This window comes from Leuresthes tenuis, unplaced genomic scaffold, assembly GCF_036924035.1.
Source record: "Leuresthes tenuis unplaced genomic scaffold, fLeuTen1.0.hap1 SCAF_10, whole genome shotgun sequence".
Classification (NCBI taxonomy): Eukaryota; Metazoa; Chordata; class Actinopteri; order Atheriniformes; family Atherinopsidae; genus Leuresthes; species Leuresthes tenuis.
Window position 1 is genome coordinate 4,718,585 of NW_027325364.1, and position 1,015,991 is coordinate 5,734,575.

Genomic DNA, 1,015,991 nt, shown 5'->3' on the forward strand with positions numbered 1-1,015,991 from the left:
CTTGCCACCGCACCTAGTCCATCTCTGTCACAAACACTGGCTGCGCGTCTCACCTTTAGCAGTGGAAGCACCAGGAGAGGTTGTTTAAGATATAAATCAATGGCAAATGAAGCCTCAGCTCCGACTCAAGCTGGCCCTGATTGTTTTACCTGCCGAGCTGTTTTAAAGGCAGGACGGTGAAGGAAAACTGTTCTATATATTTAGGCTATGACATGGAATGGGGGTCTACTCATCATGTAGACAGCTTTTTGTATGGGCACTTAAAATGAATGCTGACTGCAAAACCCTGAAGTTGTGAGGCTTAACCAGACACTGTGGTTAAATCTCATACCTTGGTGGTAATTTTTCTTTTCCTCAGAGGATGCAAATGATGGAGAAAATTATCTGTTTGTTCTTTTATTTTGCCTTTGTTTAATATAAATAGCATCACCTAGCTTAATCCCTCACTGATGTTTCTGACAGTGTGATAATCAGCTATCGTCATTTCTTCCTGCTGTTGTTTTAGTAAACCTGCACCGACAGAACTGTGTATCATAAAAATAGATTTCCAACCAGTTGCACTTTTTATCAGAGGTGCAGCTGCTTGTGAAGCAGCATAATTGTTTGGGTTTAGCATCAGTACACACTCCCCACACACACACACACACATTTACTCAGATGATCAAACACACATTTAACTCTTCTTCGTTTCTTATCGGAACTTTGATCTGAGCCATTCGGGCATGAGAACGTCAGCTTTTGTGTGGCGTGGCAGCCTGTTATGGATGAAGTGATAAATCAGAGGATAGAAACGGGCCACATTCATGAGCCGTGTAATCCTCTTATATGTGTCATTTTGAAAAGCAAACACATCTTTGCCATCAATACTTGTGCTAACCCCCTCCACCCTACCCCTTCAAATAAGGAATTAATAAGTAAAATGGAAAATTAAATAAATATACAGATACATAAATATGCGCGTAACAAGAAATCAGGTGAGGAAAGATTTACTTTAACAGGCTAACTTGAAGCTGCTGATGTCACAGGAACACTGGTGGGGTGATGTGTTTGGGAGGAGCCATGTGCAGCTCTGCTTTATTATAATCAGCTATGCAAAGCAGCATTTTTTGTTACTTTACCTGTTATAACCTAAGGCTTTAATTAAAAAGCAACGTAAAAATGTCCACTAACACACTTTATTTAAGAAACTACACACATGAAATAAAACAGAAAGGTCAAACCTTCTGCTTTTTGTGTAAACTACTGAATTTTCCTTATGTGTATCCATATTTTTTAAATACTGTACCAGGTAGAGAGTCATGAAAATATTTCAATGTGTGCGTTTCCACAGGCCTGAAAGGTAAAAGCACATAAATGTTGTAGCAGATCACAGTGGATTTAATTTATGTTTTTCATAAGAGTGGCGCCTTTTTTCTCCTCAGAAATGAGACTTTTTCTTCCAAATTTTGGCTTTATCTCTTGTCAAATAAAGGTCTCTTGTCAAATAAAGAGGATATTTCGGAAGACTTACTTACTTTAGTTTCTGCTTTAATCTGAATATGAAATTAGAATTGTTATCAATAATCAATCAAATCATATAACAAATCATTTTGACTCAGATTTTTGAGATTTTTTTATACTATGAGTAAAATTTGCTTGACTTGTATGGAGACTGGCCACATCTGGCCATAAGCGGTGCCAGATATTTGTCATGGAAAGACATTACCTTGAGCTCTTAAAGTGTCATTTTCATAATTTCTAGATGTTTTAGATCTATATTCTGACTTAGAGTTGAGCAACAACAACAGGTCATGATGGGGTCAGTGGTTAGAGTGGGTCGTCCAATAACCGGAAGGTTGGCTCAAAGATTGGTGAACTGACAGCTGGAGGGGTGGCAGTCCAACTCCTTGCCATGGCTGAGGTGCCCTCGAGCAAGGCCCCCATGCTCTCCAGGCACTGTGAATGACTGCCCACCGCTCCAGTGTATGGCATCTGTCTCCATCACCTTGTGCATGTGTGTGTTCAACAGTTGCCAACCTGGATGGGTTAAATGCGGAGGAGTAATTTTGTGTATTTCCTGTATCTACATGACAAAAAATCTGATCTTAATCTTATTGGTGGAACACTTCATATTAGTGGTTTTGTAAAACATGTCATGTGGATGTGACACAGCTGAAATCAAAGCACAGCCTTTGTCTTTGACTTCTCTGGATGGTGACTTTTGTGAGGGAAAGCTGTAGTTATGAAATAATGATTTTATCAGAGCAGAGCAGCAGCCTGGAAACACGTTAGGAGGAACTGTGGTCTTAACATGTATTCCTCAAAGGGATCTCATGGCGATACATATTAATAGCTCACCACTCCCGTCACACTTTCGTGTGTCATCTACACACACTGCAAGCTGTTCTTTTTTGTCATTTTAAGACATTAAAATTATTACCCATGTTGTTGAGGCAGTCTACATTTTCCATTTTGATAGCAAACAAAAATAGGCAAATACAGACATCTGCTTTAGATAACTTAATTCTTAACTGAGTATTCTGATTTGTAACATTTTAGCCCACTGGATCAACAAAAAGAAGTTTTCATTTGCAGAAACCTCTAATCAAACCCAAAACAGTGTATTTCTCTAGCCGGACATTCACTTTATTCTTATAATTGCTTTAAAGATTTGTTAAAAAGCTCAAGTTTTATCCTAAAACTTTGTTATCTTTGTAAAGTAAGCCCAGCCAAGTTTCACCGGAACAGACTTTTCCACATGTCCTAAAGATTTGTGACATGTCAGAAATCACGATGCATGAAAATCAAAATGCGGAAGCCCTCAATATTTAGATTTATGTAACTGTCTAACCATGTTTCATTTTAGCATTTTATATCATAAGAAAGCATGTAATTGGCGTGTTTGTTCACCTTTCCAAAACCTTGTGGTGTTAAAATAAATTCACACAAACAGTGAGAGTTTTATATTTTTCCTTGGCCTTTGTTTTCTTTAAAGGTTAGATGTTGAGGCGACTTAATGTAAATCTATAACCATGTATTTATCAGTATCTAAACCTAACCATGTATTTTTTATGCCTAACCCTAACCAGCAGCAACTTACAGTGAAGTTTTATGGTTGGACAACGTTGGTTCAGATGAGACACCACCGCCCACCCCTTCATGTGTCCTTGTCAGTGTTTTTGAATGTGCATTAGTTGTGTTTTATCAAGTTTATGATGGATTAATGCTAAACGTGAGCATGTTACAACATGCAGTGGAAAATATGGGCTTTATAACCTTCAGTGTAGTTAAATGCACAACTGAAAGGAACAGTTACAGCTTGACTTGGCCAATTATCTGATGCACTGTCTTTGTCCTGGTATATATGCACAGGAGGGGAATTAAGTCATTAAACAAAGTGGCTTCAGCGTGGAGACGCTTTGAACTATGCAAGTAAACGCTCTTCGAACTTTCGCTGTCATCTTATATGTAAATCCCACATTGTGATGCCTTTATCCATCTAACAAAAAGAAAGAAAAATATCCGAACGAGAGCAGCTTTAGTGGGAATTCAGCTTTGTGAATACGTTTCTGTATTTTTCCACAGAAATTTAAAAAAGATGGAGCATGTGCAGAGAAACATTTAGAAACATTTGTGGCCAGTTCAGTGAATAAATGCAGGATCGATTCAAAGCCCAAACACATCATCTGGATGTTTTGATCTAGTTTTCAGAGCTTCGAATTTGGTTGGACTAACATGTGTAAATGCGTTTTAGCCCAGTTTTGGTTTAACTACTAGAATTAGTTTTTTCTAGTGTCATAAAAAAGTGTTTTAAGTCTCTGCTATAGACTGGGTTCTAAGTCAATCATCATAGTTCAGAGTTTTCATAAGCTTAAAATATTCCTGAATGATCGTAGATGTTTTTTTTTTACATTGGTCTTGTTTCTGTTCTTCCTATTTGACAGCAGGGTAGAACTTTATTGACATGTTGAGCTGAACATGTCATAATGTTTCACGACAAGTTACACTTTACAACCTGCCACATTTAACAGAAATGTCAATCAAGATTTTTTTATTGCCACTATAAAATGTATAGTAAAATTCTGAGCAGTCCATTGTGATGATTTATTGATATAAATGGTAAGGTGTAAGCTAACAGTGCAGTCAGTTCAAGCCACTGTTCCAGAGTAAGCTTGATGCTAGATTTGTCAGTATTTGCATAGCCTGATACCTGTCAGAGAAAAATCTGCATATGGGCACATCCTCAGACACATCTATTTATGTTCTCTGAGTAGTTTTAAGAAATTAGTCTTATGATTCGTGGATCAGAGCTTTTTATTTGGAGACACTACAGAGATCGGCTTTGAGGCTGCTTTTTTTGTCCCATTGTTGTGCTCGCACCTCTGTGATGATGTTGCACAGAAATGTATCTATAGTGACCCAATCTCTGGGTCAGTTTTGATTTAATTTTTTTCGATTTTAAAGGTTTTTTTTAACAGTCATTACAGGTTATCAGGATGCAATATTCAAAACAGTTGCACTTGCCAAACTTGTTTGGATTCTGTAACCTCAGCAAACTGAGAACAAAAGCTTATTTTACAATTGATGGGCTTGGGTGTGAAAATCCACACTGTGTATGAAGAAAGGGCTTTGGCAGCTGTGTAAAATGTGAGAACGACTCCTGTCTTCACATAATGTGATGAAGGGTGGAGACATTTGGTGTTGGAGGTAGACAGATGGCTGAAAGACATTTGAAAGCAGCATAATTTCTTTCTGATTCATGATGGGCTGAGTAGCATTAGATCATAGATTTGCTAACAGCAAAATGGGAGAATTAGACAGTCGCCACTTTCTGCCTTCATCCAGTCCCGTAAGAGGTGACTGCTACGATGCTAACATCCATTAGAGCAATTAGCTGCAGCACATAGGTGCCCTCAATTTTATTCTGTGAGATGTTCCGTCAAAACCCTGAAAACATTCTAAATTTCCTCATCCTTCCAAAGAAAAACCTGTACACCAAATGGAATATAAGCAGTGGGACAGAATTAAATAGAGCGTAAACTTAATTTCATGTTGCCACAATTCATTCAATTCATATGGGTTTAATAGTATTGTTCATTTTCCTGCATATTTAGGGGTGGAGTGTTTGCACCTGGTTATGTCTGGGGGGCATTAAGTCTGACTAATGAAATGACTCTATCCTCTGTGGCGTTTTAATCTATTCACTGTGAAAGTAATTGACAAGCCCACAGTATGTGCATTAGGATAGCTCCTGCACCAAAGGACAGCTGTCACTAAAGCAATTAAAATGACAAAGGTTAATTAATTCTCTCCAGTTTTTACCTGATATGAGACATTCACAATGAGTGAGTTTTCATTTTCAGAGGAGGAATAGTGTTTTGAGGAGAGTAATTTATTTGTGATTTAAAAAAAGCAGCTTCCATTGTCTGATAGAGCCTTTAATATGTCAATACCTCACACAAAACTGTGCCCCCAGGACAGCCTCAGCCCTAGATTTGAAATGAATTCTGCAGAAGGGCATGATCTGAAATGACAATTTGTTGTTTTTTAAAGCCGGTTACTTATTATTTCTTCTGTGGCAGTAGAAAGAAAATGCGATTTGTTTATAAGTGAGACGCCTGAGCGTGTTTTACACCTCAACATTTAATCTGAACAAACTTGTCTGTAAGTGGAAAAATTAAGCTCTACGTTTTCTCTACGGTTGGGAGGTCAAGCAGAAGCAAAGCAAGACGCAAATAATTACCACACCAACCACCTCTGACACCACAAGAGCAGAACCAAAGAACTTTCTAATCCACCTAAATGTCAAAGCATCGTTCGCAGCCTGCCCTCCATGTGAATCTCCAAAGGCTGCCAAAAGGCCAGTGGTTAGTCATCTGTTTACTCCTGCAGCTGCTGGGTGTCATTGGGAGTCTGAAGGAGAAATCCCATGATTCTCTCTGCCATTTCTGACAGCTCCCGCCCAGACCACATTAATCAGGGATTGTGGGAGAGCTAGGGGATAGACGGCAGGCATGGATGGCTCCGGTCCAGGACAACTGAACCGAGGGAGAAGATCTGGGCCCAAAGATTACAGGGATGTCCAAACACAGTCGTGGTGTGACACAGTCGGTTTCCTTCATTCGCACAGAACTTGTTAAACAGATGAAAGAAGCTCCTTGTTTCCCTTGTTGCTTGGTGAAATGAAGCTTTAACAATCCCGTCCCTTCAGACAACATGATCATGTTTTCACCTGTCCAAAATGTAGTAGTGTCACAATCCATGGTTGTAAACTGTGAGATGGACAGGTATCCTGAGGCTTTTTGGCCTCTGGGCAGCGCTCACGAGACATGATGGGAATTGTGACACATGAATATGTTTGTATCTGTTTAACCATGCATTTTGTAACATGTACACCTATCAATGCACATGAGTTCTAACTCCTAACCATGTAAACTGAACCCTAACCACAGGTAGAAACGTGTAAGAAAATGCGAGTGAGAGGGAAGTAAGTAGAATGACTGCAGGTGGAGTTTCACATCAGTAATATCTACAAAGGTCCATGGTTAGGGCCTTCCGCCATCGCCTTCAGCCTCTTTTTAGCTGTTTGTTGGAAACTAGACTTGTGCAAAACATTGAAAGTGAACATCATCACATAGGAACATGTTTGGAGATGTGGGATGTCGATATACAGCAGAATCAAAACTTGAGCTGTATTTGTGTGGAAAACAGGAATGTTTTGTGCTCTGGACCAATGTAGCATTTGCGCAATTTGTCATGAGATCGAGTGTAAAGAAAAACTAAAGTAGATCAGGGAATTTATTCAAATTTCCTGTGAAACGGTAAGTAGAGTGTTGGTGTCGGGATATTTACACATTTTCTGTTAAAAGCAAACGCTAAGGGGGCCGTCTCTCTCCGAAAAAGCCAAATTGGTAACCCCCCGAAATTGCTGGATGAGTTGTGAAGAAAACTTTTTCCAGAAAATTTTAAAATGTCAAATAAGAATGTGCAACAGAATGTGTAGCTGAGGTCACACCGTGCTGAATTTTAGGTAATTGGATTTATTTATTGTCAGGATCCTGCCAGCACTGAGGCTATTTTCTGTATTCTAACATCCAAAATCATGCATTTATGCCCACATACGTTCAGACCAGCCTCTATATTCATGTCTCAGGCCTTTTTTAATATTTCACATAACAAAATATTGAACAAATCTTTCACATGCAGGTTTAAAAAAAAAAAGTTTTTCCCAAATTCTAAGGTTATAGCAAATCTTTGTCAAGAGTTTAGGGATTTCTAACATGCATCGACTGCTCGTGTATTTAAAGGAGCTATAATTGGACCTAATTACTTTAATAAATGGGTCAAATGTCTAGTTGTCAACTAGCATTCTTACAGTCATTGCAGATGTGGATTTGTACCTTGATTTTGAACAGGGATACTGCATCAGGGTTAATTTAGTCCAGCATACGGATTTATGTCGTTTATCTTTTGCTTAGATCCAAGCACGAGCTAGTTTCTCTTGGTGAGATCCACCTCTTCTGCCTAATATTGATATTACACATTCTACTTTATTAGTTCCAAACCAGGTGATCGGGATATATTATTTGGTGACATTTCAAGATTTTACTTAAAATTTCCTCGACATCTGGATGGAAAACAACGCCTGCTTGTTGCTTCTTTAAACTACACAGATGAGAGCTGTGAGTGTGAACAAAGACATTAATTCTGTGAGCTGAAAGATGCTGATATGTTCCACAAAGCTGCCTTTGTTCAAGGCTGAAATATTTCAGGTTAGGGTTTGAATTGTTGATCAAGTTATATAGATTAAAACATATTATCAATATGTTGTTGTTTTTTCTGTTGGGGCCTTAAATTAAATAATTACTGACACCGAGTGGTCAAATTGGAGAGAGCAACGACCTCAAATGCCGTCCACCTAAATCTAGCAACAAACTGTGTCTGTGTCAGAAAGCTTGATGACCTGTCGAGGACAAAGCAGACTTCAGTCTTCAGCAGCGATTTCCATCTGGTAATCGCCCCACCAGTGTTTATTAGTATGTTTCCACTTATTTGACGAGGTTGATTTATATTTAGTTCATGCATTAGGTAAAAAGAATGATCCTCCTGAAATCTTTCACAAAACTGCTTTTGCAGCTGCTGATTCCTCTACTGCCTCCTTCTTCATGGCCCTCTGAACAGTACTCTTCTTCTACGTTCCTCTACAAGCCTTTTCTGGTGATAATATGGTCGTTCTTCCTTGTTGAAGGACCTGCTACACAAACAGATATAGACGGTTCATTCTGTTATAATAAAACAAGAAATTAGATACTAATTCAGTTTTTTTGTCATTGTTATACACTGTAACTTTAAAGAGAACACAGATTGGTACATTTACATCAGATGACATCAAGTCAGGGACCAGATCTGTCTGACTTTCATGCCACACACTTGCATGCCAGGCTTGTTTACACTTGTAAGATTATGTACATAATGAAGCTGCTTTGTCTCAGCAGAGGGCTGCTTTAATTCTTTTAAGCTTAAACTGTCCCTGGCACATGTGGGTAGGGGTGATGACATATCAAAGTCAGTTTATTGAGATGAAAGAAGTGGCCCAAACATCGACCTGAGACATTCGTCATTCCTTCTTCTCACTGACAGAAACATGCTCTCAATTTACGATTCAGGTGCTTCCAGTGATTTCTGCCAGCCTTGTTCCTCCACATCATAAATTCCTCTTTATGCTCACTCATCCCACAGGCAGACCAGTTCTTTTGGCCCTCCCTGTTAGAAAATTCCCCCCATGTTGGCAGATTGGAAGGCGTCCAGACTGCCATTAACAGCGATGTGCATACCACGGCGTGCACTGTGAAAAAGCTCTGAATTTAAATAGACAGCAGTGATTGTGCCCTTAGGTACAGATTTGTACTTTTTTTTTTTTTTTTTACAGGTTTTCTATCGGCACTTTAATTTATTCTCTATTCTATAGTGTTGAGTCTGCAGAGCTCCCACTTTCACAGAGTTCATTTTCTCTAAATGCTTCACATGGAGCCACTGGCTTCCAATCTATGTAATGAAGGTTTAATAGCCAATTGGAACATCTCGTATCATTAGCAGCAGTGTTAGTCTCATGCAAAATCTGCCTTTTTTGATAACCAGAGGTGCAATTGTTTGATAGGTGGGTATATGTGATTAGCACCTGCTGTTTAATATATATTCTGTCTTCTCTGGAGCAGGAAATCACATTTTCCCACCTTTCACTTTTCAACACAGTTTGATCTGTTTCAGCTTTGTTAAGTGAACTTCTGGAAATCATCCTCTCAACACCCGCCATGCTTTCCCGTTTCACCGGCTCTGTAATCCATTTTTAAACAAACACTTTTGACCTTGTTTTTTTTTCTGTTATCTGGCACTTAATGATTATCCCAAGCAGTTATTTTTGGTTTCTGCAGAGCCACCGTGGCTCTGACACTTCTCACTACTGGCTGCCTGTCATGTTGCGGGAGCTGAAATTTATTACGCTGGGCTTGTTGTAAGTCACAGAAAAAAAAGCAACATTCAAGTGTCTGAAATGGAAACAGAACACAGAGAAAAGAGCAGATTTAGAGCACAGTTATGTTTGATTATTTTTAAAGAGCAGCACAAAAAATGATCTTCTGTATCTCTGTCATCTTGCGTGTCTTCTTTAACTTTTATTTATTTATTGCAACATTTACTTTTTGCTCACGTTTGATTTGATGGGAGCTCTCCATTGGTGTTGTTCACTGTACGCCATCCATGGCCTTCGAGCCTCCAACACACAACACAGAATTAAAATAGAAGTACTGTTCTCTCTCTGTCTCCTGTAACAGTTGCAACTTGATGAAGATTACATTTGACAGCTGCAATAACACGAAAATATAAATGGAAGTTATTTAGTTGTTTACCACATTCGGTTCATGCATGAACATGGATGGGATTCCAACAACAATATCGGAGAGGTATATTCACTCGAACAATCACACTGCAGAGAACACCACCACTCAAAATATGTTTGTTTTTTTCCATCATGCCCTCTAATACATACTGACAGATTCTTCTTATTTGCATTGACATTTACGTGTTTGCGAAGATTACCAGTGATTGATTGAAGAAGACAGAAAGCATGATTGAGACGGAAACACACTATCAATATAAACAAGTAAATTAGCTGGAGAAAACATTAATAAAATTGTTTTTCTGGTCTTTGTGTGGAATCCACAATATTTACATAAATACAATCAGCATATTTTCACAGTTGGCTTGAGAATTTCCTTTCAATGTAAGCAGCTATGCATATGATATGAGTATTGCAAGCCTATAAATGCTTCCCTAAATGCTTTCATAATGACCCCAGGCTGGGTCTGCTCATCTGAGCAATATCGGTCTTGTGACAAGGATATGTAAGCTGTAATAATGCCTGTCGACATCTCAAGTTGGAAATGTCTTGACTCCATTTTCATTCGAATGATCTGACACTGCTCACGGCCCGACAGCCTGTGTCTTTTTCTTTCTCCTTGTCTGGTCATGTGATCACCCGGTGGGAAGGTAGGGGGTGTCGCTGTGGTAGTTGTAGTCTGGACACACCTTCTGCACCAGCTTGTAGTCGGTGCTGTAGAAGGTGATGAAGATGCAGATGACTTTGAAGGGTTTGGAGCACAACCAGGACACGTGGCTCTGGGTCTGATCCTGCGGACAGCTCTGTGAGGGGTCGTGGGCACACAGTGAGTTCCTGGTGCCTTTCTCCACCTTCTCGTACTCCACCCTGCAGTTGAACAGCTTGGTGTCCTTGGTCTCCAGAGCCGTTTGCTGCTGTTGGTGATGGTGGTGGAACTGCTGGTGCTGCTGGTGGACCTGGAACTCCACAGCCTTCGTCGGGGGAACGAGTCCCACTGAAACGTTGCCTTGACCAGTTGAGTTGTGCCGGAAGTAGACGCTGAAGGTGCCATTGCCATGATCCACGATTTTCCCAGTGATGAGAAGGTTCAGCTTCACCGTCTTGATGTTAGAGTGGAAATCACCCCAACCGAACATCTTCTTAAACTTCCCAGTTTTGACGATGGGTCTTCTTTTTGTCCTCGATCGAGGGTCACGGGGTGCCGAAGTGTTGTAAAGCCATTTCCACTGCTCCTGTTTGGAGTATGAGTCCGCCTCGTCATAGCTCAGATCCAGAGAGGTGAAGTTCTCCTTGTCATAGAGAGTTTGGGACAACAGACGACTGATTGAGACAGCCTTGCTGCTCTCAGTCCAATAGGTCTTTGCCTTGGATTTTGAGCTTTGCCTCAAGTCTGAACTTCCTGAACTCAGTGAATCAGCACTGGGGACCTGGAAGAACAAAGCAACCATCAGTTAGAATTTGCAGCTGGAGAGCAGCCTGAAATCTTACATTTCCATTTGGACTTCATAATTCTCTAGATTAGTTTTCGTTGAGAATTTGAAATCCTTGGCCATGTTGCTACGGTAGTCCAGTAGGGACAAACCAAACACTGGCTCTAGCATTTGGGGATAAGTGGAGGGTGGAAGTTTGTGTCACCAGATGTGACTACATCTTATATCTTGGACCTTTGGGGAAAAAAAGGCTGGCTGACAATTATGCAGACATTGCTGTCAAATTTCGGTATCTGTCTTATATTTTTTTGGGAACTTGAGGTTTTGGTGTGAGGGTGAAATGTGCAAAAAGAGCCACAGTTATGTCCATTTATCTTAGAATCTCTGTCATTTTAGTAATTTTCAGTGGAAAATTGTTATAATGGTTGTTAGAATTATGAATCTTTTCTCTCAAGAGCAACATAGAATACATTTTTATGCTCTTAACAAAAGGGTTATTTTTAACCATGACTGTGTCGCCTCCTAATGCCCGCAATTAAACCTAATCTAATCGCAGGAGCAATTTCGTTCTTTCATTCACCAACATGAAAAGATTTTGTACCTATACCTAAGCAGATTTATATTATAACATCTTCTTTTTTATAATTTTCATGCTGCTATAGCACCAGTTGAAGTTCAGTAAATTTGAGCTGAAATGATTGCAGCTGATATGTTCACGTGTCAACAAAATCTTGTTGCAATTGCACAGGAAAAAATCAGGGTTAAATAGGTCGCTTTTTAGGGTTATTTAACATTTTTACAGTTGATAGGTGGTGAATATCAGGTGAAATTTGAGGGAGGGATAATGGATAGTGAAGAATCTATAGAAAGGAGTTACTGAAGCATTTGCTAAAATCATAAATTTTATTTATCATCAAATCATCTCACAATACGATTAAGCTCTTAGGGCCCGAAGACATCCAGTCACTTATAAGAGCATACATTATTTGAAAAAATGTATACATATATATCCAATTGTTTCACCTTGTATCACAGGCAGGTAGTAAATAAGTTAAGCTGAGAATTGTCAAGTTTCCAATGGAAAGATAGCCATATGTAAGCTCTAAGCTCCCTTTATTTTACATGCCTGGTTGTAATATTTGCCAATAGAAAATGATTGTTTTGCACAAATGAGATGCTGTAGATACCAAAAACTTCTGTCATGCTCTGTGCAACAGATAAACTGCAGTCTCTTCAGAGGTTCAGTTTTTCATATTGCTGTGAAAAATGAGCCTTCTGTGTGGGGAAAAAATGTAACGGGAGCAAAGAAATACCCAGAAACTGCCTTGGGCTCAGAGGGTTAATCCACTAAAGGATCACACCAGTCTCCTAAGGATTTACGTAAATTTTCAAAGCCTGAAAATTGCTTCCATTGCCAATGCTCAGTTTGAGTCCAGGAGTCATAATTGTCCTTATTTAGCCCGGCAAAGAGCAACTTGTATGGACATCAGGTGGTGGATGGGCATCAGGAGATACGAGTGTCATAAATGTTGTTTCCAATCTTACCCTTACATGTTAAAGACATTGTAGAAACTCTAATTAGTCCTTTGCGGTTTTTTTAAGTATTGTCCAGTATCAACTTTCTGTCTCTTTAAATAACCTTGAGTTGGCATGTTCATATTTAGTCTTCTTTGTGCTGAAATCGACTTTCATTGGTGCATTTTTGGCAACAAACAGGACTGAGAAAACACAAACAAATGCAGTTATCCCTCCACACTCACGTCAACACCTATAACAAATGATTTTTTACGTTGTAACTATGTCTCACAGTGTGTGAAACGTCCTAATCAAGATTAAGGGTATTACTGACATATACGTGGAGATGAATGACGAGCGTCTTGGCTGCAGACGTGATCCAACATCAGACTATTACCTGCTGAATGTACCCTGAATGGATGATTGATGGTTCATTCTGTCTCTCCTCTAACAATCACACAGATGAGAGGGGGAAGATTTCCCGCACACCCCGCAGAGGCCCGTGACAGCGATGTCCAGACTGCGGCCGGGCAGCGTGACAGCAGATCTATCTGGTCAAAGCGTTTACATATTGTACTTTCACCCCGCGATCGATGCGCTGAAAATAAGGTCTTTTCTCTTTCAGAAAGTTCGCTGAATGACATTGGTAGTTCTGTAGGTCAGAGCTTTTTGTGATGATCTCGCAGGGTAAACTGTTGCAGGAGTTGTGATCCTTCTCTGAAGTGTGCATTCATTTTGTGCACTCGGCTTCAGAGTGGTGCAGTTTGAAAAGATGGCCTCCAGTTGTTTTGAAGAGGCCTCGATGACGAATGACCTGATGAGAACAAACCGTTTCTGGCACTGTGATCTTTGCCTCCCTGAGCAGCCTGAACGGTCTTTAAATGCAACATGATACAGAGGCAAATCAGAGCGTCTCACATCCAGAAAAGAATTGGACATAGCCAAACGTTTGCAGCCAGTTGGTTTTTATTAAGGATAAAAGAAGAGCTGCAGAACTCCTGGAGCTAAATGTTTGCAGTGACAAGATGAAGAGACGTCTGAATTTAAGCAGTTTCTGTGCTCAGTGGGGCAGTTAAACCAAATTAATGAACACCTCCTTTTGTCTTTCATTGCTGGAAACAAAAGTCTGTCATGTTTCCTGGCTGGTGATGTATTATAAAAAGATAAAGTGAGCGTGAGGATGAGGGGAGACATCCTGTTCAGGATTTATTGGCACTATTATGGTCAAACATAAAGCTCCTTAGGATGTAAAAGTTCAGTGAAAAAGTATGTTATAGATCATCAGCCAGGGAGCTATAAAGCTGATTATGACATTCGAGTTGAGTCTTCATTCTTGGACTTAAGAATATTTCAGGGTTGAAATCATTTAAGTTCTTAATTCTAAAAGTAATATTGGTTAAAATAATAGGATTCGCGTAGAATAAAACAGCAGCTTACTCAATAGTTGCAACAGTGCATAAATGCATCACTGCAAGGTCAAATAATATGTTAAGAAAAAGACGATGACAGAGCAAGTTTAATTTATTTTAGTGATTCCAGTAATTGTAAATGAATAAATTGTCTCCAAATGCTCTTTGTCTGGTAATCCAAACTGTAAAACTAATCTGTTTCTCATGGCTGTTTCTATTCTGAGTTGTTAAAAGGCTGTAGTCTCTAATCATCAAATGAAATATCATTTTGAAAGCGCAGTAATTACTGATGCTTCTCTGTAACTGGGTTTCGGTCTCAGCGGAGTCCCGAAACCAGATCAAGGGATATTAGGGAACAGCTTTGAGCTGGTTTAAATGGCTCTCGGGCTAATCGCTGAAAGTGCGAGTTGGGTTTGTGTTGATACAGCATTTTACCATGTAGACGTGAAGAATATTTTCTAAACAAAACAAATCCAGGCAGAATTCTTTTCATATTACTTTGTAAAGCGTTAAATTCAACTGCCTTGACTTAAAAGAAAAAAATCTAATTAAAAAAAGAGGCCATCCTTTCTGCAACTTCATGTTCGGAATAACTTTTTTCTATCAGAGATGTCACTTGAATCTAATTTTTGGAAAGGTTTTCATAACCATTTTCCTCCAAGATGATCAAATTTTACGCAGCACATCTGAAGTGTGTGCCCAGTCACCATCAGACCTAATTCCCTGTTGTGGGTCTAAGCTCTGCTCTGTTGTCACCAGTGTTATTTGGTTCCCAAACTGTGACATGCAATTAGCTTTCATCTAAAGCACCTGACAGTCTCTGGATTAGAGCACTTGGAGGCACATTGACAGAGACCCCCACTTCACGGATTACAGCCCAACCTGTAATCCAGCCCGGGGAGATTAGGCAGATCAGAGGCAGTCCTGACTAAAGCTACGTTTACATCCGGAACACCCCGACTGATTGCACCAACACTCACAGGGCCAAGATTTACTACTGCTCGGCTGCAAAAGAAACGTGAGCTAGCCACAAAGGGAGTGTGTGTTCGGGGCATGAATGTGCCTGAAAGAGATACCGCAGAGAGAGAAGTGAGAGGAGGGAGGGATGGAACAACAAACATGGCAACGTAAAGGTCAACAGTTACACTTTGATAACTCAGGACTTAACAGTCAGATATTGGCTTGACAATATTAATTGAATATCAGATGAGGACAAACAATATCACCCATGGCTAAAGCTGGAATTAATCTTAAATAAATTGCCTTTATTAATAACTTGAGTCCCACTATGATAGTGGTTCCCACTATGACAACTTTTTGGCTTCCCATTAAGAAATCTCAAACAGTCATTTTTAAATCTTAACATCTTAAAGTGCTATATTCCTTCAAACTATTTAATATATTATTCTTCAGATGTATGTCGTGACCTCTTGTGGTCAACAGCCTCAGATTGAAAACTACTGCCGTGACCAACTATAGCGTTGGTTTCACACGCTGAAGCCTCTCCAATCTAAACCACCAGAACGTTCTTTAATCGTAATTTGTTTTTGGGAAAAATAAAAAAGAAGCACACTGAACTTTTGATCTAAAATGCATGTTTATCGGCTGTAGGAGAGGTCTATGAGGCAGAGGAGGTGATAAACCGAATTAATCAATTAGTTGTAAATTATTCTGCAACCATTTTGACAATCACTTAATTATGCTGTAAAAAGTGAGCTGCACAAATTAAGCTTACTTAATTAGGTAATTTGGACACTTTCACGTAAATTTAAAGTAACTGTCTCTTCTTGAAACTTATTCAGGAAGACACCCACTCAGGTGTGTAAGTCAGCGTTCATCCAGAAAGGTGAACTGGGTGACATGCCAATACTCTGCAAGTATGGCAAAACTCAGAATAGAAAGAGAGAATTTCTGGATGAAAATGTAGGAAATATAAACTAGACATCAAACAGGAGCCATCGTTTTCTAATCATCCAAGCAAGACACAATATTCACAGAAAAAACTAAACTATATATGAGATAAGTACTACAAAAGCTGCATCTCAGGTAATGTTTAAATATTAAAAAAGTAGAAAAGGTTGCGTTGGGACATCATTAATATGAAGGACGACGACATAGAACTGAAGATGCATAGTGTTTGTGTAAATTAACATTAAAGGAAGCAGTTAATATGAACTATCTTATGGAAAGAAATGGTAACACTTTGTTATCTGCGTTTCAGATTTTTTTAAATCAGGCAGCCATTGACTTCCATTGATTCCTGCACAATGTGAATATCTATTAGTAGACTCTTACAGGATAATACTGGAGATTTTTTTGTATTTTTCTTCCTGTCAGCATCTTATTAAAACACCGGAACCAACACTGAGATGATCCCACTAACAAGCGTCGTCTCATTTATCTCGTTCCTCTGTGCCACCGAACTCCACTGTTGTCCACAGACTATTAAAAAACACATCAGTGAGTTGCGTCGTCACACTGGCTGACATGTCTCTTCATTACTGAGAACAAACACACACACAGTAGTTTATTTATCGCACACACACAGGAGCTGGAAATGCTCACACGAGCACCAAATGTCTTTTCATCGTTGACACCATGAAAAATGCAGAACATCTCTGGCTCTAATACTCTAAATTAAATTTCAGTCTGACCTTTTTAGTTTTAGCTGTCTGCATGCATCCAGCAGCACAGAAACAGACAGAAACCAGTAAACAAAAGCTGCATCACAAAAAAGGACAAGTTAGCCACAAATTGCATTCTATTTATATTTAAACTGATTTGAATATGTGTGTTATAAGATAAGCTGGACATCCCTAAAGTTTATACGTGTATGTGCATATAAACAGCAACGGACATGCAATAAACAAAGTCTAATCACATTGGCATGCAAATGCAGCAGGAGAGAAGATGCATTTGTAAAATATACTGTCTATTAAACACTGTCACCATTCAAAGATATTCGAACATTTCTATTGCTGGACTTTCATTTCTTTTTATTTGTCAACTTTTCTTCCTGCAGTATGTTATGCACCCTCTCCAAAAACCTCATTTAACTGTCTGTTAATATTATTCGCAGGTTCAGCTTACGAGGCAGAATCCCTCAACAAGATAAGAGCATCGCCGTGCAGAAGTCCTTTAGGAAACGACTCTCAGATTGCCAGATGCAGAGTACAGGCAGGCTGTTGGACAAACTTAATGCTATCTACTCTTGGCGAGGCTGTGATAAGGCGCAGGCGTCCGCTCTTTGAAACAGGAAGATAAACAACCGCCGGCTTCCCTTGGGAGCTGGGAGGATATTCTATGGGCTGGACCCCCGAACAGCCAACAAATTCCACCTTTAATAGAACCACCGGAGGAGCCAGATGACTCTGCGGTGCGCTTGTACAAAAAACCTTCTGCTGGAGAATGAAAGTGTATGTCAGTTTTCATTTACCTGAATGCTGTTGCTGCTGTGTGGGGAGGATTTGTGGGTGCGACAGTTCCAGTTTTAACAGAATGAAGAGCGACCGAGCTGATAGAAGATTCGGGCTCCCACCCTGCAGTCCTGATTGGGAGCTGTTGGTTCAGAATTTGGCTTCAACGTGCAGATAATTAATGGGGCTGTTGTCCTCTGATAGTTTTTAAAAAGTTTTGAAAAACGAGTACAGCTGATTTTTTTTCTTTGCTTTAACTTTTTCCCTCATCCAGAGAGGCTTAAAGCGTGAGCGGGTTGATCAAACCTGTGACTTCTCATGGCCTCATGAGAATAACCCTATTTTATCCTAATTAGTGACTCTCAATGACAAATACGACTCTTACCAGTCAGAGGTTAAGAAAAGAGACACAGAATATTGGTTTATGAAACGTTGTCTTTCATAATGGTCCTTAAAACAGGAAGGTTGTAAAAGAGGCGCCTTGTGGAGAGTTTTTAAACTGGGCACTTGGGATATGGTTGTAGTCCTAGTCATTTACAGCGAATTTAACTTGTCTAGCCTTGTCAGATCCCCTGTCATCGAGCTAATGGATCAGCTGAGGGAATTTGACACCCACCAAGAGTTTAGGTCTTATACTCCCCAAGTGATATCAAAGTGCTACCTGAGGGGTGTCAGAGATGATGACAAATCACAAAGTGTGTCAAGACATCACAGGCAGCTGTGGATGGAAGTGAGCCCTATCACTGCTGCGCCACTTTCAGAGGCCAGGGCACAATTACTGCCATGACTTCTGAGGAGGATAAATACTGTATCCGGACAGACTGCAGGATAGAAGAGGGGGGCAGTTTTAAGAGGAAGAAGAATTAGAAGGAGGGGGAAAAAAAACTAGCCACCAGTTTTCCAACTTACCCAGAGGAAAAATGCATAATCATATTATTTCACACACGACTTGGTTCAAAGGCGGCCAAAATAAGTTTGTGAGGCTCCCATGGGTCTGTCAATCTGTTGAAGGAGCTGCGGGCGAAAGCTTAGGATGCGCCAAGTACGAAACAATTATGATCATCCCATTAAAGCATGGCGAAGCAATTTGGCAGCCCAGTCTGGAAAAAAAACACTCCCGTCAAGAGATGCTGTGAGATGCTCACACTTCCATGATGTTTTTGTACAGTACATATAAAACACTTAATGATCAGCATTTGTCTTCAGTGTATTATAACAAAAGGGGAACACATGATACTCAATGATGTTGTTCTTGGAGCTGAAGAATCGTTGTTTTCTGTCGATGCAGGACGGGCTCCATAAGTAAAAAAACGAAGGAAGGGGGGTGAAATGATTAGTGCGCTTAGTCAGCTGTGAAATTGAGTTTATGGTTTTCAAGACGGTGAATTCAATTCGATAATGGGTATTAAGTTGTAGAGAATAATTAATAGTAATTGACTTCTTTCCATCACTATGCAAATTAAACACAGATAACACCACAGGAGCTTTTTAAGGCCAGTCAACTTTGCAGGGATTAAGTTTATGGAATTTTTGTCGGAGAGGGGAGTGGCTCCTGCTCTGCTTTGATTGCTTTGTTGACAGATTTATCAGCGGGTGAGGGGTTACTGTCTCTTCAGGGATTAAAGGAATTGGGTTGTCACAAACTGTCAAGGCATCGAGTTTGCAAGCATTCCGCTGTATTTGTCATAATGGGCTCAGGCTGTTCCCCTTCGTCCTGTCAAATAGACTTTTACCGAAGCACATCTGTAAACGGGTGAAATGCAGGGGGGAGGATTGGATGCAAGGTGCTGAGGGAGGAATATTCAGCGGGTGGATTTGTCAAGATGCTGGTTTGGATTTGTGTTCATACAGACATTTGTTAATTCAGCGGGATATTAATAAGTCAGCAAATCCATATGCAAAAATCTGTACGACTGCTCAACTTAAAAACGTGGATTTTTCTCTACTCCAACAAACTAAAACGTGACAGAAAAGGAAGAAAATAGCAAAAAACGTTTTGCCTAAAATTTCCCCACAATCACACATAATCATGAAATTATACATTTCTGCTTGTTTTAGATCCTTGATTTTCTCAGAAATTGTCTGAACATTCCCGTTACACATCATTCACAGTAATCTCCAGTTAAAAATGATATGCAAATACAAAAAGGTCAAATCAAAATGACATTTAACTCACCAGAGAGATGACTGACAGCAGCGCAGCGGCGACCCACAGGCATGTGGTCTTCATACCTCTTTGTGGAGCGTCTCCCCTCATATCTGCTGTCCTTGATCTTCTCGTTTCAGCCCAAAAGAAAACCAAAACAAAAATGAAAGAATCTCCTCCTGACTGACTGAGCCGTTATCAGCTACCGAACTTGAGGAGAAATAAAGAGTGAAGGAGGCAGTCCAGAGGCGAGGTGGCCGATATGAATCTTCTCAAGCTCATTCAGGACGGCTCAGGTGTGTGCTGGCAAAACTGGAGTGTTTTCTGACGCTGTGGTGAGAACTGAGGTGTTTGTACGTCTGATTGTCAGTGTGGAGGGACATTTTATACAAGGAGGGAGGGAGTCGGGGAAGATAGAGAGAGAAATACTCTGAGTGGAGAAAGGGGGAGCAGAGAGGGAGGTTCACATTATCGATTTCTGGGTAGCAACTTTTCTGTTAACATCATCAAGGGCTGACATCTAGTGGCAGTCAGCTGCAGTGGCTTCTTTTCTCTCACTCTGGAAACATCAGCAAATCCAGAGAGACTGAGGAAAAATGTACTTCTTAATGCCTGAATGATCTGTAGTCTGTACTGTGTGCCTCTGCCAGGCAGTTACTGTTGCTTAACTGGAGCTGTTCATAACTAATAACAAGAAGCAGTAAAGTTATTTAATATTTTAGGAAAATAACGGAGCAAATATGTTTAAGTCTTTGGTCAAAATGGGGTTTAAGGACTAACAGATTCTTAAATTCTAATTTTTATAATTTTTTGACCTATTTCAAACAGCGGAAGTGCAGGATATGAAATCTATTCAAAGTCTTAGAAATATGCTGTGAAAAATACCGTGCATCAAGGTGATTTAATATCTTTCATTCACTGATAAAAGCAGCAGAGGCTGTGACATCCTGACTTATCATTAGATCCAGTAAGGAGACCTGATAGCATCTTTCACTCCCTATCCAGGAAATGCCCCCGTCTTTTAAACTCCACACCACCAGTTAGTCTGCAGTGCAGGTGTTATGATGAAAATTAAACTCCTCTCAGATTTGACAAACGCAGCCCTTCACAGCCACAGATATAACCCACAATCCACACAGAGAGATGTTTTTAATCAAAGTGTAAAATCTCATTGGTATGTGCGTCATATGACAGTTTTCTCACTTCATCTCAGTCTGGAAGGAGCCTCAGATGATAGACGAACAGATGTTATCTTCACATGTTTCTTCATACATTTATAGTTTGTAATGTTTCCTCGCATGCTCATCATGGTTAATTAAAGACTGCCACCTCTGGTGTCTTCAGTGGAAGTGATGTGAAAACAAGTCAAAGGTTTGTACAACGCTCCAGCGGTGAAAAACCATCATATTAGATATGTAGAGTTTGCCACTGAGGACGTATCATGACATAAAAGATGGAAAATGTTGTGTTTGTTGTTGTGTACCGTCCGCCTGACCCTTATGTCTGTCTGAATTCTCAGAGTTTTTATCACAGTTGGTTCTGAGTACAGATAAAGTCATTGTAGTGGGTGACTTTAATATTCACATAGATGCTGAAAATGACTAAATATTAACTTTAACTGTCCAAGTGTGCCAGACCTACTCACTCTAATAAGATCACTGATCTTATGCTGATTTATGGCACTGAGAATGTATTTCCTCATAACTCTGTCTTGTCTGACCGTTTTTGATAACTTTTGAGTTGAGTTCACTTTATTTGTTCTACAGAGCATCTGCGAATAAATGTATTTATAGTAGGTGTTTATCAGAGAAAGCTGTGTGAAACTATAAGAGGACAGCTGCCTAAACTTTAATCCCACATAACCCGATCATCTTGTTGACGGCACTACAATTTAAATGCGTACAGCATCGGACAATGTTGCCCCTCTGAAAAAGAAGTTAATCGGTCAGAAGAGGTTGGCTCCTTGGTATAATTTACGGCTTCATGCTTTAAAGCAGACTGCAAGAAAGCTGGAGAGAAAATGGTGTTCCACTAATTTAAAAGACTCTCAATTAGTCTGGAAAGATAGTTTTATGGCATATAAGAAAGCCCTATTTGTTGTGCTTTGGCACTATACAAATAAAACTGAATTTTAAATTTCAGATAAACTGTTAACTGACGGTCTTTTAACTTTATTTTGTTTTTTACATTGTACTTGCATAAGTAGAACATCTCTTAATGGTCTTAAGAGGAGACTCTTACATCCGGTAAAACCATCCTGAGCTCTTGTGGAAACTGGAAGACTGTAGACAAAGTGTCGTCCAGTTAAAAATCTCATAGTTTATGATGAAAATAAACTCCTGCAGAAGCAGGTCATGAATTACAAACTGCATTAAATAGATTAGTATGTTCACCGGAAAGCACAAACACATTTTAATATTTATTCATTTTTGATATTTTCATAAGATTTGCTGACAATGACAAAAACACCTAAAGTTTGTCTTCTAAAATATGCCTTTTAATCACTTTTCCTCTGTTTACAATGTATTTCTTGCTCAATATTGTGGTAGCGAGTCTTGGTTTGAGAGCACATGACTTTCCACTGTTAGAGCTTTTTGTGAGCTGCTGAAAGAGCTACGAGTTTGGTTTTACTTTTGCTTTTGGACTGAGATTCTGCTGCTTTTGTGCAACACCTGATGCATGATTGTGAACTGCACCGGCGTATTTTAGTCACCCGTTAAAAGAAAGAAAACAGAAATGACTCCGTGACTTTGTATTTGTGAGTTTACAACCGTGTCCGCATTTATTTTCAGTAAGTCTTTCCATACATACAAACAACCTGTACAAACGGTCGAGTCTTCATCTTTTTCTGCTTCTTTTTTCGTTCCCCCTTTTTTTTTTTTGTTTGTCACAACATACAACTTGCATGATAACAACAATCAGCAATATCATCATACACCCACTTTGCAATATTCAAACTAACATTTTCTGTGCAATACAAAATAAATGTACACATACTTTCGATTTTTTTTCCCAATAAAAAAAAAAGAAAAAAGTTGCGGTTATTTACAAATCCCACGAGAAAAAAAGTAAACATTCTCCACACCAGTTTGCTTTTACACTGAACTCAGCAGAAGCATGTTCTCCTATTATTAACATATTGTATAGATCATTTGTACAGTTGTTTTTTTTTCCTATACGTCATGTCCTTGTAGTGTGACTGAGCACCTATGACACGGTTACTACATGAGAAATTAGTATAAACTGATTATATTTCCCTACATGACCTCAACAGAAAAGATAAATTGAGTGTTTTATGTCTCGGCTGCTGTAGTGTTTGACGTTTTGCCCGTTCAAGTATCACAAACAGGACAGTTAGTTGTTGTCAGTAAGGCAGAAATTATATTTGCACGATGTGAATGGCTTCATTTGTTTTCTATTAGTTAATGCAAAACGTTTCCAGAATGTGAATTACTGTAGGTAAACATTTTCAAAATTCTCAGTCTGAATTTGAATATAATCATGAGAGCAGGTGACTAAAAGAAAAAAAACACCACCTGCTGACTTTCGTAGTTGCATCTGGGCAGAAATGAAATGATAACACCAGACGAAATCTACAAACCACAAATAAAAGTACTTGACTACAACCAAAAACCTCTCCTGTAAGAAATAAAATCTATACATATATTTACTTGAGATTCACTCCTGTTTTTGTTGAATGTGACACATTTAATCACGATTTCCAGTCGCGGTCGTTTCTTTCCCTTTGCACGTCCTCGTGTTCATCTGCTGTATGGTTCTGTTTGTGGAAGAGGCAGTGTTTTATGGCAATAGAAGGTAGAAGTCACATGTGCATATCATGCTGCACTAATATAGTGCAATGTAGTGCCTGAAACAAAGCAAGAGTGGAGGCAAACATGGCAGGCAGTAGTTTCCATGAACGACTGATTGCAGGCTTCTCCTCCATCAGCATCATACAGATCAGTTTATCCCACAAACACAGGCCTGAGTGCCTCTGAATCAAGCAGAAAAAAAAGAGAAGAAATGCCTCCCTTTTGTTCAAGACTGGAAAAGAGATTTGAGTCAAAACCCAGTTGAGGATTGAGAAAAAGGAATCCAAACCTTTTGATGGAGATTTTCCCCTCCCTCTTCCTCTTCCCTGCGGTGACTTTTGGCAACGTACAAACCGTCAGAGCATCCAAAGCCTCGAGCTACTCAGCATTTTCAGGGACAAGCAGAAAAAGCGTGGGGGGAAGAGTTGAAGCTTTTGCTGCCATATTCACAGACAGAAGCAGAGCTGGGCCTGTCTTCGGCACCCATCCTCTCCTGTGTCTTAAACAAGTCAGTAATATGGGACATCAAAGAAGAATAAAATGTAAAAAAAGGGCGCTGGAGGTCATGAAGGCTCTGGCAAAATAAAATATTTAAAAAACAACAAGGAAAAAGGAATGAACAGAGCTGGACTTGAACTGGCTAAACCCCACCAGTGTCTTAGCTAAGAGGATTTTCTGTAATGTCTCCGCTCTGTAACGTGTCCATTCACGCTGCAAACATCCATGTCCCACACTGTAAAGTAAGATGAAGCAGGTCTCTATGACAGGTGAGGTGCTCGGCGAAGCGCCTGTCGGAGGACTACATGTCCGTGTCCCCGTCGTAGGCGAGAGTCAGAGGTTTTAGTCGGTTGTTTTGCTGCCTCTGTCTCTGAGGTCTCTTTGGCTTTTTGCTGTGTGAAGATTAAAACAAAGTTAGAGCGATACTACTTGAGCGGCCACACTTGTCATGACTTCACATGCTGCAGGTGTTGGGTATATGTGGGTGTGATCATGAAACACAAAAATGCGGGAGGAAAGGGTCAAAGCAGCTGTGAGGATGTTACAGCGGGAGAGGAAAGCCGATTTGAGGGTTTTAAAAGTGAACTAACTCAATTTGCAGATTTAATGTCAGTAGTTGAACTTCCCATTGACCCCTAATCTCAGAGGGTTGATCACCACACACATTAAACATAAGACTCACATAGTTTTTCATCTTCATTAGCAGCCGACAGATGAACAAACAGAGCAGCAAAACCAGCAACAGGCGTGTTTTTTAGGCCAATAAGGTTAGAAATATCAGTGTCAGAGGATTCTGTCCAGCTTTTCTCCTCTTCCTGTGCTGTTAGTAAGGTGTGCATGTTAGGAACTGCGGTGCAACATGGATGCTGCATATCTTCTTGCTCTAATGCCTCGTCCACTAAAGATTTTGGTTCACGAAAACTAATCTTTTGAAATATTCCGTCCAGGATTAAGGTATTTAAAATGGTATAACTGTGTTGTCATTGTGGATAGTGGAACCAGAGGTTCTAAACACACTTCCAAAACCCCAACTTTCCCAAAGAAGAAGAAGAAGAAACTACAATAAGGGTATTAGGTACTAGATAGATTATATATACAATATTTGTGTATGTGGTACAATATTAAATATTACTTTGTTTCCAAGGTGGGTGATAAAGCACAAAGTGAAAGATATTCTTATCACGGACGGCTTGCACTCACCATCCTGTCCTCATATTTATTTATAATTATTTATCATATAATAAATCCCACATTTATTCGGTGGAACCTATGTGAACAAACATGATTCTTCCCCTCAACTCTTCCTACTGCTGGATTAAATGAGCATTAAATCACAGAATTCAGTCACAGATGCTGAAAAGACTTCTACAAAGGATAAACAGAGCCTGTGAGTGATTTCCAGGTCACAATCACAAAGACGGAGGAGAGAGGAGACAAGAAGGCTGAAATTTGAAATTCAACAGATGAAATGAGACTTTTGAGTTTGGCTTGCTATGGCAGACTGTGCACTGATCTCCCCCTTTGTTCACATGGCAACAACAAACGGACAAGATGGTGCTGGAGCCAACCAAATGTTCATTTACTCACCAACTATACTGAGGAACGGCGTTGTCATAATGTGCTGTAAAGGGCATTCTACAAAGTCCAACACAGAACCCTTCGCCAAACCTGATGGTTCTGGATCCGATGTGGACGAGGCCTGGAACTTTTTTCCCTTTTTTCTTGCATTCATGAATCAACTTGTTATTATTTCACGGCACCATCCATCCAGCTAATCTAGAATGGTGCAGGTGCTTCCTTTTTCATTTAATCTAATGTAAAAATGCTGGAAATTATTATTATTATAAATCAATTTGTTTGTTTTCATCATGGAGAAGCCTCCCCAGACCCCAGATAATAACCAGGTGCTCACATGAGTTATTTATCTTAGTGAGAACCACAATCTTGGTCTTGGAGGAAACACCATCCAATCAATGGGTTTGTTGGATTTTAAGACGGCTTTGAATAGAAATGTGACTTGAACTCCCATTTTACTGGTTAAATTGAGGAAATTTCAAAATAACGTTTGACACTGAACCCACGCAGCTGATTTGCAGTCTTGAGTTAAAGAATAAAGTTTGCTTAAACCTTTTCTTCTCATTTAAATTCCCTGAAAAGAAGAAAACTAGGATGACTTTCTGGCTTTCTTCGCTGCATATGGCTCTCAGCAACGACCTCCTACCGAGGACAAAAGTTTCTTCTTTTGAAAAATGGCAGCTTTTTTGTGAGATGGGTGGCTCAGTTATTGAGTTCTTCAAAAAATTATACATCAAGCTTTGGATACTCGGATAATACTTGATAGTTGGATTAAATCATTTTTGGTTTTGATCTTTTCTTGAGACTTGTTCCCAGCAAGAAAAACATTGACATTATTTCTAACAGCTTTGAACCGAACTGAGTGTGACACCTAAAAACGACTCTAAACCTGTGAGAAACAGCACATTTTACACACAGACAGATTACTTTCTCTGTGGGGAGAAAACTGTCTTGAGAGTATCAACTACAGTCTCTGCAAAGAGGGTACAAAGAGTGTAAGAACTACTGACAAATGACTAAGGATCACTATGAAAGCATTTAAGGTATAAGAGGTAACATGAAGGCTAACCCCGCACACATGCAAAGACAACGTCTCCTCCAGGAGAAAAAGGGACCTTTAGTGGAAGAAGTGAACATTTCTAGTTTTCTCTGAGCTGTCAGAGCTGCAGGATTCATGTCTAAAGCAATAAGGTGTTCAATGTTCAGAAGCATCCTCTGGAGTGTGAAAGACAGTAAAGATAATATTTGCTTGTCCTCATTATCAAATTTCTGTTACTCAGATGTTTTATCAGCCAGCAAGAGAGTCCAGTTAATACTTCTGAACAGGTAAAAGTTCCTCCTCTCACAGAGCAGGGAGGGGTGATGCCACACTCTCTTGAATATCAGCAAGCCTTAAAAAGAAGCGTCTGTTAATTTGCTGAAGACGATCAGATGAGCAGTTTAATTTAGATTATTTGCTCGAAGAAAAGTTGGCATACGAAACATCAGCAAACCTTAAACAAGCAGCCGCAACGTTTCACTTGTCTATTCCATCTGTTCACAAAGCTGTTGTGTGTTGTGTTAATTAATCCGCTGATGATGCTGCACAAGTTTGCCTTTTACTACTTCTTAAAGTTAACAGTGACGGACCATGTTTTATCCCAAATCCCAAAAATAATCAGTGTCATATTATTTGAAGTCATGAAAGTAAATGTTTTGGTTGTTTAGGCAGAAAATTAACAAGGTGGAAAAAAGGGAGTATTTCTGCTTTTGGCCACAAGGGGGGAGTGTTGCATCATGCTGTAGATTTAAACTTGATTTGTGGCACAGACATACATCCCTGCAGTTCATTTTCACATGTCTGCCTCATATTAGCGTCTCTCTTGAGTTCCCTGTTATTCTGCTTGTGTTTTGACTGATCCACATAACAAAGCATTTAAATCAACTTATAGTAAGTTAACAGCTACGATGACACATTCCTGTGGGGATACATATTGTAAAAGCAGAGTATTATGTTTGTGCCAACACAGTGCCATTACAACTTTACTTTGTATGAATACACAATGGATGAAACTGACATAATTCTGAAATTACTAACTTAATAATCATTACATTAGAGGTTTTGAGTTTTTCAAAGGGAACTTATGCTACGCTAATATATAGAGAGGGATCGAAGTATATTACTTCTCTACACTAGAAAAACGTCTAGTTTCATCCTAATATGAAGAGTGTATCTCTGCATGAATTGATCCTTTTTTTGGTATTCATATTACAACAAAAACTAGAGCACACTGATGTGCTCACACAGCCCCAAAATGGTAAGCTGTTGCTTATTCTGCTTTATCTTCTAACAATATAACATTTATGAATCGTCAGGCCATTATTTAAAAGATGTAGATGTGATTTTTACGCGCAAGTATTCACACATAAACCAAAATGAATGGAAATCAACGAGTTTCTGTTTCAGTTCTGATAATAAAACGTTACATTTCGATATGTATCTGGGATTCATTTAGTTTTAAAGTGTAACTCTCAGGTTAACAGTGTGCCTTACAATAGCATTTACAGATGCTTTAGTATCAGGGTTTTGTAGACTTAGATAAAACAAAGCTCTGCGGTTACATTGCATGGTTTAACATTTAACAAGAGTCCTGAACTGGGCCGGTCCTCCACTGCTTTCCCGCAAACCAACGACTCATTTATCTCTGGATGATATTTGTCCTTTTTTGCCATTTTTTTTTACAACTATCACGCTCTTAAACTCTAGATTGTGGTCTGTTTTGTGGATTTGTGTTTTCAATCTCCTCAGCAACAAAATTCCTGTGTGAATCGACATTATTGATGAACTAAAAGTGTATAAAAATCTGATATAAAACATTGTTAATGTTATTGTAAAGCACACGCAGGCAGGCATCTACACTTTAAATCACGCTGTTAACCCTGCAAGTTGCACAAAATACTCATTCAGTGTGTTTCCACTTTTAGTCAGTGTAGCCCAGTGGACAGATTTTAAAGCCAAAGTTCTGATTTAATAGAGAAATATTATTGCTAAGGCTGCGGCTAAACGCTCTCCTATGATGTGAAGCTTTAATCTGCTTTACTCACCTCGTGCATGGAATATTGTGTGTTTGTATCTAACATTGCTTCACTGGTTACCCATCAAATACAAAGCTGATTTTAAGATCCAGCTGGTTTCTTTTATTCCTACCACGGGTCCAGTTCAAAACTTCCCCACCCCTGCTCTCACTCCAGGTCTCTTTGATCTTCAGAACATTTATTTTTGACTGTTCCTCGATCGAGGTTGATCTGTGAGCGAGATTGTGTCTTTTCTGTGGCAGCGCCGAAGCTTTGAAACCTTTTGCTGTAAAGGGTTTCCCCTCTACTGACTCCTTCAAGACAAAGCTAAAGACATACATGTTTTCTATGGCTACTAATAGTACTCAGCACTTAGTATTTTACATGCTGTTTGTTCCTTTGCTTTGGTTACTTTATTGTTTTGATACATATTCTGATATTGTATATCAGTTTGTTTGTATATCATTTGTTTTAATGTGCTTTACAGATTCAACGGACCTTTAGTTTAAGCTAATCTTTGCTACTTTTTAGTTCTTGCTACTGTAACTCTGATATCTCACAGAGTTGTTTCCCCTCAGCTTTCTGTAGTAAACGGGCTCGGCCGTCTGAGCCCGGCCAATTTAAGTACCGTTCTATGGTAGAACTGAAAGTTTTACATTTCAACTTTCAAAATAATTGATTTTACTTTATCATAATAATACAGAACTAAACATTAAGTGATCAGTTTATGAAAATATGCTGGTTTAAATTGAACAAAGTATAACATTCAGCTACAACATGAAAATGTTGCTTCCATGCTAATTCACACAAATGAGCTAACACCAATAACTCATGTGTATAACAATGAACAAGGCCACTTTGCATCGTGATAACTTGTTGTTTTGTTACCTTAAAAAACATTTTAACATATATTTGTATATACTTGTGTATATTTTAAAGGCAGAATACCCAATTGTGATAAAGTTTATTGCCAATTGTTGCATTTCTTCCATAAATCAACTTTGGTGCTAAAATGTTTGTAGGAAATATTTCACTATCTGGCCCAAAAATAATAACAACAAGAAAACCCATTCTGTAGGTATTTTGAATGCAGTTAGTCATTAACTTCTTGCAAAAAAAACACCAAAAAATGTAGATGACTCATCTTGCATTTGGGGGGCATAAACTAACAAAGAGTTCAATAAAATCTATTTAAACTCATCTTTTATTTAGTTTGTAATTCATTTGGTTTTTGGAGGCAAAGGTTTGAGCTAAAGGACTTTAAAGATGACAAGTTTATATGAAAAAGCTGTTTTCTTCTTCTTTCTTTTTTTGTAATTTCTCTCTCAAGTAAAATATTTCAGAACATCTTTCAGAGATGTCGGTCCATACTTAGAAATTCTTGTAACACACCTCTAAATATATTACCAAAAGTTATTGGCCGTGTGAACACATGAATCAGATATGGGTCATTTGGGATGACGTATAGGTAGAAGCTAAAAAAGGTTAAAAAGTTGGGGTAAATAGGATCTACTCTAAAAACTCTCTACATGAACTGAGAAAACAGTTCTGGGGTGGTGTGTCCTCACCTGCACCTTCACTCAGCTAGTCAGGCAGGACATGTGACACTTTGAGAGAGGTCACAGGGAAAGTTCAGGGACCACAGGTGCTGTGTCAGAGTGGGGGCAAACCCTCCACATCCTCTTTAGCTGCTGCTTTGAGCCAGATCTTGGCAATCGGGACAGGTGTAAATCATCTCATGTGCATTCTGGCCCATCCAAACCGCCGTCCCATTGGCGTCAGACTCTTGGGCCTTAAGAGAGCGATGCACCTTGGCACAGTAGCTGCTGTTCTCACATGGAAAACGCATGAAGGAAGCAAAAAATGAAGACAAAAACAAAGACTTGAAGTAGGGGGAGCTTTAACTCAAAGTGGGTGGGGTAAACAGTGGAGGGTTTGGGTTCATGAATGAGGATGATGGCAAATAAAGGAGATAAAACAACTCAACTCACCAAGCTAGGTATATCATAGACACTATGAATATGAGGAGCACAAAGGCTCCGGCTGCTACACCATACACCCACATCTTCAGCTTCCCATCTGTGGAAGAGGAGGCTCGTCAGTTTGTCTGTTTATACGTAAAAATGGCACCTACAGCCATTAAAGGACCCTGTAAAAGCCTCAAAGACCTACAACATATTCTTCAGAGTAACATTACAATAAAGTATCCCGTTATTTACAGTGTACTTTCATCATTTCAATGGCAGTATCAACTTAATCAGTTTCTGCTGGTACTTTTGTGAGAATATTGGAAGAAAACGAGACCAGCAGGGGAGCAGCGACGAGGTCTTTCCAAAGAGAAGAGACATTAATCAAAAATAAGTATTTCTTTAAATGCTGGGTGCGATAACATTTACCACACAAATCTCCCCTAATTACCAAAGCCTGATGGATAAATAAACTCCCCTCACAGGAGTAATTTGCACATAGAAAGTACACACAGATAACACATTTTGTAATACTTGAATTTTGCAAATCCCACATTCTTCTGACTTCCTTATTCATGGATGGCAGTTGGGTTTTCCTTCAGATATTGAAAATGAATGAAGATAAACTTTAACAATCCTGCAAATTTGGTAAAACATGCCCCAGGGCTGTACATAGATCAATATTTCTTCACTGCAAATGTACACGCAGATTCACTACTGTTGGTGTTTAAATCAGCCAGCACAAAGCAGCTACTGTTAAAAGTTAAATAATAATGGCTAATGTTTTATAGACAGAATTTCTAACCCTCAAATATCAGCAGAAGATATATATATATATATGGTACTTTAGACATACTAATATCTGCCATGAGCAGAGAGTAAAAGGGTTTGCTTTTAATGCACTTCATCAGTCACTGTCCACACTGAAGTCAGTCCAGAGAACATAAACTAGGAAACTCAACCATTAACGCAATGAGGCATCATGACTGTGAAATGTGTCACTGAACACCATATTTAACTCTCCCTGGCTGCACATTTGTTTCCTTGCAAGGAAACCATATTCACAGAAAATGTTCAATTTGTTTATACGTTTCTCTACAATGTGCAGTCATCACCTCCATTTGGGTTTAATGTTCTCCTCTGTACTTACATTTAAATCGCTGCAGGAAGCAATAAATATTTTATTGGAACTAACAAACATCACACTATAAATCAGTGGCTGCACTTTTAATTATTACCTTGCTTCCCTCCCTTTAGATTTTACAGTAGTGTAGTATATTAGCAAGACTTGTGCTTCGAAAACAAACAGGCACTCAGACGATAAATGGCTCAATGTATGTGAATGTGGAACCCAATCTGTTCTGCATTCTTGCATCCTAGATGTTTCTTTTGCTGTCATGCATGATCAGTCAGAACGCTCTGCAGACGCAGCCCTCAAATGTTAATGTACCAGCAGCTGGGAGCAGGTAGCCCCGTTCATGCATCTGAAAGAACTTCCACTTATGAAAACACGAGTGATGCTTCATGTGTCAGTTTTCTCTCATGCAAATTTCAGACATAGTACATACACACACAGAAACACTGATGTATATCTGCACTGTGAAGAGGAGCTTTGGAAATCATCATATGAACCTTTGTGCTCTTTGTCTGATAGAAAGAAAGATTTTTATTTGATGGGTTTCGTAACCACAACCCGATAAATGGAAAAATAGGAGCTGCTGCAGTCATCATGCCATCTAAAAGGATGAACGTTTATTTGATAGCAACAAAACACTTGTAGCTATTTTGTTTAGTTCAAATGTCATGAATTCTGTGCAAAGAAGCTGTAAAGTGGTAAAATCTGGTGTTAATCTGAGTGACAGTGTGTTGGTCTAACCTGGTCCGTAGGGCTGCAGGTACCAGGTCCGCCCGGTGCGTCCCGGCTGGATGGCGGTGGGCAGTGTGGGGTTTATGGCACGACTGGTCTTCACATCCCCTTTCTTGTCCCCTGCGGTGGGGATCTCCAGGATTGGGATGGGGGCACACTGGTCCAGCTGCCCAGCTGGTGACAGCGCTTCTGTGAAGCCCTCCTCGCACACGCATGTACCAGCCTGCAGGGGGCAGTGCAGAATCATATTTGATTTGTGCTGGAGTTAAAGTAGAACATGAGGGGCTTTGGGGAGGCACTCTGGTAGTCTGGCTGGTTTTGACTCTTTGTTCACAGATTAAACCTCCATATGTCCTCAGCAGATATATGTTTTAACACATCTGTCCTATTCATTTGCAGTTCATTTAAATAAAAGCAGAAGATTCCGGGGGAAATGATTGAAGAAAATGTTTGTGACATATAACACTGGCTTCATCATAATACTGCACACTAATATTGCACCTCTCACTAAGCGCTAAAGCTCAGAAATACAAATATAACAATTAGCAGCTGCACTGAACAAGCTGGGGATTAAATGTCTTGCCCAAAGGCACCTAAACAGTTTGCTTTTTGTTTTTTAAAAGCTCTAAACTAAAGCTGTGTTTCAACTGCATCAACTTTCCTTGGGGACAGAGGACTTTTTGAGGGTTCTTTTCTGCATTTACAGGGACAAAACACAGCACCAGGGATATATTTTATCCCTAAAACACTGTTGGTGTTGGAATCACCCTTAAAACCACAAAAACACAGATGGAAAATGCTGAGAGTTTCAGGGTGGGGCTTGAATATTTTAGAAAATCTCGCGACCACAACCAGAACTCCGTTAGCTTCAAATACCACAGGAACAGCTGTTACTGATTGCAAACGCAACATTTAAACTCTAAGCCATTTGTGTTCATTAATAGCTGAGTCTTCAGCAAAATGTGTCGCGATTTTTTAACCAAATAATAAGAAAACATGAATATGAAGTGAAATAAAGTGAATATGTTTCTCATCTATGACTGATTTGTGACAAGTAAGACTAGCTGTTTCCATAAAGTCGCTCGTCTGAAAAGCCTCCAGCTGATCCAAATTGCTGCAGCCAGAGTTCTGATGAGAACTAACAGCAGAGATCATATTTCTCCAGTTTTAGCTTCTCTTCATTGACTCCCTGTTAAATTCAGAATAGAATTTAAAATTCTTCTCCTCACATATAAAGTTCTTAATGACAGAGCTCCATTATATCTTAAAGATCTCATAGTTGGATGTTTTCCCAACAGAGCACTTTGCTCTCAGACTGCAGGTTTCCTTGTGGTTCCCAGAGTTTCTAAAAGCAGAATGGGAGGCAGAGCCTTCAGTTATTAGGCCCCTCTCAGTTTGGGTTCAGGAAGCAGACACCCTCTCTACCTTATCTGATAGAGCTTATAGTTAGGGGTGGCTCAGGAGACCCTAAAACATCCCATATTTATGCTGCAATAGGACTAGATTGCTGTGGGAGCTCCCATGATGCATCTCTCTTCCTTCTGCTCTCTTTAATGCAAATTATTGCTGTCATTAACTGTTTCTCTCTCTCAGCGGGTATCCCTGCCTGGTGTTATGGTGCTTGTTGTTTCATCTTTTCTGTCCTCTCAACCCAGAGCCGGTTGAAGCAGAAAGCCACCTGTCCTGGTTCTGGTTCTGATGGACGTTTCTTCCTGTTAAAAGGGAGTTTTTTTCTTTCCACAGTCGCCTCATGCACATTTAGGATGGGAGATTGAATCAAAAACAAGTTTAGATGCAATCTGTTGATTTCCTCAGACAGGCAACTTTTTAAAAATTGGTTTAGTATGAATTGGACTAATTTGGATTTGAATTCATTTAATTTGATTGGATTACAATGAAATTGATTATATATGACTTGAATTGGACTGTTTTTTGAAGTGCTTTGAGATGTTTGTTGGGATTTGGGGCTTTATAAATACAACTGACAATAAGAAATAGTATTGATTCAGGTATCACATCACATTGGTTCAGTCAACTTTCATTTAAAGGTAGCTTTTTTAGCTACCAAAGACTCCTTTGTCACTAAAAGCCTAAATGTTATAGTTTTTGAAGCCATTCCATCAGATTTTATGATGCTCTAAAGGGTTTTACTCTATTTTCTGTTGTTATACTTTCCTTTGATTCAGTTGATTCACCTAAAACAACAAAAAAAAGCTTTCTGCCTGCATCCTGGATTTATTCCAGACTAGTTGTATCCCTGTGCTACATATAACTGTGGAATAAACCTGGCCAGTACATGTGCTGGGATAAGACGTGGACTTTTCCTAACACTTTTACTTGTTAATAAGGGTAAAGACATTTCTTTTAAGGCCATTCATCATTGTTATCCTCTCAAGTCATTTCTGGTTATATTCTGAGGGGATATCGTATCTGTGTCAGCTGTACTTTCTTTACTGTGCAACTAGGGACTTGCAAGTCTACAGCAAGGCATCTATTGCTTTACTTTGGTTTATTTATATGTACTTTTGGGGGGAGGATTAAGTACATTTCCTTTCTGTTATTGGCCAAATGCATAATTCTAAGGTCCAAAAAACAAAAATCGTCATTCAGTTTCTTTGAAAATGATGCTGAGATCTTAGAACACAAACTACGTCACATAAAAAAAGCTGTAAAAATCCAATTTACTTTATTTGTTATTATTTTTTTAACCTTTTCAGTTGTGTTTCGCTGCGTAAAACCCCTGGCGATGCATGTAGGTTCCTATTACTCGTAATGTATTGTTAAGTAATCTACTGTTGAATAAAGAAAAAAGGTCCCAGAGGCTAAAGATACAGGTACATTCGTTCAAACTGTGGTTTTAGACACTTGAAGAGTTCATGAAATGGTTCATTTTCTGTCCTTGAGGGGAGTGATGATGTCATCCTGGTGGCAGTGGTTTGTCGTGCTGCTGAATTGCACTAATCATAAAGAGAGGTGTTTTTCTTTCATCCAGTCTACCTCGCTGATATAAACGGGGTGGAAAAAAATAAGAAACTCTTATCAGTATAGTAAACCACCATTAAACAGCACCGCAGACTTTAAAAGTTACCATAGAAATTGAATCAACACCTCTGGGGCTGAAAATAATCACACTCCTGAAGGTAGAATTCACTGCAGGAGTGCTGTGTTGCATTAGTTTTACCTTGGCGTGCCTAACAAAAAACTGAGTACAGACTCTCCATGGTTGTACGGGGACTGAAGATGTAATCATGTGATCATTTTCAATCTGCTTATTCTGTGGTCTCTTTGCAGCAGGTACAGCTGGTAGCCATGGTTCAAATTTTTTTTACACAAGCTATTAAAATTGACAAACTTTGATATTTATTGGGTATTGTTCTGATTTTGTTGCAGCAGAGTCGAATGACACTGTAGAGAAATGGGTTTTATATTTTCATGCTGCTGTCATTTCATTCCCTGCTGTATTCAAATTCAATTCTGGCAGCAGCGTGTCACCGTGACTGCACAGACGGCCATTCATCAAGACGACCCGCGCCTTCAGGTTCAGGTCCTTGTGCCGTTTTCTTAAATTTTCTCTTGTGGATCGTGTTTCCCTGGAAGGTTTCCTTTTAGTTTCCAGCTTTATTGTGATATAACAATAGAAAAATGTTTACCTCGCTGCAGAAAGACTTTGGCATGAGACAGGGAGGATCACATGAGCTGTTGTCCACCGGAGGATTCATTGCAGGACAGCCACCTGCAGGTCAGACCACAGCAGAATCAAACAGAGTATGTGGCGTTATTAAAAAGAAGACAATGAACACCGGCATTGTTTGTGTGCCCTGGTAGATGTGCCATCACTGTTATTCAAGGAACAAGCCTGATGTTTTCATATTCTGAAGCTACTGATGGTTTTACAAAGAGCCTGTAAAGTCATCATTAACCTGATATAGTTGATGCGCTGTGATCTGGTTTGTTTTTAAACTGTCTTCTGTGAGTAACCACACGCTCGTGAGAGCTACACAACAGAGAATAGCTGCACAGGCTGCCGCCGCCCACCACCTTCACTTCTCATAGAAACAAGTCAATAGTTTATCATGTTACATTTTTTTAATTTTTGTGCTAATTTTTACCGCCTACATAAAACTGCCACCAGTGGTTTAAACTTGTTCTGCAGTTTCTCACTTTAAAGATAAATTCAGTTGCACCATCTGTTATTCAGAACACTGTAAGGCAGTGTCTTCCCTTCAACATGGGTGGGCTAAGCTGCTTATTGCTGAGGTGCAAATTCAGTGACTAAGACAGTACACAAACCTTCCTTGTGTGCGTAGTGTGGTCAGTGAATCATGAGTGTGTTACCAGCTCTGTGTACGGAGGATTGACTTCTTTTGTCAGTGAGCAGAAAAAACGTGTAAATCTGTACTCTCAGATTATAAACCTTGCTCTTCATGCATGCCTTAAATTTAGCAGTCCATTCCCACAGAATTATCCTACAATAGTCCTGTCTGATTATTTAACACTGAACCACTATGTGTCTGTCTGGCCTGCTGTTGCATATGCATATGGGGTGCTTACACATCTTCCATAGTAACAGCCCTGCTAAGATCAGAGGGATTTCCATCCAATTAAACTCTTAAGGGGATTTTTATTTGAGATGGTGCAAGAAGTGTCGAGTGCGTAGTCACAACTTTATCAGCCCGTTCACTGCTATGTTTATCAAACATCCCGGCACACAGTGCAGTCTCTGACTGAAATCCACCGCAAAAGTTACAATTTTTTGCACATCTGTCAGCAAGGAATGAATGGATTTCTTGGTGACTCCCTCATGAACACACAGTTAATGTGCAGTGTTCCAGATTTTGTTTTGATGCAACAAAATAAGACATTTTAGATAAATATGACAAGTCATGCTAATAACCAGGAGAATTCAAGAAAACAAATGGATGAAGTAAATGAAGGCTAAAGCTTTTACTTGATCGTATATAAGAATTTTGATTACAATGATGTGCACTTTTTTGCGGATTTGCAGATATTACAAGCAAACAAGATTTTTTTTGAAAAATGAACCTAATTTTTTTGCAGTTTTAATTGACTTATTTCAGTTAAAATAAAACAAAACTTTACTTGTCAGCTTGAAATCACCTCTTTTTGGGTCCTGTTGTTTGGCTGTAAACCACGGATGTCCAAAAAGTCACATTTTTAGATCTAAAACCCAGAGTTCCTTACCAGTGACATTGAGCCCATCAGAGCGCTGACACCATATAAGTGGTCGAGTGGAGTTTTGACGACTGGTGCTTAACCACTTGTACTCATAACATTCGCCCCCTGCAAGCAAAATGAAAAAACAATCAACATCTATGATGGCAGTTGGAGCGCAGCGAAGAACATTAATCATGCGAGTGACAGATTATTAAAGCAGCTGCTAAGTTACAGTTATATAATAGGTTGCTGTCACATAATGTCCACTTCAAGGTTTTAATCTTCAGTAAGAGCTTTTGCTTAATTACTTTCTATCAATGCTATTATGACTTTATCAATATATCCATCAGGGCGGTAAATGACTGTATTTCCCTGCGGAGTGCTGTGTAACCAATCATCGCTGCAGCCGATTCGGCAGCATAAATGAACCATTTAACCTTGAACAAAAGAAAGATCTCTTCTCCACAGGCTTGGGTAGAGTATCGCTGCTCCAGTCGATGGCACGGCTCTATCTCCTGTCTTCACAGGACGATTTGTCTGAAAGTGAGACGACTTCATCCTTAATGCTCTTCCATTTCCCATTTCCTCACTTCTTTTTTCTCTCTGCGCCAGCAGAAATAATTTTTCAAATATGTGAAAACATCCCTGAATCAGTCAGTTCAGGCAGCACTTCACCATCTTTTATGAGCAGTAGTTTTACTGCCATAGTAACATTTCTCAGAGGAAGAGCAGACACTATTTCTGGAGACAGAAATGATATGAATTGTAGTGTACGATATGAGAGGAGGGCCAAGACGGGTTTCAGAAGATGATTTTAGTTGAATGTGAAATTATATCACAGCTGTTCTAAATGTGCAGCACTTTTACATCACAGTGTGGCCATCACACACATTCACAAAGCAGTGCAGGTAGAGTTGACTGGCTGTACTTTCTGAAATCATAGTACAAGGTCACTGATAAAGAGAGGAGATGAAGTGGGTTGAGTCTACTGTTTTACAACACTATCACAACCTGCAGGTCAACCTTTTCGCCTAGTTTAACCTTTTTGAGAGGACCTGTAATAAAATCTTGCACAGATATTCATGTTTCTTTGACGGACACTTACCAACCTCCCCGACCAGCACTAAGAAGATCACATTAATGATTTTTGGTGGGTTACTGGATCATCACAGCTGACATTCAGGTAAATCTGTTCCTTTTCATCCAGTGCCATCACCAGGTTAGAATTTCAGTTTTCCCTGTACTTTAATTCATGTCCAAACCACGACAGAAGTGATTTCCATTAACATCATTTGAACTCTTTTTACTGCTAATTTGCAAATGTTAGCACACTGATGTGCTAAACTGGGATGATGAATGTAATTTACCAATTTAGCATGCTGAATTAGCATTTAGTTGAAAGCCTAGAACAGCAACAGTGGCTGAAGTATCCTCAATATTTCAAGGAGTCAAGGATGTGGTTAAGACAAGATCACTTGTTTAATTTCAACTGTAACTATATCAATAATCTTGTGTTGTGTTATATTGATAGTCACTAAAGTGATGGAAAACGGGTAAATATTTAAAAATAAAATATATGTCTAAGAATGTACATATTACAAAATATGTTGAGCATAAAATACCTTTTTTACATAACTATTTCTTTCTTATATGCACTGCACTAAATCTAAGCTGGTCAAACTCGCATAAATTCTAATTAAAGAAAGAAAAACCTTTTCACTGGCAAAAGGTTAAATACAACCTGCCTTTATGACTCCTCATCACATAAAATGCTGTATATGTTCACACTGTAATTGGTCTTTTGTACATAGCTGTTGTGCTTAAGAACAGACAGATACTGTTTGTTCTGCCTGAAAGCAATTAAATCAAAGTTTAAACAAAAAACCCTGGTTTTATATCATTTAGTCATGAAAAAGAATGAATGCATTCCACAGAAGGTTGCGTCTTTGACGTACATGAACAAGAAAACATTAAATCGATGATTTAATCAATCATTTAAACCTGATGTGACAATTCGAGCATTTTTGGCTGGATCTGTGTGTTTTCTATAGTTCTACTCACCTCATGAATGAATGTTAGTCCAACATTTGCTCTCATTTTAGCTTTGTTATGGTCTCAGTTGCTGCCAATTGGAAGTTTTAATAGTTAAAAAATAGTGATGTGAGTGTTTCATCAAGGCTTTACTTTTGTGTCTCTGAAGCTGTTGGAAAACCGTGTACAGCTTTATATTTCTTCCAGCTATGATGCAGCTTCTTTGTCTTTTAATCTGATGAAGTTAATATACATGCAAGCCAAAATCTTTTATTCTGATCTCCAATTCATTCATTCTAATCGTGCAGTAGAGGCACAGTATGGTTTGAACTGGTATGCTGTCAAAGTGTGCAACTGGGACACGTCTCGGGCTTTGTTTTTCTCATACGTGCCTCACATCAAAACACACCCTCTCTTTCCCGTCACCGCCCTCTATCCCACCCTGCCTCCTGTTTCTCTCCCTCACCCGCCTCCTCTGGTCTTGTTAGGGGCACTCCTCCCCCCCTGTGCATTGACTGATGCTGTGAAATCAGGTCAGGCCAGTGAAGACTGCTGTGGGGCTTGTGTACAGTAGCCAAGGATGTGGAGGAGTAGGAGGCAGAGGGAGGGAGTTGGAGATGGGTGGGGGAGTGGTCCTGCTCAGCAGATTGAGCCTATGGCAACTGTGTATGTAGAGCTTTAGTGGTGGTGATTCACAACCCATGCTGCACATACAGTAATGGGTGATTAACGCGCCTGGGGAGCAGAAGGAATCCCAGCGGTCAATGAGTGCGGAGCTTCCTCAGTTCAGAGATCTAACTCAAAAACTCCCGTCTGGTAAAGCACCAATTGACCCGGAGTGCAGAGAGAAAAAGAAAATGAGAGTGGTTGTTAGTGATTTTGTTTGTCTTAGTCATATCTGGGGCAAAGTACCAAATCCGCCTCCTGGTTAGAACAGTGAGGAAAATCCTCACCTGAATCCTCTCAGATCCTTTTTCCACAAATTGAACATATTTCTTGTTGGTTTCTACTGCTGCCCCAGATTCATTTGACATACAGGTTCAGAGTAAAATAAAACAAGAAAGAAGCCTGCAGGTGTGACCTTGAATGTAAGTGTCTTTCTGTGTTAGCCCTCTAAAGCATTGACAAGAAACAACCTGAAACTGACTTCACTTCACTTCACCTCCATCGCACAGATAAAAAGACGCGCAAAACTAACTGTATCATACAAAAGCAACAGTAACCAGCAACTTTTAAGGTGGGATGTTTTCTTAAATTCTACTCAATGCATTGGTTTAGTTAGACAATAAACTTTAAATACCAATATTACAACTTTGACTGTCAGTTAGTCCCTGTTTTCTTGTGAAACACACACTTTATCAATGACTGGATATTCTAGGGTTTAAAATCAGTAAAACAACACAACACCTGTATAAACATATATGCTTAAGCATGATGTAAAAGTGGTCAAAACCATCGGACAACAATATTTTTCTTTTAGTTTCCTGTGTGGTAGTCTGAGCTCAGTTTGCTGTGTGTGCTAGTGTGAACTCTCATTTTTATGAACTGAATGTTTACTCATACAGGAATAACCTGCTTCAAGGGTTACGAAGTGTGATTTGTGTTAAAGTTTACATTTGCATGGTTGCCTGAAGCTGTATGAACAACCTCAAAAAAGGCACACCAGACAGACGAAGAAGGTTAATGACTGCGATAAAGAGGTTTAAAGACATGAAGAGGGAGCTGCTTTACGAAAGCATGTCATAGACATTGAGGTCCTCAGGAAATTGTGTCAAGCTGAACACATTTTCTGTCTTTTCTTTCAAATCAACTTCTGAAATTTAAAAAGGAGTAGGGTGGGAGCATTTTGATCATTATGCCAGTTAAATGGTCTGCATAAGCATCATTCGTTTACAGTAGTTTATGTTGCGTAACTAAAAACTAAAACATAGAAAGTGTGGCTCTCAGCCAATGCAGTTCACAATTTCATTGGAAAGGAAAAAGTGCTGCAGGTGACAGTGGTGATGGCATAACAAAGACTTTGCATGTAAAAAAGGCATAGTATTTATGAGATGGAGGTTTGGGTCAAGTCTGTAGGGGACTGGAGGAATGTAGAGTTAGGATTAGACAACACGAATACAAACACAGGAATTGCTCTCCAGTTCTATAGGAGGATGTGGGTAAAGAAAAGGAATAAAGTTGAATTAAGTGTGGAGCCTCTGGACTGGATAAGCACATTTTTCTGAACCTAAACATTCTCTTGTTAAAGTTTGTTTCCATTAACTTGTCAGACCAGCAGATAGTGTAGCATTTTCACCTGTGCAGGGCTGAGACTCCCACATCTGGTCCGGACACTGCAGCAGGTTTTCAGGCTCCTGGGCCAACACGGCTCGAGAACGGACCTGAACCGAGCCGAAGTCAATGCCGGCTCCTTTGACACAGATGCTAACACACGCGCTCCATTCTGACCACTCCATCAGGTAGCATTCACCTGCAGCAGAGAAGAGACAGCAGAGAAGTTTCTGTGACTAAAAAATTAGCTTCATGAGTAGAGATTTAGATTTTAGCTTTGAATCAATGCAAAAGGAACATACATGGATTAATGACTTTACACTTCAGATGACTTGACTTGTATTGCTGAAACTGTGTTTCTTACATATTTTTGCAGAACAAAATTAATTCTAAGCAAAGTCGTCATCATTCTCAATTTCAAATAGATAAAAGGATGTTCAAAAATAGACAAAACTCTAAACTTGTCACCAAATACTGTCAAGAACCCACAGACTCACATGTACTGACAGCACTAAAAGTAAAAGTCACAAATCAAACAAAATATGTCTGTATTGTATGCGCACAAATTAATAAGCCTGAAAGCAACCGCATTTTAAATCCTTGCAGAGTCCTACCTGACCTACCTTTTCAAAGTGTGATAATTGTCAATTAACCTCCTGTCATGCTGCAAATCATAATTTCCTGTTAACCTGAGATCCTCAGTCAACGAAGCGGACAAATTGACTTCTTTTGCCTTTGTGGAAACACAGTTTTTAACATTTTCTGTTAAAAAATTAACTGACTACAGTTTCTTTACAGTCTTCACACTTACACATAGTTTCTGGCTCTTTGAAAAATCTTAGTTGTGCATTGTTGACACAGGTATAACGATGAACTGCTGTTGATTGTCCCTTTCATTAATAATTTACAATTTAGGTATGTTGCTTGCAGCACAAGTTGTTAGACTTAGTTTAACCAAATGTGAAAAAGAGATTTTAATTTAATTTGAACACAGCAAAATCTACTGAATTGAAAAAGTAGCAAGTTATTGTTAGAAAAATTATGGAGTTATACTATGAGAAAATCTGCAAGAATAAAGGTTTATGTGAAGGGGGGGAAGCTTCCTCCTACCTTTTGGTTCTCATAGCACTGTGTAGTAACAAGTGAAATAGTTTTTGACTGTCTGAATTTGTTTTCCCATAACATTTTGTGGCCAGCAAACATAAATAACATAAATAGCAATTGTACCATTTTGTGAGTCATACAACTGTGAGCCAGCTTCCTGACAGGTTGTGCGGACTTGTCTCTTTCTTGTAAGAAATAAATGTTTTGCGTTAATCGTATCCAGCGACTCTGAGCCTAATTTTGAGAGAATCTTCCTGACAGTTATCAACCCTTTTAAGTTCAGACTGCTTGCCTGTGCAAATTGAGCTGACACCATGCACAACAAATTTCATTGCAGGTAATGATACACGTTGTTACACAGTACATGACGATAAAGAATCTTGAATCTTGAAGAGCCCAGCAGAAATGTAATAGGACAAAGACAACAAACAAGTGACACAATAGTCTTGTACATAACCATTACACACTTCAAAAAAGAAGCAGCCTGATTAGATTTAGCACCCACTCAGTTGTTTACAACGCAGTTTGTGTCTTGTACATTTAATATGCTGTAGGTGTGTGTGTTAACAGAGAAACTTATAATTACAATACATGCAAACGGTGTTTAATTCTGTCTCATCTTACTTTTTGTTTTCACTTCACTGAATCAGACTTGATTTGCTCTAAAAAAACATGTGAAAGCATGCTCTCAAGTATGCATAAGAGATTGCTATTCTGCACAATGTTCCCTCATAAATATCAGTTTATGTGCGGGGAAAAGCACAGACATGTCTTTTTGTGCATCGTTTATAATTCCAGCCCTTCTGCTTCTGGAAACTCTGCCAGAGGAGCTCAGGATGACGGGTTCATAATTATCTTAGAATTCACTCCAGTCTTTAATACATTTCCAGTATTTTCTACCTCTTTTTGAACCTTGTTAGATTTTACTCACGGATTTTATTTGACGGTATGCAAACATATCTGCATTGCAGTTTTAGTGTGGGTGTCTGCAGCAGAAATCTGATCTTCAGTTTTGGCAAAGCAATGCTTTACCTGTTTATCTGTTTGTGAGAAAAGTTTAATCTGGGTGAGATGTTGAGGTGTGCATCAGATATGCATGCAGAATGTGTATTTACATATCATATCTATAGCGGAGATGCTTTGAAGCCTTTCATGAGGAGAAAGATGTGAGTTTGAGAAGCAGGGCAGTTTGGTTTTGATCACAGCTGATAAATGCAGTGGAGAGAATAGAACATGGGTCAAGGATAGCAGCGCATCAAAGTGTATGTTAGTGTTTGTGCTTGTGGGGACTTTCGATTGGTCCTCCACAAGCAACACTTGAATTTTCTCCTAAATCATACTACAGTAGCTTTGTGCACAGAAAATAGTCTGTACTTCTCCTTGCTGTTTTGATACTTCAATGCTCTTACAATTTAGCAAAAGGGGTTGAAGCAACTTGTTATCTGGGGCAGCCTCTCTGTGTTTTCCATCTTAGGGACCAACAGCAATCTGATGAGCTTTTTTTTCCTCACCACAATGGGAAAACCACAAGTGGGAAAATATGACATACATTATACACATTATTTCAAACTGAGTTACTTTTAAATGAGCTGTGGGTTGAATACAGTACAACATTTTTCATTTTGCATGATGAACAATCGGTTATGACTCCATATAGACACACAGCACTTTTGAAATGATCTCTGCATTTGTATTTTGTCTTTTGGCAGAAGTAAGGAACAATAATCCCTCCTTCAGGGAGTGCTGACACTGAATATAACAGCTTTATATCTAAGCTGCACTGCTGTTATCAGGATTTTTTTCTGTTTCGAAACCTTTTAAATTTGCCCTATTTACCAAGAAATGTTCTTCACACTTCTGTGCTGCACAGTAAGGAGGGTGCAGCCTAACAACATGAAGAACAATGCTGCAGATGTGGGAAATGAACTGCCAACCTGATGAACAGAGTCCTGCAGCTGCTGGGCAGAGCTTACCTGTCGGTCTGCTCTGTTCTACACTGCAAAGCTGCATCAGACCCTGCAGTCAACAACCCTTCGTACCAAAACCTGACAACTCATCAGACCCAGCCTTTGAAGTGTTAATTCAATCTGAAAGATTTCTTCCTTCAGCAGGGGTTGACATTCTTGCAGAGACATTGTCTATCAATCAGAGTGTGGTCAACAGGCTCCTGATGTCTTTTTGAATTTGTACTTATGAAGGCTTGTGGATATGCTTGCTGCGGCTTTTATTCCATACCCTCTTCTTCTATTTCTTTGCAAGAAAATGCTGTTAGTGCTACAGGAATCAAGTCACTGATAGGACTTATGGAGAGGAAATAATCCCCATAGGTATTTATAAACCCTCAAGCTGTATTGAAACTACCTGATAGGCTACTTCATGGACCGACATCATGTTATAAAATTGGTAGTTAACCATGTGAAATTAGCCAAACTGCATTCTTAATGATTAATTTTGTTGTTGCTCTGAGTTAGTTCAGAATGATACTGACGTTACTCTAACCTAAATGTTTGTAAGCACAAGTTTTCAGTTGTTAAAGGGTAACAAATTAGAACATTTTTCATCTTAAAAACATAATGAAATCACTCACACTATTCACACTGTGAAGGTACGTCACAATGTTCAGCATTCAGGGGACCAACGCGCTCTCCTGTTACGTGTGATGCTACTGTTTTTGTCCTGTTAGCTTCGGCTTAAATGGTGATATAAGATGGAGAAGGGAAAGGATTGATTCAGGACGAGGAAAAAGAAGATGAACCTCACTCAGGGATAAAAAAAATCTGACATCTGGCAAAATCTGACTCCCTAATTTGGCTAATTTATTAAAATAAATTATAATTCTTAATAATATCCCAAATGCATTCAGCAGTGTGTTCATTTTAAGGAGTCATATTCAGTGGCCTATAGCATGTGCACAATCCTGAAGTCAGAATTCAGGATCCTTGGATAGAAAAGACGTGACGCCAGATTGACATTCTCCACGCACCTTTTCTTTTTAATGGCTACTACGAGCCCTCCATCCATGGACTGTGAGTTTCTTTGTCTGTTTAAAGAGGTGATGTGTCTTCACCAGCTGCTCTCTCATTAGGGAATGCTCTCTGAGTCCTCAGTAGGATTTTTTGTCAGGAATGGAGGCGGGACGATGTATATGCTGGTGCCTGACTTGATTAAGTGCCCTAAGCTCATTACTTCACCAACCTGCTCCATCAAGAGTCACTCTCCTTTCATCTGTACATAAAACCTTTGAAAAGTCTTACTGCGGGTACATCATGGCCACAATTTCACTTGTGAGTTTTATTCAGTGCTGATATTCCTGCCTTTGTGAGCACTGAAGATGGTAGCATAGAAAGATGATCCTGATAGCTTCATGTTGCAGCTCCTTTTGTCAGAGTTTTTATGTGATTGTGTTGACTAAACTACCGTTCATGGCTCGACAGTTCAGCTATTTCAAGAGTTTTTTACTCTGTTTAATTAATTTTACCTGAGCTTATATAGTTGTTGTTCACCATAACACAGTACTCACTTTAGGCCAGAGACTCCCCCATTACACAAATACATTAAACGTGAAAATGATTTAGTCCATTAATCAATAAAGTATATATGCTTTGCAGGACAAATTGTAAGAATTATAATTTGCTCGCAGTGTGTCACCAATGTGCAAATATACATTCATTTTACTGCAAATTCTTCAAACAATATGCCTGATTTTAAACACTGTATTGAGACAGCTGGACTGATTTCCAATTTTGTAGTTTTATGTGACTGCTTTCATACTCATCAGCGTAAAGAATGAAATCTCAAAGGCAGTGTGAAAGTTATGGAGACACTTCTGAGTGCACAATATTACATTTAAATGTTCTAACTTTTTAAATGAATCCTCCTTTTATATAGAGGCTGAGATAAATAAAGAATTCAGTGTAAGATTAATGATTGTTGTTTAATATGTAGTTATATGAAAATATGCATTTTCACTTTAAAACTAGGAATATTTACATAAAGACACAGAGACCTTAGACTAAAACTGTCAGACTGTTTGGTCACAAGCAAGAAAACATTAAAGCAGCAACAGTAAATTTAAAAAATATATGTTACTGTTTTCTTGTACCACCGTATATCATGTAATTCACAACAGACGCCTGCACTGTATACAGACTGCCAGTCGCCAGAACCAAAAAAAAAAAGGTAATCCTGTGCAGATCGGCTGTGGACTGCCAAATTTGTGGGTTTGTTACCCACTGGGGCTACTCATGCTGAAAATGTGCGCACACATGTCACATTAACACACTTCAGCTGAAGCATCCTCCAAAAGGCACATAGCTTTGGTGTGATTTGAGGTACATTTCATCTCAGCCTGCTTCATTAAACACTCAGATAACGAATAAAAAAAGATGTGCATTACCACTGACAGACCCTTTTATTTTCCCTGGGAACGCGTTACTGTTTTCCTTCCTCCCCAAATGGAATGATGCTAAAAAACTAAACAAATATGGGCCCATCTCCAGCCTGTAATATTCCCCATGAGCGAACAAATGAACACGTGTTCGACTCATTTCAACGCGAAAGCATCATTGCAGTAAAGCATCATGATTTTAATCTTCGGACAATAAGAATCCCTGTGCTTTTAGTGTTCGATGGACGGTTTAAAAATGTTGTGTGGCAGATCTCAGTTAACGCAGGAAGAAGGTATCGCTTGTATCTACCTCAGTTTAACCAAGGGCCTGCCTCATAGATCAGCCCTGGAACAATCCCTCTTATTAGCTTTATATATTAATCTTGATCAGAATAATCCTCAATGCAAAGTCATACGTCCATATGAATAACTGGTCTGGATATGACAGAGTAGACGTCTGTGTAAATAGGAGGCAGGACAGGTACATTCACGCAGATCAAATGAAACAACAGCTTGTCAGTATCAGACCTCAATAGCTGCCTTATACAACCACACCTCGTTTCATATGAACCACGGTAATAATCAGCACTGATAAGTTAATCTGTTCTCTTAATCAACATCTTAGGTCATATATTAGATGAATAAATGCATAAAATATTCATTTTGCCATTTACAATAGAGCAGATTGTTATTTAGTGCACTTGTATCTTAACCTGCCTTTTATTTCCCTGAAGCCCTTAGGGTTTTTGTTGTCTCTCCCACACAGATTATCGACCCCTATTCGCTGTTATTTCATCTGTGTGTATGTGCATGTGTGTGGTTTAATCACTTTGCTTCCATGTATCTTTGCTGTTCAAATGGAGTCCATTGATTTGCAGGGGTCAAAGCCTTCATTTAGATCCACTTCACAGTCTGTTTCACTGGTAGAGCAGGTGGTCCAAGCAGTCTGTGCATCCCACATAAAAGGGAGAAGAGCTCCTGACAGCGGCGCCCCCAGCTTAGCTGGACGTTTCGACAGACTAACAGCGTTAACTGCTGGGTTGACTATGAGAGATCATCTGACCGCTGCTCTTGTGAAAACCTCAGTATGTTTCACACTTTTCATGTTTCAGTCTCTGGGAGGTGACAGACTGTGTTTGTGACTGAAATATCAGATGATTCCTACACACAGTAGAAATAGACTGTAGTAAAAACTGGGAGTGAATAGAAGAGCCAAATGTACTGCTGTGTTAAAGAAGGTTTTACATATCAGGGCATAATTATAAAGATACCTGGTCCTCAGCAGATCTTAAAATTATATATATATCTATATATATATAGATATATATAAAAAATATTACTTAAGATGAGAAACAGTGTGTAAAAAATGTAGGTACAACCCGTGATTCAGTACCTTTGTATGTTATCAGTCTCTCAAATCATTTTAGAGGGATTTTGGCCCACTCTTCTTTCCCACTCTTCTTGGTTCATGCACAGCTCTCTTAAGGTCCCACCAGTCAGCTTGAGGTCTGGACTCTGACTGGACCATTGCAACACCTTGATTCTTTTCTTTTTCAGACATTCTGTTGTAGATCTGCTGCTGTGTTTGGGATCATTGTCCTGTTGATGAGCCAGTTTCAGCCCAGCTTTAGCTGTGGGACAGATGGCCTCACATCTGACTCTAGAATACTTTGGTATCCAGAGGAGTTCATGGTGGACTCAATGACTGCAAGGTGCCCAGGTCCTGTGGCTGCAGAACAAGCCCAGATCATCAGCCCTCCACCACCGTGCTTGACAGTTGGTATGAGGTGTTTGTGCTGATATGCTGTGTTTGGTTTCCTCCAAACGTGCTGCTGTGCATTATGACCAAACATCTCCACTTTGGTCTGGTCTGTCCAAAGGACATTGTTCCAGAAGTCTTGTGCTTTGTTCAGGTGAAACAAATATAATCTGTGTTGTAATGCCCTACATAGACATCATAAACAACTGCTTCTCGAATATCATTGCTGATGTCTTTCCTCCTTGGCATTATGTTTTCGCACATTTGCAGGTGATCACTTAATGAGTTGCATTTAGTTAGCAACATCTGGCTGCTACTTACTCTCCTTAATTTTGACTCCTTAGATTTTGTACTTAAATATTGACAGTATAACAGTATTTTGCTGTTCATCCAAGGTTGTAATTACCTAATTTTAAGATCTGGTGAGGACCATTATGGCCTGAAACGTAAAATCTCAGATTTGAAACAGGTTGTACTTTCTTTCCCATGACTGTAGGAGAGCTGAATGTATGTAAAGTTGAACTGTCGTGACTTCAACACAACTTCAGCAAAGAAAATAAGAAAGTTCTCTGTTGCTGCAGGCATATAAAATTCCCCAACCTTCCAATAAATGTAAATCACATATTCTAAGCAGCACAGTTATACCAAGTGTCAGCCCTAATGCAGTACTTTTATTCTGCCCTCAGCTAAACTTGTACTTCTGACTGCAGAGGTGAGAAATTGATAGTAGGCACTACTATTTTTTTATGATCTACCATTTAACTAAAGAATTTTTAGTGCCTCATTGGTAATATAAATTATTAGCACTTTTTACTTACTAACACTGGAGAATGTGCAGATAATCAGATCCTGACTTTTTCAACAGTTGTTGTACAATATGTGTTCCTCACAACAGGAGATTTTCTGCGAGAGAACAGCTGACAGAGGATCTGTCAGGAGTGGGCAGGATATGATGTAAAAGTATGCCGTGGAAATCCTTGTTTTGTTTTAAGTATGGAAATTATTATCAAGGTGACTGTACACTTGAATGTGTATTGACAACAATAAGAAGCGAGTGAAAAGTAACATCAAGTCAGCAAAAAAGAGTATGATGCAGCAACTTTTACAAGCACACTTCCTTACTAGCAGTAAATGTCCCGGTAGATTAACTGCTACGTTCTCACATTGTGTCACCCCGAACTCTAGTAGAGATATTAAACAAGCTGGCTGGAAAATCTCCACAGTTTGTGAAGTTATTGCTGCAGACATGTGCATTATCACAGTGTTCCCTGTAAAGCATCTCTGTAAAATGTGTGAAAATGACTGAAAAATATGCTGATGAGAATAACATCTGTATCAGGATATACTGACCTGAAGACTGAATGCAAAGTGTCACAACCAGAAATCCAATCAAATTCAACTGAGCTGCAAGCATTAGCAGCCAATTCAGACTCCTTGTGGTTATTGAGGTCACGATCACATTAAATTTACACCCACTGCAAAATATTTCATTACTGAAAATACCACATTATCAGAGATAAAGATTCAGCTCAATATCTAGTGTATCACTGCCACTTGTGCAGCAGCAGACATGCTTTTTGTTATTCAGAATGTGAAAAAAACAGTACAGCCATTGACATATTTCATCTTAGCTTTTATATACCACGAAAAAGGTGCCTAAATAAATACAATTCTGACTTTGTGAGTCTTATTAGCCTGAGAGCTTGTTGTCACGTGTATCTGCATCACGTGTAGAATCATTACACGTGTCTCTCAAATCTCCCAAAGTCATTTTACCCATTTTTGAGTGAAGCATTGTTACCTGGACATGGAAGGACGCAGGCCTCGCTCAGTCTGATCTGCTTCTCCCCGCTAATCATCTGCTCCAGGTTGCTGCACAGCTCCTCGTCCACCAGGCTGCCCTCACCATTGATGGAGCCGTCTGACACGAAGCAGGACAGGTTCCTGTAGCGCATGCCGTGTCCACACACCACACTCTGATGAAGAAGAAGAAGATGAGTTATAATTGATCAATAAGGAAAAAAAACAATAATTTTCCAAAAGCTAGCTGTTTTTGCACCTATGAAATTTGGACAGACAAAAAAGGAAGTGCAGCAAGACTGTTACACCAGGATCTGCAACTTCTAAGCAATGTAACAAACCCTGCTGTGGTGAGCTCAGACAGCAGTTACTCCTATTTGTTTTAATGAAGCAGACATACCTGTGACACATGCTGAACACTCGACCCTTTATGTTGTTAACTGAGGTAAGATTTGAATGAATTATAATGTCTCTGAGTTTCCCCTTTAACCAACATTGATGTTTTCAAAGTTTTGCTGTATGTCATAAAGCATTGCAGAGGACACTTTTATTAATCTGACCTGAAGGCACACAATGCAAAATGAAGAGCTCATTCTGCCAAATTTCTTGGCAAAGGTATTGGTTTACAGTAATGCATCAGCATTAAATATGTATTAGATTGATTTCCACTGTCCATCTCTTTCTATTACTGTATGAGCAGGGATTTGATTAGGTTCTTCATCAATACTAAAAGTCCATTATTTTTAAAAAAATCCTCTTTTTGGCACAAACTCCCCTGTGTATTGATCTCAGGGGCCAGTCAAAGGTGCATTTCATGTTGCTGCCAGAGGTTGACACAGTTAGTGATATTCAATGTTCCCAGATTACTGCATAATGAAATGATTTATTGACAAACCTCCACCCGACACTCAGACCAGGGGCCGTACTGCCAGCGGTAGCAGGGTCGAACAGGGCAGGGCTTCCACTGCTCAATCTGAGAAGGACACGGCCGGCCGTCGCCCTGCGAGGCCTGAACCACCATCCGCTGGCGTCGCATCTTACCTGGAAGACCAAAAACAGGAAGTCGTCAATGCATTATTCTTTTCCTGTGTTTTTAAAGTCCGTTTCGTATGTCATACTCAAGAATATGTCAGTTATGTGCAGCTCAAAGAGGCTGCCTTCTGCACTTTGAATTAAATGCAAACAGTTCTTAGTACAAGCAGCGAACACGGTGGCTTCCTGCACAGCATTCATCCTTTCCCTCTGTAAATAACTCATTTTAAATGCATGTAAATGTGTTTATTTTTAATGCAAAATTAATCTTACTGTTCACAACAGCACTTTACTTTGCTTTCCACGACCTGCACGATACTCTGATTTCTTGATTAGTTCTTGGTCAACTTGAGTATAATGACTTTTAATCTACATTACTCACAAAACCTTGTTTGAATAAATCCAATACATCACAGAGCCTCAGAGACCATTTGAAGTGCAAAATTGATGCTATGAATTAGCTGTAAGACTGCACAGAAGTCCTTCACACACTTTTAAAAATGCAACTCTCCTGTCTACTTCCTTTAAACCACCCACTCGCAAATCTCAGAGCCCCCAAACTGTTGCATATTCCACTTTGATTTTCACACAGCCAGAAATCTACTCACCTCAGAATGCACCTTTGCCAACCTACAACACCTTTCAACACACAGAACACAAACCAACCTTCCCACACACCCGAACACAAACCGTTAAACCTGATCTTCCAACAAGAAAACTTCCCACACATGCTTAGACACACACATACAAAAACACATCAAATAAAGTCCCGTCATGCTCCTTTCGCCTTTGTTAAACTTTAATCTTATTCTTTGTGATTTAACAACTATTGCAGTTGCCTCTTCTTCAAAGCGCTCCCACAGCCCCCCAGGAGGAGGAAGAGGATACATAATGAAATGTGTGAACTGCCGGAACAACAACCAGGCACCAGGAGGACAATTTTTTGCTGGTCACTGTAACACAGCAGCTTTCTCTTAAATAAACGCTTCCTCTCTGTTTTGCTTTGTGAGTTTTTCAGGACAAATTTCTCCTGTGAGAGCAGAAAGCTTTAGATTGCATCTGTTGTAGTCACACCAGCATACCTGTGTTCGTACAGTGAGGAGTTTGTCAGATCACTGGATTTTATGTCCCTAGGATTAGTGCTTCTTGGTTGTCCCATCATGTACCAGAGAAAAAAGCATGTCTTAAATTTCCTGAAGAAGGCCAGAGGAAGATGCTTTTTTTCTTTTTAGATTGAATAAAATCAGACAAAAGATATGATTTTGGCCAATATAACAAAATGTCATAAATATCAAACAAAAATAAGAATTTGAGAGAAAATATACTTCACCACAGCTCAGTGTCTCCGTCATCTTCCAGCGTAGTTTGTGGACTGACCAGCTTTGTTTTGGTGGACATTGAGCAGCAGCAACACTGAGCTCTCATCACCTTTTCACTAGCTACATTGGATTCCTAAAAGATTTATACAGTTCAACTCAAATCATGTTGGTATACTGAGAGTATTATAGAATTAAACAGATAGGCGGAGAAATGACGTAGAGATAATAGCCTATTTTAATTCCTGGTTAGATATGCAAGCGCATGTTATAACAGATTTTGTAGATAAACATGCTAATTAGCCATTAGAATGAGTGGAGCCTCAGCGAATGGACCTCACCCATCAGTATTTTACTATCATTCGACTCCCGCTGTGGACTAATCAAACACTGTGAGACCTAAACAAACCAAAGATGCAGTCGCATCTAGGGAAGCTATCAATGTGAGCGCAAAGCATCTAAGTATGACTAAAATAAATGTTTGATACTCACTGTTTAAATTTTGTAGGAATCCAATATAACTAGTTTATGGGAGAAACTTCCAAACAAACCTGGGAATTCTGCTGGCTATTCTGGGCAACATGGTGGGCACTGAGATATCACTTTTTATCTTTTATTGTTTTACTGAGGTTTTGTTTTCCCACACATTTTAATTTTTGTAAGATATTTAAGAAGTTTTGCCTGCAATCACGTGAGCGAAGTCAGGGGGATTGAGCTATTATTCAAACACTCACAAGCAAATGGAAACAAACTCCTTACGCAACCCTCCCACCTGAGACCTTTGAGCCAGAACTCAAAAACAAAAGATTCAGGCAGCAAAAAGGAGAGAGCTGTTGGTTTAACTCAGGTCTGAAAAGGTCTGATCCGCGAGAATGAAGCAGAGAGAACCGATAACACACACTTTTAATGCTTTTACAAATCATAAGTTCGACTTTTGAAATATGTATTTTGTTTTCCATTCCAGTCAGGTTTTTTCCTCAAATTCCCCAAAAATCTCATTGTTTGGTTATACTGACACATATCTGATTTCTTAATGCAAAGATTGAAGTCTTATGATACTTATGTAGAAGCAGGAAGTTTATTTCACCGCCAACTTTAATTATTTCAACAACTTAACCAGGGCCACCATCATAATCTCATTTTACAATGTTTGTACATGAAACAAGCTGTGTTGCTGATAAATGACGCACTCTTCATTAACAACGGGTCAACTTGTTTGTGACCAAACTCTAATTTTCGCTGCTGGCCCTTCTGTTTCATTAAGATACCTTGTTATTAAAAAAAACACACTTCTTATTCTTCCTGCAATCAGCAGTCTTTTTGTTGTAAATCATGAGTCTTACCCTCGAGCCCGCAGGTCTGTGAACACTCTGACCAGGCCGACCACTCCGACAGCTGACAGTTGACGGGACACTCGACCACGCAGGAGACGTTCATCTGCCACTTCTTCTCCAAATTCAGCTGCAGCACATGTTCAAAATGATGACAGCATTTCACGACCAATCATCAGAGATGATCAGCTGTTACACAGCAAACTTGATCTGTTTTTTCCTGAGAGCAGTTTGGCTTAGCAGTACTGAGATTCCTAAAAGTCTTTATTCTGACAAAGGGCAGACTTCTGGGCAGCATCAGGCCAGCAGAGCTGAAATATCAACGCTGTGAAAGCCATTCTGACTAAATGTGTTTTTGTGAATAAGTCCAATGATGAGGAGGGCCAAGGGTTAAAGAGCTGTGGGGATGGCTCTGCCACAGCCTGTCGGCAACAATTACAAAGAGCCGAGACACATTGTGAATGAATAAAATGCTCAGCCTAGAGCAACAACAACGATCTCTGCATGGGAATAGCTGTGAATATTTCATATTGCTGTAGGCCTTGTAGTACAGGAAGGGTATGGTCATATACAGTAATGAGCATTGTGATTAAATCATCAAAAAAAGATGATATCAAAGAAGCTGACCAAAGGATAAAAGGAGGAGCTAAACTGGATGAATTCCTGCTGGTCTCACCTCTTCGCAGAATGTTATATCAACAGATTTGCCATCGCTGCGAACACAGTCCAGCATCCGGGTCTTGATGCCACTGCCACACACAGCATTGGGACTCAGCTGACAAGTGCTCCAGTCTGAGAAGAAACAAAAGATATTCAAACTTTTTTTCTGGCCGTTTTAAAACATTCCCATGGAACAAAAACGTGCTGAGCAGCAGAAACTGCAGGGGACAGGTTCAGCAGTGCAGTGAATCACCAACAAAACCATACGTAAAAATTCATGTATTTTTGCTTCTGAACAGCAAAACTTCATCTTAGTTCATTTTCAGGATGTATTCATTACACATAAATTCAGAAAAATATCTAATTTTGCAAATGATATGCCGCTTGTGACACCTTTATGTCACTAAACCAGACTTTTTGAGCTACCTAAGCTTCCACAGTGAGAGTGACGAACTAAACTAAAGATTGACAAATAATGGCAAATAATGAGGGGAAAACAACTGACAACTAAGGTATTTTTCGTGATTCATATTATTTTATTTCCGTAAGTAACCTTAAAACAAGGATCAATAAATCAAAAATCCCTGAAGGTCACCACAAAGCTGATATAAGATCCATTTAAGTATTTTTCTGAGTAAACCCAAGTTAAGTGTGATATCCATAAAGCCCAAAAGGAAATAAGGCAGGTCTGAAATATGATAATTCTGTCTGTCTAATAAAACTTTTCTCCATAATCACATTGAAAAAAAGTGTTTTTTCTTCTGAGATGGTGCTGTGAGGTGAAAAATTTTCTTTTATAAGTAAAACTAAAAAAATAAGGACATAAAACTGTGTTTGTTTACACAGTCTTCCTACTCTAAAATCTAATCTTCAGGTCTTTTATGCTGCTGAATAACACTCTCTTTGCTGTATTCCACACAAAAGAAAAACATGTTTTTTCTTTTCAGTCTAGCATTCTTGAGCTTGGAAAGACTTGGTTGATGTAAAAGACTGAATGTTTCCAAGAACAAAAATGTCACATTGACCCATTCTCCAGCTGTGCTTTCAGCTTAACCAAAAATATCCTCCGACTATGGGTGCAAGTGTATGTTACTGTGGGGTCGGTTTATCGTAAATCCATTCAAAACTCAGATTTGAACTCAAGGGTTCTTTTGAATCTGTCCAAATCCAAGAGTGTGGATCTTTTATTACACCAAGACAACTTCAATGGGTGTGTCTTATTGCAGGCAAATTAAAAGGGTCCTCAGTTTGACAGTAAATGTACATTAACTGTAAATGTACATTACTGAGCCACTATAGTGGCTATAGTAACTGCTGCTCATGTGCATATTCAGAAGATACAGGATAACATTTGCTTTCATTTAAATCTGTGTTTCTGGCTGCTTGACATAGTTTCCAACAACTCCTGTAGGAAACATTGGCTATTTAGCTGCTCTTTATGTTCGACAGGTTGTCTCTGCTAACAGATGCTGGACAGAGATTTTGTAAAATATAGATAATAGAGATGGAACCAACACAGTTACAGGCTGGAAACCTAAATAATAACCTCTCCCAAAGAGCTGAGCTATGAAATTACAGCAGTGTTCATCCTCCTCTGAGCAAACTAATGTAGTTATTTGATCCAGTGTAATAAAGAAATATTTGTTGGAGTAGATCTGAGTTTGATTTCTCTGCAGCTGTAGCTAATCTCACATTGCGGCTGCAGAGGTTAGAACAACATGTTGTAATACAACCACCATTCCAAAAAAAGGTGGAACATGGCAAAAATGTAAACAAAAACATAATCTCATACATCAATATTTTTTTCACAATAGAAGATAGAGAACATCAAACACTGAAAGTGAGACGTTTTACAATTTAATAAAAAAAATTCGGGCTTATCTTGAATTTAAAGGCAGCTAGCATGTCTACAAAGCTGGGACAGGTCAACCCTAACCCAAATGTCTCAAATTTAAGAGAGGTCTGGACTGCAGGCACCTGAACTTTTCAACTAGTTTTCTGCTGTGACTGATGCAGTATGTGGTTTAGCATAGTCCTGCTAAGATATGCAAGGCATTCCCTGAATAAGTTCCTCTGTATGGAAGCATATGTTGCTCCAAAACCTCTATATACCTTTTAGCACTGATGGCGCCTTTTTAGATTTACAAGTCCCCAGCTCCATAGGCACTAATGCACCCCCAAACCATAAAAGATGCAGGATTTTGAACTGAGAGTTGATAACAAGCTGGATGGTCCCTGTCCTCTTTAGTCCTAAGGATGCCGCATGAATAATTTCCAAAAAGAATTTAAAACTTTGATTTATCTGGCCACAGAACCGTTTTCCTCCTTTGCCTCAGACCATTTTAAATGAGCTTTGGTTCAGAGAAGACGGCTGTGTTTCTGGATCATATTCACATGTGGCTTCTTCTCTGCATGATAAAGCTTTAACCTGCATTTGTGGATGTTACGGTGAACTGAGATCACAGACAATGGTTTCTGGAAGTGTTCCTGATGCCATGATTTCCAGGACAAAAACATCTCTATTTCTAATGCAGTGCTGCCTGAGGGTCCACAGATCACGATCCAATACTCATTTTCATCCATGCTCCTTGTGCACAGAGATTTCTCCAGATTATCTAAATGGTCTGATAACATTATGTGTAGATGATAGAATATTCACAGTCTTCATAATCTTTTTGCAGACTGCTGCAGCTTGGCTCTCTATGGTGCTCTTTTTATGTCTAATTATGTTATTGACCTGTTTCCAATTAACCTGATTAGTTGCAACATATCCATCCAGTTGTATCACATACTGTTCCAATGTTGCTGCCAGCGGTTTCTTATGTTAGAAATTTGATATATTTGTTATTTTCTATTGCAAATGAAACATAAAATGAAGGGGTTATGAGATTTGAAAATCCTTATAAATACATTTTTCGGACCATAAGGTGCACTTAAAATCCTTAAATTTTCTCAAAAATTGACAGTGCGCCTAATGTATGAATTAATTCTGGTTGTGCTTTCTGACCTAGAACCGATTTTATGTGGTACATGGTGCTCAAAAATCTGTCAAAATGTTTTAGCACGGCCTTGGTAAGCTACGAAGCTGGACTGCTTGATGGATTGAGCATTACGGCCACAGTAGTCACGAGCCTCGTAGAGTAATACGATCTGTGCTTCAACATTAAGGTGCATTCATTCATTCATTTTCTATAACCGCTGCCCCAAAAATGGCTCCTGTTAAGAGACATGCATACGAAGCGGATTTCAAACTCAATGCTATCAGTCACACAGTACAACAAGTAAGTTGAATAAATTTTGACTTATCTGAGTTTTGTTTCAGTTAATGCGCTTTATGTATGAAAATAGACCCGTTAGCAGTCAATCATTGATATTGCGGTGCGCTTTATAGCCCAAAAAATACGATATTTAAATTTGATCCAGAAATTCAGGCTTATAAATATAGAAATCTACACGTGAGTTGTTAATCTTAGCAGTCATTTCTCAACCCACTTCAAGTGTGATGCTTTTTAGAGTATTTAGAAAACTTCATTAGTATTCAGTGGTTTGTTCATGTGGATTTTTACTGCCCTAAGTGGAGGCAGAGTTGTATATAAGGTGAGAAGGAGTCATCATACACAGTTAATCACAATGTTCACAATTATATTTTCCTTTGTACACCACACTAATAACATTAAAATGAAACAATCAAGTTGTGATTAAAGTGTGAGCTTCAGCTTTAACTCAAGTGGTTTTACAAAAATGTTGTACTGACCGTTTAGCAATAATTTTTTTTTTGTTTTCCTTTAACAACATCTAGCCTGGAGGCAATAAGGAGCTCATTGCAGTGGTTTACAACCAAAGGATGCCTTTATGAATGTAAATGTAGAGAGGTTATGTGAAGATGCAAATCACTGCTACAATAATAAAAAAAAAACAGTAAGGGCAGGTTAGACTTTTCTAGAAAATAAAGCAAACAACACATCAACCAGTTCTGTAAAGAGTTACAAGAGTTTCTGTACAGATGAAACCAAGATGAATTTGGAAAGGAAAGGCTTTCTATCTTCGACACACCCCATCATCTACCACACAAGGGACACTGGTGATTTGATAGAACTGACTGTTGATAGAAGTCGCAGCTTGAATTCTGGTAAGAATGAGTCAAATCATGCACAGATGGCAGAACATTGCTTCACAGTGCAGACGGATAATGACCCAAAACATAATGCAACCCAAAAGCTGAGGACGATCCGAAGCTGCACGGCTCCAATGACTAGTTTCTCAACTACTTCAAATAAAGGAAAATAAAAACTAAGATGAAGACAAATTGTGGGTATCAGTTGCTTCACCTGAACATTCACACCATCGTTCTCTTATTAACCCAAATGCTAATCCACCAACCTATTCAGCTATTGACTAAAACATACAATATGTAGTATGAATCCTCAGAAAGGGTCACTTTCTAGTCTGGGGTGAATACTGATGGCCATTAAATTCAAATGCCCAATCCAATGAGTAAAAAGATCGGCGAGGTATTCACCCGTGGCATGTTTAAATAAATGAATGCTTGCAGTTTCTCTATCTCTGAGGCTATGACTGCTAAGATAACTTCTTAAGCGTGATTAGAGTCGGCCGGACGTCTCTTTTTATAAACATCACATAAGACGTCTGCAAATAACACAGGCACTGGAAGATATGACACAACTAAGACTGGAAGAGGTGAAACGTAAAAGCTTTCGTCTTTCTTGGCCAACACAATGTTATCAGATACCCATAACAACCATGTAGCAACAACTTCTTGTGCCCATCATTGTAAAAAAGGTTAATAAAGCCTGAGTTGAAAAATCACAGAATTTTCTTTCAAAGGATTCATGTTATACAGTTTTTTCACAAGCTGAAAGAATTTATCTAAGGTCTGAATGCCACGAATTTTCACCTCTATTCACATGGAGCTGTTTTACACTCATGACACCCCTTTCCAGATTAATATGACTTGTATGGCTTATTAGATTCAAGTTGGTTTTGGGTATATATACTCAAGAGGGATTGGTTTTTAAATTATCAGAGAAAATCTTTTCAATCTCAGAAAACAATTAGCCGTGACGTTCGATTGGTCCTCAATTGAACGGCTCCAACCTGTGCAAAAAACTGGAGGATAAATACAACTTATGTTTAGCCATTCTCAATTTAAACCCAAGTAGAGCCAAAGAGGGGAAGTCAAGGCTGAAGACAACACCTGAAATGTACACCAAGATGAAGATTATCAATGAGGTGGGAAGATGAGAGTGTTGCAGAGTCTGTGGTGTCTGTGTAGCAGCTGCCTTTCAATGCTAACAAGGAGCTCCACCTTCTGGTATCAGCTGTTTAAGATAGACATGTGGAGGGGAAATGAGAGGGGCAGCATCATTGACTGTGGACAGCTTCAATCTGGTTAGTGCACAGATTCATGAGACCATTAAAATGAAGTACAAATAGATGTAATTGTGGTTCAGTTTTGTTCGATTTAACTTTGATTGTGTTTTTCAAGGTTTAAATAGCTGAGAACAACGTTAAATCTAACTAACAATCATAACTGAGGGTTCTGTGGTAAACAATGACTTTCAATCAGTGTTTTACTACTCGGCTGTGGCTGTTATTAGATTTACTGCACATAGCTATGAGGGAGCTAAGTTAAATTTGAAATAAAGGTGATGAAACCAGTGATGGGAGCTCCTGTGTGTTTGACATCTGTAAAGGAAGATAGCGCTCTTTCTTAAATGATATATTCAAGCACGGCGGGATATAATATTAGATCACTGGATAGTTGTAGACTCCATTACAACAAGCAACACATGTGAGCTCTTCCCTGTTGGTGCTAGCTGACAAACAAACCAAATGAGTCTGTGAAACATGGTGAGATCACAGCCACGCTTCTTTACGAAGCTGTCTTTGCTCTGTATGTTTCTTAGGAAAGCTGCAAAGATTTGCTTTACTTCTATTGCTGCTTTCCAAAGGTAAAACTAAGACTAAAAGCAGCACCATGTGGTACTGACTCATCATCTTTCCTGCCGCCTGTTTTTTTTGTGGTTCAAAATATGTGATCAATTTTGAGCATTTTAAAGAAATCTAAATATTTCATGCATTATCAAATGCATGGAACCCCGAGGCGTTCCCAGGCTAGCCCGAGAGACATAGTCTCTCCAATGTGTCCTGGCTCTTCCCCAGGGTCTCCTCCCAGTGGGACCGGAACGCCTCACCAGGGAGGCGTCCAGGAGGCATCCCAAACAGATGCCCGAGCCAACTCATCTGGCTCCTCTCGATGCGGAGGAGCAGCAGTTCTACTCCGAGCCCCTCCCGGATGACCGAGCTTCTCACCCTATCTCTAAGGGAGAGCCTGCAGAGGAAGCCTATTTCAGGCGCTTGTATTCGCAATCTCGTTCTTTCAGTCACTACTCACAGCTCGTGACCATAGGTGAGGGTAGGAACATAGATTGACCAGTAAATCGAGAGCTTCGCCTTCTGGCTCAGCTCCTTCTTCATAATGACGGGTCGGCGCAGAGCCCGCAACACTGCGGACGCCGCACCAATCCACCTGTTAATCTCCCGTTCCATTCGTCCCTCACTCGTGAACAAGACCCCGAGATACTTGAACTCCTCCACTTGGGGAAGGATTTCATTCCCGACCCGGAGGGCATTCCACCCTTTTCCGGCTGGGGACCATGACGTACTCTTCCTCTGTAAATCTAAACCGGTCACTGAATGAGATACTTTCAGACCTAAGTATGCCAAACAAAGTGCCAGGGTTGTGTTTTTAAGTCAGGATTAACTTCAGGCACTCAACTACAAACTCTGAAGCAAAGAAAAAGGGATTTAGTTATAACATGTCCTCGTTAATATGCTCTGTTGGACCTCAACCCAACTGTGCATTTGTGATAAAAGCAGAAAAAAAACACAGCGGCATCAGATAGCAGCTGTTGTCACAACCTGACAGGCATGTTGTTGGGTTGCAGACCTCAAGGACTTCAAAGCATTTGCATATTTTTGCATAAAATTAAAAATACTACCTGGTTGTCATTCCTAAACAGTAAATCAATTATTCTTAGCTTCTTGAATTGAAAGATGTATACTTCAAATCCACTGTAATAGTGTACAGGGACAAAATAACTGTCCATACACTTCTGCAGATTGGAGCCACAAGAAACATGGAGTGTCATGCTCCTGCACTTGAATATATTTTCAGCTGAATGATGCAGCATGACAAAACAAAAGGAACCATTGTTCAGAGGTGTTCAGAAGCTTCAGCTGTCACACATTTAGTAGATTTCAGAGTGGAAAAAACCCAAAGACGGAGTAAAAACTGCAGTATGTTTTAGCTTTTTAAGAGAGAACATACAGAAATGCATCATGTTGCCATCAGGTTACTCTGAAAATACTATCAATTTTTTTTTGATAGCAATACTATCAAAAAATAATTACCAGCTATATAACCGACACTCTCAAAACCCCTCAGAGCACTGTATCTGGACAGAGATATCAGGACATACGTGCCATGCAATCAAAGTAACCATATATAAATTCCAGATGACTCAGCAGAGTGGTGAGCATGCCTCTTAGATGCCAGGCTATACGTTTGGCTTCAGTTAAGCACTTTTGTTGCAGTGCTCTCATTCTGCCATTACCATAAAATAATCTCTTTGTTGTTATTTCTTGTCTGTTTTAAGTTGGACTGGTTGGTGCTCGCTGTTGAGAGCAGATGCTCACTATTTGTGCAAAGAGATCAATGAAAGCTTTTCTAAAATTTTACTTATATCCAATTAATCTGGGTGCAATTGCCCTTTAGTCATACAAGAATTGAGCTGTTTGGAAGTATGGGTATGAGCTGATTTAAGCTTCCTCCTTTGAAAATACCCCAGCAGCATCTTTACTAGTTTTCCCTGAGAAACATCACCACGAAGATTCAGAGCCTTTAAAGTCTGAACTTTGCTCCCTTCAAGAAATGATTTCTGTGATAAGAAAAGACAACATTTTATTCCTAACTTAGGTTCCCAGTGCTTTTAAATAACCCCAGAGTTTTCTTGAAAAAAAAAAAGAAAGCAGGGAAGCTGAGGTTTCACTCATAAAATATGCCATCTGCTAACAAAGATGAGTGGCTGTTTTTAGCTGCTGCAGAGAGCTCGTTTGCAACTCGGGGAATTGTGCTTCCCTCTGTCAAGTAGCTTTGTGTCACTCTGGAGACTGAAAATGAGAAGGCTGCAACAAGAAAGAGCGATAGTACGAGACAAAGATTAAGGCAGCGAGAAAAAAGACAGAAACATTCAAGAATGGTGCAGCTCGGATGGTTTCTGAATCAACAACAGAATAACGATGCTTTACCCAACAATACCCGCTGCTCATTTATACAGTACATACACCCTGGGATACCTCCATGCTACTGTGAAGCCAGCAGTAGGGATTATGTTGTGTATCCCAGTGCAGCAAAAATGTAATGCATCATAATCTGATGAAATCCAGAACAGTTCCTTTTCCTTTTTCTCTGTTGAGTTGTTGAAAAAGTTTCTTACAATTTCAAGACAGAAATATGAAGCAGCGACCTCTGAACAGGCAACGTGGAGGTGTGATCTGTGGATTCGAGAGCTTGAGGGGACTGGCAGCCTAATTCACCTCTAGAATTTATTTAGAAATAATTAAAGCTTTTTTCTGGTCTGCACTATCAACTCTGAGCAAAGCATTTAATCACAGTGGCAAAAAGCCAAAGGTACCCGTTGAACTTGGCATCGACCAGACTTGAATGATTATCGAAGACAAACAATGTGTGGCCATTCAACCTTCACGTACCTTCACGTAAAAAGGGTCATGGCTATAGTAAATGAGTTATTTAGCAGTTGATTGTATTGTTAAAACAGGTGAGGAGTTCATTCATTCAAAGTACCAGCAGGGTTACCACTCTCAGGGGACACATGGTTGGAACACTTACCTGTGATGTTGTAGAAGTAGTTGAAACAGTTTAGATTCAGACTGCAGGGTTCTTTGTCGGACGTCTCTGGACACTCTCCTCCCACGCTGGGGGATCGAAGGGGGTACGCTGTCCGCTCTCTGCTGTTGGTTCTGGTGCAGGGCTGGAACAGAGACTTCTTGTTAAAAACCGGAGTCTTAAGAATGCTTAAATGATGAAGACGTCCATAATGGAAGGAGTGATAAGGGCTCAATCCAGACAAATCCTTAACTTGGAATTGAGCTACAGAGAACATTAAAGGTCCTAACCTGAGTGGATTTCAGAAGTCATTAGGTAACAATTACTTTTAAAATTTCCTTTGTCACTGACCTGCTTATTCCTGCTCCTGAAAGGATTATTTAAAATAAGGAAATTCTCTTCATCCTCTCTCGTGCTCAAAATGCATGAATATGATTTTTCCTGCAGGAATTGACAGGATGAGTGAAACAGGTATTCTACTGGATTGGTGAACCATCATATTCTCTTAGCTTGCAGGGAAGAAAGTTGGAGGAGAAAATGACAGCCTTCCGAATGGCTCCATTGCCATCACATGAATAAAACATCCGGAAGGCTCCGCTGGTGCCACTGCAGACTCCATGTCGAGACTAGATTTGTGGGAAGTTGGTGTGTCAGGCACTTTGGGAGAGAATGGGGTGTGATTAACTATGGCCAGGGTGCTTTTGGGAGAACAGCAGGTGAAACAGTGCAGTTAAAGAAGATTTTTACCACAAGTCTGATGTGTCAGGGGTGGAGGGCTTGAAAAGATGTTCTGACAGCTACATGTTTTGTAAAAGAAAGGGCACTGATTGTGTATGTGCTGTATCCTGTAGATGTGTGCTTAGCTGCAGTAATGAAATCAGGGGTCCCTGTTTCTTAAAAAAAAGAAGAAAAAAGCCTCATATGAAAAGTTTCCTTGTTTTTCTATGTTAAATTGGTTGGAATTGATCACATTCTACTTATTTCAACATCACCTCATACAATAAAATTATTTGCTCTGAAATTCAGCCCTGCTTGCACTATTTTACCTCCCATAAGAATAACAGTAATCGTTTTCATTGTGGCTGTCTGCCAAATGATGTTCACAAACTAAGCATATTTCTAGTTAATATATGCAGGTGTGCAAATCATTAAATGTAAGTTGGAAACCTGTTTTGGAGTTCTGAGTCTTTATCATAAATCCCCCTCCTTCCCTGCTGAATGCACAGTGAGTAAATTGTTATATAGGTGATATATAAACCATTTTCTCCTGCTTCTCAGTTTATATATCTCCTTTATTTCTTATTGTTGTACGTGAAAAAACCTGTTGACACAGATTTATAAACTGCTCAAAATAATACAGTGCAGCTAAGCTTTGAATTCCCTGAGCTTTAGGGACAGTTTTTGTGACAAGAAAAAGATATCAAGATAAATCTCAGTGGACTTTGCCGTTTCTACTCTACTGTGCCAGACAGCTGAGCTGCTGCTTTCGTATCAGGGTTCAACTCTCACCAGGCTGCAGTGGCTCCAGGGGCCCCAGTCATTGAGGACGCAGTCCTCGGGGCAGGGAAGCCGGCTTTCCCTGGCCCCCAGGGGCATCTCCTCTGGGTCACATAGGTAGTCCTCCACTGACTCAGAGGGGCCATCTACAGTGTTGAGCATGCACCTGTGGGATTAAGCAAGAAATACACCAAATTGGATCTGTTTTATTAATTAGGTTGCTTTGGACTTCAACTCCCGGCTCCACTTCTGTGTGGAGTTTGCATGTTCGCCCCGTGTATGCGTGGGTTCTCTCTGGGTACTCCGGCTTCCTCCCACCGTCCAAAAACATGCATGTTAGATTAATTGGCGTCTCTAAAATTGTCCTTAGAAATTAGTGTAAGCGTGTGTGTGGTTGTTTGTCTCGTTTGTCTCTGTGTGGCCTTGTGATGGACCTGTCCAGGGTGTACCTCTCGCCCGATGACCACTGGGATAGGCTCCACTCCCCCCGCGACCCGACCGACGGATTAAGCGGGTATAGAACATGGATGGATGGATGTAGCTGACCAATCAGACCGATCAGACCTAACAAGGCTGTTGGGTGAAAAGTCAGCCTCACAAACTTCTGTTTTTACAAGGACATCTGTCAAAATTTAGAGGCAAACAGCAGTCTGCTGGCCGTTTCACGGGGGACTTATAAAGAAATGTAGCCTCTCCTCAACTGCCAAAGCCTCATTTTTAGAATCTCTTCATCCAATTTACAAGATTTCACACTTGAGTAGACCAAAGTATGACAAGGCAAGACTGTCCCCATTTCCACTGCTAATTTCACCAGAGACACAGAGTGGCATCTGTTTGTCAGCCCTGAAAGTACTAAACGACCAACAACCATGGCAAAGATGTCCTTGTCAATTAAATGCTATTTATTTGCACATAGATTTTGATGATGATTAAGCTCTTGAGAAAGCTGTATGTTCAAACATCTTGTAACTTCAGTTGCACACTAAACTCCCTTTTAAATCAGAACTGCATAACTTACAAGAAAATAACTTAAAAGAAAATATGTCTCATATTTGCTGAAATTGTCGCCCTGATAGTAATACACACAAAAAAAAAAACAATCAAGCTCCTCTGGCTCATCCTAGTATATAATAATAGTTTATAATGAGATTTGCAAAAGCAAAATTTGCCATGGTTACTGGCCCGTGTGCACATGCCAGTCTCTGCAGTAAAAGGCTTTGAGGAAAGAGCTGAAGCACAGCAGAGAGGGAGGGGGAGTGGCCTACAAGTTACACTGATGTTGTCTGAGCTAATACATTCAAAGTTAGCTAAAATAATTATTTTAAAGAGGTACTACCTATCACTGATCTTATCTTAGGCCATTTTATGTTGCATACAATTCTCAATGCAGATATTTCTTATAGTTTTCATTCGCATTTATTTAACTCGTCATTTCCTTCAATGAGATACGAGATCTCTTCTTCCGGTGAGTCCTGGCCAAGAAGGCAGCATGAGACAAAATGTCAAAATAAAAGTTTCACATAAAACACTACTTCAGATGTCAGTCATATATGATGCAGAGACTAAAACCAAGATGAAATAAACCAAAAAATATTTTGCTTCTGGTTTTTAAAACTTACTAAAACAGCAACAGGTTTGTGTAAATGGTGGAGTGTTTGGAGGATGATGATATTCTAAAGCTCATTCCATACATAAGGAAAGAGAAAGCAGTTTTAACCCAGCTCTGAGCGCACCCCCGGAACATTAATACTGGCTGGTGTGATTTTTTCAGCTAAGAGATGGTGCTGGTTCTCTCTGGGTATCTACAAAAACATGCATGTTAATTGGTTGATTTGGTGCAATTTTGCCAAATAATTTCAGCACTAATTGCAATATTTATGTACATATTGACATTTATAAACAGTCTAAACATGGATACAGGTAAAATTAAATGTGAGCTTGTGAATACCTGACTTTTCTGGTCTGGACACCTTCCCCGCAGTTCTCCTTCAGATCCACATTGCTCACTTTCCATACACTCCAGGGCTCAGCAACCCACACGTACTGATTACAGTCACTCTGACATGGCACCACCTCATACACCTGAGAACAATAATCCCTTTTTACTGAACAGGACAGATAATCAAATATAGCAGATGTGATTTTCTCATCTAAACAAGAGAAATCTCAAACGATGTGGCCAAAAACTATGATCATCATTATCAAAAAGAAAAAAAGAATGGCATGAACAACTTGGTCTTAGGCATGCAAGGCTGTCAGCTAAGTTTTCCCTAACAAACTTGGATTCCTTAGCTCAGCTCTTTGAGATTTAACTCAGCCAGTGAGATTATTTCTCCCCCCAGTGAAAACTCTCCAAATGCAACTCCAGCATGCACTATTTGTTTACTGACTCAGAGAATATTACGACTGTGTGCATTTATCTGTAACTGACCCACTAACATGATTGGCATTATACATCTGTGAATACATGACAGATAGCTGAGGAAAGCAGCTCTTACCTGAGCCTGTGACAATGAGTCATATCCGGCAAGCGTTGTGGTGGATTAAAAGGAGACAGATGGAGTAATGAGCACAAGCCAACTGTTCATATAGTGTAGAACCTATGATTAATGCAACATTTGAGAGAACATAAACAGGAAAACCTCTGGCATGAATACTTGTGAACCAAACAGATAGACAGTGCAAGGCTTAACCAGGCTGGATCTGCTGATACTCACACCCCTGAAAAGCATTAAAATTTTGGCAAATCATGGAACCAATAAGGAATCACATGTTGGGACATTAATATGCTGGATGGTATCCGTTTATAGCAACCACTGCTTTATGCACTGTCGCCGCTTTAAAAAAAAAAAATTCAGCAGTAATGAGCAGAAAAAGCCAACATCTCAAGTTTCCCAGAGAGCTGATGGGGTTCAGTTTTGCTGTCAGTACCTGATTGATGTGGTCCAGTTTTGGACACGGCCGGCCTCCGTTGTAAGGTTTCTCTCGAAGCCATTTGGAGCGAACTTTAACTCCACTTCCACAAGACTTGCTGCAGCGCGACCAGTTCGACCATTCACTGAGTTTACAATCTGACGGACAGGGGATGATGCATGCCTCCTCAATATAACCTGAAGGGAGAGCAAAACACGGGGTGTTTTTCAGCAAACATGTTTTTTGTATAAGAAAGTTACCTATAAACTGAGGCTAGTGATTATTTTTTGAGCAGGAAGTTGGTTACAAAAAGTGCTACTTTTAATGTCGCTTTAATACATTCCAGGGCACCATACTGTTGTTTGTCCCCGATTATTGCAGAAGGAACAAGTATCATTTGAAAAAGCAGCCTTGAAAAATAAACCTTTGTTCTCTCTTTGCATTCACGCAGCAGGATCTCAGCTTCACATGTTCAGAATAACTGCTTTAAAGAAATATGCCCGGTCTTGATTCTTAAAGCCTCTATATTAAGACTGAATCACATCTGTCTTAATTCCAAAAACTTTGGGATTTTTTTTTCCATCTTACAAAAAAAACAAAAAAAACCAATCTCTTTAACAAGTAGATGAAGATCAAAATCCAGCTGCATAAAGTCTATAAACAATTAACCTCACATTCTAATTGAAATGGACCTCTTGATTTTAAGCTGTGGAGTGAAAATGGGCTCCACACTCAGAAGCCCAATTTCTGGTTGTTTACAGAAATCTGAAAATCTACCAAAGCAGAAGTTGTGTCTCAGGGCAAGCCTCATTATTCCAGTTCTATTTCTGCAGCTCACTGGGTCGGTGTGGTGGTAAGCGCTTTTCCTTTTCTTCTTTGGAGCTTTCTCCACCCTGAGGCTATAATTTCTTCTGTTTTCACTAGTATACACAGGCCAAGCTACAGTCAAGTGTACTAAAGGAGATTATTCCTCTGGCTTTGTGTGCGACAACAAGATTTTCTCAATTGCAAAGAGAAAATCTGTCCAGTAGACAGGATCTACTATACTTTTTCTATTATGCAACAGCACCTGCCTTTCATTTAGTTACGCCTTTGATGAAGAAAATCAGTGAGGTGAAATGAGTGAGGAAAGTCAAGCGCCTGAGGTTCTCCCTGCTCGTTCTGATGTGGACTCACTCAAACTGCCTTGCTAGTTAGCAAGACACATGATGAGAGGTTTGTGGCCTTCTCCACAGGCTAGTCACTTCCTCAAAAATGTATTTTTCTACAGTGACTATTTTCTCCCTTCAAGAAAAAGTTAAATGTAGCAACATCATGCCTCAAACTGACTGTTTAATGTTGAGTTTTAAACTTATTCTGTGAGTGTTTTGTGAACTTACACTTACACTCTATCTCTATCTCTACTCTGTCACCTCTGACAGAGTATGACTAGTGGGTTCCTTCTATGTAGTTTATTGTTAGCTTTTTTTATATAGCTTGTTATATCTTCATTTGTAAGTCGCTTTGGATAAAAGTGTCTGCTAAATGCATAAACATAAACATAAGTAGAGTTCAGAGCCTTCACCTACGACCTTCTACCTTCAACCTCAGATCTTCTTGGGAATTATCCTAAAAACCTGGCACACCTTTGCTTTCAAAGTGGCTGCCATTCTTCTTGGAGCGGGGGGTGATACAGCTCTTATAAAATAAAGTAGAAAATAAGTAAATAGAAACAGAACATAAACAATAGAGGTTAAAGGAAACTAATACAAAACTTAACAAGACACAAAAGCTAACTCAAGGAAAACTGATTTAAATAAAGTTGACTAAGGATAAAAAAGAACAAAACAATACCCATAAACTATGACAACATCCAAAGACACCAATATATGTGCATATCCATCACACACGCATATACTTAAAAACACAGACATGTCTGCCTGACCTCTTTACACATTGATGCCCCTGAGTCCATTTCAGGATCTCAACATTTACACTCCGCTAAGTTCAGTTTGGCATCTAAAATAGCTTCATTAACTTTTACTTCTTTACACTTGAGTTCAGTCACTTTCCATCATTGATGCTGTCACTTGAAAACTAATGCTTCAGCGCCTGAACATGCACATCACTTGTAGTTCAACTGAAATGGTCTTTTAAGGTGTCTTGCCCCCTCAGGGAGGTTTTCAGTCTGAGTCCAGATGGCTTTAGAAATCAACCTGCCAGCTGACACAAGTCTGTGCTGTTGTTCCCAAGAAGAGTCGTAACTGCTGAACAAAGCTTCCTTAACTGCCGGGAAGAAGGCAATTTCACAAAACAATGAGAGCAATTTTACAGCCAATAAAATTAAACCTACGTATGATAAAGAGCATATGCTTAGAAGTTCCTCCAGATGACCAGAAGCTGCATAGACACTGTTAAAATCTCTGCCTGTGACTCTTGATTGAAATCAATAACAAGCTGGTGTTGCCATAGTTAAAGATATTGTATCTATAAAACATTTATGCATTCAAAGATTTCTTGGCTTTTCTTTTCTTTGCAAATGCAGAAAAAATCAATAGCATGCTGGCAGCGTGTTTGATCTCCAAAAAGATAAAATGATGTAAAAAGATGAAAACATCCCGCCAACAGAGTACATAATATTGACAAATGCTGCACAAATCTCCCCACAACTCAAACTCTAGCTTGGGAGCACTTCTCTGTAATTATTCAAAGAAACTTTCCTAACTTATTCTACATTTCTTGGAGAATAAGAGGTTTAAGACATCAGATTCATTACACTAATACACATTTTTCACTGTCAAATCTAATTATAGTGTAACAAGTCATAAAGAAACGTAAACGAGTGAATGGTGAGAAATATGCAATTATCTTTATCTTATTTTTGTTAGAATCAATATTAATTAGACAATCTGATCTCACAGAAACACTGGAAATAAAATAAAACACTTCTTTAACAAACAGCATGCTGCCTCCTTGGAAACAATGCGATTAGAAAGTCAATTAGTAACACAAATTCAGGGGTTGTTTACTTACTCGTCTTACTCAGCTGCGACAATACATAAAAAATAAGCACATGAACGTCCATACTTTAGGGAAATTGGGAATAGTGGCAAGGCGGCACTAATACAAGATTTTTACGATTTGATTCCTGAGGGGAAATAATGTTTTGGTTAAATATTCATTAGTGTTTTTAGGATATTGTTACTACTTCCATTTTTCAGCTAGCACCAAAAATCCAAGGTCAGGGTACAGAAGAAAATTGACTTAGGAAGTTCCATGTTACCTGCAAAACAGCAACAAAACATGATTTGTGCTCTCTGCTGAATAAAATAATTCCTGCTCACAGAAATATGTTAAATGGACATGTAGCATTCATAAGCTATAGTCAGGGGTGAATCCTGCCACTTTCCACAGCAGCAGCGTATAATCTTAGCATCTGGGGAGTCACCACCCTGTAATGCAGTGCAAAGAAGCTGCAGTTATGTCACGCATTTCTGTTAAATCAGCCTATGGTTAAATCAAACACAAGAGCTTGGATTTATAGAAAAGGTTAAACACTGATGGACTGATGTTTATATCCACTGCAGATGATGAAGGGCCTTTATCTGAAAAGTTTTTACCCTCTCCTGAGTCATTTATTTTGGCCATTCAACCAGGAATAAAGTCTGGCTGAGTCACCATCGTTGCTGTTTAAAATCAAATTTTATCTGCTTGACAGATTGTCCTGAGAAAATTTAAGTGAACATTTTGGTTCCAGGAATTATCCAGCACTCATGCCCAAGTTTTGACCCGCCCCCTGCCCTCTGCACCACAATCATCTCCAAGGCAATGGAGACTGCGTAATCCCTGATGAAATGACTGCAGAAAGCTTCCCATTCAGGCTGCAACATAAAGGTATAAAATAAGGTCACCATAATTCAGAAGGACATCTTCATCTTCTCAGGTAACCTTATCAGATGCTGACATTAGTCCTCAAACCTTGACAGCATCATGTCACCATATTAAGCTCAATTATATGGCTCAGGCTCTCAGTGTGTTCCACGTGTTACTACAAATGTTGGTCGTCATGCACCGACAAATCTGTTCGCTGCAGTCCTGAGCCTGTTCATTTTTGCCCTTAAGCTTTATCCTTTATGGCTTTCCACAATGGCTGGATCCCCTCCACATTTGAACAAATCCACTAAGATGAGACCAAGGCCCCCTGAGCCTTCCTCCAATATTGAGGCACAATGAAGGTCAAAATATTAAAGGTAATTTATGATCTTGATGATATGAAATATAGGAGTACACCCCATGATTCGATACATAAAAACATGCGTCACAACATCCCTCTCTGATTATCTGTGACTTTTAGAACAATTTAAAGGTACTTAGCAGCCATTTAACCTCTCTTTATGTAGCTATGCTGTATTTCTAAACATTTACACAGCTTAGTTGAGTAGATATATCTTAAATGTGCGGTTTGATTTGCTGTTTTGTACTTATCATATCATCTTGATACAGTTTTTGGTACTGACAGTTTCTTCGATGGAAACTCAGATCATTATTATGATAGCAGGGAAACAAAGTTGCACTCATGTTTGGATCCAATGACTAATCGAAGGGGCTATTTGAACCATCAAAATTATGATGATGTTTTAAAATATTTCGAACTATTCTTAATAACACTGTGTATTAGGTATTAATATCAGTAACAGATATGCAGTATCTTCCACCCACTCTCTTAGAATACAAATTAAATCATACCAGCCAATGCCTGGTAAGCTGGAAGCAGCTACAAGCTTAACAAATATACAGTTGATTTATCATGGGATGAAGCATAGAAGATCTAATAAAATGGGAATTTGAATAAAAGACAGATCTGTTGAAATATGACAAGTTAAACATTGAATTTTACTGAAGCAAAAAGAGAGAAAACAGAAAAGGTTGTTGAGAAAATGCTATTAGTTTGCTGGAGGTTGATGTGAGGTTGCTTTCCACAGAGCAACTTTAAGGAGCACGTACGGATTTCCCTCCTGATTTGTATTATGATTGGCAAACAACACTGTGGTGCATTACATTACATGACAAGAACATTTATTTTTAAATGTATGTTGTTGAGATCGAGCTTCTCCAAAACTGAATGTACGTGTATGTAATGTGAAGTTGGGGATCAATCCACTCCTGCCTTTATACACTCAACTAGACTTAAATGGGCCTATGCCTACTTGTTGTGTGTACAAATACTATATTATGTATATATACTATATACTGTATATTAAAACGGCCGAACGGCGTGTTGTCAGATGGCTAAATACATTAGCAACTCACTGAAAATCGTCTCATTAAGCCTACAAGTCAGCTCGTGTTCACTTAAAGTATTTCCAGACTGTCGCTCTGCTCTAATAAAAACTTTTACACACACAGGGTCATTTGACAAAATCTCCATTCAAGTAACAATAAGACGACATCTGTGCAGTGAGTTCAGCTGTAAAGCTGTGTGTCTTGAATGTTGTCTCACACAATCTAAAGTGTTGGACATAATTCAGTCAGAAACTCAATTCTGCTCCTATGAATGTAAACTGGCACAAGGGCGGTGGTACAATCAATTGGCTGAGTGAAAATAGAGTGTGGATCAGGAATCTAATCACACATTTCCTTTAAAGAACACAGATCAGCCAATAACAATTTGAGTCTGATTGACTGGATCCATCCAAGTCTCAAGCCACTTGGTCCTAACCTTGATTACATCTAATTCAACTCAATGGGTCCTCTTGTGTCTGACTGCAGTGATTGCTGGGAACTAATACAACAATCAGTGGGTCATCTGGATGTTGCTCACCTTTTGTGCAGCTGATTGTTACATCCCTGCAGATAAGCTTCACTTCCCTGATGTCTACAAAGACATAAAACATGAGTATACATCCCTCAAATGCTTTACAATATGGCCTTCTCTTTATTCTCAAATAGTTGCTTGCTGTGTTTGTGCAAACTCTGAGTAAGAGTTCAATGAAAACTGACGAAATCACTGCTGTCTTTCCTTAAACAGAAATATTTGCTCCTTCTCATGGAAGATAAAGGCAATCCAAAAACAGCCACAGCACAAATCTTGAATCTACATGCACTTTTAATGATAAAAAGTGATCAACATCACAGCCGAGAGCAGTGTGTTAGCTCCAGAGTGGTGAAGGGACCATGTCTCCTCCTCTATCTGATTGAAACGATGATGGTTGAAACAGGGAGGCAGGAAGTAGCAGAAACAATGAGAAATACAAGAGATTTAATGATAGCTTTGAGCTTTTGCTTCTGTGGGAACCTCACAGAAGGTGTTTTTTCTTAACTGAATGATGCATGAGAATGAATGCATGGATGCGCACAAACACTTGTAAACATCTCCACAGGTGTAAAAATACACCAAAACTACCAGCATACACAAAAACACACAACGCCAATCCTTACAATGTGCTTTTGTCACACCCACATTCAGATTAACCGACGCATATCTGAATCTGTGACTCACACAAGGAGACTAAAACCATGGTTTTGTATGCGGAGCACTGATGTATTCATTTGAACATCTGCCGCATTCTATTTCACAGCAATTTCACAACGAGTTTTCGAGCTGGGGATCTTTGCTTGAAGTATTTTGGATACAAGATAAGACCAAACAACAAGGAGACAAATGATTCTGACAGGGTGAGACAGAAAAAGGCCCACTTAAGTGATATTCAGGATTCAAAATGGATCTCCAGCTTCAATGGGAGGGGCGTTCATATGTACACAGTGAATGTTTCGCTTCAGATGAATATTTAACATAAAACTATTTATCCTTGCATCTGTAGCTTACCGTGTGCTACAGTGGATTTTACACCTGAAAGCAAGAAGTGAAGGCAGGAGAGGGGAGAAATCTGATTTGCTATGTATTGTAACACGCCTCGAGAGTTTAAAGCACACTTGTGAGAGCTGCATCCATCTTTGAGGGCATCAAAACCAAAGTGTGCATGAGGCAGCTTCAGAGAGTTGCTTTAAAACACATTATATGTGTTGAAAATATTCAATGAAAACATGTTAACATTGCAAATGATGTTGCTTGCCCAAGTATATTTTAACAGTAGACTGGGCAAGTTGTGGGTCAGACAAGTGACATTTCAACAGAGGGACAGCCACTCTTCATCCTGAGCTACAGACGGCCAATCATGACAAACTGGAGGGCACTGAAGAAAAAAAACAGCAGCAGTCTGAGTATCTCCAGCTACTCTAGCTATCTCCACTGAGAGAAGTCTTTAGTATTGTTCATTGCTCTATTCTGTATGGAAATTGTTGTTTTATGACAAACAGAATCATTTTGTTGTTTTACCAAAGACTGATGTCATGTCTACAGTGAAACATATCAGTAACTACTGGGAGTTTCTTACAGAATGCTGATTGGCCCAAGCCACTGGGATTCAGAAACAATACTCATAAAATAGACTGGTGAATCAACATACCCCTTTTTTGTGAGCCCAATCCCTCAGACTGTAAAGACAGCACATAGAAGGCATTAACAGCTAACATCCATCCATCTATCTATTTTCTACACCCGCTTCATCCAACTCAGGATCGCTGGGGGGGGTTGGAGCCATCCCTGCTGTCGTTGTGCGAGAGGCGGGGTACATCCTGGACAGGTCGCCAGTCCATCACAGCTTACAACTAGCAGTTAGAATTAATACCACCATGCTGATTAGTGTCTGTGTGATTGGTTTCACCAACAAAAAGCCAAGTCTTAAAAAGACATCCTGATAGAAGAGCTTTTCCCCAAAAGGATGTATGCATTGGAAGAAAACACAGATGTTGGTAAAAATAAATGAACTTCTTTTGTCTATGAGCATTGTTGGCATGGAATCAATGAAAAGAAGAATCTCAAAGTGTTGTCAGCTGCACTGCTTCTGTGTTAGTGTGTGAGAGATACTTCAACTGGTAAGATTAAATTGTTTTAGAGGTGCAAATACAGTACAGCGTGTACTTTTTGAGGTTTCTGCGAACCCTGTGGTTTCCAGTGATAACACAGAAACAACTTTACTTTTTTACTGATGGAGTGTTGAACAGGCAAACATGTCACTTAGAGTTTCTGCAGTCATTATCCCTGATTTCCAGAAAATATCATAAGAGGTACCCTGTGAAGATCCAGAATCTTGCACACAATGGTATTTAATAAACCTTTGCCTACCAATGGAAATACTCATTTTAGATAACACTGCCCACAGCGACAGTATCTTAAAAATGTTGCAGTATGGCATCAAATGGTAAACATGATATGGACTCACCATGACTGTTGCAGCGTGAGGTCTCTACCAGCCTGTTGTCCTGGTCGTAGCACGCCATGGCCTGGTAGCGATAGCCCTGTCCGCACTCCTTAATGTCTCCTTTGACCTTCATCCCCATGATGCTTTCCACTCTGCCTTCCTCAGGCAGGATGCAGTCTGACCACTTCCCCACTGGCTGGGCGTTGTACTTGTCGCAGGGGCAGTACTGTGTCTCACTCAGAGGGTACATTTGTGTGTTCTTACACTTGTCTTTCTTCTTGCTCCGCCCTAAGGAGATGGATGGAATCTCCTTTAGAGAAGTGATCTTTAAGTCTACTGACATGAGTTGATGTATTTTAGACTCAAGTGGCTAAGTTTAAGGTTTTGTTTGAGAAAGTGTTGCTGTTCACACATGCATTTGTGAAACATGATGACAGATTAATCAGGGAAAATAGTTTCAAGCAGAATGCACTTTTACAGAAACTGCATGATGTCGAGCATGGTTAATCATTGGTAACTGTGGGGGGAAACTTTTTTCCTCTGGTGGTCTATGATTAGGAGCTGTTTCACATGCAAATGAGGAGAAGCTTGGAAGCTTTTCTTTCTGACAACCCGAAACATATTTATCCATTGTGTGTGTGTTTTTTTTTTTTGTTTTTTTTTAATTTTGGCATTATATGCCGTGGGTTTGCCAAGTCTATTCTGCATCCAGACCAGAGATGCTTTTTAATTGCACTTAAGCAGCAAGCTGTAATTTGTCTGTGAGGCTCACAAAAACTCACAGGCAGCACAGGAGAATACATTATATGTGACAAAGAATCCACATATGGCACCAACTTCAATTAAACTAATGTTATGATGAAGTACTGTTTTGGGTTGAGCTTAAGATGAAGAATTTCTGTTTTATATTAAAACCTAAAGCTAACTGATGAGTGTTGAATGCGTTGCCTTCCCAATATAATGCGGCAGGAATCTGGATGAAATGAACACTTTTCCTTTTGCATTTCTATTAAAAAAACAATTACAACACATGCTTAAACTTTAATTATACTAAATGCATGGCAGGACCTCTCTGCTTTTTCACACTTTCACATCAGGAGAGGATAAAAGTTTTACACATCCACTCATTTACAGCTTAAAATGGACTACACCCACTCCAATAATCTGAAGAGGTGCCTTAATGCACTGCACCACTGCTGTCAAATCACTTTTACGACTGTGACACACAGGATGACTCTCTGGGGAGGATGGTGGATTACAAAGGCTGAGGAGTTCATTCAGATTTGTTGCTTTAATCCCAGGTGGGAAGAACTATCTGAATAGATTTATGACCCCGTGCTTCATTTTAGCACTTCAGTCTTCAGAAAGCCCACCAGCATCACTGAGCAGTACCTCGACAAGTTTTTCAGAGAAAAAAGTTTCACAATAGTGCATTGTTAGAGCCCCCCTCCCTTTGCTCTCACCAATCAGTGCCCGCTTTCTGGTGCGGACCCCCACACAGTCAGCTGTGCAGGACGAGAACTTGGACCAGTTGGTCAGCTGGCAGTCATCCTGGCATGGAAGCTGACAGCGCTGAGTGATAGTGGGCATGGCCTTGGCAAATTTCAGGCACTCACTGATGTCGCCCTGCGTCCCGTCCAGCTGGCGACAGGACACAGCTGGAAGAATAGGAGGAGGTCGGGGCAAAAAAGCTCAATTAGAATATTTATTGGAACATTAATCATGATTTATTGACATAACGAGGTTGTTAAAGACAGTGTTGTATGGTAAAACAAACCTAAACGCAAGGAGTGCTGTGCAAGATACACACAAGTACTGGATATACGGTAAATGTGAGGTACTCATACATCAAGCGTACTGTATGCAATTTCTGATGCTTTAGTACTTCTAACTCCATAATGTTAAGAGGACTATTTTTTTCTCTTGACTACAGTTATTTTAAAATCCAAGCAACGAAGGACATTGCACATTCAGATCTAATAGAGAAAAGAACATGTGCTTTTAAAATATGGTGCATTAATTAAAGATTTATTTCTGACTGTTTTAGTTCAGTGCTACTAATAATGCATCTATTCACAAGACTAATGCAACAATAAGAGCCAAATGTATTTCACTTAATTCTGACCATTTTTTACATATTTAATTCTATATATTGATACAATGGAAATTTACAATAAAGGTAATCTTACTCTGCTATCCCCAGAGGATACCCAATTCAATTCAGTTTATCAACAGTGTATATAGAAAGTAAACATTTTCAATCTGAATTCAGTCTGACTCACTCCAAATAAACCCCATTCATTCAATTTAACGGTCCAATTGGGTGTAAAAGTATTTCTAAAATTCCACTTCACAAAAAGCTACTAAGGAATCCAATAGGCTTCGTCATAACTTCAGTTTGATTCAATCCTCAGTCTAAAGCATTCACAGGTAGGCGGGCAACAGAAGAGGAAATATTCCCTTTTTATAGAAATGACCCTCCAGATGTGGCCATCTACCTCTGCTATTCCTTGTACCGGTACTTTTTTATCAACTTGGGCAAGTTCAACATATGACTGTTAACAAGATTGCACCTAAAAGATGGGTCAGTGACAGCAGTCCAAACTGTGACCAAACTGCATACGATGGAAATGTAAGTATTTGAGAATCTATCAATCTATTGTGTGATAGTGTGAGCTCTTGGGATGGGTACTGTGTGCTATCTCATACAATATAACATGCTTTGGTGGTGTAATTTGGGTCCAAAGTTTGCTTGCATGGTAGTGTAAAGCTGTACCTCTCAAGAGGTAAAGCCTGCAGAAGACAGAGGTGGGAAACCAGCTGTTCTTAAGAGGACTGGTACCTCAGGGTGTTGTGATACTTTATTTCTGTTACATTATGATTCACAGACACTTCATCAAGACCTCAGGAAATCTTTATCTGCTTGTGAAAAAAGGGCATACTATGTCTTCTTTAAAGAGGACAACAAGAGTGAATGAAAAATAAATCTGAACTGAACATGTTAGATTTCATGGGGGAGTTTAATAAAATTCTGAAAGAAGCAGACGCAAATGCATCTCTACCTCAATTGGTCTGAAGCCCACAAGTCAATTAGCCTTTAACTGGATCATCATATTCTTTGTTCTTTCAATAAAGGGTATTACTTGTGTTGCTGCAGTATTTCATTTTCTTGTGACGCAGATGTGCTGCAGGGCTGCACCTTCATAGAAAAATCAATCTCGAAGCACATTTTTTGCTGAACCCCCGTGGGCACTGCTATTGGTTTGGAAAGCCTCCGTCTGGTGGTGTGTGAGGTCAGGTCTTATTGTGTGTGTGCGTCTTTGTGTGTTTGAGTGGGAAAGCAGCACAAGCTCTTAGTTCTGTGTGTTTAATAGAGCCACTACAGTGGTTTTCCGCCTGTGTGCAGCTAAACAACACAATATCCTATCAGAAAATACAGACCAGGAAAGACAGCGTGTCTGCTCTGCTCCAAGTCAATGACGGAAGGATTTCTGCCTTTTAGAAATGACAGAGGTGTGAAAATATGGGTCGGGGGGATGGACATCTAGTGTCACATGGTATCAAATCACTAAAAAGCTGCTAAGAATCTAAAAAAATGAGGTGAGTCTTAAGTGGACCTTCAACATTCTCAGGAATGAATAGATTCTTCTGTCCATTAATGCAAGCTAGCGAAGACGAAACAGAAATATAAGCAAAAATAATGGCTATCCATAGGAGGTGGAACATAATGAAATTGATCATTCTGCGTGACCCCTTGAAATTGGATTTTTATGAAAGCCTCCCAGGACCATAACAGTAAGGCAAGAAGGAATATGTTATATCCTTTACGTATGCATTAAGTACTTGTCATTTATACGTTAAACCTATATGAACATGGGATTGGGCTGCTGTGCACAATAGGAAATTCTGAGCATCTTCTCCTAAATTCCAATAAGAGACAGATAATTAATACTGCATGATTCTATCCTGCAGTGAAAAAAAAAAAAAACAAGATTGAAGCAACTCTAACTGTCAAACAAGTTAGAGGCACACCATGAGATGTGAAAATATTTCCATCCCAAACTCTACACAATTGGCCTCGTGGCTGGGCTCCAGACGCACCGAAATGAGCAAAAATGTAATTTCTTCTGATTTGGAATGGTTCAGTGAAGATGGCAAAGGTAAACAGGAGATGAAGAAATGTGTTATTGCACCTCTGGTTTGAAGTCCTGGTCCGCAGGTTTCTTGTGCACCAGGACTGTCCCGTCTGAAAGACCATGGGACCAACTGGCACTTCCTCCATTTGTGGGTTTTCCATCTAGAATAAATTCAGTCATTAAAGGCATGTGAGTGCAGCTATATCATTTGATATCATACTAATATCTTGCTCTGCAACATGGCAGAGTCTAAATGTAATAAACTATTTCAGATCATTTATTTGAGGAAGATACATTTTTTTCTCAGATCAATTTTTGTAAGATGCATAGACTTAGCCCAGATATAATTTTGTTCCAAGAATGCTCATAGCAGCTTTTATCTAATTTGACTAATTAAGCCTCACTTTTGTTCAGGTATTGCAGTTATCAGATGTATTTTTTTTGCATGAAAAACAATCATGGCACTCAGTCTGCCTCTGCAAGAAGTCCATGATAAATCTGTGGCTCAAGATGAATAAATGGCTGCGGACAAACCCTTCAGCGAAGGATGACTGGCCTGCTTTTGTCACTCACATAAATTGCATGTAAAGACTGTCTTCGACGCTGCACTGTGACACAGTTTCTTGAAATAGGTCTAAACTACTTTGACAAACTGTGACAAACTAGAATATGTAGAATTCATTTCTTTTCTGTGCAAAGATCACTTTACTTGCACTGATTCTTAATCTTATTTGAACATTAACAGGGATGTGCCTGTGTATCTGTAATCATTTAATTGTACAATTCTTTCTGCGGTGTTGCAACAAGCTAAACATGCAACCAAAGTAAGGATATACAAAGGCGTGCAACAACAGATGGCACGGCTCCCACAGCAGCCTGACCTCAAGCTGGGATTACATGAAGAGGCAGAGAGGCATAAACCCAGTGAAAAACAGTATGAAAGTGAGACGGAGACAGAGGGGCTTTAAAAGCAAAGATCATGACACTTAATGCTGATCTGATTTGAGTTTGATCCATGCGTATACATAGACAGTGAGCTCAGGCCATGCGGTTACTTTTACTTTGTCAGTTGACAAGTTAGAAACCATGAAGTCAGTCAGAATTTGGAATCTGATGTTAGACATCTGGGATCGATGTAGCACATTTACCTGAAACCTGGACAGATTTTAGGGACCTCACATTCCCTCTCCTCCTCAAGCACCTCTGGGCACTCCTGTCCTCCGTTGGAAGGCGTCTGGATGATAAGACGTTTCCTTGATTGCTTTTTCTTCATGGCATTACCAGCTGAACAGACACAGACAATTATTGAATTAAAATTTGAAAAAAGAAATGTCTGCATGGGGAAGTGATGGGAAAAATGTCAAAATGATAAGCCAGGCTGCTCTGTCAAGACTTCCACGGCTAAATCTAATTGGACAGCTATCTTAGACAACACGTACATCTGATTACTGTGGATATCAAGGCCAACAAAGATGAGGTAAAAAAAAATCCCATTAGACATTGGTATTGACTCAGATTAAATTTATGGTATTTTAAATGCGGGAAGATGCCCTCAAGTAGTTCATTAAGATGAAACAAGCCTCTGGATAGCCCTAAACCCTGCTTCAAACCTCTGTATGTGGGTGGCTTGCAATTCTCTGCACAAGGTGAAAATATCAACAGCATCAAATTAAAATGCAAAGCCATTTGTAGCATACTCAGACTGATGAGATTTACGTTACAGTGTCACACCGAAAGGTCAACAAAATATGGACGATAATGATCTCCAGTCGTAAATCAATTTAATGTTTTTCGCCACTGCTCAACAGCTCAGGCGACGACCGCCTGACAAAGGTGACCTCAATGAGAATCCTTTTCTTTCACCATATGAAAACAACGCACATGCTGACACTAGTAGCCACGGGCGAGTTGGCTTGCTGGGCACTCTAAAAGAGGTCGACTTAAAGGTTGTCTTGCATGCCAATGTGTCATATTAATTACATGTAACGAGACAAGACTGCATGTATTTATTTGGCAGCAATAGAATCGGGCACTCAGGAGAGTCCTGACTGTGCTCGTCAATAAAGTCAATTTAAAACTGCTTCTGCATTTGCCATCACAAAAGAGTTAAAGCACAACGAGTTTAATTGACTATCATCTTCTATTGGTATTAATCCTGTTGCTATAATTGTAAACACTGTATGTTTCTGCCCATATGTGTTCATTACTTAACTAAATAGTGAAAAACCATCAAAGCCAGGGTGGTAAATATGTAACAGTAAACAATACCAAAAGAAAAAACTTAAATTTGTCAACATTTCTCATTGTAAGCATTCATTTTTTCGCCACTAACCTGAATCACAGGTAACCGAACAATCTGTCCAGTTGCTAAATGGGGTCATGACACAGTCCTTCTTGCAGGGCAGCTGACATGGTCGCATTGTGCTTGGCCGAGGGCCATCCGGACACCTGGAAACAAGACCAAACAAACTAATTTATCAATCAGTAAATGAATGAAAAAGCAGTAAATAAATGGACTGGGCAAAAGAGTGACACACTGCCTGGAATTCTAAGTTGTTTTTCAGTAACTTTTGACAATTTATCAAAATATTCTTATGAATCTATTTGAATTCAGTCTGAAAGCAGTTTAAGTGGAAATTATATAATGCCAATGCATGTGACAAGGACTGTAAATTAAGGTCTTTATTGACCAATAAGACCAATTCTTTCTGCTCAGCGCATCATGACTTATAAAAGGAAGCAATCAATCATTTTTCAATTTATAAATCAGTATCCCACAGTTTATCTACAGTCATTGTAACAGTTCTAATAAAAAATCATCTGGTCCTTACCAGGTCTTTATTATGTCCTGACAGGAAAGTCGTTACTTAGCTAAATTCAAGGTTTAATGACTATATCTGTTTACATGTAGAGTTTTATCTATCTGATTAAGACTAAGGGTGAAAGATAAAAACCTTCATAATCAAATCTATAGCATATGAGAGTTGTATGCTGTAGGCTGAAAAAGTAAAGACGATTATAACTTCCAGTGGAACAATGCAGGCATCAGAGGAAATGTTAAACAAATCCAGATATATGTTTTACAATAATTCCTGCAAACTGTAACACACAGAGATCCTCTGGGCTGAGCCAGCAGACTAGCAGACTAGCCTCAGGATATAAACTCCCTTGTTTAAATGGATTCAGCTATCAGAGAGTAATAATCCTTTTGAACCCACAGAATACAGGATCTAACTGAGGTTTTTCCGGGAAAGGGTTATTGTTAATCTTCTGTCATTTAAGCACTTTAGGTTGTTGGTGCACACTACTGGACCAAGATAAATAGGTCATGATAGACAAGCTGGAAGTCATTTGGTAATCTCATCTGTGCAACACTGCCTCCCTGGTCCAACATTGGGATGTTGCTGCTCCGTGTCCTCATCCTATGGCTGATTCTGAGATCATCTGGGTAAGGGTTAATGTTGCTAAGGATGAGCGTTCTCCTCTAGGCGTTCCACACTCGTTAGCATGGTGTTATCAGGGAAATGATATGGAGCCTTACAGGCAAAATGTAATAATGTACAGGCAACACAAGGAGAGATTTATTTTTAATACCAATAGACGGGCTAAATCCCTCTCGAGCAGAACAAATCCTCTGGTGTCTTCATAAAAGTGAATGGTCCAGAGAAAACAAACAGCTGCCGGATGGAGCGGAGGGAGGATTCATTTACATTTTCTGTATATGTCTGATGCTCATGTTCACAAAGAAGTGATTGAACAGATATCTTTCTTAAGGACACTTCAGTAGGAGGGAGATCTGCTGAGTACCTGTTAGTCTCTATGTTAGATCTCATCAAAAAGTTAGCTCTTTAATAAGATAAAAGAAAGTAATGTGATGTCAAAATTAAACACCAAAAATATCTAAATACTGCTCATTATAAATGACAGAACAATAGCAATCTAGTCTAACAAATCCAAATTTTACTTTTAATTAGTCAAGGATAGAAATAGGCTGCAGCAAACAGTAAGGACAGCTGATATAAAGCCACTGGGACACCCTTGTCGTCCTTCCAGGACTTGTACTTATCAAGAACCAGGAAAGCTACAGGGAAAGTCATTGCTGACACTTCACATTTGAAACACAACCTTCTTCAACTCCTTCCCACTGGCACTAAAACCAGTAACAGTAGGGGAGCAGCTTCCTCCTCCTCACCATCACTTTCTCAAACAACTGACAAACATGTTCATTATGCCACATTGCATCACAATCAGCTCCACTTCCACAAACACTGTCCTGTGCAGATTCATACATCGCATTGACTTCTCATACAGCTTACACATTATTATTTCCCTGATAATTTGCACTATTATGTATACAGTGTATCGCTGGACATTGAGTATTGTTTATAAATTGAATCCAATTCAAATAATACTTTATTGATCCCTAAAGGGAAATTATTTTGCTGCAGAATTAATCATTGTTAAAGTTATGATATTCTTATAGCTCAATAACAAAGTAAAATAGAAATAGAAATAGAAATAGGGTGTCATGCTTGTATCTTGGCAACAACTTAGCTGATGAGTGCACATGCAGCGTCGGCAGGTAGCACAGGTGAACTCTCTCAGTAAAAACAACAGTTCAACATCTGAGGTGCAGAGGCACTATTTCTGAGTGACATGTCCAGGATTACACCATCTGTTGCTACCAAACTCTGTAATCCTCCTTCTTTACTGTTACCGCTCTGTCTGCAGTCTCTGTCTGACCATGTAGGAGGGAGTTGTTAGCTGTTCCTGCAGACTGATCTTCCAGCTGTGTCCTCATTAGGAGTCCAAGCTTTGGTTTAAACTTCCGGCTCTTTTTAATCCGTATTGTTCCAGTTATCCATCCTAGACGTCTCCTCTTCAACTCATCTTGATTTCTCATTCCAGGCATTACTTGGGCTTTGGAAAGCTCAGTTAGCTACTCCAAGAGGTTAACAACTTTCCTGTTATCATGTTTATGCATTATAACAGATGTTAAAAATTGCTAGGAGCAGAAGTCCTTCCAGCAGTGCAGCATCAAAACCAGCACAGGAACATATTTCAGAAATCTGTACTTTCAAAAAAAGGGCTTACATTACAATGTGACTGCTTGACCTCAAGTTTCTATGACATTTGTTATATTAAGTAATCCCTAAAATCTATCAAATTCTATGCAGGATGATTCCATTGCTCAGCGTCCTATAAATAAGACATATTAAGCACATATTTTCTTTATTGATTCTTCTTTTGAAAATGTATCCAAGACAAATATATTCATGTGGTATGAAGGATCAGATTATACTAAGCTGTTGTAGTTCAAAGAGCTCTTTGACGGAGGAGATTAAACCTTTCACCTCTTTTTATCCCCTTTGCTGCTCAATAATGTCAAGTATCTGATGACAACTGAAATTCCACACTTATCTGAAATCTGGAGAGGACTCGGGCAATTACCAGAATTACCTTTATGCTGTAACACTTGACTTTAAAAATGCAACTTGACTTCTGCCTGTAATTCCTTAGAAACAATCTCTGAAAACTAAAACTAAATTTAGAGGACAAAAGAATCGTTTCTGAAGTACAGATTGCCCGCGTTTTAGATTTCTATGTTTAAGTGTTTTCCTCTCTAAGTCTGAAAAAACACAAGGGCATGTTCCTGAAAGGCTGCCAAGGAAACAACAGCCTTGTGTGTTGATTCAAATGCCTTGAAAAAGATGTGTTTTTGTGTGTCTGGGTGAATGAATTATACATTTTGTTACAAAAAGTGTCACCCGTTAATAAACTCTGACTTTTGTCTTGTCATATAGAAAGTACACCCTCTTTTAATTCTGAGGTTATGTGTAAGGACATAACAAAAATACTCTAGACCTTACCAGGTATTGCTGCCATTTTCTTTTTAGAGAGAAGCCACACTTACTATCAGTTATTAGGATAGCAATCAATTGTCAGATGAAAATATGACACCCCAGTCTTTTTCTAATTGTACTGTCATGAACTTTAACAATTAACATGCTAACTGAGACCTATAGAGTCTCAGATCATTCAGAAAAAAATCTTTGAAAAAGTATATTATGAATCAAATTTAAAATAACTAGGTGCCGAATGCATAAAACACCAGATTCATAACTTAAACTGTATGCTGTGCACATGCGTGACTTCCGTCTATGAATCTCGATCATCAAAAAATTGTCTGCATATACACGTACCCAAATTACACACCCATTTTTAGCCATGAATGAATGAGGTCTTCAGTTAATCATTTCAATATAATAACAGTGTTTCCAACACCAGTTTTTGGCTATGAAGCTCAATTGTACTGAAGATGAAATTCAGACTCTCACTGTACGTGTGGGGAAGGGAAATCCAAGCACATTGAAATGGACGGCTTTGTTTACAGCTAAATTATGTCTTGCATTAATAATGAATTCCCCCTTCATCATATCAGGCTCGACTCTTTTTGAAAATTTCATGTGTATTCATGGCCTGAAAAGTGTTTGTGGTAAAAGGCGTTCCATACATTACTTTTATACATTCTCACTTGTCGCATACTGATACTTGGTCAACAGACTTCCGCATCAGTTTTCAAGGCACAGGGTACTTTTTATTGTTACTTTCGAATGCACAACGAACTATAGCATATTGCCAGTTATTCTTCAGTGCTAAGTGATGCAGTGAAAGGAAAACATCCTTTTATTGCACTGGCCAATCAACAAATAGCGTGCGCTGAGTAATAACGTTGGAAGGCAGGAAGAGGATAGAAATTTGGCTCTGAAGCAAGAGACTCGTTCACATCGAACTTTGAGAACGTTGTTTCTCACCAAATATTTTTTTACTTTATTTCATTTGTACTACGTTATTGTGGATTGAAAGTACTTGCGTGTTCATTTCTAAAGGTACTTGGTTAAGATTCAGAAAGGCTGGGAAGTAAGGTACTCAGGGGGGGTTCTAGGGGCGGGCCACAGGGGCATTGGGCACAGGGTAGCTGAAATCTAATTGGTGATTATAGGTAGATGCAATTCCATGCCGAAACACTAATGGCGCTAATGAGCCAAATAGGAATGTCCAGCGTGAAGAAAGCTTACAGAAGAAGATTTGAACATCTCGAATGATGTTGGACAAATACTTGGCCCATGACGGCCCATAACTCAGAAAAATCCTAGATCTGCCACTGAAGGTAATCAATACTCAATTTTATAATAGGACACTTAAAACATGAGTGCAACCCAAATTGCTTTACAAATCTGAGACACTAACTTATAAAAACACAAGCGAAAAAACACAAAAACTTAAAAAATACATTAAAAGCAGAAGAAAAGAAAATACACAAAACTAAAAGGTAAAAAATACACAAGAACAAAGTAGGACGTTAAAACAAGCAGCTACTTGAGGGATTAGTGGATTAAGCTATTCAGAAAAGGTGAATTAAGGCTTTGTCTTAAAGAGACTTGGAGCAGATTTCTCAGGAAAGGAACCTGAAGACTAAAAGTTCTTCCTTCCTCTCCAGTACAAAAATTTCTGTGAACGAAAAGCAGGCCAGCATTCTGAGAACAAAGAGTTCTTGTTAAATGATACGTAACGATGGCTTTCTCAGCTAAGATGGAGCTAGGTCTGCCTTTGTATGTATCAAGAGGGATTCTGGATACTATTCTAAACTTTACAGGAGGCCAGTGTAGAAAAGCTAAAACAGAGAGATGAGATCCCTCTCTGTGGTACCAGTCAATACTGTAGCTGCAGTGCATTCAATCAGCTGGAGGTTTTTGAGGTGATTAATTGGACACCGAGGTAAAAAAAAAAAATAGGCATTATAGTAATCTGCCTAGTTTTTTGACAAGGTTTTCAGGGATATTGAAAAGGAGGCTTTTGATTTTTGTAATTTAGTCAGAAATAACCCCAAGGTTGTACTGGAAGCCAAGGTAATGCACTCCAGATGAATACAAATATCTCAGTTTTGCCTGACTTCAGATGAAGCTAAAAAAGTCATGGGACATCCACGCCTTTATGTCTCCAAGGCTGACCAATAATTAAAGTAACTGCTTAGTTTTGTAGAGTTGCACAAAGAGAAGGAGATTTGTGGAGACAAATGTCATATTTTCTGAAAATATTTCCCAAAGGAAACATATATAAAGGGAACGATATAGGTCCTGATTAGAACCCTGTGGAACACCATAAATAACTCTGATATGTGTGGAGGACACTGTATGATTAAGAGATAGTAAGATATTGTGGTCAATACTGTAAAATGCAGCACTGACATTTTATTGAAGATAAACAGATGTTTCATTCAACCACCAGCTAAGTATTCTGTGAAAGACTTAAGTTATCTTTACTGTGAATCTGGTATCAGATATTTCTTTGACTGACAGGCTTGCAGTTTGAACCATCTTAGTTCTCAATTAGTTGCAGTTGAAGACATCCGGTCATCACAGGGTTGTGGTTTACCGGTGCCTACACCACACTTAAGACAATCCAGACTCTTTTCATGTGTCGTTCCACAATGGTGGAATGACCTACCAAGTGCTACAAGAACAGGGGCATCCCTGTCTATCTTCAAGAAACTCTTGAAGACCCAGCCCTTCAGAGAGCATCTCCTATCCCAGCACTTACCCTGTACTTTCCTCTATACCTGCAGTCTATCTCAACACTGTTACCTCTGACAGAGTCTGACTCGTGGTTTCCTATGTAGCTTATTGTTAGCTGCAATGTTATATACTCATTTGCAAGTCGCTTTGGAGAAAAGTGTCTGCTAAATTGCTCCACTATATGTCATTAAGTCACTGATTCTTATACTGTAGGTCTATTTGAGTTGACAGGAACATGAAGTCCCAGTTGGGACATTTTTACTGAAGTTACAGGAATAAAATACTTACTGTACACATATTTAAGAGTTATCCAAAGGGAAAACAGCTGCTTTGCTTTGCTGTGTTTTTTGGGGTTTCACTGTCCTGGCTGTGAATTCTGATCCCGGTGAGTTTTGTGTAGAGTCACACTTCTCCTGCGCATCTTCTCCCCTTCCTTCCCTGTTTGTCTGGGTTTCCCCTGAGCCCAGACAAACCAACACCTTGCAGGTAATGTTAACGTGAGAAGTCACACATCAGCATTGAGATTGTATTTAACTCAGTTACAGAGTGGTGACCTCCATGGATTGTATTAATATTAATTTTTATCAGCTTAGCTTTACCCTATGAAACCAAGCAGTGTGTTTTACACAAGGGGTTACGAGTTGACTCATAGTGGTTTTCCCTCTTAATCCATTTTGTTCCTATTATAGTCTAATTATAATCCGGCACTGCTAATGATAGGTATTATCCAAATTTAAATTATTAAAATTCAGTTACAACTCAGTTTTAAAAAAAAAAAAATCTATTCGTAGAACACAAAATCAGCCAGAATACTAAGAGCACAAAGCTTGGCTGGAAAACTGTCCGTGTGGGTGTTGAAGCGAGTTCTAACATCTTTGCAGTTTTTATTATGTATGCATTTTTTTCATTTTACAGTTTATCTCCTTTATTTTCTCCATTGACATTTCTGTCTTTGAAATGCATTAATCGTTGCTTTGCACACTTATTCTGTTGTTTGTTGAAGGAAAAATTTTGTACTGTACAATGTGCTTGGGCTATTCTCTTCTAACAGCACTATTTCTGACAGTGCTTGTTACATTTTTCTCTTTCTATGTCACTTCAAATGCATTTAGAACTGGGGAAAGGCACAACACTTCAGTGAATCCAGTAATGGCCTTTGGTTTTACCTTACTTGCTGGTTCCAGTCAGTGTCATAGCCTTGTAATGATCATTAAATGTCATGATTTGTGGTGAGACGAAGACGTACAGAACATGGCGCTGGAAGCATGTCCCAAAGCGTGACATTAAGATGAGAAGCCAGGCTAATGCTCATGTTTTGCTTGCTGCTATTAACACGATGAGTAATTTATTCAACAAGAGGCTGTTTTCTAAAAATGAACAGATGGTTTAGAAGGATAAAGAGAATAGATTCAAAGTAAAGAAACTGTCAGGAGTTTTAAGTGTGCAAACACACAAAAAACAAGGCCTGGTGAGAGAAGATAAGGCCTAATTAATTTCATCATCAAAATTATGAACCATAAAACAATAACATAATTTGTTTAATTTAGCATAAAACAGTTACAGTTCTTCAAGGACTCTTTCATTGGTGTCTTTTGGCCCTCTGTTTCTTGAACTTTTACCTATATCAGTCAAAAACAGGAAGCGAACATAACCTCCTTTAGAAAGTGTGGCGAGGGGAAGGCTGGGTTTAAAATTGCTACTGCAAAACATCATGATCATGGATCATTCTATTGCTTTTTTCACAGATTCCACAACATCAATGTGATTATACAAACACACATTTGGTAGCAGTCGGCACACAGACTGTCAGAATCAATAAGCAGACGTTGTTGTTTTAGCCTCACACCACAACAGCTTTCTCGAGATGATGATAGCAGCCCAAGCCTGAGGCACTGACATATTTGTCTCTGTTGTGTCCCACGTTTTTGTTGGGCTTTGACAGTCAGTGTTTACGTGCACGTCTGTGTGTGTGTGAGAAAACATGCACTCGGTGAGGTTCACTGCCTGAGGCTGTGGGAGGAAGACAGCTCAGACCCATCTGTGAATGAGATGAGCCACATCTGCATAAGCAGGGTGCAGGTGGTACTCTTTGTTTGTTACACTGGGATCTCAAGAGTGTCCAAATCAAGACAACCTGCCAGTTGGATTGTGGCAGATGAAGACATGCGGTGCAGAAAGAGAAGAATAAAAAAATACTGAGCATCGGATAACCAGGACACCTGAGCTGTGGCAAAGCTTTAGAAAATAAGGGCTTCACTGAAGTGCAAATTTTTATATTCTGGAGCCTGAAAAACTCTTTATAGAGGTGGTGGATACAGACTTTAATGAAACTAGAACCACATTATACCACCAAAGCCAGGTGATAAATCAAAGGAATATTCTGAATGAATGAGTGAAAAAACATGAGCTCCAGGAAACAAGCGATAACTTCATGGTTTAATGAGCATGAAAATGGGGAATCATTCTTTATGTTACGGTCTTCAAATTCACTAGATCTCAGCAAGCCGTTTTCACTACTATTCAGCAGTGTTGACTTGGACTGCGTTTCACTTAAATAAAATATATTGGCAATAAAAAAAGGTAAAAACTCAATATTCTGAGGAAGTCACATTCTTTTTTCATTATGGTTCCATGTCTAAATACAACTCATCCTTACAGGTACAGTTTACACTTGTCTTTACTCCTCCTTAGACTGTTTCTCAGGACATGTGCATTAAAATGGAAAAGTTTTAGGCACCTAAGATAATTTAATTCTTTTATTTTTCATCTGATGGAGGTTCTGAGTTGCTGGTGTGACTCTTTTTCCATGCATGCTAAGGGACAGATACCAGATGTATCAAAAGGTTAATTTTCTGTTCTGTTCTGTTTGAATTGACAACAGCAGCTAGGAGTGTTTTTAGACCAAGGAAAGTGGTTAATATGCAGTCTTAAAAGGTTGCATCTTATTTTAGGCAGATGGAAGACTGCAAGATTGAAGGTGCTGGTGTTCAAAAATGAAAGAGATGCCTTGCAGAATGATTTTCCTACTATTGTACGTGAAAATCGTATCTGGAAAATGTGTATTTTACTATTTTGTCTATGCACCATGATTGCCTGGGGCGAGGGTTGAATAATAAGCTGTGTCATCTGCTTTTATTCCTTTGTTTTGTTAAAAAAAAGTGTTGAAAATGGTGGTAAGGCTCTTAAAACTGTCAAATGCATAGGGACACAAAATAAACACTTCTATTTCAGTTGTTGTTGTTTTTTTAACTAGGACTGATGCTAATGTGACTACTGTTAAAGCAAAATGGGATATATTATCTGTTCATTGCACTCTGGAATAACAAGTGTTTTCTGAGCCAATTCCAGCATTATGTCTGTCTTACACACATGATATAGTTTGGTTGAAATGGTACATTTGGTAGCTGTTGCATGTAAGACTTGCTTTAAATGTATTGTCCAGAAACGGAAAATGATAAACATCCACCTTGGTGTATTTAAGTCTATGTTTGAAAGTCCAGTAATAATTCACACACAGTAACTTCTTAAATGTGCCACTGAATGAGTTTATGTTTTGGATTTTTTGGTTCTTTAACATCTATGCATGTTCAGTACATATGATTTGGCCACTTTCCATTCTGTTAATTAAGTCATGTTGCTTTGAAAACTTGCTTATCAAAGTGTTGATTGACAGACCCCTTTATAGCAGACAAATGAGTAGCTGGTAAAGGTAATTGGCAATCAGCTTAATAGGACCTATCTCGCTGGCAGCGTTTGTCATTGGAACTGAGAATTCAAAGTAATTTCCTCATGAGGTGTTCAAATTATTTCATTTCCTGCATATGTGTGTGAACTTTTTAGTATTCAAGGCTACAAAGGAGCAATGTCCTACACCTGGGGAGTTTTATGTTGCAGTGAAATGAAGCCTGGACCCCTGCCAGTTACAGCAACATTACAAAAACCCATCCCAAAACTTAAAAGTGTAAGAGAGTACCTGAAAGGGACATAATAATCAACACTGATGCATAACTGTGAGAAAAGTTCTTCAGCACCACGGACAGCACCTCAGTCTGCACGGAGACTCCTCTTTGATAGCGCTTTCAGTTACTGACAGCCATGCTTCTGTCTCCAGGGAGACGGAAACTGAAGCTGTGACGACAGAGATTGTTTTCGATGATGCAAACTACAACTTTAATTGTTACTTTGACAGGAAGGATGGAAGCTGAATGTCAGAAATTGAGAACATTGAATATCTGATCGTATTTCTCGAGATAAACTCCCGTGAGACTGTAGAGTTTTAGCATGACAATGCTCCTGTTCCTGTATGTTCTTTTGATTTAATGAATGAAACATGATTGTAATTTCAGTGCTATAGTATGACCTACAGTATGATACCAGTGGTATGGTAATATAACTTGTCACAGTTTATGTTCTGTTCCATGTCTTGTCTCGTCATTTCCTGTTTTATTTTGAAAGCACTGACCTTCTCCTCTCGTTTCAGTTATCTTGCCCTTCCTCCCGTGTCAAGCGTCTCATTGTCTTCCCTGATTCCCAAGTGTTTCCACCTGTTCCCCTTGGTCCCTCATGTGTTCAAATAGTCTGCGTTTCCCTTGTCTTGGGCCAGTATGTTGTCTCCACATGAGCATCATTACCAGCCATTCGTCTTGTTCCTTGATCCATAGTTTCCACGAGCCTGCAGTGAGCGATCCTCCTGCAGTGCTATCTTGTTTTGTAGATTATTCTTGTCCATAGCCTTAGTTTATTTATTCTAACACGGTAAGTTTCATAGCCTTGTTTTTCCTCCGTTTTCAACGAGTGATTTTTCGTTGTAACTTTTCCTCGTCGCCTCCGTTAAAGGAGAGTTTGAGTTAATCGTTAAGGTTTCATAGTGCCTCTGTTTTGTTAAGAGTGCGTCTTTTGTTTTATTCCGCCTCGTTAGGAGAGCGTGACATTGTTTGTAAAGTGTTCATAGCTTTTGTTTTCCTCCCAGTTTGGAGAGTTTTATGTTTGTAACTTTCATAGCTGCGCTCCTCCTCCGCTTAGTTGCTGAGGAGAGCGCTTAGGTTTTTCATAGCCTTTTCTTTGCGCTGCTTGGAGATCGCCCTGCCTTGCTGTGCTCTGTGTGCTTTGTTAAATAATAAACCCTCTTGGAACCCATACGACCCTGCGTCTGTGTCCTGAGTCCCCTGGTAAACTGACATAACTGCAGTGTACCTTTTAAGTTCAGTTAAGTGTTCTGTGTGAAAGAAGATTTAAATGAGAAACATGGAGGGTGGAGGCTTTATCTTCAAATGAGGGAACCCATCAATAGGAGACAAAGAGCACGTGATCATCCAAGTATCAACTGCATACTAAGCACACTATAATAACCTCATACAATTACATTTCTCAATTATCACTGCCTCCATCCATCCATCCATTTTCTATACCCACTTAATCCGTCGGTTGGGTCACGGGGGGGCTGGAGCCTATCCCAGCAGTCATCGGGCCATCACAGGGCCACACAGAGACAGACAACCACATACATGGTCACACTCACTCCTAGGGAGGATTTAGAGTCACCAGTTAACCTAACATGCTTGCTTTTGGATGATGGGAGGAAGCCGGAGGACCCGGAGAGAACCCACGCTTACACGGGGAGAACATGCAAACTCCACACAGAAAGGCCCCAGCCAGGAGTTGAACCTGGAACCCTCTTGCTGTGAGGCGACGGCGCTAACCACCACACCATCATGATCAAATTCAAGATCATATCTTTTTCAAAATACAGTAAATGTTAACAGTTTAGATACAGCTAGTTGTCTTTTCGCTGTGCTCACATTGATTATAGGGTTTAAATTAATTGCCAAGGATTGAATTTGCCATTTTTAAAGAACCCTCAGTCTTTGGTTGAAAAAGATATCTTCTGTTCAGCTGAAGTTAACAACAAGAAACATCAACCCTGTAAGCAAGCTATGTAAATAAAGGAAGAATCTCTCAGTCCTTTGGTCTTTTCAGGAATAAACCAACTATACTTTTCCTTGCTGAGGTGTGGCACAGTGATCACCAGGATATATAAGACTGTAGGTATGAACAAGAACATTACAAATAAATAATAACTTGTTCAATATACATGCAAGTATGGCGGTGTTAGTATAGCAAGAAATCTGCTGCATCTCATGGAACAAAGCTTTCACTTTAAAGCATTCACTTTAGACTTAAAGTTTAGAAAGTGGGCTCTGGGTTGTTTACAACCTGACAGTCACACTTTTTACATTGTTTGCACTAATGGACTATTTTCAAGTCTGTTTTTCAAAGATCTCAGCTCTAAATCAATATAGCCATTACAAGCAAAAAGGTGAAGCGAAAAGACATAAAAGATGTTCCGTTGCAGTCATCTAAGAAAAAAAACATTGAAAATGTCAACAAGTCAAGAGTGTAACCTTTACTCACAACCTCAAACAGCCTCAGCCGAGGCCAATAACAATAACCCCTTACTGGGAGAGTGAGTAGGGGCTTGATGGGATACTTAGTTTTAATGGTACTTGTTGCTCCTTTGCCTCTTTGCTAGTTATAGGTATGATATAAAGTTATTGACCAGCAAAACAAAGAATAAAAAAAATAAATTGACTGAAACCTCCTTTTGATAGTTACTCAGCACTGCTACCCTTAACACCTCTTCTCCTCCTATTCTTTAACACACTGGGCTTCTGTTGTCCATTGTTCAACTGTGCCTGTGTAAATTCAATACTAAAATTGATGCAATAAAAGATTTAGACTAGCTTTCGATCTCTCATTTGCAGCCAGAAAAGTTCAGCAGAAATGGCTGGGCCTTCGACCTAAAATAATTGATGTTCCCATTCCATCCTCTCCTATACGATAATGATGCTTTAGAGTTTTCTACTCTGGAAGTATAGTGAGAAACACCACACTAATCACCTTTGGACTTATTTTCCACGAAAATGTGACGCCAGCAGATTTTTTTTTTTCTCCAGTTGTCAACTGTGTCATTCGAGCATAACTGACGCCAGACTGAAGCCGAATTTCCTGACAGATGTTCAAGTAAACTTTATTTTGAATTCGCCTCATGCAGTGTGGTCTTCGGAGTTAACCACAAACATCCGGTCTCATCTCATCTACCTCGTGATTAAATTGCCTTAAAGTATCAATCCCATTTAATTACTGTCATTATCATCAATGAGAAATTAGCAGGGCCCAAAACGGCAGGATTAATTAGGCTTTCAGGGACAGAGATTATTTATTTATCTGCAGTCGCCTGCAAAGGGAAGATATGAATTGGGAGTTAACCTCACATAGAGTGTGCTCAGTTTACATAACCAGGTCTGTCAACTTCTCCTAATTTTTGCTCTGACTTTCTTACTCGCCTGCTGTCACTTTGCTCCCCATCTCTGATGTCTGTCTCATCCATCTCTCTCTTTCTGACCCTTGCTTTGTTTTTTAATCTTTCAGCAGCTTGTAGATGAATCTGCAGGTACGGCTCAGTCCTGTCATGTATAGTTTTATTACTGATGTCCTTTGAAATAAATGTATAAAAAACGCCCTCAATGTCTCATCTATTCCATCACTGAATCAAATGAATGCAGTAAGATAGTCGTTTTTTTCCCTTTTTTTCCCTGTGCTCATCAAGCCGCAATTCAAAACAAAGGAGTTCTCCAACAAAGGATATTCACATATCAAAAAGAATTGTACAGTTCTCGTCTGTTATTCCAAACGCAGCTCAAGATTTCACTGATTAGTTTCTTCGTTTTGAATGAAGCTGTCCAAATCAGCAAAAAAAAACAGCTGCTGGAGAGATTCATTTAAAATGAGAACACTTGATGGCACATGATTGAGAACTTCTGCTCAAAGCAAGTGCACTTAAAGTCCTGAAACATTTAATTCAGCAATTTTAGGTCTCACAAAAATGTTAATGATTGTTAATCAATTAAATCTCCACTGATTAATTACCAGATGAAAAAAATACTGGTAGAAGATGCGACATGGAGGTTAAGCCAACTGGAGAAACCGGTTACTGTTTAATGAGATGAAGTTAGTCTGAAAGTATTCTTTCTTTAATCATGCTGGCAGCTGAGCATATCCTGTGTTTGGGATGACTGTTGCGAACTGAGTAAGAAATCAAGGCACCCATCCACAGGTTGGAGCATTGTAGGAACAAACGTGACCGGATGTCTGGAATCCTTAATCTACGCGGTCGGAAGCAACTGCAGATAAATGGCTGAAGCTCAGGAGGTAGAGTGGGCATCTGTCATTCTGAGAGTTGCAGGTTTGAGCCTTAACAGTCTACATGTTGAAGAATATTTAAGAGATATACTGAACCTCACATTGTGTTCTTCACCTGTATGCTGCTTTGGACAAATGCCTCTGATAAATGACTGTAATATAAATGATACCACAGCTGCCATCCATTCTGCTGAGCTTGTGTACTGTTGCCATGTTTGCTTTTCACATAACACAAATACAGAAGTTCTATACAGTCTCGGGTTCTCTAATGGGCTTATTAATGTTAGTATATTCTGATCTTTCTATTAAACTAAAAGAGTGTAGGGAGGACTGGATGTATGATGGGAGATTGCCTTATTAATCATCTGATCTACCCCGCTGACTTGGGTCATCCTTACAGCAGCTGCTTAGGGTCTGTACAAGTTGTGGCGAGCAATATCTAATTCTCTTTAACTCTAATAAGAGTCTTGGTATTACTAGACCCACAAGCTGAAATATCCTTCAGTCTATTAGCAGATGAAGCGTTAAATGTAGTGTACAGAGTCAGATATTTGAAACGTGATGATGATATCCTCTGTCATGTTTTTAAATTGTCTGCACAAGTAAATATACTGGCATGCAAATTTCAAATATGTACAGACTGTGTTAAAATTACTCTTTTTAGAGCTTATTTGACTCTTTATCAGCCCACATTGCGGTGCATTTATACTAAAGCAAAAATATAAATGGGGTTGAAAGGAAGTATAGTTGGCCTTTCTGTAAACCAAGTAAGCAAAATAGTCACCATTAGCTCTGCTAAGGTAATGAGCTGTGGACATTCCCTGACGACTGTGCGGTTGATCTTGCTACTCAAGACTAATGCTAATGCTAATGCTAAACTGGATTCACTAACCTTGGCTGGGAGCCAGCGACGCTTATAACACGTAGCAGGACTCTGATAACTTGCTTTTGACCACATTAAAACTAAAGTAATGTGTCTGCGACATTTTTGTAAATGAAAATATTTCTGGGACTGATACAGCTGCTGTAACAATATTTGTGGACTGTGGATTAAAGCCCATCATTAAATTAAATTATTTTTATTTTATCATTTAATTTCGGCCAGAAATAGTCTATACGTACTGTAAAAGAGATTATTCCAAGGAAAACATCACGTACTTATGGTAAAAACTATTTTCTTTTTAAAATTGTAAAAAATCCAATTTATTCAATAATTTTAAGGATTAATCTTTTAATGGTTAATCCCTAACCCTAACCCTGCTGATACTGGTGGTATTACCTGCTAGGTCTCTGTTGTCTTTCCTCTTTTGGTCTCTTTCTTGCTGCTGTAATGTGGGAATTTCCCCATTGCGGGACAATAAAGGAAATCTAATCTAATCTAATCTAATCTAATGATTGTGCTGAAATGCCTTGTATAAGGAAATGGTCTCAGTTTGCATTCATAATTCCAGCACAGCCATAGAGAGGCAGGAAATATGCATCTAAACATAAAGTAGACTGTATTTCTGAGCACAGATTTTATACCACGGGACCAAATTTGAACCGATTCAGACAAAAGATAAACAGCTTACTTCTTGGGTGGCACCTGTCCAACGTTGACACGGACACAGATGACCTTGCGAGTCTGCATTCCCATAGAGCATAGACCCTGACCATCGCTGCTGGCACGCACTCCTGCAGAGGTGTTGAGCAATGACGTTGAGGGGTCTTCCGTGCAAGGGCCCCAGGGCCCCGTTTGCCAGTGGTAAACTGTACAGGCGTGTTCGTTACAGTTCCGCACTTCTTGAAGGGCACTGCTGTTTGGGCACAAAGCGCCACCTGAAATATCAGATAACAGTTAAGAGAAGAAACAGTGTCAGTCTTTTATATACTTTGAAGGAAATAAAGCTAATCCGCAGAGACTCGGTACACCAACTTCAAATGACTGAATGCATGTTGAGATGTTGAATATTGCTCTAATAATAAATAAATAATACATTTCATGCCAGAAATAAGGTCTAGGTTTAAAAATACCGGAGTTCCCCTTTAAACATGGAGTTGAAACTTATTTCCATCGCACGATGCACACCAAATATTATTTTTTTTAATCCAGCACCCCTGTCAGACAAACCCACCCGGTTACAAAACAAACGTGTCATTTTATATTTGTGGAAACCACAGATGTAAACCATCTCAACATTGCAGTTCAAGCTTTAAAAAACTAATTTGGACCTGAGTTCGACTTCAGTGTGGAAGCATTATTTGTCTTGCTTTGTTTTGCTTGGTACACTGCGGTTTATTTAAGGTTACAGTATTTTTATTATTACTCCCCACTTGATTGTGTTTAGGCAACGAAACAAACAACAAGACCACTCAGAAACCCTGCATATTTTTCAGAAAGTTGAGGAGGTGGAAGTGACACAGGGTTCTTCTTCATGAGGCACGCTGATCTTACACATATTACTTTTGCTGAGAAACTTTGAGATGATACATGTATCTAATATATTTGTTAACAAGAGCATACCAGAGTTTTATTGTAGCACAAACCTTTTAATTAAAGTATGTGACTTTTGAAATAGTTACTCATTCAGAGTCCGTTTAATAGAAAAATAGCCAGCTGCTAGAGTTATGTGACAACCCTATAATGATGAAAGCAGAGAAACAGCAGAGAAAAACAATTTCTTCCACTTAGAAAATGGGATTTGCTAAATACTACTGCTACTACTACTACTAATAATAATAATAATGAAACTATCAAAAAAGAGAGTTGTGGGTTTTTATTGCCTGAGGCTGAGCACTGAGGCTTAGGTTGATTGATCCATATGTGGCTGCCTAATTTTCTGCAGAAAAATAATGTGCTGAAAGCTCAAGAAGTCATTATGTCATCTTGCCTCATATTTTTCCATAATTATTACAAACGGCTGATGCTTAATGTCTAGGAAATGTGTTTATTTTGCCTCATATTTTCACTCTTAGCGTCAGCCGACCCTTTTTTTTTAGTCTATTTTAAAGACAAAAAATAAACACCACCGTTTGTTCATGTAACTGCTCATAATTCTATTTCACAACTTTAGTAACTAATTTAACTTTGTACAACCTTCATCTATTGTTTTTAAATTTCCCAAAGCTATTGCTCTCTTTGTGACCGTCTACCTCTTATTTCTCTTGGGAAGTAGCATTTAGTCGGTTGTTGGGTCAATGGACTGAAAGCAACCTGTCTGGTTTAGAGTAATTGCAGACACGTCGGGCTTTCAGCAAAGATTGAGAGGCTTTGCTGGACTGTGAATCCTCCACACCCATAGTTCGTTGCCAGAGTTGACAGAAAGCCAGCTCCTAAATGAGCGGCGGTGTACAATCGTGCCAAGCTCACACACAACTCAATTTAACGATTACTGAGAATGACTTCCTTTCTGCTGACTGTGCCTCACAACCTTAGCTGACTAACAACAGGAGGGGGAAACAGACCCAACACTAACGTGACATGGCGTCTGAAATGAGCCTGAGCTGTTGCTGGACAATGACCTGGAAAATGCTGTGGCTTGGACTCTGGAGAAAATGTGGAGCAGCTCTCATTGCAGTTAAAAGGCAGACAGTTGGCAGGCAGGTGCAGGACTTGAGAAAATACACAAAGGGAAAAAAGCATCTCACAAGTCTGAAATTCTCCTTTTTTAAATGATCATTTGGAATTGTATCACACCAGTGGCAGCCTGTTGCAGGAGCTCCGATGCTATTGTATCTTTTTTTCTGTTATAAAAATTTTTTTTTTTTTTAAATTTTCCAATGCCGGTTTGTACGTTTTGTTGCCTAAAGGAATTCTGCTGGTAATTCTTGAACTTTCCAACATCTTTTATGATGACAAACCATGCCAACGGAAAAGACATTTACATGTGGAGGCAGCTGATTGAACTTTCCAAAGCTCAAGAAATGCCCAGAATAAAACCCCAAATTCAGATGAGATGAAGGAGAAATGTTGCGGATGCAAGGCAGAAGAAAAACAGAGAAACGAGGAGGAGGTTGAAACCATTCACTGACAAGTAAGATGGACGAGCTTGAAGTGCTCGAAGAGGGCACAACATTGCAAATGCCTTATCATAGCTTCTATAATGCAGGAACATATTCCAGACATCAATATGTCTGTACCCAGCTTTCAGACTATACCAGCAGACAGAAAAAGAGTGAACTGTTGCTGTGTTTGTTAACAACAGATGGGGTAATCCTGAACATGCTATTGAGAAGATCCTGTCGAAACTGAATATACTTTAATGTAGTTCAAACACATACATTTGGGAGTAAATTTAAGTGTACTTTTTACACTGGTATTCCCACTTCTAAAGTAATACCAAAATATATTGGTATGTTGCTTTCAAGTACCTTTTTCATCAGTAGAAATGCCTAAAAAGTATGATTAAACATAATAATAAAAGAAAAGGAATACACTAACGGCCCTGTGCAATAAAATTTAAGTATACTTACAAAAACAAAGTAAGCAACTTTATCTTAAAGTAAATTAGTACATGCACAGCCATGTACCTAAGTGTACCTAACATACCTTAAATTGTTCTACTTTTACTCCTCAAATTCTGCTTTTATCCAACAAAGTAGGATTAGCACAAAACTAACTGTTCCAAAACAGTAACTCAAAGTTAACTAATCATTACCACACTTTGAGTATTGGCTGCGAGTTTCCAGCCTACAAACCCAGCCCAAATGCATTCCAAATGGAGAGCTCATCCTCTTTCTCCACTACACGTCCAACTTCCCAGAAGTTTTTTCTTCATTTGTTCAAACTGCAACAGTTTAATTTTATGAGGGCTAAGAAAGTTTTATGATAGATGTTGCCATGATTCTACCCACAGTTTTTTTCTCTTCATTTGTTTTAAAATACACATCTGCAAAATAACAATCATTTCTGTCCCATTCACAAAAAGCTTGAGCGATTGCCACTTAACATGCATCTTGAACATCATTCCTGATGGGTGTCAAACAGTGAGAGGCTCTTGAGCTTTCACAAGTCCCACAGTAATCACCCCTGAATAGGCAGTTATGCTAAATAGGTAATTAATTGGCTTATTAGTGCATTAATTAACACAGTGTCCCGTGCAAACATTGTTGGTTGCATATTAATGCGAACCCTGTGTCTTGTGCTTTGAGTGGTTCCTGTGGTTTCAACAACTTTTTCCTTCATTAACATGCAACACAGGAGCTGCAAAAATCTGCCAGGGAGCTCAGAATCTAATCAGATAATCTTCTCTGCAGGGGGAACTTGCGGTGGAGAGAAAAGGCTTCTTTCTTTTATTGCTCTTGGGTATGTGTGTTCATTAAAATGTGTGATGATAAAATAATATTGTATCAATTCTTTTCCGTCATTCTAAAGCTACATTATATCTAGTCTATCAAGAGTCAAAGATTTACCAAAAAGTTCTGGAAACTTCGGCACCTGTGACAGACCTTTGAGTAACACAGACATTAGATATGTCAATGGGACAGGTGAGTTATGCATTGCATGAACTAAAACTACAACTAAAACTAACAACTCACACAACAAAACTATTCCACATATGACCAACAAGTTCTGACTGAATTACAATGAGCTGGATAAATTCTCAATCTATTGCAAGTTACCCTGAAGGAACTATAATAACGTACACATTTTTCAGAACTCTAAGCAAGCCAGCGGACACGTAGCTAGATGTTTACAACAGCTATCAGCAGTCTTTAATTACAGCTGTTACCCTCCATCACTGTGATCCACGCAACAACCATTCCAGTGACTGTGGGGAAAGCACATAACCAGATAAGAGCCGGGAGACATTTTCATGACAGGACCAAAACAACGACAGGCAAACACATACAGAGATTAACTCAAATGAGCAAACATATGCAGGGAAATGATCTTGGAGATAAAAATAAAATAAAATAAAGTGAGTGTCAGGCGAAGAGACAGACCAACAGAAATAATCACCAGGACAGATAAGAAGACTTTGAGATAAGGACAAATGCACAAGCAGACAAGTGTGAAATCGGACATTCAGTGAGTGACAGCAAAGGACGACTTAAAAGGCCACGACTAAGCCAATTCCCAGGCTTCATCAGCATGAATTTCCATATGCGATGGTGAAGAAGACTGTCTGCAGGTGGAGACTTACCTTCCCCAGCATTGTAAGCTAGAATAGAACGGGTCCTCATCTGCTTGCCCTCGATGGTCTTACTGGAGCACGTCTGAGAGCAAGTGGACCAGGACGTCCAGTCACTGAGCACACAGTCTCTTGAGCAGGGCACCTCACAGGGCACAGGCTGTGGAGCAGTGGAAGAAGAACAGAGGTTTCCGTCCACCAGCTCACCTGGTGAGAATGAACATGGAAGGGTTAAAGTTGGCCGGTAAGTGCATAAGACAGTAATAGTCAGCCTGAAATTCTAATCACAAGACAATTAAAAGCTTGTATATTTGTAACAACTGAGCTCTGTTCATTTTAAATGGAGAAAAACACTAGCTTGTGAATCTGTTTGTCTGACACAAGGATACAAGGTAGTCATTTTCTGTCAATAATGAGGTATATTAAGTGCTTATTTCATGGTATGTTTCTTAATAATGGGGTTATGTTATGTTAGCGTTATATTCAGGAAATAAAACTCAGTAAAGTGCCTGAAGATTGCTCATAAAATTTAAATTTTCTGGTCATACTTGATGGTTTTTCTTTCTCTAGTTGTATTTTTAATTAAAATGTTCATTTAAAATTCCATCTGCTAAACCAACTGCCCTCAGTGATTCTTGCCCTTGATGTTTCGCTGAAAGTAATGTGACAATAATTTGATAGAAAGACTAAAGTTTTCAGCTGAATGTTATGACAGGTGGCTTTGAATTTGATATATTGTGATACCACATGTGTAAACTTTAGGAAATTACAAGCTGTCATCTGTCTTTTCAGATGAGAAATTGTAACATTTTAAGACTAATTTAGATATTAATATTATTTTGAATATAGTAAAAAGCAATGTTCAATTCCAGTTTGCATTACTATTCTCTAATTATATCTGACAAGCTGGAGTGCAGATGCATTTAAATACAGACAGGTGACAAATCTAAAGTAAATTGTTGTATTTAGAGTCTTACAGTCTGTAAGGGCCACCATGTGCTGCCAGAACAGCCTCAATAGGCATAGAGTCTATGGAACATCACCATGGCGGCAGCAGCAAAAGGTTGAGTATCGTGGGTTCAGGTTTTAATTTACCACCTATATCTGTGTATTTATGTAATTAGATATGATCATTTTTTGTAAAAATACTGTATCTTATAACAAAAAACATTTGTCAAACCAGCTCAACTCTATTTTAATTATGTAACACTTTTTAAACACAAAGTGCTTTCCAAAGTAAAAACAAAATCAAGACAAAACAACCATGTAAAGGTCAAAGGTGAAGAAGAAATTAATAAATAAATTAATTTGTGAATAAATATGTGTAGGTGTACTATTAAAGCATGTAGATCAAAGACATATAAAAACATATTGATGTTTTAAGAATAGGCTCGGTCAAAGAGGTAAGTTTTCAGGACACAAGTACTGAAAGTTTATTTACGTGCGTATGTTCAGGGTGTGACCAACACTACTCGTTTTAAAAGGGCAGCAACTTGGTCAGTGAAAACACACCTTAAGGTAAAAGATTCACTGCAGGAACGACCCTTCAGCAAAATTAACTGCTGTGTGTCTTAACTGATGACACAATGTCAAGCACACACTTCCATTTTAAACTGCAGAGACGTGCTTGTTTTCCTAAGATGCCTGAACTCTCTTCTTATGAAGTATATTCTCTCAACTGAATGACAATCATTGATTGCTTTAATGGTCACATCCCAACCGCCCAAATATGGGACAAAGAGCATGTTTATGTGACAATCTGGGACATGCAACCAATGCTGACATTTTTATCCTGCGTCTCCCTTGAAACATAAAAAAGCACTCACAGCGGGTGGTGCCAGCGTGTCCATACAGTAACTATGGTTGTTGCTTTTGTACAGCCACATGACCTCAATGTTTTACTTTTGGAATCTCCAACTCTGCAAAATGTCTAAGTGTTTTGCATAATCATCACCGTCTGCTGACATATATCATTGGAAGTGCTGCACACTTTGGTAAATGTTGATTATTTCAGTTAGTTTTACCTGGCTTTCAGTAGAATTGCATCCATCGATCTGCAAAAATCTCTTCTGCAGCCATACATCTCTAAAAACCTCAGAAATATTTTCTCCTAGTTCTAACTAATTTACCACTTTGGCATGTAGTTGCATTTCCTCTTCTTTGTGGTCGTGTCCAGAATATTCTGCTAAGATCTGCACAGTTTTAGATTTGATTTTGTGGTCTCCAAATTTTTCCCTTTGGGGTTGGCTAGGCAGCAAAGACAGTGGGAGGTTAACCTGGATTTGACCCACATGAATGTCCTTTCAATGAGAGCCTTTCCTGCTTTCACAGCTGCTGGATATACTGTAAGCAAACCTTTAAAAAAGGGCCATGCAGTGTTAAATTTAGAAAAAAGATAGAGACAAACAAAAGCAAGATTTCATCTCAATTTGTGAGACAAGGGACAGGGAATAACAAAAGAAAACAGGACACTTGTTCACCGTAACATGGTGAGGAAACTCTTCAGTAACTGAAGATTTGGTCCAAACAGTGGAAGCATTGTGGATTTATTCAAGTGTTAAACATATAAAATGTATGTTACTCTATAGTAAACACAACCAGATAGCTGTGTGTATGTGGAGGGAATTAAGATGGTTGCGCTGGCTGTACATTCAAATATAGCTACTTTACTCCTGATTTCCTGTGGCGTTTTACTAATATGCCTTTTATATCTGATAGAAGCACAACTGGTTAAAACTGTAGTGTACCACAGTGGTATAACAGTATATCCACAGCATCATGAATTTAAACACAAATGTGCAATTACTCCACTGATTCTGGAGCTCTTTGGATCTTTCAGATGTCTAATCTTTCACGAAAGGCAAAGTCGAGAAAAAGTCAGAAAGTCTGACACAAAAAAGAAAAAAAAGCATGTTGATTATGTTCCAAAACATGTGGCTTAATCTCGGAAAAGATAGTCAGACTTTAAGAATCTTATTAATCTCCACACACTCAACAATAAGATATCTACACATCAAGAGGGGAAACCTAGCCTTATTGCTCACCAAAGGGTGTGTTTCAACAACAGGGGGAATCATTTCTCAGCCTCCCTGGGAAAATTTATGCCTGGGTGTTGGAGAGAAGAATATGACAGACAATCCAACCTCAGATTAAGGAGGAGCAATGTGGTTTTTAGTCCTGGTCATGAAAACTGGACGAGCTATTTAGCTGCTCAAGGATGCTGGAGCTTGGGTAGCAGTTTGCCCAACCAGTATGGGGTAGAGGGTCCTGTGTTACAGGCTATTCAGTTCCTATACAACCAGAGGGAGAGCTTGATTCGCACTACCAGCAGCAAGTCAGACTCGTTTCCAATGCAGTGGTCTCCACCAACGCTACCCTTTGTCACAGATTCTTTTCAAAGAATTTCTAGGTGTAGGCAAGGACTACAGGGTTTCCCAGATGATATGGTCCTATAAGCTTGACAATCTGTGTGGTGAAGCGAGAGCTGAGGCAAAAGGGAAAGCTGTCAATTTACCAGTCAATATAAGTTCTAATCCTCATGGTTATGAGCTGTGGGTAGTGACAAAAAGAATGAGATCATGAAAAACAGGCAGTGAAGATAAGTTTCCTCTGAAGGGTGGCAAGGCCTAAGGGATAGGATGAGGAGCTAGGATTAGAGTCACTGCTCCTTCATATTGAAATGAGCCTTTGAGGAGGTTCAAGCATCTGGTCAGGATGTCTTCCAGACATCTGGCATCCTACCTATAGGATACGTCAGGTCAGACCTAGGGCTTGTTGGATAAATCGTACCTCAGCTGGCTTGGGAATGCCTCATTACCCCCCCGAAGCCCTGGAGGAGGTGGCTGGGGTGAGGGAGGTTTGGGGATCTCTGCCTCAACTCTTGCTCTGAGATTCAGTCATGACTAAATGTCGGACAATGGATGGATTGCTGGGTTGATGAGTACATTTCTTAGATATCTTTTGTGGTTTTTACACAATCACAGTGAAAGTATAATTTGGGTTGTTTATGACAGGTTTGCATTACACAAAATGCTCAGGCTTTTGTTGCAGTGATGTCAAGCAAGTACCCCAAATTTTCAGAAGAGCAGGAAAAACTCCAAAGTCTTCCGCTAAATTTGAGCTTTGAATATTCTTTCTTGGTCTTCCTCTGTGTGCTGCAGTCAGAGGCTGTATTTGGATTGAGAGTTTGCTCGGAGAAGGTTTAGAGAGCTACTGACACATTTCGGACACAACTTGAATGCAACACTGCTTCAGAATTATGCGCCAGATTTTCATAGCCATCTGGCACATAAACGACAACAGGATGCATACCAGGCAAATCCTGTGATTCATAGACTGCAGGTGTAACTATAAAGATAATAACAGAACTTCGATAAACTAATTTTGAATTAAAAATTAAATACACTGCTTTTCAAATCACAGTTTCCCCACTGCTTTAATAGCAGTGGGGAAACTGTGAAAGCAAGCTGCAGTGCATTATAATATATCCATTACATGTTTACTGTCTGAGTCCTATTATGCTCACCAGGCATTCACAGCAGGTATGAAATTATCAATAATGAGCTGCAGATTTTAGAGTCTGTCTACTTTTACAGCTGCTGGCTCCTTGCCACAGTGCATTAGAGTTTATGTCGACTGATGTCCACAGCTGAAGCGTCTGTATGCTACTTTGACGGTACCGTTTGATGACTCTGTAGAGCTCTATATAGAGTATGAAAAGGGCTGACTATATTTAAAAAAGAACCACAATATTGCTTAAGTCTTTTGTATGAATCTTTGTAATGGATGAGTGGACAATTCAAACACAGTCTCAGTGTATGATCAAATTATCCTTAAAACTAAGGAGGGGACTGATTGCTGTCTCCAACAAAGCAACCTCTGCAAAGCTTATTGTAGCTAACACCACATTTAATTTAGATAACTTTATTAAAAAAGAAAAAACAGGTTTCTTCCAGCTAACATAATTCAACAAAATTGGTCTGTTTTAGCTGGTGAAAGATCTTTTAGTTCACACAATTATTTACCTCAACACTAATAACTTTATGCAATTAAAAGTTTCTTTCAGATAGCATTGCTTTCTTTCTTTTTTTACTAAAGCAGGTCTCCTTCAGCTAACACATTTCATTAATAAAACAGAGCATATATTGTTTAAGCCAACATGGGTTTATTGGACTTAACACAGGTAACTTTTTATAAATAGAAGTTTCTTTTCGGAAACACCGCACTGTCTTTTATGAACAGTTTTTGTTATTTTCACCAGGCTGTTAAGTTTCCTTCCACTACATTGGTAATCGAAACTTGTTCTGTGGATGAGAATAGATAAATGGGAATTAGAACCAGGTGATCTATGCAAATAATATTACAGCACAGACTGCAACAATGAACATGAAAAACCCCTAGAATCTGAGTCTCACCAGAGACATGTCTGCTATTTCCAGGTTGACCCTGAGTTTATCTATGCTGTCCCTTTTCATAAATTATCCCCAGTGACAAAATAAAAATATCACTTATGTTTTCCATTTTTTCCATTACAGTGTTTCAATATGAATGATCTCTAAATTATTAATATTGATGGACTGTTGGTCCTGGGTATCTCCATAAAGAGGGGGCACTAAACATGGAAAGTGCAAATTCACACAGGATTCCTGAATTCTATCACCACTGTTAATGTTTTATTGATGAGCTCCATATAGCAGTTATGAGTGGATTATATTAACCCATATATTTGTCTGCATTACTTCATGTGCTGCTATGCATCGCGTAGTTAAGCGATACACTCATGTAACATTTTTGTAAAGTGAGCATACACTCAGGGAAACAAAACCCTTTCAATTGAGCTAAAATTTCAAACCAAATAGAAGCATCAAATGTCAGACTGTGGCTGACTTAACATTGAGATGTTGGTTTGACGGAGATGCAGTGAACCAAATGATGACTGAAATAGCAATGCATGAAAATAAGAAATGACAAGAGACCCCAGAAACTCTCAGACTCTTACAAAGAGACAATATGAATGAACAAAGCACCCACTATGAGAGGAAAACCTCCATACTCAGTATGCAGAGAAGAAACAGTTCCCTGGCTAAGTGGGCAGGCAGTCAGCATTTGGAATATCAATAGCCAGTTTCAATAACATTTGTATCGACCTTCGCCTGTTGTCTGGGGCCTGGCTGTGTGGCCTTTTCTTTTATGACTGGGACACACACGGAGTAAAGATACAGCCAACATTGCTGTGAAAAATCACTGAGGCAGAAAGCAGATCGAAAATCCAAACAGAACAAATCCATTTTCATCAGATGGGAGACTGAATGTGAGGAGGATCAATCAACCAAAGTCAGAAGGAGAAAGGACAGAGTTTCAGCTGCTCCTGAAAAGCGGGGAGGACTATCCACCCAAACAACTTCACTGAATACCTGCAGATGATGCGTGAACTGTGATTTATTAGAAGGATAAACCACTGCATTAGATCATAACACCCACATTCAGGGTATGTTTCGATCTAAATGGAATGAATAAACATGCCATGCTATGCAATCCAGAGCTCAAAACAAAAAATCTTCTAAAATCTAAAAGTTTAAAAATAGATAATGTTTTACATCTTATCTTGTCTAAAATTTCTCCATGACTTGAAGACAAAGGACATCCTAAAAACATCTCTACGCCACCACCTCTAAAATTAAAGATTTACAGTAATGAAAGAGAAGCAATAAAATCAAGAACAGCAGAGTGACTCCAACACTCAGGGCTACAGAGGATTGATTTGATTTACTGCGAGTGAGGCTTAATTGTGCGTGCAGAGAGGAAGACTGTAATGAGACAGACAGCGGGAGAGGGGTGGCAAAACCGAATCAAGCAAGCGTTAAAGCAGGGGAGGTTGAACAGGGCGACAGGAAGGAGGGCTTGAGGGAGAGAAGCGTGGAGAGGATTCCTCTGAAAGTTGATAAATGGCAACCAGGAGTCATGTAATGGAAATCTCCTCACGTACAGCGCTGCACAACTCGAGCTGGAGGGTCAGTAGACAGGTGACCTTGAAAATATAGGATTTTTCATGCAAGGTCTGACCTGTACTCCATTCTTGCAAATAGAGGTGGTTTGAAAAGCAAACCATGCAAGGATGAGTGAGTTAATGGGAGTTTATTCCATAATGTCAACTAATAAACACTGAAGATATAGAGTAAGAGTTGTTGGCATCATTCAGCCAAATTAGAATCTACTGAAACAGTTGGTTTAAACGATGTCCCCTTACCATTGCTGTTGATGCATTGGACCTGAGCCACCTGAGTTCCAGGGCCACATTGTTTCTCATTATCAGGTATGCACTTATCCAGACCAACTAGTTTCCAGTTGAAACAACTGGGCTCGTCACATGGCACCGCCTCTACCAGGTGTGGACAGTTTCCCAGGCCTCCTGTTGGCTCGTTGGTAATCTGTCGTTTCCTCATTTTAAAACCTGCAATTCAGCAAAGAGTGTAAAGACAGTCATCACAAGCTTTAGTTGGTTTAAATCTATGGTTCAATCTATCAGCAACACACATTTATCTGTACGATATACAATCGTGACTATTAACCAAGACCATTTTCAAATCTCATATAGTTTAAACATCATCCCTCATCATCCATTTTACGGGTTAATCCGTGTGAATAGAATACACACCCTCTTTCAGATATAAGGTTTTACTTATCAGGGGATAGAAAAAATAATATGGTCCTCATCAAGCCTTAGTGAGAAGTAAACACAACCTCAGATAAACAACAAAAGACATACCGTGTCACAAAAACTACCTCAAAATGCAGAAGCAGAGTGTGGGAAAGCTAAGAAAAATCTGAGTCAATAGTTTGTAGAACCAACTTCAGCAGCAGCTTTAAATAACCATTTAATGTATGATGTTATTGCTCTTTGACATCATTGTGGAGGAATTTTGCCCCACTCTTCTTTACAAAGTTGCTTGAATTCATTGAGACTGTTGCAACACCTCGATTCTTTTCTTTTTCACACATTCTGCTGTAGATCTGCTGCAGTGTTTGGGATCATTGTCCTGTTGATGAGCCAGTTTCAGCCCAGCTTTAGCTGTGGGACAGATGGCCTCACATTTGACTCTAGAATACTTTGGTATCCAGAGGAGTTCATGGTGGACTCAATGACTGCAAGGTGCCCAGGTCCTTGTTTTTGTCTATTAATTAATGCATTAATACATTTATATCATTCATAAATAATAGCACATTATAGAATGCAACGTTATTGTTATTCTGAGGTTGCATTTGGGCTGTATTTCAATGCCTGTTAATGACCTGGTGATTTTTTTTATGTCCCTATACATAAAACTGAAAAAGGGTGCACAATCTTTTTCACATGACTGCATACTTCTTAGTTTATCTGACATCTTTGTCACTTTTTTAAGACTTGACAAGAGTTTTGTTGAATCTTGCATTGAGAAAAAAATTACCTTTTTATTCACCGACTTGTGGCTGATAATTAAAGATGAAAATAAAAATGAAACCGGAGAGAAGCCACGTATAAATGGGGAGAACATGCAAACTCCCCACAGAAAGGCCCCAGGGGGGGATCGAACCCTCTCGCCGTGAGGCGACAGTGCTAACCACCACACCATCGTACACCCCACTTCCGAGACTAAATTACCTTAATTAATAATTGATAAATAAAAATTACTAAATGAACTCTATATGAATAAGTAGCCATTTTGACCAGCTACAAAATGCTGCTAACATATCAGAACTGCCTCAACGTAGATAGAATACCTCAATTTTTATACCTTCTGTACATTTCACTTAAGTAAAGTCTGAGTCGATCTGAGTACTCGCTCCACCGCTGACGATTAGCTTGGTTTGGTTTCATGGCTCACTTGCTCAGAACTCATTAATATGAAAGTGGAGCATGAGGACTTGTTCATGGTTTCCCCACATGGTTTGAGCTTGTGCTGCTATAAATCTTACTCTGCCCATCCTGTTCTAATGTGATGCGATTAGTGACTACTTCGAGTAATGAAAGAGTAATTAAAATGTAGCTACAGTACAATTCCCAGAAAGGACATTTTCAAAAAGATGATAAACATTAAACGTACAGTGTTACCCTCTGAAGCTATAACGTAAGGTTCTAACTATTTATTACTATTACCAATGTGACTATTTACTAAAGCACAATCATGCTGAAGAGGTGACACATGCAGTCCTTGATTTAATGTATTTGCATGTTCTTTTTACCTTTCTTTCCGGTTAGATCATTGCAGTTTTCAAAGGTGCACGGCCCCCAGGCGCCCCATGGCGACACCTCGCAGTCGATAGGACAGGGGATTTGGCACAGCTGGGATCTGTTGGGGATCGGCCCCTCACAGAACTGGTTTTCCATTGGTCTGGAGGCTGTGCAGATCAGCAAAAGGAGCACAAAATAAGCAGCAGAATAAACAAAACCTTATTGTGAGGTATTTTACAACAACAAGGCGCAAAAATGTGCTTATTTACTTTTATTCCCACCATTAAAATCCCTATAGAGAGCAGATTAGAGCTATAATGAAAAAAAAATATGCCTGTGAAGTAGACAACATTATCCCTTTGTTTGTTTTATCGCCTCCCTGTTAGCATGTCAGAATGATAAATTAGCAATGATTATCTCCTGCAGCACCTTGATAGCAACATAAAACAATGTGGGGCTCTGCCTATGGGCTCGAAGCAGAGGGGATGCAACAATACAATGCTATAGGTATGAGAGAACACTGAGAATATCTTGGCTAATGTTTATTCCATGAGGTCTAATTTGGCATCCACTATCCCACATCTTGCCATGTTGGATTTAGAAGTTATTTCCTTGATGTATTGGGTAAATGCATGGCTGTTTGAATCCCACTGAGTAACTTATATAAAAGAGCAAAGATGCTATGGGCATGCAAAGCACAGCTCTGTGACAACTGTGCAAAATACATCTCGAAATGTCGGCTGAACTGAGCCACAATAAATAAACTTGATGTGTTGAGCTCCTAAAGATACTGACTTAATATATTCATGCATACATAGTTCACTTCAATGCTGGTATCAGTGTCATTTCAAAGTAGTGTCACTTAATCTTCCGAGGCTTTTTGGGCACCCGTTGAGTCTTTTTTCCAGGACTGGAGTTTGGAGATTGATCAGAAATGGGGAACAAAGGGAATTGGCTGAGATTTTTTACTTAAATGGTTAAAGTTGGATACAGAGATTGATGCCACTGAAGCTACTGCAAACTCTGCAGTTAGCTTAGATTTAGAACAAAGACATGCTAATCCACATTGAAAGATCACAAATTAAAATCCTCTAGCACATTGTTAAATGTATAAACTGCCCTTATGAGATATATATAACAGGTTAATTTGTAAACTTGATGTTGAACAGAGCCTGTCTCCTCCTGTTTCCCTGATTATGCCTCTTTATCTTTCCATCTTACAAAGACCTTTTCTTTTACAGCTTCACACAAACATAGAAAGTCTGTAATATTATATTTGACAATACATCAATTACTTTGAGCAACATCCACACTCTAAACATGTTTTTTTTAGTCATTTTACATTTTTAAAAATGTTTCATATCAGCATTCATCAGCAGCCGTAGATGTGTATAATCTAAGTTTAAAGAGCTCACTGTTTCGCACATCTCATATTAAAAAGATAAACTGTGAGGAACAATAAGGGTTTTTAAGAAGCTTAATTTTACAGCAAGGTAAAAACGTGCACAAAAAGCATGCACGTATGATATGTAAATATGGAAAAACACTTGATGAAACACTGAGTGGCAACAAGAGTGGAGGCAAAACAATGGTTTCACGAGACTGGAATCACAGTACGCAAACACATTTATAACTTATTAATTTTGTAATGAACTAAGTCCTGCAGGGAACTCAGCACATGTGCAAGCTCACAGAAAGGACACCTACAAGTGTTAAAAAGTCCAAATCAGAGCCTCTATGCATGTGACTAGTTGAAAGCGAGCCAGCCCTGAGACCTTGTGCATTCAGTGGCAATGTGCCACAAAACCTGTGGAGTCGGCCCTGCTTTGTTGGTTGATGCAGCTCAAGTGTGATCAACAGAAAATTAAAACAACAACGTTTTACTTTGAAACTGAAAAATCTAACATGCAAAATATCTTGATGGACAATCTAATATCAGATCTCAATTAATTTACTGTGGCTGCTCTGGAATCAGTGTCTGTAATCAACTTATGAGTGCTCCACAAGCACCTGTTACTGTGAACACACTTTGTTTCATTTTAATTGGAAGCTGCTGTGAAAAGCTAAACCCTGAATAGGCACCATCTGTTCTGCTACCTTGGACAGTATATTTTACTCCTGTATGGAAACCAAACTCTTGTGAAAACTGATGCCAAGTAATAAACATCAATTGTGGCAGAAAAAAATAGGCAAAGCATGAGTATGGATTGATCTTTTTTACAGCACATCATTGGGGATTCATCCCAAAAAATCTCTTTGCGTGTTCAACCTTATGCACATTATTTCCTGTATTCCAACTGTTCCTACATGACGTCTAGAAGCTTAAAGTCTCATGGTGAGGAGAGACGAAACATAATTCCCTGAGAAGTGTTCAGGAGAAGTCAAGTGGGGCTTTGAAATGCAAACAGACTAATTCCTCTTCTAAATACAGTGAAAGTCATTCTGAGTCAGTTGATCCACTGTTAATCCGTGTGTTATTGGGGAACGACCGACTTCAATATTTACATTAACCAATTTCTGAACACAAAACTGAAACAGAGTAACAGTCAGTGTTATAAAGAGAAGAAAAAAAGGCATCTCAGGCTTGTGCACCCTCCAGTGAGTGTACAAAACTGACAATGGAGCAAAGAAATCCCTCATGTGAGTGTCTGCAGAGGTGGAAACCATCTAACATATTTCAATCCATATTCTGTTTGTGTGGGAACAAAGTTTTTCTTCAAAGCTAAAACTCTTCTGCCCTGATTTTAAAATACAATACAGAACTTTGTTGTAATAGTCCTTGTCCCTTTCTTGGATTTGGCAACAATACAGAACACTGAATAAAAAAAACCTCCAGTCTGGGGTTGTAACTTCACGGAGATTCTGCAAGATTGTTTACAGTAAGGAGAGGAAGCAAATGGGAAAGGAACAAAAGCAAGAAAGGAAACGATGGAAACAATAGGTGAGGAAACACGGAATGAAGAAGATTTAGAAGAGGGGGAGTGGTGAGTAGCAAAAGATGGGGGGTTAGACAGGAGAGGAAAAGAATAATGAAAGAGAACTGAGAAGGAAAGGAGTAGTATCAAGAAAAAGAGAGATTCAGGTAATATATCAAAACATACATCCTTAAGAGTAGGAAATACAATAAAAGTAAGAGACACAAGCATGTACACAGAGAATAGAAGACAGAGGAGGGGGAAATGAAAGATGAAAGACATATAGATGTGTAAAGAGAGAACAAGGGTAGAGGTTAAGAGGTTAAGAGATGACAGTAAGAGGAAATGAGAGAAGAGAGGACAAGATAAGGGAGGAGAGGGAAGTGCAGCAAGCCTAGTAAGAGAGTCGAGTATAAAAGGGAGCAGAAAAGAAGGAAAAGGGGAAAAAATATACCTGAGAGGAATAAATCAGGGAGGTGGATAAAGCTTCGTTATCAGCGTGACTAAAAACACCTACCTGTAATCTGGAAGGAGATGGAGAGGAGAGGGGGGACACTAGGCTTCTGCTGTCTTTGGCTCTGACCTGCTGCAATTACAGGGGAAATAGCACTATTAGCTACGCACACACCGGGGAGATGGAGGCACTATCAAACCAGCACACAGAGTGAGGGGGAACAGCACACCAGGGACATGCAGAGACTAACAGAAACAACAGGAGAGGCCACAGAGAGCTCAACCTCATCAGACGTGTTTACACTTAAATGCAGAATAAATCTCCTCTCCGGTTTGAGCAGCAGTGGAAGATGATTGTTGTTTGTAATTAATTTGTTTTGACACGGTCAAACTGGACATACTCGATGGTTACAGACCAAAAGTAAATATATGCTTGTCTTTTTGACTCAAGAGCAGCAGAATTTAACTTCTAAGTTGTCATGGAAGCTGAATATGAGCATCAGCACTGATTATGGGTTGCGTTTAAGGATTTCTGAGAGTTTGAAATAGCACAGTATGTTGTAAAATATACTAATATGCTCTCTTTTAATGGATTTGTTTGACATATAAGTCAATCTTACATGTATTTTTAAGACAGCATACTAGGCAGGAGACATGATTTTCCATGCATGCCTAAAACATGCCCAACAACATCTTTACAGCTGATGTATACCGTGACTATCTATCCAACCTGTTAAACAAAAATGATTAAATGTAGGTATTTTAAGCCGCTTGAATGTGTTAATGAAACAGAGTCAGATGCAGTGACTGTGCACAGATTTGTGGAGTCCTGTTGTCACAGCAGGACTGCCAGGTTCCCATACTGTTGTGCCTGTGGACAGACCAAAATCTGTCTTTTAATGCAGCCACTGCAGATTTCTGACTGCATCTGCCAGCCCATGTTATACCAGGAGATACTGCAGAGAAATGCTTGGTGAATGGATAAACTACTACTGCTGTTGGTCAAGAAAATGTTCTAATAGCGTCCTTCTAAAAACACATTAAAGCATCTCACCTGTTTTCTTTTTATTAACAATTTCGTTATTTTTTGTCCTTGACTTGTTTACAAAAAAGAAAAACGCATTAAACCGGTTTGTAAGTCCTTCTATATGTAAACAAATGTTTTTCTCTACAGTTCTTTCTATGTATGGGATGAAAGGAACAACACCCACTGTGTGAATAATACAGGATAAATGACATTGACAGGCATATTTTTGAGCTTTGGAGAAAGAAAGACTAGCCGTTTCCCCTCGGCACTCGTCTTTCTGCTTTGCAGCCCTATCTATTCCATGTTTCCTGCTCTTTATTAAACACACAGTCAGAATTTCTCATCTCACCCATATAAAAAGAAAAACAATTTTTTTCAAAAGGCAGTAGAATTTCTTTTATATCGTGTGACACTAAAGTTTCCCACTGTGACTTTGGTCCCACACAAGTTCAAAAGACATAATTCTACTCTGCATATAAAGTATGAACTAAAGAAAAAATACATTACATGATGCATTCAGTGTCTATGAACCTTGAACAGACTCTGATGTTTTTGTTTGAGCATTGATTTAACCCTTAAAACCAAATATCTGTGCATTAATATTACATATTCATCCTTTTTTTTCTCATTAAAATAAACACCCCATGTCTCCATACTCTACTTTCCCACATCTCTACATATTCTCTCTCACGCATAGTAAAGCCTGGTTGCTTTTTTGCTTGATGTCTTTTCAGTGAAGCGTAATTAAACAGATATGTGACCAGCTGTCATCTGCTGAAGTGAGTGATCCTAGCTCAGTGTTTTCAGTGTCTCTACTGTTGTTTTGCAACTGCTGTTTTTTCCCATGATACACAAGGAATCTCATTCTTACTCCAAACTTGTCCCAACATCAGTGTTGGTAATAACAGCGTTAGAGTATAACGGCGTTACTAACGCCATTATGTTTTTCAGTAACAAGTAATCTAATTAATTACTTTTCCCATTGTTGCAACGCCGTTGCCCTTACTGAGAATGTGAAGTGGCGCGTTACTACAATTTGGTTGAATGAAGCGCAAAGTGTCAGGCTTTGGCCACACATCAGCTGCCTGGAGAGAGCAGGCGTGGGCATGATGACGCCGTTGCAGTTGCGATGATGATTGGCTGGGTGGGCAGATCATGCCCTGCTCGCGCTGTCTCACTGCAGCTCTGACTGCCAAACACAATGAGCTATGGAAACTCAACAGTAGCATCAAACTGAAAGTACCAGCACTATTTCTCATTCATTGAAATTAAAGGCAAGAATATTTCTGTAACATGCAGGTATGCCCGGGAAAAAAGACTTTATCCACGTCTGCCTCAAGCAACTCGAATCTTATGAAGCATCTCACATCAACACATGCTAACATGACACTTGTTGCTGCTGCTAATCCAACCCCGAGCCCAAATATATGAATATATATATATGTTCTGTTTATTGTGCAGTAGGCCTACAGAGATTTGCACTACTTAATGGGCAGATTTTCCTTTGTTTAGTTTTATCCAGGTTTACACGCGTTTCTTAATTTTGCACTTTAATTCTAATTTTTTCATATTTATTTTTTATATCTTTTTATTTCTGTGCATGTCACATGGCAGGCTGCAGTCTATTGAGTTCAAATAAATACCAAATGTTCTAAAATACTGTAAATAGTGTTTTTATTCTTCAATCAGTTAATATGAACATCTTTTACGTTAAAGATGTTATACAACATGAAAAATAACCTCAGTTACTTTGCTGAGTAACTAATTACTCTTACAATGAGGTAACTGAGTTGCTAACTCAGTTACTTTTTGGGAAAAGTAATTTGTAACTGTAACTAACAACACTGCCCAACATATACTTGATCGGGAGCACGCTGCAGTTTTAAATGTAGCGAGAATGGGCATGATGAAAATATTATAGTCATGGGACATGTTGTCCAGGCGTGGACAATATGGAAAATGTCTGTAAAGGTTTTTGCAATAAATTATATTCCATAGTGTATTTGAACATCTGATCATCGCGTTTTTCTTACCTCATCCAAGTATTTTAAAGACCTGACACAGAAGTACAATAATAAAGGAAAGGACGTCATAATAAGGAGCAGAAGTCAAAATTAGGACAAAAAAGAGGGGGAAAAAAGTAGTCTCACAAATTGACTCAAACACAAGTTACATTCTTGGGTCATTGGTAACTATCATCTCCTCCCTTCCGATCGACTTAAATGGTCAGTTAGTTCTTCCTAACCAAGCACTACTGAGAGGAGGCGTTTTCATTGCCACATTTAATACTGACACAGGCAGTACGTCACTTACCGCTGCATAAGGATAAATGGCAATGTGCAGCAGCAGTTCTGTGTGTCAGAAGACGAAAAAAGGGCAATGCACGTGAATGGAAAACTGATTTCAAGGGCTCTTGTGAAAGCGGCAGAATGTGAAAAGTTGAGAATGAGAATGTGTTGGGAAGTTAGACACCATGGTTTCAAAGCCATGATGACTGTGGTCACAGTTATACATACAAAGGTGGGTTGTGTGTAGACACATAGGGTTATATCACCTTTATTATGTGAGCAAACAGCTATGTGCATGTGTTGCTAAATCTTGACACTTCCAACTTCCAGATTTTTCTTTTTAGTGATTCATTGCAGTTACCATGTGGAGATGCTAAGAAACATTATCGACCGCTTATTTCACTCTTAATGTTTCCTATACCATGTTTAAAAAGAACTCCACATGGGCATGTTAACAATGTTAAATTCTTATATTCTTCTGCAGGCAGTCTTTAAAGTCAGTTGACTGTTAAAATAGCGGGAGAGATGACCAAAATATCAACTCTCACAAGGCAGGAAATACTGCTTTAGGGATCCATGTGCTCCGACAGATCCAAGCCTGAAGTTACCCAGCTTTAGCTACAGAACTGCTGGAAGAAATTACTTAGGGTGTGATACTGATCTGAGGTCAGATTGAAGCTACTCCACCATAAAGATTAAGGTTAAGATTTAGAAGGTGGTAAGCTGATTTTGAATCCTGGCCTTGGGGTATCTTCCAGCCTTTTGCATCGTGCTATTTATGTATGAGACGGGGGGAAAGGAGAGCGCTGGTAGCAACAGCAGCAAACCTCCCTGAGCCACCGTCTGCCTCTCTGTCTCAGTGGTATGCTGGGAGATTACCCCCCCAATGGAGAGAGACGAAACCCTGTGCCAAGATGATAAGAAATTTGTGCATGTGTGTGCTTGTGCAAACTCACACACAATTCCCATATATTTCCATGCAGCCAGCCATGGCAACGCCACTAAACATGCTTGTATGTATGCAACATACAACTCCCATGTATGATCACTGCATTTTTTGTCCTGACATATGTACTATATCCTCTCAATTGGCCTGTTTTCGCTATAGGCCTTCATCTTGAAGTAATAAAGATAGACAGAGGAAGAACATACAATCTCATAACAAACATTATTTCATTCCTTCATACTGTGTAAGATTCTTTGTCTGAACACTGTCTGTTATTGGATTTAATCTCAGCAACCAGACTCATTATTCTTTAATTAGGGCTGATAGACACAGAACTAAAAGACTGCAGATCAATTCAACTTCAGAGAAACAATGCTGAGGCGATGCAAATTCACTGCTAGCTCTTCCCTCATTTATTATAAATGAAATCAATGTCTCACAAAATAACTTCAGACTAATATTAGAACCATTACAGAATTACAGAGAAGCACAATGCATAATAGACAGCTCTTTCTCTTTAATAAATCCTTATTTTGCTGTAGCTCATGAATGTAGCATAACAAGGGCCACAGATCAGTTGCAGAAAATGTGTGCGTATAAAAAACAGCTTTTTGTGGTGTTTGGTTGCAACTCTTCCATCTCTTATGTTTTGCTCTGAAGTCAGAGTTGATCGCTTCAGTTACTTTTTATTCATTTAAAAGTTTTGTTTGGGATTCATCGCTGAGAACAGCAATAAAAGAAGATTTCCTTTTCTCTGGTTCGCTGTCATCGTCATGTCTATTAGGTTATGTTTTTTTTTTTTATGCAAATGAATAATTAGGGGAGTATCCACATGCTTAAAAGATCTGAGTTAAAATCCGGGTTATGCTCATGCAATTTGACTATTTGACAAAGACTATGATTTCTAAAAGGAAGCCACACATGCATGGCTTTATAAGTCTTGTGAAAAAATGCTTATGCACATTTATGCTTTTGTGCATACACACAGTTTCAATGTGGCCCCTGGAGTTGCATCAGTGATTCGTGAATCCAATTCTAAACTTTTGCCTCATATTTATCTTAAATTCTTGGGAACTTTTAAAGAACTAGCTCAATAAATCAAGCTCACTAAAATAAACAGTTTTTAGCTAGAAACGACTGTGATGTGAGCAATATGCGATGGGATCTAGCAACAAACAAATTGCACATTGCAACCTCAAACTAAAATGTCTACAAAAAACACCAAAAGCCCATTCTAGAGCTATGGTTGGCTTTGTCCAGTCTTGGCTAACATGACAGTGCATCATGGTGGTAGGAAGAGGGTGAGAACCTAGGGTATCTTTGGATAGAAACTGCTGTTTCTGTGATTGTAAAACAAAGAAAACAGAATTCTTTTTGCATTTCTACTGACAGCCTCAATAACTTCACGCGTAGACTGAGTCATTAAGTGAGGAAAAACGAACTCCGGTCAGGAAGTTAGCTCAGATCTATCAACCATTAATAGTAAACTAATCTAATAAACTAATAACTAAGTAAACTAATCTTTTTCATCGCTAACTCAACTGATATCTTTTTTCAACACTTCTTTAAAATTGTTATATTCATAGTTTTTGTTGCTTTAGCTCTTGTAGGTCAACAGCAAACATTTAGAAATAGGTATGCAAATTGATGCACAGACTCTCTTGTTCGTTTAAAGGGGTTTAAAGACATTAACTTTCTTTCAGCCTGTCAGTTTGCATTACATAAAATTGTGACAATAAACAACAAAACTGAAAAAAATCAGTTTAAATATCTAGAAAATCTGTTCTGTGTTTAGTCAAACATCTACATATAACTGCATCTACTGCAATAAGACGGGTGGGCGTCTTTCGACATTTGACTCATGTTGTAAGTGGGAATCCCACCTGGTTTTAGATTTTTCCTCTCCCTCACGTGATCATGATTGGTCTCCTTAAGCTTAGCCTTCACTAATGTCTTTAACACCCTCATAAGAGGGCAGCTTTGACTCTAAGCTGCCTTGACAAGTGTCAGATATGAAGGCCTTTGCATCTCCCTGCTCTAAATGCCTTTAAAAGCAGCAGCCCAAAGTCTAAATAATGTGTGTGATTTTAAAGGAAAATGTTGCAGGCACACTATATAAATAGAATATTGTATGTCATTATATATATATTTGGATATTAACTGATATTAACTGATTCTAAATGTGGGCTAAAGTCTGTTGCAAATATTTGATATATAATTATGCACCACACATTCATAAGGGGACGGCAGTTCTTAAACTGTGTGGGGGATTTGGACGATGTACAAGTGACATGTCAGAGAGCTTGTTCTAATTATTGTTATACTAGATAATTAAGCTGATGTATGACAGGCTGTGTAGTTTGATGCTGTAACATCTGATGCACACAGCCACTGTGTGTACTTTAGTTACAGAACGGACCAAACCTCCTGAGATCTATAACACTGAATAAGTTCCCTGAACATAATGGGATTTATTTAATAACTTATCTATAGAAAGGTCGCAGAGAAAGAACTTTCAACAAAACCCTGATATGAAACATCTGTGAAGTATGAGTTTGTTTTTAGAAAAGTGTTTTGGATCAAATCAATGACTGCTTACAATCAGGTTTCTGCCCAAAACAGCACCGAAACTGCGCTTAAAGCTATTAAATACTATCCGCCTCAGTAATGAATCAGGGAATAATATCGTGTGGCATTTGAAACTGGATTATGAATAACTGAAAAACTAGGCCTGGACCTCACAAGAACTGGGATTGGTCACAGTGGTTCCCATGGTTTGGATCTCACTAAGAAAATAGAGAACATATGCCAGTAATGATGGTTATGAATCTGAGAGAAATCCAATGAGATTTGGAGACCATCGATACTCAATTATTTTTAGCCTGGATATGACTTAAGGTTTTTTTTTTAATCTCAGCTGAATAAATGATAAGTGGATCAGTCTAACAGTCCTTAAAGACCTTCTGTATCCGTGCAGTTTAGCAGTAATTGTGTGTGTGTGTGTGTTGGGGGGGGGTTAGAGGTTTGTGCACACTCTGACACTAGAGCACTAAATACTACTATAACACCCACATCAAATATCTTGGTGTATCATTAACAAGTATTTAAATGCAGGTGTTCAAAGTGCTCCAATCAGGATTTATATATGCTAATCAATGGTTTCATTTGTTCTAAATCTACATATTGTGATGCACTCCTTACTGCCCTTCCCCATAAGACCTCCAGACATCTGCAGCTCATTTAAAATGCTGCTACAAGCCTGGAAGGTGTGACTGTTCAGCTGGTGGTGCCCCCAGTTCAAACAAAACAAGGTGAAATTGAGGCCAACTGCTGGTATGAGCGCGCCCGTGCAACATAGGCTTGCTCCTATTTTTTCACATTTATATTTCACCTATTTGAGCAACACTTTCTTATCCAAAGCAACTGACAGGTGATGAACACTGAGGACAATGCAAGGTTCAGTGTCTTGCCCAAGAACACTTTGACATGCAGACTAGGGAAGCTAGCGATCAAAACAGCAACCTTTCGTTTGTCTGACAACCACTATGAGAAGACTGCTGCCATTTCCTCCGCTTTTAACCAACATGCCAATTTCTCCTACTTCCTAAATACTGTTTTACACTTATCTACGTACTTTATTCTACTGTACATTTTATTTAAGTTTAATTCAAATTGTAGTTTTAAGTAACTAATTTAAATGTTATAGATTTAATTCATAATAGTTTGCAAAAGCCTTGAGCTGTCTCTCATTTCTTTATGTTTTGCTTCAAAGCAGCCAACCTTTGCTGTAACCCTTAAAAACGGTCTTGAGCAATAGTTCTCCAGGCTTTCTGAAGGTCTTTCAAAGTGAGAGATCATTGCATTTTTTAAGAATTATTTAAGCCACTTAACTCCGACCTACAAATCATTCAAGAATAAAAAAGGCATTTAACTCAAGGGATGAGCCGGTGTGGTGTCCACACATAACAGACAACTTAGCAAAGAAGCTATTTAAAATCGTATCTTTAGATACTTTGTTACTAGCAGCCTGTCACAGACACATGTCATCTGTTCCCATTTCTTTAGTTGCATCTATGAAAAATGCCAAAGATAACAGAGTTTGAAAGACAGAAAATAGGATTTTTGCACCTGCAAGGGGATTCCCAAAGAGCTAATAGCTGAAAACTTGGCATATCTCAGCATGGTGAGAAATGTGTCCTTGAAATAAAACAAGATCTAAACATGAAATAAAAGAAGAAGTGGACTGAAAATCAGTGGCAACAGGTCTTCCCAGAGCCTGGACCTCAACATTACTGAAGCAGTGTGGGATCATCTTGACAGAGAATGGAACAAAAGGCAGCCAACATCCAAAGAAGAGCTTTGGGATGTCCTTCAAGAAGCCTGGTGAACTATTGCTGAAGACTCCTTAAAGAAATGACAGAAAGCTAAAGAGGATTCAGGCTGTGTTGGAGAATAAAGGAGCTCAGACGAAATATGGACTTGTTACAATTGTACAAACTTTGTTTTTACCTTATATACTGCATGTCCACATGCTTTACTGGTGTTATTTAAAGGAATGAGAGGGAGGCTCAATACTTTTGCTCAGTATTGTATCTTTTAGTGCTATTTTTTTCTTCCAACGCTTTGAATAAAACACTTTGAATAAGCTTTGCTTTATTTAAAACTTGCATTTGAAAAACCACCAGGATGAGGTTGAGGAGTTTTCCCATTTCCAACTTTGTTCATAGAAACTTTTTTATGATTATGAACCATTCATCAGACAATAAAAGACCATACAGTGGCTATAATTAATTTACTATGAAAGATTTAGCTTTGTTTTCAGAGGTGGCACAGACCGATGCTGCCTTCATTTAAAAAAAAAAAAGAAAAAAATTGAGTGGACTCAAATGGTTGCAGATTTGCTCCCAAGGTTGTAAGATTAGGTGAAGATGCATTCTGACAATTTGAAAAATGTTTCACCTTGGGAGAAAAAATTGATCTGCTGCCACTGATAAACATACAGAGTATTGTAACTCTAAAAATATGCCTGTCGGATAAAAAGCTGAAAGAGGGAGAGCTCCTGGTGTTTCCGAGGCTGAGCTGTCACAAAAACGCAGCACACAGACACAATATGTACACGAACTCAGGCTTTTAGCTACAGATTGTCTGTAAAGTTGAGACATTGCTTGTTTTATACGGAAATCAACAGACTGCCTAAACACTCCAGAATCAATTTATGCAAATAAATGAGAAGAGGATTTGGTTTGAATAAGTAATAAAAAGTGCTTTAAGTCACAAATAAGAGACCTGAAAAAACAGGACAAAATGTGACTTTGATAGAGGAAGGATGCTCTTCTAAGGGATGCACCACTCTGACTTTTTCTCTCCTGATGCTTTGCTGAGGCTGACTATTCAACCACCTGCATAAAATATTAACTGTCTACCCCCTGGAAATTGGATCATTTTGTTGTAAAGGAACAATAAACTCAGGATAATGGGGGAACTAAAGTCCACAGCCCCATTGTGTGTGAATGAGTCTAACTAATGGCAGAAGCTGATTTTTATGGCCAGTACCTGATTTGAATATTAATGAATTGAGTGTTGACACTGGCATCCATCTGACATTTAGATTTGTGCATCCCTAATATAATTTTAAGGCTCTATACAGGGTTTATACTCAAGGGGAAAGCATCGTGTCTCAAGTTAAGATATAAATAACTACAGTCTGACAACTGAGGTATGTTCAGGGCTTACAGAGGACATAAAAAAGCTCAACTTTACCTTTGTCTCTTTCTTTAAGATCGTTGAGGTATTTCAGAAGCTCAGCATTGGCCTGGACACAAAACACCTCCCTTGTCTGCAGACCTCCACCACAAAGACCCGTCATGTTGCTACGTCGACGGTCTTGTTGGCTCAGCAACAAGTCAACCCGACAGTCGCTCCACTCGGTGGTTCTCCACGTGTAACTACAAAGTGGAGACAGCACGAAAGGACATGAGTGACACTGTCCTGTGTGGAGTACAATCCCAAATCAAAAACAAGCAACCAGTTAAAAACATAGTGATTTTTTTTATTGCAGACAGTATGAACCCATGATTTGTGGCATCAACTTAACTCAATCTGTTAATGAATATCCATTTTTTTGTATTCAAGGCATGAAAAACATTCCAAAAGAATTTGGGAGGGGAGAAAGTTATCCTTTCAAATGGGTGACGTCAACAGGTGACTTTGACCACAATTTGGTGGAAAAGCAGAATCCAACAAAGGCTGAGTCTCGTAGCAAAGAAAGGCAGAGGATCTCCAGTTTGTTATTCACATAAAAAAATCAGGAGGGATTTGCATATTTCTCTATCTACAGTGCAGAATATAATTAAAAGATTCAGGGAATATCCTTTTGGGACAAGAGTTCCACAGCTTTATCTAAAAAACAAGAATAAAACCTGTTGTCTCTAATGACTTTGAAAATGAAAATTGTTTTGTTCTAAGATGTCGATATATCTTAATCAGAATCTAGAGGACATGACTTACCCATATGTTATGTATCATAATTATTAGTAGAGTATTGAGTAGCAGGACAGTAAAGAGAGTCTGTCAAAAACTCAGTCACAGCAAAGCTGCTAGTCTGGGGCATTTGGTAGAGTGAAGAGAATTTCTACATGAATAAATTATACATAAATGCATCACAGACCAATTTTGACCAGTCTGACAGAAAATCAAACACTTTCCTGAATTGAATTAGAAATATATAGCTCTTTATGCTGAAATGAATGTCAAATGATGATATGGGTTGAAACTGAGCCATCGAGAAACCTGAATCATTTTGAATGAGAGTGCAGTTTTCTAGGATTCTAAATACCCTTTTTCTCCTATTGTCTTTACTTTGTCTGGCACCTGCCCAAGCACTTATACTGATCTATCTCCATATGCTGTTTCACAAGCACACACACTCATGGGCCACCCCGGAGAGCAAATTAGCTTGGTGATATATGTCAAGGGGGGTCAACAGAAAGTATGTGCAGCCTCAGCCAACACTTTGATTTTACTGTGCCTGAGCATGACTGAAATACAGATTGAATTCCTGTAGTGTTTCATAGCAGCTTTTTAACCTCCCAATAACAAAGAGAAGGATGTTGTTGATTGCTTCTTGTTATGCAATATCCTGGTATAAGTTATGAAACCCACATTCACAATATTCAAACCTCCCTCATCTATCTCCGCTGCGCTCAAAGCCTCCCTCCACAGCAATCACGAGGAACTCACGTGGAGCAGGGTGGCACGCCATCGCCCGGAGGTTCGCAGGATTCCGTCTCTTCCAGCGGCGGGCACTCAGCTCCCTCACCCACAGGGAACTGGAGCACCTGTCTTTTCCGAGTGCGATTGCCTCTGGGAAACTCGGGGTCCACGCAGATCTTGGAGCAGGAGCTCCACTCGGCCCAGTCGGTAACCTGGCAGTCTTTAGGAAGGACGCAGGACTGGATGGTCAACGGCAGATCCCTCGGTGTGCACAAGCTGCAGCGGAAGAAGGTGGAGAGGGAAGTGAGGCCGTGAAATGCTTTTATCTAGGTAGAATCAGTGTTTGATCCTGCCCATAGAATAACTAACTGATTGATCCATTTATCATTTCACGATCACAGTTCTTCAGAAGATCATGCAGTTGACTGATTTTTTCCAATGCCAGTATGCCAACAGTATTTGCATCAGCAGAACCCAAAAAGGTGACACAACATAATGTGCAAAGCTTCGACTTTAACTCTCTGTCCTTGACTGATGCCGCAGTGTCATCAGTTTTTCTCATTAGCATATGCAAATGTGAACTGAGAGTTTGAGTATCAATAAGTCTCGAGTGTGAAGACAAGCAAAACAACCTCTGATCTACTGTTCGCAGATGTCTTCTGATCATCTAAACAACATTTACAAGTAATGAGTAACCTTTTCCTTTTTGGGTCTCTTTCTAATCATTAGAAATTTGTTCTAACCAAAGCAGACTCATTCTGGATGTCTTTACCCTTGAGGCAATGCAGCTGACGAGCTATTAGTGCTAATTACGTCTCTGCTTCATTTAGAAACCTCTCATTTAGATGCCGCTGCCACACTTCACCTCCAGTATCTCAGGGTTTGGGTATGAATCAGGAAACGTATGAGCAGTTTTTCTCTTTCTCAGCACTCCGGTGTCTTTGCAGATTAAAACACCTCTGCTGTCTTTGAAGTCGCACTGAAGCGACACTGTGAAGAATCTTGCTTTTGTTTTTCTGCCAAGCTCTCACAGTGTGCCGGTTCATCCTGCTTTGCAATAAAACAATGAGGAATTTAAACAGTAAATGTGACGCACTGAGGGTGATGGCTCGATTTCTTTTTTCACACGGAACTTCTTGTGTTTTAAAAAGCCCTTAATGCCGCCAGTGACCCATTTTTCGCTGCTTGTCGTGTGTACGCCGCAGCATTTTGGTGGAGATCTCAGAGTTGTAGAAAGAGGTCATTATTGCTTCTTCTCAATCATTCAGACAGAATGAGGACAAAATTATTTTCTATCTAAATAAGTAATTTGAAGTCAGAAAAATGCTCATTTTAAAGCCTATAGGTTTTACATCGTGACTTCCAACAATGGAGTCAAAGGATACAGATATTCAAGAAATTCTGCAAGTTGTATTTCAGCCTTTATTTCTTCCTTTGCACGAATCAAAACAAAGCACCTTGAAATGGTCTAAAAACACAAATGTAAGTAATTAAAAGAAAGCATTTTACAACTTAAGATACTTAGAGTAAAAGCAAAGAAATAGCTCCAGATAAGATTAGACTTTAAATGAGTTCAATACGCTCAGCGTTATAAGTGATAATGTCATGTGAAATACTCCAGAGAGGCCACTGATCAACCAGGCCAGAAGCAGAAGGCTCAGCTTCTAGAAAGCGGCCTGTTTGGGACATGTCGGGGACTGTAGAGAAAGAAACAGCCTAATGACAGATGTTCATCAAACAAAATTCGAAATGAAGTGAGCAAGATGTTCAGGGGGTGTCTGGCTAGAAGAAGACTGGCTCTTTGCATCACTGGGAAGTTTGTTCCACTTTTCTGAAAGTGTCAAAAACAACCATGAATATTTAAGGACAAGAAATAAACAAGTCAAGGATTAATATTTATGCTCCTATGGGCATATGAGTTCTTTTCACGGTTATTTTCAGATATTTGATCCTAGTTACTGGTGAGAGCCCTGTGCTAACAAAGCATTAATGAATAGATTTAGAACATAATTGATTATATCCTCGAATACAAGCAGGGTGAAACATATCTGATTTGAATGGAGGATTGCTCCACTGATTCTTCCCAGGAGATTAGAGACCTCCAAAACCAAGTTTATAGAGAACAGCCATGAAATTTTACAGTCAGCTGTGGAATAGAAGAAAAAACAGATGGATCAAAAGAAACAGCTCATTATGAAAAAAGCTAATTGCTTTTGAACCATGAAAAGTCAGAGGTTCATCACATAACATAGAAAGAATAACTGATAGCTACACGAATTTTCATCAGTTTCAGTTTCTGAACCACAGTGTCAGTTAATTTCGGTGTTTGAGAAGTGTACGACATCTATAGTTCTGTGAGATTCATAAGAAATGGGGCACCACCAAAGAGCATAAATCCATTTTTTGATGGTTAGCAGCTATAATCCTGTATTTTTGGGTTACTTAAAAATCTAGGAAAATCCTCCTGCAGTCCACATGGTCGAGCAGCTGAATCTGTGTGAAAACTACAACACCAACAAGGACTATGTAAAACAGATGGAGGTAGCTACCGTGGCATCACCAATTAGTCTATGGACTCACATTGAATATTTAAAATCTTTGATTTTAGTGATTTCGCCATCACTATCTTGGACTTTTAAGCCAGAAGTAACGAATAAGCAGCAGGTAAGAAACTGCATACAAACGTGTAATTGGACCACAATTTAAAAGATGACATCATGCAAATTAAGCAAACTGAAATAGCAGTAGGTGAAAAACAGAATTTTTATGAAAATGAAAAGAAACACATCCGATATGCAAGAACTTTTTAATCAGCATAGTTTTTATCTGTTTTTTTTATTTGGATTTCCAAATTGGTGCGATTTTGGAGCAAATGTACTCAGCAAATTTCTAGAGGTGTAAATTCTGGAGTTGAGCAAACAATGTAAAAGTGGTAGATTTTTGGAGTTTATATTTTAGCTCTAACCTCAGATTATGTTCAGGAATACTCCCAGGCCAAATTAAGCAGCATGTTTTACCTCTACTCCTGCAGTTGATAAATAGCTAACTTCACCTTGATTATTCCCAGCATGTAGACAGCTCCTCTTAAATTCTAACCTTAGAAGATTTGGTCAATGAATGCGCATAATCTATTGTAACAGATACTGTTCAGCACAATAGTTTTTACATAAAATATTTCTACAGCATCCAGAGACAGCCTGACGGCTTTTAATGTGCTGTAAGAAAGTTAATGGGCATTATAATAAATGTAGTGGCTTTGACACCATGAATGAAAAGGTTTCTGGGAGCATGACGGGCCATGTGTTGGTACTATTTGGTCTATTAAATGTGAAATGACTGAGAAGTGCATCTTGGGTTAGATTTCATGTAGCTTTGATGATCTTAGTGGGAAGCACATGGAGTCCAACTTACCGCATAAGCTAATAAATAAAAAAAGTGTTATAAGTGTTAAATCTTAAATCATCTTATTTCTAATGAACTTTTTACTTTTTATAAGATATTAAGTCATTTGTGATGTGTTTCTTTTACACTAAATGTTAATTTAAAACAAAAGTTATACATTTTTTCCCTATATCTAGAGATCATAGTCCTTTGATAATTGTAATCAGATGGGCAGGCCTTTTAAAAATCGAAAAGACAAAAAAAAAGCAGTTAGAGAAGGGCAAGAAAATATTTTTGCATCTGTCTCAAATAAGCAAGAAGAAAAGTATTTTCCCATAAGCTTCGATTAAGAAAGACTCCTGCTGGTCACGAGAAAGAATGCAGGTTTAAGTTATTCCCACTTTGGCTTGATTTTTAAGGTTTTTAATACTGTACATACAAACTATGTAAGAAAAAGTCCCTGCACATTTCTGGTTGTTATTTTCATTAATAATTGCTTCTTTTTTTTCACTAACACGAACGAATGGATGGATTAAAAAGTTCTGCTAACACCGAGTCGTATAGATCACTGCTCAGCTGGACGAATGCAACCATGTTACATCTCACCGTACATTTTGAAAAGACGCTGGAAAAAAACTTCCTTCTTTACCTTTCGTACACTTTTTTAACATGTCTTAAATAGCAATTAAACTCTACTTCTGTGCTTACTCCTGTCTTACATGTATGGCCTCGACAGATGCATTTAAACCTGGCTACAGTGTCTTTTAAACCACAATCGGGTTATTTGCCTCACTGTTGCTTTAAATTGCTTTCCCATTTGGCTTTCTGATACATCATACGAAGCTAATATTCCCACTTTACATAAAGTGGCTGAGTGTAAATCGGGTCAGTAAGTTTAATGAGTGAAAACATCAATTAACCTCTCAAAGAAAAGCATCTTAGCTCGACAGATTGTGTGGGAAGAAGTGTGAAGCACTGCCTGACAATTACTGTCTCTTGTGAGTCGGATGTCAGCTTAGCAATACAAGTAATGGGGAACTATTGTCGCACTATTTTTTTTTGTCAGATTGTTGAAAAGAAAATCTGCAGTAAAGTTCATGCTGATAATACCTTCCTGACAGACGTGGTGATCTCACACTCATTTTGTGGGGTAAATGTTTGATGGGCATTTCAGGCAGACACTTGAGTGAGTGAGTGAGTGAGTGAGTGGAAAATGACAGCTATTTAATCTCTCTTATTTTCGACCAGACAGTGCGCCTTTGTAGCTCACAGCAAATTAATGACAGGTCAAACAGGTTGGATCCCACATGGAGGCACTCAAAGTTGCAGCTTTTATTTTTGATAAAAGTGCCCACTGAAAATAAACTCTGACAAGTGGTTATTTGTTTGCAGGACTTCCTATTCTTTACATAATAATACTGACTTGTTTCATTCCTCGTTCACGTAGGGATGCTTCTTTCTGTCTTACTTCTTCTCCTAAATTTTTCAAGCCTTACGTTAACGTTCGTATAAAATTTCCTTAACCTTAAAACACATAAAACCCTCATATTACCATTTGTTTTATAAGCTTTAAAATAGTAATGTGACTTTTATGACTGAGCAAGAAAAAGTCAGTTTCTGCTACTGATGCTTGTAATTCTTCACTTTGCCATGAACTATATGATTAAATACCAATTCAAAATGAGAGGGAAAAATGACAAAAAATTGCACAAAATACACAAAGTCATGGCTAAGATTGATCTCATGTCATAAAGAAAGCTGTTCTTCGCTTGAAAGTTGACAACAAATATGCTGTAATGGTAGTTGTGCCTCATTGCTCTGACAGCACAGCAGCGACAAAGACACAGCCGATAAACATCCTCTCCAATATGTCACCTCTTGACAGGGAGAAGAAAAACTTTCAGGAGGACAAATGTGACATATTGAGCTGTTAGACATCCAATGACACAGGACAAGTACAGATAAATATCAAATAGGGAAGCAGATGATGAACTGGCAGGAAATAAATCAATGAAAATATAGAAAATGGAGAATATATGAGAAAAATAAACTGGAAATGCTACTAAAGACCTTGGTTTAATATACAGCAAAAAAAAAAGATTGACTTGACAGTAACATAACATAAAAATATTTGCACTCACTTGTGTCCCACTTTGCTCCCATTCCTATGTATGCAGGTCACCTCCCGAGTCTGGTAGCCCACCTGGATATCAAAGAAGGGACTCTCTTGCCGGTTAAGGCGATTCCTGGTCCTCTTCTTCTGGATAAGCTCTCTGGTCTCAGGATCTTTGACTCCGCCTCTGTCCCTGAGCCCTTGGCCTTTACCCTTCCGGCGTTTGACCTGCCGTGCTGTCCGTGTCTGTTGGAGGGCACAAGGGCTCCACGGTCCAACCCTGAGACTGTACAGCCCCTCGGGTCGTGTGCAAGGTCCCGGTTTACAAGACTGGAATTCAGTGAGATTGGGACAAATGGCGCCTCCAAAAAGCGAAGGAACCAGGACACTGCGTACTCTGTTCCTGAGACCTGTCCCGCACGTTTTAGAGCAGGATGTCCATGGCGAATACTCGGAAACCACACAATCCTGAGGGCAAGGGATCAAACAGGCCTGCTCCAGGCGAGGCATGGGCTCAAAATACTCACAGATGGCATCCTCTGCTGGAGACTCGTCTGACTTGAGAATGCAGCCCACCTCCCGGGTCTGAATGCCCTCTTCGCCTCCACTGCATGTGAACGGCCGTTGGGCCCCAAAGGTCCTTGCTGATACTGGCACACACTCATTCCAGGCACCCAGTTTCCAGTCGTAAAGGTCCTTGTGCCAGTCACACACATGGAAACAGTTTCTCTGGTTGGAGGGACGCTGGCCCTGGTCACAGTTGGTGTGAAGCGTCGTCCAGCCGTCCACATGGGCGCACCAGACTGCCCGGCTTTGGCTGCCACCCGGCCCACAGTCACTGCCCATGCATCTCCCCCATGGACCTGGAAAACAAATGAACAGCTTTAGATCACAATGAGAAGATGAAACAATAAGCATTTGGGTTTCGGATGGGATTCAAGCAAAGACACTTGGCATGAAACCTTAAGAGGGAATTAACTTCAAAGCACAATTAAGGTGCTGTCTCGATAAAGGAAGGTAAAGGAGAAGTTATTTAGCTTGGCGCTATTACACTCTTGGGGACTATGCACCTACAATGGAGGAAGATGAGATAGCCTCATGTTGTTTCAACAGATCATTTAAAAGTAAAGTGAGACAATTGACAGGTTGGCTTTTGATCGTAATTGTTTAACAACAAACTTTTAGTTGATTTAGTTGTTTACAATGAAGTTAAACATATGATATGTACTTTTAAAAAAATAATCCACATGTAAGCAAACAACTTATTTTAGATTTTTGTCAGTTGAGGAAAAACGATAAATGTATCTTCAAAGATGACACCAACTCCTCGAATATGATTCTTGGCATCCCACAGCAGACAAAGAACAAAACGTGTCGTGTTGAATAAAAATAATCTGTCACCTTGGTTTAAAACTACATTCTGGTTCGATGTGATGATATCTAGTACATGGCTCACACTGGGTGTGTGTGATTGCTTTGAGAGGGGGATGATTGGGAAATGAAAATACAAAGTGCGACAGTGGAGATAATACGTTATTGAAGGAAAGTGTCTGAAAGCCAAATTACAGGTGTTGTGAGTTATCTCTGGCATTTATGAACCTCTATTGGTGACCGGCAGTGATTACGACAAACAAGTCTAAAATTCAAAATAACTTATTTCCCCGAAAAAAGTCTTATACTCACACTTCCTTTACCCAAACTCACAAAACGGAGGTTAAATTAACAAGTAGTGAGGGCCTGGCCATACAGCAATAAATAAAGTCCCTGATAAATAAAATTAGATTTTTACGTGCTTTTACAGATGTGGGTGAACGATGTGCCAATATATAGCCCAAAAACTACAAAAACAAGTATTCTTATTGGTGTCTGTCATTTCCTGGAAAACTATTAACAGCTTCTGATGACTCATCCTGCACTCAGGGGCATACGTTAGTTTTAAACCCAATGGAAAGCTTTACAGAACTTCCATGTCCCTCTCCATGACACTAAATAAAAAAAGAAGTGTGTTTGACTTGACAAATGCAGCCCAGCGCTGTCTTTAGATGCATGATGGCTTAAAAGCAATGCATGCTGATTAGAAATCTTGTTAGACTTTTGGCTGAAGGCTCCAACGACACAGGTGATACATTTATTTAAAAGATATTCAAATTAACTAAATTCTGTGGTTCTTTTTCCACAGTTAGAGTACTGTTAGTGGAAAAGAAGTCATTGTTTTAAGGACATATTTTTATCCTTAGGACATCATTTCTTTCCCTTCGCGTTTTCGGTCTTCTCAAGAAAGAAAGAAACAAAAATAACATGTTCTTTTTTTGTATAACAGCTTGATATTGCTCATTTGAGTGGAATGAATAGATATAAATAACAATACCTCTCCTATCCTTAAAAAAGACTTCTAACTCTGATCATTATTAGATGTTCTTTTTTGCTTTTTATGCAACAAAACACTTGGCATAAAAGTCTATTCAATGTTTACAAAGCTCAGGCTTGAACTACCCACAAAACAGCTATAAAATAACTAAGGCACATATTAGGCTGTTTTCTCAACATAAGTGTACTGAATTGAGGGGTTGTTGACCTAAAAATATTTAGCTTAACAGTCCTGAAGTCAACATATTTATATTGAGAAAACATATTTCTATTTAGTCAGTCTAGCATGTGCCCCAGTTAGTTTTTTTTGTATATAGTTTAGTCTGCTCTGATTGGTCAAAGTTGAAGTGGCCTCGGTACGCACTGCTCACCAATCCGCATCAGCTCTGCATAACATAAATGACATGAATGCTGTAAACACTAACAGTGCAGGGTGAGTCATGAATGAGTACCTTAAGAATTTCCTATAAATTACCCACAGTATGATATGTGCACAAATATCGAGCATGATTTTGGTTTCACGGACCTCAGTGTCCTCATTTCACATCAGCTCTGCCCATCATTTAGTTTCAATTTCTAGTGATGGAGCAGGGACATAGAAAGTCAAGAGAGCAATTCATCCCAGAGAGCAGGATGAGTCATCAATGTTTCTGTTTTTTTTTTTCCTCGCTCTACAGGAATTGCCAAACTCTAAAATACCAATAGAAACATGCACAAAATGACTGTTTTTAACATTAGTGAAACAGATACCGCTGTTTTTTAAACAAGTAAATGTTGGTAATGATTTCACGGGGGACTATAAACCAGAAAGACTGTCAACAACAGATGCCTTAAAACACCATTTTACAAAATGTAAGATTTTAGAAACATGCTCTCAAGTCTATCTTGTTTAACATTTTAATCCAAAATGAAAAAAAGATAACATGGGGTCTAATATTGTGTTTCTCCAAAAAGGAAACATCGCTGATACCATGAAAACACTCGTACACCAGTAAGCTCAACACAGCCTGTACAAAGCATTTTGAAAAGCATTAGCACAGTGTGGTAGAACCCCGACTGTGATACTACAAGAAGGGGAAATCTAATTAACTTGAAAGCTTCACATTTCAATTTACTTTAACTTAGCTAACTGTAATTGTATCGATAAGCAGCCTAAGACTGACTCGGCCCATATCAGGATATGAACAGTGAGGGTCCAGGTAGGTTGGTTTGACCTAAAATCCTGTCTGGCACGCTGGCAAAAGCGTGTTTCATCATAACTTCTATCTTAATAAGTAACAATAAGTCTTGAACCGCTTTGTTCATTTTCAGTTTTCAAGACAAATGGCTGTGGAAGACCAGTCCACGCAAGGCTGGGTGGAAATCTGTTTTAACAGGAGGGAGGCAGGTTGCGCTCTGTCAGGGAAAATGAAACATGAGCCTCCATAATCATGTGGTTCCCAGGGAACTTCTGATGAGTCTACTTGTATTCGTGTCTCTAATCGCTGCTGCTGATGCTTCTAAAAGGATCCATCTTCATACAACATGATGCAGCATTTACTGGAGCATCAAAACATATTCTTAGTGAATGATTCAGCATTTCAATACACTATGGATTAAAGCGAGACAGGTGATTTATTTTCCTACTTGGCATCTGTAGCTACAGATCCCAGATATTCAACATAGTTTATAATACCCACAAAAATCCTCTCATGTTTGGTCTGGATTTTTTTTTTTAAAAATACAGCCTAATAAAGACAGTAATGTTATTTTGATTGCTTGTATTGAATCAAACAGAGAAGGGAAATGCAGTTGAGGCAATACTCCAAAACCTACTATGCAGTTTTTTTTACTAAAAAATAAAATACTTCCCATCATAATCTAAGTAGTCCAAGAAAGGTCATCTTCCTGGCACATTTCCTGGCACAGCTCAATACAATTACTACTACTAATTCTAATCAAGAACAAAGGTAGCGTTGATTCTGTTTCTAACACAGCAGAATGTCATGATGTATGTCAGAGATATTTAGATCTTTACAGGTCTTTGCATGTTATGCAGCAATGTTTACACCTGACACTGAAACACAAATTTAAACTAACGCAAAGCTCTGGAAGCCTAAAGCTAACTTTTCAATATTGCATGCAGTCTGACAGCATCATTTGACATTTTGAAAACAAACTGTGTTTCACTTTCCTTTTGTCACATGTTTGGCAGAAAACATTCACAGGATGATCAAAGACTGTGCTGAGACGACGAGTCACCTTCTAACATAAAAATGTGAAGTATAAAAACAAGCATTCTCAAATCATGACATGACTTTGTTTGTATGTTAATCAGATCCATTTACATCCACTATTAGACAAATGATTTAAGTGATTCCATTTACGGGCTATTAAGTGCCCTGCAAGAATCAGCTATGTCCGAATAAACAAACACAAACAGATCAGTTTCCTATTCCAGCTTAATCCAGTTCGGGGTCGCGGGGAGTCTGGAGCCTATCCCAGCTGCCATTGGGCACGAGGCGGGGTACAGCCTAGATGGGTCGCCAGTCCATCACAGGGCCAACACAGAGACAAACAAGACAAACAACCATGCACGCTCAAATTCATTCCTAGGGTCAATTTAGAACCACAGTGACAGCCACCACACCACTGTGCAGCCCTCAAACAGAAACCCATCTTGGTGAATTTCAGTGTCTGATTGGTTGCATATAGTAGAGCTCATCCCTGTGGAATCTAAATGTAAATTCAGATCTATGATAAAAAAATCAAAAAATCAATCCTCTCTGGGCTTGTTCATTATTAGCCATAACATCCAAACTAGAGGCTTCACTTTCGTGTCAGATGTCAGAGCATGTGGCACTCCTGTATGACACATGCAAACTTGAGCAAAATAAATCAGCAACAACCACAAAAAAACTGAATCAAGTATGTAAAAAAAGGGAAAATAATAGGGAGCTGGTAAATTAAGACTGCTGTTCAACTTAACCACTCTTCTAATCACCTGGCAAGTTGTCTTAAACCTGCCTCTTATCCTAGTAATCAAATACTCCACAGTAAACATGTAACATGGGAAGCAACAAAGCCAGATTCGAAAGTCCTCATAGACCACCATATTAATTGTCTGAATTTATAGCAGATATATCATGTTACCTGAGTTCAGTGATGCAGACCCAGATAAACAAAAGAAAGTCCAAAAAGAAACCATAATTTAAAAAAAGTGGAAAAAACAGACAAACTTGCAAAAGTAAATGGAAAAATCCGATTTTTTTTCTTTACACAGGAGAGGTGACAGGAGAAACACATACATGGTGTTAGACGTGCAGAATGCACAGCTACATTTCCAAAGCAGACACCACGACAGAAACAGGCAAAAAATGGCATTCAAAAACAAAGGTAGGTGAAGCTATAAAGGCTTAAAAAAGACTGAATCCTGCCGGCTGAATCTGACAGATGTAACAGTCGACTTTGCACAGCAGAAATCCAGACGAGAGCACCTGGAATATAAGTCGATCTTTTGTTTTGGTCTTGACGCAGACAGCTGCATGTTTTAGACACTGCTCTCACCTGTGTCACCCAATGCCAATAAGTACGTTTTACCTGAGGTGCTATAAGACAGCTGCTACTCTTATTTCTTACTTTTTTTTGGGTGTATGATCTGTTGTTGCTGTAGAATATTTTGAAGTTGCATTTTTTTCACTCACTGCTAAAGTCACCTTATGTTGATGTTATTGTGAAACTGAAGCGTTTTTATCAGTGTGCAAAAATTAAGTGGGCTATGCCCTAAAACATGTTATTTTAATCCAAGTTTCACCTCGAGTACCTCGGTGGTTAGTAATAAAACAGGTAAAAAAAAGACGTGCATATATCTGCTCCAAGTGTTTCAGTACTTTATGGCACTTCATAAAACAATGGTCCATTTAAGGAGGGGAACTCAGAGGAGGTAATACATGAGTAATGGAAGTGAACTAGTTCATTCTGGTGTTATGAACTTGGTTAAGCATAAACTAGTTCAGTTTTAATCTGTGTGAACTGAACTTTGAATAAGTTCTTGTAAAGCATGAACTTGCACAACGATGTTAGTTGAGTGTCTGCTGTTGGATTTCTAACCATGGCAACATGGAAGCTAATTTTCAGACTTTGTCTCTTAAAATGTACTTTATGAAAACAACGGTAGTCAAGATTAAGCAATTGCTGAATCTGTCTATGTCATAGATTAATAATGGTAAATTTACAAGAATTTGTGGCAGTTAACTGGATAATCTTGACTTTTATAAAGTGGCCAAGACCTCAACTTTATGTGAATAAGTAGAGTCATACTTTCTTGAAATGTGGGAATAGTAGAATACATTTTCACAAATACAATAAATGGGAAGTGTGTAAGACATGGATTCTGTAGTCATCTACAATAATGCTGTCTTTGTCACTTGTTAATACGTGCCATTCACTGGCAGGCCCCAGTGAACAGCAGCACCAGAGATGTCACAGGCTTTGACAAAACAGCAGTATTTGATGGCTTGAAATGAAAGGTAACACTGTTCCAAATGATTTCGGCTAAATAACCATATGGGTGGTCATTTTTCTGTGGAAGTTTTAGATCAATGATATAAATCTCAGACAGTTTTGATAATTAGGCATATAAAGGAAAGTGTCCGTTTGAAGCCTCTGTAGCCTCTGGAGTACCAAGAACCTCTCGATGCAGGATCCTCCAGAGGCCTGCAGGTGTGCATAAAGCTGTACTTCGGCCCCTAACCAATGCTCACAGGGGAAAACGTTTGTTCAGAAATACTTGAAAATTAATTTTCTAACTGTTTTATTCACTGATGAATGCAGTCGTACACAGGATGGTTCAGATGGATGGAGTTCTGGATGATTCGTGGATGGCCACCATGTCCCAACATCAGCGAGGAGGTGGCAGAGTGATGTTCTGGGCTGAAAATAATAGGGAGTGAGATGATAGACCACTTTAGGGTGCCTGGAGGTGTCAAAACTGACTCTAACTGACAATTTCCTGCCTTTACTGCCGTCTGGAGTAAAATTGTTTTCATGCAAGATAATGCACCATCCCACGCTGCTAAAATACCTTGAATCTTTGTCTGCTATGCATATAAAGGGAGAAAAACTGTCTGTGGCCACCATCATCCCCTGACCTCAACCCTATTGAGAACCTGTGGAGCATCTTTAAAAGGAAGACCTGTAGAGAAGACCTTGGTGGCAGTATACCTCCAAACAGCAGCTCTTGGGGAGCAATTCTGGCATCCTCAAATGAGATACAGGCAGAAACTATACATGGACTTAGAAGCTCAATGGATGACAGAGTAGTTAATATCGACTCTAATGTTAACATGTAACTTGATCGGTAAATGTGTTTTTTGATTGAAACAGCATTGATCTCCTACGTAATGCAACAAATATAACAGATTTACATTTTTAGTTCTTTCCAACCTGTTATATTCTTTTCAAACTGTCATGCATAATAACTTAGAATTTAGAGAGAAAACAGAAACAGGTGAACTCAGAAGCCAAGTGTTTTATCACCTTCAAATGCTGTAAATGTGGGAGTGATAAGGTGCTTTGTACATGTGTGCTTGGGTGATCTCGGTGCTGTATGTTCGTTCTTATGTTATAACATGTTTCAAGAGTTCCTACAGTAACTTCTGTCAAACTTTGCTCTTAAATAGTACTAATCAGCATGAACCAGGCTCAATGGAGACACGTCTTGCAAAAGAGTTGCATTGAGTTGCTCACTACACCCCCTAAAAGTGGTTGCTATGAGATGTGTAAAAACACGGCTGAAAATAGTGTTATTTTGCTTTACATCTGTGGTGTTTTGACCAAGCTTGTCACGCACATTTTAGTAATACCCCAGGAAATTGTCTGAACTTGTGAATAAAGGGTGGAATACATCTCTTGTAGCTGATGATTAAAAAACATAAAAGTCTGCAAAAAGAGATGAAAAGTCTTGGAAGTACTTTAGTCGTAGTTATGTCCGCCATAATATCATTAATTCTGATTTGTTTTACTCAGGGCCTCACGGAAGGTCACTTGGGAGACCAAATGCTTCCTCTTGGGGATCTTTTCTGTGAACACTGTGCTGTATGTGGAGTGTAATATCCTCACTGTCAGGGTGAAAGTCTGATCTCTGACTGGGCCTCAAGTGTCTATTTAATGAACAGCATCTTTGTCCCTGCAGGGTCACACTCACTAATGAATGGGTCACTGTGTTTCTCTCCCTCTGCTCGTGTTTGTTTATTATTTCTGAAATCCACAGCAACTTGCTAAGGCCCTCGAAGATAGGACCTTTCTCTCAGCAGGATCAGGGTTCATCTGAGGATCATTTCTGCTGTCTGGCTGCCACTTTGCCACAATTTTATAGTCTGTGTGTAGATATAGTAGTAGATATTAAAACCGAGGCAAAGGATTCTGAAAGAAAAATTAGTTGGTCTGCAGCAATCAGAAGTTTTTGTAAAACGCCACATGGTCAGTGTATTGTTATGACATCTTAAAAAAATACTTCCACACGAGGGAAACTCGGATGAACTCTGTCAGAACTCCTACACTGTTGTCAGAGTGTGTCAACGCAGAGGCAGTCTGAAGGGCAGAAGTGAGTTTGTGTATGTATTTTGTAAACTTAAGGTCTCAAAGACTGAGCCTTCCTTACAAAGAGCAAGTTAAGTTAAACTTGTCAGAATAAATCAAATCTTGGAAAGATATCTTCGAATTTCTGGTTGTTCATGTTTTATTTTTAGATACCTCTCTTCACAAACAAAGCTTAATTTAGCATCTTGAAAGTAGCTTAGTCCCCAAAAGCTCCACTCAGTATTTTTGTTTTACTTATGCTTCACAGGATGTGTCTGAAAGTTGATGAGCTCCTCAGCAGAATGTAAACATTTCATATCTTGGTTTAAAGCTCAACAACAGTATTTCAAAAGCATATTCCTAAAATTCAACTCTCGATGTAGCTCTGAGGCTTTTAGACGGAATTAACACTGCAATGCAATAATTGCATGTTTGCATAGCCTTTGGGAGAAGTGAGTATTACCACATAGAACCTGCAGCATTGAGTCACATTAAGTTTCACAGTGTGTCTGTTTGCCAAGGGCTACAAAACAAGTCTGGTGTGGATGAGGTGACTGCAGTGTTTAAAGACCACAGCCAGATAAAAGAAATGGACAAATGTTGCCATTCAGATAATGCTTTTCCATGTGGAAAACAGTTAAAAAGTCATTATTTAGGCTTGATGGACATTAGGCCTTTTTTGGTTTAACTGCCAACATCAGAGCACATCAGAGGTTAGTGCGGAAAAGAGCAAAATTCAAAAGAGAAAGAAAGACAACCACAGGCTAACACTTAACATCTGAAGGAATACTTTGAGGAGCTTAGCATTCATGGAAGATTGTTAACCCTGGCTGCTTTCAGTGTGATAGGTGCCCTGGGCAGCTCTGCACTAAGCCACATTGACTAAAGCTCTCTACTCACACTACATCTAAATTTCATTAACTGTAATACCATGATTATGCTTGCATGGCTGGAAGGATCTTCTTTGATGACTCCTTATTCATCACGTGCAAGCAGACATTTCAACAAGTCATACAATGTTAAATAGTCCCCTCCATTCTTATCTGTGCTCCTCTCTGCATACAGAATCTGTATTGTAACTTAATAACAGCAAGTGGGTGCTTCTGTAAAATGACTTAATATGCTCATTAACTCAAATGGACCTTTTGACTTAAATGTTGAATATCATGAAAATGGGGCTAGTTTAATTTTATCTGCATGTCTCTTTGCATTCATATCACTAATTTACCATATTTATCTTGTCAGAGGGTGCTCATATGACACTGTTTAAGAGACAGTAATCTCAGAAACTATTGCAGAGGTTAATATTTAGCTGAAGATGCATTTATGATATTTCTGGTCAGTCTTAAAAAAATCTCACACACCTATACAGCCATGTGAAAAGGGAACTACACCATTTAATTGATTCAACAAAGTCTAAGTCAAAATGCAGTTTGTGATTCAACGCTTGTCGAGCCAGCTTTAGCAGTAATGACTTCAAGTAACTGTTTTCCGTGTGCCGATCAGTCTCTCAAATGACTGAGGAGAATCTCGGCCCACTCTTCTTTCCAGCATCGCTTCAGCTCATTGAGGTTTGCAGCATTGGTTTATGCACAGCTCTCTTAAGGTTCCACCACAGGATTTCAGTCAGCTTGAGGTCTGGACTTTGATCGGACAATTGCAACACCTCGATTCTTTTCTTTTTCACACATTCTGTTGTAGATCTGCTGCTGTGTTTGGGATCATTGTCCTGTTGATGAGCCAGTTTCAGCCCAGCTTTAGCTGTGGGACAGATGGCCTCACATCTGACTCAAGAATACTTTGGTATCCAGAGGAGTTCATGGTGGACTCAATGACTGCAAGGTGCCCAGGTCCTGTGGCTGCAGAACCAGCCCAGATCATCAGACCTCCACCACCGTGCTTGACAGTTGGTCATGAACTTTAACCTTTAACATGCTAACTGAGGCCTGTAGAGTCTGAGATGTAGCTCTTGGCTTTTTGACCTTGGGGTGAACTTACTGGGACGTCCACTTCTGGGAAGATTGACAGCTGCCTTTAATGTTTTCCCTTTGTGAATAATCTTTCTCTCTGAAGAAATTATGAACTCCAAATAGTTTGGCATTGTGTTAACACACACCTGAAAGCTCCAAACCAGCAATTTGACAAAACTACTACTTTTATAGAGGTCCTCATGCTTAATCAAGTGCATTTGATTCATGGCACCTGGCTGCTGCTCTACTCATTTCTGCTGCAGTAAAGGTGAACTTAATTTCTTAGAAACTGCTTTTGCATGTTGGCTTAGTTTTTGTTTGATAAACAATAACACTTTGAAATGTGTCATGCATTATCTTTAATCTGAGTTTGTATGTGCCTAATCTTAAAACCTGGACCAGGTGATTTGTTTTTTATAATGTCCTGATATGTAAAACCTTAGAGTTAAAAGAGTGTGTATCTTCTTTTTCAAATGACTGTAAATGCTGTGACAGAAAATAGCTGTAGGAATCATCACTTTTGTTCACATTGATAGGAAAAACATATCAAGTAGTTCAGCAGTTTTACAAACTTTTTTGAGGAACATTTCCATTCACATGCAGAAGTTAGGCTGTATAATCGTGTTTCTGAGCATCTGGAATTTACTAGAAGCAAAGAGACATGATGAGAAGTGAGCCAGAGAGAGGAGCAGAACTAGAAGACAAGGTTGTTTTGCTGTTGTTTACAGATAGGTTTGTTTGTTTGTTAGCTCATAAACAGCCCCAGAGGATGGATGAGTGACAAGATAAACGAGGGAAAACATGCTTCACTCCTAATAACACCCACATGCTTCATCGTGACAATTATGGCTGTTGGCAACATCAAAGAAACACTCTAATTTCTTTGAGCCAAAGGGTCAGAACGAGAAGCTGAAGCACAGTGAGGCACCTGCAGCTTATAACACTGAACCACAGTTTGTCCCCAGGACAGCAATAACAAAAAAGTGTCTCACTTCAAATGAGCCCATCTTACATCACAATTTTAACTGTCAGTGAGCAACACAAACAGAATCCAACAGCTCTGAAGCAATAGTCTGTCAGGAAAAATATCAAGGTATAATAATCTCTGTAATTTCTCAATAAAAATTCTATTCCTCACGGACTCAAAAAATGACAAACTCATAACTGCCAGATCTTACACTCCAGTCTTGAGCTTAACCGTGAGAGGAATGCAACTCATTTCAAACAAAGTCCATAACTTAGACTTTTCTAAAAACAATCTAAAGAAAAAAACCTCAAAAGAATATTATTTCAGAACAGTACATTGGTTATACTGTACCATAGATACTGATGTGAAGAACAGATCATCATAGCCTCCCTACACACTAGAGGGAAGGCTTTACTTTCATGCACACTCATTTTTTTGTCAGCCCCTTTCAGATTCTGGTCAGGCTCATCCAGAACTATACACCAGGGGTTGAAAAAAAAATGTTTCCAGTTCAACGAGCCAACTTAGAGTTCTCTGTATGAAGCATTAATGAAATGAATCTTTCTACATTATCAAACCCTGAGCCAGGTGTTTGACTGGAGCTTGTCTCTGCAGTCGTTCCTCACATGTTTCCAACATACTGTGGCAGCTGTCAGTCTGCACTTTTACCTTCTAATAAAAACATAATGTGTTCTCTTGCTGTGCCTAACACTGGGCAGACAGGTTCGTTTTGCTACTCCAAAGAAATCACTCTCTGTTTTCAGACAGGTTGTGACATATTTCTCTTTATTGTTCAGTTACTGGATGACAACCTGAAGACAGTCTGAATGCTCTTTATAGGCATAATAACACTGTCGCTTGACTGTCATTCGAGTACATTTCCCTTTTTGGTATGAAGTGTACTCTCTTTTGCTGGGGCCCTAAAGTATTATATTAAAACTTACTTCTAGATAACTTTCATTGAACAAATGATCAAATGGCATCTATAAAACCAATGAAGTTTATCTAATGGAGGTTGTTATAATTGACTACTTAGCTTAACGACTTTACTGATATTGGTATGATTGTATTTAAGTCTCACTTGAATAACTTACATGTGTACCTGAACAAGTTTGCTATTAGCTTGAAGTTTTTGTCATAACAGAATTACTGAGCTTATGGCACAGGGTATGGCTCTATACCTTCATCCTCATTCAGTAAACAGGGATCTATAAGTCTGCTAATGTGGCTGCGTCCACATATCCATCTGCCAGGTATGCAGTTCTGTAAAAACTCCCCCAACAGTGCAAAACTGGCTCTGCACTGCTCATACTGTAAATAGCAAACATCAATGAAATATTGATGAGGGCTGCTAACTCTCACTCGCTGAGTGAGTTTGTACACATTCATTTTCAGTGTCATTGCCCTGGTCAGTTACACCGAGGCAGCTCTGCTGGCAAAGTGGGACAGAGCGGTCTCTGAGAAAGTTGGAGAGACAGATAAATCAGCGTCTTGGCCGGTGGCTTGAATGCAGGAATTGCTAACGAAATGGCAACAGAGAGATAACGCACGCCCGCTCATACTTGGGGCGTCTTTAGGATGAATCTTTGGAACATAATCTCTCTTTATAACCAGTTAAGAGGCAAAACCAAACTGCTTTTTTTTTTGTTTTGTCCTCGTTTTGTCCTTAAAATGAAGACTGCAGAACCATTTACTCTCTGGTATTTTGATTAATCAGTGCTATGTCTCCAAATAACCCGAATCCACTTCTGTTGAAGTTTAACACCTTTGGATAAGACACGAAGGCTCACGGAATCTGATTTCATAACATCGCATAAACTGTTATAAATAAAACATGTCAGGTCTGCCATTTTCACAACAGGAGCAAACACGAAGAAGCCTCTCCATCTTGATTGTGCTTTTTCAGTGGCTTTCACGCTGCATGCAAATTAACTACAGCTGCACCCAAAAATCTGTCAGAATTGGTTCCTTTAATGTCCTTTGTGGAACATATGGGCTGTCTGACTTCACCTTTCTGAGGACATAGACGGTGCTGTGTTCCTGGCGGATTTCGCTTAAGAAATGTACTTGGACTATAAATAAAAAACATGTATCAATCATGTGAAACAAGTTAAAATATTGTTTTTTAGAGTAGGGATACTTTAACATGTACTCTTCCTGTATTACCAACCCAATCTCATGACAGAATGTGAAATTCCGCAGAAAATGTTGCAGATTCGTGATAAATGTTATAAACTGAACTATTACAACATTTTCTTTACTATGTTTCTTGCACAAATACGGCTTAAGTTTTGATTTGTCAGCACCTCTACTCCCTACAATGTTTTTATGTGATGTCCACTTTCCACATTTCGCTAGCTTTTCTTTACAATTACACAGAGTAACAAGGGAATGATGGGAGGTGCTAAAACAATCTTTGTGCCACTCTGAATGTATATCTGGCAAATTAAAGACTCCTGTGCCATCTTTTCAGCACTTTTCTAGCTTACTCCCACTCATACTTTTCTGATGCACTCTCCCCAATAAATGGTTAGGGTTAGGCATTGAAATGACATATTTGCAGTTAGCATGATTGTTCATAGTTAGGTCAATATGTGACAGAAAACATGTACAAATATATGATATATTCGACACATTCTGGTAAAACTGATCTGGTACTGATCACTTTGCTTTATGCTTGCGGGTATTTAAAGCAAAAGTCTGTTGTTTTTCCACTTATATGTTGCAGCACTTTCTTTTTTTGTAGGGTATCGACCTGTAAATGGAACCAAAGAAGATATTTCCTGGCTACATATTGTGAATACAGTATTTCCTTTCACTTTTGCAAATGGTACACAGATGCACACATTTATAATGTTTGCCAATCCTTCAGCTTTGCCACCTCAGCAGATTATTTAACAGATCTGAAGATTAAATGTGATTTTCTTCAAGTAAACCGAGAGAAAAGAGAAAATGTTCTAATTGAGAACATTTTAATGGTCTGTAATTTCATTCTCATGATCAACTGTGCAATTACACAAAACTCTCCGTTAGAAAGCTTTGTGTAATGTCCGCTTGGATTTCAAATCCCATGTCAGTTAGCTTTTCCACTCCTGCTTCTACCCCTTATGGAACACTATCACCTATTCTCTCATTTCTTTTAAGACTGGATTACTGACTTTTGACTTGCATAAACCAGAAATCCATTTATACACTTCAAATACAACCAAATGCAGCAGAAAGACTTTTAACTCTAGCTAACGAGAAGAGATCAATTCATACAATTTTCTTCCTTCCCTACTGCTTGAATCTTTAACTGGCTGCCAACTGGTTTTAGAGTTGATTTTGTGATGCTGCTCATCACATTTAGAGCACTTCATGGCTCTGTTCCTGATCACATTTCAGACTTCCTTTCCTCTGATCAAATTTCACATTGTCTGAGCTCCTCAACATTACAGCAGCGAATAATCAGATATTCCAGGATGCATTGAAAATGATACCAGGTACTTGCTATTGTTACAGCGGTGAATTTTGGTCCATATGTTATATGATGGAAGATCGAAGGCAAAGTGTTCAAGACCCCAATGCATTTAGTTTCCTTAACAGCATATCTGCATTACTGGACTTTCTCATAAGCTTGTAATATGTTCAGTTTCTGGTAACTATGAGACTATGTAGTGGCCTTTGTTCTTTGCCTTATCTAATGAATTCGGGTCTGGAGAGTTTTGTCATGGTATGTCTAACATGTGATATGTATTATTCTAATGTTAAATCATATGTAATCTTTGCATTATTCTCATGTATTTGCCATATGTATTTGAACTGTGCAGTGTGTGATGATGCCGTCTTGGCCAGGATCTTGCAAAAGAAAATATCTCAATTAGATTTTTCCTGGCTAAATGTAGGCTACAGTAATGGAAAATTATATAATAAGGTGTGCTTTGCCTGCCTTTTTTAAAGTACTCTGTAAATGCTGGTTTTAGAAAAAAACAAGAGTGGTCCAAGACTGCACACCACGGTCAAAAGGCTAATTTAAAACAAAAATCCTGTATCCACATTTGGATGCAGATCGGCACCACTTCTAAGATGGGACATGCCCCACCTCTGGTAATATTTTCATCATTTTCAATCCATGATTTTTTAATGTGAATCTGCTACAAAACAAAGAAGGACAACACTTGGAGAGCACATCCTCTACAAACGGCAAAGCTACAAATTTACCAAAATTATTCTATTTGGGACCTTTGCCTGAACTAATCTCTGCAGCTTTGCATAACCCTGCAAACACACAAGAAAGAAGTAGCAACCATAAAATGTCCTTAGCAGATGTAATAAATTATCCCCCACCTCGTCCTTCATGCACCTATTTTTCTTCTGCATCAACAATGACATGGAATGATTATTTTTAAAGTTGTCCAATACTATTATAAATCGAGGATAATCAGCTGCATAACACAAAACTATTTAAACTCATTAAACAACAGTGCATCTAATCCCAGTCCTGGGAGCGCAAATTGCTCAGTGTGTACGATTTATTTGGTTTTTATTGATCTTTGTGAGTTAAGTTTATTGCTCTCTGCTGTTGGATTCTTTATTTATGTTTTACATTTGTTTTATAAGCTGATAAATTTAGTACTGTCTGGTATGATTATTAACTAATAATATGGCAGCTAATGGGGATGCAAATAAAGTAAATACAGGCAGTTTATTTGTGGGGATGGGAGCATTTCATGCTGCGCTGCTGTGCTCAAAAGCGTTATTTTAAAGAAAATCCAATCTACATTAACACCAGTTACACTAGTGTTTGTCATAATGGACATGTGGTCAGTCTCACTAATTAGAGAGTGGTTTCTATTATCAATTATGTATAAAGTTATGATCAAAGTTAAGATCATATGATCAAAATGCCTGTCTGCTGGATTCAAACATCGCCTATATCACAATACTTTTGAAGCTGACACGCATATCAATTACAATAACAATAAACTCCACAAAACACTTCAATAGGCAACAGCAGTGGGAAAAAAAAACACTGTTTGTTCAGCAGAAGAAAAAATAACACTGGCGATACAGTAGCTGTCACTGTCATGGTATAAATAAATGCGGTTGTGTGCACTGCGGAGCGCCGTTTTTTCTTTATTTACCAAGAAAGGAATAATCTTTTTCAGTTGTGCGATTATATAAACATAAAGATATTTACTCCCAGTGTTGACCAATACAACATGAGTCCCAAACCACTGGCCACTGGCTTTGTACGCCTGGTTTTGTTTACCCGTTGACTAAAATACAAGGTGACAGTCCCATGGATGTCTTCCCTAAAGGGGTGTGATAGTTTGACTGGGGGATGGGGGTTGGAAGACCAGGATGAAGGAAGTTTCAGTGCCACACAGGAAGTGTCACGGGCTCAATGTGGCCTATGGATTAAAGCCTCTGGTCTGTGAGACACTGCACTAGCAGGTTTTACAAGAGCAGCAGTGACACAAACTGTTCATGGCATTTTACTGTGAGTGAGAAAACTAGAGGAGGAAAGCAAAGGACACACAGCAGGGGAGCTTGTTCTCCCAGCCGATGGAATTCTTCTCGTCAGGGTATAGCGTTTCATCCCCATCTCATCCGAAGAAACATGCAATATGCATGCAGCTGGCTGCAGCTCTTCCAGGGCAGAGACAACAACAAAGGCATGATGACATGTTGTAACACTGGGTCCAAACTAGTTGTCAGCCAGACAGCCTATCTAAGCCTGACTCCCAATGTGACATCCATTTTTGTGCACTTTATGTCATCTTATCCACCCCTAGTGTGTGCTGGGGTATGCATTAGAATAACATGAACACCTGTGCCGTATAATGGAGTCCAAAATATCCTCTGGAAACCAAAAACACTTCTGTCAGTACACAGGCAAATACACTGTCATCTCTGAAGCTACTATATGTGGATCCAATTACATTGTAAGGCGTTTACAATAATCTGTAATCCCGGTCATGTGGAGTAAAGATGGATCGCTTCTGTTTTCCAAGAAGTCGGCTTTAACTACGTCAAGCTGCATTAATCAATTAAGAAAGGAAGTGACACATGTTCCCTTTCAGACCTGTCGGGACCTTTGCATGCTTTTCTCTTTTTAAGACTATGCTGTGTGTGTTTTTTCTGCAATATAATTATTTACACAGGGCCACGAGGGCAGAAGAGATAATTCATTTTAAAATCCAAAAGGTTTATCTCAAACATATTTTTCATGTGTAACTGCTTTTCTAAAAGACGTTGTAGTTCTTGATGGGTTAAAAGAATGAATAACCTTTGTTAATTTCCAGTAGAGATGAAACTGAACCTGGACTTTTAAAATACATGTAAACAGTTGAGTCAGTTGAGTAAAATTGGGCTAAAGCCAATTTATTAAAGTTGTACCAACACCCCCTGATAATGCAGTTGGGAGCACGTATACTTTCAGTTGGACTTCAACTGGCTGAGGTGCTCTTCATATGCTCCTCAGTTCCCTCCCAGGGCTTTGACCGGGAAGTTAGAGTAAGAAGAAGAAGCTTGTACCAATAGAGAATAACTACAAGGGAAAGTGTGCATCTCAAGTGTATAGCTCATACATAACTCACAGAGCTGTAAAGCTGTCTAATTCACCTGATACAGATTTACCTCCAACTATACTGTTTTTTGAAGGTCAGCTGCAAAATTCCAACAAACTGAAAAGGCACAAAGAGCCACTTATCTCAGTTGACTCAAACAAATTTTGCTTAGCAAATCACTTACTATCCCATGCTTGTATACTGAGACATAGACAATGATTCAATTTTATAGATCCATCAATATTTAACCATAACCCGTCTTAACTTTGCATGTTAATGTACTAACTCTGTGCTCCTGCAACCAACTGCATCAAAACTGAGAGTCCCCTCTTTACATTTCGAGCTGTAATTTGTCCAAAACTGATGCTGTGATATGTGCTGGCTGCCACAGCTTCAAAAGCTACAAAAGAGAAAGCATCTCTGTCTGTCTGTTATTTTCATGCATCAATTTATTTTTGACTATGTACATTCAGCACTATATTACTTTGGTACCAATCATTTGAGAACTACTCAAAATCTTACTCTTAATCTTACTAAATCATATTTTCATAATCTTTTGCAGTTCCCACAGACCAGATAGATGCATCTTGGGTTAATCTGTGGGGCTGTGTGCATGGTTGTTGGTCTCTCTGAGTAAATCCTGTGATGGACTGGTAACCAGCCTCTCACCTAATACCAGCTGGGAAACGCTCCAGACTCGTGTTGTATTATGCAGTGGAAAAAAGGCTTTACAGCATGTCATCACAGTAGATAATGCCATTTAACTTTCCACAGAAAACCTGAGTCGACTTGGATAAAAGGTTGGATTAAATCAGTATCAACTTGTAGACAACACCTTATCATGAATACATTATATAATTGTTGTGCTATCTAAAGATGCAAATTTTTTGAGAGCATCTATCTCAGGGATTACTGCTTTTACCTCAGTCCAGAGGAAGTTGAAGTATTTTCAGAAGGGTGTGAAAAAAATCACTTAAAATGTGTCATGCCAGGCACAGTGCTCCTGTTCACTGTCAGTGGATTTCTGTGGCAACACTTTCAGAGTCCCTATTAGAACTGCTGACAGGGTAACTGTGGCACTCTGTCTGGAAAGAGACATTTTGGATTTCAACTTTAATTGTTCAATGCTGTCAGTCCACATCTTTTGTGTTGAGGTTAAGGCGCTATCGGTCAAATCTATTAAAACTCTTGAGCACAGACAATGAGCACCGTTGAATGGTAAAAAATATCGCCTCCTATAGCTTCTTCTTAACACTTTTCCTTGGCTGAGATGGAAAACATCATGAGGTTAAGAAAAGATAGGAGAGGGAATCTGTAAAGACTGAGGAAGAGAAAAGATTGACAACAAATGGCTCAGTAGATACATCATCCCCTCCATTTTACCATGCTGTTCCATGCAGGCCACTTAAACATTGACAACCTTGTGAATTACTCTGTTACTAGGGTTGGCAATTACAAACCATCACAGAGGTGCTACAATAATTGCCATGTGTTTCTTGCACTCATCGCCATGTGCACATACCAATTCAAATACATCTGCATGAAAATTAGTGTCTCTTTGAATGCTGTGACTGCAAGTGATTGTAGGACAGCATTATCTATGTTTTTCCATAAAAGATAGTCCATTGTATTCTACACTAAAGGAGATAATACATGAAGTACTGAAGCATTTAAAGAATTCCATTACTTCATATTATGGTGGCCACCTACAGTCTTGTTAAAAAGAAAGTGCCCGTTTTTCAGTACTCAGATATGATTGAATCAATTAAACCATTATTATCTTTTTAATATCAGTCCACTCTACTTTAAAGTGTTGCTTCAGCTCATTGAGGTTTGCAGCATTGGTTTATGCACAGCTCTCTTAAGGTCCCACCACATCATTTCAGTCAGCTTGAGGTCTGGACTTTGACTGGACCATTGCAACACCTTGATTCTTTTCTTTTTCACACATTCTGTTGTAGATCTGCTGCTGTGTTTGGGATCATTGTCCTGTTGATGAGCCGGTTTCAGCCCAGCTTTAGCTGTGGGACAGGAGTTCATGGTGGACTCAATGACTGCAAGGTGCCCAGGTCCTGTGGCTGCAGAACAAGCCCAGATCATCAGCCCTCCACCACCATGCTTGACAGCTGGTATGAGGTGTTTGTGCTGATATGCTGTGTTTGGTTTCCTCCAAACGTGCTGCTGTGCATTATGAGCAAACATCTCCACTTTGCTCTGGTCTGTCCAAAGGACCTTGTTCCAGAAGTCTTGTGCTTTGTTCAGATGCAGCTTTGCAAACCTAAGCTGTGCTGCCATGTTCTTTTTAGAGAGAAGAGGCTTTCTCCTGCAGCCCTTCCAAACAAGCCTTGTTCAGCCTTTTTCTAATTGTGCTGTCATGAACTTTAACCTTTAACATGCTAACTGAGGCCTGTAGAGTCTGTGATGTACCTCTTGGCTTTTTTGCAGTTTCTCTGATTGACCGATGTGAATAATCAGTAGTATGTGGGAAATGATGGACTTCAACCAAAAAAGTTTAGAAATGACCTTTTAACCCTTCCCAGATTGATGGGCAGCAACAATTGCTTCAGAAGATCATTGCTGACGGCTTTCCTCTTTGGCATTGTATCAACACACACCTTAATGCTCCAGACCAGCAAACTGATAGAACTTTTTTTTCTTTTAGCTTAGTTTTTGTTTAAGATATAATGATACAGTGTAACATGTCATATGGTGTTGTTCATCTTAGGTCTTCGTAACCCAAACTTTAAGACCTGGTGAGGGCCAGATGATATTCTCTGATATTACTTGTCTCTGTCAGTCTTGGCTTGTTACTGTTATTTAGTTTATCTGCCTTTATCTTTTCTCTGTTGTGTTTTATTGTTACACTGCTTGACTTATTGTTTGTGCACACCAGCTTTTATCAAAGCTCCCTTTTTGTTTGCCACACCTGCCTCCTGTGTCCTGCTTTTTGATTCTCTTGAAAATTTGCATATAACAAAGAAAAGCTCAGACTACTACAGAATATCAGTCTTTATTACAATACTCGCAAGCACTGGTGTCAGCTCTTGGCAAGAGTGAGGACCAGAAATACAGTTACACACGGTGTGTCCTCTGGCACCAGATGATTTTCTAAGATAACAATGACACTAGACACAACCCCTTTGGCAAAGTACAGGATGGAAACTCAGAGACCCAGCCAAGGTAATGCTTGGTAAGAACTTCCTGGCTTTTAAATGTCAGTGAAGATTTCCAACCAGATGTCCTCCATCAAAGTCTATTTTCAGGTAGCAGCAACTTAAATTATAACATCATGACCTTGTCAAAAAACAACAACAAAGGGATAAAATGAGAATACATCTGAACGGACGTACAAAAGTTAATCAGGATTCTGCTTTTGTTTTTTTTTCTTATTCTTCTCTAATACTGTTTATCGTTGCACCACCTTTTGTAACATTCTGTCGGAAAATCCTGGATTACAATTTAGAACTCTGAAGGGCAACATACTAACCTGATATACCCCAACACACAGCAGATTTCTGCAATCATTCCTTCTTTCTGCTCCAGTGCCAGAAAAAGAAATGTATTCTGTGCAAAGCAGAGGTAAAATGCACAGGAAGTGTAACAAAAAACCTACTGCTTCTTGGTTTTTCAGGATTTGCTTCACTTTTCTACACAGACTGCAGAGCATTTCATGCTCCTTTCTTCATCTCTCTCATGTTGAATCTATTACATTGTGAAGACTGTTGAAATGTTGAGTTGTTGACTCTGAAACATGGTAAAGTCTGAATTCATAATAAAACTGTTCAGGCCACTGAATACAAATCAGGATTTTGCAAAAACAGTTGCAGACCTAATACTGTTTTTTGCTCAGTGACATAAGCTAGGTGTTTGTTTAAATATTGAGTGTGGAAGAGATATTTGTTGCATCAGGTTTAAATAACGCTCTTAAGCCTACTACCAAGTCCTTCCTTTACTCTGTTTTTCGTTCTTAGATATAGGATGCGAGAGTAGCGATGATCTAATCATCCAAGTGAGCTGAAAGGCTTGATGTCCACTGGACATTGATCCACAAGGGATAAGGGGCACTCTACCCCTGCCAAATATAAGGATAGGGACAAGTGATAGGACCAAGGAGTGGAATTGAGTTTGGGCTTTAGAGCTTTTCAACTGTGATCAGATCAAGCAGGATGCATCTTAACACCAGGTGTAAACGGTCTCATACAGAGGTTGTGCTTTACTTTTTGCAAGATGTTTTTTGCAGCATGCATTACTACTTGCCATTTTAAATAGCATCATTTATTGCTTTACTCTGGTTGACAACACTGAAGGCTTCAATATGGCTTTATGCTGTCATGTAGAACTGATTTCTTCTTCATCATACACCCTGATATAAATCCATTGCCCATTTTAGCTTCTCTATAGATATCAGAACAGATCATTTAGCCATTTTCTTTGCTCCCACTGAACCTGGTAAGCCCTCTTCACCTGCTTGCTTGCACTTGTTTACCCAAATATCTGAGCTGCTGCAAGCTGACAGACTTTATCAGTACTTCCTTACGTCCTTCATACTCTACCGTATCAGTCTCTCGTTTTTCACCTCTTTTATCAATGCCAGTCAAATTATGGGGCTTCTTAAAGAAACTGCAGACTCTTTGCTGCCGTGGCATTTCGCAAGAGCAGTGATAAGCTATAACCTGTCAATGCAGTGGCTATAGCCTGCAATACAACAAGGTTATGAACATCTATTTAAAAACTAAGCAAAACAACAGCTGGAAGGGGGGTATATTACAAGTGGTCTGCAGTGTAGCTGTACTCACTGTGAGAAGCAAAACTGAACAATGATTGAAAATATTTGTTTAAAGACAACCCATGATCCTATAGTCTCCTCTTGCATCTGTATGTTTAAGATTAAATGCTTGAAATTCCCTTAAAAAAGACCCCTCTAACAATGACATAAATCTAATGATAACAGATACCACAGAATGTAGAAGGATTATTGAAATATATACTCTGCAGGTATAGAGGCCATTGTGTCAATCCTCTGTATTTAGGACTCCTATACTATAAACTACAATTTCTCATCTGCTATCACAAATCCCCTGTAATATCCAGAAAAAACACATAGTAGTTGGATAATCTTTTGTATTTTTCTGGATTAAGCTGTGGATTTTCTTCAAGTGTGATGCAAAATCATCAACAATGTGTGAATGAATTTCCACAAGGGGAAGGTGCGGGCAGCATGAAACAAAGCTGTGTGCGATTTACTTGTTCAAAGTGAAAGGCTACAGGTGTGTTTCTCTCTGCACGCATGTCACAGCGTAACCCCACGTGTTGTTCTGTGCAGGGGCCATCGTTGCTCCAGGGGGGTAGCAGCTTGATGATGTTGCTGTCACGTTATTAAGATAAATTGTCCAATCACACTGCGATATCTTCCAGCCTCAGGAGTGCCGGCAGCAGGGATTAGATTACCACCTCCCAAAATGCATCACGCTTTACATTACAATCCAATAGGAAAGTAATACCAGAGTAGGGGTACTTTGCAACCCAACCTCTTAAAACAAGAGGTTTAAAATTAGCTCTGGGCGTGTGCACTAAATCACAACAGTGAGAATCTTTGCGATAAAGCTATTAGGCATCAGCTCATTTAAAAATACTGAATGCAGGGTCCTCCTTAACAATACATCACTGTGAAATTAGGCATGTTCATGAATTTAAATGCTAGTAAACAACTGTGCATACAAAGGTGTTACACGCAGTTGTTATGAGCTTCATGCTTAGATTTGGGCTAATTTAGACATAATCAGTCAGATCCCTGCTAACTGCAGATAAAAACTGTTCCACCTTACTGGTAAGGTAGTGTATAAAAGACAAGATGAGAAAATAATGAAATGTGGCAATACAACAAGCTTGCATGGGATATGCAGCGCCACATAACACCAATGGTAATTATTACAGTTCACTAAAGACTGATATTGTCACTGAAAAGCTTACACAAGCTGCTTTTAAAAAGTTCTGCATGCCATTTTGTTATTTCAGTGTTCCACTCAACTACACTGAAGTTCAAGTATCCCAGATAAACAGATCATATCAAGCAATGCATCAGGAATGAAGCATTCTACTTTTTCTGCTTCAACAAACCTTGGAATGACAGAATATATTAACAATCATCTCATAATCCCACAGCAATCACATGTGGGTGAAAACTTCAATTGACAAATGAATAACCCAGATTTCACAGAGACTAAACTGGAAAAAGAAGAGAGTCCCGGAGAAACACTAATTTTACATATATGCACTGCAGACATCCTATACTTGAAGTAATAACCCAGATATTTTATTTTTTAATGATCTGTTTATCAATTCATGTCAAAATTTGGGACCTTTCTTACTTTGTTGGAGGTCAAATGGATGGGGCTTTGGTAACAAAACCTGTTAATTTGTCAGGTGTTGAGATCAGTAACTGAGGACCAGATGTGAACAGGAAGCAAAAACAGCAGAACAAACATGGGGGTAAATACTCCAAAATAAATCAGGAGGTGATTCAGGATGACAAAAAAGGGAAAACCAAGACACCAAAAGACAAAGTCAAACACAGGAACTCAGACCATGACAATAGTTACGTGGGCATAAGAGTGGGAAAATGACAAAATAATATGTTTAAGAGTTTGTTGATGTTTTACAAAACTTTATGGACGATTTTGTCCATGACAGAGGGGGTTTAGAGTTAAGTATTTTATTGAAATTCAGGATAAGAATTCAGCTACATTCTTTTTGTTTCTGTTAATAAAAGACCCAGTGATGAAACATGGAGAAGAAAACCTGTCAGGCTGTTAATTCAAGTAACAGCACGGTTTTGTGTATCATTAATGAACTAAACCTACTGGATTTTAGAAAATCAAGGCTTTTAGGACAGTTGCTGCAAAACCTAGATAGGTGCAAGCCCCCTTTCCAGAGCCTACGGGGATCCTTTTTGGACTCCAATGCAGCAGCAGTAGGGATGTGGGAGGTGTTGGAAAGAGAACAGATATTACAGCCAAGATTGATTTAAGAGATGCACACATATGCACACGTGTGCACACTCTGACAGTCAAACACGCATGTATGAACGGACACACGCATGTTCACAGCAGGCCAATACAGACAGACTGTGACCCACAACGACCCTCCGCCTTCTGTTAGCTCTTTTCATGCTTGCTTTTATATCCCATTATGCCGAAGAGTATGATGAAAACAGAGAATACTAAGTTGAAATCAGGAGGAAGCTTTTGAATTTTAAAAATCATGTCTGCAAATTGAACTCATACACAGTCTACTTTGTTTAATTTTTGGTTGTGTTTGTGTATCATTAATTCTGCAATAATCTTCCAGTCAAACCAACAGCAAATAAATGTAACTGAAATTGTCACGAGTAAAATGGGTCATACACATGCTGCACTGCCAGAATTTAAAAGAAAGATAACTCCATAGTCTTAGAGCCATCACATGCCTACATTTTTAAAAACATACCAACCGAGGCGATGGACAGATGCCTTTGCGTGCAAAAGCGGTGTGACAGAGCTGAACCTTTGACAACACGCCTCACCTGAGCTCTTTGCAGAAACACTCAGTGTGATTTATTCATTCTGTAGACTAAGGTCAGGTAGAGGTAGCGACGGATCCCTTGGGTATTTCCTTTATAATGACTCTTTTCGAGGTGGGACGCTTCACACAGAGTAACTAGGCATCGTTGAGTCTCTGCGATTCAAGCTCAGCTGAGTAATGAGACATTTCCAGCTATTTCAGCGACCAAATTGACAGCGTCACTGACTGGTGCTCCTCTGGGAGGACTTGTTAGGATGTTGAGCTGTAATTGCACAATATGTTACCACGGGGACATAAAGTGAAAGGGCAGAAGGGATACATGGTATCAGATGTGAATAGTTGACCATGTGACTACTTATATTTTGTCATGTACTGAAGATTCGTGTAAATCCTTCGAGGCGAGGACACAACACTCACCTTTGATTTAGCTGAATAATGGATTTCCTATATTCCGTTTTGCCGTTGCTCCTATCAAATTGTCAAACAGCCATGGGACAAATGATTGATTACTATAAAACCTGTCAAGCGCCCTCACTCCCCTTACACGAAGACTCCCAGAGCCAGGAATAGATCTAAAGACTGACAGCTGCCTCTCCCATAGGACCGCAGCCTCTTGCTTGTGCTAATTTGTGCCAATGCCTACGCATGTGGAGATTCGAGCACATAATACCAGAGAGATTTCGGCATGCTTGTCAGAATCCCTCAGTCTGTCTTGATTGAGAGAAAAGAGTAGGTTTTTAATGCCGCTGTTATTCAGTATTGTGTTTAGCATGCAGCATGTGCACACGTCAGCATGTCTACCCTGTTTAATAGAGTACAGTATAGGTGTCCTTGTCCTGACGCTCACTTTTGCCTGCATGAGTTGAGTATAAGATGCTATTCCTGTAATGTATATCTTACACAATACACAGGTGCATTCTCTATGGGGGATCCCAGAGATAAAGAAATGAAGCACAACCAGCTCAATGTCAACCCCAACTATAAGAATAAAACCCTTGAATAATTCATAGGAGCTGCAGCATGCAGCATGTGTGCCAAAGAAAGGCAGCCATACAGCCGTCGTGGCATCCCTGCAAGATAAAAGAAGTGCAGGATACAGAGAATTGACAATACTGTCTTCCTTTCACAGAGTTGGTGAAAGACTGTCAAACTGTGGAGGCGGATGAAGGCCATCACGGAGATGGCGTGGATTTAATCTAACACATACCTGAAAGACTCTGCCAGATGATAGCATATCCAACAATCTCACTCTGAACAGAGGCAATCAGCAGGTGGCCATCTCCGCCAAATAAATTTAGTTGATTTAAGGAACCCTGAGCTAGCTACATTGCAAACGTATGTAGTCGTTAACCTTTTTAGCGAGGCTATTGTTTTTGTTTCAATGTAATGTTGGAGGCTAACAGCTTAACTGCTGGCAGGTGGCCAGAGATCAGTGGCTATCTGTTCCACACGACAGCAGACTGACAAGTGGTGCTACACCTAATCAAATCAAGAACCAGAAATAAACACGGAGAGAAACATGCCACCTGGGTGCCACTGAATTATCCGTGGTGCTGACTGGAGGTGATGAAGCTGGGATCTCACGCCTTTACATCCAGAGCACGGTGCCTGAATCTCAGTCTCTGCACCTCAAACCCCCCTCTCACATACTGCTCACTTGTTAATTGGCAAGATGGGGATGATTATAGTGCCCCTGAGAGACAGTTGCTAGGATATTGATGGCAGCCACAGGATGGACGCGGCTGTGGACTTTTCTTGCCTCTTTAGCGTAAAGGTCTTCAGATTCGATTTTTTGAAAGACATTAACGGTTCTTTTTTTCCCATTTCCTGTCAGCAGCTTTGAATTTGTCAAGGCTTCAACGTGTCATCAGAAATAATGTGAATGAAAATGCCTGTTTATCAGCGGCACACCACAGTTTGTGGAACATCATTTCTGAAGCGTGAAAATCAATGTCCATAATTAAAACTCATCTCTTTGCAGTGCTCTGTGAATTCTCATAATCCTTGAAGTGGAGATCTACTAAGAAGGTCCCCGAGGACATAATTTACCTGAGACAACGCACTGACCAGGGGGCAAATCAATGAGGGACTGACTGTTTGTACACTTCTGGAGAAGCATTAATCTTTGCCAACAACAAGAAGTGCCAATGCAGATCTAGAGTACCTTCGAAGCTACTCAGCTGCATGAGTGATGGGGAAGCTGCCATCACTTCCATATGGCCACATGCTTGGATACATGTTTTCTGTAAGCCAATGCTGAATGGATTGACTGTGAATATATTTGAATAACTACTGTTTACTGTAACCAGAATAAGAGTCCACCAAACAATGAGATGAGATGAAATATGTGCATGCAAATAAGCGAAGGTATAAACTTTAACAGTTCTGTATTGTCTCATAAAAAACATCTTATACAAAACCCTTCTCTTGTTCATGCAGACAATTATTCACAAATGAGCTTCCAGCATTACAAGACATTCATAAGCTATTCAAAAGTTTGCTTCTTTCTGTTGATCTCAACAGAAAGAAGCACACTTTTTTAAAAACCTGTTGATGTATGTTATGATTTTAAATTATTTTCTCACTTTAGAGGAGGTTGTGGCTCAAAAGACAGGGTGCTCATCCATCAATCAAAACCTTGCTTCAATCTCCAGTCTCCCCAGCCTACATGTAGAAGTGTCTTTGTAAAGATACCCCACACCAATCGTTTATGCATGCTATCAGCACGCACTTATTGTACTGTGTAAAAAAGTGCTGTGTGAAAGGGTGAGTGCGGTGTGTCGTTTGAAGGGCTTTGAGTGACCACGCCAGGAAAGCAATCAACAAATGTAGTCCATTTACCACTTAATACGATTTAAATTTGGTAAACACAAGTTTATTGTCTTTTGTCAATTACAGGCGGCCATTAGTGGGTCCCGTTATCTTTAGATCTGTTTGGAATAACAGGAAAACTCCAACGAAGACTAAAACAGTAACGGTGCTTTCTATCTTTCAAAGGACCTTCCACACTGTCATCCGCTTCCTTTGAAATGTCATCTTTATCGCATTAGAAAAAAAGCAATGTTTGAAGTTCAAAGAGATTTTTGTCAGGTGTATCACACACACTCAAGTCTGTTATCAGAAAAAGGTTTGATGAAGGTTTGTACAAAACCTGACTGGCTGAATGCAGACCTCACTAAAAACATCAGCACAACATATTGAATAATTCTCACTTTCATTAGGTGCCAATTCCAAAAAGTGCAGTTGAAGTTAGGAAGAAACTGGTAATAACAAGTAATTTATGTGAAAGGTTAGCAAAGATAAATCAATTAAAATGACAATTTTAGCACAAAAATGTCACATATCAGTTAAAAGACCAAAGCCTCTCATTTTCTGTTTAGTCGTACTGGCATTGAACATTTGTGTAAATATTGCAGTGTTCGGTGATGCTCAATTTTCGGGTAACTTTCTATTCTTCAACATTATTTTTACCTATATGTTAGTGTTGCAGTAAACAAACAAACTAGTAGCTAGCTGTTTCTTTTTTGGTGCTGCAACATGAAATAACGTCTCGGCACCATGGCTGTGCAGCTGTGTTTAACTGTTGTGCATCTGCAAATTTAAATTTACATTTCACTGTGTCACGAATTCAGAATACTTCAAAATGGAGTCCTCTGCCATTGTGCTAGTTAAGGTACAAGTGTACAATGAAACAGGATTGGATTGGATCCATTCCTTCAGTACACAACTCCTCCAAAGGTTTTAGTTTGAATGCATCTTGAGTTTTCTTTTCTCTATTTTTCTAAATAGTAACTCTTTTGAAATAATAACTGATTAATTAAGTTGCCAAATTAATGTGTTACATTACTTGTTGCTACAAAAAGTTCCCTAACTTGTTCATTTAGAGTGAATACTTGAATGACACTATTTGTCTGTTTCCAGCATTTGACCACTTAAGTTGTGTGTGAGTTTTTTTTTATTGACTTAATTGTTTTTATTTTTTATTTTTAAAGGCACATAAGGACACCTATTAAAATTAAACTCTGGAAAAGTTTAGTCAGTTAGTCAGTTGAAAGTTAGTCAGTTGAAAGATCAGATGCTTTTGCTTCAAAGCCATTACTCTCTGACATGAGATAATAAATACAACATACAGAACAGAGACAAATTCCTGAAAACCTCTCTCTGTTGCTGATATATCTGGTCGTGATGATTGTTTCATTGTGTCTTCTACCTTCTACTTTCTACTCATCTAAGAGTAAAAGAGAACTCTCAATTCTAAACATTTTGCATAATTGATATCATTGAAAATAATCAAAAGTTTGTAGTTTATGCAAAACTCTGGGACAAGATCATAAATTGGTGATTTTTCATCCTTATTTGAACAATAAGAGGTTAAAGGTGCAGAAAATGAAGTTATGTATCTCAAATGTTGTGCTCCTCTCATTGTGGTTATATGACAGGAGAAGACAGAGCTCAGCAATGAGTGATAAAAATGTGTTTTGAAAGCAAACATCGGGGCACACATTGGAGGATAAGAACATACCAGAAAGTGAGAGGACTAGATAAAAAGGTAATTAAAACTGCTTGTATCGACTGCTTGCATTTACTGTTGAAAGAGTAGCTATCTGTGGTTATATAGTACTTTGTAGATAGAAGACACTGAACTGTTAACAGGTAAATCAAAGTTGCATTGTGGGGTTGGCAAAGATTAATCTCTCACAAATAGATGGAAACGCAGCTGCTGCCCCTCGAGATACTGAAGGACTGATACTAAAATAAGAGAAACAAAACAAGTAAAGCTCAGACATCTCTGAACACTTAACATTTAGAAAGCTGGCACTGTGAAAATAGCCCTTAAAAGGACGTGTGAATCAGAATTTCATGAATAATTCAAAAGAATATTGACAACTGATGACTCATTGTCCAGTTTCTCTTTACAGGTAAGAAAGCATGAGTCTGAACTCCATAGTTCATGTCAGTTCAATGGGACCTATTGAAAAGAACCCACTGAATAGATTACAGGCTCGCTCTTGGGACTGCTATACCTGTGCAGAGCATGTGTTTTATCCTGTAGCTCTCATCTGATTTTCCTCACTTGTGCCCTGTCTTCTCAGTCAGTGTGATAACAAGAAGTGACATCAGAGGGAATATCATTATGTATAAATGAGCCACCCACCGCCTCAGTTTCCGCCACAAATTAGCGGGCAAAAAAAGAACAAAGCCTTCAAGGAACAGCAAGATGATATTAAGATCCCTCCTTCCTGCAGCAGAGTGAGAAGAGCTAATGGATGGCTCAATGTGAGCTGCAGAGACAGCATCATTGCTGGATAGCACAGGTAAAGCAGGAGGTCTAAGGTGAGGGAAAACACACAAACATCCACACCGCACACATACCAAGCACTATGATCACATCAGGGGGTGTGTGCTGTAAAAACTGCCACCCTCCATCTGAAGGCGCTGAGATAAATGAACACACTCTTCCTGTTTTTGCCCTTTGATTTCACTGCTACACCGCTCCAGGTAAACATAAGAGGATAGTCAGTGGAGATGAGGCCATTGAGCATGTGATCGCACACAAACTCATGTACATTACACACACACACACTAACAGTAGCAGAAATGAGATGAGAGCTTTGAGCATATGCAGTTTTATTACATATTTTATACATGAATGCACACAAATGATGAAGTGGTTTGTGTGAGCTTCTGATTCGCCCCTTATATGGATGCAGATCTTGAAACCAATGAAGAAGAACACTTGAACTTGTTCCATATTTGCAGCTTGACATATCATCATCAATAAACACTGAGGTCTTTTTTCTTCCTTCATGTTTGTTTGCAACAGCTAGGACATCAAACTGAGTTTTTCAGAATGAAGCCAGAAAACACATTTGGATTACACACATACATACATAATAGCCTGTCTGTAGCCGTGATTAAATAAGCCACCTGGGGAGCCAATCGATTCTCTCAACTCAGATTGGAAATATCTTCGCCTAACACAGACACCTCATGTTCTGCCTCAATCCAGTTGTAACATCTGGATTGTGACACAGTGGAGGTTTAATCAGGAGCAAGCATCGGGATGGGAGGAGAGAGTGTGGTGAAGCCATTAAATATGGATTAGAGTGGTAATCGCCGGAGAGTGGGACAGGAGGGCAGAGGGAGTGCTGCCAGGTGGGTGAGCTGCTGTGACCACAACAGAATAAAAAAAAACAGATTCAGGATGACAGCCCACACGGATATGCCCTTAACATGCAGACTGAGTGTTAGAGTGAGCTAAGTACTTGCTAACTTATGGCTCCATCTGTTGAAGAGCAAACAATGGAGCAAAGGCGCAGGCAAATGTGAATGAGTGTAGTGTCTGATAGAAATATGAACAAGTGGGTGTTTGGGATTTGTTTGATTCAGTGTCCGTACATGTAGCCCACAGAGGGCATTCGCTGTTGCAACACGGTGCAATCTGGGTATAAATGTAGGTTGGCGATGCTGCAAACCAGATGTGTCTCACTGACCAGCTGGACACTGTGCAGATGCTAAAAGTTAAAAGCTGCATAGTTTTACATTGACTGCCAACAGTGTAATCCATATCCACGATAGCACAGGAATCCAAAGAGGTCCAGCGATTACAGACCAGTACATGGGTGTTAAATTGAAAACTGTGCAACCACTTTGTTCTTTAGATGCAACAACTGATAGCATAAGACCACAGAGCAAGACTTAAAAGACAGTATTTGAGGTAAACTCACATCAGATTCCCACAGATTCCCAGTTTGCAGAAGATAAGAAAAACCTATGAATAGATTTGCATTAGGCTACAAAGGGACCCTTTCAGATTCCAGGAATATGGAGAGATAATAATAGCTGGCAATACTAGAACTTTCACTATCAAGGCACAGACAGAATAAGAAAAGGCATCTTGCATGTCTCTACAAAAAGTAAGAGGCTGAAATGTCACTACAGGTGAAGAAAAACTGTTCAACAAAGCCTTTTTAAATTAGAACAGAAACATAAGTCAGTAAACAGAAAATTTGTGGCCAACTAATATCTATAATCAAAAACCTTTTTAGTCATTCAACAAACTAAACGTGGATGCTGGTTCTGGGTTATATAAGATTACATTTTCCCAATGTAAATAAAAGGGAATATCTTTGGGTTTATTACTGATAGTGGAAGAGGAAAGTAACCGTTGCAACATTAGAATAAAACAACCACAATTTTTCACAAGGTCAAAGCACAGCACAGTCTCACAGCAATTTGTGAAACTGTCATTATACATTATCAGATCATTTATGGACTTGGACACTACTTATAAACACAAAAAGATATTACAAGCATGACTTATTAGAGGTGAAAACATTTACGGTAGTAAAGGGGAGGGTGGTCATCCTTGATTAGGTTCAGACATCTAAACAACTTGTTTATGTTTGGGTATTAAAATCTATTTAGTTACTGTAAGGAAGATGTTATGGCTTGTCCTGTGCCATCATAAGACAGAGTGTGTTCATGCAGATAGACGGGACCATTCTTGTACATCTGAATTTTGTTTCTGTGTTCTTAGGATTTACTGTGAGATTGGGCTTGCAGCTTAGACTGTATATAGAATATGAGGCCTAAAAGAGACTTGTTGCAATGAGTTTTATGACTGGGGTGGATTAATATAGAGATGATGTTAACGTGTTTTCATCTTTGATCGATTTATCACAAATTTTAAAACCCCAACACGCCATTAAACATTATATGACTGGGTTGGATGGTCTGCTTTGTCCCCCTGTAGACTCAAACATTGACAAAATATCATCAATAATGCTATTCTAGGTCTGCTCCAAACTTATCTACAGATCTACATCCCTCCAAAAAATAAAAAATAAACACAGGAAGTTATTGACTTTGCTCCAAATGATTCATCTGTTCATTCAAATTGTGTATTTCATCCCTAAAGCACTTGGGAAAGGGACTGGCTAAAAAAAAGCCAATTATATGATGCTCCATCTGCTTGGAATAAACTGCAAAATCACCTGTATTTTAAGGAGCACATATTATTAAACTAATTTAATCTAATTTCCAAATGAAAATGTTATGATTGATCATTCTGTCCCTGTTCTGCCTGCAATGACTGTATATTTTATTTTCTCTAAACTTTTGCTCTTTAAAATGATTCAACACAATCTTTAAAATGGTGTTTTATATTCCTTTAAAGTCCTGTGGAAATAATGTTGTTTATAGTGTGTTTGTGTCGTGTTAATTCTGCTGACCTGAGCTGCTGCCTGTCTGGGTCAGGACACTCTAAAAGAGTTTTTGTATCATGATCAAATAAGGTTAAACAAAAAGTCAGAATCCCTGATGGCCACTCGGCGCTGGATCCAAAACATCTGTCTTCAGTAGAGTCTTATTTAAAAAATTGACAACTTCTCTGATGAAAGACTATTCCAACACATTCCCCCCTGTAAATATTAACAGTTTCACTCTTCATCTCTACCATTTTGTGTTCACGTTTAGCTCCCAAAGGACCAAAATGGTGACTTCCGAATGCCAAAACTCAAGGCTTCAGATATTCATATTCAACCCATCCAGGTTGGCACCTGTTGAACACACACATGCACATGGTCACACACTCATGGAAACAGATGCCATACACTGGAGCGGTGAGCAGCCAATCAGTGAGCAATCTTTAAGCAGTGAGAGTGGGAATCAAACTGCCAACCTTCAGGTTATTGGACGACCCACTTTAACCACTGAGCCACGGCCGCCAGAGCTGCAGTTTACTCATGTGTGACATCATGGATGCCTTATTCATCTCTTGAATACATCTTTTTGTTGTTGTTTTAAGGGTAAGCTTTGCTTTTCAAAAAGCCTCAGTGCCTCAGACCATAACAAATACAATCAAAAACACAAGCAAAACCTCATTTGGAGCCCTTTAGCAGCTCAATAGGGGCTCTCTAAGAAAAGCTAGAGCAATGCTGACTCTGGTCTAATCCCTCGTGGAAGGTTTTGTAGCTAAACAATGGGGTTTATTTGGTTATGGAAAATTGGAAGTAGAAAGACAATAACAAGGAGCTCTGATCATAACACACGCCAAGGGAGAGCAACACCATTTTTCTGGAAAGGACAACATCACCCTGCTTTATCTTCACATGGAAAATAGTTTGCTTGTGTGTTATGGATCAAAATATTGTATATTATAGCTTTAGTAGTCATCCTTCCACTGTAGCTTTAAATCTAAGAATGACTCCAGTTGGTGAGTATTCAAAAAAAACTTTTTCATACAAAATTCCTTTAGGTGTAAAAGCCAAGTCATGAAATGCTCCATATCTGAGGATGTAAAAATTCCAAACTGGTTTATGTTTGATTTGGCAAAAAGTATCCAGGTTTGGCCACTGCTGTGTTGTGCTTCAAGCAGTGTCCTCTGCATGGCTGTATTTTATATTATAGACCCTTGACAGAGCATTCGTCTATTCAAAAAGTGACTTTCAAAGGCACCCCAGTAGGTGGAGGATCAAAGAAGCTCAATAGCTGCCTTGGACTATCATATTTAACACCACATTTTTTTCAGAGAATCAAACATAACTCTGCAATCCTCAGCAATGACACAGAGCACAGAAATCTGAAGGATTAATTTGGGAATATGAGGGTATGCTTTGATACAAAATCTGGAGAAAACAAAGCTGTTTTCTATTATTAAAAATATTGCTCGTATTGTTCAGTGACTGTTGTTGTATTTGCTTGAATTGATATCTACAGGGAATCTAAAATTCTAGATTTTACAACTGAATCGACAGTGAAAGGATCTGACTTGACTTGCTATGAAACTGTGTTGCCTCAGAGGTTAATATGGTATTTTTGAAGGGTGTTTGATGGTGGCAGCTTAAGAATCAGCCTCTTCTTTTGACAAGCAGGCTCTGACAGACATATCAGGGTAAACTGGCAATATAGCGGATAAATTTAACCCGACAGATAGAAATAAATTTCAGATGAAATTGACGAGTGCTCTTCCCTCTCATCCCAAAAGCCGTGTAGGAAAACCCTGCTGCTGGCAATATATGATCAGCGTTAATAAAGAGAGGAGCTCTGACTTGATCAATCATAGCATTTGGCAGCAGAGTACACCACAGGAAAGCTTATTACTGCACTCCTTTGAGTATGCTGCTCCATCCTGAGAGGCTGCATTCATTTTCACAGTGGGTCTTTTTTGTCTGTGCTGTGCTCTTCCTCTTTCACACCCATCCCATCACCTCTATTCTCCGAGGCTTTTTATCTCCTTTCCTTTCTCTATGATATTCCTCCTCTTTTCCTTTATCAACAGCAGTATTCCAGTGGGGCGATCCCATATGTTAAAGGCACTAGGGATCTCCTCTGACAAGAGAGCATTACAGTTCCAAGCACTGCTAAAGGTTAATGCTGTCGACTTCCACCCTAGACACTAAAATATTTTATGACAGTTGGTTTAATTTAATTGAGATGATCACATAGTTTAGTTCAGGAGTGTAGTGTCTAACGTGATTTGCATTGTCAGTTTACATGTTTCTTGTGTTTAATGGCCTCTGTCCTAAGACTCTCAATCTGGATGAATCCACGCAAGGATTCCCTTAAGAGGCAAAAAATAGCATCTGAGGAGGGATCTTGTTCACCCTGGGCAGACATACAACCAATATGATTTGTCACAGAAAAAAAGTAGAGTCAATTAAAAGTTTCTATAATCAAGAAGACTAAATTGTAAGTGATTGTATGATGTGAGAAACCATTAAGTCATTTCTAGGTGTATGAGGATCAAAATAATATGAGATAAAATTACGGTGTTCAATTAAAAACTGGACGGACTGGAAAAACCATGCTCTGTGAGGTGGTGAAGCTCAGCTCTCTGTCATTTTGACTTTCTTTTTACCCTTTGGGACTTTGTATTTTTTTTCTTTTTTTTTTTTTTAATCAGAGCCAAAGCCAGGCAGACAGCCCGGACAGAAGGAAAAGAAAATAGGATTGTATGAGGTACTTATGAGAAGTCAGAGTTTTACCAGCAGTAAACAGCGATCAGAGTGCTGAAAAGTTTTCAGACAAGCTAAGCTAAAAGCTACTCAGAGAGCCATGACTCAAACCTAAGAAACAAAATGAATAAAGAAATACATAAACTATATATATGTATATATATACACACATGTGCTCTATGCTTGCTTTACACATTATATCTATTCTTCACAATCCAAAACGAACAGAACAAACACTGTCCAGAACATTCTTTCACATGTGGAACATTCACACTTAAAGAAAGTTATCCTACACATTGTAACTGTGTCCAACTTCGCCACTGGTAGAGTTGTCTCCATTGCAAACTTCTGATCGGATCTGCCTTTGACCCGAGGGCTCAGCATACTCCGGTGATACTGCATTTCACATCAACATGAACGGCAGATAACTTTGACCTTTGTTTAGAGAACCATCTTTCCATCCAAACCCCTTTTTTCTTTATCTATTTTAGCGTGCCATCCACAAGATTAGGCTCTGAAATAAGTGGCGTAAAGTCGTTATGACAGCACAGTGATTACAGTGAACTCTCTGTAGCTCTTCAAAATACTTTGGAATAGTTTTTAACATCCACTTTGGGGTTGACTCAGAGTGAACAGACAGGGGTTTGTATATCAAAACAAACTCGATTTGTTCAACATGTTAGTTTGTGAATAGCTGCATGTTTGAGCTGTGTGACTACAGCTGGAGTTACTCTCATTGATACATGAAGACAATTAAATCTGGCAGTGGCATGTTCTCCTCTTTGCAGCAGAAGTTTTTCATTCAGGCAGAGTAGTGAGCACAAAAACATAACCAGGAAGGGTCTCCATCCTCCTCCTCTTATCTCCTATTCTATTTAGCTGCTCCTTTGTGGATGATGATTCTAATAAATACAATGATCAAACCAAAATGAGTTGCAATCATCCTCCCATTTGTCGACAGGGTAATCCACCACTGCATTTAGCTGATGAGTTTCCAGAAGATCATTCCTCATGCATGAAAATAAAGCATTGTGCGAGGATGAAATGGTGATGGAATTATCAAAATGGTTGTTCCAGCCAGCTAATTTTGGTTTAATATCAGTCTGTCCGACTAAACAAACCTTTAAAATGATCCATGTAGAAATGATGGCTTTTGAAAAGCTGCAGGGTGCTCAGGGCGGTTGACCCACAGAGTCACAAAACCACAGATATTTGGAAATAAACCAAGCCAAAGCAAATTTTTACTTTTAAGGCTGACAATAACATGTCTCATGATTCATCTTTGTATATAATGAGTATTCCAATGGTTTCGTAACATCAAAATGAAGTGGTCTTATTTTAATTGCATGATGTTTTTTGGTACCGACAGCATTCTCTGTGTACTACTACTAAGTTCTTCCAGTGGTGGTGCAGCTGACAGGTCTCCTGTTTATTACACTCTTTAAGAAGCTCTAACATAAAAATATTTTATCATGAGAAGACACCAAATCCTCTCACAACCTTCACTGTCAATGCAACAACCCTTGAAGCATATCTATAGTACTGTGAAACATAAAAGAACCCAGGGGTAATTATGCAAATAGATTGTTTTTTTCCACCTTGTGTTCTGTCTCATACCAAAAGTTTTTCCGTGACTGCTTCTTTGAAAATGGATGCTACCACAGCAGCCCATGTGCTAATTTTAAAGGACTGGGACTGTAAATTAGATAGCTGAATTGGATGTTTTCCAAACAGCTAAAGCCTCGTAAAAGCTTTGGTTTTGAGCAAGCACAGAGGCTTTGGGGCTGCCTTCATGACATGGAACTGTGGACTGTCTGGGACCAACTCTTGTTGTATTTTGTAGGCTTCTTTGCCATGTTGCTCAACTGTTTTGCTGTTTCTTTATGACGATGGCATGCGTGCAGCCACAAATGCATATATATAGAATATCAAATAAAAAAGTACAAAAGTAAAAGTACATACTGGCTATCTATTTTTGAGAAAAATAATTCTAGAAAACACAATCGGCCTGATTTCTTACCCAGCAGTTAAACTCTGATTACAACACCCACACAAAAAAAAAAAACACTCTGGACTCTGTGGATACAACAAGATCATGTTGATGTGTCAGTAAAAAGCAAATGATGCTGGCTGTTTTATTAAAACCGCATCAAGACATGTTTACATGCATGTTGGATTTACAAGAGACAATAAATAAGAGATGAGGCACTACATGGTAGTTCAAAGATACTCTGTGCAAACATATTGAAGGAACATCTTTTTTGGGAGATAAATGTTTATTTTAGGTAGGTGGCATAGATTTTGCACCCCGTGGTTGCAGCATTTTAAAATGCTTTGCTTCAATAATCTCAGCTTTCCAAGGTGTGTGTGATGTACACTTACATGTATGCAGCACTCCTGTTTGAACTGACTTGTGCTCAAAACAGCTGATAACCTGGTCTTTTAAGGGGTTAAGATACAGAAATGTATGTTTTCTTTGAATTTCTATCTTACATTCTTCTGCACCGATGATAAAGCTGCCCTCACCAGCGGATCAGGAAAAGTGAAAATTATGGAGAATCTACTTTGGAGCCAAAGCACAGCGGCAATTTACAGAGCCTGGAATAGCAAAGAATGAACGCCTATACAGGTACGCACATATTCAATAAGTGACCAATCAGTGGAAAACTGAGGGGGAAAGTAATCTTCCTTCATTTTACTTTTCTCACTTTAACTCATCCATGAATCACACGAGCCTCTCTCTGCCTCACTGTCTCGTTCTGTTAATCCACTCCATAATTTCCTCCTATTCTGCAGTCTCCAACCACATAATCAGCAAAGAGCTGCAGGGTCTTCCGGCTACAGTTTTACTCACCAGAGACCAGACAGTCAATGAGAAAGGCCGTGAGCATGGACGGCCTGACTTTAATGATCATAGTCCTTTGTAAATTACCAGTGGACTAAGGCACTAAGGTTTTCATCAGATACAAGCCGCTCCTAAATAGTGTTCAGGAGGCATGGAAGGCTGACCCATTGCGCCATTCACACCTCTCCTATGCTGGCTCTTACTAGTCTCAATGACTAGTGTGAGTATTTCTTAGATGGTACGTATGATGAGACAAAAACAAGGAGACACGGAGGATCAATGGAAAAGTTGCTCGGCATAAAACCACGTGCCTAGATACAAGAGCACTCATGCCAGTTCATATCTTCCACAGACTGACTGTCGGGTTCATCAGCAGGCTACAACTGCACGACTGACCTACATTTCACTCACATATAGAGACAAGCTTGGAGGCGCAGAGGCAGACACACACGCATACACACACACTCGCACAGATACCAGTGCCTCTGCTGCAGTCTTGTACTGGTTGGGGCTGGAAAGCCTCTGGAAAGATAAATGGATCAACACGGGACACTGAAAATTGCCCAGTTAAAGCCAGACTAGTTTGGGGTATCAGCTCTTCCAGGCAGAGCAACCAACCTTGTCCTTTTAATGGAAAACCCACGTTCACAGAATAATGGTATAGCGAAGGCAGGCTCAAGCACACATTTCAGAGCTACCGTGGCACGATGCAGTCAACACTTATGTGATAGCTGAGGGTATTATCTACTTTGTGAATTCAATATGAGATAAACTCACTGTTGTTGGACTGAATATTCCTCGAATGTCAGCTTCTCTTGGAAGAATGCCTTAAACAAACAAATTTAAAATGGAGGGAAACAAGACATGCTTCCCCTGAAAATAAAACATTCAAATTCCATCATGAAGAACCATTCAGAACTATGATCAGAGTGATATGTTGGCATTAGCCTGATCTAACCTGGAGCACACTAGATCTCACACTACACTTTTGTCATGATATTTTGACATATCTTAAACCCACTCATAACCTGCTCTACAACCATCCCTCCTAACTTTGTACACAACACAGTCTCACTCCAAAACGAATTATAGCTACATCAGTGCGCATTAGAACCAAATGTAACATTTTACCAAAAAAATCCTCTCAAATCATGACACCTATCTGGTAATTAAAATCAGAACATCACGCATGGTCAAAAACACAATTGCAAGCTTCCAAACATATTACATGCCTTTATTTTACAAATTTGAACAATTCAGATGTTTTGCATGATGGGAAATTGTTACAAACCTATTGAATGTTCAAAAAAGTTTATAAAGAAAACTAGTTTTTAACTTTTCTACATCACTGTCAGTCATGGTTAGGGTTAGGAATAAAACACACATGATGAGGATAAGTTATTCATAAATGCATGGTTAGGCTTAAATATTAATAAATACACCCCTAAAGGCTGGATTCAAATCACTTGAATGCTGTCCAATTAAAGAAACAACAGGAAATCTCAAACATTACAGTTTTGGACATGTGTACAAACGTGCCTATGACACATTTCTATGTGAGAGTGGGCGGCTTTCTGTAAGCTTTGTTAGTCAGACCAAAGCAGCCTTTGCTCCCTGTGACAAATATTGCCACAGCTGGTTTCTAATGCCAACAAGACAAAGGAGGCCTTGTGTCTTTCTCTGAGATTTTACTGGCTTTGACAAAGCTGCTGTAAGCTATTTGATACCCTTGAAATTAGAAGTGAAAAGAACAACAATAGACCAGGAATAAGCTACATATATTACGCTACATACATTAAGGCCTGGCTGCAGAGAGATCAATTCAATAAAAATGAAGAATAAACACTTTTATTTGGTATTTACGTCATTTGTGTTGTGACACTACCACGTTCTGCTTTTACAGAACACAAATATTTCCTGCCATCACTGGCTTAAAGCAACATGTGCAGCAAAATGTCTCCTCAGAGAATCAAGAAATGATTAAATGATTTTACAGATAATCTGTTTTTTTCTCTCACAAACACACACACACACACACACACTTCCAGAAGTCCGTAAAAACAGGCTGCAAAACATCCACATAATTAACTGCACTGCAGTTTACCATATTTCCATTAAATAGATGTCAAGCGTGCGTGACAGGTACATCCACAGGTAGCATGGCAGAGGCTCTGACACATACAGTCGTCATATTATCTCTGTTGCTATGACAACGGCTGTCAGGAGCACACCGATGGGGCGAGGGAAGTAGGGGGTGGGCATATGAAGGTGGCGGGGGCAGCTCAGGCCTTGACTGGCAGCTGTGACAGCTATATAAACCCGTCCACCGTGCTCTAAGGTGTGCCCAGCTGAAGGCGGACTGGCATGGCCTGTTCGCTCACAGCCGCTGACAACTGACAAGAACTTCCAATTATTCACTGCAGTCCCAGGGACCTTGTTCAGAGGGATATGTGAATTCTTCATTCGTATTTTACTTGCTGCCGAAGAGCAAGGCGGAGGCTTGATAAATGCATGATGCACGGCCCAATAAATACTTGGGTAAACGCTAAATTCCAACTGGCTAAGAAACACAGAATACACAAATACATCAGGGAAATGAGATATAAGCTTTACCAGTCCCAGAGGAGATATTTGGCCTTATTGCTCCTTATTCCTCAATCACTACATGCCCCATATACCTGTTCTGCAGGTGAAGGAATAAAATCCATTCAATAAAGTAACACGGACGTGTTTGTCTTTAATAACAAACAATAAAGAAGAATTCCTTGGTGGCCCCAAATTATACAGATTCTGACAGGTTGGCTAATAAATCAGAAGTCACTGAAGTAAAAATTGGATTTGCAGCAGTGATACTGAAGAGGCAAATTAACAGCAGACAACATCCACATGAGTCAAAAAGTTAGAACAGAAAATACTCTTGTTCTCTTAATGAAAGCCAATCAGAGAAAATCAGACAAGCTGAAGAAAAACAGGCAACTCAGAAAAGTAAACTACAATGCTCAGTCACAAAAACTAGAGGAAATACACAGGCTGATGATTTACAACAGCTCGAGATCACCAAGGTTTGAGTTTTCATTTAAAAGAAAGGAAGTCTGGAACACACAGCAGCATGCCCTCCAAGAACCTCTGGCATTGCTGCATTTCCACAAAACTTCGTTCACATCCTGAGCGCAGGAGCCTGCCAGAAAGGGGTGAATGCTTGCAGCAAACTGGTAATTTTGCTCTGCTTCCAAGAGGAAGTGGCCCTATTCTTCCCCTTCCTTTGTGTGACCACTGGGTTCTCAACAAGGGACCTTACTGAAGAATGAGCTTGGAGAATGTAAACAGGAAGGTGATGGATGACATTTTCTGAATCTTTCTTTTGCAGTTAGTTGTGGTTCAAGAACTCCAAGGACCCATAAGACCTGTTTTTGTTTTTTTCTTTGGCAGATTTTCTTCTGTGGACTTCAATATAGTTTTTTTTCAGGCAACACAGGTAAGAAAAGAGTCTCCCCATATTATTTGTGGAGCTCACATTCATCATCTTGAGACAAAATAACCGAAATACATTGTTCATTAAAGCTGCAATTGAGAATAATTTCAGTTTTTAAATTAGTGAAATAAACTTTAGAAGCATAGGAAGTAAGTAGGAGGAATAAGAGTTAATTAAAAGTGATACTTCTACTGAGGAAATGTCTTCATGAAGACATAAGACTGTAGCTCATAAACACTGCAGGAGGCTTCTAAGAGATGTGTTCTATCTGTATGCCTGCAGTAACTCCAGCGGTTGACATGCAGTGGGTTCTTTAATGCAATGACCGATTTTGTTTCCATCTTTCAGGAATATGCAAAAGTAGTGGCACAAGGTATGTTTCATGTTATCTCTAGGATGGGATTTTCTTTAGTTTTGATTAATAGATCCAAGCTAAGTTGGCAGCAGGGAGACAAGAAGCTGACACCATGATGTAAAAAGGTGGGGAACGTATTGGTTATCGAGCCCACGTTGTGTGTCTGTGGTGGAGGAAGAAGGGCAAAGGGAGAACAGCCAGAGGCACAGAGGAGAGAGGTCACACGTGCCATGATGAATTACAGTAGCTGGGCTTGTCTCAACTGCTTGTTCATTAATGAGTCCTCTTCTTAGGGGAGTAGACTGTGACAACACAAAAGGGCACATCAACGCTACATCGATTCTCATCTACTTTGTACAGCACGTCTGTAGTGTGCTGCTTGTGTTTGGATGCAATTGTGCGCTCTCATAATTGAGTACAGCTCGCTTAATCTTCAAATGACAAAAGCTAATTTGCATAGTTTATGGTTGGACTCTAATTTGATCGAAGCACTTATGAGTGGGAAACTGCAGACACAGATTACAGGCATTATCAAAAACAGCTTTACTTTACAATGAAAATTAGACTCCATAAAATTCAAGTGCGCTACAAACAACATGTGAAGTACTGTTGATCACAGTGTCATCACTTAGATGACATGTTGATGGCTTGCAGTGACTCAAAACATCCAGTATGATTCCATACTGGACTGCACGTTTCCCTGAAGGTATTTCTTTGAATTAGCATGGGATAGCTGAACAGAGTTATGAAATATGGCTGTCAAAGTTGCATTCATTTTGATAAATATTTAATGCATTGATGTAAATCAATTCAGCACAGCAAACACATCACCACCCACAAACCTGATCATGATAAATACTGAGGACACTATAGGTTAACTCGACCTGCCTAACAGCACATTATGTTCTGAAATCACAAAGAAGAACAAAAAAAACAGCTTGTCTACTTTAAAAACATTTCTCTATATTCAGAGGATGTAAGGTACTCCTCATCTGACTCTGCTGCTGGGAAACTGTTAATATTTAGGCTTCATTTAATGGACTCCACTGCAAATAAGTAGAGTTTGATCTATGTGCCCTCTTGAATGTGGGCGTGCATTTTATTCAAACTACTTTCTAAATCATGTTCATCTTCAAGATGGATGTATCCAACTGGTGGGAGCTGCTTCCCTATGCACCAAAGCAAACAAACCCACCTTCTATCCCCTACCCTGCATAGATAAAAAAAAAGAAAAGAAAAAAGACGCAACTGGTCTCCAAAATAAATGACAAGTCACTTAATTCATGTAATGTTGTTTGATATAAGCATGAGAAATATGATTCGTTCAGAGTTTGAAATTACAGTACAGTGCAATAGTCCAGCATCCTTCCCTCATTTTTTATATTTTGCTTCTAAGCTGCCAGACATCTAATCTTCTAAAGTGGTTTTAAGCTATACTTCTCCAAGATTTCTTTGTACCTGATCATTTTCAGAGGAATATTTGCCTTCATAAGTCAGTAGCTTAACTCAATAGATGAACAAGTATTGTGTCTACACATGACAAACAACTTGGCAAAGAAACTATTTAAAATTGGATTGTACGCCACTTGGTTACTGGTGGCTTGTCACAAAGACACATAACTTGTTTCTATTCCTGTAGTTGTATCTGCATCTGCTGAAAACTATACAATATACTGCACACCATGGATATGTCAGCATGGTGTGCAGTGTGTCCTTAAAAGTTTGAGGGAACTGCAAAGTGGAGGACAGAAGTAAGGACAGGCCTAAAAAAACTATCTACAGCAGGTGAACAGGATCTGAAAGTGATGTCCTTAAGAAAGAAAATCCAGCAAAGACCTGACACAGGACCTGAGAGATGCATCTGGACCTTCAGCTGATCCATCTACTGTTGGCCCAAGCCTCATCAGAAATGGTCTCCATGGAAGGGTGGCTGTCAAGAAGCCGTTCTTAAGGAAGGGAAACAGGGAGAAAAGGCTGAGCTATGCCAAATGACACAAGAAGTGGACTGAAAATCAGTGGCAACAGGTCTTATGGAGGGATGAATCCTCCCCAGAGCCCGGACCTCAACATTATTCAAGCAGTGTGGGATCATCTGACAGAGAACGGAACAAAAGGCAGCCCACATCCAAAGAAGAGCTTTGGGATGTCCTTCAAGAAGTCTGGAGAACTATTCCTGAAGACTACTTAAAGAAATGACAGAAAGCTTGTCTGAGAGGGTTCAGGCTGTGTTGGAGGATAAAGGAGCTCAGACCAAATGACCAAACTGACACTGTTATAATGACCTAATAAAACGTTTCTTTATCCAGTAGAAACGCCAAGAATACCCAAATTAAATACAGAAATGTAACCAGTATCTAGGTTTTCATAGACTAAGGCAGCCTCTCACTGCTTGCACATGAGTGTCTTACATAAGGATATAACTCACATCAGATAGGGACAACGAGCTAATATTTACCTTTATTTGTCAATTTCTATACTAACCTGCTGCAAATACCAACTGTAGATATCTAAAGAGAGACCATGAGCTGAATGAGCAGGGTTAATAAGAAGAGGTGCTTCAGAGTTAGCCATGGGCAACTGAGCATATTCCTCATTGAAGACTTTTGTGTAGATGTGAGTCTCAAGTCCTCTGAGGCTTAGTTGTGAGCCATAACAGCAAAATGTGCCCGTCAGACTCATGATGACTTCAGAGACCAGGGACGGTCATACAGTGAGAGATAAACTAGGAATTATTTCCATCCTAAACCTCAGAGAGATTTAGAGACAAGTAGCAATCGACTATTTTGAACTCTATTCTGTAATACAAATGGAGAGAGGTGCAGAGACAAGAAATGTTCCAGTGGCCAAGTTTCTCATTTTCTTCCAACCTTTAAAGGTACATTTTTTTTTTTAAATGTTCTTATCTGATATATAGTCACTAGGTTTGACTATAACTATCCAAAGATTACATTTTGAAGCTTAGCCAAATTGGTCTACACCAATTCCTAAGTCTGGTTAGTTGTATTCGAGTGAAAAAAGGTTTCGGGAAGTACGAACCGATCTAAAAGAACTATCCATTAATTACAAAGATCATCTTAAATATAAGCTTTACATCATATATTTTTCAATAATTTTGGTTTGATTACAGCTGGTCATAGCATAGATATTTAATGTAGTATTAAGCTCTCGAATCTTTAAACAGCTTACCAGTGTTGCTTTGGCCAATGCTTCAAATCTTGCACTCAGGAATTATTAATAACTACTGTGTGCTTCATCAGAAATCATGTAACAAACTTAAACACAAAGATGACATGAGGTAGTAATGGATGAAACACAACCTCTCATACAATCTGTATCATGGCTGCAATGAGGCACATATAACTGGAAGTGTGACCACTTTTGTCTGACTGTAACTGCTAAAACATGTAAAGAGCTGCCTGGTTGCACACTGTGTTAACTAAAAATGCCAGCATTGTCTCCATGGATTACAAGTGTGGCGTTACTGGGATGCACTGTGTGTGTGTGTGTGTGTGTGTATTATGGTAAGTGTTTGCCAGAGACCCAGTGTGTAAAGTGACACCCACGCTATACGCCCACTCCACAATGGGTAGTGAGAGAAAAAAAGCTAATGGAACAGATGAATAGACATTTGAATTAATGCATGAAAAAAGAGCTGGATGGAGTTTGAGTGGCTACGCAGCCATTTAAACCAGAAAAATCTTATAACTTATAATAACTTTAACATATAATGTATTTGAAAAAATGCAGTTTTTGAACAGAAGATGTTTAACGAGGAAATTTCCTGGATGAAAGTAAAAGAAATACTGTAATCATATTTGTTCAATTCTCTTTAAACATATAATTGATAAAATAATGGATCATTATAAATAAGTTCATAATTCAAATGTTCTGCACAGCACAGTCCCCTCCAAGTCAGAAAACCGATATGCCAGTTACTGCTCGTCTGGTGCATTTCTGACAAAATAGCAGCTTGAAGTGTTTTTGCTGCAGTCTGCAGTCATTAAATGAGTGATTTCATTACCCACAATGCACCCTGGGTTGGGTTGTTGATTTGGGAATTGTTTGCCAGTACTGTAGCAGCTGGAGGCCTCAAACAGAAATGAGAGCTGGCAAACAAAAGTCTGATAAACTTTTGTTTTCTTCTTCAAATTTTCAGACTGTGAAATGTTGACAACGCAAGTGACATCACTTGAGGCAGTGCTTGTGCAGTAATGCTGCAAAAAAGCTGTAAGCAAACTATGAAAGGGTCATATCATTTTCCTTGACAATCAGCGTCTAGTTTTTTGTGCATTTATCGAAGATATTCTTTCAACAATAGAAACTGCTCTTAAATTGCCAGAAACACACATTTATAGTCCAGATTTTTCATCAGCATGAAGCGCATTTGCATAATGTCTGTCTAGTGGTTTGTTTGGCATGCCTCATACAAAAAAATTAAGCTCACATGCATGATGCAAATTGTAACCGATCAGAGAAAGACTGGGTCTTTGAGGAAGAGGGCTTGAAAGAGATAGGGCCTAAAATGGAGCGTTTTTCCCCAAAGTGTGACATGAAGTATTGCAGCAATGTGTTGTCAGAGAAGAATAATGAGTTTTATGGGCATTAAAGCATTCAAACCACTACCTACAGAGGTTTGTAACGTGTTCTGGTGAAATTATTAACTTGTAAATGAGCATAACATGGACTCTCTAATATATTAAGTTTGAGGTTTTTATATTCATGTGTGAGTCGGGCTTTGAGACTTAAAGAAAAAAGAATAATCTCACCAAAAATCCCCTCGACACCATGTAAAAAATTAGTGCCCTTATCATCAGTGATTGCAGAAATATATTCTGATCCTGATTCAACTGAGGATGGTAATTGGAAGATGGTTATTTTTACAACAGCCACGTAAACCAGAAAGAGGAAATCTTTGTTTTCTGTGAAAGTGTGTAGCTCAGCCAGCTTACAACATCACATACAAGCTAAGAGCAAAAGTAACATCAACAGTGTTAGTCCTGATCATATGTGACTGGTAATGCTTGATACTGCTCAGTGGAAAATAACAACACATCGAACACATTGTTCCAGTTATCTGATAGTTTTAAGTCCTGAAATCTTTCCACATAAGAAGCTCCTGACTGTAGTAAAGTGTCTTTACTGTAGCTTGGCTTCCAACTGATAAAATAATACTACTCTGAATGATGTGGAGGGACAGAGAGATAACACTGTAGTTTTTCACCAGCTGGGACTTTATTTCCCCGTCCGAGACCATGAACATAGGGAATACCATTTAAATGATACTATTATCTGGAACTGGGTCTATGTAGACACTTAATGACTGATCGTGAGTAATCTGATCACCTCTGTCAGCGTGCATTTTTCAACCGCAGCCTGGCTCCGCTTTGCTGCTTCACACGTCCACGACAACAATGTCACAACCAAGTTACCCAAAATGAAACCTTCTGAAAGGGAAAGGTTCTGCCAACAATAACACATCGGCATGAGGAATATTTTTATCAAAAAAATCTTCAAATTGGGTGAAATTTCAAGACACAAATGTACAATTATTTGTGCTTAACTAATTAGTTAATTGACTAACTAACTGACATTTTTTGTCACATTATTGACCAGGTTCAGTGCTGAAATCCTTTTAACAATTAACTGTAAATAATCGATTGCCAAAGAAACATGTCAAATGTTGTAAAGCTGCAATAAAATGTTTTTTTATGAGGGGATGACTGCTTTGTTACACGTTTATTTCTGTTTGACAGAACAAAGAATATCAACTCTATGGTCTCAAGAGAAAAAAACTGTTAGCTGCACCCCTAAATGTCAGAAAACCTTACACATTTAAGCTATGGCTAACAGATGTAGCCACAGTCCTCTCCTTGGCTACATTACATGTCTTCATTGGCTAAATATATGCGGGTGGGGGGTCTTTCTTGAGGGTAAATTTATATGCGAGTGGGGGGTTACCACCAAAACACGGACAAATATTCTTTGTTTGTCAGCTGTAGGCATGAGGAGGTTGTGAGCCTGATCAGCCTGCTGGGATTCATATCTCGGTCCTGCCCTGCCCGGGGCCATCTGCTGCCCTCCCTCTAATCCAGGGGCTTGTCACTGGTCATTAGCCGGCCACTCTTTCTTTCTCTCCTCCCCTTTGCCATTATATATTTCTAGCTTATTATGTTGATACTGCTATTAAAGCATGGCGTGGCGTGCTCTCTTAAACTGAACTCCTCTGAATGGATATTTGATGCTCTCAAATCCTCAACTGTGCCTGTCTCAGCACCCCCCCCCCCCCCCTTCTCTCTCTCCTTCATTTTGAATTCCAGGTCTATAATGCTGATGTTAGAGGCTTAAATGTGCTTAAGTGTGCTCTCTCACACACAGTTCCTCTCTGTGCATTCTAACCAGTTTTTCTATTTTCTCTTGGCATGTGCACTTTTATTAGTCTTCCCTGGGCATAAGGCTTGAAAGGCAGATCAATTTAAGCTGCAGTTTCAAGACAAAAAAAGAAAGGAGACATACCGTCTATTTAAATCTTTATCTTTCTTGAACTATTCTTGAGGGGGTTAATAGTTCTGACGGTTGTAGACTAGCTCTTAGAAGAAGAGTAAGCAACTAGTATGGTATTATATTGGTATACAGAGTGAAAACTGCAGCTGTATTAAACACTATGTAGGAATAATCCTCACACTGTCACTGTTCTCTTGTGTTTGCATGGCCAAATTTGTATTTTAGTTGTGTTTGTGCCTTTAAGCCTAAGGCAACGTAGCTCTATGGGTGGTAATGTCCATCTGTTGGACAGACTGGTCAACAACATTGATACACACTGAAATATCTCAGCAGCTATTGAATTTTGGCACAGATACTCAAGTTTCTCTCAGGAAGATAAACATGTTAAACGTTTTAAATGAGAATTAGCCATGCTGCATTGTGTTGTCAGAAGGCGGCTGTCATGGTTACCACAAAACCAGAAACAAAACCTTGAAGAAAAAGACAAATACCTACTTTAGTTGTCGTGAAACTCATACTTAAGGCTTGGCTATTAAGAGGCAATTACATGGAGAGCAATGAAATTATTCTCTTTCACGCATCTGATGTTGTATTTTCTAAGCTTTAATAAGTGTTAATGAAGAACAGCCTTGTTGTCAACTTCTTCTTAAATTTATGTCCAAATACCAGAGGACATTTAACTTCCCTTTAGCAGTAGTTACTACACTCATGCTCTCATGCTAATCATGGTTAAAACGGTTCACATTTTACCATCATCAGCATAAAAAAAACATTGGGAGCATAACTTTTGGATTCACCAACTGTCTTTTATTATATCCTCAGCGATGTGTTGAATAGACTCATTCTTAATCTTTTTTCACTGCCTTTTAATCGGTTAATCTCTGAATTTGATCATTACATACAAATAATGACAAATGAAAATGACATTTTTAGCTTTTCTGTTAATCTTTTGAGACTTGAATGGTGACATTAGAGCCTTTGATTGCCACCTTTTTGCTTTATATGTAACAAGAAGTACCTACTGTGATGTGGTGTTGGATGCTCAGTGGTATTCAGTCTCTCAAATAATTTGGGTAAGTCTCACCAGAAAACACAATAGGTAGGTTAGTCCAACATGTAGTAGAGTCACAATTTATATCTGGAGCCTGTGAGAAAACAATACGTCACTCAGCTGTTGTTTTCTCTAACTTTGCTCGTCTGGGCAGAGTTCATGTGACATGAAGTAGTTATAACCCTCGTTCTAAGCCTGACTTTTAACACCTGAGCTTAACCATTCATGGGTAAGAGAGCAGTAGAAAATAAGTAGAAAACATTGTGCAGGACAACTCTCAAACTGGTGATCTCTTACAGTGAGGTCCGTGTACCTTCCATCCTCCGATCCTTCCTCCTTAAAAGTGTTTAAGGAGATGAAAACTGACCACAAATATTGAGCACTGACTGTGAATGCTGGACTAATGTAGCTCTTTCACGTTCTGTAATGAGATCAGGTTGAATACTGAAGAAACAATTGGTGCCATTAAACCACAGCTGAAGAAGGAGATGAAGAAACTGAGATGACAGAAATCTCACATTTATGTCAGTTTCTTGAGCTGCTTTACGACAAGAGACTGATTCTAAGAAATATTCTCAAATAATTTCTAAGTGGGTACTATCTAATAATTGTGACGGACTTTCGTGTAGTTACATAAATTAAACAAAAAATGAAAGCCAAAGGCAAGCGCCATCAAATTAGGGATTGGCTATAATTGCTAAAGGCTACTTTTCTGTCACTGTTGCTTTGTTACTTTGCTCTACAAACCAAGACTTGTGGCCCAAAAACACAATATTATTCAGAAATTGCATGTTACAGTCTGATTATCATCTTAAAAAATCCCTGTAGTAAAAGACAGTATAACTAACACAGCTCAATGCGCTAATGCTGTGTTCTCAGTATATTCAGATTCAGATTTAAGTCTTTAACCATACTGCAGATTACAACTGTCTGCGAGTTTAGTCACATGATCTAATAATGAATTAATCTTCTTGCAGCACAGTAAAGAGTGCTTTCCAGATCATCTAGTCTTCCTGAGACAGAAAAACACAGCATTCAAAAAACCATGAAGAAAGGGTTTTCATGGTATAAAAAATAAATAAAATCAAAGATAATATAAAATATAGGGCGATGAGTACCCCACTAAAGAGCAAACACCAATGTCCAATAGTAGAGATGATGGATTAACAAAAGGCAGCTGCATGGAAAGGAGGATATTTACTTCAAGCCTCCTCCATCTCTTCAGCTTTATTAGAATAGCATCAGCGGAGGCAGCAGGGGCTCTTTTCAGCTAAATGTCACTGCTTTATTCGATGATACTGCTATTTCTCCCAGCCCACTGAAGCTTCCTATTTGCCTCTTGGGGAGTCGAAGGCCTGTTTTGAATGCCACTCCCTGACCACGATTGTGCTTGGTTTCCTCAGTATGAGCACAGGATTTATTGTTTTTCAACTTGTGGCCAAGTGCAGATTTCAGTCCCTGTTTGTGATGTAAAAAACGAAAGTTTCATTTCAGAAAAGTAAAACAAAACCACTCCAGACACAAATATGGGATCACAGCTCATGAAGGATTCTCAATGAGCTAAACGAAAAAATGATTCTCTACATTACTATTTTCAGTTAACATCTGGACATTTTGACTTTGTTGTCATAAAACAGAATGAACTAAATAGTTAATGGCCTTTCATATAAAGAGTAAAAATGATGGAATCACTAAATCATAAAGAAAAATATCTTGAATCTTCTGAATAGCTTGAAAATCGCAATTTTAATTAGACGTATGGACTTCACTGATGAAAAACAATAGTCTTTATTAATTTGGTTCCAACTTTCTGGTATAAGAGTCGACATATCAGATTTGCTGGAAGGATCATGTTATAGAGCATTTTTTTCTTTATTTCTATTAAATTTACAGTCTGATTAAGATCCGAACTGCTTTTTGGCCATGTTGATGTGTGTTTCCTTGAAGAAAAGTCTGGAAGCTCTTTGCTCTGTGGCAAGATGCATTTATAAGCCTGAAAAATGACCTCAGCATCACCGAACCTTCTTTTGATTGATAGAAAGAGAAAGGTGTCCACCTGTGCATTTACTGTAGAGGTAATGGCTGCCATCGCCTCTGGTCTTTTACCTCACATCAACACCATATCATTAATGACTGTAGAAATGTGCTTGTCTTCCTCACTCAGACATCTTTCTATGTTTCATTGGACATGCACCAAACTAAAGTCCCAGCATCATGTCCATGTCCAACGCAGATTGATGATTCCTGCCTGAATATAATTTTTTTCCAACCATCCACAGTCCAGGACTGCTTCTCTTCAGCTCACTGTAACCTTGTTTTCTTCTGTTTTGATGTTAGTGATAGTTTATGTTAGGCTTTTCTGGATGTAAATCCAATTTCCTCCAGTTTACACTTCAGTTTCAGAATATTCCTCCAAACTTTTGTTGTGCATTTTATATTTTCAGACATAATGCTTCTGTCTTGGTTCTTCTGACCTTTATGTTTCCTTTTTTCCCCTTTTTTTTATCTTTCCATTTTGTTTGTACTTGCTCCAACACAGCAGACTGAGAACAGCCAACATCTTTTGCCACACTCTGAGTTGAATCACCTTGAAGGAGTTTAATAATCTTTCCCATTGTTTCCACTGACAGCTCTCATGTTGGAGTCGTGTTTCTTGTCAATCAGCCAGTTGCAACAGCTCGTTCAGGTCTGCGAGCACTCTCTTTGAACTGTTGACTTATGTGGATATTCAGACCTGCACTGCAGGTATTTGTTTTAGAAATGCAAATTACAAGTAGATTCCATAATTTTTCATCCACTTGATCAGAAAAAAACTATGAATTAGAGCGATTAAATTAAATTTTTATGGTTATGTTTTACAAATCCAGTTGTTAAGATGTTAATCAAAATAGTTTTGGGTGATATTTGGCATTTTTCTGATAAATTAACTGCTGAATTAACTGAATTAAAATCCTCCAAAAGTAGTGATTCCATATTTTCCATAATTTTCTAATAGATTAGTAAACAAAGCAGGGTTCATAGTGTGTAGGTTTAGGCATGCTTGAATACAGGAATTAAGCTTTCTTAGGAAAACCTACTGGAAACACCTTCTTCAATACTAATCCTTTAACAGCAACATGTATGACAATTCAAGGCTGATAATCAGAAAGGAAACATCTTGGCAAAACAAATCTTCTACTGATCTCCTTGTTCATGCTAAGACCATGTGCAAATAAATAAATACACTACAGTGAATGACAACACTCATCAAAAAATTTGGTATGAGCCATTTGAATATAGTAAAATATGTCAGAGAAATCCTCTTATGTCACTCTAAATAAACTTTTTTGGATGAAGAGTAATCTCTAATCCTGCCATCCCTACTATATCACTAATAGCCAGGTCTTATCATGAGCTCTGCCATTTAGATTTAACCAACTCTAGCATCTATTTGGCATATTTCTCCTTTGGATGTAAAGGCAGCGGTCTACTGCTGGTAGAGCAAAATCTCCAAAACCAAACTTTTTTTTTTTGCTGTAGATGCTTTTAAAACCAAGAACAACTTCATGCTGTTGGTAAGCTTTGTCATTCTTGCTGCAGTGACACCACAGTGCAGAAGACGGGACCTTGAACCGCGCTCATTACCTCTCAAATGAGACTCTAGTAACATCTGAAGAATGGCATTTTTACTCTGAGTTGTAGGGCCAGACACACAACTGACACAATTAGCCTCAATTTCCACTCCAATCAAACTAAGAAGAAAAACTAAAAACAAAGCAGGCATGCTGAATTAGAATAAACCCAATGGCTTATATTGAAATGAAAAATTAAATTCCCAAGGAAATTATCTTAATTCATATGCATGGCCTAAATTTGGCGCCTGTTGCTAAGGACTTTTAGCAGCGACTGGCCAATTACAAGCCAGACTCCTCTTACCCTAAGGTAGAATGTTAATTAGGGTCACAGAGGGTCATGTTGTTAAGCACTCACTAAAATAAGGCAGGAATCTCCAAGGGAAATTCTCATTTGAGAAGATGCCACTCACATTCCTACTGCTGTAAAAGCTACAACTGCGCAGTCAGATTTGTGTTTTCTGGCTCAGAGGAGAGACAACAGTCTGGTTTAACGTAAGTAAGTAGGTATTAGCACACAGCTATTTAAGGGAAAGGATTTTAAAGGCGTAAAGAAATACAGTGTCCTAATTTACACATACTGCTGCTCGAGTCAGTAGAGGACGTAAATCAAAAGTCTACAACAGAATGAGAAAGTGTAAAAGGAACGAGTCGTTTCACGTAATTACTGTTAAGGCAAAACTAACTGCTCTTTCTGTGAAGGCAGAAAATAAGGCTGAAGAAAGAATTTTTTCCTTAATTAGTCTGAAGCACCTGCCAAAGATCAATACTCTGCTCTAGTTTCTATTCATCTCAGGACTTTGCTTTGTAGCTCAGGTTCTCTCTGGTGTTTGTTTACCAGAACAAGTTTGGCTGAGGCACTTTGCCACATAACGACCTTGCAATGCCGTATTGAACTTGTGAACCCGTCACACCCGCTCTCCTTCAATTTCCCGGATGGCCTCTTCAGTGGGTCTGCCATAATAGCAGGTGATTGTGAGAGAGCAACTATCAACCCTCCACGCGGGTGACATCCTTCACTGCTAGTGCCTCTGTAAAGAGAAGAATGTATTTCACTAACGATGGCCTGTCAACTCTGCTCAGCCTGTTTCTCTGCTTCGAAAGGTGACAAAAGCCGGCAGTGCAGAAAGCTACAGTGGTCCTCACTGTAGGACTAAACCTCTACTATATCTGGAGGGATGTAAGGCTGTTATCACACAAATACTCTCATACACACAAACATATTGCACACTCTCTGGATTCACAACAGGGCAATCTTTAAAGAATGTTTTCTCATTGCCTCCTCTTTCAAGTGTTCAAAACATAAAAACGAAACCACAAACACAACCATATGTGAATATTTTACCCCCATTTCACCCTGGTCAGGGTGGCAGGGGGGTTAAGCTTGTTTCAGCTCTCACAGTGTGAGGCTACTCCATCACTGGGCTAATACAAAGAGACAGAAAACCCTGAGCCCTCGCACTAAAACGTAGTCAATCTAAGAATCAGTTAATCTAACGTCCATGCTTCTGGACTGTGTAAGGAAAAGGCAATTACAGGCTAAATGTGAAAACTCTACACAGAAATGCCCAAGATGAGGTTTGAACCAGGGACCACTTTGATGTGAGGCAATGGCGTTAACCATCATACTGCCAAATCAACCTGAAAACACAAGACAAAAGAATAAAAACATAAAAATAACTGAAGCTATCCTTAGAAAAGGAACCAAAAAGGAAATGTGACTAATCCATCCATTTTCTGTACCCGCTTAATCCACTTCAGGGTTGCAAGGAGGGGCTGGAGCCTATCCCAGCTGCCACTGGGCGAGAGGCGGGTTAAACCCTGGAAGGGTCAACAGTGAAATGGGAATCAGACATACTTCTTTAACTGGTCTGAAGTGAATGAACTAAACTAAGTAGTTTTACCAGAAGGTGGCGACATAAGCAATATTGTTAGTTGTTGTAGTTCAATAGAAGAAGCAGTTGATCTACCCTGAAACGAATCTGGAGGAGCAAAATAGATAGCTTTTCCTTAGGAATTACTTTAATATCTGGGAAATTCAAAATTTTATTCCATTCTAAAAAGGCAATAAAAACCTGGCTCGTGACAGTCAGGAGAAGCAATAAGTTCTTAGAGTACACAGCAAGACAGAAAAAGCCCACAATTCAGAAAACACAACAATGAGACAGAAAATAATATTTCAGAAAACATCTAAAACTCCCCCAAACACTTCTCCTTTATTGTTGTGTTCTGTGGATTGCTTTGTTGCTTTTCTTTTTTCTCCTTTGCTCACCACCACAGATTTATGATTTGGTTAATAAAACCATCCAGGAAGCAAAAATTAAATACACTGATGCTCTTTGCAGACAGTGCACACTAACAAGCAGCCAACCATGAGCTGATATTGAGCTATTGGGCTGACTTCATCTGTCGACACTTTGTGATCAAAAGGTCATTATTCTTTGTGACGGGAGTTTGTTTTCTAGGTGATCATTTCAGACCATCTGTACACAAAGAAATCAATCCTTTGTAATAAGTTGAAACAATTAGCGAGTCCGTGCTTGACTCAGGTGACTTAACAGGCTTATGACAAAAAACGCACGTGCTGAGAAGTGATCTAATGGAGTGAGACGGTATGTCACCGGAAGTGACTTGTGCATAATCTGAAAAGAGAGATAATCCAAATCCCTGGAAAGATTATGAGCGTTGATAAAAAGTGATCAGATCAGGGAGTCAAATCAGACTGATAAATTAATCTGTGCCTGCTGATGCACTTGTCAACAGTTTAAAAAGGTAAAGCCACCTACACTCTCTGTCATAAATATTCAATAAGGAGCTGAAGGAGCAGTCATAGTCATGATGCCAAGATATTACAGTATGTGTCTGCTTAAGACACCATCACCTGCTCCAACACCTGTAATTGCTTTGTCCTCAGGCAGACTTGAGGTCTTGACAGCTCAAACCCAGCAACCACACTGCTCCAACAACCAGGTCTAATGAAGCATCCACATTATACCAGAGAAAGAGCGAAGCACCCGCCGTGTGTGTGCACAAGAATGTATGTGTGGCACTTAGCAGTTCTCTACAACACAGCATACGGTGGCATTTTCTTTTTCTAGATCCACTGACATTCCTGTCTCGCATTGTAGCTATCAGCAACAGCGAAGGTTTCTCAGGCATTTCATCATATTTTACAGTTTCATTAACTGGAAATGTAGAAGGAGGGAAACAACATGCAATAAGATGCAGAGGAAGAAGAGCAGAAAAAGCGATTAACTGTGAAAAGAGGAAGATTGATGTAAGAAAATCTGACAGAACGACAAACTCCCAGCTATCTCCTAAAGGAACCTGAAGAGCTGAGGCATGCTGTTATCACATCATCATCACCGCTATCGTCCTCACGATGCCTGTAATCACTCTCGTTTGTTCTTCTGCTACCCAACTACAACCTTCAGAGATATCACTCGCAGCTTCTGCCAAAGCCTGTTGTCTCTATTTGACTCATTTGAATAGTGTTCTCATAACAAAAAGATAGAACTGACCCATCTTACCTTCCAAAACAGATACATCATACTTTCACAGAAGGCAGTAAAAGCAATGCAGGCCCAATTCCCCAGAGTTTAGAAAACAGGGGCTGCATTTCAGCTAGACTCATCAATATGCAAAACATCAGAGTGCCGCTTGCCATAAGAATATTCCCTCCACTGCAGAGTCTGCAAATGTGCATAAACATCATCACATTTTGTCTTTTTTTTGTTGTTTTTCTTTAAGCAAGCTTCCATTGGCAAAAAGACGTATGCAAATCTCGCACAAACATAATCGCATTTTTGATGAAAAGTATTCAAAGCTGCAAATTGCCCTATGTGATCTTAATACTCTGCAGGCAATTGTCAAACCAAAGAGGTGCAAAAAGAAAGACTCCAGGGCTGAAATCAATGTACTACCTTTTATTTGGGAAGAAGTGAACAAACTCTCAACACTGGATTACATTTCAAAGCACAGAGCCTAGAGCTTTTCAGTTGGGGAGCATGTGTAGTGTGGGAGAAAGGTGGTGTAGCGTGGGATAGAGGCATAATCATTATGACCTACAGTAGGGCGGATGTAGGTTAAGGTAGCCCTTCTCACTCTGCCTTCAGTGCTCACTCTGCCTTTCTCTTTCTCAAGTCTGTACCCTGGGCTGTCATTCCTGGGTTGTTAAATCCCTGCTCCTTTAATCTCCTTACTCAGCTACATCCTCTTTAAAGATGCAGAACCACAGGAGAGACGTGGGATACGTCAACCGGGGACTTGTGCTGAGCAAGGCAGGGCGGGACATGTGGTGTGGGGGTGTTTGAATTAGGGTTAAAGAACCAAGAACTTGTGTTGGCACTGTGAGAATACAGCTTTCTGTAAAATGTTACTTGAAAGGTCCTGGGTTCTTCTCTCTATTCAAAGTGTGAAGAAGAATAGTTGTTTAATTTTTGCCTTGAAAAAAATCCTAAATCTTGTTGAGAAAAAGACGACAGAAGTTCATTTTCAGCGTCTGATAGCTGTGGTGATAAATATGGCTCAATGCTAGGTTTGCACTCCTGACCCTAAAAGTAGTGCCCGTCATCCAAGATTGGTTGTGTGCATCTTTGCGTGGAAAACCTAATGATAAAATTCACTGTGACAACAAATTCACTCTATTTGATTCTTTCTCTGATAACACAGCTACTTCAGTGCGGAAAACAAGCATGTGCAAAGATAAGAAATGCAGTAACCGCCCATCAATCTGCACATCTCTTTCATGTATGAATTCCAAATGAACACACAACCCCCCTCACACTCAGAGCCGATTTCGTATCAATACCATCAAATTACTCCAATTCTCCCCCACAAAGCACTATTGTGAGGCAGCACGAATCAATCATTTGCACGCTGTAACACACAGCAGCAACATTTCAATAATGGTGCATCACCTGAGTCTCAGAAATGAGAGTAATCCATTCAGAAATGGATCACAGCTGCCCTGCGCGCCACATGCTACTCAATATGAGGAGACGGCTTTACTGTAGATTTCTGGGTCATCTTTTAAGTGTGTGTATCTTTGAAGTTCAGCAGCATGGAGTCCTATAACTCAAATAACAAATTTATGAGACAACCAAAGTGTGTCATCTGACAGCATTGTTGATCTGTGCACGCCAATTAAGCAGGATGAATGTTCCAGACTAAATACAATAAGCTTTTACTACCACTGCATTGACCTGAAACATTCTTTAAAATTGTATAAACATCATTTATGTCACATTTTATACACTTAATGAACTGAAAATAAAAATGATTGGATTTGACTGATTGTTGCTTCAGACCATGGGAGGTCTCATACGATATCTGCACCACCAGCACACACCAATTAATTTTCAGTGCACATAAACACTCCATATGTAAACCAAGGATTCAAATTTAACCTGTAATTAGTGGGTTAGCAGTACCTGTTTCCCAGAAGTAGACAGACTTCCCATCATCTGTTTGTGTGTTAGCCTTCCAGAAACCACACAACAGCAGCAATGTCATGAAAAGGTACCAGCTCTCCTCTGTCCTTTTTCGGAGGGTCCCTCCCGCACCCCTCCAACCCAGCCCCATGGTCCGTCACAGGATAAAAGTAAATCCACTCAGCACAGAAGGTCGGCAAAGGCTGCGATGACAAAAAACAACCAGAATATGCAAGTCCAAAAGGCAGTGTGAAGTGCAGTGCGCTTCACTTTGAAAGAGGGTGTGATGAAGAGTGTGGGAGTGAAAGAGAGGGAAAAATAATTCTGAGGTGTGTGAATGATGGTCCTGCAGGAGTTGAGGTCCAGAACTTGTGTTCTTGTGAAGGACAGAGAGAGTAAATGCCTCCTTTTGTTAGTGTTGCTCCCAGCTTGGCAGGATGGTCCCAGAGGGAGACGGTCAGTGATGGGGGCTGAGCTGCAGATGGATGGTACAGCCGTCCTCCTCCATCGTATCCGCTCCCACTCTTGCCGTTGCTGCCTCTGTCCTCTGGCTGCGGAGCAGTGACAGTGGGCGAGTGTCTGCAGTGTTGTTCTCCTCCCTCCCTCACACACTTTCTCTTCCTCTCCTATTCTCTCCCTCTCATTCGCTGTTCTTCTCCCTGTGCTTTTCTACTCCTGCGTATCTGCTCTCATCTTCTGTTCTCACCTCCTCCTATTTCCCCTTTGTGTTTTCACTCTGCATCTCCAACGTGCTCTCTTCTTACTTTCTCTGCCTCCCTTTCTTTGCCTTTTTCCTCTCTCCCGCATAGGACATGGATACTCCCCCTTCTCCTCGTCTTCCACTCGTCTTCCACGTGCTGTATTGTGAGGGCGACTGGAGACCAGCAGGGCTCACATTGGTTTGAGGAACTCCCACAAGCACTGCTCCCAGGATCAGAGAGACAGAAAGACAAGCAGGGCTTAATGCAGTGCTAGAGAAAGTGGAGGGGGGTTGATGGGGGAAACGAGGAGGAGCAAAACACTAAAGCAGCGAGGGAGAGCGCGTGAGCACGATGGAGTGGGGGTTATTGTGCTTGTGAGAAGGGAGTGTGAAAGAGAAATGATGGAACAAAGAAGGTGATAATGAGGACTTAAAGTAGCAATTTTATTACCTATCCCAGTACCAAAGTTACGAGTCAGCATCAAAATAAATTAGTTTCCATAATGCAAATAACACAATGCTATCTAATAATCTATTTGATTATAGAAATAAGCAGAGGAAGAGGAGCTAATATGCCCCTGAGATAAGCAAATTATTGGAGGTTCAAGCAGTTAATTCAGATTCTTCTTGTCTTCCCATGCTTGTGCATAAAAAACACAAAGAAGCCTGAAACATCATGTTGTAGTCCCCTATCCCCCTCACTACTCGAATCCCTACACTACACGAGGTTCTGCTCCCATTGGTCCTGCTGTAATAATCAACTTGACGTTTTTACAGTTATCGTTACAGCTCGGCACAGAAGCTAAATTCTCTTACATCTTTATCTTTGAATGCATCTGCTTTGACACATTGATCTCCTGTCTTAGAAATGCCAACATTTTTACTTTTACTCATTTTTTTCATATAGATTAATGTCTCATCTGCTAACATAAATCTGTCTTATCTGCAGACTTCACTGAGTTTTTTGGGGGTATTTCCATTTTGATCCATTTTATGAGTCAATCAATTTCTGTAAAAAATACCTTTTACAAGTTAGGATGATATGATTAGACATCAGAGTGCAATTTAAGATGCTTTTGGAAATCTTCACTGAGCCTTCGTTGGAGTGAAACTACAGGAAGCACCACAAATGCTTAAATGTCTATATTTTGAATTTAGCTGTATGGATTTGTATGAAATAAAATCATGTGATCTCGGGTCATTGAGACTCAGTCAATCCATAAAATCTGCTAATGATTGACCGCTATAGACACTGCACAAAACAACAAATATAGATTTCAAGACATTTTCCCTTTAAAAAAAAAAACAGTAATTTGTAAATCTAAACCTCAACTATGCTGCATATCATGTTTCAAATCATGTTCAGGCACTGAAAAAAAAGGCTAAACTTAAATTTATTGCTTCAACCGACAGCAAACAAATAAATTAAGTTGATTTCAAAGGACAAAGTGTGACTTTATATGAAGTACTTCATATCCACCATAGCTCAAAGCTTTTAACAGTGATTGTTAGGTGATCAACCCACAGACTGTGTAGAATAAATGAACAAAGTCGACATGATGTCATCCATTGGTGACCGTTACAAGCAACTGCCAGACTTCAGTTGGGTAGCAGCTTGTGAGTAACAACATACCACCTCCACAATCAATACCCTGTTTTAAATTGCAGTTTACTATTAATGGAACGATAATTGAAAAATGTACATGCATCCATCCATTTGTGCTCTTTTTATACACGTCCTCCTCTATTCAGTTTTGTAGGAGGACTGGAGATTTTCCCCACAGGTTGAGAGGCAGAGTACACTCTGCACAGCTCATCAGTTCATAACAAGGCAAACACATAGAGACAACAGTTCACAATCACACCTACAGTCGGTTTAGAATCAATGACTAACCCAATACACGTGTCGCTGGACATCCAGAGAAGCACGTAAACAATGTTCTAAACAATTCTACAGAATATGCAAAGCAGCCACAATAAACATGTTTATTCCCAGCCTTTGCCTTCACGCTGTGATTCAGCTATGCTGCTCGGGCTAAATGCATGAATAAAGTATATACACAACAAACAGGTATTTATAAAGAAGAATATGTTGTGAAAAGGTGTGCTCTTCTTCACACATTCTTGGAGCAATTCAAGTCTGACATTGTGAAGTATAAATAGAGGTAAAAAGGTGAAAAAATAATAAAAAACTGTCTGTTTCACAGAGTGTGCTCTTTGGTATGTCAGTGACTGTTTATCACTGGTTTCCATCAGATCTTTAATTGTGGGTGCTGTAAATAGCTGCAGCCGTGCGTCACGGTATTTGATAATAATGGCAACTCTGCCATTGTTGGCAGACCATGTTAATGCAAAATTAAAAAGAGAATTTAGAGATTTTAGAGATTGCTCTGATTTTCTGGCACAAGAAACCATTTTTGGCTTTCAAGACCTGTCCTCTTTGGTTTGCAATAGACGTGTTGCTGTCTTTCTGTGAACCTCTTGCTTGTAATCTGACCCTTTCTGATTTTTACCTCTTCGTGGGTGTTTTGCTCTGAACATACAGAGTTTATCACCTCTGCTGCTTTTTGTTTGATTTGTGAATAAGACCTAGAGACCACAAAAGAAAACAGTTTATTTTAGTCTACTTGACTGATGTGCAACTCAGTTTCACATTTGAATTCATGGGCATGTAAATGAAGGTGTGGTGCCGACAATTTTTGATATGCAAATGATCAATTAGGGGAGAATCTGCTCTTGGGTAAGGATGTGTATGGAAATCAAACTTGTGTATATACACACAATTTCTCAATGACAGATTTTATAAAAGAAAACTAAGAGGCTTTATAAATGTAGTGAAAATAATTTTTTTATGCAGATTTCTGCCTTCTGCTTGTGTATCAGTTATGAAACTACAGAGTTTTAAGCATCTGACCATGTTTACTTTTAGAAAAACTAGATCAGATTAATTTGACATCTGATGCCTGTCATAAGCTTAAAATTTTGGAGTTTTACCACAGATACTGCATAAGTCTTACATCAGTCCTTGTTATTCTGCTCTTGTTAACGGGGTTAGTTCATTACTGAATCTGTATATTCATGTGTCTTGGCAATTAGAGATGTCGATGTTAGTGTACCTGTCACTATAAAGCATTGACCAAGAATTAAGATTACACAAGGAGAACCAAGAGGAACCGTGGAGGAAGAGAGGAGGTGGAATTAATTTGTCTGAGTTAATGTTCCTCGTCTGTCTCAGCGCCTGACAGTGTGGCGAGGCGAAGGCTGTGTCAGGACATCTGACTGGTAGGCTCTGACTTTGGCACAGTCAGCCTGTCAAACCTTGTTTTAGCCTGGCTTTACTCAGATGTGGCAGTTAAAGAGATGCACAGCCCTAATTAATACCTGATCTACTGAAGATTGACCTTTGGTATCAAATAATATTGCATTGGAATACATCAAATAACTGAAATAAGTAGTTACCTGCATGGCTTGATTCTAAATACTGGATAGACACCAATCACCCTTAAGTCAAGGATTAAAACTCAACCAAAAATAGTCATAGCTAGGGTTAATCGATGTCTTGTAGAACTGAGCCTGAACTTAATCCTTGTTGTGAAATAAATTAGGAATTAACAGTGAATAAAAGCTGTTTCTGTACTGAGTATCTGTAAGTTCATATTGTACGTTTCCCCAATATCTGGAAGTTATTATCTGCTTAGTAAACATAGAATACTCCACCATCCCAGAACTGTCTGTGACACTGTATTTTTTGATTTTGCACATTAAAGTGTTGGTTATTTATATTTCTGTCGGCATACGCTTTTCCAGGAAACCTTATGTCGGGAGGCACTTTTTAACCTCACATTCAGGAGTACAGATTTATTTCTGGTTCAGTAACAATGGACCCTCCCTCACATGTAGAAATCATGGGAATTTTACAATTCACTCTAAATATGTATGCCGTGAATATGGGACACCGGGGCAGCTGCCCCAAGAGTCTCTGAGGGATGATGTGCACTTTCATTTTGAGTCTTTTTTTTTCTTGATGGACTGAATCTGTGTGCACAGTCAAGGAAGACAAAGGGGGCTTTTCATTGAGCTAACATATGCTTCCTTGCGTCTTCTCTCCTCCTGTGACCCGGAAATCGTTACCCTCCCCCCCCTTTAGGATCTATACAATCCCATAAAGATACACAGAGTAGACAATGAGTGAGGTGGCCTCTGGAGGGCCTCAGAGAGGGCACACCCAGGTGTATCCCCTGCAGAAATATTTTCAAGTGGCATGTTGAGTAAATCTTGTGCTTCTGAGGCCACTTTAGATCTACAAAAAGTAATAAAAGATTTCTTACCTGCCACTCCTCCATCTATATGTCTCTTGAGGACCTCAGATATAGTAAAGCGACACGAGCTAGAAAAGCAAGGAGACAAGTTAACAAAATAAAAAGCCTCCTAGAGTAGACAATTTGGTAACCAAATGGCTCAATCATTCTATAACCTTTTGAGCTGCAATCAAATAGGAGAGGAAATTAAATAAACAAGGGACAAGATTTTGGAGCCAGAAGCTTAATAGTTATCATGTTTGAACAGGCTTTGCATGTAAAAAGGAAGCCTGCTGTTCAAATAAAAGCTGGAAACCATGAGCTACAGTCTGACAGTAATATATGTTTTTATATATATATATAATTCAGTTGGATTAAAACAACAACATACTCTGTCTCTTCTGAAATCCTCAAAACAAAAGCTGTGCCCCAGAGGCTAAGTCAACAGACTATAGCCTTAATGGTTCCAAGATTGGAGATACTATATTTCATGTGGTCATGTCTAAAACTTGCGCTATAGATTGAAGAATCAGTGATACCTACACCGAATGCATGGACAAGAAAACTTTCTTTGATGTAGGATAAAACACGATCGCTTCAGCTTATTCTAAGCAGCAAAAAGTTAATTCTTGTCTTTGTTGCTGAATAAGACCTGACAGCTTAACAATAGTGTTGGAAGTGCCACCTGATGGTGTAGTGTTTCAATGTCACTGTGTTTGACTTGAAATGTCAGCTGTGAACAGCACACTGGCGTTAGACAGATGGAAAAAAACACATCAGATTTGGCAGATGAGTGAGAAGCAGGCTGAAAACTAATAATCAACCACCACGGAAATACTGGCAGCCTAATCTTCATCAGCTGATGACAGACGAATTTACTCCATAAATCAGATTTTCCATTGATCCAATTACGAACGGAACATCCTTCAATCAAAAGAAAACAAAGAAAAAATCCAATTCGAGAAGTGGCGGAAGGAGAAGCTACTTCTAGAAAGTCATTACATATAGACGGCAGCTTAACACGACAAGGCCTTCACTTCTGGCAAAACACAATCAACAGTTAACACCAATAAGTTTGTCAAGGACAGATGTTGATTGAATTTTAAATGGGCATGGCTGTGTACTGCAAGCAAGGCCTTCCTTTAAAAGATGAGGAGGCTCCCCATTTATCAACACTGGCTGTCCTTGTTTAAGACTTTTACTTAAGGACTGACTTCCATTCAGCCAATGCCACTGCCGCACGTGGCTTTGCAATGATGTTCACATCCCTTTTTATTTTAATAACAGCAGGCCTTTTTTTTACTGCAATTTCCAACAAGGTTGAGTGAGAGCAGAGCTAAAAAATCTAATGAGCAGACGGGGGTTTTTTAGTTTTAATTCTGCAGTAATAACTACTCTACAGATAATTAGTACAGCACATAAAGTAGGTGGCATTGAGAAGGGAGACTGGGTACCCTGTGGACACTTAGCCATTAAAGGGCTAGTACACAGAAAGAGACCATTCTTCCTCATACCTACAGGCAATTAAGTATCATGAATCACTATAACATGCATGTGTTTTGAAGCTGGTATTCTGGGAGTAAACCCACGCAACATGCAAACTCATCACAGCGAGGTTCCAGCAAACCTGCCAGTTCAAACATGCTTCCTCACTGTCCTGTTGTACCGTCTATGCAGAATCGTCTGTGCTCATCTTTCAAAATGCTGTGTACTGTATGTAAGGAGTAGGAATCTCTCCTTTGCACGGCCATTCAGTGCGCAACTAGATACCTGGGGTACGATATGATGAAGGAACAATGAATTTTTAACAGAACAGTTTGGTTCAAGTTGATATCTTTAAAATAGCTCCGACATTGCTTAGCTACCCTAAAACAGATATGTTTTAGGACCACAGGAAACAATACAGTTGATTGTCCTTGTTTGAATTTGTTCTTGTCCAACACACATTCGTTGGTAAAATACTCTCAAGTTGGTGTTTTTTTCTTATCGCATCTCTAATCTTTTTCCAGTATTATGTAACCAAAATCACTCTCAAACACAGTGAAAGGTCAGAATCATCAGCAATAAATAGGGCAACCGATGCTGTAATTATCTTTGACATTTTGTGGTTAGAAGAAGGCTTCAATTTCCATGTCTTTATCTTTTCTGTTGTTGGTCTTGCTGGCTGTATTAGATTCAACATTGTTGGTTGAACATGTTGTATTGCCTCACAAGTGATGACTGTGGGCATATGCACCACTATCACTGTAGGATCTAAGCAGTGCATCCAGCAGGCAGGCCAGTTGATGCCAGTGTAAAAACAGTGCCAATCCACTCTGGGGTTTTCTCTTTGATGCTGACCCCGACATCTTGCTTTGACTGTGTAGGACCTCCAGCAAGACTTTAGTTAAGTTGATTTTACTGGTGGAATTAGTTAGCATAAGCTATTAGCATACAGATACCTTATGTTAAAATGGGATTCATATTGATATTGATACATCTTGCAAACTCTAGAAAATAGCATTTTGATGCAAACTTGTGGAAACTTGTGACACAATGTGGAAACAGAAACCTCGAGTGAAACGGAAAGAATCGGAGGCTGGACGTGATAACAGACCTTTTAAGTTCTGCCTTAAATGCTTCAATTTGGACATTAATGAGTCTGTATTTTTCCCTTTTTTCACATTTTAGACTATTTAATTCGTTGAACGACAAGCTGAACGACATAAAAAACAAATTAGACACATTTTGCTGCATGTGTGTAAACTGAATAGAAAGAAGTTTATGGGTATTTAGGAAAGATTCGAACAGACAGTAATCCATACGGAGCAGATTTTCATACATATGAATATAAAAGCATAACCTCTTTGTACCTACATGTTATTTCTCTCCTCATAATATTACTTTAACTTTGAATGTTCCCTTACCTAAACAGACAATGATACTGAATTACGTGAAAAGCAATAACAGAACTACATGATTGAGACATAAAGTCTAAGATGCACGAATGCAAAGCTAAGGGATTCACTTTTGAATGAAATGTAGCATTTCACAAATTTCATCAATCATAATAAACTGCTATGCAGGATAAGTTATCTCTTTGTATGTTGTAGACTTTTCAAATGAGCTAAAGTTGTGTCATGTTCAATAGCTTGAGTGTTAGACACATTTCAATCCACTCTGCACATGATTTAGCACAAACTGCATTATTGTGACAGTAAGTAAAATACTTCAGATAATTAAAATAGTGACATTTGATGTTTTGCACAAATCATCCTTTCATCCAATTCATCCTTACAAGGCAGCTTCATTTTAAGATTTATTTTCTTTTTTGTATATACTTATAACCATATGGTGATGTGGAATCTGTTTCTCAATATGCTGACAATGCGTATTTTTACAGAATTTATCCTTGCGCCACAATCGTTTCTTTGCACATATTTGGCGTGCTGTAGACTTGTCAATATGATGCATTTTTCACATCCTGCACTTTGCAAAAAAAAAAATCACATACAAGCAGTTTCCTTGGGAACAGAATGCATCAATTTTTTTATATTTATATCTTTGACAAAGCAACATATTTAACAGTTGAGCGTAGCCTCCTACGATTACCCTCCCACCTATATGATCTCAGTATCTCAGTCCAATGTCTACTCCTCATTACCAAATGCTAAACATATAACAAAACAGTGAGAGAAAAAAACATCTTCAAAGAGTTCCAAAATTGTTATAAATAAAATTTCTCATAAAACACATTGCATGTCACTCCACAAAATGAGCACACAGCTGAATGTATTTGGAAGGCTCGAAATTTGTTTACCTCAATAAATGGGCCAATAACTGGGGTCCAATTTTCGTAGGGGATCAGATTTCAGCACAACAGCAGTTTGTTCATTAGCAAATCTTGGACTCAGCAGCATGATTCAGTGTCCCTGGGCAAAGTCCATCTCTCTCTTGCCATATCAGTCAGTCCAGCAGCCAAACTTAGTTGTCCAAAATGGAAAAAGAGGACTGATTATAGGAAAAGCAAAAGATAAGCGTATAGGTCATTTACGTACAAAGCATACTGAAGTTGGGATGGTATATCTAAGGTCATCAACACGAGTATTTCAGGGTTTATAAAATCTGTATTCCTCAAGCAAGACTCCATGCTAAAAATGTTTTGTATTTTAGTGAAGTTGTTAGAAAGCAGGTTGGTTGGTAGAAACTTACAGTTTGAAGATTGAAGTTATAATGGTTTGTTTGAACTATGGTAACGGCTGCAGTAACCTTGTGCTGTTACTTCCGCACTAACAACTGAAACTGTCAGCACTGATGAATATTGAATATGTTTAATAAAGAAGTTAATAATGCACAGCGGATGCGCTTGTTCTTTCTTGTAAAAAGTATTCAGCGTGTGCCGACTGTCTCATTTATTTCGTGAGGGTCTTGGGCCGTTACATTTTATAGGAATCTTTGCGTTGAGCTACCACACTATCATAACACAAACTGAACAATCATCATCCAACTGCCAGGACTTAAATGGTAACTAACATAAAAATATAGGGCATGCAAATGTGTTCATGCTGAGCTGCAGCACCAAGAGTGGTGAACTCCTGACAGTCTCACCAGGCAGCCCTGACATCCACACCTTTACAGGAGCAGCTAGTAAATGCAATTAACAGAAGCCTTTGGCAGAGCAAGTTCAAAGACTCCTGTACTGCCACTGTAAGGCATGCAGATGCAGATGGGATGTAACAAGAAAACATATGCCGACTGTTTTTCTTTTTGTTGCATTTTACACATCTCCTGGTTAATTAGATTTTAGGTACATGCTTAGTATAAAAGTTAATTTGGAATAATTACCTTGAAGTCAGGTTAAATTCTAATTCAGAGGTTTACATGAAAACAGAGCATTGAAATTGGAAAATAACTGTTTGAAACATGTTGAAAGTTTAGCTGGACAGTGGAGTTGGACATGACAAAAGCAGATTAGTATTTAAAGAAGCAAAAGCTGATGCCACCCTTAATACCATTATGTTATCAGACTAACAACAGTGCATCTGACAACTAGCTCGTCAACTGTTCTGTATTCATCATGGAAATGCATCCAGTTTGCAGAGCACAGTTACCCTGAAACCGACAAGGAATAAGAAGATTTTAAAAAACTGGATTCGTTTTGTTAAGAGAAAAGTTATTGTATGGGTTATATACAAGAGAATATGAGTCGTGCTTCGTGGACTGAAGGGCCACAGGTAACAATCTTGTACTGTAGTTGCTACAGAGCAATATGTGCAGAGCCAATCAAGCAGTGAACAGATTACAGGGCCATGCACCTATTGAGAAAATCGAAGTCAGATGAGTAAGGGGATTCTTAACGGATGCGCATCATGATAGAGAGTTTAGGATCATCACCAACACCTGCCTCATTTTTTTACCTGCCAGTTTAAAAACCTTTCTCAAGAGACAGATGAGACTAATGGACACTTCTCTGCTAAAGCTTACCAGAGCCAGCTTACACTGCATCTGGTAACTCGGTCCAGAGCTGAGGGGTGTCTGAAATATGGAATATCTGCCGTGTGCATTTGTGATTTCACATTTGATTAAAATGAGCTCAGTTCTGTCTGTACTGTGCGCTCACACCAAAAACGACTTGAGTGACCTCAACGACCAGCTGCCATTCATTTTCAATGTTCACTGGCGATGATGAGCGACTTGAGCAATGCGATGCGATCTTGGAGTATCTAGTGAGTTGTAGGTTGCTATGGCCACATGTAAATGCAAACCGTAGGCTAATCTACTTTGGTGACAGAGGGAACTGATGAATAGATGGATTATTTGCTGCTTTAAAGACCGACCCTTTGGTTGCTGCCTGCCAGGCGACTGCAGGCGACGCAATGTGAGCGACCACAAAGACAACAGGCGATTTTGTTTCTTTTGGTCTGAACGCACAGTAAGTGACTCATTTATGCTGATCCAAATTAACACCAAAGTTACACAGAAACGCAAACAAACTAAACAATAATGGCAGCATCACACTCACTTTTGAGGTGAGGTAAAATACTGTTTTAGTAGTAAAGTAACAAATAATACTGTGATAGCATTTTAAATATACAGTAGCTATGCTTATATTTACTTTGTTTAGGCTATTAAAAGATATTTTGCTGCTCACTATGTTAAAAGTACAAGATTTCCTATCTTTTGTGTGGTTGATTCTGTCTATGTCACGAAAGTGTGGGCATGCCGACTGTCATCTGTTGTAAGTAGTGACTATACATAAAAACGTCTTACAGCCTTTCCTTCAAGAATAAATGGAACTGTCCTTTTAATGCTTTTCTTTTCTTTTACTACTACAAAACCACTTTCCCCCTGAGTACCAATCAACTTTCCTTGTTGCATTTCTCTGGTCTTGTAAGTTACCGTTATTTAATTCAACATTAGACCTTAGTTTGCTGGGGTTATGTTTAATTATTCCAAAGTGCCGCCTTGTGTTTTTAAATTCCAAGTAATGTGCTTATCAGGGATTTGTGGTTTCCTTATTCATAATTAAAGTTAAATCAGGAGAATCTATCAGCAAGCCTGAAGCACAGAGACCACATTATATCTCTACCTCTGAGTAAGTGTGTGGGTGAGTGTTTGCATGTACTTACGTTTAAAAATCTCAAATTTAATGTTCCATAACATTTTGTATTTATAATAAATTAAATATTAAATATTATGTAAAAGCATGTTTCCTAATAGGTATTATTTTATGACAAAACTGTAAGAGTAATGACTTATTATTTCACAGTAATATACAAATACTTTCAAGGCTGAGAATGCACAATGGTGCAGTTTGATAAATAGCAGACTACAGCAATGTGGAGGGAAGAGATGATGACAGAAAACGCACACCAGGAGCACATTATTTTTTAATTCTAGCAGAGCAACAGCTAAGTCAAGTTTCGAATACCAGTCACAGACACAAATATGGATAATCACCGTTTTTCTTTTGCTGAAGATGAACAAAGATTTTTGCGAGGAAAGCAACAGAAAGATCAAATTTGTGATAACATGAGACAGAATCACATTTCCACCACTTGACAAACTGGTTACGAGCAGTGTAAAAATGTACCAATAGAAACTAACATTACAAATGTAGTAACCCTCCTACTTGAATCTCTGGATTCATTCAAATGTGCCTTGAATGTACCTAAAGTGCTTTTCTCTGAGGGCTATTTGTCTTTTTTCAGAAGAGAGCTTATGCAGCTGCCTGAAGAAAAAGTGTTGCTATATAGGGCTTTTTTCAGAGCACGCTGCTTTCTTTGTGCAGTTGATCCGAGTGCTTAAAGCTGAACATCTCTGAAGTTTTCTGAATCTGCTGGTGTTGTCATTGTCAGTATCAAAGGGCTTGTGACTGTCAGGGTTCAGGGTTAGTTGTTGGGTTTGTGTGTGTTTGTCTGTTCCTGTTCCCGGTGGGTGTAGCGGCTGGTGGTGTCCTGATTACTCATCATCTGCACCTGTGGCTGATCCAGGATATTCTGCTTGAAAAGCTCAAGTCTTCTCTTCTCTCTTGGCCAGTTCTTTAGTTCTCCTAAAGTGGTACAACGAAGGCCAAGCTTTTCATGTCTTTCAAGTTCTCGTCAAGCTTTTTGTAGATTATTAAAACCTTTTTTGCAGAAAGACTGTTGCCGGATCTACCGGTGCTTCGCCACACAACCTACAGGAGAATCCACACTGCACTGCCACAACAAGTCAGGTTTATGACAGAAAAGTAATTCCAAAGCCTCAATAAAAACGACTTAGCGGTCAGTGCATAGTTCTGGAATCAACCTTCACTGGAAACCTTGAGCCTCTTGCTGACTAGCTACTCATCTCTGAGAAACCCAGACCATTCTCCCGGAGAAATATCCAACCAATGCTCCCCGTTTTCTCCAGCTGTTTTTGAAATGCTGTGTTCACCTATAAATAAAAGTCACCTGCCATTTCACCCAGACGTTCTCCTCAGTTTTTATCGGATTCTACCTGTGAACTAAAACCTTAACAGTGGCAGAATGTAGTAAAGACTAAATAGTTGATATATTGGAGGCATGTTCGATAAATTGAGGATGTCATTAACTGCAGGGAGACCAGTTGTTGTAATATGCACAGAATGTGGTTTAACATTGACTTTCTGAAATGGGGAAAGTCTTACCTGATGAAAAAAAACCTCTGAATCAGAGCAGGTTAATCCAAAGCCAGCATTCAAATATTATTGGTGGTTTCATAGATGTGCAGGTCACCCAAGCCAAGGGCACTAATCCACCAACATACCATCACAAATGCTGGCTTTTGAACTGTGCTCATAACATCTTGATGGTATTAATCTGGGATGAGGAAGCATCTGTGATATCCAAAAATACATTTTATTACACTGATTCATACACAGTCCTGCCTGGAAAAAAAAAAAAAAAAAAAGCACGAGTAGATCCGATGACTTAATATTGTTTAATTTATTTAATGAATGTGCTGCAGATGCATCCTTGAGACATTCAGTCTTATTCTGTCAGATATTACACTGGTTGATTAAAATGCTCTTTGCACCAGACATAGAACGAATATTAAATCACTGAGTGGGCTTTTTGTTAATGTCTTAGTTGACTTTCTGTCATCCGTGCTCTAAAATGCTTTTAAAAGTCTTTTAGTTGTACACTGATTTCAATTATCTTTTGAAACACTCTTTAAGATGGATGTGGATATTAAATATGAAAATAAAGGTTTAATTTAATGCAGTTTGGCAAGCTTGATAAGCTGCACATTGAAACGCTGTGGGAAAAAAGGAAATATGTTCTAGTTCAGTGATAATTTCATTAAAGAAGAATAATTAATGCTCCAAATCTACAAAAGTCAGCAGTATCGAACTTTGGGACTCCTATATACTAAACGACAGTCAGCCTTGAGGCATGTCTGGAGGAACTGTGGATGTCTGTAAGGAGACCCAGCAGGGAGCCTCATGACGCTGCTGGTTCCTCTGGTCAGTTTGGTGCAATAAACCTCTGTTTTGGCTCCATAAGCCCTCCCCTCTGCAGACACATCTCTCATAAAGTTGCTTCTGAGTGAAAGTCAAAGAGTGTCGTAGACTGTCTTTGACATTTTCTAAGAGAATTCAATAGTCTGGAAGGGGTGCTTTTGCATGTGGGGATCTCCCATCTCACAATCTAACCTGGTCTGGGGCAGGTTAAGTTTAACCTGGTAAGCAGAGAACCAGCTTTGTCATACTGAAAACCCACAGCTGAACCTGAAGTACAGTAAACTGGGAAAATATCAATAAAACAGAAAATGTAGTGTCTATTTTTAGTTTATTTGTTTGTTTGTTGGTTTGTTTTTGCACCTCACGCTATGAAGCAAAGCACAGTCCCGGATTCTATTTATCCACCGAGTTAAAAGATGTTTCTCCTATGCGGCATAAATCAAGTTGGTTAGAAAGGCACATAAATCAAGTTAGATTCTTTAAAATCAAGTAGGTTGGTCCGTGAACAGCATATTAATTTGCTTATGCATTCTTTTTATAATTGTGACTCCAACAGCAACCACAGATTATTGCCTTTATTGTATATTCTGCTGATTATTTTCACCCTTAGTTAACTGTTCCATCTATAAAGCCACGAGAAAATGGTAAAATATGCCCACAATAATAAACCACAGGTGGTATATTTAATTTGATTTGTACTAAACTCTAATAAATGCAGCAAATCCTCTCATTTGAACATTTAAAAGATGGATGGATCAACAAACTATTCTAACAGAATGTGCATGACATTTTTTATGCTTGTGTTCAATTCTCCACGATGAAAAAGAAGAAGAAATTTGTACTAACATGCACAGCACAGACAGATATACACAAGATTAGCAAAAGCATGGCTTTGCAGCTCATTTTATACTGAACCAAGTAAGTATGCATCCTCATTAGGTTTGCTATGATTAATGTAATTGTTTACACCAGATAGTCTAAATAAACACTGGCACAAATACTCATGATACAGGTTAAATAGAGATTAATTGTTGAGAGGATTAGTTGTAAACAGAATTCTGGCAAGAATGAATATTAAAGATGGTCGTGAAGGAAAAGACACTGCCTGCCTTACAGTGTGGATGTTTAAACTTCAGGAAAGGAGGAACTACATGTCTGCCACTTTGTACATTCAATCAGTGCCACATGTCTTTAGATTACACTGTATCACGGTTGGCTGCTATCTCTGCTCTTATGATTAGAGCTAAGGGGAATTGAGGAGTGAAATCATCAAAGTAATCTCACAGGAGGCCAAACAGTATTTCAAGCTAAACTGCCCATAATAACTAGGATGAGGAAACAGATATACATCTTGTTTTCCATACAACAAATCAAGCTAACAGGCAGGCTGACATGTCCTTTGTTATGCACATTCCCGGTCCAATAAACACTGCTCTGGAGCGGCCGGGGGCTGAGATACCACAGTTTCCAGCTTTGTTTTCCAGCCCAGTACCACATCATTTCACTTTAAAGTAACACATCACACATCAACAAATGGATAACACACTTTTGACATAATAATTAACAGTCACTGACAGTCACTGCTGCCATTATAAATAAAGTTTGGAATGAAAAAAACCCGCAGCAGATGAAGTCAAGAGATCACAAGACAACATTACTGAAGGAAGTGATTACGATCATAATTTCTTCCTAAATCAGAGGAGATTGAAGCTGTAGTTAATTCATATAATAAAACTACTGAAAGGTGTTTATGTACTCTAGGTATTTACTGTAGAGCTCTGTATCATGAGCATTAAAGTGCTTTTATTTACTTCAAACAGACTCAAAGGTAACATATATAAAGAAAGCCGGAGGGAACCCAGGATGGCGCCTTGAGGAACTCCATTAATAAGTGAGTTCAACAAGAGACTATCATTCATCACATATGACTTAAACCACTTTAGAGCTGTAACTGTAAAGCCTTTTTCCGGTTAAAGTTATGAAACGAGGATGCTATGATGCACAGTTTTAAAGTCAGCAGTCTGAAGCTGGCAGCAGCTCCCTGAATAAACAATTAAAAGAAAGCTAAATAAAAATTCTTTAAAAAACAGTTTCAGTTCCGTGGCATCGGTTTACACTAGACTGAAACTTTACACTCAACCTGTGCAGGGTTGACACAAAATTCTGCAGCTTCATAATAACACATTTTTCTAGATGTTTACAAAGAAATGGCAGGTTTTGGTAGAATTTTGTTTTTCATTTTCTTGCTCTCCATTTATTTTTCTCTATAATTTAGATAAATTTATTGATTAGCTTCAGACACCACTCGCTAAGGCTTTGGAAAAGATTTCTGTTTGTTTTACAGTGTTAATGTGGATCTAATGATGCAAAACATACAGCATTTCACTACATTTGATGTGTTTAAAACTGACACAGAATGCCACTGTCTGTGTAACTTTTTGGCACCAAAAGAGTAACATGTGACGCCGTCAGAGTGAGAATGGGCTGGATGAACATTTAGCCAAAATTATACAGTACTGAGTCACGCAAGGGAATAACCAAAGTTGTGTGTCTACACATAACAGGCAACTGATTTCTTTGTAAACCAACTTAGCAAAGAACCACGTTTTCATGTCAATATCTGAAGTATTAAGGTGTGGCTCTTGTACTTTTGTCCAGAGCCACAAAGTGTAGACATGCAAAGATAAATTGATATTCAAAGATAGTGTGATGAAGGGCTGAAACACTTTATAATTCATATTTAATTTTTTGCCTGACATTAACGGGAAAGTAAAAGACAAAAACAAATAACTATCTTTAACATCTGTATTTTTTCACAGTCAGTCCAAGTAATTTATAATTGTCTTAAGATTATAACTTTAACAGTTGTTTGATGGAACTTTACAAGACACAGTACATCATGGTAATCATAAATGTTCCATTATTCTTGTTATGGATTTCCAGTTCAGAGTGAATTTCACGGGGGTGACAGTATGACTCACACGTCAAAGGACACGGGCCGTGTCATAATGCTAAAGTCACACTGTGCTGCAAGCACAGAACTGCCTTGAAACTGGGTCTCCGGACAATGACTCACAAGGTGGAGAGGAGACGCAGTAGTACCACATCACTTTGACTTGCCAAGTCAAAACATACCCTTGCACAAGTTTATTATGGAAATGGTGACAATGCTGCAGTATAAGGGCACAATGACTGAATGCACCACTTGTGACACAATGAGATCAGCATGCAACACAGAACAGAGCTCTGGGACATGAATGGGAATTTCCTAAACCTAGTTTGATCATTTACTTTACACAGGGGTAAGACACTTAGTTGAAACAATACAAACACAATGATGAAATAGAGCAAGAAAAAAAAATCAATGAGATTTATTCTGAAAACCACCTCTAGCAGTGTACTACACATCACCACTATCGTCTCATCCTTCATAAACTCACAATAAGATTAATGGCTGAATAAGCTTGTATCTCTCGGCAAATATAAGACAAACATGAATTTCATGGCAGATGCAATAAAACTGTCTTTGTTTAGTTAGATTTAATAAGTTTCAAAGTCTTCTGGTTAGAAGACTATTATTCATGCAAATCTATTTTGATCCAAACATTATGCAAGTGTGATTGTATGTTTTTCCATTTAAATTAAAAAATATATATGTGTTTCTGATCATTCCCCACAAACACACAACAAGGTCAGCACAGCAGATTGGGGACAACAGTGTTTCTGCAGGGAAACTTGGACTCAGGTAGGATTGGATGTTGGTGGTGTTTAGAAAATGCCAAATGAACATCAGCAGCGCTGACAGCAGTGGCAAGAAGTGATTTGCAACAGCCACAGCTGAATTTAACTTGAGCCCCTCTCAGTAGTACATGTACAGCATCAAACTAGAAAGAGGAAATATTACTTTACTAATATTATTTCACTAATGTCTGCTAACCTGATTTTCAGCAAAGATAGGAAGATTTTTAAAATGCATTAAACATTAAACAAAATTAAACATTAAATTAGTTATCGATTTATTCATTTGACACATTCATTTGTCACTGATATTCAGTGACAGGGGCATGCTTTGCATTTTGTCCCATCAACCCTTCTTTCAACATAATTTTTTAATGGTTTGGGGATTGTTGCAGTTTTTCAGAGGAATATTTGTCCATTCAAGATCCAAGATTTCAGCTGCTCAACAGTTCGTGGTTGTTGTTGTCCGATTCTCCTCTTCGTGATGCTTCACACATTTTCAATAGGAGACATGTGGACTGCACACACCCTGATGGTATCATGTGTCTCCAAAATTGCAACATTCACCTCTACATCAGTGGTTCCTTTGCGCATATGAGGTCATGGATGCTGATGCACCCCCATACCTTCCCAGACAGTGTTTTTCTTCCTTCCCTTATAGCAGCCTGGATGGGTTTTCTCATCTGTGGCACAAAGAACCAGGCATTCATTTTTCCTAAAAGCAGCTGAAACGTGGACTCATCTGACCACAGAACACGTGTCGACTGTCTTTCTGTTCATCTGAGATAAGCTTGTGTCCACATGTCACATTTCTGGATGCAGTGGTACTGAAAAGGATTTTCTGAGGTACTCTTGAGCCCATGTATCTGTACTGATCATAGTGACATTGAGCCTTAGGGCTCAAATGTCATGACCGTTTAACAGCAGTTTATATCTCTAGCCTCTACACTCTAAATACTCTTTATACACTGAAAGACCAAAGTTGGATGTTCCTTTTATACCCAGTCCTGACGCCCTCACCAGAAAACAAGTAATGCTGAATCTGTAGAATATTTCAGACTGGTATAACAAATGCATTAAATGTTCTGTTTCTCTTTTGCCTCTCCTAACTCTTTTAGGGTGTGTTGATGGCTGCAACTCCAAAATGTGTTATTACGTAAGGGTACAAAACTAATTACAGATTTAAGGTTTTATGGCATTTATGAAAAATCCCCAATTGGCAGAGCATGGCTGTGGTGTTTCACCATATTTAACAAATATCTTGTGTCAAATTTCCTGTTGGTTCATTAGCCCATGTACACTCTACGCTCTGACCTTTTGAGTCATTTTTCCAAAACCAGTGCAAACAAAATCTGAAGTACTGACAGGGTGCTCCAAACACGATTTAACAACACATGTAAGTTTTCAAACAACTGAGCCAAACGATGATGTCTGAATTTCAGGATTAATAGAAAGGAATGCTGTGCAGCTGTATGCTTTTTAAGCCTTGCATGTAGCTCTGCTGGCAACATGGTCCCTATAAGCAGCAGAAATATGGATAGGTGGTTGGATAACAGGATTTTATGATTTCTGTGAGCCCACGTAGCCCACTGAAGATATGAGAAACCAAAGAAGTCCTTATTTCATCTCTTTTCATTCAGCAATCTAAATTTGAACAAATGTTTAGTGTATGACAGTGCCACCAACAAAAATAATCCATCCATCTTTTTTTTCCCGCTTAATCCAATTCAGGGTCTCAGGGGGGGCAGAAGTATATACCAGCTGTCATTGTTTGAGAGGTAGGGTACACCCTGCACAGATTGTCAGTCCATCACAGGGCCAACAGATGTTGATGTGGACAAAAATCAGGCATATGTGCAAAACACACCAGCATCTTCTACTCAAATACAAAGAATAGTGTCAAATAATAGCCCATCAAACACTGCAAACCTTAATTCTACAGGAGTGGAGCAAGCAATGCCTGTTTCACTGACCTCAACTGCTGCTGTGGAAGTACCAAAGCAAATTTCACAGTGAAGTATTCGAAGTTAACATCAGTGCAAAGTGCAGTTTCATCTGATGGGCATTAGCCAATTGCTCTGAATTATCTGCAGAAGCATAAGGTATGTTTTTCTGTTAAGTTAGGACAAGAGAAGCAGAAACTTCTGAGAAATAAAAATAGTACAGCCTTGTCTTGTCTAACCTCAGAATTGCTTACAGTGTGGTCCTACTCGCAAATGCTTACGAGACTGTATATGAAATGTCTAGAAGAGAATAAATGAATCCACTCCATCTCAGCTTTATCCATTTTGGATCTTCTTAAGATGAGATCTGATTACTAAACAGTTGGATGCCAAAATCTCTATGCTAGCCTCATCAGAATAATCCAGTGTCTGCGTATGTGATTTGTAATCCATGCTAAGGAATCTTTAGGATAGCACAAGGTGGGTAATGGCTTAATGAGATCTGTGGTTACCAAACCTTTAGAGGAGAGCTCTGTGGAGGCAGATAACAAAGATTCTCATGCCAGCAGGGGAAACAACTTGAGTACCTGTTAACAGTACCTGTTATCTATATAGCTCTTTATCACTGTTATCACTCAATTTAAAACATAATTGTTTACATTTTACGGTCTTTTTTTGTCTACATAAGAAAGACATGTCTGCATAATGGATTAATAGCTCAATCTCACTTATTCATGTTAATCCAGCAACATTCAATTCAGATGTTTGCCACTGGGATGACCAGTTTATTCAGATATGAGGCCTAAAGTCCATTACTGTTTGCAAGCACAGCGCTCAAACTCAGCCACTTCTCCTGTAAGGCACAAGCTAGACTTCAATAAGAGGCAGTTTTAGGAGGCTAAAGGTCAGGCTTCAACCAGGAGTAGAGCTAAACTGTAAACTGAGAAAGAAAAAGGGAAAATTGGTAAATTTTTTTCAACGAGGTTACTTTCAAAAAGCACAAATGAACATGTCCGCACCTCTGCACAGCTCTGTGAAGTGCAACACACAGGTGCAGATGGAGTCTTTTTAACACATCAACATTGGAGACTTTCAGGTGATCGTTTGGACAGTCAGGGCCAGGCTTTTCTCTGCAGTTGCTTCTTGCACATGAGATTCTGATCAAGCGAGTGAAAGGCGGCATACAGATCAGAAGCAAAGAGCATAAAGCTGCAGCTCTTACCAGAAAATTCTCTGCCAGATTAACTGCTACATTCAAACATTGTATCAATCTGCACTCTTCCACAGATATTATCAGAGAGCTGGCAGGAAAATTTCTTGGAGAAATCTGTATTAAATGTTGCAGACATGTCTGTAAGAACTGGTTAGCACATACATGTAACCAGGGAACAGGTCGGAGGGAAAAGACAGCCATTTGAACTGATTGCTGCATTCTTATTTCATTACTTGTGGAATTATTACGAATCTGAACCGGCTTTTAACATTAAAGATGTAATAACATCGGTACCCTGACTAGGGTTGAATAACATTTTCAGTAAATAGTCATTACAATATCACATCAACACAACAGTAAACATTAAGAGCAGGTCAGCACTATTATGTGGTATATTTCCATAATAATGTCATATTTACATGTACAGATATAGTCATACTTATTTCTAAACATATACAAAGTGGTCATTTAAAGAACACTCTATAAACGAACAGACATCTGGTGATGGCGTTTTTCCTCTTTCAACCAGATGTTGAAACAGATTTCAACTAATTATTACCGCAACACATGTTACCAGTGGGTTAAGTGAACTTTTAACCTTTTAAGCAGCATATCAGCCAGCCCGTCGGATGCCTCTCTCAAATTTATAAGTGAAAACACTGCATATGCCCACTTTCATTGCTTGTGAGATTAAAAATATGACATGTTTGACATGATAATAATATTATGCACCATCAAATTTAACGATCTTGTAGAAAGGAGGGAAGAGGGACTAAAGTCTGTTGATACATACATTAGAACTGTGGCAAAAGATACCGGATAGACTGTTTTATTGATATCTGTGCCAGACTTGTATATCAAAGTAATGAACGAACTAAAACAAGAGCTAAGAATAAAAAAGTGTTTTTCCTGTGCTATAAAGTACCAAAAATACTTTGATTCTCTTGTATTTCATCTGTTTGAAGGTAGCTATCTGGTGCTACATTTGTAGAAATGTTTTAATTTAGGATGGAAAATAAATGTCTATGTTAAAACAAATGCATTGGACACCACCACACCGAATCAGAATCAAACTGAACTGTTGTACGATATGTTTTAAAAGGTCTAAAGAGACATGCCAGGCAGGGAGAAGCTCAGGCTGAACAATTAAAGGAGAGTTACTGATCCTTCTTAGGGAGGAGCCCACACTAATGCATGTGTGTAAACTTTAATGCGCCTCAGTCAAACACACAATCACAGACAACAGTCTTATTGTATTATGGGAGCAGCTATTACAGTTACAGTATAAATTGACCTAACTGCTACTTTTTTTTAAGGTACTAATATCAGTAACAAAGAAACCTGCAAAACATAAACCAACCCAAAGTACTGAAAACATAGAGTGCCCGCAAAATGTGCCATAACAATCCATCCAGCAATTGTTCAAATACTTAACTATGAACCACAGCAGTCAACCCCAACCGTGGTGCGAGAAGGAAAGTCTGGTTATAACAGTCATTGTGGTCCAGCCTCTGAGGACCATAACTGTGTTTTTACAGCCACAAAACCTTTGCTTGTTGTAATACTTTTGTTTGAACCAACCATCCAGCCCACACACTTCTAATGGAATGCCACTAGTGTAAGAAGTTTTGAAATCCCAACCTTTAGAGGCTCATTTTGCTCAAGCTCCAACAACACTGATTCTATCTTTTTCCTTATTCCCTCTAAGCCGCATAGTTTCTAACATCTTTCAAAAAGTCCACATTTCACAACACAATATGATGCCTGTAAGTCTAACTAAGACAACCCAGATTTGTTCCCAGCCAAAAACGCTGTGCAGTTATCTAATAAACAGACATTTGTTTGTTGAATAAGTTAACAATCAGGTAAATTTACCCTTAAAGATTTATATATATTAATTGTCATGATACTATGTCATCAAACACAAAAGCCACATCTCTTCTTGCAGCAGTGATAAAACAACATCACACCAAACATTGAGCCACTGCATCTTTATATCCCACCATCTTCCAATCACAATTTAACCCTGCAAAGGCAGACCTTAATACATTTAAAGTCCAACAACTTGACCACTTGGCTATTATAGCTTGATACTGGACCTGTCAGGACCTGTTACACATAATGTTTAGCTGCCAGCCATAGGCAACAACAGACATCTTCCTAACTCGAATTTTTCCCTTGCATGTTTGAACGTGGTCTGAATATTAACACGGGATGAAATATCAGCATGTATTAAACATAAGAAAGTTTGCTAAAAGCATCTCAAGAGTGGACAAAGTTTCGTACACATGCAGGAGAGAAGATCCAAATGCAAACAAAGGGAACTAAGAGCTAAAATAACAAAAATAAAATAAAAATCCCATTGCAATCAGATCAAATTTGTCAATAAATACCTTCTATGCTAACTGGTATGTGAGGATACTTTCAACATTATTACATAATGTAAGTGCATTGATGTGAGTCTTGTCCTGCCAAGTATGAAATAGGGGAAAAGACCAAGATCCATAAAGACAATAGATCCATACGATGAAGGGATTCGCCAATCCAGGAGGTGACCTCTCCCGCTCAACCTCATCGAGTGGTCACCGGTCAAAGTCAATTAGTGATGACACGCAGGAACACGGTCCATTAGCATCTAGGTTTTCACTGCGTTTACGGCTGCTACTTTATTTAGCTTACCATTGATTAAATGTAGCATTCCACTCAGACTTAACTCTCACCCTCCAATATGAGAATCAGCAATTTAATCAACTAATGAACTCCTTGGTGTGCATTTAAGCCTCAGTAGGCAAGGCAGCATATTAATGCAATCATTCATTTGGTGACATTTATGTTAGACTCTTCTTTGAAAAAGCACATTTCCTTATTCAAAGTCAGTGAAATAAAAAAAGTGAGACAGGCCAGGTTGAAATGGTTAAAACTGCATATTTTTTTAAGCATCAGGATATGAATCCCACACATATATTGTGCCATCACACCTGAGTATTTGTGGGGTTCAACATAAGGTGCTGCACAGCACTGGTTTGATGTGATGTAAGAGTTAAAAAGACTCATATTTTCTCTTTCTTTTCTTTTCACCTTCCTGACAGTGTGATTTGAAACAATAATACTCCTAAGAGTATGGCTCTCAGTACAACAGACACAGCTATTTCCAAGCTCAGCCAGCTCTGTGAGCTCATTCATGATCATAAAATGCATCAGTCTTTTTATATTGCAGCCCTGAGGTCAACAGGAGTTTACGTTGACCCTAAAATCCACTGTAGTCAAAACAATTCACACATGAACGCACCAAAGACTGTACCACATCTAATGCCCCGATGTCCCGGGGACAGTAAGAAAGTATGTCGGTCAAGTTCACTGCCATTGGCATTTTCTCCACCGACCACAGTCATGAGCCATTTCAATAGCTAATGATGCAAACTGGTTAAAGAAACCAATTCATTCTCTGCAAAGCCTGTCAGGTGCCTTTTACCTCTTAACTTGTACCCAGTATTTTCATGTTGTGAAAGTTTTAACTTCTAGAGTTTGAAAATAATCAGAGCATACCAAGAGCAAAAGGAAATTCCTTGTGAAATGAAAACACAGTACTCTGGAGAATACCAGAGTGACATCTTCATAGTTTGACAAATAACAGAGAAATACAGATTAGGAAATTTGGAAGAATTCAGTGACTGCACCGACAGGCATCCTCATTAGACAGCTATATTGGAAAACAGGGCTAGCAGAGACTTGGTCACGGTAAAAGCACTGCGTTTTCCAGCATACAACAGGAGATGAGCTGCCAGATGGGCAGCAGAAAACTGATTTTATTTACCATGAGGTACCTTCTCCAGCGGCATCTACATATTACTTTGGAAAAGACTAATGGAACTTATTGCACCAAGCTGCAGTGTGACATAGAAAGCTGCTGCTGAACTTCACAAACAGGCTTCCACAGAGAGGTCTCTCATCTAAATCTGGACAATGCATCACTGAAATTAAATCCATCATGGTTATGATGCAATGTCTAAATAGAGAAATTCTTTTGTTAATTCCTCCAGAGCCTAAAGCAGAATTGATAACATTAGAGCTTGTCAATCTTTAAGATTAGCCTTAAAACTTTCCTTTTTGACAAAGCGTATAGTAAGGGATGGCTCAGGTGACCCTGAAACCCTGGTTCTGGTTCTGCCAGAGGTTTCTTCCTGTTAAAAAGGAGTTTTTTCTTTCCACCGTCACCTTGTGCATGCTCAGGATGGGGAATTGCATTGTTTTAGTACAATCTGTTGGTTTCCTTAGCTAAGCTACTTTTTATTTTAATTGGCTTTCTATGATTTGGACCTATTTAGAATTTAATTAATTGGGATTGGCTGGATTATGATTGTATTACAATAATTTGGATGTTAATTGGCTTGAATTCGGTTGTATCTCTGAAGTGCCTTAAGATGACGTTTGTTGGGATTTGGCGCTTTGTAAGAAAAAAGTGAATTGAATTGAATGTGCTCTGTGCTACTTTTAACTGCAATCAGGGACTTTGCAAAACTGCCGAGTGCAGCTTAAAACCCCTTCTCAGATTTCTCACCAACGTTTTAAATGTGTTAAATGCTGTGCATGAAAAACATTTGCTGCAATTACACTGAATAGATACTTACACACAGTGCATCTGAAAATGTTGGTCTTAAATGCATATTTACTGTTGACTTTGGCAATCATAACGCACATCCAATCAATCTGAACAATCTACCTCTGAAATTGCAACAAGCTCTCAAGTTTTGTCCAAAGTAACTAGTCATCAGTTTCTTGTCTACAATTACAAGTTGTTTTCCTGGCACAGAAATAGTGCCTACATAATCTAGGTGATTAAAATGATGCTGAGGTGAATCAGATAAAAAGCCTTGAATCCTTCAATATGTTTCTGACATTCTCTTTTAAAGCAAATGTGATTTTTGGTCCAAATTATCAATCACATAAAAACTATGTTGCCACTGATAAAAGAAAAATCAATCACTTCGAATTAAGAAAATACTGCAGCGTTATCTGATTTTCTGTCAAACTTGAATATACACTCACTGGCCACTTTATTAAACTGCTGATCTACTGGGATTTTCACGCAAACCATCTCTAGCGTTTACGAAGAATGGTCCAAAAAAGAGCAAATATCCAGTGAGCGGCAGTTGCATGAACGAAAAAGCTTTGTTGATGTGAGAGGTCAGAGGAGAATGGGCAGACTGGTGTAGTGTCTGATAGTTACCAGCTGTGCAAAGGAGTTTTGGGAACCAATAAGAAATCTGTAATGTCCGATAATTACCAGCTGTGCAGGGGAGTTTCGGGCTAAAATAAAACATCTTGAGAATAACAAACTCCCTAGTTAGAGTGTCCAGAAGAGGCACAGACCATATCTGGGCTTTGTGCCTGTTGATGGGAACGCATGCAGCATCTTCAAGGTCACCAAAAAACAGGAAGATTCTACCCTACTTAATGAAAAAGACATCCACAGTGAGGCAGAGATTGCACAGACATTTGGGCTATGAGGATCTCTCCAGACTTGATGCATGATTCTGTAATTCTGATACGGACCTGGTTGACAATAAAAGTTTCTGTGTTTGACTTCGACCAAGTCTGTGTCAGCAGAGTTCTTCCTGCATCATCCACACATAGGCTGATTGAAGGCGACCATCCCTGATATTCCACACTGGTTCAACATGATAGGAAGGCAACAGTAACTCGAATAAGCACTCGTTCCAACCAAGGAACACATAATACCATCTCTGAACGCACAACACGTGGAACCTTGAAGAAGATGGGCTACAGCAGCAGAGGACCACACCGGGGGCCATTCCTGTCAGCTAACAACTGGAAACTGAGACTACAATTCGCACAGGCTCACCAGAACTGGACAATAGAATTAATTAGCTTTTTAGGCAAGATTAACGTGCGCATGATCTTTAAATATGTCAAATTTAACGCATTAACGGGTACCTAATGGTACCTATATGTGTGTGTATATATATATTTACAGTTTATTCATTCATTTTGACAGCCCTTGTATGAACATATATATATCCATCCCTTTGTGAGCACAGTGTACCATCTTCTGATGGCTACTTCCAGCAGGATAATGCACCATGTTACAAAGCTCATATCATCTCAAACTGGTTTCTCGAACATGACAAAGAGTTCACTGTACTCCAGTGGCCTCCACGGTCACCAGATCTCAATCCAATCTTTGGGATGTGGTGGAACGGGAGATTCGCACCATAGATGTGCAGCCGACAAATCTGCAGCTGTCATGTCAGTATGGACAAAAATCTCTGAGGAATGTTTCCAACACCTTGTTTAAAGTACGCCACGAAGAATTAAGGCAGTTCTGAAGGCAAAGGGGGGTCCAACCTGTTTTTTTACCAGCAAGGTGTACAAAGTGGCTGGTGAGTGTGTATACTTCACTCCCTGTTATCCACATGTAAGTGTGCATCTCAACTTGTCCCTATTGGACACATTTTGATAAAAAAAAAAAGAATAATCATTTCGAACACAAACAAGCTTGTCTGTGTCCTAATTGAACTCATCCACAGATAGTCACAGCAAATATGGGTCAGTGTTATTATCAGAAATGACCAAAAAACAGGCCCAGGCAGAACGAGGTCAGGTAAGAGCACTTTTTTAGCGGCCACTCTGCCAGGCCACCCAAAAGAGAAAGTAAATCAAACCTCGACCCACATGCCAAATCTCTGCCTCTTCGTCAGGCCAGCCTACAAAGTCTGCTGAGTTTCTAGCAGACAGGATGGTGCTTGAAATTCTGCAGACAGTGATCAGGTCACTAACTAATCACTTACTGTGATTAGATCAGGATACAGATGACTCTGGTCCAGGGTGCAGGGAGGGGTCACACAAAAGTTAAAGGCTGAGGCATACATAAAATCAAGTAGGACAATTTAAATATTGCATTGGTATTAAAATCTATCCATGTTTATGTAGAAATTTGCTTTGACATCTGACAAACCTCCCTACTGTTGGTCAAAACACATGTGCAGTGAATCAAAGAGTTCATGGGACTGACAGTCAAAGTCAAAAATGCAAAATGAGTCACAACCAATCAGCGCAAAGCGGGGCAGAGAAAAATAAATGAGCAGAAGGGGAGAGCAACCACAATTCTGGGCAAAAAAGACATGTGACAGGTAAAACTGAGCCCTAAGACATGATGAATAAATGAGATGAGATGAGAATAGGTTGACATAGGTGTTCAACTAGGTCAGAGGTGTCTGGAGCCCGGCTCCTGAGGGCACACTGGGTCAATGGAGACTGAGAAGGGTGGTTTTGTGCTATGATGGGCCCTAGAGCCTACTTTGAATTTGTCCGTGATTTTTTTTTTTGAAGAATTTTGGACAGAAATGAGCTTGGAAATTGGTCCTAAATTATTCAGATCTGATTTATTGCTATAGGGATTTTTTAAAGAGGTTTGGTTGTTGTGTGCCTAAAACAGGAATTTTAAAGTTTCATTAGCAAGAGTAACCGGGTGATATTTGTGGTAGTAACATCACAGCACGGTTGCTCCTCAGGGAGCGCCCCAATCCATAAAACATAAAAAAGGCCCTTGAACAGTTTGAGTGTGCCGCTTTTACCATGTGCAATGCAAACTGTGACCTGCAATCTCACAGGAGATTCCTTACAAATCTCCCGGATTTAACTGCTGGATACAAACCTGAGCATGAACTGGATGGGTCTGTAGCACCAAGTGAATATAGCATCTCTGAATATAGCATCTCTGAATATAGCGATTTTGTGTCACAACAAGGACTACTGCAAAGTGATTACTGGAAAAAGACAGAGATGATGGGTCCAAAGTTGAATTTTTTTTCCTCATAGCTGGCCTGATTAGCCAGTGTTACTATCGGGCCAAAAGCGGCTGAGTAAATGCATGCCAGGACCGATAGTGTTTCCAGGACTTAAGCGAGGCTTGACCAGGGCTCCCTCAGGTCTCGGGGTCATGGAGTAATCTTTGGGCTAGAAAGTGCAACTCTGGCATAAAGCAGGGTCAAGGTAAAAGGCAGGATTTACCTGTGGGAGACTGTGCCTGAGAGCAAGGAAGCTCAGCAGCTCACCAACTAGTCTTTTTGGTCCAAACTCACAGTACTGTACACTGTACTGGTCATCTGAGGATATCGTACAAAGAAAAACTGACAGTATCCTCAGTTACAGTGAATCAGCGAAGAGATCCCCCGGGACACAGTTCTGGCACTCGATTCACAGTCAGATGGTCACTTTTTTTTTCATTTTCATTATTCTGCCAATAATTTGTTTTGCTCGGTAAATAGAGAAATCATTCACGTGAATGTCTGTGTCTGAATCCAAAACATTAATGTAGAAATAGTGGTAGCTGGATATTCTCAATGAACATGGGAATTGGTTAGGGTTAAAACACATCAGGATTAGGACTAAATGGGATGTGTGCACTGACTTGCAGCGTTGTAAATGGTTATTTTAAGTTCTACAGGATTCTCACATGTCTATCTATCATATCTGTGTCGCGTTTTACTCACCCGCCATCTTCATTTAGGCTGTGCAGTCGTCTCATTATGTGATGTTGAAATCCCTCGACCAAAAGACATTTGCTTTTAAACTGCCTTAACTTTATGGGTACTTTGCATGTAACCAAACTTGTGTGCGCCATCTGAACAAATTCCAAGTGCACGTTTCTGCACGTTATGATGGACGGAGATATACTGTTTGATTTTTTTCTTGTTTGCAGTGAATTGTTGCACACCTGTGGTCAGCTGTCATGGCTGATAACAAATACATTTTTCTGGCCTGACTGGTACTGTTTGTGCTCACCTTCTACAATAATGTGATTGTTTATTTATCCACTTCAGTCCTGGATTGTTTCAGAGCAGGTTTGGGGACATTCACAACAACATAGTATGTAGTGAGTGGGTTTTAGGGCTGTTCTCCTGTGCAGCTTCAAGCCTCGGGCTACAAGCACAAGCATCAATAACAGCTCTAACCAGCAGTGGCCCAATATTGTAGCTTCCAAACCAAACAGCAGAGAAGAGGTCTCCACCAGGACATTACATCTAACTGAGCTTTGTGAAGTTTCTTGTTCACAGGAAGTGCAATGGCAACACAATTCCTGTTGTGCTTGACTGAGGATTTTCATCTGTTACTCCACTAATGCTCACTTAGGAACAAAACAACTTGTTCTTCCAGGTTATGACAAACAGTCTTGGCAAACTGCAGTTTACTTACGAGCAGGGAAAAAAAGCATCCTGATTTTGTCAATAACATTATTGGCAATTTGGCCTAAATAGACAGTGACAGTCTTAAAATCTGCCAAATGAAAATGAAGTCATTGCACTGGAGCTTTCTTGAGCTGTAGATACAATATATACTTTGACTGATGCCAAAAGTAAACAAACTCTTCTTGTGAATTTATTTCTAGGAGATGATCACATAAACCGTGTCAATAAATCCAATTTGTTATTCAAGATTTATTTGAGACACTTGTGAAAAATAGGATTAAGAGTGGAATGAATATTTATGTTTATAAGCATCTCCATGAGATCACCTTGAAAACGTCAGAGAGAGACATTCGAACAAACTTTACTCTGATTCTTTGCAGTATCGTTAATGGTTAACAGTTTATGAGGCCTAAATGGTTTTGAGTCCCTTTGATGATGACAAATTGCGGTCATTTCATATTTATATCAACAGCACTTCAGATATTCATGCATTTTTTATTCTCTCTTTTTTTTACATAACTACCCCACAGCAGTGGGGAGTAATCTTGACTAGTTATACCAATCTGACTGCAGCAGCCCTGTTGTTAGAGACGCCTGTAAGAGCGACCCATAGACCTTCTCGCTGCTGCCATGGCAACCAGCTAAAAAAAAGCAGCCTGACCTGATGTTAATATGATTTGACAGGCAAGAATGTGCATATGTGTGTGTGTGTGCGTGTGTGCACGTGTGTGCGTGTGTGTGTGTGTGCGTGGGTGTTTTGTTGAGAGTATATACTTTTCTTTCCGTGCGCAGTAACAGTCAGTGTGTTTGTGTGTGCATGCATGTCTGTGTTTTTCATGTAAAGCTCATTAACTCCTCAATGTGCCGTTGCTACGCTTCTTAGCTGAGACTTAGACAAAAACTGAGAGTGGTGGCAGGCCTGAGACCCCACGCTCACCGGCAAGGTTATATGGTTTGTGATCATGTGGCAATAACGTATAAAAAATACCCCAGAACTGGAGTTTCATCATTTTAATTTGCACAGTCTGAAAAATTGAGGCGCACTTTGGTACAAAACAACCCAAACAGGGGTTGTGGATCAATAATTTCTCATTCATGCACACTCATTTTTAAGCTCTGAATGAGGGCACACCACAGGACAGTGTAAGAATACGTTCCAGTTTTCCAGTATTTTTTTGCCAGGGTCCTCTGAAAGTGGGTTATTCTAACTGCACTCTCTGCACCTCTTTTGATTCAGAAAACGCCCCACCCTCATAAACACATTCCCCTCCCCCATCGCTATTCAGCTAAAGCAATATACATAAACTAATCCAGGGGAGTAAATTATCTGTTTACTTTCTGTCTGACTCAGAAGTTTATTTTAAAAGCTTTTGGGAGGTAGCACTTACTGCTGTGGTAAACATTGTTTCTCTACAGTTCTTTCATCTTCACTGTGTAGCACAATTAAAATAACCGTGAGTATGAGGATTACAACCAGGTTGGAAAATGGCATAGTTTCCCTTTAACCGGTTCTGTTAATCCCATATTATCCAGTCAACTCATCCTTGCAAAGATGACATCCGTCACAGTGAATTCAGAGGTGGCTCTGAGTGCGAACACAAAGGCAGTAGGCGGGTGTTAAAACAGCAGAAAACTTGAATTAAACCTGCTGAAAAAACCCTCAAAGATGCTGCAGAAACTGGCAAGACATTCAAAACCATAAATCCAAACAGCTGGGAGAAAACCTTAAACATAAACGCATGGATGCCACATCTAGTGTTGTGAGATGTGTCACTGTAAATGCCATCACATCGTTAATAACTGATTTTTGTGCTGCGTTTGGACGTTTATGGATTTAATATGGTTGTTAGCTTATCTTAAGCTGACAAAGTTAATGGCAAGTATTTTAAAAATGCTTAATTTTGGTGTCTGTATAGAGTAAAACACATGATTATATCAGTAAAACAATTACATTAATCAATAAATGTGTCTTTAAATACAGATATTAATTAGATTAGATTTCAGATTTTTTGTTTTGTTAATTTACTATCAGCAAATGTCATTTTGATGTATTTTTAGTTAGACAACTATTGTTGTTTCAGGCCACTAATGTGATAGAAATCAGTATCTAAATCTTCCATAGATTAATTAAGATATTCAAATATCTCATTTTTAATTGTTGAGTCATCTTTTGTTGTTTAAGCATGCAATACTTTGTTTATTTTCAATCGTATCAAACTACAATTTTAATCAAGTCCGCTACATTTAAACTAAAAAAGCTTTGTAACTTATTCCTAATGACTGAGTCATCTTTAAATGTTACATACAGTAACTTTTGTTATCCAGCCTTATATGAATTAGGGTGAATTAATATGATAAATCAAAGAAAATCAGGCAGTACACACAGGTGGGAACAAATGGAAAACAGGTTAAAAGTAATCAAGAAACAGTAAAGTGGCGCATGAAGCAAAACAAGCAAAAAATGACAAAAGGCATGAAGGAAAAACATGTTTGGAAATAAAACAGGAAGCGCAGCTGACTCAGATCCAGACTGACAAACTATTTCTGCCAAAATGAAAAGCCAAAAACCAAAAGACTGCCGGCTGAACATCTGCTATAAGAACAGACTTACTTTTACAGTTTTTCACCTCTGGTTTTTGTGCCCATAGCAACAGGTAATGATCTATTTTTTCCACCTAACTGCTGTCATAGCAATACTTCACTTATTCCAATATGGCATCCTCAAACATCTGCTGCAGAAACCTGGTTAGGAATATAAATTTAGCAAGAAATCAGGTTTCCAAGCAAAATTCTTGCTGTGTTATCTGGCTCTGTCTAATCCTTTTTCCATATTAAGGAAGCTGGGTCTGTTCTCTACATGATCCGTACTAAAAAAAAAAAATCAGGTTACAGCAGAGACACCATAATAACAAGGTTACATAAATACACTGTAGTTTGTAGGAAACACAAAACCCTAACATGTTACCCATCCAGGTCTGCACCAGGGTTGTGTTCAGTCTCAGCTCTGACCTCGCCTGTTCCCCATTCAAGCTGCAATTTGGTAAATTAAAAGGTGATCAAGGAGATTAGAGTAAATGCAGACTGCCACATCCCATTTGCCACACTACCTCAAAAAGAGAATCAGAGTCTTTCCATTTAATGTTGCAACTGTTCACCAGCGGCTGTAGTAACTGCCAACAGTCTTTCTAAGATCTCAAAATCTTACTTCTTGATCTTAAAGCTCATTCTTGTCCATTTTCCATACCTCATAACACAAGAGAAATGCGATATATGTGACTTGTCAATGCATCTAATTCAAGCTCACAGAAATATTTTTAGGATTTTTACTTTAATCCAATCCAAATATAGGAAAAAACCTCACTTAAAGAAACACTTTAAATACCACCTAAAGTTTGATTAAGTGGGTTAAGAAAATCAAACATAGGATATTTAGCATTTTCAAAAGTGGTTCTATGCTACTTATTGTAAAAGTATATCTGCTGGCAAAGTTTGGGCTGCATGAATATGATATAAGTGAAACTTATGACAGCTACACTGTGGGTATCATTTGGGAAGCAACAAACTATCTAATATGGCCTTCACTTAGCCAGGAGTTTTATAACTTGGCTCAAACTTTAGGCGCTCATTATGAATTCTTCTCTGGCCACAATTTAAAGTATAGGAGCATATCCAAAGTGTAAGTACAGCTATAGTTTTCTTTCACTGATAACTTTGGATGCTCCATAGTGAGATTATTGTAATGGACACTAAATGGCTGGCTAGGTAATTCACCCGAAGCTTTGTGGGAACTCAATTAGACCACTTTGCCCACCGCTGATAGCTTCAAAGAGCTCTGAAAAGCAGGTTAGGACAGGAAATGATATTATATACTGGCTTCTACATCCCTCCATCACATCAGTCATGTAACATCAAGGTGCTAAATGAGTATCTTAACATGAAACAATTATTCACACTTTACATTCTGACCAAAGCTTCCTCCAGCATGTACGAGTATAACTGACCTGATTACTTTGATCCATCTTATCCTCGCTTATCTACTGTCCAATCCTTTTATGTAAATGTTTCTAATAGATGTATTTTTTGTCATTCCTGTTGTGTCCTGGCCAAAATGAGCATCACATCGGATTCCAGCATGAGTTAATCAGAAATGCTGCATGGTGCTGGAAGATGACATGCTGTATAAGCTGGGTAAAAAATAACCATCGGCCTCCAGCCTCCAGACAAAATGCTGGCAAATTTGGACAGAAACCGAAACATGCATCAATCAGTCAGTTTAGCAGGCAACCAGGCATGATGTGATACCTTTTTGGAAACAAAAAAATATAGAAATTGTGAACGTGGGCAGTCAGTCAACAATACATTAGAGGTAAAAAGAAGAACTTGTCAAACTCTTGTTCATAATCAACCACAAATTTGTGGTTTATTCCAAAACTAGCAGAATCTTCCCTTTGTTGATTGTAAAGTGGAAATTTGGACAGATGTGAAAACCACTGGCCAGGGCGGAATCTATGAAATAACTAAAGTACATCGCAAGTTGATCACACATGGTGCATCTGCTTGGAGTTATGTGACAGACCCCCTGCTGGGGCTTAGCTGGTCTCTAAAGTGTCACAGCACTGCCAGTGAGTGTTGCTTATGTGCCCGGAAGCATACAGAAGCTCAGCTGGATCCCATCACTCTGATTCTTTTCTGCAGCATCGACCACGCTCTGTTTCTCCCCCAATCTCATGATTATAAATCTTCTTTTGGAGAGAAGAGTGACTTCTCTTGTTCTCAAACAAATGCTACAAGTGCTTATGTGGACTATCCGAGCGCTACTGATTTTTGTTTGTGTGTAAAGAAAGGCAGTTCTTACCCTAAAGCAAGAACAAACACATAAGCAGTGATAAAAGATAAACTAAATCTTTCAGTTTATCCATTTAAACTGAGAGCAACAAAGCTGGAAAAAATGTACTTGAAATTATGGCCTTATAGACATCATTTTGAGACTGCCCACCTCTTGTTCGTGCAGGCAATAAAACAGCCTGTATTCATTGCGTGTGCAAAGTCTAGAGGCCATGAGAGCAAGTACATGAGGTGTGTCCAAATAGTATCTAATGAGGTGGCAATGGCGTAGTCCAATGAATGTATTTTATTGCTGAGCATCTTGAGTTGGTGTCACCTAGTTAACCAGAAAAAATGCATATATTAAGGTGACAGTGGTGTTGTGAAAAGAATGCATTTCAGCCTTAACCGTGACATTTTCTAACCCTAACCAAGTGATGTCATTGTGAGATCAGACCTCAACCAATCACTGTAAAGGCTTTGCTGAGACGGAAATTCTTCCTTGCTGCTGTATGCAAAGTCATTCCGAGTCCAAATCCATCTCAGAGCGACATGATTTTCTGCTAAATAATCCCACTTTATGAGCACTTTTGGGAAAGATTCCACTCAGGCTGCGTATCTCAAGCTGAAAGACCTATAAAGAATGATATGTCTGCTGTCGCCAGCCTGGGCAGAAAATTACTCCAACTACTTCCTTGATATTATGAAGCAAATGCCAGGACAAGATCACTGTACTTCAGGGGTTTTCAATATTGCTTTAAGAGCTCATTCATTGCTCATTTATTGCTCACCTTCACTGCTAAGTGTATGAGCCTTGAAGCCACTCCTGACTGGCACTGATTGCCGTACACCACTCGTGATCGTAATTTCTCATTAAATCAAACAGACGTAGTGTTATTTGTTTGCCAAGTACACCGTGTGAACTCGCTCTGCAATGCTGTAAATTGCTCTAATTTACTATAAGAAGCCTGTCAGTCAAGTGTGTATTATTTTCTTTTTGTTCCACACAGGACAAGAAGAGCAAAATCCTGAGGGAACACATTCCTGCGTTTTCTTTTACCTTTTTGGGTTAAGAGCAAAATTACACCAGTCACAAAAAACTACAAACTAAGAGTATCCTTCACTTCACCTCTGCAATGTGAAGTTTCACACATTCGCTCTGAAGCTGTGCTTCTGGTTTGAAGTGCTGACACCTGAAGTAAGCTGTTGCTTCCTCACTACTTGCTCCGTCTTATCGAGGACATGCAGGCAGCTTCCTCACACAGTGGACTGGACCACTCTAGCCATTTCTAACCTGCTTCCTCAGACAAGGTGCTTTTGTATGCTTCACTGTCATGCAAAATGAATTAGTCCTCTCTGACATGACTAGATTGGTACGGCGAGTTGCAGCGACAGATGATTCTGAGATTAGAGAAAACAGACTGCATCTATAATCAGGCCTGAATGCTAACCTGTTTGTACACTGGCAAGCATTATGTATATTACAAGCATGTTGACAGCACATTTTCTTCTTGGGTTAGACAGTTTGGCAAAAGACTGCATCAAACTATCTGCTACAGGGACTGAAATTACAGACATCGGTCATCTAATTGTTTTAGAATGTAATGAAAAATGCAAGAAATGATGCCAGTTTTTATGGCTGTAATTCTGAGGAAGTGTCCAGTTTTTAACATAGTTCTTAACTGGAAGAAAGACTTGAGAAAATCACTTCCTCTTTAGTTGTTACATATTAGGCCACAATAAGAAAAAAGTCATGTAGTCCTAATCAGATTTTTACTCAACAAAAACTAAATGAAATGCAGGAGCACAGTGTGAAAAACTAAGTATAGGACATGACTCAATATTTAATATTAACCATCTTAAGCTGCAGTAAAGTAGTCATTTTCTGTATGACGTCTCTCTCATGGTTGTGGAGGAATCTTGGCCCACTCTTCTTTCCAGCGTTGCTTCAGCTCATTGAGGTTTGCAGCATTGGTTTCTGCACAGCTCTCTTAAGGTCCCACCACAGCATTTCAGTCAGCTTGAGGTCTGGACTTTGACTGGACTGTTGCAACACCTTGATTATCTGCTGCTGTGTTTGGGATCATTGTCCTGTTGATGAGCCAGTTTCAGCCCAGCTTTAGCTGTGGGACAGATGGCCTCACATTTGACTCTAGAATACTTTGGTATCCAGAGGAGTTCATGGTGGACTCAATGACTGCAAGGTGCCCAGGTCCTGTGGCTGCAGAACAAGCCCAGATCATCAGCCCTCCACCACTGTGCTTGACAGCTGGTATGAGGTGTTTGTGCTGATATGCTGTGTTTGGTTTCCTCCAAACATGCTGCTGTGCATTATGACCAAACATCTCCACTTTGGTCTGGTCTGTCCAAAGGACATTGTTCCAGAAGTCTTGTGCTTTGTTCAGATGCAGCTTTGCAAACCTAAGCTGTGCTGCCATGTTCTTTTTAGAGAGAAGAGGCTTGCTCCTGCAACCCTTCCAGTCCAGTTTCTGTGAGCATTACGCAATCTGACCTTGTGTAATGTGGGGACATTTCTTTACAATCCTTTCCAGATTGATGAGCGACTACTTCTCTAAGATCATTGCTGATGTCTTTCTACCTTGGTATTGTGTTAACACACATCTGAAAGCTCCAGACCAGCAAAACTTCAGCACCTGGCTGCTACTTAACCTCTTAAATCCTTAGGAAAGAGTAAGAGTGTACCTACCTTTTCACACACTGTTTCTGCATTTTGGTTTAGTTTTCGTTCAATAAATATTGACACAGTGTTATATATCACGTGTTGTAGTTATTCTGAGGATGTATTAACCTCATTTTAACACCCGATAAGGACTCAAAGATTTTTCATTTTGTCCTGATACATAAAACTTCAAACTGAACGAGGATGCACTTTTGTTTCACATGACTGTGGGAGTGAAATCCATCATGCCTGGCACGAAGCAAATGGAAATTAAAATGTCAAAATCTCTTACCCGATAGGATGAAACATTAACAAACTTTAAAAGCAGCTCCACATTGTTTCAGATCAGTGAAAACAGCTTGCAGTTATGGCCTTCTGTCAGTGCAACTGGAACCATGAACAATGGCTGGTTTCCTGCCAGAGGGCCTGGTGAGCTGATATACCAACCTACTGGCTCTTCGAGAGGCTGGTGTGTTTCGTACTCAGTTAATAATAGAAGGGGAAGTATTTTGATTCTAAATTCTCATATCAGCAGCAGGAAATCTGCACTCCACTTCTATGTCAGTACTGCAGCTTTAGCCCCAAGTTAATGCTGTTTCTGGAAGTACACTCAACACATAATTACAGTGAAACTCCGGTGGAGATGCAATCTAGAGGTTTGTAGAACATTTAGAAAATACAGTGAATGCGCATCATTAAAATCCTATTTTCTGTCAAGTAGCAGATTTGATTTAGGGGGATATTCAGGGCCACTGCTGATGGCGCTTTCTGTCCTGTAGCACAAACTTGTTGGTGATGCCAAGTAGGACGTTGTTAAACCTGTTTCAAATAGCATTTGCGTTTATTTTTAGCACATTTTTTAATATGACTGCCAGATGTTGCTACACACAGCACTCTACAATGACTCACAAATGTCTCTGAGATGAACAATAATGAGAGTGTAGGGCAGAAAAAAACCACATGGAAAAAAGAAGCTGTAAATAAGAATCACTCTACATAAGAGAACCAGATCTATGAGATGCTAAGATGGGTTGACACTGACAACTGGAGCAAAAGCATTACAGGCTATCATTTATATTAGCCATTTGTACTTTACCCTCAGATTGACCTGGTTGTGAATTATTCAGAGTGGTTGGTCTAAAATAAAAGAGATCAAAACAGATTCAAATAAATATATTATCAGTAGAATTTGATGTTGGCTTATGGGCTTTAACAACCATGTTGTTGATAAAAGGAGTCACCAGCCTCACTGCTGTGAGTCATACATCCACACACAGCAGCACAGTGCCATCACCTGGCTGACTAAATGCACATTTACACACTCTATATGCCCTGATATAATCAGTCGACTCTGTTTATGAGCTTGAGGAGACACCGTAGTCTTGATATTATCAGTTTTTCATATTCTAGTGTTTCCTATCTACTTAGGTTAGATTTTGAACTTTTACAGGGCATATTTTTCATGTATTTGAAACACTTTAAGTGTGTCATGGTCAGTTATCGCTCTTTAATAATCTAACAACTCCACAGGCAAAATAAATACTCATCAGAAACTGAATGCCACTCCTTGACTCTCGGATGAATGATTAGCTTCACTAAAACAGTGAAGGTGAAAGATTCTGGGTGTGTTTCTTTTCTTTATTACCCTCTTCACATCTGACTTTCAGTCTACTCAGTTGCAGGTTCCAAAGAGAAATGCCAGTTCTGAATACAATAATCAAATAATATGGCAAATTCTAGCTGGCCAAGAGTAACAATGGTGGCACTTGTAGCAAATGTTTCTCACAAAGAACCTCTTTTTGACATGTGTTGGTCAGCTGACTAGATTTTCCATCCTCACGGAGAAAGCAGTCTGATTCATAACACGTGGGACAATGTTTCCAAACACGGCATTCGATGTCTTCCTTTAGTCTAACATTTTTTTCTGCTATTCTGCTATACTGTTCGGCAGTGTACTGAAGAGGCTATGGTGCTCTGTGTTTTTCTCTCGAATGATAATGACCATACACAGATACCCTCACTACAGTATGAGACAACAGGAGTAAACTGATTTCCCTTTAAGTTCGTACTACCACAACATTAAAAACAGAGTGTCATCATCAGGTTCCTTGACATAATAGTACATTTAAAGAAAGATACCGTGAGGCATTTAAGGGTAATTTGTGTCTTAAGTGGCTACAACATTAGCTTTTCTGTGTGAGAGTGGATATTGCATTTAATGCCAAATTAAATTAAAGAGTTAATGTAAAGTATCTGTGGTGAAAAGAGAGCAGATGCATTTGGTCCGTATTCTGGACGTCTGTTATGTTCTTGTATTTATTCCCATTTTGTCTGACTTCGTACTCTTAATTCAATGAACAGAGCAAAACAAGAACTCAAAGACGTGCGCACTCAATAGAACAAAATGTAAAAAAATGAAAAGGTTAATAACACAACAAGTAACTCACAAAATATCAGGGATTTAGATAAACGTGGGTATGCCATTAGCAGAGAGGCTTTCAGCATTTTGTTCCTTAAGTGGGAGCTGCTTCCTCAAGAAATGAGCCAGAAAGCTGCAGCCCTGCCTCCCATTTTGGACCTACAAACTCTGCAAACAAGCAGGCCTGTATTCTGAGAGGGAACCTCTCTTCTGCTAATTAAAAGATGATAATTACATCTTTCAGATAAGATAAGTTTGCCTATTGAGGGCTTTGTGTGTATCTTATAAGAGGGATTTTAAACTCTTTTCTACATTTTTACCGGGAGCCAGTGTAGAGGCTAAAACAAGAGAAATGTCCTCCAGCTTGGTGGTTGCAGTCAGTCTTCTTGCCAAAGCATTTTGGATCAAGGGGAATATTTTTTGTCATTTTTGGACACTTAAAGTGTTTCTCTGGGCTTTGACTATCCCCCCAAAGAACTAATATGTAAAATTAAGTTTATCTTAAAACATCATCATCATTTTGTCTTATTGGGTTCTATGGTAATAGTCTGATATATTTTTGTGTAAGAGAGCTTTTACTTTTGATTCTCTTTTACTCTTAAGTAAAACTACTTTGACGTGCTATTAATTATCGATGTGTGAACTTTACGCGGGCAATATTTCTTGTAAAACTGAGCATTTTCACAGCTCGTCTTAAAACTTCCTGAATGGTTTATTTTAATCTCTGTTACGCTTCAAGAAGTTCATATTGCTAAACAACAAATGCATGTTAATCGAAGCGAAACGTTTCACTTGGGTATTTGAGCCTTGGTGAAAATGACATTTCTAAGCAGTGTGTGTCAGAATGATGTAAAATTATATTTTTATTTGGCTCTGGTGTATGTTATTGTTCCACGGTTGGCTTGCTGTTGAGGGCTGTGCACCAATCAAATATGTCCCTGTACGACTGTGACCAATGAGGAGAGGACGGGGCGTTCCTAGCTTTATTCTGCGCCGGATCGTGCGTGTGAACCACAACAAACAGCGACCATATATCGGATGGCAGACTCATCTGGATAAAACACAACAACGGTAAGACGTTAGCTAAAAACATTGTAGGCCTGGCTTTATAGCTGTTAAATGCGCAACGGGTTTTTAACAGATTGTTCCGCAGATCAACTGTCGACTCGTGCGATTTAATTAAATGTCACATAAACGTTTTGAGTCGGTGTACTCCTTCTGACTGTAGAAAAATCAAATGAAATAAAAATAGAACCTTTTCCTGTGAGAATTAAGTGGTTTAAGCCGTTATTCTCCCAGCGGTACGTTGTGTTCTTCGCCAGCCTCGGCGGCCCACCAGACCAGCATCATGGCGGCCTGCTCCGTGTTTCATAAGTATGTAGGCGCACAACACGGATCAAAAACTGGCATCTCTTCTAATTTCTCTAACATATTATATTTACTTTGCATTAACCAGTGCGAAACGGGCGAATTACCTGGGCTTGAACGATGTGGACATCAAAAGTTCGCGTGGCCTACTGTACAGCAGGCCTAATGCACGTTAGGAGACCATTGGTCCGGCATAAATAGGCTGTTTTGGGTGGTAGTGGCAGCAGAAGCACTAAAGCCGTTTATCTACTTAAAATTAGCACTATAAATAAGAACAGAAGTGCTGCATCACAAGTAGCCGCCCAGCAACTACGGTTTTACCTCCTACAAATGTACAAATAATGTTGGCATCACAAGCCAGAGTACTTTAGGCCGTTATCGTCAGTGCTTTAACTTGTCAGCATGTCATGAAGCAGAGATTGTGCCCAACGTTAGTTAACTGCTTCTCTGACAATGTGACAACAAAACGTGTGCACGTTGATCCCCAAACCGAGCCCCATCTTTCAGTCTAGTCACAAAGAAAATACAGTCACTAACTGTTATATTCCTATCTAACATTTTGTGCAGTAGTCTCTCCAAACCTCTATCTGCAGGTCGTTTAATTTATTTAAATACAGCAAAAACATTAGTTTGCCTCAGAAAAGCATGAAAAATACTTATCATAGAGCTTTGATTCTCAATGTGTCCCCAGTGGGGGTCACAAGATAATTTCTGGCTCACCAGATCGTTGTGTGTGTGTGTGTGGGGGGGGGGGGGGTGTGGGGGGGGGTTAGAATAACATAAAAATAATCCATTTTAGACATGGGAATGTTTTTTTACATTGCATCCCCTGCACCAGACATGTATATCGCATCAGAATACATTTTATTGGGTGTTTTTTGTCTGTTGCGACCTGTACCCTAATTATTCTGCTGTCCCAGTATGATGGACTCAGCAGCCAGCTGACTGAAATTAAAACAATATCTAAATATTTTGTACAGTATTGCCATCCAGTTTCATAACATCTAGACTTGTGAAACCCAAAGAATATAAATGAACCTTAATGTGAAGCCTTTCCATCAACTAGGGCTTATTGTTCACCAAAATACAGTTTCCAAGTCAGCTGAAACTGCAAAGACTCCTGACTAAGCAGCTTGCAGCCTTAAACAGCATGTTTGAAATAATGAAAACTACATACAGGAGCAATACCTGCATGATATTAGAAAATTTGACACGATTATGAGGACAAACCGATTGGTTTAGGATCCGGTTACAGTGTAGTTTCCAGTTAATTATTTGCGTTTTACAGTTCCAAAAGACCAGCTGCAGCTTCTTCTCTTGGGAAATGTTTCCTGGGAATCTGTCCAGGTTCAATTTTACATTCAAATGGCTGTTTGGCATGTTGTTCGTCGGCTGCTCCTCTCATTGCATGTTATCTCTTCTCGTTGTGTACAGAAAGCTGAAGCCATGGGCAAGTCCCAGTCACTTATGACCAAACACAAAGACGAGAGTCAAGAAACCCTGACAACAGGCGGCGAGTACACAGACGGTCAAACGGAGGAGGATGGAAAGAATGGAGACGTATCTCAGTTCCCATATGTGGAGTTTACTGGACGGGACAGCGTCACATGCCCGACCTGCCAGGGAACGGGCAGAATCCCACGTGGTAAAACATTTTAGATATTACCGCCACTAGAGTAATAACATTCGAGTCTAAATGAAGAGCAGAGCCCCCAAAGCCCCGTTTTATGCAGCACATTGAAAATTCATCCCTCAATAAGAGAAGCTAGAGCTGAGAAAAATAAGAAATTAACTTCCTAGTTTTATGCAAATGCTTCTCATATATGACTTGTGCAACAAATAAGCAGCATCACCTTTTTAAATGACAGCAACTTGGAGGTAAATTCTGGGATTCTTTTCTTTTGTGTGTAAAACAACGACTGGCACAAAATCCTCTTTACTGCTGGACACCGATCCAGCAACCGCTAAATGTCGGCAATGACTTATAACGGTGCTTGTATTTGCAACAGCTTTAACACGTGTGCATCTAAAATATTTAGCTTTTTATGTGTCATTTCGTCCTGTCTTAATTGTGTCATCCCTACCTGTGCATGTTGTCTGCACAAGGATGATTATGTGGTTTACAAAAGGAGAAGTCAAGCCTGCTCTAATGATTTTTTTTAGTTTTTTTTTTAGTAGTAGTCGCCTCACACAAAGGGGAACTGGGAGAATTTCGTGCAAAGGCTTAATATTTAGCTTATTTCTAACTACTTGGATGTGGCATTTGAACATTATGTCCATAAGCATTCAGAGTGGCAAAAATCTACAGAAATGACATTAAAACGTTCAGCAGAGAAAATAAGCAAATACAACTGCCTCGAGTCAATCTGCAGCAGATCTTCTTGCTCTTAAGCAGCTCTTGTCTTGTTTAAAACGAACTTTGGTGTCGAACTTCTTCCCTTTCAGTGGGAGCTGTCACTCAAGTCAAAATGTTCAGTGCAAACACGATGGCCTGCAAGAAGCAGTGTTCAAACAGGAGCATTTACATGCTTTTGAAGCACAAATAGACACAACTGCCGTGTGTCCCGGCGCTCTCAAGGTAGCCTGTCAAAGCTTTACGGAGTGAGGCTTGACATTTTGTCACCACAGCTTGGAAAACTGCAAACACCAAACGCTTGTTTGTGTAGCTCCATTCTTCTCAGGGATGCACACGAAGAGCATGGTCGCACTGCAACAAGTCATCCTAACGTTGTCAGACACGCGTAATGATAATGATAATAGCTGCGTTGCAGTGCGTGGTGGCCCCATTATGTCTCATTACAGCTGTGGTGGTTTGTCAGGACATTCTCGAGCCCTGATTTGGGAAAATTAAGAAAAAAATACATCCCAGAACTTTCCAAAATTTAGAAATCAGAGAAACCTTCTCAAACTAAAACAGTTTAACTTTAGAATTATGTGTATTTTTCAGTCAAAGCAGGAACATCCTGTAAAATAACGTAGATTATCAACAAGAAACAAACCTTATGCTGGATATGTTGCACATCTAAAACATCTGATCGCTCTGACAGTCGTGTGAGGATACCAGAGCGTATGTTAAATCTATTTCATCTCCATTTAATGCCATCTTATGGATCTCACAGCAACGATGCATTCAGATCTGCCTGGTTACAGCATTACAGCATACCAAAGTTTATAAAGGCAGCATTCAAAATGTATCCATTTTAAAAGCAAAATCGCACGTTTCTCACCAAATCCACAACTTACAGGACATACTGTTTGTTTTCCATCTCTATAATCATTCAACAGGTCAAGAGAATCAGCTCGTGGCTCTGATTCCATACAGCGACCAAAGGCTCAGGCCAAGCAGGACGTGAGTCTGCGCTCTGTTCTCTTTTTATAGATTGACTGTGTCAGCTTTCCACGATGAAGCAAACGAGCACAGCTGCAGGATGGACTTTGTGGGCATGGTTTTCTCACTTCTCTTTTCCTTCTCCTCCAGAAAGCTCTACGTCACCATATCAGTGGCCCTTTGCCTGCTGCTATCCGGCCTGGCTGTTTTCTTCCTGTTCCCTCGCTCCATTGACGTCTCCTACGTGGGAGTAAAGTCTGCCTATGTCTCTTATGACCAAGACAAGAGAATTGTCTATCTCAACATAACAGTAAGAACACCTAAAAACTGTAGGAATGCTTTAACTTGTTGACCGAAGCTGTAATCAATATTTTTGCATGGACTCGTGACTGAAAACAAAGGCTTTGTCATGGAGGAGCATTAAGAATCACCACCTGACTGTACTCTGCTCTCTAGTTCAAGTTTTTAGTCAGTCTCATTGATCTCATCAGCAACAGAAAGTTATTTTTGCTCATCAGGCTCTGAAAACCCAGCATCTGGAGACTTCCCAGCTGCTGGATAGCTGCTGGTTGTAATGTTGCTAAAAATGTAAAAAGAAAATACTTAATGTGATGAGAAATATCAGTGACCACATGCAGCTGTCCCTCTCTCACCAGAGCACCCTGAACATCACCAATAATAACTACTACGCCATATCTGTGACCAACATCACAGCACAAGTGCAGTTCTCTAAGACGGTGATAGGCAAGGCCAAGTTCAGCAACAGCACAGTGATCGCACCGCTGGATGAACGACAGGTCGGTACCTCAAACCACGTTTGTGAGAGTGTTGAGTTGCATTCCAACCTGAGGTACATTTCATTCTTAATCTCGGGTTCCTCTGGATGAGCAGATGAAAGCCTCCTCTAAAGATCGAGTGGATCGAGCTGGAGTGCCTCCTGAAACAACGCTTTGCTACGTTTTTAAGGCCAGCATGTGAGAGTCAGGCATACGCGCTCGAGACGCAATCGGATCTCGAATGTCGCTGTTTTTGGCAGCTACAGAATCTTATTTCTACTCATCAGGCTCTGAAAAACCAGCATCGAGAGACTTCCCTCAGGGGATGGTGGCTATAATCTTTGTAGTGTTCGCTGAAACGTTTTCCCCATCAGCCTAAACCATGAAAAAGCTGTCGCCTGTGAGGTGTGGCGGACAAATCCAAACGGACCGTGGTGCTGGCCGGGTAAAACGAACCGCATCCACTGATCCAAGCAAACTGGGTCTTTGGAGAAGCCGAAAGGGGCCACAAACACATTTTCTTGAAGACATTTTCAAAGTACCACGCTCTGAAAAGCACAAGTGGATCATTCGTGCCTTGTGGAAGAAGAACTTCTGCTTTTAAAGTGCTTGTAGTGATAAAATGCACGCTTTGCCTGAAGGGAAATCCTGCCTCTCACTCACTGCGACATGAAAAAGTCTTACGGACAGAAGTCACAGCCTAGTTCCCTCTGAGCTATACGCATGTTTAAGCATCCTTACACAAACATGTGTACACCTCTTTTTTTGACACTGCAGATAAGCAAGAAAACATGGAAAAGCATTCCATTTTAAGTAAAAACCCTGCTTAGGATTTCTCTTCAGTTTGACTCCAAAATGAGTTTATTTTGATGCAGTGCAGGAAGTTCGGCTTCTTGTAGAAACTTTAACAACGAAGCATTTCTTTTTTTTAATGGAGGAAAGAGGAAAAAGGCCGCTATGAGAAGTTTTCCCGTCCAGTTTTAAGGTTTATGTGCATGGAATTACCACAACAAAATGGCACCAATAATTCAAAACGGAGAAGCAAGTTTGTTAATCTGTCAATAATCTTCTGTGCATGAACTCTGCAGATTAAACGGCATCCCATACCGGTTGATTTAAGCTGTCGGTCTCTCTACAAAATCGACAACAAAAGTTCAAATTTGGCATCTTAATGGAGGCAAATACCTCTAAAATGAGCGAATAGATTTCCGGGTGACCCACACCACGGCAGATTAGATTTTTGGGTCGTAAAATAAGACCCTGAAATACAGGCCTGGGGCCCTCAGCCCTTTAAATCAATAAAGGCCCCTGACTTTAATTTAGTGTGTTTATGTGTACAAACACCTCCTGAAGTACACTGACATCACATCAGATTTAAGAAGAAGAAGGCTGGGAGTGCTGAAAGTACCAACCCGGACCTTTGAGGGTGAACCAGCGCCATTTTGGGCGTAACATCTTCCTGATGAGGGATCAAGACTCGATCCTTCCAAAGGATCCTCGCCCCTGGGGAGTGTTCAGCAGTCTAAATGTGTTGGCTTGTATGAAACTACAGCGTTCAGGTTGCCTGAAAATGGGCTGAAATTCAGATCTGCTTCATCTATCCCCTGTTCCTTCTCGTGGCCGCTTCACCTTCCATGCCGGCTCCGAGGCGTATAATCTTCAACCTTCAGTTGCTCCTCTGTACTGCGTATATGAAAGAAGCTCATCGATAATACCTAAAGTAACTATGTGACAGTTCTGGAGAATCCACGCCTCACATTTTAAGCTCTGGTGTCTTTAGACGGTGAAAACTGACCAATACTGGTACAGTTTTCAGTGCTGAAACTAAACTTATCAGATTAGATTGTTTTACATGTCTCTGCCTGCTGAAATGCTTTATGGTGTGTTTTACAGCTTGACTACACAGTTCCCACCACCATCGCTGATGAGATGAGTTACATGTTGTAAGTTTCTTGCCATAAATTCTACTAAAAACTATTTTAAGACTCACTTTTGAAATCTTAAAACACTCATTTTTCTTACAGTGACTACTGCACCTTGCCAACAATTAAAGTTCACAACATAGTGGTCATGATGCAGTAAGTATGGCTTCCTGTTTGTTGACATATTTATCCTTTTATCATCATGAGACACACCTCGTCCACTCTCACATACTGAAGAGCAAACACAGGAAGGATTAACAGGAGCGGGCCAAGCCCGCCGCCGCCGTGCTCTCCAATAGCTTTTAAGAGGGTTTTATTTTATGAATCCGCTCAGTTTGCGTCTTTAATATTTTAGGATGAGGCAAATTGTATCATGAAAAAAACTGAAGTCATAGGATGTTACTTCTGTTGGTAAATGATTCTCAGACAAATCAACAAGCACTCGGTGTGATGAGTCGGTACTGGCTAAAGGAGAGCTGATCAAACCCGGTGGACTGCTCTCTTTGACCAGTGATGGACTCTGAAGAGTCTTCCTCAAACAGGAAAACAAAGAAGATGCTTCTTGTTTTAGCTTTTAGCGACAATTACGTCCACCGTTTCAAACGACAGGCTCATCCTGTTTCTGCTAATTATTGGTTATTCTACGAGTTGTTGAACCTCTTTTTATTTTCATCTAACTGCAAATGAACCTGTTTGTGGCATATTTGAATGGGAAATTGAATGGTGCTTTTCCCCATAAAATTTGAAAGCGCAATGTTCCAAGTAGTTCAAACGTAGCGGGTCTTAATTTGGGGTCTTTTCGAAGGAATCTACAGGATTAAGTTAACAGGCAGCAGTGTCTTCCAGGCTTCCATACTCCATGGTTTCCAAACCATTAGTTGGTGCATTAGTCAAATGAAAGAGGATGAAACTGTCCTGGATCACAGCAGCGAGTCGGCTCGCTCTGAACAGAGATGAACTCATTGTCCCCAGCCTGCTGGTTCCCACTCTTCCAGTTAAACCATTTTCCTGTCAGTATATCAGCAGTTTAACCTTATTGACTTAGTGATTTTAAGCCCAGGCCTTGTTGAAAATTGAGCTGGTCAATAATTACAAGGACACAGCTGTTACTGAAGCATGTCATATACGTGTTTCATTAACATGGAGGTGTATAAATCAGAGGCTCGGGTCAGCAGCAGAACTGAAAACCCTCTTCCCACATGACTGTGACTGTCAGGGTCATGTCTAGTCTTTATCATTAGCTGTGGTTGAAGGTTGTTCTACTTCTGAACTTTCAGAGATGGCCTTTCTTATCTCGGCTCGCTGTTTGCTTTTCAGGGTGACGGTGACAACAACGTACTTTGGTCATGCAGAGCAGGTCTCTCAAGAGATGTACCAGTATGTGGACTGCGGGGGGAACACCACCTCCTTGCATGGGCGTGTGCAGGTCTACCAGTAAGGGAAGCTGGACTCGCAGAGACGGGCGAGGATGACCTCCACAGGAAAGCGTAGAACGTCTTGCGTTGTGACAGTTGAATCACCTAAATTAGTCACAGTGGCTCATCCAGTCTTAAATCCCTAACCACTTCATACTTTTACATTTCAAATCTGGTGTTTAGAAGTGATGCTGACGGTTGATAAGCAGGCTGTGAAAGCAGCACAGGGCGGGTTTGGCAGGTTTGGAAATAGATTAAACAGACATTCATGTAGTCAGTGGCGGGCATTCTCAACATGTCAGCCCTACATGATTAAAATACTGGAAGTAGTAGTTTCGATGCACTTTAGCCTGATCGTCATGCATCAGAAAGTAACGAGAATGTGTTAATGAAGAGCGGGAATGCTGCCTCTCCCAACAACCCCTAATATTCGATACCACTTTAAAACACTTCAGCTGTCAGGGTTTGGGGAACAGTGAAAATAAAACCACTGAGCCGTTCCCAACAATTTATTCCACTGTTCTCTGTTTTCTTTTATAACTCTGTGGTCTTTGGTGTTTACTAAACTCTAGATTACTGCTGGCTCACGTTATCGGTTTGTGGTTTGGTTTTTCCGTTCTTTATCGTTTCGCTGAATGAATTCAAGGCAGATGTGACAACTTTAGAGATTTTAAAATAGATGTTTTATTGAGTAATTTAAACACTTGTTGCCGTTTAAGAGGAAAAAGTTACTTTGTAAAAGGGATAATTGTGTTTATTTCAGCGAAGGAGCAATGCAGTGGGCTAAAAATACAGAAATGTAAAATGTATGGTATCGTTCTGCTTTACAACATCTAACGTGATACGTTTGTGGTCTTTGGAGCAGCTTTCTTTCCTTTTAATGAGTTTGTTCTATTTGTGTGGGCTCTGGTGTCACCTCTAATAACGTGTTTGCTATTTTAAACCCACTCTGCACTGTGTAACTTCAACCAAGAGTTGGCTCTTTCTAAACATTTAATTTTACCTTTCCTTTGTTACTTTAACCGCACTAATTATCAGATGTATTCAAATGCTCTATTTTTTCCAGTATCACACGCAGTAGATGCCCATAGCGTGACGAATCCTCGTCAGTTGTTTTTACACGAGTACAAAGTTTATCATTAAAATTCATTTGTGATCACGTTGGTATGGTACAACCAGTTCTACATGAAATTCAGCCCCTTTTAATATGGTAGCGTAGATGTGAATACTTTCTAACATCTACAGTGGTTTTCATGCATGAAGCTGAAAATAAAATCATTTCTTCATTCTAACTTGTTTGCGTGCTTGTAATTTTTCGTCTGTACACCAGGTGGCGCCAAGTGATCAGCTGCTGTAGATCTCAAAAACCCCATTTGTCTCCATTAGGGATGGAAACGTACAAAATGTTTACATAGCGAGTAATAAAAATGTTTTAAAGTACAAATACTTCATGTTTATTGTAGAGCTGCAGCAATAAAGCTGCAACCTTTAGGTGAAAGTCGGCCCAAGCAGATCCAGCGTTCTCCATAATGTTTGAAACAAACATAAATGAAACAATTCAGATATAAATAAAGTGCACATTCCACTAATTATTTCTGTTCAGCTCTACCGTAGATTACTGTCTCCACAAGCAGCCAAATGGTCCTGACGAGGTAGCGAGCTCAAGAATTTGAGAAAGAAACAACAAAGAGCTTAAATCTGGTTATAAACTTTCCCCTGATTAGTACACTGTTGTGTTCACTATGTACCAGTTTTAATGTTTCTTTGACACTGCCCTGTCCTTAAACTATAAGTCTCATCCTCTGGGGACGATCCAAACACACAGAAAGACATTCACAATGGAAAAGAAAGCTCAATGTTAGGATAGAGGCAGCTGGATGATGCACCCCTAAAGGATAGCATAATGATAAGCATAAAGACATTAAAGGAAACAAAACCATACGGGATCTATTTGGGTCCATTTTGCTCAAACTGTATTCAAGATGATGGTTGGATTGCCTGTTTCATAGCTATCGTTAGGTATCATCTTAAAAAGATATATATATATATATATATATATATGAGATAAAGATATATATATAAACAAGGTGTAGACAACTACATACTTTTAATTCTCAATTGAATTAAACCTCTGCTTGTATCGTAAGTCAGTGTAATAACTCTGCACAGGCTCTCGTACGCTCTGCTGGAGCTAAAAGTACGAGACGTCTCCAGTGAGTCCCGGTATGTTCACATCTGTTGCAGTCATTTAAACACCAGCACTTCCTGTCTGAGATCCAGGTCAGCGGTTTGAACCAGAGCTCTGCTGGAATATAAGCAGTGAAGAACAATATGTAAGCACTATCAGGTTTAACTCCAGCTCGAAACTGCTATAAATCCGTGTCAGTAAGTTGTTTTAAGAAAATACTTCATTAAATTAATGAATTAATAAATTAAATTTGCAGGAACTATTAACATGTTTTCTCTTTCTTTAGGACAAGCTTTTTTTAGTTAGGTTTATCATTTGTTTGAATCTAAACTTAAGTTGCAAATAAAGGCTCCAAACATCACTGTACACTTCAGACATGACAATGCTCTTAAAAACCGATTCGCCATAAGGATGAAACACCCAAACAGCAGCAGAATCAGGCTCTGAACACAGTTCAGTGCTGCCAGGGGGGATGAAACCTTTAAAAACGACTCAGCGGTCCACCTGCATCTAAAAGATTTAAGACTCTTCTGAAGACGGTTATGAACACATTTTTAAAGAAGCCTGTCATGTTAAAGTTAAAAAGAATCTCTCAACAGAGGTGGTGGGATTAAAACCTTTTGGCGGTTCCAAAGCCATTTGAACCTTGAATCACGTGACCACAAAATCCCAAATGGCAAGATAACGACCCAGAGGATCATCATGTGTGAACTAAACAATCCTAAAGGTGTGAGTGACCAACCTAAAACTCACCACCATCAGTTAGAAGCCTTTTGGATAAGAGGTGAAAGGGATTAAAGAAAAGAAGAAGAAAATAGGTCCAATCGTCTTCTACTTAAGCACTGAGGATTATAATGAACAGATCCAGCCCCTCGCGACCCTTAACAGGATTAAGCAGGTATGAAAAATGAATGCACAAATGGATTAATCTCTATAAAATGGATTAAACAAATGTATCACTGACCTATTTGTGTGGTATATAAGCAGAACTGGGTGTGGACACTGTTGTGACTAATACAGAACTCTGGATGAACTGTCACAGTTGGTTATGACAGAGAGCCAATCACAACACATTTCCATATCAATGTCAAGAAAATGTCAAGTTAATTTTAAAAAAGAAGTAGAATTCGATGGGTTTGAAGCCAGGAATGAGTTAGGCCGCAAAAAAAGAGAAAAACCTTCAGATTTATTCTCTTACTTAATCATGTTGTAATTATTCTTTAATGTCAGTATTGTTTATTGTGTATTTTTGTATTTGTATCTTTTACAGGAGAAGAAGCCACCTCAAGCATACATGACATCAACCTGTTCTAATGCAATTTAATCAAAGCACATCTATAGTCTAATGGGCTTTCACAGAGAAGAAGAAGACTTACATACAAAGATATTTTCCTGCGAGCTCCCAGTTAACCGGCTGAATGACCGACATCTACATCCGCTACTGATTTGGTTGTGTTATTGTCATTACAGCAGACCTTCCTCTAACCCCATCCCTCATATATGTCTGGTATTTTTTCCTCAGAGCTAAAAGGAAATGGTTTTTCCATATGTCCACTGCATGAATGCGCATCTGAAGTGTGGATGAAAATCAAAACAAAGTGGCTCCACTCACTCACATCCTTCTTCTGCCAGTCACAGCTTGGTGGTTGTATTTTTCCAGTCCAAATCCACCAAAGCTTCATGTTAGTTCTGCAGGTGCTGTGTTACCTGCATGTAACAGTGACTGTTCGGATCCAAAAGATGCACATCTGATATTAAAACTCAACGTGGAGCTTTACAATAAGTGGTAATGGAGTCTATAATCAGCAGGATTACATTTATTAATAAAGTGTCTATCTGGAAAACGACAGAAGTGTTTGCCAGAACACCACTTTTAATAAGATTTAGGCGAATCTGAAACACGTTTATGTTGATAAAGCTCATGGTTAGGCCTGGCCCAGGTAACCCTGAAACGTCCCTTAGTTATGCTGCCTATGACCTTCTATATCTTTGCTTATGCTCTTCTCTTCGACCTCGCTGGAAAACATCATGGGGTTAAGGAAAGATGTTGGGAGGCCTTCCAAAGGAAAACATGACTGAACTGTAATGTGGGTCTGCAGCACTGAAACTACAAAAATGTCCAATAAATACACAACAAAAAGTGTTTTAGATACTCCGTCTAATGGAATCTTGCATCATATCAGTAAAATAAGATCTAAAACAGGACATTATTATCAGGGTTTGTAATCTGCTGCTCAACACTTTCACTTATATTCATCCACACAAATAATAGTTAGTGTGACTGGATGAAAACACTCAAGCATTGGTTGCAACGTTGCAGCCGCAAGGAATTGTGGGACAATCTCCTTTCTTTCATAAAGAATGGTTCTCAGTTTACTTGACTAAAGGAGGTAAAAAAGGAAGCTCTGACGCTTGTTTCCTTAGTATTGTTGCTGCTGCTCACTCCAGCCTAATTTAATTTAATTAGCAGCCCTTCTGCGCATCTAAGACTGTTCGATCGGACCTCTGGACTGATAGCGGACCGCCCGTGATGCATTGAGCACCTCCTCTCATCCCACTCTCCTCACTCTTTATGTAATAATTATAAGTTGCTGTCATCATCAGCTTTGTGAGTCTCTCTTGTCCATCCAATAATAAGAATTCCTGGTTTTGTGTTTTCATGCCTTTGTTCTGTCCTCTCAACCCTCAATTGGTCAAGGCAGACGGTGGACCTTCCCAACTTTGTTTCTGTAGGAGGTCCCACTGTCCCGTGCATGCCTAGAACAGGGAACTGAATCAATGTGAACATCATTGGTTTGGTCTGTTATCTTATGTTGAACCTGTAGTTTGAAGACAATTATTACAACAATTATAACAAATTAGTCTTAATTAGATATGTTGTGATTATGCACTGTGGAAATCAACTAAACTAATCTGAGGGTTAGGGTTACACTCAAGGACAGTTTCAGGCCAGGGAATGTACAACACAAAAGTCATTGTACTTCAAAACAAGTCAGAAGCATATAATTTTAAAGGTTCACAAACTTATCTGGAGTTGCTTTAATACTGAAACTCAATTAAATATTTTTAAAATTAGAATTTAAAGACGTATTAGAGTTTACTGATTGGTTAAGAGGGTTAGAAATTCATTTAAATATGATTTTAGAGGCTGGTTAAGAACAAGCAAGAACACAAAATGGCCTCCAAACAAATCGACATATGACGTCATCATCGCGTTCCCTATAAGGGCGAAAATTAGCTAGCATTAGCCTAAAATTAGCAGCATAGTTGCTTTTTAACCCTGTATTTAGTCACCCTGTAAGCTTATGTAGCTTCAATTTAACTAGATTTGCATAGGTTAATGTAAATTAATCAAAATTAATATATTGTGGACTAATACCAACAGAGAAAATAAATCTAACGTTTTGATTCTTTTCTAATTGAAATTTATATTGAAGGTGTTCGACCTAACAGCGAAAGGTACAGACAAGTTTAAAAGAAGTGTAAGTGCATAACAATTGGTTTCCTCCAACCACTGAATGTACATTTGAGGGCAGTTACCACCCAGCAACAATGCCCATGCAGGTCAACCAGCTCCCCGCCAGGACGCCCTCGCTGCCCCGCCCAGCGTGCTGCCCCCGGCCCTATCCTGGTTGTAGCTTCCCTGTGTGCAGCGCAGGAGCGTCGCGGAGAAGTCTTAGTACTTTGCGGGAGAGTTTCTCCCAAACCTCCGTGTTTTTCCATTTTCCACCCGAAAGACAAAACAAAGCCAACTATGGGGTTGGCGGGTCACGGATCAACGGTTTTCCTCTTTGCCTCCCTGGTCGCTTTTGTCGGTATTTGCTCGGGAGGTTCCGACGCGCCTCGGGGAGTCGCGATAGGGTTCGTTTTTGACCCCAAAGCGAAGTGCGACCCGCCGTGCGAACACGGAGGAGTCTGCATCCGAAACAACACTTGTTTCTGCTCAAAGGGATATGAAGGAGAAACCTGCCAATATGGTGATGTTACAGACCTTTTTTTCTCTTTATTTTGCGGTGAACTTCTGTTTCAACCTGTCGGTACCACACCATTTTATAGAAGTTTATGGATTTTTACAGCAAAGACTGGGTCATTGTTACAGTTGTGTTAGGACATCTACATATTTAAAACGTTTAGAGTATATTTAGTTACTGACCATTTAAAAAGATTTAGAATAGAGATAATATTCATGACAAAATGATGGATGTCCTTGCAGCCAACTGTTATCCCAAATGTAAAAATGGAGGAGAGTGTCTTCGTCCTGGAAAATGCAGATGTCCTCCAGGATTTGGAGGAAGATACTGTCACAAAGGTGAGTGGGTTTATTAAAAAACTTATTGTGAACCTGTTAAGTCTTAAGGAATCTTCAGACTGCCTTGTTTTGGGGAATATTGTCCAGGACAGCTGGAAGTTGAATGTTTTTTTTTTAATATCTCTTGTTCCTCACAGCTGTCCATCTTTTACCAGACAAACAGCAGAAAATTAGGACACTTGACAAGACAGGAAACAGACTTAAATGTAAACTACAATAAATATAGCCATTATTAACAGTTCAACAAAAAAAGGCGAGGTTTTCTAACGTGTGATGCACATCCGTGCTGATAGGTGTGACCCATCTTTTGCAGTGATGTGTGATGGGGGATGTTGGAACGGAGGGGAATGCATCGCCGTCAACGGAGTGGCCAAGTGCATCTGCCCCTCAAGCTGGAGCGGCTCAAAATGCCAGCACGGTGCGTTTATGGCCGTGTCCAATCACCCAGTCAATGCTTAAGGTCAAAGCACCATATGGAGCTGCTCTTTCCAGCTGGAGTTTGTCATCAGCTGCAGCATTCAGCAGATTTTCTGGGGAGGCTTTTCTGGTTCCAAGTTGTTGTCATAATTTCAAGCAACATTCAGAGTACCGCTAAAATTTGCAGTTTATCATAGTTCAAGATAGACGTGGAAGATCGTTTGTTTTGTTACATCTTAATTTGAAAACACTGAGATTTTAATGAGCAAATTAAACGTATTTTTATTTGTTGCCGGCAGTTCCACGAGTGAACATAGCCGGTTACAGCAGCTTAGCTTTGCATACAGGCTGTAAACTGGTGGTAAATAAGATCCTGGATGTGTCCAAAGGAAAACAAAGTTCACTTAACAAATGATCAGTGTACCTGCACGAAGCTCAAAGTGTACAAACATCAGAATTGCGTTTTTGAGGGGTTTGTGTTGGTCTATTTGTTGACTGGGGGATGTAATATGAGAACGAAAAACAGGCTCGTCAGGCCAGGAAAAAAAAAAAAAAATCCCCCAGCTTTCAACTCCTCGTCTTCTCACAAAAGTTATTTCTACTGTTCGGCTTTTGTTTTTGAATAACAGCTAAGAAATATTGTGATAAAAGGTGAGTTTAGAAGGACTTTTCTCAGCAGAACATCTGCTAGCTACAACCTTTTATTCAGCATAAAGATCCAGTAAATATGTGTAACTTGTGGCTAAAGCCCCCGTCATGCTGAGAATATCTCTCTATGGTTTGTTTCCCCGAGCAGCCATTTGTCCCCAAGGCTGCAGGAACGGGGGGATCTGTGTGGCTCCAGGAATCTGCAGCTGTCCAGAGGGATGGCTGGGTGGTGCCTGCCACACTGGTGAGTTCAGTCTAATCCCAAAGATGGAGCTCTTTACAGTACAAGCATGACTCCTTTTGTCTCCCCTCTTTATCCTCTGCTTGTTGAAACTTGGTTAACGTTTGGTTATGTGTTCCCTTCCCTCACACACTGTATAAACGTGTCCCCCAGAGCTTCCAGCTCAGTGTATTTCCAGATGTGACACAGCACTTCTCACCTGTGTGGCCAGCTGCTGGATTTATGGTGTTAGAATTTACAAGCTCCTCAGAGTCACTTCCCCTTTCTAAAGACTAATGCCTTTGTTTTTGCCTCTTCTGCCCCTCTTTGTCTCGGCTGTAGCCGTCTGCAGTCGGCCCTGCCTGAACGGAGGGAAGTGCATTTCTCCCAACAAATGCCGCTGCCGCCCTCCTTTCTCTGGACCTCACTGTGAGGAGAGGAAAAAGTTACACTAGAGCAAACGGGCTGTGAGGACCATTACCTTTTTTTTTGCTTAACCATTGTCTTTTTCTTGTGTGATGTAGCTCTTTTAAAAGAAACAAACCTGTTTGATTTTAGAATCATAAATCATGAAAAAATATGCATACAACTCTGTAATTTGTCATTAAATGAAAGAATTGCATTGTATGTATTCTCAAAGTTCATTAGAATAAAAAAAGAAAGAGAGAAGTAGTACATCGTCTTTATTTTATCTGATTCTTCTTGTTTAAAAAAGAAAACCTTTGAGGAACTCCATAAAAAGCAGGAACTACATTGATGAATATATGGTGTCAGTTAAAAACATCTTCATGAAAAGATAAACACGTTTCTTTAGATAACTGTCAGCATCGCTGTCTTTGGTACATCTAAACGAAGCAAAATGAAGCAGCTTATGTTTCTCATAAGTAAAAACAATTTACATTTGATGGGTAAAAGTTAAATCACGCTATAATTAAGCTGTATTGCAAAGAAAGACCCTAAAACTACAGTTTTCTTGGTAATTGCACTTTATGAGTGAGTAATTACTGAAACTGGTTCATTCGTAACGTGCGCAGCAGCTGTGAAATAACACCGGCGTGTTGATGCTGCCGGGTGGAAATGTTGAGCAACCAATGCACGTAATTAAAAAAAGACCAATGTTTTTACAACGTTTTATACTTTATGTTGTTAAATGTAATTCTTTTACCTTTAGTTCTGCTGTGGGCAGCGCTTCATTCTGAATGGAAATCAAGTAGAGTTGTGATCTTCTGCTAAAAGTTTGAAGCTCTAATGGAGTTACTGTGTCAGCTTCTGGTGATTCTTCTTCTCTAATTTAAAAAAGCCACAACCTTGTGCAAAGTGTGACTGATGGCATTGATTCATGAAGAACTACTGACAGGGTTCTGCTCGACAGTGATGGTGTCTGCGTAAAGCACTGCAGATGCCTTCAACAGATGTGTTACTTTGAGCCTTGAGGTAGTGGTGCACGGGGACAAAAACACAAGTGCAACACGTCAAGTCCCTCTGTGCAGAGGCACACGCCAATATCCACCAAAACACGCTTTTACAACACCTTTTGGTGCTCTCCTCTTGCTTCGTGCCTTCCGTTGTCATCCTTTTCTCCTTCTTTTATCCTCATGCTTGTGATGCCTGGAAGAGACAAATATTAATGAAATAAATCCAGATTTCATACAGTACAGTTGTTAACATGTGGATGAGGTATCATATATTGTGATTGCTTTTATCCATTTAAGAGTCTCAGTGCCTCTCTAAAGGAAATGCAGCCTCTAACCCTGGAATAATGAGTGCTGTTTAGTCTTTTTCCCTCAGAGCCACGTTTTTGAACCATGACTCCAATATTCACCTTTATCGCACAAGTGAGGCCCTTGTAGCCTTTCCGACAGTGGCAGTGGCCGGGCAGCACGCACCGTGCTCCATTCAGGCACCGCTGCTTACAAATCGCTGAGCAGAAAAGCAGAATTAATGAGAATGATCAACATCAATGAGAAGAAAAATACACTTGCGGCATTAATTAAACTCAACTAACAAGCAGTAACAATCGACAGTTTCCACAGTTTGAAGCAGCCGTTTCATGTCCTAATCAGAGTGTGACTGAGGTAAAGTATCATTAATAAACTCACGTGTTTGACACTGGAGGCCTTCCCAGCCGATGGGACAGTGGCAGGTGTTTGGTCCAACACACTCACCCCCGTTCTTACACTTCTGCAGACAGACGGCTGCAGCGAGAACAAAGATGGTGGCGTGGACAAAATGTTTCATCTCAATTGATGACTTGATCCTTATCATAACTTTTTAGGTAAAATAGGTGTTGAACTGCTGGTTGAAAAAAGCTGCATGAATATATGTAAGTCCAGGATCCTGCAGATTCAACATGTCCTGGATATTATCTGGTCTAAGTGACCCTAACAGTGGTGACCTCACCAAGCAATACATGGCAGCTTATCGGCTTAGCAAGTCAACGCAGGTTTTCCCACCAACAATATGTGCGTGTTCCTGTGAAAAGGGGAGCTGGTCATCAAATGACCAATCACAGTCACATATTAGCAGAGTCAGTCTTCTGTCAGGTGCAGCACTTCATTGCACCAAATAAAAGTGTAAAATGATCAGAAAACGTTTTATTTATCCAGTTTTCACACCTGTTATAAGATGAATGCGGATGTAAATATCACTTCAGTTTGCAGAGATCTTACATTGAAAGAAATGTTTTATAGATCAGTGATAATGTTAGTTCCACATTTTTAAAAGACAATAAGCTTTAGACTAATTAAGCTCTTCTTTAGGTTATTTACCTTTAAAATTTAACAGAGAATCCCAAACAGTCTACCCACCAATATCTTCATTTCTTTTTTAAATCAATTGAATCAATTGGCCGGGAGGTTTGGCAAGAAATTAACCAGCTTCACTCAGAATCCAGCACTGAATTCTTAAGTTACGTCACTAATAATCTGATCTTGCTCTGTAGTACAGGCTCCTGAACTGTAATCGATATTGAACGAGTCGCAGACTTGATTATATTCTTATTCTTATTTCTGAGCAGATGAGCTCAACTCGTAGCTGACACTTCAAGTGCACATTTGCTGGTTTTAATTTGAATCATTACACGATAAATTTGAGATGTTTTTGTTTCCCATTAAGCAAATGTTATGTCATTTTCATGTGAACGCGCCAGAATATAAAGAGTCAGCTTCTTTCTGGAGTATGTTATAATTGACTGCTGTTCTGCAGCCTTATTATGTGATGATGGAGTGTTTAGAGTCTGAATTATTCAACCTCAAACCTATGATGTTACAGCACATTAAGGTGATGATTTGTGATGAAACATTTCACGACTGCTATGACCTGCTGTAGTAAAACTGAAGCATTTCATCACTCACGTATGTTACACCTCTTCCCCCTCCATCCTGACGCACAAGAGCACGTGTTGGGTCCCACACACTTGCCTCTGTTCATGCACATCGGCTCACACACACCTGCGAAACATGTGTTAATGCATTAAATGTCAGATTTTACCACCGTGTTTCTAATAGGCGGTGTTTCAAAAACAGGCTGTGGTGTTACTTACTCTTCTGACACCTTTTTCCTGTGTAGCCTTCAGGGCAGGAGCATATATTGTTCCTCATACATTGACCTCCATTCTTACAAGGAGGACTGCAAACAGCTGAATTTGTAGACAAAGACAGAATGTTTTCATGCAGGTGAACTAATTCTACAGTAATTTCAATAAAAAGTGAAAATTTATACAGAACTGATGGCCTGAAAACAGAAGATTTAAACTATTAGCACAATTTCACTTTACAGTCCAACAGCAGAGCAGAAACATTTGTTTTTTATTCACCACAGTCTCACCAATTTGACACTGAGAGCCATAGAAGCCACTGGGACAGGCACAGATGTTGGGCTTCACACATGTTCCTCCGTTCAGACAGACGGGGTTACAAAGAGCTGCAGGAGACAGGAGATTAGATCATATATCAGAGCAAAGGCTGCATGTTTTGCTGTTTTGTAACTGTATATCATATGCAAATCACACAAGCCATTAAGCAACGTGACCTCAATAAAAGGTAACTCCGTACCTGAGTTACACGTGGGTCCGTACCAGCCAGGTCTGCATTTACAGACATCAGGAGAAACACACTCGCCTCCATTTTCACAGTGCCTGTTACACACCACTGAGAGAGAAATCAGCTTTATTGGCTACAGAAAGCTCATCATCTGAATCCGTCACTGAAGAACCAGCGAGGTCTATAATGATGCTTCAGCAGCTACCACAGTGCAGACTGGATGTCATCTTAAAGACTGAGCACTTGTTTCGTCTTAAAAAAATAATTAGGAATTGTTGCCAACAGCTTTAAAAGGGATTTTCTTTAGTTGTTGACATCCAATTTGGCTGAAAAGATGTCGTGGCTGACAGCACTTTTCCACACATAACATTAATTGTATAACATTTCATCAAAAAGCACACAAAGAATGCAACTTGGACTTGTCTGTCTAAAGATGAGGAAGTCTGTAACAATCCACATATTTCAGTGGTGAAGATGCAACTCAAATTATTGTAAACCATTCAGACATGTATGCATGTAAAAAAATCATCATGGCATCTGGATGATAACATGAACAGCATCATCGTGCCTTCATTTAAAGATTCAGACACAGCTCATAAATTCAGCTTTGCATAAAGACTGAAAATGGGCAACAAGGGTCTTGTTCTTAAAAAAACAAGCAGGTTGCACAACAGTATAGTTTATGTATAGCTTATGCTACAGATCACAGCTTGAATGTTGCTAATTTCACTAAATTGCCATTTTTGCAGCATGTATGGGTTACTTCATTAGGTTTTTTGTGAATGAGATGATGTATTTACGGACTACCGGACAAGGGACTCCCAGAGTCTTCCAACCTTTATGCACATACCAAAAATCCTGGTCTCATATTTGATTCAAAACTGAAATTTGACAATGCCCATCCTCTGTAGCACTGACCTGAAGACAGTTACGACAGCCTTAATCACCACAGGTTTGGACTTTCAGCCCAGTTGTCTCATTCCAGATACAACACACCTCATTTAGCCTCAGCCTCTTACTCCAGCTTAGCATAAGACATAGCATAGCATATTAAAATAATTTTTTAAAGCTTTACACAGGTCTGCTTCTGAGCACATTTCTGAACTTCTTTACCTTAAATCTACCACCAGACCCCTTCGATCCTCCGGGCTGGGCTTTCGTCTAGTCACTGAGGAAGATTGTGCCTTTGCAGTGGTTACTTCAAAGCTCTTTGGCAGTGTTTTAAATGTCTTTTTTTTATATCCCTTTTTAAGTGCCACTTTAATTGTTTTCTCTGCTCTGTTCACTTACAGTGCTTTGCTAGTTTTAAATGTGTTTTAAATGTTTCACCACTTTAAAGGATTAAAGTATAGCCTCACTGATTTCACATCTGGGTCCCACGTAGCCGTAGGGGCAGGTGCACAGGTTTCTAGCCAGACAGGTGCCTCCATGCTGACAAGGCGGCTCGCAGCTCGCTGCACAATAACACAGAGTTGTGACACAGAGACACTCATCAGGAATTTGTGAGCAGTGTTTTTGTCAGCAGGTTTTAAAGGTGCGACTATGATTTCAGGATACCTTCCTCACAGGTGGGCCCTCCATAGCCCACAGGACATTCACACACATTAGGTGTTACACACTTGCCCTGGTTCTTACAGTCGGGTCGACACACGGCTGAGAGGAAGAGAAGCGGGAGAATCAGACGCTGAGATAAATGTGCACAATCTGGAGAGGTGGCGGTGAGTTAATTAGCATGGTTTCCAGTACAAATAAACATCTCCTTTCGTTCTCACCTATGTGACAGCTGTATCCGGTGTAACCGTCTTTGCAGGTGCAGGTGTTGGGCAGACTGCACTCCATGTTCCTCCCACACCGATACCTGCACACGGCTGAAATCCAAAGAGATTTTAAGTGCTGGTAACATCAAAATATGCAGATTAAAGGTCTTTGGAGCAGTTTATGGGTTTTACTGAGCACCAACCTTTGTGGCTTTGAGAGACATATGTGAGAAATATGTTGAAACGTAGTCTAATAGCGGTACACACTCAGTATCAACATTATCTGTGTTTTCTCGCCTTGATTTCAGCTTTTCATTTGTAAGATTCTGCTCATCTAAAAGTTTTGCAAATACTAGCAACACACTAAAAACTAAAAGAATTATACCTCCAGCTATATCAAATATGACTGTGTGGAAAGATTAGTCAGTCAATCAACTTGTTTTTTTTGTCAAAAATAATTAATAAAGTCACTTCAAACTTATCTGATGATCATCCTCAGGGTAAACAGGGAGTTTATTTTCTAGGATTTGCTTTTATTGTTCTACAAGAAGCCATTTTGGTCTAGAAAAGCCAAAATGCAAAAACTACATATGTGGTCAAAACTGGGTGATTATACAGAGACTTTTTCTGTTAATTTCCATCATCTTTGCACTTACAGCTATTGTACTGATTTGCCGGTAAAACCATTTCTAGCTGTTTCTAAGTAAATTAAAACACAACCACTCTAATTTTCATGCAGTTCTATTAACATTTCTGGCAACAAATCCACTAATTATTACATACCGTAACATTAATCTAAATTAAATTGGGATTTTTTGAAAACATGTCCATGTTCGACAGCTTGACAAAGACCGAGATCGATCAGCTTTCAAACAGCATTTCACTCAGCATTGTTATATGCACAGTTGAGTCAAGGAACAGTTATAGCTAGACTTGGCCTTTAATTGGACCACCCTCTGTGTAACTATTTACATGTACGGGTAGTTTAGAGTAGTTTTATTGACTGAAATATGTCTGGACTGTGTGAAAATGTCCACCTAGTCCAGTTGAATCTAGCTGAGCATGCATGCAGTGGTTGCTCAAGCTATAATCACATTATTTGGGTTAGTCTGATCTGAAGACTCCCTACCTTTACATATGACTCCATCCCCTGTGTAACCGTATGGGCAACGTCCACATCTGAAGGACCCTGTGACAGTGGGCTCACAGGGAACACCAGGGAAGCAGGGAGAGTCCGCACAGGTCACATGGTGTGCGGGTGACCTCCATCTGACTCCAACGGAGAGGTCGGGGGTCAGATCCACCCCAGTGGGCTCACCTGTGTGTACAGTGGGAGGAGACACTCTGGCAGCAGTTTGATCCTGTAGTGTTGCTGTGGCCTTTCTGTCAATGAAGGGAACTCTCCTGAAACTGGAGTTGGTTGTCTCTGGTTTCGACTTCCTGTCAGGCAGTCCTCTGGATGAGGTGGGAGATGAAGGTGAAGATGAGAAAGAGGAGGAAGTGGAAGTCCTATCTTTACTGGAATTGGACTTGAGGATGTGAGAGTGATCATCTTTTCCGCTGGTGACTGTGACCTGACCTGTAAGAAACTGGAAGTTAGAGGATATGACTTAAAGAAATAACAAAACAGCCTTGATTTTCAACATTAAAACATTCGAGTTTTGAGTCACAAATTTTCAAAGGGAACATAATATCGATAAAAGCACCTTTTTCTGTGTTTGAAAGCACGTATGTGGGTGTCTGAAGTCTATTGTGCAACTACCAATTCAAAATGAATATATAACAGTGAACCGTTCAGATTTGCAAGTTAAACGTATGTCACTCTAAAAGGTTGTCCAGCCTTCTCTCTGTTTCTCTGCCTAGCTTCAACCTCAGAAGATGCTGCATTTGTACCTTGGAAGAGGGAATTTGAAACGCTCTTGTTTTTTGCTATTAACCTCAAATCTCATCATTCGGTATACAGTTATTTTAACTGAAGAAACAAATGTGCAAATAATGCTTTACCTGTACTTTGTTTAATGTTTTTTATCCCATCATCTATTGTGCATTATTTAATGTTTTACTAGTTGGAAGTTGGAAATTCCGATTACTAATTTGCCTTTGAATGCAACACCTGTGGCAGCCATTGCAAAAACATTTGTAACAGCCGTTATAAACAAAATAATGGCCATATAGCTAACAGTTCTTAATGTTAGCTGCTTAAAACTTCAACAAAACACAGAGGAATGAAATGACAGTGAAGTTCAGAGTTTATGGAACTATTACATAAATAAAAGGAATTAGGATGTAAATATTTGAGTATAATAATGACCAGTAAAGTATTCTTATACCACTTTGGTGTGTGTGGTCTAAAGGTTATTAAGTATTACAGATCTCAAAAAGAGCAGACACTGAGGAAGGGAGAAGCGGAATGGAGTCGAGCGGGTCACTTCACGCCCTGAAATGATCTGCTTAAATTCACATGTCGAAGAAATAGAAGAAAAAGGAGCTGCTGTACTGCCTAACTTTGTTACTTTGACCGAAGCGTGTCATCTTTCTTCAACAGATATAAACTAAACTCTTATTTTCCCATGTAAGAAATATAACTTGTATAAAGTAATTAAAAAAAAAGAATCAGAGGAGGAAACTTTAGAGGCAAATGTCTCCATTCTCCCGTGTTGTCCTTGTTTATTTCTCGTTCTCATTTCAACTACGTCCATTATATCCATTCTTTTACTTTCTGTACAAAACAAAGTGTGATTGCTGGTGTTATTAGTTGGTCATAACGCTCACCAACTGTTGTGCATGTCTGTCCATTTCCCTGGAGACCAGGAGGGCAGGGTCCACAAACGAAGCCTGCTGAAACATGGATGCTCTCGAAGCACTGAACCCCGGGGTCACACGGCCCTCCCCTGCACGGCGACGGGCTCGAAGGTTTGGGCCTCAGTGAAACCTGCGGTATTCTGGCTGGTGACATCACCGCTTTACCTGGAGAGCCGGTGTTACCTTGGAAACAAAAGGATAAGATAACTGTTTAATGGGACGTTTTTTTCAACTTGCAGTACTTATAAATACATGAAATTCTTCGAAAGATCTTCACTAACATCCAACAAAAGAAAAATGACAGAATAAATTATAAAAATGGAGCAGATTACTGAGTCTTGGAAATGTACTCGCTACCTCAAAAATGTTATAAAAGTAAACAAAGATCTATGAGAAATAATAGATTATATCATCCAACAACTATAATCTAAATATTCTGCCATTCGCATTTTAATTACCTTAGAGGGAAACAGTTGCAGATATCACAAACTACAAACTTTGCCTGTTTAAAAAAGCAGAAATTGCACAGTTTGTATTCTTAAAGCAGGATCTGTCACAGCCACATATACATGGCCGACAGCCAGTAAGACAAATCAAAACAGTGTTTTTGACAGTTTCTGCAACTACTTTATACACAAAACGGACTTAGAGGCTGAAAAATGGATGAAAAACACCAGAGAGCAGGTTAAAACCATTTTAAAAGGCTTTACGCAGTAGGTTGTGTGAAGTTTTAATAATTGTGGCACGTGCACATCGTGTATATCTCTCCTAATGTGTGACAGAACATTTTCACACTGTAGTGTTGAGACTTTTAAAGATCTAAATGCTTCTTCCACCACTGACTGCTCCATGTCTGCTCTAAAATATTTCTTCTGGCAGCTCTGGACGGTGTGTTTGGGGGCATTTGAGACAGTTGCTTTATCCAACTTAGCCAGATATCAGTCATTATAATACACGGTTCCTTTGACATTCTGTAAGATAAGGAGTATTGAACAAGTGAGGGATTTAACATCATACTTACGGTTACAGTTTTTCCCATCACCACTATATCCATGTGGACACGAACTACAGATAAACGAGCCCATTGTGTTGTTGCAGCTCACTCCAGCGAAGCAAGGCTGAGAGACGCACTCATCTATGTCTTCTCTACATGTGCGGCCTGGAAACACATCAACCATCACATGAGGTAATAAAGGAACACCGAATGACTTCCCAAACCAGCCAAATGAATGAAATCATGAAGATAAACTTATCAGAAAGGAATATGTCATTACTTTAGATGCATTTTTGGCTTCATCTATACTAAAGTCATGATGCACGACCACTTAAACTACAATGTTTGACTTGTACTTTCACTCAGACTTCTTTCTTGTCAATAAGTAAAAGAGTATGGTCTCTTTTCTGGAAGAATTGATTGCCTCTTCAATTCAGTTCTTGGTTAATGATATCAAGAGCTTCAACATTTTCAGGAAATTTCAAGAGGACAACTAGGCAAGCATTCATTTGAAGGTAAAACCAAAATGATGGTGTGGTTTGTAAAAGCTCAGAGATAATAAAGCTCTGCAGCATCTACTGGAGATCTTAACAGCACGGTGGTATTTGCCCACATTTAATTTACAGTAAACTGAATAAGATAACATCATTTTAAAGCTGGATTTCAGTGTTGTATAAACTCTGACCTCCCTGTCATGGAGCCACGTCCCTGTGTTCCTCAGTATTTAACTTGGTGAATAAAATGACTCCAGCAGAGTGTACCAGGGTTGTTTAAAAGGGAACAGCTGATCCTACCTGTCATTCCAGGAGGGCAGATACAGGAAAAGGAGTTGGGTCCGTCAATGCAGCGACCCAGTCTGCAGGGGTTCGGTTTACAGTCGTCTAAGTCCACCTCACACCTCTCACCAGTAAATCCAGCGGGGCACACACATATGTATACCCCGCTGCCGGCAGGGAGGTTGACATTTGTGGCACATGAAGCTCCGTTCAGACACTCACAGGACCGTACAGACACCTGGAGGAAAAGGACATTTCAGCATAATATTATAACCTTTTTATACCAACACTGGAGACAAACTGGAAAAAAAGCCCAAAAACAAGGAAAATTATACAAATAAGCAACATTCATATATGAACTCCTAAAGATGCGAATAAGTAATTACTAGATGTAGCTGACAATACATAAAACGTCAGACAATATAACTAATTCTGAAGCATTTCTAATAGCTTTAAGTGTTATTCTTTCAGATATATTCAAAATTTTAGATCTTTTTGGCAATTATGAGCTTCCGTTGCTTATGTGCTCACAGGGTTTGAATCATTATTTCCTGTACTGGATAATATGGAGTTAAAATACGTGTCACTGTCCCCCTCTAGTGGGAAGAAGCAGCATAGGCCAAAGAGATATTTCTTAAATTAAATTGCATTTAAGGTCAATTTGCTCAGTTCACAGCTTAATGCAACGTTTCATCCCTGACAGGCGAAGGCTGTGAAAGGCTCTTGTCAACAACTTCGCCTCCTTCAGGATCCTCCAAAAGTCGTCCTCCCTGCTCCCTTCGATTCCCTTTAATATGAATCTGACTCGTCTAATGCTGAATAAACCTTAATGAGCTTTTAACAGGGCATAAAATGTCTAGGGTTAAGGGTTTGAAGGTTTTTTTTTTTACTGTCCTGCACTACAGACCAGACCTGCATTCAGTTACATATTCTAAAGATCTTTAAAACAATTAAAATGTTCAGAATAAATGAGGATAGGCTTACCTCTACAGAGGCTCTGATTTCTGCATTGCAGTCGTCCGTCACAGTAAACTGGAAAATGTGTGCGTTTGTGGGTCGAGCAGTGGCCTTCCACATCAGCAGGCCAGCTGGAGACAGCGACGCACCCTTCGGACCTGATACCAAAGTGAAAAGAACCGCCGATCCCTCGGGGTCCGAAGCTTCGAGCTGGTAGATGAAATTCTCCTCCTGGAAGGAGCGAAGACGAAATGGTGGTGGCTGGAAAAGTGGCGGCTCATTCTCTGATGATAGTTACAAAAGAGAGAAGAGACTAAATAAACCCATCGGTGCAGACTGAGTGACAAAATGAATTAAAAAGTTGGACAGGAATAGGAAGGTAGTTCCAGCAATAACTGTGCTTCACAAACATCATTAGCTTTAGCTTCTAACATATCAAATCTGTATGGGCACATTAAGCCAATAGGTCACAAGGAAATGCCAAAATACAACATGATAAATGAGTAAATAAAGATATCAGTGGGAAAATTTTACTATGAAAATTAACCTAAAGAGCTGTTATTTATAGTTCTATCTATAGTCATTTTCATAGCTTTTTAAAAACAGTTTTTCCAGTTGTATTTATCAACTTTAACAACTAGATGATCAATGGCTGCTTTATCAATAGTCAGTCTAATCAACAAATGAACACCTTGTTCTGTTCGTATTATCCTTTAAATCTTTTCAGGTTAATTCTAAATATGTTGTTATTCCATCAGAGGGGAGCAGAGCAATGTTTGAAGTTGGTCAGAAAGCGTAACAATGAGGTTAAGGTGTCTTCATGTCAGTACCAGAGGAAAGAAGCAACTTCAGTCAATTTAATCTGCGCAGACCTGCTGACAAATCATCCAAACTGCCCCAAGTGGCCGTCACCTACAAAGCTGTGTAATGAAGAATATGAACCAAAGAAATGTTGTATACACACTATCTGCTATGGACCATGTGTGCTTGGACAAGCCCGGACGACATGTGAGGCAGGGACTGCTGGGACTGGACTCCCCTTCACTGTAACACAGACCGTCGATGTTGCAGGTTTTTTCCTGGGAAACAAAGATAATAAATAACCAAAAGTGTGTTTAGTGTCAGTGCTAAATTACAAGAAGATCAGAGCTTCCAGCATTTCCAGCATCTCCTGGCTGGATGTAAATGGTGTTTTAAAATTGTTATTTCATCGTAAAAATACTAAAAAATGGAATGATACTTAACCGATTCAGCACAATGCAGAATTTAAAAGTATCGAAAAAACAATCTCATTACAAATGTTTAGTTGAAATAACATTAGTTTTTAATGCAGTTCTATCTTAAAACTTGCATTTTGTGTATTATGTTCTTAAAGACCGACTGTTCTGCCCAACAATGGACACTTCTCATAAAATTCAGTCAAACTCTGGCGCAAGATCACGAAAGTTGTGTAACTTTTGGTTCTTTAGGGCATACTAGCTCGATTTCAGCAACTGCCTACATGAAACTCCAATTATGAAAGGATTCTAGTTCACTTTAAAAGTGTACATCCAGGGGACATAAATACATTTCAGGTGGTTCAGCTGCACCTTCTAAGCTACAGCAAGTAATTCTACATCTTCCAGTTTAATAGAGAGCAGAAGCAACTAGTCGATTATTCAATACCATCAACAATTAAACATAAAACACGTATCATGATTAACTTTTAACTCACAAACTTTTATCGGTGTAAACAACTGACATAAAATCATAAACAGTAAAAAAAGAACAGAAATGTAGTGGCACCTTCTGGCCTTTACTCTGATTTACTCTGATTAAACCCAAACTAACTTGGTTTAGATGGTATGAAATAGTAAAGAGTATCAGAGTCAGAGAGAACTTAGTTTAGCTCTACAGTGCAGTTTCAACCACACAGGTTTGTCTGTATTGGGCTAAGACTGATGTGATGTACAGCTGTGACATCACACAACAGCAGGCATGTGTGTTTAATCTTTAAAGTTTAACTGCGCTGTAAAGTCGCCTTGGAATTTCCAAGGCTCCATCTGAGCTTTGTTATACTTTTTTATATCCTCACATAAAGACAAACAAGCTTTAAGAATGACAGAATCACGGTTACAGAGGAAAGAGGCCTCACCCTCAGTGTGCAGACGACTTCTGTGCTGAGGCTGCAGACCTGACAGGCGCCGTCATACAGAGTCAGTATCTTGGCGTTACTGTAGCTGTAGCCATCATTAGAAACCTGCCATCAGCAGAAGCTTGGTTACTGTGGATCACTGGGAAAAAGCATTAAACAAATAAACTGAAAAACTGAGTAGTAATCCCACAAACTGAGTCAGTTACTCAAATATTTACGGTAAAGTCTGAGATTAATCTCTCGCTGATGTAGGTACTGTGGTTCTCACATGGCTTTTCTCAGTGACACATTCTCATGTTTACTAAATCGAACTATCATCCGTTTTACACCACTGAGTCCATCTTTCTCCCTGAGCCAAGTTGAAACTGTAGAAAACCTCCGGCCAACTCTTTTCTTTCCACAGCAAGTAAAAACTATCCAACCTTCATATCTGTCTGCTTCCAATTGCTCCAGTGCAGATTTACAGTGGGAGTGTTATGTGATTATTATTCAAATCACAGAAGAAGAAAAGAGGAACCTGAAAGGAGGGGATTAACGTGAATCTTCTCAGAGGATTTACCAGTGTCCTTTGCAGAAACATAACTAACTTTGATTTGCCAGCGGGCCAGCGGTCCGTTTGTCACAGTTTCCTGGTTCAAGTCTGCAGGAAGCCGGCTGTCCTCCTGGGGGAGCTGGCACTCCAGAGCTGTTTCCTCCAGAAAGGTGGCCGGGACAAACTGAGGCGTGTCCAGAATCCACTCGCCATCCTCAAACTCGATGAGAAATATGGAGGGAGAAAAAAATAACAGGAGGAAGCCAAGGATGTTAGCAGATGAAAGAGAGGCAGAATAGTTGTGGATGAGAAGAAGACAGACAGAGATGAGATAAAAATGACGGACATTTCGGCTTGGTTTAAGTGTAAAAGTCAAAATATGCTGCCATGTATTAAGAAAAGGGTCCGTAAGCTAGTCATACTGGTATCAATATAGAAAATTGCATTTCATGTAACAGAATAAAAAGCCAAAATCAAACATAGCTGTATAATCAATAATAAGCTCAATATCTATAGAGTTATAGTAGGAATTAAACAATATATATATAAACAAATATTGTTTGATATCTTTCAGCTCATTATAGCCCCTAACTGTACTGTTTAGGTGGCGTCTCACTGCTCAGCCAGTTTTACACTGCAGCCCTGGCATCAAACTGCATTTAAACACAACGTTAACAACTGTAAGGCTGAAGGAAAATGAATGCTGGACTTGCATCACATTTCTGGACATGTTAGTGAATAACTTTGTCTTCGTATTGACTTGATATTTTAACAATGCATGTTACCAAGGATCCGAAGAGCCAACGTTATGAGATGTGAAGCCGGTGCTGAAGTGCAATGCAACTGATGGATGCTAGGAGCTGTCTCCAAAAAACATATGGCTCAAATAAAATCCTGTTTAAAAATACACCAACTTTAAATATTAGGCCAAAACAATTTCCCTGTGGTATTAATAATTACATTCACCATTTCACCAATTGTCTAATCAGGTGTCAAGAGAAGAAAGCAACAGTTCACAAACCACTGAGTGACGTCACAGCGGCCACGTCCATTTCTTATGAGCAGTCTGTTTAAACAACAGTCCAAATGCATGTGGCGTATAATAAAAAAGAAAACGTTGAGCTCATTTCTGCCACGACAGCAAAGAATTTGAGTGCAACAGCAAAATTTCAAGTGCATCCTGAGCTCCCTCATGTGATTGCTCTTGCTCTTCAGTTTGTGTATCTGATATTTAGCAAGGGGGGGGGCACGGTATGCGTGTGAGAAAGTAGTTGATTAATGTTGTAAAGAGTAAAGCTGAAATGTGGCACCACCGCAGGTCTGAGGAGACACCGGCTTGGAAGTCCAGCTCAGAGAATCAGGGTCATGGGGTCAAATGAACCATCTTTTATTGTGTTCGTTACTGACTGTATGTGTGCATGTGCCGAAGTTACACACAGTGGATTACTTTTGTGATGAGCCACTGTGAAGGTTTCACAGTGGCTCATCACAAAAACTTAATCTTATTTACTTGATGATTGTTGTAATCAGTCCTGTTTGTCTGGGAGGTGAATTAGATAGGCCAACAGGGGCCATTATCTTGAGATGACAAGTTGATTATTCTGTTATCTTAAGATAACAAAGTGTTTTCATGTGATAATAAATTGATTTATATTCTTTTTATCTTCTTTTCTTGCCTTTTGTTTTGTAGAGACCTCGACATATAGTCCCCTTTTATCATGAGAAAACAAGCTTCGGTTTCTCAACACCACGAGGGGATTATGGTGGACTCGAAAATTAGTTGTTCCTGTGTTAACACCTGAACTCATCAGTCATTAACGCTGCCATGTAAGTTTGGGATCTATAACATATTAACACCGAGTCTGGGCATGCAAGTGTAATTCTGTTTGAGCCGAGTTTAGTAAAAGTCTGCTCTTTAACACAGACAGTAAAGTTCAGATGAAGCAAATCCACCACATATGAGCCAGTAGCAACGGGAAAACAAACGTAACAAGGTTGAAATAACAAAGAATACATATATTAACACATCATATCAAGAAAACAAGCCTTGTATCCACAGAAATGCACCCACTGCCGCAACAAATAAGCCTTGTTATCTCAAAATAACATAATTTACACATTGTCACAATAAAATGAGCGACATATCTAAAGATAATAATATTTTAAACATTCCAAGCATGACCCTTCTCGGCCTCTACAGTTAACAATACAGGACTTTAATTTTGACACCTAAACATAGCTTTCTGGTCATATGTTTATGGTTAAGTACAAGAATCTGATAAAAAAAATGAACAACTTGTTTAAGCACATGAGGGAAGAAGAAACAGAGAAAGAGCAGAAAACAAAGTACCTTTTCTTTAACAAACTCACACTTGAGCTCATAGGAGTCCTTGAAGCCCTGACCATGCACCTGGATGATGGAGCAGTCTCCCTGATGGACGTCACATAGACCACCTTCCTCCAACTTGGTGATCTCTGGGATCTGGTCTTTACAACACCAACAAAAAAGCAGACAAGCTGTCAGATGTGCGATTTCAGTCCAAACCAAAAAACAGATGTCTCACATTCATAAGGCTGTCATCATGGAGCTCCTGTTAACTGAGTTACAACTAAGAAAGAAACATATAGATGCCTGAAAGTGTTCTTGGTGTGGGTGTAGGGAAGTGTAACAGTAACAGTATTATGTTAACTTCAAGCTGCAGCCTGCTCTCAGAACCTAAAGAAAACAGCATTTTTTTTGTCATGCAGCCATTACCGCGGATTCTCTGGGATCAGTATTGTGTCTGTGTGGGTACATGTTAACTCTTTTACCAGACAGCAGGCTGCAGTCATATGACCCAAATCCTGGGAAGCAGACACAACCCCACTCTGAACACAGGCCGTTCCCGTTGCACAGATTTGGACATTTGAGGATGGCCAGCGCATCCTGGTGCTCCTCTCTCCTCCCATCCTCCACCAATCTCCTCTCACACTCATTCTCCAGCAGTGGTAACGTTGCATTCTGCCAGGACTGCTCATCCTTCAGCTGTAGGTCAGCAACACACATAGCCACCACACGGCTGAGTGTTAACTCATCTAGCAAGAGCCTGCAAGCCATGGCTATGCCTGAGTTTGTCACAGTCTGCTGGCACTGAGCCTGGGCTTGCTGCTGAGTCAGGCCAGAAGGTGTGGGCCACATCGGGGAAACATCTGGTTGAACAACTGGTTCATGATCCTCTGGGAAGAAGTAGGAGAAGCTCTGCAGGTCAGACTGGCTCAAACTTTGGTGTGAGGAGTTAGGAATGTAACGATGGGTCTGCCGCCTGCCTCTGCGCTGACGGTGCTGAGCTGAAGCTGACGCTCCGTCTCTGAAGTTGCTCAGTGAAGAGACTTTTTCTCGTGTCTGTACTTGACTACCTTTGTCCTGAGTATTTTGGGTGAAGCGATCTGGAGGAAGGCGCTGTCTATCATTACCTTTTAGCAGCTCCACTGAGCTGATATACTCAGCTGTAACATCTGAAGTGGGGATGACACTAAGGAATTGGAAGTTTCCATGATTAGAGCAGGAGTCAGAGGAGGTGCTCTGTTGAGATTTGGTTCTGGGAGATACGATGCGGTGCTCTGATGGACAGGTACAGTACTTGTGAGTTTTTGGGATCCTCAGATGTGAAGGCACAGAGTCAAACAGGCTGCTGCCTGCAGGGAGTCTGTAAATAGTTAATAAAAAAAATGTTCTTTTAGTTCAGTCACTAAAATCCAGACATCAAACCCTGCCCACATTTCAAATGAGGTCACTCAGTCATATAAACACAGTCAAAATCACGTGTGGCACTCATTGACAACTTATAACGAAACAACATCCAGATGTTCACAGACAGAAAACAAGGCTAGCTACCTACACAGTTTCAAGCTGCTGTAAATCATCTTAAATGAATAATTACCACGTTTTAACTTGAGCGAATACAAGCAAAACTCTCCTGCCAAGAGACAGACCCGTCACCATGAAAACACTGACCTCCATTCAGAGGTAAAAGCCTGCAGATCCTCCAGTTTGTCGCCCCCTACTGAGTGGAAGTCATTGTCTGGCTGTCCGTCGTAGGTCCCACACAGACCTGCGGTGTGATTCCAGTCTGAACCGGGGGCCCTCAGCGTCAGACTCATTCCCCAGTCAGACACGTCGGCACGAACAAATGCTCCAGAGGAGAAGGTCATCTGCAAAGGATCACAGTGTCAGAGAGAGGGGGTGCATATTTAGGATAAATATTTCACATTTAATAATGTATGATAATTCTTCATTAAAAACAGACAATCAGTAAATCAAATCTTCCCTCACAGTCACTTTGCGTCCTTGGTAGGATTCCGTGATCCGAACGGCGCTCTTGTTCAGGTCTCTGTTCTTCACAGACAGGTGAGGCTTGGTGTCACCCATTTCTCCACTGCACATGTCGAAAGCGATAATGTCACCACCGTCCCTCACCACGAAACCACACACGCAGGAGGCAGCGTGCACCAAGCTGCCACACTCCCACTGACGGACATGGACCTCAAACGGCCAGAAACTGCTCTTGTAGAGCACAAAGGTGCCAATTTGATAGTTCTCATAGTACCTGAGTGAACAAAGAGAAATGTTTATCTATACATCTGTTTGTTCCTGGTGTAGATCATCATTTACGTTTTACAATAGATCATACAGAACAAAAAAAATCCATAATGGTAACTATTAACACTGAAAAATGTTACAAAAACTGTAAGAAAATGTAATAAACTGCAGAGCTCACACACATTTGAAGTATACTTATCATTAATTCAACAAGGAAGTGAAGTACCTGCCATCAAATGTGATAATGTGGGGATCAGTAAAGGAGTAGCAATAAGCTGAGGGAACATCCTTGACTGTTATCTGAAAATAAGAGGGGTACTGTCAAAATGACCACAATATACAGTTGGCTGTACACTATCACAAAATATCATCAGATGAATAAAAATCAGAAAAACAAATGAATAAATTAACAAAGTATAACCTGAACACTCTCCGGCAAATATCCACTCCAAAGAAAATTGTGTGTGACGATGGGTTCGACAGAGATACGAGTTGTCCGTTCACCGTCTTTGACAAAGTCTGTGATTGGGCTAAAGTGGATAAGAGCTTGGCTACAAACCCCATCCGTACAAGGGACCTGGGCCAGATCCACCACACAGGAGGACAGAGACAGGTCCAAGCCCAGCAAATCCTCATCTGCAACAACATGATTGAGGTTCATTTTGATTTGGAGGATGAAAAAACACAAAAAGGGAAAAAGGGTGGGTGGGTGGGTGGGGTAAACTGTGCTGGTTAGTACTTCAAGTCTTTCAGTGTCGCTCTAATATCCATTAAATCACTTCCTGGTTTCTTTCAAATATGTGCATATTTAGATAAAATGTATGATCTCAGGAAACCACCAAGAGTCACGCTTAAGCAGAGGAATCTCAGTTCGTAGGCCTGAGGACCATCTGAGGAAACTCTGACCAGTGTTGAGAGGGAGGCCATCCCTCCACTACATTTTTACAGTGAAAATCACTGCAGCCACAATGAGGGTAAAAATATTGTAAATACTTAGAGGAACTGACACGGCTACAGCTCAATCTGGCTATTTAATTTGGACCACTGTCCGTGTTTAACTACAGCAGAATTCACTGCACAGTCGTTGTCTTTGAGTTACTTTAATGGTGATCTTGATCTTGTCAGATGATGCTTTAGTTATAAAACTGGGATTTTATTAGAGCAGAATGACAGTCTGGAAATGCTTTAAATGACCCTGAGTCGACATGTTGAGAATTTGCTGTATCAATTTCCATTAATGCTTTAATGGTTCTCGAGTGTGTTAGCTCTATTTTGCACGATTTCATTCAGATTATATTGTTTACATACATTTCAAACATCCAGTTTTGAGTTGCCTGAGGTACAAACATGAGGTACAAAGTGTTATTATGTGAGGGAAAGGGAAGGAGTTAACTAGTTAGCACGGTAGATATCTGCAACAATGTCAACAACAAGTGTTGTTTTTTTACATTCTACATTTTAATTTTAGTAAATTTGAGGATGTTTTCAATCGTTTTTAAACTAACCTACAAATGGGACTTTCAACAAAGAGCTGAGAGGTTACAACAGGACTTGACCAGTTCAATCTTGCATCTAATCCTCACCTTGACTGCTTGTGCTGAGCTGCAGTGGCAGAGTGCACATCTCTGTGGAGGAGAAAGAACCATCTGGACATGGGACAGGAACTGTGCTCTCAACCACCAACTCATACAGTCCCCCATCCTCAGATACAATGCTCACTTCTGGTTTTAACTGCACAAATTATTGTACAAAAAGAAGAGCGGTCAGGCTGTTTATACGGATAATCTGTCACCAACACGCACATTTCACTGTAGGAAACATAAGTGAAGCCAGAAATATATTTCTGAAAGGGATACAACAAACAGTTTTCGAAAATCTTTCACAATTAGTTTAAGTGTTTTGTTTGAATTAGTCTTATTGTACTCAGATGTAGTCACAAGTCTGCAAAGACTATACATAAATAGGATCCACTTTCCACTTTCATAGGAGAGACCAGACATGGCCATAAAATGGCAGGTAACTGATATTTACCCTGATTCCAGCAAAGAACTCCTGACTTTCTACAGGAGTACTGTGCACGTCGGGCGATTCCAAAAAGAAGCTGGAGCTGGAGCAGTAAATCTGAGACAAGGAGGGACATGTGAATAAATCCTTCAGTTTATCTATATCTTCAAAACCACTTTAAAAGATTCAACTTTAGTGTCCTGTCCACTGCCTTTGAGAACAGTCATAATCACCATACCCAGGCTATTAAACCTATTCTTCCAAGTTCAGTGGGCACAAGCAGGTAGAATTTCACTGATAAAAATGTTAAAAAAAAACTGAAAGTATCAAAAGTTTTGGGTCAGGTGCCACACACTTCCCCCACACTGTAAAATAAAACTATGTTTAGACAGGTTACAGTATTAGATTTATATATTTTTCAGAAGAAACAACATGTAACACAGGCCTTGTGATCCTCCAGTCACAAAACTAAGTCATTAGGAATCATGTTTTTGAGATAAAAGTTTGATTGAATTGTCAAAAGAAAGTGTAGCACTTCCCCTTGCAATAGCAACCCTGACTGACTCCACACATACAAAGAGAGCTTCATCTAACCTAAACACACAAATAAATTCAGCCAAAGTATTTTGCAAGTTAGCATGATACAAGGAATGGGACGCTTCAGCAATCCCACCTCAATCTTCTCCAGAAACAGCAAAGTCTAGATCAATTACTTGCATGTGTCATAAATGAAAGACAGCTAGAGGTAAAGGCCTAAACTGAGGTTAAGTTTGCATTGACAATTATGAATGTTGTAGTTCAGTGCTAAAACAATCCGAGCCACCAGATATCCAAGAGCAACAACTAAGTTAACCAAATTCCCTAAAATTAATTCTAAAAACGTTCCATGTTAACCCTGAATGTTTGCTATTGTAAGCCTGGTTATAGACACCAGCGTTGTGTTCATTTTCTAGCTTAGAGTGGTACACAGCAGTGGCTAAGTCAACCTCATTTAACAAACACAGGCCAGGTATGCAGTTAGTTTAGCCCTGACTGCAAGCTTTCATGAAACCACAGACGTTCTTAGCAATTTATCTTTCAAAATCCAGGCTAGAGAGCAGTCTAACTTAACCTAATTATCTACAATCCAAAAGATTAGATCAAATGTTCAAAGAGTTATTTTTAACCCATTGCTACAGCAATAAACCTGAGTCAATGATAGCAGTGATTTTATTAACTACTGCTATCAATCTATGGGCTAAAGTAAGCCTGAAATTACATTGATTTAGCAGAACTGATAACAAACAGAAAGGCCTAAACATTTTTTTTACAAATAGAAGCCTAAAATGACAAAAGACCTGGCTGTTTAAGTAGATTAACATCAAGTGCTGAAAATAGTTCTAGCCCAAAGTGGTCAGTAAAAAATAACCCTAACTGTTATCTTTATAAGCCTGTGTTTTTTACTTGCCAAATGCTAAAAAACACTAAAAGCCAGATTAGTGTTATCTATATTACAAATTTTTACTCTGTTAATTTCATGTTGAATGATGAGGCTTCTGCTAAAATATCCGTCTGCATTCTGGAAAGAAACGTCTGCACTACAGCCCAGAATCATACCCTGTCCCCCAAACGTAGGTTGAAGCCATCCAGCTCAATAAAGGCGGAGGTGTGGATGGTGGTCTCCTGTTTGAGCTCCTCCTTCCTGCCCTCAGGTGAGAGGCGAGACCAGGCCACCATGTAGCCCAGGGAGCTGTTGGAGTTGCTCTCAAAGCTGCACTTCAGGTAGACAGTGTTACCCGTTACTTCTGAGACAATCGCTGGCACAGGTGGGGTTGGGGGCTTATTAGCTGTTGTGGTGGAGAGAAAGAAAACTGGTAAATTAGTGAACGACTGACCAAACCACAAACAACAACAAAAAAAAGGCAATGACTTGACAGAGCTGTGAAAAGCATCAAGGCCCTTACATACCACAGGCTTAGAATGAAACATCTGAAGTTACTGTGAGGCTGACAAGTTGTAATCTTTGTAAAAGTCATTTTTACTATCCCATCCTGGCAGCCTTGCACAGAAACTCTATCACTGACTGAGAAAAGGACAGTTTAATTGGCATTAACTGCAGATGATTAATCTCTTGATTATACAATTAATTTCAGACTAACTTTGAAATGCATGTTAGCACAGGCAAAGACAGACTGTTCTCCATTAATTCAGCTGGAAATCTGTTGGCCTCTTAGAGGAAGTATGAGCCACAGGAATGTTTACAGGAAGCTAATCCTGTTTCAACAGTCATATGGGCACCTTTAAGTTGTAAATATGACCTATTCTGCAATGAACACAAATGTAATACTCTGGAAAAGTGATATAAAAAATAAACTTGACAAATACGGAGGAGGTTATACAGTTGTGGAGCATGAATTTATTTATATGGGTAATTCAAACCACAAAGTACTCAACAAGGTCCATTCTTGGACTAATAATAGAAGTGGGCCTTGGGAATTAAACTAAGTTATTACTGAATAATGTTCAGTCATTTTTCATCCATCTCTAATTAAGCCCCCTCCTTGTTTCCACCTCTGTCTGCTTCCTAAAACCTGCCAGGGCATAATTCACAGTGTGGTCAAGGGGTATCACCATGGAGACGAGACCCAGTGTATAACCAGACACATGCTCAGCTCATTAAGAGGAGCAGTGAAAGGGGCCGGTGGTGCATTCCTGACCACATGGCAACTCCTCGACCTCCTGATTGTTTGGGTGTCTGACCTAGCAGGAGGAGACGAGCGTGGGGCATAAACACAACAGCGGGATCCTTACTTTTACATGTTCCACCAATGTTCACCTCGTCAGGACCACAGTGCCGTGACCTTGTGGGTAAAGTTTCCGTCATCTCTGCAAGACAGACATTCGTTAAAACAGAACACAACTGAATTGTAAGCTGGTTTATAGTTAAGTCAGGTGTCATGTTTATTTCCCATTTATAACCCCTCCCTCTCAGCACTTTTCATTCGCTCTGTTGTCAGGATCATGTCTATCCATGTCTATCCTACAAAACACCTTAAAGCTACACACTGTAGAGCATTTTTCTTCTTTTAGCCACACTAACTTCACCAGAATTACGTTGTATCTTGCCTCTGTCTTGATATCATTGTACTTGTGCATATCAAAGCATCCTTAAGTAACATGAGGCAGACATGAACTGTCAAAAAGATGTTAAAGCAAGAAACAGCCACACTGTGCATTGGTTAGAATCCAACACATATAGAGGATGTGTTCATCAAGTTCAAGTTAGTAGGAATCCCATAAAGTCCTTCCTGTCTGAATTACACAATATCAGAATCAGTTTATAAGCTACAGATATGGATGAAATCTGAGATAACAGCAGTATTACCTTTTAATTTACAAGGTTTCAGCCAACACTTTAGCCAATTCCCAAAAGCAGAATGAAGATAAAGGTACATTCTCATTCAAACTTAAATTTGCATAATTTGATGTTTTGGTCTCAATGCAACACACTCAAGAGCAAACGAGCTGTAAACACAACACTGGCAAAGTATCACTTTTACGAGGTGTTGTGGCAAATGTGTCAGTGAGCAGATGCTTGCTCGCATCTCTAACAGCTTCTGAGCAACGTTTACAATGTTGGTGGCGTGTTTCTGGCTACACAAACTCTTCTTTTATCCTGTGTTGCTCTTTGCCAAATCCTGAGGAATTCCATGTCTCTTCACACGCTAAAGACTAAATTATATAAGACTAAACACACGTGCACTGCAGCCCTCAAGTTTTCTCTGCATTTTCTTGTTGGGTGGCATATAAAGAAAATAAATAACGGCAACTCGGTCCAGTAATGTTCAGTCCAGCTCCCTAAATTTGCAAAATAACAGAGAGAGCATATGTGTGAATACAGCAGGTAATCCTCAGGAGAATTAACAGCCAACAATCTTGTATTTTCGATAAATATTTATTGTTTTCCACTTGCTAATGGATATCTAAAAGACTTCATCCACTGAAGTTTCTCCGCAGTCTTTGCTGCATGTTCTACGTCACTACAAAGTGGATGTGTGAACAGGTAACGACAGAGAAAGTCCAGATCTGCTCCTCTAAACAGACTCCATGTGGTGAAACATGTTCTGTGAGCATTTTGCTGTTGCAGCTGGAAAGTACTGATGAAAGTAATCACAGTAAACTGCAGGCTATGAAATCAAAACTCTGTTCACGGTTGTTAACAGCCATAACAAAGCCTTATCAATGTATAGAACAACTTTAGTATCATTTTTAAATTAAAATGGTACATAAAAGGCAGAAAATAAAGAAGTTAAACCATTTACAGACATAAAAGTGTTTTTAAACTAATTCTGTCTGTATGTCGGGCTCTCACGCAGAATCTGACACAAAGCAAAAGAGCTTTGTTGTGCAGTACTGTGTGTTCAGTCAAGTGTTGAGCCAGCCTTCTTTTCTTTAGGTTTTGCTTCCAAGCAGCTAGATTTTCTTGGAATCTTTTAAAGCGGTCTGGAGCTGGAGCTGTTCTCAAGGCTTTTTTCCTTGGACATTGGCTGCTTTTTCGCTCATTTTCAGTCCAGTCCGGGGTGTTTTTTTGGTTTGTTAGGCCATTTAACTCTGATCTACGCATCATTTAAGAATAAAAAGAAAACTAACTAAATGGATGAATTGTATCTTTAGGCACTTTATTACTAGCAGCCTGTCACAAAGACACTTTGGTTTCATCTATGAAAAGCAGCAAAGATAACACAGTTTGACAGACAGAAAAAAGGATTTCTGCAGCAACAAGGTGATTCCCAAAGAGCTATTAGCTGAAAACCTGGCATATCTCAGCATGGTGTGCAGTGTGTCCTTAAAAACATTTGAGGAAACTGGACAAGTGGAGGACAAAAGAAGAAGTGTCAGGCCTAAAAAACTATCTACAGCAGATGAACAGGATCTGAAAGTGATGTCCTTAAGAAAGAGGAAAAAATCCAGCAAAGACCTGACATGAAAAGACCTGAAAGTATCATGATTATTGTACCTTGTGCACAGTACCCCATACATCCCTGTGTGGGTTGAAGTAGGTATACAAAGAAATCTCCACAGTTGCGGACGATGACTGGGATCCTGAACATGCAGCAGTCTTTGCTGCTGCTCTGGAAGGTCTGCCAGGCAGCGCAGGCGGTCAGCTGCCTGACCTCCAGCGGCCCCGGCAGCGACTCGCCCTCACCTACAGACAGCCACACTGGAGCCTGAGTCCCACAGTGGTTCACCTGGATGAAACAGAGAGGAGAGCGGTTCTTACAGAGCAGTGACGGCGCACGTTCAGTAAAACACTTTCCCTTACCAAAGTGTCACCAAAAGAAAATAAACCCATGAAAATATAAATAATAATTCTGTATAAATACAAAAATGCCATAAGAGAGGACACATTTGACAAAGCTACAACTTCCTGCAGCTGATTCACTTTCAAATTACTTATCCTCACAAGTTTAACTACTTATTCACCATCATCATAAAGAAATCGCCTTATTATGTAACACATGTTCACAGCCATTCCCATGTTCTTCCTCCCCCCCCTTGTGGTTATCCATCACCCGGGGAGAGCAGTGATACCCTAGGAAGCCAGAAGCAGGCTGACACCTCAGATGGATCCTTCAGGCTCACAGCAGGCCGCCCGCAGGAAATGAGACACATTCCAGCTCTCCTTGTACTCTCCTTCATAAATATGTACACACATACAACTCTAACTGTCCGGTCATATACATCCTTGCATGAAAACACAAATGCAGACTTCAGTTTTTGACACCTAGGGAAAGATTCAAATGATTCAGGCAGACCACCTCAACACCTTACCGCATGAGGTGTAATCAAAGAAATATATAAAGACATCTACATAACATGACACCACATGGCTCTGAAAAGAAATGAAAAAAAGCGATTAAAGTAAAGTCACAGCTGGTCAATTACATCTTTTATCTCTAAATTTGTGCCTGAGAAGTACAATTTTGGAGCTTTTATGTCATATTTCTCTTTGCAATTTGGAAAAATCTGTCATCACATCTTTAGTTATAAAAGCCGTTTCCATATCTTAACCAAATGTTTTGGATTGTCGGTGCATACTGAATTCACTTTAAAGTAAAAACATTTTATAAGATAAGCTGATGCTTAGTGTAAGTAAGTGTTTGCTGGGCTAAAAGACCACAGCAAAGTATCTGTGCAGTTTGTTAATGGAAAACAATTAGTGAATTAGAGTTTAAGGGCGGATTGTAAACTTAACATAAGCTTGAAATATAAAAAGTGATGCTCACAGCGATGGATAACACAACTCAAGCAATGTGAAGAGTCAGCTAACAGTTTTGTTTTTCATATTGAAATTAACACTAGAGTTGTGAGCTCTGCAAACGTCCAAATGTTGAAGGGGCCATAAAGAAGCCAAAAGAAAACGTCAAGCAACCTTAAAACGTGGTCCTGAGCAGGAAACCAAAATTGTGAACTGCGGTATCTTAGCCCCCAGACCCTAGAGGGCAGTTTCAGGCCCTTGTATGTGCATAACAAAGGTCAGTGTGCTTCTAAACGAGTCAGAAGTGCTTAGTGTGAAGGTTGACAAACTTCTCTAGTGTTGCTTTACATTAACAGAAATTAAGATGAAGAATGAAAGTGAACATAATTCAACATGGAAATATTTTGGGTCTCTGTAGCTTAAAAGCCATTGAGTATTCTTGAAAGTTTATACTCAATATGAGACAAACACATATCTCACTGACCTTGCAAAGTGTCTTTACAACAAAGATTGTTTACCTCCACACACTGGGTGGGCATTCTGGCTGGCTTCTCATAAATCTGAAACTGGTACCAGCCCGGAGTGAGGGAGTGGTCGCAGATGAAGTCCTGCAGGGCTGACTGCTGCAGCCAGCTGGAGCTGAAGGTAGTGCTGCGGTAGGGGTTCTGCAGGACCGAGTGGCCACCTGGCGCACACTCTGGAGGGAGCACTGCAAGCACAGCCAGAAACACAGTATAATCACCAAGACTGCCAGCACCAATGATTAAAAACTTATGGAAAGCTTTGAGCTGCCCAAATACTACTATCTGGACATCCATTCGACAGAAACAGTCAAACTGAATTTCAAAGCTTGTATAATGTTACACTGCTGGCCACAGAAAAGATGGAGAAAGCATGATCTTATTGTTAAAGATGTGACATCTGTTGAAAGAGAATTTATAATTTATCCAACGTATGAACATCTCAAGTCAAACCAGGAAGAGGGACAAGTATAATCACCCCATCTGTACTTTATTGTTACATTTAAAGTTAAAAAAATTATTATTTTCATGAGTCTGAATCATGCAGAACATTACAGCCGTCTTAAAGACTTCAAATTCCACATCTTGCATGGCAGATAACAAGGGAAAAGTACTGTTTGTGTGGGTCATATAACTAAAGACTGTTATGTAACAGGTGAGCTGCATCCTCCGAAATATATCTGACCTTTTTCATTAGAAACTTATTTCAAGTGATTTACTGAATCTTGAACAGTATCGGATGGGTTCAGTGGAAGTTTTGTAATATGTGAGCTTATTTTTACATTGTTCAGATTTCCCCACCAAGACAACAGCTAAGGCTGGTGCATGCTGTCATAATTGGTGTGTTTGCTAGAATTAAGTAAAGAATAGCAGAAGAATGGAAAAATAAACTTTGTTTTTCAGTGCAGAGCAGAATCACCAGATTTCCATAACCATTTTACCAGAGGTACCACAATCTGCTTTGGTTTATTCTTGTTAAAAGGGAGATTTTGCTTCCCATATTCACAACGGGGGGATTTTTGGAGCAAAATGCAGAATTATGATTAAAACTGGATTTAATCAAATAAATCACTATAAGCAGTTGGAGCCAAAACCATCAGAATTATAATTTTTTTCCCAGCAAGATGGTCCATGTAAATAAGTATTTTAGGTCATAGGTATCTATTAATTGGTCTGTTAGTCTTTCAGATCTCCATAAGAACCTCAGAAAAAGAACGTTGTATTCCTCTGTTTGACATGAAACATAAATTTAAAATATTAGGGCAAAAGCCTATTGGGGTCACACCAAAGTGAGCCCAGAGGGAAGAGTGGAAGGAAGTCCTCAAACTGTTAAAGAGAGAGGAAAGGTCAACAGGTGAAACAGGACTCTCTTAAACATAAACTTTGACTGCTTTTACAACACAATAAAATCAAACACAATAAAAAGGACAACAGCAAACACTGTTATGGCTACATGATTGATTTCCGTGTGTAAAACTGACAATTAACTGTGGCTAAAATAATCAATAGAATAGGATCAAGGCCTTCAAGTTACACTAATCATTATCTCTGTATTAATTGAGACTGAAAATGTCAAGAGAAAGAATAAACAAATAAGCTGTAACCAGGCAGAGTTTCTGTGGAAAAGTTTTCAACCCTGACCCTGGGAGGTCGAGAGAAAGCTGATATCCTGACAAGTCTGCTGCAGCGACAGGCAGACAAGCTGCTGAAAGAGGGGACGGGAGTTGTCTGAGCTTCACAGGCAGCTTCATACTCAGCACCTGGTCACTTCACTCCTCATCACCTGAACAGGAAGTCTGAGAGTCCAGATCCGTCCGTCTGGGAGAGCATCCCAGCAGCCAAAGGCCCGGACTCTACTGTAAATCATGTGGAAAGACACTGAACTGCATCTCACAAGGAAGATGCTTTACACTTTGATTGTGGCACAAGGAGGTTTGTGACTCTGTAGATATCTAGATATCAGCTATAAGATTGATGGAAAGGAGTCAGTTCCCTTATGGTAGAGTAGCATTAAAAAAACCTACAAAATCAAAAAGATCTTTCATCTAATTTGGGCAATTGCGTTTTTTATAGTGAAGAAAACAGAAGTCATCATGGTAACCAGATGTGTAAAGGTGTCCGTTAACTTTGGGAAAACAGGGCAACCAGTTCCGAACAGAAGTAAACTTACCTGTTTGTGCGTGCATTGTGTTAAAAAATGACAACACAATGCAGAGAAGAAGTTTCATTGGAGATCCAAGGCTCATCGTTGTGCAGCGGCTGGCGCGCGACTTTTCTACCAAACAGCGCGAGCACCGTTTTAATAAAAAGTCCTCTCGGCTCAACGGGAGCGCAGCAGAACTTTCCGACTCAACGCAAGCGAAGCAGCGGGAAATCCGGAGATACTTGAAGTTTAATTTCCTTCTCGGTCGTATCTGAGGAAGCTGTCGGCTGATTGAAGACGCGGGACTGCAGCGGCTGACCGCAGACCTCTGCAGTGTCACCCTGTGTTAGGAGGAGCACTGCCTTCCGATGCCCCAAACCTCCAAACTTTTGCACACATCTGCACTCAAAAACAACAGCATTAAGCTTGGAAGAGAGCTGAGATGAGCTCCGATACTGAAAAGCCTGATTGGTTTATTTTTTTCTTAATTTATCCTGTTTTAACTGTAAAATAACAAAATATTGCGGAAAAAATGCATATTCTCCAGTAACATCATATGTTAGACTTCTCAAAACCTAAATAATATTTATTTAATTTAATGTAAGACTAGAGAACAAACTGGATATGGAGATCTCACATTTGGATTTTGGGATTCAAAACAAACTTAATGCTTAGTCTTCTTTTTATAACAGTTAAACGTTTTCAGCGTGACAATTAAACACAGAATATTAATGTTTGGGTTAAATGATCTGCTGATCACTTTTCTTTCTACAGTACTTTAGTAATCATTTGGGCTGTAAAAATGTCTAAAATTTAAAAAAAAAATTGAGTGCCACTTTTTTCTAAGAGCTGGAAGTTGGATCGATCTTTAAAAACGTAAATCTCTCTGTACTCAAATTAGTTTCAACATTTTATAAAAGAGAAAAAGTAGCAGACTGGTCTTATCATGACATTTCAGTGTCAGTGATTTTCATTAGTCACCGCCCACAACCACTAAAACAGATGGTGCAAATGCTCCATCTTTCAGGGAAACAGCTTTATCCAAAGAGTGGGATTTTTGGGATAAACCAGATATCGCATTAACAGCTTTTTCCAAACTGCTCGTTTCCATTCTCACGCTTTAACTGCAGCCATGCACCTCAGATATGGAGTTTCACTGGCAGCTGATTGTTCTGTGAAACTGATCTGTTCAGAGGAGGGAACAGCTCGTAAAGAACAAAATGTAAATACTGGAGGCGTCTTGACGAATGATACCATAAAAAAGCAGTGGTAGAAATAATTATTGTTAGTTATTTGGTCAGTTTCTTTGTTTCCAGCTCTGAGAGATAAAATGCTGCAATTTTCCCTCAAACGTAATTCCCCCAAATCATTCAAACACAATCAACTGAAGCCCAAATATACATCTGTAAGCGGGTTATGTAGTCTAAGAAAAAGTGTTGTTGTTCTTGATAAAAATCTCAGGCTGGAACGAACAGAAGACAGATGCTGGAAAAGTGACTTAGATACCTAACAAAACTGACAATCCTTTGCAGTTTGCACTCTGCTAAAAAAAAGGAGGTTACGCAACCTTCCAGAAGAATTAAAGAGTAAAATGAGCGCAAAAGTCTCGTGTTTTCACAAGCATCAGCTAGCATCTTTAAACAAAACAAGACATTTAAGTAAACTGTTAAGTTTCAGTAAAATCAGTAAGACGACATTTTATGAAACTGCTGCAGGGAACCAGTGGGAAACTGACAGCTGTGCAGACTGCTCCTCTTGTTTTCTCCCTGTTCAACATGAAGGTGCCTGAAAAGTCTTGTTGCAGTTTGACTCCCAGGCTGAGGAGGGATACAACCCCTCCAACATAAATCTCCTGGACCATTGACCTGGTAACAGCCTGGAATAGCCATCAGGTAAAAACTCCCTTTCTTTCAAGCTCTTCTTACACAGCTAACAATTAAACCCCCTTAGCCCCCTGGATGGAAAACATGAATCTCTTCCAGTGAACACACACACACACACACACACACACATATACATATATATATATATATATATATATATATATATATATATATATATATATTAAATCCAAGAAGTAAAGAATGTGGTAAACAAGTGGGAATAAGTGCCTCCTTTAATAGTTTAATCTACACACAAGCTAATTTTGTGCAATTTTCTCTCATTACAATCAGTTACACAGAGGTGGGGGAAATGGCAGCACTGCAGTGTCCCCTGGGAATTATGATATCAGTTAAATGATGCACGGAATACAAACCATATATAATTACCTTAAACTCCACCACCGACTGGAAAACTGATTGCATGACTTAACTGTTCTTTTCAAGTAGGAGAAAGAAAGAATAGAGAAACTGAATCAAATGCAAATGAATCAGTTATAGAAACCACAGCTTATAGTATCGTTTCATTGGCGTTTCTGAGAAAAACCCCCAAAAGAAGGAAATAAGTTGCAAGTTTCAACTCTGATTTACAAGCCACCCAAGGCTACTCACGCTCAGCTAAGGGTGAAAGAGGTTATTTTGGTCCTGTGCACACTGTGGTGATGAGCTACTGGGCCCTGACGGACAAGCTTAGGACAACACAGAGTAACAATTATTATTCCTGAGCTTGTTTATCTCAAACATAATGCTCAGATAATAAAAATGGGAACGAGAGATGATCAAATGTGATTCAGCAAAGGAACCCGTGACACATCAGAACTGCTGTGGATGGGTGTTGTTGTGTAATTAAGGGTCATGTCAGAAGCTATTCTTACTTCAACTCTGCCCCGTGGCTTCCAATCTCATACCCAAACCCCAGCTGATCTCTAAAGAGTCTGGGTTTAACCGCCATACAAACCACTGTAGTTAGATGAGGCAAGAGTCAAGATTTAATGAAAGCTTTCTGCATGTCAGTTTCAGCGCTCATTTTTAAACTATGACAGAAGGATGTTATGATTTATAACATTTCATTTGACATCCCTTTATTTATTGGTTTGCTTTGACTAACAGTGAACCCATCCCCTGTTCTACTTTACCCAAGATAAAAGTCAAGAGGAGGGAAGAGTTTGATCTGAATGGATCTGCAGTGAAGACACGAGCCAGAAACCATTTCATGCTTTAGTCACAGTGCTCAAACAACAGTAAAAACAGATGGAGGTCCTTACACACAGTCAGACGTTGAAAAAGCCTTGGACGCTCAGTTTTAGCTCATTTCTACATCCTCCAGCAGCCATACATGCTTCTATAGATCGCATGATGCACCATCTTCTTCTTCTCTTCATGTTAAAACAGTAGACTTGTCGGAGCACTTTGAGGTTACCATGAGGCAGGATTGACAGCTGCACCTCAGCGTGTCATGTCTCTCTGGCTCGTGTAATTGTTTCTTTCGAGCCACAGATTGCACAGTGGCTGTAAATGTCAGTGAGTACATGGGTTGGGGAGATTTCCGACACAGGTCTGAAGGGCCAGAGGTCAGGAGCCTCTGAAAGTGGCGGCTCCTGGTCTTCCAGGGCAGTGAGGTCAGGTCCTTCGGAGGTGCTGTTTGGCTTCAGCTCAGGTTTCCTGTTGTCTTTGCCCCCTTGTGTCAGCTGTCCAAGTCGGTAAAAACAAAGTGACTGCTGGAGCTGCTGCATACAGAACAGTGTTTACACGGCGGGATCACCTCTGCTTACTGTCTGGTTCCTCTGAGTCAAAACTCTGACATTCATTGTTTTTCTGCCTTCACCTCTCAGAACACATTTGGTCATTTTAAGATGCTAACATGCAACGACAACTTAGGTTTCTATCACATTAAAGCTGATACAGCCCTAGAAAAACATCACCTGAGCTTAAACTTGAGCTTTCAAAAACATGAGTGAATAACGGCCAACATTTAAAACCATAACATAGATTCTTTTAAACTCATTTATTAAATATCATTTGAACATTTTTGATTTTAAGATTAATTCTTCTTCATTTAAAAATGCTAATGCTGAACAATTCAGTCCACTGCTAATACAACATTCTTCAATTTAAAACTCAGTCAAGCTTTCAACACCTCTTTTATGCATGTGTTGAATCTAAATTGAGTACAATCTAACCATGAAGTAAAGAAAAGATGGAACTTTGTTCAAATCACTTATGTATATGGATTGTGATTAATAAAATCATTAATATGAGCATCAGTAAAAAGGAATAAAAAACACTGATAGACATTTTATATTTTTAACAATACACAATTTCTAAAAAACAAACTAGGAAAGTGTAGCTTAAACTGTATTAATGATACGTATGTAAAGCCAGATGTTCGCTTGTTATCATCAAAGCTGCTGGCTTTAAACTTCTCTTGAAGGTTCAGTTAGTAAAATGGTTTATATAGCCGGTGGACAGTAAACGCTTCCCTTTTACAGAGTGATTGCAGGATGAATCTGCAGGATGCATCATGTCTGCAGACCAAGTCTAGAACCAGGCCTTGAAACTCCCCGTTTGCTGCTATAATGTTTGGCTGTTTACATCAAACGGTGCTGCTGGATTTCATCTTGAGCCAGAACTTTATGACTAAATTACAAAAATCACTGATGGAAATAAACTGTCTCCTCCTGATGGAAATAAATAAAGGAAACACTTCATGCCTTTCAGCTCTGATGGCTCCCAGCTGGAGGGTTGTGAGATATGCTGCCATCTAGTGGTCACCGAGACACACACACGCACACACGCACACACACGCGCACACACACACAAAGTTTTGGCTCTGGAAATATTTTGCAATCCTTGCTTTTAAAGCTTTTGTAAATGCTGCTTTTGACCACTGGATTAATGTCTACACAGATTTTAAGTTGTCAGAGGTGATCACATCTGGTAAACTCACCTAGAAAACAGCATCTTTGTCTACACGCTGGCATCTTGGTCAGGTCTCACTTTAAAAGTTTTTTTTAATCAATAGCATTGTAAATTAGCCGGCCTTTTGAAAGGGACACCACATGAAACATCAGTGATAAAAAACTTACTCTTATTCCTAATATGAATAAGCATTAGATCACGTTGTACACGTTGAAGAGGTAAAGAAAGGTAAGATCAAGCAAAAAAAACAAGGGAAAACTACTTAAAAATGTATTTTGAATGAGTCCTGCACAGTAAAAGTTTACTTCCTTTAACCTCGTGTGCATTTTTTAAACAGCTAAACACAGGAAACATGAATCAGGAAAACCAAACAACTTCCTTTTAGACAAGAGTGTTTCAAATATTGTGTTTCTACATATTTCACTAAATACCGGCACTGTTTTCTTATGTATCAATGAAAGTGAAGAGGTTTACAGGTGCCATGGTTTCATCTGCTCAGAGGACAAACACTGCTGTTAAGTTCCTGTTGTGCTTTGTTAAATGTCCTACTGAGCTCAGCCCCCTCAAACCTCATTCTTTTTGTTAAGGAGACAAAAGCGGCTCGTTACCAAGCAGCACTTTTTATGCATTGAGTCTGTAATCGGTCCTTCTGCAACTCTCTGTGTTCTCTTTAGGTTTCAAATAAGACATCTCCGTGAAATTCAAGATAAGCATTTACATTGTTTATCCATCGGCAAATGAGAATGACTCAACACGATTGGGTGCGTCACATGTCCTCAGTCTCATTTGAAAGGAAAATCCAGTTCTCTGCAAGTCAGGATCTCTTGTTTACAAGAAGCAAATACTTTAAGCTGCCTGAGAGCCAAAGTGACGGGTGGAGCATCAAGCCACCTGATTTCTCTGTGAAACTTTACAGCGTTCAGACTTTTCCTCAAACGAAACAAAGCAAGACTACTTTGAATGCAGCCGAACCTCAGCTCAGTGAAACAAGAAGGAGAAAAGGAAGTTTTCTCCCAAACATCATGCGTATGGGTCTGAAGAAGAAAAATGCTCCAAAGTTCATCACAACTCACAGACCTGCTGATGAGCTCAACTCTGAGCTCATGTTTGTTCGGACAGGAAAGTATCCTTATGGCCCCTACAGGAACCCCAAACCTCACAACTTCAGACCGGTGAGTATCGGCAGAATCTAAATATGTTTAAAACTTTTCTTCCCAATGTTTGTCTTGCTTGAAACATACAGAATAACCCTGACACCATACAATGCAATAATCATTTTAAACACTAGATGGAGATATACACAAAAATATACTTCTAAATACTGAACTCTCTGCAGCTTAATGAAGACCTTCCGGAGCTGATAACTACACATGAGAAAGACCCTGGCAACCTGAAATTTAAACTAAAGCACTTAGACACGTGTAAGTTTCCTCATTCTCTGACTACATTTTGACAGGATCCACATGTGCATAAACTATTTAAGTCATATTTCTTTTCTAGTGTGGACCACCAGATCTGAGATAGACTTCAGTTCCAGGGACAGAAAGACACAGATGGAAACCTATAAACCCCCAGAGCCCAAATGGGATTCAAAGCTTCTTCTTAGTCCGCCGCCGTGGCCTCCAAACTCCACCTCCTACACTGTCAGTAGATGATGTTACCTCTGAATAAATCATCACTTCTCTGGAGGAGCGCTATCTCAAAGGATACAAAAAGTACACGCAGTGGTGACATCCAAAAACATGTTGCACTGTTACAGATTAAACTTCAAGCAGCACGAAAGCAGTTTAAATACTTCCTGAACCAATGATATTAAAGAACAGTAATGACCCAATAACAGGAAGTACTTTTCCTTTTCAGAAACTACCCACTGTAAACACATCGAGCTGCTAACGCTCGCACACCAACAAATCTTAAAAAAAACATGATATTTAATTGTTATGGAATAACTCTTACAAGAGTAACAGATTAAAAATTTTTTTTACATGTCTGTGTTTTTGTTGCAGGTTATTATCAAAAACTCTAAAACCTTCGTCAGCTTAGAGCTCCACCTGTACTAATACTCTTTAACTCTGATCCACGGAGACACCAACGAAGAAGAGGAGCGTATGAAAAACAAAGTAGATCTAAAAAATGTAATTAATGCAAAAAAAATTAACTTTATAATTGTAAATTTAATCATTCTATAGATATATCTTTGCGTTTGGATGCTGAATTACTGGTCCTGGATATCTTCCACTTTGGTCCAAAAACTAATGAATGAATTAAAAAGTAAACAAAAATACACGCTAAACTGAAAAGGACGGGACTGAACTGGCATGTTGTCACAACATGCAGCTGATGGCAGATGGCACGACGGGGCTGTGGTGTCATGTCGCCCACTTGTCCACTGACAGCTGCTCATTTGCCACATGAAGAATTATAAACACGTGCAGCCAGCACATGTTCGAAGCATATCTGAAATAGCTACATATATGTGTTTAATGGGTCATCTGTGACTCTGCATAACTGACAGGCTAAATATAAAATGAAAGGAATATCAATCTCTGCCTTCAACCACACGAGTCTGAAGCTGCCACGTGTTTTTCTTATTTTAATCCCTCATGAATAAGAAGCATATTTGACTACTGATAATAAAGCTTTTACTGTCCGTGTGCAAATGTTTTATACAAATTAAGAAAAAAACAACTTTATAGGGTTTCCAGGAGTTGGTTTCATTCATGTTTACATATTACAAACCACCAAAAACCTTCATAATATCAATACCATGTTTCACCCTTCAGCTCCAAACGCGTCTTCTTTTTACTCACAGACATCCTGTTTTACTTGACCGCCGTTGTTAGACCCAGAGTTGCCAGATCCTGTAACAAAAACAAGCAACCCAATCTATGAAAACAAGCCCAAAACAGGAAGATGATCTCTTAAAAAAGAAACCCAAAGTAATTTATACTAAGCAGACTGTGGAGACAAGGCATGAGTCATGAATTCACAGTGTCTGTTGGACACAATGGTGCTATTAAGGTCTACATAATTCACCAAGACTGGCATATACCTCATAACTTAATTTGATTATTGTTTACCCTGAATGTGACCTTATTTTGGGTGAAGGTGATAAGATAATGTTGTTTACATGGCTGTGACTTATTTGGTAGGGTCTAAACTGGGTTAATATCAGAATATTGCCGTGCATGTAAACATATCCAGTCTGTATTTTGTCAGTGGCAGCTCTAACTTGTGTATATCCCTTTCACTCTAAACATTACATGTTATCTGTAGCTTGCCAAGCTTGAGGTTGGGTACTTTTTTTTTTTAGGTTTTTATGTCTCAAAGCCCATCCTTAAGGGGCTAAACTGCAAAGTATCTAAGGTTCGAAAGGCCAGAAAAGTGTCATTTTCTACGACTGCTACTCTGTTCAAGTTCTGATTACGACTTTTTGTTTTCTATACATTTTTAGACTTCGTTTTTCACCTGTTAGATCACTTCTTAAACAAAACTGAACCTTGCATTTGTTTTTTAATATATAAACATGAACAAAAACCTTTGAAATTAGACCCACATTTAGCGAGTATACTAAACAGCTTCAATGTTCCATAAAGTGTCTGGTAGAAAAACATTTTTAAGCATTCACTTTAATGTTGCTAATGTGGCTGACCTAAGTATCAATAATAATGAATTATGTGGTACCACCAAAACAGACCACCCATCCGCTCCACCCTTAGTACAATATATATGTGTAGCCCAGGTTTTTCTACAATATTCAGTGCGTTAATATCAGCAAACTAACTGAGACCCGATAAAGTTCAGAAGAAGAGGAAAGTTATGCAAGAGGGTGGCTAAAAGCCAGCCACTGTTATCTTTTCTGCACAATACGCTGCAGGGACTGTGGTGCTGTTCCTGCCCTCTGACCAATCATTTTAAACGTAAACACGCAGATGAACGAGGCGGTGCTGTTTCTACACACACGGACTGAGTTAATGTTCACTCTCCCGGTCCATACCCACACATTTACAAGAGGCAAAACGAGGAACTGCTGGAGAAAAACACGCCGAAATTCAAGCTAAATCCACGGTAGGTTAAATCTGAATCTACCAAGTAACTGTCACTAACGTGTCTCGCGCAGTGCGGCTACTAGCTTAACTCAACCGTAAGCACGTACACTTGCACGTAAATGTTTGTTTGTAAAATACTTAAATGCGTTAACTTGAATAAGTCTACAAATGTATTATGATCTACTGAGCTACATTTTGTGCATGTGGCAATGCCATTAACGGTATCACAATTGGAAATTACGTTTCTTGGACGTGCTTTTTATGTTTAAAATATACAAGCAACGTAATGAAATGTACCATTGTTTCTTATGGGAATGCGTTGAAGTTGCCTCTCAAGCTGTTTTAAAGAGAGAGACTGACTTCAGAAACAGTGTTTACCTTCGTATTGCTGTTTAAAAAATCTTGATTGTAGATGTCACAATAAAAATGGTGTGACAGGCAGTCTGAGCAACAGGTGATCCTAATTCCCGGGCAGACACGTGAGTGACAGCTGCATTAGCCAATCAACTGACAGAAGGTTGAGTTTATGGACCAATCGAATGCGCCCGCAGTGTGCATGTGGCGTTGCTCCAGACTGGAAGTGCTCAGTAGCGTTGTCATCAGCGGTAGATCCACACGGGGCTTTGCTGAGAGGCAGGGAGGGTTACTCTGTTTCTGGTGAGCGTTTTCCGCCGTTTTTTTTTTTTTGAAAAGGGGAGTAAATACACTGAGCTGAATTTCAGACGCTACAAGGGATCGCAATTCAAATCAGAGACGAATAGGTTGATTGTTTTCTCCACTGAGCACTCAGACTGGTACGTAAGAAATGTTGGACTGTAAATAGGAATGCATCCGTTTGCTTAAATGTCTTTGTAAATTTAGTGTAAACAGGGAGTTAACCCAATTTTAACACGATCAAAGATGTACTATTACTCGGAAACCCATTATAAGTCGAGCTATAACTACGCGAATTTGAATATATACGTTAAATTTGATAGAATAAAGCAGCTGAGAACTCCATGAAATGAGGTAAATGAGAAATATTGGTATGTTTTATTTTTCTGGCACTCCACCATGACAAGTGCTCCAACTATGTTACAGCACCCCAAGCTGTCAGCATAATATTGTCAGTGTGAATTCAGACTATATACAGTGTACAACATAAATGCTTTCTGCTAATTAACTAAATTGAGATATGTTTGGTCATTATATGCATAACATTTCTCTGACATATACAGTTATTTTGTTTGCCACATTTGCACATTTACATTGAAGTAAAGTTACAGTTCAGCTGTGTTTTGGTCTCATACAACCTGAGACTAAATGTCTCCCTCTTTAGCTGCAGGATCCCCCTTTTATTCTCAAGACAGGTCTAACTTCTTCTCTCTGCCATTTGGTGCTGCTGACCTACAGTCAGAAATTTGCTGCTACAACTCCCTCTTGAGACTGAAAATGTTATGTGGAGCATAGTTTGTAGGCTGGAAATTAGTCTCCATGGTTTTGGCTCCTGTTGGTGCCATATTTCACTTTACAATGAACTGATGCATTGTGAGATTTAGATAACTGCACCAAGGAAGGTATTTACATTTTAAAAAGCTGATGCAACATTTCCTTATCACTGGCACGATCATTACGCTCTAATTTTTGTTTGTTCAGTACATTTTAGATTTAAAAACAACATGTATTACAACTTTGTTGATGTTATGGGCTGGTTTAGTGCCAGTTGAATTATGACTTTGTTGAAGCTTCCTCCCATCTGGATTTCTTTCTTCTTCCTTTAACATATTTTATTTTCTCTCCCATGTCACAGCTCTTTTTCTTTGCTCATGGATAGCTAATCTGCGTCCTATACACTCTTTCTAATGCTCCACAGTAATCTAAAAGACCGCTCTGATGGCAGTGGTTCTTGCATCACATCGAAGGTTTTTCAGACAACCACATGGTGGTCATGTTTTGGAAAAGTAAACACACAGAGGTTATAGAATAATGAATATTTTGTGTTATTTTTTGTTGCTATTTAAACAAAAAATGCCCTTTTTTTGGTCTGGTTGTCCACTATGTCAGCTGGTGGCTTATGTTAAACATACAATATGAAATACACTGTGATGTTATGCCTCTTCTACGTGACTTGATTCTATAATGTCTAACCTTGCTGCTCTTTAGTAAAAGTTACATGGTCTGATTTGAATTGCTGCTGTTTTTCTTAGTCCTGTTTCAACCATACTAACATGCAGTATGTTTTCAGGTAGTTGCTGCTGTTGTTTTGGATTATAAGAACTTCAGAGGACTTGTCCTGGACAGCTGCCTTGTACCCCTCTGATCACCTGTCCTTCCCCATGTGAAAAGATGGGGAATGGATTGTCTGAACAGCCGAGCTTCCTCTCAAGCATCCCGTTCTTCCAGTCTTTTCACATTGCCATTCTTGGACTGGACTCTGCCGGAAAGACTACCGTCCTGTATAGACTGCAGTTCAATGAATTTGTGAACACTGTGCCCACCAAGGGTTTTAATTCAGAGAAAGTCAAAGTGTCTCTGGGTGGCAACAGGACTGTGACGTTCCACTTCTGGGACGTCGGTGGTCAGGAGAAGCTACGCCCCCTATGGAAATCATATACACGATGCACAGACGGCATCATATTTGTGGTGGACTCTGTGGATGTAGAGCGCATGGAGGAGGCCAAGACTGAGCTTCATAAAATAGCCAAGACCTATGAGAACCAGGGAGTGCCCCTGTTGGTGGTGGCCAACAAGCAGGACTTGAGACACTCTCTCGGACTAGCTGAAATAGAGAAACTGCTAGCGCTGAAAGAACTGGGCCCTGCGACACCCTGGCATCTGCAGCCATCCTGTGCCATCATAGGAGACGGACTCAGTGACGGCCTGGACAAACTCCATGACATGATCCTGAAAAGAAGAAAGGTGCTTCGGCAGCAGAGGAGAAAGAGATAAACGTATGAGGAGGTCGGATTGTCCGATGTTGTATGTGAAGGAAAATATTTCTCCTGAGTGGACCTAAGGTTCCGCTACAGATTCCCTGTGCTGAGTTTTATCAGTAATAAACTGAGCTTTAGGATTCCCGGTCATGGTCGTATGTTTATGCTGTTGATCAGGAAGTGAACATAAAGGAATACAGTATGAAGACAAGAAGGTTTCAGATGTGTGGAAATGTTTAGAGTCTACAGTTGATGGAAAGCATTGAGGGTTTGGGGTGTGGAGAGGTGATTAAACTTGTTTAAAGGATGATATGTGATTTTTGAACAGCTGATCCAAACAATATTACCAAAAATAAATCTGAGAAAAGGCTTTGACTAGTTGGAGGGTTATATGGAAAATGATGTTGTACCTGAGTGGCCGTTTTATTTCACTGTTTAATACGCTGTTATAACTTGTACATTTTTCACACTGGACTTATTTTGTGAAGGAGAAGTGTTATTCATTATAGCAGTATCACCAGTTTGCTTGCTGACCTATATCTTGGTTTTTTTGTTGTTTTTTTTTTAAAAAAAAAAGCACTTTAGATCATCACTTTGTATGGAGTTTACAGATTTAAAGTAGATCATGTGTCTGAATTTACAGAAATGTCCACACTGGTCTCATTGTCGTGAGACAAGTTGTGCTTTATGTTTTGCTAAATAAAGTATGTTTAGAACTATTTGATTGTGGCACAATCTGGGCCTTGTTATTTCCAGAGTTTTATTTCTGCTTTTGGGTAAAACCAAGCCCGAACTTGAAAAACCCGCCGTGTGTTTCCAGAGTGAATATTAAAATAAGCAGCGTGTGAGAAAACGCCTCGGCGAGCCACCCAACGAGTTTCCACGGAAGAGCCCCCCCCCCCCCCCCCCCCCCCCCCCTCTAAAAGCTGCATGCTAAGTCAACCTAACCGCTAATTATCACTTCACAAATTGGCCTTTGGTTTCTTTTTATGCAGCTTGCACAGTAATTGTGTGAACACAGGAGCACACCCAAAACCTGACGTCCACGTGAAAGACTGAATGCAGGAAAAACATGACGTGCACACAGATATGAAACTGTCAGTCTGTTAAGGGAATCTACATCTTTGAAATGTTTGTTAGTCTGTGAGTCCTAATTAACTAAAAAACAAACGAATGTATTAAATGTCTATTGTCTGGTGTGGAGCTGAGCAATGCACTGATGCTCAAACCGGTTGTCCTCGGGCCTTGAAAATGTTGTCGGGGCAGTCTTCACGCCAAACCCAGCACAACAGGCTGCGTTGGGAGACTGAAGCCGGTGGATTTACTGAATATTTTTGGACTGAGTTGGATTTGCGGCCCAGTTCATTAACACCACTTGCTCTTCTATTCCTTTGAAATAATTAACCCCAACAGGCTGGTGCAGCAGCTGGCTTTCCAAAATAACAGGGTGACGTAGATGGCTAGTTTGCACTGTAGACTGACTCAATCACCAAACATCCGCACCGTATAAAGAACTGATCCAGTTAGACGTCATAATTATGACCATGATGGTTTGGGGCTGCATATGTCCTTCCTTACACTAGCTTATACACCAATTAGCACCAGTGCACAAATGAACTCACAGGGATGCTTTCTGATTTTTTTAAAGATCTTTTTTGTAGGCTTCATTAACTTCTACAGATGGTCAAAAACAAAGGCGAACACACATGAACGGCTCAGTGCTGCGGTTCAGGTTAACAGAATGCCTCACTGTCAGATGTTGATGAATCATGTTTTTGTATTTGAAACCCAGGTGCCTCTTCCCAACTTGTTTGCCAAGGAAGGAAACTTTAAGGGCAAAGGCATTATCACACTTTTCCTGATTCTGCTTCCCTTTCCCAACAAACCCCATCAGGTCTGTGTGGGGGGGCGCGTATGTGTCCTGTCCTGCTCTGTATGTTGAGTAAAGTACCTCAGGTCATTTCTTTTGATCTGCTGAAACACTCATCGGGGGATTGCTGTAATGAAGCGTGTTTCCTCCCTTGAGCTTTATATTTGCTGACATGGTTTAATGCCTCACAGCATATTGGAACTCTGATATCCTTGTAATTTTACTTGATTGATTATAATCACTGTTCTTGTTTGCTGAAAGACTTCCCTCTCTGTCATGTTCTTTATACAGTCCTGTTCCTGTGAAGTCCTTGGTGAAATGTTCATTAGGGTGATAAAAATGTCTCCATCAGTGGTGACCCGTTAATCCATTATCTTCAGACAGCGTCTTTGGAACAGGAACACTCAAATCAGCATATGTAAAAAGCACACTGCACTCTTCATGAGCTTGTCTTGTTTGGATTTGCTCATCCATAAGACTTCCCACTCATTAGTGCTTTAAAACAGTACTGGAGCCACCTCAGTTGTTCTTGTGGAGAGACGCCTGAGGCAGGATTGAGTTTGGCAGTTTTTTTCAGGTTGGGATGTGTGCAGCTGAATACAGCACAAAATGTTCTACCATGTGAGAACATATTTTCCCATTTGACAAAGCTATAAACTGGCAGGACAGGACACATACACACCCACACCCACACAGAGCTGATGGGGTTTGTTGGGAAAGATGATTTCTCAGCGCTGGAGTTTCCTTTTAATGATATCTTTGGTGTGACACAACATAGTCACACCCTCGTAAGGCTTAAACATAGAAACACAAGCTGTGCAGTGTCCCATGGACACGTTGACTGCACTGTATGTTTATGAAGTCACCATCTTGTTTCAACTTGGTCCTAAGAAATCATGTTTCTCCCATAATCTTAGAATAGGAGACAGTTACACAATACCCATGAGCCACAGTCTCTGTTGTTGTAGGGAGGAGGCCAACCAGAAACAAATAAATTCAGAAGCCTTCTTGTTACCACTGAGAGCAAAATCCAAACACGACATGTAAGTGCTGTTTTTTTTTAGAAGTTTTTAGGCAGGGTTCCCTTGATTAAATCACCCTTCTTCAGTTGATTTCTGAGGTTTTTGTGTGCAAATGCTCCTTTATTTAGCTTTTATTTAATAGCATACTCTTTACTGGTTACTCAACCATTAAGGTTAAGTCAGCCACAGTGGTGGGTAACCAGTACTAACCCAGTCTCACAGCAAAATGGGAAATAGTCACAAAAACTTTTGCTATAGATTTGTCGCATTGTTTTCTGTTTTACCAAACACATAAATAGCTCCATTATTTGTCACCGCGTGTTGTAGCCACTAAACAACTGTTGCATCACTCTTGGCCACCTTATACCCTGAACATCCAGCCGACAATAAGCCGTCAGGAATCTCTGGAGTGTTGGTAAGGGTCTGGCTATCTTGAATGTGGGTGTGTGGGTATCGTCTCTGTTGTCAGACTGTGTCAACATCTTTTTTCCACTGATTTAACTTGTAGAATCAGCATTGTGCCTGTTGGTGAAAAAGCTCTCTCTGGTTGGCTGTTCAGCACTGCACACAAGGGCACAAGAGTGGAAGCAGCAGTGACCACAGAGGGCGAACGGCTAGCTTAACATGTCACACACATTTTTCTCAGCTATTGTCTTAATTAATCCGAAAACAAGCAAAACTTTCACAGCAATGTCGCAAAGTCAAGAAACTGAGGACCAACTGATAATTGTGATTAAAGACTGTTGTATGTCCACTGCACTCAAATGTAATTTTGCTCGCCCAGATGCTGACGATGCAGGGAGCTCCATCAAACAAGAGGCCTCTTGTTGCTGCTGGTCATTCATATGGGGTTGTTGTTCATGTAAGAGTCCTAAGAGATGACAAAGTCTGCATCTGGAGGCCAAAGGTGTTGGGGGTTGGAACAAGACACGCGTTAGCCAAGGCAAACATCCACGTTTTAATCCTGATCCTAAATTAGTGCTGCTTGAAACTTTTCATTCCCTGTTTTGTCTCTGTTTCAAACATTACAAACAAGTTGATAATGGTTTGCCATTAAAAGCTAAATGGTAAAGGCTAGGAAAACACGGCTTGTACTAAATCAGACACTGTGATAATGTACTGCATCAAAATGTCTTTTTCCTGGCAAAACACACTATGATTTGGGTCAATTTCATCTTTATCTGTGAGACCAGGCTGCCAACACAGTGCAGGGTTTAAACAAAGAACTTGTTTAAAGATCTTTGCAATTTTTTCACCAATTGCTAATTTTTCACTGGATTTGGTTCAAATTTGTGCTGAACATCCAGGAACCCCCAGGAATAACCGTTAGTTTAACTGAATTTAACTGATGAGCTTGTAAAAGTACATGTGATGGTTGGCTGACAACAATGAATCACTCGTTTCCCTTTACTTAAAAAGAAATATATTACATATATTTATCATTTTAAAGAGCCTGTATCTTGTTAGCTTTGTGTTATATCAGTACATGTATGTTATGGGAGGCAGAAGGTATGTACACATTTTATTTAAGTTAAAAATGGGTATTTGATAAAGATTAGAGAGAATCCCAACATTGATTAAAAAGTTCTTTATTCACCCGGGTCTGATTAGATAGGATGTGAATAACATGCCATGTCCTGTTATAACACATAAAACATTTTTGCATTTTTAGGCACCCTGCAGCCTTGTTTTATAAAATATCGTCATCATAACACAACAAGTCACATTGCAAGTTATTACTATGCATTCTTTCTAGTTTCTTTTAATAATCTCATAATATGTACAACGGCAGGATGACCCCTTGCTCTGTACTTTTACCCTAACTTTAACTATATGATGTTCTCATTTTAATGATGTAAAATGACATGCCACGAGCTTTAAGTATGTATAAATTACACACAAAAGTGCCCCTGGAATGGCATGCTGTTCATACACATTAATCATGAGATCACATTGCATCATTAGAAAAATATTTAGAGGTTTTACATGTTTTAATTGTATCATTTATTTTGCCTTTCCATTGGTTTTCTTATTACAATAAAGACACCCTCACTGTGAAATTGCTTTGATGATAAAATCTGGAGTCCAGACTAGATGGAGTGTAAATTCTTTGCACTGAAGTGAGATGAAATTTAAACGACCTGCTGAATAATTAGGTGAAAAATGAGAACAAATCAAACATATACACATGCATATGAAGATGTACATGTGTGTGCCTGTTTTGACCCTGAACCTCAGTAAACACAGTGAGTACCGAACGCTCTCAGCCTCCCTCAGACTCACAAAGACTAGTGTGAAATCTGATATCTTCTTTTGGAACTGGAGAAAGGCACATTTACTGCAATACTAGAAAAAAAGGTGCTTGTAAATTAAGCAGAAATCATTTAAAATACATACCATGTGGCTCCTGCTTTGCACAGCTGTGACACATTAATGTTTGCATCACACTGCATTACTACACTTTCCCATAAACCCGTCTCCAAAGGGTTCTCTTAACCTGCTGAGTTTTCGAGATTTATACCGTTCTGTGTAAAAAGGGAACATTGCAATATATGCACACTCGAAGCGTGATTATTATGCAAGGTTATCGTGATGGGATTCATTTTCCTTCCCTCAGTCTATTGAGAGCAAGTGGCCTATTTACATGTGAATTCCTCCTGCAGTAGAGAACGGGGCCACCTGCAAGGGGAGAGCGGGGAGGAAGAGGAGGGAGATGATGGGTGAGGATCTAAAGAAGTGTACTCATGTTTCTTAAGTGCAAAGGAGAGAAGCTGTTTCATTAATCCTGAGGCTACAAGGGCACAGAGAAAGAAAACTCTGCCAAAGTCAGGTGAAACAGGCAGAAACTAAGCTTTCTTACCCTAATACAGCCGTTAAAACTTTTACTTAAGATTAAAAATCTTTAATGCAATTCTGGTAAAACCTTTTTCATTTTTTTTTCAGGTTTCATATTCTGGCCTGAGATGAAAACTGAGCAATAAAGGAAAAATAATCTGATTTTCTAATTGGTGCTTTAAAAAAGATTCAAGGTGTCAGTCAGCTTACTTAAAATGAATTGCTGAACAACATCTAAGACCCGCTCCATCCCCACACTGTGCCTGGGAGGACAGGCTGTGTATTATTTAGGGATTTTTAGAAAGTGTGTAAAATTTATAGGCTACTTGAACAATATATCGTCACATCAGAGCTGTCATTTTTTCCAAAAATGAAGTTAAAAGAATATGAAACAGGCATGCATTCTTCAGATGTATTAGAATGTCACAATTGTGCCCTCAGAATACCGTTGTTGGATAGTTTCCTCCACTTTCACGCATTAGGTCAAGCTGAGCGCACTCTCTGCCTGAGTACAAAGTACGTATTTTCAACAAGTTATAACGTTAGAAATTGAAATAGAGATAGCCTTAGAAGGCATTTTCCCTCCTTTGCAGCCTACATTGTGACCTTTCCCCAGAAATGTAACTACAAGTTGTTGCGACACACACCACGAACGTGATTGGTCCACTCTGTGTGCAGGTTTAACATAAATGCAGCATAAATGCTCACGATGGTGTCTGTCTCTGACGTAGGCTTTGCTGTGGGCTCTGCTTAGCTCTGCCCTGATAATGAAGTTTCAGAAGTTGATTATTTGTCCCTTAAATAATTGCAATTAGGGATTTAATGAAGAATAACATTCATTCATGGAAACAAATGATGAATACAGGAATATGAATAACATATATGTATGTATTTACACATGTATGTTTGCCTTTTAGGTTGTATGCTCATGGCAGATATGAGCTGTCCACAGCAAAGAGATGACACCCAACTGTTTTCAGACAGGTCAATGAATTTTGATTATATTAATTACAATTATCTCCAATAAATGTGATTACATAATTTACTTGTCCATCAAAAACTATAAATCATAAGGATTCACTACCCACATCCCCTCTGTATTAATAGGTTAATAAAAACTCAATTAGAGTTTTGAGAAAACACTTTTTAAAGCATGTAATGTGCCTCAAAGCACCCGTTTCAGAGGGGAGACAAGGTTAAAATGAACATTATGGTTTCATTTACATGTTTTATCACCTTTTAGAAAAAAATGCCCACAAAAAGCACATCAGGTATTAAGAGGTCCGCAGCGGCTGCTCAAGCGATTATATTAAGCCTTTCTATAACTGACTGGAAAAAAATCTCTTTTCTTGTGTATAATAATTTCAGGTCTTTCGTTTTTTTTCCAGGTGTCATTTCTAGCTAACTTCTTTGTTGTTCCGAAAACGACGAAACATCTCATTGAAAACCAATATGAAAATGACTTATTGAGGCTACATGCAGTATAAAACTATATCCGTGTCTTGCAGCAGTGGCCTTTGCCATGGATGGCTGGTTGTGCTCATGTGATGGCATTCCCTGTTAAGCTTGTGTGAAAGCTTCATTGTAGAGGTGATGACTGCTCTTTCACCTCTGAACGATTGTCGACAGCTGGAATGCCAACAGGGGAAATCAGTTGGCGAGTAAGATGAAGGTGAAATTACTTTTTAATTTTTCTCTTTCAAATTGAACTTGAACCCCCTGAGCTACGCGGTTTCACTACATCCATGAAGCACCCATGTCCAGACACAAATCTGGCCCACAAAGAGCCACGTCCCCTGAAGCTTGGGTATTGTGAAGCACAAGCCTGTGAAATCTGTCTTTGGTTGTGTTTGGGCATGAGGGATTATGGTGGGCTTGGACTGCGGTCCCCAGTGCTTTGTGTTTGCACACTGGCTGATGGGGGAAAATCTGTGGCGACAGAGTAGTTGGGCTTTGTTTCATCATTCAAGCCCAGAATATTTTCAAGATACCAAGCTTGAAATAAAAAAAAACTCAAGCACAATATGCTTGCAAAAACAATTAATAAAGGATTTTATGTTTTTATATTACGCGTAGGATCAAAAGCAAAGGGCAGTCGGGGAGAAAACCAAGCGACTGCCGTTTAAATCTCACTTTTACTTACAGTTAGTACAGTTAAAATCTCCAATATCAAACAGAAGAAGCTGCAACAACATCAACATTGTGTTGAAGGATGAAATAAAGATCAGCAAACTCGAGTAAAATAAAGTCAGTTTGAAATACCATAAGACTATAATCAAATTGTTTCTGCTTCTCATGCATCTCTTTCAGGCTGATTCACTCGTCAAAAGCCTTTTTTTTCAGCCCTCTGTGTGCTAATTGAAATTCAAATCAGATACTGTCTGTGATTCACCTAAAAGCCTCTCAGCCGTGTCAACCCCCAGATGAATTCCCAAACCAAAGGAAAGAAAGCACTTCAACGGGTTCACACAGAGGTCACAACTTCTTTCTTAAGATGTATTAGTTGTATGTCTGCTTTATGAGAATGTGTACAGTGAAGTGGGGAAGAGGGATAAAATGCAGTCCAGGTTGCTAGTGGGGAATATTTTGTAAGCACATATGATGGGCCTACTGAGTCAGCTTGATGCTGCACAGGATTGGGTTGCATCACCTATTCATAATCACAGATTTTGCTTGTAGATTTTGCTCCAACACTTATTGGGGCAGATTCTTTCGTGATTCTTCACAGAATCCCAGAGTCTCTCAGGCTGCTCTTCTGACAGCTCCCATTTCTATTGAAGCTGGTTCGTATGTGCCAACACAAGTGTTAGTCCAATCTGGTTGCAAATATAACACTGGGTCCATGTTTTATGCATGATAAAACTGATTAGGACTCTGCAGACGCTCATGCAGCCCAATTCATACAACTTTCAGGGTCAGCTGCATTAAAACTTGACATGTTGTGAGTCTATAGTTCATTGTTATTCTCCTGCAAATATTCTCCACAAAACAAGTGTCCCTGTGGTTCTTTTGCTCCAAATCCTCTTTATCTGGTATGTTTTTTTCTTAGTGGAGATTGATCCAGGAGCATGCATAGTTGGCACACTCATTCTGGACAATTACTAATATTTGGGAGCTGGTGGACCCTCGCCGACTGGTGCAAATTACAGAATCTATGTCACACGGGCCTCATGCGTGAATTAATGTGGAAACCATGAATTTCTCCCAAAAGACAAGTGCCAGAGTAAAGAGGAAAGCTGTAACATGATCTTAAAACATGATTCTTCAGGTCAAATGATATATCAAACCTTAACACGTAATTAAAAAGTAAGTATGAGATGTTTGCTTTTTGTATTTATGCAAATCTAAAAAATATGTTCCACGAAGCCCCACATGACTTTCAAAGTAATCAGCGGGTGATTTCTTTCACGCCTTTGTCACATCTGTGTCTTTTGCAGACTGGGCAAAACTCAACATAGGGTAGACATTATGAGAGTATATTGCCTATGTATTTGGAAAAAATAAGAAAACAGTTCAAGGGGCCAAACAATATCATAAACTAAGCTAACCATTTCTACGAAATGATGCACTGCATCCTTGACAGTTTATTGATCTGTTGCTGTCCCATATGGGCTGCACATGGGACCGCAGATGTTTGTGACATTCGCTGTGCACTTATTGCATAGTTTCCCCAACCATCTCCAAAGTAATTGTCTGGAAAATGATTGAGCAAAACCGTGAACACAGCGGTTAAACCTCTGGTGCACATATGGCAACCAAGTGTGTGCGATAATATCTGCTGTTCCGCCTTCTTTCTGCTGGCCTGTATATTACTTTCAGCTCACTCCACAATGTTGAACATTTCTCCACGTGTCCAAATAATATCTTTCTCGACGTGCTGTAAACGAAACAATGCAACATTGTTTTTGCATCATGTCCTGTCTCCTGTGCACTCTATCTAGCTGATATTATGGAGTATTTCCATCTGGGAGAGAGAGTTTCACCCAGAATCTCTTGCTGTGGAGTCCAGGAGAGAACATTCCACTGTGCAGAGTCTGGACCTAATTTTGTGCACAACTCAATGTATGTTTGAGTGGAGATCAGAACAGTTACCAGTAGTCATGCTGCTGTAAATGGGTCAAGGCTCATCTTATCTGGTCCTTCAGTTAAGTCTTTGAATGAAGTTTTGTTATTCAAGGTTCACTGTGTTTCTGCTAAGTTCAACTTATAAGTTTATAAATCAAAACTTAAATTTGAAGAACTTTCAGAGGGCTTAATTATGGAATTTCAAGAATTTGTGATGTTTTGAATGTGAGGAAATAATCCATCCATTTTCTATACCCTATATACTTTAATCCGACTCATGGTTGCTGGAGTTTATCCCAGCTGTCATTGGGCAGGCGGCGGGGTCCCCCCTGGATATGTTGCCAGTCCATAACAGGGTCACACAGAGGCAAACAACCATCCACGCTCACACTCACTCCTAGAGTCACCAGTTAAGCTGACATGCATGTTTTTGGGACAGTGGAAGGAAGCTGGAGTACCTGGAAAGAACCCACACATTCACAGGGGAAAACATGCAAACTCCAGCAGGGACTTGAACCAGGAGCCCTCTTGCCCCACCACCACCATGCATCCCCCTTTCACTTTCCCACGCTGTCAAATTCCCCTCATTTGTAATTTGGCATTATTGCTGTGGCCCAATTTCCATCTAGTTTGCATTTTTCTTGAGGTAGTCAGTATCTTTCTCATTCTTTAAATCCCTCTCATGCTCTGTCATACCCCCTTCAGACCAACTTTCACGCATCCTACTTCCTCCATCCGATGCCCAGAAGGCCTCATTCCCTGCCTCCTTATCCCATCAACAAACAGCATCTAGACTCTGTGGGTCCTGTCCTCTCCCTAGTGTCAGCAACTTGTTGCTCAGCAAGACATCCCATCAGAGTCTAATCGCCAAACATTTACTAATTATGTAGATCAACGCATTTTGTTGCTCCCTTCCAAATGATCAGTCCTAACTGAAATAACTGGAAATTGCAAAATGCTTAGTAAATAGATGGGTTTTGCATAAATTAGTAAAATTCAAGTTAAAGTCTTCACAGTTTACCACATTATATAAACAAGCTTTTGGCCAGGTTCATAAGCTCAGCTGTGTCTGTTCCCATCTAAACAGGTCTTTATCTAATAGAAGTTAATAGAAATTTGGCAGTTGGCCCTGTTATGCCAATGGTTGCCTAGTGAACAGAATCACAAGTGACTGTGTTAGTGTTTGTGTTGTTAATGTAAACTAGCTTGTGTGGCACAACCTATTTTAATCTAGTGATAGATTTATCTCCGCACCACACAACTTGCTTTGCAAGAAGGTTAAGTTTGGATTTAGTTTAACGCAGAACTGTGTCATTGGTCTATGTGTTGACAAGACTCTTGTTTGCCCCTGCTTAGTGTGCTTGGACACCAAATATAGCTGCGCTCACTTCAAATTACTTCAAAATCAAATTGTTCTTATTGGAATCACATTGGAGCATAATCAAATCTGCAAGGGAAGAACACCATTTCATTCAACCACTGAATGAGAGGCGTCAATGTCTCAGCTGGTTTGTTGTTTTTCCTCTCTCCACGTGTAATGAAGTGAGATGCTGCTGACCTCTTGGTGTAAACAGCCTGACTCCCCTGGTACTGGCATTAACACTAACAGAGGTATTCAAAGAGCCACAACAGGAGTCTTCAGTAGGAGTTCATTAACTGCAAAGAAAGTGAAAGCTTCATAATGAACTGGGTCCTTTATAGCAGGCACGAGGAAAGGGTGGGGGTGGTTATATTGATGTTCCTCAATGATTAATACTGCCCACTCTGGCTAGAGCTCCTCAATTTGCCTCAATTTCTATGGCAATCAGAGGTGGCCTGTCTGTGGGAGCTTCTGATGATTTCTACTTGGTGACATTGATCTAAGGTATTTAAAAGGGTGGTGTGCTTGTGGATCATATTCCCCAGCTGTGCAGTGATAGAGGGTAATTGATTGGGTTTTAACAGATTTGAGTTTCATGGTTGTCTCTGTGAAGGCATGCCTCTTTATCTGAACCTCTGGGATGACCACCGATACCAGCCTCACCTCTGAGGATGGAGTAGGGGAGCTTTGTCTTGTCAGTTAAAGAATGACAGAACTGGTGACCCAGATTAGGTCTTTATCTTAAAAAAAAAAGGCTAAAAGTCAAGACTAAGGTCTACTAGAAATCTTATCTACTGTCCCCTGCTGCTGTCTCAGAGATTGGGTGGGGAGTGGAGCAGTTAGGTTGCAGGTTTTCTGTGAGAACCAGACTCCCACACAGTGGGTGAGGGGAAAGGGGGGAAGGGATGTGTTTCGTCCTCTTGCCCCGAGAGCCATAAATCAAAATAAATTAAAGTCAGGCCACCCAGCACATATGTTACCGTCAGTAACAGGATTTCTCAAAGCCAAGACTGTTGTCATCGACTATTTTTATACCCTAATGTCGAAGAAGTCATTTACAAATGTGTTAGTTTATTTTTAACCCCAAAGTGATATGGGAATTAGTTGCTGGAAGCATTTATTTGATCAAAACACTGAATAGAAATGTGTGTCAGTCCAGGGTTAGAAATCATGAGGTAGCAGCATATCCAGACTTTTGTGCTGTGCAGGTCAGTGTCCACATGAGGAGACAAGAAAGCCATCCATGATTTGTACAATGTTTAAGCTCTAGCCATAATAACTACTTATAATCCTGTCTGTGTGTGTGAGAGCTGAGTGGAAAATTAAAGAATTGCAAATAAAAAGGAAATACAAAAGTGAAAGAACTGAAAAATGCGTTGTTGTGTGAATGGATGATGAACTTGTGCTCTCTTGGAAGCCCATGAACTAATGCTTCTTACTATCCTCTTTGTCCTTGTTATTAATGTTTCATTAAAAAAACAGATACATCAAATGTAGATGCAATGATGGACATAGCAAGACGTCAAATGTCAACGTAATAATGAAGCGAGATGCAAGCTGCATCTATGTAAGGGAGTGAGTTAGGAACGCGTATATCCCTGTCGACCAAACCCGGTTCCAATGCAGGTTCAGGGCTGGCCATTGGGGCCAATTTTAAGTTGGTTCTAGATAAGAACTTGTGTGGTTTTCCACAGCCTTTGAAGCACAACTCAGCTACAGAACTGCTTCACTTTAAACGTCTCCTCCAATTCGTCTGACCCTTCCCCTTCTGTGATCTGAATTTCTGTAGAGGACCATGATACAAGAATATAATTAATCTTCTCAAAAACATCAGATCACTGAGTTGCTCTAATTTTCCCAGCAAACGGATATCTTAATATCACCAACAGGCTTCTAAAAGCCGTTTTAAACAGCAGTTGCTGCTCGTGAACGCCTGATTTATGAGCAGGATGTAGAGGCACGAGCTGACGATATTAAAACCCTTGATGGTGTTAATAAATTTAGCTCTGAAATCTTTTTTCACACTTAGTTCACTTATGTGTAAGGTGATATAAAACATTAAAGAGCAGAAAAATGAGAGGAGTTCATGCTGTTCCATTGTTCCTTATACTTCACGTCCATGTCGCGGCTCAGTTTTTATTCCCTTTTTCATTAAGCTGATTAAACCCCACTTTGAGTTAGAATTTTTAAACATGGCATTCACAACATTTCAGCCGGTCTGGTTGGTCTCCATAACCCTGTCCTAACCCTTTGATGTAAGCGGTTCTTTGCTCTGTCCCTGCAAAGAGTTGATGCTAGCATAGCACAGGTTTTTAGTGGTTGAAACATAAAGAACTGGGCACTGGAACTATTGGTTAAAAAAAAAATTAGATTAGATTCACAATCATCCAGGTCATGAATAAGAGCAACTGGAGTTCTTTTTCTTGGTTCCTGGAGACGTTTCCCCCCTCATCCGAAAGGCATCTTCAGTTGTCGACAGTTGGTGGGGAGTTTCGGCTTACAGATAATTGAAAGACTGTTCGGACTTTGTGAACGGTCTTTCAACCACTCATAAACCAACTATTTATAAATTGAGAGGTGAAAGTCTTTGGAGCTCCATAGTCCTTGTACAATTTTAAACCTTGATTGTTAGAATGCAACATTGTGCGTTGTGGACCAGTGTAGCTTCCTTCTGTCCTGAGATAAAAGTTTCAGGAGGCCAAACAATACATTTACCTCTTTATTCTGAGCCAGGCTTTAACTTAAAACCAGTTTAACGTAAACAAACATAAAGGAAGCATTTTTTTCACAATGTAATGCCTAAACTCAACAGAATCTACTAATTCTGTCAGTTACAACTACGTGATACTACATCTTAGCCTTTCTTGCAATGTACATACACATCTGTGGTACAGGATACAGCTAATGTTAATGTTAGAAAGTTTTAACATAAAGCACCATTTGTTCTGCTGCTGAAAGGAATGCCATTATCCGTCCAGAAAATTCACAGCAAGCACATTATTTTCCTCAATAAAAAGTAGTCTTCATTTCTTGGAAAACCATTAGCTACATTAGCTGTACACTGAGAGCCTGCTCTCTGGGATGTTTATCAGGATGAAGCATATCAAGAACACCCCCCCCCATCTTCTTTGAAAGAGTGACAGTCCAGTTAAAGCAAAGTGATCTGCTGTCCCTCACATGGAATTTCCTCTGTGCTTTCTATTGCTAAGTCACCCACAAGAATTCACAACCTCTATTTGACACCAGCTTCTGTAATTAGTTAATTTACACTGAAAACCAAAGTTTGTCATTAGGTGCTCAATCATATATGACAGTCTCAGTTGCTGTGCATAAAAACAAGCTTTGCACGCATTTTACAAGCGCAAAGAACAGACATACATCGGAAAGTTTAAAGAAATATGCTATTTTATTGTTCCACACTGTGGATTATCTGAATTATTATCAGTATTGTAAACGTAAATATATTTTATGATCATTTTGAATGACCTTTGAGCTAAACCTGGAACAATCAAACTACAGGAGACATCAGACACTGTCCCCGCCTCTAAAGTCTCAGAGCTCGACTTGACAAACAGCCCAGTTTGTCACTAAATATGCAACAAGTATGTTCGTCCATGTGTCTAAAATATAGCATTTTCCTAATCCATGGCTGTAAATCATAAAATGGCAACACAACCCAATAGTCCACATCACATGACAGAAATCACTGCCTACGAAAAATAAAAAGTCAAAGTGGTAAACCTGTAGATTTTTGTAACTGTCCAGCCATGTATTTTTGTAACATGCGCACCCAGCCGTGTACGTTTGCCTCCACACCCAAACCAGTGGTAGGTGAGAGCACAAAAAAGAGAAAGGATTGGCAAGTGGGAGGGAAGTTATAAGGTTCAATTAGAGTCTCAAACCTGTCACACAAAGGTCAATGGATCACAGCCTCCTTTCTTTAAACAAGTATTTGTGGCCAAATCACATAGGTATGTATGTATGGAGACATTAAACGCTGAGCTGATCACTTGAAACTTAAGTTGCATCTCTATAGGGATTAAAGTAATGGAAATGGGACTAATGGAAATTGCTATGACCGAGTAAGTGTTGAGCGAGTGTGAAGGAAGGTTCTGCATCTGTGCATGTGGAGCAGAAATGTCTACATCACCACCATTCAATACACTGATGCATCCTCACCTTGGAGGAGAGGAATTAGTTAAAGGTGATTCTTCGTGTCACGTCTGTTAGTTTTGTTGTGTTAAGTTCCTGGTTAGTCTTTACATTTTGCCATGTTTTCCTTAGTTTCTCTTGCCCTGCCATCAGCTTCAGTCATGGCACCTGTGCTTTTCCCATCAGCTGCATCTCCAACTCCATCAACCAATCACCCGCCTCAGTATTTAGTTTCCAGGTTTTCTCACGCACATTTCATAGTTTAGGTTTTGTATTCCGGCTCAGCGGCGCTTTTGTTTGGAACAAATCAAGTCTTTGTTTTGGAAAATCTGCATCCGGGCTCTCCTTCACCACCACGCCACACACCAACCCATCGTTACGACACTTTGCTTCTCTCCCTTTTTTCCACCCACCCACCCTAACTATACTGTAACAGTGAAACAACACATAGGAAATTATATCATAACCAAAAAGTGTCAAACTCAATGAATATTTCTTATTTCCCTGGAAGTAGATGATGACAGCAAAACTACAGTATAATGTTCGTCATCATCTCACCTGGAATGGTTTCAGTTAACATATGTTCATTTCCCTCCATTTTAGGCTGATGCCTTTCGTACCGTGAGTTGTGTTGTGGTAGTGCTGGTTTACATCAACTCGGTCTATCTAACTACTTTAGTCATCCATCTTATGCACAAACCTTAATTAATTAAAACTTTTCCTGAAGTACTTTCTCAAAAACTATCAAAAGTAGCACGAGTGAAGACCGCCTGCCTGAGAACACATATCTCGAAGTCAGCTGTGGGAGAATGTTTCAACCAGGCCTTCATGGTCATATTGCTACAAATGAACCCTTTTTTTAAGGGAGGCCAATAAGAAAGGTGCTCCAGGAAACACAGGAAATGGACAGCAGACCGGTAGAGATTTGGTCTCCTGAATATAAAGGTTTTTGGTTAGAGTGAACTGTATAGGAGTGTTAAGGCTTTGCAGGTGCCACTGTTAGTGAGGTATTTGCAAATCGAGGCAATAATTATCCAGCATGGTTAACTGTAACATCCTGCACACACACAAAACGCTTGTTTCTTTGGTGTAAAATCAGACTCCGCGTCTTCTGTCCATCTCGTTCCTGCTTGTGACCTGAAATCGTTCACAGCCAAATATGTTGAAGGATACCTCAATCAAGAAGAGAGATGAAAGAAAAAGACATGACGGAGGAATTATGAGTGGTTTTTGAGGTCCTGCAACGTCTGAAGAGGACATGACACATTAATCCTACTCTGTAAATTGAATTAAAAGTGAATATCTACTTTGTCACAAATGGATAAAACGCCCATCTGACAGATCTAATTGAATAAAGCAGTATGCTGTAACCAAGCAGAGTTTAGATGATGTAGCTGTCACACAACATACTTAGTTGATGGTGTTTGAAAATGTTCCCCTGATACAAGGAACTGTAATGTTATTAAATTCCTGTCAACTCACTTCCTTTCTCTTTATGTCTGTCCTCGAATCTTCCGCTCTCATCTTTGGCAGGAGCGACTAAGATGCAAGAAACGGAGTCCAGTGGAGGGGATCGAGTGGGTGAAATCTAGGAAAAGATTCTTATCTGGTTTGAGCTTAGTAGGACTGAAGTTGGCTCTGTCTGAGCTGTTTTGATTAGAAGCAGAATCCTCAGTCGTACTGTAGAAACAATCCCTCAAAATCAATCTTAGTGAACTTTTTTGCTGAATGAATAACAAAATAATGGAATACTGAGTTTTAAAATGGAGTTGTGACCCAAGAACATTCACTCTAGAGCATGCACTGGTAAATCTTGTATAGTTTGCTGTGTCATGACTACTCTTCGGGGCAGTACCTTGGCATATTTGTTCGCATTGTCTCCTCACGGTTCCTGGTTTAAAACTTGGCCCGGGCCTTGTTCTCCAAGTGTCTCCATGGGTTTTGTCCAGGTAAAAATATGGATATTAGGTTAAGTGGGATTCTAAAATGACTGTAAGCTTGCATGGTTGTTTGTCTCTGTGTTAGGCCCATGACGGACTGACAACCTTTTTGCACATGCAGCTGCATAGGCTCCAGACCCCACGACCCAGAACAGGATAAAGCCAGTACACAAAAAGGAATGATGCAATTCATACACTTGTTTTTGAAAATAAAAATAAAACCTGAACTTCCTACACTTTTGATAAAGCGATAGATTGTATCTATGCACCACCACTTGCACTATTTCTTGTGAGCAGTGGTGCATGCTGGTTGGTAAGGTTTGGTCGACACGGATCTGCTGTGAGCTACAAAGGTATGTAGTTTGACTGGTGCCTCCAATGCGGAAAATCACTTCGCCTTAAGGTGATGAATCAGCTCTTGTTTTGTCTTTTGTCTAAAAGTATGTACACACAAGTTTTCCACATACGTGTTTGCGATAAACAAACAGAGCTGTGTCTGTTGTGTCTTCTCACACAGTCCAATAAAGAGACAGATGAACCCAAATGCAACAGCAGGCTTAATGATAAACTTACAAAGCTCTATTAAATGTTTCTAGACTTTAATCAGTACTGAATATCTTGCATTGAAGAAGCTGGTATTACCTGCAGCAGATTCTGTTCACTGTGTTGTTTCCAGCTCATTTACTGAGTCTGGACACATGAGACTGAAGAAAAACCTGTTTGCATTTACTGACATTTTTCCTCACAGATTAGATTCTTCTCTTTTGTTCTTTGTCACAAACCGCAAAGTCATTTCCCCCTTTGTGGTTGAAGAGATTACTTTCAACATTTTGTTCGTTTTCAGCTTTTAGATCCTCACAGCAAATAATGCAATCAAAGTCTCACAAAATAGTCACGTTTTTCAGCCATCTACGATAATAGATAAAATGTTTTATCATGTAATTGTTGAGTTTATCTGGAGAAATGTGCAAAACAAAGACATGCAAATGTAGAAACTGAATCATTCTGTCTTTTTAAATATATTCTTGGAAACTTTTAGCCATCCAAAATAAGGTTTAAGAGACTCTTTGTATTGTTCTCATTCTGTAGAAATAAAACCAAAACTGATAATGTCTCCTTTAATTTTGGTTATGTGCTGTAATCTGACACCAGAGTCTCGAAGTCAGATCTAAGCTTAGACACTGGAGCTTCATTAGAAATCTATCTTTGTGGCAATGGAAAAAAAAAACCACACACACAAAGTAGCTTTGTCTTTGGGCAGCGTTTGATACGCTGCAGTGAGGCCCCTCGATCCCAGAAGATTGAAAGCAGAGACATCAAAAGTAGGCAGTGTCCACCTTTGGAAGAGACAGATGATTCCTTGTTTGGCGTGTGGACCCTTTGCAGCAGTTTAGCAATGCCCCTTAATTACTACATTGACTACCTTGGGCACCTAAAGTCACATAAAGCATTATTTGAAAGGCTTATATCTATGTGATGGTTGGAAGGAGTCCAGCTTCCTAAAAGATCTTTATCTGGTTGTGAATCACGCTGCAGGAAACTTCAGTCAGGGGATTTTTTTTTTTGGTAAGTTTTTCCTTCTTCTAGATGTGGATTATAGCGTCTGCCGTGTATGCTGACAGTGGAAAGACGTAAAGGAAGGGAAAAGTAAATGACACAAGAAGAGGAAGTTAAATCAGGGGAGAGAAAAAGGGGTGTGTGATCAAGATAGATGAGCTGTTTTGCAGCTCTACGGTCACTTCAAAATACATTTATTTTTAGCATAAAGGTCATTTTGAAATTTAAATATGTGGCGATTGTACTGATTAAAATCAGTCATGCTTGGTATTTGCTGTGTTGCACCAGTGATGCATCTGTTTCTCAGAATGAAATCAGCTCGAGATAACAAAGAGATAAACGGGAGTTGTTTGTTCTTGACTGGCTGAACTGTAATTATGCCATTTCTTTCAGGGACACACAGTGTCTCTTTGGACGTTTTCATGTTTTATCTACATTCAGCCCGGCTTGAAAACTAAACAAATCCTATTAAAGTAGTCCGAAACTTGGATGTAGTCAAGAGCTTACAACTGATTGCAATATCTGCAGAGCTGTGTATTAAATGATCAATGTGTATGTGTGTTCAGGAGCCAAAAATATGGAATCAGTCAGGGACATTTCTGAGCTCAGAAGGGAGGGAAGGGAAATAAATTGCACCAAAATTAATTACCAGTATTGAGATAACAAAATGTAGACTTGCTGCGGTACATGAGATTAAAACAAAAGTAGTTCAGAACCTAGAAATGAACTTACAGTAACCTCCTCAAAGAGTGTAGCAAAACCACAACAAATCAGAACAGCCCGACTGTGTTTTGGAGCACAGTGTTCTACAAGTTCAGCAGCTTTTGATACAATAGGCTCTTCCCGCAGGGAGCAGCCGTGACGTGTTTGGAACACTCAAGACCTGTCCAGCCAGAGCAGGTGCATCCTGATCCTACAGGAAGTGTTTAGCTGCAGGCGCTGCACGCCGTCTGACAGACAAGCGCGTGGGCACAAGCAGTTCTGGGAAGGAAAACCTTGTCTGAATTGTCAACATCTGCATTTCATTTATCTATTTTCATAGATAAATGCCTGGAGAATCATACGTATCATGGTGTGGCATGAGAAAGAATTTGACATTTTTAGGTCTTTCTTTTCACTGCCTATTTGATCCATCACTTTAAATCCCAATCTGGGAATGCTGACAAAATTTTCCCCCTCGTCTTGTTCTTTTTGTAATTCAGTGTTTCTGCGTGCGGGAGCTGATAAGACATTTTAAAATTCAGCATGAAGCTTCTGGTGATATGTTTGCGAGAACACTGTGGGAATTGATAAGATGAACTTTCGGGAACCTCAAGATGATTTTTTATAATAACTAACAGGACAGTAGAGAGGAGGAGGTCGTAAAACTCACACATAAAAGGTAATATGGGCATTTCCAGGATGTAAACATAAAACTACAGTGAAATGAGGGCACTGGGGTGGCAACTGACACATGTATGCTTAAAGATCTCACCAGAGTTGACGTCTGTTTTCCATAATTATATACAAATACTCTGTACAGATCATTCAAGATTAGGATTTTATCTGAAGTATTAAGTTAATTTACATATTTTATATTCAAAATGAGTGAAGTCATGTTGTGTAATCATCTCCATAATCACTGTGACAAACAGGCTTGTACATGTCCTGTATCTGTTACTGAGAACAATAAGTTTGCCTTTGCTGTTTCCCACCCTGAACATGTTCATTACTGTTTTCCAAACAGATGTGTGTTTTTAGGTAAACAAAAAGGAAATGACTGGCTTATTGTTTCTTGGCTTGAGTCAGTGTTTTACTCAAATTAATTATACCTTGAGTGTAAAAAAGGAAAAATCCAGGCTATGTAGTTCAGCAGATTCACTCTGTAGCTCATGGGGTTGAGTGCTCACAGTTCAGTCAAAGGGTTACTCGCAGGTCTAAATGTTGGACTGTCCTAGGTATTGAAACCCGGCATTGCCCTCAATGTGTTCCTCACTTTGTAAGTGGCTTCGGACAAAATCATTTGCTAAATGAGTGCGATATATAATGTAGAAAATACACACTGCCGTTGCTGTCAGTCAGGTGGACGTCTGGTCACCCAAAACAACAGCCTCCACTTACATCATGTAACCATTTTCAACTCTGAATTGTGTCACTGCTATGCTTTGGGCATGTGGACAAACACACCCATCACACGTGCTGATCCAGGTCATGGTAATCATAAGAGCTTCAATAAGGGCAACTGGACTTCTTCCTGTGTCTTGAAGACATTTCACCTCTCATCCGAAAGGCTTCTTCAGTTCTGAAATAGATGGTGGGGAGTATCAGCTTATAAGCGGAGAGGGTCAGTCACGTGTGTTACTGAACCCCCTGACCACTGTGCATGTCGTTAGAGTCACTGTCACCAATGAATTGTCTACCTGACTGAAAGGGCAAGTTTTGGTCACAGAATCAAAGATGTGAATGGTTGTGAAACTGCCTGGGGAGGAGAGACAATGCTGCATTGTAGGTGATACCTGAGACCACCTCCTCCGTTCAAGATGTTTTTTCCAGTTTCACATCGATGGCTTCCTTGACTCCTCAAACCATCTGTCTTCTCTGTCCCTTTTCCTTGAGGTGGAGATGCACTGCTGAGTCTTGACCTGAAGAGCTGGCTCTCCTATGTTGTGTGATGCGCTGCTGTTTGGTCTCTCCTGTATAGAGGTCTGCACACTCCTCACTGCACTGCACTGCATACATGACACCACTCAGTTTGTGTTTGGGTGTTTTTTCCTTTGGGTGAACCAGTCTCTGTCTGAGGGGGTTCTTGGGTTTGAAGTGCACTGGAATGTCATGTTTGGAGAAGATCTTCTCTGCCACATATGGAATTACAATCTGTTTGCGGCTGTTCTTCTTAGCGTCTCCACCAGTGTGGTTTGGTCCATTTGTCTTTAATGATTTGACAAAGGCCCTTGGCCCTTCTTGGAGTGCTGATGTTCCTTTTGTTTTCTCTCTGCCTTAGTAGGTACACTCTCCACCCGGTGGTGGAGAGTTCTGATGACAGCCAGTTTTTGTTCTCGTGGATGATGTTGAAAAGCAGGTACTGGTCTGTATGTGTGGGTTTCCTGTAAACCTCAGTGTTAAGACTTCCAGCCTCTTCAATGTACACAGCACAGTCCAAAAAAGGCAGTTTGTGGGCTTCTGCATCCTCCATCGTGAACTTTCCTTTGAGACTGAGCTGTCCGAACAGTTTCAACGGAAGACTCCTTCATGGTTCTCTGAAACAAACAATCTTGCCCATCAAGTTTTAAAGCATTTTCCTGCTTTGTCTTTATTCTGAACAATATTTTACCTATCAAACTTAAACAAAGAGCTAAAACTAGCTTAGAAAAGAAACATTTAGGTATAATCAAATATTGTAATGATAGATTTAAAGGATCTACTTATAAGTATCACGTCAGTGTCTTGGACTGCAGCATCAGTTGTTGTTGCACATGCCTTTATGGATGCTGCCATTCTATTTCTGCGATGAGAGCAGCGAGAATATGTGGGTTGGTTTTGTTGCTGCACTGTTGCCCTCAGCTGTCCCATCTCTCAGCAGGGGAGTGAGCATACCCAGTTCCTGTCATTTTTTTTGTCCTACCCCCACATTTCTCTTTCACTCCCAAGCGTTCACAGACACAAGCGAGCACAGACTAGTTGAGGCAACTAGGTCAACCTCCAGCTATTAAACTCCCATGTGCAGGTTGAGACAGCGGGACAAATGGGTTCTACGGCAACTCAGACACATACAAAAGCCTTCACATCCATTGAGGACCGTGGGCCCTCTTGCATCCTAATGAAGCGAGAATGCAGGGACATGCACTCTTCCAGTTAGTTTGCTTGCTGACCAGGAAACACAATAGGTTATAGAATGACATAATGGAATCCTGGCTGTGATAAGGAAAGAAATCTTACTCGGAGCCATTGTGTTTTCGCATGTTGGTGCTCTCAGCATGCTCGTTTTCAAATTATGTTTCCAAAATTTTGCATTTCCTAATTGAGGTGTCCCTTTCCTCTTGCTGCTGATTGATTTGAGGTGGTCTCCTTTAAATGAAAACATGAATAATTTAAGTACAATATGGCAGCTCACAGTGTGTTAATTTCCTTTTCAATCATACAATTTGATAGGTATTTACGAACCACTGAATAGATCACGAAAGAGTAATGGAGCTATCTTTGAGAGGTGAAAATAGACTCTAGAATAAATCTTTCTTCTTTTTACATGGAAATAGTTTGTTCCTAAACTGATAGTCAACAGCCATGCTTGCAGCTCTGAGCTGGCAGGCAATGAAGCAATATGAGTCGAATGATGTTGTGTTGGAGCTTTTACACAAATAATGAGCTCTTGATGTAGTTTGGATGGCTTTGGAAATCTATGTGGTAGATACTGAGAAAAATGGGATGATTAAAAGTGTCAATCTGCTGGTGGTGCAGTTGTTATTACAGAATGAACGAGTATATTAGTCTCTGGGCACCACAAATTCCAAACTTTCATGCTGTCTGTCCTGCAGCTGTGGATATATTCAGGCCCGGATCAATAAGGTGCATCCACAGTGCATAAAAGACACACTGTACTGCTTTCTGCTGATCTGCCGGGTACACCCACTCGGCAAACAAACATCCATTACACAGTCGATAACCTACCATGATGTCACTGAACAAACACAAAAGCCAGTAGGCTGATAATAAAGCTCTTCCTGCACCACAGTTTGTTGATGCTCTCTCTTGCAGGTGCAGTGACCTCATTCTGCAGGGACAAAAGTGTAACTCAAAACCCCAAATTATGGCCTGTGAAGTCAAGCAACAACAACCACAAGTGCTGTTTTTCATTCAGAGGCCTCATCGAAAAAGGGGAAGATGGATTATGAATGTTTTTTGTTTCAGACTTCAAGGTACTAACTGCATACGAACGAAGATCAGGGATCATCTTCAGACACATGGATGAAAGGGTGTAAAATGATTTTCAAATGTTCGCATCCTGTGTGTTCAGACTGCTGGGGCTTTTATCTCTGGGATCACTTTCAGGTTGGTTTGAACCCCCGATTCAAAGCTCCGTCAATGTCATGTGAAATAATCAGAGGAGACAAAGCGCCACTTTTTTTCTTTCATTATTGTAAATGTTACACAATGTGATACTATGTTGACTTTTAGTGGTAACATTTCCAAGTAAATAGTTTATTTCAGATTTCAGTTAATCAGAATGAGATGTCGTTTAGTTTTGCACCCGTGATGGAAAGGCCTCAATTTAATTGTGGCCATTATAATCAATATGAACAAATATTGATAACATTTTTGAAGGTTTAAAACTCCCAAAACTACAAATGTGGACAAAATTTGACATATTTTGTTGATCTTCCATATGGTTTTGGTAAAATGGCTTTATTCTACCACCAAGAACATTTTAACAAAGGACCATTGAAACAAAAGAAGGACACTAGGAACACAGCAAGAGGTCATCACGGCAAGGATCTGACAAAAACCGTGAGAATCCAGGGAGACTAAACACTGTGGGGAAAGGGACTTGTGAATGAGTGCAGCTGGGAACACTGAACACAGGTGTGGTGATAAGCACATTAGCCCGTAGACATCTACATGCTTTATGCAGTCAGCTGATGGTAATGTTTGCTTAAGGTGACAAAACAGGTTATTACAAGGTGATGTTTTGCAATATTTACATAACATAAGTTTTAAAAGAAAACTGAATGTAGATTCTTTGGATTATGTAGCAAATTATGATGGTTCCCATCGCAAATGAACCACAAGAATACCGTCGAGAGACAGGATTGCTTTGGTTTAAATCAAAATAAATGCAGATTAAGCATTTTTGTGCTTCATAACTGGAGTTTCTTTTCACTTTTATCCTGTGCAGTAAAAGTAAGATTATTTCTGTGACAGGAAATGGGATGGAAAGTGTGGCAGCAGATGAGAAGCTACAAAAGTGCTGTGTCAGATCGAAACTAAGGATTTCGTGATTACATGACATCCGCCTTAGACCCAGAGGCCCCCCACATTACACTTGATTATAGCTGTAGATCTGTGCAGAGTGTTGTCACTGTGTTGTTCAAAACCAAACCTTTTAGGGTAGAAAGCTTTAAAGCTTTTAGGTAGATTTATAGTCCTTTGTTATTCTTATATATTTTGTAAGAATTAAACGTACAATATTTCTTAATTTCGACTTAATCTGGTGAAGAAGACTGCTTTATGTTTAGAGGATAATTTGTTGCTGAAAATGAGTTTATGACCCAGTAATGTGTTGTTTTGGCCGTGAAAAAGAAAACCACGTAATTTATCTAAGATCAGACAATCTGACTCACCTCTAAATATACATTTTAAATTACTGCTCTATTGCCTCCCTCCTAAAACAGTCACTGTGTGTCATTATTACACATGAGCATGCAACACTTCCATTACAGCGATTTCTGTATTTACTGCAAATGACTGCTGGGTCAGTTATGAGGCTAAAAGCTATTTTCTTGCATATTCACATTAAGAATAAGAAATAAAGAAAATAAATTCATTTTAAGGCTCCCTGTGATGGTTATTAAAGCCCCACTCCAGCAGCTATTAATCCCCTAAAGGCTCATCTGTCTTCCTCGCAATTGTAGAAAATATTTAGAAGTTTTTGCCACAAGAAACCCTCTCATGGGCCTAAAATGACTCTTTAATGTTTTCTGTAAGTTTGGTCACACCCACATCTCTGCCTGCCTATAAATGCTCCTCAGCGTTCAGGTCCAGGTCTGATACTGGGAGAATTCAGCTTCACATAGAGAGCAATTCCCAAGATGAGGAAGGGTCTCAGTGTTCAAACAATGCAGCCAGGGAGGTATAGTGGGTCTGGCTAGGCGATAAGTATCTGCTGATTTGTAACCACGAGTCTGTAGCATAGTAATTTTGATAATTATTAATGCATAGATATTGATTGCAGTAACTTTAACTGGTGTTACTCAAGTGCTGTTTCCATGTAAGTTTTCAAGTAAATGCAAAAAGTGAGTTGATTTGATAAATTTTGGGAAATCAGTTTGCTCTCTAAACACAACGATTTAGATCAGCTATCTCACTTTGCAGCAGCATAAAGTTCTATTTCCCACATAGCCCAGACAAATCTTAAAAGGCTTGTGGGTTAAGCTTTCAAAGGACTTGTGAATCAGATTATGTAGGTGGTGTGTGGTCAATCCAAATCATGTGAGTGTCTGACTTTACCGGAGCCCTTTGAATAAAGGCTCTTAGACCAACCCTGAACTCTGCATAAATGAGATAAATTCTGCATTGCACTTTGTTCTGCCTGACACTTTCTTTATCCCTCTTTCTCTCTATATGACTCTGTAGCAGTTATTGTTAAAGATGGTGGATGTCAAACCTGTGTAAAACACATTGTGTCAGAGATTTCTTTGTTATTCTGCAGTCATCATTTATTGATATTATTATTTTCTTATTACCTTTTGATCTGAATGGTTTGAATGTCTTTCATTTTAGTCATTTTTCAAAAAATGAGACTCATGGTTTTACTATTTGGCAAATAAACCTCCTCGACCTCTCAGCATGACTCAGAGGCTCTTTGGCTCAGAGCAGCCTGATAAACTCGGTTTATCAGTGATCCCTCAAACGTGAAGACTTTTCATGACCTCATGGGTAATTGGCTTAACAGTAAATCCCCAGTGGTGGCATGCTCATCTGTAACGACATTCCCCACATTCACTGAGAGGAAGAAAGGTGGAGGAGCATGGATGGTAATTCACTGTGGCTGGTACAAAACAGTTTGCAGGTAGGTGGGACTGGACGGATGCATTCCCTGTGAAAGGGGGCACTGAGAAAACTATGGCATTATTCAAAGTCTACAGTGACAGCCAGGAATTATGATACTATTAACAATGTGTATTCTTCATTTTAAACCTTTAGTTTTAATCCCATTAAGCTTTCTAAAAGCTAAGCACTGTTTGAAAGCAACCTCCAAAATCCTCAAGGTTTTCTGTGATATTTGAGGGAGATATATATACAAAAAAAACATCTAAAAAATGTAGAAATTATTTAATTTGCCCCAATGTTCATCAACTTTGAAACAATGCTGGGTTTGCTCCCTGCCAGAAAGGAACGGACACGCATACAGTAAATGATCCACACTTAAATATCTTGGTTGTACCGAGCGTTACATGTGTTTCTCATCGACCCATTCACATATATGCTCTCTGCATACAGTGTGCAGTGCCTTTTCTCTACAACCACACACCGATGAACACATCAGGAGTTCAGTTTCTTGCCCAAGGACACTTCCAGACTTACAATATTCTTGAGCCACTTTATATTTTTCTAAGAAACATCTGCAAACCTAAATCTAAATACAGTATATAAGGAAGAAACTGTTTTGTACGATTCTAATAAGCTTTAAAGTGAATATCTGGTCTGAGCTCCTTTATCCTCCAACACAGCCTGAACCCTCTGAGACAAGCTTTCTGTCATTCCTTTAAGGAGTCTTCAGGAATAGTTCTCCAGGCTTCTTGAAGGACATCCCAAAGCTCTTCTTTGGATGTGGGCTGCCTTTTGTTCCGTTCTCTGTCAGATGATCCCACACTGCTTCAATAATGTTGAGGTCCGGGCTCTGGGGAGGATTCATCCCTCCATAAGACCTGTTGCCACTGATTTTCAGTCCACTTCTTGTGTCATTTGGCATAGATCAGCCTTTTCTCCTTGTTTCCCTTCCTTAAGAATGGCTTCTTGACAGCCACCCTTCCATGGAGACCATTTCTGATGAGGCTTGGGCCAACAGTAGATGGATCAGCTGAAGGTCCAGATGCATCTCTCAGGTCCTGTCAGGTCTTTGCTGGATTTTTTCCTCTTTCTTAAGGACATCCCTTTCAGATACTGTTCACCTGCTGGCCCACCATGACCTTCTTTTGTCCTCCACCTATCCAGTTTCCTTAAACCTTTTAAGGACGCACTTCTAGCTAGTGTATTCTAACCTTGTTGGTACAAAAGTACAATTTCACGTCTGTCAAACTGTTATCTTTGGCAATTTTTTAATAGATCCAACTAAAGATATGGGCACAAATTTTGTGTCTTTGCAATATGAAGAAATAAAAGATGGCTCAAGACTTTTGGACAATGCTGCAAGTTGAATCTACTCTTAACAAAGTAAAATATCCCCCATGATGCTTGTGACAAGCTTTAGTGCAGCAACATTTAACACAAACTCAGTCAAGAAGTAAAAGTTTTTAATTATCATAAGTATAATTATAAACATCAGCAATTATAATAGCAGCTTGGAGTAGTTTACATTTGGTGGCCTGGCTCTGTTCTGGAACCTCCCTGCCCTTCAATACTGCATGTAAAATGCCTAAAGCTGGCAGAGTAGCAGCAAAAACCCTCCAAACAACAGAATAGAGCAGCATCAGTAAGAACATTTACGTAACACTAGAAAAAACGAATTAAAACGGAACTTTTCAGATGCATGCAAACACGCAAGTCAGCCAAAATATAGTTTCTCAAAGCTGGACGAACACACCCAGATAATGATGCTGGGGGTCGAATCACTCCTGCATGTGCATAACATACCTCAGTCAATAACACAGTCCCTTTTCTGTGCATGTATTCAGGGAGAGGTACAGTAGTGTAACTGTAGCTCGATGCTAAAAGCACTGACTGTGATATTGGTTTGGTCAAACATAGTTAAAAAGAGGAGCTGGGGTCTAAAGTAGTTTAAGGGCTTCTGTATGAGATTTACCATTTAAATACAAAGAGGAGAAACAACAGATAAATCAGCTGATGTCTGAGTTAACATAATGTCCAGTTTAGAAGTGCAGTTGTTCAGCAGACTGAACCAATCACAGCTGAAAGCTTGCTAACAACCTGTCAAAGTAGAGTATACACCTCTTGGTTTTCAGTGTTCTCTATCCTTTGTGTTTATATTTCTGCTTTTGGAAAAGATGCAGAAGCTCTGACCAATCTGAGTCCCACATTGGAAGCTAAAAGTTGTGTTCAGACCTAACAGCATTCAACAATGGTGGCTTCTGAAAGACTGGCACACTTGCTGAAATTCACTCGTGATGGTGATGGATAGATGGACAAACTGTCTCTGTGTGGGACTTCCCAGATGGTTCTAACCATCAGGGTAGTTTGTTTTACAACTGCACCTTCAGGAGGCAACTTCTGCATTATTTAGACTCCAATAGTCACTTGCTTTTTTAACTCTTCCTCCCTTTATTCCCCAAACAATATTTGGATATTTAACAGCTAAACACTCACTGGGGTTGTGGACCACTAAACCAAAACAGTGAGGATCACTGGAACACTTTCTCAGGAACTTGGGTAAGTCATTTTCAGAGGGGTGGTCATAATTAACCCAGGTGTAAAGTTATAATTTCCAGCTTTGGCACCGACCCGACCGGTGGTTTTGTAAATAAAGATACCTGTGGTATCTTTACAAACACTACAATTATGTCTTTATTTGAGTGCAAAATAAAAAGAAAAGAAGAACCTATCTTGGTTCATTTTTACTCCGCATCACATTCACATCCAGATTTGTTATGATTTAGCTCTTTATTATGATGTAAGTAACACTCTACCAGGTGATCATTGAACTAGTGACTTTCATGACACATTACCAACACTGTGTTCATGTCAGGACATGCACTAACTCCACGTAAGACATACCTGGTGCCACCCATACTGAAAATATGTGCTATAAAACAAGCACTTAAGACAATGGGAGGTAATTACTGTGTATCTTTATTTATAAGAGAGCATGCCCGTGGCTGTTTTCAGTGTGAGGTGTTCTGAGATCACCTGGGTAACAAAGTTTCTTTATGATTTAGTTACTAATAGAATTTATGCCTATAACTAAAATTTGGCCAGTGAGCAGACTGGAAAAGCAGATTTTTCCTCTGCTTTCTTTAACACCCAAATATAATTGTTTATAACTGAGCGTGGATAGTTGTCGTTTTCCTGCCAAGAAACGAACCAGCAGTATTTAGCTGGTGGTTATTTTTCTGCCCTCCCTGTGGCATTAAAGCTACGGTTAAGATCTGCGTGTGTGGAGTAAATTTACATGTGTCTGCATGTTGGGAAGGCGTTTTATTGCCAGATGTCAACAAAAATCCAGGAATCCCTTCACAACGACTGTATTCTTATGTCTACAGTTTTATTCTAGTTCTTGAAAACTCAAAGAAGCTCTGGTGTCTCAAATGAATAGCAGCAAAACTTCTGTAAAATTTAATCACATGAGCTGGAACAAGTCAGCATTTAAAATGGTCATATAGAAGTGAAAAAGACAAATGTCACACAGCTTATTTTTCAACTGGAGACCATGAGAATGCAGCAAAATAGCCTCAAATGATTCCAATGAATCTACACACAAACCTGAGCATACATACTTTATATTTATTTTTTGCTGATTCCCTGTAGAGTTTTTATTACCGTTGCAGTTTCCATATCAGCGGGGGCCGCAAACCCCGACCATTAAGTTCATGCATAATTTATCTCTGTGTTAAAGGACCCAATTAAACTGTGTGTGTATTTCACCACTCTGGGGCTGCAGGACTCATATTAAACTGTGGTTTTTCACCAAACAGGGTCCTTTGAAAGAAATACACTGGGGGATCAGAGATGGCAAAGTCAACAGAGCCACAAGTGTGTAGGAATTCATAATCTGCCAATTACAGCCCATGCATACATTCACCTCCCTGGTTGTTTAATGCATGAGTGTCTGGAGGGAATTATCTTAATGTGAGCAATGAGAGGAGTGTGAGAAACAGAGCTACATGTGTCCCAGTGAGTGTGTTTGAACGCTGATGTGCTGGTGGCTTGCCTTCCGGTCCATGGGGGGTTAAAAACGAGCACTGAGGGGAATGTTGATAGTCAAGACATTCATTCTTATGACGCACGGCGAAAAGCAGCTCCCTCTATTGCTTTGCTGTGGCTCAGTGCTTTTAACACTCTAAGCATAGAGATATATGTAGAAACAGCTTGGGATTCCAAATAAACTGCTGGCACCTGTGGGTATTGTTGAGTAACAAATGTGCAGTTTTGGGATCTCACTGTCTGCATACAAACATCATTTATCTTAAAACTCCATTAATCCGTTTTCTTCTCCTTGTTAGCCTAGGCTTATTTTTTGCCTTGTCCTGCTTCATGTTTTTCTGCAGCTTAGGTCAGGTTTTCTTCCATAAAAGATTATATTAGTACCTCCCATCTTTGAGCTACACATCAAACCTGTTAAGGTTGCAAAGTTTGTCTGTTGCGCTTGCACAAATTAGACCAAATCTATAAGACACATAGCAATTGATTTGCTGCATAGAGGAAGTATTTGACCAGTGAGACGACGAGCAATGCATTCCTGACATTTTCAAAGGCTATTTCTAAGAAATTTTACAAATGAAAGCAAAATAAAATCAATCCTTTGACATTTCTAAAACGTGGCTTTTTTCTCCCCAACAGTAAATACAACTGGTGTGAAGTGACATGACCAATCATGACCAACAGATAGGGACTCAGACATAAAGAGACGCTGAACTTAAGTGTTATCAAATATACAGACTTAGACTGTATTGAGGAACAATCTTTGAGCTGGGGACCAATGTAATTATTACACTTTCTGTCATGAGGTTTGACATTCACATATAGATGAGCAAGGCTCTCATTGTGCTGGTCAGTGTCACATCACATAATGAGAATACCCACCGATGGCTTTAACCTTAACTCTACCTCTAACCCTAACCATCAGAGGGTGGGTGCAAAGAAGAAAATAAATAACCACAGAAGTAGAAAAGCAATAAGTTGTAAAGGACAGGATTTGTACCAGTGAGCTTAAGTCTGAATGTCAGGGACTTGATTTTACCCACTACCCCAACCTTTTTTATTCAGTGGCAGCTGTTTCCACAGACTGAAATTTGTGATCATGTTGAAATTTTAGTTTAAAAAAAACTTCTTCGTCCATCTCAGTGACTTCAGCATCTCTTTCTGCTTCTCCTGGAAAATCCCCAACAGCTTCCAGATCAGCCTGGAGTCATAATCCTTTCAGCAAGTCCTGGATAAGTCCATGGGTTTTCACTCAGCTGGGTTTCTCTGGTAGTCTTCTAAAGAGAGAAACTAGAGGGGTAATCCTCATCAGGAGCCCAAACAAAGTCAAACGTCTTTATTTGCAGGAGCATCTATCTGCTCGAGCATCTCTCATATTTCCAACCTCCTCACTCAATCTCACAAAGTCCATCTGCGTGTGTATAATATTTCAGTCATTACACAAAGTTCATGACCCCAGGTGAGGTGCTCAGCTCCCTTTTCACCACCAATAAATCACATCCCTGCAGAGCCTTTACCCAACCTGTTGTTAACAAGATCCTGACATTTGTACACTCCTGCATTCATACCATCTTGTCACAGAAGAGAATTGTAGCCTTTGAGTTGGAGGAGCTGATGGCCTTTCTTTAATAATCCCTCAAAAAGCAGAGATGTGACCCATCATTCTTCTTCTTCTTTCCCCTAAGTGAAAAAAAAAACAAAAAGTGCAAGAACTCAAATATAGAATCGACATCTGCAAAATTGGGCAGAAATAGACTTTTGACCTGCAAATGCAGCAAAAGCACGACATTGGTTCAGTTTCAATTGTTTCAATCTAACCCATAACAGTTGGACTTAAATTCAGTCCAAGTATCAGGTGGAAAAAGGGTTTATTTGAGTGTTTAAGCAACAACTTGTCACTCAGAGTAATAAACTGAGATAATATTACTTAGTGGTAGTTTTCAACCAGATAGATTTGAATAAGAAGTAATCAATGAATGATTTTGATGTGTTCATCTCTTCCAGTGTTCTCTGACCTGCATTGCATATCAAAGCTCATTTGTGATAGGATAATAGCAGCAGTAACAGGACTAAACGCTAACAGCAGCATGATTTTACTGTAGCAATAACAGCAGTTAAAATACAAATATACACAATTATAAAGAAGGAAACATTTAATAGAAAATGTTTTGCTGTTGTATAACCGTTGCCTTTACAGCGGCATGCAACACATCAACAATTTAGACTCAAATTATCATTTGCTGCCCTCTGGTGTACAATTGTGACAACCTGCTTATTTACACTAATATCATCTGTCTTATTTGTACTTATTGCAACTCGGTGCAATCCCATCTTTAATGCTTCCATGTAACTTACATGTGTGTAAGCATGCAGATCCCCGTGCATGAGTCTCAGTGTCATGTGATCTATAGTGCAATAGACTAGTGCTTCAGTTCAGGCAGTATACGATCGTATTAATGAGGATACCTGTAAGAAACACTTGCACACACGAGTGTATTAACTAAGACAGACAATGCTCATAAAGGTGTTTTCAAAGGGTTTTTTCATAGTTGTTTTGTACCCATATATATAGTATAATTATTTATTCTTATTTATCATTTATCGGATTAAACATTTTATAAAGGTAAAATATTCTGTCTGAATACTATAAAACTCCTTAAAATTTAAGTTGAAATTTTGAGTAAACATCAGTTATCAGTCCAACATAAAACAAAACAGTATAAAGCAAACGATAAAGTCGATGTTTTAAGCAGTAAGAACACAAAAAATAAATCATTTCAACAAGCTCACAAAGGCAATAATCTGAAATAAGTTAAATAGCAACATTATAGTGTAATGACAGTAGTTTTTTTTTGTCTTAAAGCTCACTCAGAGCTGGAAAAACAACACATAAACAATAAAAAAAAAATGTAATTTGAAACTTTGTTACAAAACCTGTCATACTGATGAGGAAGGCCGTTTTTCTCCTCCATCCTCACAGTTTCCTCACATCAAACCCTGAAGAGGGAGCCATTGCAGCTCCAACCACGCTTCCCACCACCGACTGGAACATTGTAGGCAACGGTTTAATCCTCAGTCAGTTTATCTACTGAATGTCTTTATGTTCAATTTTATGAAGTAGACTCGCGGTCCCATTTGGAAAAATTTCTCTTAGTTTTTTAATGATTAACCACAAACTTAAGAAGCATGAAGCGTGAAGGTTCACTAAGTCCAAAATGTATATAAAACAGTAGTTGTAACAAAGGGCTGGTTGGAACTGTAAAAGCGGTGTTTATTATTTTACAATATAAGGAGGTCAAATTAGTTGCTATAATGAGAATAAGATCCCTGGAAGTTACAAACCAATTGAAAAAAAAAAGTCTTGCTTAAGAAGTGTTTTAGCGTCTTTCAGCGCATTTTATATTTATTTCAACTATATCTACCAAAGAACAAATGGCAGAAAAATCTGCTGGTGAACATGGACAAGCATTTAACAGCTAAATATTTATCTGAATATTGGGTGAAATAAGAGAAATTAATAGAAAAATGGAAGTGAACAGGGTCAAATGTTGCTTTTTTTCTGTTCTATGTGATTGCTGTTTACACGTTCATGATCTTGGAGGTTAATAGGTCAGTGTTGAGCGCTTGTTCCGCTGTCCCCATGTGGTCAAAACTACTAATTAATATGAACGATTAAACAGGAAAGTTCTGGTTTCTGAGGCAAGGAAACGCAAAATGTAGCAACTTCTAAATGTATACAGTTGAATTAATTGGAAAATGTATAAATCAACAAAGACAGAACACAAAAGTTCCCATTTAATAGTGAATTAAGCTTCAGTTTTGGCCGAATTTTCCAAAAATAGAAAAACACTGAGATTTTTCTTCTTTTATGGACGCTGTTGCTGTCTGGTGGGAATAGATTTCTTGGCAAAAACAGAGAAACATCTTCCAGACAAAATGTGAATACATTTTTGTTGCTGGATCTATTTCACAACTTTACTTTCTCATAAGACCAATTATACGCTTCAGTCACACCCTTTTCATCTTGCTTGCATGTAAACTCCCTGTGATCACACAGTTGTTTCACTGCTTTCTTTGCTTACTTTGTCATTTTTGCACAGCAGTATACTCCGTAGTCCTCGTGGTGCCGCGTTCACTCACAAACTACACCTGAGTATAACGCCTTCGTGGCAGCGGTGTTCACCACCGCTTTAACTGCTGTTACACGTCAGGTCGTCTCTGTCTGTGATTAATTAGCATCCAGTTTGTAACCTCTCTGAATTAGCAGAGGAGCACTCGGGCTAATGAGCTGATGGAGGTTACAATAACCACAGCAGCTCATCTGTCAAGACCAGAAGACCGGTGGACTCACGTAGGCCTTGGATCAGCTGGATGATACATTTATGTGTGAGATAGCTGGAGATTGACTGGTACAGATTTGTGCTTATGTATTTTCTGCTTTGTGGCTGTAAAAAATGTTCGGTTTGAAGGGTTTACTGTTTAGGTTTCCTAAGCTGGAAAAAATTTAATGGGCCAGTTTCACTGTTGCATCTGTTCTTTGATTGTATGTCAGTTTTCTCATTTTCTCTTGGTCAAAACTGATAATCTCTTGGATAGTTAGACAAATGCAACTTTAATGAGCCTTAGACTCAGTAGAGGTCCAGTAATCTCATAAGGGTCATTATTCAGAAAAACATGTGTCTCATTCTTTTTCCTGTGTGACACTCAGCTGTAGGATATGTAATTAATTGTTTTGGCCATTCTCATTGACAAACACATAAATAAGTTACATCATGCTGATGTAACCTTTGATTAATTGAGATTAGGAGCAGTTTCTACTGTTAACTTTCTGACCTGCTGATAAAAGTCACGAGAATCTCACATTCAGCGAACAAAATATCACCAGATATGAATCGTTCAGCTAAATCTGACTTATTTACCAATCTATTTGTCTTTCTATTGTACTGTTTTTGTCACTAATCGATTTATTTTACTTCTAATTTAATAATTAATTATCTGGTTTATCAGTTAATTTTAACAGTAATGCAGCGGGTATTCAAAATGAATTTTTTTTAATCTATTTTTATTTAATATTTTTATCTAATTTGAATCTTTTTCTCTTTTGTTTATGGTTTTAATTGTACTGCATTGGCTCGTGGAGAATGTGAAATTGTAAAGTGACATTTGTGGTCATGAATGTGGCTAAATCATTATTTCTTACAACTCATCCAAAACAGCTTTCAAAGTAACATATTTATATTGTTTAGCTGAGGGGGCGGGACTCAGATAATAATTCAGGAAAAGGTTTTTTAATCCAATGATATATTACAAGTTTGTCATGTGCAAAACAGCCATAGAAAGAGCAAATAAACAGCAACTAAATGCAAAAAACACATTTCAAAGCCAAGTTTCCCCTCCAACTGCAGACTTTTTTGCCTTTTAAATGTGATGCAACAGTCAAAATATGACTATTTCACAAAATGCTATGACACTGTTATTTTATATAGTTAGTTTCATGTGCTGTAGCAATAACATACCAAAGAAAAGAATCCCGCCTGTGGTGACAGATCAATAGATTAAATTTGACAGTTTCATATTTTTTAGAATGACCAATTTTGCAATTCTTTTATCTGCTTCCAGTGCTACCTCATTGCACGTTTATGAGATTTATTCCAGCTATATGTGATGGTGTTTCCTCAGATCTTTAATTTTTTGATAAATAAAACCTGAATCCTTTCGTACTTTGGGATCGGAGCGAATGTTATTTGATTTTGCACTCTGTAAATTCATTTGTGCACCTTTAATTTGTGTGAAAAATGCTATACAAATAAAGTCACATCAATAAAGATGCAACTCAGGATCTGTGAGTACACGAGTTGCCCTCTGGGATGCCAGACTAAGGTAGATGATGGCTGTTCCCACCCTTTGGTTCCACCACTGCTTAGGCCAAGTCAGCCTGAGGATATAACCCAAAATAATCATAATTCATATCATCTTGATGCCTGATTTCTCTGAAGTCTTGTTTCTGAGCAGTTAATTGCGTCCAATAGTCACATACAAATGTTTCCTAAGATAACATCAGCCATTTAGCAAGTTCCCCTCAGATTACAAAAATGTACACCGACATGACAAACCTCACAGGACAGGAGAGAAGGTCAGGGTGGTTGTTTGGTTTCATAAAACACTGAACCAGCAGTCAGAGCTTTCTTTTTGCATTGACATTTCCATTTCTTTAACTACAGGTTTAATAATAGAGCAGACCCTGTTGTATTAAATCAAACCTGACAAAATAATAATAAAAAAGGGGTAGTTATTTATTTTACTGTTTCCATCTGTTGCTCATGTGCTGTACATTCACATAGGTCACATCAGAGGGAATGGACAAACAACCTGCACAGTCTTTTCGGAAGGAGGAAATAACACAACGCCTCTAACACTTCTTTCTTTCCTTGACAGGAACTGTTCTGGGCCTTTGCATCAAATCACACAATCTTAATCAGTATATAGAGTTTTCTGAGTTATTGCGGAGTTGTTTATGGCTAGATTGATCTGTCTGTTCTGTTTCAAGGAGCTTATAAAGAGCTTTTTGACTTTGTCTGTTAAATGAAAAACAGCAGCAGAGTAAAGCAGCTTGAACCTTGATTGTTTGCTGTTTCCAAGTTCAAGAACAAAAACTGCAACACGAGCCATCACTATAAAAAGGTTTGGGGAAAATAAAATGTATGTTTGAGCAGATTTTATGTAGGCCATGCTGGATTCTGAAGAATCTTAAATGACAGAAAAGAGAGTAAAACTGCTCCTCAAACCAAGGAGGTGCTACAAAAACAATCAAAATGATCATTTACATAGAAAAAAGAGCTTTTTCTGAACTGATAGATTGCACTCCTCCGATGATAATAACTACAACTGGCCTGGAGCTTCACTTCCTCCACACCCTCAGTGACGTTTGACCCACTTGGCCCGTGTTAGCCACATAGTCCGGTCCAGAGCTGCCAGCTGCTGTTGCCTCGAGCGATGATAAAGATGTTGGCACAAGCATCGACTCAGGTGTCGTCTCCAAGGGGAGGAGCGGGACTGGGACAATCTGATTTCCATGGCGACTGACACCTGACCTGCAACCACTAGCACCGTCAGCTGTCCTCAAGAGGCCTGAATGACAGAGATGAAGGAGGTTTATGAATGGCACGCGACCTGATATGACATGTTAGGAGACATACCAGGTCTAAAAGACTGTATTCTAAATCAAATAAAAACATTTTATTTTCCTCTGACTGAAGCATGACGATATCGTTCAAACTTTTTCCAGGTCAGAATAGAAATATAAGTTGTTTAGCTCTTGGGTAGCTCAATCAAGTTAATTAGACTGCAATCAAGGCTTTATCATTATTTAACATTTTGCCTCTTTGATGTTGATGTTTTGGATTCATCGCTCCGAGCACAGAGCACACACACAAACACACGCTGCATCTGAGCTTTCAGTATTTAGGTGACGTTACCCCACAGGATCTGCCCAACACAACTCAAGTAAACACCTTAAAGTTTGTGTTTGTTATTCCACTTATCTATATAGATTATTCATTCTTTTGATTGTCTTTTGGGGGGTTAGAATGCTTTACTTTGGACAGGATTGAGTCTAAAAGCTCAAATTATGAAAATGAAAGCAGAATTAACCCAGATTTCCAAATGTCAAAAGTTCAAACGTGTGGCCACCTCAATCGAATGCCCATTTGTCAGAACACCCCCCCGCCCCTCTGGTTTGTTATTGGCCTCACTTTTAATTGGATGAGGCAGTCATTTGGGCCACTCTCATTGGTTCGCAGACCAGTCAGCGCTCTTCTCCCAATTTGACCACCTTGCTTCCTGTCCCCCAGGACACCATTAGACACTGCCAGGTCCCAGCCTGTTTGTTAAAGCTTGTCACGCTGCGCCGCTGCCGCCCACAACAACGGCAGAGCGATGGAGAAAATGATTCAGAGCTCCCTCAGTATAAACTGTAATACTATATTTATAAGGCAGTATTTATAAACACATTTGCATATATCAAGATGAAAAAGTTGTTTGAATTGGGGGCAATTTGCATTTGGTGAAACATATGGCGGAGCCACGGAAGCCATGGGCCATGCCTTCATTACCCGATCTTCGTTTCATCAGCTCCCTGCTCCCCCACTGAGCCTCCCCACGGCGGAGCCTTCTGTCCCCGAGGTTTCAGTGACAGGGGACAATATGTCCCCAAGGTGAGGAGTAGGGGGAAAGCCGCACGCACACTGCTCCTCCAATGATTATTTAATCAGACTCTTCACTCTGGATCTGAGAGAGGAGTGAGGTACAAAGTGGTGCTTATTACCCATTTGTTCAACGCAGGGAAAGGAGAGCAGAGGGGGGAAGAGAAGCGAGGGCTCGAAACGGCAGAGCAGTTAATGCAGCCGAAGAATGAGACGAGGGAAGGTCCAGGGCAGGAGAGCAAAAAAAGACATGATATGAAGAGAAATTAGAGGAGACGGGAGAAAAGAGGAGGTGGGGAGGGGAGACTTCTGAAATGAGGACATGTGAAAGACGTCAACGTAAATGTTGGGTCAATAGAAGAAGCGTGGGATTTAAAACAACTTTTTGCCTCAGAAAAAGGATGGTAAAAAAAGAATTTTTTTCATTATACAGATATCTCGTCGTTGGAGGTGGGCAGCACATTATTTCAGTTTTATGCTGCATGATTCTCCCACTTTAACTTTTCAGTGAGAAGAATTGAACACTTCATTCCACCGCAGTTATTTCTCTATATCTACCCTGTCATAGATGCCTCCGTGCCATATCAGCTTTATTAGTTGGGAGAAAATATGATAAAAAACATTAACAAAAAGCTAACTGGGGCAAAAACAACGACCCAACTGTGCATACAGAATCGTAATAAAACCTTAAAAGGATTATTTGGAATGACTTTCAGCATAATACATATCAGTGCAAGATATGTTTAAACCAAGTATTTCTAATTATCACATTTAGTGGGGGAAAAATTACCCTGGGAAACGCTCAACTTGAGAAATAATCCAGCCCAGTCTCCAAGAAAATCTGTTGCCATTTTACAATCTGGCAAACCAGAAAGATGAGCAACATCTACGTTCCACAATAACATATTCAAAGTTATCTGAACACATGCTCACAGCGCCCACATGCCTTATTTCCTGGCAACTGGGCTGGTATTCAATGCCAAACCATGTATGTTTCCCTGCTCTAACCAGGTGTTTTATTTTGTAAACTTAAATGTTTTATTTCCTTCTTTTATTTTCCAAGGGGGTTTATGAATGGTCGGTTTTAGCCTTTGTTAAATGCAAACACTGACATTTTGCTCTCCACTGATGGGCAAGCTGAGCTAACAGCTACTCAGAATGGGGCCAGAACAAGTTTTTGCCATCTGAAACAACTCTAACTGACTCACTTTTATATCACACGACATGAATTGGATCAGCATTACACAGACCGTGTGATTGATGAAAAGTAAACAGCTGCAGCGATGACAGAAATCCACAATAATGGCATCCCCTTGAACTTATAGGAAATTTAAGGTTTGATTTGTTTTAGATCTCTTGGCTCCGCTCTGCGTAGCTTTTAGCTTGACTCAGAAGGTTCTGACAGCTGCCTACTGAAGGTAAGATACTAACTACACGCAATTCCTTTATACAACCCCACGTAAAAAATGTGAAATAAAGAAAGAGGGAAAAACAGGACCTATCAAGGGTTAAAAACAAAAGTTAAAAAAACAACAATTTCCCGCTTGTGTTAGATCCATCCAATGAGACCATATTTGGTCGTTGATAAAGTCGATGTTCACTGTGATCCCAAAATCTTTTGGGCATTTGTCCAAAAAGTGAAAAGCTCATTTAAAACTGTCAAGTGCACATGCATCTAAGAAAACATACATAACCTACGTACGGAACGTAGACAATGCACAGATTTATTTCCTACCAAGCTAAAGGGCAGCATTTACGTCACTGGGTTTATAAAAATTAAGTTTTTTTTTTAAATGTACGTTTCGAACTTCAGGTTGATGTGAAAGTTTCTATTTTCAGAAAAACTTTATAGGCTAGTTGAAAAATAAGTTAATGCTCATGCAGCAAAGGAAGATGGACACATGTTTGGTGAACATGTCCGGACACAAGAAACAGACTAATCCAAACATACCCAAGTGAATAAAAACCTCTGTATATTTTTCTCTAATATCAGGAAAGTGACCTGCTTTAATTAGCATCTTCTTTCATCTTCTAAATGACTACACAGACCGATTTATTCACTCCAAATGTACAATTTCTATGTGATATTGTTTTAAAAGTTTGCTTCAAATTGGCTGGTCAGTCATAATCTGATCAATATGGTATTCATTTAAAAATGAAGAGGTTTGATTTTGAATTAATATTTTAACTCCACTTTGACTTCTTACAAGCACGTAAGTGAGATCTAAATACTTAAAATGTCAGTAATAATAACCTGTAAATCTCTGAAACTAAACGAGCAATTTTTTGTACATTTTTTTTAAGACATTGATGTATTTTCACTTACTTTATGGAACTGATCTCTGATCTTTACTTCTAACACCGAGTGCAAGTGACCTACATTAGATTAAAGCTGACAAACAATGGAGCAACAAAGGAGCAGAGAAGAGAATAAAAGGAGAACAAAGTGGGTGTGTGAGGGTTTTGTTTGGGTGGAGGTCCTGCAGGTGAAGATGCAGTCTCCCTCAGCCTCTCTGTCTGCCTGCAGTTGGCGTGCCACTCACGCAAACACCGGATTTGCATGTGCAAAAAAGCCCAGGCTTGATGATCTGTGGCTCCCCCACCGCCTGTCTTCACTGTGTGTGGTCAACCTGTCTGTGATTTGTTTAAGTGCTCATGAAAGCTCCTCATCCACAACCACAACCTATATCTCAGACCTGATTTGTTGTTTTTCGAATGTAATACCTGCTTTTTCCGGGCTCCGGTGTGTCTCCAGGAGTGCAGGGAGGGGTAGAAAATGGCACGCTGGTCACAGTTGTCTGACACGGTTTCTGCCCTCAATGTTTGTCTTTCTATTTCCATACCCTGATTCCATTTGGATAGAGCTGAGTTTAGAGCCAGGTGGTTGTTTTTGAAGGTCACTGAGGGTATTTCGGGACTACCTGTCTGCAAACATTCACCTGAGAGGCTAAAATTAGGTGAAGCATTAAGACCTGTTTTTGCTTTTGTCCACTTCATGTGTTGTAATATGGACATAAATCTTTCAATTATAGGTTTTAAAAAGATGTTTATGTGTAATCAACTTAAATTTACTGTTACTGTTCATAAAGTTGTATTTTTTAACTTTTATAAGTTTGTTTACAGCCACATGATGGTTAAATATAACCTTCATACACTCAGAGTCCCTCTGAGGTTTGTTTTGTCCATTCTTAGGCACATTATTCTTTTATTTTCACATGTGTTCATGGAAATTTTAAAGTTTTATAAGCTAAAAACATCGTACGTGAATATCTGAATTAGTTGCTACTGAAATAAACACCTCTTTGATCCAACTTATCTTTGAAGTCAGTTGCTATGTTTCAGATTTATTTTCTTGGACTGAATTCATGCTAAATATTGTTTTAGAATGAAAGTGAATTTTGTAAATGTTTAAGGTGTTTAAGGTGTATTTTTTAACGCCACAGCTTTGAACAACATAACCTATAAACATTCAAACTAGAGCTAACTTTTCCCAACTAAATATTTTAGCTATTTGAAGTGTTTATCTTTGCTTTGTTTTCAAGATTACCCCGAGTGTCTGTGTTCACACGTTTTTTAACTCGCACTCATAGTCACAGCATGTAATTCTGCAGGGTTACAGCCAGAGGTCGGACAGATTCAGCTGTGATTGCTCTCAGATATATCTGATTCTACAGCACTCAAAAAGCACACGATGATTCATTTCACGCTCACAGCCAGATAAGTAAAACCTAACATAACGTTGACATGGAAGTTCTTCAGTTTGTCACGACACAAAGCTCGAATTATGTAACACGATGAGGAGCTGAAAATGAGTAATAAACTTAATCAGACACTTTAAATACCATATGCATCTGCTACCTATCAGGATATGCAAGAACTACTACAAATCATTTTCAAATTTCCTTCCGACTTGAAGCATTGAAATAAAACATTTATTAGAGAAGGTCTTGTGCAGTTTGGCAGCGTGTCACTTAGAGATCCATCTTGGAGAATTTTCCAATAAAGAGAAGGTCAAGAAACATGCGTGCTGTCAATCATAGTTCTTCTCGACCAAAATCAGACGTAAAAAGAAAAAAAGAAGACATTTTTATCTATAGGTACATTTGATTCAGTCAGTATAAATACTTTTAAATGTGTTTTCAACAATTAAACAGTTGAAAATCAACACTTCCTAAATCAGTCTCAGTCTTGTGAGATACACCTGACACCAGTATAATGCAGGCTGTTGCACTGGTGTGACGTCCTCCTACTCAGTTATAACTGGCCATGAGGAAACATTACAAATCTCAGCCAAACCAACACAAAAAAAACACTTCTTGGCTATGTAAACAGCCAATTCAAAATACTGACTTAATTAATCTCCCTTTATGATAATGATTTAATCTAGGCCCAATAAATAGTAATTTTTGCAATGCTCCCCCCCCCCTCAGTGTAACCCCAATATTATTTTTTGCCATTTAGTTGGAGCTAAAATGGGGGCAAACAGGATGAGCGCATCATTAACGCCACGCATCAACATGCGGCGACTGGGGGAAAAGCATCCAGTCCGTTAATAAGTAATGACTGCCCGAGATCACAGGAACCCTACACTACAACAAAACAAGTTAAGCACAAGCTTTGATAATGACTGTTAATAATTCAATGTGTGTAATTATCGCTTTACAGGAAAGCACAATAGCGGCGGCTTGCTGTAGGGATGGTGGTAGCAATTAAAGATGAGAGGGATCGGGGTCAGCGCATCAAGGGGAGGCATTGGAGGGGTTCTTGTCGAGTCGATGAACGCTGACCTCACAGGTGCTGGTAAAGCTCTTTTGCTTCAACATTTGGAACATCCTTTTATCTTGTTTTTACAGAAAAAAATGTGTTGATCGGTGGGAGAAGCCTGTATGATGTGACATGCACAGCTTTCTATTCCATTGCTGCGGTATCTGTGACCTACCACTTCCTCAAATTTGCTTCTCCATTGTCCCTTAGACCCTGATTCACACTAGCCAAATGCAGAGGTTGCACATTTGCAACTCAAAACTAGCCATATCAATGGCAAACGTAATCACTCTGTTTGTTATCCCCAGATTTGAATTTCACAATGAGTGTGTGCAGGAGAGAAGGGGGGGACCTGGAAAGATATCTGACTTCTCTCGAAAATCAGTGTCTTTCAACAGCTTTGCGATCCTCTTTGACGGGAAAGGGCATTCACATGCATTTGGCGCCTATTGTTGGCAGAAAATGACTAATCATAACATCATTGATGTGTTAAAAAAAACGACTACACACGACAGTACCATTGACAACCTTTGCTCCCATTCTGAGAGAAAGAGTTAATTTGATCATGATGACACCGGTTTCTCTAAAGCCCCTTTTCAGGCCAGCAGCAGCTGGGGCTGGAAAAGCAAGCAACGGGATGAATCCTCGGCACAGAGTGATGGGGGGAGAAAAATAACAAGAAGAGTCGTTATTACGGCTCCATTTTAGCAATGAGAGGGGTTTCTGAATTGCCCTGGATTGCGATCCTGCGCTTGTTCATTCCTATATAGACCCTCAGAGCGGCAAATGGGCCTTGGGCCAGTGTGAGGCACTGGAGCTGGAACCAGAATAAGATCACAATTGCATTTAAAGCCCAGAGAGGCAAAGAAGAGGAGGAGAGGCAGAAAGAAGGAGGCTATGAGCCCTAATTGCCAGATGGTGAATATTTTTGCTCCCTTTCAACGGCGCATTAATTGCAGGGCTGCCCGGGGGTTGAGACGTACTGATCAGTGTGGCAGAGGATCCTGACCCTGATTATCCCCCCCTTAGACTCCCCCCTCTGCAGAGACATGAAGAAGTGCGGCTATGAAGGGGAGGTAAGGGCTTTTGCAGCCAATCATTTGCCTATCGAGCCACCTGGGTCTTGACATTTTTTGGGCTTCAAGTTGGAAAAGAGGCGATGGGGATCAGGCAGGATGGAGGGTCTTATGGGAGCGCCAGAAAGGTATGATGAGTATGAGTTGGGTGGTGAGGGAAGAACACCCCACCCCCTGTGCTCCTCTCTCCTCCCACCTTTCCCTCCTCCCAGCCCCTCAGCTCCTCGTTTACATATCTCCAAAAGATGTAATTGAATTAAATAAAGCTTTCCTTCAGGGCAGCTGCCACAGCTGCTGTTTGTGGCATGTCAAAAGGCCCGCCACTTTAAGAGCACTTACATATGCTCCAAATTAGCAGGTCAGATAGGCGGACGCTCGATGACAGGGCCGAGGCTGCCAGCGCGACAAGGGGCCCACAGCTGTGAGCAATTCACTGGCAGAGTGGGGGACTCTTTTAGACCCCTGATTATGAAGGGCAGCAGTGCACGTGCTCATACACAAACACATTAACAGGCATGTATGTACACCCATGCAGACATGCATACGGATACTTCCTCACAGATGGAGACACAAGGGTCACCGTGTTAATCATTTTTTATTCGACGATGATACAGTGGTTTAAAAAAAAAAACATTAATTTTCAAATGGGAAAAAGAATGAAACTAACTGTGTCAAATAAGTGGAATAAAATCTCACGCAAACTGGTTACCTGCTAGTGCAACATCAAGTGCCCTGATTACAAATTTTTATTTTCAATTTTTACAAGTTTTTTTATACAAAAATAAGGATGAAAAAGGAGCACGAGCACCCATAAGTTGTCTATTTGAGCATGTATAGTACTACTCACAGGCACATTATGATATATTTAGAGCAGATAGTACCTATAGAGCTTTTGGATGTCTTGAGAGAGAGAGACCACAAATCCAGATGGCTGATGCATGAACTATGTTGCAATTTAAAATAGATATAATTTAACGAACACAATCCACAGAAATTAGATTAATAAGGGCTGAATTCCATTCAGCTACATCAGTGTCTGCTGCTTGATGTGGTGGCAGCGTTCTTACAATGTGTCTGTTAAGAAACTGGTGGTTGCAAAGCTTTTTACTTACATAAAACTACCAAAAGCACTTGATTAGGTTTAGGCCTTTAAACCCCACTGGTTATGGTTAGGAAAACATCCCGGCTGGCTCACTGGGTATCAAAGTTTTGCAACATCTGTAAAAAATAAAGTAACTTCATTATAAATTAGACGACTTTTAAAGATTTTACAAATCCCGTCCATCAGCATGATCATGACTTTAGTATCTTTTTTATGTTTTGCCCTAACATCAGGTTGAATGAAACCAAGTGAAATGCTCGCATAGCCTTAACATAGGCTGTGAAATAAATGTGGCTGAGTAAAAAAGTAAATTTAATAGAGTGGAACACTGCAGCACAAAAGTACTTCAAAACTGCTCTTAAGAACAGAAGTTGAAGACATGCACTTACTCTAAACTACTGCAGGAGACACTGTCAACATCTATAATACCTGTGCTTTATTTCCCAATTGTGACAAGTCAAATTGCTGTGAAAAAGATCTACTGGTGGCTTTAATTAAGACATGAAGGTGTTTAAACCAGGTCACATGATAAGTGCGCATCCTACAGACCTTTTTATACTCCTTAGATGTAACTTAAGTTACCGTACAGGATTGAAGCCAAAGTTTTGATATGTGGTGTCGCTTTCTTTACAAACAGTCTGACCTACTAACATCAGCAGATTCTTCTGTAGTGACGGCCAATCTACACTTCCTGTGCATTTTACAGATCTCTTTTTTCATTCTGTCTGCTCTTCAGAACCACAAGTCTGACTACAACAGACTGAACTCCAGCAGGACGACTCCCTGTAAAGGCTTTGTATGCGATGAGCAGAGGCATCTTAAAGTGATCAACACTTTACTTCAGTTATGTATCCAGTGAGACACGCCTGTCATATCGTAATCAACCGTTGTGAACAATCATCTAATGACTTGTCACTCAAGGTCTGCTGGGCAATTATGTTGCATTTGCATGGCAGTGAATGATGTTTATGACAAATAATCCTTGTCCTAATTGCTCGTCTGTTTTCCTTAAGACGCGTACTGATGATAAGACGTGATTAGCTTGGGACTGAACGGTAAGCCGAAGTTAACACTGATCATACAGGTTATGTTTAGCTGCAAAGGAAGACTAATGTACGGAGAGAAACATTTTGGTATGAATTCTAAACAGTCCAAACCAGATCATACTTTTTCTCTATAGGGATATTTATGCAGGGGATCTTCTGAGCAATTTATGTAGTTACGACTACATTTCTTGGCCAACAAAAGATAGTGTAAACTAGTTCGATAAACAAAAGTTTGGAGAAGTTAATGAATGAATATCAAAAATATTTTACCAAATTTGTGACAAGTTTTGACATTAAGTAGAGCAAAAATAGGATTAAGTAAGTAGTGTTCACGTGCTTCTCTGCTCACAGCAGCAAATGTTGCTCCACAATTGTCACATTGACATATGTCCGAAGGAGTCAAAAATCACATTCACATCAAAGCTGTCAATTAAGAAACTCAAATATCATGCTGTAGTGTTTCGCTATTTAGTACAGCAACAAATAAACCTGACCGATAAGGAAGTACCCGTAAATTCCGGACGATAGAGCACGCCTAAATATAAGCCGCACTTTCTAATTTTAAAAAGAAAATCCATTTTGTACTTGTATAGGCTGCACCGGATTATAAATCGCGGGTGTCCACATTGTAATATGAGATATTTACACAGAAATATGTTACATGTGAGGATTTTTAAACTTTGAATTAAATGCCTATGGTAACATAAACAAATACATACTGCAAATGCTTTTTTCCACCAAACAGCGCCTGCAACACCAATAGTTTTAACTGAAATACCTATGCTAACGCACAAATACGTGGCATACGTGGTACAAATGGCCATTTAAAATAATTTAGTAGTGTAAGAGTGTAGAGTTTCATTGGACCGCTGTGAACTATTCGTTAATTTTATTGGTCAATTGTTACGAGGCAAAATGTTTTTGGAGGCATGAAAAAAAAGAACATTTTAGGACATAGGAACATAGGAAAAATAGTCAAAGAAATACCAGGAACTGTGTCAGACTGCGTTGAATTTATTTGCATTAAATCATATTTTTCTGTTTAAAAAGGAAAATGTGAGCTCTATTTGACCCCCTGTATCGAGACACATATCGGATCATCTTCTAAGGGAGAGATACACACCCCACAAATTACCTAAATGTCTGATAATGATAGCGCAAAATATCATAAACACATTAAGAGCAGTATAAATGAATTAATACCCATGTTGATAGGTGTCATTGCAAGCATGGCAGTTGCCCATTTTATTCTGTGTTTTATCAGCTGCCACTTAAAAATCTACTTTTCTAATACCAAAATATCAACTGTAAAATTTGGTGAAATGCCTGGAAAAGCAAAGACCTCACAGACTCAGCTGGTCAGTGGAAGGATATGTTGCCCAGCCACTGCACCTGCAATGATGTGGAGCGAGCAAGTGTCTGATGCAAGAGGTGACACAAAGTATAGTCCCCAATATAGAGCATTACCTCGAACATTTTAGCTGTTTCAGATGGTAAAATTGAACTTTTCTGTGGCCGTCATTCTGAGAAGCCTCCCCATTAGAATTCCTCCCTAATGGTCCAAACTGACTTATTGCAGGTAAGACACTGACTACACATATATAACTTCACTCAGTCTGACTAACCTGCTGCCAAAAGATGTGTTGACCAAGGGTCACAATATCCTGAACTTACATAATACGAACATGTTTGTTTGTTTCGGTAAGCAACACATACATGGATAAACACCTGAATGATACAACATCAGTTCTGTTGTGGCTATATTTAAATTTGAAGGACAGATTTAGAGGATTTTGGCTGTACTTCAGAAAAGAACTGAGCCAAACATGAACACAAACCCAACAGGATAAAAAGTAATCCAGGGTCTTTCTTCCGTGTCTTGTTTAATTATCACACATTGTTTAACTTCATCTGCGGATGCCACGAGGAACAAAGGCTGTCAAACAGGATTTGGGATAAATAAATCAAATGTGACTGTATATCAGGGGACACCCGTATACTGGGCACTCTAGTTTTGATTTTCAGAGTGTTGCTGTTTCTTGTTGTCCTGTGGCGGGCAGAAAGGCTGTGACTCAGCTGTTTGCATGCAACATTTGAGAATAATGGATGTGAAGGCACACCAAACAAGGACCTTTAAAAATGCATGAGCGCCCCCCAAAAACCTCCCTCTCCCTCCACAGAATAGAGCTATCACTGGTGCCTGTTATCTCCCCGAACCCCCAGGTAGAAAATGGTAATGATACCACTTAACATCGCTGCACATATGGAGGGAAAATGGAAATGCCAACAGCACCTCAACTATAAAGCAAATCAAATTGAAATATTAATCCGCTGATTAATATAACATTATGAGAGCCCATTCTCTTTGTTGTTAAACAACAAAGGGTTGCAAAATAAGCAACTGCCTAAGAGGTAAGGGGTTTAAAAGAGTCCCACAGAGGTGCTAAAGCCCCTTTCAAACATCATTACTCTGCATAATGTATTCCCTTCCACAGTGCTGAGATTTGATATTGATGTTTACTCATTTATTTTTTAATTAACGTTCGTTGTTAATGAATTCTTTGATGAGAGGCATTTTGTAAATCATTATCCTTGGAAGAGGAAAAAAGGGACGCATTGCTCTTGCCCCTTATACTCGTGACAGAAGAAAAAACACGAGGTGTAAGGGGAAAAAGTTGCGGATGAGAAGTACGGTCATTGATGAAAGTTTGTTTTTTGATGCGTTGCCTCCCGTGTTGCTGCTTTTTTTTTTTTGTATCTACGGGGATGTGTGTTGAGAGTCGACAGGGAGTTGTGCAGAAGGTCTGTGTGTGAGAGAGCCGGTGTGGATACTTAGCTAATTACAGGAGAATAACTCAAGGCTTTCAGAGAGTCGCTCCAGTGGGGAGGATGGCTGCAGTTTCATCCACGGAGCCCTTGGTAGAACGTTGTCCTTCCCCCCTTTAAGATTGATCACTGACGATCTCTTGGGAGACTAAGAACAGAGGTAGAGGCCGGAAAAGTTTGTTGAATCAACAGTTTACTCATTCTCACACACGTCAAAGACTTTTTCACGAACAAGGATCATGTTGAAAGGTCTGCTGTCACTCGTCTGTTTTGAGTATACGGCATTGACTTCTCTCATCAACGCAACTGCAGTTTGAGGGAATTCAACTTCCATTATTGTCATCAAAATGACAAAAAGACTATTTCTTTAATGCTGTGGATCACTGATTACCATCGAACAATCATTGCTGGACCAGAGCCAATTTCACTCACGAATTCCAAACAATCTTCACAACATCAACCCTGGAAATGTGCCCATATGGACTAGACAGAATACCAACACAACTGTGAACTGTGAGGAAGTTAAATATTTTACATCAGGTATTAGGCTGCTCAAACCATGATCGTTTCCTTTGCCCCCCAGAATTTCCTTTTGCATAGAAACTGACTAAAACCAATAACTAGACTAAATTATTTATTGTGTTGGGAGTAACCGTCATTTGTCTCTTGCAAAATACTAAAAAGATTCAAGTGAATCCATCAGTTGTTGTCCATCAGCTGTGAATGCTGGGGGGCATTTTAAGTTGCCATGGTGAGGTACATTGGAACCTCAGACTGAAAATTCACTTAAATTTTGTCCCGAACGCCTGCTATTTAAGGACAAAACATGAGCCGCTGTGAGCTAATGATAGAAATACCACCAACTGCATCATAGATTCCAAGACAAAATGTACTTCCAGTGTTCTGTTGCTTTGTTATTGGTGGGATTGCATTGCATTTGTTACACGGTTAAGAAATAATCATTTCAAGAAATCGAGTGGAAAGGGACAAAACTCCAATGAAAACTCTTTTTAACCAGTATCCAAAATGATTTTTTCCTTTATCAAAACATAGGATTATTTGTCACCTCTTTCAATCTCCAGGCCAAAAGAGCAATACTGTCTAAAATATATAATTTAATTAGGGTTTTACAATATTGACAAGAAGATGCAGGAATACGTTTCATATGTTTAAGGAGTGCAGGTCTGTGATACTGTGGGCTAGTCCCAGCGTGAGGTTTGGACCAGTTGGCCACAGATGAGTCTCAAGCCCCCAACCCATCTGGAGCCATCTTGGAGATGAAGCAAAAAAACCTGGAGCTTGTCCATCTCTTGGCAGGGTCGGTCTCGTCTCTGCACATACATGGCTGATCGTTTCTAATCCTACCAAAGAATTAATTGCTTAATTGGATCAATTAGATGTCCCAATAGGTCTTGGTGACGTGTGGTAGGTGTATCAAATAGTTCTGTGGTTGTTCTATCCAGGTTGTTTAGGTTTGTGGGGTATTTGCATCTCCATCATGTGACATTAAGACAATTCCAGACAAATTCAAAATCTTACTTAATATCCATTTGCTCATGTCACAATCTCAAGCACTTTTTCAAGTTTGCATCCCTTGACAACATTATGCAGTGCTTGTTTTGGAGACAGAAGAACTATTTTCATGACTTATGGCATTTGCAGTATCTCAAAGATAGAACTGCTGTTTTTCTCCCTTCAAGCCAGTTTTAAATGGAGCCAAACCGCACAGCTTTAAAGGCACATTCATCAAAAAGCGAGTGCACTGCAGATGCTGCCACTTTTTCTTTAAAAAAAAAAAAAAAAGAGACTGCAAGTAGAATTATGGCTTTTCATCAGCCGATAAATTTCACTTGTGATTAATTGCAACACTCACTTTTGGGATCACTTCTACACAAAAGAGCATTTCTGCTTTGTAAAATTCATATAAAAGAAATGCAAATCAATGGTGTTCTTGGCACCAAACATATGCTGCCACAATGCCAACAAGCCTGCCCCTGACAACCCCAGCTGGGGGCTTGTAAGACTTGCTCTTGGCAAAAGACGTTTTTTCCACCCGCTTTGCAAATGATCACCAATTAATACGAACAGCATCCAATTCTAATTTTGCACCTGGTAAGATTGTGAGTATCTTGTAAAGCTCTTCTAAGCTATGGATCTAAATTACTGGATGTTTTTTCCCTCCCTTTTGGGATTAGGGCAAATTTCTTTTTTTTAAATGTGGCAAAAGTCCATAACCCATCGAGACCACCATCACTGGAAAGTGTCAAAATGACAGTATAGCCAGATATGTGTTGTGCTTCAGATGATGAAAACAGAATTTAGTTGAGGGGATAACAGCGATGAGCAACACAATATAATGTGCTCTCTTTTATTCTGATGTAAAAACATGCTGTTAGCAGGAAAATTCAGAAAATGTTGTTTTCTTTGACTTGCAGGATAATATGCCCTATCAACTCAAAGAAAAAATCCACTTTTCATCATCTCTTCACCCTAAAACTTTTTATAATATGGATGTGTTTATCACTTGGTAACACAGCAGCATCCATCCATGTGATGAATTCCACATATTCCACAAAAAAAAGAAAGAAATGAGACTTAACAATTCAAAAGCGTTTCACGTCACTAATTGCTCATCAGAGTTCTTAGCATCTCTGTCTCTTTCTCCCTCCATCTCTCACTCTGAAATTGATACTCGCCATACGACTTATGATGGATAGGAAGCTTTAATGAGCTCTTACAAGCAATTAAGTAATCAAGGAACCCTGCTGATCTGCACTGGAGCTAGCAGGAGTAGTGACAAACGGAGGCCCATCAGTACTGTAATCAGCACAGGACACAGTCACCGCTGCTCACCACTCCCTAACCAAAGGCAGCGATGGGCTTAAGCAGCAGGCTCCCATCTCATGTTATTGTTTTGTCTGCACATAGTCTTTGAACTTTGTGACTTGGAGACATGATCATGTTTGAGTCTCCACCTCCAAGATGCCTTTTCTGGAAAGTTAGACTTTTTCTTTGTTGGCGTGAGACATGAAATAAAGTTAACCCAGCAAATATATTTTATAAAAGCACTAATAACACATTTTAAAGAAGCGCTACAAAAAAAAAATAGCATGGAAGAATAAAATACAGCTTTTAAGTCATAAACAGAAGAATCCATGTTGTTTTATACCTGAGAGGCAATAATGGGCAACGAGTAACAGGTGTGGAGGCAAGTCCCAGTCAATCCTTATTAAGCTGATTAAGAAAAATGATTCAGGCACTTTTAGATACCAAATATGCAGAAAGAAAAAACAAACCTCTTTAAACAGCATACACTCTTCTTATCCTTTGTTGTAATGTCAGCCCTAATTTGCTTGTAGCACTTAAAGCTTTCTTTTCTTAAGCACTCGCAAAGTCAAATATAAGAAGGAAGCTTCTGAGTGGGTATTTATCAAAATGGAGATAAAACACTGAAAACAGTTTAGAGGAAAACTCCACCTTCCACTGTTAAGCAGCGCTATCATATATGTTTCTAAAAATGGGATCTTTCTTGATCACACATGCAGTACTCTGATTGTGTCTTCTCTTGGGGCTTTTCTAGCAATAATACATAATGTATATAAGGCAAGGTTTTTTCTTAAATGAGTAAATAATTAAGGTAGCGTTCTTCTGATGACAAAAAGCAGCTACACACTGTGTGATTTTATCCATCCTATAAGTTGAGATGTTGGTTCTGTTGAATCTGTTGGTTTTCTTAGCCAGGAAATAGTTTTTTGAATAGGTTTTTGTATGTGTGAATTGGACTAATTTTTAATTTAATTAATTGGATTTGATTGGATTACGATTACAATTAATTGGACTTGAATGGCTTGAATTAGACTGTATCATTGAAGTGCTTTGAGATGACATTTATTGTGATTTGGCGCTATGCAAATAAACTAAATTTGCAACTAAACTAAACTAAAGTTCCAGCAGTAGTCTCACTTCATGATGATCATCCCAAAGGTGTCAGAAAATTTGTCCCTGGCTACCTTCAGCCACAAGACCGGTAATCTTTGAACTGTTCTCACTGTATGACGGAGGAATGCTGTTTTTAGTCCTGATCAAAGTTGTCCCTATGATTTTTCAAGTTGGTCATTTTCATATTAGGCGGCTGAAAATGGCACAATGTATTTTGGGATTAACACACATCTCTGCAGCTGTTAGCCGATTCCTTGACAGATTTTGTTCTGTAGCATTAGTTAGCATGCAAAAGTAGTCCCATATACAGGATTGCCTTTAATAAAAAAACTAACATGGAAAGTAGGTTAATCCTTATCTCTTCCTTTTCAAAATAATTAGAAAGTGAGACATCAGCAAACTCTAAGCACCAGCATATCTGAACAAAAAGAGCGAACGAAATCTGAACTCGAGTAAGGATCCGATTAGCAGCTCTCCATAAACTCATGGAGATTCCATCCATAAGCCTAAATTTGGCTCTGGTCTTATGCCTCCCACTTGGTGGAGGCTCTTTCGTCAACTTATATGGTTTAGAATCTGGTTCACAAGAGGAAAATTAGAAGCTGGTAGTCGAGCTGCCTAATAGCCAAGAACAGAGAAGCTTGGACTACAGCACACACAAATGGAGATTAAGTTTGTTCTCTAGTAAGAATACTATCACTCTTTTATCTATTTACATAACACATAGCTGTTTGCTGCTGTATTATGTCTACATATATATATATATATATATACATAGGAGCCATAAAAATATATTATTTGGAAAAATTTAACGTGAACCTTTATACCATGTTGATGTTTGTGCATTAACTGTACAATAAAAGCTTGAATGCACGTAGTTTAGCTTAGCTTCAAAATAAGGGGAAAAAAAGTTACATCATATAACTCATCATGAAACTAATAAATTTAGGTTGTATACATAGATTATACAAACATGATATGAAACCAAGCATTACAGCAGGTATTGTAACACTTGTTGCATTTAATCTGAGACACATGGCTCTCACTGTCAGTGTTAAGATTCGGGTGTTTTTCACTGGCCATTGAAATGGTTCTCTAGAGAAAATAAGACATGTTGTGCTCTCTTAATTTAAGAATTGATTTTTGAAAAAGTCTACAAATTAAATGCATGAGCTGGACAGCTATAACACTCTTCTGCAGTAAATGTTATAATGACAAGGATGTCAACAATAAGCACATTAAAACCATATTTATTTTGGAACGGCATGGCTGTGAATAACCTTCAGCTATAATGTAAATTAAATGTCAACATTGACCAAAATTATGTTTTTTCATATTTTTCATAAAATGAGATATGGTTGAGATCTGGACTGACTTGATTTTCGGGCTGAAAGGACACTTAGGTGCAGATATTTAGGGGCCCTGTGTCAGAAGGTTTGGAAGTTACATTTTTAAACATTGGCTTTTGGAGGGTAAGCTTTTGCTTTTAAGCTGGCACCTTCTACTAGCTGCATTTTTGTATTTTTTATCATTTTTTTTGTGTTGCAATGCTCAAAATTGGTTGTTTAGTGGCTGTTTGAGCTTCAACGGGTTAGCCTACATGTGGTAAACAATTCAAGTTGTGACGAGGAAAATGAAATCTAACTGCAAGATCTGGCATTCTCAGTTCCCTTTTCACCTGGGGCGTCTGAGCTGGTGAGCTCCATGTTCTCAGCTCCACGTTCTCACCCACCCAAAGCATGTTGAGCGCCCGAGGGCGGTGTGACACTTCTCCCACACTCTTCTGAATAATTCTGCCCCGACCATACGTCTTCTGTCTCCGTTTTGGGGGCCTGAGATAATACATTTCACATTGAAAATCAAATATGTTGCTTATTAATAGGACGACTTTGGCGAACGCCACCTGGAGAAATGCCGGAGGAGGGAGCTGGAAGAGTAGCATGCCAACAGTGTGGAGTGCTTTTTTCTTCTGTGCAAAGGATAAAACAGCTGAGGATGCAGATTTTTCATTGCTAAACTGGCACAGTTGATGTAGGTTCACACACAAGAGTGCTCACATACACTGTATGGAAATAAAAGAGCCTGGGTGTGGTAGTTAGCCATGCATGAAAAGCACAGAGAATATTTTTTTTACTGCATGTATGGGGGAAACGATCAAATCAAAGGGAGACAAAGTACTCTTGGTCTCAGTGCATTGGTGAAAGCACTAACAACACAAACAAAGCCTCATGTTTGGGTGGCAGCACCACCAAAAACAACAGCGCCAGTTATTTTCATTAACCACCATCTGGTCTATTATTTTCCTCCTTATTCAGATGTGGGCTCATGTGCTGTTTGTTTCATGAAACTGACTAAAAAAAAGGCCTCTTTACCACACCACAATGCAGCCGACGTCTGCTCGTCTCTCAGGCTAAACGGAGAGCGAGCTGTGCCGCACCGTGCCACTAACTTGGCGTCATTTCCTCGGATTCCGTACAGATTGCACCAGCTAATTATGATCTAATAACTGGCAGACTGTCTGTTTCAATATTATTACAGGAAGAGTAGGTTAAATGAATAGCTCATCATCTGCCCCCTGTATCAGTCATGTTGTTTTAATGATCATAATTCCACCATTAAATCTTAATAATATGTCAAGATCATAAGGGAGACATGTCAATTTGGGGCTTCAATGAGAATTAAGCCAGGCATTGCTAAAGCTTAGCCTGTTTTTCTTTCCTGGGATGGCTTTATTTCGTTAGCCGTGTCCTCACACACAGCAGCAGCAGAACAGAAGGAGAGCTGTTTCTCAGTCAATCTGATATTCAAGAAATTCATTTCTAATCATTGATTGATGTGTTGATCCTGAACAGGAAAGAAGCAGGGTAAATGTTTTCTAGCTGTGGCATTTTCAGTACAAATTTCCATGACTTTATTAGATTATTATACACTGTTTTTATGTTTTGTTTAAGTTGATTAATTGCTTTTTTACTTGAGAAACAGAAACCAACAACAGAGGCTCACAGAAAGTTCACTTAGGTGTGGCCTTTAGTTACATTTAATTACCCTTAACAGAAGTTACATTTCTGAAGCTGTTTAATCCCGAACTTGGAGACTTGAAGAATAGTGTAGTTGCGTCTCTGGAGCACAGCCTAAATCAGCACCTGGGGTTTATCAAGCTCACGCCAAAACACAATTTTTCAGGGTATTCTAAGTTGCGAGATGTTTATGTGAAGAACTTTTAAGTATTGTTTGGTGGCGAGGTTTGTGAAAGTTGGTAAGAAGCAGGTTTGTATCACAAGATGAGATGGTGAATTAGTGTAGCATCCAGTTCACTCCAAAAGTGCTTCCAAATGATCACATGTTCAGGGTTTCCCTGCTCAAACCCTGAGTTCTGTGAACCACTGGCTTCCGTTATATGTAGAGGTGCCATTGAGTAAAGAAGGCTGTGCAAACTTTGGAGACTGTCCTACAAAAAAACACACCTGTGGGTGCTTTTACCAAGCAGGAATTACATCAAATATTAACATTTTTAAAAAACTTGTAACCTCTTGCTGCTGTGTGAGTAACTGAGGGTGAAATCTTGTGTTAACATGTGCTGTAACAAGGTGATGCAACAATGTATTTAAGCCCAAACCAGGAAACTCTGTTGCCTTGCCCCAAACAAGATGTGTAAAAGAGGTGTAAATGGTGAGTTAGATCGAAAGAAAAGAGTAACTGAATAAAAAAAGAGAGGAAAAAAGTGTTGTTCCCTGGTCGAAATTGCTGAATGTTTTTCATGGTTTGGAAATGTTCATGAGTTGTGTCTAAGGGTGCAAACAAAGAAATCTGACAAATTAATGCATGTAGGAGGCTGTATAGATGACACTTCTTTGGGTTGTATTTAAAGGTAGGAACAAATTACTTATATGGGTCAGAAGACTTGTTGAAACTAAATAAATTGGGATGAGAAATTAGCAGTCCAGTTCTTGAATCTTCACTGTAGTATATATTTGATTTATAAGGCCTGACTCAAACATTTGTCTTTTGAAAGGGAAGTACATTGCTGCACTTCTGGTTTCAAAGCTGTCAGAGTTTTCGGTCTGTGGATCACTGCCTCTGTAGTTTAGTTTGTGTTTGGTTGACCTTGGTGCAAGAAAAGATCAGTTTGCATCTGAACCAACATGTAAATACACCAAAGCAAACCAAAGTAGCCCAGCAAGCCTTGTGTTGTTTGATGTAAAATTGCTTTTTCATCAAAGGAGTCTCGTGGCTTTAGAGAAGAAAGACAGCTCTTTTTGGAGAGGGGTGTCTGACAGGAAGGCCTGAGCCCTTTACTGACATTAGTCAGAATATTATTCTGTTGTGCTGTATGGGTATCAGTTTAATGAACCATACTTTTGTAAACTCTCTCTCTACTCTGCTTTTGAGATTCCAGTTTTGGCACTTGACTTCTGAGAGGAAATATAGAACATCCTTCCATCCCCTGACCACTAGAAGGTGATAATTGATACATGGGAGGGCTCTGAGGAGAGAGGTCAGGGTGCTGCTTGTCAATCATTCTGGAGTATATTTAGTCAGTGAATGAAACAATAACCTCGTCTCCAGGAAAATACGTTGACATTTCATGTTTATGGAAACTACAAATACACACAATGTCTACATTCATTATGTTGCTATTTCACTTTTCCTTCATGTAACCACACAGCGTCTGTCTACCAGCCTTTATTGCCTATTCTATATTTCTAACTTTTGGGATATACATGCAAACAACGTTTTGGTCTCACATGGTCATATGTGAATGTCAGTATCATAAATAAACAAATGGGGATCTTCTTAGGAAGTAGGTTGGGTTGCCGGATGGATCTAACACAAGTTTTCAAGTTACTTGTCCAACTCCAGCAGGAAACTGTTATATTACTGTTATTTTACCTTCAATATCACCGTTTCAACTGTTCTCAGTCTTGTCACTGCCATTTCCCTCATTTTTGTCTTCTTTGGCTTCACAGACTAACCAGTTTATTCTAAACAATAAAATATCTAGTTAGGATAAGCACATTCTTGATTAAGGTAAAAAAAAATATATATCCATGTTTATGTTTTGGATATAAAATACCTGGTTATGTTAAGAAAAAAGGCTTGAATATCTAAGTACACATTCCAGGTATTTCTTACTTCCAGAAATGTTTAACAGCAACTTATCTTCCAGGATAATGGGCTGAACAATGAATGCTATAATAGAGCTGTGGTCTTTTTGGAGGAGAGCTGGGAGAGCTGACTAGCCTTTTTGTAGCCTTGTACAGAGCTGTTTCCACCATTCTGTTTCTTCACTTCACATCTTAGACATTCCCTACACCAGCCACCAACTACAGGCCATGCAATTCATTTTTCTCAATGGGACCTGTGGTTAGATCATTCAATGCCATCCATATCAAATTCAGCCAGCCATGTTGTAACGTCACATGTGGATGGATAACAGATCCCACCCATATATAAGTCGGCCATCTTCAGCAGAGAAACGGGTCCGTCAAGCATGCAACTCATCCAAGAAATGAAAGTTTAAGTTTTTCAGTGGGATAGCTTTTTTTTATATCTAATTAATGTAATGTGACAAAGTTTGTGATCACTAAAAACACTAATAACAAATAAAGATGTGTTGGCCTTAAACTTCTTTCTCCTCTCCCTGTCTGACTTTTATTGGAGCGATAACATCTCGGACACGAGTGTTACTTCTTTCAGAACAAGATGGCTGACTTTGTTGAACAGGTTGGATGATCCAACTCCACCTTACCGCAGGTCTCAAAGAGAGGCCATTTATTTGTTCCTCAGATCAAAATGCAGGTTGGTTGTTTGATTATTTCCATCCAGTGCATGGCAAACATCAGCTGCTCTGATATCTTGCAGATATCCTGACAGAACAGTGATGTTTGCACATCTATAAAGACCTCATACGTGTTTGCTTCCATTATTGACATTGGAAAAAGTTCAAGACCTTTGTTAAACCTCCTGAAGATTTTCAGATTAACTTTACAATTTACAAGAAATCCCACCGTAGTACAATGTCTCACTTTAGAGATTAATCCATACAGGTCATCTTAAAAGTTTTGACTAAAAAGCCAACGTGTGAAGAAAATACTTGTAGTTAAGTGAAGAATGAAATGGTGGTATATTTGATGCTTGAGGATCGTTTCTGGGAAGACTCTTTAGATCCTCTTTTGGAGAATTACAACACATTAAACTTTGAAAGGCCTCCAAGGACCAGCTGTACCGGCACTTTTTTGGATGGACTTCTAAGGTATCTACAAAAATTCCAGCCCTCTAAGGTACAAATCTGTGTTCTTATCACTCTTTCCTGAAGGTTTTTTGTTTAGAGGTAGAGACAGTCAGTGCACACAGCTCCCAGCTAAGAATAGCTGCAGGAGAGAAGTGAAAGGCTGCAGAGAGAGGCAACACGAATGGCAGGGAGACAGGGAGAGAATGAAGGGGAGCTACAAAAAGAAGGATGTGGGTGACAATGCAAAAAAACTCAGATGTTTGAATAAGACAATGGCTCTGTCAAGGGGTCAAACGAAGTAAACATCATCAGCGCAGTTCGGTGGTGACTCGGTCTGGCTCGGGACTAAACACAACACTGGGACGATCAATCTACATCAATCAAGTGTCTTAGGGCTGTCATGCGTGTGGGTGGACAGGGGTGGGTGTTATCTGTGCTGTAACGGGGTGTACCCTGCCCCGAAGTCACTGCTCTGCTTAGACTTGTATGTATATATATCTAAGTGAGTATGAATGAGTCTATTGAAGGATAGCATGCTGCAGAGTTAAAAAGAGAGCATTGTGTAGGTGTGTGTGCATGCAGGAGTCGGTTAAAACAGTCAATGAATCTATTGATGGACAGCAGCCTGTTTACAATGTAATGGAATGAGTAGACTGAACAGGAGCTGAGGAGAGGAAGCTCACACACTGTAGGAAGTACACTGCTACATTGTTAGAGATACCACTGACTGTCATATGTCGGCATGTAGCTCGGTAAGAGGTGGAAGAATTACATCCGTATTAGACAATGCACAGTTTGTGATTTATGTGCGGTGCCACTGTCGAGGGTTACAATTTGTTGTTATATTTAGTGTTGTCTTTCTATGGAGACTGTCTGGTGATATAAGTAGAAAATATCTAATAAGACAAATAATGTACGCAGGGAAATTTGAATGTAATTGTTTTTATTATAAATACTTTACTTTACTTTTGATTAAGATACTTCTGTCAAAGGGTGCTCACACTCACCTTATTGTTCTATTTATTCACAGAAATTTGTTTGCATGTACGAAAATAACCAAGCGTCACTTTGAATTTTGCAGCCTCAAGCAATTATCTCCTTTTCCTTTCATAAATCATGGTCCGATGTTTCCTAAAGATGAATAAGATGATCTGACCCTAAGTTCACTTATTTTCTAAATCCAATCTGGCCAGTCTGTTCATCACTTTGTCTAACACCTTTAATGTTAAAATGCAGAAGGCTGCGTAACTTAGCTGCTTGTGTTTTTCACATGTTTGTGGAGCATTTTACGGTGGGCTTGGGCTTGGGTTTGGGTCACAACCAGTGGCCCTTTGCTGCATCTCATCCCAAATCTCTCTGCTGGCTTTTCCTGTTTCTGTCACCACTGAATGAGCTCACAAAATCTTCCTTTTTTTCTCCTTTTTAATCACAGTTTAGCTATGTTTTGGCCCACCTTCTGTGGCCGTTTTTGGTGAGGATGTGCATGTTTTGTCTCAACTTACCCCTTATTTACTTGACATGTTTTTTCCTTGCAGTCTGTATCAACACAGACAACCTGGTGAGAATAATACTTCATTAACAAGATTCGTCATTAAAAAACTATAAGAGGAAATAAAAAGCTGTGATACTGATGTAATTTTCTTTCTTCTCATAAAGGGTAGTTCAGTGTATCCTGTGCTAAAGCAAATAAGAAAGGAAGCACTATAGCACCTTTCCACAGTATCTATCCATCTGTCTGTTATTCTTTGTAGGACTTGAGAGCTAAGAACCCTGCTGTTGAAGTGGACACCTGAAATAGAGCGCTGGTAAAAATAACAATGTCGTTTCACATGCTCTAATGCCAGTTGATCAATAGTAATTATCTACCTGTGGACCTGGCTAGTGAAGCTCCTTTGGCCCCTGGGGGTTTCACTATAGACAGCTCACAATCCAGTCCCAGGTAACTCCATAGGACAGACCTTTTAATTGCTTTGTTCACTGTGAGTAATTGAGGGTTGGAGCGTGTTTGCCACGAGGAGTGTGACTTCACTTGGCCTCCGTCTAATTAATCCCATCACACAACCCTTCTGCCTTTAATTTTCACTTTGTGCACGGCATCGTGAGGTGTGAATACAACTGGAAATATAGGTTGGTAACTGTATACGGCATGCCGAACCAGATGCACTACAACAGCAACCATATGGATAGACAGAGAAGTGTTTCTGTGTGCCTTTTTTCTCCTCAGTGTGGAGAAACATATTGCCAGACTGTCACTGCATCATTTTAGCACAGCAACTGTCCCACTCCTCTGATTTGATCTCATTACACGCCAGATCCAAATCAGATACATGGAACTGTATCAATATGGTTTCATTAGCATACTGATTCATCAGCTGGTTAATTAGACAAATTTCCTATAGACTGATTATGCCTCCTGGACCTCTTGGTGTGAAGACTTATAGAGTGCATTAGTAATTTAATTATCCGTCAAACAAGGCAAGGTAAGACTATTTTGTATGGTATAGTTGAAAGAAAAAGAAAAACTAATCATATGGTACATATCACGTGGTCTTGCCTGTTTCAGGATATGTAAAATAAGCATTCATTTGTTCTGTTAGTCAACAGGATGAATATGCACATCAAACACAATTATGTATAAGGTTAAATAAGACGGAAGGCGTCGACCTGTTGAGTTGCACTTTGCTTTTTGCCAAGTGTTCTGTATGTAATCTACATGGTTAAATATCTTGTTCAAACAGGTTTATAGAATTATACTTACACAGCGCTAAAACAGTCATGGACCTTATAGTTATTGGAGTAATTTTCTACCACAATCTAACCTTTGACTCACGTATAAAACAGATTTATAGGACTTCCCACTTTCAGCTTCGTAATATTGCCAAAATGAGGAACATCCTGTCTCAGAGTGATGCAGAAAAACTGCTCCATGCATTTGTTAATTCAATGATGATTCAATAATGATCGGTCCCTCCCACAAAATCTCTGAAAATCCTCCAGCTGAAAATACTGCAGCCAGAGTTCTGATGAGAACTAACAGCAGAGATCATATTTCTCCAGTTTTAGCTCCTCTTCATTGGCTCCCTGTTAAATTCAGAAAATAACTTAAAATTCTTCTCCTCATATATAAAGCTCTTAATAACCAAACTCCATTGTATCAAATCATATTTAATATTTTCCCAGCAGAGCACTTTGCTCTCAAACTGCAGGTTTCCTTGTGGTTCCAGAGTTTCTAAAAGCAGAATGGGAGGAAGGGCCTTCAGTTATCAGGCCCCTCTCTGTGGAACCAGATGCCAGTTTGGGTTCAGGAAGCAGACACCCTCTCTACCTTTAAGATTAGGCTTAAAACTTTCCTTTTTCATAAATCTTATAGTTAGGGATGGCTCAGGTGAGCCTATAACATCCCATAGTTAAGCTGCTATAGGCCTAGACTGCTGGGAGACTTCCCATGATGCACTTCTCCTCACTCTGCTCTCTTTACTCTCCATGTACATTATTGCTGTCTTTAACTTCTGTTTCTCTTTCTCAGCAGGTATCCCTGGCCTGGTGTTATGGTGCTTGTTGTCCCCTCTTTTCTGTCCTTTCAACCCTTAACCAGCCAAATTAGACTGCCCGACCTTTCTGAGTCGGTTCCTGCTGGAAGTCACTTCCTGTTACAAAGGAGTTTTCCTCTCCTCTGCCGCCAGTTGGATGCTAAGGATGGAGGATTGAGCTGAAGAAAAACTTTAATCTGATCTGTTGTTTTCTTTTGCTAGGCAACTTTTTTTTTAATTGGACCCATTAAGGGATTTTAATGATTAATTAAGTGATTTAATTTGATTATAACAGGACTGAATTGGACTGTACCTTAAAGTGTCTTGAGATCAATGTAAATTTTTATTTCAAATGCTAGACAAAAAATGTCTACTTCCTCACTGAAAACTAATTTCTCAAGTTGCATTCAGGGAACAAGGCTCTTTCAGGATGTCTCTTCTGTGCCCCCCTCCATTTTGACCGCAGGAAGAGTTCTAGCAGAGGCCCTGGTAGAGAAGAAATACTTTCAAGATTACCCTGAACCTTTGGGGTGGGATGTGCAACGTTGAACAGTTCTTATTGATCATTTTATTTCAGCTTTTCTACCTCCTGAGTTTCACACACACCACTGATCTTAAAACCTGTCAGCTTTGACAGGAGCAGTTGTTACTATTTGCAAACATGAGATTCAAAGTCAGACATTCAATGCAGCTGAGGTGACACAACATGAGCTGTGGTGGCCAAGGGAGCTCCTGCATTAATGAGGAAACAGAGCTCAGACTGTGAAAAGAGCAATAAAAGCAATAACATGTTAATCTCTGATTCTTTCACAGCTGTTCTAAGATGCAAATAAAAGAGCCAGCAGCCCGTAGAAATGTGTAAGATAGATTTACAATGCTTGGTTTATCTTAGTCAGCTACATAGAGAGATGGTTCACACAGTCACCAGCTAAGTATTCATCTTGAGGGTTAGGGTTACGACCAATAAGGCTGTGAGGGATTTTCTCTTCAGTTTGCTTTTCTTTAATTTTTCCCAGATTCCTGTTTCTTTTTCCTTTGTTTGTTTCAGTTTGGTCTTGCTTTCTTCGCCAAACACCAGGTCCCTGTTTCCTTATTACCACACCTGCCTTGTGTGACTCATTACCTCTCTCAGTATTTATAGTCTCAGGTTTTTCATCGCTCCTTTTCAGATCCTTGTCCAATTTCTGCCTTGAGTTTCTTTGTTGACTTTGTTTAGTTTTTGTCCTGCTCTGTTTTACTCCTTGGACTTATGTTCCTATGAATTCCTGCCATTCCAACATATTTTGTTGTATTTAATTTAGAGTTTACTTGTTTCTCTTCTACCCCGTCCATCCTCTCCACCTGCACCTGGGTCCTCATCTCTCACTGTGACCTTCCTGATACCTGGGAAAGTCAGCTTACACTAACTAAAAAAGACAAATATAAATGGCCCCCTGCATAAAAGGAATGAAGCAACTGGACAATAAGGGCTGCACTATTTCTGCCACTGGTGCTAAATGTAAAATGATAAGTGTGTTATATGTTGAGATTCTGGGTTGTTTCAGTGCAATCCTACCACGCATGGACATCCATACATGTGACTTTTACATAAATTTAGGCACTTTTACGCTGTTAAACTGAGGTGCCAAATTATCACTGTAGGGGAAAAGTACATGTGAATGTCATTGCATCTAATGACTGAAAACATGAACTGGAACCTTATTCATGCAGTATTTTACAAGATCAGGCAGAATCAGGTAGAATTTAGGAGAATCTGGTTGTTGAAGATAAAGCATCACTGTAGCCACAAAATGCAAGTATTTGGTAATAACTTTATATCCAAAATTTGAAAAGATATCATCACAGTGAGTCAAGATTCTGGCTGAATATAAGGAATATAAGGAAGAATGGATGTAACCATCAACTTGACTCCTCAGAGGAGCCACACAGCATTAACAGGAGGTGGTGATTTAGTTTTTATGTCAATTTCTCTTCAATCCCCCTTTTTTTTTGCTGTGATATTCCTTAACATGGCAGATGTAATCTTAGATCTAACTGATGTATACAAAACCTGAGACTACGCTACAGCACGGCACTTAAGAAAACAACATTTGAATCACTAAAGCTGTTGGAAATAGAGTTGTCTTTGGAAAAGACTTAACACATATAGTTTAATTCTCCTGATACATGCATCCTTTAACTTGAGATGTAACTACTGTAAGACCCGAGAAATCTCTTTGAAACAAAACTGGACTGAAGACGACTTTGAGATTAACAAGACAGAAAAAGGTTAAAACAGCTGCATAAATCTGTCCCTGTACATGACATGTAAAATAACCCTAATGTTAAGAATTACAACTTGAGCTCCTCCCTGTGCTTTTGGCCTCTGTCTGTCCTGTAACCCACACTTGCAGCAGTGAGGTGGAGTGGGTGCTGCGGCGAGGTGTGAGGGTGAGGGTGCCGGCGCTGGCACTGCCACGTTTGGGTGGCCGTGCAACAGTATCTGCAGGCTGCCATCCTTCTGTTCACAGAGCATCTGAAGAAAGCAAACTGCACTGTTGCTCACACTCCCCGATCCCGTTGTTGTCATTGGCCGGCAGCCACCAATAGTGAGCCAACTGAGTTAACAGACACTTCCGCTCTGCACATAAGGAACCATCTGTTTTAAAAGCCAGAAAGAAAGAAATAAAGAGCCCCCTCTCTGTCTCTGCTCTCTTCTTTTGCTGCCTCTCTCCCCCACTCACTCTTTCTACCACAAGTCTACTATATAAAGCTCTGCTATTATCGTGCACCTCACTCCTCATCATTTGCAATCTACAGCTAGCCACCAAAATTACTGCTGTGACTACTCTCAATCTTTACTGCCCTTTATTGGCTTTGAAATTGTGTCAAAATGAAAAAGTAAGCAATTTCTTATTTCAGAAAACTACTTTATTTCATCAGTTTTCCTGGTAAATAATGAAATTGTTGATTCGTTTTTGACTTGCCAGCTCATCAAACATGGCACAGCAGCAGTTATCACACACACAACTCATTTGTAATTTATTGGATATTAGCAAGGTCGGGATCATATTGAAGCCTGATGTTTGTAACATCATGAAAATCACGCCTGCGTGCCTGTCTTGGCCGTGCTAGGCTCCTCAGACATGCCAGCTTGTAGCTAAATAAATATTGGCCGAGAGGCATTTGAAAAAACATATTGTCCTGGCTCAGCACTTGTTCCTCTTGCCCTCTGTTGCCAAAACAAGACGACAGGGGTCCAGAGCAGAATCTCTTCTCACATGAACGCTTCTGTAATGGTCAGCTTGCTGCCGTGGCCTGCTCCTGCAGCCTTTGTGTCTGTGCGCACAGGTTCTCCAGTGTAATGCATTTACTCGGCTTTTCATGGTGCGGCTTTGCGGAGGGGATCCTGGAAGCGTGCCATTTGCGCTATCACACTACGCCTTTGTGTCTCATGCCGCTTACAACAAGGGTGTGCTTGAGTTGTGTGTTTTGCAGCTTCTGTGATAGCCAGAGATATCTTTGTCACTCCTATTTATGACGTGTTTTGAGATTGAGCCCTAAATATGACGGTTTACCCCAGCAGGGTTTATTTTTCTGGCATATTTAGTGTCAACAATTGCTTGCTTTTTTTAGTTTGCATGTATTGACTGTATATTTGCTCTTGTTTAAGGCCAAGCAATGCAACTTTTTCAGTGTTGTTAGAAATTTATTGTTATGTACAGAACGGGGCTCGGACTGTATGTATACAAGTGTTTAACATCATCATCTGACTGCTTGATGAACCCCTGAATCCACTCTAATCTCTTGTTAAAACACAGTTGTACTGTTTTTGCACAAGCTTTTCTCACTTGTGGAGGAAGACAGAATGACTTGAAGAAAAATATTTCTAAAACACTACTGCCTGCATTTGATTTAACCTGTGAATACCCCATGAATTTCTCTTTCTCCAAGAAATTAAGGTGTATTGTAGTAAGTACATTATTTATTAGATTTGACATGGCTGCCACGTATTCGTGGAGAAAGAATTAATCTGCCTGTGGAAAGGAAAGCAAGAAGAAAATCTACTGAAAGTAATTAATTATTAGAGCCTATTTCTAGTCCTCTTCTTAAGCCTATTTGAAGGGCATTAGGTATTATGAATGTGAGGTGGTCTAAATTTACCCCTGTAATATCTGTCTTAATCTGACTACATTAGTATACTTTTCCAGGCTCTTTGCTTGCTATTTAAATCTCATTGCATGACTCTGAAATCCAGATCATCTGTATTTATTTCCCTGTCTTTTGCATCTTTATTCCACACTCAGATATTTTCCTTCTTACCTTTGTTAGTCTCACTGTACACTTTCCAGCAGCTGTGATCACATTTACACGCCAAAAAAGCGTGATACAAAAGATGATAAACCTTGCGTGAGTATTTGCTAAACGGGTGAAAGTAAGTGACTTCTGTAAATGAATTATGTATATGCTAAAGAGAACTCATTTGGGAATTAAGGAGGATAAGTAGCAGTCCATTTTGTGCCTGTTAGGGACCCTCTTGGAGCTACACTGGCTGCATTAGGGAGAGCTAATGGGCCCTGGGAGGGGGTGAGGGATGGGTGAATGGGGTGGGGTTGGGCCCTTTGCTGCCCAAGGTCTCTGGGCCCCAGTGACAGATGGTTGGCCACCTCGCTGGGTGGCTGTGGCTACAAGGTCTGTCGCGAGGCTGATCTGTGGAGTTGACAGCGTCGCAAAGATCAAACGACATTGTGGAAGGTGAGGAGACGGGTGGCTTGCCAGGCCAGAACGGGTACGATTGGGTTGAAGCTTGGTTTGGAGGTATTGGAGGCAGCAGCAGATGCTGATATTTTTAGACTTAAGTTACTGATAGTAGAATTTTACTTATATTATTGTATACCTGGAAAATCAAAGATATAACTGAGAAAAAGCACGATATCTTGAATATATAACAAAATCAACATGCCGTACATCATGGGACAGTCGAAAGAGTGTCTGTATGCCAGACTAATTAGCTAGAAAAAAAACATTTGACATTACCTACTCTATGTATATCACTAGGGAGATGCTTTAACCAGTTATATACTCAAACATTAGAAACATTTTACGAGGAATCATGGATACATTTACAGCAACAATGATAATAATGAAACTAAGCAAAGCAGTAGATACTAATGTAAGGAACACTACACGTAATAAGTCAAAAATAAACCCTTGATTACACCAACAGGGAATGACCGAGTGGCCAATATCCAATTTATCATTAAAGCAAAGTAGCCACACACTGTGCTCTCATGTTTATAAAGACCCCAAGATTTCAGCAAACAGCTTTCATCAAGTTGCATCACACCACACTGCGCTAGCTGGGTTTTTCTAGAGCCACAGAAATGAGAACATAACGTGCAGCTACCACAACTGAATGGAGTCATTTTTCAGCCTTAGCCTTGACTGAGGTGTGGGCACACAGACAGACTGCTGTTTGTACCCTTTGCTGGGTGAAAGTGTCAGTCTGCCATGAGGCATCTCACTAATGAAAGAAGGAAATTTAAAATTGCTTCACAATTTGAGGCCCAGTACTAATGTCAGTAATATAATCTGTTAAACTTGGTCTGTGTGTAGTATTCATCATACTGGATTAATCATCTGCTGACTGATCCAATATTACGAATGAATAAAAGAACAAAAAAACCTGCTTATTATACTATTTCGTCATTGTTGAAGTATTGTAGCCCATATCATGAGCTGAACATACTGTATTACGCCGTAACATTTAATTCTTAATCAAATGTAGCAACATTTTAACAAACAGAAGGCAAAGTGTTTTTGTGAGTCTCAGTTTGATGATAAATCCCCATTCAAAAGAAGCCAGGCAGCAGTTCCCAACCTCCAATGCCCTGTGGGTACAAGAGACCCGGCCTGTTAGGTGATTAGCCCATCTTACATTCCCGTTGATCGGATTAGATGATTCCCACAGTCTAGTCTGAAGCTACTCCCGACCCGCAGCTCCGGAGAGCATCTCAATATCCAATTTCACAGCTTTCTAAACCTGGATCACAGAGGCTATTTATTACTGTCACAGCCTTTGCATTGAAGAGGAAGGGGGCAGCTTTTGTGTTTCATCTGCTCTGAAGCAGGAAGATGATCAACAAGAGAATGCGAAGTGTAATGAGTGAGGAACCTGTGGCGTTGCCTTTAACCTGTCTAAAAAACCCCCCCAAAAAAAACCCTTATTAAATCAGACCAAAACCGCGCTTGTTTCTGCAGTCAGCATCTTCTTACGACCTTTGATCCAAATTCTGGCCCGAGTGACTGCTGCTGAAAGAAATTATGCCCCCGGTGAGTGTCCGCCAGCACATTGTAGTGTGGTTTGTAATTGGAAAAAACAAAGAAATGAAAGAGGAAAATGTCGACTTTGAATTTAGGAATCCTCTGAAGAAAATAGGGTTGTGTTCCAGTTTTTGATTATGACTCAGAGCTGTGTTGAGACACAGGCATTTTGGGAGATGTGTCGGTTGGCTAGCTAAAAATGGAGCCTTCTAGATAATAAAACCATTCATAAGGCAGTTTTAAACTGGACCAGCAGCAGTAATAGGCTCCTCCATTATGGAGGCTTTATAATTTCCCTTCTTTTTCCTCTTAGAGCCTCTGTTGTTCCTCTGAATTACCTCTGAATGATTTATGCTCACTGGTCAGACCACTGATAGACCCTGGCAACACAGATAGAAACGCACTTAGGGCTTTTTGGTGTGTAAACACACTGTATTAAAAGCCAACTTGTTTCAAACAGCCAAACACATTTGCTGTGACGGGGACCACTCGGTGTCATTTCACTTGTCAAACACTGCAGTGTCACAGCCAATCAGGGGACTCCAGGGGCAACACAAGCCATTTAACCTGAGCAAACACAGTGTGTCACGAAGCTTGAGGATGACTTAAGGGCCTGAGCAAACACTGGCGAGAGCCATCGGGCACGAATCAAGGCGGCCTGGCTGAGGAGAAGTCACTCTCGTAATGGGTTTGTGATGACTCAAGATCGAGTGGCCATCTGTTTGTTACAGTGGGGGAGGACCACAATTCACAGCTCAGATAAACAGAATATTAGCAGCAGAGAAGCAAAGGATTTGGCCAGTGGCACAGGATGTAAAGCATATGTCCATAAATGGTGAATATGTTGGTGGCTGAGGCCCTGATTCTGTGAGCTGGGGCCAGATAACAGGATTTGCATGGTGATTTTCAGCCCCAGCAACAGAATGCCTTTGAAAAGGTGTAAGACAAGCAATCCTGCAAGTGACCTTCAGACTCTTCACTACACGTAAGTGGAAAGTACTACAGTTCTGTCAGCAACTCACAGCTGACGTGGAAAACTCACCACATATTTAAAGCACCAAGGTATTTGCATGAGATTTCAATGATGGGAGTTTGAATACACCGCAGTCATTTGTGTCCGGGCTGTAACCGTGAAGTTCATTTGTGCAACAAAAGTCGAACCACAGACAGCCTCTGAGTTAAACACTGGGAAGTCCTTCAATGAAGTCTTACATTTTCTGCAGGGAATCTCACTGGGATTATTTCACTGAAGTATGCGTCAAATCATTCAGAATGTTAAGTTATTTGCATAATGTACCTAAAAATACATTAGTAAAAGCATTCCTTGTGCAAGTCCATGGCAAGATGGACATGCAACATAATTTATACAGCTTGACATTTTACACAGTCGGTTGGTTTGACTTACTATATGACAATGCACTGTGTTTTATATAATCAGTAATAGTTTTGAATTTGTATTCTGCACAATCAATTTAGTGTCTTAAGAAGTAAAGTGCTGTGTGGAGAGGCTAGAAATGAAAATGCTGAGAGATGCAAACATGCATGAAATGTAAAAAAGCAAATGTACTTTTTGCCACCACCAGGCAAAGTATTAAACTTCATAATCATTTGACTTTCTTTTTCAATATGTCACGAGCATAACTGTTAAATTAAATTCTAGATGCAAAATCTTTCTAGATTAAAAACACTAAAGTTGAACAATATCTCCTGTGAACATCCCACATTAATGTATCCCAAAATGACAACAACATTCACGTTTCAATTGTAAACAAAGTTCCCCTCTCGCTCCAAAAACAGAGACCAAGTCAGCTGACCAGTGTTTTTGAATTAGAAAAAGAGGCGATTATTAAAAAAATAGGTAAACCGTCACAGGGCTTGTTTGTTTTTCTGGATTAATCCCACATGTATGCTGTAATTACTCTCGAACAGATGGTTTATGACTCTAGATTATTCCCCTTTAAAAGGTAAAACCCACGTGTGAAGTGGCATTCATCATATTAAAAGCCGTACTGCTGTTTTTAGCTTTGTATATGTCGGATTATATGTTAAATATCCTCAGGGAAGCAATCAGGTGTTTAAAGTTAAGGGCAATTCCCCATACTACAGACAATCAATAAATAACTCCAAGAGAAGGGACCGTAATAGGGTTGGCTTGTAACCTGCTCTGACAAATTAAGGCAAGTGTTTTTTCATTACTTACACATCCGTTTTCATTTTTCCCATCAGTGGAAGCAATTAAACAATGCTTCCTTAAATTAGTCATTGATTTTTAGCAATGGTGACACTTTAAAGAAGGAAATAATAACTTTAAGGGAGTGTTACCGCTTTTTTCATTACTGCCACTCGCCAGCAACAGAAACAAAGGATGGAAACAATTCACCTACATGAAAAAGTGGAGTTTTAAATTAATCACTGATTTTTCCTCAGGTGTCACTTTGGTTAAATGCGTTGTGGCTGGGAGTTTTCTCTCGAAGCAGGAGACTGACACGAGTCCATAATCTATTAGTCGCACATTTACGTTTTGTCCACTATGCAACTAAAGCTGTTTTCTGTAAAGAAACATGCAATAAACCAGAAGTTTGAGTGTGGAAATCACCACTAAAATATGTATACATACCGTATATATTTTTGTCTTGTGTAAGCAATATGAACTCCTGTCTTTTAAGTGATTATTAGTTCTGGAAAACATTTAAAAAGAGGTCATAATTTTGCTTTTCAGAACAATTTTATTACAGAATTTTTCCTATTGCCAATCCCATCCCGCACACATGAACCTTGAGAACAAAACTCCAACAGACCAGACTCTTTTTTAATGCTTGAATTGAACAAAAATTAAACAAAAAAAAAAAAAAGAAAATTGAAAATAAAAAGGATCCAGAATAGCAGGCCAAGCCTGCCACACAATTTCCTTTTTTTTGTTTCTGTTTTCCTTGAGACTAGAAAATACACTTACAATTTAAAGCAGCAACAAAATGTGCATTTACCTGATTATACAATGAAACATTTTGATATAGCATGATTTTCTTACTCACCACATTATAAAACTCTAAATAGTTCCCTTTTTTTTTTGTTGGACCGAAAAGCAAACCATCAATGGCAAAGCAACAGTTTTTAAGCAAAATATACACCTCATGTTCACCTGGAACAAAACTGAAGAATTTAAAGGAAATAAAACAAGTTGTTATGTTAGGTTTTTTTTTAAAAGGTTTTTTATCATTTATACTGATGAAATCAATAGATTTTTTTTCTTTTTTTTTCATTTGGGGATGCAAACGTTATCCTGAATTGACTGATTGCGGTATCCACTTCAACTGTACATAGAACTTCACCTGTGATTCATTGAAAAGCTGAACACCTGAATGACGAATGAAGGACAGCTGCTCCGATGCATTTTCAGAGTACAAATAAACTTCTGAGTTCTTTTACAGCAGTCTGTAGCCTTGCTGATCATCCTGAGCACAGGCCGTTCACATGTGATGCAGAAAAGTTCGGACGTGTCCCTGTATAATTCCAGCGCGTCCTTGTGTGACAAAGTCTCGTCTTCATGAACCCACAAGGTTTTTTAGCTGATGAGGGACTGATCCAGCAGAGTCTTTACAGGAAAAAACACCTACACGATGAGATCTACAGTTTGATTGGATGAGGGGCAGAGATCACTGACGGACAAATGTGCTGTGCTCAGCCTGGAGAGGCATTTCTCATAGACAGCTAAATGTCTCATTTGTAACTACTTTTTCAAGTCTGTAGTCATGTCTCTTCACCATAAAAGTATCCTTACATTTCCAGTACAAGTTTTAGGAATTTTGGCCTTGGGTGGCCATTAATTAGCAGTTGAGTCCAATCTCAAGGGGACACATGCTCAAAATTAGAAGAATAAAATGAAAATAAACTGAATGATTTCCACATTAATGTTCAAACATAAACAATGGTAAAAAGCCGACGACACAGCTATCCCCCTAGCAGGTTACCACCTCGCAGTTCCTGTCCGTAAAGTGCACTCTCCATCCTGCTGTGCAGCTTGGACGTCAGAAAGACAAGAGCAAAAAGAGGATGTGTGTGTTTATGTGAGACCGGTAGAGGAAAGGTAAGTGCCACCGTGTGTGTGTGTGTGTGTGTGTGTGTGTTTGTCTTTTTCCCGAAGTGACTGTGACTCAGAGGACACGACAGTCTCAGGTGAGCGGAGGAGGCGGGGCATCAGGGTAGAGTGGAGGGGTGTGTTTGAGTGTGTGTTTGTGGGGTTGACATTAATACACATAGCCCTCGCTGTAGGGGTGCGGCTGGCAGTAGGGCCCCTCCTGCACGTAGGCCATGTTTTCATCGAAGTGCGACAGCGGCACCGTGTCCTCCTCGTTGATCTGCCGCTCCATGTCCGTCTTCAGCACCGGCCGCTGATTGTCAGGGAATGCCATGGAGAACAAGGCCTCGGGATCGCACACAAACTTGTACACGTATCTCTCCCCGGCCACCTGGAGGAAGATGAACATGTTTTATCTAATTTACAGCTAATACTAAAGCCATATTATCTAGCTTAACTCACAAAGGGGTAAAAAAGGTTGAATATCTGTTGAATCAGCGTGAAGATTTAGACATTTTTTTCAACCTCATCTCCCAAGACATGCTAGAGAAATGGCTTGAGGTCAGATTTCAGTGTGATGGTGGAAAGGACTGTTGTCAGAGGCAGACACAATGTCAGCAGCTGCCTTTTATGCCTATAATGACTCCCATCTTTAACTTAAGTTTGCCTGATTGTGAATCAGTAAATATAAATACTGCAGTTCCTTAGCTCCACCCACTGAGGATTAACTCAATCATTTATATTTAGGCTCTTTTGATGGGCACCATCTCACAGTGGGAAAAAAAAATCTATTTAACTGTTTTTGAGATGCTCCACCTCCTCGTACAGAGTAAACAACCCCAGGGAGGGGAGTTAGTTAACAATCAGCCTACCTAATGTGTGTAAAAGTTCAAAGCTCTTGATCTAAAAAATGAAAAGGGTTCTGGATCTCTGTCAGTGTTGCAGATGATGTTAACTTGTAAAGATTTCTCTACTTTACCTTTTGCATTATTCCCTTCTCGTAGTAGTAACGCAACGATCTGCTGAGTTTGTCATAATTCATCGCTGGCCGATTCTTCTGTATCCCCCACCGACGAGCAACCTTTGTCAAACACAGACAAACAAGACGAAGACAGTCAGTAAACGGAGCTGTGCCAACCCGAAGACAATCACAGACGTGCACAGTCGACCCGATTTCCTGACAAGAACGTTGCAGCTGCTGAAATTTTAAACATACTTCATATTTTCCTAATAAGAGTAATTAGACGAGTCCAGCCTGAGCAGACCTGACCAGGGTGTGTTCATTAGGAGCTTGTCACACACTCAGCTGAGGAGGCAGCAGATGTTACAGCACCTGTCTAGCAGACCACCCACCATCCGGCCTCGCAGTCCAAACCCACAACCCCACAGCACTCTCTTCAGCTTCTCCTCTGATTTTCGCTCTAGTACCTCTTTTCACGCTGTCTCTCACTAATGATTCTTTCCCAGAACAGTGGAACTGCTGTCTTTTTGTCCATGTATCCGCTGACATGCTACACCTGCCCGCTGCAAAGGCAGAAGCCGTTAGCTAACGTTTGTCTGTGGCGTCCCAAATGCGTTTGGTCACCTGATGGCATGAATGGACACCCCTGTTAGCTGCAGCTGGCCTATACCTCTAGACACCATCGGGCCGAGTGGACCACTGCCACGTACTCCTCTATCTCCTCCGTTGTTCACGTCCACCCCCTGATGAATCCCCCAACAGAGACTGAGCCCCACTGTGTGTGATATGGGCACACACAGACCCAGCCTATGTTTCCATTTCAAAAGGTCCAACTACTAACGGCTTGTATTTTTAGGAATACGTCCTGTGAAATACTCAGCAGGGACAGACTGTGTGGGTCAGTAAGTTAGATTAAGTATAGTAAGTATAAAATAAATGGGGTCAAAAAAGGGCAAAACCATTTAAAACTCTGATTTTTCTCTTGAAATCCACATTTTTACCAGGTAGGAGTATGAAAAATGGCTGTAGTTACTGCCTTTCGGCATGAGACATAGTAGTAAACAGTAAGTTTTAGATGAGATAGTAAGATTTGAATGTTAAAACAAACGCACGGTGAAAATAATGCGGCAAGCTTTTTAAGTCTTCATTAAACCAAATTTTTCTTTTTCTTTTTTTTAATATAGTCTTTGTAGCACCTGATATCTGACCCAATGATAAAAAGTTCCTTTGTTGGAGTTCAACACTTTATTTCAGTTAACTGTTTAATGATGACTCATCCAGTGACCAATGAGAATACTTCTCTGATCAGCTGACCAATCAGAGCAGAGCATGCTTTTTTGAGAGCAGCCAAAGTGTAGCAAATAGCTCTTACCCCCAGCTATTTCACGGGAATATTAAAGCCACTTTCCATGTCTTTTGGGATTGTGTGAAGTACTTGTGTGTAATTTCCGACAGTCAGAGATTTTTCAGTTTTGAGGATCAAAAAGGATTTTCCAAACTGAAAGCACCAAGCTAATGGCTGCTCAGAAATGGACCATTGAGGAGCAAATTTTGGGCATCTAAAACAACTGAAACCTCATAAGTTTCCCTGCAGTTCAGTTGCGTTTGTGCAACTATGACAGCGTGTAAAAACACAAAATAAAGATTTTGCTTGAACTGTATTTAAATTCAAGAGAAATGATTGCGTATAGTCTGTGGTATCAAGTATAATGTATTTCTGAGCTTCTCACCTCCTCTGGCTCGATGAGTTTGAACTCCATGCCGCGACCGGTCCAGGCAATGAAGTGGGAGTTGGACGGGTCGTCCAGCAGAGCCACCAGGAACTGCCAGAGCTGCAGGGAACCTCTGCGCTGGTATGATGGGCCCTCACGGTACAGACCTGACTCCTGCTTGATGTCACCTGCAGAACATGCTAAAATGAATGATTGTGCTATAACTGGAAATGACTACACGGAGAGCAGTTTTGTGCTCTCGTGGACAACTCACCTTCCACCTTTTCAGGCACCACGCAGGTATCATCGTAGAAATGCCTCGCCACTTTGTCAAACATACAACCTGGAAAACAAGAGGAATAAGGGCAGTTTTATGTAAAATTCAGCAAGCCCATATGTGCACCTTCACAACATCCACACATATCATCGTTGGTACCTTCAGTCCTGTTAGTGTGAGCCAGATAGCCGTCTTGCCGTAAGTAGACAGAATGGCAGCTAGGCACTTCTGCTGAAACCCAGGCAAGAATGAGAGTGGGTGTTAAAGTGCCCGAAGGCAGCATTAAGAACACTATCCCAGTTACCTGAGAGCAGTCAAAGCCTGTTCACTTAATGCACCACTGGCTCTGATTAAAGAAAAAGCCCTCCAGTGTCTGCATTGCAATGGCTTCCAGCCACAGGCGAGCTCACTGTATCACAGTGCTAATACGTACCCCGAGCGTCTCCACTCAGAGGAGGATTTACTACAGAATGTGCAAACACAGGCTGACATGATGTAAGTTTTTCATAATGCGAGGATGCGATATGATTTCACACAAAATCAAATCCACCTGCAGGTAGAAATGTCTTCTTTTTTTTCATGGAATATTGTGTAAATGAAGTACGTTAGCTAAAACAGTTTGGATTCAAAGACCCTCCGTCTTCTCATCATCCCTCTTCTTTGCTCAACATGAACACACTGTTACTTATTATTTAGTTTACAGTATCAGACATCTGATAGTCTTCTTGGGTGATGCTCGGATGCAGAATTATGTCACCGTTATATCAGACAATATAACAACATTACAAATCAAGAAGTGATGACGGGCCAGATAAGGCAGATTTATTTAGTATCTTGAAATGTGTAAGATCTAAAACAGCCTTTTAAAGAGTAGTAACAGAGATTTACTTTGTCTTTTCTCATCAATTTTCAAAGACCGTGTTATGGTTCTGTATAATTTCATCATCATTTTCTGAAAAGACTTATCTGCTTTAAACTGACTTGTCTAGTTACTGAGTACGCCGGAACCTCCCACAACACAGATGCAATGCTGTGATCAAAAACGGCCAAACAGGTTACAAAGTGAATATTCAATAAACACACTGAAGCCCTTCATTTAGGCCCATAAACATTTCTCTGAGCTTCATCAAAGTAATGGGCTTGTGGAGGAAATTGCTGCTAATGAAATTACCAGCTCCCCTCCCATCCTCTCCGACAGGCCTGCTCCACTCAACATGCTCCACTGTGACTCCTGACAAATCCATTCTCATGCTCCATCTTGCATGTACAGCACAGTAGTGGCAACAAAACTATCAAGACCTCTTGACACATCGACGATCATCTTTTTATTGTATTTTATCCTTGTTTATCCTTGTAATGTTTCCTTCTCGACATATACAAAGCAAAAGTGCAGAAACATGGGGGAATTAGCTTTTTCTTTAAGGTTTAAATCCTCACAAATGATGATAGAATCTAGGAACTTTTCCCTATCTGAATAAAATCAATGATAAAAAAGACAGCTCAGTTAATGATAAAAGATAGCTCAGTTTATGATGCAAATAATTGCCCTGCTAATGGACCCAATACAACCTGGTAGCTACTAAGAGTATGTTTGCTGAGAAATAAAATGTCTTTGTGCAGAAGCCCATGTGTTTTTTTTAGGAATTATCCACTGGTGTTAATTGGCATTTAGAAGCCACGCAGTTGTGAAACTCAGTAAACACATCTACGGCGCTGGAAAGCGAGAAAATACCCCCCCCCCCAAAAAAAATCACAGTTATCTGGCTTTTCAGTGATAAGAAACAACCAAGCTGCTATTAGGCAAACAGACAAAGTGTAACATACAGTAAAAGAGATTTGAAAGAGGCCTGAGTGTGTTTATGAACTTGTCACCATGGGGCTGCTTTTCCCCCTGACTGGTCACACACACTCTCCTCCAGCTCTGCCTCTCCTGGGTCCTCTCCATCGCCTTGTGAATGAACCCAGCAGCCCGGCGAATGTTCATTCATGACCTGATATAGCCTCAGGCTCCACAGAGCCTCATGATTAGGTCCTTTTACTCTTCAAACCAAAGGGAGTGGACAAGCGTGGGAGGGTGCATTCTGGACTGTGAGCAGGCATAGGCCCCCCTCTTTTCTATTAGAGCGCCACAGGAAATGGTGAACGGCGCAGACACCCAGCCCAACCAGAACCCCTGCCCTAATAATGGGTAAACTCAATAAACGCCACCCCCTCCTATCTTGTCTTCTCTCATTCCTAAAATGATAATAATCTGCAAGCAAATCACGTTTTGGCTCTTTGACTTACCAGACTTTAAAGCAGCACGAACACTTACAAAAGCAGCAAGTTTTTCAAATCTCTCACCTGAGTCGTAGGTGAAGTCCCTCGGCTCCTGCTTGATCATCATGCTGGCGGGGTATCCGTGGGGAAGCGGCGCTCCCATCATGGCCGGGTGTTCAAAGAGGGGGTCGGGGTACTCCTGTTTGAAGCCTTGCGGAGGGAAGGGGATGTTGGGCTCCGACATCTGCCTGTGGTAGATGGGCCGGCTGTCCCGAGCCATCGTCGGCGGGGAGGGAAACGAGTGACACGGCTCTGAGAGCTGACGTCGAAATCTGACGAGGATAAATTCATTGGATTTATTACCAAACGACTAAACACTTCACTAGTTCATTTGGAAAAGATAACAATGAAAACAAGTTAAGATTTAAATGCCACTTTTTCAGTTAGATAACTTGAATATAACATTTGAATATTTAAGCAAATCATCTATGCCTGAAGAACCATTTATTATGTTTACATGCAAACAATATCTCTACGGACAAGAATTTTCATAATCATTTAATCTGATATCCACACTCTCATATTGTAGGGCCTTCACAAAAGAGCAGCTTGGTTAACTTATTATTGGTAATGCGCCACAGATGACGCTCATTGATTAGAGCACTACTTTAAAGTGAGGTGATTTACTATTCACATGCTCCAAAAACTTCACCAAAGGAGGCAAGAATAGCACTGCAGATAATAAACGCAATTTAATAATCTATATAAACGCTCAAAAGTAAAGAAGTACTTGAAATTATTTAAACCCCCCTCCCGCACCAAAAGAAAGAGCCTCATCAATAAAAACAGCTGTCTGCTATGTGCTTATTTCTCTGCTCTGTACATGGTTACTGACGATGGATTAGACAAAGCAAGAGGTCAGAAAGTACTTCTCAATGATCAGTAATTCTTTATGACAACACTATGATTTATGTCATTTCAGGTTTGGCTGTTAAATACTGTGCTGCCAAAGGTTGTCGTTTTTGGCGCTGCCCATTGAGGATTCACTCAGCAAACATGATTCACTTGTAAGTTAAACTGATGTGGATCTGCTTCTGTGAACTTATTACATCTGTTCTGAGAACAACCGCCAGCTGAAAGTCCCACATGTAAATGTGATGTAAATGTAAAAGGCTGCAGTACCTGTGGTCCATGGTGTAGGCGTTGTCAGGGAGAGGCTGCGAGGGCGGGACGTGGGCGTAAGTCCTGTCGGGTTTGGGTGTCGGGGCTGCCGTGGGTGAGCCATGGTGGAGGGGGGACACAGGGGTGCTACAGGGGGGCGTCACGGGGCTGGAGGGCTTCATTCCTGCAGGCTGCTTCTGCTCATAGGCACTGTAATAACGACAGAGTTCACCACATTATATTCTGATTTGTTTGAAAGAAGATTTACATACAAGTCTTTACTGTATGCCACAACACTTTCCATTACATGAGAGGAACAAGTCAGGAACATCTCTTTGAATTTGTCTATCAAAACTATTTGGGGATACAATTTGGTTGATTAAAAAAAAATAAAAAACATTAAAATAATCGGAAAAAACATTCCCCTTTGAGCCTTTTCTCTGTTGAACAGTACTGTCTGACCGTTCTCTGTAAATGAAACGCAAACTCAGAGTTGTATTGACTCGTTTCAGGAGAATAAACTCGGAAACGATCAGGATCCTGATGTTAGGCAAGCCCCACCAAATGTTAGACTTTGCCTTTTTTTCTCTTCTCTGTATTTGATCACATGGTGAGAAAATAAATTGCAGTCTTCTACAGAAGTAGATTGCAGTTACATCATGTGATCCAAATCAAATCGGGTCAAAACTGAGTATGAATAGGCTAAAGCACCATGTTCATCTAAAATTAAAAACAGTCACATGACTACACGTCTCAACAGGCTTCGTATTACATTAAATAAAATCAATGATGCCTGCTGTTTCTGGTACAAATTATATGACATTTCTATTCCAGTGCCTGAAAGTCATTTTCAAAGACTTCAAAGGCTGAGAATGATTTACAGTTTACAGCAAATAGAATCTGTTTAAATAGGGTCTTTTTTTTTATTTACAATGAACGTGAACAAGGCTTTATTGGTCAAAACTGTTGATGCATTTATAAAAGACGCTGTGAATGTCGAGGCGGTGTTGTGTTAGCGCCCACCTGATGCTGTACGGGCACTTCTCTCCATACTGGAGCTTGAAGGGCCGCTCCTGACTGCAGTTGGAGCTCAGCTCTGAGCACGGGCTGTGCAGCTCCCTCTTGATCTTCAGCTGCAGACCGTGGAAAGCCACTACAATGTGAGGCAAAGGAAGAAGATGCTATGAGTCATCTTAGCATCAAATACTAACTTGTGTGGTTTAGATCACTTTGAGAGAAAGTAAAAATTACATTTTAACTTAATTTTTTTGGCAAATGTTTACAGAAATATAGAAGTTGTGGCCATTAAAATGAAATAGTTATCAGTGGATAAAGAAACAGGACAAATCCACATTAACTTTTGGTTAGCTGCTACTTATCAGAAGTTAAGGTGTCACCTCTAAATATCAAATTGAATAAATTATCACTCAATAAAACTAGGAATCAGATGAGAATACATGTTGTGTCCCGAGCCATCCCTGATTGAGAAAACCTGTGATGGCTAAATTAGGGTTAAAAGATTGCTTCTCTAAGCACACATCTGCCAGTGGATTTGACATCTCAGGCCATCACTTACACAAACAGCTCACTTCAAATCTCATTTGTTTGGCTTTTTCCTGGCGTGGGCTCTGTTAGTGAAATATGACAATCATAAAACTGGGTGTGCGGCGAGCTCCTATAAATGCTTTATCTGCTTTCAGCTTTCTGTCAATACGTTCCAGACGACAACAACAGAGCTCATTGATCTGAAGGGGGGGGCCTGCGCTCGCTACCTATGGCCCCACAACGAGCCCGGTGCATCTGAGAGGCTGTTAAGTGCCTGATCAGTCCTGATTAACATCCCATCATCTTGAGTCATGATCAACGCTAATCCAATTGACTGCGCCTCTGACGAAAACCCAGTCAGTCAGAATGAAGTCAGGCTCAGGTTGCCTCGCCGATCGCCGTCTCACCGCGACTGCACACAAAGCAGCAGCAAAGCCTTCCCACGGCATTCTATCAAACACAAGAGAGGTCCAGTCGCGGTTGAAGGGTACAATTTTTGACTGATTTTTCAGACTGAGAGATGGATTTTCCCTGAGTTAAAAACCAAGTCACAAGAATCATGAACTGAGAGAGGAAGTCCATCAACTCTTGGTCCAGCTAAAGAAGAAACATTTAGACATTTGACGCCCAAAGAGACCTAAACCTGTGGTTTGGGAATATTTTTCTTTTAAATAAAAGAGCAGACAGGAAGGTCTCCAAATCTGCAAGCAGCTGAAAAGAAAGGATGTTTTGGGGAGTTTTTTCATGACTGACTGACAGCTGCCTTATGAGCAGGGGTCGATCTGCCAACACCCCATCTGACGCAGAGCCGAGACCCTGGGGGACGGGCCACACCGGCCCTGCATGACAGAGCTCAGGGGTTGTTCGCAGCCCTCGCTGGGGGCCTGACCTTTCCAGGTCATCGATCTGAGGTCAAAAAGACACTTCCTGAGGGGAGACCTTTGACGGTACTGGCATGGCAGAGCCTTGTTAAGAGTTTACAAAGTCAAAACAATATCTTAGCTTTGCCTGTCAAGATTACAGTCGGTGTCTCTAACTACAATAAAAACACATGGATTTGTTTTTCTGAGTTTAACACCAGAGCTAAAACCCTACTTCTTGTTTGCAGGTCAGATATCAAATGATATTTTTCATTTCTCTAAATGTTTCTGAGTTTTTCAGTTTGCATACGAGTATGAAAATGCTGTTTTAAATGCAAGTGTCACATCAGCTCTTAACAATAGACTCACACGTGCAGCAGCACAGGGTCTTGAATTAGAAATGGAAATGTCACAATAGATTTCCTCAGTGGGGTGCCAAGGTACACAAATCAATAGTGAGGGCATTGCCTCTGACTAAAACAGAGACTTCCTTTTTAGACCAGAATGTCATGCCCATCATTGCTTGATTGCTCTCATTATCCACATATTGATTAACCAAGATAGTAGGTTGTTTAGGAGAAGAAGCAGTTAGAGCAATTACTGGGTCTATTTTGAATGCAGGTCTTTAAATTTTCTTTTTTTTCCCCTTTTTTTTTGTGCAATTGACTTGAAACATGCATAAATGTTCTTAGTTTTTTGCTGTACAGATCGGATGTAGATGTTTGTTTTAAACATTGTGGCACAGGAAAGTTTAACCTAATTTTAGATGTAATATGTCTGGCAGTCCTTCCACTATACTGTCAAAGGACTGTTGGTACCAACAGTTGTGTACTCTAAGAAACAAATTGTGCTTTTTGGCAGAACCAAAGCCTACGTTTGGCAGATATTTCTCCAGTCCATTCATAAAAAAATACAGGTCTTTTGGCAACAGCGAAAAACCTTCCATTCCATTTTCACCTACTGTAGGTGCTCGCCTTTCCTGTTAAATGATGGAGGCTCAGATCTGCTGGTAACGTGTGGCCTCATTTTACACCTCCTCTACTTCTTCATTCCCTGCTAAGTTATGCTAATGGTAAGCATCTGTGTTGGAGTTCCAGACAAAGAAATTTCTCCTTCTTCTCCTTCAGCCTCAGGACACTTTTACTCCGAGGCCGCTCACACGCTGCTTCTTTGCCACACGAGTGGAGAGTGCGAAGTGACATTGAGGGAAACTGCCATGGAGCCTCTCAAGAGAGTTGATAGGAGGCAATAAAAATATAAAACTGTAAAAACTGTTTGTTTTTTTCTGATACATTTTTACTGATATCTTTGTTTTCCTCTTCATCAGTTTTCTTCCGCTTCCCAAAGAAAACTGAAGCCTATAATATGTAAAAACACTGCTGTTTTACTGTTAGGAAGCATTTCTCAGAATGAATAAACACACTTACTAGCAGTATTTCAATTGGTTTAGTTAAAATAATACGCACACTTCTCCAACAGACATTTCAAAATGTTTCTTTTGCTAATGCTAATTATTCTGGGAATGCTAATAGTTAGCCGAACAGCCGGCTAGTTTGGGAAATATTCAAATGTTACTTTTTGGATTATCTATGCTACTAATCTGGATTATTTATTTATTTTATTTTTTTTACATTAAGTGCTAGTTTACATTTGATATAAATGAAATTTGATGAATTTGTAAAAAGATATGAAATGTGACGACATTAAAGGTGTTTTTAACATATTGACTTCACAAATGAATGAATGAATTAATCATTTTTCCAAGACCATTTGCTACATTTTTTTTCAAATGTATTTTTATTTATTTTGGGGGGCTTTATAGGAGGTATTGGCAGCTGTGTGGATGTGGGATTGATTGGGCCCAGCAAATGCTGGCCAAACATCCCAAGACTGCACTATTTTCAGCTGTGAACACACATTAGATATTTACATGAAGTGCACTAATGGGCACTTATGGCACACATCACTTATCTCTGATGCATGTGGCATTGACGTAAAAATAAATACTACCCTTTTTTTTTATTATAATGATGGAAAAACAGTGGCCCTCTTTAGAATTTAAAAACAACACTTAATTTCATACAAAGTGCCTATCAAAACTGATTTGTTGTGAAATTAATATTAGATGGAGCCTTATCTTTTCCCATTGTTTCTTCCCCTTTAATTTTCTTCTGTTTAGGCACAACTTCCTCCACCCTCACCTCTTTTACTGCTCTCCACTACACCGACCGCTCTGTCTCTCGGACTGGTGAAACCCATATGGGAGAGCTGCCGGCTGGGATGCCTGCTCAAGCGCCCAACCACAGTGCCCTCACCCTCTTGCCATCTGTTAGTGCCTCTACAGTCTGCTGCAGGTTTGCCAACAGGACAATTCAGATGGTCAGCAGTCTCCTGCCATCATGGCCACCCACCCTGGCTACCTCTGAAGGACAACGGGACAGTCTTGGTGACCTCTGGTTCTCTACTGTCCTGAACACCACACAGCTCCTTCATCATGGATTTTTGGGAAAGCCAATTCACCTCCCAGATTTGTACATTTTAAAAATTGCTGAGTTTATGCATGTATTATGAAAGATGAATAATGAGGTCAGATAAATGGGGAAAAAAATAAGAAATCTAATCACAAAATACAATTTAAACAATTTAAAGTAAAATCTAGTTAAAAATGCAAATATTGCCTTTTTAAAGAAATTAAACATGGAGATGCATATAGTTCCATCAATCTCTAGTTTTTAATTCAGATAACAAATGGGAACCTGCTCAAGGATCTTTTGGTGTGATATGGATTAAATGGGGTTAAATGATCAGTAATCTTGCCTGGAAGCCTGATTTTTTTGCCCAGCATAATCATAACAAAATCTCAAATATGACGACAATTTTTAAATCTACTCTAATACAAGTGTAAAAATCCTTTGACTTTTTATCTTTGATTTAGTACAGATTCTTCTCAAATAATTTTACCTTTTGTCCAACTTTTCGCTTAAGGTTAAAGGGCATTGAGGACATAGGGAAGATGCAGGGTGTGGACACACACTTTTGTGTTTTTTCTCACAGTTTCATGCACATTTTGGCTCATCTAAAAGACATGTGCTCTCTTCGGGCCCCACTGAGCTCCACTCACTCAATTTCTGTCCCCACCTTGGCACTACTTCCTGCAGAGATGTACTGTGCCAAGTCACCAGTCGCCGTGTCTTATCCTTATCACAGTGCAAAACTGGCTCATCCCACATCAGAAGATTACTTTTAACTTTTAGGAAGTATTCTTAGAAATAGAATTTGTTCTTTTTTGGGACAAAATATGTAAACAAGGGGAGAAAAAAAGTCATACCTCACTTTATATGCTGTAAAATCCCCAGTGAAGGGTGGAGAGTGTACAAAGCAAACGAAAAGATAGATGCGGCACCTAATATTACTCTGCCTGATTTAGAAAACGTAACCACACTTGATGGTTTGCACAAAAAGCACTTTGAGGAAAGGCCATAAGGAGCATTTTAAAAAAGATCTTATTTATAAGAAATCAAAACAACCATCAGTTGACAGCAGTTTGGACCACCTGGAGTTAAAAATATCACCTCAACCGCCATAAAAAAAACACTGCCTCAATATTTTGATGTTTCCTTATGCAAATAAATCACAGTGTAATAACGTCTCAGAGGCGGAAAGAGGTTCATGAACAACAAGGGAGAGAGATAGACACAGCAAGAGATAACCCCCCTGCACCTGTCTACAGACCTGCAAGACTGCTGCAGCTCTTCAGAGAACACTTGTGCAAGCGAAGGTGATCGCACTGAGAGACACGGAAAAATACATGATGCCACTTGCACTTTCCAAAGCACAAACACACCAGTCGAGGCAGAAGAAAAAACACCACAGATGTTCTCACATGCTCAAACATATAAAGACAAAAATGCAGCCTTGTACTCACAGTTTTCAGTCTGGAAGTCTGGAACAAACTGCTCGTCATTGTCGGGAACTTGAGCTAAAGACACAAGCAGAGATGAACGGATGAATGTTGGTGGATAACACAGCCCCCTACAATTCAATACTGTCCACTGGCAAACAGTCCCGTGTAATATTGGCCTGGCCTGTCCCAGCAGTGTTTGCCTAAAATGTCCAAGAATATGTTTCACAAGAAATTACAGCCGGGACATTTGTTGTGTTTATTTATTCTTAAATTCAGGACATTTCAGGAGCTTTAATATGCTTTAACAACCTCAGGGTCACAACCAGTGGAACAATTTCATGAAGTCATTTTTGTTTCTCATTAAATCCTGAAGCATTTTTTTAAATCATATTACACTTTCCTCCTCCAGAACAGCTCAATTTTTCTTTTTAAATCTTAGTGATTTAAACATACATAAATCACACGAGCCCATCTGGTATTTTAAAGCAACAGCAGATCAAACAATAAAAGACATTGGCTTTGTAGGGAAGACGCTGCTTTCTACTGAAAAATACATACTCCAGTTCTCTAGTCTCTTCTTGTTTGTAATTAAAATTACCAGGAAAAAAACACAGATCTAACACCATAAATACACAAACTCGGTACGCTTTGACTGAAATGTTTTCCATAATTTATTACAGAATTGTTACAATTAACTATATTTCCCCACAAACCACTGCCTGGAAGTGGAAATGATAATTTACTTTAGTGGACCATATATGTCCTAAATCCACTTCCTGAGGTCGCCTTGAACCATTGACTGCTCCACATCCTCGCCTCTCACTCCTTGCCAGCAGCCAAACACCCATTGTTAACAGTATCTAATTGGCTTCTTCCCTACTGGTGAATCCACCTGTACCTACCGAGTTAGGTCTGTTCCAAACCTTGCAATGATTCACCTGTGCTTCTGAAGCCCCTGCACCTAGGCTAATGCTAAAATAATGAAGCCTTCTCCACTTTGGCTCTAATTAAGCATGCACGTATTTATATCACACATATTTACACTCTGTGACAGTTCGTCATGTCCCTCAAGTTTTGTCTCTCTGGCAAAAAGCAAAAAGATATTTAAATGTGTCATTAGCACATCTATTTATACACACAATGAGGCTGATCCTCATTATCACAGGATCAGTAACTTGCCTTGACATGTTTAAATCTACAAAAAAAAGGCAGATTTTCCACTTTTGTCAGTCTTGTTTTGGTCAGGGGTGTTTTTTCCCCCCACCAGAGGTGTGAATTGAGAAGAATAAACAATTAACAGATCAAGAGGAGAAATTGCTCCATATTTTCCAAAAATGTCAAGCGGGTAAAGAAAGCAGCAAAGATAAAAGTATAATCAAACCTTTTTACAAAGGAATTTACTTTATTATTCATCTGGCTTTGCTTCTTGCTTTCTTAAAGGGCCATGCCAAAAATATAAAAAAATGGTATGAAGGAGAGTTCTCAACTCAGCAGTCAATCATTTGATTATCCAAGTAAGAACCACACATTTCCAAGCTGCCAAACCAAAACAATTATAAAAAACAGGCCTCGACTGAAACAAAGAGGAATTCTGTGAAAACGGCAAAAAAGAAGGCATCGTTATTTGTGTCCAAACGGAAGTACAGGTTGGATGAGTCACTGGTTCAGTCTGTGAATGAGCCAGCTGATTTCTGCAACAAACTCCTGCGGGGGAACGGCAGAGCTTGAAATCTGCCGTCATTCACAAAAAAAATTAAATAAGAGGGGAAAAAGGAAGAACGATGAGAGGGAAAAAGTTGAAATCAAATGCAAGGCTTGAGATGATCGGAGGAGCTTTTTAACGAGCAGGTTTTGAACAAATTTGCATTCATTTGTTTAACAGAGAAATTAGTGCACTGACAGCAGAGATAAAACACAACTAAGGCAGAAATCTGAAATTAAATTAGCTGTATTTCTAAATTTACAAAAATAAATAAAAAAAGAGGTGAAGGAGGTTTGATGTGGATCGGGGGGGGTCAGACATTTGGCTGTCATTTAACAAACCTTCAACCTCTCTGTCTCAGAAGTCGGAAATTCAGTCTGTCGCTCATAATTCCTCCTCTTGTTCCAATTACCTGAACTAATAAATCTCAGAAATGGAAAGGTATTCCTTTTCATCTTAATGGACAGGAAGTCATTTATTAAATCCACAATCCTGAATCGTACATCATCACATTGATCCAAGACAGGCAGAACTGTAATCCTTAACAGTAATACCTCTTATCAGCCGCTGTCTCTTTTCTCACTTTGGATACTGAAATATTAAAATCATGTCTTATTCTTTTACACACCCTGCGGTGTGCGGCGCGACGCCTCATCTCACCTCGCCGCTGCTCAGAGTCGCTCAACTATTCCAATATCTGTTTTAAAGAATACTTCTCATTTTTTAAAGGCTTTGGATTGCACTGTGAGCGTTTTCAAATGATTTAAAGAATAGATGGAGCCCATAAATGATTGAGGCTTTTTTTTCTGGCAACGTTAAGGGCGCAAGCAAAAATTCTCCCAACACTTTTCCAGTGAATCTATTACAACTTAATCGTTTTGGGAAAAAAAAAGAAGAAGAAAGTACCAAAGTTGACTCAATTATATTGCATGAGTTGTACTTTACAATGAGAATTAGGGCTTTACTGTACGATGAGCAGGAATGCATTTTATAGTTGTAATAAAATGACGAAATAATAAAAAATTTGCTATAATTGAGTTGTTTGACTAAAAATAAGGCCTATAAAAGGACAATTGTTAAGGATATTGTGATACATTACAGTACATGCCTTTCTGGCATCATATTTTAAGTTTAATCATATGAAATACTGTCGCACTAAATTATAACCCAAAAACCACGTTTTGACTTTTGTAGTTGACTTTTCAAAAATAGTCCAGAATTCAAGGGCTTTGTTTTTATAAATTTACACTTGTTAAAACATAAGATTACTTTTTTCTTTTCATGTAACACTACATGCATTAGTCGGCAAGCAGTTGTAAAGTAAATGCAGTTTGGAATTACAACAAAGTCCTGAAAAGCTTGATTCTTACACCAGCAATTTGTTTTACTTTAAACATGCAAAACTATTTCAAAGCAATACATTTTTACTCTACACTTTATCTGGTTAAAAACTGAGAGAATAAATCAAAAACTACAGCAAAAACACTCTAAAATTTGTACTTTTTACTGTTAAATTCTAAAATGTCCAACTTTTCCTCCATTGAGACATACATTTTAACATTACATGCTGTATAGTTAAATCTTAGCGAGATGCAAGTACAAAAGTAAAGAGAGAAATTAAGCCAACATGCAACCATGCACATAAAGACAACAAAAATGAACAATTTTCACCACTGACCAAAAGTTCGGTGCTGCAGACACGGTGGAAAGAGGACGCTCGCACTTAAATCCTGAAGCATCACGTCTCAGTTAGACCACAATGAGCAAGTCTTTCCATTAGAGACAAAATATGAAAAAAGGAGTGAAATGGGTGGATATTTAAAAAAAAATGAAAAAATTAAATCAGTTTTCTCTCTGAAATTAGGTCTGGTGTTTTGGAAGTTTGCGAGAAAAAAATGATCATAGATCCATTCTTTTTTTTGCCGCCAAGAAATGAAATTGAAGAAGACAAGGTGATGGTATAGTACAGCTGTAGAAGATAAAGAGAGGAGTGCTGAGAGGAAGCAATGAGAGAGAAGGGGGAGGGGGGAGGCATATGAGAGGGTGGGTGAAAGAGAAAGAGGGAGCTGGTGGGCTGTAGCAGAGCTCTGGTGGAGGTGGAGGTAGTGGCGGCGGCTGGCGTGCAGCGTGTTAGCTGCTGCCAAAAGCAGGAGAGACAGTGAGCGTCAGAGAGCCTTCTCCTGGTAATTTGTGATGACACTCTCTGGGTAGAGCCTCCTCGGTCTCCCTCAAGACCCCTCGCTCACAGTCTCTAATGTATGCATGACACACAAGGTGCCTCTTCCACACGGGCTTTTAATTGGACTGCGAAGCTAGGCATGTAACTCCAGGCAGCTTTTTTCTCCCCCTCGCAACCTATCCATTTTTACCCATCTCTCCTCCTTTTTGCGTGAGATTTGAAACACTCACCTTCTGCCAGCCAAGTCTCCTGCAGCTGACTGAGGTCCTGGAAGAGCTCTGAGGGGGGAAGACCGGAGAAGAGAAGGTTTGAAGGCAGTCAGAAAAAACACAGTCAAAGCCCAGGAGAAGTATCAGAAACAACTGACTTCATTACTGCAGGCTGATATGCCACTGGAGCTCAGTGGGCATGTGTGCAGCTAATAACAAGTCAATTTGAGAGTCTGTCAGTGGACAGAGGCTTGTGAGAAACATCACAGGCCGCTGTGCTGTAATTGAGATTCTGTAGTTAGCAGCACAGGTGGCCACAAACCAATTGAATTTTGCTAAATGTTTAGAAGCCGTGAAATTAGCTTCTCTCTCTGTCCTGTGCCTACCTTCAGTGTCCATAGCCAGGTCGGACTTAATGAATTTTCTCTTTCTGTCATTTGCTGGTCTCTCGAGGCTTGTCTTCTTTTCTTGCAGCTTCTAAAAAAAAGAAATAAAACAAAAAGATATTTCTTATTTCTTTTCCTTACTGAAGCAGTGATTCTGTGATTGGCTTCAGCATTTGTGTGACTGAAATAGCAAATGAAAGAGCCTCAATGGGACACTCATTGATGCTTCATTCACTTCTAAAGCTTAAACTATGTAAAAGGGTCTGTGCTTCACTTATCAGTCATAATTAACATGCTGTCACATGGTGCATAACCAATAACAGGCACCTTGTTCAGCTCTTTATCTTTGATGATTAGATGAAACTTAAATGGTCCCTGAGGAGGTATTGAATCCTGGCAGCAGCAGAGAAAAAGACATGAAATCAGAAAAAAAGGATTTTAAGAGAGGAGCCAACATCAACACTGCGGTGCAGTGAATTATGTACAAATCAGGACAGTGTCTTCATTAAGGGAGTTGGAGCTGGATGAACAATAGCTTCATGGGATGATTTCGCTTAAACTTTTTTTAACGGCAGTGATTACTCACTTTGGAGTTATAGTAAGGCACTTGCTGGTCGTGAAATCCATCCATTCTGCTTCAATAGGCGAACGATCCCCAAAGTGTCCAGTCTTCTGTCGCGTCAGCCTTTAAAATAGCAGAGAAACAGAAAGAAAGGGGGCGTAAACTCTTTAAAATACAACTCGATTCAGCTGTTTTGAGCTTGGAATGACCGTAAACACCGACGGCGATGCTGTAAAGTTAAGCTGTCAGTCAGCAACGGCAACATGATGCGTAAACGGAGAGCGCTCAGTGTGCGCCGAGATGTTTCCTCGCTATTCAATAAACTTCCACAGCGGAGGAAGTGTGGAAAACCGCGTGCACTCACCTTCCGAGTTCGCACCGCTTTCATCCGCGCGCAGACTGCCACAGAGCGGCTGCAGGATCCGCACAGTCCCGGCTGCTGCCCAGCAATTCTCCCCGCTCACTGCGCTGCTTCCTAGCGGCTTGGCATCGCCTCCCCGGGGCCTCCCATGGAAACAAGCCGCTCCGCTTCCTATTGGTTGTCAATGCCTTTCACTGGATCAGATTGCTGGCAGTCAATCACGCACGGCTGCAGGCGGTGGGCACGGGCAGGGTCAATGACAGCATTGTCATGGATGTGAACATTAATGCTGTTTTAATAACAGAAACTATGCAACAAAGTCAAATGTTTCCTGCTTTTAAATACTTTTAAACATTAATGTAAGCGGCACCTGCAAACCTCCATTTTCTCCACATACTCACTTCTCTCCCGGTCAAGTTTGTGACCATGGTAACCGTGTTTTGAAGAGCTTCCAGAGGGACTTGCTTAAGCGCCAGCTCTTCCCTCTCCTGTAAGGGATACATTGTTGAGTGCCGCAGACTTACGGAGGGCACTGACCTGGAAGCAAAGCACAGGTCACCGGCTAAAACCGAGGACAGCTTCCAGGAAACTGAACACTGCTTTCCAAAACACAAAGTCCAAACCCCAAACTCCTGTTAAGTTTTAAACACACTGGGTTAGACAGTTGCATACATTACTTTTGCGAAATTATTGAGCTACTTATGATTATATCTTTTGCGCTCATAAGTTCCCGTAACAGGAAGCTCTTTTTGTAATCTCTGTTAATTACTTTACAAACATTTGATCAAATTTGAATAAAAACAATGTTCATGTTCATTGTGCACATGCACACAGCACTACTGGAGTACTGATGTGCAAAGGATGTTATATGTTTTATATATAATTACTTTAGAGTGAACAATTTGAAGAGTTTGTAACAGAAAACGTGGTTTAACATTCTTTTAAACCCATTTGAGTGAGTGACAACAAATCCCTTGATTTGGGAAATACATGATTAATGTTTCCATTAACTAGTGAAGCAAATCTGGAGTTTTTTTTTTTTTTAAAAAGTCACAAAAAAGAAATGGTAATCACACACTGACCGATTTAAAGCAAATAAACTAGGCTGCATATTATTGCCAGGGAACGGTGGTATAGGCTGCGTAGGCAAGTAGAAGACCTCGAGGACCACTGCGGTGGACACTTTTAAGGTTAAGCTTCTAGTCATCCCAGCTAATCAATTTATCCAGCAAAATACCAGAAATTCAAACTAATATTAGAGTTCTCGCCTCATCTACTGCATTTCCCTAACCAGTGCCACGAGTAACCTGGGCCTAATGACCGATGATCAGTCGTCATCTGAGCATTTTCTTACCCGTCTGTTCATCAGTTATCCGACCTGGTAAGCCATCCAAGTCTTGGTACAGGTAATAGTTATTTATTGTCTTGACAACTGCAGTGTTTGTCTAGCTGGTCATCCACAGTGATGCCACTATAGATGCTCGGGAAAGCAGAGGCATTTCTGGTGTTTGATCAAATAAAAAAGGGTGCATTACTCCACTATGCACTGGACTCAAAGGTCGACTGATTACTGAAGCAAACTCAAATCAGTTCTTGCCTGTAGTGCGATTTTGGACTACAGCCAGCTGTTTAAACTCAGTCATAGAGGCTAATTCTCCTTTTTAAGCATCGCGTTTGCCTCAGAAACTTAATCTGGTACTGCTATCACTACAACGAGATAAGTCTCAATCCATATTGTTCTTATGTGTGATTCCTTTAAAGCTGAACGAACACCTCCTCTCCTAACGTCTCCAACTCTGACACTCTAACATGCCAAAGATACATTTACTTTACACTTCGTTACCAGTTCCTCTTGTACTCTGTCCTTTAAATAGATTCACTTCTTCATGCTCACACCCATGGTGTCTTATCCTAGTGGAGACTGAATGTTGTTTCCCTCACCTCAAGTTGCTTTTGATAAAAGCGTTAGCTAAACGACCAAATGTAAGTTTAGAAATACTTAGAGAATCATGCTGGGTGTCAGGAAAACATCTCATGTTTATCTGTATATATGAGATCATTTTAATTCTATGTCTACTGTATTTCATGAAATAACATGAGACAGGGCTGAATATTAACACTTCATGGCCTGTTTCTATACAAGGGCCACACAAACATTAGAAATAAATATAAATAGAACACTGGCCTTTGTGTTTTCTGAGTGGATTTCCATAGCATGTTAGTGCCACTTAAACGCTGCTCTCAAACCTGGCGAAGCCTTTTCTGCTGATTATAGTTTTAACACAGTTTTGCAGCTGCATGTTATTTGTTCAGTGTGGCCACAGACACAAGTGCAACCAGTCCTCGCTTTGCTGTGGTTCCCTCTGCCAGGTGATGAACCAGCTGTTCTGATCGGGATTATCCAGATGAAATTTGTTAGATAATCTCTGAGACTTTTCAAAAGGGACAAGATGGAGCTGACCTCCGAAAGTGTTAGAAAACACAGAAAAAGCACGGGTATTATGTATTATTTATATATTAATTATCATGCGTGAGGCTTTTTTTGTGCAGCTATTTGCTCTATAGCACGGTATTTCCTGTATGATATGTGGGGCATGTTTTATAGCCACATGAATTAAAAAACTTATTAGAGTTGGGGTTATTTTAAATGGTAGAAAAAAATTATTTTAAATTGTTTGAGTAACTATGCTACAAAATTTTAGCTTAATTAAAGAGTCAACAGAACGAGCAACTCCATGCATGTTTTTCCTTCCTATAAATGTATTCCTCTTGATGCTTTTTTAAAAATGTTTTAAATCTAACTCACAAGATGTTTTTTTCTTTACATATCAAGGCCCAACACTCAAAAAACTACTGAGCAAATAGGATGATTTGGCTATAACGTATTTAAAACTCACAGAAACTGCAGCTGAGTATGTTTCAAGAGCAAGAAAAATTCATTTGCCATCATTGTCAGGAATGGCTAGATTTTTTTTTTACTGTTTTTGCTGTACATGAATCAAGATTTCACTGCACTGATACAGGAAACATGTAGAATAAGTCCCTGAAAAGGAAACTTTACCATGGCATCAAAGACTTGCCTGAAAGAGGGACATACAGCAAGTCGGTAGTGGTCACGCTCGTGCCATCTTGGATCCAGACAGGGTTCCATTTCCAGGCAGGTGAAGTTGATGTGAAGTGAAGCAGTGAGCCGCTCCTGCTGAACACATGTCGAGGATGGATGGCGCAGGTCAAGTGAAGCTACCCTTCCATTTGACTAAGAGAAGCTGTATTCCAAAACAAATGCCATTCAAATCAGATATATAGATATACTCCAAATTAGTATCTTATCTTCCCTTTTTCACCTATTTGATTCAAATTTTAGCTACCAAAAGAAAGGCTCAGTAGTCAGTGACACACTTAATGACAGTTAACCACATCTTTGGCTGCCTTTTAGCCTTAATTCAGGATTTATTCAACAATCCTCGCGTCCTTTTGTACCACGTTTAAATTTCTGGGAAATTACTAGAAGTTTAAAACCAAGTGGTAAAATACACAGCTGAGAAAAAGACACCACAAAAAACAGGGGGTGGGGTGGTAATCATGTTACAGTGACTGGCTTATCATTATGTCAGTATGAGCTGGGTCAAAGCACTGTTACTGGCCGAGGTGTGTTGTGTAACTTTTATGAAACTGCATTTGAACCAGATGTTGAAAGCCTCTTTCCTGCAGACACATTCACGGTCCACAGTCAAACCATCTGATTCAGGGTCCTGAATCCAGCATGCAGTGCAAAAACCCTCTTTATGCACAAGATAGAGTAAACTGTTGGAAAATATATCAAATTTCCACTGCACATGAGACAGTTTGATGGGACTGTGTTGCACCTTCATGCACATACTCTGCACCAGTTTTCATCATTTGAACATGCTTTGGGGAAAGAAAATCAAGTCTGGCTTCTATGATTTTGACAAAGGACTCAAGTGTTGGACATCTTTATGCTTAAGATTTCAGTTTAATTGGCGTGTACTTCACGATGTGGCAAAGAGGAAGAACACGAGAACACAGTGTCAAACAACAAAAACTTGGTCTTTAATTGTTTCCATCAACTTTTCTCAGTCAACATCGGCAGGCATAATTTGCTTTTAGCAAGAACAACATGGTGTGAGTTCCAGAGTGAAGCAGGAAGCAGAAAAATAAATAATACTGTGTACAAAAATACAACCTCACTGTACAAATGCTGCACCGTACAAAGCAAAGAGACGGGAGACTTGTCGGATTTAGTCTCCGCTGGCATATGCCGCTTTTTAAGGCTGAAACAGTCTAGCCTAAAATCCAATTAAACTTAAAACATGCAGAAGTGGAGTTCTTTACAAGACTGCTGTTAGAGTACATCTTAACTCAGCATCTAAAATGTGAACTTTTATCTTTGGTGAAAGAAAATGTAATGAATGCAGGAATGCATTAAATCTTGACCAATACCACCCAGACTTACCAATAAATATGCATAACAATGGGAAGTAATGCAAAGACTTTCCAGGAGTTATTTCTTTAGATGCCATGTGTGTCTAAGAAATAACGAGTGACTGTAAAATGCTTTACTTAAAGAATGAGATTGACTTTTGGTATTGATTCTTTAAATCACGCATTCACTATACATGTCAGTAGTCAATTTGTATTTATACATTAACCAGTTAACGTATGTCTGTGTGCACGGCAGACTGTAAACACGCAACACCAGACATTAGAACAAATCGATAGGCTCAGGAGGCCAATCTGCTTCTTGTGATTATATGATGTCTATGGTTGCAGTACCTACATGCAATCTGACTGCACACCACTCTTTTCACTGTTTTTCATTTAAAAGTGCCTGAGTACCTGTTTAGAAAAAGAAAAAACAGGATCCTGTAAAGATACAGCCATCTCACAGATAAAGGATGATATGGTTGAATGTGAGCAGCGCTGAAGAGCTGTTCAAAAATGCTCCAAAAGTGTCAAAACAGCTGGTCACTCATGCAACAGCAAGTGTGCAAAGAATTGGTAAAAGTGTCTGGAAATCTCTCGTGCGACATAAAACAAAGAGTGTCATGCAGTTTTTATGAACAATCAATAATCATTCCTAATTTTTCCACGAACAGAGCATCAACAAAGCCAATGAAAATGCAACAGTGACCACTTACAGGAAAAGAAAGCAAGTGAGTTTCTGTTTTTGAAGCCATTCATGAGCAGAAGAAATGCAGAGCAAAGAAACGTCACCTCTTACTAAACACTACTAAATGTCAGCTGCAAACTCCAGATATGTCATCTCCAACAACTGCAGCATCTTTCACTGTCCATCATGCATCAGGGGTATGCAGATACAGGAAAAAAAAACAATGGAACAATGATAAAAAAAAATAGAAAACACAAATAGCAGCAAAATATGAATAAATAAATAAATAAATATATTATATCACAGAACACATTCGTCAGTGGGTTTGTTCCACATGGCACAGAGCACAACAGCAAAAATGAAAACACTTTAAGAAAAAAGAAGTAGAATAGAAGATGAATTCCCGAAATAGCTTCAGTATTTTTGGAGCTAAACTACACTAAACACTGTAGATCAAAGCATCAGTTCTAAACATGACTCGTGTTGGGTTCAACGGGAGCTTCTCAGTGACATCTCCATGCTGCACGCGACACACTCTGGACCTACAGTTTGCTACTGAGCGCAGGGCTATCAAACAGACATCAAAGACCCGTTCTTGAATGGGCCGGGCCATGACCAAATGGCCACCGCTGCTCTGCAGGGGATTGAGAAGACGTGAAGGTCTCGAGTCATGATCGTTCAGTCTTTGCTCTCAGTGCGAGTTCGTCTGATGACTGAAGAGAAGCAGCTCCGACCTTGTTGTGGTCCCATGAGCATAGGCGCCTGGTTCTTGTGGACGATCTCAATCTGGTGTTTGAGAGAAAGACAAGTTCAATACTGTTTGTTGCTGGGTACCCCATCTGGTTTTACACACTAATAATAGGCGAAATAGGTTGAAGCCTACCACTGGAAAAGTATTGCACTGATAAAAACGTTTCAGATAATCGGGTATCTCACCCTTACTGTTGCACTGAGCAGCATCTTACTCCATAGACAACTAAGCCAGATGACACCTCCTTTGGTTTCAGAAAGGTCAAATTGTTGGACTGCATTCAAGCAAACAGAACAGCTACAGATAGCTAAATCTACTGAAAGTGGGTTAACTGTCCAACACATGATTAAAACCTGGATAAATCATGAATGATCTGGACTGGAGATCACTTAAATCTACAGCAGAAGTGAGGGTGACGCTTAATCGTGAAAGTAAGAACATTTCCAGGCTCGCAATGTAAAGGGGACTTAAGGTATTCGTACTAAACGGCTGTGCAGCCTATAGAAAACAACTTATCGGTGAGGTTAATCAAAAGAAAAGGCTTCAATTTGAGAGAGAGCAGAAAGACTGGACTCTGGAGCAATAGGAAATGGTCATGTGGTCTGTTCCAGAGTGATGGGTGCATCGGGTAAAGAAGAATGTCAGATGAAGTGCTGCACCCATGTCTAATACCTACTGTAAAATTCTGTGGTCGCTTCAGCAGGTCAGTCGTAGGTTCAGCAACATTATCTGGCCAAAAATGAGGTCAGCTGACAAGATTTTTTTCCATCAATAGATGTTTTTAGCCGCTGATGACACAGGCTTATTCGAAGATGATAATAAGAGGAAAGAAGTGTGAAAGAGTGGTTCAGGGAGCCTGGGACCTTTGTGCTCTAATCAAAGATAAATGTAGTGTAACTATATATATATATATATATATATATATATATATATATATATATATATATAATGTATAAATTAGTTTCATACTCAAGATTAATGACAATTAAAACAATTGAATTGCTTGACAGCCCTTGAATATATGCATGTTTTATTCACTTCTGCTTTACAGTTAAGTGAAGACAAGGGTGCACGAGCACTGGGTGACAAAGGGTCACCAGTAAAACCAAATGATGGCGACAGAATGCATGGTACAGGATGGAAATGGAGACCTTTGAACAACTCCTATTCCACTGATGTGTTCATGGAAGGCTCCTGTAAGAGCCGTGTGCGCTCATAAATCATGTAACTTCATCATTTACCTCATTGAACTTTGGCTGAACCTGTTTTCATTGCCATTTGTAATTTTATAAAAGATTAAAGTGGGTAAGGTATGGCTTTATTAATTTTGGGTTTGAATAAATTTGCAGTTTTTTGGGACTTCTCTCGTTTGTCCCGTCTGCCTTGATTTGATTATTTCCCTGACATCATCAGGGATGGATCCACTTAAAGAGGTGCAGAGAGTTGGTGATGGCACTTCCTGCACCTAAACTACAGCATTTGGTCGTTTCAGCAGGGCCTTTCAGACATTAATTAAGATGAAACTACACGGTTCAATTGTTTTTGTACTAATTTCTCACATTTCTCACAGTCTGAGCCCGATTCTGTTTGTTTGGATTCAGCTTTACAGAAATGTTTCCTTTTCAGGCACAGAATCAGCAAGGGAAAAAAACCACAGTGGGAAACCCCAGCACTTGCATGGAGGCATGTCAGGTGAGTGGTTTGTCCTTTAATGCTTTTCAGGACTCATTTGTGTGTCAACTTTTCTAAGAAAGTAGTTCTTTATGTATCAAATGCGTTTGGATCTGAATGTGTCCTCAATCTGTTCCGAGTGTGTTTACACCTGAACGTTAACCAGCCCACGTGAGATTCAGCCCGGTAACATGTTAATATCATGCATGAACAGGTGTTAACACAACTTTTGCTAAAGTATTTATCGCAGGAAATGGGGTAAATGCAGTTTTCTAGGCTTCTTGAAGTGTTTTTACTAAGTGCCTTAAATCAAATTTACCTTCTGTGTAAACTTTTATAAAATGAAGTTTCTCAACACAGTTCATTACCCAGTGCTGTCTAGTAATGCATCAACAGAACAAAAACCTTCCATATGGGTTCTGTGTCCGTATGAGTTTTTGTCAAATTGGGTCTGTTGGCTTACAAATGTATGAAAGTTTGAAAGTCTTTAATATAACAAAGTTTGAGAATCCCCGGGGTTCACGACTCTGATAACAAATGAGAACATTACAGAGGATTACAGTAAAGTTTGTGTTTTATAATATAACAATATCCTGTTCATTGGCAATGATGCCATTTCTTTTGGGAGCTGAAACTGTAGATCGAACTAGAGATAAACCATAGTGGGTTGTCAGATTAAGCACATCATTAAACTAAGAGTCTCAAAGCAGTAATGGCGAGAGGAAATGCTACCATCTGCATTCAAAGGACCACGTTGCCTTCAAAGAAAAGCTGCCATTTATTGTACTTGCACTCTGACTCTGTGGCAATTACCAGTTTTTTGTGGGCTTTCTGCCATCATTAAGCAAGTTTGAACGTAATGTTTCTGATCTACCCTACAACACACAGAAACAACCTTTCCGGGCAACACACTGATCACAAAAGGGAGAGAAGATCTAAAGGAATACCTGAAATAAATTTAGAAGATAATTGATATGTGTTTTGAAGATGCAACATCAAACATTCATTTACCTCAAGAGTCCTTTTTATAGACCGATACAGTTATTAGACGGAATTGAAAAACAATTAGAACTAATGAATTATGCATGCAACGTACTCTTCAGCTACCCGAAAAACAGAATATTACCAGAATAACATCTGGAAATATGGTAACAATTTAAGTTTGTGACATTAATTTAAGACCCACTTATAAAAGACAGTGATACGTGTTGTATGCAGCGTCAAAATGCAAATGGACTGATGGTGTAAATAAGTTATGCATGCAGAGGAACCAAGATGCATTTGCATAGTTGTTGTTGTTAATAATTAGTAGAATAACATCCACATTTGAACTGAGATTTTTTTTTAGTATTGAACAGGTTGAATGATTCAAAGTCAGATCTGAATTACAGTATGAATAATTTGCTGTGGAAATTATTGCAGCACAATTATGTATCGTCAGACCCCAACTTTGTTTTGTAAAGTTGCATCAGGAGACACAAGAGCACTTGCATTCTACTTGTTTTGTCACGCACTGTTTTTATTTTGCTTTTTTTATTTTGCCAGAGCAATAGATATGTAAATCTTACCAGCACTTTATCTGCAGTGCTGTTCTTACTAAAGCAACCATAATCAACACAAACTGGTGAGTTTAAGATTTAAAAAATGGACAAATTTGACATTTTTTAGACAATGGTAGGAAAATTAGATAAAATTAGAGTCTGCCTCGTCATGGATTTTAATGGCATAATAATTTGATAATAATAATCAGCCGAGGTGCCCTTGAGCAAAGCCCCCATGCTTCCCGGGCGCTGTGAATGGCTGCCCACCGCTCCAGTGTATATGCCATCTGTCTCCATGAGTGTGTGACCCTGTGCACGTGCATGTGTGTGTTCAACAGTTGCCAACCTGGATGGGTTAACAGCGGAGGAATAATTGTGTGTATTTCCTGTATTTACATGACAATAAATCTGATCTTAATCTTCATAAATTAATATTCAGTTTCCATGTTTTCAGTCTAATCTTATCTATCTATGCATGGAATTTAAACTGTTTCTGTAAAAGAAGCAAAGCTCTGACTCTATAACTGTAGCTGCAGAGAGATGAAGCTTTGGAGTATGAGCTTGGATGCATTTGAGTCCATTTCATTCAATACATCCAGTAGAGATTTGATCCTCAACCACTTTTTTATGGCGTGTGTTTGGGAGTTTGGATTTTATACAGTTGTAGTATTTATTTGATGTTTGGTTATGGTCTGTGTTTATCTCTAGTGGCATGTAAACATGCTTAAAGTGTAGGATTATAATGACATCCAGGAGCATATCTGCAGACTGCAACCAAGTAAATAACCCCTGCCTTTCAAAGTGTGCTGGAATGGGTACTTAATAGGGTACTAGAGCCATTCATCGATATAAATGACTCATTCAAAGGTAACAAAAATACCTCCTTTAAATATCAGAGGCGTTGTCCACAAAGCAAAGTGCAGTTGGCTAACTTATCTGTAACAGGGGAAGAGGTGTTGTAAAGGTTTTTAATGATCTCCATGCTGTAGCAGTGTCTGTTAAGGATTTACTCTAGCATAGATGTACATGTACTGTACAAGTATTACCACAAAGGATCTGGAGTGATCGCTGTAGGCTTTTGCAAAACAACAGACTCTTTCAAAGAAAGATATTCTACACACCACATATCTATTAAAACTTTAAACCCTTGAAAAAGGCAGTTTTACTGATGATTGAACGGGAGATGTGATCACCTTGTTGCTTGGGACAGCACACAATTACTCTTACATGAGGTTAAAGGTGTTTCTGGTTGACTTGCTACAGTAACTGTTGTTGTTACTGTACACTTCAAGTACAATTTCCATCATGATTGGCCCCATTTTTACTTGCGCACAGCTATGTAAAGCAATTCAAAACCTATACAAGTTGATTTTATATTATACACATCAGGGCCGCTGTTTTTTTTCCAGAAACACTGACGGGTTCACGGAGAGATTCTCCTCCCACTCGAGCAGGTTTCCCACATCTATCACAGAACCACATCATTTCAGTTAATAAAAACTTCTTATTACTTAAGAGTGGTGTGTGATGTCGCTACAATCTAACCAAAGTGCCAGAGTAAAGAGCAAATTTTATCTACTCATCGAGAACAGTTTGGCGAAAGTCTGCATCCTTCGGAGGCTATTTAGATAACTCGCGTTCCATATAACGGAGTGAATGGGGCTAAGACAATGCAGCCTCTGTGGATCCTCTATGGATTGCGAGTCATCTAAATAGATTCGCCAAACTGTTCTTGACGAGTAGATAAACGTATTTCATGCCAGAAATAAGGTCTAGGTTTAATAATACCGGAGTTCCCCTTTAAGAAGATCTATACGAAGCAATATAACTCCCCCGACTCAGGTGGGTTTCTCCAAACTTAAAGGGCTGTGAACCCTTTAAAATTTTCCCCCACACTTCTGGTAAACTTTGACCCCACCAAGAGGTCTGGCCCATCTGGCATTTTCCAGAGTTAAAAGATTGCCAGTGTGAGCTTGATATACAGTATGGGCTATAGTTATAGTATGCAGTATGTCACAGCTAAATAATTTGGCTGACTGACTCCAGTGTGTCTGAACTACCTGTGAAGAGACAGCGAATGCATTGAATGACTTACAGTGCAGGGAGTCTGCATCCAGGGCTCACCATCTATCTGCATTGGAAGGGCTTTACTCGTCCTGCAAGTGATACACAAGAGATCATGTTGCAGCATAACTCAAATGAACAGTAAAGAGACGCAGTCACGTGTTTAACAGGAAGAATTGAGTGTGAAACTCTGACCTGATGGTCACATAGGAGCACTGTGCCAGGCGTCGTCCAGCACTCTTCAGCCCAGTGTAGATCTGACCCATCTCCATGGCTCCTTCCAGCCCCACTACCTCCAAAAGCTCGTCAGATAGGTCTAAGACAAAAAAGAAAAGAAAACACACACCTTTAACTATAGAGATCAATCAAGCAAACACTGCCACCAAATAAATCCTATGTTTAAGAAACAGCCCAAAAGCAGGAAGTGATTCAATGTCTTACAAGGCATCTTTACTCCATTAAATAAGCTAAAATGGTCCAATAGATGACTGAAACCAAACCTGAAGAAATCTCAGATATGTAAACCTGATGATGTTGTTTTGAAATAAAGAAGGAAAAAGTGAAAAAAAAGAGAAGACAAATGAGGGTTGAGGGAAAAGTAAAAGTGAGGAAGGAGAGAGGAATGTGAGAAGCAGGTGAGGAAGAATAAAAGACATGATGTTATGTTCCTCACTTCAGACTTCTGAAACATTTAATATTCAGTTTAAAAAAAGAAGAAGACGCAACAAGCTACAAACAAAACAGCAATTAATTAGATTGCACCGGCAATGCAAAGCAATCTTGTGATAGTATAATTATTAATTTCTCTTCTGTTTTTCAGTTATGAGCATTGATTTTGCCCCTGCTGGAAGCCCAGTGTCATGCAGGGCCCATCTGTTTCAGCGGCTCACTCTGCCTCCGACTCTCCATCGACTCGTCCCTCCACAAATTAAGAAGCTGCTGCCTCACTGCTGGGAGTATTCAGACACTAATTGAAACTAAGACCCATTTTTAGGCACTTGGTGCGTGAGAGCGTGTTAGCTTGCTGTCACTGATGCCGCTCCAAGACTGTCGTGTTTTTGGGAGTCGGGTTGGTTTCCTGAAGGAGTGTCGAAGGTGATGCTGCTGTTGTGGTGAGATGTTGTTGCTGCCGAGCTGCAGTGTCCAGCTGTCACCATGGTGATGGACATGCGTCTGACCCTATCTAAGTGTGGGATCAGGAGTGCAGAGCTTTCCAGGGTCGGAGTGGAGGAGTGTGTGTACACTAAGTCCACAGCAGATTGACCTCCCGACACCGGGCTTTAAAGCTCATTCTCCCATTGTGACTTCTCATCTTGGTGTAAACGGCTCACACACAACCATGCTGACATGTATGATGAACAGCATCACATATTGATAGGGATTCCTTGTTGCCCTGGGCTACAGAGATCCAGTATACCCTAGAGTGCTTACTATGGGAAAGGCTGTAGCCTCTCTGGCAATTTAACAAGGTCAGCAACCAGTAGATGTTGAAAAAAAAAAACAAAAAAAACATTTAGCCTGTTTTGGGTGGAACTTCAATGCCTTTGGGAATTTTTACACCGGTTTTAACTGATAACTGCTGTATCAGCTCTGTTCTAGGACTATTACAACATTACTGTTTACATTTTTCAAAGGTTATATCCATTTGCTTTTTTTTGCTGAAGGTAAAAATTTAATTTAAAGAAATTTAAAGGTGCTTTCAGAGTCCACAGTAGCCAAAGTGAGAGTGTTTTCAACCATTAACAATGCCCAATATTACCTTCTCAGTTTACAGTGGTTGTCTGAAAAGTTTTTAAAAAAAAGAAGCAGTATTAGTAACATATCAGAAATAATGATGGTGCCTGTTGCAGTAATGTTGGCAGTGGGCTGAAGTAGGACTGCTGCAGTAGTTACATTATCACGCAGCTATGCATGGTAATTTGTGTCTACTTGTCATGTTGCTGGCTGTACTGTAGGCTTCTCTGGGGCTCAGTTTGATCACCTCCCAAGCACTCACTTTCTGACTCGTCTGAGTAAATATTAATATCCAATGAATTATACAGCTCGGGCCATTGCTGAGACAGACATCTTCTGCGAGTCTGTCCCAGACAGCAAAGAATGTTTGACCAAATGTGGGCCGTTACTAAACCGCACGTGCCAAATTGGCCCAGATTGGACCCAAATGTGTCCCTTACCTGGGAAAGAAGAGTGTATCAGAGCCAGAACTTCCAAAAAGCTTCCAAGGATATTTGTAAACTGGCTTGAGGTAGATTTGATCTGTTAAGGAGCATGGAAACAATTTGCAAATAGTGTCTGAAATGGTCGACATTTAAAAACAAACTGACCAATGACTTCCCAGTTCTGAATGAATATCCCAAATATTCCCAGAGATAAAAGCAGAGGAGCTCTCTCCGATTTCTTCTGGCTGTGGTTCTTTTGTCTGGATGCTTTTTTTTTCCAGTTATGAAAAAAACTACATCTTCTACTGACTTTCAATAATGAGCAACAGAGCCTATATGGCCTATATGACAAAACAGCCTAGTTGATTTGTTTCAAGACAGTTTTCTATGACTTTTCAAAGGATGGCTTCAGATTTGTTTGCTAATGATTTGTTTGTCTGACATGTGACTCAAGGAAACTGACCTAACTAAAAATGGCCGACTGTGCTGAGGACTGCTCTGGAGATTATTGTGCAAAGAATAATGCTGCACAAGCTGCTAAACATAATGGACAACGCTGCACAACCTCCACACAACATAGTGATCCAAGAACGGAGTCAGCTGCAGAAACCTCTGACTGGAAAAGGTAATTCCTGTCCATTGCAACAATCTCATTCGCTATTACGACAATTTGCAGTGATTTTTATTTCTTTTTTGTAGTTAACACACAGTAAATGGACTGTACTTGTTTCGCACTTTTCTAGTTCAGCTGAACACTCAAAGCGCTTCTAACACTATATGCATAGTTCACACACACTCATACAGCACGTCTTAGTCTATACCCAACTACGTGCTTCCTGGTCATTCACACACATTCATCCAGATGGATGCATCAGAAGGCAACGTGGGGCTCAGTGTCTTACCCAAGGACGCTTTGACATGTGGCCCAGGGTAGCCAGAGTCGAACCACTGACCTTCCGATTGGTGGGCGACTGCTCTTCCTAATTTCCCTTTGGTATTAATAAAGCATTATTCACTTAAATTTCACTCCACTTTTCTCATGTTACAACCACAATATCCTTGGTTTAATTGTCAGGACAATACAACATCCTGATCCCTCACTGAAAAAAAAAAAGAATATATTTGTCCGCGGGGTGGAAGTGTTTTCGCTTTGTATAAGCAGGTGGCAAGTCTCACACGTCCTCACTTCTCTGCCGTATCCCCACCCAACTCAACCACCCAGCATCCCTTGCCCTCCTTCCATTCAAATGAACTGAAAACTAGTAGGTGTCGCTTTCTCGGTTGAGGGTTGAGTATATTTTAGTTCTGTATCCCTGGCTCTGAGTAAAGAAGACAGCCTCATCCTTACACCTAAAAACATCCATCAATAATTTATACTGCACAAAAACAAACAAAAGAAATATCCATTAGCAGTTGTTTTCAATTCGTTTTCTACATCCCAAAAATAAAGCATACTTTTTTTGAGTCACAGAATAATTTCTCATATCAGGATCAAATGAAATACCTCAAACAACAACCAAAAGTGGACTCGGCTAAATATAGCAACTAGAAAAACATCTTGTTTATTTGTCAAAGATAAACTGGGATGAAAACAGTCACCCAACTGTTTATGCAAGAAGTTATTAACGCGTAAAGTAAGCAGCCCCGTGACTAAATATAACCCGAATCACCCCTTACCTAACATACAATCAACATTATGTGCCTCATTTAGGTGATGGAATCATTATTTTGAACCCAAAGAGACAGAAGGTGATGATGCACAGTGAGAGACATAAAAAAAATGAATGGGACAGAAAAACAGCTCTGTGGCTTTATTCCTTACACCATCTTCCAGTCAGAGTGTGCGATTAGAAACGGCGTCCTTGTCACTGTCGAACAACTACCTATCGAGGCTGGCGGCTGCACTGACACATGTGGAGCGACGGGTTGAGAGCAGAAGGGTAAAGACAGACAGTGACGGAGCGAAGCAGGACCAGCAGCCGATCAGCTGAAAGTTAAACTAAAGAGGAGTGGCGGGAGGAGGAGGGAGGGTGCGTGGAGGCCGGTCCTCCAACGAAAGCTTCACGGGGCTTGTCACGGGGGATCAGTCATAGGCATCAACCCCTCCACCCACGCATGAACCCCCCCACGCCCTCCCTCCCTTGCAAAACCTCAGTCCCATTCTAAATAATTCACTCTGCAGCCATTCCCTTCCACCTGAGGGGCTTGTCTCCTGGCGTCACCAGCGGGACGATTTAACAGCTCCCGAAAGGTCATGTTTTTTTTTTTATCCTCCAGCCTCCCACCAGCTAGAAATCCTCACAGATGCAACCACACACACATTCACAGAAAAATAATCCCTGCGAACAGTTTGATCCGTGCGTAGAGCTCGGCAGTGCCTCATGGGCTAAGGCGCTCCTGTGTTTACCTATAAATACGCTGTTCTCTTGATCTGACAAGTTAGGCTGCTCTCCTTGAGGGAACCTTCCACAAGGGCATCCATTCGCACATATCCAGCAAAAGTGGAGACCCAACACACACATCAATACACAGGCACAGACAGACTCGAATGCACACTCCCCACTCTACACACACTAAGAGCCTTCCCAGGTTCAGACTGTGTACTACCAAAAACACCAAAACTATTGATTTTCATTCAAGGATTAATGGAGAGTTCATTGCTGCAAAGTTTGAACTGATCAACTCCTCTCCCTCACAGTCACCTCTGTGCCTCAATGCACCTTCATCTGACAGCTACATAATCACATTAAGGAATTATAAGCATGGAACATGCAACAGTGTTGTTTGGTTCAATTATTTTAAAACGGAGGTGGGTTTCCTCTTTGTTCTACTTTCTCACTGTTCCTGTAATGATTTAGTGTCAGAACTGAGTAAAAAAAATTAATAAAGCTTCAAAGAGATCTGTTCCTCTACTTGTCTCATAAGGGATCACTGACAACCATGTCTGGAGATCCTCATTGACTCATGTTTGAAGCCCGACACTGATTGGAACATCCACTTCATCTCCACATACAAGCACACCAGGAAACCTACACAACATACATCATACATCACCTGAACAGGCCGCAGTTCTACAATTTAGAAATAAAAACACAAAAATGGATGAACAAGCAATAATAAACCTGATATTAAAAACCTGAAATAAAAACAGCCTTGTTTAACTCGAAAGTCTGCATCTTAAACTGTATTTATCCAACCAGTACATAAATAAGATCATCAACTGATCTCTGCTAATGAAAACATTAACCAGGAAGCTGTAAAATATCAGATGTATGGAGCAACCCAACACTTTCAGTAATTGTTCCACTTTAAACTGTCCCAACACTTCCCAAATACTATGGAGGAAATTTGCAAAGCCAAACCCATCCCCACTGCCCCGCGTTGGCATTAGACTGTAACTGACTGCCTCAACACTGCGGGATGGGGTTTGCATTCATATCTTCGGATCTTTCAGAAACGCCAAAGAAAGGGTAAAGCCACAGTCTGCCTTTACAATGGAGCCCAATGTGAGTGGAACAGGTGGAAACAACATCCCTGAAAGTGTCAAAGGCAAATTGTTTGTATAACTTTACCAAACACCAAATGGAACTGGGAGGTCTGCTTTACAAGCCAGTAGTGTCCAAAATTAACCTATTTCAGTGGATTGCAGCTCTGCAGTTGTTTGCCATAGATTTTAAAAAGAGAAACACAGAAAGCAGATGGGCAGGATATTGGTTCAGGTTATGATTAGGGAATTTTGTCCCAGTCGTTGACATCTGGCGAGTCATACTACATCTGCTTTCCCTGAATTCTTGTTTAATCACTGACAAAATAACTCAATCATCCATCCATTTTCTTTACTCACTTCATCCAATCCAGGGTTGCAAGCCGGCTGGAGCTTATCGCAGCTGCCATTGGGCGACATTCACTGTACACCCTGAACAGATCACCAATCGATCACAGGACCATACCTCAACCATAATACCCTATATCATAGTTCAGAGTTTTGATACAAACTTGTAGAAAATGCAAGGAGACCGTACATGTTAATGCTCCTACTTAATATTTCCCTGTGGGCTGCATTTCTGCTCTCCTCATTGAATTGTCAGCAGAATGAGAGTAATATTGGTTTCACTAGGCTCAATATGTAATAATGATACTTTACAACCTGCCACACTTAACAGAAATGACGCCTACTATGCAAGGCAAAGCATCAGTAATACTTTATTTTGATTATACTTGATTTAAGGTTCTTTCATTTTCGCAGTACAAATCATAGTGGCATTTCTGGCAGTCCATGATGATTGATTCATTGATATAAACAGCAAGGTCCAAGCTGAGAATGTCGCCATTTACTGCCACAATTTCCATCAGTCTTTCCAGGCCACTGGTCATGTTACTTTCCTTGTCATCTCCATTTAGAAACTTGACTCCAAACAAACTTGGCTGCTTTCTGAACCCAGGTAGTATCTGCACCACTGAGATGACGTCCACAGACGCACATCTATGTATACTCTACTATGTAGTGAGTCTGCCATCTTTTAGTACCGTTTGGCTGCATGTCCGCCATATTGGAAATGAGATCCATCAATTTTGAAAAAAGGATTTTCAAGAATTTTATCATAAACACGAGCAGCTGACCATGAATTGGTAGTAAAGGAACCAAATTCACTGACATCCAATCACCTCTATGTCAAACTTTTTAACAGCCACAAATACTTTTTTGCTGCCTCCAAAAATCCCAAAAGCAGTTGTGGTCGAGAGTAACTGTGAGGACAAATCAGATGTAAATTAGTTGAATCTCAGCCTTCGAGTTTGTCACATTGGGTGCACGAGTGTGATTAATGAAGCTGAAAATAGAATATCAGAAATAAATGATATTTGCATACTTTCCATACTTGCAGAAATGGAGTGGAGGGAGGGACAAACTGGATGCCTACCTCATAACTGGAGTTTACTCACTAATACATTGAGAAGAAATCAGATGGTACAGCATTCTACATACATGAGTAATTTATAAGTAAACTGTGGTAACGAGCCAACATTCATTCGAAAGCTGTGCCAACAGATTATCCTGATAGGAGAGCATTAATGTCCAACCGCAGTAACAGCGAACTCCCTTTCAGATAGATTACCTGAAGTTTGACAACATGTGAATGCAAGACCTGACCAGCAGCTGAGTAATTTCACACCATGATACTGCATATTAGAATTAAACTAATTAGCTGCTGCTCTCTGGATATCTGTCCTGTTTACAAGTGGTTCGGGCCATTTCATCGTGTACCACGGAGCAGCTGACTCGTTCAGTTTTGTTCATTCATATATTCTCCTTGATGGGCTTCCTTTAGACATAAATGGATTCAGGGGTATGCCCAACACCCCACTCAGTCCGCTCCTATTAACTGAGTCTGTCCACTGGCACCTACGCAGACCATTAATACCCGGTGACAAATCCACACAGTGACATGACTGTACCTCTTCTTAGCAAACAAAAGCTGCTGGATGTGATTCACCTTGTCATCAATTAAATATTAATGTGCTGTGGAAAAGTTTGGCTGAAAGTTGGGTCTTTGATCTGATTGGAGCAAGGACACTGACTTAGTATGTCCAATGTGTGCCTGAGTGAAAATAGACTGTAAAACATATTTAAACTGCTTTATTATTATCCAATAGCACAAACCAACCATGAAGCATGTGTTTTGAAAATGCTGCAGAAGACCTACCGGCTATTTCACAATATGGCGTGATCTCATACGCACCTTTAAAACTATTTCCACTTGGAAATATGTCATCAAATTAAATAATCAGCAGCACAACTTGAAGACAATAATGGAAAATGAACTCTAACCCATATCAGAGTGAGTGGAAAAGCTCAAACTCATCGAAACTGTAAATGAGACCACTGATTTTTTAAAACAATTAAAAAAAAATCTCTGCTGCCAGTCCATCAAATTTGATGCAAAAGAAATGGTGCACAACAAGAAGCCTTCACCCCAGTCCCAGTGAGACTAAACGACTCATTCAGGGTTTATTTATGGCTCTTACCATTCTGTATTTCTTTGCCTTTTTTGCTTTTGTTGGCATATTGCTGCTACTATGAAATAGCTTTTAAGAAATATGCCAACTTTTACTTTAAAAAAATATATATTTTGTCTTATCCCATGTTTGTGAAGTTTTTTTCTTTACTTTAATTCATGTGTCTGATCAATATGTTGGTGATCGCTTTGAAAATGATCCCATTTTCAGTAGATATTAGTTCACAGAAGCAGCACTTTAGGCTTACATGATAAAAAAGATTGATCCTTGTGGTATATTAAGCATTTGTGAAATGGTGGACTAGCTAACTGAACAGCGCTGCCACTTCTGGCATGAGCCTGCTAAGTGTGGCCAAAACACTGCTTATCTCAATGCATTTCATGATAACACATTTGAAAGCTCAGCTTGGATGCGAGTCCTAATGTGCAGAAAAAACAGCATTTACGCTAACTGTTCTGAAACAATCGAATGTATTAATTGTAGCAACAAAGCTACCTTGAACTGCAAACATGAGTTCTTTGGGGTCGACGACTGGTGTCCTTTTGTCTTGACTCTTTTTACCCCCCTTGCGGTGACCCCTTCTCTTCTTGCTCTCACCCCAAAGGTTGGAGCCGCCATGCATGCTGGGAATGTTGAGAATTGCAATGCCTTCCAAGGAGATGCTGCTGAGGTCCAGAGTAACACCATCACACTTTTAGAAAGGAGAAAGAAACAGAGGGAAAGGCATAATTAGGTTGCATTCTAGATCTTTCATATTAGGTTGAGTGTATTGGGAAGTCATTACTGTTACACTGAAAACAACCTTGTCTGTCTCCATCATCTAAAATTATACTGTTTTTTTCTCATTATGATGGGTCCAGATTGTTGTACCCCCAGAATGTCTTCCACATATGGCTTAAATATTTGTCTGAGCATAAACATGAATCTGTCCAACTAATCTAAATCTTTTTGATGTGTTTCTGCAGACGTTTGTCTCTTGTTCCATCCGAGCTTGTGTCAAAACTCTGGTTCTGAAACTGAGCCTTTTTTGTTTGTTTAAGCATTCTCTTCATATCACTTTGATCTGATGAAACCAATAAGCAGGTGAAATGCTGGGAAAAAGTCTTGAGCCAGCCCTCATTTTCTTTTTCTTCCAAGGAGATATATTGTCTTGTAATCTTTTAAAGTGGTGTTGAGCAATAGTTCTCTCCAAGCTTTCTGAAGGTTTTCCAAGAACATTTGCTGCTTTTTCACTCATATTCAGTCCAGTTCTTGTACTGGACCATTTTAAGAGGATTGTGTTTTTCTCCTGTTTGTTTGGTAAGCCACTTAACACTGACCTATGAATTGATCAAGTGTATGAAGGACACTGAACCAGTGTTGTAATCAGCTACACACACTATGCAACTGCATTTTTAGGCACTTTGTTATAAGCCACTTGTTACAAAGACACACAATTTGTTAACATTTCTTTAATGAAATCTCAAAGAAATACCAGAGATTTGTTAACAGTTTGATAGTCATGAAAAATATTTTGCATCTACAGGATGATTTCCAAAGAGCTATTAGCTGAAAACGTGTCAGCAGTGTGAGCAGCGTGTCCTAAAAAACTCAATTCTATCCATCTACAGCAGATGAACAGGATCTGAAAGTGATGTCCTTAAGAAAGAGGAAAAAATCCAGCAAAGACCTGACAGGACCTGAGAGATGCATCTGGACCTTCAGCTGATCCATCTACTGTTGGCCCAAGCCTCATCAGAAATGGTCTCCATGGAAGGGTGGCTGTCAAGAAGCCATTCTTAAGGAAGGGAAACGGGGAGAAAAGGCTGAGCTATGCCAAATGACACAAGAAGTGGACTGAAAATCAGTGGCAACAGGTCTTATGGAGGGATGAATCCTCCCCAGAGCCCGGACCTCAACATTATTGAAGCAGTGTGGGATCATCTGACAGAGAACGGAACAAAAGGCAGCCCACATCCAAAGAAGAGCTTTGGGATGTCCTTCAAGAGGCCTGGAGAACTATTCCTGAAGACTCCTTAAAGAAATGACAGAAAGCTTGTCTCAGAGGGTTCAGGCTGCTTAGAATTGTACAAACTGTCACAGTTTAGGTTGTTTCTGTCACAGTTTCTGTTACAGTTCATGTTTTCACATTTTTTTTCAGTTTCTTTGTTAGGTTTTCAGGTTCTTGTCATGTTTCTCCCCGTTAGGTTCACTCATGTCACCCGTTTCATTGTCATCAGCTGCACTTCATTCACTAATCACTCCCTCCACAGCATTTAGTCTCCTGGTTTCCTTTCACTCATCGCAGAATCCTCACCAACCCTTCATGTCGTTTTCACGAAAGAAGTCTGGTTTCCTGCCTCATAGTATTTATTCATAGTCAGTCTTGTTCCTTTGTTTGTTCATAGTTTTTCATAGTCTGGTTTACCATTTAATTCACAGTTTAAGCATTTTTTGAATCCGGCTCTTCCGCGCCCTCTGTTTTGCTCCCTGTTTTTGTGTTTTTGAAATAAACCCTTTTTGAACTGAAAGAACTGCATCTGGGTCCAACCTCCTCCATTGTTCCTGACACAAACTCTTTAGCCTTTTATACAGTATTTATATTAATTTCTTTGTACATATTTCTATAAATTGTTGCACCTATTTTGTGGTTAAAATTGTTTTAAAAAATGCACACAATGGGGTGTGCATATAAAGAGTATAACCCCTAGCTCCTCGTAATTATCCTGTGTTAAGATTGTCATTCTGCACAAGTGTATTTCTTTAAAGATATTTTTTATAACACTTTGGATCCACCCTCATCTACATGATTTTGCCTCTACAGTATTGTAGTTACTTGCAGAGTGCTAATTGATGAAGACCTCTACATCGTGCAGATAGCTCTGTGAAGGTGGAAGATGAATTGTATAGACACCAGTTTCATTATCACTCAATATCACACATAGCAGGGTCACGTAGGGCTAATTACCTGAGTGTTCAACTGAAAAAGGGGTGAGGAGTTGCACAGATAGCCTTCACACATCATCACATTGTCTGAATCTGAAACTAGCATAAATGTGTGCTATTAATGGGACAAGGGATGACCGCAATATTTCTAAGCTGCATGATCAATCTCATGTTGGTAAGTATAATATTCAAAATAATACAGAGATTAAATGACAGTTTCATTTCTAAGAGTCCATAAAAGAATGAGGTACAAAAACAGATGCTTTCAAAACGTCTTCCTCTGCCTTTGTGCCTTTCCGTGTATAGCTCTCCACAGACAGAATGGTTTGATTTACCTCAACCTCCAGAAAGTCGTGGAGCTTCTTACAAGTGGCCGAAAAGGTCTCCGAGGTGCCGAACTCAAAGTACCACAGCTTATTCTTTGTTCTGAAAAAACAAAACAACAGAAACTGCAAAGGGACCAAGAAAAAAGGAAACAAGGGAGTGTTTTCTTCACATCAAAATCTGAAGTCCCCTTTAAGGTGAGCTTATATGTATAAAAAAAGAAAAAGAAAACACAGGATCACTTCATAAAGGTGCATTTGTTTGAATCTTGTAATATACACAGCAAACCACAGCCATAAATCTAAAGATAATGTGTTTAATTAATCACACACAGATGCATAATGATAAAGGGGGCACATGTGGAGGCCATTGGTTAAGCGTAACCAACATTAAAGCTCAGGGAGGAGCATAAAAGGCTAATCCACCAGCCCCCGCAATTAACTGAAGACTGGGGTGCTGCTCCCTGGGCTTCCTACAGCACAAACTCCTATTGCTAATGCTGATGATCAATGACCTTGCAGGGGCGAGTCACCATCTGTCTGCATACTGCCATGCTACATTAGACCTTCTCATGTCAACACCAGTGAAATGTCAGTATAATCTTTACTGTGCTTTCCTCCTAGTACAGTGATTTTTATTAGTGAACACAATTTGTTACTGTGCAGTTCAGACCATGTACTCTAGAAGACAGGCATGCAAAGTTGAGGAGAAAATAATACATTCAACATATCATTTTGAATTAAGTTATAGCATGACTCAACTTATTAGACTGAAAACTGATGAGAAAGATGAGATGAATGTTTTATTGCCAGTCACTGAAACAAGTTTAGGCCATTAGGGGAAGCTGAATAGATCTCAACTACTCTAGGTTGGCAGCAAGCATCTGTAAAGAGATACAAGTATGTACAGAAATGCAGATAAATGGACATGCTTGTCGGTAAAATGATGGAATCTTGCTGTGAAAATAAACCTATGGGTTCGCTTGCAGGATGATGATGAAACAGGTTAGTTTAAATCTAAGGATAATGTGATATTGTAATAATTGCAATAGAATGAATCAGGCTCATCGTCTTTAGGTAGATCGATACATGTCCCTTTTTGGTTATATAAGCTGAGGACGACTTTAATTTGCAGGAACTACTTCAGGGCTGACATTCCCTCAGAAAAACATTGACCATGTAAATCTGCCGTAAGTTTAGGATGATTAATCCAGAATCATCTACGGGCCAGTGTTGACAGTGTGCTTTTCTACAAGAGAGAAGCAACAGCAGAAACCTCGGGAGCACTTCCTGCTGGTCCTTCGTCTAAATCCTGCTCCGATTCAGCTCGTGTTTTTTTTTCCAAGACAAATCTTGACAACATACCTCCCCTTTCACAGCTGTTTTATGAGAAACTATCATAATTCCATTGCTTGTCAGTTTCCTGTGTTTAGATTTTGTTTATACTAAACGGCGGATGCTTCCCTTCATCTTGCCAACGGAACAACCCAACCTGACAGCTGTAGCGCAGCAACGTTCTCCCTGTATGACACATTCTGCTGGAGACAACAGTACAGTAAATACCAAAGAGTAGTTTCCATCTGGATTAAACAAGGAACAATTTCAAGTTGAACCTCTGTCAGAGGATTGGTGGTGCCAGAGCACAACATCAGGGAGATGATTAAACAAGCAGCGAGTCTGCTGTGCTGTAACGATTGTGGGTCATTTTCCCCCCACAGATAGTCTTTTCTGTCTTTGTTCGGATCATTCCTGTCCAACATGTCATAGCATACAACGGCTCCGGCTAGACAGACGCAGTGAGAAATTTATCTTTAACAATTTCTGCCCATTTGATTGGTTGTCTTACAAAAACCAAACATGATGCCACCAAAAACTTTTGAAGCAACCACATAAAAAAGGTGGAGAGCTCTTTAAAAAGTTTGTGGGTGCAGCGTTTCTCCTCAAGGTGGCTGCAAACCCTCTCTAAGCCATCAACACCAACAGCAGAGATTTTCTGCAGAATTTGGTTCAGACACACTCGCATCACTGCAGCAGAGAGGACATAAGAGATGATACCAATCCTACATTGTGGAAATCACTGTTTGGTTTGCAGCATGGTGAAAATGGCACATGAGAGTCCTTGATTGCACTCTGTGTTGATAACAATGCAAAACGTAGTTTAAGGCACCCGCGATATTAGCAAGTGAGTGGAAAAGAGTCAGCAGAAAAGAGTATGAAGCTGCAACCAGCTCAGAGTGGTGAATGCTCAGGAAGATGAACTGCTACACTGGGATCCAACCCTTTCTTTTCTTCCAGAGTTGATCACCTCTGCTAGTTTTATCCACTCAGCATTTTCTGTTCCGTTGGTGATTTCAGGACTGAAACCACCAAATTAAACAGTATTCATGTCTGCAGACGGTAAGAAAGAAGTGATGATCATTTCAACCACTCCAGTAACCAAACCTCATGTTATGTTTTTCATTATTTGTCTTCAATAATAAATGTATGATTGTTGCATAGCTGATTTATGTCATTCTTTGTTTTGCTCTTATCTTAAAAAAAATGCTTTTGATCCTTATACAAAACAACAGACAGCAGCACATAATTTATCTGAAAGATGAAAGGAAAGAAAAAACCTACAACGGCGCTGACACACAGCTGAATGCAGTAAAAAATTACCTTCTCTTAGCTGGAATCAAAGCACTACAAGAGGAACGTATTAGTATTAGCAGAGTAACAATCACTGAATTATTGATTTCCTCATTAGGATTTTTGTCAGGACCATTTAGCCACTTTATAAATGAGCTTTCATTAGAGTACTTGCAAGGTAGCCCAACTCAGTTGATTTATAATGTGCAACATGGTCAATAGCTGAGGGATGGGAGCAAAGGGAGGTGGGCGACAGGGCCATGCTGAGCAGCTTTGCACAACAAATCCCAACATCTCCCCCACCTTCATCGTCATCATCATCATCAGTCTGTAAACTAAGCAGTCAACAGTGAAAACCCATATCACAGGCAAGTTTGCAAATAAACAAATGAAGGTGGCCACTCTGACAAATATTCAAAACATGATGAAGGCAGATGCATCACAAGCTGTGTGCTGCTGCTTAGCAGAGGCTGCTTTTAATACGAGCCACAGTCAAAATCAAAAGAGACCAGCAGGTCACATGTGACCACTCTGAGCACCAGACACTCCAGTAGGAACCCTTTGGCGTTATTTTTCAGAACACAAGGTCACAATTAAGAAACCGCTGGTGCCAAAAATGAACCCTTGAAACAAGAAGCATCGAATAACAAGGGACTAAAGTGAAACATTTAAAGAGAAGAATAGTCTCACATCGGTATCTATCCAAGGTTTCAAAGAGGATTTTTCCAGGAAACAATCCAATGTCTCATAAGATACCAGCTCCTAATCATTTTCAACATTTTCAGACAGAAAGTTAGGACGCCAACACCAATGTAGAGCCTTTGTGTACATGAGAGACGTTGCCAGTTCTGAGAAAATGGCGGTATTTGGGAGAAATGACCTAGAAACCTAGAAATGAGAGCAGGTTTTCTGTACCAGCTGAAAATAGTTCAGCGCAAAACTTGGACTTATTCTAAAGTTACTTGGCTTCACTTCTGAAATGTTGAGAGGAAAGCAGTGGGTAGTTGAATCGATGAGGAACAGGAATTTGTTGCAGATTTTGTAATTACGGTCCAAGACATCCGTCTACGCACAGCGTACAGGTGAGTGCAACGCTCCATCAGTGCAGCAAGTGAAATCTGCAAACTCTTCTCACTTCACAAGCCTGCTCAATCGCTTTCTACAACAAAATACATGTTATTCCAGAAAGAAATAGCCGTTTTTAAGCTTGTGTTGTGAAACTACTACGCGTTTCAATGTCACAATTTCAGGGGAGACTGAAATAGCAGCCTCGAGGTTGGAGTTGGGCGAAGGAGGGAGTCGTTTGGTCATCTTGCTTTATATCAAAGATATATTACATTTATTCAATATATCAAAGTTAAAGCTGTATGAAGGGCCTCTGATGAAGCATCAGTATGTGACGGCTTAGAAATTAAAATGTGCTGGAAATTTTACATCTTTAAATAAAATGAAAAAATTCAGTAGTACAGAACCAAATCTGAGCAAAAAATGCAGAAAACCAAAACCCGCTGTAAGCTCAGACCGAGTAAGAGACAACATCTAACTGTCCTGTCGATTCCCACCACTTAACCTAACAAGAGTACCGTGGCAACAAATCACTTCATGTCCCTGTTCATTAGGTGATTAGGAGCATCTTGTTGGATGCATCGGATAGTCGTTTGTTATCTGCCGACTGATGCCAAACACTGGACTCTTCTGACAAACTGACCACAGGAGCATCTTCAACAGGCCAGCTTGCCTCAGGATAAATAGGGAGTCCATTTGAGTGAGATGATACTTTTAAGGTAGGTTAGGAGGACGTTACTTTATGGTAAGTGTAATGAAAGTGATCATAAAGTGCCCATTTACTTAAACTCTTGGCTGATGCGAAGCATCCAGCATCCTTCAACATTTTAGGAGCTTCTTTACTATATTGCTGGTGAATGCAAATTGTTTTTTCAGGGCAAGAGATCAGATGCCGTGATTGTACCTGCAGTGTATCAATGCAAAGCGTACTGCATTATTACGTTTAGTGGTGTGCATATGAGATCTGCTGCTGTAGTCTTAGCTGGCAGGTCCAAACACAACAGTGGCTCAGGTTTCCAGAGTCCCAGAGGTGTCGTTTATTTGCACAAACAAATTGTAAAACAATACTGAAAAAAGGGCACAATACAAACTGTGGCTTAGCAAAAAAAACACACGCGGGAGCCTTAGAAAAACATCCCAAAGCAGAAGGAAAAGAATGTGGAAAACATGAATAACAGACAGTAGAGCTGTGCCAGAGAAAGAAATGCATCTCAAACAACCCCAACCTGAACAATACGCCCCGTTCATCAAACTGCCACTGCTTGGTCACCATATTAAAGGATGTCAGAGGCAATAAGCTTCAGTGTAGCATCACTGTCCTGCGGCTACAGCACCTTTAGATGCACTTTCCACTGGCCACACTGAACGTAAGGCACATGGCCATTGATTTTTCCCCCCTCTGACACCTAATCTAACCCACTGTGATCTACGACCTTATTTTCACACTAATTTCTTCCTGATCAGAGGTGATAAATATTGCATTGACATAACCAACTCTTTGTGCATTGCATCAATGCACTGTTTTGTTTAACATGACACCGCCTCGAGCACTCCGACTCGAATGGCAGTTTGAGAAATGACCTGAGCTGTATTGTCTTGCCTTAAGAGATGCACCGAGCAGCTTGAAAAATGTATTTCTCTCTGTTGCACTGCAATGATTCTAACATGTTTTTACTTAACCAAAAGGAATGATACATTCAAAAAGTGAAAAGCCCAATACCTTGAAGGTTGTTCTTATCACCGATTAGTTTTTCAAACAGATCTACAGGAGATGCAAAGTTGTTTTTCAAGACAAAGTCTCAACCGCAGAAGGATTTCAAGCCAACTTCTCTGCAACGTTACCACAAACAAATATATTCCTGTGCAAATGAAGCTGAATACATTCTGCTTGGGGTTTCTGCTCGTCATCCCTCCCTCCTGGAAGGCCCAGTTTGCTCTAATTGGTCGAAAAAGGTGGAGTGCATTCTTCCATTCTTTGTGTGAGGGTGCACAGAGCAAGCCAAAGGGCAGACTTTATGCAAACGTGTGATGCCGGGAAGAAAAGGCCGGATGGCAAATGAGCCGTTACAAGTGTTCAGAGCGACATTCTGTGGGAGAGAATAACTATGAAGCACACAAAAGATGGGGGGGGGCACCTAAAAAGCATAATGTGGCCTGTTTAAGGATGATAATGACAAAGTTTAATACTGATCGACTTAAATGGATTCCTTTATAAAATGAAGTTGTGTTAATGAATGAATTCGTATTTTCAGGCTTGAAGCATTTTAGGACTGTACTGTAAGGTCCAGAAACGTGCAGGGAGAGGTTACGTTTTAGTCCCTTTGAGAATGCTTTAGTTCAGTTTCAAAGAAAACCTTTTCAATCATGTCGGGATTTTTTCTCGGGCCTCGACTGAATTACCACATTCTTGTGTGTGTGCTCAGTGCAGTTTAGACTGTTTTTGTTGAGTGTGTGTTCCCACTGAGCTGAGGACAGGGCCACAGGTGAGATCCCTCTAAATTACACACAAGTGCTCATTAATTATAGATGACACTTTGGTCACATAAACGATTTCATCCTTAAATGAGGTCTGAGGGCGGCCGCCACAGAGGTCCGCCGTGCATGTGTGTGTGTGTGTGTGTGTGTAAATGAGTGTGTGTGCATACAGCACCATCACCTGTGGCCCTGTACCCAGCTCAGCAGGATACACGCACACATACGTAGAAGCGTACACACACTGCAGCATGGGTGTGTTGATGGGTTCGTGTGTTGGTGAATCCGGCAGCCCCATCCAGCACATCGCAGGGCTTTGATGAACATACTCATTATGCTAAAGAGTGCTTCATGCCTGGGCTTCCCTGTGCCTTCAGGAAAGGTTAACTCGGGATGGTTACACAGCACAGCGAGAGCCTGTGGGCGCACGGGGGCAGAGAGGCTCTAGAGGAGCGCGCTGATGGTGTTAGATGTCTCAAGACCAAAAATAGATCTGGGTATGAAGAGCAAATATCACGGGAACATCAAGGTGTCGCGATGGAAGCCACAGAATAAACAAACATTGCAGGTGAAGCCGCAGCAGCTTTCACACTGTAGCCCACACATCAACAATCGCATGTTGTCTGATTAGTGTGGATATTGCTGCAAGGAGGCAAATTTTGTTTTCAAAATATGAGCTGAATGACACAGATAAGTGATAAAATAAGTGGATCCTGAGGGAAGAATCCTATGTAAAACATTTAACATTGTTAATTACTCACCTGAGACAGTTGTCATATTGTTGGTGCCACACCAGGTGGGCTGAGACGTGCAACAAGTAACTATTATTCATGTACCTCCAGATTACATCCATTTTGGACAAATCCACCCCTCATTCATTAACACGTCAGGCTGTTGGTTCTGCATCTGATTAAATGCACAAGTTTGCATCGCCAGAGGCTGAATGAGTATTCAGACACTTTACTGAAGTAAAACCAGCAATACAGCAAACAAATGTGATGGAAAGCCTGAACAAAAAAATACCACTTCAGAAAAAGTAGATGAGAAACAGCAAAAATTTGTAAGAACACAAGTTTGGCCCCTCGGACTGATATGTTATCACATATGAGACATTTAGCTACTGCTTTAACACAGACGCTTCAGTAAACTCAGCAGTAACCCAGAGTTACAAGCTTGAGCAAATATGTAGACCGTTTTCTTTATGTACATGGGACCACGGGCAAACAAGTGAGTCAGACATTGGGATGATACGGGTGTAGAGAAATGGATAAATTAATCAAATTGTTAAATATTTCGGTATGAATATCTGACTGGTTGCTCTAACCAGGTAACCTGCACCAAACTGCATCCGGTAGAAGAAAAAACAAACAACTGGAAATTTGCAGAAAATTCAGTGACTTTTGATTTCAGACGTGGATCCACCTCTGACCACTGTGGCAACACATGTGTAGGAACAGCAGCTGCAACGTAACCGAGGGACAAAATGCAGCCTGCTTAAAATTATAGACTAAGTTCAGTGCTGATTAGTTTAACTAAAGGTCTCAAAAACTGCAATATGCATGCGTTCTTTACCAAATTTATTTCGAAATAAAGACGCGCACCTCAGCTCTTGTCAAGTCCATCAAAAATGTCAACGTTAGAAGTTTCATGCATGACATCATGGATTTGGTCGGAAATGCAGAGGAACAACAGGTTGGGGCTGACTCCTGTTCTGCTTTCCACGGTCCTTTCATTTTCCTACTTTGCTCTTAGCTGCAATTCAACACTTTTGTACTTTGCTCTCTCTGGCGAATGGCTGCGTTTATGAGAAAAAACACAAGCACGAGGTTACGTCCACATGATTGGGTCTTAAACATTGTACTGACCATGAGTCATGGTTCCCATCATGCTACTTGGATACTGCGCAACACAAATCAACACGCTAGGGAAACATTACCAGATCCCAATTTCCAACCATGGATTGTGACGCTGCTATGTTTTGGAGGGGTAGACAAACAAACCCATTTCTGGTGAGACTGGGCTCCTGTTGCAAACAGTGAACTAAACTGTGGACTTTTCCTTTAATCTTTGGTTTCTTGTGAGATATTAGATCGTTTGGGGACAACTGATACAGCCACAGTATCAGTGCAGTAGCCAGTGGATATCTGGGTAAAGAGGGTAAAAGAAATACATTTAAAAATCACAATGCTAAATTGCTGACGCAACAAATTGTTTTGAAATTCTATTTTTACCAACCTTCAGTCAATGTTGACTCTATCCACTACATCCAGATCTTTCTCCATCCTTATCAAATCTTTCAGTCAACCAGTTCCAACATAACTTTTGGCTATTCACAAGTTAATTTATTTTTCTTTTAAAAAGGGATTTACCATCATTTATCATCATTTAGTTAGATGAGAAACCTGAGAAGACGGTGAGAAGTGTTACATACAAAGCTGTAACTACAGTACGCAGCTAGTTACCAGCACGCTGATCAGAAGTAAATGCAGCAAATGACAAAGACTTGTAGAATAAACTGACTGATTTGGTATTTCATCATAGAGGTTTATACTTTTTAAATAGGAGTTTAAAGGCAACCTTATCTTATCACAGATCATCAGATAGCTTAAGTTTGGATTTGGCTGCTTATCAATGTCCTCCAATGTCTCCATACGCATTCCTACATGATGAAGTCCACATTTCATATCTCGCTAGTGTTTACCGAATCATACAGTTGCAGCCACTTCAAACTGGCCCAGAATATACCAACGTCCCTGTTTCTCATGATATCTTGCTTTTCTAATATGTTCTAACCGCAGATGTTTTCGGTTAGAATTAACGTACATAGTTACGTCTACAAGAAAACAACAGCCAAGGGATATGTTACCATTTGACAATTCACAGCCATGGTTTGAGAAACTGCTCCATAATGGATTAGACTGGGTTGGTGTCGGGGTCTGGGGTGTTTTACAGCCCGTGGCACTCAGTCAGTGGGTTTCCATGAGATTAACTCGATTATAGCTATAGTTGGGTTTTGCTCCTTATCTGAGCAAGAGTAATTATCCTTGGATATATGACGATGAATGAATGGAATCACTGGCACAAAGCATGTCATACCTTGGTACGATAGATGGCGCTGTACCCATTTCAACTATCGCTAATAGAGCCACTTCCTGTTGACGTCTTCACCACCAACAACAACAAACTCAGGCATTTGAGAAAGCTGGTGAACGAAGATGAAGCTACGTCCCTCTACATTTCGTTTGTGATGAGCTGGTTATGGCACAAACGCAATGCACAACGGCGCATTCTCCATCGCGTTGTTTGTTTCTGCGTCTCCTTCAACTTCCGGGTGACGATCCCGGGAAAAAATATCGAGCATGCGCAGAACGCTCGGTCCGATCCACCACGTGCTTCTGCCGTCTACGTGCACGTTCAGTGTACTTTTGGATTGAGTTATTGCAAAGTTAATCCGCCATTCGATCCGATGGCGCTCATGTAACCCCACTCAGTGCTATGACACTTCTGATACAAGACTATACATACTGTATGTTACAGTTACATGATATGCAACTACTAGCTGCAGATATTACAAAAACTTGTAAAGTGTTTTTGTTCAATATAAAAAAATGTTAAACTGAATGCATTCATAAAGTTCAACTGAATTCTGTTGGCAATATAATTAAAATCCATAGAAGGCACAGAAGGCGGCATAGGTAATATATGGGCTTCTCTATAGTCCAATGGTGTGTTTGAGATGTATGACAATTAAGTTAAATAAGTTTAACTAACAAGAAGTTTGAAATCTTAGTAAAACGGTATCACGGGAACATCAAGGTGTTGCGATGGAAGCCACAGAATAACAAGTTGGAATGTGGAGAAAATTAGGATAAACTGAGAATTTGCTCAAATAAATTAGGTTAAAACTTCTGTAGGCTGCACTATATGGTTGAAGTGCTCTTTGAACAACACTTGGACAAATATATAATAAGAAAGCATTTCAATAATGCCTGGTTTAGGAAAAGCACAAATATTCAAGTCAAAGTTTAGTACATGAAATCTCAATATGATGACACTTTTTTTTTTTTTTTTTAAATTCACAAGAACTGCAACTGTTTAGGTATAAAAGAATCATCATAACCACAGAAAATTTTACCAAACACCACTTCCTTTACCTCCCTTTCCTCATTTCTCTCACTATGCCTCTCCCTCAGAGTCAAAGATTAGCATGTAATTACATAGGAGATCAGCAAAAAAGAAGAGGCAGAGGAGTGGGACCAATATATTTTAACAGGGTGGTTGAGGAGGAGTGGCACGGGGGGAGGAGGTGGCGCAGCCCTCGTCACGGGCCGAGAGATTGTCTGCTTTTAATCCTCGACCTCATTATCACCTCCAGGTCCGGCAGTGGCAGTAAATGAATCTATCTGCCGAGTGTCAAACCTTCACACCTTCACCCTGGTAATCACCCCAAGGTGCAAATACAGAGGATGGATAGAACCAGAGAAATGAGTGTATGACCCACACATTTCATCAATAAAAACCTTCATTTCGTAATTAAGTGTCGCTTAATTCGGTTGTTTGTATGGCAATTAAAGGCTCATTAAATATTCAGTTGTGTTGAGGTCAAAACAGTTAAATGTATAAATCTGCTTCATATTCTTTTACACACTTTAATCTATCATCTTATTATCTATGATGACCTCTTGGAGGAAAGGCAAGGTTTTAAAAATATATGACTGGAAAATATGAGCAAGATGTCCCAAATTAGAGCAGGCGTGTTCCGGTTACACATACACATGTATTGTTTGCACTGAACACTAATGGCCACAGATTTTTACATGCACAATGAATGTAAAATATATTTATTATTTCATTTGATGTTTAAATATGCTCAGAGAAATCTCAAACATTAGCCAAGAAGCAGAATATCCAAAGGTTTCGACATTTAAAATGGGAATGTGTGCCAAAACCTTATCTTTAAATAATCCATAAATTCAGTGCAATACTTTTAGCACACTCCTAAGTAAAAGGAGTCCAATCAGATATTTATTCCTTCTAAAGAAACAGAAATTATGGTGTTTAAATTTGAGCCCCTATTTCTGTATAACGTCACATAAGAGAGATATTAATTAGAAAGAAAGATTCTTCTTCAAGTTGTAGCTGAATGCATTAAATGGAAAACTTGGTTTTCAACTTGTCATGAGGTAATAATGTTCTGGACCAAGCTGCCTGCTCAGTGGAGGTCCAGAACTAATTTCACATTAAAAACCAAACGAATTGCTGTAAATTGAAAGTGGACTCATAATGTCACTTTACTGCAGGTCATAATAATTGTAAAATAACCAATAAATCAACATCCCTCATATTTAGATTAACAGGTAACACAGTCATCAACTGCATTCATGAGCAAAATGGAATAATACATCTCCATATGATCAATACATATCTCCATATGTATTGATCATTGGAGCAAGAGGAACAACTGCGACCTCATTATTCATGTTCCCCAGGCCCATTCATACATACGATTCCCCACAAAGAGGCGATTACATTTGAAAAGCAAAAAAACAAATTCACACATTTCTAGACATCTGCCCCCATGAGTCGTTTCTGTCCAACTCCTCTTGCACACTAGTCATCTTTGAATATCCGTCGGACTTTGTAGGTGGACTCACTGTTCACAGGTAACAGCCAACTTGAAAAAGAACACATACCACATGGTACGTTAAATGCAACTGCTTGGCCCGCTCGCTCCAGTCCAATCAAATATAAGTGAAAAGTGGAAGAGAGCCGTCTCAGAAATGCAGAACCAACATTCAGTCGTCGTTCATGAACGGGAGTCAGATAAAGCCCAACATCTCAGAGGAACATTATAAACATCCACAGCTCTGTAATAACCAGCTCATTCATCAACTCAAACGAATATAGTTGGCCTGGAGCAACAAACTGCTGTATATAAGAACCCCCCCCCCCCCCCGTTCCACACTGAGAGCACATAAGTTTGTGTGTTTAGTTGAACGGCAGCATAACAGGGCTGCTCTTTGTTTCAGCTGCTATGAAACTTTAGCTTGCTTTCAAGAAAGAATGAGACTGAAGCAGAAATAACCTGCTGGAAAAACTTGGTAACAGAGAAGAAGCTTTCATTCTAACAGGCTGTAAGCAGTAAGAGAACAACTGGTCATTTTAGTACAAAAACCAAAACACTATTATTTCTCCGTCTTCATCAACTAATTTCTGCTTAATGTCTACATTTGCAGATGGTATGATAGTCAAATAAAATCTTCCCCTCTTAGCACCACACACTTTTTTCCAGCTGTCACAGATGTTGCTGAGAAAGAGCTTCCAGCAGGAAAATGACTCAGTGATAAGTTTGCATTATACTTCCACTGGACAGGAGCCCTTTGGAAAATCTAACAAAATCTATGTTACCTTGAAAAACTATAATCATGCATTATTGAATTGGCAAGGATAGTGTGTAATAGAGAGATCCTAAACTCATTCCCCCACATGAATTATTAATTGAATTCAAATAACAGACAGAGTCATTTTCTTAAAATATCTCAATCATTTTTCACAATGGCTAAAAAAAATGGTATAAAACAACTGAGATGCAGTGCATATTCTCTGCATGTGGATACAGAAAGTGGCAAACATTATTCATCAACATCTAAGGAAGTGCCACCATGTTGGAGTGGATGATATCCTCCAAACATCCACCTCGTTTAATCGGGACATTCAGAGTTGATAATGCCACCCACTTTCCTGCTTGCTGGCTTTCTTCAAACATGCTGCCACATCTGCTGTAACCACTGGCAACCATTCAATTACAGACTGGTGTTTATTTGAAACTCTTTTCACTTCCGTTTGGGCCATTTCACTGGCTTATCTCCATGTTTGAGCTGCAGAAGGAAAGCTGGCTAAATGTTGTACTAAGACCAGAGTAAAATATGATAATGAGTACAAATGGGATTATTAGGAGCCTGTGTGTCATCAGTCTGACTGATCCATGATGTCAAACTAACCAAGCAAATTCAATTAGGCCTGCAATTACTCCCTGGCGCTAGTGGAGATGTATTGGAGATGTTAAATATTGATGGAAACATAGATGCCACATTTGTTCATCTCAAAAGGTGAACACATCTCCTCAAGGTAATCACAAATGCTAAATATGTAGCCTCTCCATTAGTCATGCAAAGCAACCACACAGCATGCTGCACATGCATGCAAAAAATTTTTCAAATATGGTTGTTCGTGTGGATATGTAAAGGCTGAGCATTTATTTAACTGTAAACTACCACAATGTCATACCACAAACACATGCACAAGGAACATTTAGGTGCCTTCAGTATACAACACAAGAACAGTGTATTTGCGAATTTGTAGTAAAATAGTGCCAAAAGTAGGCTGTGGGTCAAATACGAGACTCTTCATCCAACTTTGTCAAAAACATTTCCAAAATCAAGCTTTTGATAGCAGCACTTCCAGTATTAGAGTGGCACATCTATCAAACAATACAGTGTGGAAATTTAAGTATCCCTCAGTGGCTGAAGAGTGTCAAAACCGCTCAACAAAACATTGAACCCAGTTTTATGTCTACTGTGGCTTCAAATATTTCCTAAAGAAATTAACAGCTTGAATATCACCGAGTTAGTTGTAACTCCAAAGATTTTTCAAAATGTTTTATCATTTTAGTTCCAAAAGCCCAACAGACTGAAAGAATCATACCTGCTGTTGAACTTCTCAGGGTGCTTCTCTCTCATGATGTGGAAACGATGTGCAATGGAGGCATCCTGAAAGACAGAAACAAATATTCACATTCATTCTGTTCTCATCTTAAAAGCTATTTATTTCATTCAGATTGGAAGTCTGTTGTAATCTTAGTTTTCCTCCTGGACCAGAAACTGTGCACCCTGATTTTAGTGCATGTCTTTCAGAGATGCCAACAAGTAAAATGAGTTGAATCGCAGAACAAAAATGCTTTAATGTACATGTGATGTCCTTTGTTTTCTATAAATTGAAAGGCTTCTGTCAGGACGAGGTGGCAGTGTGTCTGAGCCTGGGAGGCAGTAGTATAGTCAGAAACCCTGATGAACAGCACATTATCTCCATGTGGGTTAAATAATTAAACACACATTGTAATCACCGCTCCAAACTAAACCTACAGGATGCTGACGACACCCCGGCAACCAAGTTGTTTTCTCCATCCCTTCCTCCACCCATCTCTTTCTCTATATGTCACTCTCCACCTCTCGTATTACTCTGTGACCTGGGGCCAAAAGGCACTGCATTTTATGTCACTTATGTTACTTTGGAACGACTCACAGGATGCTTCAACAACACTTCAGCACAACCTCAGTCTTATGAGATTCGTATTTTCAGTGTGGAGAGGGGATAGTGATCCCATAAAAACCTTGTGCTTAAACTTTGTGTGCATCTATGTGGAACACGAGATTTGTGAAAGGATTGCATGAAAGTTTAACCACATTCACAAACGAGTTACAACAGGCTGACTGTAGAATTATGACGAGTTATTCACTTTAGAGGCACAAAACTGACAATATCTGAGAGTTCAAAAGAAAAGGTGATGTTTTCTATAGATAATGCTTTCATCTTTATCAACTTTGATATGGAGTCTATTTTTTTTTCCCCATCTGTAACCACATCCAGCAGTGATGTCAACAGGTCGGTAGACAAGCCTCGCATTAAAATATATCACAGCTATATTGGTCTGGGGGGGGGGGGCAAAACAACGTAGTTTTAAACAATGCAACTTTGTGGGGTATACTGTTGAGGTTGGAGCTTTGCAACATATCAGTGTGTTGTGTTTTCAGGACCCTTTTCTGAAGACTGATATTGCAAAGTATACGAGGCATCTTGAATTAAACTATGATCTTTTCCTAAACCATACCAAGTAGATCTAGCTCTGAAAAGTATACAAACCAGGTGTGTGACCAAAGGTAAACACAGAAAGACATTAGGTGAATATAGTTTACTGTGTCAGACAGGCCTCTAACTCAGGCCTTGTGATGTCATGTGACTTCATGGAACCTCAGCTCCAATATCTATTTTGTAAGTTTAAAAGTGAATATGTTAGAATGAGGTCAGAACATTTGCTGTTGGCATCTTGTATCCCCATGGCACTGATATCAGAGGACACCTTGTACACCTCGTTCAGATGTTGACGAAGTTAGACATGTTCATCTGAACCCAATCTTTTCCTTAACATAACCAAGCAGTCTTAACCAAAGTGAACCAGAAAGTGATAGAAAACCACAATGTCAGCACGCAGTGCTTTAACGTGAGACCACACTATACGTGAATACAGCTCCATCTAGAAACAGAACGGAATCTACATCTCCTCTGAGAAATAAACCAATTAATCTTGAGTTGGATAAACTTAAGCTGCCATGTCATGATGCTAAAAACAAGGCTGATTATCCCACTGTGAGTTTCTACAGTACGGCAACAAACAATGCAGTCTGCCTTTATACAAGATGTGCAAATGCACGTCAGCTGCGAATAAGATCAGTGACAAAACAGCTTTGAGCTGTCGCAGAATGAGCTAATGCAGTAAATTCCCTGTATAACTTTACGGTGCCTGAACTAATGACATTGAGTAATAACAAAAAAATCCCTTTAATTCACACTTTCAGGCAGAGTTAGAGTAACAATGCTGGCATCGCCTCTGTGACACACCGCAAACTTGTCCGGCTCTGAAATCATCTTACGGCAGAGTGAGGGAAAAGTTGCTGTTAACTTTTTTGGACTCATTTCCCTCCCCCCTCTGCTGAAGCAATCTGTTTTGACCCACTCCATTTTGACTGGCACGATTGAAACAGCACCTACAGGGAGGACCCCCTGCTAGCTCTCTGTACAAAAATTCAGGAGAAGCCAAAGGAGAAAAATCAATGGAGCCCCTCTTGATGTCTCTTCAAGACGCTGTAAGCAGAAGACCAAAAGATTCCTTCAAGATCCCCGCAGACTCGCCTCACGCTTCCAACGCGAGCCAGAAGACTGGGGTGATGGATGTATCTGAGAGATTGTAACTCGATTTTCTTACAAACAGGACAATAGCTGCAAACAAGAGAGCAAAAGTGAAGAGAGGTTGTCTCCCCTTTGGTTTGGAGTCTATTATCTGAGATCTGTACAAGTGGAACTGTGGCTTTGCAACAGTACACAGTGATTTCAAGCAACCAGGAGTGGATGAAGCACTTTGTCATTCTACATTTCTGTGGTGGAAGTGTAAGTAAACTTTTAAAACAAGATTTACAGTGTGGAATATCATATATATTATATTATATACAATATATAGGACTATGTGACATTTTGGGATAGTTTTCTACAATAAAACCCGAAGAAATCATGAGTGATTTTCCTTTACAAACTTATTTTATGTGAGCAGATAAAAGTAAAAATGGTTTATCTGGCAGAAACTGGCCTTCTTCTAATTGATATGATCATAACAAGTTGTTTGCTCATATGGTTCAATAAAACCCTTAACTGCGTCCTGTACAGTAGCCCTACAAGAGGAAGGAGGAGTATGACTTACACATCCGAGTGTCTCCTTTAAGAAGCCAAGAAATCCTCATAAGGAGGTCAGAGGTCAAATGCAGCACCTTCAATCATTCATGGACCAACATATGCTGACGGCTTTTTACTTCTGGAGAATATTTAGTGACTGGCACAACAGCACTTCACTAAAACACGCTGGCTTTAACGTTAGTTGGTCACATTAAGAAATACATCTTGATGAGGCTGTTTCCGCCTGCATGAACAAACAAATAAAAATAATTGAAGGTTTTTCCTTTATCTTTTAGCTCAAAGAGGGCATCTGCCCACATGACCCCAGCTTGTAGCCTCTGTGGCCCTTTACATAGCATTATGTTATCTTCACCAGCAGATAGTTTGACCTGCTTAATATAAGTACAGAGGTTTAGATTCTTACATTTTCTGAGCACTTCAGTAAGTTTTTTTTTTTTTTTTTTTTTTTTTTTAAACTGAGCTGTTTTTACTCTTTTTGTCCTCAACTTTGACTTTTAAGTCATTTGACTTGGGACGGAATCGTGGATTAAACCACCCTGCAATCAAATGTCAGGGGATTGAAACACCCACCAACTACTGAATAAAGTGTGAAGCCACTGTTCTTTCTACAGTTAACCAGGTCACTAAGCTTTTCAAAGATGTGCTCAAACAATTCTTATATTACAAATCAAGAGAAACTTCATTGTCTGATGAATATCATACAAAACGCTTCAGAATATCAAGTTAACCGGGGTGAGGTTATTTTCAAAACTACAAAAAACTATTAACTGAATTTTCCTCCGTCTGTCTCTTTGAAAACATAGAATCTGAATGAGGCCACCACACCTCCAACACATGTCGGACATATTCTCATGCACTCTTCCCCTGGCGGCAGTGGGACGTCATCAGCTCTCTTAGTCATTCTTCCCCCTAGCTGCCCTCAAATAATTACCAATGTAAAAATCTGGCACCCAAATTAATACAGGACATGTGTAATGTCCTCTCATAGCTCAAAGTTTAGTCCAATTATGAGGAGGCCCTAGCAGTTTGATGTGCCTTTCACTACAGGGGAAGAGTAATGGCTTTGACAAGAGTGCCAGGGTCATTAGGGCGACTGACTGCATTATGGTAGCGGAGCGTGCTCAGTGATTAGTTCTGTCTCTCACCCCTGGCCCTGATTGAGATCATTACACTTCACGTCACTTCCCCATCTTCCCAAAGGGATGACACCATTAATTCTCTATCCAACTGGGCTGTGGCAGAAGGTTGGGTTGGAGGAATTTACATAAAGATAAAAAGAAGGTCCTCTTTATGGAAGGATTGCCTGTGCTCTGAGATGTGACTAAGTTGGAAAATAAAGTTGTATTAAGGTTGTTTAAGCTTGTTTGGCATATGTTAACATCCATGATTTGTGTATAATAGGTGTCTGAGCAGTCAGACAAATAAAAATGGAAAGGAACGTCAACGTTTCTGGACTCAAGTGAAGTATATGTTGGCTGTTAGTGCTGATCTTTTGATTTCAACAGTGTCATTACAGAAACAATCTTCTCTTCATCTGCATAATCTCTGAGGTAATTATTAGCCTGACTTGTCGCATAATCTTTAATGTAATTTTCTTAATTCAACGGAAAGCAAAGAATTTGATGCAAACAAAATATATCACACTCAAATCCATAGAGAGCTCAAAGTCCCCTTAATCCCTCAAACAACTTCATTTGTCATCACTATGCCCACTGGTTACTAATCCCACTAACAGAGCAATGACAATGGGGGTTACAATAATGTTGTGAAACAGTCGAGCTGTCGCAGTTTGCTTTGCTCTTTACTCATGTGGAGTCATTCTACTGTTGCAAAACTTTTTCATTCACAATATTCGGCTCATCTTCGGTTGTATCTGAAACTTCCCACTGGCCAGAGCGCTGTTGACTATGTTCCTGCTTTTATCCAAATGAGGACGTAACATTACAGCTAACAATAAGCTACGTAGAAGGAAACCACAAGTTAGACTCTGTCAGAGGTGGCTAAACAGAGATCTCCATGATGAAAATGATTGCAGTAAGGTGGTAAATTGTAATTTGGGGTATTCACAGATGGGTAAAAGTGTGGTTTCTTTCTTTGTTCTACAAGGATAAACTTTGAAGTAATGTTTTTTCATTGTAACATTGTAAGTAGCAGCGGTCTTTCTTCCTGTTAACATCTGAATTAGCATGTTTGCTCGTGGCTTGTTAAAAGCCTTGCAGAACTGCTTTATTTTAGCATGATGGTGTATTCCTGCAGAAGGCTTGTGTGTGCAGCGTGGGGGCATATTGGAAAAGTTGACCGTTGGCCAAAGCTTTCATGGCTTATTTGCTCATATGTTGCAATTCTTTCATGATGCATTAGTCTTTTGATTCTATCCAACTTTTAAATAAATCATTTTATTTGTTGACTTCCTCTTTTCAGAGGTCATTTTGAACATTTGCTGTAATGCTGTATGAATAAAGGTTGAGTTGACACTGCTGTCAAAAATATGACAAACTAACTTGTTTTTGGCATTTACGGTGGATAATTAATGCAGTGTAACATTATGGGATGAATGTTCCACACTATAACCGCTTCCACCCGTACATATCACCATATGTTCTGTAGACAGATTACAGCCATTGTTCTTGTCTATCACAATGTTAACAATACCCGTTCTCTAATATCCTCAAACTTTGTCATTAGGGGCCCAGGCTGGAGGTGTTATTCAACTAACATTTGTAAGGCCATGCATCACTTATGTCCCTGCCACAGTCTGTACAAATCTCACAACCCCCAGTGGCTCCCTCCTCTCCCACCTGCAAATGTCAATTACCATATTTCCCCCTGACATTTATCAGTAATGGCTAACATGAGCTACGTGAAATCAGTGTCATTATGTTGAGATGGACAAGGGAGGTGCTGATGGCTGTGCATCTCCATGCAGATTCACAACAAGGCTCATTTATCGATCAGAGGTGGTTGAAGCTTGAGCACATCTCAATAAAGGCCTAACAACAAAGTGATAAAAACATAAATTGACTGATTATGCTGAAAGCATCACCCACAGGAGCTCTATTGTTTATTACTTTTTAAAATCCAACCTCTTATAACAGATGTGAGAATTTCATCTTCAGAATGTGAGGCCACACTTCAGTGGCGTCTGCCTTTGCTTTACTTCTATCTGAGCACCTTTTCCACTGTGGGGCTGGGATGCTTTCTCAACACAAACTTTACTTTGGTGTGAAGGGTAGAAAAAAAAAAAAAAAGGTGCGATAAGCTTCTTATGGCAATGCACAAGTGTGACATTAAGATAACTGACGCTGCATTCCAGGAGAGTTTCTAGTGTATGTTGCTCATGATTCAGAACCATTAAAAGCATTTTGCAATATCCATTATGCATTACGAGTTTGATGTCAGTCTGTTTAAACTCTTTCCACCTGAATAGCCCGTTTTCATCCTCAGGGCATCAAATTTCAAAACATGAGGCATCTCTTAGATACGCAGGTGTGTCCAATGTGTTCTTTGGTGTGAGTTTATCAATGCAGGAACCACAGCAATAACACACATATTTGCTCATTTACACACAGCTTCGTGAGGTGTTTGTTGTATAATAACTATGCAAGTCACTGTTTTTTCTTTTGGAACATACCCATAGAGCACTACTGTGATAAACCAATAATAGTAACCAATAATGCATTTCATTTTAATTTTATAGATAGTCTGGTTTCTTCCTTATAAACAGTTACTGGTGCACATTCATCCAGGGCTTAAAACTGTGGTTTTAGAGTTACAAGATTCTGATAAACTTCTTTATCACATGCACATTTTCATTGTTTTTTAATTGTTGTTGACTGATAAAATAAAATGACTCAATCTTAAAACACTACTTCATAGTTAAGAGTTTAAATGTAGACTTGTTTAAAAAATGTGGTCATGTGTTTCTGCTCTGCTTTTGTGGAAATATCAGCATCTTAGTGACAACAGTGATTTCAGTGGAAATGATTGCAGTCTTAATTTAGACTGTATGAATAAATTCTATATGAAATTTGTTAGGAAATGACCAGATCCCGACTCTGCTCTTTACAACAAATGGTCAGACATTTCCCACTGAGTAACTGCATTATCTGATATACAAAGGTCTTAAAGACATAAGGAAAATCTGTGTGTTTTCTGTGTAGTTACAAGAGATCGAGACTAATTACACTGAATCAGAGTTTTGTATTTCTGCACTATGGGAGCCTGCCCTTATACTGGCCTGGATCCACAATCTGGCTCTGCTCTTCCCAAAGAGAAGGGATTATTTCAGAATACTAAACAGTTTCCATGCACATTCTTTGTTAGTTACAGCTTCAGTGTTGAGTACTTCTCGTACCCGAGCTGCAGAAACCTGTTTGTATGCTCTGTATGTTACATAGCTACTTATGGATGCAGTATCAATGACAGGTAAACGTGTCTCTGAACTTACTGTCTGTATTCATAAGCTAGTGATTAGTTTAACCATCAACATGATCAAGTGAGTAGTTTGCCTTTTAGTTTATAGTAGGTGATCAGAGTCCTGTCTCCCCAAAATCCACAATGAAAGTTCTAATTATTAGTCAATGTACTCTAGGTACTTTTTGCACGGAAGCAACAGTTTTAAAACGTGCTGAGGAGCATGGATATTCCCATGGACTGCAAGCTGATTTGCATGTGCAACACTGTGTTGGATGCAGCACAAAAAAACACAAACAAGTTCAGCCCACATAAAGCCAAGTTTGAGACAAAAGTTTTTCACTTTCTTCTTCTTTTCACTCACCGTTTCCCACATTGTGTGATAAGCTGTATGCATTAAAGCTGGTTGGTTGGGTTTAGGAACTAATAATGGTTTGGTTTATGATTTAAAATGTTTACCACCTGATATGTTAAAGTTGGATTATAGAATATAGATTTAAAGTTGTCTTGAGCAAATTGAGGTGCTGTCAGTGAGCTCGTGACTTCAACCCAGCCAATTTAACTTGATCTACTTTTCTCCATATGATCACTCTACTTGGCACACAAAATGATCTGAAAAACAATCTTTGTTTTTTAGCACAAACTGAAGTGGTGCTTCTTTTAAATTTCTTCAAATTCAGACTGATATAGATCTAATTTAATGCTTTTATTGACAATGTCTTATATTCACAAATGTGTTACTGTTTTCTTTTATTGCCTCCCCCCCCCCACCATTCTAAATCAGATTTTAAACCCATTTCAGTATCACACTTTGTGTTGCATCTTTGAACAAAAATGTGCTCACTGGGTTCAGATTGAACTAAAAGTATTCATCTAGTTCATTCTAATCATTAAAAAATGTGTAGGGAAACTATACGATAATCACAAAAATATACAATGAGGAGGGAAGATGCCACACATTTTAACCGTGTTTTTTTCAGCATGTGAGTTCTCATTTGACACTTCATATGTGAGACTCACCACAGTCCGTGTCACACAAAGGTGTTTTTGTAGTCGCAGGCGTCATGCCATTGCTAGGCAACTTGCAAACAGTTGTCAATTGTCTGCCTGCATACGGATCTAAATAAAATCTACAACAAAGATTGACTTAAAAACATATTTCACTTGTTTCATGGTTTCCTCTTTCAGCAACATCAACCTGTGTGTGTGTGAGGCAAATATTTTGGGGTCCAAGTGACTGTTATATTATAAGAGTAATTACAACGTTATAAACAGGGCTGGTGAAGACCTGTGTGTAAATGTCCACCGGTACGTCGCTCCATAATGAAATGTCACCACGTTTTGGTTCATATCTCCTAAACTGTATATCGCACAATGAAAGAGGTATTTCCACATGATTCCCAAATGTTGCTGAATCCGATGAATTAGGCCATGTCCATTTTTTCCAGGAAAAGTTGCTTTTTTTCCTTTTTCCTGAGTTGCAAAAGTTGACTTTTTGTTAACTCTTCCTCAGGTTCAAGCCCGATCAAAACTTTGTATTGTAAATTCAGAGGGGAAGAAAAGTAATGTGTAAGTTGTGTGAGCAGAAATCTTTAGTTGTTACATAGCAAAACAGAAAGTTGTACAAATGTTGACTGCAATAAGCAGTGAAATGCCAAATTTGGCTGAAAACTAAACTATTAATATGAGAAGTTTATATCGCAAAGAGGCAAAAATGGATTCATAGAAAAATTTGGTAGGCTTGCTCAGAGTCTATGGAGCCCACTGGGGGACATGGGGGAAAAAAAAAAAAATCTCTCGAGGTCGAACAATGTAGGACAAACTTTGCAAGAAAGATCGAGAAAATTTTTTCTCCACTCATTTTTTTTCTTCTCCCGTGTCCCTTAGGGGGCTCCGTAGAGGGGGTAATACTGAGGCTACAGAAGGAAAGTGGGTGTGGCTTAAAACTAATAAGCTAAATCTTGACACAACCCACAATAAAACTGTGTGCAGCCTAAACTGTAGACGTGGGAGACATGCACACCTGCAGATGGCACCATTGATAAAGTCAACACCTTCTGGCCTTTAGTTCTAAAAGATCTGTAGAATAATTAAAACCCTTATTGTTAGAATTCAAGTCAGAATTCTTCATATGACAAAAATCAAAGAATAGGGGGCGTTATGAATATATAAAGTTTAAAAATGGCTGCATGGATTCATATTAAATTTAGTTCAGTATGCACTTCTGATGCCATAAATTAAGAATGGTCTCGATGGCCTGCAGTGATGTGGTTTTGGACAAAGAAAAAAAAAAAAAAAAGCTCAATTTGTCAGATAACATTCCTTGAATATTACCAGATGTGTCGTTTGCTGCTACCTTTGCTCGATTTAGATTTTTTTTTTCCAGATTACCTGGAGAACACATTCTCTAAATGGTCCCTATAAAGAATATTTCTGTTCACATTGCTCAGTCTGTTCAAGGTTTTAGTGGGTAAAAAAAAAAAGAATCAAAATGACAAATCAAGATCAGACTACGAGGTATAATGCTTGTATTTTGTGCAGATACCAAGTTAAGAATGCAAGTATGTGTGTGTTCTCTGGCCGAGTGTCTGACTCACCACTCCGATGGAGAAGTAGTTGTTTATAATGCTGTAAGGCACCGGGTCCCCTTGCTCCTCCTTGTCTGTGGGTGTGACATCAATCTTCCAGCGATCCAGCATGACTTCCGAACTGTTTTCGATGTCCCTCAGGATCTTAAGGAGGCTTTCCCCCTCATAGCCTCAGAGCAACGTGAAAGAGGTGAGATGTTAAAATGGGTCACGGACAGTTTGAGTCACCTGGCTGATGCTTTGTGACATGGTTCAAAATGCAAGGAAACAGAACACTGATACATACAATATACATAAATACAAGAATTTTACTATTCAATAAACTGTCTGAGTTTCATGTTTGTGCCATTTATCACATATTTGCTCAGCTCATAGAAAATTAAACATTACAGATAAATGTTTTCAGACATTTTTGTTAACACAAAACTGTTAAAAGTGTTCTCTGGAGAGATTTTGCTTCTTCTTTTCTCTTTTTATTCAATTTGAATGAACAGTTTTGATTTTTTTTTTTTTTTTATAATTTTTGGAGGAGGGCAGGCTTGTGACGGACATTTCAAATAAAAAAATAAAATAAATGTTTGGCTAAATCTCATTTGATAACTGCGCTCATTAAAACCAAAGTAAACCCAAAAATATACATTAGAAACCGTGAGCAATGATTGCTCCATGTCATTTAAACCCCAGAACTAATAATATTAATAATAAGATTAAACATATTCCCTGCAGATATTTTGACCTTGTGAAGGTTTCCTGGGGGATGTGTTATTTGTTACACCCCCGTTTCATCTTTTGACTATTCAACATATTTATGAAAAAGTTCCTTTTGCTGTAATTTTTGAGGCAAGATGTTGGTTTTCTTGATGAAGACTGAAAAAGAAGAGCCTCTTTAGTCAGAATGATTTCTATTACGAGCAGCAGATGTTTTAGGTGCTAGAATATCTTACAGTCTGACCGAATTCTGCAGGCATTACATCGACTAGAGTGCAGCTTTCTGAAAGCTCCCAAACCTTCACATATTTTCCAACATTAAACTGTCAGTGTGCAACACGTCGGGCGACTGTTGCACTGAAGTACATTGCTTTTTAGATTTTAAAAGGGTAATGGGTCTACTACAGCAGATAAGATATTCATTTGGTTACAATTAGCTATTTCAGCCTATTTCAGTGTCATTGTATTCCACGTTTAGTTGTGCCTTCCCTGATGTGCCAGTTACCCGTGTGACGTGTTCTACTCCAATTCATCAGATGCTTTTATTTTTAACAGTATGCTGATAAGAAGGCGGATGGTTCTTCTCCTTTTTAATCTGATCAGGCTGCAGGTCAGTTTTTCACTTCAACTCAATCCATCTTAAATGAGCTCAGGCACAAAGAAGGCAGCAGCCTTTCTGTAACACTTTTGTGTTTTAATCTTTGCATGGTGGAGCTTTAATTTGCATTTGCTGATGCAGTAAAAAAAAATAATGTTTTCATGAGTGTTTCTGAGCCCAAGCAGTTACACATGATTGTTTCTAACATAAAAACAGTTTTCATCCATAAAACAATCCGACTTCTGTTACAACTATTTATGAATACATATCATGCAAGTCTTGAATTACTTTCGGAAAAGAGGTTGTGTTTTCAGTGGAGTAAACATGTATGTACACTACAGCAAAGTGCAGCTAGTGAGACCACGCTGTTCACCGTTATGTATGTGTTTTCTGTCAGTACCTCCTCCCCACCGTAGACATCTTGCCAGGTCATTGCCCGTGCCAAGAGGAAGTATACACACGGGGGGGTTCCTGTCCAGGTTGGCCTTATCTAGAGCAGTGGGACAAATAACACAAGATGTGAAATGAGGCCAAACCCAGATGACAAAGTCGCTGCAAAAACTTGCAAAGGAAGTATCAAATCCATTTTGCTGCCCTGCCTGTAAAACTACAAGTCAATATGAATTTCCAGTTGTTCAGTCTATTTCAAAAGACTGATTTTGCAGGTCGGTTATTACCTGCCTTTGTTTTGATTGATAAAAAAATTGAGGCAATTTTTGAGAGCCTGAACAAGTAACATCTTCAAAACCAAATGTTGGAGGCCAGGTGATTTTTCTCTCCCCCCCCCCTTCAAATGATGACTAATGTGTTGTTTTCCAACTCACGTAATCATCCTATTTGACCACCCCTCACTGCGCAGGCTTGGACGTAATGAAAGTGTTTATATACAACCCCTAAATGATGCTTTACTATTACAAGCTGAACAACAAGAGTGATGCAAAACTAGTAAAAACAAGTGCAATTTTCCCAAAAAAGGAAATGGGGTGCTGAAGGTGTACCACGCTGTACTTTATCAACAACTGAAGGTAGTATGATATGCGTGTGTATTGTAGCACTTCAGGAAATACGGGGGTTCGTAGTCCCTGTCAAACAGTTGAGGCCATAGAAGAAAAACAAAGAACAAGTTCTTGACAACACCGATGACATAAAATTATCATGGAGACGTAATATCTGTACCAATGAAGTCTAGGATCCAGCCCACAGTGCCATCCCCTCCACAGGCCAACACTCTGAAGTCCGGAACATCTCTGAAGAAGTTCATCCTGCAGCAAACAGTCAGTCACAGTCAGCACTTCTAGCAAATCACTGGAAATTGCATGTTTTGTGCTTTTTAACACAAGGGCATTTGAGGACTATTTTAAGCTCTGCAGAGGGTGCGTTGAGCTGAATTATTCTGAACCTTGTTTTTTGCTGTGATTTAATCATACAAAGAATGAGTCAAGTTTTCAAAAGTGATTAAAGAAAAAAGGTTTGTTTAAACAACTTTTCTTGCTTTTAACATTTCATGACACAACAACACTGTAAAGCCCTCATAATCCCACAAAATAACACATGTCACATTGATATTATTCATTCTGTGAGCTAGCCTGCCTGTTCAGGGACTAATTGGATCATGACAGGCAATGTTCAGTCCAACTTCTTCCGTTCCTTCACAATAACAAAGCCCTAACTGAATGAGCCAGTCTCCCAGCCTCGTATGGTGGGTAAATGATTCGCTCAATTACTCTCCAACTGGGGCCACAAACCATATTAGACGCAAAACAGACGGCCACGAACATGAAAGGCAACTTTGGGGATATTTAAATACCAAGAAACAAACACTTAATTTGCTGTAATTGCATTACTGAGGCAGCTAATTGACAGCAGTGTGCGCGGCTGCCTCGGCCTGTAGTGTCCGACGGCGACCGTTCACCCTGCTAATGTGTGCTGCAGTGAGTACACTTGACAAAATATTAACAAGGTTACAACCAGGCAGGGTCATCTGGAATGTTGTCAGCTCTGAGGAGAAGCTCTGGATTTAGCTCCAGACGAGGCAGGTGATGTTTCAGGCCACATCAAGAGAGGAGAAAGAAGACAGAAGGTGAGTCTCCGTGTTGAAAAGCTGTGCCAGCTCCTCATGCCGGCAGGCCAAACCTCATGAAGGTTTTCCACACCCTGTGTGTGCTGCTGTTTATTTATTTTTCATAAGTCATAAAGATTCTGTTTTCAGATTTAATCAAACACAAACAACATGGCAGCACGACGCAGAGTGTGTGTTTAAATGCTGCTGGGTGCAAACAGCAGTCTGAAGGAGCCCTGTGCATGTAAATGATCTATTCATTTTCTTAATCACATATGTGAACCATAGGGGACCTGATGGCGTCCACACCCCCATCCTGCGGTGGGCTGCTGTATGCGTGATCACATGTGGAATGGCGAGAGATTCACCTCTCTCCATCCGTCTGTCATTTGTGTCACCGGCTCTCCGTTCACATACAGCCTTATGCATATGGAGCCGCTCCTGCTCAGAAGCTACAGCATGATGCTGCCGTCTCCAGGATTTGTTATGTGTGAACTCACCTTATTTGTATCGGTGCTGTGGGAGGGAAGCAAGGGAAGGGTTTAATACTAAAGGCTTCTCTTGCATGTGATGGTGGTCATTATATGCAAGCAACAACAGAGAGCATCATGATTGTAAACAGAAGATCATCAGTGGGATGATTTTCGAGGTAGCAAACAAAGGATTTATTTTTCTGTCCCTTTTCCTTCTTTTTGATTCATTTTCTCTTGTTTCAGCTCTGACAATGATGGTGTATAATATACAACATGTAAAATTTCATACAAAGATTTTCCATCAGGAAACCATTCTACAATAAAATATTTTATGATCAAATCATCATTTTCAATTAAGATTAGTTATCTTTCCGTGCAGAAAATTCAGCTGAATGAGCTTTTATTAGGATCAAAACCCGATAAATAAATGCAACAAATGCAAAAATGTTCAAAAGGAGTGTTTTTGAAACTGAAAATCTTTTTATTTGAGTTTTGCTCTGATAGTACAGTATTTAGTATGCCAGTAAGCAGCATTTTTATTAGATAAATGACATCAAACCTACCTTAAAACAGTCCTCACATGTTCACATTAACAAGTTTTTCCTCAGTGTAATCATCACCTACTTATAACATGTTATCAGTGTTTATAGAAAGTTAAAATGAGGCATCAAGAATATGGCAAAAATAGTCTTAAGTTTGTTCCAAATGTGCACACACACACAAAAAAGGAGGGTTTTCATCCAGCCTCTAAAATCCTACATTCTCCTGGGATAAATAAAAAACTCCAGATACTGTTCTCCATCACTTTCAGAGGAAATGCATCAGAAAGGGAACTTTCAGTGGCCAGTCAGTTCAGGAAGAACAAATGAAGCAAGCAAAACCTGCCTCTGTGTTCATATGAGACGCTTGAAAAATGGTCTTTGTAGCATCTTTTTAAATTATTTTAAAACAGAAAACCTGTCCAAAAAGGCAGTGAAACATCTTAAAAAAAGTGTGTTACTGAAAAACTAAAAGAATTATCAATGAAAACTACATGCTATATTAGGTATATAGTCCCCTTTCTTTCATATTCTTTAATAACACTGTTCCCTTGCTACTTACCCTGGCATGGGTCCATTCTTGGCCAGGTTGTACACTTGTCTCGGGTTAAGGAGATACTGGAACTTTCTGTAAATCCTAAAGAAAGCACACAGAACAACATCAGGCAACATCTAATACTAATAGCTGAAACACCTGACTCATTCATAACATTCAGGCTCAGAATCCCGGACTTTGGCGTGTTAAAAAATGCAGACGCATGTTTAATCAGAATGTGACATGGCAGTGGACTGGGCAGCAGAGTAGGACATACCCAAAGTCCCCTTAAGGAGAAACCATTAGAAAGACTAATTCATTTTAATTTCAATTTCATTATATCAACTAGCTGAAGTCATATTTTGATCTCATAATTTAAACAAATGAGGGCCGACATAATAAGAAGTGAATGAATATGTTTCAGTAATAACCCAATTAGCCTTGGGTTAAAGAAGGGGAACCAGGCAGCGGCGTGATGGTGAGAGTCGGAGGGGAAGGTGTGTGTGAGCTGACGGTAGAGGCAGCCAGCACTTTAGGTAAATGTTATTGTGTTTTTTTTTTGTTTTTTTTTTACTAAGTAAGCCTAAAGCACTTGTCAGGCAGAGGCCATGCTGTTTCCTTCCCTCTGCGGCTGAGGAGTGGGGCTTCAGAGGCCTCTTGTAGCATGTTGAGACAGGTTGTGTACTTACCTCTCCCCCTGCTTCCCCCCGCTCTTCGGATTGACAAACACCAGCAGAGGATGAGTGCCCTCTATTGTTGTGATCTGTATGGAGGATGTCAAAACAAACTGTTGGTGTTTGGAGACTGCAGGATGCTTCACAGGAATTTACTTTCAAGCCATATCCCTCAGACATTTTATCAGGTATATTCAGCACTTCCAGGCAATGCCAGCAATCTGACCAGTGTTCCCATTACCTGACCAAGGCATGGTGCGAGTGCTCCACATTCCTTTGCCTGAGTAAAGACTTCAACTATTGCCTTGATTCTTTATTAACTGAGTTGTATTTCATGCTGTCACCTCAAGTCTGTCCATCCTTTCCAGATAATTTCTTTAAGAAAAGGTCCGGATATTCTTTTAAAAGGCTCAATAACTTTTCTCAGACAGCATTACATTTGTTAGGTACTATTTTCTTATATATTTATGCTGCAGATTAGTACATATTCAGTGCACTAATAAATATTTGCAGCTACAGGACAGTTTATGGGGAACTGACCCAAATCAGCAGTGAACGTTTTGGTCAATAACTTAAACCAGTAACAAAATTCTACACTTTTCTGCTGTACAGAGCTACTTTTCATAGGATCAATGCATCATTAAAGTAGGTATTTTATGGGATTTGTCATGATTTACAAAAAAAAAAATAATCTGTTTTAACCTAATTCAATAGTCTTTTCCTCCAGATTTTATCCCAAAATTTAAAAGCTTTGAGTATTTAAGAAGTTGTGGTGTTAAATGCAATTAAATGTAGGCCCATAGAGCTCTGTACAGTACATAGTAAACCAACTAATCTAGTCAGTCAATATGCTCAACCTGATAATTCTCAATGCATTGGGAATATTTATCAGTCACTGCTTCCCAACTGGCAGGGCAGTTTGTCTCGAGTGACATGGAAGTGGATTTTTCAGCTGTGACCGGCAGAGTGAGATGCTGAAGGCTGAACCCACAAAGTGGCACAAACACAAGCTCTGATCCAGCAGCCCCTGTTTGGATTGTCCATCCTGCAGTTGGACTGCAACAACTCGCCCTGCGCTCTCCCTGACACAGATGAAGCACTTAACTCCCCCTGCCTACTATCCCAGCAGGCCAAGGGTGAATTAATGAGCTCCCTGTCCAGTCCAGAGTGATCCATTACTTCCTGTAATTATAAATAATAATCTTGATTATTACGCTAGTTAGCCAGAGAGAGGCATAGATGGATGTGCCTGGGATATGATTCATCATATTTCTCTCCCAGCCACGCATAGACGAGCAGTCGCCACAGACGGCGGCAGGTTTCCATCGCCAACATGCTGGCTGACAGATATAAGAGAGGATCAGGCAGGACTGGCCTCTGCTGGATGATACTGATTACCGGCAGAGCCCCATCATACATCCCAAAAACAACTGCAGGGGTGCATTTCACAACCAGATATTTAACAGTAAAGAAAAAGTTCACTCCCATTTTACACCTGGTGCAAATGCAGAGGCAAGACTCAAATAACAGGACAAATTAAACTAGATGACACTATTTGATTGGGTATTTAAATCGAACACTGAGCTCGACTGCACTTGGAACACAGAAATTCTCTGATTCCACAAAACATTTTGGATCATTTTGCCCCAAGATGTCTCAGATCTGAACATCAGACAACAACAGTCCAGGTTTAGGGTAAAATTGATTCTTCCTTTTCCTTATTTAAAATTCAGGTTCTTACTCATTTTACAGCTTGTGCTAAATTTATAGCATGTAACATGTAACTGTTGCTCCAATTAAATGTGTGTAGAGATTTGGAGAAAATGCCTCCATGAAAGCCAAACTACTGTATGTTTCTCAGGTTAAAGAACCAGCCATCCTCAAATCCTTCCCAATATGATAACATTTATCTAATTCTTGTTATTTTCACAGAGATCTATGCAAAAGGATTAAACTCCATTTGTTTGCAGGAGGTTTAAGCAATCCTTGCTTGACTATTGGGTCACTACAATTTGGATTCGTAAAGATTGAATCTACACTGTGAGAAGGCTGCAGATTAATCATTGAAATATTAAAAGCAGTCAGATTTTGGTGTAACCTGCAGTCCTTGGCCGTCGACTGTGACCGAGTTGGCTCTTTGCATCTTTCCTCGGCTCGACTGGCTTGACCGAGAGTCTTTCCTCAGTGTTGACTGCCTCTCCTGTGGTCAAAGATCAAACAGAGGATCAATGTCTGTTCAGTTTTCATGCAAATGCTGGAAACATAATGATACAATGAAAATACACCGTGCTTTTCAAGTCTTTTTCCACTCCTCACTTCTTTCGATTGACTTTCTGTCCACCTATAGCACACAGCTTAGCAAAAGAACCCATTTTAAATTGCATCTTAACTACAAGCAGTGTGTCACAGAGACACATTTGTTCCCTTTTCTTTAGCTGCATCTATGATAAAATACAAAAGATACAGTTTGACAGATATAGACTAGTATTTGTTGCAGCAACAAGGTGATTCCCAAAGAAATATAGGCTGAGAACTTGGCATATCTCAGCATGGTGTGCAGTGTGTCCTGATATAAGTGGAGGACAAAAAAAACTATCTACAGCAGATTAACAGGATCTGAAAGTGATGTCCTTAAGAGGAAAAAATCCAGCAAAGACCTGACAGGACCTGAGAGATTCATCTGGACCTTCAGCTGATCCATCTACTGTTGGCCCAAGCCTCATCAGAAATGGTCTCCATGGAAGGGTGGCTGTCAAGAAGCCATTTTTAAGGAAGGGAAACAGGGAGAAAAGGCTGAGCTATGCCAAATGACACAAGAAGTGGACTGAAAATCAGTGGCAACAGGTCTTATGGAGGGATGAATCCTCCCCAGAGCCCGGACCTCAACATTATTGAAGCAGTGTGGGATCATCTGACAGAGAACGGAACAAAAGGCAGCCAACATCCAAAGAAGAGCTTTGGGATGTCCTTCAAGAAGTCTGGAGAACTATTCCTGAAGACTCCTTAAAGAAATGACAGAAAGCTTGTCTCAGAGGGTTCAGGCTGTGTTGGAAAATAAAGGAGCTCAGACCAGATATTCACTTTAAAGCTCGTTAGAACTGTGCAAACTCTGCTTTTGCCTCATATACAGCATTCCCATTAAGGCATGTTCCAATAAATCAAATAAATCTGCACCCATTTCCCCCATTTTCTTTGCAAAATATAAAGAAATGAAAAGTGGTTTGAGATTTTGCACAATAATAAAGTTAAAGTCGTTTAGGAAACAAACAAAAAAAGGGGGAGATTTTCCACTTGATGCCCTGGTCCACTGTACAAAAGAATCTCAGCGTAACACCAAGCAAACTTTTGCAGAAGTTTGAAACTAAATCATTTTTAAGGAAAGGTATCAAGTAAGCACACCTTTCCCCTTGAAGCTCACTTGTACAATTTTGGAAATAAACTTCTAAAAAATAAATTGTTGCCATTTCAGAGCGCAGTGGGAGCACACGAGCTGATGATTGGATCCTCAGGTTACACAGCATTAAACAAGGTCAGGTTCACTCAGCCTCGCAACTGCTGACCAGTGAGGAGTGAAGTCTTACCAGGACGATGGGGCAGATGGAGTTAGGGGGCAGGATGTGATCCTTCAGGGGTCCACAATCACACTCAGGTTTCACATGGGAGGCACACTTGTTATGGAGCTGGAGGAGGTGGCAAGCATTATTAACAACCAACTAGTAGCAACAGCAGCATGTATTTAACCATACAGTTCGAGGTATACGTTTAGGATTTACTTGCATCACGCATTTTGATTGTACTCAATGCCTCTGTTTAATTTTCTATTATCTTGCAGCTGCAAACAAGTGTTTTTTGAGTGTAAATTGGTGTGATGACTTGTGAGGTATCAGAGGTGCAAAAACGAAACCCTAAACAACAAAAAGCAGTGGGAATATAATGAGGAGGTGGCTGCCTCTCCTCGGGTGGCGGCTTACCGTGATTTGACACCACACACAATGGAGCCCAGTCAGGCCCTGGTAACACTTAATGGTTTTGTGACACTTGTCACACTTGGTGGGGCAGTTCCCTTCCACCCAGAAATGATGCATTACCTGCAGAGAGAAGGAGAGACAGCATACTGGGAGGGAAAGCAGTGAGAAAAGAAACACGGTGCAGAAAAACAAGATGTATACAAAGGCACAAGTGACACAACAATTAACGAAACAAGATGGAAAGAAAACAAGCAAGAGGAAACAAGAAAAAAGCGAGCAAGAAAGAAAGAGGCCAAACAAACAACGCTGTGTGTGATGCTTTTTTATAAACTGGGCTTATTCTGGTAATTAGCAATGCTTAGTAGCAGATTGAGTTATTTCAATTCTATTAGAGGAAGAGACGCTCTTGTCCTCAGCTCCACAGAGCATTGCTAATCCAAGCGTGCCGACTGGTGAACACTTCAATTGGACTCACCTCTGTGTTTTTCTTGGACTTCACATAGGTTTTGATGCAAGAATGCGGAGCACGAGCCACACAGCGTTCATGGACCGTGTATTTGCAGACTGGGAAAGAAAATAGATGCAGATTTTCAGCAACTAAAAGAGGGAAAACAGACTTTTTAGATGTGATCCACCATAAGGTTTGAGAATTGTGCCGTAATGAATGTGCACGGTAGCATTATTTTTTAAGAAGTAGCTTGAGTAGAGCTGAGTGCACTTTGAATCAAAATAACATGTTAATTGGAGCTGCAACACAAGCAAGTTTAATTCTTCCACAACTAAAAACCCATCAAATAAAGGCTATGCACGTGGAGAGGACTGTTTCTGAGTTTCATTTGCAATAAGATCAACATCCAAGGGATATAAAACGTGACCATTATGTTACACTGATTCTGTCTTAATAACTCATTGTGTCTGTCAATCATTGATATGAGGCGGTTCACTCACATGAGCAGCAGAGTCCCTGCTTCCCCAGTCCGACGAGCATGTTGAGACACAGGTTACAGTAGGCAGGCTTGTTGAAGTGCTTCAGTCTCCACACATGCTGCCCGTCATCTTTTACATTCTGCAGAAATAATAAAAAAACGCCATATGATTTATCAAATTACCAACTGCTTCCGTTTCCTTTTATATTCAGGAAGGACAGTAACCATCTAACTATGTGACAGATTTGTCATTTTACCTGCAGCTAAGCTTCATAGAGAAGCGTTTTCACCTTTATTTTTTTATTGAAATTAAATCGCTGCCTTCCTTTTGTAGTAGCATTCATTCATAAAAATAGCACTGGTTGGGCATTCGATCAAAGCCGATCAAATGCTTCCATCTAGTGGAAATAATACAAACTGACAGTTTTCTGAGCTTTGAAATCAAAAACAAAAATGGCTCTTTGAATAAATAAGTATGTCAATAAATACAACTAAAATAAGAAATAACTTTCAACTGCATTTATTTAACTGAGAGTAAATAAATAGGGACATTTAATCTTATATTTTTATTTATTTAAATATATTTAAACAGGTTGAAGTCTGAGCAGATGTGATAATTAAAGAGCTTGGAGGAAACAAAAAGGGGAGAAAAATGCAAAGGGTAAATAATAGAGAAATCAGTCTATACACAAAAAAAAGAAAATTACATTTAGAATAAAAAGTAAACTAAAAAACAGAAATCAATTTTTGTGAGGGGTAGAAAAAACCAGTGTGACATGAAAAAAATGATTGGGATCAAAATTAAGAAATAAAAATAGAACTGACTGAAAACAGTGAAATTAAAATAAATAGAGATACTAACACAAAGTTAAATCAATACAGTAGAATCCATTTAATTTGTTTAAAACTTATTCATTCATAGAGCTACTTGTATACTTTTGTTAAGAAATTGTTACAGTAACAGCTATTATGAGCATTAATGACTCACACAATCCTTTATGAAACAGATAAGGACCCAGCTTTAGTCTTTTCTGTCTTATAACTGCAGTATTAAGGTTCGGTAGGTCTAAAAATATTTCATACTGCATCTATCATTTCTGATAATTACGAACAATAATTACGAAAAAATAATTATGACAATATGAATCACAGATTTACAATGAATATGCGTCCTTAGAGAAAATATATGAATCCACAGCCGCAGATTGGGAGTCATTAACATAATCATCTTTCACGACTGATCTTAAATAAGGTAAAATCAAGCCGAGAGTAAACTGACAAAGTTAATTTACACTTGCAGGATGTGACAGAAGATTTTAACCTCGTCTCACTGCTAAATGTAAAATAACCATGAAAAATTAACCTATTAAATCCTCAGCCTAAAGAGTCGGACAAATACTAATGAACACAAAATTAACCAAAGAATACAACACCACACTGTTTTCTCAGATAGTAACAAAAGTACTTTCATACCCAACAAACAACCACTGATGCTTCAAGGTTTCCTTATTTTTAAGGCAGAGCATACAGTCGCTGCTCACATTACACACCACTGGGCTCAGGTTAGGACAACATAATGGCTTTTGTTAAAACAGACACCGTCAAAACAACACATCAAAATATCCATCACTGAATTCTCACTTCAACTTGGCAGTGCACAAAAAAAATCATGTCCATCAGTAGAAATACATAATTCTCTGTGTTCGGGCTAAAGTTTTGACTGTTAAACAAAATACAACATTTAATCACCAATTTTCAATATATAGTTTAAAACAGCCACATATATCAGAAGATTAATGATGTTGTGCTGTTGAATACTGACTTATGGACTTCAGGAGAGCTAAAACTCCATGCAGCTCCATCTATAAAGTCTGTTCAGACCTGCAAATACCTGCGGGTGGTGCTGGATAAACACTGGAGTGGTCTGCAAACATAGAAGCAGTGTACAGGAGGGGCCAGAAAGAAGAAGAGACGGCTCAGGTCCTTCAATGTCTGCAGTGACATGTGCACATTTTATCACACTGTCACTGAGAGTGCAGTGTTCTATGCTGCTGTCTGCTGGGGGAGTCACCCTACAGACAAAAACCTGGACAAATGAATGAAAAAGGCTGGATCTGTGGTAGGCAGAAGGCTAGACCCTCAGTGCTGTGGTGGGGCAACGGATGAGGAGGAAATTATATTCTGTTTTGTAGAACAATAAACATCCTCTCCACAGCATCCTGGCAGGACTGAGAGGTTCAGGAGGTCCTTTGTCCCCATAAGGCTTTTTAACAGTGCTGCTGACATGTTCTTCTCACATTTATTTATTTAGTCATTTATCATCGTTATTGTTGTTGTTAATATACAATCATTGTAAATATTTAAATGTTTAAATTTGAATTTCTCCCACTGGGAGATGAATAAAGTATTTTTCTATTCTATTGTGCTGCATTAATATTGTACAAAGCCATACCGGTTGTCAGCACCACTGAAAGCTGCTGGTGTGGACTTAAGCTTTGTCTTTTTCCCAGATGACTTGAAGACCTTTTTGAGCTATTTTCCAGAGGAACAGTGGCACAACATGTGTATTGACATGTGAGCTTCATATCTGTCATGACAAGCATAACAACATGCTTATCTGTACCCTCCCAAACGACCAGTGGGACTATTTCACACAACTGCTTGTCCAAAGGGAGAGCCAAGGTGAAGGGAAGTAACCGTTACTGTTTCTTGCTTTGTTTGTAAGATTATGAAGAAAAAACAACAAAAAAAAACACCACAATGAACTTCATGTAACTACGTAAGTTGGTGGAAAAGTGGAGCATGGGGTAACAGAAACAGAAATACCGTAAACTAGAATGTTTTTTTAATGAAATAGTTCTTCAGGACACTTTTGCACAAATTTGGAAAAGTTGTTGATTTGTCATCCAGTGTCCTTATCATGTCAATGCCTTTTTGTATCAATAAACAAATACCTTTAAATCTTATTTTTAAAATACCTTTAAAAACAAAGTACCTTTGGCGACATGTTTAGTGCTGTGAGTTAACTGTGGGCATCGAGTTACTAATATAAAAGTATATCAAACAGCTAAACATCAAACACTATCGTTCAGATTCAGATACAAGTGCAAATACAAAAAGTAATACTGCTGATAATTAATAAATACAATAATAAATTAAAATAAAGAACTACAAGTCTATCTCCATCAAAACTGAGACACTGCATATAATGTAAACAAGAACAAAATACAACAATTTGCTGATTTCATGAACAAAAATTAAAACAGAAAATGTATCAAAAATTGAAATTGACACATTTCACAATTCAATGAAAATCATGACCTCACCATGAATTTGGTGGCAGTAATAAGTCGAAAAAAAGTTGGTACAGGAGGAACAAAAGGTGGCAAGAGGAGGTGCTTGAAAAAAGAAATGGCTGGATGAACATGTTGCAACTAATTAGGTTAATCGACAACAAGTCAGTCAATGAATGAGTATAAAAAGAGCTCCTCAGAGAAGCCATAAGTGAACACAATCCAGAAACACCATTGTCCTTTATGAATAAAAAGCTAATTTAAAATGGACTGAAGAAAAGTGATGAAAACTGTTCTGCCAAATCAAAATGTTAAATTCTTTTAGGCATTCACAGACACTGCATCCTTCAAGACTAAAGAGAGGAGGCTTGTCGTCAATGCTCAGTTCGAAAGCTTGCATCTAAGATGGTATGAGGTGCATTAGTGCCTATAGAACTGGTAACTTCCCATCTGGAGATGCACAATCGATGCTGAGAGGTTTTTAGAGCAACATGTGCTCCCATCCAGATGTATTTTTAGGAGAGAGCCTTGGATATGTCAGCAAAACAATGCTAAACCTTACACTGCAGCTATAAGCATGGCTTCATAACAGAAGAGTCCAAGTGTTGGGCTGGCCTGCCAGCAGTTCAGACCTCTAACCGACTGAAATCATTTGAGACATAATACACAAAATACGTATGAAATCAATCAATACGTTATATCAGATGAGAATTGGACATTAGCCCTCACCCAAAGGCTCAATCTGGACTTTTGTTAAAAGTGTAAAACTGTAAAAATGGCCACATTTTACCTTTAGCTGCAGTCTTACAGTTTCTTATCATCACAAATAAAGACATTTCACCAGCAATAATAAGCTGTCTCTCTGTTGACTCACCGTCTCCAGGCCCAACAGCACCAGCAGAGGGATGGTCGTCAGGCCTCCCTGGATCCACTCCCCCAGTGAGACGGTGCCATCGTGATCGTAGTCAATCTCTTGCATCATTTCCTGAAGGATCTACAGCAAGAACAAGGGTACAGGTCACATGACATACCATACTGGGCAGAAATCCATGACATTTTGAATTGCTGTTACTGAATAAGATGTTCCTCTTACTGGCTTCAGTTCAGTCACGTCCCATTCCAGGTACTCTGCGACATGCATCATCTGAGAGATAATATGCTCCAGCTCCTGCAGCGAGACCGCAGACAGTCATTACCAGCACAAAAATACTGTATTTACCTTTGTGTATAGAGTGAATGGACTGATAAGCAGCCCGTAATAGCAGGTTGGGAACGTGCACAGAAGGAAACAAAGGCAGCGTGGGAAGAGCTCAGAGGCTGATGGTTTAATTACAATAGTTGTTTTTTGGGCTTGCTTGCCGCAGAGAGGGTGACATTATCATCTGGTGGCAGACTGAGTCACCATGATGCACTTAACACTTGAGACAAAATTCACAAGATCGCTTTTTTTTCATTTGCTCACAAAAATCCAATTGAAAATGCGTCACACTGGATTAATTAAGTCTGGCTAGATGGCTAGTAACTGAAGACATTACAAAAACCCCTCCATGCACTTTACTTTTCCTTCAGCCTTTAAATCTTGGACTCAAACTCACCATTCTTTCCTACACTTTCATTAACACACTGCCCATATTTGTCCTCTTCATGTCCATTTATTGACTCACTTGAACCATGGTTCGCATTTTTATGTCAAATAAAAAATCTACATACACTAGTTCATTAAAAATTCAAGTTCAGCTGTTATCTTAAAACCCTCATTACTCCAATTTTTTTAGCAATGCACTTCCAATATTGGTGGAATTCAGCTGTTAATGTTTGAAACAGAGAACATCCTCAAGAAAAGGAAGTTGCACATATAAAATTGAATGAGGTTGCATGCAAGTAGAAGTATCTGAATGGTAAAACACTCACTTTATATCATTTTGTACTTGATATTGAAATTGATATTTACCAGGGGGGGGGGGCTTTCATTAGATTTATAGATTGAGGAAAAGATTCACAGTAAAGAAAAACTCATAGATGGAAACAAATACTTTTTCTAATATAAATAGCTTGAATGGTTGTATATTAATATATTTGCAACTTGATAACTAAATCTTTAATCAACTGTGAATTAGTTGCTTTTTCTTGTCTAGTCTTAATGTCTTCTGATGTTTAATGATGCCAACAAATAACTGATGAATTAAGAATCATCATGATTGACACCGGGGCTGATTTCACACCATATTGAGTTGTGAACATGCAAAGTTAAACATCAAGAGAAGGAATATTTACCGAGCTGTCCAAAGACCCGTTTCCATCTGTGTCATAGAGGCGAAACATGACTGGAGACAAAAACAAAATGTCAACATAGGGTGGTGACACTCCCTCTCACCCTCTCCACCCCTCTCCACCTTCAAAGTGAATATTAATAGCCCCAAAGCAGCTTTGGCAGGAGAGCACTCTTCAGTGTGAATGTCACTGTAAGCTCCACCGCATGCAAATAAACAAAGTCCACATCTGAGCAGCTGTACGCATCCGAATGCTACAGCTTTAAGTGTCCCCCGATTACCACTCAAAAGTGTCACCATGGAAACGAACAGGTCCTACTGTACATCACACAAGTCGTGACAACATGACCTGGCAGCAGACTGTTTCCATACAAATGGCAGTTTATAGAGGAGCCAGTACACACCAGTGGCCAAGCCCACAACTGTGAGCGAGGCCGGGGCACAACAGAGGGTGGATGCTGACCACAGAGGGTGGATGCTGACCTCATAAGGTGCTGACGTATGACGGCGGTTCGTCAGGCCACTAATGAGGAGCTAATTGCTAATTCCTGAGGAGGTGTGACCTTTGGCAGCAAAAGGAGGGGAAGTATTGCCAGTTTCTAGTGGTTGATGTTAGTAGGAGGTGACTGTGGTGACCAAAAAAGTCCCAAAAAAGGTAATAAAGTCCAATTGATGATGATAAACTGATGCAGGGAAAACTGGTTGGAGGGAGAAAAAGAAAATAACCATTCGTATTACTTTGTAGAAAGTCACTGGGAGTGGGACCCCGACCCAGAGACAGGGTGAGAAGCAAACAAGACTAAAACAAGGACACCAGTCGTCAATACGTATAATTGTACCGTGTATTGTGTCACCCCTTCTTTAAACTCTAGCAGTACAAGTTAAAAGACTGGTATGTTTAATCAGTTCTAGTTGTGTGTTTTCGTCCTTATTTTTCAGGCATCATCTTGGTTTCATATAATCATGTAATAAACAATATCTTTTGCACAATTCTGCTGGAAACATCACATGCACTGCAAATGATTACAGTGAAATTGTCCACCCAAAGTGAGTGGAAGACTGTAAGGGCAATACAAGGGCATCGGAAACAAATCTGCTCTGAAGCTACACAAAATATTTCATCTCGTGGCCGTTTCTTTTGCTGCTTTTTAAAACAAACACGTTAAGACAGACTGTGGAACAGTGAATGTTCAAATCATATGAAATATATAAACTAAACTAAAACGGAGCACAAATCAAGAACTGCAAGCTGAGCAGTCATTAAACAAACCAGCAGAGGGACCCATCCACTACAAAGATAATATGTTTGAGGAGGAGGAGGACAGCGATGCAGAGAGTGTTCATTAACACATCACTCATTGTTGTTTCCACACACATGCAGGAAGAATGAGCTGAATTATTTAAACTTCCCTGAGCTTAACACGTGCCAAACCAATCAATAATTCAAAACACGGAGGAGAACTACATCAACACTGAATAAAGGCTCCTGTCCAATTAAGCAATGCAACTTTGTGAATAAATGATGCAGGAGATGTGTTAATAATAAGCTGCAAAACGGAGGCATCAGACACTCAGAGGTGATATTAGCTGCTCCCATAAAACTCTGACTAAGGATGAGACAGACGGAGGACACAAAGGAGAAAGAGACAGTTAAGTAACTCAGAATGATCTGATAAACATTAAGAACATAATATATGTGTGATCCATAAAACCTGAAACCGTAATGCATGGATTAAATGGCTGTTTGACAAATTCATTTCACATAATACTGTATTTTCACTGAAGGGAAGACAAGACAATGCAAAACTAAGCTTGATTGAATGTGCTTATGAATCATCAAATGTGCCCCAGAATACTCTAATAGTAGCTATTCAAATTCTATGTAAAAACAAAAGAAAGCAAGAAAATCAGTTACAAAGGTACGTGGGGTGCAAGTTGATTTGGATTGCACCATTAAAAGGCTGCTGAAATGAAGAAATGCCAAATCTGTGCTTCTCTGAGCCTAAAGTAAAAAAAAAAAAAAACTAATTATCTAAATGGTTGAATAAAAACCTTAGTGTGCAGAGGCAAGCAGCCTCAGTTTTTACATGAAGTTCCAAGAGTCCACATTCTGGCCCTTTACAGATGAATAAGAAGGTGATTTAACATGATTTAATGCTCAAACCACACACTGATCTTTCTCATACTGTCCAATGCTGCCTCACCTGTTACCTTCTGTGTGAAACCCTGTTTTTGCTCCCGTCTCTTTAAAAGCCTGACTTGATTGCTCAGCTGATTAGTTAGAAATAGTGGTGTGCAGGGCAGATGCTCATTCTTAGTTTGGGACATGCCAAACTGGGCACTTGGCGGCTATTATGCAAACATATTTTATGGTAATGTTAGCAAAAGGAATAAAGCATCAACTGCAAATGAGACATTTATGGCACACAGGAGCAGGGTCAGGCCTCCCTGGATCAACAGAAATAAGTCACTTTGTAACTTTGCATACCACAACAGAGGAAGGATAAAGCATCACGTCATGAAACATGAATTAATTGTATTTGTTTTGTGTAACTGGATTTGATTGTTAGTAATCCTCACAGTCTCACATTCTAACTCGTAACCTGGCAGTTGCATGCACAGAAAGACATCTATCTTTGCTACAATTTGTGGATTTGTTCGTACTTTTTTCTTTTACACTAAGATTCAGTCTGACCTCACTTAGTATGAACCACATTTCCACCCACTGAGCTTTATTTCTGCAAGTGATACTTCTTCCGGCTTTTGTATTTTATCTTGAGTGTACAAGGTTCCCAGTATTAACTCCCACTGGTTCATAAATCTAGTGTTAGAACGTATCAATTGCCAGCACAATATTGATATGACCCCCAACTAAATTGGTCATTTGACATGGACGGTACTCACACTCAAGCTTGTCCTCTGGACGCCCGCCTTCCAGCAACGAGAGGTAAAACACGATGTCCTTGAGCTGCACAGTATCCAGAGGCCTGGATAGGGCATGCGTTTTCAGAGGGGTTGAGTTGCCTTTGATCAGCTTTAGTCCTGTAGGGGAGACACAAATGAAAGGTCAAAGCAGCCTTCACAATGACTCTAATGCTTGCACAACGACCTGCTGGTTAGGATGCCTCACAGTCATATCGATCAGCTGTGGGTGGTGCCCGGTCCAAAAGAAAACAACACCAGTACTTCAGTGGCAAACATCACCACATCAAGACATTAACACCTTCCTAAATAAAGATATAGAAAACATGTTTTTTTCTGATTTAATACACTTTTGCCACTTGTAATATCCACAATAACACTTGTAAAGAGCTAGGAGGGGATGACTGATGACACGCAGCATACCAAACATCAAGCCCCATTTGAATATTTTCCACTTTTCGGTGTATATCCAAATGCGGTTCCCCTATAGCCGCAAGTAGCCACATAACAGCATCTAACAGAGCTATAGTACACGTTCGTTCATTCATTCTTCTTAAAGTATTGGTGAAATAAAGACAGATAATGCCTTATTTAGAGGCTGCATCGTCCCTGCCCTGTTCACTCCGTTATATGGATATACGCCAATTGAGAGTTATCTAAATAGCTTCCGATGGACGCCGACTTTCGCCAAACTGTTCTCGGTGAGTAGATAAACGTATTTCATGCCAGAAATAAGGTCTAGGTTTAAAAATACCAGAGTTCCCTTTAAGATGCGACTTAACCTTTTGTTGACCATCCCATTCACTCCATCAAGCCCAGTCTCCCCCCTTTGTGGTCATTGTGGTTCTGGAACAACCTCACTTTCCTCCTCTTTGCACTAAAAGGCTCTGTCACTTGAACATAAACATGTCATTTTGCAGCACTTGCTGCCACAACCGCTGATGTTACTGTTTGTAGGAGGTGGTAGGCGGTCGAAGAAGTGTGAAGCCAAGTGTCAGCGCACGAGACTGTTGGCTGACCCAGCACTGTGCTGGAATTTCATTTTGATATCAGTCATTGCCACATGGGCATAAGAACTTGGTATAAATGCTGTAAACAAACAGAACTACTGCCAAAGCAATTGGCAGACACGACACGACTCTACAGTTTACATTGCGAGCCACCTGGCTGGACTTAGCAGAGAAATCGGATAGATCGTCTTATGGCACGAAACAGAAATTAAATGTAAACCACTGAATTTTTCTGGAACTAGCAGAGAAAAGAGACTTTCAGCAATTCACTGAACGAATGCTCAAATGACAAATTGGCTGCACTATAGCAACACAAGCTGCAGTGATTTTCTATACATATCGGTAACTGAGGGCTTGTTAAGGAAAAGAATTTCCTTTCTACACTTACCAGAGACTCGAGGTTTGTCAGAAGATGAGGGACTGGGTTCGGGACCCTTGTTGCTAAACGACATAAAGAGGTGTTGACAGAATTCATCAGGGAGTTCACTCTCCAGGAATGTTTGCATGAAGACCTTGAAGCCTTCGAAGTCGATCTCCTGAAACGAAAAACAGCATAAAGGAAAACATGTTCGTCACAGAGAGATGAAATGTTCCACACAAGTTTCAAGCACATACAGAGGATTGTCAGAGTATGGTATGCTGCTGTGGTCATTTATGGCAGAATTAAACGTTGCAGGGTTCGGAGGGATGCCTACAAGGCTGCTTGTCTTGTTGGTGAAGCAGTTTCAGAGTTGTGTAGCTCTCTCTTTAAGAGCCATATTGGCTGCATGTGCTGAAGCCTTTTCAAAAGTGGGTCTGTATACAGTTAGGTCAGTGAATATTTAGCTGTTTACTAAAACACATCTAAGTTATTTACTGACTAAGGTCTGACAATGTTCACTTTCAATGCTTTGCAAGAAGCCTCAAGTCTGTGGCAGAAAAATGGGTCTCAACCTTTATGAGGCTTTGCCAGGACTTTCCTGCAGCCGCCTTCAGTTTGTTTTGTTTGTGGGTCTTTCTGCCTGTAGTTTCATCTTCAGTAGGGGAAATGCAGCGTGATGCAGATTGAGATCAGGTGACTTACTCAGTCGTTGCACAATTCTCCACTACTTTACCTTCTCTGGCTTGCTTTTGCAACCTGCCGCATGTCACATCTGTCCTGTGAGGCGCCTGCTAATCAACTTTCCGGCTTAATCAAAGTAGACTGTCAATTTTGTAACCTTAAAAACAGATTCAGCGCCATTGAAAACCATCCATCTCCGTGCCATGACGGCCTCCAGCGTTTCACAGGTAATGTTATAGCTTTGCATGACGACTCATTCCAAGCCTTCCGAATACTGATACAGAAGCTGATACAGGTTGATCGTAGTATGTAAGAAGAATGCTGTTCCAGAACTGCTGTCATGACGATGTGTTGGTGTAGCGCAGTGGAGGGAAGGAGGACCCGGATTTAATTTTCATTCTAAATGAAAATACGCGATTTATTTTAAACAGTCCAACAAAAAAAGCAGCTGAGCCAGAAATAAAAAAAAAACCTATGAGATCACTATGAAAAACTTAGAAAACAAAACCTGGCTGTGACTGAAAACCTGATAAACCTGACAAAGACAAACCTGAAACACAGCGTGAGTGACTTTAGCATGGCATGGATGACAGTGAGGATCTGGCAATGAGCATGAGAGGACCTGGAAACTAAATACTGGGAGTTTCCAGGGAGGTGACTGGTGAGTGAAGGCAGCCGAGGGAAAAAGCACAGGTGATGTGGGTGAAGCTGATGGCAGGGCAGAAGAAACTGAGGAAAAGATGCAAAAACTAAAAACTAACCAGGAACATAAAACATGGAAAAACTGCAGACATGACAACTGATTTAGATTAAGTCTAAAATGGTCTTTCAATTCTCCTTTGAAGACCTCCTTTGACCGAATGTTGTGGATTCAGGAAGCAGTTTCCAAATGTAAATGTTGTAAATGTAATCATCAGAGTAATGATGGAATAACCCACATCAGACTGTGAGACAGCTTCCGTGTGTTTTACCTGAGATGGTTGAGTTATTTAGCCAGGATTTACAGGTATATCACCACTCACTCAGCCTACCAGGAACAAATTATTAGAGAGAAAAAGACGGCAGTTACCTTGTTGAGGATTTCCTGCTTCTAAAGTTCGAAGCGTGAAAGTAAAAATAAAAAAAGTAACTCAAGATGTTTTATAGAAGCATAATATCAGTTCTAACATTTACAGGTTGCATTTGAAACCGTCACGCCTTCATACAAACACATCATGCTCAGTTTTCTTTAATTGTCAGGAAATTAAGGATGTACGTTTATCAGTTCCTTTTGTTCTCATTGATTTTAGGTAATGCTGAAATATTTTCAAGAACTTTGGACAAAGCACAGTTGCGGTCTAAACGTAACATACCTCCTCTGGATTGTATTTGGCCAACACACCATTTCCATGGAACTCCTGCAGCACATCCTTCAGCTTCTTTGTTGAATCTGGGGAAAAACATTTAATAATAATAATAAATGTTAATTCAATGGCATTTTAAATATGTCTAAATGCTGCAAATAACGCCACGTTACATTATAGCACAGTTTTACTAATATACTGTAAATTAGTTTCTTTGGACACCTTAAGGAAAACAAGAGTTGACTTCGTGAGAAAAGGTCACATTGGCTGTGAGAGTTTTCTGGACTCATACCAACACAGTGGAAGCACTTCTGAAAAATAAAGATGCATCTGATGCAAAGTCATTCAACCCGACTGGAACACAGATTTGGTTTGGAGCAGCATTTTGACTGGTTTCCGACAATAAATTATTGACATGTAGAAAGCATTTGTTTGGAGGTCATACTATACATTTTTATCATCGTGCAAACTTTATCATAGATTGTTTATTGTATATTGCAACATGTACTATAAGTGAATACAATGCATAGACGTATAAACAGGCATGTCACATTAATGAATCCTGTGGGAAAAAACAGAGTTTTGATCAGTATAAAAGTATGAAGGCATAATAATGTCAATACAACCTTTCAAAAAGTTAATTTTTAAAGAATATCTGAACACTGGAATTAGAAAAATATACATACAGTATATACCACAAAGAAGTAACATACAAAATGTTTTGGCCTTGACTAACAGCCATATTCACTGTGTGTTTCTGTGCACAGGTGGAATAGCTGTCAGTGTCCCACCCACAATGAACTGACAAATAAAAAGCCACAATGTGGCTCAGTCAAGGCAGGAAACATCCCGGTGTGTCCTTCACAGGGAAGACATGGTTCAAACCTAGAACCCACCTCACTGTGCATCATCAAGCTGCCCGACTATTACCACTGATGTGTCTAATCGTGAAGTTTCCTAAGAAAAAAAAGTCCGGTCACCCTCTGAACTTGTCACACACCGATGAGAAAGGAAAAAGTCTGTCAATTGCGTCATAAGAAATTAATCAGAAACTGTCATGCTAAGGAAAAGCTTTACAAAATTATATCATTTTACTTTGGATGCTTCTGAAAGAGTTGATTCCAGCATAGGATGCCTTTTGGAAAAAGAAAAGATCATGAACACCATAGTAATTGTGCAGGAATTGTTCAACTTGCCAACTGTAGCTACAAAGTTATCTTGAATAACACAAGGACATATTTGACAAAATGTTTGGGATAGAAAGGCAACAAACTTTGGTTTCAGGCTGTTCTATAGTGCTTGACACGCCTAAGGAATTATCACTGCCACAGTTCTTCAGGCCAACATGAAGCTATCTGCTAGATTCACCCACAAAAAATGTTATATTGTGTCTTTCTGTGTTCCATGTGAGGAAACATGACCTTCATAATAATGAAATGATAACACATCTTTGCAGTGGATATATCACATATTTATACTCCTACCCCTGTGGCTTGGTATCCTCGTGAAGTAATACATCAGCAAAAAGACAAAGTTAAACTAATAAAATGCCAGCTAGGAAAAACGATGGGTTAAATGAAGACAGGCCTTCAGGCAGAAGTAGGGATGGGAATTGTTAAGAATTTACCAATTCCGGCTCCATTATCGATAACGCTTATCGATTTGGTTCCCTATCAGTTCTCTTAACGATTCTCGTCCAGTTATATATAGTACAAATATAGTACAAATATAGTACAAATGGCTTTGGTTGCAGTAACTTTAATTTCAAGTATGCACCAACATTTGATCTATTTTCGCCTCTGTCATTTTACTTGTCCCTGCCTCATGAAAGGGGTAGCTAGCTACAGGTATGCGGGAGCCTGCCTCTGCACCCCCCCTCCCTCCCTCCCTCCCTCCAAAAGAGGGGGTCTTTCATTAATGATATTATTATTAGTGTTGTTGTTAATAACTGCTCTTCTCAGACTAGCGATAGCAGCGCCCCAGAGAAGTTATATTTTTGTTTCAGTGGGAGAAATACAATGTGTGGCAGAAGTGCATGACAAAAGTCCGAAAAGCGCGACTGTCACGCTAAGTGTGTGAGACTTGAGAGCTTTGCGTTACCTGGGACTTTTGACACGGAAGACGCTGTGCCACAGGCTCCCCCACGAAAGTTGCCGCCATCGTTTAGCAGCGTGTCAAAGACTTTACATTGTGCAAAGTAATTGCGTACTGTGTGGTCAAATGTTTCTGCATGTTGGAGGGATTTCCTCCCTTTGATGTGATCACAGCTCTGCACGTGTTGCAACTGGCCCTACTATTGTCCTTTTTGGTGAAATATAACCAAACTTTCGAGCGCTTCCGTCTCTACGCCATGTTGGAAGAATTCTGAGCCAAAACACGAAGCGTCCATATCACGTCATCGCGCAAATACCTCAGACATCAGCAGAACCTACAAATGGAATCGTTAGGCAAGCGAATCAACGATTCCACGGAATGGAACTACTGGGAGACGGCTCTCTTCGAAAACAGGTTCTCGATTCCCATCCCTCGGCAGAAGCTGCCAAATATGTAAAAATCCTTGATAAGTTTGCCACTGAACCCTTTAACAGAGATGGCAATGGCCAGCACACTGGAGGGAGAAGAGGGCAAGAATGGACTGACTGTAGGTTTTGATAGGCACAATATAACATATGTGACCAAATTATATTAACTGCACAGACCCAGAATAAACTGGAACCAGAGACTGCTATACAAAAAATATAAATTTTATTAATATATTTTTTGATAAAATACTAACCTCTAGAGTGAGTAAATTATAAAAGACAAAAAAAATACAATCAAACCAAACACGAGATGGTTAAAAAGAAAACAACTCTGGGACTAGACTGCATGATCGGGGGGAGGCTTCTGAAGTTATGTACAGCAAGATAAAACATCAAACACATGACAATTTATGACTGAAATACCACTACACACTCAATTTACCTATTCACAGCAATCTTAAAATGACAAACCACACAATAAAGCACACATGCAAATGGCCGCACTGCTACGCAGTCTCCCCCCTTAAAGATGGCAGAAAACTCCGCAAAAAAATAACCTGCCCAAATGATAAATTAAAAACAAACTCAAATAAATCTGGGAAAAACAGTGGTTGGCTTTTTTAGACACATCTCCATTGAAAACCTTTCACACTGGAACATAATCCTTCATTCCAGTTGGGCATGCAGGTGACTGGGGGCAACATTCAGAGATAATCATGTTAGTTTTGTTGTAGAAAGAATAAAATGTATTTTAAAATATCTCAGCACTGCTTAAGCAGCTGCTTAATCAGTCCCCTCCCAACACAGAATGCCTACAAACAATTCATACCACAAATAAACAGCCAAATGGTTATTCTCTAGTGATCAAGTAATATTAAAATCATGCTTTCAAACATCTAAAAAGTAGAGCCTACCAACTCAGCTTCAAACAAAGGCCTCAGCTCAGCTGCTCCCAGGTGTGTCAGTGCAGGAAGAAAGGCCCAAATGAGCCTTCCAGCCCCTTTTATCAACTCCACCCCATTTGCCTGCTCTAAGTTCTGGACTTCCTGTTCCTCCCTTCCACACATAGATGACGATAATAAAGATAATTCTAGGAGTCTAGGAACTCATTAAGATACTTTTGAGAAAGTTGCAAACCAACAAGCAATGGTTAGAAAAAGAAAAGCCCATGAATCAGATATCCTACTGAAAAACATTAGTCTGAGCATCATGCTAGGCAGCACAAAAAAACAGTGGCCATTTCACATTTTTGCTATAAGATCTGACTGGATTATTAGGCTGTGATCTGTCATATGCAAGTATATATTATCAATTCATTATTAAATTTTTATCATCAGACCCTGTTTGGGTCTGTATTTATTACAACAATTTTTTTACTTTACGTTTGCTTTAGAGGAAATTTCACTTTAAACCTATCTAATAGATTGAGCTCTCTCCCTATTAAAAGCATGTTGTTATCTCCTGCACTAATGGGTTTGGGTCTTTGATTTTCTCAAAATCCATTACCAAAAGTGACTTGGAATAAATACCTCATAGCCGACAGCGTGTGTGTCATTATTACTGACCACCTTTTATTAGCACGCCATCTACACATAACCATTACAGAGCAGCGTGATTATGAATTCTCTGATTGCCTGTCATGCTGCAGGCGCTACTGAACAATAATGCATTTCTTAATCAGGGTAATGATTTAGCTATTGTGTGGCAGTGATTAAAGAAAAAAAACTTGTTTAATACTTTTTAGGTCAATATACAGTACGAGGGTTCTCTTTACCTTGAAAGCAAAAACAATTCTGCTTCTGTTCACTCGCTTACTGCCATTACCCGCATTAGCAATTAGATCAGATTTGATCTTGGCCTTCAGCCATTAAAATGTTATGAAAGTGCGCACAGCTCTCTTTAATGAGAAAAAATAGGGGGAGGTACAGTAGAGGGGGAGATTCAGGGAGATATGAGGAGGGAAGGTGAGGCGATTAGATGTCCATTGTTACAGCTCAGAGAACAGGAGCTTTTATAAACTGTAGCTACAGAGTGTGCGAGAGTCGCCCAGAGCTTGTGGAAACATGATTATGCAAAATCTCTCTGCCATGCACCTGCGTGTACACGTGCACACTCGTCAGCACAGTTTAGTTTTCTCATGTTGATTTGATGCTTCATTATGTGGTCTGCCTTTTATGCCAGCACAATTATAATTCAGAGCATTTGTCAAGCCCCCTGTCTCTGAAAATGGGTTTTTCTTCAATTGAAACATAACAAGCTTAAAGGGTCAATTAAATATTTGCAAAACAGAAACTATAAACAGAAGCTGATGGGTTGCCAAGTGTACTGTCCGCCGGAGAATGCATGGGGTTCTCTCCTAGAGAACAATGCTGGCACAGACACTGAGCAATTAAAGAGAAAAATGTCATTACCAAGTGAAACACTGCAGAGATCCTAGGTGTAAAGCATTAACTATCAATATTTATATTCTTTTATGTGCTCTGAATAGCAAATAAAAGCGGTAATGATTAAAGTTGTCTTGTATGGCACTGAAAATAGCTCTAAAATATATCAATCCACTATAATATATCTACCCTGTTGTTACACAAGGACAGCTGATACAAAAGCACTTAAAACGTTAGACCCTTAACAGCTCTATTTTTGTCCATAGATGGTTAATCTGTCTGTCTGCAAATGATTTACAGTGACTGACATCTTTTCTTTACTTTGAAATCCGCCCTAATCTGTGTGTGTGGGTGGTGCACAGAATCTTCTTGTAAACCTTCCAGGTAGCATCATATTTTCCATTCCTTGTACCATGTCAAATGATGAAATGCATCAACATCTTGGAGCGTAACATAAACTCAAGGCATCCAGAACACAGTCTGGTAAGCAGTGAAGACACGAGTTCGGCCGACAAGTAATCATTCAGAGCCCACCACGAAGATTAAATGCTCCAAAGGTTTTTTTAAAAAAGACAAATTTATCATCAGCACATATAGTCCAAATCACCACAGCAAGTAATGTTTGAGTTCAGCAACAGTAAAGCCAACTGCATAGGAGCTCACAGCAAACTCTTTCATTATTGTTACCTTGGTGGTTTGATGCTATCTGATATAACTTGTGTTTGTGTGGTGTGCAGGGACTTCTGTGAATGTTTTGCTTCTATTTAAGTGGAGGATTACCAAATGCACTGACGCAGAAATCCTGCCAACTTTCCAATAACTCAAAGTGGTGGAGTGAAACATTTTCTCTTCCTAAAATAAATGCAAATGTTGATTAGGCAGGGAACACAGAACACACACTCACATGTGTGTTTTGATTTTCAAACAGAAATCTGATAAGTTTGAAATTCAATCTCATATTGTTTCAGCCTAATAGTTTTACTGTGTTACAGAGTTATGTGGCTTATAAAATAACTTCAAATAATAATTTTTTTAAATGAGCGAAGGAAGTGTGCAGACTTTAAACATATTCTCTGAAGAGCAAAAGCTCTGCCTACTTATGCCTTATAAGATATTGAACACTGTGATCTGAATAATCCATACTTTACTACACCGCTAATTTCTCCCTAGTTACAATCTTTGCAGCCCAGTCTAACTAGAAAATGTGAATCGATATGTTTGCCCACATGCCTTAAATGTAGTGGTCTCACAAGTCAGTGTTGAAAAATCATGAAGGCAACGTATGTGTGGGATTATATTTTGTGTAGGACAGGGTCCATGTCACATTCATGTATAGTAACATGTGAAAGCCCTAACCAAACATTTTTTATGAACTTTCGTCATGTGTTTTGTAACATCTAACCTGAATAATATGTGAGAGCAGAGTAGAACAGTGAAAAAACTATTGAAAAACATTTAAGATGGTCCAAATCCTGTGGTTTCTTGCATGAGAGCACAGTAATGCAATTCTTCATTCCATCTCCTCATTGTCCTTATAAGCAACCAAATCAGCGGAGTGAAACATGCGTGCTCTGTCATGTAGCAAGACGTTGCAGGTGAACAACACCATTATGTGGTGACAGCTGAATGTTATCATGCACCAAGAATGGGTGGACACTGATCATCACCCAAGAAAAGAGAAATTAGTGTGGAATATGTAGTTATAGTACAATTTTTGGGCATCTTATTATCAAACTACAATATTCTGTGTTGTGGCCAAATGTAGCTATTATATGACGAGGTTGATCTTGGTTATAAATCATGTTAAATGTGTTGTAAACCAATACTTAGTCACACCATTAAAGTCTTTAGTCCTTAATTGTTCAAAGATCACAACTAAATCAAAATCTAATGCAGCTGCCGTTACTTCAAGCAGAAAAAGATAGTTTCCCCTGGTTTTCAACTGATGTCATGCTAAAAACACAGATGAAATTAGTACAACAGAAGCTGCCATGTAAGGCCACCCCGTGCACCTTTACCTGTTTAGGTATGTGTACCCAGGAAAAGGCATTCATCGATGCTATGCCAGCTCCTCTAAGCAGTGCCTGTGTTTAGCAGTCATGATCTCATGCACCTGCACTGCATCACATTGTGCATGAGAAACATCCACAACTTTAAGATTATTTTTGCGGACTAGTTTAATAACAAAGGTAAAGAGGGTTTTCATAGTGTGACATGCTGCTTTTGGAGACGATCAGTACTTTAAAAAGAGAGTGTTAGAAATTAAGCATTATCATTTCAGATAATATGAAAGACAAAAAAAAGCTAAGAAAATATCATTATAGCTGCCAACACTGTGTCATTCTTAGTTAGAAAATGTGTTAGAAATATTGTTTGTGGATGACAGAAACCACATAGCAAAGGGATTCTTCCATGAAATGTTGTTGAGGAAATGCTTTTTTCATGAAGGATAAAGAGAGAATATATTGTAATAAGCAACTGTCATGCCAGTATAGTAACACGATAGTAACATACTTAAACTATAAATGTGTTATTTGCCATTTCTTCTTATCAAATTGCAATTTAACAATTCAAGTGTGCAGTTTTGCTCCAAATAAGCTAATTATGGGAATTTCAACAAGTTCCCTTAAACTAATCACAAGTGTAAATTTGGTACTTACAAAAAAGAAATAAACTTGTAGTAAAACCAAAACGTTTTGGCTCTTAGGTGCCACACAATGATCTGTACAGAGATATTAAGAATAATTTTTACTTTGCCAAGAAAGTCCTGCCAGCCAAAAGTTACTATTTTGTATGCAGCTTATATGGAGCCACATTGAAATTCATCTGAGGTTATAAATCTAAATAAATTAACTGTTTTGACAGCTTTTATCTAGTCTTCACCATCTCTCAAAGGGAAAAACGGTAGACTGGATAGTGTAGTGGTAAGATTGCTGCCTTTCATGTGGGTGACTGGGGTGCATGAAAAGTACTGCTTCCAGTAGGGCTCCTTAGGCAAGACGCTTACACTACCTGGGATATGATTGTAAGTCACTTTGGATAAAAGCATCTGCCATAAACCTGTCACTTCAGCTGTTAAATGCTCTATGACTACTACTACTACTACTAAACTTTCTATTGAAAATAGCCCTCTGCTGCGGTGGAAATAGGAAAAAACCAAAGCTAATTCATGTGGTAATTCTCTGTGGTTTTAACAACAGATTAAAGGACAACTTGACATTGAGAAGAAGTTGGATTTTGTCTGAAAGTCTGGATGAAAACAACTTGCAGATCCCTCCCCTCCTTCTCCCCTCCCCTCCAACTCTGCCTCCAAGCTGTCTTCCTGCATAGGAGGAAATAATTTCCTTACTGCCTGGTAACCACCACAACTTTAGATGAGGAAGCTACACAAGTCAGGGATCCCTCCTGGCTGTTGTTGAGCAACAGTTTTTTTTTCAGTAAGGAGGGGATGATCTCATGTTCGACTAACTGAACAGAGTCATCGTCCATTAATTGAAAGTCATTGTTCTTCAAGTTACCAAGTACTTCTTGAATTTCCAAACATTTCTGTTTTATTCCTGTTTAGATGAGCTCTGAAGATGTGCAAATTAAAACAAAGGTTTAACACTGTTAGCTTTCAGTATAGCCTGCTCTCTTGGTACATTGGTTGCCTGGGGGAGTAAAATCACCTATAATGGTTCTTGGAAAAAGAAAAAAAAAAACATGAAATATCTTTAACACAGCAAGACACAATCAGAGAACATCTCTTCTACTCACATTGGGTGTATTCCTGTAGCAAGGCAAATTCAGCTGGGGTCAGGGTGACCCATTTGTCTTTGTCCTGGCTACTCATTGTGCTCAGATTACGTTTTTGTATCCACCGAGCATTCCCTGGACTGCAACATGCACAGCAGGGCGTCTCACACTGAAAAACATCAGATCAGCAGCTCATTAATTAGAGCAGACCCCTTCCTCCTCTTTATTCTTTGAAAGAAAAGGGCAGAGATGGTGGAAAAGTATCATATTTAAGCATATTTAGGATGGCTTATTTTTTATAAGTTGTTGCAAGTACAGTTAAAGTTAAACACAAGACATAGAAGAGAATACAAAACAATCTACACATTAAAAAATAATCTAGACTTTTTGTAAAGGTGAGAAACGCGTCTTACCAGAAAAGCTAAAATCAAATTGCAGAAATCATTACAACCGATGCTCAATGCTCACTGAGTTTTAAAACCCAGAAAGAGAAGCAGTCGTCCTGTCTGTCCTAAAGTCAGTTTCTGGTAGGAAAGGACAACCAATCCCATCCATTCATCTATACCCACTTAACCCTCGCAGGGCATTAAAAAAAGTTCCTTTCACAGCGTTAGTAGCTGTTTTTAACTGCTGTAAAAATATATCAAATAGATATTTTTTCCAAATTTTTTTGCACAAATTTGGTAATCAACTTCAGCCCTGATCAAAACTGCTAAACATTTTTTTAAAAATCAGGATTTTAACCCTTTAAGTGCCAATTAAGGAGATGAAGTCACTGATTTTGGGAGGGGAAAAACTACCTAAAAATTACCTATTTTCATTTTAAAAATTATTGGAGATAGGAGATTTTTTACCTGTTGGATATGTCAAAGATTAGTAACATAATTGACTTTGATCCATATTTAGTTTTTGTGCCGCATCAGATTTTCAAAAAAGCTTCCCTTCACGTCGTTGGTGCTGTTTTCAGATGTTGACTGCTGTAAAAATATATCAGATAAATATTTTTCTCTCTTTTTTTGCATAGGCAGGGTCCTGGTATTCCTTTCATGGGCTATGTGTCTTTGTTCATTGATTTTTGTCTCAAAGTATTTGTCAGAATCATACGAATAGATGTGTGTTCCTACCCTCATCTAAGGTAATAACTATTCATCTTGTTCTTTCGATCATTACCAAAAGAACAAGAAGTAAACTTTTCCTCAGTAATTCAGGAGGGCCAGCCACGGCACCCATGCACAGAAAAGGATCAGGTGAGGTCTTTTGGGCATGTGTAAGAGGGAGAAGACCCTAATGATGATAATGTCTCTTGGTTGGCTTGGGGACATCATGGTTTATCCATTGAAGAGCTGTAAGACGTGGCAGCTCTGCTAAGACTGGAGAAGGAGGCCATGACAGATTTTCCTAGACTGCAGTCCTTGTGATCCAGATAGATGGAAATGGTAGAAAATTAATGGATGGACCTCATCATATCTTAAATGCCAACCTAACACTGACAAAATAATTACTTATCACCCTGTAGACATTTTTTGATTTGGTGGAGCTGGAACATCCATAATACTGATATTTACAGAAACAATATAATGAATTTTAAAAAGTGTATTTAGCATGTTTAATGATGTATTCAGTGTGTCTGGAAACAACAGAATGCAACATAAGCTCAACTGTTTTGTTTGGAAAGATGCATCACTCTGCAACAAACTCCTTTTATGTTGGAACAAAACTCTTTTGGACATTAAATGCTGTGCTGCTTTTGAAAATGATTCTGCATCCGCCTGACTGGTTTCCATGATGACAACGTGATCGAGGTCAGGCTAAATGGGCTTTTGTGTGCATGTGATTATATTTTTTAACTGAGTCCAGTACAGCGTTTTATTGGAGATAAATTAAGGGTTAGGGGTGTTGTTTGAACAAAATGTTTGTCCTCAAAATTCTTAAAACCAGCTTTTGAGCCATGATGGTAAATTTAAAATTTAAGATTATACACTTTAACAAAAGCAGTTCAATCATAAATTCTGAATGAAAACAGATCTAAGGTTTTACAGTACAGTATCATTTAGTTGCATACTTAACTTGCCTCATATTCTTGTCATTTGTTAAAAAGTTAAAGACAATTCATCATTTCAACACAAACATACTGAGTATCCTTGTTGGAGGTGCACTGCATAATTCCCAATCACAGTTCTGTCGTTGTAATAACAACCTTGTTTTCCCTCACTTTGTTTAAAGTGCATTTAACTGCATGTTTGAGCAGTTCTCACTCAGACATCTACGTGGTTATGTGCATGTGTGTGTTTTTGTATGCCCTTTCACCAGTGAAGCATTTGACCCAATTACTGGCAACTGAAAGCCTGGATCAACAAGTGTGTGTTCATTCATGTGGAGGACAGACGTGTGTCTATTTGTGTCCTTGTGTGTAAGTCATGTAGATTGGTATGTTTGCAGTTAGTGTTTAACTTGGTTAGTATCTGTGTTCATGGAAGTGAAAATTCCCATATGTCAAATTCTACCATGATGAGGTGATTGCTGAAACAAATAATTAAGCAAGCATCTTTTATTATCATGATAAGAATTACTATTATATCACTGTTATGATGATTATTATCAGTATTGTACTGACTACACAAATGAGGGAAAGCAACAAACAAGACAACGTGCCAGAGTTGCTGCATTAGCATTGAATGTGTGGGAATCAGCCTCCCGCGCATAAACTTTGATCTACCGCTGGAGCTGAAATTAAAAATGCTCTGTAGCGTCTTTTTTGTTTTCACACAGACAGCAAAAAAAGAGCTGACGGACACAATCTTGTTATCAATTTCACATCTCCAGATTTCAAATCCAATAGAGTGCATCTCTAATATAGAACTGATCTGTGCAAGATTTTTCTGCTGTGCACTGCATTGTAATCATTGTCCCTGTTTCCAGTGCTGCAGTGCAACCTTACAAAACATTCAGCTGGTAACCTCAACAACCAGAATCCAGCACTGCAAATGTCATCAGTGTCAGTGTTCTCCAGTGGTGCAATGAGTAGATAGAGTTTGCATCCTTCCATTACACCCTTATCACGAGAGATCATTACTGATTCCATGACATAGACACACAATAGGTGATTGTCACTGCTTCACACAACATCGTGCATAAATGACATGAGATATCAACATGCTGCCAACCTGCTGCAGAGCTGGACGTAACCACAAAGAGAGATGAGGGAGGTGTCCTCCAGGCAGATGTTTTCTGATGAAGCCCCTCACTTACATTTTTGTTGTATCCTCCTCCGTATCTTCTCTCAGCTGCAAGGAAGAGGGGGTGTTTGTAATTAGTGTGTATCCGTGTGTCTGTGTAAGCAGCAGCAGCAGTCCTCTCTGCTGCATGTCAGTGTATGAGTATGTGAGTGCAGGAGTATTTGTTTTTCTCTGGCGGTGTCTGGTCAGAGCAGCATCAGCGGGGATGTGGAGTGGAGAGACAGAGGAAAAGAGAGAGAAAGGGAGGGATGAGAGAGAGCAGAATAATCCAGCGCTGTTCTGCCTGCAGTGACCAGTTTCCATACTCCCGCTCGCTCACGTCACATCCCTCCATCCCTCCCCTCAGCCGCTCTGGTGCTCATCTTCCCCTCCCTCCCCTGAAAACCCTGAGGTCCTACGCTCTCCTGCTTAATTCTGTTTCTCTCGTCACTTTCCTCCTCCCTTTAACCCATCTCTCTTCAGTCAGCATGACACACTTCAGCCAGCCCCATTCACAGCGGACAGGGCGGGGTGTGGGTGTAGCAACTTAGAGAAGGCAGGAAAAACAATGATTAAGACAATGATAGGAGAAAAAAAAGAAAGCCAAGTAACAGGACAAACAAATAAAAGGCTGAAAATAAGCCACCACCCTGGGTGATGACAGCTGAGTCCACATAACACTCGATGGATGTGTTTGTGCACTCATTCCCAACATAGTCCACGGTGTAGTGACTGAGACATTTTGTTGTGCAAATATCACCTGAGAATTTTCATTCCCTATATAGTGCAGTCTAAACTCATCATTGTTTTACATGGGTCATTGTGCATTGCAGTCTGGAGCCAGCTGCTATGGACCTGACACAGTGCCAATGCTAGCCATTAGCTACCGCTAATGTTTGCGGTTGGTTTTGTCTGGTGAGTGGCAAGTCTCTCATGCTAACCCTAAAACTATTGTTAAAGGATATAAAAAAAATCTCTGGTTAAATATGTACAGAATAGTGTACATATAATCCTATTTTAATTTGTCTAAACAGTAAACATTTCTGGAATACTTCATAATGTAGTTTGCTATTATAATATTATTTTTATTAATTACATTTTTATCATTATTATTATGTTTCAGTTTGGCAAATTCAATTGCTTTTTTGTTATTACAGTTTTATTACAGGGTTGTGGAGAGATATGTTAATTGCAACCACAAATAGAAAGATTCTGCTGTCACTCTCCTCAGATTTTGTGTGTAAATATCCTTCCATCATTTGTTCAACCGACAGATACCCAAATATCTGGCACATAATCATTAAGCATCACTGCATTCAAATAGTGTCTGTTATGCAACATCTCTATCCAGTGAACTCTCTCAATAGTGGACTGTATTGTGAATGAATGAGTGAGTGAGTGAGTGACCAATTGGACAATTGTAACACAGCCCACTATTCTGACAAAACTATCCCGCAATCGAGTTGCATGGTAGGTGACATGAGCTACTATTTTGACAGCCAGTATATATTTGTTTTGTGGACTTGGAGAGGACTTAAGATCGTGTCCTGAGGGAAGTGCTTCAGGTGTATGGAGTACCAGGCCCTTTGTTAAAGACTAGTTGGTCCATTTACAACCAGAGTGAAACTGTGGTTGACATTGCCAGCAGGAAGTCTCACTTGTTTCTGTTGGATTATACCAGGCCTGTCCTTTATCAGAAACTCTGTTCACAGCCTTCATATGCAGAAGTTGTAAGTGCATTCAAGGGGAAGAGGGTTTAGGGGTTCAGTCAGCATAGGCTTGCGTCTTTGCTTTCTGTAGATCATCATTTTGTCCTCATTGAGCAGAGACTTCCCTGAGACTGGAGAAGTTTGAAGGATGTGTGAAGCAGCCAAGAGGAGTAATAGCTCATTTAAGTCTGAAGCTGTGCTCTTCAATCAGAAATGGATGGAGAGCCCACTCTGGATTGTGAGTAAGTCGATGACGACCTCCTCAAATAGAATATTATCTAGTGGTCATGTTCAAGAGTGGAGGATGAACATAGCAGAGTTTGACTGAAGTGTTCCGGTCTGTCATGATGAAGAGAGAGCTGAGCTGAAAGGCAAAGCTCTCGATTTATCATTCCATCAACATTTCAACTCCTTTATATGGTCATGAGCTGTGTGTAGTTACTGAAAGAATGAGACTGGCCAAAATCTGTTTCCTACGAAGGGTATCTGGCAACAGCCTTGGGGGCACAATGAGGAGCCCAGTCATCCTGGAGGGGCTTTGAGTAAAGTTGCTGCTTCTCTGCATCAAAAAGAGCCAGTTGAGGTGTTTTGGTAATCTGGTCAGTATAGCATCTGGGTGCCTAAAAGGGAAAGTGTTTCAGACTGTAATTACTATTTCTTTTCACAAAAAAAAAGGTTACAGCTAATCGAGGCAAAATGTGCTCATGCACTGTTAATATTAGCAACATTGCCATTGACAAAGCACACAGATTATATTCTCAACCAGGAACATGTGCATCAATGTAAATGAGTAGAAGTACTTATTTAACCTCAGTGGAAGCAATCAAAAGGGATAAAGTCAGTAGTGAGATCCACACTATCGCATGAGATGCACTAAATATTTTCAGTTAGGACAGAATAATCATACAGATTAAGAACATCTTTAGTCTTAGACATGCACACTCATTCAGATACAGGCAACAAGACCAGTCCACTGAGTAAGAAATCTCAGTGTAGTAGAATTTTTGCTAATGCAAGATATTTTTGACTGCATGCACATGCATTTCTCAAAAGCAACTAATATCCATTCATAAATGTGCTTTGTTACTCCTCTGAGACTTAACCTCCTGAATGTCATCTCACCATATGCAGGAGATGCACATCATGCCTGACTGATAATATGCAGTTCTGTGACTATACAGCAACAGTAGACTTATGTTCCAATAATTACAAATAACTCCATAACTTTTTTTGAGGCAATGCCCTTGCAGCAAGACTACCTCAGCAATATCCTTTTAGGATCACTTCATAATATTTGGGCATGTTTTGTCCAGAATCACACGTTTGAAGGCACATAATGGTCTGCTGTGCCTTACACAACATCACCATCAAACATTGTAATACCATCACTTTCTATTCAACAGCCACAACAAGAGTATACGTGACCTGACCCATCTGTGACTAAACAAGAGACCTCCTGTCCAAAGTTGAACTACAACATGCTTTTGAACCCTATAAAATCTTTTTTCAGATAGAGGCCAGTTTTGAGGATTCCTAGTTTATTGTCTTTCTGTAGTTTCTTATTTGGGTCTTTTTGACTTCTCTCTCAAAATGTTTCTTTTGCAGTTTCTCTGCGTGCACATTGTCATGCAGTCTTACTTCCTTTTATGGAAAGTGTTGGGTTATTTAGCTAATCCAGTTAGCCACATGTGACACACGGTTTCAATTTTCAAGGACATGGGATTTGTTATTATAAGAACACAGCAGCAAACAATTATGTGGTTTAATCATGTTGACTGACAAACATTTTACTGAACTGCACTTTTTTTAGAACAAACTCATTGATGAATGAGACCCATTTTCTGTGCGATTTAATATCTTTAAGTTTAAGAACTGCCAGCACTTGACTGCACTTTCATTTCCTGAATGAAACAAACAAATACAAGGTCATTATTATACCATTGAAGACTTGAGATGATTGTAACTGTTACCAACATACTTTTGCCTCCTTTCCAAAATACAGGCGCGATGGAAAGTCTGGTGGTAAAGTCTTCAACCAGCATCTGGTGTTTCTCACACTATCCAGGCCATCGTTACCCTGTCCTACAAGTGGAAATTCTGGCAGCTTTTACTCTACCTTTAAGTAGAGCAACACTTAATTTGCTTTAATTTCTTTTGATATAAATCATGACAAGGGTCAAGGATCTTTTGGTTTTAAAAGAGATTCATTAACTAGACACGCTACACCTGTGTGCAGTATAAATATTTTGCTTTCTGGATTATATCACATGTTCACGACAAAACCATTGAGCAGGAGACATAAAGAGTGCTCGAAACAATTTCTGCTTTTCTTACAAGGCTGTGAGAAGAAACTGACTTGTGCCATCAGCATTCCATTTCCTGGAACAAACCCAATATCTCCAATTTATTTGCCAGTCAACCTTTCGATAACCTTAACATTACTAACACCTTGTATGGAGCCTCCCACCCACTCAGAAAAGCATTTAATGAGCTCAAAAAGCCTCAGCATGAATCGAGTTTCATGAATGATCACTGAACAATGACCCAGTTATGGGCAGCGTGTTAGGGGAGAAGGTGACCAGCTCACCAATATCGTTTGTGTTTTAGTGCTGCCTCCAGGCTGTCTGTGTACTGCAGGTCATGTGGGTGTTTACGTTTGAGTCAGAGAGGCAGGGGGAGCTGAAGTATTGACATGTCCCCGCATGTGACTGGCAGAAGGTTACTACAGGGCATCTGCTTCTCAGAATTTCACTCTACTGTATGTTTGACACTCATCAACCGAGGAATATTTACATCTTTATAAATCAAATGAATGTGGGAATCCTGGTTGAATATTACCGTTATGTTGTACCTTGAATGTACATTTTTGGATGACTCATACAATATACAAAAATATAATAAGGACTAAATTAACTTACGAAATTGTAATGGTGAACATGAAAATTTTTTTCTGCTTTTCCCCTTTTACAAGTCCAGTGGTCACTCTCTATCAGATCTGGTATCCAATGTGTCCTGATAGAAATCTAGTTATTTATAACTAGAGCCATGGCTCAGGTGGAGTAGTGGGCTCAGTGGGCTGACCCACATGTAGGATTGCCCTTCGGCAATAAAAGGGCTGCACATAAGGGCACAAATATTATATTAAGTTTTGAATCAGTGTCTGTGCGAATGGGTGAATAAGAGACTAGTTGCAGGTCTAGTTAAAAGGAGCTACAGAAGAGTGGAACATTAACGTAAAGATGCAGATATTGTGTGATGGTTGTGTTTTGCATTGCTTGTTATTTTATTTAAAGCAGCAATCAGGCAATGTGTTAACCTGTAAGTATGCATTTATTAATATAATAATCCAATACAGTTTCTGTTTTAATGCCAAATCCCAATCAGGTTTTTCACCTGCATCACTTCTCTGGTTTAACAGTCTGCATATTAACACCATTGTCCACCTCCTCCTAACTCCTGATAAGCATTGTTTGTAAAATGTTACATTTGATGTAATTAAAAGTTTCGGCACATCACAATTGTAATTGAAAACGTAAGATTTTACAGTTTTTGAGCATGTGACGGTTTCACATGATGCATATCACATCATAACTGATTAAACAGATTGATTTCTTTTGTTTCTATGAATTTCATTTTATGTTTCAGTTTCATTTCAAGTTTATTTCTGACTTTGAATAAGAAACTAGTTTCAGACATTAAAGACATTTAGAAACAACAAACTTACAACAAACCTCCACCTGAAATAGAAATATAACATGAAAATACCCCCTTTCCCACCGTCACCTGAGATGCATCATCATGACATCATTAATAGATATATGGGTCAGACACACTGGAGGCATGTTGCATTAGCCTCTCCAGCATCATATCACTGATGCAGAGATCAATGAAAACTCAAAAATAATCTTTTTGTCTCCAGAAATAGAATGATTTGCGCAGTCATCTGTCCGTTTGCTGCGCAGGGTTTTACAACCCAAACCTCAGAAATGATCTCATTGATTCATTTAAATCGATTTATTGCAGGTATGGATTTACATTCTGTGTAAGTGCTATTCATCCTGGGAGCTATGGAAGAAGTAAAAATGCAAAAATGAGGATGACTTTTGAGACTTCCAAATCCTTCACACTGCAAAATACAATATATTCCCAACCCTGCATGTCTTACAGAATTACACAAACACTTTCTGAGCTGATGCTCATGTCAGGAAGACAACACATTTTCACATTGAAGAAATAATTCTGTGATTTGACAGCACAATGCAGCACAAAATAACATTCTGACTAGGTTTGTGTTGAAATGACTGCTTTGTAAGACTGCGGTTTTATTTTCATTTTAATTCTTATTACTGCTGACAGGCTTTATCACATGAATAGAAGCCTATCTGATATAGTTAGGCTAGTTATCTGGCTCCAAGGCCCTGTTTATCTCTCATGAGTTCTGTGAATAAATGAAACGATACTTTGCTGCTTTCTGCATTTCTGCTCTGGTCTATTCCCTTGTTCCTCACAAAAGAAAATTACATAGATGCTTCAAACTGCTGAACATGATCAAGAGAAAGACTGTGTGGAGTGAAAAAAAGGCAACAGTGTCCATGTGAAGTCTATTTAACGGATTTGAAGCTGTGCACATTCTTGGTTTTCTTCTAGAAAATATGATCGTCGCAAAACTATAAGCAGTTACATGAACCTGATTTCATCTTCGGCCATGAATGGATGCAGACATTCTTCTCAGATAAAAATAATGTTGGTACAAGACATAAACAGGCATGAAAATGAAATAACCAGCAAAGATGAAGATGAAGAGCAGCCTTATCAGTGAAGCAGAGAAGTCTATTTTATGTGGTGGCCTCATAGGCAGAAGGGGAAAAGAAAAACCCGCTGAATGGAAAATGTCACAGAAAATATCACCTCTAAGTTCAAAGAGAACCCTGTGGAGGTTAACAAATGAGAGGGCACCGGTTCACACAAAGACAGCAGCGGGGCTTCATGTGGGGGGTTGCTGATAAACGCTTTATCTGCAATGGATAAACTGTATGTTAGAAACCTTGCATGGAGATGATCAGGAGGGACACATAGGGTCCAGTCAAAATGATCCATTATCTTTTCCTAAGCTTTTTTCCTTGACTTGGACTGAAAACCTGATGGGGTTAAGGAGAGACATTTGGAAAAATTCTCAAGGACTTAGTAAAAGACAGTTCGACCACACTACGCTGTGATGTGGCCTGCAGCAGTGACACCACAAATCTTCAACAAATATTCTAGAAAACGGGCTTTGGATACTTCGTTGAATGCAGTCTTCCTATATATCCTATTAAAGACAACATAGAATATCAGTTTATTTTCAAATTTTGTAATTAAAACAGGAAGGATGCACCGAATGTGAAGTTTTGGGCTGATACCTACAACGATGTAACAAGAATAAACTGCCGCTAGTCAATAGCTGATTGTTCCAGCCATTTTTTCCTTTCATATCAGTGAAACAATACATGCAATATGCATAAAACAAAAAAACAGCAGAACAGTTGGTATTTTGGCTCTTCATCATATTATCTTTGAATGAGCCTTTGAATACCCTTTCGCATGAGAAAAATCCTTTGAGTGAAAACTTGCACTTTTAGGGTGTTAAAATATTTCCCACTCTGACTTTTCAGTACTTGATTGGCAAAAAAAAAATGTTCTTGTGAAAACTTAATGGCTCTCAATGAATTTAGACAGCGACCTATTGGATATTTGCTGAATGTGCATTTACAAGCTAATCCTGTCAGTTTCAGGATGGTCAGTCCAACAGTAAACGTTGGCCACTGCCATTGCACACAGCCGTGATGCACCTCCAGTTATTCATAGCACTCTCCAATATATAGAGTACAGAAAAGAGTATATTAGCTTATAAAAAATAAACCACCTTCCTACGATTCTGGTTCAATTGTTTTATGTTACAATTCGTCACCCCCAATTTCTACGTCAGCTGCTCTATAAATGTGTGTTCGTATGGTCTGAAGAATGAATTAGGTCTGCAAATTCTCACTCCAGATTCCTCCTTTATAAATGGCAGTTTTTATGGAGGGAAAAGTGCTCACCTTATCTGTGTGAATGCATAATTTATGCATCTAACCCCTGGAGTTTCATTCTGCAGCAATGTTCACTTCAGTTTTCTCACATATTTCACGAGACAGACTGTACTGATACAGAAATACTAGTGATTAAATATTTGTGCATTGAAATGGTTAAATTTGGAACCAAAACGCATCAGCCTCAAGTTTTCCCAGCATCAGCAACAGTGAAAGCGAAGTTGCACCTCGCTTCTTGAACAACATCTTATGAGGGATGACAGACATCAGGGGACATATTACTATTTAATCTTGGTATCACGGGGCTGCTCCCTGCAGGCATTCCATTTTTCTCTGGATTTCTTTGGATGTGTGGGTGGTGAGTTTTGCACAGCACATGGTGGGTAATTGCAACTCATGCCCCCCAGGTGAGAGCTTATAAGTAGAACTACAAATATAAAAGCTTCAACGGTAGTGGAGTCGGCTTGAAAAAAAAGTGTTCACTTATTCACAATATGTCAGGCCTTATTACTTCAAAACATGACCACTGCTTTGTAGCAAATCAACATCGCGTGTGTTCACTTTCTGCACATTATCCTGTAAACTGCTAACGCTGATGCACTGCTGCTGACAGCACTTTCCATGAAGTAGCACAGTTTGAAATCACTGCTGAGAGCAGATGGCTTTTGCAATAAAGATGCCACCATACAAATCAACTTTACAACTTCCAAGACCCAGTCAAACTTCCCTTGAGGTCATACGACTGTCACCACCAGCACCACATCCCGCCCAACCGTCCAGAGCACATACATCAATTCTACCCCACCTTTTGATCCACAGTGCTATAAATAGCAGCCTGAGAGTGTGGAGCCTGGAGTTGAACAGTTGAACACTATGTAATCATAATGGGACCATTATGTAATGTCCTTGCTGTAGCATCATGGATCCCGACCCTGAGAGTCTTCTTTGCCTGAGGGGCTAAGGCGTGATTGATGCAGACATGAAGAAAAAACAGCAGCTGGGGCTTTCTCGCTGAATATATGTTGCTGGGCAGAAACCAGTTTGCACCAATAGGATTTTTTAGAGAAAAGGGGCTTTTCCCCCGCTTGAACTTTTTAGTCTGTACTCTGGAAGGACTTGTTTACTCAAATCTTCCCAAAGTGCATTCATATACACAATAAATGTGCTATTAAGTACATGTTGAGGTAAACATAGCTAACAGTAAAGCTTCTAAACAACATTTTCAATGTTTTAGGAAAAATCATGATATTTGATGCGAGTTTCCAAAAAAAGCAACTATTTCAAATGTGTGATTCTTTGCCAAATGACTCTGTTGATATACTAACATTGAAATTATAGACAAAAATACGGGATGCTTTGATGTTTAGCATTTTCGATACTGTTGTGCAGAACACTAGGTTAAAAGAATCTCATGACCATTTGCTACTCACCATTAGAACTGTTGTGTTCACATAATTACGTTGAGCAATTAATATAACAAAAAAAGCATCCCAAAATTGGCTTCATTTAACGAGGAAAGTATGAATATCTGTATCGACAGCTCAAGCTTGAAAGCTGTTAACAGTGCATGTTTCAGAGGGGAGAAAAATGATATGAAATGTGAAAATGTAACATAGGAAATAATGACCATTATAACAAAAGAGACAGAATACAAGTTGGACAACAATTATTTTATTAACACACAAACCAGGGTTATTTATCCATGATGTTTATGAACTTTATTGATATCTTGCCAACAGTTGTTAGTTTCAGTTCAAAGTTGCATTATTATTTGTATTATTATTTGAGTGTCATTGAATTATAAGAACAGATTTGTTCAGAATTTTGAAAAAAAGAATCAATTCTTGCAACTTAAGAGAGAAGCTTTCATACTTTAAAATAAAAGTTAATCATTGCAAATACATGCTGGCTGTAGCTATTTGCTTTCTTTTGATTAGTTGTCCAGCTAAGTAACAAATAATACGTGTCTGATTGTCAGTGTTCAATATAAACTGTCAGCAGTGGATACGAGGATGGATATCCGATGCTTCAGGACGGATCTGGGAGATGTTCAGGGGCCATCACTGTTGCCAAAGGTTCTGCAACCAAATGTTCGTTTAGAGTGCCAGTAATTGTGTCCAGGAATACATTTGGCATTTTCTTTCTCTCTACACCAGTGACCTTTATTTGACCGTGGGTAGACAGTAAAGGGGGTAGAGTGAGTGGGGCCACTTGAATCACGAGCTGCAACCTGCTTATTCATTCCAACTGAACTTTAATCTTTTCTTTACTGTATCCAAAGCTCTTAGCAAATACTGGTCTGGTCAAGGGCAAATTAACTGTTTTTAGTAAAACAGCACTTAGAGAAAACTGAATTTTTTTTTTTGTCTTTTTTTAAAAACTAAAGCTAAAAACTAAACATTTGGCATTTTTTTAACCAAAGTTTAACCAAGAAATAATTTGCTGAAATAGTGGTGGATTGTTGATACATGACTAAGTAGTAGTCTTTGGAAGTGAGTTAGCTCGAATTAACTCACTAGTTAACTCGAGTTAACTCAATGTACTTCTCTGAAATGTCATCTTGTAGTGAGATCCTGATAATTACGTAACACACATATAGGACTAAATGGTTATGAAATATTTTGATCAAGAAATCCAACTGATTTGATTCATGATTTTTCTATCTGTTGCCATGATAATGAACACTAAGTGTGCTTTTAAATGTTCAGATGTGACACACTCAAGTTGTGTTGCACCGTTTTGGTTCAGTCATTCACAGCATCCTGTGGTTCCAGCACCAGAGGACAGACAGACAGATGAAATGGTATAACTTCATGAAAGAACATCAGCCCATATTTCTGTCAGGTCTATTACATGCGCTCACATTTGTGAAAACGAGTATAGCAGAACTTCTCCATGTCCCCATGCAGAGTGTTGAACTATGCAGTATTATAACAGCATGAGTCAGTGGAACATTCTGTGGCTCTTAGGGAGCAAATCACATTCGTTCACTCTTCCCATCTGCCATGTAAAGGGTTAGAGCACAAAAAAACTTCACCAACTGTTGCCTTAAGAAAGCAGAAGTGCTCATATAACGAAACTCCATATATGCGTGATAAAAAGATAGAATTTAATCAAAATGTAGAGTCTAAATTTACCATCACCTTTTCCTGTTATCACCTTTCAATTCAAAGGTTTGGGCAGGTCTGACCTGCTTCTCTTTAGGATGTCTTTTGACACAGTTTTAGTTCTCCAACTTTTTATTTGAAACAACACGTTTTCTGTGGAGATTTAAATGTTTCAAGGCAACTTTTCATTTAGCTCAGTGTATGACACTATGATAAAAACGAATACATAACAATAGTAGCCCCCTATTTTATTTTAAGGTTAGAGGTCACTTTCATTTGGAGAAATTACTGTTAATATCGATTTTGCTATATTAAAGTGTAATATCATAAAGTCTCGCCAGCAGAGGGCGCTCGGTGTCATATGTATCAGTAGCCCCGGTCGGTAGAAGAAGTCGTCAGTACTTGAAGAAGCACACACCGAGTACGCTCCTGTAACTGCTATTCTTTGTGATTTTGCTGGTAAGCTGGGTTGTAAATAATAGACAACAGTAGCAATACAGCATAAATGCCTTACGATGCAATAGATGTCAAGCTAAAGATTAAATTCGCAAGTGTAAGGGCTTGTACAGGTGATTTGCTGCAGCGTGTAGTTAAAATGGCGGACTCGTAGTCCATGGCGATCGCGGTAATGAACCATGTCCTTACAGGTATTTTTGGGTTAGACCAGCACTATAGATTTTCTGAGTGATCAGAGGAAGTGTAAAATACATTGTTTATTTAATTAAGGTTGAATATGTTAAAAAGTATTTAATTAAAAAGGGTTTAGTTTGATAAATACATTTCAGAAGTGATAAAATCACTATTAAACTGTGATCCGAGTTCATTATGGGATTTGTTCATGCAGTAAAATGCATTTTTGTGATGATTCAGTTCATGAAAGTGATGTATGTGGATATAGAACGGTATGAATATGGAGAAAGTAATGTTTTTGGTTATAATAACTGTTTCACTACTGTGGTATTGGGTTTTACAGTACAAGTATATGGTGTTGCTGTTGTTGTAAAGTGGCAGAAGAAGTAGTCAGTACGCGATGAAGCACGCACCGAGTACCTGTAACCTGCTATTTTTTGTGATTTTTGCAAAAATTAATATGTTGCACGGGAGATGAGTTGGCCCATCATTTTCAAAAGCTTTAGCCCCAAAACTACTGTATACACTGACGGGAGTTTGGTTTCTCTAACCAACACAATGCCGCTCAATTACATGAATTATGTGTTTTTCTTTGAGTGGTGGTGGTTGCTTCTAAAACATATGACAGTATGATAATTATGCAATTAAATAAATAGCTTAAGAAAAATAAAAATGTTGCTGTGGTAACTTTTGAAACCGTTTACCAAAAATCAACACATGATAATTCAACATTTTCAACTCTAACTTTTAGGCCTGTGATTTAAAAGGCACACTAAAAAGAGTATTCATAAAAACTGATTGATTTCAGTTATCTTACGAGCCACGTGAAGTATCTGGAAGTGTAAAGAGAAGTTTCTGCTGTTGCTTCAGTGGTTTTGTCATCCCTTTCATTTGAAGCCTCTGATTTTCTCCCAGTTCTGCATCCACCAAACACACGATTCAGCACGAGACCTTTTACATTTTCATGTTTCTAAAAGTTTAAATGGCTCCATATGTAAGAATGCTGCTGAAGGACCAACAAACGTAGCTCTGACTGTGAGCCTCTCTGCACCCAGATCTCTCTGACTGACTGTCCCGTTTGCTTCCTCTTGAAGAGAACATTGTTTTTTTTTTTTTGCTTTTTAAAAATGTTTTTATGAGTAAAACAACTGTTTTATGTCAAGAACATCAGTATGAATGACGGCACTGTTTTGTTTGGGTTAATAATTCTGTTTCCTGGCTAAATTTCCCGTTTAAGTTAGTAGATTTTTTGCCAGTTTTCCACAGTTATCGCTAGTAAATATGGTTTTCTGAGATTTAAAAGTGAGAGGTGTGAGGGAAGAGCTGCTAAAAATGACAGCGGTGAGTCCAGGATTCATCCTTCTATATAATGTTGCCACAATAAAATCTCATACTATGACCTAGAATTTTTATCAATGGTGATGAAGAGGAGATTGCGTTAACATGTTTTTTGACACATTACCTTGCCAGCCCAACTAAAAATATGACGTATCATCATCTTCTACTCCACAGCACGTTGCTCTGCTGTATTACGATATATTGCCTTTAATATCACATCAAGATATGTATTCGTGGCCTGTTTAAAGGTCGTATCTCTTCAGTCGAAGCAGAAAGCTGCATTAAGGTCATCTGAATATTCCTTCATTTTCCACACCCGCTTTACTAAGCTTCCATTTGAAATGTTTTACAGGCATGTCAGTTAGTTACTTATGAGATAAGTTAAGAGCTTAAATAAGTGGACATTTCTAAATAACTGCCCTTACACTGCAAAGAACAAAACGACTGCAGGTTTGCTTCTGTTCCCTCTTCCATTATACCCATTTGAGAACTCTAATTCTCATCGGCTTCTTATTGATCCTCTGTCCTGAGTGACATTTCCTCATTTCATTCTGTGAAGCCGTGGGCGGAATTCTCCCGCTGCCCATTGTCAGGATTTCATGAAAGGAGGAGAGCCATATCTCGCTACACTGGGATCAATATTTCCGCTTCTCAACCTGCGTGTTTATCGCTTTAATAAGCCAACAGGTCATTAAAGAGTAGAGGGTACGATGAGAGAAACATTAATCTCACAGACAGTCCTAGAACATTCAGTTAATGTTGTTAGTTCATGATAAACAGTTTCAGTTAATAAAGCTACAAGTACAAACCTGCCATGATTTACTGTCCTCATATTCAGAGCTATTTAAGCTTTATATTAACATAAAAATAATGCTCAGATTCGTACAGGTGAGGCACAAAATGTCCATTGGTGCTGTGAAAAATGACTCTCAGCTCGCTTTAAGCAGTTTTGTCAGTAATCAATAACAGAAAGAGACTCATGGTAAACTTAACAGGCTTGAAACAAAGTAACCAGAGAACCTAAAGCCTGATCTTTATCTGTGGCACACAGAAAACTGTGCTAAGTGTCTCAATCAGGCGTTTATAAATAACCAACCATACAGTTTTATTTTCACCTTTCCATTTACCACCGTTACTCCTAAAGAAATAAAACCATAAAAAGTTACAGAACAATATGTTAGTGTATGCAGATTTGTTATCAATCACTGAAACTTTTTATAAATCAAGCTAATATTTCCTCTTCCCTGAGAAGCTTATTCTCAGCCCGCTTATAGGCTGCATATTGGTCAGAGAATCATTAAATATCTGTCGCTGAAGGTGAGCACACAGACCTGATCTTTACGATCCTAAAAGTGTGATGAGAGTCAGACACAAACTGAATGCGTCCTTTTACCATCACCTGGCAACCACAAAACCAGCCTCTAAGTATAGCTGTGCAACTCAGGACATTTACAAGAGCCGCTAACTGCAGTGAATAGAAAAAGGGTGAGGAACCCCACTTAGCATTCACCGAGATGAAAACCTTTCCAACTATCCCTCATTTTCTTTCCATCCCTCTGTACAGAATGACACACTGAACTCTGTTAGAATGGATTTGGACAAAAGAACAAACTGAATAGAATTCACAGAAAAATACGATTTGTTGCAAAACGTAAAAGCTGTGAAGATCATCTTTCCTGTATGATTCCCACATGCATTCAGACCTTTGAACGTGCAGATTGTGTCACCACAGCCCATCAGTGCTGCCGCCGCAGGTGTCCCGGCTTCACCAGCTGCTGGAAGCCTTTGGGACGGTTGAACGAGAAGATTTGTTCCCTCACGTCTGCCTTCATTCTTGGTTTGGGGTGAGGGCCTGGCTGAAATCTGTGAATTACGTGCAGTTACTGGGTCTCCTCCTTGTCCCTGAGCCAGTGCACAGGCCAGGTAGAAGTGATAATGAGCAGTGAGGGAGAAGTTTAAAGCAACCATGAGCTGCCTCAGCGATGAAGGTTTATTTTGTCATGAATCATTTTCGAGATAAATGTGTCACAGAGAAAAAACATGACCTGCAATTCATTTACAGCCTGAAATAAAACAGCACAGTTAATTACTGTATTCATCCATTTAACATGACCTTGTTGTTGAATTAAAACAACCCTGTCGTGCTGATGCTGATACGCCACTGGATCAGAGTGCAGCATCTGGTATGTACACCAGCTGAGTGGACCCACCGTCCCTCTCTACATATCCTGTGGGAAATCAGACAATAATGAAAAAAGGGCTTTTATAAATATTTAACTTGTATTTCCCTGGATGTTCCTTCGACATTTGCTCACATTTCAAACAACAGCGAGGAGCAAACAGTGACTGAAATGTACACACTCCTACATGTAGGCTCCGACATGGTCCCTAATGAGGAAAAATCCTGTATCCATGACTGATCTTAAGGTTTGTTTTATTTGATCACAGCTTCAATAACTACTGCAACACACTGCAAGATGTTGAAATCACCAGAATGAAAACACTGCGTCATTAATGTCTGTAACATTTAGGCCATTAAGACACTATACACTGATTTCCTCTTGAACGTACATTAAGACCTGTGGAGATTTTCTATCATCTTTAAGCAGCTGTTTCCTTCTCTACCTATTCCATTTTTGTTTTTATGTGTCATGTCTGCCTGTAACCATGCTGGTGTGGTGGTTAGCTTTCTCACCTCCCAGCAGGAAGGATCCTGGTGCAGATCTTAGCCTTTTTGGGTGGAGTTTGCATGCTGTCCCTGTGCATGTGTGGATTCTCTTTCCAGCTTCCTCTGACAGTCAGTCATATTAGTTGTGAGACAGATCTGTCCAGGGAGTACTTTGCAGCTTGTCCAATGGCTGCTGGGATAGGCTCCAGCCTTCCTGCAAGCCTGAATACAATGTAGCGCGTATGGAAAAATGATGGATGCTCTTTTTAAATGTTGAAAAAGAAACACATCGTCTTCCCTTTGTTCCCCAAGCCAATCAGACCCTCTAAATATAGTCCTGTCATTCACATTGTCTTTTGTGCCACCTTCCTCCTCCCCATCACACCGTGTCCTGATCATCCAGGACACTTTGCCAAAATTCTCCACTGGCTATTCGCTAACTCAACATCTCCTCCAGTAGCTACACTTCAGGAGTGTAGTACTCCTGAAGTAGATTGGTGTCTACTTACTTAAATTCTCTCATAACTCACCTTTGTGTCGTTACTCCCAGATGATTCTTCCAGTTTGAACTGATGGTGACATCAGGATATTTAAAAAATGTCTTCTTGAGCATTTAATTGCTACACATACATTATACTGTACATCCAAATCAGCTCTATCTGCAAACTGTTCACAGATATTTCTGCATCTGTTCAGCAAACAAATTAGATAAAGCGACTGGAATTTAATAAGCAGACAGTGAGTATGCATGAGTAATACCAACTGTTAGTATTCCACATCATGAATGTTTACACACCCACTTCTGCTCCTCCCATTTCCACAAATTAGTCCTTTACAGATCTACAAATACTGTTTTTATGATGAACAGCACACAATTTCATGCTGAAACAATCTGAAGAGAACATGTAAACAACTGTAAGTTTCTTTGAAAATATGTCTAACTGTTATCAAATATTTTACAACTTCTTCTTCTTCCAGCCTCTCCCTTTATCAGGGGTCGCCACAGCGAGTCGATCTCGCACACGTTTTACACCGGCTGCCCTTCCTGACACAAGCCTCACCATTTATCCGGGCCTGGGACCGGCACCAGAAACACACCGGCTCATGCTCCCCGTGGCTGGGTGCTCACACACACACACACACACACACACACACACCTAGGGGACGATTTACAGACACCAATGAACCCAACATGCATGTTTTTGGTGGGCTAAAGGGAGCCGGAGTACCTGGAGAGAACATGCAAACTCCACCCAGAAAGGCCCCAGCTGGGAGTTGAACCTGGAACCCTCTTGCTGTGAGGCTACACCACCGTGCAGCCCAAATATTTTACTGCTTATGGGCCAGTCATTTTATCAGGATACTTTTGTAACACACAGAGAAGACATTACTAAAGTGCATACAAACTTTGCTGAGGTAGAAGTGCATTTACTTTTGTTTGACATAAAGAGTGGGACTGATTCAACTGAATCAATAAAGGTAAAAAATTACACTTTTGGTTGGGCAAACAACTTTCTTTTTCTAGCTTAATTTAAATATGATGAATGATGCAATTAAAAAAAACAATTCTCATCAACTTTATAAAAAACAGAGCTGCATTATGAGAAAGTTGGGCTTGTATATGTCTTTAACAATGTTAAACTGTGCTTTTGGGGCTGGATTTCTTTTTTATCTAGTAGATATTTCTAGAATATTACATTTTATTCATTCAACTTCACAATATTTGAAAAAAAGATCAAACAAAACAGTTCTTCTGTCTCTTTAAAGGGACACAAACTGTCTTCATGAATATTTCTATCCTCTCAAAAAAAAAACATTCCTCATTATGGCCAATTTTTTTCTTTAATTTTCCTTTTTCTTCATGTTTTCTTTCTTTTTTTAAGTCTGTAAGTTCTCCAAGGCTTCACTTTCATAGTTTTCTGTCCGGGCCTGAGGATTCTCTCTATCGAGTATGTGCGTGAGCTCCTAGACGTCTTTGATCAGAACTTCCTGTTTCAACGAGCATCTGGGTCTCAGCTGACAGCCTCTCTGTGACTGTTCGGGCTTCCTCAAATCTTTGGAGAAGAGCCTCACTGATCACATCAGCCTCCTGTTGTCTCTTCTGTGCCTTTTCTTTCTGAAATGATTTTCAGTCTCTGCCTGGTCGCTCAAATCCTTTCTTTCTGGGGCATTTGCTGCAGCTGCTGGATGTCAAGATTAAAAATGTTCTCATTTGTTTCATCCGATTTGAACACAGATTAATGCTCCGGCGAGACTTTCTGCAAGACTTTCTGTGATCTCCACAAACTCCATTTTTTGGCATCAGTTTGGATGCTTCATTCTTTCACTTTCTGGAGTTTTTTGTGGATTTTCTCTAGCACCTGTTTTTCCTTTTCTTCAGCTTTCTGCAGATTGTTCCTCAGATTTCCAGGTACACCGCCTGTTTTTGGTCTTTTCAGGCAGCAGCACATCTTAAAAAAGCTGGGACTGGTCCATGTTTACCACTGTGTGGCATCCTCTCATCTTTTAACAATTTGTAATCATCTGAGAAGGGAGAAGACCAGTTGATGGACCTTTAGGATCTTGACTTTTACACCCAGCTACCAGCTGACCAAATAAGATACAACAATAGGATAAAACTTATTTCTTTCTTATTTCAGGGCCATGAGGGTGATACAAAACTTTAATCAGAAGGGAAACATATATATGCTTTAAACTATTTTTGACTTTTTAGCTATTTTCAGATGAGCCGTCTCTAAATACCCGGACAAGCAAGCTGTCATTCAGTGTTGTGGTGGTTGTAGGACATTTGAAATAAGCTTTTGCTCAACTTAGATACTGAAATAAATGTCTTAATGCTGAATACCGATGCCTCTTTAAAACAAAATGTTGGTTTAAGGAAGACTAAAGACGGTGATAGCAGCACCATCTGCTGTGGACCATTTGTCACTCCCACACACGATCTGGAGGCTGGAAGGAAAAATTCATCTGCTGTTTCTAATCTGCCATTTCCAAACCTAATCAAAGCTGACAAGCTGCGCAACTTATCGGCCTTCATTTCGGTTCTGGCTTTTTAGAATTTGATTGCTCTACATATACATTTTTTTTCTTTTCAGGGATTACAAACAGGCGCAGGTAAAGAACAATTAAATGTTTTATTACAATGACAAATGGAAAACAAACGACTGTACAGAGTTGTGCAACACTGCGATTCAAAGGTCAAGTATGAGCAGCACTTGTACCCCAGCTGGTCGAGGCGGATGGCCACCCTTCCTGAGTGGTTCTGCCAGAGGTTTCTTCCTGTTAAAAGGGAGTCGTTCCTTTCCACAGTCGCCTCAGACATGCTCAGGATGGGAGATTGGACTGAAGACAAGTTTCGGTGAAATCTGTTGGTTTCCTTAGCTAGGATATTGTTTTTTGAATTGGCTCTATATGAATGAATTGAATCATTTTAAAATTAATTCATTGGATTTCATTGGATTATGATTACAATGAATTGAATTCCAATTGGCTTGAATTGGACTATATTATTTAAGTGCCTTGAGATGACAATTGTTGTAATTTGGCACTGTATAAATAAAACTGAATTGAATTGAATTTATATTAGAAAAGGTTTGTGGTTTTCAAACTGCTTACGGCAAATAATAGACAATTCTGAGAAATCAGTACTTGTGTTTGTGTCACAGCACCGCTGACATTTTAAACAAAGACACAGCAGATGTTCATAAAGAGAGAAAAATGACCTAATAAATGCATCATTGGGTGAAATTGCCTGGGTTAATGGCTCATTTACATGATAAAGCTTTGGGTATAATCCCTCTTTAAGCAGTTGCATATTAACACTTTGATAAAGCAAAAGCTGAATCCTTTTTCTTTTGCTTGAAACTAGAAGCTTGTGGACGCCTCTTAAAAGATTAAAAACATGCTCTGTGGATCATTATTTTACAAAGTTTCCACTCATCTGGTGTTTTCTTGGGCCGGCTCAGTCGGTTTTCCTCTTGATGCTGAGCAGCTGAAGGAGGCTCTGCAGGGCCCAGAACAGCAGAGAGAGGGAGACAAAGACCTGGACAAGACCAACAGAGAGGAGCGTTAGGAGCTTCATGTCGGAGTGTTGCATTAAATTTCCTGACGGCGACACTCTGAAAAGACTGAGAGGTGATGGATGAGAGAGGCTGAGAATCTGCTCAAACTTCTAAGATACTGGCCTGTGGAAGCGTTTTTGAGCTACAAAGTGGGTCTCAATTTTAAATGATCTCCATGTATGGAATAATGAGTGCTTATGGATATTTCCCTTAAATATTGGAAATATTCAGGGTCAAAACCAAAATAATTTTTTGTTATGAGCTGATGTGTCAATTATTCTCTTAATAACTGTGTGTGGCCAACAGAAAATACAAATGAATACATGTTTTTTTAATCATTCCAAATTCTACCCATGTGAGACATTAAAAGATTTTGAATCAGGTTAAATTAGTATCTCTTTTCCAAGATTGTTACCATCAATAAATCCTGCCTTTAGACTTCTGTAAGCTGTACCATGTTGGACAGAAATGTCTCATCGAGGCGACACAACAGCAGAAAAAATCTGAAATTACCTTTTTGGGGAAATTTTTCAAAATAAGCCACATTCTACTAAACATTTCATATAATTAAAGGTCTGTGAAGAGAAAAGAAAACCACTTCAGCTTTGTTAACATAAAGAATAACTAACACGTCGCCCTTGAAAGGAACTTATTTTTACAGATTTTTAAGATGCTCATAGTTAAAGAATCTGAGATTAAATGTTCACTTTAAGACCGTCTTGAACGTCTTGCTAAATGCTGAAAATCTGACTTGTACCAGTTGTTAGAACCCTGACAGCTTTTTAAATTACTGATATTATGGAACTATGGATGTTTGCACTTATTCGTCACAGTTTCAGCTAAGTTGTAAAGGCTTTCACGGAAAAGCAACTTGGGTTGTTGCGCCCAATTAATAAAATTAAAAAAAAAACCTATGCAATGAAGAGTGCCACTTGTGTTACATCATAAAGCTGAGGTGTGAAATTGTATCTGTAATTCGAATGAAAACATGGAGACCCCTAAGATGCTGTCAGCCTCAGGATGATGTCCAGCTTGGCCCCAGAGGTTAAGGAGTGGGTCCTCTCTCCTGAGGCCTTCATGACGGGGTCAGAAGGGTTACGACCGTAGGGGACCTCGCTATTCGGGGAGGCGGCATTTGCCAGAAACAGCCCTCGCCTCCAACCCTCGCTGCGTTCCGGCCCATAAACTGCATCCTACATCGCAACTCAAGCCAAAAGCAGAACGTTCTCCATCACAGGCAGAAAAGCCTGATGGGAAAAAAAGCTACATTTCCTCCTCCTGGGCACGGCAGCTGTTCTCCTCTGAGAGACTGAGAGTCCGACAGACCTCCTCTCTCGGCTTTCAACTTCTTTCTACCTGATCTGAGGACAGCCTCTGCGCTGAGAGACAAAGGGAGTGAAACAATAAATGAGACAAAGGACCAGTGGGGGCTTACTGAGAGTGTTAAAAGATTCAAAACATGTCGCACTCCTTTTTCAGTCCTTTCACGGAGAAAAAAGCAATGGAAAAAGTTTATTTGCACCTTTTCCTTTAGGCAATATTAATCAGAACCGATGTATTTTTTTCACAAATGTTGACACATCAGAGCACAAGCTATACTTTCTTTTAGGAGTACAAAGTTGAACCGACTTTCCTTCCACATCTTTTCGATAAGATACAGATACAGTATTCTATTGTGGAGCAGAACGATGAAGTGGCTCTGATTCTTTCAGCTTTCCTGTCTCCGTTGCCCAGCACTGATCAAGATAACTTACATTTAATTAAATGTAGATTATAAAACTGTTTTCCTATCAGTCTACGAGTGTGTATTTGCATGTGAACGCAAGTTTAACTATTCTATTAACTGAAAAGTCATCAGCAGATCAAATCGAGTCACTAAAATGCTCCTTAGAAATATTCTAACTTTAACTTTTAATGATTGACTTTCACTTTCTTCCACAGAGACAAAAGCATAAAATAACCGCAGCAATACTTTTTGTACAGCCATGAATTTAAAAGTAGTATCATTTTTAATATTGTTTTATTTAATATATTATTTTTTCACACTTCTCTTTTAATCTCCATTTGTGATGTTATTGTGGTTAAAAGACAATATGGTGATGATGATGATATCCATAGAGAAAATAACAGTACAACCATTGCAATTTTAATTTTTTTGTCCCCCAAAAATTAAAACGACCCTAAAAAACAAATGTGATTGTCATCGGTACCAGTAAGCTGTGGTACCAGTACTGTCAAGACTTACAGATAACAATAACTATTAAAACTTAGGTCGAGGGAAAAATGTGTACATTTTTGTTTTTTGATAAAAACATTTTTTCTAAATTTCATAACAACAAAGCGTCATGGCCTCCAAGGTTGGAGGATTATGGCTCAGACAAACAAAAGAGGAATAAAACAACACAAGCAGCAGTTATTAAAGCTGGATCATGTCAATTCATATCTGAATGAAGTTAAATAAATGTGTCTTCCCCTGGACTAAAAAGCATATTTTTTAATCTTTCTTTTTTCTAATAATTTAGCTGATTCACACATAGACATCAGCCTACAATCTATTTTTTAAAAAATGGCTCATTTTTTATATATTAATGTGACAAACAAGTCGACCTGTTAAATTACTATAAATAATTATTATGACTAATTAAATAATCCCATTTGGTCTCTCTCTTTTCTGTGCATAAACACAATGTGTAATCTGCTAAGAAAAACAACAGGAATCAGGTAAAGAGAAATGACTTTTTAAACAAATCTGCAGTAAAATGTTTGATGGAGATAAAAACTGACCGGGGTTGCCCCAACAAAAAGGTTATTCATATAGAATAAATAAACCAGCTGAGGCTGTTGGGAAGTTTTTCACTGTGATTCAGGCTCTTAGTGTTGATGTTTCCAACAGGTTTACTACAGCTTGTGGGTAGTGTAGAAGTTCACAAGGAAACCAGGAAATAGCCTGAAGTTAAAAATCACATGGCTTCCATTGAAAATTACTGAATGAAGTTGTTTCACAACTTGCTCCTCCTGGTGAGTCCGCTTAATACAATTTAAACAAGTCCAAATTCCCTGAAGTTAAAACAGATGGAAGATCACGAATACGAGAAGCCGCATTGTGTCTGTCTCTGAGGCGGAGAGCTGAGTGCAAGCTCGGAAGAACCTCACAAATCAAGTTTCACTCAAACTCAAAACCAAAACATGACAAGGGTTTCTATCGAAGCCGCATGTGGAGGGCACCTATTTTTCCTCTGTTCATCTCTCCTCATTCATCCTCCTGCTACGCTATATCATAATAGACTGTGGAAGTCCATGTGGGACAGATTACATAGTGGAAGGAAGCAGGTTTGATCATCTACAAATAAGCACGACAGTCAGACAGCGCTGCCTCCCAGAGTAGAGAACTCAGCAGATCGACTCACACTCACTTGGTTCTGGGCAGAGGGCACTTTGTAAAGAGTAGTAACACAAAAAAAACATAAGCATGTGGTTGTTGTAGTTTTTCTCTGCTTTTTGGTTGACCTTTTTGTAGCCAGGTGGGACCAACCTTTGGCTAAAAAGTAGTCATATTCTAGAGTTTGAATCAAGTGTTGTGCTCAAGTGGAGCCAAGTTTGTCAAAGTTCCCAGTTTATTAGATAAAGAAGAAGAAGAAAAGAAGTCCTGCAATAATTATTCATGATAGTGTTTCTTAAATGATATGATCATTCTAAAAGGATAACTTCTTTCTAAAAAAAAAAGCTTGATTCCTACAGAACCTCTGCTGCATAATTGCACCACTCGAAGACCTAATACTTTAAAGTAGTCAGAACTTTGGATTTAGTACAATTGACAATTTTGTGTAAAGCACATGAAATAGACACTTAAAGGGCATTAACAGGTTTTGGCCTTTAGGTAAAAATTCGGGCAGTTTTTTCCAATGTCCAGAAGCCAAACTCTAAGATGTGATGTTTTGTGAGTTACTCATGAGGAGTGTATGATGATCTAACCCCTGCATAGAAGAGCAAAGATTTCCCCATGATTTGAGCAAACACTTCTTTTGCTTCCTTTACAACTATTTGACGCAATTCCCCGTTATTTATGGTGGACCTGGTCTGAATGTTTTTCAGAGAACGGGTAATTGTCAGTAAACAAAGCCCCAGGATACTTTTGCACCCTGTAAAAAGTATCATCTTCATTAATATTATTTCTGTTCAGGTCACAGTCAAACATGTTTGACCATTTTCCCGTGACTAAAGGATCTGTACTACATTAAAATGAGTGCATTTCTGTACTGTTGATGGACATGAAGCATAAAGGAGATGGGTTTAATTTCCCAAGGTGCACTTTGGTGCCCCTGGTAACAGCCTTCCAGCCTTCAGTGGGTTAACATTGCAGAGTCTCACTGCTCTCCAACGCAGCTGCACTCGTGATTGAAATGAAAACAAGGCAGAATGGCTGCTGTCAGACGCGTGATATATGACCTGCAGTGGGATGTTTCCAGAGCTCCCTCTCCATATGGCTGCCTACAGTCCACCAGACCTGGCCTGAACTGTATTGGAAAATAATTCAGTTTTTTGTTTTAAAGTAGCTGCACAGGCGAGGTGGGTGGAGTATGCTACATCTGAACATTGAAGAATTTGTGGATATAAACCTTCAAAAATACCTGCAGACCTTGACTTTGCATTATATGCCTTGATACACGTTTTAAGTAGAGCGGTAACTGCTTGCAAAATGGAGTGAAGAGTAAAAGTTTAAGATAATTGTATGCATGCTGAGTACTTCCAGTGTAACCCTCTTATCCCCCCACATCTATCAGCAGCTTCAGTTACTATAGTTTAGAGATTAAAGACTCCACAAAGTATCTAAAGCTGACTTAATAATGGGCTGAATAATTAGTCTTAAGTTAGGTGGCACTGCGCTATGTAAGCACAATAACTGAACAGGTTACCATAACAGGTACAAAAACATCAACTGGGTTAAGGGTTAACAGAGATGCACATCAAGCAACACACTAATAAGGCAGTTTACGGTAAAAGAAAACATCTGTGTGGATGGATCAAAGTGCAACAATATGTAATACATCATTCACAACTGAGCAAACTGCCAGACAGGATAGTAAGTAGTACTTCTGCTTAGCGTCTTTTCTCGCTGCAAAATTTCAAACCTTAAAAGCATGAATATAAATCAGTTCTGTAGTTGTACCATCACAGATGCCTGACCCTAGTTCTAAACTGCAGAATGCACAGTCGTGTTAACTATTGTGGTCGAGGCATTTTCATATAGATGAAGTTATTCTTTCTTTTCGTGTTACGCCCAGTCCCAGTTCTTCCCCTCGGCCCTGCCTCTATGTTTTGCAGAGTTAAGGAGTCCATTTTCTTTTAGGGATCAAGGAGCAGTGGTCATACAGCCCTTTAGCTGTCAGAGGTCATTTGGACGGCTAGATGACCATTACCAAAATGAAAGGTGGCCTTTTACAACAGCAGAATAGGGCCAAGGGGAAGAAGTGGATGTGTCTTAGGATAATTCTACAATTCCTATATTTGATACTTATGCTGTACTGCATAGCTGAGGATTCACATGAATGTGATGTGTTAATATTTATTGGTGGTGCGCCTGATGTTTGGAACTGTAGCAACAATCAGTCATGAGATCAGACAAATGATCAGTCAGGCCATCTGATTGGCCGGCTCCTTGGCTGCCATTTGAAAATTCTGAACTCTTTCCATCACAAACCATCCTGGCAAAGCGAAGCAATGGACCCAGAATTCCACTCGACCACATGAGATGTCATCCCATTAAAAGTAAATGACCGTCCAATGTCAGTGAGAAAATATGATGGACTGTAGGCAACAAAGGCCTGGTGTGTTTGTGCAACAGATGTCTGTGTAGATGGCCTGTAACCCTTTCCATGCACAGAATAGAGTAGAATAGAAAAATACTTTATTCATCTCCATTACACACTGCACAGTGAAAGAGGTGAAAGCTTTCAGATTTACCAACCAAGTATTCAGAACTGTTGTCTGTGACACTCTCACTTGAGCATCTAAATTCTGTAATTTGTCCGCAAGATGCTTCTCCAGTGCATCTTGGATCAAAGCCTTGGGCACAAAAAGGTGCAAAACATCTGTCTACATAAGGCCTCACAGTTTCAGAATCTGTATGCAAGTGTGAAAACCCTGCAATTATATAGTAATGTGGATACACAAAGATTTATGTAGCTTTTAAAGTGCCACAAAGCACAAAAGCATCCATGAACAAATGGAAGAAGATTTAAACCACCACCTGTGTGCGGTCCTTCTGTCGGACAGGTAACTAAAAAGCAGATCCAGGGTTACGTTATGGACAACAACCATCAGTCAGCACCAATTAGGCCTTTAGGGTAGAGTGGCCCAATAGAAGCCTATCCTCACACAGCATGGTTAGCTGTACAGCTGAGTCAAGCTACAGCGTCAGTAAACATGCATGGGAGAGGAATCAAGTTATTAACAAGACATACTTTGTTAATAACTTGATTCCTCTCCCAGATGCCACAAAGCTGTGAACTGTGTGAGTAAACGTTCAAGATATCCCCATACCTCTAACTTTCCCTGTGGGACACATGTAGGCATAGCTGAATTTAGTATACAGATGTATTTAAGTTACTTGAATGGTGATTTTGTCAGTGGTCATAAAGTCTGGATTTCATTAGATCAAGTGACAGCCTGAAAATGCTTCAAGCAACCACAAATTGACATATAATCTTAATGGGCTGCTTTTCAGTTACACTTTCTGAAGCGTCTGACAAAACAAATGATGAGAATTCAGCTGTATTAATGTGCACTTACACTTTACCATTTTAGTCTACCTGAGCGTATACATGCAGGAGGGAAACAAACTCCAACAGTATTATCTGGGTATGTTAGTCCAGTTTTGAGAAGCTTGATTTGTCTAATGTGCCTTCTAAAAGGCACATAACAGCCTGTTGGAAGTCTGAACATGATGAGAAAAATCCTCTGGCCTGATGAGCTTTTAGGTTCATTCCCAAGAAGACATTTCTGTGAAAGCTGCTTCAACCAAACACGAAGGGAAGATTCTGAATACTTACATAAATGACATATTCTAATCTTTTATTTACATTTACAAAAACACTCCATACATTTGCCTTGCCATTGTGAAATATGTATCGACTGATGAAGAAATAAATATTAATTTAAATCCATTTTAAGTTTAAAATGTGGAAAAAGTTCTGTCAGCAGTGTTCACACGCACATGCCGAGTACTTCCTGTCTGTTCATTATGAGCAGATATACAGTCTCTGTGCTGTGCAGACTCAGGAAGGATATGCTGAGCAGGTTAACGTCCCACCAGAGATTCAGTGTAGCACTATCTGTAATGCTGCCATGAGAAATATCACAGTCACAGTCCCACGCACACACACAAAGACTGACAGACATAGTGCAGCCAGACAAAACACATGTAAAACAGCAGTTGCTGCATGTGAAAGTGTAGCAAAACACAAAGTGGTCTGATGATATGCCAATTTAGAATGTTACAGTTGTTTAGACTTCTTCTTCTGACATCTGGTGTTTGCAGTCATGTACCATGTGTCTCCTAGAGGATCACGTTAGGTCAACAGCGACTGCGCCACATTGAAAACATACGTTAAAACCCAGAGGATGCTCATTTTTTTGTCTTCAATTCACTTCACGTCTTAGCAACTTGGCACCACATCAGCCTCAATATGAGAAGTCATCACCTCATCCTTAACCACTGCTCCCTGGGTGGCCAAAGTGGTGGAGAAGAACGCACTAGCCTGCGGAAATACATGAGGTAAGATATTCTGCAAAAGTTCACAACAGGGGATAAAAGCAAAACAATGTGCGTGGAACAGACGGGAGGCTACAAATGCTATTGCAAAATGAAGCCTGGGTTTGTGTTTTAATGGAGCAAAGAGGAGACGTCTGGGTCGGCTGTGATATAGCTCAATGGATTCCTCTGAGAAGAAGTTCAGATCAATGTGTCTCCAAGCGCCTGTTAGAGGTGTATCTTTCCCCAACTCCTTCAATCCACCCACTGATATTTAGAAAAATGATAGTAGGCTCTGTTGTACAATCCTATTGTGGAGTTTGGGGCCAACTGTTCTTGAAGTCATTCTGTTTTCCTGCCACATGTGTGGCTTTCTGGATAGTCAAAGGAGGCACTAATCAATGACAATCAGCTCAGCAATCAGGAAAAATGTCCATCTCTGTCTGCTTGGGCCAAAGTGCTGGCACAGCAGCAAAACTGGTAAACAGATCTATTGCCCAATTTCCGTTTATTTGGCTAAGACAATGAGCAGAAAATCTGAAACAGGATCAGATCTTCTCTTCAAAGAACAAGAAAATCAGCAAAGACAATAGTTTAACATTCAAGAGTTTGGTGGGAAAAAGAAAGGCAAAGAGGGCAGATAAAGCTCCCACGGAGAGGTAAATATATTGTGTGCACAAAGAGCATGAGGGGCTTAACTTGCTATTTCAACAAGAAAACAGTGTCTGCTCAGAAAGGCAGGTCAGGACCTCAGAGAGGAAGAAATCTGTCACTGTAAGACCACAAACTCTACTGATGCCTTTGCAAGTAAAGTAACAGCCTCAGACAGGGAGAATAAGGTCTTGGGTTCACAGAGCAGGATATGACCAACAAGAGCAGTCTGAGGAAGACTTTTATATAACATTTTCTGTACCTGTAAGCTGCTGAAGGCATCTAAGAGACAGATGATCCCACATCAAGAGAAGTGAACAGTGCTGTCAATGTTTGAAACTCTTACTTTGATTAAAAATTTTTTAAAAAAAACTTGAAAAGGGAGGTTGGACCTTCATGTCAGTATCTTGGTTATGGTTTTTTAACCTCAAATTCTGCATTTTACATCATTCCCTAAAGAGATGGCCTCCATTAAAATGTTAAATCTTCAACATACAAAGTACTTTCTGCACATTTTAGCTCATCTGTTTCCTCACTTAAGCAGGTCCATAACTTGACAAACATTTGTTGTTCACGGCAATGGATGAAAGCCTCTTTTCCCTCCACTTTGTGCTCCTGCTCTGCATGCCGGCTAAGACATATGGGCCACAACCTAACAGGCGTACTTACTGGTTCAGTAGTAATTCTGTTGATGTGTCACTCGGGCAGTCAACAAAGTTGTGCCACAAAGTGTTACAATAGTGTTCAGGAATGTTGTATTTCAGCCCCAATCATGATGGTTTACTAAACCAAACCAGGTTGATTGCATTCCTAATCTTAACCACGTACTAGAAGTGCCAAAGCCTAGCCAGGAATCAAAGTTGTCAAAAATGAATAAAGTACCTATGATTTGGAAACAGCCCCTGAATCCAAAAGAAAGCAATGAATAAATCCAAACGAAGGAATTGAAAAAAGTGTCCATGCAAGACGATCGTCCTCCCCAAAACATGCCCACGTCTTATTTGTTCAAGCAGGCAGATAATTAAGTCCAAATAATATGTAGCCTCCAATGGTCGTGAGAACAACCCGTGTGAAGGGTATTCATGATGGGTGCTTTGGCTCTAACCATGATTGTTTGATAATCTTAACCTAGTTATGTTTCTGACAACCAGTAAGTGTCGAAGTTTAGTTCTAAAGTGTTGTGTTTACATGTAACCAAGGCAACTAATGAAGAGTTGTTGTGTTTTTGATATCCCGGTTTTGATCTCACACAGAAGCTCATGGTTGAAAGCTCTTGGAAGTACTTGAAATGCTTTCTCCAGGCCCCTCTCCTTCCTCCTTATGAGGACTTTGTGGCTTCTTAAACAAAACACTTAAAAATGACGTCTGTTCTGATATGGACTTGCTCATATGAGCCTTATTGACCCTCTGCCACTTGTTGGGGTGGTACTCAGTATGCCATTATGAGACGCATAAGACGGCGTGAACAAACTACTAATATGACCATTTCAGATGGAGGACTTATTGGCTCATGTATTACAGTCTCAAACTGGACCGTCACAATGGGGACAGAGACTGGGGCTTTTTAACCTATTCGTCCTTGTGAAACTAAACACTTCAGAATAACATTTTCTCAGTCGACACCAATGATTGACAACAACATGCTAGTCTGCAAAGCAGTGTACCTTGAAGCCCATATGTATAGAATGAATTTGCTGTGATGACATTAGACAGAATGGTATGACGACAGCAATCGGGTGCTTTGACAAAGGTACTTCTTTAGGTCTTTGAGAGGAAAGTAGAGACCCTGGAGTCCTACCCAAGGACTGAACCAGGGATCCTCTTGTCTCCAGAAAGCAGCTAACCACTGCAGCCCCTTGCTGGCCAACAATGTGTCGATACCATAGAAAATGACAACATGATCACATCACAAATGGAAAAAATATGTATATGCTAGTTCAGATAAAAATTTCATGGTAAAAACTAAAAATTATATATAACTCCAGTCTAACTACTGATGAGATTTCCACTCCTGTCATGACGCTGTCGAGAGATTGCTGCTTCAAATCGCAACCTGCATAATCTTTTCCACAGCTCTTTCAATTTTCTACTTCTGTATTTCTGCAATTACCTACTTTTCTACTTCACTCCCACCTGCTAATGCTTATGAGTTAGAAAATGATACATTGCCCTAGACTGTACAGTTTAGTACCCACTTCGTGCAGTTCCAATCCTGTGATGCAATGCTATCCAACAAATAGAACAGTTTCATATAATCAACGCATGCTGAAAATGCCATATTCTGATTACACCACATTATATATTTCAAGGATAGATAACTGACTTTTCGGATGCCTCAAAATGTAAACACTTTGAGTCAGAGCAAGGTCTTATTCAGTAAAGACAGACACACCATCGCTGTTTGTAACAATGACCTTGTTCGTACAGGAGCCAATGCTCGCCAACATCGTAGGGTTTTCAGTGAGCAAACCGACAGGAAGGCAGCTACAAAATCCAGTTAAGCTACTATAATTCTTTTGTAAAACACAGGTTGTCTTAATCAAATATACAGTATATGTTTGCTATGTATCACGTGTTCATTTTTTTTTAAATTACATGGAAATAATGGAGAGGAAGAGGGAAATAACTAGTTTGGGCTTACTGCAGTCTCATGTGGACTGCAAGCCAAGTTTAATGGAAATTATACGACTGTAAGTACAGGCACATGCTTGAATTTGCAAGGAACTGGACCTTAAAGTCTTGTTTGGGGATTTGACTTTTATGACAGAGAAGGCTACCAAAAAGTGTACAGGTGGTCAACATCAAGCTCAAGAGGAAAATCATTTCTGTGCTGTGGAACAGCTGAAGGTCTCAGAGGGTGAGATGCCTTCACCAGGAAAAAAAAAAGGCCAATACATTGGATCAGCAGCAACAGACATGCTCACCTTATGAGAGGTAATTAATGACTTAAATCAGTTTAAATGTTGTTCATTAGCTCAATTACCAACAAATTAAATGTGTTTATCCATAGTGATTTACAATTTGTATCATATTCATCCATTTTACGGTCAAAGACTTTTGCAGTGTGCTATCATGCAAGATAGAGGCCTAAAGATTAGACACCTAGTCGTGTGGATAGGAGGTGGATGATTCAAGACAGCAGTATTCCTGTCAACCAATACACAGAGATCAGGTATCTTATCCCAGTCCTCCAAGCAATTCGTGACCTCTGGCCTTCTCATTTCAATAGACAATATTGATTGGTTGAACTGTAATGCCTCAGTTCCTTAGTAACAGGACGGAAGAGTGTTCTTATTGTAGTTTGTGAGAAGTGTTTGCTTCTCAAAACATGAGATCTGAAGTCTTTCCAAACTCGAAGCCCCCACTGCTCACGCGTCCTGGCAGCAGCACATATTTTCCAGCTCAGTTCAGGCAAGATGCTGCAGCTTGAACTATTGTGTAAAAGTGGCCGTGAAGAATTCCATTTTACTGCAGTATTAGATGTGTGATTTTTCGCCAGTAATCCAGTGAGCGTGGCCGAGAAAGAGCGATTAATAAACTGAGCAGAGAGTGATGAAAACTTGCAGTACAATAAAGATAGCTAATATTCCTAACCTTCATTCAGCACTATTTTGATGGATTTATTGTAAAAAGCTTTGACTTCTTCATAATTGAACTTTATGACTCTAAGTCTTTTATCATTTCCTTTGGTTTGTGAGCGGATGTCTTTGTAAATTGGCATTTAATTTCTGAAAAATGAGCTTTATGTGCATTTTAGAGGAGCTATAGTCAGGTTCAATCAGGCTCAAATACTGTTTCTCTTTGCAGTATCACAAACTGGTTGAACGTTGTTTTTCCACCATGAATTAATGCACTAAATAGGAAGATAAATACAAAAGAAAGTCAGTGTTGGCCACAAAAACCTAACCTCACAGAAGCCAAACTAAATACTCCCTAAGGGCCACTTCCTGTTAGACCTCCATAGCTTTACCTGGCAAATGGTGTGACAACATAAACCAAGCAGTTACAATTTGACGGGCACGATCCCCTGCACATTGAGTGATAATATTTCACAGTGTGTATGCATGACCACCCCACTGTTTACTCCAACGGAACAGTTCTAACCAGAGTTTCTCTTTCAAATCCCTCCATTTTCTCCCTGGGAGGAGATTTCCTTTCCATTCCTCTGAGCTCTCAGATGATGTCATGCTCACTGAGTTTCCACAGCTCCAAACCGGCCTGTTAACCTCAGCGCTGCCTCTTGCTGCCACACATTCCTGCTTAAAAAAAAAAAAAGAAAGAAAAAAGGCTGCTAACCTATCGCACCTGAGTTTTGGCGAGTGGAAAAGACATGCTCAGATGACAGCAACCTCTCACCGGTTGTGGTCTTATCTGCATACTCATGACTGGGCTGCTGGGAAAGACAGGGCGGGATTTGCCGTTTTTACAGACAGGTCAGGTGATGTCGTGAAGATAAAGGCATATTGTGCTAAAGCACAGCCTTTGTGTTTGACATGAACTTAATAATATTGTTCTGACCTCTTCTTTTGGCCATGGAGCATTTATCTTTCCCATCGGTCTGACAGAAAAAGGCTTTTGTGAGATTGGAAAATAGCATCAGCACAGAGATGAAAAGATGGAAAATCCAATGTGGTCTGAAAACAGCTTAGTTCTTTTTTAAAAAATATTTTAGAATAAACGGCATTACGTAGATTTAGAATTGCTTCTCAAATGACAAATTTGCATGAGCTAATATACCACTTCTTAAACTTTTTTATTACAAGGAAACATTTCTGTCATATTGTAAAAGAAATACAAAAAAGGGCAGAGCATGTTAAAAAAAACCTCTCTGGCTTTTTTATTATTCTATTTGAGGTGAAACTGGAAAAACAAAAGGATGCCTTTAAAAATCAATTAAAAAGATCCTGCAATTGCCAATAAGAATCTCTGAGACGGGGTCCATCTCAGCCAAAAATGTATTTTTATGAAGTCTCCTCCTAAATTACTGTGACTTCACAAGCAGCAAGTGTCCATTTAAGAGAGTAGCTGCATAATTGCTCTGGGATATACGGTGTCAATGCTCCGCTCTGCAGCTTGTTTTCTTATAGCTTTAGGCAAAACCAGGGGCCCACACAGAATACAACCCTGTGTTAGATTATTACCACCCAAACTCCACTTAAGCCCCCCGATACTCAACACACACACATGCAGTGCACGAGGACACACACAAAGGGTTGACGAAATAACACCAGATATTACAGTCCATTCCAGACTGTATTTTATATAATAGGCTTTTTTTCCTATGGCATTTTCTGACATCCTCACACAAAGAAATATATATTTTTTAAGAGTTTGACTTCTCTTGCTTCTATTTTCAATGAGTAAAACGATAAATGAGGAAATGACAATCACATAAGCAACCATGAAAGTAACAATTTGTGGCTTATCTGATCTTGCGATGATATAATAGGGCACTTAAACATGCCAAAGCAAATGTGCTTGTGTTAGCGGGCTTAGATAGTCATAGTGTCTGACTAACCTGCTTCTTCTGGACTCAGGTGTTTCAGTGAAAAGTCAACCCTGACCCTTTATTTGTGCGATTATAGCCTTAAATTGACATATGTCCACATGACTGATAAATAAGCTGATTTCTTACTTTCAAATTAACATGAAATAGCTTTTATTTTAGCTGTTGTATACAAAAGATGAGCTCCTACAAGCAAGAAAAATGATGAGCGAGAGAATTTTAGCTAATAAATTCACCTCCACTGAGTCTGCTGCAACAGCATTGATCTTTGAAAGAAAACTGCCTCTCCTCTTTGTCCGGCAGAAGTCATCACATTCAGAATATTCAACAGAAAAGTGATGGTCTGCAAGGTGCGGTGTATGAAAGGCTGTTTTACATCCTTTTACAGCACACCAAGCCACAACCTGAGCATATCCCGGTCTTTAGCATGTAAAAACGAGCCTCACCTTATTGTTGCCACGGTTTGGTTTTACAAAGCTACATTTTGTACTCTATGCCTCCCAGGCCCACTGCCTCTGCTCTCTCCTAGGATGATAGTGCATGCATATGCCTTTCTGCAATCCCTTGGTAAAAATAGTAACTTTATATTAATACAGCTGAATGTCCAATTAAGCTAACTTAAGTTCAGACGGCTAATGCGTCAGAAATTGTGACAAAAAACTGGACCAGTAAAACTCGCTTGAAGCATTTCAGACCGTCGCTCTGCTCAAAGTCCTAATTTCATAACCGAAGCATCCTCTGACAAAAATTCCCACTAAAGTAGCCTAAATTAACACTGTAAGACAATGTCCGTGCAGGGAATTTGGCAATGCTTTCGTGTACAATGATCCCACACTGAGAAAGTTAGAAGCAGCAGAATCATTTGAACGTTTATTCCCAATCCACAGCTTTGTGGCATCAGATGCTCAATAAGTCAAACTCCCTCTAGTGCATATCTACTAGGAAAAGTGCTGTGGTCCAGTTCAATGTCCAGGTTGAACTCTCACTATAACTCATCGACTGTGCATGTAATTGTACTGAATGTTTCAGAGCGCATGTCTACTTTTCAGCTGTGAAATGTCCTGATGATTACACTGCCAATCATGGTCGAATGCTTTTTAATTTGTCTACATAAAATAGCAACTATCAGATTTAACACCACACACAAATACACATAAAGCAACTCAATCAGACAGCTCGTAACCACACACAGCCCGCCCTGTGCACCACCAGCCCTGCTCGTTCGCACACACAGTAACCAGCATCGTCTGTCTGAAGCTACAAGGCCTTCATGTGAGCCGCACAGACGTGGGTTTGGGCAGCGAGTAGGCGGCTGGGAGCGAGAGGCAGCCCTGGTTTACAGGTCAAGCCTGCAGCTTTACAAGGGAAATCTCCAGAGCCACTATAAATACCACTGTGAGCTTTAAGGGTGCTGTATATCACACCACTGGTTTTGAAGGACCACAAACCGACCTAGTTTTTGTAGTGTTCTTTTTTCGCATTCCTCTTTCCACCCTCCCAAATGTACAGTGAGCCTGAATACAATTAAATGTGAACTTCCCCCTCTCCATTTCTAAAGACTGTTAATTGATTGGCCCAACTTCAAAACACCCTCCGCAACAAAGAGCTGGCTGTTCCCCTCACGCGTCAAACCCATATATCATTATTGTACCTCAAAGTTTGGGGGTGGTTTCACAATTTTTCCCTTGCTGTACCTCCAGAACAAAGGGCACAAATATGTCAGGAACCATTTCAAGTAAACTGTGAGGATTTTCATAGAGCCCCACCTGCAGGCATGACAGTTATTCAGCTAAACCTGATGTACTGCGACTTGAAATGAGGCTTAATGATTTGCTTAAGGAAATTTCTGCATAAAACTTATAGTGCTGTCCAAGTGACACAGCCGTGCAGCACGTGCAGCATAAATCAACATCTTTTTTTACTCTCAAGAAGACTGTTTATGAACCACGTTTTCGGCAAGGCTTCAAAAAATTATAATCAATTCTGGTTTATTTCATTTTATGGTGAGAAAAAGGAAAAGTAGGAAAGCCTCGACTTGTCAGTTGAACACCTGAGTGGCGCAGAGTCAGAGGACATAAAAGCAGCGATTGCAAATTTCATGTGCAAATCTCATCAGCCTGCGCGAGTTAGCAATAGATGACACTAATTGGTTCCAGAAGTGTTGCTCTTATTCACACAGGCTGAGATGGCAAGCGGCGAGGGCGGACAGAAAGAAAGAAAAGACAAAAAATAAAAGAGGCCGTTGGAGTAAGGGAGGGCAAGTAATGAGAGGTCAGTCTCCATCTACAGTTGAGCTGCCAGAGCCAGAGAGGCACGCCAATTTTATGGTCAATTGCTTGACACATCTGGACTCATAGATCACAGAGCTGCAGGGCAGGACTTAGCACCCAGCTCAAACACATTTCACACACACAAAACAGACCACACAACACACACTATCACATGCAAACAGGCAACACACACCAGTGTAACATCATACTGTCAAGGAGTCATTTAAAGATTTTCATGTACAAAGTTTCTGAAGATATAGAAAGGAAACCAGGGCTCTTTTCAACTAATTATGTGTTTATCACATCAAATCTTATTTTAGCACAGAGTTGTAGACAGGTAAATACGGTGTGTGCTACTGTGATGTCACACCACAAACAACTTGGCTTACTTAATGTTGAATATATATAGAATGACTTTTATGTCAAATTCATTAAGTGATAAACAATGAAGAACACCAAAAATCATCAATATCTCACCACTTAATCTCATATCTAGAACTGCTGTTCAACTGTAGCAAACATAAATGTCTGTCCTGATGTGCAAGCATCATGAATCCATTTGGAGCGGCAACGTGCAAATCACACAAATAAATGCGTCACACAAATAAATATAGCATAGCGTGTCATCAATGCACTATTTCATGAGAACAGACTGTTCGTGCAGCTGTTTGAGAACACCTCCACACAGATGAGACAGAAGCACTCTCCTTAATGAGATGATGAACTGTCACAGCTGAAAGGTCCAGACTCCACAGTTTGCCTCCCCTTTTCAGAAACAGCCTATATGCCTATATTTAGTTGCAACATGTGACAACTTCCCCTTCTGGCATCCCTCAGTCATCTTTTTAAGGCATGTGGCTTTTGATGTCAGTATATACTCCATATTTTCTATGTTTTCATTACTTCTGACAGTCATAAACAATAGTCTGACAGCCTTTTTCAGGAAAGGCCTTGCATACTTCAGCAAGACAATGTTAAACTACACACTGGATCTACCACAGCAGCATGGCGTGGTAGGAGAAGAATCCAGGTGCCTGCAGTCCAGGCCTTTCATCAACTGGCAACATCTGGCACATCACGGAATGCAAAATATGACTGTAAACCAGCTAAATTCCAATATCAGAAAAGAATGGGACAATATTCCTCTCTCAAAGGTCCAGCAACTGGTCTTCCCAGTTTTCAGATGTTTAAAGACTGTTGTTAAAGGGAAAGTTCCATTTTTTTTTTTAAAAACCTGGACCTTATTTCTAGCTGTATATACGTTCACTGCAGCCTCTAAATAAGGCACGAAACTCCTTCATTTCACCAATACTTTAATATGAATGAGTTCCGTGCCTTATTTAGAGGCTGCATTGAATGTAATACAGCTAGAAATAAGGTCCAAGTTAAAAAAACTGAACTTTCCCTTTAAGAAGAGGAGACGCTACATAAACATGGCTCTGTCCCAACTTTTTCAAAAATTAGCTAATATTTTTCATTAAATTGTACATCGTCTAACATTCAACATTTGATGTGTTTTCTTTGGTCTATTGTGAATAAAATATTGGTTTATGAGATTGGCGATTCATTGCATTCTCACATTTTACCACAGAAATCCAACTTTTTAGGAATTAGAGTTTGTATATGCAAGTGATCTGTAAATGTTCTGAATGAACACTCACTACAGTGGTTGCTGGAAGGTTTGGGGCATTAGGGTTGTAGATTAAACAGTCCTAATTAAAAGGTCATGTGATATGATTGGAAGCACCAGAACAGCTTACACCCCATATGAACTCTAAGGTTAGATTGGCTTGTCAAAATCTTTTTCCATAAGCTGTTAACCTCAAATGTTTAGTCCCAGCAAACAAAAAAGGCTCAAGAGAAAATGCAAATGGAAATTTGAACATCATTATGTTCATGCTGGCTGGGAAAACACTCTGCAGATGAAGGCCGTGTCATGTGATCAAAAAGCTTGCACGGATCCTAAACAGAAGCTGAGGTACGACTTTTCTGCCAAATTCAAAGTCATGTCTGCAAACAATCCTACTTTTACCACAATGTTACTGTATGTTCATTTCTATGATCATGTTGCGGTAGCTCAAGTTGTCGGAAAAAGGCCATCACATTTAGCTCATATATGCAGCCATCCCTTCTGTTTTAACTGGCAACAGCCAGTATCTGCAGCTGAACAAACAACTGCGCTGTAGATAATTAATGGTACTTCCATTGGGTGGTCAAACTAGAAAATTAAACTCTTGGCTGTCTCTGCTGGCCAGTGCCAATGTTTTATTTATACATCAAAGCAAATAATCTAAATGATTATAATCACATTATTTACAGACAGGAAATCGGGAGGTGAAGAGGTATTGGATTAGATAGAAACACAAGAGGAAAACATCATACTAGTTGTAATTTTTTCAATGTATTTTCACCTTAAAAGCTGTGAATCAGGACCTACAAAAGTTAAAAACCAGACTGTCCACATGGCAAGTGTGGCAGAAGAGTAAGATGGACCATTGTTTTAGGGACCATATGTTGTGACGTGTGCACTGTATTTCATTATCTTGGCAATATTCTTGTTAAGCAGCTGCAGATACTAATTTCACTTTATTACTTTTCCAAGTTATCCTGCCAAACACGATAAACAAAGCAGATCATTTTCGTGCCGTAAAGAGACCGCCATTGTGTTTTCTAGCCCATATATACATTGTGTAATGTGCACAGGAGCACAAATTTGAATCTACAGCTGTTCACAGACATGCAGAAACCATGAAAAGGTTGTCAGTGAAGCTAATGTTAGCTCAAGCTGCTAAGCTATACAGCTGTCAACACCTAAAGGGAAACCCCCATCAATTTTACACATCAGATTGTGTTTACAGATTTTGGGATGCACAGCAACACATGGAGAAAAGTGATATGAAACCCCATGTGTCTCCAAAGGAAAAGCATGAAGTCTGATGAATAGGGAAATAGGCACTGGCAGGGGTCAGAAGACAAAAAGCAGACTGACTTAGTAATAACTCTGCTACTTAATCCACATCTCCGCCTTAGGCTGGCAAGCAACATTGTCTGCTAGTAGCATAACATTTCTAGATTTTTTACTTTCAGCACCTTGGCGGTATTGAAAGCTAAGGAGCTACAAAGTTTGATCAGGAAAATTATGAGTGAAATAAAAAAGCAATATCGCTAATTATGTGACCTAACTTTACATTTCACTGTAAAACAGTACAACACATCTTACCTCAGTGGGAACAGAGAGAGAGGGCAAGGGGGGCGTCATGTAGTTGTGCCGCTGCATTGTCACCATGACGACACAGCGAAGCATCTCCAAGAAAGCTGATGTTGGCCTGAACACAATGATGTGAAATTATAGTGTTTTGAATGCTTTATCTAAGCTTTTATTAGGTCAAAACACTCATCAGCATGAACATGAAGACTAAGCCAAATGGTCTTATTGTGGTTAAAGAAAGGCGTGGCAAATATTTCACTCTCAATTCCCTCCTTGGAATACTTTTACTGCATGAACCATGAAAAGATACATATCCTCCAAGTTAGTAAGTGCAGAAAAATTACATTTAGTTAAGGTGAGAAATGTCGGCAGCATTTGCTCTAGATTTATTCCAGAGTGCACCCAAGCGGGCTATCTAGGAAGAAGACTGGTAAAGGAGGGCAGGGCCCATCTTTGAATATAACAGATAATCCTCCAGAGCAGTGTTTCTCAATTCCGGTCCTCGAGTACCACCACCCTGCATGTTGTTTTTGATGTTTCCCTCCTCCACCACACCTGATTCAAATGATCAGCTCTGCAGTGGCCTGATAAGGCCATTCATTTGAATCAGAGAAACACAGCTCCAGAGCATTTACTGTCAGCAGGTATACGTCCTGGTAAGAGCTGCTGCATCATTGTCAGGATTCAGTCACAATCCCAAGTGTCAGGTCGACAACTGTCGAGCATCAACTATTAATGCGTAACAAGTGTTGATGTCAGCAAAAATAAAGAGCATTGATATCAACACAAAAACGTCATCAGGGAGAATAATTCACCATTTTCAACATGTTGTAAGCAAAACAGTGATTTCCTCTGTATGCGTTTTGCATCATGTCACGCCTCCTGCATGCTCTACACAGACACCGCTGAGTATTTCCAGCTGTTAGAACACAGCTCTGAGGACAAATTTCCAGGGAAAAATCTTACCAATAATATCCCTCTGGGAAGTGGGTCTTTGAAAAAAAAAAAAACTTGCAGAGAAAGTCCAGACCCACTTCTCTGCACATTTCTGAGACATTTCCAGTGTCAATGTGTGAAAACGGGTTTAAATATTTCGTTTTCATAATCATTGTTTTTTTGGTGAATAATGGTGTCATATTGGTGAATTCTGGACCCATTTAGAGTTTAGAGTAAGATAGATGATAAAGCAGGGTATGTTTATTGGCTTCCATAGTCGTCAGTAAGAGAGCAACAATAAAAATACTGAACTCAAGCTTTCAAAATGTTAGTTTGCAAACCGGTTGGTGATGTCAAGGTGGCCACGTCCATCGACATCATACAGTGTATGTTTCAGACCTCTGGGCTGACTCTTGGCTTTTCCGGTTGACTGATTTATTTATTTTGTTTGGGTGTAACCTTTAAAACACAGCCAATATTATCTTCTCAGACAGTTTATTCAAAACATTTTAAAGCACAAAGAGGTCAGACTATCTATTATTTGTAAAACTGCGATCTTTTGCGTGCCTAACATTTCAGTTCAATCCCGATTAATCTGTCAACGATTCAGTACATCTAAAGATAAATCATCATCACTGATATTACTATAACTTTGGAGCCCCTTAAGTTACCTCATTCTGTGGTGTTTTATGGCAGTTAAATGCAACATACTGTGCAACTTTACTGTTCCAGTGTCACCGGCAGTTAACAAACTTCGTCAGCTGCAAACTCTCGATTATGTTTTGTCAAAACATCAAAGCAGAATTATTCACGTTTGCATCGTCAAGCAGCTTGGAATTGGGAAATTTCCAGGCCTAAACCTACTGGACAGGACAAGAAATGCAATATTTTTTTCCAATGTACTAACAGTTGCAATAGTTAATCAACTAAGATCGGTTGTCAGATCTTAAGAAAAACACTCAAAAACTATTCTGATCAATTATACAAATCTATTTGTGGAAATGCAATTTAGTATTCATAAGTATGTGTTCATTTGTGTGAAGTTATATGTTGCAGTTTTTGTTTAATTAAAAGAGCCATCTTTATCCACTGAAAGCACAGATCCTTCCTACTGGATAGTCACCCTGCAACTACAGTAGCCCAGAGGGGACAAACCAAAAACTGGCTCCAGAGAAAGTCTGAGTTGTTTGTTTTTTTTTGTTTTTTTTATATCAGCCACTGTATTTATTCCACATGCATACAGGCTGGGAGGAAGGTGGTTCCTTCTTTTTATTTCTCATTCATAAATGTAAAATTAATTATTTCAAACCTGAAAACAACTGGCAGAACAAACAGCAGTAAGATTTTCTAGATCTACCTTGTGATGCTTTTGGGGAAACCTGACACATACTTACAGATGTCTTGCTTCTTTCTGCCTGACCTCTATCTCCCTCAACATTTTCTCACTGTCTTGTCAAATGGTTTCTTGATGTTTGTGTAAAAACTAATCCACAAAAAAGTGTACCTTTGGTCGATGATGAAGCCCAGGGAGGTGAGAGTGAGCAGAATGTAGCTGATCATCCCCAGAATGGTTAACTGAGACAGCATCTAGAATAGAGGCACATTTTGATACTTTTTCATACTGAGAAATGTGGTCAGGAAAAAATACATTGAAATCCAAAGCTTAAAGCTGCAGTGCATAACTTATGTCGCCTCCTAGAGGATTGCTGCGTTATTACAAGATGCGGCCAGCACCTCAATATGACGTATGGCCCAGTGTAACCCGCCCCGCCTCGCTTGCCTGCTCGTAATGAACAGAGCCACTTACTTATCCAGCAGTATCAGGGCAACATCTGTGTCGGACCTCAGTCCAATCTCCTCCTTCAGGGCTTTCCATCGAGGAAAATTTGCATTGATGCAAATTCTGCTTAGTCTTCTCCTTTTGTCACTCTCTCTCTTTGCCAGCAGACCTTCTGCCGAACTTTTTAGTGCGATCCATTTCTGAACCTCTTGGTCGCTTCTTCGGGTTCTCCGCCATGTTGCTTCTAGCAGCGCTCTCCTCCCCCCTCCCTTCTCGTTGTCAGGTAAAACCGGGTAGAATGCATCAGTTCCTGTGTGCCAGCGCGGGAATGTCGCCCCACGACACCAAATACAACAAGAACAAATACTGAAAAAAACAGCGAGGTGTTAGGGGAGCCGAACGGCTTAATCAGCGTTGTTTCATCTCCTCGTGTAGTGGCTTGGGTAAAACGGATATTTATAGACACGTAGAAGTTACGCACTGCAGCTTTAAATCAGTATCACGGCTGGTCAGGTTACGATCACAGGAGACCTTACAGGGAGAGCAGTCATAAACCACATGGCTGTTCAACTGTTTACTTGGCAATGCCAACCAAAACATGTCTAACCTTCAGAATAAGTGCACTGGCACACACAAAACAGATGGACTCTACCTCTTCCTTTACACTGACATGCCCAGTTTACACAGACGTTCTAATCATCCCAGATGGGTCTCGACAGAAGACTTGACCACAGATATGAAGACTGCAGTCTGAATCCCGTAAAAGGAGCCAAAACAACCAACATCGAAGCAGGAATCCCATGCAGATTCTCTCTGACCTTTTCCAAGCTATTCAGGACACACACACAAACAGACCTGCACAAACGCACAAAGAACAAAACTAATTTGTGTTCTCTAACATAAGGCCTTGGCTGAGGGCAGCAGCTGGAAGCCAAGTGTCTCCTGAGGATGCTGTGGGCTGTCAGCTTGGGTTTATATTTCTCCGACACTCAATACAGGGCCTAACAGCCAAATCTCACTGCTCCCATACTCAGGAGGAGATACTGTATATAGTCAACATAAAATCAACCCATCAACAGGCTGCAATAAAGTAGTATTTCTTTATGTTTTTCCAAGAGTGACAACCCATAAGAACGACATTATTGTAGTTCTCAAATGGGAACACATGAGATGATACGATTAAGGCTTTCATGAATCAGTTGGAGGGATTTTTGAGCTTATATCTGGCTGAATGAACAGACCTAACTCCAAACTGTCAGAGTTTATTGAAGGAGAATAATCACTGCTCTGGAGTTCAAGGGCTATGGATACTATTATTTTTGGTAGGAGGTGTAATGACTTGGGAATTATTTTGGTATCAAAGGTTATGTGAACTTATCTGTGTTTAATAACCCAGGGGCTCAGCACACTAGACATATTTGGTAACGTTTTCTTCTTCTTTAGCTGTCAGCCGAAATCCTTCACAGATCTCTCAGAGTCATTGGGAGAGTTCACATTTCATTTGCAGCACTTTTGTGCTTCTGTCATCTTGTTCATTTTTAATGTGCTGTCTTATCCTGCAGTATCAGCAGTGGTGGCCAGAAATTAAAGTCAACATCTGGTGGCAGCGCTGTGCCGCAAGCAGAAGACTGATAGTGTTGTTCTGTTGTCCCCTGAGACGAAGCACATTAACTCATTATTCAAGCCATTTTTTCAGCTGTTATCATGATAGGGTTTAAGAAGGCTTGTTCAACAGTTGGAGAAAGTACATCAGCACGTCAGTTATGAAATGTTTTTTCAGTTGGTTACACAGAAATATGCTCTCTGTTCCCAGTTAATCAGGTACAAGTAGCTAAAAATTGTCTCAGCTCATGGGGCTTCAGCTTTATACTGTGTCAGGAAATTTTCCTACAAACCTCTGGCTACAAAATATGGAATCACCACTCATGGAGGATGTTTATTCAGCTGTTTCTTTTTGGAAGAGAAATTAACACAAAAATATCTAATTTTACACGCTAAAATATATATATATGGATATGTGAATATGACAGTCAGTACATCTACAGTAAATGCAAATGTAGACACTGAAATTTTGTTCACATTCCATCAATCGAAAAATGGTTTATGATGATGATTGGTGTGATTAGTGCCAATTTTTTTCAGATTAATAAATTACCAGGAAAAAGTTATGGAATCATCTTGTAATTGCACAAGTCTGAATATGCAAATTAGTCTGCAGTTCAACGAGAGTGGCTGCACAGCTTAAGGAGCTGCTGCAGCCGGCTGAATGACACGAAACAAACAAGAGCTGTCAGTGGAAGCAATGGAAACGACTATAAACCTCCTCCAATAAGGTAATTCAACACAGAGTGTGACAAAAGGTGTTGGTTTTTCCAAGTCAGCTGTGTCTAAAATTTGGAGCAAGAAAACACAAAAAGAGAAGGCTGTAAAAGGCAAACATTGACATGGGAAGACGTCAAAGTGCCAGAAAATCTAAAATGTTCAACAAAAGAAATTAAAAACAAGAGGACAGAAACAGGAGTCAATAATTGTGATCAAACGGTAAGAAACCAGCTGAGGGAAATGGGATTTACATCCAGAAAATCCAAACATAAACTCTCACTAGGCAGAAAACAACAAGGTTACAGTGGGCTAAAGAGAGGCAGTCATGGACTGTGGATGGTTGGATAAAAATTATATTCAGAGACGGATCACCAATCTGTGGTGGACACGGAGATGATGCTGGAACTTTAGTTTGGTGCAGGTCAAATGAAACGTAGAAAGATGTCTGACTGAAGAAAACAAGCACATTTCTACAGTCACTGATGATCTGGTGTGGATGTCAGTTAAAGGACCAAGAAATTACCGCCACATTTTGGGTACTTTTCTCATTCCAACAATCAAAAAGAGGTTCGGTGATGCTGAGGTCATTTTTCAGGATCAAGAACTTCGTTCTCAGAGAATCTAAGCTGTCAAAAAAACTGTGACGTTCGCATTTATTGTTAAAATTCAAATTTTTCTGCAACTTAATATTGTACAAAAGCAGTTAATTAAAACAATTAGTTTTATGTTGTTTAGGCATATTTTTAAAAGCCTGAAAACCACATAATAACATCCACCTGGAGTAGTAATTCCATACTATTTACCAGGGGTTACCATAGACTTGTCAGTAGAGCACAACCACAAACTACAGTCAAACATTTGGACACGGCGCCATCAAATTGTATTGATTCCTTAAAGACAGTTTATGCCAAATGTTTGGGCTTTATGATATGTAGTGCATTTAGTACATTCAAACTTACGCTACAGCCAGTACAAATGTCCAGATGTTGCAAACATACACATAATAATAGAGACTTTCTCAGAGACAAAAAGTCATGCTCAATTTCCCTCTTTCCCTCTAATAGGATCTGATTAGCATATCTATAATAAAACAGCCATGCTGACCTAATGATAATGTAACTAAAGAGTGGCTTCACTTGTTTGAAATAGCTGTGTTTTCATGGCCTCGAATTAACGCAAAGCCCATAAATTGTCCTGCAGTGTATCATCGATTGTCAACCTAAATAAGCGGCTTGCGGACATGTGGGTATAAATACAAAACAGTGACATGATTTATTGTTGGTCCAGAGTGCTCACTTTGTTATTTTCCCTCCAAGTCCTGATTGCTGCATCCTGAAGGCTATTTGGGTTGGGAAATGGTTGACTCGACAATTAAGGCGTTTGTGTTCACTGCTGGACCACCAGCTGGCGTTTCATTCGCCAAAAGGGAGGGGAACCCTCAACTCTGCAGAGGAGGTGTGTGCATGTGTGTGTGTGTGTGTGTGGGACCACAACTGAAAATCCCGTATGGAGGTAGCGATCAGAAAAGAAAAAGACAGGACATTTTATTTGGGAGTTTAAAGAGGATGGGCGTGACAGCCCTTTTTGGCTAACCAAAACTATTCCTATTGGGAAAAAAGCCTTCCAAAGATAACTGCTGAGGAGACCTGTTTCTTTTTTTTTTTTTCTTAAGAAGGAGGAAGGGGGTCTCTTGGCTTGTCGAGTGGAAAATAATAGACAAAGGTTGTTTTAAAGGGGAATGCCGATCCGTCATTCTGTCATGATGTTAGACCGAGCTAGTCTTTTACTGCTGGATAAGTACAGGACTCTACTCCACCATGAAGCAGCCACAACAAACTACATAATTGGGTGAAATAATGTTGGCAAACAAACACGCAGAACTCAGGCAATCTCAAGTTAAGAGGTCTGGACCACCTTGCCATACCTTACGTGAGATAAATAGTAGCTTAAACATATCAGTAGTCAGACTAAAAGCACACCAGTTCTATATAACTGATAACTCTGAATGAAAAGGGAGAGCACTGTTTCACCACTTATTTTGGCACCTCAGAAATGTGAGAAATACATACCATTTTGTTTTCAAACAGCTCATGGTAAGTCCACAGCACCAGCAGGAAATGTATCACCACATAAACTTGTAAAGGCAGTGACCAGCTGGGATCGTGAGGCACTTCCTTTCCAGTAACCTGCACATGGAAAGTAAACATGTTTAATTCCCCAAACCCCATATTTTTTGTTAGCAGAGTAATTTTTTGGACAGATACTCACATTGGCCAGCATGCCTGTGCTCCTACAACATCAGTTGACTCAAATTTAACTATGTGTAAATGGTTACATGTTCAAACTTTTTACAATAATAATTTGGTCCAGAGACAAACTTGTATCCCAGATCTTTATTAACGACATCTGTAAACAGGTTGCACATTTCTCGGTATTTCTGCCTTAAACAACTATCACAAACATAAGTTAGTGAGGTAAAGTATCACCCTCAACAACATCAGTTATAAAGTTCCAATAGCTTTGTAGCATAGTGCATTACCTGGTTAAAGGTATCCGTAAGAAGGTGGATAAAGTGGTCGTAATGGGATGGACATAGTCAGCAAAAATACCCAGGCAAGACTGTCGAGTTTAACTAAAGCTCAGTTGGCTCAAGCAGCTAGAGATCTATGCAAGTTGGATCCAGATTTAATGCTAACGTCTATATATCGCTACAGAAATCAAACTCATTTGGCACACTTGCACTTTTCCACTGTCCACTGTCAGTGAGCTCATGCTCATTGTGTCTTCTTAGTTAACAGAACTGGCACCTGGTGTAATCCTCTGTGACTCATTAGCTTCACTGTTGGAAGTCTGTGCTCAGATTCTCTTTGCAGACTTTGGATGCAACTTGAACCAGCCTCTCTATTCTTTTAGGACCTCTGCCATCAGAAAAGGCATTTTTGTCCAGAGAACGTCCGCTCACTGTCACTCTTTGTCAGAAATTTTCAGTAAACTCTTGAGATGGTTGTGCATGAACATTTCTGTAGATAAGCGCTTTCCAAAATACTCCAACTGGCTCATCTGATATGGCACTTTAATGTCTGACCCTTACCCCTTCTCCCTTGGCTCTAGCAGAGGTAAGGTGCCCCTATTCTTTTAAGGATCGAGGAGTAGTGCTCATCTAGCACTTAAACCAGGATGTTTGGGGCCATTCGGATGGCCAAATAACCACAACTCCTTGATCTCCTAAAGAAAAGGGGCACCCACCTTAGAATGGAAACGAGAGGGCTAGGGTCAACTGGAAGAATTGAGATCAGGCCAGTTTCACTTAAATCACCTTTTTTTCACACTGTGGTGCTTGATTTGAACTTCTGCCAAGCTTAGATTAATTGAGTTTCCAACAAGTGATTGACTCATTTGGGATTTGTTTGACTGAAGATTGAATAAGTTGAAAGCACTTTTTTATTTAGAAGACAACAATAGGAACTTCTGTTTATGAAGCAGCTAAAAAAGCATTCATTGTGTTGCCTTATATGACAAATATGACAAAATACAAGGGTCAGCATGTACAAAAAGTGCATGCTTTATTTCTTGGTAATCACTTGTGTCATTTAATGCATGGTGAGGAGTGCTCTGCCAGTAACAATAAGACCTATCACAGAGAGGGGAAACTGCAGAATGCATACACATTCGCTCACTATTACAGAGAAAATACTCAAACTACAGAAAAAAGGTTTATGACTGCCTGAAAATGTTCAGATTTACAAATCTAACAAAGACTTAAAAACAATAACTTCATTTATAGCAGCAGTGGAGTAATATGATCACACCAACACAAAAAAAGAGGATTAAATCTGTTGCCAAATGTTCAATTTTGTCTTATGACATTCAGTCTCCTACAGGCTGGATTCAAAAACTCTTGAGAATTAGCTTGTGGTGTTTCATCTACTAAGTTATCCAGGATTTATTGGGTGTAGCAGCCCCCCGCCCCCCTCCAAAATTCTTCTATAAGAATCCCCCTGACTCATTTGTGTCAATACGTGATGAGGCCTGAAGGCGTTATGGTCACATTTCAAGTTATCTTTGGAATATAATGCAAAAAATTTGACTCTCATTTAGGAGGTTTCCCAGGATCCTGAAGAACCAAATCACCACACGTGGGTTCCCCCAACATCTCATCTTTAATCCTGTAGGTATTAGAGTCTGATGCTGTGCTTATTGTCAAAGAGCTGAAATGCAGTCAACCCCCCCCCCCCCCCCCCCCCCCCCCCCACACACACACACACACACACACACACACACTTTCCTCTCTTTGCCCATAACGGAAGATATCAACATGCAGCCACCTACATAAAACCAAGATGTTTTAATTGAATTCCAGTTCCTTCCATGTGTAGGATCACCCTACAGACTTTAAAGGGCCAATTTAAGCAAAGGAGATTGTTTTTTCCTTTTTAGTTAGAGGACTAAATGTGTGACACCAGCAGAATTATTTCAAAGCAAACCACCAAGGCATTCAGCTCAAGCCTTTATTTCTGTCACACACACATTCACTATATCACATTTAACTGCATGTGTTTTTTTCCTGCAAACTGTGTTTAAACACAGTGAAGCAGAGCTTGTTGTGATGCCTCTACAAAGACTTTGCAGCTTTTAATTCATGTGGCAGTTTCTAGTAAAACGTAAAATGTATGAGTCCTTCCAGAGGGAATGCTCTGACTCATTTAGGCCTGCGTTTTTCAGTACGTCAAAAGGCTTAAGGCTCTTTTTGGTTCAGAAATTATGCAAACCTTAGGAGTGTTGAGGTGGTCACCCATCCGTGGTTTACCAGGTTTCCAGCCTGGGCCTTTGAAGAAAGCTGATAATTTGTTGCTGATTTTTTTGTATGCGTTAGACTTCCACCACAGATATCTATAGTAGTAAAACTAAAAGAGAAAGGAACACAAGTCAGACATCACTATAGACTCAAACAATACATTTAACTGACGAATGTTAACTAAGCAATAGCTGCAACAATTAATCCTAAGTAGCAGTGTTTCCGCCTCCATTGGGCAAGACATTGCTCATGCTGTGCCCTGCCAATGGTGAAGGCAGCAAAAATAATTATAACATCCACCTGGCATTTCATTTTATTGCCCTCTTTCACCTCAGCTGGGCAGTTTGTTTGGAGTAGAGTAATAATGTTATGGTTACAAAACGGCCTTTCAGCCAGCAAAGGAAACATGAGCTCACACTTCATCTACGAAAAGTGCTCATACACAGATGAAGGTGAGCTGCTCAGCCTACTTATGGTAGCAACAACAGTGATGAAGCACTAACCTGAACATAGAGGATTTGAAATGTGTTGATAGGAACCACCAAGCCATATATCACTTTCTCTGTCTCCAGAGCAAAGGTACCTGAGAATGACAAAAAACTGCCCCATACATGACACTGATATCACTATATACATGTACTATTCTAAACGAAGGAAGTACAAGCTCTTTCAAGTTTCATGTACCAAGACCAAAAAAATTTTCTTTTATCAAATTAAATAATTGACTTAATTCATTACAGATGAACAATAATACAACATATTATGTCATTATTCATTAAACAAAACTTAGCCAAAACGAATAAGAAGTATGTGAAAAATTAAGTACACTTAGCCAGTAGCTTATAGAACCACCTTTAGCAGCGATAACTTGAAGTAGTCATTTTCTGTATGACGTTATCAGTCTCTCACATGGTTGTGGAGGAATCTTGGCCCACTCTTCTTTCCAGCGTTGCTTCAGCTCATTGAGGTTTGCAGCATTGGTTTCTGCACAGCTCTCCTAAGGTCCCACCACAGCATTTCAGTCAGGCTGAGGTCTGGACTTTGACTGGACCATTGCAACACCTTGATTCTTTTCTTTTTCACACATTCTGTTGTAGATTTGCTGCTGTGTTTGGGATCATTGTCCTGTTGATGAGCCAGTTTCAGCCCAGCTTTAGCTGTGGGACAGATGGCCTCACATTTGACTCTAGAATACTTTGGTATCCAGAGGAGTTCATGGTGGACTCACTGACTGCAAGGTGTCCAGGTCCTGTGGCTGCACAACAAGCCCTTCACCACCGTGGTTGACAGCTGGTATGAGGGTCTGGTTTTCTCTTATTCCCTTTTCTAATTCTACCACTATAAATTGTTTTCAAGTTCAACTGTGGGCCCTTCCCAGATTGATGGGCAGCACCAGTTGCTTTTCTAAAATCATTGCTGATGTCTTTCCTCCTTGGCATTGTGCTAAAACTAACCTGAATGTTCGAGACCAGCAAACTGTCAAAACTTCTGCTTTTATAGAGATGCTCACACTTTCTGGTTTTCAATTAATCAAGTGTCTAATTAGCAGCAGCAGCTTACTTGTACTTACCCTCTTTATTCCTTAGAGTGCACTTAGTTTTTGACACACTGTTTCTACATTTTGGCTTAAGTTTTGTTAAATAAATAATGACACAATGTAATATGTAATGTGTTGCTGCTCATCTGAGGCTGTATTTACTTTATTTAAGACCTATTGAGGACCAGTTGATTGTTTCTAATATATTTTTATGTCAAACTATAAATGAAAGAGGATGTTTCATCTTCACATTAGTTTAAAACTGTGAGGAGATCCAAGAAAACCAAAAGATGTTCAGGTGCTCTGCTGGTTGAAGATATTTTTAGAGCCACAGGATCTTTTTTGACAAATTCTTAGTGATTCAAATTCAAAGGTTAAAATGTAAAACCTGGGAAAACTGGGATCACCGCTTTAGTGTTCACTTAGGTTTTTTTGTGAAAACTTGCTAAAGGCTACAAAGACTCCAAGCAAACCTACAGTTCACTGAGTCACAGTTTCCTCTCGCTGTGCTTTCATCACTTTAATAATGGGTGATACCATCACCATTTTAGTTTCCGTTCATGAAGAAGTGACAGACCAAGCGAGCTGTTGATATCCAATTCTGCTAATATCTGAACATGTATACATGTATTTATACTAAAAACTTTGATTTTTTTATGTTAAATTAACTCACTGTATCAATAATAATTACACCAGTTAAAATGGAAGGGTAGAGAATGGATTTGTATTTTGTGTAAAACAGGTGAGAAAAACAGTGCAGTTTCTATTCATCACTGATTGTTACTTATTGATTACCACTGTGTTACCGTCAAAGCCACGGGAAGAACATCATCACTGGCTCAAACTGCTTTTAAAAGACTATCAGGACTCAACGGAAACCCAACTCCCTTCATCTTACCGAATAATCTGTCCCAAATGATCAGAATTCCACCGTAGTTCTTGTCAAGGCAGTATATATTCCTCCCTGTTGAAGTTACACTTTGTGAGGTTAATGCTGACATTATGGACATCTCTAATCACAAATCAGCCATGCTGTAGTTAACTTGATCAGACATGACATAAAAATAAACTTTCAGTCTGACTTAAACAAAGAGATGGACTGTTGCTCTGTCATAAACCTGTAAATGGAAACTTTTCTCACCATGATGAACTCTGTGATGTTTGGGAGTGTTTAAGATCCACTCCAGAGGTCCAAGGTCTGTGATCAACTAAAGGAAAATAATTCACATGATCCATAACTTTGTCATTTTGTTCCATTTTTTTCTTAGAAATATTGAAAGAGTCATTCAGTGTGCCCTTCTACATTGTTGTACATGTTTCTTGCACTTGATTGCAACACGCAGTAAATTACCTGCATGTTACAACTCTGATTACTGCTTTATAATGCAAACTTCACCTAACTGCTAAATGAGCTGCTTTTACCCCATAGCTATTATTCTCCAGAAAAAAGCCATATTTTTTGTCACTGTCCCAACCAGTACAACCACCTGTTTGTGTTTATTCACTTTATGTGGGTCTATTCCACCAATAGTATCAATGTCGCGCTGCAAGAGTTGAATTTGTGTGAACTCCAAAGCGTCTGAACAAACCTGCATCCTCTTGTGAGCAATGTCACGGGTAAATTTCAGGCCGATCTGACTGTTAGGAATGCAAACGGGTTTGTATGAGGCTAATCTGGGCTGATGGACGCAGTGAAGAAATATCCTTAAACAAAACATAAAATTGTTCAACAATGGCAACACACTTGTGGCAGCCTGTTGCAGCGACTCCCAGTCAGAAGCATTTGTCACACTGGAGACCTGAAATGTTCAAGAGAAGTTAGAAAACTGTGCTATTTGTGAACAGAAATGTCTGCAGCTCTTTCTCCAAACGTCTGGCAGAAATTTTCCACCCAGCCTCTTAGTGAAATCTCCAGAAGATCAGCGGGTGAAACAATGCATGAACGTGTCAGCAAATCTTTCAGATGGTGTACTGCGTGTGTGCGAGTGAGTGTGCATGCTGGTACGAGTTATTAAGAACATTCAGATGCATGTAGTACTGATATCAACACAAAGAGCCTCATCTGCTGTTCTCAGCACGTTTCTGCATCACTTGATACCTCTTGGTGGTAAACAGATCACACTGCATGAGCTCCAAAAATTCTCTGGTGTTCATGTGCAAAAATGACTATCTTGTGTCTGTTTTGTTTCTTCTTGAGAAATTCTATTGAGCTTTTTTTCCATGACAACACTGTTTTTTTAATTTTCCCTGCTGGTTTTCATGCTGGCTGCAACAACTTATTCCAGACTTAAAAAATCTCTCTGCCAAACTTTCACACTCTATGAGCAGAAGAAGAGTGCAGAGAGGCAAGCGTAAATGACAGGGCGTTGAGTGCTTGTTAATGAAAAATGGTGCGGTGCTGGACATGTTACTGCGAAGGAGCATCTCCGTAGAACTATTAGCTGGAAGTTTCCATTCATGAGTTCTATAGAGAGAGTTTACCTGTAATACCTACAAACTGCATGTGACATCATCAGCTCAGTTATTCCCAAGATACAAAAGCAACCCCTCAGTACATTCACTGCAATCTCTGGAGATTTCAACCGTTTCTTGGACACAAAGACTTCTGTAAATAATCATTGGAAATACTTGTTATGGGATTGAAATTTGATAGTTCTATTGTACCTTTAGTTAGCTGACAAATATGCGCTGTAATTTACCCTCGTTAACAAGCTCAAATGAATGAACTTCCTCAATCAACAACATTATTGTTATAGACACATACATCCAGAATTAATCTAGTTTAAATAACCATGCAGCTGAAAGTCTCATGAGTGTGGTGAGTTCAAGTTAATGATTTTTTTGCGGACGATATTAAACAGATGCTTCAGTCAGTCACTGCAGTTCACAGTTTAAAGTCACACAGAGCATATTTTCACACAGTTCATGTTTCTCTTTTGGTCGGAACTCAGATATTTTGATGTCAGATCTCTCAGACTGCAGCAATGTGCACGGCTGGACAGAATTTCTCAGCGATTCATTATTTCCATGTAATGACTGTGTCTGGCAGCCAAGCATGAGAGTTTTATCTTGAATGAAAGGGGTCTCCACCACTTCACTCTAGCTCTGAAGCTGCAGCCAATAACATGCCAGTAAATTACATGACATCAAAAAAAGCCTATAAAGGAGACATAAATTACATCCCTTCAGAAATTTGTGACTATTACGACTGTTTTCACTAATAGTGCACTAAAAGATGGAAGGCGCTCCAAATCCATTCACTCCCTCTAACGATGGTGGGGGATTGTAAAAGTGATATTCCCAGTGACTTTAAAGGCAGACAGAGTGGTTATGCTTCTGTTTGGAATCTTTCATAAAATCTCATTATTTTTTATTGAATACAGGTTCCACTGCAACAGTCACAAAGCCTGACTTAACAGACGGATTAGCTTTGGCATAGGGAGGTGGATCTTTACAGGCTCTCTATTATTACATATTAAATCTGCTAAAGTTGATAGATGATTAACTTCATACATAGCTGGTGCTGCGTGGTTACTGTTTATTTCTAATCTATTATTTAAAACATTAATTCTCTAATTATAGGCTTTGTTATTCACCTCATACCTGTAAAATACCAGAATCTAGAAACACAGAGTGAAAAGGTGGAATGAGTGTGGTGTCTTTTTTCAATGCTTGATCTGAGGGGAGGGTCACTGGCTAAGACTCTGAAGACCCTGATCTGTAGCATGTGGCGTAACATTTACCTCAGTGTGAATCCAGAATTGGTAGAGCAGATTTAACTGTAAGTGAACAGCAAAGATGGATGGAGGTAAAGCTAGTGCCAGAGGAAGGTAGAAAATCTGAAGAAAAGAAAAGACAACAAATCAGAAGTCAAAGAAATCTCAGACAACAACTTTAAAGCCCAAATTTTCAGGCTCCTCGCACCAATGATGAGCATCCATTCATCCATCCATTTTCCATACCTGCTTAATTCTATTTAGGGTTGCAGGGGGGCTGAAGCCTATCCCAGCTGTCATTGGGTGAGAGGCGGGGTACACCCTGGACAGGTCGCCAGTCCATCACAGGGCCACACAGAGACAAACGAGATACACAACCATGCAGGCTCACACTCACTCCTACGGACAATTTAGAGTCACCAATTAACCTGACATGCATGTTTTTAGACGGCAGGAGGAAGTACCTGGAGAGAAGTCAAACACTCACAAGGAGAACATGCAAACTCCCAATGATGTTTCCATTTATGATAATTTAGCCATTAATGTGATGAAGGAAAGGTTTTACAACGAAATGAGCAGTTCCCTTGGAGCACAAAATACTTTTTCGCTTCAGAGAACAAGCCTTAAGATATTTCACTTTGATATTCCAAATCATTAACAATAGAAAAATGAGAATTTAAAGCAAGTATAATGACCTACATTCCCAGGCCTAAACCTGCCCTGGAGTGCCAGGGGACTCAGGTACAGCAGATCATGACATTGGTTTCCAGCTACACACCACACCGTTTTGCTAAATGGATACTTGACATTTGTTTGGCTTTTGATGCCGTATTTGTGGCTTCTTCAACGTAACAAGAAATTCACGAATATGTGTCCACACTTTTAGGGCTGAAACAGAGGTTTGTTTTTATGATACTGATGTCACATTTCACAGCTGTAGGGGGAGCCAAAGAGCAAAAACCTGCCATATTCTTTAGTGTATGCATGTCAAACTCCGGTCCTCGAAGGGCCACTGTCCTGCGGGTTTTAGATGTTTCCCTGCTTCAACAAGCCTGATTCAGATTAAATGGATCTATTCAAAAGATTGTTAAATTCTGCACAAACCTGCTAATGAGGCATCGATATGAATCAGGTGTGTTGAAGCAGGGACACATCTAAAACATGCAGGACAGCAGCCCTTGAGGACCAGAGTTTAAGATCCCTGCTTAAAGTGTGCATGTCCATCTTGAGTGTGGGCTTATTTTATAATATCTTGTCATAACAATGGCGAGTTAGGCGGTTGTTTCTCGAAATACTTCATAATTTTCTTAAAATATTTCTTGGGAATACATTTTAGTTAGTTAGAGGACGAGTCCAAAGTTTAGATTCACTTAAATAGGCAGAGATAATTAAAACCTAGGATGTGATTACTGCACCACATATGAGCAAAATCAGAAAAGAGTGTATTTAATGGCAGGGTTTTTTTTATGTAATTCTGTCCAACTTCAATGAATGCCACTCATACCATCACATGGGCTACAAATGTAGACAAAACACTCACACAACATTCTGAAACAGCCCAAGCCTGATAGGAAGCCTTGTAAAGGATACCAGCTGGCATCCTGGCTACACTCAAAACCTCAGGGTTGGTCTTTTTCTTCATGCTTTGTGTCTGGTTGATGCTATCGGTCATATTTTCATTCAAAAACGCGTTGCAACTATAATTGATATCGAATTGGCATTAAAGAAAAGTCTAAGTAAAACATATGGTCACTGAAGCTTTCACAAAACATAACACAAACAGAAGCATTTGTTGAAGACCTTTACTGCCAATAGATTTGTGCTCTATCGAGTATTTACAGCAACAAAATGGTGTATGAGCGACCGACTCAAAATAAACTACAGTGTGTGCGATCACTGTAATCAAGGAACATGACATCCAGTGCAACAGAATGACTCACTTATGTGTTTTTAATAGTTTTTGGACAAAAACAGAGTTCTAAGCACGGAAGAATAATATAAACAAGGCCTTGGCTATGCAGCAAATACATTTGTGTGGACTTCATTCATTAATCATTCTATTTAACTGAGTTGAATTAAGCTGAGTTGTACTTTGGGAGAATAAATATCTCACCCATGATGTAAACTGCTGAGTGAGGGACTGTCTCAGAGCTGTGGTCAGGTTGTAGTACTCTGAACTGTGGTGAACCTGGTGAGCAGCCCAAAGGATGGACACCTCTGGAAAGAATTACAAACACACAGCAACATCCAATATGAAGTCGGTTAGCAGCTAACAGCAGCCATGGAACGTTATGCACAAGATTCATGCACAGAATCCCTTACACCCTTGAGTAACTCGACCCTTTTACCCACAAATAGAATGATTCAAACCTCACTCCTGGCCGGCTGTGATTAAAACCTGAGACTCAAGACTACCTGGTCACTGTGGTGCTGGTGGAGGGCTTTAGGCTACTATAACTACGGGGGTATTCGGCTACGGCTGGGTAGCATCCAGCCTGATGTCCCAGTGCTCCAGTTTACATTCCTCTGCTGTGTTGTGATACTTGCTACATTAAAATCTGTGTTACACTTCATTTTAACATCCAAAGGGAACATGCTTGTTAAGTTTCACTGGATCTCTGAGCCGTTTCCGGACCACCCCGTCCGGTCTGTGCTTTTTGGCAACTTCCATTCACTTTGGCTTCTGCTGCCATACAAGAGAGAATAGTAACTTTCAAATATTGTAGAACCACAATGCCCAATATTCAGTAATGTATTCATGATAATTAAATGAACCCTAAGACATTAAATGAGTTTTAAATTTTATAAGAAAACCCTAATGTTCAGAGTAAATTATGATTAAGGGATAGAATATCATCATCTAATTACATTTGACTTAAATACCATATTAAAGGTGAATGAATGTTGTTTTGTGGTACTATGGTAACTAAAACGTCAGGCTAATAATCAAACATGACAAATGTGAGTCTTTCCATTCACATAGAAATTTATTTTTAGCTCAGTGAGAATGCTTAAGTTTTCAAGTATCAACTTTGTATGAAGACCTTTACAGGTTATTCCCTTAAACATCAAGTTTTAGAACAGTGCCTTACTAGCGGCAGCAGCTCCTGTCCCAAAGAAAGTTGGGATGCAGTGTAAAATGTAAATAAAAACAATGAATGATTTGCAGATCTAACGAAGCAATATTTTTCAAAATAGAAGAGAGAAAACATATGAAATACTATTACTTGAAAAATCTTATTTCATCTTGGATTTAATAGCAATGATGTGTAGCAAAAAAGCTGCGACAGGGCGATGTTTCCCAATGTGTAGCATCCCCTCTTCTTTTAACAACAGTCTGTAAACATCTGGGAACTGATGAGACCAGCTGCCGGACCTTCGGCTGTAATTCTTGGCATATTGCTGAGAAGGACAGTATACACCCTTGATATTAAACGTTTGGCCGTGACTTTGTCTACCATGACATTTCGCCTGTGTTTTTAGCAGCTGTAAGCGTGTCTTCCTGCACTGCTTCCAGCGATGCATATGGTGTCTTCAGCTCAGTTGTGGCCAGGTTATAAACACAACACCCCAGTTTGGTCCAACAGTTTTTGTCACGTGATTTTCATTTCTAAATTATTTGTAATTATAATTTTTCTCATAAACCTAAGCTGCAACAGCACATTTTCTGAGGTGTATTATTCAGTGGCAAATCTAGGATTTTTCTGAGTAAGGGGCCATATTCATATTCAATATTCATAGAAGGGCCAAGTATTTGTCCAACGTCGTTCGAGAGCGTGCAAATCTTCTTCTTCTGTAAACTTTATTCACGCTGGACATTCCTATTTGGCTCATTAGCGCCACTAGTGTTTCGGCCAGGAATTGCATCCACCTATAATCTGATCATCGGACAAAGGAGAGATGAGTGACCGGACAGGGGCACTTCAGGGGACCAATCAGATTTCAGCTGAGGCCAATGCTCCTGTGGCCCCGCCCCTAGAACTGCCCCTGGTATTATTCGATTCAACATACTAATTTTCTTTGCGTCACTGGTTCAACTTAGCACAAACACTGAAAACAGGAAACTCTGCATTGCTCTACAGTTGTAAAAATGTTATTCAACAGAACAAGAGACACATAAGTGGTATGTGGTAAACTTTCCAATCCGACTACACTGCAACTGCCAGTAAATTTGCAGTCTTGACGCTTTCATGTGGCAGAAGTGCTCAAGAATGTCTACACACATCTGCAGCGCTGCACAGTTCTGCACAAAGACGATCACTTCACAGCCACACCTCGAACAACTGTCGCTCCGTTTCATAAACTTGTGAATTTTACTGTGGCGATCGGCAATAAAACGTGATGTCGTGGGTTCGCTGCACCTGAACAAACACGCTGCTGAGAATTGAATGCCACAATCTGTCCGTTCACAGTTCTGAAGAGTTAGGCTGAGGTGGAATTCCTCAAGTGTTTGGGACAACCCAGGTGAAAGCTACTGCTCCTGAACATTAATCCACACCTTCTTTATTTAGCAGGCTTATTGCTGAATTTCAGCAGGTGTGAAGGAGTAAAAGTCACAGAGCGTGTTTTTGGAAGTGTAACTTATAATGTTAAATGGTGTATTTTGGATTGAGTCAAAATGGAAGCAACAGGGTTGGATTTTATTTCAAACTTTATTAGTTCTCTCAAGGCAACTGATGGGATTCTGCCGACAAGGCCTGGGTTTGAGAGGGGGGGAGACTTACTGCATCAACATCAGCCAAGTATAAAAATTATGACATTTCTTCCGCTCTGAACCATGGGGATTCAAAGATGAATTGTCCCGCTATGGGACATATTGAGAGGATAATCCAGCCTTTGTTTAATTCCAGCAGCCTGAGGCTTTTTCATTTTTTCTTCTTGCTGGAGTCATGCTTGGCAGGGTCCAGGACTAAGGGCGGCTAAGATTGATGCTTGTTGTCATTGATAGGAAGTTGGAACTGCTAGGCTTCACTGCAAGCCCATGTCCTCATCTCTGGACTCGGCAGGATGCTGCATAGTTTGGCAGGGCCTATTCAGAAGGGAAGCCCCGTTAATGGTGAGAACCAATGCCACAGAGCCCACATTCCCAGCAAGAGCAGAGCAATGCTGAAGAAGGTACTTCCATCTGGCCTCCGGTGAGCTCTTACTCATGACTTCTCAGGAATGACAAGGGTGAGTGCACGCTAATCACCTAGAGAGATATTTATGACACTTTATACCACACCTAAAGAGAAAATTTGCTTGCATTTGCTTTTTAAATCTTCAAAAATCGCAGAATATTTTTTTCAAGCATGGTGCAAAAACATGGCTGTCATCGAAAGAAAGATCTTCCAAATGGCCCTACTAAGCATGATTGGACCATAAATCAAGGACATCTTATCTACTTACCATAAAACGTAGTGGAAAGATTTAACAAGACAATGAGTGCAATCCACAGTGGGTGCCACAAATGTATATGCAAAGCTTGCCATTACTGTACATGATCTGGGTGCAACTGGTGTTCACTCTTGAGTATCAGAATGATTGCTGCATGTGTATATGGCCTCTCTACCACCACCCTCATTTTATGTCTGTGCTCAATTTACTGTCCTGATGAAACCACATCGAGATATTCATCTTAGAATCATAACTACCAATGATATGCAAATCCTCCTAACCATAGGATCAAATGTGACCTCGGACTGCAATGCTAGAGCAACATGTCAAAGAAAGCTTGACCCACATGTAAACCTCATTGTTTTCTACACAAACCTTCTTGGACGATAAAAGCCCAGCTTGACAAGATTTTGGCTATATTGCATAATGTGAAAAACAGAAAAGTGACATTTCCTTTAAGGACACGTCACCACAAAATGAAACACTGAAGGTCTGAAGTACTGTACTCATTAAAAAGCAGAGAGTTTCCCATCAGTTAAGCTATATATCAGAATAAATCAGTCAGGACATCCAGCATTTTCCCCTGTATACACAACTTTTACTGGCTTTATAAAGTCTAAAACCCATTTGTTGCTGCAGTAGGTTTAAATTTTTGGCAACTGAGCAGCTTCTTTCTGGTAATGGTAAAAGTCTGCAAAATTTTGTTTGTGGCTATATTTATTGATTGAAATGTGACTTATTTAGTTAAACAAATAATTCAATGTGTGAATTTAGCATCATAAGTCAAATAAAATAATAAACCATCATATCTAAGAAGCTGCTGAACCGACTGTTTTGCTTTTCAGTTTTCTATATATCAAAATATTTACTCTGTGGTTAATGATTTATTAATTGTCTAAATGTGGGCACGCCAGCTATGATCTCGCCCTTTCCATATCTGTTATGCATTAACTTTCACGTGTCCTGCTAACATACAAAACCCTGTGGAATAACAAATTAATGTCTCACTATTCTGCAAACAACAACAGAAGAGGTTTGACAGTAGACTGATTTAATGTTTTACTACTCTATGTTGTGCTGCTGAATTATAATATGGCACATAATCAAGGGCTGTAAGTTGTAATCAGTCATGTAACATTGCTTGGTTAGACTTTGACACAGACTGTTTACATCCTGCTCAATGCTGCTAGGAGCAATGCTTACATAACCAGAGTCGTATAAATGCAAGAACCAAAGTCCTGTTGAGCTCCATAAATTCAGCTCTAGTAAAGGCCTGCATTAAGCAGCAATAACTGCCAATCTGTACCTTGAATAATGCTGCTATAAAAAGAAAGTATGACGAGACAAAAGAAAAATAAATAACATAAGAAGAGATCCAAAACGACACCCTTAAACCATTCAAGCCTTATAAAATGCTTTTACAGTTACATCAATCAACTGCCTAAATCATCACCCTGAGTGTCAAGCTCCTGGCACTCACAAGCAACACTCTTCGTGTGCAGCCCCCTGACTGGTGGGCCGCCCTGTCAATCACAGGAGTAATGGGCTGTGAACAGGCCTCTAATGTTTGGATTGGAGGGCTCTTGGATAGGGTGCCAACCCAAACAGCCAACGCAGGACTTGGTGGGATGGTCGACCAACTCTCCTCAGTCGCTGCCATACTTCATGCTGTCCACACAACTCAGTCACACACTCTAAACTAAACACACTAACCCTGGTCAGGCCCACTTACAGCTCTGACAAACAGGGTATAAAAACTATATATAGACAGCGACAGGCTAGGTAAATACCGCTATAGTTGTTGTATTTGTTAACATTACCATTCCGATTCTAATTGATCTCAGTTCCATAAATTCAATGTGCTCTCTGTTGCAAACTGATTTCAGTGGAGTGATTATGACAGACTTCATATCTGATGCTTTGAGAACCCAAAGAGTTTTGCACACTTTGCAGTTAAATGGTTTGTTTGTTTAATGTTTGTTCATCAATAAAAGTTGATCAGCAGGGGTTGCCTGCTGCTGTGGTGGATCTGGAATTTTTCCAAATCAGAGGCCATAAAGGGGCCACATTTTAAAAAACATGGGTATTTTCCCACACCACTGAAAAATTCTGCTTTCAATAAAGCTTTTCACCAATTATGCTGCCTTTCATTTGGCCAGTCCATTATTAATGTCCACAGTTATGGCTTATCAATAATAATATACGATATAACAATAATACATGAAATATAGAAATGTATACTGCAGTAATATAATTTTCCTTCACTAATAAATACAAGTTTCTCACTTATTAATACACTTTTCTACATCTACATCCAGAAACATGTTGACTTTTATTATATTATTCACAGCACAATATAAACACAGCATCACTACAATTATAATAAGTGTTTAAAGTACCAGAACTTGTAGCTTTTCCTCATCTGTAAACAAGAGTACCAGTCAGATTTTCACAGGCCATCACCCCTCAGGCTCACCCTTACAGCTCCACATAGTCTGCGTTACAGATTGTGAATCCCCTTGAGACAAGCTGTGAATTCTTACACTACACATGCTTATATAAAATATCATTTGACTTGTCTATTAAGATCTGTTGTTCTTGCTCCGCATCAGCTCATAACTGTAATACCTCAAACATTTCTTGTTTGGGTTAATTTCCCGGTGAAGAGAATTCACTTTGGTGTAAAACAAAGCTGAAAAGAAACTCCAAATTAGAAAATGGGGATGCCTCACATAAATCTTCAAAGAGTTCACCGTTGTTTAGTTTGGGCACCCAAGAGTTGCCAATTCAGTGTGAAATATGGTCACAACATCCTCTACGTTTATTGAACTATAATATTGAATAATGGCTACAAAAACAAAGTGAAGCTGACTTTTCCCCATCTGAATGTTTCAGTTCCTCAGCATTTTGTCCTGTTAGATATTTATATATTTTTTTTATTGTTTTTTTTTGTTTGTATGTAGCAGCTGGTTTCATGCCTGATTTGTGAGACCACAGCCACAAGAGAATAATTTTTTTACAAGCTAAATGTACACACTAATGTCTAAAGGTTGAATGTTTTATGATTCAAATCATAAAATTGAATTTTTGCATCTCCTGTTCGCTAAATGATTCTGCTGCTGGTTGTGCATTTTCTACTGAAGGTTATAGATGATGTTTCATCCAATCACCTGGTAAGATCTTCCTTTCCCAAACAACTTCTTCAGAGGACTGTCCAAAGAGTTCTGTGCCATAAAACTTCAGTCACTTCAAGTTGTGAATTTTTGACTTGCTCTAAATTTGACAAAATTCCCTCAAGACATTACTGAAATATAAAAAAAAAAAAAAAAAAATAGCATGCAAAAGAAAGTCTACCCTTTTAAATTCTAAGGAAATATACGTCAGAACAAAATGAAAAATAAGCTGGTCCTTAACAGATCTGAGAAATTAGGTCTGTACAACCTCAGATGAACAACAACACGTGACATCTAACACCATGTCATGGTTTATTTACAATAAAATAAGCAAAATGCAGAAGCAGTGTGTGGAAAAACTATGCACACCCTGATTGCTATGGTAAGGAATTAAGAGGACAATTTGTGTTGTGATTAGCAGGCGCTGCTAATGAAATGCATTTGATCATTCTGCAGTGAGAAGAACTATTCACAAATCAAAAACATTCAAGACAGCTGTCAAACTTCACAGGAGTGGGCGTCCCAGCAAGTTCACCCCAAGGTCAAAAACCCAAGAGCTGCATCTCAGACTCCACAGGCCTCAGATAGCATCTTAAATGTTAAAGTTCATGACAGCACAATTAGAAAAAGACTGAACAAATATTGCTTGTTTGGAAGGGCTGCAGGAGAAAGCCTCTTCTTTGTAAAGTTACACCTGAACAAAGCACAAGACTTGTGGAACAATGTCCTTTGGACAGACCAGACCAAAGTGGAGATGTTTGCTCATAATGCACAGCAGCACGTTTGGAGGAAACCAAACACAGCATATCAGCACAAACACCTCATACCAGCTGTCAAGCACGGTGGTGGAGGGCTGATGATCTGGGCTGGTTCTGCAGCCACAGGACCTGGACACCTTGCAGTCATTGAGTCCACCATGAACTCCTCTGGATACCAAAGTATTCTAGAGTCAAATGTGAGGCCATCTGTCCCACAGCTAAAGCTGGGCTGAAACTGATCCCAAACACAGCAGCAAATCTACAACAGAATGTGTGAAAAAGAAAAGAATCAAGGTGTTGCAATGGTCCAGTCTAAGTCCAGACCTTAAGCTGACCGAAATGCTGTGGTGGGACCTTAAGAGAGCTGTGCATGAACCAATGCTGCAAACCTCAATGAGCTGAAGCAACGCTGGAAAGAAGAGTGGGCCAAGATTCCTCCACAACCATGAGAGCGACTGATAATGTGAAGCCACAAGCTACTGATTCATGGAGTGTACTTAGTTTTTCAAACACGCTACATATGGATTTCAGAAATAAAAAAGGCTTTACTTTCTTTTTCACATGACTGTGTACACAACTAGCTTCCAGTCAAGTAATTTGCTCTAAAAGGCTAATTAGAACCTGCGTTCACCCACCTCATTCACAATTCATTCCTCCAGTTTGAGTGAGTTAGTTGTCAACCATGTCTGCGGTTAAAATCAGCTCATCTATCATCACTGCTGACAGAGGGAAGTCTGTCCGTGCAGCGAGCGGGGCACACGAGGGCAGCAGACAGCCGGACTGTGGCCTCTGCTGAGCTCAGCTACCCTCTCACTGATCATAACAACCATTCTTTTGTGCACTTTGTCTGAATCGTGTGCCTACAGGCCCTGTGGATCTGATCTTTTTGTGATGTCTAGCTTCAGATCAGTTTTATTCTCCCCAAATAAACATTCTTTTTCACCCTTTGAACACAAACACAGCAGACTCTGTAAGAGGACGAAGACCTATAGATCACTGTTGATGTTATCTTTACCTCCCATGAGGCCTTTCACTTGGTCTCTTCTGCTGCTGCGAGTGAGACTCCCACATCCTGACCAAACTATACCAACAGAACCAGCAAACCAAGCAAAGGCCTGGAGGCCAGGAACTTGCCGTCAGGGGGAAGATATATGGAGACCCAGCTATTGGGGGGGGGGGGGGGGGGGGGGGGGCATTCTCAACCTCACCCCCATCCCTCAGTCAGGAGGAGCTCCTTTTCAAACAATAACATCGGTTGTGTTTCCATGGGGACGCAGGACAACGGAGGAGTGCTGAGCACATCTGTCTGTCTCAACAGCTGCTGCTGTCCACAGGTCTGAATGAGAGGGAAGGGTGTGGACACACCAGCAAATAGTTACAGAGGATGTAGTAAGGTGCTCGCAAAGCAAAAAATACTTCACAAGGACTGCTCATTCAACAGAGCAGAGAGTCCCTCAGCATGACCTTTATGGGCAAAGTTTCTGGCTGTGTCACATTTTCTTTCTGTTTGGAGGGTCCTTGATAACCTTAATCCATAAAAAATACTTTCTATGTGCTTTTTTGCCTGCAGAATTAGCTCAACACATAGAACTGAAGGAAAATGTGACAAACTGAATGAAATTATAGGAGAAGCAAGAAATGAGCAGGACCAAATTGGCTGACTCTGCTTGATTACCCATGATTGCACTTATGTGACTTGCTGGAGACACCGCCGACCCTGAAAGAAAGAAAGAAAACTGCCCAATTCTTTCTTGTAGCCACCAGCTGTCACATGTATCAACTAAAAAACATTGTTTCACCATTTAATGCAGTTGCACTTCGTGTTATCAGGATAACATACTCTTCAAACCTACGCTGTGAAACAACCTAATTAATCTATCAACAACACAAAATACCTTTTCTTTGAATGTTCAGCTTAATGTTTTCTCATCTGGAGAATTACGCAACCCAAGCAATTTGTTTTGAATCATTTTTATTACAACGGAGTTGTTGCTGTGAAAATAAGTTGGAACGCTGTGTACTAACTGCAGTCTGACTGCACCTTGGTGCACCTTGTGGAGTCTTTGCTGATGACAGTGTAACATATATAGTGCACTTATTCACTTCCCATTCCATACAGGTGCTGACTTCTGAACTGTGCCAGTAACAAGCGAGATGGTGCCCCTGCTGCCTGGAAGATGCAACATGCAAGATTCCTGAAAATGTTTAGTCAAACCACTTTGCTTAAGGCCATTTTAAAAAGGCTGTGATCCAGGGGAATTGCCAGCATCGCAAGATCATACTTATGTATGACCCCCCCCCCCCCCCTTTTCTTTCCTGAGCCCATGCCATGATTTCCACTGCAGAATCATCTATTGGTTTTGGGTCTTAAAATCTGTCTGGACTCTCTGAATCTTTTAATGATACTATGTACCATAGAGTCGATTAAACCCCTGAATTCTTCGCAAACTGTGCATGCAGTCTTTCCCTGAGTGGTGAAGCTTTTTTCATCTTTACTTCTAAAAGACTGAGCCAATTGCCAAATAAAATGTGAGTCTGCAAATATTTATCAGAATTCTAGAGCTTCCCTGGCCACAACATTTCTAAAAGTGCTCACTTGTCTCAGTGCACCATCTTAGATTACCATTACTGACACAAGACAAAATGCTTTGCACTTTCTCTTTTACATATAAACTTTATGTTTGTTGTTCTGGACCTTATGTGCCATAACTCAGGTCCAGGTCCTGAGTTGGACCTGGACTCAGGTCCAGTACTGTGTGAGTTGTAACTTTGAAAAACAGGAAGAGCTGCAGGGCAGAGCAAGCAGGCAGGTCAGTCTCCGTAGGCATCTGTACGAGCCATCAAACCAAGATGGTACAACAATTATAAATGTTATAAAAAGATTAAAAAAACTGTAACTATGTTAGTGTTTACATAACGTACATTCTTTACTGCTTCTTCGGGTGCTATTCCTGCAGTGTAATGGTGTCATTTTCTCAGTAGTGACAGCTACTGTTTAGGATGTGGCCTGCAGTGACTCCAGCACATTCTAGCACCTTTATAAAAGCTTAAATCCTGGTGTTGAATTCACTATTCACTCATACACTAATAATAATAATAAGAAGAATTGCAGCTCCATGACAGTGGCTTTCATCTTGGGATGCAAAGTAGGCTGTAAGAACAAGAAACCAACCAAAATCTTTCAAATCTTGTGTTTACATATTTGAACTTTTTGCCTTTCTCCTAAATTACATCACTTTGAGGGGGTAATGATACCATTTCAAAGTACGTTCAAGTGACGCTCTGATGTTTCTGAGCTATAAGTGTAACAGAGACCCATAGCAGTTAGTTTGGTGAGACAACTGCAGACAACTCCATTACCTCACATATAATCAAGAGTACAGACAGCTGACTGGCTGATTAATGGCTTCACCCTGGTTGGCATGCCTGGATATAGATGCTGCCCAAATGCAGAGCTGCTATTAGTGGCGCTTGCGATATGAGGTTAGAATAAACAGAATCAACAGGCCTGTCAACAACATGGCCGCATCCGAAACAAGTCTGACCCCTGCAAACCATCTGGTTCTGGGCGGGTTCAGATTAGAAAAGTTTCGAACATATATAGTCTGCCTGCTGCTAAAAGAGGGCTGTGGGTGAAAGGCAGAGATTGAATATAAAATTTGTTTTATATTCTTGTCAATCATCAGGTTATTGAACCAAAATGTTTATATAAAGTGGCTTCAATGGCCGTTAATACATAAACCAGTGGGTAAATGTTTGGCAAGACTTATATTTTTTCAGACGGGAGAGGAGTTTCATTTTTCGATCTGTCATCTGTCAGCCACTGAAAATGTACATCTTTGTTCCCCTTGAAAGCAAAATAGCATCATGAATAAAGGAACAAGAGTTTTTACGGTGAAAGTAGTTTCACTAAAGCTGCGGAATTGATTCAGGGACAGTCAGTGTGTGCACAAAGGTCATTTAAATATTTGAAGTTTCAAATTTGCCTCAACTTTAACCACAAGTGCTGTTTATCTACAAAGATTTCAGCCAAATGCCAAGCAAAGGACACAAATACAGTCTAGACTTTGGCTATTACTCCTGTGAACGGAGAATCCTGAACTTCATCCAGACCTAAATTGAAATAGGCCTGCACATTGGGGTGGTTTACTTTTCTTTTTCAATCTCCAGCTATCTCCAAGATCAGTGTCTGGCAAGAGCAATCCTCAGCACTTATGTTTCCTCAGTAAAGATGGCATCAGCGCACATGACTGCCAAGTACTTTCCACTTAATTATCTTTTCGCCATCCTTTCATGTTGAGGCCATGAGCGGGAAACTATGAAAATGCCCATTAAACTGGTCAAACTAAAAGTGATATTTTATGCTGAGGTAATAGCCTAATATTTCCCAGCAGTGGGTGTCACTTTTGCCTCTTCCTGGACTTATGTATTGTAATCTTTCCCTCATATAATATCAAGATTTATAGCTCTTTTGTCTTGACAAAATAGGATTACAGATACGGGGTTATTGCTGTTTTGAGCTAGATTGTAAAAAGTTTCTGAGATGAGAGCAATAAACCAAGACACAGCTGCTAAAGCACTGTTATGTGACAGTCTGACACTGCTGAATAGCACTCAACACGTACATAAATCTATTCAATTCCTCAGTGCATGTCTCACATTGGAATATTTTGGTTGAACCTTCCACTGGAAGGAGCTGAGGTAAGAATTTGGTTGACTGGGACAACTTCAACTGACCAGAGTGAGCAGTGAGGCTCACGCCGGCCAAGTCCTGTGGTCGAGAACAGCAGCTTCCTTCTGGTAGAAGGGGAAAAGCTTATATGTCCTCAGTGAGCACATATGACTATGTGTGACCCCACTATGTTCCACAATAACAATTCCAACAGGCTGGAGGAGGATATAAAAATAGGTGGAAAGTTTATTTTTTTTAGACATGAATGATTCTGCAGTAGAAAAAATAAATTCCGACCAAATGAACTGTGCAGAAATGTGCAGTAATACTTTATGCAGCATTCCTCTGCATTGTCAGGGAGATGGGATATGATTGCAGGAACTAATCCTCAGCATTTATCAGGTTTGAATGAATGTTATTACAAATACACAGCGATGTTCATTCTAAAAGAATGTCACACACTGATCACCTATCGCTGAACTATCACAGCGTTTTGTAACTTTGTGTACATGACTGTACATTTTTATCATAAAACAAGCTGCACATAACACATTCTCAACATAATCACTGTGATAACAGACAAGCACGGATAAGGTCAACACCATCTAACCCTTAACTAATCACATTAAGATCAATCAATTGTCTCTTTTTCCTCTGTGAACCAAGAGAGTAACGCAAGTTTATTTGTAGAGCACAATTCGTACACAAGGCAATTCAGAGTGCTTTACAGCTACATAAAATCACAAGAAGGCAAATGAAACATAAAAAATAAGCATTAATCAAATTAAAAGCGAAATGTGCAGATAGATACTTTCAGTTGTCATATGCACAGCTAAAGAGACTGTTTTCAGCCTGGATTTAAACAGAGTTGAGGCCTGTCTCACATCATCTGGAAGACTGTTCCAGGTTTTAGGAGCATGAACCTGAAATGCAGCCTCACCTTGTTTAGTCCTGACTCTGGGCACCAGCAGGAGACCCCTCCCTGAGGTTCTCAGAGTCCCAGTTGGTTCATATGACTCTAACGTGTCAGAGATGTACACGAGCAGAGCTGTTTTAAAGTCTATTCTCTGAGCGACAGGAAGCCAGTGCAGAGACCTGAGCGCTGGACTAATGTGGTCGTATTTCCTGGTTCTAGTCAGGACTCGAGCAGCAGCGTTCTGGATGTCCTGCAGCTGTCTTACAGTCCGTTTAGAGCCCAGTGAGCAGGCCGTTACAGTAGTCTAACCTGCTGGAGACAAACGCATGGGTTAGTCTTTCTAAGCCTGGTTTAGACACTATTCCTTTGATTCTGGCAATATTTTTTAGATGATAAAAAGCTGCTGATGTTATTGATTTAATGTGGCTGTTAAAGTTCAGGTCTGAGTCCAATATGCCAGAGTATGTGGATAATGACAAAAGCAAACTTCAATGGAGCTCCAATACTACAATTCAGCAGGACAATGGGTGAATTAAGAGTAGGTCCGCTAGTTTTTATAAAATCAATTAATTCAATCAATCGTACCCAACACAATATTTATTCAACATATAAGTTCAGGTATGAATGTGAGGTATAAACGTGGGATCTCATATATGCCAAACATGATAAGGGTGCTGTCCGCCTAATCAACAAACAGCACAAACACCAGGACAAATGTGATTTGCTGTCATTGGAAGGTGACCATGCCCACCCCTTAGGCCTTTCAGCATGTGCTCAAGTAGGCAATCAGCTCCATATTCGGCGTAAATGTTCATATATTTGCTCCCCCCCCCCCCATATGCAAGCAAACTGGAAATTAGAAGTAAGAGTATTACGTGTCTTAGGCTACACGCCCAGATCATGACGATGGTACAGAACCTGAGGTCACCGTCGAACAGTTGGAGAATTAAAACAAGGTCCAGGTCAGTACCTGAAATAAGATTATGTGCAGCTCTGTTACTTTGCTCCTGGCTGAAAAGTGGAAGTAGTCATTTATCACCGTATCTTGTTTAGTAAAAACCCTAAGAGGACTTTTTCAACATCAAACAATTCATAAATCTGTCCCTTATTACTGGATATTGCCATTCATATGCGACTGTTTTTGGATGGATGGATGACCACTTTGTCCAGTTAAAAGGCAACCAGGCTTTGAATTCAAGTATAACATGGAATTATGAGTAGCTCAGTCACTAAAATGTTGCCATTCTGTCATCCTGCCTGTACTCTACACACATCTACATATCTCAGCATGTCTCCTTTTATATTCAGTCCATTTACAAGACTTTTAAAACCCCCTAAAGAAACCAGGGTACTCACTTTGTATGCACTGCATTTGTGGTTACTTTACAACTTGTGTTAAAATGCAGCTTTATAATTAGATTTTTCCATTATCCATTAGTTTGTAATTGGCCCACTTTTGGTTTCAGGCAGACTTATGGTAAAGTTTAATGATCTTAATTTCATGAGGGGACAGCTAAATACAAGGATTTCTCAGGCAAATTACAGTGACACTATCATTACTCATAGGTCTTTGTCGTGAAACTGCACATACATTATGTATGGATAGACAAAGCTTTTTCTTATCAGATTACCTTAATCAGAAAAACAATTCACACAGTGACCTAAGAAAAGCATTTCACTGCGGAGACTGACTGCTCTGAAAGCCACGGCATCAGACAAACTGGAAAAAACTTTTATGTCTTGTTGCCACTGATGTCATTTGACTGATGTAAATGTAAATGGAGGCTGGAACAATCAGCAGTAATTAAAGCATGGTTGTGCAAAGCAGATGGGCAAATGATCCCCTGGAAATTAACTGGAGCAACACTATGTTTGCTTGATTAATTATGGCAAAAATGTGTAATAATCTTCAGTTATTATGCAAATCATTCTTGTTGCAGTTTCTTTGTTGTGGTGTTCAGGTTTAATACATTTCTCACCATTGCAAATTTGACTTTTTCTTCTTTTTGACAGGTTTTTAATGAAGAAATTGGATTCTGAGAAACTTGTTTATGTGTTTATGATTCATGGTCATCTTCCACAGAACAGATCAAAAAGTCATAATGTTGACCTGAGGAAATGATCAGCAAATAATATAGTAAAAATGTTGGCTGTATCTCTGGACGGATGCTGTGTTTTGACATCTAGTTGGTTGTTATGACACCTTTCTAACTGATCAGATCATCGTAATCATTGTAATCATATTATCTCACTTTTCCATAAACTGCTCAATACTTGATGTCAACAGACTTGTATTTGATTTGTTACATGACAATTGGATGAACAAGGATGATACAAACTTACTATGTTTTCATCAAGCATCTATCTATCAAGCTACTCTATGAAGCAATAGAGACAGAAAAAGCTCTCAAAATTGCTGTTACATCACATTCCCTGAAGGGGTGAATTGCAGTTATAAATAAATAATTATTTCAGATGTATTGTGCTAAAAATACAGTGCCTCAACTGACCCTACACATGCAGAAACATCACCATGACAACAATAATGCCTGACATGGTCATACATTTAGTGTGCATGTTGAAATCACAGTAAAAATGACCACCAGCATCCCAAAATCTATGTTCTCACTCACCTCAAAAGCATGCGGGCCAATTCCTGGCGAGCTGCGGCACACATTTTAAAAGCACAGCTTCTGTTTAGGCAGATTCTAACGTCAGCACAGCAGCAGTGGACTTTAATCCAAAACTATGTGGACTAGACGGCGGCGGGCAGCTTGATGTGCCACTGACACAAATAAACATCACTGCAGGCCACAAATAAATACCTCTCATCCGGTGTGCTGAGTGGCAGCTGAACATCTGTCACATGCACTACCGAGCCAATGCATAGGGAGTTCCCTTTTCTTTTCTTTTCTTTTTTTTTTTAATGTGGAGCCACTACTGAAACATCGTATCTGGTATATATGTTTTTTCAGAGTGATGCTGCAGGACGTCGCTGCTTCACAGACATGACTATATACAGTCTGATGCTGTGGCAGCTCTGGGTTAAGACCACAGCCCTCTGGAGACCAAGGCCTCTCACATCTGCACAGCTCTAAAGCAGCTGGATGTAACTCAAAAATAATTGCTTCCTCTGCAGTGTCCAGGAAAACATGATGTGAGTGCCATGTTCTGAACTCCTCCCCACAGGGAAGGCAACTAAATCAACATTTTACAGCCATTTATCATCAGCTAACTTTGTAGTCTTTGTTTGTCCTTTTCGAGAGCAACATGAAAGCCGAAGACAGTTTGATGCTCCTAGGTAGCTGACTTATATTGGCACAGTAATAACCTGAGAGCACTAACATAACACTGGAAAGTGCAGTTATCTTTGAAGCATAAGATGAAAGCAGCTTATTTTGCTCTATTTCAATGAAATAGTATGAGTATTATCAGTAAAGAAGAGGATAAAGCTGGAGGTATGTTTTGAAAAGTTTGAATACATTTGTCCATAGTAACTACTACGAATCAAAGCTCGATCATTTTGATTATTACCATCATTATTATTATTATCAGCTGAGGACAACAGTGTCACATCCTGAAGTTCATTTTTCAAAATAGGGGAGAATTCCCAACTTACCATGTGCCACATAAGGGGGATTCATACACATTAATAGGGTACTACTTGTGATCTCTACTGTATGACCAACTGTATGCTTTAAAATTAGTCTTATTATTAAGTTTCTGCTCTGTTAACTTAACTTCTGTTGTTTAACTTGGAACATTGTTTTGAAGCATCTTTTTCAGCATTTTTTAGTCAGTCAGCCTATGGGCTGCTACAGCAACAGAAAACAACTTATCATCCTCCTCATCCACCCTCACCTTCCTCTTATTGCCTACATATCCAGATCACAATTGACCTACCACTCAGAGCCAAAAATGACCAAACAATGCGCTCTTCATCTCTCGGTCACAGTACGCAAAACACCTCCGTGTAAGTTATTTAATATTATTCATAATTATTCTGTAGTGCCAGATAATTAGACGTATGCTGCTATAGTGAAACACAGAGAAACATCAAAGCTTAGCCAAATTTCTCTTGTGCTGTAACTCTGGACACCCAGACCAAACGATATCAATCAATCCCGTCTGTGTGTTTGACTGAGAGACACTGCAACAGCAGCAGGAGCTTGTAAAAAGTGAGGTAAGAATTGCAACTCAAAGGGAAAACTCCAGGATGGAGGTCAGTCCATTTTTTTAAGCATCTCTGTTGAGTCTTCCTGCTTTGCACTGCTGCACATGTCGACAGAAAATTATTAAATGACCCCTGGAAATGATCCCTGGAAATGCTAAATTGTCAGGATTTGGTGAAATAATGCACAATACCCACAGTTCCACCCTGAACTTGAGGCTCTGAATGTAAGAGTGTCATACCGTGAGCAAAGCGATGGACCCAGTAGTAGCATAAGTCTACTCCTAAGAAGGTGAGCCACCAGGTCCAGGCAGAGTTCCAGCGCAGCTCCACCAGGCGGAAGTGGTCCCATACGTAAATGTATGCTGTCAACTCACAGCCTCTCATCAGAAGCCTGAAGGAGAGGCACAGTCAAAGCTCTGTGTCAGTTCAATCTTCTTTTTTTTTCTTTACAATGCATGTCGCTCCCCAGCAACCTCATAACACACCGAGACATTTTTGTGTGTAAATTTGTTCCTTAAATTCAGACTTTTACACCACATAGGATAACAGTAACAAAGTATTTTCCTTAATGTGAAATGCATCAGCAAATGTTGTGTTTTCTAGTCAGGATCCATCCTATGCACATTACTTATGGTTTTAAACAGCCAAATAAAAAACCTGATGCTTATAAACTGTGGCATAAAAAGCAAATTAATGATGCGACTGTGACAACACCCATCTTGTATATACCGTCAGCCACTTCAATGCAATGTTCTGCAGAACATTTGATCATTTTTAACACCTCTGGAGTCAATGCACCATTCAAAACCTTAAAATCTGCAAAGGATAAGTTTAAGGAACATGTCAGAGTTCAAAGGATTGACCTGACCACTAACTGAGCAGGCTAACAGTTCTTTAAACAGAAACTTAAAGTTACAGCAGCAACAGCAAATGAACTCTGATGTATGAGGATCACATGGGTGACATCTTTTTTCTTCAGATCACAGAAACAGCCTAAAATATGACCCAACATGCATGATGAAAAGCAGTTAAATCAAGTATTGCATCACTTTTTCCACTACAGCACACACCGCACACTACTATCCATCATACAGTATGACCTGACTGCGGCCTGCCTAAACACTCACATCGGGAGTCGTGAGATCATTCCAGCAGATACGGAGGTGAGTCCATCACTGACGGTGACCACCGGGCCTCCTTTCTTCAGCGCACCCACCACCATCTCCAGCACCATCAGCCCAACAAAGAACGGAGTGGCCTGCACACACAAAGAGAGTCATACATAAATACACGCTCATGACACGACGCTGTGAAAACAACGTTTCAACTCCTCTGTTGCTTTTACCAGTTGCACTGAGCACGGGTATTTGTTTTGGCAGATGAGCTAAAAGCTTGCAGGACTTTCATGTCATGTGGTCCATGATGTTTGTTTCACTGTACGAGGCTGGACCAGCGGGTCTAAAGCCACAATGATTTGGCAGGTTGAAAAACACAAACATTTATTTGAACAGAGCAGTGGTTGAGGTAGAAAGGATCTCAGTGGATGAATTCCACATCAGTGCTGACAAGCAGAACATGTTCATTTTAGTAATGTTAGATACAAGCCAAGCAATATAAAACAAATAATACGAGAAGTTGTTAGGAAACTTAATTGTCCCGATTTTCAGCCCCACAAAGTCATGTGGGAAATGTTCAGTTAGTCTGTTAGCCTTCTGACAAACATAATGTTTAGAATTCAGGCTAACAAGCTGCTGACCTTTCAGCCGAAGAAGGAAATAAAGATGAACCTCATTTTCTTCTAACTGGATAACCTTCTTTACGGGGCAACGTTTGTTCCAGGTTTATGTTCTGCTTTAGAAATTCCTTAAGATTTATTCTTAAATATGTATTTGAAATTAAGAAAAGAAACAAAAAAAAAGGACTGCCGTTTTGGAAAGAACGGAAATACTTTCACAACAACTTTCATTCAAGAGAGCATAACATGCAAAAAAATTATAAATAAATGAATAAATAACTGGAAAAATCTCAAACCACAAACTTTACCATGTTATGATTAGAGTTAAAGGTAACGCAGTGTTTATTTTCCTGAAGTTAAGCTCTAAGGCCTTAACTAATTTGTTAAGTCGAATATAAAGGTAAGGAGAAAGCATCTAATAATTCCACAGGAAATATTACAGAAAAGACTTAAAGGTGTTTAATGAGTCCTCCGGCCTCTGGATTTAACCAGCTGGTCAGTCTGGGCATCGCCGAGCGAACTTTGCATATTCTTCCTGAGCCAATGTGGATTTTCTCTGGATCCTTTTAGTTCTTTTCACCGTCCAAAACATAATATAAGGGTAAGTGATCATTCTAAAGTGGCTTTAGGTGGAAGTGCAAGCATGTTTGGATCACTTTGTGTTACTCCTGAGATGGACTAGAGGCCTATCCAGAGTGGACCCTGCGTCTGCTTCGGTGCCAGCGGAGATCAGCTCTGAGCCATTTGGGTCACAGAGAGTGTCTTCACTCTTAAGTCAACATTAGATTTGTACATGAACGTAATCATTGCAGATTTACTTCATTTTAAAATTCTGTATGAGGGTCGGTTGCACACAGATGTACGCTGACTGTCAGGTGGTCAAAAGTTTGAGCGTTTTATGGATTTGCAAAAAAGAAACTAATTATTGAAAGACTACATCTCCAAACAGCTGACTGATGAGTTTTCAATGTAAACGGCCTAACTCGTGGACACATTCACTCAACAATGAGACCAACGAGGAGATGGATCGAACGCCATGCAGTGAACAGCCTGCACGAAGCAAACTGGAGCTGGAAAAATGTCAAAGGGGGAGCTTCAACAATTTCCACTGCAGCTGAAACAGTCTTATAGCACTGTGCCTGCATATCAATACACTGAGTATGTTAAAATGCTTGGGCTGGAAATTTAAGTTTTACAGATGTTGACACATTGTGTACTTTTCAAGGAAGCCTGGAGTTTTGGACCTCCAGATTTCCAGCTTATGGACGTTCAGTACCTGTGTTGAAACGATGGGCTCATTCAGCTTCAAGCTGATTCCGTGTCAACAAAAGCCTCTCCACCCTCAGCGTGGGCATTCATTTTTTATAGAAGGAAAAGTCTCTTTGGGAACACAACATAGTAGCGTGGCAAGAAAGACAGCGGTAAAAAAAATGCAATGATTTCATGCTATAAAAACTGAAATGGAGAAATTTTGATTTCAAAGATACACACCAACAACAAACAAATTAAATATCAAAGAAGAGATTTTCTGCACAAACTACTCGTGGCAAAACAAATGGTGAACACCAACTAAACAGTCAGTGACGGGCCTTTACTTCTAACGGTCCTGGAACCATGTAATAACCCCTTAATGGGTCTGTCAAACATGGAACAAATTAGTGAGGGATGGGGTTAGAAAGCAGGTCACCACTGTGACTTCAGTGGCGTGCCAGCCCCTCTGGTTAGCTTTAGCTTGAAAGTGCTCATTGACCAAGTGACTGCAGTCATAAGCGGGGACACATGGCCCCTGCAAGAGCGAGGAGTGGAGGTGTGACGAGACCACAGAGGAGCACATGTGCAGGTGTGTATATCCATGTGAGGATGGAAGTGAGAGTGTGCATGCATGTGTGTGCATAGCCCCTTGTGAATGAGTCCACTCGAACATGCAGGTGTGCGTGAATGTGTGTGCACAAGCAGAGGCGTGAGCACCACCAGGGACCTGCAATCACACGCAACAGTCCAACATCTGGCAGCAGACTGCAGAGCCGCAGCTAACAAATGGCCTCGCAGAACAGGCAGACCTCCTCCAAACCCGCTGAGAGAGAGATTATCATTCTGGACGCCGGCCTAAAGCCTCCCCTCCTTTCTTCTCTCCTGTCTAGCATATAGTTTTACCTCTGCAGCCCTGAGTTCTTGACAGCTTGGGACAAAATTATTCAGCAGGACAAGCTGATTCTCATGTTGTCTTTGCTATTTAACATATGCACTTCAGGCTTCTTCCATCAGTGTCTCCTTTTTTTCTCTCCATTTCATACAAATGTTATTTTTCTCTTTCCGTGAGATAATTCAAAGTCCTTTCTTTCTCATTTTGCATGCAATCAAAATATCCTTCCCTGTGTTTTGTCTTACTGGCACATAAACTAAAAATCGCAGTAAACACTGTTTAAAACAGCAGAATACTTTGGTGTGACTGTTTGTTGTGGTGTCTATTAATTGTATTTTATTTTCTTCTAAATTCAACCTTACATGGAACATGACATTTGTGGACCAGATGTTTGCATTTTCCCGAACAGCCCTTTTATAAGGTCACGGTTGACTGATGTTGGCTGAAAACATGTAGGCTGACAACACACTTTTATCACTGCTGTCTGAGAAATACTGTGTTTGCTTTCAAATCACCGAACAGTGGAGAGACCTGGCAGCGACCCACAAAGCCATAATTCCAAACACCTCAAAAAAATTAGGAGGCTCTGTTTTTTTCTAATTGAATTGGTCTGATGGGATCACAGAACAAGAGCCGTGAGGAATAATTGACACATCACAAACTGTAAACAGGGTACAGTCACTAAACTGTTTCGGCACACCCATGCAGACTTTCAGAACCATCGAGCCCTTCAGCAACAACAAATTGACTTAATCATGCTTGGTAGTGGATTAGAAGAACTCCTGCTGTGGGGGCAGTTGTTCTTCTCTGCCAACGTGCCCAAAAAACCTCATAACAAACACATGTTGTTAAGCCTGCAACAGTAAAAGATACACTGGAAAATGACAAAAAACTCAGAATCAGTTCATGAAATGAAACCACCCGGTTTGGTTGGTCTCGGCAGGCATGTACTGTTCCCCTGGAATAAAGTGCAGCTTGAGGTCATTAACTGAGAGAAGTTAAAGTTTTACTTCTTTCCATCTAATCTGCGTTTTCTTTTGTTTTTTTATGGATCTATTTGTTTCTCTGTATAAGTGAAGTCTTAATCGAAATAAGACTTAATAAAAGTTAATTAACTTATCTACCTGTAAAGAAAAGTTACTTTTTAAATTTCACATAAAATAGCTAAATAAATATTGAGTTCAGACGTAGTTTGGAGGTCGGTGTATCATTTTATAGTTTCATAGGTTCTCATTAATGAGAACAAACACATAGTCAAAAAGCGTAATCTTTTAAAGTGGTCTTGAGCAGTCGTTCTTCAGGTTTTTCTGTGGACATTAGCTTCTTTTTCACTCCTTTTCAGAGCAGCATTTTCAAGGGAATGTGTTTTAAACCACTTATCACTGACCTATGTTTTATTCAAGGAGAAAAAAGGCTCCTAACTCAAGGGATGATCCAATATTGTGTCGATACATGACAAACAACTTTTTAAATTGTATCTTTGGGACTTTGTTACGAGCAGCCTGTCACAAAGACACATCGTTTGTTCACATTTCTTTAGTTGCATCTATGAAAAGTGCCAAAGATAACACAGTTTGACAGACAGAAAATAGTATTTATGCTCAAACAACCAGAAGATCTGTGATTTCTCGCATGAAATGCAGTGTGTCCCTTAAAAAATAAGGAAACTGGACAAGAGTCAAGCCATAAAACTATCTACAGCAGGTGAACAGTAACTGAAGTGCTGTTCCTAAGAAAGACTAGAAAATCCAGCAAAGACCTGACACAGGACCTGAGAGATGCATCTGGACCTTCAGCTGATCCATCTACTGTTGGCCCAAGCCTCATCAGAAATGGTCTCCATGGAAGGGTGGCTGTCAAGAAGCCATTCTTAAGGAAGGGAAACAGGGAGAAAAGGCTGAGCTGTGCCAAATGACACAAGAAGTGGACTGAAAATCAGTGGCAACAGGTCTTATGGAGGGATGAATCCTCCCCAGAGCCCGGACCTCAACATTATTGAAGCAGTGTGGGATCATCTGACAGAGAACGGAACAAAAGGCAGCCAACATCCAAAGAAGAGCTTTGGGATGTCCTTCAAGAAGCCTGGAGAACTATTCCTGAAGACTCCTTAAAGAAATGACAGAAAGCTTGTCTCAGAGGGTTCAGGCTGTGTTGGAGGATAAAGGAGCTCAGACCAGATATTCACTTTAAGTTTGTCAGAATTATACAAACTTTGTTTTTGCCAAATATACTTTATTTCCATTTAAATGTGGAAATGCTTCAAAAAGATAGCTGCAGCTTTGTCCCATTTTTTTGGCAATTTAAAAAAAAATGAGGGTGGTTCAAGACTTTTGCACATTACTGTACTCAAAGCTGGATATTATCATCCTCATCACCTGTTAATAATCATGATGTGTGTATTTTTCAAGTAAAACTACCAAACATACTAGTTTTTGCTCCTTTACCTTTCTTTAGAGTCATAAACTCAGACTATCTGGACTTTGGACAGCTGGTCGGACAAAACAACAACTTCCACTGCAACTTTGATCCTGTTGCTCAACTTACTTTTACATTTTTTTTCTTCTCACTTTAATTTCCTCAAAATCAGTAACAACAATTAGTTTAGTTTTTTATTCATCTCAAGATGTCAAAAATCTAACAGTAAAACGTTTGCTCTGGTGACAAGATGTATAACAAACTGCTTTTTTTCCACGCCAGCTGAAAACACAAAAGATTCACTTTGTTGTTATCTAGAGTAAAGAAGAAAAACACATTTTCAATTTTACATTAATTTGCTTCAAATTACCCAAACAAAAATGATCTGATTGACAAATAAATCATTTTGTTAATTGTTGTAGACAGACTATTTATTTATGTCAACCCTTTTGCTTGTTTCTAGTATTTCAATCACTTTTTTAATGTAACAGACGTATTCAGCTCTTTTTCTCATTATGATGATACGTCACGCGAGGCGGAGGTGGCAGAGACGTGAGGGGGCTCGTTTTATCACTTTCTTTACATGTGAGTAAGAGGCTACACCCACCTGCTGCACATACTGAGGGACTTCTTCCACTTTTTCAAAGGATGATTCATTTGGTGTGAGCAAGGAAAACATGGCCCGAAACCCCGTGGACACCGATCCGGAGTGCACTGCAGTCGCCATTCTCTCTCAGCCTGAACCCGTTACCTGAGCAGCTGTAACAAAAGTTCGTCCTATCTAAATCAAGTCCTTAATACACTATTAAAAAGTTTTGCTTTTGCAATTAAAGCTGGTCGGCAGAGACACAGAGCGCGTGCAAGCGGATGGAAATGAGTTCTGACAGGTAGTAAACCGTGTCCGTAAGTGTAAAGCGGCCACAGGATCTGGGTAATGATTCTTATTTATCCACCATTTATAGTAGGCTACGGGAGTTTACCTTTGCTCACGGTGATCATTGGATGTGTGACGTTGCATATTACTTTATCTCGCGAGAGTTTGCGGTTTAGGAAGTCTTGTGTTTGCGGCATGTTGCGATGATTTGATTGATTGATTTTTGTCAGTTTATTGTATGTATCTTAAAAGATAATTAAGTAAATGTCAAAGTAAAGGGTGAATACAATTTTTATTATTCCTCTTCATTGGTTTACACATGGACAGCCGGTGCACTTACACTGATATTAGCCAGATGCTGGTTAGTTTAACTTTAATTCTTTTAGCAGACTGAAAACAGTTACTTTTTGGCTGAAATCCCGAATTTTCCTGGATTCTTTATCCCACAGTTTGGCTTTTGTGTAGTTTAAACAAATGAGATACAGTGACATGGATGGATTATTAAGCAACAGGCCCCTGGACACACACTTTGTAGAGAATTTTTCCTCTTTCAACTCCTAGATTCAAAACGACTCAAGAAGGCTACAAATAAAGTGGTTTTGCTGTGCTTTAGTGTTTTTTGCAACTGTTCTGCACCTCTACTGACACAACTTGAAAAGGGAGTTTGGCACTTCTTGTCATCTTGTCATCTCTTACCTACATTTTCAATTTGTTTCCCATGTCCTATGTTGTTTCACCTCTCTGTGGTTTTACTATTTTTATTTGAACTGTTTTTAAGTTTGAGCTCATAACATGCCTGTTTGTGTGTATTTTGCACATGTTTATCATTAATTTGAAGTTCTCAATTTGCAATCTCTGTGTTGCTTTGTTTCTCTTTCATCTCAGTCCAATCGATTGACTCAAGTTACATAAACTAGAAGCTTTGCCAAGGGGCCTTTTGACCCCTCAGGACCTAGAGCCTGTGCTTGGTAGGCCCGTTCAGTGTTGCAGCCACAATACAAAATTCAGCCAGCTCTTTCCTCCTGTTTTCATTTCTAAAGTAACTGTCTGGTGGCTGCAGATGTAGATTTAATGCACAGATATTGGAGATGTTCCAGCTTTTATCTAATTCCACCGAACAACAAACACTGATAGCTTACTTACCACTTTTGAGATATATTGTGAAAGAGCTTTAATATTTTTTCATTGAAAACATTTTTTGAGAGCCCTATGGGGGCTGAAATTTAGCCTTTTAACACAAAATTAGCTTTTTAGGCAAGATTAACATGTGCACGTAACAAATATATGCATGCATCTATATCTATATATAGATTTATATGTGTGTGCGTATAGATATATTTACAATTAATTAATTAATTTTGACCGCCCTTGTATAAACACACACACACACACACACATATATATATATATATAAAATCATCTCTTTATGAGTACAGTGTAACCATCTTCTACTTCAGGATAATGCACCATGTCACAAAGCTCATATCATCTCAAACCGGTTTCTCGAACATGACAATGAGTCCACTGTACTCTGCCTCCACAGTCACCAGATCTCAATCCAACAGAGCACCTTTGGGATGTCGTGGAACGGGAGATTCGCACCATAGATGTGCAGCTGTCAAATCTGCAGCAACTGCGTGATGCTAGCATGTCAATATGGACCAAAATCTCTGAGGAATGTTTCCAACACCTTGTTGAAAGTATGCCATGAAGAATTAAGGCAGTTCTGAAGGCAAATGGGGGTCCAACCTTTAACTAGCAAAGTGTACCTAATAAAGTGGCCGGTTAGTGTATATTGCTGCACTCTCATCCTAGAGATGAGAGCTTTAATGATATTTTTTTATCTAAATGAAATAAGACCTGCCTGAATTACACGGAGAAGAATCAGATGTGAGTCTGTTCAGGTCAGCCACATTTTTGATTGGATTATCACTGGATTCAAGATGGCTTTCCAGGGGTTTGTTTTCTCATTGAAACTCTCGCCACTAAATGTATTTACTATCAAGAGAAAGCTCAACAATGTAAGAACCTTTGCTCGCGTCTGTCGCGATTGTGAGCTCATTACTGTTATGGCTATTGTGTGTTCTGCAAGATTATTCACTGATTGCATACAAGCAAAGAACAAAATCTGGCTCATGTGGTCTTTCCAGTCTTGATTAAAAAAAACAAAACACCAAAGGCACTCTTCAGTGCATGCAGTGCATGAAGAGTGCCTTTAGTGGCTCAAAATTCACAAAACAAAGAAAATAAAATAGAAAAAAAGCTAGTTATCCATCAATACATTTTTATACCTGCTTAATCCAATTCAGGGTCACAGGGGGGTGGATCCTATCCCAACTGTCATTTATTGTGAGGTCGCCAGTAGCTGTAGTCATTAAAACCCTAAATCTAATGATCAATGAACCAATAAATATGTCCTTCAGTAATCATGCCACCGCAGCCTGTTTATTTATAACATTCAGTTATGTCACATCAGGCTCTCTGCCACGCTGCTGTGGATAAAAAGCATCAAGAGGCTATAAAGTAGGATTGCTTCAATATATTTTCAAATGTTTTCAAATGTACATACTTACTGTTTAAATATACTTTTGAACACAGCAGCAGATATTGGGGAGTTTTATAGAAGCTTGACGTTGCAGGTGAAGTGACAAGCGCTAAATTAGAGCTAAATGGCTGTGACAAATACTTACATTTGAGTATGTTTCTAGTCTTTGGATTTAAGCCAAATGGAAAATATGAGCGTCCTCTTTTTCAGTATATAATCTGCACTGAATTGCAGTTGGAGTGTAAGGAAAATGTGGATCAGATTCATTCTGTGGGTTACTGGTGGGGGAGAGAGAAAAAAATTAAAAACCTCAAATGCCGTGTGAGGTGCCTCTTAAACAAATTAGAATGCACAATCACAACGTGGTGAAAGATGAGATCAAGTCACGAAATTATTTTCAACTGGGTTTTGAAACTGAATCCGATCCTTTGTGGTTTCTCTTCAGTCTTGGCAGGCGTCCCGACCCTGCCCCCAGGCAAAGGTGAATTTAACATGCGCCCACATCACCAGCTTTCCACACTCTTTGCAATGTTTCATTTATTTCAGCCTCACATGGAAGAATACGCATTCATCACCATGAATTCAGAAGAACGGTTAGTTGCAAAAAATGGGGGGAAAAAAGTTTTCTTAAGAAATTCCATTAACCATCGGTTAAGTTTTATTCAATTTGCAACAGTCCCTGAAAAGATTGAATAAAATCCTTATTTCAGGTTTCAGATCTACTTGCAAAACGTCATCTTCAGGCAGAAAAGTTTCAGCTAAAGAGCTGTCAGTGTTTATTAATTCATGAGCTGAACAGTCTGGGTATAGAATTATTGTTTAGGTAAGACAATACTGATTATTTACAGATCATTTATATTAGAGAAGCAAATCAGATTTCCTGGCACTTCATTGGATCAATAACTCAGTTACACCGTAATTTACATTTTATACAGTAGAAACCAATTGAGGTGCAGACTGTAAGTTCAACAGTGCAAATCAAAGCGTTAGCCTGCTTCTCTCAAGACACACAACATGGAATGTTAACAGTTCAACTAAATATGATTTCCAAAATACACTGTAATTAATATTAAGTAACTTTCCTTAACCAAGATATCACATTTCACTATTTATAACATACTTTTTGTTGGCAATTATCGAGGAAATTTTGAAACAATCGTAGACATGTGCTCAGATCTTGAAATTTATAGTTAGCCTGCGCGATGACTTGATTTTCTAACAAATGTCATTCCTTTGTATTTGTACACTTATTTAGCATCGTTGTATGACGATGGTGAATCAGCAAACAGCAGTCCTTCTAAGGAAGGTCCTGAGGCAGAAGCAGGGCCCACACACAGGGGGCAGGGACGGGTATGTGTGCATCATAAGTGAGCATGCTCAGAGCTCTGGTCGCTGTCATGACTGTCCTCGTTGGCTAAGGAGTCCGTCGAATGGTGCAGCGTTGCAATGCCAGAGAACTCTGATGGCAGCAACGTTCCCTTTTTCACATTAACCAGTTCTTTCTCTCGAGCTGCTGCCCCCTGCTGGCCGCCTTTCACTCTTTTCCACTTCATCCTCCTGTTTTGGAACCACACCTTCACCTGCAGGAGGAAGACAGAGCATGTCAAATTCGGTACTCTTCAGAAAAGAGCAAGCAACTGTCTCTTAAACTCTGGAAGCTATTTCCACAGCAGCAATTATGTGTGGATGTGCTGCTCCATCTGCCACTTTGTATCTACCTGTTTTTCCCTGACTCAACAGCCTCTAACGTATTTACGTCTCTCATATTGATGATTAAGCTGTTGCCTAAAACAGTTTACACGTCAAGTATCAGCAGAGGCTCTCAGAGTGTCGACACATGCGCTCGAAGGGAGGGGGGTAGGTGGCGGGAGGCCGAGCTTGCCCCTGTCACACTGGGTGGGGTGGGTTTATTTTTGGGGAGTGTCATTCCGAGGGGGCCGAGCGGTCACATGTTCAGGAAGTTAGTTGACAGCACAAACGTTTGTCTTAAACATCAGGGGCGTACGCCGTGCTGAGTATCACCGCAGATTCTTTACGAGCCTTGGGGTCTTCTCTGAAAACAGGGGAGGGGCAAGAACTGCAGCAAAGGGTCACTTATTTATGGCTCTATATCAACCCAGACATTTTCGTTCTCAAGATGTGCAGGTACACACATTATTGAGACTCAGTGTACCTGCACAGCTTGACATTACACCTTTAGTGACATTATGCAGAAAACCGACTCACTACCTCACTATTAAGCCTCAGCTTATTCAGAAGTTTCAACCAGCTTGCTTACAAATCCTTGAAGCCCTTATGGGCCACACCACCTATTTTGACAACATAAATAAATAAACACACTGTTGATGATAAAAGACATGCAACGTGTGCTGAATTAGTGTGGTTTGGTTTACAAGTGAAACGCCCAGTTTAAAATGAATGTTTTTACTAAATTTAGCTGGAATGTGACATTTAAATTTAGTTTCACAGCATTTTAATGGCAAGATGTTTCTGTATCAGTGCAATCTACTTAATACTGAAATAGTGTGTATTATTCTAACTCTGGAATCTAAATCGATGTTTACTTTGTGGCCAACTTCAACACGAATTTAATCTGGTGTAAACTCCAAGCTTGGAAGATGCTTCCATCTTTAAAAATGTTCCAGTGTTCTCAGTCTACAAAGACATTTAAACATCCATCAAATCTCTCCAAACAGCTCACGCTGCATAAATCAAGTGCCGTGGCCAACTGATGGCACTGCCAATATTTACCTCACTATCTCCTGCTGTATATTTTCCCAGACTTAACTGAAGTCACACACGGTGTATGCTGCATGAGCTGAAGAATTTTATGCACATTTTAAAGCCACAGAAAGATTAATTGCTGTGGCTGGGAGTGGGCTGCAGTGGATTTAAGGTGGCAAACTCTGCTTAGTGCACTTAAAGGGAGTTTTGCTTTTTTCAGAGTTTCTGCGCTTTCGTAATTTGAACCAAAAGCAGAGCGTTACTTAGAGACTTTATGGTGCGTTTGACATCTTCAAGGCATAGTTTACAGGTGCCTTCAGACTAGGGAGTGAGAATTCAGATTACTTTGAAAATCCATTAAAACACACCTGCAGGCCTTTGTATTAGCTAACAGGCAGATTTTTCTTTGCAAACATCTGAATCTCTTTAAACTACACCGTGAGTGTTGCAGATTTTTAGAATCTATTGTCCCCTCAGGAATCAAACTCCACTATTGTTTTTCCTGAATCAAACAGGTTTTTCAGGTTCAGATCTTGATCGAAGAACATTAGCTGTAAGAGAACAATTCGAGACATGGTGTTTAATCCATCGGTCGTTTTTTTATAGATAGAAATTGTAGTCTGAAATGGTCTTTTTTTTAAATTAAAGCACGGGTTGTTTATTCCTATCACGTACTGCTTTATAACTACACAATAATTCATCCATATCTCTGTGTTATTTGGATTACTCATATTTTTTACACACATTTCTATATTTGGTAGCAGGAAAAGGAGTAAATTAAGTTAATGGTAGGTCTGTCCATGTAAGCTCTACTTCAGTCAGACCTGATTTTGTTAGTTTAAAGTTTTCCCCCTATCTGACTCAGAACTTTCAGCACTTTGTTCAGTTTTAAACTTCACTTTTATTCTATGTTGCAGTTTTTGGTTTAGGTATTAATAACACATTTGTAAGGGCCGGGAACACATTGTGCCTCAACATTTACGTGATTACTCCTGCCCCCAAAAAAGGACAATTTGTGTCCACCTTCAGTGATTTTCATTTTATTTCTATATCGAGTTTTACCACAAGACTATGCTGGGACAAAACTCTATAAAACTTGTATATCTTTTGGATTTTATCATGTGATTTGCCTCTGAGGCATTACCTGAGACACCGAGTATTTCCAACTTTAGCCTGCTCTTTACATTTAATCTACATTGTATCACACTGCAAAAATCACTGACCTGGTGCCAACTAAGTGAGTTACAGCTTCCAAAAGGGTGTCATAGAACAACAAGCTGTTCGGCGCTTCCTTCCCCCAACCATTTGTCTCCTGTTATTTATTTCATGTGTCTGCATTTTACAGTGAAAGGCCCACGCTCAGAGACCAATTTGTACTTGCAGAGGTAGTGGGAGAGAGGAAGTGACTTGCTAGACAGTACTTCCTTCAACCGTCTCCTTGCCTTGACTGTGGCCTGCCTGAAAGAATAGACAGGAACATCTGGAATATGATAGTCCCGTTGCACAGCCACATCTGGAGCACAATAGCTCTTGCAATGAAGTTACAAAAACACAGTAGCAAGCTGAAAAACCTCCTAGTCCTGAGGCTGCTTTAGTTTTCACAACATGGCATTAATGTGCTAATAGAGGGTTCGACAATGTCTGAACCCAGGGGGAAACAAGCAGCAGTGGGTAGGAACATACTTGTCTTTCAGTGAGGTCAAGGTTGACGGCAATCTCGTAGCGCCTTAGTCTGGTTAAGTAGTTGTGGTGGGCAAACTCGGCCTCCAGCTCTCGGATTTGCTCCTTGGTGAACGCCGTCCTCTCCTTCCTGGGCTTGCTGCTCACGTCTGACTTGTAATTCCCATCCTGGGACTCTGAAACCAAACACCACACAGGTTTGTGTTGCACTCAGGGCAGATTTATATGCAACAAAAATAAAAATAAGGCAAATGTTATGTGGCAGGTGCAAGTCAGCAGGGAAAAGAAAAGAGGCAAGGTAAGGGAAACAATGAGAGCTGTCAGTCACACTTTATTGTTCAGTCATTGTTTATGAATACTTTAAGTGGCTGGAAGGAGTCATGGGCGGCAACACATGTGTGCCTGACTGCAACAGCTGTGCTATTACAATAGGCTGGCTTTTATACTGCCAGCATGGATTTAATTTGTCTTAGTTTTAGAGAGATCTCCTGCTGAACCTAGAACAAAAGAATCTGCGCAGTTTAGGTCTCATTATTTGCAGCTACTTTGTTTTCTCCCTTTTCAGCTTTGTATCATTTGATTCACATAATCTTTGAAGTTTTCAGACAATCAGTAAAACATTGAATATCATGAAATTACCATTTTCAGCACTGAAAAGGCAGAACTCTTTAAAAAAAAAGACATGAGAAATAAGGGCCAAATTCTTAAGAAAAAGAAAAATCCCAGGCTTGTGTCATCGTCACTTAAATTCTGTAAAAATACTTTTTGTTTCGGTATTTCCTCAAACTTTCCAAAGAAAACACATTTGGTTAATTTACCCCTCCAAACTTTCCTATTGTGAGCAGCTTTTATGGTTTCTCTGTTGGACACACTTCAGATGCACATTGCAATTGAAGGCAGCAACAATTGCATGCTAATTCATCTGCGGTCCTGTTCTGTAGCGTGTGTTAATCCACCAGCTCTGCGTAAAGCCAAAATGTAAATAATCCTGCAGCCCTGAGCCAGACTCACAAACGGTGCAAGGCGTAAAGCCACGTAAGAGGAGAAACTATCTCCTCATCTAAGGTTTCTCCCCTTATGGACCCCTGTTGGTTCTGTTTTTCTGTCATGAAGAGTCTTCCTTCTAATTAAGTGTATGTTTCAGAGCAAAATAACTACCTTGAGAGTCTGCGGAGAGGACGAGGGGTAAACTGAAACTGTTCTACAAAAGTTATATTTGTGTGCCAAGGACAAACAAACAGATATATAAACTAGAAGAATTCCCACATGAATTTCACGAAAGGAAACATATCGTTGCTTGACCCGCAGCTCGTGTCTGGTTCCCCTTTGACCCTGCCTTTGCTTCTCTGTAATTTCAAACCAAGTGCTCCAAACAGCGAGAGGTTGATTGAAGCGCGTCTTCAGACATATTCACCCGCTCACTCTGGTTTACACAGACATTGTGTAAAGAGAAATAAAAGCATAACACAGCCAGCTGCTTCAAACCAGCAGGCCTGGAGTTAAAACGAGCGGTAGGCTTTTATGACAGAGCCACTACACCACAGCAATTAGGTCCCTGCTGTAACTTTCATCTCTCCACAAAAAAGCAGGAATAATATGAGAAAAATACATGCGCCCAGACAGGGCACGCAGTTTAGGGTTCCCACATAAACTTGGAAAAGTTCAGGGACCCTCTCAAAAATATTGCAAGGAAATTGTCTCCTGATTTTTTATTTAATTTTTACTTGTGTGTTTCAATTCGTGAAAGTTTTTATTTTTCTTACACTCGAAAGATTGATCTCAAACACATCCGCAAAGCTTTTCTGAAGCTTCTTCAAAGAGACTTTGAGTTGCAGCGAGAGGCATCCGGCACCTCACTACTTCTTTCTTTTTACAACAATGCCTCGACAAAGTAAGACTTCAAGCACCTTTTATTGTTCCACACAGAAAATCTGGTAACTTTTTAAAGGACGACCACTCCCTTGACAGCGCTATAAACTCAGCTAAGACACCCTGCCCTTACGAGACCTAAAACTCTCCAGCATGCCCACAAAAAATGAGCAGGTTAGCCTGAAACCAGACACCCTGACTCATCTCATTAGCTCACCCTGTGGCCTTGCTTGAGGAAACAAAAGAAGCAGAAAGCTGAGACACTTTATATTTGAGAAAAAGGGGGTAAAGCCTAACATGGAAATGAGCTCTCAGGTTTTTGTTATTATTTTTGTATCTAAATTCGGTTTTCGCTCAAGTTTCTGGTCCAGATGGTGAAACCTAATCAGAGCTCTATCTCATGCAACAGGCAGCGGTCTGATATTTAGACAGCTGACTGAGTCAGCAACCTAGTTAGCCACGATAATCAGCATGATTGGTGTAAGCGTGGTGAGAATGCACGGCTCATGTAATAAGTATGCATTGTTGCAGAGGAAGTGGGATTTGGAAGCAGAGGCTCAGTTTACGTGTGATTTTTAAAAAAGTGAAGAAAATAGGAGAATTTGCTTGTGACTCAACATTTACCACAAAGCAAACAATAAAACTGAAAACCAAGCTTTGCCGTGTTATGTAATTTTGGCATTTAAAAAAAAATTCTGCGGGAATCTGTCGTTTCTCAGCTCACGCACTGTCACATGCTGAGTTTCTGTTAAATGAGTTGTGATGTAGATTATAAAACAAAATTATTTCAAGTTGTGTTTTTGTGCTATAAACTAGCGGCAGGAACACCTTGTCAGAGGTAATAGACCCTCTCAACCAGGATCTTAGGTGACAACTAATTACATGTGGGAAAATCAGCGGTCAAGTGTGTTTGATTTAAACGCAAAGAGGCCTTTTAAAGGATGCAGGATCAGCGCGAAGGATCTCTGATCCTCAAAAGGACAGAGAGAACATTAGGCATACGTTTCCATAAAACTCTCGCCAATATCACGTTCCCTGCAAGAGCTCCTGCGACCCAACCTCAGTGGTTTGTCGTGCTGTGATTGATCATTGTGGTGACTGCAGGTTGGAAGTGTTTTGCAGGTCATCACGGAGGAGTTTTCTGTTTGAGCAGAGTCCGAAAACAGAAATTCATCAAAAATTGTAGATGGAAATTTGTTTCTCTTCATGTTTGCGTGGAGTATGTCCCTGCTTGACGACAATAAAAACTATATTTACACATATTTGGCATAATTAATCATAATTTTCTCCCTTTTTCTTCTCACTTTTAAGAGATCACATGAAGGTGTGGGTCACAACTTTGTAAAGTAACAAACTGGTGTTCACTGCACTCGGACACTTAAAGGTGACTACAGAGTAGAAGGTAAATCTTTTACATTCCCCTATTGGTCCCATAAATATGTTCTAGAGCAAATAGCTGTCATGTTTTGGACCTTAAAATTTATGATTAATAAAAAATAAATTTCAAATAAGCATATCTTACAAAATGGATTAAACAGGACTTGTATTTCAGTCATGACTCATGTACTCATGTATGCAAACATTGCACTAATTATATCAAATATGACAACCTGACTTCTTCTATTTCCTTGTCTCTTATATCAGAACAGCCCCCCTGACTGTGATTTATTTTAACCTCAAGATTTAGATGAGAAAAAGCCTGAGAAGTCTGTGTCTGCCGTGGCGTTTAGTGCGGCACGAGGCGCCGGTGTACCCTTTTACAGTCCATGACATTAATTCTTTACTGTGCGTCTCATTCCCTGCCCTCTGAAGAGTGTCGCAACAAACCAGATGTGATTTTTAAACTAAACATGCCAGTAATCAGATGTGCCTACACAGTTATGATGTGGCCTTTGCTCCACGCTTCAGTCTGCCTGCTGCCTGCATTCTTGCTGCGTGTCAGCCGACACCTACAAACTGCTTTTCAGACAGTTTTTTTGTTTTTCTATCAGAGCTGTAGAACTCCCAACAGTTGTGGTGTTGAAAGATTCAGAGTGACGTGGACAGATGTTGGTATTATTCCTAAACTCGCCTTGGAATTTTTTAAAAACTAGATGTTTATATGAGAGTGTTTATCTTGCAGAAAGACTTCCAAATAATTCAACATTAAGTCTTGAGTTGTTCCAAAAACAGCTTATTTGTGATTAAAAAAAATCTCCCACATAAAATCTCTGCCTCTAGAATTGTTCCAGTTTCCTCTTTTTCCTCACGCAGCTCTTCTTACCTGAACTGTCACTTTTCCTCTTGCCGTTCCTCTTCTCGGCCTCAGCAGGTGACAGAGTCTGTCTGCCAAAGTCTGCAGGCACACAGGAGGCCCCTGAAGGGGTGCTGCCGTTGCCCAGGCTGGGGGTGCTGGCACACATGGTGGGCGCACCAGGGTGGCCAAGGTCTGGGGGTGTGGGCCCATTGTCATGGGATGAGTGGGAGTGGGAGTGCGGATGGCAAAGGCTGTGGCGCGCACTGCCGCCAGGTGACGGCATCTGTGGGATATGCCAGGATGCATGGTGCTGAGGTGGGTGGTGATGCTGCTGGGAGGGCAGGTGACCACGGTGGGGGTGGTGGTGGTGCTGCCCGGGAAACAGGCTGTCATCCCCCGGGTAGCTGGAGATGATGCAGGGCGAAGGTGAGGAGGTAGAGGAGGAAGACGATGAAGAGGCCAGGTCAGGGTAGGAGACGTGATCCGAGCGTCCGTGAAGAGTCAGGGGAGACTGGGTGAAGGCGGGATGCAGGGCCTGTGCCTGGGCATGGGGGCTCCGCAGGCAGCCGAACAGTGTGTGATCCATCATGTGTAAACACACAAGGCCCTCCAGTAAAGGTGAGACGGGCAAGAGAAAGGAGTAAAGTTACTAAATCAGCGAAAAAACAAAAAGATCACAAGCACATATCCAAGATGCTTCTCTTTTTCCCTTGACTTTCCCAAAACTTTTCCCTTCAGTTTGGAAAAAAAAAATCAAATAGTCAGAACAGAAAGAAAAATGTGCTTTGAAATGGGCGTCCTGTGGTAATCCGGAGCATGCGGCCGGTTGTCAGGCTGTACAGGATAAACAGTTAGCCCAGGAAAGCTGCAGCAGAGCCTTTCGGATGTCAGGAGAAACAGGGGACTGGAGCTCGAGGCTGGAAGCACAAGGAGGTTCCTAGGATCTGCAGAACGAGGGGAGCCGGTGGAGGGGATGTTATAAATAGGGTGTAACGTGAGAGGGAGGCTGGGTCATAGACTGCATACGCGCTACTGACCACATACATATGATCACTCTCCAAAAAGCACAGCACAATAAATCTGTACTATTAAAATGGCTGAGCCTCAGGAAAGAAGGCAATTTATTTTGGACTTGGATCTGACCTCTGGTGGCCATCTTTTTTTTTTTTCCTTCAAGAAAACAGCCTTAATGGTTCATGGGTGGGGCTGAGGGGAAGGGAGGTCGTATGAGGGGAAGTAGGAGCTGTGGATAGATCGAGGGGGAGAGGTGTCAAGGGTTAACTCAGCATGTCACCCTGTCTTTGTCCGTCTTGACCTCCTCAAATACTGTTACTCTTGTGGAAGTAGGCAAAGATACTTGTTGCTGCCATTAATGGTTTCCTTTGCCTGTTGTTTGTCTGCTCCTGTGATGTTGAGAGCTCCAGCTGGCCACGGGGACAGGGGATTTATATAATCTGATTTAATAGAAATATAAAATGTTAACTCAAAGGGAGAGTTTTGTCATAAATTACCTCCTACCCTTAAAAAATACTGTAAGCACAGTTCAATTTAATATTAAAAAAGGCGACTTGTTTTTTTTTTGGTGTTTATCTCTTTTGAAAATGAAACACATCGTTGAATCAATCAACACACGAATACAGATTCAATTTTGGCCATTTGCTTTAAAGTCAAAGACCTGCTTTTGTTTAAGAAAGCTGCCTTAAATAATTGATCACTTAAAAATGACTGCAGATAACCAACACAATCTGAAGAACAACAGACGCCAACACAATATTTTTGTTGAACCCAAGCCTGTTATAGTTATACATCCATGTCTACGGTACACTGCCTCATTCATCTACAGCAAAGGGGAAATTGTTCTTTCAACGTTTTTAAATCTGGTTTTGAATGGAATCGCAGCCCCTTTAAGAATATTTTATGGTCTTTTGCTCATTGCTGACACGACAGTGTCTCTGTAGTCCTTGTATTGTTTGATCTCACAGCTGCTTTGGATATCGTGGGTCATGACACTTTTATACTTCGCCTTGAGTAGAGCGTCTGTATTCGAGGCGCTGCTCTAAATTGGTTATGGTCTTATCTGACAGACGTATCTGTTTCTTTTAAACATTGGCGATTACTCTTCTAAGTCAGCTCCTGTGACCTGTGACCATGGGGCCATATCAGGTCCAGTTCCCTTTCCACTCAATAAGCTACCTCTTGGATTGATTTTCAGAAAAGATAACGTGTTTCTTGTGCCGATGACACTGAGATTTGTTTATTTCTGATGAATGACGCCACCTCTTTTTCAGCTCCCTCCCAAATCTGTTAAACTGATGTTAAAAAGATGGCTTTTCCAAACTGATTTCAACCTCATTTTTGTTTTTGATCAGTCTTTTCTTCTTGGTTCACTTCTGAGAAATCAAATGTAAAGAAACCCAATTCTTCTCTTATTTTAGATCACAATCACAGATTTTAGTATCACAAACCAACTTTTAACACCTTAGAATTTGGGTAAAAGTCTTTTCTTTTATTACATCTAAACTGCGACTTGTTAAACCTGATAATGGGCAAAGGTACTCATATCAAAATAGCAATATCATAATTCACTTATCCTGATGAATAAGTGATAAATATAAATAAAAAACTGTTGGTTGAAAACAGTATGGATTAGCCTGAAGTTATTTATGCTCTCCTCTGATCCAGATCACTAGCTTGAAATATAGAAAAATATTTATGTTTTTTCAATTGATCTAAACTTGAGTTTTCACATTAGTCCTCTTTTATGTTTATCGTGTCAACTATTTTAAAAAAAAATTATTGTTATTTTTACATTTTTAACTGCTCTGTTTCAGATTTGTTATGGTTCTGTTTGTGCAGCACTTTGCTCAACATTTGTTGTGTTTAAATGTTCTCCACAGATAAAACTGGCTCGACTAAAGCAATTTATCACATTAGTCTAAATTTTTTGGACATTTATTAAAGCCTGTAGACTCAAGTATGACCAAAAGGAAAGTCCTGGAAATCCCTGGAGCTTATATAAATGAAAAATTTCAACTGCCTACGACATTTCAAATGCATTAAACACTCATATCACACTTTGTTGACCCTAAAGTCAGTGTCTCACTAAATCAGCCCGGCCATAAAAAAACGTAATTTCCTTGCAGTCAATAGGAATAAATGCCAGTAAACAGCTGGGAGTAATGTCTCTCATTGTTACGATCTGTTGATGTGCAGAACTACAGTATCACTGGAATAAACAAATTAAAGTAGAATTTAGAAAAAAAATATTCAACACATCGATAAACTGTAAATTTTGTGGATATAAATGCTGTTAGAGCAGTTCAAAGATGATCCACCTACCCGATCTGCACTCGTAGGAATGTGATTTAATGAGGGATAATTGACCTATTTTATGCCATTAAAAGTGTTTACTTTTTCACAGTTCAGCATTATTTTCACACTTCACAGTTATCAAGATAAATGTATGTATATTTACCAAGATATCTGACATCCATATACACATACATACACCATTTTACTTAAAATAAAGACGAAATAATCTAACACATACATTCCCCTCCCTGTGATTTTCTGAAACTATAAAAGCAACAAAAGCGACCCTGCCAATAGTACCGTATGCTTACCACAGTGTAAGCGTATACATTACAAATACATTACAAATTAAACTCAAATAATAGATAAAACTCATTTTAAATTTATAGCTTTTTCAGACATGTCGAGGCTCTGCCAGCTTTTACGGGGAAACAGTCACAATAACTCCACTCTCTGGGGATCCAGTTGGACGACACAGGCTGTGCCACAGACTCTGTGGGCTGCCTGAGAAAGGAAATTAATTCCTCTTTGAGAGAAAATTACTTTAACAGATAGCATGGCGGAGGCAGGCAGTAACTTTGCCGCTGTCACCCCCCCCAGTCCCTCCAAAGCCTCCAAAGGCAGCAGAGGCAGTGCAGCAGAGGAAAAGCACCTTAGGTGAGTGAGTGTCAAACTCTTCTACTGTTTATCTTACAAATTAAGGCTATTAGCAGGTTAGTCCAGGCTATATATTTGCTCTGGGCCTTGAGCAGGTATTAATGCACACATGTTTTCAATCCTGTTGCTGGTCACACAGCACTGATGGCCTGTGGCGTGGGTGTTTTCAGTAAGTCCTAGTCCTGTAGGCTACATCAGAGAGTCAAAATCTCCAAGCATGTGAGTGTGTTTGTGTGTGGAATAGGAAGACCCTCAACGACTGAGTCAATACAGCATTTATAGTATGGAAAATACAACATGTTGTTCACTTCCATATCGACTTGTATTTTGTTTCCGTATCTTATTGTTGCAAATTTTGTTTATGGTATACTTCAAAATTGTCTCTATGACTGAATTCAATTGGCGATTTAATGAGCTGTTAGCTTTGATATTGAAGTAAACAGTTCGGATTCAGTGAAAGGATCCATCATGATGATGTAAATACATTTTCACATGCTTGTCTGGTCCTATTTGGAGAAGAAACTGGCCCCATGAGAATATATTGTGCATACTGACACAGATAATCGGTTGCATAACTCTGAAACTACTTGTGTTGGTCTAACTTTTTGTGTCACGACATTTTAAATAAAACAGAGAATAAGAAGAGGTGAAGAAGTCATGAAGGTGAGTAAGTGTAAAGCATAAGAATATGAAACAGGAGAAGTTGCCAAGAGGCTGTGTTTGTGAGGACGCTGATGCCGTAACAGTCTGTGGAGGTTGGGGCGGCGGGTTTTCTCCACAGTAGACAGAAACTGAAGGTAGACCTGCTGCTAAACCTGTGGCTGTCAGTCATGCAGGCAGGAAGGATTACAGCAAACGCAGCTGAGTGCTGGTGTAACCAAAAGCAAACAAGCTCACCTCAGAGCTTTTCTTACATCCATTTAAAGTCAACGTGATCAAACCTCCCTCTTTAATAAAGTGCTTATTGCAGAAATGCAACACTCAGTAAAGGTTGTGACTTTTGCCTAAAGATAATGTGATGAAAAAGTAGTGCAACCTTTGTTTTACTAGGTTCTTTAAAGCTTATATACATATATTAAAAAAAGATGTTTATCTTAAATCCCTCCACTTATAGATACCATTTATAATTCATTGAGATGCATATAATTTGTGCTTTGTATGGCATTATAATGTTTGTGAGCAGATTAATGTATCTGTCAGTCAATATAAGCAGCATAAACAAAATATACAAGAATATTGCTGTAACTTACAGTTTCAACTATCAAAATTCTCTTTTCAAAGTATAAGAAATAATTGCTGGTAATATTGTATATTAATAAAGATTTTACAAATTCTTGACAATATGTTTCTATGGTCTTTTAAAAAAGTTACATAACCAGAGTTAAAATATAATGTGATCACAAGAGCTGAATTTTGAACAAGCCACTAAAATTGATAATTCCATCAATTCATACTCTTTTTCATTTTTAAATAGACCTTATGATAAAATTTAATCCTGTTTCAGTTGCCACTCGCTTTCCTAACTTTAGCAGCTCCTGATGTTTAATGCCTCAGCCCATAAAAGCTTTGATGTTGCTCTCAGCTTCAGAGTGTAAAATGAGCATTTTAAAAAGACCCCGTGTGCGTGTGTACAGTCATTATTAGATATATTCTACTTGTTTTAGTTGCCTGCTAATATGGAAACATTTCAGAGCTTGTACAACTCAATAAGCCTCTCTTGATATATAAAGCATGTAGCCAAGTACAGTCAGACTAGAACTGATGCATTTTGTGGCAGCAGTAAAACTCTGGGCCACTCTAAACCCTTCATAAGATTTCTTTTGTCACCGGGTTGAATAGAGTGGATATTCTTTTTCTTTTCCAATAAGAAATATCTACTTTTTAAAGAAACAGCTGTTAGTGATTTAAGAAATGATCACTGTTAAATGTGTTCAAGAACAAGCTACTTATGTTTGCTCACAAACACTATTCGTGGTCAGAAAGAAAACCTCCTAAATGTGCAGCAGCAAAAATAAAGTGTACCCAAGTTGTCTGGCTCATTAATCAAAACAAACATTTTCGAGGTGAGACTTGATGATGTGAAAATGCTAAAATCTATCTGTGCGTCTCTCAGCTGCAGGGATAAATTATGCATCTCCTCAACAGTGACACTGCTGGAGCGTCGAGATGAACATCTGCGGGCGGCGTGGAAACTGTTGTCGCTGCTCATTTCCTTTCAAGCTTCAGCCGCAGATTTACAGCAGTTGTACAGTACGGAGGAGAGCGCGATGTCAGTGATATATGACAGCGACAGACAGTAAATGTTGTCTGCATTTACAGCTCAATTACATGAAGAGAACAGCAGCCTTCCTGGGGAGTGACACCAAGAAAGCTTCAGGGAGAAACTGTGACAGCTTAGAAAGCATTTGTCATGACCTTTCCTAGGTCCACTTGCATGAAATGGACCGAATCTTTTGTGTATTCATTCTTTAGCAACTGCACAAGTGTAAAAAATAACACTTAAAGAAGATTTTATTTTGTTCTGCGACTTGAAAAATGAAGAACTGGAGCCTTTTTCATAAAATCCCATTTTGTGAGTTGTTTAAAGAGAAGTTATGGGAAACTTAGTTTTCCTATTTTTACAATTTTGTTAGTTAATTTTCTGGCTGCTCAACAAACACATTTAAACAAATAACCCAAAAATAAGGACATTTTCTATTACAAAGATTTCAGATTTACCAGCTTTGATGTAAAACTAATGTGTCTTTAGGGTCTGTTTTGCTGCTTTAATGGTGTCGTCTAACACACTTGCTGCTTTTAGGTGGCCTTTTTCTAAGTCTGTAATGGCCACAAACAGCCAGGGTGAGGTCATCATCTATTACAGGGGGTGGTTGGTGCTGTCTGGTGCGATGGTTCCCCTCTGTCTCTAGCTCGAAAACTCTGGAGCCTGAGTAGATGTGTGTGATGCTGTGCAGGGCTCCTACACCGAGTCAGACCACACCTCAAACAGCCCGGGGTCACCACACTAAAACCTCCATTTAGATCTGGACTCGGTACAACTGCCAAAAAACCAAAAGTAGCTCAGGCTTCAGCCTGTCGCAGCTCTAAGCTCGTTTCCTCCCAGACTAAATTTGTAAACGCCCTCCTTCACACTCTTCAGCATCTTCAAGCGACTGAGAATAGGTGCCAGGAGGGGAACTGCTCCAGACCTCTCAATAATCAGGGCCATTAGTGATTTTTATTTGTTCGATTGGACTGCCCGCTCAGCCACCATCCAACCAAAACCAGCCTGCATTGTAAAATTCCTGCTCCACAATACAGCACATGCAGTAATACTGCAGGCTTGGTCCAATCACCGTAGATGAGTTCTGCCATATTGCATCAATCCAACATCCCTCTGAAGGTCCAGCTTCAACATGCTGTTCCAATAAGGCAAATCATTCAAAAGAGTGAAGTCAACCTTTTATGATTTAACGGCTTCCTTCTCTCTTTTGGTTCCATGGGATTTCTGGATGATTCCCAAGGAATTTGTTCCATTGAGTTAGTATTGGGGTGACAGGCCTGTTTTCTGACTAATGATAAGTCAATGTGGTGAGGCTAGTGAATCTCATTAACACGTAATCCTAACTCAGTGCCATTAGTTTGATTTCTGCTTTTCATCTTAATATGCCGGGTCAGCGATAGTCTCGTTTCATAACCCTGTCTCCAAGAAAATACATTTATAATAGACCAATTAGTGTTGCTAAAAAGAAACATAATTACATACCTGCCAATGTTCCTCAAAAGTGTTTTGCGGTACAGCTCTTGGTTGAGATTAAGCACACCGTGGTGGGATTTAATACTGAAAAAGTCCAGAGTCCCTTAAGAACCAAAGTGTTTACTCCCATTTAACTGAAAACAACTTTAATCTAAGTGCATTTATTGCCCAAACATGACCACAGTTAGAATATGAACTCTGGTTTCTGCTGCTCATCATCTGCAGCTGAGACTCCCTGCGAGTCTTGAATGTAGCATATCTTTCACTCAAAATGAAACATTGCCTCAGAACTTTCAACCACAGTATAGTTGTGAAAATAAACCATGCAATGTATTGACAAAATTTCCAGTAGAAAGGATTTTTACTTGTTATGTCTGACCTTAAGCTCGGCTCCATCATAAATGTATTGGAAATAGTTACAAAAAGCTCTTTTAATTCCCCTTCATCTATAGAAGCATATTCGACACCAACATATGATGTTCAATGGATAATACGACACTTTACTAAAACACCTTTTTAACTTCCTGGTTATCAAAGTTAGACCTGAAATTAATTCTTTTTGAAACATGACTATTATTGTCATAGATCATGATATCATGGATGCCTTTTTGATAGTTGGTTATTACTAAGAAAACACAACTTAAATTGCATCTTACAGGCTAAACAAAGATTCGGGTTACCACTCAGTTTCACATTTTGCCTTCAAAATATTGTATAAGGTGTATATCTAATATTCATGTAACCTTCAGTTCACCTGCACAAGTGTTTTTACTCACCATGATTGGTTAAACCTCTTGTTTGGACTGTGGGTGTGGTTGTGACAGACTAACACCTCAATCCCTCTCCTACTTGCTGACTTGCACCTGTTCAAGCGGGAGAAATTATAATGTAATTAATGTTATTACTGCGCATATTTCAGTCTAACCAGTCTGTCTTATCAGTCAGAATAACCAAAAACACCTGTATGAGCCTGTGGAAGTGTTCATTTAATTGACTTTTTTTTTTCTTGGTGAATATTTGTTGGTAGAGACCCAATTTGAGTCTGGGTTCAAGTCAAGTACTAGTACAACATCTTAAGATAACATCGAATAATAGAGAAACTTCAGACAAAACTGCCAACGATATATATGAAATGACAACAAACCAAACTGAAAAAATATGTAAAAATGATTCCTATTTATTCTTATGACATAATTTAAGTGCATATATAATGAGAAAAACTTGCAAAATCTTTCCAATGTGGGAAAATTATACAGGAAAAGAAACCAAAGCAAAAGAAATTCCACTTCGGAAATAGATGGAACAGTTGATGATGAATGGAACCGAGGATAGATAAATAAATCTTTAACTTTGATCAGAACCACAATTAAGATGTAGTTAAGTAGAGTTACCAGCCAAATATTGTGGCCTGACTGTTTCCTCCTTTGTTGTCTTTTTGTTTTATTTTCTTGTGTTTTTAAAACATAACTTTAAACTGGACTGATTGCTGATTAATTAGATTTTGGCGATTTTGTTGTGAAGGTTCTTTGTGATGAATGCCTGTGGGGTAAAATGTCGTGTCACCATGCTATTACAGCCATACATTTTAGTTCTGGTCCAAATGCTGTTTTAAATGTTATCGTAGAGTGTTGTACAGCTCTGACTTTGCTGCATGCCATTTGAATTTGTTGCCCATCTGTTTTAACCAGCTGTGTTTCATGTTGTGTTTTGTGAAGTTGCAGAAGTTGCAGGCACCCACCTTAGTGACCCATTCCTGTTAGTGCTGAATGTCTCAACGCAGTGACCTGAGAACCTGAAGGCGCTGCCACCTTCCCTGTTCTGAGGTCAGTCGTTGTGCAGCAGGAGAACAGTGACCTCCACTGGTAGTCCATTAAAATGGTGTGAGATTTTAAGCATGTGGGTGGGTGTACAGTTCAAATCAGCCTGTCAGTGTGTGTGATTTTATGTTCAAACAAGCCACAGATGTATTGAACATTCAGAGGTTACTATTCAATCACACCGCCTTGAGAGAACAGTTTGAAAAAGCCTATAAAACAATAATAATAAATTATTAAATTAAATCCTTTATTATGGTATTGCGTAGATAAGCAGCAATTCATAATTATTCAAATATCTTAGTGTCCATTTTTCTTTTCAACATTTGCATGATATGTTTGATAATGACTGGTTGGATAAAGAGTTGTTATAACTGTCCTGTGAGCCTAAACATGTTTATGTTATTCTGAATATGAAGACTGAGAAGCACATAGCTGTTGCCAAGGTAACCACTAGTCTTACCCCATATACAAACCAGAGAGGGCCTGTGTAAAACAAATGTAATTTTTTATATTAATAAATACAAAATATCTGTGTATAGTTAAACAAAAAACAAAGTAAGGACTGAATTAAGACTATTGGGCATATGGCGTCTTACGCAGAGGTCATCTGCTGCTTGGGCTGGGCAATTGCATGACAAGGCTAACAACTAGCATGCCAATGCTAGAAACTCAATGGATTAGATTCTCCCACTAGCATGGCCTGGGTAACGGATGGGCAGCTGCATTAGATGCATGAGTTACCACCAAGATTTAAAGTGCAATCGCCTTCTGATTTTCCACCGCTTGCCTCTGAGGTACCGGTTCCATCTAATCATTGGCTTGATCAGTAGCTGGGTTTGGCATGAATAGCCTCCAGCTACAAGTATATAGCATCTGCTGACAGCTCAATAGTCTTAATTTTTGTTCTTTTGACTGTGCCATTGAACTCGGGGACAAACACCTCCAACCATCCTCTCCTACCTCCTTATAAGTCTTTTTGCCCTAATACACACTGTCATATTTGCATTGTCACGTACAGAGATGTCCAAAGTAGGTGCAACACACAAGCTGCTTTTCTGTATTTCTATGTTTTAATGGATCGAAATCATAAATAAAATGTGATAAACATTCTCTCTCCTCACTGTTCTCCAAGGGTTGTATGCTCTACTTTCTTACTCTTGTAACTAATTTTCTTATTCAGTGCCTAACTTGTAAATCATGAGCTCTCAGCATGTAAAGAGAATGCTGACCCGGTGGTTCATGTGGCAACCCTGTAATCATCTCCTTAAACCTTGGCAGTGGACAAATATCATAAAGCAAAATTTTAGTCTGGAACCCAAAACGACAGCCCTAAACATCCATGTCTATGCATCTCCTGCTGCTTCTTCTAAGCGATTGCTGTAAATGTTCAGATTATTAAATTAGATCTAAATGAATGATCATCTAGTTGCAGTGCCACTTTAATTTTTTTGTTGTTGTTGTTGTTATTGTTAGTTTGTCTGTTTTGTCCAATGAGCTCCAAACACTGTGTTTTGTTGTGCAGTTTGTGACTTTTACTTCGCCTTGACCTGCCACATCACAGCCTCCTGCGTCTTGCATTTATACATCAGTCACTGAGTAAGAACAATGCAGCAGGTGTGGAGAGTGGTAAAGACAGAGCCTGTTCATTACACTGTTTATTGCTTATTTTACACACTATCGGTGAAACATGGAAAAACGAGGAAAAAACAGAATTTTATTTGTTTTTTTTAGAGACCCTCCTATGATTCACAAACTGTTGTGTCAGAATCAAAGGCTGCTCTACTCAGTTTTCTGTAATTGGAACTTCCCGGCTGTATGCAGGGTGCACTTTGTCAACATTTCTGCACTATGTCAACGATTTTAAATGGTGTGCAGATCATATGCTTAACTAAATATAACACAATGAAGATACTGAATTCAAAATACTTCTGCACATGTAGAGTGAAGTACCTTTTCTTGTAGTAATTGTTTACAAAAGTTTCTATATTAATTCATTATCATTCCAATCATCCATTGTGGAAATAGAGGGTGTTACTTATGTGAAATATTTGTTACATGACTGTGAAGAGAAACACAATGGTTTTCCATTGAAAGCTCTTCTCTTGCTGTAAAGGAACAGAAATCCTTCACTCCCAAGTTTTCACATCGCAGATTGTTTCCTATCAAAGGCATGTTTGAAAATTTGGAACTATGTGCTTGACATTTATCTGTCTGTAAATAAATAGCGTGTCTCACCAGCAGTTATGAAGTCAAGGGTTGTTACTGCTCGGTGTCAGTCAGATTTAGCTCTTGCCCAACAGAAACTCGGTGACCTCTGCATATTTTGCACTCAGAGGGGTCATAAGCTCAGCCCCCAGGGAGCTGTTCTGCTCTCTGTCTCCTCTCACGCTGGGGAGTGGAGTTCCCAAGCATTTCCCCTGACTGTAGTCCAGAACAATCCCATGTCAGCGCCCAATCAGAAGACCAGAGCAACAGGCTTCAGCCCTGTGGACATGACGCATGGCCAGGACAATAGGAGGATACAGAGGCATGCTGTAAGGGTGCAAAAGCAGCCAGGGTTAGATAGGTTGTTATACAGTGAAGTGTCAATTTCCTGAATTTTATGTTGTGACACCTTAAGCCAGATGAAGTTACCTCAGTGTTTTGTTTTATTAAATATGATGACCCCTGCTGTATAAAACAAATCTTGATAATCTATAAAACCTGCTGCCCATGGAGAATTTCCATGAAGAGTCACGCTACAAACTGACCAAAGTCGAGCCTTTCTGTTGCCTGTGTGTCATGACATCTGTTGAAATCATAGCCCTGTTTTCAGCAGGACCCTGTCCCGTCCTGTTGCTGTAGCAACAGGGCAGTGTGCAGGAGGCAGAGCAGGGTTTGGTCCAAGCTCGCTGGGACTAAAGAGGAGGCGGCGGTTTGGACGGGATGGACTGCATTCAGTTCCAGGGCTTTCCAGAACCTCCCAGGGGCTTCATTAAAACAAAAGAAGGAGGAGGCGGAGGAGGAGGGACTTCCTGCAGCAGTGCAGCAGACATACCATGACCACATAGGAGCTGTTGCTTTTAATGTAGACAGAACGTCTGCACACTGAAGTAATGTCTTTCTCCATCATGCAGCTGAGGGCTTAGTATAGTAAGCCTAGATTCTGCTGATGAATACTAGGTACTACAACATCAATTACACTTATTTTATAGTCACATTACACCACTTTAGTCTTTGTATTAGCAACATAACTTCAATCAATGCCCTCAAGAGAGACAAATGTAAGTCTTTATCATCTCTTTCAGTGTTTACCACCACCTCAGGAGGACTGAAAATATCATCTCTTTTCAGCTTTCACACAGAAATGTAAAGCTTTGTCTTGCAGTAAGTTTAATTAGTTCAGTATGCAATCACAAAGGCCTATCTCACTCTGAGCAATGTTTATAGATACGCAATTTGTGTGAGTCATTACATCGAGTCCTTTCACTGGATTTGCTTAGTTCTGAATCCAGTTTTAAATCATTTATTCAAATCTGAATACTTTACAATCACTTATCCAATCGTAAAAGGAATCCTACACCGTTTGACTGTTCCTTCTAAATGAATCAATACAGTAAAGCTGTATTTGCTGAAATTAGATAGATAGATGTATAGAATAGAAAATTGTGTAAATGTAACGTTGTTGGCAGGATTCGAACCTGCGCAGGGAGACCCCAATGGATTTCTAATCCATCGCCTTAACCACTCGGCCACAACAACACGTTGCCATGGTTGCCAGTTATCACAAATCTCAGCATGCAGGATAATCTCCTCTACAGAGAGGGGCTTTAAAGGGAGTGCTGAAGCACAGCAGAGAAGGCAGAGGAGGAATTTCTAAGTTGTATTTGCACACATTTCCGAGTCCATCTTCTTGTCAAGATTACCAAGTTCTGCTTTTATTAGGAAACCCTGGAAATTCTGATAATACCTACAACGTGAAAATGGCATGCAGTATACTGACACCATCACCTGATTGGGACTGTCCTTGATTACAAATTACACTGAGCTGTGTTTTGAGTGCTTTGTATTTCACTCCAAAACAATACAAACGATCAACAAGTGTCACTAAGTTGAACAAAAGCTTGTGCACAAGCTTCACAAATCTTCTGGTGTAGTTGTCTTTACAGATACTGCTGATACAAGCCACTCTCTGTGACACCTGCAATTTTACCTGACCATGAAATACATACAAATATTAAAAAATCATTTCTGGTTATGTAAGAAGTTGCTGACGTTATGTGGCTTTGTCAGCACATCTAACAGAGACACATAAAAAGCTTGGTTAGTTAGTATTGGAGCCAAAATGCAACCAGCTATTGGAGCCCACTAGCTTGAGATGGTGGTTGTAGTAAAAGAGGCTTTCAAATTGATGCAGGCTGTTTACAGGGTGAAATGACCCAGGAGTATCTAAGTGACAGCCCAGAGATGGTCACATTTTCTTTTTTATAAGACACTATACTATCCCACACTTTCTTGTGACAGCAACATTAAAAGCAAAAAGCCATCTGATGTGCTTATCTTGTCACATTTAACTATAACTTTCCATCCAGTCATACTAACTGAGAGTCATGATGAAAAATATGAGTCGACAGAAGCATATATTTTCACTTTTGTGACAAGTGGTAGCTTATATTCCTTTTTGTTTCAATTACAGCCTCGGTAATGAGGTAATATTTTCACTGAGTTGTCCATGTTTGTATAGTCTGTGCGAGATGAAGGATCTGACAAGTAGTTTTAGGGGTCCAAACCAGCAGTGACGTGCACAGAAGGGCGGGGGCAAAAAGAAAAAAAAAGGGCACATATAGTGCGTCCTCACCACTGTAGAGGCCACTTTAGCACACGTTTTTCAACAAGTGGGCCACCGCCCCCCCTGCGCATGAATTCATCATGAATTATTCCGTCGACCCTATGACTTTTTCCATCAAGATCAAGGAAAAGTGCTCAGAAAAAGACACAAGAATGATTTTGATTTACTTTCTGGAAGAACCCAAAGTTAAACTAGTTCAACTTTACCACCAAGCTCCACCCACCCTGTTTTTTGACTTCCTGTAACTGTGGGTACGTGGTATCACCAGAATAAGATAAATGTGCTCCCAGGTCTGCAAACAGGCATATTTATGGAACAGTTTCTATCATTATCTTACAGTGCATGTTTACATTAGCTCTTTGTCTGATTTGTACCAATTTCCAACAGGGTGCTGGATCAACCAGTCAACTTGTTTGACAAGCAGGTTTGTACAAGCAGGTATTAATGCTGCATAAGTCTAACGCTTGCGGTTAACCATCATCGACGTCCTCACACAAATCTTTGGAGAACTGTTATCAGTGATTGATTTGCTGTATTTTGACAAGAAGAATATGTATGTTTAAAACATACATTTTTAAACTGTCCATAAGTATTTGTAAAGCAAATCAAATGATTTTAAGAACACCTTTCTTAGTATTGCATATTTATTTTGGGGGTTAAACATTTCAAGTTCACTGTGAGAAGCCAAAGACAGTTCAAGGCTGTTCATGTTTTGATGTTCTGCAGCATTAAGCACAACAGCTGGATAATAAGACATTTGTTGGAGAGCTGGAAAGTATCTTGATTCTGCTCTGCTCTGATGCAGAGAACATGCCAGAAAGTGAAAGCCAGAAACACCAACACAGAATAGTAATACATGAGTCATTGGTGATGATTAACAACTATAACAACTCTCAGCAAATATTCTGTAGTAATCTTTTGACAGGAAATGTTGCCTGCTGTGCAAAATGTGGTTACACAAAAGCAAAGTTGAATGAAGGAGAGACCAACATAAACTGGATTATATTTAGATGGAAAGACGGAAAGAAAAGAAAGAAGGGAGCAACACCTGGGGTTTGACAGTTGAATTACTGCAGTTCATCATCCAGCAGGAAACAATGGGGATGTTGTCAGTGTGAAGCAACAGACCCACTCAGGAACCAGTGTGGGAAGACTGCCACTTGGATCAGAGATAGTTTTTGATTTACATCTCCATTTTTAGAGATATAAGCCTGTGCTACTTTGAGAAAGTGAAGAAGAAAAATACAAGAGCTTACTAGTCTGTGACAGTCTGTGATATAAATAAATAAACTCTGAGTAAATGAACTCAGGGTTAAATTTAATTTTTTCTGTTTTTACCACGTTTTCCAGCGATTTGCCAAGTATACAAACAGCATCTGGATATGATCAATTCTGCTTGACGCATGTTTATTTTTGCTGCCCATCAACTGAAAATATATCTGAGTAGTTTGTCCAAAACTCCATGACATTGAACAAAAACCAAATAGTTACAAGGCAAATACAGAGATGAGTTGCAAAATACATCAGAGTGTGTGTAACGTGGTATAATTACGATAAAATAGATAACTAGGTGTCATAACTTTTGAATGACAAAAAGGTCAAAAAGGTGCTAAATGTACATTGTCAATTCTGTTAAATTTAGTTTTTTTCACTTCTTTTATCACTGCACCGCTGGCAGTTGAAGTGCATATATGAGCTGAAAAAGGCTATTAAGGTGGCTGTTACCTTACTTGTTGCTTTCTACTTTAAGGGACTTTCCCCTTTTAATTTGGGGAATATGTACAACTGTTGACCTTTTACACAAGTTTGACAGCAATAGAAGAAATTAATAGACTTTTTTCAACGTTTAATAGCATTTGTTAATCAATTTTTAACATAACACTTTAAACTTCTGTCGTATTTACATTATATCTATAGGGGCATTTTACAATTATTCTATTTATCATTTATATGCATTTTTAAAATACCAGAATTTTTTAGAAATCAAAGCTCAGTGTTGTGTATTCCCATGTGTGAAATGTCCATTTTTCTTTCTCTGCATTTTTTTTATAATATATTTTGCATAAGTACTAGTAGATTGCAACATTGAACAAAAAATGACAGTATATGTAATGACAGTAAAGCCTCCCATCCTGACTATGGTTAAAAAACACAGATTCAGTTCAATTGTATTTATAAAGCGCCAAATTACAACAAATGTCATGTCAATCCAATTCAAGCCAATTAGAATCCAATTCATTAAAATTCCAAATTAGTCCAATTCACATGGGGCCAATAAAAAAAAGTAGTCCAGCTAAGGAAACCAACAGATTGCACCGAAACTTCTCTTTGATCCAATCTCCCGTCCAAGAGGCGACTGTGGAAAGAAAAAACTCCCTTTTAACCAGACTCAGGAGGGGTGGCCGTCCGCCTCGATCAGCTGGGGTTTGAAAGGACAGGACAGAGGTCAGGAATACCTGCAGAGAAAGAGAAATAATATTATATGTACATGGAGAAAAAGAGAGCAGAGTGAGGAAAGGTGTATCGTGGGAGGTCCCCCAGCAATCTAGGCCTACAGCAGCATAACTACGGGATGTTTCAGGGTCACCTGAGCCATCCCTAACTTTAAGCTTTGTCAAAAAGGAAAGTTTTAAGCCTGATCTTAAAGGAAGAGCGAGTGTCTGCTCCCCAGACGTAAATGAGCAGCTGGTTCCACAAGCAAGGGGCCTGATAATTGAAGGCTCGGCCTCCCATTCTACTTCTTCAGTAAGAAGTCTTTTTATTGTGTTTCTAAAAGTGTTGGAAGGTGCATTCACCATTAAAATATAAACCAAAATGTCTAACTTCTGATGTTTTGATTCCAAATATAATTCAGATTTTCTAGTTTTGTTATATGGTATTACAGCGTTGTTTGAGCATTATTAGATCATTTCTTTCTTATGAACTTCCCATTTCATAGTGAATGCTGCATGAATTGAACTTGATAAGATGAACGATAGGAGGTGTTATGCACTCTTCACTGTAAATCTGAACAGCTTTTTCAATTAAATACCAGCTGTTTTGTCTGAGGTTTTTAGTAGATAGTGACTTCAGACATCCAAATATAGATGCTGTGAAGCAAAAAAGTGATTTATTTGGTTCTCAGCCCGAACAGCCTGTGCCTCTTTCTCCTTACTTATAAGATATTGGGCCAAAGCAACACATCGGTTTCACATTGGAGTTCAGTTCCAGTGATCCTTGAAAAATCCAGATGCATACTAGTTCGAGGGGTTTAAACTAACCTAAAGTGGCATGAAACTAAAAAAAAAAGAAAAAGATAATATGAACTACTGCCAAAGAGTAATGAAAATATTTTTCTCTGACAACTCGATCCAAAACAGAATTAATTTCCTGTTATATTACAGAAAACTGTTTTCTATCAGTGAAAAACAAAACTTGGGTTATTTATAGATATTTTTTCCATCACTACTTTCTGGGACACATATTGAGAGCTGGACCAGTGAAACGTTGCTGAAAAGAAGACCAACCATACAAGAAACATGGGAAATCTGATTCTTAGACAAACCTCAAACATTATGCACACATTTGACAGCAAAAACAATGACATTTAATTAACATTTAATGTATGACCCAAAGTGTCTGCTGCAAATATTCATCACAGTCTATAGACCAACTTCCTGCTTAAACCTCATGTATTGCAATAAGAATTGTGGTGCTGATATGTGTGGTTGCTCATGTTTTACATCCAAAAGGGCTTCAATATTCTGGGTCAACCATTGTATACAGTGTACCTGATTGTCTGAGAGCGCAGTGTGCCTCTTTGCCAAACTCTAATGCCAAAACTACAAAATTTGCAACAAACCAAACTTATTTTTAATGACATTCTGTTAAGAAAACTGCTCAAAATTTGCTCCCTTAAACCAGGGTGAAGACGCAGAATAACCTCAAATCCCAAATGACAAACATTAGCAGCATTAAAAATGGCAGCAGCTTGTGTAAATACTGAAACGATGTTCTGTGATCACACAGCACCATTTTCCCTCTTAATGAAGTGTGTTATACAAGCAGGCCATGTTTATCTTTCACCTGATTGATCCTTTATAAGGCGCTGATTATAACCGACTAATTATCCAACACTGAGTAGGAGGCAAAACACACTCACAAACTCTGAGGAACACACACAAAGTTAAAAGACACACGATGAGGCTACAGATAGTCTCCTGTGCACAAATACACACTGATGCACACATTTAAACACAGAAACGCTCCAAGAGACAATCAGATACTGTGCGTGCACGAAAATAAAGACATGGTGCATAAACACACAAACACACTTTTAGGCATTGGTGTATTTTTACAGATTCCCTGCCCCAATCTCACACCCACACAAACACTAACACACACATTCCTGGATTGCAGCTCTCATTGGATGTGTTTACATGCCGCCATCACTTCGTGGTCTGGCGCGAGGCATCGAAAGTGATCAGAAATGGAACCAACAAAAAGAATGGCCAAGCTGGAGAGTAAATAAGTAATAAATCTATCCCACATCAGCGGAACGTTTCACTGTAAACACCCTCTTAAAAGCGAGCATGTTGCGGCGTCCCGTGCTGATGGGAAGATGGCAGACATTCCTGCTGTTCTCCACAAGAAAGGGCGGCGATAGAAAAAGAACTGAGTTTACGGGGGTTTGGCCAGTTTCTCCAGGGCATCTGGTGGCTTTAATCTCAACAAAGCTCAATTAGTCGACGTCAGAAAGATGAAGAGGGATGGAGACAGGGAGTTGTGTGGGATTTACAACGTGTGAGAAAGACAGAGGGAGGAAGAGTGGGTGTTGTACAAGAAACTGGATCCAACTAAAATGTGTTTCTCTTGGATTTTCTACGTATTTTCGTGAGGAAACTTCGCTCTGTTAATGACAAATACAATGCTTACTTCCATATTAACTGACATGTGTGCTTGATAATATTCAGATTGCAAAGAAACGTGTTTGTCATTTTTTGTCATGAATCCATTCATCAGTTTATTCACAGTTTGTGAAATGTTTTAAAAACATTTTTTTACTGTTTGAAAAGGAGTGGGTTGCTTTTTCCGTGGTGGCAACGACAAGTTAGAGATTTTTTTAAAAAGTGGGGGGAAAACGACCAAAAAAAATTGTCAGTTTTCAGGTTGAAATCTTTTTTTTACTGCAACATATGAGCTGTGTTTCTGTATAGATGTCAGGTGAATTTGAAGTGAAATGGTTTTGTAAAAATTGCTAAAAACAAAAGTTTAGAACCACTTCTCAGACATTTTTACGCTTCTAAACTCATCCAACTTAAATCAGGGTTCAACAAAACATGGCAGGTCCACACATTTCACAACAGCAGTATACGGTTTGTGATTTCCTCTTGGTATGTATGTATTTTTTTCTAAAGGGAAATATATTAACATTTGCCTAGGATGTGGGAGATATATATCTATCAATATCTGTATCTTATGGAGCTCAGGAGTAAAAATATACCGTCATACTTCAAACCTATGTTTTACTACATTTGGGGCAATGTTTGAATTATTTAGCTTTATTCTCACATTTAAGCTGATCAGGGTGAACAGTAGACCAAGCTTTCACACTGCAGCAACACAAGCACTAGGGGGCTCCTGGCTCCTCTTATGAAGACATGACCGTGTTTTCTCTCCTCACCAACACCAAATCAGTTTAGGAAACTTCAAAGATTCGGCACAAGCTGTGTTTCCATCCAACTGCAAAACAAAATTGAAGTGAACTTTTGAAACATGGCTTCATAGCAAATAGTCATCAGCCTTGTTTCAGTTACTTGGTTTGGAGTGAATAAACTATGGGATGTGTTATCGTTCACAGGTGGCAGAGTGGAATACATGTGGCTGCAACCCCCCCGATTATGAAATGTCAAGTTGGCAGACAAAAACAAGACTGGCAGCCTCGGCCATATCGACAGGAAAAATGGAAAGCGATCTTTGGTAATTCTTTTCAACTCGGTATGTTGTAATTCTTCCTGTCAGGAAAGCTGTGTAATTTGACATTCTGATTTCTGTTTTAGGCTTTGTTAAGTTCAGGTACAGCTTTCTGTTTTCCTTTTATGATTTGTTCTTTGTTCTGTTGGTTAGTCTAGCTTCCCATGTTATGGTTAAGTCAATGTTCAAGTTAGTCTTGCTTCCTATTTTATTTTGTAGAGCTTTCCCCCTCTTTTTTTTCAGTCACAGTTCCTTCCTTTTCCTGCATCGCAACAAGATTTCAGCTGCCGTTTGCCACACCTGCAGATTAAATGTCACTATCACCCTCAGTATTCACATACCAAGTTTTCCTCTGTCGCTTTCAGCCTGGCTTTTTGGTCTGTCAAGTTTATTTTGTGTTTTCTTTATGCATGTTCCTATTCATTTTCATAACATTTTTAACTTATAGCTTATTAAAATCTTTTCTTTTAGCCTTATTTACCTGCCTCCTGCCCATGAGCCTGCAAGAAACTTGTGTTTGGTGGGCTATTAAAATTCATATTCACATAAATCCTAAGGGTCATCCCTTACTAATAACTAGTTCTTTTAGTTCATTAGAGCATTTGTTGTACATTTTTGGTGTAAATAACTGCACTGTATTGTGTATTTTGCCTATTTGTCCACCTTTCAGTTGAATGAATTATTGATTGTCTGAGGGAGGAGTTCTGCAGTTTCAGGCAGTGTTTAATCGTGCATCATGGTGGGATGAGTCCCTAATGACCAGCACATCACGGAGCGGGTGTGAAATGTTGTCTAATATTGCCCTTAACTTGGACAGCATCCTCCTCTCTGGCACTTTGACACCACCGTCAGAGAGTCTCATTCCGCCCCCACAACATTACTGCGTTGGTGGATCAGTTTGCTGAATCTCTTGGCAGACTGCTGCCCAGCAGGCAACAGTATAGAGGATAGCACTGGCAACCACAGACTCATAAAATATCTTGAGCGACGTCAGACAGATGTTGAAAGACCTCGGTCGCCTCTGAAAGCAGAGACAACTCTTTTGAGCAAGGTTTTAGACACTACAGCTTCCATGGAGAAGAAACTAGTCAGTACAGTATCTGTCAAATACAAATATCATCTGAATGTAAAATATTAAAGTAATGGATTTGAAGAAAAGGATAAACCATTGAATCTGTATATGTAAACTTGATGTATTGAGATTTCATTGGCATGTTCTAAAATAATTATGCCCCCCCTCAAAGAATTTAGTTCTTTAAATGTTCTTTGTTAATCGTCCAAGGAATTGCCATTAAGAATTTTATTTTTAACTTTTTGCATGAGATGCCCCAACTGATTTTTAGTTTGAGGAACAGCCAATTCAACAGAAGGTGGTTGGAGCAAACCACATCATCTGCTGCCACAGAAAAAAAGAGGAGCCAACAGCTATCAGCTGATCTAGTCAGCCTTGGCATGCCAGTTATCAAATCAGTAAACAATTTAGTAAGTTGTCAGGCTTGGTGTGATGGATACCAGCATAGAAATGCTATTAAATGCCAAAATAATTGATGATCCAGTGAGTAGCCGCATTAGATGTATGATTTACCACCCAAAAGTTACCTTCTCATTTGCCACCACTGGTTGCTCAGTTTCCAGTGCTGGCTTATTACTGGCCTGTCAGTAGCAGAGAAAAGCAGATATATAGCCTTCTTCTGGAAGTATATAGCCTCTGCTGAGGGCTCAGTGGTCTTAATTTTGACCCTTTTACTACACCATATATTTCCAGTCTGTGACCATGGTTTTATACATTGTCCTGTTCACCTCTTCTCTCCCGCAAATTGTTTTATTTGTAACAAAGTGTAACAAATTGCCTGCATTAATGACGATTTATTTGTTGCTTTGTTTGTTTAAAAGAGTCTTTGGGCTGCACTTTGCTGCTGCGTGTCCTCTAGCAGATTCTGGGGGTCACACATGAGCATAGCGATCATTTTACTGGTCAGCATCAAGGCCATTTATTGGAGACGGAAAGAAACTGGGATGTCTGGGTGAGATTGAAACTTATCCCCCTCTACCTTGTAAAAGTTGCACACTTAGCTGGACGCATGCAAAGAAATGAAATTGATCGTAGCGGAGTGGGTGTGAAATATATGCACAGCTCTCAGCCACCTGGAGGTGCATGTAGGTGCGTATGTGTGTCTGTTCGTGCATGAAAACATGACACCGTGCAGGCTCCATGCACCACTGAGAGCTGGAGGTGAAGCGAGGAGCAATAACCCCCAATAACTTCTACGGCTCAAATTAGAGGTTCATTTTTAAAGAGGCCTCCCACACAGCTATCACCACGTTCTCCACTGAGGACCCCAATTATCAGCTTCGTGAGTCTGGAGCTCACTCCAGAGACTGAAACTCATATGTCATCAACACACAATTGACCACACCCCCTCTTAAGAATGAGGATACTGTCATAAAAGTCTTTGATGACATAAAACAAACTGATTGGCTTTGACATGGGAGACATTTTAGCTCATTTGAGGTTTTTTAAAAACTGAAGCAGTTCTGAATTGATCCTGGGCTTTATGACCTGCCTCCCCCTCAGCTCTAGGTCGCTAGATTTATTTCTGCGTCTGCACAGCAGGACATAAATCATCCTCAGACTCTTTCTTCTGCTCGTTCTTTCTTCTCTGCCCCCCTCTTTCTTTCTCTCTGGTGCGAGGGATGTGGCTGTCTGCAGCACAGAGTCCAGCTCTCTCCCGTCCGGAAGAATTAGACCCGCAGACATTACCACATTGTATTTTGCGGTGCATAGTTTTTCAAAAGGGGGAACCAGTTCTGGCTCCACCACAGTCCCAGTCCTGCGGGCCCCTCGGGCCTCTTTCCCTCACTCTCTAATTAGATTAGCCTGGTCCCCAATCTGGCAACCAAGGGCTCCAATCTGGCAATCCGGCTACCTTTGCGGTAGAGCAATATCTGGTCTTAAGAGGAGGAAATGACCTAAATGTCGGTCAGTATGGTATTCTGTTACACCCAAATGGTGTGCTGACAAAACAGCTTGGGTAATGAAGACGTTAGAGAGCAAAGAGAGGGAAGGGAAAAGAAAAAGGATTTACAACTGAGCTCTATGAAAAGTGCTGGGCCAACTAAAGGCTTGTGGTTGGGACAACCATTTTGGGAGGAGAGCTGGCAGCTGAGGGAGCCATCACGGGTCGGGTCAATTCCAAAACAGCCAATTAGGCGCTCAGGGGCTGTTGCATATCAATAAATATCACCGGAGCATGTCGCTACTTGGAGGCATACAGTTGATTTGCAATGAAAAGCAAAGTGGATCTTTCAGTTAGGGCAAATGCTCTCTGAAATATACCAGACACGTTCTGTCTCTCTCTTATGTCTGCTCTTGCACAAGTGTTTCAGCATCTTCAATTGTCTGGCAGAGGGCCGTAAAATATCACAGTAGTGTCGGAAAGGAAGTCGTCAGGCCAACTGATGATGCCAAAATTAAAGCCAAGAGCTTGAGCAATTTAGAGGCCTGAGAGTCGTGCATGGCACCGTAAATCTGTCAGTACAAATGTTAAAGTCGCTGCCAAAAGGATGATTAAGAAATATAAAGAAAACACAAAGTGAGTCTGTGCATAAAAAAGGTAAATAAGCAGTTAAAGCTGAATGAGGACAGTCAAACAGTACAGAGATTCCTGCAGTGAAACACATGTGCGGACAAGACTAATGCAGCCGTGCACTGAATTCCACAGCCAGCCATCTAGATGGAACGTGACAGTATAAAACAGAAAAGGACGTCTGGAGATTTCACTGACAGGAAGTGAGTGCTGTGAATGATTTGGCCTCATAAATCATTTTCGGGGGAGCGATGCAGGGAGCTTCCAAATCCTGCAGTCTTTTTCATGCACAACTGATGAGTTGATCCCTCTAAGGGTGCTGCTGAGAGCAGTGTGTGCATCGCAGCTCCCACGCTATGACACAAATCAAGATGTTATGGAAGGTCTAGATGACTAATTTGCTGTTGTTGTGTTTGAGGTTTTCGTTGTGGAGAAAATAGTTACAATCCTTCACCATGGTCCAGGGGGAAAAACGGCTTAGAACTCATGGCTAGCAATAGAGAATGGAGGGGGGGGGGGGGGGTCCTGAGTTGGAGAAACATGTTCATGGGAAAGATCAAGTGGGAATTTGTCTCCACGGTGTACTTAGTCTGTGAATGTGTTTGTGTGAGACAGACAGTGCAGCTGAGTTTGGAAATATTTTCACAGTAATTCAGATAACTTTAAAAAATCACTTTGGTTTTGACATCCATTCACACAGAACTGCCATTTTTAACCCTGATGCCTTTGGAAGATGCACTTCTGTTGAAGGATCTTTGTTTTGTTTTGCTTTTAAACAAATGGCAACTCACGCATCCCATAATTCCTCTGTGAACATCGTGCCAAAAACAAAAATAAATGTCAGTGGTGATGCAATGATTTTCAGGCAAAATAGAGGGTCCAGATCCAGATTTTGCAGAAAAACGTTAAAAGAATAAATAAATGATAAGGAGAAAATCAGCTGACGTGCACAGACATTAAAGACAAATAATATAATATAATATAATATAATATAATATAATATAATATAATATAATATAATATAATACAATATAATACAATATAATATAATATAATATAATATAATATAATATAATATAATATAATATAATATAATATAATATAATATAATTATATATATATTATCAACAGAATACAGATATTACATTATTTTGACATCACAATGACAATATCAGTTTATGGCGACATCATTAGTAAAGGTTTGGATCACAGTAAAGCAGGACAGGGGGAGTATCTTGTCTGACATCACAAAACACGTAAGCCACATTCAGATTGCAAACCTGAAAGCAATATATATTGTTCAAAGCACTTGTGGGCAGCCGGTGTCTTATCTGCAGCAGATGGCAGTCAGTGCAGTCTTTGTTTGGGGAGACTCAGGATCTGTGAAGGGTAAACCAGGTTGAAGAACTAATTCCAGCCATCTGAATGAAAAATTTAACGATGAGGATAATTTCAGCCTCATAAATCTTAGAGTGGTTCGAGCAAATGCTTTACTGTAAATTTTTTAACAATGGTTAACTTTTGCATGAGAAGGTTGTTTTCTTTGGCTACATTTCCTCGGTTAAAGAACATAAGAACTGCACCAATAGTGCATATCCACTGGTCGGTGACTGCTCATATAGCGGCTGCGCCTGACTGACTGGAGAATATGATGACATGTTTTCAGTCAAACCCACAAAAGCACTTTTCACTAATTTTGGAGTAGCAGTTTTGAATAAGTGAACAGAAAATCCAATCATATTACCAGGAAGTCTGAGATGATAACATTTCTGTCCTCAACAGCAATATCACCATAAAATTCAGCCAGAAAAAGTAAAAATTGGCTTACGTTTAGCATTTGTCAGCTTGTCTTCTCAGATGTTCTGAAAGTAAATAAGATCGTATGATGTCATAAAATATGTTAGATTGTCAATTCCATTATTAATGTTTGACCATGTTTACAAAAGAACAGGTGAAAGCCTGATCACCAAATCTAAGTGGCTGCACCTAGTTCCAATCGTATAGCACTTTTGTATACATCACCATGTAGAAATAGAATGAATACCTCCCATATACAAGCAAACAGGACGTCCCTGCAGTAAAGGGCAACAGTAGCCCTTTGCACAAAACCCCTAATGGAGGCTCAACAGATATATCAGGAATCTCTGCAGCAGGACCAAGCGTGACACACCAATTACCAGAGGAACAGTTGGTGTTCAAGTAAGTGCATGCTCTTATGGTGTTCATTCTGCCCTGGACCAACAGAAGAAGAAGGGGAAGTAGCAGGTGGGTAATTACAATGTCGGAAGCAAAAGTTAACGATTGGAAGCCTCACACAAAGAAACCGCATTAAGCAGCAAAGACACAAAATGACAGAAAACAAAGACTGGTGTTGCTTTTCTTTGTTGGAGACAGGTCGCAAGGGACTGAATTCTGATGTAGAACTTGCAACTTTTCTTCTGGAAAAGAAAAAAAAGCTCCCTCTCGTAGTACTTCCTTAGGCTGTTTTTTTTTTAAAAAGAAGAATAAAATACAGACGTATACATAAATGAATCTTAAATACGAATGGAAACGTATACCCTGTGTGGTAAAACTCTGCCCCATGTGGCGACCATTTTTTAAGCTCAAAGTTACAAAATCCACCTTTAAGGAAATAAAAAAAATGATGATTTTATGATGTGATGAAGCTGTTAGTAAAGGTTGGGTTGGTTATATTAGCAACCAATCAGATTAGAACAAGAAATAAACAGTAGCCTCCTATGTTGACTGTTTCATTGACTCATCCACGCCCTGCTTCCTGCTATGATGGATTTTGTAGCTCATTAACTGTCCCTTGCGTCTCTCCTTTCTTTCTGGACACAAATATGATATGTTACAGTTGCTGTTGGAGCTTTTGGTTGAATGATTGAATCTAGAGTTTACTTGACAATAAAATGTAACAACACTTTCTATTAATCTGACTCTACAAAACACCTGTTGGGCCATTTTTCTTCATTCATATTTAGTTGATTCTGGTACATACTGTCAAAGAAAGATTGTCCCTCACTGATTAAAAAAAGATAATTGGACAATAACAAAACTGGAGATATAGATCATTATTTCATGGTATGAATGAGGGTCGTCCGGCCAGTTTGCAACATCCTTACAGAAGCTTATGTTCCCATGTCTGCATACGTAGGAGTGATCTGTTATGGATGGACATCCTGTCTCGCCCACTGAAGGTGGGCTTGATGGAAATCTTTTAGAGCGGTTGATGAGCAAAGAAAGCAGCCAGGAGATGGATGCAGAGAGGAGACACAGATCCTGCTGGTATTTCATCGTCTGAATCATGAGGGGAGCTGCAACATGGCTGTCAGCATGATGGAGATCCCGTCAAGGAGGGGGGTTGGCTTGCAGCACCGACAGGTCAAACGCACAGCTGCTTCTAACTAAGCCTGCTCTCCCTCAGTCTCAGCTCAATTCACTGAACTTTGTTGGCACCAAAGTAAAAAGAAATATTTTGTCATGCAAGATAGGGCATCTTTTTGTACTAAATCTTATTTTACTCTTCTATCAGCAAGTTGTTCAGTAGCAGAGTTATTTCGCATCTGTTCTCTCCCCTTTCTTCTTTTCAATGCTCATTTCTATTTTTCTTTCCTTCTGTCATTTATTTTCCACAGTTTTTCCTTTATTCATTTCTCTAATATCTCCCTGTTTCCTTCTTTCTTTGCTGAAATCTTTCATGTCCTGTTTCTTTTTTCCTTCTTTCCTTCATCCCACTTTTCTTCCAAATGTCTTTCATTTGCTCATGTCTTTGTGTCATTCAAACTTTATTTATTTTATTATTTCTTTCTGTATGTCCTTTTTTTCCTTTCTTGGCTTTCTTCTTTTAATCTCCTGTTCACTTTCTTTAATTCATTAATTTCTTTATACTTCATCCTTTCTCATCTTTCCACCTTTCTTACTGCTGCCATTTTTTGATCCTTTATTCTTTTAACTTCTCCTTCCTCACCTCATCTCTTATCTTCTTTCTTTGCACGTCTTTATTTGTGTCCCTGGTTTCTTTCTTTTCTATAATCCCTTTCTCATTCTTTTCTTTTTCTTTCTTGCGACATCTTTCCTTTTCTCTATACATTACTAACTTTTTTTTCTATTGTTCCCTCCTTTCTTTCCATGTTCCCTTTTTTTTTGCTTCAACTTGTTTATTTCTTCCTTGAAATTCTTCCTTCCTTTTCATCCTCGTCTTTCCGTTTTTCTATAATTTCCCCTTTTTTTGTCATTTTATGCCTTTTTTCTTTGATATCTTCTTTCAGCATTGTTCATTCTCTTTTTATTTGTGCTTGTTGCACTTTTTCTTTACATTTTCTGGCTCCTTTCATTGTTCCCCTATTCTCAAGATGTCTTGCTCGCTACTTTTCTTTTGCACTATTACTGCTCTTCTCCTCTAAGTCCAATTACTACCGTTTTTCATTGCTTCCCTATTATCTGTTCCATCCATCCAGCCATAATTACTCTTGTTTTAATCTTTCCTGCCCTCTCTGATGTTTCCCCACAGATCTCTGGTCATGTCCTGTAAATAAGCGATTTTCATATTCTCTAAGCTGTGACATTTCACGTTTTTGCCATTTTGGACATCCTCTCTAACAGCAGAACCAAAAGAAAAGCTATAAGAACACACCCATCCATGTAGGATAAGTCATTCAGTCCTGTTCTCCACCTCTGATGGAGCACCCATTAACCCACCAACCATCTCCAAACACAAATAACCAACGCTGATGTGCCATCTTGTCCTCGAACCCCTATAATTGCAGATAATTGTTCGACATAATTTGGAGCAATTCACCATGTTACTACACTCTGGCTTACATTTAATCCATCCTGCTGGCATTTGTAAAGAAGACAATGTTTGGGTCTCAGGGCAGCTGACTGACCAAATCTGCAAAGACTACACAAACATGAACATTAGACGAGAAAGCGTGGCTCAGCTAAACTCAAATATAATATTCAGGGCTTGATATTCTTTATTAACATTAAATTATTTTTGCACTGTCACCGATCACATGCAACAAATCTACACAGTCATCACCAAAATTGGCAGCTTTACAGAGCTTTTAAAACCTGATCTCATGACAGAATGCACAGTCCGGTGTAAAAGTCTCGAGCCATATCACTTCTTTATATTTTCCGTCCAAGAAGCCAGTCTTTACTGTAATCTTTTAAAGTGGTTTTGAGCAATAATACGTTTTTCTTTGGACAGTGGCTGCTTTTTAAATCATTTTCCAGTCCTTGTACCTGCCTACTTTCAGAGGAACATGTTTTGTTTTTCTTGTCGGTTAACAATGTATGGCCCAGGACTGTGCTGCCCGAGAAGCAGGCAGCCTGCTGCAGCAGTTCTGAACATGTTCTATCTTTTTCTGCTGAGCTTTTTTCTGTGAAAATGCAGATTTCCGGAACATTTTTCTGTTCTGGTTTGGATGCTGTGCTGCTGGAAGGACCTCTGTTGGTAACTCTGGCAATTTTTTTAAACATCTGTAATGATGCATAACCATGGCAACAGGAAAAGTGCTAACCTCTTGGAGAAGCTAACTAAGCTTTCCAAAGCTTCCCAAGTAATGTCTGGAAAAAGACCTCAAATCACGATGAGTTGAAAAGGAGATGTCTAGAATGCAGAGCGTGAGCAAAAGTCTGAAAAAAGGTGAAAGAGGGTTAAACCATTTCTATTCTTGATCACCATGGGAAGTGTGAGTTAATTGGCAGATAAAATTAACAAGCTTGGACCCCTAATGAGGACACAGCAGGGAAATCAGGAAGTTAATGTTAAATGTTTTCATTGAGACATGGCTGGAACAACTCTAACAGCTCTCTACTCAGCTTTAAGACTACACAGGCAGACAGAGACTGCAGACAGAGAGGTAACAGCAAAGGAGGATGACAGAGCTTATTGAGAACAGATGGTGTAATCCTGGACATTTCACTGAAAAGGAGCGTCTCTGCACCCCAGAAGTTGAACTGTTGGCTGTCCATATTGTCTACTGAGAGAGTACGCCTGTGTTACCTGTCAATGTGCACTCATCAGCTAAGTTTTTGCTAAGCATCAGGTGTCCCTAAAGATTTCTACCACACCTTCCTTTCTGCTACAACTTTCTACAAGTTTATCAACTGATTTTTATTTTATTTTGTTATCTGTCTATAACAATAGCATATATCTTATAATCAGTAATACTGCAGCAATATACCGTAATTTCCCTTTGGGGAGTTAATAAAATAGGGGCTGTACGGTGTGTTGGTGGTTAGCACCATTGCCTCACAGTGAGAGGGTTCCAGGTTCAATCCCCACCTGGGGCCCCCTGTGTGGAGTCTGCATGTACCCCCAGTACTCCAGCTTCCTCCCACCATCCAAAATCATGCATGTTAGGTTAATTGGTGACCCTAAAATCGTCCTTACATCATTGTTTGTCTCATTTGTCTCATTTGTCTCTGTGTGGCCCTGTGATGGACTGGTGACCTGTCCAGGATGTACCTCCTGCCCAATGACTGCTGGGATAGGCTCCAGCCCCTCTGCAACCTGATTGACAGATTAAGCAGGTATAGAAAATAGATGGATTAATAAAGTATTAATTGATTTAACTGAACTGAATTAAACCACTTGACACTGACCTATGAACTCTTTAAGTATTAAAAAAGGCACCAAACTCAAGGGATGAACCAGTGTTTGGTCATGTTTAGATCTTTGAAATTAATTCCCGGTTTACATGAAATACATAAGGAAATTAGAAATTATACCCGTTTAATGCAAATTCAGGGTTGCAGGGGGCTGGAGCCAAAAAACCTAGACAATGCATACTCACATTCACTCCAATAGTCCATTATGAATCGCCAATTAACCTAACATGCATGTTTTTGGACGGTGGAAGCCTGGGTATGTGGAGAGAACCCACGCATTTACATGGAGAACATGCGAACTCCAGAAAGGCCCTGGTTAGGATTTGTACCAGGAACCCTCTCACTGCGAGTTGACAGTGTTAGGGGTAACAGGCACTATCTAAAAAGTAAAATCCTCAAAGTTGAGTTGCATCATGTTATGAAAACAGTCATTAAAGTGCATATCCTGGCTAAAAAAAACTGATATTTTACTCATAAGTAGGTATAAAGAGGAGGGAAGTTTGGACTTAATACATTGGACAGTCATCAACTATGGCAATATAAATACATCTCTGACATGGCTGAAAGGATTATAAACCGACTAAATGACAAAACTGTATTTCCAAATTTGTTTGTTATCTGTGCAACTTAATTGGGGAACACAGGGACCACCCCTGGTTGTGCGCATATGGCAGTAAATTTGCTTCTGCAAAAAACAAAAACAACACTTCTAGACAAGGCTTCAGTTCTATGGGTTGATGATTGGGGAGCTTTTCGAAGTTTTCAACTTTTTGTGGTATTTTTCTGCCCCCCAGTGGCCAAGATAATGTCTAATTTCCAGTTACTTAATAAAAATTACGTAAACCACTGTCTTTATTTTTCACATAATCTGAAATGATGACTATCAAAAACATAAAATGTCATGCTTTTAATGTGGACTTTCAAGTATATTTTACAGGAAATATCTCTTTACTTTAAGTTTAAATTTTCATTCAAAAGAGGCCTTTTTCATCATGCTGTTCCCACGTTTATCTAAGTATGGCCTTTAAATGACTACCTAAAGAATAAAACTGTAAAATGATTCATCTTTTTAGGGATAACTTTCTTTGCTGCATTTGATCTGAGTCTTGTTGATCAAAAGCATTACCTCTGCAGCGAAGAAAGGCCTTAAGTCCAGGCTACTGCATAAAATCCTTCTCCAATAAGCTGTGGCAGATTGCTACTCAACACCAGGTTGCTCACGACACAGTTGTGGTTCACCACAGCACCACCACAGGGCCCAGGGCCTGTCTAAATTTGCATATGATGGGGAGATTGTTGGGGCTGCAGTGGGCAGAGCATCAGCTTTAGACTGACTGAATCTCCATATCCAGCAGGTTGTTTCAGACAGAGCTGTCAGCGAGAGATCCTATGTCCTGCTGAGTCTCATTTTTAAGGCGAGTCTCAGCTGTGTGTGGAGCACTGACAGCTTGGAGGGGGAGAAATATGGAATTCATTTGGCCCCCAGGAGCAGCAACGCAGAGGGATGGAGAAAGCATGTGGGAGTGGGTATGGGGGCTAGAGAAGACAGCACAATAAAACAAGTACAATAGAGTGAAATCTGCCAATTTTTGCTGTTATATAGTAATTCAACACCAACAGCCAAGACTGACTGAAAGCTCGTCCCCCACATTGTTTATTCCTATCATCAGTTTTTAATGCAACTGCATATGACCGTTTGGTTTCCAAGACCAACATGAAAAACACACAAACTTTGTATATTTTTCAAGTGATGTGGTAGATGACTTACCATTATGATGAAAACACATTAATAATGTGCTCATGGATTTTGCAAAGGTCGCCATCAAATACACAAAGTCCAGAAACTTAAGTATTAAAAAACTATTTGATTTTAACCTAATTTGTCACTGACTGTCTGCAGCAACATCACTTACATGATCTACATTTCAAAAGACAGAATCCATCACGAAAATATCTGGTTTCTACAAAGCTCCTCCGGTCATTTGAGTGGCATTTTTCAGTAAAATCAGGGAAGAAAAATGAACATGCAGCTGTTTATTTCAAAGGCATTGTTAGGTAAACTACCTGCTTACATTTCAAGGCTTCGCCCACGAGTGTGATACTACATCTTCTACTAATTTAAATGTTCCTAGGGTGCATTCAGAGCTGGGCAAAACTGCTTTCTCCTTTTATGCTCCTTATGCATGAAATGAACTTCTCTTATGGAAACTTGTTGCTGTTTTATATAGTTTTTGACTGGAGGAGAAAAGTATTGGGTTTAGTTGATTTTGCTGTCTTTTTTTGCCCCTTGCAATCCTTTGTGATACTTAGATTTGAAGTATTTTTTATAATAGTTTTACATTAAACTTTTATGTACATTTTGTTTTATACTGACAACTTGACCAGGACAGGAGAAGAAGATTTCTTCTACATCAATGGAAACTTCCTGTTTAGATAAAGGGCAAAACCTAATAAAAAATATACATATATGAGCATGGAAACAACTTATTAGCATGGCCACACCTTAGTAATCTATGGAAATGAGATAAAACGAAGTCATGGCCACAAGTTACTAAGAAGATGAAATGTCTGCAGACAACCTTAGTCGTTATTTAACCAGTCAATATGATTATGAACTGTACATTGATGTCCCATCAACATGTTTACATGTCCACCTCTTTGATGACTCTTTTGGAGAAGCAAAGTCCTAATTGTAAATGGTGCAAGACGTTTGTTACATTTACATTCGAAGTGGTGAAATTAAAGCTAAAATGGGAAAATGTTCCAGTATGATTTTTTTTACTAGTGGCAGCACAAACAGACGCTGAATCCAACACATCAGAGTGTTTTTTATACTCAGTGATACCAGACATCGTGTGTTTGCCGTGACTTAACAAGGCCAAATTCCTGAACACCCTCCCTTCTGTGTCCATGTCTGTATTATTGCACTTGGCATTCCCATCTCATTGAGCTTCCTGACCCATCTAAATTCCTCATATTCTTAGTCTGCTCTTTTCACCTCACTCTGTTTGTTTTCAGATCTCCAGGAAGAACTTTTTTAGGGGGCATTTCACTTGACAGTGCACAGAGTTGGCAAATTTGATTCAAGACTCAGAATCTTTTAGCTGAGATGGATCTAAATTTAGGTTCCAGGTGTCCCACGATGTGATTGTATGGAAAAGCAAAGGACAAGCTCCATGGGAATACCAAGGGATTAATCAGAGATGCGGTGGGCTGGCTGGGTGACGGTGTGGGCTGGCAGACCTGCAGACAGTCAAACTGTGAGATCTGGCTGTGGTCTGTTTGGAGGAGCTGTCTAATAGTATTAGCCAAGGTCTGGGACTCTGTTCAGCATAAAGCTAACGGGGCTCAGACAGAATACATTACAACAGCTATGTCGACCAGGACTGAACCATCTGAGAGGTTAGTCACAGACTGCAGAAACTATGTGTTTTTCTTCTCGGTTTTAAGTAAATATGGCAAATGTTTCCAAGGAAATTTAAACAAAAAAATAACTGTGGACCAACTTGTCCCCATTTTCCACTTAGTGACACACTTTTTTCTGCCTGCACAGTAAAACATTTCTCAGGATTTTAGAGAGGAAACTGTGTAAAATGACACTGAAAGGCAAAACACAGCTGATATTTATCAACTTATTTGTGTTCCCACGGTAACCTCTTGAGTAAATATCACCTTGATCCGTTTGCTTTATTGATGCACATTTGTGTGAACTTGTTTCAGCTTGTTTTGCTTTTATACGTTTAAATGCATTCGACTTTTTATTACTTATTACAAAGCTGCATTTCACTGTATTGATCCACATTTTTTCACTGGTCTGTTGTTCCTGGCTCCACAGCATAGAGAACAGTTTAATATAGAGTTAAGTCATCTTCATAATTCCATTATTTATTCCATTTATTTGAGGAACACACTCACTGATCAACACAGAAAAAAAGAAAGAGCTAATTTAGCCGAAAAAGCTTCATTTAAATTTTTTCATTTGGCTGAATTTAAAAACCATTATAAAAATGTATTATAAGTAAAAATATCTAACACAGTACGTGCTGTACATCCTAATGCAGCATACTGAGAAAACAATGTCAAAACATAATTTAAAACCAGCAATAATGCATGAAATAACATTTTTTGTGGACTTAAACAAAGTCCAATTCTGCTGCAGTAACACAAAATTCAAAAAGCTCTTTTGCACCTTTATAACTCCTCCTTTATCATACTTAGAAGTCAGAGTTGCAGGTACACTAATAATTTTTTCTGTGGACAGAAATACAAATGCATTATGGCCCCCAAAAGAAGGAACTATCACTGAGCAATCATTTTGAAGCAGCCCCAAATATAACCCATCTGTCCAGCAGATGTCATCATACACAAAGAAATGTAGTATGTTCACATCTTCAGCAGCCTTTCCTTTCCTTTTCATTCGCTCTGAACTTTTCTGTCTGTTTAGTTGAGTGAATCAGCACCGTTCCACAACTATAACCTGAAAATCCCTCTTTACATGGGTCTACCACTGCACCGGAACCAGTTGGGCCTCCCCTTAGTTTCATCCTACTGTTAAAAGATTTACCCGCAAAAATAAAGACAGAAACATCCACTTTTCCCAGCTGCTGCCCTCTAACCCAGAATGATTGACAAGTCCAGGTGAATAAAAGAATGACAGGGATATTAGGGAAAAATTCACAGGGCTCTCTGACAATGAAATATTATTTATATGTAAGGTTTGGTTGTTTTGAGAAAAATAACAAAAAAAATTACTTAATTAGAAATAAAGTATTTTATCTCTGGTCAATACTCAACAAATAAGGATATTATTATTATATCCACAAAGTTAATCAGCTAAATGTAAACTGTGTCTCTATGCTGATTGGTCCTTGTGACTTTTCAGTCCAAATTGAAAGGTTTAGAGCAGCAAAACCAAAACAATTAGCTAAAAGATACCAAAAGGCTCCACAGACCTGAGGGAAGCAGCTAAATCAGGAGATAATTCTCTGCAGTTTCAGAGCAAAACATCCTAACCTGTTGTCTTAAACTAAATTATCATTTTGAGTCAGGACAGACAAGTTCATGCCCTAAACACAGCATGTACAGATGTGAGCCAATCAGGCATAACTTTATAACCACCAGTCTCATATTAAATAGGCACCTCCTTTGCTAACTCCACTAAATCTCTGGACTGGACTGAGATATGGAGAATTTGTGGGCCAGGTCAAAATCTAAAACATTGGTTTCTTAAATCTCTCTAGAACCAATTTGCAGTGTGAACGGGTGAAATATCCTGCTGAAAGAGACGACCGTTAAAATAAAGGTGCTCGCTTGGTCAGTGACAATGATTAGGTAGGTGATACGTGTTAAACTACATTCACATGAATGGCAGCACCCAATATTTCCCAGCAGAACATTACCCAAAGCATCACACTGACCCCACTTGCTTTCTTTCTTCCCGTGTTGCATCCTGCTGCCATGTTTCCTCCTTATGACCTTAAAGGGATTCATAACACTAGGCCACCTGCTTCCTTTACCTCGTAGTTGGTTCTGATGCCTATATGTCCACCGTAGGCACTGAACAGAACTGAACGTGGCCATCCTGACCGGTCTGCAGCTACAAGGCTCCATACACAACAAAATGGTGCAAAACATATTCTGACATGCTTCTAGTGGAACAAACATTAGCTCTTTTATTGAAGTGGACAACACAAACCCATCGTAGCTGCCCACCACCCTGCTGCTACATCCCCGAGTTTCCTTCCTTGGACCACTTTTGGTAGTTCCTGACGAATGCAGCCTGGGCACATCTTATAAGAGCTGCAGTTTTAGAGATGCTCTGACTCAGCTGTGAAGACATCACAACTTCCCAGATAACAGATGAGCGAGCTTAAATGCAAAGAAACAGATACAGGTGAACTATGAACTGCAGATAAAAGAATAAATATACATAGTAAGTCTGCAAATATAAAATAACAGAGACAGCAAGCAAAAGCTTGAGTTTATGGGATTGATGAAGGGTTTAAATGAGCTCTAACTGTCAGAGACTGAAGATATTGATTTTAACAACCTTAAGGCTGTTGTGAAGTGGTCCATCCTGTCGTAGTTTGTGAATAAATACTCAGACAAGCGAATATTTATGAAGTGAATCTTATACACATGGCCATAAAAGCACAGTTTGCCGCCATCGATAACATAAGAAAAGCATATTCCGCTTATTTGTGTTTATCACTTAATCTGAGCTGCAGAGATGTTTACTGGTGCAGAAGTCAAACTCGTATGTTAGCAGCTCGCAGCTCTAATCACATGAGATTCTGGGTAACAATCCCTGACATGTAAGTATATGTTTTGAGACGTGAGGAAGGAGCTTCTCTCGCCTCAGGCTGCACTCCATCATCAACTGGAATTCCAACTTGCCGCAGAGGACGGACAAACACAGGAAACTGGAGATGCTCTGGAAGTGTGAGAGGTGTTCTCAAATCGGCGAGGTCTTTGTGGCGATCTTAGGAATGTTCCGACATCAACACTGTTAAAGACTATTAGATGTCCATGGCTGCTTTTTCCTTCTCACCACTCTTGTGAAAAATAGATGTGCGAAGGACAGCAGCATTAACACATATAAAGAAAGAAAGTTTTTAACTCGTTTTTAACCTTCTGTAACAGCAGATTACCATTTAAAAACACTCACAGATGAAGTTACAAATACAGATTATCTTGTTATATTAGCCTGCAAGTGAAGCTTCTGTTCATCAGGTACTGGAGGAAGGAAAAAGACAAGTTTTAAGATCTGAACAACTGTGAAAGCAATCAAATGCTGACTTCTGTGTCAGGACAACAACTCCTTCAGGGGTTGTTATTAGTGGCTATAAATTTGGTCAAATGAACTACTTGATGTGCGAATTCTAGTCAAGTAGTTTGAAAGGAGTGTCCATCCCGACACAAGCAGGTTTCATAGGTGAACTGGTCATTTGTGCGGATTTATTTCCCCACCACGACCAGCATGACTTTGACAGTGACACAATGCAAATGAAGTTTTATTTGGCGTCTCCACCAACTTTGGTGTAAAGGAAGCAGAATTCAGGATTCAAGCGATACACCAGAAAAGATTCATATGTAATAGGTGCTTAAAATGTATGTTTTAATGCAAACCACAATATGTTCATAATCCTGCTTAACTATATGGTTTGTTCTGTCTAAACATAACCGAACTGTGACTGAAAGCACAAGTAAAAAGGATGAGAGGTGAAGTGGAATCTTCTGGTTGACAGTCATGTGGCATAACTCGACCAAAGAACCCCTCCAGGATTCAAACATAACCTTTTTGCCTGTTAAAGCTTAGAGAATACATCTATTTGTTGCTGTTTTTCCACATGTTGTTACAGTTTCACAAACTTGTGCAGTCAGTCGTGCAGAGCATAGGAACTGGACTTTTTTTGTGAACAGCTGTGTTTGTGTGTCCTTTACCTGGGAAAGAGGTGGCGTGGAGGTGAACTGGTGGGAAGGAGGCGAGCCACGGGAGGCACTGGCTGATTTGGCAGGTACCTGAACACACACAACAATATTCCTTGATGGCAACAGGCTCTTTTAGCAGAATAACGTGCCCTGCTACACTGCAAAAATGGGTTGGGAATATTCTTAGGAACATGAGTCATGGGTTCATCGTGTTGACTTGGCCTCCAAAGTCTACAGATCGCAATTTGACTGATAATCTGTGGTATGTGCCTGGAAAACAAACGTCAGCCATGAAAGCCCCATCTCACAACTTCAAGGACTTAGAGGATCTGCTGCAAATTTCTTGGTGGTCTTGCAGAGTTCATGGTTTTGGCAGTATTAGGGTGAGATGCACAAATATTGGTTACTGTTTTTCATGATTTGAAAGATTACTGTTAACACTAGAGTAATTAGTTCATCTTAGATGGGATTTAAACAACTGAGATGCTGTTTTAATATTGTTATTGATTTTTTTTAATTGTTATGTTTTATGTCTTATACTCGGTGTTGTTATTCATGTACAGCACTTTGTTTCAGCCACAGCTGTTTTTAAAGCACTTTATAGATGAATTTGACTTGATTTGAGTTGAAATTGGCAGAAAATAGAGCAAAGATCCAGGTAGATTTCTAAATGTTTCACAGGATGGTCAGAAAACATGTGCACACAGCAGTAGCTTGGCAGCACAAACAAAAATCTGACAGCTCCCTTCTGTAGAGATGTATTGAGCCTCACAGAGTAAACCCCTTGCTGCTGTGCAGACAGGTGAGCGATCAAGAAGGGAATCTCATTGAGAACAGCAATGTACAGGCCCTCTGACAAAACTAATGCAAAACACACTGTACTTTAACTTCTAAATGATCAAACTCCCATTATTCATGAAATCAGCAGAATACAGGATTACAACCCTGAAGCTGTGTCATGTTTGAAATAAAAAAATCACTAAAAGAGACTGTGGGTCCCTACAAACAGGACCTCAGTCTGTCTTTGATTTGCCTTTAAGTGGAGAGCTCCGTGCTCTTATTGCTGCATGCTGAGGACACACTCATCTGCCTCAGTCATGGTAGCAGTTTTGGTCCTTTTCTGGTCCAGGCTTCCTGTGTCTGTCAGGTCCTACTCTTTCATGATGTGTAGATGTATAAAGTATTATGTTTTGGAGTGTTCTTAACACCATGGTTTTGTATCCTGTTCAGCACCTGACAGACATGCTTGTTATAGTCATGCATTATCACTTTGTGCTGCTGAATCTGAGCGCAGCAAAGAAGTTTCCTTCCTCACTGTCTTTAAATGGGACCACATCACCTCCAATCCCACCCCACAGTGCACATTCTAGACAAGACAACTCTTTAAAAATAGTAAACAAGTTCAATAAAATCAAACTACAGTCAAATCCTATTCAATCCAAATAATCATATCTCTATTCAGTGCATGTCATCATAATTATGTTCATATAATTCATAGCTCATAAAGAGTTTCCTAGCTGAGGAAAACCTCTATCCATCCCTCATCTTCTGCTTATCTGGAGTGGGCACCAGGTTCAGGAGATAAACTCAGATATCCCTCTCCCCCTCCTGGGGGATCCTGAGACGTTCCCTGACCTCCAGCTAGTTCTGGGTCGGCCTCCAGGGTTTCCTCCGATCTGGAGTGCCAAGAGGCATCATAATTAGATACCAAAACCACCTCAGCCGTCTCCTTTCAATAGAGGAGTAGCTGCTCTATTCAAGGTTCCCTCCGAATGTCAGAGCTCACGATGGCTCTCATCTACTCTTCACTTCAGTTCAATCCCCAGTTTTGAGCCTGATTTTGGGTTCTTCTGCGCCTATTAAAGGTCTGAGGGGAGCAAAGCTACAAGGGGACCACTAAAGAGATTAAATTCACTCTTTAGTGGTCCCCTTGTAGCTTTGCTCCCCGTCAGCGTCCCACTGAAAGTGAGACACTGAATTTTGAATGAATGAATGAAAACATAACGAACTGAAACAACAGACTGATATAATGTAAAATTAGTTGGACCCATCCAATTAAACTGAGACCCAGCCCTGGTGTTTGAGTTAAATCAGGCTAAATAGATTCTGTTGACCGAACCTGAACATATAAATCTGAAAACAACAGAAATGCTTCATGCTGAACAATTGAAAAATGGCGCTCAGCCAAAAGTGTCGTGAAGACACTCGCTCTTACAACTTTGGTTACAAACGGAGAAATCGTTTGTCTCCATATACCTGAAGAATACCTGTGTGAGGAAAAGGAGATGAACTGTTCAATAGCAAATAATGAACAACCCACAGCAGATGAAAAAAATCGTAATAAATCAAATATCACAATTATTGTTCAAACAGATTTAATTTATTACAAAAACATACACACACTCGCATCTGTGATGCATTCACAAGCATGTTTTAGCAGAATATCTGCTGTTTTTGCTGGCGGGCCGGTGACGTGGCTCCACTGCAATAATCACTCCTGAAGTGATTACAGATCCAAAAATGAGAATAATACAGAGTCGCCTGCGCTGCCAAAGACTGACATATTGGTCGGTACCGCACAGATCTGTTGATGTCCAGAACATGTTAAAAACACATCAGCGAGCTGCGCTGTTGCACGGGGCGATGACAAGTTCCTTCATTACGTTGAACACACACTGGAGTTGATTTTGAGCCACTCCACACACACCCTGCTGCTGCATTAAATACCGACACGCAAACCATGAATTAATCAGCTGCTGAAAATAGTCCTTGTAAACACAGAAGGCTGAAACTAATGCACGGTACCGGTCCTTTTGTTCTGGAACAGTGTGTGATTATGATCGATATGCTTATGGCGTCCTGTTTCTCTTCAGAAATCAATGTGATTAAAAACCTGCCTGCTTGACTGGTCGCTTCAAACTTGTGTCAGCAGAGGCATTACATTACATTTTTTTCCTTGTTTAAACCACAACTAGCAAGATACAGTGTCCTCCAAAACCATTTTATGACAAAAGCAGAGCGGGACCTTGACATTACGACACTGCTATTTGACACATCGATCAGCCAAAACATTAAAACCACTCAGTAACACAGTGATCTTGTTAGAGTGCATTCTGCCATTCACATGGATATTACCCGAACTCCTAATCTATGGAACAACTTAATTGATCCAAGAGTTGCTAAAATCGTTGAAGACATTATTAAGAACCCACCTTTTGTCTTCAGCATTTAACATGGATAAAGTTTGACCTCTTGGTTTTATTCATTGTGGGGGTTTTTTGGGGGGGGGGTATTAGATTTTATTTTATTCATTTAGCAAATTTTTTTATTTCACCCACTTTATTTGAATGTGTTTCCATCTCTCCTAAATTGAACTTGGTTTGATGAACTTTCTGTTGTATATCACGCTTGTTGTTTTAAATGCGGTTTGTAAATAAAGAAATTGACATTTCACATTGGTATATTGCGACAGCGCTCCCCAACAGGACAACTTAGGAAGGGCTCAAAGAACACAAAAAGTCCCCAGATACAGATACAGATCTGATGGAATCTGTGGGATGCAAACTAAATCCACTAAGACCCCATCCTACAACCCACAGGGCCCAACAGATCTCAGTACCACACCCTCCAGGAGGCCCTCAGATGCTCCTTGACCACACCCAGACTGGTAAGAGCTCTTTTGCCTTCAATATTAGACAACTGGTCATAATGTTATGGCTGATCAGTGGATAGGCAAATTTGATAGATATAAATATTGATGTCGCAGCAAAATTTCAGTTTAGCTTTTTGTCAACAAATTGTGTTTCGGTTGCTAGTCAGAATCCATAAATGAGCTAAAAGAACTTTCATTGAGCTGTAAAACCTTTAGAAACTAGTTAACCTCTTAACCTGTTAACCTCTTAACCCCTTAACCTGTTAACCTCTCACTTCAGCATCACACGTTAACAAAAAAGATCTGCACTACAAAAGAGCAACAGCAACCTCAGAATAAAGACGTGGGTTTTTTGCCAGGTAGAAGAAAAACTCCAACAAGATGCCCCTGTGGTGCATTATGGGAAATGTAGGATTATATTACATACATACATTTCTTTCTTTTTGTCCATCCCATTAATTGTAGAAATATAAAATGTCTTTAATCTGCAATCGTGCGAAGTTAAAGAGATTTAGGAGAAAGAAGAAAATTACTTCCACAAACTGTCTAATCCCTGCAGCTTTCATGAGTCATCGCTGAGGATTTTCTGCTGGCGCTGCCACCGTTCATGCCTGCAGAAGCTGTCCCACCAGGGCAGGGCTCCTTTCGCGGATCAAGGCTGACGCAATCTCAGCGACCCTCAACACTGACCTTTCCCAGCACTCGGTGTCCTGACGGAAAGAAAAAGACACACAAAGGTAAAGAGTTAAACAACATAAAACAACATCAACAACACCTCGCTGTTGTGAGCAGAATCTGGCGGTAATAAATGAAAATATGCCCATGCAGAGTCAGCTTCATCTTTCCTTTCATGAGTCCTGTCTCCATCTGAGTTATAGCACTTATTCTCTGCCAACATTTCAGCCAGCAGCATATTGTTTGGTCAAAGGAGCTGCAATTATATTTAAAACAAATCCATGTTTCACATTTCGTAGGAAACAGTCCCGTTAAAAAGGAGTTACAACATCGAAAGCCATACCACCAACAAAATGGCATGTTTTAAATATATATTTACATTTTCCCACAAGTAAAGCTTCTGGGTCAGCAGTCTGAGTCAGCTGTGAGGTTGAATAAACGCTGTCGTCGTCGCTTGGCATTCTCAGTTGACCAGCTTGAATTTGACAGTAAGAATCCCAGATTCTGGTGGAGGATTTTCCTGACTGCAGTGTTATTTCATGGCTTGTTCAATCGACACAAGGAAACAATTTTCCAAAGGAGCAGAAGAAAAAGGGCAAGGAATTAAAGCGCTCTCTTTTTTTCCCCAAATTTGAGTTCACTTCAACTCTTCTGAAGCTTGTGATTCAGTATGGCCTTCTTTGAAATTTATAGTGCATGATATTGGACAGATCTACTCTAAACCGCATGTTAAGACAAAACAAAACTGCACATTTAATTTTCTTAGACGGGCTCCACTGTTGTGGTTGTTTTGCCTTCGTGATTTTTCTCTTTCTTCATTTCCCTCCCCTGCGGACCGGCTGCAAAATGCACTTTTAATAGTTTTCACTCCCCTGACTTCATTCTTTAGTCTGCAGCGACTCCCTGCTTTGATTTAGTTTCTTGATGAGGCCCAACAGTGACCTGTTTTCCATTTTTTTTCAAAGTAAATGCAGTTCAAGCAGCTTTGCTTTGTCCTAACCACGGCCTGGTTCCACACAAAGATTTACGCTTCATGCTCTACCTGCAGATTTTCATGAAAGTTCTGTGGATTTTAAAAAGACTTTTGATGTAGCAGCAAGCCAAAGGGATGAAATACACATATAAAAATGTATTTTCATTGCTTTAAACTTGTAAAGATGAAATACTGAGAACACCTAAGCACTACAGAGAAGATGAAAATGAAGGGCCTGGGGTAGATTTCAGTTTGCAGTGTTGGATGTGATTTAAAAGAGGAGTATCCTCCTGTTCATGAGGATATCTAAAGACAGAGAAGGACACCATGGGACAACCACGCCAGTTTAATGCAAGCAAGCAGCTCCAGCTGAGACAGAAAAGACTGTCATCAGTTCTCTTCAAACACTTACTGACTTACTGAACAGAAGGAGCCTCGGTTAATGTTCTGGCCTGCGGTCAGAAATAGTATAACAAAATATGGAGCCTACACATGAACATAATTGCACCATAACGCCTATTAAGTCTCATATAAAGCTGTTCTTACTCATCTCTCTGGTGTTCCACCTTTGTTCACTGAACAATTGAAAAAAAAGGAAATACAAAAACATTAAATGACATGTTGGTACTCAGTTTCACTTTATACTAAAAACCTTTCAGGGTTCATTAAGTCTTACCGTCTCATTTCTAACACAAAGTAAGTAATAGTTGGCTCAGACTTCCCTTGATTTATTACTTTTGCTACTCCTGAAAAGCTTTCAGGACTCTACTGGCAAACAGGGGATCTACAGTGATGATAGTGGCCAAAATACTATTTAAATCAAATATGGTGTAAAAACAATGGATGGAATTATGCAGCATGCTTCCCACACACACTCACATGCAGACTTTGTTGAGCTACAGCTGAAGCACCAAGCTGGGGATTGATCTGATTAAAAATCATGATGAGCACTGGGACACAGCCACAGTACTCCTGTCACTCACACAGGGTGTAAATCTTTAGCCATCACACTATTTATCGATCTATCTCCAATTCTTCATGTCAAAATAACCGAATGGGATTCTGCCTACAGGAGAATGTGATACTTCTTCTGGAGTCTGATAACATCGAAGTGTATTACCTGCCACTCACTGAACAACCAGCACATTTAGACAAAAATGTAACCCTTTTCCTTCTGAATTAACAATATCTGGATTTGGCGTATGTGCAGAGAGGATGGGCTGAGTGTGCATGTGTGTGAGAAACAGACAGTGTGTGTGGGAAGCATGCTCCATACTTTAAATTAAACTAACCAGTAAACTAGTGTGGTCACAGTTAGAGACATGTAGGAAGTCGTTTGAGCCAAATGGACAAAACGCTTTTATAAATTTCTCTTTTGGGGAAGAATAGACAAACTTCTATGCAGAGTACAGCTGTTATTATGCAGCTGTGACATACTGATTGAACAACTGACAAATCCGCCATATCTTACAGATTACCTGTTTTAACATGATTAGTCCTACTTGTGCTTTTCCTTCTATAAGAAGTCCAAACATCTGCAGTGAAAAAGACCATGTTGTCAGACGAAAATGATGATTAAACAAAAGTGGGATTATCCTCTGGAATAGTATCAAATGTGACTTGTCTTATCTAACCAGAAGAACAACAATCTGTTTTACTTTCTCCTTCAATCAATATTATAGTGGGGTTTTTTTTACATTCTAACTCTTAATAGGAGGAGATTAACAATAAATCAAAATATCTAATCCTAAAAGACAAAAGTTGAAAGTAACAATTGGCATTTTAGTTGCACCTTTGAATCAGCAGCTTTACATGTTTTTATCAGATTTATTGATGTTGTTCCACATCATAACATTTCAAGGCACATAGCATTATGAGGTCAAGATTATCAAAATTATAGAGGGAAACCTCACAATTCCAAACACTGAGTAGAAAATAAACCTTTGCTCTCTTTGTCCTTTTTTGACACCATCGGCCCACAGTGTGGAAAAGGATTGGACAGGAGTGGGACGAGGTGTGAGAGCGATGAACGTGGAATCAGGCCTGACTGTGGTCAATGAGAGCAGGAACCCCGGGATCCAGGCCTCCTGGAGCACTGTTGCCTAATCAGCACCGGCAGAAGGGGAATCAGATGACACTGATTTTCCACACTGACAGACTCAAAGAGGAACTGAGGCGCTGCAGTACAGATCAGCAGGTACACAACAGCACAAATTAGCTGCTTCACTGAGTCAACATTTCCAGGCTCAATCAGTGAAAGAAAACAGTGAAATCAGTTTGAATGGGCTTAGGAGCCATTCTGTACCAGTATATGCTGTCATTTATTAGAATGTTTTTACATTCACAGTTCACCAGAACTTTTGTAACTTGTAACCTTTGTAAGCTATTGTGTTAAGTTGTCTAGTATCTTGCATTAGTCTGAGGAAAACCGGGCTTTTAAATACACGTGAACATACAGAATTACTTTCTCAGACTGGACTAACACATCCAGATAATGCAGTGGATTGAATCACTCCTTCGTGTACACGCCAAAGCACTCCACATATGATCCAAAGTTGCATATTTTTACATTTTATCAAAGCAGCCGAGTTCCCAGTAAAGCTGCTCTCATTCACAGATTTTTCTTTTTCCTTCCTTTGTCAGACAGCTGAACAAACTGACAGAAATTGAACCCATTGAGACGACATGTGAACTTACGGTCACTTAAAGCATTTCCAGACTGTCGCTCTGCTCTAATAAGAATGAGATTTTATAACTGCAGCATCATCAGACGAAGTAAGTTAAAGACAACATCAGTGCAGTGAATTCGGCTTTACTTACATGTAGGATGATCTCCCTAAGGAAAAGTTTCACGCAGCAGAATATCTTGAGCACTAACTCACTCGCTGAGTCAGCAGTGTTGTGGGGTCATTCATAAGATGGTAAATAACTCGATTCCTCTCTCGTGTACGTATACACAGACGGCTGTTAAATTCAGTGTTGAACTGGAACTGTAGCTCGACTCTGCTGTGTATTAGGTGCTGCACAGTTAACCAAATTTTAATCTCAATCACGATCCTGGCTTCCCAGGATTAAATGAATATGTTTGACCGACACTGAAAATACATCCCCTGCTATTCACTGTATGGCCCAAAAGTTACACTAGTCTTTATTTCTGTCCATCAAAATATCTGAGATAAATTCCATGTTATTACCAGCTAATGTTCTTTTTCCATTTTCATTTCATAGGACATAGCTTAGCTGCCTGATATCAGATCCGTTGTAACATCTAATAAAAACTTACGTATATCATTCACGCTAAAGGTCAGTGGAGAAATATGAACAGGAACACTAATAGCTCTCTCACTCTATGCCAACATGACACGGAGCAGATGAATGATACGTGCATTAGTTTGTCCCCTGCAGAGACAGCAGAGGGTTTGTAAGCCCACGTTTAACCTGAGGGTGTGCCACAGCACGCAGTCGAAGTGCCCTCAGCACACGAATAGTGACATGTCTGATAACAGCTAATGGATAAAGCACACTCATGCCAAACTAGACAGGGGTCTCCTACAGGTGACCTGTGTGTGGATGATCACAGCACTGCTGTGAATTACATGACACTACGGTGTCTTTCAGAGTTATTCTTTTTTAAATAAAACAATTTAGATGATTAAGGATGAACTGTTTTATTTGTACATTAACAGGAATGTAGCACAAAATGGATGTGAGAGCAGTGGTATGACAGCAGAATAACGTTTTTTCAATAAAATAACCACTGGTACAGGGAGCGAGGAGATGGGCCAGTACATCTGTGAGCAGTCACCAGAATGTATCTGACGGCACAACACTGTCCACACACCCAGTCAGGAGCTCAGAAGCATAAAATCAAAGCTTTCTCTAAATCTGATTGCATCTTTACACTGTTTATCAGATCAAAGCATGTCCTGAGTCGCTATCTAAAAGCTGTTACATCTTCACACGGGAAGTGTTTGAAATTGTGCATGTGTTGGAGCAGCTAAAAGGCTGCTGTTATGATAAATGTGATGAACATTGGGTGGTAACCGACTGATGACCGTGGGAAAGTCACGAGAACTGCGGGCATATTGAAGACAGCCACAGCCATTAAACCGCAACTAATGACTCTAATATAGAAGTCTGTTTCCTGATAGGTAGACGAAAGACACTGAACTTTGCATATGAAAGAAATATGAAGCAAATCAAGATCACCAAGTAGGATCAAAGTTTTAAGCCCGTCTGAGCTCAGGCACTGAATATTTTCCACTCCAGAAATGAAGCTTTTGAAATATGAATCATGCTTCATAAAACAGCATATTAAATCAAGTAGTTGCTTGCACAGTGGAACACAAATACGACTTCAGTTCTTCACTGACTTGTGGCACAGCTTAAAGTAGTCATAACTGCCACTCAGACTTCAAATGTGGTCAAAAACAAAGCACGAGGAAAGGGTAGAATTACTTCAGAACAACAAACGGAGTCCTCAGAAACGTCTGCATATTAAGCTGCATTCAGGCTGAAATCTATATGACTTCAATATGAGGAACTTGCAAACTCATTAGAAAATTAATTCAAGAAAGCAGATTGAAGCTGGTACCGCTCATGACCCGCTGCTGTTGGCGGGAGCATCACTGCATTCAGCTCCCGTCTCCTCTTCCTGGAGAGGACCATCCAGAATGAATAAAGAAGGTTCCTAACGAACAGCTCACTGCCTCTTTGTTATGGTCACGCAAACAGCCATGAGAGGGATTACATGTGTTGGGACACATGCATCCGAAAGAGAGAACACATGCACAGACCGCACTGACACTTGATTGTGTGCAAACATATGCACGCACCCACTCGCAAACAAAGAGGTGGAATGTGATCCTGGAGGATTTGCATGTCTCCAGAGCTTCATCATCATCATCATCATCATCAGGCTCTATGTCCTCGAGCGTTGACTGAGATGTTTTTCCACTGTCTCTGTCCCAGCGTATGGAGGTGAAGAAACCAGCCAGCTTGAGGCTGAATATTTCTCACTGTGGCAGGACTGAGACAAAGAGAACAGGAGTGGGGCATTTGGACAGACATGAGATAAAATCTAAAGTAAAGCCCCAACTGATCCTTTAAAAGGAAACCCGCAATCAAATTAGCCTGATTGATAGTCCTATTTAAGCTAATAGGCTCTGTTCGCTTGTTTACAATGTGGAATTAACCGTCACATGTTCCAAAAATTTCTTGTGTGCCAAGTGCAGTCAGCAGTTGAGTATTTTACTTCATTCTAAAAAGAGCCTGTTTTTATAAGATTCACTTTACCATTATTAGACGTGAGGGAATCTCACTTTCCACTTCACGATGATTAACTCCCACAAATCCGCACTTAAAGGATTTCCCAGCCAGACGTATAATAATTTATTCACATTAGTGGAAGGACTATCACCAGTAGTGAGGGATATATTAAATTGGAAAGTGACACGTTTAAATGCTGAAACTAAATGCTCTTTTCCACTGACAGCAGAGCGTCTGCTACATCCATTTATGATGGACCAAATCTCCTGTCGGCCTGATGGAGTTCATGTAGTTTTCTTTGACAGAAGAGAAATCACGAAACAAACTAACTGCATTGTTTTAAGATACATACCGTGCTGTGGATAATCTTCTGTCTGGGCAGTGACTGAAAGCAAAATGTTCTCCATGTGTAGAAATGCACAAACACATGCAACAGCCTTGTTATTCCACTCTGTAACCACAAACTTATGGAATGAAACTTCAGTCATTAGCTTCTATTTTTGCTTACTGTTTAAAGAGAAGATTTTTGACAAATTGTGAGGCGACAGGACTTTGAAACACAGAGCAGAGGGGGAAAAGGGGAAACCAGGGGGAGGGGATCAACGGGGGACCACACAATAAGCAAGCCTCCAACTTTCTACTCTTAAATGCCACAGATGCAATCAACCTTTCCATCTAAGAGGAGCATGCAGCAGCACTTCTGCCTCTCAAGAAGGGTCGGCTTTGAAGCTGACAATTAGGACCTTTAGTAGTGGCAATTTGCACGTCTCTTCAGAGAGCCGAAGCCCTCGGGACTGCTTGCTATTGCTGCGCACTCCTTCTTCTTCTGCTCCCCTCGTGAAACACCAGCCACCTGGTCCGAACAGAAAAACAGCGAATGGAAAAGCTTGGCACAAACCCTGAGCCAAGAATATTGGAAAGAGCTGTAAGAGTCGCACCAGCTACTATAACTGAAGCGGCCAAGAACATTCAGAATTTTTATCGCCTCATTTCATCATCCTTATATTTTACCGTCACAGTACTAATGGTTGTAGCATCCACTTGAGGGCAGTATCATTACTAGCACTGGAGCCAGACAGCATTCTCCGCTCTGGGAGTCTTAAAAGCAAAAGCCACCACCTAACGTGAACTTCACTGACTTCTACTCTTTAATGGATGAATCAATTTCTCAGGCAAACTCTCCCCAAATGACCTGCGTGCTGAAACCCAGTGATACAACACCACTAAAAACATCCATTGCACTGGTCTGAGAGAGGATAGAGTTTCAGGCCCCGTGACAGCTCGTCCCTGAGTGGGTATTGTGGTCATTGTACCCTCCCTTCCTTCAGTGTATCACTGAAGACAGGCGGTAGCTGGGGGCTAAACTAAGAAAAGGGGATCGCAGGTTCAACTACTGGTCAGTCCATAAGTCTGATTAAAGCCCTGTAGAACACTCAGGTTTACCTATTGGATATGTTTTGAAATGTTGGGATCTCCACCAGAATGAAATTAAGGTTTGTTGGTCTGTTCAGTGTTTGGCAGGATGAGCCAACAGGATAAAAAGCAAAAGGAACTTAACGCTCCTTTAAAAGCACGATTTGAAGACATTCTTTTGTAATTCCATGCACAAACAGAACTAAAGTTGTGTTCTCACTCTGTATGGCTGTGCTCATATTACCCGTCTTTACTGTGAGTTATTCATAAATCCGGATACATTGTTTATCTCCCACATAAAACAAGTCTTGAGGGCTACCCTCTTTCACCTGCAATCGTGTCAAAATCAAGAGACATCCTGTTTCAGATTGTTGCTGAAAAACTAGTTCATGAATTTGTTACGCTGAGGCTGAGACTTGTGTCATTTGCCATCAGGCTGTCCCAGAAGCCCTCTGAAAACCTCAGGCTGATCCAAAATGATGAAGTGCGAGTTCTGACGGGAACCAATAAAAGAGATCTATTTCTTCCATATTAGTTTCTCATCACTTGTTCCCTGTAAAGTACAGAATGCCCTCAATGACCAAACTCAATATTTGTACCAGTGCTCCATTATTCCAACAGAGCACTTCACTGTCAGAGAGCAGGCTTACTCGTGGTTCTTAGGATTTTTCGAGCCCTGTTTACACCGGTCGAAAACCCACCAACACCCGCTAACATTTGACTTGTCAGTGTAATAGGAAAGTGTTTTATTGGCACTTCATCATTATCGGCATCCACTTCAGTATCAAATATCTCTGTAGCTTTCGGGGGCATTTATCAGCTCCAGCTCCAATCAGCATTAAAAAGGAAGTTTTTCCTCCCCAGTGTTGCAAAGTGCTTGCTTTAACAGGAAAGTATCTTAAACTGGCCTGATATCGCGGATCAGTTCAAAGTAAAATTAAATTCAATGCTGAAAACTGTTGAAACCTATTAAAAGCGGATAAAGGAGGGGTGACGGGTGAATTGGCAACAGGGTCACGAATACTCAAAGTTCACTGATGTACAAGGAGTATGAAGGCTATAATATAAAGGTGGAAGGAAACAGAGTGCATAGCAGCTCTGCATATGATGAATATGAGGGTTTCTAGTTAAAGACGGGTTAATGTCATTGCCGATCCTCTACCAGAAGCACCTATAATGTGCACGTGAGCATCAGAACTGGACCATGGCGCAATGGAAGAAGGTGGCCTGTTTTTTTCTGTATCATGTGGACAGTCAAGTGCATATTTACAAGAGATGACAGCACAAGAACCATTATGGGAAACAGGCAAGCCAGCAGACGCAGTCTGAAGTGTTGGCAATATTTTCATGGGAAACCTTGGGTCCTGCCATTCACATGGACCTCACGTTGTCATCTGCCACCTACCTCAACTTTTTTTTGCACATCCCTTCATGCTAAGAGTATTTCCTGATGGCAAAAACACACTCTCTGCCACACTGCAAAAAATTGTTCAGGACTGGCTCGGGGAACGTCGTGAAGAGTTCTCAGTGCTGTCTTGACTGTGAGACTTCCAGATATCAGTTTCTTTGAGTATCTGTAGGACGTGCTGATAAAACAAGTCTGATCCACGGAGGCCACAAGACACCTTCAGGGGTCTTGAAGAGACCGTGCCTGGACAGGTATGAGATGTTTTGGCAGCACATCATTTACATTAAGTGTGATTTATGCCTGTTGTTCTTAAAGAATTCTTTTCTTTTTATTTGCTGTCACCTAAAGGTGAAACACACTGTCTTGCTACGGCAGCAGGATCTGACCAAACAAAACTCAATCTCGGGGAGGCCATGGCAATGCTGACTCTGGTTTTATCTCTGTCTTCATGGGAGGTTTACGTGCCGCAGAAAGTGGTTTATGTTGTGAATAAAAATCTGGAAATTCTCCTGCTCTGAACTGCATGAGACTCGTGCACTAATGTGCATTTGGCTTATCACACTCCTATAACATATGGCAGAGAAGTTTGGATTACAGCAGATAGAGGAATTCTGCCCCTGGCAAATACTTGTTTTATTCCCTTATTGATTAAATAAAAGTTAAGTTACCCTTCAAAGGCATTTACAGATATCAAAAGTTTGTTCTTGACAAGATATATGATTAAAAAAAGACCATGTTCTTATGAAGTATTTTAACTTATGTCAAACATAACAAGGGAAAAATAGTCTCCATAAAGTAAAAGGTCCCTCGTTAACACAAACAAACCAGCAGCTCTTCTTTTCTGCAACACTTTTGTGTGTGGCTTTTCTTAAGCGACTGCATCACATCTACTTCTGCCAAGGTACACAGCCAAGCCTCTGTGCCGGTACAAACTAAAAGAAAATCCTTGGAAATTTATCTTCAGAGTTCTAGTTGGAGCCTTTTCATGCTTTCAGATCAGTTGAAGAAGGTAAGATTAAAGAAAAATAAAACAAATTTGGTTGAAACACATGAGTAAATCCATTAATTTAGTTCCCACCTGATAATAAGTGGGACCTGGACTGAGGGACTTAATGAGACAAGCAGAGGCTCCATCACTGCTCTGCTAAGAAGGAATAAATCAAAGCTGACAGCGCCAAACTTGAGTCAGGCACTCCAGGTACATTACAGTTCAGCGGGAAGAGAGAAAACCTCCAAACACTTATATCCAAATTGTTTTAACATTTACTGCTGAGTCTCTGCTGTAAACAATCATCAAAGTAAACATCAGACATGCACAGAAAGTTCAGCCATAAACATAGAAGCTACTTGGATCCAAGCAGAGAGACAGAGAGCTGAAGCTGACATGAGATGACAGCGACATAACCATTATTTCATACTTCTTAGAGATGAAGTGTCTCCAAGGAATGTGTTTCATTGAATTTTGCCAAGGCATTTAGTGATGTTGCCTGAATGTCTGTGCTTTAGATATCTATGTTGTTCCTACTCTGCCTCACTTCATCTGAAAGGGATTGTAATATAGGAAAATGTCTGTATCCTCTCCTACTTTTGTCCAGCTTTCTCAGAATTTCCAAAAGTCTCAGAGAGACTTAGAGAGCTCAAAGCTTTAAAAAAAGACAACTTTTGTATTGACAACTGCTTTTCAAAACCATTGAGGAAACAACTGCCGCCACACAGCCCTTTCATGGGACACCGGTTAAGCTCTTTCAACATGGGTTTCCAAAATATCCTGTCTGAGGGCGTCTGTCGGGCAAACAAAGCAGTTTGTTAGTCACGTCTAAAACGACTTCTCATCCTGTATACCTACTTCGGAGAAGGCGAACCTTGCTTAGAAAGGGACACTGAGGGGGTCTGTATTTCCAATGGATCCCTTCAGTGAGAACTTTTTAAACAAGCATTGATGAAAGATGACTTTGTTTAAATTCAGATCACTGAAAGACAAACCTCCAAACAGTGTGCAGAACAATGGAACCTTAGTTGAAGAGGTATGAATGCATGAAGGCATGGGTGGGATTTATGAGCAGGGACATACCAAATCCTACTTGTGCTGAGAGAGACCCACAAGAACACACACTCGCTGCAGATGCTTCATTTACTTATCACACTGTATCACTTACAGAATCCCAGGGAAGCCAAAAACACTCCGTATCGCAGGGCATCTGAGGTCAGCTGCAGGTGCAGGAATATTTTACAAAACAAGACATTTATTACTGCCTGGGTTTTCAGCAGCACACATCCTGGCCAAGGATTAGAGCCCTCACTTCCATCCATAATACAAGCAAGAGATTGTCATCACAGTAGGCTGTAAGCCAAGCTCACAAACATAGGTGCAACACTGTGTTTTTGTAGCGCTGTCAAAATATCGCCTTCCCACAGACTAAACAGAAGAGAGCTGAAGCCTACCGTGTGGCTTGACAAATGCAGTGTGAGAAGGAGAAAATCATTTTACATGAGAAATGAGAAGCTCCTGCCTATAGAGTGACTTCATTTGACCTAATAAATGCTTAACTATGGTTTCCATGAAAGCAGGAGAGCCAAATCTAAAAACTCAACTCACGCCCTTTTTACCTGTTGGAGTTAAATACATCCAAAAACCTTTGCTGGCCATTACTAAATCTACCAAAGATAGACTTATATACATGTAATTCCTGTATGATTAACAGCTATACAGTTTTCCTATGTAGAATGGCACAGGTACAGCATGCAAAGGTGCGAAGCAAGCAGGCAACACAATTGCTGGGAATTTACATGGAGCTGAAATGCTAATAGTAATAGTTTAAGAGCAAATAGCCAATTAGTAATACTAAAAGATTTTTACCCATTTTTAACGTTGCAGGCAAAGGTTCAAAGTTGCAGCCAGCCCTGATCTGAGGTCACCGACATCAAACAGAATTTTTGAGGCTTCCAGAGATGTCCCAACTCCCAACTGTTTGATATTCTTAAGGAATTAGAGGGGGACGAGTTATGAGTGGGTCATCAGTGAGGAGATACAGCCAGTGAGAGCACAAGAGATGGGGTCAGGGGACATGACAGGGAAAAAAAAAGACCAAAAATGAAAATAAACACAAAGTAAACATGATGGAAGGCGTGGTGAAAAAACGGCTTTGTTCAGGAAACTTGTTTAAATATTGGTGAGAACACCCATATCTCTGACATACACATCAGGGAGAAGTTGTGGACAGAAACTGCCACTTTCTCTAAAACAGTTCAACATGCACAATGTCAATATCCCAAAGACATATCCCAAAGTCGTATTAATGAGGTCTGCTTTTCCACTTGCACTACCACTAACCAGCATGCACAGGTGCAGGCTTGGAATGCAGCCCTCGGTAGCACACCTGAGATTGGCACCAGCCACTGAAGCATTTGTTTGTATGTCGTAAGTCGTCTGCAATTCAAGTGAAATAACATACAAATTCCAAGTTATTTTTAGGATTTTAGATTGTAACAAATACTGTGTGTTAATTCAGATGCTGATGCAAATGCACTTTGGAAAAATTTGTTTAATATACGAGCAACTCAATTTCCTGCTGTGGCATCTTGGGGTATAGCCATTATCTTTTTTTCCACCACACCCATCCAGATAAGGATGTGCACTAAGACATCCCTGCGTGTAAAAGCACTGGCAGAGCAGGAAGGTGAAAAGCACGAAAACCAACCCAGATGAGGCCTGTTAAATCAAAGCATAATCTCTGCAGAACTGTGCCTCCCTGCAACATAACTTGAAGGAAACTCAAACCAGAACTACTGTGGGTGGTCAGAACAGCTCAAAATCAAGTGGCAAAATAAATACATGTGAATGTTTGCCCATAATTTGTGTGATTAAATGTTTACAAACTAATTGTGAAGAACTTGCCTACATCAATCTTCCACAGGCACACACTGTCTGTTTGAAATACAAATTCGCTCTTGAAATGTCGTCTTCCACTTGTCTATAAGAGCTTGAATCAAGTCAGATCAGCCCAAACAGAGTGCTTGCTGGTCTTTTTAATCTACGAAATCAAAGCTGAGTAAACACAGCTCTGGTATGTCTAATTCCTTGAGCCAAACTCCAGCGGTCAAGTTTCACACATACCAAAACACATCTGGAGCTTTCTCAGCATGGTAGATCAAGCTTGATATCCTGCACATGTCAAGGCAGAGCAAGTCTCTCCCAAGGCTCCAGACATAGCTCTATAAATACGTTACTAAGGAGAGGAGTGATCCCCAAGCTTCTGCCTGTGTGAAGATGGAAGGTTTCCACCAAGGGAGCCAAGTGGTTTTCTGGGGGATCTCAGATAAAATTGTCAGAACAAAGACACAAAGTTAGCCAAATAACTTTAAAAAATAAAAAAAATTTAAAAAAACGTGTGAAGATGCAGGAGCAGGGAGGATACTAGCCTTGTGTTCCAATGTTAAAGGTGGTGAACCCTCAGAAAAGTCTGATGTTGGTGTAGTTGGTGTATTTCCTTCAATGTTTTGATTAACTTGTCGAGTGTTTGTTCAGTTAACTGTATTTCCTCCAAAAATTCTCCCCAGCTATCAATTTACCTCTATTAGTCAAAAAGACGAATAGATGTAATTTAATCACCACGAGTTTCACGATGAGGCTAATTTCACATTTTTTGAAAATACAACGAATGCTCATTCATCAGAAAAACCGGTTAGCTATTCATCTGCGGATAATTGTTGGATTCAGGGAGAAAGGTGAGGAGTGCGCTAAGACAGCAGTCATCCTTAATCTCTCCTGACCCCACCTGCATGGAAACACATGGGTGTCACAGCAGGAGCCTCAGTTGCCTGTGTTGGGTTTCACCTGTCTGCCTTGTTGGTCTTAAACAGGATTATCCTGACACACGCACTGTGAGAAAAAGTGTGGACAAGGACCTCTGTGGAAGTCATTTTCCCTCAGTTCATCATTTAGAAAAGTGTTTGATTCCTCTTGAAGGCAGTAAAGTGAGGAACACACTCCACTCATGGTGGCGAATTCTGATTGCTAATGATTTTAGAGGGTATTGCTATGCATGTGCGAGGTCATAGAGGACAACGATTATTGAGCCTCTTTTCCTCTGATATCCCTAGAATCATTAAATCTATGATACGGTTCGTATTCCTGCAGATATGTATGAATATCTGCAGAGTTTTGCTTAATGTGGCAACTATGTTGTACTGTGACCTGCGGTTGGATCGTCCAACTCAGCTCAAGGTAACAGAGGGTAAAGAGAAGCATTCAGGGCCTGAGGATGATGCTGGATTACCGCTATTTGTTTGCTGCAGGTTAGATTTCTCTAGAGATCCAATGATTTTTGTGACTTGTGGCTGGAGATGAATCTGACTATCCACCACAGCTTTTTTATGGAGTGCATCACCTTTAGAGATCATTAATTTATTCAATCGAGGACAATGGTTGGACTGAGCCAGAGAAAAGCTGGGAGTGTGTTGAAGCCACAGAGGCGACAGACTTCCCTGATCTCCCTTGACCCCAATGAGGGTACGACTCCATGTTTGTCACAGCAGCATCTTCATTAAGTCGTGTATGGTTTCACCTGTCTGCCTTTCAGACCTAGATCAGAACAGGTAGAGGAGAATAGGCCTATAGAGTCCTCTCCTTTTCTTCCTCCCTCCCTCCCCTCACTCCTTTTCTTTTTCACCTCTTTTCTTCCTGGCCGGCTAATCTCTTCTCAGGTTTAGGGTTCCAGGTCCGGGCTCTTTGAGGAGGAGGAAATATGGGGTTGGGTAAACATCAGGGCTCTCACTGCAGGGATTACAACACCCATATATCAGGGTGACATCCCTTTTCAGCAGATGACAAGTCACCAAGGCCCTGCACAAGAAGGGATCTTATGACACTTCCTATCACAGCAGGAGACACTGATAGTATATACCGTCAGCGTTTTCACAACATTGTCTCAGTTTATGAGGATCCAGTGTCTAAGTAGTCTCAGCCAACATCTTTAGATTTTCACACATTGCCGCACCTGATGTTTGGCTTGTGGGCATCTTCAGAGAGGTAACAACACATGGAAAAAGATTCTAGAGAAGTGCTTTGATCACACATCCTTTCAGAGAGACTGCTTTTCATTGCCCGTGACTCCATTTCACTTTCTCCCCTTGACAAAACGACATGGAATGCATGGCGACTCACCGCTGGGTGCATGAGCGGCTGGATATTACTCTGAAAATGTGAAACCACAGTCAAGCCTCATTTGAGAAAAATCCACTTTTTTTCCAGACATCACTAAGAGTCAACGAGATAGATCATTTTCCCAAACTCTCTGGGATCGACACAATTCCATGAGCTCATAGATTTTAATTGTCAAAAGACTGAATTAAATTAAGCAAATGGTATTCTTTCATAAACCATTGGGTTTGTCCAACAATCCTTCAGAAATACATAAAACACAAGGACCAATCTAGAGCTCTTTCTATATTTAGAATGTCTGATTTCAGAGTATTTCCAGTGAGGTACAGCTCACTTTGCAATCAGCTATTTTGTATACTAGCAACATATCCTGGTCATCAGTACTCTTAATTATGTCGTTTAATTCTAAAAAGCCAGCTTGTCTGACTGCATTATTCTATGCAGTAAGTGGCTTTACTCCAGTTTACCAGACATCAATGTTGTTTTTAGAAAGCGGTGGATTCCTTCTCCTGTAGTTCAACATTATTCGGTGCTGCTTTGAGGACTTTTACAGACTTTTGTGAAGTCTTGAGCTCTTTGGTGAATAACTTGACAACGTTTCCTGCCTGATCGGCACCATCAACTCTTTTTCTGAGGTCCCTAGAAATCTCTTTTTTCCATACACTTCAAATGTGTTGTGAAGCTCAGATATTGATATTCCTCAGAAGCCACTCCCACCTGATTTTTATCCTTTAAACTGAGCAAATTAGATTTTTCCTTTAAATTATCTGAGATTCACTTAGTTTTGACACTTGTGAAATCTGTGAACTATACACTGATCAGCACTGACATTAAAACTACTGGCAGGTAAAATGAGTTAACACTGCTCATCATGTTATAACACAAAGTTCTGATGGGAAACCTGCACCCTGACATTCACATATATGTTGTCTTCTTTTCTTTTTTCTAATAGTCAGCCTGGCCGTCTCCTCCACATGGCAACGGCACTCCTCTACAGTGGAAACACCCTCAGATTATGACCAGACTACTCAATATTCGACTATGGTCATAATGTTATGAGTGAAGTGTCATCTAATGGTGTCCAGCTGCGGTGTTTTTATCCACTCCATGTAAAAATTTGATGTTTTAGGCCAGATGTTTACAGAAAAGCAGAACATTCAAAAGTACCACAGTAACACCACAGCTCAACAGAGAAAAAATTGACAACAGCTGTACGTTAACTGGAGAGCTTCAGATGGCATATCTGCTTATTTTCAATATGAAAAAATATTAATCAACAGACCTATGAGTAAAGGGCAATGATAAGTTCATTAGTCCATCATAAGATATAATCACAAGTCACAGGTGGATACAAAATTGCTCAAAATGAGCTCCACTGAATTCTGCTTTATATCACATCGATAGACGAGTAATAATGATCTAATGGTATAACTTGTGTCTTTTTGGCATTGAAGACTAAGTTTTACTTACTTTTACCGTACTTTCACTTTGAAGTTACTTCTAATATGTGAGTCCTCCCTGCATGACCAAACCTGAAACTATGTATAAGATACTAATGGAATCATTAGATTAGCCAAGTTTAATCAAAGCTGCTTTTGGGTGAAAGAAACAGACTGTATTAATTCATTATCCTCTGGTTTTAGTTTCATATACAACCCACAAACATGAGTGTGGTTCCAAACAACTAATTTAAACTACTTCTAGTTGCCACATGTTAATTATTCAGTCTTCAGAAACAGATATTTACTCAGTGGGAGCTGCTCATCACAAACCTCTGAGCAGCACAGCAGAAAAAGTTTGAACCTCTGCATCTTTTCTGAGAACGGTGGTGGTAATGGACCAAAACCTCTCTGATGACACACCGAGTGAAGTCTGATTTCTGGAGGAAAAAAACTACAGATTTAGCCTTCATAGGAGCAGTTAAAGATTTATTCATGAAAAAGTGATAACCTCCATTAGTTTAGAGCAGGAATGTCCAAAGACGGCCCTCGAGGGCCGGATGTGGACATCCCTGGTTTAGAGCATGTTTGGCAAGACGGTGAACCATAGAAACCAGAATGCTAAATGTTAAGATCTAACCCAGATAAAGGTGAATGTGGAGCTGCTTTCTACAGAACAGACAAAGGTCTCTAAAGTGTGAAGTGGTGCTGAAAGTCGTGCACACACACAAGCGTACAAAGTAAAATAATGCACTCACAGTAAAGGCGTATGAACAAACCTCTGGACAGCAGCGCAACTAATTATTTTCAGTCTGCACTGGCTTCTCTTACAGAGATATGCTGAGATGTCTAAAAGGAAAACCTGAGTGTTTTTTGTTAGGAACAGAAAATGTAATCCAGACTGTGTTGTCATGGGGAAAACACAACATGCTAGTCCTCTTTAAACCAAAGTGAAAAGATCATTTTCTGGGGACAGAAAAAGCTCTTTGTTAACATGCATCGTAACTTTTAATACAGCGTGCAGTCGAACATTCGTATCGTTTCAATGGATCATTATCATGAGTTAATGAATCTAAAGAATAAGAAACATTTAACACATCTCCCCTTCATTAAAAATTGATAAGAAATAAAATATAAACTAAAACAAGCTTCATTAGCAGTATTCTTATATAAAATGAACGGCTGAAAGAAGAAGTTGAAGCAGGTATCCCAACAAAGATGAAAACAGCCATGTGGGAAGAATTATCCTCATTATAACAAATGGCTAACAGTGATTTATATGAGGCTGCATTCTGCTGTTCCTCTATCACACAAAGCTAAGCATTTTATCATGGTGAAACATGCATTATCTCCATCCACTCCCTTCCTCTTTTCTCCGTTTCTCAGAGGAGTGGAACAAGATGACAAATTAACAGCATTAGCCTCAATAATTCAGAGGGAAACCATGATGTCCAACATCCGATAGCAGAATCAAACTCATATGCGGGACTGCGGCGTATTGCACGGCTCACTATTGAGAAAACAAAACATCTCTTTTTAATTACACCGCACTGCGATGTGAAGGCCCGATGCACCTCACGCTCTCACTGACCCAACAAAACCTGGCCTCCTTAAGCTCATCGTTCACTTCTTTTTTTCTGTGAATGAGAGATTAAACCCAACCTGCTCAAACATCCCCTCGCCTGAGGCACAGAGGCTTTTACCACTGATTTGTGAAGTGATGCAGCTGCCAAGAAACCTCATTTGTCACAGTGCTGCAGTCAGCCATGAACATAAATCATGATGGACGTCATATTTAAGGCCAACAGCGGTATGAATATTCAACATTTGTCTTGGGTTTGCTGCACACATCTGGCCAAAAAAACATAATCTGATTTGATAGTTTGGGCAGCGGGAAACTTGACTTTTCTCACTGTGCAAAATTAATAATTCAACTTGATGTAATCCTGTAATTATTAAGCAGTAAGTTAAGGATTTCAGGTCAACCGCATCCACCATAATGACTCCAGTGCACATTTGGCTGGTGTAACAGGAGATTCCCATGACACACAGCTCAACTGAATCAACTTAGTCTACACATGTGTTGGTTGAGCTGCACAGAGTTTTACACCTTAAGCACCTCTGCATCCTTTTCATCCTTCTGGCATTGAGTTCAAACAATGCAGCTCAACACATGTGGGAGGAGAGAAAAGTTGATATCCTGTTCTTTTAATCACAGTAGAGGGTATACTACTTTTCCCACTTGCACACAAAAGATCGGCGATAAAAGACAGCTACCTTGCCTGAAGCTAAAAACTCTGACAAGACGTTGAATCAAGAGTCTTAAAAGACATTTCCTTTTTTTTTTTTTGGACTTCTTTTTAATGTGCATGCCTCAGGAAGTCTTAAGCTCAGAAAATAAGAGAGGAGATGGAGTAAAGACAAAGCCTTTACCTGAGACGGATGAAGCTGGATGCCATAGAGGAGAATACTGCGGAGCTTAGCTGTTGAGGCCAGGTCCATAATTGCAGCAGGCTCAGCCACGTTCCCGCTGCTCGACAACTCATCTGAACTGCTCAGATGCACCTATCAAAACAAAGTCCACCGCACACAATCAGAAAACACTTGCCAATAGTGAGTATCTTTTACCAGAATGTCCATCGGGCCCCTGTTTGCAGCAATTACGGCACATTTTTCAAGCAGTTGTTAAAACATGTTGCGAACGAATAGGCCTGTGTCAGTAAGGCGGTGTTTAGGGAGGACGGGGGAAGCGTGAGCTCGCCTGTGTTCAGAGTAAACAGAGTTTGTTTTACACATTGTCCCAACTTAGGATATAATGACTACCTTTAGGGCTTTGAGGTTTGTTTTCTTCAATTAGGGAAACATATTTGAGATACGCTGGTTAAGGTTATTGTGTCACCTTATCCAAAGGTTTAGTTTTTCCAAAGCATACCACTGACAGACACTTAAAGTGAGATGAATTCAGTGTAATTATTCTGTCACATCTCCTCAAAAACCGTGGCAGTGCGATGGGATTATCAGGAGAATCAACTCAAAGGCATCAACAAATCTTCTCTGAATGTACAATTATTCCACTTTATGTGGATATCAATCAGATGTTTGCTGTAATCCGAGAAAGTTCAACTTAAAGACTGATTATTCAGCATATTGGAAGGAGTTTAACCTCAAGTTAAATTCCTTCCTTAACCTTGATGAGTATTCAAATGTGCCAGACTGGCTTGTCAAGGCGAATAGTGCACAAAAATCAGTGTCAATGTAAAAAGTTATGCCTCAGGGGTAATTTTCCTAAGAAATATTGGGAGGGAAAAGGGTCCAATCTCTGGATAGATGGATCATTCATCTTGGGAAAGCTTAGCATGACACCATTGTTACTTTTAGCAGCAAAGAGGCTTTTGTGCAATGTTACATTTTTGTAAAGCGGTAAATTAACACTTCCTGATTAATTGAAAGCTCAAACAAAACCTTCTTTCACCAAGGTTACGGTTTCAGAGCTGAGGAAACCTTGAAAAGGATAACCACACAAAAAAAGCACATCCTTATTCAGTTTTAGAGTTTTATGAGACAAGACATCATTTATGTGTAGTTAAGGATAACCCATCTTTACATAAAGTAAATGGTAAATCATCTGCACGTTTATGCTACTTTTAACCTGAATTACATTCTACAGAGAACTTTACAGGGTGTTTCTCATTCAGCCACTCACACACAAAGCCACAAACACATGACGGCAGAGCTTCATATCAGGTGCTGACCACCTGCTGATTGAGAGACAACTTGCTTTACAAACTGAGCCAAAGATTTTCAGGGGTTGTGTAAGAGCTGATAGGAAATACACTGTTAATATCTAATAATGTGTCATGAAAGGGGGTGAATTAAAAAAGGCTTCTTCCTGCTCCTCTGCCCTCGACGCACACTCTATCCTAAAGTGAACATCCACACGAAAATCCCTGAACCCTTGAAACCCCACGAACATGTGATAAAGCCCGGAACAAAAAATGGGCGGCATGTGCAGTGTAATAAAAAGCAGGACTCACATGTTGGACTAAACCACATTATTAAGCGGCTGCGTCACCTTCCCCTAATCACAACTTCCAAGACTGGGGTCGTGCACACTTAAAAGTGACCACGAAATCAGGTTAAGCAGAACGGGAAAGTAAGCTTTGTGTGACCGGCAGATAACGTGGTTTACTTTATAAATTTTGAAATTTGTTTTTGCCCGATAAAAGCTCTCATGTAGAAAACATTTCTTTGTTTTTTAGAAAGGTTTCACCATGAAACCATTCTTTTAGTGAAAAATAAAACCCATGAGGGAAGGCAGAGTGTGCACACTTATCCGACATTATTCTGGTTGTTTCAGTCTAAATGAAACAAAAAATAGTGTTTTGTAGGATGGACGCTCCTTTCTGCGAACACAATGCAATGTTTCACTGCTGAGTAATTTACTGAGAACCAAATAATTTAATGCAGACATTTCTGATTGCCCATATTCCAGCTGTTTTGTCATGGAAATTAGTTTCTCTGATTATCTGAGACTGTTTCTGGACCAGCTCTGTGTGTCAGACTAAGAGGGAATGTTTTTAAAAATAAAACTGCTTCAGTTTATTTAGGTTTTCCTCTCTATGAGCTCTCCAAATAGAAAACCTCAGTGTTAGAAGCTGTGAGTGAGATTGAGCTTCAGTCCTAGTACGTGCAAAGTTTCCAAACAGCTACAAAGCCCCTCATGGGACATTCAGAACAAATAAGAAAAACAGCTACAAACAACTAAAACCAAAAGTTCTGAGCACGTCATTCCTACATTAGCATCTCTTCACTGGCTCCCAGGTAAAGAAAGAATTGTGTTTAAAGACATGAACAGTCTGACTCCCTCCTACACAGCTGAATTGCTCAATGAATAGCCCACTGACACATGTGCATATGTGTGCCGACAAGTTGTGACACTTTATCTCTGTAACATTTTAAATGGAACCTGCCAAGAGGCTGCAGATGTAAGTTAGCTTAAAGCTAACTGATACAATCCATCAAATGGCAACATCAATGTTTGATATTGTACATGGTTCCTTTTCAAACAAAATCCTCTGTTAGATTTAGAAGAAATTCTACAACAGCTGATGACGCTCTCAGTCATTATAATCCTGTTCTCTGGACCTCTGCCTGAAAACACGTCTTCTCTCTCAAACACTCAGTTCGGCTCTAAGTGTGTTCAATTTTCTAGATCTTTACTCTGGTCTCAAATTTGTGGTTTCTGTGTGGCTTCATAAGTCGTAGAAATTAATTTCCACTAACATTTCTATGATCAGTTCTTGATATATGATCCGTTTTAAAGCAGCTGGCTTATGAAATGTGCTAAACAAATAAATCCGACTTGACTTGTGGATGTGCGCCTCCATTAAAGAGTGAAGCTGGAGTTTAAAACTTTAAGACTTTAATAAACAGTTACATCTATTTGAATAAAGGGCATTAATTGTGTTTATCAGTTAATTCTGACAGAACACAAAGTAGCAGTTATGAAAATGTATTTCAAATATGATGTTACTGCCAAATAAATGAATGAATGAATACTAGCACTGTTGGCCTACATTTGTTTGAAAATGTATTAAAATTCACTTCTGATTTCTCGAGTTAAGGCCAAAAATCTCCTTTATGAGGTCACAGTATTTTTGGCCACCAAAGTGTAATAAGTTCCCCTTGGATCCAAGCAGGTGTTTACTCCTCATGTAATGACATTTCCTCAAAGGATTTCCTGATATATCACCTTCACAAGGCTGGGACGGTATGAGGCCGCATTTACCTCCACCTTTGACCACAAAAATCAAATCAGTTCATGATTGGTCTAATCGAATGTTTGTGTTAAATCTAAAGAAATTCCCTCAAGGCATTCCTGTGATATCATGTCGCCACACAAACCAGAAGGATGGACGAACAACCTGAGAATATAACACCGCCATCCACAGCAGCCACTGTGAGCCAAGCCGGGCTTCATTGGCTTCTTTGACATGTTTTGACATGGGACATTTGATATTAAGTAGTAAACAGTAATAATAGCTGCTTCTGCAACATGATCTCTCGTATCGAAGCGTCTCTGTTACCTTTACTGAGCAGAAACAGATACATAGATGCGTATATTTGTCTGTCACTATTATTAAAACTTTCAGTAATTCTAAAGCAATTTCATCATATCATAACTATCAATGAGCGTGAATAATGAAGCTGGAGTGCTAGAAACATTTTTAATTTAGTGACTTTACAAACTGAATAGCTGCTGAATTTTAGCTCATGAACATGATGGTGAACAATTGGCAAACTTAGCATTCTTTATTCTACCCACACTGCATTCACGTTTACCCCAAACTCCACATTAAATTATTTAATTCATGCAGTTTATGTGGAACCAAAAAGATCTTTTGCTCTACTGTGTTAATAAATTCTATCGACACACTGTGTGTTTGTCCACGGAGGCTTTGCCTGCATCTCCTTAAGTTTTAGCCTGTTAAGACTTATGGCAACTTAAGGCAAACACCTGGCCTGTTTATAGACAAGCTCCTACAATCTGTGGGTTATCCAAGAAGCCCGATGGAAATTCCAGTGTCCACTCAAACCTTCTCCTCTTAGGAAAGTAGAAACATAAAATAAAGACAACTTGAGAGCTTAAACTCAGTGTTTTTATTGTAAATAGTTTCATTTTTCCCTTATGTTTATTAATATTTTCAGGAGAATCATTTTCTCCTGAAAATCTTGAAAATGACAAAAACATCCAACGTGCTCAAGTCTTACGAAGGAAAGGTTTCTACAACCACAGGTAAAACCGATGGAGTCGCTACACTCGGAGGACGTTTACTCAGCCTTTTTAGATGTTGCTCAAAACAATCTTTTTTAATACCTGAACATTCTGGTTTTGTAAAAAAGCAAAAAATTTACGACAGAATTCTAACTTTTTCCTATTTTTTTCAGATGAAGCAGACGAAAACATGAAAGCATGATGGAATCATCATCACAAGAATAAATATGCAAACGAGTCTGAAGTTAACCGACTGCCAGGAAACATGGCCAAAACAAAAAGTGTGGCAAATGATTTTGATTGTTCGCTGAGTAAAAACAAAATGGAGAGGTTTCAAAAGGCAAACATACCGGTCGACCAAGGGAGACATCAAAGCGTCAGGACAGAAAAACTAAAAGCAATACGCCTAATTAGTAGAAAATGCACAATAAAAAAAAAAAACAGAATTCAGTGTTTGTGACCGAAACCAGCCAGAAGGAATGGGAATTACATCCAGAAAAGCCAAAAAGAATAAAACAGGGTTGTGGTGAGATGAAGAGAAGCAGTCATGGACTGTGGATGGTTGGATGGAAGTGATATTCAGAGATGAGTCACTGATCTGTGTTGGACAGGGAGATGATGTCGGATCTTTAGTTTGGTGCAGGTCCAATGAAACATGGAAAGATGTCTGAAGAAAACAAGCACATTTCCACAGTCACTGGTGACATGAGGTTGATGTGAGGTAAAGGACCAGGGAAGATGGCAGCTTGGTGAAGCTGAGGTCATCTTTCAGGATGATGATACATCTCAACTTAATGACACGGCCCACAAACAGTCCAAATCTCAATCAGATTGAAAGTTTAGGGTGGAAATTGGAAAAAAAAAGCTCCTTTCGCAAAGCTGATCTGCAAACTGGACCCGACTGTTGAAGAATATCGTTTCTCATTTTAGTGAAGTCCTCAAACTATTTAAGCTGTCAGAAAAGACAGGAGGAGGTTCAAGAAAGTACCAACTGACATTTTTGCTGCTTGGGTCAATAACTCCATCATTTCTTCCTCAACTTCATCTGGTAAAAAAAATCCCAACTGTTCTATAAAATGTTTATGAGGTACGTTTCACAAAACCAGAATGCTCAGATGTGTATATAAAAAAAAAACTGTTTTGTGTTATATGTCTGTGTTTCATTTATTTTATCCATAAATAAAAAAGCTGAATGAGCACCTTCCAAGTGTGGTAATTCTGTCATTTCTGCCAGGATTTGTACATCCATCTTTCTGATGACAGAGATAAAAACACACCTGTTTACAGCAGGAGGTGGAAACACTCGGGCATCTGGTCAAAAATTCCAATCTCACCAGTATTTATGAGCAAAACTACAATGTTGCACATGGGATTACAGACTGAGAATCCCCTTGTGGGGACTGTCAGTGTGTGGATATACAGTAAGCATGCATCTCGAAGCTATTCGGTGTCTGCTAGCATGGTTGTAGAACCCATGTATGAACTCACCCAAATGACGACTAGTGGGTGGAGAGGAGCTCGATTTGCTGCCTCTAGAGCCCCAAGTAAAGCCTCCACCTCAGACAGGCAAGAACCAGTGACCTGGAGACAAAGGACATCCAAAATTATATAAATCAAACGCCTGCCTGAACAGATCGTGACTTTTTAAATGAACATGTTTTCACTTCAAAAAAGTTGACCTTAAAAGTGGGAACTTACAGAAACCTGGATGAAGTTCCACTCCTTTAATAAATACCTGGCATTGTCTCCCATCAGGTCTGGGATGACGTCCAGCTCCTTTAACAAAGATATATTTCAAGTATTCAGCTGATATATATTGGTTGAGTGATGGCATATAAGGCAGGTGCTGCTGTTCCAGAGTCCTAATGCATTTCAGGTCAAGTGACGGATCGACTCCAGCGCTAAAGGTCAGGAGCGTTCTGGTTTTTGTTGCAGCCACTTCTTCAATCATTTCCCGTGAAAGCACAGCCACCTGCTTTCCTGCCACGAATCATCAAAGTCACATGCAAAGTAAGAAGCTTATTTCATTAATTGTTGTCAGAAAGGTATTGAACAAATGGAAGTGAGTAAAAGAAGTCAATTTATTCTCCTTTTTACTCCTGAACTGGCAGGAAAACTCATATGCAGAAGACAGGAACAGCGATCACACATAAGCCAAGTTAAATTTCATTACGATGCAAAATTGAATCAAACGACAAGGTGTAGCCAAGAACTGTAAAAGCTTTTTCGCTTAAGGAACCGGGACATTTAGGTTACGATCTTTCCACTGAGTTTCGCCTTGGCATTCGTGCATGAGGCAAGCAGATAGCTCTCCGTGTCCACCGTCTCCATATAACAATCTTCTTTGTCTTTAAACGTCTAATAACAGCCTGGTCCAAAAATGTATCCCAAAAACAGGAAATAAACACTGAAACAACATCCAGAGGCTGCGTTTGGCGCGGCCATCCTGTTTGTTCCCCCCCATTAAAGCAACATAAAGTAACTGAAAATGTGAAATGGTTATTGGAAACACATGTCGGGGGGTTAATTGATCTTGAAATAAAACTGCCCCTGGCTTTGGGAGGAAAATCATTTAAGTTTGACATGTAGATTTGCAGGCTTTGAAAAAAGCAAATGTTGACATGATCTAAACCAGGCTGGCAGTGAAATCCCAGAGTAGACGTGTTTATTTTAGTTTAAACCCAGAGCGCCAAGAAACCGCAGAGGCTCAGCGAAAAGACCACTCTGAGGACAGAAGAGAAAGTCTCAGACCTCAACGCTGTAATGCTGCTAATGAGAATTTTAAATGTGTTAAGCACCAACAAATTTCACTTGTTCCAGCTTCAATGCTAAAATCTTAATGAAAAACACAACAGGAGGGGAAATCTTTTCTTTAGGAGAGGTGGAAATAAACTTGCAATGACATAAGCTGTAATGGAAAACTTGTTGGTAAAATGTGGCTTTTCCAGCGTTTGGGTCTGTGGCTCCTGGCTCCCTGACAAATTAAAGTCCAAATGTCACTGTGGTTTCTATCAACTCTTGAGAAATCCTCCTGAGCTGCTCAATGTTCAACTCTGTTTACCTCACTGTGCTTTGGAGCAGAGCTGGTAACCGTAATCCTTGTTTTTGTTAAAAGACGAATAAAAATAGAACTAAAAGCTCATAGACACTAAACTGCCTTGTCCTGTGCATTAAAGTCTGACTTGCAGTGGCGTATCGGGGCTCCATTTAATGGCATTTTGCGACCATTTTTGGAGACAAAGCAACTTAATTTCACAACTAGGTTCACCAGTGCCTTTAGAAATCCTATCCCCCAGATTTTTCCAGGTTCTTCTCAATCATTACGATACATCTTTTGAAACACGGAGAGGGAGCGAGAATATTTGTGTGTGCACCCATGTGGCTACTTTGAGCCTGTCTCAAAGTAGCCATCACAACATCTACCCGTGTGAGGTCACTAAGCTGCTTACTGTTACTCTTATTTCATTCGATCCTCCGAACCATCAGCTCCTTTTTCAAAGTCGCTTCTGTGACACAGTCCACATCTCAGCAGGTGGTGTCAGTTCAGAGGAGCAAAGATCTACAGTTTTAAAAAGAAATGACTGCTGTGTATGTCGTTACTGCTCTTGGTCGAAACTTTTAAAAACTCAGGAGGTACAGTGACAGTGTGATGCATAAACGATGGAAGAACCGCTGCAGGACTGCGGGCAGCATTTTAAAAGCAGGATCAACTCATCTGTCTGCAGGAGAGGCTGACATGACAGCATAATCTACTACATCCACCATGCTGCAAGGGAGGAGCTGCCATTCACTCCATTTATGTGGGAACATTTAACTGTCTAAATGAAAATATAGTTTGAAGGGAAATTCTGACACTCAGAAAAGACTAAATGGAGGAAAATGACATTGGTGTGTCAATCGAATGACTTAACTTGTGCAAAACACTCTAATATTTATGCTGGACCACCTTTAGCTTTGATTGCTGCACACATTCGCCATGACATCACTTCAATGTTCTCATGCAATGGCACTAAATTCTCGTCCATTTTGAGCATTTTGTTCGATGAGGGGAGAGTCAGACCTCTGCTTAAAGTCTTCTCAAGCACATCCCAAACATTCTCAATGGGGTTATGATCTGGACTCTGCGGTGGCCAGTCCATGTGTGGAGATGATGTCTCACACTGATGAATCCTGGCAGGCATGTTCCTGTGCCTTCAGGGACGAGTATATGCGGGTAGTTAGCTATAACGGACAGTGGCTAACGCTGCTGAACCTAAACCCAACCAACTGAAGCAACCCCAGATTGCATCTGTTCTATGTTAACGTTATTATTGCCAAATACTTGTTTTAAAGAACAGTCAATTTAGCCTCCAAAAATATAAAACTGCTGTTTTATTAGAATGAAAAACAGAAGTGAACCGTCATGATTATTTTCTGATCATTTTCCTGGACTTGACTGACTGAACATGTCCTGACAGGCTGGGAATTTCCGGCTGATAAGCTGATGCTCCCACTTTTAGCCTCACCTGTGACTCGTTTACCTGCCTCACAAAACATGTACTGGTCACAAGATTTAAAAATGTCACAGCGTTGCTTACATTAATAGTGGTCAAAGTAACACTGTTAGGTCTGTAACTGAGTCCGATAACAAGATATTACCTTTAAAACACTGACACGTTCGCTCCCAGAGACTAAAAACGCTGTCCTCCGGTCATGTGGTGTGTTATTATTATATCATAAATCAACCTAAATGTACCTGATTTCTTTAAACCTGGATTTAAACTGGATTACATGTATATCTCCGATAACATTCTTCTGAAAGAATCCCTAATCATGCTGTTGCTCTGAGTGTCTTCCTCTCTCACACACGTTGCCAAATCCTCCACCTGCGCATACACTCACACTGCTTATCCCTGTATTAGATTCATGTAATGGCACTGTTACAAAGGTAATTCTTCATCGTCAGCCTTTTCCAGTTGCCTTTCATCTCCCCCATTATTCTTCCTCCTTCACAAACTCAGAGAAAAGGATGTATCTGGTTCCGAACAGGCGCACCGGAAAAAACACGGCCCCTCTGGTCACCTGAGCACAGGCGGGAATGACTCCAAACAGACGATCCAAAGGCCCCGACACAGACCCCAATCCCTCTCCGGGGCCCGGTCCAGCAACAAACAGCGCTTGTTCTGACACCGGCTGATGAATGACTTGGAGCGAGTTTAAAGGATGACAAACTGTTTGGATCACTGCAGAACATGAAAGGCAGCGTACTCTGCCACTGACCTCCGCTGTCAGCAGTTACACACACCGTATATACACATCAGGATGATGCAGGAGACATGTCTCTATACATGGAGAACTACTTGTTAGCCAACAGTGATAAATGTAAAAATATGTGGTATGGTGGTTAACACCGTCGCCTCACAGCAAGAGGGTTCGATTCCCGGCTGGTGTCTTTCTGTGTGGAGCTTGTGTGGGTTCTCTCTGGGTACTTTGGCTTCCTCCCACACCCCAAAAACATGCATGTTAGATTCATTGGTCCCAAGCCTGGATCCAGTGTAAAACCTGCGCCAAATCAATGATGCGAGCTCGACTGGCTGTGGCGACCCCTGATAAAGAGAGAAGATATGCTCCAGTACAAAAGATCCTGCCTCAATTTGTGCAGCAAATAATGTGTTAAAGGGGTGTTTCTTCAGGTCTTTGCACTTTTCTGAACCTGAAGGCTTCTGAGATGAGCAACATGTTCTGGCAGCAGATTCTGTATGTTAAGCCTCAAGTCAGAGTTTTCAGCGTCACAAAGGTCGGTCTCTTTTAACCTCGTGAGATCACCATGGTAACTTAGGCTGAATACATCGCTCAAGAGCAGCTTTTGTTTCCAATTAAATTGATTCTTTTACTGATAATATCCTAGATATCAAACAGAGTAAAAGATCAAGACATTTGACCAGAAGTCAGCTGACAGAATATGTAATATGTGAAACCTGTTAAGTTGCTCGAACACCACCATGAAAAGGAAAGAAAAGCAAAGCTAAATGCACCTGTTGTCTTTTATGTGGCATAAACTCCAGGTATAAATCCATTTCTTTCACAGATTACTACTTCTGACTGCATTCCTGTTGTCTAAATTCCAGCAAAATTGTTGCTTTTTAGCTGTAGCGACTTTTAGATTTTTCTCGTCTTTCTATTCAAACAAACTGCTCTTCCTCTGAATGAAGTGTCAGACGATCTGAGTCTTCTGTGTGTAAGAACAGCCAAACGTGACCGCACACGAAGCCTGAATCAGGTTTTAGGCTTTAGCCGAGCCAGCAAAGAAAGCCTGCTGTGTTGGACTCGTGTCTTTGAACCTTTGCACTGTTTTTTTCAAATTTCTCTGGGAGGAATCTTATATGTAAATATTACCACGGCCTGAAAAAAACAGACATTTTAAGATGTTTTTAAAAAGAGAGCTTCATCAGCAGAAGCTCTATGTGGTCAGATTTCACTTCTAAAGCTGTCATTCTTTGCTGTTTTGCATTGTCTGTAAAGAAGAATTTTACTAATTAAATGGAGGATTGTCCATTATGGCAACTTGGGAGTTTGAAGTGCCAAACAAAGGATTACGAGTAAAGGGGAGGGACGTTGTGGAAACTGGGAGATTGTCAAGTCTGACTGAGCTGAGGCAGGAGGATGTTGATGATCAGGAGGAGGTTAGGATTCATCATTTAACAGTCTATTAATCAAGCAAACTCCCACTGCTCTGGAACTTTAACTACCATCTGCTCTCCTGTGAACAGGGGAATGACAGGAGGAGATCAGGGGAGGAGGGAGAAAATGTGGAGCTGGAAAAGCCGCCGAGTGTGGACATCCTTACAGGCTCTGTTAGAGGTCTGACTGCAGAGAGCGAGAGTCCCCACTGGGTCACCCATGTGGAGCTCGCACTGAGTTCGCAGGGGGATTTGAAAAACACAACAAAAGACAGGAGGTGTTATTGGAAAGTGGTAAAGAGGTTCTTTGTCAATGATACACGCACCATATCCAGAGCTCCAGCAGCCTTTTGGAGGGCGTCAGCCAGTGTGACAGCAGGTAGCAATCCTCCTGTGATCAGACAGGCAGACTGAGATAGAGTCTCTGAAAGACAAGGTTTCAAAAGTATGACTCAGTGATTTGAAAAGTGAGATAGAGTAGAAGCATTTGAAAACATGATTACTTGCTGTCTGTTTGGCACAATAAAAAAAAAGGATCTGGCTTTTCTTTAAGGTCCCTGTCATATGACTAAATATGACTAAAGATCAAGTGTTCAGTACTGAGCTTAACTCAAGTTCAACCAGCCAGCGACAGAACTGGAAAAAAGTCTTGTGCCGTTACTCATTTCTTTATATTTTGCCAGGATAATAAATAACAGTACATCAGGCAAAAACAGAGTTTGTCCATTTCTAACAAGCTTTAAAGTGAATATCTGGTCTGAGCTCCTTTGTTCTCCAACACAGCCTGAACCCTCTGAGACAAGCTTTCTGTCATTTCTTTAAGGAGTCTTCAGGAATAGTTCTCCAGGCTTCTTGAAGGACATCCCAAAGCTCTTCTTTGGATGTGGGCTGCCTTTTGTCTCATTCTCTGTCAGATGATCCCACATTGCTTCAATAATGTTGAGGTCTGGGCTGTGGGGAGGATTCATCCCTCCAAAAGACATCTGAGGGGTCGGATGCATCTCTCAGGTCTCGTGTCAGGTCTTTGTTAGATTTATTCCTAATTGTTAAGGACATCCCTCTCAGATATTATTCATCTGTCATTCTACACCTGCCACTTCTTCTTGTCTTCCACTTGTCCAGTTTCCTCATATTTTGTCTGTAATTGTGTGTGCGAGTGTGAATGACTCATTTTTAAAAGAAAAACTTTTAAGTCCTTACAATGGCATGGAGAACTATTGCTCCAAACCACTTTAAAAGATAACAGAAGTCTGGCTTCTTGGAAGACAATCTAATGAAATGAAGGGTGGCTCCAAACTTTTGCACAGTACTGCACATTGTGCTGAAAATTAATGGTATACTTTCAAAATGTAATTGTCTGATATTACTCTTGTAGGTAGTTGGGGCAGCGAGGCAGCCAGGATTTCTGTTAACATCCATCTCATCTGCTGATTAACATACAAATTGAGCCATTTTATGGGAACAGTTGGCTGATACAACGCTATGACTCACCATCTGGCACGCACTCAAATACCACTGCCACAATTAAAAGTGTGCAGACAAAAACATCACAGTTACTGATGACAATCGGCTCACTGCAGACTGCCTCAGACCTCCTATGTGGCCGTCTCGCTTGAGACAACCACTGAAAAATCAAGTCGCAAATATCTACGCAAACACACACCTCGAACTGGCACACGCACGAACCACGCACACACAGCGGTGCCTGTACATGTGAGCACACAGAAATGCAAACACACACAAACTGAACAACTTAGCAGTTACTCAAACTGACAGATGTGAGAACTTCCTTCCACATCTTTTCTAAAAATCCCACAAAGAATTCATTCACTTCGGAGGCTCTGGGAATTACCGCTGTGCACCTTATGTCATCATCAAACAGGTACTTGTTGGTCCAGGTGCTGGCAGAGTAAAATATGGGTCTGTGTTTATTTCCATTGCTCCGATTGTGATGGTCTCCCTTGTCCTGACTTGCTCTCCCCAGTATTCACTGACTGCTTACGCCCGCCCTGTTCATATCAGGCTAAACAATGCTACAAAGAATGTTTCCTTCTGACAACAGCGGCAGGATATTTTAGTTCAATGTCACCTATTCACGTCCAACTCTCAACCACACAAAAAAAGACTAAACACACTTAGACTGCTCATTTGTGACCATTTCACCCGTCTGAGAGAACCTACACATGTACAGAATTACTTTAAAACGTAAAAAGATGAAAAAGTCCTCTGTGCACAATACATACCACAAGTTATGTAGCAGCAAATTTATGAGGATGGTTAACTCACCTTTGATAATAGACTCTGCAGCAGCTAAATCCCGTTTATAGGTCACCTGGGGGTCAAACAAGTTTTCATTTAAAACAGAAACACAGGACAGATCCACGCAGACAGCCTCAGGTCAATGAGCTGAGATTGTGAGATATGTGCCTCTGAACAATCACCTACAATCTTAATGGAGTTTTGCCTTTGAGCTGAACAAGTTAACGTTTGAGCTGCTGCTGATGATGATGATAGTAAAAGGATCTTCCAAATCACTGGCATCCCAGTTGTCCTGCTTCAATAATTCGACACACACATTTGGAATTTGTTTAGCGATGTATTGTGCCTAAACTTTTCCAGAGAACCTGGAGCCATTTTATGTGCTCAATAACAGTTTGACTGGAAGAAACAGGGTCTGAATTTGGGTTATCAACCGGATGCCAGACAAGTTTCTGCTTTTGGGGAAAGATTGCACAGCTCCAACACAACCATTCATCAAATATGAACATTTAATCCAAAACATTAATGTAATTAATCCAGTCGTTTTGGCTTAGATCTTCTAACTTCACAGAGAAATTTGTTCTTGGAAAAAATGTAGTTTTCAAAGCCGAATATTCTCCCTTTCTTGCTTGTTACAGGATTTCTGCTGCAGAAAGGTTTGGGCCTCCTATATGTTTGCTAAACATTATCACTTATCCACAGTTCTGGACTGAAGTCATACCTGTTTAGCCCCCACACCCATTTACCACAGCAACAATACATAACGTGGGGGGGTCAATGGAAGTAATCTTTTATGGTCAGCATTAGCTGAGAACCAAACATTTGGATTAAAGTTACTTTCTACATGCTAAAGGCACTGTCACATTTGCCAGCATACCTCACTTTTGATTCAGGGGATTTCTTTCTGTCCGTTTGATAAATCAGTGGCGGGCCTGCAGCTGTATAAGTCAAAACGTCAATGAATGCAAAATTCCAAACCCAAAGCAGGCCCCTGGCGAGCTCACCTTCCACAGCGTTGGCGGGCCCTCGATGAGCTTGGCATTAGTGCCACAGTATTGCAGGGCCAGATGGAGACACTCGGTGCCAAAGTCAAAGTCTGACTCAGTGCACTGCAGAGGGGACACGACAGAGCAGAGCAGCTGTGAAAGATCGCTGACAACAATATATTTTCATCACACTTAATGGAATTACAGCACAGCATGTTGACTGACCGGGCGGATGTCTTCCTGCACATGAAGTACATCCGTAATGACAGATCTGTATACGAGGTGGACATTTTAATTCTATAAAGAGCATGAAAAAGAAAAAAGTTTTTTCCAGGAGTATTAAAAATTTCAAGGATCGCCCATGTAGGAAAGAGTTAGAATCAACTCTGTCATATTCATATCAGCCTTTAGATGCTTGATTTTGAAATTAAATTAGTATTTGAAATTCAGTCCTGATGGTGGGACCCCCCAGATTTATCAAATGTGGTCATCTTCAGCATATTCAAGCACTTCACATGCTCGAAAATCTCAGCAAAAGCTCCCCCACATATTGATCTGAATGTTACCAAATGAGTGAGTTTTAGAAAAACTAAATCTGAGGACAATGCTGACACCGGTGAAGGTTCAAACCATTTCATCACTAAAAATCGCTGCTGAGTCGTACTGGTAGTTGTACTGTTACGACTACCCGTCGTATCTTCTCCAAACTTGGTACAAATCATGTTTGGATGACCCCAAATACTCTCATCGTAGTTGACAGAAAATATCACAGACATATATACGAAGATGCTGCATTGGTCACTGGTTCATACGTCAACGGAGCCGCCATACTGCCCATGGCAAGTTGAGCAGAGCTCCGTGGAGGACTGTTGTCTCTAAATGAATAAGTCATGTGTTCTGACCTGGAGCACAAGAGAAAATAAAATTTCATGACGTTATTTGATGCACTTTAAATGAAGCTGAATTACGCTATAAAGGGACATCCCTGAAAGTACGACCCGGGAAAAACAGCTGGTTTTACACTCCCCCTTTGCAGCTATTTATTTTCTGTTTTTTGCTCGCTGTAAATCTAACACGGATAAACCCCAACATGCACTTCAACAGAAGACGGAAGTGTTTTGGTACAATGTAAAATTTTGAATTTACAAACTAAACCGGCTGTGAAATATAGAAGTGATCCAGTGTAACTCCCTGTTGGTGCAGCAGCCAACGTATCGCAGCAACGGGACGAGTCAGCCAATACGGCGTCCATGTAAAATATTGCTTATCTGGAACAAGCTGGAAATCTTTTGTGGAATCAGTTCAACTTAAACAACAATAACTCCTGAAGACTTGATTCCAGAAACTTTAGAAAACATCTTTCGGAGTCATACGAGCAGTTTCTTCGCTTTCTGGAGACGTTATATTTCATGAGATGTTAGACATCTCACAAATGAGGACATATTGGTGAGGAAATTCTTGGTTTAGGACCTTTTATCTGGCTGTCTGTGCTGTGATCGGTGGTAATGCTTACAAAGATGAGGCTCGTAACATGACGCTGCCGTCACCACATTTTTCAGCCGATGCTTCAGAGGATGTTGTTTTCTTTAGCTGATCGACTGTCTGCCCTCTAACACTCTTATCTTCCAGGATTAAGATTTAATATGTCCAAGACTGGTTTCATCAGGGTCATAAGACATCTTCCTACATTGTTCTACAAAACGAGTGAAGGGTTTTATTACGTGACTACATGGTTCTTCATCTCAGTTATACACAGGAAAGTATCAGCCAGGTCCAAGCCGTTGGTGGTGGTGTTTCTTCCTCATTTTTTCCCTCCATCCTCACCTCCCCTTTCTTTAAGATACTTTTATTCTATTGTGTTTGTTTTCCATTATTGCAGGTAGTAATAGGTGAGTTGTACCAGAACTTATCAGCGATATAAAGACACTGCTGACCACCGTTTGGACAGAGAGTCACCGGAAGCTTTGTGCTGGAGCCTTTTTTTCAAAAAGAAAAGAGCAGCAGTTTTTTATTTAGCTTCAAGGTTCATTTCTTCCAACAACAATGTAAGTTCTGGTTCGTCTGTTAACTTCTCTCAGTTTGGTTGCTAGTGAAGAACGATGAAATAATCAGTAAAACATCCCTGCAGTGAAAAAATAAGCCGACTGCCCGCGCCGTTACATTAGCTACGTTGAAGTGTTGGTAAGTACAGGTTGAAGAAAAGGGTTCATTGCATATTCGGTCAAAACAAAAAACATGTTGAATCCTTTCAGATGTTAGACCAAAATAAAAAAACTGATGGAACATGTCAGACCTGAGCTGCTCATAATGCATCCAGGAGATATGATGCAACATTAGCACTCATTGTGTGCATACATCTAATTTTCACTCTCCTTTCAGCTCCTTTTACGCTTCCTCTATAGCAGCTAAATGCTTCACGAGGTTCAACAGCGAGTTGGTAACTGTGGCCTCTTGCTGTTTGGTCTTCAGTGAGTTCATCAGAGTGAACTGAACTTCTGAACTTATCTTAATTAAGATTAGTCTGTGCTGTTAACTGTACAAATGATTATCTTAGTTATGAGTGGAGTCATCGCTTTGAAAGGATCGCGTTTGGATCGAGGCGATGGACCTCTCTCTGAACTACAAAGACAAATTTAGGCTAGCTTTGATTATACCAAAGTAATATTTTATGAAGCTATAAAAGAGAGGGGCCTTTTATAAAAGATAGTGTGGGACTACAGGGAGAAATTGAAGTAGAAATATGCTCTTGGTCTTGAGGTAATATAACCTTTAGCGATTTCTCCCAATACAAAAGCCCTCACCGGGGACTGGATAAAGTGTCTCCTCTTTTGTCTTTTCAGCCCTTAGTTCTTCTACTCTCAATGGATGTCAAGCTACAAATATGAAGCTTTCAGAAATATTTCATGAGGATGTCCTAGAGTCCTAACCTGACAGATACCTTACACTTTCCCTTCTTTAGAAAGCCTGAAAAGAAGGAGAGGGAGACACACTCTCAATCGACCTCCCCAGCATGTCCTTTTTTTGCAACTTGACTAACCTTGACTCTGCAACACAAGAGTGAGCTCATTCTCTGAAAAAGCCAAAGCCAACAGGGCTCTCAAAGCAATCTGTGGATCCATATGAGCCAAGAACAAAAATAACTTGAGACAAATGGCGCTCCAGATGAAGACTTACTTCAACTCGTAGCTCAAATTTTGCTGCATCACTCAAAAAACGCAGCTATCAAAGAAGCATCTAATGAAATCAAGGCTGAATTAGCTAATTCAAATTCAAAGTGTCAGCTTGTGAATCTCCCGTTTCACATTCAGTTGGCCTCCCATGTTTTAAAAATAAGCTCCTGCTTTAAGAGGAGAATCAGCACATTTACGTCAGAGTACAAATTCTTTCCATTTTCCAGGTTTGTATATTAAAGCTCACTTAACTGCTGAGACAATTAATCTGAGCTCACCTAAATGTGAAGTGTAAGTTCAGAGTTCCTTAATCATTTTTCCAACTGGGCTTTTGTTAACTTTTGTTCCACAGAATACAGCAACATGTCATTTCTTTCCCAGACGCAGAAGAGGCCACGGGAAAACGATAGCACCCACGCCACACGTTGTTCGGAGGGAAACCCTGCAGGTTCTGGCACATCAGCTGAACAATGAACGACTGTAAAGACCTGTTATGATGTATGAGAATCATAAAGCTTTTTGTCATCCAAGTCGTGTAATTTTCACAGCATAAATCTCAACACTTCACAAAACCTTTAAAGAGTGAACGGCACATGCCTACGGGACCTAATGTTTCTAATGTGCTGTTTTTTTTTAAATCTTTGATGAATGCAACTGTGAAATTATACTTTTGGATGCATGTGCTCTGGACAAATACTGCATTACTTCACCAGGCTCAGGAACTTTTAGTAAAACAAATCTTCACATGCAGGTCTGATGAACAGAGACTCTTAATTTGTTCTGACGTACAAAACAAAAAGTCCTTGTAAATGCTCAGAGGAGGGAATTTTTCAGCAATTTAAACCCTGTTTCACCTGCACAAAACAAAAACAGATCATTTAAAGATTCAACAGAAACTATCACAGAGACTAAACATCAAATGTTGGAACTGAGAAACTTTGTTTTTACTTTTGAATAGAAGTTGACTTTGAAATTGAACTCTGATGAGAAAAATAAGGCTTCAATTTCTCTGTAGTTTTAGATCTCGATATTTACTCGATGAATTCAACAAAGAAAAATGTCATTTTTATTCATTTATACATGGTCATACACATATGCCAAAGGAAATCAGAAGGCTCCCGTGTTTTTAGGCGTTGTAAAAAAAGCCAAATTTACAGGACTAGTGACGAGTTGGCCATCACAGAGACGGACAAAATATGGGTTCAGCGGCACACGCTGATGGACAGACTCCCATGTAAAGTAAAAAATCAGAAAGGAAACTGAAGCTCTGCATACTTTCTGACATGCTTGTGATATGTTGGGTGACTGTGCAGCCCTACCCTCTGATAGGCTTGATGGATGACATCGTATGTAAATCCCTGAGGCATCTCGCTGGCTCTGTACTTGGTTCGCTCAAGAGAATGATCCAGGTAGCCCTCCGATGTGGTGGCTATCACCGTGGAAACGAGAGGTCGGATAGCTCCGGCAGCCTGCATGAAGAAAAATAAAAGGATTTTGAACTGAGTTCTGATACTCCTTAAAGTCTCTGAGAGGAAGAAACGGCAGAAATCTCCCAACAGGAAAATTATTCTGGGAGCTAACGGTTAATACGAATCTGACCTAAATGTAGACAGGATGTTCGTTTGTGCACAACATCCTGATCTATGAGATGTTTTCTTTGTCCCAATTCCTGCTTTGACTCTTCTTTATCGTTTTACCAAACGCAACAAAGTCCTTCCAGTCTAAGGCATGTTTTTTAGCACATGGGTGCATAACATGTTAGCTAAAACATTCCCCGGGCTGTAAAATGTTTAACCAGGCACATAAAAGTCAACAGTCGACATGTATTCTGAATTAAGATCAAGGCTTTGGGCATAGTGTATGCAAAACATTATTTACAGCTAAACTGCCTCTGCTGCTTCTAACAGTGTTGGTGTGCTCTTTAATGAAAATCCAGAAGACCAGATGTGGAAATTTCAATTTACATGCTGGGAGGCAAGCTGCCGGCTCACCTGACCTTTCCAGGTCATGTCATGGCAGGGATTTCTGATACAAAACTATAAACAGAGAGATGAGTAATTCCTGAGCAGCAACTTGCATTTCTAAAAGTCAGGAGCAACTGAATCCAAACTTTTTGGCCGAATGTGACTGGATAGATATACAAACTGCGGTGAATTAGCAGGGGGGTGATACACAAAGACTGCCAGAGGAAAAAAAATGGAGGCTCTGTTGACATTGTTAATGTTTGCAGAGACAGAAAATATACACGGTCAGAATAGAAAACACTGGTACCAACCCTCATGGCAAAAGTTTGGCTGCCCCTGTAGAAGAAAATAGCAAAAATGTTGTAAAAAGCTGCTGTTTTGGCTTCTAATTTACAACAACACTGTATCTTTCATCTAGCATTTGAAATCATTTTTCTGTGATATTGTGTTTCCCTAGAAGAAGAAAACAAACATATCTCAATCCTTCCCGGTTAAATAAAGCGAAAAAGAAAATGCATCGTGTCATTGAATCATGAATTAAGACCATTCAGTTACTAAGCTGACCTCGACTCAGCCAAAGCCGTTTATTCACACTCTGAGTCGGCAGCCATGATTGCAGAGTAACAATAAATCCATCTTAATAAGACGGCCGGAGCGTGCACCACATCTTCTTCATCTGTCGGAAAAATCTAAATAATCAATATTTCTGAGATAATATTTTCAGCTGAGGACAGCTTCCAGGAGCAGGCGGTCAGCAGACTTGTGATGGCGACGAGAGCGAAAGGAACACAAACGAGCGCTGCGCATCGCACATGTGTAGACGGGCTTTCTGTCATGAGCTGTGAGAGTTCATCCAAAGGCAGCACAAAAACACCATCCTGTGTCGGGGAGCCCCTGCTCTTTCCACAAGCTGCACAGCCTGCATTCAACAAGGCCTTAACCGTGATTCAGGCTGTTGGTCAGACCGTCTGTGGCTTTGCTCCAGATGTTTTCTGTATATTGCTGACCTACAGAGGAGCGATGAGGCTGACAGTACGATAAACAGTATTTAAGAGATGGATCAATCTTGTTACGGGGGGGAATCACAGAAGGTGTTAGTTTGCCTTGGTCTGAACATGCCTGGAAAACTTGACTTTCCTGTATTTTAGTGTTTGGTTTATTTATGTTTACATTGACAGGTGAGAAATAAAGCTCACAACACAGATATACCTTCACTTTTAGCGACCGTTTCCCCACCAGATGAAATATTTCACTCCAGCTGCAGTTAAGCGTGTTAGATTTGTTTATACTCAGTTCTGTAATTGACCTTCTCTGGTTTTCAGCTGAAGGCTCAAGAAAAGATGAAGTATGAGCTCCATTCAAGAATCAATTTAGCTACGCTCCGCTTTCCAAGCATGAGAAGCGAGTGGCTTTTAGGGTTATTACTCTATTTGTATGGGGATTAGGATCGTTCTCTGTGCTGCTTTTCCCCTGAAAATAGACGTTTCCTGCCTCATAAGTAAAGAAGTTTTGCCACGTTGTGACATTTTATGAACTTTTAACACAGAGCAACCATAAGACCACAAAGTGACCAAAGCAGTGACATCATTTCCATTTGTTTCAGGGTCTTTTTGTTTGCACATCTAATCATTATTTAAATCATCTTTATTTTATACTAAGTGAGTTTTCATTAAGTCTCAAATGTCTTGAGACTCTGACAAATGTGCATCTTATATAGCTGCAACAATAATCGTTTTCTTTCATGATTTTTCTGATTAAGTTAATAAAAAATTTATAAAATCATCTGATTAAAAAAAACAAATAAATCACATATGAAAATGGTCAATGAACAAATGTATTTTGCCTTGATAACAAATTCATTATTAAAGTCATTTTAAGCAACTCATGCTGTTACATCTGGCAGCAGTGAGTCATGCCATGTTTATCTAGAAACACAACTCCAAAGCATTCAGCATTTATTGTCAACATAAATAAATCAGGAAAAAAAAGATCAAGTAAATGAGATGTGACTCATTCCTACATAAAGTGTCTGTTATTCAATATTCAGCTCCACGACAAGGCCAAACAATTTCTCCCTGATTAACATTGGCTCCAAAGATCCAGCATCAATCAGGCTGGAAAAGTCACTGGCAGATTAGAACAAAAGGCAGATTTGGAGATTGGGAATAAACAAGAAAGTTAAAGATCACTTCATGTCGGGGTGTGACGAGATCTCGTGCCACGAGAGCTCACAAGATTAAACTTGACGATATTTGTGAGCTATCCAAACTTCTGTTTGTGACCTGTGGGGGCAGTAATGCGCCTTTGCTACGTCTAGCCTGCCGGAACCTAAAGAAGGAGAAGCAAAAGAAGAAGAGGAGGAGAAGGAGGGGCCAGAATGATGTTGGAAACTACCGGTATTACCACTGAAGATGCCCCCCCACTTTCAAATCATTTGTTTGGCAGCTTTTTAGGTACCTGGTGGAAATGATAAATGGCAGTAGAGTGACTGATAAGACTCGGACAATATGCAAGCATTGCATGAAAATAATGCCGTACACCACGGCAATTTAGTTTCAATTTGTGGGAGAAGAAGTTTATTAAAAGCTCCTGCTTACATCGTGCATGTAAAGAGTTATCATAAACCATTTCAAAATGCATGTGCAACTCGGTTATATAAAAGTCTGTTGGTCCAGTCATATATTTTGTCACGGTAGTTTTCTTAATCTCGTGTCGTGAGCTGAGTGTATCGTCACACCCCTAACGCCATGTTGTGAGAGAATATTCCTAATCCAGTGAGCAGTGCAGCATCCGTCTGACTCAAAAGTAGCTGGCGGTGTGACAAAAGTGTTTCCCAATCCTGGTCCTGAAGGCACCCCACCCTGCATGTTTTCCATGTTTCCCTGCTCCAGCACACCTGATTCAAATGAATGGGTCAGGTCTTTAAGCTCTGCAGAAGGCTGAGGACGACCCATTCACTGGTGTAGATCACTGAGAAGCATTACACAATGAAATGCTTATCAAACACAGGTTCTTACACATTTTATGGAAATGCAGAAAATTAAAGAATTCTTGACAGAGCACAATCGGCATGTGTGTAAACAGCAAACTGATGTGCCTTTACATAAAATGTATAATGAGACCAACCAGCACATCCAGGTTCCTCAATCAAACATGATGAAGTGCTTTACACACTCTCTGTTCAGAGTCTCAACTTTTCTCACTGCAGATGAATCAGTTCATGCTTTGGTCCGGTTTTCCTGATACTGTCTGTTACAGTGATCTACATTTCCAATTAATCCAGATACTTAATAAAATAATGATAATAGTCTCTGGGATTTACTGAACAGGAAATGGGTTCGGTTCAGTATGACTAAAGCAAAGTAAATCCTCACATTTGAGAATTTGGAAACAGAGGTTTGGTGTTTTTGGGTGAAAAATGACAGCCAGTAAATGCATGGTCAGTATTTCACCTTAACACTATGGTGCACTACTGGTCTGGTATTCATTTATCATGCGTAAAGCCTCAGGCAGTGGGATTCTGCCCTGAGCCATCAATAAAACATGCAAACTAACTGTACCTCATAGACTCAATGTGGTAAAACGCAGCCTCAAAATAATAATTCTTCTGGTCTGGTTTCTTCTGGCCTTAGTCGTTTCCATAAAAAATACTCAAATATAATATCTGTTATCAAGATAAAGAACAGAAAACTAACATAAAACATGGATGGATTCCAGCTTAAAAAGTTATTTTAATTCCTTATTGTTATTTAAATGAACTTCTATCACACTGACCCCTTGTTCCTTAGCAGCCATTGCTATCTTGTGCAGAAAGTCCTCCTCCACAAAAGGCCGCACAGCATCATGTATGATGACCACCTTGGGTCTGACAGCTGCTGGCGTCTCCTCGCCCAGAGCCAAGACTCCGTTGCATATGGACCTGTGGCGTGTTGAGCCACCTGACACCACTCGAACCCTCTTGTGCTGGAACCTCTGTGTGATGTCCATCATCAGGTCCATGTTTTCTTTAGCAACAACAACCACGATGCTTTGGATCCACGACACCCTGCAAGAACACAACATCTGCTCAGCAATGCACGATGAGACCTCTTACAGATATTTGGAGCTTCAAGTATTGTTTTTGCCTGTGTAATATGGAATAATGTGACGGAAGTTCCAGACACAAAGGCTGATGTTTCCAAATAAATGATTTTAACTGACAAGTATCTGAACAATTCTTATTTACATCAAATTTACAGGATGTATAAAACAGAAAAGTACCTCATTGCATTACATTTCAATGCTAAACCCAGTATATGTTTGCTTTTTTTTTTAAGGGATACTGAAATTATGCTTTAGCCGAGAGCTTACATCAAACATACAGAGAACAACTTTTTAGCTATGTCAGTAAGAGGTGTGGAAATCTCCCAAGTCTAAGTCGTACTTTATGCTTCAACGTCATTTCGACGACGTAGCTACCTCCGAAAAATTCTAACTACACGTTGCATAGATGCGGGCCGTAAGGGCTGTGATTGGTCCGCTCAGAACGTAATTTCCGGCAGTTGCCTTTTCCGGTCTTAATGGCTGTATACAGCGAAGAAGCTCGTTGACATTCGAAATTATTTAAAGTGCATTTGTTCATCCAGGTTGTAAATTCACCCGTTCAGCCTCGGCCGGTCGTATGGACCACCCCCGCGAACGTCTTCTCTGTCGCCTGCGCTTCAACATTTGCAATTTAAGCATTTGTTCTTCAATACTGATGAGCTCCAACTGTAAATACAGATGCTCCACCTCGGTTGCTATCGTTTACTGTTGTTAACTGTAACCAGAAGAAAAAGCAAGGATTCGGCTATAACTCCTGAAACCACACAAACATACAGCCACACCCCCTACTGGCATGGCGGTGAATTGCAGAGCAACTGCTCCTTCTACGCAGAACTTCGAAAGCTCAATGAAGACGTCACGTTGACGACGTTCTGGAAAAGTATAATCTAGCTTTAATCTAGCTTTAATCTATTTTAAGATGCATCGCCATGAGGAAGTGGAAGGTTATGTACTTATGGCCAGTTTTCAAATTCAATAAACTTAGAGGAAACGACAGAGTAAATAAGGCCGTGCAGTGTGTAAAATGTACCAAAAAATTAAATACTGTGCTAATAAAACCATGAGGTTTTCACCCTCACCTAACATCTGAATCATAAAGGAACATAGACAGCTGAACGAATCAGCCAAGAATTAAGCATCTACTGTCAACTTTGCCCTCCAACCAACTCACATCACTGTCGTAGAGAAACAGAAACCCCCCGCGCTCTACAACATAAAGCTAGGGCTTTGTGAGTAAAGCTTGTTGTACGGCCATTACATGCGATGTATGGTTTTCTAAGGCTATTGCAATGTTGTCGTCTGATGTATTTCAAGCCAAAAACAAGTCAAAAAAACAACCTATGCTGAGCTATGCTAGCTAACTGCTGGCTTAAACTTAAGATTCATCAACAGATTAAAAAGAAATAAGAAACCAAAGATAAATAAATAAAAATAAATTAATTCATTTCATATTATAAATGACTATTTGATTCAACTGTTGATTTTTTTTACAAGGCTGTACGGTGGGTAGATCTGGGAAATAATCCCTTTGAAAATGTGACCAGGTCGGGATTTTTAGGTTCAAAACACTGATGACCTCTGACCTTCCTCTACGGGGAACCTCCCTGCAACCACTGGGCCACACAGGCTGCTTCTCTGTTCATATCCTGACAAGCAAACACAACCATCAAGCTGATGAGACTCATCTGATCATAAACACCAGTTGTTGTTGAAATAACTTGTAATGAAGCTCAGGAAGAGATCAAAACTTAATAAACATCCTCTTTCTCATCTCTAAGTTAAGGAGCCTGAAATGTGCTGAAAATATGTCTGTGTGTCTGCCAAAGAGAAATACTCGAATACTTCAGGAAAATCAGAGCGTGATGAAACAAATTAAAAAAATTAAATAAGATAAACAGAAATTATTGTGTACCATCAAGTCAATTAAGCCCCCAAGAATAATCAAAGAATGTCTGGTTTAATCAGGTCATTGTAGGCAATCGCTGCATTATCCATAAAATAAAACTCTCCATTTATTTTAACTGGAACGGCTTAACACCTGCTTTACACATTAAAATCTGTTTGGAGCCTGTACGTATGACAGGAAATATTTCTGTTTTAATTCTGTGAGCCATGCGGCACTCGTGTAATTAACACAGGCAGCCCCACGACAACAGACCTCCGCCGAGGCTGAAGAAAAAACAACCAGGATCCGGATCCAGATCCAGCTCTGGATCAACATGAAAATGTATCACTTTTAAACAGGGCGATGTCTTACCTCTGGTACAATTTTCATGCAAACCCCACCATAAAATTTAGAGTAATCCAGCTTTCAAACAGACAAATAAACTGAACTAACCACATGAGCGTTTTGGAAGAAGTCCACAAAAACTAATTCTGTCCACTGATTAAGACCATGAGATGCAGCTGAAAGCTAAAAAAAAATAAAATAAAATAAAGCCAGTTTGTGGACATTTGTTTTTTAGTTAAATACTGTTATTTTTTGGCAATATATTTAATTAAATGGAAATTTCTACAAAAAAACTGGTAAGGATTTCTTGGTGCATTTTGCCCTAAACACAGGAGCATAGGCGTCCTGTATTGCCAATTTCATGCTGTCACCCCACAAATATGGCACCATGGTCGTCGTTATCTCAGTCGGGAAGAGGAACTCTCGATAGACAGACTAGAGTAGACAGAACGGAGAAGAGAAGGTGACGGTTGCGTGTTGGGACGGCTGTAACAGTTGCTACCTGGAAAGCTTTGGTTTTGTTTGGCTTAAATGTTACCTGAAATTGTCAGATTTGGTGGAAAAGAACACAAAGGGAGACAGATAAAGAGAAAGAAAATGGACATTACAAAGAGGAACTGGATGGGAGTCTGTTCATTCCATGGAGTCTTAGTTAAGTGGGTCTAATCAAGCACTATATTGTAAACTGTAAAGATTTAACTGTGTTTTCACCTCTCATCTACATGCGAATGCATTTTTTTTATGTCCTTGCATTCTCGATAAACGAGGGCATTTCAGCCTACTATTTCATGCCCAACGCTTTGTGTGATGAGATATTTTCCTAGGTTTTCGTAGACTTGTACCATAATGTCAAGTTGAGCAACAATTCTACTTCACTGACTGTCCACACAAAAGAACTTAATTTTCAGTTTCGCCATTGGACAACTCACTATTTTGACTCTGAAGTTTTTGCCCGAGGATAATTATCTCACTAAGCATGATCAGAATGTTCTCATTTTGTATTCTGATACGTTGTTAATGTAGATCTTATCACCAATGACTGGCCCAGCTTGAGTATTTCCACATTAGTGGGAATTTCTGCACGATGTGGATATTCTTTTGAAAAAGGCGAAAAAAACATCCATTAAAAAATATATTGAATCAAGCTCTTAAAGGTTAGTCTTCCTTTATATGCAAAAAACATTATAATGAAGGTCAGTATGAAGGGTTCATGCACATTAAAGACAGCCTTAGTGCTAGTGGTACCCTTACAGTGGTGCAAACAAACCAAAATTTAACATGATGTGACAGCAACTTTGCATTTACTGTAGATCCTCGAAGAGAAATAGTTTAATCTTCAGGCTAAACACTTAAATATTTTCATTATTATCTCTGATGCCCAAGATAACTTACTGTTTTAACAAAAAAAAATTGCAATTTTTTAACTGCAATCATATGAAACCAGCACGTTCACCTCTAAGAAGGTGACACCTGAAAATATTTACTGTAATTGCTTAGATATGGTTTTTCTGATTTGTGGATATCTGAGGGAAAAAAATGCACATGTGAGTTAATAGGGGCCCAACACGATCATTGTTTACCCGGGGCCTCTTAATCTAGTTATTACGGCCATGGAGGCGCAGAGTGGGTTAAGAGTTAATTTCCCTTCCTGTTCTCCATCTACCTGAATATTTTCTACAAACAGGGTGTTTTTCTGATTTATCTTCTCCTACCTCTCGAAAGCCTGGATAGTGTAGCTTATAAGCGGTCTTCCCAGAAACGAGCAGAACTGTTTTGGTGTCTGCAGTCCGGTTCTCTCTCCGGTGCCGCCGGCAGGAAGAACCACCGACACCGGGAAGTCCACGTAGTGCCCCGCCGGGTGGTGGTCGCTCTTCCCGGCTTCGCCGGATGGGAAAACCGCGGGATGAGCGGGCCTCTCCGGTTCAATATCATCGTTCTGCACATTTGTATTACTGACGTCCATCAGCTCATGAGTGGGGTGTGTAGGGGATGTCAAACTAGGAATTTCCTAAAACTATTCATTCCTGGCTAATGGTTGGCGTGTGTGTGTGCGGTTAGCAACGTGGATGGAGAACTCACGGGAAACACGGCTGTGAAGCTAGAAGAGCAACCACTGTACTTCCGGTTACAGCTTTAAAAAGAAACCCCCACGAGTCCGGATTTGAGCAAAAAATCCCTTAAATTCGTTTAAGGGCAACACAATTATAGTGGACCACTTGTGAGGCAGCGACCTTTAGCAAACTGTTTTATTACTGTTTTTTCAAGCACGCTGCGTGTCTTTTATTATAGGGAAAAATGATCACGTGGAAGTGATTATATTAGTCCTTAATTTGATTCCACTAAGTTGAATTTTCATTTCCAAAATAAGTAAATACAATTAACAACTTCCCTTTCTTGTGTGAAAAGGTTTTGTGGACAACGTCTATCAGTTTTATTAATTCATTTTATGATGACTTTCTGACAGTTAGATAACAATCAAACGAAAAATTGAAAGGTAAGGTCTGTGCCAGACAAAATAGTGTGATGTTTTATCTTGAAAAGATGTGGAATTAGTGAAATAAATGATGAGGGGGCTTCTTGAGTATTTTTTAATGCACTTTACAATAAACTTTCTCTTACTTTCAAGTTTTTGATTTCATTTTAGTGTTTGGCATTTTCAACTACTTTGAAAAAGAGGAATGTAATTAATTGCTATTTGATGCGGTTTATGAACTAATCTGCTGCTTGAGGCAGATGTACAGGTGAACAACTCGTGATGCTGTTGTTTTAACGTTGCTTTGCTTTTATCAAGCTCAGCTGATAAAAGATTAGAACAAACCATGTTTGTGGAAATCTATTTGAATAAAAAAAAGGGTGCAAAGAATTTGTTATTGTGTCGGACATCCAGACAGCCATATTCTGGCCTGGTTTAAGTCGTAATGTCAGACCTCCACTGTTGACAAAGTCTTTAAACCTTGATTTTTCACTGGGAACAACACGTGATAAAAAAGAAAGTTTTATTTATTTCATACAAAGTTATTACAAGGATGATTAATGACAAAGCTTTTCAGGACTTCACCCAAAGACTAAGGCCACTTGAGCAAAATTTATCAGGTATGTTGCCAAAGGAAATATATTACATCATACATCATAAATCTTACATAGTAAAATCTTATACACAAGGCCATATTTCAAAACAGTAAACTTTAATATATGTACAAGTATTTACACAGGACATTTTTTTGTTTGTTTTTTCAGATATTTGGTGTCTTGTACTGGTGTTGGTGCCTAGTTGGCTGCAGAGCTCCATCAGTATACTGAAAGAGATTATTGAAACGCATGCACAGCCCTACAGCTAGGTCATAGTTTGTCTGCCCCAGAGAGCACTTCAGACTGTACACCTCAGTCCTGTTCACATTACTTTTAACCAAATGGATTTAAAATGCCAAAATGGAGTCATTAGTGTGCCCATTGCAGTCTTCGTCATAGTGAGGAACCAGCTTCACATAAATCAAGTCCCAGTCACAGAGAGATAATCCACAACTGCAACCTCTGGATGTCACAGGGACACAACTCCTGAGGGTTTAGAGTCTGTCTGTCTCCCAGCTCTCAGGGTTCAGTCTCATGCCGGTTCTCACCTAGCCGGCTCTTGCCCAACCTCCTCTTGCTCTTGGATTTGTGTTTGTGCAGGAGCTGTGGCGGCAACAGAACAGGCTCCTCAAACTTGTGACCTGACTCATTGTGCTGCCTCGAGTACCTCTTGCACTTGCAGGAGGTGACCACTGTGATTTTGTATGTTCTTGTGCTGCCATCCTGGCATTGCAGCTGGATGCGCTGAGTGCGGGTCTTGTCGTTGACGCACCGCCAGTCGTGGTTACCACTCCGGCGAGCCCAGAACTTCCTGCCTTGGGCCCCACCAATCCAATTTTCAAGCATCTGAGCCGGGAGACACTCGCCTGCACACACCAGCTCCTTGATTGGGTTAATGCTGGTGCAGTGGCCGTCAGAGATGTACTTAGTGGACCTCAGCTCTCTGCATCCGATTTGGCTCCGTTCTGTAGGCAGACAGATGTGAAAGATTAGCAAGACAATAGCATTGACAGCTGAGCAGCAAAACTACAGGAAACAATCATAAATCATTATCAAGTCATTGATATTTTTTCATTAGTATGCCAGCTATCATTGATGAAAAATTAAAACAGAAATCATGCTTAAGAAGTTGAAATATATATTTTATTTGTTAAAAACATATATACGTATATGTATATATACAATAATTTCAATATGAAATTTTAAGATAATGTTTGATAACTGAATGATTATACACAATATTCACACCCACTGGTGATTATAATCTTCTTGCAGCCTCTGGTAACTCACAGGAACACAATGAAAGCAGCACAAAAGCACTGTGACCTTTCTTATTCTAAAAGTAATTATACCATTGTGACCAAGAAAACTCTTTCTTTTTTAAAAAGTCAGAGAAGCAAGGATTAGCAAGGGGATTATTTCTGTTCAGGCAGCTTTTTCTCCTGGAGGCAACAAATCCTGTCCCCCTGCTATCTTCTCTGTGACTGTAACCCAAGACCACCTCCATTCACACAGCTCCATACAACACAGTGACAGCGTTGGATGAATGACGAAGGGAGAGGTTCCATCTTCCTGTCTCTCGCTAGTCCACCCCCCCTCCCATCCATCACAGTCCGATACTGGGAGAGCTCAAAGACACAATCATACGGAGAAAACATTGTCTGCTTGGAGTACAGCGAACCAGGTTTGTGGTGAGAGTTGCTACAGCTCACTCTGGTGACGGATAGAGGAAAAGTCTCTTCCCAAAACTCTATGATCTCAGTGGAAAGTTTAAACTACAACAATTCTGGACTTTCTTTTAATATATTATCGCTAAAGTAACTCTATGTCTAAGAAATATTTAACTTATAGCTTTGCTGTCCTTTTCTGAAACTGATGATGATATTTTGGGTGTTGCAATGGCTTTTCAAAGGCTGAGACAGTCAACCTCCCCTCAGCAAAAGGTTTGGATGAAAATACACCACATTTTTCCCTTCTGCTAATTTCCTGGATGCCTATAGGATCTTGATTATGTTTGGAAACACATTTGGGAAGTGAGCTAAGATCTATGATGTAAACAATGATGGGATGGTGATGATGAGATAAAGTCCTGACTGAAAAGGTACCAATTTTGAGACATGAAAGATGTAGAGAACAAAAACTTCTCTCCCCAATTTGTACATTAAATTTTAAAAAGGCCATTTGTTGAGCTTTTGGAAGTTAGTCATGTTCATTCAATTCCATGAACAGAAAAAGGTTGTTTGTGGGTTAAGATAATTCATTATAGAATTGTTAGAATATAGTAAATTCATGGAAAATAACCAAAAAATGATCATAATTACTAATACTAATAAATAATTACAGGATTAAGCATAAAAAGATCATAACGAAATAAAATGTCCACGTGAAACATAAAGCAGTGGAGCGTCCACCTCCTCCCTCCACTCACCGCCTCTGTCCTGAGCCGCGTTGCCCGCTCCTCTCCCGCCGGTCCGCGCGCGATTCAGGGACACGTTGCTCTGAACCTCCTGCACCGGCGCGCTCACGTGCGAGAACAGCAGCTCCGTGGCGTCGTTCTTAAAGGCTTGGCAACTCCTCAGGAGGATGCAGATCAAGAAGAGGGAATGGCATGACTCGCGCGTGCTGAGGTGCATGGTTGGTTCTGGGTATGATGGAGTACCAGGGATACAACAGGAGGCAAGTGTCCCGATGCTGGATGAGTTGCTCCATGTGAGGAGAGCGGATTTATATGAACCAGGCCCGCCTCTCGCTTTGGCAGCTTCTCAGGTGCGTCTACTTCTGGAGGGTCTGGTTGGTCGCCATAAGTGCACGCGGGTTCGACTACCCCACCCATTTTTTTGGTTTGTTTGTTTTGTTTTAATTTTGGAGAGCTTGAAGTTATCCCTGATGCTGATTAAGACGCCAATCTTCACGAGTATGATGAAGACAAGATTCACATGTTTTAAATCCAATTAGAAAATAGCCTGCTAATAATGCCACGAAAATTATATTTAAGGATAAAAGTCCTTCCTTAGAGTGTGGAATGGCAGTCAATGTCTCACATTTGTATCAGACAAAAGCAACTAAAAAGTTTTTTTCAAGTGTCCTTCACAGAAATATAATTATGGTTCACTTCAGGTTTATTAAGAATGAACAATTTGATATTTTCGGAAGTCAAATAGAATACAAGATGCTTTGTGGAGAATATGTTGCCTAAGGAGTGCATGGAAAAAGGAGCGACTGTTATTTTCATGATGACAATAATAAAAGAATGGAGAAGTTACATCTGAATTAGATTTAATACAGCAGGCTGTTTTCACAAGCAAAGATATCTGGATTGGTTTACCTAAATGCAGCAGTCCCAAGGTCTGACATGAGCAGTAACAGTCAAAACAAATAACATAGCAAATTATTTTGCTCACAGAAAACAGCTTTATAGAATAAAGGTTTTCCTGGCCAAAAAAAAAAAAAAATAGTACAAATTACCTGTAAAAATCAGGATATAGAACTTATATGAGAAACACCAGCTGCTGAGACTGTTTCAAATCACATTTTTATGCAGCTGTGAAACCCAAAACGTGATCCAGCTCTACTCTGCTTTACACTGGTGAAATAGTTGAGTGAAATGTTCTTCAGCTCTGGATGCTGTTGTGATGCTGAAATAAACAGGCGCTTTTACTGACTCCTGCTGTTCCCGGATCGCATGAGTTTTCAAGATGTCATGAAAAGCAAAGACCCGTCTGGCCTCTTTAGCTTATTGTTTTTACTGTATTTAGGCCATTACATGGCCTCATGTTAATCGTTTGTATAGAGATATTTTCTCTAAAATAACTGTGTGTCATTGAAAAAAAATGTTTTCACAAGAATCAGACTCAAATACTATTTAACAACCTCTCTGGTCATTAAACAGTAATGAAAAAGTCATTAGTCTCAGTCTGCTTCCAGCAGCATGATATAAGTTGTAAAACATGTATACATTTCACATACACTATAAACTAAAATTAGAGAGCACAAGAATGCTCAAAACCATCAAAATGTTTAAATATTTGGACACAAACTCACATTCCGTGTGAGCTTTATAACTTAACAGTATGTATGTATGAAATGGAGCAGTTACCCTGCCCTTTCAGGTCTGAGCCTGGTCTCATTTGAAAAGGTGTAATAACTGCTTTTGGCTATATATCTAAAATAAAGAAGAGCAACAATCCTGGGTTTGTTTTCTTTTATTTCAGTGGTTATCATTTTTATCATGATGGCCTTTAGATCAGTTATGTATGAATAGTAAGATACTCAAGCCCCAGCTCTGTATATTGTTATAACCTTAAGTATGTTTTTTCTTACATGTATATTAATTCTAACCCCAGCCATGTGTTAACTTAACCCGTAACCATTGCGTGGGGTAGGTTTTAAATCGGGCGCTTCAGCTGACTAACACCTCTCACCATCCTTCCTTCCTCCTTATTAGTGTTTTGGGCTAAACAAGAGACTCCTGTCCTCCACAAAACGACTGCATGCTCAAACGGTGACGTGGCATGTTTAGTCCTAATCTTCTTTTTCTTTTTTTTTTAATTAACGGGCAGTATGGATTTTTAACCCAACGAGTGATGCTATTGCTTCAACCCAGCCAGGAAATGACAGAACTGTTTTTGTAAAGTGTTGTGGTGTGTCCCAGAAGTAAATAAAAAACCTGTCATATACTGCTGTCCAACTTGAAAGTGCTTTGCATCCTCTTTGGACTTTGTGGTTTAAAGGACACTTGAGAGTAACATCTGCTCCAATGTGGAAACACTGTATGAGCCGTATTTACCGCCTGCTGCACGTCGGGCTGATAGTTCAGAGGATGCCATTAATAGTCGTATTTACGGGTAGGAATAAATGACCTGTTTGGTTGTTTTGATTGGAGGATCCGTGACCAAATCAGCAGAGTTTTGTCTCCATGTTGTGAGATGTTGAATGGTAAATTGTAAATGGTCTGTACTTTAATAGTGCTTTTTTCTAGTCTGCATGACCACTCAAAACGCTTTTTTCTACCACACACACACTCATACAGCACGTCTCAGTCTATGCAGTGTTGCAGTGATGTTCAAGAATCGAACCATCCATCTTCTGATCAGACGACTGCTCTTCCTCCTGAACCACAGCTGCCCCGAAAATGGCCGTATTTAAGGTTATAAACAGACATATTTGGTGTTTTTTATGGAGAACTCATGACCAAATCAGCAATATCAAACATGTATATCTTCATATGTTTAATGTCTACATGGTGACAGGCGTAACGTTACATCGAGCATCAAAATCCTCACACAGCTGAACGTAAGCAGTGTCTCTGTTGGGAACAGAGTATGAGAATGTGAGTCACTGTTTAAATTTTGGGCTTTTTTTGTGAAGTGCTGCTGACCAACGTAGCCATTACATGTTCTGTCATGAGATCGGTGTCGGTTAAACTACAGACTGCAAAGAGCATAAAAGCCCTTCTTAAGAGCAAGTGTTGGGTTTTACCCTTCTGGACTACTGAAGAAACATGGTAGTGCAACATGGTGGACCGCGATGAGGAGGACAACAATCGTCTGTAGCTATAAACTGCTAGTTCCTAAATTAAAGAGACACAACAGTCCTTATCTTCATGTGATTTCACTCAGACAAAAGCATCATTTTCAATTTTTTATTGTATTTCTGACAGAAGAACATGCCAAACACTGAACTTTTACATCATTATCCATTTATTTAGCAGATGCTTTTCACCAAAGCAACTTACAATTAAAGAACACTCACTGGGGGCAATGTGGGGGTGAGTATCTTATCTAAGGATACCTCAACATGTAGACTTTGAAAGGTGGGGATTGAACTACAACCTTCCAGCTGAAGGATGACCTTCAAGTGTAAGTGTTGACAAATATTTTAAAAAGTAAACCAGCCTGTTCACAGCTCACATCATAAATCATAAACACATTTCACCTGAAGAATTAAAAAAAAAATGTCATGGGGAAGTCGAAGACAACTGAAAGTTATTCAATGTAAAAAGAAAAACTTATCAAAGTTCCGAGGACCATGAATCCAACCATCCATCCAAAACTTTCTGAAAAACATCCAGTGTACAATCCAATACAAAGACTATATAGTCTTGCTAATGGACTTTATATCGTCCAGCAAGGCTGAAACAAACAGAAAGAAATTGTGAAATGTCTGATCCTTCTGTCAGACAAAACAGAAATGATTACAAATACAGTTTGAGTCCACGGCGTTCATCTTCAGGAGTAAAAGAGAATTAATCACAACAACATCTGCACAGCTGACAGCTTAAAACACCAAAATGTTTTACTTTCTGCTTAGTTTGTCATTTTCTCTTCGCTGTAACTTGTCTCTCTTGAGTGCATGTTTAATTCACGAGTGAAAGTTGACACGGCCTGAGAGTAATTTGCTGTCTGCCTTTGCCATCCTCTCGTTCCCTGTCAGTTACACGTCTGATGAAGCGAGTGCCCAGACTAACTGGAGTCTTTGTGAGTGGGGTGTGCTAAACAAAGAGAAATGTAATTACTTTTGTGGGGAACACTCATTCCTGGCTTGTCTTACTGATATGAAAAGTGCAGACACTAATTGTTGCTCATATGAATGAAAGATGATACAGTATGGGAGATAATTTGCCAATTTGCATTAATCAATCACACAAATGCTTTTGGTTTTTTGTCCTTCATGAAAGGTTATTATTTGGTTAATGATGCTCAGATTTATTCTGATACAAAACTTGAAAGTATGCTGTGCAATGAAAATAAATAAGGAATAAGTAAATAAATAAAGGTAAGGAAAGATAATGCAAAGGATGCCACAGGTAGGAAAGGTTGAAAAAAGCAAAAAAAAAAAAATTACATTAGGAAGGGTATAAGGGAGAAAAAGAGATAGAAAGGATGATCTAAATGAGAGTATAAGACAATAAGGATTGTGGAAAAGAAAGCATAACAGAATTGGAATGGAATGGAAATAGGTGTAAGGATTTACTGAAACATGCACACATTTAAGTACAGTCGATAGATAGATAGATAGATAGATAGATAGATAGATAGATAGATAGATAGATAGATAGATAGATAGATAGATAGATAGATAGATAGATAGATAGATAGATAGATAGATAGATAGATAGATAGATAGATAGATAGATAGATAGATAGATAGATAGATAGATAGATAGATAGATAGATAGATAGATAGATAGGGAAATTAAGTCATTAGAATGTGATAAAAACACAGAATTGGACAAATAATATACTATGAATATGTAACTAGGATGTGCAAACAATCACAATATTGTACAATTATGACATATAATATCAATATTGTTATATTGGCACATATCACATATGATATGAAGTGTTCCAGTATTTGAGGTACAGAGTGCAAAAGGTGATAGATTTAGTCCAGTTCTGTCATAGTAGCTCTGACAGAGGTAGAGGAGTTATAAAGTCTGTTTGCGACTTACAGCACAATGGGTGAGAGTTGTGTTATTGCCGTGAATGTTCAGATAGAAGGGAAATCTGTTCTCAACGGTCAAGAATAAATGTTTTCTGATACTTTTGTTTTACAAGCTTAATTTTAACAAACAAATGTCAACGGTCACTTCTTAGCTGTCTGTTGATTCCCTTTGGAATGGGAATATACTTAAGTACCAGACTCTTAAAGCTTAAAACTTATCAAACGCTTAAATAATGATTTAATCTTGAATCCACTCAGCAGGTGAGCAGTCTGTCACTAAACTTCACACTCAGCCTCTGGTATTGTTTCCGATCTCTTTTGTTCTGTTCCTCCTCAAACAGAGACACCACAGGTTCATTCAGTCCACTTCCGAGAAAAAATAAAGGACAACATGGCTGCTTCTTCTCAGAGGACTATTTACTCTTTGATGCCCCTCTGAGCTTCTTATGGGACCGGCTTAAATGAATGCTGAAAAGTAAATATGATAGGCGCCAGCTTTTGTGTTTTCACTAAGTAAAGAAAGAGAAAACTGAGAGGTGCCTCTCTTTCTTTGCACACTGAAACTCAGCAGCAGGACCTTGTTTCCGCTGACCCTCATAGGAAGTAAAAGGTGATTGTGTAACTGCATATTGACAGGCAGAACGGCAGGAGTGTGTGCATGATCAGGAAGCGCCCGTATGCAGTAATGAGAGGCGTGGCGAGGGCAACCGGAGGAGGACAATAGGTATGCACAACACCTGGAATGAAGCCAACAGGTCAGGGTCATTGTGGTGACACAGTTTGGAAAAGTTCTCAACAGAGGACAAACAGTGGTTGACAGATTGTGTCTCAGTCATTAATGTTGCTTCCTGAGTTTATCCTGTGTAATCAAGACTGGTATTTATGCAGTAATGATGGTACTAAACCAATATATTCATTAGATGTTTATTTTTCAAAGAGGCATTCATTTCGCAGCGCAGCGCAGATCCAAAACACCCAGAGTCAAAAGGAATTATTTTCAGCCACAGTAGGGACAAAAAGTCTTCCAGCAGATCATAAAGCCCCCGTGGAGCCAGCATTTCAACAGCGTGCTGTCAGTTTGGGATCACATAAAGAGACAGAAGAAAACCACAGATGAACTGTGGCAAGTTCTCCAAGATTCCCAAATTCCAGGACGTTACGGCTGCATCCAAGAGATTTTGTAGTAATATATTTAGCCTGAGATGTGATGTGTGGTTCTTCACCCACACACTTTTTAATTGTGTTTTTATAAGTGAGCTTGAGTGCTGCCAGAAAGATTTTATCATCATTTCACAGAGACAAGTCTGTAACAAGCAGACAGACATGATTATGTTATGGTCCATCTTAAATATGACCATGCTACACCTCACTGGCGTAATGCTGCTGAGCCACTTCCAGTCGCTTGATAACGCCGTGGAATTTGTAGTTTTTGTTGAAACTTCTGTTTTGATTTAAAATTTAAATGATAACAAAAGCTAAAGTATCAACTTCACTTTACAGTTAACACACATATGAAATGCAGAACTTTGTAAAATTTGAACAAATACAGTTCACAGGTTCCTTTTCCTCCCTCTCTGCTTTGCTTCAGCTCCTCTTTAAAAGCCACGCCTGCGGCTGTCATGCCATTCAACCAAGTAACCATGGTTACAGTAGGGGTAGCCGTGATTGGTGGTCTTTTCTTCTGGGCTCCTAATGTTTGTTTTCCCTCATGGCAGATTCCTGATATTTGTCATGCTTTCAATATCTTGGTATTGTCCTCTATAGATGTGTGAGAATATAATTAAATTATAATGATATGATATCATAATTTTTCTGTAGATTTGATTTAATTATTTAGGCTCAAACAAGTTCATTCAAACATTTTCCCACCACCATAGAGCCTGCAATGGTGCATGACGTGTGTGGTGTTCATTCTGCAAAAACAAATCTGAGTGGGATCAACACATTGCAAGTCAATAAAGCATTTCTGGCCACGGATTAAATGTGCAGCTGATTTCTGTCCCTTCTTTCGAAGCCATATTTTGATATTTTTGCACCGAGTTCATAGTTTGTATAACAATTTCCTCCTTTTACAAAGGAAGTTAATGAGCCAGTTTCTGTATTTTTAAACCGACTCTTCGCCTTTGGAGGATAAAGCTATGTGACAATATTTTGGATCTTCACTGCTGACATTTAGGAACTGTGGGACAAATAACTGGCTTTGCTTATCAACACTGCCCTCTGCTGGACATCTTTCTCACATACCGGTAAGTGTTGCAGGCTAAGATTAAAATGTACAAGTATCATCAAACATAAATAATCTCCCAAAACCATTACAGAGTCCACAGATAAGTTATGTAATTTTTTGGATAAAAGAGAACACTCATCTTCTGTTTGTTATGGTTCCTGGCATGGCAGGAGTTTCCTGGCAACCACTGTGACTGCTCTGGAGAAGTGGCAGACAATGGAGGTGACTGAGGTGAACAACTTTATCTAAAACAAACACTGTCAGCATTTTCACTGCACATGCATGTAATCCTCTGAGACTCTCCTCTCGTCAAACACAGGACATCAAAGACTCTCTCCAGAGGCGTGGAATAAAGAGGGACAAGGATGTTTGCCAGCTTAGTCTCGCCAAAAAGTAAGAAAAAGCTATTGCTTACACAAATAACTCCAGCATGTAATATGAGTACTTTCACACAAAGGAGCCAAGTTGAAGACTGTACTTTGAATGTCTGCCCTTTTGTCGTGTAGACAACTCTCCAGTGTTTCTGATTTCTCGAGATTTTGCTTTCTGAGGAAGCTGTGGCTGAGCGATAACAAGGTAACCTTCCATGAAACTCTAAGAATAAGACTTTTAAGTAAAAATGTTGTTTTTTCCATTTACTTTGTTTCATACTCTTTTTTTTATCCCCCTGTTTGTGTGTATGTGTGTGTGCTTTTCTCTATTGATTTTGCTCTAAGCCAATCAGGTGTCTCATGCATCTTTGTTACATCTACAGGATCTGAATAATAAGTTTGTTCTGATTCTGCTGTAACGGTCACATCAGATTCTTAACTGCAGATACACTTTGAACCCAGCTCCTGTACATGTAACATGAGTTGAGGTTATACTACTTATTCTGCAGCTTATTTCTTGCCTCACACGTGTTCAGAAAAAGATTTGGAGGTTAAGGTGAAAAGGGGGAAAAGTAGTTTCCTCATGCAACAAGGTAAGTTATGAGGTAACATGCTGAAAACTGAGTGGCTCAGAGCAAAAGTCTGAGGACACAGCACAGACAAAATTGTGAAAAAAGGGAGTAAAAGTAAATAAATGACATTAAAGAAAACATGATTGGTTATTTCCACATTTATTTATCTAATTCTTAGTGTTTCCAAATTTTTTTCTTACAGGTTAACAGATGTGTTATTTTTATGGCACTCCCATCATTCAGTATCACATGCACTTCAACGGCAGTATGTTTTCTGAGAGTTAAACTGAGTGGAGGGTGATTTCATTCCTACTCTAATTCTTCCAGATCAGAGAGCTCAGCTGTAGTTCCCTCAACTGCTGCTTGACTGAACTTTACCTTCAACATAATAGCATCAAATCTGTGAAAGATTCAACTTTATTTGAGTATAAGTATGATGGATTTTAATGGTGTGTAGAACCTATGTCTTAAAATCTACAGCTAACTGTATTTTTGGGGACTTCAGATGCATGTTAAGCAGTACAGAATACTTGTTGACAGATTTTCTGGGGGCACACAAAGCGGCTTTTAGATCGCATAAGGGAGGTGGTGGATTTGAGTTTTTGATTTAAGATACCTAAAAACAATGTAAAAACACTCCATTCCTTTTAGAGTAAACTATTCTAAAGCACTATTTGTACAAGTAGAAAACTAAGGGCTGATCAATACTGAATTATGTTGGGAAAAATCATTTCCTACACTGATCTGTGCCGTTTTGTTACCAACTAAATACTTTACTTCTTTGGACTTATTAATGCTATTTAGAGGAGTACAGCAGCTCATGGACAATTGCTCATATTTTAGGCAATGAGAGCAAAAATAGCCTGCTCAAGTGGAGTTTTCCTTTTGAATTATAGTTTGGGAACCCCTTGTTTAATCCTCAAAAATGTCTTGGATGTTTTCATTAATTTGAGCTGCCAAACAGATGTAGTGAAGAAAAAGAGTAACATTTACCTTGAACATCTTTTCCATGTGAAATGTTCTGTGGGGAAATGAAAACCACATGAGCTCAGCATAACTAGCTTTGTTGTAGAAGACAAATCATCGTGTCTGTTGTAATTTTTCATTTCTGCCTCTCACACAGGTGCCCTAAATCACCTGACCTGCCTTCGACTCCTGTATCTCCACAATAACCAGATCAGAGGGTTGGCGGACACGATGCATGAGCTGAGGAGGATGCAGCAGCTTCAAAACGCCAGTGAGTGACAAACTGTGAGACCCGTATTAAAGACCGCCCTCCAGGGCAGGAAAAGGCCTCTGCAAGGATCTCACATCAACCTGCAGATACTGAGATGTGACGATATTTTCTTTTTCAAACTGCAGCTTTTTTCCTGAATCCCATGTCTCATGAACCTGGGTATCGCAACCATGTAATCCACTGCTTACCATCGATCCAAATCTTAGACAAAAAAGGTACGGTTTACATACACTCAGAAGGACTTTTCTGACCAATGCTTGACAAAATCTTAAATTTTTCCTTTTTTTTCTGTGTTTGTTGTGTTGTCAGAATTGAAATCATCAGAGAGGAAAAGATCTTTCCTGATTTTCAACCAGGATCATCATCGTGTTCTCCAGTCGGTGGCCTTTGGCAGACAGAAAAAGTAGCCCACAAAGAAAGAGAAGATCTGCATTTGATTCAGCATTTAGTCCCAGCAGTCATTACAGAGATTTCCTCCACTTTCTTAGTGTCTCTGCAGGATTCTCGAAGTGTTTCACAATAAAAAGGCAAACTAAGACGCTGTTAAAGTCAAGATACTGCTTAAACCTCCGTATGAAATGCCATCTCTCCAGCTTTTAGCATCAAAAACTTAAACCTGCATCAAGTCGTATTTTTGGGCCACCTGGCAGGCAACAGAAAACGGCTGCAAACGCTGGTGAGAACAGTGAGTGTGAACCAAACAATGAGCTGAAAGAAGCTCTGAGACAATCTGCTGTTATGAGTAAACCCTTCACATTACATGCACAATGTGAAAAATGCCCACAGAGCTGTGCAAATGACCTAAATCAGTCACCAGATGGTCAAAATGTGCTGCAAAAGGAGCCAAATATGTTAACAACCGAAATAAATCACCAAATAATAGAAATGACAAAGATATGATTCAAATTTAGTAAAATTATATTCAATAGATTAAAAAGCATCACATAAGACCAGAAACATTATTAATTACCACAATTTTATGCAAATGCTCAAAATGATATAAAACAAGCTGAATGAAATGCAATAGAGCCAAAATAATGCAAAATGGGAAACCATTTCAAACAAAAAATATGAATATTGGATTAAAAATGTTCAGAAAGTTTCAAATAAAGAGACCTGAATGTCCATCAATGTGCAAAATGATCAACAACAATTAGAAACTATGACAGGAGATCAAATAAGATTAAAAAGAGATTCAAATGTATCACTCGCAGATAGATTAATTTGGTTACTAACACAGAACTAAGCCAGAAATAAGACGGAAACTGGTTGTGGATGTATAATTAACAGGAAGAGACCAACATTAAACTAGTAGAGAAACTAATTAGCCGTGAATAAAATCACTGCGTCACAGACCTGCATCAGTTTTCTGTGTAAAGTGCTGGAACATGCTTCTAACATGTAGTCGCTCCATTGTTTTAATACCCGCCCATGATCCGCTCCATTCAAATGTACAGATGTTTCTGCTAAACAAGACACCCTTTGGCTTTGTGGTCCTCTCAGATCAAACCATCACACAGAGACAAAGAAACACTGGAAAAATAAGGAGCATGCCAGTCAAAGATGAAAATCGACTCAGAAAATTGGTGCTGAAGTTGGTCTTTATTTACTGGAGATGGGATCAGGTCTGTTGACGCACTGGAACTCATCAGCGTTCAGAACGCACACACACACACACACACACACACACACTGGACATGATGTTTGACTTCAGCTTCTCTGTCCGTTCAAGCTGCACAACAATAAATACCAAAATTAAAGTGATCGTATTCTTCAAAACAAACCGACAGGTGTTACCGTGCTGTGCGCGATGCAATGATGCTTCAATTTAAGGGAAAACATTTGAATTTAGTTCTAATGTGAAAAACATCCTGAGCAGTGACATCATTTACAACACACTAAAATAAACTCATCTTTTCACCATTCACATTTAAAAAATATCACACATTTTTGGTCAACGTTGAGCAGCCGTGCCATCCACACACCGACGCTGTGGGTATAAAAACATCTGGATAACAATCAGGTGCATTGCAAACAGACCATTCTGATTGGCTACACAGTCACTTCTTTCCTGCAGTTCGCTACAGTTTCTTAAGGCAGATTTTCGCTCCATCATGGATGGGAACCGTTGAGCTCTTCACATTTCTCTCAACTCCTCCAAAAGATTAACTTATGTAGTATTTACATTCACAAATGACAACATCATTTGAAAATGGACGAAAAGATGACGGCTGTGGCACAATGCTTCTTCATCTGGTGTCGAAGTCTCAGGCTGATAATAAATATGGATTCTTTTCTCCTCCCAGACGATGTCTGCTTTCCCTCTTCGTGCCAGTTTCTGTCCGGGCCAGATGGATGCATCGTGGAGAAGGCGGCCGCTGTCATCGAGTGTTAAGATGTTCCTCAGTTGTCAGCAGCTGGGATGGCAGAGGAGTCTGCGGCAGAGTCCAAGGGGCCGACCTCACTGCTGGTCTCCACTGAGAGCTCCTGCATGGAGTCCGTGGCCTCCTGCACAGCTTCACTCTCCTCTGAAACACAAGACGTCAGTTCAGTGGATTAGAATTGGACTATATCTTTGAAGTGCCTTGAGAGGACATTTGGTGCTATATGAATAAGATGTTTTGCCTGTAGATGAATTACCTTTGCTCTGCTGCATCCTCAGTTTGGCTGCTTCTGCTTCCTGCTTTTCTCGCTGCTCTTGGAGCTTCTTACAAACTTTCTTGTGGGTGAACCAGTGCATTTTTTGGCAGAACTGGTCACAGTAGATCACCTGATCAAACGAGGTAAAGAAAAATGTAAGTTTTGCTTTATTTGCGCAGAGATTACATGTCGGTAAAAGAAAGAAACTCCACCAGAAGCTGCTATGAAATGAAGCCAAGCACACAATGTTCGCTGTGACTCAAAATGACGAGTCAATGATCTCCCGCACAAAATAAGAATAAAAAAAAAAACTTCTGTAAGTTAAGGCTGTAACATTCACCATTTTACAGATGGAGCATCTCTTTTCAGCTCCTTTCTCCCCGCAGGAGGTGCAGAACTCTGCATCCATGAAGCCGACCTGACCCGTGATGGCCTGAGTCAGCACTGACAGAGCTGTGGGGTCGTTGCCCTGCGGTGATGTGAAGAGGAAAACAAAACCATCAGTCGCTGCACGGAAATCAAAAGCACAGATTCAAAATGATGGAAGACGTGGAAGATTACGGGAAGACGAACAAAACATCCATCTTCCATTTTCAGATCACAATAAGCCCTCTGAGTAGGACACAGAAGGTTTGATCAGAATAAAACTCACAATTTCCACAGGAGCGATGCTCCGCACCAGCTGCTGCAGCAGAGTTGCGTCGCAGTACGGGAACTTGCGGATACACTCTCTGATAAACTTTTCTTGGTACACGGGGAAACCGTCGCTGTCTCGACCCTTCAGCAAACTAAAGAACCACAAAGAAATTAAATGTGAGACCTTTCAGAAAACAGTAAATCCGGGTAACTAGCTGAATACATTTGACAGCTAACCAAGACAAAACACAGCTTTTGTTCATGTTGAATCGTTTAGAACAAAATCTTCTTCAACATCACACTCATGCGTTGGGTTTCCATTAACCCGCAAAGCGTTCAAGCCATCTTCAAAAAACCCTCAAATGATTGATTAACGAAGGGGACGTTCCACCTTTTTATGAGGCCTTCCAGCTTGTCGTCGCGGTCCTTGAGGAAAGAGGCACACTTTCCAAGCAGGCAGCTGATGTAGTGCATCTTCATGGCCAGAACCTCGTTCATGTCCTGCTGCTTGATGCACTTCTCACAGATAAGCTCCATCACCCGCCGGCATTTACCCAGAGCCTCGACCTCTGCAAGTAACGGGTTTTCCTTCACCAGCATCACCAGCTGGCACACACAACAAGTATCCACATAGTTCCAAGAGACTTTTTATAATTCACTCGTTCATAATTCATTCATTTGTTCTTATTTTGCTAAATAAAATAAATAATTTTTTTTATCTTTTCATCAGCTTCACAAATCAAAACACCCAAAAAAAAATCCTCTCCAGGATTACGAACAGACCACTAACAGTAAACAGGCACTCGTTCATTTCTTCTCGTCTGTGTGCTACACTTCTTCTTTATTTTAAAAGATAAAGTATTACTAACAATAAGAAATCTGACACTTCCTTCTCAAAAAGTCAATGAAGATGAAACCAAGTCAGATCTTTGTAAGTATTATCTAGAGAAGTGTTTTAAGACAACACATAGCTGGAGGTATGGAGGTGCCTTCAGTGTTTAACATGTTTGTTCTGCGTCTCTTTAACATTTGTAGTTGTGTTTGGGTAAGGCTGAAAATTAATAATAACAACAACAACGAGGACATTTCTATCTATACATAGAAAATTAAATTTCTATATAGTTCTCTGATATGTTCCCCAGTGATTAAAGGAGGGATATGAGCAATGACTGCTTGATAACTATGACGTGGCCTCTTTGAAACCTGCATGCTCAGTCTTACCTTAACAGGGTTCAGGTTAGTGCTCATGATGACTTTGTGCAACGGTCCAGCCAGTTTTGGTGGCAGCTTGGGTTCCTTCTCCAGACCCTGAGGCTTGGTGTAGTAGTCCAGTCGAGCACGTGAAAAGAAGTTGTTGATCACTGTGACACAGTCGTGCTGCCCTGTGCAGGAAAAGAGGAGGTGGCTTATTTTTAAGGATATATGCTACTTAAAAAAAAGATAGAAGGGGTCTAAGTAGCATTACATGGATGAAACAGCAGAACTTAAACCTAAAGCTGATCCAGTACATCCTATTGAGTTTTCAGGCCACAGATGGAAAAAATCCACAGCTCACAACATCTGAAATAGTGTAACTAAAACCTTTTAGTGACAACAGTGTTCTCCACCTGCTATAAAAAGGACTATATTTTAAAGAGATCATCCATGTACAACACTGTGCAAAAGTCTGGTGCCACTCCCAATATTTTATATTCCCAATAATATACTGCCAGAAAAACGTGAGGCAGATGCAACAATTTACTGAAATGTTTCAATATAAATAAATGGAAGTACAATATACAAGGCAAAAATTAGAGTTGCACAATTCTAAGACAGCCTGAACCCTCTGAGACAAGCTTTCTGTCATTTCTTGACAGCCACCCTTCCATGGAGACCATTTCTGATGAGTCTTGGGCCAACAGTAGATGGATCAGCTGAAGGTCCAGATGCATCTCTCAGGTCCTGTCAGGTCTTTGCTGGATTTTTTCCTCTTTCTTAAGGACATCACTTTCAGATCCTGTTCATCTGCTGTAGATAGTTTTTTAGGCCTGACACTTCTTCTTTTGTCCTCCACTTGTCCAGAACACGCTGCACCAATGATGAATTATGCCAAGTTCCCAGCTAATAACTCTGCGAACTCTAACTTTGAGAATCACCTTGATGGTGCAAAAAAATACTATTCTGTGTCAAATTCAATGTTTGTTTGTTTTTGTAGATGCAGCTAAGTGAATGTGAACTAATGATGTGTCTTTGTGACAAGCTGCTAGTAACAAAGCACCTTAAGATATTATTTAAAATAGGCTCTTTGTTAAGTTGACTGTTATGTGTAGAATCAGCATTGGTTCATCCACTGAGTTAGGTGCCATTTTCATGTTTAAATCATCTTTAGATAAAGACATTTACCAGTTAACTGTATCAAGATATAACATGAACAGGAAAATTATATTCTAACCGATAAAGAAGCATTTGTGATCTGACAACAATTAAATGCTGAGAGATTGAGGACATGTTAAATATCTACATACCAACAAAGGCTGCCATCTGTGCGGCTGTCCGTCCAACAGAGTTGGTTAAATCTGTTTCAGCCCCTGCGTCCAACATCATCCACGTGATATCAGTCTTCCCTTCAGGCAGAGAGGAACAAGAGTCACTCTCCCCTTCACATATCTAATCAGATTTTTTTGTATGACAAAAACATGTTACAAGTTTCACATTCTACATCAAAACGCACCTGAAAGGCCGGCAAACATCAGCGCTGTGTATCCGTGCTCGTGTTCATTACAATTCACGTCTGCTCCGTGCTGCAGCAGCAACTTGCACATATCTGCTTTTCCCTTGTAAGCAGCGTGCATGAGTGGAGTCATCCCATACTGTGAATGAGACAAAGAGCTAACAAAATCTGTCTGACTTGATAATTATCAAAAACTGCACAAAACAATAGTATTGGATAAAACATCAAGTAAGAGAAAGTATCGTATAGTTTTAGCAGAATCATACATTCTGAATTATGTTGCCCCTAAGTAAGGGTTAAGTTAAGTTTTGGTTGTGTCTGTTTTGCTCATTTACAAACTCTTTCTGTTAGAATAAATAATCCATCGGAAATTGGAAAACAACAAAAACATCCCTCTAAGCCCCAAACAGGAAGAATCTCAGGCTATTGGACCTGTTGTAAACCAAAGTTTGCCCCTCTTGTGTCTGAAATACTCTGTTACCTCATCCAAACAGTTAACTCGAACATCCTTACAGCCAAGCAGCCTGGAGGCTTCTTGAACATTTCCTTAAAAGACAAAATTACATTTTTTTTTTTTACACATAAATACAGTTACAAGCTTTAACACAAGTTGCTGTGCAGCTCTACAGTATACGTGCAACACTTTCACGGTCATGTTGAGATTTCTATATCTTCTATCTTGCAAGTACAGATGACGGAGGTTAAAGACTGTGGTTCCTAACACACCACACAAGAAAACTAAACTGATTGCCGTGATTAAAAAGGGCAGTTGGGAAAAATATATGCTGACATTCATCAATTAGCATCATGTTTCTCATCCTACAAGCTAACCAGGGATTAGCGTTAGCCGAAGAGGCTTACCCGCAGTAATAACCTCAAATAGCTCCTTTTCGCTTGAAGACAAGTCTCCCTTCTTAGGAGCAGACATGTTGATGGTTTTAAGTGTTAAATGAAGCTGCAATGACACTAATATAACGCCAACTTTTTGGTTAAATCAATGTTGTCCGTGGCTCTGACAGTGTGATACTCGGGAATGAACGCTAGCTCAAAAGGAGCCGTCATCAGGAATGTACCACTGTGGTCTCAGTGAAGGGGTGCACGGATCACAATAAAAATGTACTTTTACAGAATAAAAGTATACTCTGGAAAAATGAGGATATTTTTTAGATCAATATAAAGGTTACAAACTAATAGAGTTTTAAAAATATTAAAAAGTAAATTACTAAGCGTCGAAACTTTAAAGAAATATACATGAACTCCCCCATTGTTCTTTATAAAAAATAATCAGATCCAGGGGAGTCTGGAAAGTTCATTCATAAATGCCTCAAACAGTGGCGCACGTGAGAAGACGTGATATCTATGGTCAATAGTTCTCATCTAAATTGATCTCTGAATAATGAACAGATGGACAAAGGCAAACTTTATTCGAACTAACTTACAAGGGTAACTAAAGGTAAAACACCCCTGCTTAAATCTGTGCATCTTACTAAGATATGTATTTGTATACATTTGTATATAAAGTGTAAACGTTTTTCTTTAAAAATTGGACTTTTTGTCATAGAAGAAATTACACTGTTGTCTGTGCCAGGGTGGCACAAGACTGCATCACCATCAAAAGCTGCTCTGTGTCTGGAGCACCTTACCTAACACTACACTCTTGTGCTAGAATACAAATAGAATAGAGAATAGAAAAATAATTTATTATTAGCTAAGGAAGCTATGAAAATAAGATTTTAAGGTGCTCCTATATTGTCTCAAACAACAAAATACAAAATTATACTCACACTCCCAATCTGTCCAGGATGTATTCTGTTCTTACTAATAAATCTATATGTGCACTCCAGTCCAGAAGGTGGCAACGGTGCTCATGTGGCTCACTTTATTTCCCTTCTGCTACTTTAAACCGCAAACAGAGGTACGGAGAGAAGACTTCCTGAAGCTGATGGTAAACAGAGCATATGCAGTCTGCTGTGAAGGTTTCTAAATATTTTACAGAATTATTGGTAAATATCTCAAATATTTGCCTTTAGATATATTTGTTTCAGTGTTATTGTTAATAGTAGTTTCCACTTATATTTATGAAAAAGACTGCTGAATTTTTGTGCTAGGCTGTAAATCAGGCCATCAGCAACATTTTAACCAGAATATGTCTCTTACACTGTGCCCCCCCACCCACTTTGTTTCAGCTCTGGCTGTGGAAATGAAACAAGAGTACCAGGAACTCATCTTGCAGACATGTGGTGCCTCATCTCTGCATGTTGGGGCTAAGATCCAGACACTGTGGAGCGGTTACGGAGAGATAGTGCGGCTGCACCTGGAAGCCTGCGACCGGCCCTCTGTGGTTGTCAAACATGTCAAGTTTCCAGATGAGGCAGATCACCCCAGCGGCTGGAACACAGATCGTTCCCACAGACGTAAAGTCAGATCCTACCAGGTGGAGACACACTGGTACCAGAACTATTCCACCACTCAGAGTTGTCGCATCCCTGCCTGCCTGGCTGCCTGTTCCTATGGCGACGAGATGCTTATCGTGCTGGAAGATCTGGATGTGGCGGGTTATGATCAGAGAAGGTATGGAAAACATTAAATCAGCACGTGAAAGTAGATTTTCATTTAATTCTCACCTGTGGTTAATCACAGAATGTGATCTTGTTCTTAAGTCCCACATTTATAAAATCAAAATAGAGCAGATAGCACACACATTTGGGCTTTATCTGGACTCTTTTTGGCTCTTAACTGCTAAGTTACAACACTGGAAAGTGTTATGTGGGCCAGATGGAGCCTGAAAATCATGAGCTGGTTGTTAAATAGAAGATGTTGCCTAAAGAAATGATAAAATGTCTGATTCTGAAACAGACTGATTATATTTTGCTTCAGGGAAATGAAAAAAATGCAAAGAAAAAAATTTTCTATTGCTTTCTCTCAATGTTAGATAAAAAAAAAGTTATCTTTTATAGCACCAGGGTGAAGGACAGAGAGATAAGAGCTTGTCTGAGCTGGCTTGCCCACTTTCATGCTCTCTTCCTGGGTGTGGCAACAGAGGGCCTGTGGCCTGTTGGTACCTACTGGCACCTGGAGACCCGACCAGATGAGCTAGAAGCTATGGATGACCCCGAACTTAAAGCGGCCGCTGGTGACATCGACAGGATACTCAGTGGATGTCACTTCAAGACCATTGTTCATGGAGATGCCAAGTTAGCTAATTTCTGTTTCTCCCCGAGTGGCGAGGATGTGGCAGCTGTAGACTTTCAGTATGTCGGTGGGGGCTGTGGGATGAAAGATGTAGTCTACTTCCTTGGAAGCTGCATGGAGGAGAAGGAGTGTGAAAAGAGGGTACCAGGACTTTTGGGTCACTATTTCACAGAGCTGAAAGGATCTGTTAAAAAGGACATGGACTTTGATGCTCTTGAAAAAGAGTGGAGGGAGATGTTTGCATTTGCATGGACAGATTTCCATCGTTTTCTGCTGGGATGGATGCCGGGACACTGGAAGGTCAACCGATACAGTAAACAGCTGACGAAAGAGGTTCTGCACAAACTGAAGCAGTAATCAGTAATCATTAGCCTCTACAACAAAACCATAAGAAAATAAGTATCTGTTCTGAACCTGTGAATCTAAATACTGAAAAATAATCAGAAACAACCCAAAGCACTTTCCTATGCTGTGTACTGTCAAGCGTGCTTTCCAAATCATTTGTGAATTAATAAAAGTTTCATAAAAATGCGTGAACAATTATTCTTTTCTGTATTGTGTAGCTATTTGGATTTAAGATATGGTTATTTTTGGTTGACAAATGCCAGTGTTTCAACTGAAATAAACAACTAAGAACTATAAGATGGAAGAATCACAAGAATGATGTTTTACTGATCTGTCAGTGCAACAACTGAGCTGGGCTAGTCTATGTTTAGAATGATTTCAGTTTCATTAGAAGGCTTTATTGCATAAACTAGAAAATGTTCCAAAAAAATGGTGATTTTACTCCTCTCAAGAGATCATTTGCTACTTTATTTATTTTAAGGTCAGTGTCTTAGTTAGATAAGAAACTTCATTTGGTGATTATTTGCTACCACTCTTTGATGATCTTTGCTGATCTATACTTTAACACATCACAAAAAGTTACCTATAGCACAGATGGATTTTTTAATTCATTTGTTTTTTGTGGATGCAATTATGCCTCACTTAGAGCATGGATAGCAGTGCTGTGGATGTTACCACATAGCTCCTGAACTTTAAAGTTATCCAGTTAAAAGGTCAGAGAACGCTTCATAAATATTCACTCAAAGCCCACTTTATTACGTACACTTGTTCAATCGGTTATTAACACAAATAGCTAATAAGCCAATCGCATGGTCGCAACTCAATGCATTTAAGCATGTAGAGGCGGTCAGACAACTCACTGAAGTTATAGCCGAGCATCAGAATGCGGATTTAAGTGACTTTGAACGTGGCATGGTTGTTGGTGCCAGACGGGCTGGTCTGAGTGTTTCAGAAACTGATGATCTACTGAGATTTTCACGACGAAAATGCTTTGTTGATGCGAGAGGTCAGAGGAGAATTTATCACGCAGATGCTGGCTTGTTTTCTCAGTTTATTTTTGGTGTACAACAGATTGTTGTTGATGGATGTCTTTTTCACTTCTGTAATAATTTCTTGTGCGATGTTGATAATGAGATGGAAGCATCTGTTGCTTTGTTTTTGCTGATTAATATGCTTTAATAATATGTTTTGTGCAAAAAAAAACCATTAATAAAGTAAGCTATGCACGCACTAAAACAGTTTGATTCTGAGTAGGCTGTATGGTGGTGAAGTAGCTGTTGCCTCGCAGCAAGAAGGTTCCTGTGAAGGTTGCATGTTTTATCTGTGCATGTGTGGGTTCCCTCTGGATGCTCTGACTTCATCCTACTGTCCAAAAACATCAATGTTAGGTGGATTGATTATTATAAATTCAACTTGAAGTGTGTGCGATTGCATGGTTGTTTTTCTCTGTGGTGTTAATGTTGACCCTGCAACGGACTTGCGACCTGTCCAGGATGTTCACTTCTCATCTGATGGTAGCTGAGATAAGCTCCAGCCCCTTCATGAATAGATTTAGAGGGTATGGCAGAGGAATGGATGATTTTGAGTATATTGATGGTTAGCAGTGAAGTGGATCAATGGAGAGATGTACACATACGTATGTCAGATGGCCATGGGACCCATTTTTACTTAGGGAGGAAGTCAATTCAGAGGAGGTCACAAAAAAAGTGAGAAATGAACACGAACAAAAGCATTTCGGGAGTGTCAGTTTAGCTCAGAAAGTCAAATGGTGAACTATGAACATGACCTTGTTCAGTTTTAATCTACATGATTGAACTTTTAGTGAGATTTTGTGAAGTGTGACCTTGCACAACACAAATGATTAAATCATTATTATAAGTTTGTTCAGTTCTTGTCACTAAGTTTGTTATAAAAAGGTAGAAGGAGCCCCTTGAACTCTGCACGCATAAAAAAGGTAAGCAAAAAAAAGTGTTAAAATCAAATTTAAAATAGAAAACTGAAAATGCATCAGAAAATATATCCAATGGCCCGACAGGAGCTCCGTTTATTCCTGTAAATAAAATGACATAAATCATGAAAAGGGATTTTTTTAAAAATCATCGGGTCACAGAATTTGTTGAAACACCTGTTAGCATTACCACTCAATCACAAGCGACATCTAACCAGAAATATTTCCTTTCTTCATAGCTAAATTGGCTTGCCATTTATTGATTTAAGTATTAATGGTTGTTGTTGTTGCTGTTCCTGCGGCTGCACGTCACCTTTTATTTTTGTTACTGATCAGCTGTTGAGAATTTAATGGTCACGTGATTTCCGCTCCCACAGCCGACATTACAACAACAGGACAGGCGAGCTGAGCTGGGGCGAGGAGACGACGCAGCCAGAGGAGTAATCAGGTACAACAGCAGAGCAGTTTGAGTTGATAACCTCGGTTCAAGTCGTATTGATTGTTCAATGTGTTGTCACTGCAGTAACGGTCTGCTAGCCCAACCGCATAGCCAGCAGACCACAGCGAAGCTAGCATTAGCTAACAAGCTAGCCGCGTCTCCCTGGCTTCATGACAAGCGTCTAAATAAAAATCGAGCTGCCCGAACTAACCTGCCTTAAAAACGTAATTTTCGTCTTTTTGTTTCTCACTTTGAGGCTTTGACTAGTAAACTTATTTGCGAAGATAGTTCTACAACCCCGCTAGTTTAGCCTGATCCCGGGAACTGACATTTAGTCAGTTGTTTTGGCAGTTTAACTATGAAACAACATGGCAGGTGTCAGGAAGTGTCAGCCGAAACTTATGACCTCCACCTAAAGAGCATTTAGTTTCTGTTCGGGTGATTGGTAATTATTTTACTTCCTTTTTATGTATTCACAGTGTTCCCGCTTAACTATATAAACTGTTAGGTGAATGCGCACCATTATTTAAGCCGTTTACAAGACGTAATAAGGGCTTAAAATGAATTGGTTTCTAATGTATGGACAGGTGAGACAGTCTGTGATATAAAGTATCAAAGAGCTCAAAACATTCAAACTACAACAACACATATACAGACACAGGTGCTGTTATGACCGTGAATGAATAAAAGTGGGCTGATTTTGTAGCTCCACATACTTTCAGTCAGTTAGTGTCATTTCCACAGAATAAACCATGAAACTTGAAAAGAGGATTTATGTGTTATTCTTATGTGTTAATGTTTTTCTTTAAAAGTGATATTTCATTAAGGAAATCTGGTGATGTAATAGAGGACTTTTTTACCACTTAGTGTGGTTTCCTCCCATTTTCTGTCTATTCTTCTGTTTTGTGTTGCCAACAGCAGAATAAGCCAACACTGTATTTATTTAGTTTAATTTTCTACATGCACCGTCTTCTGGCTTCTCTTGTTGAACGCCGTGAACTGCTCTCTTCTGTGCTAGGAGGTTATTTTAGAGGCATAGACGTTGAAACCCCGGTTCACAGGCCACGTAATTTCACTTTATGAAGCACGCTGTGTCTAAGCTAACACAGTCATGTCACAAATATTAGTTATGCGGTAACATCCAACAACATTCATGTCATTCTTTTGAAGGGAAACACTCATTTGTTTCTGAATTTTCCAGTGTATGCAGCATGGTTTTTAATGATCCCGATGCGCAAGCAAGCGTTGATTTATTATTTCAGCCAAAGTCCCAAATAACTCAGCGTTAGTTAAACAGCAGCACAAGCTGCAGCCTCCAAAGTAATCATAAAGTTGAAAAAAGACTTTTATAATCATCAGATTTATCATTTGGATGTAGGCAGAAGGCATATCAAATTAACTGGAGACTCTTCTCTCTTGTAACAGAAATCCAAGACGTGTCATCAGAAGAATTCCTGCTGGAAAAGACAACAGAATCTGCGAATGAAGCAGACGTTTTAGAGGAGGAACCCCACCCACTACTCACGAGAAGGGCTGTTTTAGGTGTTGTATGCAGCCCAAAATGGAGGACATTTAGGGGAGGTTTTTCCTCAGGTGAGGCCTGAGTTGCGACACAACAGGTTCTTGAGAGCCCACCCTTTTAGTAATATGAGCCATGGACTCTGGAGCAGTTGATAGTCCTGTAACCCTGGTCATTAAGGCCCCCAACCAGAAGTATGAAGATCACACCATTAACTGCTTCCTCAGCTGGACTGTGGAGAGGCTGAAGAGTCACATCTCCACCGTGTACCCCAGCAAGCCAGTAAATAACTCTTTGTTATTCTGTTTAACGTCTGAGTGAAGTTGATGCGTGGAGTAGGGATCACAGCCCCAGAAAGTGAAATTAATTAACTAAAGGAGAGAAAAGTATGCTTTCTGAACCAGTTCTGTAACATAATTCAGGTCATTGTCGTCTAGAAGTTAGTGTATGTCTGTTGGAAACTTTAAATGCCTCCTTCTTATCCTGAGACATGACTCTGTTGGTTGGCTTTAAGCCTCTCAGATCGACCTCTGTAAGTCTGTATCTCCCTGTGTGTGAAGTTCTGATCATTTTTCAAAAGAAGGAGCAAACCGTGTGCACATAAAGACGACCTTTACTTTGAGGAAAAGGGAGGACCTTGTACCCAGTGTATGCTGTGAAATCTGATCCAGTCAGGCAGGTTAAGATGATCCACAAACAGCTCACACGAAGTGTGGCTTTGATATTACAAGCTGAACAACAGTGTTCCACCCAACAAAAAGTTGATCTTTCTGCTCTGAAGCAGCTTTGGGCTGTGAGGGAGGTGGCCATGTTTACTGAAAACATATTTGTGGATGTTTGGCTTTATTTCCAGCTAATAACTCAAGAGAAACTCCAGCATTTTTACTCAAGTCTTTCCTTGTTTTGTTTTAAAGAAAATACTGAAATGATTGTGGCCTGCGAGGACTCCAAACACAAGTGTCTGTTTCCATTAGTTTTAATGGCCAAAGAAAAACACAGTAAAGCTGCTGCTCACTGTCTTTGTGTCACCGTGTGATGCTGTTTGTATTGCAGCGCTCGGCAGACCAGCAGCTGGTGTACTTAGGACAGCTCCTCCACGACCACCTGCAGCTCAGAGATGTGCTCAGAAAGGTAAAAGCTGCTGTAATGCTGCTTTTTTTTCTGACTGCAAAAGGAAGGGTGGATTTATTCATATGTTCATACAAAGTTGTAAAGTTTGGCTTAAGGCTAAGATGCCTTTAGCTCCAGGCAGCCCCGACACACCCACATCCTGATCAGTGAAATTTGATCTGTCTGATGAACTGGTTCTTATGCAGAGATGTTTGTGTATAATTAGTTGAATGTTCAGTTTACTGTTTAAAACACTTGTGTAGACGTTTGTTTCATTTGCGGGGGAACTGAAACTGGTTGCCTGGGAAACAACAGCTGATATGATGTGGGTTACCAACAAAGGGGGACATTGTGTTTGAATTCTGGTTTTTCCACACTTATCCTTCTGCTTTCTCTATTTCTTGGTTCGTCTCTCCCGTCTGTTGCTGCCCTAACCTCCACTCCGTCCTCTTGTCCCCCCACCCCCACATCGCTGGATTGTTTCTTTGCCTTGTCGACCCGCAGCAGGATGAATACCACATGATGCATCTAGTATGTGCCTCTCATAGTCCCCCAGGCTCGCCCATGCCTCGGAATGCTTCCACTTCTTCTACGTCTGAGTCCAGCGTGAGTAGACAACAGGTTTTTAAATGTGATGTGGTAAACAGATCTCCTGCATAGCATTTCATTAGGTTACACACTCATCCCAGAATGTCTGTCTGTGACCTCTTGTACAAACTGTGAAGGCTGCTGCAAATCCTGCAGATTTTCCATGTGTTGGTACTTTAATGATTGGTTACAGTCCAATTGGTGTTTCTATTTTGTCACAGAGCTCTAACAACAGCGAATCCCCCTCCTCTGCATCTGCACCATATCCGGTCAGTCAGGCAGCCCCTTCCTCGCCCTCCTCCTCTGTCCCAGGAAGCTATGATGGGCTGAGGCATCGCGGTGGCTTCCCCCCTTACAGTGCCTCCGGTGTCCCTCAGTGGTAAGAAGGTCCTCGTACATCTAATTTGTGCTGAAGTTAGAGGCACCACACTCGAGTAAAGGCAAAATGGAGCGGAAATAGTCCTTTTACACCTTCACTTCAAAGGTTTATCAACCAGAAAACAAAATCTCACATAGATTAAGAGAGTGATGTAAAGGCCACCCAGTCTTACCTGAGTCCACTGCCTCCTGTTCTGTTTCCACACAAAAATCAAAAGAACTTCTGAAATGTCACAAAATAAAAAATGTGCATCCACTACATTTTTAGCTCCTCTTTAGCACATCTTTCCATTAATCTGTTGAAACTTAATGTGTGCTGCTGTCGCCACATTAATAGACAGCAGCAGCGGCTAAATGTGACGTGATCAGAGGAGTTAAACTCTAATGAATATAACACAGACTGTTCACCAAGTTTCAACAGTGATATTTTCTACGTTTTCCATCCACCGCTCCTGTGTTTTAGTACGAATTATTTAGGTAATACCTGATCTAAGAAAAATGTGACTCCATAAAGAGTTTGATACTATACTGCACCTCATGCACTGTTAAATCTCACACAAATGGCAAATACTGTGCACTCATCACGTCCTCTTCCATCACTTATAAATACATATAAATGTCTGAATGAAGCCGTGAGGAACATGATAAAGTGCTAAAAGTCAAACTGATCATCCTATAATGTTATGCATCATAAGCAGGGGATGAGGTTTCTGTTATCTAGCTTCAGTTGCAGCTCGATAACACCATCCTCTGTCGATGATTATTACTTTAAGAAGCAGAGTAGAGATTTAGAAACAACAACGAGGAAGAAAACGGTCAAATCCAAATTGCCCGAGCCATATACAAGTAGAGAATTTTTAAATTTGGTACATTATTCTAATATTTTTGTCAGCAGCTGCTCACCAGAGTGAGAAACAGGTGATTCTTCTTCGCTCTCCATGTTGCATTTAACCAAACAGCAAGAGAAAAAAGATTTACACAGTGGAACGTTAAAGCAAGTGTCAGTTCAGTGAATCTCACATTACATTCAGAAACTTTAATAATAATGAATTCATGCTTTTAACAAATAGCACGACCCCCTTTTACAGGCCGAATGCAGCACAACTGCCTTTACAAGGCGACCTCTCTGCCAACATGCCCCCCTACCCCATGACCATGCCCATGCAGATGCTGTGGTGGCAGCAGATGTACGCACACCACTACTACATGCAATAGTAAGTGAAAGAAAAGTCTGTTGTTGGTCAAATCTCATCACTTCTGCCTCACTGTGGCTGCTAATCCAAGTTACAACTTGGTCCGAGATTGACGTATTTCCATTCTTTGTCCTCTTCTCACATCCTTTTTGTAGTCAAGCAGCTGTAGCCGCCTCTCAGCCTCCCACCACTCCTCCCTCCTCACCCCATCAGCCCGCCCAACCAAATGAAGCTGTGCCGCCACCGCTGGGCCCCAACCCGGCCCACAACCCCTTACCAGAAAACCAGCCGGCCAACCCCATCCAGATGAACGCCCAGGGCGGGCCAGTGTTGAACGATGACGAGCTGAACCGCGATTGGCTGGACTGGCTGTACACAGTGTCTCGTGCTGGCGTCCTGCTCAGCATCGTCTACTTCTACTCCTCCTTTAGTCGCTTCGTGATGGTGGTCGGCGCCATGTTGCTCGTTTACCTGTGAGTCTCTGCGGCAGGACACAGGAAGAAATACAGATTTACTTTACAGATATGTGTTCAGAGCAGTGCTTTTTCATTTATAACAAAGCTTTAACTCCTCAGTCAACTTTATCCAGAACAGGTTTGTCTTGTAAAAAATCCTTCTCAAACCCGAGTGTTCATGTTTTTAGGCACCAGGCAGGTTGGTTCCCCTTCAGACCCGAGCAGCAGAACCTCAGAGGAGGAGGAAGGCCCGGCGCTCCTCAGGAAGAAGCTGGGAGACACCAGGATATGCAGGAAATGGTGAGCTGGAGAGCGTTTTTCTACATCACTGCTCTTTTGTCTGACTTGTTCCCCTTGAAGATAAACGCCTCTAAATGTGATGTTTTTGCATGTGCATCTGTTTGACACCTGACATCTCTCAGGTGCCAACTTACTGCTGCATCTCATTAGTGAATGCTAACAGTAACTTTTTAACTCTCAAACTCATGCCACTGACTATGTACCAACCAGCACAAAAAGAATTGATCGGAAAGCTAAAAGCTTGTGTTTGCCCACTGATGCGCCAGGAACGTCTGATGGATGAAGGGTTGGAGGATGACGACAGCGGTGAAGAAGGTGCTGGAGGCCCAGAGGCCCAGGCCCAGGCGCAGGTTCCGGCTGCTGCTCTTCCAGAGCCAACCTTCCTCACCACCGCGTGGTCCTTCATCAGCACCTTCTTCACCTCGCTCATCCCCGAGGGACGGCCCCACCCGGCCAACTAGGAAGGCACTCTGCCTCTCGCGTTACCCTTTCACCCCGTGTCAGCAGGTACTGCGCTACAGAATTTCCAACCTTCGTCTTAACTTTCTGAATTAATCTATCTACCAAAAACAACTTGAGAAACATTTACACCAGACCTCATAATAACAGCCCGTCAGAAACAGACTCCTAACCTGCTGCCAACAACGGAAGTGTGACCACAGATGCAGAGTGTCACTGCAGAGTACGAGAATAAACGAAAAGAAACGTCACGTCGTGTTAATGGAGTAAATGCTTCAGTGGTTAAGTTTATTTTTTCTTTCATCAATGGTGAATTCATGACGACAGGCCTGAGGGAGCCGTCTTCCATTTTGAGGAGTGATGATTTCATGCCTTTTAAACTTTCTTTTTAATGATTTATGTGACTCGGATTGAAAAGGAAAAGAAAATCTCCCTAAAATGAGTGGGCGTTGTTTCCTTAGACCATGATACATCCTCAAAGACATTTTCATGTATGCACATAAAGTGCATAAAGGCATTGCAGCTACTGAAGCACATTGTTTTCCCACTTTGTGTATTTGAACATATCTATTTACATATGTAAGTATATGCATCTTTAATTCCTGAAAATATGCTTTTTGAATAAAAATCTTGCAGCACTTTAACTTTTTGACTGTGGTTTACTTCCTTACATTGTTCTGTAGTTCTTCAGATATCCTGCAGGTGGCAGCATCTACTCACAGATGACGTGCACCCTCAGAGTTGTGAGACGTTTCAAAGCAGGGCTGATACAACTCCTTGGCCTCCTTTGCCCTATTTTTACTTTTAAGTTTAGAGAAAGTCTGGTCGTGGACACACGTTGTTTTATTCATAATAATAATATCCCATCTTAGCGTGAAGGTGTTTCTGCAGTATTTTTACTGGTCAGATGTGCAAAGATGCTGGTTTGATGCATTTATTAGTTTTCATAAATGGTCAGAAATCAAACCACATGGACTGTGTGCTGCCAACAACAAGCTTCCAGGACATTGTTATGAAGATGTTGGTACACAATAGTGTTAAATAAGAAATTCTGCTAAGTTTGTGTGCAAGTTCTTCAGGGTTTGCTGATTGATGATAAAGATGATTTTACAGGTTTGATAATCACTTGAACTACAGAATCGACTGCTGCTTCTTACTTGATTCATGTTTTTTGAATCACAAAAGATGAACGTATGCTGGAACGTCATTTGCTCATCTCATGGGAACGTACACCTTTTACATAATTCCTATGATTTAACTTGAAGCTGTGCAGGCTGCAGATGGATCGTCTTTCACTTTGGCTGTTTTGGAGGGAGGAAACTAAGGGTTGGATTGCTTAGATTAATCTGTTGCCATCATCAGGTAAAAATCCTTTTTATTTCCTGTCCCGATGCTGCATATTTTAACTGAAAGAAAGGCATGCAAACTAAGAAAATAAGGAGTTTAGATAGTGAAAAATGACTCATTACTCCATACACAGAAGACCCCTGGAAAAAATTATGGAAACGCCACACTTAGAGGATATTCATTCAGCTTCTATATTTTTTATAATAATCCATACCTTGGATTTTATAATTGTTTCCTCCAATTTACTTAAAAAGAAAAAAATAGCTATGTTCTATAAATCCAGCTGACCTCTGCAGCAACGCCAGAGCCTGTCAGTGTTCAAGTTTGGTTTGCCATTTTCTTATCAATATACATTAATTTATATCATTATTATGCAAGTAAGAAGTATCTTGCATGAAATAAGGAGATTTTCTTTTAATGGAGATATTTCTTAAGTGTTAACAGAGCAGAAAGTGACGCAAACAGCTCAACACAGTTTTTAGTTATGTGCAAAATGTATGGTATTGACCTGATTTGCAGTGTCCAAAAGAATTCTTTGAATATGATGATGAGAGCAGAATATAGTCTTCTGCATACAACTCCTATGCTGTGAGTAGGGATTGGTGAGTGAGAGCGATTTAGGACGCAGCGACAGTATTTAGAAAAGACGTGGTACAGAATCAAGCTGCAAACTGCAGAGATTACACTGGAAATGTTGCACACATCATGACATAACTGAGGTCGATAGGTTTCCCTGTCACGTGTCCATCACTCATCACTGCATTTGTAGTATTTTTCTCTTCATACATTGTCAGATTAGTGAATTACTGTATGAGCTTTGAGCAGCACCGTTTCTTTCTGCATCAGCAGTGTACAAAGAAAAGCTCTTGCTGAACAGGTCATCTTTATCTTATCTTTATCTTCTATAACACATTTTGTGCATTGATCCTGTGATGACTTTTTAAAGAAGGGGTCCTACCATCAAAAGGCCTGCGAGTTTCACCAAGAGCCTCAGTGAAAGTTTGAGATTTGCTTCTGCTGGATGTTAAAGTCAAACTTGGGCAGGCTGAAGTCTCTCTGACACCATCCTTGCAGATAGAGAGGTGAGCGGGGAAGTAGCTCAGACAGCGATGCACTTCAGAGTCCTCCAAAACCCCCTAATCAAATGACCATGGATTTTTGTGTAGTTGGTTGTAGTAGGTCCAATTAATTATGCATGACAGCAGCTTGACGGCCATTTGATTTTGTTACATGTGCCCCCTCTGAGCCACAGATCCAATCAGGTTAGAACCCCTCCCGTCCCCTCCTCCTCTAAGAAGCTCTGGGGTGAGGGTTAGACTCCCCTTATCAGTGGGAAAGATTTCTCCAAGAGGGTGTTTGGGTCCGTGTAGGACATTTCATCATCATAATAAGTCCTTGTTATGCAGTCGGCTTGCTCCTGTTTCCCTGCTATCAGGCCTTGTTGTCCTTTTGGAGGCAGCAGTTGGGCTGGACACCTGCCACGGTGCAGAGAAAGAGGAGACAGACTGAGTTTATTAGGCGAACAGGGGAACGATGGGGAGGAGAGATGGAGGGTGACACCTGCGAGGATGGGATGGTGATACACTGCAGCACATGCTCTCAGTATAAGTGCCCTGCAGTAAAGGGTGTCTGCACATTGCAGGCCAGGTGTTTCTGGAGATGCATCACTGCAACTGCTAATGTTTGTCAGTGGAAGAAATGCATGACATTATTTAGAAAGTATTGCATTTGGAGTTAATCTGATTTGTCACACAGCTGAATAACTTCTGTAGTTGGTGTTTTTTATGCAGAATATGTTATGCTTTTCTTTGTTATACATGACAGGAAAATGTATGTATTTGTTCTTTGGACTGTTGGTCAGACATAACAGGAGAATTAAATGAGGCAGCTTTGCTTTTGTTGAAACCTTTTGACTATAATTTGCAAGGCATTTAAAGTTTTCTAGTATTTTCAAACCAAAAATCCATTAGGTACATTTCACTTTATGCATCGCTTAAACAATTTTGACAGTTCCCAAAGGACAGAACTCAATAAGATAACAGTTATATTTCAAGCTAACCACACTTAACTGCAAACGGATCTGATGCTTTTCTTAGTCAAACATAACAAAATCTTAAAATATTTATTTTTATAAAATAAGAAAAATAGTAAGTTGCAGCCTCAAAAGCCCATTTTACTCAGTCTTAATTACAGTTGACAGTTTACTGTGGCTTATCTAGTGTGATGCTTTGTTAGCAAATAACAATTAGTCATTATTAATGATCTCGATAAAATCGTACCGAGGAGGTGGGAATATGTTTGAGCCCCAGGTATTGTTTCAAACAAGCACCAAGCAGCATGTGGCTGGAAAACCTTTCACCAGTAATATCAGACAGCCTGTATGTGCCCTGTGAGGCGTAACCCAGAAAATAACAACCCAGTAAAGCACTCACTGCTGACCATAAAGCTTTACTGCTGTGAATGCACCAGGAAACTAAAACTGAACTGATAAAAATGTCTCCTACATTTGTTATTTCAGAAGAGAAAACATCTCAATATTGATTTTAGCCTTTGGTATAAACTTTGACAGTTGTCAAGGGGGATGAATATGTTGCATGTTAGATTGGATTTATCTGGCTGTGTTTCATAGTAAATCTACTCGGCCTACAGGAGCACTAATGCTTCCAGGTTGACTGCTTGGTGAGTAAAACAGCAGCTTTTAAAGGACTACATATGGGGACAAATGAGTTTACTGCCTCCTACTGGCAAACTGAAGTGTTAAGGAGTATTTCAAAGTGTGCTTTGATAGTAAAGCTGCATTTTTATGATGCAGCTGTTTAAGGTAGCGCTTCTCTCTCAGTCCTGTATACTGTTGGGTGGTTTAACCTTTCTCACATCATGACTTTGTGTGGCTCTCTACATCCCTGCTGACTCAAACCTTATGTTTGACCATGCTTGTATGGAATCTGAGCCTTACATCTTCCTTTAACCCTTTATGCTATAATGTGTGGAAAATGTTTCTTCAGAAGGGAGCAGTAAAGGAAAAGAAATGAAGATGACCAATGAAAACAGATTTTATCCAACCTGGTAACTGAGTATTGCCTAAAATAAATATATTTGAAGAATTTTGAAATCCACTCCAACCGCCTTGGTTTCAGACTGCATTAGGGCACAGAAACCTTGAGCAAAATCATCTACATTCGAGAAGAAATTGTCCCGGGAGCAGATTAGTTTGAGCTTTTTCAGGAAGTCCTGTCAACTCTGTTTGTCCTCCGACAACTTTGTTTTCAAGCTGCATTTCTCCGTAAATGATTTTCCATTGTTTGCCAGCTGGTTTCACATTTCACCACAAGCTCTTCTGTGTGTCCGTGTCCTTTGTCCTGCCTGAAGCATTTTGTAGCCTGTTTGTTAAAAGCACTTTATCGCTAAATTTGACTTGGCACGTCTTGTCAGGAGAGATTGGAGCTGATGAGACTCCTGACCTGCAGATAAAACATCCATTAAGTAGCTTGTCTGGGACTATTCTGTACTCTTAACCTATTAGCATATTGTTAGCCATTTCCTTGATGGCTCAGCAGTGGTTTCACAATACCATGCTGCAGCCAGTCACCACACCATAAAGAACCACCTCTCACTCTGCTGCTGTGCTAAATGTCGTCTTTGACATGGTAATGCTTGCCGGCTGTCCTCCAGCAGATGATTCAAATGACCGCTAAAAGCCTGAGGGAAGGAAAAAGGGCCAAAATGCAAAATTGATGGAAATGACATTAGATTCAGCTCATGCTCCTCACTGTGTAAATTATGCCCCAAAATGGACTCTCTGGCCCAACTGTTAGCTCCAATTTGTTGGGCCATACCTCATGGTGGCTTGCCTTGCCCTTCCCTTCTCCCTTTAATCGAATCAGAGCCACACTGGATGTTATTTATTTGTTTATTTATTTATTTTCGAAGGATGTAACCGATTCTTATCAGGCAGAAGTAGTGCCTTCTTCCTGGTGAAACGGTGACTAACGTCCAGCCATCGATCCGTCAGTTCGTCTGCGGTGGCGGCTGATGGCTCTGGTGATAGAAGACTGTGTGTGTTTATATGTATAAGTGTGTGTATCCAAGTCAATAATGCACATAACGGGTGTATTCTTCTGGCTCTGGAACTTAATCTTTTTTTCCTTTACATTGTGTTTGTTTTATCTGATCTCTGATAATAAATGGACATTTTTTCCCATTCAGACATCTGCTTCAAGTCCTACGATGATGTTTTGCTCTCTGGTGATATTCACATTTTTGTGCAAGTCCCAAGACAAAACGAAAGCCACAAAGAGTGCTATCATTTTATATGCCTTTATCCTTGTAATCCAAGAATTCCTGACGCATTTGTTAAAGGCGTTATGGTCCCGGTATAAGAACAGGATCAAGATGACGGCTTAGGTGCCTACTTTTTTCTAGCACATTCTTAGTGTTACTTTGAGGACTTGTTTACCTTAAAGAATAAACTGTATGCAAAATAAACACATATTCACTTAAAACAGCAGGACATCGTGCTTTTTAAAAATATTACTCAAACAGCAGTAACTGTGGATAACTGTGTTTTTGCTCAGGATTATTTAAAGTAGTGAAGTGATAGAAAATGTTGTTTTTAATGACGTAACCACTAGTTTAGCTTTTGGTCAGCCGTTCTTCAGTGGCAGTAATTTGCTGATTTTTATTTTTTTTTCTCATCTCTGTCACAGTAATATTGAAATTAAACCAAATCAAATCTGTATTAACACACCCAGACAATGAGGTTAGATCTTACACGTGTACGCTCAACTAAAGTCAAACAGGCCTAAATAGTACCGTGAACATGCTCTAAAGTTCCATATTTTTGCATCTTTAATGTGCAAGTGTATATTAAACCTCCCAACAAGCTGCTCTCATTCACATATTTTCTGTGTATCACATATTTTTCTAATGTATCAGAAGACTAAAATTCAGCCAATTAAGACTGTTCGAATAAAATCTTTGACAAAAGCACCATTCAGATAACTGAAAGTCAACGTCTGTGCAGTGAATTCAGCCACACTTACATGTGCAATGATCTCCTACAGCAGAAGTTGGGGGCAGCAAAATGTCCATCATGGTCACTAGCTTGATTTGGCCCTGGTGCATGTATACTGTAACAAGGACAGTGGCCCAGTCAAGCTATGACAGGAGCCACTGCCCCTATTTTTCTTTCCAGTATTAAGTCATTTAATTAGTTTATAAATCAGCAGGTTTATAAAGTAACCTTCATCCCTATTTTTATTGTAGACTTTTGACAGAAAGTGACCTTTGTGTGCGACTAAGCTGTTGACGACCTCAGTTTTCAGAAATAATCTGACTCATTTTTGTAATTCATTCACCAAGCAAACTGGTCGCATTGTTTATCAAAGAAAAGACCACCTGAGTTGCATCATAACTTCAACCTTTTCCTCGTAAGGACTGATCCTGACATCTGCAGTTTACAGTTGTTTTGGTTAAATATATTTCTAAGTATTACGTGGTCTAAACACTCTCTGCACAAATGTTTTGCACCGGTAAAAGTTAGTCTTTAGACCTGTGGTGCTACTGCTTTTAAATCGATATGACTGCTTAAATCATGTGGATCTTGTAAAATATTTTAAGGTTACGCTTGAGCTGGTGAAACAATATGGAGAAAGTGGAGATATGAGACAGACTGTCCACAAGGTGGCGCTGTAGGATATGCTGAGGAAGCTTATCGCTTGATAAGGCTTCAAAATTTACAGAATGCTGTTTGCATTTCTTATGAAAGAGACAACTTGCTTTGAATGTTCGTGATCCAAAAACCTCATTGCTCGAGAGCACATTTTCAATAAGTGGAATGAAATAAAACAAAGAGCACTCAGTGTCTGGGTGGTGATAGATATATTTCTCATGGTTTACAAATAACTTTTTTAAATGTGGCATAGTACATTACACATTATTTCCAGAGAGCAAAATAAATATATTGCACTTAAAAATCATCAAAACACAATCTCGTAGGGTGTCGTATTCAGATTATGGCATAAAAAAAGGAAACTAAACATTCTCAAAAGGAGATTCTTTTCAGTGGTAAATCGAGACTCAGAAGTGTTTTAACATTTACAATTATGGAAACCAACATTCAGTTCAGACTGTACATCAGAAAAAGGTCTAAAATGAAAAAAAGCAACTTGTTCTGCTTACTAAACACGAGATAAAATCAGTAACGTGCAACATTCACGTCCATATTCTGCTCCGACAGGCTCTCATGTGATGGAAAAAGTCAGAAGTCATTTACAGTGTTTGTTTAATCAGCTCTTCTTTACAGTTCAGTAATCTGTTCGTCAGGCAGTAGAAGTGAACCCTTTAATGAAGCTTACGCCCCCGTGTTATAATTTAGGTGCTTCTGTTTCATGCAAAAAGCTGAAAAATGAAAATGTTCTGCCTTGCTGTCAAATTACTCCATTTCTGCAAGTTGTTTTTCAAATATTCTGACCTGCTCCAGAGAAATGATCTCCCACTGTTATAAATTCAGCTCTTCAGGTAGATGTTCCTCTGGTTTTTAAGTACACACTGACCTAAAAGCATCTTAATGGTTTATGATTTATCTTTTTAATTTTAAAAAAATTTAGGAATGAGAAGGGATTAAACTCGTAGAGATTGAGTCCTTGGCGCTGATTCTATATTTAAAGCTTTTCAAATAAATAAGCACACAGGTGAGTTAGCATTACTGAGAGTGAGTGGGCATTTGCAGCCTCCTCCTCCCTGTGTGCTCTGAAAGAGGCCTCACAGAACCATTACTTGCAGGTGTGGACGCCCTGTCGACACACAGCGAGTCGACCATGAATCAGCTCACCTGCTGCAGGCTCGCTGCTGAAAGGCTGCAGGTGCCTGAAAACCAGTTGGAGTTGGAGTGTTCAGCCTGTATCAGACCCGTGAAAACTGACCTTGAAGTTTCATTCACTGATCGGAATAAAAAATAAATAAACTAAAATGATGATAAAATGAATGTTTTTGAACTGGTTGAGGCCTGGTCACACCAGAAAGTGACGATTATACAACGTATTTTCAGGTCAGCAGGTCAGAACAAACCAACTTTTCTGCCTGCTGACTTTAGTTTTTACCCTCATGCTGCTGGTTGGACTGCAGAGTCTGTAGGAAATCCCCATCCAGCTGAATGCATCTGTTTCTCCTCAGATTAGTGTCCATCATAGGCTTTTTGGTTTTCCCTCTTACGTGTGTTAATTATTACTTCTGAGCTCTGATGTGAAAGCCGAGATGAGTTTTGCAGCCATTTATTTAGTAATTGATTTTCTTTTTACTTAGGGTGGTTGTATTTGTTGTTTTGGCCTTAGCTTTCTGCTACGTTCTGCTTATGCTTCTCGATTTCGCAATAAAGAAGACTGAAATGTTCTAATTTTACTGCTCAGATTGGATTTAAAATTCTAGCTCGAAGGAGAAATAATCAACTTGGTCTGTGTTGATCGTCTGTGGGGATATTTTCTGTGCATGTTTAAAATATGTAAAATGGCCACTTTCCAGCTGTTATAATACATTCATGGTCTTTACTTTGCACCCTCGGCCTGATGTGAGCAACCTCGTACGCAAAGCAGAAAACTCAGTCACCTTTTCACAGGAGAGCACCTTAACACTGTGTTATGCCATATAAAGTTATCCAGTGTGTTTGTCTACTGCAGTCAGCATGCGTCCTATCACTTATGTTTTTCTTTTTAAGTCTACAGTGAGTAAATGCATCGGTTCATGTTCTTTGTACAATGGATTGACACTTTTGACGTTCTCTTCTGTAAAGTGTGGGGTTGTAACTCTGAAATGTACATATGGCTGACTTTCTCAAACATAGCAGAGATGGCTGCTTCTGCCCGTCTTTCATACTGAAATGTTCAGTTTGAACCTCAGTGGTCCAACACAGTGAGAGTCATGTTGAAGGATCACACGGCAGTCTGCCATCTTCAAAAGTCTTGGTGGAGATCCTGTTGCCAATAGCAACTGTGGGAGACGGGGATCTCCACTTATTGTTAAAATGATTTGAGGATCCGCATTGTGTTCTTCCAGGGCTGAGATAAAGCATGCACATGTTTTCGTCTTTCATCAGATTTCATAGTTTGTATTGAGGTCTTCTGTCTTTTTACAGAGTCTCTAAAGTGTTCATAGGAGGATTTGCTGGTCCTAAAGGGGGGTGCCACAGTTTGTCTCAAATTTACTGTCGGTTTGCCACATCCTCTTCGTGTCACCTCACTCGCTGCAGGTGAACTATTTACACAGAGCAGAGGGAAAGGTGAGCCAGAGCGGAGAAATAACTTGTTGCACCGTATCAGAGGTGAGCGTCAGAGCGAGGTTCGGTCATCTCCTCTGCAAGACCGAGTCATACAAAGGGTGTCATGACCGTGGAAGAGTGGCGGAGTCCCTGAATGGCTGCGTAGGGCCCCTGCTGGAAGTAGTGGTGGTAGCGGGGCATGTGGAAGGAGGGGAAGGACGGCCCGCTGCCCTGCATGGTTCCAGCGAGAGCGGTGGGCGTCAGCGGCATGCCTAACCGGCTGTAGGGGGGCAGGGAGCCCTGGATGGGGTGGGGCAAGGAGGCAGTGCCGGTGCCCATGGCCGACAGGGACTGTGGGTGCTGGAAGCCTGAAAAGCCAGAGGTGGTGGTGACCCAGGAGCTCAGGGAAAGGTTGTCCGAGGCTGTGAATGCTGAACCTGCAGAGGGTGAGAGGTAAATTTAAAAAAATTTAAAATTAAAATGAGGCTTGCAAAAAATCCAATAAAAAGACCCAAAACTGATATCTCATTGGCTGTAGTATAGAGATCGAATGTTGTTGCAAACCCACTTGATGTTATCACCATCATGTTTTCCCCATCACAACCCGTGTCCCTTCGCAGATTCTTTGTTGTGTGTGTGTGTGTGTGTGTGAGCGCCGCTCACCTCTGCTGTGTGTGGAGTGTCCGTCCTCGCTCAGGTTCTCCTCGTCACCAGCGTAGGTCCGGATCGGTGACCGGGCGTAGGAGTGCTTGTGGATCAGATTCTCAACACTTTCCCTGCAGCAAAAGCCAAAGAGACAGCCCCAAAATAAATCTCTTTGCTTCCTTTTAGACATTTAGAAATGCAGCTGTAGTCATAGGTTTAACGTGCATATAAGAAAGTCTGCAATTAAAGCACATGCACGTAAACATTTCTGACCTAGTAGAGATTTTCAGTATTTCAAGGCTGATGCAACTATGACAGCAGCGTCTGACAACATAAGTACGGTGTCACAAGATCAAATTTGAACAAATAAACTGTAAAAATCACAATTTTTAAAAAAACATTTTTTATTCCTCACTGACAGTTGCTTGTTTTCCATTTTTAAAAGTAAATACATTTTCTTCTCTATAATCAAGTTGTTTTAAAAATGTACTAAACACCATAACAAAGTGTCAGTATTTTGGCAGCTTTGATGCATGTGTCCGACGCTGTCAGGAGATATTTTAATTCACAGGTTTGTTTCGTCTCTGTGTGGCTGCGTCCCCACACTGTGTGTCCATGTTAGCGCAGACAGTATGTAGATTTTGTCGTGTGTGTGTTCGCTATCCCACAAAGTGCATTAGCTCATTTGGGTCTTGTCAGACAGCACTTCTCAAACACTATGACACAAATTGTTGGGGGAGGCAGTGAGTGTTCATGTGTGAGTGTGAGTGGACAGGCAAGTGGTCTGCATCATGAGAGCCATGCGTCCACATTAGCAGCCCCCCCTCTGCAGCCGCCACTGCTCCAATTAGGTTAGGAAAGTGCAATATCTGTCAGCAGAGGAGTACAAATGTGTGTGTTTTTATCAGCGACGGGGCCCCTGCGGCGCAGAGGCCACAGCAAACTCCCACAATGCATGACAGGGAGGGAGGGAAGTAAGGACGGGGGGGAGGGCGGGGCGGGGCATGCTGGTTTCAATCAGTCAGTGCAGCCAATTGAATTACAGTGTGTTTTAGTGCAGTGGCCGACTCCAGACTAATGTGATTTCTGCAGCTCCCGAAGATCAATTGATCAGGTCTAATTCACAGCCCTCAAAAAGAGAAAGACAGAGAAGAAGACGGAGCAGGAGGGGGAAGGGCGGGGGGAAGTCTGGCTGGGTTTCGGCGGTCTCTGTTTGGGATCTTTGATTGAGGTAAATGAGCAGATGGTTTTATTTTGTCAGCTGATTTTGGCCATAGTGCCGGAATCGGGAATTACGAGAAGTGTGTGAGTGTGTGTGTGTGTTTTGGCAGCTTCACAGAAATCCTTTGGAGTGGAATTTGTTTCTCTGTGTTTGTGTGAGACTCGTCTCTTTTGTGCAAAGTGTAAAATAAAAGTAGAGAATATAGCAAGAGAGAAAGTCAGATGAAAACACTACAAAGGAAGTAAGTGAGTGAAGGGACGAAGAGATGAGCAGCGGGGCAAAGGAGCAACAAGGAGAGGAACAAAGGGGGTTAAAGAATGCGGAAAGAACAGTGCAAAGAAAAAGAGAACAATAAAAAGAAAAAAAATGATAGATTTAAAAATAGATGGAAAAAGAAGAAAATAGACAAGAGTGGAGTGAAATAAACACTGTTGTTATTAACGAGCAGCAACTGTAGATATCAAACTCTCCTCCTCGTGTATCTTATTGGCCAGACGGAGCAGAAGTAAACAGTGCAGAACCCAGAATCCCCAGTACCTCTCCATGTCTGTCAGCCGCGAGGAGTCCCGGAAGCCTTTGGCAAACGGGTTGCTGTCAATTTTCAGTTTGGTTATCTGGGAAAACAAAGCGGGAGGACAGCAAAACAAGTCAGGTCGGCCGGGTTTTCTTCTCCTTTTCTTTCTTTCATGAAACCATTATTTATCTGTCTTTATCTTTTCTGTTCCAGCGTGAGACTCCATGTGTCTCCTTTGCCCAGGATTTACTCGAGTCTTGATTTACGTCTCGTTGTTGCTGAGAAACAAGCAGGAGGCCAAGAGACGTGTAGGAATAAAGTGGAAAACGCTGGTTTTCTAGCTTTCTTAATCATGCTTATTTCAGATTAGAAGGAAAAAATTAAAAGCATGTTCTCGCTAATGCTTTATAAAAAACAAAAAAAAAATCTTAGTTTTATTCCAGGTTAACTGAAGGAGACACTTGTTCCCTTAAACGTATAAACCTGAAGTACAAAGTTTATCTTTATTAAATTTATCTTAATTCAACCTTGAGATTGAGACTTTAAACTCTTTAACGAGAGTGTCCTGGCCAAGACAGACAGCAGCTAGATCTGCACTTATTAAACGACAAATAGATCAACACAGAGAATGTTTGTACTGTACGGACAAACGGAGACAACAAGAAACAGATACGTCAAAATTAAAGGGCAAAAAATATCGGAAGAGGTCTTCACTGGTCACCACAGGTCAAACTTGGACAATTCTAGACAGTCAGATGTTCCTGCCACTAACCTGAAAAACCTGCTTCTGCAGCTGATACAGAGCTGCATGCTTAAAACACCTTTTTCCTTATTCAGTACACGCTTTGGGGAAAAAAACGTTTTAGAGGCGAAGACGATTACTTCTTGTGTCTCCATAAAGATATAGGTGCTTTAAAGCACGATCTGCTTTGGTTTGACCTTTTATTTAATTCTTGACAAGTTGCAAAACTGTATCTTTGTAAAACATGTAAGTTTTCCTTCTACTAGTTCACACACTTTCTGTCTTACGGTTAATATGTAAAAGTACGAAGCCAGTAATGTTGAAAAATGACATGTTTTTATAAACTGAAAAAGGAAACGCTTATAATTGTCAATTTCACATATTTGTAGCTGCATTTGACAGGTTTGTGAGAAATTTTAGGCGTCAGTATCTGCACACTTGGGGGCGCTACACAGTTTTCCTACAACCAGGTACAGGCTACTTTTTTTAGGAAGCCAGTAAGAACACAACCACTACTCTATTATTTAGAAATAAAACAAGCGTTGATCATTTGATTAACAACATCAAAAGAACCTAAAAAAGCTCAGATTAAGCACCTGTGACGGCCTCTGGGTTTGGAGCACTGAATGTGCACGAAGGTGAACGGCGAATTTATCTCAAATTAATTAATTCTTTCACAGATTATATTATATAATTTTTGTGCCGCACAAAATAAATGTAAACTGATGATTCGTGGCGGTCGCCTGGTATCTCACGGTCCTCTGGTCCAGGCGGCACTTTCAGGCTCAGTTTTAAAAAATACAAGGATGAAAAATCCTCCAAGAGTTTATAAGATTTGTTTGGTTTACTCGAAAGCTCAAAAACATCAATCCATTTTTATAGATTTTAGAATTTCATGAGAACCAAAAGAATAGCTTAGAGAGAGACTTTTAACCCACATCTTGATTTTCACTCACCAGCTGGTTCTGATACGCTGTTACGGCGGTGAAGACGGTCTCAACGAAGACGAAGGTGCGAAACTCCTCAGATTTGAGATTGAGCAGTGAGGCGGTGTGGTCCTTCTTCTTTATGATGTGGACCCGTGGCTGATACTTGTGCATGGAGTTGAGGATGATCTGCAGAGGACGAGGAGAGCATAAATCGGATGATGACGTACAGCCCAGCTGGGATAAAAACTGTACATCAAAATCAAGGTCACGTCCGGTATGCTCAAAAGAATTAAAGGTCCTCTCTGGAGGTGATCTGTTATGTTTTTCTTATTGCCAACAATGATCAATGATAGATAAAAATCAATAAATCAAGTAACATCTGTCAATTTAAAGCCGTATCTTATTCCTCTGTGTCACAGGGATCCGCAAAACGCATCCGTGAGCCACACTGTTGTATCGGCTGAGATGCCCCTTCGTTACAACGTGCACACACAAACGTGCACACACACACACGCCAGCCTGATGCTAGAAATCCTGGCCATCAGTACTTCTTCCCTGAGTTACATTCCGTGACCCAAGATGTGTCTTCATTAGGAAACAAAGGGCGGACAGACTTCTTTCTTTTCTCGTTTTCACTCTCAAAAATATAAAATGTGACCAGCTTTATCTTTAAATCACTCAACGAAAGTACAGCTCTGCAGTCAGTGGCTTCAGAAGATGTGAAAATCTATCTGTAATTGATTTCTGTCTTTATTTAAAAAAAAAGAAAAAGAGAAAAGAAAGTGGCACATCATCCACCCTCTGAGCCAAACATAATTCCCGTAATTAAAGCTAAACTCATTCTGCTTAACATTGCTCTGTTTGAATACTTGCTCAAGTATTAACATTCAGTCCTAGATTCTGAGTAAATATGTACAAGAAGTCCTGCGAGAGCTTCAACGTAGCTGATATTTGAAAATTTGATAAATAGGCACAATCTGAAGCTCAAAAACTCCACAACTTCTTTTGGATTTAATTAAAATCCCATTATTTTCTGTCAGTTTAAACACGTTTTAAAGGCATTAGTTGGTAATGATTTAATATCTGCTGCAGTCTGCTTCCCTCCGTTTTAAAATGTTTATTTTAACTAATGTTAAAGTATTTCTCTCATTGAAACTAAATTATCATTAATGAATTAGCCAAAGAAGCTGGCTAACAAAAATGCTTAGTTTATGTCATTGTTTTGGCTTGCAAAAGATTTTTCTTTTTAAAAATTTCCAGGCTTCAATTGCACATAAACATTTACAGAAAAAAGTCCCGTTAAATGCGTAAACTGGGAAAACTAAATGTTTTCCATTTAATTTATATTTTATTAGAGTATTTAATAAAATATTCTATTCTAATTTAGTGAGAATTATGTAAATGTTTTAATAAAACGAATTGTTATAGCATTATCTATTGTGTATATATATATGTATATATATATATACATATATATATATATATACCATAATCTAACTAATGGTATATACTTAAAATATTCAGAAACCTAAAAAAGTTGGGTGGAACAGAAACTGACAAAAGTGATATAAATAAAAGGGATTTGTGGTTCATCATATTGTACATTTGTTTTGGATGCCTCAGTGTACATCATCAGATTATTTTGGGACTGAAAAAAAGTGTACCCGCTCTTTAAGATAATAGTTACTGTTTTCCCAGACAGTGTCTTACTGTTGGCCAATTAATAGATAGAAGCTCAATGTGTTTTAGGTGGTATGGGTGTTTTTTCTGGCCAACGCTTGCCCTCGTAATGATACCTTGAGTGAAAGGAGGATTAAATGAACAATTCCCTTGAGCCAGGTGGGTTACTATAATTAAAATGTCACTGCCACCTTTTATTTATGCTGGGAAGACAAAAGAATGTATTCGGAGAGGTGGATTTTGAATATTAGTACATGGGCATTGATCCATTTCCGTACTTAAGCCCATAACGTGTCACATTTAACAGCGAATTACAAATCCAACTGAACCTTGAAACTTGTTCTGTAGCCTACCAATTTCAAATACGTAAAATAATTGGTTCAGCTGGATTTGTTGCTGTGATGTGGCCTATGAAGACGGGGTCATAAACACAGCCGAGAAGCTATTCTCAGAGCAGTGAGGCCTCCATAAGTAGCGCATTACTGATAACTGGGACTAGCTAAAACGTCACCTGCTGTTGTTACCTTTCAGGGTCATTAGACAGGAAAAGGAAAGGGCTCTCTTACATGTCCGTGTTGGTCCAGTTCGTTGTTTGTCAGCTTGACTTTCTCGAAGGAAACCATTTGCTTCATCAGCTGCTCTCCGGTGAACGGCGAGTCCGGATGGACGTACAACCTGCCAGAGAGGAAGAACACATCAGCTCTGATTGGCTGAGAGGCGTTCGAAGCCAAGGTGTCAAACCCAATCATCGCGCAGAACTGATTACCGCTAACTGGCAAATAATTTGTCGCTTAGCAACCGATTCCAGCTCGATATTTCGGAGAGAAAATGTCACCTTTTTTATTTTATTTTTGGATTGTTATAAAGCAAGACTATAAAAAACATAAATTATAGCATGTCACCTTCACAAAATTAGAACTACAATTGGGTTCACTTTCTTACTTTTACCACAGACATGCCCTCGCGTTGAGGCTCACTGATCCTTGTTAGGATCGTCGTGTAGGTAAATCGCATAAAAAATAACGGAGGCTTCGTTTTGTAAAGGATGTTTCACCCAAAAAAAAAAAGACTGAACGAATTTGTTTCAAAGCTGCCTCCAAACTGCAAATATCCATAATGTGAAAGCAGTTAGTCAGCAGAGGTTCAGACAAGCTTCCTGTTGAAGATGAAATCAGATTTATGGTGGCGGTTCCTCATTTTTAATATAAAATGCAAGGCAGAATCCCGTCACTCATTTTCTGTGTCGTTTAAGGCCAGACTGTAATGTAGCTTATCGGTTAGCAAACAAATTAGAAACAAATTGTTCTCTTTTTTTCTCCACATTTTTTTCAAATAAACATTATATAGGCCTAACCTCTCTCATCTCTTAAGATCAAACGGGCTCCGTGTTGTTCATCTGTGCTGACAGATGTGGGATTGGTCCTAAAAGGCCATACTGAAACAGCCTTTGACACTCATTACTGTGACTTTATTGCAAAATAAATTAGCAAATACACATAAACATTCCTGTGAATATTTCAACATCTAAGGCCACCGCATTATGAACAACACGGCTGTTTCTTTGTGGTTTTGTTCTGGACGTTTTCACATTGTTCTGTTTTGCCCTCCTCAGGTGTAACCTGGACATGGACGCGTTAAAGAAGGTTTGTTCACCTGGCGGGCAGAGGGGGGTCGGCCTTGCCGGCTACCAACCAGGAGGAGCGGTGGTAGGCGTACCGGTACCGCTTGTTGTCCACGGGGACGATGTCCATCAACACGATGTACTTAGAGTCCTGGTCCACCCCGGAGAAGGAGACCCGGATAGTTGGAAACATCCTCCTGATGGTGACAGATTATTATTATTATCATTATTGTTACTAACGCTTAATCTAATTATGTTTATGTGTTTAAGGTTTATGTGTAAAGTATCCAACAATTAAATATACTATTATATAGTTATATAGTTAATGTTTTATTGAAAACAAACATGTCAGAGGCCTTTTTTATCTAAAGTTTCTCCTCCAACTATAGGAGAGTATTGTTTATAAATAGGCTAAAAATATATGATCAAAGGATATTGAAAATGCCGAGGAGACATCTGCACGATGCACGTGTTTATTGATTATTATCTGCGTTTCCTTTTTTCATTTAGTCCGTTCTATCTGCTCTTACTCTGAACTCACCGTCTTCAGCGGCAGCTTACACGGTGCACTAATATCATTTTGCATGAAAATAGCCTCTTATTTCGTGATGAAGTTATTCGTGTTTAAATCATTTTAAATGCACGCTAATGCCCCATTATGGTCCGAACCCGAGGTGTTTTCTTCGTGTGGCTCTAAGATCAATGAGGCATCACACTGCGCTGCTGCTGAACTCAGGTCAGGTGCCTGTTGGTTTAATGCTCGTGTCGTTGCATTTGTTGTTAATGTTGACTGTTTTCTAACAGCTTGTATGATGGGAAACGTCTCACACACAGCGGAAACACAAGCCACATTATCCCATATTCATTTTAAATCTGTTTTTTTTTTCAATATATGTTCATTTTGATAATGGGGTTATATTTTTTATTTTAACCCACATAATGATGATAATAATAATAATAAGTAAAGAAAGATAGTTTACCTTCCAGATTTGGTGATGATCATCTCAGTGCCGAGGTCGTGGAATTTGTCCCACAGCTCTTTGGTCTCCAGGCTGCAGGAGATCTTCGCCATCTCCTCGCTTGGGATGCCGGGATTGGTGGGGATGAGCGGCTCCGTGCACACGGCGGGCGCGCTCCCGCTGAAGTCCCCGTGTCCGTCCAGAGAGGACAGGTCAGCCAGAGACTGCTGGTTGCAGGAGGACTTCTCTACGAATTGCTCTTTTTTTTTCCAAGGTGGAGAAAACAAGCAGAACAAGAGTGTTTTATTTTCATCACAGACAGACGTGCTGACGTGAGGAAAGTCTGATCAAAATACAATTTATGGTTAGCCTGTTGTCATAGAAACAAGTTTAGCTCATAAAACTAAATGTGAATACTCATCTTTTTATAGATTGAGTCAAATAAACTAACACTGCACTTTCTGTAGTAGTTTTATCCATAGTTGAAAGAACCCACTTTCTCCTCAGTCACTCAAATTAAAACAAAGGTTAAATATCTCTGACTGCGCTTTTATTATTCATTATTTTCCATTAATTAAAAATAAAATAAAAATCACATTGCCTAAAAAAATCATTTAACTGTGTCAATTTAAAATCTTCAAATGGCACTTAGAAATAAATAAAAGTTTTTGTAAAGCAAAACGATCCAACGGTCATTTTTATCTTTTATAAAATTCAAACGACGCTGTCGGAAACACACGGTCACGATTTATTTGTTTAACCAAATCAAAGCGTCCATTTCATGCTTGAAATCATTAATAAATTAAACATTAAAGCTGCAGTTCATATCTAAATAATGAAATCATCTGCTGGCAAACAGGCTGAAACTAAAACAGACTCTATCGGTTTCTTCTCTTTGCGTTTTCCTGACTGAGTTTGGAGGCTGTTGCTCAAGACTTTTATTAATAATCAGGATTTTTTTCTTTCAAATTTAACCTTAACTCAAGGAATAAATAAGCTCGCATTAAACTTCCCTCTTCCATCTTACCGAGGGGCTTGATGGTGTTCTCCTCCGCCTCCTTGTCCTTACTGGGCTTCCCGCTGGACATCAGGGCGGCTATAGAGAAAGCATTTGCCCGGGATGAGAGCTGCGGTTTCGGGGATGACGTGTACTCCATGTCGGTGAAAAGTCTTGGACCAAAATATTCCCCTTCGATTTAAGAAAAAAAGAAATCCTCCACAAACACCAGCTGCCTTTGGCTCCCCGCGACAGAAAGGCGAAAAAGTTCAGGGAAATACGAACAGTTTCTCCCAGATTTCAGACCTTTGGGTGCAAACGCTTTGGCCGTTTAAGCGTATAAATACGTGTCACCTTTGAAACACTTGTCACTGCCGAACTGGGGATCTTGCTGGATTCATGGTGAACGACTGGAAGGGCTGACTCCTGAGACTTGTGCGGGTGTCACATCTGAGGCCGGCAGCTCTTTGGGACGCTTCAGTCCGCTTCACCCTCCCCTTATAATTCCAGTCTGCCCTCCAATCACTGCCCCTGCCTCCACGTCACACTCCCACTGTCCCACACAGGCCCTGATACCGAGCAGCCAATTAAATAACCTGAGGCTGTCAGAGCCTTTTTTTTTTAAAAGCCAGATACCCAAAATAGACGTAGAAAGAGGGTTTGAAAGGAATGATGTGATAATTTTATGATTGTCTGTGCTGGACTGATGATAGAAGGAAATTACACTTACACGCATAGGGAAATGTAATAATTTTTTGTCATAGCTCAATTTAAAAAAGATAAAATCATCTCTACATTTGGAGACCTCATGTTCAACCCCAGGATGTCAATAACAGATTTTTCTGCAGATATTCACCCAAGATGGTGCTATTTGATCATTGGTGGCAGGACTGAGATGATGTTGATAACTATACACTCTTATTCAAGTATGTTGCTGAATCAATAAGGAAACAAATGCACGCGAGAGCAGTCAGGTCCATATATAAATGCCACAAGAAAAAATGGACATTTGAGTTATTATGTCTTTTTTAAAAACCAAAATAAAGGTCAAATTAATTTAAAAACGCAATCTCATCATGCTTACATGTTTAACTCTGGTAATTAAGTTGCAGTTTCATGGTGTTGCAGGTAATGTAGGTTGTCTGAGTACAATGGTTGTTCACATTTCCTTCCTTCAAAACTGATTATAAAAATATGGGCTTGAGCATTTGTTTAATTATCGTTGTATATTCCTGTCCTTCAGGATTTACTGGGTCAGACTGGAGACACTCAGCGCCACCTGCTGTTTATCTAAATTTCATGTTACACCCATTAATCCTTTCCAGATATCTTCTTATATATTTGAAATTAGAACTAAATGTGGTTACAGCCCTGCTTACAAACAGAGAGATCATAAAAGGTGACTTCCGCTGATATATACTTACTTTTAAGTGTGTTTTTGTTGGTTTCATGGATCATGCAGTTTGGAGGTGACCAGTAGGGGCAGTGTAGAGAGCAAAAATGATCGATATCCAACATCTTTAATTCCCACATCTGATATTAAGTATATTAGTAATAATGGCAGCTATGGAGCTGGTTGTTTATGCGAGTGTGAGCACCTCTAAAGTCATTTTCTGAGATGGTTCTGAGCCGCATAAAAGTTGGTCATTTCAGAGGTTAATGAAGGAACAGTTTATTTTCCCTCAGCTCCTTCTAGTACGATGACATCAAATCCTTCAATTTTATCACTTAACACCACTTGTCAAGGCAGAAGTGGACCCTTTAGGATAAGATTTTAATGTTTCTGGTGAAAGTAGGAATACTGCAATTCTGCGCTATTGTAGAACATGCTGGATTAATCCTGTGAAGTGGTGTATATCAAACCTGAGTATGATCTATTACTAATCCTAACCAGGCAGTTTTATGGCTAAACCTCACCAGAAAATTGTGCTGCTTTAACTGAGTAGTAATGCCTAAACCTAACTAACTACACAGCAAGGATTACATAAGGAGACATTAATAAAATGCCTGGGATGCTAATTAGCTGCCTGCGCAGTTGCCCCTCTAACTTAACAAAACATTTAAGGTTGCACAGAGTCAGTTTGATAGGCTGTAGAGTCATCATCATCTTTGATTATCACTAGGAGCCTCTTGACAGTGTGTCCCATAGAGCCAGGCACAGTTAACACATTGTTATTTTTGGCATTAAAGTGAAGGCTGTCATTATTTGCATTTGAAAGATCATGCACCCTGCCAGGATGAGCTGATATTTGGATTTTCTTCATTGGAACTATTGACATGCATTCCTACAAAATTGATACATTCATATAAAAACTAAGCTTTTCAGGGAAAGTTATTCAAGAAGTTATTCACGAAGGGGTTTAACCAGAAATGTTTCCCCCCGTGTTGTGTAATATGAGAGTTTAATGTTCATTATGATTCTTAAAGTTTACAGTTAAGCTGCTGCTGTATAACAGAAATGTATTTTACAGATTCTCGACTACACCAGACTATAGTAAACAGTTTACATTGAATATTCAAAATCAGAATTGCTAATATTCAAGCAGTTAACCAACAGATCAGCATCCTCTAACAACTCTTCAGTGATTAGCTGACCTTTCAGAGAGTGAATAGGGGCCAAAAAAGCATTGTTATGCATTTTGTTACACATACACCCCGAAGCAGATAATCTTCATACACACACACGGAAAACAACATATTATGTTTACGGAGCATGCTAACAACAGTAATAGTTGCTGTAACAGCAGAAGTCTTATTGGTGAGAACAGAGCAGACTGCAGTGAATACTGCAGGCCTGCAGGGCTCAGGCTCCTGACTGCTATCATCTTGTTACTGTCCTGAGTCACTTATTCAGTTTTGTTTCAAAGAGGAAAACTTTCAAGACAGATTGGATAGATGTATATCTATCTATATAGATAGACAGATATATATTTCCCTTGCTTTTAACGTGATAGGGACTGAATCTGGTCTTGATGTCACCTATTACAGAGTGTTTATCAAGACAAAATGTTTTCTCTTCCTGAATATACAGAATATGCTCTGTTTGGTCAGACAGACCAGTGGGAGTCACATCTGAGCTCAGAGGACTTCAAGGAGTACTTGGTATCATGTTCCCAAAGCGCTGACTTAATATTTTTTCCAAAGGTGTGTCTGTGTGTGTCTGACTGTGAGTCCTCAATGTCACTTTCTCTCCCCTGTGAGAGATGGCGGCTCACACAAACCCTGAGCCAGAGATCGGCCGAGCAGCTAAACCTATTAGGAGACTCCTGAATGCAAATACCCTGCTGCAGATATTTAATAAGAGACCTGCGCTGGCAAATGAGATTACCCTGCAATTGCCAGTGGATAATGTGCTAAAAGCTTTTCCACTTAAGCGTTACTCCTTACTGAATATTATTCACACTTTGAGGGGCCGGTGCAGCCTTTAAAAAAAACAGTGTGGAGGTGAAACACAGATGGTGGTTTGTATTGGTGCCATTCACTGTTTAAGACCGGGTGAGTCACAGAGCAGACAGAAAATTGAATCGAGGAGCAGCAGTTTGTCCTTTTTTTCTACTGTCTGGTAAAACATTTATTATTCATTCTTAGTAAAAAAAAAAAAAAGGCTGTGATTGAAAGAAACTACACAAGTAACAATGTGTACTCTTTATTTGAGCTTTCACAACATTATTGTAGCAGAACATGATTTTGGATTAACGACATTTCAAGATGACGGGTAAGCATTTAACTGCTTTTTGGTCCATTTTTGTCTAATTTTTCATTGTTTTATTTTTGTTTTCTGTTTAATAACCCGTCATTTAAACATGAATAAAAACCCTGTCTGATGGCTTAAGCCTAAGAAGTTATGTTTATTTTTAGATTCATGAGCACAGTTTACTTTGTTAATCTATACCTCTGTGATTTTATGCAAACAAAACTTTTGTCTAAGAAACTCACATTTTTATACATTTTCTTTGGTACGAAGTCTCAAAGAATTATATCTTTGACCTTTTTTGACTCACATGCTTCTTGATACACTTATTTGACATACTTTGAAGTGTATCAAATCTCAAGATGTTGTGATTATTTAATTTTGCTTTTTTGTTTTCATGCAAATTCTATGGATTGAAAAGCGGTTCTACAAGTAGTTCATGGAAATGGGGGAAAATGGAAATATTGATACATCAGGTGATGTTAAAATGATTCAAGGAATCTTAGGTTGTCATATTTAAATCCTTTGATTGACCGGAAGCCACCAAAAACTTTTCCTCCCTGTCATCAGGTTTTTACTTTTTTAAAAAAAAGAAAACTTTTTAAACTGGGCTTGATTAGATGTTGGACACATTTGCAGTGCTTGATGCTCTTCCTGCACCACATCGGGGTATCTCTGCAGCAGGAGTTAACAGGATAGGTGATGGCTCACCACACTGAGAGCTTGCAGCACTCAGGGATATGACCATGAAACCGCCTGAACAATTATTTGGAGGATAAATGGCCATGGCGTGAAAAGGTCAGCAACAAACGACAGCCAATTCCCTGCAGAGTGGAATCTAAGGAAAAATAATCGCCCCATGATTGAATTGAATCTTGGGACATTTGAGCCACAGTAATGAAATGGCTGTTGTTGTGACCTAACCCTTTCACCTCACTGACAATTTTTTACCAGATTACAGAGCAGGCAGCAGGGGCGACTATTTGCCTACAGGAATACATTTAATATATTGGCATACTTTTGTCAATGTAAATCCCCATTATCACAGCTGCTTCTGCATATTACATGTCTGCATTCACCTGCAGGGCTGCTGGGGCAGCAGAGGCCTGCTGAGAAAACTGCTTCATGTACCTTTAGATAATAGCTGCTCTCTAAAACAATCACATGTGAAACCTGCATCTGTGCAGCCTCCTCTGAAAGATCCACCCAACATGCACCAAAGTGCTGAGGACAGAATATGAGATTATTTCTATTGTACAGTAAATACTAACCACATAGAATATGTATTTTTTTTTATTTCTATGATTTATTCAGAGGTTAAAGTGACTTAACAGAAATGAAGCCAAGGAAACTTGAATGAATCAATCGAAATTTAATTATATATCTCCTTTCAAACAAATACGATATCAGTGGGTGCTTTATAATCAAGATTAATGGCCACAACATAAGATGGAAGGTTAATTAAAACAATTAATTTACTAATTAAAACAGTACAATGCTAATAAATTAACTGGAAAAAAATGAATCATTATAATAAGACCGATAAAACAGAATGTAAATAACTTCCTGAAATTTATGATAAACAAGTAAAGCTAAAAAAAAAACCTATAGCGATAAGTTGCTACAATAAAGCAAGACATGTTAAAAAGGCTTTTTAGTTTCCATCCATCCATTTTCTATACCCGCTTAATCCAACTCAGGGTCGCGGGGGGCTGGAGCCTATCCCAGCTGTCATTGGGCGAGAGGCAGAGGACACCCTGGACACGTCGCCAGTCCATCCACGCTCACACTTACTCCCAGGGACAGTTTAAAGTCACCAATTAACCTAACATGCATGTTTTTTAGGCGGTGAAAGAGAACTCACGCACACACGGGGAGAACATACAAATCCAGGATTCACACCAGGAATCCTCTTTCTGTGCTAACCACCAAACCACTGTGCAGCCCCCAATATTCTTTAGTACAGTGGAAGCCTGTTGCAATAGCTCTGGTCATATTGTTTCTTTTTTTTCGAGATTTTCTGATCAGCCTTTCCAGGGAAAATACAAATGTTTCAAAAACATTTTCCCGTGAGGTTTTGAATGCATGCCAACAAGAAAGTTGTTTGCACGTGGGATCGGCTAATCAAACTTCCCAAACCCAAAATAATGCCCAGAATAAGAACCCAGATCAAGACAAGTTGAAGAAGGGAAAGTCTCGGATGTGGCGCAGGAACATAGCATGAGACTATGAGACTATTCATTCATGATGATCAACAGATTTTCTTTCTCTCTGCTACACTTCAACTTTGCAACAGTTTGTCAACTGACTTTATTTATTTCTTTATTTTATCATTTTGTTATTTCCTTTTCTCCAGTAATGCATAACTGATTAAACTGCTGTCATGTTAGGTATGTTTGGTAGAAATATGCTAATGAAAAAAGTATTTTATCATGATTGACGACTCTTTTGATTGAAAACTATTGAAAGACTAAAACAAGAAAAAAGAATACAATGCAGCATGCGAGGGTACGTTTGTGCAAGTTTGATACAGAAATGAATTTTTTCATTCCCTTTTAATCATAACTATACACTCACCGGTCACTTTATTAGGTACACCTTGCTAGTAAAAGGTTGGACCCCCTTTTGCCTTCTGAACTGCCTTCATTCTTTGTGGCATACTTTCAACAAGGTGTTGGAAATGTTTCTTAGAGATTTTTGTCCATATTGACATGATAGCATCACGCAGTTGCTGCAGCTTTGTCGGCTGCACATCTATGATGCAAATCGCCCGTATGTATTACACAAGGAGAATACCTCATTTCAACTCTGCACAGAAACTCAGCTGAATTATCTGGACAGAAAGTCATCCAGACTGGTAACAGGGAAAGGTGCCAAAGCCAGCAGCTTAAACCTGGGCCACATATAAATTCCATCCCATTTTTAAGTTGAACAATGTAGTTTTTAATCATCTTACAACTAAACACTGGTTTGTAACTGCCAGCCATGTGTTGTGAAAAAGGATATCTAAATTATGAAGTTGGAAGTTGGATTATGAAGAGAAGATTGTATGAGAAGCAGGACTCAAAACGTGAAAGAGCAACAGTCTCACACAAGAGTCAAAAACAATTGTGCAATTTATGTTTGTACCAGTGATCCTAACTCCTTATGTGCACATTGTTAGTGCTTAATGTTATCACATGTTTAAAGTATTGCTGCAGCTGTTACATAACAGCATCCAACACCAAAGGGCACCTTATGGGTGCCACAGAAACGCTACTAAAAAGAGACGCTTTGACAAAACAAGAGTGATTGAGGGTCTGGAAACGAGAACTGGTTGGTCACCTGGCTTCGTCCAGTGCTTTCATCTTAATTACCAAACCACTGGGAGGCTTTACTAAAAGAAGACTTAATTAATACATAACAGACAAAGTGGAGTGTACAAAATCCATTTTGCTTCTTGTAAGTTGTTGAGTGCTTGATTCCTAAATAGTCAGTGATGCTCATTCATATTGCTCAAGAAGTAAGCAACAAGATTAACAAAAGAAAACAAAGTTTGAGACATGAGAGTTTGCAGAAAAGCACTCAGGATGTTTTCATTTAGTTTAAGAAGCAAATCATTTTGAGTCACACGTTAGCTGACATAACAAAGCTTTGATCTGAAGCATGTCTTCACCAACATGGACTCTCATTCCCCTGCTGTCGACTATAGTGAGTCAGCCTTACACACACACACACACACACACACATCCTCACACACAGCCCCCCCCCCACAACCTGAGGCATGCAGTGGTCAGTCTGTTGCCTCCGTTCATATGACTAATTAGACCAGCTTCACACTGCGCCGTTCCTTTTGATGCTAATCCCTGGTGCTAATTGCCGCGTCAGTCCTGGGCCACAGCCAGGTTAAGTTCAAATGCAGGGCCGACGTCTCCACCAAGCCCTCCCCTCCTCACCTCTATTCTCCCCCGCTGCTAACCTCTACTTGTATATTTTATCCCCCCGCCGCCCTCATCATCCCCTTCTTATGGATACTTTAACAAACTAGTTTGTTACCTCACAAAGCAGCTTTAGATTGGATTGGAAATACATAACACAAGTATGGAAGGGTAAACAAAAATATCTGCCCATATTGATCTAACTTTTGGCAAACTATATAAATGAAATATGAAATATATGTCATTTCATATAAACACATATATGAAGGAAAATAACAAAATAACCACAGCTATTGTTACACTTATGTCAAATTTGAATTTTATTGCAGATGGTTTGAACGAATGATATTTCTTGCATATCCACTCTGCAACATATTCAAAGAAAAGGTTGAATGTGAGCAGTTTAAGGCTAACAAATTGATTTGTGAACAAATTACAGTCTCTGAAAAGTATATTTGGGCTGTATTCACTGTTGCTGTTGCATAAACTACAGTCAATGGAATTGAAGAATAATCTGCAACAACCAATAAAACCTTTATTGTTGCCTGAGTTGACATATTTCTGTTCTACTGTTCAATTAATGATATTAATTTTCACTGTTTAATGTTTTTCCAACAATTACCATGGATTCTGCAGGAATTATAACGCCCTTTGCTGTTGATATAATGTGTCACATAACACAAAACAATGACAGTAACCAGTATCACGTTTATTTCTTTCCAGAATAACACCCACAGTGATGCAATCAAGTATTAGTTATGTTTTGGCTCCCAAGCATGCCGTTGAAGAGAGTAAAGCAGAGGTGCTTTTTTTTCTTATTCATCCATATACTACGTTTAATATTGCCATACATTCATACAAACTCACCAAGCACATGTGTGGTTACCAATCATTTGTTTTCCCTTATTATTATCTAATACAGCACTGTGCAGAGCCTACTGCTTTAGTAATACAGAAAAAAATCCACATTGCTTTGAAACAAGAGACACTGCAGTTGAGCTTTTAGCAAACTCTGCCAGAAGACATCATGGAAATTATATATAAAAGAACATTAAGGATATGAGAGGATTTGTTAGCAGTGACAAATGTCCAGGCGATGTTAACATGCTGGTGCAAGTCAAGTAAAATAGTTCTTACGTCTGTTTGTTTAAATTCACCAAACACAATGAAATACCATTCGGCTGTTCTGTTTGTTTTGTCACTGCTGCGTAAGATGACATGACAAAAATGAATATTTCTATCTAGTGTTGCACTCTGACTCTTTATTAACTTAAAATACCAGAAAACCTCACAAACTTTGCACTATACACTTCACAGTGTGTAACGATAACAAATCTATATTAGAAACAAATCTTAATAAGAACTGTTTTGATTAGTATGTAATTGCTCTGCTAAATGTATTGTTGTTAACTCAGAACAAAGCATTTCTATCTATTTGTGCAGCATGCACTTTTACATAAACTTCAGTATACCCAACATAGAAGACATGCAGAGGAGGAGAACTGATCAGAGGAAGAAAGTTGAGAGAAAGGTCCTTGTGGGAGCTGTTTTGTGGGAAGTTTGAGATACAGATTTGAGAAATGGTGAAAAGAAGCAATGGCACGAAAGTGAACCTAGTTAAGGTCACAAAAGCTTGAAGAGGTGAAGCAAATATACGGGAAAGACAAAGACAGAAAACTGGTGTAGCGTCGATGGAAGTCGGTGATGAAGAACAAAGGCCCTCAGTGTGATGCCAAAGTAACTTGTTTTTCATTGCCAGCTCAACAAATATAGATGCAATTTGTTGCTGGGAGGTAGGTGGACATAATCTAAGATGGCTGCTGTTACCAACTTGACTGCTAGATGTCAGTAAATGTTGCACACTGTGCTGCCTGAACGTAAACCGTACACTGACACCTGCGACCGCCTGTCTTTGACTTAAAAAATTCAGATTCCAAAAAATACAGCACTTCTTTCAGTAAAAAAAAATTAAATAGATAAACAACAACAACATTAACAAAAACCTGTCCTGGGAACAAAGCAGACAAAGGGGGGTAAAGAACACTATAAGATAATTTGTTGGAAATTGGGCCTTACTTTCATCACGTTTTTTTAACGTCTCCTCAGAAAGAAGCTGAGTAGCCGGGCGTTCATAAAGTCTGGATTAGAGAGTGAAAAACTGAGGAACACACCGCTGTAGCTGCAGGATCACATCTTTGACTTTTGGATAACAGAGCAAGTTTTCTCTTGACCTCACTCCCACCTCTACCCCTCCCTCTCCTTCCTACTCTGTTTTGCCCAAACTCAGTGGGATTAGACTGGGCCTTGGTGAAGGATAGGTCAAATGAAAAGAGGAGGGGGAGGAGACAGAGGAGGATGTGATGGATCATTGCTGTGCCGATGAGCCACTGTGAACTTACAAACTACAAAGTCAAATGCACACACTTAAATTCTGAAGGGACTCAAAGCTGCCGGCGTTTTTTTGTTTCCTTGTGGCTTTGTGCTTTAAACAAAGCCACATCTTGTATCCGTTCAGGTTGCCACAGCTCAACTCAGTTCCAGTCACATCTAAAGGACAGTTAAAGGGATAATATATAACTCAGACACAGCCTAAACTGTGAAAAAGTTCAACTGAAGGTACAGCATTTCAAATGGCTCATAAATCTCCATCACAGATAGAATTAGAAAAGTTTGAAAGAGGGAGAGTTATTTTGTAGCGGAATAGCCAAAATTCTGAAAAAGATGCATGTACATGTTCCCACACGTCTCAAATATCTCAAATGAAACATCTCAAAACTATAGATTGGAAACTTTAGTGTAAAAATGATGCGCCTGGTCATATTTTGGAACAGCAAAGGGTATAAATACTTTGGAAAATTAGATTAAAGGTTCCCACGTGATGGTGTCCACTTTCCACATGGTGCTAGTATTCACTTGGCCTCAAATGCTTATGAGGTGGAAGAAGAAGAGGAGAACTGTGGCAGGTGCTAATCAAAGGAGTGTTGTTACACTAACTTTTGAGAGATTGTTGGTTTGAAACTTCCCCTATAATGATTTCAACAGTCGTACTTTTCTACCTCCACACGACAGAAAAATATGGTCAGACAGCCACAATAATCTACATGGTTACAGTTTACACATTTATGTACTCTTGTAACTTGACTTATATCTTGTAAATGTATTCCTACAAGAAAATGGACATTACAATGGACTGCATATCTACTACGTGTGAGACAAGTGGACAAACACAAGTATTTCCTGATAAGATTAGGTTGGATTTTTACTTTGTAGAGATAGTATATGTTACCAAACTTACTGCTAAGCCAAATAAGAAAATATTGGATGATTCTGCGAGTCAATCCACGAATGAGTTCGGGGGGGTGTATCTAGTTCTTTTCTTAGTGACTGATCAATCAACCAAGTTTAATCCTGTTTGAACCAAGGAGTTTGACCACAATTTATTGTGACTGATATATTTATTTTGGAATAAGAATGCTGCCTCCCGTTTATTTGTTGTGTTTGTATTGAGATCTCACAGTGGAAAACACTTGTTCACTGGAATTATGCTCCTGAAGAATATGTTTAGCAGAATATTGATGCACTTTTTCTGATACTAGGGGAGGTGAAAAATCAAGAATATAAACATTGAACGGCCCTTTATGGAAACTAAGTTTGCATTGCTTTCCTAAAAGTATTTGAATGTCATTTATAATCTCTTTCAGTGTCTGAAAGCCTCTTGTGTTCACCCTTCTCGCCGCGCTCTCAGCCATCTACTCTGTCTGTCTCTACAAGACTATCGAACATCAAGCTGGTCAAACAAGTGTTAGATCTTTAAATGGAAATGTTTGACTCCACACTGCTTCTGAATAATTGAGGAGCTCTGTGGTTAGAAAAGGCGGATTAATGCACATGTACAGGCTCTCTGCAGTGTTTGTCAGGGAGGGAGTGTGACAGACACCTACAGAGAGAGGTTAATAACACGCTTAGTGCAACACATGAATCCTTTTTGCAGCATAGCACGGACAACCATGAGATTTTAGCAGCAGGGGCGTAGTGCTAAAAGCTAACAGAGAGATTTTAGAAATACAGCTCTCCACCCTGTGCTTCAACCCCTTTTGTACATCTCTTTAAGGAGAGCTGTAATCGTTTTGTGATTCTGCAGACTGGATCGACCCCTTTGAACCCCCGGGGAGGCTGTTCCTGAGATGTGCCGAGAGTCGCATCTCTAAATATGGCCAGAGCATGGGGGAGTCATCACTGCATGTTAGCCTGCAGACTTCACCTCTGTGTCCTTCTATTAGTTTGACCCCAACTTCAGAACTCCACACTTCAGCTCCACAGATTTTCACTTTGGCAAGGAGACAGAAGGAGATCTCCTTGCAGGAACCTTCACACTGAGCTTAAAAAGTTAAAGTCAAGGTTACTGTACAAATTTCACAAGAGTAGAAACTTCTTTGTGGGCCTTATTTTCAGTTAAGTTTTGAGATCCTGAGTATTGAAAATCTGCCTGTTTGCTAAGTTTAGTAGCATTTGGAATGGAAACATGCATTCAAATGTAACACAAATTTTAAACAAATTTCAGGAAACTTAGCTTGAGAAACAGAAAATGAATGCTACTTTTCTTACTCTTCTGTTATATAAATATTAGAAGTTGGTTTGTTGAGATGCCACCTTTGGGCACGAATTCATTCAAGACATGCATTCAGGGAACTGGCTGAATTTGGCAAATTTTTCGTTTTGCTGCCCGATCTTACTTAATTCAATTAAATTGAATCAAATTCTGTTATTCAGTTTCATTAATATGGCCCTAAATCCCAACACATGTAGTCTCAAGGCATTTCAATGATACAGTTCAATTCAAGGCTACTCCAAACCAATTCATTGTAATCCAATGAAATTCATTGAATTCCAAATTAGTCAAATTTGTAAAAAGCCAATTAAAAAAAGTTTCCAAGCTAAGGAAACCAACAGATTGCATCAAAGCTTCTCTTTCATTCAATTCCCATCCTGGACACTTTTTAAGGTTGTGATGTTTACTTCTAGTGCTTTACACTAGTTTTAGTTGCTTTAGTGGCTACGTGGCTACTGGTGTTAGCCATACGTCTGTTATCTGTTTGGTGGAGTATTGTGTTGATTACTAGCGCTTTTGCTCAAATAATGTTCCTCAGAAATAGATGGAGGCATTTTGAATTTTAAAAAAATAAACCCTGATCTTTTCCTAGTCTGGGCCCAGTGTTGCCGTATCATGCTGTTGTCTCTATGGGTTTGTATTGTTCTGCAAGTTTGGATGTTTGGGTCACAAAAATGCAATTGTCATATCAATTTGTCAATATATTTGCAACTTTATTAATATAACAAACATTCCCTCGTGTTGAATTGCATATTCTGGAAGACAGTGCTAATATGTGTAAGGTTATGTGTTATTTGAGTTGGTTCAGCAATTTGGATCTAGGGAGCAAAGGGATACAGAGTGATAACAGAGCGGGCTCATCGAGCGCAATGTATGATGTGCAAAGAGCCCCTGTTAGTAGAAGTGACTTTAACCTTTACTCACTTAAAGACTTTAACAACCCTGAGCAGCATCTTCAAGCCATCACCTCCTCTTCCCCCAACTCCATGCGATCTGTCAACTCTGGGGTTGTTTGGATATTTCATTTTCACACTCGCACATTAACTCATTATTCAGATCTCAACTGTTTTAGCATGTGACTTTGTTCAGGTTTCTGTGTTTCTTAATTATAAACCACGTATCATTGCAGAAGATATGTTGCTTGTTTGTTGAGTCTGAATGTGCTCAAAGTCCACAACATTACCAGAATGGACCAAACATTCATAAAGTCTTTCAAAAAACATGAAATTTCTAACTTAAGCACTTCCTTTAAGAAATATTTACCATCTTAACCATTTATCCCTAAGTGGGAAGAGGAGAGGAGGGAATCCTGAATCTCCTGAGTCCAACACAAGCTGGTGGTGTGTTGCAGATGGTTCAGGTCACGGCAGCTCTTTAATTAACCACAGCCCACTGCTTCTCTAAAATATCTTACCACCTGTTACATCCATTAACTGTGGAGCTATCGGAGAACTACAGGTCTCTGTGTCACACCTGAAGTGTGAAGTGTAATACAGTAATGTATTCTGAAGGTGTTATCACCGCACATTCTTCCAATAAATATAGGGCTAGTACCTACAAGAAAATTGTATCACAAAAAATCATAGTGTTAGTGGGTCATGACATCCTATTCAGCCCTACCCAACTGGTACAACATTTATCTTATGACCCATATTGATAATAAGCACTCATAATATCACTAAAATAGTATAACAACAAATTGCCTGGAAGTGCACAGGGTAAAGGGAAAAGAGGACAGGACAGTCTCCCACATTTCTACATTACCACAAATGTTTCAAAATATTCTGAGGTCTACCTGTGAGGTCATCATTATCCTCATCTCGATGAGCAGGGCATAATGAATGGTATCAAAAGCCCTGGAGAAATCATGAAACAGATCTGGCTAGAACGTAATGCAGAGAAGATGTTAAGGGGTAATTAATAACTCTTCTAGTCAGCTGTTGATGTAATTTGTTGATTTGTCCAGCAGAGCTGCCTTATTCTGTTGTATACAGTCATTTTTGGACAATCTTCCACTAATAGCAGAGAAGTTAACAGCTTAACAGACGTCGGTGCAGAGCCAAGAGTGTCTTCATCGTAAATTTCAAGCTAGTTTGCAAATTATGTTACTGGAAAGTCAATAATGACCCAGTTATTTTCCATTTAAAGTATGACTTTACATGTAACTTTCACTCTACACATAACTTATGTATACATCTGTGGACATAACGAACATCTGCTGAAAAGAGGTCATAACCCATCAATAAGTCATTGTTTTCCTGACTTTTCTTTTCCTTTTTTAAATTTTCACTGGCTTCTTAATGAAGTGGTTATAAACTAATCACTAACTACTTAACGGACTTTTATAACCTCTTTAAAAATTATCAAATACACACACACATATATGTAAAACTCTCCATTTATTCCTAATTTTTGCTCTTGTACTACTCAAAATGTAATGTTGACATCTACAGATCTGGTCACAAGCACTCACTTGGAATAATGTGTATTAAAAGAAAAAAGCCATTTAAGCCATAATCTAGCAGTCAAATGGCCTGTTTTTCTGGCCAGCTGAACTGACTAAATGCTACTCGAAGTGGGATTAGCATCACTGCAAAAATAACCCGGAGGAAACTGGAGGGGGGCCAAACAGCCCCAAGAAAAGATCTATTGTTGTCCAAGTGTTGTTATTGCCTGGAATTATCTGTGCTTAGTTACAACATAATGCACACACGGTTACACAAATGGGCACATGCACAAAGACACGTACAGACCTATAGTATCAGCACAACGTTTCGGGTCTTTGCAGTTTGAACCCAGTTCCCATAGATTTACAAAAGGTCCACACACACATGCAGGTGTCGTGTCTCATGGGATTTTCATACAGTACATGTGTCATACAAAAATTATCCCCCTCTTCTGTTGTGTCCCCATCGATAATATTGATCTTCTAGCTTTTAATCCTCGTGTTTATCCATTGAAGGTACATAATGTTGAACTTCATAGTGTTGAAGACGCTAAGAGCCCTCATTCCCTCATCCCCAGCAGCCAAAATGTCAGGGTTAGCAGTGCTGGTCAGGATGTGATTCACTTCCAGTATTTGACCCTATTAAAATGACTGTTGTAGGTCAGAGTTCAAGAGGAGGATTATGGCTTCTTGCCAAGGACCGGTTTGAACCATAAAGGGTTCCACGGCGGTGATTAGGAAATATTATCACGATGATGTGAGACTTCTGACTTAAAAGGGAGAAAACAGAGAAAAAAATAAAGAGGTTGCATGAGTCAGTGTATGTTCATTTAAGCTCCTACTGTAGCTTTCATTACTCATTGTGGCAAAAACCCCTTTTGATTGGGCTTCATTGGCCAGATTAGCTAGGACAGTCAGAATGTTTTTCACTTTTTCAATGATTTGCTGCAGGTTGATGCATTACATTTTAAATGTTTTGATTCAAAAGCTGTGTTGAAATATCTGTGTTTGGCTTATTATGTAATGTATCATTCAGATGATGGCTACTACAGCTTTTAATGACACTGGTATGTTCAGGTGCTGAGGTCAGCTGATTCTTGTGTTAAGTCTGTGGGTCAAATTGGTACATGTATTGCTTTGAACATTGCTTGATGATTCAATCTAAGTTTGATCTTGTCATAGGACATGCTTATATGAACACGTCTGTGTGTGTGCACTTGAGCTGCTTCTTTGTATTATTAAACCTGACCACCTCTTCCCTGTTTCCTAAACCTAACCAAGTTGTTTCACTTCCCAAACCAAACCAAACCAAATCTCCATTCGCTTTACGAGGGCATTGTCATTTATTCTTAATTATCCAGAATAACATTTGCTATTTCATTAAACTTGCACTTTTATAGCTAATCTATTGTAATTTCCGCTAAGTTATGTAAAAATATTAGACAAATATTCAACAAAAAATGCTCAGTGAAAAGCCAGATATCTAAACTTACTTTCTTGTAATGAAATTGATGTACTTTAGTTTATGTTTTGCCTATTTTCTGTGGCCAGCCTGCTTGTGTGCCCTCTGCATGCACCGTGAACCTCATTTTATGATGTTATGTGAGAAATATCTGAGCTGAATTGTAACATTGTAAACAGTCTTTGAGAAAATAAAAATTGTGAAAGCTTTATCATTGAAGGCATGTCTATGATTATGATTAAGACCTCAGTGGAAGTTGAAAATGATGCATCCCAACAAAGGGGATTCAAAGACTTTGAGGGGGAGTGGAGGGGAAGCTGATGGTCAGATGGGTCTTGGGGGTGGTGGGGTGGCCTCTTCCTCGTGCCTCCAGTCAAGCAGAAAATCTCAGCAAATTAGTTACTGCGACGACGGCCAGTTGGGGAGCTTTCATCCCTCGCAGCAGGACAGCCACCATGGGATCAGGATAAGAAACACTGCCCCTAACAACATCTTCCCTCACCCTTCTTCATCACTGTTCCTCACTCCCTCTTCTGTCCTTCCCCCATTCAGTCACTGTCCAGCCATCCATTACTGTTCCTTGGCAGCGAGAAGGATCTGTTTGACTGTTAAATGCCTCTCCAGCATTAGCACTCCTGAAAAGGTGTCACATAAACACCAAGCAGCTGCTAAGAACTGCAGTCATCCCTGGAGAGACCACTCAAATCTTTTTGTGTGTGCACTCAGTTTCCAGTGTATTAGGACAGTGACGTAAAATGAATGCAGTGCAATTCAACAGACCTACAGTTAATCCTTCCTCCATGAAGGTCAGCAGTTCAGCTTCTTTAAAGAGAAGTTAAATCAACTTTTTGCTTTTTCTTTTCAACTGTTAGTATACCTTTATTAAAATTACCCGAATGGTAAAAGTACTCAAAAAAAGACATAAACCCAAACGTACACCATCTGTCATTGTGACAGAACAAGCATCCCAGCATTACCGCAGTCCAGCATCCAATAAACTAAATTAATTCTGTTGCAAGTGCACAAATATACAATCAAAGAGCTTGAATCTTTAGCCACAAAACAACAAGGAGACCTACACGTCCTAGTTTGGACCCTGCAGATGCCTGATCAGAACCCTATGCAGCCATTCTGGGATTACATGAGGATAATATAAAAAGAAAGAAGACCGATTATACAACCCCAGCTCATGGTAAATTATAAAATAGGCATGATAATATTTTTTTTTTTTTGCAACACTATGGGTTACTTTCAAAGGAACTTATTTAGAAATTAATTTTCTTCTTGCATTACTTTTTGTAAAGTACTGAGTATTTTGCAAAGAGGATCAATTTCAAGGGAAACCATTCAGTTTACCTAATGCAGGCCAGAATGTCGTGATAATGCCAATAACTAACCACCAAGTATTTCCCGTATCCTTTTACACACACAAAAAAATAGAAAATTCAGGACCACCAATTTCATGAATTACTCAAAGACTGTGTTGAATTTGAATTCCCAGATGTTACTTATCTGCTTTATTGTCTAATGCAGTCTCACACTAAAATGGTTCACAGCCCAAAACGTAGCAGTTTTAGAGTAAAGAAACTTTCTGAGCTACAGAATAGTTATATGCTTATGTCTGCCTTCCAACACTGCAATATGCCAACGTTTTTCATTACGTGAAACTGCTCAAAAATTAATGTTAGAATTTTTTTCTAAGTCTTCAAAACATCACATTCCTATATTTCCCCTGGCTAATTGTAAAATGCTTTCACTTTCGACAATGTAGAACTGTCACAAATGTGATATTGAACAAATATTATATTCAGAAATGCTTATAAAGAGGTTGGATGGGGTGCCGACTGTCACACAAGACAATCCAAGTTTCAGACCCAATATTGTCTAGAAACTTTGATTTTTTTCAACTTTGCTGTCAGTCATGGTTGGTTGGGGAAAGGCACAACAAAATTAGGCTTAAAATGAATAAATAAATTGTTAAAGGTTCACTTTCCATCTTCTGAATGCATTAAGGTACTACAAAACATTAGCATCTCTGTTGTAACTTCTATGTTTTGGAAATGTGGACAAACCTACCGATTACATGTTTTTTTGTGTGTGATAATTATCTGAAAATTCACGGAATTTAAGGCAAATTCTCCATTGCATGTAATTTACCATCTAATATTCCTTTTAGAAATTACACAAAATTACCTCCTTCCTATTCATCTGTGATGATGAGTAAGATGATGAGTAAGAGTGGTTATATTTTAGTGCTCAGTGGAGAATGAACCAATGAATGGGTTGATTAAAGATGTTTGTTTAATTTTCTTTCATAAAGTGATGTTTCCTGACCCTGCTGTCAGTCAGTCACGTGCACGTGCACTTCTCTGTAAGTGATCATTTTGATGTTTCTCTTGACTGGACTGTTTATGGTTCGCCAGACTGAAAACAGCTGGATTGGACGGGAGTTATGATCTTTAACAGGAGTCCTTTGGTTTAAAATGAAGTAGCCTTCTCTCCATTTTTTTCTCTCTACGTACAAATTATTTTGTGCATCATTATTTCAGTTTGTACAGTTATTTGGTTTAAGGACACAAAGTTGCAACAGACAGGAGGTGTTTGAAAAGTAATTAGCCAGATAAAACAAAAGTAACTGTAAGTGATGGAGTCATTGAAGGTTTTCACTGTTCCTAAGGATTTCTATGACCACACTTCAGGACAATTGTATTGATAGATATGGTTGAAATATAAAGAACAATGTAAATGATAATTGTCCTACTTTCAAGCTCTTCACAGTCCTGTGGGGCGATCTTCCCGTACACTCATGTACACACACTTTGCCTCCAGGCCTCTGGAGAAACACACTAACTGCTAAGAACTGAACAATACTCGCTGCTGCTAAAACGTATGGACGACTGAACACGCACAGTCCGGTCACCCATCCACACACTCATGCATTCACATTTGAAAACGCATACTAACTGTCACACATTCATGCGGCCCACAACTCCCGACACAAATAAAAACTGTGTTCATTTTGTCAGCCAATACATTCGGTGTTTCTCTGAGCCGAGAAATGAAAATCAATCACGACATAAAAATCATGTTTTTATCGATTTTAAAACACGCACAGTTGATTTCTCAGGCTTCACTTCTGAAGATGCACAGGTTTCACATGTGAGGAGGTGATTGCTTGATAAATGTTTCTCTTAAATCAGTAAATTTTAACTTGACATGAATTGAAATCAAACTGTGTTGAAATTTTGCAATATATTAACGTCATGTTTGGAAAAAGCCTCACACTGTATGGTGTTAGTTGTCCAGCGATGGTGAAGAAGAATTAGGTTGTAAAGACATCTGTAAAGACCACAATTTAAAGCTACTTTTTTTTTAATTGAAGGCCCAGTAATATTCAAACAATCTAGCTACACTGAGACTGCAGCTGTGAAGGAGATCCTCAAAAATCCTGTAAATATACGCTGACAATAATAAGAATTTCAACAGGGGATCATTTAGTGGAAATTTGACACTAAAAAGGTCTTGATATGTAAACAGGGAAAGTTTCCTGACACTGAGAAATTAAATCTCTGTGAACTTTTGTTGTGAAAGCTCTCTGTAACATCTGTATTTATCTGTGTTATAGCTCCAAATTTCTACCTGTAAGGCCAGTTTCTGACAGTAAAACAGCAGATTACATTTTATGTTGTTCAAACTGCCAGCAAATGCTATGAAAAGACTGATTTCAAACATGTGTTTTCTGTGTAGCAACAGTCTGTTATATCCATAAGCATCGTTGTTGTCAAATACCATTAAACACATCAATGGTTCACGAACAGACTTTGCTGTGTGAAATGATGACACATACAAATCAGCAAAAGTCTTATTTGCAGAAATTAAGTGCTGATAGCTCTGCACTGCTCAGAAGAAGGAGGCGTGGAAGGATGGAGTGATGATTGATGGATGTGGCCGCAGACTTCTGTTCCTCTGTGACCGTTAACCCCAGCCTTCTGTCTGTAGCTGTTCGGCAGCAGCAGTCTGGCAGCTGGCCTGACGATGGATGACGCACACGCACAGTAAGATCCATGTTTTAGCGCTTGGAGGTGACAAGAATACGCTCTGGGCAGATTTATGCAAACGTCGAAGACACAGATGTAAACATACTTGTGGCTTTTCTGTGTGTTGTGCAAAGGTATGGGTGGTAGAGGGGTCAGGTCTAAAGGTGAATGTGTGTTCGAGGATTAGTCAACAGACTGCCTGTCCCTGAACCCGCAGGCCTCCCGCCATGACCTGCTAACCCCCGTTGCAGCATCATGGACTCTGATAAAACCTCAGCAGGATGGCAAATTTAAGAGTCTAACGTTTAGACCACTTACCAACATCATCCTCACCACATGAGCCAGCTGACTAATACTGTATGTATCAGTTTCACCTCAGGCTCACTTGTTTGGATGACTTTGGAGAGCAAACTAAAACTGGAACAGCATTAATCAATAGTTTCATATCAACAGGGGTTTACATGTCTCCTGGTGTGTGGATGGGGCCACTCATAGAAGTGGATTCAGTTAAATTCACCACTGAACATATCAGTTTTTCTCAGAGCTGTTTGGTTGGTTGTCTCACATTGTTGGCCACCACTGGGAACTGATTTCATAGGAAAATCTGCGTGCTCTACCTGTACAGCACCAAACTGCCTTGCTGACTGTTGGCTGTTGTGTTTTTTGTCTGTTCATAGATAAACTATCTCACAGATCCTAATAGGTTGCCATTAGAGAGCCACGATTAGAAAACGTCTTGAATTAGTGAACAAGTGAGCGTGACACCTCATCTTTCCTTTATCAGCAGCACTCTGGTCCTCATACTGATCCCCCACCCTCCCTGCAGCCTGTTGTTTCCAGTGCAAAAACTGCAAATATTCTGTTCTTTTCATACTGTTTTGTAATCTTTTAATTATTCAACGATGATTTATCTGATTTATACCAGAATTTGTACGACTAAATGTGCCACATATTCAGATTTCTTTCTGTTTAACCATACAGTCAGTCCATGAAACTGCAGCTGAATTTTGTGCAAAATAAAATATTCAATTTAAATTGAGTTGGATTTAAAAAATAATTACACTGATTATCCAGAGTCTTCTATTGTAAACAACCAAAAAAATAATCTCTTGGCAATGTGTATGAGTAGCATACCTCTTCGGGCACATTTTTGCTTGTCATTAATAGGCATTTCAAGCTTTCTGTGTATCATTTTATGCTATTAAAATAACTTGTGAAATCGTTCGGGTTATTCCGTTAAGTTTTTTAACTCTGAACAGCCTTGTCAGCAGCATCTGCAGCTCAGTCTGGATCTGGTGGTCTATTGAGAGACTCGGCTCCTCTGCTTGTCTTATCTGAGCGCGCTTTGAGTGGTATGTAACGCTAACAGTGACGGCCTGCTGTCCTCTCACCCTTTCCCAGGGAGGAGGGGCGAACTGGGCAGGTCTGGATCCATGTGAGTGTTTATAACTGTGAGAGTGAAAGTGTTGGCTCGTTTTCATTAGAAAGACAAAGCTGTGTGTGTTGGTCAGCTTGTGCGGGTTAATTTAATGTGCATGCTGTTGTTATTCTTAGTTATTCTGTCTGTGTGTGTCTGAGAGTATAACAGTGTGTCAGTGTGTGGGTTAAGTGAGAGTTGCACAAATCGGGTCCATACTGGGATTACTGGGATGGTGTTGACAGTTCTTTGCTCTTTCCATATTTGTACATGGTTAGTGTGTTAAGATGTAGTCAAGGAGTGGAGAGATAAGGAGAGACATCTGGACGGTGTGTGTGTGTGTTTAACAGACTGTGTCTGCCTGTGTGTGTTCACATAAGAAAGGTGTATTTATCATCTCGTGTCGTACTCATTTAGCTTGCTTGCCTGCTGTACAACATCATCAAAGTCTTGTCTCTTTACTCTAATGTAGGTTTCATAGAAAGTTACTGACTTCCTGTTTTTTTGCCAATGAGGCGACAGAGCTGCAGATTGTACTGGTGAGCTGTCACTCCTGATGTCATTATCAGGCTGGATAAGATGCACAAGGCAACATGTGAAAAGAGAATTATTTTGGGGGTAAAGACAAAGTTAAAAGGAAGTACTCAGACTACATATGGTACACAGCAAGTGTTCGGTACATGTCTCACCTGCATGCTGTTTAAAATCATTCGCTGGGGTGGTGTGGTTCAGTTCACTGGAAACAAGCAAAGCCGACGTAAAGAGGGGGCTTATTGACAGCAAAAGGATGGAATCATTGGAATGGTGGCTTCTAGCTTTGTGCTTAGACCTGTGAATTCTACATAGGACTACTGCAAAGCACTGACTGTGGTTTTGAGATTTGGAGATGTGACTCTGCTTCCTGTCCAGCCCAAATGTAGTCGTCTCTTGAAATTCATGCAATTGTACCAGTACAAGTTGGACTGTCTTGGAAGTTTTTTTATTTATCTTATTTTATTTTTTTAAACTGCCAGCTGTCTCTATCTGCTGTAAACTGTCTGCTTAGCTAACTGTGTATCAGCTGCTTCCTTATAAACTGGCTGTGCTTTGTATCAAGAGCTGGACAGATGAGTTTTCAGCACTTCTCAGTCACAATTTTACAGTCCTTTTTACAGACCTTTGGCTCTGACCTTTAAACTGTGGAAATTAAACACCAACTAAACTCGATTTTGTTAATCCGATCAACCATTTGCCCTTTTTAGTGGACATCAGTGTCTCACCCATTCAACAAACCCAATATTGTCATGAGGGGGCAGAAAACTGAGATTTCTTCTTTTTGTGACAATGTGTTATCAATCTGGCTCTTAATAAAATGTACACAGTAATTATAGAGCACTTTTCACAGTTTGCCTCTACTTGAATTCTTAAAAAATAGTATCCATTATTCTTTTTATATAACTTCTAGGACAAAACAATATACATATGTGTATGTATATATATGTATATATATTAAATGAAAAGCAGGCTGCAGGCACAACTGACAAAAATCTCAGGAGCCCAAGAAATTTAAATGGACCTCACAAATACACAGAAGTGCACACTCACACAGCATTTTGTTTATAATGAGAGAATACGGGAACTGGTCTTAAATGACGGAGATGGATTCTGGTTAACTTATTTACCCATCAGGCTCTGCTTCCCAAAGCTTCAACTCCTTTTTTCTGTTTTAAAAGCTTCTCAGATTGATAAGCCTCCACTTTCTCCCTCCCTCAGGATGAATGATGCTGTTGCCACGGCAACATAAACCTCCATCTGCAGAACCAGATGCACTTCCCCTTTTGGTCCAGTGATGTCATTTGAGGCATGGAGACAGACAGGGGGCCACAGAAAGACACAATCACAAGAACACACACACTTATCTGGATTTTTGGAGACATGGAGGACATGGGTGATTGTGGAGAGAGGTGGGCGACTTTGGTTAGTGGTGGGGGGGCTGATAAGGGAGTCCATGGTTCCTGGGAGGGGGCACAGAGGGATGTCAGTCCTCTCACTGAGAGCTGACAGGGCAGACAGAGAGGATATGAGATGTAGATTATATCAAGGCCAGATTAACCTCCTCAGGAGAACAAAACTGTGTTGTTGGGCCCTTTATGACCCCAAATACTGAGAAAGTTGTCAGTGATCTGAATGTTCGTCATGTGATCATCATGTTTCCATGCGTTTCAGGAAATAATACAGGCCATTTCTAATAATTTTCTCAGACATATCGGCATGCAGAAAATTAAGTGTTATGAATAATGAAAAACAGTAGTTCGACAGGAGGTAGATTTCATACAGCGCTTCAATTAACCAAATATACTATTACATAAAGGAATAGGATTCTTTAGGATCTTGATTAGTTGTCTGCTTTGCTGGTTAAATCTGTAGGCTATGATATTCCATTAAAATCAAGTAAAAACCCAGTTTTTTCCATTCTGAAAACAAACTCTTGTCTCATTGTGCTCTGTTCAACTCATGGTTGGGGACTAATTCCTTCCCACTGTCACCAAGTGCTCTGTATGGAAAGTGCATTAAGGTGGCCTTTTGCTATGAACTGGCTTTATACTGTATATACACACTGCAACTCAGTTTGTTAGTTTTCTTAAAAACTGCAGCTAATAATAACTAGGGGCTAAGACTGGAACTGGGGGTGTAAAGATTAAATGATACAAATCAGAACTTGATTCTAACAATAATGATGTAAGTACTTTATTATGCAGACCGATGGATCTGATAAAAATGTCTCATAAACTAGTCAATGACCTGATTCTGTCGTCAAAATCTGTTTGAATATGGTTTTGTTGCAGATCCTACACAGGGTCAAAGTAAGACTTCCATCTCCAATGTCGTATAATTATTTATAATTAAAAATAAATGTGCTTGTTAAAGGAATATCAAGAACTGTATTAAACTATGTCAAATCGTATCAAATCAAATTAACTGTTCAACTTAAAGATGACTCATCCTCAATAGTTTCTTACTCTATCTATCATGATCAAATCAAAACACAAGGAAGACATAAAAACCTCTACTAGGTCTTTGTGGGGATACAGCTGTTCTTTAACATGAATTCTATTGTATGCACGTTAACACAGTGACTTACAGCTTTGAGTTTCTTTCAGTCGAGACAGATAGAGAGATGCTCTGCAGCCGATGAATCGCCTGTAGCTGGCGTGCATGTCAGAGACAGAAGCTGTCTTGATTATCCATGACAGCAGAAATAAATGTTTTTATGGTGTGTGGTATCCATGTAGATCCTCACCCATTCTTTCTGCAGGATGAACATTTGCTTGCAGTAAAAGTACTCCAGCTGCCAAACTTGAGTGAGTAATGTGAAGTGAATGTTGGCTTTGCCTTTTATCAGAACTCAACATAATTAATTGTCAGGCTCAAAAGTGGAGCCATAATTTTTCGTAACACATCTTTGTTGTAGATACACTTTTGGGGCCTTAAGAAAAAAAGGATTGAAGTCACTGAACATCAGAAGATCCACCGTTCTGCAGTGTATAACAGGAACAGGTGTCTCCTTTTTGACTCCAGCCCCTAAAATGCTAATTATTGTTAACACTCAGTTAGGGTCAGCAGAGTTCAGTTATCAACTTTCCTCTGGATGATAAAACTGTGTAACGCCTGTGAACTGCAGTTCCAGTAACAGAGCTGCCGAAGGCGATCTGCTGTTTATCTCGCTGATAGGCCAGACTCCAGGAAACAAGTGTTGAGACCAGCGTCTTATTCTGTCGTTTTACACACACGCCCACACACATACACACACTTACTTTATATTTGGAGAGGACAGAGTGATGCCACATGTGATGAGCAACAAGGAGGCTGCTGATTAAAGCAGTGTATCAGAGTGTCAGTATCTGTGATTGTGTCAGGAAACCAGAAGAGGGATGGAGATTAAATGTTGAAAATAATTATGAAATTTGATTAATTTGGTCTAGTACCTGGAAAATCTATGATCATACAAAGATACAGTTTTTTTTAATGCTTTTCTTCAGATTTACTGTGACAATAATACGGTCAAAACTAGAGACTAAAGATGGGTGTAATGAAGAATAACCTGATGTAAGAAAAGAAAAGGAAAATCAAATTACTTCCTAAAATATATATATTTTTCTTCTTCTTCTTCTAATCACGCTATGACTTGATGAAAACAATGTGTATCTTCATGGGAAACAAAAAGGACACATTAATATTAGTGTGTTGTAAAATAAATCAATCAATAAGTTACAAAAGGGTTGTGATGTCAAAACAATGGCCGATGATGATGTAAAAAGAAGAGGAAGTGAGGAGAGCCAGCAGTGACTCTGTTCATCTGTCTTTTTGTCCTGAAGGTGGAAACAGGGTCATGTGTTTTTCCCACACTGGTGATACAGCTATCTGTGTCGGGCCAAGTCATCCTGGCAGAGCCCCCTCCATCTCAGCTCTGCACAGCTTACAGGCTGTCCTCAGGAGAAGCCAGCCAATAAAGATAAGCTTGACAGAGGAGCCAGCCAATAAAAGATAAGCCTCTGAGGAGCCAGCCAATAAAAGATAAGACTCCGGGCATGTCTGTGACTTCCGCACTGATCTTCCTTCGGCAGATACAAGGCACCGCGCTGATATGTGTGGCGTCTCACTGGCATCCACAGAGAAACCAAACATACCCTACTCACAAGGCGGCATTCAAACAAGCTGTGGGGTGTCTTTAGAAGCTGTTCTTGATTGACATATTCAAGCTCTTGTTTAATCAGTTCAATCAGGTAAGATAACAGCTTTATAACCAAGTCCATTAGCCCAATTACTAACCATCAGACATGATTTCAAACAAGCTGGAATCATCTGATGTATGCCCTTCTACTTGAGTGGCAAAGTTATGAGTATAAACATATCCTTGAGTGGTCTAATTAATTATGATTAATTATCACTTTTTGAACATAAATATAAACAAACCAGTTGGTTAGATCTATAGGTACATTATTAGTGGTCAGTAATAAAGAGTACTGGGTAAGTTTAGGCATTTTAAGTACTTAATTAGGTTTAGGCTATAAACAAACTCAGTTAGGTTTCAGCATTTAAAGTACATGCATTAGATCTTTGGTATTTATTATGCTTTACTGGGTTTAGGCATTAAAAGTACTTTGTTAGGTTTGGACATTTTGAAGTACTTCATCAGGTTTAAGCATAAAACTTACTTGGTTAGACTTAGGCATTTGAAGTATATGACTAGGTTTAGGTATCAAAGCGCTTTTTTAGTTTTGGCATTTTAGGTGCTTAATTAGGTCAAACATTAACCAACTTGATTAGATTTAGCCATTAAAAGTATTTGTTAGGTTTCGGCATTTAAAGTACTTGGTAAAGTTGAGCCAATAAAATGACTTGGTTAAGTGGCTTTTGAAGTACTTGATTAGGTTAACTTTAAACATACTTAAATAGGTTTGGCATTAGTGCATTTGTAGTACTTGATAAGGTTTAGTCATTAAAAGTTTTTGTTTAGGTCAAGGCATTGAAAGTATTTGATTATTTGTGGCATGAGATGTACTTTATTTGGTTTAGGTTTTGGTTTGGTTTGCAAATTCTCCAGCTGTCTCACTAAGTAAAAAATCATAGCACAAAAAAATAAAATAAAATTCAGATGTAGTACAACATTTTAAGAGGCCAAGCAACAGAGCAACAATGGTTTTTTACTTTGTTAAAAAAAGAAAAGAAACAATAATGATATACTTTAAAAGTGCTTTGTCTTTTTTAGTGAAAGAAAATGGTAACAAAGTTTAACATTAATTAACATTATAAACTAAAACACTAGTCTAGGATTCCTCAATGTGAGCAGTGTCACAGGACAAAGAATGGAAGTCCTGACATAGTCTAAGTTATACTTAAATAGTGCAAATGTCTGACAAATTTGTGACTAATCAAATTACAAAATAAACCTGTTATTTAGGATCCCTGGGGGGAGTCTGGATGGTAATGAATCATCACCCTAATGGAGTCAAATGACACCAAATGTTACGCTAATTTAAAGGACAACAGTGTGAAAAAAAGGTCAAATTTTATGTAACAATAAAACTTTTGTGCTTTTATTTGTGTTTCACTGTGATTGTGGTCATTCTGTAGATAAAATTAATAACCTCATGGAGTCTATAGAGCCAACAGAGGTTTTTACAGATTATGGCAACCGGGCTCCCCGTCACTTTATCCAGATCTCCTACATTTCCGCTGTTATTTTCTCTTAACTGAAGCTGAGAGCAGCACATCTTGCTCACTGAAGGAATATTGAAGGACCTTCAATATTAATCCAACAAACTTGATTTTTTTTGCCTTGTTTTCTACTTGCGCTGCTGGCATAAATCTTGTCAGAACATGGGTCCTGGCAAAGGAATCCACTGCACATTTGATAATCTGACAAATGTTTAATAAAGACAATTTTCAATGTGCTTCATTTTTTTCTAATGGCCACTAATGAGAGCTATACATTGGACGTTGGCACATGAAGACAGAAGAGAAGTCTTTGAGCCAGCACAGATAAAGTACCACTCCTGTTCTGTCTCTCTCTCTCACACACACACACACTTCCCCTCCACCCTAACAGCACCCTCAGCGAGCCCCCCTGTTCTCTAGTCGCTAATGACGGACAGCTGAAGGCACACTCCCGGGGCGCCAATCAAATTTGCAGGCCTGTAATTGGATTACGGCGGGCAGGGGGGAGGGCTTTTATCTCTCCCTCTCCCTCTGTCTTGTTTGTGCTCTCGTCTCCCGGTGAATGATGGACAAAAGAGCGGCCTGTCAACGTCATCTCCAGGCTGACAGAGGATGTGTGTTTGTGTTTGTCTGTGCGCTGATTGTTTAAAGGTTCGGAGCCTATCATGAGTGCTGAGTGCACCAACATGACTGTTTGTGAGTATTTTGGGGTTTTCTTTTGTGACTGGGTGTGTGTCAGTTTGAGGCAGGCAAAGAGCTAAATATCACTTAGCTCATTGCCTGGTCTCTGTTGCCTTTTCACCAGGGCTCAACACCAGGACAACACAAAGGCCACTGTCCCCGGCCGAGTGTCCAAAAGCAAAAGATGACAAATCACAGACACAGTGGAGCTCACATCCTCTGTGGGGGAAGGCTGACAGAAGATGCTGCTGGAGATGTTTTTAATTTGTGAAGGACAGACCTTTTTGAGAAGTTTTATTTGCTTCTTTACAAGAAACTGTGGACAATAATGAATGAGAATAGGCCATCCTCCAGAGAATACTTACTGTAATGGACTATTCCAGGTTGTAGGTGGGATCAAGCCTTTACTTGTGTTATAACCCCTAGTTATAACACTTTTATATATGTAAAGAGGATTCTGTACCCACAAATGAGTTCAGCTGACTACCTGAATACACTGAATGAGCAGGTTTTTCCCATCAATAGATTTGATTCTCCGTGCTGCAGAAGATTTTACGCAGGAGATGACCATCATCAATCCAAGATATTGGGTTTTGTGACATTGCATATGCTGATCAAAACAATGTAATGGAGAATGCATGCTGTCATTAAAGCCAAAGGTGCAACGCACAAAAAAGTGTTTGTTGGGTCTTGTTTGGCTGTTTTTTGCTAGTGTATTAGGTTGTCTGAAGTATGGCCAGCCTGTACCTGACCTTTCTACCCATGGTTGTAGAACAGTAACAACATGCTTTCAGGGTCATTGAATGTAACTTGGGGGTAAATGCACATCTGCATTGCAGCTGGAAACTGTAGGACAGATTTCAATTTAGGCACATCCCATGGAAGAGTGAGTTGAGTTGCTCACTCCATGCCCGAACACATGTGGAAATGAAAAGAGGTGTGAGTTCAGGGTTGAATGGGGAGCTGTTGTACTGTCTCTCTGTGGTAACAAAGCTTTCATTAAGACCTTAGGAAATCGTGTCAACTTGTGTCCTCTTAGAGAGGCAGATGTTCTGCTTCATGAGGATGTGCTGTTTACGTGATGCGAAATAAAAGGCCCCATTAACTGAACCTGATAAAACACCCAGCAGAACAGAACTCATAATATTGATCAGGTGTAAATAGTTACTGAATCGTTACTGGATTAAACTGAATAGCCTCTTTCTGGGAGCAGATGTCATTTTAAAGATTTTTGCCTGATATCTATCGCGACTTCCTCTTCAGTGGCCTCAACACATCACGGTCATCTTACACACACACACATCTACCACTTCAGAACATTTACATACATTTATTGGAGACTTTATCTTATGCAGTCATTACTTGGGAAATGTTACCATGAAATAAGTCTAAGCATTAAAATGTTATTAAGATTTGACCTTACAAGAGAGAATCCTCTCACTATTTTGACTATGTAAAGAAACACATAACTATTTTTTCCAGTTGAATAATAACCATGACCCTGGTTAAAAAAAAGTTAAACAAACACTGCTGACACACCCAGAGGCTTCTCAGACACCCGTCCAAGGGAAAACAGAACATGAAAATCAATTTATAAAACATGCATGTGCACACAGAGTTTTAGGCTGTTGTGCTAAAATAAACCAGACTTTAACCCGAACCGTCAAACTGACCTTTGAAGATCAGAAAGAAAAGACCAAAATATCTTTATTCCTTAATCCTAAAACTCAAACTGGACCTCACAAAGATAGCTATACAAACACACTCACACAACAGGTCATTCTCTCAGTCTCTAAATACACAGTGTGTGTGTGTGTGTGTTTGTGTGTGTGCTTTCTTGTCTTACTCATGTTGTGTGGACAAGCAGCAGAGTTTTAAAGTATTTGTTTTGTGGTTATTCAGTGGAATTTTGAGATGGATTACTCAAAATATGCAAACAAACATGTTAATCTTATTAACACATTAATTCCAAATTCTGATGCCCCCCTTTTTAAGAGACATCAGTTCATTGACTCATCATGTCACCAATAATTTACATTGTAAATGCTAAAATGTCAGCCCCCTCGTCACCCGCCGTGCTGTCAGCGTCGTTGGCTCTGGAGTCGCTCCGGGTGGGAACGTTCTGGAAAAGCACGCTTCTATCAGCGCTTTCACACCAGGTCCTGTCACCTTCCTCAGCCGACACCTGAGAAGCAGCCAGAGCCAAGAGCGTCATGGTGTGAAACAGACCTGCTAACTTGTGTCACCGACTGATTAAAGGCTACACAGGTCTGCTGTCCTGAAACATCCACCAATATTTTGAAAACAGGGAAACTGTTCGTCATTACTCTGGAATTGCTACTGAGGTTCTTGACTGACTTGTTGGAGTGCTTACTTGTAAAGTGCTGAGAACACTGGAGGTAAAACCGGCATCATGTGCCAAGGAGAGGACACTTAAGCACAGCTGATGTGTTATGAGTGGGTGATTAGTCTCATACTATTGATGAAATTAACTGTTGCTGTACACTGTCTACAGAGTGACTGTGTGATGAACTTCTCCAGTAATTAAATAGAAGAAATTAGGTTTTGCTTTTATATTAATGGATAAAAACAAGAAACTAACCATACAGTTACTGGGGAGGGGAACATGTTTCATGGTTAAAATTGATGTTTTGAACATACTTACATCTGAAAGGAACTAAAAGATGGCCATAATCTGATCCCTTGTTTAAAGGCATGTTAATGGTGCTAAAAGCCTGCTTGTGTGTTTAAAACGTCTACCAGCTTTTTATTAAACAAAGAGAGAAAACTGATTATGTAATAATAAAAGATACTTTATGCTTAAATACAAGTAAAAAATACAGCGATAGAAAGTGTGTACATGTCTGCATTTTGGTGTTATTCTATGTTTCTGTGTGTGTGTTTTTGCATGTGTGAATGGAGAATCGCAGACAGGACGTCTGGATGTTGCTGAGAACTTCCAGAACCGCCCAGAGCAGAGTGCCTGTCCCTCAACCACGCCAGCTCTGAAACACACTCAAGACAAGTTAATCCTCCAGAGCTTGGCTTTATCTGCACCCACCTACCAAAACCCCCAGACTCCTCCACTCCCACCTCCATTTCTGCCCCTCGCTCACACGTTCCCTCCATCTCCATCCCTCCTCTCTCGCTTTTTGATCGATCGTGTACTTTGCAAACCCTCATTCAGACCCCCATTTGTTTCTGTGCAGATTATTAACGGCTCCATTTCTCAAACTGTCCACATCCACTTCTTGCAGCAAGCACCTTTATGTGGTGTAACAGAGTGTAAAGTTTTCACCAGCTCCATGTTCAGCTGCTCATCTGACATGGAGGCAATTTTTTTTACATCCAAATTTTTTGGTATGCTGCTACTAGATGGGCCCTTTTATACATACCTTGTTTTGGTTAGACATCTGGCTTCTTAATAGCTATATATCCATCAGTAGTTTAATGAGGCAGTTTTGCTTTTAAAAACAGTTCACTTTTGTAGGTGAACATGAAATGCATTCTGCAAGTAATTCTGACACAGAATAAGACAGAAAAAACATGGCCAGCACTCAAAGTGGTGTTGGCCAATGATAATGACACATTTAATTTTTGTACTGGTACTGTTATCAATCTATTCCTGCAAAAATAACACGATATAGACATTGGGCACCCTTGAAGATTTTAAATGGTAGATGAGAAGATGTGGGTATGTCGTGCAAATTGTGCGCAATAAAGCAACAATATGAACCTTGATTTGAACTTTCAAGTGTGTAAAAGTCCCAAAACTAATATGGAGTAAACAGATATGACTCTTGATATTGCTGTTTGTCTCCTTTCTCTTCTTAAAGATTGGTCCAATGTATCCTAAGCTGAGGATTTATTGACTTCAACCAGTTTTCATCATGGCTTCATCCCGTTGGAGGCCTTCCCAGACAAAAATGACAATTCACCCAAAACCTAAGTTTGTTGTTTTGTGTTTATGATATAGTCTGATGCCTTTCACCGACTACTCTCACCATTTCTACTTTTCTGCACCCCACACCACCTGATCTTTTCCATCATGCTGCTAACCTGTTTCCACTTTACTAATCAGCCTCTCATTATTAATATTCAAACTAATTCAACCCACTTTTGATAGATTTCCTTTGATTCCTACACTGTTGCTTTCCAGTGTTCCTTTTAGTTTTGTTTTTGGAAGCATTTTTCTGTTCAGTCTCTGATTGCTCTGTATGCTTTGTTTACCTGTGGGCTGAATTTTTAGACTTCAGCGCCTTGGATACAGAATGACTTTCATGCAAGAACATCATGATTTTCTTGATCCACCAGTCCCAGACATTTTTTCACTGGGGTTTATCCAAATATTCTCAGCTTGATTTACCCAGTTTGTTGTTTTAAATTCATCCAATCTGTTAGAGACTAAATGTAACCGTTAGTGCAATCAACACTTTCATAAATCATTCAACAAAAACATAATTTAGCCATGCAAGTTGTCGTATTTGGATCCAAATAACTGTTAAAAGCACTTCAGTCAGTGATGCATACCGAAAAGTGCGCTGTAAAAAGGAATAGTTTAGGCTATATTAGATGATAATGTTGAGTCAGGGTGAACAGACCCTTAAACTTCCCAAACCTTGTGGTAATTTGGCAGAACATCAAAGAGAAAAAGAAAAAATAATAATCTTTTTGGTGAAATTCATCATTTTCATGACAAGAAATCTTAAAGCATGTAAATCTAATCACATATGCAGAGAAACCTGCAAGCAACACCGTGCTCAGTGATGAACAAACATGAACTGCACTAACATTCAAAAATCATTGTGTACTTTCAGAAAAAAAGGGCAAAAAAGCATGCTTGAAATGCAGTTTTTGTAGATGCATGCTTTTCTTTTCTTTATGACAGCATATCGAAGAGGGATGGCTGGATTAGCTGCATGGCCCTCACGTCTGCTTGTGTCTCATCCAAAGATGGGTCATGCGAACTGGTGACCTGTTCTTCTGCAGAGAGAGCGCTGTCTGTCACTGCAGACCCGCTGGGATGCACAACTCAGTCTCAAACATGCTCACACTATCCCAGAGCTGGATGCCTGAGGATTAGAGTGTGTGCTGAGCTGTAGATCTGTTTCGTTTCTCTAATGCGTTAAGTACTTTAGAGGAGCCCACTTAGCTGCATGTTTGGAGAAAAATGTATGTGTAAAATGTGATCTTCTTGATATCGATAGGTGTGCACGAGCATATTTGTCAAAGTGTGTTTTTGTGTTTTCAAATAGTGGGTTAACTGAATAAGTACCTGAGAATTGTGCTGATAATAAATACATTGAGGCTTAAGTGTGTGTAAACACATCTGCAGTACCAGACTGTGGAAGGAGCGGGTAAGACGGATCAAGTTAGAGTGTCACATAGTGTTGTCTGTAAGGGAAAAGCAATAATAAAACTAATGATTATCCTCAGTATCACTTCAAACTTATTCCTCTGGTATCGGAACTGCAGTGTTCAAAGAGACAGTATCTTTTCAAATGTGAATCACAAATATGTAAACAAATGTAAACAAAATAAAAGTATGAAAACCACTACTTCTCTCACATTTTCCAAACATTTTGCCACACTTTGTACAACCCTGTGCCAAACTAAAGTTGGGAAAGTGTGTAAAAAAAAAATTAGAATGTCATGATTTATTTTACTGATGTTTTAATCTGATGACAGCAACCTGTCTACATGTATCGTTGTGTTACACAACCTTATGACAACACTTTGGAAGTGTTTGGGAACTTAGGAGCTCCTCCAAAATTCAGGAACTGTTTTAATGAATATTTTGTTGCATTATACTGCATATCTCTTGTTTAATTGTCTCCATGACCAGTAACTGCACACTACTGGTGCAGCAGTGATGTTCTTCCAATACGGTGCCAAAGAAAACAATCATCTGATGCCAAAACATTTAAAAAATAAACAATGTGGCTTTAGATATGATAAGTTCATGAGGTATGAGTTGTTATAGTAGATGAAAATATATTCTTTTCCTTTCACTGTTTAGAGCAGCTGTTAGCTTAGCTCCCCTCCTTCTCCAAGCAGAGAGTGTTTTACCACTCTTAACTGCACATAACACGCTAAATACTAAGTATTCAATACAATCCTACAACAAAAAATAAATAAATACATAAACAGACTTTTCTCCCCAACTTAACTTTATGCTTTTGATAAACTAAAATGAGTCTGGCAACATATAGCAAGTGTAGCTGATAAAAAGTCAGGTAAAATCAGCACTAAGTAATGTCAAGTTCAATACATACATTGCAGAACTGCTCCCTTGTTTGGGTGACAGAGCAAGAGATTTGATGGCAGAGTGAGGACCAAGGTGGTTTTGATAACAACAATACCACACTACTTCAATAATGTTGAGGTCCGGGCTCTGGGGAGGATTCATCCCTCCGTAAGACCTGTTGCCACTGATTTTCAGTCCACTTCTTGTGTCATTTGGCATAGCTCAGCCTTTTCTCCCTGTTTCCCTACCTTAAGAAAGACTTTTTAATCCTTCCATGGAGACTATTTCTGGTGAGGCTTCAGTGAACAGTAGATGGATCAACTGATGGTCCAGATGCACCTCTGAGGTCCTCTTTCTTCACTTTCAGATACTGTTCAACCACTGTAGATAACCTTTTAATGCTGTAGGCATTAAAAGTGACTTCACAACTTAACCATGAGGTGCTGTCTACTGCTAACTATTAAAAATAATTTTTTTGTTAGTTTGAATTCCACAGGTTCATCCAGGATTATGCCAATAAAAGGGGAACAAGGCCAAGTGTCAGTGACTGCAGACAAGACAAATGTAAGCATTTGAGAACAAAATTGTCAGTTTGTTGTGAGGTGGTGTGAGCTGAGTTTGCTGTTACTGATTGTGAGAGCACTCAGTTTATTTACTGTATTCCCATTTCCGACAGTAAAATGTGCTTCAAGTGTTATATATCTTAATTTGTGCTCATATTTAGATTAACATGGAAACTAGAAACTGTAGGACAGATCAATCAAGAAACCCTTTAGAAGAAAGGATAGGAGTGAGGTTAAGTTGCTCACTTAATGCTTAAACCAGCTGCAATGAAAAGAGCTCTAAATTCATAGTACAAACAGGAAGTGTTGTTCTTGTTCTCAGTGGCATGTTGACTAAAGCATGTTAAAGTTTCTTTAAGACCTCAGGAAATGATGTCGACTTGTGAAAAAGGGACATGATTTGGCTCTTTTAAAGACATATTAAATATGGAAATATCAAGAAATGGAATTTTGTGTACATGTACAGAGGAAATACTGAAATTTCAAGACAAATCAGATGGATTATTTTAGCTGAAATTTCTTCCAGTGTTCCTTTGTATTTTAAATTTTAAATTTGTAGACCTGACTTAGTTAGAAATTAGTAAACATTGCTTTAGATGTCATATAGATGAGAAATGTTCCCAATCTAAAGACAGTCTAACACTTTTTATTCACATATTTTATTTGGACATAAACACAGATGAGGATTATAAAATTGTTACTCTTACTATACACTCACTTTCACTTGACTCATTTCATATAGTCACAAATAACCATCAGAATCCACTGAAGAAAATCTGACTTAGCCAATAAAGCAACGTTTGTGATATTCTTCTGAAATAACGTGAGCTAATTCATCCTGTTCCTGTCTGCAGCTGAATGAGCTCCATGGCTCCAGTGTCATCTCCATCCCTTGCCCTCGGGCTGTTAGCGACGATCATCGACCCATTCAAGGCATATCCCGAGTCAAGGTGCAAAGTGGGCTCCCATTCTCACCCAAATCCTCCCAAAGCTCCCTTCTCTTGCCTTGCCAGGCCTTTGGAGAGGCAGGCCAGTCTCCACAGGTGCAGCCTGGGAAGGATGACAGCCTCCCTTCAGCAGAGCTTAGCTTCTCTTGTGTGGCTTTGAGGCTCTCAGCCAGTTGATTCCCTGAGGCCGTAGCTGCAGTTACGCCCTTAACAACACAGACACTGTTGTGTTGTCGACCGCACCATTTTAGATCAGCAGAGATGAATACCAAAAATGGGACATGCAGCAATTTGCGCTGCAGGTACAACAGACGTGTTTATGCTCTTTGAAGTGAGAGGATCATCAGATGCCAACTAACCTCTCTGAGTCTTTTCTTTAAAACAGTCTGTTAACACCCGCCAACGTTCGTTTGCTCACAGAGGAGGTGCGAACACTGAGGTATAACCTGAGAGATCAAAGGTAAAATGACTGTGTAAGTCATGGCTTGTCTATGAACATTAACATTAATACACATCCTGTAACAGTGTAAAGGCTGACTTACAGTACTCTCAAGTTCTTTGTCAGAACTAAATCACGACCTGGAGTGAATAATTAGCAGCTGTGGAAATGCTCCAGAAAGGATTTAAATCACCCATCTTTTCAACACTGATGGAAATCTTATTTTGGAGCCAATGTTAAGTTGATTCAGAAATGTAAATTACTGTGATGGACTGGTGACCTGCCTCTCCCCCAATGACAGCTTGGACAGACTCCAGCCCCTGAATTTGATTTAGCTGGTACAAAAATGGATGGATGAGTTTTACAGATTTACATTCATACTAATGTTTGGATATTAAAGGGCTGAAAAAATTAAATGAGATCCAATCATCATCATGTATTTGGATAATGGAATTGTAATTGTTAATGTCTCTATATACAAACAACGTCTGTATCTTACTTGCTGGCTATATGGTTAATATGGGAAAGACAATTTTTTGTTGTGCAGTTACAGGTTGCCATACCGATAGACAAGGCAGAAGGTTAAAATAGACTTAATGAACGACTTGTAAAATAAAAACAATCAGAGTTCTGTCTACATTAAAAGCTCTAAGCCTTCTTAAAAAGTACAGTCTCTGCAGGCCTTTCTTGCAGATTACACTTGTGTTCAGATTGAAGGTACGGTTCTTATCCACAACTGTACTGTGTCAAAAAGTCCAATATCCACTTCACCAACCCTGCATCAAGATTAAAGGCGAACAGAAGTTTGTATTGAAAGCTGAGGAGAAATTATTATTAAGTCTTGAATGAGTTTTTGTGCCCTCAAGATACTTGAGATACAAATTGCAGTGGGTCAAGCAGGCCCTGAATGTACGTGGTCGGGATTCTTTTGACTATTTGCTCAAAACCGCTTCATCATAATTCCAGTCAAAGCCAGAGGCTGAAAGTTATTTAGTACTTTTAGAGATTTGTTTTTAGCCCCTGGTACAAGAATAGATTCCTTCCAAAGCTTGGGGACCTTGTGCTGAGTAAGAGACAGATTAAAAAGATCAGTAAAAATATTGCAAAACTGACCTGCACAGACTTTTCCCAATAATCATATCGGGCCCAGGAGTCTTTCTACTGTTACATTTATGGAACATGGATCTGACAGAGTGAACATTAACAGTGGGCAGAGGGGAGACATTGCAGTTGCTCAAAGTGCTAAAAAGATCATTATGTATGTTTGTAAAACCAATCTTGTCTCTAAAAAGCTAATAAAAATCAGGGTTCAGTGCATTTGCAACCTCCCTTGTTGTTCTGGTTTGTCATAGCATTCGTGCCTTTAGGTCATTGCTATGAAATTTCTCTTATATTCTATTTTTGTACACGAGCTTGGTTCTCTTAATCATTGCCATTTAAAAAAGTGTGCTGTTTCCTGCGTAATGCACATCTCACTGCCTAATTTAATCAGGGTTTACTGTTGGGGAAGATCGTGACATGTTTTGTTGGGATGATTGAGTCTTTCAGATAGAGAATATATGAGGAAATCCCCTCAACATTTTCATCAAAATCAGCAGACTCACTAAAAAGTTAAGTTCCTCAATTGCATTTTCTGTACACGTGTCCACCGTCCTCGTTACTATTTTACCCCTTTTAAGGAGTGGTTTGTAGGTAGGGATAAGAGGGATGGTGTTATGATCAGAAGAGCCACGAGGAGTTCGGGCTACTGACTTGTACTGACCAAAGCACAGGTCATTCATTTTGTTCAGTCTGGTAGGACAGATATGTACTGATAAAAGTTACTCATTGTTTTCAAATTACAGTGATTAAAATCACCAAGGATGAGACAAGGTGCATCAGAGGAAAGCCGATTGTGGCTTTTGTGTGACTTTCTGAATAGTCGAGACTGCTTTTTTTGCATTGACTCTGGGGTGAATATACACAACAGTGACAAATATTTGCAGAAATTCGTGGGGGAGGTTAAAAGGGGGCGCACAGATACAGACAGCAGCTTGATGTCCTCAGTGCACATAGACTCCCTAACAGTGATGTTCTTGCACTATTATTGATTGACAAAGAGGCAAACGCCTCCCCCTTGGGAGGCCTCCTGACCTCAGCATTTCTATCAAGCCTTACCAGGGTCCCGAAAGCGGTGAGAGTAAGATCAGTACCCATGTCTGAGGGAGTTAGTTAGGTCTTGGTGGATGCCATGATCCACACGCCTCGATCCACACGCCTCTGAAGTTCTTCAGGTGAGTGATCTTAGCCTTGATCTCGTCAGTCTTGTTTCTGATGGACTCGGCATTGCAAAGCAGTATCAAAGGGATCCCACACCGTTTGACATTATAATCCTTTGTATTATTGTCATCACATTGACCGAGGATGCTTGCAATTAATCTGTCTTCTGTAAAAAGTTCCAATGCAGTGCACCTGGGTGCAGGTGACAAGGATCAAACAAACTTTGAGCCACAGTCAACAAAGTCCATGTGATGAAAAAGTTGAGAAATTAAGTAAACGAGCAGAGCTGCAAAATCTGTCCATTGGTTGCATATCCACTGAGGACATTAAACAACAGATGAACAGATGTACCACTTCTGCTTGTCGCCACCCGTGTAGGGCCTCCATATGCATGCTACACAAGCTTACCATCGTGTTTCCCCTTGTTCATCAACAGTCTGTTATCATGAATCCAAACCGCCTTACTGTGGTCTAATGTTAGCGGTTATGCAACAAAATGCCATCTTCTGATGAGGAAAATCACTGAAATGTTTTGAAAGGTAAGACCGTAAGTCTTCCTACTACAAAATAGTGATTAAAATTTACATGAAAACATCTAAAAGTAAGTAAAAGAGTGTTGCTTAGATTTGAATGTCTGCCAGAAGTTACATATTTTGAAGCAGCTACCTCATATAATGTCTCTAAAACTTTGTGAGGAGGCTGGGTGGTCTGACGCAGCAGGAACAGGAAGCTGACATCTCCTCATTCTCTTGTAAAAACTGACACAGACAAAACAACAACCCATAACAAACGGCACCCCACTTCCCATGGCATGAATGAGCGAAAGTGTGAAAGGGGCGTAAGCGTCTTTTTCTGCTATTTTATTACTGTGACTGGTTGTTGTGTTTGACGCCTGGTGTTTTGTTTAGGAAGAGAAAGTTCTTGCAGTCAGTACGATATGAGCTGATGTTGGTTCCCACTCAGGAGCTTTTGTCCTGATGCTGACAGCTTCTCATCCATCTATGCTGAAAAGGCAAGACAATAAAAAAATGACTGAGCCTCAAACAGGAAGAATTGACAAACTACATCCTGTCAAAAGACGCAAAGACGGGATGAAGCCTTTCCAAACACAGCAGGTATAAAAGAAAGTGGACACTTTCTCTTTCTGATTGAACAGATTCTGTACATTTCTGCTTTGTCAGGCTTCTGTTGTGGAGACTGTTTGGAAGGAACATACTTATTTGTAGGCTGTGCTGTGGATGCATGGATCCACAGAGTAAGGGACAATATTGTTGATTTCACCACTTTGGTCTAGACTGAAACATTTCAACCATTAGATAAATTACACTGAATTTTGTGCAGATATTGCAATGTCTAGTCAACTATTCCAAATGATGTAGATCCTGATGTTTTTACTGAGAAATTGTATCGCTTCGTCTCATATTGTATCGCATGTAGAGGATCAAAGAGAGAAATAAATGCTGAATTGCAATGAAATGTAGTAGACGCGGGGTGATTTTAACTGTACGTGGTTAAGTTTGACAGTTGAAGCCCTGCTTTTGTTTCATCTGAACATACAAATGCATTTTAGTAATCACTTTACCTTTCAAAGAACAGTGATTTTAAGATTTAATTCGACATATATTTCATTGCAGAGAGTATAAACCCAAGATTGTTCATGTTTTATCTCATCAAAGTTGTTTTATTTGTTAATATATATCCAATTCAATTTTCAGGCCTGCAACACATTCCAAAAACAGTTGGAACGGGTACACACACACACACACACACACATATATATACATATATATGAAGTCAACTGAGGGATGTACACAGTTTGGAATGTACACACGATGTACACAATTGTTATCATGATTTAGTACAACAGTAGTATGAACAAGTGGCTGAGACTTTGGAGAGCAAAAACGGCAGAAGGTCTCTAGTTCGTCAAAAATATATGACAAAATCATTAAACATGTGAAAAACGATGTTCCTCAAAGCAATATTGAAACTGAATTTTGCATTTTTTCCTCTATTTTGCATAATGTAATCAAACGATTCATGGAATCTGGAGGAATTTCAGCGTGTAAAGGGCAAAGGCACAGACTTGGATCCCTCAAATGGTACTGCATCAGGAACTGTCATTCATCAATGACTCATATATCTGTAATTGCTGTCGGAAACCTTTGTCAAGCTCTATGACACAGAGTTACACGTTGTTACAACCAGTACAAATATTTTAACAGATTCAGTGCAAATGTTCCACAGAAAGGATTAATATTGGTGACTTATTAGTTAGGATTATCTATTGTTGAAATGTGGCCATTACAACCTCGTAACGTTGTCCTTTAAAAATTAACCTCTAAAAATGAGGGACAGGGACGATCACTACGGGTCTTCTGTTCATGTTATTTATTGAATGCTATCGTATGATGATAATATGTTCCAAGAGTCAGTGAGCACTGCCAATTTCAAAAGAAGCAGACCCTGTGGTAGAGGGAGGTAAAGATGAGTTAGTGGGTCACTGCTCGCCCTAAAATAGCTCGATGTGAAAAGAAAGGAGCTGGTACTGTGTTTCTGTGGTGTTTTCATCAAAGCTTGTCACAGACATTTCATTTAGACCGTGTCAACTTGTGAGAAAAGGGTAAACTTGTCTGCTTGAAATGACAGTCATGGCTGAATAATAGTATGAAACATAAATGTACATTTTGATCGTGTAGTTTGTTTACCAGTAACTGTAATAAACTTAAATAATTAGCATTTGTGGCAAACCACTTCTGCTGGGTGCTGGTTACTTATAAGCTCTTCCCAGGCTGCTACACTTACTCACCACGAACCATGTTAACTTTGAGTTCATGCTGAAAAGTGCAAGTACTGCAACTGTATTTCTGTCTTTTCTGGGACCTCAGAGGAATGTGACTGCGTGTGGTAGGGGGGTATTGAGAAACGTAAGGAATGTTAACAGACTGTTGGTCTTTATTTGGTCTGGCTCTATCTCTTATCTGCTTCTGCCAACGCTGCGCTCAGTTATGACCAATCACAGTCCAAGTTGAAACCTCATTCAAAGCTCTTGTTTTCATTTGAATGAGGAATCAAGTGTAGACAATAATAATATGTTCAGAAGAATGTAGTCTGCGATAAGATGAAAAAGTTGTAGATACAAACACACTGTCTCTAGACAATATACACAGCAGTGATGTTAACAGAAGCCTAAAGTTTTTGAAGTTAGTGTAAAGCTTTCACATTACAATAAAGACTCATTCGGATATTAGGTCATTCATAACGTCGTCCTCTATCTGAAGTCCCGTACATCTATATGTAAACTTACTGTCACATTATTCACCCCAAAATATGAAATTCAGAAGACACAAGGGACAAAAACAGCAATATAAAATTAATGTTGACTAACTCAAACAGAATAATTCGGCATTTTTCTGTTCATTTACCAATCTTTGATATGCAAATATGCACCACAGTCATGTTAGTGCTGATCTTTGAGAAAAACGTAGCAGGATTTTAGTCAAAGGAAGAAACATTATGGGATTCAATGGTACCAAATCTATGGCAGACGGCAATAAGACTGTTATGACGTAAGCAGAGCAAGGTGCCGATCATTTATCCGTTATTGACCAATTGAAATAAAAAATCTGCCCTCTGGTCTGCCATTTGCCATTTTTATTGAGCAGCTTGTTTAACTGCAGATTAACACAGTTGAGTACACTGGGCATGCTCCATAAAATCACGTATAACCTGCAGCACATTACTGTGTCCTCCATTTCCACTACAAGAAAATGAAAAATGTAGGACTAGCAGATTTTTTGAGTAACATAGATTTCAGCATGTGCTTGCCTTTGGACCTTGTTTTACTGCTCTGTGTCTCTGTACTGTGGACAGTGCTGCAGTCTAACCTGTATCTTGGGCCTCAGTTTTTACAGTCTGACACTCTGCAAGTTGTTTCACTGGAACTTAAAATGTCCTATAGCATGTTTTCCCATGTTTTCTGGCTTATCTGTGGTGTTAAAATTACATATTATCACCTTAAATGCCACCCAAAACTAAAACAAAAAGGTATTTCAAATGATCTATTTCAAATTGTATCTATTTATCCAGCAGTCTTGAACTCTAGCTCACTAGATCATTCTTTTCAGCAACCATGGCCACTATCACGTTATAGTCATTGGATTTCCTTGTATGGTCATATTCTCCAGGAGGTTCTAGCCCATGAGAGGTACGTACATCATCCAGTGCAACGATTTTAAAAGTAGAAGCTTTCGTGCTGAAAAGAACGAGTGATCTACTTCTGCAAGAGATGTCTTGCTGTAATCTTTGTTGTGGCGATTTGTCATGCTATGAACCATATTCTGGATCCCATTCTGGCTCGAATATGTACAGCTGGCTTTGAGGTGCTATGGTTCGCAAAACTGTAGCGTTGTCAGAATCTCACGTGACTCATACCAAGTGCACATATAAGCCACGTATTTATACATATTCACACTGCACGTTCTGAGACAGTTGTAACTTATGATGGCTGCTAAAGTTAACTGAATCGTAACGTAAAATGTGAATTCCAAAATGGAGTCAAGAGTGCCTTCGCTGTCTTCATTTATCAGTGGGAAGCGGTTTGACTTTTCCCTGCGTGTATGCATGTAAACATAAGAATATATCATTGAATATGGCAAGATCTACTCAGAATACAATGTGCATTTTCTACGAGCTATTTTTCAGAGTCTAACTTTGTCAGAGAACGTTTGAAAGTAAGATCGCTCTTTTCTGTGCCTTCATCATCTGGTGTTCTTCATTATGAAATCAGTGGCAGGTTATTTTAAATTCCAAAGTAAGAAATTAATATAAAATGTTTGAAAACAGATTCCAACCCACCAATCAGGATCGAAGCATCAATCTTTGACAAGCCACTGATAGATCCTGAAGAAAATACACAGAAAAAACAATGCATGGAAAAATTATACAAATGCTCAGTTTCTATGTTGTCCCAGTTGTTTTCAGTAAATCTGATACTACACTAAAACTCACTTGACCAAAGGCATCAGAGCAAAGTATCTTAACTTGTGACTGTCCCAAAGATCCATAAATGGCACATGATAGTGATTATTGGGATGAAGGTAAGAGGTACTATCTAATGCTCAGCTCAACAGATCAGACAACAGATCATCTAGTGGGTGGCTGGTTAGTTGCATGACTTACTGTTAAGGTTAAATCAGTAGCTTGCTCTCATTTGCCAACATTGGCCGCTCAGTTACCAGTGCCGACTTATCATTGGTCAGATCGATAGCTGGCTTTGGCAAAGAAATAGCCCCTTGCTCTAAGTATGTAGCCACTGCAGATGACTCAATTGTGTTAATTCTGGCCCTTTTATGACACCATAAGTTGTTCTGCTTGTCAGAATAACTTTCCATACTTTTCCTTCAAATGAGGACTTTCGTTTGCACATAAAAGAGAAAATGAGATTTTTCAATTTCATAACAACCCTGATTATCCTGACTTTTCGATTTGGAATGACGGCCATCAACTTATTAACTTACAGCTCTTTCAAAACATTATTGGAGGACCTCTGTGACCTGTAGTGACCTAACTGTTCTTGCCAATGTCGGCCGAGTTGTAAGTGCTGCAGCATTTTGTTGATCTGGACCTGTGGTTTCTGAAGATCTAACAAACAACACTGACCAGACTCAACAAGCTTGAGTGTAATGATGTGCATTAAGAGCGAGTGTGTAGTCGTGACCCAGCTCCTACTAATTCATATCACTGGATTACCTCTGTGAAATAGCCCTTCAACAGGTGTATATAATCAAATCAAAACCATGAGCTGTCTTAATGACAGACAATTCACAGATGACCCCTTACTGTCTGTAGTTAAGGTCCAAACTAAAGCACTGGAAGACATGTAAGCTAAAATGGAATCAGGATGCACACATTCTACAGGTAGATAAAGAGATGTCAGCTAATCAGACAAGAAAAAACTATATATTTGATCATTTATTGATTGTAGATTAATTATTGACATAATCGCTGATAAACGTGCTTCTCTTCCTTCATCAAATACAATAGATATTCTCACATTGTAATTTTGTGATACACTTTGATGCTTCTTGGGTTACTACTTAGAGATCTGAGATGCTTTAATATATCAGGGACTGTTTGGGATCCAGCCAGCTGTTTCAGTCTAAATGGCACAGTTTTATTCATAGGAAAACTTTTAAAGTCACAACACATCTTTGATTTTGGTGGAAAAATATCTACTAGCATGGCTGCAGAATTGTTGAATTTTCTGTAGTTAACCAACCGGATATGTGTTCAGGCCTTGACTGACACACACATATTAATAAGCATCAGAAATGAATGAGTGATTTATAAAAAAGGCATGTTTTTATTTCATGCTTCTTGAGATTTTCTTTTTCATTTGTACATGTTTTTAAGGCCTTTAATAGACCTGAGAGTCGTGTACTGTGGCCATCTCTGTTACCTTTTTCCCTCCATCAGTAGAAACAGCATTTGATGACATCATCAGATAGGGCCCAACCTAATCTGGGATGGTTGTCGGTGGGGGCAGCATAGATGATGCGTTGCATCAGACTTGGAGCCGCAGAGCTGCTGGGCTGCTCAGGATCTGGCTCTGTAGAGGCCACAGCAGTGTTTATGGAGCCGGCCTGGAGATTACAGTGACTGCACACACTCTCTCTGGGTTTCCACTCTCAGACTCGCCTCTCTGACTGAACGCTTGCTGCTCCCCTCCTCTTTGTTCAGGGGCTCCCCTTATCGAAGGCCTGGAGACTGGAGCAGTGACGCTATCTACAGATGTGGGGAGGATGTGTGTTTGTGTGTGAGAGAGAGAGACTGAAATGCCAGCGGCAGACTTGAAAAGGGTCATAGAGTCAGATATGGCTGTCGCCAGCGCCGTCATACCTTGGAAACTCCTCCACAACCCAGCAGGACATCATAGGAGGAGTTCAATGCAGTCTTATCGCAACACTGGGCCAATATTCAACATACATGCTTTTGCTGATTACCTCATACTGGCAACATGCTTTGGCCTATTAGTAAAAGATTTGAAATGGAAGTTTTTGCGAATGAAATAATTTGGCTTTTTAACGATCAACAATTAGTGACTCATGAAGGTTGAAGTGAGGTTCCAGCAGACAGGTCACACATGTTTGGGGTTTCACGTAGGGTTATGTACATACACGGCACATGATCACTGGTGTGTGTATATTTATGTGTGTGTGTGTTTGATAAGAGGGACTGTGATGGCGCCACGTCGACCCTCCTTTCAGCAGCGCTGCAACAGTTCCCATGCTGTGCAAATCTTTTATGATTGCATGAGAGAGTGTGTGCAGTGTGTTTTTTTCTTAATCAGTCTTCATATATTTTAATGTTTGGAAAACACACACGTGGACACAGTCGACAAGCAAAGAGAGATACCCCTAAAGACCAAAGCCCACAGATAACAACTACATAATGAAATCAGTACATTGTTTTGTGCATTTACACTCTGTAGATTTCCGCTCTCCTCCAAAAAGATCTTTACAGAATTTGGACAGTTCTGTATGCAGCAACATCAATTGTCTTTTATGGCTGTGACTGAGCTGATCGCCTAATAAATCATGCATCACATATGGTTTTCTTATCAGGAATAACCTTTCTATGCAACTTATCTAGGTCTCGTCCAAACCCCAATAATTTGGTATATACATCAATACAAATTATCATTACAAACATTTGAAAAGTGCAGACAAAAATGTGATTTGTTTGTCATTTATATGCCAAATTCATCAGAAAAGTACTCAGGGAAGTTCTTACTCTCTCTCCTGTACTGCTGTTCTTACTCTCTCTCCTGGTTTACGACTTTTCTGGACAGATGTAGAAAAGCTGTGGTCTCGAAATGTCATAAATTAAACTCTGGGAACTCTGCAGAGACCCTGTTTCTTGTACTGACCTCTCAAAGATGCAGCATCATTAGTGCTCCAGGCGATCAAAACTTTTGTGTGTTAGATTTAAAGTGGAAAAGGCATGATCGTTCCATTAATTCTCAATACCGGGTAACTCCAGTTCAGCTTTTGCAACCATCATAACATCATGACTAATAAGTTTGTAATTATTTCAGAATGAAGGGGTGCTTTCTCCTGCAGAAGTTATTCTTCTGAGAATGAGAGGATTTGGTCAAAGTATCCTCTGATGAGTCAAATTCCTGAAAGCTTAGCAGGAGGATGGGGGTGGGGAGGAATTATGGTGACTCGCATATGCGCACGACTACTGTTGTCAGTCAGGAGGTTACGACAACTTGTTAAACTTTGACAAACACGCTATATTTTTGGGTATGTTGTTACCTGAGCCTAAGTTAATTCATTTTCTTCATACACAATGTCTAATGTGCATGGTGGGTGGTAAATACAAACTACTGTGCCTCGTGTGACTAAGTCCGTGTGATTGTAGAAGCAACAAATGGATACTTTTGGTTACCCAGTGAAGTAGCCTTACTCCTTTTCACACAGTGAGCCCATAACGTTTTCACTATAATGCATTGATGTGCCTAATGCCAATACAGCACAGACATTTGAAACAGTTTCACTTACGGCTTGAGGCTTAGACTTGTGGCCTTTTAGTGTTAGAACAGGCTTGACTTTTAGGGTTCTTTCACACTTGTGCTGTTTAGTCTGGACCAGATTTTGTTTTCTCAGATATATAGTCTGCTTCTTGGGCAGGTGTTAAAGCTCATCCCTACTCCGGTGCTGACCAAAGCCATACTTTTAAAAAGGATCTAAACATTTCAATCCAGCTAAAAATGTAGATTTCCCAAAACTAGGCTAAAACAAGCAGATAATGCATTTGAGATTTGATTAACTCCTGCTTTTATATGCTCCATTTAGACTCAAATGGGCCTAAACGCATGCTTCAAGGTTCTATCATATACGTAATTATTTTTACAACAGTAAAGAGTTTGGGGATATCGATACAGCCAAATTTCCATCAAAGCTGCTTTCATCCACATATTTTTCTGTTTATTTTGTCAGGCAGCCCAAGTGTCAGAGAGTGAGACTGATAATCAGCTCATTAAGATTATGTGTCATCTCACAGTTGCTTAAAGCATTTCCAGATTGTCGCTCTGCTCTGATAAATTCTTGAATTTAAGTATAACTCATCTAAGTTTTTTTTAGAAAACATCTGTACAGTGAATTCAGCTATACTTATACTTATGTGTGATGATATCCTGCTGCAAAAGTTAGAAAGTTAGGCAGAAAAATGTTTTGAATGTTTTTTTCACACAGTCGCACATACTTCAGTTGATATCCTGATTTCCCTCCTGTACAAATATACTGTGACAAAGACAAGTACAGTGGTCCAGTTAAATATGCAGGTCCAGCTGTAACCATAACTCGCTTTAACTGTGCGTGTAAATGTGCTGATTGTATCAGATAATAGCTGTTAAATTAATTGCAAATTACCAAATCATGGAACTAATTGTATAATTCTCAGTGAAAGCCCAGTGTCACATTTTTATGAATTATCATATTAGTTTAGAGGTGTTAGATCATAAAGCATTATCTCAGGTTGTTATCCCCATCAAGCAGTTTGTCTGTAACACTCACCACCTCTTTCCAAAGGTTGAAGAAATGTGCTCATTTTCTTGCTGCATCTCTAACAATCATTGCCTTGAGTTAACAGCTTAAGATTTTTAAATTAATATGAAGTGTCTGTGTAGAACTTTTTGCATCTATTGCAGCATAGCCAGAATTTTATGGTTTTGATTCTGTCCACAGAGGGACATTCTGATGCTATTGTTTGTGAAATCTAATCAGCGTGTGTGGTATTGGTGTGTGTGTTGGTTTAGAGGACATTCTGCTGAGCTTGGGTCTTCAGCAGCCTCTTTCTCCATTAATGCTCCATTAGCCAAATCAGAGACCTAATTGGGGAGGCGAGGAGAGCTCTGTGCTCTTAAAGGCAACATGCATGTGTGTCAGTGTGTGTGTGTGTGTGTCACTGTGTGTGCACTTGATGGCTCATTTACTGTAAACAGTAAAAGGGACGTTTCATTTCAGACAGTGGCGGTGTTATCAGCAGGGCCTGTGAATGGATAAAGGTGCAACGCTGGATGGGAAACGTCAAACTCTTCGGTTGAATATTGGACAGACCAGAGCTCTGACGACAGTCGCTGATGCTAATGGAGCCACCCTGAGCCTTTAAAAGGCTGGTGGCTGGCAATTTGATTAGCAGGTTATTAGCTAATTAGTTAGCTACTTACTGTGCTTGTTGCCCTCCAGGCCTGGTGGTGAGGACATAAACTGGAGGGGACACAAGGTGGGTGTGCAGTTAATTATAGCGTGTCTGTTGCAAATCTCACACACTGTAGAAAATGTCAGGTTTACCTTTGAACTGTGAACATTAATTCTGTTCTTTTTATGCACATTTGGGACTTTATTGTTTAGAAAATCAGATTATGTCCCCTTTTCATGATTAAATATTATTCTTTTTTAATTTTTTTCCTCAGGTTTGGATGGAAATGTACTGAATTGATTTGATATGCTTCTACATATTTCATCTTTTCTTTTTTTAAGAATCTTTGTACTTTTTGCAATAAGAAGGTTCTGCAAGAGATTGCAGTGTCGTTTTCTATTACTGTTATGACATACATTTTCTTAGTATCTTCAAGTGTTTCAAATTTCAGATCTGCACAACATAAGCTGAAAGTTCATGTGTTTCCATGAACATTGTTTATACAGTTTTTCAACTAGCATATTTGGAATAGTCTGAAATTTATAAAAAATAAAGAAATTAGCCCAATTTAAAAAAAAAAAAGTCTTACTCCATTAATCAATTTATACAGCCAATGCATAAATCTAATGTATGGTGGGAAGGTTTAGCCTTTAGAGGACTTCCATGCACATGTTTCTCACTTTGCTAATGTGCTTTCTCTAACAAATGGTTAGATGTTACAAACTACATAGTTAGGGTTAGAAAAAACACATGCTTAGGGCATTTCACTCATTTGATGAGTCACAGTGACTGACATCACAAGGAAGCTGACCTATTGAAAACAATATCTTGCGGACACGTTGCCATCTAATGGATTAAAACCGTGGATTTTTATGCTCTTACGTTTTGGAGATGTGGTCAAATTACCTTTCTGTATTTTTCCTCTTGTACATTACCAGGACAACTAGTTTTGATGCTGTGATGTCTCTCGATATTTTCTTTTTTCCAGTTAGAAACAACAACTCTATTTACTTTAGCTATGGTTGATGTAGCCATACCTTCACCTTATGACACCACAAGGCAGCTTTGTTTCATGCTTTCAAGCACTGTAATAGAAATTAGCCTGATGCTATTATTGTTTTAAAGTAAAACTGTTTTGTATTTGTATCTATGTCACAGCAACCAACATTAGATTTATAGAGCATATAGAAGCAACAATATCTCTGAACTGTCAATACTTCAATTATTTTTCTTTTTATGAAGAATGCAGATGCAATAAAAACAGCACACCACAGGTTGCCTGGATGTACTGTTGTACTGTTTTAAGTCTATACGCAGGCTTTCTTTCTTAGTTAAATTTTAGGAAAACGATGCAAAAACCTTTCAAAGTGTCACCTATGTGACTGTCTGCTTTTTAAACCACATAGATATGCTCGTTTAAACCTCTTGTTGCCACACAACAAGTGTGCCATCACGGAGAAGCGGGGGTGGGGGCTGACGGTAGTTTGTATAAAAGTGCTGTATATGCCACACATTTTCCCTCATTTCTGTATGGAGATGTTTTCTGTTTTCAAGAGGTTCATTAATGTTGACTCTTTCTCAAGTTTTATAAATAAATTCTCTTGATAATTTCGCTAATAACCGTGTCTGCAATGAACTGGGATACGTGCCCGTTTGACTGTGTGTGTTGACAAGAAAGGCAACAATAAAGCCTTAATCTGTGTGAAATTTCCCAGACCCGACCTCTCTGTTGAAAGTGCTCTAAAGTAGCTGGCAGAAACAGCCGCTCTGTGATAAACTGTAAATGACCGAGAGTTAGCTTAACCTAATCCCCTATTGTAGGAGGCCTGCAAGCCACTCCAGCAGCCTCACAAATCTGTGTGTCCTGAGATCTCCACACCTCTACTCTTATCAAAGAGTCATATATCATGCTGTCTCTCAATGCTTCAGCTGCACTGTCCTGGCCTAGCAAATAAATGCTCACATCAGGAGAAACAACAGTGGGACGATGCTTGTGCAGTTTCAGGCTACATAAGAGTTTGTTAAAGCTACAGCAGGCAGTGTTTGATATGAAAAGACACTCTTAAGCACCATTCGACTGTAACACCATTACACGAAGGGGTTCTATTCACTGCACTGCTATTAGCAGGAAAACACAGAGAGAACGGTTCAAAGCTGCCAGGTTCATCACAGTTTTCCTGTGTACAAGCGATCCGGCTACAGATGTCCCTACACCAACATGTACATTACAAACAGAAGCTAATGTAGTTAACTCATGACTTGATCTTATTAGATTTTTTCAGTTTTACTGCAGCTCACACTTAGTCCTGCTGTGTAAGACTGATCACTACTTGCAGACTGGTAAAATGATTACATTGTCAGTTTTGAAGCCTGCATATGAAATGTTTGGTTTCAGGACTCTCTTGCAGCCAGCGGTGCTGCAGAGTGATCTGACCTGCGAGTGAATGCTCAAAATGAGAGCATAATGTAAGTGAGTGTAACAACTTTGTTTTTCCATTTCTGTTTTTCCTCTTTTTTTATCCGAGCGATGGGGGGATTTCAAGTGATCAGAACTATGAACTGTGACAATGACTGATATTTCACAACATTACAAGCATATCAATCACCTAAATACACTGTTAAAACAAGGCTCTTGTGCAAAGAATTATCAGATGCAAAGAATTGTAAGGGCACCGGATGTGTTCTGTCAAATGGAGAGATTAGTGTTTTAGTTGCATTCTATGTTAAAAGTCTTTACAGAAAGAGACATTGATGACATGTTCATATTTTGCACCACCTCTCGTTTTTTTCATCTATGAAGCATTTCTGTGAAAAGCAGGAAATCATAACAAGGAAGCACTGGAAGCCCTCATTTTGATCATGAAAGCAAGAGTCAAGTTTTCTCTGTATGTGCTTCCAAGTGAAGCAACAAGTGATGTGGGTGTAAAATAGCAGCTGTGGAAAGAGTGTGTGGCCCGCAGAGCTGAGTTGTTTATTCCCACAGTCTTGTTTATTAAGAAAACAGTGCAGCATCCAGGTATTGTGCTGCAGGATCGACACTGAGGCTGACGGACGTTTCCAAGTGTGTGGCCACACAGTCTGGTGAACACAGTTATCATTGTGTTGAAAAAAATCTTCAAATGTATGATTTAATGTAAGATTTTAACCTGTTTGTGTGGAAAACAATGGTCGGCAGACGGACTACAGGAAGACAGACAGGAAAAATATCTTAAGTATTCTTCGGTAGCAAGACACAAAATATAAACGTTGCCTGTTCTTTTATAGAAAAGCTAGAAGTTCTGCCATCGCTTGATAAGATTTCTCTTTAAATCCACTTGTCAACAGTTGATTATCCTTACGCATATCTCCTTCCTCTCACTGCTTACACTCAAAGTGGCTTTGAAGGATTAATCCATAATTTGAATGGCTATTGTGTGTTGGGGGGCCAGTGGGTACTCTGATAATCTGAGGGATACTGACAACAAACAAATTAAATATTTGAATCACATTAATCTTTTAGTAAATAACCTGTGTAGAGTATTTTAAGCTGCATTTCATCCTGAAATATGTCAGAGCTCTTACTCTGAACTCATTCAAAAGACATAGTTCATGAAACACAATAAACTATTTTGTGTCCCAACGCTCAACATCTTCCTTCACGAGGACGATCCACACAGTTGTGGTTTGCCCTTGGCCAAGCTGCCGTCTCCTGGAAACTGTCGATTTCTAGAAGAACAAAACCCTCTGCGGATAACTGGGTTACTGAGCCTGTAATTTGTAAGTAATAGGAGTTGTCCTGGAGGAGGGCGCATAGATATAGTCCAGGAAATGTTTTTAAGCAGAGGAGGCATTGAGAGGGGATTCAGAGAGGCCTCTCCACTTCAATCCTGGTAAACGGAGACAAACAGGATTAAGCTGGAGGCAGAGGGTTGGGGAGAGGGTGTGCTTGCCTCTCGACTTTCAACAGCTCTGAGTGGATGCTGCCAAAGAGCCGAGGAAGAATGGTCGACCACCTTCATTCCTTTAGCTGGACTGTCAGCTGTGCTGCAGCACTTAATTCTCATTGGTTGAGAGGGTGGAGATGCTACCTGCAGCTGGAGGTTTTAGGAGCAACTGTGCCTGTTATTTGTTTCTATTACCTGTATATGCATCTGAATGTGGCTGTTAGATTACATTTTGTGACATTAAGAAGGTTCTTAAAATGCAAATTAAAACTAAATGTGACTCAGGAGAGATGGGTAGTTCAACTACAGAGTTTTTAAGGCAGCGTGTCCACCGAGCATGGTACTTAAATAATATATTCCACACTCAAGGTCCATTTAGTAGCTTAATCTGCTGATTTCAGCAGTTCTATAAATCATTGATGATTAGATGGAGTTTGATGAGTTTGTATGGATAAATCTTGTATTTGTGATTCTTCTCCAGCATCTTGAAAAATTAAGAATTCAAAGGATGATTTTCGATCCTTGAATAATTGTGATGGAGCCCAAAAACTTTCCATCAATATGATGATAAATCTGTTTCTCATATAAAGGCAACACTGCAAAATCATTGACATTTGACATCTAACAGACAGTTATTATGTGGTGGGATGAATTTTATTAAAAGGGAATTAACAACAGATCAATATAAACATGATGGATTCATTGGGACAGGGAGCAGATATAACTTTGCATAAACAGTGCCAAAAGGCCACAAGTTAACAAAAGCATTGCTGACAGAATTATACATTACATAAACTGTACATGTAAATATTAAGAATAAACTACAGAAAACATCATAATAATGAGCAACTAAAACTATGGAAATATTGCTCTTCAGGGAGCAGCATATTTAAATGCCCCTTTCCCCAGTTCACTGTGGGCTTTAGAGTTGTATATTCAGAAAGAAGGAAAGTCTTGAGAGCGAGGACAATAACTTCCCATACTTTGTTGAACGTTGCATGACTGTAACTAAGATGGAAATAGACCAAGTACAGCTTTATATATGAAAATATATGAAATATGAAAACAATCTTAACCAAACAGTGAGCCAAAACAGCTGATGCAGGCTGATAAGTTTGAACAAAGACTCATTTTTATACTGATCAATGACTTAATGTTGCTTCGATCCCTCTAAAAATCCCCTGGAGATGGTCTGTATCAAAGTTCAACTGGTTAGTGTGTGTCATAGTAACAGAAACATGAATGCCACGACTCAACACGAAGAAAAAAGGGTTTCATTTCTGCACCCAAAGGAAAGTGCCCTGTAAGATCAATTATGTGCACCACTGTTTAATTTCAAGGGTACAAAATAAATGTACCTTTAATGACTTAAAGCTTTTGGCAAATGGATAAGCTAAACTCTTCTTGGACAGATGTGGTCTTAGCATGTTCTCCCTTAGCTAACATGGGTTTTGTCCAGGTAACCCCCCCCCCCCCCACACACACACACACACACACACAACATGCAACATTAAAACATGCATGTTGGGTTAACTGGTGGTTCTAAATTGTCCTAGTCTATCAGGCCAGCTGAAATAACTTAGCATCAGTATGGTACAACTGATGCCCCATCAGTCTACGGTGGCACTGAAACAGATAAGTTATCAAGATCAACTGAAGATAACTTTATTCAATTGGAAGGAACTCTGGAGACATGACACCAGTACAACAGCATAACAGGACCCATTCGCACAGTAAAGACAACTATACTAAATAAAACCCTATTAACAATTATGCAGCACTTGCCTAAAATGTGTTGCAGGTTAACAGTGTGGAATAGAATTAAAAAAATCAGATCATATGGCAAATTGAGGGTCCAGAAGCTAAAAACTAAACACAAACAGTATCCACAAAGTTTGTAAAGCTGCACATAGGAACACTTGATCATAAAATACCAGAAAATGATCAATATACAGTAAGTCATAGTGCTCACAGACATCAAAAATTTACAGTTGGTTCCAGAAAACTCAGTTCCCACCGCACACTAATTTTTTAATAAATACAAGTTTAAGGGTAGTAAATGACATTTACTTAATTTTTGTTGTAGCATTTGGCCACAGCTAAATGTTCTGTTTTCCTTGTGAGAAAAAAAATATTGGTGAAATTGAACCTCTCACAAACAAATTTTCTTCCTACACTCATATAAGCTTCACCTTTGAATTTCTTCTTATTAAAATGACACCAACATGCCTGTTCTCCGAGTCGGGTCCAACTGAGGTTCAGTTAAAGCAACGTTTCACTCCAGGGGCTTGTAATTGAATAACTTCCTCCCTATAAAAGCAATTGTACGGTTATTATCTTCTTAGGGCCCCATTTGTGTGGAGTGGCACTTAGGCGCAGGATAGTCAGAAGGACTAATCTCATATTTGGAATTCTTAGTCATCAGATTCGCCACTGACGACCAATGTCATGGCTGCGCTGCTGCTGCTGCCCATTTCAGCCAGCGTGATGATGATGGGGTCGCTGTGACCTCCTGACTGATGAGTATCGGTGTGTGAGTGTGTGTGTTACTGTATTGGCAGGTGCTGGCTCATCAATGAGGTCACTATCGAGTGTGTGCACAGCGACGCTGTCAGTGTGTGAGGTCATTTAGCACATTCTCAGGATTTGCAGGGGGAACCGTCGAGATGTCGGAGGGGGAAGTGAATATGAATGAGATTGATGGACTGCCAGGAGGAATTATTTTACACAGTTCATCAATGTCGTCCAGTTAAAACCCTAAGATTTGATTAAGTTTGACCACTTAGCTAATGTCCCTCTTTGAATCCATGTTGGACACGAGCAAAGAAAGAAAACTTTCCTGAAGTTAAGTACGTTGATAACAGTGCAAATAGACTTCAAGATAAAAATGTACAACTTTATCAATTTTAATAGAGCAGCCATGAAGTCATGCAATATAAACACCTCAGACTCCAATAATAATGAACGGGTTGGTCACTTTTCAAGCAGAAAAGCCAAACTCCCTGGTTCAAGCTTAAAAAATGTCTTTGTTTTAAAACATTATGCACTGCAGATTGCAGACTGTTGATGAAATAAAGTCAATGTGAAACTTAACTGTTCTGCCATAACATAAATACTGCTTGCAGTAGGATCTGAGCACAGACTGAATCTGAACTGCTATTTTTTAATTATCTACAATACATTCTGTCTTCACATTGTGTGTAAATATTCATGTTGATGAATTGATGATCCCTTTACTTTGCTTATATCTTACAGTCACCAGTTTAAATGTTTTGTTTGTGACTGAATAAACTGACAATTCTTGCTTTGTAATGCTGCTTAGTAAATGTTTGCATGCTAAGATGTTGGGTAACGTTGCATTTTAAATGTAACTCATTAGATTACAGGATTACTGTTTTTAAAAAGAAATGAGTTGCATCACTGTGTTACTTGCTAAGTATCTCAGGTGGTTTGCATCACCAAAAAATAAAAATTCCTTGTGCACTTTGGTTATAACAACATAATGTACTGACTGCACCTTATTACATTGTCTGTTTTGTGGTTTATAAACTGAAACTCTCTAGGTTAATAATGGAATGACAGGCACGACATCCCCTTTAGTGCACTTTATTATCGATTATGTTATGCATGTGGGGCTCAGTGTACATAGCCTAACAAGTTATCAGGATTTTATCAATCATTTTATGGAAAGGTGGTGACTCCACAGTAATCGGAAACCTCTCCTTAACATAATCAGCAATGTGTTCGTATTCATTTCTATCCAGATCATCTAAGCTGTTCTAGGGCTGTAGCATCATCTGTGTTTTGGGGCTGTGTTTAGCTTACAGGTGTTTCTTCAGATCTGAAGTGCTGCCCTGGCATAATATGCATTTCACAGGGATTAAATGCATATTATGAATTCAACATAAAGCAACTTTTACAATGCAAATGCTGTCCCCTCTACTGTCTTACTAGCTGAGAGAGCTGCATATGCACACTGATGTTTGCAGGACTGACTGCTGAAGAGCAAAGACAGAACATTTGTAGCAATCAAATCCACAGTCCAAGATGGTGTAATGTCAACAGTAACAGACTCCTTTTAGATTTAAAAAGAATAAGTTGTAACTTTCTTGAAATTCAAAACTAATGTGCAACATTTTTTAAAAAGTCATCTGAATTCTCAAATTCACTACATTGTAATTTCATACCCAAACGCTCCATGCTAAACTAGCATTGTGAATGAAGAAATTATACCCGCAAGGCCGTGTTAGCTAACAGCTTTTTGTGTAAGTGCTGTCTTATAAAGCAGCTAGTAACACTTTAGATATTTACTGTGTCTATGATTTTTGCCTGAACTTGCTCCGTCAACTGCTTTTGACCTTTGGCATGTGTTAGGGAATATGTGTTCATCCTGAAAAAATGTTGAGCTCGCTTTCAGTTTGGAAGCAGACTTTGGTTTGGTACGCACTGTAAACCAAATCCTTATTTTCAGAAGTTTATTCACATCACTTATGCCTCAGGAAAGTTTTTGAAGTGTGTTCTTAATCAGTAATGGCATATTAGCACAGTTTGCCTTTTGCAACAAACTTGTCAAAGCTCACATGTCTTAATTGAACTTTATGCGTGGCCATAATTTGGAATTCTTATCTTAACAAAATACAAATTCATAATTTCTGTATTTCTTCTGATGTTATCAATAATGACAAGCAGGGACAACCCCCTAAGCACCTATAATGTAACTACAATTTGGTTCCAGAAAGGTCCAACGCATGAAGCAGATGCTGTAACATTTTCCTCCAACTTTGTTCACTATTAGTCATTAAAACATCTGCACCCACCTAGTCTTTGCTGCCAACTGCTCACTCTGCTCTTCTCACAGCTTAAAGCTGTCAGAGAGCATCCCAGACAGTGGGTGTCAGCCTAAATAAATGCTGGTCACCAAGGTTTATTTGTGTGGTGTTAATAGTCCAACAGCAAAATCTCCCAAAACACGCCAAAAGAGCCTTTTCGTTTATGATGAATTCCTGCCAAAGACAAGCAGAGGAGCAAACAGCTCTGGCTAATTGAAAGATTTCTGGTTAGAACGATCATTTCATACAAAAGGCAAACATATGCTGTAGCTGTATACAGTATGGGTGTCTATTCAGACAGACACACGAAAACAAACACAATGAAAAGAGCTCACGTGGGTTCCAGCTAGTATTGATCTTTTAACATAGGATTATACAGTCTAGCTCTATAGGCTTAGCGGCCTTTAATTCCCTCACAGGATAGATAGACTGACTTTGGCTCTATACATATCTGGATCAATGCAAATCTACTTTTGCCCCAGCGGTTCAATTTTAAGTGAATTCCATTAGCCATAAGTAAAAGTTTTCTCTGGTAATGTGATTAGGAAGGAGGGAGGGGGTCCTCACCGATGGAGTCTCTCTGAAAGCGGTGAAACGTTTCTTTTTTTCCTCCTTCCTCTTCCTCCTCCTCTTGCATTTCACTCCCTCTTTGTCTTCTTCACTGTCGCAGGTCACGGGGGCGGTGGCAGACGAGGAAGTGACGATAACACTGAGAGACTAACAGGTTGTGATGCAAGCGCGCACACACGTTAGCAGGCATATGCAGAGGGGTTGATTGATCCCGGCATTTGAGAAATGACATTTTCCTGTCAGTAAAACTGCAGTTTTACTTCCATCGGCATGAAAAAGAGCCTCAGAGGCAGCACTGTGGTTATTGATGAACTCTTGAATATCTGTCGCTTTTATCTGTTTTAACATTCTGAATTGAATATCTTGTAAATATTTGGATGTTAGACAAATCAAACAGACAAAACAGATGTAAAACTGATATATGTGTCAACAACAAAAGGAAAGTAAATGTATAAGTAAAAGTTGTTATAATATTTTTGCCTTTGTGATATCATCAACTGAGTAGCTAAACAATAGCTGATATGTAGTAAAAGCTCTATACGCTGCTGTAATCTTGTTACATACACAACAGTAGATGGGAAACTGACATCCACTGATTGACCCTAATGCACCAGGGGGAGAAGTCATTCAACAAAACACGCGCATTATTCCAAACATTGTCCTGAGCTATAAATATAAAAGCGCCCAGCAGGCCCCGCTATACCTGCAACAATAGCACAACTAATATTAGAACAACAGGCCGAGATTCCTCCTCTCGTCCACTCTCGTCCCTAACGTGATTTTCTTTTCTTTACAGTAATTTGCTGCAGAGCGGCCTCACGCTGTCTGCAGAGCGGCAGCTGTCTGTAAACTCACAGCGTGTCTTTGTTGTGTTGACGGGCAGGAAGAAGGGGTCAGTGTCTGTCAGTCACTGGCTTTTGTTCAACTGCTTCAACATGTTGGTGAAAGTGCAGCTTGGCACGCTGCCGATTGTTGAGTTTTGGTTTGGGTTTTAAGCTTCTGTCAATTACTGCAGAAGGAACCGTGCGTCTCCATCTGGTCTCTATTGACTCCAGCAGCAATAGCGCCACTTACCATTGGTGTGGCAACATCTTCTTTATGTTTTTGTGTGCACGGAACACATGTTCACATGGTCGTTCTAAAACATGCATCCAATGGAGACCTGGGTATCTTTTGATAAGCTTATGTGGTTCCTCTTATAAAAGCAATCAAGATCCCACTAAGTGGTGTCACATTGGTGGTTATCAACTGTATACGTCACCCCAAGTTTTCAGACTCTGGCTATTCTCGGTAATTCGTTTACCATACCCACTTCATCCTATTTTGGGTCATTGGAGGTCTGGAGCCAATCCCAGCTGCCATTGGAAAAGAGGCTGAGTGCACCCTGGACTGTTCGCTTTGCCAACACAGAGACAAAGAACCCAGAGCGCTCACACTCATTCCTATTATCAGTTTCAAAGAGAACCTTCATGCTGTCAGGACAGTGCTAACCACCATGCAGCCCTTGTTCGTTTAAAAGTAAATTAATTGGATTGTAAAAGAAGTGTTAGAGGTGTACTGTCAGACAGTTTAACTGTTTTATTTTCATAAATAACAAGCATTTCATCTTTTTTGAAAACCAATAGAACCAGTTAGTGGATCTACTTACAAATGCCCGTGTAGGTTTATTTTTCTTAGCATCCATGTTGAGAAGGTTGTGTGTTTTTTTTCTTAATTAAGAGAGGAATGAAAATACATTTTAAGGGGCTCCATAACGCTCCTGTGATTTTTGTTGAGTTTTTAAACATAGCAGCAGGGAGACACAGCAGGGAAACATTCAGTCCAGGGATTTTAGTGATTTAAGAAATTAAATTCTTCTAAAGTCAATAGTGCTTATTGACTTTAGAAGAATTTAATTCAGCAGCCTAAGTGCTTTAATAAGTTTCAATTGTTGAGGAGCAGTTATCTCACTGAAGTCTTATTTCTCATGCGGATGCTCATCAGGGAAAGTCAAAAGATTTACAAGAAGAAGGGAGACCCTGTGACTATCCACACACCGAGGCTCTCTTTCATGATTTTCCAGAAGAACAAGTGGGTCAGTGAGCAGTGTGTTTACACATGTCTATCTTTCATTTCCAAAATAAGCTGCTCCAAACCAGGTAAGGTTTCCAACCTAGGCCTCTATGGTGATGCACCCAAATAAGACTAAACTAAGCATGAGGTTACCTCACTAAGCCAATAATACCTCTTCACAGTACAGTCTCCAGCTGTGCAACGCTGGAGGAGTCATGAAGCTTCTCACCATGGTTGCCTGGAACACAGTTAATCCAGGAAAACATTGAATTATTATCACTTTTATTACACTTTTGGTTTTTGTGCTGTGTAAAGTGTTGAATGCTGACCATTACAGGGGCTAGCAGGTGTGTTTTTTGTTACATTTTGGCCAGAACAAGGTCTCCTGTTTCCACTTTTTGTTACGTTAGTTGGCAGCTAGTCAGTAAGGGACAGATATGGGAGTGTGAAGAAAGCAATAAAGAAGGCTTCCTGAACTGCCTTTGAGTTGCAGAAGCACTCAAAAATGATCGTGCATCAGTTGCTGTAAGCAGATATTGTAGGAAACCAAATTAAATATGACGATAAAGATATGGCTGCAGTGTTTTAAGACAGTTTCTCATAGAAATATATGTGAAAATCACAAACCTTTCAAGTTTTTCATTATCTTGCTTATCATGCTTTGAGTGAACTGTGAAGTCATTTGAGATTATTGGCCATAAAACTAACATTGATTTGACCATAGTTAAAAGACAGTGTCCTTCCTATCTCACATGTTCACTGTTGAATAAACAGATTAATAAATAAACTGAGGCCCTGCACACCCTCACAGATGACAGCAGTTTTGTTCATGTGGAATTTCAGGTGAGCAAATCACCAGAAGTTATCCAGAGTTTTAACTTTTCTTCTGTTCAACAAGTGGGGATGTATCCTGTGTCATAACATCTGCTGCCTGCGATATCCTCATGCCTTTATTCTATCAAATATATAACCAGCTTTATGATATGACATAACACACATCATTAAGAGCAAAGAGGAAATTCCTCAACAGCAAACAGCTCAAACAGATCAGATTTCTTTAACAGGTAATCATGGTTAATTCTGTCGTAGAATTTGCAATTTATGTATTTAGAAAAGTATTTTAACAGTTATCTTCGTCCAAAGCACCGTGCAATTCACACGAGTCGGTTTGTTTATATTTTGTGAGGTAAGGATCCCTGGATGGGATTTTGAATAGCACATTTTGAAAATTATCCACGTTGGGATGGTTTCTAAACTGTTCCTAGTTCTTGTGCATCAGTCTTAAAGTGTTCTACTTGATATTAGTATCAGTCATCTGAAAAATGTCAATGTGATTCACAGATAAAATTCAACTGATTTATATTTTGCTAATCAAAAATATGAATGAATAAATAGAATTATGGAAAATAACTTGGCTAAAGCTTTCTTTGCTATCCCATGTTACTCTGTTAATTCTTCCTTTCCTTATTTTACCTTCATGCCTCTCTTTGACTCTCCCTCTCTCAGCGTTCATCTGATGAGGCAGTGAGCTGCAGTACTGCCGTAAAAACCTGTCTAACAAGCTGCTGACAGCGCGCTGAATCAGGGGCTGAAGCAAAGAAAACCGTGGAGATGGATTTAAGTATGCCCCTCATCATTAGCCTCAACATAATCAAATCATTTTACTCATTCAGAAGTTCTCGGGGGCTGTCTGGTATGACGAACGCTGTCGAGAAGGCTTCGTTTTCCTCTCAGTCTGCTCTGCCAGGAGAGCTGCCTACTGTCACTGCTGCCAAAAAGAGTCACTTAACAGCTTTTAATTGTTCCTGTCTGCCTGCAGAAGATTGTCAAAAGTGTTGGCACTGCTCTGACACAGAGGAAACGGTAGCTTTAGAGAGGTTATATCTTTACTGATGAAATGATAAAAATACCTACTAATGATGGAATGGAAAGTATTCACACCTTTTGAGTGGCCTCTTTTACCGCTTTTCTTTGAGGATTGCAAATATTTGAGCATTTCTGCTTTTTTGGCATAATTTTACTTAAAGATCCTCCGTATTTATAAGGTCATTTTTAAAGGTCTATACATGCACAGGTAATGGCAGATTTGTGATATTATTACACTATATATTAGTACCTGAAGGCGTTACAGTACAACAGTATTGAGCATTATTACATGGTGTCTTATAAACCATTTGAAAAAGGTTAAGAATGAGGCCCTAAAGGTGTTGCAGTGTAATTTCATTGGAGACTAACCAGAAATACCCTGAAGGAAGAGACGGGTTTGTAGTTTCAGTGCATATGACAATAAAAACAGCTGGATATCGCTTCTCCTCTGTTATAAGCTCAGATGTGACTTCTCTCCTTTTTTTTCATGCATTATCTCCCCCCAGAGGTCCACAAGGGAATAACACAATCAGAGGTGCACACTGTGTCTCCCACATTAAACTGGACACGGGTTTACAGCATAGTTTTGTGGTTTGTCTAATGTCACGTTGAGAAGTTAGACTTAACTGAACTTCTGCTTCTGCTTCCATCTTCATGTCAAATTTAATGTAGAAGAACATACTTACCTTCAAATAATATGTTTGATGTCATGAACACAACTTGTTTTCTTAAAAGAGCTTGAGCCTGTTTTCGTTCATGTATGAATACATCCATTCATGAATATTTCCTTACATTATTCTAGAGAATAAACGGTCAAAGTCAAAAAGTCCAAAATAAAGTCGATAGATGTGAATATCTATCATCGGATTTTCAGAATCAGAATAAATAATGATTTTTATCAGTTTAAGAAGAAGACATCCTGTTTTTTTTCCGTTTAGGCTCTTAAACTAGGAATTAAAGCTGCAATAATGAGTCACTCTCTATTTACTGTTTTTGATTAACTAACCAAAGAAGTTGGTTAAGTGAAATAACCTCTAATAGGTATTTTAGTCTCTTACAGCAAATCATTTTGGTTTATTTTTGGTTTACTCTTGATCATTTTTAAAGAAAAAAGCAGCATCAACTCATATAACATTATCAGAAACACTTGAACAAAGTCAGATTAACATAAAACAGCAGTTTTTCTAATTCATTCATGTTCATAATAATCCCAAATTCTCTAAAAGTTCAGGGTTTTGTTGAGGCATTTAGTGGAAAATTGTATTTTTCCTCCTTTTTTAATCTGCTAGGCTCTGTGTCTTTGAGATAATTGAGCTGCAACACAAATCTGTCATTAATGAATGTTTGTTATTATTGTTTTTGGACAGTTGTCATGCCCATTAAATAAATGCAAACCTTCAATAGAGTTAACATTAAAACACAAATTATTTCTGTGTGTGATGTGTGAGTATTTTTACAGGTTGAGTGAAGCTCTCCATCCCACAGAGAACCAGTTTGTTTCCACAAATAAACTCTCACACAGCCCATATATGAGATGATAAGTTTAATGCAGGTTCGGAGTCTGAGCAGTGTGTCTGTGTGGCTCTTATGTACACAAAAGTGTTTCATCAAAGTGTGTATCTGAGGTCTTTGAGTCCAGCTGTTGCAGTTTGTTTGTGTTTGGTCTGAGGCCCCTGGGCCCAGCCAGCTCAGTGAAAGACGTGCACAGCTTTTTACGCCCTCCTGCCCCTCAGCCTTTGAGAGATATATGCTTCCCTGCTGTTAGGTTCCTGTGAAATCGAGCTGTGTGTCCTGAGCTGACCACCACATCAATTCATCAACACCAGAGGCTGTCCGTTTCACATGTGGCATCTCCACAAAGTGCGGCAGAGCCATGTGTGTGTGATTTGCTCTATACTGACCGCTTACACTCACGGCTCCTGCCCTCTGTGCATTGTCAACATCATAGCACCTCCAAGGTCAGATCAAGTACATAATACACAGCAGATTATACATGGAAGCTTTATTTAGACATGACTGCTGGCATGGACAGCATACACAAATGCCAGGTGGCAGCTGGGAGCTGAGCGGAAGATGAACATAGCAGCCAAAAAAAGTGTCATATGCAAAGTGCAAAGGTCACCTTCTTTGCCCAACTGCACTTACTTGACCTATTGCAAGACATTTTCGAGACTGAGGCGCAGATGTTAAATTCCTTAACAGAGTTTAATAGTCCAAAAAAAACACCTTAAGCAGTGCAATCAGATGTGTGACGTATCACAGAAATCCTTAAACATCAATATAATGAGGCTGAAACATTGCACTTTTAAACTAAATTGAAAGTCAGGAATAGGATGTAAATCTATTTCTATTCCTGTTTTTTTTGTAGGTGCTGAATGTATGTAACTTACATATTACTGTTTTATATCTAAATATCACTATTTTCTACATGCAGAATTCAACACAAACTGGCAGGAATCTACCTTTAATTTCTGTGCAGGAGGCTGAACTGATTAGAAAGAGCACTAAATGTATGTTTGTTCTGTAGTTAAACTTGTGGCCATGCTTGCATATTTACATCATATAACATATCAGCTTGCATGTTGTAGACTCGGTTTGTAGTAAAAACAGAAAACCAACTTTGCACTGATGCTGGAAACTACAAAACTATAAAGAGCTCAGAAGTAAAGAATCAAAACTAATGCAGTTGTGATGACACATTAAATGTTAAATTAAATGCACAATGAATTGTTGTTGGGATGTCATACATCAACATTTTCTGACACAGATGTTTACTATAAAGCAGTAATATTTCCAGCAAATAATACATATTTAATCTACATAATAATAAACTCATGTGGGAAAGGCCCAGCTACTGTCATTGCGACAGAAAAGATTGATTATTAAATGAAAAGGAGAAGAAATGACATTTATTAAGATCCCTGCTGATGATTCTGGTAAATACGCCCATTTTCCAGACAGTCAGTGATAAACTGATAAAGCAACACATCATTTGTTTCAATGAGCCACAAGTCAGCAAATTCTTTACCACCATGCTTTCGTAATCTGCAGCAGTCCCCTCCACATCATTTATTTTCAGCCAACTAAAAGCCAGTGATGGCAGCGTTTGATTTTTAGCCCATTTTCCAGATTAGAATCTAAACCAATGAAGTTTGGCCTGGGCATTGTTTTTTCTTCAATACAATTATTTATTAAAATTAAGGCCTGAGACTTTGTCCCATTAGCTTAATTCGCTGCAATTTTTATCTGAATGAATCGTTAATGCCATGATCAACCATTTTAGGTCTGGTTTGTGTTACGGCGCACAGCAGCAGACGTCAATAATTCTCTCAAACCGTCCTAATTTATTCATTAAATTGTCCAATTCCACGAGAAGAGTCCAGTTGCAGTAAAGAAATTAATTATGACGAGACAAACCTTGCATATATGCTGGGGTCAGGGACAAATTCAACAAGTGTCAGATTGTAGCCTAATGATGTTACAAAGAAAAGTCACACCAGGTTTATTTAACGAAGTGGAATTATGAACAATTTCAACGTTTTTTATTTAAATGTTACATGTTAAATTACTTCTTACTGATTACAGAAATGGGGAAAAAGTAGCTCTTAAGCTAAAGCTATCTGTGATAATATTCATAAAGTGCATGAAAAATGTCAAATAGATTAAGACTTTACATTAAAAATAATCTAAGTTGAGATAGAGATTTTTTTTCAGGAAAATCATAATCAAATTATCATTTGAAATAAATTGCTGTCAGGTGTGTATTATGAATTAGAGCTGTTTAGTATCAATATGTTAATAGAGTCTGTGCAGTGATGATTTGTCAAGTTGCTCTTTTGCTAAAGATGGGAGTCAATGAGGTTAATCATTCCTCTGGTGGATCCGCCATCCTGCCCATCCTTCTTCATTTGGGGCTTCATGCATCTGTCAGAGAAAAAGCCTCCAGACTGAGATTGCCCGACAGTTTTTCAGCCTCGCCTTCTGCTTTCACTCAAAACAATCATCAGAGAAGATAAATATGCATCGCCAATACACCGCTATCGTGAAATTGCCTCTATTCCAGGAACGACCATCCTGATCCGCTCCGCTCTATCATTCGTCCAGTTGACAGGGAAGGCTCAGTCTGGTGGTTGTGGACAAACTGTGGGTTGGGAGTCTCGCCACACCCTGCCTCGTGTCTTTATGTCTTCCTGGACTCTCAGGGGCCGCAGCTGCTCGTCAGGACTCCCCGTGCCTCTGTTCTGTCAGTATCGGCAGCCGAAACTAAATAAAGATGTTTACTGACAGCCTAATGAACGGATGGGCCCTGGTGATTTAACCTTGATGAATGGTCCACCCAGGTGTTTTCAATAACGACAATAAGCACTGCAAGCCGCAGGCCCACTGATACTAGTATAATGCATTATTAGGCCATTAGAGGCAGGCCAAGAGAGACCACTTATGCACTAGCCTATCAATAATGTGGTGTCCCAGTCCACATTTGGGCCCAGGGAATTAGTCATACTGATATTCTATTTAATAAAAAAATCACAAGACGACGCATAAAGAATCTCATTACATTTTAACAGGGTTACAGTAACCCAGGAGGACTGCGAGTTTAATTTTCATAAGAGCATCCATTCCTCAATTATGTCAAGCAGAGAAAATGTAAATGGCAAATGGAATGCTAACAATATCTAACCAGCAGAGCTTTGGAAGGAGAGGAGAGTGAGGGGGCTGCAGTCCCGTTTGTGAGCGCACATAGTTTCTGATCATGCAAAGAACAAGAGAGAGACACTTGTAATTCGCTACATGTGTGCATTAACCTACTGCAGCCCAGTGAAACACAGTTCAAGGCCAACAGCAAGGTGGGACACCTATACCTCTTCTGGGTGTCTATATATATGCCACAAAAGTATTTGGAAATCAGACAAAAATAAACATTCCATCAATATTCAGGTTTCTCACTGGTTCATGTGTAACTGTGTCCATGATATCAGTTTACTGTTGACCTTTCTAACACAGATGATAACAGAACAATCTCTCACACATACACACGTCTTATTTGCCAAAACCATTTAGCTTGCTATGTTTAGTTTGAAGTTTTAGTACTGAAACATAGCAAGCTAATACATGTTTTCGCAAGTTAGACAGTGTGCAGAAGTGTATTTGGTTAAAATGAGGAAAAATACACTGTTTTGGTTTTTTAAAGTTAACTTTAAAGAATTCTTGACTTTACAATTATTTCACATTGTTGTGTTGGCTGAGTTGTTACTTCTGCACGAGTGTGTGTTAAGTGAGTGTTAAGCCGCACTTATACTAGATGCTTTTGTCATTGTTTAAGCGAATTGTGAATGACAGCACAGCACCACAACCCCATATACTAGCAGATCCACTCCGTATTCATCCTAAACAATAGATGTCACTCGTGAGAAACTGACACCGCAGCCCTGTTGGCATAGCATTTGGAATCACAGAGAAATACATCATTAATCCACAAACTTGAAAACACAGTTTCAACTTATCTGCTTTACTTATAAACATGCTTGCACACTCCTCCCTGCAGGTCTTCTTGTTTTCAAAAGCATCATTCACACATCAAGGTTATGAAAGGCTACTAAAAAGCAAATTTTGACTCATGACTCATGCCGCCATAAAATTAGCTTTAAGCTACATGATCTTTAGTATCTTACAATGCATCCATGCGTCTGTTCAAGAATTTTCTTTTTAATTCTTGCCTTTGTGCAAAGTGTGCACATTTTGCATCTCAAACTGAGTGTGGAAAGTCGTGTAATTATATTTACTACTAGAATGTAAATAATTGCAGTTACACTGTTTGACTGTTATTCTTTTGCTGTAATTGTTGCGCTAGCTGCCACACTTTTTTAAATATTAACTTGTCAAACCTCTGAACTCACATCCAATCCTGAATTTGTGCACAAAACCAAAATCACAACACATGTCAGTGCCTGATAACAATCGGCTACTGTTAGCCAGTTAAATAGTATTAGCTTTAGGTTGAAAGTTGATTGGTTGTCCCTGTCACACCTGATATGAGTTATTGCCTGATGTGAGACTCATACACATACACGGTAGGCTGTATGGTAACACTTGGTTTTGGGAGAAAACTTAACTATTACAAAATCACCAACTGACTAGATAAAATACTTCTCCCAGGTGCTTCTTATTTTCCGCAGGGGTGGCCCACTGACTCATCTTAGCCCTCTCTCCCCTAACTCATGTACTTGTTGTGTACTGGTGATAAATTAGTCATAATAAAGGCATTTTTAATCCCCTGTTTTCCTTATCAACCTTGACAGAAACAACCACTTAACTAAGCCTCCTTGAGAGCAATACAAATTTAAGTGGTATCAATTTACTCATCTCACACTTGAATATGATAGAATTAACAAACACCAGTTTGGCCATGTGGGAAATTAGGGTTTTTCATTCATGTGTTGTGTTACACTTTGTTTTCCCTGAACTGTTATACAACAGAACTGCATGAACTGCTTTAGCAAATAATGCTTAACGTCATATGGTTGATTTCCCAACGTGTTCTGTACTTAAGATGGAATTTGAACTGTCTTACAAATATGTGTATGTGGTCAACACTTTATAAAATGACTGATCTTAGTATATGTGGGTTGTCCAGACTTTTGAAACCCCCGTGGTTTAAAGAGGCTCTGTTTTGATGACTCTGACTCTGTTTGATGATTATTGCTGGTTGTTCATTGTAGTTTGATTTATTATTCTGTTATAAATCCCTTAAATCTTAGGAGACTTATAGTTGTCTTTGCTTCCTCACCATAGAGCAAACAGTTTTTGCCTCTACAGGCCATGGGCCAGTTTAATAATTTTACATGAATGACAGTATCTCAGTAATATAACAGTGCTCATGTATCAAGAATCATAACAACAAAAACTGGTCATAAAAATTTGAATAGTAATTACTCTACAACGTTCTACTTAACAGGACTTACATTGTTGCAGTGGGAAGAATAAATATTGCAGGGAGAGGCATGAGCACACAAATAGATGCATGCACATACACACACATAAATGTGTTCTGCAGGTCTCAAACACACACATAAAATCTTTGGTCTAAAACTGCGCCTCTTGTCTAAAACTCCAAAGACTGCTGTTGAAATGTGTCACTCTGCACACAGACACCCCATCTGTCTCACACACACAAACACGCTCACACAACTCACACAGTGTCAGTGGCTGTATTGGCATGTAGCTATCAGCATCCAGGGGGCCGAAGCTAAGGGCCCCTGCAATAATAAACTGCTAATTGAAGGACTGCAGTGAGTAGAGAGGTGTAAGTGGGGCACCCAGCTGCTGAAAGATCACTGCAGCACGACAGCCAGCTGAGGCGCTGAAAGAAGCTATTACAGCTCGCCTCTGTACCTGGACCTCGTGTTAATGAGAACACACACTTACACATGTCCTGCCTGGAGGAAAACAGTATTCATCCCAGCTCACCGGCTGTATAGGTATACAGATCTTTATTGACAGAATTACACTGCAGAAGTGATTGTCTCCAGTACAGTGATAATCTTTTTTATCTATAATAATGACCTATGGATCTGAATTAGAACTGAGCAGGTTCGTGCTGCTGCAAGTGAAATATGTTTTTGGAGTTTTGTGTCTTCTCCTGAAGGCCTGTGAGCAGCTCTCAGAAGTTGGGAACCTTTGCGACAGTTTATCACATTCAAATTAAAGATGAATCCCTGAATTGAGTCATCATATCATTTTTGATAATACCTTGAGTAGTGTCTGTGTTTCTTTTAGCAGATACAAGCTGTTAAGTTTAATAGTATATTTAAATTAATTTTAGGGTTTCTTGCAAAAGTCTTCAGCATCATAACTTTAGCATGCAAATTTTAAATCTGGCAGTCTTTGGACAGGCTTATGCAACCTTCCTGCTTGGGGGTCTTTGAAAACGAATATCCACTGTAGATTTGGTGTTTTGCTGCCACATGGGGACATTCTCAGAAATGTGCAACAACCTGAATTGTGGCCTGTTATTTTGGTTCTGTTGGTGTTGCTGCTGGTACTTTAGCTTTACTCTGCTTTGACATAAGCCAAAGTGGACAAAGATGTCCTTTGTTATGGAGAGAAACTAAGTGTTCAAATAACAAAGATTTGTCAGTGCATCAATTTTCTACTTTCTTTTCTTTTTATCATTTTTGGCACCTCATCTTACAAAATGCTTCAAAGCTATGCTTAAAGTCTCTCTCTAGCAATTATAAATCCTCTAAAAACCTATATGTGTACTTTAAAACAGTACATTTTGAAATTTTGTCAGAAAAAATTAAAAAACTCCAATGTCTCTGGGTATAACTCAACATCTTCCTCCTAATCACTGAATATGGATCTATAGATATGATAATGTCGCTCCATCCATATCCCCACCCGCAAACAGTTAACATCAGTTCTCCGTTTCTCTGCTAAGCATAGATCAATTCTAAATTTAGTGTAATTCAGTCATTCATCTATATATCCAATGTGTGACAACTGTATATGTATCAGGCCCAGTTAGGAAAAAATAAATAAATCTAGCCACACATCTCTGAACCAGAGAACAATCCTAAAGAAAGCCGAAAGGATTATACATCATTGTGAAAGTATCATTATAGTAATGAAGTCACTCTTTTAGCTTTCAACAATTCAGGTGCTGCTGGCTCCAAGAGCTGGGATAACTCAGAGCTGCTAGCCAGCCAAGCACTACCTGAGATTTCGCAAGATTTGCCACACACAGAGGAAGCAAGGCCGATCAAGAAGCAAGAAGCCGAATTTGCTCCTCGGTTAGTCTGGTTCCTGAACCCATCTAACTTGCTGAGCCTGGAACAAGTGGCTTCCACGGTTAGCTCCCTTTTAACAGGGAACAAGCAAGCTTCTTGACGCCTCCCATGGCTTGCCAAGTGCTAAGTCTTCTTCCTTACCTCTGCTGTGCTTTAGTATCGTATGTGGGCATCTCTGAGGTTTTCCATGGTACTCAGCAGAAATCTTTAATCAAAGCACTGACGGATGATTTAGCTCAAGGTCTGTTTTGTAACACATAAAAAAAACATCTCATGGGCATGATAAAAAGGTCAAAAACTTTTTTTTAGAGTTGGGGGACATCGACAAAAATACAGTATTTCTCCACTGATGAAATCACTCACTGAAATCAAGGAACAGTTAATTCAATGAAGAACAAAAAAGACAGGCTGACTTCAGTAACAACAGATGACAAGGGAGCTAGGGCCCTGCAGAAGGTCAGAACAGATTTGTAAGTGTTTGCATATTTATTAAAAGAAAAATCCAACAATTACCTTGACATGAATGTGCCACAGAGGTCAGGCAGCTCTTTGGGTAGCAGATGCAAACTTAACAACAAGCAAATCCTCAACCTCTCTTCGATATCACAGCAAACTGTAAAAATACCCTAGAAACTCTATACCTCTCTCCCCCGTCAGCCTGTACATCTACCCTCTTTGATATTTAATCAAGAGGCCCCGGGAGAAACAACCCCTTATGCGGCAAGCAAGAAGCCATGCAGAACATATATAATCTTTTAATACTCGCACAAGGCAATAAAGATTAAACCATCAGGGTGTTGACAAGTGACCGGAGAAACTTGTTGGTGGACTCACACACGTACATTCACACAAGGTGTACAGAGTCAGCGACTCTAATTAAAGCAATTAGCTTTCCAGATTGCTTCCTCAATACTCCACCAAGTACATCTGCAGCAGTAAGAGGCTTAGTCAAAAATAACAGTGGTAATGAGAGAGAGGGGGCATCAGACAAAGAGAAAGGAAAGAGAGTTGGGAAATCAGGAGGTGAATGGGCACACATTCATAGGAAGAGTACATATTTACTATAATTGCATATCTTTTTGTGTGTAAAATATCTTACAAACAAAAGTGTATATGTATATTATGATAATATAATCCAAAACTGTATTTTGCATTATATTTAATTTACTACAAGCATTCACACAACTTTGCACTTTGCTGCTTTACTGCCCAGTCTTTTTATGATGTTTTTAGATAAATTCTTCTGTTTTCATCCCACATCATCGACAATAAATCTTTAACAATATTAACATCTATAATGTAACCATCATGTTTCAAGATGAAGCTAAATTAAAAAAAAAGTCCTATATAGGAACCATATCACAGCCGAACATTTGATCTATATAACATTTTTAGAGCACATATTTTGGCATGTTTGAAGGAGCTGAAGACAAGCTTTAGTGGGATTTAGTTTCAAGCAGTGATATGCTCTGTGGTGCACTACGTGCACTATGTGGTGTCTCCACAGTAGTGAAAATACACAATATTTTAAAATTGATCTGAGAATGTGACAAACTCTGGACCCTATATTATCTTTGGGCTTTTCTTTGGTGTGACTTTTCATTTCCATCTCCGTGTTTGGCACACGGTCCGTTATCGTTAACTGGTCCATTATCCAGAGAGCCACAGCTGTGGGACTCTGTGGGTTTGTGTTAATTGTGGTTAGACAGCTTGAGTTAATGTAAGTGTGTATTGGGAAGTTGTTGCACTGGGAGAATGGGGCCCCTGTGACATTGTGCAAGGTCTGAATAGGAGGTCACTGATTTTGGATAATTACATTACATAGACCCTACCCATGTCTGTCTCGGTCTACCATCATTTGTGTTTTTGTGTTATAAATGAGGAAACAATCACTTAAAATATCCCACACCCACTCCTCATACATCAAACACAGTGCCACCACATGTTAGTGAGACAGGGAGCCAACACGAACAACAATCAACATGTACTTGCCTTGACAGTTCAATCAAATCACCCATGTGTCTTCCTTGCTGCCGCTAATCCTCTGTGTGTTTGTCTGCCGACTTTGTCAGAGCTTTGCTTCATTTGTCTGCACAGCCAGTGTGGAGCAAAGCCCATCATGTGACTGCATGCTCTGCACATCGCCTAATCATATGGAAGAGATGATCACAGGACAGGAAATCACAGCACAGCTCCAAGGGAAACATCTTTCTTCACTGGCTCCAGCAAATAATGTCCTCTCCCTCAACCCGCGTCATGGGCTCTCACTTGCCCTCTGTCTCTGTTTCAGCTTCTTTAACTCTGTCTTCTGTGTTTACAACTTGGTAACACTCTATTTTTGATTTTTAATTAGTCATCATTTGTGCCAAACTTTGTTCAGGTCCCCCTCACCCTGATAAAACAGCTCTGACCTGTTGTGGTATAGACTATAAAGCAAACTCTTTAGATTTGGGGAATTTAGAGGCAAAGTCGGCACTGTGAACTTGAAACAGGAATGATTAGCAGGGTAAAATTTCCCGCTTAAAGACGCAACCACCATGAGGGTTGCCATGGCAGGTTGTGTGTTAACATGAAATAATTTATCCGTCAAAGTAACATCCACATAAATTCCAAGTTTCCAGTTGAACGTTTTTCAGAGTTTCAAACAAAATCTTCCGTCGGTGCACCGTGCTGGCAGGTAAAAGAAAACAGATCACATGCACCAGTTCATAGACCTGCTGCAAATTGAATTGAATAAAATCAAGCTGGCTTTTTCTGTGGTGTTGTGGTCCCGTTTTGAAACTCCTGCAGAGGCACATCTTTGTTGTTGTACTGCTATGTGTCCCCAACCCTATTTTATAAACTGGGTTATTTTGGACTCTGTTTTCATATGAAATAAAAAAATTTCCTGGATGTCCTACCATGTCCTACCATCTTTTTGTTACTTTTATGATTGTAATTATAACCTATATTTAACCAGGAATGTGTCTCATCAGAATTAAACACTTCCCTGACCAAGACAGCAGCAACAGCCCAGCTGGAAGATGCCATACATGCAGACATTTTACAAAAGCAAAAGAATCATTTGAAGTTTGGATAAAACTGAAATTTAAATTTAAATGCCTTAATAAAACATTAATCCACCAGATAGATCTCCAACTAAAAAAAATGCCAAGATAAAAATGATCAATCAGAGCTTGTACAGTTTAAAGTTTCTGCCTCCGGGTGAGAAAAGAGTTTTTAATTAATTTAGTGAAATCAGCTTCTTTAAGTTACTTGTAAGTTTTATTCAAGTTTCACTTCTTCTCCTGCTTGTCTTCTTTCGGTGTTTGTGTACACCTCTAATATCTCACATATGCATCAATTACCTCCCTTTTGGGTGCCCAAGACTTGGGCTCATCTGTCAGTTGTCCTTCCTTAGGGCCTCTTTTGCAAGATGGAAACTAAAAACTGAAATCAGAATTTAAACAATAAATGAAGGTTGTAGATGCTCAGTGCATTTTTAACATGAACATCCACAATATGGGATCTTTAACATCTTACATACTAAAAAGCTAGATTAATTATTAATTTCTAATTAAAATATTGGGTCGACGGAAATCAATAAAAGGCATAAACTGTCTTGTACATAATATCAGGCTGACTTTTACATGGAGGAGGAGGGTTTCATATTGCAAGTGAGCCATTCTAAATAACATCAGAGCTCCTTTAACTGTTTTCTGCTTTGGTTCGGGGTGTTTATGTAACTGGGTTTTTACAAGTGTAATTAAAAGCAGAAGTGAAGTCAGGAATTTCAATCAAAATCATTTCCAGAAATATTTGTAAGGAGGATGGTTCAGCAAGATGCTGATGCAGAATTAACTATTTTCCTACACATTATGGTAGTAGTTATTTGTTTGAGAAAGAACAGAAGTGTTTCTGATGTTCAGCCTGATGTCTTCTCCTCAGTTTATCTCTCCATCAGCGGAGCAGCAGGTGACCGCGGCTGTCAGCTTTGTCCCGGGAAAGCGAGAGATTGAAACCCTCGAGGTCAGTGTGCACTGCTAATCCAGGCAGCTGTGTTACCAGGATTAAGATGAGGCCAAGGGCATCACTGTGTCCACCTAAAACAGGTATTGCCATGGCAATGACCTAGGAGTAAAGGAAAAAGTCCTACATCTACAGCACCTGCCAGGTTTAAGACAAAACATCTGAATATGAGAATAAAATTCAGACATAAATACACTCTAAACATGTACTTTTACTTTGATAATGTACCATTTTTAAAAAATAAATAATCTACTGATTATGAACTACAGGAGAATCTGTTTCGCAGTTTCTTTTTCAAAATGACCAAACAGTGTGTGTCCATCCATATGTTTTTTCTGCAGCTACTTGAAGGTATTAATGGTGACAAAGCAGCGCCTAAACTTTAAATTTTTCTTGAGCCATACACAAAGTTTTCTCATGATGATGAATTCATGAAATCAAAGAAAATTGTGTAATCTTCTGTGAGATCTTGATATCAAAGGCATCATCTGATACCTTGCAGCTAGTATAATGTCACCATGGATGTTGTGGGGAGAAACATAAGTATTTGTCTTTTTTATCCATATTAATTTAGTTTTTTATGAAATGTTAACCATATTTTTATCTTTAAAGACAAGCCCTATTAGATCATATCACAAATATGAGATCTTTTTTATGTCTTTGATTATGTGTGAAAAGTCAGTATTAAGAGACAGGGTATGCAATGTAATTTTGCATGAAAGAGAAAATGGATTCACAAAAAATTACTTATAATAGCTTTATATAACTTGGCAATAAGCAACTAATAGCTGTCTGACTCAACTTGGGTACCAACAGAGCATACTGAGATACTGTATATCTCAAAAGACACATCTAACCCTATATATAAACCCAAAGTCTTCATTGGTGAGTCTGTATATGATGGAACATCAGTGCTGCATGTGTAGAAGGAGTGTGGCGTGAATTTGTGAATGTGAAAAAAAAAAGTTTTATGTGACCATTTAGAAATCCACTGACAATATGACAAACCTTTAGTGTGAGAGTATCTGAGATCTAATGTCTTTTCTTAGTTCAGTCTAAATTCTAACTTTGCCTCAGGAGTCAGTTGCCAAAGAAACAACAACAGGAAAAAAATCTTCCAACCTTACAATCTCTTAACTATGACACACTCACAGACCTTTCCTGAAGCAGACACTCTCCTGTCGTCTGACTGATGTAAAGTAGTGGCTCTGTGGCCCCTTGAGAACTCTAATCGAATTGGTGTCCAGAGAATACTGATGGGCCTTAATGTTGGACTAACTGATACTCAAACAAGGAGTGATCATTGACAGCATGTGTCCCTGCTCTGTGATAAACATGTCACAGTGACACGGGAGCCAGTTGGCATGTAAATTAATTCTTCCCTCCTATCCAGTCGATCCCCTGCCTCAAACACACAGACACATTGCTTGCACACTTCTGGCAGAAAATGTTTAGCACATGTTCAGTTAGATAGATGAGATCCCACACCAGCAGACACACCACCACTAAAAATACTAAAGAATTTTCCTCTTGGGAAGCTCTGAAATTGTTTTTCATGTTTATAAAAAAAAAACAAGCCTTCTGAAGTGAAAACACCCTCCACGGAGTCTGAAGTAATTATCACACAATGAGGTTATTTTTTTATGTAATTTACCCATACTAATGTAAAGCTACATTATTACTTTGCCCTAGGCTGGGAAAAAGCACTAGCTGTTAGCTGAGTTTGTTATCAGTGCAGAAAAAAACTCTCTAATCTATATGATTCAAATATAATATTATAGGAATTAAATAGGAGTTAAATAAAGTTACGGCTGCTGAACTGTGAATGCACCAACACTGTCTGGTGGAAGAGAATCTCCAAATTAGTTTTCTGAAGAAGAAAATCCAAAAATGTTCTGTAATTTCCAGTCAATTAAAGTGTCATACTTCATGTTCTTGGTTCATTTTTGTACAGGCCAGCTGTCTTTAATTAGCAGGTGGTCTGTTACACACAACAATCCACAACACTTGGATAGATGGTGTTGTCAGCCCCCATCTAGAACACAGAGTCAGCCCCAAACCCCTGACAGTACCCACCCTGCCATCCTGTGTTGGCTGTAAAAACAAATTCCCTCAGTGTAATCGCAAGCTGAGCTAACAGTTTTCAATAGCTTGTCCTTCACCGGCGTGCTGTCCAGCGACACCCCCTTGTTTCTGGCAGCCCTGCTGACCGCTCAGCCTAAGTTATTGTGTTTTGGCTTGGCCCGGCTGCCTCCAATCTGCTGGGAGTTTGAGAAAATAACGCTGTGGTAGCAAAGAGGAGCAGTGGGCTCCCGGCGGGATGGAAACTGGAATTGATGATGAGAGATGTGGCATGCAGGGAAGGATTTTTATCCCATGCGATGTCCACATGTGCTGGTGGTTTTCAGGCGTGGCTTTGGGCTGGCGGAATGGGAAAGGAACAAACGTGTGGTGTTCCAACAACAACTGCTTAGGGTGGTATAACAATAAGCACAGTGTCAGATGTGTGTGGGCCGCGAGAACGCCTATGTGAGCATAACTGTGACATTAAACCAGTCTGTGAAAAAACAAAGTATGAATTACATTTTACATACAACCGAGACAGTTCAGCTTGGCTAGAGAGAACATCGTGAAGTCAAGTGTGCAACAAGGATCATCTACTCAACTCTCAAGTTTTATCAGTTCATAGTTTTTTATACAGTACTTCTTTATTTATATAATCATTTTTAAGTTTTGTTTAGTTAGCACAAATACTTTTTAAAATAACTAATATGAGTAGCTTAAAATGTATACAGTTATGTAAAGAAGAAAGTACCTTCAGCACCTTTAGAAGAAAAAACTGTGTTTCGTATGATGTTATCAGTCTCTCACACGGTTGTTGAGGATTTTTGGCCCACTCTTCTTTCCAAGGTTGCTTCAGTTCATTGAAGTTTGCAGCATTTCTTTATGCACAGCTCTTTTAAGCATTTCGGTCAGCTTGAGGTCTGGACTTTGACTGGACCATTGCAACACCTTGATTCTTTTCTTTTTCACACATTCTCTTGTAGATCTGCTGCTGTGTTTGGGATCATTGTCCTGTTGATGAGCCAGTTTCAGCCCAGCTTTAGCTGTGGGACAGATGGCCTCACATTTGACTCTAGAATACTTTGGTATCCAGAGGAGTTCATGGTGGACTCAATGACTGCAAGGTGTCCAGGTCCTGTGGCTGCAGAACAAGCCCAGATCATCAGCCCTCCACCACCGTGCTTGACAGTTGGTATGAGGTGTTTGTGCTGATATGCTGTGTTTGGTTTCCTCCAAACGTGCTGCTGTGCATTATGACCAAACATCTGGTCTGGTCTGTCCAAAGAACATTGTTCCACAAGTCTTGTGGTTTGTTCAGATGCAGCTTTGCAAACCTAAGCTGTGCTGCCATGTTCTTTTTAGAGAGAAGAGGCTTTGGTGAGTCTTGCTTGGTCAGTCTTTTTCTAATTGTGCTGTCATAAACTTTAACCTTTAACATGCTAACTGAGGCCTGTAGAGTCTGAGATGTAGCTCTTGGCTTTTCCTCTAAGCCTTGAGCAGTCTAACCTTGGGGTGGTTACTGGGACATCCACTCCTGGGAAGAGATATGTGTGTGCCCGTTGACATGAAAATTAGACAGCATTTTGTAAAATTATCATTAAAAGGAGATTTACTAAGCAAAAATGTCTTAGTTTGGTAATTGGAAGGGTTCTGTGGTGAATTTCAGTTAGTACATCCAAGTTTGTTTTCAGTTCAACCAAGAACTCTTTAGTTTGAAGTTACACAGCAGTTACAGGTAAGTCTTGGCATTTAACACTATTTTGTTTAGGAAAATATTTTGTCTTGCCCTGAAGTCTCATAACATTCACAGAATACCAGGAATCCTGACCCATCTGCAAAATACACTAACTGTGGTGTTGCCATGAAAAAAAAAATTGGCATAAATTCATTGATTTTTGTTTCATAACTATTTAATGGTTTACCAAAAGACAAGACGGAAACAGCAGCTGCAAAAAAGGCTACATTATGCAAAATATTTTCCACTTAATTGATAACTTCTCCCAAATAAAAAAGACTTTATCCTGTATTATTCACTTTAAACTGTTGATTTTAGCAGTACCTCTAAAACTCATGGTGGTGACATGAACTCAAACTGCCACCGCAGTTCACCACAGATCATGTTCATACACATGGTCTCATGTGTCTGACTCTCTGTGCAGTATGTGCACACAGATCTGTGCACAGATGTGGACTTCATGTTCATCACAATGTATTTTTAATGGTGATTCTCACAAATTCTCACAAGTTGACCTTGAAAACAAACACATCATGTCTCAATACTACTAATTCCAACCTGGTTTTCTTACACACACACAAGTCCGCAGCCACATCACCCACCTCGAGCGAGAATTGTTTGTTTTAAGGATTTGAGGGAAGACGTCATTATGTCGCCACAAGAGGGCAAGCAGTCCCCCCCCCCCCCCCCCCCCCCCCCCCCCTCTTGCTCCTCGGTCCAAGCTAAACAGATGAGATCAACTCCTGTTCCCTGATGTTCATCTCTGTCACCCCACCATCCAATCTGAAACCGTGTTTCATCCCAAATACATCAAAATGAAAGTTTATTTTCTTTTTCCAATAACAAAGTACAAAATCCCATTTAATGTCAAGTAATTTATTCTGTAATGAAATCATGAGACTTCTATAAAGACCTAAATGATTAAGAACATATATATATATATACATTTCTAAAGTTATAGAAGTAAATCCATTTTCTATACCCGCTAATCCGTCAGTCCTGTCGCGGGGGGGCTGGAGCCTATCCCAGCGGCCATAGGGCGAGAGGCGGGGTACACCCTGGACAGGTCACCAGTCCGTCACAGGGCCACTCAGAGACAAACAACTACACACACGCTCACTCCTAATGGCAATTTCAGAGACAGTTAACGGAACATGCATGTTTTTGGACGGTGGGAGGAAGCCGGAGTGTCCGGTGAGAACCCACGCTTACACGGGGAGAACATGCAAACTCCACACGGAAGTGGAGCCGGGAGATGAACCTGGAACCTTCTTGCTGTGAGGCGACAGTGCTAACCACCAGAAATAAATCAGTATATATATACATATATATGGACCTGGCAACAGACTAATGCTAATCGTTTATTGTGGTCCTTTAGTGACATCTACTGGTCTTTTCTTTACACTTCACTGAAAAACATGGCTACATTTTATATTTGAAAACATACATGTCAAAAAAAGTTTAAATATATATTTCTTATGGGTTTTGGTTTTAAGATTGGATTATTTAGCTTGGATCTGGTTATATCATAACAGTATTTCTTAATAACAGAAATTAGTGTGTTAAAATTATGAGCTGTGGATCAAAACTTCATAAGTAATAAGAATGACCCAATGGAAGAATTTAAATTTCTCTTTACTGTTAATTGAATTGAATTGTGTGGTCGGTTTGCCAGGAATCAACCACAACAAAAACAATAATCATGTACACCAAAATGTGTTTGATTGATTAAAGATTATTTCAGGGTAAACACGCCCCACAAGAGGAATACATGATCTGGATTAGCAAAGCTCTTACACTAGATTTTTTGCACAACACACATCAGTGACTCAAAATGCTGGCTGACCTTAGCTATAATGTTGCTGTAATGATGTAAAAGATGTTTGAATCGGATCAACCTCTCAAAGCCATTGGGGCTGGATATAACTATAAATAGTTCTGAGATTTTATAGGATTCTTCTTAGATGTTAAACTCCAGTTCAAAGAAGCAGGGCACCCAGTCTTAAACACTTTATTTTTTATCATTTTGTGTTAATTTACAGTGATTTCACATCACTTTTCATTTGTTTTGCATCATTGCAGTGTGTCTTTCTAGTCACATTTGTGGTTATTTCTCTCAGTTCTGTCTCTTAAATGATTAGTGTCTCTTTGTAGTCATTTAGTCTGCAAAGAGTTCATGGCCTTGCATCTGTGTACCTGTTTGGTTTATATATTTGCAATAAGTTTAGCATCTTTGTGCATCCTTTTGTGGCTGCTTTTCTTTTTACTGTCTTTGTATGTATTTTAAATAATTGATCCCATCAGGTTTTACTTGTGTTGTTCACTGTTTTTGCACATCTCTCTGTAGTAGTTTATATTCTTATCTTTATCTTTTTGTAAATGTTGTTTTTTGTGTTTTTGGTTGTATGATAGTGTTTGTGTCCATTTGACTTTCCAACAAAAGCATCAAAACCTTTCTGTTCTGTCCGTTCTATCTTGTGTAAATATTCACATTCATACTGGATTGTTTGCTCCTGTTGAAATGCTTTATATACTGTTTTTCTTTGTTATGTCAAGGACTTCATAACTATGTTTTGAAAAGTGCTGCAGCCTTGTGTTGTTTGTGTGTTCTTGCCCAGTTAGGAATAAACGAGGATACTGCAGCAGTATCTTGTCATTAATACATCCTATATGTATGTATTAATCTCTATTTAAAACTTCTCCTGGACTGCTAACCCTCCCCACGTCACGCCTCAGTACCATGGGAGCTGCTCAGCACCCAGGCTCTGGAACTCCTTCCCCCACACATAAGACATTTAGACTCCATCACATCATTGAAGTCTCAACTCAAAACTCACCTGTTCAAACTGGCATACTCTCTATAACTGGCCCCTTCCACTTCAATTGTTTCAATGTTGTTTCTATCTTAATGCTTTAATTCTGTATTTATTTATTGTAAGGTGACCTTGAGTGACTTGAAAGGCGCCTCCAAATAAATGTATTATCATTTACCCTGAGTTTACGACCTGCCGTTGCTATGGTCACAGTCACAAGCTTATTACAGTACCCTCTTATCACCAACAGAGAGCGCAGCATCGTAAGATTTCTACGAGGGAACCAGTCAAAGCATCCCTCAGGTAGTAAAGGGGCAGATACGAGGACCAGATAAGGCGATCGACGGTGGAGCTATTTCGCTCACACCCTTCGGCGTCTTCAGCGAGTCCTCGCTCCCTTAACCTCCACTTTACCTGGCAGTCATGGTGGCTAAAAACAGAAAACAGCCCGGGAAGACTCCAGCGACCCAGACTGACCGCGACAAGAGCCCTCTTGTTCCCCCCCACGGCAAAAGTAACATTAGGCGACCAGGCAGGGAGGGCAAAGCTCTCCACGGCTCGCACTCAAACGGGCTTTCAGTCATCGGGCACAAGCTCGGGCTAACTCCCTCTTCTGCCTTGAAGCTGGGGATCACTCTTTTCCTCGGTAAGTCTGGAGCGTTAGCTCGCTAGCTTCCTGCTGAACCACAAGCTAACTAGCGGCAAAGCTGTGACACTCGAAGCAATAGCGTTTCTGCTAAATTAAGTTGTCTCCGGTACTCATCACAAGGCTAACATTAGCCTACCTAACGCTAGCTCCCCAACGGTTGCTGCCTATTGTTCCTGTCCGTTCAAATCTGATCGAAGTGACCTGACTTTTTTCTGCTTGTGTGATACAACAGTTGACGCGTGTTAACAGGTTTTCAGGTAAAGTTCACGCTTGGATTTCTCTGTAGATGCACAGCAGCAACCCCCTTTAAACCATTGTCAAAATCACGACCCTTGTGGTTTGACAGTTGTATGTGGCATTACAGTTTTAACCATCATTAATTATGTGAAAGAACGGTGTTAAGCTTCAGTGAAAGTTTATTCTTTCTGTCCACAGCTGGTCTAACCGGATATCTTCACTGGTAAGCTGTACCGTCAGTATTACAACTTCATACACGCGTGTTTTGGTCATTTACTCCTGGCTCACATATTTGTTTCCCTATAACTAGGTATCATCTCTCGCAGCTCTTTGAGAATGACAGACACTTTTCACACCTGTCTAATCTGGAGAAGGAAATGGCTTTTCGAACAGAAATGGTAAATTATTTTATCAGGGATGCACAAACTACATAGTTTTAAAGCCGAAAATGCTTGTTCCTTATGCCAGCCAATGGCTCTTTTCGTTGATATTTCATATGACGGTTCTGTTTTATACATAAATGACAGAGAAAAAAGTGAAGTCATCTGCTTTCTTTGGACACAGACAAAGGCAGATTGTCTCTGAGCATCTCTGAGTACTCCATGATGATGATGTCCCAGCTCTGTGGGGGACATGCCGCCTGTTACATGACCTCAGCTGATTCCTTGGTCTTCCTGTGGCTGAATATAGTTATTTTTCATTGTATATTTGAGGTAACTTCTCATGCTGCAGAATGACTTTGAGGTGATGGAACTGATGATGGAAAATGATCTTAACATCTCCAGTCACTAAAACTTTTAAAGAATACAGTGGATGACACTATGAGGGCTGGTCATTGTCAATCCAGAGCTATTTTGATGTTTATTTTAGGGCTTTGGAAAGTTTGTCAGTAAAAACAGTCACTTTTTTAGTTCTTTTTGACATTAAACAAACCAAATGGTTATTTGATTCATTAATGAAATGACTAAGAGATTGATAAACATTAAAAGCCTTTAAGAAGGATGTGATAGCATGTTTTAGATGTGGGGAAATAAATCATGTGGAGCAGCATGATCAGATCCTGGTATTTCATTATTAAGCAGAATGAGAGGTCAGACTTTGCTCTTTTGACTCAAAGTGTTTGACATTCAAACAAGATTCAAAAGCAAAGATGAACTCCGACCTGTGTACACCGGCCAGAATGGGCCAAGAGAGAAAATCCCTTTAAACTCTCACATCAATCATTAGACTGGGACCTTCAAACTGGCACATTTCTTTTAACTGTCATTTTATCATTTTCCACTTTAAAATCAGTAAATGTCTCTGTAACAGTGGAGAAGCATCTGATGCTTCTGGGATGACAGTTAAGGTGAAGATTTGATAGTTTGCTCACCCCCGCTGTGTGTTGCCAAATGGACTGCGAGCTGTTGCCCTCTGCTGAGCCTGTGTAACACATTGCTGCTGTCTGACTTGAACTATATATTGTGGAGTTATTTTTAATATCTGCCTTCTGCCTCTTTCTCACAGTATTTTCTTTTTTCTGGGTTCTCTGTTAACCAAGCTTCTCTCCTTTTAAGGGTCTATACTATTCCTACTACAAGACCATTATTGAGGCCCCTTCTTTCCTGGACGGCCTCCACATGATCATGAATGATCGACTGACGGAGCATCCCCTGGTTATTAACACACTGAAGAGATTCAATCTCTATCCAGAGGTGATTGAAATGACTGCGCTGTTTTTGTCTGTACTCTGTCCTTTTGTTATGTGATGTTTGAACAGGCTTTCCCTGGTCCGTCTCTTCTCCACAGGTGGTCCTGGCCAGCTGGTACCGGATGTACACAGGTGTAATGGGCTACTTTAAGATTCCCACAAAGATGTGCTGGTCCATCAACAGAGGAGAGGGACTCAGTCCCGTGGACAGCTGTGAAGGTAAACTGTGTCGCCATGGAGCCCCGGTCAGACCTGCAAACACTCATTTTGTGCACAAACACACAGTTTGTGCTGCACTGCACAGGCAAACAGTTTCAGTTACACATTTAAAAAAGTTGAAATGCTTCCACATTAAAGTACATAAACGGCCTATTTCTGCTTTTTGCAGAAGTAAATTAAGTTGTTTCGATTCCTCATTTCTTGCTTCATACTAAAACTCACTAAAAAGACAATTTCCACCTGAAAAATTCAGTCAGTAATAGAAACTTGGGCCCTTGTGACGAAACACATAAACTGCCTCAAAAACCTTTGAAAACTCCTTAAAAACGAGCATTTTTACCTCTATTTATTGATTGGTGTAAACTTAAAGAAGCTCTTTGGTTCAATTATCCCACATAAATGCTGAAAATGTAACAATTAGCTGATTATGTCTCTGAAAAGGTGAGTTGGAATAACATACGACTGATTTCACAGCATGTACAAGACTACATCCCTGAGGGAAAGAAATAGGCTTTAAACCTCTTACACACAAACAGTTTTGAGTTTGTCTGCAGGAATATTTCCTCGATGGGTTAATCTGCTGAGCGCAAACACAAAAACTGTTGTCAGCTCTCCTCTTTGGAGCTGCAGCCTCGTGTTTTCTGTCAGTCTCATTAGTGTAAGCACCCCAGGGTCGTTGCACGCAGGCTGTTTTCACAGTGTTTATTTAAACTGATGTAAGCTGTGCTGCATTTCCTGTTGCTGTCAGCCAGGGCATCATTTTTGTGTTATTTAGAATAACACATTAGAGCGCAGGAAGTCTGCGCTACACTTTTAGAAATCTTCAGGTAGTTTAACGGTTTGGTGACGAAGCAGCTCCTGGTGATATCAACACTCTTCCAAGTTGATCTGTTTCCTTCTACGTAGCTTATTGTTAGCTTTGACGTTAGCTGTAATGTTATATCCTCATTTGTAAGCTGCTTCGGATAAAAGCGTCTGCCAGATATATAAATCTAACACGAACAAGTAGCTTGTTTGTCACCACGACCTTGATGGTCTTTGCTGTGTACATTTGTCTGTGCTGAAAACATTAATGGGAAGCAATTTGACAGAGCTGTTTATGAATATATATTTTAAAAAAAATTCTTCAGGAATTTGGTTAGTTTATGGTGACAAATCTCCTCCCATAAGATCTCTGGGAAGTCTTGTCTTTGAAAACAACATCTTAAGGTTCCTAATCTTGGCATTTTGTGCTGTTATTTGATAGTGAGAAACAAAGGTCTGTTGTGGGATTCAGACTTTGATATCATAATATATGTGTTTCAACCACCAGGCCACCTGCTGTACGACTGTAAAGTAAAGCTCATAACTCACACACTGTCATACATCTTGTATTAAAGGAGCCACATTATGTAATGCAAAATATGTATTTTGTATTACATTACCAACCAGGCTTTGTGTTGGATGATGTTTTAGCACAAAAGGAATATCACAGTTTAAAAATAAAACCCCTAAACAGAGAGTCTGCAGCAGAGGATAATGTGTGTCGCATCCTTGGAGGGGGGAAGCAGAACTCTGCAGACATACTTATTGTTTCTTAGACTATTTTTGTATCAACCTAACCTGCTGGACCTGAAGTGCCTCAGATGGTGACGGAGACTCGTGCCTACCATCTTCAGACTGCTAAACACACCGTTGCTGCAGAACATTTTACCAGGGAGCAGAATAGTCCTGACTTGTCCTCTCTGCTGTAATTTCTGAACATTAATACTCTCTCTTGATGCCAGTGCCACTGTAATCTGACAGGTTTTGATACCAAATTCAGTGGTAAGAAAAGAATAAAAATCAAATGAATGTATTATGGCTTAAACACCTACTCATGCAGCGTTATAGTGTACAAAGTTACATTAGACACCCAGAGCTGTAACGTCAGTAGATAGGCCTACTAATACGATGAAAAATAACTAAGCTATTATGAGCTGTAACATGTTGTAAAGTTAAGGTTTAGACAAGTGTGAATATATACACATGTAAAGAATGGCTCTCTGTATACTTTTGATTAAAGCTGGGTTTAAAAAATAGCTTTTCTGATTCAAAGCAATGTTCAATCCAACCTCATTTAATTTTATTATGCTGCTTTGGGGATTATCAGATAGGAATCTCGTCGTGAGACTAGTTTTGCGTGATTAGTATCAAACGAGATTCATGCACGTGTCTGTCTGCGAGGCGAGGGGACAACGTGACGGAAGCAGCGACACTGGCTGCTGCACCGTCTCACCTGAAGGTGGATGTTTGGCAGCAGTTTGGTGGTAGAAAGTATGCTGCTTCAAAGTAGACCTGAAGATATCATTACATCGGGCCGTATGACACGGCTCTTTTTCACTTTCTGTTGTGTGTAGAACCACACAATTGATGCTGATACTTTAGAGTTCCTCATAATTCAGAGAGAATCTTACCGTCCGCAGTGGAAAATGAAGCAGGGAAGGGTTAGTTGCTAAGTTGAATCGTACTGTTCCATGTCGAGGAAAACAATGAATCCTCACATTTACTGCCAAACGTGTTGCATTTGTTTGTGCTACTTAATCAGAAATGCAGCTTCATGATCTTTCAGATGCATCTATCGTGTATGAAGACTCTTTGTTTGTGCGTGTCTTCCATACTCTTCAGGAATGGGCGACCCGGCATATTTCTACGTGACCTTTGTGTTCCTGCTGAACGGCGCCATGATGAGCCTGTTCTTCATTTACGGTGCCTACCTCAGGTCAGTCCGCCCCACCTCCTCGTTCTGCCCCGTCACACTCAGCTGGGCATCACGGAGAAGAGGAGGATATTTTTAATAGTGCGTTCCATCAGTGTGGTGTCGGGCGAAGGCCATTTGTCTAATGTATCTGCCAACTTTAAAGATAGAAGATCAAACAAAAGATGACCTCTGTCTGACTCCTGCTCTCTGCCTCACTTATCTTACTCCCCCGTGTTCTTTCTCCCATTGTGTTTTTTGTCTCATCAGTGGGAGTCGACTGGGTGGAATTGTTACCACAGTGTGTTTTTTCTTCAATCACGGTGAGGTGAGTGCACCATTTAAAGGTGAAATCTGTAAAACACTCGACACAGAAGCATTTATAAAAACAGTGGTTGCTTAAAAAGGGACTTGAACAAATTGCAAAAGGTCTACAGCAAATCATGTATTTCAGTCACTCTACACAGGCACTAACATTCATCTTTTGCCTGTCCTTTCGCTGAGTGAAGTGGGAGTTTGAAAATTACAGGCACTTATGAACCAAAAATGAGCTGATTTCTCACTCAAACACCTGAGATTTTTGCGAGAATATGCAGGCAGTTTGGTCCAGACTTTTTTCCACTGCTGCTTTTTATTCATGTTCTTCGCAGCTGGAGATTTTGTGCTTGAGACGTGTTTTGCAGCGTGAAACATGATTGAGGGGGAATGTGAAGCAAAAAGGACATTGAGAAAATTGCTGTTTTTCGCTCACAGAACATTGAGGATGGAGGACATGGCTCCTTGGTGGCTTTTTGTGCCAAAACAAAATACATTTCCACAAAAGCCACAAGTTGTGCAACAAATAAAATGAAGAAAAGAAAACATCACAATTAAAAACATATCTAATAGAGCAACATTAGCATTATTAGAGCATTATCTCACCTCTTGATCTTTCAAGTTGGGCATTAAATGGAAAATCTCCGCGTGAATTCAGCAGATATTTGCATTCACACGCGCCACTACTGTCCCGGTTGTTTTGAGGTGACACGTGTGGCATCAGTTATAATTGCTCCTCCACCCCTGATAAATGTCATGTTGCTTCCCATTTAGTAAGCGTGGGTTTAGAGGATGGAATCCTGCTCGGCTGCAGTGTTTTTGCATGTATGATATCCTGCCAGTGGTCATTGTGGAATTGTGTAAACATGAACTAGATTTATATAGAAACTGCAGAGGAGTGATGGGTTTTCTTTCCATCCTCTGTAATGTTTTTATTAGCATTTAACTTTTGCTGTTGATTCATTCATTTCTCGTGGCTTGGTGTGTGTAATCAGAGCACTCGTGTGATGTGGACGCCGCCCCTGAGGGAGAGCTTTGCGTACCCGTTTCTAGTCCTGCAGATGCTGCTGCTCACCCACATCCTACGGTAAACACACCATCAATGTTCTCTTCCAGGGGTTTGTCATTTCTTTCAGTATGATTTTCTGATCTGTGATGGTCTTTCATATCTGGGAAGATGCTGGTCAGTCACATGAGTTTATTGTTTCATGTCTCATGATGAATCATGTCAGTTTACTCTTTGTGTTGGGACACGATTCTCTGCAGTGTTTCACCCAATATGCATCAGGTCTTATGCATTAGACCATTTCCTTTACTTCCGCATGTATTCTGTATGCAGTTGGAAAACAGTTTCTTTAATTGAGGTATTTTCTACTGAATTTTCTGAGTAAGACAGATTGAGTTCCATATTTGCAGGAATAATCAGATTTTCTTCAGAAAGTGCTTGATGGGTGTATACCAGAACACTTCACATAGTCTTCATAACAGGAACATTGTGCGGGGCAGTGGTTTGAATATGGGAGGGTAACACCAGTTACAGCTGTGCTTGAAAATGTGCTTTGAAGGAGGCACACATCTTTTGTCATCTAAATAACACACTGAAGTGAGCTCTTTGGTGAGCGACAGCGAAAGTGAGACATAATCCTGTCATATACTAACAGCTTGTGAATGACACCTTGTGTTGTGTGAGAGCAGTTAGGAAACCATCAGCTGCACAGTAAACTCAGAATGATCTCTGTTTCGTGTCTGAGGTTGACATGATACATAATGAGGTCTCTGTTGTGTTTTTAAAGTGAGATTAAATGTGCGGGTCTGAGGTTATGTGTGAGTATTTGCATTTCCTCAGACATCTTACTGCAGCTTCCCTTATCGGTCCCTCCCAAACATTCTCACCACTTCAGCATTTTTTCTCTTCCTTCTCTGCTCAGGTCACGGAACCCTAGCAGGACAGCCATGGTCGTGTTTGGCATCTCCAATTTGTGCTTCATGCTGCCTTGGCAGTTCGCCCAGTTTGTGCTGCTCACTCAGGTAAAGCGAGCAAGACACACACCGAGAGAGAAGGTGGGAAGAGAGTAGAGGTGGTAGAGAGATCAAGGAGAAAACATAGTCTGGGAGTGAAAGTCTGGCAAGAAAAGATGTAGGTGATAGGTAAGAAATAAAGAGGCTAGAAAGACTGCAGGGGGGGGGTTACAGGAGGATAAGGATAGAAGGAAGTATAAGAATGCACCATTTGTATCTTCTCACTATATACACATGGTCATAAAACCCAAAGTAGATTTTAAATGGAAAAACGATGTTCGATGGACAGATTCAAGTCTGAATAAAGAAATCAAAGCATGAAGGCTGGCAAACTGGAGCATCACATCTCCCCAACAAACGGCTCACTGCTGCGAGCGTCCGCTCAGCAGCAGTTCAGCCCCTGCTGCTGCGCCCCCCTCAGGGCGCTGCTGCTTTTGTCCAGGGATCTTAACACATGACAAGTTTATTCCCAGCAATTATTTCATTGTTTTACATTTTGAAAGCCGCTAATTATACCCTTTCAATGCATCCACTGCAAAAAGCAACCCAAGGCCAAACACGTCCACCCACGCTTGCTTAGTCATCGGTCCACACGGAGAGAGACATCAGGGTTTTAAAAATTCAGTATTACACACTTCACAAGTGTATACAGACTGTGTTTAATTATAATTTATTGATACACTGGCCTCTTTAGAAACGCTCTTACAACCAGGCTAATCACACTCCCTTTTAAATGAGGTATTAAAACATTTTGTTTTATTGAAATTTATACAGCTTGGTTGACTCAAAAAGCACCTGCAGGAATAATAACAAGTAAAACCAGAGTTGGAGGTTATTAACAATAAAACAGATCCCCTCAAACCATCCAGATGTGCAGCTTGTAGCTAAGCCTTTGAAAATGGGTTAACCTGACTTAACCAGTTGTAAGTTTTCCTTAACAGCCAGCTCAAGTGCAGTCTGTAACAACGTGAGATGCACTGGTTGGCATGTGACTCGGACCCTGAGCAGCTGCTGTTAATCAGAGGGTAGTTCGTGCACTAACTAATCTGTGCTGAATCCACCCAGAAATATGGTGGCAGTTTTGAATCTTGCAACTTTTCTGCGAGTCAGGTTTCAGTTAAAACACAACTTAAGAGTTCCTGATCTCCTGTAGTCCAAGCAATTCGGATTTATTGTCCAGTGGATGAAGATTGGCACAAAAAACTGCTAAACCTTAGTACACATAACCTCCTCCTGACTCCATGCCGTGAGCTTGAATCCATTTGTTTCCTTGGTAACTCATCCTTGGCAACGTGTCCTTGGCAACATTCTCTGCTGGTGAAAAGATGTCATTCACTCTGTTAGAGGTGCTTAGAAATCCTTGCTTTTGTCATAATGACATATTGCTATCGACAACATCCACTCGAGAGTTTCTTTATGAAATCATCGCTGTGAGAGTCGAGCAAATTCTAAACTCTAAAACGTTAGCAGAATTTCCTTTTAGGTGTGGATTATGGAAGGTTTACATGGCCCCATAGCAGCAGTTTGTGTCGTGACCTTTAGAGTGAAAATGTTGTTTTTGTGTGGTTTAGTGTTGGAGCCTTCTGGGTCTTCTGGGTTATGCGCTCTTGTGAAATGCATTGTTGAAGTTGTTTACTCGTTTGTTTTGCAGGTGGCCTCTCTGTTTGCATCATACATCCTGGGCTACCTCGCTGCTGCCAAGATGCAGTTGATCCTGGTCACTCACATGGTACAGTAAATAGATCAGACAATCTGTCTGTTGTTGTCTTTCCGGTACTTCATCTAACTTATTCCTCAGCGCTGCATCTAAAGATAATGAATGAAACCAGTGGGGTGTGGCGGTACCACAGGGGGAGGGGGGGCTAAACGCAAAGCAAAAAGAAAGTATGATGATGAAGAATACCTTGTTCTGGGCTTCACCAGTACCACGGTGGGTAACCACAGTGTGTCAGACATTATGAAGCCAAATAAGTTGACATCCAGAGCTAAAAGAAAAGCCAGGGGATTTGTTCAGAAAAAAACTACTCCGCTGTCTCACACAGCAAAGTCGCTTCACTGAGGCAGCGTCTGTCCCATCAAATGCTCAACTCGCCTCTTACAAAGCAGAGTTGCCCGCTGTAAACAGCCACACAGCACCGTGCGGGAATTAATTCTTCCCTCTGCTGTTGACATGGTTTCAGCTATGATTGAAGCGACAACCAGTAAACTAAAGACTATTCCTCTGTCAGACGGTGCTATTTCGAGGCGCATTTATGACCTGTCAAAAGACAGCTGAATGACGAGATCCGAGACAAGCGACAGCAAATGGATGAAGCGAAGATTAACTGCTGCTAGGCAGAAGAGCTCTTGCAACGCTTCTTCATTTTGCCACATACTGCCTGTGTGAGATGGGACTCTCTGCTGTTGCTTCAATCAGGGCAAAAAAACAGATCAAAGACGTTGAAAATGAGTTAATGGTGGCTTTGTGTCTTTTCACTGAAAAAGTGGTGCGAGTAGATCTGTAATCACTTCTGAATAAGGGTTGGGTTATTTTCTGGAAGTGTCAGATTAAGGCAGGCGGCTCTGTATCATTAGCAACATTAGCTTTGGTTGTGTAAGCTTAGGAAAAGAAAGGGATAGCGAAATAACTTGTGCCATGAGGCTCGCATGCTAATCACAGCTGTATTAATGAGGGATGTCCGCTGTAGAACGTGCACAAAAGCAGAACCTCTGTTTGAAATGCAGCCCTCATTAACACGTCTGTGCTAGTCCTGTTTTGCACATATTCAACTTGTGACATATTTCATATGTTGTGCTGCCTTATTTACAAGCCTCTTCATTTACAGACTGATAATGAAAATAGTCATTTATTTAAACCAAAATCGTTTTTGTACCTCTGAAAATGTTACTGTAATGTGCCCCCACTGGCCTGTTTGAGTATCCCCTCAGTGGTTTGGTCAAGTTAGGATTTGTGCTCAGGGTTACCAGATTATTAAGTGCATTTAGGTATTTATGTTGTCAGTTTTTTGGCTCTTTCTTTCTGCACAGTATTGTGCAAACAGTGCAGTCTGTTTGGCTGCAGACTGCAGGTTTAGCTTTTCCCATAAAGTATGCAGTGTCCTCCTCTGGTGATCTGGAGTTTTGAAGACATGGGGTTCGAACTACCGGGGTGATGTGCCGCTGGAGGTTGTTTTTTTGGGGTTTTTTTGCTGCCAAACTTAATTCCCAACTGGTGTGACTGGTCTTTATTCAGAAGCTTTATGTAAATAGGTCTGTAGTTATTGACACAAGTAGCTCCAGGTTCATTTGTATGTTTTGCTCACCTGTCGTTATTATTGCATCAGTGGTTAACCAAATTCTGGGAACCAAAACATTTCCTGAGCAGACTAGTTTCGTCATCGTGCTCGTAAGTCATGTTTGTTATTTTCCTTTTCCCGGTTTATCTCTGTCATGCCCCCTGACCCAGTATCTCAGTCCCTCTCGCTAACAGCTCACTCCACAGCGCCTCCTCCCCAGTTGCTTCAGAATAAATCGTGTTCAAACATAGTGACTGATGACTGCCAGAGGAACGTGAATATTTCTCAGATCAGATAATTTCTAAAATCTTGTAGTGTGAGCTTGCCTTAGTGATGTGTGCGATGGGAGCTTAAACAGGTCTTCAGCTGCTGGTGAAACCCGGAGTTGCCACAGATGGGGTTATTCATAGAGGAAAAGGTCCAAGTTGATAGCACCTTGTTATTTCATGGCTGAGAGACAGTTTGTGCTTTCAGGTAAATTCAGAAAATCTAAAGTATGTCCAGGTGTGTGTTCTAAAACACTGTGTGTTTCCACCACATGTTGCTACGTATTCCTCCACCATACTACAGCACTGTTAGCCTAATGTTAGAGCTGCTTAATATAACTTCTTCTTCCACTTTATCCATGATGCAAAGTAATTCAGTATTCTGCTCTGCTCTGGGATTAAGTATTAAGACTTCATTGAATTGGATTATATTCTGCTGGTGGCTGTAAATTCACAGTTTAATGCATTTGTTATACGTTTTATTGATGCTTAATGCGGGTATCTCAGACCATCCTCCTTGTGTACTGAGCCAGAACTGTTTTTTTTTGTAGTCAGCTGTCTGCGTTATATTATGATATGAGCCTACTGGAAACCGCAGAAGCTGGCTGAGCGTCAGATAACTGTCAGTCGTACGCTCAGCTGTTTGTAATTACCCAGACGGGTCATGAACATGGAGCTGCAGCAGAGGCTGCACTTCTCCGTCCACAGAGAGTGAACAATATGTCTGATTCCTGTCTCCTGCAGATCACTCTTGGCGTCTGCTTCATCCTGATGTTTGGTAACTCCATGCTTCTCACTTCTTTCTACGCCTCCTCACTCGTATCCATCTGGGTGAGTTTGACTGTACAGCCCTTCATACGCTGACTAACTGGAAACGTATTGTTTGAAGACACTGGATGTGTTTTGTTCTTAGGATTTTGAACTCTATGCTTTTTTTTTTTTTTTTAGGTCATCATTGCTTTGAGAGATCGATTTATTCTGGTCTTCAAACCTGGTATCATCATCTGGGTATGAAGAATTATTTTCTATTTTATTCTTCATTGCAAGAGTGCACGATGTCTATTTGCTCTTTATCCTTATGCATGTTCTTCAAGCACATTTTATATCACATTAAAGCATCCAATTATCTCTGGAACAGATGTGCTAGAAGTTAAGGAAAAACACCAGACAATTTATTAATCGTGTTATTATTTCCTACATGCTGGGTGAAGCATTATGCACTTTTTTTCTCAAAGCACTGCCTAGAGGGGCCCGAACATAACCGTGATCAGTTGATTATGGTGTTGAGAAACAACAGCGTGTCGCTTTTTTCCAGGAAAGGTTCAAGAATTGTATGAAAGATGAAAAAGTCAAAATGAAGGAAAAGGAGTTACAGTTACTTCTTAAGGTCTCTTTGTCTTCAATAACTGATTAATTCACCCCAATTTAAAGATGAATTCCAACCATTAAATATGATTATTTACACCTCTTTATTATAGCTAAAATAATAAAAAAAAGGTCTAAAAACAGTCATTTCACTGCTGGTTTGAGCCCTGATTTTCCCACTCGGCACGATGCTGCACCCTGTTGTAAATTTAAAAATCAGAGGCCTTGATTATGAGACCAGTTGTACATATGTAGTGTCTCTGATTCCTCCACAGGTCATGCAGGGTCTGGCTTGGGTTGGCTCCACAGTTCTACTCAAATTTATGCTCTCCGCCATCTTTGGTGCATCTGATGATGTAAGCGACTGTAACTTCATGTGTACAAATACATGCATCTATTGTATGATAGAGATGACTGTTTCTTATTTTTAAGGTACACGACTTCCTAGTTTTATTACATTTTGGAGCAGAAGAAGTTAGTTTGTATGTTGAAATGTTTGGCAGTCGAACCAAAGAATGAGGCACACATCAGTTAGAAGTGGGGTGGTAGTCTCTGTCATTTTGTTTAAAGTCAGAAAAGTCAAATTAAACAATTAAGAAGATTTTCAAATGCATTCCAGCAAGTTAAAGTCAGGTATTTGATACTGATTTCAGCACAAAATGTTTGTTTCAGGCTCACATCAGTGGATTAATCAAGTCCAAGTTCACGAGCTACAAGGACTTCCACACTCTTATGTACACGTGTGCTGCTGAGTTTGACTTCATGGAGTTTGAGGTAAACCAAAACCTGTCTTTCTGTCAGACCTGACATTTATCTTTCATCCACTAAATGGTGATATCGCAAGTTGGAGGCGCTTCAGTGTAAAGATTTTTTTAAATGTCACTCCGTTCTCCTTTTTTTTTTTAAATGTCAGAAAAATCAAGATGCCTGCTGCTTTGTATCTGAGTGTAGACGAGCAGATCTGTGCTGAGACGAAACAAAAGCCTGCCGGGAGTTTTGTGCTACAGTGTGTGTGTGTTCTGGGCAGCATAGAGGGACACACTTTTAAGTTGGACAATAAAACAAAAACTGAATTCAGAACTGGGTTGACTAAATTAACAGTGGAAACGCAGACTTGTCCTTATTCCTCTGTCTATAAAGCACCGCTATAAAACTACTCAGCCTGGCTTCTGGAATATCATTTTCTAATAACTTTTTTAACATGTTACAGTTTTACTTTAATCAGCTTTAATTGATTTATTTAGAATATTCTAAGTTGTTTGTGCTTAATTGGCCTTCGTAATCGTCCGTCTTTTTGAGTTTCATGTACTCATTTCATCTTATATGAGAGGTGTCATATGACTGGAGTTTGAACTGTTAGATTTTGTGAATGTTTGCTTGTTTCTCTCCTTAAAGCTCATTGGGTAGTGATTCCGTGTCGTGACTCTGTGTCGCTGTCTCTCCCTCAGACGCCGCTACGTTACCTCAAAACGTTGCTGCTTCCCGTCAACGTGCTGGTAGTTGCTGTCATTGTTGGCAGGGTAAGTGTAGTAGTTGTGGAACTACAACTGACACACACCTAACAGTTAGTTCTATATGCACATTTGTACTGTAAAGCAAGCAAAGGACTGGTTTTAATCCCAGTCAGAAAATAAAGCATCCGTTAACTTGTGTCCTACTTCAAGTCTGTGGAAATTTTGCCAGTTTAAGCTCTTACTTTTCTTGGGGGATATTGCCGCTCTGTACACTAACTTTGCTGATATTGCACAACTCACAGCGATGTGCCAGGCTGGCAAATTAGTTATTTTTTTGTGTTATTTCTTGTTTGCTTCACAGTAACAAATAGAATATTTTCCATCTTCAAGGCAGTTGCTGTTTCCACCAAAAATCCAATTTAATTCCAGGCTGTAAGGCTGCAAATTAGGAAAAATTTGTGAGCCAGTGGAGTTTGTAGGTAGATGTGCTCACCACCTGCTGTGCTCACCACATAGAAATGTGTAGCCCTTGGTCTATCGTAAGGCTTTGATGCATACAGTGCTTCTCTCTTCTTTCATAAGAGAAGAGGTTTATTCTTGATTCCTGTATCATAAATATGTTTCAAAGAGGAAACGTCAGAGGGAAATATTTTAGGAACTGCTCTTTCTTTAGTCTAATCTTATTATGCCTTACCCACGCTGAGCTGAGAACACATCAGCTGATTTGGCAGAGTTTGGTGGGCAGAACATGAACATGAGCCGTTTGAAAGATCTTCTCATAAAATAAAAGTGTATATTTATTTTTATATAGAGCTGGAAACATGACATAAGAAAGAACATCCAATGCATTTTATTGTGTCCTCTTCAGACTGTCCAGGATATAGTCCGGATCCTGAGACACGCAGGGAAGACGTCTGTAAAGGCTGACGATGCTGATGAAGCTGCGGGGTGAGGCTTCCTTTGCTTATAATGAGCTACATATTGATAGATAATCCATATTTCTTTACTAAAACACATGATTGGTGTCCAGTGGGCAGATGAGCTCATCTGTTTTACATGTGGTGTGCTCTGTGTTGCAGGGCTGACATTGCTGCAAAAGGAGAGGTGAGAAAAAATAGTTCAGCATCCTTTTTAATGTTGTTAGATACACGCAGATATGTTAACAATTTTCATAGCACTGCTTCTTCTTTTTTAAATCTGATGGACTTCAGTAGATTTCTGCAGTGCAGGCTGTCTGCTCAGTTGCTTTGTCCCTGGGGGATTTCCATCTGTTTTCCCATTACAAAGAAATCAAAGGCACTTTCTCTTCTGTTATGAAACCCACTTTGCTGCCTTTTGACAGATATTTCCCAGCGGCTTTGTGTCATTTTCCATAATATCTTTTTCTGGGTACAGAAGTGCTCATATGTTCATCCATCAGGAACAGATTCTTCACATAATGGCTTTAATGTCTCCATATGTCTGAGGGAGTGTCACTCTAACTCTGCAGTGTTGTATTTTAATCATAGATTTTTGATCAAAGCATTACGCAAATGTCCACTTTGTAGCCTCTGGAGAAACGATGACCTCTCTGACTAAAGGAAACAACTCATAATTTCGTCATGTCACCTGTTATGAGCGAGAGTTTGAATTATTTGGAACATGGATTTAGATTTATTTCATTTGACCTCAGTTCCTGTAACATAAATCCAGCCTGCATCAGCCGGCATACGATTACTTTTCACATTGATGAACAGTCCTAACTTTGTTGCGTATCATTCCGATCTTTCAGGATGATGTCATCACAGGCTGACACCAGGTATACCTGAGCCTGTAGAGTTTCTCTTGCTCTCTCCTAGTCTTAAGATTGCAGGAGTAAGTGCCTTCGAGCATGTAGACACACATCCTGTCTGCTACCTTTAATCGCCCGATCAGAAATGGTCACAAAAGACTGGAGCTTCGATCCCCTTTTCGCCAGAGTGTCCTTGGACAAGACTTTGAACCCCACTTTGCCCCCATTATGTTCATCAGTGTAGAGAAAAAGTGCTGCACACTGTTTGTAGAGCTCACATGTAAAATAAAAAGCGCCTTGTAGAAACTATAAAAAAATATTTTTAAAAAGGTGAACGACTGAGCAGTTTGCTCCACTTTTTGTTCTGCAGCTGGTGTACCACAGCCTGCAGCTGGTGGCGTTCGCCATCCTGGCCATCCTCATCATGCGTCTGAAGCTCTTCCTGACGCCCCACATGTGCATCATGGCGTCGCTGATCTGCTCTAAACAGGCATGTTTCTTATCTCAAGTCAAGTTTCTGAAACAGAAATTGTATTTAAAAGAATCTGATATTTGCTGATTTGTTTGGTCTGTAAAGTTTCTTCTAAATGTAACCATGTGTTTTCTCGTCATCCTGTTGTCAGTTGTTTGGTTGGATCGGAGAAAAGTTCAAGCATCAGAGTGTGGTGTTTGCACTCATGGCCATGATGGCCTTACAGGGAGTGGCCAACCTGCAGGCCCAGTGGGCGATCATCGGAGAGTTCAGCAACCTGCCGCAGGAGGAGCTTCTGGACTGGATCCAGGACAACGCCCGTCCTGGTAAGGCACGCCGGCCTCTTCCATCGCTGCAGTGAAAGGAAAATTTGCTTTGTTGTTTTTTCTGATATACATGGAATACGTTATCTGGGAAAATAGATTGACCATCACATATTCTTGGTTAGATAAATGTTCACTGTGGCTTCTCTGTTTACTGCATATCCAAACTTTTGGCAGTAGTTGATGATGCTGTTAAAGTATCCAGCAAATGCACACAACAGTCCTACCTGCCCAGAGAAAGCTTTGATACCAGACAGACCTAACTTGACCCAAACTGACTCTTGTATGTGATCCTGATTAACATTTCCAAGGGACAAAAGCACAAAAAGACTTTATGGTGTAGACTGACCTGCTCAACGTTCCCGTTCCACTCTTGGTTTATTGGGCGTGTTTTGTTTTTGACTTGTTTTGGGGTTTTTGTGTCTGATTGGTGCAGATTCTGTGTTTGCGGGAGCTATGCCCACGATGGCCAGCGTGAAGCTTTCCACTGGTCGACCAATCGTCAACCACCCCCACTACGAAGACGCTGGTCTCAGGTCAGTTGAACCACATTGCCGTGCTTTTTCTCAGGTCGCATTAAATGGAACGATACCAGAGAAATCTCACGAGGGAAATATATGGTTAAAGTGTATTAGATTGATTTAAAGAAAGGTGGGAAAAAAGGGAAAACACAAAATAAGAAAAATGAATGGATGGAAATGACCTTGTGTATCGCAGCAGAGCTGAAGAAGCCTCTGACTGAAAACACACAGCTGGTTTTATCACTATGTTGTGTAGAAATGAGATCATTTCTGATCCTCATAAGAGCACCATGTCCTGCTCAGTATAACAGGAGAGCATATCTCTAAATCTCTGATGATTGTAAAAGAGGACTGCACAGCAGCGGGTAACTGTCACTGAAAGGCTGCTGACTGCGTGTGCATGAAGCAGCTCGTGTGGATGGTTTGAAGAACTGACGAGTCGCAGAGGAGACAGAAGTGAAGACGGAGAAATGCGTTGCCCTTAGTGACTCAGTGTCTCTTGGTTTGACACAGTACTACTTTATGTAGTGGTTCTGAGCAGGCTGAGCTGACAATAAGTGGTGTTATAAAAACCCTGCAGACCTCAGATTGCTGTGGGCTTCTCATCATCTTCATCTCTACAGCAGCACTGACGTTCTGCACAAACCGGCCCACTTCATTGTTCTCAGAAGGGAAAAGTCAGTCACACATCATTTACTTTGCAATACATCAGAAACAGAAATCCCATCTGTGCCATTTGATCAGATTCAGATCTATCGAGGAACACACTTTAAATGTTTGTTTTATGTTTTTTTTCTGTCACTCAGAGTTGTTCCACCCATTTAAAGAAGATGCTTTGCACCTTTGTACTCTGAGTCATTTGCAGAGTGGCACAGTGCAGCTACCACTGTGGAAATGTCATGCCAGCATACATGGTGGTGTGTTAATGCTGAAAATCTTCATATCTTGCATAGTTTTTCTCATCCAAATCCCATTATTCAATTAACAGCACAACAATTTCTATGCAAATGTACGTGCAGCCCTGATACTGAAACTTTGCATATTGGTGGCAGAGGTTGATGCACTGTTGTATTTTCATTGTTTTTTTTTTTTTAAACAACCTTTAGGCAACCTTCTGACTTAACGATCCCCCTTACATGAGCCTGCACACTGCAAAAAAGCTCACACAGCCCAAACTTGATGAAAGTACTTTCAAAGCCAGTGTTACCGTTGTTCCTTGCAGGGAGAGAACCAAGCTGGTCTACTCCATGTACAGCCGAATGTCAGGAGAAGCTGTGAAGAGGAACCTGATGAAGCTGGGAGTGGACTACTTCATCCTGGAGGATTCCTGGTGCACCAGGCGAACCAGGTACCTCAACGCTACCAGCGGTGTCTCGTTGGGAAGAACACTTCTGAATCTGAAAGTAGTTTTCCATCTTGCTCTCTTACTCTTCTCTGTTCTTTAGGCCTGGGTGCAGCATGCCAGAGATCTGGGACACTGAGGACCCCCAAAACATCGGTAGAATTCCCCTCTGCACCCAAATGTCCAGGAACTCACGACCCCACTTCATTACAGTCTTTTTCAATGACATTTACAAAGTTCTCAAAGTTCCCAAAACCTCCAAAGATCTCAGATAACACTGTTGGACCGACTGGACATCACCAAGCTTGTCCTTTTTTTTTTTTTTTTTTTTTCCTGTCACTCACTCATTTCTGCTTTTTGCTTCCCAAAAATCTAATTGCTCACGTTGCTCCTTTTCACTGAGTGATGGACTAAAAATGGGTGGGAAACACCAAAAACCACATGCCACGAGTCTGGCCACTACAGTGGCCTTACAGCTCTCAGAATTTGTGAGCGGCGGACCTTTTTGCTGCATCTTTGTGACCCAGTAATATTGCCATTATGCTCCTGTCGGTGCCAACGTGAAGCCAAAATGTGTCATCGTATTGTTCCTGTTACTATAATTCCCTGTTTTAAAGGGTGCTGTGCATACATCAGTGTTGTTTTTACTGTGATTTAATTGACTTCAAATGTTTCCTCAGAAGTAGACTTTGTCTTTTCGGGCCACTCGGTGACGTCCACATACTGTGAAGCAATACTCGACAGACTCGACAGATCCTGACTTCTTCTATTATTATGCACAGTGTTGAAAGGATTTTTCAGTAGTACACTATTTTTCTAATTTATTTGTGGGAGCATTTTTATGCAACTTCAAAGTGATGGGTTCTTTAGAGGCATGTTTTAGGAGTTTTCTTAATCGTAGATGGAGGGTTCTGCTCTGTTTTTGGAAGCTTTTGAAATCCAAAACATATCATACAGTATTGTTGTCTAGACTGAATTTATTCAAGGTTTTGACAGAATTTCACATGAAAGAGGAGCCTTTGTTCTTAAAGTTTTTATGGCCAAACCAGTTGTAAATAATTCAAGTTTATTCAGACTGCCCTGTTACAACTCTTTTGTAAATGTTCAAACTGTTGTTTTGTAAAATATTAGTGTTCAGCCTTTACACGTTCTTTGAAGATTCTTTCTGCTTCTAGAATTATTGTTGATTGCCAAAGGAAGTTTTATTGTTAAAGCTGCATTTCCAGGGTACTGTAGCACTTGAAAGATGTGTTTTTAGTGATGGAGAAACTTCTGAGTTCTGTAACGGCCAAGCCCAACTGCGTGTCGCAGTGAAATTGATGTAAATTGTCAGTTCCTTCAGCAGGCAGATGAAGAAATTGATGCTTTTCTCATGTTTGGACAGTGAAATATGTAGCTACAACGTGATGAAGATTAGCTTAGCTTAGCTTAGCATGAGGGCTGATCAGAGGGGTAAATATCAGTGATGTCTCTGTCAGAAAATCCCTGATCTATAAGAGCCTGTTGGTATTTCATTTTACCATGTGTGCTGGGTGTGGTGACCACCAGCGAACAGCGTTGAGTTTGTGTGTTCACACCTGGGATTAAAATGCATCCCCACATGCATTTTTAACATAATTCGTAATACTGTATAACCTTGCATGTATTCAGGCCCCAACTATGTTGCAAGAATGTGCACGGCCTTCTTCTGTTGTGCAATAGATGGCATTTGCTCAGCTCGAGGCCCATTAAAAGGCAACTCCAACAACCCCAAAATCGGATCCAAAGCTTTGGTTCTGTGCTCTCTGCTTCTTACTCACTGTTGGTGCAGAAATGAAAATAAAAAGGCGAGCTAGAGGGTTTCTCTGAATCATACACTGTGTGAGTATAAATGCTGCTTTTCACACAATGACATCTTTTCCTTCAGTGTAGCCCAGGGCGTGTTCCGTTCACACTGCTCAACGAATTGGACAGAAGCATCCTGAACCACTTTCGACTGTAGCCTGAGATCAGCTCTGAATGTGTCCTCAGTCTGTCTTGAGCACATTCACTTGTGCACTTTGATTTGATTTACACCGATGTTTTGAGTCCAGGTCTGTAGCTGTCCATGGACCCAAATGTGGTAATCATGAGTTAATGATAGAACTCCACCTAAGAATAAGAACATATTACAATAATTCTTTATTATTCGCCTAATTGGGTAAATTAGCAATATTGCAAGAGCAGAGAGGTAGAACAAATATGAGTGAAAAAGCAGCCAATGTCAAAATTGACTTAAAGTAACTGGAACAGTTACTTAAACCTTAAAGGAGTAGTTTGACATCTTGTCCAATACCATCTGGTTAAATGACCAATACCACTCCTACGAGAGCTTGTTAACAAGACACTTCCCAAACATATCCAACACACCCAGATGCTGTGGTTGAGAGTTGAATTTCTCCTTCATGTATAGGCTTAATTGGCTAAAATTGGCCAGGCACTATTGCACATTCTCTACAGCTCCCATTCTGGGCATTGACACAGAAATATCAAAAGAATCTGGTACACAAAAGAAGAAGAAGCCAGAGATTTATCAAAAAGGATGATGCATGTCAAAACAAAAAAAACATTTGTTTTTTATGGAGAGTTATTGAATGGATGTTTTCTTTGATGAGAACAGTAAGCGTGTGACACCAGGTTATTAGCCAGGTTTCCACCGGTGTTTTGATTTACTCTGAGAAATGGTCAAATGTTCTAAAGAAAACCAGATGTGCATCAAGGGGAAAAGGAAACAACTTTTCAAGTCACATCTGACTGGGCAAAGACTGAATTGATGTGACTTTCCCAACTGTTTCTGGTCTGAACCAGCAAACAGTTCATGTGACCGATCAGCATAATTTTTTGTCCTCCTTGATATTTGTGGTTAAGTCAACTACTTCTTCTGAAATACCAATGGCAACGTAGCCTATACTGCCACCCTCTGGCGAACTATGCAGCTTAATTTATTTGTTTCACCAGAAAAAGAAAACGTGTTTCAAAAGTTCACTTCAAATATTCTTCACTTGTGAATGAAACCTGACAAACATTTGTGTAAAACTGACATTTTTTGAATGTAAATTGTTTTTTGTGCTGACAAAACAAATGAGAAATAACCTAATAAGCCTTTATGGTGCCGAGAGGCAGATTTTGTGACATTCTTAAAGAGCCAGGCTGTTTATTTCCTCTTGGATGTCTCTGCTAAGATACACGCTCGTTGGTTACTGCTTCATATCTAACAGGTGAGCATAAGTTTTACTGATTTTTCTCCTTCATCTCTGAGAGCCACAATGACAGGGGTAACTGTGCCACTATCAACGAGACATTTGGTTAGTTAAAAAGTTAATTTGTAACCATATATCAAATGTTGCTGATATGAACATTTGAAATAATGAGATGTGCCTGACTGAGCGTTGAACAAATCATTTATGATTTCAGAGCAGTTTGTTTAGTCCCCATATGAAGACTCACTTTGTCCATGTAAGAAGTTTTAAGGACTGTCTCTGTTGTTACATTCCCCTCAAACACGTTGACGTGCACAGATTATTCCTGTTACAGGCTGAGTTATGTTCAGATGTTTTTATAGTATTTGTCTATTTTGTCTGTATTCAGAAAAATAAAATATTTGCCACGAGCATCACTGCTCTCTTGTTGTCGTAAACGTAAAGTCTGTGTCAGCTGGTGCAATGAGGGCAGAGCTATATTTTATTCTATTTATATTCATTCATCTATATTCATAGATAAGATGTAGAGCAATATCCTGAGCAATTTTAAAGGCATGAGGCTTTTTTCTCCCTTTCAAAAACTTTTTTAGGGGATTTATAACTGCTGGAGCTGGACTTTTAGGACTTCCTGTTCACCAAACTCCCAACACATAAGCTGAGAAAACAGTTCAAACAGCCTCACCCTTTAAATCATAAAACACCCATTGAAAACACATTACCCTGCTTCTCTAGTTTAACATATACATAATTTTTGTGACCAACTGACTTTAACTCTCAGTAGTGATGATTTCATGAGCTTCTTTACCAATAAAACAGTTTCTATCAGAGAGAAGATTAATGGAATCCTTCCCACTATTATCACTGATGTATCGTTAAGTACAGCAGCCTTAGAAGTATCTTTAGAACCTGATTTGTATTTTAAGTGGTTTCTGCCCAGTCGATCTCTCTGAGCTAACAACAGCAATATTCTCCTCTAATTCATCAACTTGTATTTTAGACCCAATTCCAACCAGACTGCATCACAGAATTTTATGGTTGCTGTAATTAAACCTTTACTTAAAAACATTACTCTCGATCCAGGAGAGTTGGCTGATTATTTACCTATATCCAATCTCCCCTTCATGTCTATATTTCTTGAGAAAATTGTTGCAGCTCAATTTTGTGATAATTTACACACAAATATTTTGTTTGAAGAGTTTCAGTCAGGATTCAGAGTGCATCATAGCACAGAAACAGCACTGGTGAAGGTTACCAATGATCTCCTATTAGTCTCTGATAGCGGACTCGTGTCTGTGCTTTTCCTGTTGGATCTTGGTGCTGCAACTGATACTATAACTTCAACATGTTACAGGGATTAAAGGAACTCTGTTAGGCTGGTTTAAATTATATTTATCGCATAGATTCTAGGAGGAATCTTCCTCACACACCAAAGTAAGTTATGGAGTTCCACAGGGTTATGTGCTTGGACCGATTCTTTTTACTTTATACATGCTTCTATTAGGTAACATAAATAGACAGCGTGGCATACATTTCCATTGCTATGCTGATGATACTCAGCTGTACTGATCTTAAAAATGCTGCAGCGAGAGTTATGATGAGATCTAACAAGAGATTTCATATTTCTCCAGTTTTAGCTTCTCTTCATTGTCTCCCTGTCAAAATAAGAAAATAATTTAAAACTCTTCTCCCCACATATATCTCTCTTAATGACCAAGCTCCATCATATCTTAAAGACCCCATAGTTGGATGTTTTCCCAACAGAGCACTTCTCGTACTGCAGGTTTCCTTGTGGTTTCTAAAAGCAGAATGGGAGGCAGACCCTTCAGTTATCAGGCCCCTCTCTGTGGAACCCGCTGCCAGTTTGGGTTCAGGAAGCAAACACCCTCTCTACTTTTAAGATTAGGCTCAAAGCTTTTGCTTTTGACTAACCTGATAGTTAGGGATGGGTCAGCTGACCCTGAAACATGCCATAGTTATGCTCCTATAGGCCCAGACTGCTGGGGGATATCTCATGATGCACCTTTCCTCGCTTTTCTCTTTCTACTCTCCATGTACATATAACATTACTGTTCTCTATAAAATGTGTTTTTCTTTCTCAGCAGTTATCCCTGGTCTTGTGTTATGTTGCTTATTGTCTCCTCTTTTCTGTCCTCTCAACTCACAGCTGGTCAAGGCAGATGGCCGCCTTCCCCGAGTCTGGTTTTGATGGAGGTTTCTTCCTGACAAAATTTTTTCTTTCCACAGTCGGGGGATTGGATCGAAGAGAAGTTTCAGTGTAATCTGTTGGTTTCCTTAGCTAGGCTTTGAATTGGTTCTCACTAATTTGTCTATGACTTATTGTCAAAATGATTTAAACAGATCTGCTGCAATGAGAAAGTGAAGACAAAAACGCACTTGTAATTTTTTTTTTTTAAAGATTTCAGTTTATTTCAGCAAAGAAGATAGTGTAGTTTGAAGCTGCAGCCAGTACTAATACAATTACCAGTTACTGAAGAGAGCTTAATCTGATGTCTTTGCTTTCCTGTTAATGTAACTAATTTTCTTTTTTTTCTTTTGAAATGATTTGCAAATGAGTTAGAGTTTAAATCTAATCTAAGACAGAGCCATACACCTCGACTTCGCACAGAGTTAGGTACTCCTCTCTGCCTGAAATGACTATGTTAACATAGCGGCCATCCATCCTGTTACACGGAAATTCAACGGTAGTGCCTTTGGGGATGCTGCTGATTATGGCGCACCTGGCAGAAGAAATAGAAATGACTTAGTAAGTGCTGGATAGGTTGACTAAAAAGATACACCTCATTTTTACCATTTGCAAGTCCTTTATTTGACTCAGGCCAAGAGGAATGTTGGTATTTATAGACCTTTCATTTTAGCAAGTTTCAAAACAACGAGAAAGACAGTTTAATAAAGTTATAATCCCTCTACTTTGCACAATAGGACAAATATCTATATTATTATGTCAATATATATATATAACTTCTTATTAATTAAAAAGCATAGCTTAAATTCTTACCAGTTGGGGCACGATAACCGTAGACCTCCACTTCACAGAGGCTCAGAATTTTGTTTGAACCAGGAATGACCACAGTCACATAACGTCCCTCCACCAAATCAGATAAAGTTATAGTTTCTGTTGCTCCATCAGGAATTCCTGCAACTGTGGCAACCCTGGAAGAGAGGAAGCATCTCACCAGGGGTGTTTATGATCTGCTTGGAGGATTCTCAGTGGCAGGGTTGTGTCAGGTTAATGGACATAATTGTTGTGACTGGATTTAAAGGTCAGATTCTTAAGACAGTTGTGACATATTGAACAAAATTTCGATAAACTAAAATAATTCACAAAGAGAGAGATCAAAGTGGGGAAATGTGGTGATTAGCAATGCAGAAAAATAGAAAACTAAAGGTCCTGTCAGTCACTGTCACAATGTAACTGTTAATGTTCACTCACAGTTTGCTGTTGGGATCATTGTAATCTTTAGTGTTGCCAATGTAAATCTTCGCCCCTTCAATCCTGTTTCCGCAACAATCTCCTCTGTTGGTTATTTGCATGGAAGTGATTACATAGGACTCCAGCAGGTCCACTCTCCACCAGGGATTGGTTTGCTCTGTGGTGTGGGTGCATGATCCGTGTTTAAAGGTAGAATCTGTGTTTCCATCGATAGCATTGTAGGCAGCTGCGAATACATCCCATTCTCCCTTGTAGCGTTGAGACTGAGTGGCTTTTCCACGCAAAGCCAAATTTTCTGAAGAAAAAGCATGTTTTATTGGTGTTTTTTATTTAATTTTTCAGTTTTTTCATAGGATACAGTTTGTGTGGGTTTTTTTTGGTGTTATAACTGGTAATTCAGTATGAAAAATAATCAAAACTGGTAAAGTGAAAAGGGGGTGGGGGGGTGGAAGTATTTTAAAAATAGAAATAGCAAAAAGTGATGCGTGCATATGTGTTCACCCCCTTTGCCACGAAGTCCCCTAAATAAGATCTGGTATCTGGTGCTACCTTTTACCTTCCGAAGTCACATAATTCGTAAAATAAGGTCCATATCCAAGGTCTGAGTGTCACATGAACAGAGAGTACATAAACCTTTTCTGAAAGGACCCGGAGTTAACCCACCAGGGGCCCATGTTTAACTCTGTCCGACTGCAGCTTCCTACTTCCCATCTGCCATTACGATTTCCATCAATGACATTAGATGCAAAGCCAAACTGATACAATGATGACTGTGAAACCCTTCCTTGGAGTGCCAGATTCCCTTCTGTACAATGAAATAAGGTTTTGTTTGAGTGTTTTAATCAAAATAAAATGAGGCCATGTTTTTCTCAAATGTGTCAACGACGTGAGCTTTGCAAATCAGGGACGGGGTCTAAGCCGAACTGAGCTGTTGATCTCTCTGACAAGCTCCTGACCTTTTTTCACCAACCTATGACCCATTGACATAGCCACTGTGACTCACTTCGGATCATTTTAACTGTTCACTCGTCGTTAACATCACCACCTTAATGTAGTGGCATTGGTTACCCCCATGAATACGAAAGCTTTGCTGACAGGGGCATTAGCCCCTGGTAGGGTCGTCCAAGGCAAATAAGTGTCAGAGGAGGTATAAGATTGAGAGTGGTTCAAAGACCTTGCTGGAGAGGCACCAGAAAAATATGTGCACGTCGCCCAGATAAAAGAAATCCGGGCACCCCCCTGAAGCCAGAACTGGGGAGTAGCTCCTGTGAGCACATGGGTGGCCAAATCTCAGCTCCAAGGGCTCAGCTGGACACAGCCTGAAGAAGCATTAGTGCCAGACATGCCATCTTCATGTTTGCTCACCACTCACGGGGAGGTAAATAAAGGTCAGATGCAGTGTGAACAGGGCAGCAGGCGAACTCAAAGTAGAGCTTCTGCTCCTATGGATCAAAAGATGAGGTGGTTCAGACATCTGATTAGGATGCTTCCAGTTCACCTCCCTTTGGAGGTTTTTTCACAACTAGTAACATAGGGATATGTAATCCCTCCAGTTTGTTTGGGAACAACTCAAGATTCCTCAAGGGGAGCTGGAGAGTGTTGTGACTGGGAAAGGGATGTCTGGGTTTCCATCCTTGACCTGTTGCCACTGTGACCCGACCTTATATAAGTGGAAGATGATGGATGGGTGGATGAAGTTATTTAAGAATGAGTTTATTATTGCTTGTTGATATTGTTAATGTTATATTATTAAGAATAACTTCTTATTAATTAAAAAGCATAGCTTAAATTCTTACCAGTTGGGGCACGATAACCGTAGACCTCCACTTCACAGAGGTTCAGAATTTTGTTTGAACCAGGAATGACCACAGTCACATAACGTCCCTCCACCAAATCAGATAAAGTTATAGTTTCTGTTGCTCCATCAGGAATTCCTGCAACTGTGGCAACCCTGGAAGAGAGGAAGCATGTCATCAGGGGTGTTTATGATCTGCTTGGAGGATTCTCAGTGGCAGGGTTGTGTCAGGTTAATGGACATAATTGTTGTGACTGGATTTAAAGGTCAGATTCTTAAAACAGTTGTGACATATTGGACAGAATTTCTATAAACTAAAATAATTCACAAAGAGAGAGATCAAAGTGGGGAAATGTGGTGATTAGCAATGCAGAAAAATAGAAAACTAAAGGTCCTGTCAGTCACTGTCACAATGTAACTGTTAATGTTCACTCACAGTTTGCTGTTGGGATCATTGTAATCTTTAGTGTTGCCAATGTAAATCTTCGCCCCTTCAATCCTGTTTCCGCAACAATCTCCTCTGTTGGTTATTTGCATGGAAGTGATTACATAGGACTCCAGCAGGTCCACTCTCCACCAGGGATTGGTTTGCTCTGTGGTGTGGGTGCATGATCCGTGTTCAAAGGTAGAATCTGTGTTTCCATCGATAGCATTGTAGGCAGCCGCGAATACATCCCATTCTCCCTTGTAGCGTTGAGACTGAGTGGCTTTACCACGTAAAGCCAAATTTGCTGGAAGAAAAAGCATGTTTTATTGGTGTTTTTTATTTAATTTTTCAGTTTTTTCATAGGATACAGTTTGTTTTTTCCTTTTTTTTTTGGTATTGCAACCGGTAATTCAGTGTAAAAAAATCAACAAATATAGTCAAAACTAGTAAAGTGAAATTGGGGTGTAAGTATTTTGTTGGTTGGTCTGTTCGTCTGTGTAAGTACATGATCCTGCTGGGAAGGCAGGGTTATGATTTCCATCAATAGCATTGTAGGCACTTGCATGCACATTTTCTAGCTGATCTTACTGAGTAGCTTTCCCAAACAGGGCCACATTATCTGTGAATGACACAGTTTGAATCATTTTCAAACAATGTGAAGATTTCACAAACTGTCCAACCAGTAAAGTACACCCAAGTTGTGTGTCAGAGGACTTAACATTTAGAGGAAACTTACTGTTAAACTGGGTGTTAAAGGGAAATTTAGGTATGTACTTTGTTTTTCCCAACTCTTCCAGAAAATTATACTGACTCTTAGTGGTCCTTAAGACCGTTGTTTTTCCAGAAACATTTCCGTTAATTTTTCATTGCAAATATTTGATAGATACAGGCAGATGATGCTTACGATATTGGTGAGCCGAGATCGATCCCACGAGAAGCAGCAAAAGCAGAACTGAAGTGCGTTTCATCGTTCTGGTTCACACTGCAGAGAGAGACGATGATAGAAGATTTGTCCCACAAATCAGTCGTCAAAAATTAACAAAGAAATAAAATGTCTAATTAAAACCATTGTTGATGGACAATATAAACACAGAAACAATAGATAGCCCTCAACACCATGTTTCTGAAACAGACAAGCACATACCTGGACTTTTGAAATATTCTGAGAGGAAAATGAGAGGCGACTGTTTATGAGGAATATTTATGATCATCAATTCTTTAAATACTGTAGAATTTCTCATATCTCTAACCAATCACATCACAGTTTATAGTCAACTCCTACTGTGTAGAGTATTTTCAAGCGGTCATCCAAGAACACATTCAAATGCTGAACCAAGGTCAGTGTTTTAAAAACAGAACATTATGTGCTAAACAAATTCAACATATCACACACAAGATACTGCAATGTTTAACTGTTTCAATGCACTCTAAGATCTAAAGGCCTCTTTGGATGCTGGCTGTCATTGCTTCTGCTTCATTTCAGAAATTTCCTCTGTGTCTTTAACAATTCCAAGATAAATGCAACAGCTAATGCAGACATCGTGTCAAACCACACACAGATTTGTTTAATAGACATACATTTTTACCGGAAGAGCACCACTGCACTCACTTGATGACCGTTGATGACGTCAGTCAGTAGCTGCCTCATTGTTAAAAGACACTATCTCACTGTACTGAATGATAAATAGAACAATAATATGAATGTATGAAGCGGTAATCTGTTTTTCTGAAGAGAGATTAGAAAAATATCTCCGAAACACTTACTGTTGATGATTTCACTGTGAGGCAAATAATCTACAAGTGTTGCACATTTAACCAAATTAAAATAGAAGTCTCCAAAACCTGTAAACTCCAATCACGAGATCTACAAATAAGTCGGACAGCTCTTGTTGTCAACACACTTGAGTAAGGTGATAAAGAGTTCATATAGGTGATTTTGTCACAGGGAAAATATTTGCTGTGCAAAAGGCAGCAGTTATCTGACATAACAGCAGACAACATCATTATATTTACCCTGTTGAAAGGTCTGCTTCTGATTCAACAGCAATCTTTAAACGGGTGACCTTGTTTACCTTTTATGTGAAAAACAGAACAACCTCTTCCAACTCTTGGGTTTTATGTGTCAGGACATACTGTAACTTGTGTGTGTGATATGTGTGTGTCTGTATAGATTAGGTTTGCTCTTTAACCAGAGCAAGTTTTTTCTTTTTCTGCTGTCCTGTTGACACTTGGCAACATGATCGTAACTTATGGTCATGTTTCTCATTAAATGTGTGTTAAGGCTGTGCTGAGGTGCACAACATCATGGAAAAACGCTGGTAAATCTTACAAAACTTGTTTTTCATTACGCAGTAACCTCTTTTTTTCTTTTTTCTTTTTACAGGTTTTTGTGAATCTTCTTATTTTCACCACTTCATCAGTCCATGGAGCGGTTGTTTGGCTCGGTTCAGATTTCACTTACCAGCCTTTCTCGAATGTAAAGTGTTTTGGTCATGAACAAACACAGAACTATATAACAGGTTTACAAGGCTGATCTTCTTTAAACCACATTTCACCAAGAAAGTGTTTGATCCTATGAACCTCTTCAAAACCACCTTTTCCTTTCTTTACTGTACAAACAAAAATATTCATGTTTTTTGTGAAATTTGTAAGTGGTCATAAGTCCACTTTATATTGCCATAGTCAGCCAACAGACTGATTGACTTTAGCATCATATTTATTGCAGAAATATGAGGCTTGTATAAAACCTATGATCTATTTAACAAAATTCAAATGATATTATCCATAAGTGCATGAAGCAACAGCAATATGTTGCTGCTATTCAGAAATGCAGTTTTGCATGTCTTGTTCAGAGATTCAAAATGATTGCCATGAATAGGGAATATGGTTGATGTGGTGTTTACATATATGATGCAGGGATTTATGTCTGGGGAGATCAATTTTAAACCAAAATTCAAGCTTGAGTGGATAGAAAAATAATTAAAACCTTTTTTCAACATGAGGCGAGCGCTATTTCTAAAAGATCGGTGAGGAAAGTGGAATTGACGCTGGCTGAGTAAAAATAAAAAAAGGCACATCCAGCTACTATTGTCGTGTATGTTTATTTTCAGCATCATCTTTCAACCAAAGTAACCAGACGTCTTTAAAACACAACAGTGCAAACAAACTACATAAAAACAGAACAGTGAACAGTGTCATCACAAGGCACACACCATCTTTTCCCACAACTATGCAGGTAACCATCAGCTTCAATGTGAAACAGATGCATTGATCAAACTAAACACTTTGGTACTCAACCCAAAGCAGGACACAAGACGTCTGGTGATTCCTGAACCTGACCTTATTAAATTATTGTTTTAAATTTCCTCTGTTTGCTTCAATCTCTAAATCCAATTTTATTCCTTTTGTTATCAGTGGGTTTCAAAGAAATTTGAGTTCAGCTGTGACTGATTGATATTTCAGCAATTTAATTAAATGTATACATTACACTAATGATTTATCTAATCAGATTGTTGTAATTCTGACAGGTGTTCTTATTACCTTGTCTCCCATATTTATATAATTGAGGATAGAGTAAAGACCAGAAACACAGATCAAATTTGATAAATTCATCTTTTAATCAATGCAATTCTTGAAATATACCTATGCTTCAGTCAAACTACTCTTCTTCATCTTCTCTGCAGAACCATGACTTGGTGACTCAAAGTGACTCAAAATGAATGTGGATGTTGGATCGGGTTGTCTGGTATGGGCTCCAGTCAATTCAGCCAGTTGTGAGGTTTTTCTGCTCTCTAGTGGTAAAAAACGTATCCGTGGAGCGTTAACCTTCCACAGTATTGTTTTTGTCTGTGAAAGTCTAGCCACTGAAGCTGGAACAATAAATATAACATCTCGAGTCTTCAATGCAGAATATTGTTGTTATTCAGTTACAACATCCTCAGACTCAATCCAGTCTAGAGCCGTACACCTCCACCTCACTGAGACACAGATGCTGGGTTTTTCCAGGAAGGGCAATGTTGATGTATCGACCATCCATCCCGTTACACTGGAAGCTTTGGGTAAAACCGGCTGGGATTGCTGAGATCACAGCACACCTGTCAGAAGAACACATAGAGGGTGCACCTTTAATAGATACAGGAGAAGAGACAAACTAATATTCTTTGAGTTTGTCATAAATTTACAGTTTCAACAATTAATTAACCGCTAGCTTTTAGTTAGACTCGTATTTTCACCGTAAACTACCTTGGATTGTTGTTTCCATTATTTTCTCGAGAATCTCCAATTCGAATCTCCGCTCCATTAATGAAATTATTGTGACCGTCATCTGCACAGTTGGTTATGTTCACAGAAAACACTTTATGGGTTCTGCCCATGTCCAGCCGCCACCAGGGGTAAAATTCTGCTGATGTCAGACTGCACGAATTCTGGTTCCAGAAGCTGGCACGATTCCCATCTATAGCATTGTAAGCAATGCCTCCAGAATGCACTGATGACTGTGAAGCTTTTCCATAAACTGCCAGGTTCTCTTCTGCAAAACAACATTTTTGAGATCTGATATGTAGATCTCTCAAATGTTAGCTGTAGAGAGTTTTTTTGTGTCTTGTCACATTATTACCCATTCCATTATATGCAAGAAACAATGCCAAAAGGTTGAATGTTTTCAGAAAGATCAGCTGGTAAGTGCCTCTACTCTTCAAGTTAGATGCATTATTTCTGGTAAAAAGCACTTGTAAGGAGGCGTTCTGTTTCTGATGAGATAAATACTGAGATAATAAAGAGGCAGCACTGTATGTAGGTCTCACCGGCTGGGACGCGGTACCCGTAGACTTCCACTTCACAGAGAGTTAGGAGTCTTCTTGCACCAGGTAGAAACACTGTGACATAACGACCATCCACCAGTCTGGATAACGTTATAGCTAAAGTTCTGCCTAATGGGATATGAGAAATCACAGCAACCCTAAAACAGAGAGACGAAAGAATGCATTTATTTGCCTCATGAGAACATAAACTGTATTTTGTTGAATTCAAACCTCAATCGTTAAGTTATTGTTTATGTTATACTATTGTCAGAAATTAAAAGTGCTGAAGTTTTACTGCAGCTTGATGCTGTTTTTGATACCAAGCAACATTTTTGCCTATGCACACAACAAACAGCAGATGAGGGACGGTTGCAATAGCATATAGAGAAAATGTAGTTCATTATCTCTTCTCCACCACATGTTTCAGTGGATCTTTAAACTGGGGGAATATCAACAAATGTTCCTACTCCTATACCAGTCTATCTGTGGGCCTTCATTATTTCTTTACATAAAGTTACTGAATTATTGTCCTCTGCTTCACAGCAGGCTTGTGGGTCCTCTTTGCTCCTTTCTTGTAAACAAAACTTATCTGGAGCAAATCAAATCTTTAGAGGCCCTTCGAGCCAGAGAGGGTAAGAGTAGCATGTTGAGACAATATTTTATATGTTGAGTGAATCTGATACAAAACATTTTTTAATCATTTTGTTCATATGTTCTGGTCCTTTGTTCCTCTGCACAGACCCTTGGGTGTTATTGGGGGCTGTTGGAAGACATTTTTTACTTTTTACTTTGACTGCTTCTGGCTCAATCCTGATTGGTCAGAGCCCTTTTGCGAAGTAGCCTGACCCTTGCTGACGGGCTGGAGAAAATTGCTGAAGTTTATTTAACCCTTTAATTTTTAAGGCGTACACAAGTGATCAAATAAAGGGTTGTTAAACGTTAGCTTCTCATCAAGCCATATGCCCAACTTTTGACAAGAAGGGACTATTTCAATACACACACCATCCAGTGTCAAAATAGATGATACAATTGTATTAAGGTGGGAGTGCGTAAAAAAGTAAAAAATGTATCTATGACCAACTTTAGTTTAAACAACGTTGCTGCAGTGACTGAGAGGCTTTCTCTAAGAACTCAACAGTTTGATTCAAAGAAGGTGTCACTGTATAAATGACTGTGTCATCAGCATAAAAAATTACTTTAGTTGTAACAAGTAATGTTCACTCACACTGGGTTTGCAGCACCGTTGTCTCGTAAAGAGTTACCGATGTGAATCTCGGCTCCATTGAGTCTTTCTGGACAGCAGTCTCCTCTGTTGGTGATGGTAATAGAAGTGATAATATAGGAGTCCAGCAGGTCCACTCTCCACCAGGGATTGGTTTGAGTTCTGGTGGCGGTGCATGATCCATGCTCAAAGTTAGAACCTCTGTTTCCATCGATAGCATTGTAAGCAGCCCCAAATACACCCCCCCCCCCCCCTCCCTCGTAACGTTGAGACTGTGTTGCTTTACCACGCAAAGCCACATTTGCTGAAAAAAAGCATGTTTTATTGTTTCTTTTATTTCCTTTTTCAGTTTGTTTTTTTCACATTTTTGGTATTACAACCGGTAATTCAGTGTGAAAAATCAACAAAAATAGTCAAAACTAGTAAAGTGAAATTGGGGTGGAAGTATTTTGTTGGTTGGTCTGTTCGTCTGTGTAAGTACATGATCCTGCTGGGAAGGCAGGGTTATGATTTCCATCAATAGCATTGTAGGCACTTGCATGCACATTTTCTAGCTGGTCTTACTGAGTAGCTTTCCCAAACAGGGCCATATTATCTGTGAATGACACAGTTTGAATCATTTTCAAACAATGTGAAGATTTCACAAACTGTCCAACCAGTAAAGTACACCCAAGTTGTGTGTCAGAGGACTTAACATTTAGAGGAAACTTACTGTTAAACTGGGTGTGAAAGGGAAATTTAGGTATGTACTTTGTTTTTCCCAACTCTTCCAGAAAATTATACTGACTCTTAGTGGTCCTTAAGACCGTTGTTTTTCCAGAAATATTTCCGTTAATTTTTCATTGCAAATATTTGATAGATACAGGCAGATGATGCTTACGATATTGGTGAGCCGAGATCGATCCCACGAGAAGCAGCAAAAGCAGAACTGAAGTGCGTTTCATCGTTCTGGTTCACACTGCAGAGAGAGACGATGATAGAAGATTTGTCCCACAAATCAGTCGTCAAAAATGAACAAAGAAATAAAATGTCTAATTAAAACCATTGTTGATGGACAATATAAACACAGAAACAATAGATAGCCCTCAACACCATGTTTCTGAAACAGACAAGCACATACCTGGACTTTTGAAATATTCTGAGAGTCGCCTCGACTGTTTATGAGGAATATTTATATGTGCATCTTATCTTAACTGAGCTATATACACATGCACACATTTGGTGGACGTGTTTTATAATGGTTCAAAATTCCATATCCTTACTATCTATGAATCATATAAACATAAAGTAAGTTCTGAAACAAGAAGAGAAAATCTTAATATGAATCGCCACATCAATAAGCTCCAATTGTTGTTTATTTTGACTCAGTTTTAAATACAAGCTGATTAATGTGTTTGTTCCCCCTTCACTGTGCAGTTTCTAAATGACTCTCACAACATGTAGGAACATATTCGATCAGAAAAGATTCTAATTGAAATGTGATCAATCCTCACTGCACCGGCTGAATCAGAAGCTATCAGCATTGTATTCCCTGTAATTAATATCTGCCATGAGTTCATGTGAGATTTGCATCTTTATTTCTATATGTCTTCTGACTGTGTGACCTTCCTCCTTCTCTACAGGGGTGGAAATTATGTGGCATAATCTTTATTCTAAATTTTTTATGTGTGTTAGTGTTCCGCACAGTTGTAAAATAGGTTTTGAACTCTTCTTGCTCAATGCCATGGGGTCTACCTGTATCTGACTTAAATCTTAAACTGAAATCGATATGTGGTTTCATTCATAAACTTGATAACAAGAGTGAGAAAGAATAAAAGCTGTGCATATATTGTCCCTTTGTCCTCCTCCCCTTTGGGTTGTGTTGTAAATTATGTTTATGCATTTAGCAGACGCTTTTATCCAAAGCAACCTACAAATGAGGATATAACATTATAGCTAACATTAAAGCTAACAATAAGCTACATAGAAGGAAACCACTAGTCAGACTCTGTCAGAGGTGACAGTGTAGAGATAGAGTGCAGGCATTAATTCAAGTTACAGTTAGATGTTTTTTTCTAGCTTAAGCATTAACATTTATTAGGGCAATAACATTTGGCGGTTTGATTCCCACTCTCACCACTCAAAGATTAGTGAACTGACAGTTGGAGGGGTTTTAGTCCACCTCCTTGCCACGGCTGAGGTGCCCTTGAGCAAGGCACCAACACCCATGCTCACCCCCATGGCGCTGTGAATGGCTCCTGTGTTTTTGGCATATATAGTATATGGCATATACAGTGCATATATAATTTATGTGACCCTGTGCATGTGCATGTGTGTGTTCAACAGGTGCCAACCCAGAAGGGTTAAATGCGGAGGAGTCATTCTGAGTATTTCCTGTATTTAAGTGACAATAAATCTGATCTTAATCTTAAATCTGACCTTAATTAGAGTAAACTTTGATCGTCCCCACGTGTCTCACAAGTCATTTACATAACACCTGATAACACCTGCATAGATCTTGTCATTGACCATTGGTCATCTTGTCAAGGTGAAGAAAAAAAAAGGTGTGAAAACAATAAGTAGGAAGGAATAGAATGAAATGCACTGTAAAATAGATGTTATTATAATATGCAGAGAGGCAGTGAAAATGTGCTTGACTGTTGTCCATCTGATGTTGGCATGAGTTTTAACTGTAATAATAAGGAAATATGGATATATAAAAATAGGCAATGTTTCTGCTGCAGGTTTTTTTTTTTTTTAATGGGACTGAATGGACAGAAGTACTTTAATTCATTAACGGAAGTAAGGATAACCTGACACCTTGACAATCTATCTTCACTGGCTGTAGTACTGCTGTACATGAAAAATACGGGTGGCAACACCCATTCCGACATCCCGCTATTCCGACATCCCACCATTCCAACATGCAAACGTCCCACAGTTCCAACAAGGCTTTCCGTATAAGGAAATGTGCGTTACTCAAGGGCGTAACCATGGTTTAGACATTGGGGGGGTCCAAGAAAAACAAAATTGTTAAGTGCATTATCTACAATTCTTTATTTATATATGAAAAATTAGACATTTAGAACATAGTTTAGAGGACTACATTGACCATGTAAATTCACATCTGAAGGAATAGTGTAATTTCTCCGAGACTGTGACTGCCCCCCCACTTTGTTTTGGTTAGTTGCTTACTGTTTACTGACCTTAAACACACCTACCAATTACAATTATGCTCTTCCAGTAGTACTGAAGCAAATAGGACAGCTTCCAATGGAAAACGACCAAAGACCCAAAGCATGTTTATGTAGATATTTTAATAAGGACAACTAATGATGTAACAAATTACAGACTTTTCCTTTAACAAAAAATGTGCTGAGGACTTTTAAGTCCAGGTTAATTTCTATTGTGTCAATGTCTCAAAATGTGCATTAACAATGAAAAGTCTAATAGTCTAATGTTATTTTTGTTTTAAGTTTTTTTTATTTTGAAAGGGGGCGGAAGTTTATTTTGTTGATTCTGTGTTGGATTTCCTGTTCTGGTACAATCTGCTCTGTTGAGCTTGGCGCGGTTGAGCAGCGGCTCCGTCAAAAGTAGAAGTCCAACGTAAAGACAACGAGAGCCCGGTGGGTCACTCTCATTGACTAGAGTGTTAGCGATCAACAACGGCGACCGCGGCGCAGCCGTTACGTCCCCGGTAACACACGGAAATAAATTTAAAATAAATAAGACATAACAAGAGACCGATCCCTTGACAGGGTTCATAAAAGGAGAACATGCATTTTACATATTTTCTTCTGTATATTGGGGGGGACAGGTTGGTATTTTCTCAATATTGGGGGGGACACGACCCCCTCAAAGAATGCGTGGTTACGCCATAGGCGTTACTCAACAGGTGAGTCCCTTCTTTCTGTTCATGCAATTTATATGTTTAACACATGTTTACAGATAAACGTTATTAAAAACACAAAGTCTCGGCAACTGGAGGAGGAGAAGCAGACCGCGGTGGTTTTCAATCACACACTCCAATGCCACTGGTTTCAACTTCCATCCATCCATCCATCATCTGCCGCTTATCCGGGGGTCGGGTCGCGGGGGCAGCAGCTTGAGCAGAGAAACCCAGACGTCTCTGTCCCCGGCCACTTCCTCCAGCTCTTCCGGGGGGACCCCGAGGCGTTCCCAGGCCAGCCGAGAGACATAGTCTCTCCAGCGTGTCCTGGGTCTTCCCCGGGGTCTCCTCCCAGTGGGACGTGCCCGGAACACCTCCCCAGGGAGGCGCCCAGGGGGCATCCTAACCAGATGCCCGAGCCACCTCATCTGACTCCTCTCAATGCGGAGGAGCAGCGGTTCTACTCCGAGCCCCTCCCGGATGACTGAGCTTCTCACCCTATCTCTAAGGGAGAGCCCAGACACCCTGCGGAGGAAACCCATTTCGGCCGCTTGTATTCGCGATCTTGTTCTTTCGGTCACTACCCACAACTCGTGACCATAGGTGAGGATGGGAACGTAGATTGACCAGTAAGTAGAGAGCTTCGCCTTCTGGCTCAGCTCCCTCTTCACAACGACGGGTCGGTGCAGAGCCCGCAACACTGCAGACGCCGCACCGATCCGCCCGTCAATCTCCCGCTCCATTCGTCCCTCACTCGTGAACAAGACCCCGAGATACTTGAACTCCTCCACTTGGGGAAGGATCTCATTCCCGACCCGGAGAGAGCATTCCACCCTTTTCCGGCTGAGAACCATAGTCTCGGATTTGGAGGTGCTGATTCTCATCCCAGCCGCTTCACACTCGGCTGCGAATCGCTCCAGTGAGAGCTGAAGGTCACGGCCTGACGACGCTAACAGAACCACATCATCTGCAAAAAGCAGAGACCCGATTCTGAGGTCGCCAAATCGGACACCCTCAACGCCCTGGCTGCGCCTAGAAATTCTGTCCATAAAAGTTAGGAACAGAATCGGTGACAAAGGGCAGCCCTGACGGAGTCCAACTCTCACCGGAAACGTATCCGACTTACTGCCGGCAATGCGGACCAAACTCTGGCACCGGTCATACAGAGACCGAACGGACCCTATCAAGGGGTCCGGCACTCCATATTCCCGGAGCACCCCCCACAGGACTCCACGAGGGACACGGTCGAACGCTTTCTCCAAGTCCACAAAACACATGTAGACTGGTTGGGCGAACTCCCATGCACCCTCCAGGATCCTGCCGAGGGTATAGAGCTGGTCCACTGTTCCACGGCCAGGACGAAAGCCACACTGCATCTCCTGAATCCGAGGCTCGATTATCCGACGGATCCTCCTCTCCAATACCCCCGAATAGACCTTACCAGGGAGGCTGAGGAGTGTGATACCCCTATAGTTGGAACACACCCTCCGGTCCCCCTTTTTAAAGAGGGGGACCACCACCCCAATCTGCCAGTCCAGAGGCACTGTCCCCGATGTCCACGCGATGCTGCAGAGGCGTGTCAGCCAAGACAGCCCTACAACATCCAGAGCGTTCAATCGTTCAATCGACCATGGAGAACAATCGTTCTCCATGGTCTCACCGAACTCCTCCCAGGCCCGAGTTTTTGCCTCAGCAACCGCCGAAGCCGCAGCCCGTCTGGCCTGTCGGTACCTATCAGCTGCTTCCAGGGTCCCACTGGCCAAAAAGGCCCGATAGGACTCCTTCTTCAGCTTGACGGCTTCCCTCACCACTGGTGTCCACCAGCAGGTTCGAGGGTTGCCGCCACGACAGGCACCGACCACCTTACGGCCACAACTCCGATCAGCTGCCTCGGCAATGGAGTCACGGAACATGGCCCATTCGGACTCAATGTCCCCCACCTCCCCCGGGATATGGTTGAAGCTCTGCCGGAGGTGGGAGTTAAAGCTCCTTCTGACGGGGGATTCTGACAAACGCTCCCAGCAGACCCTCACAATACGTTTGGGCCTGCCAGGTCTGATCGGCATCCTCCCCCACCAGCGGAGCCAACTCACCACCAGGTGGTGATCAGTTGACAGCTCCGCCCCTCTCTTCACCCGAGTGTCCAGGACATACGGCCGCAAGTCCGATGATACAACCACAAAGTCGATCATCGAACTGCGGCCAAGGGTGTCCTGGTGCCAAGTGCACATATGGACACCCTTATGTCTGAACATGGTGTTCGTTATGGACAGTCCATGACCAGCACAGAAGTCCAACAACATAACACCACTCTGGTTCAGATCGGGGGGGCCGTTCCTCCCAATCACACCCCTCCAGGTCTCACTGTCATTGCCCACGTGAGCATTGAAGTCCCCCAGCAGAACGAGGGAGTCTCCGGTAGGAGCATTCTCCAGTGCCTCCCCCAGAGACTCCAAAAAGGGTGGGTACTCTGAACTGCTGTTTGGCGCATAGGCACAAACAACAGTCAGGACTCGTCCCCCCACCCGAAGGCGGAGGGAGGCTACCCTCTCGTTCACTGGGGTAAACCCCAATGTACTGGCACACAGCCGGGGGGCAATAAGTATGCCCACACCTGCTCTGCGCCTCTCACCACGGGCAACTCCAGAGTGGAAGAGAGTCCAACCCCTCTCAAGAGGACTGGTTCCAGAGCCCAAGCCGTGCGTCGAGGTGAGTCCGACTATATCTAGCCGGAACCGCTCAGCCTCGCGCACCAGCTCCGGCTCCTTCCCCAACAGAGAGGTGACATTCCACGTCCCAAGAGCTAGCTTCAGTAGCCGAGGATCAGACCGCCAAGGCCTCTGCCTTCGGCCGCTACCCAGCTCACATCGCACCCGACCCCCTTGGCCCCTCCCACGGGTGGTGAGCCCATCGGAAGGGGGACCCACGTCATCATTTCGGGCTATGCCCGACCGAGCCCCATGGGCACAGACCCGGCCACCAGGCGCCCGCTGCCGGGCCCCACCCCCGGGCCTGGCTCCGGGGGGAGGCCCCGGTGTCCCATATCCGGGCAAGGGATCACGAGGTCCAAATTTTTTGTTCATCATAAGGGGTCTTTTGAGCTGTTCTTTGTCTGGTCCCTCATCTAGGATCTGTTTGCCTTGGGTGACCCTACCAGGGGCTTAAAGCCCCGGGCAACATAGCTCCCAGACTCATTGGGGCACGCAAACTCCCCCACCACGATAAGGTGACAGCTCAGGAGGGAGGGTTTTCGGTTTCAACTTCCGAAAATTTAATCCAGGAAAAAAAAAAACCCGAAACGGCTCCATAACACGCACAAGAATCCAAAAGAAACGAAAGTTAACTAAAAGAAAGCAAATAAACAGCATGAAGTGGTCAAAATTGGTTTTACGCATGCCTATGTGCGTCTGGCACATGCGTCTTCGGGCTCTCCTACGTTGGTTTGTGGATGAAAGCTATATGTTCAGCTGTAATGTCATGTAAAAACAATCTCTACATGACATTTACTCCCAGGTGTGACCAGTTAGGTTCTTAAGATATCAACAGGCTGTATAAAGCCTTGCGCAACGGCTGTGTGTTTGTGCCAAATGCGCAAAGCCCATCCGCGCTTCCCATAATTGGAGCGAGTACTCATAAATCACGTGAATAACATGAATAAACGTTTTTACTGCATTTTGTTGTGTTTTATACGTTCTATGCTGTCATTTCTCTCTTCTCCTATTGGCAAGGCAAGGCAGAGTGCTCGCAACTGTGTCCTGTGCAGTAGCCGTGATATCTGTAATTGCAGTTATTACTTTTGCATATGATGAGCGTGCAAAAGACGCATGGGCTCTGTGGAGAGCTCCGCTCCAACTGGCTGCTGTGACAGCTCACTGACACTGTATTTCTGCTTAATCAGTTTCAGTCTCGCCAGACTTACATTAATATCTGTATTTTTATATTTGAAATTCAGGGGATTTTGATAGTAGATTATTAAAGTTTGTTTGCGAGGCTGTGGCCTCTGTATGTGCAGAGTTTCTGCGCCAAACTTTAGGTCGTATTTGCGCCGGCATATCATTAGTGCAAAATGTTTTGGGTAAAAAATAGGCTATTAAAAGGAACTGTCGGAATGGCGGTATGTTAAAAAAAAAACATACCGCCATTCCGACCATAGAAGGAAAAAGTGTCGGAATGACGGGACGTTTGTTAAAAAATTAAGTCTCGCCATTCCGACAATTGGAGGCCAATGTCGGAATGGCGAGATGTCGGAATGGTAGCATGTAACCGAAAAATACTGACTAAAAGGAAGGTTTTGTGTCTTTGTGTGTTCAACATGGCATAAATCATGAAGATTTTATTTAACAAAATGAACATTTGTTAACAAACCTTGATTAAAAAGTTGAAATGTAAAGTGTTTACCAATGTTAACAGTTTTAAAAACCCAATACACAGTTAAGTAAACAGATAAAAATCAGTTAAACCCACTTTCAGGGGTTTAGTAACTGTCCTAATTTAAAAGTAAACGGTGAAACGGAAAAATCCCAAAGAAAAAAATCCAGATGCCTCCATTTACGCTCTCGATACTAAATCTCGCGAGACTTGAAATGTGTCAACACATCTGCGGCTGCGCAATATCATTCGAAAACTTGCACGCTGGGGGACGCCGTGGAGAAAGACAACGCAGCGAGCTAAACACACAATGGCGACGGCAGCGACAACGGCGGGCGGAACGGGCTCAGGGGGACCAGCCACCGGCCCAGTCGGCGGTGGTTCTGCGGTAGGACGAAAGAAAGATGGAGGTCCTTCTACGAAATTCTGGGAAAGTTCAGAGACGATATCCCAGCTGGAAACTGTGCGACTGTGGATCGGAAAGCACTACAAGAAGGTGAGCTCGGTCCCCATTGATTTGTACGAAGGCCCGCGTCTTGCTAGCACAATGGAGCGCTGGTATTTCAGTTAGTGTTAGCCCCACAGTGCTAACTAAAGTCCTGGTTGTACACGTTTAATCACAGTCACTTTTTAGGTAAGGGGTGTGCAGTAGGGTTCACTTGCTTAAAACATATTACAATTTCGACAGACTCCTAACTTCATTGCAGGAAAGCTGTTTATCAATTAGCTAGCCCGTGATTAGCTTGCTAACTACTTAGCAATTATCGCTAGTAATACCACACTGAGGGGAGATGTTGATAAATGAGCGGCAGATGGATAGAGCAACCGCTGCAATAACAAAAAAAAACACAACTGCAAATTTTCTTACTTTAAAAGATTGGATTAAGTGAAACTCTAATCCGTATTGTAGCAGGCCCCAAAAGCAGACGGAAAAGTCACGGGACACCCTGCAGAACCCATTCTGCCTTGCATCTCTTCTCAGATGATGTATAGTCTGAAACCAATCATCAGATCAAAATGTGTTTTTGTGTGTGATTTTAGGTATTGTGTGTTGGTATGGTAGATATTGTGTAGCGTATAGAGCCGTCTGCTGTGTTTTGTCAACACACAGGCATGACAGACAGCGCAGGCTCCAACTTGACTCGCCTTCAGAGTCACCCTAACAAAGACTGTTCCTCCCATGCTCATGAATCTCACCCACGAACAGCCCTGAATTGCTTGCATTTAAGTTTGTATTAAGTAACGCACATGAAGGATTGTGGATTCTGTTATGATGTTTGTGTATCTATTCATGCAGAAACTTGTTTGTACATATAAAGTGTTTTTCTGTTCTTTATTATGCTCTTTATAATGAGAATGCCCGAGAAGAGTCCAAGGCTATGACAATGATAAAGAATTCAAGACCTGATAAATTCACATTTTCTTTTCTTTACTGTTTTGTTGGTGTATTTTTTTTAAATTTTTTTCTCAACACTCATTAATCTGTTGAATATAATATAAACTGAAGCTAAAATAAGCTTTTTTTCTACCTTTCATGGCAACAAATCGCCCTGCTATAGTGTCCTTGGGCAAAAGCCAGAAATCTTGTCAATGTGCAGTTTACCCTGACTCCATGACCTGTCCTTGGGTGTAAGTGAAAACTACAGACCCGATTATAAAGGAAAATATGATCACTATGAATAAGTCATTCATCTTGATTTGAGTAACGCTGCACAAAAAAATGTGTTTTAGTCTTTAAGGTATGTATGAGACACTGTTGAGATTCATGTACTTTAGGAGGTTTCACATGAACTAATAATGCTTTTTCAAGTTGAATTCGTGACATTTCATCGACCTTTGCTGTAAAGTGTTTTCAAAGTAGCTGTAAGATCATTTGAAAATGTGAGACTTGTTTGGTTTTGGTGACAGCAGAATCATGGTGCTGTGTGGTTATTTTGATCAACCGTAGCTTCCTGTTAGTTTATATTGGCTTCTCTGATCAGTGCTAATGACTGCTTTTATCTTTGACTGGTCCCAGTATGTCCAGAATGACTCCCCCTCCAGTAAATCCTTGGGAGGCCTGGTGGTCCAGTTGCTGCAGTTCCAGGAGGATGCGTTTGGGCGCAGGGTCAACAATCCTGCTCTTACCAAGCTGCCTGTAAGCACGCACTCATTGCTCTTTAAAGAACCTAAAACCCACCTCACTTCTGTACCCTGAATGAAAACAAAACCTTTTCTTTTTTCTTTTCTCTTTTTAGGCAAAATGTTTCCTGGATTTCAAGGCGGGAGGTGCTCTCTGTCACATCTTGGGGTCGGTTTACAAGTTTAAAAGCGAGCAGGGGTGGTGAGTTGATTTCTGGTTCACTCTGCAGATTAAACGGATGTTTACCATAACTTTGCTCCTTGCATAGATTGTGAATCAGAAGGCTTTTTGTAATAAAGTGGCACCTTACTGATGAGTTTCCATTCACTGAAATAGTCCCTGAAGACTGCTATATTGTGCTTTTTTTCATTATTTATTTTGTTTTTATAAGATACTTGTCATGGTTTTGTACTTTTAGCTGATAGTTGTTGGGGAAAATTGACCCTTAAAGTCCAGTTTGCACCCACTGACAGTGACTGTTATTATATTGTCAGACCAGAACCTGGTAGCTCACTTTGTATCCCAGGCAGATTATCTGATCGAGTGTAATTTGGTATCCGCCATAGAATTCACAACATTTATCTCTGAATAAATACAAACAATAACTTAGATTTTCACTTGTTTTAACCACACGTTCTGGTATTTTCTTGTTCTCTTTCTGTTCCACTCTTAGGCGCAGATTTGACCTACAGAATCCTTCCCGGATGGACAGGAACGTGGAAATGTTCTTAAATGTAGAGAAGAACTTGGTTCAGGTAGGAGCTGATCCTTCTTGTGCATGAAGACCAAACTATACCCCTAAAAATTAGTTTTAAAAAGTCTTTGTGTAGGCAAGTTTGTGATTCTGACTTAAAGTTTGTGTGATGGCAGAATAACTGTTTGACTCGACCCATCGTCTTCCTCTCGTCGGATATTGAGCAGAAACAGGCCAGTAAGCTTAAAGACATCATCAAAAGGCACCAGGTAAGGTTTCTTGAAACTAGGAAATGTAACGGTTGTGTTGGTCATGAGGCTGTTTAATGGTAAGCGCTGCTCTATCTATAGTTGTAAATGCAGTTTTACTGTGTGTCCTGTCCAGGGCTCCATCACTGAGGACAGGTCAAAGGCTACCCACCACATTTACCCCTCTCTGTCCCAGCAAGAAGAAGGTTGGTTGGGAATGTTTGTGAAATTTCAAATCTTATTTACATAAAAGTTCTGGGTGTTTTTTATCTTGAGTATCCAATTTCTAGTATTTCTGTACTGATGAAAATAGTTTGAATGTTTAGAAATATTCCCGTAAACAAAAAGCATGAAATGGCAAACAAAATATATGACTAAGTAATTTTTCTAGTGATTATAGAGCATGTGGGCTGAATATGTCAGCATTGTGTGTGTTTTCAGAGGAGTGGCTGCGTCCTGTCATAAGGAAAGAAAAGCAGGTGCTCGTTCATTGGGGCCTCTACCCAGACAGGTGAGCAGAAAGGAGCTTAGAAAGGATCACAAAACATGCTCCTCTTCTCACTGGAGGGGTTGTAGTTATTTTGCAATAATTGCGTTACTTTAAAAAAAAAAAAAAAACCTTTTAGGAGTGTTTGGATACTTGTTTGTCTTGGACATTATATCCTCTCATGGTTCTTTTTTTTTTTTTTTTTAGCTACGACACCTGGGTATCGACCAGTGAGGTGGATGGAGATGTGGAAGACCCTCCCGGCACCGACAGACCCTGGAAGGTAAGGCTCGCTCACCATTACGTGATATTTGTTAATGTAATTGTATTTAACACTAAACATGAAACAGAGACCATCATTAAAAACAAGCCCTTACAATTTTGCGGTGGAAGATTCCCAACTAAGATCATCTTGATGTGTGTATATTTGCTCCAAAGATACATTTACACTAAACCAGTGACATTTAAACAGTTTCTAAAAGTTTTTTTTCTTCACATGATCACATGCACGTTGTAATGCAGCAGGTGCAACATGTTATCGAGTGTGGCTTCAGCCCACAAACTAAACTGAATGGTGCATCAGGATCTGAGTGGTTCTTACGTAACCTTCATGACACAGTTGTTTACTTTGAAGTGTAGAAATGTTTCTATCTTCGGTCCACGTCTCACTTTTTTTCGCCCTTTTATTGTTTTGTGTGGGTAATATTCCACGTTTGCTACTTTGTGATGTCACTGTGCATTTGTGACTTGTGTCGTTGATGCGTACCTGGTGGCCATTTTCTTTGATATGACATAAGTAAGTAAGTAAGCTTTATTTGTACAGCGCCCTTCACAGACCAGGGTCACAGAGTGCTTTACAGCAGAGCAATAAAACAGGAAGTTCTAAATAAAAAAACAGTTCAAATGTATTTTTATATATTTTGCTCGCAGTGTAAAATACTTTTGATGTGTACTTGTGAATCTCTTCCATTTGAAATGACAGAAAAGCAAGGCAGCAATTTAATGACCATGTTTTAGTGATAAACATGGCAATCTCTTGGCTCCATCCCTCTGCCAATCAGGTTCACGCCAAGTGGGTTTTAGACACAGATGCCTTTAATGAGTGGATGAATGAGGAGGACTACGAGGTGGACGAGAACAAGAAGCCAGTCAGCTTCCGACAGAAGATCTTCCCCAAGGAGGAAGAGGTAGGTGTTTGTTAGCTATATCTAACACGGAAACCTTAAAAACTGCCGACAACAACAACTTTCCCGATTGAGTCCAACTTGATAATAAAAAGTATTAAAAAAAATTTAATTTGTCAAAGAATTAAATCTAAAACTGGTCAAACACTGGTTCTTCATTTTGCACTGAATGGATACTCATTTTTGGTATGAGAGGATGTTTTTGCTGCAAGTTTGTGTGTTTTTGCTTCGTGGATTGTGCTTTGTTGTCTTCCTTCGTCCACATCTGGCTTCAGTCTTGCTCATCCCTTTCAAACCTTTTGCTCACACTCTTGTCTCCTGATGAATTTCAGGGTTCCTGTCCATCTCGATATAGTGCGTTTTATAAAATGCTAACAGATGTGCAGATTAGATTGGTAACTCGCCCCACAGGTCACTGATCTTGTGGACCAAAAGCTGTGTCGTTATTATTGCTTTTGCACGGTTAATCAAGCTGAAAAGAGGCAAAAGATTTTATGTGGAGTAAAAATTACTAAAGAAAGTTTGTGAACAACCACAAACTTACCTATGACATATGTCATCACATTAAACCAGAGGTGAAGTTCTGTATTAAAGAAGCCTTTTCAGAGAGGACAGTGAACCCTGGTTGTCTCCTCCACCACCCACCAGAACACCCCCCCCCCCCCCCTCCCTGCCGTCGTTGTCCCACCGCTTCCCTTCCTTGTGTGTGCAACCGTTCCATCCTCTCATTCTGCGGCTCTTTCTCTCATCCTCCATCCCTCGCTCCCTGCGCTGCACGGGGTTTGTCTGATCAGTCTTCCCGTACACCTGATCGCAAGGAGCGCAAGGCCAACTCTGCCGGCAAGAAGAGGAGACGCTCCCCCTCGCCACCCAGCACTCCTGCCGAGTCCCGCAAGAAGGGAGGAAAGAAGGGGTATGAATGCCAGTCTGCTTAATATCTGATCTTTAACTTCATTTAAGTGTGGATGAGACCCAAATACATGGGCCCTTATTTAATATCAAAATGTAGAAAAAGAAGGAAAAGGTCATTGGTTTTCTGTTTGTGTATCTTTTGAGTTTTGTAGTTTCTTCTTTTAAATCATCTGTAATTTGCTTGTCCCAGGAACCCGGGGCCTCACTGGAAGCGACGGAGCCACAGGGGAGAGGAGGAGGACACTGAGGAGGACGTGTCAAAGGACCTGGATGACTCTTCAGCTGGTGCCAGCATGGAAGAGGGCAGCATGTCCAAGAATGGTATGTACCGCAGGACAGGATCAAACAGGATGCTCGCCCATGAGAAAACTAAAATATGTTCATCCCTTCTTTTCTTAAACCATAAGGCTGAGCGATATGAGCCCAAAATCATATCTATATTACTAAGCTTAATGGTGATATTCAGTCTAAGTACTTTTTTAAAATACAAATTAAGCTGAATGTTCTGTTTTAACTCAGTGCCACACGTATGATGTCACAAGCACTTTAAGCTAATTATTATAGAAAACTATTTCAAGTCTAATCAAATTAAAACCCTTTTAATTTTCCTCAAAACTTCCCTTCACAAGTCGACTCATTGAATTTGTGGTGGCGTAAGTTTGGGAAGAGGCACTGTGGTTGGTGCATGCACGTGCATATCGCTACACCCCTGCTGCAGACCCACATCACAGTCCTTGAGAATTTCTTCCACCATCTTTCCTAAGCCCAACGATGTCTGCCAACGGGATCGAAGAAAATAGTTTGGAAAAAGATAATAGTGGAACATTTTTTTTGGGTCTGACTGGACCCAAAACTGAAAGATATTTACAATCGTGCCTCAGGGAATACAAAAAAACTCCTATAATATACAACACAATTCAGTCAGTGTAAAATAGAGCATGTTTCTTTCCCCAGAAGATTTAGGAGAGTATCCCAAACTAAAAACCTTACTTCTCAGGCTGTGCATAAATAGATGAATCCATAACCAGTTGAGGTATGATGACGTTGTAACCTGTGATTGGAGGACATGCACAGTTCTGTGCATGTCTTTGGTTCTGTTTGCAGCCTGTGCAACTTTTTTTTTTGTTTTCTTTTCTCTGTTTTGAAATGCATTTCGCTGATTCTTGTTGTGCTCAGGGATGGTTGGCAAAGCCTCATACATATAATTTCAAAATCATCATTATGTGAGCATCTATTTGCAGCCAGATGTATTTCAGGGATAATATTGAGAAGAAAAAAAAGTCAGAAAGAAGCAAAATGTCTGTGAATTTTTTAATTTCCTTCATCTGAATGATTTTCCACTTTCCTTTAAAACCCAAACACACAATGCTCCTGTTCGAACGAGTCCCATTTGTGATGCCCCACTTTTCTCCAAAATAAAAATCTCCTTCTTCTCCAGTGCGCACACACAGACTCGCTCTATTTTAATGTTCAGTTTTTCAAACCGCGTCTCAGCCCTCGGCTCAAAGATGCTGTCTTTAAATAGTTTTTCTGCCATTCAGTGTTTTGCTTGGTCCGTCTTTCTCTCTCTTTGCACAGCCAATTCAAAGAAAGACAGTGAGAATACTCCGATCAAAGGAGGGAATGTGGCAGATTTGGGTTTGTATCTTTAACTTGATTTGTATGCTTAGTTTTGTAATAATAATCTGAATGGGATGATTGATATTCAGATGTATTTGCAACTAAGAACTTTTTTGTTTGTATTTTTTTCAGATGACATGGAGGATGGCTCTGTGGTGTCTGGTGGAAAGGTAAGAAAACTGATCACAGCCTCTGTGGGTGGAGGTATGAAGGAGGCAGATTCCAACATAGCATTACAGATTTATGGATTTTATTTACAAACTCCAGGACTCTGAGTGTGCCAAAGTGGAAGGAACCTCTTCCTATGAATTCAGTTTTCAGTTATGGCTTTTGAACCTCAAACTCAAATGAAAACCACATACTGTACAGTCTATAACTGGAAAAAACGCTACTTTTGTGCTAAATTAAACCACCCTCTTTCTACTACATCCTAAAACAACTTTTTACTGTAGGATGTTTTTCTTTAATCGGTTGGATTGGAGAGTCTAAGGCCAGCTTTCTTGCATGAAAGTTTTGACAATATGAAGAAACCGTTTTGCTGTTGGACCTTTTTTAAATATCTTGTTCATCACTTGGTGTGTCACACCTGTCTGTCTTTCTTTGTCTGTGTTCAGGACGACGAGGAACAAAGCAAAGGAGAAATCAACCGACTGATGGACGCCAGTGAGGACAACGTGACCGAACAGACGCACCACATCATCATCCCCAGCTACGCCGCGTGGTTTGACTATAACTGGTGTGTTCTCCTGATGTTTTCCTCTTGTGCTGTCGTGAAAAGCGGCCCTTGGATTGAGATAATAAGAGACTGTGTTAATGAAAAAGGCTGTTTGTGGGAAAATATGGTTTGAGTTTGTCACCAGTTGCTTTTTTGTTGGACTTGATGACAGATTCATCATTCGCGGTGCTTGAAATGAAATGTTTGTAAAAGAGCAGCAGATGCAGTCAATTCTTTAGGCTCATTTTTATTTATTTTTGTCCTCTTATTAGCATTCATGAGATTGAGAGAAGAGCCCTGCCTGAGTTCTTCAATGGAAAGAACAAGTCCAAAACTCCAGAAATGTGAGCTTCTATTCACACATCTGTCACAAGTGTAATTTCTGTGTGCTGTGTTGCCCCAGACTCTCACTCGTATGCTTCCTGTCATGCTAAAGTCTCTTTTCAACTCTTAAACAGATACCTGGCTTACCGTAACTTCATGATTGACACATATCGGCTCAACCCTCAGGAGTACCTCACCTCCACCTCCTGTCGCAGGAACCTGACAGGGGACGTCTGCGCCATCATGAGGTGGGCCGAATCTTTAGGTTGACTGGCTTCCATATCAGATATCTACCGAGAACAGATTGTTCAACTCCGCAAGATTTTGGCCATACAATAAATTATAAGTACTGATCCTTGAACTAGAAAGCCATTTGTCTTGGAAAAATACCAAAAAATACACTAGAAAATGTGATGTTAAGACATGCATAATGCAAAAAAAAACCCCAAAGACATGAATAAAGTCTGGAAAATCTGAAAAGAAATGTTATTTGTCCTTGTCCGTCTTCAGGGTTCATGCGTTCCTGGAGCAGTGGGGTTTGGTGAACTACCAGGTGGATTCTGAGAGTCGCCCGTTGCCCATGGGCCCTCCACCCACGCCCCACTTCACTGTGCTGGCTGACACACCCTCTGGCCTCATGCCTCTCAACCACAGACCACCACAGGTAAGGACAACTTGGTTAGGGAGGAAGACTTGAAGAAGAAATGCAAAGGGCAGGGTTGGTGTCACTGTTTTGTTTGAGGTAACATCGACATGATGAAATAGTGATAGTTGATAAGTGAGTTTGAAGATGTATGGGATGCTTCAATAGAGATGGATCTGACTTAATGAAGAATAGCCAGTTGTAAGAATTGTAAAAACACTACGACTTCCTGGATTGTAGCCCAGAGTGACAGCCTTAAATTGATTGTTTTCTTTGGTCACTGGTCCAGTCATGAACAGATTCAGCTTAAAACCTCAACTTTTACCTGAGAATATGTGCAACTTAACTTGATTACTGAAGAGGAGACTTGGGTTGTATTTTGCCTGAAGCACTGTTGGCTGTATGAGCGTAGCTAGGGAAGAAAATAATAACTGTACAAAAATGCACCATGTCTTCTGGCTGGAGTCTGTGTAGCATCATCGTTGCCTTTGCTGTTTCCATGAAAAGCTTCATTTGTAATACGTTAAAACCCCAACAAAAAGGGTTTAATGGCTCTTCAGCAGCTCTCTGAGATTAAGGTGTGCTGTGTCTGATCCCTGCAGATTCCTCCTCAGCAGCAAATGGCCAACTTTGTAGATAAAGGTAAAGACAAACCCATCGACCTGCAGAATTTCGGCCTCCGCCCCGACCTCTACAACAAGAAAAACACTAAGGTGAGCACACAGCGTGTTCGACATCCTGAACATAATTCTTTCGTACCAATAAACTTTGTAACTTTAAGTGATGATATGGCTTTGGTTCCCAGCAGGGTAAACCGGTCACCACCACCAGGGAATGGACCGAGCAGGAGACTCTGCTGCTGCTGGAGGTGAGTCTCATCAGACTGATGCTCCTCTAACCCCATGCCCATCTTTTTTCATCTTTTCTTGCTCTTTAAGTCTATCTTTCTCACATACTGTTGAATAATAATTTCCTTCAAAGGGAATCATTTCTTAAATCCGTCATGTGTCCCTTGATTTCTAAATCTTCTACACCTCACAGCCCTGTAATCTCCACTTATGCCCACTGCCTTTTCATTTGCTTCTGAAACATACATACAACTAAAACTTGTATCTTCACTCCCCTCGAAGGCCCTGGAGATGTTCAAAGATGACTGGAACAAAGTGTCGGAGCACGTCGGTTCACGCACCCAAGATGAGTGTATTCTGCACTTCCTGCGGCTGCCCATTGAAGATCCTTACCTGGAGAGCACTGAAGCATCCCTGGGTCCTTTGGCCTACCAGCCCATACCGTTCAGCCAGTCTGGGAACCCCGTCATGAGCACAGTAGCCTTCTTGGCCTCTGTGGTGGACCCCCGAGTGGCTTCTGCTGCTGCCAAGGCAGCCTTAGGTGAGAACTAGAGGGAGAAAGCGAAAGAATTCAGGTGATTTAATTTAATAGAGACTAACATTTCTGTGAAATGTATTTATTTGCACTGGATACTGTGCTTCGGTTTAATAGAAATCTCACTTGAGGTGTTTTAAATTCAGAAAGTATGTTTTGCTAATTTACAACAAATAATCTCAACTGTCATAAAAACCCAGCGGGGCTTTTATAGGATGAAGAAATTTAGACAATGAGAGTGACAAAAAAAAAAACAACAACATACCATCATGCTTGTGGGGATGATGATAACTTTCTTATTCATAAAATTCATAAAATTGGGGATGGATCAACATGGTCTGCACAGCATGAATTGATTAATAAGTCTAGTTAATGCCAGTTATGACCTGAAAGTTAAAGTGTTCTCTCTGTGTTTGCAGAGGAGTTCTCCCGTGTACGTGAGGAGGTGCCGGCTGAGTTGGTCGAGGCCCACGTGAAGAAGGTGCAGGAGGCAGCGAGGAGCACAGGAAAAGTGGACCCCAGCTTCGGCCTGGAGAGCAGTGGCATCGCTGGAACTGCCCCAGAGGAGCCGGAAAAGACTGGTGAGTAGCGTCAGAATAGTGTTCTCTGAAACATTGTGAGAAACGTGTGTAATCAGTAAAAAAGAGGTGAAAACAATGTCTGCGATACATCTTAGATATGAGATGGAATTTAAATGCTGGGAACACTTGATGACCCTGAGATGTTCAGTTATGTGTGCCCCACTCAAAGGTTACGGTTTATCTGAGAAGTGCTATTTCGCTACTGTTTTCAGGGGGAAATGATCTCCCTGGGATTCTGTTGACCCCAACAGTTTCCTGTTGTTGGAATAAATTGTTTGGTTAGGTCTGGTAGTTTTGTGACTTCTGCAGCCACTTGAGGGCAGCAGATTAATGTCTTCTCAAGAGTAAGCTGTTGGGCTGGGAGAGGCCCCTGGGCTGCACATTTTACATTGTGTGTGAGAATATGTTGAAGCTTAGGCAGGAATAGATAATACCATGATTTTCTACTCCAGACTGTCAGCAGAGATGATCTCTCTCTCTCTTGTGGCATTTGAGGGAGATGTGTATCAGTTTATAGCAGCAGGCACTGAGCAATGCAGAGATATTGGTGTGTGTTTCCACTGCCGTGGTAACCAAGGGATTAAAACAACAGTGGCAGATGGGGCAGAGGAGTGGGTGGAGAGGGAACAGAAAACTGGGTCATCACTCCATGTGCTTGTGGCTTTCTCTTGATTTTACTTTGTGCTTTCTGGAAAACAGTCTTTTATTGTTTACTCTCTCCCTGACAAAATGTGTTATGCACCAATTAATGTCCTCTCGAGCCACTGTTATGATCAATAACCTTAAATGTGTTCAATGCCCCACTGTCGGAAACACTCGTCTGACACACAATCAATATTCAGGCCCTTAACATACACTTAAGTGTACCCATGACGTGATTGAACTCAGCTTATTCATCCGTGTGTGCAGATGTTCTCACACAACTTTCACTTTCACTACCCGCAGTCACTCTTTTGATGTGTTTATCATCACTTTTATTCGTGTTATCTTTCACTTCAAACATGATGATCTGCCTCCATTGCTCTGTTTTACAGTTGTCACTTGCACTGAAGTTTCTGCTGTACGTTCTGGCTGCTGCACAGTAATCATTCAGTATGCTGACCGGTTTATTTTCCTGTGTGTGGGTAATGCTGGATGTTTCCTTTCACACTGTCACTTGCAGAATCCACAGAACCGGAAAAGATGGACGCTGACACAGACTCCCAGCAGGCTGATAAGGTGAGACCACCTCTTGAATTCTTTACATTTGACTTTGATCTGTGAGAAAATGGTTTGAGATACAGATTTGCTGTTTAATCCTTGAGCTGAGTGGAACTGAGCTTTTATTTTGAAAATGAATCCCTTTAAAAGATCACACATTGCAACTATGTTACATTACTGACAAGAAAACAGAAAACATTAGCTTAAATCAAAGCATTGAATAGGGATGATTTATTGATTATTGTATAAATACCAATACTGTTTATTGATTTGGATACTTAGTGGCACAACTCATGCAGAGTAGTCGTGTCCATGACACTGCAGAGGACAAAATGTTAACACTCATTAGCCAAATTTAATCGGTGGCGGCCGCTGCCAGCTTAATCATCAATGGTAGATAATTGGAATGAATTTACTTTGCATAAATGCTGATAGCAATACCATTCGTACTGTAACACTAGTACAGATTATTCCCAGTTCGGCATTGTTTTTAAATACCTGTCCCTTAGTATTTTCACTAAGATCTGTTGTACATTTGTCATTGGATTCAGCACACTGCTCAAGCAGCTGCTGGGAACAGACTTTTAGCAGTTGTCTTATATGCTACAACAAGCTACCACACAGATGGTGCACTAGGTAGAGCGTTCCTCCTTTATATCTTGATTTAAAAACTCCCAACCTGTCGGATAATTCCGGGTATTCTTAAACACTATCTTTTCCTTCATTTGCCTGTGCCGTTATTTGTGGAAACTCAGTCATAGCGGCTGTCTGTGCTTTTATTCACTCAACATCAAAGTGTTAAAACCGATTGGTTTTAGTACATGTTAATGCTGTTCTCACTTTTTCTGAAGTTTATATTTCCACTCATCTGCAGTTAGTGCTCGTCGACTGGTTTGAAAAAGCCCAGCAGGTGCATGTAATAGTTTTTTCTACTATTCAAGTTGTGTCTGCTGGGAAGTTCGGTGTCTGTCATACTCGTTATCATCCATTAACGAGTCTCAGTCACTTTGTCTACATCACCCTGATGTGGACAAAGTGGACGGAGCTGAGATTGGACCCATTATTCCACATGCCCTGAACATGACAGTAATTACCAGTTAGGCAGGCTTATTTAATTTACCTGCTGTGGTTGTTTGTCGTTGCTCTTTCAGATCGCTTATCAAATGACTCATCCGTTTGTTAATGATACGTATCGGTTACAGGATAAACCTCCTAATACAGTTTTGTACACCATTTCTAAGTCATACTTGTGATACAGACATCGTCCTCTTTCTTATCTGCTATCGGCCTCTTATCGTTGTTTGTGTCTGTGTCCTCATCTCTCAGGCTGAGTTGAAGGATGAGGCAGAGAAACCGAATGAGTCTGCAGAGAAGAGCGACAAGACGGAGGCAACAGAAAAGGTGAAGAAGGAAGGAACGGAGCCATCAGAGCGTGAAGAGGAGAATGAAGATGGAGCGGAGGCCAAGGAATCTCCATCAGGTAACACAAAGGATCAATGGAAAATTAAATGAAAATGTCTTTGTCTATTGAACAGGAAACTAGAACACTTCAATCAAAATGTACTCTTAACTAACACTATGTGACCCCGAGAAGAACAATAATATCTAATCAATTACCAGTTGTTTTCATCAGTTTGCTTGATGTTTTATATAGAAACTTAACAATTTAAAAGTTTATCTCCTTGTTCTTAGAAAGCTCTTTAGTTCTGTGACTAATTTTTGGTATACGTACAAAAAAACCTGAACAAAAAGGGCTGAATCACCATTTTATTTGTTAATACTAAGAGTTGGAGAATGCTTGTATATCTTTTGAATTTCTTTCTCTGTCCCATTAGACAAGGATAAGGAGGATGCTATGGAGACGTCATCCTCAGAGCAGGAGAAAGAGAAGGAAGAGAAGGCAGCTACAGAGGAGGGAGAGGACAAGAGGAAGAAGCTGGAACATGACATTGGAGAGGGGAACATCGCCACTGCAGCTGCTGCTGCTCTGGCATCTGCTGCCACCAAGGCCAAAGTGAGTCCAACACACACAGCTTCTCTTATTCTGCCATAACTAATCTTCTGGCTTTCTTCCGTGTACCGCACACCTGCATGAATGTGGAATGACCTAATCATAAAATGCAAGAAATCTATAAAATATAGGAACATTTGAGGGAAGAAGCTAATGTAGCTTTCCAGTTTAGTTTGTTTTTGATGCTTACTTTGTCTTTCTTTTCAGCACTTGGCAGCAGTTGAGGAGAGAAAGATCAAGTCTCTGGTTGCTCTACTGGTGGAGACCCAGATGAAGAAGCTGGAGATCAAGCTGAGGCACTTCGAGGAGCTTGAGACCATCATGGACCGAGAGAAGGAAGCTGTAAGTCAGACTGAAGCTTTCGTGTTTCTACAGTGTTGTAAATTCAGATTACACATGGATGCATTTGACCAATGATGGGACAGTGTTCAATAATGCATACTCACATTCTCTAATGTTCAGTAAATTCACTCAGCTATGGTTATTTAGAATAAGTGTGATTTGTTCAGATGAATTTATAAAAAATGTTGAAGTCATACCAACTTCCTTAAATGTAAGATGTAGCTATATAAAAGACACTTTGACTGTGTCCCCCTTTGACAGCAGGAATGCACAGATTACTCAGAAATGGCTGATTTTCAGCTTGACCGGTGACATGCAGAGCAAGCACAGATAAATCCTTTTTTCAGGTCATTAAATGTGTCATATACACTGACAGTCGGCAACACACTCGCACACAAGCATGTCTCAAGTGTGGAACTGTGAGTGTGTGCACAGCTGACCTTCAAAAGAGACACAATCTTTCACCTGAATGCTCTGGAACTGGCAGCAACAACTTGAAGAAAAAGACTCGATTGATTTTTGGTCGACTGCATGAAAGCTGGTAGCTCGCTGAAAATAATAATAAGATAGCTTAATCAACAAAGAAAGTTGTGCTTATCGGAAAGTTTGATCAGCCTGTAGGATGCAGGGTAAAGACATCCCTTCATATGTCAAAGTTTACAGGCGTGTTTTGCTGGGATGATGATGTCGATGCAGCTAAAAGTTTTGTTTTCTGTGTGTTGCTACTGGCAGTGATTAATCACATTGTTTTACTGCGTGTACATTTAGAAATACCCAAATATGGACCCTTATTTAGATGTAAAAAGGTTAGTTTAATTGTCTGTGCATTATTTTTTGGTCCGTATTAATAAAAGAAAAAAAGTACCACAGTCTGGTGGATAAAGATGGATGAATTGGCATTTATTTTCAGTTGAACGTCACTTGTAGCAATAACCGTGTCCAGGAACTCGGAGCACTTTTTCTGATTTTATTGACAGAGAAGCAACTGAAACCTGCTGCAATTTTGGAGAAAATGCAAAAGTTATATTTATAGGCTGTGCTTTTAATAGGATCACACAAGTCCGTCCCAATCAGCCTAAACAGAAAGACTTTATATGATTTTATTTATCAGAAAAATGTTTTTTAACGTTTTAACATGAGCGGGATTAAATTCAGAAAGTGATTAAACATGATTATCGGTCCTATTTTTACATATTTTCACATCCGGTCAGAACAATTAAGCAGTTAGACTTACTGATGAAGAAGACATCAGTAGACAGTTGATTGAGCCATAGAACTTCATCTTTTTAAACTGCTGAGCGCACTGTTTATTAACAGAATAGTGTTACAAATTGAATCTTTGTCCAGTTACACCCTTGTTCAGAGAGCTTTTACCCAAACAACAGACAAAGGCTTAATTTGAGCTAAATTATTAAATGAGTGTTGATTAAAGGCATCAGTCAGAGTTGAATGAAATCATAAGCCTGCTTTTGAAAAGAGACCCAACACAAGCTGATTTGGTAAAGTTCCCCAGAGATGCAGTTAATCCAAGCAGAAGAAGACTCTTGTCACTGATTCTTTATTTTCAATAAGTAGAGGATTGAGCCAGTTGGATCAAGCTACAAAATGTGTTGTCTTATCGGACTCTGGCCCGATTGTGTCTGCGCGACCGACCTGTTGCTGTTTCCAGGCGTTTCACATGTTTATATATGGAGGTTTTCGGCACGTGCTCGACAAATCGGGTCTGGGGTTCAGATGACTGCACGCAGCACATGTTACTAAAAGGGCTCAGAAAACGCTGTCATAGAGCACAGTGACGATTCTACGCATGTCTGCCATGAGCCACATATTCACGCTCTTCTGCCATCCGATTTTTTTAAAATCTAGTTTGAAATGAGAAACAGTCCCTCATTGTAACCTACGTAATGGCAAAAAAAGCTAATCTAACCCACAAAGATTATATTTATGGCATATACTTAAAGCATTTGTATTAGATCTCTGTAATTTAACAGAGGACTAAAAGGGAAGTGTTCAATAAAATACACTTTCTGTAATTCCTCAGAAGAGACCCATTGTCTTATAGTCCAATTTATGGGATCGCCGTATTGATAGAGTTGCCAGTAAATATTTAGTCCCACTCAGCAAGTTGGTGCACACGTTGTCCAAGTCTTCCTCAGAAACTGAAGCACAAACACAGCATGAAGTCTTTATAAGGAAGCTGAGTGGCCAGTAGAATATTTTCCAGAGCAAAACAGTTGTTAAGTGATGCAGTTTAAACTGTTGCCTGCCAGGACAGGCTAAATGAATGACTCAGCTCTTGTATGTGTGTCCTGCCTGGGACAATCCCCGGAGACGCCAGTGAGAGCGTAAAACTGTGTTTTCATGTTGGCGGGTCGGGAGTGTGGCCCAGTTTCACAGCTGCAGACTTTGCATGAAAAGGACTGTGATTAAAGAAGCTTTCTGAGGACTGGAGAGAGACCAAGCCAGTGCTGCCGCAGCCATAAGCTTTTAAACACTGAGGTTGTAAAGATCCACACAGTACAGCAAATAAAGACAGGACAGTTTGACACTGAGACTAAAGCTTCATGGGCCTGTTTGTGCTCCGTCTCTTCTACAGATGTGGAAACAACAAGTGAAATGAACAAACTTGATCCCCTCTCATCCTTTGGGAGCTCTGCAAGACGCAGAAATTCAAATTTCACACAAGCTTTAAGGGTCCTTTCACTCTAAATTACCTAAAAGTATCATTTTTTTTTTCTTTTTGGCTTTAGTTGAATCTATCTTTGAACATATTTTTGGTTTTTCAGAGTGCACAGTAACATTTTTCCTTTTAAAAAAAAGAGCACCATAACTTTACTAATGCTTGTTTTTTTACAGAGATTTGTGTTCTCCTCTTCCTCCTACGTAGCCATAGTATTTATGAGTTTGCCGCCTGCGTTAAAAGAGGCTACATCAGAGAGTTGCAGATTAAATTGGTGTGCTCAAGTTGCTACTTTTAAGGCCTGAAGTTGGTTTTAACAGGTTTTCTTAATTCGGTCTCCTTTTTCTGTGTTTGGATGCGTCTTTCTGTGCAGTTGGAGCTTCAGAGGCAGCAGCTCCTCACTGAGCGGCAGGCGTTCCACATGGAGCAGCTCAAATACGCCGAGATGAAGGCGAGGCAGCAGATGGAGCAGCAAGCCGCTGCCGCCGCTGCTGCTGCTGCCGCCGCCGCCGCTCAGGCCCAGGGACAAGCCCCTGGATCAGGACCCCACCCTGGGCCTCCTCCACCAGGGATGCACCCAGGGGGACCCCCACCACACCATGGAGGACCCCCACCCCACCATGGGGGGCCCCCACCAGGTGCTGCAATGCACCCTGGTTACCCCCCCATGGGCCACCACCCCATGGCTCCTCACCACCCAGGACAGACAGGTTGGACATTAGAAAAGAGCCTTGTGTACAGCAGGTTATAACCAAATCATCCCACTTTAGATTCTGTAACACAAAGAGGAAAGCTGTTAAAGAGAAACCGATGGCAACACAGAAAGGATTTAATGTCACCTGAGGGTTTCTTTGCTGTGTCGACCTTTTGGTTAAAACCCTATTTAAGAAAACGTCTTCAGTGCATGCTGCTCCTCCTCTCCACCGTCTGATATCACCATAACTGTCCATACTGCAGGACCAATGGGACCCGGTCAGCCGATACCAGGGCGTCTGCTGTCCGGCCCACCTTCTGCTGGCCCCCCTCCTGGGGGCATGTCTCCCATGATGCCCCCACGCCACCCTGGAGCCCCAAACGGCATGTGTGAGTACAAATCGCCACTGTCTCATTGTTTACATCCGATTATTAAGCAAACTCATCAGGTTTTATTTTTGCTTTTGTTTACATATTTCACCAACCAAAACCAGTACAAACCAAACTGTGGACATGATTTTAGAATCCAGTGTTTACACCACAAACAACCCCCCCCCCCCCAAAAAAATCCAACTCTTACCCAAAACTCACAGCTGGTATTTACTGTGGATGTCAGAGCTGCTCATTAGCATCAGTTTACACACCAAGCCTGGGTTTGCATTGATTTCTCCTTGTTAAACCAGTCGCCAGCGGAAAAACGGCAGCATAATTATGCACCTCTAATATTTGTGTCCACTTTTACTACAGTGGCAGTTTGTGTATTTATATACTAAGAGAATGTAGTTCCACGTTTATGTTTCAGGTATTCAGAAAGTAAATTCATAAGATTATATTAAATATTCTAGATGCAGTTAATCTTGACCCATTGCACACACGGCTGACCTATCAGGAAACTACTCGATCAATATTGGGAAGGATAACAGCTGCCTAAGGCAGAACCATCTGAGAAGCTGTGTGTTGGGTCCCACGCTGTAGTTTGTGAAAGGCTGGTGCTGTTACAAATCTAAGGACTCAGCATTTAAGATGTTCATTCAAGTGAAGCAGCAGATGAACAGTGAGGTCTGCAGTGCCTACTCGAGATGCCGTGCGACACACAATATTAACCACAGATGGACACATCCTGATGCATCTTCAACTCTTACGATATATGGATTCAGCTCAAATTCAGGAGAACAAATGTGTTCAAACTCAACCTAGGAACATGTTTCAAGCTTCATTCATAGTCCAGCTGGTTCTGTAAAGTCCCAACAAAAATTTGGAAAAGCTACTGCTTTTTGTCTCAGAAAATAATTCTGTTCTTATTTTGGTTCACCATCTGTTCTTCAAGACTTTAAAAGCATTTTTTTTTAGGGTTTTAAGCCAAACTAAAGCTGCTTTGGGACTTTACACTTCAGTAATTATACTTTTTTTATTGCTTTTGATGTTTGTTATATGATTAGTTACACCCAGCTGCTGTTCGTCTTTTTACGATTAAGTATTATTTCAGACTTTGGAGGCAGAAAATGTAGGTAATTTTCTAACCTTTTGGAGTAGAACTTGTTTTCCTTGTTTATCATGTAACAGCCCTCGTTATTAACCCAGTCGCTCTTCAGATGGTCAGATTTCAGAACCACAAAAATGCCTCCAGTGCTGGTTCAGAACCAGTGCCTGTATTGGCTCCGGCCCTGAAGAACTGGTGCTACGGTAGCATGAAGTTTGTGATGGTTCAGAGCAAAGAACCACTTACATCTGGACCTGGACCAACTAGACCAATTAGATGTTTTGACAGGGTTTGTTGTGATCTTCCTCAGAAACTTAAGCACACAGAGGGAGGTTCAGACATATCTGGGATGAGAAGTGACACTGATGTGACGCTTTAAAGTTGAACTGACTGCAGCACCAGCTCAGCGGCTGCACCTTGTCGATTGGGAACCACCTTTTACCCTGTAAAGTTTCTTGGTTCTAAATCTACCATCTTCATCTCTCCAGATCCAGGCCCCCCACCTGCACAGCCTGAGGCAGTTCCTGCAGCTCCAGTGGGTCCTCCAGCACCTCCAAGTGCACGAGTGGCTGACAACTAAGACCCACACGCAAAAGCACACACTCGCAAAAAGCTAACTCTGTCTCTTGAACATCAGCCCCTTTTTTTGGCGCCCTTTGCTACTGGCTCAATTTTTCTCCCTCGACATTCAAAACCGCCATAAACGTCATCACAGGACACACACTCACACTCAGGGTTCATCTGCAAAGGCAACCCAACTTTACAAACACACAGGCAGATTTCCTCTCAGGGCACAGCAGCGGGGTTCATCTAGTAATAAACACTGTTTCCTGCTCTGTTGGGCCAAAGGGAGGCAGTAGAGAACGACCCTGTGTACAGACGACCAAACCAGAAGTCAGAAAAGCTTCTTTTTCTTTCCAGTGCTGTTTTAAGAGACACTGTAACATTTCCCACCTCTGAAAAACACACGCCCCCTCTCTTGTTTGGTCCCTCTGTCCACAAGACAAACACCAGGGGGAGATAGTGAGGTGAGAGGGCCGGTCTGACATCCAGGGGTGTGTGTGCTGAGCAGCCCGAGCTATAACACACAAATCAAATCAGACAGTAACACAAATAAAACACGGAGGACCCAGCCTGCCCACACTCTTGTCGAGTATCTACCTCTCGATCCTCTTTAAACGATACACTGTAGTTCTGTGTGTCTGTGAATGTGTGTGTGTGTGTTAGACAGAGGGATGTTTGATGCCAGTCTGTGCCTTTCTGAAATATTGTGAATTCCTTTTCAACCTGTACAGTGGTTGGATTACTGAAATAACTACATATTCTCCATGTGTCCTGTAGCAACAAAATAAGGAGGTAGTTTTAAGTTTTTTAAGTAACAAATGTTGCATTCTGTAAGGTTTACAGTTTTATTCCTGTCATGTGGAAGGGAATATTTTTCATCAAGTTATGCCAAGAATTTTTCTAAATGCATCCGGTTTTACTGCGACTGGATACATTTCAAAGGTCAAAGTTCAGTATTCCCTTTTTTGTATACAAATTCAAATGAAAGCGTAAAGCTTTTGGGCCTCTTCACAGAAAATTTAAACCTTCAAAACGGCTCAAACTTGGTTTGTTTCAGCAGAAGTTGCTCAGACTCGAGTTAAAAAATAAGTTTGTTATATTGACGACTTTCAGTTGCAGTTGATCATAATCTGGATCTCTGAGACTGAATGTGGGACTGGATCAAAAATAAAGTTCACATGGTTAAAGTCGGGCTCACGCGTGTTTTGCCAGAGTTTGAACAACAGTGGAGCTCTGTGGCACAGTTAAACGGCAGCAACATTAACAAACGTTACAGATCTAATTGGCATGAGAGGATCCACAGACGGCTAACATTCCTCTTTCTGTCACACCACCCACAGCACTGTAACACACACAGAAATGTAAGCTAATCCGAGGCGAACACTGGAGGCAACGTGCACACACAGACTTGGCCAAACCCTGCCACAAAGCACTGAACTTCACACACATTAACTCCTGCTGACCTTCACGTCGCCTTTACACAGAGGGAGATGCTGTGATGCAGCACGGCCGAAACATCAGAGCGTTATGGTGCTCTTCCTCAGCTCGGTGGGCTTCTAGGTGTTTTTAGGCTCCGATACTGTAGCGATTAAACCACACCCTGTTCCTCTGCTCAGATTTCTCACGACTAGTGCTGCCTACCTCGCTAACCCTTCCTCCTCCTTACGTTTCTTGCTTTTTAGCCACTGTAAAACTCGGCCGTGTCCTTATTTCTGTGTATCAACCCATTTGTGGTGAAAACACATGACAGTTTAGTCGTCAAAACCCGTGTCCTGTGATGTTGCAGCAAATTTAAATAAACAAGGGGTGCAACTACTGAAGCTGAAATGGGGAAAAAACATGCTAACAAACCCTGATTTCTCCTCAAATGCCCACATTTATAAAGCAACCGGCAAGTTCTTTGTCTTCTAAAGAATTCTCTTCAGGTTTGGACTGTTGATTGGACAAAACAAGATATATGTTAAATGTTCATCTATTGGGGGGAAGTTATGTACAGATAAATAAAAATGATCCTTAGTTGTGGCATTTATATTTTCCTCATCCATTAATTTATTTAGTAGTTTGTTGGAAAATACTTGATAAATGCAGCAAAACGGCATATTTTTTTGTGATTTCTTTGGTTGTTTTGAGTGAAAGTTTGTGCTTGACCGCTGAAAAAGCTTTTTGCTGAGCAGCCAAATAAACCTCCCTGAATAACTTCCATTTAAAACCAACATTACTGTCAAAATGGGGCTTTTTTTTTTCTTTTCCTGAATGTTTTCAGGTCCTTTCATCATTGTTGACTCAAAATTTTAGAGCGAAACTTCTCATTCTTGATCTTTCTTATATATGTTGCCTCGGCAACGGGTAGACCTCGTCATCCACAGAACTGAAGACCATAGATGTTCACCTCTTTACTCTGGCTTCATCTTATGTTTGTAAAATTCTCAGATAATTAATACTTTAAACCAATATGAAACACAATTTATATTTATAAATGTATGTTTTACTTGTTAGCCGGCTTCAAATAGAGGGAATCTGTTCACAGAAGTTACACATAAAACTAATAGGTCATTTTAATATGAACTCTTGGCTCAAAACACCCCCCCTCCTCCCTTTGCTAGCACTGTTAGAATATCTGCTACCTCTTCCTTGATCATCTGCTAGCTACCTCTTCTAGAAATCTTCCTCTTGCTATCTGCTACCTCTTTATGCACCCTTTTGCTACCTCTACTATGCGTTTCTTTTCTTTTTATCACCTCTTTATTTCTTCCTTTGAGCTGCCCACACGACTGCTCCGTCACTCGCTGCTGCCCTCTTCTCCCAATCTGCAGGATGAAGAAAACACACAAACACACATTTGGTCGTTCACTCGCGCTCTCATTCTCCGGTCCCTCCTTTCCTACGTAACATCTTACCAGGCTTGAGCTCTTATTTCACCTAAATAAGACAGGATTCCCCCCTTACATATATTATCTTTATTGGATACTTTTTTGTGTTGATGGTAATGTATTTTTAAGGAGAAGTTTTGTGTAGATGGAAGTTTTCTGTTCTTTGTAGCATTTGTTTTCTTTTTTTTTTGTATGGGGTCTGTTGGTATTTGGACCTAGACACTGTCAAATAAACTGTGTTTTCTACGATGTTGTTGGATTTTTTTGTTATTTTCCATCTCTTCACACAAGCCTAAAGTCCTCCAAGCTCACAGTTAGATGGCAGTAAAACTCCACATCCGCTAGCTTGAATGAAGTCCTCTCTCATGTACATCCCTTCCTTTTAAAAAGTCGAATTAACTTAAAAGTTAATCAAAGGTTCAACAGTCCTAAACCGTATTCATGCTTATCACTTTCCTGTAAACCATCCGTTTATGTTGACGCCTCTTTCAAAAAAACATCTTTAAACCAGAGTTGAGGAATATGTCTGAATGAAATGAGGCTTTAATATTGGTTTTAATGTTTAATATTAAATATGAACTGACGTTTTTCTTTTTTTTGTTCCAGTAATGGTGAAATGAATGCGGCGTGAAAATAATTATTGGGTCCTGACTCCACTCGGCACCGCTTTTAATCTTTATTTGATCTGCAGCTTAACTGTTTCATTGAAACCTGTATTCCTTTTCATAACCGGCGAAAGCTGTGGTAACTGACACGTTCACCCTTTCAGATACACAAAAGGTTAGTGAATATGCATCTTTTTATAGTTTACTGTGATATCCTTAAAGAAAGACAAAACCTCTAAATTAAGGTTAGTAGGTAAATGTGATAAACACCTATGGCGTTGTTGTAGTGCAAAAGTCCTTATTCTGTAGAGCCAGATTAAATCCTGCATAAGCTCGGTGTGAATGGGTCATTCTTTAGTGTTAATGTCGACAGCAGCGTTTATACTATTCGGACCCTTCATCATAATGTTGTAAAATTCAATCTACAACAGAACGGCTTCCTTTTGAAATGTTACAGGGTTGGGGTGCTTTTAAAGTAGAGTAACATTACCTCTTATGTTTAAAACCAATTTATTTGTAAAGGCCATTCTAATGATTTAACCAGTGTTCAATCAGCCGCTAACACTAAACCAGCACAGTGGAATGTAAGATTAATCGAGTTTTAACTTTTTAAGACCGCTGCCGAAAAGATCTTCTAATTACATTAAAACAGTTGCTCGTGGCTATCATTAAACAATAATACACAGAACAAAAAATCTCACTTGTTAGCTGCCCGGAAACTTAAAACAACAAGTGAATTTATTTAGGGTCAGGGTGAGCTCCAGCATGAGAAACTGGATTATCCGTCTCTTTCTTTTGTTTCAGGATTAAGGACTTTACTGCAAAACATCTGCACATTATGTGTTCACATTGTATAAATTATTGTTTACTGTTACATCATAGGCTTATCCAGCTTTTGTGGAAGAGACTGCATGTATACCTCTTGGATGTTTTGTGTTATTTCTCTGAATAATAGCGGTTAACCGTGTCACCATTTCTATTAGTAATAGAAGCTGGTGGCATATTTCATGTTACTATATAGAAACAATTACTTAACAAACACAAACGCACGATAAAATTTGTTAACTAAGGGAATAAGATTCAGGAAACACATATTATTAGTGTTAGAAATGATTAATAATTGTTATTCGTAAATTAGTCTATAATGGCATTATAAAAGTTAAGAGCGTGTTTATTGGCACTGGAAAAAGCTTTCATATGTTGGATCACGCTGCATGTGTGTACGTCCAGTTCAATGGAAAAACTTCTAACCCACAGGTATCTGCCACAAAATGTGCATGAATGTCGTTGCTGTGGTTGTTTTGCTGCTTTAGCTTTTTGCCAGTTGTGTTTTTATGTAAACACAAAGAAGAAATGATTAAAAAAACGTGAGTCCTGTTGGCATTTAAAACCTAATCCCAGCCAGCCGTCGCTGTAATCTGGTGAGAGGGGGGATTTCGCCGTCCAGCAGACTGACCATGGGTATATTACTGAGAGGATTACACCCCCAGAGGCATTGGTGAGAGAGGGTGGGAAATTTGAAGCCAGATGATTAGGGCAAGAGTGCATCCCAATGCTGTAAATTTACTTTGCAATCAGCTGCTATTAAAAGCAGATATTCAAGGAAAACATTTACAAAGAAAAAGATCTTAATGTTGAAACTTTGCCTTTTAATAATTTTAGTGACCTTTTAGTGTCTGTCAGAGAGAAGCGAAGTCTCAGGCTTTGCACTCGCGAACAAAGTCGATGCAAAGAAGTGTTAAAACGTAATAATCTGAGGTAAAATGTTTGCTTTTGAATGAAAATTTGAACAAGTCTGGTGTCTAAGAACTTTTCTTGTTTTCAGAGATATTAGAAAAGAAATAAAGTCCTTGATGAAGTCAATCAAAGACCTCTTGTTGTCCCCAGCCAAATAGTAATCAGATTACATTGGTCTCTTCCACCAACATCGGTTATATCCACATTGACAGCTATGCTTGCACAGGAAATGTTGACATAAATCAGTTTATTAAAGAGACGGTAAAAGTACGAATACACTAAAAGAAACATACACGCATGTTTTCTGTTCATGAATATATTTACACAAAGACGGAAAAAGAAAAGATTCTGAATCTTTGCAAATATGCGTGAATTTTAGAAACGACACGAAGAAAAGATTGGCACCAGTAACAGGATGTGTATCCTGTTAGTTTTTACAAACCTGTAATGTTCAATTCACTTCTTCACAGTACTGACAGCACCGACCTCCAGGATGTTTGATACATGGTCACCTGACAAAAAAATGTGCGTGTGCATAGAAATGGAAATGAAAACTGAAGATTCATCTGAGTGCGAAGGTTTAAACCTGGGCTTTTAGGGTGATAAGCTTGTGGGTAACTGGAGCTGTAGAGAGGAGCGTGTGTCTGATTACTTCGCGGCAAACTCGGAAATCAAACTGGCAACGATCCAGTCCCACGGCTGGCTCTCAAACCTACAAGCTGCTGCTTCACAAGTTTTGAAAGCAGAAAAAACTGACTTATGGCATCCCGGCTTCTGCCTCAGAGGACACAACAATAGACCAATTTGCATTTTGCTGATGCTCAGCGAGAATATCTGAGAAGAAGTGTTAAAAAGAGTTGAAGATTTAACACACAGGCATTTAAACTTGACACATGGACTCAAATGTTGACCTTTTACTGACAAGACGGTCTGTTTACACACCGATGATACTGCTGACGGGATATCTTTATATTTAGGAAAGGATATTTTGTCCTTTGAGGATTCTTGTCCTTTCTTTTCTGTACAAAATGAATGAGGCTGAAGGGGGAGAGTAATGTTACGGGGCTTGTTGGCAATTGTTATATAAATAGATAAGATTAAGTCGTCTTGTAGAATTAGTAGTTGTAAAACCAATTTTACTTTAAACTGTAAACGTCATTGCAATTATCAGTGTTGGTGGTTCTGGAAGGACTGGGTTATTCCAACACAGTTACACAGTTATGAGTAAAAGTCCACTACACTGACAGCAAATTTAATACACCAATCAAAGTAGAAGTAATTATTTGTGCTATTGACCATTTTTCATGGTCTTATTATAATATAAGAATCATTTTGCATTATGATATAACCATGTAAGTCTTCACTTTCAGAAGACAGTAAGTGATGCAATTATGTGTTTTTTATCAGTTGTAAAGTTAAACTGAGGCTAACTCTGATTTGATCTACTATTTAAATGAAGACATTTAGACATTTCCATAGTCATGGATGGCAGTAGCAATAAAATAACTTAGATCTTTACTTTACACTAAAGATGGAGATGGGAAAAACTGTTGCAACTTAAGATAGTCAGATGAGTGCTCAAAATCTCATAAAAAGACAGATTTGTCGTCTCTTATTACAATAAAATGAATGAAGAAATGTGTTTCATGTACAAAACTTCTATTTGAACAGTAACATTCACTGGAATGAAAAACGTTATATTTTCCCCCTGAAATACGTAAAGTAACCAAGTGAAGAAACAAAACTTTAAATCAAATCTTGTGGTTTCTCTTTGCATTTTATTAGACGTTATACTTCTGCAATATATATCTGAGGTATTTATTGAACTTCCCTCACCAGAAGTCTATTTACCAGTTACAAGATGATGTCATACCATGAATCATTTTTGAAGTGCAACACATTTTTGCAGCGATTCTGGTTTTCAGTGTCTTTCTCCCTTTTAACTTACCTAATATTCAGAAGTTCCAGTGCTTCACCAAGAAATCCATAACAACAGCTCTTGTCCCTGTGTGTTTAAAACAGTTCTAAAGTATTTTAATCATCTAGTTTTGCTCAAACACTTTTGTCACATGATGACACATTTTGTACTTTTACTTAAGGAGGATTTACCACACACTTCCCTTCCATGTTAAGCAGTGTTTTAACACTGCTGCATTGCTTAAATTACCTGAATATGCGTTTCACTGCTGTCAAGCACCCAGGAGTTTAAAATGTGGGGCTTCACATCTACATCTTCAGGTGTAGCTAGTTTTTGGCAGCCAGCAGCTAATTTAATCACCAATTGAGGTGTCAAATGGAAGACAAATGGAAACTGGGCTTACATTTGAACAGTGGTGTTTGCAGGAGTGTCTTCTGCTTAATCTTAGGCATAAGTGATTAATTTAGTCAACTTTCTTTTAGTATAATTTACTTTTGGGATAAATAAAGTATTGTTTGATTTTATTTAGTTTAAATTGATTTATTGTCACTGTAAGTTTTGCAGTAGATGTGAGTTCACAAGGTCGGCGTATATTTGAGCTGGAAATGATAAGTACATGATAACCTCAAGGGAACACATGCTGTTTTGGGGATTTCTTGTGAAGCAAAGGATGATGAGTAAAGGGAAGCTTGAGGTGGGAGTGTCAGGAAGGGGTAAAAGCTGAAGGATTGTAGGGATTGAAAGATAAATTCCAGGCTCTGAAAAGGACGGGACGGTTGAGTTGTAACGCGTAAAGCTCATCTGTAGTGGCAGATTCAGAGCAGACGTGAGAGCTGGAGGGAGCAGCCATGTTAATTATGGAATATTCCAGCCGAAAGTGTGTGTTTATGTACACACATATACAGTCATCATGCAGATGTGCTCAATGCCAACACAAATTCACATCTGAGCATATCAAAATTTGCCTTCACATAGTAAACTGATTAAGCTCTGAGGGACAAAAAGAAGCTGTCAATGGGAGCATAGATGCTGATTTGTTTTATTTTAGACGTGTTTTCAGCTTCTTTAAAATGTATTTGTCACAGTTTATGTTTTAATATTCTTGTTTTCAGGTCTTTTATCATGTTTTCAGGTTCTTGTCATGTTTTTTCCCCTGTCACTTTTCTGTTCCACAGCTGCACATCATCACCGATCACCTCCCCACAGCATTTAGTTTCTAGGTTCAGTCACAGTCTTTGCAGAATCCTCACTTTCCCTTCCACGCTCACGCCAAGAAAGCTAAGTCTGGGTTTGCCTCATAGTCTTGTTGTTCATAGTCATAGTTTTTCACAGTGCCATAGCCACAGTTATATTATAGTCTTGTTCTCCGTAGCCTTGTTTATCCACAGTCTTTTTGTTTTGCTACCGTGTCTTGCTAAGTGTTTTTGATTATCCGGCTCAGCTGCGTCCTCTGTTTTTGCTTTTTGGAATAAACCTTTTTGATTTTTGAGAAGTCTGGGTCCTCCCTTCCTCCACGGTTCTTGACAGTATTAAAAAAGGCCAAATAGGATTGTTTAATTCATTTACACTCTACCACAGCAGTGGGGGGTGGGGGGGTTGCATGATGAATGCATGGAGATGGGTGCAAGTGAGAGGAGCAAGCAGACACCAAAACAAGAAATTAAACATTTAAAAGCTGTTTGCGCGTTGTAATGTCAGCAAAAGAATATTCAGGCTATCGGGTGCAAATTGTTTGTGAAAGGGAAACATGATCTAAGGTTTTACATATCAGGACATTAACAGCAACACATGACATATTCCAACGTGACATCATTTATTTGACTTAAGCCAAATGTAAAAACTCGACCTTTACTGCTTTCTTAGGAATTAAGAGGGTAAGTAGCAGAGGCATTATCAAATCAAAGAGGTCAAATCTCATCTTCACTGTTTATTCTTTATGCAGCTCTTCATTCATTGTGGAGGCAGGGTGGAGGGGAGGTTTTACTCGTCAAATACATTTATGAAGTTTAGACACAAGATCTTGTTCATTCTTTCCATTGCCTTCATGTTTTTACATCTGCCCACAGACATAAAGGGGGACCAAAAGCTTGTATCATTCGGACAAATGATTAGAAAATGAAAGATTAATCATCATAAGATTATTAGCAAACATGAAGCAATGAAGATGCTCTTGGCATCGTGGATGTGCGGTATGTGAACGTTATTTTGTGGCTGCACGAGGGTCCTTCTGTGTAATCACTGATAGCTGTAGAGTTAAAGTAGTCTAAACAGGTTTTTTTTTATCACATTGTTGCATTAATTTTACACACAATGTAGATACTGAAATATAAGTAGGAAAACAGATGGAAGTAAACGGGGAGAGATTTCTGGTAAGTCACCCTAAAGAAGCGCACCTACAGGGATTAAAACTCTGAACCAGCTGATGGAGGAGGCGTTTGTGTGTGCTCACATGCAGGATGTGTTATTTCATGTATTTCTGTGTTTTCATCTCTCTTAGTGCATCCAGCTGTGCACGTGTGTGCTTATTTAATCCTGCAGCAGCTGATGCCGCCACAGGTCCTCGCCCTTTTGTTGGAGGAGGCTTTTGCCAAATCGATGACTTCATGGCTGCGGTGCCTGGGGGGTGCCCTGTACTTTGTCTGGCAGGTCAGTGTGTGAGGCCGCTGGCTTAGCAACATCTGTAGACACTCATATGGTCAATCACCTGCACAATCACATAAATGAATAGAACTGTTTCAGCAGCCAAATCCCAAATAAATAAATACTAGGACAATCAATGTATCATGCTTGTCAGAGGCCTTTCAACACTGTGGTTATGTAACAGGAACTCTTTCCTCTCTTAACAGACTCGCAGCTGTATTTATTTTGTATTTATTCGCTGAACTGTGCTGTCGTAATGGATTTTGGAGTATTTTTAGCCTTGTCTCTTTGAGGAGAGTAACTCTTTTTGGATGATCTGCCTTAGTGAGACATACAATCGCGATGGCTGAGTTTTGAATACAGGTGGATTGTTCTTTGGTAATTTTCAGTATCATTTAGCTTTTATCAAGTTTTCAGCATTTTTCTTTCTGCTGCAGGGTGTGGACCAAAGTGCTGCACCCAGCTGTGCACTAAAGGTACGTAATCTGCTTATGTGCTCAACACAGAAAAGACACAAACACATCATGAAACCAGTATAAGGAGAACACTCTCATCCTACGTGATTAACCACTCTGACTTGATGCCAGTGGAAGGCAGTTGAAGGCATTTTTTTCAAATTAGAGATTGATAAATAAGTAGATAGAACACTTTTCATAAATAGCTCAAATATCCCAAACTAGATCAAATATAAAATTAAATTTTTCATAATTATTGCACGTTTCAGTTGTTTTTAAGTGGGATGTTGTAAAGAACTTCTGAGTTGTCTTACTTAAAGTAGACAGCGAGCAGAGCTCTCTCAGTTTGAAGAATCAGGGATGAATTCTGACCAATGAGCCAAACTAACAGCGACTCAGAGCAGGGACACCAGAAAAGTGACTTTTCATCATCTAACACAATGTCACTTTCGCATCAGACAGTTGTTTACTTAGAAGAATTATTATTTTAACAGGACTGGCAATGTGTCCTTACTAATACATATAGTTTTTCTTCCTTATGTTCTGGCTCATAAAATCCTGCTTTGTAATCATTAACACTTCTGCCTCATTGAATTAGACCTGCAGAACAATAAGCCACAGCTGATCAGCGGTAGGATGGAATGCAGCAACCATCTAATGATGCTTTCTGAGATGCTTGACTCACCCCTTCACCCTGCCTCTTAAATCTGTGACTGCTGTCATAGTGAAGAAGGAATGAAGAAGTCTGCCTGGGGCTAAACACAAAAACCAGCAGAACTCTGGATTTGGGTCGGTGAACAAAGTTGAGAGATTTTGCATTCCAGCTTGTCTTCGTGACAATCATGAGGGTGAACAGATGCTAAGATACCAATATTAGGCACATTTACATGACATAAGAAAAAAAAATCTAATTACTGTGTTAGTTTGACCAAATTCAGACTTAAAATACATGTAAACATGACTGAAACTTTAAATGGAGCCTCTCAAAACCGAACATCTGGATGATGCATGTGGAGAGTGAAGCACTCCTGCATGTTTGCACTCAACTAGACTCAGATGTGCCTATGAGTTCCATCTTTATGTATAGAAATGCACACAAATCCCCCATAAAGCAGCTCTAATTCTTATGTTTATCTGTTTTTTTTAATAACAGCAAAAGGGGTTAGAAATTATAATGGAAAATCAGCCCAATAAGACTGTCAACTTGCTGTCATATAAAGCATTTTCTTTGTCTTATGCTCTGCTCTAATAAAATCCTGGGTTTATAACCGCAGTCATCTGATGAAATCCCCATTCAAGTAACTTAAAAACAACATCTGTGCATTTAATTCAGAAACACTTATGATCTCCTACAGGGAAAGTTAGTGACAGAATGTCTTGAACATTTTTTCACAGTCCACAGCGTTGGACATACTTAAGTCATAACTCAATTCTGCTCCCGTTCATATATACTAAGACTCTGGTCCAATAAACCATCCAATTTTAGCTGCGACCTTGCTGACTGACTACTCATAAGTACTTCATAAAACCATATACACACACCATAAAAGTAAAATCCCTTTAACGTCCAGAGAAGAAGAGATCTGCTTGGAGCAAGCGCATAAATCCACAAAAATCCACACAAGACCAGTGGAAATCTGGACTTTGAGAAGAACAGTGAGAGTTTTGGCTCCAGATCACTTGTCTTTGTAACGTGCAGTGAGGATGAACAGATGGTTTCTGCAAGTGAGGTTCCAGCAGTCTCACCATTTGTGATTTATTCAGAATTTAAGGCAATACTAAACCTGCATGGCTACCACAGCATCCTGCAAGTGACACACGATTCCATCGGATTAAGGCTTATTGGGGCATCAATGTTTTTTTATCAAGACTCTGTAAAGGCTGTTTGACCAAAGGATTCACTAACGTCAGCTTCTCTGATATTGTTGACCATTCAAAGCACTTTACGGTGACATGTTGCATTTCATAGACACACTCACATTGATGAGCCCACCAGCAACACAGCGACTGCAGTGGTACTGTAGTACTGTGGTACTGTAGTACTGTAGTACTGTAGTAGCACCTGCTGAGCCGTACCGTTCTCCCCAATCACGGACCTAAACCCAGCTGAGATGGTTTTTGATGATTGGACCTCTGAATGAAGGTCACAATCTTACGCACTCCTTCAGAATTGATGCGAAAGCTCCTTGTGAGTATGCTATGTTTTTTTATTTGTATAAATATTACAGTAATCAGCATAATTACTTGTTTGTTATTACTATGTGTGCTCACAACATACAGAACACAACTGAATGAGAGTAAATGGAGGACCACTGTGCACTACATATACATAAATGTGTATATTGTGTAACATTCCTACTTACAGATGTCTTATATGTATACTACAGGACATACATAGACAGCTAAGACTTTAAAATCCTGTGTTAGTATGTCGGTACAGCAAAACATTCTGCCATTTTCTGTATTTCAGACTCTCCTCCTGCCTGTTGTAATTGCGGACATGTCACTGCTGTGCTGTGCTGTGCCGTGCTTATGAGAGCATAAATGTTTCTGTGTGGATGCGTGTGCACATCACACTTACAGTCCCAGATGGCTGTTTGTGTGGGTGTGTGTGTGCCTGTGTGCTGATAACTGTGTGCAAATGTCATAAAATATAGAGAAGGCTAAAGTAGGCCAGGGGTTCACAGCACAACGGGAGCTGGTGGAGTTGAGGAGATGCACATAGATTTCTCGCTTCTCCTCCTCCTCTCTTCTTCCTTTGTCTTGTCCTCCTCAGTCGTTCCTTTTGTCTGACTCTTAAAGAGATAAATTGAGCACAATAAATACACTATTGTTCAAAAGCATGACAGAGACGACAGAATTCATAACACTACGGTAATTTGCACCCATTAATCATTTGTTTTCAGGATTTTGTAAATGAATAGATTCCCACAATCCATTCTGGGCTCATTTTGTTATTCTGTCATTATGCTTCAAATGCTCCACCGGCCTAACAGAGTTGTATTCTGTCACTGTTGCTTTCATGCGGGAGGTGTGTGACTTTATGAACAAAATCTTGGGTAAATCAGTAATTTATTTAGCATCAAACTAATGCCTGAGGAGACTTGTATGTAGTGCAGGATTGCTGTCTAAAAAGCACCTAAGAGAGGAGAATGCAGGGCTCATTATAACTCGATGGCCACATCTTCCAACCTCCTCTGTTTTGTCTGAGAAAACAAAAATGACCATTTCCACACTATTTTGAACCATTTTAGCATTTGAGACATTTTTTTTATTTTGTTTAAAAGGCACACATAATGAACATAGTGATGATGATAAAAATAATGAATAATAATGATGATTTAAAAAGGCATTTTTGAAACATTTTACTGAGTACAGATGAGGGTGACCAGGTTGAAAATGAAAAGTGGAAGATCTGTCATTTCCACCAGCAGACTCAATGATCCGGAGCGCACTCTTACAGTGCGCTAGAGTGCCATGAAAGTGACATGGATGACACTTATTTGTTTTAGCGACCCGCATGATTTGGATTATCTACAACATTCATGTCTGAATCTATTGACCAATCTCATGTAATTATAACCACATTTAAAACAACCACAGTTGACCAAAATGCTGTGCACACACAATATAAACGCACAATAACAGTCACTTTGACAGCGCTTCCTCTCTTTGTTTAAGAAACTCTCATGGATTGGTGTCAAATTAACTCAAGACCTTGATAAACTACGTGTTACCTTGTTTGTGAGGAGTTCCACATTCAGTCTGGAGTCTGAGGATGAATCTGGCAGCAGTTCATTGTAAAGCTGGCTGAGCATCCATGGCTGATACTGCACTCACTTTTCTAATACAATGTCTTAAGGTTTACTCCAACACCATTTTAATTATTTGATTTTGCACCAGTCCAACCTCTGTATTGACTAACTTGATAATGACAAAGGCCAATGTGAAAAACTAAAATTTTCTGCATCTCCTCCTCACCATCATTCACAACTGCAGAATGATCTCTTACACTTCATTATTACATTGACTGAAAAAGAGTAAGAACCGTTAGCTACATCTAATATTCCCAAAGCAAAATAAAACTATAAAAGCACACAGTAAGGCAGTAACTAATCCATGAAGTCTACTTGACTCACTTCCAAGAGTGGTTTCATCAATTTCATCAAGGATTAGATAAGCCTTGTGAAATTCCATAAGATTTGCATTCATTTTTTAATTTGAGGTGCATCTGAAACACAGAAAAAAAAAACAGAAAATCTATATAATAAAAAAAGCATCAGCGTTATTGTTTCACATCATAATCACTTAGAAAATAAGGACTTGACATGAGCAAGTCATTGTCAACAGAACAGAAGTTCTAAAGGAAGACAACCACCATGATGGATGATGATCTTCTCAGAGAAAACTGCAAATAAAATTCTATTAAAATTTTCTAAATTTCAACTCAAGATTAAGATCAGCTTTTGTCTTCACTGATAATTCTTTAGGATTTTAGAGCTTGGTGCGGTTTGTGGCCTAACCTCTCTGTAACGTTAACTGGGAATAATGTGACATTTGGGATTACATTTTTATGCATCTCAAATAAAACATAGAAACAAAAGCACTCCTATAGAATTCCTGCCAACAGCCCGTCAGACACTCCACAAGCAGTCATGGACAGCACTATAAGGAACATTTCTCTGTGAAGCTTCTCGTTTGTGAGAAGCTACACAAAGTGTGAAGTGTTTGTTGTATTATTCTTAATGAGCAGTGGTACACTTCATGTGCAGTAAATACACTAATGATGTAAATATCTTTCATCTAAGTTTGACATCTACTCTTGTTTATATCCGACATTAAAAATGCTAATTTCTCCCTGAGGGACTATTAAAGTTCCTCTCATCTCAGCTTTGAGAAAAGCTTCCCAAATAGAGTTCTGAATTAGTAAGAGTCCCACATGAGATTACATAGAATAAAATGTAACATACTACATAAGGCATGTGTATTATGCATACCTAAAGGTAATTTCAGTTTAGTTTATTTGCTGCAGTCAGCCAGAAAGCATAATCTCACAGAAATATATTAAATAAGCATGACTTCTTTCATAAGACTTTAGATAATGGTGACTAAAATATACAGAAACTGTACTGAGTTGTACTATTCAGGTGTTAACTGAAAAACTCTACTGAGTCTACTGACGCATATTTCTCTTTTAACATGCAACTATGTTGTTTAAGTTGGGCATTAAAAGTTGCTTAAGGTTAGGGAAACCTGATAGTCTGCGCTGAAACAGATGTTATGTGGGCATCAAAATATCCACCACTATGCCAGCAGTTCATGATGCTGGTTGTATTGAGGAATCAGAGCAAGCAGAGGAGACAAAGAACAGGTGATAAGGGATGTAATACCAGATTTTTTTGTTTCGGTTGGCATGTCATAATTCTTTAGAGGCAGTAAACTAAGGGGGATGGGGGGGGCTTTGTATGTTTTGGGGTTGCACATGAGACTGAATGGCCTTAATCCATGTGTTGATGAACGCTGTCCCCTGTTTAGTATTACTGGAGTGGTTGTCCTGAACTGTCACAACAACAAAAACTGTCCCTGACGATGATGTGAACAGTAGGAGGCATTAACCCTAAAACAGGGGGAAGTGCCACGCTTGATATTTGCATAGGTTGTGTTTGTGTGCATCACCAGTGTACATTGAGTCATCTTGTGTTGTTAAAAGACAGTCTCCTTACTGATTAACATCTCAGTTCCTTTTACCAGCTATGCCTTTATGGGTCCAATGCAAGATTCTTACACAGGGCTGCATTTACGTAACTGTTGTGTAATTCACACATACTCTGTGATTGTTACTCAGCTCTGTGTTGCTGTCAGCTCATACTGGCACCACTCAGTGGAATACAACCACTTCAGTAAAATCAGACTGTGTGGATGTGTTATCAAGGTCAAAATGATTAACAAAAGAGTTTTTTTCGGCAGTATTTTTGGTGGAGGATGGGTATTCTTCATATTATATGATGTTGCTGAATCATATCTCTTTCTGAATGTGGCAATATATAATATTCAAATGCAAGCCACAAAAAATGTCTGCTTGACCTACTATTCACAATTCAATAAGCACATTTTCTATTCTGTTAAACATTTCATTAGAAGAACTAAACAATTCTAATGTTGCTGCAGCTTTCTCATGCTCAGACACACAAAAGCAACCAATTGCAGTTACAAACAGTTGCACATATGTTGCCTATATATGCATTCACACACACACACACACACACACACACACACACAAACAAAACATCTCCTATGGCTCCGCCCCTCTCTCCTCCTTTATGCTTTTTTTTGTGTGTGTAAGAATGGCCATAACCCCCCCATGATTATTACCCCGGGGTCCTTGGCATTCATCACCATGTGTGCACCCCCCCCCCCCCCCCCCCCCCCCCATTATAACCTCTACAGCTCCCCCAGTCTGCTTTTCCCCTTTTGTTTTCTTCTCTGTTGCACCATTAAACAAATCCTGTTTATTTTGAAAGCAAGAAGCACAATAGTCGTCATCATCATCATTATTATCATTATTGAAGTGGACGCACCCATTGAGATCCAACAATTTCAGATGAATGACTGAAACCTTTTGGAAAAAAGGCAGAGAGGGAGGAGGAAGAGGTCAAAAAGGTTTTAGACAGAAAGAGAAGAGGAAGAGATTGAGAAAAGTGTCAACACATGTGAGAGCAAAAAGTTGGAGTCTGAGAGGAGGATCAGGAGGGAGGATTAGAAGGAGAGTTGTGATGGAGGGAAAAGGGACAGTTTTTTGTAAAAGGAAGGCATGAAAGAAAGAGTTACTTGTGGAAAAAGAAAGAAAATTAAGAGAAAGGGATTCACGTTTGGACAAAATGCAAATAAGAGAGAAGACAATGTTCTTCAGAATGAAAAAGTAATTGAGGTATAATAAACATTTTTTTACAGAAAAGAAGAGCTGAAAAATAGATGAAGAAAGTAATGATGAAAAATGTCTAAAAGGAGGTTGAAACTGAAGAAATGAACAGTGGAGAGAATGATGGAGAGAAGTGATGAGAGACGTGAGCATCAGTTAGGAAGACAGACCATATCTTTTCTAAATTGTAAAAAGAGGAAACGGAAAACTTAGAAAATTATATAAACATATAAACATATTTTGGGGAGGGAAGACGGGGAAGAGGAGAGGAAATATAGACAAAGGCCTATTGTGAACACTGGTACAAATTTGTGTGGGAAGATGGGTAACCGTTTTGGTGTTGAAAGGAGTAAAAGTGGATTAAAAAGTCTTGGAAGATTGTGAGGAGGGTGGAAGCGTCTTTTAGGAAAGAGAAAGGAACAGAGGAAAAGAAAGGTGGGAAATTAGAGTAAAGTTTTAGGGAAAGGAAGGATGGTGGGAGGAAGAGGAGGAGGAAAGCGTCTTGGGAAAATGAGGGAGGGAGGGAGGAAAAGGAGGAGGGATGAGAGGGGGTTAGGAGGAGGGGGCGCATCAACAATCCTTTTCTCCTATTCAGATGATGAGAAGGCTGCCGAGCGAGCTGCACACCGCCGTGCGTTTGTCTCCCTCTCAGTCACAAAGTGCCCAAAGCACCGATCCATTCCGAGCTAAACCAAGCCAAGCTGAGCCACGGCGTGCGTCTGCACCCCCAAAAGTTTCCCCACCACCTCCCCACCTTCGCTTCGCTTCGCTTCGCTTCCCCGTCTCCGAACGCCGATTTGTGGCAATGGAGCCATAACCCGCCAGAGTGCTGAACTACCGAGCGACTGAAACAGCGGCGGAGACGCAGAGACCAAGCGGCTATGGAGGAGAAGCGCGGGGAGGCTGGAGTCTAGACCGCACGTAAATCAACAGATCCACCTGTCCGGATTACTTTCTGCAACATTTCTGAACTCTATTATTATCACCAGTAAAGCCAGGATTTTATTTTGTAGTCTGATAGTCAAAGGTTAACATTGCACAGCAAGGATGCAGAGGAAGGAGGCGAACGTTTGCACGGGATGCTGGAGACTAATGCTGCTGTGGTGCGTCCTGGCTCTGCACTTGATCCCGCTGTCAGTCCACGGTAAGAACCTGTCATTCACAGTGCACTTTAATCACGATAAAAGATCCACATTATTTGCTTAATTTTTTGCTGCTGCAGCATGTATTCTCTGCGGATTCAGAGTACCTTTACACAGTCCCACAGGGCAGCCAGAAAGGAGGTCAGTGAGGCTCAGATTGTAGGTTAGGAAGCACTTTACGCTAAACTGATATTAATGAACCGCTGCTGGTAAAATCTGGTGAAATTCAAGACAGAAAATTGTAAATAAATGTAACATTCTTGATTCTGTCCTAGATCATAGGGATTAAGACCATTTAAAAATTATTTTAGTGTAAATATGGTTTGAAATATGGTTTTAAGATTTGAAATAGTATGTTAAAGCCACAGAAGGCGCATCTTTGAGCGTTTAGTCCCAGAGATGCCACACGGCATGAACCAAAATTAGGTCAGCGTAAAGACACAAGTCACAATGTAGTTTTTTATGAATACAATAGGAGATAACAATGGGGTCAATGCGAATCCACGCGGGTGAAAATACCGTTAAATTCACGCATCTTGAAAGAATACCAATGGAACAAGTGAGCGGCATTCTAGACACACAGCAAAACCAGGTCACTGTATTAGCGTTTAAAGCACCGCAGTCATTCACTGCAGGAACATTACTGGATGACTGTAAATTTGTGACAGTAACAGCATCCAGTCGATGCAGTCAACCGGATCCGTGGAGGTGCACATGCACAACTGCCACACAAAGGCGAGGATTGGGGCCGAGGGAACCTGATGAATAATTCATGAAGGGATCTAAATGGACATTCTGATACACAGAGAGGAGGAAAAAACAGCAGTGTAAACATTTAAAAAAAAGATAGGAAGGCTCACTCATCTCTTTTTCTTTGTCTGAGATTGTGCATGTGGGTTACATTACTGTCAGATTAGAAATGCGGGAGCGTGCACGAGATGAAATCAGTCAAGCGTTATAATCTAATATAATCTGGCTGATTCTTTTCAGAATGCTGGATTAAATCCACATGGTTTCATTGTGTCTGTGTGTCTCTTTCTGAGCTCCAAAGAGAAGAGCTGTCAGTCAGAGCGAAATCTAGTGATTTCACATCAAATTCTGTCATTTCATCAACAGCCTTTGCTGTTAAAAAATGCTTTTTAAGAAGTTGCTCAGACAGTTTCCAGCACTACAGCCTCATGAGAGCGTTTATGAATAATATTTGTAGCATGTAGGCTTGTGATTATTTTACATTTGCCTTATTTGCCTATTTGGGCAAAGTTCAGTGTTTTAGAATAATCTGTAAGAATATTTCCATTCGCCTGTTTAAAAGCAGCTGTGTGAATCTAACAGAAACATTATGTTCTTGTCACCACCTTCATCTTCGCAGTTTGGTGTTTGGTCATCGGTCTGTCTTTCATGCTGTTGCATTACTTCTTCTGTTCTCATTTAATTGCACCTGATTGGAGAATTAGGTCCAAAATGTAGGCTACTTGCTTTTTAAGCAGAGGCTCATAGTCACCCAGCTGTGTTGTCTGTGTAATTGTTCCCATACTTGCTTGTGTTCTATACCTGTTACAAGAGGATTCCACTAGGGGGCACTCCCACAATCTTAGACCATATAGAATTAAAATATACAAAGACAATAAAGGAGGATTTGATATTTGATAGTGATATTGCTTTTTGATTACATTAGGAAACGTGACAGCTGAGGTATGACACGTGATATTTGAGGCCCCTAAAACAAGGACTGTGGATATCGGGTCACATTCTGCTCTACACTGCCTCTACTGTTCACTTTTGTATTGCAACCTGTGTGCACGCAGCGTTAGTTTAAGACAACGTGCGCAATTGATGCTCCAACTATACTATGCTATTATGTAGCCATCATACACACAACAACTTGTGTAAAAGCAAGTATAGACGCACTTACCATAACTTTTAGAGTCGTACCATTCACATTTCGATGACCATCTAATGCAACTCATCCCAGTCTCACAACAAAACAGTCCTTTGTTTCATGAATATTTCACGTGTGATTGGACATACAAACCAGATGTCATCCTGGAACACATTACTTTGAAAGCTGTACTAAGTGGCAGGGAAAAAAAACCCTGAAAAAAATACAGAATTCATATTCAGATGTAGAATTTTTCACCATGATGTCTCAACAAAAAATAGTCTGACTTTAAAACTTGACATTTTTACATGAAATGTGATTGAAATGGATGTCACAGTGTCATGTTAGTCCTCCAGATGAATCGACCAAATATCCAGCCTTAGTTGCTGGGAAAAAAAGACGTAATTTGGATTTACTTATTACCTATTTTCATATAAGAGGAGCAGTTCCACTACAATGAGGCAGGACTGTAAACAGGAAGCCTTTCTAACCCTGAGGGTAAAAAAATCTGCCCACCAGCACTTCTAAAGCGTATTAATAAACATGTAATTAACATAATCTGATGCAAATCTTTCTGGGATGGGAACGGTGAGTTTCTGGAGTCTTTGATGGTTGCTCAATGTCCTCCAGATATTCCTTAAAATGTTCAGCTGTTTTATTAAATGTGCATATTAATATTGCTTAAAACGAAATACCTAAACAGGAACATCTTTAAATCTTTCAGTGAGCCTTGTTATTGCCTCCTGCATGATCTTAGAACTTACCTCTGGCTTTACAAACCAGCTGTGTGAAATTAAATCTGTTCATCTGGAATCACGAAAAATCTCTTGACAGCTGTGTTTGTTACTCCTTGAGAATGTAGTGGTAGTGTATCTTTGACCAAACTTTGTGTGTAAAAATCTGTTCAGACGGTACTGAAATTTTTCAGTCGAGCCTCAAGTTAAGCATGTTATCAAAGAGATTACCGTTAAAATGGTGATAAGATGGACATCTGTGCAGGCTATTAAGGTAGGAAAATAGAGAATGATGGTTAAATTTGAGAAAAAATATTTCTGCCTCGGGTGTGTTTTTCTCTTTTGTCGTTGTTGCTGTCAGTTCAAACCCAGGTGCATGTACAGTAGAACAAAAAGAGGTTGGCAGTTCTGGTGCAGACGACAACCTCTGGCTAACCCTCCACCTCCCACCCATCATCACACACTCATCCTCTCGCTTCACCGGTGAAGTGTGGAGGCGGCAGCTTGCCCCGCATCTGTGAATGATGCTCGGATGACCAAATCCAACTACCCTGAACTGACAGCAGCCAATCACAAGACACTGTCTTATCTCCCCATTTTTTTCCTTTGGTGGCCATTTTTAATCCTCCTACCGCTGTGTTTAATACTGACAACTTGCAGAGGCTTTCACCTCCTCCCCTCCCCCACAAGCGGTTGAGGTGGATGGATGATGGATGGAGTAATGGTGTCCAGTGCTCATTTCTGCACTAAAACTCATGGGTTTAAAGCCCTCTTCTCTTCTCTGTGTCTGTTTTCCTCTGGCCTGCTGACACATATCTGCTGGTTGACATACTCTCTTTGATGTGCTGCTGGTTAATCTTTAAGCCAAATCCTCCCTCCATGACTCCACTTATCCAGTCCAGCCTTTTTTAAGGCAAAAAACATGAAAAACAACAACAGAAAAAGGAATAAACAACAATCATGAAATTCAATCGATCAGCTCTGGTTGTTTATGAACAATAGCTCAGCACTCAGTTTCACCCTCCTTCTTTTGGTTCCTATGGAAACCACACACATCTACCGACGTTGGCCAGCAGCACCGCTCAGTATGCTGGTTGGATTTTGGAACATGCTCACATTTCTTTCTAAGTGCTCTGGCTCTCCGCCCACTGGCCATGCATGGGGTGTATATAGACATAACTGTGTGTGCGCATGTGTTTGTCTGAAGCCACTAAGGATGGGTGTAGTCCATCAGTCCTTGCTCTAATTTGAAGATGACATCTTTATTCGTATTGGTGTATTCATTATGTCTGCATAGTGATAGTGATTTCTAGCTGATTATCGGTGGCTGTGCAAACATCACTGCTTCACATCAGTATTCCGGATAGATGCTGCAGCATTGTTCAGTGTATTTAATCCTTCGTTTTTATTATATATCAAATCACGTCAGGGTTTTTTTTTTGTGTTCAGTTTAATCTTGTCCATAGACATAAACGCGAAGCAGAAAAGAGATGTTTTCATTACATTATATTACAGTTTGTCAGCCAGCCAGTCAGGATTCTATATTCAGATAAAGCCTTTTTGTGAAAACTTGAAAACTCCCAAATAGAAACACTGGCATTTACAATATCAGACATATATTTAATCCAGCAATTAAACTTGCTCGTTCTTTGCTCTGGCTTGTTAATGAGGGAGAAGATGTAGGTGTCCTTGTAAGCATTTTAATGATATATTGTAAATTATGTCCTGCAAATCAGGATTTTTAAGGTTAATGCCAGCTTTCTCAATGTCTTGAGCTCACTAAATCGAGCGTTTACCTGAATAACTTCTGCACATGGCAGCTGCAGGAACCTGTTTTGTCATATGCTCATTAAAAACAGGAAGATTTATCTCACTAATGGTTTGTCTTGGAGTGAATGAGAGACTTTGGTGTTAAATTGCTTTAAAAAATTCGGGTAACAAAAATTACAGTCGAAGTGTGTCTGATATAAATGAGACATGCGTTGAAAGAAAAGAATATGGAAAAAAATCTGGCAAATGAATGTAACACTGAGAATTATAATGGTTTCTTTTAGATTCATTAAGATTTCGGTACGTGAGAGTGATCATAATTTCCTGCCACTATTGCCAGAAATGAGACGATGAGAAGGAGTGTTGGATATTACTTTTCATATCAGTCTTGGCTCTTCATAGACTAAACAGTTTATCGAATAAGTAATCAGAATTGAATGAAAATAGTCTTTGGTTGCTGCTTCATTTATTCACCAAAGGAACAACCACAACAAACAAAGAAAATCATTTCACCCCAAGCGATCAAGGAGGAGCAAAAACATTTTTGGGAGTATGAAAATGAAACTGGGATTTGTGGCGGTTATGAAGTGCCTCATATCAGCAAAATCTGTTTGTTGGGAAACTTGGTGATCCTAATCTCATTAGTAATATCCTCCCACCTGAATCTGCCCGCAGCCCAATGTCAGCATACGTAGGCGGCCACAGGCTTGACCCGACCAGCTGCTGGCTTTTCTTTCTGCTGCTGTGTTTGCGTGTGTGCGTTGACAGGCTGCACTATGCCTGGAGGGGTGTGAATTTGTCCTCGTACAGAAAGACACATCTCACCTGTACCTGGGGTTATTTTTCAATTGCTCAGTGTATTTTTTTATGTAATAAATTTAAACACAGTGGACAAATGTGTGCTGTGTATGTTTTGCAGCATGTCAGTCCTGCTACTTTTAAAGCTTAAATAACATATTGGAGAAGCTTATGTTACAGGTAACATTCATTGTAAGAAAAACTGATTGATTGTCCATTCCAAATTGCTTTGATATATTTATTCATTGAATGTGGTTGAGGCAGGTAATTTTACACACTTTATAGGTCATTTCTGGATATTTTCTCCAAGACCTTGGTTTGTTCTCGTTGACAAAATTTTCCAAAGTGATGCTGTGTTGGCCCACCTGATCTTTTTAAAACATTTATTCTCAGTGCCGCCTCATTTGAATGAACCTCCCACACGTGCAAATGGGACACCTGTCCCTCAGTGTCACTCATCTGGCCATTTCAAACACAAGATCCACTGAAAACACTCAGACACTGAGTGAGTAAATGCTGCAGAATTAGCATCATCCACCTACACTGGTTGTTCTTTGTTCCACACCTATAAATTACCACCCACATCTGACATTTCTCCAGTGATTCAAGCTGGTGATGTTCATTGACGACTGTCTCTGTAGTTTATGTAATCTTCATCTGTATTTAGACAAGATTGTGACACAAACCAATGTCCTTAAACCAGTATGCAAGAACGAATTTGGGGATGTCATCTACTTACATAGTCTGATTCATAAAGTGTTGTGACAGAATAATGAAGATGACAGTTGTTTCACATTCAGTTGTCAAAGTCTTAAAGGATTATTGTTATGAATTTAACAAGGCCAGCACAAAAACTCACTTGCATCACTCACTAATTGAATAAGAGTCCTTCTGTTCTTTCTCCATTTTGTTGCCCTTGTCAGGATGCAGGTGTTCTTTGTTGCCTCTCTGACTCACAGGTGTGACAGCTGCTTGCATTGGCTGTCCTTGGCGGTGGTCCTCCAGAAGTTTTTTTTTATTGTGGCAGGAGAAACTCATAAAATAACCCTGACAAACTTTCCTGAGTGGTCAAACAGCGATGGGGAGCTTCTGAATCCGTCCAAACTCAAAGATTATACAGTGTATGGGCTTTTTTTTAGCAGTGCTGAGTTGGCATTGTTCTCAAACTCTGCATACCCTTGAACAGTAAATTACATGTTTCTGTGTTCAAATAGCAAGTGAGTGTGTTTTTGTGTGAAAGACAAAAGGTAAAAAATAACACGGAAGGTACAACACCGCATCATTTTGGTATGCATATAATCGAGCATGTTCCTCTTTCTGTCAGTATGTGCTTTACAAGGGTGCTTTCGACTGTCTTCATACCCTCAAATGCCTGTTTTTTAATGTGCTGTAGGTGCTTGACAGCCTGTGTGTGACAGTGTGTCCTTGGTGAAACGAGTCATCGAGTTCATGCTCGTGCACAAGCTTTCCTCTTCTTGCCTGGCTGTGCACACTCGCTGTTCTGCAGCAGACTGTCATATTAGCATTCAGTCCACCCATCACATCCCTTTGTGAACAGAAGCACACACACGCAGCTCTTGTGGAAACAAAACAGGTTCACCAGAAAGACAGCTAATTAGACAGCTGGATGTTTGGTTTGTGTGAATCTTGCTTTAGTTTCTTTGAGTGTGCTTCAGTTTATACCGATACAACGGAATCCGAGCTTAGAAATCTATCTATATATCTGTAATAAATGTAGTCAAATGATGAGCCAATTTAATCATTAATGAGCCAATTTGATAGTCCAAAGATTATTTTTTCTGGTTCAAGCTTCGCAAACTCACTTGTGGTATCACTTTCCTGTTTCAACTTTCCAGCTGTTAAGGCTGGCTGGGGCAGCAGCATCAGAGCGTTACATAATATAAATGACTTTATATTTTCAGCAAACACCCAAGAGCTACGTATGTTTAAGTGACAAAGCCTTCTGTACTAATTATGATTTTAACATGGGAGATTGCTATTTTTGTGGTGGGAATTAAATTAATCCATACTTTAAGGCTGAACTCATTTCTGAAGCTATTTGGACGTTTTATTTCAACTGTGCAACTGTCACTAAAAAAAAGACTTCACCGCACTTTAAATATAAATTCCAGTTCAATAAAGAAAGTAGGAAAACAGGCTAACACACTGTTAGCTTCAGAGTCAAACTGCTAACTATAATTTGACCCCACAAGCTGCGTGATGTACAGAGTGAATGCAAAGTGATTAATGCTTATCTTAACAACCTGTTTCACAGAAATGACAACCAGGCACATTAGCTTCTTTTAACTCACATTATAAGTGTCACTCTGCTGCTGTAATTTTTCATATGCATCTTCTATAAATCTGCTAAGATTAGTCTTTCCTGTTGCCCCACTTAGGTTTCCATCCATCCATAAATGCATGTCATTATGTTGAATACAAGGGGATATAGTCCATAGCAGATGGATTCAGACAGCTGACACTCTTATGATAATGCTCATCACTACATACTCTTGACAGTGGTGGAAAGAGCCACTATATGTGCTCAATATTTATCAGTCTAGTGCGTTTGGACAGTGCCCTGAGTGAGGTATAAAGTCCCCATAGAGCCCATTTACTCAGGCAACGTTTCATGTTGCGTTAACTATTCATATTGACCTTACGAGCACGCTGTGTAAAAATGACTGAGGCTGGATGGGCTGGTTGTTAATTTTGCAGGTGAAATGATGGACTTTTTACTGTCAGTTTTGCTCAAGTGCTGTAAAGTAATGCTCCTGTGTTGCACTTAAGTTAGTTTCGATATCCCCCATTACTTATAGAGACTGTTTAATAATGCTTCCTTTTTAATTGGTCTGAAAAGCAGATTATACATCAACCTAGAAACCTGTGACTGCATCATCAATCCATCATCTGCCACATCATGCACTTCAGAATTGTGCTGTATACTGAAAGTGTTGAATGTGCTTATTTAGAAATGAAGCAGACGTGTTCTATTGCCATCAAATTAATGGGATATGGTGCATGTCTGAAACAGCCTTTATTAAATCCAAACCCTAAACACCGACATGTTACATCAGAAAACTCAACTAAGACTATTTCTTACTATTTCTACATACATACATACATACATACATACATACATACATGTTTTATTAAAGGAGAAAAGTGATTTGATTTACAGGCTAATTTTACATTTCATACCTGCTAGTTTTGTGCTGTAAGAGGATATTGACAGCAGTAGTTAACATAATCCTTTTTAGCACAATTTAGGAACTAAAAACAAGGAAAAAAATGTTTTTTAAAAAGTTATAATTCAGTGCTGAATTTCCATATCAAAAGCATAATTCCCTCATCATTTTTCATGATTTTTCAGAAGCTACATCAAAGTCAGGTTGTAACTAGATATTGTGTAAGAGTGAAAAACTAATTCAGGCATGCACAATTTTAATTGACTGGCTGTTCAACCCCAGGAGAGGGAAACAAGCTGTGGAAATGGAAATGCACACATACCGTACACATGCTTTTATACTATATATACAAACACATACACCTGTCATCTTAACCTTACAGTGTAAGGAGGGAAATGTGTGTGTGCCTGTTAATGTAAAGGAGAATGTGTGTAAGCTAGTGTGCACACATGGAGATAGTTTCACAGTTTTCAACCTCATAAAAACACATTTCTCCAGAGATTAACACAATTTTATTCAGTGTGTGTGTGCGTCCTTTTTTTGTTTGTTTTAAGTGCAAGATTGCAGATCTTATTAGGTTTGAAGCGCTGCATCAACTCTAGAGAGGCAAACACTGTTTCCATGGCTACACATCCTTCCTCCATCCCACCACCTGTGGAGTCAGACATAAATGGATTTATGTGACGAAAGGATGAATGGGGGGGAAAGAAGAGGAATTGTTAAAATGAGATATAGGATAGAGGGATGACATGGAGGAAATGTGCACATAGGGAAACGAAGAGGATGTGAGAAGATAGAAAGGCTGGGGGAAAAGGAAAGAAAAAGCGATAGAGAGAAGAAGAAAACGTGTAGTAGGAGCAGCTGCCTAACACAGACCTGCTCATTTCAGCTTCATGTCAATGTTAATGAGCAGTATTGAGTAAAGATAGAGAATCCACATGTCCTATTCATTAGAGTAAGTGTGAGAACAGGAAAAAAAGATGAGGAAAGGATGTGTCTTGAAATTCAGGTGTTTAAATCTGAAATCATTTAGAAAGATTTAAAGAGGGTCTCACTCACTGCTTAATCTTATTCGGTGTTAGTTGAACAATTTTTTTTTAAAAAAAACAACAACATTTGCCTCAGTCTTTCCACACAGGATAAAAAAACAATAAATAGGTGTAATATTTGAATAACTAGTTTAACTTGTGGCATATAGCATATTGTAATTAGATAGTAGACATTTAGCAATTTATGAGGGACTATTTCACCATCAACTACTGTGAAAGAGAACATCCATGTTGTTTCTACATGAGTCTGTAAACTTGTGTTTGTTTGCCATTCACTGTCCAACTCCCCCTCCACCACCTCCACCACCTCTCCAGTCTGGGTCACCAAAATGACTGGAGGACCCTGTCTGTCACAACCAATCAGATTCCTCTTTACAATCTGTCATGGCCAATCGGAGCCCCCACGGGTCTGTGGGTGGTTTAGTGGCTATCCTCTCTAAAATGATCTGGGTTTTAAACAAAAGGCGAAGCCTGGGGGGCGGCGACATGCCAGCACTCTCTAACAGCACTTGGCCTTTAGGCGCCATCACTGCCATAGTCAGTCTAATATGCACACACACACGCACACACAAGTAGACGAGCCAAATTCCTCTCATTACAACCATCCACACCCTCCACCAGAGGAGCTGGAAGCCATCCTGATTACCAGTGGGTTAGTTGGCAGCGAGACAACACACACACATAAACAAACAAATTCACTGTCAGACAGTGTGAGAAATCTTCTTATGTAATACCGTTCAATAGTCTTATCTAATGTTGGAGGGCGCCACAGACTCTTTTATTCTGGAAGTAAGGTCTAATTTGGGTCTCAATTAGTTAATTAGGACACAGACCGAGTCCGAAACCCTGAATCTGGGGATCCCGACTTGACCCGACCCTGTTCCTGCCAGCACAGGTCTACTCTGCCAGGTCTCTGGCTCTAATTGGGTTGAGGAGACCAGTCATTGTTGGTAGAACTATTGACCTGTGTTTTTGAAACTGTAATTTCCTGTTCACAGTCTTCCAAAAATCTCCTTGTTACAGCTCATGTACTGTCATGTATTCTGTATTCATGTATTCCCTTCTTATGAGGATGAAGAATAAAAGCTGAGGCTCAGAGTTAATTTCTCACTTTGTGAATGTACAGTATTTTTCTCTTTTGGGATTTCTCATTGAGTTTTAGCTTAAAATGTGAGGTGAAAAAAACTATTTTTTTTTTCTTTGAAACAGTGGCTGAGAAATCATTTGCATTAAAATACCAATTTAGTAGCTGTTTGAGAGATTTTAATCATGTGAAAACATTAAATTAAGATTATGTTAAAAGTTCTTGATGTGGCACTGACAAAACCAATCAACAAAAGCATTCTAAATTTCACTCTCTTATGTAATAATAGAGCTGAGACTAGCAGTTATATTATTATTAATCAGTAGCAGATTGTGACCCCGAGACCCTTGCCCTCTGACCCTTGTTTCCCTGTCGAGACAAAAATAGAAAATAAATGGAAAAACAGTAAATGTTACTACTGCTTTTCATATAGTTGCTCAACAGCTCAAAAGTCGAAAACAAAGGCTAAGGTGACAGTCTGGTGGTGTAATTTTGAAACAATCAAATTTCAAATCCTGCAAATCCTCTTGATCACACAGTGTACCATTACACAGGCTGTACATGAATGACAACCATGGAGCAGGAATACAAAATATACAACAGCTGAGCACATAAAACCAACTCCATTACATCTGAGTTCACAAAGTATGAGACACAAACACAAACACAAGCCAAGCACAAGTGACCAGCGATCACATACAAGTAAATAGCTTACGTAACCAAATTTAACATTTAACAACTGTTATTATTTAGATTTAAGGTAAAAGTGCACATAAACTGCAACACAGTGGATGCAGTAATCAGAAGAAAAACAGTTTGCACAAAGGACCATGACATTTTTAATTGTTTACCATTTATTGATAATGGTCTTGGATAAACTTTTTAAAATCCAAATGGCATATAATCCCAACTGAAAAGCTTTTGCACTTTAGTTGTTCCTGTTAACCAAGGAAAACTGTCCATAGCCAGTTGAGTCAAAATCACTTACAAATGTCTGTAGTTGCTGTACTTCATTCAGCTTGGTGTAACTCTTCTTTTGGCATCAAACTATAATTTTGCAGTAAAAGTTAATCTAGAGAACTACACGGCTAACAAATTGGCCACAATTGTCTCTTGACTGTCAGCTGCTGTCATTAGCAACTGGCTAGTCTTCTGTTCTTCTGAGCTGTTTTCCTGTCCAAACGTACACTGGAAAGCCCCCAGGAAGCTGGTTAATTATGGACCCACAGCAGGCAGAACTTGTCAAACATTTTGTATTGACACCGCCCACCCATTTAAATAAAATATATGTTTTGTTGATTTAACAGTTCTACCAATCACAGAGTTAGACACATTCCATTGTTCCCCTGGCAACACAGAGCTGGAAAAATTCTGACAGGATGTCAAATTGGATTCTTTCAATTAAGCCCATACATTCAGACACAAACTAGATTGACAAATTCAAGGGTTTATTTCTTCTGAAACATTTGGTTTCATTAAGATAAAGAATTTGCAAGATGAACTATTATTTTTTAGACCTAGAGGGCCCAGATGTTTTGCCTCTCTTATTAATTACTCCTCTGGACACTAGCTAGCTCTAACTGCTTATTCTACTCCACCTAAACTTAAATATATTTAAGTTTGACTGTCATATTCAGTTTACTATCATATGTGACAGAGAAAAGCATTAAATCATCACGCTTGACAGGTTGAAAAGTTAATAAGATTGATTTGTTTTTAAATGAACAGGGAGCCAATGCTTGCTACAATGAATATCAAATCCAAATGGAATCTGATGTCTTATCTGTGCAGCTTAGCCAGTGGTATTTCCAAGATTAATTTTGTATCAATCAACTGAATGTGTTCACTGAAGCTTCAACAACACAATATGTTGTGGTGCTCCCACTGATGCTGATACCTTTGCTGGTGTTGTTATTTGTCATTGAATCAAGTATGGATGCAGCATCTTCTCCATATTCACTCGAATCTTCTCATATCTCATTCATCTTACTTCTTTTGTTGTAATTTTGCTTCATATTTACTCTAAAAGTCATCAAAAAATGTTACATTCTCTGTGGGGTTATTCTTTGTTTTTATGTATATCATTAGAATCATATATAGCATAGCATTGCCTTAGAAATGACTGTCATATTCATAATTATTTACATTTCGTGTTTTACTTTGACAAACAAATATTACTTCCCTCTGTGCAGACGTTTTAGTAACTACAGTACATCAAAACAACTGGAAAGTTAAGCTACTGTGTTCGGCAGAAGCCGCCACAGTGCTCCAAAATCAGCTGTCCATCAAAAGGTTGCTCTTCGTTAATCCAATTAGCCTAACGAGGCATTGAAAGGAAGACAGCTCCACTTAATTGGAGATCAGTCCAGCGATGCGCTGCAAGGATTTTGGCACACTGACACCACCTGGGTCTCAAAAAAGGACTGCCTGAACACTGATAGTCTGTGCATGAGAATGAGTGGAAACGAGTTCGACTCTGTTGCCAGGACAGAGTTACATACATGCATGAAAATGATTCTTCTGTACTCATTCTGAATGGTTATGTCTGGTCAAAGTTACAGCAAGTGGTTGGGTTTAAAGTAGTTTTAAAGCAACCTAAATTTGTATTAGGAACTAAAACTCCACACATTTTTATCCTCCTCATATTTTAATTAACGCACCCATCATCCAAACATATACACGCACATAAAGAATATTAAAAAGAGAAAGAAAACTTAAGCTATTTGATCGCAATGTTAATGCAGTTGATGTCATTGATGTCCATCATATATCAGTAAGGAAAGTAATTTAAAGAAGAAACACTTGTGAAGCTCAAGCTTCAGGGAAAAAAAGCTGCTCTGGCCAAGTGGGAGCAAATAAGTGGATCTGCTCACATGTTGAGTGGTTGTCTGTAGATCAGTGTGCTGCACTTACTGTGGTTCAGTAACCTTTCAAAAAATGACCCTGATGAAAAGTAATTGATTCCAAGAGCTGAAGAGAGCTCCCACTTACTTGGACCAAAGTGTCAAACTTGTGCATAACGAGAGCTTACCATACAATACTGCAACATCTTGTGTTAGAGTCAAACCAGTAAACTTCAACTTCAACCCAACCAAGGCCAAAAATTTGATATTTGATCAAAATTGTGCAAAAGCCACAACTTCCTTTACGATATAAGAAATTAAGACACATGATTCTTGAGAGTATAAACATAAGTCTTAAAATGTACTTTGGAGATATTTGAATACTGATTTATTTAATTCTGGCTCCAAAATATCTTCCAAGAATAACAGGAGGGTAAAATACGTGTCATAGAAATGAAGTCCACGATATTTTATAGCTTTTTTGGAGGTTTTTTATGCAGGTGATTGGAAATGCAAATAATCCTTGCAAATAATATCTGTCATGAAGCAGACAATTCAAGAAGAATGTGTCTGTCTTATTGTGGTGTTTGAAGAATCATGTAAGAGCTGGAAATTGGCCAAACTGGTAATGAATCTGCTGATTCAATTAGTTTAATTCAAAGTGATTGACTGTCTCAGGTAGCGAAGAATGTTTGTCCCAAGTTTGGCACTATATTTACTGCTTCTCATGATCCACATTTGACCTTGTAAGATGGCATTGACTTCGAGTGAATGTGGCTGTCTAAAGTAAGCTCCGCATCTGGCCCCAAAAATACTTGCCACAACCCAAGTCAGGACCTTTGAGCTATACTCACAGACTCATACTGAGTCATAAGTGCCAAAATCAGCCCAAATTTGTCTCAAATGTGTCTGTCAATAAGGCTAGTTTGCTCAGTTTTACCAATTTAGAAAACAATTTCCTTTCTAGCTCAGACCAGGAAGAGAGACCAATCATTTTGATAAGGTTGTGATGTTAAAGTAGTTCAAACTGTTTCATCCAGTTCAGTATGAAATTATTCACACAGAGGCGCAGTAACTCGGCAACCACTGTGTTGTCACAGATACATAACATCATCATAACATCAACTGCTGTTTCTCCTTTAAAGCACTGCAACCATCAACATCATATCCTGGGTTTAGAGACCCGAATCTGACCTCAGCCCAGTACTGTGAAAACTGATACTGTAGCTTCATTGTTCAAATATAAATGATAGTACTGTTGCATAGGACTACCACCATAATCTGATTGCCATGATTGTCATGGCCAAAAGCATTCATGATAACGATAATATTGTGATATCAATTGAAGACTAATAAAGAAATATGTTGCTATCAGAATAAATTATCTTGTTTCTTTATAGCTCTCTTTTTTGCCAATTGAATTGCACTCAAATCCTTTTATAATCCCATGTGTATTATCAACAATACATAACTATTTTGTTCTTTTAAGGCCACATTTATTGTTGATATTTGAATATTACGACATGCCAACTGTAGCATACGGCTTTGTCAATGAAGCACAAACCAGCTCAAGAAAACTCCAGAAACCTCTTCAGCAAGAATTACTTCTTAAATCAGAAACATACCGTAAAGTAACCGGGCTGAAGGAGTGGGATTTTTTTAGTTAACTCAAAGTCAACTGTAGCGAGTGGATACAAGGTCTCAAGCGTGTGATTCTTCCTGGGCTGCAGACAGATTGGCACAGTGAAAGTAAAAATCTGAAAGTCTTTCCAAGGCTCTTCTTCTCTCTGCTTTTGTCAGTCTTTCTTTTTTTCCATGGCTCACATTGTATCTCCACCCCTTTTTTTCTGTTTTTATTCGTTTTTCCCCATTTTTCTGTCCCCGATCACCTCATCACCTTCTGTCATCAACCCCACGTGTGTTGCAACCATTCATTTTTCCAGCCTCCACTGTTTGTACTCATCAGGCTAGTTGGAGCTACAGCAGCTGGAAGAAGAGGAGGAAGGGTAGTTAATCATGTTGAAGACTGAGTGTTGAGTGTACTGCAGTCAGCTGTGTAATTGTCAAATGTGACTCTTTAAGTGAGCATCACGGAAAAGACAGAAACATTTTTTGTGTTAAGTTTGAATTTATCAAGCTTCAAGCACGTATATGTGGTGAGTGAAATGCTTTTGTGTTGTTGATTCAAAGCTTGCATTTTTTTTGTGTGCATGCAAAATGTGAAATACCGCGTGTGATTTTCGCATATTATCCCATTGCTGCTCAGTTGATGGGTTAAACAGCAGTGGATCATGGAGCTGCTGGAAGGATTAGCCCCAGGACAACCTGAAAAAGACAGAGCTCGCTGCTGCTGTGCCAGGAACCAAAATAAACTCAAGGCTTCCACCTGTCAAACGCTTCGTGGCGTGACAGCCTTACACCTGATAACAATTAGAGGAAGAAAAAGTTATACACACGCCAGGTTTATTTGGTTTTCTCCTGCAGACACGAAATAACTTTCTGATCCTGTTTTTTTGTGTGTGTGGAACACAATGAGCAGTAAGTGTGACGATAACGCTACAGCAGGTGCAATCTCACATTTTCAGGAATGTGGTCCTTCATCTTTGAAAATAATGAAAATCAAAACAATGACACCTAAACAAAGAATTCATTCAATTCTCACTAATGCTATCTGTCACACAGAACTATTGTACTTTGCACATTCCCCATGTCGAGTAACTTTCAAATAAACTTTCTTCAAGGAATTTTTATATATAAAAATGTAGGGATTGAAAAGTATTTGATTCTAAATTGACTGTAGGGGTGGGTTTGCTCGGTTGTTTATCTGGTTTGTCTCTATTTCGGCCCTGGGATGGACTTTCAACCTGTCCAGGGTGTACCCCTGTCAGCTGGGATAGGCTCCAACCATAAACTGGATTAAGCAGGATTTCACACTTCTCAGACCAGCACAGCTATAGGAATGATATCACATGACTGAGCTGTAGTTATCCACATTTTTTATGTTTGATTAATATGCTTTAACCAAACATGCTTTAATGGCTCGGTTGTAATTACTGACTTCTAAGGAATGAAGAAGTACTAACAAATTAATTTAAGCATTCTTCTCTTGATAGATTGTTTTAATTATTGATCTCATTTGTCCACGTATGTGGTTTCTCTTTGAAAATTATGAAGAATTATTTTCTCAATTCTCTGAAGATGAAGGCAAGCAGAATGATCTCTTTTCAAATACAAATTTGTGAATGTACAAGTGATGCCAGAAATGAGCCATTTTACTTATTTACGTACTTAACTTAGCATTAGATTGAGAATACTGTGAAACCCAGAATATATTTTACACAGTAGATTCATTTAAGCTATGGAGGTTTCTTTCTCTTTTTTTCAGTTTGTCTGCAAATCAGGCTTCACATCATGGTCATCAAACTTTGGTATATGTGGTAAATGATCAACTATGTAAATAGAGACTGAGAGTTGAAGGAACATTTAAAGATTAAACCCCCAGAGGGTCGTGATCTGAGCTTAAGAGCAGTCTGTAAATATCCTCAGATATCCTCACATATGCCATTAAGAGAAGGCTATCAAGAAAAGCTCTTTACAGGACCAAGAGTGCATTTACTATTCACTGCAGGGGAGCATGGTGGGAATTGAACCCCCATTATCTGACATGACAGTTTGGTTGTCTGAAACAGGAGTCATAAATGTTTTGGCATATGCAGACAATTGATGATGATTTAACCTTTTATTGATAATCATCAAATAATCATAATGAATTTTCTCAAGAAAATAAAACTGGCACCAAACTCTTCACATACATTAGCTTAGTTGGGCCTTATTTAGGGATTCATTTTTCACTAATAAAAAAAGTTCTCTGTTTGGGGTCATTACTGTCATTACTGGATTTGTCACTGTGCTAACCCAACAAAAGGAGAGGAGTTTATCATTTATGTGCACCTTCTTAACAGTGTATTTCACCTCAAACCTTAACATTCATCCATCCATTTTCTATACCGTCAATCCGTCGTTCGGGTAGTGGGGCGGCTGGAGCCTATCCCAGCAGTCATCGGGCGAAAGACGGGGTACAGCCTGGACAGGTCGCCAGTCCATCACAGGGCCACATAGAGACAAACGAGACAAACAACCATGCACGCTCACACTCACTCCTACGGACAATTTAGAGTCACCAATTAACCTGACATGCATGTTTTTGGACAGTGGGAGGAAGCCGGAGTACCCGGAGAGAACTCAAACCCTAACATTTTTTTCTAAACCAAACCCATTGGTTTTCCCGACTAAGCAAACAGAAAACTGAAATAACAACAAAAAAGCATAACATCAATCACATGAGATGTAAACTCTAATTTCCTATGTGAAGGTCCTGTGTTTTGTTTCCCAACCACCTCTCTAACCTCTGATTATGTACTTTGTTGGTTCTTCTCACCCTCCAGTCCAAGGTGCTGATGTAGATCACTTCCCTGCCCAATGAATGCTATATAATACTTGATAATCATCTATTCATTGGTGCTATTTATTCATCCAAATTGAGTGTATATTGTCAAGTTTTTGGAATATTACTTGTTGAGATGTATATATCTCTTGAATATAATGGAACTTTCCAGCACTAAACATTTGGGCGTTTATCATTGCTGGTTGCTAAAGAAAATCTTTGTTGAGACTAATTTCATGTAGCCTTAATTTTCACAGAACTGTGAATACTAACCTTATATTAATATTACTGTGCAAAAGGAGGCAAATATACAAGGGTCAGTATAGGAGGACTTCTCAGTCAGTGAGACATTTCTGCATACTATCAACACATGAAGGTTTAGGTACAATTCATAGCTTAATCTGGCTAGACAATGTGAGAATGTGGTGTAATATACCAATGAAAGCATTAGTAGTGAGTTTCACAAGAGTTCTCAAGACTGGAGCTTAGAGATGACCTGGGGAAGCAACTAAAGTTCCCAGCAAGTGCTGCCACAACAACACTCAGGCCAGATATGGTGCGCACCTCAGAGCCTCAAAGCAGATCATCATCTTAGAGCTCAATGTTCCATGGGAAGACCACACTGAGGAGTCCATTAAGACGGCAAATTACTCCGAGCTGGTGGAAGACTGCCTAAGCAATGGTGCGAGCCCACTAAGGTCAGCTATTGTAGAGCCCTTAACATACGAGGCATCACGGGGCTAAGAGCCATCAGGTTAGTTGGCTGTGGATCAAGAAAGGGGAGCCGTGGGTGGGGTAGGGCTACTTGGATACATGCTGGGGCTTGATTAACCGTGGCTGAGTCGCCTGGCTGAGGGTGATTGATTGTTGAAAGACCCGAAACCCCAGGAAAAATCACTGACTATGTCTCCAGGTGCACCACCAGATGGTGTATGTGATGAGTAAGTTTGTTTGAGCCTCACTACTCCTGCTGATCATCAGGAGTTGGGTGACTAGAAGGAGTTATTATGTGATGGATTTGTATAGCTTGACAACTGTCATTATCTGATAAGTTTGGACCCTGAGGGTCTAAAGGCAGTTGTCACTTCATGAAATCATTAAAGGACAACATCTAATATTCAGCATGCATGTGTGTACGGAGGTTGTCTGTTGTCCTTCTTTAGACTTCTGATGAGAAGTTCATTGTCTTTGTTTACTGTTTCACTCAAGGTAGATGTTCTGCCATGTGCTGTTACACTCGAGAATAGATAAAAGACGCTAGTAATAAGTGAGATACACTGGCATCTGGGGATATATTATAATCATTCTTGATGTCATTGTTGGGTTTACATTGAGAAAGACGGTTATCAGTCCTCTTTTGAGCCATTTTTGCATATTTAGGTTACAGCTTTCTTACAACAGTCGAGACATTGTTTTGTCTGGGTCTCTTTAAGATCATCACCTCCCCTCCTGCAGTGCACCCCCAAATCCAGCCCTTCTACAGCCCCGTAAATCCCTAATCCAAGCTACTCGCCATTCAGATACATTAGTGAATTATTCTTTTAAGCCAAAGGGGGGGAGCGATCCTAAAGCAGCTTTTTGCACGACTCAATGAGCCACCATCAGATGACGTAATGGACCAGAGGATGAGTATACAGCCAATTGTGTCTTCTTTTAACTTTTCACCAATCAGACTTATTTAGTGCCCTCTGCACATCCTGTAGTGCAAAAGAGTTTAGCATGTGAAGTTGCTCCGTGGCAGTGGACCACTGGTATTAAGTAGTGAGGAGATGTTTTTGGAAGGACTAAAGTGAAGCACATGGTGTTTGTGTTTATAGTCAAACAACAGCAGCTGCTGTATTTTCTTATGTTATTCTTAGCCAATATTAGCTGTAGGTTTGTACTTTAAATCACACCCTGTGATCTGATGGTTTATCTCATTTAGTTTAGCTCATATTATCAAATAAACATTCAGTTTGGAGTGCATACAAGTGAGATTTTTCTGAATAAACATACAGGAGCGGATCATACATAAAGATGGTGGTGTTTTGACCGCCTTGCCACCAACCAGTAAATTTTTGACCCCTACGTATTATAAAATAATATAATCTTATTATATAATAGAATATTAGCATAATTCATTGTAGGGATTCTGGCATCCTGGCGGTTTAAGGATCAGCCCTTTTTTATTACATTTGGCTGCACATAGCTATATTTTATGCATTTTGAGGCTTTGTACACGTTTTATTCTCTCATATCAGAAGTTTGCAGGGGGAGTGAGTGAAAATATGTGTTGTGAAAGAGACATGCAGGTGTTCTATAAAAGTTAGTTGAAGTTTAACCTTTCTGATTTGTCCAGTTTATTTAGATGATAGGAGACCAGTTGTTGGATCTTTGAGAGAGGAATGTTGTCCCAGTCTTGTCTGATACAGTTTTGTAGCTGCTCAATAGTCCTGTGTCTTCTTTGTCCTATTTTGTTTTTTCATGAAGTGCCAAATGTTTTCAGTTGGGGAAAGGTCTGGACTGCAGGCAGGCCGGTTCTGTTGGCACTGATTTTTAACTGAGCATTGGTAACAAGCTGGGTGATTGCTCCCCCTTAAAGTCTGGAGGATGTGTTGTCCGTGGTTTCTGAAGGGACTGTCACATTTTGATTTGTCTGACCACGAAACACGTTGCCTCAGTCCATTTCAGAAGCAGAAGCCCAGTGAAGACAGCTGTGTTTCTGGATCATGTCATATATGCCCGACTATAATTCTTGTGCACACAGATATCTCTGGATTTTCTGAATCTTTTGGTGATAATATGTACCGTGGAAGGTGGAATATTAAAACCCTTTCTAAGCCAAAGTCAATTTTACTTTGAAGAGCAAAACAATTTGCAAATATCTCAGCCTCTGCCCATCTCTATGGTCTTTTTTTTTATGCCCAATTATTTTACTCTCTTGTTGTCAGTAACCTAATTAGTAGTAACATGGACCTGTAAGTGTTTCTTTTTAGTACAACTGACATTTCCAGCCTTTTGTTGCCCATCCTGACATTTTTGAGCCCTGTTGCTGCCATCAAATTCAAGATGAGCTCAGGCTTTTCATTAAATCGTAAAATGTCTCATCTTTAACATTTAATACGTTTTCTGTTTCGAATAAGATATCGTTTTATGAAATTTATTGATCACTCCATTTTATTTCTATTTACATTTTACACAGCAGTAGTTGTGGTTGTACTATTTGTACATTTTCTGGCATTGTTTCCATTTCCCAATCACTGTTCAAACCATCTGTTCTTCAGCTGTCAGCAAAGCTGATCAATACCAACAATGTCCTTTTTCAGGAGAGGAACCAATTTCATCTAATTTTCTCCTGCTCCCTGTTATGTTCTTCTACTTTCTTTTCCTTTTGAAAGGAAGAAGTGTTTGTGTGTCTTTTTGTTGTCAATCAGACAGAAGCAACACTTTTCAAGCAACTGTGCAAAGGATGCAAATTTTAAACTATTACTAGGGCTGGGTAAATATCAAATTCTTTAATCGCGTTAATCGCATGATTTCCTGTGATAAATCACGATTAATCGCATTGTTATCTGCAAAATCCAATAATGAATTCAAAAGTAGCGTATAACGCACTTTTATTGGAACTTCACAGTCATATGATCAAAGTACTCCGGTGATAAGACAATTCAACATTGCAGTGCTTACAAATAACTTTGGCTCTGTCGACTGCGCCGTCTAGAAGAACTTTGAAGTGAAAATGGCCGTGTAAACGTTCCGTAACCTTCTCCATGTTTGTTTAGCCCACTTCATCCACCATTCTTTTCTTTTCTGACTGTTTTCTGTGAGCGCCACAGCAGTAAGCAACATACTAGGCTCACCAACGATGGACTTTTTCAAGATGAAAGCCAGTGAGCAACAGACGTTTACAATAAAAATAATAAATAATAAAAACGGCGTTAATGGGAGACAAATAATTGTTGGCGATAAGGAATTAATTAGTTAACGCAAAAATATCGCGTTAATGTGCCCAGCCCTACGACTGACTTAATCTCTATACTAACAGCATTAACACACAGTAGCAGATTTTCATATGTAAAAAAAAGTGTAAAGACATTTGATAGTCACTGCTTGGTTAAAATAAGAAATTAAAGGACAAAGTAAGTAATTACTAAGTTATTTGAACAATGAATTAAATAGAAATAAGGAGCTGCAGTCCTCCAAACTACATAACTTGAAATGCTTTTTCAGTAGTTTCTGCCATTTTTTATTGGTTTGATAGGAAATAATATTTGTGCCTGATGTATAAATGTTACATAATAGTTATTTGTACATTGTTTTTAACGTTAGTGCTATGCAGGAGACAACAGCACAGCTGGAGTCATGTACATAATCAGTCCTCAGTATCTACTCTGTTAGTATTTGTTACACATCTTCATTTTTGTTTAAATTGTTCTGGAAGCTTAAGTCTAAAGCTCCTGGCCTATGCATTTAGCAGGTTAACCATGCAGGTTATTATTTCTAGTAAAAGCCAGGGAGCAGTGCTCATTTTACAATTTTTATGAACATTTGCAGTCATCACATCTTTACCTCCATCTGATTGAACAGTTAAAGTCTTCCCCTGCTGGGACAACCGCATACTGTAGTAAATACATTTTCTTACAGTGGCGTGGCCTGGATTAGGAAGCCAACTTTTACCTTATGAAAACTTTTCAACAAACTTTATGCTTAAAAATGTCTCCGTTTATTTGCAGGAAATGTTGCTGGGACCAATGCTACTGAGCCGGACAACGCGGTCAATATCACCTCCCCACTTATCGAGGAGGAAGGCCCAGTCAAGGTAAATGAAGTCATCACCATGGGAACTGGAATCAGCAACACTGCCACTTCTAACCCAATCAGCACCGTGAGCCCAAGGGCGGGGCGTATCCCTCGTGCAGGAGAGGAGGACGATCAGAGCAGTGGCATGTTTGGTGAAACAGTAGTTCCGATGGTGGAGGAAGTGAGCGTAGCAGCACCGCCACAGCTAAGCCTTGATTCAGCCGAGACAGAGCATCTGTTGCCCAGCAACCCACGCCAACAGGAAGTCGTGGAGGGAGAGGAGGAGGGGGATGAAGAGGAGAAGCGTCTGCCAAACACCGACCCACCTTGGATCCATGCAAAGGACACATCTGTGTTTGACCTGGACCACCTTTTCACCACAACTGCTGACCAACCATCGACCCCAACTAACCCCTCTAACCCCGACGTCCTCCACGTGGACTTCTTTGACCCATCCTCTCGTGGGCGTAACCTTGATTTAGCCCCTCCCTCTCCCTCATCGATAGCCCATGAGCTGCAAGGCGGGGACGCCACTTCCTGGGCAATGCCAGAAAATTACGACTACCTTACACCCTACGGGGATGGCATTTCTCCCACTGCTGATGAGTACACCTACAGCACCACGACCGATGCCTACGAAAGCGACGAAGACCTACGAGCTGGGCCTCCTGTTCGCTCCAAGCCCCAGGTCCCAGGGTCAGACTCCTTCATTCCTGGGGGGTCTTATCCTGGTTTTGGAGCTCCGGTACCAAATGTCCCTGCTGCGGCACCTCCAGCTGTGTCACCAAACGGATGCCCAGTGGGCTATCAAGTGGTGAATGGAAGTTGTCGCTCAGCCTGTGACTTGCAGCCCAACTACTGCCTCAACGGAGGACAGTGTTACCAACTGGATGGCGCCGGAATTTTCTGCAGGTAAGCTACAGCTTTGGTTCACGAACAGTAGTGACAGAAGTGTACAGTATACTGTGCACTGTAAACGCAAAACAAACCACCTCCATTCAGCAGATTTACTTTACAGATCCTTCATATTCTCCATATCATTTTCCAGTGATGGCAGGATTGTTTATTGATGATAAATATATTTCAAATTTATTCCGAAAAGGGCCCTTATAACTTCTATGATTGCATCATAATATTCAACTTTAGGCATTTATTATCAGTAATCAAGGTGACTGTCAAGTATGAACTATATGCATGGCTCAAAAATAGTTTTTAGCTTGACTGCTAATATTGTGCAAAAAAGAGAAATATAGCCGATAGATTCACACATTTTCAGTCCTTTGATTTTTCTAGCACATATGTATTTTGTTTTCAAATTCTACAAATGAAAAAATAGGCGTATAACTGTCGGGAGGGAAAATAATGGATTCAAAGACTTAATGTGGAAATAGAAAAAGAATCTCGAAACATGTTTGTTTTACCAATTACCATTTAGTATTTCAGCCACATCAGGCCTCATTAGGAACACTCATTTAAATGTACGTCAAGGGCAATCTGAGACTGGATACCTCTGCCAAGGCTGACAAATCCCCGTACTCCTTATTTCTCAATGTTTGGACATAAATAACAACAAATATTTACATTCAAACACAACATGTTGATTTAAAGCAGAACCAAAATACTAAATAAAATCTTGGATTGGAAAAAAAAGGAAAAATAAGAACCTGGATTAAGATCTGCACAGCAGTTTAATTGCATCTAAGTAGCCATGTCTCACCTTGGGTTGAATATTCTTATAAATCTGTTCTTAATTTTTTTGAGTAATCCTGCAAACAAACAAACCAGTTTAATCAGAAAACATAATTCATTAGGTTAATCAACCATAAATATAGTATTCTGCACCCAATGAGTCCCACAGTATGGCAACCAGAATTTAGACTTGAAGGATTCTTTTTTTTTTTTATCACAGTGGTGGAAATTCGCTTTCGCACCAAAGGGTAGTCAGACAGCAGTGTATAATTAAGAACATTCAGCTGATATTCTGAGTAGCGCTCCATTAAACTTGAAAAAGCTCAGCACAAATTGAAACCAGTGCTCTATAATAATGGAGGAAATGCCTCCTGGTCTTTCTGATTATTTTCCTGAAATTTGCTTTTCCTTTGTGAGAGCTGGAGTCAACCAAACTGCACACAGACATATGAATATGATAGTGTGAGTAAACACACACACAAAAACCCCAAAAACACTCACTCAGATACACAATATGACCTATAAATTGATGTTATTTTAATCCTTGGCACGTCCTTCAACGGTTGTGTGTCATTACCATGTGACCTGTCTTCCAGGCATCCACCACAAACTGAACTAATGACTTAGTCCAATATGGTCACTGTTGTGATGAATCTAGGTGGAGGTCAAAAGTCAAATGGATTAAGAGAATCATTTATGAAAATATGGTGTAAGCCAAAGAGTAGTTTTAGCTCTGCATGAGTCCCCAGCCATCGAAAAGTCAACAATCAGTGTGTGTCTGTGCGGGTTTAGGATTAGAGCTGTACGGATGGAGGAAGGGCGGTGTGTGCTTTGACTGATTTCTAATTCCTGTGGCCATGATGTTCCTCAATGTATATGTTAAATGGAAAATTAAAGGAACAGGACCAAACTTTCAGGTCTACTGTAACGATGATTGTCTGTCACCGTTCAGATACGATTTGCTTGATTTACAGAGTTTATTTACTGGAACTGATTTTGCCCTGTTAAAAGTCAGTTTTGCCCCAGCTTGTGCCCAGAGAGTCAGGGTCAGAGAACAGAGCTTTCCCGGCAATTAAAACACCAGAGTGTCGTTTAAAAATGGTTATTATTTCATCAAAGACTTTTCAAAGCTTCTGTCCAAAGAAAACCTCTTTGTTGCTTGTGTATTTGGTTGTTGCATGTTTTCTATCATGCTGCCAATCTGCAAGCTAGTTAGTTAGCTTTGCTGCGAGTGGGACAATACGTTTCCACAGTCTCAGCAGTTTATTATTCAGTAGATGTATTCTAACCATCAGTTCCTTTTTTTTAATTGATAATCTTTCTTTTCATCAGAAGTTCATACTTCAGCAGAAGAGATTTAATAGGGTGGTTAAGCTTTATTAGAGTCCTGCATTTCAAACTCCTTCCTGCCGTGTTCCCTCGAAAGTCAGCACTGTCAAGACAGACTGCCAAATGTTGTCAACATCAATTCAAGTGTTAGTGTTGGCAGAATTAAAAAAATGTGTGCAGGCCTCTTCCAGACCAGCTACTCCACAAACTGAAGATGAAATTTGATTATGTAACCACAGGATGTAGTCGGCTTCAATGCTGCTGTTGATGATGGATTTATTAAACAGTTTGGAGTAGATGACATAACGTTTTCATCAGCACTGTCGTGAGGTGAAAACGGTTGAAATAGTTTAAAATATAGATTATAAACATGTGGAGGCATCAATCTTTGAGAGTAAAATTATGTGAGAAATTTTCAGTCATTTTGAGGTCATATGCAGTGCAAAACTGAGCTCAAGTGGCTGTTGTTAATGTGCAAGTAAAGTAGTTACCAACTGAAACATTTAAAAACCATGTTTAAAACTAGTGTTTGTCTTTGTGACATCTACGATTTTACACGCATTTCCCTATCATCATAAAACAGATGTATCAACCAATCAGTGAAGAGAGACTTCCAATTAGTGAGCAGCTGTACAGATTAACATGCTGATTTATGCACAGTTGGATAAACTGAAGGAGAAAACGATTTACATTGCTCCCTTCACCTTCCGTATTAATCATTTTTACTCAGACAAAAAGTACCAGGCACATCTCAGATTGAACCAAAGAAAATGAAGATGTTGTATATCCTGGAAAGTATCCAGAGATTAACCTTCACAGGGTCAGTGATTTGTGTCTTTAGACAGCCGCCATCCCAGAGGACCACAGCCTCACATTTCTGCTGTCTGCTCACTGTGGCCTCATAGGTCTTATCCCTTGTTGTGGTCATGACCCTGATCTTAGCTTACCCACTTTATTCTTTAATTTAGCCTACTTTTGAAATCCCCATGGAATAAAATCTTGTATTTTTTAAGACATGTCTTGCACTATATGTCATCTCTACATCTGTATCTGGCAGCAACAAAAAACATATATTTTGTTGGTATTCTTTATCGTATTTTGGAGTTTGTAATTTCAAAGAAAAATCTTGGAATCTTGGAAATGGAAGAAAATGTCGCTGGAGAAAACCAGTCAGACCAGACGGGCTTTTTTTGGGCTTTTGAACATGCAGAGGCAAATTCCACTCTACTAGCTGTCTCTTTAAAAGGGAAAAATATGCTGAATGATACATAACTATGAGTGTAATCTATGAGGATGATTCAACAGGAAGAGGAAATGATAATCACTGTTGCACTAATTAAACATATTTTACAGTGAGTATTACTGACTGTGAGGGAAATTAAGCTTTGCTCACAGAGCGATGCTGAAGAACTCTTGTTAAACGGACAACGTGGTCCAGATATTCAGGGCAGATTTTTTGGCTTCAGTCAGCAGATAGTAACAGCGATGAACCTCCTGAGAGTGAGTCAGAGAGATACTGAGAGGCATTTGACTGTTGGGCAAGAGAACAATATGGGTCAATGGAGTGCTGGCACAGATGAGGACCAATATGTTCCTCTGTGTGTGTGTGTGTGTGTGTGTGTAGGCATGATTATGCAGATGATTACACGTGTGACTGAGTTTGCATGCACATGTGAAACTGTGAGTTAATATGAGCGTTGGGTGTAGATTGCAGTGTGCGTGTTAGTCTGCAGCTGAGCTAAAACAGATTTATCCATGAGGGCAATTCAATTACAGCGGAATGAATGTTTGGACCTCAAGCCCTCTGCAGTAAAACTCACGACCCTCTGAAGTGCAGTTTACTGACCTCAGACCAGCCCGTCATAACTCTTATGTACAGACCGGCAGAACTGTCAAGCTTACACTCCTCTGTGTGACAGATTTTCAGGTTAGTGAAACCTGCTTCACCATCATCTGAAGTCATCCTCTCACCTGCACTAAAAGAATATTTAAACAGTACTTGAGCTTCGACTGCAGCAGCATGTCAAACATATTGAAATTAAGTATCATGTATTATTATCATGTATTATTAGGAATATATGTGTTACCAGCACATGTAAACTACACCCAGTTGGGAGGATCAAAGTCTACAGTTTGACACCATTAATTACAAAGAGCATCCTCTTACTTAACAAGTAGAAGTTACTTTCATGAGGCCTGCTGATTAGTTATAGCCTACCGTGCTTTCTGGGAAGGAGACCTTGAAAAAACAAAAGCCTCGCCCTCACCCTCCTTTGAGAATTCTTGTTTATAATACTCCCCCAACCTTGTGTAGTTGAGATGAAAAACTGCAAGTTTTACATTGTATGTAGCTGTGAAACAAAAGTTGAAAATGTTTTCAGTAAAACATATTAATTTATTCAAAGCAGAACTGTTGGGAGTAGTTAACTGAAGTTTGTCAGGCTGACCTACATCATGGGTTAAGAAGGATTTTCTAAAGAGATGGTCAAAGTCACTCAGAGCAAGACAAACTTAGTACTCTGTTTAAAGAGCTTTTTATGTCAGAATTAATTTTGAGAGATTTCCACTTTAAACTAAGACTAAGACAACCAGCTCCTGCTTTCAGGCATCTGTGGCATCTCCGGCACTGACTGGCTCCCCTGTTCCTCTGGCCGATGGGATCAGACAACGTTAGTGTCATAAATTGTCTCCTTCTCTGGAGCTGCAGGACTGAGGACCATATTCGGAGAAAGAGATGAGAAAACTGAGGGAGGGAAAGACTGTGTGAGGATGTGTGTCAAAGAAAGTACGACTCAGAGGATGTTTATGTTCTGTTTGTGATTGAGAAAAGCAGATATGGAAAGAGAAGGAAAGCAAGGGAATTGAAAAGAGACTAAGACAATGAAACTAAGGGAAAAGAGCAAGATAGTATCAACAGGAAATGAAAGAGAGACAGAAACAGAGTGAGAAGTAGACAGCAAGAAAAAGGAGGTGGTGGAGAAACTGAGTGCAAGAATGAGTCAGAACCTTATAACGCTTGCCAGTATGGAAACGATGCGGGCGAGCCAGGTCGAATTTACTCATGTGTGCGTGTCTGTGTGTGCGTCTTGCAGCTTGATGTAATTAAAGGAAGCTTTGAGCACCAACAGCAGTTTGTATCCAGTTTAGATTTCATACTCTCATCTTGAAAACACTCAAACTCAAAAACACACAAACAATATCTACACACAGGATTATGGGTGTATTAGAGATCACTTCTAAGTCAGAGAGCAGGGGGCGGTGGAATCAGGCCAGAGGTCAAACACAGGGGAGATTTACTACTGCTGAGAAGGCCAGAACTAAGACACACACACAGACATGCGCAAATGAGTTTTTGGGCAGCGTTCTTCTTGCTGTAGGTTACCTCTATTTTGACTCTTAAGTTCACAGTGAATACACAGACGGGCACACGCATCTTCACATGCAAAAGATGACACGCACATCAGGTTTTATTTAGCACTTCAGAGTTTATCAGCTGTTTTTGTTTTTGTTAACCTCAAGTGCCTCTAAATGCTTATGCTCTTATTTTAAAGTTGTAGTTAGGAACTAATCCCTATTGGATTTATCTAATTAATAGTGTGGTTATGTTGGTGTTTTTTCCTTTCCACAAAATGCAACCAGATGCTCATAGAATTCATTAGATCCCAAATCTGCTCCACCAAAGGCATCTCTAACTCTTTAAAGTTACAGGTTTTTATGTGAGTTTGTAAAAGCTAACAGTCACATAAGATATGTTTTTGTATTCTGCTGTTATATAAGTCAAAATAAAATATTCCAATGGTTGTGTTGATATCGTGAAATTTATATAAAACACAGATGGAGGCCCTTGTTGTAGTAGAGCCAGTGTGTTAAACTACACTCCCATAGATGTTTGCTAGATGTTGGCTCAAAAACACCTCGAGCTCCCACAAACTCACTTTCAAGAAGTATCTTTTTCTCTCATGAAATACTATAGTCTTCAAGTTTTCTCAAATGGACAGTGTATGTCCTTATATGTATGTTCTTTTGTCCAGTCAGCTTTCGAGTGACAATCTCTAGTTCCACCCTTTTTTCTAAATTTGATCACTTCTGACTCCAAAAAGACCAAGTTGGCTCAAAACAGCTGTTCACAAAAAGCACGTCCACTTTTCATGTACAGTTAACTCTAAAAGTCACATATGCCCATACTGTGCCAGCACATTTAAAAACTGAAGCATTTAATTAACTTAAGATGTCACAATTGTACTTAACTACACCTGAAAACATTCAGTTGGGTGCAAAGGGGTCAAAGTAAACCGCAGTTGTACACCCACTTTGGCCTCAAACAGAATTAAACCCTTTTCCAATATGCTGTTCTTCAGCAAAAGCCTGGAACAACTTGTCTGCATGCAGTAAACAATAATATGCTTAAGAATGTCAGAATAATTATGTGAAAACAAGGTGTAACCAAAGAAATGTCAACAGTTGGAATGTATTCCTTAAGAGGTGCGTTTCATATTTAAACGCCATGTTGCAGTTTAATAGCAGAGTGTTGGTTGGTGCATTTAGGATTCCACAGGCCGCAATCCTGCTGTTAGCCGAGGATCAGCTTTGGAGATGCTGACCCAGTTACATGGGACTCCCCTAGTGGTGACGCCCCTTTTTTCTATTTTCAGTGTGAAGGGGCGTACTGAGCGAAAATCGCTAGCTGTGATCACTAAGATAACGGCAACAAGTGTAGAAAAGTAATGGTTAAAGAGTTGTTTAGCTAAGGAAATACCAAAAGAAGCATCAGTCGCTTCTCATCGGACAATAAAAGTCTATTATTGATGTTGGATTGACCGTTTCCTGACCTGAGATGAGATGAGAGAGGATGAATTGCCAAAGTAAATGAATTTTCTTCTGTAATGTCGAATTGGTTGGAAAAAAACCCAAAAACTATCATATTGACCTAACATAACATTTAAGATTGAGATTTCTGTGATATGTCGAGGCCCACAGTGCAGCCTTCCATTTTAGGGCTTTTACTGGCATGCTAGTAACTTACAAGTAGTAATGTTAATGTAGTAACTTTACTTTGATCTCCAAAGGATCAGGTCAATAAAGAAATTGATCAGGAAAGTTAAAAATTATTGCACTTGATAAATAAACTATATATGTGTTAGCAAATCTGCTAATCATGGGGATCTCAGTGGAATTAATTAAATTTAGACCACAGAATTAGAGACATAAATGCTGGTGGAACCCGAGTCTGAAGCGGATTTGTCCACCAAATCTCATAAAAATATATTAGTGGCTGTAAACAGATATAGGCCTCTGCAGCCAGCATCCACTTTAATTGCACTTTTGGAGTGATTTGAGATTAATTCACGTGTCAGCTTCTTGAAAGCAAACTAAGCATCTCTTGAGCTCAGTTACTGTGAAGGTCACAAGCTGAGACGTTTCCAGTGAACATATCCTGCACATTATAGTTGTATTGAAGTGTGACAGAGAACACATCTGCAAATCAGTAATTGGTTTTCAGTTTATAGTGTTATGACTGCTCTCCGGGGATGCAGAGGTTTATGTAAATAGGTTTTGGTTACATTCAAATATACAGATCTGTGCTGAATGAGTTATTTGCAGCATTAACAAGCTGTTTTGTGGATAGAGTATAACAGCTGGAATGACAAAACTTAGCTCAGAAGTAGACAACTCTGCAGAAAATGACACTTAAATGTGACAAAGGAATAGAAATTAGCTGAATTAGGTGTCTATATTTTGCTCACTGGATGTTGCAAGCAAGATGTGAGTATATCTAACAATTTGTCTTTCCTGCCCAACTTTGTCTTGCTGTGTATATCACTAAATGTAGTATGACCCTAAATGTAGTGTTTTTCATTTCATGCAACATCAAAAGACAGTGTTTGTGAATTTGTAAAGAAATCGAGGAGCATTTGTTCAAAGAGGCATTGTGCAGCCTTTTTCATGCTCTGCAACTTGGCTAAAACCCTGGAAACAGAACACATTCACCACGCAAATATCTGAGAGTATCCAAACTTGTTTATCTAGGTTTAAATGAGTGGGATTCTTTTAATGCAAAATGTTGAATATGGAATATATTGCCATGCTTTGAAATCCCTTCTCAGTTCTCAAACAGAAGGATTAAGCATTCCAGGCTGATTGGTGGTCCAGTTTTAACTCCACTGTGGCTACTAATAAGGTTATAATGGTTCCATCTGCATAATGAAACCTGATGTAGTTATGTTTAATCTAAGCTGGGTTGTTCTGAATGTGCTGCAGAGGACACAATGCCACAGGGAAAATGAGGAAGATGGCTGTTGTGAGACTGAACGTGTCCGACCTTGAATAATAACGTGTATTTTTTTGGAGGTGATCTGGATATAAGATCAGTACTATACTATTCATGCTGTTTCTTTCTTTAACCTATTTATCTGAGCTTCACCATCTTTCAGACAATACACACTGCAACTCAGAGCTCCTCTTTTCTTTTCATAACTGTTCTTATCATTCTGTCTGTCGCCCGTCTGATGAAAAGTGTCACATGCACTCAATCAACAGATAATCACTGCTGACAGGCAAAGACTTGCAGCTGCATGGCAGAGAAATTCCCAACAGTTCATAAAAACAGTGAAAGGTTCAAATGGAGGAGCTACTTGTAATTATGTCTGTTAGGTCATCGTAAAATGTTTTAAAATAGGACGTGTCTATAATCTGTTCAGCTGAAATATGACTGCAGTATGGTCCAAAAGCATTTCAAACATACAAGACAAGCATTTCAACATTTCCACTTTCCTCTAACTACTGGAGCTATGTTGCTCATTACAGTTCAGTAAGCACATCAGATTTGCAGTTTCTTTGCAGCCTATCTTCATTTGTGGCCGCAGGGAAAATTTTATGTGCATTTTTTAAACTACTCCATTGAATTGCAGATTTTTTTTGTGATATCTCTGCTGTAAAATTAAAAAAAAATGTTACTGTACAAAAGTCGAGCCACATTCACACTCATACAGCACATCTTAGTCTCCACAATGTTTCAGGCTACACAGCGCTTTTTATCTCGAGCACACATTCACACACCAATGGATACATCCAAGGCAATGTGGGGTCTGGTGTCAATTGAACCACCGACCTTCTGATTGGCGTATGGCTGTTCTTCCTCCTGAACTACAGCCGCCCCAGTTCATCTTCCCAAAACAACTGCCACAGTTCCATCCTCTGTCAAGGTCTGGGCTCTGAGAGGATCCATCACACTAGAAGGCCTGTTGCCACTGATTTACAGTCCAGATCTTGTGTCTCCTTGGCAGACATCAGCCTTTTTTCTCCATTTCCCTTCTCTAAGAATCACATCTTGACAGCCCCACCCCCTCCCATGTAGACCATTTCTAGATAGATCAACTGAAGGTCTAGTCTCGAATGTCCTGTGTCATTTCTTTGCTGGATAGTTTTAGATTCTTAAGGAGATCACTTTCAGATACAGTCCATCTGCTGGGAATAGTTTTTTAAGCCTGACACTTCTGCTTTTATCTACCACTTTTCAAAGTTTCCTAAAATTCTTTGATGACACACTATGCTGGGATATGCCAAGCTTTAAACTAAGAGGTCTTTGGGAATCCTGACCACAGTCTTGTTGTCATGGTCTTTGGCATTTTTCATAAAACACACTAAATAAATGGGAACAAATGATGTGTCTTTGCGACAGGCTGCTGGCACAAAAGTACCTCAATTACAAGTCTCTTTGCTAAGTTATTATGTGTAGCCACAACACTGGTTCATCCCTTGAGTTAGGTGCCTTGTATGCCTGAATGATTTATAGGTCAGTATTCAGTGACTGAACAAACAAAAAGACACATTCCTCTCAAAATGATCAGGTACAAAGACAGGACTGAAAATGGAGTGAAAAAGCAGACAATATCCAGTGTACTGATAATGTCCCCAAGATGGGAACCAGTGAAACCACACAGCTATTTTTCATTAACTCTACCCCATTTCAGGTCAGACATTTAAAGAAGACTAAAAGGGAGTTATGTCTAATCTGATTAAATCAAAGTCCACAGTCATTCCTCCTCCTCTCTGTCATTCTTGTAAAATCTATTCCAGTTTTTAATCTTGCCCTCAGCCGTATTTTCCCTTCCCCTCCCAAGGCCCAGAGTGAAATCAGAAAGTTTCCTTTTATTGGAAAAATAAACTCATGTGAGCTTTTGTTTCAGTACCAGTATAAGAGTTTGTGTTTTGGAGTTTCAGCAGCATGGTGTACCCTCTCCTGTCCTACGCTGGCCTCTTTCTGAGTGCAGCTGACTGAAATTAGTTCCTTTCATTCTTTTTCTGCAGTTCTTGCATAAGAAAAAATGTTTTGCATCAAGAAAGAAATGTGAATAATAGCATAGTTTTTTATGCAAAACATATCTTTATGTTAAACTATTCAGTAAACACCATCTTGTGTCCTGATCTGGTTCTTTTAGGTCAAGCCTTCTGTTCATTTCTACCTCTTCTAACCTTCTTAAGACCTTGTTAAAATAAATGACTGCTCTCTGCTTGTTCCTGCTCCAGTCCACAAAAGAAATGCTGCTTTTCCCTCTAGGTAAGTATTAATTATTGAACAGAGACAAAGCTCTGCTATCACTCAGGCAGCATAATTGTAAAGCTTTAATACCTCCATTAGAGGTTCTTGTGGGTTCACTTGGTTCCGGGGACCAAGACCTAGCCCGCCACCTAAGTGAGCCAGTCCAGACTCAGCTCAGTCTTATCTGGAAAGGCTGGGTGTGCTGATGTAAATCTTGGATCTGTGTGTAACTCACAAGTTCTGTAAGGATTCTTCACTAAGGTCTAAGCCCATTTTCACCCTCTATTACTCCTCCTTAAAAACCAACAGGGGGCTTTATTAGTGGGCTACAGCCCCATCTGAACATTTTCTTCCTCAGCCAGTAAAATGACTGTGAAGAGTCTCTCCTTTCTGTCTGCCTCCTCTCTTGGCCCAGTGGGTCAGCCTAATTATGTAAGTGTTGAGAGGATTTGTTACCTCAATGTAATGTTGCTTCGACTGCCCGAGTGTTAATTCTACCGATTTCTGCCGAGCTGCAACAGCGCCTCACATGTGGCTTCATTGAGCCGCGGCAAAGGAGATAATGGTGGGTTCGGTGAGGGTGGGGTGACTGTACTGTAAGAGAAGGCCTGTGTGCCTCATGGGAAGTTTAATAGTGGGAAGGAGTCTTGCTGGTCACCTTATGTCAACCAGAGGAGAATTGGGTGCCTTTCAATGAGTTTGACAGGACAAAGTTTTTTTTTTATTTACTTTTTTTTGTGATGACTTGTTTCCAATTTGATTTCAGCTCTTTGCAGCTGCTTTGAACATGAGAATTTTGGAGGAAGAAATCCATTCATACAGATTGACTTCAGCAAAATGCTACAGTCTTTCTTGATCTTTTAGCTTGTGTTCCAAAAATCTTAATAGACAGGCGGGAGTCTTAACCCCCAAATCTCTCAGTACCTTTTGAACTTCCACAGTCTGTGGCTCAGTTCCTACTGAGCGTACATTTTTAAAACGGGCTCCTGATTTTTCTCCATATATTGCAGTCCTGATGACACTGGTTTATCCAGAAATTTGTACTTGAAAAGTCACTTGCAAAGCTTCTAAACAATAGATCATTTAAACAACAGATAAGATGCATACCAGGCTGGTATACAGCACGCATTCTCTCCAACAGAGGTGAAAGGTAATCGTACAGAACATGACGTAAATAGTAGAACTACAGGATGGATGGATGGAAAGATGAATTGATGAAAGTATAGACAGATGGATAGAAATTTTCTTTAAGGTGAGTGAGTTTGTTGGAGAAGGAGCTCCTCTGTCTCTATACTGTGTGATGGAGGGGCGACAGTGCATTTGTCACGATGAAATGCAGTTTGTTTAGTGGCATCCTCTTCCTGACTGAAACTTGTTCAGGTTCGGCTGATGACGGCTCCATCTCTGTGAATGAATTTATTGATCCTGCTGGCCCTCCTGGCACTGATGCTGCTTCCCCAGCAAACCAGAGCACAGTCGAAGGCACGAGCCATTATAGACTGGTAGATGATCTCCAACATTTCGCATCACACACTGAATGATCTGAGCTTCTTCAGAAAATATTCTCCTCATATCCAAGTTCTTTAAGAGCTAAAAAACTCAGTCCTTTTGCAAACTGCTTCCTTTAGGTCCTTTTAAAACAAAAACAATAGGTGGTATTTTATTATCATTTTGCAATAAGCTCTTTCGTGTCTGTATTTGCTGATAATTGTACGCCAGGATTCCCCAACCTCAGGCAACGTATTTAAGATATTACTCAAATCTTTGAGGCAGTAGCAGGACAGTATCAAAGAGACTGACTCAGTATGAAACATGTGGTCTTGGTAATGAACAGTACACCGACTGCCATGTTCATGTTTGAAAAGATTAATGCACTGAAATCACATCATTTTGTGTTTAACTTTTGCAAGCATGAGGGAAAACTGTGTTTAATAGCTAACATTTGAACAAAAATATAGCTCTGCGTCTTTGAGGAATAAGTTAAACTTTGGGTACAAAGTCGATACTTGTTGGCGTGCTGTGTTTCCCTCCTGATGTAAAAAAAAAAAAAACACCTAAAAATGTGGAGTTACACAAATTGAAAGTGGAAACGTTTCAGCTGAAGTTGCTTGGCAAAGTAAAGGAGAGATAAGAGGGCTGGGCCGAGGACAGAGCTGGGAAGCAAGAGGTAGTGAACAAGAAAAGACATTTTCAGGAATGACGAGCAGCAGGGAGGGACGAAAAGAAATGGTGTACTGGCCGCTACGGCAGAATTTTGTCTTACTTGGCGGCTCAGCTAGGACGCATGCCTGTGAAGGCATGACATGTCAGCGTCTGCTCCGTTTGCTGCTCAGCTGGGTTGCCATGACAACCAGCACATCCTCGTTCATCTCCTTCCTTTATGCATTCCTCTCTCCGCCTTTTATTTCCATCCCTCCCCCATCCTCACCCTCCCTCCATCTCACGCTGACTTACATAAACCTCTTCTTTGTATGAACACAGAAACACTCGGAGGTTGAGTGCACTGAAGTCTCCTTGAAAATGTGATATCAGGCTTCATCGCTTTTCTCTCCTTCTCACACATCCCCACACTCAAAATGTCTCCTGGATGGTTGCCAGTGTTTCTACTCAGCTGACAAACTAAAAAGGATTCAGGAAGCATTCAGGAAACCAACCTGTGAAAGGAACCTACTTAGCATGTGGAGAGCATAGCCACAGCGTCCGCACACCCTGACACCTTCATTCACTTTACACACATCCTCAGCTGGGAGTGTGTACATCAAACGTCTAATACGGAATAAGAAAAGTGCTTAAATATTGCACTTCAGGGGATGTGCTGAAAGAAGAGTTTAAATTTCACTCTCTTACTTACTCATATGTCCCTGGGCTCGAGGAAACCAAGACAGAACACACTCTGTGACTTCATATTTCTTCCCAGTCCTAAAAAGTGCCGTTGGAATAAAATGTCATGACGGCAGCTTATTTTCCTCAGAGCTGAGTCGTGCAAAACAGAAACAAACTACTTACATAACTCTAACATAAACTCCTAAATCAAGAATCGGGGTAAAAATGGCTTCTCACTCCTGTGGATAAAAACAACTGACTGCTGGCTCAGAGCAGGATTTCTTTTCTTTTCCTTTCTTGAAAACATTTCACCCAAAAGGCTTTTTCAGTTCTAACTGACTGGTGGGGAATTTCTGGCTCATAAGCTGATGTATAAAGGGATCCACCTGTCCATTCTGTGGCTCATTTAGGTCATTCCCACCTGTGAATTGTTTACCTGGCTGACTAACGTGCGAGATGTTTTGGTCGCATGATTCAAGGTGTGAATGATTGTGAAACTGTCAGGGGAGGCGAGTCAGGCTGCATTATGAGTGTTAGGTAGTTTATACCTGCGGTCACCTTCTTGCTTATTTTACTCCTCTGTCGAACCATCTGTCTTGTCTCTCCAGAATATGTACATTGCTGTCCTCAAAATATCCTCAGATATCAGGGTGGATTGTTATAGACACACTTTATATGGTTTGTTTAATCAAACCATTTATGGTGATAATGCATCTTGATAAACTATTAATTTGTGCAACAAGCGCTTGCGTGGAGCATCTCTGCTGGTTGCTTAGCAATCTCACTCTGGATCCTCACAGCACTTGGCACTTGTTCATCTAGGAATAGTTACTGCATGTAACTTCCATGTAAAAACCACATTTTGTGTTCAGTAGTGAGCTGTAGGTTTTAACAGACAAGCTAAGCTAAACGTGGCTTTAAATCTATACATTACACCAAGACATTAGAACAGTTTTAATCAAAATGTTTTCCTAACTGCAAACAGTCTTCAATATAATCAGCAAAATTCTCTTCAGCTATGGCTGTAGCTCAGGAAATAGAGTGGTTTCCCACTAATTGAAAGGTGAGTGGTTCTGTATCTTTCCCAGGGACACTGAGAAAGATACTGAACCCCCAACATGTTCCTTACTTATAAGTGGTTCTGTATAAAAGCATCTACTATGTGAATGAATGGAAATGTGAAACAGCACAACTAAAACTTAAACGGAATATTTCAAGGTGCTCTGTCCACATATACTTCTTATTAAGCTGTGAGATCGATTTGCCATTTTCCACGCCAAGCAGCGTGCAGACAAAGCCATCTGCCTCTGTGGTTGCTGTCCCCGGGCGGGCTCTGTACTCGGGTGGAGTCCGTCCTCTGCCAGACAGCTATGAAAGGAGCATGGCACTCAGATGGTGGCTGTGTGTGTGTTTTTGTGTGTGTATGTGTTAAATCTTAAAAACCCTTCTTTACTGAATGCGTATGTTTGAGACTGTGCGTGCATTTGTGTGGGATAGCAACCATGTTTTTTTATAGCAGGAGAATCACCTCAGGCTACTTTCCTTTTTCAGACAGGCAAAATAAAGACATCATTTTGTCAGAATAAACCGTCAATTGAAACCTGACAGTGACTATGCTCCTGCTGTTGATGAACTCACTATGAGCCTAATGTAACATGCAACATGCTGTGGCACATTAAAAGGTTTTTCTGGCTTTATAAGAAACTTCTTTTTTTTTTCCTTTTTCTTAGATTTCACAACAAAGCAATTACAGATAATCAGAAACAGAAAGGGGAATCATGAACATTCATAAATGGGCTGAATTTGAATAAGGAGGCATTCAGAGCATGCTTGACTGCTCTAGTGTTTAAAAGCCAAATGTATGACAGATATCTGGCTATAAACTAAACCAACACACACTCATAATATTCTGATGAATTGTTAAGATGTGGTTTTAACCCACTAATCATGTCCAGTTTTCATGAACTTTTTTTTTACATTTTCTACTTTCTTACCTTCCTCATCCCCAAACTTCGTAACTTTTCCTCAGTTATCTTCCACTTTTTTAACATATCCCCTCTCTCGTTCTGTTTCTCAGATGCAACGTCCAGGATTACATTTGGCACAAGGGTGCCCGCTGCGAGTCAGTGGTGACCGAGTTCCAGGTGATGTGTCTGGCCGTGGGCGCCTCAGCTCTGGTGGTCCTGCTGCTCTTCATGATCATCGTCTGCTTCGCCAAGAAGCTCCACGTGCTCAAGACGGAGAACAAGAAGTTGCGCAAGCGCAGGTGAGGCTCTATTGAGAATCTGAGCCGCTGGTTACAAGCACCCCGTCATCTTTGGTTAGCGTCAATACTGGAAACAGTAGGCCTGGCTCCGTCAAAATAAAACAGAGCTTGGAATAGATGACAGTTATAGGCAGACACTGCCAATCCCTAAGGCTTGGAACTAAAGCTGCTGATATTCATCTAACTGTGTGAAACAGGCTCCTACTTGACAAAAAATAGTATTAAATGCAAACATTTTCCACAATTGAAAGTTTATATTCTTATGAAAAACAGGAACAAAAATGGATACACAACCCAGACTTATTAGCTCTGCTCATGTTAGCTGATATCAGAAGAAAAGGACTGCAGCCTCAAACCTTTTCGCACATGAGTGACATAACATTTATGGCTTCATCATTTAGTCATTCAGACATTGGTTGCTTTTCTGTTAATGTTCTTCATGCTTCATTCTGCCTGTGAATGTGAGAGAAAGAGACACCTGTGAGTGCAATATTTTCCATTCATGTAGAATTAAACCGTGTATGAGGTGCTGTGTAATACAATAATCTTCATGGTCACAGTTTTCTCTCGTCATATTGCCATAACGAGTCCCATTAGCGTACAAAGCATGCAGTCACTGAGTAAAGCAGGTGAAAATACTCACATACACTTTTCTACATATTTAAGGTTATTGAACAGTCTGTGTTGTACTCATAAGGGTATCACTGTGCCACAGTAACCCACTGCTGATGTGTGTGTCTGTCTGGTAATGTGACAGTAGTTCATACTTGTGTCATGTTGAAAGTGATCCATATGTGTTAATAGGTCTGATAAAATCAGATTGCTATCACTAAGTGTAATGGAAAAGCACCAGAGGTGTTATTCACTCACAAGACTGACATGTCCACTTATAACCAGATCAACGGAAATGGAGAATGGACTGTACTTGTGCTTTTCTAGTTTAGCTGATCACTCAAAGTGCATCCACACTACATACCACGTTCACCCATTCACTCATACACTTATACAGCACGTCCTTGTCCATATAGGCTTCACACATCTCTTAAGTTTAAAAGATCAATAAACAAAAAATAAAAACCGAAGCTTTCGGTGCCTTACTCACAGCCATTATGGTGCAGCAGATATACTGAACCCGAAAACTGGTGCTGCCTTTGGGTAAAACAGCCACTGCAGCTTGTGTTTAGTGTGAAAATTGCAGAGGCAAACTGATCAATAGTGAGAAAACAGAGGGACAATAGGTTTGGTAGAATTAAAATCTAAAGGAGCTCAGCAAACAAGGCCTCTGGACCAAAAACATTAAACACACATTGCAATCAATCAATATGTGAGTGGTGTCAGGCTCCAGAGAGGAGTGTAAACAGAGTAAGTCTATGGCACATATGCAGTGAAATGTGTTGACCAAAAGAAGGTTAAAGTTGATTTCATAGTCAAAAGAAACATCAACTGTTAGTACGGTAGGATAAAGGAAATGAAATGTTATTTTTATAAATACTACATGTGTATTGTCAACCCCCGAGTATCACTTTCTGCCCGGATTTTCTGCTCAGGAAAGTCTCCTAGATTCAGATCTTTACTGCACATCTTCAGTTCCCAGTGGAAACGAGATTATAATGTGAACAGGTCCAACATTTCTGTTACTGAATTTGCTCACATGACGAGATGTTTGATGATCTGATAAAAGGGACGTATCCAGTATTTTTCGGAAAATAAATTAGTTGTATTTATGGTTTAAATCATCTTGGAACCTTTTAAGGAGCTTGACCTCCTGGTTGGAAACCACTTAACCACTGGTTGGAGGAAGGCTGCAGCTTTTGAAATCTAATCCTTGAAATTCTTCATCAAATTCTCAATTTGCAATTTAATCTTAATCAGGAATGCACTCCCGTTTAAATATTAGTTTTTTAGATGCTTGGAAATGATGAAACAGTTGATGACTATGACCAAAGTGAAATGAATGACTAGCAGAAGCTTTTGTAAAGATTTGTCAAGATTTCACAGCAGAGGGAGAAACGACTTGAGGTGTAAACCGCATGTGTCCTTCACGGGAGCAGAGAAAGCAAGGCAGGAGGGGCTGTGGCTGTACCCTGAGTGGAGGAATTATTTTTCACAATAGTAACTTGTCAAAGTTACACTGAAAAAAAGACTCGGAGTGATTGCAATAAAGGTTCAGTGCCTGACTGAAGGACAAATGATTGAACCAGCTGCAGCATGATAACTGTAGCAGCTACACAGCCATTGATCTAATGTTCCACCACCCGAAACCATTAATATACTCTAACTCTGAACACGAGCCAAATTCATCACTGATGTTAGTGGCATCAGGTTGTAACGTTGCAGTCTAAATCTTCTATCCCCAGTTTGTTCCTCTTGTACTGTTGTCACATTATTACAGCAACAAGCATCAGCTAACCTATGACTATTCTGTCAATTATGTGCTTTGGCCCTTGCAACCACCAGATCTCATTGTCCCCCCTCATTGATCCAATTGAACATCCATAAGAATCAGAACTCTTCTTAAATATTCTTTAATCATCAAATAAGTGTTTGAAGAATGGTGTTTAGTTTCTCCTAAACTTGAAGTAGAAAATTATTGTGATGGCCTAATACCTCAGACACTACATGGAGATGTCTGTACTTTATAATGAATGGCAGTCACTAAGTGGGGGTAGTTAGAATCCAGACAGAGAACAAAGTCTGTGAGATGGATGAAGAGGGGGATGGGCAGTGAAGAGACAGACAAGAACAGTCTGAGGTAGATGAGGGGTGCAGGAGCAGAGGAGGAGAAAGGAGGTAAGAGTGGAGAGCAGGTGTGCACTCCCATGGAAGTAAACCAGTTTTCTGGTTTTGTTGCATCAGAAGTTTGTTCTTTACATATATATCACTGAAGTTTGATGTCACAAGTCGTTCAGAATCTTGAATGAAAAACATTAAAAATTACTTTAATAATTTCCCTCAGCTCAGAGAGATGAATACCAATAGTTTGATTTGTCAGAGCGATTAGCTTATAGTCATAAAATCCGCACATTAGAGAAGAAGCAGAAAGAAGCTATTTTTCCTTTGCTTTCTGTTGGTCTGTGAATGTATTAATCGTGGAAACACTGCAGCTTTATGGGTGGATGTATGCATATAAACAGCAGAGCAGAAAGAGAAAACAATCAATATCTGCATTTGTTTGTTTTCAAGCACAAACGTCTTCATATATTGTGTTAACAGTCCTCAGAAACTCACATAGCTGCTTCAAGCTTAATTAAACTGAAAAAGTAAGTATTTGTTTGTTAACTATAGCGCCATACCAAACTGAGGATAGAATACTGCCTGGAGGTAAAGATATGGGCCACCAAATACACTGCAAGAAGTCTAATTATATGGTCAAGGTTAAAAAAATAAAAAATACTTTCAGAAATTGATTTGATTATTTGTTCTTAAAATGAAAGTCAGTGTGAAAAAAATTGAGTGACTGATGGACTGAAGGGCAGATTGGAAAATAAAAAGGAGTGAGTCAGTGTTGTTTCAGTATTGCTTTGCCAGTGCCTAGGTTTTCGTAGCAATCTCCCTAGCAACAGAGCCATTTTGGATGAGCAGGGGCCCGGCGATCGAGCACCATGGATGCAAATGTGAAGCAAAGGACTGAATCCTCATCAGCAGCTCCCACGCTGCAGAGTGTATTTTTAGCTCCACAGGGAGAGTTAGCATGCTAGTCATGGTGGAGGAGATTAAGGATAAAGAAAATGTTGGTTAGGAGGAAAAGCGGTGCAGTGAGTTGCAGTTGTAATGCTGGCTCGCAATAATTTTCAAAAGAGGAGAAAAGGGTGATGTCATCAGTACTCTGGATCCAGCTGAAAGTAGGGCAGTCTGAACAGGAGGAGGGGAGGGAGCGAAAAACAGGCAGAGGAGGGGTTGACCTACATACAGCTGTGCGACCTGAGGGGTGTGAGCGGCAGGGTGCAGCATGAAAGAGACAACACTGCCTCATCAAGTGGTCGGCTTAAAGAAATCAATAAGGATTGAGAAGGAGGAAGGAGAAGAGGAGGAAGTGGAAGACAGTAGATTAAAGGAGCAAAAAGGAGGGCAGGACGAAACAGAGGATCAGGGGGAGGAGAAGAAGAAACTGTATCAGGAGGGAAACAAAGAGAAAGTGAAAGAGGAACAAGAGAGAGCAGTTACAGAGAGAAAAAAAAACTCAGAGTGACACATTGAGTAGAGTCTGTGTGCTGCTGAAAAGGCTCAAGAAAACATGAGACTCCCACATTTCCCATCTGCTGTGGGAGAGAGTTTCTGTGCTGCTGTCGAGATCAGACAAGACCTAAATCAAAGATGGAGCGCGAAAAAGAGCAGGAGCGATGGAAGATGCTGGCTCAGATATGTGACAGTGAATACGAGTCAAATAAGAGGTGTTCAGTACACATCAGGATGAATCTTTAATCTGAGCAGTATATGTTATCACTGACTGAATGAGTGGCTTTCAGCAGTGAGTTCATCATTGTCGGGTGGAGCTGTGAAACACGGGTCATTACTTTCTGGTAAAACGTTTATCGACCACACACACACCAGAGAAACAAACATAATCCGATAATTCTGTTGGTTTTAATAACCCTCCAAACTATTAATCTAATGCACAGTGATGTATAGAATTCAGCTAGAAGTTAATCTGCTGTGAACTGAATGTGTGTATGTTCGCTTGATCTTGTGCTGATTGCAGTGCAACCAAATCATGAGTCAAAGATATGACTGATGAAAGAAAAAATAAGAACTTGCTTCTATGTCTGCTGATAAATGTTGGGCTGAACAAAATAAACTAAATTTAGCTAAATGACTCATCTTTCTTAAAACGTTTCAGGTTCAGTTTTAGGTATCAACTCATGTAACTAACTTTTACAGTATATTTCGTGGGAGCACATGGTTTTAACATTTTATTGGGGTAAATAAAATCAAATGCCGATTTTGCAGTTACAGCAGCGTTGATACTTTGCTAGCTTTGACCAGTGTTGGAATTAATAATACTGTTAACAGCGCTTATCCTTTCTTTTCATTTATACTCTCTACATGAATGAGACACATGTTCAGACCTGGAGCACATGAAAAGATTAAATGATACACAGATAGAAAAAACATTTTCACAGTGTAAAGCTAAAACAGCACATTTGATGTTTATTAAACTAGGTTGTTTTAGTTTATATTGGGCTGCTTTTACAGTATTAACCAGGAAAAATAAACCAAATCCACTTTTGACAATAGGCCACTTTTACTCTGCACACTTTCTTGTTCTTAGCCCTTTATCGTTGCTGCAGTGTGTTGCTATAAATAGCAGTGCATTTAAAAGATAATTCACATTAGAGTACTGCACTAGGACTGAGAACCCACAGGTTCTGCAGGACATGATACAAATCTTACAGTGTGGGCGGTACAGTTCAGAAATCTAACAGGAGCAGGATTAAGAAAACAGTCCCTCACAAGGCTCTATTACAAACTGCTTCATAATAATTTTATAACCTCTCTGCTAAGGCTAGGGAATAAAGATAGAGATCACATATGTGGAAATATAGTCCTGTCAAGTACTTTTTCTATATATATAGAAAAAGCCAGAAAGTCCCCCTGTGTTAGGATATTAAAGGGGCGATGATAGTCTCAGAACTTTCATACAGCAGACAGGTCGTTTCCTTGGCTTTTTGTCAGTATGATCATAATCTTTATTATTGTTTTTAGTCTTACTGTCATTTTCAGCTGTTATTTAGATGAGTCTAGGCAATTAAACAACTTGGTTTGATTTATAAAAATATAAATATGTTCTTATCTATATTCAACACTGGCCTTTTAACTGTGACAAATGATAAAGGGTCCATCCCAATAACATGCTTTTCAAAAATGAGCCACCTCACAGTTGGACAGATTTATTTTAAAACTGGTGCAGTTTGTGCTGCATAAATGACTAAACAGCTTTGAATACTGTACATATGTTTAAGTTTATAAGTTTATCTGTCATAAGGCATCATATGAACTGAAGGTAAAGATAATAGTACTGTCAAAATTACAGCAAAGACTGAATTATGATTGCATATAATGTTGTATGTTATTCTGGTGTGGCTGCTCACAAGGTTTTGAAAGACATCTATGATGATGTACTTTCAAAGCAGCCTGTGTCTAACTGAGAACAATCCATCAGCCAGTAAAATAGATATGAATACAGGTTTTTCCCACATGAAACACAACATCAAAATGAGGTCATTGGCATCTGTCTTACTATACCATTGGTTGGTTTCCTTGGTGCTGTTAAATCAAAGAATCAGACAGTCCTGTTGCATTGTATTCACACATCAGTTATGTCTGTCTTAGGTGGCTCTAAAACAACCTCACACTGTTTCTTCCTTTGCTCCCAACAGACATGACTCATACTTCCAGCAGCCTCTGTAAAGTTTAAATGTAAGTCAGTCATGATTTTGTGGCTCTAATGCAGCTGAAATGACTGATGCTCAGGTGCTAAAAGTTGCCACTATCATCACAACTAACAATCAACAGCTACCTGAATATCTGAAGTGCGCTAATTGATATTTTGTATTGCATTTGTTCAATTGGTGAAAAGATATTAGTATGAAATGTCAAACTATATTTGATTTATTGTGCAGGATTATTAACAGGCAACAATTTGTTGAAAGGGATCAGAGTGAGAGGTACAAAGCAGGTTTGTAGAGCTAGAATGTGTGATCACAAATGTTGATGGAAAACATATTTCTCTCCCACTGCCTCCCCCTTGTCACTACCTTGTCTTTGATTGTCACGTCACATATTTCATCAAATATAAATATGGAAGCTCAGCATGCAGATCAGAGAAATGGTAGCTTTTTGAACAGAAAGTAGATCACGGCCTCTTTAACTATACATATGACGGGGGAGTGAAACGATGAGGAGTCGCACAAGACATCTGAAGACGCAAGGGTTCTCTGAGCTTTAAGATCTTCAGAGTAAAAGTTTACATGAGCAAGTGGCAAATGGCTGTCATTTCATATATGACATGGAAGGTGTATTAGGTAGCGGGAAGAGACAGGACTAGACTACTGCCTCATTTGGTTTCTGAGTCTCCGACAAAGAGGAAAATTTCAAAGAGTTCAGTGTGACTTAGTCAGAATGGAACTCCCAGACAAGATGAAAGGAAAGTCTCTGTTTGACTGCATCTGTTTCAGAGTAGTTCAGCATTATTTCAGTATGCTGTCTTCTTAATGGGATTAGACTGATTAGAATGATGGAGGCACAGGAGCTGAAATCATACTCTGTGTCCACTTTAGGGCAGCAGTAGTATCCTAGTATTTAACTATAAGGGATCATCTAAAGTTATGACCAATTTTCTTGAACTTATCATTAACATTTCCATCCTAATTACTTACTTTATCAGAAATATGACAGAAATGCAACTCTTTTTGAAGCCAAACAGACTCAACCTGTGGTAATAAAGAATCCACACCCTGAGTGCATGCAGTTTTTAAAGTCACTGGTCTCCAATAACAAGTTACCTGATAGGCAGTTTACGCAAAAACTCTTATCACTACCAACAGCTTTATTTAATTGTGACAGTGCCCTGTAATGGCCATCCAAATAACGTCAGAGGCAAAGGTGGAAGTTGGAACAGTGAGATGTTGTTATGGAGCCACATAGTCCCGCTTCGGGAGGAAGTTAGGGGGGGTGGATGGGTCAACAAAAGTGGGTGTTTGGAGACGACACTATACCTGTTCCACCGAGGGATGACAAAAACTGCATTAGATGCTTCACCTTTTGTATTCCTGCCATGAGGTTTCATGCATTCTTTTCACAGAACTTCGCACATAAACAGAGTAAGAAACGGCATCTTCAGAAGTGACAGCAGCAGGTTAGTTATGATTGGGTTGAAGAACAGACATAGGTTGCTGCACTGACTATGGGGTGGTATTTAGCCATTAGCTGTCTTACAGATTTCCTCTTTGGTGTGCGAGGCATCGCACAGCTCCTCATGTGTTCCTTTTGATTTACTATAGTACATCATGAAAACTTGCCACCACAGACTCGGTGCATTCATAAGAAGCAGTATGATTGGTAACAGCATGTGCTTGCATGCCTTGCCTCTTATGTTGGTTGCACTACTTTAACAAATAGCACTACTTCCCTGGTCTGGTGTATCTACTTGATTTGACCCACAGGGTATTTTATCTGTAGCCATTTCATTATCAAAGTATTGTTTATTGTTACAACCATGACAGCAAAAGCCCTCTATTCTAACCTATGTGTGTTTAGGCTGGCAGTAAAAGTGCGAATGAAAGACACTTAGAGTCCATCGCTTATGCCCATGATTCAGTAATGTATTTTACAGTAAATTTCAGTAATGTAGAGTCCACGTACATGCTGATTGGTTTATCACTCAACAAAGGCTCTGCTACATTTTGTAGACTGTAGAGCAGAGTTAAAGTTGGGAGTTAACAGCCCGGTCTCACAAGGAAACCTACAACAGTTCCTTTTATCCACATGCCCAAAACATAGAAGTGTGACAAAAATTGATAGATTTTAATGTGTCACTTTGTTGTTTTTTATGCGGCAGTATTCATGTGTTGTGAAACAGACTTATATCCATGTACTTTTCAATACGTAACTGTGTTTTTCTTTTCCCTACTGACTAACTAAGTGAAAAGTTATTGGATGATTTTGGGTCGGATGGGGCTGAACCCTGGTACTTATAGGTGTTTTTGAACATATTAATATTGTACACAGTCACTTTTTACTTAATGGAAAATCAATTTTTTTAGATTGATTTGACCATTTTTGAGTATTTATTGTTAAGCTGCTAGTTTTTTTTGGTTTATTTTTTTACTGTAGATCAATATATCAGTCACAGCCTGGAGGGACACTGTCCTGGAGTTAAATGTAGGCATATTGTAGCCATTTTGTATAAAAAGAACCAGGTAACATTTTATTCTTAGTGTGTTGCATCACAGAAAAATGTTTGTCTGTTTTGTTTTGAAGTCACAATCTTGCTGTCTAAGTAATGCTGCTTTCTCGCTTTTTCTCCCCATCCTCTTGTTTTTACTCTGAAAATCCTTTTCCTAAATGTTCTCTTCTTCTTCCCCCTCATTTCTCCTGTGGTCCCACGTTCACTCACTACTCTCCACTTCCTCTGTCATTTTTTTTTGAGGGGATTTACCCAAATTTGACCTCGTCCTCTTTTTCGCACCTCATCATTCCTTCTTCTTCCTTTTCTACCTCATATTACTGTCTTTCCTCTCATTCTTTTTTTCTCATTTGCCATCTCCCCCGAGTGATTGTGCTTTCTAACCTTTTTTTTTTCTCCTAAATGTTGTCTTTTTAATTTTTGATTTTATCCTTCACTGCTTTGTCACAAATATCTAAACATTTCTTTCCCATTTTTTGACCCTCCCCTCAACCTTTTCTCCACTCTCTCTCCTCCCCTTTCACCCACCTCCATCCCCTGATGCTCAGCAGTAAGTACCGGCCTTCATCGGAGCAGCACAATGATAATTTCTCGCTGTCCACCATCGCTGAGGGCTCCCACCCAAATGTAAGGAAACTGTGCGACACCCCTCCTAACGTCCCTCATGCCCGTGCATTGGCTTACTATGATAACATTATCTGTCAGGTAACGTGGTTCTCGCCTCTCTCATCCCTTTTTCTGCATCTCCCCTCCAAATCCTGCCCGGGCCCCTCAACTCCCCTCCAAATGCATGGGCATGAGCATTCTCTGATACTTTGCGGTGTGAAACTCTAAAAGAGGGGGATGGTCAGGGTCAAAGTGCGAGGATGGATGGTGGGAGTGTTTCAAATGAAGCAAGAAATCCAAATCAAAGGGGATAACTTCCCAAAGCCTCTTTTGTGTATGTTTTCTTCAGTTTTGTTCTTTCTTTTTGTAAATTTCAAGCAAGGCTTGTATTTTTCTATTGGAAGGAACAGACAAAGAGATTTGAAAATACTCAGCATCACATGGAAAAAACAAGCCTAGATTATACACCCAAAAAGCTTGCTTGGATATATTTAATGCCTTTAATAAGCAAAGGAAACAACTCAAATATTTAGATATACACCAACTTACAAAAACTCTCATTCAGTGCAATAATACAGGAGCTATTCTGCTTTACAAAAGTATCTAAATTCTTAAAACTAAGTGACCATAGGGAACACTGTCAAGAAAAGATAGCCATACAAAACTGCACTTAATAACCTCTTTCTGCAGCACCTACTGCTGTGGTGAAGCCAGCATCTGCAGTTTTGTTTACATGTGAAACAAGTTGCTCATTAACCAACATGAATGTTCAGTTTATAATATAAATGCAGGTCACAAAATCAGTGATAGGTTTTAAGCAACAGTTATGTTGAATTAGACGTTAACTCTCAAGAGGTTATTCGTGGACTATAAACAAGGAAACAAATATCCAAAGGGTTACTGAGTCCTTGCAGCTTGTAGCCATGGCAACAGTGGCTGTTAACCTCTCTAGTTTCATTATGTTAATTGATTTAGTGTCCTGGTTTATTGCATATTGATCCTATTTTAAAAGAAGCAACACAACACCTTGTTTTTTCAAGCATTACAAAATAAGGATTAGTCAAAAATTACCATCACCCATCACACTTACTCAGCCTATTTTGGCTGAATAGTATTCACTAAGGTAAAAATATCTGTGGGTGAACGAGGGCATAAACACAGTCGAGGTTAGAGGTTAAATTCCCCCTGAAACCTCACAGTCTGACTGTCATCGCAATGCAGCTGCCAACCAAGTTGCTCTGACTTCGACCCGGCCATTTTAAGAGAAAACTCCTCGCCGTGACCCCTCCTCATCCTGTCTCTTTCTAACCTGCTCTCTCTGATCACCTCATGCATCGGTATGTCATAGCTTGCCTGCTCTGTCACTAATATGCTTCACTCAGTGGCCATGTCAGCTTCCGCAGCTCTGCTTTATTGTCTGTCTATGGTTTTGTACTCTTAACAAAATGTATGCTTGAATTGTTTATCCTGAAGTGGGTGGGGGACGTGGGAGGGACGGTTTTGACTTGTCAAAAATGGCTTGTTCTTGATTTCTGGGTGGGATGTCACAACCAGGTAAGCAAACTAAGAGTGTGGGGTATTTGTGACAAATGGTGGTTGTTATCAGGATAAACATCTGAGATGCAATGTCTATCTATTGCCTGCAGGTGGCAGTAGAGAGCTGACAGGAGCCTAACTAACTGAAGCATGGGTAGCTCATAGCGCTAACGCTAAAGTTGTAGCAGCATGTTTAGCTGTAGTGCTACAACTGAGACGGAGTTTGTTTTGTTTTCAAATTCTTAATCATTTTAAAAATGTGGTACCACCCTCTAACAACTCCATCAGCTTCTTTCAAGCTGCAGTACGCAGTAATTGAACTTGTTAGTCTAATTTATTTTTGTGCTGTAGTCTGACGTTTAGCTTCTTTCGGGGCAAATGTGTCTCATCCATTCACTTTAACCATAATTGAATGTCATTTTCATTAAAGCCCAAAACACAAGAAAAAAATTCATCATCACTTCCTAACAACATCTACGAAATGCCACCTAACTCAACACAATGTACACATCAAACCCGATAAACCCCTGTAGTAGACTGGATTGAATAGCATTTGTGATATAATTTGTTAGATAAATAGGTTGATTTAGTTGCAGATTCTCATGAATTGTGGATGTATGCAGGGCTGAAGGAGCATTTGGCCAATGCAGCAGATATTTCTGTTCACGCCAAAAGTAGAAATCCTTCCAATGAAGCGAGACGAAATTACTTGCAAATATGGATGTTAATAGCACAGCTCAAGATGTTTCAAAACTCGCTTGACAGGAGATTGATTGGATTTGACTGAATGCATTTTTGGTATGGTCTAGATGTGACACCTTCTGTCCATGAATTTAACTTGAAACAAATATTCCAGAAATATTTCCAACTGCTATTCAACCCAAGTTTTCCTTCTGTATACAAAACTCATCTGTGCATTTAGTTGTCTCCAAACCAGAAACCAGACCAACTTTCTCTAAATAAACCCCAAATAAACCTTCCAGTAAAGCAGTTAACCTCAATTCCCCTCCAAACTAACACCTCTGTGTCTTTTCCACGATGGTTGAGAACCTCACCAGGAATATCCAAACCTGTATGTGCTGTGGGGATGCAGACTAACAGTCAGGCAGCACCAGAGAGTCTGTGTTTGAACAGTCTGTACCGCGCTGGGAATATCAGCTGACATGTGAAAGGAAGTCCACTTACTCCTACTATTGGTCTCTGTCTCCAGTGCTCCATCTTTCTCTGTCGATCTTATTTCTGTCTCTTCCTGCCTCCTTCTTCTAGTCTCTGATCTGTCGTTTCTGCTCTTCCCTCTTTCTGTCCACTTCATGCTCCCTTATTCTGTCTATTCCTGTCTATCTCTCTCTGAGGATGCTTTGTATGGTTTTTGAGGAGTATAACCCTTTGCCCCATCCCCCTCCCCTCAGAAAACCATGAGCAGATACACCTGGGAGTGTAAGACCAAAGAGGAGTCCGACTGTGAGGTAAGACCAAATTCCAAATGTCAGATAGTCCAAGACCCCCTCTCCCCCTCCCAAACAGCTCTGTCATTGTTACTGTGGCCCTGTCAGTCACCCCTCTCAATTATCAGTGGATCAATCCAAGCCTCACTCCCAGAAAGACAAAAATGTGTAATCTAAAATGTCAGGAAGACATGACGTACTACAGCTGAATAGATGCAGTCCTATTTAGTTAGATCTAAATTTCAACACATTGTTAAAGTTTTGAGCTCCAGACGAGAATGCAGACAAAGACCGATATGGGTTTTTAGATCCAGGAAAATACACATTGATTACTTTTACTATGTGTCAAATTCAGCCAAGGGTTTCATTTTCATCCATAGTCGGTGAACAAGTGTATTCTTGAAGAGAACAAGCTTTTAAGCCTGACACAGACAAAACTGCAACTAAAATGTCTTTCATCTTCACGCCAAGTAAGGACTTACCACCATAAGTTTTATATTGGTTAGAATAAATTAAATAAATAAGTAGCATTTAAATAAATGCTTTTATGATTGAAAGCTCATTTGATGTCATTTGTAGATATGCTGAAGCCTTAGAAAAAATATAGCACACTATGGATTATACTGAGATGTTGAGCATTAGCAGAAGCATTTGTCTGCTTCTTGTCAACCTCATAATTTTATGGAGTAGAAAGACAACATTTCAGGGATATCCCTTTATAAAAGTATGCATTTTTCTTTTCTTTTTGCCTTCGAAATTCAGAGCCTTTTAAATCTATGGAGACATTGAGACATGGAGACTTTGTCCAAACCTAAAGAAAAATAAACATTTTTAATAGAATAAATTAATTTGTGATCAATGGCCGAAATACTGTTCAGTCACTTTTTTTCCTTATTTATTTGGAAAATACAGTCACAGACATAAAGGCTGAAAATTAATGATGACTGTTGTAAAGAAAGTTCCACACACTGATAAATAAAGCTTTATCGGCATTATAGAACTTGTATTGGGCCAGTCAATGATAACGATCCATTTCTGCAGTTCAAGTTTTCTGAGCTCCTGTTGTTTGTTTGGCCAAAGGTGATTTTATTATTTACCTGAAGATAATATCTGGAAGTCATGGTTTAACCAGCGTTTTCTAAAGCAGCTGATTGTGCTGATTTCAAACCATTTTACAACCATGCAAATGATAAAACTCAGGAGTTCTTAAAGGAAGCACATTTATGCTGAATTATGAGTAAACTCAGTTTAAATGTGTAATTGTAATGCAACCATGATCCACCCCCCCCCCCCCCAAAAAAAAAACAAAACATATAGTTCATGTCAACTCCTGCAATGATAAAATTATTCAAAATGCAGGAAATTGCCCTTTAAAATGTATTAAAGATGCAGAGCCTTGTGCTAAAAAACTTAACCTAATCAGAAACAGACATAAAAACAACTTCAGTCCTGCAAGCAGGAAGCTCTTGACCTTGTCACATGTCCAGACAGACAAGGTACCACACACACAGGAACTCGCTTTAATGCTGGAAGAAAACCCTTCAGAGAAAGACTAATTTACTGAGGTAGTAAACCACATATAAACTAGATTAAGAAAAACAACAGTCATCGAACAATCAACACACTCACAAACACAGGCCAATCATTTCTGCTCAGTGACACAAGCAGCGATTGTTTCCTGCAGTAACCTAAAGCTTTGTGTTTCATTCACGGTGGAAGATTGAACCCACTTGTCCTCAATCTTCCCTTCACAGTAATTCAGCCGAGTGCAGCCACATGCTTTCCTCTGCAGCAAACAGGGGAATGGAATTGTTTTCTGTCAATACTAAGTAAATTCAACACAGAAAATGAATTGACCGGGCAGAGCTGGCTGTAATTTTTAAGAGGATTTCATTTCCATTGACTGAATTGGCTCTCAGTGACTTATCACAGCTGAGCTGACCTGACCTGAAGGCTTCCAGTATAACTGAGGATTTCCAAAGACTACACAGTCTTTCAAATGAATATGTCAGTTCCACATTTATTGTATTAAGAGTCACATTGATAGTTCCAGGTCATATTGATGGAGGGGTTCATAGATGGAGCATAAACTATAGAAAACCTAACAATGAACAGAACAGCACAAGACACAAACAAAAAGTTAGAAATAAAAAAGCCACATGTCTAGGTCGTGTCAAACTATGCTGTTCCCTTCTGTGCCAGTCACACAGCCACAAGTCCCTTTAAAATTCAATGAAATTGAATTCTGAAGTTTCCTAATATAGACACATTAACTATGAGAGGCAAACATAAGCATGTGTACTTGCATGGTGGCAGGAAATATACACAGGTATGCACCAAATATTTTAATCTAAAATGTGCCAAAGCATTTACCACTAATGCTAACACTGAGCAAACATTGGGGTTAATCCGCATCAGAGAAAGAGTTGAACATTAATACACATCCAGATACAGCCAATACACGCACCATGAGCTAAACGGGTAGCTACAATCCTCAAATTTAGGACTGCAGTCCTGTTCCTGCATGACAGAATAAAGTCAAATAAAGATTTTAAAAGAACCTAGTTACTTTTACATAGCTTGAAGCCCTTTTTTTCAAGATTGCCAGGTCAAAATAAGCTTTTTGTAAGTCAAGAATGAATCTATTCTGATTTATTTTAAGACTAGGCAGCTGTGCCTCAAGTATTAACCATCGCTTGCAATGTGGCACAATGTTAAATCCAGAGTGATGAAGGTACTGAATGGAATCTGTGCCGCTACCAGCAGGGCATTGTATAATGAAAAATAACAGACTTTAGTCAGATGCCAAACTAACATCTGCTGCCTATTGGTGCGGAGACTTCTGTGAAGACAAAATGGAAGGAACCCTAATGGAACAAAACAATTTATTATGATGTAGCGTACATGCATGGGAGAAACAGATTTTCACCTGTGGTGGTTGCAGTGCCAAGGAAAAAAATCACAAGTGACACGGTTAGTAATGTTTGCTACCCTACCACAAAAACCAGAAGATGAAATGAGAATATCTGAAAAGACAAATCTGACACTTACAAACAACAGTGCAGATGATACTCATTAAGTGAAAATCACTGTTTTGAAAGTATACTAACAACTAATAACCAAGTAATTAAAAAAATAGATACTTTTAGCAGTTGCTTCTGCCTTAAAGCAAAGTGTTATTTATTTTAACTAACAATAACCCAGTAATTTTAACGCCAAAACCTAACCATGTTGTTTATATGCTTGAATTGAACAGCATAAGAAAACAAAAGTGAAGAGAGGTGAACTCAGGTGAAGCACCATTACCTTTTCTTCCTGCTAATGTGGACTGATTCGACTCTTAAACTGCTATTGTGTAACATATGCTTCATAGCTGCTAGATACCACAGCATCCATTACTGGAACTTTAAAATATCAGATCCAGATCATGTATTAAAAAGCAATGTTTTGTGACACTAACCCTAACCCTAACCCTGAAGCCTTCATTTCAACATACTCACAAATGTCCTTTGAAATGGTTTAGTGGATGTAATACTTAATATGTCACTATGCTAACATTTACTAAATAGTGCTAAAACAATTAAATTCAGTCAAGAGCAAAAAGTAGTGGGAAATTTTAAGAAATGTAACCTGCAATCGTGCTGGATAAAAAGTTGAGGGATTTCAAGAAGGGGTTAGAATTCATCCCGAGAAGGAGACAATAGACTTTCTTTCTTTCTTTCCTTCCTTCCTTCCTTCCTTCCATCCATCCATCCATCCATCCATCCATCCATCCATCCATCCATCCATCCATCCATCCATCCATCCATCCATCCATCCATCCATCCATCCATCCATCCATCCATCCATCCATCCATCCATCCATCCATCTTCTACACCAGCTTGATCCAATTCAGGTTGCGGGGGGTACTGGAGCCTATCCCAGCTGTCATTGGGCGAGAGGCAGGGTACACCCTGGACAGGTCACCGAAAAATCAGCATTTTATATTCTTAATGCTACAAAGAAAAAGTAACACAAAATGTATTATTCTGATCACATCTTTCCAGAAAGTGTATTCACAATTATTTGAAGGATGATATAATCAAATAAAATTGTAGCTTTTGAAGATTAGAGAGGACTGAAAGGTTGAGTAGGTGGGTTTGTCCCTGAATTCTGAACGCTCTCCCCATTGTCACTTAAAGCAGCGCCACAGTGATTGTGTCTATATGAAAGTTAACATGAAAATAAATTCCTAATGCTTTGACATCTGTTACATCTGGACCAAACCAAATTATAATCCAACACTTGACAAAAGGACACCAGGAACTCTCCATGTGCCTTCATCATCATCATCATCAGAACCCTGTATATCTCTGTTCCTACACCCCAAAATTACTCCCACACAATAGTCCTTGTGGCTCTGTGCTCCCACCCACTGCCCACACCCCTCCACCCATGCACAGCAGCAATGAAATCCAACAAACACAAACATTTTACAGTTTCATGCTGACGGGAGGACAGAGGGCCCATATCCCGTAACCATGGAAGTGACATACCCACACGTCCTGCCTGAAGTTACTATCTAGGCCAACAGCCATCGGGTAAATCCTCTCACTGCTCTTCCTCTCTAAAAGTGCCATTGACTTCAAATGCAAACATTCAATTAGGGAGTGTTTGCAAATGGCACAGTCCTCAGGGTCTTGAATTTGATGCGTCTGTGTCTGTCCGTGTGTGTGAATGAGTGCAGCTATATCTCACCAAACTCTGTAGTGTTTGTGTCTGTGTGTATGTGTGTGTGTGTGTGTATGGGTGGGTTCTCTCCAGAGTAGTTGTGATTGTGACAAAGAGGCACAGACTGATGCCCCAGGATGCCTCGGTGCAGCCGAGTCGATTATGTCATGCAAAATTAATGGGGATAAGAGGCTGGAAATCAGAGCTAAAATGGACTCTGCAATCAATTGTTTCCCCTCTGACCTTAATTAAATGCAGACAAATAAAGCTAGAACCTCTAAAACCAAATGTTTTTTCCTCCAGCAACTGCTTGGGTATGTATGATGGTGGTACACACAGATAATCAGCCAAGGTGGACCATTTCCTTCTTTTGATTTAGGAACAAAGAAAGGATGATGGAGACGAGAGGAGTTCTGCATGAGCGACCATTACAGGCTATGGGGTGCATTGTAAGGGTCTTGCATGTAGATGTGCATGTGCTTTCCGGGTTGCCTGAGCGGGAAAGGGGAGGGAGGGTTGTTGTCGCTCATGTAGCTCACCTCAGTGTCTCCTCACCCAAACACAACATGCCAGTCGAGCATAATGATTTTCAAACAGTGAAGCATTCAGACCACTGAAATGGCTGCTACTGGAGCTGGTGCTGTTCTAATAGCGGCATTCTGATTTTCATGAACATTTACCTCCATTCTTGCTGTATTTAAAGGATTGTGCAGATGTATTTATGCAGGTTTTAATCAATTCACTCCACGTAGAATGCATTGTGCATCAACAAAAACACTTTTCTGTAGCCACCAATGATAAGCATGAATTATTCTGCTCAAACAGTAAAAAATACTGCGTTTATACATTGCTTATAAATGCTAGATTCTGCAGGTTAAAGTAAAGTGTTGTTTATGATGCATTTCATTGGTTACCATTGGTTTCCATTCACTTCTGTACATTTGTAAAATGTTTTTGCCAACTCTTTAAACTTGATTGCAAAACTGAGGACAGCAAATATTATCTTACACATTTTTCACAGCAGGCTATTTGATTTGTTGCGCCAGAAACAGAACAGGTGTTACAATTGGCATTAGCAACAGTAACGATGCTTTATTTATTCCAGTAAGCTGCGACAGCCTCTACATACTGATTTAAATGTTGTGCAGGTGTGAATGGAAGTCAGTGGCTACCTTGCAGTCTATGAAAGCAAGAATCCAAAGCCTCAAAAGATGAAAAGATTTAAGATACAAACACATCCGTGTGGTCCTTTAAAGCACAATTATGGAACATGAAAATCTCTTTCGACGCATGGAACTCAATTAATTGCATTAATCCTATCAAAAAGTGTATCAAATCAAATATCATCTTTGCTTTTTTCAAACCTTTCAGCAGAAAAAATTGCTGGATGATTCTGCGTGAGACTGACTACATTCAGAATATTTGGTTCCATGTCTAGTTCTAATGTTTGAAAAAATAGCTTTTCTGCAGTTTGACTGGTGTACAGATGATTGGTGTAATGCTTGGTCAAAGCAAGCAATAAACTATAGTTACAATAACAATAATTGTAGTCTGTATGACCCATCAAAAACCCAAGAAGATATAACTATTGGCAATGTTATAAAAACATAAAATACCACTTAAAAGTAAAATATATCAGTTAAAACTGTCTAGTTATGTTTGTGTACATACTTTAACACCTAGCATTAATCCCACAGTTTAGCAGTGTTATTTTCGAAGTAGTGACACCTACTGTTTATGATGAAGACAGCAGTGAATCCACTGGACGTTTTTTAAGTGCTTGTACGAATGCAGCTGTGTGGATTTAACAATTCACTTATGCATTGAACAATGCAGCGAGCATCATTGCAGCTTTACCCTCCGTTTTGTTACAGAAAGGTTTCAAATCTCTCTATATTAGGCATGACTTCTAAGTTGCAGAATCATTTAATGTTTAAGACCTGGTTTCACTTGTTTTTGGTCAAAGCAAAGATGAATGTGGTCTCTGAGGGACTGACTCCTGGTTGTAAACAGAGGGTGTAAAATAACTCGGAAGCTTAATTTTCCTGCTAATTAGGAAGATCAGAGTTGCAGCTGAACATGAACATAATGTTGCCGTGGTTCTAATTGTGCTTTATACCCCCTACCCTTCCACCTCCAAACCTTCTTGGGTAGGATGATCCTAATTCCCAGAACAAGCTGGAGGACCCGGTGAAGGCTCCACCAAAGGAGGACGACTCCCTCAACATCCACAACTCTCTGACCCCCAAACATGAGAACCATAAGGTCCTGGGCGAGGAGAACTCCTCGGAGGTAAACTCATTGCAGAACAACATGATGTGAAACGAAACAAAACGCAAAACAACCCCAGCAACCTGACAACACGACACAGAAAACAAGGTGCGCCGGCAATGGGAGTCGGCAAACCCCTCCCTGCTTTCTCTTCTTCCACTGCCGAGTGCGCCTAACCGGTCAGCCAACCAACCTACCTGCCTGCCAACGTACCAGCCAGCCAACCCAATCTCCAACTGTCTCTGATGCGGCAACACTGCCACAAGCGACCCTGGGTCGTTGCTAAAAAATGTACACCACCACCTCCGCCGTCACTGCCCCAGCTGAAAGTAACCCCGCCCCTTCCTGTCCCACCCTGCAGCCTCCTTATAACACCCTCTTACATCCAGTCCTGGCCCTGTTTCGCAGCCCCGCCCTGCCCCTCCTCGTTGCTGTCACTCGACTCTCCCTTTTCTTTCTTACTTGCACACACACACACACACACACACACACACACCCACACACACACACGCAGACAGGAGAAGCATACACATACTGTGAAAAGATGAAGACAAAATCACGCTTAAATGTATACACATGTACACCTCCCCCTTCCCTGCCTGCATTGGTGTATTTTGTAAAAAGAAAGAAATCATACAGAAGTTTAAAACATACGTAAAACGTCATTGTAAAAAAAAAAAACAACAGTAAAGCTACTGAGAGGTTTTGATGTTTGTCTGACTAATCCAGTGAGTATGTATAAATATTGGAAAAAAATTGCTTGGATTGATTTAAAAGAAGCAACACAATGTGTCTTGGTTTTCATTGATGTGATTTCTAATCCTTTGATGTACTTGTTTGTTGTTTTTTTTTGTACTTTTTTGGGACTTCGAACAGAAAATAAACAATCGAGATTCAGACAGTTGTTGAAATAAACCTTTTTAACATGACCTCTCTGGATCCTGTGTTTTCCTCTGTGTCGTCTCCCCTTTTTTCCCTGAACTCCGCGCTCTCTGCATGGCTTTGAATGCAGCTTCTTCAGTCCTTGTCCTTCATGCTCTTCCTTGCCTACACAAACACTGTCTGGGTGAGGTACTTTTTGATCCCCTAATCACTACACCTACAGTTGCGTTCTACAATTATATTACAATTAAAAGCTTCATTTTTCACTTTATACTTCCTTTAGCTTATCACAACACATGTCGATAATATTAAATAACATCACATTTAAAAGGTATTTCATAAGAAATATCAACACAATTTTTCTTTTTCTGAAGCTTTTACACAATATTCAGTACTCAGTAAATGCTTGAGCCAGCCCTCATTTCTTTATATATTGCCAGAAAAACAGGAATCGGATACAGGGATTTATTGAAACATTTGCTAGCAACAATTTAATTCAATTCAGTTTATTTATATAACACCAAATCACAACAAAAGTAATCTCCAGGCACTTCAATGATACTGTCCAATTCAAGCCAATTAGAGTACAATTGATTACCATAATCCAATTAAGTAAATTCAAAATTAGTCAAATTCATACATACAGAGCCAATTCAAAAACAATTTACCAGCTAAGGAAACCAACAGATTGCACCGAAAGTTCTCTTTGGTCCAATCCCCTGTCCTGAGTGTGCACGAGACGACTGTGGAGGGAAACAACTCCCTTTAATGGGAAGAAACCTCCATCAGAACCAGACTCTGGGAGGGTGGCGATCCGCCTTGACCAGCTGGGGTTTGAGAGGGCAGAAAAGAGGGGACAATAAACACTATAACACCAGTCAAAGGATACCGGCTGAGAAAGAGAAACATAATTTGATGACAACAATAATGTTACATAATACATAATATCATATGAGGGGAAAGAGTAAGGAAAGGTGTGTCATAGGAGGCCCCTAGCAGCCTAGGCCTATAACAGCTTAACTGTGGGATGTTTCAGGATCATCAGTGCTCTGTTGGGGAACTATCTAACAATGAGATCTTTAAGATATGATGGAGTTTGGTTATTAAGAACTTTATATGTGAGGAGAAGAATTTTTAATTTTATTCTGGATTTAACAGGGAGCCTGTTATGATGGGAACTGTTCAGAATTACAGTAGTCCAATCTTGAATTAACAAACGCATGGACAAGCTTTTCTGCATCCCTCTGAGACAGGATGTACCTGATTTTGGCAATATTACAAAGGTGAAAGTGGGAAGTTATAGAAGTCTTTTTTTATATGTGCATCAAAGGATAGATTCTGGTCAAAAATAACTTCAAGGTTCCTCACTGTAGTGCTAGAAGCCAAGGAAATGCCAACTGGAGTAACTATATAGCTATATAGTTTCTCCCTGAAGCATTCAGGTCCAAATATAACAACTTTAGTTTTGCCTGAATTTAGAAGCAAAAACGTCTGAGTCATCCAGGTCTTTATGTCTTTAAGACATGCTTGTAGTTTGACCAACCTGTTGGGTTCATCTGGTTTTATAGATGAGTACAGCTGAGTATCATCACAATTGCAATAAATAAGATTAAGTAATGGAAGCATGTATAAAGTGAGAAGAATTGGTCCAAGCACAGAACCCTGTGGAGCTCCATACTCTGGTGTGCAAAGAAGATTATTCGTTTACAAAAACAAAGTCTGTCAGATAAATAAGAAGACTTAAATAAGACTTAAACCAGCCTAATGCAATTCCTTTAATCCCAATAACATGTTGAAGCCTTTGTAATAGAATATTGTGATTGATCGTATCAAATGCAGCACTGAGATCCATCAGGAGAAGCACAGACACATGTCCGCAACTTATGCTTAAACTATTTCTAGGTCAGTGTCGTGTGTAATCACATAGGTCTAAAAATGCCCAAGTACTAGATTTGGACTGAAAATTAGTACAAAAGAAGCCAATTTCCAAAGAATACTTTTGAAAACCTCCAGAAAGCCTGGAGAACAATTTTTCAAGAGTACTTAAAAAAGACTACTTGAAGGTTTTGTTCTTTGGAATAAAACCTAAAGAAATGAAGGGTGGCTCAAGAGTTTTGCGCTATATTGGATCCCGTTCAGAGTCAGCTCAGTTGTCATGGAGATGACTTAACTGGTATTTCAAAATTACTTTGGTCACAACTAAACTCCAGATTATTATCATGGATTTACAAATAAGAAATTGTTTTTTTTCAGATTTAAATATCTTAAGTAATAGTATCATCAGAAGATTTTTGTTGAGTTACAATGGTAGGTTGCAAATCAGGACCTAACTCCAAGATTACTGTCTGTCTACGATGACATGTTGATTACAAATGTGCATCATAAATGCCACATAAATCATATGGATAAGTCAAACCATTTAAAATCTATTTCAAGATCTATAACTTCAGTTTTCTACCAGCATATTCCTCATCAGAATATATCTAACTAGGGGTGTAAGTTTAATTTTGGTATAGAAAAATTGTACCCACTGCTTAAAATGTGGGATTAAAGTTGTCGTAAAATAAAAGAAGAATTAATAAAAAAAATAATGATAACAATCCAAAATATAATAAAGATTGTTCTACTTTATTCGGGAAAACTTTGACATGCAGTAGTTTGACTTTGATAAAAAAGTGTTTCAAACATCTAATGCAAAAATTTTACTCTTTATCCTTAATGTTCAAGGATCAAAATAAAAAGGAAGTTGATGTGACTGTGAGGTTTTCTATTTCTAAGGGATCTACTGTTAAAAGAAAAAAGAGCATTACAGCACATAAGCAAACACCAGGAACAAGTCTGCTCCTTCTGCATTTCCTGCCTCTGGAGATGCTTATGCTGTTTCCAGCTGGACACACATATGCTGACATGTTCACGCTCAATGACACAATAAATGACATTTTTGGAGGCACATGCTGTGCTTTAATATAATGAGATGAATACATCCTCTCTCGGCCCTTTCTTTTAAGTTTAATGGTTAAAAAAGGGGGGAAAAGAGGCTTTATCTAAACTACTTTACAGTCCAAACAAAAATGTATTTGTTGTTGACATGTTTTCATGGCTTCAGTGTATTGGAGACACAGATTAGATAATTGCTTTTTTTTTCCCACCCGCACATAAAGGAAAAATCTCTCGAATGCCCACACACAGCTGCAGTTTATGAACACCTCCCACTCGTAGTGAACTTTTTGTTTCATTCAGGAGGCTGAACAGACACAATAGAGCGAGCACACACAAACATGTTCACATTTACTTTCATGTTTGTGCAAAACATCTGTCAGCTTCTCATGCTCTTAAACACACACACATACACGCATGCAAAGGCATTTGCACTTTTTTGCCTATGCAGTCTCTCTTCTTAACATTTTTGCCCGTTTCAGTGATCACAATTCATGTCTCAAGTCTGTCAATTCACGTTTTACGTCAGGAGTACTGATGTGATTTAAGGTAAAATCAAATAAAATGGCCAGAAAGCAAAAGTTGAATTTCAAAGAATTTGAGTCAAGATCAAGAATCAAGTTGTCCTACAACGAAAATACAATTCATGTCTATATGAGCAAGACATCAGATAAGCTAAAGTCCTTCAAAATTAGTCCTAGACAAGAATTAAGTCCAGTTTTTAGTCATTCTGGTCAAGTACATTTTCAGTCAGAACCTTTCATAAGGGAACAAGTTCGAGAAAAGTCAGGTCATTTGTAAAGGGTTTGAAAGTCACTCAACAGGATTCATCAATAGAGACAAATTTATGGAATCTATCAAGGTGATGGACAAAAGATCAAGTAAGACTTGATTATAAAAGATGTCTCAAGTCAAAACTAAAGTTTCAAGTCAAGTGATTCAAATGGGATTTTGATTCTAAAGTCTTGGAGTCTTGAAGTCTTAAGTCTAAGTGATTCAAGACTAATCTCAGCTTTACAGAGCAATGTTAGAAAAATTCAAGTGATCTCAGGTTATACATTTTCAAGGTAACTTATTTGTTTGTTCTCGACAAGTCTGAGTCAGAATTCCAAAGTTAAATCGTTTGAGAAGAGTCTGAAAGTCACCTCTCTCTTAAATTCTACATAATGGACTTCAGTTTATACAATATTTCTAAAAGTTCCAATGTGTAACATTTAGGGCAAGCTTTTTGCAGAAATGCCATATCTATAACAGCTTTTGGTGGGATGTAATTGTGTTAAAATAAGAAATATTGAGGTTCTACAACCATTGAGCAAGTCATTTATATCTAAAGAAGCCTTGCTACTCCACCATCTCAGAGTAGCCTCACGTTTTGACCTGTGGGAAGATGAAATTTGACTATCCCTCCCCACCCACATCCAAGTCATTTATCATGTTACATTAGGAGCTGCTCGCTAACCCCTAACGCTGCAGCCTAACCCTGGGGCAGCTGATTGCTCAGCAGTCATTCAACCCCTGAGTCCACATGTCAAGATACATTGCTTCCAATTTATTTATCATGTGATTGTAGAGAAAAAGTGCTGTATGCTGAATATAAAAAGCTTATATCAATTCATATTTGAAGAGGCACTGTACTTGTGTCAAGGGGAATGAGAAGCATGCAAACCTCTTTGTAGAACCTATACAAGATTAAAGAGGCACTACATAAGTGTGGATGTGGGCAAAGTTGGATGGTTCAAACTTGGATTGCAGCTAGATATACTTGCCACGTTAGCCTGTTCTCACTCCAGCAGCATCATGTATTGCCATTTTGTCAGGACACCAGGTGTAACTTGTAAACGATGAAGGAATAATTCATCATCAGCCTTTAACCCATCATTACCCATCATGCAGCATTAACGTTATGAAGTGTATTTTAAACCTTATCAAAAACTAACCAAGTACTTTTGGTTCCTAAACCTAGCCATGAAGTTTCATGCCTAAATCTTAACTAGCAAATTAGTGAGTAGTGAGATGCCAACTTAACCAACCACTGAGTAATTGAGCAAGTGAAACCGAACGTAAAAAACACGTAAATGAACAAAGACCACTGTACCATTATATGTGGCCCTCGATGCATGTTCATAAGTACACGTTCCAGAATGACATTTGCAGCATTTGCTGTTAGCATTTAATATTACCACAATGTGTGCCTGGAGCCAAGGTAAAAGCAACAACTTGGGCACTACAGCATTATTTGATACCCTGGAAATAAAAACAGGTTTGCCATATTGTACCACCATCTTTATACAGTAGGCCCGAAGGGTTGATTCGAACACTGGCCATACTTGTTTTTCTAGAAACATTTGCCCAATATGCATTAAAGACCAGGGTGAGGTGAAGGGTACTCAGTTGGTTGCAATCTGCAAAGTGTGCTACTAGATGTCACTGTGCACTACACCCTGGACTTGAAGTTGAGTTTCAAGTCATGTAAGTTTAAAGTCACCTCATAAATGACTCAAGACAAGTTTCAAATACCTATAAAATCATAGAGGACACAATGGATTATCGTGATAAACATGGTCAAGTTAAGCTTCAAATCATCAGACCCAACACTTTCATTTTAAGTTTCACAGGATGCATCTTATCTTCACTCTGAAGTATTTCAGGCGAGGGTTAAAAACCTGTTTCCAACACTAGCTCAAATGAAACTTCAAGACAGTCAAGGTAAGTCTCAAATCAAACCCCAAGTCTTTCAGTTTTCTTGATTAAAGATATCACAATCCTGAAATCTTAAGACAAAACAACACAGTGGTAGTCTATTTTATCCTGTATTCTGAAGTCCAAATTTCAAGTCTATTTTTCTAATACCCATTGACAAGTCTTGGCGTTTTTGTATAAATGTTCAATTTTAAAAATTTAATACACACATTGGTCCGTATAAACACCCACATTCTCCCAGAGCTTATAAACAGGAATGAATGTGTCTAAGAAGAGGCCGCAGGGCCTGCAGCCTTTTGTCTAGTTTCTCCTTTGGTTCGGTGCGAAAGCGGCGCATTAAACAACAGCATTGTGGTGGATCCTTCCCAGGGTAGAGGGGTGCTAATGGATGGAGGGTGGGGGAAGGTTTGGATACCCTTCCCTTTCTTTAGATAAATAGAAAGAGGGCTAAGAGAGCATTTCAGCCCCTAGAAGGTAAAATAAAAGACTTTTTATCTAGACAGAATAGCAAACAGCAGTAGGCAGGCTACAAAAACAGCAACAACAGCGATTATCGCTCTCTTTATTCCTGTCACCCTGTTACACACACACACTTGTTGAAGCTGGCACATGACTGCACATGCTCAAACAGACATGGTGACACTAAAAGGAGGGTCCTCTGAATTGAAACGAGCAAAGCTAGAAGTACCAGCGGACACCATGGCAACAAGTGGGCATTACATTACCATCAGGGAGAAAGGAGGCAGAATGGGGGAGGTGCCGCTGTCCTTCTGAGAGCAACACTGTGAAAGACTGAACCTTTATGTGCTAATTTCAAAACGTTATTGCCCCCCAAAAAAACAGTTAGAAATAGCCACAAATTGTTTTTATCACTGATGTTACATATCCATTGCTTTACTGTCTCCTCCCTTTAGGGATCAGCTGTAAAGCAAACCTTGTTCAATCAGCTTTGTCTCTCTTCTTAAGTGATCAGTTTTCCTGTGGAGCAAAATTAAGCAATTCTAGGCTTCACTTTCTAGGCTTTAATTGACACTAAAGCAAAAGTAGGAGATTATCTAATGAAATAGGCCAGATAAACCGTCTTTTCTGATCAGAGCCACACAATCCAGGTAAAAAATTAAGTCTTTCATGACAAAAGCAATCTATGAGATTTGATATCAAGATTTAACTGAGTGGAGGTTTTTTTGCTATTCTTTAAGTTGCCAAAAAAGAAGACAAAAAGCTAAAAAAGTAACATGAATAAGTTCAATATCAATATAGTTTTTTCCAAATTTCTATTGATATCCCTCTAATATCATTATAATTCATGCTTTTAGATAATCATATAGTGAAGAAACAGAAAATCATAACAGACCTATTGCATGGATTGTACTGCAGTCTGGTTCTGGCTCCCTCTCAGTTCGATTGTAGGGCATGTAGGAGAAGACATGTAACAGATAAGCAGATGATGGTGCAGAGTCAAACAGTGTCTTGTTGTTGGGTTGCTGACCAGTTTGTAAAATCAAAATCAAAGAACTAAAGAAAACCCACAGACCATGACAACAAGAGAGGCAAAAAATCCAATACTTAAATGAATATACAAGGTAAAGAAGGATTTTTCCTTTTGAACCTGGTGCAGTGTCACAGCTGATTGGTTCTCCAAAGGAAGTCTATACAATGATGGTGATGGAGTTGAGTTAATCAGATGACTGATGGAGATGCCTCTCATAAGCAGCTTGAGATGGCGATAGCGGAGGTTTATGCAAATGAGTGCATGAAAAACAACAACAAGAGGCAAAAGTGTACAAAAAGGTCACCAAACCAGAGTAGCATTGACAAAAATGAGAATGAGGTGGGTTCAAGAGTGTGGGAATGTTGAAGTAAATCAGAGATAAAAAGCAGATGTGATGGGACAGTTTTTCCTTACTGAGCCGATGCAAAAACTTTCTGTTCTGACAGTGAAACATGCCTGTTCCAAAAAGTGTAAGACATGATGAAGTTATTAGCAAATACTGGCTGTAAAATAAAATTAAAGCTAATGGATATCTTTCCAGGCATAAAATTGAGACATATGAAATAGCAGTTCAACCTGTGGTCGTTTCCTTTCTAAGAATTAGATCATATGGTTCAAAATGTTCCATGAAGCATTCTCATTATTGTGTTAATGTTGACAGCAGGGGCTTAGAGTATGTTACAGGGATGGATTTTAATCAGAAGTTTGAATGCCATCATCCCAACACCCGATCCTTCTGAGTGAAGACAGAAAGGCTTCGATCCGTATTTGTTACAGCAGTTACGGGACATATTACCACCATGTGAGCGTGTGTGTCTTCCATGTCCATCTTTGAGCAGTTTCTCAGCATCCCTGTCCTTCTCTTTTCTCTTGTTTTGACTCTCATTTATCTGCTGCTGGCAGAGATTTTATGCATCTTCAGACAGCGGGTGTTGTTGCTATGGAAACCCAGTCTGAAGCTTCACATTTAGATCCAATCTCTGTGACCTTCGGCTTTCTCTGCTTTCACTTGTACACACACACTATCCCAAACATGGATGGACGAGTCAGATTAAAAGACTCTTATAGAACTTTACTGTCATCTAGTGATAAAATCTAGACTATTAGAGCATTCAACTGCTCTCAACTCCACTTTAGGCTCAACGGTGCACCGTGCGACCTCTGCAGACAAACCTAATCCGGCTTTCTTTCCCACACTGCAGTCCAGCTGTCACTTACAGTGGGCTCATTGCACAAGCACACACAGTACTGCCTCCATCACAAATCTAGTCAGATTTGAGTTTTTGGTCTCTGCAGCAAATTTAATTTAATCTAAAATGATGGTCATCAGTAATCACGATGATGTCAATGTACGATGGAAAAATCTCAAACAATTCCTAGTGTCCAGATACAAATCAACACAAAATCCTCACTAACTTCACCTTACCTTTAGAAATCTTTCATTTCGAGTCAGATTTATCTGATGAGCATCTGGATGGTTCTTAGCAGTCAAGATCTTATGGTTTAATTCATAACATGAGCATCACATATGTATTATATTTTGTATAAAAATTCTTAATTTGCAAAGTACAATGGCATACAAGAGTGCACCTGTGGCCTGACAAGCTGTTACTATAAATGGCCGGGGGTGTAAAACATGACCTGGTTTCCACAAAGTAGGTCAAAACTGACACAATTTTTAATAATGCAAGAAAGTTTTTTTTCCATGTCCATCCATCCATCCATCATCTGCCGCTTCTCCGGAGGTCGGGTCGCGGGGGCAGCAGCTTGAGCAGAGAAACCCAGACGTCCCTGTCCCCGGCCACTTCCTCCAGCTCTTCCGGGGGGACCCCGAGGCGTTCCCAGGTCAGCCGAGAGACATAGTCTCTCCAACGTGTCCTGGGTCTTCCCCGGGGTCTCCTCCCAGTGGGACGTGCCCGGAACACCTCCCCAGGGAGGCGTCCAGGGGGCATCCTAACCAGATGCCCGAGCCATTTTTTCCTTGTGATTTTCTTTTTCTTTTTAAAGAAAAATGCATGCATGATTAGTGCTTCTCCTTTCAGAGGTATCAGCGACACAACTTTTTTTGTGCATTCTTCTTGCAGACAGCATCTAGTGCAGTGAGATTCTTGAACCTTTCTTACAGGCATTGCTTCATGAAGTTGAGTCCATTTTTTTCTTTTGCTTTTTTTTTATGATATCTAGGATGGTGAATTATGAGGTACAAGATCATTTTCTGGTTCACTGTAGCTTTTGAGGGGGCTTTTAATGTTCAACCCCTGGAAATACACGTCTCAGCCACTTGGGGGCATTATTCAAAGTACGGTGAACAACGTTGAGCTCTCATGTTTGTGTTTATATTTTGTTGGTTGATGCCTTTACTTGGGAAAAAGACAATTCTTATTCTCTTAAAACCAGCTGCTTCAAAATGTGATAATGCATTTTTCCTGTACACCAACTTTCAACCACTCAGCAATCAATCAATACTTGGTGTCATCTTCGGGGGCCCTGCGTTGTGAGCTTGCAGGCAGTCCTTTACTCTGTGGAGGCTGACACAGACAGAAGTCTCCGTGCAACTGTAAACCTACTCCTCTTGTTATTCTGTTGCATAAATACTCAATTCACAGTCACTGATTTTACATATAGTGTTATGTTTACTCTCAGAATTTGCTGGTTTTATCTGAAACCATTCTTCCTCGTTCCACTGAAACATTTACTATACCTCTGGAAACAGCACAGCCCACCACCATGTTTAACTCATAGACTCATCAAACTCATAACTCATAGTTATTTTCTAATTAAATTCTTTGTTCTTTTTTCTCAAAAAAGGTCACATTTCAACTCTATCGGCCCGCAGAACTCCCAGAATTTGTCAGGCTTGTTTGGATGTAATTTCTTACACTGACTTGTGTGGCGAGGACAAAGGAAAGGATTCTTTCAATTAATCTTCTGCAGAGGTCATGTGTGGACAGGTCTATTGCACAGTTCCCCAGTGGACCCCCCTGCAGTTTTCTCACCCTAAGTACAGTTTCTTTTTCTTGGTGTCTCATACTCAACTTGACTCGTCAGGGAGCTGCTCAGAGGACCCAGAGACTGCTGATTGTTGCAACACAGTTTTGATACTCAGACCATATGAAAGAAAGCCACACCACTAATCTTTTCCCAAAAACTTGACTGAAACTTACCCATGAGCTCAAATTTATTTTGTGTTGTGATCTTTTTTTCTAGAGATAATTTCATTTTCTACTCACAAGTCAGTTGACAAGTATTTTTAAAATGTAATAAAAGGAAGAATAAGGGGCAATAAGAGAACAATTACTAAAGTAAAAGAACCTCAAAACTGCACAGTAACCTGGGTAAATGCAGTAAGGTACTTTCATTTCACTTTAAATGAAATGCAGATTACTCTTTTTGAAGAGAGACTTTAAGGAAAAAATGCAATATGAGGGTGCAGAGAGCCCAAGGGTGGGTGAAGGAAAAGAAAGAGACGATGTGGTGAAAGCGTGTGAAGATTATATTTTTCTCTGTTCCGAGTCAAGCCAGATGGGACCCGGGATTCATCAGCAGCCAGTGATTGGCTGACAGTGTGGTGGAATGATCGTGTTAGGATTCTGAAGTGGCCGTTGTGATTGGCTGGCAAACACAAGTTGTAGTCCACGAAGGAGCCGTGCACACTCAACCACACACAAAGTCATGCATGTATGGATGTAAATTACACACATGCTGAACTGAACACAAAATGTTACAATGTTAGATTAACATGTTTTCTCTTTTTTAATAACCACACACGGTGACACAGATGTTTGCGGAGCCAGGAAACAGCACAAGTGCTGTTAGTTTAGATTTACATGCAAGCACATGGAAGCACACAGTGTGCCTAACAAAGCTGCCTGAAAAGCAGGGGCTGAAACCAAAAGGAATGAAAAAAAGCAAGAGGGGAGGTTTGGAGAGCATTTATTACTCTCTAACCACCCCCTCTGTAATTCTAAATGAATCAGTCTGGCACCGTCTAGTTTACTAATGAGGCTCTGAGGAATGCTGGTGATCAGAACAGGACCCTCTGGCTTCTTTTCTGATGGAAATCTTGCGATACATAACCAGTCCAAAGCTGAATAGATTCCCCAGTCCCCCTGCATTACATGAGAGTAAATGACTGGTTTGGCAGCAGAGCGGCGTGATGGCAGCAACTTCAGAGAGCTGAAAGTGATGTGACACAACTGCTCGACTCTGCAGAGACTTTACTCTGATGAAGATGACGATGTGCCTCCCGAGACTATAAGTCTTGGCCCGTGCCTTTTTAGAAATAGAATATTCTTTGTTTTAGATCCATTATTGGCTGCATTTATATTACACAATCCCCCAAATGTCAAAAACTGCAGGTGGAATGTTGTGTTTTCTTTGTGGGGTCCATTAAAGAGTGATATTTTCTGTGCTAATTCATCCTCAGATACTACATTTGCTCATTTAAACAACTCAATTCAAATTGACCTTTTTGCCATTTGTCATGGCATTTTGTCGGTCAGGTGGTCACCCAGAGGTTAACTCCTCATGAGATGACACATTAGCTGAATGATTGAGAGCAAAGTGGATATTTCATAATCATTTTGCTGATCTGATTTTACCTTGAAGTCATCACTTTATATTGTCACATTCTTTGGTTTTCAACAAAATAACTGCTTCACTAATGACACTCACATCAGTTTTGTGTTAAGAGCTGATTATCAAGTTCTAGTAACTACAACACTTCTCAAGGACAGCATCACAGAGCTCATAGTATGGCTGTTATACAGTTTGGTCCATACAGTTGAAGGGAAGATTGCAACTATATGTTCTACATGTGGTCAGATATGGTATTGGTGACTAAAAGTATCCAGTTTCTGCAATTTGCTGCCCTTTTGCTGCAACATTCAGCGAGAGGAAAATGAATATGTATTCTCTCAGAATCAGTTTTATTCGTCGTACCATAATATATCCCATTTACTTATTTATCCTGGGGTCCTTTGAAATGCTTTTGAACTATATGGGACTGGACGGGGACGATTGTAAGGTGCACTGGTGCACTGGTTGGCAGAAGCATACAACCTTTCGGCAGTTTTTCTGGTTTTGGGATTTGTTTGCGGTGGATTTAACCCACAGTGCCTATTTTCAAACCACAAGCTGTGAATTATCAATATAACATATAGATAAATGACCACATTTCAAATCAATGCAATATTAAAAAAAAACACAAAATATCCCAAAAGCATTTTTTTGAAATATGTTTTCAGGACTATTGTTGTGTTATCTGACATACTGTCAAATTATCTTGAAATGTTATGTTATAGTGTTGTGTTGCTTTAGTGTTTTGCACCACAGGGCCTTCACATTTGAAAGCCACTTGTACGGAAGAACTGGTAAGAGAAGACAAACCCTGGTCCCCAGGGTCCTGTCACCTGAAAACCTAGAAAATGACTGTGTGTCTTACTGTATGTGTTTAAATTCTTTTAAAACTATTGTTGTGAAGGGAGAAAGAGGTATATGATAAGCAACAGATTTCATTTAGTCGGATATTGAGTTGTGAAATTTGTGAGCAGCTATAAAATTGTGCTTTTAACATTTGAAGCCACTGAAACACAACAGAAGAAAATCCAAATACATATTCTGTAAAGTAAATTCTGAATTTCACCAAAATACAATGAACCACTTTGATTCAGGGAGATTTACTGAGGCATATACTGATGGTATCTTCTATGGGTTTGAGTGCTAACTATTATAGAGCGGCCGTCTGCTTTACCAGAGGCAAACAGTGCAAAGAGGTACACCGAGGGATTGACAATGTATGTATTGTTTCCAAATGGTGTCACAGTTAATGTTCAGGAATTATTTCTGTGGCTATAATGACATTATTTATCCATAAATTATGTAAATTCATGTGTTTCTGTCAGTTAACTTTGCACATTAGTAACAAGTCTCTTCCTACACTGTAAGGTGACCATCGACTTGGAGCTCCACCTCAACAAGAGGACCAAGATAAAGCCTTCCAAAGGACCTTTTGCAAAATACGACATCTATCTCTACAGGATGCCCCAAACCAAACCCAGAGTCCTCAACGGGCCAAGTACCAAAATTGTGAACGGCCCCACCAGAGCCAAAAGGCGAGTCTTAAGGTGGGCGGACGACTTGTATCCACCTTCTCCTCCTTGTTCAGTTTGCAGCCCGGTCAGCACCCGCTCGCTGCCGGCCTCTGTGGTCAGTGAGCTTCAGCAGGCCAAACCGTGGACACTCAGCTCGTACAACCTCTGATGAACGGACCCCTCATCTCACTGTCCTGGCTGATCATGAAGATGGTTCTCTGAATGTGTAGTTTGCATTCGGTTGGAGTTTATGAGAGGCTCTCATTCAGGGAAGCAGAAATTCACAAACTTTATTGTGCAGTTATGTAAGTAAGCTAAAGCATCATGTTTTAAGTGTCTCTCTTTAACCAGGACTGTACAGTCCACGGGACAAACATGGACCTAAATGAAGTGGACTCATGCTTACAATTTGTTTCAGGGAACTACTAACTTCCTCTGGCAGCTGATTCACACTCTGGATTCCTACACTTTAATAACTTCAAGCAACTGAGAAAGACTAAATGTTTAGAGCCAGGAACACTGAAGAATTCTCAAGCTTCAGATTTTGTGAAAAAAGTTTATACTCTGTTGGATAATTAATAAAAAAAATGTTTCTTTACATGTACTTGTGTACACTCATGAGATAACTAGTGCCCACTGTCATAATCTTTGACATCAAGCTGATATCTGAGAAGAAAAGCACGGCCACGATATTTTGTATCTGACCATTTTTCTAAATAAATTCTTAATTTATTGAATATTAACTGATCTGGACAATTACCTGCTGATTAGAAAAATATGTTTTATTCTTGTGATATTTATGCAAATCAGCTATGGCAGTCAAAAGTCTGAACACACCTAAACATGTAAACATGGTTTTTCTTCGTTTTGGATACTTTTCACAATGTAGAAAGGTGCTAAATGAATCCAAACTAAGAAATAACACGTGGAATGATGTAGCAAACAAAGAGTTAGTTGGAAAATGAAATATGCTTATATTTCAGATCTTATGGAATAGAATAGAAGTACTTTATTCATCCCAAACTGGGAAATTACTTTAAAGTAGCAGCATTTACACCTGAGTGAAATAGAAGGGCAGACACCTTTAGCTTTGATACACTTTTGCACACTCTTGGGATTCTCATGCATCTTCATGAGACAATCCCCTGTAGTTCTTCTTGTAGGACTTAACAGGTATGTTGAGCGCTTCTTTGTTGCTTCACTTTTGCTCTCTCACCTTTCACTTGGATTGGTTAAAGGGGCTGAAAAACAAATCACACCGAGCTCAAAACAGATGGGATTGCTTCTCACTGCAGAATTCCTTGTATCTTATTTAAATCTTCAGCACCATCACACCTCCCCTTACACGCTTCACAGTGGGAGTCACACAAGCGGATGCCATCTGTTCTCCTTTTCTGTGTTTCTTAAAGATTCGGCAGCTGAAACCAAAAATCTCAAATTTTAACTCAACAGAGCAGAGTACAAACGTTCCCTTTCTCTAAAAATAATTTGTTGTGTTTCCTGGCCCAAAGAATTCTAATCTTCTCGTTGGCCTCCCTCAGTAGAGGTTCCTTTGCAGCTGTCCAGCTGATTTACACAGTTTCATTCTAACAGTTAATGTTGAAACATGTCTGCCACCGTAGTCTCAAATTCGAGGTGGAAACATTTCTGAGGCTCGTAACTCTAATTAATTTGTAGTGTTTTTTCCAACTGCACTTGACGATTGATTTAAAGTTCTTCCTAATTCTGGATCGGATAACCTTCATGCCTTAATGTAATACAACAGTGCTGTTTTACCTCTCTGAGCCGTTCTTGATGTAACAACTAGATGTGGAATAGGCCAATGTAGACCAACATTATATATATCACATTGTTTTTCAGAATAAATGCACCTGTATGTGGAAATTAAGCACAATTCATGCTCTCAGTAACCTTTTGCAGTTTCCCAACATTTCAAAACCAGTATTGCTTGAATAGGAATGTGAAGTTGTTACATGAATGTATCAAATAAGGCGTGACCAGTTTGTCTGTCAAGTTAGTGGTTTATTAGCCAGTTTCTCATGTGTTTATCCAACTTCCTGGCGCACAGTGCAGTCTTTCTCAAATCCTCAGAGGCAAAGTTGAAGTGGAAAAACAAACAGTTTGCACATCTGTGAACAGGATTCACACGTGCACTTCTCAGGCATCAACAGTCTCCCTTCTCATTCTCTTTCAGTGGGATGAGGTTTGCATGAGGGTTCGTTGCCTCACTTTGGTAGCACAGCGAATGGTGGGAAGTTGCAGCAGAGTGCCAACCAATGAAAGAGCCTGACTTTATGTGTCTGATCTCATCTCGACTGTTCTTACAGCTGTTAGCTTCAGGTCTGCCCACTTTTAAATGTTAACAGATTGCATACTTGTGAATCTAGAGAAGTCTAATTGTGGACTTTAACAGCTGGTCTTCCAGTCTTCCCACCGTTTTTACCGCTGTAGACCCTATGACCTTACATCCAGTGTTGTCTGCCTCCACCAGTCTCCTACATATTGCAGCAGACGCACAATGATATGAGGATGTGCACAAACTACACTTTAATCAAATGCAGAATACACAAAGCAACCATGATAAACACACTATCAGTAATTAAAGGTAAGTGTATTCCTGGCCTTAGCGTCAGGATCCATGGTTATTTGTCTTTTTATTTTCTTGTTCTTTGTTTTTTTGGTCTTTTTCATGGTTAGATTATTTCTTAGTTGTTTCACTGTTAATTAATTTGTTTGTCATCTTCGGTTAAGTCTCGTCTTAGTTCTTTATCTCATGGTTTGTCTTTATTACTACTTGAATCAGCTGTCTTGTCTTGCCTGTTTCTGCTTTGTTTTTAGTTCCACTTTCTCAACCATAGTTGTCCTCAGTTCTCTCGTGTTTTGGTCATTAGCTCCGCTGCCACACCTGTCACCTGGCTACTATCCTCAGCTGCAATCAGTCACTAATCAGTTCCCGCTCAGTATTTAAGCTCTCTGGTTTCTCACAGTAATTGTTAGAGCCTTGCTTTTGCACCTTCATCGGTTTCTTGTCAAGTCCATTGTCAGGTTTGTCTAGTCTTAGGTTTTGATTTACCAGTCTATGTTTTTGTGTTTTCTGGCCCGGCCATGCTTATTTTCTTGTTGAAGTTTGAAAATAAATCCAGTTTCAGTTCAACCTTTTGTGGGTGTCTGCATTTGGGTCCTCTCTTCACATCATCTTCACTTACTAAGAGGTGACTGGGCTCACTATGGGAATGAATGGACAGGCAGTTGACTTGAATGCCAACACATGTAGGCTGTGTAAACTTGGCGTTTGAGTTTCCTTTTATATTGCCTTAAGTACGTTTACTTTTACAGTGGATTTCCGGTCATTTCTGATGCATTATTTCATGGATTGGATTTCTTCTACAGAAAAGAGTCAAACAACGTATGCCTTAATAGATGTATCCAAACTTTTGACTGGTACTAAATGAGGTGTAAGTCAGTAGAATAAACAGAAATAAATATAATAATTTTGTTCCACTTAATAGTTTCAGATTATGATAGGCTTCTTACTGTTTTACTTAAAAACTTATGATCTTATATTACATCAGAGAGTCTGATCTAAAAAGCTGCAGGAAACCTGAAGAGGGTGGAAACTGGCATTTATTTTAACATGCGATTCTGTGCCAAAAGTTGTACCAGAACAAGCAGGCATTTTGCCAATTGACGAGTGAAATGAAGCTAATTGGATTGTTCTGCTTTACACATCTCTTGTCACAGCATTGGTGCTCTGAACTTGTGCATGTCTGACTCAGCAGTGTAAAAAAGTACTGCTGTCTGTGTACATGTGTACAGTTGTGATACTTTGAAACTGTTGGAACTGTTTTTTTTTCCTTACAAACAAACTAGCAGCACTTTAGTCTCAGCTTGGTGTCTAATTTCTCATCTTCCTGAGAATATTCACTCATGTCCCTTGTTTACACGTTATGATTAATGAGGAGAATTGGTAAACTGAAGATAAAAAATCATCTGAATAAAAGCTACTAAAACTGCTGCGTTGCTTACAGTGTAAATGTTTATAATTCTTATTTGAAATTTTTTTCTTATTTTCTATAACAATGGGATCAAATTGTGTGTGATGTGAATGATGTTGTCACAGCAATGAGGCCATCATGTATCATTATTGTTCAATGCAGTCTATTTTTTTTTTTTTAACTTTCAAGTTTTTAAATAATTTGAACATTTCATAATTTTAAATTATTTGAATTTAACATTTTGTCATCCACTGAGAAAATAAACTCAGTCAAATTGCTTTTATACCATCAACACATTACCTGCCTCTGAGTTTATCTTTATGATGGGAATTATTTATTTCCTAAACTCTAACTCTAGGCTGAAAAGAATACAGAAAGTAACTTAGTCGTTCTAACACTAATGACACAGTTCCTATAATTTCTAACTTTACCTTTCTCCTGCCGCTACTTTAGCGATACCGCTGCTCATTAGCACCAGCAGGAGGCGCTGTCTGTAAACTGAACTACAGACAGGCAGAGAAGAAGTAGCCATGTGCCTGCAAAGATCGTCTATAAAAATTAAAACCTTAATGTAACAACTCTGTCGCTGTCCGGAAACAGTGTGATATTTTTCTCAAATCCACGATGCATGTTGAATTAAGTAAAGTTGGGCGTGTTGTCAGTTATTGATTACAGACTACATGGTAGTTTTTAAGCATTATTATTGAACATGTACTCAATAAATAAATTAATTACTTTTTTGAATAAACAACTAAAGATTTTTGTTGTACTAATGAAATACATGTTTTATATTGATCATTTTTATTTATGATTATGATTAAACTGATCTCTTTAAGACAATGATAAAAAACAAGTGTATGCTTTTTTAAAGGCATGTGGAAAGCTGCTTTTTTTCAACATTTTTGTTGCAGAGATTTTTAATCAAATGGTGCAGCTGCTGTTGCAAAATGTTTATGAACACAATTATCTATGAACTGTCATAGACACAAAAACAAATTCTAGCTCAGTGATCATTGACAAGCCTAGAAACTGGAAAGGAGGAATTTATTCTCATACAAACAGCAAATTAGCCATAATCTGTTAAATTAATGTCTCAAAAATGCAAAAGTAATTATATAGCTGTAATTTATTTAAAACTTTTGTTTTAATGGAATTATGGGCTGCTTATTTCTACATTTTATCCCCTTATTCCATGCAGTAACATTCAATCCTGCAAATAGGAATTTTCTGATGGAACAAAGGTGGAAAAATTGTTTCCGAGTGAGCTCTCGACTTGCGATAAAACATCTTTGACGACACACTCGCTGACTTCAGCTAGCGGAGAGGAAAGCTTTCAAATCTTTAAGTAAATTATAGTCTCTAACTCTTCGTTTTAACTAATGACTTTACAAGATATGTATTTAATTTCGCTCCTGCTAACTGTTTATATTTTTGACATTAATTCAACCGCTCACAAACATTTTGCGTTGTGTTATTTGTAAGTACTTTAGCTTGTGAGGGTAGCGATGTTTACAGAGCTAAACAGTATCCTGAACACCTCCCCGGACAGCTTCACACAGGTACTTCAACATTTTTAACCTGTATGGCAGGTTGACCTATACTGAATATGTATAATGCATCTGTCCTACATGCTAACTTCGTCACTTGTGGGTTCGTAGTGTGTTTGCAACAAGCCTGACCATGAATACAGGCAGCAAATCCTTATTTTTGAGACGTCTCATTCATATTAACGTGTTAATCCACAGGGGGAGTTTATCCTGGTGTCCGACAGACAGAGTGATGCCTCTTTTCTCATTCACCACTTTCTCTCTTTCTACCTTCGAGGTGAGCTGTAGCACCTGTCAGTAGTTTGAATAAGAGAGCTGTATTTAACAGCTGGTGTTTCTGTTTTTCTGCTTCAGCGCGATGTAAAGTGTGTTTTCTGGGTCTGGTGCAGTCCTTCAGCCACTACAGTGCGATCAGCCAGAGGCTGGTGAGTGTCTGTCTGTCTGTCTGTCTGCTACACCTCCTGGAAAACACGGAATCACCACAGGTGGACGATGTTCATCCATCAGTTTTATATTGCCGGGGATATGAAACAAAGCAATTGAAAATTCTGGCTTTGTAAAGCATACATAGAAACATTTGAATAGACCAATAGACGGAAAACTCAAAGATGTTTGATGTAAAACGGAGAGGTACAGGCTGACTAAGGAAGACGTTAAAGCGTTAGGATAGAAAATCACAAAATGCACAACAAAATAAATAAAAAAAAACAATGGACAGAGACAGTCCTCAAAGAGTTCAAGCTGTCAGAAAAGACAGAAAGAAAAACAGTTTTCTGTGACCTGAAAAAGAAATGTAGCCATCAATTAATTCATCTCCAGAATCTGTTAAATAAAACGTTTTCTGTCATATCTGTGATTCTTTGCAGCTGGATGAGCATCGATTTTTCTCTCTTTTTGTGTTTAATATTTAAACCTGGAAAAGAATGCATGTTTTCTACTACTTTCAAACAATTAGAAAAGTCAAAAACACAAGTGGTTTTGCTGCTTTGCTGGCAGCAGCCACCTCTGCATTGCTTTTACACTGCAGTTGGTTACGTACAGATGTGCACGCTGAATTCTCTGCATTGTTTGACATCTGTGTGTGACATGTGTGGTCTCAGGGTGTCAGTTTAACACAAGCGAAGGAGAAAGGTCAGCTGGTATTCATGGAGGGACTGACGGAGTCTCTGTCTATTTTGATTCCACAAGAATCCAACACAGAAAGTCAAGCCTTGGGCTTCCTCAGGTACGCTCCAACAGTCGCTGCTCTCCCTCATTGTTTACATTGTTTACATTAACATGTACAATGGTAGTTATCGTGTTTTAGTTTTGTCTGACAGTTTATTCCCTCTCTCCCTGTATCCTCAGGGATCCTGCTGTCGGACTGCAGAGTCTGTACGAGTTTGTTCGGTCCAGTGTGATTGGCCCTGGTGGTGCGGAGGAAGGGGCAGAGGAGTGGGGACCGCCTGTGCTGCTGGTGGACGACCTCAGTGTGCTGTTGAGTTTGGGGGTCAGCGCTGGAGCCGTGTTGGACTTCAGCCACTACTGTAGAGCCACAGTCTGCTCTCAGCCACAGGTTTGACATCAGGAACAGCCGCATGTCTTCTCACGAATGAACACTGATTTGCTCAATGAAGTTTTTACTGTGAAAGCAATTTAAAATGGATCAATCATCGCTACTTTGACTGTGACGACAGGGGAATATGGTGATGCTGCTACGCTGCGATGGGGAGGGAGAGGAGACTGCTGGAGACGACGAAGGTTTAGAGTGGTTGTTGAAGGGCCTGACCCACCAATGCAGCCTCAGTCTTCATGTTCAGGGTCTCCCGACTGGCTACTGCAGGGACATACACGGACAGGTGTGAGACTGAGTCTTTCTGACATTTTTTAACTGCCAACAATCTCGGACTTTGTAAGCACTTCACATTTTGAACCAGCTTACAACAGCAGCACATGAAACAAGATAATCTGTTTCGGCCGCCAAAGCTCTCGCAGAAAAACTGGCGCACTGTTGCCAACTCTTTGCTGGGCCAGAGCTGCTGTATTTTAATATCACCAGTTACGTTTGTAATAAAGTGACTTTCACAATCTCTGTTTGCAGCAGAATCTCTAAATAGTGTTTTCAACATTGTCATCAGCTGGCATTTATAGATCCCGCTCAAAGCTGTGCATACACCTTCTGTTGAGTGTCACAAACACCAATGCTGCTTAACAGTGTGAATAAACATGACTGGTGAGAATAAGAGATCACTTAAAGGGAAAATGAGAGGAACCCTGTGAAGATCCTCAGAAATTCAGAATGCGCTCGAAAGACTTCCATCATGTTTTGAAAGAGGCATTTAAAGTGATGTAATGACTTATCTCTACGATGGCTCTCTGGCTGTGGAAAGCAAAGCTAATTCATAGCAAGAACCCACTTAAAACTGGTTGAAATAGCAGCCTTGAACCACCATGGCAACTGCTCTGGTACAGAAAACACTTACCCAGCAATGATAGATTAGCATAATTCAACATGAAGAGCACGTTTTGTTAGTTGTGCTCACTTAAAATTGATTTCTGCTGATAGTTGATCAAATATTTAAACAGATATAAGATATAAGTTTGCTTTGGGTAAAATGTATTATGTTTGTTGAACTATAGAATAAGATAATGATCAGGCATTTCAGTAATAATACAAACTCCAGCAGATATGCTAGTTTGCGAAACCAAAATGCTGTTTATTCATTTTTCAGTAATTTAGCTTAAATGACACCGTTACAGTCATTTTCTGTTGATTGACTTATTCAAATAATTCTCCTGATTTTGGGTGTTTTCCAGCTGATCATAATGAAAAATGCAGTGCATCTATGATTTAGCAATGCACATATCATCATATGTACATATGTGACGGGGAGCATGACTCTCGGAGACAAACAGTGAGGGTATTTGTTTTGTTTTCCAGGTGGAGGTGTGTTGGAGGAGGAGACGAGGTGATGGGCAGCACACACAGAATCAAATCTTTCAGTACAAAGTCCACGATAAAGGAGCCTCCTTCTTCGCCCGTGGGACATCCAGTGCTGTTCTCTAGTTCCAGCTTTTTTTTAACGTCCTCATTTGGTCTGTTTTATGTCGTCCAATGTGTTGCAGCTAAATTTTAATGTCGCAACACGTTAAAGATGTTGGCTGGAGACTTTACATATGGCTGGTGTCTAATGTTATGAAACCCAGACTGTCTGGAGGAGAGACTTTGTTCCTTGTGGTTATCAGGAAGACAACAGACACATGCTTTTGTCAGTATTTTTTCTTCGGATAAATCCATTTTTTTGCGTGTTGATGGAACTCGCAGAAAGGTGAAAGGGACAACAAATGGACTAAAACCTTGCTGTTATTTATTCAGCTGACTGATAAGGTAGATAATACTGGTTAGTAAATAAGATGATTATTACTACCGTGTGTTGTTTTATAGAGCTGTAATGGCATTTATACAGAAATAAAAATAAATCGACTAAAATAACGAACAAAAAGAGCATGTTGTTATTGTATGTGTCCACTAGAGGGCGCTCAGTCTCTGCGCTCTAGGGGCTGGGGGTGAGAGGTCGAAGTGGAGAGGTCTCACAGGGATTTGACAACCAGTAATACTCATGCATAACAACATCAGCAACGAGCAATTGGTCTCAAGCAGAGTTCCAGAATAAGGACTAACGCGGCAGCCTATCGTCAGTTTATCCAGGAGGACTATACTTACAATAACGTTTGGGAGATCCTGACTTTCTGTCCAGGCAAGTGTGTCATCCGATAGCATTAGCTTCGTTAGCTTGGTGAGAAGCATGTGAGGTATTGGCTTTTTCAAGCCCCTTATAATGATAGCTTCTAATCGTTGTTGTAGCGAAGTAACAAACACAAATGTTTTGTTTGGTAATGGTACACATGAGCCCAAAACTATACATTACAAACTAACATCGTGCTAACACCATGGAAGCTGACGCAAGCGTCACTTTTGTAAGACTAATTGCTGTACTTTTATATTATCATTAACAGTTTGGGTAATTGGGGATTTGGCCACGCAGACCCCACACTTGTTTCTCACTATACATTTTAGAAGTAACATTCATGCTGTAAGAGACCTATGTTGAACGGAAAGCTAATGTAGCCAACCGTTTGCTAGCAATGTTAGCCTTTAGCTCTGTACTCTGTATCACTAATTGACTACTGGTTCTGAAAAAAGTTTAAACACTTGGAGGCAGCATAATTATTGCGTGGGTTTAAGGACTATCAGGAATACCTATTTATTGTGCACATCTGGTGTTCAATTTTGTAATGTTTAAGGGTCATGTTTATGCTAGCGACCAGCCCAGAAACACCACTCAGATCATGTTAGCAAGCTAATTGATTTGTGCATCAGTGAATATTATCTGCAGTTAGGCTTGGCCATCTGCTTTCCCTTGTTGTTGTTGAAATGTTGAATGACATAACAGCATAACAAATTAGACCTTAATACTCCTGAGCTAGTTGATTATTTTCCTCACCTTCTCGTGTCAAACATTGTTGACAAAGTTCATCAGCTGTTTTTTAGTGAGGGGCAACAAGTGAACTGTTGATGTGACAAATGTTTTAGCTCAATACAGTAAGGAAACAGAATTTCCTCCAAAGCAGAAGCTCAAGTTGGTTGACGTCCTTTGTTCTGCCTAGCCTTTGCAAGATGACAAGATAAGATTTCCCATTATTAGTTTTGACTAAAGACTGAAATGAGCTGATGGGCATCTCTGTCTTCGAGAGTCTCTGTTCCAGCTAAGCAGGTGATGTTGCAACATGGTTGCATCAGCCCCACTATCCCTCCACACACTAACTGTCTTGGGAAAGCTATTTCACCATTTTGTCAACTGTGACATGCTTGAAGATTGGAAATGCATGGTGGAGAAATTACATTTGAAACAATTTACCTTTGACTATGTTCCATTTCGAAAATACATCCTTTAAAAATGTTGTGACACATAGAGAAGTGCATGCACAGAAAGAGCCTGCCTGTTACGCATCATTAGTTATTATAACATGGTTACTGATTGACAGAACTTTTCCCTCTTTTGTCATCAGCTCTACTTGTAAATGACTGAGCCGCCGCTCATTCACGTTGAGCTTGTCTCTGCATTTATGACCGTTCTAATTGTCTCCACTGATCAGGGGCGCATGCTTCAACATTATATAACTATGTCACTGAATTTCAATGCAATTATGCTACGGAGAATGAATGCAGCTTAAAGGTCTCTGGAATGGTGGATGTTGCTTTATGCTGTACAGCGAGTGCACTGCATGATACATGAAGCTGCTGATTATGCCACTGGAATCCATAGAGCCTGAAGGGGCTTTCAAGTTGGTTGGTTTAGGAAGTACTGAAAAGAGGTAAGCTTATTGTTTTCGCTTTTTTAGAATCTCCCATTCCAGTGAAAGTTATTTCTAAGTCTGGAGATCTTGGTTTGAAAAGAGGGTTGTTAGCGTTCTTCCGAAAAGTCAGTAAACCATTTTCTTACACTTATGTTGTAAGCACGTGGCTTTGGGAATCTAACTTAATCTGCAAGCCATCTGATTAACTAACAAAGACCCACAATGCTCTTCCTAACTGAATTTACTCTTGCTGTGTGAAAGACTGTCTGTTATGTCTGTGTTTTTGTTTGGAAGCAAGTGTGACGGCTTCTCACGTGGGAACAGTGAGATTGTTAGTTATTAGGTTATTATTTACTGAGCACATGAACACTAAAGCGTGACGTTATTAGACTGAGACATGTTGAAGATTTATTTGAGGATTGCTGGGTTTTGCCATAAATGTTATTTGCAATGCGCCCAGTCATAGCACCCCCAATAAATGCTTTTGGACTATAATTTCCAAACGATTACTGATCACCTGCCAAAACAGCAGAGGAGAACACGACTCACCATCTTGAGGCTGCTGCTTACCAGCACTTGGCTGTTGGCTGGTGTTCATTTTCCACTCTGGTTGTGAAGCTTGTCTTGTAAAGCCTCCCTCAGCCGTGCCATGCTTTTAAGATGTGAATGTCTTGGCTTCCTGTGACTGGCATGATAGAGTGTAGGCTGTGACCAGAGGAGGAGGGAAGCGATGGGAGGTGGCCACAGGGCCTGTGCCCTGCTTGTTGAGTTTCCGATCAGCTCAATCCTGGATTAGTTCACTGACGGAGATGCTGCTGAGTCATTGCCAAATCAGGCCTTACAGCTGCACCCACGTAAACCCTGCAACACTTAAGGAACTGGACTGACAGCCGAGACATGGATGCATTCATTGAGAGTTTTCAATGAATGCCTGGCAAGGCAGCGAGCAGGACAAGAACCTGGCTCAGGGACGGCACTCCTTCACAAACGAAGAGTAGGGAGGCTTTACTTCAAAAGCCTCTTTTGACCTGTGCAGAAACTATTGTGCAAGCTTGCTGGGACGTTGCTTTGTTTACTGTATAGAGTATTTATAACAACACATAAAGAGACTCCTGAGGAAAGTTCCTCCCAGGGGATGTTTCCATTGCTCCCGGGGGGACAAGCCGAGCAGTCGCATACTCTGTCTGAATCAAGAAGGGAGCACTATGTCAACCACAAGGCACAGATCAAGCTAAAAAAAACCAGCGCTGCTGCTTTCAGGGGGTGTAAACAGGCGCGATCCAGAGAGATAAACTGGTCTTCTGTTAGCAGGTACGGTCTTACAGCTGCTCAAGGCTTCTGAGTAATACACTGGCTGATGTTGCGTTGTGACTAACAAGATAAAGGGTGCTGCGTACTTACATTAGTGAGAGTTAGTGAGAATCAGTAGAATTGGATACTGTACAATTTCAGCTGCAGCTCTCTTTGTGTGCAGGAAAGTCAGTTTAATATTGTAAAAGAGTGCTGTGCAACTGCAAACACTGAAGGCAGCACTGAACCTGAGTAAACAGAGACAAGAGCTGAGATTCAGCGGGGGGGTTGAGTTGATATGGGGAAGGAAAATGGTTGGATCTGTTTGAAGTGATGTGAACTGACCTCAAGGAAAAGATTTCACACTGTGTTTTAGTTTAAGTTGACATATCAGTGTCCAGCACAGAGCGATGCCAGTAAGCCACATCTGGTTTGACATAACATATAACATAATAACATATGATATGAATGGCTATGAGAAAATAAGATTATAATCTACTCGGTAAAGCGATTTGTCAATAGATTATTGAAATGAATGAACTATAAATTCCTGTGATTTGGTAGTTGCTTCTAGCAGCTTTGTTGTTAACATCATATTGGGCATCATTTGTCTGCTGTGGCTGCAGACCGGCTGATATGTTGGGGATGATCAAAGTCACTCGTTACCATCACTGACGTGTTCAGCAGTGTTTCTTATTGTTAAATAAAAAGAGGCTTGTTTCTATCCATTTTTTTATTATGATAAATTAGCAAATTAATTTCCTACACATGGCCAAATAAGTTGGCCATTATGTAGGAGGCCAACTTTCCTACTTGGAAATTCACACACAGTCTTCTGAGAAAAGGGAACGTAGAGTTTGTTTTTCCCCCAGGTGTGATCGGTTGAGTTGGATGTTCTCTTCAGTGGGGAATGTGCCCACACCTTTTTGGCTGCTGAATGAGTTGTGTGTTAAAGTGCTGTCTACCATGTGACCACAGCAGGAGTCGCTCTGAAAGGAAAACTCCATGCGTTTAGTCAGCAGCATGTGTGCTATATCAACTTATCTGGCTTTCGAGATGGAGCTGACTTGTTTGCTTGTCTGTAGAAGTGATATTGGTTAAAGGAAATCTCCAGTTCCAGTTTTGTGTTGCACGCTTTTATTTATTTCATGCTTTAAAAACTTGAAATACATGGGGAAATATTCCTTTGGATACATCGTGACTGTTTCTTCATCGTGATTCTGGGAGGTTTTGAAATGATTTGTTGTTAATCTGCACATTCACTCGCACTCTCAGGTCCTTGGATGCCCCGCGGCGCACTGTCCTCGGCCGCCCACTGCTTCCTAATGGCCGGGAGTTGACCACGCCCACCAGGATGACGCTGCGCGAGCAGCTGAGAGAAAAGATCTCGGCAGCCTTCTACCGCCATGGGCTGCTGTGTGCATCCTACCCAGTTCCCATTATCCTCTTCACCTCTGCCAGCATCCTCACCTGCTGGTAGGCACTCTGCAATGTTGTGTGTCTGTGCTGAAAGTTTAATGTTCTCATTTAGACCGTCACTGGAAAGTATATTCAGTTTCTACATCTGAGTGTGATGTTCACACTCACATCACACAGTGGTTAGTCAGCTGTGTGGAGGCAAGAAAGGAAGCGCTGTTTGAACTTAAGTCTGCATTTTTGTAAGTCAAAGAACTTTTTATTTCATGTTTCCTGGCTACTACAGAGAGGAACACTGTGGATGACATCTATGAGAAACTGTCTAAAATGTGTGCCAGTGCACTTCTTTCATTCCATGTGGTTTAAAGTATGCTGATAACATGTGTAATTATTCTTGTAATCTGTTGTAATTTTTGAGATCTCATTCTCTTTTTGAGATTAGTGTCTTTAATTTAATGCAACCTCCATTTAAACGTGAACAAAGGTGTATCGTCATGCAGACTGAATCGTACAGAACAAAACGAGTAACTGACTCAGCTCATTTGAGAAGACCATCTGCATACACGTAACAACTCCCTGCTGACGCCATGACACAAACACTCACTTAGCACGTGCACATACAGTATCTTCTCTTGCTTAATCACTGGTCCAAACAGAGGACATAGGTCAGAGACTCGCCTGGGCCTCATCAGTGAAGGCGTTGTAAAACAATCTCACCAGTCTAAAACACACACGCACACGCACTTCCTGCATGCTGTCCTCGCTGTACCTTGCAGCAGGGGTGCTTAACAAATGGACGACTGACCACCACCCAGGGGGAAGAAACAGAGAAAAAGCTTGATGACGGGGCTGTTAAAGGCAGGACTGGGGCAGAGGGCTGTGAGAAAGTGGCCCTGTGAGAATGGGATGCCTGTCCCTCCATCTGCCTGTCAGGAGGGGGGCTGGCTCCACACAAAAGAAGCTTTTGTGGAGGTACAGTGACCTAGGAGTGGAGGGGGCAGGGGAAAACATAGAGGGAAGGGGAGGTAGGGATCGAGGAAAAAGAGAGGGGAGAGGTTTCCATCCAACTAACAAGCACATGTTTAAAAGAGAAGTAATGCTTGTTCAAGGAAACAAATTATCCATTCACTGTTTGCATGGGCAAACGAGTCTGATCAATACCAGTAACTCAGCAAGCATTTCATCAGGTCCTGAGATTTCTCCAACCTCTTTTAAATCTTTCCAAACCAAAGTTGTGAGAGAAAAATAATAGATTTCAACAACGTGTGTGTGATCACTAACAGGAAAAATCGAAAACTCAACAGCTTATTTATATAGTTGTATAGTTATAGTTGTATATAATTGGCTTTGTTCTTAGACATTATGTATTCATATTCTGTTTTTTATTAGATAACTTATGTTCCTAGTTTGCACTTTTCCACTCTGCTCATGCTACACAATAGACTACCTTAAATGGTCCAAGACTTAAAGATAGCATAACTACACTAAACAACTGGGTCAGTCAAAACATCTCTATTGGGTTCGATAGGTCTGGTACATTAGATGCACGCCTAAAACAGCTCTCACACACACACATTGTTTATCACATCCAAAGAACACGACGAGGATAGTGTTTGGCCTGCTCATGCCACTAAAAACTGGCCAATTATACTTGTCAAGTGTAAGTACAACCTCTGTGAGATAAAGCTGAATATAAATGTGAAATGTTTCCAGATAACGAAGCTCGGCCTAATGGATTTCCTGCGGGAGCTCTGTCACTCCAGCGCTGCAATATACTTTACATGTGATCACTAATAAATACTTTGTTTGATAAAAGATTTCTCCAGCTTGTTCTTGGGCTTCCAATTAAAGAATGGGGCTAACATACTTGTCACTTTAGGTGATTTTTCAGGCAAACAAATGTGCCTCTCAATGTTTTTCTACAGGAGAGAAAAAAGAATCGTGTCGCATTCATCTCTCCTGAAACTACTGTAAGCTTAGCTTTATTGACATTTACCTAACCCTGTCACTACAGAGTTAACATGCTGACACACAGACAAGTCAGTTGGTTGATGTTAAGAGGGAGCTTTTTACGCAGGGACAAACCCTTTTCTATGAAAAAGATGGAGCAGGCCTCAAGGTAAGCACGTATGACTAAATCTAGCAAGAAAAGCCAGAGGGGCTGGTTTCAAGAAGTGTCGCAACACAAATCAGGAAGCGCCCACCTTTCCCATGACCGCTCATTCTTTGTAGTTGTCAACCTTTGCTCATGAATACATTCATGTGGCAGTAGTAATACAGACTGGTTTGCTGTGTGATTCATTCTTCGGTTTAAAGAATGCAGTTATTCTTTGAATTAATGAGAATGCATCAGGTCGGATATTTTCTCTATTAACTGCTTTGTCTCTACCAGCTATCCGTTATTGAGGCTTCCCCTGCCTGGGACGGGTCCTGTGGAGTTCACCACAGGGGTGCGAGACTACAGCGTCCCTTCCCATGAGCCTCAGGGAGACCTAGGAGAACGGCCTGACTGGGTAGGAGAGGAGAGGGCTCATAAGATTTCTGACCTTTGCTCTTGTCTCTGTTCTTGTCTGCTGCTAACTAAACTAACTCTAATCCTAAACCAGAGTTTTCACCCCTAAATCGACTTAAAATAAACAAAAGAGAAGCTGAAAAGTCGAAGCAACGCACTCATGAACAATAAAGCAAGAGCTGAACTTAAAGCCTTTGAGGCTTTCATCATCTGAGTTCAGATACAGAAAACAATTTACAGTTGCAAGTTACCTTCTAGTGAGGCTGATGGAGTAAGTTCATTCAGTTCTTGTGCCTGAATGTGTCACTTACCCGGTGTGCTTCCCCTTTTTTTTGCGGTAGTACCGGGGTCCTCCGGTTGCCTACATCCAGCAGGTGTTGGTGAAGACAGCGGTGTCTCCATGGGACAGCAGCCTGGTGCCGGTGGACATGTTCCGGTCGCCACTGGGTCAGGTCTTCAGCCTTCTGGAGGAGATTCGCAACCATGTCCACTCTGACAGGTAGAAACGCATCCAAGCGAGTAAGGCGAGGCCAGTTTCTTTGGAGTGCTTTGTTGGCAATTCAAAGTGCTTTACAGCTACATAAAATCAAAAGAAGGCCAATAAAATCATTCCATAAAACATAAAAATAATCATTAATTAATTAAATTAAAAGCAAAGAGTGCAGATAAAATACTTTCAGTTGTCATAAGCATGGTGAAATAGAACTGTTTTCAGCCTGGATTTAAACATTGTCAGAGAAGTAGATGTCAGGCGGTAGAAGAAATTAGATCTTGAAAACACTGTTTTGATGCAGGTTGTTCTTTCTCCTGTAACGATACATTGGCCTTTGTCTTGCATCATGTTTGCAGTGGGTAGGAGTAAAAATGTGAACTTTAACCTGCGTTCTACATCAGTGTCCATGACCTTGAGTTATGAAAGAAAAAATGTGAACTTCCATTCGAAGTTTACAACAGAGTTCTGGCTCTGTTTTAAACTAAAAGTCTGTGATATTTGCTGTTTAATTTCTCTGTTTGACTGTACTGAAAAGCACGAATGATTCATAGAGCGGGATCTTGTGTTCCTTTTATGGTGTAGTGCTTTAGGTCTTATTGACACCTCTATCTTCTCTGTGTCTCTTGTCTTGTCAGCTCCGGCATTCGCAGTCTCGAGGCGCTGTGTCTCCAGGTAACAGACCTGTTTCCAGGGTTACGGCGGATGCAGTCGGTGCTACCAGAGCACGGCTGCCTGCTTGTCTCCCCTGGCAACTACTGGCAGAACCAACGGGAGCTGTTCGAGTCGGACCCCGACCTCCTCAAGACCATCCAGAAACATGAACCGAAAGGCCTGCACACCTCAGCGACACTGCGAGGTAAAGATCAGAGGGACTGATGATGATGATGATGGTGATAAGAATAATCCAAGGGTCTCATATATTCAAGGATTTTATCCATGAATTTATTTCTTTTAGCATTTAATTTCCTATTGTTTTATTGTGTTTATTAAGGTAATTGTTTGGTCAGCTGAAATGTAACATGAATTTCCCTAAAAATAAAAAGAAAGTTATTATACTCACCTTCTTTGGAAGGTGAGTATAATAACTTTCTTCTATCATTCTGCATGTGTAACTGTTGGGAGGCAGTGAGCAGGGATTAGTCATATAAGCAAACTAGCAGACTTTCATATGGACAGAGAACAAGCAGTTTCATTCCTTGGAAATTTAACAAATTCTTAAAAAAAACTTTACCCACTGACACAGTGAACCAAGTTATCCTTTCCGGCTTCTCAAAGCCAGCTCAGCATTTTGACTCATCTTCCAGCTCAAGTAATTTAGCAGTGGAAAGCTTATACGTGAACCAAAGTCAGGAACAGCTTGGTGGCCAAATAAAGTCAGACAGATAGTGATGTTCACATTGTGCTGCCATTTAAACCACTTTGGAAATGTATCCCAGCTGCTCTTCAAAAGTAGAAGGCCCCAAACTCCACAACAATGCTCGGTGGGAATTACACTGAGGTCAGTCAGCAGCAATGTTGTAATTAATCCTCTCATTAGAGGATGATATTCCCACAGATATTTGATTTTAAGCACAAACCAATACAGATTATGGGAAATTCTGTGACTGGAGATTTGTGTCATGAAAATCATAATTTGTTGTGTGTGTTTTTGTTTCAGACCTCCTGTTTGGTGTTCCTGGAAAGTACACAGGCGTTAGTCACTACAACAAGAAGAGGGTGGTGACATACACTATCACTGTGGTGCTCTCCAGCTATGATGCAAGGCGAGTTGCATGCAAAACAGAGGACATGAACATGTAGTGTAGTTTCTTTGTGTCATGTGGACGGTAATTGAATCATGAAATGGTCTCAGTGTGTCACCTGCTGTTAATTTTCCCCTTTACAGCCCTTTAACTTAATTTATAGACTGATATCTGCCAGTGCACATGGACTTTAGCAGGGCTTGTGATTATGAAATTGTAACATTATTTGACATACAAATAGATGTGATTAATGGTTCAGTGGTCTCTTCATTTTTAGCCCACTATATTATAAGCTTAGTGATAATTTAATAATCCACCTAAAAGTTATTTCTGTTTACTTTTAAGGCCTTCTGAGCAAAAACGGTGCATGGCCAATATGTCATGTCCGCAGAGAATGGTTGTGCAAGGAGATGAATGTCAACTACTATACTTTTTATTAAATGGTGGAAAACAATATGACATTTCTGTCAGCTGTTTTTAAAAAGTGAATCATGAGAAGCATGACTATGCAATCAGGATCATCTCAGATAATTGTGATTCTGCATTTTAGTTATTAATTGTGTAACACGCAGTCTTCACAGCGTGTTACATTACTGGTCAACTGTGGGCCCTAATGTTGCTCGACTGAAACTCTCAGGTTGTTGTTCACACTCACATCACAGTGGTCAGTCAGCTGTGTGGAGGCAGGAATGGAAGCGCTGTTTGGACTAAAGTCTGCATTTTTTTAAGTCAAAGAACTTTTTATTTCATGCTTCCTGGGTACTACTCAGAGGAACACTGTGGATGACATCTATGAGAAACTGTCTAAAATGTGTACCAGTGCACTTCTTCCATTCCATGTGGTTTAAAATATGCTGATAACATGTGTAATTATTCTTGTAAACATCACAGGTTTGCCTTTTACAGTGTTTCATTTTTACAACTGATGAGAGCTCTCCTCTCCTTTGATAAGAATTATCCTCGAGAAGCTTTCCCAGCAGGACCAGTCTCAGAGCAGTTTCTTTTCTGAACATTTCTTTCTCGTCCTATAGCCAGTTAGTTAGCTTTACATTTTTATCTTTGTGCCTGTGTGTATCCAGGTTCCTGAGCAGCTTACGGACCCGTCTGAAGCAGCTTCACCCGTCAGCCAATTGCAGTCTGAGAGATGACCACATGGTTCACGTCCACTTTAAGGAAGAAATCGGCATCCCTGAGCTCATCCCCCTCGTCACCACATACATCATCCTTTTTGCCTACATTTATTTCTCCACACGTGAGTCCAGCTCCCTGGATGTGTGCTCTGTCCTCTGGTTCTCGTTCCACTGTTCTTTTTACGGCTTTATTTCCCCCCTTTGTTCTTTGTTAGTGCACCTCAGGCCCGTTGATATTTATAAAGCGCCAAAGATTCAAAGCTATGCCTGCTGCGCCTTTGTGTGTGCACGTGTGTTTGTGTGCCAAGGTTGTTCCTGTCTGGTGCAGGGATTATCCTCGTGCTGGAACATTGCACACCTCTGTAAGAATGCACCCAGCAGCAAACCCTCAGCAACTTGCCAACACAAACATTACTTCAGGACACACACACACACACACACATATACTCAAAGTACTCCAAACAAATACTCACACTCAAGCCAATTAGGTGACTCACATTTGGCTCCCTCTTGAAGCATTTTTAATGTACTCTGCAAAAGGGATTTAAGAAACTTGTAACAGCAGTTTTTACCATTTTCCTTTTAGAGTTAAGATTCCTAAGATAAAATGGAGAAATTGTTTGTTCTAATGTGTCTCCCTAAAAGAAATTAATGGAGCATAAATACTCTATACTATAAAAATGTATTTCAGTTTTTGCGAGTGCTGTATGCACAGAAGAAGAAGAAGAGTGTTCCAGGTTCAGTTCTGACTCTGGCCTGTTTACCACACATCAGTCCACCTCTCTGGTGGCCAGAAAAAAACTTTTTAGATTAACTTCTTATAGATTAAATTATGCAGCAAATTTATTTTACAATTGAGTTATTTTCAGGTGTAGCATTGTAATGTAAGGCTGTCATTTTTAAAGAACAGATAACTTGTCAAACTTGAAAATCAGAACCAAAGTTCATGTGTTCGGTACATTCTCTGAATGGTCATCTGCTTTGTGTGCTGCCTCTCCCTGCATGTGACACTGATTGTTTTGTAGATAGCTGCACCCACCTGACGTGGCCCTTTTTTTCTTTTTCCTTTTTCTGTTTTATTGTTCATGCATTGTGCTCCACATCGCAGTAAATATTATACAGCGGTTTACATCTGTGTAAACTGTAGTGTTATGGGGAGATAAGCTGGAATGTGTATGTTTGATAATGAGAAGAAAAAAAATTAATGGGAGGAATTAAGCTTTTTGTTACTTTTAAAAGTGTTTTCTGCGGCACTTAAAGCTCGGAAGACTTCACTTCGGATGAGCTCATGGATGAGTGGACAGAATGTAATCCGAGTTGTTTGGTTCCATTTTTGTTTCTTTTGTTATTTAAAAAAAAAAGAAAAAAACCTTTTGTAACAGCTTTGTTTACCTATGTTAGGCTGTCATTATCATGAGGTTGTAGTTTTTATTTAAGCTGATTAATTGGCACAATAATTGTGATTAATAATTTAATTTATTAGTTTAGCAAACTTAGAACATGCTGCAGTGTAATAATGCACCAACTCCTGATTCTCAATAAACATTGATAGATATATATAAAGATTATATTAAATGTTATATTATATGCAACATTTAAATGTTTTATCATAGTATTATATTTAGGTACTGTAGTTATACATTTTAATATGGGGGAGATGGGTATGCAGTATATCTGTCAATGAAAACAAATCTCTGTTAGTCTCATGTAGCTATTTTTATATGATTGACCAAATGAGTTGGGTATTTTTTTATGTATTTAATCTTTATTTAACCAGAAGATGTAACTCTTTTGTGACAACAACAGACATGTTCTTTAGAAATAAAGAAAATGAATATATAAAATAATTTATTCATCAGCATCGCGGGGCATTTTTCGTCAGCCAGATGTTTCTGCCTTGACATCAATAACAGTTTAGTTATTAAATTAGTTATGAAATTTATTTAGTGAAACCAGTCCCTAAGATTCTAGTTTTAACTTGCAGCTGATTCCAAGCAGACGGAGCAGTTTATCAAACGCTCTTTTTCTGAGTTCAGTGCAGGCTTTGGGGAGAGTTAGCTAAGGTGCAGGTAAGATGAGGTGAAAGCAGAGCGAGAGTAGCTTTGTATATAAAAATGTGCACTGATATAGAAGGCTACGGGAGGACAAATCAGACCATCCAGCCTGAGTACACCATGAGTCAGGGTTTCAAGGTTTGTGACGCACATCAGTGCTCCATGATTTACTATATTTAAAGCATGTAAACTTTGCAAAGATACATGCATGTGACCACAGGACTCTTCTTTTCCTAAAATGAAACCATTGATTCTGAAGAAAAAGCCCCCATTTTTTTCCCCCAGCTACTGTACGAAAAGACAGTGAATCATCAATTATAATCAATTGTATTGACATAGACACAAGCCTAGAAAAGTATTTATGGATGGAAGTTATGTAAATGACAAAAATGTTGTTTCATTAAGTGGAAACTGTATTCTTTTTTAAAGCTTCTTCATCGGAGAAAGAGCATGTTTTATCATGGCTGAGGTTTTCAGTAAGTGATGAATAGTTAATCAGTGCATCTCCTCTTCCTTACTTGCAGGTAAGATTGACATGGTGAAGTCTAAGTGGGGCCTAGCTCTGGCTGCTGTGGTCACAGTCCTCAGCTCTCTGCTCATGTCTGTGGGGCTGTGCACACTGTTTGGACTGACACCCACACTCAACGGAGGGTAGGAATGCCCACATTTTCTACGTACTTCAGTCGAGATAACTAACAAGGGTTTGGTCTGCATAGTTGGTTTGTTTTCTGCCAGCAGAGATAAATGGTGAGCATTAGCTTTTCAAACTTTAAGCCAGTGGTGGTGGAGAGAGATGAGTGTTAAACCTGATTCTCAGGTTTCATATTTATCCTGTGAGACATTTTTATAATGTCTCTCTTATCAGTCTCTGTTGTTTCAGACTGAAATGTCTCAGCTGTCTCAGATGTTTTTTTGTTTTTATGATCATGTATTCTCACTTGGATCGTTTGACTTGGAAGAGATCATCGACACATTGATGTGAACTTTAGATGGCTTCTGAATGGATTTCATCTGATTTGGTTCAATGCGACATGGTGCCCAGAAGACCGATCCACATATTCTTTAACTTTTCATGTAGTAATGTCAATGGGTCAATCTTTACATTTGTTCAATACTTCAGTTTCTGATCAGATACCTTTTAAAAACTGGTGACTTTGGGCTCAGCTGTGCTTTGTGTTGTGTGTGTGTGTGTGTGTGTGTAAAGTGACACACTAAGATCATTGTATTTATCTTCTGAGTCACTCTTCTGGGAAGTCCTTTTGAGGCTCTTTATTGACTTTCAGATGTTTTCAGTACATATTTACTGACCCTAAATGTTCTAACAGTTTCATTATCTCTTACCTTGTTCAAAGAAAGACGAGGACAGTTCGCTACCTCACTCACCTGCACAAAATCATACACACACCAGATCACTGAGCCACTTCCTCCATGGTGATTTTACATTGACTTGTGTTAATGTTTACAACAAGAGGACAGAAAGTCAGTGTTCTATGTTGATTAAAAAGGAAGCACAGGGAGCGGAAGAGGGTTGGACTACCTCAGGGGGGCGGGGATATAGTCTTATTGACATTCACTGCTTGTCCAATCATTTGAGGATTGTTAGAAAGCAGACCTCATGGCGTGACAATGGGACTCTGTTGTCCAACCACTGACTAAGATCCACGCAGGTCTGCAGTGGGCTGTGCTTATACCCTGCGCTCACACAAACACACGCCAAGGTCAGCGCGACCAGGCTGTGAATACTGGCAGGACACTTAAAGAACAAAGTCCTTCGCCAAAAATCAGAATTTTAAGAAAAATTATTTGGATCTGCACCAAAATATGATGGACTTTCTTTTTCACATATCGTTTCTCGTCCGTGTTTCACTTTTTTTCAATATCACCAACAGACAAACTCACAAAGAACACAAACGTGTCCCTGCCATCAACAAGCTACACATTCTGCTTTGTCATGATTGGCACCAACACGCAGGACTGCTGATTTAGTGGCAGTGATAGGCCCTGTTAGAGTGTGTTTATCAGGCGCAGTGTGTGTGAGGTAATGTGTAGAGCTGTTGACTCCTCTGTGACCCAGTTATACACTTACCTCTAAAGCTCAAGCTTATCTGTACTCTCAAACTAATCTCTCCTCACACTTCGTCAGGGGAGGAAATTCCCTGCCGCTATCTGCCAAATATTATCAAAGGCTTTTAAATGTAGTTGATGATTTGCTTATTCTGGAAGGTGATTTTTAGAGCATTCTCGTGCTTGTATCTTGCCTGACTTTGATGTAGTTTGTTGAGGTGATGGCCTCGTGTAGTTTATGTTCACTCATGTTTCTGGATGGTGATTCATTTATCTTACAGCACCATTTTTTTCATCATAAGTTGAGTGAAATTTAGTGAAACTTCTGTACCCATTTCAAACATTGCTCCTTTTCAAATGATCATCATTTCTTCGCCTGCTTGATTTGCGCTTTCCTTCCTGCAGTGAGATCTTCCCTTACCTGGTGGTGGTGATCGGCCTGGAGAACGTCTTGGTCCTCACCAAATCTGTGGTTTCCACCCCCGTCGACCTCGAGGTCAAACTGCGCATTGCTCAGGGTGGGGTTGCATTGATTCATTTTATTAGTTTATTTGAAGTTGAAGATTAATTCACTTTTATTCCACTAAATGTTGCTCTTTGTTCCATTAGGCCTTAGTAATGAGAGCTGGTCTATCATGAAGAACATGGCCACTGAACTGTGCATCATCCTCATCGGATATTTCACTCTGGTTCCAGCCATCCAGGTTAGATGAATATATTTGAATTGTTGTGTCACAGAAAGAAACTAATGTTTAGACGTATTTATCCAGCAGTCTGCTGAGATGCAGCTGTGTAACATGGTTTCTGTTCCTTTCAGGAGTTCTGTCTTTTTGCTGTTGTCGGGCTCGTATCTGACTTCTTCCTGCAGATGTTTTTCTTTACAACAGTTTTATCGATAGATATCCGCCGCATGGAGGTGAGATTTATACATGCACACATTCAAACCTACACTAAGGCAATCAATATTCTTACATTTTAGGACCTTATTCACTGATGTTTATGTGAAAGTAACAGATGCACCTGATTTAAAAAAAAGAGGGGACATACATTTGGCTGCCTAAGAGCCGTCAGTTCTTAAAGTTGATGTGTTGGAAACAGAAAAAATTAATCTAAGTGACTTTGACAGGGGCTAAATTGTGATGGCAAGATGCCTGGGTCTGAGCATTTCTGGAATAAGATTTAGTGGTCTATTACAAACAAAAGTGATCCAAGGAAGGGCAACACGTGGTCAGGGTTATAACTGCCAGCCTCTCGCTGACGCTTGCAGGGAGCATCGGGCTCGTGGGTCCGATCAAATACAAGAACTACAGTAGCACATACTGCTGAAAACCTTAAAGGAGAATTCTTGTATTTTAAAATCCAGGCTTTTTCCCCATTGTTTTTTTTTTCAGATTATTCTTGATTATTAGATCTAGATTATTTGTAGGGACAAAAAAAACTTGAAATCGGTCCAGTGATGTTTAGAGGATGAGACCCGGAGAATGCAAGCGAATGCTAAAAGATAACTGTCCCTTCCTGTTAAACCATGTGTGTTAGGAAACTGCTGGTGTTCCTATACTCATTGGTCCACTGCTGACTATGAAGAAAAACTTGATCCAAACTCTGTCGGTGCCAGATCAAGATAATCTCCATCTGTGCAAAGATGAGAATAATCCCAAGTGTGGAGCCACGGCTAATAAATTCAAGGCCTTTTTAATGTAAAGTGGACAGCCAGGTGCATGTGCATTGCTTTTCTGGGAGGGAGATTTTAGCAGGATGCTTGACAGGAAGAAGGCAAACCGGCAGAGGCAGTGCGACGCTCTGGCGATGTTCTTCCGGGAAGCAAGTAGGAACATGCAGCTGCAGGCAGAAGACGTTACAGGCTCTCTTTCGTAGCTACAGTTATCTCTGATGGCAGCAGCCTCTGTAAATAGGACTTTTGAAACGCATGTGAAAACGTTAGTCTTACTGAAATCGAGCACGAGCTATTAAACCTGGACTAACATTGGGGATCTAATCACTCCTGCATGTATACGTGCAACTTGAATCAAAGGGGCCTAGACGCTCTGCATAAGCTCCAAAGTTCAATCTTTTTGCCAAACAGTAAAGCATAAGCATATAGTGATACAGCTGAATTCCCAATAAAGCCGCTCTCATTCACTTTTTTTTCGTTGTCAGACGGCTGAAGTGTCGGAATATGTGACTTAAAATCAGACTTAGAATGTTGTAGCCTCAATGTTGACTATACTTACGATACGATGATCCACTATAGAGGAAGTTTGAAGCAGCAAAAAGTTTTGTTAGTTCTTCCACACAGCATCCTGCAGGTATACTGGGATAAGGTCAGTGGTCCAACTAAATAGCCAAGTGGAACCCTAAATGTAGCTTGACTCAGCTGTGCATGTAGCCGTGCTGAAAGTCACCTGTGTTGTATACACTATTAAAACGGAGATGTTACATAAGATGATGCACTGGTGAGGGGGAAAAAAATTAAATGGCTACTTTTTCTACAAGATAACTTCACTGGTGTCTTGTAAAATACGTGAGGTTGATTTAACTTCTCAATTGAACAAATTTAGGACACACAAGAAGTCGGTAACCACAGGCCCAATTATATGTACTACATAGTTTTCAGCTTATTGTTCTCCCACATGAGCCCTTCTTATCTAAAACCTCTTACCAAAACATTTAATTAATATTTAGCTTAGTGCCCTGTTAATAAGCATTAGTATTGTAAGCCTCTGTATTTACACACAATAAGATAATGGCATGAATAAGCCATTAATCATCACAGGAATGTGAAATATACGTACAGTATGGATAATTGTTCGTATTCTGTTAGAAAACAGTGAAAACACTATTAATCACAACCCATAGCTGTGTCTTAATATTTCTATTTACTCAGTTAACAGTTCTCTACATTTGTACCCTGTGCTTCACATCTACATGACTTTGAGTGAAGTTATAATCCAGTCATTGTTAACAAATGAGCAAAGTGCGTCATCTCTCCCGACCCTCCACCCCCCCTAGCTGGCCGACCTGAACCGCCGCCTGCCAGCTGAAGCTGGTCTGCCCCCACCAAAGCCAGGACCCCTGCGAACACGTGAGGTGCCCCCTCCACCACGACCCTCCCCCCACACAATCACCCTGCAGACCCCGGCCTTCAGGAACCTGCGGCTCCCCAAGAGGCTGCGCGTGGTGTACTTCTTCGCCCGCACACGCCTGGCTCAGCGCATCATCATGGTGAGAGGAAAGATTATTATCATTGTGTTACTAGTTTCATTCTTATTGTCAGTAAAATAAAGACAAACGTGCTTCATAATTGTAGTTCCACGTCTATTTACGCTTTAAATTTGACACAAAAACTTTTCATTTAAGAAAAAAAACACCAATCAAAGAATTAACATAACTTTGTCCACACCAAGACAAATTAACTAACACAGTTAATTCAACTAAAAACTCATTTCTTGTGACAGATTATTAAAAAAAATTTGACTGTGTTACCGATCGATGAGAAATGAACATTTTAGGACATTTAAAGACACACATTACACTCAGAATCACATGATGAAAACAACAAAGAAGTAGAGCTTTTCAAGCTTTAATTCAACATCAGTTAAATGTAAGATAACTTGTTCTAAAGATATTTCCTCCCTCCATTTTCAGGCCGGCACAGTAATCTGGATCGGTATCCTCGTTTACACAGACCCTGCTGGAATCCGCACCTACCTGGCTGCACAGGTGTCTGAGCAAAGCCCTCTGGGAGACCCTGTAGCAGCTGGTCTGCCCCCTCACCTCGGGGTGGCTCCTGTTTTTCGTGGAGTGGATCCCACCAGCACCTTGAGCATCCACCCTGCACCAGATCCAACTCCTTTACCCGAGAACCAATCACAGGGCCACGACGGGTCAGCCAGGGCAGGACCTCTCCCCCAGGCCCCGCCTGCGGTGCCTCAGATCACCTGGGGAGCCGAGGATGAGGAGGGATGGAGGAGACTGTCTTTCAGACACTGGCCTTCGCTCTTCAGCTACTATAACATCACTTTAGCAAAGAGGTGAGTGATGCAAAAGATTTGTTTAATTTTACTCCATAAATATGTTGTTTTGGATAAAACAGGAATCTACTTGATGTTTTTGTTATTTATATTTACCTCTGTGTATTAAGTGAACACTGAAATACTGTATTTATACTGTATTTATGTGGATACAACATTCTATCATAGAGGAAATATTCAGAACATCTTGTGGATTGTAATGTTCACATTCCCTCTTCTGGGATCTCCACTTATCTACAGAGATGTTCCGCTTTATGTTTTTAATCCTATTGGTCTGCTGTTTCCAAATAAAGACTGAAAAAAAGACTAAAGCTGCACAGTTTTTTTTTTTAACAGTTCTCATAGCTACTGTAATTGTAAATCTATCCACAACAATAAGATCTCTAAACACGATTTGTGACTTTGCTTTGAACACGATGGTATAAAATGAAGAACACCTAATTTTCCCTCTAGCTGAATCTTTCATAGTGAATACGTTTGTTCTAGCTGTAAATGTTTGGATGAAACCTTCATTTTTCATATGTTCTCTGTCCATTCTCAGGTATATAAGCATCTTACCCGTTATTCCCGTCACCGTCCACGTGAGCCCTCAGGAGGCCATTGAGACACGTCACCCTCAGGACACGAGGCATCCTCCACCGCCCATTCCCAGGGTTTCTGCAGATTTGCAGACGGACCTCACCCTCTACAAGTCAGTACTCAGCAACACCTAGTTTAGAACTGAACCTGCCTCTCAGTTATTCTGAGGTAACCTGGCTTTCTCTAACATATTTAAACGAGACTTCTGGTGAATTGAAACTTGTTTTTTTCTGTAGATGTGGTTGCTGTGACTATATGAGTTGAGGTAACTTCTGTGGTCATCACTTTTGATTTTTAGAGAAAATGAAATTAAATGAAAATTTGAAGAGAAAATGATTGTCTTAAACCAGTGTGTCTGAGTAGAACAAGCCTCCAACAGCTGTCTACATTAAGTAGAACTTTTTCCAATGTTTGTCTGACTGAACTGGCTTTACATCTTTGACTCGAGCGCTATGGGCAAGTATGTAGTTCACCCAAGGGTTTTATAAAAATGATGTTCACAGAGTTTGAAGAAGTCGCTTGCTCATTATAGAGCATTAACAGGCAGCTGAAAAGTTATTACTGTACTGTCTAAAGATGCTTCCTTTTGATTATCTTTTTAACGGCTGAATTTTCAAAATTAGTTAAATCATAAATTTAATCATGATAAGAACCAGGAATGCTGTAGATCAGGAGTTCATTTGGAATATCTTATGGATGAATTGTATAACATCCACAACACTTCTTGAGTAAAAGCCATATTAGTGACTTTTAACAGTTTAGGAAACCTGTGAGCCACATTAGGAGAAACTTTACAGACACTGCTTTAGCCCACCCTCCCACTTTATCAGCTTGAAGTAGCCTCAAACATCATCTGATCAACAAGAGCTCAGCTAGGAGTTGAGTTTTCTTTGTGCTGTGTTATATAAGGCAGTGTGATGTCCCCGTGACAGCAGTGCACTGAAGTGGAAGCTCTTCTTTTCATCAGCACGAAGGCCGTTGACTGTAATTGGGTCAGGGTTGTGACCTTCACAGTTGGGAGGAGGCAGCTGAGTTTAGATGACCCTGAGGCAAATGAAGGCCAGTATGATAAAGATGTTGGAACTCGATTCACTGCACTGAGTGACACAGATACTGGTATGATAGCATGTTGAAAAGAGGAAAGCTGATCACCTGAAACAGTCACGGGATGTTAAACACTCATCTTATCATAATCGTTTATTACTCTTTTCACCTATTTGTTGCCTCGCTGTCCACATAAACCACTAATCAGTACTGCACGACTGCTTGTAGATGAGACTGCATTCTTTGCAGCAGATTTGCACTCTTACTGACCCACTACTTGGATTTCCTTAAGTAACCACACTCTATAAGCCTCTAAGAGAGGTTAGTGCAGTTTTCCAAAAGACATTTGATGACATTGTTTTAACCTGTGAACTCAGTTACCAACTACAATGCATCCCCTTATGATGGATCCTGCATAACATGCTGAAAAGCTGCTAGAGTTTAGCTTTTATTAAGGCTATGTGGTGTTCCTGCTGCTACAGTCATAATACTGCTTAAAGTTTCGGAGTTTTGAAAACAAGGCCCATTCATGCACTGTTTTAATCACCTTTCTGACACTGTATGTGCTGCAGCATCATGCAAAGCTCATCAGGGTAGAGCAACTGCTGGGATCAGATTAGATTCTCTTTGGACCCAAGCGCAATCTGGTCACTTGAATATGCTTTGTGTTCGGTTTGTTTATGAGAGCACAGGTATCATTCTTATCCCCAATATGCATGTGTCGCCCTCTTTTAAGGCATAAACTAACAAAAGACCGACTTACTGGCTTAACTTCTTATTTAGTGATTTCTCATATTACAGATTAAGTCATTTGGCTCATTGAAAAGCACCTAGAGCCAATAAATGAGCCATTAGTGAGTCTCGTATCCAAATTTACTCAAAGGTGTAGAAATTAAACCCTATCCTTCATCCCGGCACACTTTTTCTCTGGGCATCAATGCCTACATGTAGCACCATTACTGCACAAGTTGTAGTATTACAGAGACTGTTTGTGGGCAGAGAAAGTCGCACCTCTTTGACAGATTTCATCATCACATTAACTCCACATTCCTCAGTACAAAGTCGAGCTCAGCCAGGCTCAGCACAGTTCAGCCAGCTGCAGAATATTTGTAAGACAAACTCATAGCTGGAGTTGTTGTGTTGTCAGTGACAGAGAAATAGCTTTTGTAAAAGAAACTAAAACGAAACATTAAAAAGTTTAAAAGTATAAAGGTGTGTAAAGATGTTGTGTTGATGAAGTTGGAGCTGTACAAAACAAATGTGCTCAGTTTATTTCTGGAGAAAAGGTTCCTTATTTGACGCTTCCATTACCTCTCCACCCTCCAGGGTGGCAGCTCTTGGCCTGGCTGCGGGCGTCCTGCTGGTTCTCTTGCTCTTCTGTCTCTACCGGGTTCTGTGCCCTCGTAACTATGGCCAGAACGGCGTAGCTCATGGGCGGCGGCGGCGAGGAGACCTGCCCTGTGACGATTATGGCTATTCACCACCTGTCAGCGAGATCTCGCCACTGCTGCTAAGGGGACACAGTATGGTGAGAGAACACGCTCTTAAAGCTAAGATAAAGGATGTTTGTATTTCTCAAAAACAATGTCGGGGCTAAGGCAGCAGCAAAGAATCGCCTTATGTGCTTATATGCCTTATCCTCATCGAATTTCTTTGCAGTCATGATCTGCCTTTTCTGTCCTGCAGGACATCGAGTGTTTGGCCAGTGACGGGATGCTGCTGGCTAGCTGCTGTTTGGCTGGACAAATCCGTGTTTGGGATGCCCAAACTGGGGACTGCCTGACTGTTATACCAAAGCAGGGGTGAGACAGTCTGAATATTTGCTGGTTTACTTACGCAGCCGTGCTGCCCTGTGAAGGTTTTCAGACTGTCCGGCCAACTTCATTAGCCCCCTTTTTTTTGCCTGATGAAAATCTGCTTTTCAACTGTAGGAACTTGCAACTAACCTAAAACACAAATTAAAAAAGCTCAGACTTGCTCCTCAGACAGATGTCCAACAGTGAGTCAGTGAACTTCATTACAGGTAGATCCTTATGATAAAGGTACTGGATACTTTTGGTCAGACTGTGGCTTAATTAAACTCTCAAAACGCTATTTTGTCTCTCAGTACTTTAATGATACTTCCTATTTTATATCCCAAATACCTGGGACCAAAATATAAACTGAGCAGGAAAAGAGACGTTTGAGAATTCTGAGCTTCAGTCTATCACTAGTTGCCTGGAAAAAGGTAGATCCTTTGTTGATAATTGAGTGCCATGCCTCCTCTTCAGGTTGAGACGGAGCAGCAGTAGTGGCTGCTGGGAGCAGCGAGATGGCTGGGACAGCATCGGCGGAGCGGCAGAGTCCGATTGTTTAGACCGTGGAGGTCGAGACGCCTCCATCGGTTGCGACAACCTATCGGAAGACGAGTGTTACCCTGTGCGACGCCGTGCAGCACCTGCCCGCCCGGCTCTTTTCACAGACCAGCCTGATTTGACGCCACTCATTGACACCAACTTCACCTCCCAACCGCCCTCCCATCTCACCACTCCACCCAGAGAAGGTTTTGACTTTGGAGGTTTGGTGGAGCGTGCCTACATGGAGCACGAGCCTCCCTCTCCCTCGACCTACCCCTCTCCTTCCTCAGCCTCCTCCTCGCCACCCTCTGGTGCTCCGCTCCAGAGAAGACAGAGTTTAGGAGATGTAGCTGGGTTCTCAAACCCAGAAAGAGTCTCCGCAGCTGGAACACAAGCCGGGGCAGACTGGGAAAGCTCTGTCTGGGCCATGGAGCTGAGAGGAAATCTGATAGCTGCTGGGAGGAGCAGCGGCAAACTGGAGGTGTGTAAACCACCACAAAAGTTACTAAAGTCTGGTTTTAGAAAATAAGCTGAAATATCTGTCATCTGAGTCTGTGTAAGACATCAGTTAGAATAAATACAGCCTGCCAACCTGTCGCCCGTTGATTTGGTTACAGCTGTGGGATGCAGTCGAAGGGTCACTGCGGTGCAGTAATGAAGACGGAGTATCTGGGATCACAGCTCTGGCTTTCCTCAACAACAGGTTAAACAACCACAGACAAACACCCAACAGAGCTGAGCTGTGTTTCATCTGGGACTTTTTAGCCACATCCATTTGTTTTAAAAAGGTTTCATTTTTGCTCATTTTGGGGCATTTATCTGCTTCATACCTGGGATGTTATTCGAAAATGTCAATTCTCCGTCCACTTTACAAAGGATGGTAATATTGATTAATAGTGTCCTCCAGCTGCTTGCAGTTAGGTGAATGATGAATTGAAGAAAACTGAAGTGTGGCAACTTTACTTGAAGAATACAGTTACATGATTCACTACACTTGGCTGTCACTTACTCTAACTTCATGGCAGAAAGTTTTGAGCTTTGTCATGTAAGAAAAGATTATGCTTTATTCTGTCCCTCCTTCCTCCTCAGAATCGTAGCGGCTCGGTTGAACGGGTCCTTAGATTTCTTCACTGTTGAGATACACAAACCTTTGGGTCTGCTGCAGTACAGAGGTAAGATTGATATTCTTTTATCACATCTCAGACACTAAAACGTAACCCTATTTCACACATTTAAAAAATCTCCCTGCAGGTACCCCTGGGCGAGGCAGCATGCCCCCGTCTCCCTGTTACAGCAGCGAAGATGTGATCAGCTGCCAGCTCACGCGCTCTGTGCAGTGCGCTCACCAGAAGCCAATCACAGTGCTGCGAGCGGCCGCCGGCAGGGTTGTCACAGGCAGCCAGGACCACACAGTTCGGGTAACACAATGACTCTCCTAATTTAGTCAGTACTTAATACGGTAAACGTATTACAACATTAACAGGTCTTATTCATGCTTACCGCTTAATAGTCCTCTTTGTGTGTGTGTGTGTGTGTGTGTTATTTAGGTTTATCGTCTGGAGGACTCGTGCTGCCTCTTTACCCTGCAGGGTCACTCTGGAGGGATCACAGCCATCTACATCGACCAAGTCAGTTCTTTACCCTTCTCTTATACTGTTTTATTTCAGTTTTATATAAAAAATGGGCCAAAATACAAGACTTAGAAGAGCTGAATGAATGTTATTTATGAAACTGCGTTGTGAAAGGAAGTCTCCTGCATCAGGTCTGTTTTATTAGTCGTTGGTTACGTCCTACTGGTTAAAATTAGTTTTAATATTACCATACATCCACTCCAGGAGTGAAAGTGAATCAATGTAGTGATAAACAATTCTTGTTTTTGTGTGTTTCATTACCATCAGACAATGGTTCTGGCGAGCGGCGGGCAGGACGGTGCCATCTGCTTGTGGGACGTCCTGACAGGAAGCCGTGTCAGTCACGTCTACGGGCACCGTGGTGACGTCACCTCGCTGGTCTGCACTACCTCTTGTGTCATCAGTTCAGGACTGGATGACCTCATCTGTATCTGGGACCGCAGCACGGGGATCAAACTCTATTCAATACAGCAGGTACTAACCAGTGCAGTGTTTTTTTTTCACACATATGGACAAACAAACTGTCAAGATCTCTTCAGTGGTCCACTGTAACGGAACACCTGAGACAGATGTAACCCAAAATGATTAACAACTGCACAGATACCCAGAAAAGTTCTAAAATAAGAGAATAAGTATAAGATAAACACGCTTTTTACATTTTGTTGCCTTAATCTGACAATAATCTCTATGAACTGTGCCAATCAGACCAGATCCTTGTGGATAAAGTACAGTTGTCTCTAAAAGCTGAACGATGAATGTTCACAGTTCAAAGAAGCCTTTTTGAAACCTGAAACTTGCTCAATCATTAGACAGAAACTGTACATCTGAAAACACTCTTCTTCCAAGGTCTTAAAGTTTAGGATTGCTCCATCATAATGACCATCAAAATGAAATATTTTCTGTTTCTTTGTCTTTTGTGTCATACTAACCGACCCGTTCTCCTCACCAGGAGGTGGGTTGTGGGGCCAGTCTAGGAGTGATCTCCGAGTCTCTGCTGGTGACGGGGGGCCAGGGCTGCGTCTCCTTTTGGGACCTGAACTTCGGCGACCTGCTGCAGACGGTCTACCTGGGCCAGAGCAGCGACGGCCAGGGTGTCCGGCAGCTGCTGGTGCTCGACAACGCTGCTATCGTCTGCGACTTCGGCAGCGAGCTCAGCCTGGTCTACGTTCCCTCGGTGCTGGAGAAACTGGACTGAGGAGGGTCAGCAGCTGAAATCAGTGCGAACTCTCAGAACATCAACTTTAGGTACAAGACGTTTTGTTTTTTGAAAGCAGTGCGATGTTTTAAGTCTGGATGTTGTGAGGAAGAGGAGCGGACTCTTCAGCCCATCACGTTTCATCGGAGCCGTCATGTTGACGTTAACGAAGGTCATGGGGTGCGTTAAAGAAAAGTCGAATGTCTCTCATGTAAAGAGAGCCCACCAATTCCCAGTTTGTGCTTTTTGTGCACGTGTTTGTTTCGTGGCTTTGCCCTCGATGCTGCTGACATGGGTGGTGCTTCACTGTGACTCCACCCGGCCAGAGAGGGAGAAGAAACGCTCTCCTCTCTCATTTTTTTTAATTTTCCTGCTGAGCTGTTCACTCAACAGCGAAATGCAGCCATAGCGAACCCGACGGCAGCACGTCGGGATGAACTGAGCGACTGTGTGAGTGTGTGAACGAACCATGAATGATTCAAGGCCCTTTTTAAGGCAAAAACACTGCTGAGAACAAAAATTGACGAGTTATGTATGACGTGTGTGAGGGAGATTCCTGTATAAAGTAAACCTCCAGAGGGGGATGTTTTTATATGTATAAAACTATTATTTATTAGCGATACATTTTTGAGTAACAGTTTTTTCATGAATGGTTAATTCCAGCTCATAGGTTTGGTTGAAGAGATGTCAGAAGGTTGTTTGGCAGCATTGGGCTGTTGGTTTCCAACTGATTGAATTTAACATCGAGCCGAAAACGTGAAATGTTTGTTGCTATGGAGTAGGGGGCTGCTGGGAATATGTTTCTTTGATTCTTGGGTTACTAATGGCGTTCGAGGGCTACTCCTTCATCAGGCTACCTCCATGCTCAAAAATTTTGGATCGCTCTGCACAGGCTGTGATTTTAAAGATTATTCAGTACTCTTAACTGGCTGAAACATTTTTACTGAATTTGACTGGAGCTTTTCACATTGTCGATGTGAGCTTTAGCATCTTTTGTCTAAAGATCTGTCCACCTCTTTCTGCAGCCAGTCACAGAAATATGAAGAAAGGCTTCAAGTTAACAGATTTTTAACTGATATGTAAAAGCAGCTTTTGATAATGCACAGTTTGATGTATCCATAAAATAAAATAGGTTAACCATCGATAATCTTGTTACAGTTTAGATGTTAGACCAAGTCTGATTTTCACACGGGTAAAGGAGCTCAGATTAGATTATGCAAACCGGTATTACAAGACATGGTTTCAATGTCAAACATCCAAAACTTATCTCAAGACTAAATGTGGAAAAACTCCAGAAGAAAGAAAGACTCCCAGAGTCATCTTTTCTTTTGAATTTACGCTCAGCCATGGTGTGCAAAAGGTCTTTCAGACACCACCTTCTACAGAAATCTCTACTTTAAAACCACCCATCTAATACTGTCTGTCTCCACAGAAATGTAGTTTTTACTAATGTGTCCCAAAGCCATCAGTGGCATCTCTGTTATGGGATGGAATGAGCTATAAAAGTTACATTTGAATCAGTATGTGCAAATTATTTACCATTTCAGATCACGGGACACCAGAACGGTGGCTGTGGGTTGGTATCTGTCTAAGTTTTTAAAGTTTTTGGCTTAAAACAGTTTTTGTGATGCACTGATTAACTCTTATGTTGGTTTTATTGCTCTGACTGACCGGTTTATACAAGACTCAGAATCACGGAAGTTAACGCCAGGTGTTCAATCTGAAGTCATAGACCACGACCCAAGACAGCCACAGGGGGCAGTAAGCTGGTTACAGATTCAGAAGGTTAAAGCACTGGAAAGCAGTTGCTAACTGCGACTCTTTTTTGCTTCCATTCACGGATAAAGACATGTCAGTAGATGGTTAACTTGCGTTAGCGCCATCCATTCATCTCTGTGACACCACCTGCACAGGGCCATTCGTCATACATTCCCGCTAACTAACATGAGCACCTATAAATCTGCTCATTATTTTTACTGAAAAGCCCCAGTGTCCAGAGTTCTCCAGTTCCAAAAAGTATTACATGTTATACTCTGCATGAAATTCACAACTAATAAATATATAAAGTGTTACATTCTAAAAGTCAACATTTTGCTTTTAATTCCAAAACACTCGTAATGCGTTAGGTTATAAATAAAAAGGACATTAAAGACCCTTTCATCTTCACCCTTTTCATCTAGATAACTGCTGACAGAATGTAATTATCCACAAAACTTCCCCTGAGAGACAGCAGCAACATCCAGAATGTTTTGTTTCTGCATCATCTGCCATCTACTGTATCTGTGTCTACTGAATGCAGTCTGAGGTTATCATGAAAAAGATAAATGTGAAATTCCAGCCGTTTAAATCGTTCACAAGAACTTCAGTGCACTGCTAACTCTGTCTCACACACACACACACACACACACACACACGCACACGCACACACACACACACTAAAGGCACTTTTGCAAACATCAGCTTCCACACAGGAGAGGTGGATGTAACTGGACTTGCAGCCTACACCTGCAGCACTGGTACATGAGCACATGTCAACAACAGTACTGGTTCCTCTGGGATGCAGCAAACATTTTCACATTCAGGAAACGAGCAGCAGAAAAGTGGGACTTGAAGGGGACATATTATGGAAAGAAGAAAAACGCTTTTTTTCTGTACTTGACACCATTGTCTGAAGTCGATACTGAAAAGAAAAAAGAAGTCTGACGTTTTGTTTAGAACCCCACATATCTGAAAATGTGGCATTCAGTGAACTTTTCTCCTCATCCCCACTTAACGTCCTAAAATTCACTTTGGAAGAGGGAGTTTGAACTCTTTTGTTGTTAAAATCCAATTATGGAGCACATATGTGCAACCACGACTCAAATTCTTATTGGTGTTATTATAACTGGCCAGCTGGGCATCATCGTATCCGATATCTGTGGTATCAGTTTAAAAAACTTTAACCATTCAACTAATGGCTCGTTATGTGCCTAAAAGCAGGATCAGTAGCCTTCCTGCTGTCCATAGTCCAACTGTGTATGAAGAAAATAGAATTAGGTTTGGATTGGTTTGAAGATAGTTGTAATATAATGGAAGAAGGAGGAGCTGCTGTACTGTTTGTCTTTTTTTGTCCAAACATACCGGCACAGACGTTTCATTGAGACTTCAGAAAATTCTGTCAGCTTATTTAAGAATAAAAAAAGGGCATAGTATGTCTCCTTTAAGAGAAGTTGGGTATTTTTTTTAACAAGCAAACCCTCGTTGCATCTGCATCCCTGTGAAACCAGTAACGAGGTCTTCTTGGCATTGGAGCTGTGTTCATTTATTAGCTATGTGTACTCTGTTCAAATTTAAAATGCGGTGTTTTTTAACACTTAAAAAAAAAAAAGCATCTTTTATTCTGTTCCAAACTTTAATGTGAAGTTAAAGCAATAGTTTGACATTTTGGTAACTACATGTTGGCTGTAGTGCAGAGTTGATCAGCTGACAGCGTTGCACTATAGATGCTTTCGTTTAGTTTATTTAGTCCAATTAAAAAGCTTAAAATGTAAAAATAATTTAGCTTTTATTTATGTTCTAGATTGTTCTTAATAGTTGCTAAGCAATCAGCAGCGCAGAGATGTCAAAGTTACTGATATTTTACACTTGATTTTTTTGTAAATGAAGTGTAACATTTTGATAGAACATGCACCTTTTGTAAGCTATATACATATATCTGTGGCCACTGGATCTAACGTTGAGATATGAAAGTGGTGTCTGTACCTTGTGTCCGTGATGTATTTTCCAAAATGCCAAACTATTATTTTAAGGAGGGAGGGAGGGTGCTGCAAATTCTGTTGACTGTCAGCTTTCTGATGAATGTTCCAGTTCATATTCATGGACTTTTAAAAATGTCTATTTAGCAGCACCTTGTCAGGTAATAGATGAGGTTCTGCCCAGTTCGTTAAAAACACTGCTTGTTGCTGCCCAGCTTTAAACAAACCATTTTATTCTGTTGCTTTCACTCATGCTGTCTGTGGATGCAGCCCTGACCTCCTTTTTGTTGTTTTTCTTAAACCAGAAGAGGGAACATTTCCTGTAACACAGCAGAACTCTGACGTTTAACTCTTTGTGGCTTTACAGCAGCTCAAACAACTAGAAACTAGACTATCATTTAATTTCTCACCAATTTTGACAGTTTATGACAAAACTCTGACCTGCAGGAGAGAAAATGTGTTCCTCCTTCTCTAATTGGCTGACTATAATCTCAGCAGGCTGTAGTAACTGAGGTAACTTTTTTATAACAGAAAACAAGACATAAGACTTTGTACTAATTTTCAAATAAAGAGACTTTGATACAACAACAGCTGTCTGTCTACTGCATTTATTTAATATCTTTACAATAATAAACGATTAGTGGGTTTTCTTTTTTTTCCAGAGTGATAATTTTTCAGAACAGCCCAACTTTAAGATATTTACAGTGTTAGAGAAAGAAAAGGAAATCAACTAGTTAAAACGTGCTGATTTGTTTGCTCTTCTGTGTTACAATGATGATTGAGCTATATGTTCTGACTCAGGGGTGTTTTGTCTTTAAATTAGCTCCACCTAGCTGGTCTGTTCTGGCTGAAGCTCCAGACATCAATCCTTCCAGTCATTAAATCTCTTACGGTGCAGTGGCGGAGCAGCCAAGCGCGGTCACAGCCTTGGGATGCCTTTACACCCACCTGTGATGGGGGTGGGGGGGTGTTAAACTGGAGTGCATGCTGTGATAGTTTTTTTTTCTTTGGGCAGCCCACATCGAGGGCTGGAAGTGCACAAGTGCGTCCATCCACTGACATACAAAGAAAAGCAGCAAAGAGCGACAGAAAGAAGGGGATAGAGACAAGTGCATAGAGATCTGGTCCCAGACGCCACCGGTGATGGAACAACAAGCAAGTGTGTTTTGTGCTGTCTTTTTTTTTTTGTTTGTTTTTTTTCTTTAGGGGATCACACCGCTATCATCTGCCAACAGGCACATCTTGGTAATCAACACCACAAAAATGTCTCCAACACTTCCAGAATTCAATGTTTGTTTGTTTTTTAAAAGGAAAATTAGAAAGAGGCCTTTGCTTACGCCTGGTGCAAAAGTGAGAGAACGGCAGCAACCCGTGGATTTGACTCAGCGCTTGCTGAGGCTCCAGAGGGGATCCAGGCTACTGAGTGGGTCATCACCCTCATCGCCTTTGGTCCCATGGAGACCCTGACCCTCTGCTGGCTGCAGAAAGCTCTGCTTAGTCACCCGCTGCTTCCCCCGACCTCCTCCATCCATGGAGAAGGCCTCAGGTGTCAGAGAGGCCAAGAGCTCCAGAGATGAAGGAGCTGGGGCAGAGGCAGAAGGAGGCGGGCTGATGCTGGGCTCAGACTCTGGGGCTGGCTGGTGGTTGGGTTGTGTTAGACTTGATAGGGACAGACCATCCAGACCGTTTGGTGGTGGAGGAGAATGGGTAGGTGAAGTGAGAGGTGGGCTGAAAGAGGAGGGGGGCTGGAAATCTGTGGGAGGACAGGGGTCCTGCAACAGCTGTATGTCAGCCATTGAGTCCAGGCTTGGTAAGATAGTTCCGACCTGCTCCTCCAGGCCACAGGAGGCACTGGCCTCCATGGTTGGGTCTGTGGCGCTAGGTGGACGAATGCTGAGCTTGGCGATGGTGGCTTGGATGGAACTGATGGGCATGTCTCCGCCAAGGACGATATCCTGCTGGGATTCTTGTCTTGAGTAAGGCTGCAGAGAAAGTTCAGAAACAAGACAAATGTCAAAATAAAGATTGAAGAGATGCAGGAAATTAAATATTTCCTCACCTACTGCTCTGTGACTGTTCTACTGATAATGAAAAAGGTACCTCTTCTGACCAGAACTCGTAGAATTCCTTTGGAACAATCAGCGGTGCAGAATATGAGCAGATACATCGTTAAAGTTACATTAAATTAAACACAGTGGAGCTACGAAGGAATGAGGCCTAAAGACTAAACTTAAGGAACATCAGTTCTGTAATTCTTCCAAACGTTTCCAACACGTGAAGGAAATAATTCAGGTTTTGTTTTGTGTCCTGAAATTCACATTATATCTGGAGATGAAAGGGGTTTTCCCTTCTTTTTCTGTAAGGCTCATAGCACTGGAACAAAAAATCCAAATAAAGTGATTCCGGATTCATTTGTTACCCTGATATTTGTTTCTTTATAACAAAATTAAATCCTGCTGCAAGATCTATTCACAGAAAGTGTTCATTGTGTTTCCATATAATGAAATAGTGACTAAAATTATTAGCAAGCATGTGCTCTGTGCAATGAGAAGGGAGCTAAATGAGGTATGGAAAGAGAAAGTACAGCTGAATGTTCCAACATCAACAACGATGTGCTATTAAATATTATTATTATCATGAAGCTACATCCTGAAAGTTTACCAATTACTTACTTTCTAAGCAGCAATAAACTTCTGTAAATAGTTTTTTTTTTCAAAATAAAAGCTTTTTTGTGACGTTCACTGTAGGAGAACAGTGTGTTCCTTGTGGTGTTTCCTACTGTGTCGAAACAACAGATGGGAGAAATCATCTGTGGATGGTTAGTCCTGCACCTTTAAAAACATTTTTTGGGTTCTTTTCTAGTTGAGCATGTCATTAAACTGTTAAAAGCAGCTGCAACGTGTTTATATCCTTTTTCTAGCCTGATTTTTATTGAAATGCTGATGAACTATATTTATCTAATAGTAGCTGCGGTTTCTCTTATTTTTAGCTGATGTTTTATATACTTCACATATTGATAAATAAACTGTCCAACACTAGTTGTATGCTTAGATTTTATTCCTTATTGTTTGCCACTGCCCACTGCCAGTTACATAACTTTCTATAAGACGAGTGTCAAACCTTTGTGGCTGCAGAGTTGGCGTTCTTGTTGTAGGTGGCGGTCGTGATGCCATGGCGTTGAAGGACCTGCTCGGCGTGCTTCAACACGGTTTCATAGCAGAACTTCAAGTGGAGCTGAAGATGTAAACAAAATTGCTTTTTAATATTAAACATGCAGCATCCAAAAATCTACTCATCCTGAGGTTTAATATTTTACATGATTCGCACATGGAAAACACATTTAAAAATGTATCCTGTCATTTCCACGGTTACAGTCAGGGTTTAAAGTCGCAGTATGAAAGCTTTATCTAACCAATGAACCTGTGGTTTCAGCATTAAAGACAACATTGGAGACCACTTTTTACAAAACATTCCTATCATGCAGCAATCAGTATTCACACCTCACCCATTAACCCTTTGACAACTCTGATCAGCAACCAAGAGCCAAATCTGCTGATATGATTTTGAATTAAATTTTATCTCTCTTGATGCCACTTCTACACCTATACTTAGTCTGATTAATATCAGATACTAAATCCAAACACAACAAACCTTCTCTTGTAGCATGTTCTTCCTCTGTTGTCTCATCTTCTTCACCAGAAGTGGAAGGTCTGGGATTCCATTTCCTGCCTCCAGCTCCTGCAGGGCTGCGTACAACAGACAGAAGGCGCCGGTGCGTCCAACTCCCGAGCTGCGACAGAAAGGCTGATGAGCAACACTTTTCTGACCAAAGTGCAAATATGAATAAGAGTGAACAAGTCTTCTTGTTATCGGCAGTGATCAAATGATAACTAATACCACAGCACCTACCTGTGAAGTGAAGGAGTTACAGAAATACACTCACCTGCAGTGCACCACGACAGGTGTGTGGAAGGGCCTCTGATGGAGATAGTGTCCGTGAACCTCCTGAATGAATCGCAGCAGGTTACTCTTGCTATCAGGAAGACTCCTATTGGGAGATGAAGATATGATGGCTCCTCAGTAAAAGACTGTAATGAGATTACTCTCTGCAAATCTTTCAAAAAACATTTTTAAACAAAAAAAAGAATGAGTTACAGCTCTGGCCAGGAAGTAAACTGGAGATGAACGACAGTACGCTTCAGGCTTTGGTCGCGATACTGCAGACTGATCATGCGCTCCACGTGTGTCGGTGTTGTCTTCTGTGTGGTTAGGCTGAGTGTGATCGGTCCCTGAGAGAGCTGCTGACCGCGTTCCATTGGGAAGTAGCGCAGAACTTTTCCCTGAAGGCAACATTAAAAAGGACACCAATGAAAAAACTACAATTATCACATTATCTTTACCTATCACAACAGTGTTTGGACAAAACTTAGTACCTTTTCCAGCTCCTGCTCCGAAACAAGCATGACAATCAGCGATACTTTCTCATCGTACACCATGAGCCAGAAGTCCGCTGCTGTGCCGGTGAGCGGAGCCTGTGTGGCAATAAGGCGTGGGCAGTATGGCGACAAGTCCTCCACATAGCTGGCGTTGATGTAGTCATCTTTGCCTGACTGCAGCACAACACGGTTGAAATCATAGGGCATAACATCCTGGTGGCGGTTCTTCATGGTGTAGCAACGAGCGATAGCTATAGAGAGCTGACGGGCATCCTTCTCTTGCTGGTCCTGAAGCTCTTTCCAGCGGGCATCCAGAACCGACAGACCCCCTTCATTCTCTGAGGGTTGCTCCAAAGAATCGACCTGAGCCCTGTAATGTTCCAGTTCCCCGTGGAGATGGGCAACACGCTCTGGGGCTTGGTATGGATCACCCTGGATCAGGAGAACTCCCTGGGAGCTCTTCTTCCGACGCTCCCCATCCTGTGGGTCAGCTTTAGTGGGTTGGAGGACATTGGTGGGGGCCTTGGTGCCTCCAGGCTGGCTCTCTGGGCTTGAAGAGAGGAGGTCATCTGTGCTTGAGTTCTGTCGCTGAAATAGTGATGTGGAGGAAGAAACAGCAGAGGGAGAGGGAAGAGTGGGTGGTGCTGTGCCTCCAGGAGTCGAGGCTGGTGTGGGTCTTTGCTGGGGGTTCAGACCCAACGAGGCCGGGCCTGGAGAGGGAGATGAAGATGGGGAAGGTGAAGGAGAAGGGGGGATGGTGTTGGTTGGTTGCACTGTTGCGGGGCCTCCAGAGGAGGGCTGAATCATGTGCTGAGCAACAGGGGCATGTGGACCTATGACAGTAGGTTGTTGTAGAGCGCCTGGAGGTACATTCGTCCCTGGGGCTGAAGGATACATTGTAGAAGGCTGTGAGTGAGTCATAGGAAGAGTAGCTTGGGGTTGTTGGGGAGCTGCTGGTTGGGGTGCAAGGGGCTGCTGAGGCATCATTGGAGTTCCTCCAGGGTAGCATACCCCCCCAGAATGTGCAGGGTGAGACTGAGATTGATTGGGCATCTGCATGGGCTGTTGGGGCATATTTGGTATAGGAGGCTGTCCAGGTAGGGCATGATGCTGTGGTGGTAGTGCACTGGGGGGCATTTGAGGCAAAGGTCCCCCTGGCAAGTGGACCTGAGGACCAGGGGCCATATGTGGTTGTGGGGCAGGAGGCATCTGAGGGTGCAGGGTAGGGTGAATAGGCTGGCTTGAGGGAGGAATGTAATTCTGTGAGATTGGAGGCATTGTCTGACTTGTCGGGGTCATCTGCGCTCTGGGACCACCTGATATCTGCATCTGCGGGCGTGGCAGAATCTGCTGGGCACTGGGAGGCATTGAGATTTGATGCTGTTGTGCCAACATCTGTTGGTGAGGGTGTCCAGGGGGCATCTGTTGGCTGGGATGGGGTAGATATGGTTGAGGTACAGGGGGTGCTGGCTGTGAAGTAGGGGCTGTTGGTGGGGGTGCACTCTGAGGTGGCATCTGAACCTGAGGTGGCCTTGGCATGGAGCCTGGCATTAATTGAGGGTGCTGCTGGGGTACATAACCCTGTGTAGTTTGATAGCCTTGGGGTATTTGATACTGGGGCTGAAAGTCATTTTGTTGATGTGGTTGAAGCTGACCGGGATATGCCTGGTGGTACGGAGAAGGAACACCAGGCCGAGGGGGCATATATCCATGAGGGTAAACTTGTTGGGTCTGAAGAGGAGAATGAGGTCCAGGGATAGCCCTTGGTCCAGGGTGGTACCCCTGTGAGAGTGGCTGCCCAATAGGCGCGGGGTACTGCTGAGGATGCTTTTGCTGCTGTGACTGGGATGCAGGTATCTGTCCTGGGCGTTGAATGGGAACCCCTGGGTGGGGCATAAAGTGGGTGTATGCTCCTATCTGTGCTACTGTGTAGCCAGTTGAGATTGAAGGTGGGATAGGGTGTTGTGGTGTGGGAGTATAGCTTGGGATAGGGGCCTGGATGCTGTCCACAGTGGTAGTCGAGGGTCGGACTGGGGTAGGCGCAACAGGACCTGGGTGGGGAGCTTGAGGAGGAGGATGCCGCCGATAACCAGACACAACTGGCTGGGTTGGCATTTGTGGAGGCCGCTGTGGAGCCATCTGAGGGAGGGGTACACGTGGCAGGGGTCCTTGTGTTACCAAAGCTCCTGAAGTAGGAAACTGAGCAATCCGTGCCAGAAGCTCTGGAGGTGGCAGGTTAGCAGGGAAGTGAGGAAGACTAGCTGCTGGAGCACCAGGCCAAGGCATGGAGGAGCTGCCACCAAGTTTAGCACCAGGTGGAATGTAGGCTTCAGGACCATGTAGACGACCTGCAGTGATAGGGAGGGACGGAATGTCAGGAGGGAGGCTGCGGAGATCCTCAGGCAGGTCACCTCCCAAGGCCAAGATGGCTGCACTGAGCTGGGCCAACTCTTGATCCTCTATGCTAGAGGAGGCTGGATCAATATCAGGAGCCCTTGGCTTTAAGGAGGGCTTAGCTGCTGTCGGCCGTGCTGGGGGCTTCTTCTGGGTTTCTCTGCTTAAAAGGAAAGTGGAGAAAAACAGCACATTATGAAATGAAATATACATAAAATTAATAAAACCTACGATATAATTTGTTTTCTATAAAGATGTTGCATTTATGTTTTTTGTCAATTTGGAGACTGAACTTAAAAAGAACACCACCTAAATGTATTTTACTTAATGGTATTTTGACATAAGAACAGCTTTATTGTTGTAGTGATCCAAGGAAAAACTCTAAATCTTGAAACATTATTGTTTCCTGTCTTCCTTACTTTTCCAGGATGGGCTTTCTCTCCTCAGCCCTGGTCTGGCACAGAGCCTTTGATCTCTCCAGCAGACGTGATGCTTTGGCCTCCAGGTCATCGTAGAACTCTTTCCCTTCCTGTGATTTCTTCATCAGGTCCTCATATGCTTCATATGAGCCCACCAATCCCTGAACCGTGCTGTTCCACTGTTGCTCAGTTTGGCTCAGGCCCTTACGAACAGAGGCGTACTGAACATTTGCCTCGGTCAGGGCCTTCAAGATGTTTTCTTGTGCTGCAAGATTTTGATCGATATAGACCTTCACCTGCTCATACTTCTTCAGCTGCTCCTCAAAAATACGCTGGAAGAGAATGGGTTGTTTAAAGGCCTCAAGTATGAAGCTAAGCATAATCCTTTTCCACCTGACAATTTTTAACTTCTTCCTAAAATCTTTTCAGATAGCATCTGACTTAATAATGTGCCTGTGTTCCTAAGAAAAAATGTGCAGCAAATACCTTCATGTCTGCTCTCTCTGTTGTGACAAGTGTGGAGGTGATGTCGTCCTGCTGGATGAGGTCACGAAGCTGTTTCTCCAAAGAATTTCTCTGTTCCCTCATCTCTTGAACCTTTCCCAAGATCCGCTTCATAATCTGCAGCCCAGCCACTTCCTCTGCATATACACAAGCACCGTTAACTACATTCAAAATTAAATCCTTAAATTACATTCAGTCTGAGGCATTTAGTTCATGTCAGAATCACTAAATTATTGTTATTTTACAACATATTGTAGCAGACAGTGGTTTCCCTGAGAAGGACTCCATTTCTTGTACTTCAGCCAAACAGTTGCTAAAGGAAAAATAAATAGCAGACAATTTTGAATTGCCTCCCAAGTCAAAGTTATAGATTTTTCCACTATTTTTTGACATGTTATAAAGGAAAAACAAATGCTTGAGTGATAAACTAAACCATTTTATTTATCAATTAAAAATGTGTGTCTAAAGTAAGTTGTAAGATCAGAGCGCTTGACACTGATAGAAATAAACTTACTAACTTCTGAAGAGCAGAAAATCATATTATCATAATCATATCATACTCAAATATGCAAAGTCTGGAAAAAAAAGCCCCAATAAAGCTTGCATGATTGGGTCAAAACCATTATCATCAAACACATTCTCACCTTCATTGAGCTGGGGCCGTGGGAGGGCCTCGCTCAGACTTTCCAGTGGCCCCCCAAGCAGGCGTAGATTGCTGATGTGCAGGTTCATAGCTCGATGGAGCTCCGTGTTGGTAAAACTGGCCTTCTCGTGGGCTTCCATGTACTTCTCCAGGTCTCTGCGGATCTCAGCCAGAGCTTGGCTTTGCGCTGCTGGGTGTAGCTCAACTGCAGCTGGGCCAACAACCTCCTGGAGGGCTCGCTCGCCAGCTTCGTCTGCCTCTAAGACATCTCTGATCTCCTTCAGTGAAGACTCCACATCGGTGAAGACACCTGAGAGCACTGCACAGGCAAGGATGTGATTTGTATCTTATCTCATCTTACTCAGCAGAAAAAAAGTGAGTTTACTAACATTGCTCAGCATCGGCTGTCACAGTTGTGGCCCTCTGCAATCAGATATATGCAAGTATAGCCGTTTTTACACAGAAACACTGGGAATGTTCAGGGATATGTGCAGATAATTTGATCAGGTCTTTTTCTGCAGAGTCTGAAGCGAATATTCTGGACATTTGGGTCCTCACGTGTCTCACACCAGAAAATCTCTAGAACATGTTAATATTCCAGTGTGTGTGTGTGTGTGTGTGTGTGAAAGCGGCATTTTTACAAACCCTGCATGGACTGAATAAGGCTCTTGACGGTATCTGGTCGGACACTTAGAGCAGCACACTTCTCCATCAGGACCGGAGGGATGTGGCTGTACATGTCTAGGTTGTCAACAGACTCCGGCTCCAAGCCCAGAGAGTCCATGAACTGCCTGTAGGAGGAGGTGAGAAAAGTCACCTGATATTGGAGGAAAATCTATTTCTATCAATACTGTACATTGATTTTCTGATATATATTTTACTCCTGGTTGTACCAATATATTCAATGATCCCCTTTGTTCTCAGTTCAGATGTACACAGTTTCCACTCTGTACAGACTACACAGAGTCTGAGCAGCTTAAAGATTGAATATGGAAAAAAAAAGACAAGTCTTACTAACATTGTCTACTAGCTTCTGAAAGGCACATCCCAAAACTAGAATTTCCAGAGATCCCAATAAAATGGCAACAAAGCTTTCACAAATTCCAGCTAAAGGTTTCATAAAACCTCCTGTGATTTTCGGTTTTATGAAAAGTTTAGCTGGAATTTGTGAAAGCGTTGTTGCCAGCATAGACACACTCGTGAACTCACTCAAGAGTTTCATTCTTGCTGTCAATCTTGGTCATGACGTCCCTCAGCAGTTTGGCTTTTTCCTCACTGGAATAATAACAACAGACATGACCACATATATGATTGAACTTTCTCAATTAAGGAAAACCATTCTAAGGTAAACTAATCATCCACTAAAAGAGCCTACCTGTAAAGAGAAGAGGCTTCATGAGCAGCCATGGGCACCAGTTTAGCAAACAGATCTGGTCCGGTGACACTGGGGTCAGTAGGATTGACCGGCAGAGCTTTTACCAGCGGAGCACCTACAAAGACAGAGTAGTTTTACTGACACAACAGCACATGAATTTCCTGATTTAAACATTACAATTTAAAAACACAAGTTCATAATCCAATAAATGCTAAATAAATACACCTTCAGCCTCTATAATTTGCATTGACAGCAAAGCCTGCAGCCAATTATAATTAGTTTGCAACTCTATGTTGGAAGTAATTCAAAGATGAAGAAATCAATCAACAGAATCACTGCCGATTAACTGCAACAATATAAATATATTGTCTATTTTATAGATATAAATATATCATCTAACTCATTTGAATATCAGAGCTTACGCTTCAGAAAACTGCTGATTTTTAACAGCACATGCAGTACTGGTCGCTTTTTGGAGTCACCTGCCCATTCATTTTAACTGAGTAATTGGTCTGTGGTCTCAAAAAATAACAAATTTCAGAATAATTAATGTCAATCTACCATTAAAAAGGTCAATAACTCCCTACTTTATTTGCAGGACTGAAACAGACCCAATTCAGAGATGATACAGAAATAAAGTCTGATTTTAACTTTGTGAATCCTTCTTATTCACATGCTTAGAACCAAGAAGAAACACTGCAACACCAAGCTTGGAACCACAAAACAGACAACATGCTACTCTAACCACTGTGCTTATATTAATCAAATGAGAGGCAGCCATATGCAAAGCCAGCATGTGCACAGTAACCGAAAAAACGGACACTTCCTGATACCTTTGACAGAAGCTAGAGTCTCCAGAGAGGGAACCGTCTCATGATAGATGAAGTCATTGTCCTTTTTGGACGAATTAAACCTGCAAGTTCAAAGAAAAACATTGTCACATGCATGTCTTTTTTTTTCATTAAAAAATAAAAAAATCTGAATTAAGATTCATGTTAGTGCCAATATTAAGACTCTTCACTCACTTTCCACCAATTACATCCATGGTAAATCTCAAGGCTTCTTGCACGCTGTCAGGTTGACCCTGCTTGGACCCAACAAAGGAAAGCAGGATTAGTTCGTAAAACAACAAGAACACACTTCAAGACAGGTCATAGAAAACGAGAGAGAATCACTTTACCTTCGCAAGCTTGATGGCTTCACCGAGCTTGTCCAAAGAGCTCTGCAAGTAAGCCAACTGTGGGAAACAGAACATTATCAACAGCTTAAAAAATACTTGGTTTGAAGTTCATTTGTCTTAAGTTAGTAAATGTAGCTCTGTAATAACTTGTTATGGGGCAGAACAACAGAAATGTTATAGAAAAATATATCAAAATTACTTGTACAAGCATTTAAAGTAAAATAACACATTTGCAGTACTGCAATTCCTGGAGGGAATGTTTATTTCTATCTGTAACTGTTCATCAAAGGGTGCACTAATCAAGGCAGCCGCAGTCTAACAACCGGTGTATGACAAAATGATAACTCAAAATGTTTTCTCACCCGTTCTCCGTACTTCTGCTGCTCCTCTGCCTGCTTTCCCATATGAAGCTGATGAGACAAAAATAAGACTGAAACAATGGCCAATAATGTCTGTGTGTGTGTAGCTGAGAAATCAAACACCAGTACACAAACAAGTTCATGAAACTACAGATGCCAACACACAACTCTCTCACTGGACACTCACATGTGCGATAGCAGCAAAGTAGTAGATCTTCATCTGAACCAGCTTTTTCCAGTCTTTCTGGATCTTTCCCAGCATAGAAGCAGTCTCTGAGTTCTCCAGAGCCCTGCAGGCCTCTTTGTAGTAATCCACCACCTGCAGCACCACAAAAGCACCGGCTTTTAAATCCATAATTGTAGACTGCATTGATACCATAAAATATATTGAATATTTAATGGTAAAACCTGAGCACTGATGCGGGCAACCAGAAAACTCTTCCTGTTGTCCAACATGGACTTCTCCAGAAGACACTCCTGAGCCTGCCCCTGGGAGACAGACACGGGTTATTAACACATGTTGGTGTGTCTGTGTGTTTGCGTGTGTGCGCATGTGTGTAGCCTACTAGCATAAGGTTGATGTTGAGGTTAAGAATCTGGTGGCTCATGTCCACACTGAAGTTGTGGCTGAAATGATCTCTCAGATAGGAGAAAGCTCCCGCTGAACACTGGAAGTGTGTGCATGACACCTTCATCCCCTGGAAGCAGAGCACAGAATTGATGAGACCTTGTGTACAAACACGTATAGGATTATTCTGTTTGTCTGAGTGTCATACCTCCTCAGATACCCTGTTATCCATTGCTCCCAGCATGGAGTGCAGGGCCCCTACAGACAGTCCAGAAAAATTTGAAGAGGTTTGAAAGTCTTGCTATTCACATTCAGTAAACACTGGCCATACTATAGGCTTTCACTGGTCTGCATCTCTCTAAACTTTCCATAATAAGGAGTATAAGCTCTGTCTTGATTCCACGCTATCTATTTTAATTTCTGTAAGACAATAATGGACAGAAAAAGTAAGTATACTTGTGAGTACAAAGGTCAATTTTGAGTATTAAAAAATACTCTCACACCACAATACAACAATGCCAATAACGACATTATTCAACTCAAGCTAGTTTAAACTGAAAACTGAAAGATCTTCATTAGATGTAAATTGCATGTTCTGTTAACTATTATGGATTAAAATAAAAAACACAAATTGCTGCAAGTGACTTTGCTCACCGAGATTGTAGAGAATGCATGCTTGCTCATAGCTGATGTCATCATGAGTGACTGTTTTTCCAGAGAATATTTCAGTCCTGAACATGATTTAAGAATATATTAGCAAGAACATAGGTAAAATGCCATTTGTGAGCATCACTCATTATCAAGGTTAGAAGCAACTATACAATAATATCATAATTTTCAGACTCTCATGCATGACAAGGAAATAATTCAGTCACATTTGAGCTAAGCCAATAGGAATTTAAATCTTTCAAAATACATTTAACAAAATATTAATACATTAGAATAAATAAGTGATGTCAGCTTCAGACATATGTGCAAATGCCACTGATTCCATGTTATTATATGTATGTTAATACCATGAGATGGGTACCGCAGCCTCCTGACCAGTTCCCATGGGTACTCGGCTCTGGAGGTAATGCAGCTGGCCAAAGTACTTCCTCAAGGTGCTGCATCCCTCAAAGTCCCTCGTCACATTCACTGCACTCTGTAAAACAGATAAACATCAAGTTGTGATAGCATTAAATCTGCTGCTCTTTGCCTCTAAAGCTACAAAACCACTACGTCCAACCCAGCTGTGCTTCATGTGTAACCCACTTTAATGAGGAGTGCTTAGAGTTTATCATTTCTTTGATGCCTTTCCAAATAGCTTATGTTAATGAGTGTGCATTTTTACTTTATTTAGAACTTGGATCAGAGCAGGAATGGAAAACAAGCTAAACAAACAAAGCTTGTATCATTAATATGTTAGACTGAATATTTTACTGCAACCATTAGAACGTCCTAGAGGAAATCAAAACAAAAGTGAAGAAAGACTTTGCACAAATAATTACTTATGATGAGATCTAATTCAATTAATCAAAATGTCCAACAAAAAGACCTGCAGCAGATGATATGCCCCCAAGAGAGCCATGAAAGCATCTTCCCTTTAAGAACTTAAGTAATAATCTGTCAAATTACTACTTTCCTCAGCCATTTTTCCACATTTATTGCATTTTTTTAGTGGCATTAGTAATCATATATGTCAATAAACTGACCTAGGAACAACTTCTGTTGACTGTTAATCTAATATGTGTCACTACACCCCCACCTACAGCACAGAGGTAACAGAGAATATTTCTGCTCCAGGGTCAAACAGTACCCACCTGCCGCAGAGTCTCCAGTTTCTTCAACTGTTCATTGTAGTTGTCCGGATTCTCTCCATAGTTCTTCAGGATGAACTAAAGAAAAAGAAAAGTGGGCAATAGGTAAATGAATGTGCTGCTTTCCAAGACTAAAACTATTGATTTTAGGACTTCTTATTTTACAACAGAATAAAACAAATCACCTGATAGTCAGGGAAACAACTCAACAATCGCCTCAAGTATCTTTAGCCAATTAGTCATAATGCTAATCTTTAGTCCTGATCAAAAGTCAAGGGTTAAGTCTCTTCCAGGCTCTCTCCCATGATGCTTTGCCAAGACTTTCACGATCCTAACAAGCTACTATAATAAGCAGTAAGCTACTTAATGCCAGATCAGGAGGTAAAAAACCCTGCAGACATACTCTTTCCTTTATTAACACTTCTCTTCAAGTTTTTAATTAAATCATAGGAGCAGGACGGTAACAAGGCCACTGAACAGATGCACAGTGACGCAGAAATAAAGAAAACATTATCTTGATTTGACGTCCACGTGCGAAATGTGCCGTTCTTTGTCCTAAGCTGAGAAAAGGCATCAGCGTATTTTACAATTATCTTTAAATATAAATACCATTTTCCTACTCAGATTCAGCATTTGAAGGTAAGCAGCCAGTTAAAGACACATGAGTATAAACTTTTTATAAAACATCACTAGAGGTGATTTGAAGTATGAATTCTGAGTTGTCGTCTTGAAGCAGGCTGTCGTTTAACCCAAAGGAATTACAAACCAGTGAAGAGGGCAAAGGTCTGTTTCTTTGCATCAGGAAGAGGTTGAAAAATAGGCCACTTGATAAAGATAGAAAACACAATGATCTGCAGTTTTTCTTTCCTGTAAATATCAGACAGGTGAGCCAGGAAGATGGGTGTGCCTTTCAGTGCTGTAACAGCAACAGAAATTAGTACACTTAAAGAAGTGTCCTTCTCTAAATGTGTGTCCTAAAATTCAAAAGACTAAATGTGAAGTCCCTCCCAGCCTGTCACAGTTGTTTCCAAGTCACCCAATTACTTTCCATGACCATTGGGATTGTTTGTATTAACCTTTATAAAGAAAACGTGGATGAAAGGAACAGAAATGATATATTTCCTCTTATTTTCCTGCTGTGATTTATTAGAGCTAACTGCTTAATTACTCCACAACCAGACCAATTTTTGCACTTAAAACTGAACCTACTATATTTTAAAGACTATATTTTATATTTCTTAATTGCAAATCCAACCAGCACAGCATCACTGAGGCTACATTTTGGTTCAATGAAAACAGATCATATTAACTTGGGTGGGGTGATTTGTGATTTTCCCACAAAGATGGCTGTTGAAATTGTTCTATACTATTGAAAAAAACGATCTCCATGACAATTAGTCGTCAGCTAAAATGATTTTAATAAAGATCAAAACCACAAAAGATACACGATATAAATGTAAAAAAGGCAAACAGTTTGATTAGTCTTCTTTGGACGTCATCCTATCGGAGGACGCTCCTGGTTTGCTCAGGTGCATGTGACAATGAGATCACTGTTTATTATTTTCCTGCTGGAAGTCTCACTAGGCCGACAGGAGTAATTCTCCTTATTTGACGAAAATCAACATTTGTCTTTATCACTTTGAGTACTGTGGCTAATTTCTAGCGAGTTTAGTTGAGGCTAATTATAAACTTTAACTTGGATTTCTGCTTTACTGTAGGTTAGCAGTAAGCTAGCTAACGTTAGCAAACAAAAGGCGGTGATCAGGGGGGTTTGCCAGATCCAGACTTTAGCTAGCTGGTCAGATACCCGTTCTGGAAAATTCTCTTACCCTCGACATGCAGTTACAACTATCACTTAATATTAACTGTAACCAAGGTTAGCTTCTTGGTAGGTTTGTCTCCTCGTCTATACTCCTAGTTTGGTTGACTTTCGACCTCAGCCCTGTTGCTCCATTCCCCACCCAGCTCACCTGCCTCACGGCCGGGCTGAACTGGAACTCCCCTGCCTCCTTCAGGTCCAGCCAGATCATCGGCATCCGGGGGACCGCTTCCATCGCGGCCAGCTCTACACGGCACTGTCAGCCGTTACAATGCCAAAATCCCTTTGGTGATACTATGGACGTATACGGTTTTCCTGAAGATAGCTTTCCTCCAAACAACTGTGTCATGTATCCATTTACACTTCAACCGGAAGCTAGGAGCGTACGTGACGTAGGCCCAATTACGACCCGCGATATTGTCTGGGAAATGTAGTCAATGAGGTTAGTAGACCAAATCACGTTATCAAGTCTTGAAATAAATCGAATTTCTTTACAATCGAGCCAATATAAATCAGTTTACAGTTGTTTCAGGTACTTGTCCATCATCATACTTGTCCACTAAATGGATCAAAATACTTCCTTGTTATTTCACCACTGACCTACCTCAGTTCAAAGCCAAATTAAAAACATATTTATTTAAACTGGCTTTTCACTGAAGCTGTGGCTCACCTTTTTGTTGTTGTCTTGTGTTGCATGTAATCTACTTTTAAATCTACTTCTGGAATTGTGAAGCACCTTGGTCAATCCCTGGTTGTTGTAAGGTGCTATGTAAATAAATGTTGATCGATTGGTTGATTATTCATTTTCTGATTTTATTACCTTAATTCAAACAGTTGTTTAGTTTGTGAATTGTCAGAATACAAAAAAAAGTCTTCAGATTGATTGTTGAATTAACCACACAAACATAGATAAAGAAATTGTAAAGGACAGTAAATTCTCATGTCTCTGAAATGGAACCAAGAAAAAGTTTTGAACATTTTAAATTACTTAAATTGTATTTTTTTTACATTGAAAATGTTTTTCTAACATTCCTTTAATTATTTTACTTATATGAGAGAATAGTTTGACAACAAAAGCCTAATTAAACTGAAAGATGATATTGGAAGTTTATGATCTAATAAAAACAAAAACAAAGCAGACATTGCATAACAAAGTATAATCTTCCACAGCACAAGCCATACACACATTCTCATCATCAAACCAAGTCTAAATATCTCACCCACCTCACTGGACTGTTTTTTGTGCTTCTTCACCTTTTGTGCTTCTTCACCTTGCAAAAGATTATATCTAATGACAAGGGTTTTGTGCAATAGAGAAAAACATGAATGAGAAAAGGACTTTCACATACACAACACACTAATTTACCACACGTTCGTGAAACCTGTAACAAATATAGGGAGAAGAGGGCTGGGATGATTTATTTTTAGCCTGCAGAAAATTTTCTTTATTAGATGAATACTTAAGTAATAAAATGTCAGAAAATAGTAGAAAATGGCATAAAAAATGTATTGTCTAACCAACAGAAGTTGAAAATGATATAGGTATAATAATCAACAGATTATTAAAGTATTTGCAATGTGTACTCAATAAAGTGAATCATGTTTTCAGGCATAATATGACTCTTAATTTACTCAAACTCCCAGAGAAGCCTGCAGTTACATCACAATAATTTATTTATTGTGGCATTATGATGAAAAGAAGGCTTGTGAATCTATTTTTTTTCAACATCAACATTCAATGTTTGTGCTTATTTAATTTCCATCTGTACTTTTTTTCACAGAAGTTGGCCTGTAAACTGAATAAAGATACCAGCTGACAAATTAAGGAGAAAAACGTAATCTCTTAACCCAGGAAGTCACAGTATTCAGTGGCTTTTACAGGAAATGGGGGGCATCTTTCTGACATGGTTTGGACCCATTTGTCTCCTAATAAGAAAGGGTCCCCATAAGTCATAACCTCTAAGAAACATTTCTATCCTGGTGGAAGTGTTATTAGTTTATTAATCATTTTATTCAATTTCAGAATAATGATCTCAACCTATCCTAATACGTATGGGAGATTTTGTCTGAAATATTAGGCTCTCAACCACCATCATGAAAACACCACATGAGGAAATACATAACTTGGTGAAGAATGCTGTTACACGGACTTGTAGAACAGAGAGTATCAGAGCTATTCCAGCAGCATGTGATGGCACAACACTTTATTTCACTTGTCTGCATATAAAAAAAAATTTGAGTTTTTAAAAGTGTAATTTTTTTTTTAATCTGTACACTTTCTCCTACAATTGTATTTGTACTCATTTATTTATATATACATATGTAGTTTGCTGCTCATGTATTTCCTTTGGGACTTTCTCCCAAATTCAACCTGAATCTACTAGAAAACAGTGGTTAGTAGTGTTAAAATTAAACAAATATAAAGTGCTGTTCAGTCAGTGAAGAGTGTCACATTTCGAAAATACTCACAGGTTGGATTCAGTTGATTTTTGCCACATACACATGATGTCTGCATTAAAAACAAATGCAAAATATGGGAGCTCTCACCCTTTTTAAACAACCATGTCCAGCTTTTTAGATTTATGAACTCAAATCAACTATTAAAAAATGTTTTGCACATTTGTCACTCCTTTCCTAAGTAAAGCTGGCTGTGTGAATAGAAGTGATGGTAAATTAGCTTTCTATTACCTTGGACTGTCAGGAGTGGTTGATTAGCTGTCATGCTAGCAGCAGTGCATGATGCAGAACTGCAAACTTTCGAGTGTGTGAAATCGTCTGCTACGCTTAGACTGATGAGAGAAATTCTTTCCAGTCTGCAGCGTGTGTTCATGGATAATCTGGAATGATGTGAGTACAGCATTAGGCCAGGTTTAGAAATGCAGAAAGTGACTAGTGTTATGAATGTTAATTGACAATAATCACTGCATACAATTCCTGAAAAGTTTATAGTGTAATTTAAACAAAACATCACTAACAGAAAGAGTGTGTTCAGAGTGTTTATTCTGGCTAGGTTTATAACGTTCATCTATGTGTAGTAGCACAGCAACAAGCAGTGAAAAGTATTCCTCTTACTTGGCCTTTTTCCTTTTGCAATACAATCTGTAAATTAAATGGATGTTTTGGGATTTTATATGATAGATTTACCCAAAAATAGTCCAACATTGCAAAATTAAACTGAGATAATAATAAGTCAGTGAGGTTACTATATGTCTTCAACCACTGCACAAATTTTGGATACGCCAGACATTCCTTTGCTTTTCATTTGTTTTTGTGTTCTTTCCTTTTCTGACCACTGTGAGGCAATGTGTCTCTGCTCAGAGTAGCAGCTTCAATGAAAGAGACCTGAGGATGACAGCGCCACACCGGGTGACCCAGCACGGCCACAGGGTGGTGACCAAGATCCCATTTAGGAAGGGCATAGATGTCCTCAACTAGTTCAATGAGGCTGAAACCTGTGAGCTGATGATATGCTACAGGTGGATGGATGGAGAGAGCAGTTGGAGATGGGGAAAGATACATTGTTGGAGAGAGACAGAAGAATTCATTTGAGAGGAGTAAACAGAAAAGGGCAAAGACCATAAATCAGGTGAGAGGGGTCGGAAAGATAGATGGGTAATATAACAGCAAAGAAGGATGACAGCTGATATAAACGGGTATGAGAGAAAGGAAAAATAAAGTGGAATGAAAACACTGACACAGAGGAGCCTAAAAAGGGGAGACCAGAAAATCAGAAACATGTCAAATCAGGTCATCTGTGTTTCTGCTGGTGTATCAAACACGTTGATATCACTTTGGTTCAAGGTTAAGAAACAAGATAGCAGAAAAGTGACCAAGAATGTTCCAGGCAAGGCAGGTAAAAATGAGCACAGAGAGGGAAGATGATGGACAGATAGATGAAGCTTGGACAAGATGAGGAGACATAGATGGATAAATGAGAGGCTTGTAAAAGAGGAGGAGGGAAAGTGAGATGGACAGAGATTAGGGGGAGAGAAAAACTGCAGGGAGGGTCAGGGAGTACAAGAAATGTTAAAGGCAAAGGGATGAGGAGAAAAGTCAAAACAGGAAGATATAAGATTTCTACAGCCCTCCTGTGATTCACAAAATATGTTTGATGTTTTCGAAGTGCGACTAGACTCCGACTGGTGTTGCTATGGTTGTTGCTATGCAGTGGTCATGCATCCTTTTTCTGATAGCACTGTTGCTGAACAGTTCTTCACACAACACCCGCATTTAAACTCCATTTCACACAAGATTGGATTAGAGCCATTCTTTGAAAATAAATAATCCATCCTTATAATCAAAATAACGCAGGCATGGATGAGGATTGTATTGAACTTTGTAGATGTGGCATCTGGAAGAGAATTCTAAAAGGCCTGTGCACACTCCGACTAAGGCTTTACATAACAGAGGTATGTGGGTGCCTTCAGGTGGTGTGTAGGATGTTCTTGTCATCATTAGATAACTTCAGTCCTTTAACAGGACTCTTCAGCTAGCCAGGCTATAAATAGCTTGACCCATGCAAACAGAAGGGCATTCACATTTGTTTATGGAACATAAACACCCACCATGGCCTTGAGTGTTAAATGTTCTGTTAAGAGTTTGAAAAGAATTAATCATTGTAGGTCCATTATCATACAGCAATGGATTTGTTGTCTGAAGTAAAGTTACTTAAGTACAATGAAAAAAAAACTTGTAAACAGACTTGAAATGCTCAGGTGATTGTTGCAGTATAACTTTGTATTCCATCCACAGCATGTTTTTACAGTCAGCTTCTCCTGCAGATAAACTGCAGTGATAAAAAAAAACATTACCAGATAAGCAATAAAAAGAACTGCTGATTTTAAACCTCAGCCACTGCAGCAATCATATTTTGTTAAACACGTGTCATACTATCAGTGTGATGATTGCTTTCAATTAGGGGCCACTATTTACTCTTTAAGAATGGTGATGTCAACTAAAAGAGACTTATACGGCTGAGCTACCATCTGAAATCTCCGATGCAGGAACCAGCAGGCTGCTGGCTGCTTCCACATATGTATGTCCTGCAAAAACAGAGGCAGGGAGGCCACCCCTATGGAGATTCTAGTCTGCTCTGATCTATCAGACCTGTTGTCAGGATCAGGAAATGTCTCCTGAAAGCAAGTCATTGGTTGCAAAATTATTTCACGCTCCTGAGTTCAGGATGAGTCATCAACTTATATTTACAAACAGCTCTGACCCACTGATGATTGGATTCCATAAGACCTCTCAAGGTTCAATGTGGTATCAGGAATCACAGTGATAGATCTTTGAAGTACCATAAGTTAAAAGGTTTGGGGATGAGGCTGATCAAACACTTTGTTCTGAACATAAACTAATGTTCCTTGAACCTTTTTCTTTGCACTGCGGCAGGGGGTAATGTCCTTCTAAAAAATTCCAGTGCCATCAGGGAACACTGCTGCAAAATAAGGAAGTATGTGTTCTGCAAAACATTGAGACAGATACGTATAAAAGTAGCATCCACTTGTATGACAGGACAGATGGTTTTCCAAAGCATCACACTGTCTCTGTCGCCTTAACTTATTCACATGCTGTGGCTCAGTATATACTGTTGTGTTTCCTTTTGTAGAAATATTTTGTCTGAGTGTCAGACAGATAAAAAAAAAAGGAAAATGGAAGCTATTTGTAAGGGTCCTGTTATGTACAGAGACTTTCATTTACTTTCATATATTTCATTTTATGTCTGAGATAAAAAATGCTGTTAAAATACAATTTGTTCCTGAAAAAACTTGTGAATCCTAGTTTAAATGTAGATACAGTCTCTGTTCCTCCTTGTTATGCCTACAGCTTTAACTAATGATTATTCCTAGTGTTGAATAATTCATTGCTTTGTCTATGAGATGTCTGCGTATTGCAAAATGTCTTTTAATTTCTGAAAAAAAAGCAACACGTCTTCAATTCTAACAAGTCTAAATCCCATAGTTTTAGTTTTTCACAAACCAAAGCAGTAATACAATTAGCTGACTTCTGGGAATTTTAAATCTGAGTAATTTTTTCAGTTTGCTTTGGCTGTGACTCTAGATTAATTATCATATTTGTTGCCTATTAATTCTCTTTTAATCTACAGTTCAATTTACTGGCTCATTGTTTTAGCTTTGTCTCCAGGTATGCAGCTCCAGTCTGATGACTCACTGTGAAATGAACAATAAAGAAAATAGGATGGAACAGTTCATTCTAAATAAAATTATTCATCTTTTTATTCACTTGAATATGTGCAAAATGTACTTGACTTTTTAGTATAAAAAACACATATTTGTTAATAGAAATCTGCTTACAGTACATAATTTACAAGAACAGAGGTGTTTGAATTTCATGATTAACAAGAACAATATTCAGTGTAAAAAATTGAAAACCCTGAGTTGTTCATGCATGCACATAACAAAGTGTAAAACCAGATAATCATGAATTCAGAGCGATTAATTGTGATTGCTCTGCAGTGCAAGGATGACTTCTCATGTAGACGTTTCAGGCATCAACAGTCTTGCTTCTCGTGGGGTGACACTTTGTGTTGCTGAATTGAAATCAGGGTCCAATGCCTGGCTTTGCTGATGTAACTTGAGATTAGTTAAACTTTGTCAAATGGTAGCAGAAGTACCAGCCAATCAAATTGTCAGACTAATCAGCGTCTGATCTTGTGACCAATTGTTGATATGATATCAGACATCAGATATCAGACACAACCACTGTCAAACATCCACACATTGCATCTGTTTGAATCATGCTTAATATGCTACAGAAGGGAAGTGACAAAAAAGATGAATAAACACCAGATGGAAAGATAGTTACATTCAAATTCAAGCAGAAAAAAAAAAGAAAAAAGCAAGAAAACCCCCAGGGGACCCACTGTGTATAAACTTATTGACAATACCTGGAATACCTGGAACATTATCTATAAAAGAAGCAGCCAGAATGAACACTACGCAAACATCTGAGAATTGTGAAAATATCAAAAATAAAATATAAGTTGAAACATTTGTATAAGTGGCAGAAATTCATTGAAAATACAGGGAACGAACAACATTCAGGGAATGAACATGATTCATTTTCTAGAGCCATCTTTCTTGCTCTTGGGAGAATAACAGAACAACAGCTTTGCAGCAGTATTTTGTAATGTTTTGCTTGATATCGTTAGACCAAACTTGTTTAACCAAACATACAAATGGCAGAAAATGTTTAATATATACAACTTCATTCTTTCTTTTTTTCATGGTTTTGTGTGGATTTGTTTCATTCTTGAACAGCAGCGCAAAGTTGGAGTTATTCCCTGTGGCTGTGATCCAACAAAACTGGCCAACTGTTGCCTTCAAGCAAGTCAGGGGACACATTGTGGCAGCTGGGCTGGTGGAGAGTGACAGGAAAGGGTGGTCACCACAGCGATGGTCAACACCTGCAGCCGGCAACCTTGGGCCAACAGTTCATCATCACCCGGCAGGAGCAGCAGAGTGAGTCGACAACATGGGGGTTCAGTACTCTGCATACTAATCAGGTTCTAACTGAGAAAAACAGACGTGCACATTCTAATAAAAGGAGACACTTTGCACAGCCCTTCTGAAGAACAACAACAAGCAAATGAAATATTTCAAAATAAATAAAACAATGCACAAACTAAACACTTAGCCTATTCATGGACTTCTGCATACTGACAAATCTGGAGAAATCCAAGTGAAACAGGAGATCTCTAACACTTTCACAGCCAGTAATAGTCCTGGAGACTTCAATATGACATTTCAACCTACTGAGTTGAGTATGAAGACCATAGACTGCAAGTAAGAAGTAGATGTTGCCACCAGTTAGTGAAGCGCTTTTCTGAAGGCTCAAGGGTTACGTGTAACTTTAGCCATCAGAAAAGGAGACAAAGAGTGATATTTGAAACTGTTTGAAAAGTCTCTTTGAGGCCTAATATCTATTTAATCATGGAATAATTTTTAGAAGAGAACAAGCAGAGTCCATCTTAGAGTTTGAAGATAACTTGTGTCTCTTTCTCAGTCGTATATAATAACTCTTGCCCCTCAACATTTCTTCACTCCACTTTAAGAGCCACATAAAGAGATTTTAAGAGCAAAACCGGCTTGCTTGCAAGGCTGCTTCATGAGCTACTATGATGGATGGGCTAACCAGTAAAACCCTAATAACAAGGTAGTCAACCGAGTTGACAAAAAAGAATTCATGCAATTTTAAAAGGACAAATTGTAAGATAAATTCTCTGTGTTTTACTGAATTGTGGAGTATCTATTACTGACATGTATAACATGATTCAGTGCAAACCTTTGAATTAGCTTTACTCCGACATTGATAAAGGCACAAATGTACAAAATAATCCATGCAATTGTTTAAATTGAAATGTAGGGTTTTTTCTTAGATTGTCTTGACACACAATTAACTGAGTTAGAACCATCAGTTTAGTATAGTTCACCATTCTATCAACCAACTAGTTTTACTTATTCATCTATTATTTATTGCCAGTGACTTTGTTTATTGTCAGGTATTTTTGGCCACTTCACAATTAATCATAATTATCAGTAAATCTGTGCTGAAGTTGCTCTGTGTTGAAATGATTTGTGATGAGGGCTCTCAGACAGACCCATAGAGTTGCACTGTTCCAACAAAAGATAATCACAAAGCAATTACTGTAAGAGCACTTCATCCGCTCTTATCCAGCGTGACCTATAGAGAGAAGATAGGAGCTCTGTGTTGGGCTCCAGGAGACCTCAGAAGAATGCACAGCAGTTCATGTACCTTATCCTCTATAGAAATCAAACTTGTGACCTTTGTTTTAGAGTTTCCTCATCCAATTATTCAGTCAATGTGCACGCATTTCTTTTTGTGTTCATAATATAGGAATTACAATTAGGCAGATTTGACTGATTTTGAAAGGAAAAGCTACGTTTGAATGGAGTAATGTTGTGAGATGCACTTATTCAAGACTAAACTCATGTGTGCACAGAATTTTGACTCTTAAATATGGCAGTATTTAGCCATTTCAGCACAGGCGTTGAAGCTCAGAATTTTTTTAATACTGTCAAGAGGGGCTATATGAGAGGACGAAAATGCCAAAGTCAGTCAGACCAAATTTACACAGACAGTTCTCTGCTCAAATGCCAAGAAAGCAGGTAACTGTCTAGAGAACTCTAAGCTTACCCTTATGCTCTCACTCTATTCTAATGTCACTGATACAGCCATATAAATATGAAGTTGGCAGCCTCAAAGTGCTGAAAACAAAACAACTTTTTGCATAATTTCTGGCCATCTGTACACTCCACCTTGCTGCCACTTCAGTCAGCTCATACTCACCAGATCGCAAATAATGTTTATTTGCCCAATTGTCCGAAACATAGTAATTTCACAAACTGTGAAAAGAGATGGCAATGTGTCTTTAGGCTGTTGTTTTCTGTCTGCAGAAGTCATGTGACATTTCGATTTTTGTAACTGTTTAACGATGTATTTTGTAAGATTCAGACCTAATTGTTTTCCTGAAATGTAACCCTAACCATGTACTTTTAATGCCTTAACTGAATTATTCACAGGTGAAGCACAGTAGAGAAGTAAGGAATCACAAGTGGAATGGAAGTAGAACAGTAAAATGACTGTTGAAAACACTGTGTAGAATAAATGTTCTTCCTTATAACCATTTGGGACCTAGTAAACACAACTGAGAGATGGACATGATCACGTATATGGTATAAGTATTTCTGTAGGGCACAGACAGGGAAACTTTGGTGTAAAACTGCAACATTTTGAGCTGTGGATCAATTTGCTGTTTCACATTCTGTCACGAGACTGGCTTGTCACATTATTTCCAGTAATGAGAACGAGTCTCACACAGACAAACTAATGTTGTTCAGAGCCATTTTCCAGCCTTGTTGAATGAGGCTCCTTCATAATTGTTTTGTCTTGACATCAACACCGCACGTTTGAACACATTTACATTATTCACAAGCAATTCTTTGTAGCAAGGAAACTCACTCACATATAATATAACTTCCCTTTGGAATAAATAAAGTATATTTTCATTTCATTTCTGTCATGGGGGGAGGAGGAGGAGATTAGGGACCCAGAACATTGACTTGATTTATTACAACAAAAAAAAAACAAAGAAAGCGCAGACAAACCGAGATACCTAAAAACCATCTGTGAAAAAAAAAAACAAACAAGGAACAAACACAGAAACCAGAACTGAGAATGGGGACACAAACAGGAACCTGAGTGGCTGAGAATAACAAAAGGTGATATGGCAAGGATTTGGGAAGGACTGAAGGAAACCAAGGGGGATACATACTGAGGGAACCAGATGAGGAAGTGACTGCAGCTGTAATTAGTTAACAAGGAAACAGGTGTGGAAATGGAGTTACGAACCAGAACAGGAGGGAACTGAGGAAACTAAGAATAATGACCAGAATCTAAATACAGAACAGAAAAACATGGAACAAAAGCAAACTGAGAACATAGAAACCAAAGATTAGATGACTAGATCATGAACAGAACACAAAAACACACAGATCATGACAATTTCATATACATTTGCGGTAAATGCCCCAAAAGATTAACTGCTACGTTAACCCTAATCTCACTCTGCAAACTTTTGGACATTTTACTACAGCGAGGGCTGGAATATCTCTAGAAATTCAAAGGGAATGTTGCATTTACACATGCTGCATCTGCAAAACATGTTTGTAAAGTTTCAGGGCTGAAATAGGCATAGGCAAATAGGCATTCTTCCATTGTATAAATGAAAAGTAATGTCTTAAATTCATAAAAAAATATATATATTTGATTAAGTAGCCAACATTTGGGTAATATACTTTTTTTTTAACCAAAATGCAGAAGATTTCTGGCGGTCTTCACTTCAAGTCTCAGAAAATAAAACTGAGTTGCGTTTTAGTTATGTCAGTATTGGACTAGTGATGTCAAAAAGATGAGAGGAAACTTACTTTACAAACAGTCTTAAGTCAGTGGCGGTTTGGAGGAAAGAAATGAAGTACCAATTCTAGTCGGAGTATATGAGTATAAGCTGTACTATACAATGCATTCCTTCACATTGTCATTTAGCGCAGCTTAATGTCCTCATCAATTTTTCTTTTACTGGTATTCGTTTTTAATGCTAAATAATTGAAAAAGGAAGAACTTTTTAATGATGTTTAATAATCTGGAATCATTTTGAATCTGGTACACTTATCTAAAGAAAAGAATATGTGAAAATGCTCTTTTTTATGGCTCATGCATAATAAGATCTCTTCACATAGTAGTTTTTATGTAAATAATTCATTTTCCAAGCTGTCTTAGCAAAAAACTGATCACTATGGTAATGACTGTTATTACACTGGTTACAGCGTTTAGCCTGCACTCACATTCTCTGTGAGAAAAACCTTTAAATATGGGCACAAAATGTCTCAGTGGGAGACAGTGCTGGTTTTCGACGTGCTGTGCGTTCGTAAGCAGCTGTCTCCCTCTGATTTACTCTGAGGACTAAAGCAGATTGCAGCTGACATGAATCTGACAGAGCAGCTTCAGACTTCTATCAACACGCAGCAGACAGAATCCCATCTCCCTTGTTTTATTCCTCTCACACAGACTGCCCGTGGTTTCTACACTGATGTCATATTTTAGCCTTAACAGCTCTTCGTGTCCTGGGCCCTGGGAGCTCTGAATGCTGTATGGGTGCTCACGTAGCCTGGAGTCACCTGGCGGGAGCCCTCAGGCCGTCCTTGAGAGACCAGAAGAGACAACACCTCGTCTGTCAGGACCCTAAGGCTCAAAACCACCTGCCCGAGAAGATCAGCCACTCTCATTTTCATTTTCAGGATCACCTTTGAAAAAGTTGGACCCAAGTTTTTTTTTTTCTCATTTGTTTTTTTGGAGGCTCTCACAAAGACTATTAATGCACTCCAATAGACTAAAAGCATTTTATTGCATTTTTGAGTTTTTCTGTTTTATTCAGACTGTGCCAGCACTCTATAATGAGCTCTATATTGTCATGAATATTCATGCTATCCAGGTAGTGATGCCCTGAGTTTTCCTCAAGAACCATCATCATCATGGACATTGTGTTTTTGAAGGGGACAAATTATGAAAATAAAATAGCTTTCTGTGTACTTGAGCGTATATATTTGAGCGTCTGTAGTGACTACCCTCAAAAATCATCACGTCATTGCTACATATTTTTTGTAGACCAACTTAGATATTTTACAACCTGTTGAGATCAAAATAGGTTTATGTACATGAATCAGTAGATTACATTTGGGAACGTTTCAAGACTCACTCTGATGTCACATGCTGCAGACATAGATCAAATGTTTACATCAGATTAACATTATCTGAAAGTGATGTCCTTAAGATATTGAAAAATATCCATGAAAGACCTGACACAGGAGAGATGTTTCTGGGCCTTCATCCTTCTACTGTCTATGTAATTGTCTCCACAGAAGAGTAACTGTCAAGAAACCATACTTGAGGAAGGAAAAGAGGAAGAAAAAGCTGATGTGTGCCAAATGTTACAACAACTGGACTGAAGTTGTAATTGGTCTTACAGAGTGATAAATCCTCTCAGACCTGAACATTACTGAAGCAGTGTGGGATCATTTCAACAGAGAACAAACACAAAAAGCAGGCAACGTCCAAAAAAGAGCTTTGAAATATCCTTCAAAAAGCCTGGAGAACTAACCCTGAAGACAACTTAATGACAAGAAAGCTCGTTTTGTAAGCACGGATCAATAAGCACGGATCAATAAATCGCTTTGCTCAAGAGGTCACTGTTTTGTTGGATAATCAAACAATAAGATCCACATGTCTACCTTTTACTAACAAGCTGTGGATTCATTAAAAAATGTATATGCATCTGCATCTCAACATAAAGCTTCTTTGTGAAATTCTGCAGGGATCTTCTTTTCTTTTCAACCAATGTTCTATAAACCCTTTCACTTTTCAGTGAAAAAGATTACAGAAAAGTCATCGGTTTTTAAAATGAAAAGGAATCACAGCAAAATCAATTATGCATTATCAATACTCTTTTCCTTATGTCATCTTGTATAGCCACCCACATTCATAGGGGAACAATCCCTTTCAACCTGTTCATAGACCATTAAATTAACTGGATGCTAATGGTGAAATGGGCCATTTGGGAGGGAATAAATTTGGCGTAATGCATCTGAGTGTGCACAGCAGAGAAAGAAAATAATTTAATTATCAGTGGCTTTCTTTAATGTGAGTCATGTTGCATAAAGCGTGACTGTGCTATTGATCTATAATGGCTAATGCTCCCTCCTGCCGCTCCTGCTTGCTGTGTTGGGGTGTGTTTAGATTGGATCCTAATCTTTGTCTGGCATGAGCTAATGAGATTTCAGGGGCACAAAATGAGAGCTTTCATTCCCAAATGATAATACTCTATACTGGTATCGCTGAAAACGATAAAAATTTCAAACCCCTGAGGTGATGCTAAAAGCTATTTTTGAGTAAGCAGAGATTGTGCGAGGACTGATGACTGTATCGTGTTCAACTGTAAAGTCAGCTGTCAGTTATTTACGAATGGCAGATCTCCTTATTGCTCAAATCTTTCTCTTACATTCAAGTCTTCTCTGTTTACAGCTTGTGCCAAAAACTGGGGTCCGTGGAAGCACATGAAACATCTTTATTTCTGGTATAAAATCACCTGCAGTTATTAGGCGTGGATGAAATCAACATCACTCGCTTGACGTTCAAACACACAATCTGTGAAAAGGCTTCAGTACAGACGCTGGTTGTCTTTTACATAACAATCCAAAATGCACGGACTGCACTTTCCTTCTCTGTTGGATCAACTCTCACTTAAAATTCTGATCCACATCCGCTCCTCTGCCCTCCCAGAAAATGAATAAATAAAAAACAAGTAGAAGCGTGATATCAGCAGAATTGTGAAGTAACACAACAGATGCATTCGCTTGCAAAAAAAAGAAAAAATCCATCCATCCAAATTTTACATGTAATAAATTACAGTTTCTTTTAAAGATGTTGTGCAATAGATTATTTCATACCAACACATTGAGCATTTATATTCGAGAGAAGATTGTTATTCTGGGGATTTCTAATGGGTCTTGGCTCAAAAACCCACTATGAGTGCCTAGAGACTAGTGTGTCTGTGTTCATAGAAAACCAATCAAGACACCTGCCGGCCACCAGTCACTGATAAAATGGAAAAGAATGCACAGGCCTCTGGCACATACTGCCATCTTGTAAAGGTCAAGAAGGATTGGAGGAACCAATTTCTCACCCATTTTATTTGTTTGTCTTTAACACCTGCCACTTTTACCGCTTGGTGGGTGTATCTGATGAAATAAAACACATTAAAAAGGCAGTTGAGCACTGTGATCATTTTTATTACAAAAGAATAGCGGCTGAAACAGGGAAAACAGATCGAAACAATAGGCTCCAGGACAGATAGGAAAAAGCTGCTTGAGCAACTGACCCACTGCTACAACATCAGGATTAAAGCACTTCACCATTCATCATGCACAGACAGGATACTCTGCAGGAGATACATGCAGGAAAAAGAAAAAATAAAGAGGAAAAAACACCACCTCAGCACAACATTGCAACATCTGCATTATGCAGTAAAAGGCCACAGCAGATCACAAGAACATCACATGTCGCCAAAAGGGTCACAGTACATGCCCTGGAAGGGATAAGACCAGGAAAAATATATTTAGATTTCGTATGTTTTTTATTCTTTATTTTTAAGAGGTTGTATGACATCGGTGAAGAGCAAAGACACTGTTGTGATAGTGTTTCTAGTGTCTTTGCTACCTACGATACTGTAAACAATCTACACTATAAGGCGCACAGTTGAAAAGTTGCCCAACAAAAGAGCCACAACACCAGTTTGTAAAGGGTTTGATGTGAAAATACTTCATCATCTTCCACATCAACACTCTGCAGATATGGCATACCAACTGTCAATATACCAACTGCAGGCAGTAAAATGCTGTTTCTTTTTTTTCTTTCTTAAATGGCCACCACACCCTCAAACACACACATTTAAAGACTAAAATGTGAACCCATTTTCTCTCATTTTTCTAAAACATTAATCTTAAATCATGTTAGGCACACAGTACAGCACAGTAAACTTTTCTTCGATACCTCTTGGTTGATGACATCTAAAGACTCAGACACTGAAGGCCTCTTCACCACTCACAGGACAAACAGAACAGTTAGTTACTCACTGCTGGTATTTGTCTGCTGTATCTAAACATTAAAGGGAGCTTTTCCACTGCAGTTATCTTCTTCTTGATTATGAAACCTGCTTCATGACCCTTAAACAAGTCTTTTTCATGACCTTTCCTTCCTGTCTAGAAAGTTAAGACCGTCACATAATATCTTACAAACACATAAGGCATTAATCTCCTCTTCAAACAAAGTCATTCAGACCTCTCCACAAATTAAGACAAAATACTATAAAACAAAAGACCTCAACAACCTCAGCTACTCACACTGTATTCTTTTTACTTGAACTATTTTAAACACTGATTGTCTACATTATCAATAAAAATCTAGAATGTAAGTAAACATGATAAGATGTAAACACTGTTTTAATCCATCTGGCTTGTATCTCGAAAGATACTGGACCCTGTGTGAGAGGTGAGAAACACTCCCAGACATGGGATGGAGTAGGAGTGAGGTAGTCCACACAAGAACTGATGGCGGGGAAAGGGAGGGTGAACCTGCACTGGCTCTGGTGCATCACGTCAGTGTGTAGTTTATTTAAGTTTTTCTCTTATCTTCATGTCATAGTTATGATTGACAATTTCTTTTTTGATTTGGCAGGGAGAAGCTGTTGAATTGGTTTTGACAACTATATGCTGTCAAATTTATTTTCAGTCTGAACTTTCAGAAGATTTTCTGAAAGCTGTGACTTTCCTGGTGAATCAGCAGTCATCTGTTCTGAAAATCAAATAAGTCAATTTATCTAAAGATTATTTCTAACTTGTGCAACCTAAGGTCTCCTCACACGATACGGTAATCAAAAGTGTCTTTCTCAGTATGATCTGTCCAGTTGGATGAGGGCATACTGCGGTAGGGGTCAAGCAGGATGCGGAAACAGCGCACGATAAGCAGGGCCAGAAAAATGAAGAGCAGCAGCACAAAGACGAAAGCAGCCTTCTGCTCCAGCGTCAGGTAGGAAGGCACATGATGGCCTCCTCCCGACGAGGACAGCGTGCTGCTGAAGAGGCCCTCAGCCATCCTGGGCACATCCATGCTTGATCGTCTCGGCTCCAGCTCTTTCTCGTTTTCTGAAATATCTCTGAAGGGAAGATGTGCTCAGTGGATAGGACCTGTGTGAAAATCCAAATAGATGGATTAAAGGTCATGGCCTCTGGGGTTATGAGGCTGAAACAGCAAACAAATATAACAAAATAAATTCTTAGATTTCATCAATTTATGCAGACAGAAGGGATAAAGAGGATGTGTCTATGTATCTTCAGGCAGAAAGCCGCCTCAATGAGTAGTAGAGTCTCGACAGACTCCTTTGGCCACATGTATCAGCAGCTAAAGGGGTTAGAATTAGCATTAGAGTTTTTGTTATGTAACATTTATTGAAGGCGATGCTGCTCTGGAGGTAGACTTATCACTGGCTTCATTATACAGCCCCATATAATGAAATTTCTGACCTTGCCTTGTGAATTACACTCATGCAGCCAATACGCACCAACAATTAATATTCAGTGGAGAAATGTATCTCGGAGAAAAATAATTTTTCCTCACACAAGGTTATATGAATAAAGCATGAATATAGATAGTTTTACATCAGGCTGATGAAGGACCGATTACTAAACAGATTAGGCAGATAGCTGCCACAGGGCTCTAAAATTCCAGGGATTCAGAAAAGCAACTGGTTTGGGCTAATTTCACACAAATTCAATCAATGTCACCAAAGGTTAACATCAACTGTAACGCAAATAGGCGTTGTGTGAGCTCTGCTTACTTTATCATGTTGTGACACTCAAATAGATAATCTAGACCGTAGACAGAACATAAAAGATGGATACAACTGCTGCGTTGTCACCCTTTGGTGTGTGGATTCCAACACATTTTTATTCTCAACTCATCACATTCTGCTCTTTTTCCACCAATGCTGTCTTTTCTGATAAGTGGGGAATTGCTTTACAGCTGCAAATTGTCAGTTTCCCTCTGAGATGGTAAGTGACACAACAGATACTCCAATAAAAATGGCAGCAGGAAAGCTTCCTTCAATAGTGCCAGCAAAACAAGATGCTTCTCAAAGTCAAGGATGCTTTCTCTGTAAAATGGGTCCAAATCATGCCGCTCTTTGGCAAGGAAAGAGTCCTTCATTGTGTTAGAAACCACATAATTAAAAAGTCTTAACAACAGGGTAAACATTATGTCATCCGCCCCTCTGTCAGTTGACCCTTACACTTACAGCAGTTGAGAAACTGACATGGTTGGTTAAATAACCAGTAGCTTTTAACTGCCTACCTAACAGCCAGTACTTTGGCAATTTGTACTTTGTTGTCTTTCGATGGAAACAAATTACAATGCTTTATGGTGACAACAGAGGGTGAAAAAAAACTTGGCTGCATTTGAATGTATCTTGCGCTGACATTGTACCATCTTCTGTTGTGGCATCTTGGATGTACGCAAAGGCCTGCATATGTTTTCAGAGCAATAAGGATGCACTGATGCATTCTAGAAATGTCACAATACAAAGGCCCCTTAAATGACCCTTGATATTGGAACAGTCCTTTAGACAAGATTTGATGACATGGAATCCTAGAAACAGTAAAACATCATGGGTAGGTGCTGAAATGCACAAATAAATAAATTTTATTGTGGATAGCCCATAATGCCAAAGAACTTTGTACCATGACTGTTACTTTTACAAATCTGGAAAACCTTTCACGTCCAAAATGACTCTAAGAGTTAGTATGTGAGGAGTTGGGTGTAAGAACTGGAACTTGATTCACTGTATAGTGAAACAAATGTGACATCAGAATGTTTCCATTAACTTGGCTGCGCAGTGTTGACAGAGGATGATAGGTTATGCAACACTGCTAAAGGATGTATTTGAGTTAAAGAAGAAGTTTACCCGAGTCTTACCCGAAACAAGAGCTTTTACGTTGAGGGGATACAAAAATAACAACAAATGTGGTGGACATCTACAAATCTAAAGTGATGAAAGCTCTTCTCTTCCCACCAGTCAGTGGCTACTTGTACTATGACACCAGTTCAGAAAATATAGTGCCAATGTAAATATAGGTGATATAAAACTAAATATAGCTCGAACAGCTATATATCAGTGAGGTTGGAGTTGTTTTAGATGGTGAAAATTTGCCCAGAAGCTTCTCTAAACTGAGAATGCTCTGACTGTGTCTACTGCACATAAGAGACCGACTATTAATTAGTACCTCAACTGAAGAAATAACCACAAAAAAAGACAGAATATCCCTTGAAGGGACTTAATTTCTCATACCCAGAGGCTATATCAATCTTTTATATACATCGAGACCAAGACAGACTTTTTTATGTGAATAGACAATACAGCATACAAACTGCTACTATTTTAAAGGCTAGATTCTGACCTTGTGCATCTCTCACAGTAGACAGATGGTTGGGGTAGGCTGGTTCATTGGATGCAGTTACGTAAGCAAAGCGAACAAAATTAAAAAACAAAACAAAACTTTCTTCAAACAAAACTGGCCAGCAGCTGTGTGATTCATTTGTTCTGACAACAAGGGCCTAACATAATAAATTAGAAGGAGAGGAGAGTTGTAATGCCTTTCTATAGACAGGGCCCGGGGTAAATTTATCAATTCCAGAACATCGAGTGAGACTGTTTGATGTTGTTTCTCTAGTTGAGCAAACTCACTGAGACTTATTGCTACAAACCAGTCTCAAAATTCATCTGCACACCCCAGAAGCACTACAGACTAAGTTGTTTATTTACAAGATATATATATATATATATTTTTTTATATATATGAGATAACTCAAACTGAGGTTGTTTATTTATGGTCAAAAGTACAGAGTTGGTATTCTTTTTTTTCCTTGCTTATGATATCTGCTTTAATCATATCCACCACTAGCTTAATTCTTGCAATATAACATAAATCAATCAAGAGAGCAACATGCCAGCAGTTAGTGGTTACAAAAAGATTTGGCATAGGACCTCTTAAAATGAATAACAGTCCTTTTGTGCTAAAAAAATCATATCATTGTCTTTTGTTGTAATCAGTTTAACCATAAAGAAATATGCTTTTTCTGCTCTCCTGTCTTCTTAAGTGTTATGCAATACCTTGGATTTGTCTTTTGGGAGGGATGTTATGTTATTTACTCAGTACTATGGTGGATGCAGCAGAATGAAGTTAAATGAGAAAGTAGCTGTGTAAAATTATAATTTGTGCATTAGGTAATTTTACCATATGCCAGTTTTTTTCTTCCAGATGGGAGAATTTAGACAGAATTGTGACCGATGGACTCCACTGTAGCCAGGCTCTAATTTTCCTAAGTAAAATGAAATACATCTAAAACAAAAAAAAATAAGATCAAGTTCTGTGAGAAAGAAAACTTTTTCTCCCATTTTTCTTATTTATAATTACTCAATTTTTACCAGATTAACTACTGTCTCAGAGAGACATTTGCATAACATAAACCCCAATCTTTTTTGGGTTATGTCCTTCTGTTTTGCTTCAGTAAGCGTGAAGAGCTGTCTCAGACACTGACAATAACTTGGGAGAAAGGCTGAATGCGATATGAGACGACTCAAAGTGACAAGAGGAGCAAAAGAGCAGTTTCTTTCTGCCTTAAAGGAAAAAAAAGATATATCCACAGCTCACAAAAGCGACAGAAAGAGCAGCCTTCAGCCCTGCCTCACTGATCAGCAGCCTGTAATCCATCACACTTAAAAACTCAGAAATGATATTTCACAGCACTGATTCATTGGCCTTGCTGAGAAAAATTATAAGGAACAGGGTTGTTTTTCTTTGTCCGCTGATATTCCATCAATGTTTACTAGCAAATCATAATATCAGCGTCTTGTCCTCCAATGACACAGAGTCAGGTTACACAGTATTAGCACTTCATGCCTGAAACCTCTCTGGTATTTGTTCCAAGGTTATGCAATGCACTTCAAAGCCTCCCAACATTTATATTATCAGCGGTTCCATGACTAAGCGCTCAGAGTTAGCAGCTTTTCTTGACAGCATTTCAGAGAGATACGCTAAACATTTAAGCTCCCACTGACAACTTATGAAAGAGATTCTCGCTTTGAAAGGAGACACTTTTTTTTTTTAAAAAAAGGTCTCATTATCTGTCTTTGTTCATCAGCAGCTACATGTCAGGGGATATAATTACTTCTGCCGTTCTGAAATAGCCTCAAGATGACACTACAAAAAAATCTGATTTAAGAAACAATGTAAGTAAACAACTTATTTTAGTTCAGCCGTACATCAGTGAGAGTTTCATGGGGTGGATAGGAGATACAGCTTTGTCAGTTTCCGAGAATAAACACTGAAAATGAACTGAATGGATACTGAGCCAAATTTAGACAAGGAGCAGGTTATATTAAAAATGTTGATGTAATCCACAGGCTCACTGTGTGAGTTTTTAATGGTTTAAGAATTGAAAAAGAGTATATAAATATAATTATAATTACCCAAAAATGACCATCACTGATTGGTGTAGTATAGAAATACAGCATAATAGAGCTCTCAAATAAAAAGTTTCATTATCAGGTATAAGGAAAAAATACATTTATTTTCTATATTATTTTATGTTATTTATCTAATTATTATCCTTTACACTGATATTTTAGCTGTATTGGTGCATTTCATTAGAATGCTGTTTGTGTATGAATCTTTATAAGCCAACACCCATACAACACTCAATATAAATCCCAGGGAAATTACAAGAAATTTCAAAATGTAAGAAACTGAAAAAACAATTAAAGGTCTGATATTTCTTTTATAGTTAAAATTTCTGAGTTGCAACTGGAATTTCTATACAGCTTAAGTTACATATTCTATGTAAAGAAATACAAGCACAAGATAAACAAAAATCAACCCTGATTCAACCACATGCATAAAATAAATGAACAATTGCAAAAGAGTGCTGATATTAACATGGGTTATCATTCTTATGTGGTCTAATTCATTTCGCCACATATATCTAAATGCGTGTAATACCACTGTGATAATAAGTAGACTCACCCACAGGAATTCTCGATAATAATCTCAGTATAAAGTGATGACCATCCATTTAAATGTCTGTCTCTCTATATATATTTACATTAAACTGCATGTGTTGCAATGAACCAGCTGTTATTCGTCAGCTTTCCTTGGCCACAGCTGAACTCCTCACCGCGCACGTGGATGCACCAAAGACGCGTGCAAATCGCGTCTTTTTCTTGTACACTTTTACAGCGCCAAAACCCCCCCAACAAAACCCAAAAAACAATCAAGCTATAAAATGAACGCGTTTAAAGAAAATGTCCTATATGACAGGATCTGAGTGTGATCGTGTGCGCGTCGGCTGCAGGTGAGAGTGACTGAGTCTAAACACTAACCTGTTGTTATCTGGGGAGCTCGGGAGTCTCGGTCAGCGGTAGGTCTCCATTCCGGTGGATCCGACGGTTCAGTTCTCAGGATATCTCGGTGAAATAAGAGGAACAACGAACAGGCGCGTCCTTGCAGAACGTAGGGCTCCTGAATTCATAGCAGAAAACAGCCACGCAGTAGATACGTGTTTGTGTCTATGCTGACTGAGCCCGGCAGACCTCACCCCTCACTGCTCGGCTGTTTACCCCCCCACCCCTACAGATACACACACAGGCGCTGATGTACCCTGTCGCTACTGGCAACCTGTTGCCTAGCAATCATCCAGGTAGGTTATGTTGACTGCAAGCGAATGAGGGAAAGGTGTGGCCCTCTTGTTTTGAAAATTTAATCATAATGACTAAAAAAACACATTGAATTAAAGAATTAAAGTGTTATTCTTACAAATACTTTAAGTCAAATATGTTATCACAATTTTACAAGAAAACATATGGTTACTGGGCCAAATCAGTGCAGAAATAATTAAGATTATTTATGCTGATTAGTGGCTGCTGAATTTGGTTATGTTCAGTAAAAGAATGAAATTAAGGTGTGACACACATCAAAATCAGGAAACATTTTGTATTTTGTCGCTGAGTGTTTGCAGTCTCGCCCTAACAGATACAAATTCCTCCAGAGATCTGGGGGGACGTGACAGTACATGGAGGGGTCAGTGTCTGCACAGCACTTTGGGGAAATCTGAGGTTACGTAATGTAGTGTCCAGCTGCTGTGCTGCATCTCCACCTAGTGGAGGTGAGTGAGGACTGCATGGTCACACGATTCAAAATATACACTGCAACTCAAATCATTTACATTAGACTCAACACTGAGTGTTCTTCCGCCATTTACACACTTTGGAGGAGTATATCATAGTGAATAGTATCTGTAAAAGTCAATGTTCAAGCTTCCTAAAATAAAGCTTTAGATTCCTGTGCTATTAGCTCCTGGTCTGTGATCATAAGTCCTTCCCTTTTCTTTATTCCTCTGTTTTGCACACGCAAGGTACTCCTTTTCTTTTTGAGATAAATAAGCAGTGGTCGGCCATATAGCCCCCTATTTCCAAGCTATAGGACCTGAGTCTGCCCCTCTGAAGACTACCAAAAGCAACATTATGTCTGGTTTGTTTAATAACCCCAAAAACCTAAAACATCTTGGCCTATTAGATGGCCAGGAAACCATATGGGCCACAGTGTTGATGAATTTGTTACCTTTGGACAGAACCAGTTTGGCCATTTACCTCATTTGGAGGTGTTTTGTTATGCTTAATAAACCTTTATTAAGCAACATGTTTTGTGTTACCTCTCAAATTGCCTTAATCTGTTTATACTTCACCTAAATATAATGAAGTTTTAGTGATTTTAAGTATAAATGTAGGCTATATTGTTCTGCTGTGGTCACATACGTTCAGTTGAATGTGTTGTGAGGAGTTCAGCCACAACAAGCTGCATATTGTCAACAATCTGCTTGAATTTAAAATAGAAACATGCATTCACTGCTATATGTTTTTCTTCTTAAACATAACTTGACATCTCCTCTGTAGCTGCATTAATAAAAATGTTAAACTATACAAATAAGACAAGAAGAGTTTAATGAAGAATTTTCATAATTTATGGGTTGATTAGTTATATTTTGTTACATTATTATTATTAGAATTTATTATATTTTTACAGTAAAAATAGACTACTCTAAAGGAAAAAGTGGAATTTTACTGAACAGGCTCATCTTAAAAGTGTTTTTCCTTCTTTAAAAACACTCATGTGTAAAACACTGTACACAACATGGTTATGAAAGCCAGGGTAGGGAGTTGCCTATTGGACAGCCAGTTCAGCGGAGGTAGCCGATTGGTTCAAGCTGATGCTGTGTCAGTCTCCCAGCCATCAGCTCATGTTTCACAAGACATTGATTGCAGCAAACAGAGATTGCTTTTGTTCTGAAGGCATGTCAGTTATCTTAAATATTAACTCTGTGAAGGCATCTGTCTCTTTACTGCAGTAAGCATGGCTGAGAAATGACCACACAGAATAACAGATTTATTCTACGATATGTTATCATTTCCTTTACAAGCTAACCTGATGAATCTTGTGGGCTCCTTTCAGTTTAACCAAAGTTATGGCTACAATGAGTCAGTTTACTTTACTGTATGTGATCATCTATCTATCTATCATCTTTTAGATATGCAGGACTGTGCAGAGGTGCAGATGAGCCATCCCTCATTTCTTTACATATGGGAAAGGTGTCATTTGGCAAACCTAAGCCTTTTTTCTCTGTGTTCTGTCCTTAAAAATGGCTTCTTGACTCACACCCTTCAAAGAAAACAATTTCTGATGAGGCCAGATGAGAACAGTGGATGTATCAGATGAATAAACATTGGTATTTTTAATATGCAACTAAGGTAAAGGGATCAATAGAGTGTCTATGTGATAGTCTTCCAGTAAAAAAGAAAGCCTAAAAATACAATATGAAACTGTTTCTTCACTAAGTTCTTTATTAAGTATTGACATGACACTGGAAGCAGGAAAAAAAAAAGCAAACACCTGACCCACAACCTGAGAGAACGGGCCCTTCAGTCATATGCAATCATGACTCCTCTCCAGAGCCTGGCCCTCAACATTACTGAAGCAATGTGGGATCATCTTGAAAGAGAACAGAACAAGGCAGCCAACATCCAGAGAAGAGCTTTGGAGTATCCTTCAAGAGGCCCGAAGAACTATTCCTGAAGACTACTTGCAGAAGAGGGTTCAGGCTCAGTAGAAAAATAAAGGTGCTCATACTGAATATTTACTTTCAAGCTCATTAGAATTATATAACATTTTTTTGCCCTATATTCTGTATTTCCATTTATGTTTACGCATGTTTCATGAAGTAAATTAAAAGGTAACTTGTGTTTGAGTGTTTCTAGAAATAAGGATAAGCACTGCAGTTTTTTAGAATAATGATATGCATCCTTTTTGGTTTAGTCTGTGAGGTTTTTTTGCTCCTGTTTATGTAACTGATAAACCTTAGCTGGGGCCTGATGAGTAAAACAATGAGCACAGTCAGGCAAATTTTCTACTCTTTGCTTAGATTTGTCACTGATGACTAAAGCCGTTTCAGCTCATCATGGAGCCACTGCAGGGCAAGCCTCCACTCTGCTCTCTCCCATCACATCTCTGTCATGAAAAATGATTAGCTATACTGGACTTTTTATACTTCCTAGGACAAGGACTCATCCCCTTTATTTGTTTGCTAAATGTATTGATGTAACAAACTAGAAGAATATGAAGGAAGCTGCCAACAGTGGGCACATTATCACTTCTAGCCAATGCTAATAAAATAATTTCACTTAATCAATTCACTGAATTTAATTAGATATTTTAGGGGATTAAAATTAAATCTGCTGTTAGCAGATGTTTTTATGTCTTTAAAAGTAACAATCTGAATCAGTGTCCCAGCTAAAATGTCAAACATATCAATGTTTATTTCCAGCTTAAATAAAGGTGAAGATTTGCTCAGTGTCTTTGCCAAATATAATAAAATACACTGAATATTTTTGGGTTGTATGCACAGGTGGAACATGCAAACTCTTTACAGAAAGGCTTCACAGGAGATTTGAACAGGTGAGGCAACAGTGCTAACCAGTGCATCCCTAATACCCGAATAAGCTTTTGTTAAATATTGTGGATCTAGAGCATTTTAAAAAACTATTTACCCTTATCAAACTCACAACAGAAAGTATGTGGACAATTTCTGGGTTCAACCACAAGACCACCACACTAACATCAGCTAATAAATAAATACATGAGTTAATAAAATTAGATTCTGCAACCTTAATGTGCCTTTAAACAATGTTGTTTTAGCACTCCTGGCAGGGAGAAAGAAAAAAAAAATCAGCTCACTGAGACACCTCAGCCAAAACATGCTGCATGATGTGATGCCAGGAACTTGCCAGCTGTCGGCTAAAACCTGCTCATCAAGTCTTAATACTTCTCAGCAGCTTGGTTATCCTTTTATTTTGTAAATCCTACCTAGCTTCAAGTGCTTATCGACCCCAGCAGGGACGCCTGATGTCGACCCAGTATACATCTGATGATGTGTCTCTGCATCAGAAGAGCTAAAAAGCAATGTACATACACATTGCGCATCTGCTCTGCTCCACTTTCATCATTTGTTTCAGTTGTCTCCAGATTTTTATGTTTTTAACAGTTTAAAATGCAGAGCCTCACTCCTGCTCTTCTTCTGAAGTTCAGAATCCATAGAACCATGCACACAGCAAACTACTTAGATTTCAGAACATGAGATATTGAACCCACACTGCTATAAAGACCAAGTTTGCGTTTGATGTTGTGAAAAAATTGCACTGTCACAGAAAGGCCAGTAAGGATGCAGAGAGGCATCACATTTTCTCACAGATTTTGACAGTAATATGTAACTGGATTGAGATTATTTTACCCACAATTGGGAATGACCAGTTAGATGCTGGGGTAAGAAAGCTCATGGATAAAGAGACAAGAATGGCTGAGACTTGGGACATCTGTGTGACAGCAGCTAGGCTTTATACTGCAAGGAAACACTGGGCAGATTGTGATTGATGAACAGAAGTCAACTAGCGAATGGGTTAGGGGGTCTCTGTTGGTGGGAAATTCATTGAAGTGAAGAGGGAAAGGGTATTGATATTTACAGAATAGAGACTTCTGAAGTCAGAGGATGAAGAGAAACCTGTACTTGAAGGCAAAGTCTGAGGATGAAGAGAAATCTGTGCCTGAGGGCAGAGTCTGGATGAAGAGAAATCTGTGCTTGAAGGCTGAACAATTGAGGTGGTGACCACTGAGAGGTATGAACAGAGACCTAACGTAGCCAGAGTTGATTGGGCAACCAGCAGAGCAAAATGGACCTAAAACTAAAGAAGGACAAGGTAAAGGGTTGCTGATGTAGCTTTGTAAACATGCAATGGATCTAGAAAAAAGGCTTGGGAATGACTTGTTAAGATCTTAAAAACCAATAAAAACCCGCCTTCTTTTCAGCCATAAAGAAGTAACAGAAGATGCTGTACATAGAGAGTCTAAACTTGAGGTAAACAGTCAGGTTCATGTCCAGTCTTATTAAGACAGACAGGTTAAGGGCCAGTATAAGACAGGTGCCCAGAAGCACAGGCAGACACATGTGACTTTCTTGCTACGGTTTTATTTGAAGACTTCTCTCCAATTTACACTGTGAAAACGAAAAAAGGAAAAGAAAATACAGACCATATTAAGATTAAAAATAGCATGCACAGCATGTGGAATACATATTTTACCTGAAGTAAAATAGACAGTACCTCCTTGGCTGCATGCTGCCTTTGAGGGAATAGCCTTCAGAGTCCTTAGTGAGTCTTTTTACAACCGTTCAATGGAGTTAAACTCCTTTCCGACCAGTAAATACTTTTATTGCAACATTACGTGCTCAAGCTTTCTATTTTTATCTAAATCTTGAGAGCAGTACAACAGGATATAACCTCAGACCAAAACTTCAAAATAAAAGCAACACTTCTTCTCCCAATTAAGTAATGCAGAAATAATTAATTAAACTTAAATTAAGTGGTTTTCAGAGCAAGTAAACATATAATCTATATGCGACAGTATTACAACAGTTACTATGGGAATGGTTTTGGACAAACAGTTTCTGATGTTGTAAGACATCTGAATTCTCCAAATAATTGTCAGATTGTGGTCATGGTCAATACATTTTGCCAGAATAGAAGTTTTGTATTTGGGGCCATACTGGCTGCCTATACTGGCAGATACATTACATCATAAATTTTTTGGGCCAATGCTGCTTTAAGGAGGTTTGCGTGATGCTTATAGCATCAGTTAAACCAAAACTGTGCCCTGTTTAATTAGAAAAGAAGGTATGAATGACAGCTAAGGCATACCTTGGTGTAACAATATTTGAACTCCTTTCTCATCTGGCTCCAAACATAGCATTATGTTGCCAAATGTTTCCATTTATACTCTTCTTACACCAAAAATAAAAGCTGATACACCCACTAATGTTACATTCAGTAACTATCACCAACTTCCAGGGGATAAGCCTGTGAGACAACACAAAGGCGCGGTATCAAACTGTTTCTTGATGCAGGCTGTGTTGGACAATGTTGTTGGACAACAATGTCTTGTAAACATGAGTTTGTGAGATAAATTTGGAAGTTTATTAATCTATCTTGCCATGACAGCAGAAGTCAGTCCCGCTCAGTGAGATTAAGAATGAGCTGTCTTACGGATAGGTGCAAATGATAAACCTCAGCTTTTTGTCCACAAATTGTTGCTGTCTGTTTCTTCCAAGAACATGTCAGATTTCAGCACACTGATATTGTGTGCATCCTGGTGTTCTGTTCCCATCTATGTTGATCAGAGATGGAGAAAAGAAATACAGAAGAGTACTGCAGAGTGAACTGACTTAAATGTGAGAGAGTAAGTTGATAGCTTTTTTTTGTTTAAAGTGACTGCCCTTTCCCAAACAGTTTCCATGGAGAACTTCCCAGATGGTGTGACGAACTGTCTGCTGTGTCAGCTTCGACAGCTTCAAGCTGAACATATAAATAGACTCAAACAACGTGGCAGAAATAGGAATGATTGTTCCTGAAGGAACTGGACTGCTGGAAAACAAACAACCTCTGCACGTGGGGAACCATAGTAATAGAGTTTGAGAGTTTGAGATTGGGAGGTGGAGGAGAGATGAACTGTGGGGAGGCAGAAGGGAGACTGACAGGATATGATACTGCAGAGATTTGCAAATGGAAAAAGAAAAACCAACCTGGAAGGAGTGCAACTGGATAATGAGGAACCCGATCGGTAGGCAAAGAAGCCAGTAAACAGCACTGAGTCCTATAGGGTCACAAGCAAAGAGTCAACAAATGAAGCTGACACTAAAGGTGAATTAATTTGAAAGCTATAAGAATGTATTGTATTAATCCCTCTAATCCTCCTTATTTAAAGTATCATGTAATGTTCTGATATCAGAACCATTATTAAAGAAATAATTTAAAAAAAAAAAACAATTCATCAACCAATCAAACATTGTTTGATATTAACGACAGCTGTTAAATTAGATAGCAAACTACTAAAGACTGATAAAACAATGATTCATACCAGCATTTATTCTGAAATAATAAATAACATGGAACAAGATTAACCAGACCTGGAATTATTTTAATCTGATATATGAAATCAGTGCTACAGATCGATGTCTATGTTTGTAGCCAGAAATCATTCTGGGCCAGTTCTCAACAGACTCTGCAAAGGTAAAGCACAAAAGCTGATACACGTTCATTTCTTTCTCAGCTGAAAATAAAATAAAATTTGCCTGTCCGCTCATATTTGACATCCCACACACATAAAGCTTCGGTCCTTCCTTCATTTTCTCCACAAAGTGAGTGAAATTCTGGCCCTAGAAATGGCAGAAAATATAAGCAATTATTGGAGCAACAGACTGAGAAAATATGTGTCAGCATCAGAAATGGAATCAATCTATTTTTAAAATAAGAGTGAGCTAAAGACGTTTGAAAAGAACTCCACCGCAGGGACAATAAGTCCAGGGCCCTCAAAGTTCCACCTGAAAAAGCGTTGATAAATTCAATCAATATAGTTATAGAGCCACATATTTTTGGCCAAAATGAGTAAATATTCTTGAGGTATGAGACAGATGGAAGACATTTTAAGGAAGAAAACATTTCTGCACCCAATCTGCAGGCTAGAGTAAGATTCAAAATACTCCGACTAAGAATGTCCTTTTACCACTGCTCAATAGAAAAAACAATATATTAGTGACTATCAGTCCTATTCCAATGAGTCACTCACACTAATATTGTCGGAAATGTTCTGAAACTTCTCAACATAACATGATATAAATTTTAAATATAGTAGCATTTGTCAGCCTTTTCAGGGGATGAGTCACATTGTGTTTTAATAACAGATATAGCCAGCTCCCTGCTTGGGTTAGGTTGACAAATTTTACTTATTTTTTCCAACATAAAGAAACACTAGAAATCTTTTCAATAAATTCATTGAGTCATTACACTGGAAAATGACACTTTTGAGATGTTTGTCTTGAGGTGGGCCTCTACGGACATACAAGCTTGTCCGAGACACTCAGTTTGAAACATCTACGCTGAAAATCCTCAAATTTTATAGTACAGAACTACACAAAACTGTGTAGCACAGACCATCTAGAATGAAAAGAGTTTTCAGAGTGATGCTCCTCTTTTGTCAAGTTCAGCCATGTCTGTTTTAGCAAAAATATTTCATACTGACAAGTGGCCACTAATATTCAAACGTGACTTGTCTTGCCTAATGCAAGCCAATTGTCAAATGGCTCCAAATCAGAAGCCTCCAAATCTTCTTTCAATCCTTTGACAGACATGTCTTGTGTTTCCAGTTTTACTGAATTCACACAACATGGTCATTTGATTTAAGAAACTTTATTTTTCTAAATACTTGGTAAGTTGTCATTCATTAAGAGTAATATTTCTGATGAGTTCCTGATGAGGTTTTCTTAAAGCACAGAGAAGTTGAAGGAGAGAAGATAATCTCAGGCAAAGCAGGAGTATATCAAGGCACTCTTTAATGTCAAGTTTTTCCAGAAAGGGAAGGCATCAGACCACATCATTCAGGTTTGCTCAACAGAGTTATGTAACCCATAATTTGCATTTAAAAAGCTATGCCAAAGGGTCGCACACAATTCACATTTAATTTGAGTGTACTCAACTCTGGAACACTAAAAAGTCTCATATTTGGACTGACGAGAGAAATTCTTGGGGCTCATGGTTTCGCTCTACTCATAAGACAGATATCTTTAATTCTGAATGCTTGTCATATAGAAATTCATAATAAGGCTGCTTTGTGTGAGAAACCATGTCAGTCATACACTTTGCAAACTTTCTTACTGCTAAAGGTCCCTGATACTCTCCTGGAAACAAACTCATGTTAGAGTCAGTTATCAGCGGGATTAAAAGCACAGCTCCGGCTACTGTTGATTTCCTCGCTTCCCATCTAGGATTTTTTTTCTGATGGACTTTGTTTGACACCTCTTCTGCCTCATTGGTCTTCATTGCCACAGTATGAACTCCATGGTACATCTCCCCTAAACATTAATTAACAGCTTACTTTGGCTCATCTTTTCCTGTGGACTAATTGCTAGCAGAAGCATCTCTGCTAATCCAATTTGGAGCTCTAAATAATCTCCTGGAGCGTCTCAGGCATTATTGAGTATTTGTGGCAACCTACAGGCCTAATGGCTACAATGTGTGTATTTCATTTATCTGATCATCCAGATGGATATCTTCTTCATCGAGGTTGCTTATCCTCATTTACTGCTCCAGTCTTACTGCTGTGTTGTCAGACTGAACCTGCTCTGATATTGCTACCTTTGGGAACACATCAGTTTTTTAATACTATAATTACTGCGAGCAAATCAGCAGCTCTATTAGTGCCACTGATTTTATCTTATTTTTGAGTTTCATCTGTACAGTTCACATTATTGTGATTTACATGTGTTGATGCTTTATTCAAAAATAAAAGCAAGATTTTAAAGACATATGATAGCATGGAAAAGGAAAAAAAATGTCCATACTATAAATACTTTAGTGAGCAGAAGAAGAACTGATCTTCAGAAGGCATGAAGTTACAAATTAATCATTAGATTTACATGAATTATGTGAATAAATTAATACGTGAGTGGCGACCCATCCAGGATGTGCCCTGCCTGATCTGGATTAAGTGGGTATAGAAACTGGATGGATGGATGTTTAATATGTTTGTTTTGAAATATTCAAACAAAACAAAAGAAGGCTATGAAAACTTATAAAGTGTTTGCAGATAGTTATTTCTTTTTGCTCGGTTTGTGAAGTAAATAAGTTCAAAGGGATGGTTGAGGCAAGTTAAGGTGTGAAAGAACAAGAAAACTTTAAGAGGGAACTGCTAAAAGCCTCAGGGACATTTAGCAGGTTCTGGAGTAGTGGAGCAAAGCTCAACCGTGCTGCCACACCCGCAAAAGTATTCTCTTTGAAGAAGAGTCAACAGAATTATACCCTTCAAACATCCTCACCGCAAAACTGAGCATCAGACATTTGCAAGTGAAAATCTGAACAAGCCTTATGCATTCTGGAAGCACATCCTGTGGATGGAAGAAGGCAAAATACTTTTTGGCTCCAGTGAGCAACCATATGTTTGGAGTAGAAAGGGTGCAAAATTTCATTGAATGAGCACCTCTTCAAATGATACACAAGAGGGGAAATCAATCATGCTCATGGGAGGTGTATTAGGCATAATGAATTCAGTTAAATACCTGCAAATTCTGGAAACAAACATCACAACATCTGTAAAACCGTAAGGCTCCTGAACACACTTCATGATCCTCAACAGACTACCTCAAGCAGGGAAAGCTGAATATTGGCATTCACGGTCAGCCGACCTAAATATTAATCAAAATGAGTGGATAGGCTTAAAAAACTCTGTATGCAAGACAATCCTCGTTACTCAAATAATCAGAAGCAGGAACAACAGGACAAAAATACTCCTAAATAAAAACAGAGAGACTCTTGGCAGGTTACAAAGAGTGAGTAATAACAATGCAGGAGCCCAAACATTCACACTGATTGGCTTTCTTTTTTGGGTTAGGGGGGGCTTTGAAATGGTGAAATATAGAAATGAAGTAAACTTGCATAAAATATTTCAGAAATCTGCTCTCTTAAAATGTATATCCGTTGGGAATGTTTATCACTATCAGCCAGTGTTTCAAAGTTAGCAATTAACAGCTTTAATGTACAAAGTTTATGTTTATGTACAGAGTTTATGAAGGCTTCCTGTACTACCAGTCTGTGGCCACAGGGTGTCAGTATGCAGCTACAGATCAGCTACAGAGAAACAACCATCAACCTGCATTATATAAATGACATCTGTTGTGTTTGGGGAATCAATGGCCGCGGTTGAACACTGCTTGGATGAGACTCTGGGGATGGTCAGCAAAGACCTAATAGTAAAGCCTGATGAATTTCAGGTCATTGTCATTGACCATTCTCATTGTCTAAGAATGGCAGACTCTTCAGTGATTGGGTAAGACAAGACCTTCAGCTGTACGCTTCCAAGACACACTTTCATATGTGTCACTTTGTGAGCACACTCAGTATCATAATGGTTCATCGAACCACTTACCTTTAATCATCAAAAGTAAAATTCAAGCCTGATTCAAACCTGAACCTCACAACCAGGTTTAAGTCCTCAAAAAGCCCTTTGAAGTTATGTCTGATTCCTGATGATGAATCACGAAGATTGCCATCCACAGGCACACACACAGCCCTCATCTTATTACTTCTGTCCTTTTGAGAGTATTCAACACAGCCTCCTCTCCAGCACTTTGCTGTTTTGCTAATAAAATGGCTCAGTGCCTTTGTCTTCATTTGTTGTTTACTGTGCAAATGGAGGGGATCAGAAGCCCTTTCAAAGAGCGTGATCAGTCCATGGCCACTTGGAAGCTAATTGGCTGGATTAACTAACCCTCTGATTGCCACAACAAGGTCTTGTGGTGTTGCTTCATTTGAATTAATGGGGCAAGTTGATTGGTAACGTGAACTGATGGAACTGGAGATTTTAAAACGGTTGTTTCTCTCGCTGTAGAGCGATGAATGTGCCACATTTCTTCCTAGTGTTTACTATAATTGAAATCGCTCACCTTGATTTGGTTTGAGAGGCTTGTCTGGATAAAAGAGGGTTTTTACTGATGATAAATTTACAGGAATTTTCAATGAGTCTTAATGGCATTCTGTGTTTCTATCAATCAGGCTGAACGTTTTCACTTTGATACTGAGATACACAACTGATTTCAGTCTGTTAGAGGAGTTAATCATCAACATTTTTGAAAACTAAGTGCTACTAGAGGGTTTTTTGGGAAAACAGACATGAACAAGGGCAGATTTGTTCTAATATTGACAACGGTAAATGATCACCAACTCGTGGGCTCTTGGTTATCTGCCTACAATAGTCTTTGAAAGTATCATATAAATGTAAAACTAATTTTAATGAGTTTCACTTGGTGTATTAAAGCAGCAAAATATCCTAAACACATGAAACTTGTAGCTGGAAGTCTTCATGATGATTTAGAAGACTTCAAATGGAAACCTAAATGGGAATTTCAATGCACTCTACTAACCCTTTTCATTTAGCTGTGGTGTAGCACACATTATCTGAATCTTTAATAATGATCTCTAATCATCTTTAACAGTGCTGTTACATGTGGAACTATGATCACATGCATTCCCACGTCTGCCTCACACCAGGAGATTA

At 39.8% G+C, this 1,015,991-nt stretch overlaps 26 protein-coding genes, 1 long non-coding RNA gene and 1 other non-coding gene across 65 annotated transcripts; 13 read left to right on the forward strand and 15 right to left on the reverse strand.

The window, feature by feature from the left end:
- Positions 1-9,625: 9,625 nt before the first annotated feature.
- LOC140315997 (neurexophilin-1) lies at positions 9,626-20,282 on the reverse strand. The gene is made up of 2 exons (XM_072393640.1): positions 19,821-20,282; positions 9,626-11,301 (listed from the first exon to the last, which is right to left on the reverse strand). The coding sequence occupies exons 1-2, from the start codon at positions 19,899-19,901 to the stop codon at positions 10,510-10,512; spliced, it is 873 nt and encodes a 290-aa protein (XP_072249741.1). The 5' UTR covers positions 19,902-20,282; the 3' UTR covers positions 9,626-10,509.
- Positions 20,283-22,545: 2,263 nt separating this feature from the next.
- On the reverse strand, positions 22,546-194,702 carry thsd7ab (thrombospondin, type I, domain containing 7Ab). The gene is made up of 29 exons (XM_072393679.1): positions 193,774-194,702; positions 133,604-134,438; positions 128,109-128,357; positions 126,630-126,814; positions 116,673-116,741; positions 113,252-113,407; positions 111,279-111,482; positions 104,045-104,239; positions 99,491-99,737; positions 83,477-83,592; positions 82,293-82,428; positions 81,202-81,305; positions 78,472-78,666; positions 77,030-77,296; positions 68,787-68,965; positions 68,354-68,359; positions 67,804-67,937; positions 65,868-66,021; positions 64,362-64,503; positions 55,446-55,561; positions 54,782-54,899; positions 51,986-52,131; positions 51,092-51,266; positions 42,066-42,239; positions 37,766-37,864; positions 36,214-36,296; positions 32,573-32,786; positions 30,721-30,808; positions 22,546-24,492 (listed from the first exon to the last, which is right to left on the reverse strand). Exons 1-29 carry the CDS (start codon positions 193,922-193,924, stop codon positions 24,402-24,404), a joined length of 5,028 nt encoding a protein of 1,675 aa, XP_072249780.1. The 5' UTR covers positions 193,925-194,702; the 3' UTR covers positions 22,546-24,401.
- A 40,007-nt stretch (positions 194,703-234,709) lies between these two features.
- tmem106ba (transmembrane protein 106Ba) lies at positions 234,710-705,496 on the forward strand. Of its 2 annotated transcripts, XR_011917310.1 has the most exons (9): positions 234,710-234,815; positions 236,547-236,757; positions 238,398-238,461; positions 238,591-238,750; positions 239,097-239,237; positions 241,110-241,159; positions 241,241-241,294; positions 242,456-243,016; positions 705,483-705,496. XR_011917310.1 is itself a non-coding variant. In XM_072393678.1 (8 exons), exons 2-8 carry the CDS (start codon positions 236,559-236,561, stop codon positions 242,574-242,576), a joined length of 789 nt encoding a protein of 262 aa, XP_072249779.1. In that variant the 5' UTR covers positions 234,710-234,815; positions 236,547-236,558; the 3' UTR covers positions 242,577-243,845. The 2 variants fall into 2 exon arrangements, 1 of the variants encoding a protein (XP_072249779.1); XM_072393678.1 differs by lacking the exon at positions 705,483-705,496 and having other exon boundaries at positions 242,456-243,845.
- seraf (Schwann cell-specific EGF-like repeat autocrine factor) lies at positions 248,361-250,908 on the forward strand. Its single transcript, XM_072393224.1, has 5 exons — positions 248,361-248,718; positions 248,955-249,050; positions 249,364-249,468; positions 250,264-250,359; positions 250,678-250,908. Exons 1-5 carry the CDS (start codon positions 248,496-248,498, stop codon positions 250,788-250,790), a joined length of 633 nt encoding a protein of 210 aa, XP_072249325.1. The 5' UTR covers positions 248,361-248,495; the 3' UTR covers positions 250,791-250,908.
- On the reverse strand, positions 251,002-277,761 carry vwde (von Willebrand factor D and EGF domains). Its single transcript, XM_072393669.1, has 30 exons — positions 277,667-277,761; positions 275,907-276,138; positions 273,701-273,775; positions 272,507-272,736; positions 270,938-271,027; positions 270,490-270,637; positions 269,328-269,542; positions 269,133-269,206; positions 268,640-268,913; positions 268,322-268,518; positions 267,139-268,013; positions 266,678-266,814; positions 264,383-264,547; positions 263,796-263,900; positions 262,626-262,740; positions 261,689-261,945; positions 260,723-260,942; positions 259,956-260,093; positions 258,909-259,117; positions 257,262-257,706; positions 256,148-256,243; positions 255,933-256,028; positions 255,734-255,829; positions 254,388-254,483; positions 254,161-254,256; positions 253,877-253,972; positions 253,689-253,784; positions 252,435-252,530; positions 252,158-252,255; positions 251,002-251,943 (listed from the first exon to the last, which is right to left on the reverse strand). Exons 1-30 carry the CDS (start codon positions 277,685-277,687, stop codon positions 251,929-251,931), a joined length of 5,103 nt encoding a protein of 1,700 aa, XP_072249770.1. The 5' UTR covers positions 277,688-277,761; the 3' UTR covers positions 251,002-251,928.
- On the forward strand, positions 285,301-286,588 carry cunh7orf78 (chromosome unknown C7orf78 homolog). The gene is made up of 3 exons (XM_072393680.1): positions 285,301-285,783; positions 285,948-286,032; positions 286,112-286,588. The coding sequence occupies exons 1-3, from the start codon at positions 285,349-285,351 to the stop codon at positions 286,264-286,266; spliced, it is 675 nt and encodes a 224-aa protein (XP_072249781.1). The 5' UTR covers positions 285,301-285,348; the 3' UTR covers positions 286,267-286,588.
- On the forward strand, positions 288,529-292,291 carry arl4aa (ADP-ribosylation factor-like 4aa). 6 transcript variants are annotated; one of them, XM_072393643.1, is made up of 2 exons: positions 288,529-288,679; positions 290,885-292,291. In XM_072393643.1, the coding sequence occupies exon 2, from the start codon at positions 290,986-290,988 to the stop codon at positions 291,586-291,588; it is 603 nt and encodes a 200-aa protein (XP_072249744.1). In that variant the 5' UTR covers positions 288,529-288,679; positions 290,885-290,985; the 3' UTR covers positions 291,589-292,291. The 6 variants fall into 6 exon arrangements, with proteins under 6 accessions (XP_072249744.1, XP_072249747.1, XP_072249745.1 ...); XM_072393646.1 differs by having other exon boundaries at positions 290,889-292,291; XM_072393644.1 differs by lacking the exon at positions 288,529-288,679 and adding an exon at positions 288,976-289,317.
- On the reverse strand, positions 363,968-383,816 carry etv1 (ETS variant transcription factor 1). Of its 11 annotated transcripts, none has more exons than XM_072393651.1 (15): positions 383,734-383,816; positions 383,336-383,560; positions 382,996-383,094; positions 382,410-382,500; positions 382,045-382,092; positions 377,955-378,008; positions 377,762-377,816; positions 372,648-372,777; positions 371,646-371,834; positions 370,548-370,795; positions 368,364-368,435; positions 368,202-368,270; positions 367,946-368,127; positions 366,234-366,335; positions 363,968-365,645 (listed from the first exon to the last, which is right to left on the reverse strand). In XM_072393651.1, the coding sequence occupies exons 3-15, from the start codon at positions 383,034-383,036 to the stop codon at positions 365,424-365,426; spliced, it is 1,503 nt and encodes a 500-aa protein (XP_072249752.1). In that variant the 5' UTR covers positions 383,037-383,094; positions 383,336-383,560; positions 383,734-383,816; the 3' UTR covers positions 363,968-365,423. The 11 variants fall into 11 exon arrangements, with proteins under 11 accessions (XP_072249752.1, XP_072249751.1, XP_072249749.1 ...); XM_072393650.1 differs by lacking the exon at positions 377,762-377,816 and adding an exon at positions 382,737-382,802 and having other exon boundaries at positions 367,946-368,115; positions 368,364-368,432; XM_072393648.1 differs by lacking the exon at positions 377,762-377,816 and adding an exon at positions 382,737-382,802 and having other exon boundaries at positions 368,364-368,432.
- On the reverse strand, positions 387,379-464,142 carry dgkb (diacylglycerol kinase, beta). Of its 2 annotated transcripts, XM_072393658.1 has the most exons (25): positions 463,765-464,142; positions 460,622-460,769; positions 451,969-452,045; positions 451,686-451,706; positions 449,963-450,110; positions 448,547-448,684; positions 445,647-445,696; positions 444,466-444,540; positions 444,247-444,366; positions 440,102-440,219; positions 439,629-439,717; positions 439,157-439,273; positions 438,767-438,865; positions 437,284-437,385; positions 435,201-435,274; positions 434,539-434,613; positions 432,082-432,167; positions 431,306-431,395; positions 429,609-429,769; positions 419,782-419,846; positions 405,925-406,015; positions 403,160-403,355; positions 394,686-394,806; positions 394,522-394,582; positions 387,379-389,249 (listed from the first exon to the last, which is right to left on the reverse strand). In XM_072393658.1, the coding sequence occupies exons 2-25, from the start codon at positions 460,695-460,697 to the stop codon at positions 389,142-389,144; spliced, it is 2,358 nt and encodes a 785-aa protein (XP_072249759.1). In that variant the 5' UTR covers positions 460,698-460,769; positions 463,765-464,142; the 3' UTR covers positions 387,379-389,141. The 2 variants fall into 2 exon arrangements, with proteins under 2 accessions (XP_072249759.1, XP_072249760.1); XM_072393659.1 differs by lacking the exon at positions 451,686-451,706.
- Positions 482,451-544,149, reverse strand: agmo (alkylglycerol monooxygenase). Of its 3 annotated transcripts, XM_072393660.1 has the most exons (15): positions 544,043-544,144; positions 543,837-543,975; positions 538,064-538,194; positions 537,176-537,327; positions 519,981-520,084; positions 517,895-517,990; positions 515,293-515,359; positions 515,050-515,115; positions 513,118-513,197; positions 512,589-512,723; positions 509,889-510,005; positions 505,222-505,304; positions 502,794-502,899; positions 495,991-496,056; positions 482,451-483,377 (listed from the first exon to the last, which is right to left on the reverse strand). In XM_072393660.1, exons 2-15 carry the CDS (start codon positions 543,954-543,956, stop codon positions 483,297-483,299), a joined length of 1,404 nt encoding a protein of 467 aa, XP_072249761.1. In that variant the 5' UTR covers positions 543,957-543,975; positions 544,043-544,144; the 3' UTR covers positions 482,451-483,296. The 3 variants fall into 3 exon arrangements, with proteins under 3 accessions (XP_072249761.1, XP_072249762.1, XP_072249763.1); XM_072393661.1 differs by having other exon boundaries at positions 495,991-496,053; positions 543,837-544,149; XM_072393662.1 differs by lacking the exon at positions 495,991-496,056 and having other exon boundaries at positions 543,837-544,148.
- meox2a (mesenchyme homeobox 2a) lies at positions 547,166-556,211 on the reverse strand. The gene is made up of 3 exons (XM_072393664.1): positions 555,185-556,211; positions 551,056-551,228; positions 547,166-548,228 (listed from the first exon to the last, which is right to left on the reverse strand). The coding sequence occupies exons 1-3, from the start codon at positions 555,744-555,746 to the stop codon at positions 548,010-548,012; spliced, it is 954 nt and encodes a 317-aa protein (XP_072249765.1). The 5' UTR covers positions 555,747-556,211; the 3' UTR covers positions 547,166-548,009.
- On the reverse strand, positions 568,339-568,420 carry trnas-aga (transfer RNA serine (anticodon AGA)). Its single transcript has one exon. It is a non-coding gene; the product is annotated as a tRNA-Ser (tRNA).
- Positions 589,726-644,305, reverse strand: crppa (CDP-L-ribitol pyrophosphorylase A). 2 transcript variants are annotated; one of them, XR_011917308.1, is made up of 11 exons: positions 643,925-644,305; positions 639,674-639,944; positions 635,255-635,404; positions 630,784-630,888; positions 629,807-629,852; positions 627,847-627,944; positions 622,560-622,637; positions 622,350-622,442; positions 616,520-616,651; positions 597,284-597,460; positions 589,726-593,188 (listed from the first exon to the last, which is right to left on the reverse strand). XR_011917308.1 is itself a non-coding variant. In XM_072393663.1 (10 exons), exons 1-10 carry the CDS (start codon positions 644,173-644,175, stop codon positions 597,356-597,358), a joined length of 1,329 nt encoding a protein of 442 aa, XP_072249764.1. In that variant the 5' UTR covers positions 644,176-644,305; the 3' UTR covers positions 596,075-597,355. The 2 variants fall into 2 exon arrangements, 1 of the variants encoding a protein (XP_072249764.1); XM_072393663.1 differs by lacking the exon at positions 589,726-593,188 and having other exon boundaries at positions 596,075-597,460.
- On the reverse strand, positions 645,195-648,032 carry sostdc1a (sclerostin domain containing 1a). The gene is made up of 2 exons (XM_072393225.1): positions 647,710-648,032; positions 645,195-646,246 (listed from the first exon to the last, which is right to left on the reverse strand). The coding sequence occupies exons 1-2, from the start codon at positions 647,912-647,914 to the stop codon at positions 645,801-645,803; spliced, it is 651 nt and encodes a 216-aa protein (XP_072249326.1). The 5' UTR covers positions 647,915-648,032; the 3' UTR covers positions 645,195-645,800.
- On the forward strand, positions 655,076-656,344 carry LOC140315825 (leucine-rich repeat-containing protein 72). Its single transcript, XM_072393400.1, has 4 exons — positions 655,076-655,185; positions 655,274-655,347; positions 655,461-655,530; positions 656,225-656,344. The coding sequence occupies exons 1-4, from the start codon at positions 655,171-655,173 to the stop codon at positions 656,342-656,344; spliced, it is 279 nt and encodes a 92-aa protein (XP_072249501.1). The 5' UTR covers positions 655,076-655,170.
- LOC140315621 (uncharacterized) lies at positions 656,764-657,655 on the forward strand. Its single transcript, XR_011917272.1, has 3 exons — positions 656,764-657,134; positions 657,260-657,349; positions 657,444-657,655. It is a non-coding gene; the product is annotated as an uncharacterized lncRNA (long non-coding RNA).
- On the reverse strand, positions 658,700-664,172 carry ankmy2a (ankyrin repeat and MYND domain containing 2a). The gene is made up of 10 exons (XM_072393665.1): positions 663,982-664,172; positions 663,602-663,666; positions 663,121-663,259; positions 662,915-663,013; positions 661,632-661,792; positions 660,802-661,016; positions 660,427-660,562; positions 660,115-660,243; positions 659,775-659,904; positions 658,700-659,662 (listed from the first exon to the last, which is right to left on the reverse strand). The coding sequence occupies exons 1-10, from the start codon at positions 664,046-664,048 to the stop codon at positions 659,538-659,540; spliced, it is 1,266 nt and encodes a 421-aa protein (XP_072249766.1). The 5' UTR covers positions 664,049-664,172; the 3' UTR covers positions 658,700-659,537.
- pkdc (protein kinase-like domain containing) lies at positions 665,011-666,843 on the forward strand. 2 transcript variants are annotated; one of them, XM_072393226.1, is made up of 3 exons: positions 665,011-665,065; positions 665,307-665,691; positions 666,078-666,843. In XM_072393226.1, exons 2-3 carry the CDS (start codon positions 665,321-665,323, stop codon positions 666,667-666,669), a joined length of 963 nt encoding a protein of 320 aa, XP_072249327.1. In that variant the 5' UTR covers positions 665,011-665,065; positions 665,307-665,320; the 3' UTR covers positions 666,670-666,843. The 2 variants fall into 2 exon arrangements, with proteins under 2 accessions (XP_072249327.1, XP_072249328.1); XM_072393227.1 differs by having other exon boundaries at positions 665,044-665,123.
- Positions 668,950-675,690, forward strand: herpud2 (HERPUD family member 2). Of its 2 annotated transcripts, none has more exons than XM_072393666.1 (9): positions 668,950-669,053; positions 670,470-670,845; positions 671,617-671,694; positions 672,178-672,279; positions 672,483-672,640; positions 673,728-673,853; positions 673,988-674,305; positions 674,476-674,587; positions 674,854-675,690. In XM_072393666.1, exons 2-9 carry the CDS (start codon positions 670,699-670,701, stop codon positions 675,046-675,048), a joined length of 1,236 nt encoding a protein of 411 aa, XP_072249767.1. In that variant the 5' UTR covers positions 668,950-669,053; positions 670,470-670,698; the 3' UTR covers positions 675,049-675,690. The 2 variants fall into 2 exon arrangements, with proteins under 2 accessions (XP_072249767.1, XP_072249768.1); XM_072393667.1 differs by having other exon boundaries at positions 672,181-672,279.
- On the reverse strand, positions 683,476-694,408 carry tbx20 (T-box transcription factor 20). Its single transcript, XM_072393668.1, has 8 exons — positions 693,984-694,408; positions 692,978-693,215; positions 692,030-692,194; positions 690,943-691,051; positions 688,724-688,882; positions 687,049-687,125; positions 685,308-685,420; positions 683,476-685,081 (listed from the first exon to the last, which is right to left on the reverse strand). The coding sequence occupies exons 1-8, from the start codon at positions 694,111-694,113 to the stop codon at positions 684,753-684,755; spliced, it is 1,320 nt and encodes a 439-aa protein (XP_072249769.1). The 5' UTR covers positions 694,114-694,408; the 3' UTR covers positions 683,476-684,752.
- Positions 705,497-775,997: 70,501 nt separating the features above from the next.
- dpy19l1l (dpy-19-like 1, like (H. sapiens)) lies at positions 775,998-797,984 on the forward strand. The gene is made up of 22 exons (XM_072393681.1): positions 775,998-776,367; positions 776,806-776,830; positions 776,918-777,005; positions 778,164-778,301; positions 778,396-778,516; positions 781,163-781,256; positions 781,503-781,560; positions 782,543-782,634; positions 783,476-783,575; positions 785,218-785,295; positions 787,852-787,938; positions 788,056-788,115; positions 788,748-788,828; positions 789,145-789,246; positions 789,921-789,992; positions 790,795-790,874; positions 791,006-791,030; positions 792,068-792,187; positions 792,321-792,495; positions 792,929-793,028; positions 794,236-794,361; positions 794,459-797,984. Exons 1-22 carry the CDS (start codon positions 776,145-776,147, stop codon positions 794,628-794,630), a joined length of 2,217 nt encoding a protein of 738 aa, XP_072249782.1. The 5' UTR covers positions 775,998-776,144; the 3' UTR covers positions 794,631-797,984.
- A 2,235-nt stretch (positions 797,985-800,219) lies between these two features.
- On the reverse strand, positions 800,220-810,413 carry LOC140315826 (uncharacterized). Its single transcript, XM_072393401.1, has 12 exons — positions 810,388-810,413; positions 810,148-810,225; positions 809,271-809,571; positions 808,049-808,203; positions 807,489-807,774; positions 807,207-807,340; positions 804,151-804,225; positions 803,256-803,550; positions 802,821-802,975; positions 801,025-801,319; positions 800,590-800,744; positions 800,220-800,311 (listed from the first exon to the last, which is right to left on the reverse strand). Exons 2-12 carry the CDS (start codon positions 810,209-810,211, stop codon positions 800,301-800,303), a joined length of 1,926 nt encoding a protein of 641 aa, XP_072249502.1. The 5' UTR covers positions 810,212-810,225; positions 810,388-810,413; the 3' UTR covers positions 800,220-800,300.
- A 7,352-nt stretch (positions 810,414-817,765) lies between these two features.
- Positions 817,766-840,505, forward strand: smarcc1a (SWI/SNF related BAF chromatin remodeling complex subunit C1a). 5 transcript variants are annotated; one of them, XM_072393705.1, is made up of 28 exons: positions 817,766-817,999; positions 819,521-819,640; positions 819,741-819,826; positions 820,299-820,380; positions 820,496-820,588; positions 820,704-820,773; positions 821,009-821,078; positions 821,262-821,337; positions 822,116-822,241; positions 823,033-823,151; positions 823,341-823,471; positions 824,729-824,788; positions 824,903-824,940; positions 825,385-825,506; positions 825,758-825,829; positions 825,944-826,057; positions 826,320-826,473; positions 827,055-827,165; positions 827,258-827,320; positions 827,583-827,841; positions 828,255-828,416; positions 829,579-829,634; positions 830,943-831,096; positions 831,452-831,630; positions 831,835-831,969; positions 835,023-835,359; positions 835,607-835,732; positions 837,311-840,505. In XM_072393705.1, exons 1-28 carry the CDS (start codon positions 817,814-817,816, stop codon positions 837,400-837,402), a joined length of 3,393 nt encoding a protein of 1,130 aa, XP_072249806.1. In that variant the 5' UTR covers positions 817,766-817,813; the 3' UTR covers positions 837,403-840,505. The 5 variants fall into 5 exon arrangements, with proteins under 5 accessions (XP_072249806.1, XP_072249807.1, XP_072249808.1 ...); XM_072393706.1 differs by having other exon boundaries at positions 827,261-827,320; XM_072393707.1 differs by having other exon boundaries at positions 823,057-823,151.
- Positions 840,506-855,130: 14,625 nt separating this feature from the next.
- Positions 855,131-915,289, forward strand: cspg5a (chondroitin sulfate proteoglycan 5a). Of its 8 annotated transcripts, none has more exons than XM_072393684.1 (6): positions 855,131-855,674; positions 878,174-879,152; positions 894,698-894,886; positions 904,340-904,418; positions 907,343-907,399; positions 914,244-915,289. In XM_072393684.1, exons 1-6 carry the CDS (start codon positions 855,578-855,580, stop codon positions 914,409-914,411), a joined length of 1,569 nt encoding a protein of 522 aa, XP_072249785.1. In that variant the 5' UTR covers positions 855,131-855,577; the 3' UTR covers positions 914,412-915,289. The 8 variants fall into 8 exon arrangements, with proteins under 8 accessions (XP_072249785.1, XP_072249786.1, XP_072249783.1 ...); XM_072393685.1 differs by having other exon boundaries at positions 904,343-904,418; XM_072393682.1 differs by lacking the exon at positions 907,343-907,399 and having other exon boundaries at positions 904,340-904,496.
- Positions 915,290-933,755: 18,466 nt separating this feature from the next.
- Positions 933,756-937,158, forward strand: elp6 (elongator acetyltransferase complex subunit 6). Its single transcript, XM_072393696.1, has 7 exons — positions 933,756-934,017; positions 934,204-934,282; positions 934,360-934,430; positions 935,106-935,230; positions 935,353-935,560; positions 935,682-935,843; positions 936,926-937,158. The coding sequence occupies exons 1-7, from the start codon at positions 933,964-933,966 to the stop codon at positions 937,049-937,051; spliced, it is 825 nt and encodes a 274-aa protein (XP_072249797.1). The 5' UTR covers positions 933,756-933,963; the 3' UTR covers positions 937,052-937,158.
- Positions 937,159-937,544: 386 nt separating this feature from the next.
- Positions 937,545-965,158, forward strand: scap (SREBF chaperone). Of its 3 annotated transcripts, none has more exons than XM_072393695.1 (23): positions 937,545-937,742; positions 941,908-942,108; positions 944,441-944,561; positions 944,902-945,059; positions 945,689-945,909; positions 946,711-946,816; positions 947,875-948,047; positions 950,504-950,630; positions 952,449-952,561; positions 952,653-952,747; positions 952,861-952,959; positions 955,053-955,265; positions 955,689-956,074; positions 956,616-956,765; positions 959,024-959,225; positions 959,384-959,499; positions 959,968-960,514; positions 960,651-960,736; positions 961,123-961,205; positions 961,285-961,451; positions 961,581-961,661; positions 961,932-962,138; positions 962,614-965,158. In XM_072393695.1, the coding sequence occupies exons 2-23, from the start codon at positions 941,987-941,989 to the stop codon at positions 962,857-962,859; spliced, it is 3,819 nt and encodes a 1,272-aa protein (XP_072249796.1). In that variant the 5' UTR covers positions 937,545-937,742; positions 941,908-941,986; the 3' UTR covers positions 962,860-965,158. The 3 variants fall into 3 exon arrangements, with proteins under 3 accessions (XP_072249796.1, XP_072249795.1, XP_072249794.1); XM_072393694.1 differs by lacking the exon at positions 937,545-937,742 and adding an exon at positions 939,030-939,360; XM_072393693.1 differs by lacking the exon at positions 937,545-937,742 and adding an exon at positions 940,106-940,653.
- A 2,027-nt stretch (positions 965,159-967,185) lies between these two features.
- ptpn23a (protein tyrosine phosphatase, non-receptor type 23, a) lies at positions 967,186-982,474 on the reverse strand. Of its 3 annotated transcripts, none has more exons than XM_072393691.1 (24): positions 982,241-982,474; positions 980,274-980,348; positions 979,488-979,615; positions 979,126-979,202; positions 978,680-978,729; positions 978,470-978,601; positions 978,312-978,392; positions 978,091-978,222; positions 977,907-977,954; positions 977,545-977,601; positions 977,390-977,448; positions 977,198-977,277; positions 976,365-976,479; positions 976,199-976,264; positions 975,635-975,780; positions 974,991-975,308; positions 974,329-974,483; positions 973,843-974,174; positions 971,027-973,583; positions 970,749-970,933; positions 970,537-970,641; positions 970,245-970,383; positions 969,714-969,827; positions 967,186-968,575 (listed from the first exon to the last, which is right to left on the reverse strand). In XM_072393691.1, the coding sequence occupies exons 1-24, from the start codon at positions 982,322-982,324 to the stop codon at positions 967,976-967,978; spliced, it is 5,835 nt and encodes a 1,944-aa protein (XP_072249792.1). In that variant the 5' UTR covers positions 982,325-982,474; the 3' UTR covers positions 967,186-967,975. The 3 variants fall into 3 exon arrangements, with proteins under 3 accessions (XP_072249792.1, XP_072249791.1, XP_072249793.1); XM_072393690.1 differs by having other exon boundaries at positions 971,027-973,586; XM_072393692.1 differs by having other exon boundaries at positions 971,027-973,586; positions 982,245-982,327.
- A 13,972-nt stretch (positions 982,475-996,446) lies between these two features.
- Positions 996,447-1,003,906, reverse strand: LOC140315623 (cortexin-3). Its single transcript, XM_072393228.1, has 2 exons — positions 1,003,673-1,003,906; positions 996,447-998,426 (listed from the first exon to the last, which is right to left on the reverse strand). The coding sequence occupies exon 2, from the start codon at positions 998,347-998,349 to the stop codon at positions 998,098-998,100; it is 252 nt and encodes an 83-aa protein (XP_072249329.1). The 5' UTR covers positions 998,350-998,426; positions 1,003,673-1,003,906; the 3' UTR covers positions 996,447-998,097.
- Positions 1,003,907-1,015,991: the final 12,085 nt, after the last annotated feature.

Bases quoted from the DNA above. Each gene is read 5' to 3' on its own strand.
- LOC140315825 (XM_072393400.1), top strand. The intron at 655,348-655,460 runs GTAAGAAAAAGC...TTTGTCGTGTAG, and splicing joins CAGCTTAGTCTCGCCAAAAA to ACAACTCTCCAGTGTTTCTG. The intron at 655,531-656,224 runs GTAACCTTCCAT...TAATTCTTCCAG, and splicing joins TGTGGCTGAGCGATAACAAG to ATCAGAGAGCTCAGCTGTAG.
- LOC140315997 (XM_072393640.1), bottom strand. From the start codon at position 19,901: ATGAGGGGAGACGCTCCACAAAGAGGTATGAAGACCACATGCCTGTGG. The intron at 11,302-19,820 runs GTGAGTTAAATG...TTGTTCTTCCAG, and splicing joins TGCTGTCAGTCATCTCTCTG to GTCCCCAGTGCTGATTCACT.
- LOC140315623 (XM_072393228.1), bottom strand. From the start codon at position 998,349: ATGGATGTGCCCAGGATGGCTGAGGGCCTCTTCAGCAGCACGCTGTCC.
- meox2a (XM_072393664.1), bottom strand. From the start codon at position 555,746: ATGATGGATCACACACTGTTCGGCTGCCTGCGGAGCCCCCATGCCCAG. The intron at 551,229-555,184 runs GTAAGAAGAGCT...GTTTGGTTTCAG, and splicing joins GAGGAAAAGTGACAGTTCAG to AGTCCCAGGATGGGAATTAC. The intron at 548,229-551,055 runs GTATGTTCCTAC...TTCCTCCTGCAG, and splicing joins TTGACCTCACTGAAAGACAA to GTGAAGGTGTGGTTCCAAAA.
- dgkb (XM_072393658.1), bottom strand. From the start codon at position 460,697: ATGAGTAGCCAGGACAAAGACAAATGGGTCACCCTGACCCCAGCTGAA. The intron at 429,770-431,305 runs GTACTGACAGAA...CGTTGCTCTGAG, and splicing joins ATGTCTACGGTGGGGAGGAG to GCTATGAGGGGGAAAGCCTC. The intron at 403,356-405,924 runs GTAAATCAAACC...CCTTTCTAAAAG, and splicing joins ACGACTTTCTGGAGGTTGAG to TGTGATGGTGTTACTCTGGA.
- smarcc1a (XM_072393705.1), top strand. From the start codon at position 817,814: ATGGCGACGGCAGCGACAACGGCGGGCGGAACGGGCTCAGGGGGACCA. The intron at 820,774-821,008 runs GTTGGTTGGGAA...GTGTGTTTTCAG, and splicing joins TCTGTCCCAGCAAGAAGAAG to AGGAGTGGCTGCGTCCTGTC. The intron at 835,733-837,310 runs GTGAGTACAAAT...TCATCTCTCCAG, and splicing joins TGGAGCCCCAAACGGCATGT to ATCCAGGCCCCCCACCTGCA.
- arl4aa (XM_072393643.1), top strand. From the start codon at position 290,986: ATGGGGAATGGATTGTCTGAACAGCCGAGCTTCCTCTCAAGCATCCCG.
- crppa (XM_072393663.1), bottom strand. From the start codon at position 644,175: ATGGACGTCAGTAATACAAATGTGCAGAACGATGATATTGAACCGGAG. The intron at 630,889-635,254 runs GTAGGGCTGCAC...TCCCCTCTGCAG, and splicing joins TCCATCAAGCCTATCAGAGG to TGCACTGAGTCAGACTTTGA. The intron at 597,461-616,519 runs GTAAAGGCTTTG...TCTTTCCGTCAG, and splicing joins TCCAGCTTCATCCGTCTCAG to GACACCGAGTGCTGGGAAAG.
- vwde (XM_072393669.1), bottom strand. From the start codon at position 277,687: ATGCCCACCCAGTGTGTGGAG. The intron at 266,815-267,138 runs GTAAAAGAGTTA...GGTGTTGTAAAG, and splicing joins TGACTGCAGCCTGCTGTCTG to ACCAGATCCCAGAGATCACC. The intron at 262,741-263,795 runs GTGAGGCCTCTT...TTTGTTTCCCAG, and splicing joins AAGTCGTCTGCACACTGAGG to GAAAAAACCTGCAACATCGA.
- elp6 (XM_072393696.1), top strand. From the start codon at position 933,964: ATGTTTACAGAGCTAAACAGTATCCTGAACACCTCCCCGGACAGCTTC. The intron at 934,431-935,105 runs GTGAGTGTCTGT...GTGTGGTCTCAG, and splicing joins GTGCGATCAGCCAGAGGCTG to GGTGTCAGTTTAACACAAGC. The intron at 935,561-935,681 runs GTTTGACATCAG...CTGTGACGACAG, and splicing joins CAGTCTGCTCTCAGCCACAG to GGGAATATGGTGATGCTGCT.
- LOC140315826 (XM_072393401.1), bottom strand. From the start codon at position 810,211: ATGAAACGCACTTCAGTTCTGCTTTTGCTGCTTCTCGTGGGATCGATC. The intron at 809,572-810,147 runs GTAAGCATCATC...GCTTTTTTTCAG, and splicing joins GATCTCGGCTCACCAATATC to CAAATGTGGCTTTGCGTGGT. The intron at 808,204-809,270 runs GTGAGTGAACAT...TCTCTGTTTTAG, and splicing joins AACGGTGCTGCAAACCCAGT to GGTTGCTGTGATTTCTCATA.
- seraf (XM_072393224.1), top strand. From the start codon at position 248,496: ATGGGGTTGGCGGGTCACGGATCAACGGTTTTCCTCTTTGCCTCCCTG. The intron at 248,719-248,954 runs GTGATGTTACAG...ATGTCCTTGCAG, and splicing joins AGGAGAAACCTGCCAATATG to CCAACTGTTATCCCAAATGT. The intron at 249,469-250,263 runs GTGCGTTTATGG...TTCCCCGAGCAG, and splicing joins CGGCTCAAAATGCCAGCACG to CCATTTGTCCCCAAGGCTGC.
- herpud2 (XM_072393666.1), top strand. From the start codon at position 670,699: ATGGACTCTGGAGCAGTTGATAGTCCTGTAACCCTGGTCATTAAGGCC. The intron at 671,695-672,177 runs GTAAAAGCTGCT...GTCGACCCGCAG, and splicing joins TCAGAGATGTGCTCAGAAAG to CAGGATGAATACCACATGAT. The intron at 672,280-672,482 runs GTGAGTAGACAA...ATTTTGTCACAG, and splicing joins CTTCTACGTCTGAGTCCAGC to AGCTCTAACAACAGCGAATC.
- dpy19l1l (XM_072393681.1), top strand. From the start codon at position 776,145: ATGGTGGCTAAAAACAGAAAACAGCCCGGGAAGACTCCAGCGACCCAG. The intron at 787,939-788,055 runs GTGAGTTTGACT...TTTTTTTTTTAG, and splicing joins CCTCACTCGTATCCATCTGG to GTCATCATTGCTTTGAGAGA. The intron at 788,829-789,144 runs GTAAGCGACTGT...TGTTTGTTTCAG, and splicing joins TCTTTGGTGCATCTGATGAT to GCTCACATCAGTGGATTAAT.
- ankmy2a (XM_072393665.1), bottom strand. From the start codon at position 664,048: ATGTCTGCTCCTAAGAAGGGAGACTTGTCTTCAAGCGAAAAGGAGCTA. The intron at 661,017-661,631 runs GTAAGACTGAGC...TGTGTGTGCCAG, and splicing joins CTAACCTGAACCCTGTTAAG to CTGGTGATGCTGGTGAAGGA. The intron at 659,663-659,774 runs GTAATTCATCTA...CTTGTGTTTCAG, and splicing joins GAGGATGCAGCAGAGCAAAG to AGGAGAGTGAAGCTGTGCAG.
- cunh7orf78 (XM_072393680.1), top strand. From the start codon at position 285,349: ATGAGAATGACTCAACACGATTGGGTGCGTCACATGTCCTCAGTCTCA. The intron at 285,784-285,947 runs GTGAGTATCGGC...AACTCTCTGCAG, and splicing joins AACCTCACAACTTCAGACCG to CTTAATGAAGACCTTCCGGA. The intron at 286,033-286,111 runs GTAAGTTTCCTC...TTTCTTTTCTAG, and splicing joins ACTAAAGCACTTAGACACGT to TGTGGACCACCAGATCTGAG.
- etv1 (XM_072393647.1), bottom strand. From the start codon at position 383,040: ATGGATGGATTTCACGACCAGCAAGTGCCTTACTATAACTCCAAA. The intron at 368,271-368,363 runs GTACCAACGATG...CTTGTTTTCCAG, and splicing joins TCACACTAACAGGACTGAAG to GTTGTATGTTTGACAAAGTG. The intron at 365,646-366,233 runs GTAAAGTAGAGA...ATCTTCCTCCAG, and splicing joins AGAAGGGAATAATGCAAAAG to GTGGCCGGGGAGAGATACGT.
- sostdc1a (XM_072393225.1), bottom strand. From the start codon at position 647,914: ATGCACCTCAGCACGCGCGAGTCATGCCATTCCCTCTTCTTGATCTGC. The intron at 646,247-647,709 runs GTGAGTGGAGGG...GTCTGCCTACAG, and splicing joins CGCGGCTCAGGACAGAGGCG to AACGGAGCCAAATCGGATGC.
- thsd7ab (XM_072393679.1), bottom strand. From the start codon at position 193,924: ATGGGGCTGGGTTGGAGGGGTGCGGGAGGGACCCTCCGAAAAAGGACA. The intron at 104,240-111,278 runs GTAAGGGGACAT...CATTCTCACCAG, and splicing joins CCAATGCATCAACAGCAATG to GTGAGCTGGTGGACGGAAAC. The intron at 64,504-65,867 runs GTGAGAGTTGAA...TCTCTGTTCCAG, and splicing joins CCTGGAGCCACTGCAGCCTG to CCCTGCACCAGAACCAACAG.
- agmo (XM_072393660.1), bottom strand. From the start codon at position 543,956: ATGGCGACTGCAGTGCACTCCGGATCGGTGTCCACGGGGTTTCGGGCC. The intron at 517,991-519,980 runs GTGAGATATTTA...TCTTTTCTTCAG, and splicing joins CTCAGCAGTTTACATCATGG to ATTTTCTACCTTCCTCTGGC. The intron at 505,305-509,888 runs GTATGTATTTCT...CCTCTATTCTAG, and splicing joins AGCTGTTTGAAAACAAAATG to ATGCTGTCTCAGTTAACCAT.
- scap (XM_072393693.1), top strand. From the start codon at position 940,478: ATGTTTCCATTGCTCCCGGGGGGACAAGCCGAGCAGTCGCATACTCTG. The intron at 945,910-946,710 runs GTAAAGATCAGA...TTTTTGTTTCAG, and splicing joins CACCTCAGCGACACTGCGAG to ACCTCCTGTTTGGTGTTCCT. The intron at 962,139-962,613 runs GTACTAACCAGT...TCTCCTCACCAG, and splicing joins AACTCTATTCAATACAGCAG to GAGGTGGGTTGTGGGGCCAG.
- pkdc (XM_072393226.1), top strand. From the start codon at position 665,321: ATGAAACAAGAGTACCAGGAACTCATCTTGCAGACATGTGGTGCCTCA. The intron at 665,692-666,077 runs GTATGGAAAACA...TATCTTTTATAG, and splicing joins GCGGGTTATGATCAGAGAAG to CACCAGGGTGAAGGACAGAG.
- tmem106ba (XM_072393678.1), top strand. From the start codon at position 236,559: ATGGGCAAGTCCCAGTCACTTATGACCAAACACAAAGACGAGAGTCAA. The intron at 236,758-238,397 runs GTAAAACATTTT...ATCATTCAACAG, and splicing joins AACGGGCAGAATCCCACGTG to GTCAAGAGAATCAGCTCGTG. The intron at 238,462-238,590 runs GTGAGTCTGCGC...CTTCTCCTCCAG, and splicing joins AGGCTCAGGCCAAGCAGGAC to AAAGCTCTACGTCACCATAT.
- tbx20 (XM_072393668.1), bottom strand. From the start codon at position 694,113: ATGGAGTACACGTCATCCCCGAAACCGCAGCTCTCATCCCGGGCAAAT. The intron at 685,421-687,048 runs GTACTGGGGATT...CTTTTGCTGCAG, and splicing joins CGGCTGACAGACATGGAGAG to GGAAAGTGTTGAGAATCTGA. The intron at 685,082-685,307 runs GTGAGCGGCGCT...CACCCTCTGCAG, and splicing joins ACACTCCACACACAGCAGAG to GTTCAGCATTCACAGCCTCG.
- ptpn23a (XM_072393690.1), bottom strand. From the start codon at position 982,324: ATGGAAGCGGTCCCCCGGATGCCGATGATCTGGCTGGACCTGAAGGAG. The intron at 979,616-980,273 runs GTGGGTACTGTT...TCTGTTTTACAG, and splicing joins AACTGGAGACTCTGCGGCAG to AGTGCAGTGAATGTGACGAG. The intron at 979,203-979,487 runs GTATTAACATAC...AATCATGTTCAG, and splicing joins GCTGCGGTACCCATCTCATG to GACTGAAATATTCTCTGGAA.
- cspg5a (XM_072393682.1), top strand. From the start codon at position 855,578: ATGCAGAGGAAGGAGGCGAACGTTTGCACGGGATGCTGGAGACTAATG. The intron at 879,153-894,697 runs GTAAGCTACAGC...TCTGTTTCTCAG, and splicing joins GGCGCCGGAATTTTCTGCAG to ATGCAACGTCCAGGATTACA. The intron at 894,887-904,339 runs GTGAGGCTCTAT...CCTGATGCTCAG, and splicing joins AAGAAGTTGCGCAAGCGCAG to CAGTAAGTACCGGCCTTCAT.